The following is a 1117500-nucleotide window of genomic DNA, read 5'->3' as shown; positions in this document are numbered from 1 at the left end:
TAGAAAGGGAGGAAAATAAGGAAGGAGGGAGGGAGAGCGGGGGAAGAAGGGAGAGAGGAAAGGAGGAGGGGGAAATAAGGAAGGAGTGAGGAAGGAAAGGAGGGAATGAAATAAGGAAGGAAGGAGGAAGGGAAAGAGCGAAGAGATAGGAAGGGTGGAAAGAATGAGGGAGTGAAAGAAGGGAGGAAGGAAAGAAGGGGGAAAATAAGGAAGCAGGAAGGGAAGGGGGATGGAAGGAATAGGAATTCTGTAAAAAGGAGGAGGGGAGGGAGGGAAGAGATAGGGAGGAGGCAAATAAAGAAGGAGGGAGGGAGGAAAGGAGGGAAATAAGGATGGAGGGAGGAGTGCAAGGAGGGAAGAGATAGGAAGGAAGGAAAGGAGGGAGGGAAAGAAGGAAGAAGTGAGGAAGGAAAGAAGGAGGGAAATAAAGGGAAATAAAGAAGAAGGGAGAAGATAGAAAGGGAGGAAAATAAGGAAGGAGGGAGGGAGAGCGGGGGAAGAAGGGAGAGAGGAAAGGAGGAGGGGGAAATAAGGAAGGAGGGAGGGAGGAAAGGAGGGAATGAAATAAGGAAGGAAGGAGGAAGGGAAAGAGGGAAGAGATAGGAAGGGTGGAAAGAAGGAGGGAGGGAAAGAAGGAAGGAGGAAGGGGAGGGAGGGAGGAGATAGGAATGGTGGTAAGAAAGGGAGGGAAAGAAGGAACGGAGGAGAAGAAAGGTGAGAGAGAAGGAGGGAAGGAAGGAAGGAATGGAAGGAATGGAAGAAGCGAAGAAGGAAAGAAAAAAGGGAGGGAGGGAAAGCAAAAAACCAGCCAGGAACCCACCTCACCCCACCACACCACACCCAGGGATAAATCGTAGGGACCCCAAATCCGGGGCTACGCCCTCCCCCCTCAACCACCCCCCTCCCCTCCAGCCCCTTTTACAAATCGACGGAGTCGGAAGAGACCCTGGAGGTCATCTAGTCCAAATCCGTCCGCCCCCCTCCCCTCCACCAAGCGGGACCTTCAATTTGGGGCGGCGAAGGAGAAAAGAAGACCCTTTGCCAATTTCGGAGACGTTTCCGGAATCCAGAAGAAGAAGAGCTGGAAGGGACCCGGTGGAGTTATCTTTCTAGTCCAACCCGCTCCGCGCGCCAAGCGAGCGGAGTCTCTTCTCGGTGGGGAGTAGGGTTCTAGCCACCTCCCCCTTTTCTGTCCGCCCCCCTCCCGAGAGTCTCGACCGGACGGACACCAACCTGAGGCGCAGAAAAATCAGCGAGCGTCTCTTCTCTCTTTCTGTTTCAGCTGCGCGGAAATTCCTGGGGGGGGGGCAGTTGGGGGGGCGATGCGCGGAGGTGGGGGCGGAGTCACCTCCAATTGGCTGCACCCAGCATCCTAGCCCCCTCCCTTTCCCCCGATCCGCCCGATTGACAGAATCGGAAGAGGCCCGGCAGGTCATCTAGTCCAGCCTACCTCTACCTGGGCTCGAACTCCCAAACCTCCCCATCGCGAGGGGGAAGAGCACTCCCTGTAGGCCAGACAGCGGGGCTGGGTCTTCCTCGCCGCTCCCCTCCCCGCTCGCCCACCGACCCAAATTTGCCCGGTCGCCTAATCTTCCAAATAACCTGGCCTGGCAATCCGGATTATTAATTGGGGGGGGGGGGGTTGGACTAGATACAGCTCATCTATCTGGAACCCATACCACATCCCGGACATCAACACCCTTGAAAACGTCCAAAGATATTTCACCAGAAGAACCCTTCACTCCTCCACTCGAAACAGAATATCCTACGAAAATAGACCTGGGTCTAGAAAGCTTAGAACTACGGCGCCTAAAACACGATTTAAGTATTGTCCACAAGATCATATGCTGCAACGTCCTACCGGTCAATGACTACTTCAGCTTCAATCGCAACAGCACAGGAGCACGCAACAGATTCAAACTTAATACCAACCGCACCAAACTTGACTGTAAAAAATATGACTTTAACAATCGAGTTGTCCAAGCGTGGAACTCATTACCGGAAACAATAGTGTCAACCCCTAACCCCCAACATTTCTCCCTTAGACTATCCACGATTGACCTCTCCAAGTTCCTAAGAGGCCATTAAGGGGCGTACATAAGTGCACCAGTGTGCCTTTCGTCCCCTGTCCAATTGTCTTTCCTTTATCTCATATATCATATACTGTATATTTTCATCTTTCATATATCTTCTCCTCTATTTTTACATTTATCTTTATATATATTACTTCATGTCTATTCTCTTCCTATGTATTTGTGTATTGGATGAATGAATGAATGAATGAATGAATGAATGAATAAATAAATAAATAAATAAATAAATAAATAAATAATGACCTCTAAGGCCCCTTCCAAAACTCTTTCGGCGTGCATATTCCGCCGGGATCCTTTTGCACCAGCCTAGTCCCCCCTCCCCCGAAAAGCCAGAAGAAGGGAAGAATAAAAGAGTTTGAAAGGGATCTTCGAGGTCATCTAGGCTTACCCACCCCCCACCCCCCCACCCCCCGAGCTCATCCGGAGCAGGAAGGAATTGAGAGCAGACTAGCGTGGGAAGGGGTCCTCGCAGAGCGTCAAGTCCGACCCCCTGCTCGAACAGGACACCCCGATAGAATCAAAATGAGGAGGGACCTCAGAGGTCATCTAGTCCAGAGGTCCCCAACCGCCGGTCCGCGGACCGGGACCGGGCCGTTGGGGTTTTCCAGCCGGTCCGCGGCGTCGGAGACCCAAAGCCCATGTGGAGGAAGACGGAGCCAAGCGGGGCCACCCGGAGACCTTTTCCCGTCTTCTTCTCCTCGCTCGCTCCCCTCATAGCCAGCAGCCCCGCTCGCGGGGGGATGCCCGTTCGTAGCTACCAGCCCGCCAAGCGTCGAGGGGGCTTCCGAGGCTGAAGGGAAGAGCCGGAATGCCCTTCCCGGGTTTAGATTGCTTGCTGTTGGGGAAAACGGAGGAGGCGGCGGCGGCGCGCGATCGCCTACTTTCTGGAGCGAGGAGAAAAGAACCGCCGCCTCCTCCGTTTTCCCCAACAGCAAGCAATCTAAACCCGGGAAGGGCATTCCGGCTCTTCCCTTCAGCCTCGGAAGCCCCCTCGACGCTGGAGGGATGGTTATGAGGGGAGCGAGCGAGGAGAAGAAGACGTCCCACTCATCGCTCCTGAGGGAACGGGCGAGGGCGTCGGAGACCCAAAGCCCATCCTGCGTGGAGGAAGACGGAGCCAAGCGGGGCCACCCGGAGACCTTTTCCCGTCTTCTTCTCCTCGCTCGCTCCCCTCATAGCCAGCAGCCCCGCTCGCGGGGGGATGCCCGTTCGTAGCTACCAGCCCGCCAAGCGTCGAGGGGGCTTCCGAGGCTGAAGGGAAGAGCCGGAATGCCCTTCCCGGGTTTAGATTGCTTGCTGTTGGGGAAAACGGAGGAGGCGGCGGCGGCGGTGGGGCGCGATCGCCTACTTTCTGGAGCGAGGAGAAAAGAACCGCCGCCTCCTCCGTTTTCCCCAACAGCAAGCAATCTAAACCCGGGAAGGGCATTCCGGCTCTTCCCTTCAGCCTCGGAAGCCCCCTCGATGCTTGGCGGGCTGGTAGCTACGAACGGGCATCCCCCCGCGAGCGGGGCTGCTGGCTGTGAGGGGAGCGAGCGAGGAGAAGAAGACGGGAAAAGGTCTCCGGGTGGCCCCGCTTGGCTCCGTCTCCCTCCACACAGGATGGGCTTTGGGTCTCCGACGCCCTCGCCCGTTCCCTCAGGAGCGATGAGTGGGACGTCTTCTTCTCCTCGCTCGCTCCCCTCATAACCATCCCTCCAGCGTCGAGGGGGCTTCTGAGGCTGAAGGGAAGCGCCGGAATGCCCTTCCCGCGTTTAGATTGCTTGCCGTTGGGGAAAACGGAGGAGGCGGCGGCGGTGGGGCGCGATCGCCAAGTTTCTGGAGCAGATAGGCTTTGAGTTTTTGGCTGGGGGGGGAGAAGTAGGACCTTCCTAAGTTCCCCCCCCAGTCAAAATCACAAAGCCAGGCAGCCCCCAGCCGCCAAAGGAGCCTCCTCATTCTCCCTGCCCTGTGGAGAAGTGTGGAGGGCTGCGTCACTAAGCTCCACCCCTCCATAACCCCACCCCCATATGACCAAAGCCCCCCCCACCGGGCCGTAGAAAAACTCGTCTAACTTAAAGCCGGTCCCTGGTGCTAAAAAGGTTGGGGACCTCTGATCTAGTCCAACCCCGTGCTCCAGCATGAGACTCTTACAGAATCACAGAAGGGACAACAGTGGGAAATTGTGCCTAGGCTCTTTAAGGGCTGCCTAAATTCCTTGTCTCCTTCTCCCGCTCCCCTCCCTCTCTCTGCTTCCCCCTCCCTGGGACTTAGGCCTCCCTCTCTCGGCCTCCCCCTCTCCCTCCCCTCCCCTCGGGACAGCGAAAACCACTCTCTTTCTAGACCCCGAAAGCGAAAGTGCTCGCTTGCAGAAGCGCTGCCGGGAAATCACTTGATTGAAGATAAACGTCCAGGCGGGTCAATGGAAGGGTCGAGAAGGGGAGGGGCGGCTCCGTCTGTTTTCTCCCCATATCTTTTCTAAGCAGGCGGGCCTCTCTCTCACCCCCCCCCCCGCACAAAAGCCCCCCCCCCCTTCCCTTCGCAACTCCAGTTTTTGGCTCCCTCCACCCAGCAGGAAGAGGGGAAACGCTAAAGGGGGCCAAAAGCCCACCTGGTTGGTTAGTAACGGGGCCCACCTCCCTCCTTTCCCCCCCATCCTGAAAGACGGACTCGGTTGAGAACAGCGGCGGCTGGATTGGAAGGGAGCTTGGTGGAGTCTTCCGGAACCCACCAATGGGGTGGAGTGGGGGCCAAAGCCCCCTGCAGCCCCCCCCCTCCGAAGAGACAGTTTATTTATTTATTATTAGAGTTGAAAGGGACTTTGGAGCTCATCAAGTCCAATAGAGCTGGAGAAGAGGAGAAGGAAGAGACCCCAGCCCCTCCCACCAACAGCATAGAATCCCACGGGTGGAAGGGACCTCCGAAGTCTTCTAGTCCAGTGTTTTTCAACCAGTGTGCAGTGGCACACTAGTGTGCCGTGAGACATGGTCAGGTGCCGCGAAGAAGGAAGCTCAGGTTTCGGTCTCCCAACTTTTTGCTGAGAGAGAGAAAGTAAGCAAGACAGAGAGAAAGAGAGAGAGAGAGAAAGCAAGAGAGAGAAAAGAGAGAAAGAGAAAGAAAGAGTGAGAGAGAAAGAAAGCAAGAGAGAGAGAAAGAGAGAGAAAGAAAGAAAGAGAGAAAGAAAGAAAGAGAGAGAAAGAGAGAAAAGGAGAGGAAGGGAGAGAGAGAGAGAGAAATTAGCAAAAAGGGGAGGAAAAAAAGAGAAATGAGAAAATGATTGAGACAGATAATGAGAGGAAAGAGAGAGAAACAAAAGAGAGAGAGAAGTGACTCTTGATTTAAGCAAATGATAAAAAGCACCCAAAGAATAAGAGAAAAAATCCCCAGCCCTCCCCTGTTTTTGGAAATTGTTCAAGAGTGTGTATACACACACAAGGGTGGGGAGGAGACAGATGAAAAAAGAGAGGAGAGTGTCTTAGGGTGTCATTTTGTGTCATTTTGGTTGGTGGTGTGCCCCAGGATTTTGTAAATGTAAAAAATGTGCCACGGCTCAAAAAAGGTTGAAAATCACTGTTCTAGTCCATCCCCCTACATACAATACACATTTCCCCTCTACACATTATATGCCTTATATATTATTTCCCTTTATCCCTATAATTTCTCTGACTGCCTGTTATAGCCAATTAATCAATTAAAAAAGGGAACATTCTCAGACAGGAAAGCCCCTTTAAAGAAAAAGAAAGGAAAGAAAGAAGAAGAAAAAGAAGAAAAAAGAAAAAGAGGAGAGAAGAAAGAAAAGAAAGAAAAAAGGAAGAAAAAAGCAAAGGAAGAAAAAATAGAAAGAAGAAGAAATAAGAGAAAAGATGAGTAAGAAGAAAAAGAAGAAAAATAAAAAGAAAAGAAAGAAGAACAAAAAAGAAGAAAAGAAAAGAAAAGAGAAGAGAAAAAAGACAAAAAGAAAAAAGGAAGATGGAAGAAAAAATTAAAGGGAAAAGAAAAGGAAGAAGAAGAAAAAGAGAAAAAAGAAGGAAGAAGAAAAGAAAAAAGAAGAGAAAAAAAGAAAAAGAAAGAAAGAAGAATGATTAAAATGATTAAAGCGTTTAGAAACATAGAAACATGGAAGAGTGATGGCAGAAAAAAGACCTCATGGTCCATCTAGTCTGCCCTTATACTATACATTTGTATTATATTATTGTATTATATTGTGTTTTATCTTAGGATGGATATATGTTTATCCTTGGCATGTTTAAAATCAGTTACTGTGGATTTACCAACCACGTCTGCTGGAAGTTTGTTCCAAGCATCTACTACTCTTTCAGTAAAATAATATTTTCTCATGTTGCTTCTGATCTTTCCCCCAACTAACCTCAGATTGTGTCCCCTTGTTCTTGTATTCACTATTAAAAATACTTCCCTGCTGAGCCTTATTTAACCCTTTAATATATTTAAATGTTTCAATCATGTCCCCTCTTTTCCTTCTGTCCTCCAGAGTCCAGACTATACAGATTGAGTCCATTAAGTCTTTCCTGATATGTTTTATGCTTAAGACCTTCCACTATTTTTGTAGCCCATCTTTGGACCTGTTCAATTTTGTCAATATCTTTTTGTAGGTGAGGTCTCCAGAACGGAACACAGTATTCCAAATGTGGTCTCCCCAGCACTCTATACAGCAGGATCACAATCTCCCTCTTCCTGCTTGTTATACCCCTAGCTATGCAGCCAAGCATTCTACTTGCTTTTCCTACCACCTGACTGCACTGTTCACCCATTTTGAGACTGTCAGAAATCACTACCCCTAAATCCTTCTCTTCTGAAGTTTTTGCTAGCAAAGAACTGCCAACACAATACTCAGATTGAGGATTCCTTTTCACCAAGTGCATTATTTTACATTTGGAAACATTAAACTGCAGTTTCCATTGCTTTGACCATTTATCTAGTAAAGCTAAATCATTTGCCATATTACAGACGCCTCCAGGAATATCAACTCTATTGCACACTTTAGAGTCATCAGCAAATAAGCAAACCTTCCCTACCAAACCTTCCTCTATATAACTCACAAACATATTTTAAAAAATAGGACCCAGAACAGACCCTTGTGGCACACCACTTGTAACCAGTTTCTACTCCGAATACTCGCCATTAACAACAACTCTCTGATGTCTATGCTTCAGTCAGCTGCAAATCCACTGAACTATCTAGGGATTAAGTCCAATCTTCACTAACTTATCTATCAGCTCTTTAAGTGGAACCGTATCAAAGGCTTTGCTGAAGTCCAGATAGGCAATATCCACGGCACCACCTTGATCCAACACCTTTGTGACATAGTCAAAGAAATCAATGAGATTGGTCTGACATGATTTGCCTTCAGTTAAAGTCATGCTGGTTTGGGTCCAATAAGTTATTGTTTTTTAGGTGCTGATTTATCCTCTTTTTGAGTATAACTGATGTCAAGCTAACTGTAGTTACCAGCTTCTTCTCTAATGCCCTTCTTGTTGATAGACTAGTGGCCATTCTCCAAACATCAGGAACTTCACCTGTTAAAAGGGATTGGTTAAACAAATCTGTCAGAGGCGGCAGCAATCACAGACCCATTGCCTTATTTATCTTTAATTGTTCAAGTTCTTCTAAGACATCGGCCTCTAAGATCACTGGAGCTGAATCCCTACAGCTGAAAGCAATGCTATATCCATCCATAGTATTATATTGTAAGGTGTCTTTTGAGAAAACTGAACAGAAGTAGTTATTGAAATGGTCAGCGACCTCTTATTCACATCAGTGTATGTATTGTCCCCAGTACTAAGCTTTGTGATGCTGCAGTATTTCTTCTTCCTATCACTAATATATCTGAAGAAGGTTTTATCCCCCTTCTTTACAGATTTGGCAATTACTTCCATTTTTAAGGCTTTAGCAGCATATATTATCGGTTTCGCCTCCTTTTGTCTCATTTTGCCCAGTTTTTGGGTAAAAACATACTATTTAATTATTTCCTAGTTTAAAAGTAATGAAGGATACTACTAAGGTACTAGAGAAGGAAGGATAATAAAAAAACTATTAAGTATTCAATAAATAGTGCATAAACTTACTACCCTCACTCTGTCCATCGTCCCCCCCCCGGACAGCAGCCCATTACTGTAAACCGTGTACCTTACCATAAACACTATGCAAATATTTTAATATTGCAAACTTGCAGTATTATGAGTGATACTGATATATAACACTTTTAATTAAGTGGGTATATTGAATAAAAATAATGTTGAGTTTCAAGTAACACTGATTTTGTTGTAGTCTTGAGTGACATCTATGAAAAAATTCAGGTATTTATTTATTTATTCAATTTTGATGCTGCCCTTCTCCTTAGACTCAGGGCGGCTTACAGCAAGTTAGCAATAGCACTTTTTAACAGAGCCAGCATATTGCCCCCACAATCTGGTATGAAAATGTGCCACTTAGACACTATATTTTGCCACCCACACTGAAAAAAATTAGAGGGAACATTGCTGTATAAATGATACTAGTTAGAGAGAAACATTAGGACAGGGGATGGAAGGCACACTGGTGCACTTATGCACACCCCTTACTGACCTCTTAGGAATTGGGAGAGGTCGACAGTGGATAGTCTAAGGGTAAAGTTTTGGGGGTTAGGTGATGATACTACAGAGTCAGTAGTGAGTTCCATGCATCAACTACTCGGTTACTAAAGTTGTATTTCCTGCATTGGAGTTTGGAGGGGTTCACTTTGAGTTTGTATCTTTTCTGCGCTCGTATATTGTTGTGGTTGAAGCTTAAGTAGTCATCGACAAGAAAAATGTTGTAGCAGATGATTTTATGGGCTGTGTACAGCCTTTGTGTTGCTGTCTTGTTTTAAGATCCTTAGTTGGGAGTGGGGGTAGGTTTTTTCCTGCTACTCCATGGATCTGAGGAGTCATCTGGCCAAACAAAAATGCTGTATCTGTCATAAAGGGGAGAGCTACTAAAATATTTTGAGCATGTCAATTGTCCCACCAGAGGCAAGAATACTTTAGACCCCCCCCCCCCCCACACATACTGCTACACAACATTAAAATATGCTTATCAATCTGTGGGCCACTCTGATCACTGCATGATTCATCTACAAACAAAGATTGGAAGCAGCAAAACCAAAAATTAAAACAGGGAGGAGTTGCACCAAAGAGGCAAAGTTAAAGCTACCGGTTTGCTTTGACCCCCATGGACTGGAATATTTTTTGCAGATACCTCTGTGGACCTGAACCGTTGAAGTTTGTGACATTAATCTTTGGACCATTTCAGGAATTTGGACCACCTCTGCTCCAGCTAAGAACGTAGCAAAACACACAAGTTTGTTTGAACTTATTTTTAATCAACAACCGACTACTAGCAACTATCATAGTGGAGGTCGGTAACACACACACACACAAAAACCTCAAATCAGTCCTTTTTTTGCAAAAGCCCAATTGTTAATTAGTCGTCATTAACAGTTGGCATAAATTCAGAATAAAAATTGGAAGCGACCTTCTTCTTCCTCTTTACCCCCCTCCCCCACCCAGCAGCAAGAGTTCAAAAGCTCAAGGGGGAGAAAAGCCCACCTGGTTAGTTAGTAACCAACCATAACAGAAAGTAGGAAGAAGAAAGTAGAAAGAAAAAAGAAAGAAAGAAAGAAAGAAAGAAAGGAGAGGATAAGAGAAGAAGAAAAGAAAGAAAACGAAAAAGAAAAGAGGAAGGAAGGAAAAGATAATAGAGAAGAAAGAAGACAGAAGGAAGGAAGGAAGAAGAAAGAAAATAGATTAAAGAGATAAGAGAAGAAGAAAAGAGAGAAAAAGGGGAAAAAAGAAAAAGGAAAAAAAGAAAGAAGAAAGAAAGTAGAAAAAGAAAAGAAAAAAGAAAGAGAAAGAGAAAAGAAGAGAAGAAAAAAAAAGAAGACGAAAGAAAAGAAAGAAAGTCCTAAATCAGAGAAGAGCAATTAAGTCTTGCATAGCTCATAACATTTGGCAAAATGCCCAGAAGTTGTCCTCAATAAACAAACCGAAACAGATAAGCAGAGACAGGCACAAACATGAATTTTCAACCTTGTTTCCTGCAGCCTTTCAGCTGCCTTTACTGTCCTTACCTAGACTAGCAGGGTGGCCAATTAACCCCAAGCCTTACTCCCAAGGAGACCTCCTCTCAAGTAAACCATTCCTGTCCCTTGACAACTCTGTGTCCTCGTGCTTTAAGTCAGAAGCAGTGGTGTATTCTGCTTTGCGCTACTATCAGTGTGCTTTCCGTGGAGATCCGCGACCCTGGCGCGCACACGTTGGAGCGAGATTCGCTCATTACGCATGCACAGAAAGTCAAATATTGTGCGAGGATGCGCACAAGCATGAGGTTTTTCCAATGTTTGCCTTCCTTTGAAAAAATCGCCAAAATCTCACACTTACGCGCATCCTCGCACAGGATTCAGCTTCCTTCAGCTGATGGCGGGCAGGCGGGCGGGTGCCTCAAAGTGAGATTTGCTTCCTACACACATGAAGGAGGATCCGCCCACCCCTGCCATTTTTAAACTCGAATTTCAAATTCGAATTCAAAAGCGAGTCGCTTCCTTTTTCAAATTCAAATTTCAGCGCTGCTGTCACTTTGGGCACTAAGTGAATGGTTGTAACTCGAGTGCTACCTGCCTTTCCCTCTTCTGCTCTACCTTTGGAGCGCACTGTGGCACCCGTCTCTCATTTCAGCTTGAACCTCTGAGTAAAACTCCGTCGAGAAAGGCCTAGTGTCCTACAACATCAAGGGAATGACCAGTGGGGCAAAGCCGGAACTGAAAACCCCATGGTCAAATTACCAAATCTTAACGGTTCCTTCTTTCTATTTGCCTCCACACACTGATCAAATTCCAATGAGATGTTTCGATCAGCGAGTCACTTCCGTTTTCCCAACCGGAGTTCCTCGAAGCCTTTCTTGGAGATCCCAAAACACCCCCCCTGCCTCCCCTTTCCTCCCGATTTCACAGCATCTGGTACTGAATGGTTAGCTTGTCGGCTAACTCTCTGACTCCCACACTGCAAAACAACACACACACACACAACTTTTGGATAAGCAAGGGGATTTATTGGGTACATTAAAAAAGGCAAGCAGATGGCTTTGCGGAAAATAGGGGGTGACGTTTAGGAAAATATGAATTTACCCCAGGAAAACAGGAAGGGATGGATGGATGGATGGATCTATCTATCTATCCATCCCACCCAACTCCCAAAGGACTCTGGGTGGCTTCCAACAAATAAAAACAATTTCTAAAACGAGATAAAACATTCATCAGTAAAACACCATTAAAGCATGTATACTCTCCGTCACTCATCATTCTCGGCCCCATGTCTCAATCATCAGAGGCCCCAGGCCTGCTGGAACAGCTAGATTTTACAGCTTTGCAGAAGGCTGGTGAGGGGGGGAGGATATGAATCTCTGGAAGCAATTGGTTCTATAGAGCCGGAGCAACCACAGAGAGGGCCCTTCCCCGGGAGCCCTCCAGCTGACATTGTTTGGCTTGCGGGATGTAGAGAAGAGCGACTCTCTGTGTTCTTATTGGTCGCTGGGAGGTATGCAGCAGGAGGCGGTCCCAAAAACAGTCTGATGCTGAGCCATATAGGCCTTTATAGCTGATAACCAACACCTTGAATTGCGTTCGGAGACCGATATGGGGGTTATTGAGGCTCGCAGCTGGCAACTGACTGCGGGTTACTCACAAATCCAATTGAGAGAAAAAAACTCGGACAAGAAACTTGAAAACAACTTTTTCTCTTTGGTGAGACAACCCAGATTAAATCCAGGATGACCCTTTTATTGAAAGCAAACAAAGAAAGGCAGGCTTGGGTCAATTACACCAATTCAATCTCATAACGTATTAAGCGTACAAAATCTAACCAATAAAAACCACACAACTTGCGCTACATTTCAAAGTGCTGATTCAAGAGAAAAAGAAAGCAAGAGCGAGTGAAGGGCCCCATCAGCCCACCTCATGATATATAACGTTGCACTTTTCTTAGGCTAGCAGCAAAGAAGGCAAGATAAGAGTGCTGGGAAGGAGAATGTTGCTAGAGAAACTGGGTCATCACACGTGTCATGCTCAAGGTCTATGCTTTTCGCACGCACATTCCAAGACACTAGTTCCCGCGTTCCCACAGACCGATCACTAAGCAGTGAAGCTCGTGGAGCATCGGGGTTATACGAGTGTATCTTGGTGCTCCCACGACAGCTCCCGTGGCTGCATTTTGCACCAGTTGAAGACCCTGATGCAGGCTTCCCAAGCAAGGGACATGGGTCCTGGATGGTAGAGGCTGTGGGAGTCGGTTGATATTGGGGATGGGAAGGGAGGAAGAAAGGAAGGAAGATGGAAAAGAAGGAGGACATACAGCAAACCTGGTTCTTCGGAGGTGAGCAGAAAAGACAACAAAAGTAGAATTGCAAACTGGGCTCCTTGGCCATTTGTCAAGCAGAATTTGGGGTTGAGGTAGCATAGCCTAAAGCAAAGGACACAACCACGAAAGATTTTGCTTTTGTTTAAAGGTCTCCTTGTCCTCCCTCATCATCTCTTCTGTGTAGCAAGGGGCATCTCTGTTCTCCTGCACCAGCTGATCGATCATAGTCATCAGCTTTTCCATCTGAGCTTGTCGTTCTTCTCCTTTGGCCTTGTTGTTGAAAGCCAGGTAGCGGCCTCCACACAGCTTCACCTGATCCTTAAGCGCGATGTTTCCCTCGCAGATGAATTCCTCCAGTGACTTCCCATCCAGGTCATCTTTGCGGGTGAACAAGAGGATCATGTATTTCCTGGCCTTCAGGCTGAAGATCTCCTTGATCAGCTGAGCCACGTCTTCCTCCTCCTTGGTGAAACGGCCCGGACGAATCACCTGCAGAATGACGTGGGGGCCCGGGGAGCAAAACTTCACACACTTGCTCACTTCGGCTGACGTTTCATGGTTGGCACGCCCCGTGTCAAGGAATCCAGGTGTGTCGACGACCACCACCTTCCTGCCCTGCAGCCTGGTCTCTTCCTTTTGGCAACATATGGTGACGGAACCAAAAGCCATCTTGGATTCAAAGACCGGGCTTCCCAGGATAGTGTTTGCTGTTGCGCTTTTCCCATTGCCAGTTTTGCCCACCAGGACGATCCTCCGTTCAGGCCCTTAGTTCCAATGGTCGGGGGAGGGGGAGAGGAGAGAAGAAAGGGGACCGGTCAACAACGTTGTGGGAGATGCCCGGTGGAGACATCAAACAAGTCATTGGTCATGAATCTCTGCGGGGCCCGCAAGAGGTCGAAATTCGGCCTTTCTTATCTCCCACTCATTTCCCTTAACCGTTAGTAGGTGAGATTCTCATAGGGAGTTTAAACAGGCCCTAAATCCTGATACTTATTTAAACTGCCTGAATCTCCTGATTTTCCTGAAGTTTGACATCTCTCTCCCTCTCCCTTTCCCTCTTTCTCCCATCCCTCATTTATCATAACTTATCATCTACCTACATACCCTTCTAACTACCTACTTACCTACCTACCTACCAACCTATCTATCTATCCATCTATCTATTCTATCCTATCTGTCTGTCTATTTATCTATCCATCCATCCTTATCTATCCCTCCATCGTATCTATCTATCTATCTATCCATCCATCCATCCATCCATCTATCTGAACGACTGAACACACATGTGATCTAAATTCGGCCCACCCCGAATGCCTTTCTTATCTCCCGCTCATCTCCCTTAACCATTAGTAGGTCAGATTCTTGTAGGGAACTTAAACTTGCCCTAAATCTTGAAACTCATTTGAACTGCCTGAATCTCCTGATTTTTCCTCGAGTTTGATATCTCTCTCGCTCTCAGCCTCTCTTAGTTGGAAAGGAAGATGAGGAGTGTGAAAGTGTGGCAGTGGGGAGTGGGGGAGAGATAGCCGTGGGTGCTCTCCCTAACAGGTACAGGTATGACGGTCTTGGTATATTCGGGTTTCTTCCCATGTAGGATTTGGACATTTCTGGCGATGTTTCGACGAGGTCCCACTCATCATCTTCAGGCTGGTGTTTCTGTCCTTGTTCTAGGGCAAACAGGTGTTCACCCTAGAACAAGGACAAAAACACCAGCCTGAAGATGATGAGTGGGACCTCGTCGAAACGTCGTCAGAAATTTCCAAATCCTGCACGGGAAGAAACCTGAATATACCAAAACCGTCATATATATGTGTGTGTGTGTGTGTGTTTTCGTAGATTTAGGTTTCTTCCCGTGTAGGATTTGGAAATTTCTGGCGACGTTTCGACGAGGTCCCACTCGTCATCTTCAGGCTGGTGTATAGATCTTCTATCTCCTCCCTTCTCTTTCTCTATCTATCTATCATCTATCTATCTATCTATTTATCTATCTATCTATCTTTACTATCAATATCTATCTACCATCAATATCTATCTATCATCTATCCATCATCTACCTACCTACCTATCTATCATATCGATATCTACTATCCATATCTATTTACTATCAATATCTATCTATCATCTACCTACCTACCTACCTACTTACCTATCTATCCTATCAATATCTACTATCAATATCTATCATCTATCTATCATCTATCTATCATCTATCCATCTATCCATCTATCTATCTACCTACAGTATCTATCATATCTACGGTATACTTAACAACAGAAAAATGTACTCTCCCATCTGGGGAAAACCCAGAGCTTCACTTAAGAATGAGAAAAATCATAAAATGGAGCCGAAGTCTCTGAAATGTTTCACTTAACGATAGAAACATCAGAGTCTCCATACCGGTTGTAAAGTCGAATCCCCTGGTTTTTACCAGCACTTAACAAGCATAAGGTCCTCCTAGCCTGTTCCCCCCACCCAGGACCACAGCTCTTACCAACTCCCCCCTCCCTACCCAAACCAATTTACCTTGGATATTTTCAGACATTTCCGGAGAAATTGCACAGCGCAAATCTAGACGTTTCTGTGTGAAAAGAAAAAGAAATCAGTCAGGAAGTCCCCCCACCCTCACAACCCCCCAGAGAACACCCGGGAAAATCCAAGGGAGGAAAGAAAGAAAATTAGTGGACCAGAGGAATGCTGTCAATGTGGTTTACTTGGAAATTCCCTAAGGCATTTGACAAAATAGAGCATCAGTTATGGTCCACTTTGTTAAATGGCTCACAGAATATCCAAGCCAACCACACAACCTACTACTAAAGAAAGTAGGAAAAAAATGTGGGATGGACAGCAAATAAAGCCAGATGGATTCAAAACCAGCCGACCAACCGCACTCAATGAGAGAAAGAAGGGAGGAAGGGGGAAATAAGAAAGGAGAAAGGGAGGGGACAGAGAGGATAGGAATGGAGGAAAGAAAGAGAGGAAAATAAGGAATGAGGGAGGAAGGGAGGGAAGGGATAAGGAGGGAGGAATATAAGGAAAAGGGGAGGGAAGAAAGAAGGAGGGAAATAAGGAAGGATGGTGGAGGGGGAGGGAACAGATAGGAAGGGAGGAAAGAAGGGGGGAAAATAAGGAAGGAGGGAGAAAAATAAGGAAGGAGGGAGGGAGGAAGGAAAGAAAGAGGGAAATAAACAAGGAAGGAGGAAGGAAAGAAGGGGGAAATAAGGGAGGCAGAGAGGGGACTGAGGACATAGGAATGGAAGAAAGGGAGAAAAATAAGGAGGGAAGAAGGGAAAGAGGGAAGAGATAGTAAAGAAGGAAAGGAGGAGGGAGGGAAAGAAGGAAGGAGGAAGAGAGGGGAGGAAGGGAAGAGATAGGAAGTTAGAAAAGGAGGAGGGAGGGAAAGAAGGAAGGAGGGAAAATAAAAAAGGTGGGGGGGGAGGGAGAAGATAAGAAGGGAGGAAACAAAGGGAGGAAACAAAGGAAGGAGGGAGGAAGGGAAGAAATAGAAAGGGAGGGAAGAAGAAGGGAGGGAAAGAAGGGAGGAGGGGAGGAAGAGAGGAGATAGGAAGAGAGGAAAGAAGGAGGGAATGAAATAAGGAAGGAGGGAGGGGGAGGGAGGAGATAGTAAAGGAGGAAGGGAGGAGAAAGAGAGGATGGGAAGGGGAGGGTATAGGGAGAAAAGAAGAAGGGAGGAAGAGAGGAAAGGAGGGAAAGAAGGAAGGAAGGAGGGGATAGAAGGAGGAGATAGAAATTGTGGTAAGAAAGGGAGGGAAAATAAGGAAGGAAGGAAGGAGGGAGGGAAGGAGAGGGAGAGGGAGGAAGAAATGGGTGGAAGGAAGGAAGGAAGGAAGGAAGGAAGGACAACAAATATAGAATTGCCGAGTGGGCTCCTTGCCATTCAAGAAGCAGAAGCGCAGAATTCGGGGTGGGGGTGCCAATTGTCCCCCCACCCCACCCAGGGAAGAATCGGAGGGACCGATTCTTCCCTGGGGCACGTTCTCCCCCCTCAACCAGCTCCCTCCCTCTCCGCTCCAACCCGTTTTACAAATCGACGGAGTCGTAAGGGATGCGCTGGGGTCATCTAGTCCAGTTCCCCAGCCCCGAGAGCCAACCGAGCGGAGCCTCTTCTCGTGGGGGGGGGCTTCCAGCCGCCTTTCCCACCTTTTCGCCCTCCTCTCCCGAGAGTCTCGACCGGACGGACACCAACCTGAGCCGTCGAAAGTCCGGGAGAGTTGCTTCTCTCTTTCTGTCTCCGCTGGGCGGAAATTCCTCTTGGGGGGGGGAGTTGGGGGGGCTCTGCCCAGAGGCGGGGGCGGAGTCACTTCCGATTGGCTGCGTCCAGCATTCCATCACCATTCCTCGATCCGCCCGATTGACAGAAGGGGACCCGGGCAGGTCATGTAGTCCAGCCTGCCTCTATCTGGGCTCGAACTCCCAAACCTCCCCATCGCGAAGGGGAAGAGCTCCCCCTATAGGCCCGACAGCGGCTGGCTCTTTCTCGCCCCCTTCCCTTCCTCTCCGCGCTCGCCCACCTGCCCAAATTGGCCCCGTCTCCTTTATCTTCCAAATAACCCACGCAAACCTGGCTTATTATTAATCGGGGGGTCGGACTAGATGACCAGTTTCCCTCGTCCGATTCTTTTTTTGGCGTGCCTATTCCCTCGGGATCCTTCTTGGGGGGGGGGGGGCTTGGGCACCATCCTCATCGCCCCGTAGCCCGAAAAGCCAGAAGCGAAGGATAAAAGAGTTTGAAAGGGATCTTCGAGGTCATCTAGGTTGACACCCCCCCACCCCACCCCATACAATCAATCCTGGAAGGAATTGAGAATAAAATAGAGTTGGGAGGCAGGACGTTGCAGCATATGAACTTGTGGGCAATACTTAGATCTTGTTTAAGGCGTCTTAGTTCTAAACTTTCTAGGCCCAGGATTGAAAGTCAAGTCTCATAGGGTATTCTGTTTCGAGTGGAGGAGTGAAGGGCTCTTCTGGTGAAGTATCTTTGGACATTTTCAAGGGTGTTAATGTCTGAGATGCGATATGGGTTCCAAACAGATGAGCTGTATTGGAGGATGGGTCTGGCAAAAGTTTTGTAAACTCTGGTAAGTAGTGTGAGATTGCCAGAGCAGAAACTACGAAGGATTAGGTTTACAACTCTTGAAGCCTTCTTGGCTATATTGTTGCAGTGAGCTTTGGCACTTAAATCTTTTGTTATTAGTATACCAAGGTCTTTAGCCGAGTGGGGATTATTGTGAGTTAATTATATTAATCCGGCCCTCTAAAACCATCCCAATTTCTCATGCGGCCCCATGGCAAAATTAATTGCCCACCCCCTGTATTGAATGATGTGACTATTTTTCGTATGTGTTTGTTTTTTGTTTCCAAAAATTCAATTAAAAAAAATAAATATATTTTTTAAGTCAGCCTCTTTTTCTCCCACCCAAGCCCCCAGCCTCGGCTTCTCTGACTGCACCCCCCCCCCCGAAAAGACGGGACCCCCTTCTCCCAAGCCCCACGCGGAGTGGGGGAAGGTCAAATCCCTTTCTGGGCGGTGGGGGGCGGGAGAAGGAGGAGGGGAAAATGAAAACGAAAGTTTCGGTGCTGGGCGCTTTGCTTGGAAATCACGTGGTTGGAGAAAAGTCACTCTCTCGCGCGCGTGCACACACACACATCAGAAACAGACAAACACAGGAAAAACACGGGGGAGGGAGGTGCCCCCCCAACCAACTCACAGGATGCGATCGAGGCGTTGACCCGCAAAATACAGAATAACAGAGTCGGAAAGGAAATTGAGGGGGCGGGGGAGGTTGGCGGTCACCCACACCCTTACAGAATCACCGAACAATGCAGTTCAAAGGGACCTCGGAGGTCATCTAGTCTGACTCCCCTGCTCGAGCAGGAGACCCTTACAGAAGGACAGAATAATAGAATTGAAAGGGACCTTCGAGGTCATCTAGCTGAGCCCTCCACATCATCAGTGCTGGAAGGAACTGAGAATAGAATATTGGATGGGGCTTCAGAGGTCATCCAGTCCGACTCCCCTGCTCAAGCAGGAGACCCTTACAGAAGGACAGAATAATAGAGTTGAAAGGGACCTTCGAGGTCATTTAGGCTGACCCGCCCCCCTATATCATCAGTGCTGGAAGGAATTTAAAATAAAATAGAGTTGGGAGAGACCTCGGAGGTCATCTAGTTTGACCCCCTGCTCGAGCAGGAGACCCTTACGGAATGATAGAGTTGGAAGGGATCTTCAAGGTCATCTAGGCTGACATCCCTCCCCCCCCCCATATCATCAGTGCTAGAAGGAATTTAGAATGAGTCGGAGGTCCCGCCCCTTGCTGGAGCTTGAGACCCTTACAAAATCACAGTTAGAACGGGCTGGCCCCCCATATCATCAATGCTGGAAGGAACTGAGAATACAATATTGGATGGGACCTCGGAGGACATCTAGTTTGACCCCCTGCTTCAGCAGGAAAGCCTTACAGGACAGAATAATAGAGGAAAGGGACCTTCGAGGTTATCTTGTCCGATTCCCCGCTGGAACAGGAGACTTAACTCCCTAACCAGACCCGGTCAACGCCCTGTCGGCCTCCTCTCCTCTTTTCCCTTCCCCAGCCAAACAAGACGAACACCCCCACCCACCCCAGCCTCCGACCGGGAGAAGGAGGGGCGAGCAGTGCAGGGTGGGTGTTTCCGTCGGGACTTATCAGCCGACGCAGCTCGGAAGCAGCGGGCTAGCCTCTGTGCGGCCACCACCACCCCCGCTCTCCCCCGGTGGACGGAGCCCCGATCTCGACCCCTTCCCACTTTTCTCCCCCTCCCCCGCCCACCATCCCGGCTTGGGTTTCTTTCCCCTTTCCAAGCGCGGAGGCAGCTTCGCGGGACAGCAAAACTTTCTCCGACTTTCGCTTTCACCGTCGAGGCGACACGCCACCCGCGCTAAACTCCCCACGGAGCAAAGAGAGCTCAGGTAGGACGGGTAGGGGGGGGCTCAGCTGGCCTGGGGAGGGGAGATAGGGGGGAGGGGGATGCTTCGTTCTCTCTCTTGGGGTCTTCAGGGACTTCCTCCCCGGGGTCTTCAGGGACTTTGACACACACACACACTTGGGTCTTCAGGGATTTCCCCACACACACACACACTGGGATCGTTAGGGACTTCTGCCCCCCCTTTGGGGTCTTCAGACACTCACCCACCCACCCGCTGTTGACTCACCAACCATCCCAATATTGCAGAAAATCTAATCTAATCTAATGTAACCCTGCGACTCCCCTTCCTTACAGAGATCGGGCCCTCCAAGGAAGAGAAGAGAAGAGAAGAGAAGAGAAGAGAAGAGAAGAGAATAAGGAAAGGAAAGGAAGAGAAGGGAAAGGAAGAGAAGAGAAGAGGGAAAAGAAAAAGGAAATAAGGAAAGGAAAGGAAAAGAGGGGAGGAAAGGGGTAGAGAAGGGAGGAAGAGTAGAGAAGAAAGGAGAGAGAAGGGAAGGGAAAAGGAAGGGAGAAAGAGAAGAGAAAAGGAAGGAGGGAAGAAGGAAAAAGCAAGGGAAGGAGCTAGAGAAGGGAAAAGAAAGGGAAGGAAGGAGAAAAGAGAAAAAAAGAGAGAAGAAAACGAAGGAAGGACCGAGGAAGGAGGTACAGAAGAGGGGGAAGAAGGAAGGAAGGAATGGCTTACCAGTCTTGTCAGGTAAGTATTGGAGGGGGAAGAATGGGGTGGGGTCTACCCCACCCAGCCAGTCTCTCTCCCTCTTTTCCGATCCCTTTCTCTCCCTTTCTTTCTTTCCTCCTTTCCTTCCCTCCTTTCTTGCCACCCACCCTCCCTCTCTCCTTCCTTCTTCCTTTCATTTGCTCTTCTTTTTTGCTCCCCTTTCTTCCTTCCCTCCCTGTCTTATTTCTCTCTTTTCCCTCCCTCCTTTACCCTTCTTTCCTTTTTCCCTCCCTCCTTTTTCTCCCTCCCTCCCTTTCCCTCCTTTCTCCCAATTTCCTTTCCTTCCTCTCTATTTTTCTTCCTTTTCTCCCTTTCTCCTTCCTTCATTCTTTCTTCCCTCCCACCCTCCTCCTTTCTTATTTCCCTCTTTTTCTTTCCTCCCTACTTTTCCTGTACCTCCTTCCCCTTTTCCTCCCTCTGTCCTTTCCTCCTCCCCCTCTCTTTCTTCCTCCCTCCCTTTCCTTCTTTTCTTTCCTCCCCCATCCTTTCCTTCCCTTTCTCCTCTTCCTTCCCTCCTTCCTTTCCTTCTCTCCTGTCTTCCTTCCTTCCCTCCCTCCCTTTCTCATTTCCCTCTTTTTCCTCTCTCCATCCCTTTGTCCTTCCTCTTTTCTCTTCCTCAAGTCCATTTCTTTCCTCCTCTCTTTTTTCTCCCTCCCTTTCCTTCCTTCCTCCCAATTTCCTTTCCTCCTTCTTCCTTCTCACCTTTCCTCCCTCCTTTCCTTCCTTTTCTCCCTTTTTCCTTCCCCCTTTCCTTCTCCCCTTCCTTATTTTCCTTTTTCCTGTCTTCCCCTCCCCTTTTGCTTCCTCCCTCCTTTACCCCTCCCCCTCCTTTCCTTCCTTCCTTCCTCCTTTTCTCCCTATTCCCCTCCTTCTTTTTCTTCCTCCCTCCCTTTCCCTCCTTTTCTTCCCTCTTCCTTTCCTCCTTCCTTTCCTCTCTCCCTCCTTTCCTTCCCTCCTTCCTTCTTTTCCCCATCCCTCCCTCTCCTCATTCCTGGTCTATCCTTTTCCCAGCTATTCTTTGGGCTCCAATTCCCCTTTTTCCCAAGAACGCTTTGCCCCCCCCCTTACCCTCCCCTGCCTTCATTCCCTCCTTCCCTCCTTCTCAAACCTTCTCTGCTGTTGGGGTAGTGGTGGATAAAATCTGATTGGAGTGCTTCCTAATTCCCATGTTTTCCCCAATCTTTTCAGGCCACTGTGGATCGGAGAGGCTTCGGAGGTAAGAAACACGCTGTGTCGCAATCCCACCAAAAGGGACCGTGTTTCCCCCCCCTCACACGTATTACCATGGCAGCATTCCCCAGGGAGGAGGGGTCTCCAGGGTCCCGGTCTGTCTGCCTGCATCTAGCCATCCATCCGTCTGTCTATCTCTATCATCTCTCGAACTATCCATCTCCCTTTCTCTGTCTCTCTCTTGTCAACTGTTGAATCCATGAACTGAAATTTTTTTCTGGCAATGTTAACTACACTCTGGCCTAATGCTGTCTCCTGGTCTTCCAAATTCCCAGAGGACAACTTTGGCTCATCCCTCCCTCCTTCCCTCCCTCCCTCGCCCATCTATCATTGTTCGTGAATTCAACAGTTGATGAGATAGATGGATCTGCTCAACTGGGGAGTTTGGAAGACCAGGAGACAGCGTTAGGTCAGAGTGTAGTTAATATTGCCATTGTTCGTGAATTCAACAGTTGAGCAGATCCATCTATCTCATCAACTGTTGAATTCACGAACAATGGCAATATTAACTACACTCTGACCTAACGCTGTCTCCTGGTCTTCCAAACTCCCCAAAGGACGATGCCCTGAACTCTGGCTCATCCTAGTTGGAAAGTCCAGAGGTGGGAAGATATCACTCTCTTATTTTGTAAAGGGTCTCTGTAATAACTCTCAGACTCAGTTGAAACAGTTATCTACTTAACAGTCTCCTGCTAGAGTGGGGCGTTGAACTGGATGACCTCCAAGGTCCCTTCCAACTCTGTGATTCTATAAAGGTCTCCTGCTTGAGTAGGAGTTGGACTGGATGACCTCCAATCCATCCATCCATCTTTATCAGATCTCTCTCTCTCTCTCCCTCCTTCCCTCTCTCTCTCTCTCTCTCATCAACTGTTGAATTCATGAATTGAATTCTATTCCGGCAATGTTACCTACACTGTAGCCTAATGCTGTCTTCCAATCCATCCATCTCTATCATTTCTCTCTCTCACGCCACCCCTCTCTCTCATATCAACAGTTGAATTCATGAACTGAATTCTATTCCGGCAATGTTGCCTACACTCTGGCCTAACGCTCTCTCCCAGTCCATCCATCTCTACCATCCATCTCTACCCTCCCTCCCTCTTTCTCTCTCTCTTTCTTTCTCTTCCCCTCTTTCTCTCCCACCCCTCTCTCTCATTAACTGCTGAATTCATGAACTGAATTCTATTCTGGCAATGTTAACTACACTCTGGCCTAATGCTGTCTCCCAGTCCATGCATCTCTATCATATCTATCTCTCTCTCTCTCTCTCTCTCTCTCTCTCTCATCAACCATTGAATTCATGAACTGAATTCTATTCCGGTAATGTTAACTACACTCTGCCCTAACACTGTCTCCTGGTGTTCCCAACTCCAAGAAGATGTACTTCGGATCATCCTGGTCGGAAAATCTGGCGGCGGGAAGAGCGCCACGGGCAACACCATCCTCGGCCGGAAGGAGTTTAAGTCCATCGTGTCAGCAAAGCCCACCACCTTAAGGTGCCAAATGGGACAAGGAACGTGGCAGAGCAGGACGACTTATGTGGTCGACACGCCGGCCCTGTTTGACTCCGACGATTCTAGCGAGAGCGTGCGACGGGAGATCATGGCTTGCATTGACCTCTCCCATCCTGGCCCCCATGCCCTGATCTTGGTCACCCAGGTGGGACGCTTCACTGCTGAAGATGCTGATGCCGCGAAGTACGTCCAGGATATCTTTGGGGCCGAATCCGTCAGGCACACCATTGTCCTGTTCACCTGCAAGGAAGATCTGGGAAGGACCCCTCTGCAGGAGTATGTCCGCCACTCTGACAACAAGAACCTGAGGGAGGTGATCCTTCAGTGCAGGAATCGCGTCTGTGGGTTCAACAACAAGGCATCGGGAGCCGAGCGGGAGAACCAGATCTCGGAGCTGATGGGAATGGTGAAAACCGTTTGCGAGAATGGCAACATCCACTACACCAACCAGCTCTATTCGGAGACCAACCTGACAGACAGCATTGTCAAACATTTCCTGGAAAAGAACCGAAAAGCCCGAAAAATGGCCGAGAGTGCTTTGGGATGGAAAGGGAAAGCTTTAATTGCTGCACTCATCATTGCCTGTTTCATAACCCTCATCTATTGTGTAGTCGAACTGTCTTAAGTCTTCCTTCGTTCGATGTCTTTGGGACCGATGGGAAGAGAGGATGGTCTGTTCATAGAAGATCCCAGGACTCCAAACATTGATCCCTTGGGAGCAGTTCTGGTTTTCCGCAGACCATCTGCATCATCGCAGATAGAGCTTTGCTTCTTTGCCTGGACTGGTATGCTGCGGACCTCTGCTGGTCTGCAGCCCTGGGGGGGAGGGGTTGGGGGCTCCTGATGTAAATGACCAGGTTCAGCCTGAGGGAGGGGTCCAGACTCTCTTGAGTCCCATTCTGCTGACAAGAGATCTGTCTGTCCAACTTCGAATTCCGCTGACTTTCCTCTCCCACAAATTTCACGCTGATTGTTAGTTGACCAGATTCTTGTGTATTCACCGAAAGAATAAATCATACACGCTGATTGCTAGTTGACCAGATTCTTGTGTATTCACCGAAAGAATAAATCATACACGCTATTAACTTCCCCTATGGTCTCGATCCTTTCTGCCGCGCCATAACTTAACATGGGATCTCAATCCTCTGCCCCATGTAGTGACTTAAAATACGATCTTGATCCTTTGAGCCATGCCATAACTTAACATATATGGCCTCAATCCTTTGTGACATACCATAATTTAACACGTGGTCTCAATCCATTGCGACACACCGTAACTTAGCATACAGTCTTGATCCTTTGCGACACACTGTGACTTTGCGACATGTTGTAATTTAACATGTTGTCTTGATCCCTTGCTCCACGCCGTAACTTATCATATGGTCTTGAGTCTTTGCGACATGCCGTAACTGCGGCATGCCGTAACACATGGTCTTGATCCCTTGTGACATGCCATAACTTCACATATAGTCTCGATCCTTTGCGACACACTGTAACTTCACATGGTCTCAATCCTTTGTGACGCCGCAATTTAACACATGGTCTCGATCCCTTGTGACATGCCGTAACTTAATATACTGTCTCGATCCTTTGTGACATCCCTTAAGGTAACCTAGGATCTTGATCCTCTGCACCTGAGGTATACACTTGTTTGGAAGACTAATGTACAACTGAAACAAGAGGTTTTTCTCCTGGGAGTAAGTGGACAGACAACAAAAACGTTGTGTGTTGCCTTAACTGAGGGGTAGAGTCCAGCTCACACGAAGCTTTAGTACCACTTAATGAGGTGGTGTTAAGATGATTGAAACCAGCGGTGTCAAAAACTCAATTTCATTGAGGGCCGTATGAGGACTGTATTTGACCTCTGGGTGGCCAGGCCAGCAGGTTGTCATGCGTGTCGGGGACCCCAATGTGGTGATCCCAGCACTCTGCCAGCCAATACGGGCTCCTGAGCTCCCTCTGGCTATCATGGCCTTCCACAGCCCTCTGCCAGAAAAATGGACCCAGGGCACTTTGCGTGAGCTCCGTTTTTTGGCTACCACAGCCTCCCGCTACCTTCTGCCAATGAAAATGGAACTTGGGAGAGCCGCGAGAAGTTCATGCGAGCTCCATTGTTCGGCCGCACTAGTCTCCTGCAGCCCTCCGCTGACGAAAATAGGACTCATGTGGGCTGCAGGCAAGTTCCTTTGGGCTCTGTTTTTGGCTGCAACGCTCTCACAAAGTCCTCGGCTGACGAAAATGGATAAAATAAAATAGATATAAAATAAAATTAAAAAAATAAAATAAATATAATATAGAATTAAAAAAATAAAATAAATAGACTAAAATAAAAATAATGAAGGAAAATAAATATAAAATAAAATAAAAATAATAAAATAAAATAAATATAAAATAAAATAAAAATAATGAAATAAATTAAATAAAATTAAAATAATAAAATAAAATAAAATAAATAGACTAAAATAAAATAAAAATAATAAATAAAATAAATATAAAATAAAATAAATAGACTAAAATAAAAATAATGAAGTAAAATAAATATTAAATAAAATAAAAATAATAAAATAAAATAAAATCAAGAAAATTAAAATAATAAAATAAAATAAATATAAAATTAAATTAAAATAATGAAATAAATAAAATAAAATAAAATTAAAATAATAAAATAAAATAAAATAAATAGAATAAAAAAATAATAATAAATAAAATAAATATAAAATAAAATAAATAGAATAAAATAAAATAAATAAAAATAAATTAAGATAAAAATAAAAAATAAAATAAATAAAATTAAATTAAAATTTACAAATAAAATAAAATAAAAATAATAAAATAAAATAAATAAAATTAAATTAAAATTAAAAAATAAGATAAAATTGTAAACTGTAAAGAAGGGGGATAAAACCTTCTTCAGATATATTAGTGATAGGAAGAAGTAAAACTGCAGCATCACGAAGCTTAGTACCGGCAATAATAAATACATTGATGGGAATAAGGAGGTCACTGAATATTTCAATAGCTACTTCTGTTCAGTTCTCTCAAAAGACACCTTACACAATAATACTATAGATGGATATAGCATTGGTTCCAGCTGTACGGATTCAGCTCCAGTGATCTTAGAAGCCGATGTCTTAGAAGAACTTGAATGATTAAAGATAAATAAGGCAATGGGTCCAGATGGCATCTACACCAGAGTTCTTAAAGCACTCAGATTTGTCATTGCAACCCCCCTGACTGATTTGTTTAACCAATCACTGTTAACAGGAGATGTTTCTGAGGTTTAGAGAATGGCCAGTGTTGTGCCTATCCACACGAAGGGCAGTAGAGAAGAAGCTGATAACTACAGGCCAGTTAGCTTGACATCAGTTGTAGTTAAAATGATGGAGACTCTACTCAAAAAGAGGATAAATCAGGACCTAAAAAACAATAACTTATTGGACCCAAATCAGCATGGCTTTACTGAAGGCAAATCATGTCAGACTAATCTCATTGATTTCTTTGACTATGTCACAAAGGTGTTGGATGAAGGTGGTGCCGTGGATATTGCCTATCTGGACTTCAGCAAAGCCTTTGATACGGTTCCACATAAAGAGCTGATAGATAAATTAGTGAAGATTGGACTTAATCCCTGGATAGACATCAGAGAGTTATTGTTAACGGCGAGTATTCTGAGCAGTGTTCCCTCTAATTTTTTTGGGGGGTGGGCGGAAAAGTATAGTGTCTGAGCGGCAGTCCCTTTGGGACTGGGCGGCACAGAAATAATAGATAGATAGATAGATAGATAGATAGATAGATAGATAGATAGATAGATAGATAGACAGACAGACAGACAGACAGACAGACAGACAGACAGACAGACAGACAGACAGACAGACAGACAGACAGACAAACAAATAAAAAACCCACCCTGTTTTGCCTCAGAGAATTTCAAAATAAAATACTGTACTGTGTGTCTATAACAGTGAGCTCATAATAGGGAAACTCTATCAATATCAAAATGCCACTTAAATAGTTGAGCTAGTTTCAAACTAGATTTTGATTTTCTTTCTCTCTTCCTTACTCCCATTCTTTTTCTTTCTCTTTTCCTTCCTCTCTTTTTTCTATCTGTTTCTCTCTCTTCCCCTCTCTCTCCTTCCCTCTCGGCTTCTGGGCAGGTTTGGAAAACTCTGAGTTGATGATGATTTTTAAGTGAGCGATTGCTCACTGCTCAGCTTAGAGGGAACTATGATTCTGAGTAGAGACAGGTTACAAGCTGAGTGCCACAAGGGTCTATTCTGGGTCCTATTCTTTTTAATATGTTTGTGAGTGACATAGGGGAAGGGTTGGTAGGGAAGGTTTGCCTATTTGCCGATGACTCTAAAGTGTGCAATAGGGTTGATATTCCTGGAGAGGTCTGTAATATGGTAAATGATTTAGCTTTACTAGATAAATGGTCAAAGCAATGAATTGGAAACTGCAGTTTAATGTTTCCAAATGTAAAATAATGCACTTGGGGAAAAGGAATCCTCAATCTGAGTATTGTATTGGCAGTTCTGTGTTAGCAAAAACTTCAGAAGAGAAGGATTTAGGGGTAGTGATTTCTGACAGTCTCAAAATGGGTGAGCAGTGTGGTCAGGGGGTAGGAAAAGCAAGTAGGATGCTTGGCTGCATAGCTAGAGGTATAACAAGCAAGAAGAGGGAGTTTGTGATCCTGCTATATAGAGCACTGGTGAGACCACATTTGGAATACTGTGTTCAGTTCTGGAGACCTCACCTACAAAAAGATATTGACAAAATTGAACGGATCCAAAGACAGGCTACAAAAATGGTGGAAGGTCTTAAGCATAAAATGTATCAGGAAAGACTTAATGAACTCAATCTGTATAGTCTGGAGGACAGAAGGAAAATGGGGGACATGATTGAAATATTTAAATATGTTAAAGGGTTAAATAAGGTTCAGGAGGGAAGTGTTTTTAATAGGAAAGTGAGCACAAGAACAAGGGGACACAATCTGAAGTTAGTTGGAGGAAAAGATCAAAAGCAACATGAGAAAATATTATTTTACTGAAAGAGTAGTAGATCCTTGGAACAAAGTTCCAGCAGACGTGGTTGGTAAATCCACAGTAACTGAATTTAAACATGCCTGGGATAAACATATATCCATTCTAAGATAAAATACAGGAAATAGTATAAGGGCAGACTAGATGGACCATGAGGTCTTTTTCTGCCGTCAGTCTTCTATGTTTCTATGTTTCGATAATAAAATAAAAAATAATAATAAAATAAAAATAATAAAATAAAATAAATTAAAAAATAAAATAAAATAAAAATAATGAAATAAAAAATAAATATAAAATAGAATAAATATAAAATAAAACAAAAATAATAAAATAAAAATAATGAATTAAATTAAATTAAATTATAAAAAAAGGAAATAAAATAAAATTAAATAAATATAAAATAAAATAAAAATAATAAATTAAATTATAAAATAAAATAAAAATAAAAATAAGGACATAAAATAAAAAAATAAAAAAAATAAAAATAACAATAAATAACATAAATAGAATAAAATAATAAAGCAAAGTTTCCCCGCCTACACACACACCCATCCCATTCCCCCCTCCTCTGCCCCATTCGAAAAAATTCCACTCCGGACGCAGGAAAAAAATCCTCCGAGAGGTATAACAACGACGTCGTTTAACGGGGCTGGAGGGGGGTCGCTTGAAACCGCCTCGTTGGGGGCGAGGGAGGGGGGGAAAGGGGAGGGGCGCTTTCCGACGAGAGACGGTAAAAAACAAGCGAAGGCTGGGCTGGCTTTTCGCTTTCACTTTCGCGGAGAATTTTTCCACGAGTGCGAAAGCATTTTCTTAATGTTCGGGGTCTTTTCCAGGACGCGGAAGCCCCAGGGCAGGTAAGGGGAGGGGGGAGGCTGGGTTATTTGGGGAGGGGGAGGACAGGGGGATCTCCGACGCCTGGAGGAGGGGGTCCTCTTCGCCCTTCGCTCCCCCCCCCCTCCTTCTTCTACGCACGCAGGCTCCTTTCTCTTCCTTTCTCCCCCCTCCCTTTGCCGTGGGGGGGGACGTCCCGTTTGGAGGGGAGACTGCCTGGCTGGCATTCTCACAACGCCCCCCCAAGATTCCCCTTTGGCTCCTGGCCCTCCCCCTCCCCATTTCTTTATAGGGAGCGGGGTCGTTTGCCTGGGACATTCTTCCGTGCGTGGTTAGATCCCGCTGGTCCTCGACTTACGACCGCGACCGCTCAACCTGGGGAAAACAATTCTCTTGCTTCGTTGGGTGGGCCGTCGTTAAGCGAATCGCCTCCCGCGATCCGGCGCTGGTTAGAAGCCTTCTCCTTCTCTGCACCTTGTTGGAGATCGACCGCCGAAGCGTTGGCGTTGCAATCCTAAACTCGAGGAGTGGCGGAATATATTGAGATATAAATTTAACTGGATTTGATTTAATTTAATTTAACTTAATAATTTAATAATAATTGATTAGATTTGTATGCCGCCCCCCTCTCCGAGGACTTAATTAAACTTAACCTCAACTGCTTTTAAAGAAAACGTATTGCAGATGGCACACGCCACTAGAAAGAATTGCTGAAACGTTTAAGGACAAGAGTAGGAAATGTTGGAAATGTCAAGAGATAACCAGGATCGTTTTACCCTATGTGGCGGTCGTGTGCAGAAGCAAAAAATAAAAATTGGGGGCTAAAATTCAGAGGTGGATTGGGGGGGGAAATGGCGAAACAAAAATTAATCTTGAACCCTTGCCAGATAATTTAAGGGAACAAGATTCCCACCTAATAGTACATATTATGCTGTAGTGTAAGCAACCCCAAGTTCTAAGAGAGGGGTAGCATATAAATCCAAATAACAACAACAGCAATTATTATTATTATTATTATTATTATTATTATAACAATACAACACAGCAAAGAGATCACTGCTGGATTTTGTATTTCATCATCAGTCGGCCGCTTACCAAGCATCATCATCATCATCATTATTATTATTATTATCATTATTATTATAACAATACAACACAGCAAACAAGATCACTATGCTGAATTTTGTATTTCATAATCAGTCGGCCACTTCCTCTGCATTATTATTATTATTATTATTATTATTTATTGTTATTATTATTTATTACTTATTATTTCTTGCTGCTGTCGTTGTTGTTGTTATTATTATTATTATTATAACAATACAACACAGCAAACAAGATCACTGCTGGATAATAATAACAACAACAATCATCGTCATCATGATAATATTTATTTATTTATTGCATTTATATGCCGCTCCTCTCTGAGGACCATGGAATGATGATGATGATTCTGATGATGATAAATTCTTGCTGCTGTCATCATCATTATTATTATTATTATTATTATTATTATTATTATCATCATCATCATCATCATCATTATTATTATAACAATAGAACACAGCAAACAAGATCACCATGCTGAATTTCGTATTTTATAATCAGTCGGCCGCTTCCCATGCATTATTATTATTATTATTATTAATAATAATAATAATTTATTACTTATTATTTCTTGCTGCTGTCATTGTTGTTGTTATTATTGTTGTTGTTATTATTATTGTTGTTATTATTGTTGTTGTTATTATTATTATTATTATTATAACAATACAATGTTATTATTGTTGTTGTTATTATTATTATTATAACAATACAACAATACAATATTATTTCTTGCTGCTGTCATTGTTGTTATTATTATTATTATTATTATTATTATAACAATACAACACAGCAAACAAGATCACTGCTGGATAATAATAACAACAATAATAATAATGATCATCATGATAATATTTATTTATTTATTAGATTTATATGCCGCTCCTCTCTGAGGACCATGAAATGATGATGATGATGATGATGATGATGATGATGATGATGATGATAAATTCTTGCTGCTGTCATTATTATTATTATTATTATTATTATTATTACTGTGTTGTATTGTTGATGCTGATGATAATAATAATAATAATAATAATAATAATAATAATAATAATAATAATAATGATGGCAGCAAGAATCACCTTCACACAGAAGTGGAAAAAGAATCTAAGATTCCGTCAGAAGTGGGTGTTCTCAAAAAAAATTGGGTTTGTGCTGAGATGAGTAGAATGACAATGAGACTTAAGGACATACAGGACTCTGAGTATTACAAGGTCGGGATGAAGTGTTACAAAGGGATAGAAAGTGACTTGAGTTAGAGTCGGGATTCAGATAAAAATAGCAAGAAAAAGAAGAGAAAAAATATATATTAACCCGAATGACAAAATTAGAATGGTAAGGTTTTTAATTTTTAATTTTAATGTGGCATATACTTTAATATATCAAAATAAAGAATAATAATAACAAAAAAATGGGTTTAAGATAATTGAAAAATGGGGAAAATGATGAGGGTATAGATTAAAAATATAACAATTGATCATCTGGGTTTTTTTTCGTTTTAGTTGAGGCTGATTTCCCCGTCAAATTTGCTTTCAAAAAAAAGGGGGAGGAATAGCACAACCCCGGCCACATCGTGGCAGTCGTAAGTGTGATGAAAAGATCAGAGGTCACTTTGAACAGTTGCCGAGGACGGTCCATCTCTACCAGTGTTCCCTCTAATTTTTTTTTGGGGGGGGGGCGGAAAAGTATAGTGTCTGAGCGGCAGTCCCTTCAGGACTGGGCGGCACAGAAATAATAAATAAATAAACAAACAAACAAATAAATAAATAAATAAAAAGCCCACCCTGTTTTGCCTCAGAGAATTTCAAAATAAAATACTGTACTGTGTGTCTATAACAGTGAGCTCATAATAGGGCAACTCTATCAATATCAAAATGCCACTTAAATAGTTGAGCTAGTTTCAAACTAGATTTTGATTTTCTTTCTCTCTTCCTTACTCCCATTCTTTTTCTTTTTCTTTTCTTTCCTCTCTTTTTTCTATCTGTTTCTCTCTCTTCCTCTCTTCCTCTCTCTCGCCTTCCCTCTCACTCTTTCCCTCTCGGCTTCTGGGCAGGTTTGGAAAACTCTGAGTTGATGATGATTTTTAAGTGAACGATTGCTCACTGCTCAGCTTAGAGGGAACTATGAACAATTCGTTTCAAAAACCCTGGCGGAAAAATGGTGGTCAAATTGGTGGGGGCACTCACGTAACATCCATCTCGCTTCACGACGGGAACGACAGTGATTGGAAGTCGAAAGGGGAAGCCCGGTTTGCTGAACGAGATCTCGAGTCGTGCGACTCATGTCAGTTGCTTCACCAGCGTCTTCCGGAACGACGGAAATTTGGGGCTCTGTTGCAGTCGTAAACCGAAGACTAGCTGTAATTTTTTTTTTTTCGTCTGCAGGGGCCAAGGTTTGCAAAGAGTCATCTGTGAAAGCCAGGAAATGACATCTCTGCAGTGTCGGGAAAACATGGAGGTAGGTCGTTATTTGGAAGCAAATTGATCCAGTCCATCAATTGTCGTTTCCAGTGTGGATCCTTTATCCGACGCTGAATTCTTGACCCAACATTCCACTTTGCTTGACTTCACAACTACGGTGGCGCCTCAAATTTCCGCAGTGAAACGGATTGACTGATAGAAACATAGAAACATAGAAGTCTGACGGCAGAAAAAGACCTCATGGTCCATCTAGTCTGCCCTTATACTATTTCCTGTATTTTATCTTAGGGTGGATCTATGTTTATCCCAGGCATGTTTAAATCCAGTTACTGTGGATTTATCTACCATGTCTGCTGGAAGTTTGTTCCAAGGATCTACTACTCTTTCAGTAAAATAATATTTTCTCATGTTGCTTTTGATCTTTCCCCCAACTAACTTCAGATTGTGCCCCCTTGTTCTTGTGTTCACTTTCCTATTAAAAACACTTCCCTCCTGAACCTTATTTAACCCTTTGACATATTTAAATGTTTCAATCGTGTCCCCCCTTTTCCTTCTGTCCTCCAGACTATACAGATTGAGTTCATGAAGTCTTTCCTGATATGTTTTATGCTTAAGACCTTCCACCATTCTTGTAGCCCATCTTTGGACCCCTTCAATTTTGTCAATATCTTTTTGTAGGTGAGGTCTCCAGAACTGAACACAGTATTCCAAATGTGGTCTCACCAGCGCTCTATATAGCGGGATCATAATCTCCCTCTTCCTGCTTGTTATACCTCTGGCTATGCAGCCAAGCATCCTACTTGCTTTCCCTACCGCATGACTGCACTGTTCACCCATTTTGAGACTGTGAGAAATGACTACCCCTAAATCCTTCTCTTCTGAAGTTTTTGCTAACACAGAACGGGGAGACCTCGACTTATGAGGGAGTCCTCGGTTTAATGAGCACCTCATGTCCATGTCTTCCTGCCAGGCAAGACAGTCATTAAGCAAGTTTGGCCTCATGTTGCCAACCCTCCCCCGTCTCGCCCCGTTAAGTGAATCTGGCTACCTCAGAGACGGTCGCAAAAGGGGGAAATCCCGGGATCCAAGAGCACCGGTCCCGTTGTAAAAGTGAGTCGGTTGCCAAGCATCCAAATCATGGGACTGTCAAACTCCCGGCATCGTGGGACATACCTGAATTTTCCTCCGTTAAACGGAGAATGGGCATTGCCTACCATGCAACGCATCGGCCTATGGGCCGTGAGTTTGAAAGCTCTGGTTGAACTTCTGCTTAATTGTCATTCCAGTCACTAAATGAACCACTGTGAGTCAAGGATTAAGTATAGTGCTTGACCTACGATTCTCTAAACCTGCCAGATGTTTCTTTGTTTCCAACTTCTTGGACATTTATTTGTTTCTAACCTCCCGGATATTTCTTTGTTTCTAACCGAGTCTTTTGTTGCAGAACATTGTGGAAGCCCTGAAAAGGAGTGGAGTCGGTAAGTTGGAATTTACTCTGGGTCTTGCGGAGAGGGGAACCCTTTACAGCTGCTTTGCTCTTTGTGTGCCGTGAGGTTAAAACAACACAAGACTGATGAAATTAATTTTACCCAGGGGACTGGACGTCAACCCCAAATTTCAGTCGTTAAGCAAGACAGCTGCTCTGCGAATTGTGCCCAATTTTCCCTTTGTCAGTTGGGGGACTGTTGACCCAATCAAGATTGTGAAGGTACACACACACAGAGAGAGAAAGAGATAGTCCTTGACTTTCAACGGTTCATTTCGTGACCGTTTAAAGCTCGGAAAACAGTGACTTAGGATCACTTTTCACACTTACGACTGTCGCCGCCTCCCTGTGGCCACCGGAACAACCTTCGCATGTTTGACAGATGGTTCACATTTATTTGTAAATACAAACCAGTTTGGTCACATGACCACAGGGATACCGAAATGGTCGGTAACGTGCCAAAGAGTTCCAAGTCAATTTATTTTTTTAAAGTGCCGTTGTAACTTTGGTTGCTGCACAAATGGTTGCAAGTCGAGGACTACCTGCATTTCCAACTGCAATCATTATGGGGTGGTGGACTCTACCTTTTAACGGGCCTTGGCCATTTTGTGTCTTCACAGAGGAACTCCGACTGATCCTCGTCGGAAAATCTGGCAGTGGGAAGAGCGCGACAGGCAACAACATTCTCGACCAGAGAGAGTTTGAGTCCGTCGTATCGGCGACGGCCACAACCCTGAGGTGCAAAAAGGGACAGGGAAACTGGCAGGGCATGCCGATCTGCGTAGTTGATACGCCAGCCATGTTCGACTCCGAAAACTATGACGAGATTGTGTGGCGCAGCGTCATGGATTCCATCAAATTCTCCCAGCCTGGCCCACATGTTCTCATTCTGGTAACCCAGACAGGACGCTTCACAGCCGAAGACATGACCGCTGCAAAATGCGTGTCGGATATCTTCGGGCCTGAGTCCGCCTGGCGCACAATCGTCCTCTTCACCTGCGTGGAAGATTTGGGCGGGGGCACTCTGCGGGAGTACGTCCGAAAGTCCGACAACAAGAACCTGCAGGAGTTGATCCGACAGTGTGGGAATCGCTTCTGCGGGTTTAACAACAAGGCGAATGGAGCCGAGCGGGATAACCAGATCGCGGAGCTGATGGATATGGTGCAGAGAATCGTTTTGGAGAACGGTGGGAGACACTACCACAACGAGCTGTACTTGAAGCCCAATTTACATGAGGAAGACGTCAAGGAATTCCTCGAAAGGAACAAAATGATGCGAAAAAAATCGGAAGGGAGTTGGCTGCGTAATCGCTATTGCATCGCCGGTCTCGTTGCGGGTGGTCTGTTTATCATTGTTCTCGTGATATATTTCTCTTAAGGTTTTCTCCTCCTTTTTGAAATGTCAGATTGTCAGACACGCAATAAAGAAGGTCTATTCAAAACTTGTGCTTTTGTGGTTTTGTACAGCACCAAACCCCCCTGGGAAGTGGGGTCAGCACAAGTGAAGAAAGTTACATTGTGTGTATGTGGGATCTAGGTAATGGGTCTTCGGGACCTAGGTAATGAGTCTTTGGGATCTAGGTGTTCTGCCTGACCGGCCTCAGGCGATAATTAACGGTCCAGGAAAGAAGGTCAGACACACACGTGCATTGCTTAGCAGCAAACTTGTATTAAGCAGAAAAGAAAAAGTCTAAAGAAAACTGGTCAACAGCATATGGTCATCATAGCCTGCCCCTCCACCCAAAACAGTAATAATAATAATAACAGTTAGCTCATAATAGGGCAACTCTATCAGTATCAAAATGCCACTTAAATAGTTGAGCTAGTTTCAAACTAGATTTTGATTTTCTTTCTCTCTTCCTTACTCCCATTCTTTTTCTTTCTCTTTTCCTTCCTCTCTTTTTTCTATCTGTTTCTCTCTCTTCCTCTCTCTCTCCTTCCCTCTCACTCTTTCCCTCTCGGCTTCTGGGCAGGTTTGGAAAACTCTGAGTTGATGATGATTTTTAAGTGAGCGATTGCTCACTGCTCAGCTTAGAGGGAACTATGCCCCCTATCATTCCTAATACTCCCAAAGTGTAGGATCCCAAGAATTGAGGGGCTGCATAAAAAGGGGGGTGGCATGGGGGTGAAGATTCAGAGGAGTCTGCCTCGTGGGCAGTGAGGAGGGGGTGGCCTTTCTTTATCCTCCCCCCTCCAATCCCTCCCTTTTTCTTCTGACGGGAGCTCTTGGCAACCTCCCTGGCACGGCAGCCTCTCCTTTGGCTGTTTTGCTTTTTACACAGAAATCCCGCGTCGTCACCATTATTACAGTTCGAGGTGAAAATTCAGCCAGCTACAAAGTTCATGAAAAAGCAAACAAATACAAAAGTCACGTAGCATAAATGTTCCAAGAGTTCTCTGAATTCTCAAGGCATGAGAGCAGCAGCTTGTCCCAGAGTTTTCAACTCCCACAACGCTGAGTTGAAATCCAAGAGCAGAAGCTTCAAAGCAGGAACAACGACGTCACACAAACCACCCAGATAAACAGCCACAGTTTGCCTTGGCCCCTGTTCCCTTTTTATGCCTTTAGCCCTCATTAAGGGAACCACACCCAGCCCAGGTGCTCCTATCATGACTTATCATACTTCTTAAAGCGATCCCTTCTTTGTAAGGCTCTTCGGTTGTGTAAATCAATATATTGCTCTGCAGACGAACTGAGCAAGGACAAACTGTCCGAAGGACTGCTGGCCAAATCCCCTGGGCTGTCTGCTGAATCTTCCTGGCTCTCTGCCACATCTTCCTGGCTGTCTGCTACATCTTCCTGGCTGTCAGCCAGGCTTTCACAGTCACTTTGTGCCACGTCTCCCCCATCTGTGGGAGCAACGGCTGGCCCAGGCCCAAACACAACACTAGGTAACGAATCTTTAGAAAGAGATGGCACATAAACCCCATTAATAAATAAAATAGGTTGGGGACCATCAGTATACAACACGGTACGATAAAAAATCGGGTTGCACGACGGATTGGGATGGATCATAACAGGTTTTTTTACCTTTGCGGTGCCGTATCTGGCTTACAGGCTGCTATTTTGACAGCTCCGGACAGCCTACAAGTAATATTCCATTTACAGTCACTCATTTAGCAACTATTCGCAGTCAGTGACGGCATTGCAAAAGTGACTTACGACCGGCTTTTCCTACACTTAACGAACCCCCAGTCTCACACGATTCAAAATTCAGGCAATAGGAAATCGAGGTTCATTTAATGACCATTTTTCCATCTTACCAACTGCGGGTTGTTTCCTCCTAAAACTTGTCAGAAATATAGCGATAAATTACAGCCCACGTTGACTATAATAAATCATTTCTGGAGATCGATGGATTGAAGAAATAATCTGCTTTTAAACAAGGTTTCTTTTTATTACAAAAGTAAAAAAATAAAGAATGCCTTAGGAGGCATATAAAATGCGTCTTACATCATGGCAGCTAACAAAGGATATAACAATACAATATGGAGAATCTGGAGGGGATGGATGTGATTAGATTAGATTAGATTAGATTAGATTAGATTTATTGGATTTATATGCCGCCCCTCTCCGCAAACTCGGGGCGGCTCACAACAATAATAAAAAACAGTACATAATAACAAATCCAATGCCCACCAATCTAATTACAATTTAAAATTAATAAATTCATAAAAACAGTCCCAATAAATATAAAAAACAGGCACACAGTCAATCAGTCAAATGGCAAAAACAACATGGGCAATGGGGAGATGTTTCAGTTCCCCCATGCCTGACGGCAGAGGTGGGTCTTAAGGAGTTTACGAAAGGCAGGGAGTGTGGGGGCAATCCTAATCTCAGGGGGGAGCTGGTTCCAGAGGGTCGGGGCTCCCACAGAGAAGGCTCTTCCCCTGGGTCCCGCCAGATGGCATTGTTTAGTCGGTGGGACCCGAAGAAGGCCGACTGTGGGACCTAACCGGATGATGTGGCAGGATTTTACATCATAATAGGAGGAGCTAATAAAAGACACACACTGTTAACTATTTAATTACTGAATAACTCTGAATGTCTCTGGGGCTGTCAATACTCAGCGTGACAAAACTATCCTAGCAGTGGGAAATTTTTAGCTCCTTCATGGTTGCAAAACAAAGCAGTTGCAAAACGAGTTAAACTGCGATGAGGATTACCAAAGAGCCCGACCTTCCTGGTGTTAAGTGTGACCTTTGTGTGAGAAAGTTTTAAGTTGAAATTCTTTGGGGGGGAGGGGGGACAGAGGAGGGGGGGGCTGAAGAGCAGAGAAAATGGTCCGGTGGAGAAACTGGTGGGAGAGGGAGGATGGCGCAAACAGACCCTTCTTCTGCCTGTCAAACAAAGATTGGCAAACTGGGATTAACTCCCCCCCCCCAACCATTGGCCAGGGGGAAACTTTTCAATAACTAGGTGATTGCAGGGAAGCGTGGAGCCCTCCATCTCGCCCCCTCTCCTGTCCCCCACTTTCGCTTTCCATTGCAGATTTCACCTGGAGGGCAGGATGGAGGGGCAAGGGAGGAGATTCAGAGAAGGAGGGTGGGGAGGGGGAGGGAAGGGGGGCCCAAGAGACAGACTGGGGAGAGACCTAATTATTTCTTTCCTTCTTTCCTTCTTTCCTTCTTTCCTTCTTTCCTTCTTTCCTTCTTTCCTTCTTTCCTTCTTTCCTTCTTTCCTTCTTTCCTTCTTTCCTTCTTTCCTTCTTTCCTTCTTTCCTTCTTTCCTTCTTTCCTTCTTTCCTTCTTTCCTTCTTTCCTTCTTTCCTTCTTTCCTTCTTTCCTTCTTTCCTTTCTTCTTTTCTTTTTCTGCCTTCTTTCCTTTCTCCTCCCTCCTCTTTCTTTTCCCTTTTTCCTTCCCCCTTTATTTTCCTTTTTCTTTCATTTGTCTTCTTTCCTTCCTTCCAACCATTTTCTTTCTTTCTTTTCCTTCATTTGTCCCTCCCTCCCTCATTTCTTTGTCTCTCTCTCTCTTTTTCTCTCTCTTTCCTTCTTTCTTTTTCCTTCCTTTCCACTCTCTCCCTTCTTCCTTCACCTTTCTTTTTTCTCCTTCCTTTTTCTTCCTTTTCTTTTTTCTTTCTTTTTTACTTTTTCTTTCTTCTCTCTCCCTTTTTATTTTTCTCTTCTTTCTTTCCTTTCTACCATCTGATCATGTCCCAATGCCATGACAGTCCTGCCACTGGTCACTTTTGACTGTTCAAGACCTTTGAGCTGGTTTCATGGACATATTGGTGCCCTCGGCTTTGCGACGATGTGCAATCGTACGTGAACACCTGCGTGCGTTGCTGCCAGTCTGCCACTGGAGCTCCACAGGTTTGCTGCAACCTTTTCCGACACCCGAGAGGCCCTGGGGGGCTGTTTCTATGGACTTTGTGACCCATCTGCCCCTGTCCACAGGGTTCACCACGGTGATGGTTGTGGTGGACATGTTGACAAAAATGGTGCACTTCATCTGCTGCCAATGAGTGCCCATGGTTCACGTCACCGCCCAGCTGTTTATTCATGGCCTTCCGGACGGGGTATTGTTGGACAGGGGGACCCAGTTCATGGCACGGTCTTGGAAGGAACTCATGTCGACTTTGAAGGTGCAGATCTGCCTGGCATCCATGCATCACCCTCAGAACGATGGTGGTGTTGAGAAGGTCATCAGCCTTCTTGAGCAGTATCTGCGGTGCTTCGTGTCTGACCGGCAGTCTGAGTGGTCGTGGTACCTCCCAATGGCTGAGTTCGTTTTCAACAACTAACAGCACACATTGACTCAGACCACCCCCTTTCATGCCAACTACGGATACCACCCCCGTTTTTTTCTGCTGACACTCCTGGATTCCCCAGTCCCAAACGTGGAGGAGTTCCTGTCCGGAATGACAGGTGGGTTTTGAGGAGCTTACAAAAGGCAAGGAGGGTGGGGGCAACTCTGATATCCAGGGGGAGTTGGTTCCAGAGGGTCAGGGCCGCCACAGAGAAGGCTCTTCCCCTGGGTCCCGCCAGATGACATTGTTTAGTCAACGGGACCCGGAGAAGGCCAACTCTGTGGGACCTAACTGGTTGCTGGGATTCGTGCGGCAGAAGGCGGTCCCGGAGCTACATTGTGGTGGAGAAGAGTCCAAGTTGCTCGGGTCTGGCAAGGTTGCTGGAGGGCAGCGTCTTTTGGGGCCTCCCTGAGTGTCTATGTTGCACAAAGCCACCATTGTGGAAAGAACAGCTTGGGACAGCCCACACACTCCCCCACTGAGATGTCCAGCTGACCATCCCCAGAGAGGAAACCCCAACAGCCTCATGTGGGCTCACTTATAATAATAATAATAATAATATTTTTTTTTTAGATTTGTATGCCGCCCCTCTCCGAGGATACGGAGTGGCTCACAACAGCAAAAGCAATACAATAAAATACAAATCCAATGATAAGTCTCAAAATGGGTGAACAGTGCAGTCAGGCAGTAGGGAAAGCAAGTAGGATGCTTGGCTGCATAGCTAGAGGTATAACAAGCAGGAAGAGAGAGATTATGATCCCGCTATATAGAGCGCTGGTGAGACCACATTTGGAATACTGTGTTCAGTTCTGGAGACCTCACCTACAAAAAGATATTGACAAAATTGAACGGGTCCAAAGACGGGCTACAAGAATGGTGGAAGGTCTTAAGCATAAAACGTATCAGGAAAGACTTAATGAACTCAATCTGTATAGTCTGGAGGACAGAAGGAAAAGGGGGGACATGATCGAAACATTTAAATATATTAAAGGGTTAAATAAGGTCCAGGAGGGAAGTGTTTTTAATAGGAAAGTGAACACAAGAACAAGGGGACACAATCTGAAGTTAGTTGGGGGAAAGATCAAAAGCAACATGAGAAAATATTATTTTACTGAAAGAGTAGTAGATCCTTGGAACAAACTTCCAGCAGACGTCGTAGATAAATCCACAGTAACTGAATTTAAACATGACTAGGATAAACATATATCCATCCTAAGATAAAATACAGAAATAGTATAAGGGCAGACTAGATGGACCATGAGGTCTTTTTCTGCCGTCAGACTTCTATGTTTCTATGTTTCTAAGAAACTAAATCAAAACCCATAATTACTAAATACATAATAACTAGGTCAGCACAATCACACCATTCAAAAATGCTTGAATCAGAAGGTAGGGAGGAGGGAGTTAATCCCCCCATGCTTGGCGACATAAATGGGTCCTAAGCATCTTGCGGAAGGCAAGGAGGGTGGGGGCAATTCAGATCTCTGGGGGGAATTGATTCTCTACCACAGAGAAGGCTCTTCCCCTAGGTCCTGCCAGACAACATTGTTTAGTCGACATTGTTTAGTCGGGACTCGGAGAAGGCCAACTCTGTGGGACCTAATCGGCCGCTGGGATTCCCCCTTCTCCCACTTGTTAGAGAGACAAGGGGGAGAAGGGGGAGTAGAAAGAATTAGGAAGAAGTCATGTGGGGGGGTGGAAGACATCAGGACAGGGGGGTTATTTTGCCTGTCTTTAGGACGAGGATTCTTTGAAGGCTGCTCTGGAGTCTCTTCCAAATTTGTGTGTGGAACTCAGAACTCAATATATGACTTTAACAATCGAGTTGTCGAAGCGTGGAACTCATTACCGGACTCAATAGTGTCAACTCCCAACCCCCAACACGTCTCCCTTAGACTCTCCACGATTGACCTTATCGTCCCCTGTCCAATTGTCTTTCCTTATAGAAACATAGAAACATAGAAGTCTGACGGCAGAAAAAGACCTCATGGTCCATCTAGTCTGCCCTTATACTATTTTCTGTATTTTATCTTAGGATGGATATATGTTTATCCCAGGCATGTTTAAATTCAGTTACTGTGGATTTATCTACCACATCTGCTGGAAGTTTGTTCCAAGGATCTACTACTCTTTCAGTAAAATAATATTTTCTCATGTTGCTTTTGATCTTTCCCCCAACTAACTTCAGATTGTGTTCCCTTGTTCTTGTGTTCACTTTCCTATTAAAAACACTTCCCTCCTGGACCTTATTTAACCCTTTAACATATTTAAATGTTTCGATCATGTCCCCCCTTTTCCTTCTGTCCTCCAGACTATACAGATTGAGTTCATTAAGTCTTTCCTGATACGTTTTATGCTTAAGACCTTCCACCATTCTTGTAGCCCGTCTTTGGACCCGTTCAATTTTGTCAATATCTTTTTGTAGGTGAGGTCTCCAGAACTGAACACAGTATTCCAGTATATTATCTCATATGTCATATATATTCTCTCCTTATCTACCTATCTACCTACCTATCTATCTATCTATCTATCTATTACAGTATATATATATATATAATATATATTCTCTCCTTATCTCTTATATCATATATATTCTCTCCCTCCCATCCACTTCTCTTCTTTTTACTTTCTATCATCATATATATTACTTAATGTCTATTCTCTTCCATATGTATTATATTGGACAAAGAATAAATAAATAAAATAAATTAATTAATTAATTTACTCCATCCTTGAATCAGCCAGTGGGGAAGCCGAAAGTTCAAGGCTCCTTCCACAGGTTTACCAGGAATGGAGATGACCTTACCAAAATGTGTGTGGAGGGGTCATTGCAGACCACTCCCTGTTCAAGGAGGAGCTGAGAGGCTAAGGAGTGGGTAGCAGGGGGGGCTGGAGGAAGACAATCTGGGGTGACCCTTTAGAACAGTCTGGAGGTGCAGAAGGAGCAGCCCCAGAGGAGAGGGTCCCTTCGAGCATGAAGCCAGATATGGGGAGTTGCCAGCCATTGTGGACATCAACCCCCCTATCAGTGTTCCCTCTAATTTTTTGGGGGGGTGGGCGGAAAAGTATAGTGTCTGAGCGGCAGTCCCTTTGGGACTGGGCGGCACAGAAATAATAAATAAATAAATAAATAAACAAACAAACAAACAAACAAACAAACAAATAAATAAAAAACCCACCCTGTTTTGCCTCAGAGAATTTCAAAATAAAATACTGTACTGTGTGTCTATAACAGTGAGCTCATAATAGGGCAACTCTATCAATATCAAAATGCCACTTAAATAGTTGAGCTAGTTTCAAACTAGATTTTGATTTTCTTTCTCTCTTCCTTACTCCCATTCTTTTTCTTTCTCTTTTCCTTCCTCTCTTTTTTCTATCTGTTTCTCTCTCTTCCTCTCTCTCTCCTTCCCTCTCACTCTTTCCCTCTCGGCTTCTGGGCAGGTTTGGAAAACTCTGAGTTGATGATGATTTTTAAGTGAGTGATTGCTCACTGCTCAGCTTAGAAGGAACTATGCCCCCTATCATTCCTAATACTCCCAAAGTGTAGGATCCCAAGAATTGAGGGGCTGCATAAAAAGGGGGGTGGCATGGGGGTGAAGATTCAGAGGAGTCTGCCTCGTGGGCAGTGAGGAGGGGGTGGCCTTTCTTTATCCCCCCTCCAATCCCTCCCTTTTTCTTCTGACGGGAGCTCTTGGCAACCTCCCTGGCACGGCAGCCTCTCCTTTGGCTGTTTTGCTTTTTACACAGAAATCCCGCGTCGTCGTCATCATTATTATTATTACTGTTTTGGGTGGAGGGACAGGCTATGATGACCATATGCTGTTGACCAGTCCCCTTTGGGTGGCAGGGCCTAAACAGAGGCTCCTCCTGGTGGGCAAATGCAGAAGTGGGAAAAGTGCAACAGGAAACACAATCCCGGGAAGGGAAGTCTTTAAATTTGGGATCTCACGGAAGTCAATAACAGAAACATGCAACAAGGAGGAGGCGCTTATGAAGGGCAGGAAGGTTGTGGTTATTGATACGCCTGGCTTTTCCAATCCATATCGTCCAGACAAGGATATTGCTGCAGAAGTGAGCAAGGGTGGGAAGCTTTGCTCCCTGGGTCTCCACGTCATTCTGCACGTGATGGGTCATTTTCATTTCTTCTGGGAAAAGAGGGTCATGGCTCAGAGAATCAAAGAGGTTTGGGACCTGAAAGCCAAAGATTACCCAATCCTCTTGGTTACCCACAAACATAACATGGGAGGTAAATCTCTAGAAAATCCGAATTTTCAAAATATGGTAAAGGTGGTACAAATGGCTCAAACAGGAAAAAAATACATTAAAAAACCTAATGGAAAAGTAAAATTAGACACTTCTTCCTTTCTTACCCAAACATAAGAGATCATCCAAGGGCATGGGGTGAGGGATCATCAATATGCCGATGATACCCAGCTATACACCTCCACCCCATGTCCAGTCAATGAAGCAGTGGAAGTGATGTGCCGGTGCTTGGAGGCTGTTGGGGTCTGGATGGGTGTCAACAAACTCAAACTCAACCCAGATAAGACCTATAAAGCCCTTCATGGCATTGGACCAGAATATCTCCGGGACAGCCTTCGGTCGCACGAATCCCAGTGACCAGTTAGATCCCACAGAGTTGGGCTTCTCCGGGTTCATTCGACAAAACAATGTCATCTGGCGGGACCCAGGGGAAGAGACTTCTCTGTGGCAGCCCCGACCCTCTGGAATCAACTCCCTCTGGAGATTAGGATTGCCTCCCAAGGACAATTCCATCTGTCCGTCCATCACCCTGAGGGGGGAATCATTGACCCCCTCAGAGAGGGTCCGCAACTTGGGTGTCCTCCTCGATCCACAGCTGACATTAGAGCACCATCTTTCGGCTGTGGCGAGGGGGGCGTTTGCCCAGGTTCGCCTGGTGCACCAGTTGCGGCCCTATCTGGACTGGGAGTCACTGCTCACAGTCACTCATGCCCTCATCACCTCGAGGTTCGACTACTGTAACGCTCTCTACATGGGGCTACCTTTGAAGAGTGTTCAGAAACTCCAGACCATGCAGAATGCAGCTGCGAGAGCAATCATGGGCTTCCCCAGATATGCCCATGTCACACCAATACTCCACAGTCTGCATTGGTTGCCGATCAGTTTCCGGTCACAATTCAAAGTGTTGGTTATGACCTATAAAGCCCTTCATGGCACCGGACCAGAATATCTGCGAGACCACCTTCTGCCGCACAAATCCTAGCGGCCGGTTAGGTCCCACAGAGTGGGTCTTCTCCATGTTCCGTCAACTAAACAATGCTGGCTGGCGGGACCCAGGGGAAGAGCCTTCTCTGTGGTGGCCCCAACCCTCTGGAACCAGCTCCCCCCAGAGATTAGGATTGCCCCCACCCTTCTTGCCTTTCGTAAATTCCTTAAAACCCACCTCTGCCGTCAGGCATGGGGGAACTGAGATATCTCCCCTTGCCTATGTAGTTTTATGTATGGTATGTTGTATGTATGATTTTTAAATAATGGGGTTTTTAGACTTTTAATGTTAGATTTATTATTATAGACTTTTAATATTAGATTTGCCATTGTATATTGTTTTATCACTGTTGTGAGCCGCCCCAAGTCTGCAGAGAGGGGCGGCATACAAATCTAATTAATAATAATGTTAATAATAATAATAATAATAATAATAATAATAATAATAATGAAAACATAGTGTATAAAATCATGCATGGAATAGAAAAGGTGGATAGAGAAACATTCTTTTCTCTATCACACAATACTAGGACAAGGGGGCACTCCCTAAAGCTCATAGGTAAGGACAAAATCAAGGGAAATATTTCTTCACCAAGAGGGTCGTTGCTTTATGGAATTCACTTCCAGAAGAGATCGTGACAGCTGTCAGCCTTGATAGCTTCAAGGCAGGATTAGACAGATTCATGGATGCCAAGTGCATCGGTGGTTATTGAAACGGATGTCCATGTGCCACCTCTATGTTGGTTGAGGCAAGCAGGATTCCCCTGAGTACCATTTGTTGGGGGTCAGGGGAAAGGGAGGGTTTTGGCTTCTCTTTCTGCTCAAGATCCCCAAGTACAATTGGTGGGCCAGTGTGTGTGTCAACCTTTGCTATGCTGCTTCGTTCTTTTGCTTGGTTGTCATAGAAACATAGAAACATAGAAGACTGACGGCAGAAAAAGACCTCATGGTCCATCTAGTCTGCCCTTATACTATTTCCTGTATTTTATCTTAGGATGGACCTATGTTTATCCCAGGCATGTTTAAATTCAGTTACTGTGGATTTACCAACCACATCTGCTGGAAGTTTGTTCCAAGGATCTACTACTCTTTCAGTGAAATAATATTTTCTCACGTTGCTTTTGATCTTTCCCCCAACTAACTTCAGATTGTGTCCCCTTGTTCTTGTGTTCACTTTCCTATTAAAAACACTTCCCTCCTGGACCTTATTTAACCCTTTCACATATTTAAATGTCTCGATCATGTCCCCCCTTTTCCTTCTGTCCTCCAGACTATACAGATTGAGTTCATTAAGTCTTTCCTGATACGTTTTATGCTTAAGACCTTCCACCATTCTTGTAGCCCGTCTTTGGACCCGTTCAATTTTGTCAATATCTTTTTGTAGGTGAGGTCTCCAGAACTGAACACAGTATTCCAGTATATTATCTCATATGTCATATATATTCTCTCCTTATCTACCTATCTACCTACCTATCTATCTATCTATCTATCTATTACAGTATATATATATATATAATATATATTCTCTCCTTATCTCTTATATCATATATATTCTCTCCCTCCCATCCACTTCTCTTCTTTTTACTTTCTATCATCATATATATTACTTAATGTCTATTCTCTTCCATATGTATTATATTGGACAAAGAATAAATAAATAAAATAAATTAATTAATTAATTTACTCCATCCTTGAATCAGCCAGTGGGGAAGCCGAAAGTTCAAGGCTCCTTCCACAGGTTTACCAGGAATGGAGATGACCTTACCAAAATGTGTGTGGAGGGGTCATTGCAGACCACTCCCTGTTCAAGGAGGAGCTGAGAGGCTAAGGAGTGGGTAGCAGGGGGGGCTGGAGGAAGACAATCTGGGGTGACCCTTTAGAACAGTCTGGAGGTGCAGAAGGAGCAGCCCCAGAGGAGAGGGTCCCTTCGAGCATGAAGCCAGATATGGGGAGTTGCCAGCCATTGTGGACATCAACCCCCCTATCAGTGTTCCCTCTAATTTTTTGGGGGGGTGGGCGGAAAAGTATAGTGTCTGAGCGGCAGTCCCTTTGGGACTGGGCGGCACAGAAATAATAAATAAATAAATAAATAAACAAACAAACAAACAAACAAACAAACAAATAAATAAAAAACCCACCCTGTTTTGCCTCAGAGAATTTCAAAATAAAATACTGTACTGTGTGTCTATAACAGTGAGCTCATAATAGGGCAACTCTATCAATATCAAAATGCCACTTAAATAGTTGAGCTAGTTTCAAACTAGATTTTGATTTTCTTTCTCTCTTCCTTACTCCCATTCTTTTTCTTTCTCTTTTCCTTCCTCTCTTTTTTCTATCTGTTTCTCTCTCTTCCTCTCTCTCTCCTTCCCTCTCACTCTTTCCCTCTCGGCTTCTGGGCAGGTTTGGAAAACTCTGAGTTGATGATGATTTTTAAGTGAGTGATTGCTCACTGCTCAGCTTAGAAGGAACTATGCCCCCTATCATTCCTAATACTCCCAAAGTGTAGGATCCCAAGAATTGAGGGGCTGCATAAAAAGGGGGGTGGCATGGGGGTGAAGATTCAGAGGAGTCTGCCTCGTGGGCAGTGAGGAGGGGGTGGCCTTTCTTTATCCCCCCTCCAATCCCTCCCTTTTTCTTCTGACGGGAGCTCTTGGCAACCTCCCTGGCACGGCAGCCTCTCCTTTGGCTGTTTTGCTTTTTACACAGAAATCCCGCGTCGTCGTCATCATTATTATTATTACTGTTTTGGGTGGAGGGACAGGCTATGATGACCATATGCTGTTGACCAGTCCCCTTTGGGTGGCAGGGCCTAAACAGAGGCTCCTCCTGGTGGGCAAATGCAGAAGTGGGAAAAGTGCAACAGGAAACACAATCCCGGGAAGGGAAGTCTTTAAATTTGGGATCTCACGGAAGTCAATAACAGAAACATGCAACAAGGAGGAGGCGCTTATGAAGGGCAGGAAGGTTGTGGTTATTGATACGCCTGGCTTTTCCAATCCATATCGTCCAGACAAGGATATTGCTGCAGAAGTGAGCAAGGGTGGGAAGCTTTGCTCCCTGGGTCTCCACGTCATTCTGCACGTGATGGGTCATTTTCATTTCTTCTGGGAAAAGAGGGTCATGGCTCAGAGAATCAAAGAGGTTTGGGACCTGAAAGCCAAAGATTACCCAATCCTCTTGGTTACCCACAAACATAACATGGGAGGTAAATCTCTAGAAAATCCGAATTTTCAAAATATGGTAAAGGTGGTACAAATGGCTCAAACAGGAAAAAAATACATTAAAAAACCTAATGGAAAAGTAAAATTAGACACTTCTTCCTTTCTTACCCAAACATAAGAGATCATCCAAGGGCATGGGGTGAGGGATCATCAATATGCCGATGATACCCAGCTATACACCTCCACCCCATGTCCAGTCAATGAAGCAGTGGAAGTGATGTGCCGGTGCTTGGAGGCTGTTGGGGTCTGGATGGGTGTCAACAAACTCAAACTCAACCCAGATAAGACCTATAAAGCCCTTCATGGCATTGGACCAGAATATCTCCGGGACAGCCTTCGGTCGCACGAATCCCAGTGACCAGTTAGATCCCACAGAGTTGGGCTTCTCCGGGTTCATTCGACAAAACAATGTCATCTGGCGGGACCCAGGGGAAGAGACTTCTCTGTGGCAGCCCCGACCCTCTGGAATCAACTCCCTCTGGAGATTAGGATTGCCTCCCAAGGACAATTCCATCTGTCCGTCCATCACCCTGAGGGGGGAATCATTGACCCCCTCAGAGAGGGTCCGCAACTTGGGTGTCCTCCTCGATCCACAGCTGACATTAGAGCACCATCTTTCGGCTGTGGCGAGGGGGGCGTTTGCCCAGGTTCGCCTGGTGCACCAGTTGCGGCCCTATCTGGACTGGGAGTCACTGCTCACAGTCACTCATGCCCTCATCACCTCGAGGTTCGACTACTGTAACGCTCTCTACATGGGGCTACCTTTGAAGAGTGTTCAGAAACTCCAGACCATGCAGAATGCAGCTGCGAGAGCAATCATGGGCTTCCCCAGATATGCCCATGTCACACCAATACTCCACAGTCTGCATTGGTTGCCGATCAGTTTCCGGTCACAATTCAAAGTGTTGGTTATGACCTATAAAGCCCTTCATGGCACCGGACCAGAATATCTGCGAGACCACCTTCTGCCGCACAAATCCTAGCGGCCGGTTAGGTCCCACAGAGTGGGTCTTCTCCATGTTCCGTCAACTAAACAATGCTGGCTGGCGGGACCCAGGGGAAGAGCCTTCTCTGTGGTGGCCCCAACCCTCTGGAACCAGCTCCCCCCAGAGATTAGGATTGCCCCCACCCTTCTTGCCTTTCGTAAATTCCTTAAAACCCACCTCTGCCGTCAGGCATGGGGGAACTGAGATATCTCCCCTTGCCTATGTAGTTTTATGTATGGTATGTTGTATGTATGATTTTTAAATAATGGGGTTTTTAGACTTTTAATGTTAGATTTATTATTATAGACTTTTAATATTAGATTTGCCATTGTATATTGTTTTATCACTGTTGTGAGCCGCCCCAAGTCTGCAGAGAGGGGCGGCATACAAATCTAATTAATAATAATGTTAATAATAATAATAATAATAATAATAATAATAATAATAATGAAAACATAGTGTATAAAATCATGCATGGAATAGAAAAGGTGGATAGAGAAACATTCTTTTCTCTATCACACAATACTAGGACAAGGGGGCACTCCCTAAAGCTCATAGGTAAGGACAAAATCAAGGGAAATATTTCTTCACCAAGAGGGTCGTTGCTTTATGGAATTCACTTCCAGAAGAGATCGTGACAGCTGTCAGCCTTGATAGCTTCAAGGCAGGATTAGACAGATTCATGGATGCCAAGTGCATCGGTGGTTATTGAAACGGATGTCCATGTGCCACCTCTATGTTGGTTGAGGCAAGCAGGATTCCCCTGAGTACCATTTGTTGGGGGTCAGGGGAAAGGGAGGGTTTTGGCTTCTCTTTCTGCTCAAGATCCCCAAGTACAATTGGTGGGCCAGTGTGTGTGTCAACCTTTGCTATGCTGCTTCGTTCTTTTGCTTGGTTGTCATAGAAACATAGAAACATAGAAGACTGACGGCAGAAAAAGACCTCATGGTCCATCTAGTCTGCCCTTATACTATTTCCTGTATTTTATCTTAGGATGGACCTATGTTTATCCCAGGCATGTTTAAATTCAGTTACTGTGGATTTACCAACCACATCTGCTGGAAGTTTGTTCCAAGGATCTACTACTCTTTCAGTGAAATAATATTTTCTCACGTTGCTTTTGATCTTTCCCCCAACTAACTTCAGATTGTGTCCCCTTGTTCTTGTGTTCACTTTCCTATTAAAAACACTTCCCTCCTGGACCTTATTTAACCCTTTCACATATTTAAATGTCTCGATCATGTCCCCCCTTTTCCTTCTGTCCTCCAGACTATACAGATTGAGTTCATTAAGTCTTTCCTGATACGTTTTATGCTTAAGACCTTCCACCATTCTTGTAGCCCGTCTTTGGACCCGTTCAATTTTGTCAATATATTTTTGTAGGTGAGGTCTCCAGAACTGAACACAGTACTCCAAATGTGGTCTCACCAGCGCTCTATATAAGGGGATCACAATCTCCCTCTTCCTGCTTGTTATACCTCTAGCTATGCAGCCAAGCATCCTACTTGCTTTTCCTACCAGACCTATTTTCCCTCAGACTTTGCTTTTCTTTCGATGCTTCAAGTTCTGATTTTGATAAATTCACTTTTGAACCTTTATAAAAGGACTCTGAGTTTCATTTGTCTGAATTCTGACTGGCAGCTTGACAGTGTGACACAGAATGCTGGACTCGATGGACTTTGGCCTGACTCACCATGGGTCGTCGTATGTTCCTATGTTCTTATAGAAACACTGCACCATAAATCGATGGAACATAAAACCCCTAAAAAGGAACTCGTACCTTCCTCAGAAATACCTAAAATGAATACAAATATAGTATACAGAACTAAAGAAAATAAATACACAATTCCACACCCTAGGCATAAATACCTAACAGGTCGCTCGATAGTGATAGTCAACAATATGGTTGACAAGTTATGTCTTTGCTATTGAAACTGAACGTTTTATATGCTCTACAATCCAGATGATAGCATTTGAAAAGGAGGCAGCATAGGATGAATGATATATACCATAATAAATTGGATAAATAATTAGAAAAATTTGATTAATTTGACTAAGAATTTGGCATTTGATATTGTATTGTATTATATTTTAATTTGAGGTATGTAAATTGGAATCTCTGTAACGTGTGAAAAACAATAAAAAATTTATACCCCCCCCCCAAATTAGATAGTAACATAATCACATCAAATATGTTTGAAATTTTTAACAAAATTGCTTTTAAAGCTGTACTTCTAACATCTTTAAATGAATTAATACATTAGGACCAAAATGGATTTCTTCCACATCGTCAATTTAAAAACAATTTAAGAACAACATTAATATATTGGAATATTATGAAGAACATCCAGACAAGCAAATGGCATTAGTTTTCCTTGGTGCATAAAAAAAGCATTTGACAATGTTAATTGGAAATTCATGAAATTAAAATTGGAAAAGATGCAATTCGACTCTAAATTCACGACATTAATAAATTCTATTTATTCGAATCAAACAGCCAAAATTATAATCAATGGGGAACAGATAAATTTAAAATTCAAAGAGGGATAAGACAAGGATGCCCACTATCTCCCCTTCTGTTCATATTGACATTAGAAACTCTATTGATTAAAATAAGAGAAGACAGGGAAATAAAGGGATTAAAAATAAGAAAGGAACAGTACAAGATATAAGCCTTTGCAGATGAAGTAGTGTTTATAACAGAAGATTCATTAGAAACCATCTCAAAATTAATCAAATTGGTGGAAGAATTCGGAAAAGTAGCAGGATTAAAAATAAATAAGAGTAAAATCCACATTATAACAAAAAAGGTAAAATACTTAGGGATATGGATTACAGCAAAATGTACAATATTAAAAGATGACAATTCTACCAAATTATTGTCCCAAATTAAAAAAGAATTAGAAATGTGGAAGAATTTACAATTATCTTTATTAGGTAGAATTGCTTCAATAAAAATAAATACAGTGGTACCTCGAGATACGAGTTTAATTCGTTCCGGACCTGGGCTCTTAAGTCGAGCAGCTCTTATCTCGAACGACTTTTCCCCATAGGAATTAATGTAAATAATTTTAATTGGTTCCAGCCCTCAAAAAACTCACAAAGTTAGTCTAAATTATGCAGAAAGACATGTTTTTAATGAAGAAATGTACATGTACATATAAATGAATAATGAAGTTTCTTTCACTTAACTTGTAAACTTTCTTAAACTTTTAAATTTACATATGTTCAACTTCTCTGCCACCCAATCCTGTAGGACAGAGGTCCCCAACCCTTTTTGCACCAGGGACCGGCTTTAAGCGATCAAGAGAGGAATGGGTGAATGAATGGACGGAGGGTGGGAAGGAAGGAAGGAAAGAGGGAAGGGACAGGAACAGAGGAAGGAAGCAAGGAAACTTATGAAAGGGGAGAGTAAGAGAGGAATGAGTGAAGGGAGGGAGGGAGGGAAGAAGGTGGGAAGGAGAAAGAAAAGAAGAAATAGAGGAAGGGAAGGTGAAAGAGAGAAAAAAAGAGCAAGAAAGAAAGAAAGAAAGAAAGAAAGGGGGAAGGGACAGGAACAGAGGAAGGAAGCAAGGAAACTTATGAAAGGGGAGAGTAAGAGAGGAATGAGTGAAGGGAGGGAGGGAGGGAAGAAGGTGGGAAGGAGAAAGAAAAGAAGAAATAGAGGAAGGGAAGGTAAAAGAGAGAAAGAAAAAGAGCAAGAAAGAAAGAAAGAAAGAAAGGGGGAAGGGACAGGAACAGAGGAAGGAAGCAAGGAAACTTATGAAAGGTGAGAGTAAGAGAGGAATGAGTGAAGGGAGGGAGGGAGGGAAGAAGGTGGGAAGGAGAAAGAAAAGAAGAAATAGAGGAAGGGAAGGTAAAAGAGAGAAAGAAAAAGAGCAAGAAAGAAAGAAAGGCAACTTCAAAGAAAGGCTCACTGAGCATCTCTCACTCTCTCTCTCTTTCTATCCCTCTCTTTCTCTCTCTCCCCCCTCTCTCTTTCTCTTTCTCTCCCCCTCCTGGACTCCCGGATCGCTTGCTTCTCCGGCCAGCAAGCCGGCTGCCCGGAAAAGCATCGCGCCTTTTCAATGCCCTTCCCTGTGCTTCGGAAGCCGCCGAACGCCGTCAGAGGGGCGCGTCAGCGGCTTCCGAAGCACAGGGAAGGGCTTAAGCCGCCGCCTTTTCCCTTCCCCGTGGGAGCAAACATGCTTTGCACCTTCCTAACTCCCTCCCCCCCAGCCAAACCCCCAAAGCATGTTTGCTGCCACACGATTTAGCCAGGACAGGAGCGAAGTAACGTGGAGGATTGGGGAGCTGAAACCGGGCGGTTTCAGCTTTCCAATCCTTCACGTTACTTCGCTGCTAACTCCTGAGGCGCGGAAGTTCGCCTTTGGCGTTTGGCTTCAGAAGCGGCGCGGCTGTTTTAAAAGGACGCTGCCGGCCTGGGGGGCTTTCCAGAACCCCCCCAACCCCCAACCCGGGTTCGGTGGGGGGCTAGGAACCCCCCCAGCCCGGCAGCGTCCTTTTAAAACAGCCGCGCCGCTTCCGAGCTAACTCCTGAGGCGCGGAAGTTCGCCTTTGGCGTTTGACTTCAGAAGCGGCGCGGCTGTTTTAAAAGGACGCTGCCGGCCTGGGGGGCTTTCCAGAATCCCCCCCAACCCCCAACCCGGGTTCGGTGGGGGGCTAGGAACCCCCCCAGCCCGGCAGCGTCCTTTTAAAACAGCCGCGCCGCTTCCGAGCTAACTCCTGAGGCGCGGAAGTTCGCCTTTGGCGTTTGGCTTCAGAAGCGGCACGGCTGTTTTAAAAGGACGCTGCCGGCCTGGGGGGCTTTCCAGAACCCCCCCCAACCCCCAACCCGCGTTTGGTGGGGGGCTAGGAAGCCCCCCAGCCCGGCAGCGTCCTTTTAAAAGGTCACTGCCGGGCTGGGGGGCTTCCTATCTCCCTGCTAGCCCACTCGGAATGTGAAATTCAAAACAGCGTTCGGATCCCCTCACCCCCAGCAGAAGCCAAGGCCCAGAGTGGGGCGGCAGGGGAGGCGACCGCCTCTCCACTGACCAAGTGCCGGGATACGAGCCGAGAAGAGCCGGGCTGGCTTTCCTTCCTTTCCGCGCTGATGCAGAGGCACTCGAACAAAGCGTCACACCCCCCTGACGCTTTTGGCGGCAAAAGAGCCCAGCGTCGCTTCGGAAGCCGCCGAAAGCGTCAGAGAGGCGCGACGCTTTGTTCGAGTGGCTCTGCATCAGCGCGGGAAGGAAGGAAAGTAAGCCAGTCCGGCTCTTCTCGGCTCGTATCGCGGATTTGAGCTTGGGAGACGAACAAAAATGTCTCTCCCCTCCCAGCTCTTATCTCGAGTAGCTCGTAAATAGAGCAGCTCGTATGTCGGGGTTCCACTGTATATATTGGTGTTAAGGACCAAATTATTGTCACCACACCATGAAAGGAGCCGGTCCAGCTCATCTCCATAGGCAGGCTCATTCCTCCCCCTGCCCTTGAGAGAAGTCCCACCACTCTTGTATCATAAGAAAATTTAGGAATAGTGTTACTAGCGTGAGTTGGAATGCAGTCATTCACACAAGGCTTATAGAGCAGACCTGGGCAAGGGGTAGCCCGCGGGCTGCATCCGGCCCACCCACTATCTGTGACCGGTCCGCGGAGATCGGGGTCCTCTCCAGTGCGAGGATGAAAGAGCTCACTGCGTCTGCCAGGACACCTCCGGTTCCTACTTTCTTGATGAATAACGAGGAAAGCAGGAACCAGAGGAGTTCTGGCAGATGCGGTGAGCTCTTTCATCCTCACAATGGAGCAGACCTCGACCGCCTTCCAAAAACGGCCGAGCACAGAAACCACGCAAACACTCCAGTGCAGTGACTGTGGTGCACCATGTTGCCATAAAGCAAACAATTAGGGGTCTGTAGAGTGGGTCTGGGTGTTTAGGCCAGGCCAGGGTATGGGTCTTTACAGTATTGGGTAGTGTTGTGTTTGGGCCTGGGCCAGCCATTGCCCCCACAGATGGGGGAGACGCAGCACAGTGACTGTGAAAGCCTGGCTGACAGCCAGGAAGATGTAGCAGACAGTCAGGAAGATGTGGCAGAGAGCCAGGAGGATTCAGCAGACAGCTCAGGGGAGGTGGCTGGCAGTTCTTCGGACAGTTTATCCTCTCTCAGTTCGTCTGCAGGGCAATACATTAATTTACGCAACCGAAGGGCCTTGCAAAGAAGGGATCGCTTTAAGAAGTATGATAAGGCATGATAGGCGCACCTGGGCTGGGTGTGGTTCCCTTAATGAGGGCTAACGGCATAAAAAGGGAACGGGGCCAAGGCAAACTGTGGCTGTTTATCTGGGTGGTTTGTGTGGCGTCGTTGTTCCTGCTTTGAAGTTTCTGCTCTTGGATTTAAACTCAGCGTTGTGGGAGTTGAAAACTCTGGGACAAGCTGCTGCTTTTGTGCCATGAGAATTCAGAGACCTTTTGGAACATTTATGCTACGTGACTTTTGTATTTGTTTGCTTTTTCGTGAACTTTGTAGCTGGCTGAATTTTCAACTCAACCTGTGTTTTACTCCTGAAAGTAAGGACCGTTTTCTTTAGACTTTTTGTTTTCTGCTTAATACAAGTTTGCTGACTAACTATGCACGTGTGTGTCTGACTTTCTTTCCTGGACCGTTAATCATTGCTTGAGGCCGGTCAGACAGAACAGGTAGAACTGATTTAATTATATTAGTCCGGACCTCTAAAAGCATCCCAATTTCTCATGCGGTCCCATGGCAAAATTAATTGCCCACCCGTTATAGGAGTAAAGGACTCAACACTCAATCCTCTGCTGTACCATGTTATGAATAAGGCCTGAAGAGATATGATCAACTAATCTGACCATCTGAGAACGGCCAGACAGGAAATCCCTTATCCAAAAGGAGATAGAATAATGGCTCCACACTCCCTTGCCCAGATCTCCATCTCTAGGGGAAGCAGCTTCTCCAGCATCTCGCCTTTGATGCTCCTTTCTGGCACCAGCCACTGATCACACACTCAGTGCAGGTGGTTTCAAAGCTATGGAGTGGGAAATAGCAGCAATAGCAACGGCCATTCTGCCAAGATTAAGATGTCCTTTTCATCTAAAGGTCTTTCCGCATTCCATTCATTTATATAGTCGCTCCCCTGTGTGTATGCTTTGATGACTATTGTTCTGTCCAGCCCGATCAATTACCAGAAATCAAGACCCAATTAGATTTGGATTCAAAAGAAAGCATAAACCAAGTCTCTTCATCAAGTGAAATGCTATAATACAGAGATGAGTGCAACAAAATGTGAAGCTGGCAGCATTCAAGCTGATGTCAGCACAGTTCGGGATGCCAGCCAAATATATACAGTAGTACCTCTAGATACGAGTTTAATTCGTTCCAGAACGGAGCTTGTATGTCGATCAACTTGTATCTGGAACAAATGGCTTTAGACCTTGTTTTTCCCTGTGGAGATAACCAGAAGCAAGGATTCTTGCGCCACCTAGTGGAAGCTCAGCTCGTATCCCGAATTTGAGCTCAGGTCTGGAACAGAAATTTCGCTCCCGTCGTGGCTCGTAACTTGAAATACTCGCATGTGGAGCAGCTCGTATCTAGAGGTACTACTGTAGTCATAAAACCTCAGTCTTGATATCTTGCTTCACTTAATTACTCACTCAGTTCAGCTACAGTCAAAAGCAGGATTTCAAAATCCAGGAGACTATGAGAGCTCTCAGCTCCATGTTTGGAACGTTGTTTTGCTGCACCCTCTTTTCCCATCAGCCTTTATTAAATACTACTAGGGAGTGGCCAAATGTCCTATAGAGATATTCACTTCCAAGACCTTATTCTATAGATATATTCATGTCTGGATGTAGATATATTCACGTCTTCTGAGAAGGGCAGCATACAAATGTAATAAATATTAACAATAACAACAACAACAATAATAATATTAATAATAATAAAATTAATAATAATAACATTAATAATAATATAATAACCCCTTGACCCTTGCATCTAACAGGGGTTCCTAATCCCAAACATCCCCATCGTCCTCTGATTCAGACACTACCATAGCTGGGGGTTTTCCAGACTCTGATGTTCTCCAAGTTCCAACTCCTCTTCACTCGCATTTGCAGACTCTGTTGGCAAGAACACTGGTCTAGGATGCTCAGACAGACCCGGCTCGTCCTCCTCAAAATCCGTGACCAGCTCAGCCGGACGTGGACCACTCAGAACAACTGTTAAGATGTCCTTTCCAGGTAAAGGTCTTTTCACATTTGAGGCATTTATATGGTGTCGCCCATGTGAATCCTTTGGTGGCAAATAAGAAAAGCATTGGTAATGAAACTCTGTCCACATTCCATGCATTTATGTGATCTCTCCCCAGTGTGGATTCTTCTGTGATCATTAAGATGTCCCTTCCGGGTAAAGGTCTTTCCACACTCTGTGCATTTATGTGGTCTCTCCCCAGTGTGGATCCATTGATGATCATTGAGACGTTCCCTCCGGGTAAAGGTCTTTCCACACTCCATGCATTTATGTGGTCTCTCCCCAGTGTGGATCCATTGGTGAGCATTAAGACGTCCCTTTTGGGTAAAGGTTTTTCCACACTCTGTGCATTTATATGGTCTCTCCCCAGTGTGGATCCATTTGTGATCATTAAGCTGTCCCTTCCGGTTAAAGGTCTTTCCACACTCCGTGCATTTATGGGGTCTCTCCCCAGTGTGTATCCATTGATGATCCTTAAGATGGCCCTTCCGGGTAAAGCTTTTCCCACATTCCATGCATTTATATGGACTCTCTCCAGTGTGGATCCTTCTATGATCATTAAGACTTCGATTTTCAGTAAAGGTCTTTCCACATTTCAAGCATTCATATGGTTTCTCTCCAGTGTGTATCCTTTCATGATGATTAAGGTGTACCTTTCGTGTAAAGGCCGTTCCACATACCATGCATTTATATGGTCTCTCTCCAGTGTGTATCATTTTGTGATCTTTAAGATTTCCTTTCCTTGTAAAAGTCCTTCCACATTTCATGCATTTATATGGTCTCTCCCCTGTGTGGATGTTGCTATGAGATTTAAGATGCCCCTTCGTGGTAAAGCCTTTTCCACACTCCATGCATTGATATGGTCTCTCCCCAGTGTGGATCCTTTTGTGATGATTAAGATTTGCTTTCCGGGCAAAGGTCTTTCCACATTTTAGGCATTTATGCGATCTCTCTCCATTCTGGCTCTTTTGGTGGAGAATATGTTTACTCTTGCTAATTAATCGCTTTCCCCTCTCCATGCAGAGTTTCATCTCTCTGCTCCGTCTGGAATCCCTCCCAGATTTTACAAAGGTGTGTGGTTTGCTTTTGCTGTATATTTCTTTTAGTAAAGGAAGCGAGAAAGAATGATTGACATATTGTTCATACATTTTCCCTTCAGTCTGATTAATGCCACATTCTTGTAAATCAAATTGATTTTTTTCTTTCCACCCATATTTTTCCTTTTTCTTTCCTTCCAGATCTTGCTGGGACAGGACGATAGGGGTTCCAACAGGAACAGAAGTGGATGATTTATCCCTTCCATTCTCTGAGTGGTTTCTCTCTCGTCTTCCTGTGTCCTCTTTAGGGCCAAATATCACATCTTCAACTTCACGCCTCTCTGTCTTTAATCTTGCTTGCTTGCTATTCTCATTTTCCAACCCATCATCTCCTTGGAAAAGAAAAGAAATATTTCTGTTACAATTAGAAAAGTGAACATCCTTCCCCTTAAAAATCATGTGTTCTAAGTTTGGTATCTATGTGTCCAGCTAGGATGTGAAGGCTGCAAATTGTTATCTAGGACATTCTGATGGTACCCAAATAATTTTTGGCCAAGAAATATATTAAGGATTTGGTGCTGATTGGTCAATCTGTTCAGCCACTGCCATGAATATCTAGGGCATTTCCAGAGTCTACAGTGAATATAATAATAATACAGTAATAATAATAATAATAATAATAATAATAATAATAATAATAATAATTTATTAGACTTGTATGCCACCCCTCTCCAAGGACTCGGAGCGGCTCACAACAATAAAACATCATATACAAATCCAATGTTAAAACAGTCTTTTAGAAACCCCTATTAAAAAGAGTCATACAGCCCAAACACACCATCCATAAAATCAAAGGCAGCTAAAGATATATCAATTTCTCCATGCATGGCGACATAGATGAGTTTTCAAAAGTTTGCGAAAGGCAAGGAGGGTGGGGGCTCTCCTAATCTCCGGGGGGAGCTGATTCCAGAGGGCCGGGGTCGCCACAGAGAAGGCTCTTCCCCTGGCATTCTTTCGTTGACGGGACCCGGAGAAGGCCAACTCTGTGGGACCTAATCGGTCGCTGGGAATATATAAGGCTTTGAGGAAGGATGATCACCTTAAGCATCTGAGAATAAATAGCTAGCCATCCTCCACTGAAGGAAAACTCCCCCAATGAATGGAAGCCAGAGGAAAGCTTGGCCTTACCCAGAAGAGCCATAGTCTTCAAAATCTCCTGCGTGACTTCTGTGCACAAGTTCTTCTGACCAGAATCTAGCAGCTCCCACTCCTCCAGCGTGAAGTCCACAGTCACCTCCTCAAATGGACCTGATCCCTGATGGAGAAAGGAAATGTTAGTTGGCAGACATTGGAAGGAAAGACTTGGACGTTTTCTTTCTTTTCACACAAACTGCAAACAGATGTTCAAAAGGAATTAAACGGACATTTCCTTGGTGAAAACAGATTTATGTCTGCATGTCCATGTCATCTTTGGGGCTGGGAAGATGTAGCTTCACAAATCATGACTTAGGTGCATCCAGGCTGTAGGATGGCAACACAACCAACATTGCAGAGCTTCTCAGTGGGTCAGAATAACGCAGCAAGGAGGTTTCAGGGAGCAGTCCCCTAGGCTAGCAAACTCCTAAGCAATGTTCCCTCTAATTTTTTTTGGGTGTCGGCGGAAAAGTATAGTGTCTGAGCGGCAGTCCCTTTGGGACTGGGCGGCATAGAAGTATGAATGAATGAATGAATGAATGAATGAATGAATGAATGAATGAATGAATGAATGAATAAATAAATAAATAAATAAATAAGAAAAAAAATCTCTTTTTTTTATTAAAAGAAATTAATAATAAAACAAAACCAAAATCTATTATTACTATCATCTCCTCTGTTTCCATCCCTGTCTCCTCCCCCCTTGTATGTGTGTGTGTGTGTGTGTGTGTGAACTCTTGAACCATTTCCAATAACAGGTGAGCTATTGGAAATGGTTCAAAAGTTCACACACACACACACACACAAGGCTGGGGTTTTTTTTCTCTGTTATTATTTGGGTGCTTTTTACCATATGCTTTAAATCAAGAGTCATTTCTCTCTCTTTCTCTCTCCCCTTCTTGCTCTCTCTCTCTTTTTCTCACTTTCTCTCTCCCTCTCTTTCTCTCTCTCTCTCTCTTGCTTTCTCTCTCTTTCTCTCGTTTTCTTTCTTTCTCTCTCTCTATTGCTTTCTTTCTCTCTCACTCTTTCTATTTCTCTTGCTTTCTTTCTCTTCTCTCTCTTGCTAACTCTCTCTCCCTCCTTTCTCTCTCTCTCTCTTTCTCACTTACTTTCTCTCTCCCCCCCTCTCTCTCTGTCAGCAAGGGGGCTGCGAGAGCGCTTTCTCCGAGTGCTTCGGGAACGCCTGCCCTGCCTCTACTGCAGCCCCCTTTCTGAAAGTCCGGGATGAAAGTGCTCCCAGCGAGGGGGCAGCGAGAGGGGCGGGGTGGGCATTCCTGAAGCGCACGGAGAAAACCCTCTCACAGCCCCTTCGTTGGGAGCACTTTTGCCGAGCCAGCCCCATCGCAGCTGCCCCTCTGTTCCAGCCCCGCCCTCCCAAAGAGTGGGGCTGCCATGTCCTGGCCAATTGCAACCCTCTTGCCAGGAGCGCGGATGAGGACGAGAAGAAGCTGCAGCGACCACCGAGGGAGAAGTCTCGCCCAAGGCAGGAGGCGGCGGAGGAGGAGAGGGGGCGGATCGGGCGGGTGGGGGGCAGGGCCGAGAGGCCAGGAGCGCGAGGGGGCCGGAGGCACCATGGAGAGGCAGGGGCGGCCGCGGTTCCCTTCTACTGCCAGCGCCTCCCCGCCCGCCCCGCCCCTCCGTGGGCTGGCAGGGGGTTGGAGAGTGCGCGCCCGAGGAAAAGGGTGCGCGGGGGGGGGTATTTTGGAACGTGCGCACGTGCAGCTTATGGAGAACGCTGCTCCTACGTAAACATGACACATCCACTACAAATTTTTCCTATCTAGCTTCAGAACATTGGCAATGAGCCTAGAAATCCCAAGTCGCATAGCTACAGTCTTATTCTTGCAGTTATTTAACAATCACTTATTGTTTAAATTCTTAGGGCTTCATTTCTAACTAGTTTTCAGCACTCTTCTGAAAAATATGAAGGATTAAACTTTTTCCATCAAACTAATTTTCTAATAAATTTCTAATTTTCAAATTGTCTAATATAACAAAGCCTACAAATTTTCTCTTTTTTGCAACTCAAGAACAATCTTGAATGCTGAGCATAATTTAGCAGGATATTCAAGGTTGACTCAGCCTTCCATCCTTCCGAGGTGGGTAAAACAAGGACCCGGATTGTGGGGGCAATAGGCTGGCTCTGTTAAAAAGTGCTATTGCTAACATGTTGTAAACCGCCCTGAGTCTAAGGAGAAGGGTGGCATAAAAATTGAATAAATAAATAAATAAATAAATAAATATTTTGGGGGGGGGCATTGAGTTCAAATGGTCAGAGATTGTGCATTTGATGATAAAATCAGATCATGAACAGATGGAGTTTGTACTCCACTGCTCTCAGAAAAAACCTGCACTTACCTGGCAAGGAGGCCCCGGTTGGATTCTCCTGAAGCGCAGCTCCTGGGAAGGGCTAGATGGATCTCCTCTTTCCTGCGGCTCTGCAGAGATCTCCCTCATGAATGACTCCTGCACCTGACAGAATAGTCTGGTTTATGATCCACTCTCACAGAACCAGAACCAGATTAGATTATCTGCCTTAGTTTATGCTTCTGTACCTGTATTTTCCCCAACCCAAGTCAAAGTAATAGAACTTGGGATTAGGCTCTCTGTGTGGGTGCTATTTCTGGGCAAACTGTGGTCATTTTAGATGGATATTGGACTTACGGAGCCCTTTTGCAATAACTAAAAGAGCTGCTATGAAAATCACAAGTATTCCGTAAGGAAGAACTGCTCAGGGAGACATGACTCTTTTATTAACATTAGAAAACAATATTCTGTGAAATGAGTGAGGGAAAAAAAAGAACCTACATTCTACAGTGTAACATTTTATATAAATAAAGTTGGGTTGAGCTTGAGCCTGTTATTGCCCATCCAGACCCTAAAAGCCTCCAGAAACCGGCACATCACTTCCATTGCTTCACTGAGGGGACACAGGGTTGAAATGTACAGCTGAGTATTATCAGCATACTGTTGGTAACTCACCCCATGCCCTCCGATAATCTCACCCAATAATAATTTAATAATTTAATGATTTAATAGTTTAATAATTTAATAGTTTAATAATTTAAATATCATCAGCTGAGCTGGAAAACGTGCTCCAATTAATTCCTGCACCCGAGGAAAGAAAAAGAGATGTTGGAGAAGAAACTGTGACCACTTCCCTCAAATTCAAGACCCTCTTAAATCCCTCAGTAGTTTGGGTGGTAGAAATAGGGTTGAATTCTTTTACAATTATCTCCAGAAATAAAAAATATTTCAAGAAACAAAAATATTCAAAGAAGAAATTAGTTTTCCAAATACTGGCAGTCAGGAGGCTAATTCTGTTGATTGGCAACTGAAAGAGGTTCTGCTGTTTGATTCTGACCGGCTCAAGATTGACAGCCTTCAATTTGCCCTTGTTATTAGCAGTTCACTGCAGACCCCGATCAATCCCCGGTTCTCCCCTCCCCACCCCGAGCTCACCTGCCTCTCCTGCGGCTCTTCCCTCTGGGCTCGGCTGAGCAGGAAGCCTTCGGCCAGGGCCACCGCCTGGGAACAGCTCTCGGCTCCGCACTCCCTCACCCAGCCCGCCATCTCCGGGGGCAGCAGGGCCAGCAGCTGCTCCAGCACCACCCGGTCCAGCATCTCCCCTTTGCTGCTCCTCTCCGGCCGCAGCCACTGACGGCACAGCCGGTGCAGGCGGCTGCAAAGCTCCCGGGGCCCCTCGGCCTCCTGGTGGCAGCCATCGAGACCGCGGAAGCGCCGCCGGTGGATCTCGGGGCTTAACAAAGTGTCCTCCATCCCCGGAGACCCCGGTGCCTCAACGGCTTCCCTGTTCGAGGGGGGTGCGAAACAAGCCCAAGGGGGTGAGAGATGGCCCAGACAGTCACTTCGCCCCGACTTCCTGTCTCCAGGAGGAGAGACGGAGCTGCTCGACAGCTTCAGGCATTCTGCACAATTACAAACCGCTCCGCCACAATTTCCCTCCAACTCCTGGCTTGGAAGATTCTGACCGACGAGTGCTCCTTCCTATAGGGAGAGAACGGAACAGGCGCCCCTCCTTTCCTCTCGCTGGCCATAGAGTTTTTTTACTGGGAAATCCCCGCCCCCTCATTCTTTTCCGCTCCGGGAGTACCGACAACTGTCTTATGCGCATGCTCCTTCCCTGCCCAACGGCTTTTCCTGGCTGCTCAGACTCAAGGGCTGCCCTAGCCTTTTCATGCGGGGGCGAGAGGAATTGTGATGGGTAGGGAGGGTTGGTGTTTCCTTCGGCACCTGAGATTTCTCTTTCTCTGGGCAAGAATGCGGGCGCCTTCCTGCGGCAAATGGAAGTAGTTTTGGGGCGGAGAGAGACTTGATGGAAGGGATTGGAAATTTCAAAAGTGGCAAGTGGAGTCAGGACAGACATCCCCCCAAGTCAATCTATCCGTTTATTATTATTTATTATTCATCTTCTTTTATTGAAACACCACCACCACCCTAATAATTCCTTGAAGGGTGAATGGAACTAATAGTGTGTTGACTGGCCCGATGCTCTTCCTGGCACCAATGCGGAGTTTTGTTCAACAGATGTATTATTACTCCTCCATTCACAACCGTACGCAACCAGATTTGCAATCCTAAATTTAGAAAGCTCAGAACTAGGTGGGCTTAAACACGACCTAAGCATCGGCCATAAAATCGTCTGCCACAATGTCCTTCCCGTGAACTACTTCAGCTTCAACCACAACAACACACGAGCACACAGCAAAATTAAAGTAAACCGCTCTGAACTCGAGTGTAGGAAATACGACTTTAGTAACCCAGTTGTTGCATGGAACTCATTATCTGACTGTGTAGTTTCATCACCTAACCCCCAAAATTTTACCCTTAGACTATCCACTCTTGACCTCTCCTGAGTGTCCCAGGTCACGTCCTCTGTCATGATAACACCCAGAAACGTGAAACTGACCACCTACTCCATTCGTTCTCCATTGATTACCAAGGTCTGGATGTCTGATCTATTCCTACTACTGTATAGTCCACTATAAGCTTCTTTGGAATGGATCGTCCCAATAGAATTAAAGTATCCAAATTTAATACAATCTGAGAATACAATAAAATACAAAGAACTATTAAATAAACAATTAAATTTATGATCTAAGGAAGAATTAGAAGAAAAAGGTAAACTATTGGACTGGCAGACGTATTTTCAAATACAAGATAATTTCAAAATGCCCTTCAAAAAGGGCAAGGTTTTCAAATGGGAATGATCGGCCTGGATAACATACTCATGGAAAAGGTGGAAAAATTAATTGGCAAAACTTATAAATTTTAAATTAGATACGAAACAGAGGATGAGATAGTGAAAGACAATATGATCAGCTGGGGGAAAATTTTTGGATATCCCATAGAATTAAACAAATGGGAAAGACTATGGTCATACAACTGGCAAATTACACGATCCAATGCATTCAAGGAAAACCAGTGCAAGATGTTTTTATCACTGGCATTTATCACCAGAAAGAATGTAAAAAATATTCCCAAACGCATCCCCTTGGTCAATGATGGCGAACCTATGGCATGCCTGCCAGATTGCATGTGGAGCCAGACCTGATGACACGCAGGGATTGCTCTATGTCAGTTCCAGCATTCCAGCTGATTTTCACTCTTCTTTTCAGCCTTTTTCGCGCTCTTCAGGCTTCAGGAAAGCTTTATGACTTTAATAAGTTTTACTATATTGTCAGTGAGCATGAATAGTCTGAAGAATATCAGCTAATATGGTAATCTCGGAAATTTCTTAAATCCACAGAGAGGTGGAAGATGAACATAGCTTTGAATTTAATGAATTACAGACAGGAAATGGAAGTATTTTTCTCAAGAATAAAGTTTAAGTTTATTGGATTTATATACCGTCACTCTCTAAGGACTCGGGATGGCTTACAATATATAAAAAAGGCAACATACGGGGGTGGACAAAATAATGGAAACACCTTGCAGCTCTTCCGTGGAATCCAGATTTGTGAAGCTCCCTTCGAACAGTTTTGTTTTTAGTATTAATATTGTCTTCTTTTATTATTGTATTTTATTGTGTTTTATATTATTGTAAGCCGCCCTGAATCCTATGGGATTGGGCGGCATGGAAGTCAAATACAGGGGGTGGACAGAAAAATGGAAACACCTTGCAGCTCTTCCGTGGAACCCAGATTTGTGACGCTCCCTTCGAACAGTTTTTGTGGGAAATGGGTTCTGTACCTGTCTATTGAGCTCTGCAATGATTTTAGGAGCTGTGGTGTTGCGATCCACTCTAACAATTCGCTTTAGAGTCCGACAGTCTTGCTCAGACAACTTCGACTTTTGACCAGACCTGTGCTTGGCTGAGGACGTTTTCCCTTCTCTTTCAAAGGCAGTCATTACTTTTGAGACATTACCTCTTGAAACGCCAAACATTTGGGCACTTTCTGTTACACTAGCGCCTGCCAGTCGAGCACCAACAATTTGGCCTCTTTGAAAGTCTGAGAGGTCTGCCATTTTTAGAAGGTTATAACCAATTTCCTTAAATTTCTGTTTAAAAAAAAAAGGTAGTTTAAAAAAATATATCAAATAATAGAATTTAAAACTAAAAACAAAAAAAGCATTAAAATATGTCACGTTTTGATTGATTTGAACGTTTTCAAACATTATAATGCCAAAAAGTGTTTCCATTTTTTGTCCACTCCCTGTACATCAAAATCCAAATAATTAAAATTAAAAGTTACATCTAAAAACTAAAGAACCAAATGAAATACATACATACCCATTCAGTCAACAAACCCACTATACATTCATGGGCCACAGGGGAAGAGTCTAATGACTGGAACCTTGACGGCATGTGAGTCTTTAGACTCTTACGAAAGGCGAGGAGGGTGGGGGAATTAGCTCCTGGAGGAGCTAATTCCAGAGGGCCCCACAGAGAAGGCTCTTCCCCGGGTCCCGCCAAGTGACATTGTCAAGTTGATGTGACCTGTAGAATGCCGACTCTAAGGGACCTAACCGGTCACTGGGATTCATGCGGCAGGAGGCAATCCCACTTAATCTGGTCCCATGCCATGTAGGGCTTTATAGGCAATAACCAGCACTTTGAATTGAATCCGGAAACCAGTGGGCAGCCAGTGTAGACAGCAGAGTGTTGGAGAGATGTGAACATGTCTGGGTAGCCCCATGACTGCTCCCGCAACTGCATTCTGCACAATTTGTAGTTTCCGAACACGTGTCAAAGGTAGCCCCATGTAGAGAGCATTGCAGTAGTCAAACCTCAAGGTGATGATGAGTGACTGTGAGTAGAGACTCCCTATCCAATGGCTGTAACCAATGTTACTTTTAAGGTTCGCAGCTGCACGGCCAAATACTATCACCCCCGCACACCCCTTTCAAGGGCCATGCAAGGAGCCAGGCATTGGAGTTGGGGAGCAACAAAAGTGTGGAGACCAGCGCTGCGCCCTCCCAGACCCTCTGGCCCCGTCGCATCCCTGGCTTCTCGCCGCTGCCGCCCGCCCAATCCGCCCCTCTCCGGCTTTCTCCTCCTCTGCCTCCCGCCTTGGGGCGCAGCTCCTCCCGCAGTGGTGGCTGTAGCAGCAGCGGCGAGCACTCGGAGAAAACCTCACAACGGAGGCCGGCGAAGGTCCTTTGGAATGTCGGGCACGTGTCTACGCGTGCTCACCATCCCCCTGCCAGCCTGCCTGGAACATTCAAAATAAGAAAAACCTTCGCCAACCTCCAGAGAAGAAACGAAGAGAGAACCAGAGAGAGAGAGCAACAGACAGAGCGAGATAGAAAAAGAGAGAGATAGCAAGAGAGAACAAGAGAGAGAAAGCAAGCAAGAGAAAGAGTGAGAAAGAAAGCAAGAGAAAGAAAATGAGAGAAAGAGAGAGAGCAAGAGAAAGAAAACAAGAGAGAACAAGAGAAACAGAGCGAGATAGAAAGGGAGAGAGAAAGTGAGGAAAAGAGAAAGGGAGAGAGAGAAAGAGAGATAGCAAGAGAGAGAACAAGAAAGAGAGAGAGAACAAGAAAGAAAGACAGAAAGAAAACGAGAGAGTGAGAGAAAGAAAGAAAACAAGAGAGAGAACAAGAGAAAGAGCAACAGAGCGATAGAGAGAGGGAGAAAGGGAGAAAAAGAGAGAGCAAGAGGGGAGAGAGAGAGAGAGAAGAGAGAAAGAAAGAAAGAGCAAGAAAGAAAGAGAAGAGAGGAAGAAAGAAAGAGAGAGGAAGAAACAAAGAGAGGAGATAGGAAGGAAGCAAGAGAGAGAAAGAAAGAAAGAGAGAGAGAGAGAGAGGAGTGGAAGAAAAAGAGAAAATGATAGAAAAAAGGGGAGAAAAAAGAGAAATGAGAAAATGAGTGAGGCAGAGAATGACAGGAAAGAGAGAGAAACAGAGAGAGAAGTGACTTGATTTAAAGCATATGGTAAAAAGCAGCAAATAATAACAGAGAGAAAAAAACCCAGCCCTCACCTGTTTTGGGAAATTGTTCAAGAGTTCACACACACACACACACACGGGGGGAGGAAGAAGGAGAAGTCTGAAACAAATGAGACAGAATAGGGGGAGAGACAAGAGAGAGACCCAGAAATGAGAACAGTAGTAGAAATTTGAGGAGGGATGATTATTAAATATGGATTGACTATGGAATATTGGTACAAGATATATTTAGGTATTGTTTAATATTAGGATGTATTAATTTAAATAATTGGATTAGAATTTTAGAACTATATAGAATTACATAGGTAAAATTTAATGGAAGATACATAGAAACATAGAAGACTGACGGCAGAAAAAGACCTCATGGTCCATCTAGTCTGCCTTATACTATTTCCTGTATTTTATCTTAGGATGGATATATGTTTATCCCAGGCATGTTTAAATTCTGTTACTGTGGATTTACTAACCACGTCTGCTGGAAGTTTGTTCCAAGGATCTACTACTTTTAGTAAAATAATATTTTCTCAGGTTGCCTTTGATCTTTCCCCCAACTAACTTCAGATTGTGTCCCCTTGTTCTTGTGTTCACTTTCCTATTAAAAACACTTCCCTCCTGAACCTTATTTAACCCTTTAACATATTTAAATGTTTCAATCATTCCCCCCCCCCTTTTCCTTCTGTCCTCCAGACTATACAGATTGAGTTCATTAAGTCTTTCCTGATACGTTTTATACTTAAGACGTTCCACCATTCTTGTAGCCCGTCTTTGGACCTGTTCAATTTTGTCAATATCTTTTTGTAGGTGAGGTCTCCAGAACTGAACACAGTATTCCAAATGTGGTCTCACCAGCGCTCTATATAAGGGGATCACAATCTCCCTCTTCCTGCTTGTTATACCTCTAGCTATGCAGCCAAGCATCCTACTTGCTTTTCCTACCGCCCGACCACACTGCTCACCCATTTTGAGACTGTCAGAAATCACTACCCCTAAATCCTTCTCTTCTGGAGTTTTTGCTAACACAGAACTGCCAATGCAATACTCAGATTAAGGATTCCTTTTCCCCAAGTGCATTATTTTACATTTGGAAACATTAAACTGCAGTTTCCATTGCTTTGACCATTTATCCAGTAAAGCTAAATCATTTACCATATTACAGACCCCTCCAGGAATATCAACCCTATTGCACACTTTAGAGTCATCGGCAAATAGGCAAACCTTCCCTACCAAACCTTCCCCTATGTCACTCACAAACATATTAAAAAGAATAGGACCCAGAACAGACCCTTGTGGCACACCGCTTGTAACCTGTCTCTGCTCAGAATACTCGCCATTAACAATAACTCTCTGATGTCTACGCTTCAGCCAGCTTGAAATCCACTGAACTATCCAGAGATTAAGTCCAATCTTCACTAATTTATCTATCAGCTCTTTATGTGGAACTGTATCAAAGGCTTTGCTGAAGTCCAGATAGGCAATATCCACGGCACCACCTTGATCCAACACCTTTGTGACATAGTCAAAGAAATCAATGAGATTAGTCTGACATGATTTGCCTTCAGTAAAGCCATGCTGATTTGGGTCCAATAAGTTATTGTTTTTTAGGTGCTGATATGATAAATAAGGGGTTTATGATATGTACTGTATGATTTTATAAGTTTCCATTATAAATTTAAAATATACTTGGAAATGTAGAAGATTGATGAAAGTTAATAATAGTAAATGCTAAGTGCCTGAAAATTAATTGAGCTTGGAAATATTGAATGAAATTATAGAAAAGTATAATTTACGGAAATATATTAATTGATGCATTGGTGTTGAGATAGATTTTCATAGTATTACTAGATTACTATAATACTATGATAAATATTTAATAAATGAAGATTTTAAAGCATTTGTTAATAGTTGTGTTTTTGGTTTTGCTGGTTGTTTTAGTTTTAATAGTAATAGATTTTGGTTTTGTTTTATTATTAATTTCTTTTTCTAAAAAAAAGGGAATGTATGCATCTATGTATATATGTATGTATGTATGTATGTATGTATTTATTTATAACTTCTATGCCACCCAGTCTGAAGGGACTGCCGCTCAGACACTATACTTTTCCGCCCACACCAAAAAAAAATTAGAGGGAACATTGGCTGCAACTGGTGCACCAGGCGAACCTGGGCAAATGCCCCCCTCGCCACAGCCAACATATGATGTTCCAAAATCAGCTGGGGGTGGAGGAGGACACCCAAGTTGTGGATAGTCACCTCCAAGACCTTCTTCTATAGATATATTCATGTCTGGATTTTAATCTCCTGACCCTTGCATCTGACAGGGGTTCCTAATCCCAAACTTCCCCATCATCCTCTGACTCAGACACTAGCACAGCTGGGGTTCTACAGACTCTGATGTTCCCCAGGTTCCAACTTCCCTTCACTTGCACTCGCAGACTCTGCTGGCAAGAACACTGGTCTAGGATACCCAGACAGACCCGGCTCGACCTCCTCAAAATCCGTGACCAGCTGAGCCGGACATGGATCACTCACAACAACTGTTAAGATGTCCAGGTACAGGTCTTTTCACATTTGAGGCATTTATATGGTGTCGCCTGTGTGAATCCTTTGGTGGCAAATAAGGAAAGCATTGGTAATGAAACTGTCCACATTCCATGTGTTGTGGTTAGCTCTGGCCCAACTCCTGCCCCAAGGAATGTGGAGGAAACATCAGCATGTCCCAGGCCTATTTTGCTGCTGACAGAGTCTACAGAGAGAGGCGGCATACAAATCTAATAATAATAATAATAATAATAATAATAATAACAACAACAACAATAATAATAATATATCCTCTGAAGAAGGAAGTGTCGGTGAGATGGTAGAGGGGGGCTTGGCAGACAGCCCAGGAAGAAGTCAATCTTCATTATCTTCACTTGATTCAGAAGAGGAAATAATGATAGACATGCGTAGAGTAGAGCTATGTATAAGAGAGAACAATTTAAGAAGTATTACCATGATTTGCTGTTTCAGAATTGTGCTCAGGACTTTGTTTGGATTCCCGGACTTTGGAATATAAATCATTGTGAGTATTTATCATGTCTGAAAGACAGTAGCTGTGTCAAAATTCACAGTTACTGGTTTATTGCTTGGATTTATTGCTGGACTTCGTTCTCTGACTGTATTTCAAGTGTGCCTTGTTTGTACAAGGTATCCCTTTGAAGTTTAAAAGGGAGTTTTGCTTCTCTTTTCTTTGGATAAAGAACATTTAATTGCATTCTCTCGTGTGTGTGTGTGTAGGTGTGTGTCTGCTTGGCTAAATTTCCCTGTAACTGAAGGCATGTGGCATACACCGGCTGAACATTTATGTGATCTCTCCCCAGTGTGGATCTTTCTGTGAAAATTAAGATGTCCCTTCCGGGTAAATGTCTTTCCACACTCCATGCATTTATGTGGTCTCTCCCCAGTGTGGATCCATTGATGTTCTTTAAGACGTTCCTTCCGGTTAAAGGTCTTTCCACACTCTGTGCATTTATATGGTCTCTCCCCAGTGTGGATCCATTTGTGATCATTAAGCTGTCCCTTCCGGTTAAAGGTCTTTCCACACTCCGTGCATTTATGGGGTCTCTCCCCAGTGTGTGTCCATTGATGATCCTTAAGATGTCCCTTCCGGGTAAAGCTTTTCCCACATTCCATGCATTTATATGGACTCTCTCCAGTGTGGATCCTTCTATGATCATTAAGACTTCGATTTTCAGTAAAGGTCTTTCCACATTGCAAGCATTCATATGGTTTCTCTCCAGTGTGTATCCTTTCATGATGATTAAGATCTACCTTTCGTGTAAAGGCCGTTCCACATACCATGCATTTATATGGTCTCTCTCCAGTGTGTATCCTTTGGTGATCTTTAAGATTTCCTTTCCTTGTAAAAGTCCTTCCACATTTCATGCATTTATATGGTCTCTCCCCTGTGTGGATGTTGCTATGAGATTTAAGATTCCCCTTCTGTGTAAAGCTTTTTCCACACTCCATGCATTGATATGGTCTCTCCCCAGTGTGGATCCTTTTGTGATGATTAAGATTTGCTTTCCAGGCAAAGATCTTTCCACATTTTAGGCATTTATGCGATCTCTCCCCAGTGTGGCTCTTTTGGTGGAGAATAAGTTTACTCTTGCTAATGAATCTCTTTCCCCTCTCCATGCAGAGTTTCATCTCTCTGCTCTGTCTGGAATCCCTCTCAGATTTTATAAAGGTGTGTGGTTTGCTTTTGCTGTATATTTCTTTTAGTAAAGGAAGCGAGAAAGAATGATTGACATATTTTTCATACATTTTCCCTTCAGTCTGATTAATGCCACATTCTTGTAAATCAAATTGATTTTTTTCTTTCGACCCATATTTTTCCTTTTTCTTTCCTTCCAGATCTTGCTGGGACAGGACGATAGGGGTTCCAACAGGAACAGAAGTGGATGATTTATCCCCTCCATTCTCTGAGTGGTTTCTCTCTCGTCTTCCTGTGTCCTCTTTAGGGCCAAATATCACATCTTCAACTTCACGCCTCTCTGTCTTTAATCTTGCTTGCTTGCTATTCTCATTTTCCAACCCATCATCTCCTTGGAAAAGAAAAGAAATATTTCTGTTACAATTAGAAAAGTGAACATCCTTCCCCTTAAAAATCATGTGTTTTAGGTTTGGTATCACCTAAGTGTCCAGCTAGGATGTGAAGGCTGCAAATTGTTATCTAGGACATTCTGATGGTACCCAAAGAATTTTTGGCCAAGAAATATATTAAGGATTTGGTGCTGATTGCTCATTCTGTTCAGCCACTGCCATGAATATCTAGGGCATTTCCAGAGTGTACAGGGAATATATAAGGCTTTGAGGAGGAATGATCACCTAAAGCATCTGTGCATAAATAGCTAGCCATCCTCCACTGAAAGAGAACTCCCCCAATGAACGGAAGCCAGAGGAAAGCTTGGCCTTACCCAGAAGAGCCATAGTCTTCAAAACTTCCCACGTGACTTCTGTGCACAAGTTCTTCTGACCAGAATCTAGCAGCTCCCACTCCTCCAGCGTGAAGTCCACAGTCACCTCCTCAAATGGACCTGATCCCTGATGGAGAAAGGAAATGTTAGTTGGCAGACATTGGAAGGAAAGACTTGGACGTTTCCTTTCTTACCACACAAACTGCGAGCAGATGTTCAAAAGGAATTAAACGGACATTTCCTTGGTGAAAACAGATTTATGTCTGCATGTCCATGTCATGGGGCTGGGAAGCCGTAGCTCCACAAATCATGACTTAGGTGCATCCAGGCTGTAGGATGGCAACACAACCAACATTGCAGAGCTTCTCAGTGGATCAGAATAGCTCAGCAAGGTGGTTTCAGGGAGCAGTCCCTTAGGCTAGCTAACTCCTAAGTAAACATGACACATCCACTACAAATTTTTCCTATCTAGCTTCAAAACATTGGCAATGAGCCTAGAAATCCCAAGTCGCTTAGCTAACAGTCTTATTCTTGCAGTTATTTAACAATCATCTAGGGTCCTATCTTCATGGGATTCACCCTTAATCTCATTTTTTACTCATTGTTTAAATACTTAGGGCTTCATATCTAACTAGTTTTCAGCACTTCTGAAAAATATGAAGTATTAAACTTTTTCCATCAAACTAATTTTCTAATAAATTTCTAATTTTCAAATTGTCTAATATAACGAAGTCTACAAATTTTCTCTTTTTTGCAAGTCAAGTACAATCTTGAATGCTGAGCGTAATTTAGCGGGATATTCGGGGGGGGGGGCACTGAGTTCAAATGGTCAGAGATTGTGCATTTGATGATAAAATCAGATCATGAACGGATGGAGTTTGTACTGCACTGCTCTCAGAAAAATCCTGCACTTACCTGGCAAGGAGGCCCCAGTTGGATTCTCCTGAAGCGCAGCTCCTGGGAAGGGCTGGATGGATCTCCTCTTTCCTGCAGCTCTGCGGAGACCTTCCCCATAAACGGCTCCTGCACCTGACGGAAGAGTCTGGTTTATGATCCAATCTCACAGAACCAGAACCAGATTAGTTTGCCTGCCTTACTTTTTGCCTCTGTACCTCTATTTCCTCAACCCAAGTCAAAGTAAGAGAACTTGGGATTGCGCTCTCTATGTGGCTTCTATTTCTGGGCAAACTGTGGTCATTATAGATGGATATTGGACTTACAGAGCCCTGTTGTAATAACTAAAGGAGCTGCTATGAAAATCATAAATATTCCGTAAGGAAGAACTGCTCAGGGAGACATGACTCTTTCATTAACATTAGAAAACAATATTCTGTGAAATGAGTGAGAAAAAAAAAGAACCTGCATTCTACAGTGTAACATTTTAGAGAAATAAAGTGGGGTTGAGCTTGAGCCTGTTATCGCCCATCCAGACCCTAAAAGCCTCCAGAAACCGGCACATCACTTCCATTGCTTCACTGAGGGGACACAGGGCTGAAATGTACAGCTGAGTATTATCAGGATACTGTTAGTGACTCACCCCATGCCCTCCGATAATCTCACCCAATAATAATGTAATCATTCAATAATATAATTTAATATTTTAATAATTTAATACTAAAATTTAATAATTTAATACTTTAATTGTGCCCTCCATAATCTCACCCAATAATAATTTAATAACTTAATAATGTAATGAGATAATGATTTAATAATTTAATAGTTTAATAATTTAAATATCATCAGCTGAACTGGAAAAAATGCTCCAATTAATTCCTGCACCCGAGGAAAGAAAAATTCAAGACCCTCTTATATCCCTCAGGAGTTTGGGTGGTAGAAATAGGGTTGAATATAAAAAATATTTAAAGAAACAAAAAGATTCAAAGAAGAAATTAGTTCTCCAAATACTGTACTGGCAGTCAGGAGGCTAATTCTGTTGATTGGCAACTGAAAGAAGATCTGCAGTTTGATCCTGACCGGCTCAAGATCGACAGCCTTCAATCTCTCCTTGCTATTAGCGGTTCACTGCAGATCCCGAGCGACCCCCGGTTCTCCCCTCCCCACCCCGAGCTCACCTGCCCCTCCTGCGCCTCTTCCCTCTGGGCTCGGCTGAGCAAGAAGCCTTCGGCCAGGGCCACCGCCTGGGAACAGCTCTCGGCTCCGCACTCCCTCACCCAGCCCGCCATCTCCGGGGGCAGCAGGGCCAGCAGCTGCTCCAGCACCACCCGGTCCAGCATCTCCCCTTTGCTGCTCCTCTCCGGCCGCAGCCACTGACGGCACAGCCGGTGCAGGCGGCTGCAAAGCTCCCGGGGCCCCTCGGCCTCCTGGCGGCAGCCATCGAGACCGCGGAAGCGCCGCCGGTGAATCTCCGGGATAAACAAAGCGCCCTCCATCCCTGGAGACCCCGGAGCCTGGGCGGCTTTCCTGCTGGGGGGGGGGGGGGCGAATCAAGTCCAAGGGGGTCAGAGATGGCCCAGACAGCCACTCCGACCCGACTGCCCCGGTTTCCAGGAAGAGAGAAACGGGGCTCCTCGTCTGCTTCAGACGTTCTGCGCAGCTGCAAACCGCTCCGCCTCCAACACCTGTCTTGGAGAGTCCGGAAAAACGAGTGCTCCTTCCTAGAGGGAGAGAACGGAACAGTCGCCCCTCCTTTCCTCCCGCTGACCATAGAGTTTTCTACTGGGAAAAACCCGCCCCCTCATTCTTTCCCGCTCCGGGAGTACCGACAACTGCCTTATGCGCATGCTCCTTCCCTGCCCAATGACTGCCGGGCTGCTCAGACTCAAGGGATGCTCTAGCCTTTTCATGGGGGGGCGGGGGGCAGAGAAATTGTGATGATGGGTAGGGAGTTTTGGTGTTTCCTTCGGCACCTGGGATTTCTCTTGCTCTGGGCAAGAATACGGGTGCCTTCCAGGGGCAAATGGAAGAGGTTTTAAGGCAGGGAGAGACTTGATGGAGGGGACTGGAAATGACAAAAGTGGGAAGTGGAGTCATAGGACAGACGTCCCTCAATTCAATGTATCCGTTTCTTACTTATTCACCTTCTTTTAACGACCCCCACGCCATAATTCCTTGAAGGGTGAATGGAGCTAATAGTTTGTTTACTGGCCCGATGCTCTTCCTGGCACCAATATGGAGTTTTGTTCAGCAGATGCATTATTACTCCTCCACTCACAACACTATACCGTACGCAACTAGATTTGCAATCCTAAATTTAGAAAGCTTAGAACTAGGTGGGCTTAAACACGACCTAAGCATCGTCCATAAAATCATCTGCCACAATGTCCTTTCTGTCAACTACTTCAGCTTCAACCACAACAACACACAAGCACACAACAAACTTAAAGTAAACCGCTTTGAACTTGATTGCAGGAAATACGACTATAGTAACCCAGTTGTTGATGCATGGAACTAATTACCTGACTCTAGTATGATCACCTAAACCCCAAAAATTTACCCTTAAGACCAGGGGTCCCCAAACTTTTTACACAGGGGGCCAGTTCACTGTCCCTCAGACTGTTGGAGGGCCAGACTATGAAAAAAACTATGAACAAATCCCTATGCAACTGCACACACCTTAAAGTAAAAAACAAAATGGGAGCGTACTATTTAGAGGGGGGGAAGAAATCTGATATTCATATATGTTTATGTTTTGTTTTTAATTTTCTTTTGTTAACATCTGATTGGCCAAGGTTTTCTTGGTTTATAGAAAAATGTATAAAGAAAGAAGGAAGCACTTTGGCATAATGGTTAATAAGTTAGAAATATAATTGGTGTTGCACTTTTTGAAGGAACATTAAGGAGGGAATTTAATTAAAAGAAAAGTATGTACCTGGATGACAACATTAGAAAAAAAACCTTTTGCAACTTTTTGGATGATTGATATTAGTTACTAACAAAATACCACATTTTATTCATGGAAAATTAGATGGTACACTGTATTGTTTGAATGCATGTTGAGAGAAAAATGTAAAAAAATTTACCCCCCCCCCCAAAACAAGTCCTTTTTTCCTCCGTCCCTCCATTCATTTCATTCCTCCTTCCTTCCTTGTTCCCTCCATTTCTTCTTCCTTCCTTCCTTCCTTACTTTTGCTCTTGCTTTCTTTCTCTTTCTCTCTTGCTCTCTCTTTCTCCCTCTTGCTATCTCTCTCCCTCCCTTTCTCTCTCTCACTCACTTTCTCCCACTCACCCGCGGGCCGCATATGGCCCACGGGCCATAGTTTGGGGACCACTGCTTAAGACTATCCACTCTTGACCTCTCCCGATTCTTAAGAGGTCAGTTAGGGACATGCATAAGTGCACTACTGTGCCTTCCATCCCCTGTCCTAATATCATGTATATAAACAATGTTATATCTTTGTATACCACCAAAATCTACTTGATAAAACAATAAAATAAATAAAAATAAAATATTATTGTGTCCAGAGAAAGATCTGCCTCTACCTAGGATTGAACTCAGTCTCCTGATTGTGAGGCGAGAGCTCCTCCTCTAGGGCCCCCTACTAAGGGAGTAAAAAGTCTTCTGGATTCTTCAGGCCAATTTGGGGGTCTCTATGTTGGTGGGTTGCCACTTCTCTATAGGGGTATCTCCTTTAGTGTTGTGAGCAGCCCTAAGTCCTCAGGGATTGGGCGCCACAAAAGTTAAACAGACAAACAAACAAGTGTGTTAAGTCTGTGATTTTTGTTTTTAATTCATCTCTATAAGACTTAGAATAGCAGTTCCCAACCTTTGTAACTTGGTGTGTGTCCGTGCACTGAGATCCACTAATGGAAAGAGAGAAGCTTTTGGAAGTCTTAGACCCCTTCAGGGTTTTCCGCACTGAAAGTTTGCAAAGGGACAGAAAGCCTGAAGCTGTGCAAGATGCTACACTGAAGCAATTTTGGCCATTTGCAAAAGTTCCGGGTACGGAGAAGAGAAGCCTTTGGGTGGGCAGTCTCTCATCTGCCACAATGCAACTGGCAAACACTACACAGGTGAAGTAAGTTAAGATGCTCTCTCTGGTGCAGCAGTAAAAGGTCACCAACAGTTTTTCATTGAGCTGTTGTTTCCTGAGAAGGTCAAGTATTATAATCTCTACTGGACCTTTGACCAGTGCTGCAATGTGAGTGTCCCAGGTCAAGTCCTTTTTCATGATAACACCCAGAAACGTGAAACTGACCACCTACTCCATTCGTTCTCCATTGATTACCAAGGTCTGGATATCTGATCTATTCCTTCTATAGTCCACTATAGGCTTCTTTGGAATGGATCTTCCCAATGGAATTAAAGTATCATCCAAATTTAATACTATCTGAGAATACAATAAAATACAAAGAACTCTTAAACAAACAATTAAATTTATCATCTAAGGAAGAATTAGAAGAAAAAGGTTAACTATTTGACAGGCAGACGTATTTTCAGATACAAGATACTTTTCAAAATGCCCTTCAATAAGGGCCAGATTTTCAAATAGGAAGGAGCGGCCTGAATAAGATACTCATGGAAAAGGAAGAAAAATTAATTGGCAAAACTTATAAATTTTTAATTAGATACAAAACACAGGAGAAGATTGTGAAAGACAATATAATCAGCTATGGGGAAAATTTTGGATATCCCATAGAATTAAACAAATGAGAAAGACTAAAGTCATACAACTGGCAAATTACACGATCCAATGCATTCAAGAAAAACCAGTGCAAGATGTTTTATCGCTGGCATTTATCAACAAAAAGAATGTAAAAAATATTCCCGAACGCATCCCCTTGGTCACCGATGACGAACTTATGACATGCATGCCACAGATTGCATGTGGAGCCATACCTGATGACATGCAGGGATTGCTCTATGACAGTTCCAGCGTGCCAGCTGATTTTCGCTCTTCTTTTCAGCCATTTTTGCTCTCCTCAGGCTTCAGGAAAGCTTTAAGACTTCAATAGGTTTTGCTACACAGTGGTACCTTGTCATAGGAATCCTCATCATACGAAATTTTTGAGATACGAACCCGAGGTTCGGATTTTTTTGCCTCTTCTTACAAACTGTTTTCGCCTTATGAACCCACCGCTGCCGCTGGGATGCCCGGCCTCCGGACTTCCGTTGTAAGCAAAGCGCCCGTTTTTGCGATCCTGGGATTCCCCTGAGGCTCCCCTCCATGGGAAACACCACCTCCCAACTTTTTGTGATGCTGTAGGGAAATCTCAGGAGGGGAATCCCAGGATCGAAAAAACGGGCACTTTGCTGGCATCGGAAGTCCGGAGGTGGGGTTTCCCAGCGAGGGAAGCCTCAGCGAAATCGCACCATCGCAAAAACAGGGAAGTCCTCGAGGAGAAAGGTGTGGGGAAAATAAGCAGAGTGGGGGGAAAAAAACAGGAGGGAAAAATTCATGGAACTCAAGAGAGAAGAAAGGTGTAGAGGAAATGAGCAGTGGGGTGGGCTAAAACGGGAGGGAAAGGCTCATAGAACTCAAGAGAGGAGAAAGGTGTGGGGGAAATGAGCAGAGTGAGTGGGACAAAAACGGGGTGGGATAGGAAGCTTTTGGGGGAGCGAGTTTGGAGGCAATTTGGGGAGGCATATGGAGCATTTGGAGGGGGGATTTTGGGGGCAATTTGGAGCGATGTAGGAAGCTTTTGGTGTAGCGATTTTGGAGATGATTTGGGGCGGTGTAGAAAGCTTTTGCAGGGATGATTTTGGGAGCCATTTTTAGACGTGTAGGAAGCCTTTGTGGGAGCAATTTTGGAGGCAATTTGGGGTGGTATAGGGAGCATCTGGAGGGGTGATTTATGAGCAATTTGAATTGGTGTATGTTGTGGTTCCGTCTGAGGCCCCTCCGGGAACGGCTGATCTTCTGTCGGTTTCCAGCTCAGAGGGAGAGGCTGAGGAACAGGAGGTGCAGACAGACGAGGAGGAGGAATCCCAGGCTGAAGAAGAGGGAGGACAGCCAGAGTCCCACCAGGGGGAGCTCTCCCCAGCAAGCAGCCTGGATTCCTTAGAGGAAAATGCACAAGCCATAATTGATCTGCGACAAAGAAGAGCTACTCAGAGACGGAATCAATTGGCTAAGTACTTTCAGCATTAAAGTGGCAACAGCTGGGTTTGGGTGTGGTGCTCTTGGGAAAGGCTAAAAGGCAGACCCACCCTTCCTGGCTTGTGGAGTTTTATCTTTGAGAGTCTTGGGACCTGGCTGTGAACTTTGGCGTCTTGGAATCCTGGTTTGTGCCTTTGACTATTGAAACCTTGGGGGGGGGGGGGGGGGTGCCAGCAAGAAGCTTGCTGTATTGTCTGGATATCAGGACCCTGCTGTAAAGTATTATAGCCTGTCTGTTGGGAAGAACAGGTTTTCCTCTGTGCTTATTTTTTCCAGCTATAAAATACTTTTGGCTTTTACCAGAGTGTCTGGCTGTTTTTTCCAGTTGGTGTTGAGGTCTGGGGGAACCCAGACAGAACAGTGTAGGAAGCTTTTGGGGGAGTGATTTTGGAGATGATTTGGGGGCAGTTTAGGAAGCTTTTGGGGGAGTGATTTTGGAGATGATTTGGGGGCAGTTTAGGAAGCTTTTGTGGGAGTGATTTTGGAAGCAATTTGGGGTGGCATAGGGAGCATCTGGAAGGGTGATTTTGGGAGCAATTTGGAACATTATAGGAAGCTTTTGTGGGAGCAATTTTGGAGATGATTTGGGGCAGTGTAGGAAGCTTTTGTGGGAGTGATTTTGGAGGTGATTTGGGGTGGCATAGGAAGCATCTGGAGGGGTGATTTTGGGAGCAATTTGGAGTGGTGTAAGAAGCTTTTGGGGAAGCAATTTTGGAGGTTATTTGGGGATGTGTAGGAAGCTTTTGGGGGAGCGATTTTGGATTGCAATTTGGGGGCGGTTTAGGAAGATTTTTGAGGAGTGATTTTGGGAGCAATTTGGAGCGGTGTAGAAAGCTTTTGGAGGGGTGATTTTAGCAGCGAGATGGGGCACAGGAAGCGGTAGGTTAGGGTGCATTTTGGCAGCGGGATAGAGTGACTGCAGGGAGCAGAGGAAGTGGAGGGCTAGAGGGGAACGTGGCAGGGAAATGGGTCAGCTCCGGCGTTCCCAGCCTCCGGGCTGCAGGTGCAAGCAAAAGGAGGTGGGGAATCCCGGCGGGGGCACTAAGCAAAAGGGAAATCCCAGCAGTAGCAGTCACAAAGCAAAGGAATCCCTGCGGCAGTAAGAGAGCGCACGCACAGTAAAAGAGCCCATGCACCTGGGCTCAGATTCGTAAGACGGAAAGGGTTTTTAAGTCGAGGCAAAGAAATTTTAAACCCTGGGTTCGTATCTCGAAAAGTTCGTAAGATGAGGTATCATTGTATTGTTATAAATGCTCAGTCATGATATCTTTGCTTCACTTACTCATTCAGTCCAGCTACAGTCATAGAAACATAGAAGCCTGACAGAAGAAAAAGGCCGCATGGTCCATCTAATCTGCCCTTATACTATTTCCTGTATTTTATCACAGGATGGATAGTCAAAAACCAAGATTTCAAAATCCAGGGGATTGGGAAAGATTCTCAGCTCCATGTTCGGAATGTTCTTTTTTCCCCACCCCTTTTTCCCATCAGCCCTTCTTAAATACTGCTATGGAGTGGCCTATCTATACAGATAGTCACCTCCAAGACCTTCTTCTATAGATAATTTTAACCTCCTGACCTTTGCATCTAATAGGGGTTCCTAATCCCAAACATCCCCATCGTCCTCTGATTCAGACACTACCATAGCTGGGGGTTCTACAGATTTTGATGGTCCTCCAGGTTCCAACTCCCCTTCACTCGCACTTGCAGATTCTGTTGGCAAGAACACTGGTGTAGGATACCCAGACAGACCCGGCTCGTCCTCTGCAAAATCCATGACGAGCTGAACCGGACGTGGACCACTCACAACTGTTAAGATGTCCTTTCCAGGTAAAGGTCTTTTCACATTTGAGGCATTTATATGGTGTCGTCCGCGTGAATCCTTTGGTGGCAAGTAAGAAAAGCATTGGTAATGAAACTCTGTCCACATTGAATGCATTTATGTGGTCTCTCCCTAGTGTGGATCCTTCTGTGAAAATTAAGATGTCCCTTCTGGGTAAAAGTCTTTCCACACTCTGTGCATTTATGTGGTCTCTCCCCAGTATGGATCAATTGATGATCATTAAGACGTTGCTTCCGGGTAAAGGTCTTTCCACACTCCATGCATTTATGTGGTCTCTCCCCAGTGTGGATCCATTGATGTTCTTTAAGACGTTCCTTCCGGGTAAAAGTCTTTCCACACTCGGTGCATTTATATGGTCTCTCCCCAGTGTGGATCTTTTGATGATCATTAAGCTGTCCCATCTCGGTAAAGGTCTTTCCACACTCTGTGCATTTATGTGGTCTCTCCCCAGTGTGGGTCCATTGATGATCATTAAGATGTGCCTTCCGGGTAAAGGTCTTACCACACTCCGTGCATTTATATGGTCTCTCCCCAGTGTGGATCTGTTGATGAACTTTAAGCTGTCCCTTCCGGGTAAAAGTCTTTCCACACTCTGTGCATTTATGTGGTCTCTCCCCAGTGTGAATCATTTGATGATCCTTAAGATGTGCCTTCTGGGTAAAGCTTTTTCCACATTCCATGCATTTATATGGACTACCTCCAGTGTGGATCCTTTTATGATCATTAAGACTTCGGTTTTCAGTAAAGGTCTTTCCACATTTCTCTCCAGTATGTATCTTTTCATGACGATTAAGATGTACCTTTCGTTTAAAGGTTTTTCCACATACCATGCATTTATATGGTCTCTCTCCAGTGTGTATCATTTTGTGATCAGTAAGATTTCCTTTCCTTCTAAAGCTCTTTCCACATTTCATGCATTTATATGGTCTCTCCCCTGTGTGAATTTTGTTATGAGATTTAAGATGCCCCTTCTGTGTAAAGCTTTTTCCACACTCCATGCATTTATGTGGTCTCTCTCCAGTGTGGATCCTTTTGTGATGGTTAAGACTTTCTTTCCGACGAAAGATCTTTCCACATTTTAGGCATTTATGAGATCTCTGCCCATTCTGGCTCTTTCGGTGGAGAATAAGTTTACTCTTGCTAATTAATCTCTTTCCCCTCTTCATGCAGAGTTTCATCTCTCTGCTCTGTCTGGAATCCCTCTTAGATCTTACAAAGGTGTGTGGTTTGCTTTTGCTGTATATTTCTTTTAGTAAAGGAAGCGAGAAAGAATGATTGACATATTTTTCATACATTTTCCCTTCAGTCTGATTAATGCCACATTCTTGTAAATCAATTTGATTTTTTTCTTTCCACCCATATTTTTCTTTTTTCTTTCCTTCCAGATCCTGCTGGGACAGGACGATAGGGGTTCCAACAGGAACAGAAGTGGGTGATTTATCCCCTCCATTCTCTGAGTGGTTTCTCTCTTGTCTCCCTGTGTCCTCTTTAGGGCCAAATATCACATCTTCAACTTCACGCCCCTCTGTCTTTAATCTTGCTTGCTTGATATTCTCATTTTCCAACCCATCATCTCCTTGGAAAAGAAAAGAAATATTTCTGTTACAATTAGAATAGTGAACATCCTTCTCCTTAAAAATCATGTGTTCTAAGTTTGGTATCACCTAAGTGTCCAGCTAGGATGTGAAGGCTGCAAATTGTTATCTAGGACATTCTGATGGTACCCAAAGAATTTTTGGCCAAGAAATATATTAAGGATTTGGTGCTGATTGCTCATTCTGTTCAGCCACTGCCATGAATATCTAGGGCATTTCCAGAGTGTACAGGGAATATATAAGGCTTTGGGGAGGAATGATCACCTAAAGCATCTGTGCATAAATAGCTAGCCATCCTCCACTGAAAGAGAACTCCCCCAATGAACGGAAGCTAGAGGAAAGCTTGGCCTTACCCAGAAGAGCCATATTCTTCGGAATTTCCCACGTGACGTCTGTGCACAAGTTCTTCTGACCAGAATCTTTCAGCTCCCACTCCTCCAGAGTGAAGTCCACAGTCACTTCCTCAAATGGACCTGATCCCTGATAGAGAAAGAAAATGTTACTTGGCAGACATTGGAAGGAAAGACTTGGACGTTTTCTTTCTTACTGCACAAACTGCGAACAGATGTTCAAAAGGAATTAAAAGGACATTTCCTTGGTGGAAACAGATTTATGTCTGCATCTCCATGTCATCTTTGGGGCTGGGAAGCCGTAGCTCCACAAATCATGACTTAGGTGCATCCAGGCTATAGGATGCCAACACAACCAACATTGCAGAGCTTCTCAGTGGGTCAGAAAAACAAAGCAAGGTGGTTTCAGGGAGCAGTCCCCTAGGCTAGCAAACTCCTAATGACACATCCACTCCAAATTTTTCCTACCTAGCTTCAAAACATTGGCAATGAGCCTAGAAATCCCAAGTCGCCTAGCTAACAGTCTTATTCTTGCAGTTATGTAACAATCATTTAGGGTCCTATCTTCATGGGATTCACCCTTAATCTCATTTTTTACCCATTGTTTAAATACTTAGGGCTTCATTTCTAACTAGTTTTCAGCACTTCTGAAAAATATGAAGTATTAAACTTTTTCCATAAAACAAATTTTCTAATAAAGTTCTAACTTTCAAATTGTCTAATATAATGAAGCCTACCAATTTTCTCTTTTTTGCAACTCAAGAACAATCTTGAATGCTGAGCGTAATTTAGCAGGATATTCTGGGGGGGGGGGGGGGGCACTGAGTTCAAATGGTCAGAGATTGTGCATTTGATGATAAAATCAGATCATGAACGGATGGAGTTTGTACTCCACTGCTCTCAGAAGAAACCTGCACTTACCTGGCAAGGAGGCCCCGGTTGGATTCTCCTGAAGCGCAGCTCCTGGGAAGGGCTGGATGGATCTCCTCTTTCCTGCAGCTCTGCGGAGACCTTCCCCATAAACGGCTCCTGCACCTGACAGAAGAGTCTGGTTTATGAACCAATCTCAGAGAACCAGAACCAGATTAGTTTGCCTGCCTTACTTTTTGCCTCTGTACCTCTATTATCCCAACCCAAGTCAAAGTAAGAGAACTTGGGATTGCGCTCTCTATGTGGTTTCTATTTCTGGGCAAACTGTGGTCATTTTAGATGGATATTGGACTTACGGAGCCCTTTTGCAATAACTAAAGAAGCTGCTATGAAAATCACAAGTACAGTGATCCCCCGGGTATTGCGATCCCGATCATTGCAAACGGGCTGAATCGCGATTTTTCAACCCGGAAGTAGCAACACCATCTGCGCATGCGCGCCCCTTTTTTTTATGGCCACGCATGCGTAGATGGCGCCGGGCAGATCAGCTGCTTGGCGGCTTCCCTGGGTCTTCCCCCTCTTGCTGGCGGGAGGGCGAGAAGCCCCCCCCAGCACCCGCCCTTCGCCCGCCCTTCGCCCGCCCTTCGCCCGGCCACCGGCCGTTCGCTCGCTGCTCGCCCGGCCACCTGGGTTCGGGGGGGTGCTGGCAAGCCCCCCATGCCGGCGGCCACGTTTCAAAACAGCCGCGCGGCTTCCCAGCTGAGTCCTGAAGCGAACTTCCGCGTTTGGCTTCGGGACTAAGTTGGGAAGCCGCACGGCTGTTTTAAAACGTCGCCGCCGGCATGGGGGGCTTCCTAGCAGCCCCCCAAACCCGGGTTGGGGGTTCGGGGGGGTGCTGGCAAGCCCCCCAGGCCGGCGTCGACCTTTTAACACAGCCGCGCGGCTTCCCAACTGAGTCCCGAAGCCAAACGCGGAAGTTCGCTTCAGGACTCAGCTGGGAAGCCGCGCGGCTGTTTTAAAACGTCGCCGCCGGCATGGGGGGCTTGCCAGCACCCCCCGGACCCCCAACCCGGGTTTGGGGGGCTGCTAGGAAGCCCCCCATGCCGGCGGCGACGTTTTAAAACAGCCGCGCGGCTTCCCAGCTGAGTCCTGAAGCGAATTGGCTTCAGGACTCAGCTGGGAAGCGGCGCGAGCGAGCGGCGCGAGCGAGCGGCACGAGCGAACGGCTTGTCCGCCGCCTGCCTGCCCGCCCGCCGCTCGCCCTTCGCCCGCCCACGCCGTTCGCTCGCTCCGCTTCCCAGCTGAGTCCTGAAGCGAATTGGCTTCAGGACTCAGCTGGGAAGCGGCGCGAGCGAGCGGCACGAGCGAACGGCTTGTCCGCCGCCTGCCTGCCCGCGCGCCCGCCGCTCGCCCGCCCTTCGCCCGCCCACGCCGTTCGCTCGCGCCGCTTCCCAGCTGAGTCCTGAAGCCAATTCGCTTCAGGACTCAGCTGGGAAGCGGCGCGAGCGAACGGCGTGGGCGGGCGAAGGGCGGGCGAGCAGCAGTGAGGAGTCTGCGTGGGCGGCGGGGAAACCCCAATCTTCGGCTCCTCGCTGCTGCTGCGGAAGTAAAAACACCATCTGCGCATGCGCAGATGGTGTTTTTACTTGCGCAGCGCTACTTCGTGAAAAACCGATCATTGCGAGGGGTCCTGGAACGGAACCCTCGCAATGATCGGGGGATCACTGTACTCCGTAAGGAAGAACTGTTCAGGGAGACATGACTCTTTCATTAACATTAGAAAACAATACTGTATTCTGTGAAATGAGTGAGAGAGAAAAAAGAACCTGCATTCTACAGTGTAACATTTTAGAGAAATAAAGTGGGGTTGAGCTTGAGCCTGTTAGTGCCCATCCAGACCCTAAAAGCCTCCAGAAACCGGCACATCACTTCCACTGCTTCACTGAGGGGACACATGATTGAAATGTACAGCTGAGTATTATCAGGATACTGTTGGTGACTCACCCCATGCCCTCTGAAAATCTCACCCAATAATAATTTAATAATATAATTTGATAATTTAATACTTTAATAATTTAAAATTTCAATAGTTTCATAATTTAAATATCATCAGCTGATGCTCCAATTAATTCCTGCACCCGAGGAAAGAAAAAGAGATGTTGGAGAAGAAATTGTGACCACTTCCTCAAATTCAAGACCCTCCTATATCCCTCAGGAGTTTGGGTGGTAGAAATAGGGTTGGATTCTTTTACAATTATCTCCAGAAATAAAAAATATTTCAAGAAACAAAAAGATTCAAAGAAGAAATTAGATCTCCAAATATTGGCAGTTAGGAGGCTAATTCTGTCGATTGGCAACTGAAAGAAGATCTCCAGTTTGATCCTGACCGGCTCAAGATCCACAGCCTTCAATCTCTCCTTGCTATTAGCAGTTCACTGCAGACCCCGAGCGACCCCCGTTCTCCCCTCCCCACCCCGAACTCACCTGCCCCTCCTGCGGCTCTTCCCTCTGGGCTCGTCTGAGCAGGAAGCCTTCGGCCAGGGCCACCGCCTGGGAACAGCTCTCGGCTCCGCACTCCCTCACCCAGCCCGCCATCTCCGGGGGCAGCAGGGCCAGCAGCTGCTCCAGCACCACCCGGTCCAGCATCTCCCCTTTGCTGCTCCTCTCCGGCCGCAGCCACTGACGGCACAGCCGGTGCAGGCGGCTGCAAAGCTCCCGGGGCTCCTCGGCCTCCTGGCGGCAGCCATCCAGACCGCGGAAGCGCCGCCGGTGGATCTCTGGGCTGAGGGAGTCCTCGGGGAGGCTTTTCAGGCTGTTTTCCCCCCCGGAGTCCCATCCGTTCTCCATCGGATTTACTGCTCGAGGATAAACAAAACAAGGCTATCTATGACAATTGGAGTTGCCCCCACACAGACAGACACACCCGCCGCCCACCACTTCCACTAATTTCCCGGTTTCCAGGAGGTGAAGAAACGGGGGCTCGTTTAAATCGAGGCTTCGGTGCCTGAGGAGACCAACCGCCAATCGTTCCTCTCACAATTTCCTGCCCATTGCAAACAATAGATACGGCCTTCCTAGAGCGGACCTTTCATTCCCGGACAGCCGCCAGTTCAGCGCGTCTGCTCTTGGAGTGGTGGAGGACTGTCGCGCGAAAGCGAAAACTGCCTGTAAAGGGAGCCCGATGCTCTCGGCGTCGCCCCTCTAAATCAAACGCTAGGTCCTGTTCCTTTAAGAGGGACTCGGGGAGACTGTTTGAAAAATAGGGACGGTGTCCGGCTGCTGAGGATGAGGGCTAAGTATCAGAAGGCGCCTGACAGGCACCGTTTGCAATCTGCTCACGGGAAGAGCAACTGCAAATCGTTCCGCCACGATTTGTCTCCAACAGCTCCCTTGGAGAGTCTCGATCAACGAGTGCTCCTTCCTAGAGCGCCAGAACGCTACAGGCGCCCCTCCTTTCCTCTCGATGGCTAGAGAGTTTTTCTCTGGGAAGCACACACCTACACACACCGCTTTATTCTCCGTTCGGCGAGTACCGACTACGGTCTTCTACGGCAGTGTTTCCCAACCTTGGCCACTTGAAGATATTTGGACTTCAACTCCCAGAATTCCCCAGCCAACGAACGCTGGCTGGGGAATTATAGGAGTTGAAGTCCAGATATCTTCAACTGGCCAAGGTTGGGAAACACTGCAGATGGCTATAAAGTTTCGGGGGGAGGGGGGAGCTTGGCAGCGATAGCGACTGCAGAAACACCAGCATTGAATCTCTCGGCTGAGGTCACCCTCCATACCTGGAGATCTCTAGGCCTCCATTGGGTTTCTTGCTTGAGGATGGCCAAAAGAAGCCAAAGGCAATCTGAGGTGTTTCCCTGCTCCTCCATACCCCCCCCCCCCCGTTTCACATTTGGAGGTGCAGAGACATGGCCGTCAGCTTCCTTGAACTTTCTGCACCTGGGGAAAAGCAGCAGCAGTTTTTTCCCAATTTCCTGTATGCTCATGGGCTCACATGTCTCATCCAGATAAGATGCGTGCTTCCTAGAAGGACCTTGCTTTTTCCACCAATTGTATCTTACAGTTGAGAAGCCATGATAATAGTTTTTTTCCCTGACTGGTGAACACTCACACAACCATAAAATACTCAACCTAGAACTCTTCTCATATGGTGAATGGAAATGAATCATTGGACATGGATTAGAGTAGGGGTCCTCCTGAACCTATGGGCTGAAGTCTACTACCAGGCAGTTCCCTGTTGGCCAGCAGACTGAGTGGCTGGTCAGTGCAGGCATTCACATGCTTGCACCTCTTTCTACTGGCACTAGTGTTTCCATGAGTGTGGAGTGCTGGGTCACTGTGCCTTGGGGTACTGGGGATCCAGCATGTGTTGCCCAGGTGCTACCAACACCATGAGTATCATTCAGGCACTAATGTCCCTACAAGTGTGTGGGCGCCAGGCTTGTTTGCTCTCGCGTGCTTGTTTTTGCACACGCATGTCTATATAACAACTGTCCCTCTCACCGTCCGGGCTGCCAACCCAGAAAATTTGGGCAAGTCTACATTAGAGAACAAACGAAAGTACAGTGATCCCTCAAGTTTCACGATCTCGATCTTCGCGAAACGCTATATCGCGATTTTTTAAAAAAAATTAATTTTAAAAAAAACCACTTCCGCGTTTGGCTTCGGGACTCAGCTCGGAAGCGGCGCAGCTGTTTTAAAAGGTCGCAGCCGGCCTAGGGGGCTTCCCAGCACCCCCCCGAACCCCCAACCCGGGTTTGGGGGGGTGCTGGGAAGCCCCCCAGGCCGGCTGCGACCTTTTAAAACAGCCGCGCCGCTTCCCAGCTGAGTCCTGAAGCCAAACGCGGAACTTCGCCTTTGGCGTTTGGGTTCAGGACTCAGCTCGGAAGCGGCGCGGCTGTTTTAAAAGGTCGCAGCCGGCCTGGGGGGCTTCCCAGCACCCCCCCGAACCCCCAACCTGGGTCTTCCTGGCCGCCCACGCAAAGGAGAAACCCCGGCTCCTCGCTGATGCCCGCCGCTCGCCCGCCCGCCAGCAAGAGGGGGAAGACCCAGGGAAGGTTCCTTCGGCCGCCCAGCAGCTGATCTGCTCGGTAGCGCAGCAGCAGCGAGGAGCCGAATCGGGGTTTCCCCTTTGCGTGGGCGGCGGGGAACACAAACTCCACCATCTACGCATGCGCAACAGGTAGAGTGCTGTACTGCAGGCCACTGAAGCTGACTTGTAGATCTGAAGGTCAGCGGTTCAAATCTCATCACCGGCTCAAGGTTGACTCAGCCTTCCATCCTTCCGAGGTGGGTAAAATGAGGACCCGGATTGTGGGGGCAATAGCCTAGCTCTGTTAAAAAAGTGCTATTGCTAACATGTTGTAAGCCGCCCTGAGTCTAAGGAGAAGGGCGGCATAAAAATTGAATAAATAAATAAATAAATAAATAGAAAAAAGGGCGCGCATGCGCAGATGGTGTTTTTACTTCCGCAACCCTACATCGCGAAAAATCGATTATCGCGAGGGGTCTTGGAACGGAACCCTCGCGATAATAGAGGGATCACTGTATACCATATCACGAAGAGAAGAATTGTAATGGAAATGGGCTGGTCGCATAGCAAGAAGAACCGATGGCAGGTGGACCAAGGCAGCTATAGAATGGATCCCACTTGATAAAAAGCATCCATGAAAGAGATCTAAAACAAGGTGGAGTGATGGTATCAGCAAGTATTGTGGGGCCCAATTCGCAAAAAAAGGCTCAGGATAATATTGAAGATGTTGGGCTTTGTTGGGTATTCTGGTTAATATTAATATTACTAGTATTAGCAGAGTTTAGCTGGCTTAAGTTGCAGCGGATTCAGCATGGCAAGAAATCAATTGTATGGCTTAGAATCCCATTTGTTGGTAATGATCACTCCTTCATAAAGATGAAATAAACTAATATTTACTTACAATCCTCCTGATTCGTGCATTTACATAATGCAGGCATATATGGTTATATTTCAGTATATATCAATAATTTCTGGATGCTTCCATGTGTGAGGATGTCTTCGGATTGATCTCACACATGTCCTCTGCCGAGGACAACGGAGCACACGGGGGAGAGAGAAGGTGGTGGAAGAAGGCTCAGCAGGGCCAAAAAGAGGATCAGGAGGAGCATCTACTCTGCAGAAGTTTATATAGTCTGCAGAGTACCTGCCCCTTTTGGTGACACGCTAGTCAGTTAATTGCGACCTGACCATAGAGGTATGTTTACAAGACAGTGCAAGCATGTAGTAGAGTGGTTAAACCCAACAGAAGGCACCTTCATCTTGCAGTGGATAGACAATGGCTAAAAAGATGACGCCGAGGGCAAATAAACCAAAACATGTACAGGAAGCTTGCGTAGCTATAGAAATGATTTCATTCAGAAAAGGGGCATCCCTTCCCCTGCCTCAGAAATAACAAAATCTTGTAAATAATAAAGTGAAGAATTGAAACAATAAATAACTGAGCATGTCAGAAAAATTGCATGTACACACAGAATAAAGTTGCTGGCACTGAAGCGTCTTCCAGAAAAAGTGTGAGCATTAAAAGATATCAGTACTCATTAAAATTATGGATGAGCTAATTTATAAAGGTGAATTATACCAACTATAACATAAATTATTTAAAATTAAGATTTTCTATTAAGATGATAAAATCACAATACACTAAAAATGTAAGATCATAAATACATATACGATACGATATGGATCACTGCATAAAATATAGCAAGATATTAGTAAGAATAAGACAGTGAAGAGTCAAGGATATCTCTCTTGTTTTTAACTGGTCGTATGTTTTTCTTTTTTCCGTTTCTTTTTTTCCTTTTGAAATGTCTAGATTCCTTAGACTGTCTACAGCTGACCTCTCCTCTTTTCTAAGAGGTCTGTAAGGGTGGCGACGCCCAGTGGAGCGCCGTTTTTGCAATTTTTTTTCCCTTGCACGCATTAATCCATTTTACATTGTTTCCTATGGGAAACATTGTTTCGTCTTACGAACTTTTCGCCTTACGAACTTCCTCCTGGAACCAATTAAGTTCGTAAGACGAGGTATCACCATATTCTAATAATTCTTAGGGATCCCATTTCTGTTTCCCCATCATTTTTTCCTTCTCTAGTTTTAAAATTCTAGTTTCTTTGGGTGGAACTGGCTCCTTTCAATTTACAAAATACCATGATTTTACACAAGGTATTTCACTGCTTGTCTTTTGCCTATATATTTTTCTAGTTTCCCTATCCAATATCTATTTGATTCTCCCAACTGATTCCAACGATAATCAGGTGGGCTTATTACATATTGAGGCCATTTCTTCTAGCACAAAGTTTTTTTCTAGTGTCTAAGTTGCTAAATTTTCATCATCCCATTGACTTAGTAATTGTCCTAAAAGACTATTGGAAGGGATTTGTAACTCCCTATTTGTTAGTTTTATAGTTACTTTCTTCTCTTTTCATTTACAACAAAACCAACTACAACAATTGCCCATCCCCTTAAGAGTTTTCCTGACTATGGTTTCCTGAGTTATCAATTTTACAACCACTCGCGATCCACGACACAAGACTGCTTCCCCTCAGCCTGGCCTTCCTCCTCTCAAAGGTAAGGAACCACAAAATTTCAGGTCCGTGCTCGCTCTGGACTCACTAGTGTTCCTGGAACAGAGTCCAATACACACACACTGCCATTATTGATCAACCTCCCATAATTGCTCTTCTGATTACCCAGGTAAAATTGTATGTTCCCTCCTTTGGGGCAAAAGTATTCTTACTTGGGCCAGTGCACTGGATTACCTGGTTGGGCTGCCTTACTTGTTGATTCTTTCCCCTGATATTGTAGACCAGAGTTGTCAATTTAGTTTCGGTTCGGAGCACGTAAATGGGAGTTTAGCCTCAGATTACTCTAGGGCAGTGCTGTAAAGCCTGGACGGCTTTCCTGCTCGGGGGGTGGGGGCGAATCAACTCCAAGGGAGTCCGAAGGGGCCCAGACAGCCACTCCGTCCCGACTGCCCCGGTTTCCAGTAAGGGAGAAACGGGGCTCCTCGTCTTCTTCAGACCTTCTGCACAGCTGCAAACCGCTCCGCCTCCAACACCTGTCTTGGAGAGTCTGGACAAACGAGTGCTCCTTCCTAGAGGAACAGAACACAACAGGCGCCCCTCCTTTCCTCCCGCTGGCCATAGAGTTTTTACTGGGAAAAACCCGCCCCCTCATTCTTTCCCGCTCCGGGAGTACCGACAACTGTATTATGCGCATGCTCCTTCCCTGCCCAATGACTTTGTCGGGCTGCTCAGACTCAAGTGATGCTCTAGCCTTTTCAGGGGGGGGGGCAGAGAAATTGTGATGGGTAGGAAGGGTTGGTGTTTCCTTTGGCACCTATGATTTCTCTTGCTCTGGGCAAGAATACGGGTGCCTTCCAGGGGCAAATGGAAGAAGTTTTAGGGCAGGGAGAGACTTGATGGAGGGGATTGGAAATGACAAAAGTGGCAAGTGGAGTCATAGGACAGACGTCCCTCAAATCAATGTATCCGTTTATTACTTATTCATCTTCTTTTAACGACCGCCTCCCCCATAATTCCTTGAAGGGTGAATGGAGCTAATAGTTTGTTTACTGGCCCGATGCTCTTCCTGGCACCAATATGGAGTTTTGTTCAGCAGATACATTATTACTCCTCAACTCACAACACTATACCGTACGCAACTAGATTTGCAATCCTAAATTTAGAAAGCTTAGAACTAGGTGGGCTTAAACACGACCTAAGCACAGGCCATAAAATCATCTGCCACAATGTCCTTTCTGTCAACTACTTCAGCTTCAACCACAACAACACACAAGTACACAACAAACTTAAAGTAAACCGCTTTGAACTCGACTGCAGGAAATACAACTTTAGTAACCCAGTTGTTGATGCATGGAACTCATTACCTGACTCTAGTTTCACCTCCTAACCCCCAAAAATTTACCCTTAAGACTATCCACTCTTGACCTCTCCCGATTCTTAAGAGGTCAGTTAGGGACATGCATAAGTGCACTACTGTGCCTTCCATCCCTTGTCCTAATATCATGTATATAAACAATGTTATATCTTTGTGTACCACTGAAATCTACTTGACAAAACAATATAATAAATAAAAATAAAATATTATTGTGTCCAGAGAAAGATCTGCCTCTACCTAGGATTGAACTCAGTCTCCTGATTGTGAGGCGAGAGCTCCTTCTCTAGGCCCCCTACTAAGTAAGGGAGTAAAAAGTCTTCTGGATATTTCAGGCCAATTTGGGGGCCTCTATGTTGGTGGGTTGCCACTTCTCTATGGCGGTATCTCCTTTAGTGTTGTGAGCAGCCCTAAGTCCTCAGGGATTGGGCGCCACAAAAGTTAAACAAACAAACAAACAAACAAGTGTGTTGAGTCTGTCATTTTTGTTCCTAATTCATCTCTATAAGACTTAGAATAGCAGTTCCCAAACTTTGTAACTTGGTGTGTGTCCGTGCACTGAGATCCACTAATGGAAAGAGAGAAGCTTTTGGAAGTCTTAGAACCCTTCAGGGTTTTCCGCACTGAAAGTTTTGCAAAGGGACAGAAGGCCTGAAGCTGTGCAAGATGCCACACTGAAGCAATTTTGTCCATTTGCAAAAGTTCCGGGTATGGAAAAGCCTTTGGGTGGGCAGTCTCTCATCTGCCACAATGCAACTGGCAAACACTACACAGGTGAAGTGAGTTAAGATGCTCTCTCTGGTGCAGCAGTAAAAGGTCACCAACAGTTTTTCATTGAGCTCTTGTTTCCTGAGAAGTCTCTGCTGGCCCTTTGACCAGTGCTGCAATGTTAGTGTCCCAGGTCAGGTCCTTTTTCATGATAACACCCAGAAATGTGAAACTGACCACCTACTCCATTCGTTCTCCAGTGATTACCAAGGTCTGGATATCTGATCTATTCCTTCTATAGTCCACTACAGGCTTCTTTGGAATGGATCTTCCCAATAGAATTAAAGTATCATCCAAATGTAATACAATCTGAGAATACAATACAGTGGTACCTCATCTTACGAACGCCTCTTCTAACATACTTTTCGAGATACGAACCCAGTGTTTAAGATTTTTTTGCCTCTTCTTCCGAACTATTTTCACCTTAGGAACCCAAGCCGCTGCTGCTGGGATGAAGGGGTTTCTTTTTTTCCCTTTTTTGAAGAAAGAAGAGGGAGGGGCGGCTTGGAGGGGGAAATAGTTTGCATCTGAAAAAGTAGAACAGCGTGCTTGCACAGGCGCTGAAAGGGTGTCTTTTGAAGAAAGAAAAGGGAAGGGCGGCTTGGAGGGGGAAAGAGTTTGCATTTTAAAAAGTAGGAGAACAGCATGCTTGCACAGGCACTGAAAGGGTGTCTTTTGAAGAAAGAAAAGGGAGGCGCCTTTCTTCCTTCCCACTCACCCTTTAGCCTAGCCTTGCTTCTTCCACCTGCCCCCTTTAGCTGCTCCTCCCTGCCCTCTGTTCGCCTCCCTTCTAAAGTTTGGGATTTTCCTGAAGGATTTGCACACATTATTTGCTTTTACATTGATTCCTATGGGAAACATTGTTTCATCTTAAGAAATTTTCACCTTACGAACCTCCTCCTGGAACCAATTAAGTTCGTAAGACGAGGTATCACTGTACACAGAACTATTAAACGAACAATTACATTTATGATCTAAGGAAGAATTAGAAGAAAAAGGTATACTATTGGACCGGCAGACGTATTTTCAGGTACAAGATACTTTTCAAAATGCCCTTCAATAAGGGCCAGATTTTCAAATAGGAAGGAGCGGCCTGAATAAGATACTCATGGAAAAGGAAGAAAAATTAATTGGCAAAACTTATACATTTTTAATTAGATACAAAACACAGGAGGAGATTGTGAAAGACAATATGATCAGCTATGGGGAAATTTTTGGATATCCCATAGAATTAGTCAAATGGGAAAGACTGTGGTCATACAACTGGAAAATTACACGATCCAATGCATTCAAGGAAAACCAGTGCAAGATGTTTTATCACTGGCATTTATCAACAAAAAGAATGTAAAAAATATTCCCGAACGCATCCCCTTGGTCAGTGATGACGAACTTATGACACGCATGCCACAGATTGCATGTGGAGCCATACCTGATGACACGCAGGGATTGCTCTATGACAGTTCCAGGGTGCCAGCTGATTTTCGCTCTTCTTTTCAGCCATTTTCGCTCTCTTCAGGCTTCAGGAAAGCTTTAAGACTTTAATAAGTTTTGCTACACAGTGGTACCTTGTCATACAAATCCTCATCATACGAACTTTTTGAGATACAAACCCAGAGTTCGGATTTTTTCTGCTTCTTCTTACAAACTTTTTTCGCCTTATGAACCCACTGCTGCCGCTGGGATGCCCCGCCTCCGGACTTTCGTTGTAAGCAAAGCACCCGTTTTTGCGATCCTGGAATTCCCGAGGCTCCCCTCCATGGGAAACACCACCTCTGGACTTACGCGTTTTTGCGATGCTGGAGGGGAATCTCAGAAGGGGAATCCCAGGATCGCAAAAATGGGCGCTTTGCTGGTATTGGAAGTCCGGAGGTGGGGTTTCCCAGCGAGGGAAGCCTCAGCGAAATCGCACCATCGCAAAAACATGGAAGTCCTTGAAACCCCACCTCCGGACTTCTGTGTTTTTGCGATGGTGCAATTTCGCTGAGGCTTCCCTCGCTGGGAAACCCCACCTCCAGACTTCCGTTGCCAGCGGAGTGCCCATTTTTGCGATCCTAGGATTCCCCTCCTGGGATTTCCCTATGGAGTGGAGCCTCAGAGCACCCGCTGCTGGGATGCCCTGAAGCGCTGGAATTTTCCTGGGAATTCACATCTCCAAACTTCCCTTGCCAGCCAAAGCACCCCATTCTTGCATTGCTGGGATTTTCCTGAGGCTCCTCTTTCTGGGATTCTCTTCATTTTTGCCAGCACTGATTTCAATTCCAGTGACAAACTCACCCCTTCCAAACTGCATGGGGAAAAGGAGCTGAATGGGGTGGACAAAAACAGGAGGAAAAGACTCAAGGAACTCAAGAGAGGAGAAAGGTGTAGAGGAAATGAGCAGAGTGGGGTGGGCAAAAACGAGAGGGAAAAACTCATGGAGCTCAAGAGAGGAGAAAGATGTGGGGGAAATGAGCAGAGTAGGGGGGACAAAAACGGGAGGAAAAGACTCATGGAACTCAAGAGAGGAGAAAGGTGTAGAGGAAATGAGCAGAGTGGGGGGACAAAAACGGGAGGGAAAAACTCATGGAACTCAAGACAGGAGAAAGGTATAGAGGAAATGAGCAGAGTTGGGGGGACAAAAACGGGAGGAAAAGACTCATGGAGCTCAAGAGAGGAGAAAGGTGAGGGGGAAATGAGCAGAGTAGGGGGGACAAAAACGGGAGGAAAAGACATGGAACTCAAGAGAGGAGAAAGGTGGGGGGGAAATGAGCAGAGTAGGGGGGACAAAAACGGGAGGAAAAGACTCATGGAACTCAAGAGAGGAGAAAGGTGTAGAGGAAATGAGCCGAGTGGGGGGGACAAAAATGGGAGGAAAAGACTCATGGAGCTCAAGAGAGGAGAAAGGTGTAGAGGAAATGAGCCGAGTGGGGGGGACAAAAACGGGAGGAAAAGACTCATGGAACTCAAGAGAGGAGAAAGGTGTAGAGGAAATGAGCCGAGTGGGGGGGACAAAAACGGGAGGAAAAGACTCATGGAGCTCAAGAGAGGAGAAAGGTGTAGAGGAAATGAGCCGAGTGGGGGGGACAAAAACGGGAGGAAAAGACTCATGGAACTCAAGAGAGGAGAAAGGTGTAGAGGAAATGAGCCGAGTGGGGGGGACAAAAACGGGAGGAAAAGACTCATGGAACTCAAGAGAGGAGAAAGGTGTAGAGGAAATGAGCAGAGTGGGGGGGACAAAAACGGGAGGGAAAAACTCATGGAACTCAAGACAGGAGAAAGGTATAGAGGAAATGAGCAGAGTTGGGGGGACAAAAACGGGAGGAAAAGACTCATGGAGCTCAAGAGAGGAGAAAGGTGTGGGGGAAATGAGCAGAGTAGGGGGGACAAAAACGGGAGGAAAAGACATGGAACTCAAGAGAGGAGAAAGGTGGGGGGGAAATGAGCAGAGTAGGGGGGACAAAAACGGGAGGAAAAGACTCATGGAACTCAAGAGAGGAGAAAGGTGTAGAGGAAATGAGCCGAGTGGGGGGGACAAAAACGGGAGGAAAAGACTCATGGAGCTCAAGAGAGGAGAAAGGTGTAGAGGAAATGAGCCGAGTGGGGGGGACAAAAACGGGAGGAAAAGACTCATGGAACTCAAGAGAGGAGAAAGGTGTAGAGGAAATGAGCCGAGTGGGTGGGACAAAAACAGGAGGGAAAAACTCATGGAACTCAAGAGAGGAGAAAGGTGTAGAGGAAATGAGCAGAGTTGGGGGACAAAAACGGGGTGGCATAGGAAGCTTTTGGGGGAGCAATTTTGGAGGCAATTTGGGGTTGGCCTATGGAGCATCTGGAGGGGTGATTTTGGGAGCAATTTGGAGCGGTGTAGGAAGCTTTTGGGGGAGTGATTTTGAAGGTGATTTGGGGTGGCATAGGGAGCATCTGGAGGGGTGATTTTGGGAGCAATTTGGAGGGGTGTAGGAAGCTTTTGGGGGAGCGATTTTGGAGACAATTTGGGGTGGCATAGGGAGCATCTGGAGAGGTGATTTTGGGAGCAATTTGGAGCATTGTGGGAAGCTTTTGTGGGAGCAATTTTGGAGGCAATTTGGGGTGGTATAGGGAGCATCTGGAGGGGTGATTTTAGGAGCAATTTGGAATGGTGTAGGAAGCTTTTCGGGGAGCAATTTTGGTGGTGATTTGGGGGCAGTTTAGGAAGTTTTTGGAGGGGTGATTTTGGGAACAATTTGTAGCGGTGTAGGAAGCTTTTGGAGGGATGATTTTGGAGGCGATTTTGAGCGGTTTAGGAAGCTTTTGGAGGGGTGATTTTACTGTGAGATGGGGCAAAGGAAGCGGTAGGCTATAGAGGATTTTGGTACAGGGATGGGCTGACTGCAGGGAGAAGAGGAAGTGGAGGGCTAGAGGGGAATGTGGCAGGGAAAGGGGGCTGCTCTGGCATTCCCAGCCTCAGGACTGCAGATGGAAGCAAAAGGAGGTGGAGAATCCCGGCGGGGGCAGCAAGCAAATGGGAAATCCCGGCAGTAGCAGTCACAAGGCAGGGGAATTCCTGCGGCAGTAAGAGAGCACACACGCAGAAAGAGTGTCCATGTACCCGGGCTCAGGTTCGTAAGACGGAAAGGGTTTTTAAGACGACGCAAAGGAATTTTAAACCCTGGGTTCGTATATCGAAAACTTCGTATGACGAGTAGTTCGTAAGACGAGGTATCACCGTATAGTCATAAATCCTCAGTCATGATATCTTTGCTTCACTTAATGACTCATTCAGTCAAGCTACAGTCATAGAAATATAGAAGACTGACAGCAGAAAAAGGCCGCATGGTCCATCTAATCTGCCCTTATACTATCTCCTGTATTTTATCACAGGATGGATAGTCAAAAACCAAGATTTCAAAATCCAGGGGATTGGGAAAGGCTCTCAGATCCATGTTTGGAATGTTGTTTTTTCCGCACCCCTTTTTCCCATCAGCCCTTCTTAAATTCTGCTAGGGAGTGGCCAAATGTCCTATACAGATAGTCACCTCCAAGACCTTCTTCTATAGATAATTTTAACCTCCTGACCCTTGCATTTAACAGGGGTTCCTAATACCAAACATCCCCATCATCCTCTGACTCAGACACTACCATAGCTGGGGATTCTACAGACTTTGATGGTTTCACATTTGAGGCATTTATATGGTGTCGCCCGTGTGAATCCTTTGATGGCAAATAAGAAAAGCATTGGTAATGAAACTCTGTCCACATTCCATGCATTTATGTGGTCTCTCCCTAGTGTGGGTCCATTGATGAGCATTAAGATATCCCTTCCGGGTAAAGGTCTTACCACACTCCGTGCATTTATATGGTCTCTCTCCAGTGTGGTTCCGTTGATGAACTTTAAGCTGTCCTATCTGGATAAAGGTCTTTCCACACTCCGTGCATTTATATGGTCTCTCCCCAGTGTGGGTCCATTGATGATCATTAAAATGTCCCTTCCGGGTAAAGGTCTTTCCACACTCTGTACATTTATATGGTTTCTCTCCAGTGTGTATCTTTTCATGACAATTAAGATGTACCTTTCGTTTAAAGGTTTTTCCACATACCATGCATTTATATGGTCTCTCTCCAGTGTGTATCATTTTGTGATCATTAAGATTTCCTTTCCTTCTAAAGCTCTTTCCACATTTCATGCATTTATATGGTCTCTCCCCTGTGTGGATTTTGTTATGAGATTTAAGATTCCCCTTCTGTGTAAAGCTTTTTCCACACTCCATGCATTTATATGGTCTCTCCCCAGTGTGGATCCTTTTGTGACGATTAAGATTTTCTTTCCCAGCAAAGATCTTTCCACATTTTAGGCATTTATGTGATCTCTCCCCATTGTGGCCCTTTTGGTGGAGAATAAGTTTACTCTTGCTAATTAATCGCTTTCCCCTCTCCATGCAGAGTTTCATCTCTCTGCTCTGTCTGGAATCCCTCTTAGATCTTACAAAGGTGTGTGGTTTGCTTTTGCTGTATATTTCTTTTAGTAAAGGAAGCGAGAAAGAATGATTGACATATTTTTCATACATTTTCCCTTCAGTCTGATTAATGCCACATTCTTGTAAATCAAATTGATTTTTTTCTTTCCACCCATATTTTTCTTTTTTCTTTCCTTCCAGATCTTGCTGGGACAGGACGATAGGGGTTCCAACAGGAACAGAAGTGGATGATTTATCCCCTCCATTCTCTGAGTGGTTTCTCTCTCGTCTTCCTGTGTCCTCTTTAGGGCCAAATATCACATCTTCAACTTCACGCCTCTCTGTCTTTAATCTTGCTTGCTTGATATTCTCATTTTCCAACCCATCATCTCCTTGGAAAAGAAAAGAAATATTTCTGTTACAATTAGAAAAGTGAACATCCTTCCCCTTAAAAATCATGTGTTCTAGGTTTGGTATCACCTACGTGTCCAGCTAGGATGTGAAGGCTGCAAATTGTTATCTAGGACATTCTGATGGTACCCAAATAATTTTTGGCCAAGAAACATATTAAGGATTTGGTGCTGATTTTATTTATTTATTTATTTATTTATTATTTGGATTTGTATGCCGCCCCTCTCCGAAAACTCGAGGCGGCTCATTCTGATCAGCCACTGCCATTGCTCATTCTGTTCAGCCACTGCCATGAATATCTAGGGCATTCCCAGAGTGTACAGGGAATATATAAGGCTTTGAGGAGGAATGATCACCTAAAGCATCTGTGCATAAATAGCTAGCCATCCTCCACTGAAAGAGAACTCCCCCAATGAGTGGAAGCCAGAGGAAAGCTTGGCCTTACCCAGAAGAGCCATATTCTTCAAAACCTCCCACGTGACGTCTGTGCACAAGTTCTTCTGACCAGAATCTAGCAGCTCCCACTCCTCCAGCGTGAAGTCCACAGTCACCTCCTCAAATGGACCTGATCTCTGATAGAGAAAGAAAATGTTACTTGGCAGACATTTATTTATTTATTTATTTATTTTTATTTATTGTTAGAGTTGGAAGGGACCATGCAGGTCATCAAGTCCAACCCCCTGCCTAAGCAGGAACCCTATAGCATCCTAGCCAAATGGCAGTCCAATTTACTCTTAAAAATGTCCAGAGTATTGGAGTTCACAACGTCCGCTGGTAGGTTGTTCCACTGGTTGATCGTTCTGACCATCAGAAAGTTCTTCCTTATTTCCAGGTTGAATCTCTCCTTGGTCAGCTTCCAGCCGTTGTTCCTCGTCCAGCCCTCCGGTGCCCTGGAGAATAAAGTGATCCCCCCCTCTCTGTGGCAACCCCTCGTATACCTGTAAACTGCTATCATGTCCGCTCTGGCCCAACTTTTCTCTAGGCTATCCATGCCCAGTTCCCGCAGTCTCTCTTCGTAAGTCTTGGTTTCTAGACCCCTGATCATTTTGGTTGCTCTTTTCTGCACCTTCTCCAGAGTTTCAATGTCTTTTTTGAAGTGTGGTGACCAGAACTGAACACAGTACTCCAGGCGCGGTCTGACCAGGGCGTAGTAGAGTGGTATTAAGACTTCCCTGGTCTTGGAGTGTATTCCCCTGGCAGGAAAGACTTGGACATTTTCTTTCTTACCACACAAACTGGGAACAGATGTTCAAAAGGAATTAAATGGACATTTCCTTGGTGAAAACAGATTTATGTCTGCATGTCCATGTCATCTTTGGGGCTGGGAAGCCGTAGCTCCACAAATCATGACTTAGGTGCATCCAGGCTGTAGGATGGCAACACAACCAACATTGCAGAGCTTCTCAGTGGATCAGAATAGCTCAGCAAGGTGGTTTCAGGGAGCAGTCCCCTAGGCTAGCAAACTCCTAATGACACATCCACTCCAAATTTTTCCTACCTAGCTTCAAAACATTGGCAATGAGCCTAGAAATCCCAAGTCGCCTAGCTAACAGTCTTATTCTTGTAGTTATGTAACAATCACTTAGGGTCCTATCTTCATGGGATTCACCCTTAATCTCATTTTTTACCCTTACTCTTATTGTTTAAATTCTTAGGGCTTCATTTCTAACTAGGTTTCAGCACTCTTCTGAAAAATATGAAGTATTAAACTTTTTCCATCAAACAAATTTTCTAATAAATTTCTAACTTTCAAATTGTCTAATATAACGAAGCCTACCAATTTTCTCTTTTTTAAAACTCAATAACCATCTTGAATGCTGAGCGTAATTTAGCAGGATATTCTCGGGGGGGGGCACTGAGTTCAAATGGTCAGAGATTGTGCATTTGATGATAAAATCAGATCATGAACGGATGGAGTTTGTACTGCACTGCTCTCAGAAGAAACCTGCACTTACCTGGCAAGGAGGCCCCAGTTGGATTCTCCTGAAGCGCAGCTCCTGGGAAGGGCTGGATGGATCTCCTCTTTCCTGCAGCTCTGCGGAGACCTTCCCCATAAATGGCTCCTGCACCTGACAGAAATCTGGTTTATGATCCAATCTCACAGAACCAGAACCAGATTAGTTTGCCTGCCTTACTTTTTGCCTCTGTACCTCTATTATCCCAACCCAAGTCAAAGTAAGAGAACTTGGGATTGCGCTCTATATGTGGCTTCTATTTCTGGGCAAACTGTGGTCATTTTAGATGGATATTGGACTTACGGAGCCCTGTTGCAATAACTAAAAGAGCTGCTATGAAAATCACAAGTACTCCGTAAGGAAGAACTGTTCAGGGAGACATGACACTTTCATTAACATTAGAAAACAATATTATGTGATATGAGTGAGGAAAAGAAAGAACCTACATTCTACAGTGTAACATTTTAGAGAAATAAAGTGGGGTTGAGCTTGAGCCTGTTATTGCCCATCCAGACCCTAAAAGCCTCCAGAAACCGGCTCATCACTTCCACTGCTTCACTGAGGGGACACATGGTTGAAATGTACAGCTGAGTATTATCAGGATACTGTTGGTGACTCACCCCATGCCCTCTGATAATCTCACCCAATAATAATTTAATAATATAATTTGATAATTTAATACTTTAATAATTTAAAATTTCAATAGTTTAACAATTTAAATATCATCAGTTCATGCTCCAATTAATTCCTGCACCCGAGGAAAGAAAAAGAGATGTTGGAGAAGAAATTGTGACCACTTCCCTCAAATTCAAGACCCTCTTATATCCCTCAGGAGTTTGGGTGGTAGAAATAGGGTTGAATTCTCTTACGATTATCTCCAGAAATAAAAAATATTTAAAGAAACAAAAAGATTCAAAGAAGAAATTAGCTCTGCAAATATTGGCAGTTAGGAGGCTAATTCTGTTGATTGGCAATTGAAAGAAGATCTCCCGTTTGATCCTGACCGGCTCAAGATCGACAGCCTTCAATCTCTCCTTCCTATTAGCAGTTCACTGCAGACCCCGAGCGATCCTCGGTTCTCCCCTCCCCACCCCGAACTCACCTGCCCCTCCTGCGGCTCTTCCCTCTGGGCTCGGCTGAGCAGGAAGCCTTCGGCCAGGGCCACCGCCTGGGAACAGCTCTCGGCTCCGCACTCCCTCGCCCAGCCCGCCATCTCCGGGGGCAGCAGGGCCAGCAGCTGCTCCAGCACCACCCGGTCCAGCATCTCCCCTTTGCTGCTCCTCTCCGGCCGCAGCCACTGACGGCACAGCCGGTGCAGGCGGCTGCAAAGCTCCCGGGGCCCCTCGGCCTCCTGGCGGCAGCCTTCGAGACCACGGAAGCGCCGCCGGTGGATCTCCGGGCTGAGGGAGTCCTCGGGGAGGCTTTTCAGGCTGTTTTCCCCCCCGGAGTCCCATCCGTTCTCCATCGGATTTACTGCTCGAGGATAAACAAAACAAGGCTATGACAATTGGAGTTGCCCCAACACAGACAGACACACCCGCCGCCCACCACTTCCACTAATTTCCCGGTTTCCAGGAGGTGAAGAAACGGGGGCTCGTTTAAATCGAGGCTTCGGTGCCTGAGGAGACCAACCGCCAATCGTTCCTCTCACAATTTCCTGCCCAGTGCAAACAATAGATACTGCCTTCCTAGAGCGGGCCTTTCATTCCCGGACAGCCGCCAGTTCAGCGCTTCTGCCCTTCGAGTGGTGGAGTGGAGGACTGTCGCGCAAAAGCGAAAGCGAAAACTGCATGTAAAGGGAGCCCGATGCTCTCGGCGTCGCCCCTCTAAATCAAACGCTAGGTCCTGTTCCTTTAAGAGGGACTCGGGGAGACTGTTGCAAAAATAGGGACGGTGTCCGGCTGCTGAGAATGAGGGCTAAGTATCAGAAGGCGCCTGACAGGCACCGTTTCCAATCTGCTCACGGGAAGAGCAACTGCAAATCGTTCCGCCACGATTTGTCTCCAACAGCTCCCTTGGAGAGTCTCGATCAACGAGTGCTCCTTCCTAGAGCGGCAGAACGCTACAGGCGCCCCTCCTTTCCTCTCGATGGCTAGAGAGTTTTTCTCTGGGAAGCACACACCTACACACACCGCTTTATTCTCCGCTCGGCGAGTACCGACTACGGTCTTCTACGCCAGTGTCCTTGAATGCATTGGATCGTGTAATTTTCCAGTTGTATGACCACAGTCTTTCCCATTTGACTAATTCTATGGGATATCCAAAAATTTCCCCATAGCTGATCATATTGTCTTTCACAATCTCCTCCTGTGTTTTGTATCTAATTAAAAATGTATAACTTTTGCCAATTAATTTTTCTTCCTTTTCCATGAGTATCTTATTCAGGCCGCTCCTTCCTATTTGAAAATCTGGCCCTTATTGAAGGGCATTTTGAAAAGTATCTTGTACCTGAAAATACGTCTGCCGGTCCAATAGTATACCTTTTTCTTCTAATTCTTCCTTAGATCATAAATGTAATTGTTCGTTTAATAGTTCTGTGTACAGTGGTACCTCATGATACGAACTTAATTGGTTCCAGGAGGATTAATGCGTGCAAGGGGAAAAAAATTGCAAAAACGGCGCTCCACTGGGCGTCGCCACCCTTACAGACCTCTTAGAAAAGAGGAGAGGTCAGCTGTAGACAGTCTAAGGAATCTAGACATTTCAAAAGGAAAAAAAGAAACGGAAAAAAGAAAAACATACGACCAGTTAAAAACAAGAGAGATATCCTTGTCTCTTCACTGTCTTATTCTTACTAATATCTTGCTATATTTTATGCAGTGATCCATATCGTATCGTATATGTATTTATGATCTTACATTTTTGGTGTACAGTATTGTGATTTTATCATCTTAATAGAAAATCTTAATTTTAAATAATTTATGTTATTGTTGGTATAGTTCACCTTTATAAATTAGCTCATCCATAATTTTAATGAGTACTGATATCTTTTAATGCTCACACTTTTTCTGGAAGACGCTTCAGTGCCAGCAACTTTATTCTGTGTGTACATGCAATTTTTCTGACATGCTCAGTTATTTATTGTTTCAATTCTTCACTTTATTATTTACAAGATTTTGTTATTTCTGAGGCAGGGGAAGGGATGCCCCTTTTCTGAATGAAATCATTTCTATAGCTACGCAAGCTTCCTGTACGTTTTGGTTTCTTTGCCCTCGGCGTCATCTTTTTAGCCATTTTCTATCCACTGCAAGATGAAGGTGTCTTCTGTTGGGTTTAACCACTCTACTACATGCTTGCACTGTCTTGTAAACATACCTCTATGGTCAGGTCGCAATTAACTAACTAGCGTGTCACCTTTTGATGACCAAAAGGGGCAGGTACTCTGCAGACTATATAAACTTCTGCAGAGTAGATGCTCCTCCTGATCCTCTTTTTGGCCCTGCTGAGCCTTCTTCCACCTCCTTCTCTCTCCCCCGTGTGCTCCATTGTCCTCGGCAGAGGACATGTGTGAGATCAATCCGAAGACATCCTCACACATGGAAGCATCCAGAAGTTATTGATGTATACTGAAATATAACCATATATGCCTGCATTATGTAAATGCACGAATCAGGAGGATTGTAAGTAAATATTAGTTTATTTCATCTTTATGAAGGAGTGATCATTACCAACAAATGGGATTCTAAGCCATACAATTGATTTCTTGCCATGCTGAATCCGCTGCAACTTAAGCCAGCTAAACTCTGCTAATACTAGTAATATTAATATTAACCAGAATACCCAACAAAGCCCAACATCTTCAATATTATCCTGAGCCTTCTTTTGCGAATTGGGCCCCACAATACTTGCTGATACCATCACTCCACCTTGTTTTAGATCTCTTTCATGGGTGCTTTTTATCAAGTGGGATCCATTCTATAGCTGCCTTGGTCCACCTGCCATCGGTTCTTCTTGCTATGCGACCAGCCCATTTCCATTACAATTCTTCTCTTCGTGATATGGTATACTTTGTTCTCTAATGTAGACTTGCCCAAATTTTCTGGGTTGGCAGCCCGGACGGTGAGAGGGACAGTTGTCATATAGACATGCGTGTGCAAAAACAAGCACGCGAGAGCAAACAAGCCTGGCGTCCACACACTTGTAGGGACATTAGTGCCTGAATGATACTCATGGTGTTGGTAGCACCTGGGCAACACATGCTGGATCCCCAGTACCCCAAGGCACGGTGACCCAGCACTCCACACTCATGGAAACACTAGTGCCAGTAGAAAGAGGTGCAAGCATGTGAATGCCTGCACTGACCAGCCACTCAGTCTGCTGGCCAACAGGGAACTGCCTGGTAGTAGACTTCAGCCCATAGGTTCAGGAGGACCCCTACTCTAATCCATGTCCAATGATTCATTTCCATTCACCATATGAGAAGAGTTCTAGGTTGAGTATTTTATGGTTGTGTGAGTGTTCGCCAGTCAGGGAAAAAAACTATTATCATGGCTTCTCAACTGTAAGATACAATTGGTGGAAAAAGCAAGGTCCTTCTAGGAAGCACGCATCTTATCGTTTGAAGCCGATGAGACATGTGAGCCCATGAGCATCCAGGAAATTGGAAAAAAATTGCTGTTGTAGGTGTAGAGGAAATGAGCAGAGTTGGGGGGACAAAAACGGGAGGAAAACACTCATGGAGCTCAAGAGAGGAGAAAGGTGTGGGGGAAATGAGCAGAGTAGGGGGGACAAAAACGGGAGGAAAAGACTCATGGAACTCAAGAGAGGAGAAAGGTGTAGAGGAAATGAGCCGAGTGGGAGGGACAAAAACGGGAGGAAAAGACTCATGGAGCTCAAGAGAGGAGAAAGGTGTAGAGGAAATGAGCCGAGTGGGGGGGACAAAAACGGGAGGAAAAGACTCATGGAACTCAAGAGAGGAGAAAGGTGTAGAGGAAATGAGCAGAGTGGGGGGACAAAAACGGGAGGAAAAGACTCATGGAACTCAAGAGAGGAGAAAGGTGTAGAGGAAATGAGCCGAGTGGGGGGGACAAAAACGGGAGGGAAAAACTCATGGAACTCAAGAGAGGAGAAAGGTGTAGAGGAAATGAGCAGAGTGCGGTGGGCAAAAACGAGAGGGAAAAACTCATGGAGCTCAAGAGAGGAGAAAGATGTGGGGGAAATGAGCAGAGTTGGGGGGACAAAAACGGGAGGAAAAGACTCATGGAGCTCAAGAGAGGAGAAAGGTGTAGAGGAAATGAGCAGCGTGGGGGGACAAAAACGGGAGGGAAAAACTCATGGAACTCAAGAGAGGAGAAAGGTGTAGGGGAAATGAGCAGAGTTGGGGGGACAAAAACGGGAAGAAAAGACTCATGGAACTCAAGAGAGGAGAAAGGTGTAGAGGAAATGAGCCGAGTGGGGGGGACAAAAACGGGAGGAAAAGACTCATGGAACTCAAGAGAGGAGAAAGGTGTAGAGGAAATGAGCAGAGTGCGGTGGGCAAAAACGGGAGGGAAAAACTCATGGAGCTCAAGAGAGGAGAAAGATGTGGGGGAAATGAGCAGAGTTGGGGGGACAAAAACGGGAGGAAAAGACTCATGGAGCTCAAGAGAGGAGAAAGGTGTAGAGGAAATGAGCAGCGTGGGGGGACAAAAACGGGAGGGAAAAACTCATGGAACTCAAGAGAGGAGAAAGGTGTAGGGGAAATGAGCAGAGTTGGGGGGACAAAAACGGGAGGAAAAGACTCATGGAGCTCAAGAGAGGAGAAAGATGTGGGGGAAATGAGCAGAGTTGGGGGGACAAAAACGGGAGGAAAAGACTCATGGAGCTCAAGAGAGGAGAAAGGTGTGGGGGAAATGAGCAGAGTAGGGGGGACAAAAACGGGAGGAAAAGACTCATGGAACTCAAGAGAGGAGAAAGGTGTGGGGGAAATGAGCAGAGTGGGGGGACAAAAACGGGAGGAAAAGACTCATGGAACTCAAGAGAGGAGAAAGGTGTAGGGGAAATGAGCAGAGTGGGGGGACAAAAACGGGAGGAAAAGACTCATGGAACTCAAGAGAGGAGAAAGGTGTGGGGGAAATGAGCAGAGTAGGGGGGACAAAAACGGGAGGAAAAGACTCATGGAACTCAAGAGAGGAGAAAGGTGTAGAGCAGGGGTCCCCAAACTTTTTACACAGGGGGCCAGCTTACTGTCCCTCAGACTGTTGGAGGGCCGGACTATAAAAAAACCCCTATGAACAAATCCCTATGCACACTGCACATATCTTATTTAAAGTAAAAAACAAAATGGGAACAAAAACAATATTTAAAATAAGAAGTAATTAAGTAATAAAGTAATTTATACATTTTTATTAACAAGTAAATTTAAACTTAAATCAAGAAACTCCCTCCATTTCTCCTTCCTTCCTTCCTTCCTCTCTACTTCTCTCTTCCCTCTCTTTTCTTCCTTCTCTCTCGTTTCATTTTCCTCTCCCTCGTTTTCTCATTTTTCTCTTTCTCTTTTTCTCTCTCTCACTCTTTCCATCTATCCCCCTTTCTGTCTTCCTCTCTATCTCTCCCTCTTTCTCTCTCTGTCCCTCTCTCTTTCTCTCTCTCTTCTCTTTCTCTGTCTCTTTCACTCACTCTTTCTCTCTCCCTCTTTGTATCTCTCCCTCTTCCGCCCTCTTTCTCTTGCTTTCTTTCTCATTCTATTTCTATCTCTCCCTCTCTCCCTCCCTCCCTCTCCCTCTTTCTTTCTCTCTCCCTCTATTTCTCTCTCCCTCTTTCTCTCTCCCTCTCTATCTCTCCCTCTTTCTTTCTCACTATATTTCTATCCTTTCTCTCTCCCTCTCTATCTCTCCCTCTTTCTCTCTCTCTCTTGCTTTCTCTTTCTCATACACCACGCTGGCAACAGAGAGAGAAAGAGAGAGCGGAGGGCAGCTTGCCAGTCCACGGCCCCCTGAATGAGCAGTTCTGCATGGCCCCAGCACTGGACTTCGCCGTTGCCTCCGCCCCCGTCCGGCTCTCCAGCTAACCCCCTGAATTCACCCGAACGGAGGCGGCGGCGGTTTCAAAGGACCAACATACGGTCCTTCATGGTGCTGCGTTGCTAAAGCCTCCAAACTCCGCTGCTGTCCTTGGGCATTGTTACTTCTAAGCTGCGCTGAGAGAGAGAGAGAGAGAGAGAGCGGAGAGTACCGGACTTCACCGTCACCTCCGCCCCCGCCCGGCTCTCTAGCTAAGAGGCAGCAATCACGTCCACCCCTTCACCCTCCACGGTGCCCAGCGCCCAGCCCCACACCGCCTCCGCCTCCGGGTAGCGCGCCCGAGCTCTTCCTGCAGGAACGGGTGGTGGGGTGGAAGTGGTTGGACTTATCTACACGCGCGCCTGCTGATTGGGAAGAGGGGGAAAAAAATCTGCGCCTCCAAAGAGGGGAGGGGGGAAGAAAGAAAAAAAGAGTTCCAACTTGGCGGAAGGCGGAGGGGAGAACCGAGCATGCTGCAGCAAGTTTGCTTGGCTTTCTGGGGCTTTTTTTTCTCCCTTTCCACCACCCCTGTCTGAATGTCGTTTGCCGCTTAGGAGTGACCCTCTCTCGGGCTTGTTGTGGATGTGGCGTGGATGAGGGGGAAAGCCCGACTGCCCTGAAAAGCACATTTGGAGTCTCTGCGGAGAGCCAAAATCCCAACGAAGCTTCTTTTTTCTTCAGTCGTCGGTAAGGAGGCGAAGAAGAGGTTGAATTGGTTTTGCTAATTCGTGCTTACGGCTTTCCCCCTCATCCGCGCCGCATCCACAAGCCCGAGAGAGGGTCACTCCTAAGCGGCAAACGACATTCAGACAGGGGTGGTGAAAGGGGAGGAAAAAAAAAAGCCCCAGAAAGCCAAGCAAACTTGCTGCAGCACGCTCGGTTCTCCCCTCCGCCTTCCGCCAAGTTGGAACTCTTTTTTTCTTGCTTCCCCCTCTCCCCTCTTTGGAGGCGCAGAGTTTTTTCCCTCTCTTCCCAATCAGCAGGCACGCGTGTAGATAAGTCCAACCACTTCCACCCCACCACCCGTTCCTGCAGGAAGAGCTCGGGCGCGCTACCCAGAGGAGGAGGTGGCAGTGGCCTGGGGCCAGGCGCTGGGCGCCATGGAAGGCAAAGGGGTGGACTCTTTGCTGGAGAGCCGGACGGGGGCAGAGGCGACGGCGAAGTCCGGTGCTGGGGCCATGCGGGGCCGCTCATCCAGGGGGCCGTGGACCGGCAAGCCGCCCTCCACGCTCTCTCTCTCAGCGCAGCTGAGGTAACAGTTCCCGGGGACAACAGCGGAGCTCGGAGGCTGCAGCAACGCAGCCCCGCCGAGAAGGACCAGGTCCCTTGAAACCGCCGCTGCCTCCATTCGGGCAAATTCAGGAGGGTTCCTGAATCTCCCGTCCATTCACCGTGGAGGATGAGGTGAGGAGGAGACAGTGCAGAGGCAAGGGGCGGGGACGAAAACGGGCCTGCAAGGGGCCAATTGCATGCCCGCTTTCCTCCCCACCCCTTGCCTCTGCACCGTCTCCTCCTCACCTCATCCTCCGCGGCGAATGGACGGGAGATTCGAGAGCTTATTATATCTATCGATAAAATCTCGTGTGCTCCCTGCGAGCCGGATAAATCGCCTCAGCGGGCCGCATCCGGCCCGCGGGCCGTAGTTTGGGGACCGCTGGTGTAGAGGAAATGAGCAGAGTGGGGGGACAAAAACGGGAGGGAAAAACTCATGGAACTCAAGAGAGGAGAAAGGTGTACAGGAAATGAGCAGAGTTGGGGGGACAAAAATGGAAGGAAAAGACTCATGGAGCTCAAGAGAGGAGAAAGGTGTGGGGGAAATGAGCAGAGTAGGGGGGACAAAAACGGGAGGAAAAGACTCATGGAACTCAAGAGAGGAGAAAGGTGTAGAGGAAATGAGCAGAGTGGGGGGACAAAAACGGGAGGAAAAGACTCATGGAACTCAAGAGAGGAGAAAGGTGTAGAGGAAATGAGCCGAGTGGGGGGGACAAAAACGGGAGGGAAAAACTCATGGAACTCAAGAGAGGAGAAAGGTGTAGAGGAAATGAGCAGAGTGGGGGGACAAAAATGGGGTGGCATAGGAAGCTTTTGGGGGAGCAATTTTGGAGGCAATTTGGGGTTGGCCTATGGAGCATCTGGAGGGGTGATTTTGGGAGCAATTTGGAGCGGGGTAGGAAGCTTTTGGGGGAGTGATTTTGAAGGTGATTTGGGGTGGCATAGGGAGCATCTGGAGGGGTGATTTTGGGAGCAATTTGGAGGGGTGTAGGAAGCTTTTGGGGGAGCGATTTTGGAGACACTTTGGGGTGGCATAGGGAGCATCTGGAGAGGTGATTTTGGGAGCAATTTGGAGCATTGTGGGAAGCTTTTGTGGGAGCAATTTTGGAGGCAATTTGGGGTGGTATAGGGAGCATCTGGAGGGGTGATTTTAGGAGCAATTTGGAATGGTGTAGGAAGCTTTTCGGGGAGCAATTTTGGTGGTGATTTGGGGGCAGTTTAGGAAGTTTTTGGAGGGGTGATTTTGGGAACAATTTGTAGCGGTGTAGGAAGCTTTTGGAGGGATGATTTTGGAGGCGATTTTGAGCGGTTTAGGAAGCTTTTGGAGGGGTGATTTTACTGTGAGATGGGGCAAAGGAAGCGGTAGGCTATAGAGGATTTTGGTACAGGGATGGGCTGACTGCAGGGAGAAGAGGAAGTGGAGGGCTAGAGGGGAATGTGGCAGGGAAAGGGGGCTGCTCTGGCATTCCCAGCCTCGGGACTGCAGATGGAAGCAAAAGGAGGTGGAGAATCCTGGCGGGGGCAGCAAGCAAATGGGAAATCCGGGCAGTAGCAGTCACAAGGCAGGGGAATCCCTGCGGCAGTGAGAGAGCACACACGCAGAAAGAGTGTCCATGTACCCGGGCTCAGGTTCGTAAGACGGAAAGGGTTTTTAAGACGACGCAAAGGAATTTTAAACCCTGGGTTCGTATATTGAAAAGTTCGTATGACGAGTAGTTCGTAAGACGAGGTATCACTGTATAGTCATAAATCCTCAGTCATGATATCTTTGCTTCACTTAATTACTCATTCAGTCAAGCTACAGTCATAGAAATATAGAAGACTGACAGCAGAAAAAGGCCGCATGGTCCATCTAATCTGCCCTTATACTATTTCCTGTATTTTATCACAGGATGGATAGTCAAAAACCAAGATTTCAAAATCCAGGGGATTGGGAAAGGCTCTCAGATCCATGTTTGGAATGTTGTTTTTTCCGCACCCCTTTTTCCCATCAGCCCTTCTTAAATTCTGCTAGGGAGTGGCCAAATGTCCTATACAGATAGTCAACTCCAAACCTTCTTCTATAGATAATTTTAACCTCCTGACCCTTGCATTTAACAGGGGTTCCTAATACCAAACATCCCCATCATCCTCTGACTCAGACACTACCATAGCTGGGGATTCTACAGACTTTGATGGTTTCACATTTGAGGCATTTATATGGTGTCGCCCGTGTGAATCCTTTGATGGCAAATAAGAAAAGCATTGGTAATGAAACTCTGTCCACATTCCATGCATTTATGTGGTCTCTCCCTAGTGTGGGTCCATTGATGAGCATTAAGATATCCCTTCCGGGTAAAGGTCTTACCACACTCCGTGCATTTATATGGTCTCTCTCCAGTGTGGTTCCGTTGATGAACTTTAAGCTGTCCTATCTGGATAAAGGTCTTTCCACACTCCGTGCATTTATATGGTCTCTCCCCAGTGTGGGTCCATTGATGATCATTAAAATGTCCCTTCCGGGTAAAGGTCTTTCCACACTCTGTACATTTATATGGTTTCTCTCCAGTGTGTATCTTTTCATGACAATTAAGATGTACCTTTCGTTTAAAGGTTTTTCCACATACCATGCATTTATATGGTCTCTCTCCAGTGTGTATCATTTTGTGATCATTAAGATTTCCTTTCCTTCTAAAGCTCTTTCCACATTTCATGCATTTATATGGTCTCTCCCCTGTGTGGATTTTGTTATGAGATTTAAGATTCCCCTTCTGTGTAAAGCTTTTTCCACACTCCATGCATTTATGTGGTCTCTCCCCAGTGTGGATCCTTTTGTGACGATTAAGATTTTCTTTCCCAGCAAAGATCTTTCCACAGTTTAGGCATTTATGTGATCTCTCCCCATTGTGGCCCTTTTGGTGGAGAATAAGTTTACTCTTGCTAATTAATCGCTTTCCCCTCTCCATGCAGAGTTTCCTCTCTCTGCTCTGTCTAGAATCCCTCTCAGATCTTACAAAGGTGTGTGGTTTGCTTTTGCTGTATATTTCTTTTAGTAAAGGAAGCGAGAAAGAATGATTGACATAGTTTTCATACATTTTCCCTTCAGTCTGATTAATGCCACATTCTTGTAAATCAAATTGATTTTTTTCTTTCCACCCATATTTTTCTTTTTTCTTTCCTTCCAGATCTTGCTGGGACAGGACGATAGGGGTTCCAACAGGAACAGAAGTGGGTGATTTATCCCCTCCATTCTCTGAGTGGTTTCTCTCTCGTCTCCCTGTGTCCTCTTTAGGGCCAAATATCACATCTTCAACTTCACGCCTCTCTGTCTTTAATCTTGCTTGCTTGATATTCTCATTTTCCAACCCATCATCTCCTTGGAAAAGAAAAGAAATATTTCTGTTACAATTAGAAAAGTGAACATCCTTCCCCTTAAAAATCATGTGTTCTAGGTTTGGTATCACCTACGTGTCCAGCTAGGATGTGAAGGCTGCAAATTGTTATCTAGGACATTCTGATGGTACCCAAATAATTTTTGGCCAAGAAACATATTAAGGATTTGGTGCTGATTTTATTTATTTATTTATTTATTTATTATTTGGATTTGTATGCCGCCCCTCTCCGAAAACTCGGGGCGGCTCATTCTGATCAGCCACTGCCATTGCTCATTCTGATCAGCCACTGCCATGAATATCTAGGGCATTCCCAGAGTGTACAGGGAATATATAAGGCTTTGAGGAGGAATGATCACCTAAAGCATCTGTGCATAAATAGCTAGCCATCCTCCACTGAAAGAGAACTCCCCCAATGAGTGGAAGCCAGAGGAAAGCTTGGCCTTACCCAGAAGAGCCATATTCTTCAAAACCTCCCACGTGACATCTGCGCACAAGTTCTTCTGACCAGAATCTAGCAGCTCCCACTCCTCCAGCGTGAAGTCCACAGTCACCTCCTCAAATGGACCTGATCTCTGATAGAGAAAGAAAATGTTACTTGGCAGACATTTATTTATTTATTTATTTATTTTTATTGTTAGAGTTGGAAGGGACCATGCAGGTCATCAAGTCCAACCCCCTGCCTAAGCAGGAACCCTATAGCATCCTAGCCAAATGGCAGTCCAATTTACTCTTAAAAATGTCCAGAGTATTGGAGTTCACAACGTCCGCTGGTAGGTTGTTCCACTGGTTGATCGTTCTGACCATCAGGAAGTTCTTCCTTATTTCCAGGTTGAATCTCTCCTTGGTCAGCTTCCAGCCGTTGTTCCTCGTCCAGCCCTCCGGTGCCCTGGAGAATAAAGTGATCCCCCCCTCTCTGTGGCAACCCCTCGTATACCTGTAGACTGCTATCATGTCCGCTCTGGCCCAACTTTTCTCTAGGCTATCCATGCCCAGTTCCCGCAGTCTCTCTTCGTAAGTCTTGGTTTCTAGACCCCTGATCGTTTTGGTTGCTCTTTTCTGCACCTTCTCCAGAGTTTCAATGTCTTTTTTGAAGTGTGGTGACCAGAACTGAACACAGTACTCCAGGCGCGGTCTGACCAGGGCGTAGTAGAGTAGTATTAAGACTTCCCTGGTCTTGGAGTGTATTCCCCTGGCAGGAAAGACTTGGACATTTTCTTTCTTACCACACAAACTGGGAACAGATGTTCAAAAGGAATTAAATGGACATTTCCTTGGTGAAAACAGATTTATGTCTGCATGTCCATGTCATCTTTGGGGCTGGGAAGCCGTAGCTCCACAAATCATGACTTAGATGCATCCAGGCTGTAGGATGGCAACACAACCAACATTGCAGAGCTTCTCAGTGGATCAGAATAGCTCAGCAAGGTGGTTTCAGGGAGCACTCCCCTAGGCTAGCAAACTCCTAATGACACATCCACTCCAAATTTTTCCTACCTAGCTTCAAAACATTGGCAATGAGCCTAGAAATCCCAAGTCGCCTAGCTAACAGTCTTATTCTTGCAGTTATGTAACAATCACTTAGGGTCCTATCTTCATGGGATTCACCCTTAATCTCATTTTTTACCCTTACTCTTATTGTTTAAATTCTTAGGGCTTCATTTCTAACTAGGTTTCAGCACTCTTCTGAAAAATATGAAGTATTAAACTTTTTCCATCAAACAAATTTTCTAATAAATTTCTAACTTTCAAATTGTCTAATATAACGAAGCCTACCAATTTTCTCTTTTTTAAAACTCAATAACCATCTTGAATGCTGAGCGTAATTTAGCAGGATATTCTCGGGGGGGGGGGGGGCACTGAGTTCAAATGGTCAGAGATTGTGCATTTGATGATAAAATCAGATCATGAACAGATGGAGTTTGTACTGCACTGCTCTCAGAAGAAACCTGCACTTACCTGGCAAGGAGGCCCCAGTTGGATTCTCCTGAAGCGCAGCTCCTGGGAAGGGCTGGATGGATCTCCTCTTTCCTGGAGCTCTGCGGAGACCTTCCCCATAAACGGCTCCTGCACCTGACAGAAGTCTGGTTTATGATCCAATCTCACAGAACCAGAACCAGATTAGTTTGCCTGCCTTACTTTTTGCCTCTGTACCTCTATTTCCTCAACCCAAGTCAAAGTAAGAGAACTTGGGATTGCGCTCTATATGTGGCTTCTATTTCTGGGCAAACTGTGGTCATTTTAGATGGATATTGGACTTACTGAGCCCTGTTGCAATAACTAAAAGAGCTGCTATAAAAATCACAAGTACTCCGTAAGGAAGAACTGTTCAGGGAGACATGACACTTTCATTAACATTAGAAAACAATATTATGTGATATGAGTGAGGAAAAGAAAGAACCTACATTCTACAGTGTAACATTTTAGAGAAATAAAGTGGGGTTGAGCTTGAGCCTGTTATTGCCCATCCAGACCCTAAAAGCCTCCAGAAACCGGCACATCACTTCCACTGCTTCACTGAGGGGACACATGGTTGAAATGTACAGCTGAGTATTATCAGGATACTGTTGGTGACTCACCCCATGCCCTCTGATAATCTCACCCAATAATAATTTAATAATATAATTTGATAATTTAATACTTTAATAATTTAAAATTTCAATAGTTTAATAATTTAAATATCATCAGTTCATGCTCCAATTAATTCCTGCACCCGAGGAAAGAAAAAGAGATGTTGGAGAAGAAATTGTGACCACTTCCCTCAAATTCAAGACCCTCTTATATCCCTCAGGAGTTTGGGTGGTAGAAATAGGGTTGAATTCTCTTACGATTATCTCCAGAAATAAAAAATATTTAAAGAAACAAAAAGATTCAAAGAAGAAATTAGCTCTGCAAATATTGGCAGTTAGGAGGCTAATTCTGTTGATTGGCAATTGAAAGAAGATCTCCCGTTTCATCCTGACCGGCTCAAGATCGACAGCCTTCAATCTCTCCTTCCTATTAGCAGTTCACTGCAGACCCCGAGCGATCCTCGGTTCTCCCCTCCCCACCCCGAACTCACCTGCCCCTCCTGCGGCTCTTCCCTCTGGGCTCGGCTGAGCAGGAAGCCTTCGGCCAGGGCCACCGCCTGGGAACAGCTCTCGGCTCCGCACTCCCTCACCCAGCCCGCCATCTCCGGGGGCAGCAGGGCCAGCAGCTGCTCCAGCACCACCCGGTCCAGCATCTCCCCTTTGCTGCTCCTCTCCGGCCGCAGCCACTGACGGCACAGCCGGTGCAGGCGGCTGCAAAGCTCCCGGGGCCCCTCGGCCTCCTGGCGGCAGCCTTCGAGACCACGGAAGCGCCGCCGGTGGATCTCCGGGCTGAGGGAGTCCTCGGGGAGGCTTTTCAGGCTGTTTTCCCCCCCGGAGTCCCATCCGTTCTCCATCGGATTTACTGCTCGAGGATAAACAAAACAAGGCTATCTATGACAATTGGAGTTGCCCCCACACAGACAGACACACCCGCCGCCCACCACTTCCACTAATTTCCCGGTTTCCAGGAGGTGAAGAAACGGGGGCTCGTTTAAATCGAGGCTTCGGTGCCTGAGGAGACCGCCAATCGTTCCTCTCACAATTTCCTGCCCAGTGCAAACAATAGATACTGCCTTCCTAGAGCGGGCCTTTCATTCCCGGACAGCCGCCAGTTCAGCGCTTCTGCCCTTCGAGTGGTGGAGTGGAGGACTGTCGCGCAAAAGCGAAAGCGAAAACTGCAGGTAAAGGGAGCCCGATGCTCTCGGCGTCGCCCCTCTAAATCAAACGCTAGGTCCTGTTCCTTTAAGAGGGACTCGGGGAGACTGTTGCAAAAATAGGGACGGTGTCCGGCTGCTGAGAATGAGGGCTAAGTATCAGAAGGCGCCTGACAGGCACCGTTTCCAATCTGCTCACGGGAAGAGCAACTGCAAATCGTTCCGCCACGATTTGTCTCCAACAGCTCCCTTGGAGAGTCTCGATCAACGAGTGCTCCTTCCTAGAGCGGCAGAACGCTACAGGCGCCCCTCCTTTCCTCTCGATGGCTAGAGAGTTTTTCTCTGGGAAGCACACATCTACACACACCGCTTTATTCTCCGCTCGGCGAGTACCGACTACGGTCTTCTACGCCAGTGTTTCCCAACCTTGGCCACTTGAAGATACAGTATTTGGACTTCAACTCCCAGAATTCCCCAGCCAACGAACGCTGGCTGGGGAATTATAGGAGTTGAAGTCCAGATATCTTCAAGTGGCCAAGGTTGGGAAACACTGCAGATGGCTATAAAGTTTCGGGGGGGGGGGCAGAGGGGGGGGGGAGCTTGGCAGCGATAGCGACTGCAGAAACACCAGCATTGAATCTCTCGGCTGAGGTCACCCTCCATACCTGGAGATCTCTAGGCCTCCATTGGGTTTCTTGCTTGAGGATGGCCAAAAGAAGCCAAAGGCAATCTGACGTGTTTCCCTGCTTCTCCATACCCCCCCCCCCCCCGTTTCACATTTGGAGGTGCAGAGACATGGCCGTCAGCTTCCTTGAACTTTCTGCACCTGGGGAAAAGCAGCAGCAGTTTTTTCCCAATTTCCTGTATGCTCATGGGCTCACATGTCTCATCGAGATAAGATGCGTGCTTCCTAGAAGGACCTTGCTTTTTCCACCAATTGTATCTTACAGTTGAGAAGCCATGATAATAGTTTTTCCCCCTGACTGGTGAACACTCACACAACCATAAAATACTCAACCTAGAACTCTTCTCATATGGTGAATGGAAATGAATCATTGGACATGGATTAGAGTAGGGGTCCTCCTGAACCTATGGGCTGAAGTCTACTACCAGGCAGTTCCCTGTTGGCCAGCAGACTGAGTGGCTGGTCAGTGCAGGCATTCACATGCTTGCACCTCTTTCTACTGGCACTAGTGTTTCCATGAGTGTGGAGTGCTGGGTCACTGTGCCTTGGGGTACTGGGGATCCAGCATGTGTTGCCCAGGTGCTACCAACACCATGAGTATCATTCAGGCACTAATGTCCCTACAAGTGTGTGGGTGCCAGGCTTGTTTGCTCTTGTGTGCTTGTTTTCGCACACGCATGTGTACATGACAACTGTCCCTCTCACCGTCAAGGCTGCCAACCCAGAACATTTGGGCAAGTCTACATTAGAGAACAAAGTATACCATATCACGAAGAGAAGAATTGTAATGGAAATGGGCTGGTCGCATAGCAAGAAGAACCGATGGCAGGTGGACCAAGGCAGCTATAGAATGGATCCCACTTGATAAAAAGCACCCATGAAAGAGATCTAAAACAAGGTGGAGTGATGGTATCAGCAAGTATTGTGGGGCCCAATTCGCAAAAGAAGGCTCAGGATAATATTGAAGATGTTGGGCTTTGTTGGGTATTCTGGTTAATATTAATATTACTAGTATTAGCAGAGTTTAGCTGGCTTAAGTTGCAGCGGATTCAGCATGGCAAGAAATCAATTGTATGGCTTAGAATCCCATTTGTTGGTAATGAATGATCACTCCATAAAGATGAAATAAACTAATCTTTACTTATAATTCTGTTGATTCATGCATTTACGTAATGCAGGCATATATGCTTATATTTCAGTATATATCAATAACTTCTGGATGCTTCCATGTGTGAGGATGTCTTCGGATTGATCTCACACATGTGTCCTCAGCCGAGGACAATGGAGCACACGGGGGAGAGAGAAGGAGGTGGAAGAAGGCTCAGCAGGGCCAAAAAGAGGATCAGAAGGGGAGGAGCATCTACTCTGCAGAAGTTTATATAGTCTGCAGAGTACCTGCCCCTTTTGGTCATCAAAAGGTGACACGCTAGTCAGTTAATTGCGACCTGACCATAGAGGTATGTTTACAAGACTGTGCAAGCATGTAGTAGAGTGGTTAAACCCAACAGAAGACACCTTCATCTTGCAGTGGATAGACAATGGCTAAAAAGATGACGCCGAGGGCAAATAAACCAAAACATGTACAGGAAGCTTGCGTAGCTATAGAAATGATTTCATTCAGAAAAGGGGCATCCCTTCCTCTGCCTCAGAAATAACAAAATCTTGTAAATAATAAAGTGAAGAATTGAAACAATAAATAACTGAGCATGTCAGAAAAAATGCATGTACAGACAGAATAAAGTAGCTGGCATTGAAGCTTCTTCCAGAAAAAGTGTGAACATTAAAAGATATCAGTACTCATTAAAATTATGGATGAGCTAATTTATAAAGGTGAACTATACCAAGTACAGTGGTACCTCAAGATACGAACCTAATTGGTTCCAGGGGGGAGGTTCGTAAGACAAAAGGTTTGTAAGACGAAAGGTTCGTAAGATGAAACATTGTTTCCCATAGGAAACAATGTAAAGTGAATTAATCCGTGCAACAACAAAAAAAACCCGCAAAAAACTGCTGCCGCCCGGCTGTCACCTTTTAAAACAGCCGGGGGGGCTTCCTAGCAGCCTCCCGAAACCGGAAGATTGGCAAAATTTCGGGGTTCGGGAGGCTACTGGGAAGCCTCGCAGCCCGGCTGTCACCTTTTAAAACAGCCGGAGCGACCGAGCGGAGCGATCTTCTGCCGGCCATGGGCGAATGGCGGGGAAGCCGGCGGCTGTAGCAGCTGGTGCAAGAGGCTTCCCCGCCCTTCACCCATGGCCGGCAGAAGATCGCTCTTGCCTGGCTCCCTGCCCCTCAAGATCGCTCTTGCCCGGCTCCCCGCCCTTCTTCTGCTGGCCACGGGCAAAGGGCGGGGAAGCCGGGCAAGAGCGATTTTCTGCCGGCCATGGGCGAAGGGCGGGGAAGCCTCTTGCACCAGCTGCTACAGCCACCGGCTTCCCCACCCTTCGCCCATGGCCGGCAGAAGATTGCTCCGCTCGGTCGGCGGCTCCATGTGGGCTCCGTTCCCCCACTTACCAGCCCAGTAGGCAGCTGGCCGGCGGTCTCTGTCGCGGAGCCCAGCCATGTGGGCTCCGCTCTCCTCCCCGCCGGGTCTCCGTTGCGGAGCCCAGCCACATGGGCTCCGTTCCATCCCCCACCGGCCCAGCAGGCCGGCGGTCCCTGTCATGGAGCACAGCCATGTGGGCTCCGCTCTGTTCACTGCCGGCCCCGTGGGCTCTGTTACATCTTCCGCTGCCAGCCAGGCCATGCTGGCGGCAGCGCAACAAAGAGAGGCATTCGCCTTCCTCCCGCCCACTGCCGACTGACCGTGGGCTCCTTTCCGAGCTCGGAGAGCTTCCTGGCTTTCGTTCTTGTTGCATTCGCGAGCTTTCATGCCCAGGAAGCTCTCCGACAGGCGCTTAGCTCCTCCCATCCATCCAGAAGCCGAAAGTTCTGCCCTTTGTTCACCAGCCTCCACGTTTTTCTTTTGGCTTCGGGCAGGACAGGAGGGGCTAAGCAGCCGGAGATGTTGCCAGCCCAGCAACTTTTTACATTGATTCCTCCGGCCACTTAGCTCCTCCCATCCATCCAGAAGCCCTTTGTTCACCAGCCTCCACGTTTTTCTTTTGGCTTCGGGCTGGACAGGAGAAGCTAAGCAGCTGGAGACGTTGCCAGCCCAGAAGCAGGAGGCGCAGGATCGGGCCGGCGGCAGGTGCAGGGCGAGGCAGAAGGTCTGCATCCTGGGTGGGCGGATGGGCGGCGGGCGAGGAGGCGAGGCCGAGCGGGCCCGACTCAGGCTCTGGCTAGACCTCCAGCGAGGCCGGGGTGTGCAGCGGCTGGCCGCGGCGGCGATGGTGCGTCCGACTCGGGGCTGGCGGCACCCGATGCAGCGGGGAACATCAGCGCGGGAGGCAGGAGAGGACCTGCCTCTACCTAGGATTGAACTCAGTCTCCTGATTGTGAGGCGAGAGCTCCTTCTCTAGGGCCCCCTATTAAGTAAGGGAGTAAAAAGTCTTCTGGATACTCCAGGCCAATTTGGGGGCCTCTCTGTTGGTGGGTTGCCACTTCTCTATGGGGGTATCTCCTTTAGTGTTGGGAGCCGCCCTAAGTCCTCAGGGATTGGGTGCCACATAAGTTAAACAGACAAACAACATTGTGTTGAGTCTGTCATTTTTGTTTCTAATTCATCTCTATAAGACTTAGAATAGCAGTTCCCAACCTTTGTAACTTGGTGTATGTCTGTGCACTGAGATCCACTAATTTATTTATTTATTTATTTATTACTTAGATTTGTATGCCGCCCCTCTCTGAAGACTCGGGGCGGCTCACAACATGTAAAAACAAATCATAAGCAATCAGACAAATTTAAAATATTTAAATATTTAAAAACCCCATGTGCTAACAGATACACACACAGACATACCATGCATAAATTAAACGTGCCCAGGGGGAGATGTTCAGTTCCCCCATGCCTGACGGCAAAGGTGGGTTTTAAGGAGTTTACGGAAGGCAGGAAGAGTAGGGGCAGTTCTAATCTCCTGGGGGAGTTGGTTCCAGAGGGCCGGTGCCGCCACAGAGAAGGCTGTTCCCCTGGGGCCCGCCAACCGACATTGTTTAGTTGACGGGACCCGGAGAAGGCCCACTCTGTGGGACCTAATCGGTCGCTGGGATTCGTGCGGCAGGAGGCGGTCTCGGAGATATTCTGGTCCGATGGAAAGAGAGAAGCTTTTGGAAGTTTTCCGCACTGAAAGTTTTGCAAAGGGACAGAAGGCCTGAAGCTGTGCAAGATGCTACACTGAAGCAATTTTGTCCATTTGCAAAAGTTCCGGGTATGGAGAAGAGAAGCCTTTGGGTGGGCAGTCTCTCATCTGCCACAATGCAACTGGCAAGTGAGTTAAGATGCTCTCTCTGGTGCAGCAGTAAAAGGTCACCAACAGTTTTTCATTGAGCTGTTGTTTCCTGAGAAGGCTCTGCTGGCCCTTTGACCAGTGCTGCAATGTGAGTGTCCCAGGTCAGGTCCTTTTTCATAACACCCAGAAACATGAAACTGACCACCTATTCCATTCGTTCTCCATTGATTACCAAGGTCTGGATATCTGATCTATTCCTTCTATAGTCCACTATAGGCTTCTTTGGAATGGATCTTCCCAATAGAATTAAAGTATCATCCAAATTTAATACAATCTAAGAATACAATAAAATACACAGAACTATTAAACAAACAATTAAATTTATGATCAAAGGAAGAATTAGAAGAAAAAGGTTAACTATTTGACAGGCAGACGTATTTTCAGATACAAGATACATTTCAAAATGCCCTTCAATAAGGGCCAGATTTTCAAATAGGAAGGAGCGGCCTGAATAAGATACTCATGAAAAAGAAAGAAAAATTAATTGGCAAAACTTATAAATTTTTAATTAGATATAAAACACAGGAGGAGATAATATAATCAGCTATGGGGAAAATTTTGGATATCCCACAGAATTAAACAAATGAGAAAGACTAAAGTCATACAACTGGCAAATTACACGATCCACTGCATTCAAGGAAAACCAGTGCAAGATGTTTTATCACTGGCATTTATCACCAAAAAGAATGTAAAAAATATTCCCGAATGCATCCTCTTGGTCAGCGATGACGAACTTATGACACGCATGCCAGATTGCATGTGGAGCCATACCTGATGACATGCAGGGATTGCTCTATGACAGTTCCAGGGTGCCAGCTGATTTTTGCTCTTCTTTTCAGCCATTTTTGCTCTCCTCAGGCTTCAGTAAAGCTTTAAGACTTTAATAAGTTTTGCTACACAGTGGTACCTTGTCATACGAATCCTCATCATACGAACTTTTTGAGATACGAACCTGAGGTTCGGATTTTTTTTGCCTCTTCTTACAAACGTTTTTCACCTTATAAATCCACCGCTGCCGCTGGGATGCCCCGCCTCCGGACTTCCGTTGCAAGCAAAGCGCCCATTTTTGCGATCCTGGGATTCCCCTGAGACTCCCCTCCAAGGGAAACCCCACCTCCTGACTTTTTGCGATGCTGTAGGGAAATCTGAGAAGGGGAATCCCAGGATCGCAAAAATGGGTTTCCCAGCGAGGGAAGCCTCAGCAACATTGCACCATAGCAAAAACACGGAAGTCCTCGAAACCCCACCTCCGGACTTCCGTGTTTTTGCGAAGGTGGGATTTTCCTATGGAGGAAATGAGCAGAGAGGGGTGGGCAAAAACGGGAGGAAAAGACTCATGGAGCTCAAAAGAGGAGAAAGGTGTAGAGGAAATGAGCAGAGTGGGGGGGACAAAAACGGGAGGAAAAGACTCATGGAGCTCAAGAGAGGAGAAAGGTGTGGGGGAAATGAGCAGAGTGGGGTGGGCTAAAACGGGAAAGGCTCATGGAGCTCAAAAGAGGAGAAAGGTGTAGAGGAAATGAGCAGAGTGGGGGGGACAAAAATGGGAGGGAAAGATGGAGCTCAAGAGAGGAGAAAGGTGTAGAGGAAATGAGCAGAGAGGGGTGGGCAAAAACGAGAGGGAAAGACTCATGGAGCTCAAGAGAGGAGAAAGGTATAGAGGAAATGAGCAGAGAGGGGTGGGCAAAAACGAGAGGGAAAGACTCATGGAGCTCAAGAGAGGAGAAAGGTGTAGAGGAAATGAGCAGAGTGGGGTGGGTAAAAACAGGAGGGAAAGAATCATGGAGCTCAAGAGATGAGAAAGATGTGGGGGAAATGAGCAGAGTGGGGTGGGCAAAAACAGGAGGGAAAGAATCATGGAGCTCAAGAGATGAGAAAGATGTGGGGCAAATGAGCAGAGTGAGGGGGACAAAAACGGGGTTGCATAGGAAGCTTTTGGGGGAGCATTTTGGAGGCAATTTGGGGTGGCATATGGAGCATCTGGAGGGGTGATTTTGGGGGCAATTTGGAGCGATGTAGGAAGCTTTTGGTGGAGTGATTTTGGAGGTGATTTGGAGCAGTGTAGAAAGCTTTTAGAGGGGTGATTTTGGGAGCAACTTGAAGGGGTGTAGGAAGCTTTTGGGGGAGCGATTTTGGAGGTGATTTGGGGTGGTGTAGGAAGCTTTTGGGGGAGCGATTTTGGAGGCAGTTTGGGGGCAGTTTAGAAAGCTTTTGGAGGAGTGATTTTGGGAGCAATTTGGAGCATTGTAGGAAGCTTTTGGGGGAGTGATTTTGGAGGCAATTTGGGGTGGCATAGGGAGCATCTAGAGGGGTGATTTTGGGAGCAATCTGGAGTGGTGTAAGAAGCTTTTGGGGGAGCGATTTTGGAGGTGATTTGGGGCAGTGTGGAAAGCTTTTGCAGGGGTGATTTGAGGAGCAATTTGGAGGGGTGTAGGAAGCTTTTGGGGGAGCCCCTTTTGGAAGCAATTTGGGGCAGTTTAGGAAGCTTTTGGAGGAGTGATTTTGGGAGCAATTTGGAGCAGTGTAGGAAGTTTTTGGAGGGGTGATTTTGGGAGCAATTTAGAGTGGTGTAGGACGCTTTTGGGGGAGCAATTTTGGAGGTGATTTGGGGCAGTTTAGGAAGCTTTTGGTGGAGTAATTTTGGGAGCAATTTGGAGCGGTGTAGGAAGCTTTTAGAGGGGTGATTTTGGGAGCAACTTGAAGGGGTGTAGGAAGCTTTTGGGGGAGTGATTTTGGAGGTGATTTGGGGTGGTGTAGGAAGCTTTTGGGGGAGCGATTTTGGAGGCAGTTTGGGGGCAGTTTAGAAAGCTTTTGGAGGAGTGATTTTGGGAGCAATTTGGAGCATTGTAGGAAGCTTTTGGGGGAGTGATTTTGGAGGCAATTTGGGGTGGCATAGGGAGCATCTAGAGGGGTGATTTTGGGAGCAATCTGGAGTGGTGTAAGAAGCTTTTGGGGGAGCAATTTTGGAGGTGATTTGCGGGCAGTGTAGAAAGCTTTTGCAGGGGTGATTTTGGGAGCAATTTGGAGAGGTGTAGGAAGCTTTTGGGGGAGCCCCTTTTGGAGGCAATTTGGGGCAGTTTAGGAAGCTTTTGGAGGAGTGATTTTGGGAGCAATTTGGAGCAGTGTAGGAAGTTTTTGGAGGGGTGATTTTGGGAGCAATTTAGAGTGGTGTAGGACACTTTTGGGGGAGCAATTTTGGAGGTGATTTGGGGCAGTTTAGGAAGCTTTTGGAGGAGTAATTTTGGGAGCAATTTGGAGCGGTGTAGGAAGCTTTTGGAGGGGTGATTTTAGCAACCAGATTGGGCAAAGGAAGCGGTAGGTTAGGGTGGATTTTGGCAGCAGGATGGGGTGACTGCGGAAGGCTAGAGGGGAAAGTGGCAGGGAAATAGGGTAGCTCCGGCGTTCCCAGCCTCGGGACTGCAGGTGCAAGCAAAAGGAGGTGGGGAATCCCAGCGGGGGCAGCAAGCAAATGGGAAATCCCAGCGGTAGCAGTCACAAGGCAGGGGAATCCCTGCGGCAGTAAGAGAGCGCACATGCAGTAAAAGAGCCCACGCACCTGGGCTCAGGTTCGTAAGACGGAAAGGATTTTTAAGACAAGGCAAAGAAATTTTAAACCCTGGGTTCGTATCTCGAAAAGTTCATATGACGAGGAGTTCGTAAGATGAGGTATCATTGTATTGTTATAAATGCTCAGTCATGATATCTTTGCTTCACTTGCTCATTCAGTTCAGCTACAGTCATAGAAATATAGAAGACTGACAGCAGAAAAAGGCTGCATGATCCATCTAATCTACCCTGATACTATTTCCTGTATTTTATCATAGGATGGATAGTTAAAAACCAAGATTTCAAAATCCAGGGGATTGGGAAAGGCTCTCAGCTCCATGTTCAGAATGTTGTTTTTTCCACACCCCTTTTTCCCATCAGCCCTTCTTAAATACTGCTAGGGAGTGGCCAAATGTCCTATACAGATAGTCACCTCCAAGACCTTCTTCTATAGATAATTTTAACCTCCTGACCCCTTGCATCTAATAGGGGTTCCTAATCCGAAACATCCCCACCGTCCTCTGATTCAGACACTACCATAGCTGGGGGTTCTACAGATTTTGATGGTCCTCCAGGTTCCAACTCCCCTTCACTCGCACTTGCAGACTCTGTTGGCAAGAACACTGGTGTAGGATACCCAGACAGACCCGGCTCGTCCTCCTCAAAATCCATGACCAGCTGAACCGGACGTGGACCACTCACAACAACTGTTAAGATGTCCTTTCCAGGTAAAGGTCTTTTCACATTTGAGGCATTTATATCGTGTCGCCCGCGTGAATCCTTTGGGGGCAAGTAAGAAAAGCATTGGTAATGAAACTCTGTCCACATTCCATGCATTTATGTGATCTCTCCCCAGTGTGGATCCTTCTGTGAAAATTAAGATGTCCCTTCTGGGTAAAGGTCTTTCCACACTCTGTGCATTTATTTGGTGTCTCCCCAGTGTGGATCAATTGATGATCATTAAGACGTTCTTTCCGGGTAAAGGTTTTTCCACACTCCAAGCATTTATGTGGTCTCTCCCCAGTGTGGATCCATTGATGATCATTAAGACGTTCCTTCCGGGTAAAGGTCTTTTCACACTCCGTACATTTATATGGTCTCTCCCCAGTGTGGATCCATTGATGATAATTAAGACGTCCCTTCTGGGTAAATGTCTTTCCACACTCCGTGCATTTATATGGTCTCTCCCCAGTGTGGATCCTTTGATGATCATTAAGCTGTCCCATCTGGGTAAAGGTCTTTCCACACTCCGTGCATTTATGTGGTCTCTCCCCAGTGTGGGTCCATTGATGATCATTAAGATGTCCCTTCCGGGTAAAGGTCTTACCACACTCCGTGCATTTATATGGTCTCTCCCCAGTGTGGATCCGTTGATGAACTTTAAGCTGTCCCTTCCGGGTAAAAGTCTTTCCACACTCCGTGCATTTATATGGTCTCTCCCCAGTGTGGATCCTTTGATGAACATTAAGATGCCCCTTCTGGGTAAAGGTCTTTCCACACTTTGTGCATTTATACAGTTTCTCCCCAGTGTGGATCCATTGATGATCATTAAGCTGTCCCTTCTGGGTAAAGCTTTTTCCACATTCCATGCATTTATATGGACTATCTCCAGTGTGGATCCTTTTATGATCATTAAGACTTCGGTTTTCAGTAAAGGTCTTTCCACATATGAAGCATTTATATGGTTTCTCTCCAGTATGTATCTTTTCATGACGATGAAGATGTAGCTTTCGTTTAAAGGTTTTTCCACATACCATGCATTTATATGGTCTCTCTCCAGTGTGTATCATTTTGTGATCATTAAGATTTCCTTTCCTTTTAAAGCTCTTTCCACATTTCATGCATTTATATGGTCTCTCCCCTGTGTGGATTTTGTTATGAAATTTAAGATTCCCCTTGTGTGTAAAGCTTTTTCCACACTCCATGCATTTATGTGGTCTCTCTCCAGTGTGGATCCTTTTGTGATGGTTAAGATTTTCTTTCCGACGAAAGATCTTTCCACATTTTAGGCATTTATGTGATCTCTGCCCATTGTGGCTCTTTTGGTGGAAAATAAGTTTACTCTTGCTAATTAATCGCTTTCCCCTCTCCATGCAAAGTTTCATCTCTCTGCTCTGTCTGGAATCCCTCTCAGATCTTACAAAAGTATGTGGTTTGCTTTTGCTGTATATTTCTTTTAGTAAAGGAAGCGAGAAAGAATAATTGACATATTTTTCATACATTTTCCCTTCGGTCTGATTAATGCCACATTCTTGTAAATCAAATTGATTTTTTTCTTTCCACCCATATTTTTCTTTTTTCTTTCCTTCCAGATCTTGCTGGGACAGGACGATAGGGGTTCCAACAGGAACAGAAGTGGGTGATTTATCCCCTCCATTCTCTGAGTGGTTTATCTCTGGTCTCCCTGTGTCCTCTTTAGGGCCAAATATCACATCTTCAACTTCACGCCTCTCTGTCTTTAATCTTGCTTGCTTGCTATTCTCATTTTCCAACCCATCATCTCCTTGGAAAAGAAAAGAAATATTTCTGTTACAATTAGAAAAGTGAACATCCCCCCCCCTTAAAAATCATGTGTTCTAGGTTTGGTATCACCTATGTGTCCAGCTAGGATGTGAAGGCTGAAAATTGTTATCTAGGACATTCTGATGGTACCCAAATAATTTTTGGCCAAGAAATATATTAAGGATTTGGTGCTGATTGCTCATTCTGTTCAGCCACTGCCATGAATATCTAGGGCATTTCCAGAGTGTACAGGGAATATATAAGGCTTTGAGGAGGAATGATCACCTAAAGCATCTGAGCATAAATAGCTAGCCATCCTCCACTGAAAGAGAACTCCCCCAATGAATGGAAGCCAGAGGAAAACTTGGCCTTACCCAGAAGAGCCATAATCTTCAAAAATTCCCATGTGACGTCTGTGCACAAGTTCTTCTGACCAGAATCTAGCAGCTCCCACTCCTCCAGCGTGAAGTCCACAGTCACCTCCTCAAATGGACCTGATCTCTGATAGAGAAAGAAAATGTTACTTAACAGACATTGGAAGGAAAGACTTGGACGTTTTCTTTCTTTTCACACAAACTGCGAACAGATGTTCAAAAGGAATTAAATGGACATTTCCTTGGTGAAAACAGATTTATGTCTGCATGTCCATGTCATCTTTGGGGCTGGGAAGCCGTAGCTCCACAAATCATGACTTAGGTGCATCCAGGATGTAGGATGGCAACACAACCAACATTGCAGAGCTTCTCAGTGGGTCAGAATAACTCAGCAAGGAGGTTTCAGGGAGCAGTCCCCTAGGCTAGCAAACTCCTAAGTAAACATGAAACACCCATCAGAAATTTTTCCTAGTTAGCTTTAGAACGTTGGCAATGAGCCTAAAAATCCCAAGTCGCTTAGCTAACAGTCTTATTCTTGCAGTTATTTAACAATCACATAGGGTTCTATTTTCATGGGATTCACCCTTAATGTTGTTTTTTACTCTTACTCTTATTGTTTAAATTCTTAGGGCTTCATTTCTAACTAGTTTTCAGCACTCTTCCAAAAAATATGAAGTATTCAACTTTTTCCATGAAACAAATTTTCTAATAATTTCTAGTTTTCAAATTGTCTAATATAACAAAGCCTGCCAATTTTCTCTTTTTTGCAACTCAAGAATAATCTTGAATGCTGAGCGTAATTTAGCAGGACATTCTGGGGGGAGGCAGTGGGTTTAAATGGTCAGAGATTGTGCATTTGATGATAAAATCAGATCATGAACGGATGGAGTTTGTACTCCACTGCTCTCAGAAGAAACCTGCACTTACCTGGCAAGGAGGCCCCAGTTGGATTCTCCTGAAGCGCAGCTCCTGGGAAGGGCTGGATGGATCTCCTCTTTCCTGGAGCTTTGCGGAGATCTTCCCCATGAACTGCTCCTGTATTTGACAGAAGATTCTGGTTTATGATCCAATCTCAGAGAACCAGAACCAGATTAGTATGCTTGACTTACCTTTTGCCTCTGTACCTGTATTTTCCCAACCCAAGTCAAAGTAAGAGAACTTGAGATTCTGCCTTCTATGTGGCTTCTATTTCTGGGCAAAAGGTGGTCATTTCAGATAGGCATAGGACTTAAGGAGCCCTGTTGCCTTAACTAACGGAGATGCTATGAAAATCACAAGTATTCAGTAAGGAAAAACTGTTCAGGGAGACACTACTACTTCATTCACTTTAGAAAACAATATTCTGTGAAATGAGTGAGAAACTGACTACAATGTAACATTTTAGGTAATAAAGTCACAAATATAAGAGTGATTGAGAATTAATAATTTCAATATCATCAACTGAACTGGAAAAAGGGCCCCAATTAATTCCTGTACCTGAGGAAAGAAAAAGTGACCTTGGAGAAGAAATTGTAACCACTTCCTCAAATCTAAGACCCTTTTATATCCTTCAGGAGTGTGGGTAGTGGAAATAGAATTAAATTCTCTTTTCTCTCAGAATTATATCCAGGAGGAAACAATGAAGTCTCCATACTGACAGTCAGGAGGCTAATTTTGTTGACTGCAGAGTGCAAGTAGTTCTGAAGTTTGATCCTGACCGACCTAGATAACAAGATCGACAGCCTTCAATCTCTCCTTGCTATTAGCAGTTCACTGCAGACCCCGAGCGACCCCCGGTTCTCCCCTCCCCACCCCGAGCTCACCTGCCCCTCCTGCGGCTCTTCCCTCTGGGCTCGGCTGAGCAGGAAGCCTTCGGCCAGGGCCACCGCCTGGGAACAGCTCTCGGCTCCGCACTCCCTCACCCAGCCCGCCATCTCCGGGGGCAGCAGGGCCAGCAGCTGCTCCAGCACCACCCGGTCCAGCATCTCCCCTTTGCTGCTCCTCTCCGGCCGCAGCCACTGACGGCACAGTCGGTGCAGGCGGCTGCAAAGCTCCCGGGGCCCCTCGGCCTCCTGGCGGCAGCCATCCAGACCGCGGAAGCGCCGCCGGTGGATCTCTGGGCTGAGGGAGTCCTCGGAGAGGCTTTTCAGACTGTTTCCCCCCCCGGAGTCCCATCCGTTCCCCTCACGAAGAGCGACTAGGAATCCGGCTGCTTCCGTTCCCGGAGACTTCTGGGTCTCCATCGGACTTACTGCTCGAAGATAAACAAAACAAGGCTTTGACAAGTGGAGTTGCCACAACACAGACACACACACCCGCCGCCCACCACTTCCACTAATTTCCCAGTTTCCAGGAGGTGAAGAAACGGGGGCTTGTTTAAATCGAGGCTTCGGTGCCTGAGGAGACCAACCGCCAATCGTTCGCGTCACAATTTCCTGCCCATTGCAAACTATAGATACGGGCTTCCTAGAGCGGACCTTTCATTCCCGGACAGCAGCCAGTTCAGCGCTTCTGCTCTTCGAGTGGTGGAGTGGAGGACTGTCGCGCAAAAGCGAAAACTGCCTGTAAAGTGAGCCCGATGCTCTCGGCGTCGCCCCTCTAAATCAAACGCTAGGTCCTGTTCCTTGAAGAGGGACTCGGGGAGACTGTTGGAAAAATAGGGACGGTGTCCGGCTGCTGAGGATGAGGGCTAAGTATCAGAAGGCGCCTGACAGTCACCGTTTCCAATCTGCTCACGGGAAGAGCAACTGCAAATCGTTCCGCCACGATTTGCCTCCAACAGCTCCCTTGGAGAGTCTCGATCAACGAGTACTCCTTCCTAGAGGGGTAGAACGCTACAGGCGTCCCTCCTTTCCTCTCGATGGCTAGAGAGTTTTTCCCTGGGAAGCACACAAACACATGCACCGCTTTATTCTCCGCTCGGCGAGTACCGACGACGGTCTTCTACGCCATTGTTTCCCAACCTTGGCCACTTGAAGATATTTGGACGAATGCTGGCTGGGAAATTCTGGGAGTTGAAGTCCAGATATCTTCAAGTGGCCAAGGTTGGGAAACACTGTTCTACGCATCCTCTTTCCCTGCCCAGTGACTGGAAGGCTGCTCAGACTCAGGGCCGGGCTAGCCTTGTGATGTGGGGGCGGGGGGCAGGGGCGAGAGAAGGTGTGATGGGTAGAGAGGGTTGATATTTGCTTCTGAGCACCTGGGATTTCTCTTGCTCTGTGCCTCAATCTTCTTGGAAATGCAGAAGCGTTCCTGGGACAGGTGGAGGAGGGGAGAGACTAGATGGAGGGTGCTGGAAATGACAAAAATTTCAAAAGAAGTCTTAAGACAGACGTCTCCTCAAGTCAATGTATGCAGTTGTGAAATAATCTTTTAACCATTCTATAATCCCTTGAGGGGGGGGAGTGTGGCAACGGAATGTAGCTAGTAGAAGCTTGCCGCACTCCACCCAGGCAGGGAGTGGTGACTTGGACAGGATACTATTAAAAAATGATGAAAAACTAATTGGTAAAATATATAAATTCTTGATTCGTTATGAAACAGAAGGGGAAATCGTAAAAGAAAGTATGATAAGCTGGGGAATGAATTTTGGCTACACAATTGAACTAGAAAAATGGGAAAAGTTATGGACTAATAATTGGCCAATGACAAAATCGACTGCATTCAAGGAAAACCAATTAAAAATGTTTTACTGGTGGCACCTACCATCGGAAAGACTTTCAAAAATGTTCCCAAAAACCTCCCCATTATGCTGGAAGTGCAAAAAAGAAAGAAGCATGTTCTATCATCAATGGTGGAATAAAATAACAGACTGGTTAAAAGACATAATAAAAGAAGAATTTGAAAAAATTCCAGAGTTGTATTTATTGGGTATTTTTAATTTAAAAAATGGAAAAAGAGATAAGATACTTAGTTATACACATACAGTATTAACAGCTGCCAGGATCGCATATGCCCAACAATGGAAAATGGATAAAACACCGGAAGAGAATATAGTAATTAAAAAAATATTGCACTGTGCGGAGATGGACAGGTTATCCAAAAAATTAGAGGGAAAGGAAGATTCAGAGTATTATAAAATATGGGCAAAATTTTATGACTGGCTAAAGGAAAGAACAGCAAAGAAATAAATAAAAATTCAAGCAAAGCAATGCATCAAATTAAAGAATTAAAGAATTAATACTATGTGCAAGAAGTAAAATTCTCTGATCCAACATTTTTTTTAAAAAGTGGGGAAATTTTTGTTTCCCAAATGTTGTATATGTATGTGCATGTTTTTGTGTATGTCTTTTTTTTTGTTATACAGTCAAACCTCGTCTTACGAACCTAATTGGTTCCAGGGGGAGGTTCGTAAGACGAAAGGTTCGTAAGACGAAACATTGTTTCCCATAGGAAACAATGTAAAGTCAATTAATCCGTGCAACCAAAAAAAAAACCCGAAAAAAACCCGCTGCCGCCCGGCTGTCACCTTGTTTTAAAAGGTGACAGCCGGGCGGCGGGGCTTCCCAGCCCCCCCCCAACCCCGAACTTTTGCTGAACTTCCGGGTTCGGGGTTGGGGGGGTGCTGGGAAGCCGCGCGGCTGTTTTAAAAGGTCACAGCCGGGCTGGGGGGCTTCCCAGCACCTCCCGAACCCGGAAGTTCGGCAAAAGTTCGGGGTTCGGGGGGGTGCTGGGAAGCCTCCCAGCGTGGCTGTGACCTTTTAAAACAGCCGCGCGGCTTCCCAGCTGTCTCTGAACGCCGAACGCGGAAGTTCGGCTTTGGCGTTCGGCTTTGGGAGACAGCTGGGAAGCCACGCAGCTGTTTTAAAAGGTCAGAGCCGCGCTGGGGGGCTTCCCACCACCACCCCGAACCCCGAATTTTTGCCGAACTTCCGGGTTCGGGGGGGGGTGGGAAGCCCCCCAGCGCGGCTGTGACCTTTTAAAACAGCCGTGCGGCTTCCCAGCTGTCTCCCGAAGCCGAACGCCAAATCCGAACTTCCGCGTTCGGCGTTCGGAGACAGCTGGGAAGCCGTGCGGCTGTTTTAAAAGGTCACAGCCGGGCTGGGGGGCTTCCCAGCAACCTCCCGAACCGAACCCGGGGTTCAGAAAAATTTTGTCTCTTCTTACGAACTTTTTTCGAGTTACAAACCGGCGTTCAGGAGGCTGCTGGGAAGCCCCGCCGCCCGGCTGTCACCTTTTAAAACAGCCGCGCGGCTTCCCAGCTGTCTCCGAACGCCGGTTCGTAACTCGAAAAAAGTTCGTAAGAAGAGGCAAAATTTTTCTGAACCCCGGGTTCGTATCACGAGTTGTTCGTAAGACGAGGGGTTCGTATCTTGAGGTACCACTGTATTTGAAATTTTTTTTTTTTTTTAAAGAGTTTTCCTGACTATGGTTTCCTGAGTTATCAATTTTACAACCACTCAAGATCCACAACACAAGACCGCTTCCCCTCAGCCTGGCCTTCCCCCTCTCAAAGGTAAGGAACCACAAAATTTCAGGTCCGTGCTCGCTCTGGACTCACTAGTGTTCCTGGAACAGAGTCCAATACACACACACTGCCATTATTGATCAACCTCCCATAATCGCTCTCCTGATTACCCAGGTAAAATTGTATGTTCCCTCCTTTGGGGCAAAAGTATTCTTACTTGGACCAGTGCACTGGATTACCTGGTTGGGTTGCCTTAATTGTTGATTCTTTCCCTTGATATTGTAGACCAGAATTGTCAATTTAGTTTCGGTTTGGAGCCTGTAAATGGGAGTTTAGCCTCAGATTACTCTAGGGCAGTGCTGGTGAACATTTTTGGATTCATGTGCTAAAAGAGAGTACAGGGGGGTTGCGTGCATTTGTGCCCAAACCCATAATTCTATATGCCCCACCGCATGCATGTGTGATATTTTAATATTTTATTTTTTATTTTTATTTTCTTTATAATATTACACACTGTGTTTTTTAATTCATTTTCATATCTTTGTTTTACCATTGTTGTGCAAACACAATTCCAGCGGCTGTTAACATGTGTAAAATTAAATATGTCTTATATTCCCTTTGAAATACCCAACAAAATATTTCTGGTTTTAAATCCATATCTGGCTTTGCCATTGGTTCCAACCATGGCACCACTAACTTTTCAATAGCTACTTGGACAGACCTAGCATGTTTTTCGATGCAACTTTCCCCCCACTAAAAGAAGGTGGAAATGTTGGTGCATCTTATATACCAAATACAGCCATTACAAGCATCTGCGTTCTCTTTGCCGACGATGTAAAACTTTTCAACACCACCGATAACACAGAAAGACCTTGATTTTGTGTCTGAATGGTCAAACATCTGGCAACTCCAAATCTCAATCAATAAAATGCTGTCCTACACTCACATTGGCAAAAAGAATCAGAACACCAAATACAAGCTGAACAAACAAACTTTAATGACAACCTTCACTCCATAAAAGACCTTGCAATACTCATATCAAATGAGTAAGTGCCAAAGCCCACTGCAACAACATCCCCCAAAAGGCTTCAAGAGTTGTTAACCTAATCCTACATAGCTTCTGCTCTGGTAATCTCACACTGCTAACCAGAGCATACAAAACTTTCGCCAGACCAATCCTTGAATACAGCTCATCTGTCTGAAATGCGGTGCGGATTCCAGACATAAATACTCTAGAAAATGTCCAGAGATACTTTACTAGAAGAGCCCTCCACTCCTCTACTTGCAACAGAATATCCTACGCAACTAGACTTACAATCCTAGGTTTAGAAAACTTAGAACTACACCACCTTAAACACGACCTAAGCATAATCCATAAAATCATCTGCTTCCTGTCAATGACTACATCAGCTGCAACTACAACAACACACAAGCTCACAACAGATACAAACTTATATAAACCGCTCTAAACTTCACTGCAGGAAATATGACTTTAGTAACCGAGTAGTTGATGCATGGAACTCATAAGCTGACTCTGTAGTATCATCACCTAAACCACAAAACGTTACCCCCAAACTATCCACTGTTGACCTCTACAGATTCCTAAGAGGTCAATAAGGGATGTGCATAAATGCCTCTGTACCCTGCACTAATGTTTCTCTCTTACTAGTATCATGTATATAAATACTGGAGGTATACTATCTTTGTATACCTCCAATAAGTAACTGACAAAACAAACAAACAAAAATAATTATCTCCAGGAGGAAACAAGCATTTCAAGAAAAAACTATTCAGAGAAAAAGTTATGTTTTCCAAATACTGATGACTGCCGACTGCCAGCAGTTCTGCAGTTTGATCCTGACAGGTTCAAGATTGACAGCCTTCAATCTGCCATTGCTATTAGCAGTTCATCGCAGACACGGAAATATTCTCCACTCGCCATCCTGAGTTCCATGGATGACTCTGGCTCCTTCTTCACCTGCTGCCCCTTTCGCTACTCTTCTCTCTGGGCTTGGCTTACTCTTTGCTTTTTCAGGAAATGTGTTAATTGGAACCGGTGCCTATCAGGTGCCTTCTGATGCTCAGCAACAGGACACCGTCCCTATTTTCGCAACCGTCTCCCCGAGTTCCCTGCAAGGTACAGGGCCTAGGGAAGTGCAAACATTTGATTTAGAGGGGCAACGCCCACAGCATCAGGCTCCTTTACATGCAGCTTCCGCTTTCGCTTTCAAGCGACAGGTCCGCACTCCACCACTCGAACAGCAGTAGCGCTGAACTGGCGGCTGTCCAGGAATGAAAGGTCCGCTCTAGGAAGCCCGTGTCTATCGTTTGCACTGGACGGGAAATTGTGACAGGAACGTTTGGCAGTTGGTCTCCTCAGGCGCCGAAGCCCCGATTACTACGAGCCCCCGTTTCTCCACCTCCTGGAAACCGGGAAATTAGTGGAAGTGGTGGGCGGCGGGCGTGTGTGTCTGTGTGGGGGGCAACTCCAATTGTCATAGCCTTGTTTTGTCTATCCTCGAGCAGAAATCCCGATGGAGACCCAGAGGTCTCCGGGTAGCAAAGCAGCAGGGTTCCTAGTCGCTCTTCATGAGGGGAACGGATGGGACTCCGGAGAAAAAAGCCTCCTGAAAAGCCTCTCCGAGGACTCCCTCAGCCCGGAGATCCACCGGCGGCGCTTCCGAGATCTCGAAGGCTGCCGCCAGGAGGCCAAGGGGCCCCGGGACCTTTGCAGCCGCCTGCACCGGCTGTGCCGTCAGTGGCTGCGGCCGGAGAGGAGCAGCAAAGGGGAGATGCTGGACCGGGTGGTGCTGGAGCAGCTGCTGGCCCTGCTGCCCCCGGAGATGGCGGGCTGGGTGAGGGAGTGCGGAGCCGAGAACTGTTCCCAGGCGGTGGCCCTGGCCGAAGGCTTCCTGCTGAGCCGAGCCCAGAGGGAAGAGCCGGGAGAAGGGCAGCAGGTGAGGAAGGGGGGCGTTGTCTCATTCCGGGATCTCAAGAGGGGGACGGGAGAATCAGGAATCATTTAATGTTTGCAATGAACTGCTAATAGCAATGGTAGATTGAAGGCTGTAAAGGTGATCAGACTGCAGAACTTGCAGTCGGCAGTCAAGGGAATTAGCCTCCTGACCGCTAGTATTTGGAGAACAGATTTCTTCTCTGGATCTTTTTATTTCTTGAAATGCTTGTTTCCTCCTGGAAATAATTCTGAGAGAAAAGAGAATTCAACCCTGTTTCCAACACCCGCACTCCTGAGGGATATAATGGGGTCTTGGATTTGAGGAAGTGGTCACAATTTCTTCAACATCTCTTCCCTTGGGTGCAGGAATTAATTGGGGCACTTTTTCCAGTTCATCTGATGACATTTGAATTATTAATTCTCAACTACTCTTATATTTCTGACTTTTTTAACTAAAATGTTAGGTTGTAACATGTAAAGTTTCCCCCCCCCCAGTCAGTTCACAGAATATTGTTTTCTAAAGTTAATGAAACAGTAGTGTCCAGTGAAGGGCTACTAAAATTTTTACTATCACACTCTGGGCGTGGATTATGCAGGATGCCCTGCATTTTCTTTCAACATCTTTCAGTGAAAATTGGGTGCTTTGGGGTAGACCTTCATTTTTGCTACTCCACTGCACCCCCCCCCCCCCGGGCAGTTGTCTCTGAACAGTTCCTCTTTACTAGAGTAGTTGTGATTTTCACAGCAGTTTTGTTAGTTATTGTAAGAGGGCTTCTTAAGTCCAATATCTATGTAAAATGACCAGCATTTGTCCAGAAATAGCAGCCCCATGGAGAGCAAAGTGACCAAGTTCTCAGATTACTCTAGGGCAGTGCAGGAACAGGGCCGCCGATAGGGCGGTACTACTGGGAGTGGTGTCACGGGCCCGGCCAAATTGAACAATGAGGGGGGCCCGGTTTTGCCCGCCGGCCCCCTGGCGCCTACAGTAATTTGTGCCCAGTGAGCAGCTCCTCGCACATGCGCAGTACCGGCCCTCTCTTGCCGGCCGCCTGCCTCACCAACAAAAAAGGCGGGCCCTCTGGCCCTCGCGAGGCAGGACTCGAAGCCCCGACGGAGCCCTTGGCAGCGCGGTCCTCCAGTCCCAGAATAAAGTGTGCAGCGAAGGTAGGAGCCCCTTCGGGGTGGCGGTTGCGCTTGTGTTAGTTGCGCTTGTGTTAAATTTTGTTTCTTTCCTAAGCAGCCTTCTGTGTAAAAAAATCCATTTGGGAACGAGTCGTTCCCAAATGGATTTTTTTACACAGAAGGCTGCTTAGGAAAGAAACAAAATTTAACACAAGCGCAAGTTGTAGGCTTCGCACGCGTGCGCCAGCGTCCCCCAAAATGCCCCCCTGCGCACCCTTTTCCAAGGGCGCGCACGAAGCCGCGGCCGCCCCCGCCCCCCCGCTCTTCTAGCCCCCTCGCGCCCCCCTGGCTACTCGCTGCTGCCCTCGCCCGCCCGCCCGCTCCGCCTCTCTTTCTTCTCTGCAGGCATTCTCACAGCAGGGGCCGGCGAAGGCGATTTTCAATGTCGGGCGTGCGGGCTGACGCGCGCTCTCTCCATCTCCCTGCCAGCCTGCCCGGGCCCCCGAACATTCAAAGTAAGAGCGAAGGTTTTTCTTACTTTGAATTTTCCGGGTTGGGCTGGCAGCAGGGGGATGGGGAGAGCGAGCGTCAGCCCGCGCGCCCGACATTGAAAATTACTTTCGCCAGCCTCCGGAGAACGAGAGAGTGAGAGTGACGACAGAACAAGATAGAGAGAAAGTGAGAGAGAGAGAGAGAGAAATAGGGGGAGAGAAAGAGATAGCAAGAGAAAGAGAGAGAAAGAGTGTGAGAGAGAAAGCAAGAGAGAGAGAGAAAGAAAACAAGAGAGGGAAAGTGAGAAAAAGAGAGAGAGAGAAACAGGGGGAGAGATAGAGAAAGAGAAAGAAAGAAAAGAGAGAGATGAGAGGAAGGAAGAGTGAGAGGGAGGAAGAAAGCAAGATAGAGAAAGAGAGAGAGAAAGAAAGAAAGTAAGAGATGAGAGAGGAAGGAAGAGAGAGAGAGAGGAAGAAAGCAAGAGAGAGAGAGAGAGAGAAAGAAAGAAAGAAAGAAAGAGAGAGATGAGAGAGGAAGGAAGAGAGTGAGAGAGAGGAAGAAAGCAAGAGAGAGAAAGAAAGAGAAAGAGAGAGAGAGAGGGGAAGAAAGCAAGATAAAGAGAGAGAGATTGAAAGAGGGAGAGAGAAATGAGAGGGGAAGGAAGAGAGTGAGAGAAAGAGAAAGAAAGAAAGAGAGAGAAAGAGAAAGAAAGAGATGAGAGAGGAAGGAAGAGAGTGAAAGAGAGGAAGAAAGAGAGAGAGAACAGTGGAAGGAAGAGAGAGAGAAATGATAGAAAAAAGGGGAGAAAAAAAGAGAAATGAGAAAATGATTGAGGCAGAGAATGACAGAAAAGAGAGAGAAACAGAGAGAGAAGTGATTCTTGATTTAAAGCATATGGTAAAAGCACTTAAATAATAACAGAGAAAAAAACCCAGCCCTCACCTGTTTTTATTAATAGTTTTGCTGGTTGTTTTAGTTTTAATAGTAATGGATTTTGGTTTTTTTAAATTATTATTGACAAAATTGAACGGGTCCAAAGACACTTAGGCTATATGGGCCCCCAAAATTCCTGATGGTGGCCCTGTGCAGGAAAGCCTGGACGGCTTTCCTGCTCGAGGGGGGGGGGATGAATCAAGTCCAAGGGAGTCCGAAGGGCCCCGGTTTCCAGTAAGGGAGAAATGGGGCTCCTCGTCTTCTTCAGACCTTGCGCAGCTGCAAACCGCTCCGCCTCCAACACCTGTCTTGGAGAGTCCGGACAAACGAGTGCTCCTTCCTAGAGGAACAGAACACAACAGGCGCTCCTCCTTTCCTCCCTTTGACCCGCTCCCTCATTCTTTCCCGCTCCGGGAGTACCGACAACTGTATTATGCGCATGCTCCTTCCCTGCCCAATGACTTTGCCGAGCTGCTCAAGGGATGCTCTAGCCTTTTCATGGGGGGGAGGGGGAATAGGGGGAAGAGAAATTGTGATGGGTAGGAAGGGTTGGTGTTTCCCTCGGCACCTATGATTTATCTTCCTCTGGGCAAGAATACGGGTGCCTTCCAGGGGCAAATGGAAGAAGTTTTAGGGCAGGGAGAGACTTGATGGAGGGGATTGGAAATGACAAAATTGGGAAGTGGAGTCATAGGACAGACGTCCCTCAAGTCAATATATCCGTTTATTACTTATTCATCTTCTTTTAACGACACCCCCCCCCCCCCCCATAATTCCTTGAAGGGTGAATGGAGCTAATAGTTTGTTTACTGGCCCGATGCTCTTCCTGGCACCAATATGGAGTTTTGTTCAGCAGATGCATTATTACTCCTTCACTCACACTATACCCTACGCAACTAGATTTGCAATCCTAAATTTAGAAAGCTTAAAACTAGGTAGGTTTAAACACGACCTAAGCATAGGCCATAAAATCATCTGCCACAATGTCCTTCCTGTCAACTACTTCAGCTTCAACCACAACTACACACAAGCACACAACAAACTTAAAGTAAACCGCTTTGAACTCGACTGCAGGAAATACAACTTTAGTAAACCAGTTGTTGATGCATGGAACTCATAACTTGACTCTAGTTTCATCACCTAACACCCAAAATTTTACCCTTAAGACTATCCACCCTTGACCTTTCCCGATTCTTAAGAGGTCAGTTCGGGACGTGCATAAGTGCACTATTGTGCCTTCCATCCCTTGTCCTAATGTTTCTATTTTAGTATCATGTATATAAACCATGTTATTGTCACGCTGTGAATTGACAGCCTCCAAAGACATTGAGAAACATCCAGTAGTTAGATAGTTAACTCTGTTTCGTTGTCTTCTTGAGGATGCAAACTTGGACTTTTCATACTAGGGCGAAGCAGTAAGTGATCGTGGAGGCGAATTTATGTCCCAAGAGTTCCAAGGATGGATGGCCAGGAATGGAATCCGCCAGCAGACCTCAGCACCCGCAACGCCGGCCCACAATGGGATTTGCGAACGCCGTAACGGGATCTTGCAGACGATGTTTCGTTGTCTTCTTGAGGATGCAAACTTGGACTTTTCATACTGGGGCGAAGCAGTAAGGTATGCTAATTACATTGTTAACAGAACATGGAGTAACGTCATACAAGACACTCCTTATTACTTGCTTCATGCCAAGAAGCCTGATGTTCAAAACATCTACAGTTTTGGTTGTTATGCCACTGTTAACATTCCACTTGAACAAAGAAGGAAAGGAGGTCCTGTGTCAGAAAGAATGAGATTCATCGGCTTTGACGAGGTCTCCAAATACCACAAATTTGCTGACTCTCACCACAGAGTCTATATTTCTAATTCAGCCAAATTTGAGGAAGACACAAATTGGTCCAGTATACATAGTAATGATACCTCAGTTTATTTTCCTAAGGAAGGTGTGGCGATACCTGATGCCCAGGGAGCTGTGCCAGATATTCTGAATGTTCCAGATGATGGACAGCCTTCGACAGTCGCAGAGGAAACCCCTGGCGATGAACTTGAAGGCGGAGATGATGATGAGGGATGGACCGAGGTTCCCAGACGTTCAAAGAGGACCACAAAAGGAACTCCTCCAAAGAGATTTGCATAGCAAGTATCTGAATCTCCTTTTCCTTTCATGTGTAATAATCTTACACTTCCACCTGATCATTTTCATCAGATCAAACTTTTACCTGAATCTGAACAAGAAAAATGGTATGAGGCTATGGAACGCGAACTGGACTGCTTAAAGAAGCTTAAGGTGTTCCAACAGGTGGAGCCTCCTGACAAGAAGAAAGTCATTGGCACGCGCTGGGTGTATAAAGTCAAACAAAAACCTAATGAAGGAAAGCTGTATAAAGCTAGACTTGTAGCTCAAGGATTCTCTCAGGTTTATCCGTATGACTACACTGACACGTATTCACCCACAGTCAAGAATGAGAGTGTCAAGATTGCCCTAATCACTGCTTCTGCTTTGGGCTTAGAGGTTTTTCAATTTGATGTAGAGACTGCCTATCTGAACGCTGATCTGAATGAAGAGATCTACGTCAAGGGTGCTCCCGGATTCCAGGACCGAGAAGGTGAAGTCTGGTCTCTGAGCAAGTCTTTATACGGCCTCAAACAGAGTGCCCTCATGTGGTACAAGTTATTATCCCAAAAGCTAAATTCAATGGGCTTTGTTGAGTCCGTTCCTGATGAAAGCGTGTTCACAAAAGGGCAAGGTAAGACTTATGAAATTGTTCTTGTTTATGTTGATGATATTGTTTACATAGGTCCAAATGAAAGCACAAGTAAAACTTTTGCTAAGGGTCTTGAGAAACATTTCACCTTAAAAAGCCTAGGGCATATTAATGATTATCTAGGTGTTCAGTTTGAGAAAACTGAGAAGGGGTTCTCCCTTTCACAAGAAAGTAAGGTTGACCAGCTTTTGCAGAATTGTAGGATGTCTGATGCGAAAACTTGTCGTTCTCCGATGCAGACTGACTTTTACAGGTTAACCCGAGAAGAGTATCTTGATTTTGACAACAAAACACTGTACCGGTCAGTGATTGGATCGCTATTGTACATCAGCAGTTGGACAAGACCTGACATTTCGCTGAGTGTGAATCTACTGTCCAGATACGTTGGCAATGCAACCACGTTCCACTGGTCTTGCATAAAGAGACTGTTGAGATACATGAAGCTTACTAAGGACAAGAAGTTGTTCCTTGAGCCAACACATGTTGAGTACCCTGAAGTGATTTGTTATGCAGATGCTGACTGGGCAAGTGACACAGAAACACGTAAAAGTACTTCTGGTTATATACTGTTTTTAAATGGTTGTCCTTTCTTTTGGAAAGTTAGGCAGCAGAAGTTTGTTTCTTGCTCTTCAACTGAGTCTGAATATGCATGTGTTTCTGATTGTCTAAATGAGTTAACTTCTCTTTTTAATCTCATTGATAGCATTTGGGCAACTCCAAAGAAACCAATTGTTATTATGGAGGATAACGTTTCAGTCACATATATTGCTGAAGCTGAATTTGTTGGAGCTTGTTCACGGCACATTCACATCCGGTATCAAAATACCAGAGAGAAGGTGAAAGAAGGTTTCGTAAAACTTCAGTATGTACCTACTACTGAGCAGATCACTGACTTGCTGAATAAGCCGTTGCCAGCTGATCAACATGAATACCTCACCAACAAAATGTGCCTTAAGTGAACTGATACCTTGATGTCTTGATGTCCCTTATGTCTCTGATGACTGACAAAGAAGGGGTGTCACGCTGTGAATTGACAGCCTCCAAAGACATTGAGAAACATCCAGTAGTTAGATAGTTAACTCTGTTTATTAATGTAGCTCCTCCTTTGTGATGTAACCTGTTTGCTCACATCCTCCTCCTTGGAGGAAGAAGACGGTCTCTAGTTTTAGAGAATCTCCATTACGCTTCATCTTCATTAACCATGTAGATGTGCCATTTTATGTCTCTTCAGACAATCTTTATTTTTTCTACTTTTTTAATAAAAGTTATTGTTCATTCGAACATGCTCTGCCTGTAATTTAATAACCATCACCTCCGGAAGGTCCTGGCTCAGTCCCAGCGGGCTGAGCACCTTGCTAAGGTCACGGTCCTTCTAATTCCAACAGTTATATCTTTGTGTACCACCAAAATCTACTTGACAAAACAATAAAATAAATTTAAAAAAAATATTATTGTGTCCAGAGAAAGATCTGCCTCTACCTAGGATTGAACTCAGTCTCCTGATTGTGAGGCGAGAGCTCCTCCTCTAGGGCCCCCTACTAAGTAAGGGAGTAAAAAGTCTTCTGGATTCTTCAGGCCAATTTGGGGGCCTCTCTGTTGGTGGGTTGCCACTTCTCTATAGGGGTATCTCCTTTAGTGTTGTGAGCCGCCCTAACTCCTCAGGGATTGGGTGCCACATAAGTTAAACAGACAAACAAACAAACAAACAACAGTGTGTTGAGTCTGTCATTTTTGTTTTTAATTCATCTCTATAAGACTTAGAATAGCAGTTCCCAACCTTTGTAACTTGGTGTGTGTCCGTGCACTGAGATCCACTAATCGAAAGAGAGAAGCTTTTGGAAGTCTCAGTAGCCTTCAGGGTTCTCCGCACTGAAAGTTTTGCAAAGGGACAGAAAGCCTGAAGCTGTGCAGAGTCAAATTTTGTGCAAAGCAATTTTGTCCATTTGCAAAAGTTCCGGGTATGGAGAAGAGAAGCCTTTGGGTGGGCAGTCTCTCATCTGCCACAATGCAACTGGCAAACACTACACAGGTGAAGTAAGTTAAGATGCTCTCTCTGGTGCAGCAGTAAAAGGTCACCAACAGTTTTTCATTGAGCTGTTGTTTCCTGAGAAGGCTCAAGTATTATAATCTCTGCTGGCCCTTTGACCAGTGCTGCAATGTGAGTGTCCCAGGTCAAGTCCTTTTTCATGATAACACCCAGAAACGTGAAACTGACCACCTACTCCATTTGTTCTCCATTGATTACCAAGGTCTGGATATCTGATCTATTCCTTCTATAGTCCACTATAGGCTTCTTTGGAATGGATCTTCCCAATGGAATTAAAGTATCATCCAAATTTAATACAATCTAAGAATACAATAAAATACACAGAACTATTAAACAAACAATTAAATTTATCATCTAAGGAAGAATTAGAAGAAAAAGGTTAACTATTTGACCGGCAGACGTATTTTCAGATACAAGATACATTTAAAAATGCCCTTCAAAAAGGGCCAGATTTTCAAATGGGAAGGAGCGGCCTGAATAAGATACTCATGGAAGAGGAAGAAAAATTAATTGGCAAAACTTATAAATTTTTAATTAGATACAAAACACAGGAGGAGATTGTGAAAGACAATATGATCAGCTATGGGGAAATTTTTGGATATCCCATAGAATTAGTCAAATGGGAAAGACCGTGGTCATACGACTGGAAAATTACACGATCCAATGCATTCAAGGAAAACCAGTGCAAGATGTTTTATCGCTGGCATTTATCACCAAAAAGAATGTAAAAAATATTCCCGAACGCATCCCCTTGGTCAGCGATGACGAACTTATGACACGCATGCCACAGATTGCATGTGGAGCCATACCTGATGACACACAGGGATTGTTCTATGTCAGTTCCAGTGTGCCAGCTGATTTTCGCTCTTCTTTTCAGCCATTTTTGCTCTCCTCAGGATTCAGGAAAGCTTTAAGACTTTAATAAGTTTTGCTATAAAGTGGTACCTTGTCATAGGAATCCACATCATACGAACTTTTTGAGATACGAACCTGAGGATCGAAAAAACGGGCGCTTTGCCGGCATCGGAAGTCCGGAGGTGGGGTTTCCCAGCGAGGGAAGCCTCAGCGACATCGCACCATCGCAAAAACACGAAAGTCCTCGAAACCCCACCTCCGGACTTCCGTTGCCAGCGGAGCGCCCATTTTTGCGATCCTGGGATTCCCCTCCTGGGATTTCCCTATGGAGTGGAGCCTCAGTGCACCCGCTGCTGGGATGCCCCGAAGTGCTGGAATTTCCCTGGGAATCCACACCTCCGAACTTACCTTGCCAGCCAAAGCGCCCCGTTCTTGCATTGCTGGGATTTCCCTGAGGCTCCTTTCTCGGATTCTCTTCATTTTTGCCAGCACTGATTTGAATTCCAGTGACAAACTCACCCCTTCCAAACTGCATGGGGAAAAGGAGCTGAATGGGGTGGACAAAAACAGGAGGAAAAGACTCATGGAACTCAAGACTGGAGAAAGGTGTAGAGGAAATGAACAGAGTGGGGGGGACAAAAACGGGAGGGGAAAACTCAAGGAACTCAAGAGAGGAGAAAGGTGTAGAGGAAATGAGCAGAGCGGGGGGGACAAAAACTGGAGGGGAAAACTCAAGGAACTCAAGAGAAAGAAGTAGAGGAAATGAGCAGAGTGAATGAGACAAAAATGGGAGGGGAAAACTCAAGGAACTCAAGAGAAGAGAACGAAGTAGAGGAAATGAGCAGAGTGGGGGGGACAAAAACGGGAGGAGAAAACTCAAGGAACTCAAGAGAAGAGAAAGAAGTAGAGGAAATGAGCAGAGTGGGGGGAATAAAAAGGGGGGGAACTCAAGGTACTCAAGAGAAAAGAAAGAAGTAGAGGAAATGAACAGAGTGGGGGATAAAAACGGGAGGGGAAAACTCAAGGAACTCAAGAGAGGAGAAAGGTGTAGAGGAAATGAGCAAACTGGGGGGACAAAAACGGGAGGGAAAGACTCATGGAGCTGAAGAGAGGAGAAAGGTGTAGAGGAAATGAGCAGAGTGGGAGATACAAAAACGGGAGGGGAAAACTCAAGGAACTCAAGAGAAGAGAAAGATGTGGAGGAAATGTGCAGAGTGGGGGGGATAAAAACGGGAGGGGAAAACTCAAGGAACTCATGAGAGGAGAAAGGTGTAGAGGAAATGAGCAAACGGGGGGACAAAAACGGGAGGGAAAGACTCATGGAGCTCAAGAGAGGAGAAAGGTGTAGAGGAAATGAGCAGAGTGGGGGGGGACAAAAACGGGAAGGAAAGACTGATTGAGCTCAAGAGAGGAGAAAGGTGTAGAGGAAATGAGCAGAGTGGGGGGGACAAAAACGGGAGGGGAAAACTCAAGGAACTCAAGAGAGGAGAAAGGTGTAGAGGAAATGAGCAAACTGGGGGGACAAAAACGGGACGGAAAGACTCATGGAACTCAAAACTGGAGAAAGGTGTAGACGAAATGAACAGAGTGGGGGGACAAAAACGGGAGGGGAAAAACTCAAGGAACTCAAGAGAAAGAAGTAGAGGAAATGAGCAGAGTGGGGGAGACAAAAATGGTGTAGAGGAAATGAGCAGAGTGGAGGGGACAAAAACGGGAGGGGAAAACTCAAGGAACTCAAGAGAGGAGAAAGGTGTAGAGGAAATGAGCAAACTGGGGGGACAAAAACTGGAGGGAAAGACTCATGGAACTCAAAACTGGAGAAAGGTGTAGAGGAAATGAACAGAGTGGGGGGGACAAACACGGGAGGGGAAAACTCAAGGAACTCAAGAGAAAGAAGTAGAGGAAATGAGCAGAGTGGGGGAGACAAAAATGGGAGGGGAAAACTCAAGGAACTCAAGAGAGGAGAAAGATGTAGAGGAAATGAGCAAACTGGGGGGACAAAAACGGGAGGGAAAGACTCATGGAACTCAAAACTGGAGAAAGGTGTAGAGGAAATGAGCAGAGTGGGGGGGACAAAAACGGGAGGGAAAGACTCATGGAGCTCAAGAGAGGAGAAAGGTGTAGAGGAAATGAGCAAACCGGGGGACAAAAACGAGAGGGAAAGACTCATGGAGCTCAAGAGAGGAGAAAGGTGTAGAGGAAATGAGCAGAGTGTGGGGGGGACAAAAACGGGAGGGAAAGATTCATTGAGCTCAAGAGAGGAGAAAGGTGTAGACGAAATGAGCAGAGTGGGGGAGACAAAAATGGGAGGGGAAAACTCAAGGAACTCAAGAGAAGAGAAAGAAGTAGAGGAAATGATTGAGTGGGGGGGATAAAAAAGGGAGGGGGAAACTCAAGGAACTCAAGAGAGCAGAAAGGTGTAGAGGAAATGAGCAGAGTGGGGGGACAAAAACGGGAGGGGAAAACTCAAGGAACTCAAGAGAAGAGAAAGATGTAGAGGAAATGAGCAGAGTGGGGGGGACAAAAACGGGAGGGGAAAACTGAAGGAACTCAAGAGAGGAGAAAGGTGTAGAGGAAATGAGCAAACTGGGGGGACGAAAACGGGAGGGAAAGACTCATGGAACTCAAAACTGGAGAAAGGTGTAGAGGAAATGAACAGAGTGGGGGGGACAAAAACAGGAGGGGAAAACTCAAGGAACTCAAGAGAAAGAAGTAGAGGAAATGAGCAGAGTGGGGGAGACAAAAATGGGAGGGGAAAACTCAAGGAACTCAAGAGAGGAGAAAGGTGTAGAAGAAATGAGCAAACTGGGGGGACAAAAACGGGAGGGAAAGACTCATGGAACTCAAAACTGGAGAAAGGTGTAGAGGAAATGAACAGAGTGGGGGGGACAAAAACGGGAGGGGAAAACTCAAGGAACTCAAGAGAAAGAAGTAGAGGAAATCAGCAGAGTGGGGGAGACAAAAATGGGAGGGGAAAACTCAAGGAACTCAAGAGAAGAGAAAGATGTAGAGGAAATGAGCAGAGTGGGGGGACAAAAACGGGAGGGGGAAACTCAAGGAACTCAAGAGAAGAGAAAGATGTAGAGGAAATGAGCAGAGTGGGGGGAGAAAAACGGGAGGGGAAAACTCAATGAACTCAAGAGAAGAGAAAGTAGAGGAAATGAGCAGAGTGGGGGGGATAAAAAGGGGAGGGGGAAACTCAAGGAACTCAAGAGAGCAGAAAGGTGTAGAGGAAATGAGCAGAGTGGGGGGGACAAAAACGGGGGGGAACTCAAGGTACTCAAGAGAAAAGAAAGAAGTAGAGGAAATGAGCAGAGTGGGGGGATAAAAACGGGAGGGGAAAACTCAAGGAACTCAAGAGAGGAGAAAGGTGTAGAGGAAATGAGCAGAGTGGGGGGGACAAAAACGGGAGGGAAAGACTCATGGAGCTCAAGAGAGGAGAAAGGTGTAGAGGAAATGAGCAGAGTGGGGGGGACAAAAACGGGGGGGAACTCAAGGTACTCAAGAGAAGAGAAAGAAGCAGAGGAAATGAGCAGAGTGGGGGGATAAAAACGGGAGGGGAAAACTCAAGGAACTCAAGCGAGGAGAAAGGTGTAGAGGAAATGAGCAGAGTGGGGGAGACAAAAACGGGAGGGGAAAACTCAAGGAACTCAAGAGAAGAGAAAGATGTGGAGGAAATGAGCAGAGTGGGGGGGATAAAAACGGGAGGGGAAAACTCAAGGAACTCAAGAGAGGAGAAAGGTGTAGAGGAAATGAGCAAACGGGGGGACAAAAACGGGAGGGAAAGACCCATGGAGCTCAAGAGAGGAGAAAGGTGTAGAGGAAATGAGCAGAGTGCGGGGGGGGACAAAAACGGGAGGGAAAGACTCATTGAGCTCAAGAGAGGAGAACGGTGTAGAGGAAATGAGCAGAGTGGGGGGACAAAAACGGGAGGGAAAGACTCATGGAACTCAAAACTGGAGAAAGGTGTAGACGAAATGAACAGAGTGGGGGGGACAAAAACGGGAGGGGAAAACTCGAGGAACTCAAGAGAAAGAAGTAGAGGAAATGAGCAGAGTGGGGGAGACAAAAATGGGAGGGGAAAACTCAAGGAACTCAAGAGAAGAGAAAGATGTAGAGGAAATGAGCAGAGTGGGGGGACAAAAACGGGAGGGGAAAACTCAAGGAACTCAAGAGAAGAGAAAGATGTAGAGGAAATGAGCAGAGTGGGGGGAGAAAAACGGGAGGGGAAAACTCAATGAACTCAAGAGAAGAGAAAGAAGTAGAGGAAATGAGCAGACTGGGGGGGATAAAAAGGGGAGGGGGAAACTCAAGGAACTCAAGAGAGCAGAAAGGTGTAGAGGAAATGAGCAGAGTGGGGGGGACAAAAACGGGGGGGACTCAAGGTACTCAAGAGAAAAGAAAGAAGTAGAGGAAATGAGCAGAGTGGGGGGATAAAAACGGGAGGGGAAAACTCAAGGAACTCAAGAGAGGAGAAAGGTGTAGAGGAAATGAGCAGAGTGGGGGGGACAAAAACGGGAGGGAAAGGCTCATGGAGCTCAAGAGAGGAGAAAGGTGTAGAGGAAATGAACAGAGTGGGGGAAACAAAAACGGGAGGGAAAAACTCAAGGAACTCAAGAGAAGAGAAAGAAGTAGAGGAAATGAGCAGAGTGGGGGAGACAAAAACGGGAGGGGAAAACTCAAGGAACTCAAGAGAAGAGAAAGATGTGGAGGAAATGAGCAGAGTGGGGGGGATAAAAACGGGAGGGGAAAACTCAAGGAACTCAAGAGAGGAGAAAGGTGTAGAGGAAATGAGCAAACGGGGGGACAAAAACGGGAGGGAAAGACTCATGGAGCTCAAGAGAGGAGAAAGGTGTAGACGAAATGAGCAGAGTGGGGGGACAAAAACGGGAGGGAAAGACTCATGGAACTCAAAACTGGAGAAAGGTGTAGACGAAATGAACAGAGTGGGGGGGACAAAAACGGGAGGGGAAAACTCAAGGAACTCAAGAGAAAGAAGTAGAGGAAATGAGCAGAGTGGGGGAGACAAAAATGGGAGGGGAAAACTCAAGGAACTCAAGAGAAGAGAAAGATGTAGAGGAAATGAGCAGAGTGGGGGGACAAAAACGGGAGGGGAAAACTCAAGGAACTCAAGAGAAGAGAAAGATGTAGAGGAAATGAGCAGAGTGGGGGGAGAAAAACGGGAGGGGAAAACTCAATGAACTCAAGAGAAGAAAAAGAAGTAGAGGAAATGAGCAGAGTGGGGGGGATAAAAAGGGGAGGGGGAAACTCAAGGAACTCAAGAGAGCACAAAGGTGTAGAGGAAATGAGCAGAGTGGGGGGGACAAAAACGGGGGGGACTCAAGGTACTCAAGAGAAAAGAAAGAAGTAGAGGAAATGCGCAGAGTGGGGGGGACAAAAACGGGAGGGAAAGACTCATGGAGCTCAAGAGAGGAGAAAGGTGTAGAGGAAATGAACAGAGTGGGGGAAACAAAAACGGGAGGGGAAAACTCAAGGAACTCAAGAGAAGAGAAAGAAGTAGAGGAAATGAGCAGAGTGGGGGAGACAAAAACGGGATGGGAAAACTCAAGGAACTCAAGAGAAGAGAAAGATGTGGAGGAAATGAGCAGAGTGGGGGGGATAAAAACGGGAGGGGAAAACTCAAGGAACTCAAGAGAGGAGAAAGGTGTAGAGGAAATGATCAAACGGGGGGACAAAAACGGGAGGGAAAGACTCTTGGAGCTCAAGAGAGGAGAAAGGTGTAGAGGAAATGAGCAGAGTGCGTGGGGGACAAAAACGGGAGGGAAAGACTCATTGAGCTCAAGAGAGGAGGTGTAGAGGAAATGAGCAGAGTGGGGGGACAAAAACGGGAGGGAAAGACTCATGGAACTCAAAACTGGAGAAAGGTGTAGACGAAATGAACAGAGTGGGGGGGACAAAAACGGGAGGGGAAAACTCAAGGAACTCAAGAGAAAGAAGTAGAGGAAATGGGCAGAGTGGGGGAGACAAAAATGGGAGGGGAAAACTCAATGAACTCAAGAGAAGAGAAAGAAGTAGAGGAAATGAGCAGAGTGGGGGGGATAAAAAGGGGAGGGGGAAACTCAAGGAACTCAAGAGAGCAGAAAGGTGTAGAGGAAATGAGCAGAGTGGGGGGGACAAAAACGGGGGGGGAACTCAAGGTACTCAAGAGAAAAGAAAGAAGTAGAGGAAATGAGCAGAGTGGGGGGATAAAAAAGGGAGGGGAAAACTCAAGGAACTCAAGAGAGGAGAAAGGTGTAGAGGAAATGAGCAAACTGGGGGGACAAAAACGGGAGGGAAAGACTCATGGAGCTCAAGAGAGGAGAAAGGTGTAGAGGAAATGAGCAAACTGGGGGGACAAAAACGGGACGGAAAGACTCATGGAACTCAAAACTGGAGAAAGACGGGAGATGTAGAGGAAATGAGCAAACAGGGGGACAAAAACAGGAGGGAAAGACTCATTGAGCTCAAGAGAGGAGAAAGGTGTAGAGGAAATGAGCAGAGTGGGGGGGACAAAAACGGGAGGGGAAAACTCAAGGAACTCAAGAGAGCAGAAAGGTGTAGAGGAAATGAGCAGAGTGGGGGGGACAAAAACGGGAGGGAAAAACTCAAGGAACTCAAGAGAAGAGAAAGAAGTAGAGGAAATGAGCAGAGTGGGGGAGACAAAAACGGGAGGGGAAAACTCAAGGAACTCAAGAGAAGAGAAAGATGTGGAGGAAATGAGCAGAGTGGGGGGGATAAAAACGGGAGGGGAAAACTCAAGGAACTCAAGAGAGGAGAAAGGTGTAGAGGAAATGAGCAAACGGGGGGACAAAAACGGGAGGGAAAGACTCATGGAGCTCAAGAGAGGAGAAAGGTGTAGACGAAATGAGCAGAGTGGGGGGACAAAAACGGGAGGGAAAGACTCATGGATCTCAAAACTGGAGAAAGATGTAGACGAAATGAACAGAGTGGGGGGGACAAAAACGGGAGGGGAAAACTCAAGGAACTCAAGAGAAAGAAGTAGAGGAAATGAGCAGAGTGGGGGAGACAAAAATGGGAGGGGAAAACTCAAGGAACTCAAGAGAAGAGAAAGATGTAGAGGAAATGAGCAGAGTGGGGGGAGAAAAACGGGAGGGGAAAACTCAAGGAACTCAAGAGAAGAGAAAGATGTAGAGGAAATGAGCAGAGTGAGGGGAGAAAAACGGGAGGGGAAAACTCAATGAACTCAAGAGAAGAGAAAGTAGAGGAAATGAGCAGAGTGGGGGGGATAAAAAGGGGAGGGGGAAACTCAAGGAACTCAAGAGAGCAGAAAGGTGTAGAGGAAATGAGCAGAGTGGGGGGGACAAAAACGGGGGGGAACTCAAGGTACTCAAGAGAAAAGAAAGAAGTAGAGGAAATGAGCAGAGTGGGGGGATAAAAACGGGAGGGGAAAACTCAAGGAACTCAAGAGAGGAGAAAGGTGTAGAGGAAATGAGCAGAGTGGGGGGGACAAAAACGGGAGGGAAAGACTCATGGAGCTCAAGAGAGGAGAAAGGTGTAGAGGAAATGAGCAGAGTGGGGGGGACAAAAACGGGGGGGAACTCAAGGTACTCAAGAGAAGAGAAAGAAGCAGAGGAAATGAGCAGAGTGGGGGGATAAAAACGGGAGGGGAAAACTCAAGGAACTCAAGCGAGGAGAAAGGTGTAGAGGAAATGAGCAGAGTGGGGGAGACAAAAACGGGAGGGGAAAACTCAAGGAACTCAAGAGAAGAGAAAGATGTGGAGGAAATGAGCAGAGTGGGGGGGATAAAAACGGGAGGGGAAAACTCAAGGAACTCAAGAGAGGAGAAAGGTGTAGAGGAAATGAGCAAACGGGGGGACAAAAACGGGAGGGAAAGACCCATGGAGCTCAAGAGAGGAGAAAGGTGTAGAGGAAATGAGCAGAGTGCGGGGGGGACAAAAACGGGAGGGAAAGACTCATTGAGCTCAAGAGAGGAGAACGGTGTAGAGGAAATGAGCAGAGTGGGGGGACAAAAACGGGAGGGAAAGACTCATGGAACTCAAAACTGGAGAAAGGTGTAGACGAAATGAACAGAGTGGGGGGGACAAAAACGGGAGGGGAAAACTCGAGGAACTCAAGAGAAAGAAGTAGAGGAAATGAGCAGAGTGGGGGAGACAAAAATGGGAGGGGAAAACTCAAGGAACTCAAGAGAAGAGAAAGATGTAGAGGAAATGAGCAGAGTGGGGGGACAAAAACGGGAGGGGAAAACTCAAGGAACTCAAGAGAAGAGAAAGATGTAGAGGAAATGAGCAGAGTGGGGGGAGAAAAACGGGAGGGGAAAACTCAATGAACTCAAGAGAAGAGAAAGAAGTAGAGGAAATGAGCAGACTGGGGGGGATAAAAAGGGGAGGGGGAAACTCAAGGAACTCAAGAGAGCAGAAAGGTGTAGAGGAAATGAGCAGAGTGGGGGGGACAAAAACGGGGGGGACTCAAGGTACTCAAGAGAAAAGAAAGAAGTAGAGGAAATGAGCAGAGTGGGGGGATAAAAACGGGAGGGGAAAACTCAAGGAACTCAAGAGAGGAGAAAGGTGTAGAGGAAATGAGCAGAGTGGGGGGGACAAAAACGGGAGGGAAAGGCTCATGGAGCTCAAGAGAGGAGAAAGGTGTAGAGGAAATGAACAGAGTGGGGGAAACAAAAACGGGAGGGAAAAACTCAAGGAACTCAAGAGAAGAGAAAGAAGTAGAGGAAATGAGCAGAGTGGGGGAGACAAAAACGGGAGGGGAAAACTCAAGGAACTCAAGAGAAGAGAAAGATGTGGAGGAAATGAGCAGAGTGGGGGGGATAAAAACGGGAGGGGAAAACTCAAGGAACTCAAGAGAGGAGAAAGGTGTAGAGGAAATGAGCAAACGGGGGGACAAAAACGGGAGGGAAAGACTCATGGAGCTCAAGAGAGGAGAAAGGTGTAGACGAAATGAGCAGAGTGGGGGGACAAAAACGGGAGGGAAAGACTCATGGAACTCAAAACTGGAGAAAGGTGTAGACGAAATGAACAGAGTGGGGGGGACAAAAACGGGAGGGGAAAACTCAAGGAACTCAAGAGAAAGAAGTAGAGGAAATGAGCAGAGTGGGGGAGACAAAAATGGGAGGGGAAAACTCAAGGAACTCAAGAGAAGAGAAAGATGTAGAGGAAATGAGCAGAGTGGGGGGACAAAAACGGGAGGGGAAAACTCAAGGAACTCAAGAGAAGAGAAAGATGTAGAGGAAATGAGCAGAGTGGGGGGAGAAAAACGGGAGGGGAAAACTCAATGAACTCAAGAGAAGAAAAAGAAGTAGAGGAAATGAGCAGAGTGGGGGGGATAAAAAGGGGAGGGGGAAACTCAAGGAACTCAAGAGAGCAGAAAGGTGTAGAGGAAATGAGCAGAGTGGGGGGGACAAAAACGGGGGGGACTCAAGGTACTCAAGAGAAAAGAAAGAAGTAGAGGAAATGCGCAGAGTGGGGGGGACAAAAACGGGAGGGAAAGACTCATGGAGCTCAAGAGAGGAGAAAGGTGTAGAGGAAATGAACAGAGTGGGGGAAACAAAAACGGGAGGGGAAAACTCAAGGAACTCAAGAGAAGAGAAAGAAGTAGAGGAAATGAGCAGAGTGGGGGAGACAAAAACGGGATGGGAAAACTCAAGGAACTCAAGAGAAGAGAAAGATGTGGAGGAAATGAGCAGAGTGGGGGGGATAAAAACGGGAGGGGAAAACTCAAGGAACTCAAGAGAGGAGAAAGGTGTAGAGGAAATGATCAAACGGGGGGACAAAAACGGGAGGGAAAGACTCTTGGAGCTCAAGAGAGGAGAAAGGTGTAGAGGAAATGAGCAGAGTGCGTGGGGGACAAAAACGGGAGGGAAAGACTCATTGAGCTCAAGAGAGGAGGTGTAGAGGAAATGAGCAGAGTGGGGGGACAAAAACGGGAGGGAAAGACTCATGGAACTCAAAACTGGAGAAAGGTGTAGACGAAATGAACAGAGTGGGGGGGACAAAAACGGGAGGGGAAAACTCAAGGAACTCAAGAGAAAGAAGTAGAGGAAATGGGCAGAGTGGGGGAGACAAAAATGGGAGGGGAAAACTCAATGAACTCAAGAGAAGAGAAAGAAGTAGAGGAAATGAGCAGAGTGGGGGGGATAAAAAGGGGAGGGGGAAACTCAAGGAACTCAAGAGAGCAGAAAGGTGTAGAGGAAATGAGCAGAGTGGGGGGGACAAAAACGGGGGGGGAACTCAAGGTACTCAAGAGAAAAGAAAGAAGTAGAGGAAATGAGCAGAGTGGGGGGATAAAAAAGGGAGGGGAAAACTCAAGGAACTCAAGAGAGGAGAAAGGTGTAGAGGAAATGAGCAAACTGGGGGGACAAAAACGGGAGGGAAAGACTCATGGAGCTCAAGAGAGGAGAAAGGTGTAGAGGAAATGAGCAAACTGGGGGGACAAAAACGGGACGGAAAGACTCATGGAACTCAAAACTGGAGAAAGACGGGAGATGTAGAGGAAATGAGCAAACGGGGGGACAAAAACAGGAGGGAAAGACTCATTGAGCTCAAGAGAGGAGAAAGGTGTAGAGGAAATGAGCAGAGTGGGGGGGACAAAAACGGGAGGGGAAAACTCAAGGAACTCAAGAGAGCAGAAAGGTGTAGAGGAAATGAGCAGAGTGGGGGGGACAAAAACGGGAGGGAAAAACTCAAGGAACTCAAGAGAAGAGAAAGAAGTAGAGGAAATGAGCAGAGTGGGGGAGACAAAAACGGGAGGGGAAAACTCAAGGAACTCAAGAGAAGAGAAAGATGTGGAGGAAATGAGCAGAGTGGGGGGGATAAAAACGGGAGGGGAAAACTCAAGGAACTCAAGAGAGGAGAAAGGTGTAGAGGAAATGAGCAAACGGGGGGACAAAAACGGGAGGGAAAGACTCATGGAGCTCAAGAGAGGAGACAGGTGTAGACGAAATGAGCAGAGTGGGGGGACAAAAACGGGAGGGAAAGACTCATGGAACTCAAAACTGGAGAAAGATGTAGACGAAATGAACAGAGTGGGGGGGACAAAAACGGGAGGGGAAAACTCAAGGAACTCAAGAGAAAGAAGTAGAGGAAATGAGCAGAGTGGGGGAGACAAAAATGGGAGGGGAAAACTCAAGGAACTCAAGAGAAGAGAAAGATGTAGAGGAAATGAGCAGAGTGGGGGGAGAAAAACGGGAGGGGAAAACTCAAGGAACTCAAGAGAAGAGAAAGATGTAGAGGAAATGAGCAGAGTGGGGGGAGAAAAACGGGAGGGAAAAACTCAATGAACTCAAGAGAAGAAAAAGAAGTAGAGGAAATGAGCAGAGGGGGGGGATAAAAAGGGGAGGGGGAAACTCAAGGAACTCAAGAGAGCAGAAAGGTGTAGAGGAAATGAGCAGAGTGGGGGGGACAAAAACGGGGGGGACTCAAGGTACTCAAGAGAAAAGAAAGAAGTAGAGGAAATGCGCAGAGTGGGGGGATAAAAACGGGAGGGGAAAACTCAAGGAACTCAAGAGAGCAGAAAGGTGTAGAGGAAATGAACAGAGTGGGGGTGACAAAAACGGGAGGGAAAGACTCATGGAGCTCAAGAGAGGAGAAAGGTGTAGAGGAAATGAACAGAGTGGGGGAAACAAAAACGGGAGGGGAAAACTGAAGGAACTCAAGAGAAGAGAAAGAAGTAGAGGAAATGAGCAGAGTGGGGGAGACAAAAACGGGAGGGGAAAACTCAAGGAACTCAAGAGAAGAGAAAGATGTGGAGGAAATGAGCAGAGTGGGGGGGATAAAAACGGGAGGGGAAAACTCAAGGAACTCAAGAGAGGAGAAAGGTGTAGAGGAAATGAGCAAACGGGGGGACAAAAACGGGAGGGAAAGACTCTTGGAGCTCAAGAGAGGAGAAACGTGTAGAGGAAATGAGCAGAGTGCGTGGGGGACAAAAACGGGAGGGAAAGACTCATTGAGCTCAAGAGAGGAGAAAGGTGTAGAGGAAATGAGCAGAGTGGGGGGACAAAAACGGGAGGGAAAGACTCATGGAACTCAAAACTGGAGAAAGGTGTAGACGAAATGAACAGAGTGGGGGGGACAAAAACGGGAGGGGAAAACTCAAGGAACTCAAGAGAAAGAAGTAGAGGAAATGAGCAGAGTGGGGGAGACAAAAATGGGAGGGGAAAACTCAATGAACTCAAGAGAAGAGAAAGAACTAGAGGAAATGAGCAGAGTGGGGGGGGATAAAAAGGGGAGGGGGAAACTCAAGGAACTCAAGAGAGCAGAAAGGTGTAGAGGAAATGAGCAGAGTGGGGGGGGACAAAAATGGGGGGGGAACTCAAGGTACTCAAGAGAAAAGAAAGAAGTAGAGGAAATGAGCAGAGTGGGGGGATAAAAACGGGAGGGGAAAACTCAAGGAACTCAAGAGAGGAGAAAGGTGTAGAGGAAATGAGCAAACTGGGGGGACAAAAACGGGAGGGAAAGACTCATGGAGCTCAAAACTGGAGAAAGACGGGAGATGTAGAGGAAATGAGCAAACGGGGGGACAAAAACGGGAGGGAAAGACTCATTGAGCTCAAGAGAGGAGAAAGGTGTAGAGGAAATGAGCAGAGTGGGGGGGACAAAAACGGGAGGGGACTCAAGATACTCAAGAGAAAAGAAAGAAGTAGAGGAAATGAGCAGAGTGGGGGGATAAAAACGGGAGGGGAAAACCCAAGGAACTCAAGAGAGGAGAAAGGTGTAGAGGAAATGAGCAGAGTGGGGGGGACAAAAACGTGAGGGAAAGGCTCATGGAGCTCAAGAGAGGAGAAAGGTGTAGAGGAAATGAACAGAGTGGGGGGAACAAAAACGGGAGGGGAAAACTCAAGGAACTCAAGAGAAGAGAAAGAAGTAGAGGAAATGAGCAGAGTGGGGGAGACAAAAACAGGAGGGGAAAACTCAAGGAACTCAAGAGAAGAGAAAGATGTGGAGGAAATGAGCAGAGTGGGGGGGATAAAAACGGGAGGGGAAAACTCAAGGAACTCAAGAGAGGAGAAAGATGTAGAGGAAATGAGCAAACGGGGGGACAAAAACGGGAGGGAAAGACTCATGGAGCTCAAGAGAGGAGAAAGGTGTAGACGAAATGAGCAGAGTGGGGGGACAAAAACGGGAGGGAAAGACTCATGGAACTCAAAACTGGAGAAAGGTGTAGACGAAATGAACAGAGTGGGGGGGACAAAAACGGGAGGGGAAAACTCAAGGAACTCAAGAGAAAGAAGTAGAGGAAATGAGCAGAGTGGGGGAGACAAAAATGGGAGGGGAAAACTCAAGGAACTCAAGAGAAGAGAAAGATGTAGAGGAAATGAGCAGAGTGGGGGGACAAAAACGGGAGGGGAAAACTCAAGAAACTCAAGAGAAGAGAAAGATGTAGAGGAAATGAGCAGAGTGGGGGGAGAAAAACGGGAGGGGAAAACTCAATGAACTCAAGAGAAGAGAAAGAAGTAGAGGAAATGAGCAGAGTGGGGGGGATAAAAAGGGGAGGGGGAAACTCAAGGAACTCAAGAGAGCAGAAAGGTGTAGAGGAAATGAGCAGAGTGGGGGGGACAAAAACGGGGGGGGACTCAAGGTACTCAAGAGAAAAGAAAGAAGTAGAGGAAATGAGCAGAGTGGGGGGAGAAAAACGGGAGGGGAAAACTCAATGAACTCAAGAGAAGAGAAAGAAGTAGAGGAAATGAGCAGAGTGGGGGGGACAAAAAAGGGGGGGGGACTCAAGGTACTCAAGAGAAAAGAAAGAATTAGAGGAAATGAGCAGAGTGGGGGGATAAAAACGGGAGGGGAAAACTCAAGGAACTCAAGAGAGGAGAAAGGTGTAGAGGAAATGAGCAGAGTGGGGGGGACAAAAACGGGAGGGAAAAACTCAAGGAACTCAAGAGAAGAGAAAGAAGTAGAGGAAATGAGCAGAGTGGGGGAGACAAAAACGGGAGGGGAAAACTCAAGGAACTCAAGAGAAGAGAAAGATGTGGAGGAAATGAGCAGAGTGGGGGGGATAAAAACGGGAGGGGAAAACTCAAGGAACTCAAGAGAGGAGAAAGGTGTAGAGGAAATGAGCAAACGGGGGGACAAAAACGGGAGGGAAAGACTCATGGAGCTCAAGAGAGGAGACAGGTGTAGACGAAATGAGCAGAGTGGGGGGACAAAAACGGGAGGGAAAGACTCATGGAACTCAAAACTGGAGAAAGATGTAGACGAAATGAACAGAGTGGGGGGGACAAAAACGGGAGGGGAAAACTCAAGGAACTCAAGAGAAAGAAGTAGAGGAAATGAGCAGAGTGGGGGAGACAAAAATGGGAGGGGAAAACTCAAGGAACTCAAGAGAAGAGAAAGATGTAGAGGAAATGAGCAGAGTGGGGGGAGAAAAACGGGAGGGGAAAACTCAAGGAACTCAAGAGAAGAGAAAGATGTAGAGGAAATGAGCAGAGTGGGGGGAGAAAAACGGGAGGGAAAAACTCAATGAACTCAAGAGAAGAAAAAGAAGTAGAGGAAATGAGCAGAGGGGGGGGATAAAAAGGGGAGGGGGAAACTCAAGGAACTCAAGAGAGCAGAAAGGTGTAGAGGAAATGAGCAGAGTGGGGGGGACAAAAACGGGGGGGACTCAAGGTACTCAAGAGAAAAGAAAGAAGTAGAGGAAATGCGCAGAGTGGGGGGATAAAAACGGGAGGGGAAAACTCAAGGAACTCAAGAGAGCAGAAAGGTGTAGAGGAAATGAACAGAGTGGGGGTGACAAAAACGGGAGGGAAAGACTCATGGAGCTCAAGAGAGGAGAAAGGTGTAGAGGAAATGAACAGAGTGGGGGAAACAAAAACGGGAGGGGAAAACTGAAGGAACTCAAGAGAAGAGAAAGAAGTAGAGGAAATGAGCAGAGTGGGGGAGACAAAAACGGGAGGGGAAAACTCAAGGAACTCAAGAGAAGAGAAAGATGTGGAGGAAATGAGCAGAGTGGGGGGGATAAAAACGGGAGGGGAAAACTCAAGGAACTCAAGAGAGGAGAAAGGTGTAGAGGAAATGAGCAAACGGGGGGACAAAAACGGGAGGGAAAGACTCTTGGAGCTCAAGAGAGGAGAAACGTGTAGAGGAAATGAGCAGAGTGCGTGGGGGACAAAAACGGGAGGGAAAGACTCATTGAGCTCAAGAGAGGAGAAAGGTGTAGAGGAAATGAGCAGAGTGGGGGGACAAAAACGGGAGGGAAAGACTCATGGAACTCAAAACTGGAGAAAGGTGTAGACGAAATGAACAGAGTGGGGGGGACAAAAACGGGAGGGGAAAACTCAAGGAACTCAAGAGAAAGAAGTAGAGGAAATGAGCAGAGTGGGGGAGACAAAAATGGGAGGGGAAAACTCAATGAACTCAAGAGAAGAGAAAGAACTAGAGGAAATGAGCAGAGTGGGGGGGGATAAAAAGGGGAGGGGGAAACTCAAGGAACTCAAGAGAGCAGAAAGGTGTAGAGGAAATGAGCAGAGTGGGGGGGGACAAAAATGGGGGGGGGAACTCAAGGTACTCAAGAGAAAAGAAAGAAGTAGAGGAAATGAGCAGAGTGGGGGGATAAAAACGGGAGGGGAAAACTCAAGGAACTCAAGAGAGGAGAAAGGTGTAGAGGAAATGAGCAAACTGGGGGGACAAAAACGGGAGGGAAAGACTCATGGAGCTCAAAACTGGAGAAAGACGGGAGATGTAGAGGAAATGAGCAAACGGGGGGACAAAAACGGGAGGGAAAGACTCATTGAGCTCAAGAGAGGAGAAAGGTGTAGAGGAAATGAGCAGAGTGGGGGGGACAAAAACGGGAGGGGACTCAAGATACTCAAGAGAAAAGAAAGAAGTAGAGGAAATGAGCAGAGTGGGGGGATAAAAACGGGAGGGGAAAACCCAAGGAACTCAAGAGAGGAGAAAGGTGTAGAGGAAATGAGCAGAGTGGGGGGGACAAAAACGTGAGGGAAAGGCTCATGGAGCTCAAGAGAGGAGAAAGGTGTAGAGGAAATGAACAGAGTGGGGGGAACAAAAACGGGAGGGGAAAACTCAAGGAACTCAAGAGAAGAGAAAGAAGTAGAGGAAATGAGCAGAGTGGGGGAGACAAAAACAGGAGGGGAAAACTCAAGGAACTCAAGAGAAGAGAAAGATGTGGAGGAAATGAGCAGAGTGGGGGGGATAAAAACGGGAGGGGAAAACTCAAGGAACTCAAGAGAGGAGAAAGATGTAGAGGAAATGAGCAAACGGGGGGACAAAAACGGGAGGGAAAGACTCAAGGAACTCAAGAGAGGAGAAAGATGTAGAGGAAATGAGCAGAGTGGGGGGACAAAAACGGGAGGGAAAGACTCATGGAACTCAAAACTGGAGAAAGGTGTAGACGAAATGAACAGAGTGGGGGGGACAAAAACGGGAGGGGAAAACTCAAGGAACTCAAGAGAAAGAAGTAGAGGAAATGAGCAGAGTGGGGGAGACAAAAATGGGAGGGGAAAACTCAAGGAACTCAAGAGAAGAGAAAGATGTAGAGGAAATGAGCAGAGTGGGGGGACAAAAACGGGAGGGGAAAACTCAAGAAACTCAAGAGAAGAGAAAGATGTAGAGGAAATGAGCAGAGTGGGGGGAGAAAAACGGGAGGGGAAAACTCAATGAACTCAAGAGAAGAGAAAGAAGTAGAGGAAATGAGCAGAGTGGGGGGGATAAAAAGGGGAGGGGGAAACTCAAGGAACTCAAGAGAGCAGAAAGGTGTAGAGGAAATGAGCAGAGTGGGGGGGACAAAAACGGGGGGGGACTCAAGGTACTCAAGAGAAAAGAAAGAAGTAGAGGAAATGAGCAGAGTGGGGGGAGAAAAACGGGAGGGGAAAACTCAATGAACTCAAGAGAAGAGAAAGAAGTAGAGGAAATGAGCAGAGTGGGGGGGACAAAAAAGGGGGGGGGACTCAAGGTACTCAAGAGAAAAGAAAGAAGTAGAGGAAATGAGCAGAGTGGGGGGATAAAAACGGGAGGGGAAAACTCAAGGAACTCAAGAGAGGAGAAAGGTGTAGAGGAAATGAGCAGAGTGGGGGGGACAAAAACGGGAGGGAAAGACTCTTGGAGCTCAAGAGAGGAGAAAGGTGTAGAGGAAATGAACAGAGTGGGGGGAACAAAAACGGGAGGGGAAAACTCAAGGAACTCAAGAGAAGAGAAAGAAGTAGAGGAAATGAGCAGAGTGGGGGAGACAAAAACGGGAGGGGAAAACTCAAGGAACTCAAGAGAAGAGAAAGAAGTAGAGGAAATGAGCAGAGTGGGGGAGACAAAAACGGGAGGGGAAAACTCAAGGAACTCAAGAGAAGAGAAAGATGTGGAGGAAATGAGCAGAGTGGGGGGGATAAAAACGGGAGGGGAAAACTCAAGGAACTCAAGAGAGGAGAAAGGTGTAGAGGAAATGAGCAAACGGGGGGACAAAAACGGGAGGGAAAGACTCATGGAGCTCAAGAGAGGAGAAAGGTGTAGACGAAATGAGCAGAGTGGGGGGACAAAAACGGGAGGGAAAGACTCATGGAACTCAAAACTGGAGAAAGATGTAGACGAAATGAACAGAGTGGGGGGGACAAAAACGGGAGGGGAAAACTCAAGGAACTCAAGAGAAAGAAGTAGAGGAAATGAGCAGAGTGGGGGAGACAAAAATGGGAGGGGAAAACTCAAGGAACTCAAGAGAAGAGAAAGATGTAGAGGAAATGAGCAGAGTGGGGGGAGAAAAACGGGAGGGGAAAACTCAAGGAACTCAAGAGAAGAGAAAGATGTAGAGGAAATGAGCAGAGTGGGGGGAGAAAAACGGGAGGGAAAAACTCAATGAACTCAAGAGAAGAAAAAGAAGTAGAGGAAATGAGCAGAGGGGGGGGATAAAAAGGGGAGGGGGAAACTCAAGGAACTCAAGAGAGCAGAAAGGTGTAGAGGAAATGAGCAGAGTGGGGGGGACAAAAACGGGGGGGACTCAAGGTACTCAAGAGAAAAGAAAGAAGTAGAGGAAATGCGCAGAGTGGGGGGATAAAAACGGGAGGGGAAAACTCAAGGAACTCAAGAGAGCAGAAAGGTGTAGAGGAAATGAACAGAGTGGGGGTGACAAAAACGGGAGGGAAAGACTCATGGAGCTCAAGAGAGGAGAAAGGTGTAGAGGAAATGAACAGAGTGGGGGAAACAAAAACGGGAGGGGAAAACTGAAGGAACTCAAGAGAAGAGAAAGAAGTAGAGGAAATGAGCAGAGTGGGGGAGACAAAAACGGGAGGGGAAAACTCAAGGAACTCAAGAGAAGAGAAAGATGTGGAGGAAATGAGCAGAGTGGGGGGGATAAAAACGGGAGGGGAAAACTCAAGGAACTCAAGAGAGGAGAAAGGTGTAGAGGAAATGAGCAAACGGGGGGACAAAAACGGGAGGGAAAGACTCTTGGAGCTCAAGAGAGGAGAAACGTGTAGAGGAAATGAGCAGAGTGCGTGGGGGACAAAAACGGGAGGGAAAGACTCATTGAGCTCAAGAGAGGAGAAAGGTGTAGAGGAAATGAGCAGAGTGGGGGGACAAAAACGGGAGGGAAAGACTCATGGAACTCAAAACTGGAGAAAGGTGTAGACGAAATGAACAGAGTGGGGGGGACAAAAACGGGAGGGGAAAACTCAAGGAACTCAAGAGAAAGAAGTAGAGGAAATGAGCAGAGTGGGGGAGACAAAAATGGGAGGGGAAAACTCAATGAACTCAAGAGAAGAGAAAGAACTAGAGGAAATGAGCAGAGTGGGGGGGGATAAAAAGGGGAGGGGGAAACTCAAGGAACTCAAGAGAGCAGAAAGGTGTAGAGGAAATGAGCAGAGTGGGGGGGGACAAAAATGGGGGGGGAACTCAAGGTACTCAAGAGAAAAGAAAGAAGTAGAGGAAATGAGCAGAGTGGGGGGATAAAAACGGGAGGGGAAAACTCAAGGAACTCAAGAGAGGAGAAAGGTGTAGAGGAAATGAGCAAACTGGGGGGACAAAAACGGGAGGGAAAGACTCATGGAGCTCAAAACTGGAGAAAGACGGGAGATGTAGAGGAAATGAGCAAACGGGGGGACAAAAACGGGAGGGAAAGACTCATTGAGCTCAAGAGAGGAGAAAGGTGTAGAGGAAATGAGCAGAGTGGGGGGGACAAAAACGGGAGGGGACTCAAGATACTCAAGAGAAAAGAAAGAAGTAGAGGAAATGAGCAGAGTGGGGGGATAAAAACGGGAGGGGAAAACCCAAGGAACTCAAGAGAGGAGAAAGGTGTAGAGGAAATGAGCAGAGTGGGGGGGACAAAAACGTGAGGGAAAGGCTCATGGAGCTCAAGAGAGGAGAAAGGTGTAGAGGAAATGAACAGAGTGGGGGGAACAAAAACGGGAGGGGAAAACTCAAGGAACTCAAGAGAAGAGAAAGAAGTAGAGGAAATGAGCAGAGTGGGGGAGACAAAAACAGGAGGGGAAAACTCAAGGAACTCAAGAGAAGAGAAAGATGTGGAGGAAATGAGCAGAGTGGGGGGGATAAAAACGGGAGGGGAAAACTCAAGGAACTCAAGAGAGGAGAAAGATGTAGAGGAAATGAGCAAACGGGGGGACAAAAACGGGAGGGAAAGACTCATGGAGCTCAAGAGAGGAGAAAGGTGTAGACGAAATGAGCAGAGTGGGGGGACAAAAACGGGAGGGAAAGACTCATGGAACTCAAAACTGGAGAAAGGTGTAGACGAAATGAACAGAGTGGGGGGGACAAAAACGGGAGGGGAAAACTCAAGGAACTCAAGAGAAAGAAGTAGAGGAAATGAGCAGAGTGGGGGAGACAAAAATGGGAGGGGAAAACTCAAGGAACTCAAGAGAAGAGAAAGATGTAGAGGAAATGAGCAGAGTGGGGGGACAAAAACGGGAGGGGAAAACTCAAGAAACTCAAGAGAAGAGAAAGATGTAGAGGAAATGAGCAGAGTGGGGGGAGAAAAACGGGAGGGGAAAACTCAATGAACTCAAGAGAAGAGAAAGAAGTAGAGGAAATGAGCAGAGTGGGGGGGATAAAAAGGGGAGGGGGAAACTCAAGGAACTCAAGAGAGCAGAAAGGTGTAGAGGAAATGAGCAGAGTGGGGGGGACAAAAACGGGGGGGGACTCAAGGTACTCAAGAGAAAAGAAAGAAGTAGAGGAAATGAGCAGAGTGGGGGGAGAAAAACGGGAGGGGAAAACTCAATGAACTCAAGAGAAGAGAAAGAAGTAGAGGAAATGAGCAGAGTGGGGGGGACAAAAAAGGGAGGGGACTCAAGGTACTCAAGAGAAAAGAAAGAAGTAGAGGAAATGAGCAGAGTGGGGGGATAAAAACGGGAGGGGAAAACTCAAGGAACTCAAGAGAGGAGAAAGGTGTAGAGGAAATGAGCAGAGTGGGGGGGACAAAAACGGGAGGGAAAGACTCTTGGAGCTCAAGAGAGGAGAAAGGTGTAGAGGAAATGAACAGAGTGGGGGGAACAAAAACGGGAGGGGAAAACTCAAGGAACTCAAGAGAAGAGAAAGAAGTAGAGGAAATGAGCAGAGTGGGGGAGACAAAAACGGGAGGGGAAAACTCAAGGAACTCAAGAGAAGAGAAAGATGTGGAGGAAATGAGCAGAGTGGGGGGGATAAAAACGGGAGGGGAAAACTCAAGGAACTCAAGAGAGGAGAAAGGTGTAGAGGAAATGAGCAAACGGGGGGACAAAAACGGGAGGGAAAGACTCATGGAGCTCAAGAGAGGAGAAAGGTGTAGAGGAAATGTGCAGAGTGGGGGGACAAAAACGGGAGGGGAAAACTCAAGGAACTCAAGAGAAAGAAGTAGAGGAAATGAGCAGAGTGGGGGAGACAAAAATGGGAGGGGAAAACTCAAGGAACTCAAGAGAAGAGAAAGATGTAGAGGAAATGAGCAGAGTGGGGGGAGAAAAACGGGAGGGGAAAACTCAATGAACTCAAGAGAAGAGAAAGAAGTAGAGGAAATGAGCAGAGTGGGGGGGATAAAAAGGGGAGGGGGAAACTCAAGGAACTCAAGAGAGCAGAAAGGTGTAGAGGAAATGAGCAGAGTGGGGGGGACAAAAACGGGACGGAAAGACTCATGGAACTCAAAACTGGAGAAAGGTGTAGAGGAAATGAACAGAGTGGGGGGGACAAAAACGGGAGGGGAAAACTCAAGGAACTCAAGAGAAGAGAAAGATGTAGAGGAAATGAGCAGAGTGGGGGGACAAAAACGGGAGGGGAAAACTGAAGGAACTCAAGAGAAGAGAAAGATGTAGAGGAAATGAGCAGAGTGGAGGGGACAAAAACGGGAGGGGAAAACTCAAGGAACTCAAGAGAAAGAAGTAGAGGAAATGAGCAGAGTGGGGGAGACAAAAATGGGAGGGGAAAACTCAAGGAACTCAAGAGAAGAGAAAGATGTAGAGGAAATGAGCAGAGTGGGGGGACAAAAACGGGAGGGAAAGACTCATGGAGCTCAAGAGAGGAGAAAGGTGTAGAGGAAATGAGCAGAGTGCGGGGAGGACAAAAACGGGAGGGAAAGACTCATTGAGCTCAAGAGAGGAGAAAGGTGTAGAGGAAATGAGCAGAGTGGGGGGGACAAAAACGGGAGGGGAAAACTCAAGGAACTCAAGAGATGAGAAAGGTGTAGAGGAAATGAGCAAACTGGGGGGACAAAAACGGGAGGGAAAGACTCATGGAACTCAAAACTGGAGAAAGGTGTAGAGGAAATGAACAGAGTGGGGGGGACAAAAACGGGAGGGAAAGACTCATTGAGCTCAAGAGAGGAGAAAGGTGTAGAGGAAATGAGCAGAGTGGGGGGGATAAAAACAGGAAGGGAAAACTCAAGGAAATCAAGAGAAGAGAAAGATGTAGAGGAAAAGAGCAGAGGGGGGGGGATAAAAACGAGAGGGGGAACCTCAAGGAACTCAAGAGAAGAGAAAGGTGTAGAGGAAATGAGCAAACTGGGGGGACAAAAATGGGAGGGAAAGACTCATGGAGCTCAAGAGAGGGGAAAGGTGTAGAGGAAATGAGCAGAGTGGGGGGGACAAAAATGGGAGGGAAAGACTCATTGAGCTTAAGAGAGGAGAAAGGTGTAGAGGAAATGAGCAGAGTGGGGAGGATAAAAACGGGAGGGGAAAACTCAAGGAACTCAAGAGAGGAGAAAGGTGTAGAGGAAATGAGCAGAGTGGGGGGGACAAAAATGGGAGGGAAAGATTCATTGAGCTTAAGAGAGGAGAAAGGTGTAGAGGAAATGAGCAGAGTGGGGAGGATAAAAACGGGAGGGGAAAACTCAAGGAACTCAAGAGAGGAGAAAGGTGTAGACGAAATGAGCAAACTGGGGGGACAAAAACGGGAGGGAAAGACTCATTGAGCTCAAGAGAGGAGAAAGGTGTAGAGGAAATGAGCAGAGTGGGGTGGACAAAATCAGGAGAGAAAGACTCATTGAGCTCAAGAGAGGAGAAAGGTGTAGAGGAAATGAGCAGAGTGGGGGGATAAAAACGGGAGGAGAAAACTCAAGGAACTCAAGAGAGGAGAAAGGTGTAGAGGAAATGAGCAGAGTGGGGGGGACAAAAACGGGAGGGAAAGACTCATGGAGCTCAAGAGAGGAGAAAGGTGTAGAGGAAATGAGCAGAGTGGGGGGGACAAAAACGGGAGGGAAAAGTCAAGGAACTCAAGAGAAGAGAAAGAAGTAGAGGAAATGAGCAGAGTGGGGGAGACAAAAATGGGAGGGGAAAACTCAAGGAACTCAAGAGAAGAGAAAGATGTAGAGGAAATGAGCAGAGTGGGGGGAGAAAAACGGGAGGGGAAAACTCAATGAACTCAAGAGAAGAGAAAGAAGTAGAGGAAATGAGCAGAGTGGGGGGGATAAAAAGGGGAGGGGGAAACTCAAGGAACTCAAGAGAGCAGAAAGGTGTAGAGGAAATGAGCAGAGTGGGGGGGACAAAAACGGGACGGAAAGACTCATGGAACTCAAAACTGGAGAAAGGTGTAGAGGAAATGAACAGAGTGGGGGGGACAAAAACGGGAGGGGAAAACTCAAGGAACTCAAGAGAAGAGAAAGATGTAGAGGAAATGAGCAGAGTGGGGGGACAAAAACGGGAGGGGAAAACTGAAGGAACTCAAGAGAAGAGAAAGATGTAGAGGAAATGAGCAGAGTGGAGGGGACAAAAACGGGAGGGGAAAACTCAAGGAACTCAAGAGAAAGAAGTAGAGGAAATGAGCAGAGTGGGGGAGACAAAAATGGGAGGGGAAAACTCAAGGAACTCAAGAGAAGAGAAAGATGTAGAGGAAATGAGCAGAGTGGGGGGACAAAAACGGGAGGGAAAGACTCATGGAGCTCAAGAGAGGAGAAAGGTGTAGAGGAAATGAGCAGAGTGCGGGGAGGACAAAAACGGGAGGGAAAGACTCATTGAGCTCAAGAGAGGAGAAAGGTGTAGAGGAAATGAGCAGAGTGGGGGGGACAAAAACGGGAGGGGAAAACTCAAGGAACTCAAGAGATGAGAAAGGTGTAGAGGAAATGAGCAAACTGGGGGGACAAAAACGGGAGGGAAAGACTCATGGAACTCAAAACTGGAGAAAGGTGTAGAGGAAATGAACAGAGTGGGGGGGACAAAAACGGGAGGGAAAGACTCATTGAGCTCAAGAGAGGAGAAAGGTGTAGAGGAAATGAGCAGAGTGGGGGGGATAAAAACAGGAAGGGAAAACTCAAGGAAATCAAGAGAAGAGAAAGATGTAGAGGAAAAGAGCAGAGGGGGGGGATAAAAACGAGAGGGGGAACCTCAAGGAACTCAAGAGAAGAGAAAGGTGTAGAGGAAATGAGCAAACTGGGGGGACAAAAATGGGAGGGAAAGACTCATGGAGCTCAAGAGAGGGGAAAGGTGTAGAGGAAATGAGCAGAGTGGGGGGGACAAAAATGGGAGGGAAAGACTCATTGAGCTTAAGAGAGGAGAAAGGTGTAGAGGAAATGAGCAGAGTGGGGAGGATAAAAACGGGAGGGGAAAACTCAAGGAACTCAAGAGAGGAGAAAGGTGTAGAGGAAATGAGCAGAGTGGGGGGGACAAAAATGGGAGGGAAAGATTCATTGAGCTTAAGAGAGGAGAAAGGTGTAGAGGAAATGAGCAGAGTGGGGAGGATAAAAACGGGAGGGGAAAACTCAAGGAACTCAAGAGAGGAGAAAGGTGTAGACGAAATGAGCAAACTGGGGGGACAAAAACGGGAGGGAAAGACTCATTGAGCTCAAGAGAGGAGAAAGGTGTAGAGGAAATGAGCAGAGTGGGGTGGACAAAATCAGGAGAGAAAGACTCATTGAGCTCAAGAGAGGAGAAAGGTGTAGAGGAAATGAGCAGAGTGGGGGGATAAAAACGGGAGGAGAAAACTCAAGGAACTCAAGAGAGGAGAAAGGTGTAGAGGAAATGAGCAGAGTGGGGGGGACAAAAACGGGAGGGAAAGACTCATGGAGCTCAAGAGAGGAGAAAGGTGTAGAGGAAATGAGCAGAGTGGGGGGGACAAAAACGGGAGGGAAAAGTCAAGGAACTCAAGAGAAGAGAAAGAAGTAGAGGAAATGAGCAAAGTGGGGGAGACAAAAACGGGAGGGGGAAATTCAAGAGAAGAGAAAGATGTAGAGGAAATGAGCAGAGTGGGGGGGAGAAAAACGGGAAGGGAAAACTCAAGGAACTCAAGAGAAGAGAAAGATGTAGAGGAAATGAGCAGAGTGGGGGGGAGAAAAACGGGAGGGGAAAACTCAAGGAACTCAAGATAAGAGAAAGATGTAGAGGAAATGAGCAGAGTGGGGGGGACAAAAACGGGAGGGAAAGACTCATGGAGCTCAAGAGAGGAGAAAGGTGTAGAGGAAATGAGCAGAGTGGGGGGACAAAAACGGGAGGGAAAACTCAAGGAACTCAAGAGAAGAGAAAGAAGTAGAGGAAATGAGCAGAGTGGGGGAGACAAAAACGGGAGGGCGAAATTCAAGTGAAGAGAAAGATGTAGAGGAAATGAGCAGAGTGGGGGGGAGAAAAACGGGAAAGGAAAACTCAAGGAACTCAAGAGAAGAGAAAGATGTAGAGGAAATGAGCAGAGTGGGGGGGAAAAAACGGGAGGGGAAAACTCAAGGAACTCAAGATAAGAGAAAGATGTAGAGGAAATGAGCAGAGTCGAGGGGACAAAAACGGGAGGGGAAAACTCAATGAACTCAAGAGAAGAGAAAGAAGTAGAGGAAATGAGCAGAGTGGGGGGGATAAAAAGGGGAGGGGAAAACTCAAGGAACTCAAGAGAAGAGAAAGATGTAGAGGAAATGAGCAAACTGGGGGAACAAAAACGGGAGGGAAAGACTCATGGAGCTCAAGAGAGGAGAAAGGTGTAGAGGAAATGAGCAGAGTGGGTGGGACAAAAATGGGAGGGAAAGACTGATTGAGCTCAAGAGAGGAGAAAGGTGTAGAGGAAATGAGCAGAGTGGGGGGGACAAAAACGGGAGGGGAAAACTCAAGGAACTCAAGAGAAGATAAAGATGTAGAGGAAATGAGCAGAGTGGGGGGGGACAAAAACGGGAGGGGAAAACTCAAGGAACTCAAGAGAAAAGAAAGAAGTAGAGGAAATGAGCAGAGTGGGGGGATAAAAACGGGAGGAGAAAACTGAAGGAACTCAAGAGAGGAGAAAGGTGTAGAGGAATGAGCAAACTGGGGGCCAAAAACGGGAGGGAAAGACTCATGGAGCTCAAGAGAGGAGAAAGGTGTGGGGGAAATAAGCAGAGTGGGGTGGGCTAAAACAGGAGGGAAAGGCTCATGGAGCTCAATAGAGGAGAAAAGTGTGGGGGAAATGAGCAGAGTGGGGTTGGCAAAAACGAGAGAGAAAGGCTCATGGAACTCAAGAGAGGAGAAAGGTGTGGAGGAAATGAGCCGAGTGAGGGGGACAAAAACGGGGTGGCATAGAAAGCTTTTGGGAGCGATATTAGAGGCAATTTGGGGTGGCATATGGAGCATCTGGAGGGGTAATTTTGGGGGCAATTTGCACAATGTAGGAAGTTTTTGGTGGAGCGATTTTGGAGGTGATTTGGGGCAGTGTAGAAAGCTTTTGCAGGGGTGATTTTGGAAGCAATTTGGAGGGGTGTAGGAACCTTTTGGTGGAGCGATTTTGGAGGTGATTTGGGGCGGTGTAGAAAGCTTTTGCAGGGGTGATTTTAGGAGCGATTTGGAGGCGTGTAGGAAGCTTTTGCGGGAGCAATTTCGGAGACAATTTGGGGTGGCATAGGGAGCATCTGAAGGGGTAATTTTGGAAGCAATTTGGAGTAGTGTAGGAAACTTTTGGGGGAGCAAGTTTGGAGGTGATTTGGGGCAGTTTAGGAAGCTTTTGGAGGAGTGATTTTGGGAGCAATTTGGAGCGGTGTAGAAAGCTTTTGGAGGGGTGATTTTAGCAGCGAGATTGGGCAAAGGAAGCGGTAGGTTAGGGTGGATTTTGGCAGCGGGATGGGGTGACTGCAGGGATCAGAGGAAGTGGCAGGGAAATGGGGCAGCTCCAGCGTTCCCAGCCTCGGGACTGCAGGTGCAAGCAAAAGGAGGTGGTGAATCCCGGCGGGGGCAGCAAGCAAATGGGAAATCCCAGCAGTAGCAGTCACAAGGCAGGGGAATCCCTGCGACTGTAAGAGAGCGCACACACAGTAAAAGAGCCCACGCACCTGGGCTCAGGTTCGTAAGACGGAAAGGGTTTTTAAGACAAGGCAAAGAAATTTTAAACCCTGGGTTCGTATCTCAAAAAGTTCGTATGACGAGGCGTTCGTAAGACGAGGTATCATTGTATAGTTATAAATGCTCAGTCATGATATCTTTGCTTCACTTACTCATTCAGTTCAGCTACAGTCATAGAAACATAGAAGACTGACAGCAGAAAAAGGCCGCACAATCCATCTAATGTGCCCTGATAATATTTCCTGTATTTTATCATAGGATGGATAGTTAAAAACCAAGATTTCAAAATCCAGGGGATTGGGAAAGACTCTCAGCTCCATGTTCGGAATGTTGCTTTTTCCACACCCCTTTTTCCCATCAGCCCTTCTTAAATACTGCTAGGGAGTGGCCAAATGTCCTATACAGATAGTCACCTCCAAGACCTTCTATACATAATTTTAACCTCCTGACCCTTGTATCTAATAGGGGTTCCCAATCCGAAACCTCCCCATCGTCCTCTGATTCAGACACTACCATAGCTGGGAGTTCTACAGACTTTGATGGTCCTCCAGGTTCCAACTCCCCTTCACTCGCACTTGCAGACTCTGTTATCAAGAACACTGGTCTAGGATACCCAGACAGACCCGGCTCGTCCTCCTCAAAATCCATGACCAGATGAACTGGACGTGGACCACTCACAACAACTGTTAAGATGTCCTTTCCAGGTAAAGGTCTTTTCACATTTGAGGCATTTATATGCTGTCGCCCATGTGAATCCTTTGGTGGCAAGTAAGAAAAGCATTGGTAATGAAACTCTGTCCACATTCCATGCATTTATGTGATCTCTCCCCAGTGTGGATACTTCTGTGAAAATTAAGATGTCCCTTCCGGGTAAAGGTTCTTCCACACTCCAAGCATTTATGTGGTCTCTCCCCAGTGTGGATCCATTGATGATAATTAAGACGTTCCTTCCGGGTAAAGGTCTTACCACACTCCGGGCATTTATATGGTCTCTCCCCAGTGTGGATCCTTTGATGATCATTAAAATGTCCCTTCTGGGTAAATGTCTTTCCACACTCTGTACATTTATATGGTTTCTCTCCAGTGTGTATCTTTTCATGACAATTAAGATGTACCTTTTGTTTAAAGGTTTTTCCACATACCATGCATTTATATGGTCTCTCTCCAGTGTGTATCATTTTGTGATCATTAAGATTTCCTTTCCTTTTAAAGCTCTTTCCACATTTCATGCATTTATATGGTCTCTCCCCTGTGTGGATTTTGTTATGAGATTTAAGATTCCCCTTCTGTGCAAAGCTTTTTCCACACTCCATGCATTTATGTGGTCTCTCCCCAGTGTGGATCCTTTTGTGATGGTTAAGATTTTCTTTCCGGGCAAAAATCTTTCCACATTTTAGGCATTTATGTGATCTCTCCCCATTGTGGCTCTTTTTGTGGAGAATAAGTTTACTCTTGCTAATTAATCGCTTTCCCCTCTCCATGCACAGTTTCATCTCTCTGCTCTGTCTGGAATCCCTCTCAGATCTTACAAAGGTGTGTGGTTTGCTTTTGCTGTATATTTCTTTTAGTAAAGGAAGTGAGAAAGAATGATTGACATAGTTTTCATACATTTTCCCTTCAGTCTGATTAATGCCACATTCTTGTAAATCAAATTGATTTTTTTCTTTCCACCCATATTTTTCTTTTTTCTTTCCTTCCAGATCTTGCTGGGACAGGACGATAGGGGTTCCAACAGGAACAGAAGTGGATGATTTATCCCCTCCATTCTCTGAGTGGTTTATCTCTGGTCTCCCTGTGTCCTCTTTAGGGCCAAATATCACATCTTCAACTTCACGCCCCTCTGTCTTTAATCTTGCTTGCTTGCTATTCTCATTTTCCAACCCATCATCTCCTCGGAAAAGAAAAGAAATATTTCCGTTACAATTAGAAAAGTGAACATCCTTCCCCTTAAAAATCATGTGTTCTAGGTTTGGTATCACCTACGTGTCCAGCTAGGATGTGAAGGCTGCAAATTGTTATCTAGAACATTCTGATGGTACCCAAAGAATTTTTGGCCAAGAAACATATTAAGGATTTGGTGCTGATTGCTCATTCTGTTCAGCCACTGCCATGAATATCTAGGGCATTTCCAGAGTGTACAGGGAATATATAAGGCTTTGAGGAGGAATGATCACCTAAAGCATCTGTGCATAAATAGCTAGCCATCCTCCACTGAAAGAGAACTCCCCCAATGAGTGGAAGCCAGAGGAAAGCTTGGCCTTACCCAGAAGAGCCATATTCTTCAAAACCTCCCACGTGACATCTGCGCACAAGTTCTTCTGACCAGAATCTAGCAGCTCCCACTCCTCCAGCGTGAAGTCCACAGTCACCTCCTCAAATGGACCTGATCTCTGATAGAGAAAGAAAATGTTACTTGGCAGACATTTATTTATTTATTTATTTTTATTTATTGTTAGAGTTGGAAGGGACCATGCAGGTCATCAAGTCCAACCCCCTGCCTAAGCAGGAACCCTATAGCATCCTAGCCAAATGGCAGTCCAATTTACTCTTAAAAATGTCCAGAGTATTGGAGTTCACAACGTCCGCTGGTAGGTTGTTCCACTGGTTGATCGTTCTGACCATCAGGAAGTTCTTCCTTATTTCCAGGTTGAATCTCTCCTTGGTCAGCTTCCAGCCGTTGTTCCTCGTCCAGCCCTCTGGTGCCCTAGAGAATAAAGTGATCCCCCCCCTCTCTGTGGCAACCCTTCGTATACCTGTAGACTGCTATCATGTCCGCTCTGGCCCAACTTTTCTCTAGGCTATCCATGCCCAGTTCCCGCAGTCTCTCTTCGTAAGTCTTGGTTTCTAGACCCCTGATCATTTTGGTTGCTCTTTTCTGCACCTTCTCCAGAGTTTCAATGTCTTTTTTGAAGTGTGGTGACCAGAACTGAACACAGTACTCCAGGCACGGTCTGACCAGGGCGTAGTAGAGTGGTATTAAGACTTCCCTGGTCTTGGAGTGTATTCCCCTGGCAGGAAAGACTTGGACATTTTCTTTCTTACCACACAAACTGGGAACAGATGTTCAAAAGGAATTAAATGGACATTTCCTTGGTGAAAACAGATTTATGTCTGCATGTCCATGTCATCTTTGGGGCTGGGAAGCCGTAGCTCCACAAATCATGACTTAGATGCATCCAGGCTGTAGGATGGCAACACAACCAACATTGCAGAGCTTCTCAGTGGATCAGAATAGCTCAGCAAGGTGGTTTCAGGGAGCAGTCCCCTAGGCTAACATCCACTCCAAATTTTTCCTACCTAGCTTCAAAACATTGGCAATGAGCCTAGAAATCCCAAGTCGCCTAGCTAACAGTCTTATTCTTGCAGTTATGTAACAATCACTTAGGGTCCTATCTTCATGGGATTCACCCTTAATCTCATTTTTTACCCTTACTCTTATTGTTTAAATTCTTAGGGCTTCATTTCTAACTAGGTTTCAGCACTCTTCTGAAAAATATGAAGTATTAAACTTTTTCCATCAAACAAATTTTCTAATAAATTTCTAACTTTCAAATTGTCTAATATAACGAAGCCTACCAATTTTCTCTTTTTTAAAACTCAATAACCATCTTGAATGCTGAGCGTAATTTAGCAGGATATTCTCGGGGGGGGGGCACTGAGTTCAAATGGTCAGAGATTGTGCATTTGATGATAAAATCAGATCATGAACGGATGGAGTTTGTACTGCACTGCTCTCAGAAGAAACCTGCACTTACCTGGCAAGGAGGCCCCAGTTGGATTCTCCTGAAGCGCAGCTCCTGGGAAGGGCTGGATGGATCTCCTCTTTCCTGGAGCTCTGCGGAGACCTTCCCCATAAACAGCTCCTGCACCTGACAGAAGTCTGGTTTATGATCCAATCACAAAGAACCAGAACCAGATTAGTTTGCCTGCCTTACTTTTTGCCTCTGTACCTCTATTATCCCAACCCAAGTCAAAGTAAGAGAACTTGGGATTGCGCTCTATATGTGGCTTCTATTTCTGGGCAAACTGTGGTCATTTTAGATGGATATTGGACTTACGGAGCCCTAAAAGAGCTGCTATGAAAATCACAAGTACTCCGTAAGGAAGAACTGTTCAGGGGGACATGACACTTTCATTAACATTAGAAAACAATATTATGTGATATGAGTGAGGAAAAGAAAGAACCTACATTCTACAGTGTAACATTTTAGAGAAATAAAGTGGGGTTGAGCTTGAGCCTGTTATTGCCCATCCAGACCCTAAAAGCCTCCAGAAACCGGCACATCACTTCCACTGCTTCACTGAGGGGACACATGGTTGAAATGTACAGCTGAGTATTATCAGGATACTGTTGGTGACTCACCCCATGCCCTCTGATAATCTCACCCAATAATAATTTAATAATATAATTTGATAATTTAATACTTTAATAATTTAAAATTTCAATAGTTTAATAATTTAAATATCATCAGTTCGTGCTCCAATTAATTCCTGCACCCGAGGAAAGAAAAAGAGATGTTGGAGAAGAAATTGTGACCACTTCCCTCAAATTCAAGACCCTCTTATATCCCTCAGGAGTTTGGGTGGTAGAAATAGGGTTGAATTCTCTTACGATTATCTCCAGAAATAAAAAATATTTAAAGAAACAAAAAGATTCAAAGAAGAAATTAGCTCTGCAAATATTGGCAGTTAGGAGGCTAATTCTGTTGATTGGCAATTGAAAGAAGATCTCCCGTTTGATCCTGACCGGCTCAAGATCGACAGCCTTCAATCTCTCCTTCCTATTAGCAGTTCACTGCAGACCCCGAGCGATCCTCGGTTCTCCCCTCCCCACCCCGAACTCACCTGCCCCTCCTGCGGCTCTTCCCTCTGGGCTCGGCTGAGCAGGAAGCCTTCGGCCAGGGCCACCGCCTGGGAACAGCTCTCGGCTCCGCACTCCCTCACCCAGCCCGCCATCTCCGGGGGCAGCAGGGCCAGCAGCTGCTCCAGCACCACCCGGTCCAGCATCTCCCCTTTGCTGCTCCTCTCCGGCCGCAGCCACTGACGGCACAGCCGGTGCAGGCGGCTGCAAAGCTCCCGGGGCCCCTCGGCCTCCTGGCGGCAGCCTTCGAGACCACGGAAGCGCCGCCGGTGGATCTCCGGGCTGAGGGAGTCCTCGGGGAGGCTTTTCAGGCTGTTTTCCCCCCCGGAGTCCCATCCGTTCTCCATCGGATTTACTGCTCGAGGATAAACAAAACAAGGCTATGACAATTGGAGGTTGCCCCCACACAGACAGACACACCCGCCGCCCACCACTTCCACTAATTTCCCGGTTTCCAGGAGGTGAAGAAACGGGGGCTCGTTTAAATCGAGGCTTCGGTGCCTGAGGAGACCAACCGCCAATCGTTCCTCTCACAATTTCCTGCCCAGTGCAAACAATAGATACTGCCTTCCTAGAGCGGGCCTTTCATTGCCGGACAGCCGCCAGTTCAGCGCTTCTGCCCTTCGAGTGGTGGAGTGGAGGACTGTCGCGCAAAAGCGAAAGCGAAAACTGCATGTAAAGGGAGCCCGATGCTCTCGGCGTCGCCCCTCTAAATCAAACGCTAGGTCCTGTTCCTTTAAGAGGGACTCGGGGAGACTGTTGCAAAAATAGGGACGGTGTCCGGCTGCTGAGAATGAGGGCTAAGTATCAGAAGGCGCCTGACAGGCACCGTTTCCAATCTGCTCACGGGAAGAGCAACTGCAAATCGTTCCGCCACGATTTGTCTCCAACAGCTCCCTTGGAGAGTCTCGATCAACGAGTGCTCCTTCCTAGAGCGGCAGAACGCTACAGGCGCCCCTCCTTTCCTCTCGATGGCTAGAGAGTTTTTCTCTGGGAAGCATACACCTACACACACCGCTTTATTCTCCGCTCGGCGAGTACCGACTACGGTCTTCTACGCCAATGTTTCCCAACCTTGGCCACTTGAAGATATTTGGACTTCAACTCCCAGAATTCCCCAGCCAACGAACGCTGGCTGGGGAATTATAGGAGTTGAAGTCCAGATATCTTCAAGTGGCCAAGGTTGGGAAACACTGCAGATGGCTATAAAGTTTCGGGGGGGGGGCGAGGGGGGGGCTTGGCAGCGATAGCGACTGCAGAAACACCAGCATTGAATCTCTCGGCTGAGGTCACCCTCCATACCTGGAGATCTCTAGGCCTCCATTGGGTTTCTTCCTTGAGGATGGCCAAAAGAAGCCAAAGGCAATCTGACGTGTTTCCCTGCTTCTCCATACCACCCCCCCCCTGCTGCACCTGGGGAAAAGCAGCAGCAGTTTTTTCCCAATTTCCTGTATGTTCATGGGCTCACATGTCTCATCGAGATAAGATGCGTGCTTCCTAGAAGGACCTTGCTTTTTCCACCAATTGTATCTTACAGTTGAGAAGCCATGATAATAGTTTTTTTCCCTGACTGGTGAACACTCACACAACCATAAAATACTCAACCTAGAACTCTTCTCATATGGTGAATGGAAATGAATCATTGGACATGGATTAGAGTAGGGGTCCTCCTGAACCTATGGGCTGAAGTCTACTACCAGGCAGTTCCCTGTTGACCAGCAGACTGAGTGGCTGGTCAGTGCAGGCATTCACATGCTTGTACCTCTTTCTACTGGCACTAGTGTTTCCATGAGTGTGGAGTGCTGGGTCACTGTGCCTTGGGGTACTGGGGATCCAGCATGTGTTGCCCAGGTGCTACCAACACCATGAGTATCATTCAGGCACTAATGTCCCTACAAGTGTGTGGGCGCCAGGCTTGTTTGCTCTTGTGTGCTTGTTTTCGCACACGCATGTGTACATGACAACTGTCCCTCTCACCGTCCAGGCTGCCAACCCAGAACATTTGGGCAAGTCTACATTAGAGAACAAAGTACCTGTATACCATATCACGAAGAGAAGAATTGTAATGGAAATGGGCTGGTCGCATAGCAAGAAGAACCGATGGCAGGTGGACCAAGGCAGCTATAGAATGGATCCCACTTGATAAAAAGCACCCATGAAAGAGATCTAAAACAAGGTGGAGTGATGGTATCAGCAAGTATTGTGGGGCCCAATTCGCAAAAGAAGGCTCAGGATAATATTGAAGATGTTGGGCTTTGTTGGGTATTCTGGTTAATATTAATATTACTAGTATTAGCAGAGTTTAGCTGGCTTAAGTTGCAGCGGATTCAGTATGGCAAGAAATCAATTGTATGGCTTAGAATCCCATTTGTTGGTAATGATTACTCCTTCATAAAGATGAAATAAACTAATATTTACTTACAATCCTCCTGATTCGTGCATTTACATAATGCAGGCATATATGGTTATATTTCAGTATATATCAATAACTTCTGGATGCTTCCATGCGTGAGGATGTCTTCGGATTGATCTCACACATGTCCTCTGCCGAGGACAATGGAGCACACGGGGGAGAGAGAAGGAGGTGGAAGAAGGCTCAACAGGGCCAAAAAGAGGATCAGAAGGGGAGGAGCATCTACTCTGCAGAAGTTTATATAGTCTGCAGAGTACCTGCCCCTTTTGGTCATCAAAAGGTGACACGCTAGTCAGTTAATTGCGACCTGACCATAGAGGTATGTTTACAAGACAGTGCAAGCATGTAGTAGAGTGGTTAAACCCAACAGAAGACACCTTCATCTTGCAGTGGATAGACAATGGCTAAAAAGATGACGCCGAGGGCAAAGAAACCAAACCATGTACAGGAAGCTTGCGTAGCTATAGAAATGATTTCATTCAGAAAAGGGGCATCCCTTCCCCTGCCTCAGAAATAACTAAATCTTGAAAATAATAAAGTGAAGAATTGAAACAATAAATAACTGAGCATGTCAGAAAAATTGCATGTACACACAGAATAAAGTTGCTGGCATTGAAGCTTCTTCCAGAAAAAGTGTGAGCATTAAAAGATATCAGTACTCATTAAAATTATGGATGAGCTAATTTATAAAGGTGAACTATACCAACAATAACATAAATCATTTAAAATTAAGATTTTCTATTAAGATGATAAAATCACAATATACCAAAAAATGTAAGATCATAAATACATATACGATACGATATGGATCACTGCATAAAATATAGCAAGATATTAGTAAGAATAAGACAGTGAAGAGACAAGGATAACTCTCTTGTTTTTAACTGGTCGTTTGTTTTTCTTTTTTCCGTTTCTTTTTTTCCTTTTGAAATGTCTAGATTCCTTAGACTGTCTACAGCTGACCTCTCCTCTTTTCTAAGAGGTCTGTAAGGGTGGCGACGCCCAGTGGAGCGCCGTTTTTGCAATTTTTTTCCCCTTCCACGCATTAATCCATTTTACATTGTTTCCTATGGGAAACATTGTTTCGTCTTACGAACTTTTCGCCTTACGAACCTCCTGGAACCAATTAAGTTCGTAAGACGAGGTATCACCATATTCTAATAATTCTAAGGGATCCCATTTCTGTTTCCCCATCGTTTTTTCCTTCTCTAGTTTTAAAATTCTAGTTTCTTTGGGTGGAACTGGCTCCTTTCAATTTACAAAATACCATGATTTTACACAAGGTATTTCACTGCTTGTCTTTTGCCTATGTATTTTTCTAGTTTCCCTATCCAATATCTATTTGATTCTCCCAACTGATTCCAACGATAATCAGGTGGGCTTTCTACATATTGAGGCCATTTCTTCTAGCACAAAGTTTTTTTCTAGAGTCCAAGTTGCTAAATTTTCATCATCCCATTGACTTAGTAATTGTCCTAAAAGACTATTGGAAGGGATTTGTACCTCCCTATTTGTTAGTTTTATAGTTACTTTCTTCTCTTTTCATTTACAACAAAACCAACTACAACAATTGCCCATCCCCTTAAGAGTTTTCCTGACTATGGTTTCCTGAGTTATCAATTTTACAACCACTCGAGATCCACGACACAAGACTGCTTCCCCTCAGCCTGGCCTTCCCCCTCTCAAAGGTAAGGAACCACAAAATTTCAGGTCCGTGCTCGCTCTGGACTCACTAGTGTTCCTGGAACAGAGTCCAATACACACACACTGGCATTATTGATCAACCTCCCATAATCGCTCTTCTGATTACCCAGGTAAAATTGTATGTTCCCTCCTTTGGGGCAAAAGTATTCTTACTTGGGCCAGTGCACTGGATTACCTGGTTGGGCTGCCTTAGTTGTTGATTCTTTCCCCTGATATTGTAGACCAGAGTTGTCAATTTAGTTTCGGTTCAGAGCACGTAAATGGGAGTTTAGCCTCAGATTACTCTAGGGCAGTGCTGTAAAGCCTGGACGGCTTTCCTGCTCGGGGGGTGGGGGCGAATCAACTCCAAGGGAGTCCGAAGGGGCCCAGACAGCCACTCCGTCCCGACTGCCCCGGTTTCCAGTAAGGGAGAAACGGGGCTCCTCGTCTTCTTCAGACCTTCTGCACAGCTGCAAACCGCTCCGCCTTCAACACCTGTCTTGGAGAGTCTGGACAAACGAGTGCTCCTTCCTAGAGGAACAGAACACAACAGGCGCCCCTCCTTTCCTCCCGCTGGCCATAGAGTTTTTACTGGGAAAAACCCGCCCCCTCATTCTTTCCCGCTCCGGGAGTACCGACAACTGTATTATGCGCATGCTCCTTCCCTGCCCAATGACTTTGTCGGGCTGCTCAGACTCAAGTGATGCTCTAGCCTTTTCAGGGGGGGGGCCAGAGAAATTGTGATGGGTAGGAAGGGTTGGTGTTTCCTTCGGCACCTATGATTTCTCTTGCTCTGGGCAAGAATACGGGTGCCTTCCAGGGGCAAATGGAAGAAGTTTTAGGGCAGGGAGAGACTTGATGGAGGGGATTGGAAATGACAAAAGTGGCAAGTGGAGTCATAGGACAGGCGTCCCTCAAATCAATGTATCCGTTTATTACTTATTCATCTTCTTTTAACGACCGCCTCCCCCATAATTCCTTGAAGGGTGAATGGAGCTAATAGTTTGTTTACTGGCCCGATGCTCTTCCTGGCACCAATATGGAGTTTTGTTCAGCAGATACATTATTACTCCTCAACTCACAACACTATACCGTACGCAACTAGATTTGCAATCCTAAATTTAGAAAGCTTAGAACTAGGTGGGCTTAAACACGACCTAAGCACAGGCCATAAAATCATCTGCCACAATGTCCTTTCTGTCAACTACTTCAGCTTCAACCACAACAACACACAAGTACACAACAAACTTAAAGTAAACCGCTTTGAACTCGACTGCAGGAAATACGACTTTAGTAACCCAGTTGTTGATGCATGGAACTCATTACCTGACTCTAGTTTCACCTCCTAACCCCCAAAAATTTACCCTTAAGACTATCCACTCTTGACCTCTCCCGATTCTTAAGAGGTCAGTTAGGGACATGCATAAGTGCACTACTGTGCCTTCCATCCCTTGTCCTAATATCATGTATATAAACAATGTTATATCTTTGTGTACCACCGAAATCTACTTGACAAAACAGTATAATAAATAAAAATAAAATATTATTGTGTCCAGAGAAAGATCTGCCTCTACCTAGGATTGAACTCAGTCTCCTTATTGTGAGGCGAGAGCTCCTTCTCTAGGGCCCCCTACTAAGTAAGGGAGTAAAAAGTCTTCTGGATATTCCAGGCCAATTTGGGGGCCTCTCTGTTGGTGGGTTGCCACTTCTCTATGGGGGTATCTCCTTTAGTGTTGTGAGCCGCCCTTAGTCCTCAGGGATTGGGCGCCACATAAGTTAAACAGACAAACAACCAACCAACAGTGTGCTGAGTCTGTCATTTTTGTTCCTAATTCATCTCTATAAGACTTAGAATAGCAGTTCCCAAACTTTGTAACTTGGTGTGTGTCCGTGCACTGAGATCCACTAATGGAAAGAGAGAAGCTTTTGGAAGTCTTAGAACCCTTCAGGGTTTTCCGCACTGAAAGTTTTGCAAAGGGACAGAAGGCCTGAAGCAATTTTGTCCATTTGCAAAAGTTCCGGGTATGGAAAAGCCTTTGGGTGGGCAGTCTCTCATCTGCCACAATGCAACTGGCAAACACTACACAGGTGAAGTGAGTTAAGATGCTCTCTCTGGTGCAGCAGTAAAAGGTCACCAACAGTTTTTCATTGAGCTGTTGTTTCCTGAGAAGTCTCTGCTGGCCCTTTGACCAGTGCTGCAATGTGAGTGTCCCAGGTCAGGTCCTTTTTCATGATAACACCCAGAAATGTGAAACTGACCACCTACTCCATTCGTTCTCCAGTGATTACCAAGGTCTGGATATCTGATCTATTCCTTCTATAGTCCACTACAGGCTTCTTTGGAATGGATCTTCCCAATAGAATTAAAGTATCATCCAAATGTAATACAATCTGAGAATACAATACATTGATACCTCATCTTACGAACGCCTCTTCTAACATACTTTTCGAGATACGAACCCAGTGTTTAAGATTTTTTTGCCTCTTCTTCCGAACTATTTTCACCTTAGGAACCCAAGCCGCTGCTGCTGGGATGAAGGGGTTTCTTTTTTTCCCTTTTTTGAAGAAAGAAAAGGGAGGGGCGGCTTGGAGGGGGAAATAGTTTGCATCTGAAAAAGTAGAACAGTGTGCTTGCACAGGCGCTGAAAGGGTGTCTTTTGAAGAAAGAAAAGGGAAGGGTGGCTTGGAGGGGGAAAGAGTTTGCATTTTAAAAAGTAGGAGAATAGCATGCTTGCACAGGCACTGAAAGGGTGTCTTTTGAAGAAAGAAAAGGGAAGGGCGGCTTGGAGGGGGAAAGAGTTTGCATTTTAAAAAGTAGGAGAACAGCATGCTTGCACAGGCACTGAAAGGGTGTCTTTTGAAGAAAGAAAAGGGAGGCGCCTTTCTTCCTTCCCACTCACCCTTTAGCCTAGCCTTGCTTCTTCCACCTGCCCCCTTTAGCTGCTCCTCCCTGCCCTCTATTCGCCTCCCTTCTAAAGTTTGGGATTTTCCTGAAGGATTTGCACACATTATTTGCTTTTACATTGATTCCTATGGGAAACATTGTTTCGTCTTAAGAAATTTTCACCTTACGAACCTCCTCCTGGAACCAATTAAGTTCGTATCATGAGGTACCACTGTACACAGAACTATTAAACAAACAATTACATTTATGATCTAAGGAAGAATTAGAAGAAAAAGGTATACTATTGGACCGGCAGACGTATTTTCAGGTACAAGATACTTTTCAAAATGCCCTTCAATAAGGGCCAGATTTTCAAATAGGAAGGAGCGGCCTGAATAAGATACTCATGGAAAAGGAAGAAAAATTAATTGGCAAAACTTATACATTTTTAATTAGATACAAAACACAGGAGGAGATTGTGAAAGACAATATGATCAGCTATGGGGAAATTTTTGGATAGCCCATAGAATTAGTCAAATGGGAAAGACTGTGGTCAAACAACTGGAAAATTACACGATCCAATGCATTCAAGGAAAACCAGTGCAAGATGTTTTATCACTGGCATTTATCAACAAAAAGAATGTAAAAAATATTCCCGAACGCATCCCCTTGGTCAGTGATGACAAACTTATGACACGCATGCCACAGATTGCATGTGGAGCCATACCTGATGACACGCAGGGATTGCTCTATGACAGTTCCAGGGTGCCAGCTGATTTTCGCTCTTCTTTTCAGCCATTTTCGCTCTCTTCAGGCTTCAGGAAAGCTTTAAGACTTTAATAAGTTTTGCTACACAGTGGTACCTTGTCATACGAATCCTCATCATACGAACTTTTTGAGATACAAACCCAGGGTTCGGATTTTTTCTGCCTCTTCTTACAAACTTTTTTCACCTTATGAACCCACTGCTGCCCCTGGGATGCCCCGCCTCCGGACTTTCGTTGTAAGCAAAGCACCCGTTTTTGCGATCCTGGGATTCCCGAGGCTCCCCTCCATGGGAAACACCACCTCCGGACTTACGCGTTTTTGCGATGCTGGAGGGGAATCTCAGAAGGGGAATCCCAGGATCGCAAAAACGGGCGCTTTGCTGGTATTGGAAGTCCGGAGGTGGGGTTTCCAAGCGAGGGAAGCCTCAGCGAAATCGCACCATCGCAAAAACATGGAAGTCCTTGAAACCCCACCTCCGGACTTCTGTGTTTTTGCGATGGTGCAATTTCGCTGAGGCTTCCCTCGCTGGGAAACCCCACCTCCAGACTTCCGTTGCCAGCGGAGTGCCCATTTTTGCGATCCTAGGATTCCCCTCCTGGGATTTCCCTATGGAGTGGAGCCTCAGAGCACCCGCTGCTGGGATGCCCTGAAGCGCTGGAATTTTCCTGGGAATTCACATCTCCAAACTTCCCTTGCCAGCCAAAGCACCCCATTCTTGCATTGCTGGGATTTTCCTGAGGCTCCTCTTTCTGGGATTCTCTTCATTTTTGCCAGCACTAATTTCAATTCCAGTGACAAACTCACCCCTTCCAAACTGCATGGGGAAAAGGAGCTGAATGGGGTGGACAAAAACAGGAGGAAAAGACTCAAGGAACTCAAGAGAGGAGAAAGGTGTAGAGGAAATGAGCAGAGTGGGGTGGGCAAAAACGAGAGGGAAAAACTCATGGAGCTCAAGAGAGGAGAATGGTGTGGGGGAAATGAGCAGAGTAGGGGGGACAAAAACGGGAGGAAAAGACTCATGGAACTCAAGAGAGGAGAAAGGTGTGGGGGAAATGAGCAGAGTAGGGGGGACAAAAACGGGAGGAAAAGACTCATGGAACTCAAGAGAGGAGAAAGGTGTGGGGGAAATGAGCAGAGTAGGGGGGACAAAAACGGGAGGAAAAGACTCATGGAGCTCAAGAGAGGAGAAAGGTGTGGGGGAAATGAGCAGAGTAGGGGGGACAAAAACGAGAGGAAAAGAATCATGGAACTCAAGAGAGGAGAAAGGTGTAGAGGAAATGGGCAGAGTGGGGGGACAAAAACGGGAGGAAAATACTCATGGAACTCAAGAGAGGAGAAAGGTGTAGAGGAAATGAGCAGAGTGGGGGGGACAAAAACGGGAGGGGAAAACTCAAGGAACTCAAGAGAAGATAAAGATGTAGAGGAAATGAGCAGAGTGGGGGGGGACAAAAACGGGAGGGGAAAACTCAAGGAACTCAAGAGAAAAGAAAGAAGTAGAGGAAATGAGCAGAGTGGGGGGATAAAAACGGGAGGAGAAAACTGAAGGAACTCAAGAGAGGAGAAAGGTGTAGAGGAATGAGCAAACTGGGGGCCAAAAACGGGAGGGAAAGACTCATGGAGCTCAAGAGAGGAGAAAGGTGTGGGGGAAATAAGCAGAGTGGGGTGGGCTAAAACAGGAGGGAAAGGCTCATGGAGCTCAATAGAGGAGAAAAGTGTGGGGGAAATGAGCAGAGTGGGGTTGGCAAAAACGAGAGAGAAAGGCTCATGGAACTCAAGAGAGGAGAAAGGTGTGGAGGAAATGAGCCGAGTGAGGGGGACAAAAACGGGGTGGCATAGAAAGCTTTTGGGAGCGATATTAGAGGCAATTTGGGGTGGCATATGGAGCATCTGGAGGGGTAATTTTGGGGGCAATTTGCACAATGTAGGAAGTTTTTGGTGGAGCGATTTTGGAGGTGATTTGGGGCAGTGTAGAAAGCTTTTGCAGGGGTGATTTTGGAAGCAATTTGGAGGGGTGTAGGAACCTTTTGGTGGAGCGATTTTGGAGGTGATTTGGGGCGGTGTAGAAAGCTTTTGCAGGGGTGATTTTAGGAGCGATTTGGAGGCGTGTAGGAAGCTTTTGCGGGAGCAATTTCGGAGACAATTTGGGGTGGCATAGGGAGCATCTGAAGGGGTAATTTTGGAAGCAATTTGGAGTAGTGTAGGAAACTTTTGGGGGAGCAAGTTTGGAGGTGATTTGGGGCAGTTTAGGAAGCTTTTGGAGGAGTGATTTTGGGAGCAATTTGGAGCGGTGTAGAAAGCTTTTGGAGGGGTGATTTTAGCAGCGAGATTGGGCAAAGGAAGCGGTAGGTTAGGGTGGATTTTGGCAGCGGGATGGGGTGACTGCAGGGATCAGAGGAAGTGGCAGGGAAATGGGGCAGCTCCAGCGTTCCCAGCCTCGGGACTGCAGGTGCAAGCAAAAGGAGGTGGTGAATCCCGGCGGGGGCAGCAAGCAAATGGGAAATCCCAGCAGTAGCAGTCACAAGGCAGGGGAATCCCTGCGACTGTAAGAGAGCGCACACACAGTAAAAGAGCCCACGCACCTGGGCTCAGGTTCGTAAGACGGAAAGGGTTTTTAAGACAAGGCAAAGAAATTTTAAACCCTGGGTTCGTATCTCAAAAAGTTCGTATGACGAGGCGTTCGTAAGACGAGGTATCATTGTATAGTTATAAATGCTCAGTCATGATATCTTTGCTTCACTTACTCATTCAGTTCAGCTACAGTCATAGAAACATAGAAGACTGACAGCAGAAAAAGGCCGCACAATCCATCTAATGTGCCCTGATAATATTTCCTGTATTTTATCATAGGATGGATAGTTAAAAACCAAGATTTCAAAATCCAGGGGATTGGGAAAGACTCTCAGCTCCATGTTCGGAATGTTGCTTTTTCCACACCCCTTTTTCCCATCAGCCCTTCTTAAATACTGCTAGGGAGTGGCCAAATGTCCTATACAGATAGTCACCTCCAAGACCTTCTATACATAATTTTAACCTCCTGACCCTTGTATCTAATAGGGGTTCCCAATCCGAAACCTCCCCATCGTCCTCTGATTCAGACACTACCATAGCTGGGAGTTCTACAGACTTTGATGGTCCTCCAGGTTCCAACTCCCCTTCACTCGCACTTGCAGACTCTGTTATCAAGAACACTGGTCTAGGATACCCAGACAGACCCGGCTCGTCCTCCTCAAAATCCATGACCAGATGAACTGGACGTGGACCACTCACAACAACTGTTAAGATGTCCTTTCCAGGTAAAGGTCTTTTCACATTTGAGGCATTTATATGCTGTCGCCCATGTGAATCCTTTGGTGGCAAGTAAGAAAAGCATTGGTAATGAAACTCTGTCCACATTCCATGCATTTATGTGATCTCTCCCCAGTGTGGATACTTCTGTGAAAATTAAGATGTCCCTTCCGGGTAAAGGTTCTTCCACACTCCAAGCATTTATGTGGTCTCTCCCCAGTGTGGATCCATTGATGATAATTAAGACGTTCCTTCCGGGTAAAGGTCTTACCACACTCCGGGCATTTATATGGTCTCTCCCCAGTGTGGATCCTTTGATGATCATTAAAATGTCCCTTCTGGGTAAATGTCTTTCCACACTCTGTACATTTATATGGTTTCTCTCCAGTGTGTATCTTTTCATGACAATTAAGATGTACCTTTTGTTTAAAGGTTTTTCCACATACCATGCATTTATATGGTCTCTCTCCAGTGTGTATCATTTTGTGATCATTAAGATTTCCTTTCCTTTTAAAGCTCTTTCCACATTTCATGCATTTATATGGTCTCTCCCCTGTGTGGATTTTGTTATGAGATTTAAGATTCCCCTTCTGTGCAAAGCTTTTTCCACACTCCATGCATTTATGTGGTCTCTCCCCAGTGTGGATCCTTTTGTGATGGTTAAGATTTTCTTTCCGGGCAAAAATCTTTCCACATTTTAGGCATTTATGTGATCTCTCCCCATTGTGGCTCTTTTTGTGGAGAATAAGTTTACTCTTGCTAATTAATCGCTTTCCCCTCTCCATGCACAGTTTCATCTCTCTGCTCTGTCTGGAATCCCTCTCAGATCTTACAAAGGTGTGTGGTTTGCTTTTGCTGTATATTTCTTTTAGTAAAGGAAGTGAGAAAGAATGATTGACATAGTTTTCATACATTTTCCCTTCAGTCTGATTAATGCCACATTCTTGTAAATCAAATTGATTTTTTTCTTTCCACCCATATTTTTCTTTTTTCTTTCCTTCCAGATCTTGCTGGGACAGGACGATAGGGGTTCCAACAGGAACAGAAGTGGATGATTTATCCCCTCCATTCTCTGAGTGGTTTATCTCTGGTCTCCCTGTGTCCTCTTTAGGGCCAAATATCACATCTTCAACTTCACGCCCCTCTGTCTTTAATCTTGCTTGCTTGCTATTCTCATTTTCCAACCCATCATCTCCTCGGAAAAGAAAAGAAATATTTCCGTTACAATTAGAAAAGTGAACATCCTTCCCCTTAAAAATCATGTGTTCTAGGTTTGGTATCACCTACGTGTCCAGCTAGGATGTGAAGGCTGCAAATTGTTATCTAGAACATTCTGATGGTACCCAAAGAATTTTTGGCCAAGAAACATATTAAGGATTTGGTGCTGATTGCTCATTCTGTTCAGCCACTGCCATGAATATCTAGGGCATTTCCAGAGTGTACAGGGAATATATAAGGCTTTGAGGAGGAATGATCACCTAAAGCATCTGTGCATAAATAGCTAGCCATCCTCCACTGAAAGAGAACTCCCCCAATGAGTGGAAGCCAGAGGAAAGCTTGGCCTTACCCAGAAGAGCCATATTCTTCAAAACCTCCCACGTGACATCTGCGCACAAGTTCTTCTGACCAGAATCTAGCAGCTCCCACTCCTCCAGCGTGAAGTCCACAGTCACCTCCTCAAATGGACCTGATCTCTGATAGAGAAAGAAAATGTTACTTGGCAGACATTTATTTATTTATTTATTTTTATTTATTGTTAGAGTTGGAAGGGACCATGCAGGTCATCAAGTCCAACCCCCTGCCTAAGCAGGAACCCTATAGCATCCTAGCCAAATGGCAGTCCAATTTACTCTTAAAAATGTCCAGAGTATTGGAGTTCACAACGTCCGCTGGTAGGTTGTTCCACTGGTTGATCGTTCTGACCATCAGGAAGTTCTTCCTTATTTCCAGGTTGAATCTCTCCTTGGTCAGCTTCCAGCCGTTGTTCCTCGTCCAGCCCTCTGGTGCCCTAGAGAATAAAGTGATCCCCCCCCTCTCTGTGGCAACCCTTCGTATACCTGTAGACTGCTATCATGTCCGCTCTGGCCCAACTTTTCTCTAGGCTATCCATGCCCAGTTCCCGCAGTCTCTCTTCGTAAGTCTTGGTTTCTAGACCCCTGATCATTTTGGTTGCTCTTTTCTGCACCTTCTCCAGAGTTTCAATGTCTTTTTTGAAGTGTGGTGACCAGAACTGAACACAGTACTCCAGGCACGGTCTGACCAGGGCGTAGTAGAGTGGTATTAAGACTTCCCTGGTCTTGGAGTGTATTCCCCTGGCAGGAAAGACTTGGACATTTTCTTTCTTACCACACAAACTGGGAACAGATGTTCAAAAGGAATTAAATGGACATTTCCTTGGTGAAAACAGATTTATGTCTGCATGTCCATGTCATCTTTGGGGCTGGGAAGCCGTAGCTCCACAAATCATGACTTAGATGCATCCAGGCTGTAGGATGGCAACACAACCAACATTGCAGAGCTTCTCAGTGGATCAGAATAGCTCAGCAAGGTGGTTTCAGGGAGCAGTCCCCTAGGCTAACATCCACTCCAAATTTTTCCTACCTAGCTTCAAAACATTGGCAATGAGCCTAGAAATCCCAAGTCGCCTAGCTAACAGTCTTATTCTTGCAGTTATGTAACAATCACTTAGGGTCCTATCTTCATGGGATTCACCCTTAATCTCATTTTTTACCCTTACTCTTATTGTTTAAATTCTTAGGGCTTCATTTCTAACTAGGTTTCAGCACTCTTCTGAAAAATATGAAGTATTAAACTTTTTCCATCAAACAAATTTTCTAATAAATTTCTAACTTTCAAATTGTCTAATATAACGAAGCCTACCAATTTTCTCTTTTTTAAAACTCAATAACCATCTTGAATGCTGAGCGTAATTTAGCAGGATATTCTCGGGGGGGGGGCACTGAGTTCAAATGGTCAGAGATTGTGCATTTGATGATAAAATCAGATCATGAACGGATGGAGTTTGTACTGCACTGCTCTCAGAAGAAACCTGCACTTACCTGGCAAGGAGGCCCCAGTTGGATTCTCCTGAAGCGCAGCTCCTGGGAAGGGCTGGATGGATCTCCTCTTTCCTGGAGCTCTGCGGAGACCTTCCCCATAAACAGCTCCTGCACCTGACAGAAGTCTGGTTTATGATCCAATCACAAAGAACCAGAACCAGATTAGTTTGCCTGCCTTACTTTTTGCCTCTGTACCTCTATTATCCCAACCCAAGTCAAAGTAAGAGAACTTGGGATTGCGCTCTATATGTGGCTTCTATTTCTGGGCAAACTGTGGTCATTTTAGATGGATATTGGACTTACGGAGCCCTAAAAGAGCTGCTATGAAAATCACAAGTACTCCGTAAGGAAGAACTGTTCAGGGGGACATGACACTTTCATTAACATTAGAAAACAATATTATGTGATATGAGTGAGGAAAAGAAAGAACCTACATTCTACAGTGTAACATTTTAGAGAAATAAAGTGGGGTTGAGCTTGAGCCTGTTATTGCCCATCCAGACCCTAAAAGCCTCCAGAAACCGGCACATCACTTCCACTGCTTCACTGAGGGGACACATGGTTGAAATGTACAGCTGAGTATTATCAGGATACTGTTGGTGACTCACCCCATGCCCTCTGATAATCTCACCCAATAATAATTTAATAATATAATTTGATAATTTAATACTTTAATAATTTAAAATTTCAATAGTTTAATAATTTAAATATCATCAGTTCGTGCTCCAATTAATTCCTGCACCCGAGGAAAGAAAAAGAGATGTTGGAGAAGAAATTGTGACCACTTCCCTCAAATTCAAGACCCTCTTATATCCCTCAGGAGTTTGGGTGGTAGAAATAGGGTTGAATTCTCTTACGATTATCTCCAGAAATAAAAAATATTTAAAGAAACAAAAAGATTCAAAGAAGAAATTAGCTCTGCAAATATTGGCAGTTAGGAGGCTAATTCTGTTGATTGGCAATTGAAAGAAGATCTCCCGTTTGATCCTGACCGGCTCAAGATCGACAGCCTTCAATCTCTCCTTCCTATTAGCAGTTCACTGCAGACCCCGAGCGATCCTCGGTTCTCCCCTCCCCACCCCGAACTCACCTGCCCCTCCTGCGGCTCTTCCCTCTGGGCTCGGCTGAGCAGGAAGCCTTCGGCCAGGGCCACCGCCTGGGAACAGCTCTCGGCTCCGCACTCCCTCACCCAGCCCGCCATCTCCGGGGGCAGCAGGGCCAGCAGCTGCTCCAGCACCACCCGGTCCAGCATCTCCCCTTTGCTGCTCCTCTCCGGCCGCAGCCACTGACGGCACAGCCGGTGCAGGCGGCTGCAAAGCTCCCGGGGCCCCTCGGCCTCCTGGCGGCAGCCTTCGAGACCACGGAAGCGCCGCCGGTGGATCTCCGGGCTGAGGGAGTCCTCGGGGAGGCTTTTCAGGCTGTTTTCCCCCCCGGAGTCCCATCCGTTCTCCATCGGATTTACTGCTCGAGGATAAACAAAACAAGGCTATGACAATTGGAGGTTGCCCCCACACAGACAGACACACCCGCCGCCCACCACTTCCACTAATTTCCCGGTTTCCAGGAGGTGAAGAAACGGGGGCTCGTTTAAATCGAGGCTTCGGTGCCTGAGGAGACCAACCGCCAATCGTTCCTCTCACAATTTCCTGCCCAGTGCAAACAATAGATACTGCCTTCCTAGAGCGGGCCTTTCATTGCCGGACAGCCGCCAGTTCAGCGCTTCTGCCCTTCGAGTGGTGGAGTGGAGGACTGTCGCGCAAAAGCGAAAGCGAAAACTGCATGTAAAGGGAGCCCGATGCTCTCGGCGTCGCCCCTCTAAATCAAACGCTAGGTCCTGTTCCTTTAAGAGGGACTCGGGGAGACTGTTGCAAAAATAGGGACGGTGTCCGGCTGCTGAGAATGAGGGCTAAGTATCAGAAGGCGCCTGACAGGCACCGTTTCCAATCTGCTCACGGGAAGAGCAACTGCAAATCGTTCCGCCACGATTTGTCTCCAACAGCTCCCTTGGAGAGTCTCGATCAACGAGTGCTCCTTCCTAGAGCGGCAGAACGCTACAGGCGCCCCTCCTTTCCTCTCGATGGCTAGAGAGTTTTTCTCTGGGAAGCATACACCTACACACACCGCTTTATTCTCCGCTCGGCGAGTACCGACTACGGTCTTCTACGCCAGTGTTTCCCAACCTTGGCCACTTGAAGATATTTGGACTTCAACTCCCAGAATTCCCCAGCCAACGAACGCTGGCTGGGGAATTATAGGAGTTGAAGTCCAGATATCTTCAAGTGGCCAAGGTTGGGAAACACTGCAGATGGCTATAAAGTTTCGGGGGGGGGGCGAGGGGGGGGCTTGGCAGCGATAGCGACTGCAGAAACACCAGCATTGAATCTCTCGGCTGAGGTCACCCTCCATACCTGGAGATCTCTAGGCCTCCATTGGGTTTCTTCCTTGAGGATGGCCAAAAGAAGCCAAAGGCAATCTGACGTGTTTCCCTGCTTCTCCATACCACCCCCCCCCTGCTGCACCTGGGGAAAAGCAGCAGCAGTTTTTTCCCAATTTCCTGTATGTTCATGGGCTCACATGTCTCATCGAGATAAGATGCGTGCTTCCTAGAAGGACCTTGCTTTTTCCACCAATTGTATCTTACAGTTGAGAAGCCATGATAATAGTTTTTTTCCCTGACTGGTGAACACTCACACAACCATAAAATACTCAACCTAGAACTCTTCTCATATGGTGAATGGAAATGAATCATTGGACATGGATTAGAGTAGGGGTCCTCCTGAACCTATGGGCTGAAGTCTACTACCAGGCAGTTCCCTGTTGACCAGCAGACTGAGTGGCTGGTCAGTGCAGGCATTCACATGCTTGTACCTCTTTCTACTGGCACTAGTGTTTCCATGAGTGTGGAGTGCTGGGTCACTGTGCCTTGGGGTACTGGGGATCCAGCATGTGTTGCCCAGGTGCTACCAACACCATGAGTATCATTCAGGCACTAATGTCCCTACAAGTGTGTGGGCGCCAGGCTTGTTTGCTCTTGTGTGCTTGTTTTCGCACACGCATGTGTACATGACAACTGTCCCTCTCACCGTCCAGGCTGCCAACCCAGAACATTTGGGCAAGTCTACATTAGAGAACAAAGTACCTGTATACCATATCACGAAGAGAAGAATTGTAATGGAAATGGGCTGGTCGCATAGCAAGAAGAACCGATGGCAGGTGGACCAAGGCAGCTATAGAATGGATCCCACTTGATAAAAAGCACCCATGAAAGAGATCTAAAACAAGGTGGAGTGATGGTATCAGCAAGTATTGTGGGGCCCAATTCGCAAAAGAAGGCTCAGGATAATATTGAAGATGTTGGGCTTTGTTGGGTATTCTGGTTAATATTAATATTACTAGTATTAGCAGAGTTTAGCTGGCTTAAGTTGCAGCGGATTCAGTATGGCAAGAAATCAATTGTATGGCTTAGAATCCCATTTGTTGGTAATGATTACTCCTTCATAAAGATGAAATAAACTAATATTTACTTACAATCCTCCTGATTCGTGCATTTACATAATGCAGGCATATATGGTTATATTTCAGTATATATCAATAACTTCTGGATGCTTCCATGCGTGAGGATGTCTTCGGATTGATCTCACACATGTCCTCTGCCGAGGACAATGGAGCACACGGGGGAGAGAGAAGGAGGTGGAAGAAGGCTCAACAGGGCCAAAAAGAGGATCAGAAGGGGAGGAGCATCTACTCTGCAGAAGTTTATATAGTCTGCAGAGTACCTGCCCCTTTTGGTCATCAAAAGGTGACACGCTAGTCAGTTAATTGCGACCTGACCATAGAGGTATGTTTACAAGACAGTGCAAGCATGTAGTAGAGTGGTTAAACCCAACAGAAGACACCTTCATCTTGCAGTGGATAGACAATGGCTAAAAAGATGACGCCGAGGGCAAAGAAACCAAACCATGTACAGGAAGCTTGCGTAGCTATAGAAATGATTTCATTCAGAAAAGGGGCATCCCTTCCCCTGCCTCAGAAATAACTAAATCTTGAAAATAATAAAGTGAAGAATTGAAACAATAAATAACTGAGCATGTCAGAAAAATTGCATGTACACACAGAATAAAGTTGCTGGCATTGAAGCTTCTTCCAGAAAAAGTGTGAGCATTAAAAGATATCAGTACTCATTAAAATTATGGATGAGCTAATTTATAAAGGTGAACTATACCAACAATAACATAAATCATTTAAAATTAAGATTTTCTATTAAGATGATAAAATCACAATATACCAAAAAATGTAAGATCATAAATACATATACGATACGATATGGATCACTGCATAAAATATAGCAAGATATTAGTAAGAATAAGACAGTGAAGAGACAAGGATAACTCTCTTGTTTTTAACTGGTCGTTTGTTTTTCTTTTTTCCGTTTCTTTTTTTCCTTTTGAAATGTCTAGATTCCTTAGACTGTCTACAGCTGACCTCTCCTCTTTTCTAAGAGGTCTGTAAGGGTGGCGACGCCCAGTGGAGCGCCGTTTTTGCAATTTTTTTCCCCTTCCACGCATTAATCCATTTTACATTGTTTCCTATGGGAAACATTGTTTCGTCTTACGAACTTTTCGCCTTACGAACCTCCTGGAACCAATTAAGTTCGTAAGACGAGGTATCACCATATTCTAATAATTCTAAGGGATCCCATTTCTGTTTCCCCATCGTTTTTTCCTTCTCTAGTTTTAAAATTCTAGTTTCTTTGGGTGGAACTGGCTCCTTTCAATTTACAAAATACCATGATTTTACACAAGGTATTTCACTGCTTGTCTTTTGCCTATGTATTTTTCTAGTTTCCCTATCCAATATCTATTTGATTCTCCCAACTGATTCCAACGATAATCAGGTGGGCTTTCTACATATTGAGGCCATTTCTTCTAGCACAAAGTTTTTTTCTAGAGTCCAAGTTGCTAAATTTTCATCATCCCATTGACTTAGTAATTGTCCTAAAAGACTATTGGAAGGGATTTGTACCTCCCTATTTGTTAGTTTTATAGTTACTTTCTTCTCTTTTCATTTACAACAAAACCAACTACAACAATTGCCCATCCCCTTAAGAGTTTTCCTGACTATGGTTTCCTGAGTTATCAATTTTACAACCACTCGAGATCCACGACACAAGACTGCTTCCCCTCAGCCTGGCCTTCCCCCTCTCAAAGGTAAGGAACCACAAAATTTCAGGTCCGTGCTCGCTCTGGACTCACTAGTGTTCCTGGAACAGAGTCCAATACACACACACTGGCATTATTGATCAACCTCCCATAATCGCTCTTCTGATTACCCAGGTAAAATTGTATGTTCCCTCCTTTGGGGCAAAAGTATTCTTACTTGGGCCAGTGCACTGGATTACCTGGTTGGGCTGCCTTAGTTGTTGATTCTTTCCCCTGATATTGTAGACCAGAGTTGTCAATTTAGTTTCGGTTCAGAGCACGTAAATGGGAGTTTAGCCTCAGATTACTCTAGGGCAGTGCTGTAAAGCCTGGACGGCTTTCCTGCTCGGGGGGTGGGGGCGAATCAACTCCAAGGGAGTCCGAAGGGGCCCAGACAGCCACTCCGTCCCGACTGCCCCGGTTTCCAGTAAGGGAGAAACGGGGCTCCTCGTCTTCTTCAGACCTTCTGCACAGCTGCAAACCGCTCCGCCTTCAACACCTGTCTTGGAGAGTCTGGACAAACGAGTGCTCCTTCCTAGAGGAACAGAACACAACAGGCGCCCCTCCTTTCCTCCCGCTGGCCATAGAGTTTTTACTGGGAAAAACCCGCCCCCTCATTCTTTCCCGCTCCGGGAGTACCGACAACTGTATTATGCGCATGCTCCTTCCCTGCCCAATGACTTTGTCGGGCTGCTCAGACTCAAGTGATGCTCTAGCCTTTTCAGGGGGGGGGCCAGAGAAATTGTGATGGGTAGGAAGGGTTGGTGTTTCCTTCGGCACCTATGATTTCTCTTGCTCTGGGCAAGAATACGGGTGCCTTCCAGGGGCAAATGGAAGAAGTTTTAGGGCAGGGAGAGACTTGATGGAGGGGATTGGAAATGACAAAAGTGGCAAGTGGAGTCATAGGACAGGCGTCCCTCAAATCAATGTATCCGTTTATTACTTATTCATCTTCTTTTAACGACCGCCTCCCCCATAATTCCTTGAAGGGTGAATGGAGCTAATAGTTTGTTTACTGGCCCGATGCTCTTCCTGGCACCAATATGGAGTTTTGTTCAGCAGATACATTATTACTCCTCAACTCACAACACTATACCGTACGCAACTAGATTTGCAATCCTAAATTTAGAAAGCTTAGAACTAGGTGGGCTTAAACACGACCTAAGCACAGGCCATAAAATCATCTGCCACAATGTCCTTTCTGTCAACTACTTCAGCTTCAACCACAACAACACACAAGTACACAACAAACTTAAAGTAAACCGCTTTGAACTCGACTGCAGGAAATACGACTTTAGTAACCCAGTTGTTGATGCATGGAACTCATTACCTGACTCTAGTTTCACCTCCTAACCCCCAAAAATTTACCCTTAAGACTATCCACTCTTGACCTCTCCCGATTCTTAAGAGGTCAGTTAGGGACATGCATAAGTGCACTACTGTGCCTTCCATCCCTTGTCCTAATATCATGTATATAAACAATGTTATATCTTTGTGTACCACCGAAATCTACTTGACAAAACAGTATAATAAATAAAAATAAAATATTATTGTGTCCAGAGAAAGATCTGCCTCTACCTAGGATTGAACTCAGTCTCCTTATTGTGAGGCGAGAGCTCCTTCTCTAGGGCCCCCTACTAAGTAAGGGAGTAAAAAGTCTTCTGGATATTCCAGGCCAATTTGGGGGCCTCTCTGTTGGTGGGTTGCCACTTCTCTATGGGGGTATCTCCTTTAGTGTTGTGAGCCGCCCTTAGTCCTCAGGGATTGGGCGCCACATAAGTTAAACAGACAAACAACCAACCAACAGTGTGCTGAGTCTGTCATTTTTGTTCCTAATTCATCTCTATAAGACTTAGAATAGCAGTTCCCAAACTTTGTAACTTGGTGTGTGTCCGTGCACTGAGATCCACTAATGGAAAGAGAGAAGCTTTTGGAAGTCTTAGAACCCTTCAGGGTTTTCCGCACTGAAAGTTTTGCAAAGGGACAGAAGGCCTGAAGCAATTTTGTCCATTTGCAAAAGTTCCGGGTATGGAAAAGCCTTTGGGTGGGCAGTCTCTCATCTGCCACAATGCAACTGGCAAACACTACACAGGTGAAGTGAGTTAAGATGCTCTCTCTGGTGCAGCAGTAAAAGGTCACCAACAGTTTTTCATTGAGCTGTTGTTTCCTGAGAAGTCTCTGCTGGCCCTTTGACCAGTGCTGCAATGTGAGTGTCCCAGGTCAGGTCCTTTTTCATGATAACACCCAGAAATGTGAAACTGACCACCTACTCCATTCGTTCTCCAGTGATTACCAAGGTCTGGATATCTGATCTATTCCTTCTATAGTCCACTACAGGCTTCTTTGGAATGGATCTTCCCAATAGAATTAAAGTATCATCCAAATGTAATACAATCTGAGAATACAATACATTGATACCTCATCTTACGAACGCCTCTTCTAACATACTTTTCGAGATACGAACCCAGTGTTTAAGATTTTTTTGCCTCTTCTTCCGAACTATTTTCACCTTAGGAACCCAAGCCGCTGCTGCTGGGATGAAGGGGTTTCTTTTTTTCCCTTTTTTGAAGAAAGAAAAGGGAGGGGCGGCTTGGAGGGGGAAATAGTTTGCATCTGAAAAAGTAGAACAGTGTGCTTGCACAGGCGCTGAAAGGGTGTCTTTTGAAGAAAGAAAAGGGAAGGGTGGCTTGGAGGGGGAAAGAGTTTGCATTTTAAAAAGTAGGAGAATAGCATGCTTGCACAGGCACTGAAAGGGTGTCTTTTGAAGAAAGAAAAGGGAAGGGCGGCTTGGAGGGGGAAAGAGTTTGCATTTTAAAAAGTAGGAGAACAGCATGCTTGCACAGGCACTGAAAGGGTGTCTTTTGAAGAAAGAAAAGGGAGGCGCCTTTCTTCCTTCCCACTCACCCTTTAGCCTAGCCTTGCTTCTTCCACCTGCCCCCTTTAGCTGCTCCTCCCTGCCCTCTATTCGCCTCCCTTCTAAAGTTTGGGATTTTCCTGAAGGATTTGCACACATTATTTGCTTTTACATTGATTCCTATGGGAAACATTGTTTCGTCTTAAGAAATTTTCACCTTACGAACCTCCTCCTGGAACCAATTAAGTTCGTATCATGAGGTACCACTGTACACAGAACTATTAAACAAACAATTACATTTATGATCTAAGGAAGAATTAGAAGAAAAAGGTATACTATTGGACCGGCAGACGTATTTTCAGGTACAAGATACTTTTCAAAATGCCCTTCAATAAGGGCCAGATTTTCAAATAGGAAGGAGCGGCCTGAATAAGATACTCATGGAAAAGGAAGAAAAATTAATTGGCAAAACTTATACATTTTTAATTAGATACAAAACACAGGAGGAGATTGTGAAAGACAATATGATCAGCTATGGGGAAATTTTTGGATAGCCCATAGAATTAGTCAAATGGGAAAGACTGTGGTCAAACAACTGGAAAATTACACGATCCAATGCATTCAAGGAAAACCAGTGCAAGATGTTTTATCACTGGCATTTATCAACAAAAAGAATGTAAAAAATATTCCCGAACGCATCCCCTTGGTCAGTGATGACAAACTTATGACACGCATGCCACAGATTGCATGTGGAGCCATACCTGATGACACGCAGGGATTGCTCTATGACAGTTCCAGGGTGCCAGCTGATTTTCGCTCTTCTTTTCAGCCATTTTCGCTCTCTTCAGGCTTCAGGAAAGCTTTAAGACTTTAATAAGTTTTGCTACACAGTGGTACCTTGTCATACGAATCCTCATCATACGAACTTTTTGAGATACAAACCCAGGGTTCGGATTTTTTCTGCCTCTTCTTACAAACTTTTTTCACCTTATGAACCCACTGCTGCCCCTGGGATGCCCCGCCTCCGGACTTTCGTTGTAAGCAAAGCACCCGTTTTTGCGATCCTGGGATTCCCGAGGCTCCCCTCCATGGGAAACACCACCTCCGGACTTACGCGTTTTTGCGATGCTGGAGGGGAATCTCAGAAGGGGAATCCCAGGATCGCAAAAACGGGCGCTTTGCTGGTATTGGAAGTCCGGAGGTGGGGTTTCCAAGCGAGGGAAGCCTCAGCGAAATCGCACCATCGCAAAAACATGGAAGTCCTTGAAACCCCACCTCCGGACTTCTGTGTTTTTGCGATGGTGCAATTTCGCTGAGGCTTCCCTCGCTGGGAAACCCCACCTCCAGACTTCCGTTGCCAGCGGAGTGCCCATTTTTGCGATCCTAGGATTCCCCTCCTGGGATTTCCCTATGGAGTGGAGCCTCAGAGCACCCGCTGCTGGGATGCCCTGAAGCGCTGGAATTTTCCTGGGAATTCACATCTCCAAACTTCCCTTGCCAGCCAAAGCACCCCATTCTTGCATTGCTGGGATTTTCCTGAGGCTCCTCTTTCTGGGATTCTCTTCATTTTTGCCAGCACTAATTTCAATTCCAGTGACAAACTCACCCCTTCCAAACTGCATGGGGAAAAGGAGCTGAATGGGGTGGACAAAAACAGGAGGAAAAGACTCAAGGAACTCAAGAGAGGAGAAAGGTGTAGAGGAAATGAGCAGAGTGGGGTGGGCAAAAACGAGAGGGAAAAACTCATGGAGCTCAAGAGAGGAGAATGGTGTGGGGGAAATGAGCAGAGTAGGGGGGACAAAAACGGGAGGAAAAGACTCATGGAACTCAAGAGAGGAGAAAGGTGTGGGGGAAATGAGCAGAGTAGGGGGGACAAAAACGGGAGGAAAAGACTCATGGAACTCAAGAGAGGAGAAAGGTGTGGGGGAAATGAGCAGAGTAGGGGGGACAAAAACGGGAGGAAAAGACTCATGGAGCTCAAGAGAGGAGAAAGGTGTGGGGGAAATGAGCAGAGTAGGGGGGACAAAAACGAGAGGAAAAGAATCATGGAACTCAAGAGAGGAGAAAGGTGTAGAGGAAATGGGCAGAGTGGGGGGACAAAAACGGGAGGAAAATACTCATGGAACTCAAGAGAGGAGAAAGGTGTAGAGGAAATGAGCAGAGTGGGGGGACAAAAACGGGAGGAAAAGACTCATGGAACTCAAGAGAGGAGAAAGGTGTAGAGGAAATGAGCAGAGTGGGGGGACAAAAACAGGAGGAAAATACTCATGAAACTCAAGAGAGGAGAAAGGTGTAGAGGAAATGAGCAGAGTTGGGGGGACAAAAACGGGAGGAAAAGACTCATGGAGCTCAAGAGAGGAGAAAGGTGTGGGGGAAATGAGCAGAGTTGGGGGGACAAAAACGGGAGGAAAAGACTCATAGAACTCAAAAGAGGAGAAAGGTGTAGAGGAAATGAGCAGAGTGGGGGGACAAAAACGGGAGGAAAAGACTCATGGAACTCAAGAGAGGAGAAAGGTGTAGAGGAAATGAGCAGAGTGGGGGGACAAAAACAGGAGGAAAATACTCATGGAACTCAAGAGAGGAGAAAGGTGTAGAGGAAATGAGCAGAGTGGGGGGACAAAAACGGGAGGGAAAAACTCATGGAACTCAAGAGAGGAGAAAGGTGTAGAGGAAATGAGCAGAGTTGGGGGGACAAAAACGGGAGGAAAAGACTCATGGAGCTCAAGAGAGGAGAAAGGTGTGGGGGAAATGAGCAGAGTGGGGGGGACAAAAACGGGAGGAAAAGACTCATGGAGCTCAAGAGAGGAGAAAGGTGTGGGGGAAATGAGCAGAGTAGGGGGGACAAAAACGGGAGGAAAAGACTCATGGAACTCAAGAGAGGAGAAATGTGTAGAGGAAATGAGCAGAGTGGGGGGACAAAAACGGGAGGAAAAGACTCATGGAGCTCAAGAGAGGAGAAAGGTGTAGAGGAAATGAGCAGAGTAGGGGGGACAAAAACGGGAGGAAAAGACTCATGGAACTCAAGAGAGGAGAAAGGTGTAGAGGAAATGAGCAGAGTGGGGGGACAAAAACGGGGTGGCATAGGAAGCTTTTGGGGGAGCAATTTTGGAGGCAATTTGGGGTTGGCCTATGGAGCATCTGGAGGGGTGACTTTGGGAGCAATTTGGAGCGGTGTAGGAAGCTTTTGGGGGAGTGATTTTGAAGGTGATTTGGGGTGGCATAGGGAGCATCTGGAGGGGTGATTTTGGGAGCAATTTGGAGGGGTGTAGGAAGCTTTTGGGGGAGCGATTTTGGAGACGATTTGGGGTGGCATAGGGAGCATCTGGAGGGGTGATTTTGGGAGCAATTTGGAGGGGTGTAGGAAGCTTTTGGGGGAGCGATTTTGGAGACGATTTGGGGTGGCATAGGGAGCATCTGGAGAGGTGATTTTGGGAGCAATTTGGAGCATTGTGAGAAGCTTTTGTGGGAGCAATTTTGGAGGCAATTTGGGGTGGTATAGGGAGCATCTGGAGGGGTGATTTTAGGAGCAATTTGGAATGGTGTAGGAAGCTTTTCGGGGAGCAATTTTGGTGGTGATTTGGGGGCAGTTCAGAAAGTTTTTGGAGGGGTGATTTTGGGAACAATTTGTAGCGGTGTAGGAACCTTTTGGAGGGATGATTTTGGAGGTGATTTTGAGCGGTTTAGGAAGCTTTTGGAGGGGTGATTTTACTGTGAGATGGGGCAAAGGAAGCGGTAGGCTATAGAGGATTTTGGTAGAGGGATGGGCTGACTGCAGGGAGAAGAGGAAGTGGAGGGCTAGAGGGGAATGTGGCAGGGAAAGGGGGCTGCTCTGGCATTCCCAGCCTCGGGACTGCAGATGGAAGCAAAAGGAGGTGGAGAATCCCGGCGGGGGCAGCAAGCAAATGGGAAATCCCGGCAGTAGCAGTCACAAGGCAGGGGAATCCCTGCGGCAGTAAGAGAGCACACACGCAGAAAGAGTGTCCATGTACCCGGGCTCAGGTTCGTAAGACGGAAAGGGTTTTTAAGACGACGCAAAGGAATTTTATACCCTGGGTTCGTATATCGAAAAGTTCGTATGACGAGTAGTTCGTAAGACGAGGCATCACTGTATAGTCATAAATCCTCAGTCATGATATCTTTGCTTCACTTAATTACTCATTCAGTCAAGCTACAGTCATAGAAATATAGAAGACTGACAGCAGAAAAAGGCCGCATGGTCCATCTAATCTGCCCTTATACTATTTCCTGTATTTTATCACAGGATGGATAGTCAAAAACCAAGATTTCAAAATCCAGGGGATTGGAAAAGGCTCTCAGATCCATGTTCGGAATGTTGTTTTTTCCGCACCCCTTTTTCCCATCAGCCATTCTTAAATTCTGCTAGGGAGTGGCCAAATGTCCTATACAGATAGTCACCTCCAAGACCTTCTTCTATAGATAATTTTAACCTCCTGACCCTTGCATTTAACAGGGGTTCCTAATACCAAACATCCCCATCATCCTCTGACTCAGACACTACCATAGCTGGGGATTCTACAGACTGTGATGGTTTCACATTTGAGGCATTTATATGGTGTCGCCCGTGTGAATCCTTTGATGGCAAATAAGAAAAGCATTGGTAATGAAACTCTGTCCACATTCCATGCATTTATGTGGTCTCTCCCTAGTGTGGGTCCATTGATGAGCATTAAGATATCCCTTCCGGGTAAAGGTCTTACCACACTCCGTGCATTTATATGGTCTCTCTCCAGTGTGGTTCCGTTGATGAACTTTAAGCTGTCCTATCTGGATAAAGGTCTTTCCACACTCCGTGCATTTATATGGTCTCTCCCCAGTGTGGGTCCATTGATGATCATTAAAATGTCCCTTCTGGGTAAAGGTCTTTCCACACTCTGTACATTTATATGGTTTCTCTCCAGTGTGTATCTTTTCATGACAATTAAGATGTACCTTTCGTTTAAAGGTTTTTCCACATACCATGCATTTATATGGTCTCTCTCCAGTGTGTATCATTTTGTGATCATTAAGATTATCTTTCCTTCTAAAGCTCTTTCCACATTTCATGCATTTATATGGTCTCTCCCCTGTGTGGATTTTGTTATGAGATTTAAGATTCCCCTTCTGTGTAAAGCTTTTTCCACACTCCATGCATTTATGTGGTCTCTCCCCAGTGAGGATCCTTTTGTGACGATTAAGATTTTCTTTCCCAGCAAAGATCTTTCCACATTTTAGGCATTTATGTGATCTCTCCCCATTGTGGCCCTTTTGGTGGAGAATAAGTTTACTCTTGCTAATTAATCGCTTTCCCCTCTTCATGCAGAGTTTCCTCTCTCTGCTCTGTCTAGAATCCCTCTCAGATCTTACAAAGGTGTGTGGTTTGCTTTTGCTGTATATTTCTTTTAGTAAAGGAAGCGAGAAAGAATGATTGACATAATTTTCATACATTTTCCCTTCAGTCTGATTAATGCCACATTCTTGTAAATCAAATTGATTTTTTTCTTTCCACCCATATTTTTCTTTTTTCTTTGCTTCCAGATCTTGCTGGGAAAGGACGATAGGGGTTCCAACAGGAACAGAAGTGGGTGATTTATCCCCTCCATTCTCTGAGTGGTTTCTCTCTTGTCTCCCTGTGTCCTCTTTAGGGCCAAATATCACATCTTCAACTTCACGCCTCTCTGTCTTTAATCTTGCTTGCTTGATATTCTCATTTTCCAACCCATCATCTCCTTGGAAAAGAAAAGAAATATTTCTGTTACAATTAGAAAAGTGAACATCCTTCCCCTTAAAAATCATGTGTTCTAGGTTTGGTATCACCTACGTGTCCAGCTAGGATGTGAAGGCTGCAAATTGTTATCTAGGACATTCTGATGGTACCCAAATAATTTTTGGCCAAGAAACATATTAAGGATTTGGTGCTGATTTTATTTATTTATTTATTTATTTATTTATTTATTTATTTATTATTTGGATTTGTATGCCGCCCCTCTCCGAAAACTCGAGGCGGCTCATTCTGATCAGCCACTGCCATTGCTCATTCTGATCAGCCACTGCCATGAATATCTAGGGCATTTCCAGAGTGTACAGGGAATATATAAGGCTTTGAGGAGGAATGATCACCTAAAGCATCTGTGCATAAATAGCTAGCCATCCTCCACTGAAAGAGAACTCCCCCAATGAGTGGAAGCCAGAGGAAAGCTTGGCCTTACCCAGAAGAGCCATATTCTTCAAAACCTCCCACGTGACATCTGCGCACAAGTTCTTCTGACCAGAATCTAGCAGCTCCCACTCCTCCAGCGTGAAGTCCACAGTCACCTCCTCAAATGGACCTGATCTCTGATATAGAAAGAAAATGTTACTTGGCAGACATTTATTTATTTATTTATTTATTTTTATTGTTAGAGTTGGAAGGGACCATGCAGGTCATCAAGTCCAACCCCCTGCCTAAGCAGGAACCCTATAGCATCCTAGCCAAATGGCAGTCCAATTTACTCTTAAAAATGTCCAGAGTATTGGAGTTCACAACGTCCGCTGGTAGGTTGTTCCACTGGTTGATCGTTCTGACCATCAGGAAGTTCTTCCTTATTTCCAGGTTGAATCTCTCCTTGGTCAGCTTCCAGCCGTTGTTCCTCGTCCAGCCTCCGGTGCCCTGGAGAATAAAGTGATCCCCCCCTCTCTGTGGCAACCCCTCGTATACCTGTAGACTGCTATCATGTCCGCTCTGGCCCAACTTTTCTCTAGGCTATCCATGCCCAGTTCCCGCAGTCTCTCTTCGTAAGTCTTGGTTTCTAGACCCCTGATCATTTTGGTTGCTCTTTTCTGCACCTTCTCCAGAGTTTCAATGTCTTTTTTGAAGTGTGGTGACCAGAACTGAACACAGTACTCCAGGCGCGGTCTGACCAGGGCGTAGTAGAGTGGTATTAAGACTTCCCTGGTCTTGGAGTGTATTCCCCTGGCAGGAAAGACTTGGACATTTTCTTTCTTACCACACAAACTGGGAACAGATGTTCAAAAGGAATTAAATGGACATTTCCTTGGTGAAAACAGATTTATGTCTGCATGTCCATGTCATCTTTGGGGCTGGGAAGCCGTAGCTCCACAAATCATGACTTAGGTGCATCCAGGCTGTAGGATGGCAACACAACCAACATTGCAGAGCTTCTCAGTGGATCAGAATAGCTCAGCAAGGTGGTTTCAGGGAGCAGTCCCCTAGGCTAGCAAACTCCTAATGACACATCCACTCCAAATTTTTCCTACCTAGCTTCAAAACATTGGCAATGAGCCTAGAAATCCCAAGTCGCCTAGCTAACAGTCTTATTCTTGCAGTTATGTAACAATCACTTAGGGTCCTATCTTCATGGGATTCACCCTTAATCTCATTTTTTACCCTTACTCTTATTGTTTAAATTCTTAGGGCTTCATTTCTAACTAGGTTTCAGCACTCTTCTGAAAAATATGAAGTATTAAACTTTTTCCATCAAACAAATTTTCTAATAAATTTCTAACTTTCAAATTGTTTAATATAACGAAGCCTACCAATTTTCTCTTTTTTAAAACTCAATAACCATCTTGAATGCTGAGCGTAATTTAGCAGGATATTCTCGGGGGGGGGGCACTGAGTTCAAATGGTCAGAGATTGTGCATTTGATGATAAAATCAGATCATGAACGGATGGAGTTTGTACTGCACTGCTCTCAGAAGAAACCTGCACTTACCTGGCAAGGAGGCCCCAGTTGGATTCTCCTGAAGCGCAGCTCCTGGGAAGGGCTGGATGGATCTCCTCTTTCCTGCAGCTCTGCGGAGACCTTCCCCATAAACGGCTCCTGCACCTGACAGAAGTCTGGTTTATGATCCAATCTCACAGAACCAGAACCAGATTAGTTTGCCTGCCTTACTTTTTGCCTCTGTACCTCTATTATCCCAACCCAAGTCAAAGTAAGAGAACTTGGGATTGCGCTCTATATGTGGCTTCTATTTCTGGGCAAACTGTGGTCATTTTAGATGGATATTGGACTTATGGAGCCCTGTTGCAATAACTAAAAGAGCTGCTATGAAAATCACAAGTACTCCGTAAGGAAGAACTGTTCAGGGAGACATGACACTTTCATTAACATTAGAAAACAATATTATGTGATATGAGTGAGGAAAAGAAAGAACCTACATTCTACAGTGTAACATTTTAGAGAAATAAAGTGGGGTTGAGCTTGAGCCTGTTATTGCCCATCCAGACCCTAAAAGCCTCCAGAAACCGGCACATCACTTCCACTGCTTCACTGAGGGGACACATGGTTGAAATATACAGCTGAGTATTATCAGGATACTGTTGGTGACTCACCCCATGCCCTCTGATAATCTCACCCAATAATAATTTAATAATATAATTTGATAATTTAATACTTTAATAATTTAAAATTTCAATAGTTTAATAATTTAAATATCATCAGTTCATGCTCCAATTAATTCCTGCACCCGAGGAAAGAAAAAGAGATGTTGGAGAAGAAATTGTGACCACTTCCCTCAAATTCAAGACCCTCTTATATCCCTCAGGAGTTTGGGTGGTAGAAATAGGGTTGAATTCTCTTACGATTATCTCCAGAAATAAAAAATATTTAAAGAAACAAAAAGATTCAAAGAAGAAATTAGCTCTGCAAATATTGGCAGTTAGGAGGCTAATTCTGTTGATTGGCAATTGAAAGAAGATCTCCCGTTTGATCCTGACCGGCTCAAGATCGACAGCCTTCAATCTCTCCTTCCTATTAGCAGTTCACTGCAGACCCCGAGCGATCCTCGGTTCTCCCCTCCCCACCCCGAACTCACCTGCCCCTCCTGCGGCTCTTCCCTCTGGGCTCGGCTGAGCAGGAAGCCTTCGGCCAGGGCCACCGCCTGGGAACAGCTCTCGGCTCCGCACTCCCTCACCCAGCCCGCCATCTCCGGGGGCAGCAGGGCCAGCAGCTGCTCCAGCACCACCCGGTCCAGCATCTCCCCTTTGCTGCTCCTCTCCGGCCGCAGCCACTGACGGCACAGCCGGTGCAGGCGGCTGCAAAGCTCCCGGGGCCCCTCGGCCTCCTGGCGGCAGCCTTCGAGACCACGGAAGCGCCGCCGGTGGATCTCCGGGCTGAGGGAGTCCTCGGGGAGGCTTTTCAGGCTGTTTCCCCCCCCGGAGTCCCATCCGTTCTCCATCGGATTTACTGCTCGAGGATAAACAAAACAAGGCTATGACAATTGGAGTTGCCCCCACACAGACAGACACACCCGCCGCCCACCACTTCCACTAATTTCCCGGTTTCCAGGAGGTGAAGAAACGGGGGCTCGTTTAAATCGAGGCTTCGGTGCCTGAGGAGACCAACCGCCAATCGTTCCTCTCACAATTTCCTGCCCAGTGCAAACAATAGATACTGCCTTCCTAGAGCGGGCCTTTCATTCCCGGACAGCCGCCAGTTCAGCGCTTCTGCCCTTCGAGTGGTGGAGTGGAGGACTGTCGCGCAAAAGCGAAAGCGAAAACTGCCTGTAAAGGGAGCCCGATGCTCTCGGCGTCGCCCCTCTAAATCAAACGCTAGGTCCTGTTCCTTTAAGAGGGACTCGGGGAGACTGTTGCAAAAATAGGGACGGTGTCCGGCTGCTGAGAATGAGGGCTAAGTATCAGAAGGCGCCTGACAGGCACCGTTTCCAATCTGCTCACAGGAAGAGCAACTGCAAATCGTTCCGCCACGATTTGTCTCCAACAGCTCCCTTGGAGAATCTCGATCAACGAGTGCTCCTTCCTAGAGCGGCAGAACGCTACAGGCGCCCCTCCTTTCCTCTCGATGGCTAGAGAGTTTTTCTCTGGGAAGCATACACCTACACACACCGCTTTATTCTCCGCTCGGCGAGTACCGACTACGGTCTTCTACGCCAGTGTTTCCCAACCTTGGCCACTTGAAGATATTTGGACTTCAACTCCCAGAATTCCCCAGCCAACGAACGCTGGCTGGGGAATTATAGGAGTTGAAGTCCAGATATCTTCAAGTGGCCAAGGTTGGGAAACACTGCAGATGGCTATAAAGTTTCGGGGGGGGGGGGGGCGAGGGGGGGGGCTTGGCAGCGATAGCGACTGCAGAAACACCAGCATTGAATCTCTCGGCTGAGGTCACCCTCCATACCTGGAGATCTCTAGGCCTCCATTGGGTTTCTTGCTTGAGGATGGCCAAAAGAAGCCAAAGGCAATCTGACGTGTTTCCCTGCTTCTCCATACCCCCCCCCCCCCCCGTTTCACATTTGGAGGTGCAGAGACATGGCCGTCAGCTTCCTTGAACTTTCTGCACCTGGGGAAAAGCAGCAGCAGTTTTTTCCCAATTTCCTGTATGCTCATGGGCTCACATGTCTCATCGAGATAAGATGCGTGCTTCCTAGAAGGACCTTGCTTTTTCCACCAATTGTATCTTACAGTTGAGAAGCCATGATAATAGTTTTTCCCCCTGACTGGTGAACACTCACACAACCATAAAATACTCAACCTAGAACTCTTCTCATATGGTGAATGGAAATGAATCATTGGACATGGATTAGAGTAGGGGTCCTCCTGAACCTATGGGCTGAAGTCTACTACCAGGCAGTTCCCTGTTGGCCAGCAGACTGAGTGGCTGGTCAGTGCAGGCATTCACATGCTTGCACCTCTTTCTACTGGCACTAGTGTTTCCATGAGTGTGGAGTGCTGGGTCACTGTGCCTTGGGGTACTGGGGATCCAGCATGTGTTGCCCAGGTGCTACCAACACCATGAGTATCATTCAGGCACTAATGTCCCTACAAGTGTGTGGGTGCCAGGCTTGTTTGCTCTTGTGTGCTTGTTTTCGCACACGCATGTGTACATGACAACTGTCCCTCTCACCGTCAAGGCTGCCAACCCAGAACATTTGGGCAAGTCTACATTAGAGAACAAAGTATACCATATCACGAAGAGAAGAATTGTAATGGAAATGGGCTGGTCGCATAGCAAGAAGAACCGATGGCAGGTGGACCAAGGCAGCTATAGAATGGATCCCACTTGATAAAAAGCACCCATGAAAGAGATCTAAAACAAGGTGGAGTGATGGTATCAGCAAGTATTGTGGGGCCCAATTCGCAAAAGAAGGCTCAGGATAATATTGAAGATGTTGGGCTTTGTTGGGTATTCTGGTTAATATTAATATTACTAGTATTAGCAGAGTTTAGCTGGCTTAAGTTGCAGCGGATTCAGCATGGCAAGAAATCAATTGTATGGCTTAGAATCCCATTTGTTGGTAATGAATGATCACTCCATAAAGATGAAATAAACTAATCTTTACTTATAATTCTGTTGATTCATGCATTTACGTAATGCAGGCATATATGCTTATATTTCAGTATATATCAATAACTTCTGGATGCTTCCATGTGTGAGGATGTCTTCGGATTGATCTCACACATGTGTCCTCAGCCGAGGACAATGGAGCACACGGGGGAGAGAGAAGGAGGTGGAAGAAGGCTCAGCAGGGCCAAAAAGAGGATCAGAAGGGGAGGAGCATCTACTCTGCAGAAGTTTATATAGTCTGCAGAGTACCTGCCCCTTTTGGTCATCAAAAGGTGACACGCTAGTCAGTTAATTGCGACCTGACCATAGAGGTATGTTTACAAGACTGTGCAAGCATGTAGTAGAGTGGTTAAACCCAACAGAAGACACCTTCATCTTGCAGTGGATAGACAATGGCTAAAAAGATGACGCCGAGGGCAAATAAACCAAAACATGTACAGGAAGCTTGCGTAGCTATAGAAATGATTTCATTCAGAAAAGGGGCATCCCTTCCTCTGCCTCAGAAATAACAAAATCTTGTAAATAATAAAGTGAAGAATTGAAACAATAAATAACTGAGCATGTCAGAAAAAATGCATGTACAGACAGAATAAAGTAGCTGGCATTGAAGCTTCTTCCAGAAAAAGTGTGAACATTAAAAGATATCAGTACTCATTAAAATTATGGATGAGCTAATTTATAAAGGTGAACTATACCAAGTACAGTGGTACCTCAAGATACGAACCTAATTGGTTCCAGGGGGGAGGTTCGTAAGACAAAAGGTTTGTAAGACGAAAGGTTCGTAAGATGAAACATTGTTTCCCATAGGAAACAATGTAAAGTGAATTAATCCGTGCAACAACAAAAAAAACCCGCAAAAAACTGCTGCCGCCCGGCTGTCACCTTTTAAAACAGCCGGGGGGGCTTCCTAGCAGCCTCCCGAAACCGGAAGATTGGCAAAATTTCGGGGTTCGGGAGGCTACTGGGAAGCCTCGCAGCCCGGCTGTCACCTTTTAAAACAGCCGGAGCGACCGAGCGGAGCGATCTTCTGCCGGCCATGGGCGAATGGCGGGGAAGCCGGCGGCTGTAGCAGCTGGTGCAAGAGGCTTCCCCGCCCTTCACCCATGGCCGGCAGAAGATCGCTCTTGCCTGGCTCCCTGCCCCTCAAGATCGCTCTTGCCCGGCTCCCCGCCCTTCTTCTGCTGGCCACGGGCAAAGGGCGGGGAAGCCGGGCAAGAGCGATTTTCTGCCGGCCATGGGCGAAGGGCGGGGAAGCCTCTTGCACCAGCTGCTACAGCCACCGGCTTCCCCACCCTTCGCCCATGGCCGGCAGAAGATTGCTCCGCTCGGTCGGCGGCTCCATGTGGGCTCCGTTCCCCCACTTACCAGCCCAGTAGGCAGCTGGCCGGCGGTCTCTGTCGCGGAGCCCAGCCATGTGGGCTCCGCTCTCCTCCCCGCCGGGTCTCCGTTGCGGAGCCCAGCCACATGGGCTCCGTTCCATCCCCCACCGGCCCAGCAGGCCGGCCGGTGGTCCCTGTCATGGAGCACAGCCATGTGGGCTCCGCTCTGTTCACTGCCGGCCCCGTGGGCTCTGTTACATCTTCCGCTGCCAGCCAGGCCATGCTGGCGGCAGCGCAACAAAGAGAGGCATTCGCCTTCCTCCCGCCCACTGCCGACTGACCGTGGGCTCCTTTCCGAGCTCGGAGAGCTTCCTGGCTTTCTTTCTTGTTGCATTCGCGAGCTTTCATGCCCAGGAAGCTCTCCGACAGGCGCTTAGCTCCTCCCATCCATCCAGAAGCCGAAAGTTCTGTCCTTTGTTCACCAGCCTCCATGTTTTTCTTTTGGCTTCGGGCAGGACAGGAGGGGCTAAGCAGCCGGAGATGTTGCCAGCCCAGCAACTTTTTACATTGATTCCTCCGGCCGCTTAGCTCCTCCCATCCATCCAGAAGCCCTTTGTTCACCAGCCTCCACGTTTTTCTTTTGGCTTCGGGCTGGACAGGAGAAGCTAAGCAGCTGGAGACGTTGCCAGCCCAGAAGCAGGAGGCGCAGGATCGGGCCGGCGGCAGGTGCAGGGCGAGGCAGAAGGTCTGCATCCTGGGTGGGCGGACGGGCGGCGGGCGAGGAGGCGAGGCCGAGCGGGCCCGGCTCAGGCTCTGGCTAGACCTCCAGCGAGGCCGGGGTGTGCAGCGGCTGGCCGCGGCGGCGATGGTGCGTCCGACTCGGGGCTGGCGGCACCCGATGCAGCGGGGAACATCAGCGCGGGAGGCAGGAGAGGACCTGCCTCTACCTAAGATTGAACTTAGTCTCCTGATTGTGAGGCGAGAGCTCCTTCTCTAGGGCCCCCTATTAAGTAAGGGAGTAAAAAGTCTTCTGGATACTCCAGGCCAATTTGGGGGCCTCTCTGTTGGTGGGTTGCCACTTCTCTATGGGGGTATCTCCTTTAGTGTTGGGAGCCGCCCTAAGTCCTCAGGGATTGGGTACCACATAAGTTAAACAGACAAACAACAGTGTGTTGAGTCTGTCATTTTTGTTTCTAATTCATCTCTATAAGACTTAGAATAGCAGTTCCCAACCTTTGTAACTTGGTGTATGTCTGTGCACTGAGATCCACTAATTTATTTATTTATTTATTTATTACTTAGATTTGTATGCCGCCCCTCTCCGAAGACTCGGGGCGGCTCACAACATGTAAAAACAAATCATAAGCAATCAGACAAATTTAAAATATTTAAATATTTAAAAACCCCATGTGCTAACAGATACACACACAGACATACCATGCATAAATTAAACGTGCCCAGGGGGAGATGTTCAGTTCCCCCATGCCTGACGGCAAAGGTGGGTTTTAAGGAGTTTACGGAAGGCAGGAAGAGTAGGGGCAGTTCTAATCTCCGGGGGGAGTTGGTTCCAGAGGGCCGGTGCCGCCACAGAGAAGGCTCTTCCCCTGGGGCCCGCCAACCGACATTGTTTAGTTGACGGGACCCGGAGAAGGCCCACTCTGTGGGACCTAATCGGTCGCTGGGATTCGTGCGGCAGGAGGCGGTCTCGGAGATATTCTGGTCCAATGGAAAGAGAGAAGCTTTTGGAAGTTTTCCGCACTGAAAGTTTTGCAAAGGGACAGAAGGCCTGAAGCTGTGCAAGATGCTACACTGAAGCAATTTTGTCCATTTGCAAAAGTTCCGGGTATGGAGAAGAGAAGCCTTTGGGTGGGCAGTCTCTCATCTGCCACAATGCAACTGGCAAGTGAGTTAAGATGCTCTCTCTGGTGCAGCAGTAAAAGGTCACCAACAGTTTTTCATTGAGCTGTTGTTTCCTGAGAAGGCTCTGCTGGCCCTTTGACCAGTGCTGCAATGTGAGTGTCCCAGGTCAGGTCCTTTTTCATAACACCCAGAAACGTGAAACTGACCACCTACTCCATTCGTTCTCCATTGATTACCAAGGTCTGGATATCTGATCTATTCCTTCTATAGTCCACTATAGGCTTCTTTGGAATGGATCTTCCCAATAGAATTAAAGTATCATCCAAATTTAATACAATCTAAGAATACAATAAAATACACAGAACTATTAAACAAACAATTAAATTTATGATCAAAGGAAGAATTAGAAGAAAAAGGTTAACTATTTGACAGGCAGACGTATTTTCAGATACAAGATACATTTCAAAATGCCCTTCAATAAGGGCCAGATTTTCAAATAGGAAGGAGCGGCCTGAATAAGATACTCATGAAAAAGAAAGAAAAATTAATTGGCAAAACTTATAAATTTTTAATTAGATACAAAACACAGGAGGAGATAAAATAATCAGCTATGGGGAAAATTTTGGATATCCCATAGAATTAAACAAATGAGAAAGACTAAAGTCATACAACTGGCAAATTACACGATCCACTGCATTCAAGGAAAACCAGTGCAAGATGTTTTATCACTGGCATTTATCACCAAAAAGAATGTAAAAAATATTCCCGAATGCATCCTCTTGGTCAGCGATGACAAACTTATGACACGCATGCCAGATTGCATGTGGAGCCATACCTGATGACATGCAGGGATTGCTCTATGACAGTTCCAGCATGCCAGCTGATTTTTGCTCTTCTTTTCAGCCATTTTTGCTCTCCTCAGGCTTCAGTAAAGCTTTAAGACTTTAATAAGTTTTGCTATACAGTGGTACCTTGTCATACGAATCCTCATCATACGAACTTTTTGAGATACGAACCTGAGGTTCGGATTTTTTTTGCCTCTTCTTACAAACGTTTTTCACCTTATAAACCCACCGCTGCCGCTGGGATGCCCCGCCTCCGGACTTCCGTTGCAAGCAAAGCGCCCATTTTTGCGATCCTGGGATTTCCCTGAGGCTCCCCTCCAAGGGAAACCCCACCTCCTGACTTTTTGCGATGCTGTAGGGAAATCTGAGAAGGGGAATCCCAGGATCGCAAAAATGGGTTTCCCAGCGAGGGAAGCCTCAGCAACATTGCACCATAGCAAAAACACGGAAGTCCTCGAAACCCCACCTCCGGACTTCCGTGTTTTTGCGAAGGTGGGATTTTCCTATGGAGGAAATGAGCAGAGAGGGGTGGGCAAAAACGGGAGGAAAAGACTCATGGAGCTCAAAAGAGGAGAAAGGTGTAGAGGAAATGAGCAGAGTGGGGGGGACAAAAACGGGAGGAAAAGACTCATGGAGCTCAAGAGAGGAGAAAGGTGTGGGGGAAATGAGCAGAGTGGGGTGGGCTAAAACGGGAAAGGCTCATGGAGCTCAAAAGAGGAGAAAGGTGTAGAGGAAATGAGCAGAGTGGGGGGGACAAAAACGGGAGGAAAAGACTCATGGAGCTCAAGAGAGGAGAAAGGTGTGGGGGAAATGAGCAGAGTGGGGTGGGCTAAAACGGGAGGGAAAGACTCATGGAGCTCAACAGAGGAGAAAGGTGTAGAGGAAATGAGCAGAGTGGGGGGGACAAAAACGGGAGGAAAAGACTCATGGAGCTCAAGAGAGGAGAAAGGTGTGGGGGAAATGAGCAGAGTGGGGTGGGCTAAAACGGGAGGGAAAGGCTCATGGAGCTCAAAAGAGGAGAAAGGTGTAGAGGAAATGAGCAGAGTGGGGGGGACAAAAACGGGAGGAAAAGACTCATGGAGCTCAAGAGAGGAGAAAGGTGTGGGGGAAATGAGCAGAGTGGGGTGGGCTAAAACGGGAGGGAAAGGCTCATGGAGCTCAACAGAGGAGAAAGGTGTAGAGGAAATGAGCAGAGTGGGGGGGACAAAAATGGGAGGGAAAGATGGAGCTCAAGAGAGGAGAAAGGTATAGAGGAAATGAGCAGAGAGGGGTGGGCAAAAACGAGAGGGAAAGACTCATGGAGCTCAAGAGAGGAGAAAGGTGTAGAGGAAATGAGCAGAGTGGGGTGGGTAAAAACAGGAGGGAAAGAATCATGGAGCTCAAGAGATGAGAAAGATGTGGGGGAAATGAGCAGAGTGGGGTGGGCAAAAACAGGAGGGAAAGAATCATGGAGCTCAAGAGATGAGAAAGATGTGGGGCAAATGAGCAGAGTGAGGGGGACAAAAACGGGGTTGCATAGAAAGCTTTTGGGGAAGCATTTTATAGGCAATTTGGGGTGGCATATGGAGCATCTGGAGGGGTGATTTTGGGGGCAATTTGGAGCGATGTAGGAAGCTTTTGGTGGAGTGATTTTGGAGGTGATTTGGAGCAGTGTAGAAAGCTTTTAGAGGGGTGATTTTGGGAGCAACTTGAAGGGGTGTAGGAAGCTTTTGGGGGAGCGATTTTGGAGGTGATTTGGGGTGGTGTAGGAAGCTTTTGGGAGAGCGATTTTGGAGGCAGTTTGGGGGCAGTTTAGAAAGCTTTTGGAGGAGTGATTTTGGGAGCAATTTGGAGCATTGTAGGAAGCTTTTGGGGGAGTGATTTTGGAGGCAATTTGGGGTGGCATAGGGAGCATCTAGAGGGGTGATTTTGGGAGCAATCTGGAGTGGTGTAAGAAGCTTTTGGGGGAGCGATTTTGGAGGTGATTTGGGGCAGTGTGGAAAGCTTTTGCAGGGGTGATTTGAGGAGCAATTTGGAGGGATGTAGGAAGCTTTTGGGGGAGCCCCTTTTGGAGGCAATTTGGGGCAGTTTAGGAAGCTTTTGGAGGAGTGATTTTGGGAGCAATTTGGAGCAGTGTAGGAAGTTTGTGGAAGGGTGATTTTGGGAGCAATTTAGAGTGGTGTAGGACGCTTTTGGGGGAGCAATTTTGGAGGTGATTTGGGGCAGTTTAGGAAGCTTTTGGAGGAGTAATTTTGGGAGCAATTTGGAGTGGTGTAGGAAGCTTTTGGAGGGGTGATTTTAGCAACGAGATTGGGCAAAGGAAGCGGTAGGTTAGGGTGGATTTTGGCAGCAGGATGGGGTGACTGCGGAAGGCTAGAGGGGAAAGTGGCAGGGAAATAGGGTAGCTCCGGCGTTCCCAGCCTCGGGACTGCAGGTGCAAGCAAAAGGAGGTGGGGAATCCCAGCGGGGGCAGCAAGCAAATGGGAAATCCCAGCGGTAGCAGTCACAAGGCAGGGGAATCCCTGCGGCAGTAAGAGAGCGCACATGCAGTAAAAGAGCCCACGCACCTGGGCTCAGGTTCGTAAGACGGAAAGGATTTTTAAGACAAGGCAAAGAAATTTTAAACCCTGGGTTCGTATCTCGAAAAGTTCATATGACGAGGAGTTCGTAAGATGAGGTATCATTGTATCGTTATAAATGCTCAGTCATGATATCTTTGCTTCACTTGCTCATTCAGTTCAGCTACAGTCATAGAAATATAGAAGACTGACAGCAGAAAAAGGCTGCATGATCCATCTAATCTACCCTGATACTATTTCCTGTATTTTATCATAGGATGGATAGTTAAAAACCAAGATTTCAAAATCCAGGGGATTGGGAAAGGCTCTCAGCTCCATGTTCAGAATGTTGTTTTTTCCACACCCCTTTTTCCCATCAGCCCTTCTTAAATACTGCTAGGGAGTGGCCAAATGTCCTATACAGATAGTCACCTCCAAGACCTTCTTCTATAGATAATTTTAACCTCCTGACCCTTGCATCTAATAGGGGTTCCTAATCCGAAACATCCCCATCGTCCTCTGATTCAGACACTACCATAGCTGGGGGTTCTACAGATTTTGATGGTCCTCCAGGTTCCAACTCCCCTTCACTCGCACTTGCAGACTCTGTTGGCAAGAACACTGGTGTAGGATATCAAGACAGACCCGGCTCGTCCTCCTCAAAATCCATGACCAGCTGAACCGGACGTGGACCACTCACAACAACTGTTAAGATGTCCTTTCCAGGTAAAGGTCTTTTCACATTTGAGGCATTTATATCGTGTCGCCCGCGTGAATCCTTTGGTGGCAAGTAAGAAAAGCATTGGTAATGAAACTCTGTCCACATTCCATGCATTTATGTGATCTCTCCCCAGTGTGGATCCTTCTGTGAAAATTAAGATGTCCCTTCTGGGTAAAGGTCTTTCCACACTCTGTGCATTTATTTGGTGTCTCCCCAGTGTGGATCAATTGATGATCATTAAGACGTTCTTTCCGGGTAAAGGTTTTTCCACACTCCAAGCATTTATGTGGTCTCTCCCCAGTGTGGATCCATTGATGATCATTAAGACGTTCCTTCCGGGTAAAGGTCTTTTCACATTCCGTACATTTATATGGTCTCTCCCCAGTGTGGATCCATTGATGATAATTAAGACGTCCCTTCTGGGTAAATGTCTTTCCACACTCCGTGCATTTATATGGTCTCTCCCCAGTGTGGATCCTTTGATGATCATTAAGCTGTCCCATCTGGGTAAAGGTCTTTCCACACTCCGTGCATTTATGTGGTCTCTCCCCAGTGTGGGTCCATTGATGATCATTAAGATGTCCCTTCCGGGTAAAGGTCTTACCACACTCCGTGCATTTATATGGTCTCTCCCCAGTGTGGATCCGTTGATGAACTTTAAGCTGTCCCTTCCGGGTAAAAGTCTTTCCACACTCCGTGCATTTAGATGGTCTCTCCCCAGTGTGGATCCTTTGATGAACATTAAGATGCCCCTTCTGGGTAAAGGTCTTTCCACACTTTGTGCATTTATACAGTTTCTCCCCAGTGTGGATCCATTGATGATCATTAAGCTGTCCCTTCTGGGTAAAGCTTTTTCCACATTCCATGCATTTATATGGACTATCTCCAGTGTGGATCCTTTTATGATCATTAAGACTTCGGTTTTCAGTAAAGGTCTTTCCACATATGAAGCATTTATATGGTTTCTCTCCAGTATGTATCTTTTCATGACGATGAAGATGTAGCTTTCGTTTAAAGGTTTTTCCACATACCATGCATTTATATGGTCTCTCTCCAGTGTGTATCATTTTGTGATCATTAAGATTTCCTTTCCTTTTAAAGCTCTTTCCACATTTCATGCATTTATATGGTCTCTCCCCTGTGTGGATTTTGTTATGAGATTTAAGATTCCCCTTGTGTGTAAAGCTTTTTCCACACTCCATGCATTTATGTGGTTTCTCTCCAGTGTGGATCCTTTTGTGATGGTTAAGATTTTCTTTCCGACGAAAGATCTTTCCACATTTTAGGCATTTATGTGATCTCTGCCCATTGTGGCTCTTTTGGTGGAAAATAAGTTTACTCTTGCTAATTAATCGCTTTCCCCTCTCCATGCAGAGTTTCATCTCTCTGCTCTGTCTGGAATCCCTCTCAGATCTTACAAAAGTATGTGGTTTGCTTTTGCTGTATATTTCTTTTAGTAAAGGAAGCGAGAAAGAATAATTGACATATTTTTCATACATTTTCCCTTCGGTCTGATTAATGCCACATTCTTGTAAATCAAATTGATTTTTTTCTTTCCACCCATATTTTTCTTTTTTCTTTCCTTCCAGATCTTGCTGGGACAGGACGATAGGGGTTCCAACAGGAACAGAAGTGGATGATTTATCCCCTCCATTCTCTGAGTGGTTTATCTCTGGTCTCCCTGTGTCCTCTTTAGGGCCAAATATCACATCTTCAACTTCACGCCTCTCTGTCTTTAATCTTGCTTGCTTGCTATTCTCATTTTCCAACCCATCATCTCCTTGGAAAAGAAAGAAATATTTCTGTTACAATTAGAAAAGTGAACATCCCCTCCCTTAAAAATCATGTGTTCTAGGTTTGGTATCACCTATGTGTCCAGCTAGGATGTGAAGGCTGAAAATTGTTATCTAGGACATTCTGATGGTACCCAAATAATTTTTGGCCAAGAAATATATTAAGGATTTGGTGCTGATTGCTCATTCTGTTCAGCCACTGCCATGAATATCTAGGGCATTTCCAGAGTGTACAGGGAATATATAAGGCTTTGAGGAGGAATGATCACCTAAAGCATCTGTGCATAAATAGCTAGCCATCCTCCACTGAAAGAGAACTCCCCCAATGAATGGAAGCCAGAGGAAAACTTGGCCTTACCCAGAAGAGCCATAATCTTCAAAATTTCCCATGTGACGTCTGTGCACAAGTTCTTCTGACCAGAATCTAGCAGCTCCCACTCCTCCAGCGTGAAGTCCACAGTCACCTCCTCAAATGGACCTGATCTCTGATAGAGAAAGAAAATGTTACTTAACAGACATTGGAAGGAAAGACTTGGACGTTTTCTTTCTTTTCACACAAACTGCGAACAGATGTTCAAAAGGAATTAAATGGACATTTCCTTGGTGAAAACAGATTTATGTCTGCATGTCCATGTCATCTTTGGGGCTGGGAAGCCGTAGCTCCACAAATCATGACTTAGGTGCATCCAGGATGTAGGATGGCAACACAACCAACATTGCAGAGCTTCTCAGTGGGTCAGAATAACTCAGCAAGGAGGTTTCAGGGAGCAGTCCTCTAGGCTAGCAAACTCCTAAGTAAACATGAAACATCCATCAGAAATTTTTCCTAGTTAGCTTTAGAACGTTGGCAATGAGCCTAAAAATCCCAAGTCGCTTAGCTAACAGTCTTATTCTTGCAGTTATTTAACAATCACATAGGGTTCTATTTTCATGGGATTCACCCTTAATGTTGTTTTTTACTCTTACTCTTATTGTTTAAATTCTTAGGGCTTCATTTCTAACTAGTTTTCAGCACTCTTCCAAAAAATATGAAGTATTCAACTTTTTCCATGAAACAAATTTTCTAATAATTTCTAGTTTTCAAATTGTCTAATATAACAAAGCCTACCAATTTTCTCTTTTTTGCAACTCAAGAATAATCTTGAATGCTGAGCGTAATTTAGCAGGACATTCTGGGGGGAGGCAGTGGGTTTAAATGGTCAGAGATTGTGCATTTGATGATAAAATCAGATCATGAACGGATGGAGTTTGTACTCCACTGCTCTCAGAAGAAGCCTGCACTTACCTGGCAAGGAGGCCCCAGTTGGATTCTCCTGAAGCGCAGCTCCTGGGAAGGGCTGGATGGATCTCCTCTTTCCTGGAGCTCTGCGGAGATCTTCCCCATGAACTGCTCCTGTATTTGACAGAAGAGTCTGGTTTATGATCCAATATCAGAGAACCAGAACCAGATTAGTATGCTTGACTTACCTTTTGCCTCTGTACCTGTATTTTCCCAACCCAAGTCAAAGTAAGAGAACTTGAGATTCTGCCTTCTATGTGGCTTCTATTTCTGGGCAAAAGGTGGTCATTTCAGATAGGCATAGGACTTAAGGAGCCCCGTTGCCTTAACTAACGGAGATGCTATGAAAATCACAAGTATTCAGTAAGGAAAAACTGTTCAGGGAGACACTACTACTTCATTCACTTTAGAAAACAATATTCTGTGAAATGAGTGAGAAACTGACTACAATGTAACATTTTAGGTAATAAAGTCACAAATATAAGAGTGATTGAGAATTAATAATTTCAATATCATCAACTGAACTGGAAAAAGGGCCCCAATTAATTCCTGTACCTGAGGAAAGAAAAAGTGACCTTGGAGAAGAAATTGTGACCACTTCCTCAAATCTAAGACCCTTTTATATCCTTCAGGAGTGTGGGTAGTGGAAATAGAATTAAATTCTCTTTTCTCTCAGAATTATATCCAGGAGGAAACAAGCATTTCAAAAAACAATAAGATTTAAAGAAGAAATTAAGTCTCCATACTGACAGTCAGGAGGCTAATTTTGTTGACTGCAGAGTCCAAGTAGTTCTGAAGTTTGATCCTGACCGACCTAGATAACAAGATCGACAGCCTTCAATCTCTCCTTGCTATTAGCAGTTCACTGCAGACCCCGAGCGACCCCCGGTTCTCCCCACCCCGAGCTCACCTACCCCTGCTGCGGCTCTTCCCTCTGGGCTCGGCTGAGCAGGAAGCCTTCGGCCAGGGCCACCGCCTGGGAACAGCTCTCGGCTCCGCACTCCCTCACCCAGCCCGCCATCTCCGGGGGCAGCAGGGCCAGCAGCTGCTCCAGCACCACCCGGTCCAGCATCTCCCCTTTGCTGCTCCTCTCCGGCCGCAGCCACTGACGGCACAGTCGGTGCAGGCGGCTGCAAAGCTCCCGGGGCCCCTCGGCCTCCTGGCGGCAGCCATCCAGACCGCGGAAGCGCCGCCGGTGGATCTCTGGGCTGAGGGAGTCCTCGGAGAGGCTTTTCAGACTGTTTCCCCCCCCGGAGTCCCATCCGTTCCCCTCACGAAGAGCGACTAGGAATCCGGCTGCTTCCGTTCCCGGAGACTTCTGGGTCTCCATCGGACTTACTGCTCGAAGATAAACAAAACAAGGCTTTGACAAGTGGAGTTGCCACCACACAGACACACACACCCGCCGCCCACCACTTTCACTAATTTCCCAGTTTCCAGGAGGTGAAGAAACGGGGGCTTGTTTAAATCGAGGCTTCGGTGCCTGAGGAGACCAACCGCCAATCGTTCGCGTCACAATTTCCTGCCCAGTGCAAACTATAGATACGGGCTTCCTAGAGCGGACCTTTCATTCCCGGACAGCAGCCAGTTCAGCGCTTCTGCTCTTCGAGTGGTGGAGTGGAGGACTGTCGCGCAAAAGCGAAAATTGCCTGTAAAGGGAGCCCGATGCTCTCGGCGTCGCCCCTCTAAATCAAACGCTAGGTCCTGTTCCTTGAAGAGGGACTCGGGGAGACTGTTGGAAAAATAGGGACGGTGTCCGGCTGCTGAGGATGAGGGCTAAGTATCAGAAGGCGCCTGACAGTCACCGTTTCCAATCTGCTCACGGGAAGAGCAACTGCAAATCGTTCCGCCACGATTTGCCTCCAACAGCTCCCTTGGAAAGTCTCGATCAACGAGTACTCCTTCCTAGAGGGGCAGAACGCTACAGGCGTCCCTCCTTTCCTCTCGATGGCTAGAGAGTTTTTCTCTGGGAAGCACACAAACACATACACCGCTTTATTCTCCGCTCGGCGAGTACCGACGACGGTCTTCTACGCCATTGTTTCCCAACCTTGGCCACTTGAAGATATTTGGACGAATGCTGGCTGGGGAATTCTGGGAGTTGAAGTCCAGATACCTTCAAGTGGCCAAGGTTGGGAAATACTGTTCTACGCATCCTCTTTCCCTGCCCAGTGACTGGAAGGCTGCTCAGACTCAGGGCCGGGCTAGCCTTGTGATGTGGGGGCGGGGGGCAGGGGCGAGAGAAGGTGTGATGGGTAGAGAGGGTTGATATTTGCTTCTGAGCACCTGGGATTTCTCTTGCTCTGTGCCTCAATCTTCTTGGAAATGCAGAAGCGTTCCTGGGACAGATGGAGGAGGGGAGAGACTAGATGGAGGGTGCTGGAAATGACAAAAATTTCAAAAGAAGTCTTAAGACAGACGTCTCCTCAAGTCAATGTATGCAGTTGTGAAATAATCTTTTAACCATTCTATAATCCCTTGAGGGGGGGGAGTGTGGCAACGGAATGTAGCTAGTAGAAGCTTGCCACACTCCACCCAGGCAGGGAGTGGTGACTTGGACAGGATACTATTAAAAAATGATGAAAAACTAATTGGTAAAATATATAAATTCTTGATTCGTTATGAAACAGAAGTGGAAATCGTAAAAGAAAGTATGATAAGCTGGGGAATGAATTTTGGCTACACAATTGAACTAGAAAAATGGGAAAAGTTATGGACTAATAATTGGCCAATGACAAAATCGACTGCATTCAAGGAAAACCAATTAAAAATGTTTTACTGGTGGCACCTACCATCGGAAAGACTTTCAAAAATGTTCCCAAAAACCTCCCCATTATGCTGGAAGTGCAAAAAAGAAAGAAGCATGTTCTATCATCAATGGTGGAATAAAATAACAGACTGGTTAAAAGACATAATAAAAGAAGAATTTGAAAAAATTCCAGAGTTGTATTTATTGGGTATTTTTAATTTAAAAAATGGAAAAAGAGATAAGATACTTAGTTATACACATACAGTATTAACAGCTGCCAGGATCGCATATGCCCAACAATGGAAAATGGATAAAACACCGGAAGAGAATATAGTAATTAAAAAAATATTGCACTGTGCGGAGATGGACAGGTTATCCAAAAAATTAGAGGGAAAGGAAGATTCAGAGTATTATAAAATATGGGCAAAATTTTATGACTGGCTAAAGGAAAGAACAGCAAAGAAATAAATAAAAATTCAAGCAAAGCAATGCATCAAATTAAAGAATTAAAGAATTAATACTATGTGCAAGAAGTAAAATTCTCTGATCCAACATTTTTTTAAAAAAGTGGGGAAATTTTTGTTTCCCAAATGTTGTATATGTATGTGCATGTTTTTGTGTATGTCTTTTTTTTTGTTATACAGTCAAACCTCGTCTTACGAACCTAATTGGTTCCAGGGGGAGGTTCGTAAGACGAAAGGTTCGTAAGACGAAACATTGTTTCCCATAGGAAACAATGTAAAGTCAATTAATCCGTGCAACCAAAAAAAAAACCCGAAAAAAACCCGCTGCCGCCCGGCTGTCACCTTGTTTTAAAAGGTGACAGCTGGGCGGCGGGGCTTCCCAGCACCCCCCCCCCAACCCCGAACTTTTGCCGAACTTCCGGATTCGGGGTTAGGGGGGTGCTGGGAAGCCGCGCGGCTGTTTTAAAAGGTCACAGCCGGGCTGGGGGCCTTCCCAGCACCCCCCGAACCCGGAAGTTCGGCAAAAGTTCGGGGTTCGATGGGGTGCTGGGAAGCCCCCCAGCGTGGCTGTGACCTTTTAAAACAGCCGCGCGGCTTCCCAGCTGTCTCCGAACGCCGAACACGGAAGTTCGGCTTTGGCGTTCGGCTTCGGGAGACAGCTGGGAAGCCACGCAGCTGTTTTAAAAGGTCACAGCCGCGCTGGGGGGCTTCCCACCACCACCCCGAACCTCGAACTTTTGCCGAACTTCCGGGTTCGGGGTTCGGGGGGGTGGGAAGCCCCCCAGCGCGGCTGTGACCTTTTAAAACAGCTGCGTGGCTTCCCAGCTGTCTCCTGAAGCCGAACGCCAAAGCCGAACTTCCGCGTTCGGTGTTCGGAGACAGCTGGGAAACCGCGCGGCTGTTTTAAAAGGTCACAGCCGGGCTGGGGGGCTTCCCAGCAACCTCCCGAACCAAACCCGGGGTTCAGAAAAATTTTGTCTCTTCTTACGAACTTTTTTCGAGTTACAAACCGGTGTTCAGGAGGCTGCTGGGAAGCCCCGCCGCCCGGCTGTCACCTTTTAAAACAGCCGCGCGGCTTCCCAGCTGTCTCCGAACGCCGGTTCGTAACTCGAAAAAAGTTCGTAAGAAGAGGCAAAATTTTTCTGAACCCCGGGTTCGTATCACGAGTTGTTCGTAAGACGAGGGGTTCGTATCTTGAGGTACCACTGTATTTGAAATTTTTTATATTTTTTTTAAAAAAGAGTTTTCCTGACTATGGTTTCCTGAGTTATCAATTTTACAACCACTCAAGATCCACAACACAAGACCGCTTCCCCTCAGCCTGGCCTTCCCCCTCTCAAAGGTAAGGAACCACAAAATTTCAGGTCCGTGCTCGCTCTGGACTCACTAGTGTTCCTGGAACAGAGTCCAATACGCACACACTGCCATTATTGATCAACCTCCCATAATCGCTCTCCTGATTACCCAGGTAAAATTGTATGTTCCCTCCTTTGGGGCAAAAGTATTCTTACTTGGACCAGTGCACTGGATTACCTGGTTGGGTTGCCTTAATTGTTGATTCTTTCCCTTGATATTGTAGACCAGAATTGTCAATTTAGTTTCGGTTTGGAGCCTGTAAATGGGAGTTTAGCCTCAGATTACTCTAGGGCAGTGCTGGTGAACATTTTTGGATTCATGTGCTAAAAGAGAGTACAGGGGGGTTGCGTGCATTTGTGCCCAAACCCATAATTCTATATGCCCCACCCCATGCATGTGTGATATTTTAATATTTTATTTTTTATTTTTATTTTCTTTATAATATTACACACTGTGTTTTTTTATTCATTTTCATATCTTTGTTTTACCATTGTTGTGCAAACACAATTCCAGGGGCTGTTAACATGTGTAAAATTAAATATGTCTTACATTCCCTTTGAAATACCCAACAAAATATTTCTGGTTTTAAATCCATATCTGGCTTTGCCATTGGTTCCAACCATGGCACCACTAACTTTTCAATAGCTACTTGGACAGACCTAGCATGTTTTTCGATGCAACTTTCCCCCCACTAAAAGAAGGTGGAAATGTTGGTGCATCTTATATACCAAATACAGCCATTACAAACATCTGCGTTCTCTTTGCCGATGATGTAAAACTTTTCAACACCACCGATAACACAGAAAGACCTTGATTTTGTGTCTGAATGGTCAAACATCTGGCAACTCCAAATCTCAATCAATAAAATGCTGTCCTACACTCACATTGGCAAAAAGAATCAGAACACCAAATACAAGCTGAACAAACAAACTTTAATGACAACCTTCACTCCATAAAAGACCTTGCAATACTCATATCAAATGAGTAAGTGCCAAAGCCCACTGCAACAACATCCCCCAAAAGGCTTCAAGAGTTGTTAACCTAATCCTACATAGCTTCTGCTCTGGTAATCTCACACTGCTAACCAGAGCATACAAAACTTTCGCCAGACCAATCCTTGAATACAGCTCATCTGTCTGAAATGCGGTGCGGATTCCAGACATAAATACTCTAGAAAATGTCCAGAGATACTTTACTAGAAGAGCCCTCCACTCCTCTACTTGCAACAGAATATCCTACGCAACTAGACTTACAATCCTAGGTTTAGAAAACTTAGAACTACACCACCTTAAACACGACCTAAGCATAATCCATAAAATCATCTGCTTCCTGTCAATGACTACATCAGCTGCAACTACAACAATACACAAGCTCACAACAGATACAAACTTATATAAACCGCTCTAAACTTCACTGCAGGAAATATGACTTTAGTAACCGAGTAGTTGATGCATGGAACTCATAAGCTGACTCTGTAGTATCATCACCTAAACCACAAAACGTTACCCCCAAACTATCCACTGTTGACCTCTACAGATTCCTAAGAGGTCAATAAGTGATGTGCATAAATGCCTCTGTACCCTGCACTAATGTTTCTCTCTTACTAGTATCATGTATATAAATACTGGAGGTATACTATCTTTGTATACCTCCAATAAGTAACTGACAAAACAAACAAACAAAAATAATTATCTCCAGGAGGAAACAAGCATTTCAAGAAAAAACTATTCAAAGAAAAAGTTATGTTTTCCAAATACTGATGACTGCCGACTGCCAGCAGTTCTGCAGTTTGATCCTGACAGGTTCAAGATTGACAGCCTTCAATCTGCCATTGCTATTAGCAGTTCATCGCAGACACGGAAATATTCTCCACTCGCCATCCTGAGTTCCATGGATGACTCTGGCTCCTTCTTCACCTGCTGCCCCTTTCGCTACTCTTCTCTCTGGGCTTGGCTTACTCTTTGCTTTTTCAGGAAATGTGTTAATTGGAACCGGTGCCTATCAGGTGCCTTCTGATGCTCAGCAACAGGACACCGTCCCTATTTTCGCAACCGTCTCCCCGAGTTCCCTGCAAGGTACAGGGCCTAGGGAAGTGCAAACATTTGATTTAGAGGGGCGACGCCCACAGCATCAGGCTCCTTTACATGCAGCTTCCGCTTTCGCTTTCAAGCGACAGGTCCGCACTCCACCACTCGAACAGCAGTAGCGCTGAACTGGCGGCTGTCCAGGAATGAAAGGTCCGCTCTAGGAAGCCCGTATCTATCGTTTGCACTGGACGGGAAATTGTGACAGGAACGTTTGGCAGTTGCTCTCCTCAGGCGCCGAAGCCCCGATTACAACGAGCCCCCGTTTCTCCACCTCCTGGAAACCGGGAAATTAGTGGAAGTGGTGAGCGGCGGGCGTGTGTGTCTGTGTGTGGGGTAACTCCAATTGTCATAGCCTTGTTTTGTCTATCCTCGAGCAGAAAACCCGATGGAGTCCCAGAGGTCTCCGGGTAGCAAAGCAGCAGGGTTCCTAGTCGCTCTTCATGAGGGGAACGGATGGGACTCCGGAGAAAAAAGCCGCCTGAAAAGCCTCTCCGAGGACTCCCTCAGCCCGGAGATCCACCGGCGGCACTTCCGGGATCTCGAAGGCTGCCGCCAGGAGGCCGAAGGGCCCCGGGAGCTTTGCAGCCGCCTGCACCGGCTGTGCCGTCAGTGGCTGCGGCCGGAGAGGAGCAGCAAAGGGGAGATGCTGGACCGGGTGGTGCTGGAGCAGCTGCTGGCCCTGCTGCCCCCGGAGATGGCGGGCTGGGTGAGGGAGTGCGGAGCCGATAACTGTTCCCAGGCGGTGGCCCTGGCCGAAGGCTTCCTGCTCAGGCGAGCCCAGAGGGAAGAGCCGGGAGAAGGGCAGCAGGTGAGGAAGGGGGGCGTTGTCTCATTCCGGGATCTCAAGAGGGGGACGGGAGAATCAGGAATCATTTAATGTTTGCAATGAACTGCTAATAGCAATGGTAGATTGAAGGCTGTAAAGGATCAGACTGCAGAACTTGCAGTCGGCAGTCAAGGAAATTAGCCTCCTGACCGCCAGTATTTGGAGAACAGATTTCTTCTCTGGATCTTTTTATTTCTTGAAATGCTTGTTTCCTCCTGGAAATAATTCTGAGAGAAAAGAGAATTCAACCCTGTTTCCAACACCGGCACTCCTGAGGGATATAATGGGGTCTTGGATTTGAGGAAGTGGTCACAATTTCTTCAACATCTCTTCCCTTGGGTGCAGGAATTAATTGGGGTACTTTTTCCAGTTCATCTGATGACATTCGAATTATTAATTCTCAACTACTCTTATATTTCTGACTTTTTAAACTAAAATGTTAGGTTGTAACATGTAAAGTTTCCCCCCCAGTCAGTTCACAGAATATTGTTTTCTAAAGTTAATGAAACAGTAGTGTCCAGTGAAGGGCTACTAAAATTTTTACTATCACACTCTGGGCGTGGATTATGCAGGATGCCCTGCATTTTCTTTCAACATCTTTCAGTGAAAATTGGGTGCTTTGGGGTAGAGCTTCATTTTTGCTACTCCACTGCACCCCCCCCCCCCCCGGGCAGTCGTCTCTGAACAGTTCTTCTTTACTAGAGTAGTTGTGATTTTCACAGCAGTTTTGTTAGTTATTGTAAGAGGGCTTCTTAAGTCCAATATCTATGTAAAATGACCAGCATTTGTCCAGAAATATTAGCCCCATGGAGAGCAAAGTGACCAAGTTCTCAGATTACTCTAGGGCAGTGCAGGAACAGGGCCGCCGATAGGGCGGTACTACTGGGAGTGGTGTCACGGGCCCGGCCAAATTGAACAATGAGGGGGGCCCGGTTTTGCCCGCCGGCCCCCTGGTGCCTACAGTAATTTGTGCCCAGTGAGCAGCTCCTCGCACATGCGCAATACCGGCCCTCTCTTGCCGCCCGCCTGCCTCACCAACAAAAAAGGCAGGCCCTCTGGCCCTCGCGAGGCAGGACTCGAAGCCCCGACGGAGCCCTTGGCAGCGCGGTCCTCCAGTCCTAGAATAAAGTGTGCAGCGAAGGTAGGAGCCCCTTCGGGGTGGCGGTTGCGCTTGTGTTAGTTGCGCTTGTGTTAAATTTTGTTTCTTTCCTAAGCAGCCTTCTGTGTAAAAAAATCCATTTGGGAACGAGTCGTTCCCAAATGGATTTTTTTACACAGAAGGCTGCTTAGGAAAGAAACAAAATTTAACACAAGCGCAAGTTGTAGGCTTCGCACGCGTGCGCCAGCGTCCCCCAAAATGCCCCCTGCGCACCCTTTTCCAAGGGCGCGCACGAAGCCGCGGCCGCCCCCGCCCCTCCGCTCCTCTAGCCCCCTCGTGCCCCCCTGGCTACTCGCTGCTGCTCTCGCCCGCCCGCCCGCTCCGCCTCTCTTCTCTGCAGGCATTCTCACAGCGGGGGCCGCCGGCCGGCGAAGGCGATTTTCAATGTCGGGCGTGCGGGCTGACGCGCGCTCTCTCCATCTCCCTGCCAGCCTGCCCGGGGCCCCGAACATTCAAAGTAAGAGCGAAGGTTTTTCTTACTTTGAATTTTCCAGGTTGGGCTGGCAGCAGGGGGATGGGGAGAGCAAGCGTCAGCCCGCGCGCCCAACATTGAAAATTACTTTCGCCAGCCTCCGGAGAACGAGAGAGTGAGAGTGACGACAGAACAAGATAGAGAGAAAGTGAGTGAGAGAGAGAGAGAAATAGGGGGAGAGAAAGAGATAGCAAGAGAAAGAGAAAGAGTGTGAGAGAGAAAGCAAGAGAGAGAGAGAGAGAAAACAAGAGAGGGAAAGTGAGAAAAAGAGAGAGAGAAACAGGGGGAGAGATAGAGAAAGAGAGAGAAAGAAAAGAGAGAGAGATGAGAGGAAGGAAGAGTGAGAGGGAGGAAGAAAGCAAGATAAAGAGAGAGAGAAAGAAAGTAAGAGATGAGAGAGGAAGGAAGAGAGAGAGAGAGGAAGAAAGCAAGATAGAGAGAGAGAGAGAGAAAGAGAGAGATGAGAGAGGAAGGAAGAGAGTGAGAGAGAGGAAGAAAGCAAGATAGAGAAAGAAAGAGAAAGAAAGAGAGAGAGGGGAAGAAAGCAAGATAGAGAAAGAGAGAGATTGAAAGAGGGAGAGAGAAATGAGAGGGGAAGGAAGAGAGTGAGAGAAAGAGAAAGAAAGAAAGAGAGAGAAAGAGAAAGAAAGAGATGAGAGAGGAAGGAAGAGAGTGAAAGAGAGGAAGAAAGAGAGAGAGAACAGTGGAAGGAAGAGAGAGTGAAATGATAGAAAAAAGGGGAGAAAAAAAGAGAAATGAGAAAATGATTGAGGCAGAGAATGAAAGAAAAGAGAGAGAAACAGAGAGAGAAGTGATTCTTGATTTAAAGCATATGGTAAAAGCACTTAAATAATAACAGAGAAAAAAACCCAGCCCTCACCTGTTTTTATTAATAGTTTTGCTGGTTGTTTTAGTTTTAATAGTAATGGATTTTGGTTTTTTTTAATTATTATTGACAAAATTGAACGGGTCCAAAGACGGGCTACAAGAATGGTGGAAGGTCTTAAGCATAAAACGTATCAGGAAAGACTTAATGAACTCAATCTGTATAGTCTGGAGGACGGAAGGAAAAGGGGGGACATGATCGAAACATTTAAATATGTTAAAGGGTTAAATAAGGTCCAGGAGAGAAGTGTTTTTAATAGGAAAGTGAACACAAGGACAAGGGGACACAATCTGAAGTTAGTTGGGGGAAAGATCAAAAGCAACCTGAGAAAACATTATTTCACTGAAAGAGTAGTAGATGCTTGGAACAAACTTCCAGCAGACGTGGTTGGTAAATCCACAGGAACTGAATTTAAACATGCCTGGGATAAACATATATCCATTGTAAGATAAAATACAGGAAATAGTATAAGGGCAGACTAGATGGACCAGGAGGTCTTTTTCTGCCATCGGGTCCAAAGACACTTAGGCTGTATGGGGCCCCAAAATTCCTGATGGTGGCCCTGTGCAGGAAAGCCTGGATGGCTTTCCTGCTCGGGGGGGGGGGGGAATGAATCAAGTCCAAGGGAGTCCGAAGGGGCCCAGACAGCCACTCCGTCCAGACTGCCCCGGTTTCCAGTAAGGGAGAAATGGGGCTCCTCGTCTTCTTCAGACCTTGCGCAGCTGCAAACTGCTCCGCCTCCAATACCTGTCTTGGAGAGTCCAGACAAACGAGTGCTCCTTCCTAGAGGAACAGAACACAACAGGCGCTCCTCCTTTCCTCCCTTTGACCCGCTCCCTCATTTTTTCCTGCTCCGGGAGTACAGACAACTGTATTATGCGCATGCTCCTTCCCTGCCCAATGACTTTGCAGAGCTGCTCAAGGAAAGCTCTAGCCTTTTCATGGGGGGGAGGGGGAATGGGGGGGAAGAGAAATTGTGATGGGTAGGAAGGGTTGGTGTTTCCCTCGGCACCTATGATTTATCTTCCTCTGGGCAAGAATACGGGTGCCTTCCAGGGGCAAATGGAAGAAGTTTTAGGGCAGGGAGAGACTTGATGGAGGGGATTGGAAATGACAAAATTGGGAAGTGGAGTCATAGGACAGACGTCCCTCAAGTCAATATATCCGTTTATTACTTATTCATCTTCTTTTAACGACACCACCCCCCCATAATTCCTTGAAGGGTGAATGGAGCTAATAGTTTGTTTACTGGCCCGATGCTCTTCCTGGCACCAATATGGAGTTTTGTTCAGCAGATGCATTATTACTCCTTCACTCACACTATACCCTACACAACTAGATTTGCAATCCTAAATTTAGAAAGCTTAAAACTAGGTAGGTTTAAACACGACCTAAGCATAGGCCATAAAACCATCTGCCATAATGTCCTTCCTGTCAACTACTTCAGCTTCAACCACAACTACACACAAGCACACAACAAACTTAAAGTAAACCGCTTTGAACTCGACTGCAGGAAATACAACTTTAGTAAACCAGTTGTTGATGCATGGAACTCATAACCTGACTCTAGTTTCATCACCTAACACCCAAATTTTACCCTTAAGACTATCCACCCTTGACCTTTCCCGATTCTTAAGAGGTCAGTTCGGGACATGCATAAGTGCACTATTGTGCCTTCCATCCCTTGTCCTAATGTTTCTATTTTAGTATCATGTATATAAACCATGTTATTGTCACGCTGTGAATTGACAGCCTCCAAAGACATTGAGAAACATCCAGTAGTTAGATAGTTAACTCTGTTTATTAATGTAGCTCCTCCTTTGTGATATAACCTGTTTGCTCACATCCTCCTCCTTGGAGGAAGAAGACGGTCTCTAGTTTTAGAGAATCTCCATTACGCTTCATTTTCATTAACCATGTAGATGTGCCATTTTATGTCTCTTCAGACAATCTTTATTTTTTCTAGTTTTTTAATAAAAGTTATTGTTCATTCGAACATGCTCTGTCTGTAATTTAATAACCATCACCTCCGGAAGGTCCTGGCTCAGTCCCAGCGGGCTGAGCACCTTGCTAAGGTCACGGTCCTTCTAATTCCAACATGGTAAGCAGATGGACGGTTATTATTAAAGAAACAGACGCTGCTTACATTCCGTAAGCTCACTAGCTGTCCTCCAGATGCCAGCCAAGAAGAAGAGAAATCCTCTCACGCAATCCTATATCGATTCCCTCTCAAGCCAGCAGCTTGCTGAACTTAAAGAGACTATCCGTGCTACGGATAATAAAAGGAAAACGATCATGTCTTTGCAACCTGAGACGGAACCCTCTGAGGCTGACGACAATCACCAAACCGTAAGTCACTCTTATCTAATTGACCCGGTTGGGATTCGGGAGGAAGAAAGTAGATCTGCCCAAGGGTGCCCCTCAGGCAGTATTTCAAATCAGCCTAGTGACGAAGAAGCAGAGGACGAAACGTTAACTCTTTTTCCATCTCAAGAATTTCAATCATCAGCTTTGCCTGTAAAGGCGTCAGCCAAAACAAAGCATCTCGATGATTTGATTTCTCTCATTTCTGCTAGAATAAAGGGGACACCCCTGAATTTGGAGAAAATTGAGGGAATCATTGAAAAACATGAGAGAGAAATCCATCAGTTAGAGTCTTTCTGTCTTCACTTTGATAATTTACCTACTATGAAAAATAATGCGCAGAGAGAAATTTACTTCAGTTACTTAGAAAAAGCTAATGAAGCAAGAACTGAATTAAGATCTTTGAAGAAACTCCAACTTAAATTAATTACAGAAAAGATGGAGTCTGTGTCCTTGGAAGAAGCCACGTATGCCCAGTCTCAGAAAGCAGATAGTGTAGGAATGTACTCCTCCTATCCAGCCGAAGATACACATGCGCAAAAAGGACACGCTTCGGCGATCACTCACTTCTCCCCTACCATCTTATCTAACATAGAGGCCCTTCAGGAGGGAGAAGGGAGGGCAAGCTTGCCCACAGAAAAAAAAATGGAACATTTGCCTTTTGCAGTTAGAAGCCGCGGGGGGGCAAATTCCCCCACTGCAGCAACTTACGCAGCAGCGGCCACTAGTGGATGGAATGCCCGAAAGGCACAAACTATTCCTGAAGCCAATGTGTATGATGTGAAGCCTAATGTATCTAGAGCTTTTCTCGCCGCACAGATGCAAAGGGACCCGATTCCTCAAATTCCCGGCACTTCTGTTTCACCACAGAGGCCACCAGTCCTTACTCCACAGATGCCAACGCAGCTTCCCCAGATGGCTCAGCCACCAGGTTTGCCAGCAGGGGTTGGGGCCCAACTCCAGCCACTGCAAGCAGTTCAGATGACTGCATCTACAAGGCAAACCATTACATCTTCTGCATTGAAAGGTGAGTTCGTGCTGTTGCCAAATGGACACAACTACAGGAAGTGACTTCACAGGATTAATTTGCACCTACTGGCTCACGACATAGATGGGATTGCTCACAATCCCCCAGTAAGGCGCTGGACTGAAGAAGAAAGAGAAGCTGACATAAAAGCCAAGCTACTCATTCTTATGAGCATAGACTCACAATTGTCAATGAGGTACACTCATGACATCACTTCTGCTGAGATATTAGAGTCACTAGACGGCATGTTTAGGCCAGTATCAGATGAAGGCAACTACATCCTGATATCCAAGTTTACAAACACTAAACTTCCAACTGGGGGTGAACTTGCTCCACACTTATCTAAGATGCTAACCATGCACAGAGATTTAGAGGAAAGAGGATATCGCTATGACAATAACCAAGTCAATGCGGCTATCATAACTTCCCTTGGTCCTGAATGGAAGGAAGTCATTTACAAGTTCAGTATACTCCCATTGGCTCAAAAGACCACTCAGAGACTCCGTAACATGCTAACTGAAGAAGCAGAATTGCTGCACACTGGCCTCAGACCTATGTCAGCAGCATTCAAACCTAACTTGGCAAAGAGCGGTCAACAGAAAACTAGTACTCCAAAGTACCCACGCCAGAAGCAACCTAAGAAGGATGACACTCACAAGTCAGCTGATTTGCAAAGTGTCCACTCTGGCACACATGACCCTCCACCTTATCCAACTCAACCAAAGGGCGCACAGAAGAAAGGATCCCGAGGAAAGAGTTCTGGAGCTGCAAAGTCAACTCCCAAAGACTCCAAAGATGAGAAACCTACTTATGTCAGCATCATCTTCCTCAGCACTGTGCCTGAGAAGAGTCCACTCTACGACATACGTGAGTTATGGACCCTAGACAGCGGAGCAGCGGTGCAAATCACGTACCGGAAGGAATCCTTCACTGAGCTACACCAGACAGATGTCAAGGAATTGATTGGATTTGGGGATCTACACTCCAAGGTGGAAGGAAAAGGAAAAGTCTACGTCAAAGAACTGGACTCCCTTATCTCAAATGTTTTCTACGTTCCAACTGCCAAGAACAACATTCTTAGTGAATATTGCCTGAGAGAAGAATTAAAAGTTGTAATAAACTTTGAACTCACAGACACTAACATCATCAAGGATGGCAAACTTCTTGCTACTGCCATTCCCATTAAAGGTGTTTTTTATATAAAACCTAAACCTACAATGAAAGGTGATGTAAGTATAAGCGTTCCAATGGGCGAAAGCACAGGTCCAGAGAGAAAACCTGGTGCAACTTCTAGTTCAAAGGCTTCTAAAGCCAATGAAATCCCTGAGGTTCCTAATACTGTTACAAATGTTAAACATATATTAACAAACAAATCTTTTCATTCCAGGTGTGTTCACAGATGGCATCGTCGCTTGGGGATTGCTTCTTACCCCGTCTTAGCAAAGATGTCTGAATATGTTGATGGTTTCAAAATTGATGGGACTTGCCAAGTTTACTTAGATTGCAAAATTTGTAACACAGCCAAGTCCAAAAATTCACCCATACCTAAGGTTGCTGTCCGATTGTGTTCACGCATTTTTGAATTGGTCCACACCGACGTTGTCGGTCCATTTCGGCCTACTGTTGGTAAACGTATTTCTTAACTGTAGTTGACAGTTACTCACGATTTGGCTATGTTTTTCTTTTAAAACAAAAATCAGAGGTGTTTGAGGTCTTTAAAGACTTTGCTGCAGAGATACTCACCCAACACGATGTCTGGATCAAGCGAATTCAAAGTGATCGTGGAGGCGAATTTATGTCCCAAGTGTTCCAAGGATGGATGGCCAGGAATGGAATCCGCCAGCAGACCTCAGCACCCGCGACGCCGGCCCACAATGGGATTTGCGAACGCCGTAACGGGATCTTGCAGACGATGTTTCGTTGTCTTCTTGAGGATGCAAACTTGGGACTTTTCATACTGGGGCGAAGCAGTAAGGTATGCTAATTACATTGTTAACAGAACATGGAGTAGCGTCATACAAGACACTCCTTATTACTTGCTTCATGCCAAGAAGCCTGATGTTCAAAACATCTACATTTTTGGTTGTTATGCCACTGTTAACATTCCACTTGAACAAAGAAGGAAAGGAGGTCCTGTGTCAGAAAGAATGAGATTCATCGGCTTTGATGAGGTCTCCAAATACCACAAATTTGCTGACTCTCACCACAGAGTCTATATTTCTAATTCAGCCAAATTTGAGGAAGACACAAATTGGTCCAGTATACATAGTAATGATACCTCAGTTTATTTTCCTAAGGAAGGTGTGGCGATACCTGATGCCCAGGGAGCTGTGCCAGATATTCCGAATGTTCCAGATGATGGACAGCCTTCGACAGTCGCAGAGGAAACCCCTGGCGATGAACTTGAAGGCGGAGATGATGATGAGGGATGGACCGAGGTTCCCAGACGTTCAAAGAGGACCACAAAAGGAACTCCTCCAAAGAGATTTGCACAGCAAGTATCTGAATCTCCTTTTCCTTTCATGTGTAATAATCTTACACTTCCACCTGATCATTTTCATCAGATCAAACTTTTACCTGAATCTGAACAAGAAAAATGGTATGAGGCTATGGAACGCGAACTGGACTGCTTAAAGAAGCTTAAGGTGTTCCAACAGGTGGCGCCTCCTGACAAGAAGAAAGTCATTGGCACGCGCTGGGTGTATAAAGTCAAACAAAAACCTAATGAAGGAAAGCTGTATAAAGCTAGACTTGTAGCTCAAGGATTCTCTCAGGTTTATCCGTATGACTACACTGACACGTATTCACCCACAGTCAAGAATGAGAGTGTCAAGATTGCCCTAATCACTGCTTCTGCTTTGGGCTTAGAGGTTTTTCAATTTGATGTAGAGACTGCCTATCTGAATGCTGATCTGAATGAAGAGATCTACGTCAAGGGTGCTCCCGGATTCCAGGACCGAGAAGGTGAAGTCTGGTCTCTGAGCAAGTCTTTATACGGCCTCAAACAGAGTGCCCTCATGTGGTACAAGTTATTATCCCAAAAGCTAAATTCAATGGGTTTTGTTGAGTCCGTTCCTGATGAATGCGTGTTCACAAAAGGGCAAGATAAGACTTATGAAATTGTTCTTGTTTATGTTGATGATATTGTTTACATAGGTCCAAATGAAAGCACGAGTAAAACTTTTGCTAAGGGTCTTGAGAAACATTTCACCTTAAAAAGCCTAGGGCATATTAATGATTATCTAGGTGTTCAGTTTGAGAAAACTGAGAAGGGGTTCTCCCTTTCACAAGAAAGTAAGGTTGACCAGCTTTTGCAGAATTGTAGGATGTCTGATGCGAAAACTTGTCGTTCTCCGATGCAGACTGACTTTTACAGGTTAACCCGAGAAGAGTATCCTGATTTTGACAACAAAACACTGTACCGGTCAGTGATTGGATCGCTATTGTACATCAGCAGTTGGACAAGACCTGACATTTCGCTGAGTGTGAATCTACTGTCCAGATATGTTGGTAACGCAACCACATTTCACTGGTCTTGCATAAAGAAGCTGTTGAAATACATGAAGCTCACAAAGGGCAAGAAGCTGTACCTCAAGCCGAATCATGTTGAGTACCCTGAAGTGATTTGTTATGCAGATGCTGACTGGGCAAGTGACACAGAAACACGTAAAAGTACTTCTGGTTATATACTGTTTTTAAATGGTTGTCCTTTCTTTTGGAAAGTTAGGCAGCAGAAGTTTGTTTCTTGCTCTTCAACTGAGTCTGAATATGCATGTGTTTCTGATTGTCTAAATGAGTTAACTTCTCTTTTTAATTTCATTGATAGCATTTGGGCAACTCCAAAGAAACCAATTGTTATTATGGAGGATAACGTTTCAGTCACATATATTGCTGAAGCTGAATTTGTTGGAGCTCGTTCACGGCACATTCACATCCGGTATCAAAATACCAGAGAGAAGGTGAAAGAAGGTTTCGTAAAACTTCAGTATGTACCTACTACTGAGCAGATCGCTGACTTGCTGAATAAGCCGTTGCCAGCTGATCAACATGAATACCTCACCAACAAAATGTGCCTTAAGTGAACTGATACCTTGATGTCTTGATGTCCCTTATGTCTCTAATGACTGACAAAGGGGTGTCACGCTGTGAATTGACAGCCTCCAAAGACATTGAGAAACATCCAGTAGTTAGATAGTTAACTCTGTTTATTAATGTAGCTCCTCCTTTGTGATGTAACCTGTTTGCTCACATCCTCCTCCTTGGAGGAAGAAGACGGTCTCTAGTTTTAGAGAATCTCCATTACGCTTCATCTTCATTAACCATGTAGATGTGCCATTTTATGTCTCTTCAGACAATCTTTATTTTTTTCTACTTTTTAAATAAAAGTTATTCTTCATTCGAACATGCTCTGTCTGTAATTTAATAACCATCACCTCCGGAAGGTCCTGGCTCAGTCCCAGCGGGCTGAGCACCTTGCTAAGGTCACGGTCCTTCTAATTCCAACAGTTATATCTTTGTGTACCACCAAAATCTACTTGACAAAACAATAAAATAAATTTAAAAAAAATATTATTGTGTCCAGAGAAAGATCTGCCTCTACCTAGGATTGAACTCAGTCTCCTGATTGTGAGGCGAGAGCTCCTCCTCTAGGGCCCCCTACTAAGTAAGGGAGTAAAAAGTCTTCTGGATTCTTCAGGCCAATTTGGGGGCCTCTCTGTTGGTGGGTTGCCACTTCTCTATAGGGGTATCTCCTTTAGTGTTGTGAGCCGCCCTAACTCCTCAGGGATTGGGTGCCACATAAGTTAAACAGACAAACAAACAAACAACAGTGTGTTGAGTCTGTCATTTTTGTTTTTAATTCATCTCTATAAGACTTAGAATAGCAGTTCCCAACCTTTGTAACTTGGTGTGTGTCCGGGCACTGAGATCCACTAATCGAAAGAGAGAAGCTTTTGGAAGTCTCAATAGCCTTCAGGGTTCTCCGCACTGAAAGTTTTGCAAAGGGACAGAAAGCCTGAAGCTGTGCAGAGTCAAATTTTGTGCAAAGCAATTTTGTCCATTTGCAAAAGTTCCGGGTATGGAGAAGAGAAGCCTTTGGGTGGGCAGTCTCTCATCTGCCACAATGCAACTGGCAAACACTACACAGGTGAAGTAAGTTAAGATGCTCTCTCTGGTGCAGCAGTAAAAGGTCACCAACAGTTTTTCATTGAGCTGTTGTTTCCTGAGAAGGCTCAAGTATTATAATCTCTGCTGGCCCTTTGACCAGTGCTGCAATGTGAGTGTCCCAGGTCAAGTCCTTTTTCATGATAACACCCAGAAACGTGAAACTGACCACCTACTCCATTTGTTCTCCATTGATTACCAAGATCTGGATATCTGATCTATTCCTTCTATAGTCCACTATAGGCTTCTTTGGAATGGATCTTCCCAATAGAATTAAAGTATCATCCAAATTTAATACAATCTAAGAATACAATAAAATACACAGAACTATTAAACAAACAATTAAATTTATCATCTAAGGAAGAATTAGAAGAAAAAGGTTAACTATTTGACCGGCAGACGTATTTTCAGATACAAGATACATTTCAAAATGCCCTTCAAAAAGGGCCAGATTTTCAAATGGGAAGGAGCGGCCTGAATAAGATACTCATGGAAAAGGAAGTAAATTAATTGGCAAAACTTATAAATTTTTAATTAGATACAAAACACAGGAGGAGATTGTGAAAGACAATATGATCAGCTATGGGGAAATTTTTGGATATCCTATAGAATTTGTCAAATGGGAAAGACCGTGGTCATACGACTGGAAAATTACACGATCCAATGCATTCAAGGAAAACCAGTGCAAGATGTTTTATCGCTGGCATTTATCACCAAAAAGAATGTAAAAAATATTCCCGAACGCATCCCCTTGGTCAGAGATTGCATGTGGAGCCATACCTGATGACACACAGGGATTGTTCTATGTCAGTTCCAGCGTGCCAGCTGATTTTCGCTCTTCTTTTCAGCCATTTTTGCTCTCCTCAGGATTCAGGAAAGCTTTAAGACTTTAATAAGTTTTGCTATAAAGTGGTACCTTGTCATAGGAATCCTCATCATACGAACTTTTTGAGATACGAACCTGAGGTTCGGATTTTTTCCCCCTCTTTTCAAACTTTTTTCGCCTTATGAACCCGCCGCTGGCGCTGGGATGCCCCGCCTCCGGACTTCCATTGCAAGCAAAGTGTCCGTTTTTGCGATCCTGGGATTCCCCTGAGGCTCCCCTCCAAGGGAAACCCCACCTCCCGACTTTTTGCGATGCTGTAGGGAAATCTCAGGAGGGGAATCCCAGGATCGAAAAAACGGGCGCTTTGCCGGCATCGGAAGTCCGGAGGTGGGGTTTCCCAGCAAGGGAAGCCTCAGCGACATCGCACCATCGCAAAACCACGAAAGTCCTCGAAACCCCACCTCCGGACTTCCGTTGCCAGCGGAGCGCCCATTTTTTCGATCCTGGGATTCCCCTCCTGGGATTTCCCTATGGAGTGGAGCCTCAGTGCACCCGCTGCTGGGATGCCCCGAAGTGCTGGAATTTCCCTGGGAATCCACACCTCTGAACTTACCTTGCCAGCCAAAGCGCCCCGTTCTTGCATTGCTGGGATTTCCCTGAGGCTCCTTTCTCGGATTCTCTTCATTTTTGCCAGCACTGATTTGAATTCCAGTGACAAACTCCCCCCTTCCAAACTGCATGGGGAAAATGAGCAGAATGGGGTGGACAAAAACAGGAGGAAAAGACTCATGGAACTCAAGACTGGAGAAAGGTGTAGAGGAAATGAACAGAGTGGGGGGGACAAAAACGGGAGGGGAAAACTCAAGGAACTCAAGAGAAGAGAAAGATGTAGAGGAAATGAGCAGAGTGGGGGGGACAAAAACGGGAGGGGAAAACTCAAGGAACTCAAGAGAGGAGAAAGGTGTAGAGGAAATGAGCAGAGTGGGGGGGGGCAAAAACTAGAGGGGAAAACTCAAGGAACTCAAGAGAAAGAAGTAGAGGAAATGAGCAGAGTGGGTGAGACAAAAATGGGAGGGGGAAACTCAAGGAACTCAAGAGAAGAGAAAGATGTAGAGGAAATGAGCAGAGTGGGGGGGACAAAAACGGGAGGGGAAAACTCAAGGAACTCAAGAGAAAGAAGTAGAGGAAATGAGCAGAGTGGGGGGGACAAAAACGGGAGGGGAAAACTCAAGGAACTCAAGAGAAGAGAAAGAAGTAGAGGAAATGAGCAGAGTGGGGGGAATAAAAACGGGGGGGGGACTCAAGGTACTCAAGAGAAAAGGAAGAAGTAGAGGAAATGAGCAGAGTGGGAGATAAAAACGGGAGGGGAAAACTCAAGGAACTCAAGAGAGGAGAAAGGTGTAGAGGAAATGAGCAAACTGGGGGGACAAAAACGGGAGGGAAAGACTCATGGAGCTCAAGAGAGGAGAAAGGTGTAGAGGAAATGAACAGAGTGGGGGGGACAAAAACGGGAGGGGAAAACTCAAGGAACTCAAGAGAAAGAAGTAGAGGAAATGAGCAGAGTGGGGGAGACAAAAATGGGAGGGGAAAACTCAAGGAACTCAAGAGAGGAGAAAGGTGTAGAGGAAATGAGCAAACTGGGGGGACAAAAACGGGAGGGAAAGACTCATGGAACTCAAAACTGGAGAAAGGTGTAGAGGAAATGAGCAGAGTGGGGGGGACAAAAACGGGAGGGGAAAACTCAAGGAACTCAAGAGAAAGAAGTAGAGGAAATGAGCAGAGTGGGGAGGATAAAAACGGGAGGGGAAAACTCAAGGAACTCAAGAGAAGAGAAAGATGTAGAGGAAATGAGCAGAGTGGGGGGACAAAAACGGGAGGGGAAAACTGAAGGAACTCAAGAGAAAGAAGTAGAGGAAATGAGCAGAGTGGGGGAGACAAAAATGGGAGGGGAAAACTCAAGGAACTCAAGAGAAGAGAAAGATGTAGAGGAAATGAGCAGAGTGGGGGGACAAAAACGGGAGGGGAAAACTCAAGGAACTCAAGAGAAGAGAAAGATGTAGAGGAAATGAGCAGAGTGGGGGGAGAAAAACGGGAGGGGAAAACTCAAGGAACTCAAGAGAAGAGAAAGATGTAGAGGAAATGAGCTGAGTGGAGGGGACAAAAACGGGAGGGGAAAACTCAAGGAACTCAAGAGAGCAGAAAGGTGTAGAGGAAATGAGCAGAGTGGGGGGGACAAAAACGGGGGGGGGGACTCAAGGTACTCAAGAGAAAAGAAAGAAGTAGAGGAAATGAGCAGAGTGGGGGGATAAAAACGGGAGGGGAAAACCCAAGGAACTCAAGAGAGGAGAAAGGTGTAGAGGAAATGAGCAAACTGGGGGGACAAAAACGGGAGGGAAAGACTCATGGAGCTCAAGAGAGGAGAAAGGTGTAGAGGAAATGAGCAGAGTGGGGGGAACAAAAACGGGAGGGGAAAACTCAAGGAACTCAAGAGAAGAGAAAGAAGTAGAGGAAATGAGCAGAGTGGGGGAGACAAAAACGGGAGGGGAAAACTCAAGGAACTCAAGAGAAGAGAAAGATGTGGAGGAAATGAGCAGAGTGGGGGGGATAAAAACGGGAGGGGAAAACTCAAGGAACTCAAGAGAGGAGAAAGGTGTAGAGGAAATGAGCAAACGGGGGGACAAAAACGGGAGGGAAAGACTCATGGAGCTCAAGAGAGTAGAAAGGTGTAGAGGAAATGAGCAGAGTGGGGGGATAAAAACGGGAGGAGAAAACTCAAGGAACTCAAAAGAGGAGAAAGGTGTAGAGGAAATAAGCAGAGTGGGGGGGACAAAAACGGGAGGGAAAGACTCATGGAGCTCAAGAGAGGAGAAAGGTGTAGAGGAGATGAGCAGAGTGGGGGGGACAAAAACGGGAGGGAAAACCCATGGAACTCAAGAGAGGAGAAAGGTGTAGAGGAAATGAGCAAACTGGGGGGACAAAAACGGGAGGGAAAGACTCATGGAGCTCAAGAGAGGAGAAAGGTGTAGAGGAAATGAGCAAACTGGGGGGACAAAAACGGGAGGGAAAGACTCATGGAACTCAAGAGAAAGAAGTAGAGGAAATGAGCAGAGTGGGGGAGACAAAAATGGGAGGGGAAAACTGAAGGAACTCAAGAGAAGAGAAAGATGTAGAGGAAATGAGCAGAGTGGAGGGGACAAAAACAGGAGGGGAAAACTCAATGAACTCAAGACAGGAGAAAGATGTAGAGGAAATGAGCAAACGGGGGGACAAAAACGGGAGGGAAAGACTCATGGAGCTCAAGAGAGGAGAAAGGTGTAGAGGAGATGAGCAGAGTGGGGGGGACAAAAACGGGAGGGAAAGACTCATTGAGCTCAAGAGAGGAGAAAGGTGTAGAGGAAATGAGCAGAGTGGGGGGGACAAAAACGGGAGGGGAAAACTCAAGGAACTCAAGAGAGGAGAAAGGTGTAGAGGAAATGAGCGAACTGGGGGGACAAAAACGGGAGGGAAAGACTCATGGAACTCAAAACTGGAGAAAGGTGTAGAGGAAATGAACAGAGTGGGGGGGACAAAAACGGGAGGGGAAAACTCAAGGAACTCAAGAGAAGAGAAAGAAGTAGAGGAAATGAGCAGAGTGGGTGGAATAAAAACGGGGGGGGGGACTCAAAATACTCAAGAGAAAAGAAAGAAGTAGAGGAAATGAGCAGAGTGGGTGGAATAAAAACGGGGGGGGGACTCAAAATACTCAAGAGAAAAGAAAGAAGTAGAGGAAATGAGCAGAGTGGGGGATAAAAACGGGAGGGGAAAACTCAAGGAACTCAAGAGAGGAGAAAGGTGTAGAGGAAATGAGCAAACTGGGGGGACAAAAACGGGACGGAAAGACTCATGGAACTAAAAACTGGAGAAAGGTGTAGAGGAAATGAACAGAGTGGGGGGGACAAAAACGGGAGGGGAAAACTCAAGGAACTCAAGAGAAGAGAAAGATGTAGAGGAAATGAGCAGAGTGGGGGGACAAAAACGGGAGGGGAAAACTGAAGGAACTCAAGAGAAGAGAAAGATGTAGAGGAAATGAGCAGAGTGGAGGGGACAAAAACGGGAGGGGAAAACTCAATGAACTCGAGAGGAGGAAAATGTAGAGGAAATGAGCAAACGGGGGGACAAAAACGGGAGGGAAAGACTCATGGAGCTCAAGAGAGGAGAAAGGTGTAGAGGAAATGAGCAGAGGGGGGGGGACAAAAACGGGAGGGAAAGACTCATTGAGCTCAAGAGAGAAAGGTGTAGAGGAAATGAGCAGAGTGGGGGGACAAAAACGGGAGGGGAAAACTCAAGGAACTCAAAACTGGAGAAAGGTGTAGAGGAAATGAACAGATGGGGGGGGACAAAAACGGGAGGGGAAAACTCAAGGAACTCAAGAGAAAGAAGTAGAGGAAATGAGCAGAGTGGGGAAGACAAAAATGGGAGGGGAAAACTCAAGGAACTCAAGAGAAGAGAAAGATGTAGAGGAAATGAGCAGATTGGGGGGACAAAAACGGGAGGGGAAAACTCAACGAACTCAAGAGAATAGAAAGATGTAGAGGAAATGAGCAGAGTGGGGGGAGAAAAACGGGAGGGGAAAACTCAATGAACTCAAGAGAAGAGAAAGAAGTAGAGGAAATGAGCAGAGTGGGGGGGATAAAAAGGGGAGGAGGAAACTCAAGGAACTCAAGAGAGCAGAAAGGTGTAGAGGAAATGAGCAGAGTGGGGGGGACAAAAACGGGGGGGAACTCAAGGTACTCAAGAGGAAAGAAAGAAGTAGAGGAAATGAGCAGAGTGGGGGGATAAAAACGGTAGGGGAAAACTCAAGGAACTCAAGAGAGGAGAAAGGTGTAGAGGAAATGAGCAAACTGGGGGGACAAAAACGGGAGGGAAAGACTCATGGAGCTCAAGAGAGGAGAAAGGTGTAGAGGAAATGAGCAGAGTGGGGGGAACAAAAACGGGAGGGGAAAACTCAAGGAACTCAAGAGAAGAGAAAGAAGTAGAGGAAATGAGCAGCGTGGGGGAGACAAAAACAGGAGGGGAAAACTCAAGGAACTCAGGAGAAAGGTGTAGAGGAAATGAGCAAACGGGGGGACAAAAACGGGAGGGAAAGATTCGTGGAGCTCAAGAGAGGAGAAAGGTGTAGAGGAAATGAGCAGAGTGGGGGGACAAAAACGGGAGGGAAAGACTCATGGAACTCAAAACTGGAGAAAGGTGTAGAGGAAATGAACAGAGTGGGGGGGACAAAAACGGGAGGGGAAAACTGAAGGAACTCAAGAGAAAGAAGTAGAGGAAATGAGCAGAGTGGGGGAGACAAAAATGGGAGGGGAAAACTCAAGGAACTCAAGAGAAGAGAAAGATGTAGAGGAAATGAGCAGAGTGGGGGGACAAAAACGGGAGGGGAAAACTCAAGGAACTCAAGAGAAGAGAAAGATGTAGAGGAAATGAGCAGAGTGGGGGGAGAAAAACGGGAGGGGAAAACTCAATGAACTCAAGAGAAGAGAAAGAAGTAGAGGAAATGAGCAGAGTGGGGGGATAAAAAGGGGAGGGGGAAACTCAAGGAACTCAAGAGAGCAGAAAGGTGTAGAGAAAATGAGCAGAGTGGGGGGGACAAAAACGGTGGGGGAACTCAAGGTACTCAAGAGAAAAGAAAGAAGTAGAGGAAATGAGCAGAGTGGGGGGATAAAAACGGGAGGGGAAAACTCAAGGAACTCAAGAGAGGAGAAAGGTGTAGAGGAAATGAGCAAACTGGGGGGACAAAAACGGGAGGGAAAGACTCATGGAGCTCTAGAGAGGAGAAAGGTGTAGAGGAAATGAGCAGAGTGGGGGGAACAAAAACGGGAGGGAAAGATTCATGGAGCTCAAGAGAGGAGAAAGGTGTAGAGGAAATGAGCAGAGTGCGGGGGGGACAAAAACGGAAGGGAAAGACTCATTGAGCTCAAGAGAGGAGAAAGGTGTAGAGGAAATGAGCAAACGGGGGACAAAAACGGGAGGGAAAGATTCATGGAGCTCAAGAGAGGAGAAAGGTGTAGAGGAAATGAGCAGAGTGCGAGGGGGACAAAAACGGAAGGGAAAGACTCATTGAGCTCAAGAGAGGAGAAAGGTGTAGAGGATATGAGCAGAGTGGGGGGACAAAAACGGGAGGGAAAGACTCATGGAACTCAAAACTGGAGAAAGGTGTAGAGGAAATGAACAGAGTGGGGGGGACAAAAACGGGAGGGGAAAACTCAAGCAACTCAAGAGAAAGAAGTAGAGGAAATGAGCAGAGTGGGGGAGACAAAAATGGGAGGGGAAAACTCAAGGAACTCAAGAGAAGAGAAAGATGTAGAGGAAATGAGCAGAGTGGGGGGGAGAAAAATGGGAGGGGAAAACTCGAACTCAAGAGAAGAGAAAGGTGTAGAGGAATGAGCAAACTGGGGGACAAAAACGGGAGGGAAAGACTCATGGAGCTCAAGAGAGGAGAAAGGTGTGGGGGAAATAAGCAGAGTGGGATGGGCTAAAACAGGAGGGAAAGGCTCATGGAGCTCAATAGAGGAGAAAAGTGTGGGGGAAATGAGCAGAGTGGGGTGGGCAAAAACAGGAGGGAAAGGCTCATGGAACTCAAGAGAGGAGAAAGGTGTGGAGGAAATGAGCAGAGTGGGGTTGGCAAAAACGAGAGAGAAAGGCTCATGGAACTCAAGAGAGGAGAAAGGTGTGGAGGAAATGAGCCGAGTGAGGGGGACAAAAACGGGGTGGCATAGAAAGCTTTTGGGAGCGATATTAGAGGCAATTTGGGGTGGCATATGGAGCATCTGGAGGGGTAATTTTGGGGGCAATTTGCACAATGTAGGAAGTTTTTGGTGGAGCGATTTTGGAGGTGATTTGGGGCAGTGTAGAAAGCTTTTTCAGGGGTGATTTTGGAAGCAATTTGGAGGGGTGTAGGAACCTTTTGGTGGAGCGATTTTGGAGGTGATTTGGGGCGGTGTAGAAAGCTTTTGCAGGGGTGATTTTAGGAGCGATTTGGAGGCGTGTAGGAAGCTTTTGCGGGAGCAATTTTGGAGACAATTTGGGGTGGCATAGGGAGCATCTGAAGGGGTAATTTTGGAAGCAATTTGGAGTAGTGTAGGAAACTTTTGGGGGAGCAAGTTTGGAGGTGATTTGGGGCAGTTTAGGAAGCTTTTGGAGGAGTGATTTTGGGAGCAATTTGGAGCGGTGTAGAAATCTTTTGGAGGGGTGATTTTAGCAGCAAGATTGGGCAAAGGAAGCGGTAGGTTAGGGTGGATTTTGGCAGCGGGATGGGGTGACTGCAGGGATCAGAGGAAGTGGCAGGGAACTGGGGCAGCTCCGGCGTTCCCAGCCTCGGGACTGCAGGTGCAAGCAAAAGGAGGTGGTGAATCCCGGCGGGGGCAGCAAGCAAATGGGAAATCCCAGCAGTAGCAGTCACAAGGCAGGGGAATCCCTGCGGCAGTAAGAGAGCGCACACACAGTAAAAGAGCCCACGCACCTGGGCTCAGGTTCGTAAGACGGAAAGGGTTTTTAAGACAAGGCAAAGAAATTTTAAACCCTGGGTTCGTATCTCGAAAAGTTCGTATGACGAGGCTTTCGTAAGATGAGGTATCATTGTATAGTTATAAATGCTCAGTCATGATATCTTTGCTTCACTTACTCATTCAGTTCAGCTACAGTCATAGAAACATAGAAGACTGACAGCAGAAAAAGGCCGCACAATCCATCTAACCTGCCCTGATACTATTTCCTGTATTTTATCATAGGATGGATAGTTAAAAACCAAGATTTCAAAATCCAGGGGATTGGGAAAGACTCTCAGCTCCATGTTTGGAATGTTGTTTTTTCCACATCCCTTTTTCCCATCAGCCCTTCTTAAATACTGCTAGGGAGTGGCCAAATGTCCTATACAGATAGTCACCTGATCCAAAACATCCCCATCATCCTCTGATTCAGACACTACCATAGCTGGGAGTTCTACAGACTTTGATGGTCCTCCAGGTTCCAACTCCCCTTCACTCGCACTTGCAGACTCTGTTATCAAGAACACTGGTCTAGGATACCCAGACAGACCCTGCTCGTCCTCCTCAAAATCCATGACCAGATGAACTGGACGTGGACCACTCACAACAACTGTTAAGATGTCCTTTCCAGGTAAAGGTCTTTTCACATTTGAGGCATTTATATGCTGTCGCCCATGTGAATCCTTTGGTGGCAAGTAAGAAAATCATTGGTAATGAAACTCTGTCCACATTCCATGCATTTATGTGATCTCTCCCCAGTGTGGATACTTCTGTGAAAATTAAGATGTCCCTTCCGGGTAAAGGTTCTTCCACACTCCAAGCATTTATGTGGTCTCTCCCCAGTGTGGATCCATTGATGTTCATTAAGACGTTCCTTCCGGGTAAAGGTCTTTTCACACTCCGTACATTTATATGGTCTCTCCCCAGTGTGGATCCATTGATGATAATTAAGACGTTCCTTCCGGGTAAAGGTCTTACCACACTCCGTGCATTTATATGGTCTCTCCCCAGTGTGGATCCTTTGATGATCATTAAGATGTCCCTTCTGGGTAAATGTCTTTCCACACTCCGTGCATTTATATGGTCTCTCCCCAGTGTGGATCCATTGATGATCATTAAGACGTTCCTTCCGGGTAAAGGTCTTACCACACTCCGTGCATTTATATGGTCTCTCCCCAGTGTGGATCCTTTGATGATCATTAAGATGTCCCTTCTGGGTAAAGGACGTTCCACACTCCGTGCATTTATATCGTTTCTCCCCAGTGTGGATCCATTGATGATCATTAAGACTTCGGTTTTCAGTAAAGGTCTTTCCACATATGAAGCATTTATATGGTTTCTCTCCAGTGTGTATATTTTCATGACGATTAAGATGTACCTTTCGTTTAAAGGTTTTTCCACACACCATGCATTTATATGGTCTCTCTCCAGTGTGTATCATTTTGTGATCATTAAGATTTCCTTTCCTTTTAAAGCTCTTTCCACATTTCATGCATTTATATGGTCTCTCCCCTGTGTGGATCCTTTTATGATCATTAAGATTTTCTTTCCCAGCAAAGATCTTTCCACATTTCAGGCATTTATATGGTCTCTCCCCTGTGTGGATTTTGTTATGAGATTTAAGATTCCCCTTGTGTGTAAAGCTTTTTCCACACTCCATGCATTTATGTGGTCTCTCTCCAGTGTGGATCCTTTTGTGATGGTTAAGATTTTCTTTCCGACGAAAGATCTTTCCACATTTTAGGCATTTATGTGATCTCTGCCCATTGTGGCTCTTTTGGTGGAAAATAAGTTTACTCTTGCTAATTAATCGCTTTCCCCTCTCCATGCAAAGTTTCATCTCTCTGCTCTGTCTGGAATCCCTCTCAGATCTTACAAAAGTATGTGGTTTGCTTTTGCTGTATATTTCTTTTAGAAAAGGAAGCGAGAAAGAATGATTGACATATTTTTCATACATTTTCCCTTCAGTCTGATTAATGCCACATTCTTGTAAATCAAATTGATTTTTTTCTTTCCACCCATATTTTTCTTTTTTCTTTCCTTCCAGATCCTGCTGGGAAAGGACGATAGGGGTTCCAACAGGAACAGAAGTGGGTGATTTATCCCCTCCATTCTCTGAGTGGTTTCTCTCTTGTCTCCCTGTGTCCTCTTTAGGGCCAAATATCACATCTTCAACTTCACGCCTCTCTGTCTTTAATCTTGCTTGCTTGATATTCTCATTTTCCAACCCATCATCTCCTTGGAAAAGAAAAGAAATATTTCTGTTACAATTAGAATAGTGAACATCCTTCTCCTTCAAAATCATGTATTCTAGGTTTGGTATCACCTACGTGTCCAGCTAGGATGTGAAGGCTGCAAATTGTTATCTAGGACATTCTGATGGTACCCAAATAATTTTTGGCCAAGAAACATATTAAGGATTTGGTGCTGATTGCTCATTCTGTTCAGCCACTGCCATGAATATCTAGGGCATTCCCAGAGTGTACAGGGAATATATAAGGCTTTGAGGAGGAATGATCACCTAAAGCATCTGTGCATAAATAGCTAGCCATCCTCCACTGAAAGAGAACTCCCCCAATGAGTGGAAGCCAGAGGAAAGCTTGGCCTTACCCAGAAGAGCCATAGTCTTCAAAACCTCCGACGTGACGTCTGTGCACAAGTTCTTCTGACCAGAATCTAGAAGCTCCCACTCCTCCAGCGTGAAGTCCACAGTCACCTCCTCAAATGGACCTGATCTCTGATAGAGAAAGAAAATGTTACTTGTCAGACATTTATTTATTTATTTTTATTTATTGTTAGAGTTGGAAGGGACTATGCAGGTCATCAAGTCCAACCCCCTGCCTAAGCAGGAACCCTATAGCATCCTAGCCAAATGGCAGTACAATTTCCTCTTAAAAATGTCCAGAATATTGGAGTTCACAACGTCCGCTGGTAGGTTGTTCCACTGATTGATCGTTCTGACCGTCAGGAAGTTCTTCCTTATTTCCAGGTTGAAGCTCTCCTTGGTCAGCTTCCAGCCGTTGTTCCTCGTCTGGCCCTCCGGTGCCCTGAAGAATAAAGTGATCCCCTCCTCTCTGTGGCAACCCCTCGTATACCTGTAGACTGCTATCATGTCCGCTCTGGCCCTCCTTTTCTCTAGGCTATCCATGCCCAGTTCCCGCAGTCTCTCTTCGTAAGTCTTGGTTTCTAGACCCCTGATCGTTTTGGTTGCTCTTTTCTGCACCTTCTCCAGAGTTTCAATGTCTTTTTTGAAGTGTGGTGACCAGAACTGAACACAGTACTCCAGATGTGGTCTGACCAGGGCATAGTAGAGTGGTATTAAGACTTCCCTGGTCTTGGAGTGTATTCCCCTGGCAGGAAAGACTTGGACATTTTCTTTCTTACCACACTAACTGCGAACAGATGTTCAATAGAAATTAAACGGACATTTCCTTGGTGAAAACAGATTTATGTCTGCATGTCCATGTCATTTTTGGGGCTGGGAAGCCGTAGCTCCACAAATCATGACTTAGGTGATCCAGGCTGTAGGATGGCAACACAACCAACATTGCAGAGCTTCTCAGTGGGTCAGAATAACTCAGCAAGGTGGTTTCAGGGAGCAGTCCCCTAGGCTAGCAAACTCCTAAGTAAACATGAAACATCCATCAGAAATTTTTCCTAGTTAGCTTTAGAACGTTGGCAATGAGCCTAAAATCTCAAGTCGCTTAGCTAACAGTCTTATTCTTGCAGTTATTTAACAATGACTTAGGGTTCTATCTTCATGGGATTCACCCTTAATCACATTTTTACTCTTACTCTTATTGTTTAAATTCTTAGGGCTTCATTTCTAACTAGTTTTCAGCACTCTTCTGAAAAATATCAAGTATTAAACTTTTTCCATCAAACAAATTTTCTAATAAATTTCTAATTTTCCAATTGTCTAATATAACAAAGCCTACAAATTTTCTCTTTTTTGCAACTCATGAATAATCTTGAATGCTGAGCGTAATTTAGCAGGACATTCAGGGGGTGGGGGGAGGCAGTGGGTTTAAATGGTCAGAGATTGTGCATTTGATGATAAAATCAGATCATGAACGGATGGAGTTTGTACTCCACTGCTCTCAGAAGAAACCTGCACTTACCTGGCAAGGAGGCCCCAGTTGGATTCTCCTGAAGCGCAGCTCCTGGGAAGGGCTAGATGGATCTCCTCTTTCCTGGAGCTCTGCGGAGATCTTCCCCATGAACTGCTCCTGTATTTGACAGAAGATTCTGGTTTATGATCCACTCTCACAGAACCAGAACCAGATTAGTATGCTTGACTTACCTTTTGTCTCTGTACCTGTATTTTCCCAATCCAGGTCAAAGTAAGAGAACTTGAGATTCTGCCTTCTATGTGGTTTCTATTTCTGGGCAAAGTGTGGTCATTTCAGATAGGCATTGGACTTAAGGAGCCCTGTTGCCTTAACTAATGGAGATGCTATGAAAATCACAAGTATTCCATAAGGAAAAACTGTTCAGGGAGACACTACTGCTTCATTCACTTTAGAAAACAATATTCGGTGAAATGAGTGAGAAACTGGCTACAATGTGTGGGTAGTGGAAATAGAATTAAATTCTCTTTTCTCTCAGAATTATATCCAGGAGGAAACAAGCATTTCAAAAAACAATAAGATTTAAAGAAGAAATTAAGTCTCCATACTGACAGTCAGGAAGCTAATTTTGTTGACTGCAGAGTGCAAGTAGTTCTGCAGTTTGATCCTGACCGACCTAGATAACAAGATCGACAGCCTTCAATCTCTCCTTGCTATTAGCAGTTCACTGCAGACCCCGAGCGACCCCCGGTTTTCCCCTCCCCACCCCGAGCTCACCTGCCCCTCCTGCGGCTCTTCCCTCTGGGCTCGGCTGAGCAGGAAGCCTTCGGCCAGGGCCACCGCCTGGGAACAGCTCTCGGCTCTGCACTCCCTCACCCAGCCCGCCATCTCCGGGGGCAGCAGGGCCAGCAGCTGCTCCAGCACCACCCGGTCCAGCATCTCCCCTTTGCTGCTCCTCTCCGGCCGCAGCCACTGACGGCACAGCCGGTGAAGGCGGCTGCAAAGCTCCCGGGGTCCCTCGGCCTCCTGGCGGCAGCCATCCAGACCGCGGAAGCGCCGCCGGTGGATCTCTGGGCTGAGGGAGTCCTCGGGGATGCTTTTCCCCCCGGAGTCCCATCCGTTCCCCTCACAAAGAGCGACTAGGAATCCGACTGCTTCCGTTCCCGGAGACTTCTGGGTCTCCATCGGATTTACTGCTCGAGGATAAAGAAAACAAGGCTATGACAATTGGAGTTGCCCCCACACAGACAGACACACCCGCCGTCCACCAGTTCCACTAATTTCCCAGTTTCCAGAAGGTGAAGAAACGGGGACTCGTTTAAATCGAGGCTTCGGTGCCTGAGGAGACCAACCGCCAATCGTTCGCGTCACAGTTTCCTGCCCAGTGCAAACGATAGATACGGGCTTCCTAGAGCGGACCTTTCATTCCCGGACAGCCCCCAGTTCAGCCTTTCTGTTCTTCGAGTGGACTGTCGCGCGAAAGCGAAAGCGAAAACTGCATGTAAAGGGAGCCCGATACTCTCGGCGTCGCCCCTCTAAATCAAACGCTAGGTCCTGTTCCTTGAAGAGGGACTCGGGGAGACTGTTGGAAAAATAGGGACGGTGTCCGGCTGCTGAGGATGAGGGCTAAATATCAGAAGGGGCCTGACAGGCAACGTTTCCAATCTGCTCACGGGAAGAGCAACTGTAAATCGTTCCGACCCGATTTGTCTCCAACAGCTCCCTTGGAGAGTCTCGATCAAGGAGTGCTTCTTCCTAGAGGGGCAGAACGCTACAGGCGCCCTTCCTTTCCTCTCGATGGCTAGAGAGTTGTTCCCTCGGAAGCACACAAACACACACACACCGCTTTATTCTCCGCTCGGCGAGTACCGACGACGGTCTTCTACGCCAGTGTTTCCCAACCTTGGCCACTTGAAGATATTTGGACGAATGCTGGCTGGGGAATTCTGGGAGTTGAAGTCCAGATATCTTCAAGTGGCCAAGGTTGGGAAACACTGTTCTACGCATCCTCCTTCCCTACCCAGTGACTGGAAGGCTGCTCAGACTCAGGGCCGGGCTAGCCTTTTGATGTGGGGGCGGGGGGCAGATGGAGGAGGGGAGAGACTAGATGGAGGGCAGTGTTCTCTCTAAAAAATTTTTGGGGTGGGCGGAAAAGTATAGTGTCTGAGCGGCAGTCCATTCGGGACTGGGCGACAAAGAAATAATAATAAAATTTCCCTCTCGGCTTCTGGGCAGGTTTGGAAAACTCTGAGTTGATGATGATTTTTAAGTGAGCGATTGCTCACCTGCTCAGCTTAGAGGGAACTATGATGGAGGGTGCTGGAAATGACAAAAATTTCAAAAGAAGTCTTAAGACAGACATCTCCTCAAGTCAATGTATGCAGTTATGAAATCATCTTTTAACCATTCTATAATCCCTTGGGGGGGGGGTGGAGTGTGGCAACGGAATGTAGCTAGTAGAAGGTTGCCACACTCCACCCAGGAAGGGAGGGGTGACTTGGACAGGATACTATTAAAAATTATGAAAAACTTATTGGTAAAATATATAAATTCTTGATTCATTATGAAACAGAAGTGGAAATCGTAAAAGAAAGTATGATAAGCTGGGGAATGAATTTTGGCTACACAATTGAACTAGAAAAATGGGAAAAATTATGGACTAATAATTGGCAGATGACAAAATCGACTGCATTCAAGGAAAACCAATTAAAAATGTTTTACTGGTGGCACCTACCACGGGAAAGACTTTCAAAAATGTTCCCAAAAACCTCCCCATTATGCTGGAAGTGCAAAAAAGAAAGAGGCACGTTCTATCATCAATGGTGGACATGTGTACAAGCAAAAAATTTCTGGAATAAAATAACAGATTGGTTAAAAGACATAATAAAAGAAGAAATTGAAAAAATACCAGAGTTGTATTTATTGGGTATTTTTAATTTAAAAAATGGAAAAAGAGGTAAGATACTTAGTTATACACATATTAACAGCTGCCAGGATCGCATATGCCCAACAATGGAAAATGGATAAAACACCGGAAGAGAATATAGTAATTAAAAAAATATTGGACTGCGGAGATGGACAGGTCATCCAAAAAATTAGAAGGAAAGGAAGATTCAGAATATTATAAAATATGGGCAAAATTTTATGACTGGTTAAAGGAAAGAACAGCAAAGAAATAAATAAAAATTCAAGCAAAGCAACGCGTCAAATTAAAGAATTAATACTGTGTGTACAAAGTAAAATTCTCTGATCCAACATTTTTTTTAAAAAGTGGGGAAATTTTTGTTTCCCAAATGTATGTGTATGTGTATGTTTTTGTGTAGGTCTTTTTTTTTGGTTATATTTGAAAAAAAAAAACAAATAAAAAAAAAGAGTTTTCCTGACTATGGTTTCCTGAGTTATCAATTTTACAACCACTCGAGATCCACGACACAAGACCGCTTCCCCTCAGCCTGGCCTTCCCCTTCTCAAAGGTAAGGAACCACAAAATTTCAGGTCCGTGCTCGCTCTGGACTCACTAGTGTTCCTGGAACAGAGTCCAATACACACACACTGCCATTATTGATCAACCTCCCATAATCGCTCTCCTGATTACCCAGGTAAAATTGTATGTTCCCTCCTTTGGGGCAAAAGTATTCTTACTTGGACCAGTGCACTGGATTACCTGGTTGGGCTGCCTTAGTTGTTCATTCTTTCCCTTGATATTGTAGACCAGAATTGTCAATTTAGTTTCGGTTTGGAGCCCGTAAATCGGAGTTTAGCCTCAGATTACTCTTGGGCAGTGCTGGTGAACATTTTTGGATTCCTGTGCTAAAAGAGAGTGCAGGGTGGTTGCGTGCATTTGTGCCCAAACCCATAATTCTATATGCCCCACCGCATTAATGTGTGATATTTTAATATTTTATTTTCTATTTTTCTTTTCTTTATAATATTACACACTGTAATGTTTTTTTATTCATTTTCATATCTTTGTTTTACCATTGTTGTGCAAACACAATTCCAGCGGCTGTTAACATGTGTAAAATTAAATATGTCTTGTATTCCCTTTGAAATACCCAACAAAATATTTCTGGTTTTAAATCCATATCTGGCTTTGCCATTGGTTCCAACCATGACACCACTAACTTTTCAATAGCTACTTGGACAGACCTAGCATGTTTTTCGATGCAACTTTCCCCCCACTAAAAGAAGGTGGAAATGTTGGTGCATCTTATATACCAAATACAGCCATTACAAGCATCTGCGTTCTCTTTGCCGATGATGTAAAACTTTTCAACACCACCGATAACACAGAAAGACCTTGATTTTGTGTCTGAATGGTCAAACATCTGGCAACTCCAAATCTCAATCAAAAAAATGCTGTCCTACACTCACATTGGCAAAAAGAATCGGAACACCAAATACAAGCTGAACAAACAAGACTTTAATGACAACCTTCACTCCATAAAAGACCTTGCAATACTCATAAAAGAGAGAAGTGACTCTTGATTTAAAGTATATGGTAAAAGCACTTAAATAATAACAGGAAAAAAAACCAGCCTTCACCTGTTTTTATTAATAGTTTTGCTGGTTGTTTTAGTTTTAATAGTAATGGATTTTGGATTTTTTAAATTATTAATTTCTTTTAATAAAAAAGAAGGGTTTCTTTCTTTCTCTCTCTCTCTCTCTCTCTCTCTCTCTCTTTCTTTGCCGCCCGGTCATGTGGCATGGAGAATAAATAGATGCCATCTGCTCTGTGGCAGCCCTTTAAGGATTGGGAAACTACTATTATATTCCCCCTCAGTTTTCTATTTGTTGAGCTAAACATACTCGTTCTCTTAGCCCTTGTTCATAGGATTTAGCCTCTAGGCCAGGGGTGTCAAACTCAATTTCATTGAGGGCCACATCAGGGCTGTGTTTGACCTCAGAGGGCCGGGGGAGGGCTTGCCCAGGGTGTGTGGCCATGGTGGGCATGGCACGGGATTTGGGGGGCAGTAGTTTTAAAATGGCGGGGGGGGGGGCAGACACTTAGGCTGTATGGGGCCCCAAAATTCCTGATGGCAGCCCTGATCATGTATATAAACACTGTTATATCTTTGTATACCTCCAATAAGTAACTGACAAAACAAACAAACAAAAATAATTATCTCCAGGAGGAAACAAGCATTTCAAGAAAGAAAACTATTCAAAGAAAAAGTTATGTTTTCCAAATACTGCTGACTGCCGACTGCCAGCAGTTCTGCAGTTTGATCCTGACAGATTCAAGATTGACAGCCATTGCTATTAGCAGTTCATCCCAGACACGGAAGTATTCTCCACTCGCCATCCTGAGTTCCATGGATGACACATCGGGCTCCTTCTTTACCTTCTGCCCCTTTGGCGACTCTTCTCTCTGGGCTTGGCTTACTCTTTGCTTTTTCAGGAAATGGGAACCAGTGCCTATCAGGTGCCTTCTGATGCTCAGCAACAGGACACCGTCCCTATTTTCGCAACCGTCTCCCCGAGTTCCACAGGGCCTAGGGAAGTGCAAACATTTGATTTAGAGGGGCGACGCCCACAGCATCAGGCTCCTTTACATGCAGCTTCCGCTTTCGCTTTCAAGCGACAGGTCCGCACTCCACCACTCGAACAGCAGTAGCGCTGAACTGGCGGCTGTCCAGGAATGAAAGGTCCGCTCTAGGAAGCCCGTATCTATCGTTTGCACTGGACGGGAAATTGTGACAGGAACGTTTGGCAGTTGGTCTCCTCAGGCGCCGAAGCCCCGATTACAACGAGCCCCCGTTTCTCCACCTCCTGGAAACCGGGAAATTAGTGGAAGTGGTGGGCGGCGGGTGTGTGTGTCTGTGTGGGGGGCAACTCCAATTGTCATAGCCTTGTTTTGTCTATCCTCGAGCACAAAACCCGATGGAGACCCAGAGGTCTCCGGGTAGCAAAGCAGCAGGATTGCTAGTCGCTCTTCATGAGGCGAACGGATGCGACTCCGGAGAAAAAAGCCGCCTGAAAAGCCTCCTGAAAAGCTTCCCCGAGGACTCCCTCAGCCCGGAGATCCACCGGCGGCGCTTCCGGGATCTCGAAGGCTGCCGCCAGGAGGCCGAGGGGCCCCGGGAGCTTTGCAGCCGCCTGCACCGGCTGTGCCGTCAGTGGCTGCGGCCGGAGAGGAGCAGCAAAGGGGAGATGCTGGACCGGGTGGTGCTGGAGCAGCTGCTGCCTCTGCTGCCCCCGGAGATGGCGAGCTGGGTGAGGGAGTGCGGAGCCGAGAGCTGTTCCCAGGCGGTGGCCGAAGGCTTCCTGCTCAGCCGAGCCCAGAGGGAAGAGCCGGGAGAAGGGCAGCAGGTGAGGAAGGGGGGCGTTGTCTCATTCCGGGATCTCAAGAGGGGGACGGGAGAATCAGGAATCTTTTAATGTTTGCAATGAACTGCTAATAGCAATGGCAGATTGAAGGCTGTAAACTAGAATCAAACTGCAGAACTTGCAGTCGGCAGTAAAGGGAATTAGCCTCCTGACCTCCAGTATTTGGAGAACGAATTTCTTCTCTGGATCTTTTTATTTCTTGAAATGCTTCTTTCCTCCTGGAAATAATTCTGTTAGAAAAGAGAATTCAACCCTGTTTCCACCATTCACACTCTTGAGGGATATAAAGGGGATCTTGGATTTGAGGAAGTGGTCACAATTTCTTCAACATCTCTCCCCTTGGGTGCAGGAATTAATTGGGGCACTTTTTCCAGTTCATCTGATCACTTTCAAATTATTAATTCTCAACCACTCTTATATTTCTGACTTTTTAAACTAAAATGTTAGGTTGTAACAAGTAAAGTTTCCCCCCCTAGTCAGTTCACAGAATATTGTTTTCTAAAGTTAATGAAACAGTAGTGTCCAGTGAAGGGCTACTAAAAATTTTACTATCACACTCTGGGCGTGGATTATGCAGGATGCCCAGCATTTTCTTTCAACATCTTTCAGTGCAAATTGGGTGCTTTGGGGTAGAACTTCATTTTTGCTACCCCACTGCATCCCCCCCCCCCCTGGGCAGTTGTCTCTGAACAGTTCTTCTTTACTAGAGTAGTTGTGATTTTCACAGCAGTTTTGTTACTTGTTGTAACAGGGCTTCTTAAGTCCAATATCTATGTAAAATGACCAGCATTTGTCCAGAAATAGCAGCCCCATGGAGAGCAAAGTGACCAAGTTCTCTTACTTTGACTTGGGTTGGGATACTACAAGTACAGAGGCAAAATGTAAGGCAAGCAAACTAATATCTGGTTCTGGTTCTCTGAAAGTGGATCATAAACCAGACTTCTCTATCAAGTGCAGGAGCTGTTTATGGGGGAGATCTCTACAGAGCTCCACGAAAGAGAAAATCCATCCAGCCCGTCTCAGGAGCTGCTTTGTAGTAGGATTGAACTGGAGTCTCCCTGCCAGGTAAGTGCTGGTTTCTTTGAGAACAATGGAACACAAACTCCATCTGTTCGTGAGCTGGTTTATCTTCAAGTGCTGAATCTCTGACCATTTGAACTTGGTGTCCCCCCGCCCCCTCAGAATGTCCTGCTAAATTACGCTCAGCATTCAAGATTGTTCTTGAGTTGCAAACAAAAGAAAATTTGTAGACTTCATTGTATTAGACCATTTGAAAACTAGAAATTATTAGAAAATTTGTTTGATAGAGTTTAATACTTCATATTTTGGGGCAGAGTGCTGAAAACTAGTTAGAAATGAATTCCAATAATTTAAACAATAGGAATAAGATTAAAAACTGCATGAATCCCATGAAGATACAATCCTAAGTGAATGTTAAATAGTTGCAACAGTAAGACTGTTAGCTACGTGACTTGGGATTTCTAGGCTCATTGCCAACATTTTAAAATAGGCTAAGAAAGATTTGTACTGCATGTGTCATGTTTACTTAGGAGTTTGCTAGCCTACGAGATTCTGCTCCTGAAACCTTGCTGAGTTTATTCTAGTCAAGTGGAAATGTTGCCTGTGTTGCCATTCAACTGCCTGGATGCATCTAAGCCCCAAAGATGACATGGAGATGGAGACATAAATCTGTTTAATTCCTATGTGAATATCTGTTCCCATTTTGCATGTTAAGAAAGAAAATGTCCACGTTTTTCCTAGTAATGTCTGCCAAGGAACATTTTCTTTCTCTATTAGGGATCTGGTCCATTTGAGGAGGTGACTGTGGATTTCACGCTGGATGAGTGGAAGCTGCTAGATTCTGGTCAGAAGACCTTGTGCAGAGAAGTCACGTGGGAAATTCTGAAGAACATGGCTCTTCTAGGTAAGGCCAAGCTTTCCTCTGGCTTCCATTCATTGGGGGAGTTCTTTTTCAGTGGAGGATGGCTAGCTATTTATACCCAGATGCTTAAGGTGATTATCCTTCCTTAAGGCCTTGTAAGAAATACTCACTATAGACTTTGAAAATGTCCTAGATATTCATGGCAGGAGTTGAACAGATTGACCAAACAACACCAAAGCTTTAACATATTCCTTGGCCGAAAAATTATTTCGGTACCATCAGAATGTCCTAAATAATTGTTAATTAATAATTGTGTTCTAGGTTTGGTACCAGCTATTTGTCCAGCTCGGATGTGAAGGCTGCAAATTTTGAAGGAGGGAGATGTTCACCATTCTAATTGTAACAGAAATATTTCTTTTCTTTTTCCAAGGAGATGATGGTTTGGAAAATGTGTATAGAAAGCAAGCAAGATTAAAGATAGAGAAATGTGAAATTGAGGAAGTGACATTAAGCCCTGAGGAGAACACAAGAAGACAAGAGAGAAACCACTCAAAGAATGGAGGGGAGAAATCATCTACTTCTATTCCTGTTGGAATCCCTAGTTTCCTGTTCCGGCAAGATCTAGAAGGAAAGAAAAAGGAAAGATATGGGTGGAAAGAGATAAATCAATTTGATTTTCAAGAATGTGGCATAAACCAGACTGAAGGGACAATGAATGAAAAATATGTCAGTCATTCTTTCTCTCTTTCTTTACTAAAGAAACTATTCAGCAAAAGGAAATCATACAGCTTTGTAAAATCTGGGAGGGATTCCAGACGGAGCAGAGAGATGAAACTCTGCATGGAGAGGGGAAAGAGATTCATTAGCAAGAGTAAACATATACTTCACCAAAGGAGCCGCACTGGGGAGAGATCACATAAATGCCTCAAATGTGGAAAGACCTTTGCCCGGAAAGGAAATCTTAATCACCAAAGGATCCACACTGGGGAGAGACCACATAAATGCATAGAGTGTGGAAAAAGCTTTACACAAAAGTGGCATCTTAAATCTCATTACAACATCCACACAGGGGAGAGGCCATATAAGTGTATAGAATGTGGAAAGACCTTTACCCGGAAAGAACATCTTAATCGTCACGAAAGGATACACACAGGGGAGCGACCATATAAATGCATGGAATGCGGAAAGACCTTTACACGAAAAGGACATCTTAATCATCATGAAAGAATACACATAAGGGAGCGGCCATATAAATGAATGGAATGCCGAAAGACCTGTAGATGAAAAGGACATCTTAATCTTCATGAAAGCCTATCCACTGGCGGAAAAGCATATAAATGCAAGCAGTGTGGAAAGACCTTTACTCAAAAATAAAAACCTAATTGTCATGAAAAAGAACACACTGGCGAGCCATTGGGTTCTGCTAGTTTTTTCATGGCAGGAAGCTTATTAATTCATGGAATCTGAAAATATACTTTGATTGTGTTGGAATCTTATTGGAGTCCGCGGAGAGGGGCGGCATACAAATCTAAATAATAAATAAATAAATAAAATATTTACCTTCTATGTAGCTAAACAGGAGAAAAAGAAGAAGCAGTGAAATTTGAAAATTGCTGATAGTGGAGCAGGGACCTTTATTTTTCATGGAATGAAGCCTTTTTTCTTGAGAAAAGTGCTTCCATTTCCTGTCTGAGATAATTCATTAAATTCAAACCTATGTTCATCTCCCACCTCTCTGAGCATTTAAGAAAATTCCGAGATTAAGGGAGTGGCTAGAATTCTTTCTCTACCCACTCTTTTCTCTAGTGTATAAATTTGAGGCCCTTTTGTCATTTCAGCTGATATTTGTCAAAGTATCCATGCTCATTTACAATACAGCAAACCTTATTAAAGTCTTATATGGCTCTGTCATACCAAAGGGGACTCCTTTGAGTCCATTGGATTGCAAAGTGATCAAACCGGTGAGTCCTAGAGATCAACCCTGACTGCTTTTTAGAAGGCCAGATCCTGAAGATGGAACTCAAATACTTTGGCCGCCTAATGAGAAGGAAGCACTCCACCGGAGAAAAGCCTAATGCTGGGAAAGATTGAGGGTAACAGAAGAATGGGCTGACAGAGAATGAAAGTTGATGGAGTCACTGAAGCAGTAATGTGAGCTTAAATGGACTCCAGAGGATGATAGAGGAAAGGAAGGCCTGCAGGAGCATTGTCCATGGGGTCGCGATATGACTTTGCAACTTAAAACATCAAAAGTTGTCCCTCTCAACAACAGAATTGGATAAAATAATTCTAAGAACAGAAGAAAAAATGATTAGAAAAATATACCCTTGTTAGAAGGTCTAGATAATATAATAAATCTTCAACAAACTTTAAACAGAGTTAATGTACCAATGAAGGTTAGTCAATGAATCAGACTTGGTACAAAATAGAACAATATTATATACAGATAGGCAAATAAACAATAATAGTTACACAGTCCAATATCATACACATATAATCCTAATAATGGTTTAGAAACCAGGTTATCGCACACAGCAAAATGTACACATAGCAAATATAAATCTCTAGTATAAATTCCCCCAAGAGGACCATCCTTGGCTCCCTCTTATAGCCAACCAGCACATGTCTCTTAAAGGTGCAGTCTTAACATTGTTAACTTACGTATTGCAACATCCAACACACAGTATTTACATACAGTATACTAACAATCTCCCCCTTGGGTTTCGTCAATACAGTTCAATTTATCTCCTCATATTGTATCTCTCACAACAACCATTACCTATTAGAACAGGCATTATGGGAAGAACAGGTTAAAGCAGGGGTCTCAAACTCAATTTACCCAGGGGCTGCTGGAGGTAGAGGCTGGGTGAGGCTGGGCCGCATCAGGTTTTCCACAAGAAAAGCTCTTACAAAAACATTCCAATGTTATCAAATGTCTTTATTTTTTCGTCTTATTTTGTGTTAAAAAATAATACATAAGAAAAATTCATAAGAAAAAAAATCAATCCGTAATAAATAAAATGAAAATGATAATAATAATACAGCATATATAGAAGACTGAAGAAACCACATATAGCTGCTGACTAGAGAAATTTTATTATTATTCAGATTCTGTAATAATGTCTGTATTAACAGTTCTTTATTTAACGGACATAGATTGCAAGCTGGGCAGTGTTGGTGATGTCTGTGGTCTCATCAAGAGCAACTGAGGATACACTGAAACATTTTGCTTTCTCACACAGTTGATCATAAATGTCACTTGACAGGTCAGAAATGCGCTCTTGCTATGGTGTTGGCAGAAAGGCTGATGTTGCTAAACTGACCTTTCTTTTCTGGACAGACAATACTTGCAGCCTGTAATATGCACTTTTTTACAAATTCGCCTTTGAATTGCTTTCCTGCTTTAGCAATCATCTCACTAACCACATAGCTAGCTTCGACTGCTGCATCATTCTCTTTGGTTGCTTTCTTAAAGAAATCTTGTTGCCTCAGTAGATATGTTTTAAGATTAGCAACCCAGTTTGCTCTCTTATCTCCCTGGCATTTTGCATACTCCTCAGCATGTCTAGTTGTGTAATGATGTTTCAAATTGTATTCTTTGTGCACCGCAACTTTCTCTGTGCAAATAAGACACGTCGGGATGCCCCTGTGCTCAATAAAGAAATATTGCACTTCCCACTTTTCCTGAAATTGTCTGTGCTCATCACCAACCTTTCTCTTCACTGCAGGCTTTGAAAAAGACATGTTTGGGGCTGTGTAATATATAATTCCACTTGGTGTCACTGTTTCAGTGTTTAGCAGCTAAACTTTAGCCGATGTGTCTTTTCTGCTTTTTTTCCGGTCCTGCTGAGTAGCAATTTCCACCTCCACTTCTGAGCCCGGGGTAATGACACAAGTTCGCAATATGCCCAGCGTATGTCCCACCTCTGAGAGCAATATACCCCACATGATTGGTAGGTTCATGAAAAGTGCCATTCATATCAAACTTGGGCCACACTAACATTAAACTTTGATATTGAGATGGGGGCCGCAAAATTGTCCCGAGGGCCGCAGTTGGCCTGCGGGCCATGGGTTTGAGACCCCTGAGTTAAAAAGACTGATAAAATGGTGTAGAGATTTTGGATTTTATATTAACTTGGACAATTGGTACGATTTGTGGCACAGGAATCAAAAGTGAACACTGGCCATTTCATATAAAGAAAATCTCTACGAGATGTTCTATAGGTGGTATGTCCCCCAAGCAAGGCGGGCCAGAATGAATCAGAATATATCAGGAACAGACTCTTGGGACATATCATATGTAGCGGGAATGCCACAAAGCAAGTGATTACTGGGGGGAAATAAGACAATTGAAGAAATTTTAGAGATGAAAATTAATTTGAAATCCAAGTTATTCCTGCTAGGAATAACCATTGACAAATATGACAAAAATAAGGCAGAAGCAGCCATTTTGATCTGTGGCACATGGTCATCCAAGAATAAACTCGCATCCCACACAGTGTCACTGGTGAGATTCAAACAGCTTATATTTATTCACTGTTATGCTAAGCAATAACGAGTTTCACCATACCCTGTTCTCCTAATAAAGCATTCAGATCTATGCATGGGGTCCGTTTTATTAGAGGATTGTGGATGCTGTCAAAGTCCCTAGTGAAGACAATGTCCTCAAAAAGGGGCTAAGTGCAACCCAGCCATGTGGGGTCACTCACGAACGCGAATCCTAGAAAGAAAAACTGGACACATTCTCTCTCTGGGTGAAGTGACATGGTGTAGAGCCATGTACCCCTTTTTATTTGGGAACATAAGGAAATGGGGGATAATTACATATACATGTCAAATGATACATCCAATAACATAAGTTTAAACATATCTTTTGAGTTCTTCCTTTTCCCATAGATATCAAGAAACAATTTCCTAGAAAACTCTTCCCAAGAGCAGACGTTCCTCACACCTAATTTCTCTGAAGTCTTCTGCCTTATCTCACTAATCTTCCTTAATCACCCTGTCCTCCTGTTGTATGCTTCAGGCAATGTAACCCCCCCCCTTTGATCCTATAACGTCCTGTCCAGAGTGGTGAAAACTTTGTTTATTGTGAGATGTTTATTTGAACCCTTTTGTTTCCCTGTTGTAATTGCCAGGAATGCAGATTAGGCAGGTTAGTGCCCTTCCTGTCCTGGGTTATAGAATTAGGGTAAGCAGAGTATTTTTATGCTAGAGGTCCAGATTTATAAATCCTATTCTAACATTTATGCTATACTGCAACAGAGGATTTGAGGCTTTAGTTGCCTGTCTAAGCTGCAGACAGACTAATGTGCAGTGGGACAGAACTGACTGTTTTTCTTCTTTACAATCAGTGAGAAAGGTCATCTATGGAACATAGACAGGAATGTGGAAATGACTTTGGCAGATGGGGAAGAGTCACAGACTGGACAACCACCATTTAAAAGATATCCCCAGAAAGTGAGAGTAGGGCACTGGAAAAATGGCGGAAAAAGCTCCCCCTGTGGTATTGTTTTATGTGTGAAGGAAAATGTGGTAGCCTTCATATTTGGAGGAGGCTGAGGAGTGGCTCTTTCAGTCAGTCATCTTCTGCTTGAATATTCACAATTCACTATTGAGAATTGGTTTTAAACAAATAAGCCAGCAAGCGTGGAAAACTCTTAAAAACTCCCTTCATGGCATCGGACCAGAATATCTCCGGGACCGTCTTCTGCCGCACGAATCCCAGCGACCAGTTAGGTCCCACAGAGTTGGCCTTCTCCGGGTCCCGTCGACTAAACAATGCCGTTTGGCAGGGCCCAGGGGAAGAGCCTTCTCTGTGGCGGCCCCCACCCTCTGGAACCAGCTCCCCCCTCAGATTAGAACTGCCCCCACACTCCTTGCCTTTCGTAAGCTTAAAACCCACCTCTGTCATCAGGCATGGCGGAACTGAGATATTCCCTTCCCCTAGGCTTATAAAATTTATGCCTGGTATGTCTGTATGTATGATTGGTTCTTTAAATTGGGGTTTTTAAAATTACTTTTAATATTAGATTTGTTTATATTGTCTTTTTACTGTTGTTAGCCGCCCCAAGTGTGCGGAGAAAGGCAGCATACAAATCTAATAAATAAAATGAATAAAAGGGGGCATTTGCACAGGTTCACCTGGTACACTAGTTGCGGCTCTATTTGGACAGGGAGTCTCTTCTCACTCACGCCCTCATCACCTTCAGGTTTGACTACTGCAATGCTCTCTACATGGGACTTCCTGTAAAGAATGTTTGGAGAGTGCAGTTAGTGCAAAATGCAGCCATGTGAGCCGTTATGGGCCTTCCAAGGTATATCCATATTTCACCATCAGTCAGCGAGCTGCATTGGCTACCGATCGGTCTCCAAACGCAAATTAAAGTGTTTGTTGTGACCTATAAAGCCCTACATGGCTTAGGATCAGATTACCTACGAGACCTCTGACTGTGGGCCAGTCAGAGCCCACAGAATCGGCCTTCTCCAGGTCCCGTCAGCTAAGCAATTTATTTATTTATTTATTATTTAGATTTGTATGCCGCCTCTCTCCGCAGACTCGGGGCGGCATACAAATGCCATCTGACGGGGCCTAGGGGAAGAGCCTTCTCTGTGGCAGCTCCAACCTTTTGGAATCAACTCCCTCCAGAGATTCGGATCGCTCATACCCTCCCAGCCTTATGCAAGGTTTTACAAACTCACCTTTGCCAGCAGGTCTGGGGCCATTGAGTGCCGGCATCCTGCTCCACCCGATGTCATGTGCATATGATTGTGATGGGATGAATGTGGGTAACTTTTTAAAAAATTGACCTTGGGTTTTAGATTAGTTTTTATGTTTTGAGTTTCTCGTGTGCTGTATTTTGTATTTATTCTTATTTTGTAAGCCACCCATAGTCTACGGAGGAGGGTGGCCTAGAAATCCAAATAAATAAATAAATAGATAAATAAGAGGGAGCCAATGGAGTTCCTGTTTGGGGGGAATTTTCTGATAGTTACTGTATGTCTAGAGCTGTGTGTGGATGTTAACTGGTTTGTATTTGATATTGGGATTGTATTTGTGATTAGAAGTGTAAAAAGATTATTCTACTCTACATCTGTATATAATATACATACATACATACATACATAAATACATACATATATACATATATGTTTTTGTAGATTTTCACGGGTACAGGTATGATGGTCTTGGTATATTCGGGTATCTTCCCATGTAGGATTTGGACATTTCTGGCGACATTTCGACGAGGTCCCACTCGTCATCTTCAGGCTGGTGTTTCTGTCCTAGTTCTAGGATGAACACAGCGAGACCTGAGCTGCCTTCGTTCTATAAATACTGGTGGCTGGGTGTGGTTTGATGGCTCAGCAATTGCCTGCTGTGTAGAAACTTCCTGGTGAGTCAGTGGGGTAACAATTGGGGTCGTTGATGTAGCTGAGGTATGCTGATTAGTTAATGGTTGTAGATTAGGCGTGATATCCTGAGTAGTTGGAGCTTGCAGGCTACTTGATTGTTTTGCAATGTGTGTTCTGAGTCTGGTTTCAGTTTCTATGGCTGGGATACGTTTGAGGGATAAGGGAGAGGCGAGGTGGTACAGTGATTAGAGTGCAGTACTGCAGGATACCTCAACTCACAGCTAGCTGCAGTTCGGCAGTTCAAATCCCACCAGCTCAAGGTTGACTCAGCCTTCCATCCTGAGGTAGGTAAAATGAGGACCTAGATTGTTAGGGACAATATGCTGACACTGTAAACCATTTATAGAAGGCTGTAAAAGCACTATGAAATGGTACATTCCAGTGATGGCAAAACTATGGCACATGTGAGACAGGTGGCACGCGGAGCCCTATCTGCCAGCATGCGAGCTGTTGCCCTAGCTCAGCCCAAGCGTACGAGTCTTCGGAGAGAGGCGGCACACAAATCTAATTAATAATAATAATAATTATTATTATTATTATAATAATTATTATTATTATGTGTACACTGGCCAGCTGATTTTTTGCTTGCCTGGAGTCTCTGAGAGGGCATTTTCAGCTTCAGGGGGCCTCCAAGAGGCGGGAGAGGGTATTTTCGCCTTCCCCAGGCTCCAGGGAAGCCTCTGGAGCCTGGGGAGGGAAAAAAATAACCCCACTAGAAGTTGGGAAATGGGCCATTTCACGCTTCCAGGGGACTGGGGGAGGCCATTTTCGCCCTCCCCAGGCATTGAATTATGGATGTGTGCACTCACGCATGCATGATAGCGCACAGACACACACTTTTGGCACCTGGGGGGAAAAAGGCTCGCCATCACTGGCATATACCATATTTTTCGCAGTATAAGTCCCACCAGAGTATAAGACGCGCCTTAATTTTGGGGGAGGAAAATGGGGGAAGTACCTACTAGGTATTCACCTGGCTGGTGTCCTGTTCAGCTTGAGCACATTATTTTATCCTCTGCTTAGGGCTAAAAAAACCTTTTTCAAAGGAGTAAAAACAAGCTTGCAAAGATTTAGGGCTGGGGGAAAAAAAACTTCTTTGGAGGGAGTAGGAAGCAGGGAAGATTGTTAGCACCTAGTTAGGGCTGGGGGGGGGAGTTTTGAAAAATTTACATTCAGAGTATAAGATGCACCCAGATTTTCAGCCTCTTTTAGGGAAGGAAAAGGTGCATTTTATAATCTGAAAAATACGATAAGCCTAAGTGCTATTGGATGGTCCCAGTTCTTCCTCCTCCTCCTCCTCTAAACTGGGTTCCAATGGGGCCATGACATTCTCCCTTACTTTTTATTAGATTTGTATGCTGCCCCTCTCCGAAGACTCGGGGCGGCTCACAGCATAGCAATAATACAATACATTACAAATCTAATAATAAAAAATTAAATCCATTTAAAAAGACATTAGTAACATAATAAAACCCCTAACTATGCAGTCACACACATCCAACCTAATCTATCATGCAGTAAAGCCAAAAATATAATAAAAAGGGGAAAAGATGGTAATTATCCCCACGCCTGGTGACAAAAGTGGGTCTTCAGCATTTTACGGAAGGCGAGGAGGGTGGGGGCTATTTGAATCTCCGGAGGGAATTGATTCCAGAGGGCCAGGGTCACCACAGAGAAGGCTCTTCCCCTGGGTCCCGCCAGCTGACATTGTTTGGTCGACAGGACCCAGAGAAGGCCAACTCTGTGGGACCTAATCGGCCACTGGGATTTGTGCGGCAGGAGGCGGTCTTGTATTATTCCTTATGTAGGTCAAAGGCTATATGGTTGGGCATGCCCAGGTATGACCAAAGCCACACATGGGTGCTTAGTTCATAATATGCTGTTAGGCTAGCAAGAACATTGCTCAGGCTTTGCAATTCAGGGAGGCCTGGAAAGTTCAGGGAACGTTCATGTTCTCATGATGGCGTGTATGAGATCATCAAAGGAAACGGATGTGCTGACTGGTACATAGAAACATAGAAGACTGACGGCAGAAAAAGACCTCATGGTCCATCTAGTCTGCCCTTATACTATTTCCTGTATTTTATCTTACAATGGATATATGTTTATCCCAGGCATGTTTAAATTCAGTTACTGTGGATTTACCAACCACGTCAGCTGGAAGTTTGTTCCAAGGATCTACTACTCTTTCAGTAAAATAATATTTTCTCATGTTGCCTTTGATCTTTCCCCCAACTAACTTCAGATTGTGTCCCCTTGTTCTTGTGTTCACTTTCCTATTAAAAACACTTCCCTCCTGAACCTTATTTAACCCTTTAACATATTTAAATGTTTCGATCATGTCCCCCCTTTTCCTTCTGTCCTCCAGACTATACAGATTGAGTTCATTAAGTCTTTCCTGATACGTTTTATGCTTAAGACCTTCCACCATTCTTGTAGCCCGTCTTTGGACCCGTTCAATTTTGTCAATATCTTTTTGTAGGTGAGGTCTCCAGAACTGAACACAGTATTCCAAATGTGGTCTCACCAGCGCTCTATATAAGGGGATCACAATATCCCTCTTCCTGCTTGTTATACCTCTAGCTATGCAGCCAAGCATCCTACTTGCTTGGCTGCATAGCTAAAACATTCCTTTGCCTAGCTTTGCTTTCTAAAGGCTTTCCTGTAACCTCCCTAAGATTCTATCATTATACCTGCAGCGTTATCTATGATATATTGGCATGTTTATGAATTAGAGCATCATGTAAAACTGCACATGCGTATTAGCTGAATTAGGTCATAGAGAATAGTGGATTATAAAAATAGTGCTGCGTGAAATAAAGTTGGCAATAAAGTTTGACTTTTTTTCACTTCCGCAATGATCTTTGTCTATCTTTGAATCCTCTGCAACCCCTCTTCATACTTTCATGACGATCAAGATGTCCTTTCCGGGTAAAACTCCTTCCACACTCCAGGCATTGATATGGTCTCTCCCCTGTGTGGGTCTTTTGGTGGCGATTCAATTTACCCTTGGTCATTAATCTCATTCCACATTCCATGCATTCAAATGGTTTCTCTCCTGTGTGGGTCCTCTGGTGAAGAGTAAGGGCACTTTGGATTAAAAAGCTCTTTCCACACTCTGGGCATTTGTGTGGTTTCTCCCCTACGTGACTCTTTTGGTGGCGTCTGAAGCTACTTTTGATACCAAATCTCTTTCCACATTCCTTGCACTTATACGGTTTCTCACCAGTGTGGCTCCTGTCGTGGAGATCAAGCTGGTCTTTCCGGATGAAGGTCTTTCCACATTTGAAGCATTCGTGCAATTTCTCTCCTGTGTGGGTCTTGAGATGGAGATTGAAATGTCCACTTTGGGTAAAGGACTTTCCACAATACTGACATTTATGTGATGTCTCCTCGGTGTGGGTCTTTTGGTGATTATTAAGATCACTTTTACTGCTAAAATTCTTTCCGCTATGCTTGCCAGGTTCTCTCTTTCTTCTCAAACTGGAATCTCTCCCAGATTTTACGGAACAATGTAATTTCCTATAGAGTTTTTTGGGTGAGGTAGGAGCGAAGGAGTCTATGGTATCTTTAGCCGTGCAGTTTTTCTTTAATCTGCTTCCTGCCAGATTTATGTAATTCAAATTCACATTTTCTTTTTTTCTGCATTTTCCTTTTCTCCTTTTTTCCTGATCTTGCTGGGACAGGGAGCCACGGATAACAACAGGAAGAGGAGTGGAGGACTTCTCTCCTCCTTTCCCATTCACAGACACATCAGCTGTTTGGGGGGGGGGAAGAAAATTAACCTTATGATTAGAATTTAGGAAGGTAAAATGCTCTACCCTCCACATCGGCAAAAAGAATCCCTTTTTAAAAAATATATATAATTTTTATTGATTTTTTAGTAATTTTACAAAAAGCAAAAAATATAAAACATAAAAGTGTGCCATCACCAAACAAGAAAATAAAAATTCCCTTCACCAGGGAAGATTCAATTCTATATCCTTCATTTACTTCATCTCTGGGTTACATCATTCTTTATAAAGTGATTGAATTTTATTTCTTACATTTGCATCGCTTGCTGATATTCGGCAAAAAGAATCCTAACCTCATATATAAATTGAATAAACAAATTCTCACAGCCAACCCACACTCAGTAAAAGACCTTGGAATACTAATATCAAATGACCTAAGTGCTAAAGCCCACTGCAACAATATCGCCAAAAAGGCTTCTTGAGTTGTTAACCTGATCCTACGTAGCTTCTGCTCCAGCAATCTCACACTACTCACAAGAGCCTACAAAACTTTTGCCAAACCCATCCTAGAATACAGCTCATCTGTCTGGAACCCATACCACTTCTCGGACATCAACACCTTTGAAAACGTCCAAAGATACTTCACCAGAAGAGCCCTTCACTCCTCCACTCGAAACCAGAATACCATATGAAAATAGACTAACAATCCTGGGTCTAGAAAGCTTAGAACTACGACGCCTAAAACACGATCGAAGTATTGCCCACAAGATCATATGCTGCAACGTCCTACCTGTCAATGACTACTTCAGCTTCAACCGCAACAACACAAGAGCATGCAACAGATTCAAACTTAATATTAACCGCTACAAACTTGACTGTAAAAAATATGACTTTAACAATTGAGTTGTCGAAGCGTGGAACTCTTTACCAGACTCAATAGTGTCAACCCCTAACCCCCAACATTTCTCCCTTAGACTCTCCACGATTGACCTCTCCAGGTTCCTAAGAGGTCAGTAAGGGGCATGCATAAATGCACTAGTGTGCCTTTCGTCCCCTGTCCAATTGTCTTTCCTTTATCTCATATATCATATACAGTGTTCCCTCGATTTCCGCGGGGGATGCGTTCCGAGACCGCCCGTGAAAGTCGAATTTCCGCGAAGTATAGATGCGGAAGTAAATACACTATTTTTGGCTATGGACAGTATCACAAGTCTTCCCTTAACACTTTAAACCCCTAAATTGCGATTTCCCATTCCCTTAGCAACCATTTAGATTATTACTCACCATGTTTATTTATTAAAGTTTATTAAAAAAATATTTATTAAAGGTGGATGAATGTTTGCCGATGACATATGACGTCATCGGGCAGGAAAAACTATGGTATAGGGGAAAAACCCGCGAAGTATTTTTTAATTAATATTTTTGAAAAACCGTGGTATAGACTTTTTGCGAAGTTCAAACCCGTGAAAATCGAGGGAACACTGTATATTTTCTTCCTTTCATATATCTTCTCCTCTATTTTATATTTTTCTTTATATATATTACTACATGTCTATTCTCTTCTATATGTATTATGTATTGGACAAAATAAACAAATAATAAAAAATAAATGAAAGAGAGGTGTCTCCCCCTTCAAAAACATGACAAATTTGTGTTGCAGGTTTGGTACAATCCACTTGTCTAGCCAGGATATATCTGCAAATTCCTATCTGGGAGACTGACGGATTCAAGGAGTTTTTCAGCCAAAAAGCAAAATAAGGCTTTGGGGTTAATTAATCAATCTGCTCAGAGAGTTCCGTGCAGCATCTAAGACAGTGATGGCAAACCTATGTCACATGTGCCACAGGTGGCATGCAGAGCCATATTGGAAGGTACACAAGGTGTTGCCTTATATCAGCTCTAGTGCACATGCATTGGGGAAGGCGGATTCACTCTCCAGAGGCTTCAGAGAAGCTTCCTGTAGCCTCCAGAGTGCCAAAAAACCAGCACAACGAGCTAGTGTGTGCACACACACCCTTTTGGCACACAAAGAAAAAAAGGTTCACCACCACTGATCTAGGACATTTCCCAAATCTATGGTGAATATTTCTGCCATGGCCTTGTAGAAAGATGAACAGCCTGGCCTTACCCAGAGCAGCCAAATTCCTAGAGAATTCCTGCATGACTTCCCAGCACAAGGCCTTCTGGTCAAAATCTAGCAGTTTCCACTCCTCCTTTGTGAAACCCACAGTCACCTCTTCAAAGGCATCAGAACTCTAGAAAGAGGAGAAAAGGTGTTTTTTAGCAGACAATCCCAGGAAACAATTGAAAGTTTTCTCTCTTTATTATTATTATTATTATGTCAGTACAACACAGCAAACGAGATCACTATGCTGGATTTCGTATTTCATCAACAGTCGGGCGCTTCCCAAGCACCTAGGACTGCGTGATGTAGTGGCGAATTATGTTTGCCGATCCCAGTAAAACGGCTTTTTGCAATTGACAGATGGAGATTTTGTCTATTCCAATGATTTTCAAATGTCCGCTGAGGTCCTTTGGTACTGCGCCCAGCGTGCCAAGGACCACTGGGACCACTTTCACTGGCTTATGCCAGAGTCGTTGCAGCTCGATTTTTAGATCTTCGTATTTCACTAATTTCTCTAGCTGCTTCTCCTCAATTCTGCTGTCTCCTGGGATTGCGATGTTGATTATTATTATTATTATTATTATTATTATTATTATTATTATTAATTAGATTTGTATGCCGCCCCTCTCCGTAGACTCGGGCCAGCTCACAACAGTGATAAAAACAATACATGGTAACAAATCTAATAATTTAAATCTAAAATAACAGTTTTAAATTACAAAGTCTAAAAAAAGAAAATAAAAACCCCAATAGATAAAATACATACACACAGTCATAACGTGCACAAAATTACATAGGCAAGGGGGGGATGTCTCAATTCCCCCATGCCTGATGACAAAGGTGGGTTTTAAGGAGTTTACGAAAGGCAAGGAGGGTAGGGGCAATCCTAATCTCTGGGGGGAGCTGGTTCCAGAGGGTCAGAGCCATCACAGAGAAGGCTCTTCCTCTGGGTCCCGCCAGACGACATTGTTTAGTTGACGGGACCCGGAGAAGACCAACTCTGTGGGACCTTACCGGCCGCTGGGATTCGTGTGGCAGAAGGCGGTCTCGCAGATATCCTTGTCCGGTGCCATGTGTAGCTAAGAAGACATGAATCTGTCTGGAAAAACAGATATCCTTTTGGTCCATTTCAAATGTCTGTTTTCTGTTGTGTTCAGGAAGAGTGTTGGTTATGACTTATAAAGCCCTTCATGGCACCGGACCAGAATACCTTTGGGACCGCCTTCTGCCGCACGAATCCCAGTGACCAATTAGGTCCCACAGAGTTGGCCTTCTCCGGGTCCCGTCGACAAAACAATGCCGTTTGGCAGGACCCAGGAAAAGAGCCTTTTCTGTAGTGGCCCCGACCCTCTGGAATCAACTCCCCCCGGAGATCAGGACCACCCCCATCCTCCTTGCCTTTCGCAAACTCCTGAAAACCCACCTTTGTTGCCAGCATGGGGAAAATTGATTCCCCTTGGCTGCTCCGTTTTATGTATGGTTTGTTTGGGTTGTATGATTGTTTTCAATTAAGGTTTTTAAAACTGTTTTTTCTTTTAACATTGGATTTGTATATTGTATTACTGTTGTGAGCCGCTCTCAGTCCTCGGAGAGGGGCAGCATACAAATTTAATAAATAATAATAATAATAATAATAATAATAATAATAATAATAATTATTATTATTATTATTATAAAATACAGTAAACGAGATCACTCTGCTGGATTTCGTATTTAACCAAGCACCTAGGACTATGTGATGTAGCGGCAAATTATGTTTGCCGATCCCAGTAAAGCAGGTTTTTGCAATTGACAGATGGAGATTCTTTGGCACTGCGCCCAACGTGCCAAGTACTACTGGGACCACTTTCACTGGCTTATGCCAGTTGTTGTTGTTGTTGTTGTTGTTGTTGTTGTTGTTGTTGTTGTTGTTATTATTATTATTATTATTATGCCTGAATCAGTCTGAACTGGGCGAATACCAGCCCTTAAAAATACTCAGCATTTGGTTTTAAAAGCAGCTCATGAATGGATGGAGCTAAAACTGCTCTCAGAAGAAACCTGCACTAACCTGGCAAAGTGGCCCAAATTGGATCCTCCTGAAAAACCGGTCCTGAATAGAGCTGGATCCATCACCTCTGCCCCGGAGCTCAGCCAAAATCTCCTCTGTGAATGGCTCCTGCAACTGAAGAACAGCCTGGTTTATGATCCACTTTCAGAGCATGGCATCAATGTTAGTTCACATTCCTTACCTTTTTCTTCCCTACCCCAATTCAGAGATAATTCAGGGACTCTGCTCTATATAGGACTCATATTTCTGAGTAAGTGATGAAAAGAGGGGAGTTATAACAGCAAGTTGTGTTTTTATGTATATAAAATGTAAAGGCTTATTAATTTGTTTCTTTTACTATTGAGAACTGAAGATTTTAAAAATTAATAAAGTTTTGTATATACAAATATGTAGCCATTGTATGAATTTTCCTTTTGAGACTCATTAAAAGTGAACTTTGTAACCAAAAGCAGAAAAGTAAATAGTTAAACATTGTAGAAACTCAAGCCGTTCGCTCGCGCTCGCTCGCGCCGCTTCCCAGCTGAGTCCTGAAGCGAATTCGCTTCAGGACTCAGCTGGGAAGGGGCGAGAATGAACGGCGTGGGCGGGCGAAGGGCGGGGTGGGCGCGCGGGCAGGCAGGCGGCGGACAAGCCGTTCGCTCGCGCGCGCTCGCACCACTTCCCAGCTGAGTCCTGAAGCGAATTCGCTTCAGGACTCAGATGGGAAGCGGCGAGAATGAACGGCGTGGGCGGGCGAAGGGCGGGCGGGCGGCGGACAAGCCGCTCGCTCGCACCGCTCGCTCGCGCCGCTTCCCAGCTGAGTCCTGAAGCCAATTCGCTTCAGGACTCAGCTGGGAAGCGGCAAGAATGAACGGCGTGGGGGGGCGAAGGGCGGGCGGGCGGCAGCGAGGAGTTTGCGTGGGCGGTGGGGAAACTCCTCGCTGATGCCCGCCGCTCGCCCTCCCGCCAGCAAGAGGGGGAAGACCTAGGGAAGCCGCCCAGCAGCTGATCTGCCCGGCGCCATCTACACATGCGTGCCCATAGAAAAAAAGGGCGCGCATGCGCAGATGGTGTTTTTACTTCCGGGTTGCAAAATCGCCATATAGCCATTTCGCAATGATCGGGGTCGCAATACCCGGGGGATCACTGTACACTAAAAAAGATACCAGAAATAGATTAAGGGACCGCCTTCTGCCGCACGAATCCCAGCGGCCAGTTAGGTCCCACAGAGTGGGTCTTCTCTGGGTCCCGTCAACTAAACAATGCCGTTTGGCGGGACCCAGGGAAAGAGCCTTCTCTGTGGTGGCCCCGGCCCTCTGGAACCAACTCCCCCCAGAGATTAGAATTGCCCCCACCCTCCTTGCCTTTCGTAAGCTACTTAAAACCCACCTCTGCCGCCAGGCATGGGGGAATTAAGACTTCTTCTCCCCCTAGGCCGTTACAACTGTATGCATGGTATGTTTGTATGTATGTTTGGTTTTATATATTAAGGGGTTTTAATTTGCTTTTAGTATTGGATTTATTGTATATTGTTCATGGTTGTTGTTAGCCGCCCCGAGTTTTCGGAGAGGGGCGGCATATAAATCCAATAAACTTGAAACTTGAAACATTAAACTACCATTGTTTGTGTTTCATCTTAAGAGACAGGAAACCTGTACATAGCTTTTAGATAGGGATAGGGGATAAGGGAAAAGGCACCTCTCGGGAAATGAATTTAGTCTGTCACCCAGTCAGATTAGCAGGCGTACCTGGGAGGGGTCTAAGTTAGGCTATAACTAACCTGCATTTTGTTTCTGCAAGTGTGCACCCCCAGGGCGATACCACGTTTTGCAAATCGCTTGGGACTATAGAGAGATTACTGTGCCCAAATAAGCCCTCTTTCCTTTCTACAAAGCCTTCTTTGTCTGATTATTTCTTTTTGGGAATTCCAGCGCACACTATTGTGGTATCACAAGGCTTTTTAAATGCGGCTCTGTACCAGAGACAATTCACATAACCCAGATGCTTCCCTTATGTAGCTTTAGATAACAACAGATCACAACAAACCCTGATTATTCTGAGGCATGTGGATAACACCAGGAAGGATATAGAGGTGTTAAAGAAAGAGAAAGGTTTGAAGAGAAGCATTTGCCTCAAGAAAAAAAAATAGTTCTTCAAATATGAGGAATTCCAGAAAAACCGCTGAGTTATATTTTTAATCTCTTTGATTTCTTGCAGATGTGGCTAAATCCCTGATTTCCCAATTTGTGGAGCATTTGCCTCCAGAAGAAATTAGTTCTCGAAAAGTGAGGAATCCCTGAAAACGCTGCACAGACATATTCTTAATATCTTCAACTCCTTGGAGACATGAGTGGATGAAGGATCTTTGGTGCTCTCTGAGCTTACTTGTTTTAGAAGACTGATGGCAGAAAAAGACCTCATGGTCCATCTAGTCTGTTTTATCTTACAATGGATATATGTTTATCCCAGGCATGTTTAAATTCAGTTACTGTGGATTTACCAACCACGTCTGCTGGAAGTTTGTTCCAAGGATCTACTACTCTTTCAGTAAAATAATATTTTCTCATGTTGCCTTTGATCATTCCCCCAACTAACTTCAGATTGTGTCCCCTTGTTCTTGTGTTCACTTTCCTATTAAAAACACTTCCCTCCTGAACCTTATTTAACCCTTTCACATATTTAAATGTCTCGATCATGTCCCCCCTTTTCCTTCTGTCCTCCAGACCAGCGTTTCCCAACCGGTGTGCCGTGGCACACCGGTGTGCCGCGAGACATGGCCAGGTGTGCCGCCAAGCTCCGGCTGGGCGGGGCGCTGCCGGTACTTCCGTCCCGGGGCTCCCGCTCGCAGCTGTCCCCCGGCTCCTGCTCGATGCCGCGGTTTTCGGCGCTCTCCTGCTGGGCTCCAAAGAAGGAAGGCGGGAAAAAGGCCTTCCTTCTTTGGAGCCCAGCAGGAGAGCGCCGAAAACCGCGGCATCGAGCAGGAGCCGGTTGACAGCTGCGAGCGGGAGCCCCGGGACGGAAGTACCGGCAGCGCCCCGCCCAGCTGGAGCTTCTCTGTCATCCACGGCAAGTGTCCTTTGTGGCCCCGCGGGAGGGCACTGGCGTTGGGAGCGGGGGGGGGGGGCGGCCGCAGCAGCCGCAGGCAGTCGCGAGAAGATGTTGGCGGCGAGAGGGAGCTCTCTCTCTCTCTCTCAGCTGACTGCAAGCGGGAGCCCTGACGGTGGCGGTTGAACGTGCTGCTGGCGCTGCGGGCCTGGCATATACGGTGTCCAGCAGCACGTCCAGCTGCCGCCGTCAGGGCTCCCGCTTGCAGTCAGCTGAGAGAGAGAGAGAAAGAAAGAGAGACATAGCAAGAGAGGCAGAGAAAGAGAGACAGAGCAAGAAAGAGAAAGAGAGATAGAGAAAGAGAGAGAGAAAGAGAGACATAGCAAGAGAAAAAGAGAGAGAGAGAAAGAAAGAGAGACATAGCAAGAGAAAAAGAGAGACTTAGCAAGAGAGGCAGAGAGAGAGAGAAAGAGAAAGAAAGAGAGACATAGCAAGAGAGACAGAGAGAGAGAAAGAGAGAGAAAGAAAGAGAGATAGCAAGAGAGGCAAAGAGAAAGAAAGAGACATATAGCAAGACAGTGAAAGAGAGAGAGAGAGCAAGAGAGAGAGAGAAAAGCAAGAAAGAGATAGCAAGAGAGACAGAGAGAGAGCAAGGGAGAGAGAAAGACATAGAGGAAGGGAAGGAGGGAGAGAGAAAGAGAGAGAAAAAGAGAGGAAGAAAGAAAGGAATGGAGAGAGAGAAGGGAAGGAAGGAAAAGAGAGAAAGAGGGAGAAATAGAGCGAAAGGGAGGAAGAGAGAGGATTTTTTTGTCCAAACTTTTCTTTAGCCCGCCCCCCCGCCCCGCCCCCCTTCAGTGTTCCCCAGGATTTTGAAAATATGAATAATGTGCCGCGGCTCAAAAAAGGTTGGGAAACACTGCTCCAGACTATACAGATTGAGTTCATGAAGTCTTTCCTGATACGTTTTATGCTTAAGACTTTCCACCATTCTTGTAGCCCGTCTTTGGACCCGTTCAATTTTGTCAATATCTTTTTGTAGGTGAGGTCTCCAGAACTGAACACAGTATTCCAAATGTGGTCTCACCAGCGCTCTATATAAGGGGATCACAATCTCCCTCTTCCTGCTTGTTATACCTCTAGCTATGCAGCCAAGCATCCTACTTGCTTTTCCTACCGCCCGACCACACTGCTCACCCATTTCCTGCATATGTTTCATTACCCAAACTAAGTAACATAATCAGTGCTGGCAAGGAGTGAACTTAGAACTTACAATAACTTTATAGCCACTTTGAATGTATACCAATTGGCATACATTAAAATGAAATTTCACTGCATACAGCTCTCAGAGGGTCTCCACCTCTAATATACACTACATAAATATGATTAAATAAGTACAAAATTATCATGAATCCACATATATTATATGACACCGGAGAAACAACACAGTCTAGTTTGGATGTGTTTATGTACATGGCGAGAGAAACAAATCTTGCGAGTTTACCAGACAGATGGCATACGGAACAAAGCTATTATAGAATCAGGTAGTTCCGCTAGAAATACTTTGAAACCTCCTCCCAAAGGGGAGCCACAGAAACAGACTGTAAGGGTGTGTGTGTGGGTCCCTAACAATGTGTTTTGTAGGTGAGGTCTCCAGAACTGAACACTATTCCAAATGTGGTCTCACCAGCGCTCTATACAGCAGGATCACAATCTCCCTCTTCCTGCTTGTTATACCTCTAGCTATGCAGCCAAGCATTCTACTTGCTTTCCTTATCGCTTGACTGTTCACCCATTTTGAGACTGTCAGAAATCACTACCCCTAAATCCTTCTCTTCTGAAGTTTTTACTAACACAGAACTGCCAATACAATACTCAGATTGAGGATTCCTTTTGCCCAAGTGCATTATTTTACATTTGGAAACATTAAATCAAAATCTGCACCTCGTGTCTGTTGTGTATACTCCCGTTCAGCCTGCAGATTTTTCAGATTCTGAAGTGGAAAGCGATTATGAATTGATAGAAGGGCCTGATTTACAGACAGAAAGGGAGGAGGCAGGTGACATGCAGATGCATTCAGGTGAGTTAACCCTTACTTCAGACACTTGCAAAGGAGAACAAATGTTAGGGGAAAAATATTGGAAGGGGAAGAACTAGTTAATTAATTTCCTCATGTCTGGTTGTGAGCAGAAGAGAAAGCTGAGTCGTCAATCTTGCCGTTTCAAAATGGGGGCTTCTCTAACCAACTCTGAGCTAAGCTATACATTTGTGTGAATTTATTGCCTGCTTTTATGACTCTGGATTAACACTGGTAAGCCCATAAATTTTAGAATGACTTGTGGAATGTTTTTATATGACTTTCAAGTTACTTTACTTTAATGCTAAAACTAGAGATGAGAAAAGAAGGCGCTGCATGCAAAGATGATTGAGGGGAAGAAGAGGAAAGAGAATAAAGTTGTTGTTGTGTTTTACAAATATATGCATTTGGCAATCTTTTATTTCAACTACTAGTTGCCTTAGCCTGAAACCAGAACAGTGTCTTGTGTCCTTTATTGGCTTTGGCACCAGGTTCAGACCTGACTTGGGGACAACTGTCAGAGGCGCCCAGGACAGCCCCCGTCCCCATGTCATCCCCAAGCTACACACATTCTCCTTTATTGGTACATGGATGAAACATAGAAACATAGAATATTGACGGCAGAAAAAGACCTCATGGTCCATCTAGTCTGCCATTATACTATTTCCTGTATTTTATCTTACAATGGATAAATGTTTATCCCAGGCATATTTAAATTCAGTTACCAACCACGGCTGCTGGAAGTTTGTACTACTCTTTCAGTGAAATAATATTTCCTCACGTTGCTTTTGATCTTTCCCCCAACTAACTTCAGATTGTGTCCCCTTGTTCTTGTGTTCACTTTCCTATTAAAAACACTTCCCTCCTGAACCTTATTTAACCCTTTAACATATTTAAATGTTTCGATCATGTCCCCCCTTTTCCTTCTGTCCTCCAAATCTTTGATTCTCCCCTCCATCCTCAGCTCCCAGGATGAGACCGCTTCCTCACCTGCCCCTTTCCAAACTCTTGCCTCTGGGCTCGGCTGAGCAGAAAGCCTTTGGCCAGGGCCACCAGGAAAAAAAAAGAGATGTTGGAGCAGAAATTGTGACCACTTCCTCAAATGAAAGACCCTATTATATCCCTCAGGAGTTTGGGTGGTGGAAATAGGGTTGAATTCTCTTCTCTCTCAGAATTATCTCCAGGTAGAAACAAGCATTTCAAAAAAGATCCAGAGAAGAAATTCGTTCTCCAAATACTGCCAGTCAGGAGACTAATTCTGTTGATTGGCAACTGAAAGAAGTTCTGCTGTTTGATCCTGACCGGCTCAAGATTGACAGCCTTCAATTTGCCCTTGCTATTAGCAGTTCACTGCAGACCCCGAGCGACCCCCGGTTCTCTCCTCCCCACCCCGAGCTCACCTGCCCCTCCTGCGGCTCTTCCCTCTGGGCTCGGCTGAGCAGGAAGCCTTCGGCCAGGGCCACCGCCTGGGAACAGCTCTCGGCTCCGCACTCCCTCACCCAGCTCGCCATCTCCGGGGGCAGCAGGGGCAGCAGCTGCTCCAGCACTACCCGGTCCAGCATCTCCCCTTTGCTGCTCCTCTCCGGCCGCAGCCACTGACGGCACAGTCGGTGCAGGCGGCTGCAAAGCTCCCGGGGCCCCTCGGCCTCCTGACGGCAGCGATCGTGGCGAGGGCGGCGGATCTCCGGGCTGAATGAAGCGCCTTCCATCCCTGGCGATCTGTCACCGCGTCTCCTGCCCCAAGGCAATCCCTAAGGGGCTCCCAGCAGTTACACCGCGTCCCTTCCTTCGCTTTCCCAGTGGGGAGAAACGGGCATCGCTGCTTCGGGGCTTCTGCGCCTGCGCCGAGGAAGAGAAACTGCAAATCGTTTCCGCCCCAATTAACCTTCGGGCTCCTGGCTCTGCGTGCTATAATAATGAATGAATCCGAACTATAGACACGCGCCGTCGTGTAGAGTGGCCCTGGTAGCCCAGAGAACGGAAGTGGAACATCCTCTTCCGGCCTTCCGGGAGGGTCTGTGCCGCTGTTCTTCTTCCCAGAGTTGGGGGGGGGGGGGGAGAACAAGGACGGTGGGGGGGGGGGGGGTGGCGCTTCGCCGAAAGGTCCCCGGCGGAAATGGAAGCTACTAATAAGATGAAGATGGCAGGATGTTAAGCATTTAGGCGCTGCGCTCCAAAACAGGAACTTTTAAGAGCCAGCAAGCACGCAACTAACGTGATGAATTACAGCTCGGATGATCTAGCCACTGCTGGCTAGATGGCGCTCTATGATTAGGCAATAAGCACGCCTGGATAGTCGCAAAGACAGCCGCAAACGCCAGTAGCTGAACTGAATGGAATTGAGACCATAGAGTCGTGGACGGCTAGAGAGAATATGGAAATGCGAAGGCTCGTAAACCTCGTCTTCCGGCTTCCTAATGGAGGATTGCAGCGGCAGTTGTAGTTTTTCTTGGATCAAAGCGACAGCTGGAAGGTGAGTGAAGGGCAGGTCAGAGGAGAGGCCGGGAGCAAGTCGGGCTGTTCGGTTTGCTCCACGTTGTAGTAGCAGATAAGCAACTATGCTGAAATATGTCGCCTCCTGCATATACCCCCCCCCCACAACACTCCTCCAGCCCACTTATATTCCGCCAGAGCTGCAGGTTTTAAGTTGCCTGCAATCTTCTGTCAATGGGGAGATTTCAACTATACCGTCACTTTGGGGTTGATTCCGTGTGTTTTTTATGAGCGTGTTGTTTTGCTTGCAAGAGAGGAGGTTCATAGGCAGCACCGGTGCTTTAAATCTTGCAGAGGCTTAACCTTTTCAGAATCAGCATAGACCTGGAAGCAGGGGGGGGGGGCAACACAGTGGGGTAGCAAAAATGAAGCACCACCCCAGAGCACCCAATTTGCACTGAAAGATGTTGAAAGAAAATGCAGGGCATCTTGCATAAGCTACGCCCACAGTGTGGTAGTAAAAATTTTGGTAGCCCTTCACTGCCTGGAAGGGACCTTGGAGGTCTTCTAGTTCAGCCCCCTTCTCAAGCAGGAGATGCTGTATCATTTCAAGCAAGCGACTGTCCACTCTCTTCTTTAAAACCGCCAGTTGTTCCACTGGTTAATTATTAATAATAATAATAATAATAATAATAATAATAATAATAATATTAGATTTGTATGCCACCCCTCTCCAAGGACTTGGAGCTGCTCACAACAGTAATACAATATATCCTTATTGTTAGGCAGTTCTCCTTAATTGTAAGTTGTTTCTCTCATTGATTAGTTCCCATCCCTTGTTTCATGTCCTGCCCTCTACTGCTTTGGAAAATAAGTTGCCGCCCTCATCTTTGTGGCAGTCTCTCAAATAATATACCATCGTATCATTTTCTCTAGACTACCCAAGGCCAAATCCTCCAACTGTTTTTCATTTATTTTAACCTCCAAGTCTTTAATCATCTTAATTGCTCTTTGCACTCCCCCCCCTCAAAGTCTCAACATCTTTTATGTAATGGGATGATCAAAACTGGATACAATATTCCAGGTGTAGTCTTACCAAGGCTTTATAAATTGGTACTACCACTGCATGTGATTTTGATTCTGTGTCTGTTTATACAACCAATGATTTTATTAGCTTTTTTGACAGCTGTTGCACACTGCTAATTTAAAGTTCAAGTGATTTTCAACTAAGACTCCAAGGTCCCTCTCACAGTTACTGTTTGGAGTCAGGTTTCTCCTAATCTGTATTTGTACCTTTGTTTTTTTTCCTGCCCAGATGTAAAACTTAGCTGTTGTTTTCATTAAATTTTATTTTGTTGTATAGGGCCCATTGTTCAAGTCTGTCAAAAGCTTTTTGGATTCTGAGCTTGTCTTATGGGGTGTTGGCTGTTCCTGCCAGTTTAGTGTCATCTGCAAATTTGATGAGTTCTCCTTCTATTCCTTCATCTAAGTCATTTGTGAAAATATTGAAGAGTAGTGGGCTTAAGACAGAACCTTGTCGTACCCCACTGCTTATTTTCCTCCATATGGATTTACCATTAAGGATTACTCCTTGAGTACGGTTTGTCAGCCAGTTACAAATTCATCTGGTGGTGATGCTGTCTACTCTGCGTTTTTCTAGTTTAGCAACAAATAGTGTGTGGTCTACTTAGTTGCTGGTCTATTAATTTAGTCACCTTATCAAACAATGAAATAAGATTGGTTTGACATGATCTGTTTTTAACAAACATGTGCAGGCTATTAGTTATAACTGTGTTTGTTTGTACATGTTAACAAAAGTGTTTTTTGAGTATCTTTCCAGTTATTGGTGTTAGACTGATTGGGCTGTTGTTTCCTGGGTCCGTTTTTCCCCCTTTTTTGAAGATGGGAACCACATCAGCTCCTTTCCAATCCTCTGGTAGTTCCTCAGTGCTCCCAAGATTTTTTTAAAGATATAACAATGGTTTTGAGATAACATCTGCCAACTTTTCAGAGCTCTAGGACGTAATCCATCAGGTCCCTGGTGATTTATATTCATCAATGTCAGACAGGGGTTCTCTTACCATTTTCTTACTTAAATTTTAATTTGTAACCTGTCTTTGACTAGAGTAAAATGAAACTATTGCCCAACCTACCAAAAATATAACATTTTTTGTAGGTTGGGCAATACTGTAGTTTCATTTTGTATGAAGACTAATGAAAAGAATGTTGCTATGCTTTATCTCTACTGCTTGTTATTTCCTTGCTGTCTTCATTCTTTAGTGAATTGATGGGTTTTTTTTTATATATATACATATATATGTGTGTGTGTGTGTGTTTTCGTAGATTTTCACAGGTACAGGTATGACGGTCTTGGTATATTCAGGTTTCTTCCCGTGTAGGATTTTGAAATTTCTGGCGATGTTTCGACGAGCTCTCACTCGTCATCTTCAGGCTGGTGTTTCTGTCCTTGTTCTAAGTTCGCCTTAGAACAAGGACAGAAACACCAGCCTGAAGATGACGAGTGAGACCTCGTTGAAATGTCGCCAGAAATTTCAAAATCTTACACGGGAAGAAACCCGAATATACCAAGACCGTCATATATATATACAGTGATCCCCCGCTCGTTGCGAGGGTTCCGTTCCAGGACCCCCCGCAACGAGCGGGTTTTTGCGAAGTAGCGCTGCAGAAGTAAAAACACCATCTGCGCATGTGCAGATGGTGTTTTTAACTTCCGCAGCGCTAGCGAGGAGCCGAAGATTGGGGGCGGCGCGGCTGTTTTAAAACGTCGCCGCCGACATGGGGGGCTCGCTAGCACCCCCCCGAACCCCCAACCCAGGTTTGGGGGGGTGCTAGCGAGCCCCCCATGTCGGCGGGGACGTTTTAAAACACCCGCGCGGCTTTCCAATGAGTCCCGAAGACAAACGCGGAAGTTTGACGTTTGTCTTCGGGACTCATTGGAAAGCTCCGATCGTTTTAAAACAGTTGCGCCGTTCTCCGCTGACTCCTAAAGCGGGGAAGTTCGCCAGGAGTCAGCGGAGAACGGCGCAACTGTTTTAAAACGATCGGAGCTTTCCAATGAGTCCTGAAGACAAACGTCAAACTTCCGCGTTTGTCTTCGGGACTCATTGGAAAGCCGCGCGGGTGTTTTAAAACGTCCCCGCCGACATGGGGGGCTCGCTAGCACCCCCCCAAACCCGGGTTGGGTTGGGGGTGCGAAATGACTTGGAGGAATGTGAAGCTGAAACCGGCCGATTTGGACTTCCCATTCCTCCAAGTCACTTCGCTGCTCGTGTCCTGGCTAAACCGGGCAGCAGGAGACAGGCTTTGAGTTTTGGCTGCGGGGCGAGGGAGTTAGGAAAGTCCTACTTCTCCCCCCGCAGCCAAAAACTCAAAGCCGGTTTCAGCTTCACATTCCTCCAAGTCATTTCGCCGCTCGTGTCCTGGCTAAACCGGGCAGCAGGAGACAGGCGGTGGGCTGGGAGCCGCAGGCGAAAGGAGCTCGGCATTGTTCTCCGGACCCCGCCCGCAGCCTGGAGAGGGAAAGGGCCGCCGCGGGGCTGAGCGGGCGGGGTCTGGAGAACAATGCCTGGCGCCGCGCTCCGATGCCCGAGCTCCTTTCACCTGCGGCTCCCAGCCCACCGCCTCGCTGGTTGGCTTCTCCTCCTGCTCAGCCTCGCCTCGGCCCTTGTGCGCGGCTTGTCCCGACAGCCCCCCACCCCAGCACTTTGAATCCAGCAGCTTCTGCTGGATACGGGCGGTGGGTGGGACGAGCGGCGCGGAAGCCAGGGGCTGTGGCAGCTCGCCCCCCCCCATCGCCCGTATCCAGCAGAAGCGGCGGGATTCAAAGTGCTGGGGTGGGGGGTGTCCCGACAGCCCCCCACCCCAGCACTTTGAATCCAGCAGCTTCTGCTGGATACGGGCGGTGGGTGGGACGAGCGGCGTGGAAGCCAGGGGCTGTGGCAGCTCGCCCCGCCCATCGCCCGTATCCAGCAGAAGCGGCGGGATTCAAAGGGATTCAAGGCTAACTTCTGCGCTTGGCTTGAGGACTCAGCTGGGAAGTGGCACGGATGTTTTAAAAGGTCTCCGCCGGCATGGGGGGCTTCCTACCACCCCCCCGAACCCCCAACCCGGGTTTGGGGGGGTGCTAAGAAGCCCCCCATGCCAGCGGAGACCTTTTAAAACACCCGTGCCGCTTCCCAACTGAGTCCCGAAGCCAAACGAACCCGGGTGGCCGGGCGAGCAGCGAGCAAATGGCGGGTGGCCGGGCGAAGGGCGGGCGAACGGAGGGCGAGTGGGTGCTGGAGGGGGGCTTCTCGCCCTCCCGCCAGCAAGAGGGGAAAGACCCAGGGAAGCCGCCCAGCAGCTGATCTGCCCGGCGGGGAACACCATCTACGCATGTGTGGCCATAGGAAAAAAGGGCGCACATGCGCAGATGGTGTTTTTACTTCTGGGTTGAAAAATCGCGATGTAGCCCTTTCGCAATGGTCGGGGACGCAATAACCGGCGGATCACTGTATACATATACATATATATGTCACATGTTTTTTTGCTGAATTTGAAAATTAAGGGAGACTAGGATAGATCTATTTCGGCCTTATTTTGGCCTCATCAGCTAGCCATACCCACTGAGACTTGAACCTGCAACCTTTGCCTTGTAAAGCAGAGAATTATCCTCTAGGCTACAGTATCCAATCCCTTCAGCTCTGCACCAGGGAAGGGTTCATATTTTTGTGTCGAATCACCCTGGTGTATTGAAGGAACATCACAGCTCCTTATTTGCCTCTCGGCCCAACCCAGGGACATTTCCAAGGCAGTTAATTTTATTGATAGCCGACATTTCTATCTGTATGTGTCACATGTTTTTTTGCTGAATTTGAAAATTAAGGGAGACTAGGATAGATCTATTTCGGCCTTATTTTGGCCTCATCAGCTAGCCATACCCACATATATATATGGCAAAAAATTATTGTCTTTAACTTTTGCTGCAAGTCTTTGTTCATTCTTCACGTTTGCTTTCTTTAATTCATCTTTGCAGATTTGGTTCATCTGCTGATGTTCTGCCTTAGTTATGTGTCACGCTTTCCATTTATTGTACTTATCCTTTTTGTTTTTCAGATTATCAGAGAAATATTTATGGTTCTGGTTCCTTCTTAGATTTCTTGGGGTATTGTTTTTTTTAGTGGTGTTGAGTTGGACTGGTCTGATATTTTCCAGTGTTTCCCTTTTTTCTCAAGTTGTTTTTCCCTTCAGGATTTTTAGCCATCAAATTTTGCTTAGGGTCTCTCTGTGTTTCTTTAAATCAGCCCTTCTAAAGTTTAAGGCAAAGGTTGGATTATATTCTGTTGCTTGTGTTTGCATTCAATTGAATTCCAGTATGACATGGTCACTTTCTCCCAAGGTTCCTGCAACTTCAACACCTTCTATCAATGTCACTTTTCTTTCCTTTTATATTGTCCCATATGGATTCTAAGTGGTTTTCATCCTTGGTTTTGTGTATAATCTCATACCAGCAAGTAACACTAATAGCAACTAAATGTGCTGTCCCCTCAAAATAATGCAACCCACAGCCATTAATATATAAACCACTGGCAACAAAGAGAGTACATCCCTAAATGATAATTTATTTATTAGATTTGTATGCCGCCCCTTTCCGTAGACTCAGGGCGGCTCACAACATAATAAAATAATTCATAACAAATCTAATAATTTACAATTTTAAATTTAAAGTAGTTAAGAATGTTGAAATGGGGCCCAACATGTCAGTATTTTGTGTGGCCACCATTATTTTCCACCACTGCCTTAACCCTCTTGGGCAAAATGTTCACCAGAGCTTCACAGGTTGCCCCTGGAGGTTTCTTCCTCTCCTCCATGACAATATAATGGAACTTGTGGATGCTCGAGACCTTGCGCACCTCCACCTTCTGTTTCAGGATACCCCACAGATGCTCAATAGGATTTAGGTCTGGAGACAATTTTGGCCAGTCTAGGAGGACTGAAGTGCTGCATCTCTATTGCTGCGAGAAAGCCAGGCTTTCAATGCCTACAGCTACAGGTAGAAAGATGGGGGCGTCTTGGGAGTGAAGTCCCTCTTCTGCTCCCATGAAAATCATCCCCTACCCCACCCCCTCCGGTTAAGCCCATAAGGTGATTGGGTTTATTTTAAAGTTTCAAGTGAAATTGAGGATCCCCGCTGCCTGGAACTGCCCAAAAATACAACGCATGGAGACAGAAAACCTCTGAAGGGTGGGGGCCAGTGGGTGGCTGGGACTACATTCGGTGTATAAGACACACCCATATTTTCACCCTCTTTGGAGGGGGGGGATGCATCTTATACTCCAGAAAATACAGTAAGTCCCTATCTTATTCTTGGGGGAAACACAGTATTTCTAGGTATCTACATGATTATAAAAATACGGTAATAAGTGCTGACAATCTGTAAGTTTCCTGAGTTAACAACAGTACATCTTTTGTATACAGTGATACCTCGATTTTCGCGGGGGTTGCATTCCCAGATTGCCCGCGAAAGTCGAATTTCCGCGAAGTAGAGATGTGAAAGTAAAAACACCATTTTTGGCTATGGACAGCCAAAAACTACCCCCTTTTCCAAGGCCACGCAAGGAGCTGGGCTTGAAGTTGGGGGCGGGGAGCAACGAAAGTGCGGAGGCCGGCAAAGATTGTTTTGAATGTCAGCCGCCCCCGCGCCTCTGGCCCCCTCGCTGCTACCCCCCGCCCACCCGATCCGCCCCTCTCACCGGCTTTCTTGGGGCACGGGTCCTCCTGCAGCAGCGCTGGCGGCTACGGCTTCTCGTCCTCCTCATTCAGCCGCTAGCTGCTCTGAGCGCTTTGAGAATGCCCACCCTGCCCCTCTTGCAGTCCCTTAGCTGAGAGCTCTTTCGTCCCAGCTTTCAGTGAGGGGGCTGCAGGAGAGGCGGGGCAGGCGTTCTCACAGAGAGAGCAACAGACAGAGCAAGATAGAAAGGAGAGAGGGATAGGGAGAAAGAGAGAGGGAGAGAGCAAAGGGGGGGAGAGTGGAAGGTAGAGAGAGAGAGAGAAATGATAGAAAAAAGGGGAGAAAAAAGAGAAAAGAGAAAATGATTGAAGCAGAGAATGACAGGAAAGAGAGAAAGAGAGAGAAGTGATTCTTGGTGATGACGTATGGCGTCATCGGGTGGGAAAAACCGTAGTATAGAAAAAAAACCGTGGAGTATTTTTTAATTAATATTTTTTGAAAAACCGTGGTATAGCTGTTTTGCGAAGTTTGAACCCGCGAAAATCGAGGGATTACTGTATTTACAATGGGTCAATTTTGGTTGCTCAGCCAAAAGTCATGAGTTTTGTAAGTCATTTTTCTCCAAATGTCCAAGAACCTCAACACCTAGCATGTCTTTGTTGACTTGGGTGATGACCAACTTTGGATGGTCAATGAAATGTTGTAAGTCAAGGACTACATTTATTACCCAAGAATCTGCTACTAGGATCAAAGAGCTACCAAAATGTCTAGATTCTAAGAATCTGAAACGGTTCTTGGATGTTCTGTTTTTCTGGGTTTTTTCCTTTTTTTAAATTATTACTATTATTATTATTATATTGATGGTCTTTGAAGGCAAACTGCCCTCCCCCAGTGGGCCGACCTCTAGGGAGGCACAGAATGCCATGATTGCCACATCAAAATGAAGCAACAGAGAGAATTTTCTCAATGAGACGACCTCGATTGAATCAAGATCTCTCCTTTTATTGTATTTTACTTTTCCTGACATGTGGTACAGAATAACCAATCCGCGAACGCCAGATACATTAAGCCATCCTCCAACTACCATTCACTCATGCGCTGTATAAGGCAACCTCCTCGTGACTTCCCTATAGATAATTAACAGAAGCTCCATTCTTTGCCTTTTCCTGGATTGTGTGTTTACTGGTGATTAGCAAAGGAATAAGAGTAAGGCATATATTTCCTTATATGGAAGTTAGCTGTAGGTTTTCTTCATGTTGTATATCAAGTTAATTATTTTCCACGTGGTCATGGATTCTGCAGCTTGCTTACTCAGCCTGAACTTTGCTTCCTTTCAATAGAGAAAGAATAAGGTTTATACAGCACCCATTAGGCTAAAACATCACCCTTCAGCAATATTCCATTCCAATGTTCAGTGCCTAAAAACCTATGATTACAACATTTGACTGTAATAAAAGTCTATTTAACAGAATTTCATGATTGTGTGAAGAATCCATAGAGTAAGAATTAATTTTGTATTTCTAATTAAAATTAGAAAATATCTTTATGGGACTGTCTCCTGCCACATACTTCCCAAAGACCTACTAGATCAGTGTTTCCCAACCTTGGCAACTTGAAGATATTTGGACTTCAACTCCCAGAATTGTGTATGCTTTTTTTCTTGTTTTCACACCTTGTAACCACATTATAAAGAGTAATTAACGTATCACTTTTATGTGAATCTTACAGGCAAAGAGAAAGCCAAAAAGAGCCTTCTGGACAGCCGAGAATAAGAAGCAGCTTTATAAAGGAAAGAGAATCCGGTACATCTGGTAAACAACGTCTTTTCTCCAGATAACCAAAAACCAATTTTGTTTCCCCAACTAGAAAAAGACAAGAGGAAAAAAAATAGGAGAAGTGTTTTGAGCTGATAAACAAGCATTGTATGTGGAACTCAAGGAAACATTATGTAAAAAATTACAGGTGGAACATTTCCCAATTCAGAAAAAGAGGAAATATCTAGAAGTCTGTGGGGAGAAAGCGCTCATTCCTGACAATGTGAGGAAACAAACAGCTTGAATCATCCAAGAAGAGATCACAAATATTTCTAACCTCTTCAAGAATCTAAGTCTATCAATGATGGAAGAACTCCACAACTATGCATATTGTGGGGAAAGCACAGATTGTAAATCAGAGCTGATTATGCATCAGAGAATCCATACTGACGAAAAATCATATAAATGCCTCGAATGTGGCAATGTCTTTCGCTACCCTTCCCAACTTACTGAGCATAAAAGAACCCATACTGGAGAAAAGCCCTACCAGTGCCCACAGTGTGCCAAAACGTTTAGTAAGTATGGTAACCTGGTGATACACCAGAGGACTCACACAGGAGAGAAACCATACGAGTGCTCAGATTGTGGGAAAATTTTCAGTAGGAATTTCAGTCTAGTAATACACCAGAGGAGTCATACAGGAGATAAACCCTATGAGTGTCTATATTGTGCAAAAAGTTTCACTCAGAATTCTGACCTGGTAAAACACCAGAGGACTCACACAGGAGAAAAACCGTATCAGTGTCCAGATTGTGGAAAGGCATTCGGTTGGAATTCTGACCTGGTGAAACACCAGAGGACTCACACAGGAGAGAAACCATACGAATGTCCAGATTGTGGGAAAGCTTTCAGTTGGAATTATTACCTGGCGACACACCAGAGGACTCACACAGGAGAGAAACCATATGAATGTCTATACTGTGGGAAAAGTTTCAGTCAGAACTCTAACCTGGTGATTCATCAGAGGACCCACATGGGAGAGAAACCATATGTGTGTCCAGAGTGTGGGAAAAGTTTCAGTAAGAATTTCAACCTTGTAATACACCAGAGGATTCATACAGGCAATAAACCCTATGAGTGTCTGTATTGTGGGAAAAGTTTCACTCACAGTTCTGACCTTGTGAAACACCAGAGGACTCACACAGGAGAGAAACCATATGAATGTCCAGTTTGTGGGAAAAGCTTCAGTGGGAATTCTGACCTGGTGAGACACCAGAGAACTCACACAGGAGAGAAACCATATGAGTGTTTGTATTGTGGGAAAGGTTTCACTCAGAATTCTGACCTGGTGAAACACCAAAGGACTCACACAGGAGAGAAACCATATGACTGTCTGTATTGTGGGAAAAGTTTTAGTGGGATTTCTGACCTGGTGAAACACAAGAGGACTCACACAGGAGAGAAACCCTATGAGTGTCCAGATTGCGGAAAACATTTTATTCAGAATTCTGACCTGGTGAAACATCAGAGGACTCACACAGGGGAGAAACCATATGAATGTCTACACTGTGGGAAAAGTTTCAGTCAAAGCTCTAACCTGGTAATACACCAGAGGACTCACACAGGAGAGAAACTCTATGAATGTCCAGATGGTGGGAAAAGTTTAATTAATAATTCTAACCTCCTGAAAAACCAGACGACTCATACAGGCAAGAAACCATATGAGTGTCTGGATTGTGGGAAAGGTTTCCAGCAGAATTCTAATCTGGTCATACACTAGGGGACTTTCTCAAGACATTAACTGTATGAGTGTCCAACTGTATGGGGAATTTTTAGTCGAGTTCACAGGGTTATACATTGTTTATTTTCAGCTTGCTGAATTATTTTCAGCCAAAGAGCCAAGTTTATTTAGACATGAGAGATTCAATCAAAAGAAATGACACAAGAAACTTGTTTGCAAAGAATCAATGAATCAGTAAATGAGAATTAGGATTTCTGAAAGCATAGTAAGTAACTAAATATAACTACAGTGATACCTCGTCTTACGAATCCCTCGTCATACGAACTTTTTGAGATACGAACCTGGGGTTTAAGATTTTTTTCCCTCTTCTTCCAAACTATTTTCACTTGCTGCTGGGATGCCCCACCTCGGACTTCTGTTGTAAGGCAAAGGCTCCCCTTGTTGGGAAACCCCACCTCCAGACTTCCGTTGGCAGCGAAGCGCCCGTTTTTGCGATGCTGGGATTCCCCTGCAGCATCGCAAAAACGTGGAAGTCTGGAGGTGGGCTTTCCCATGAAGGGGAGCCTCAGGGGAATCATAGCAGCACCAAAACGGGCGCTTCAGCTGGCAAAAGGGGTGAATTTTGGGCTTGTACGCATTAATCGAGTCTTCCCGAGTCTTCGGAGAGGGGCGGCATACAAATCTAATAAATAATAATAATAATAATAATAACTTTTCCATTGATTCCTATGGGAAACATTGTTTTGTCTTACAAACCTTTCACCTTACGAACCTCGTTCTGGAACCAATTAAGTTCGTAAGACAAGGTATCACTGTAGAATTAGAATGTTCCTAAGGCATCAAACCATTCTTATTGTATCCAATTTGATATGTCACAGAAAGAGAGGAATCTTGAAGGCACAGTGGTCAGAATGTAGTGTTGCAAAGGCAGTAATCATTCCATGATAATGGTAGTCCTTGACTTATGAGCTTCCTTGCCTCTACAAATGGAGATACATGCGTATGTGCATGCTTGTCTACCACTTGTGTAGTTTGATGGTTCGGGACCCTTGTTCTAGGATTAAAATTTTGTCCCCCATTGTGGTAGTAAGTTGAATAATACCTGCATTATATACACCAATGATTCAATGATCACTGGAATGAAGGAATGGTTGGTGAAGATGATGTAATTGATTACCTCAATCATAGAAAAGATATTCTCTACATTCATTACTAATTGGAAGTTTGTTAGAGATTTGCGTGAGGGAAAAAAAACATATCTTCAGTTTTGATTATAGAAAAAACAAGCTAGGAATTAGAAAAGAGTGTTTTTGTATCTATAAAGAAGTAATTTTGTATTTCTAATTAAATTAATTAATTAATTATTGGACTGTCTCCTGCCACATACTTCCCAGAGACCTACTAGATCAGTGTTTCCCAACCTTGGCAACTTGAAGATATCTGGACTTCAACTCCCAGAATTCCCCAGTCAGCACTAGACTAGAGCAGTGTTTCCCAACCTTGGCAACTTGAAGATATTTGGACTTCAACTCCCAGAATTCCCCAGCCAGAGAATGCTGGCTGGGGAATTCTGGGAGTTGAAGTCCAAATATCTTCAAGTTGCCAAGGTTGGGAAACACTGTACTAGATTACAAGTGTTGGCCTCCTCTGGGTCCCATCGGCTAACCAATGCAGGTTGGCAGGCCCAAGGGGGGAGGGACTTCTCTGTGGCTGCCCCGACCCTATAGAATCAACTACTCCCCCCTCCCCCGATGTCCATACTGCTTCCACACTTGGCCTTCCAAAAGGCTGTGAAAACCTGACTTTGCTGTCAGGCCTCGGGGCCGTGAGGGATACATCTTGTCACGGCCGAACTGAGGGATTGATATGTATGTGTGTCTAATTGGATTGTTTGTTAGGGTTTATTAATTGTTTAACTGTTAGTATAATGGTTTTTTTTATTATTTTTGTTATTTATATTTGACTTTTCATATTGTATTCGATTGTTGTGGTTGTAGTAAGCCGCCTTGAGTCCCAATGGGATTGGGCGGCATAGAAGTCTAAATAAATAAATAAATATAGTTACTGTAAAGGAGATTGGAAATAACTTCTCTCTATGTCTATCTTTTTGTTTTTACAGTTTTAATTTTTCTTCTGTTTTGTTTGTGTTTTTAACCTGTTTAAAATTATTGACATACATTATATTTAAGCCGCCCTGAGTCCTTCAGGATTGGATGGCATAGAAGTCGAATAAATAAATAAATACTTCACCTACAAAAAGATATTAACAAAATTGAACGGGTCCAAAGACGGGCTACAAAAATGGTGGAAGATCTGAAGCATAAAATCTATCAGGAAAGACTTAATGAACTCAATCTGTATCGTCTGGAGCAGGGGTCTCCAACCGCCGGTCCGCGGACCGGGACCGGGCCGTTGGAGGTTTTCAGCCGGTCCGCGGCGCCAGGGCCCCCTCGGCCTTTCCGCGCTGCCCACCGCCCGCCCGATTTGCCCCCTCTGCTCCTCTGCCACCTCCTGCCTTTCACCGCAGCTCCTCCCGCACCCGGAACGCACGCCCTGCCCGCCTCACATTTGCCGAGAGGACTTTCGCCCCGGGCTCTCAGCAAGGGGGCTGCATGAGAGGCGGGGCCGGCGGAAGGTGATATTCAATGTCGGGGGCGCATGGGCGGTTTTGCGCGCGCTCCCTGTCTCCCTGCTAGCCCACTCGGAATACTGTATTCAAAATAAGAAAAGCCTTCGCCGGCAAAGGCTTTTCTTATTTTGAATACGTATTCCGAGTGGGCTAGCAGGGAGATAGGGAGCGCGTGCAAAACCGCCCGTGCGCCCCCGACATTGAATATCACCTTCCGCCGGCCCCGCCTCTCATGCAAACCCCCTTGCTGAGAGCCCGGGGCGAAAATCCTCTCGGCAAATGTGAGGCAGGCAGGGCGTGCGCGCGTCACCGCTGAGAAGAACGGAGAGAGAACGAGAGTGAGTGAAAGCAACAGACAGCAAGATAGAGAGAAAGTGAGAAAGAGAGAGTGAGAGAAAGGGGGGGAGAGAAAGAGATAGCAAGAGAGAGAGAACAAGAGAGAGAAAGAGCGTGAGAAACAAAACAAGAGAGAAAGTGAGAGAGAGAGAAAGCAAAAGAGACAGAAAGAAAACAAGAGAGAGAAAGTGAGAAGAAGAGAGAGAAAGAGGGGGAGAGAGAGAGAAAGAGAGAGGGGGGAGAGAGAGAAAGAGAGGGAGAAAGAGAGGGAAAGGGGGGAGAGATAGCAAGAGAGGGAGAGAGAAAGAGAGAGGGAAAGGGGGAGAGAGGGGGGAGAGAAAGAGGAGATAAAGGAAGAGGAGAGAGAGAAAGGAAGAGAAAGAAAGAAAGAGGGATAGAAAGAGAGAGAGAGTGAGAGATGCTCAGTGAGCCTTTCTTTGAAGTTGCCTTTCTTTCTTTCTTTCTTTCTTTCTTTCTCTTTCTTTCTTTCTTTCTTGCTCTTTTTCTTTCTCTCTTTTACCTTTCCTTCCTCTATTTCTTTTCTTTCTCCTTCCTACCTTCTTCCCTCCCTCCCTCCAGTCCTTCCTCTCTTACTCTCCCCTTTCATAAGTTTCCTTGCTTCCTTCCTCTGTTCCTGTCCCTTCCCTCTTTCCTTCTTTCTTCCTTCCTTCCTTCCTTTCCTCCCTTCCTTTCCTCCCTCCATTTCTTGCTTTCCTTTTCCTTCCTCCCTTCTTTCCTCCCTCATTCCCTTCTTTCACTCCTTCCTCTCTTACTCTCCCCTTTCACACCTTTCTTTGCTTCTTTGCACCCTTCTTCTGTTCCTGTACCTTCCCTCTTTCCTTCCTTCCTTCCCACCCTCCGTCCATTCATTCACCCATTCCTCTCTTGATCGCCCCTTTTACGGCGCCGCTGACAGCTAGCTTCCCCCCCCCCCCACCGGGCCATGGAAAACTGGTCTAGCTGAAAGCCGGTCCCTGGTGCAAAAAAGGTTGGGGACCTCTGGTCTGGAGGACAGAAGGAAAAGGGGGGACATGATCGAAACATTTAAATATGTTAAAGGGTTAAATAAGGTTCAGGAGGGAAGTGTTTTTAATAGGAAAGTGAACACAAGAACAAGAGGGCACAATCTGAGGTTAGTTGTGGGAAAGATTAGAAACCACGTGAGAAAATATTATTTTGCTGAAAGAATAGCAGATGCTTGGAACGATCTTCCAGCAGACATAATTATGAAATAACTATGAGGAGAGGGGCAGCATACAAATCTAATAAATAATAATAAAATAATAATAGTTGGTAAATCCACAGTAACTGAATTTAAACATGCTTGCGATAAACATACATACATCCTAAGATAAAATACAGGAAATAGTATAAGGGCAAACTAGATGGACCATGAGGTCTTTTTCTTCTGTCAATCTTCTATATTTATATGTTTCTATGATTTCCTTTTTATTGGAGAGCTCCAAGGAAAAATGGTCCTGGCCAAAATGCCAAGAACCAAGAACAAAAGATTAAGAAAGCTTTATATATTTTCACTAAAGCAGAAAGCAGGATAATAGGAAATATAATCTAATAAACATTTTAGTAATGATCTGACAATTGGTTCTATTTGTCTTTAGCAGGCCCAAACTTCCAGCAGATGTGGTTGGTAAATCCACAGTAACTGAATTTAAACATGCCTGTGATAAACATACATACATCCTAAAATAAAATACAGGAAATAATATAAAGGCAGACTAGATGAACCATGAGGTCTTTTTCTGCTGCCAATCTTCTATGTTTCTATAAAAGTCCAGTATAAGAATCAAAGATACTGAATGGAAACCACGAGTTCCAGTGTTAGGGTAAGTAGGAAGGTGGCTGCCAAGTTCAATGAAATCCCAATTTAAGATGTTGAGTGAGTGGCCAAAAATATCTCCGCGCATATCGATTGGCTGGCAGGAGGAGTTTAAAACAAGGAGAGCCTCTTTGTGGCTCAGGATGCAAACCAGGAACTGCTTTGCATGCAGTCTGAATAAAAAGGGAATCAATAAAATTTATTCATTTTAATTTATTAAATGTATATGCCTGTTCTCCGATTATTACAATGTCATAAATAGCAGTATAAAACTATAAGGTTAAAAACATCAAAACATTGGGCACATATGTTGGGGTTGTTTTATTCCAGATTCCTCCATCCAACAGAGTCAGACCCCATCACTGAAATGGCCACTATCACCGCCAATATCTGATTAGATCTGCATTGAAAATGGCAGTTTAGGGTGTCCCTCTAAAAGGGTCAGCTTGGTGATTACAATATTTTTGTAGTATAAAACACACCTTAGTTTTGGGGGAGGAAAACAAGGAAAAAAACAAATCTGCCTCTGCCTCCCAGCAATTTGCTTCCCAGGGACCAGCAAACAGTACAGATGATACACACTGTTTGCTGATTATTTCTGTGCAAGTGTGCCTGACCCAAAGAATTTGAGAAATGTACATTATGGCAGTATATTAATGAAAGAAAATAAGTTTCCTTAAATGTAGTCACACTAACTCCTCCCAATTATTTAAATAGATCTACTCCAAACATGACTAAGTCAGGGTTTAACTCAGCTGCCTTTTCTTAATATTAAACAGGACACCGCTACATTTCATTACAGATCCTGTTAAAATTGATGCTCTCTACAACGGGCTACCCTTAAAGAACATTCAGAGACTTCAATTAGTCCAGAATGCAGCTACATGAGCTGTTACGGATGTACCCAGATAAACCCATATAACTCCATCACTCCATGATCTGCACTGGCTTCTGATCAGTCTGTGAACACAATTTAAGATGTTGGTTATCACCTATAAACCCCCTACATGGCTTAGGACCTGATTATTTACGGGACTGTCTTCTGTTTCCACGTCCTAGCGACCGATCTCACAGAGTTGGCCTTCTCCAGGTCCCATCAGCCAAGCAATGCCGCTGGCGAGACTGCGGTGAAGGGCCTACTCTGTGGTTGCTCCAGTCCTCTGGAACCAACTCTCAGGAGGTACAGAAGGCCCTGGTTGTTCTTCAATCTCTGACCCCCTGTCCTCTTCTCTGTCAGTCTTGGGTGCCAAGAACACCCAGGATGCCTGTACCGTACCTCCACCCTCTTTGTGTCTTCTGGGTCCATGACTAATTGCACGGGATGCGAGCGGGTCACAATACATACATGCACATACATAACGTAGCATAACATAACACAACATAATATAATATAATATGCCAGGAAGGGCTTTCAAAAGCAAAACCAGCAGCTTGAACTGGACCCACAATGAAACTGGCAACCAAGCCATCTGACGGAGCAGAGGGGTGACATGGGTTGCTTCAGAAACACATGTAGCTTCTCCAGCCATTACTTTGGACCAGAGTACCTCTGGAACCGCCTGCTACCGCACGAATCCCAGTGACCGATAAGGTCCCACAGAGTTGGCCTTCTCCGGGTCCCGTCGACCAAACAATGTCATTTGGCGGGCCCCAGGGGAAGAGCCTTCTCTGTGGCAGCCCCAGCCCTCTGGAATCAACTCCCCCCAGAGATTAGAACTGCCCCCACACTCGTATTTCGTAAATTACTCAAGACCCATCTATACCGCCAGGCATGAGACACCTTTCCCCCAGGCTTTTTTTTTTATATCTATGTTTGGGTATGTATATGTTGTTTGCTTTTTTAAATATGATAGGGTTTTATGTGCTTTTTAATATTAGATTTGTTTTCGCTGGAATATTGTTTTTATTATGGTTGTGAGCCGCCCCGAGTCTTCGGAGAGGGGCGGCATACAAATCTAATAAAACAAAAATAAAACATAAAACAAACATTCTCTATCAGCTAAAACTTTTAGATGCTCTTCAAGGGCAGCTAATGCAGAATTTCTCCAATACAGATAGTCCTTGATTTACAACAGTTGATTGAGTGACCATTCAAAGTTACAACAGCAATGAAAAAGCGACTTATGACCATTTTTTACACTTCTTCCAGCATCCTGATTGTCTGTGGATTTACATCCTGATGCTTGACCACTGGTTTGTATTTATGATGGTTGCAGTGTCCCAGGGTCATGCGATCATCATTTGTGACCTGACAAGCAAGGCCAATGAAGAAGCCAGATTCACTTAAAGCAATCGTGTTACTAACTTATCAACTGCAGTCATTGCAGCATGGTAGAAAACTCACTTAAAAATTTCTCACTTAGCAACATAAAGTTTGGGCTCAGTCATGGTCATAAGTCAAGGACTACCTGTATGCAGGTAAGGAGGGCTTAATTGTATGCAGGTACCTGTATGCAGGTAGCTAGGGCATAATTGACACTATTCAGGGCCTGCAGATCCAGGGACAGCCACAACTGGCTCTCAAGTGAATCGTAATAAAAATGTTAGGATGTAGATAGTTTTTGATCTCCAGTGGATGCAGGAATCTATAGATCAGCTTCAAGCCTGTAAACTAGTGACCTCCAAGTGTTTGCCCAAACAGCTTGGGAATTCTCAAAGCTGTACTCTGGAAATTGGGAAGGCTGCTCTAGAACAGTGTTTCCCAACCTTGGCAACTTGGAGATATCTGGACTTCAACTCCCAGAATTCCCCAGCCAGCATTCGCTGGCTGGGGAATTCTGGGAGTTGAAGTCCAAATATCTTCAAGTTGCCAAGGTTGGGAAACACTGCTCTAGTCTAGAGAGCAGAGAGCATAAGAGTAATACAGAGTATCTCCTTTTTAAATGTCATTGGATACAGCGTGGGTGTCACTACCAATTTTCTCCCGTATTATTCTATTAATGTTGAAGATGGCAGGATGTTAATCATTTAACATGCGCCCCAAAAGAAGAGCTTCACGAATATTTAAGAGCCAGCAAGCCCCTAGCTAATCTGATGAATCTAGAACTCCGACGATCTATTGCTGGTTAGATGGCGCTCTATGGTTAGGCAACTGAAAGGAATTGAGGCCATAGAGTTGTAGATTGCTAGACAGAATATGGATATGCGAGACGCAGAGAAACCTCGTCTTCCGGGTTCCTAATGGGAGCTGTGGCTGTTGCACTTTTTCTTGGATCAAAGCGGCAGCTGGAAGGTGAGTGGAGGGCAGTTCGGAGGAGAGGCCGGGAGCAAGTCGGGCTGTTCTGTTTGCTCCACATTGTAGTAGCAGATAAGCAACTATGCTGAAATATGTCGCCTCCTGCATACTCCCCCCCCCTCCTCCAGCCGAATTTTATTCCGCCAGAGCTGCAGGTTTTAAGTTGCCTGCAATCTTCTGTTGATTGGCAGATTTCAACATTACCGTCACTTTAGGATTGATTCCGTGTGTTTTTTATAAGCGTGTTGTTTTGTTTGCAAGGGAGGAGATTCACACCGGTGCTTTAAATCTTGCAGAGGCTTTACATTTCAGAATCAGAATAGGCCTGGAAGGGACCTTTGGGGTCTTCTAGTCCAGTGTTCCCCAACCTTGGCAACTTGAAGATATTTGGACTTCAACTCCCAGAATGCCCCAGCCAGCGAATTCTGGGAATTGAAGTCCAAATATCTTCAAGTTGCCAAGGTTGGGAAACAGTGTTCTAGTCCACCCCCTTCTCAAGCAGGAGATCCTGCACCATTTCAGGCAAGTGTCTGTCTTGTCTCTTCTTAAAAACCTCCACTGTGGTTTTAATGCCCAAGTTGTTCCACTGGTTAATTGTCCCCACTGTTAGGCAGTTCTCCTTAGTTGTAAGATATATCTTTTTGATTAGTTTCCATCCGTTGTTTCTTATCCTGTCCTCTAGTCCAGTGTTTCCCAACCTGGGCAAATTGAAGATATTTGGACTTCAACTCCCAGAATTCCCCAGCCAGCATTAGACTAGAGCAGTGTTTCCCAACCTCGGCAACTTGAAAATATCTGGACTTCAACTCCCAGAATTCCCCAGCAAATGCTGGCTGGAGAATTCTGGGAGTTGAAGTCCACAAGTCTGAAACTTGGCAAGTTTGAAGATCTCTGCTGTAGACTAACCATACTCAAATTCTCCAACCATTTTTCATTTGTTTTAACCTCCAATCATCTTAATTACTCTTTGAACTTTCCCCCTCCCAAAGTCTCAACATTTTTATGTAATGTGATGATAAAAAATGGATTCAGTATTATAAATTGGTACTACGTAATACTTAATGTGATTTTGATTCTATGTCTCTGTTTGTAGAGCCAAGGATTTTGTATTAGCTTTTTTTTGGCGGCGGCTGCACACACTGCTGATTCAAGTTTAAATAATTTCCATTAAAACTACAAGGTCCCTTTCACAGTTACTGTTTTGGAGCCAGGTTTCACCCAATCTGTACTTATAACTTTGGTTTTTTTCTGCCCAGATGTAAAACCTTGCAGTTCTCTTCATTAAATTTCATTTTCTTGGACAAGACTAATTATTCAAGTCTGTCAAAATCATTTTAGATCCTGAGCTTGTCTTTTGGGGTATTGGCTGTTTTCTGCCAGTTTGTCATCTTCGAATTTGATGAGTTCTCCTTCTATTCCCTCATCTAAATTATTTGTGAAAATATTGAAGAATATTGGGCCTAAGACAAAACCTTGTCATGCCCCACTGTTTACTTCCCTCCATGTGAATGTACCATTACGTTCCAGCATCTTCAACTCCTTCTATCACTTCTTCTCTATTAATAAGAATTAGGTTCAGAATAGTTTTTCCTCTAGTTCCCTCTACTACCTTTTGGATGACAAAGTTGTCAGCTAATTGGTTAGGAATTTGTTTGATTTCCCACTTGGTGCTGAGTTTATCTCCCAATTGATATCAAGGTAGTTCAAGTCTCCCATTGCTACTGTGGTATGTTTCTTATATACATACTCTTTGGTTAGCAAAGAGTCCATCTATTTTTTCTGCTTGGTTGGGTGTCCTGTAGCAGTGTTTCCCAACCTTGGCAACTTGAAGATATTTGGACTTCAACTCCCAGAATTCCCCAGCCAGCGAATGCTGGCTGGGGAATTCTGGGAGTTGAAGTCCAAATATCTTCAAGTTGCCAAGGTTGGGAAACACTGTCCTGTAGTATATTCCTATGGCAATGTCATTTTTCTTCACCTTCTTCTGCGATCTGGATCGAGATTCATTCCCTGTGATCGGTTCGCTTTTGTCTTCTTTTACCGTAGCCACCTCCGCTGAGGTTATCTGGGGCTGGCGGTGGCAGCTTTGAGGAGTAATCCCAAATCCAGGAGCTCCCCGCAGATTTCAGATACTTACACTTTTGTCCGGCTCGATCTGGACAAAAGCTCGATCTGAGTCAGAACCCTCCCCGCCTCACCCTCCCGCCCACCGCCCGCTTGAAGCTGCCGGCCGGGATCCTGAATAGCCGGACGGCAGAAACTGCCTCCCGAACCCTCTTGCCCGGCGGGAGGTGAAGCGTGGGGGGAAAGTGTCAGCCTCCATCAAGCGGGCGATAGCTGGGAGCCTCCGAAATGAGAGAGAACTAGGCGCAGGGATTTTCGGCGGCTCCTGGCCATTGCCCGCTTCATTGAGCCTGACACCTCCCCTCCTCCCACCTCCCAACCGGCCGACAGTTCCCCAGCGTTCGCCTTCCTCCACCGCCACCGGCGCCCGGCTCCTTCTCCTCCTCAGAAGATGACAGTCGGGCAGTGGCACTGAGGCTAGGGGAGTGGGGGGGGGAGTCCCTCTGCCTGCCGCTGCCCCCGAAAACCTGCAAGGAGGGTGGAGGCCCCAGCTCCCAGCCATCACCCGTTTGATGGAGCCTAACACCTCCCCCCCAGCCTCCGCGCCGCCGCCCGGCTGTCATCTTCTGAGAAGAGGAGGAGAAGGAGCCTTAACTTCCTTATTTATTTAGTCCAACGGCAACTTTTAAGACTTGTGGACTTCAACTCCCAGAATTCCTCACCCAGCTTGGCTGAGTCAGAGCCAACGCTACTGACAATCTGTAATTTGCATAAGTCAACAATGATTCCATGAAGATTTTAACTTAGTCTTTTACATTTCATAATGAATGGCAGTGGTTAAGTGAGAAGTCTGGCATGTTTGCTTTTTCATTTTATGTATGTTTTTTGCTTTTTTTCACATTTTGCAACTATATTATGAAGAGTAATTAACGTATCGCTTTTATGTGAATCTTATAGGCAAAGGGAATCCCAAAAAGAGCCCTCTGGATGGCAGAGAATCAGAAGCAGTTTTAAAAAGGAAAGAAAATCTGGTTTATCTGGTAAACAACGTCTTTTCTTCAGATAACCACAATACTCTTCTCTTTCCCCAGCCAAAAGAGACAAGAGAAAAAAATAGGAAAAGAAGGAACTTTGAAAATATAAACAAGGTTTGTATGTGGAACTCAAAGAAACGTTATATAAAAAAATTAAAGTGGAATATTTCCAGTTTCAGAAAAAAGAGGAAATAACTAGAAGTCTATGGGAGGAAGCATTCATTCCAGTCAATAATGCTGTGAGGAAACAAACAATTTGAACCATCCAAGAAAAGGTCACAACTACTTTTACCCTCCTCAAGTATCTAAGACTATCATTAGCGGAAAACCATCACAGATATGCATAATGTGGAAAAAGCACAGATTGCAAATCAGAGCTGATTATGCATCAAAGGATCCACACTGGTGAAAAACCATACAAATGTCCTGAATGTGGCAAAGTCTTTCGCTATACTTCCCAACTTATTGAGCATAAAAGAACCCATACTGGAGAAAAGCCCTACCAGTGCCCACAGTGTGCCAAAAAGTTTAGTAAGCATGGCAACATGGTGATACACCAGAGGACTCACACCGGAGAGAAACCATATCAGTGTTTGCATTGTGGGAAATGTTTCAGTAAGAATTCCAACCTGGTGATACACCATAGGACTCACACAGGAGAGAAGCCGTATGAGTGTCCAGATTGTGGGAAATGTTTCAAAAATGATTCTAACCTTGTGAAACACCAGCAAAGTCACACAGGAGAGAAACCATATGAGTGTTCGGTTTGTGAAAAAAGTTTCAGTAATAAGTCTAAACTTTTGATACACCAGAGGAGTCACACAGGAGAAAAGCCATATGACTGTCTATACTGTGGAAAACAGTTCAGTCAGAACTCTTATCTGGTGATACACCAAAGGACTCATATGAGTGAGAATCCATATGAGTGTATGGATGGTGGGAAAAGTTTCAGTGAGAACTCTTACCTGGTGATACAAGAGAGGACACAAACAGGAGAGAAACCATACAAGTGTCTGGATTGTGGGAAATGTTTCACTAAAAATTCCAGCCTGGTGATACACTGGAGAACGCACACAGGAGAGAAACCATATGAGTGTCCAGATTGTGGGAAAAGTTTCAGTAAGAATTCCAGCCTGGTGATACACCAGAGGATTCACCTGGGCGAGAAACCATATGAATGTCAGGATTGTGGGAAATGTTTCAGAAATAATTCTAACCTTTTGCAACACCGAAGTACTCACACAGGAGAGAAACCACATGAGTGTTCAGATTGTGGGAAAAGTTTCAAAACTAATTCTAAACTTGTGATACACCAGAGGAGTCACACAGGAGAAAAACCATATGAATGTCCAGTGTGTGGGAAAAGTTTTACTCAAAATGTTAACCTTGTGCAACACCAAAGTACTCACACAGGAGAGAAACCATATGAATGTCCATATTGTGGGAAAGCTTTCAGTTGGAATTCTGACCTGGTGAAACACCAGAGGATTCACACAGGAGAGAAACCATATGAGTGTCTGTACTGTGGGAAAAGTTTCAGTCTTAATTCCTACTTGGTTATACACCAAAGAACACACACTGGGGAGAAACCGTATGAGTGTCCAGATTGTGGGAAAAGTTTCAGTAATAAATCTAACTTTCTGAAACACCAGAGGACTCACACAGGAGAGAAACTATATGAGTGTCCAGATTGTGGGAAAAGTTTCAGTCATAATTCCTATTTAGTTATACACCAGAGAACTCACACTGGGGAGAAACCATATGAGTGTCCGGATTGTGGGAAAAGTTTCAGTCAGACCTCTAACCTGGTGATACACCAGAGAACTCATACAGGCGAGAAACCATATGAGTGTCCAGATTGTGGGAAAGCTTTCAGTTGCAATTTTTATCTGGTGAGACACCAGAGAACTCACACAGGAGAGAAACCCTATGAGTGTCCAAATTGTGGGAAAAGTTTAAGCCTTGATTCTGCCCTAGTGATGCACAATAGGACACACACAGGAGAGAAAGCCTACGAGTGTCCAAATTGTGGGAAATCATTCAGATGTAATTCCATCCTGGTGAGCCGCAAGAGGATGTACACAGGAGAGAAACCATATGAGTGTCCAGATTGTGGGAAACGCTTTAGTCATAATTCCCACTTGGTTATACACCAGAGAACTCACACTGGGGAGAAACCGTATGAGTGTCTGGATTGTGGGAAATGTTTCAGTCAGAAGTCTAGCCTGATGACACACCATAGGACTCACACGGGCAAGAAACCATATGAGTGTCCAGATTGTGGGAAAAGTTTCAATAATTATTCTAATCTTCTGAAACACAAGAGGATTCACACAGGGGAGAAACCATATGAGTGTCTGGTTTGTGGGAAACGTTTCAGTCAGAAGTCTAGCCTGGTGACACACCGTAGAACTCAACACCGGCAAGAAACCATTTGAGTGTCCTGATTATGGGAAAAGTTTCTAGCAGAATTCTGATCTTGTGATACACTAGAGCAGTGTTTTTCAACCAGTGTGCCGCGAAGCTCAGAGAGAAAGAAAGCAAGAGAGAGAGAAAGAAAGAGAGAAAGAAAGCAAGAGAGAGAGGAAGAGAACGAGAGAGGGAAAGGAAGCAAGAGAGAGAGAAAGAGAACAAGAGAAAGAAAGAGCAAGAGAGAAAGAAAGCAAGAGAGAGAGAAAAAGGGAGGGAAGGAGAGAGAAAAAGACATAGAGGGAGGTAGGGAGGGAGAGAAAGAGCAAAAAAGAGAGGAAGGAAGAGAAAGAAAGGGATGGAGAGAGAGAGAAAGGAAGGAAGGGAGAGAAAGAGGGAGAAATAGAGCGAAGGGGAGGAAGAGAGAGAGAATTCTTTTGTCCAAACTTTTTTTAGCCGCCCCCCCACCCCGCTCAATGTGCCCCAAGCTTTCATAAATGTAAAAAATGTGCCACGGCTCAAAAAAGGTTGAAAATCACTGCACTAGAGGACTCTCATGGGACAGTATGAGTGTCCAGACTGTGAGAACATTTTTTAGTTGAAATTCCAACCTACTGATACACCAGAGGACTCACCCTGGATGTGTCTCTGGATTGTAGGAAAAGTTTCAGTTAGAATTCCCATCTGGTGGAATAATGGGGAACTGGCACAGAAGAGAAGCCCTTTGAATGTCCCAATTGTGGGAAAGCTCTCACAAGTAGGTCTAATCTAATAAATTATGTCAGTTTACACACAGATCAGGAGCCATTCAGATGCCCAAACTGGTCAGTATTTTGGTCACAACTCTCCTACTGTATTATTAAAGACAAGAGGACTCGTAGAGGAGGAAAACCATCAGCTTTCTTATTGGAAGGAAAGCTTGATGGAACTTAGAAAACTTTCAAGTGTTCACAGGGATATACAGTGTTCCCTTGATTTCCGCGGGGGATGTGTTCCGAGACCCACAAAAGTCGAATTTCCGCGAAGTAGAGAGGCGGAAGTAAATACATTATTTTTGGCTATGAACAGTATCACAAGCCATCCCTTAACACTTTAAACCCCTAAATTGCAATTTCGCATTCCCTTAGCAACCATTTAGATTATTACTCACCAGGGTTATTTATTAAAGTTTATTAAAAAATATATTTATTAAAGGCAGACAAATGTTTGGCGATGACATATGATGTCATCGGGCGGGAAAAACCGTGGTATGGGGAAAAAACATTAAGTATTTTTTAATTAATATTTTTGAAAAACCGTGGTATAGACTTTTCGCGAAGTTTGAACCCGCGAAAATCGAGGGAACACTGTACATTGTTTGTTTTCAGCTTGCTGGATTATTTTCAACCAAAGTGCCAAGTTTATTTAGACATGAGAGATTCAATGAAAAGAAATGCTCAGACACCAGAGCATTTGCTTGCAAAAGTGAATGAATCAGGATTTCAACAAGCGTTTTCTGAAAGCATAGTAAGAAATTAAATATAACTATGTATAATTACAATATTCCTAAGGCATCAGACTATTCTCATTGTATCCAAGAGGGGAGTCCTGGAGGCAAATTGGTTAGAATGTAGGCAATGACCATTCCATGATACTGGTAGTCCTTGACTTACAACCAGTGTTCCCTCTAATTTTTTGGGGGGGTGGGCAGAAAAGTATAGTGTCTGAGCGGCAGTCCCTTTGGGACTGGGCGGCACAGAAATAATAAATAAATAAATAAACAAACAAATTAAAAACCCACCCTGTTTTGCCTCAGAGAATTTCAAAATAAAATACTGTACTGTGTGTCTATAACAGTGAGCTCATAATAGGGCAACTCATCAATATCAAAATGCCACTTAAATAGTTGAGCTAGTTTCAAACTAGATTTTGATTTTCTTTCTCTCTTCCTTACTCCCATTCTTTTTCTTTCTCTTTTCCTTCCTCTCTTTTTTCTATTTGTTTCTCTCTCTTCCTCTCTTCCTCTCTCTCTCCTTCCCTCTTACTCTTTCCCTCTATGCTTCTGGGCAGGTTTGGAAAACTCTGAGTTGATGATGAATGAGTGGTTGTAAGCTTAGAGGGAACTATGCTTACAACCATTCATTTGGTGACCATTCAAAGTTACAACATCACTGAAAAAAGTGGCTCGTGACCCTTTTTCATACTTAGGGCCATTGCAGCATCAACATTCAGATGCTTGGCAACTAGTAGTTGCAATGTCTGGGTCACGGGATCCTGTGTGTTACGAATTTAATAACTGCAGTGATTCACTTAACAAATGTGGCAGGAAAGGATGTAAAATGGGGCGAAACTCACTTAACAACTGTCTCGCTTAGCAACAGAAATTTTGGGCTCAATTGTGGTTGTAAATTGAGGACTACTTGTAATAATAGATACCTTGCCCCCACTTGGATATTAATATTCTGCAGTAATGTGTTTAAAGATACAATATTTCATGAGAGCCATTTTTTCATAATAGGCTTTAATTGCCTCTCATCCTGGACTATTTGCTGTAATTAATTCTTTTTTTAAATTGATTTTAAAATATAGAATATAAAACACACACAACATATAAGTGCTCAGTGATTGGGGCTGTAATTAATTCTTGAACCTTAGTTACTTGGGACAGTGAGACGGGTGGCATACAAATTTAATAATACATGTGAATATACTTAGGATGCAGACATTATGTATTATTTTGTGGTTCTTTGAAAATATGTAATAGGTTTAAATACCTTCATTTCATGTAAAATATAAATAATATACAGAAATGGGTGCTTTTTAATGACTGTGTTTTAAATATTTCTAGAAAAGTCTTCAAAGAAAAGTCTAAATAATGCTGTTATTGTCTAAGTAATACTAAATTATGGCTGTTTCACTACAGTATAATTCTTGTTCCCCAGGGGTTTCTCACCTGCAGGTCAAATATTTCAATTGATTTATTTTGCATTTGCTCATCTTCCAGATTACTTAAACTTTGCATATCTTATTTTCTGGAACAATTTGAGACATACATCATATTTCTTTTCTTTTCTTTTTTCATTCCCTGCTAATACTTTTGTCAAAAAAGAGAGAAAGGTACATCGTACTTGCTCATTACAGATCCACAGTTTGGAATTAAATCTTCTTAGTTTAAGTCAAATAGTGTGCTTTTCAAATCACACCATCCTGGGTTTCACACAGTAGCCCACACTCTTCAACCAATCGATGACCACTGATTTCTGGTCCACTATATGTTCTGGTTTCTGGTAGAAATTTAGCAATTACAAATAACTCTTATTAAATGCATCATTTCATGAATAAAGAAACTCCATTTATTTCTCTGCTCTTCTGTAATTTAAACACATTCCATACAGCACTCGGTCCGTTATCTCTCTCTTAGCTGCATTTCTCACATTCCTCCTTCTGCTTCACTTAAACAAGATTTATTTTCCTAACAGCATAACTTTGAAAAACAGTAGCACTGACTGATAACAATACAAAATACTTTGGCTTACTTTAGCGTGGCAAAAACACATCCATTTTTCCTTTTGGCAATGTTGAAACTCTACCCTTCTTCTCCACTGACCCCCTGACATGCCAAATACATCACTACAATATTTAACCCATTCCTCTCCTTCATATCTTCTTCCAGACCTCTGCTCTCTACGTTTTTGGGCCCTTCTGAATTTAGAGTTAACCCAGCGAGCGTCTGATTCTCCCTCACTAGATCCTGAACTCATAGCCCCATCCTGTGGCTGGCCTCCCACCTGTTCTACTACCTGTAACCCCCCCCCCCTAATTCATAAACACTATCTGAATCCGAGTCCTCAATATCTTCATCATCCTCCAACTGATCAGGAGTATGTACAACACTATATACTTTATTGTTACAGTTTTTAAATGAAATACCCAAACAGGATTGAACTGTTGCCATTTATTATTTATTTATTTATTTATTTATTTATTATTTAGATTTGTATGCCGCCCCTCTCCGCAGACTCGGGGCGGCTCACAGCAAGATACAGCAATCATGACAAATCCAAATAAATTTAAAAGATTTAAAAAGATTTAAAAAGAACCCCATTTATTAACAAACACACACACAAACATACCATGCATAAATTGTACATGCCCGGGGGAGGTGTTTCAGTTCCCCCATGCCTGACGGCAAAGGTGGGTTTTAAGGAGTTTACGGAAGGGAGGGAGAGTAGGGGCAGTTCTAATCTCTGGGGGGAGTTGGTTCCAGAGAGTCGGGGCCGCCACAGAGAAGGCTCTTCCCCTGGGGCCCGCCAACCGACATTGTTTAGTTGACGGGACCCGGAGAAGGCCCACTCTGTGGGACCTAATCAGTCGCTGGGATTCGTGCAGCAGAAGGCAGTCTCGGAGATATTCTGGTCCAGTGCCATGAAGGGCTTTAAAGGTCATAACCAACACTTTGAATTGTGACCGGAAATTGATCGGCAGCCAATGCAGACTGCGGAGTGATGGCGAAACATGGGCATACCTAGGCATGAAATGTCACATAGTGTTTCTGCTTAGAAATTATCCAATCACATTTCTGATTATTCCATTTCAACATCTTACCCTCAGGACTCTGCTATAGGGCATTGAATGGCAAAACAAACTAGACACAAGGATAGTTTCTTCCCCCAAGCCATCACCCTGGTAAACAGCCAACCCCTGCACCACTGTCTCCTGCCCAAAGATATTTACCCATGTGGTCAGCTGTATTGCTATCATCCTCATCGTTTTGTCCTTCTCATCTTCCTTACTAGCTTCCCCTATCAGTATGTCATGTGTTCAATTATTGTATCTTATGATTTATGACACTCACTTTGTATGTGCACTGAAGTGTACTTACCGTAGACCATTTCTTTGTGTGTCTAAAGCACATGTGGGCAAAGAATTGTATTTTATTCTTTCCATTATTTTTTTTCAAATTCCATGTTTGACTCCAAGCACTGAATTGCTGAGTCTCTCCGCCTTCATTTTTACACCTTTCATTTTCCATAAATATTTGTCCAATGGTTTGCTGAAATCTAAGTATACTATCTGCACAGCATTTTGCTGATCTGATAATTCAATTGCTTAAATTTTAAAAAGGTAATAAGGTTTGTTTGGCACAATCTGTTTCTAACAAAATCCATGCTGGCTTCTTTCTAGTAATCACCTTGCTAGTTTATAGGTGCTCACAAATTCTCTCCTTGATTATATATTTTCTAGCATTTTACCAGGTATTGATGTCAAGCTGATTGGCCTCTATTTTTCTGGATCATGCCCCCCGGCCCCCACTTTTTTTTGGGAATCACATCAGTTCTTTTCCAGTACTCTGGTGTTTCTCCTGTGTTACATAAACTTTCAAAGACTATATTCCATGGTTCCAAAATTATATCATCGGTTCTAGGCAATGCAATACTACAGGTTTCGACAATGCAATACAACACAAATAATATACATAGAAACATAGAAGACTGACGGCAGAAAAAGACCTCATGGTCCATCTAGTCTGCCCTTAAACTATTTCCTGTATTTTATCTTACAACGGACATATGTTTATCCCAGGCATGTTTAAATTCAGTTACTGTGGATTTACCAACCACGTCTGCTGGAAGTTTGTTACAAGGATCTACTACTCTTTCAGTGAAATAATATTTTCTCATGTTGCTTTTGATCTTTCCCCCAGCTAACTTCAGATTGTGTCGCCTTGTTCTTGTGTTCACTTTCCTATTAAAAACACTTCCCTCCTGAACCTTATTTAACCCTTTGACATATTTAAATGTTTCAATCATGTCCCCCCTTTTCCTTCTGTCCCCCAGACTATACAGATTGAGTTCATTAAGTCTTTCCTGGTACGTTTTATGCTTAAGACCTTCCACCGTTCTTGCAGCCCGTCTTTGGACCCGTTCAATTTTGTCAATATCTTTTTGTAGGTGAGGTCTCCAGAACTGAACACAGTATTCCAAATGTGGTCTCACCAGCGCTCTATATAAGGGGATCACAATCTCCCTCTTCCTGCTTGTTATACCTCTGGCTATGCAGCCAAGCATAGTATCTTCTACCTAGATCTTGTTTAGAAGAAATGTTGGTGGACACTTCAAGGTTTTGTCTCATATTTCAACATTCTATTAATAGGATGAAGATGAAAATGATTTAGGGCTGAGCATATGCCCAAGAAAAAACTGGCTGAAACAGTCTGTACTGGCCCCAAATGAGGTGCACTTTCTCACTGCCTGCCTGTATGTCTTTCCCCATAAGGGCCCTTTCCTTTGGTTTAGTAGCTGCTTATTGCAAAGAAAGCTTTGGACTTGGCTCCAGGAGGGATGAGTGCACTCTTGGGGCACCTAAAAGAAAGGTTCGGGATATATAGCCATGGACAAAAGCTATTTACATGCTCTATGGGAGTCGAATATGACTTAATGGCACCGAAGTAAGTGCAGAATCAATGAAAAAATCTTGCAAACGTTTTAGAGTGAAAATGGAAAGAGCATGTTGTTCAGACTTATGTCACTAGATGGTGCTCTACAGAGAAGCAGTGATGTTCATCCATCGTGTTCAAAGAGGACCTTGACATCTATGGGTTGTGAGCTGTATGTGATGTGCCCGCAGGTGGTTGGTAAGGCCTATACAGGCACCATTGTCGCAGAATTTGCAGCTCTGCCTTTGCAGAATGCTCGCTTCTCTTCTGCTATGAATGTTCTTCTGGCTTCAGATGTCTGGAAGCCTTGGTGCATCAGCATGCGCCTTGTTGATCGATGTTGTGCCAGGGTTTCCCAGGAGGTGGTGTTGATATCAGGGGACATGAAGGAGGCTTTCAACATGTCTTTGTATCACTTCTTTGTCCCACATGTGATCGCTTTCCTATAGACAGCTCACCATAGAGGAGCTGTTTAGAGATGCGGTAGTCTGGCATCCTAGCAACATGGCCTGTCCAGCGTATCTTATTTTTTAAATTTTTATTTATTTATTTTGTCCAATACACAATAATACACAATGAACGTTATAGAGGATATAGTAGAGAAGTTATATGAGATATAGGAGAGACTATAGGACAGGGGATGGAAGGCACTCTAGCGCGCTTGTGTACGCACCTTACTGACCTCTTAGGAATCTGGAGAGGTCAACAGTGGATAGTCTAAGGGTAAAATGTTGGGGGTTAGGGGATGATACTACAGAGTCCGGTAATGAGTTCCACGCTTCGACAACCCGATTACTAAAGTTGTATTTTTTACAGTCAAGTTTGAAGCATTTAATATTAAGCTTTAATCTGTTGTGTGCTCTTGTGTTGTTGTGGTTGAAGCTGAAGTAGTCTTTGACAGGCAGGACATTGCAGCATATGATCTTGTGGGCAATAATTAGATCATGTTTAAGGTGTCATAGTTATAAGTTTTCAAGACCCAGGATTGTAAGTCCAGTTTCATAGGGTATTCTGTTTCTGGTAGAGGAGTGAAGATCTCTTCACGTGAACTATCTTTGGACAGTATCTGGACTTTCATTAGCAAGGTGGGAATTGGTGCCAGGCACCTTATCCTGCCACCAGATCCTCAGAATTCTACGGAGGCAGGTCATGTGGAAGTGGTTCAATTGCCTAGCACCTATATACAGTCTAAGTCTCACTGACATACAACAGACTAGTTAGCACTACTGCTTGGTAGACTTTGTAGCTTTGTAGCAAGGCTTATTCCACAGAGAAGCAGTACTTGTGCCTAGAAAGCAGTGAATAGAATACAATAGCAGCATTGCCAGTCCACTGGGGAGATGGGGGTGGGTAGAGGCTTGAGCTGGGAGGAATTGAAACAATAGAGTAGTGGATTGCTAGAAAGGATGTAGAGGAGAGGAGGAGAAGGACAGAGGAACTTCCTCTTTCCGCTAATCCATGGGATGATGATAGAGTTGGCCACTCTGCTTGAAGGGTGGAAGTTGCTCCTGGGAGGTGTATGGAGGGCAAGTTGAAGCTGTTGCTTTCCTCCACAGCCTGGAAGCAGAGGAAGCAACAAGGGTGAAACATGACTTCTGCTGCTGCTGCTGCAAATTCTATCTCTCTCCAAATGTTTTTATCCTTTTGCTATTTCTGTTGTTAAATCAGTTCAATTCGAAATATACTCTGGATTCTATGTCCCAAAGGTGCTTTTTCAGGAGGTAACTGGACTTCCTTATTTTTTGAAGATGCTTCGCTTCTCATTCAGAAAGATTCTTCAGCTCTGACAGGTTAGTGGGGAATGGCAGGATTTATCTTCCTCCAAAACAGTCGTTTGCATCATTTTATATACCTATATAATATATCTATGTCTGTCTGTCTGTCTGTCTGTCTGTCTACCTATTGCCAGAGAAATTTAAGAAAGAAGAAATTTGTCTGATTGTACATGTAGTGACAGCCGCCCAGATAGCATATGAGTCTCCAGAGAGGGGTGGCATACAAGTCCAATAAATAAATAAATAAATATGCTCAAATATGGGAAGGAAGGAGAAGGTTTTGAATAAAATATTAAACTGTGCAGAAATGAATAGATTGACAATGAAAATTTAGGACAAAGAAGATTCTGAATAGTGTAAAATATGGGTGAAATTTTATGATTGTTTAGATTAAAAAATTACTTAGAAAAGGGAATGAGTAAGGATTAAAGGAAAAAAGAGGGGTATTAGAAACAACACTGAAAACCCAGATGACGAAAATATGCTAGGAGGTAGCATTAGATAGAGGATATGTATCCCTAAGATAAATTTAAATGCAAGATTGAAAAATAATCATAATAATAGGTCCCGCCAAATTAGAAGAATATAGAAAGAAACTGCCATTCTGTCTTAACAAATGGCTATTAGAATACAGATACTTCACTCAGGAAAGGGTGTGGAAGTAGGAAGAGGAGGAGATAGATGGTGGAGAGGGGAGAGAAGGAAGGGGGAGAGAAAATGAAAAAGTAGATGGGAGAGAAGTGAGTGAAAAGACAGGGAAAGTTCAGACTGGCAGATACTTAATGTAACAGTATAGAACTGAAGCCAAAGCAATGTATTTGTGGAGATATTTTATTATGTTTTGTCTATGATGATGTAAATACAGTATTTGATGTGTGGAGGGGAAAAAACTTTTTTTTAAAAAGATGACAGGCTGTTAATCATTTGGGGGTTGCGCCTCAAAACAAAACCTTCAGGAACTTTTAGGAGTCTGCAAGTAACCAGCGAATCTGGTTAAAGTTCGGACGATCTAGCTATTGCTGGTTAGATGGCGCTCTATGGTTAGGCAATAAGCTCGACTGGATAGCCTCAAAGACAGCAGCAAGCACCTGTGAACTGAAAGGAATGGAGACCATAGAGTCGTGGATTACTAGAGAGAATATGGAAATGCGAAGCCCCGTAAACCTCGTCTTCCGGCTTCCTAATGGAGGATTGCAGCGGCAGTTGTAGTTTTTCTTGGATCAAAGCGACAGCTGGAAGGTGAGTGGAGGGCAGGTCGGAAGAGAGGCCGGGAGCAAGTCGGGCTGTTCGGTTTGCTCCACGTTGTAGTAGCAGATAAGCAACTATGCTGAAATATGTCGCCTCCTGCATATCCCCCCCCACAACACTCCTCCAGCCCACTTTTATTCCGCCAGAGCTGCAGGTTTTAAGTTGCCTGCAATCTTCTGTTGATTGGGAGATTTCAACTATACGGTCACTTTAGGGTTGAGTCCGTGTGTGTTTTTTTTAAACGTCTTGTTTTATTTTCAAGGGAGGAGGTTCACACCGGTGCTTTAAATCTTGCAGAGGCTTTACCTTTTCAGAATCAGAGTAGACCTGGAAGATACCTTGGAGTTCTTCCAGTCGATCCCTGCTCAAGCAAGAGATCCTGTACCGTTTCAGCCAAGTGACTGTCCAGTCTCTTCTTAAAAACCTCCAGTGAGGTTCCTATGGCAAAGCTGTTCCACTGGTTAATTATCCTCATTGTTAGGAAGATTCTCCATAGTTGTAAGGTGTTTCTCTCCTTGATTAGTTTCCATCCCTTGTTTCTTGTCCTGCCCTCTAGTACTTGGAAAATAACTTGACCCCATCTTCTGTATAGCAGTCCCTCAAATACTGGCATACTGCTGTCATGTTACTCCTAGTCCTTTTTTCCTGTAGACTAGCCATACCTAAATCCTCCAACCATTTCTCATTTGTTTTAGCCTCCAAGCCTTTAATCACCTTAATTGCTCTTTGCGCTACCCCCCTCCCCCGAGTCTCAACATATTTTATGTAATGTGTTGATCAAAACTATACTGTATTCCAGGTGGGGTCTTACCAAGGCTTTATAAATTGGTATTAATACTTCATGTGATACTGACTGTTGACTGCTAACTGAATTTCAAGTGATTGTCCACTAAGATTCTAAGGTTCCTCTCACAGTTACTGTTTTAGAGCCAGGTTTCTCCTAATGTGTACTTGTATCTTTGGGTTTTTTCTGCCCGGATGTAAAACTTTGCTGTTCTCTTCATTAAATTTCATTTTGTTGCTTAGGGCCCATTGTCTGTCAAAAGCTTTTTGGATCTTAAGCTTGTCTTCTGGGGTGTTGGCTGTCCCTGCCAGTTTAGTGCCACCTGCAAATTTAATAAGTTCTCCTATTCCCTCAGCAAAGTCACTTGTGAAGTTATTGAATAGCACTGGGCCTAAGGCAGAACCTTGTCGTACCCCACTGCTTATTTCCCTCCATGTGGATGTACCAATAAGGACTACTCCTTGAGTACCCTTTATCATCCAATTACAAATTCATCTGGTGGTGATGCTGCCTTCCCTACATTTTTCTAGCTTATCAAGAAATAGAGTGTAGTCTAATTAGTTGCTGGTCTACTAATTTGGTCACTTTATCAAAAAATCAAATAAGATTGGTTTGGCATGATCTGTTTTTAACAAACCTGTGCAGGCTACTAGTTATAACTGTATTTGTTTCTAGATGTTCACAATAGTGTTTTTGAGTATCTTTCCAGGTTTTGATGTTAGACTGATTGGTCTATTGTTTCCTGGGTCTGTTTTATCTCCTTTTTTGAAGATGGGAAGCACATCAGCTCCTTTCCAATCCTCTGGTAGTTCCCCAGTGCTCTCAAGATTTTTTAAAGATATGATAACAATGGTTTTGAGATAACATCTGCCAGAGCTCTGGGACGTAATCCATCAGGTCCCTGGTGATTTATATTCATCAATGTCAGACAGGGGTTCTCTTACCATTTTCTTACTTAAATTTTAATTTGTAATCTGTCTTTGACAGATAACTGTAAGTTATATTTTGGTAGGTTGGGCAATAGTTTCATTTTGTAGGAAGACTGATGCAAAGAATGCTGCTATGCTTTATCTCTATTACCTGTTATTTCCTTGCTGTCTTCATTCTTTAGTGAACCTATGGTTTCCTTGACGAGATATATATATATCAAAAGAAAAAAATTACTGTCTTTAACTTTTGCTGCAAGTCTTTATCTCTAATGCCTGTTATTTCCTTACTGTCTTCATTCTTTAGTGAACTGATGGTTTTCATGTGTGTGTGTGTGTGTGTGTGTCTAAAGAAAAAAAAATTGTCTTTAACTTTTGCTGCAAGTCTTTGTTCATTCTTCGTGTTTGCTTTCCTTAATTCATCTTTGCAGATTTGGTTTATCTGCTGATATTTGACCATAGTTATGTGTCCCGCTTTCCATTTATTGTACTTATCCTTTTTATCTTTCAGATTATCAGATAAATCTTTATGCAATCATGCTGGTTCCTCCTTGGATTTCTTGTTTTTCTTTTTTAGTGGTATTGTGTTGGACTGGGTTGAGTATATTTTCCAGTATTTCCCTTTTTCCTTGTTTTTCCCTTCAGCTTCATTAAAATCAGCTCCTCTAAAGTTTAAGACACAGGTTGGATTATATTCTGTTGTTTGTGTTTGCATTCAACTGAATTGCAGTATGACATGGTCACTTTCACCCAAAGTTCCAGCAATTTCAGCGCCTTCTATCACTTATTCTCTATTAATAAAAATCCATGTCATTAGTCTGTTGTCTGCAGCAAACCATTTCCGAGTTTTCTTGTGCATCATCTTTAGAAGAGGCTTCCTTCTGGGACAATAGACCGCATACCAACTTTCATGTAATGAACCCCTTATGTCTTTAAGTGAGGATCCCTGTTGCCTGGAACCACCCGAAAATGCGACACACGGAGGTGGAAAACCTCCGAAGGCTGAGGGCCAATAGGTGGTGGGGGCTATATTCAATGTATAAGATGGACCCAAATTTTCACCTTCTTTTGGGGGGGTAAAAATATGCAACTTATACTCCGAAAAATATGGTAAACCCCTGTCCTATTCTCGGCGAAAACACGGTATTTCCAGATATCTACATGATTATAACAATTTGCAATGCTGACAATCTATGAGTTGCATAAGTCAACAATAGAATTTCATGATTGTGTGAAGATTTGAACTTAGTCTTTTATGTGTCATTATGAATGGCAGTGGTTAATCGAGAAGTTTGGCATGTTTGCTTTTTCATTGTTATGTATGCTTGTTTTCTTGTTTTCACATCTTGCAACCATATTATAAAGAGTAATTAACGTATCACTTTTATGTGAATCTTATAGGCAAAAGAAAAGCCAAAAAGAGCCTTCTGGACAGCCGAGAATCAGAAGCGGCTTTGTAAAGGAAAGAGAATCCGGTACATCTGGTAAACAACATCTTTTCTCCAGATAACTACAAAACACTTCTCTTTCGCCAGCCAGAAGAAGCCAAAGGGAAAAAAATAGAAGAAGAGTTTTGAGTTCATAAACAAGCATTGTATGTGGAACTCAAGGAAACATTATGTAAAAAAATAAAGGTGGAGCATTTCCCGATTCAGAAAAAGAGGAAATACAGTGTTCCCTCGATTTCCGTGGGGGATGCATTCCGAGACCACCCACGAAAGTCGAATTTCTGCGAAGTAGAGATGCGGAAGTAAACACACCATTTTTGGCTATGGACAGTATCACAAGCCTTCCCTTAAGACTTTAAACCCCTAAATTACCATTTCCCATTCCCTTAACAACCATTTACTCACCATTATTACTGGTACTCACCATTGAATAAGACACTTAGTGATCCTGATATTTACAAACATAATTATTTATTAACAATAGTTATTATTTTTTGTTATTTATTTGCAAAAATTATTAGTTTGGCGATGACATATGATGTCATTGGGTGGGAAAAACCGTGGTATAGGGAAAAAACTGCAAAGTATTTTTTAATTAATATTTTTTGAAAAACCGTGGTATAGGCTATTCGCGAAGTTCGAAACCCACGAAAATCGAGGGAACACTGTATCTAGCTGTCTATGGGGAGGAAGTGCTCATTCCAGAAGACACACAAATATTTTTAACCTCCTCAAGAATCTAAGTCTTTCAATGATGGAAGAACGCCAGAACTATGCATATTGTGGGAAAAGCACAGATTGCAAATCAGAGCTGATTATGCATCAGAGAATCGACACTGGTGAAAAACCATACAAATGCCCTGAATGTGGCAAAGTCTTTCGCTACTCTTCTCAACTTATTGAGCATAAAAGAACCCATACTGGAGAAAAGCCCTACCAGTGCCCACAATGTGCCAAAACATTTAGTAAGTATGGCAACCTGGTGATACACCAGAGGATTCACACAGGAGAGAAACCGTATGAATGTCTATACTGTGGGAAATGTTTCAGTCAGAACTATAAGCTGGTGATTCACCAGAGGACTCACATGGGAGAGAAACCTTATGTGTGTCCAGAGTGTGGGAAAAGTTTCAGTACAAATTTCAGTCTGATAATACACCAGAGGATTCATACAGGAGATAAACCATATGAGTGTCTGTATTGTGGAAAAAGTTTCACTCACAATTCTGACCTGGTGAAACACCAGAGGACTCACACAGGAGAGAAACCATATGAATGCCCAGATTGTGGGAAAAGTTTCAGTAGGAATTCTAACCTAGTGAGACACCAGAGAACTCACACAGGAGAGAAACCATATGAGTGTCTGTATTGCGATAAAAGTTTCTCTCAAAATTCTGACCTGGTGAAACATCAGAGGAGTCACACAGGAGAGAAACCATATAAATGTCCAGATTGTGGGAAACGTTTCTATGGGAATTCTGACCTGGTGAAACACAAGAAGACTCACGCAAGAGAGAAACCATATGAGTGTCTGTATTGTGAAAAAAGTTTCACTCAGAAATCTGACCTGGCGAAACACCAGAGGACTCACACAGGAGAGAAACCATATGAGTGTCCAGATTGTGGAAAACATTTCACTCAGAATTTTGACCTGGTGAAACACCAGAGGACTCACACAGGAGAGAAACCATATGAATGTCTATACTGTGAGAAAAGTTTCAGTCAGAGCTCTAACCTGGTAATACACCAGAGGACTCACACAGGAGAGAAACCCTATGAGTGTCCAGATTGTGGGAAACATTTCACTCAGAATTCTGACCTGGTGAAACACCAGAGGACTCACACAGGAGAGAAACCATATGAATGTCTATACTGTGGTAAAAGTTTCAGTCAGAGCTCCAACCTGGTAATACACCAGAGGACTCACACAGGAGAGAAAACCTAGAGTGTCCAGATTGTGGGAAAAAGTTTCATTAATAATTCTAACCTTCTGAAAAACCAAAAGACTCATACGGATAAGAATCCATATGAGTGTCCGGATTGTAGGAAAAGTTTCCATAATTCTAATCTGGTCATACACCTGAGGACTCACTCAGGACAGTAGCTTTATGAGTGTCCAGACTGTGGGAAAAGTTTGAGTCGAGTTCACAGGGATATACATTTGTTTTCAGCTTGCTGGATTATTTTCAACTGAAGAGCCAAGTTTATTTAGACATGAGAGATTCAATCAAAAGAAATGCTGAATCACAAGAGGACTTGCTTGCAAAAAAAAATCAATGAATCAGCAAATGGGATTTCAACAAGTGTTTTCTGAAAGCATAGCAAAAAACTAAATATAACTGTACTTAGAATATTCCTAAGGCTTCAAACCATTCTTATTGTATCCAATTTGATATATTACAGAAAGAGAGGTGTCCTGAAGGCACAGTAGTATTTCAAAGGCAGTAACCATTACATGATACTGGTAGTCCTTGACTTACAACCATTCAAAGTTACAACATCACTGACTTATGACCTTTTTTCCTATTTGGGACCACTGCAGCCATTAGCTCCCAGTCAAAAAGGCTGCAAATTAAGTTCTGGCAAGGCAGTCTTTGTTGCATGAAACACAATGAACACAATGTGTTGAAATACGAACTGCTGCCTCCTACGATCACCACTCCCTTTTCCTTCTATTTTTTTTAAAGGTTTCTTTAGTTTTTCAAATGCAATAAAAAAGAAAGAAATCTCATTATGTACATGCAGATCATTACCCGTTTCTATTTCAGTATACAAATGTTGTATTTCTAACTGATTACATTCGTCATTAAAAAGATGAATAGGAAAATAAATAAATAATGTCTTATTAAACGTGAGTATAAATTTGTTGTTATCTAAATTTGTATAGAAACATAGAAACATAGATAAGTCTTTTATAAGTCTTTTAACATTTCTTTAGGTTATTCTATTCTGCATCCAGTCGTACCATTTATCCCATGGTTTGTATGTTTCATCAACCTTCGTGCCCTTAATGTCTCTTGTCATTTTGTCCATCTCCACATACCTGTAAATTTCTATAATTTGCCTTTCTGGCGGAGTATCTTGATTTTTCCAATTTGGAGCATACGTTATTCTCATTGCAGTGATTATATGGGTCATCAGATGGAGTGTTGGTTTAGGATATTTTTTGTCCCATATTCCTAATAGAAAAGCTTTCGGGGAGAATTCAATTTCTGTTTGTGTAATTTCTAACAACCATTTGTATATTATTTTGCTGAAAGAGTAGTAGATCCTTGGAACAAACTTCCAGCCGACTTGGTAGATAAATCCACAGTAACTGAATTTAAACCTGCCTGGGATAAACATATATCCATCCTAAGATAAAATACAGAAAATAGTATAAGGGCAGACTAGATGGACCATGAGGTCTTTTTCTGCTGTCAGACTTCTATGTTTCTATGTATATTGTTTTCCATAAAGTTTTTACTTTGGGGCAGGACAACGACATATGATAAAATGTACCTACTTCTTTTTTACATTTCCAGCAAATTGCATTAGCTTTTGGGTGAATTTTAGCAATTCTGGAAAGGGAGAGATACCATCTGTAAAATAGTTTGTAAAAATTTTCTTTGTAAGCTACGGATGGTGTGATTTTACTAATTGTTGTCCAGGTTTTCTCCCATTCAGCAAGATGTATATTCTGTCCTATATTTTTTGCCCTTGACACAATCTGAAGTTAGTTGGGGGAAAGATCAAAGGCAACATGAGAAAATATTATTTTATTGAAAGAGTAGTAGATCCTTGGAACAAACTTCCAGCAGATGTGGTTGGTAAATACACAGTAACTGAATTTAAACATGCCTGGGATAAACATATATCCATCGTGTTTTGGGTATATGTCCACCAACCCATTTTAAAGTTTGGAAAATTTAGTAATTCTCTTGGTTTTAGACGGCCATCTGGAAATAATATATCCTTGTAGCTTGTCGCACGAAACACAATGAGCACAATGTCTAGAAATACGAACTGTTGTCTCCTACAATCATCACTCCCTTTTCCTTCTGTTCATTCCCCAGCCAGAGAGGGGCCATTCAGTGTCCACATTTGATTTGCTTCCCACGTTGACTCCTTGTCCTACCTTGTTTACCTCTCTTATCTGCTTTGCATCTGGAAGAGGCCCCAGCTTTTCTTCCTCCTTACTCAGCTTTGACTTAAAAAGCAGCTTCTTCTCTGGCTGGGATTTGCCAGACAGCCCTGGATTTATTTCTGTGTCTGACACTGAACATCCATCAGAGCCTTCCCCAGGCTCCAGAACTGGCAGAAGTTAATCCCCAATCTCCTCATTGGCCAAATGTGCCACCAGCTATGTTTGCTGCTGGTGGGTTATAACAAACCTTTGTGAGCTTTGTGGTTCGGGACCCCTGTCCTACAAGGTAAGACGATATATGACGAGCAGAATCCGAGACCAAGCTACAAGAAATAAACTAGAATCACTCTATAATATGTAGACAGATATATTGCTCTTGGGTTAAGTGGATTATAAAAGAAATACCCCCAATTTGGTGGTGGTGAATGTGTGTATGTCGGGGTGGTGGGCACAATTCACATTTCACTACGCACTGTTTTATGTTGTGTGATTTTAAATTGTTAAAAATCAATAAATAAAATTTATTTTAAAAAAAGAAAAAAAAAGGGACCCCTGTCCTAGGGTTAAAAGTTTGCCCCCCAGTATGATAGTAAGTTGAATACTACCAGTATTATATACACCAAAGATTCAACTGTAACTGCAATGGAGGAATGGTTGGTGAAGATGATGAAATTGATTTCCTCAATCAGAGAAAACACATTCTCTACATTCATTACTAATTGGATGTTTGTTAGAGATTTGTGTGAAACAAAAAGAAAAGAACATATCATCTACAGTTGTTGTAATACAAAAATCAAACCAGGGAATAGAAATGAGAGTTTTTGTATCCATAGAGTAAGAATGGTGGAAGGTCTTAAGCATAAAACGTATCAGGAAAGACTTAATGAACTCAATCTGTATAGTCTGGAGGACAGAAGGAAAAGGGGGGACATGATCGAAACATTTAAATATGTTAAAGGGTTAAATAAGGTCCAGGAGGGAAGTGTTTTTAATAGGAAAGTGAACACAAGAACAAGGGGACACAATCTGAAGTTAGTTGGGGGAAAGATCAGAAGCAACATGAGAAAATATTATTTCACTGAAAGAGTAGTAGATCCTTGGAACAAACTTCCAGCAGACGTGGTAGATAAATCCACAGTAACTGAATTTAAACATGCCTGGGATAAACATCCATCCATCCTAAGATAAAATACAGAAAATAGTATAAGGGCAGACTAGATGGACCATGAGGTCTTTTTCTGCCGTCAGTCTTCTATGTCTCTATGAGGTAGGGCAATGACTTGCGTGCTAGCAGATATGGCTCTGCATGCCACCATTGGTTCGCCATCATTGCCCTATAAAATCCCCCAGGACCATGAGCCTGGGGAACTCCACAACCAGCTCGGTGACCACCTCAAGTAGCATAGGTAGGGCTGTTGCAAAGCAACTGGGAGGCAAGTATGCAGTAATGGGCTGCCAAAAATTTTACTGCCACACTGTGGGTGTGGCTTATTTTGTGGGTGTGTCTTAATGGTCACATGATTTGGTGGGAGTGGCTTGGTGGCCATGTGACCAGGTGAGAGTGGCTTCAACAATCATCATCATTCAAGTGATCTGTTAAGTCCTCGACTTACAACCTCACCAGTGTTCCTCGCTGGGGTGACAATTTGCTTCCCGTTTCCCCTGTTCTCCTTCCTGGGTTGCCCCCTCACCTCAGGCTGGATAGCTAGGTGAACGGTTGCCGATCAGCTGTTGAGAAAAGAGGGGGGAGGAAATGGCCCCCCTGCAACTCCTGCCCGTGCTGGTCTCCCTGCCGCTTTCCGAGGAGGAGGATGGGGTGGGATTCAAAAAATATTGGAAAGCTGAGGGAGACTTACATGGTTATTATTGCTGCACAAAGCCTTTTCATCTCAGCTGCGAGCAGAGTGAGGACTTTGCAAGGGGAAAAAGGTCACAGCTGAGACCACTTTGGCGTTGCGCGGCTCAGCTCTCCTTTTTTCCCCTGCTGCTGCTGCTGCGCGCTCTTCGCTTTTTTCCTCTTTCCTCCTTCCTGATCTCGGGAGGTGGCTGCGTGAGGCTGGAGGGGAGCCAGGCAGAAGAGAGGGTAGCTTGTCCAAGGCCAGGAAGGAGGAAAGAGGGAAAAAACGAGGAGTGCAGATGCAGCAGCAGCAGGGGGGAAAAGGAGAGCCCAGCTGAATCCGGTAATCCTGGAAGTGACTGCTGCCGGTCAGCTGGAGCTGGGCACACATCTTCATTTCCGCTGGTGGAACTGCGTTCCACCCCGTCCTGCCTGCTGCCTGCAAGTACGTTAACAATAAGCCCACCTGAACCCCTAGGTCCCATCATAAAAGGGGTGACTCACACCCAATGAATAAGGATTAAAGGAAAAAAGGGGCCATTAGAAACAACACTGACAACCCAAATGACAAAAATAGTCTAGGAGGTAGCATTAAATAAAACATATACACCTAAGATAAATTTAAATACAAGACTGAATAATAATAATAATAATAATAATAATAATAATAATAATAATAATAATAATAATGGATCCGGCCAAATTAGAACATAGAAAGAAACTGCCAGTCTGTCTTAACAAATAGCTATTAGAACAGATACTTCACTCAGGGAAGAGTGAGGAAGTAGGAAGAGAAGGAGTAGGTAGATGGTGGAGAGGGGAGAGAAGGAAGGGGGAGAGAAAATAAAAGAAGGTAGATGGGAGAGGAGAAGTGAGTGAAAAGACAGTGAAAGTTCAGACTAACAAATACTGATAGTAATAGTATAGATTGAAGTCAAAGTAATTTTATTTATTTATTTTATTTATTTATTTTGTCCAATACACAATAAGGGTTTTAGTGGGTATATATCTATATACACATAGTAAAATACATGATGAAGGTTATAGAGGAGATACTCATAGTAAAATATATCTAAGAAAGAATAGAAAAGAAGATATAATAATAGAAGATATCAATGAAAGAATAGAAGAAGAGATATAGGAATAGAAGAAAGGTATAGGACAGTGATTTTCAACCTTTTTTGAGCCGCGGCACATTTTTTACATTTACAAAATCCTGGGGCACACAGCCAACCAAAATGACACAAATCAAATAAATAAATAAATAAATACATAAATACATACATACATACATACATACATACATACATACATACATACATACATACATACATAAATAACCCCCTCATATATACAATCCCATGTTACATCCCCTTATAAATACAGTCAATCATCAATCATCCCTCCTCAAATTTATATCTCATTTCTGGGTACTTCTCCTGTCTTTCCCCCTTTTCTCTCTCATGTTTGTCATTTCTCTCTCTTCCTCCCTTTTTCCCTCATTCCTTTTCCCTCTCACTTCTCCTCTTTTTCCATCCCTGTCTCTCTCCCCCCCTTATGTGTGTGTGTTTATACACACTGGAACCATTTCCAAAACCAGTTGAGGGCTGGGGTTTTTTTCTCTTTTATTCTTTTCAAAAACAAGTGTGGGCTGAGGCACTGTGGCGAGGCAGGGGCGGCCGCGGCTTCCTTCCCTTCTACTGCCGGCGCCTCCCCGCCCCCGCCCCCCCGCGGGCTGGCAGGGGGATGAGGAACGTGCGGCCGTGAAAAAGGGTGCGCACGGGGGTATTTTGGGGTGCCGCCTTGCGGCACACCTGGCCATGTCTCGCAGCACACTAGTGTGCCGCGGCACACCGGTTGAAAAACAGTGGTATAGGAGATATAGGAGAGCAATAGGACAGGGGACAGAAGGCACTCTAGTGCACTTGTACTCGCCCCTTACTGACCTCTTAGGAATCTGGATAGGTCAACTGTAGATAATTTAAGGGTAAAGTGTTGGGGGTTTGGGGATGACACTATGGAGTCCAGTAATGAGTTCCACGCTTCGACAACTCGGTTACTGAAGTCATATTTTTTACAGTCAAGTTTGGAGCGGTTAATATTAAGTTTAAATCTGTTGTGTGCTCTTGTGTTGTTGTGGTTGAAGCTGAAGTAGTCGCCGACAGGCAGGACGTTGCAGCATATGATCTTGTGGGCAATACAGTGATCCCCCGCTCGTTGCGAGGGTTCCGTTCCAGGACCCCCCGCAACGAGCGGGTTTTCGCGAAGTAGCGCTGCGGAAGTAAAAACACCATCTACGCATGTGCAGATGGTGTTTTTACTCCCACAGCGCTAGCGAGGAACCGAAGATTGGGGGCGGCGCGGCTGTTTGCCGCCGGCATGGGGGGCTTCCTAGCAGCCCCCCAAACCCGGGTTGGGGGTCCGGGGGGTGCTGGCAAGCCCCCCATGCCGGCGGCGACATTTTAAAATAGCCGCGCCGCCCCCAATCTTCGGCTCCTCCGCGCTGGCTCTCGGCGCTTTCGAGCTGAGTCCGGGAGCGAATTCTCTTCCGGACTCAGCTCAAAAGCGCCGATAGCCAGCGCTAGCGAACGGCTCCTCCGCGCTGGCTATCGGCGCTTTCGAGCTGAGTTCGGGAGCGAATTCTCTTCCGGACTCAGCTCAAAAGCGCCGATAGCCAGCGCTAGCGAACGGCTCCTCCGCGCTGGCTCTCGGCGCTTTCGAGCTGAGTCCGGGAGCGAATTCTCTTCCGGACTCAGCTCAAAAGCGCCGATAGCCAGCGCTAGCGAACGGCTCCTCCGCGCTGGCTATCGGCGCTTTCGAGCTGAGTCCGGGAGCGAATTCTCTTCCGGACTCAGCTCAAAAGCGCCGATAGCCAGCGCTAGCGAACGGCTCCTCCGCGCTGGCTATCGGCGCTTTCGAGCTGAGTCCGGGAGCGAATTCTCTTCCAGACTCAGCTCAAAAGCGCCGATAGCCAGCGCTAGCGAACGGCTTGTCCACGCTGGCTCTCCGCGCTTTCGAGCTGAGTCCTGGAGCGAATTCGCTTCAGGACTCAGCTCGAAAGCGGCGAGAATGAACCGCGTGGGCGGGTGAAGGGCGGGCGGCAGCGAGGAGTTTGCGTGGGCGGTGGGGAAACTCCTCGCTGACGCCAGCAAGAGGGGGAAGACCCAGGGAAGCCGGTTGCCATCTACGCATGCGTGCCCATAGAAAAAATGGGCACGCATGCGTAGATGGTATTTTGACTTCCGGGTTGAAAAATAGCGAAGTACCCTGTTCGCAATGGTTGGGGACGCAATAAACGGGGGATCACTGTACTTAGATCTTGTTTAAGGCATCTTAGTTCTAAATTTTCTAGACCCAGGATTGAAAGTCTAGTCTCGTGGGGTATTCTATTTCGAATGGAGGAGTGAAGGAATAGTATAGATTGAAGTCAAAGTAATGCATTTGTGGAGATATTTTATTATGTTGGTCTATCGTGATGTAAATATTTGATGTGTAGAGGAAATTTTTTTAAAAAACTTTGAAGAAAAAAAGATGGCAGGCTGCTAATAATAATAATAACAATAACAACAACAACAACAATAATGATAAAAATAATAATAATAATAATAATTATTTATTGGATTTGTATGCCGCCCCTCTCCGCAGACTCGGGGCGGCTAACAACGATAAAAACAGCATGTGACAATCCAATAATAAAACAGCTAAAAACCCTTATTTATAAAAACCAAACATATACACAAACATACCATGCATAACTTGTAATGGCCTAGGGGGAAGGAATATCTCAACTCCCCCATGCCTGGCAGTATAAATGAGTCTTGAGTAGTTTACGAAAGACAGGGAGGGTGGGGGCAATTCTAATCTCCGGGGGGGAGTTGGTTCCAGAGGGCCGGGGCCGCCACAGAGAAGGCTCTTCCCCTGGGGCCCGCCAAACGACATTGTTTACTAATCATTTAGAGGCTGCGCCCCAAAACAAGAACTCCACTAACTTTTAGGAGCCTGCAAGTATCCAGCTAATCTGATGAAACTAAAGCTCGGACGATTTAGCTATTGCTGGCTAGATGGCGCTATATGGTTACGCTCGCCTGGATCGCCCCAAAGACAGCAGCTAGAGCCAATAGCGGAACTGAAAGGATTAGAGATCATAGAGTCACTGATTGCTAGAGAGAATATGGAAAATGCGAAGCTCCCGTAAACCTCGCCTTCCGGCTTCCTAATGGAGGATTGCGGTGGCTGTTGTACTTGGGTCAAAGCGGCAGCTGGAAGGTGAGTGGAGGGCAGGTCGGAGGAGAGGCCGGGAGCAAGTCGGGCTATTCTGTTTGCTGCACATTGTAGTAGCAGATAAGCAACTATGCTGAAATATGTCGCCTCCTGCATATCCCCCCATAACACTCCTCCAGCCCATTTTTATTCCGCCAGAGCTGCAGATTTTAAGTTGCCTGCAACCTTCTGTTGACTGGGAGATTTCAGCTATACCTTCACTTTGGGGTTGATTCCGTGTGGGGTTTTTTTTAACGTGTTGTTTTGTTTGCAAGGGAGGAGGTTCACACCGGTGCTTTAAAATAGTTTATTGAATTTCAAATATTAAAAAGGAAGAGGGAAGGAAAGGGTCCATGGGGTCAAAGGGATATAAAAACATAAACGTATGATTACATGTTGGTGGAACAAGTCTTAAACTATACAAAAAGTTGTCTGTATCGTTAAATACTGTAATTATCTTGTAATCAGGGTTACATTTCATAACAAAAAAATATAAAGTGTATATACATAGTAGGTAATAGTAGATAAATGAAATGCCTTTATAGGGAACAAGGGAAAGGGGGAAGAATTAAAGGATAGAGAAAGAGGTAGAGAGGAGATATAAACAGAGGGAGGTTGGGGAAATAGGGAGAGGGGTAGGGGGAATCTGCAAAATCGCAGACGTTTTCAGGATATGCGACAGGGTAATATAATACAGTAGTAGGTGTATATGATAGGGGAATATAGAAATTAAATATAGAAATCTTTAAAATCTTGCAGAGGCTTTGACATTTCAGAATCACAATAGACCCGGAAGGGACCTTGGAGGTCTTCTAGTCCACCCCTTTTCTCAACCAGGGGATCCTGTACCATTTCAGGCAAGTGACTGTCCAATGTCTTCTTTAAAACTTCCAGTGGGGTTCTAATGCCAAAGTTATTCCACCAGTTAATTGTCCTCATTGTTAGGAAGGTTCTCCTTAGTTGTCAATTGTTTCTCTCCTTGATTAGTTTCCATCCCTTGTTTCTTGTCCTGCCCTCTAGGGCTTTGGAGAATATGTTGCTGCTCTCTTCTTTGTGGCAGTCTGTCAAATACTACAGCAGTGTTTCCCAACCTTGGCAACTTGAAGATATTTGGACTTCAACTCCCAGAATTCTGGCTGGGGACTTCTGGGACTTGAAGTCCAGCTATCTTCAAGTTGCCAAGGTTGGGAAACACTGTACTACAGTACTATCATGTCATCCATATTCCTTCTTTTCTCTAGACTACCCAAGGCCAAATCCTCCAACCATTTTTCATTTGTTTTAGCCTTCAAGTCTTTAATCCTCTTAATTGCTCTTTGCACTTCCCCCCAAGCCTCAACATCTTTTATGTAATGGGATGTCAAAATTGAATACAGTATTCCAGGTGTGGTCTTACCAAGGCTTTATAAATTGGTACTAATACTTCACGTGATTTTGATTCTGTGTCTCTGTTTATACAACCAAGGATTTTATTAGCTTTCTTGATTGCTGCTGACTCAAGTTCAAGTGATTGTCCACTAAGACTCCAAGGTCCATCTCACATTTACTGTTTAGGTGCCAGGTTTCACCTAATGTATACTTTTACCTTTGCTTTTTTTCCTGCCTAGGTGTAAAACTTGCTGTTCTCTTCATTACATTTCATTTTCTTGCACAGGGCCCATTGTTCAAGTTTGTCAAGATCTTTTTGGATCTAGAACTTTTCTTCTGTCATGTTGGCTGTTCGTGCCAGTTTAGTGTCATCTGCAAATTTGATAAGTTCCCCTATTCCCTCAGCTAAGTCACTTGTGAAGTTATTGAAGAGCACAGGGCCTAAGACAGAACCTTGCCGTACCCCACTGCTTATTCCCCTCCATGTGGATGTACCATTAAGGACTACTCCTTGAGTATGATTTGTCAGCCAGTTACAAATTTATCTGGTGGTGATGCTGTCTACTCTGCATTTTTCTAGCCTACAAAGATATAGAGTGTGGTCTTCTTAGTTGCTGGTCTACTAATTTGGTCACTTTATCAAAGAATGAAATGAGATTGGTTTGGCATGATCTGTTTTTAACAAGCATGTGCTTACTACTAGTTATAACTTTATTTGTTTCTAGATGTTCACAAATTTGTTTTTTGATTATTTCCCCCCAGTATTTTTCTAGGTGTTGATGTTAGACTGATTGTTTTGTTGTTTCCTGGGTCTGTTTTCCCCCCTCACAAGGTCTGCGTCACGGCTGATTGGATCTCTTCTATGGATGAACAATGGGTTCCTTTCAGGGCTGGGAACAAAAAGAAGTCTCCTGGGGCAATGTCAGGACTATAGGGGTAACATTGGCACCTGGTGTTTGGCCAGGAACTCACGGACTCATAGCGCATTGTGCCAAGGCACATTTTTCGTCCATAGAAGAGATCCAATCAGCCGTGACAAAGACTTTGCGAGAGGTCCCCGAAGATGCATTCCAGGGCATGTACCGGTCACGGCAGAGTCACTGGAAAAAATGTGTAGAGGCCCAAGGACAGTACTTTGAAGTATTTTAAGTGTTTGTGCAAATCTGTTCAATAAATGTGTTGTTTGGTTTTTTAAATAATGATAGGGTTTTATATGTTTTTTAATATTAGATTTGTTCTACTATAATATTGTTTTTATTATTGTTGTGAGCTGCCCCGAGTCTTCGGAGAGGGGGAGCATACAAATCTAATAAATTATTATTATTATTATTATTATTATTATTATTATTATTATTAAAATAATAATAATTGCATTACTTTTGGAACGCACCCTGTATGACCATATTATAGAGAGTAACTAAAGTATCTCTTTTATGTGAATCTTACAGGCAAAGGAAAAGCCAAAAGAGCCTTCTGGGCAGCCGAGAATCAGAAGCAGCTTCATAAAGGAAAGAGAATCCAGTACATCTGGTAAACAACGTCTTTTCTCCAGATAACCACAAAACACTTTTCTTTCCCCAACCAGAAAAAGACAAGAAAAAAAAATAGGAGAAGAGTTTTGAGCTGATACACAAGCATTGTATGTGGAACTCAAGGAAACATTAAGTAAAAAAAAATAAAGGTGGAACATTGCCCGATTCAGAAAAAGTGGAAAGTCTGTGGGGAGGAAGCACTCATTCCAGACAACGTGAGGAAACAAACAGCTTGAATCATCCAAGACGAGATTACAAATATTTTTAACCTCCTCAAGAATCTAAGTCTATCAATGATGGAAGAACTCCACAACTATGCATATTGTGGGGAAAGCACTGATTGCACATCAGAGCTGATTATACATCAGAGAATCGACACTGGTGAAAAACCATACAAATGCCCTGAATGTAGCAAAGTCTTTCGCTACCCTTCCCAACTTCTTGAGCATAAAAGAACCCATACTGGAGAAAAACCCTACCAGTGCCCACTGTGTGCCAAAACGTTTAGTAAGTATGGGAACCTGGTGATACATCAGAGGACCCACACAGGAGAGAAACCATATGAATGTCTATACTGTGGGAAAAGTTTCAGTAGGAATTTCAGTCTAGTAATACACCAGAGGATTCATACAGGAGATAAACCCTATGAGTGTCTCTATTGTGAGAAAACCTTCACTCAGAATTCTGATCTGGTAAAACACCAGAGGACTCACACAGGAGAAAAACCATATGAGTGTCCAGAATGTGGGAAAGCTTTCATTTGGAATTCTGATCTGGTGAAACACCGGAGGACTCACACAGGAGAGAAACCATATGAGTGTCCAGATTGTGGGAAAGCCTTCAGTTGCCATCATTATCTGGTAACACACCAGAGAATTCACACAGGAGAGAAACCATTTGAATGTCTATACTGTGGGAAAAGTTTCAGTCAGAACTCTAACCTGGTGATGCACCAGAGGACCCACATGGGAGAGAAACCCTATGTGTGTTCACAGTGTGGAAAAAGTTTCAGTAAGAATTTCAATTTGGTAACACACCAGAGGATTCATACAGGAGACAAACCCTATGAGTGTCTGTATTGTGGGAAAAGTTTCACTCACAATTCTCACCTGGTGAAACACCAGAGGACTCACACAGGAGAGAAACCATATGAATGTCCAGTTTGTGGGAAAAGTTTCAGTGGGAATTCTGACCTGGTGAAACACCAGAGAACCCACACAGGAGAAAAACCATATAAGTGTTTGTATTGTGGGAAAAGTTTCATTCAGAATTCTGACCTGGTGAAACACCAGAGGACTCACACAGGAGAGAAACCATATGACTGTCTGGATTGTGGAAAACATTTCACTCAGAATTCTGACTTGGTGAAACACAAGAGGACTCACACAGGAGAAAAACCATATGAATGTCTGGATTGTGGAAAAAGTTTCCAGCAGAATTCCAATTTGGTCATACACCAGAGGACTCACACAGGAGAGAAACCATATGAATGTCCAGTTTGTGGGAAAAGTTTCAGTGCGAATTCTGACCTAGTCAGACACCAGAGGATCCATACAGGAGAGAAACCATATGAGTGTCCAGATTGTGGGAAAGGCTTCACTCAGAATTCTGACCTGATGAAACACCAGAGGACCCACACAAGAGAGAAACCATATGAATGTCTGGATGGTGGGTTAACGGAGAGGGACGGCATACAAATCTAATAAATAAGTAAGTAAGTTAGTTTGCAGCAGAATTCCAATCTGGTCATTCATCAGTGGACTCACTCAGGACAGTAACTGTATGAGTGCCCCAACTTTGGGAAAAGTTTTATTTGAGTTCACAGGGATATACAGTAGTACCTCATCTTATGAACGCCTCTTCTAATGAACTTTTCTAGATACGAACCCGGTGTTTAAGATTTTTTTGCCTCTTCTTCCGAACTATTTTCACCTTACGAACCCAAGCAGCTGCTGCTGGGATGAAGGGGTTTCTTTTCCCCCCCTTTTTTGAAGAAAGAAAAGGGAGGGGCTGGTTGGAGTAGGAAATTTTTGCCGAGAACAAGGTGCTTGCAAAGGACTTGAAAGGGTGTCTTTTTAAGAAAGAAAAGGGAGCAGGGAGGGGCTGCTTGGAGTAGGAAAATTTTGCCGAGAACAAGGTGCTTGCAAAGGAATTGAAAGGGTGTCTTTTTAAGAAAGAAAAGGGAGGAGGGAGGGGCTGCTTGGAGTAGGAAAATTTTGCCGAGAATAAGGTGCTTGCAAAGGAACTGAAAGGGTGTCTTTTTAAGAAAGAAAAGAAAGGGGCGCCCCCCCCTTGCCTTTCTTCCTTCCCACTCACCCTTTAGCCTAGCCTTGCTTCTTTCACCCGCCCCCTTTAGCTGCTCGTCCCTGCCCTCTGTTCGCCTCCCTTCTAAAGTTTGGGATTTTCCTGAAGGATTTGCACGCATTATTTGCTTTTACATTGATTCCTATGGGAAACATGGTTTCATCTTACGAACTTTTCACCTTACGAACCTCCTCCTGGAACCAATTAAGTTCGTATGATGAGGTACCACTGTACATTGTTTGTTTTCAGCTTGCTGAATTGTTTTCAGCCGAAGAGCCAGGTTTATTTAGACATGAGAGATTCAACCAAAAGAAATGACACAAGAAGACTTGCTTCCAAAAGATCAATGAGTCAGTAAATGATTTCAACAAGAGATTTCTGAAAGCATGCTAAGAAACTAAACATAACTATGTATAATTAGAATATTCCTAAGGCATCAAACCATTCTTATTGTATCCAATTTGATATATTACGGAAAGAGAGGAGTCCTGAAGGCACATGGTTAGAATATAGTATTGCAAAGGTAGTAACAATTCCATGATGATGGTAGTCCTTGACTTACAACCATTCAAAGTTACAACATCATTGACTTATGACCCTTTTTCATTTTGCAGCCATGAGCTCCCAGTCAAAAAGGCTGCAATTAAGTTCTGGCAAGGGAGTCTTCATCCCCAAAACATAGTGAGCATGATGTTTAGAAATATGAACTGTTGCCTCCTACAATCACCACTACCTTTTCCTTCTGTTTATTCCCCAGCCAGAGAGGGGCCATTCAATGTCCACATTTGATTTGCTTCCCACGTTGACTCCTTGTCCTACGTTGTTCACCTCTCTTATCTGCTGTGCATCTGGAACAGGCCCCGGCTTTTCTTCCTCCTTACTCAGCTCTGACTTAAAAGGCAGCTGCCTCTCTGGCTGGGATTTGCTGGACGACCCTAGCTCTATCTCTGTGTCTGACGCTGAGCATCCATCAGCCTTCTCCAGGCTCCAGAACTGGCTCAAGTTCTTCCCCAATCTCATTGGCCAAATGTGCCACCATCTCTGCTGGCTGCTGGTGGTTTACAACAACTCTTTTTGAGCTTCCTAGCAAATGGAGATACATGCATATGTGCATGCTTGCCTACCACTTGTGTAGTTTGGTGGTTCGGGACCCCTGTCCCAGGATCAAAATTTAGATAGAGCCAGGGTGGCGCGGCAGGTAGAGTGCTGTACTGCAGACCACTGAAGCTGACTGCAGATCTGGAGGTCAGCGGTTCAAATCTCATCACTGGCTCAAGGTTGACTCAGCCTTCCATCCTTCCGAGGTGGGTAAAATGAGGACCCAAATTGTGGGGGCAATATGCTGGCTCTGTTAAAAAGTGCTATTGCTAACATGTTGTAAGCCGCCCTGAGTCTAAGGAGAAGGGCGGCATAAAAATTGAATAAATAAATAAATAAATTTTCCCCCCCCCCAATATAGTAGTACGTTGAATGTTACCTGTATTATATACCCCAAAGATTCAACTGTAACTGCAATGGGGTAATTGTTGGTGAAGATGATGTAATTGATTTCCTGAATCCGAGAAAAGACATTCTTTACATTCATTACTAATTGGAAGTTTATTAGAGATTTTGTGTGAAATTTAAAAGAAAAGTCCATACAATCTACAGTTGTGATTATACAAAAAACAAACCAACTAATATAAAAGAGTGCTTTTGTATCCATCGAGTAAGAAGTAATTTTGTATTTCTAATTATAATGACTGTAAAGGAGATTGGAAATAACTTCCTCTCTATTTCTGTCTTTTTCTTTTTAAACTTCTAATTTCATTTTTCTTCTGTTTGGTGTATTCATTCGTATTTTTAACCTTCTGTTTAAAATTATTGACATAAATTATATTTAAAAATCCAGTATAAGAGTCAAAGACACTGAATGGAAACCATGAGTTCCAATGTTAGGTTAAGCAGGAAGGTGGCTGCCTGGTGCTATGAAATCCCAATTTAAGATGCCTACTGAGAGATCGAAAATATGCCCGTGCAGATCGGTTGGCTGGCAGGCAGGGATAGTTTAAAACAAGAAAAGAGCCTCTTTCTTGGCTCAGGGTGCAAACTTGGAACTGCTTTGTATGCCGTCTGAATAAAAACGGAATCAATAAAATAATCTGTATTTGTACCTTTGTTTTTGTTTTTCGGCCCAGATGTAAAACTTTGCTGTTCTCTTCATTATATTTCATTTTGTTGGATAGGGCCCATTGTTGTCAATATCTTTTTGGATCCTGAGCTTGTCTTTTGGGGTGTTGGGTCTTTTCTGTCAGTTTGTCATCTGCAAATTTGATGAGTTCTCCTTTTATTCCCTCATCTGTCATTTGTGAAAATATTACCTCCGGAACCGCCTGCTACCGCACGAATCCCAGCGACCGATAAGCAGTGTTCCCTCTAATTTTTTTTTGGGGTGGGCGGAAAAGTATAGTGTCTGAGCGGCAGTCCCTTCGGGACTGGGCGGCACAGAAATAATAAATAAATAAATAAACAACAAACAAACAAACAAATAAAAAACCCACCCTGTTTTGCCTCAGAGAATTTCAAAATAAAATACTGTACTGTGTGTCTATACCAGTGAGCTCATAATAGGGCAACTCTATCAATATCAAAATGCCACTTAAATAGTTGAGCTAGTTTCAAACTAGATTTTGATTTTCTTTCTCTCTTCCTTACTCCCATTCTTTTTCTTTCTCTTTTCCTTCCTCTCTTTTTTCTATCTGTTTCTCTCTCTTCCTCTCTTCCTCTCTCTCTCCTTCCCTCTCACTCTTTCCCTCTCGGCTTCTGGGCAGGTTTGGAAAACTCTGAGTTGATGATGATTTTTAAGTGAGCGATTGCTCACTGCTCAGCTTAGAGGGAACTATGCCGATAAGGTCCCACAGAGTTGGCCTTCTCCAGGTCCCGTCGACTACTAAACAATGTCGTTTAGCGGGCCCCAGGGGAAGAGCCTTCTCTGTGGCGGCCCCGGCCTTCTGGAACCAACTCCTCCCAGAGATTAGAATTGCCCCCACCCTCCCTGTCTTTCGTAAACTACTTAAGACTCATTTATACTGCCAGGCATGGGGGAGTTGAGATATTCCTTCCCCCTAGGCCATTACAAGTTATGCATGGTATGTTTGTGTGTATGTTTGGTTTTATAATAAGGGTTTTTAGTTGTTTTATTAATTGGATTGTCACATGCTGTTTTTATCATTTTTGTTAGCCGCCCCGAGTCTACGGAGAGGGGCGGCATACAAATCCAACAAATAAATAAATAAATAAATAAATAAATAAAAATAAATAAATAAATAAATAAAATAAATAAAATAAATAAAATAAATAAAATAAATAAAATAAAATAAAATAAAGAGTAGTGGGCCTAAGGCAGTGTTATGGTTTCTGGTAGAACTTTAGCTATTAAAAATAACTCTTACTAAATGCAGTATTTCATAAAGAAAGAAACTCCATCTTTATTCTCTTCACTTCCGTATTCAAAATGCAGTTCATACTAGCACATTCCTTTTCTCCCGTTATATCTCTTAATTACGTTCCACATGCATTCCTCCCAGCCTTCTCCGTCTACCAAGATTTATGTACTCTCAGTATGATTCAAAAACAGCAGAAATGACTGTAAAATAACACAGAATGAACTTGCTCACTCAGGGAGCTGAACGAAAACACCTTTCATTTTAGCACTACAATATTGAAACTCCACTCTTCTTCCCCACTGCCCCCCTGACGTACCAAATACATCACTCCAGTATTTAATCCATTCCTCCCCTTAATATCTTCTTCCAAACACCCGTTCCTTATGTTTTTGGACCCTTCTGAATTTAGGATTCACCCAGCGAACGTCTGTTTCTTCCTCACTAGATTCTGGACTCAGCAACATCCTGTAGCTGGCCTCCCACCTGTTCTACTACCTGTAACCCAGGGCCTACCACTAATTCATAAACACTATCTGTATCAGAGTCCTCAAGTTCTTCATCATCCTCCAACTGACCAGGAGTATGTACAACAGGCAGAACCTTGTGGTACCTCACTGCTTCCTTCCTTCCAGGTGGATGTACAATTAAGTTCCAGCAACTTCGACTCCTTCTATTGCTTCTTTTCTATTAATAAGAATTAGGTTCAGAATAGTTTTTCCTCTAGTTCCCACTTCTACCTTTTGGATGACAATGTTATCAGATAATTGGTTAGGAATTTGTTTGATCTCCTACTTGCTGCTGGGTTTATCTCCCAGTTGATATCAGGGTATTTGCTATTTCTGTTGTTAAAATAAATCAGTTCGATTCGGAATATACTCTGCATTCTATGCCCCAAAGGTGCTTTTTCAGGAGGCAACTGGACTTCCTTGTTTTTTCTTTCAAAGATGCTTTGCTTCTCATGCAGAAAGATTCTTCAGCTCTGAAAGGTTAGTGTTCTCTCTGGGTCACTCCAGAAGCCAAGACCAACCCAAAAAGAGAAGCCAGACACACTGGTAAAAGGCAAAGGCAGTTTTATAAAATCCAAGAAAAACACAGGTAACAGAAAATGTCCTTACAAACAGGAAAATGCTGTATCTTCAGATATATTCACGAAGGCCAAAAGTCCATGCAGCAATACCGAACCCTTGCTGCCAAGCCAAAGCTGTAGATAGCAGACCTACACCTCCCACGGATCTTCCAAAACTGCTGGGCCACAAGCCAGGAACAGAGACGCCGAGAAACAAGACAGGATAACGCGACGCCAAGCTGATAACACTCCACATGGCTTAAAGGGCTTGCTTGCCTTTTAAACCCTGCTGATGAGTACCACACCCAAACCCATCTGTCTCTACTTCAATGGTGAAAATATCTCTTTAACTGCTCCTTTCGTTGCTCTGAACGTCGCTGTCTCATGTCAATGACAGCTTGTGCGTCATCACCTAATGACTCCAAGCTACTGGCTGGGGAGAGCCCCCCCCCCCAGGGGTTCTCATGCTGTTCTCCTTCATCCCATTCCTGATTTTCCTCTCCCCGTCTGACTGTTCAGCCCCCTCCTCTGCGCTGTCATCCTCCTCCGGGCATGGAGCCAGCAGAGACACAGCTAGTCCCTGAGCAGCCTCAGGCTGAATCACAACAGGTTAGTGGGAATGGCAGGATTTATCTTTCTTGCAAACAGTCATTTGCAATGCACACACACACATATCAAATATTGCCAGAGAAATTTAAGAACGAAGAAATTTACTTGATTGTATATGTGGTGACAGCTGCCCTGATAGTATATGCTCAAAGAGGGAAGAGAAGGTTTTGAAGAAAATATTAGACTGTGCAGAAATGAATAGATTGACAATGAAAATTTTGGACAAAGAAGAGTGAATACTGTAAAATATAGCTGAAATTGTATGATTAATTAGATAAAAAATTTACTTAGAAAAGTGAATTAGTAAGGATTAAAGAAAAAAAGGGGGGAGGTATTAGAAACAACACTGACAACCCAGATGATGAAAATAGGCAGCACACCTAAGATAAATTTAAATACAAGATTGAAAAATGATAATAGGTCCAGCAAAATTAGAAGAATATAGAAAGAAACTGCCAGTCTGTCTTAACAAATAGCTATTAGAACAGATACTTCACTCAGGGAAGTGAGGAAGTAGGAAGAGAGGACAGAAGGAAAAGGGGGGACATGATCGAAACATTTAAATATGTTAAAGGGTTAAATAAGGTTCAGGAGGGAAGTGTTTTTAATAGGAAAGTGAACACAAGAACAAGGGGACACAATCTGAAGTTAGTTGGGGGAAAGATCAAAAGCAACGTGAGAAAATATTTCACTGAAAGAGTAGTAGATCCTTGGAACAAACTTCCAGCAGACGTGGTTGGTAAATCCACAGTAACTGAATTTAAACATGCCTGGGATAAACATATATCCATTGTAAGATAAAATACAGGAAATAGTATAAGGGCAAACTAGATGGGCCATGAGGTCTTTTTCTGCCGTCAGTCTTCTATGTTTCTATGAGAAGGAGGAGATAGATGGTGGAGAGGGGAGAGAAGGAAGGGAGAGAAAATGAAGGAAAGTAGAGGGGAGTGGAGAAGTGTGTGAAAAGACAGTGAAAGTTCAGACTGGCAGATATTGATAGTAATGGTATATATTGAAGCCAAAGAAATGTATTTGTGGAGATATTTTATTATGTTTTGCCTATAGCGTTGTAAATATTTGTTGTGTGGAGGGGGGAAAACACCTTTTTTAAAAAGGGGGCAGGCTACTAATCATTTAGGGACTGCGCCCTAAAATAAGAACTTCACGAATGCTTAGGGGCCTGCAAGTATCCAGTTAATCCGATGAAGCTAGAGCTCGGGCGATCTAGCTATTGCTGATTAGATGCCGCTCTATGGTAAGGCAATAAACGCGCCTGGATAGCCCCAAAGACAGCAGCAAGCTCTAGTACCTGAACTGAGAGGAATTGAGACCATAGAGTCGTGGATTGCTAGAGAGAATATGGAAATGCGAAGCACGGTATACCTCGTCTTCCGGCTTCCTAACGGAGGATTGCGGTGGCTGTTGTACTTGGGTCAAAGCGGCAGCTGGAAGGTGAGTGGAGGGCAGGTCGGAGCAGAGGCCGGGAGCAAGTCGGGATGTTCAGGTTTGCTTCACATTATAGTAGCAGAGGATCAACTATGCTGAAATATGTCGCCTCCTGCATATCGCCCCCCCCCCGCCTCCTCCAGCCCAATTTTATTTCGCCAGAGCTGCACGTTGTGCAGTTTTGTTTGCAAGGGAAGGAGGTTCATAGGCAACACCGGTGCTTTAAATCTTGCAGAGGCTTTACCTTTTAAGAATCAGAATTGACCTGGAAGGGATCTTAGAGGTCTTCTAGTCCAGCCCCCTTCTCAAGCAGGGGATCCTGTACCATTTCAGGCAAGCGACTGTCCAGTCTCAAAAACCTCCAGTGAGATTCTGATGGCAAAGCTGTTCCACTGGTTAATTATCCTCATTTTTTAGGAATGTTCTCCTTAGTTGTAGGTTGTTTCTCTCCTTTTTTTTTTTTTTTTGGAAAAAAATAGTTTATTAAATTTCACATTTAAAAAAGGACACAAAAGGGGTGGAATATGGGTCCAAAGAGATAATTACATCATTGTGCAGATGGTTCTGTACAGTAGTTTAGAAAAAATTGTGAGTGATTGTCCGTTGTTTCTTGTCCTCCTGCTATGGAGAATAAGTTGACTCCCCCTTCTTTGTGGTAGTCTCTCAAATACTGGAACACAGTGTTCCCTCGATTTTCGCAGGGGATGCGTTCCAAGACCGCCCGCAAAAGTCGAATTTCCGCAAAATAGAGATGCGGAAGTAAATACACTATTTTTGGCTATGAACAGTATCACAAGCCTTCCCTTAACACTTTAAACCCCTAAACTGCAATTTCTCATTCCCTTACCAACCATTTATATTATTACTCACCATGTTTTTTTATTAAAGTTTATTAAAAAAATATTTATTAAAGGTGGACGAAAGTTTGGCGATGACGTATGATGTCATCGGGCAGGAAAAACTGTGGTATAGGGGGGGAAAACGACAAAGTATTTTTAATTAATATTTTTGAAAAATCGTGGTACTGTATACCCGTTTTGCGAAGTTCGAACCCGCAAAAATCGAGGGACCACTGTACTACTATCATGTCATCCATAATTCTTCTTTTCTCTAGACCAGTGTTTCCCAACCTTGGCAACTTGAAGAAATTTGGACTTCAACTCCCAGAATTCAGCTGGGGAATTCTTGGAGTTGGTCCAAATATCTTCAAGTTGCCAAGGTTGGGAAACACTGCTCTAGACTATCCATATCCAAATCCTCCAAACCCTTTTCATATGTTTTAGCCTCCAGGCCTTTAATCATCATAGTTGCTCTTCTTTGCACTCCCCTCCCCCAGATCTTTTATTCAGTATTCTTGGATGCAGTATTCCAGGTATGGTTTGACCAAGACATTATAAAATGGTACTAATACTTCATGTGATTTTGATGGTATTTATTTTATGTATTTATTTATTTATTTATTTAGATTTGTATGCCGCCCCTCTCCGCAGACTCGGGGCGGCTCACAACAAAGTGAAAAACAATTTATAACAAATCTAAATTTCTACTAAAAACATTTTAAAAACCCCATTTTCTAAACACACATACATATACACATACCATTCATAAATTGTATATGCCCGGGGGAGATGTCTCAGTTCCCCCATGCCTGACGGCACAGGTGGGTCTTAAGGAGCTTACGAAAGGCAAGGAGAGTAGGGGCAGTATGTCTCTTTTTTTATACAACCAAAGATTTTATTAGCTATTTTGATTGATGCCACACACTGCGGACTCATGTTCGAAACATTTAAATATGTTAAATGGTTAAATAAGGTTCAGGAGGGAAGTGTTTTTAATAGGAAAGTGAACATAAGAACAAGGGGCACAATCTGAAGTTAGTTGGGGGAAAGATCAAAAGCAACATAAGAAAATATGATTTTACTGAAAGAGTAGTAGATCCTTGGAACAAACTTCCAGCAGACGTGGTTGGTAAATCCACAGTAACTGAATTTAAACATGCCTGGGATAAACATATATCCATTGTAAGATAAAATACAGGAAATAGTATAAGGGCAGACTAGATGGACCATGAGGTCTTTTTCTGCCGTCAGTCTTCTATGTTTCTATGTTTAAGTGATTGTCCATTAATAGACTAGAATGGAATTCTTTATTGGCAAAGTGTGATTAGACGTATGCTCTCAGTGTACATAAAAGAAAAGATACATTTGTCAAGAATCATGAGGTACAACACTTAATGATTGTCATAGGGTACAAATAAGCAATCAGGAAACAATATTAATATAAATCATATGGATACAGGCAACAGTTAGTCATACAGTCATAAGTGGGAAGAGATGGGTGACAGGAATAATGAGAAGACTAATAGTAATAGTAATGCAACCTTCATGAATAGTTTGACAGTGGTGAGAGAATTATTTGCTTTTAGCAGAGTGATCTCAATTGGGAAACAACTGTTTTTATGTCTACTTGTCTTAGAGTGCACTACTCTATAGCAGAGGTCTCCAACCTTGGCAACTTTAAACCTGGTGGACTTCAACTCCCAGAATTCTCCAGACAGTTATGCTGGCTGGAGAATTCTGGGAGTTGAAGTCCACCAGGCTTAAAGTTGCCAAGGTTGGAGACCCCTGCTCTATAGCATTGTTTTGTGGGTAGGAGTTGAAACAATTTCATGTCCAGGATGTGAGGAGTCAGTAAACATTTTCACAGCCCTCTTTTTGACTGGTGCAGTACACAGGTCCTCAATGGAAGGCAGGTTTATTATTATTTATTATTTATTCGATTTTTATGCCGCCCTTCTCCTTAGACTCAGGGCGGCTTACAACATGCTAGCAATTGCACTTTTTAACAGAGCCGGCATATTGCCCCCACAATCCGGGTCCTCATTTTACCCACCTTGGAAGGATGGAAGGCTGAGTCAACCTTGAGCCGGTGATGAGATTTGAACCGCTGACCTACAGATCTACAGTCAGCTTCAGTGGCCTGCAGTATAGCACTCTACCTACTGCGTCACCCCAGTTGGCAGTAATTGCTTTTTCTGTAGCTCTAATTATCCTCTGAAGTCTGTGTGTCTCTCTTGTTGGGTTCCAGAACCAAACCGGACAGCTATAGAGGTTCATATGACAAAAGTCAGTAATTCCTCTGTAAAATTGTATCAGCAGCTCCTTAGGCAGTTTGATCCTCCTGAGTTGGCATAGAAAGAACATTCTTTGTTGTGCTTTTTTGATGAAGTTATTGATGTTAGGTACCATTTTAGGTCTTGGAATATGATAGAACATAGAAATGTGAAGGACTCTACTGTTGATACTCTCTTGTCTAATATTGTAAGAGGTGGTAGAATGGGAGGGTTTTTCCTAAAGTCTACCACCATTTCTACAGTTCTGGGTGTGTTCACTTCCAGAGTGTTCCGATTGCACCACAAGGCTAGTTGTTCAACCTCCCATCTGTATGCGGTTTCATCATTGTCTCGAATGAGATCAATCACTCTGTCACATCTGCAAACTTCAGTAGTTTAACAGATGGATCGTTTGAGATGCAGTCATTAGTACCGTATTTTTCAGAGTATAAGACGCACCTTCCCCCCCAAAAAGAAGATGGAAATGTTGGTGAGTCTTATACACCAAATATAGCCATTTTTTGTTTTCCAAAAGCCACCCACGCACCCCACTTTTGGGAACAATGGGCCTGTTTTTGGAAAAATGTGGACAGAGTGTCTGGGAAGCTGCAGAGAGCTCCTGGGTGCTGGGGAATGACAAAAATGCCCCTGTTTTTCTGTTAAGATGCACATCTTGTGACCCTAACCCTAATGCCGCCCTTCTCCTTAGACTCAGGGCAGCTGACAATATGTTAGCAGTAGCACTTCTTAACAGAGCCAGCATATTGCCCCCACAATCCAGGTCCTCATTTTACCCACCTCGGAGGGATGGAAAGCTGAGTCAACCTTGAGCCGGTGATGAGATTTGAACCGCTGACCTACAGATCTACAGTCGCCTTCAGTGGCCTGCAGTACAGCACTCTACCGGCTGTGCTACCCTGGTTCTAATATAAACTGACCTTTTCCAATCCTGTGGCCCCTGTTGAATTTTCCAAATTTGCTGGCAAATTGAGTGTAGTACTTTTACTGCTCTAGCGTCTTTTAAGACGTTGAATAGCTCAGCTGGAATACTGTCATTGTGGAACTTTGTTGTTGTTCAGACTTCCTAAGGCCCATTCTAAGACAGTGATGGCAAACCTATCGCACAAGTGCCACAGGTGGCACTCGGAGCCATACCTGCCGGCACGCAAGCTGTTGCCCTAGGTCAGCTCCAGTTGATTTTCAGCTCGCCTGGAAGCTCTGGGGGTGCATTTTCAGCTTCTGGAGGGGCACTGGTGGTGGGAAAGGGCATTTCTGCCCTCCCCAGGCTCCAAGGAAGCCTCTGGAACCTAGGCAGGGTGTAAAACAATCCTACTGGGCCCACCAGAAGTTGGGAAATGGGCTGTTTCTGGCCTCCAGAGGGCCGTCAGGGGGCAGGGGAGGCAGTTTTCACCTAACGCAGGCATTAAATTATGGGTGTGGGCACTTGCACGGGGGCAATAGTGAGTATGAACACGTTTTTGGTACCAGGGGGAGAAAAGGTTTGCCATCACTGTTACATAGAAACATAGAAGACTGGCGGCAGAAAAAGACCTCCTGGTCCATCTAGTCTGCCCTTATATACTATTTTTTATCTTAGGATGGATATATGTTTATCCCAGGCATGTTTAAATTCAGTTACTGTGGATTTACCAACCACGTCTGCTGGAAGTTTGTTCCAAGGATCTACTACTCTTTCAGTAAAATAATATTTTCTCATGTTGCTTTTGATCTTTCCCCCAACTAACTTCAGATTGTGTCCTCTTGTTCTTGTGTTCACTTTCCTATTAAAAACACTTCCCTCCTGAACCTTATTTAACCCTTTAACATATTTAAATCTTTCAATCATGTCCCCCCTTTTCCTTCTGTCCTCCAGTTCTAGGATGTCTGGCTCAAGGTCAATGACCATCCTATTGTGGATATCAGAGATGTTAAGCTTATTGCTGTATAGTTCTGTGTAATTTTACCAGCTCTTCTTAATCTCTTTTACCCCTGTTAGATCCCTGCCATTTTGGTCCTGTATCATGCCCATCTTTGCATGAAACATTCCCTTTATATCTCCAATTTTCTGGAAGAGTTGTTTTCTGCTCATTTAAAAGGCATTCTTATGTCTTCTAGCACGAATCCCAGCGACCAATTAGGTCCCACAGAGTTGGCCTTCTCTGGGTCCCGTTGACTAAACAATGTCGTTTGGCGGGACCCAGGGGAAGTGCCTTCTCTGTGGCGGCCCCGACCCTCTGGAACCAACTCCCCCCAGATATCAGAGTTGCCCCCACCCTCCTTGCCTTTCGTAAGCTCCTTAAAACCCACCTCTGTCGTCAGGCATGGGGGAATTGAGATATTCCCTTCCCCCTAGGCTTATAAAATTTATGCATGGTATGTCTGTATGTATGATTGGTTTCTTAAATTGGGGTTTTTTACATTACTTTTAATATTAGATTTGTTCATATTGTCTTTTTACTGTTGTTAGCCACCCCGAGTCTACGGAGAGGGGCGGCATACAAATCTAATAGATAGATAGATGGATGGATGATAGATAGATAGATAGATAGATAGATAGATAGATAGATAGATAGATAGATAGATAGATAGATAGATAGATATTCTCTGGAATTCTGCATTCAATTTGGTGTATTTTCTCTTTCTCCCTTGCCTTTTGCTTCCAAACTACCCGTAGCTATTTACAAAGCTTCTTCAGGCAGCCATTTTGTTTCTTGCTTCTTTTCATTGTTATGTATGCTTTTTTTTTTCTTGTTTTCACATTTGCAAACATGTTATACATAGTAATTAAAGTATCTCTTTTATATGAATCTTATAGGCAAAGGGAATGCCAAGAAGACCCTTCTGGACAGCAGAGAATCTGGAACAGCTTTAAAAAGGAAAGAGAATCTGGTTCGTCTGATAAACAACGTCTTTCCTTCAGATAATCACAAAACTCTTCTCTTTCCCCAGCCAGAAAGAGATGAGAGGGGGGGGGGGGGGGTAGGAAAAGAGCTTTCAACTGATAAACAAGCCTTGTATGTGGAATTCAAGGTAACATTAAAGAAATAAACGTGAAACATTTCCAGATTTAGAAAAAGAGAGGAAACATTTAGAAGTCTTTGGGGAAGAAGCTCTCATTCTAGAAAATAATGTAGGCCTTACCCTGTGAGAAACAAATAACTTATTTATTTATTATTAGATTTGTATGCCGCCCCTCTCCGTAGACTCGGGGCGACTTGAACCATCCAAGAAGATATCACAAATATTTATAATCTTGTCAAGAATCTAAGACTATCCCTAATGGAAAAGCTCCACAACTATTCATATTATGGGAAAAGCACAGATTGCAAATCGGAGCTGATTATGCATCAGGGAATCCACACTGGTGAAAAACCATACAAATGCCCCGAATGTGGCAAAGTCTTTCGCTACGCTTCCCAACTTATTGCTCATAAAAGAAACCATACTGGAGAAAAGCCCTACCAGTGCCCACAATGTGTCAAAAAGTTTAGTAAGCATGCCAACATGGTGATACACCAGAGGACTCACACTGGAGAGAAACCATATCAGTGTTCAGATTGTGAAAAATGTTTCAGTCAGCATTCCAACCTGGTGATACACCAGAGGAGTCACACTGGGGAGAAACCCTATGTGTGTCAGGTTTGTGGGAAATGTTTCAGTAAGAATTCCAACATGGTGATGCACCAGAGGACTCACACAGGAGAGAAACCATACGAGTGTTCGGATTGTGGGAAAAGCTTCAAAAATAATTCTAACCTTGTGAAACACCAAAGAACTCACACAGGAGAGAAACGACATGAGTGCTCAGATTGTGGGAAAAGATTTACTCATAATTCCTACTTGGTTATACACCATAGAACTCACACTGTGGAGAAATCCTGTGAGTGTCCAGATTGTGGGAAAAGTTTCAAAAATAATGCTAACCTTGTGATACACCAGAGGAGTCACACAGGAGAAAAACCATATGAGTGTCTATATTGTGGGAAAAGTTTCAGTCAGAGCTCTTACCTGGTGATACACCAAAGGACTCACACGGGTGACAAACCCTATGAGTGTCCAGATTGTGGGAAAAGTTTTAGTCAGAACTCTTACCTGGTGATACACCAGAGGACTCACACTGGGGAGAAACCATATGAGTGTTTAGATTGTGGGAAAAGTTTCAATAATAATTCTAACCTCCTGAAACACCAGAGGACTCACACAGGAGAGAAACCATATGAATGTCAATACTGTGGGAAACGTTTCACTCAGAACTCTAGCCTGGTTGTACACCAGAGGACTCACACAGGAGAGAAACCATATGAGTGTCCGGATTGTGGGAAATGTTTCCAGCAGAATTCTAATCTGGTCGTACATCAGAGGACTCACACAGGAGAGAAACCATATGAGTGTCTGGTTTGTGGGAAAAGTTTCAATCAAAATTGTAACCTTGTGCAACACCAAAGTACCCACATGATCAAGAAACCCTATGAGTGTCCATATTGTGGGGAAAGTTTTAGTCATAATTGTTACTTGATTATACACCAGAGAACTCACACTGGGGAGAAACCGTATGAGTGTCCATATTGTAGGAAAAGTTTCAGTTGGAATTCTGAACTGGTGAAACACCTGAGGACTCACACAGGAGAGAAACCATATGAATGTCCAGATTGTGGGAAGAGCTTTAGTCATAATTCCTACTTGGTTATACACCAGAGAACTCACACTGGGGAGAAACCGTATGAGTGTCCAGATTGTGGGAAAAGTTTCAGTAATAATTCTAATCTTTTGAAACACCAAAGGACTCATACAGGAGAGAAACCATATGACTGTCTATACTGTGGGAAGCGTTTCAGTCAGAACTCTAGCTTGGTGATACACCAGAGGACTCACACGGGAGAGAAACCATATGAATGTCCGGATTGTGGGGAAAGTTTCCATCAGAATTCTAATCTGGTCATACACCAGAGGACTCACACAGGAGAGAATCCATATGAGTGTCCAGACTGTGGGAAAAAATTTAGTCGAAATTCCAACCTGGTCATACACCAGAGGACTCACACAGGAGAGAAACCATACGAGTGTCCAGATTGTCGGAAAAGTTTCACTCGTAATTCTACTCTAATGGTGCACATGAGGAGTCATGCAGAACAGGAACCCCATGAGTGTCCAAATGGTGGGAAAGCTTTCAGTTCGAATTCTGACCTGGTGAGACACCAGAGGATTCACACAGAATGAGTTCCTGGATTGTGGGAAACGTTACTTTTGGAATTTCCACCTGGTGGAATAATAGGGAAGTGGCATAGAAGAGGAGTCCTTTGAATACAAATCCAATAAATAAATAAAATAAATAAATAAATTTTCCATTGTGGGATCAGAAGCCATCAATATTTTGGTCATAACTCTCCTATTGGTAAAGACAAGAGGACTTATACAGGAGGAAAACCATCTGCTTTCTGATTGGAAGGAAAGCTTGATGAATCTTAGAAAACTTTCAAGAGTTCACAGGGATATACATTGTTTGTTTTCAGCTTGCTGGATTATTTTAAGACAAGTTTATTTAGACATGAAAGATTCAACCAAAAGAAATGCTCAGACACCAGGAGGATTCGCTTGCAAAAGTCAATAAAGCATTAAATGAGAATTAGGATTTAACTAGAGTTTTCTGAAAGCATAGTAAGAAATGAGATATAACTACTGTATTTTTCAAAGATGCACTTTTTTCCTGCCTAAAAGGGAATGGAAATGTTGGTGTGTCTTATAGATCGAATACAACCATTTTTTATCTCCCGAAACCCCATCCCCGCATCCCATTTTTCTGAAATATTGAAGTTCTTGGAAGCCTGCAGCGAGCTCCTAGGTACTGGAGGAAGGCAAAAATGCCCACCTTTTAAGGAAAAAGCAAGCAAAAAATGGTCCATTTTTGCCATCCCCCTGCACCCTGCAGGCTATCCAGACCCTTTGCCCACCCCATTTTTGTGGGAAAAATTGGTAAAAAATGACACATTTTTAGCAAAAAGTGTGAGGTTTTTGCCTTCTAATTACCCCATCTAGCATGACTGGAGGAGGAATTCTGGGAGTTGAAGTCCATTAGTCTTAAAGCTGTCAAGTTTGAAACCTCGGGGTTAGGGGTTTGGGGTGCAAGGGTCTTCAAACCTGGCAAGTTTAAGACTTGTGGGCTTCAACTCCCATTCCTGAGTTAGCATGAATTACAGGAGTTGAAGTCCACAAGTCTTAAAGCTGTCACGTTTGAAGTTTGTAAAAGGTATGCATGGTTGTAAAAAGTATAAAATGATTAGAAAAAGTATTCTGCTACACTGGTATTTTATTAAATAATATATTACTACACCATATGGTTCAGAATACTTTTCTCCTTGTTTTCCTCCTAAAATCTAGGTGCGTCTTGTACTCCGAAAAATATGGTATGTATCATTGGAATATTCCTAAGACAACAAACCATTCTTATTGTACCCAATTCGATATATTACAGGAAAAGAGAGGTCCTGGAGGCACAGTGGTTAGAAGAATGTAGTACTGTATTACAAAGGCAGTAACCATTCCAAGATACTGGTAGTCCTTGACTTACAACCATTCAAAGTTATAACATCATTTCAGAGAGGGGCGGCATATAAATCCAATAAAACTTGAAACTTGACTTATGACCCTTTTTCATACTTAGGGTCACTGCAGCATCAGATGCTTGGCAACTGATAGTTGCAATGTCTTGGAGTTGGAGGATCCCCTTTCGGGACCTGCTGACAAGCCAAATCAATGGGGAAGTCAGATTTACTGAACAACTGTGTTACGAATTTAACAACTGCAGTGATTCGCTTACCAAAGTGGCAAGAAAGGTTGTAAAAGGAGGCAAAACTCACTTAAAAACTGTCTCACTTAGCAACAGAAATTTGGGGGGGGGGGTTGTAGACGATCCTTGAATTTTATTTCTTATCTCTCAATAGCAAGCTCTTGTGAGAAATTTTAACTATTTTTAATGTCTTTCCTGATTCTTTTGATTACACATGTCTTCATGTTGAACATGAGGAAGAGGGAGATTGTGATCCCCTTATATAGAGCGCTGGTGAGACCACATTTGGAATACTGTGTTCAGTTCTGGAGACCTCACCTACAAAAAGATATTGACAAAATTGAACGGGTCCAAAGACGGGCTACAAGAATGGTGGAAGGTCTTAAGCATAAAACGTATCAGGAAAGACTTAATGAACTCAATCTGTATAGTCTGGAGGACAGAAGGAAAAGGGGGGACATGATCGGAACATTTAAATATGTTAAAGGGTTAAATAAGGTCCAGGAGGGAAGTGTTTTTAATAGGAAAGTGAACACAAGAACAAGGGGGCACAATCTGAAGTTAGTTGGGGGAAAGATCAAAGGCAACATGAGAAAATATTATTTTACTGAAAGAGTAGTAGATCCTTGGAACAAACTTCCAGCAGATGTGGTTGGTAAATCCACAGTAACTGAATTTAAACATGCCTGGGATAAACATATATCCATTGTAAGATAAAATACAGGAAATAGTATAAGGGCAGACTAGATGGACCATGAGGTCTTTTTCTGTCATCAGTCTTCTATGTTTCTATGTTTCTATGATCTCAGTTGGGAGATCCAAACTCTTGCTCTGACCCAGCCTTCAACAGTGGCAAGAAACAGACCCCTCTTTATTTATCTCTTGTGTATTTATTGCATTCACTTACTGAAAATCCAGGCAAGAGAACTGCAAACTGCAGCAATAGACCTTATCAGTTCATTACGATAAGTACAAGGTGAGCTCCCAGCCGATAGGCTGCGAAGGATGTTCTGGCAAGGCAGTCTTCATTGCACGAAACACAACGAGCAAAATCTCTAGAAATACGAACTGTTGTCTTCTACGATCACCACTCTCCTATTTATTCCCCAGCCAGGGAGGGGCCATTCAGTGTCCACATTTGATTTGCTTCCTACATTGACTCTTTTTCATAGAAACATAGAAGACTGACGGCAGAAAAAGACCTCATGGTCCATCTACTGAAAAAGAGGATAAATCAGCACCTAAAAAACAATAACTTATTGGACCCAAATCAGCATGGCTTTACTGAAGGCAAATCATGTCAGACTAATCTCATTGATTTCTTTGACTATGTCACAAAGGTGTTGGATGAAGGTGGTGCCGTGGATATTGCCTACCTGGACTTCAGCAAAGCCTTTGATACGGTTCCACATAAAGAGCTGATAGATAAATTAGTGAAGATTGGACTTAATCCCTGGATAGTTCAATGGATTTGCAGCTGGCTGAAGCATAGACACCAGAGGGTTGTTGTGAATGGCGAGTATTCTGAGCGGAGTCAGGTTACAAGCGGTGTGCCACAAGGGTCTGTTCTGGGTCCTATTCTTTTTAATATGTTTGTGAGTGACATAGGGGAAGGTCTGGTAGGGAAGGTTTGCCTATTTGCCGATGACTCTAAAGTGTGCAATAGGGTTAATATTACTGGAGGCGTCGGCAATATGGTAAATGATTTAGCTTTACTAGATAAATGGTCAAAGCAATGGAAACTGCAGTTTAATGTTTCCAAATGTAAAATAATGCACTTGGGGAAAAGGAATCCTCAATCTGACTTGTATTGGCAGTTCTGTGTTAGCAAATACTTCAAAAGAAAAGGATTTAGGCGTAGTGATTTCTGACAGTCTCAAAATGGGTGAACAGTGCAGTCAGGCAGTAGGGAAAGCAAGTAGGATGCTTGGCTGCATAGCTAGAGGTATAACAAGCAGGAAGAGGGAGATCATGATCCCGCTATATAGAATGCTGGTGAGACCACATTTGGAATACTGTGTCCTACTAGGCAAACACAAGAACAAGGGGACACAATCTGAGGTTAGTTGGGGGAAAGATCAAAAGCAACATGAGAAAATATTATTTTACTGAAAGAGTAGTAGATCCTTGGAACAAACTTCCAGCAGACGTGGTAGATAAATCCACAGTAACTGAATTTAAACATGCCTGGGATAAACATATATCCATCCTAAGATAAAATACAGAAAATAGTATAAGGGCAGACTAGATGGACCATGGGGTCTTTTTCTGCCGTCAGACTTCTATGTTTCTATGTTTCTATCTAGTCTGCCCTTATACTATTTCATGTATTTTATCTTACAATGGATATATGTTTATCCCAGGCATGTTTAAATTCAGTTACTGTGGATTTACCAACCACGTCTGCTGGAAGTTTGTTCCAAGGATCTACTACTCTTTCAGTGAAATAATATTTTCTCACGTTGCTTTTGATCTTTCCCCCAACTAACTTCAGACTGTGTCCCCTTGTCGTTGTGTTCACTTTCCTATTAAAAACACTTCCCTCCTGGACCTTATTTAACCCTTTAATATATTTAAATGTTCCGATCATGTCCCCCCTTTTCCTTCTGTCCTCCAGACTATACAGATTGAGTTCATTAAGTCTTTCCTGATACGTTTTATGCTTAAGACCTTCTACCATTCTTGTAGCCCATCTTTGGACCCGTTCAATTTTGTCAATATCTTTTTGTAGGTGAGGTCTCCAGAACTGAACACAGTATTCCAAATGTGGTCTCACCAGCGCTCTATATAAGGGGATCACAATCTCCCTCTTCCTGCTTGTTATACCTCTAGCTATGCAGCCAAGCATCCTACTTGCTTTTCCTACTGCCCGACCACACTGCTCACCCATTTTGAGACTCTCAGAAATCACTACCCCTAAATCCTTTTCTTTTGAAGTACAGTATTTGCTAACACAGAACTGCCAATGCAATACTCAGATTGAGGATTCCTTTTCCCCAAGTGCATTATTTTACATTTGGAAACATTAAACTGCAGTTTCCATTGCTTTGACCATTTATCTAGTAAAGCTAAATCATTTATCATATTACAGACCCCTCCAGGAATATCAACCCTATTGCACACTTTAGAGTCATCGGCAAATAGGCAAACCTTCCCTACCAAACCTTCCCCTATGTCACTCACAAACATATTAAAAAGAATAGGACCCAGAACAGAGCCTTGTGACCCTTTCCTCTGTTGTTCACCTCTCCTAACTGCTGTGCACATATCTGCAGCTGGAACAGGCCTCGTACTTCCTCCTCACTCATCTCTGACTTAAAAGGTAGCTACCCCTCTGTCTGGGATTTGCCGGATGGCCCTGGCTCTATCTCTGTGTCTGATGCTGAGCAACAATCCGAGCTTTCCCCAGGCTCCAGAACTGGCCCAAATTCTTCCCCAACCTCCTCATCGTCCAAGTCCACCTGTAGCTCCGCTGGCAGGCCAAAACAGCTCTTTTTGAGCTCCCTTGCCTCTGCAAATGGAGATGCATGCATATCTAAGATTTTAAGATTTATTAGATTTGTATGCCGTCCCTCTCCAAAGACTCGGGGCGGCTCACAACAACAACAATCCAAGGGCATGGGGTGAGGTATCATCAGTACGCTGATGATACCCAGCTTTACATCTCCACCCCATGTCCAGTCAACGAAGCAGTGGAAGTGATGTGCCGGTGTCTGGAGGCTGTTGGGGCCTGGATGGGTGCCAACAGACTCAAACTCAACCCGGATAAGACGGAGTGGCTGTGGGTTTTGCCTCCCAAGGACAATTCCATCTGTCCTTCCATTACCCTGGGGGGGGGGAATTATTGACCCCCTCGGAGAGGGTCCGCAACTTGGGCGTCCTCCTCAATCCACAGCTCACATTAGAGAACCATCTTTCAGCTGTGGCGAGGGGGGCGTTTGCCCAGGTTCGCCTGGTGCACCAGTTGCGACCCTATCTGGACCGGGACTCACTGCTCACAGCCACTCATGCCCTCATCACCTCGAGGTTCGACTACTGTAATGCTCTCTACATGGGGCTACCTTTGAAAAGTGTTCGGAAACTTCAGATCGTGCAGAATGCAGCTGCGAGAGCAGTCATGGGCCTACCTAGGTATGCCCATGTTTCACCAACACTCCGCAGTCTGCATTGGTTGCCGATCAACTTCCGGTCACAATTCAAAGTGTTGGTTATGACCTTTAAAGCCCTTCATGGCACTGGACCAGAATATCTCCGAGACCGCCTGCTGCCGCACGAATCCCAGCGACCAATTAGGTCCCACAGAGTGGGCCTTCTCCGGGTCCCGTCAACTAAACAATGTCGGTTGGCGGGCCCCAGGGGAAGAGCCTTCTCTGTGGCGGCCCCGACCCTCTGGAACCAACTCCCCCCAGAGATTAGAACTGCCCCTACTCTCCTTGCCTTTCGTAAGCTCCTTAAGACCCACCTGTGTCGTCAGGCATGGGGGAACTGAGACATCTCCCCCGGGCATATACAATTTATGAATGGTATGTGTGTATGTATGTGTGTTTAGAAAATGGGGTTTTTAAAATGTTTTTAGTAGAAATTTAGATTTGTTATAAATTGTTTTTCACTTTGTTGTGAGCCGCCACGAGTCTGCGGAGAGGGGCGGCATACAAATCTAAATAAATAAATAAATAAACAAACAATACAATGCATAGAATACAAATCCAATAGAGTTTAAAAAAACGAGATTTAAAACCCATAGGTATTAAAAGCAATAATTACTGCACAATCACACCATTCTCATATATTACAGTCAGGAAAAAAGGTGGGGAGGGGAGATATAGTTATTCCCCCCATGCCTGGCGACATAGATAGGTCTTGCAACATTTTGCGGAAGGCGAGAAGGGTAGGGGCAATTTGAATCTGAGTTGATTCCAGAGGGCCGGGGCCGCCACAGAGAAGGCTCTTCTCCTGGGTCCGGCCAAACGGCATTGTTTAGTCGATGGGACCCGGAGAAGGCCAACTCTGTGGGACCGATTGGCCGCTGGGATTCGTGCGGCAGAAGGCAGTCCCGGAGGTATTCTGGTCCGATGCCATGTAGGGCTTTATAGGTCATTACTTGTGGGGTTCAATGGCCCAGTACACCTGTCCTAGGATTAAAATTTTGACTCCCGCTGTGGTAGTAAGTCAAACATTACCTATATTATATACACCAAAGATTCAATTGTAACTGCAATGGAAGAATGGTTGGTGAAGATGATGGAATTGATTTCTTCAATCTGAGAAAAGACATTCTCAACATTCTTTGCTACTTGGAAGTTTAATGTTAGCGATTTGCATGAAACAAAAAAAATGAAGTTATCATTTTAAAGTGTGATTATAAAAAGAGAAACCAGGTAATAGAGAGTTTTTGTATTCATTGAGAAGTAATTTTGTATTATAATTACTGTAAAGGAGATTGGAAGTAACTTCTCTCCATTTGTATCTTTTTCTTTTTGTACTTTCAATTTCATTTTTCTTCTATTTGGTGTATTTCTTTTTAACCTGTTTAAAATTATTAATATAATTTAATAATTTAAAAATCCAGTGTAAGAGTAAAAGACACTGAATGGAAACCACGAGTTCCAATGTTAGGTTAAGCAGGAAGGTGGCTGCCAGGTGCTATGAAATTCCAATTTAAGAGACAGATTGAGAGGCCGAAAATATGCCCGTGCAGATGGGTTGGCTGGCGGAGGGAGTTTCAAATGAGAAAATAGCTTCTTTCTTGGCTCAGTATGCCAACCAAGAACTGCTTTGTATGTCGTCTTGAGTTCCTAAATAAAAAGGGAATCAATAAAATTTATTTTAATTTATTAAATGTATATGCCTGCTCTCTGATTATATTACAATGTCATAAATAGCAATGTAAAACTATAAGGTTAAAAAGATTATGATCCCACTATATTATTAACCTTATAGTTTTAGCAGTGTAAAACTATAGGGTTAATAAGATTATGATCCCGCTATATAGAGTGCTGGTGAGACCACATTTGGAATACTGTGTTCAGTTCTGGAGACCTCACCTACAAAAAGATATTGACAAAATTGGACGGGTCCAAAGACGGGCTACAAGAATGATGGAAGATCTTAAGCATAAAACTTATCAGGAAAGACTTCATGAACTCAATCTGTATAGTCTGGAGGACAGAAGGAAAAGGGGGGACATGATCGAAACATTTAAATATGTTAAAGGGTTAAATAAGGTCCAGGAGGGAAGTGTATTTAATAGGAAAATGAACACAAGAACAAGGGGACACAATCTGAAGTTAGTTGGGGGAAAGATCAAAAGCAACATGAGAAAATATTATTTTACTGAAAGAGAAGTAGATCCTTGGAACAAACTTCCAGCAGATGTGGTTGGTAAATCTACAGTAACTGAATTTAAACATGCCTGGGATAAACATATATCCATCCTAAGATAAAATACAGAAAATAGTATAAGGGCAGACTAGATGGACCATGAGGTCTTTTTCTGCTGTCAGTCTTCTATGTTTCTATGTAAAAACATCAAAACATTGGGTGTATATGTTGTGATTGTTTTATTCCAGATTTCTCCATACAACAGAGTCAGACCCCATTACTGAAATGGCCACTATTACTGCCAATACCTGATTAGATCTGCATTGAAAATGGCACGTTAGGATTTCCCTCTAAAAGGGCCAGCTTGGTGATTACCATATTTTTGTAGTATAAGACGTGTTTTCCTCTCCCAAAACCTTAGTTTTGGGAGAGGAAAACAGGGAAAAAACAAATCTGCCTCTGTCTCCCAGCAACCAGCAAACAGTACAGATGATACACACCAGATTCACTTAGCAACCGGATTATTAGCTTATCAACTGCAGTCATTTCCTTAAGCAACATGGCAAGAAAAATCATAAAATGGGGGAATAGGCACTTAACAAATTTCTCACTTAGCAACATAAATTTTGGGCTCGTTCATGGTTATAAGTCAAGGACTACCAGTATGCAGGTAACTTAAAGCACCTGTGTGAACTTCCTCCCTTGCAAACAAAACAACATGCTCATAAAAAACGCTAAAGTGAAATCTGTCAATCAATTATTATTATTATTATTATTATTATTATTATTATTATTATTATTATTATTATTATTATTATAAACTAGGGCATAAATAACCATAATCAGGGCCTGCAGATCCAGGAACAGCGACAACAGCCACCTCTCAAGTGAATTAGTAATAAAATTGTAAATCAGTAATAAAAATGTAAAGAGTGACTGCCAAATCCTGCTAAAATGCAGGAATCTTTAGATCAGCTTCCAGCCTGCAAACTAGTGACCTCCAAGTGTTTTGCCCAAGCAGCCTAGGAATTGTCAAGGCTGAAATCTTCCTACTCTGGAAATTGGGAAGTCTGCTCTAGTGAGCAGAGAGCATAATAGTAATAGAGAGGATGGTAGAATGTCTTATCTAAATGTCATTAGAAACAGCGTGGGAAACACTTCCAAGTTTTGTCCCGTATTATTCTATTAATAAGATGAAGGTGGCAGCCTGTTAACCATTTAGGCGCTGCGCCCCAAAACAAGAACTCCATGAATTTTAAGGAGCGAGCAAGTACCCAGCTAATCTGATGAAAGTAGAGCTCGGACGATCTAGCTATAGCTGGCTAGATGGCGCTCTAGGCAATAAGAACGCTTGGAGAGCAGCAACCGCCTGTAGCTGAACTGAAAGGAATTGAGACCATAGAGTCGTGGATTGCTAGACAGAATATGGAAATGCGAGGCACAGAGAAACCCCGTCTTCCTGCTTCCTAATGGAGGATTGGGGTGGTGGTTGTATTTTTTCTTGCGTCAAAGCGGCAGCTGGAAGGTGAGTGGAGGGCAGGTCGGAGGCCTGTTATGTTTGCTCCACATTGCAGTAGCAGATAAACAACTATGCTGAAATATGTCGCCTCCCGCATATCCCCCCCCCCACTCGTCCAGCCCATTTTCATTCCACCAGAGCTGCAGGTTTTAAGTTGCCTGCAATCTTCTGTTGATTGGCAGATTTCAACGATACCGTCACTTTAGCGTTTTTTATGAGCATGTTGTTTTGTTTGCAAGGGAGGAGGTTCACACCGGTGCTTTAAATCTTGCAGAGGCTTTAACATTTCAGAATCAGAAATGACCTGGAAGGGACCTTGGAGGTCTTCTAGTCCAGCCCCCTTCCTGAACCATTTCAGGCAAGTGACTGTCCAGTCTCTTCTTAAAAACCACCAGTGAGGTTCTGATGGCAAAGTTATTCCACCAGTTAAGTGTGTTCATTGTTAGGCAGGTTCTCCTTAGTTGTCAATTGTTTCTCTCCTTGATTAGTTTCCATCCCTTGTTTCTTGTCCTGCCCTCTAGTGTTTTGGAAAATAAGTTGGAACTCTCCCCCCCCCCCCCTTTTGGGGCAGTCCCTCAAATACTGCCATGTTATTCCTAGTCCTTTTTTGCTCTAGATTACACGTACCCAAATCCTCCAACCGTTTTTCATATGTTTTTGCCTCCAAGCCTTTAATCAACTTAGTTGCTCTTTTGTGCACTTCCCCCCCCCCAAAGTCTGAACATCTTTTATGTAATGGGATGATCAAAACACTATACACTATTCCAGGTGTGGTCTTACCAAGGCTTTATGAATTGGTACTAATACTTCATGCGATTTTGAGTCTATGTCTATTCTATTTTGATTGTATTAGCTTTTCTGGTTGCTGCTGCATACACTGCTGACTCATATTTAAGTGATTGTCCACTCAGAGTCCAAGGTCCCTCTCACAGTTATTTTGGATCCAGGTTTCACCTAATCTGTACTTGTATCTTTGTTTTTTTCTGCCCAGATGTAAAACTTTGCTGTTCTCTTCATTAAATTTCATTTTGTTGGATAGGGCCCATTGTTCAAGTCTGTCAAGATCTTTTTGGATCCTGAGCTTGTCTTCTGGGACGTTGGCTGTCGCTGCCAGTTTATCATCTGCAAATTTGATGAGTTTTTCTATTCCCTCATTTATCTCATTTGTGAAGGTATTGAAGAGTACTTGGTCTAAGGCAAATGCTTACTTCCCTCCATGTGGATGTACAATTAAGTTCCAGCAACTTCAATGCCTTCTGTCACTTCTCTATTAATAAAAATTAAGTTCAGTGTAATTTTTCCTCTACTTCCCTCCTCTATTTTTGGGATAGCTTGATTAGGATTCTGTTCAATCTCCCACTTGCTGCTGAGTTTCTCTCCCAGTTGATATCAGTTTAGTTAAAGTCTCCCATTACTACTGTGGTATGTTTCCTACATACAATTGTTAATTGGTAGCAAAGGGTTCATCTATTTCTTCTACTTCTTTGGGTGGCCTGTAGTATATTCATATAGCAATGTCATATTTCTTACCTTTTATATTGGCCCGTATGGATTCTTGGAGGTTTTCATTCTTGGGTTTGTGTATTTCTGTAGAGACGTAGTAATATTTTATATATATATACTCCACTTCCTCTTTTTTTAGATCTGTTTCTATTGAATGGTTTATATCCCTCCACAAAGACATTCCATACATGAGTTTCATATCACCAAGTTTCAGTAATGGCAGCTGTATCATATCTGCCTATACAGGATGTACTAATATTCACTGTTTGTTCCCTAAGTTTTCAACATTAGTGTATGGACATTCCCCCCGTTAATGCTCACATACTGTAACTATTTCATTTTCTAGACAGAAAATACACATGGACTTTCTATATTCATGTGGTACATACAGATAGACGGGTGTGTTTCTGTATTCTTTTGTGATACAGAATCTATATGATTATAACAATTTGCAGTGCTGACAATCTCTGATTTGCATAAGTCATCAATAGAATTTCATGATTGTGTGAAGATTTGAACTTAATTTTTAATGTATCATAATGAATGGCATTGGTTAATCTAGCAGTTTTAATCTGGCATGTTTGCTTTTTCATTGTTATGTATGTTTTTTTTCCTGTTTACACATCTTGCAACCATATCATAAAGAGTGATTAAAGTGTCTCTTTTATGTGAATTTTATAGGTGAAGGGAGTGCCAAAAAGAGGCTTCTAGACAGCAAAGAATCAGAATCAGGTTTAAAAAAGGAAAGAGAATCCGGTACATCTGGTAAAGAATGTTTTTTCTCCAGATAGCCACAAAACTCTTCTCTTTCCTCAGCCAGAAAGAGACAACAGAAAAAAATATGAAAGGGATTTGAACTTATGAACAAGCATTGTATGTGGAATTAAAAGAAATATTATATACCAAAAAAAGGTGGAACCATCTGCTAGAACCATCCAAGAAGAGAGCACAAATATTTTTGACCTCCTGAAGAATCTAAGACAATCAATGATGGAAAAGCTCCACAACTATGCAAATTGTGGGGAAAGCACAGATTTCAAATCAGAGCTGATTATGCATCAGAAAATCCAGACTGCTGACAAACCATACAAATGCTCCAAATGTGGCAAAGTCTTTCAGCACACTTCCCAACTTATTGAGCATAAAAGAACCCATACTGGAGAAAAGCTCTACCAGTGCCCACAATGTGCCAAAACGTTTAGTAAGCATGGAAACCTGAAGATACACCAGAAAACTCACACAGGAGAGAAACACATGAAAATACACGAGTGTTCGGATTGTGGGAAAAGTTTCAAAAATATTTCTAACCTTGCGATTCACCGGAGGAGTCACACAGGAGAGAAACCATATGAGTGTCTATACTGTGAAAAAAGTTTCAGCCAGAACTGTGACCTGGTGATACACCAAAGGACTCACACAGGCGAGAAACCATATGAGTGTCCAGATTGTGGGAAATGTTTCTACAAGAATTCCAATCTGGTCATACACCAGAGGACTCACACAGGAGAGAAACCATATGAGTGTCCAGATTGTGGGAAAGCTTTCAGTTGGAATTCTGGCCTGGTGAGACACCAGAGAACTCACACAGGAGAGAAACCGTATGAATGTCCAGTTTGTGGGAAAAGTTTCACTCAAAATGTTAACCTTGTGCAACATCAAAGCACTCACACAGGTGAGAAACCATATGAGTGTCCAGATTGTGGGAAAACCTTTAGTCATAATTCGTACATAGTTATACACCAGAGAACTCACACAGGCGACAAACCATATAAGTGTCCAGATTGTGGGAAAGCTTTCAGTAGGATTTCTGGCCTGGTGAGACACCAGAGAACTCCACACATGACAGAAACTATGAGTGTCCAGACTACGGGAAAAGTTTAAGTCACAATTCTGCCCAAGAAAGATTCAACCTAGAAGTAAGGAAGAACTTCCTGACGGTCAGAGCGATCAACCATTGGAACAACCCGCCTGCAGAGTTTGTGAACTCCCCAACTCTGGACACTTTCAAGAGGAGATTGGACTGCCACTTGGCTGGGGTGCTTTAGGATTCCTGCTCAGGCAGGGGGTTGGACTTGATGACCTGCATGGTCCCTTTCAACTCTAACAATAAATAAATAAAATAAATAAATAAAAGAGGACACACACAGGAATGCTTGATGTAAGAAGGAAATCCTACATACCACTATTTTAGGCTATTTTGATGCTGTGTTTTTATTATGCTATGTATGTTTTTTTGTATGTTGGACAAAAATAAAAAAAAATTATCCCTCCTCCCCCCAAAAATACTTTCCCAGCATTAGGCTCTTGTTTGCCCCAATGACCTACAAAAAGAAGATATACCCATTATTATAAATAAAACAATAAAGGAGATACACAATATAAAATTAATAAGAGTGTTATTTGTCTTCAAGGTCACTTCTTTGCACCAATGCTAATGACCTACAAAAGGTGATACAGTAATCCCTCATTACTTTGTGGTTCGTCTTTGGCGGATTCACTACTTCACGTGCTTTCAAAGGGGGCTTAAATCCATTAAATCCATTGAAAATTTTAAATCCATTAAAAATTCTTCTACAGTACTACTGCATTAAAGAAACTGGTAGGATATCCCATGTAGTTCCAGCTGAGAAACATTATAGAATGACTGTTTAAAGCAAAGGGTGGGTTTTGAAAGTTCAAATACTCGTTAAATACATTAAAAACTCTTTTCTCTACTTCACGAAAATTCGATTTTCACGGGTGGTCTTGGAACGCATCCCCCGCGAAAAATGAGGGATTACTGTATTCCAAGATATACCAATTTAAGCATCTGAAACTTAAATAAGAATAAAAGATGTAGAGAAAACACATAAAGGAGGTGCAGAAGTGCTTGCAGAAAAGTGCTACAGGTCTTTAATTTTAAGATGTTTCCACACCCTTTTCATACTGGCACTCTCACTTCCATTTTTCTTGATCTTGACTCTCCGATCATCAGCTTTGTGATGACTTGCTCTTAACCCCCTGTTCATTACATGAATAGGGTCCCATTTTGGAAGAGGTCGACCATCAACACTGATAGTCATGAGGTTGGTTAAATTAGAAATGGTTAGTTCAACTTCTGCTCTCTAAACCAGTGTTTTTCAACCAGTGTGCCGCGGCACACTAGTGTGCCGCGAGACATGGTCAGGTGTGCCGCGAAACTCAGCTTCCGAGATCGGAAGCTGAGCTTCATTCTTCCTGCCTCCTTTTTCGCACCTTTGGGGCCCAGTGGGAGAGCGCTGGCAGCAGCGGCATCGGACAGTAGCCGGGGCAGCGGCTGCGAGTGGGAGCTCCAGGTCAGAGGCACCGGCAGTGCCCCGCCCAGCTGGAGATTCCCTAGCGGCAAAAGGTAATAGCCGGCAATGTAGCACCCTTTTCCAGGGCCGCGCAAGGAGCCGGGCATTGGAGTTTGGGGTGGAGAGCAATGAAAGTGTGGAGGCCAGCGCCGCGGCCGCCCCCACCCCCCAGTGCCTCCGGCCCACTTGCGCCCCTGGCTTCTCGTCACGCACGCACGCGCGCTCTGCCCTTTCTCCAGCTCCTGCAGCGGTGGCTGCAACGGCGGTGAGCACTCGGAGAAACCCCTCACAGCGGAGGTCGGTGAAGGTTCTTTGGAATGTCGGGGGCGTGTGCGTGTGCGTTCCCCATCCCCCTGCCAGCCCACCTGGACAATTTAAAATAAGAAAAAGCTTTGCCGGCCTCCGCAGAGAAGAAAGATAGAAAGAGAACAAGAGAGAGAAAGAAGGAAGAGAGAGAAAGAGAGAGAAAGAAAGAAAGAGACAGCAAGAGGGGGGGAAGGAGGGAGAGAGAAAGAGCAAAAGAGAGGAAGGAAGAGAGAAAGAAAGATAGCAAGAGAGACAGAATGAGAGAGAAAGAGAGAGAGAGACAGCAAGAGGGGGGAAGGAGGGAGAGAGAAAGAGAGCAAAAGAGAGGAAGGAAGGGAGAAAGAGGGATGGAGAGAGAGAGAGAGGAAGAGGAAGGGAGAGAAATAGGGAGGGAGAGAGAAATAGAGCGAAAGGGAGGAAGAGAGATTTTTTTGTCCAAACTCCCCCCCTTCCCCGCTCAATGTTCCCCAGGATTTTGAAAATGCGAATAATGTGCCGCGGCTCAAAAAAGGTTGGGGAAACACTGCTCTAAACATATGAGGTTCATTTTTGATGAGCCCCTTTCCTCTTCTGCAGAACTTACGGCAATTGTTCTAACAGTACATTTTCTACAAAGTCTCTATAATCGTTGGTGTTAATGTTGTATTAGGTGTGGCTTTGGACTTCCAGACTTGGAAATCTACCATCAGTCTGCAACACTACTATGGATACAAGAGTAGATAACCTTGAAAAAATGGAAGATTATTAACATTAGAGGGCCATAATTTACAAGAAGGCTGGCATGCCCACATTGGGGGGGGGGGGGGGATACCTCCATTCACATTTTCAAAGTCACTCAATAAGAGCTGTATTACCACAAATTTGGAGGGAAACTAGGGCTAAATATTATATAAAGATACCAAAGATACCGAGTCTACGGAGAGGGGCGGCATACAAATCTAATAAATAAATAAATTAAATAAATAAATAAATAAAATGGTTATCCACTATGGAGGCCATGATTTATCCAAATGTACAAGAAAAGATTGAAAAGAGAACTTATGAAGAATTATTGAATAAACCTAAAGACCATGCAAGAATTAGGCAAGGAGGGAATCAGTATTGATTGGTGGCTGTACCTAAAGATTCAAAATAGATTTTAAAAAGACATGGAACAATTCGGCATAGACAAAGAACAGAAAATAATAGGTAGAACCTTACTAGGAACCAATAATAAATTTACTGTACAGTGATCCCTCGAGTTTCGCGATCTCGATCTTTGAGAAACGCTATATCGTGATTTTTCCACCCGATGACGTCACTCCCTTCCTTTCTCATCTTTCTTTCTCTCTCTCTTTATCTTGCTTCTTCCTCTCTCACACTCTCTTCCTCCCTCTCTCATCTCTTTCTTTCCTTCTCTCTCTTTCTCTATCTCTCCCCCTCTTGCTCTCGAGCAGCGGGCGGCACCCAGGGAAGGTTCCTTCGGCCGCCCAGCAGCTGATCTGCTCGGCAGCGCAGTAGCAGCGAGGAGCCGAAGATGGGGTTTCCCCTTTGCGTGGGCAACGGGGAAACCCCATCTTCGGCTCCTTGCTGCTACTGCGCTGCCGAGCAGATCAGCTGCGGCGGGCGGACAAGCGGCGGGCGGACAAGCGGCGGGCGGAAAAGCGGCGGGCGGAAAAGCAGTGGAAAAGCGGCGGCCGGAAAAGCGGAAAAGCGGCGGAAAAGCGGCGGCCGGACAAGCGGAAAAGCGGCGGAAAAGCGGACAAGCGGCGGACAAGCGGGCAGGCAGGCGGCTCCTCAGCTGCTGGGTCTTCCCAGGTGCGGAAGTAAAAACACCATCTGCGCATGCGCGGCCATGGAAAAAGGGGCGCGCATGCGCAGATGGTGTTTTTACTTCCGCACCACTACATCCCAAAAAATCGATTATCGCGAGGGGTCTTGGAACGGAACCCTCGCGATAATAGAGGGATCACTGTATATCCAAAATGTAGAATTACTTACAAGCTGATAGGGAGGAGGAGATTGTGAAGAATAATATGATAACATGGGCCCAGAATTTTGGATATACTATTCAATTAAATGATTTGGAAAAACTTTGGATAAAAAATTATCAATTGACCATGATAGCATCTTATAAGGAGGACCTATATAAAATATTTTACTGCTGGCACTTAGCCCCAGCTAGGTTAGCTAAAATATAAACCAATCTTAATCCAAGATCCTGGAAATCTAAATATGAAAATGGTACATACTACCATATGTGATGGTCATGCCCAGAGGCAACAAGATATTGGAATAAGATATGCTTATAGATTCAAGAAATCACAAACACACTACTTGAATTTAAACCTGAGATATTTATTAGGGTTCATTAAAGGACAGGGAACAAAAGATAATATTTAATACATATCTTGATGGAAATTGGAGAGAAAATATGATTATAAAACATAAAGGAATACGCAGAAATGTCAAAACTAAAACAATGGAATTACAAGATTATGAAGAAAAATAATATTACACAGTATGGGATAAATTATACACCTGGTTAGAAATGAGAAAATATAATTAAAAGTTTATATAAATGTAAATGTAATTATCTTTTATAATGTAAAGTAGTTGGAGTATTACAGGTGAAATAAAAAATTAGAATATCGTGCAAATGTTCATTGATTTCAGTAATGTAACTTAAAAGTGAAACTTAATACAGTGTTCCCTCAATTTTCGTGGGGGATGCGTTCTGAGACCGCCCGCGAAAGTCGAATTTCCGCAAAGTAGAGGTGAAAGTAAATACACTATTTTTGGCTATGAACAGTATCACAAGCCTTCCCTTAACACTTTAAACCCCTAAATTACAATTTCCCATTCCCTTAGCAACCATTTAGATTATTACTGTTCTGCCAGCGTGTCTCAACCACCCGTAATTATAGGGTAATTAGTCCAGGAAGACACACACCACACGATAAAAGGAAAACTCAAAAGTTTTTATAAACAGAAAAACAGAAACAACTCCCTTTTTAAATGTCAAAGGGATTTTCTGGTACACACAAGGCACAGGTTAAATGCAGTCCCATTGCTCACCCAATAACTGGGAAATTGAGTGCAATTCTAAAATCCAGAGAGTCCACACACACAATCCTAAACAGCAAAAACCATGATCTTGACAAAACAATGAATCAAATAAACTGCCATGAGGCTAAAACACCAGGCTGCACTTTTATCTGTAGCACTAATTACAGTAGCCCCACCCAACCACAGGTGGCCTCATTTTCTCTTGTAATAATCCTTCAGTTGTTGTCTCCTATGCATCACTCTATGCATGCGTGGATGTGTCATTAATTCTTGTTCAGAATCCAGGGATGATACAGATGACTGATCTCCTCCTGGGCTGTCTGCCAAACTCCCCTCTTCCCTGTCACTCATGCTTCCTTGGTCAGAGGAGACTTCGTCGGCAGATTCTACTGGGAGCAAAACAGGCCTGTGGCATGTGGATTTATCCCCCACATCCACCTCCACATTCCTTGGGGCAGGAGCTGGGCCAGAGCTAACCACAACAATTACCATGTTTATTTATTAAAGTTTATTTTAAATATATATATATATTAAAGGCGGACAAAAGTTTGGTGATGACATATGATGTCATTGGGCGGGAAAAACCGTGGTATAGGGGGGAAAACACAAAGTATTTTTTAATTAATATTTTGGAAAAACTGGTATAGACGTTTCACGAAGTTTGAACCTGCGAAAATCAAGGGTATATGAGAGATATTCATAACATACAAGGCAAGATAGTTCAAGCTGTGATTTGTCATAATTGTGATGATTATGGGGTACAGTTCATGAAACCCCAAATCCCCCATCTCAGAAAATTAGAATATTACATGTGATCAATAGAAAATGTGCAATTATTGCACATAGAACAATATCGGACTTCTAACACATATAAGCATGCATATGTACTCAATACTTTGTTTGGGCTCCTTTTGCAGCAATTACTTCCTCAATGCGGTGTGGCATGGACGCTATCAGCCTGTGGCACTGCTGGGGTGTTATGGAAGACCAGGATGCTTCAATAGCGGCCTTCAGCTCTTCTGAATTGTTCCATGTCATGTCTCTCATCTTTCTTTTGGCAATACCCCATAGATTCTCTATGGGTTTCATGTCAGGCGAGTTTGCTGGTCAATCAAGGACAGGTAGTACTTGATTTACAAGTTCGTTTAGTGACCATTCAAAGTTACAACAGCAATGAAAAATGTGACTTATGACCATTTTCACACTTATGACCATATCAGAATCCTCATGGCAATTCAGATACTTGACTTGTATTTATGACGGTTGCAATGTCCCAGGGTCACGCGATCATCTTTTGTGACCTTCTGACCGGCACTGTCAGTGGGGAAGGCAAGTTCCCTTAGGAACCGTGTTACTGCAGTCATTCGCTTTACAAATATGGCAAGTAAAGTCATAAAATGGTGGAATAGGGACTTAACAAATCTCTCACTAAGTAACATAAATTTTGGACTCGGGGTCGTAAGTCAAAGACTACCTGTATGCAGACAAGTAGGGCATGATTGACCATGGCCAGGGCCTGCTGATCCAAGAACAGCCACAACTAGCTCTCAAGTGAATCAGTAATAAAAATGTTAGGATGTAGAGAGTTTTTGATCTCCGTGACAGCCAAATCTTGCTAAAATGCAGGAATCTTTAGATCAGCTTCCACCCTGCAACCTAGTGACCCCCAAGTGTTTTACCCAGACAGCCTGGGAATTGTCAAGGCTGAAATCTTACTTAGTTGAATTCTTGGTTTACACAACTTACAACTCCATCGCCTCCGTTCCGACTTAATTATAGTTCATAAAATCATATACCAAAATGTCCTAACTGTTAAGGACTACTTCACCTTCAACTGCAACAACACATGAGCACGAAATCAATTTAAACTAAATGTCAACCACTCCAAACTTGACTTCAGTAACAGAGTAATCAAAGCCTGGAATGCACTACCTGATTCTGTAGTTTCTACTCCTAAGCCCAAAACCTTTAACCTTAGACTATCTACAATTGACCTCTCCCCCTTTCTAAGAGGTCTGTAAGGGGCGTGCATAAGCGCACCACAGTGCCTACCGTCCCTGTCCTATTGTCTTATTTTGTTACTTTTTATCATTACTTATCTAATGTTTTATTTGTACAAATTATCACCCTATAATTATTTCACTAAATAAATAAAATAATAATAAAATAAAATAAAATAAAATAAAATAAAATAAAATAAAATAAAATAAATACTCTTGGAAATTGGGAAGGCTGCTGTAAGCTGAAGGATCCTGATGAAAATCGAATTGCCCAGTGGGTGGGTGTGCCTACTTCCCTCCATGTAGAGATAATACCATTAAGGATGACTCATTGAGTACAGTTAAAAATTCATCTGATAGTGATACTACCAATCCCTCATTTTTCTAGTTTACCAAGAAGAAGGTTGTGATCTTCTTTGTCGATTGTCTTCCTGAAGTGGTATGTCCACAGCATTTCATTGGTCTAATAATTAAGTCACTTTGTGAAAGAATGAAATAAGATTGGTTTGGCATGATCTGTTTTAACAAACCCATGCGAGCTTTGAGTTATAACTTTATTTGTTTGTAGATGTTCACATATTTGTTTGATTATTATTATATCAGTGTCAACACCCTTGAAAATGTCCAAAGATACTTCACCAGAAGAGCCCTTCACTCCTCCACTTGAAATAGAATACCCTATGAGACCATAGTTCCCTCTAAGCTAAGCAGTGAGCAATCGCTCACTTAAAAATCATCATCAACTCAGAGTTTTTCAAACCTGCCCAGAAGCCGAGAGGGAAAAAGTGAGAGGGAAAGAGTGCCGCCCAGTCCCGAAGGGACTGCCGCTCAGACACTATACTTTTCCGCCCACCCCCAAAAAAATTAGAGGGAACACTGTATGAGACTAGACTTTCAATCCTGGGCCTAGAAAGTTTAGAACTAAGACGCCTTAAACAAGATCTAAGTGTTGCCCACAAGATCATATGCTGCAATGTCCTGCCTATCGGCGACTACTTCGGCTTCAACCACAACAACACAAGAGCACACAACAAATTTAAACTTAATATTAACTGCTCCAAACTTGACTGTAAAAAATATGACTTCAGTAACCAAGTTGTCGAAGCGTGGAACTCATTACCGGGCTCCATAGTGTCATCCCCAAACCCCCAGCACTTTACCCTTAGATTATCTACGGTTGACCTATCCAGATTCCTAAGAGGTCAGTAGAGTGCCTTCCGTCCCCTGTCCTATTGCTCTCCTATATCTCCTGTACCTTTCTTCTATTCCTATATCTCTTCTTCTATTCTTTCATTGATATGTTCTATTACTATACCTTCTTTTCTATTATTTCTTAGATATATTTTACTATGAGTATCTCCTCTTTAACCTTCATCATGTATTTTACTATGTGTATATAGATATATACCCAATAAAACCCTCATTGTATATTGGACAAAATAAATAAACAAACAAACAAACAAACAATAAAATAAAATAAAATAAAATAAAATAAAATAAAATAAAATAAAAAAATATATAAAAAAAATAAAAAATAAATAAATAAAATAAAATAAAATAAAATAAAATAATAGTAATAGAGTGGGTGATAGTGTATCTCCTATCTAAATGTCCTTAGAAACAAGGTAAGAGACACTTCCAAGTTTTGTCCCGTATTATTCTATTAATAAGATGAAGATGGCATTTAGGGGCCGTGCCTGACAAAAAGAACTTCATGAACTTTTAGAAGCCAGCAAGCACCCAGATAATCAGAGGAAGCTATTGCTGGCTAGATGGCGCTCTATGGTTTGGCAATAAGGTCGCCTGAAACAGTAGCAAACGCCTGTCGCTGAACTGAAAGGAATTGAGACCATAGAGTCGTGGATTGCTAGACAGAATATGGAAATGCGAAGAACAGAGGAACCTCGTCTTCCGGCTTCCTAATGGAGGATTGGGGTGGCTGTTGTAATTTTTCATGGGTCAAAGCGGCAGCTGGAAGGTGAGTGGAGGGCAGGTCGGAGTTGTTCAGTTTGCTCCACATTGTACTAGTAGATAAAAAAACTATGCTGAAATATGTCGCCTCCTGCATATCCCCCCCCACTCCTCCAGCCCACTTTTATTCCGCCAGAGCTGCAGGTTTTAAGTTGCCTGCGATCTCCTGTCGATTGGGATATTTCAACTATACCGTCACTTTAGGGTTGAGTCCGTGTGTGTTTTTATCAGCGTGTTGTTTAGCTTGCAAGGGAGGAGGTTCATAGGCAACACTGGTGCTTTAAATCTTGCAGAGGCTTTGACATTTCAGAATCAGAATAGACCTGGAAGGGACCTTGGAGTTCTTCTAGTCGAGCCCCCTGCATTATTTGACGCCCTTTTCTTTGTGGCAGTCTCTGGAATATCATATCGCTCTTAATTCTTATTTTCTCTAGAGCAGTGTTTCCCAACCTTGGCAACTTGAAGATATCTGGACTTCAACTCCCAGAATTCCTGAATTAGCATGACAGGCTCAGGAATTCTGGGAGTTGAAGTCCACAAGTCATAGAAGAGCCAACTTCGCCTAACCCTGGTCTAGACTATCTATACCCAAATCCTCCAGCAGTTTTTCATACGTTGTAGCCTCCAGACCTTGAATTATCTCAGCTGCTCTTTGCAGTTTTTTTCAAAGCGTCAACATTTTTTATGCAATAAGATGACCAAAACTGGATGCAGTATTACAGGTGTGGTCTTACCACGGCATTATAAATTTGTACTAATACTTCACTTGATTTTGACTCTGTACTTCTGTTTATATAGCCAGGGATTGTATTAGCTTTTTTGGCTGCTGCAGCACACTGCTAAATCATGTTTAAGCGATTGTCCACTAAAAGTCCAAGGTCCATCTCACAGTTACTGTTTTGGAGCCCCGTTTCACCTAATCTGTACTTGTATCCTTGGGGTGTTTTTGGCCAGATGTAAAACTTTCCTGTTCTTTTCATTACATTTCATTTTGTTGGAATTGAACCCATTGTTCAACTCTGTCAAAATCTTTTTGGATCCTGAGCTTGTCTTCTGGAGTGTTGTCTGTTCCTGCCAGTTTGTCATCTGCAAATTTGATAAGTTCTCCATCTATTCCCTCATCTAAGCAATTTGTAAGCTGTTGAAGAGTAGTGGGCCTAAGACAGAACCTTATCTTACCCCACAGCTTATTTCTCTCCATGTGGGTGTACCATTAAGGACTACTTCTTGAGTATGGTTTGTCAAAAATTGATGTGGTGGGGATGCTGTCTACCCTAGATTTTTCTAGCTTGAAAAAGAAGAATGAAATAAGATTGGTTTGGCATGATCTATTTTTAACAAACCTGAGCTAGCTACTAGTAATAACTTTATTTATTTCTAGATATTCACAGATTTGTTTTTTGATTATTATTTCCCCGCTATCATTCCAGATATTGATGTTAGACTGATTGGTCTGTGGTTTCCTGGGTCTTTTTTCCCTCCTTTTTTTGAAGATGGGAACCACATCAGCTCCTTTCCAATCCTTTAGTAGATCCTCTGTGCTCCAATATTTTTTTAAGATACACTACAGTGGATCTGAGATAACATTTAAATATGTTAAAGGGTTAAATAGGGTTCAGGAGGGAAGTGTTTTTAATAGGAAAGTGAACACAAGAACAAGGGGACACAATCTGAAGTTAGTTGGGGGAAAGATCAAAGGCAACATGAGAAAATATTATTTTACTGAAAGAGTAGTAGATCCTTGGAACAAACTTCCAGCAGACGTGGTTGGTAAATCCACAGTAACTGAATTTAAACATGCCTGGGATAAACATATATCCATCCTAAGATAAAATACAGAAAATAGTATAAGGGCAGACTAGATGGACCATGAGGTCTTTTTCTGCCGTCAGTCTTCTATGTTTCTATGTTTCTAATATCTTCCAGGTTTTTCAGAGCTCTTGGATGTAATCCATCAGGTTCCGGTGGTTTATATTCATCAATGTCAGATTAGTATAAAGGGGTTCTCTTAGCATTTTCTTGCTTATTTTAATTTGTATTTCGAGTCTGTCTTTTACAGTTATATTTTTGGTTGATTGCGCAATAGTTTCATTTTAATTAACTGACTGCTTCCTTGACTTTTTTTTGTTTGTTTATATGTTGAAAGAACCAAATTTTTATTGGCTGTGATTATTGTTGCAAGTCTTTGCTCATTCTGAGCCTTTCTTTCCTAAGTTCATCTTTACAGATACAGGCTATCTGCTGATATTCTGTCTTAGTTATGTATCCCAATTTCCATTTCTTGTACTTATGCTTCTTGCCTTTGTTTATCAGAGAGATCTTTATGCAATACAGTGATCCCTCGATTATCGCGGGGGTTACGTTCCAAGACCTCCCGCGATAATCGATTTTCCGCGATATAGCGGCGCAGAAGTAAAAACACCATCTGCGCATGCGCGCCCTTTTTCCATGGCCGCGCAAGAGCTTGCAGGTGGAGGCGGGGAGCAACGAAAGTGCGGAAGCCGACAAAGATTGCTTTGAATGTCGGCTGCCCCCGCCCCCCCAGCACCCGCCCGCCCGGCCGCTCGCTCGTCGCTCGCCCGTTCACCCACCCACCTGCTTGCCCGGCCGCTCGCTCGCTCACCGCTCGAGAGCAAGAGGGGGAGAGATAGAGAAAGAGAGAGAAGGAAAGAAAGAGATGAGAGAGGGAGGAAGAGAGTGTGAGAGAGGAAGAAGCAAGATAGAGAAAGAGAGAGAGAAAGAAAGATGAGAAAGGAAGGAAGAGAGTGAGAGAGAGGAAGAAAGAGAGAGAAAGAAATGATAGAAAAAAGGGGAGAAAAAAAGAGAAATGAGAAAATGATTGAAGCAGAGAATGACAGGAAAGAAAGAGAAAGAGACAGAGAAGTGACTCTTGGTGATGACGTATGACGTCATCGGGTGGGAAAAACCGTGGTATAGCAAAAAAACTGTGGAGTATTTTTTAATTAATATTTTTTGAAAAACCGTGGTATAGCGTTTCGCGAAGTTTGAAGCCGCGAAAATCGAGGGATCACTGTATGCTGCTTTGTCTCCCAGTTGATATCAGGGTAGTTAAAGTCTCCCATTACTACTATGGTTTATTTCCTACACACAATTGTTGTTTAGTAAAGAGTCCATCTATTCTGCTTGGCTTGGTGGTCTGTAGTACATTCTACATGTAGTATATTCCTATAACAATGTCATTTTCCCTTCCTTTTATATTGGCCGATATGGATTCTTGTAGGTTTTCATCCTTGGATTTGCATATTTCTGTAGAGCTGTATTAATCTTTTATATATAATGCAACTCCATCTCCTCTTTTGTTAGATCTGTTTCTCTTGAAAATTTTATATCCCTCTGTAAAGACATTCCAGTCATGAGTTTCATATCACCAAGTTTCAGTAATGGCATTGGCAACTATCCTGTATATCTGCCTATACAGGATGTACTAATACTTCAAGTTCACCCTGTTGGTTTCCTAAACTTTCAGTGTTAGTGTATGGCATTTCTTTTGTTAATGCGCACATACTGTACATATTACATTTTGTAGACAGAAAATACGCATGGATTTTCTACATACATATTTATTTATTTTATTTATTTATTAGATTTGCATGCCGCCCCTCTCCGTAGACTCGGGGCGGCTAACAACAATAATAAGACAATATAAACAAATTTAATATTTAAGCTTAAGTTTAAGTTAAATTAAGAAACCCTAATTTGATAAACCAATCATACATACAGACATACCAAGCATAAATTTTATAAGCCTATGGGGAAGGGATTATCTCAATTCCCCCATGCCTGACGACAGAGGTGGGTTTTAAGGAGCTTACGAAAGGCAAGGAGGGTGGGGGCAACTCTGATCTCTGGGGGGAGTTGGTTCCAGAGGGTCGGGGCCGCCACAGAGAAGGCTCTTCCCCTGGGTCCCACCAGATGGCATTGTTTAGTTGACGGGACCCGGAGAAGGCCAACTCTGTGGGACCTAACTGGTCGCTGGGATTCGTGCGGCAGAAGGCGGTCCCGGAGATATTCTGGTCCGATGCCATGAAGGGCTTTATACGTCATAAGCAACACTTTGAATTGTGATCGGAAACCGATCGGAAACCAGTGCAGACTGCGGAGTGTTGGTGTGACATGGGCATATTTAGGAAAGCCCATAATAGCTCTCGCAGCTGCATTCTGCACGATCTGAAGTTTCCAAACACTTTTCAAAGGTAGCCCTATGTAGAGAGCGTTACAGTAGTCGAGCCTCGAGGTGATGAGGGCATGAGTGACTGTGAGCAGTGACTCCCGGTCCAAGTAGGGCCGCAACTGCTGCACCAGGTGAACCTGGACAAACGCCCCCCTCGCCACAGCTGAAAGATGGTTCTCTAATGTGAGCTGTGGATCGAGGAAGACGCCCAAGTTGCGGACCCTCTCTGAGGGGGTCAATAATTCCCCCCCCAGGGTAATGGACGGACAGATGGGATTGTCCTTGGGAGGCAAAACCCGCAGCCACTCCGTCTTATCAGGGTTGAGTTTGAGTCTGTTGACACCCATCCAGACCCCAACAGCCTCCAGGCACCGGCACATCACTTCTTCACTGACTGGTCAAGGGGTGGAGATGTAAAGCTAGGTATCATCTGCATACTAATGATACCTCACCCCATGCCCTTGGATGATCTCACCCAGCGGTTTCATTTAGATATTAAATAGTAGAGGGGAGAGGACCGACCCCTGAGGTACTCCACAAGGAAGCAACCTAGAGGTCGACCTCTGACCCCCACTAACACCGACTGTGACCGACCGGAGAGGTAGGAGGAGAACCACTGAAGAACAGTGCTTCCCACTCCCAACCCCTCCAGCCGGCGCAGAAGGATACCATGGTTGATGGTATCGAAAGCCACTGAGAGGTCAAGAAGCACCAGGACAGAGCCCACCCGAGTTTATCCATCAGCGCGACCAAAGCAGTTTCTGTGCTGTAGCTGGGCCTGAATCCTGACTGTTGAGGACCTAGATAATTGGCTTCTTCCAAGGACCGCTGGAGCTGGAGCGCCACCACCTTCTCAACAATCTTCACCATAAAGAGAAGGTTGGAGACTGGGCGATAGTTGTTGAGAATGGCTGGGTCCAGGGAAGGCTTCTTGAGGAGGGGGTGCACATGTGCCTCCTTGTAGAGATCTGGGAAGGACCTCCTCCCCAGAGAAGTGTTGACAATCTCCTGGACCCAGCTCCGTTTCACCTCCCTGCTGGCTGAGACCAACCAGGAGGGACACGGATCCAGCAAACAGGTGGTGGAACTCACAGCTCCAATGGCCTTGTCCACTTCATCAGGTGTCACCAGATCAAACTGTTCCCAGACAGATGGACAAGTACGTGCCCCAGTCACCTTGACTGACTCGTTATCAGTCGACTCTGTTTTTCAATTGGAGTCGAGGTCCACTCGGATCCAAGCGATTTTGTCAGCGAAAAATGTGTTAAAATCCTCGGCACTACCCTGCAGGAGCTCCCCAACTCCCCACTGGTTAAGAAGGGAGCTGGTCACTCTAAACAGGGCGGCCGGGCGGGATTCCGCTGATGCAATCAAGGCAGCATGATACGCGCATCTTGCCGCCTTGAGCGCCACTTTGTAAGTCTTAATATGAGCTCTTACAAGTGTTTGATCGGATTCAGACTTACTCTTCCTCCATCGCTTCTCAAGACGTCTCTTCTGCCGTTTCAACTCCCGGAGCTCCTCGTTGAACCATGGCGCTCTACGGGGTCTAGTGCCGTGGAGAGGTCGCAACGGCGCAATTCGGTCAAAAGCCTCTGCTGCAGCCTTGTTCCAGGCCTCAGCCAGAGACTCTGCCGAACTGTGGACGAGTGTACCTGGAATAACCCCAAGCGCCTTCTGAAAACTCTCTGGATCCATCAGGCGTCTGGGGCGGAACAACCTAATAGGTTCTGCCTCCCTGCAGGGAAGGATTGGAGCCAGGAAGTCAAGCTGCAGCAGAAAATGGTCCGAGCATGACAAAGGCAACACTTCTAAGCCCCTTAGTCTCAGACCATTACACAATTGCTCAGAGAGGAATACCGTGTCGGGTGCGTGCCCCCCCTCGTGAGTCGGACCCTGTACTACTTGGGTCAGGTCCATGGCTGTCATGGTGGCCATGAATTCCTGTGCCAGTCCAGAGGTTTCGCCGAGTGACAGCAGGTTAAAGTCCCCCAAGACAATAAGTCTGGGGAACCCCACCGCCAACCCGGCTACCTCCTCGAGTAGCACAGGCAGGGCTTGTGACACGCAGCTGGGAGGCAGGTACGTGAGAAACAAGCCCACCTGAACCCCTAAGTCCAACTTCACCAGGAGGGACTCGCAACCCACAATCTCTGGAGCAACGAGTCTATGCAGGCAAAGGCTCTCCCTGGCTATAATAGCCACTCCTCCCCCCCTTCCCTGGGGTCGAGGCTGATGCCATACCTGAAACCCAGCTGGGCAAATTTCAGAGGGAGGAACTCCTCCCTCCGGGCCCAGCCAGGTTTCAGTTACACATGCCAGGTTGGCCTCCTCATCCAGGATCAGATCCCGGATGAGGAGAGCTTTATTTACCACCGACCTGGCATTGAGTAGCAGCAGCTTGAGCCCAGGGCCAGAATTACACTCATCACCAGTGCCCAGGGTTGGGCTCACAAGGGATCGTTATTAAGCAGCAATCCCTTGTTCCCCTGGAACGGCTAGCTCTGTGGCCCCCGCCATAACTGCCTCTCCCCAGCAAGACTGGGATATTCCGACCCTCCGCCACCCCAGACATCAGTGCCCCCTCCCCTCCTGCTTCTCCGGTGTCAGGTAGGCTAATTAACTCATTCATACCATTTTCATTTGTTTCATCCATACCAAAATCCCACCCAGCCCACCCATAACAATCACTCATTTCATACATGTTATCACAATCACCCCAATAATCCATCAAATTTAAATCCCCCCTCCAATAAATTAGCTAAAATGTTAATAACTAAAAACTCCATATAAAATCCTATTAGTAATTGATATAAACATCAATTACTCTAATATTAAAATACCAAATTACACTAAGTTGCTCTTAAGATCTTAATAGAATAACATATTATTAAAAATTGATAAAATTATAAAGTGCTAAAAAAATTTATAAAGTGCTAAAAATATAGGAAGTAATTAAAATCAATTGTCCATTAAGTCAGCAATACAGCACCAGTTCTAAAAGGTGAGTTATGGGGAAAAGGTTCAATGTTCAGGGAGAAGTCCTACCATATTGTTCTGGCTGGCACTCTCAGGTCTTTCTCTGGGTCTACAATCACTTTTGCTCCTCTGCTCTTACAGTATTTCCAAGTCTCCAGTCTCTCTGCAGTCTTATATGATTTTGGTACAAACTCCATGTGGTCTCAGTAGGGCGATCTCCAATCTCCGTCTTGGTCTCCTCTTTCCTCTTTCTTCTCCTTCCCCTCATCAGTTTATTCTTCTACAGGCCTTCTGGCGCCGGGTGCTCCCACCATACAGCTCCACGGCGTCTCGGGTCCATGTAGTGGGGTCAAGGCAATCTCGGGCGTTGTTCTTCTCTTGCCCTTCTCCTTCCGGTATACACTCTCTCCTCCCGTCATCCGTCCTTCGATCGCACGCTCGAGACTTCTCCAGGGGACCCTCAATTCCAGGAGACCTCCTCCGAAAACCTCCCCTGAAATCTAGGTCATCCAAGCCGGGTGTCTTTTGGCTGGCTCGGTTGCTCCCTCTCCTCGGCTGTCACGGTCTTCTGTCCTTCAGTTCTCCGACTCACCCCCGGCAGCGTAACTCAGTTGTAAATGGCAGCCGCCATTTTACCGCAGATAGAAGGGTGTGTATCTGTATTTTTTGTGAATATATATGTATCCGTGTTCCTATCCTCAGTATTTCCATGTTTCTATACGATTACAGTATAACAATTTGCAGTGCTGACAGTCTATGACCAACAATAGAATTTCATGATTGCATGAAGATTTGAACTTATGCATGGTATGTTTGTGTGTATGTTTGGTTTTATAATAGGGGTTTTTAGTTGTTTTTTATTATTGGATTGTACATGTTGTGTTTATTATTGTTGTTAGCCGCCCCGAGTCTATGGAGAGGGGCGGCATACAAATCCAATAAATTATTATTATTATTATTATTATTATTATTATTATTATTATTATTATTATTATTTTTTATGTGTCATAATAGAAACATAGAAACATAGAAGACTGACGGCAGAAAAAGACCTCATGGTCCATCTAGTCTGCCCTTATACTATTTTCTGTATTTTATTTTAGGATGGATATATGTTTATCCCAGGCATGTTTAAATTCAGTTACTGTGGATTTACCAACATAATGAATGCCAGTGGTTAATCTAGGAGTTTGGCATGTTTGCTTTTTCATTGTTATGTATGCTTTTTTTCTTGTTTTCACATCTTGCAACAATATTATAAAGAATAACTAAAGCATCTCTTTTATGTGAATCTTATAGGCAACGGGAATGCCAAAAAGAGCCTTCTAGACAGCAGAGAATCGGAAGCAGCTTTAAAAATGACAGCAAATCCAGTACATGTAATAACCAAAAAACATTTCTCTTTCCCCAGCCAGAAAGAGACAAGAGAGAAAACACGAAAAGAGCTTTGAACTGATGAACAAGCCTTGCATGTGAAACTCAAGGAAACATTATATAAAAAAAGAACGGTGGAACATTTCCAAATTTTGAAAAAGAGGAAATATCTACAAGTCTGTGGGGAGGAAGCACTCAGTCCAGGCAATAATGCAGGCCCCACCATGTGAGGAAACAACTGCTTGTACCATGCAAGAACAGAGCACAAATGTTTTTGACCTCCTCAAGAATCTAAGACTGTCAATGATGGAAAAGCTCCACAACGATGCATATTGTGGGGAAAGCACAGATTTCAAATCAGAGCTGATTATGCATCAGAGAATCGACACTGGTGAAAAACCATACAAATGCCCCGAATGTGGCAAAGTCTTTCACTACAGTTCCCAACTTATTGAGCATAAAAGAACCCATACTGGAGAAAAACCCTACCAGTGCCAACACTGTGCCAAAAGGTTTAGTAAGCATGGCAACCTGGTGATACACCAGAGGATTCACACAGGAGAGAAACCATTTGAGTGTTCATATTGTGGCGAACGATTTCGTCTTAATTCCAAATTAGTTGTACACCAGAGAAGTCACACGGGTGAGAGACCATATGAATGTCCAGTGTGTGGGAAAAGTTTCACTCAGAATAATAACCTTGTGAAACATCAAAATACTCACACAGGAGAGAAACCATATGAGTGTTTAGATTGTGGGAAAGCTTTCAGTTGGAATTTTGACCTTATGAAACACCAGAGGACTCATACAGGAGAAAAACCATATAAGTGTCCAGATTGTGGGAAAAGTTTCAGTGATAATTCTAACCTTCTGAAACACCAGAGGACTCACACAGGAGAGAAACCATATGAGTGTTCAGATTGTGGGAAATGTTTCAATAAGAATTCCAACCTGGTGATACACCAGAGGACTCACACAGGAGAGAAACCATATGAGTGCTCAGTTTGTGGGAAATGTTTCAGTCAGAACTCGAATATGATGATACACGAGAGAACTCACGCGCGTGAGAAACCATTTGAGTCTCCAGTTTGTGCGGAAAGTTTCAAGCATAATTGCAGTCTTTTGCAACACCAAAGTACTCACACAGGAGAGAAATCATATGAGTGGCCAGATTGTGGGGAAAACTTTAATCTTAATTCCAATTTAGTTATACACCAGAGAACTCATACTGAGAAGAAACCACATGAATGTCCAGTTTGTGGGAAAGCTTTTGGTTGGAATTCTGACCTGGTGAAACACCAGAGAACTCACACTGGGGAGAAACCATATGAGTGTCGAGATTGTTGGAAAAGTTTCAGTGATAATTCTAACCTTCTCAAACACCAGAGGACTCACATGGGAGAGAAACCATATGAGTGTCGAGATTGTGGGAAAAGTTTCAATCAGAAGTGTAGTCTGGTGGTACACCAGAAGTCTCACACAGGAGAGAAACCATATGAATGTCCAGTTTGTGGGAAAGCTTTTGGTTGGAATTTTGACCTGGTGAAACACCAGAGAACTCACACTGGGGAGAAACCATATGAGTGTCGAGATTGTTGGAAAAGTTTCAGTGATAATTCTAACCTTCTGAAACACCAGAGGACTCACACAGGAGAGAAACCATACGAGTGTCGAGATTGTGGGAAAAGTTTCAGTCAGAAGTGTAGCCTGGTGGTACACCAGAAGACTCACACGGGCGAGAAACCATATGAGTGTTCATATTGTGGGAAATGTTTCAGTCAGAACTCAAATATGATGACACATCAGAGAACTCACACGTGTGAAAAACCATTTGAATATCCAGGGGAGAAACAATATGAGTGTCCGGATTGTGAGAAAAGTTTCCAGAAGAAGTGTAGCCTGGTGGTACATCAGAAGACTCACATGGATGAAAAACCATATGCGTGTCCACATTGTTTGAAAACTTTCAGTTCTAATGTTTACCTGGTGACACACCTTAGAACTCACATGGTTGAGAAACCATATGTGTGTCCAGACTGTGGGAAAATTTTAAATCTTAATTCTGCCTTAGTGACGCACAAGACAACACACACAGGAGAAAAATCCTATGAGTGTCCAGATTGTGGGAAAGCTCTCAAATGTAATTCTGACCTAGAGAGACGCAAGAGGATTCACACAGGAGAGAAACGATATGAATGTCTAGATTGTGGGAAAAGCTTTCGTCATAGTTCTCAGTTGGTTATACACTGGAGAACTCACACAGGGGAGAAACCATATGATTGTCTGGATTGTGGGAAAGGTTTCAATCAGAAGTCTAGCCTGGTGATTCACCAGAGAACTCACACAGGGGAGAAACCATATGAATGTCCTGATTGTGGGAAAAGTTTCAGTAATCATTCTAACCTCCTGCAACACCAGAGGATTCACACAGGAGAGAAACCATATGAGTGTCTGGATTGTGGGAAAAGTTTCAGTAATTATTCTAACCTTCTGCAACACCAGAGGACTCACACAGGAGAGAAACCATATGAGTGTCTGGATTGTGGGAAAAGTTTCAGTCAGAACGGTAACCTGGTGATACACCAGAGGACTCACAAGGGGCAGTAATTGTATGAGTGTCCAGAATGCAGGGGAAAAAATTTAGGCAAAATTCCAACCTGCTGATACATCAGAGGAGTCACACTAGATGTGTTCCTGTATTGTGGGGAAAGTTTCATTTGGAATTCCCACCTGGTGGAAGAAAGGGGAACTGAAGAGGAGCCCTTTGAACGTCCCAATCCTGGGAAAGATCTCACAAGTACCTTATTTTTGGGAGTACACAGCACACCTTTTTACCCTCCAAAGCAGGGTGAAAATTTGGGAGTGTCTTATATACTGAATGTAGCCCCACCCAGCCACCCCCCACCCTTTGGCTTCTGCCTTCCAGCAATTTAACTCCTTGCAGCAAACAGTGCAGAACCCAATTAGCATCAGCAATTGAGCATCAGCCTACTGACAAACAGCTGATTCAGCACAGGCAAGCATGCTAGAAATGAAAGTGAAAGTGTAATTAGTTGGGGGAAAGATCAAAAGAAAATATTATTTTACTGAAAGAGTAGTAGGTAGATGCTTGGAACAAACTTCCAGCAGACGTGATTGGTAAATCCACAGTAACTGAACTTAAGCATGCCTGGGATAAACATTCAGTGATACCTTGTCTTTGGTTCTCGTCCCGGAACCAAACTTAATTGGTTCCGGGACGAGGTTCTTAAGGTATAAAGTTTGTAAGACGAAACAATGTTTTCCATAGGAATCAATGGAAAAGCGATTAATGTGTGCAAGCCCAAAATTCACCCCTTTTGCCAGCAGAAGCGCCCGTTTTTGCGCTGCTGGGATTCCCCTCAGGCTCCCTTCCATGGGAAACCCCACCTCCGGACTTCCGTTGCCAGGGAAGCGCCTGTTTTTGCGCTGCTGGGATTCCCCTGCAGCATCACAAAAACACGGAAGTCCGGAGGTGGGGTTTCCCATAGAGGGGAGCCTCAGGGGAATCCCAGCAGTGCACAAACGGGCGCTTCGCTGGCAACAGAAGTCCGGAGGTGGGGCATCCCTGCCGCGGTGGTGGGTTTGTAAGGTGAAAATAGTTTGTAAGAAGAAGCAAAAAAATCTTAAACCCCGGGTTTGTATCTTGAAAAGTTTGTATGACGAGGCGTTTGTAAGACGAGGTATCACTGTATATCCATCCTAAGATAAAATACAGGAAATAGTATAAGGGCAGACTAGATGGATCATGAGGTCTTTTTCTGCCGTCAGTCTTCTATGTTTCTATGTTTCTAACTAGCTGCAAGGAGTCAAATTGCTTTGAGGTAGACTGCTAGCAATGTTGGACTGCTGAAACTACAGGGAGGTAAGTCAGTAACTACCGGTAAATGTCTATAGAATGTTCAAAAAAGCCTGCTATCTTATTGTTCTAGAGAACTTAACAAATGAAGAAGCTTTTTAAAATAAATGCTTGATCTGAAGAGGCCAATTGCTATTATATCTTCTCTTCAATAGCAGAGAATAATTATGTTTCCAGAAAGCCACATCAAATTTAAAGATCTGTAAAAGTATAATCTGAAAATATAACAGTGTCCTGTTTAGTAATGGGATAAGGCAGCTGAGTTAAACCCCGAGTTAGTCATGTTTGGAGTTGATCTATTTAAATACTTTGGAGGAATTAGTGTGAGTACATTTAAGAAACCTTTCTGGCATTAATATACAGTGATACCTCATCTTACAAACGCCTCATCATACAAACTTCGAGATGCAAACCCAGGGTTTAAGATTTTTTTGCCTCTTCTTACAAACTATTTTCACCTTACAAACCCACCACCGCCGCTGGGATGCCCCGCCTCCAGACTCCCGTTGCCAACGAAGCACCCGTTTTTGCGCTGTTGGGATTCCATTGAGGCTCCCCTCCATGGGAAACCCCATCTCCGGACTTCCGTTGCCAGCGAAGCACTTGTTTTTGCGATGCTGGGATTCCCCTGCTGGGATTCCCCTGCAGCATCGCAAAAACACAGATGTCCGGAGGTGGGGTTTCCTATGGAGGGGAACCTCAGGGGAATCCCAGCAGCGCAAAAATGGGCGCTTCGGCTGGCAAAAGGGGTGAATTTTGGGCTTGCATGCATTAATTGCTTTTCCATTGATTCCTATGGGAAACATTGTTTCGTCTTACAAACTTTTCACCTTAAGAACCTCGTCCCAGAACCAATTAAGTTTGTAAGACAAGGTATCACTGTATTGCCATAATGTACATTTCCCCAATTCTTTGCTTTTTCTATGGGTCAGACACACATGCACATAAATACACAGCAAACAGTGTACATCATCTATGCTGTTTGACAAATTGCTGAGAGGCAGAGGCCTTTTCCCCCTTGCTTTCCTCTCCCAAAACTACGGTACGTCTTATACTCCAGTGCGTTTAATACTCCAAAAAATATGGTAGGTCTAATCTAATAAACCATCTTAGTTTACATACAGATCGGAAACCATTCAGACGCCCAAACTGTGGTCAATATTTTGGTCACACCTCTCCTATTATTAAAGACGACGACTCAGAGAAAGAAAACCAGCACCTTTCTGATTGGAAGGAAAGTTTGGTGGGATTTTAGAAAACTTTCAAGAGTTGGATGTACAGTGATACCTCCTCTTACGAACCCCTCATCATACGAACTTTTCGAACCCAGGGTTTAAGGTTTTTTTGCCTCTTCTTCCAAATTATTTTCACCTTACGAACCCGCCGCCACTGCTGGGACGCCCCGCCTCCGGACTTCTATTGCCAGGCAAAGGCTCCCCTTGTTGGGAAACCCCAACTCCGGACCTGAAGCGCTGGGATGCAGCATCCAAAAACACGGAAGTCCAGAGATGGGGTTTCCCATGGAAGGGAGCCTCGGGGCAATCCCAGCAGCACAAAACCGGGTGCTTCGGCGGGCAAAAGGGGTGAATTTTAGAGTTGCACGCATTAATCGCTTTTCCATTGATTCCTATGGGAAACATTGTTTCGTCTTACGAACTTTTCACCTTATGAACCTCATCCTGGAACCAATTAAGTTCGTAAGACAAGGTATCACTGTACATTGTTTGCAGGTTGCTGGATTATTTTCAGCCAAAGAGCCATGCTCAACACGAGGATTTGCTTGCAAGAATCCATGAATTAGGATTTCAACAAGAGTTGTTCTGAAAGCATAGTAAGAAACCTTAGTATACCTATGTATAATTAGAATATTCATAAGGCATCAAACCATTCTTATTGTATCCAATTTGATATATTACAGAAAGAGAGGAGTCCTGGAGACTCAGTGGTTAAAAGGTACTATTGCAGAGACAGTAACCATTCCATGATACTGATAGTCCTTGACTTACAACCATTGATTTAGTGACCAAAGTTACCATGCCACTGAAAAAAGTGACTTATGGCCCTTTTTCATAATTAGGACCATTGCAGCATCAACATTCAGATGCTTGGCAATTGATGGTGCAATGTCCTGGGGTCATAGGATCCCCTTTTGGGACCTTCTGAGAAACAAATCAATGGGGAAGACAAATTCACTTAACAATTGTGGCAAGAAAAGTTGTTAAACGAGGCAAAACTCACTTAACAACTGTTTAGCTTAGCAACAGAAATTTTGGGCTCCTTTGTGGTTGTAAGTTGAGGGCCATCTGTAAAAGGAATAGTCACCTCGCTTCTGCCTGGATATTAATATTTTGTAGTAATGTGTATAAAGATACATTATTTCATGAGAGCCATTAATTTTGTCATGATAGGCTCTAATTGCCCCTCAGCCTAAACTATTTGCTGTAGTTAATTCATGAACCTTAGTTACTTGGGATAGTGAGACGGGTGGCATACAAATACAATAAGTAAATAAACGTGAATATATTTATGATGCAGTCAGACTAAGTATTATTTTGTGGTTCGTTGAAAATATAGGTTTTAATGCCTTAATTTAATGTAAAATATAAATAATATACAGAAATGGATGTTTTTTAATGACCTTGTTTTAAATATTTTTAGAAATGTCTTCCTCAAATAAAAGTATAAATAATGTTGCTTGTCTGTTCCACTACAGTATAATTCTTGTTCTCTAGGGTTTTGTCACCTGCAGGTCAAAGATATCAATTGATTCTTTTGTATTTGCTCGTCTTCCAGATTCCTTGAACTTTGCATATCTTATTTTCTGGAACAATTCGAGTCATACATCGTACTTCTTTTTTTTTCATTCCCTTTTGTCAAAAAAGAGAGAAAGGTAAATCCTACTTGCTCATTACGGATCTGCAGTTTGGAATTAAATCTCCCTAGTTTAAATCTAATAGTGTGCTCCTGAAATCACACCATCCTGGTTCTTGGTTTTCTATGACGTACCTCCTTCAAGTCGTGGAAATAAAAGATCTCTATCGGGCTTTCTGAAGTGAGAATGGGTTTTCCTAATGAAAAAAGATAAAAGAAGCTCTCACCTCAAAATGAGTTCAATCCTATCTATAGGCATATACAGTGTTCCCTCGATTTCCACGGGTTCGAACTTTGCGAAAAGTCTATACTACTGGTTTTCAAAAATATTAATTAAAAAAATACTTCATGGTTTTTTCCCCTATACCACGGTTTTTCCTGCCTGATGACGTCATATGTCATCGCCAAACTTTTGTCCGCCTTTAATAAATATTTTTTAAAATAAACTTTAATAAATAACCCTGGTGAGTAATAATCTAAATGGTTGCTAAGAGGATGGGAAATTGCAATTTAGGGGTTTAAAATGTTAAGGGATGGCTTGTGATACTGTTCATAGCCAAAAATAGTATACAGTAAGACCTCACCTATCGCTGGTGTTACGTTCCAGATCCGGCCGCGATAGGTGAAATCCGCGATGGGGAATTTATCGACTGATAGTACTTATTTAAGTATTTATATTGTAATTGTTTGGTAAGTTTTCATTGTTTTAAGTGTTTATAAACCCTTCCCACACAGTATTTATTTTAGATACAGTATTTAAATACAGCATTTACAATTTTAGATATATATTTTTTGAAAAACCTGCCGATCGAGTTCAGCGGGCTGTTTAAATCTGCCGATCGACTTCTTCAGAAACCCGCGAACCAGCGAATATCCGCGAATGATTTTTCTCATTAATATTTCTTGAAAACCCGCGATGAAGTGAAGCCGCAGTAGGCGAAGCGCGGTACAGCGAGGGACTACTGTATTTACTTCTGCATCTCTACTTCGCGGAAATTCGACTTTCACGGGTCTCGGAACGCATCCCCCGCAAAAATTGAGGGAACACTGCACTTGTCTCTCTTGGCACAATGATAATATATCTGTTGCAAACTCCACATTTGTGACAGGAAGGGCATTTGCTCAGTAAATGCTCAGGTCCATTTGGTTGTTCCGATTCTACCTTGGTAAGGCCACATATGGAATACTGCATTCAGCTTTGGTCGCCACGATGCAAAAAAGATATTGAGACCTAAGAAAAAGTGCAGAGAAGAGCAACAAAGATGATTAGGGGACTGGAGGCTAAAACATGAAGAATGGTTGCAGGAATTGAGTATGTCTAGTTTAATGAAAAGAAGGACCAGGGGAGACATGATAGCAGTGTTCCAATACCTCAGGGGTTGCCACAAAGAAGAGGGAGTCAACCTATTCTCCAAAGCACCTGTGGGTAGAACAAGAAGCAGTGGGTGGAAACTAAGCAAAGAGAGAAGTCACTTAGAACTAAGGAGAAATTTCCTGACAGTTACAACAATTAATCAGTGGAACAGCTTGCCTCCAGAAGTTGTGAATGCCCCAACACTGGAAGTTTTTAAGCAATTGTTGGATAACCATCTGTCTGAAGTAGTTTAGGGTTTCTTGCCTAAACAGGGTTGGATTCCAAGGTCCCTTCCAACTTCTTCTTGTTGTTTTATTTATTTATTTATTATTTTTTATTTATTAAATTTGTATGCCGCCCCTCTCCGTAGACTCGGGGCGGCTCACAACAATAATAGAAAAAAAACAATGTACAATACAAATCTAATAATTAAAACTAAAAACCTATAATTTAAAAAATATGCACACAACATACCATACATAAACAATATAGGCCTGGGGAAGTTATCTCTGTTCCCCATGCCTGATGGCAGAGGTGGGTTTTAAGGAGTTTACGAAAGGCAAGGAGGGTGGGGGCAGTTCTAATCTCAGGGGGGAGCTGGTTCCAGAGGGTCGGGGCCGCCACAGAGAAGGCTCTTCCCTTGGGACCCACCAAACAACATTGTTTAGTCGACGGGACCCAGAGAAGGCCAACTCTGTGGGACCTAATCGGTCGCTGGGATTCGTGCGGCAGAAGGCAGTCCCGGAGATATTCTGGTCTGATGCCATGAAGGGCTTTATAGGTCATAACCAATACTTTGAATTGTGACCGGAAATTGATCGGCAACCAATGCAGACTGTTGGTGTAACATGGGCATACCTTGGGAAGCCCATGATTGCTCTCGCAGCTGCATTCTGCACAATCTGAAGTTTCCGAATGCTTTTCAAAGGTAGCCCCATGTAGAGAGCATTACAGTAGTTGAATAATATTATTATTATTATTATTATTATTATTATTATTATTATTATTATTATCCCACCAGGGATACATTACAGGGTCTTAAACAGCAAAGAAGAAGATAAAAGAATTCTGGATCAATCGATAGATTTGGGAGCTGTAATAACTGCAAGACATTCATTTTGGGGAACAGAGACTGGAGTCTGCTGAATAGCCGGGTTGGTTGGTGTCAGGGAATTATGAAACTGGTGTCCAAATCAAGACAGAGACACTGACAGTAATTTTATATAAATATCGTAACTATATTTAGAGCAAATAAGGTAGGCACATCACTACATCCTGAGGTAAATTGTCAGGTAAATCTCAGAATAGCATACAGGGCCCACAGAGGAAAAATGGAAACGCCCCCTTTATACCCAACAACCAATCATAATACAGGTTGCCTCATGCCTCCCACACACTCTTCAACCAATCAATGACCACTGTGCTCTGGGAACTATGCACTTTTCCAGTTTTTTAATGAAATACCTGAACAGCTGGGCTCCAAACAGGATTGAACTATTTCCATGAAATTTCGCACAGAGTGTTTCTGCTCAGTAATCTAGCCAATCTCACCTGGTTATTCCATTTCAACATCTTCCCCTCAGGATTCTGCTATAGGGCATTGAATGCCAAAACAAATAGACACAAATATAGTTTCTTCCCCCAAGTCATCACCCTGGTAAACAGCCAACCCCTGCACCAATGTCTCCTGCCCAAAAATATTTACCCATGTCGTCAGCTGTATTGCTATCATCCCCATCATTTTGTCCTTCTCATCCTTCCTACTACCTTCTATCATTACATTATGTGAGCAATTATTTTATCTTATGATTTATGACACTCACTTTGTATGTACACTGAAGTTTATGCATCACAGACCATTTCTTTGTGTGTTCAAAGCACACTTGAATTCAAAGAATTGTATTTCATTCTTTCCAATTTTTGATATTTTTCTTTCAAATTCCACCTCTGTCTACAAGCACCGAATCTCTCCTCTCCACCTCCATTTTACACCTTTCATTTTCCCATAAAGATTTGTCCACTTGCTTGCTGAAATCCAAGTATACTATCTGCACAGTATTTTGCATAATTGCTTATATTTTTAATTGTTTAATTTTTTTTTAAGGCAATAATATTTGTTTGGCACAATCTTTTTCTAACAAACCCATGCTGGCTTCCTTCTAGTAATCACCTTGCTGGTTTATAGGTGCTGACAAATTCTCTCCTTGATTATATATTTTCCAGGGTTTTACCAGGGATTCATGTCAAGCTGATTGGCCTATATTTTCCGGGATCACGTCCCCATGTTTTTTTTATTTGGAATCCCATCAGTTCTTTTCCAGTACTCTTGTGTTTCTCCTGTGTTACATAAACTTTCAAAGATTGCATTCCATGGTTCCAAAATTATATATAGAATACTAGGCAATGCAATAATACAGGTATTTATAATATAATACATTTCAGGGGAAAAGATATTTCATAACTGTTCTGTCAGGCTCTCTGGTAGACTCCTCCCGAAAATTCACAGGTACAAATTTCAGACACACACGTTTGAAAATTCAAAACAATGTTCTTTATAATGAAAATTCAGTTAAACTAAGCCCTCTTTTGGTATAGCAAAGAGCACTCATCTCCAAAGAAACTGGTAATTGGTACAAGTCCCTTATCAGTTCTGTGATACTTAGCTTGCAGCTGTGAGGCAATTCACAGTCCTTCTTCTTTCACAAAGTGAAACACACTTTGCTCTGGTTTAGTTTCAAAGCGGGGAAAAATCAGCACACAAAAGGTCAAACACAGCAAAGCAGGCACGAAACACAAGGATCAGATAATCCTCAATGGCCAAACCCACAGGCTGCTATTTATAGCAGCCTCACTAATTACCACAGCCCCACCCAACCACAGGTGGCCTCATTTTCTTTGATAATAATCTCTCAGTTGTTGTTGCCTATGCATCGCTCTCCGCATATGTGGCTGTATCATTAACTCTTGTTCTGAATCCAAGGAGGAGCTAGATAATTGCTCTCCTTCTGAGCTGTCTGCCACACTCTCCTCCTCCCTGTCACTCATGTCTTCTTGGTCAGAGGAGCCTTCATCAGCAGATTCCACCGGGGCAAAACAGGCCTGCAGCATGTGGATGTCTCCCCCACATCCACAGTCCTTGGGGCAGGAGCTGGGCCAGAGCTAACCAAAACAATAACGTAGGGGCCACAGCAGAGAAATCAGTTTTTCAGATTTACCAAATTCAGATTCCCAGCTGAAGATTCTCAGCCTCATGTCTTCTTTGATAGTGTCATCGGGCAGGCTGAAATAAGCAGGGAAAGGTGGTACTTCAGATCAGTCTCATGCCAGGAAGGGCTTTCAAAGGCAAAATCAGCATCCTGAACTGGACCCACAAGGAAGCTGGCAACCAAGGCACCTGACGGAGCAGAGGTATGACGTGCTGCTTCAGAAACACACATAGCTTATCCAGCCATTGCATTCTCTACCACAGACCTGGGCAAAGGGCGGCCCACAGGCCGGATGCGGCCCGTGGAGGTTGGAAGGAAGGGAGGAAGGAGAAATAGAGGGAGGAAGGAAGGAAGGAGGAAGGAAGGAAGGAAGGAAGAAGGGGTGGGCAATTAATTTATAATTATATAATATAATATATAATTATGTATATATAATATATATAATTATAATTTATAATTATAATTAACTCAGTTCTACCCAATAATATACAGAACTCCCCCCAAAGATTAGAATTGCCCCGCCCTCCTTGCCTTTCGTAAGCTGCTTAAAACCCACCTCTGCCGTCAGGCATGGGGGAATTGAGACCCTCTTCCCCCTAGGCCTTTACAATTCTATGCATGGTATGTATGTATGTATGTTTGGTTTTTTATATTAATGGGTTTTTAATTGTTTCTAACATCAGACTACTATTGTACACTGCTTTATTGTTGCTGTTAGCCGCCCCGAGTCTCCGGAGAGGGGCGGCATACAAATCCAATAAATAAATAAATAAATACATAATTATATTAATCTGGCCCTCTAAAACCATCCCAATTTCTCATGCGGCCCCATGGCAAAATTAATTGCCCATCCCTGCTCTATCAGCTAAAACTTTTGGATGCTCTTCAAGGGCAGCTCATGCAGAATTCATCCAATATAGGTCATTACAGTTCGTTAACCATTCCAAGTTATAACAGCAATGAAAAAAGTGATTTATGACCATTTTTCACACTTGTGGCTATATCAGCACTCTCGTGGTCATTGGATTTACATTTGGGTGCTTGACCACTGGTTTGTATTTATGATGGTTATTATTATTATTATTATTATTATTAATAATAATAATAATAATATTTGTATGCCGCCCCTCTCTGTTGCGGTGTCCCAAGGTCATGCGATCATCTTTTGTGATCTGCTAACAAGCAAAGTCAGTGGAGAAGCCAGATTCACTTAGCAACTAGATTCAGTTAGTAGTAGTAGTAGTAGTAGTAGTAGTAGTAGTAATAATAATAATAATAATAAATTAGATATGTATGCCGCCCCTCTCCAAAGACTCGTAACTTATCAACTGCAGTCATTTCCTTAACAAATATGGCAAGAAAACTAGTAAAATGGTGGAATACTCACAACTAATTTCTCACTTAACAACATAAATTTTGGGCTCAGTAAATGAAGGACTACCTGTATGCAGGTAAGGAGGGCATAATTGACCATAGCCAGGGCCTGCAGATCCAGAAACAGTCACAACTGGCTCTCAAGTGAATCATAATAAAAATGTTAGGATGTAAATAGTTTCTGATCTTCAGTGACAGCCAAACTCTGTTAAAATGCAAGAATCTCTAGATCAGCTTCAAGCCTGCAAACTAGTGATCTCCAAGTGTTTTTCCCAAACAGCCTGGGAATTGTCAAGACTGAAATCTTCCTACTCTGGAAATTGGGAATGCTGCTTTAGTGAGCAGAGAGCATAATAGTAATAGAGAGGATGACAGTATGTATGTCCTATCTAAATGTCATAGGAAACAGCGTTTTGTCCCGTTTTATTCTACTAATAAAATGAAGATAGGCGCTGCACCCCAAAACAAGAACTCCACAAACTTTTAGGAGCCAGCAAGCACGCAACTAATCTGATTAGAAACCAGAGCTTGGACGATATAGCTATTGCTGGCTGGCTGGCGCTCTATGGTGAGGCAATAAGCGCGCCTTGATAGTCGCCAAGGCAGCAGCAAGCACCTGTAGCTGAACTAAGAATTGAGACCATAGAGTTGTGGATTGCTAGAGTGAATATGGAAATGCAAAGCACAGAGCAACGTCGTCCTTCCGGCTTCCTAATGGAGGATTGGGGTGGCTGTTGTACTTTTTCTTGCGTCAAAGCGGCAGCTGGAAGGTGAGTGGAGGGCAGGTCGGAGGAGAGACCAGGAGCAAGTCGGGCTGTTCGGTTTGCTCCACGTTGTAGTAGCAGATAAGCAACTATGCTGAAATATGTCGCTTCCTGCATATCCCCTCCCCCACTCCTCCAGCCCATTTTTATTTCGCCAGAGCTGCAGGTTTTATGTTGCCTGCAACCTTCTGTTGATTGGGAGATTTGAACTACTGTATACTGTCATTTTAGGGTCGATTCCTTGTGTTATTTATGAGCGTGTTGTTTTGTTTGCAAGGGAGGAGGTTCACACCGGTGCTTTAAATCTTGCAGAGGCTTTACCTTTTCAGAATCAGAATAGACCTGGAAGGGACCTTGGAGGTCTACCAGTCGAGCCCCCTTCTCAAGCAGGAGATCCTGTACCATTTCAGGCAAGCGACTGTCCAGTGGCTTCTTGAAAACTTCCAGTGAGGTTCTAATGCCAAAGTTGTTCCACTAGTTAATTGTCATTGTTAGGAAGTTCTTCTTAGTTGTAAGTTGTTTGATCAGTTTCCATCCCTTGTTTCTTGTCCTGCCCTCTAGTGCTTTGGAAAATAAGTTGACCCCCCCCTTCTTTGTGGCAGTCCCTCAAATACTGGAATACTGCTGTAATGTTACCCCTAGTCCTTTTTTCTTCTAGACTAGCCATACCCAAATCCTCCAGTATTTTTCATATGTTATAGCCTCCAAGCCTTTAATCATTTTAATTGCTCTTCTGTGCACTCAACATCTTTTATGTAATGGGATGACCAATACTGGATGCAGTATTCCAGGTGTGGTCTTACCAAGGCATTATAAAGTGGTACTAATACTTCACTTGATTTTGATACTATACTGTACTTCTGTTTATATAGCCAAGGATTGTATAAGCTTTTTTGGCTGCTGCAGGACACTGCTAACTCATGTTTAAGTGATTGTCCACTAAAAGTCCAAGGTCCTTCTCACAGTTATGGTTTTGGAGCCAAGTTTCACCTAATGTGTACTTGTACCTTTGTTTTTTTTCTGACCAGATGTAAAACTTTGCTGTTCTCTTCATTAAATTCATTGTTCAAATCTGTTAAAAGCTTTTTGGATCCTGAGCTTGTCTTCTGGGGTGTTGGCTGTTCCTGCCAGTTTAGTGTCTCCTGCAAATAGAAATTCCTTCTATTCCCTCATCTAAGTCATTTGTGAAGATATTGAAGAGTACTGGAACTAAGACAGAACATTGTCATACCCCACTGTTTATTTCCCTCCATGTGGAAGTACCATTAAGGACTACTCCTTGAGTAGCCTTTGTCAGCCAGTTACAAATTCATCTGGTGATGATGCTGTCTACCCTGCAATTTTCTAGCTTAGCAAGAAATAGATTGTGCTCTACTTTGGGCTGGTGTACTAATTTAGTCACTTTATCAAAGAATGAAATAATATTGGTTTAGCATCATCTGTTTTTAACAAACCTGTGCTGGCTACTAGTTATAACATTATTTGTTTCTATTTTTTTAAAAATGTTTTTATTAAATATATACATTAAAAACGGTACAGAAAGGCAAAGGGAATATATATAATGTACATTCTAATATTTATAATTTTCTTATATAGTATAAGTAGATGGGGAAGGAGAAAAAAGAAAAGGGAGGGGGTTGGGGAAGAAGGGAAAGAGATGTAAAGGGAAGGGGGATAGGAAATTGGAACAGAAGAGGAGTAGTAAGAAGAGTGTATAGGGCCAGCGTTAGAGCTGGGGCTTTCATGCTTTGCGGCCTTTGTTTTAAGCACATAGGTGGTGTAGATTTCCCTAAAGTTTTTATCTATATGTTTTTGATGTAATTGTTAGTGCCAACACGTATCAGTAGTTTAAGGGTTTGTTCATTCAGTCACTTTGTAATTTAAAGTTCGTGTCAATCAGTGTTTACAATTTGTCGTTTCAGTTTGATATTATGATTTGTGACGTAGATTGCTAGTTTTACAAGTTGTTTTTGTTGGATATTTTTCTTGATGAAGAATTTTTAAGTAATTTCTTTTTTTTTAACCAATGGTACCATTTGTCCCATGCTTTATAGAAATCTGTCTCATCCTTGTTTTGCAATTCCATTGCTAATTTGGACATTTCTGCACATTCCATTATTTTAATCAAAAGGGATAACAGTTGGGTTTTTTTCCTGCTTCCAGAATTGTGCATATAGAATCCTTGCGGCTGTAATAATGTGAATTATAATATATCTGTTTTCTTTACTAAAGTTTTGTTTACAGATTTGTTTTTTGATTATTTGATTATTTTTCCCCAGTATCATCCCAGGTATTAATATTAGACTGATTGGGCTGTTGTTTCCCGGGTCTGTTTTTTTGCACTTTTTTGAAGATGGGAACCATATCATCTCCTTTCCAATTTTCTGGTAGTTCCCCAGTGCTTCAGGATTTTTTAAAAGATATATAATGGTTCCAGCTTTTCAGAGCTCTGGGATGTAATCCATCAGGTCCCAGTGATTTATATTCATCAATGTTAGACAGGGTTTTTTTGCTTATTTTAATTTATATTTCTCATCTGTCTTTTACAGTTATATTTTTGGTAGGTTGGGCAATTGTTTTATTTTGTGTGAAGACTGGTGCAAAGAATGCTGTTCTGCTTTCTCTCTACTGCCTATTACTACCTTGCTGTCTTCATTGTAAGAAAAAGCCCAGGAGACTAGGAACAACAAAGGTAAAAACTTTATTTCAAATAAAGTTAAAATAAAATCTAATATGCATATTGAGAGCAGAGAAACCAAAGAAAAAGTCCATGTGTTTTTAAGGTAACTAATCTGTACAGAATATAGCATTTTTATACATTTTTCACTCCCGTATGTTCCCATTATCCACACCCCTAATTTACTCCCATATTGCGGTGGTTCCTTAATAATTCAGCACTTCCACTGTCCATTGTTCACTGTCTCCTTTTTTGTGTATCTCTCCCTCAACTACTTTGAACTTTCCAGAGTTTATTCATCATTGATATTCATATCTTTATTGATCCTATGGTTATTACATAATCCCCACATCTCCTGTTCATTCTTTCTAAAAGTCATTTCCACATGATACATTTCCATATTTGTAGAGGAACAGATCTTCTCCTTTTATAGAGAGAGGGCTTTTGTTTTTTCCAGAAACAAGGTTGTTTGAGACAATTAAGACACTGGTCCTTATGATTTTTCTTCTATTCATTCTTTTGTAAACTGACTGTTTCGTTGACTTTTTTTGCTATATATGTGTGGAAAGAAACAAATTTTTATTGTCTGTGATTATTGTTGCAAGTCCTTGTTTTTTCTCAGCCTTTCTTTCTTGAGTTCATATTTGCAGATTTGAGCTATCTGCTGATATATGTCCTGCTTTCTATTTCTTATACTCATAGAAACATAGAAGACTGACGGCAGAAAAAGGCCTAATGGTCCATCTAGTCTGCCCTTATACTATTTCCTGTGTTTTATCTTAGGATGGATCTATGTTTATCCCAGGCATGTTTAAATTCAGTTACTGTGGATTTACCAACCACGTCTGCTGGAAGTTTGTTCCAAGGATCTACTACCCTTTCAGTGAAATAATATTTTCTCACGTTGCTTTTGATCTTTCCCCCAACTAACTTCAGATTGTGTCCCCTTGTTCTTGTGTTCACTTTCCTATTAAAAACACTTCCCTCCTGAACCTTATTTAACCCTTTAACATATTTAAATGTTTCGATCATGTCCCCCCTTTTCCTTCTGTCCTCCAGACTATACAGACTGAGTTCATTAAGTCTTTCCTGATACGTTTTATGCTTAAGACCTTCCACCATTCTTGTAGCCCGTCTTTGGACCCGTTCAATTTTGTCAATATCTTTTTGTAGGTGAGGTCTCCAGAACTGAACACAGTACTCCAAATGTGGTCTCACCAGCGCTCTATATAAGGGGATCACAATCTCCCTCTTCCTGCTTGTTATACCTCTAGCTGTGCAGCCAAGCATCCTACTTGCTTTTCCTACTGCCCGACCACACTGCTCACCCCATTTTGAGGCTGTCAGAAATCACTACCCCTAAATCCTTCTCTTCTGAAGTTTTTGCTAAAAAACTTCCTTTTTGTCTTTCAGTTTATCAGTTTATGCAAACAAACAGCAAAAGCAGCTTTCAGTGTTTGCTTTTTCATTGTGATGTATGATTTTTTTTAATCTTGTTTTCACATCTTCTAACCATATCATAAAGAGTAACTAAAGTACCTCTTTTATGTAAATCTTACAGGCAAAGGGAATGTCAAAAAGAGCCTTCTGGACAGCAGAGAATCAGAGGCAGCTTTATAAAGGAAAGAGAATCTGGTACATCTGGTAAACAACGTCTTTTCTCCAGATGACCACAAAGCTCTTCACTTTCCTCAGCCAGAAGGAGACAAGAGAGAAAAATAGGAAAAGAGCTTTGAACTGATAAACAAGCATTGTATGTGAAACTCAAAGAAACATTAAGTACATTTGTATATTCAGAAAAAGAGAAAATATCTAGATGTCTGTGGGGAGGAAGCGCTAATTCCAGACAATAAGGGAGGCCTCACTCTGTGAGGAAACAAACTGCTTGAATCATCCAAGAAGAGAACGCAAATATTTTTGACCTCCTCAAGAATCTAAGACAAGATGGAGAAGCTCAACAATGATGCATATTGTGGAAAACCACAAATTTCAAATCAGAGCTGATTATGCATCAGAGGATACACACTGGTGAAAAACCATACAAATACCCCAAATATAGCAAAATCTTTTGCTATACTGTCCAACATATCGAACATAAAAGAACCCATACTGGAGAAAAGCTCTACCAGTACCCAGAGTGTGTCAAAATGTTTAGTAAGTATGGGAGCCTGGTAATATACCAGAGGACTCATACAGGAGAGAAACCATATGTGTGTTCGAATTGTGGGGAAAGCTTTAGCCTAAATTCCAAACTAGTTATACATCAAAGAACTCACATGGGCAAGAAACCATATGAATGTCCAGTGTGTGGGAAAAGTTTCACTCACAATTGTAGCCTTGTTCAACACCAAAGGACTCACACAGGAGAGAAACCATATGAATGTGTACATTGTGGGAAAGCCTTCGGTTGGAAATCTGACCTGGTGAAACACCAGAGGATTCACACAGGAGAGAAACCATATGAGTGTCCGGATTGTGGGAAAAGCTTTAGTCTTAATTCCAAATTAGTTATACACCAGAGAACTCACACTGGGGAGAAACCATATGAGTGTCCGGATTGTGGGAAAAGTTTCAGTGATAATTCTAACCTTCTGCATCACCAGAGGACACACACAGGAGAGAAACCACATGAGTGTCTATACTGTGGGAAAAGTTTCAGTCATAATTCCAAATTACTTATACACCAGAGAACTCACACTGGGGAGAAACCATATGAGTGTCCAGATTGTGGGAAAGGTTTCTGTGATAATTCTAACCTTCTGGTCCACATGAGGAATCACACAGGAGAGAAACCATATGAGTGTCCAGATTGTGGGAAAAGTTTCAGTCAGAAGGGTAGATTGGCGATACACCAGAGGACTCACACAGGGGAGAAACCATATGAGTGTCCAGATTGTGGGAAAAGTTTTAGTCAGAAGGGTAGATTGGCGATACACCAGAGGACTCACACAGGGGAGAAACCATATGAGTGTCCAGATTGTGGGAAATGTTTCAGTGATAATTCTAACCTTCTGATCCACACGAGGATTCACACAAGAGAGAAACCATATAAGTGTCCAAATTGTGAGAAAAGTTTTAGTCAGAAGTATAGTCTGGTGATACACCAGAGAAGTCACACAGGAGAAAAACCACATAAGTGTCTATACTGTGGGAAAAGTTTCAGTCTTAATTCCTACTTAGTTATACACCAGAGAACTCACACTGGGGAGAAACCATTTGAGTGTTCGGATTGTGGGAAAAGTTTCAGTCAGAAGCGTAGCCTGGTGATACACCAGAGGACTCACACGGGCAAGAAACCCTATGAATGTCCAGATTGCGGGAAAGGTTTCAGTGATAATTCTAACCTTGTGATCCACATGAGGACTCATACAGGAGAGAAACCATATGGGTGTCCGGACTGTGGGAAGAGTTTTAGTCAGAAGAGTAGCCTGGTGATACACCAGAGGACTCATGGGACAGTAACTGTATGAGTGTCCAGATAGTGAAAAGAGTTTTAGTCAAAATTTAAACCTGCTGATACACCAGAGGACTCACACTGGGTGTGTTCCTGGATTGTAGGAAAAGTTTCAGTTGGAATTCCTACTTAAACAAATAATAGGGAACTGATACATAGAAGCCCTTTGAATATCCCAATTGTAGGAAAGCTCTCACAAGTATGTCTAATCTAATAAATCGTGTCAGTTTACACTCAGATCAGAAGCCATTCAGATGCCCAAGCTGGTCAGTATTTTGCTCACAACTCTCCTATTATTAAGGACAAATTCTAAATTTATCTCTTTGCCAAAATTTTTGCACCAACTGATCATGTTGTCTTTCAATATCCAACCTATCATTCTATGATTTATTAAATATTTGTATACATTTCCAATTAACTTGATTTTGGAGTAACAATTTACTTAATACATTATTTTCTTTTCTAAAAATGTAAGTTTTTACATCCGTTTGATATCTAAAACTAATCTGTGTATATAACCACCAATCTAAGTCAATACCTAATTCTGGGTTTATTGGGATAACTTGGAAGAGGAATAAAATTTTGGAGGGAATATTCATTTTAATTGTAGAAATTCTTCCTACCAATGATAATTGCAAATTGCTCTAAATCTTTTTTAATCTGACTTAATAATTTTAAATAATTATCATTTTTTAAAGATATGGCTTTGGAAGTCATCCATATCTCTAAGTATTTTACCTTTTTGTAAGTTTCATGTTTGATAAATCTCCTAAATATTTTCTTTGTGTCTCTGTCATGTTTTTTGTTAATATCTGTGTCTTTTCTTTATTTATTTTCAATCCTGCGACGTTCCCATATTCTTCAATTAAATTTATTAGCTTTAAAATAGATTCTGTTGGGTCATCTAAAATAAATACCACATCATCAGCAAATGCTTGTGTTTTATAAATTTCTTTTTTAATCTTCAGTCCTTTTATTTCCTTATCTGCTCTTATTTTTATCAGCAATGCTTCCAGTGTTAGAATGAATAATAATGGTGATATTGGACAACCTTTTCTTACTCCTCGTTGTATTGCTACTTTTTCAGTCTGTTCACTGTTTATTATAATTTTGGCTGATTGTTCAGAATATATAGCATCTATTATTTTAAAAAACTTTGTTCCTACCTCCATCTTGTTTAGTTGTATTTTCATAAAATTCCAATCTACATTATCAAATGCTTTTTTCGCATCTAGGAATATGAGTGACATTTGCTTTTCTGGGTGCTGTTCATAATATTCTAATGTATTTACTACAGTATTCTTAAATTGTTTTTAAAAAACCAGCAGCTTTCTGAGTGGAAGAATAGCTTGATGGGATCTTAGAAAACATTTAAGAGTTGGATATACATTGTTTTAATCTTGCTGGATTTTTTTCAACCAAAGAGCCAATTTTATTTAGACATGAGAGACTTAACTAGAAGAAATGCTCAGACACAAGAGGATTTTAAAAAGAGTTTTTTGAAAGCAGAGTAAGAAACTAAATATAACTATGTATATATAGAATATTCCTAAGACATTACATTATTATTGCATCCAAGTTGATATATTACAGAAAGAGAGGATTCCTGGAGGCACAGTGGTTAGAATGTACAATTGCAGAGACAGCAATCATTCTATGATCTATGGTAGTCCTTGACTTGCAACCCATTCATTTAGTGACCATTTAAAGTTACATCATCACTGAAAAAGTGACATGACCCTTTTTCATACTTACGATCATTGCAGCATCAACATTCAGATGCTTGGCAACTGGTAGTTGCAATGTCATGGGATCCGATTTTGGGATTTTCTGACAAGCCAAATCAATGTGAAAGCCAGATTCACTTAAGTGTGTTACAAATTTAATAACTGCAGTCATTCACTTAACAAATATGGCAGGAAAGGCTGTAAAATGGGGCAAAACTCACTTAACAGCTCTCTCACTTAGCAATAGAATTTTTGGGCTCAATTGTGGTTGTAAATTGAGGACTATCTTTAATAGGAATATTTACCTCGCTCCTGCTTGGATATTAATACTGTATTCTGTAGTAATATGTTTAAAGCTACATTATTTAATGAGAGACATTAATTTTGTTATGATAGGCTCTAATTGCCCCTCAGCCTCAACTTTGCTGTAGTTTATTCACGAATGTTAGTTACTTAGGACAGTTAAACATCTGGCATACAAACTCAATAAGTAAATAAATGTGACTATATTTAGGATGCAGTCAGACGATATATATATATTTGGAGTCAGGAACCAAGATTAAAAATTAGTGGTGGTCTTAGATTTTAAAGTTGAATGTACAACATCAGTCTACTAAAGTATATGTTTATTATTTAAATTTTTCAGGTTGGAAGACACTCTAGGAAATGTATTAGGTGGAAGAGGAAGTAGAAAGGGAAGACGAGAAGGAGAATAAGGCTGAGGAATGAAGAAGTAAGGGAGAAAGAGTCAAGGAGGATTGAAGGGAAAGCAGATAGAAGGAAAGTTAGGAAGGGGAGTTCAAGAAAGAATAGCTAAAGGGGCAGACTGGTGTTGGTCAAAGAGGGAGTGTTAATCAATTAAATAATATATTGGTTTATGAAACAATGAGTAGAAATTTGGAACTCTGTAATATTGAAAGGTATATACATGTTACATTTGTTAAATTTGTATGTAAAGGTGGAGAAAAATAAAAATCTCTTTGAAAAAGAAGATAGTCCAAGGTTAAAGTTTTTGGGGTTTGGGGAAGAAACCACAGTCAGGCAATGCATTCCATGCATTGATCACTGTTGCTACAGTCGAATTTCAAGCGGTGTACATTGCCTTTGAATCTATGTTGTGCACGTGGGATTAGTCTAGCAAATGTTTTGTATGCTCTGGTTAGCCGTTTAATATTGCCAGAGAAGAAGCGACGAAAGATTAGATTAAGGTTTGTCCCATATTATTCTATTAATAAGATGAAGAGGGTAGGCTGTTAATCATTTAACATGCGCCCCAAAAAAGAACTTCATGAATTTATAGGAGCCAGCAAGGACCCAGCTAATCAGATGAAACTAAAGCTCGGACGATCTAGCTACTGATGACTAGATGGCGCTGTATGGTTAGGCAATAAGGGCGCCTGAACAGTCGCAAAGACAACAAGCGGCAAGCGCCAGTAGCTGAACTGAAAGGAAGTGAGACCATAGAGTCGTGGATTGCTAGAGAGAATATGGAAATGCGAAGCACAGAGAAACTTCGTCTTTCCGGCTTCCTAACGGAGGATTGGGGTGGCTGTTGTACTTTTTCTTGGGTCAAAGAGGCAGCTGGAAGGTGAGTGGAGGGCAGGTCAGAGGAGAGGCCGGGAGCAAGTCGGGCTGTTCTGTTTCCTCCACATTGTAGTAGCAGATAAGCAACTATGCTGAAAGTACGTCGCCTCCTGCATAACCCCTCCCACCCCTCCAGCCCACTTTTATTCCGCCAGAGCTGCACGTTTTAACTTGCCTGCAGCCTTCTGTTGATTGGGAGATTTCAACTATACCTTCACTTAAGGGTTAATTCCGTGTGATTTTTATGAGCGAGTTGTTTTGATTGCAAGGGAGGAGGTTCACACCGGTGCTTTAAATCTTGCAGAGGCTTTACTATTTCAGAATCAGAATTGCAATCCTCTGCTATTGATTGATCGATTGATTGATTGATTGCCTGATTGATTTTGTCCAATACACAATGAGGGTTTTAGTGGGTATACACACACGGTAGTAAAATACACAATGAAGGTTATAGAGGATATACTCATAATAAAATATATCTAAGAATAGAAGAGATGATATAGGAATAGAACATATCAATGAAAGAATAGAAGAAGAGATATAGGAATAGAAGAAAAGTATAGGAGATATAAGAGAGCAATAGGACAGGGGATGGAAGGCACTCTAGTGCAGTGTTTTCCAACCTTGGCAACTTGAAGATATTGGGACTTCAACTCCCATTCGCTGGCTGGGGAATTCTGGCAGTTGAAGTCCAAATATCTTCAAGTTGCCAAGGTTGGGAAACACTGCTCCAGTGCACTTGTACTCACCCCTTTCCCAGTGCTCCCAAGATTTTTAAAGATATGCTACAATGGTTCTGAGATAATATCTGCCAGCTTTTACAGTTATATTTTGGGTAGCTTGGGCAATAGTTTCATTTTAATGAACTGACTACTTCCTTGACAATTTTGTTTGTTATTTATATGTGGAAAGAAACAAAATTTTATTGTCTGTGATTATTGTTGCAAGTCTTTGTTCATTCTCAGCCTTTCTTTCTTGAGTTCATATTTGCAGATTCAGGATATCTGCTGATATTCTGTCTTAATTATGTGTCCCTCTTTCCATTTATTTATTTATCATTTATTTATTTATCAGATTTGTATGCCGCCCCTCTCCGCAGACTCGGGGCGGCTCACAGCAATAATGATACAATAATTTCTTGTACTTATACTTATCTTAGTTATATGTCCCACTTTCTATTTCTTATACTTATCCTTTTTGTCTTTGAGTTTATCAGCAAGCTCTTTATGCAATATGCTGCTTGGTCTCCCAGTTGATATCAGGGTAAAGTCTCCCATTGCTACTGTGATATATTTCCTACATACAATTGTTAATTGATTAGCAAAGAGTCCATCTATTTCTTCTGTTTGGTTGGGTGGTCTGTAATATATTCTTATAGCAATTTCATTTATCTTTCTTTTTATATTGGCCCATAGGGATTCTGGGAGGTTTTCATCCATGGTTTTGCATATTTTTGTATAGATGTAGTGATCTTGTATATATAATGCAACTCCCCCTCTTCTTTTGTTACCTCTGTTCCCTTGAATAGTTTATATCTCACTATCAAGACATTCCATGTCTTGTTTAATACCGCTGAATTTCAGTAATGGCAACTATATAAAACATTCACCCTGTTTCCCCCCTGAATTTTCAACGTTAGTCTATGGGTGTTTCTTCTGTTAATATACTGTATCTATTTAATTTTGTAGACAGAAAATACACATGGATTTTCAACATACATACATACGTATGGTACACATATATAGAGGGGTGTGTTTCTGTATTTTTTGTGAATATATGTTCCTATCCTCAGTATTTCCAGGTATCTATATGACTATAACAATTTGCAGTGCTAACAATCTGTGATTTGCACAAGTCAACAATAGAATTTCATGATTGTGTGGAAATCTGAACTTAGTCTTTTATGTTTCATAATGAATTGGCAGTGGTTAGTCTAGCAGTTTGTCATGTTTGATTTTTCATTGTTATGTATGGGGTTTTTTTTGTTTTCATATCTTGCAAGAGTAACTAAATGAAAGGGGGGCGTTTGCCCAGGTTCGCCTGGTGCACCAGTTGCGGCCCTATCTGGACTGGGACTCATTGCTCACAGTCACTCATGCCCTCATCACCTCGAGGTTCGACTACTGTAATGCTCTCTACATGGGGCTACCTTTGAAAAGTGTTCGGAAACTTCAGATCGTGCAGAATGCAGCTGCGAGAGCAGTCATGGGCTTACCTAGGTATGCCCATGTTTCACCATCACTCCGCAGTCTGCATTGGCTGCCGATCAATTTCCAGTCACAATTCAAAGTGTTGGTTATGACCTTTAAAGCCCTTCATGGCACTGGACCAGAATATCTCCGAGACCGCCTCCTGCCGCATGAATCCCAGCGACCGATTAGGTCCCACAGAGTGGGCCTTCTCCGGGTCCCGTCAACTAAACAATGTCGGTTGGCGGGCCCCAGGGGAAGAGCCTTCTCTGTGGCGGCACCGGCTCTCTGGAACCAACTCCCCCAAGAGATTAGAACTGCCCCTACTCTTCCTGCCTTCCGTAAACTCCTTAAAACCCACCTTTGCTGTCAGGCATGGGGGAATTGAAACACCTCCCCCGGGCATGTTCAACTTATACATGGTATGCTTGTGTGTGTGTCTGTTAGTATATGGGGTTCTTTTAAATCTTTAAATCTTTTAAAGTTATTTGGATTATTTATGATTTGTTCTATCTTGTTGTGAGCCGCCCCGAGTCTTCGGAGAGGGGCGGCATACAAATCTAAATAATAAAATAAATAAATAAATAAATAAACTGTTTTATGTGAATTTTATAGGCAAAGGAAATGTCAAAAAGAAGCCTTCTGGACAGCAGAAAATCAGAAGCATCTGGTAAACAACGTATTTTTGCCAGATAACCACAAAACTCTTCTCTTTTCGCATCCAGAAAGAGATGAGAGAAAATAATAGGAAAAAAGCTTTCAACTGATAAACAAGCATTGTATGTGGAACTCAAATATTTTAAAAAAGAAAAGTGGAACATCTGCAGATTCAGGAAAAGAGGAAATATCTAGAAGTCTGTTGGGAGGAAGCGCTCATTCCAGACAATAATGTAGGCTTCACCTTGTGAGGTAACAAACTGTTTGAATCATCCAAGAAGAGAACGCAAATATTTTTGACTTCCTCAAGAATCTAAGTCTATCAATGATGGAAGAACTCCACGACGATGCATATTGTGGGAAAAGCACAGAGTGCCAATCAGAGCTGATTATGCATCAGAGAATCCAGACTGGTGAAAAACAATACAAATGCTCCGAATGTGGCAACATCTTTCGCTACGCTTCCCATTTTCTTGAGCATAAAAGAACCCATACTGGAGAAAAGCCCTACCAGTGCCCACAGTGTGCCAAAAGGTTTAGTAAGTATGGAAACCTGATGATACACCAGAGGACTCACACAGGAGAGAAACCATATGAGTGTCCAGATTGTGGGAAGCGTTTCCAGAGGAATTCCAATCTGGTCATACACCAGAGGACTCACACAGGAGAGAAACCATATAATTGTCTAGATTGTGGGAAAAGTTTCAGTGATAATTCCAACCTTCTGAAACACCAGAGGACTCACACAGGCGAGAAACCACACGAGTGTCTATACTGTGGGAAAACTTTCAGTCATAATTCCTATTTAGTTATACACCAGAGGACTCACACAGGTGAGAAACCATATGAATGTCCGGATTGTGGGAAAAGCTACAGTCAGAAATCTTGCCTGGTGATACACCAGAGGACTCACACGGGTGAGAAACCATATAAGTGTTCGGATTGTGGGAAAAGTTTCAATAATAATTCTAACCTTCTGAACCACCAGAGGATTCACACAGGAGGGAAACCACATGAGTGTCTATACTGTGGGAAAAGTTTCAGTCTTAATTCCAATTTACTTATACACCAGAGAACTCACACTGGGGAGAAACCATATGAATGTTCGGATTGTGGAAAAAGTTTCAGTCAGAAGGGTAGATTGGTGATACACCAGAGGACTCATACAGGCAAGAAACCGTATGAGTGTCCAGATTGTGGGAAAGGTTTCAGTGATAATTCTAACCTTGTGATCCACATGAGGACTCACACAGGAGAGAAACCATTTGAGTGTCCAGATTGTGGGAAGAGTTTCAGTCAGAAGTGTATGCTGGTGATACACCAGAGGACTCACACAGGAGAGAAACCATATGAGTGTCTGGATTGTGGGAAAAGTTTCAGTCAGAAGTGTAGTCTGGTGATACACCAGAGGACTCACACAGGAGAGAAACCATATCAGTGTCCAGACTGTGGGAAAAGTTTCAGTCAGAACTCTAGTCTGATCATACACCAGAAGACACACATGGGCAAGGAACCGTATGAGTGTCCAGATTGAGGGAGGAGTTTCCAGCAGAATTCCTATCTGGTTATACACCAGAGGACTTACATGGGACAGTATCTGTATTTCCACCTGATTGAATAATGGAGAACTGACACATAGGAGCCCTTTGAATGTCCCAATTGTGAGAAAGCTCTCACAAGTAGGTCTAAACCAGTAGTGGGCGTCCAAAATTTTTACTACGACACTGTGTCGTGGCTATTTTGTGGGTGTGGCTTGATGGTCATGTGACTGGGTAGGAGTGATTTGGTGGTCATGTGACCAGGTGGGAGTGGCTTGCTGACCTTGTGACTGGGGGTGGTTTAAAGGTCAATATTATTAAATTCAGCAGCCGCATGAAAGAAGAATTGTACCATTGTGCCTACCATCCCTGTCCTTCTGTCCATATTTACCTATACTGACTTGCTTTTGTTTATGTTTGTACCGTATCTATTATCTTATACACGTTTTGACAAATAAATAAATAAAATATATTCTAAGACATTCTGAGTCAGCCTTGGGATTTAGCATATTGCAATGGTAAAAAAGCAGTGTGAATTGAGACTGCAACTATGTTTCACACCTCAGTAATATAAGGCACAATTAAGCCAAGCGGCCGATATGTTTGTACTGTAAAAGCAACCCATCAGTACACTATATAACATAGTAGAAGCTAATGGTTTTAAAAGATTATGAGGTAACACATTGAAAATTTCTTGGGAATAGAAAAGTTCCTCAAATGAAATGCTTCTTGGGATTGATATAACAAAAGGAAATAAAGGATAGATCACTTACATTCTGTAGGCAAGATAAACAAATAAATTTCACGAGTGAACTCTGCCAAAGAACTCTGCAATGGTCACTATTTTATTTTATTTATTTATTTGTTTGTTTTATTTATTGGATTTGTATGCCGCCCCTCTCCGCACACTCGGGGCAGCTAACAACAGCAACAAAATAGTATAATCCAATACTAAAAACAGTTAAAACCCATTATATAAAAACCAATCATACATACAGACAAACCATGCATAAAATTGTAAAGGCCTAGGGGGACAGAGTATCTCAGTTCCCCCATGCCTGGCGGCAGAGGTGGGTTTTAAGCAGCTTACGAAAGGCAAGGAGGGTGGGGGCAATTCTAATCTCTCGGGGGAGTTGGTTCTAGAAGGACGGGGCCGCCACAGAGAAGGCTCTTCCCCTGGGTCCCGCCAATCGACATTGTTTGGTTGACGGGATCTGGAGAAGACCCACTCTGTGGGACCTAACTGGTCGCTGGGATTCGTGCAGCAGAAGGCGGTCCCGGAGGTAATCTGGTCTGGTGCCATGAAGGGCTTTATTTTGCTCCCCACGTTCCTCTAATGCAGAACAGTCCAAATTTGTTAGTTGTAAGACTTGTGGACTTCAACTTCCCAAATTCCCCAGCTAGCCACCTGGGAGAATTCTATGAGTTGAAGTCCACAAGTCTTACATTGCCAAGGTTGGCGACAGAGGGAAGTGTTTTTAATAGGAAAGTGAACACAACAACAAGGGGACGCAATCTGAAGTTAGTTGGGGGAAAGATCAAAAGCAACATGAGAAAATATTATTTTACTGAAAGAGTAGTAGATCCTTGGAACAAACTTTCAGCAGACGTTGTTGGTAAATCCACAGTAACTGAATTTAAACATGCCTGGGATAAACATAGATCCATCCTAAGATAAAAATACAGGAAATAGTATAAAGGCAGACTAGATGGATCATGAGGTCTTTTTCTGCCATCAGTCTCCTATGTTCCTATGTTTCAGATGCTTTAAAGACTTTTTTTTTAAAAGTAGTGAAAATTAGCATACTCCAAAAGTACTTTATTCATGGCCTTTAAAAATATCTACACATGGGGAAAGGCAAGGAACGGTTTCACCAGGTGGTTTGATTTCAGACCACTTTTTGTAAGTGTTCTGTCGGGCTCTCTGGTAGACTCCTCCCAAAAATTCACAGGTACAAATTTCAGACACAAACACGTTTGAAAATTCAAAACAATGTTCCTTATAAGGAAAATTCACTTAAACTAAGCCCTCTTTTGGTATAGCAAAGAGCACTCGTCTCCAAACAAACTGGTAATTGGTACAAGTCCCTTATCAGTCCTGTCATACTTAGCTTGCAGTGTGAGGTAATTCACAGTCCTTCTTCTTTCACAAAGTGAAACACACTTTGCTCTGGTTTAGTTTCAAAGCGGGGGAAAATCAGCACACAAAAAGTCAAAGTCAGTAAAGCAGTCACGAAACACAAGGATCAGATAATCCTCCACAATGGCCAAACCCACAGGCTGCTATTTATAGCAGCCTCACTAATTACCACAGCCCCACCCAACCACAGGTGGCCTCATTTTCTTTGATAATAATCTCTTAGTTGTTGTTGCCTATGCATCGCTCTCCGCATGCGTGGCTGTATCATTAACTCTTGTTCTGAATCCAAGGAGGAGCTAGATAATTGATCTCCTTCTGAGCTGTCTGCCCCACTCTCCTCCTCCCTGTCACTCATGTCTTCTTGGTCAGAGGAGCCTTCATCAGCAGATTCCACCGGGGGCAAAACAGGCCTGCAGCATGTGGATGTCTCCCCCACATCCACAGTCCTTGGGGCAGGAGCTGGGCCAGAGCTAACCACAACAGTAAGGCATATCCTTCTGGATATTAGCAGTGTGGGGGTTTCGGCGCCACAAATGAATATATATTTTTTTAAAATCTCCAGTCGGCCAAACTATATGGCAGGTGTTTACTGAAGATTCTCAGTCATCCAACTGCCAAGGCTGTCTGTTTAACATGAACTCAAGCTCTCTTCTTCCACTGCCCAGAGAACGGGCCAGAGCGAGTAAAGCCTCCCTTTCTCCCAGCACAGGGATGGGGTGGGGAAGGGCTTTACTTGCTCCGGGATGCCCAGAGGAAGTAAAGCACTATTTTTTTCTCCCAGTGGTGGGACAAGTCTCCATTCCTGTGAAAGATTTGCTCACGTAGGACCTCCTCTATTGCAGCAGGCATATTTTTTAAAGTGGTAGTGCTGCCAATCTGCTGGAGCTGTGTGCACAGCCCCATTTCTGCTACGGGAATGGGGTTCGGGCCAGTTCCAGCTGCTGCCCATCCCTGGTCTAATCTAAGAATTTGTTTGATGGAATCACATCAGCTCTGTTAGCGCTATTCTTAAGAGTTACACGGGGTGCACATAGGAAAAATGTGGAGGTAGCAGATATCCAGCTAATATTCCAGAAATATGTTGTTTGGCGGGACCCGGGGGAAGAGCCTTCTCTGTGGCGGCCCCGGTCCTCTGGAACCAACTCCCCCCAGAGATTAGAATAGCCCCCACCCTTCTTGCCTTTCGTAAGCTCCTTAAAACCCACCTCTGTCGTCCGGCATGGGGGAACGGAGATATTCTTTCCCCCTAGGCTTCTACAGTTTATGTATGGTATGTTTGTATGTATGATTGGTTTTAAAATAAGGGTTTTTAGCTGTTTTAGTATTGGATTGTCACATGTTGTTTTTACCACTGTTGTTAGCCGCCCCGAGTCTACGGAGAGGGGCGGCATACAAATCAAATCAAATCAAATCAAATCAAATCAAATCAAATCAAATAAATAAATAAATAAATAAATAAATAAATAAATAAATAAATAAATAAATAAATAAATAAATGCAGTTTTTTTTCAGGAAGATTCATTCATTCATTCTGTTGTGATTCAGCCTGAGGTTGCTCAGGGACCGGCTGCGTCTCTGCTGGATCCAGGCCCGGAGGAGGAGGAGAGTGAACAGGAGGGGGAGGACCAGGCAGACGGGGGAGAGGAAAGTCAGGAAGAGGATGAGGGGGAGCAGCCTGAGAGCCCCGGGGGTGGGGTCTCTCCCCAGCCAGTAGCCTGGCCTCATTGGATGAGAAAGCACAGGCTATAATTGACATGAGACAGCGACGTGCAGCTCAGAGACGGGACCAATTAGAAAGGTATTGGCATCACTGAATTGGCAACAGCTGGGTTTGGGTGTAGTTCTCCTCAGCAGGGTTTAAAAGGTAGGCAAGCCTTTTCAACCATGTGGAGCGTTATCAACTGGAAGTTCAGTGACCCTGCTTTGCTTCTCGGCGTCTCTGATCTTGGCTTGTGGCCTAGAAGACTGGAAGACTTGGGGGAGGCGTATGTTTGTTATCTCTAGCGTTGTTTTTGACAGCAAGAATCCTGTTTTACTTCATGGCCTTCATGAAACATCTTTGAAGTTTCAGCGTGTTCCTGTTTGTAAGGACATTTTCTGTTACCTGTGTTTGCTTTGAATTCTATAAACTGCCTTTGATATTTACCAGTGTGTCTGGCTTCTCTTTTTGGGTTGGTGTTTGCCTCTGGAGGGACCCAGACAGAACACATTCATTTGACTTTTTTATGCTGCCCTTCTACTTAGGCTCAGGGCAGCTTACAACATGTTAGCAATAGCACTTTTTAACAGAGCCAGCATATTGCCCCCACAATCTGGGTCCTTATTTTACCCACCTCGGAAGGACAGAAGGCTGAGTCAACCTTGCGCTGGTGATGAGATTTGAACCGCTGACCTTCAGATCTACAGTCAGCTTCAGTGGCCTGCAGTAATGCACTCTACCTGCTGTGCCACCTCGGCTCTTTATGACGATTTTTCACACTTGTTTTTTTTATAGAATTTTTAAATTGATTTTTATAGTAATAACAGAACATTCACGCAACAAGTAACAACGTGCTCAGTGCTTAGAGTGCCCACCATCAAACATCATTCATATCCCTCTGTTCTGCCGGGCTTCTCGGCACGAGCCCTCAATTAAGTTGAAAGGTAGGAATTCAGACACACACAGTTGTAAAAGTCAACAACACTGTTTTAATCGAAAGTAAAATAGGAGCAAAACACACTTTTAGTCAAAATGCTCACCTTCAAAGCAACAGCCTTGAATGCTGTGAAGAACAATAAACAAACACAAAGCAGATAACAAGCAGCTGTGAAGACGTCACAGCCACTCTCCTTCAAGAGGTCTCAAGTCACAAACCTGACTATGATTTAGTTCAAAAGTTCTGGAAACAGTTCAAAGAGAGTCCTGGTAGAATCCTGATACAAAAATACACGTCTCTTCCTCACTGAATGGATAAATGTCCACACCCAGAGGCCAGAACGCTAACAATTTAACAGCAGCCCCCTTGGGTAAAGTTCTAATATTCATAAAGTTCTTAAGACCCATCTCTGCCATCAGGCATGGGGGAACTAAGACATCTCCCCCGGGCCTATACAGTTTATACATGGTATGTTTGTGTGTATGTTTGCTTTCAATAATGGGGTTTTTAGTGTTTTTTAAATTATTAGATTTTGTTCTTACATTGTCTTTGTTATTGTTGTGAGCCGCCCCGAATCTACGGAGAGGGGCGGCATACAAATCTATTTAATAATAATAATAATAATAATAATAATTATTATTATTATTATTATTATTATTACACCCAGCCACAGGTGCTCTCCCTTATTTCCTGTAGTATTTACGCAGTTGCTCTTTCCTAGACATTGCTCTGCGTCTGCGCGCATCAATGAATGTCTCTCCCTCCAAATCCAGTGATGATAACGATGATGAATCACTCGGCGCGACTATCTAATGGGCTGTCTGCCATTACTCCCTCGGAGGATCCCATTTCGCTTTCACTATCAGCTACCCACGCTTCGCTGTCAGAAGCAGTCGGCAGTAAAACTGGCCTCTGACACTGGGAGGATTCACCCACATTCACCCCCACATTCTTTGGGGCAGGAGTTGGCCCAGAGCCAACCACAACACCCCTCCACCAAGATGAGGGCATATTTTCTATGTAACATTTTAACTTATTTATTTATATATTAAAAAGTAATTCTACTTTATTCTTTGTACCTTGGTCTCAAATTCTACTAACCACATATCCTCTTGTCTCATCGTCCCATCAGTTCCTTCAGACTAGTTTCATAGGCCGAATTCATCCTCTTGTCCATAATTTCAAATTTAATTTAATTTAATTTAATTTAATTTAATTTAATTTAATTTAATTTAATTCAATTCAATTCAATTCAATTCTATTCTATTCTATTCTATTCTATTCTATTCTATTTTATTGATTGGATTTATATGCCGCCCCTCTCCGAAAACTCGGGGCGGCTAACAGCAATCATAAACAGTATGCAATAATAATCCAATACTAAAAGCGAATTAAAAACCCCTTAATATAAAAAACCAAACATACATACAAACATACCATGCATACAATTGTAAAGGCCTAGGGGGAGAAGGAATCTTAATTCCCCCATGCCTGGCGGCAGAGGTGGGTTTTAAGTAGCTTACAAAAGGCAAGGAGGGTGGAGGCAATTCTAATCTCTGGGGGGAGTTGGTTCCAGAGGGCCGGGGCCGCCACAGAGAAGGCTCTTCCCCTGGGTCCCGCCAAACGGCATTGTTTAGTTGACGGGACCCGGAGAAGACCCACTCTGTGGGACCTAACTGGTCGCTGGGATTCGTGTAGAAGAAGGCGGTCCCTGAGATAATCTGGTCCAATGCCATGAAGGGCTTTATAGGTCATAACCAACACTTTGAATTGTGACCGGAAACTGATCGGCAACCAATGCAGACTGCGGAGTGTTGGTGTAACATGGGCATATTTGGGGAAGCCCATGATTGCTCATATGATCCACCATGTTCTGATACCAGTTTTGTATTGTCCATTTTGTCTCATCCTTCCAACCTAGAACTATTAGCGCCTGAAATTTTTCATACTTGGCCATATCAGCACCCTCACGACGGTTCCAGTGTCCCAAGCTCGTGCAATCATCTTTTGTGACCTTCTGGCAAGTAAGTTCAATGGAGAAGTCAGATTCACTCAGCCACCATGTTGCTAACTTATCAACTGCAGTCATTTCCTTAAATATGGAAAGAAAAGTCATAAAATACTTAACAAATTTCTCAAAACATAAATTTTGGGTTCAGTCATGGTCATAAGTCAAGGACTACCTGTATGCAGGTAAATAGGGAGTAATTGACCGTAATCAGGACCTGCAGATCCAGGAACAACCAGAACTGCCTCTCAAGTGAATCAGTAAAAAAAATGTTAGGATGCAGAGAAAGTTTCTCATCTCCAGTGACAGCCAAACTAAAATGCAGGAATCTTTAGATCAGCTTCCAGCCTGCGAACTAGTGACCTCCAAGTGTTTTGCCTTAGCAGTCTGGAAATTGTCAAGGCTGAACTCTTCCTACTCTGGAAATTGGGAAGGCTGCTCTAGTGAGCAGAGAGCATAATAGTAATACAGGGAGGATGACAGTATGTCCTATCTAAATTTCATTGGAAACGTAGCGGAAGACACTTCCAAGTTTTGTCCCGTATTATTCTACTAATAATATGAAGATGGCAGGAAGATAATCATTTAGGCACTGCACCCCAAAACAAGAACTTCACCAAGGGGCCTTCAGAAGTGCCCCAGAGTGCCTTCCCTCCCCTGTCCTAATGTTTCTCTTTTATTAGTATCATGTATATAAATAGTATATTTATTTATTGCATTTATATGCCGCTCACTCCAAACAGACTCTGAACGGTTAACAACAGGTATTCATTTTAATAATTTATTTATTTATTTGTTTATTTATTTATTTTTATTTATTTATTTATTTATTTTGTCTATATACACATAGTAAAATACATGATGAAGGTTACAGAGGAGATATAGTAAAATATATCTAAGAAAGAATAGAAGAGAAGATATAGAAATAGAACATATCAATGAAAGAATAGAAGAAGAGATATAGGAATAGAAGAAAGGTATAGGAGATATAGGAGAGCAATAGGACAGGGGACGGAAGGCACTCTAGTGCACTTGTGCTCACCCCTTACTGACCTCTTAGGAATCTGGATAGGTCAACCGTAGATAATCTAAGGGTAAAGTGTTGGGGGTTTGGGGATGATCTTTGTATACCACCAATACCTACGTGCAGTGAAGGTCTACTAAAATTATTACTACCACACTGTGGGCGTGGCTTATGCATTTTCTTTCAACATCTTTCTGTGCAAATTGGGTGCTCTGGGGTGGAGCTCCATTTTTGCTACCCCACTGTGTTCCCCTCTGCCCCCCACGCCCAGCCCTGCCTACGTGACAAACAAGTAAAAAAACAAATAATAAATTTTGGAGCCAGCAAGCACGGTGCTAACGTGATGGAACTAGAGCTCGGACGATTCAGCTGTTGCTGGCTAGATGGCGCTCTATGATTAGGCAATAAGCGCACCTGGATAGTCGCAAAGACTATCAGACAGTAGCTGAATTAAAAGGAATTGAGACCATAGAGGCGTGAATTGCTAGACGGAATATGGAAATAAGAGGCACAGATAAGCCAAATCTTACGGCTTCCTAATGGAGGATTGAGGTGGCTGTTGTATTTTCTCCTGGGTCAAAGCGGCAGCTGGAAGGTGAGTGGAGGGCAGGTCGGAGGAGAGGCCGGGAGCAAGTCGGGCTGTTCGGTGTGCTCCACGTTGTAGTAGCAGAGGAGCAACTATGCTGAAATCTGTCGCCTCCTGCATATCCCCCCCCTCCTCCAGCCCACTTTTATTCGCCAGAGCTGCAGGTTTTAAGTTGTCCGCAATCTTCTGTTGATTGGGAGATTTCAACTGTACCGTCACTTTGGGGTTGAGTCCGTGTGTTTTTTTATGAGCGGGTTGTTTTGTTTGCAAGGGAGGAGGTTCACACCGGTGCTTTAAATCTTGCAGAGGCTTTACCATTTCAGAATCAGAATAGACCTGGAAGGGACCTTGGAGGTCTACCAGCCGAGCTCCCTTCTCAAGCAGGAGATCCTGCACCGTTTCAGGAAAGCGAATGTCCAATGTCTTCTTGAAAACGTCCAGTGAGGTTCTGATGGCAAAGTTATTCCACCAGTTAATTGTCCTTATTGTTAGGCATTTTTCCTTAGTTATAAATTATTTCTCTCTTAACGTCGCTACAGAGCACTGCACACCAAGACAACTAGACACAGGAACAGTTTTTTCCCTGAACACCATCACTCTGCTAAACAAATAATTCCCTCAACACTGACAGACTTTTTACTAAATCTGCACTTCTATTTCTACTAGTTTTTCTCATCATTACTGTACTATCATCCTTTTCCTCCCATTTAGAACTGTATGATTGTAACTTGTTGCTTGTCTCCTAAGATTTTTATTAATATTGATTGTTTCTTCGTTGCTTATTTGACCCCTATGACAATCGTTAAGTGTTGTACCACATGATTCTTGACAAATGTATCTTTTTCTTTTATGTACACTGAGAGTATATGCACCAAGGCAAATTCCTTGTGTGTCCAAATTACACTTGGCCAATAAAATTCTATTCTATTCTAGATTAGTTTCCATCCATTTTTTTCTTGTCCTGCCCTCTAGTGCTTTGGAGAATAATTTGACGCCCTCTTCTTTGTGGCAGCCTCTGAAATACTGCTATAATCTATAGATTAATCCACAGTAACTGAATTTAAACATTCCTGGGATAAACATATATCCATCCTAAGATAAAATACAGAAAATAGTATAAGGGCAGACTAGATGGACCATGAGGTCTTTTTCTGCCGTCAGACTTCTATGTTTCTATGTTTCTATTATCCATACCCAAATCCTCCAACCGTTTTTCATGTTTTAGACTCCAAGCCTTTAATCGTTTTAATTGCTCTTCTGGCCACTTTTTCCCAAAGTCTCAATATCTTTTATGTAATGTGATGACCAAAACTGGATACAGAATTCCAGGTCTGGTCTTACCAAGACTTTATAAATTGGTACTAATATTTCACATGATTTTGATTCTGCGTCTCTGTTTATGCAGCCAAGGATTGTACAGTGATACCTCTACTTAAAAACTTTTCTAGATAAGAATCAGGTGTTCACGATTTTTTTGCCTCTTTTTAAGAACCATTTTCTACTTAAGATCCCAATCCCGGAAAAATTGCCCAGGAAATTTGAGAGCGACATGAAGGCCCGGCCAGTTTCCTGCCATTCCCCCTGGGTTTCTCTCTCTGGCACAGTGTATGGGAGGCAGCCTCGTGCCGGGTGTATGGGTGTATGGGTGGCGCGTGCTCCTCCTCGCCGTCTCAGAGTTCCTCTATTTTTTTTTGAGCCTTAAAAGTTTTGGAATTTTTTAATTCTCCTCCCCTCCCCTTCTTCCTTCGGCAGCGACTCTCCTCCTCTTCTTCCTCCTCCTCCTCCCACCCAAATTCCGAGCTTTTATTTCTTTCCTAATGGGTTTGCATGCATTATTTGCTTTTACATTGATTCCTATAGGAAAAATTTCTTCTACTTACAAACTTTTCTACTTAAGAACCTGGCAACGGAACGAATTAAGTTCTTGAGTAGAGGTACCACTGTATTAGCTTTTTTGGGCTGCCGCTGCACACACTGCTTATTCATGTGTAAGCGATTGTCCACTAAGTGTCCAAAGTCCTTCTCACAGATTGTTTTGGAGCCAGGTTTCACCTAATCTGTACTTGTACCTTTGGTTTTTTCCAACCTAGATGTAAAACTTTGCTGTTCTCTGCATTAAATTTCATTTTGCTATAAAGGGCCAATTGTTCAAATCTGTTAAGATCTTTTGGGGACCTGAGCTTGTCTTCTGGGGTGTTGGCTGTTCCTGCTAATTTAGTGTCATCTGCAAATTTTACCAGTTTTCCTTCTATTCTCTCATCTAAGTAATTGAAGATATTGTGAAGATATTGAAAAGTATTGGACATAAGACATAACCTTGTCCTACCCCACTGCTTATTTCCCTCCATGTGAATGTACCCTTAATGTACCCTATACTCTGAAAAATATGGTATTTCTTCTGTTTATTGTAGTTGGGTGGTCTGTAGTATATTCCTATAGCAATGTCATTTTTCTTTCCTTTTATATTTGCCCATATGGATTCTAGGAGGATTTCATCCTTGGTTCTGCATTTCTCCAGGTCTTTTATATACACTGCTCAAAAAAAATAAAGGGAACACTTAAACAACACAATATAACTCCAAGTAAATCAAACTTATATGAAATCAAAATGTCCACTTAGGAATCAACTCTGATTGACAATCAATTTCATATGCTGTTGTGCACATTCAACTTTGTACAGAACAAATTATTCAGTGAGAATATTTCATTCATTCAGATCTAGGATATGATATTTGAGTGTTCCTTTTATTTTTTGAGCAGTATACAGTATAATGCAACTCCATCTCCTCTTTTATTAGATCTGTTACTCTTGAATAGTTTATATCTCACTATCAAGACATTCCAGTTTCATATCACTAAATTTCAGTAATGGCAACTATATCATATCTGCCTATGCAGTATGTACTAATACTTCAAGTTCACCCTGTTTGTTCCCTAAACTTTCAACGTTACTATATGGACGTTTCTCCCATTAATGGTCACATACTGTACCTATTTCATTTTGTAGACAGAAAATACACATGAATTTTCTATATAAATACATACGGTACACACAGATAGAGGGGTGTGTTTCTGTATTTTTTGTGAATATATGCGTATCCGTGTTCCTATCTTCAGTATTTCCATATATCTATATGAGTATAATAATTTGGAGTGCTGACGAGGAAAAATCAACAATAGAATTTCATGGTTGTGCAAAGATTTTAACTTACTCTTTTATATTTCATAATGAGTGGCAGTGGTTAATCTAACAGTTTGGCATGTTTGCTACTTTGTTATGTATGCTTTTTTTTCTTCTTTTCAAATCTTGCAAGAGTAACCAAAGTATCTCTTTTATGTGAATCTTACAGGCAAAGGGAATGCCAAAAAGAGCCTTCTTGACAGCAGAGAATCAGAAGCACCTTTAAAAAGGAAAGAGAATCCCGTACGTCTGGTAAACGTCTTTTCTCCAGATGACCACAAACTCTTTACTTTCGTCAGCCAGAAAGAGATAAGAGAAAAAAATAGAAAATGAGCTTTGAACTGATAAACAAGCATTGTATGTGGAACTCAAAGAAACATTATTAAAAAAAAAGAAAGGTGGAACATTTGCAGATTCAGAAAAAGAGGAAATCTTTTTGTGGGGAGTCTGTCGGGAGGAAGCATTCGTTCCAGACAATAATACAGGCCTCACCCTGTGAGGAAACAAACTGCTTGAACCAGCCAAGAACAGAGCACAAATATCTTTGACCTACTCAAGAATCTAAGACTATCAAAGATGCACAAGCTCCACAACGATGCATGTTGTGGAAAAACCACAGATTTCAAATCAGAGCTGATTATGCATCAGAGGATCCAGACTGGTGAAAAACAATACAAATGCCCCGAAAGTGGCAAAGTTTTTCGCTATACTTCCCAACTTATTGAGCATAAAAGAACCCACATTGCGGAAAAGCTCTACCAGTACCCACAATGTGCCAAAATGTTTAGTACGTTTGGCAACATGGTGATACACCAGAAGACTCACACAGAAGAGAAACCATATGACTGTCTGGATAGTGGGAAAAGTTTCAATCAGAACACTAGCCTTGTGAAACACCAGAGGACTCACTCAGGAAAGAAACCATATGAGTGTTCAGATTGTGGCAAACAATTTTGTCTTAATTCCAAATTAGTTATACACCAGAGAACTCACACGGGCGAGAAACCATATGAATGTCCAGTGTGTGGGAAAAGTTTCACTCAGAATTATAGCCTTGTGAAACACCAAAATACTCACACAGGAGAGAAACCATATGAGTGTTTAGATTGTGGGAAAGCTTTTAGTTGGAATTCTGACCTGGTGAAACACCAGAGGACTCACACAGGGGAGAAACCATATAAGTGTCCAGATTGTGGGAAAAGTTTCAGTGATAATTCTAACTTTCTGAAACACCAAAAGACTCACACAGGAGAGAAACCACATGAATGTCTATACTGTGGGAAAAGTTTCAGTCATAATTCCTACTTAGTTATACACCAGAGAACTCACACTGGGGAGAAACCATATGAGTGTCCGGATTGTGAGAAAGGTTTCAGTCAGAAATGTAAACTGGTGATACACCAGAGGACTCACACAGGCAAGAAACCGTATGAGTGTCCAGATTGTGGGAAGAGTTTCAGTGATAATTCTAACCTTCTGATTCATATGAGGACTCACACAGGAGAGAAACCATATGCATGTCCAAATTGTGGGAAATGTTTTAGTCAGAAATGTAGTCTGGTGATACACCAGAAGACTCACACAGGAGAGAAACCATATGAGTGTCCAGATTGTGGGAAAAGTTTCAGTCAGAAGGATAGATTGGTGATACACCAGAGGACTCACACAGGAGAGAAACCACATAAGTGTCTATACTGTGGGAAAGGTTTCAGTCATAATTCTAACCTTCTAATCCACATGAGGACTCACACAAGAGAGAAACCATATGAGTGTCCAGATTGTGGGAAAAGCTTTAGTCAGAAGTGTAGCCTGGTGATACACCAGAGGAGTCACACAGGAGAGAAACCATATAAGTGTCTATATTGTGGGAAATGTTTCAGTCATAATTTCTACATAGTTATACACCAGAGAACTCACACTGGGGAGAAACCATATGAGTGTCCGGATTGTGGGAAAAGTTTCAGTCAGAAGAGTAGCCTGGTAATACACCAGAGGACTCACACTGGCAAGAAACCATATCAGTGTCCAGATTGCTGGAAAAGTTTCAGTGATAACTCTAACCTTGTGATCCACATGAGGACTCACACAGGAGAGAAACCATATCAGTGTCCAGATTGTGGGAAAAGTTTCAGTCAGAAGGGTAGATTGGTGATACACCAGAGGACTCACACGGGCAAGAAACCGTATGAGTGTCCAGATTGCGGGAAAAGTTTCAGTGATAATTCTAATCTTGTGATCCACATGAGAACTCACACAGGAGAGAAACCATATGACTGTCCGGATTGTGTGAAAAGTTTTAGTCAGAAGTGTAGCCTGGTGATACACCAGAGGACTCACACAGGAGAGAAACCATATGAATGTCTGGATTGTGGGAAAAGTTTCAATCAGAAGCGAAGCCTGGACATACACCAGAGAACTCACATGGGCAAGAAACCTTATGAGTGTCCAGATTGTGGGGGAAATTTCCAGAATAATTCCAATCTGGTCATACACCAGAGGACTCACATGGGACAGTATCTATATGAGTGTCCAGATGGTGAAAAGTTCTTTAGTCAAAAATTTAGTCAAGTTGGAATTCCCACCTGATCAAATAATAGGTGTTGTGATTCAGCCTGAGGCTCTTCAGGGACCGGCTGCGTCTCTGCTGGATCCAGGCCCCGAGGAGGAGGACAGTGAACAGGAGGGGGAGGACCAGGCAGACGGGGGAGAGGAAAGTCAGGAAGAGGATGGGGGGGAGCAGCCTAAGAGCCCCAGGGGGGGCCCTCTCCCCAGCCAGTAGCCTGGCCTCATTGGATGAGGAAGCACAGCTATAATTGACATGAGACAGCGACATGCAGCTCAGAGACGGGACCAATTAGAAAGGTATTGGCATCACTGAATTGGCAACAGCTGGGTTTGGGTGTGGTTCTCCTCAGCAGGGATTAAAAGGCAGGCAAGCCTTTAAGCCATGTGGAGCGTTATCAACTGGAAGTTCTGTGACCCTGCTTTGCTTCTCGGCGTCTCTGATCTTGGCTTGTGGCCTAGAAGACTGGCTTGGGGGAGGCGTATGTTTGTTATCTCCAGCGTTGTTTTTGACAGCAAGAATCCTGTTTTACTTCATGGCCTTCGTGAAACATCTTTGAAGTTTCAGCGTGTTCCTGTTTGTAAGGACCTTTTGTGTTACCTGTGTTTGCTTTGAATTCTATAAACTGCCTTTGATTTTTACCAGTGTGTCTGGATTCTCTTTTTGGGTTGGTGTTGGCTCCTGGAGTGACCCAGACAGAACAAATAGGGAGCTGACATATAGGAACCCTTTGAATGTCCCAATTGCGGGAAAGCTCTGACAAATAGGTGTAGTTAATTAATTATGTCAGTTTACACACAGATCAGAAGCCATTCAGATGCCCAAACTGTTTTCAGTATTTTGGTCAGAGTCTCCTATTATTAAAGAGGACTCATACAGGAGGAAAACCAGCAGCTTTCAGATTGGAAGGAAATCTTGATGGGATCTTAGAAAACTTTCAAGAGTTCACATGGATATACATTGTTTTCAGTTTGCTGGTTTATTTTCCGCCAAAGAACCAAGTTTATTTAGACACGAGAGACTGAACCAGAAGAAAAGCTCGGACACAAAAGGATTTGCTTTCAAAAATCCATGAATTAGGATTTGAACAAGAGTTTTCTGAAAGCGAGAAACTAAGTATAACTATGTATAAATAGAATATTCCTAAGGCATTACATTCTTTCAGTTTATCAGAGATCTTTTTAAAAATATATATATTTATTAAGTTTTTCCTTTAAAAAAAAAATTAATGTTTACAAATGTAAAATAATGCACTTGGGGAAAAGGAATCCTCAATCTGAGTATTGTATTGGCAGTTCTGTGTTAGCAAAAACTTCAGAAGAGAAAGATTTAGGGGTAGTTATTTCTGACAGTCTCAAAATGGGTGAACAGTGCAGTCAGGTGGTATGGAAAGCAAGTAGGATGCTTGGCTGCATAGCTAGAGGTATAACAAGCAGGAAGAGGGAGATTATGTTCCCGCTATATAGAATGCTGATGAGACCACATTTGGAATACTGTGTTCAGTTCTGGAGACCTCACCTACAAAAAGATATTGACAAAATTGAACGGGTCCAAAGACGGGCTACAAGAATGGTGGAAGGTCTCAAGCATAAAACGTATCAGGAAAGACTTAATGAACTCAATCTGTATAGTCTGGAGGACAGAAGGAAAAGGGGGGACATGATCGAAACATTTAAATATATTAAAGGGTTAAATAAGGTCCAGGAGGGAAGTGTTTTTAATAGGAAAGTGAACACAAGAATAAGGGGACACAATCTGAAGTTAGTTGGGGGAAAGATCAAAAGCAATGTTGTGTTTGTTTTAAAATATTCGCAGAAAATCTGCGATTGGTTAAGACGCGGCTATTCAGAAAATAGCCGCGAAAGTTAAATGTGTGTCAGTTGGTAAAAGCCCGCGTTAAAAAGAGTATAAAAGGGCAACGGGTTAGCCGTTGCCCTCATTCCGGCAATTCTACCGTTCCAGTGTTTGTATTCTCTCTTGCCATGAATAAACAAGTTTGATTTAAGACTACCGGAGTCCAGACTTTTCAGTGGCGACGAAGAGGTCGAACTCCCGCTAACGCAGCCATGAACTCGGCCATGGCTCCACCGCCGCCCGTATTCAACTCCGAGACGGAAGCTTGGACCTCGTATATGTCCAAATTTACATTTTTCTTGAAAGCGAGCAATCTACATGACGCCGATGACGAGAGGAAGAAAGCTATATTCCTCGCTTATTGCGGCACAGAAGTCTACAGCCTAGCCTCTACACTCGTTGACCCAGACACCCTGGAAACCGTCGCATGGTCAACTCTACAAGCAAAACTTGCCGCCCATTATCAGCCGACGACTCCTGTCCGCGTATACCGCCATCAATTCGCTCAGATGAGGCAAGCGGACGGAGAATCCACCAACGATTTTATAACTCGCCTACGCGCACTCCTCCCGAAGTGCAAATACAAGGATCCAGAGGAACAGCTCATGGACCGCCTTATTTTCGGTCTAACCAATATCACGCTCCAGAAGAAATACTTAGTTGATGAGGATGCCTCTCTCCAAGACATTCTTAAGGCAGCAAAAGCCTCCGAGGTATCTGAAACATCTGTTGCCGAAATTAAACGCGCAACCTCAACCGTTCATCACATTCCTGATGAATCACCTTGGCACGCCTGCCCTTCTGATGAAAAACACTCAGAATCCGCTACTCCAGACGACACCTGTCTCCAAATCCGAAGAGCCTCCGACCACGACGCCAAAGAAGCCTCCCGTGCAGACAGATGTGCCGGCTGCAACGGAAACCACCCTCGTTTTCGCTGCCATTTCAAGGACGCCTACTGCCGCCGTTGCCAGCGCCGCGGCCACATCGCCGAAGTCTGCCGCGCCGCCAACCCAACTCCAGCAACTCAACAAAACCAACGACCCTATTTTTCACCGAGGAATCGACGACCACCGTTTTCGCGCAACGTTTCCCGCCCGGCTGACAACTCGCCCTCTTCTAACCAACGAGGTAACTCCCCTTCTTCCGTAAACTGCAATTCTCCCGCTGCGGAAAACAAGCTATTTGTTTCCCTTTTCCTCAACGGCCACCCCTGCCAAATGGAATTAGACACCGGGTCCAGACATTCCATAATGCCTTGGGAAAAACTTAAACTATATTTACCTCGTGTAAAACAAACTGACTTGCAACCGTGGGAACCGGGTTTGAGTGATTTTCAGGGCCATTCAATTCCAGTGTTAGGATGCTTAAATGTTCCTATTGCGTTTAAAAAATTTCAAGGGTTTTTACCTCTATTAGTGGTTGACGGTCCTAAACACTCATTACTGGGACTTCGATGGTTACAACCTTTAGGTATTGAAATTTCAGGGGTTAACAATGTATGTGACTCTTTTGACCCAAATGATTTATTGAAAGAATTTCCCGAAGTTTTCTCTAGCGCTCTGGGTAAATATACAGGCAGCCCCATTTCGTTTAATTTGGACCCAAATATTTCGCCCATCCGATTAAAGCCCCGCAGAATCCCCATTCCACTTTTGCCTAAAGTGGATGAACAATTGGACAAATTAATAGCTCAGGGCATTTTAGTTCCCACTGACCACGCTAAATGGGAAACTCCTATTGTAACGCCCGTTAAACCGGATGGCTCTATTAGAATTTGCGCTGATTATAAAGCCACGATTAATAAAGCACTACAGCATAATGCCTATCCAATCCCAGTAGTGCAACAACTCTTGCACACCTTAGGAAATGGGTCCATCTTCGCGAAGTTGGACCTGGCACAGGCATATCAACAGCTCACCGTAGATCAAGACACCTCTGAAGCCCAGACAATCGTAACTCATAGAGGTGCCTTTAAATGCACCCGGCTCCAGTTTGGAGTCTCTACCGCCCCAGGTATCTTTCAGGGTTTGATGGAACGCATTTTAAATAATATTCCTGGGGTCGTTCCATATTTCGACGACGTATTAATATCTGCCACATCCAAATCTGAGTTATGGGACAGAATCAGACGCGTTTTAACCAAATTTAAAGAAACAGGACTCCATTTGAAAGCAGACAAATGTTCTTGGGCTGTGCCCAAAGTTGAATTCTTGGGGTTTACAATAGATCGTTTTGGGATTCACCCTACAAATGACAAAGTTGATGCCATAAGAAATGCCCCCACCCCTTCAGATAAGACAGACTTACAAGCGTTCCTAGGACTCCTTAACTTTTATTCCGTCTTTCTTAAACAGAAAGCGACGGTGGCAGAACCACTTCATAACCTCCTAAAGAAAGACTCTGCCTGGACGTGGGGACCAAAAGAACAAGCCGCTTTCCAAGCAGTAAAAAATTTACTTTCCTCCAATAGTGTCCTAGTGCAATATAATGTAGCTATGCCCTTATCCCTAACCTGCGACGCTTCACCGTTCGGCATAGGAGCCGTCCTCAGCCATAACTTTCCGGACGGCACAGAAGCCCCAATAGCCTATTATTCTAAAACTCTTTCGGCAGCTGAAAGGAATTACTCCCAGCTCGACAAGGAGGCGTTAGCCCTTGTCGCTGGAGTTAAACGTTTTCATTATTACCTTTGTGGTCGGCCCTTTACGTTAATCACCGACCATAAACCGCTTTTAGGCATTTTGGCGGGAAACAAACAAACTCCCGCCTTTCTTTCTCCTCGCATGACTCGCTGGACTATTTTTCTAGCCGCTTACAATTATACATTAATCCACAGGGGGGGGAAAGACATAGGAAATGCTGATGCATTAAGCAGGTGCCCCCAAACAGAATTAGTCAATGATCCAGCCCCTGCCTCAAGCGTTTTATTAATTGAATCTAGTAAACAAACGTTATTAACAGCAACAGAAATAGCCAATCAGACACAAGCAGACCCAATTTTGAAATATATTAAACAATGGATACTAAAGGGATGGCCAATTGAACAACAACCGAACCAATTTCAACCTTTTAAGAATAGACAGTTTGAATTAAATGTGTTAAAAGATTGTATATTGTGGGGAGACAGGGTTGTTATTCCAAAAGCCTTACAGAAGCAAGCATTGCAGTTATTGCATATAGGTCACCCAGGAATAGTCAAAATGAAAACTATTGCCAGAAGTCATTTATGGTGGCCAGGGTTGGATAAGGACATAGAGTCATGGGTGGGTGGTTGTATACCCTGCCAGAGAACAAGACCCAACCCACCAAAAGTTACACCATCAGAGTGGCCAACACCAAGAGGGCCCTGGTCTAGAATACATATTGACTTTGCAGGACCAATCAGGGGCCAATCCTTTTTACTGGTTGTGGATGCATACTCCAAGTGGCTGGAAATTGAACTCATGGCATCCACAACTACTAGTGCAACTATAAAGGCATTAAGGAAAATGTTTGCCACACATGGTATTCCAGACATTTTGGTATCTGACAACGGGCCTCAGTTAACAGCCCGTCAAATGGAACTATTTCTTGCAGACCAGGGCATAAAACATGTGCTCACTCCACCTCATTTTGCCCAAGCTAATGGGCAAGCAGAACGAATGGTTAGAACCACAAAGGAAGCATTAAACAAAGCACCACTAGGAGATTGGCAACAACAAATTGATGAATTTTTAACCATTCAGCATATTACGCCGTCAGCGTCAACAAACAAAAGCCCGGCAGAACTTTTAATGGGCAGAAACCTTCGTTCTAAATTAGACAGAATTCACCCACATTACCAGAATGACCAAAAAGAAATAAAAATGCAAAGTGAAAGACAGTTTAACATCGGGGATTTAATTTATGCCAAAGACTATGATTCAAACGATAAATGGAAAGATGGCACAGTATTGGATAAAACAGGTTTAAAAACATACGTTGTAATATTAACAGATGGGCGCAGTTGGCATCGGCATGTCGACCAACTACGCAAAAGAATGAAGACTAACCCAGACATTTTACCTACTGTAGACAAACCAATAGAGGACTTACCAGAACCACCTCGAGACTCCAGCGATGGCTGCTTGTTGCCCCTGGCGGCCGGCGAAGATCAAAATGCATCATCGCAACCAGGCCCGTCAGAGACTAGCCTTAGCGGAGCAACGGAGCCAGCCGTCCAGGCAAGCAGCTCCCAGCAAAATGAACTGCGCAGGTCCCAGAGATCTGTGAAACCACCAATCCGCTTGCAGGACTATGTGACGTGGATTAACACGTAATCATGGTCTCAGCCGAAGAGGGAGGGGTGTTGTGTTTGTTTTAAAATATTCGCAGAAAATCTGCGATTGGTTAAGACGCGGCTATTCAGAAAATAGCCGCGAAAGTTAAATGTGTGTCAGTTGGTAAAAGCCCGCGTTAAAAAGAGTATAAAAGGGCAACGGGTTAGCCGTTGCCCTCATTCCGGCAATTCTACCGTTCCAGTGTTTGTATTCTCTCTTGCCATGAATAAACAAGTTTGATTTAAGACTACCGGAGTCCAGACTTTTCAAGCAACATGAGAAAATATTATTTTACTGAAAGAGTAGTAGATCCTTGGAACAAACTTCGAGTAGACGTGGTAGATAAATCCACAGTAACTGAATTTAAACATGCCTGGGATAAACATATCCATCCTAAGATAAAATACAGGAAATTGTATAAGGGCAGACTAGATGGACCATGAGGTCTTTTTCTGCCGTCAGACTTCTATGTTTCTATGTTTCTATCTTCGCTGACCCCAAAGGAGTTGCACTTTTTCGCTGCATGTTTGCACGATGTTCCCCACAAGGGCACGATCCTTTCCTTTAGTTAGCTGCTTATTGCAAATGAAGCTTCAGGCTCATCTCCAGGGAGGATGAGTGCACTCTTAGGGGACCTGAACGGATAGGTGGTGTTCTGTCGGGCTCTCTGGTAGACTCCTCCCAAAAATTCACAGGTACAAATTTCAGACACACACATGTTTGAAAATTCAAAACAATGTTCCTTATAAGGAAAATTCACTTAAACCAAGCCCTCTTTTGGTATAGCAAAGAACACTGGTCTCCAAACAAACTGGTAATTTGTACAAGTCCCTTATCAGTTCTGTGATACTTAAGCTTGCAGCTGTCAGGCAATTCACAATCCTTCTTTCACAAAGTGAAACACACTTTGCTCTGGTTTAGTTTCAAAGTGGGGAAAAATCAGCACACAAAAGGTGAAAGTCAGTAAAGCAGTCAGGAAACACAAGGATCAGATAATCCTCCACAATGGCCAAACTCACAGGCTGCTGTTTATAGCAGCCTCACTAATTACCACAGCCCCACCCAACCACAGGTGGCCTCATTTTCTTTGATAATAATCTCTCAGTTGTTGTTGCCTATGCATCGCTCTCCGCATGCGTGGCTGTATCATTAACTCTTGTTCTGAATCCAAGGAGGAGCTAGATAATTGATCTCCTGAGCTGTCTACCACACTCTCCTCCTCCCTGTCACTCATGTCTTCTTGGTCAGAGGAGCCTTCATCAGCAGATTCCACCGGGGGCAAAACAGGCCTGCAGCATGTGGATGTCTCCCCCACATCCACAGTCCTTGGGGCAGGAGCTGGACCAGAGCTAACCACAACAGGTGGTCATGGACAAAAGCTATTGGCATGCTACCTGAGAGTCAAATATGACCATGGCATGGAATCTTAGTTCTAAGTTACTTCTCTCCTTGTTTATTTTCCACCCATTGCTTCTTGTTCTACCCTCAGGTGCTTTGGAGAATAGGTTGACTCCTTCTTTGTGGCAACCCCTGAGATATTGGAACACTGCTATCATGTCTCCCCTGGTCCTTCTTTTCATTAAACTAGCCCAGTTCCTGCAACTGTTCTCCATATGTTTTAGCCTCCAGTCCCCTAATAATCTTTGTTGCTCTTCTCTGCACTTTTTCTAGAGTCTCAACATCCTTTTTGCATCGTGGTGACCAAAACTGAATGCAGTATTCCAAGTGTAGCCATTATAAAATGGTATTAACACTCCACGTGATCTTGATTCTATCCCTTTGTTAATGCAGCCTAGAACGGTGTTGGCTTTTTTTTTTTGGCAGCTGCTGCACACTTCTGGCTCATATTTAAATGGTTGTCCACTAGGACTGCAAGATCCCTCTCACAGTTACTACTCTTGAACAATGTACCACATATGCTGTATCTGTGCATTTTGTTTCTCTTGCCTAAATGTAGAACCTTACTTTTTTCACCATTGAATTTCATTTTGTTAGATAGTGCCCGGTGTTCAGGTTTGTCAAGATCCTTCTGTATTTTGCATCAATCTTCTGGAGTGTTGGCTATTCCTGCCAGTTTGGTGTCATCTGCAAATTTGATAAGTTCCCCATCTATCCTCTTGTCCAAGTCATTGATGAAGATGTTGAAGAATACTGGCCTAAAACAGCTTTGGGGTACTCCACTGCATACATCCTTCCATGTAGATGTAATTCCATTGAGTGTGGTTAGTTAGCCAGTTTTGAATCCATTTGGAAGTGTTCCTGTCCATCCCACTTTTTGCTACTTTATTTAGTAGTAGGTTATGGTCTACTTTGTCAAAAGCCTTACTGAAGTCCAAGTAAACCACATCGACAGCATTCCCCTTGTCCACTAATTAGAAACATAGAAGATTGATGGCAGAAAAACACCTCACGGTCCATCTAGTCTGCCCTTATACTATAATCTGTTCTGGGTCCTATTCTTTTTAATATGTTTGTGAGTGACATAGGGGAAGGTTTGGTAGGGAAGGTTTGCCTATTTGCCGATGACTCTAAAGTGTGCAATAGGGTTGATATTCCTGGAGGGGTCTGCAATATGGTAAATGATTTAGCTTTACTAGATAAATGGTCAAAGCAATGGAAACTGCAGTTTAATGTTTCCAAATGTAAAATAATGCACTTGGGGAAAAGGAATCCTCAGTCTGAGTATTGTATTGGCAGTTCTGTGTTAGCACAAACTTCAGAAGAAAAGGATTTAGGGGTAGTGATTTCTGACAGTCTCAAAATGGGTAAACAGTGCAGTCAGGCAGTAGGGAAAGCAAATAGGATGCTTGGCTGCATAGCTAGAGGTATAACAAGCAGAAAGAGGGAGATTATGATCCCGCTATATAGAGTGCTGGTGAGACCACATTTGGAATACTGTGTTCAGTTCTGGAGACCTCACCTACAAAAAGATATTGACAAAATTGAACGGGTCCAAAGACGGGCTACAAGAATGGTGGAAGGCCTTAAGCATAAAACGTATCAGGAAAGACTTAATGAACTCAATCTGTATAGTCTGGAGGACAGAAGGAAAAGGGGGGACATGATCGAAACATTTAAATATGTTAAAGGATTAAATAAGGTCCAGGAGGGAAGTGTTTTTAATAGGAAAGTGAACACAAGAACAAGGGGACACAATCTGAAGTTAGTTGGGGGAAAGATCAAAAGCAACATGAGAAAATGTTATTTTACTGAAAGAGTAGTAGATCCTTGGAACAAACTTCCAGCAGACGTGGTTGGTAAATCCACAGTAACTGAATTTAAACATGCCTGGGATAAAAATAGATCCATCCTAAGATAAAATACAAAAAATAGTATAAGGGCAGACTAGATGGATCATGAGGTCTTTTTCTGCGGTCAGTCTTCTATGTTTCTATGTTGGGCTCACTCATGGTCACAAGTCAAGGACTACCTGTATGCAGGTAACTAGGGCACAATTGACCATAATCAGGGTCTGCTGATCCAGGAACAGCCACAACTGGCTCTCAAGTGAATTTTTAAAAAATGTTACGCTTTCTGATCTTCAGTGACAGCCAAAACCTTCTAAAATGCAGGAACCTTTAAATCAGATTCCAGCCTGCAAACTAGTAATACAGAGAGATGACAGTATGTCCTATCTAAATGTCATTGGAAACAGCGTGGGAGGCACTTCCAAGTTTTGTCCCGTATTATTCTACTAATAAGATAGGCAGGATGTTAATCATTTAGGCGCTGCGACCCAAAACAAGAACACCACGGACTTTTAGATGAAATTAGAGCTGTTGCTGGCTAGATGGCGCTCTATGGTTACGCAATAGAGTCGTGGATTGCTAGAGGGAACATGAAAATGCGAGGCGCAGGGAAACCTCGTCTTACGGCTGCCTAATGGAGGATAGCGGGGGCTGTTGTGCTTTTCCTGGGTTTAAGCGGCAGCTGGAAGGTGAGTGGAGGGCAGGTCGGAGGAGAGGCCGGGAGCAAGTCGAGCTGTTCAGGTTTGCTCCATGTTGTAGTAGCAGATAAGCAACTATGCTGAAATATGTCAACCCCTGCATATCCCTCCCCCCTCCCCAATTCCTGCAGCCCACTTTTATTTCGCCAGAGCTGCACGTTTTAAGTTGCCTGCAATCTTCTATTGATGGGGAGATTTCAACTACAATATACCGTCATTTTAGGGTTGATTCCGTGTGTTTTTTTTATGAGCGGGTTGTTTTGTTCGAAAGAGAGGAGATTCACACCGGTGCTTTAAATCTTGCAGAGGCTTTACCATTTCAGAATCAGAATACTGTACAGTAGACCCAAAAGGGACCTGTGAGGTCTTCCAGTCGAGCCCCCTTCTCAAGCAGGACATCCTGTATCATTTCAGGAAAGCGACTGTCCAGTCTCTTCTTTAAAACTTCCAGTGAGGTTCTGATGGCAAAGTTATTCCACTAATTAATTGTCCTTATTGTTAGGCATTTTTCCTTAACTATAAGTTTGTTTATTTATTTATTTATTTAGTTAGTTAGTTAGTTAGTTAGTTAGTTAGTTAGTTAGTTAGTTAGTTAGTTAGTTTAACAATTATAGGGTGATAATTTGTACAAATAAAACATTAAATAAGTAATGATAAAAAGTAACAAAAGAAGACAATAGGACAGGGACGGTAGGCACAGTGGTGCGCTTATGCACGCCCCTTACAGACCTCTTAGAAAGGGGGAGAGGTCAATTGTAGATAGTCTAAGGTTAAAGGTTTTGGGGTTAGGAGTAGAAACCACAGAATCAGGTAGTGCATTCCAGGCGTTGATTACTCTGTTGCTGAAGTCGTATATTTTGCAGTCAAGTTTGGAGCAGTTAACATTTAGTTTAAATCGATTTCGTGCTCGTGTGTTGTTGCGGTTGAAGGTGAAGTAGTCGTTAACAGGTAGAACATTTTGGTATATGATTTTATGAACTATAATTAAGTCGGAATGGAGACGACAAAGTTGTAAGTTGTCTAAACCAAGAATTTCAAGTCTGGCGGAGTAAAGTATTTTGTTGTGAGAAGAGGAATGAAGCACTCTTCTTGTGAAATATTTCTGGACTCTCTCAATTGTGTTGATGTCAGATATGCAATGTGGGTTCCATACAGGCGAGCTGTATTCTAGGATTGGTCTGACAAATGTTTTGTAAGATCTTGTGGGCAGTTCAAAATTACCAGAGAAGAAGCTGCGAAGGATTAGGTTAACAACTCTTAAAGCCTTTTTGGCAATGGTGTTGCAGTGGGCTCTAGGACTTAGGTCATTGGATATGAGTACTCCAAGGTCTTTGACAGATTGAGAGTTATCAATAAGTTCAATTCCTCCAAATTTATATTTAATATTCTGATTCTTTTTACCAATGTGTAAGACAAAGTTGTTTCTCTCTTAGATTAATTTCCATCCATTTTTTCTTGTCCTGCCTTCTAGTGCTTTGGGGAATAATTTGATGCCTCTGGAATACTGCTATTATCATGTTTTAGACTCTGAGCCTTTAATCATTTCAATTGCCCTTCTGGCCACTTTTTCCAAAGTCTCAATATCTTTTATGTAATGTGATGACCAAAACTGGATACAGAATTCCAGGTCTGTTCTTCCAAGACTTTATAAATTGGTACTAATACTTCACACGATTTTGATTCTGTGCCTCTGTTTATACAGCCAAGGATTGTATTAGCCTTTTTGGCTGCTGCGACACACACTGCTGCTGCTGCGACACACACTGCTGACTCATGTTTAAGTGATTGTCCACTAAGAGTCCTGATTAGTTATAGTTATAGTTAAAATGGTGGAGAATCTACTCAAAAAGAGGATAAATCAGCACCTAAAAAAGAATAACTTATTGGACCCAAATCAATATGGCTTTACTGAAGGCAAATCATGTCAGACTAATCTCATTGATTTCTTTGACTATGTCACAAAGGTGTTGGATGAAGGTGGTGCCGTGGATATTGCCTATCTGGACTTCAGCAAAGCCTTTGATACAGTCGTTCAGCTGCACTGTTCAATGACACCTCATTGACTCACTTTCGCAACATTTTGAAAAGCAGGCAAAAGCAGATGTCATTGGATAAATTTCTTATGAAAAGAGCTGCTCCAAGTGAAAGTGCAGCCAAAAAGGCAAAAACAGATGATTAGGCTACTGTGTACATATGTAAATTTAAAAGTTTAAGAAAGTTTACAAGTTAAGTGAAAGAAACTTCATTATTCATTTATATGTACATGTACATTTCTTCATTAAAAACATGTCTTTTTTCATAATTTAGACTAACTTTGTGAGTTTTTTGAGGGCTGGAACCAATTAAAATTATTTACATTAATTCCTATGGGGAAAAGTCGTTCGAGATAAGAGTTGTTCGACTTAAGAGCCCAGGTCCAGAACGAATTAAACTCGTATGTCGAGGTACTACTGTATTGTATTGGCAGTTCTGTGTTAGCAAAAACTTCAGAAGAGAAGGATTTAGGGGTAGTCATTTCTGACAGTCTCAAAATGGGTGAACAGTGCAGTCAGGTGGTAGGGAAAGCAAGTAGGATGCTTGGCTGCATAGCTAGAGGTATAACAAGCAGAAAGAGGGAGATTATGATCCCGCTATATAGAGTGCTGGTGAGACCGCATTTGGAATACTGTGTTCAGTTCTGGAGACCTCACTTACAAAAAGATATTGACAAAATTGAAAGGGGCCAAAGACGGGCTACAAGAATGGTGGAAGGTCTTAAGCATAAAACGTATCAGGAAAGACTTAATGAACTCAATCTGTATAGTCTGGAGGACAGAAGGAAAAGGGGGGACATGATCGAAACATTTAAATATGTTAAAGGGTTAAATAAGGTACAGGAGGGAAGTGTTTTTAATAGGAAAGTGAACACAAGAACAAGGGGACACAATCTGAAGTTAGTTGGGGAAAGATCAAAAGCAATGTGAGAAAATATTATTTCACTGAAAGAGTAGTAGATCCTTGGAACAAACTTCCAGCAGACGTGGTTGGTAAATCCACAGTAACTGAATTTAAACATGCCTGGGATAAACATGTATCCATCCTAAGATAAAATACAGAAAATAGTATAAGGGCAGACTAGATGGACCATGAGGTCTTTTTTCTGCCATCAGTCTTCTATGTTTATATATTTCTACAACCAGGAAGTAAAGCTGGATGGTACAGTAGACTCTGCAGTGCAAGAAGGACTGGCTAAGTTGAGAATGAGCCTTGCCAGTTAGGTTTTCACTTCTCCTGTTTTTAAGTCCCCAGAACTGGTTGACTGCATTCTCAGATAGGCTCCTTCTAGGCTGCGGACATGCTCTCCTTTTCCCCAGCCATTATGACTGCATGGCAGTATGTTGTTGCGGCCGTGCAGCCACACAGCTTAGAGGGAACAGTGTGGTACACACAGAGTCTTTCTGTATTTTTTGTGAATATATGTGTATCCATGTTCCTATGCTCAGTATTTCCATGTGTCTATATGATTATAACAATTTGCAGTTCTGACAATCCGTGATTTGCACAAGTCAACAATAGAATTTCATGATAGTACGAAGATTTTAACTTAATCTTTTCTGTTTCATAATGAATGGCAGTGGTTAATCTAGCAGTTGGGTATGTTTGCTATTTCATTGTTATGTATGATGTTTTTCTTGTTTTCAAATCTTGCAAGAGTAACTAAAGTATCTCTTTTATATGAATCTTACAGGCAAAGGGAATGCCAAAAAGAGAGTTCTGGACATCGGAGAATCAGAAGCAGCTTTAAAAAGGAAAGAGAATGTGATACATCTGGTAATACGTCTTTTCTCCAGACAACCACAAAACTCTTCTCTTACCCCAGCCAGAAAGAGACAAGAGAAAAAAACAGGAAAAGAGCTTTGAACTGATAAACAAGCCTTGTATGTGAAACTCAAAGAAACATTATGTAAAAAAAGAAAGGTGGAACATTTGCAGAGGAAATATCTAGAAGTCTTTGGGGAGGAATCACTCATTCCAGACAATAATGCAGCCCCCCCTCTATGAGGAAACAAAGTGCTTGAATCATCCAAGAAGAGATCGCAAATATTTTTGACCTCCTCAAGAATCTTAAAATATCAACGATGGAAACGCTCCACAATGATGCATATTGTGGGAAAAGCACAGATTTCAAATCAGAGCTGATTATGCATCAGAAATTCCAGACTGGTGAAGAACCATACAAATGTCCTGAATGTGGCAAGGTCTTTTGCTACACTTCCCAACTCATTGAGCATAAAAGAACCCATACTGGAGAAAAGCCCTATCAATGCACACAGTGTGCCAAAACGTTTAGTAAACGTGGCAATCTGGTGATACACCAAAGGACTCACACAGGAGAAAAACCATATCAGTGTTCAGATTGTGGAAAAAGTTTCAGTATCAATTCTAACCTTCTGAAACATCAAAAGAGTCACACAGGAGAAAAAACATATGAGTGTTCGGATTGTAGGAAAAGTTTCAGTAATAAGTCCAACCTTTTGAAACACCAGAGGAGTCACACAGGAGAGAAACCGTACAAATGTCCAGATTGTGCAAAAAGTTTCAGTAATTATTCTAACTTCCTGAAACACAAGAGGACTCACACAGGAGAGAAACCGTATGAGTGTCCGGATTGTGGGAAAACTTTCAGTGATAATTCTAACCTTCTAAAACACCAGAGGACTCACACAGGAGAGAAGCCTCGTGAGTGTCTATACTGTGGGGAAAGTTTCAGTCATCATTCCGACTTAGTTATACACCAGAGGATTCACACAGGAGATAAACCGTATGAGTGTCCAGATTGTGGGAAAAGTTTCTGTGATAATTCTAACCTTCTGATCCATATGAGGACTCACACAGGAGAGAAGCCATATGAGTGTCCAAATTGTGGGAAATGTTTCAGTCAGAAGGATAGCCTGGTTATACACAAGAGGAATCACACAGGAGAGAAACCATATGAGTGTCCAGATTGTGGGAAAGGTTTTAGTCATAATTGCAACTTAGTTGCACACCAAAGAACTCACACTGGGGAGAAACCATATGAGTGCCAAGATTGTGGGAAACATTTTAGTCAAAATTTCAACTTAGTTATACATCAAAGAACTCACACTGGGGAGAAACCGTATGAGTGTCCAGATTGTGGAAAATGTTTCAGTGATAATTCTAACCTTGTGATCCACATGAGGACTCACACAGGCGACAAACCATATGAGTGTTTGGACTGTGGGAAAAGTTTCAATAATAATTCTAACCTCCTGAAACACCACAGGACTCACACAGGCAAGAAACCATATGAGTGTTTGGATTGTGGGAAAAGTTTCAATAATAATTCTAACCTTCTGAAACACCAGAGGATTCACACGGGCGAGAAACCATATGTGTGTCTATACTGTGAGAAAGGTTTCAGTCTTAATTCCTATTTAGTTATACACCAGAGGACTCACACAGGAGAGAAACCATATAAGTGTCAAGATTGTGGGAAAAGTTTCAATAATTATTCTAACCTTCTGAAACACAAGAGGACTCACACAGGAGAGAAACCATATGAGTGTTTGGATTGTGGGAAAAGTTTCAGTGATAATTCTAACCTCCTGAAACACCAGAGGACTCACACAGGAGAGAAACCACATGAGTGTCTATACTGTGGGAAAAGTTTCAGTCATCATTCCGACTTGGTTATACACCAGAGGACTCACACAGGAGAGAAACCATATGAGTGTCCGGATTGTGGGAAAAGTTTCAGTCAGAAGTGTAAATTGGTGATACATCAGAGGATTCACACAGGCAAGAAACCATATGTGTGTCCAGATTGTGGAAATAGTTTCAGTGATAATTCTAACTTTCTGATCCACATGAGGACTCACACAGGAGAGAAACCATATGAGTGTCCGGATTGTGGGAAAAGTTTCAGTCAGAAGGGTAGCCTGGTTATACACCAGAGGACTCACACAGGAGAGAAACCATATGAGTGTCCGGATTGTGGAAAAAGTTTCAGTCAGAAGGGTAGACTTGTGATACATCAGAGGTCACACACAGGCAAGAAACTGTATGAGTGTCCAAATTGGGGGGAAAGTTGCAGTGATAATTCTAACCTTTTGAACCACATGAGTACTCACACAGGAGAGAAACCATATGAGTGTCCAGAGTGTGGGAAAAGTTTTAGTCATAATTGCAACTTAGTTACACACCAAAGAACTCACACTGGGGAGAAACCGTACGAGTGCCCAGATTGTGGGAAACATTTTAGTCATAATTTCAATTTAGTTATACATCAAAGAACTCACACTGGGGAAAAACCGTATGAGTGTCCAGATTGTGGAAAAAGTTTCAGTGATAATTCTAACCTTGTGATCCACATGAGGACTCACACAGGAGAGAAACCATATGAGTGTCTGGATTGTGGGAAAAGTTTTAGTCAGAAGTGTAGCCTGGTGATACACCACAGGACTCACACAGGAGAGAAACCGTATGAGTGTTTGGATTGTGGGAAAAGTTTCAATAATAATTCTAACCTTCTGAAACACCAGAGGACTCACACAGGAGAGAAGCCACATGTGTGTCTATACTGTGGGAAAAGTTTCAGTCTTAATTCCAACTTACTTGTACACCAGAGGATTCACACGGGCGAGAAACCATATGAGTGTCCAGATTGTGGGAAAAGTTTCAATAATAATTCTAACCTCCTGAAACACCAGAGGACTCACGCAGGAGAGAAACCATATGAGTGTCTGGATTTTGGAAATAGTTTCCAGCAGAATTCCAATCTGGTCATACACCAGATAAGTCAGTAACTGTATGAGTGCCAAGAAAACATTTTTAGTCGAAATTCCCAACTGATGATATACCAGAAGACACACACTGGTTCTGTTCCTGGATTGTAGGAAAAGTTTCCGTTTAATGGAAGTTATACTAAATGGAATGGAACTTCAATGGAATTAAAAGTTTAATGGAATAATAGGGAATTGACATAGAAGAGGAGCCTTTTGAATGTCCCAATTGTGAGAAAGTTCTCACAAGTAGGTCTAATCTAAGAAATCATGTCAGTTTACACACAGATCAGAAGCCAATCAGATGCCAAAACTGTGGTCATTATTTTGGTCAGAAACGTTCAGCTTTTTGATTGGAAAGAAAGCTTGATGGGATCTTATAAATTTTTCAAATGTTCACAGGGATACACATTGTTTGTGTTCATCTTGCTGGATTATTTTCAGCTAAAGAGCCAAGTTTATTCAGATATCAGAGACTGAACCAGAAGAAAAACTCAGACACAAGGGGATTTGCTTGCAAAAATCAATGAATCAGTAAATGAGAATAAAACTTTGGCATCAAACCATTCTTATTGCATCCAAATTGATACATTATAGAAAGAAGAGAATCCTGAAGGCACAGTGGTTAGAATGAACTATTGCAGAGACAGTAACCATTCCATGATACTTGTAGGTCTTGACTTAAAGCCATTCATTTAGTGACCGTTCAAAGTTACAACATCACTTTAAAAAGTGACTTATGACCCTTTTTCATACTTAGAACCATTGAAACATCAACATTCAGATGATGGCAATTGATGGTGCAATGTCCTCAGGCCATGGGATCCGATTTTGGGACTTTCTGACAAGCCAAATCAATGGGGAAGCCAAATTCACTTAACAACTGTTGCGAGAAATGTTATAAAATGAGGCAAAAATCATTTAAAAACTGTGTCGCTTAGCTACATAAATTTTGGGCTCAATTGTGTTTGTAAGTTGAGGACTACCTGTAATAGGAATTGTTGCCTCGCTGCTGCTAATATTCTGCAGTAATGTTTTTAAACATTAGGTCCCACAGAGTTGGCCTTCTCCAGATCCCGTCACCTAAACAATGCCGTTTGGCAGGACCCAGGGGAAGAGCCTTCTCTGTGGCAGCCCTGACCCTCTGGAACCAGCTCCCCCCAGAGATTAGAACTGCCCCCACCCTCCTCGCCTTTCGTAAACTCCTTAAAACCCACCTTTGCCGTCAGGCATAGGGCAATTGAAACATTTTCCCCGGGCCTATACAGCTTATGTATGGAATGCTTGTGTGTATGTTTGCTTTTAATAATGGGGCTTTTAGTGTTTCTTTTAAATTATTAGATTTGTTATATATTGTTTATTATTGTTGTGAGCCGCCCCGAGTCTACGGAGAGGGGCGGCATACAAATCTAATAAATAAATAAATAATAAATAAATAAATAAATAAATACACATTATTTCATGAGAATCATTAATTTTGTTGTGATAGGCTCTAATTGTCTCTCATCCTGGACTATTTGCTGTAGTTAATTCATGAACCTTACATACTTACAGTGAAATGGGTGACATACATATTTAATAAATAAATGTAAATATATTTAGGATGCAGACAGACAGATGCACATTAAATATTATTTTGTGGTTGGCGTGAAATGTTGCATAGAGTGTTTCTGCTCAGAAATCTATCTAGCCAGTCTCGCTTCTGGTTATTCCATTTCAACATTTTCCCATCAGGACTCTGCTGTAGGGCATTGGATGCCAAAACAACTAGACGCAAAGATTGTTTCTACCTCTGAGCCATCAGCCGGTTAAACAACCAACCCCTGCACCACTGTCTCCTGCCCAAAGATATTTATCCATGTGGTCAGCTGTATTGCTATCATCCTCGTCATTTTATGCTACTCATCTTTCTTACTACCTTCTATCAATATACAGTGATACCTTGTCTTACAAACTTAATTTGTTCCAGGACAAGGTTCTTAAGGTGAAAAGTTTGTAAGACAAAACAATGTTTCTCATAGGAATCAATGGAAAAGCGATTAATGCATGCAAGCCCAAAATTCACCCCTTTTGCCAGCCGAAGTGCCCGTTTTTGCGCTGCTGGGATTCCCCTGAGGCTCCCCTCCATGGGAAACCCCACCTCTGGACTTCTGTGTTTTTGCTATGCTGCGATTTCACTGAGGCTCCCCTCCATGGGAAACCCACCTCCGGACTTCCATTGCCAGTGAAGCGCCCATTTTTGCACTGCTGGGATTCCACTCCTGGGATTCCCCTGCAGCATCACAAAAACACAGAAGTCCAGAGGTGGGGTTTCCCATGGAGGGGAGCCTAAGGGGAATCCCAGCAGTGCAAAAACGGGTGCTTCGCTGGCAACAGAAGTGCAGAGGCATGGCATCCCAGCCATGGTGGTGGGTTTGTAAGGTGAAAATGGTTTGTAAGAAGAGGCAAAAAAATCTTAAATCCCGGGTTTGTATCTCGAAAAGTTTGTATGATGAGGCATTTGTAAGATGAGGTATCACTGTATTATGTGAGCAATTATTTTATTTTATGATTTATGACACTCACTTTGTATGTACAGTGTTCCCTCGATTTTCGCGGGTTCGAACTTCGCGAAAAGTCTATACCACGGTTTTTCAAAAATATTAATTAAAAAATATTTCGCGCGTTTTTCCCCTATATTACGGTTTTTCCCACCCAATGACGTCATATGTCATCGCCAAACTTTCGTCTGCCTTTAATAAACTTTAATAAATAAACATGGTGAGTAATAATCTAAATGGTTGCTAAGGGAATGGAAAATTGCAGTTTGGCGGTTTAAAGTGTTAAGGGAAGGCTCGCGATACTGTTCCTAGCCAAAAATAGTGTATTTACTTCTGCATCTCTACTTGGCAGAAATTCGACTTTCGCGGGCGGTCTCGGAACACATCCCCCGCGAAAAGCGAGGGAACATTGTACACTGAAGTGTATGCATCAGAGACCATTTCTTTGGCCAAAGAATTGTATTTTATTCTTTCCAAGTTTTTTGATATTTTTTTTCAAATTACACCTCTGTCTACAAGCACTGAATTGCTCTGAGTCTCTCTGCCTTCATTTTTCCACCTATAATAGAATAGAATAGAATTCTTTATTGGCCAAGTGTGATTGGACACACAAGGAATTTGTCTTGGTGCAGATGCTCTCAGTGTACATAAAAGAAAAGATACATTTGTCAAGAATCATTTGGTCCAACACTTAATGATTGTCATAGGGGTCAAATAAGCAATGAAGAAACAATCAATATTAATTAAAATCTTAAGGTAGAAACAACAAGTTACAATCATACAGTCCTAAGTGGGAGGAAATGGGTGATAGGAATGATGAGAAAAAAACTAGTAGTAATAGTGCAGACTTAGTAAAAAGTTTGACAGTGTTGAGGGAATTATTTCTTTAGTAGAGTGGTGGCGTTCACAGAAAAAACTTCTTGTGTCTAGTTGTCTTAGTGTGCAGTGTAATAGGGGGTGGGTTTGTCGCTCCTGGTGTTTTCTGTCGGAAATGTTTCCTTTCCTTCCTTCCTTCCTTCCTTCCCTCCCTCCCTGCCTCCTTTCTTCCTTCCCCTTTCCCTCCCTTTCTCTTTCCATTTTCTTTCTCTCCACTTCTCTCTCTCTCTTCCCTCTCTCTCCCCCTTTTTGCTCTTATTTCTCTCACTTTCATTTCTGTTTTTCTCTTTCCTCTCCCTTTTTCTTTCTCTCCCCTTCTCTGTCTCGTTTGTTTCCCTCTTCCCCCTATCTCTCCATCTTGCCCTCATTTCTCTCTCACTCTCTCCCTTTTATTTCTGTTTTTCTCTTCCCTCTCCCTCTCTTTTTCCTTCTCATCTCTTCTCTCTCATTTGTACGTTTTTCCTCTCCCCGTTCTTTCCCTCCGTCAGTTTCTTACTTTTCTCTTTCTCCTTTTCTCTCACATTCCTTCCACATCTCACTTCCCTCCCCCTCTGTCTCTCCGGGGACGAGACAGCAGCTTAACCCACTTCTTAGCTTGTCCTCTGGGGATGAGTGGGGTGCGAGGCATCCAGCCAGTGGAGGAGCTTCATCATGCAAACGGGGCTCGGCTCCATCAGCCACCCACCTCCTCTGCTACAAGCATCTCCACAGACAGTTGCGCCCTCCCAAAGGCGGGAAATTAGGGTGGATACGTTGAGGAGACACCCTCCCGCTTCTTGGAAGCTGCTGCTGCGCGCCCCGTCTCAACTGCCTGATGGTGGGGATTCCATGCGTTCCTCCCAGGGTCCCTGCTGGCACTGCCCCAGCAGTGGTGGCGACTGTCCCCAAAGCCGCCCGGCAGTCATCGTCTGGAGGCCGGCAGCTCGACCCTGGGGATGAGTGGGGCATGTGGGCATTCAGCCAGCAGAGGAGCACGCGGGGCAGAGGATGGGGCTCGGCTCCATCAGCCCCCACCCCACTGGGGCACCTTTGGGAGGGCGCAGCGGTCGGAGAAGGCGATTGTTCGGAGATTGGGGGCTTACAAAGCGAAGCTGCCGCCACTGGGATGCCCCGCCTCCAGACTTCTGTTGCCAGCGAAGCGCCCATTTTTGCACTGCTGGGATTCCCCTCCATGAGAAACACCACCTCCGGACTTCCGTGTTTTTGCAATGCTGCACCGGAATCCCAGCAGGGGAATCCCAGCAGCGCAAAAACGGGCGCTTCGCTTGCAATGGAAGTCCAGAGGTGGGGTTTCCCAGCGAGGGGAGCCTCAGCGAAATCGCAGCATCACAAAAACACGGAAGTCCAGAGGTGGGGTTTCCCATGGAGGGGAGCCTCAGGGGAATCCCAGCAGTGCAAACACGGGCTTCGTCTGGCAAAAGGGGTGAGTTTTGGGCTTGCACGCATTTCAATTGATTCGCTTTTCCATTGATTCCTATGGGAAAAATTATTTTGTCTTACAAACTTTTCACCTTACAAACCTCGTCTCGGAACCAATTAAGTTCGTAAGATGAGGTATCACTGTACAGGAATCTTTAGATCAGCTTCCAGCCTGCAAACTAGTGACCTCCAAGTGTTTTGCCAAAGCAGAACTGGAAATTGTCAAGGCTGAAATCTTAGTACTGTACTCTTGGAAATTGGGAAAGGCTGCTCTAGTGAGCAGAGAGCATTATACAGAGAGGATGACAGTACAGTGATACCTCTACTTTAAGAATACCTCTACTTAAGAATTTTTCTAGATGAGAACTGGGTGTTCAAGATTTTTTTGCCTCTTCTTAAAAACCATTTTCTACTTAAGAACCTGAGCCCGAAAAAATTTCCCAGGAAATTTGAATGGCATGAAGGCCTGGCCAGTTTCCTGCCATTCCCCCTTTAATCCCAGCCATCTCGGGCTTTTCTGGGCTGCTAGAGGAGCCTTTCGGTGGTGCTTAAGGAGGCTTTGGGAGTCCAGAGGGAACAGAGCGTTTTCCTTTCTCTGGGCACTTGGAGAGGGAATAAACCACTGCGCTGTGGTGACTCCCTCACGCTGGCTCCCATACACTCAATACGAGGTTGCCTCCCGCAGCATCTGGGTGAAGAAAGGCAAAAGGGGGTGTTTCGCCCCGGCTGGATCAACTCAGCTTCAGGCAAACCAAGGAGTCACCACAGTGAAGGAAAGGCGCCAGCTACAAGAGAGAGGGGTGCCCTTCAGCATGGGAAGAAAGAGGAAGCAAGTAGCAGCAGCAGCAGCATCTGCCTTTCGGTCGGAAGGTTCCCCCCTCTTCCCGCCTGTGTTTCTCTGTCTGGCACAGTGTATGGGAGGCAGCCTGGTGCTGGGTGTGCCGCCTCAGAGTCCCTCTTTATTTTTAAGCCTTAAAAGTTTTGGATTTTTTTGATTCCCCTCACCTCACCTTCTTCGGCAGTGACTGTCCTCCTCCTCGTCCTCCCACCCAAATTCTGAGCTTTTATTTCTTTCCTAATGGGTTTGCATGCATTATTTGCTTTTATTGATTCCTATGGGAAAAATTGCTTCTATTTACAAACTTTTCTACTTAAGAACCTGGTCACGGAAGGAATTAAGTTCTTAAGTAAAGGTACCACTGTATGTCCTATCTAAAATGTCATTGGAAACAGTGTGGGAGACACTTCCAAGCTTTGTCCTGTATTATTCTACAAATAAGATGAAGATGGCAGGATGTTATTAATTAATTAATTAATTAATTAATTAATTAATTTATTTATGTATTTATTTATGTATTTATTTATGTATTTATTTATTTATTTATTTATTTATTTATTTATTTATTTATTTATTTATTTATTTATTTATTTATTTATTTATTTATTTATTAGATTTGTATGCCGCCCCTCTCCGTAGACTCGGGGCGGCATACAAATTAATAATTTAGGCGCTGCGACCCAAAACAAAAACTTCACCAACTTTTAGGAGCCAGCAAGCACACAGCTAACGTGAGGAAAATACAGCTGGGACGATCTAGCTATTGCTGGCTAGATGGCGCTCTGTGGTTTGGCAATAAGCTCGCCTGGATAGTCATTGCTACCATAGAGTCGTGGATTGCTAGAGAGAATATGGAAATGCGAAGCACAGAGAAGCCTCGTCTTACGGCTTCCTAATGGAGGATTGGGGAGGCTGTTGTACTTTCTCCTGGGTCAAAGCGGCATTTGGAAGGTGAGTGGAGGGCAGGTCTGAGGAGAGGCCGGGAGCAAGTCGGGCTGTTCTGCTTGCTCCACATTGTACTAGTAGATAAAAAAAACTATGCTGAAATATGTCGCCTCCTGCATATACCCCCCCCCCCCCCAAATTCCTCTAGCCCAGTGTTTCCCAACCTTGGCCACTTGAAGATACCTGGACTTCAACTCCCAGAATTCTGGGAGTTGAAGTCTAAATATCTTCAAGTGGCCAAGGTTGGGAAACACTGCTCTAGCCCACTTTTATTCCGCCAGAGCTGCACGTTTTAAATTGCCTGCAATCTTCTGTTGATTGTCACTTTAGGGTTGATTCCGTGTGTTTTTTATGAGCGTGTTGTTTTCTTTGCAAGGGAGGAGGTTCACACCGGTGCTTTAAATGAGGCTTTACAATTTCAGAATCAGAATAGACCTGGGAGGGACCTTGGAGGTCTTCCAGTCGAGCCCCCTTCTCGAGCAGGAGATCCTGTACCATTTCAGGAAAGCGACTGTCCACTCCCTTCTTAAAAACTTCCAGTGTGGTTCTGATGGCAAAGTTATTCCACTAATTAATTGTCCTTATTGTTAGGCATTTTTCTTAACTATAAGTTGTTTCTCTCTTAGATTAATTTCCATCCATTTTTTCTTGTCCTGCCTTCTAGTGCTTTGGAGAATAATTTGACGCCCTCTTCTTTGTGGCAGCCTCTGGAATATTGCTATTGTGTCACCACTAATTCTTCTTTTCTATAGATTATCCATACTCAAATCCTCCAACTGTTTTTCATGTTTTAGACTCCGAGCCTTTAATAATTTTAATTGCTATTCTGGCCACTTTTTTTCCAAAGTCTCAATATCTGTAATGTAATGGGATGACCAAAACTGGATACAGAATTCCAGGTCTTGTCTTACCAAGCCTTTATAAATTGGTACTAATACTTCACGTGATTTTGATTCTGTGCCTCTGTTTATACAGCTAAGGATTGTATTAGCCTTTTTGGCTGCTGCAGCACAAATTGCTGACTCATGTTTAAGGGATTGTCCACAAAGAGTCCTAGGTTCTTCTCTCAGTTACTATTTTGGAGCCAGGGTTTACCTAATCTTTACTTGTACCTTTGTTTTTTTCTGCCCAGATGTAAACTTAGCTGTTCTCTGCATTTTGTTCGATAGGGCCCATTGTTCAAATCTGTCAAGATCTTTTGAGGTCCTTAGCTTGTCTTCTGGGGTGTTGGCTGTTTCTGCCAATTTAGTGTCATCCGCAAATTCGATGAGTTCTCCTTCTATTCACTCATCTAATTAATTTATGAAGATATTGAAAAGTATGGGAACTAAGACAGAACCTTGTCATACCCCACTATTTATTTCCCTCCGTGTGGATGTACCATTAAGGACTATTTGAGTATGGTTTGTCAGTCAGTTACAAATTCATTTTGTGGTATGTTGTCTACCCTGCATTTTTCTAGCTTAGCAAGAAATAGGTTATGATCTAATATCTCAGTGGTTGCCACAATGCACCTGAGGGTAGAACAAGAAGCAATGAAAATTTCCGGTCACAATTCAAAGTGTTGGTTATGACCTATAAAGCTCTTCATGGCATTGGACCAGAATATCTCCGGGACCGCCTTCTGCCGCACAAATCCCAGCGACTGATTAGGTCCCACAGAGTTGGCCTTCTCCGGGTCCCGTCGACTAAATAATGTTGTTTGGCGGGGCCCAGGGGAAGAGCCATCTCTGTGGTGGCCTCGACCCTCTGGAACCAGCTCCCCCCTGAGATTAGAACTGCCCCCACCCTCCTTGCCTTTTGTAAGCTCCTTAAAACCCACCTCTGCCGTCAGGCATGGGAGAACTGAGATAACTTCCCCAGGCCTATACTGTTTATGTATGGTATGTTGTGTGTATGTTTTCTTAAATTATGGGTTTTTAGTTTTAATTATTAGATCTGTATTGTATATTGTTTTTTTCTATTACTGTTGTGAGCCACCCCGAGTCTACGGAGAGGGGCGGCATACAAATTAAATAAATAAATAAATGGGTGGAAACTAAACTAGGAGAGAAGTAACTTAGAACTACGGCGAGGAGGGTGGGGGAAGTACGGATCTCTGGCGGGAGCTGATTCCAGAGGGACGGAGCCACCACCGAGAAGGCTCTTACCATAGGCCCTGCCAAACGACATTGTCTAGTTGACGGGATCTGGAGAAGGCCGACTCTGTGGGACCTTACCGGTCGCTGGGATTCATGCGACAGTAGGCAGTCTCGCAAGTAATCTGGCCCGATGGTTGGGTGGCTGGCCTGTAGTATATTCCTATAGCAATGTCATTTTTCTTTCCTTTTATATTGGCCAATATGGATTCTTGGAGGTTTTCATGCTTTCTGTAGAGATGTAATAATGTTTTATATATAATGCAACTCCACCTCCTCTTTTCTTAGGTCTGTTTCTCTTGAATAGTTTATATCCCTCCATATAGACATTTCAGTCATGAGTTTCATATCACCCAGTTTCAGTAATGGCAACTATGTCATACCTGCCTATACAGGATGTACTCAGACTTCTGGTTCATCCTGTTTGTTCCCTAAACTTTCAGCATTAGTGTATGGGCGTTTCTTCCCTTAATGCCCACATACTGTACCTATTTCATTTTGTAGACAGAAAATACACATGGATTTTCTACATACTTACATATGATACACCAATGCTCCCTCTAATTATTTTTTGGTGTGTGCAGAAAAGTATAGTGTTTGAGCAGCACATTTTCATATTTGAGCACCTTAATTTTTGGGATGTGCATCTCACAGGCTCGCCATTGGCTTGGCGCTTCCTGACACAAAAATTTCCACTGATGGTTATAGGGTACAAGTAAGCAACCACGAAACAAGGGGTAAGGTTTGTTTGCTCCATATGTTACTGTATTTATAATTTAAAAAGGTGAAATAAAATGATTGCAAAATGTAATACAGTGTTCCCTCGACTTTCGAGGGTCCGAACTTTGCGAATAGCCTATGCCACAGTTTTTTAAAAAAATATTAATTAAAAAATACTTTGCAATACTTTGTACAAATTTCAGACACACACACGTTTGAAAATTCAAAACAATGTTCTTTATAATGAAAATTCACTTAAACTAAGCCCTCTTTTTGTATAGCAAAGAGCACTGGTCTCCAAACAAACTGGTAATTGGTACAAGTCCCTTATCAGTTCTGTGATACTTAGCTTGCAGCTGTGAGGCAATTCACAGTCCTTTTTTTTTTCACAAAGTGACACACACTTTGCTCTGGTTTAGTTTCAAAGCGGGGGAAAATCAGCACACAAAAGGTCAAACGCAGCAAAGCAGGCACGAAACACAAGGATCAGATAATCCTCCTCAATGGCCAAACCCACAGGCTGCTATTTATAGCAGCCTCACTAATTACCACAGCCCCACCCAACCACAGGTGGCCTCATTTTCTTTGATAATAATCTCTCAGTTGTTGTTGCCTATGCATCGCTCTCCGCATGTGTGGCTGTAACTCTTGTTCTGAATCCAAGGAGGAGCTAGATAATTGATCTCCCTCTGAGCTGTCTGCCACACTCTCCTCCTCCCTGTCACTCCTGTCTTCTTGGTCAGAGGAGCCTTCATCAGCAGATTCGACCGGGGGCAAAACAGGCCTGCAGCATGTGGATGTCTCCCCCACATCCACAGTCCTTGGGGCAGGAGCTGGGCCAGAGCTAACCACAACATTTCTATACCATGTTTTTCCCCACCTGATGACGTCATACGTCATCGCCAAACTAATAATTTTTGCAAATAAATAACAGAAAAAATAATTATTGTTCATAAATAATTATGTTTATAAATATCCGGATCACTAAGTGTCTTATTCAATGGTGAGTACCAATAATAATCGTGAGTAAATGGTTGTTAAGGGAATGGGAAATGGTAATTTAGGTGTTTAAAGTGTTACGGGGTGGCTTGTTCATAGCCAAAAATGGTGTATTTACATCCATATCTCTACGCGGAAATTTGACTTTCGCGGGAGGTTTCAGAACGCATCCCCCGCGAAAATCGAGGGAACCCTGTTCTATCAAATAAAGCCCCTTAAGCAAGAGATCTTTCTGTACTTTTTTGGTCTTCATACCAGAATCTAATGGCATTTGTCTTCCTTGTAAGACTAACTTTAGGTTTCCCCCTTTAAAAGGTAATTGGTGAGAAGACACAGCAGTACATAAAGGGGGGGAAAAAACATTTCCCCCACCTGCAGATCTGATTGAACAACTCCCATGTTCCTTTGCTGGCATCCCCCCCTATGAGTAACCTCACTGACCTCAACACTGTCCTCAATTTCCCCCCAGCAGATATACTTGAACTCTTCAAATTCCTATTTTACATAGTTCACATCATATGGACACTCTAGGATGATTTGAGAGGAACGAGTTGGTGGTGGTGGATTCTGGAGGCAAATCGGAATAAAAGGGTGGAGGAAAGCTGACGGGGCAATAGAAACATAGAAACCTAGAAGATTGACGGCAGAAAAAGACCTCATGGTCCATCTAGTCTGCCCTTATACTATTTCCTGTATTTTATCTTAGGATGGATATATGTTTATCCCAGGCATGTTTAAATTCAGTTCCTGTGGATTTACTAACCACGTCTGCTGGAAGTTTGTTCCAAGCATCTACTACTCTTTCAGTAAAAATAATATTTTCTCATGTTGCTTTTGATCTTTCCCCCAACTAACTTCAGATTGTGTCCCCTTGTTCTGGTGTTCACTTTCCTATTAAAAACACTTCCCTCCTGAACCTTATTTAACCCTTTAACGTATTTAAATGTTTCGATCATGTCCCCCTCTTTTCCTTCTGTCCTCCGGCCAAATCCATTTGGCTTTGACTCACCAAGAGCTCACTGCAGTTTCTGCTCCTTCCGTTCCCTCTTTCCTTCTCTTTTTACGCAGGGCAATCTCTACTCCTCCTGCGCACCCTTTCCAGAAAAACTACAGGAAGTAAAGCTGGATGTTACCATAGATTCTGCAGTGCAAGAAGGACCGGCTAAGGTGAGAATGAGCCTCGCCAGTTAGGTTTTCACTTTCCCTGTTTTTCAAGTCCCCAAAACTGATTGACTGCGTACTCAGATAGGCTCCTTCTGGGCTGCAGACACACTCTCCTTTTCCCCAGCCATTATGACTGCACGACAGTTTTTGGTTGCGTGTGCGGCTACGCGGCCATGAAGCTTAGAGGGAACAGTGTTGTACACACATATAGAGGGGAATCTTTTTCTAATTTTTGTGAATATACAGTGGTACCTCTACTTAAGAACATTTCTAGATCTTGAACCGGGTGTTCAAGATTTTTTTGCCTCTTCTCAAGAACCATTTTCTACTTAAGAACCCGAGCCCGGAAAAATTTCCCAAGAAATTTGAGAGCGGCACAAGGGCTCGGCCACTTTCCTGCCATTCCTGTTTTAATCCCAGCCATCTCGGGCTTTTCTGGGCTGCCAGAGGAGCCTTTCAGTGGCGTTTAAGAAGGCTTTGGCAGTCCAGAGCGAACGAAGCATTTTCCTTTCTCTGGGCGCTTGGAGAGGGAATAAACCTCTGCCAGTGGCCAGAGAAAAGAAATGCTCCTTTCGCTCTGGGCAGCGACTGTCCTCCTCCTCTTCTTCCTCCTCCTCCCACCCAAATTTCGAGCTTTCATTTCTTTCCTAATGGGTTTGCACGCATTATTCACTTTTACATTGATTCCTATGGGAAAAATTCCTTCTACTTATAAACTTTTCTACTTAAGAACCTGGTCACGGAACGAATTAAGTTCTTAAGTAGAGGTACCACTGTGTGTGTATCCGTGTTCCTATCCTCAATAGCTATATGGTTATAACAATATGGCAGTGCTGACAATTGAAAGCATGCAGCCCTCCCCTGGTGGGTCGCCCACTAGGGAGGCACAGCATGCCATGATTGCCACATCAGAATGAAGTGACAGAGAGAGTTTTCTCGATGAGGCGACCTCGAATGACAAGATCTCTCCTTTTTATTGTATTTTACTCTTCTGACATGTGGTGCAGAATAACCAATTCACGAACGCCACATACATTAAGCCATCCTCCAACTACTATTCACTCTTGCACCATATAAGGCAAGCTTCTCCTGACTTCCCTATAGATAATTAACGGAAGCTACATTCTTTGCCTTTTTCCTGGATTGTATGTTTACTGGTGATTAGCAAAGGAATGTGAGAGAGGCATATATTTCCTTATATGGAAGTTAGCTATAGGTTTTGTTCATATTGCATACCAAGTTAAATTGCTTTTCCCCGTGGTCATAGATTCTGCAGGATGCTTACTCAGCCTGGACTTTGCTGCCTTTCCATAGAGGAAGAATTAAGGTTTTATACAGCACACAATTGGGCCTAAAACATCACCCTCCAGTAATATTTTATTCCCAAATTTCAGTGCCCGTAAACCTATGGTTACAATAGACAATCTGTGATTTGCACAAGTCAACAATAGAATTTCATGATTGTGTGAAGATTTTAACTTAGTCTTTTATGTTTCATAATGAATGGCAGTGGTTAATCTAGCAGTTTGCCAATGTTTGCTTTTTCATTGTTTTGCATGCTTTTTTGTCGTTTGCACAACTTGCAACTATATTATAGAGAGTAACTAAAGTATCCTTTTTATGTGAATCTTACAGGCAAGGGGAATGTCAAAAAGAGCCTTCTGCACAGCAAAGAATCGGAAGCAGCTTTAAAAGGGAAAGAGAATATGATACATCTGGTAGTGGAACATTTGCAGATTCAGAAAAAGAGGAAATATCTAGAAGTCTTTGGGGAGGAATCACTCATTCCAGACAATAATACAGACCCCCCCCTCTGTGAGGAAACAAACTGCTTGAATCATCCAAGAAGAGATCACAAATATTTTTGACCTCCTCAAGAATCTAAGACTATCAATGATGGAAACGCTCCACAATGATGCATATTGTGGGAAAAGCACAGATTTCAAATCAGAGCTGATTATGCATCAGAAAATCCAGACTGGTGAAAAACAATACAAATGCTCCGAATGTGGCAAGGTCTTTCGCTACACTTCCCAACTCATTGAGCATAAAAGAACCCATAATAGAGAAAAGCCCTACCAGTGCCCACAGTGTGCCAAAAAGTTTAGTAAGCATAGAAACCTGATGATACACCAGAGGACTCACACAGGAGAGAAAGCATATGAGTGTCCGGATAGTGAGAAAGGTTTCAGTAAGAAGGGTAGACTCGTGATACACCAGAGGACTCACCCAAGCAAGAAACTATATGAGTGTCCAAATTGTGGGAAAAGTTTCAATAATAATTCTAACCTTCTGAAACACCAGAGGACTCACACAGGAGAGAAACCATATAAGTGTCCGGAGTGTGGGAAACGTTTCAGTCTTAATTCAAACTTACTTGTACACCAGAGGATTCACACGGGTGAGAAACCATATGAGTGTCCAGATTGTGGGAAAAGTTTCAATAATTATTCTAACCTTCTGAAGCACCAGAGGACTCACACAGGAGAGAAACCATATGAGTGTCCGGATTGTGGGAAAACTTTCAGTGATAATTCTAACCTTCTGAAACACCAAAAGACTCACACAGGTGAGAAACCACATGAGTGCCTATACTGTGGGAAAAGTTTCAGTCATCATTCCAGCTTTGTTATACACCAGATGATTCACACAGGAGAGAAACCATATGAGTGTCCAGATTGTGGGAAAAGTTTCAGTCAGAAGTGTAAACTGGTGATACACCAGAGGATTCACACAGGCAAGAAACCATATGTGTGTCCAGATTGTGGGAAAAGTTTCAGTGATCATTCTAACCTTCAGAACCACATGAGGACTCACACAGGAGAGAAACCATATGAGTGTCTGGATTGTGGGAAAAGTTTCAGTCGGAAGAGTAGCTTGGTTACACACCAGAGGACTCACACAGGAGAGAAACCACATGTGTGTCTATACTGTGGGAAAACTTTCAGTCTTAATTCCAACTTACTTATACACCAGAGAACTCACACGGGTGAGAAACCATATGAGTGTCCAGATTGTGGGAAAAGTTTTAGTGATAATTCTAACCTCCTGAAACACAAAAGGACTCACACAGGAGAGAAACCATATGAGTGTCCGGATTGTGGAAAAAGTTTTGGTCAGAAGGGTAGACTTGTGATACACCAGAGGTCTCACACAAGCAAGAAACTGTATGAGTGTCCAAATTGGGGGGAAAGTTCCAGTGATAATTCTAACCTTCTGAACCACATGACAACTCACACAAGAGAGAAACCATATGAATGTCCGGATTGTGGGAAAAGTTTTAGTCATAATTGCAACTTAGTTACACACCAAAGAACTCACACTGGGGAGAAACCTTATGAGTGCCCAGATTGTGGGAAAAGTTTCAGTGATAATTCTAACCTTGTGATCCACATGAGGACTCACACGGGAGAGAAACCATACAAGTGTCCAGATTGTGGGAAATGTTTTAGTCAGAAGGGTAGCCTGGTGATACACCAAGCAATTCACATGGGCCAGTAACCATGAGTGTCCAGATTATGGGGAAAGTTTCAATAATTACTCTAACCTTCTGAAACACCAGAGGACTCACACAGGAAAGAAACCATATGAGTGTCTGGATTTTGGAAATAGTTTCAAGCAGAATTCCAATCTGGTCATACACCAGATAAGTCAGTAACTATGAGTGCCCAGACATTTTATTCGAAATTCCCACCTGCTGATATACCAGAAGGCTCAAGCTTGGTCTGTTCCTGGATTGTAGGAAAAGTTTCAGTTTAATGGAAGTTATAGTAAATGGAATGGAACTTCAATGGAATTAAAAGTTTAATGGAATAATAGAGAATTGACATTGAAGAGGAACCCTTTAATTGTCCCAATTGTGGGATAACTCTCACAAGTAGATCTAATCTAAGAAATCACACACAGATCAGAAGCCAATCAGATGCCAAAACTGGTTAGTATTTTGGTCAGAATTCTACTTTTATTAAAGGCTAGAGGACTCATACAGGAGGAAAACCATCTGCTTTCTGATTGGAAGGAAAGCTTGATCGGATCTTAGAGAACGTTGAAATGTTCACAAGGATATACATTGCTTGTTTTCAGCTTGTTGGATTATTTTCAGCCAAAGAGCCAAGTTTATTTAGGTATCAGAGATTGAACCAGAAGAAAAGCTCAGACACAAGGGGATTTGCTTGCAAAAATCAATAAATGAAAATAAAAATTTAGCATCAAAGCATTCTTATTGCATCCAATGTGATATATTACAGAAAGAAGAGAATCCTGGAGGCACAGTGGTTAGCTTGTACTATTGCAGAGACAGTAACCATTCCATGATACTAGTAGGTCTTGACTTACAACCTTTCATTTAGTGACCATTCAAAGTGACAACATCACTAAAAAAAGTGACTTATGATCCCCTTTCATACTTAGGACCATTGCAGCATTAACATTGAATTGCATGCATGGCAATGGGTGCAGTGTCTTGGAGACATGGGATCCCCTTTTGGGACCTTCTGACAAGCCAAATCAATGGGGAAGCCAGATTAATTTAACAACGCTGGCAAGAAATGTTATAAAATGAGGCAAAAATCACTTAACAACTGTCTCGCTTAGCAACATAAATTTTGGTCTCAATTGTGGTTGTAAGTTGAGGACTACTGTAATTGGAATTGCCCCTGCCTGTATACTAATATTTTATTTATTTATTATTTATTTATTTATTTATTAGATTTGTATGCCGCCCCTCTCCGTAGACTCGGGGCGGCTAACAACAGTAAAAACAATATAAACAAATCTAATATTAAAAGTAGTTTAAAAACCCCAATTTAAGAAACCAATCATACATTCAAACATACCATGCATAAATTTTGTAAGCCTAGGGGGAAGGGAATATCTCAATTCCCCAATGCCTGATGACAGAGATGGGTTTTAAGGAGCTTACGAAAGGCAAGAAGGGTGGGGGAAACTCTGATATCTGGGGGGAGTTGGTTCCAGAGGGTCGGGGCCGCCACAGAGAAGGCTCTTCCCCTGGGTCCCGCCAAATAACATTGTTTAGTCGACGGGACCTGGAGAAGGCCAACTCTGTGGGACCTAACTGGTCACTGGGATTCATGCGGCAGAAGACGGTCCTGGAGATATTCTGGCCCGATGCCATGGAGGGCTTTATAGGTCATAACCAACACTTTGAATTGTGACCGGAAACTGATCGGCAACCAATGCAGACTGCAGAGTGTTGGTGTAACATGAGCATATTTAGGAAAGCCCATGATAGCTCTCGCAGCTGCATTCTGCACGATCTGAAGTTTCCGAACACTTTTCAAATGTAGCCCCATGTAGAGAGCGTTACAGTTGTCGAGGTTCGAGGTGATGAGGGCATGAATGACTGTGAGCAGTGAGTCCTGGTCCAAATAGGGCCATAACTGATGTACCAGGCGGACCTGGGCAAACGCCGCCCTCGCCACAGCTGAAAGGTGTTTCTGTAATGTGAGCTGTTCTGCAGTAATTTATTTAAAGATGTTTTTAAAGATACATTATTTCATGAGAGCCATTAATTTTGTCGTGATAATTGCCTCTCAGCCTAGACTATTTGCTGTAATTAATTCATGAACTTTAATTACTTGGGTCAGTGAGATGGATGGCATACAAATTTAATAAATAAATGTAAATATATTTAGGATGCAGGCAGACAAATACACATTAAATATTATTTTGTGGTTGGCATGAAATGTTGCATGCTCAGAAATCTATCTAGCCAATCTCACTTCTAGTTATTCCATTTCAACATGTTCCCTTCAGGACTCTGCTATAGGGCATTGAATGCCAAAACAACTAGACACAAAGATTGTTTCTTCCTCTGTGCCATCAGCCGGGTAAACCACAAACCCCTGCACCATTGCCCAAAGATATTTACCCATGCCGCCAGCTATATTGCTATCATCCTCGTCATTTTATGCTACTCATCTTTCTTACTACCTTCTCCTATCAGTATATTATGTGAGCAATTATTGTATCTTATGATTTATAACACTACTTTGGATGTACACTGAAGTGTATGCACCAGAGACCATTTCTTTGTCCAAAGCACACTTGGCCAAAGAATTGTATTTTATTCTTTCCATTTTTTGATACACAGTAATCCCTCGCTACTTCGTGTTTCATCTTTCACGGATTCACTACACTGGTTTTCAAAAGGGGCTTAAATCCATTAAAAAATTTAAGTCCATTAAAAATTCATAAAATTCTTCTACACTACTACTATACTCTATTAAAGAAACTAGTAGGATATCACATGTAGTTCCATCTGAGAAACATTATAGAATGACTGTTTAATGCAAAGGGTGGGTTTTAAAAGTCCAAATACTCGTTAAATACATTAAAAAATATATTTCATGGAAATTCATTTTTCATGGGTGGTCTTGGAACACATCCCCTGAGAAAAACAAGGGATCACTGTATATTTTTTCAAATTCCACTTCATGGTCTCTCTAATCTGCCCTTATACTATTTCCTGTATTTTATTTTAGGACTACAAACTCATTTTTCCACCATTCATTTTCCATAAAGATCTATCTATCTATCTATCTATCTATCTATCTATCTATCTATCTATCTATCTATCTATCTATCTATCTATCTATCTATCTGAATTGATAAGGGTGGAGTGACCATTCACCATTAGAACAGCACGGAGAAAAGTGACATGATCATTTTGCACACTTCTGAGCATATCAGCATCCTCATGATCATGTGATTTATATTCGGATACTTGACCACTGGTTGTATTTATGACGGTTCCAGTGTCCCAGGGTCATTCGATCATCTTTTGTGACCTGACAAGCAAAGTCAATGGAGAAGCCAGATTCAGTTAGCAACTAAGTGTTACTAAGTTATCAACTGCAGTCATTTCCTTAACAAATATAGAAAGAAAAGTCATAAAATGGTGGAATACTCATTTAACTAATTTCTCACTTAGCAACATAAATTTTGGGCTCAGCCATGGTTGTAAGTGAAGGACTACCTGTATACAGGCAAGGAGGGCATAATTGGATGAAAGCAGGGTGTGCAGATCTGGGAACACCCACAACTGGCTATCAAGTGAATCAGTAAAAAAAAAAAGGGATGTAGAAGCCAAATCCTGCTAAAATGCCGGGATCTTTAGATCAGCTTCAAGCCTGCAAACTAGTGACCTCCAAACGTTTTACCCGAATGGACTCCATAGTGTCATCCCCAAACCCCCAACACTTTACCCTTAGATTATTTTACTATGAGTGTCTCCTCTATAACCTTCACCATGTATTTTACTATGTGTATATTGATATATACTCACTAAAACCCTCATTGTGTATTGGACAAAATAAATAAATAAATAAACAAATAAACAAATAAACAAACAAACAAATAAATAAATAAATAAATAAAATTATCTATGGTTGACCTATCCAGATTCCTAAGAGGTCAGTAAGGGGCGAGTACAAGTGCACTACAGTGCCTTCCATCCCCTGACCTATTGCTCTCCTATATCTCCTATACCTTTCTTCTATTCCTATATCTCTTCTTCTATTCTTTCATTGATATGTTCTATTACTATATCTTCTTTTCTATTATTTCTTAGATATATTTTACTATGGGTATCTCCTCTATAACCTTCATCATGTATTTTACTATGTGTATATAGATATATACCCACTAAAACTCTCATTGTGTATTGGACAAAATAAATAAATAAAAATAAATAAATACTTGGGAAATTGGGAAGGCTGCTTTAGTGAGCAGAGAACATAATAGTAATAGAGAATGACAGTATGTATGTCCTATCTAAATGTCATTGGAAACAGCGTGGGAGGCACTTCCAAGTTTTGTCCCGTATTATTCTACTAATAAGATGAAGGTGGCAGGATGTTAAGCATTTAGGCACTGCGCCCCAAAACAAGAACTTCGTGAACTTTTAGGAGCCAGCAAGCACCCAGCTAACGTGATGAAACTAGAGCTCGGACGATCTAGCTATTGCTGACTAGATAGCGCTCTATGGTTAGGTAACAATTGCGCCTGGATAGTCGCCAAGGTATTAACCCAGAACTAGAGACTGAGAACTGATATGACGTTGCTGCTAACCAAATTCCTATATTCCTATATTCTCTACATATACACTCTATATATTACTGAGTAGATTGGACTCATTTTAATTAACTAAATTATTACACCATTATTCATATTTTTATATATTTTTATATCTATTATTTTTACTAGTATTCTAATTTTAGTATTTTTAACTATAAATTGCTCTATATTTTAACTAAATTTTTTTGGGGGGTTAATGATGGACAATTGGGGAGGGTGTGGTATGTATGGAGTGAATGATGGGGATGGATGGGATGGATGGGGTTATAATATGGGTGAAATGAATGGGAAGGATGCAAGTAACATAGTTGGCCCACCTGGCGCTGGAGAGGCAGGAGGGGGGGAGGCACCTATCTTTGGGGGGACAGAGGGTCAGAACATCCCGGTGTTGCTGGGGAGAGGCAGATATGGCGGGGGCCACAGAGTTAGCCGTTCCAGGGGAACGAGGGATCGTTGCGTAATAACGATCCCTTGTTCTGGCTCTGTGAGCACAACCTTGGGTGCTGGTGATGAGTGTAATTCTGGCCCTGGGCTCAGGTTGCTGCTGCTTAATGCCAGGTTGGTGGTAAATAAAGCTCTCCTCATCCGGGATCTAATCCTGGATGAGGAGGCCGACCTGGCATGCATTACTGAAACCTGGCTGGGCCCAGAGGGAGGAGTTCCTCTCTCTGAAATTTGCCCAGCTGGGTTTCAGATATGGCATCAACCTCGACCCCAGGGAAGGGGGGGGGGAGTGGCTATTGTAGCCAGGGAGAGCCTTTGCCTGCGTGGACTCATTGCTCCAGAGATTGCGGGTTGCGAATCTCTCTTGATGAAGTTGGACCTAGGGGTTCAGGTGGGCTTGTTTCTTACATACCTGCCTCCCAGCTGCGTGTCAAAAGCCCTGCCTGTGCTGCTCGAGGAGGTGGCCGGGTTGGTGGTGGAGTTCCCCAGACTTATTGTCTTGGGGGACTTCAATCTACCGTCACTCGGCGAAGCCTCTGGATTGGCACAGGAGTTCATGGCCACCATAACAGCCATGGACCTGACCCAAGTAGTACAGGGTACGACTCACGAGGGAGGGCACGCACCCGACATGGTATTCCTCTCTGAGCAATTGAGTAATGGTCTGAGACTAAGGGGCTTAGAAATACTGCCTTTGTCATGGTCAGACCATTTCCTACTACGGCCTGACTTCCTGGCTCCTATCCTTCCCCGCAGGGAGACGGAACCTATTAAGATGTTCCGCCCCAGACGCCTGATGGACCCAGAGGGCTTTCAGACGGCGCTTGGGGTTATTCCAGATGCACTCGTCCACAGTTCGGCGGAGTCTCTTGCGGAAGCCTGGAACAAGGCTGCAGCGGAGGCTCTTGATCGGATTGCGCCTTTGCGACCTCTCCGTGGCGCTAGACCCCATAGAGCCCCATGGTTCAACGAGGAGCTCCGGGAGTTGAAACCTCAAAAGAGACATCTAGAGAAGCGATGGAGGAAGAGTAAGTCTGAATCCGATTGAACACTTGTAAGAGCTTTTATTAAGACTTACAAAGTGGCGCTCAAGGCGGCAAGATGCGCGTATCATGCTGCCTTGATTGCATCAGCGGAATCCCGCCCGGCCGCTCTGTTTAGGGTGACCCGCTCCCTTCTTAATCAGAGGGGAGTTGGGGAGCCCTTACAGAGTAGTGCCGAGGATTTTAACTCGTTTTTCGCTGATAAAATCGCTCAGATCCGGGCGGACCTCGACTCCAATTGGAAAACAGAGTCAGCTGACGACGAGTCAGTTGAGGTGACTGGGGCACGTACTTGTCCACCTGTCTGGGAAGAGTTGGATCTGGTGACACCTGATGAAGTGGACAAGGCCATTGGAGCTGTGAGTTCCGCCACCTGTTTACTGGATCCGTGTCCCTCCTGGCTGGTTTCGGCCAGCAGGGAGGTGACACGGAGCTGGGTCCAGGAGATTATCAACGCTTCCTTGGGGAGGGGATCCTTTCCATCATCCTATAAAGAGGCGCTCGTGCGCCCCCTCCTCAAGCCTTCCCTGGACCCAGACGTTCTTAATAACTACCGTCCAGTCTCCAACCTTCCCTTTATGGGGAAGGTTGTCGAGAAGGTGGTGGCACTCCAGCTCCAACGATCCTTGGAAGAAGCCAATTATCTAGGTCCCCAGCAGTCGGGTTTCAGACCCGGTTACAGCACGGAAACTGCTTTGGTCGCGTTGATGGATGATCTCTGGCGGGCCCGGGACAGGGGTTTATCCTCTGTCCTGGTGCTTCTTGACCTCTCAGCGGCTTTCGATACCATCGACCATGGTATCCTTCTGCACCGGCTGGAGGGGTTGGGAGTGGAAGGCACTGTTCTCCAGTGGTTCTCCTCCTACCTCTCCGGTCGGTCGCAGTCGGTGTTAGTGGGGGGTCAGAGGTCGACTCCGAGATCTCTCCCTTGTGGGGTGCCTCAGGGGTCGGTCCTCTCCCCCCTGCTATTTAATATCTACATGAAACCGCTGGGTGAGATCATCCAAGGGCATGGGGTGAGGTATCATCAGTACGCTGATGATACCCAGCTTTACATCTCCACCCCATGTCCAGTCAACGAAGCAGTGGAAGTGATGTGCCGGTGTCTGGAGGCTGTTGGGGCCTGGATGGGTGTCAACAGACTGGGTGTCAACAGTGGCTGTGGGTTTTGCCTCCCAAGGACAATTCCATCCGTCCTTCCATTACCCTGGGGGGGGGAACTTTTGACCCCCTCAGAGAGGGTCCGCAACTTGGGCGTCCTCCTCGATCCACAGCTCACATTAGAGAAACATCTTTCAGCTGTGGCGAGGGGGGTGTTTGCCCAGGTTCGCCTGGTGCACCAGTTGCGGCCCTATTTGGACCGGGACTCACTGCTCACAGTCACTCATGCCCTCATCACCTCGAGGTTCGACTACTGTAATGCTCTCTACATGGGGCTACCTTTGAAAAATGTTCGGAAACTTCAGATCGTGCAGAATGCAGCTGCGAGAGCAGCCATGGGCCTACCTAGGTATGCCCATGTTTCACCAACACTCCGCAGTCTGCATTGGTTGCCGATCAATTTCCGGTCACAATTCAAAGTGTTGGTTATGACCTTTAAAGCCCTTCATGGCACTGGACCAGAATATCTCCGAGACCGCCTGCTGCCGCACAAATCCCAGCGACCGATTAGGTCCCACAGAGTGGGCCTTCTCCAGGTCCCGTCAACTAAACAATGTCGGTTGGCGGGCCCCAGGGGAAGAGCCTTCTCTATGGTGGCCCCGACCCTCTGGAACCAACTCCCCCCGGAGATTAGAGCTGCCCCTACTCTCCTTGCCTTTCGTAAACTCCTTAAGACCCACCTCTGTCGTCAGGCATGGGGGAACTGAGACATCTCCCCCGGGCATATACAATTTATGAATGGTATGTGTGTATGTATGTGTGCTTAGAAAATGGGGTTTTTAAAATGTTTTTAGTAGAAATTTAGATTTGCTGAAATTGTTTTCTGTTATTCTGTTGTGAGCCGCCCCGAGTCTGCGGAGAGGGGCGGCATACAAATCTAAATAAACATAAAACATAAACATAAACAAACATAAACAGCAACAAGCCCCTATTGCTGAACTGAAAGGAATTGACACCATAGAGTCCTGGATTGCTAGAGAGAATATGGAAATGCCGGCTTCCTAATGGAGGATTGAGGTGGCTGTTGTATTTTCTCCTAGGTCAAAGCGGCAGCTGGAAGGTGAGCGGAGGGCAGGTCGGAGGAGAGGCCGGGAGCAAGTCGGGCTGTTCGGTTTGCTCCAAGTTGTAATAGCAGATAAGCAACTATGCTGAAATCTGTTGCCTCCTGCAAATCCCCCCCACAACACTCCTCCAGCCCACTTTTATTCCACCAGAGCTGCAGCTTTTAAGTTGCCTGGAATCTTCTGTCGATGGGGAGATTTCAACTATACCGTCACTTTAGGGTTGATTCCATGTGTTTTTATGAGGGTGTTGTTTTGTTTTCAAGGGAGGAAGTTCACACCGGTGCTTTAAATCTTGCAGAGGCTTTACCATTTCAGAATCCTGGGCCTAGAAAGTTTAGAACTAAGACGCCTTAAACAAGATCTAAGTATTGCCCACAAGATCATATGCTGCAACGTCCTGCCTGTCGGCAACTACTTCAGCTTCAACCACAACAACACAAGAGCACACAACAGATTTAAACTTAATATTAACCGCTCCAAACTTGACTGTAAAAAATATGACTTCAGTAACCGAGTTGTCGAAGTGTGGAACTCATTACCGGACTCCATAGTGTCATCCCCAAACCCCCAACACTTTACCCTTAGATTATCTACGGTTGACCTAACCAGATTCCTAAGAGGTCAGTAAGGGGCGAGTACAAGTGCACTAGAGTGCCTTCCATCTCCTGTCCTATTGCTCTTCTATATCTCTTATACCTTTCTTCTATTCCAATATCTCTTCTTCTATTCTTTCATTGATATGTTCTATTACTATACCTTCTTTTCTATTATTTCTTAGATATATTTTACTATGAGTATCTCCTCTATAACCTTCATCATGTATTTTACTATATATACCCACTAAAGCCCTCATTGTGTATTGGACAATATAAATAAATAAAAAATAAATAAATTTGCAGAAGTTTTCACGGGTTAGCCTACATTTTTACACAACAAATGCAAAGGAGGTGCACTTTCTCGCTGCCCACAAGGGCACGTTCCTTTGGTTTGGTAGCTGCTTATTGCAAACGAAGCTTCGGGGCTTTTCTCCAGGGGGGACGAGTGCACTCTTGGGGGACCTGAAAGGATAGGTGGTCAAGGACAAAAGCTATCGGCGTGCTCGGTGGGAATCGAGTACGACTTCACGGCACGGAACCGACGTCTTTGCAAACGCCTTAACAGTACAAACAGAGTGAGCGTGCCTTACGCCGCTAGATGGCGCTCTATAAAAAAGCACCACAAACACTCGCGCCTAGAAAGCAGTGAATACAGTATCGTAGTGGCATTGCTATACAGTATCTACGAGTGCGAGCGGCTTGAGCTGGAAGGAGCCGAAAGGATAAAGTAGCGGGTTGCTAGAGAGTATGCGGAGGAGAGGAGGCGAAGGACAGAGGAACTTCCTCTTCCGGCTCACCCACGGGTGGAGGATGGTGTCGGCGGAGCGTCTGGTGTCGCTTGAAGGGTGGAAGCGGCTCCTGGGAGGTGAGTGGAGGGCAGGACAGAGGAGAAGCCGGGCCCTTTGCTTTCCTCCATGGCGTGGAAGCAGAGCAAGGAACACGAACACTGAAACATGGCTGCTGCTGTTGGATGGTCTTCCTCTCCCCCAAATGTTTTTATCCTTTTGCTGCATGATTTAGAATGGGTGGCTGTGATTTTACCAATGGAGGATTTGATCAATTGAAAGAAATATTTATATACTGCCCCAAAAAATAAGGAGGACACTCAGAGAACACATCCTAGATCTCAATGAATGAAATACATGTATTCCCATTGAATACTTTGTTCTATACAAAGTTAAATGTGCACATCATAACGGGCGTGCATAGGTGCACTAGAGTGCCTTCCAACCCCTGTCCTATTGTCTCTCCTATATCCCATATATCTTCTATCCCTATATCTTTCTTCTATTCTCTCATTAATTATTTTATCCTATACTCTCTCTTCTATTCTTTATCTAATTTTATTTCCTCGAAGGTGTCCTCTATTACCTTCATTGTGTATTATTGTGTATTGGACAAAATAAATAAATAATAAACAAAAAAAAAAGTGAAATGGATTGTCAATCAGTGTTGCTTCCTAAGTGGACAGTTTGATTTCACAGGTTTGATTTACTTGGAGTTATATTGTGTTGTTTAAGTGTTCCCTTTATTTTTTTGAGCAATGTATATTCTTCATATTTTAAACCACTCATCTCTCTTACCCTTCACGTAACCCTTGATTCCTTTTTATGACATGTTGATTCATTTTATGGACATGTCATTTTCCCGGCAAGTGAGGTGTTTAAAAAGCAAAATGGGTATTTTAAATTTGCAGAGGTTTTGAGCACCATTTCGTATGTTAATGACCCCACCTTTTTAAAATAAGATTAAAAAATCTGAGCGAATCCATTTGTGGGACTTATTACACAGGGAAACACATAATTTTTTTCCTTCATACATAAAATGCATAGATGTGTAAATTTATGTGTTCATATACATGCATGCTATAATCTTCAGTATTTTCAGGTAAATTTTATAAAATCAATTTGCTATGTAATAATTTTATGATTTTCCTAAATCAAAAAGAGAATGTCATGATTGGATATATGATTGGATATTTGATCTTGGATCTTGCTGGTTCTCTATATGCCAAATGGATTGCAATTAATAAGGATTAAACTAGCTTTTTGATATGTTTGTTTTTTCATGATAATATATGCAAGGTGTTTTTTTTGCTGTTTTCACAGGTTCCGCAGCCATTTATAAACCACAATTAAATTAATCAGCTAATATCAATCTTATAGACAGAGGATACCAAGAAGAGCACCTACGATTCAAGAGAGTTTAAATCCAAGCACCACCAGTTAGAGATTAGAAATATTTTTGACCCCCTGAAGAATCCAAAATTATCAGTCTGTCTATTGTGGGGGAAAATACAGATTGCTGATCGCAGCTGATTATGCATGAGGGGATCCATACCACAAAAAATACGTAAAAATGCTTGGAATGTGGCAAACACTTTACTCAGAAGAACTTCCTCACAGAAGCACCCACACTGGAGAAAACTTCTACCAGTGCTCCCAATGTAGCAAAAGGTTTAGCACACATACCAATCTGGTGAGACATAAGATAACTCACACTGGGGAGAAACCCTTTCAATGTCCTCATTGTGGGAAAAGTTTCACTCAGAATTCTGACCTGGTGATACATCAGAGGACTCACACAGGAGAGAAACCATATGGCTGTCCAGAATGTGGGAAACGTTTCAGTAAGAACTTTAATCTGGCGATACACCAGAGAATTCATACAGGAGATAAGCCATATGAGTGCCTGTACTGTGGGAAAAAGTTCAGTCAGAATGCCAATCTGGTAATACACCAGAGGACTCACACAGGAGAGAAACCATATGCATGTCTGTATTGTGGGAAAAGTTTCAGTCAGAATGCCAACCTTGTGATGCACCAAAGGACTCACACAGGAGAGAAACCATTTGAGTGTCCGGATTGTGGGAAAAGTTTCCAGCAGAATTCCAAGCTGGTGATACACCAAAGGACTCACACAGGTGAGAAACCATATGAATGTTTGGATTGTGGGAAAGGTTTCAAGGAAAATTCTACACTATTGTTACACCAGAGGACTCACACAGGAGTAAAACCATATAAGTGTCCAGATTGTGGGAAAGCTTTTAGTAGGAATTCCAACCTGCTGATCCATCAGAAGGCTCATACTGGAGATAAATCATATGAGTGTCCAGATTGCGGGAAAGGTTTCAATTGGAATTCAGATCTGGTGATACATCAGAGGATTCACACAGGAGAAAAACCTTATCAGTGCCTGGATTGTGGGAAAAGGTTCAGTCGGAATTCTCATCTGGTAGAACACCAGAGAACTCACACAGGAGAAAAACCATATGCGTGTCCTGATTGCGGGAAAGGTTTCTATCGTAATTCTAACCTGGTTGTACACCAGAGAACACACACCGGGGACAAACCTTATCAGTGTCTAGAGTGCGGTAAGCGTTTCCATTGGAATTCTGCCCTCGTGATACACCAGAGAACACACACAGGAGAAAAACCGTATGGGTGTCTGGAGTGCGGGAAAAGTTTTATTCGGAATTCTGACTTGGTGATACACTGGAGGACACACACTGGAGAGAAACCGTATGAGTGTCCGGATTGTGGGAAAGATTTCAGCACACAGTCTAGCCTCATAAATCATGTAAGGTTACACACAGGGGAGAAACCATTCAAATGCCCAGATTGCGGGCAGTGTTTCACGCAAAATTCGTCCTTTATCACACATAAGAGATTCCACATGAGACAAAATTTGACGTGTGTAGAGGATTCTTGAAGTTCATTTTTCATCTGTCGTTGCAAGCTCAGCTGAGGAATTAAGTAATGTCTTGCCTTCTTTTTAATCAAACATTATTTTAATCAAACGCTATTGAACAAGATGATTTGAGCTCTTTCATAGAAACATAGAAGTCTGACGGCAGAAAAAGACCTCATGGTCCATCTAGTCTGCCCTTATACTATTTCCTGTATTTTATCTTAGGATGGATATATGTTTATCCCAGGCATGTTTAAATTCAGTTACTGTGGATTTATCTACCACGTCTGCTGGAAGTTTGTTCCAAGGATCTACTACTCTCAGTAAAATAATATTTTCTCATGTTGCTTTTGATCTTTCCCCCAACTAACTTCAGATTGTGTCCCCTTGTTCTTGTGTTTACTTTCCTATTAAAAACACTTCCCTCCTGGACCTTATTTAACCCTTTAACATATTTAAATCTTTCGATCATGTCCCCCCTTTTCCTTCTGTCCTCCAGACTATACAGATTGAGTTCATCAAGTCTTTCCTGATACGTTTTATGCTTAAGACCTTCCACCATTCTTGTAGCCCGTCTTTGGACCCGTTCAATTTTGTCAATATCTTTTTGAGCTTCCTTGCCTCTCATGTAAGTGGAGATACACGCATATTGCCTGCCACTTGTGCAGCTCGGGGAACCCCTGTTCTAGGATCAAAATTCTGATCCCCATTGTCCCCTTTGTTGTTATGTATCCCGAAGGTTCAACTTAAACTGAAGTGGAGGAATGGTTGGTGGAGATGCTGGTATTTTCAGAGACCACGATACTGATTTCGTAAGTCAGAGAAAAGACATTCTCTATATTTATTACTGATTGGAAGTTCGTTAGAGATTTGCGTGAAACAAAAAAAATGAAGTTATCATTTCATAGTTGTGATTGTAAAAAAAATCCAGACCAGGTAATAGAAAAGAAAGTCGTTGTATCCCTAGAGTAAGAAATAATTTTGTTTTTCTAATTATAATTACTGTAAAGAAAGTTATTTCTTTAAAAGTAGTATAATTACTACTTTTAGTAATAACCTCTCTCTTATTTTTGTTTTTCTTTTTACCCTTTTAATTTCTTTTTTCTTCTCTGGTGTATTTGTTGTTAGTTTTTTTTTAATAATTTCAAATTATTAATATAAATTATATTTAAAAATCCAGTGTAAGAGTCAGACACTGAATGGAAACCATGATTTCCAGTGTTAGATTAAGCAGGAAGGTGGCTGCCAGGTGCTATGAAATCCCAATTTAAGGAGCCGATTAAAGGGTCGAAAATAAGCCTGGGCAGATGGATGGCAAAATGAGAAAATAGCCTCTTTTTTGACTCAGGATGCCAACCAGGAACTGCTTTGTATGTCGCCTTTAGTTTCTGAACAAAAAGGGAATCAATAAACTACATTTTTAATTTATTAAATGTATATGCTTGTTATCTGATTATTACAATGTCATAAATAAAGCTATAAGGTTAAAAAGATCAAAGCATTGGGCGTATATGTTGGGTTATTTTATTCCAGATTCCTCCATGCAACAGAGCTGAAAGCCAATAGCTGAAATGGGAACTATCACCACCCATACCTTATTAGATCTGCAATGAAAATGGCAGTTTAGGGTGCCCCTCTAAAATGGTCAGCAGGCCATGTGATTTGTTGGGATATTCTACTTTTGCCTTTTGATTTCACTTGATATACATTTCCACTTCACATTCGTTCCTGGACATACTAAACTGCCACGCAAAATTTCTTCCTTCCTTCCTGCCTTCCTTCCTGCCTGCCTGCCCGCCCCCTCCCTCCCTCCCTTTCTCTCTTTCCTGCCATTCTCTGCCTCAATCATTTTCTCATTTCTCTTTTTTCTCACCCCTTTTTTCTGTCATTTCTCTCTCTCTTCCTTCCACTCTTCTCTCTTTTGCTTTCTCTCTCTGTCTCACACACACACTCTCTTGCTTTCTTCTCTCTCTCACGCTCTCTCTCTTTCTTCCTTCCTCTCCTCTTTCTTGCTCTCTCACTCTCTCGCTTCCTTCCTCTCTCTTCTTTCTCTCTCTCTTGCTTTCTCTCTTGCTTTCTCTCTCTCTTTCTCACTTTCTATCTCGCTATATCTGTTGCTCTCTCTCTCTTGTTCTCTCTTTCTCTCTCTTCCTTTCTTCTCTGCGGAGGCCGGCGAAGGTTTTTCTTATTTTGAATGGCAGGGGGACGGGGAGCCTGCACGCATGCGCACTCAACATTCCAAATCACCTTCGCCTGCCTCCGCTGTGAGAAGAACGTCCGCCCCGCCTCTCCTGTAGCCCCGTCACCGACAGCCGGGATGAAAGCGCTCTTGGCGAAGGGACTGTGAGAGGAGTGGGGTGGACGTTCCCAAAGCGCTCGAAGCGGCTAGCGGCCGGATCAGGAGGACGAGAAGCCGCAGCCACCAGCACCGCTGCAGCCACCGCGCCCCAAGGCGGGAAGCGGAGGAGGAAAAGGGCGGATCGGGCGGGCAGGGGAGAGCAGTGAGAAGCCAGGGGCACGAGGGGGCTGGAGGGGTGGGGGCGGCTGCGGCTCCTTGCGCAGCCTTGGAAAAGGGTGTGTGTGGGTGTGTTTTTGGTTGCAAGCACAGAGTTAATATCATTTCTTGCTTATAGTTTTTAAGGCTGGCAGTCTGTTTCACTCTGCATTGGACCCTGCATGAGTAAGTATTTGGTCCTTCAGTTCTTGCTGCCTTTGAGTCATAGTGCCAGGTGTTTCATGCGTATCTTCTTGCTGTCTCTCCAAATTTTCATCAGGTTCCAGTTGTGCATTGACTCCAAATCTTATTGGGGCTTCTACTGGTGCAGATCACACTTTGGGGTTTCTATTTTGCAAGGGTTTTTTTAAGAGCAACAACAACAATAATAATAATAATAGTCACTTGGCGGTATCTAGAGGAAGGGCCTTCTCTGTGGGGCTCCGGCCCTCTGGAATCAGCTCCCGCCCCCGAGATACAGATTGCCCCCACCCTCCTCGCCTTTTGAAAGAGTACAGTCACCTATGCCGCCAAGCATTGAGTAATTAGACGCTGCCCCCTGGCCAATGAATGTATAATGGGTTTATTTGAATGGATGTGTGTATTTTAATAGGTTTTTAGGTTTTAAATGAAACTTCTTTAATGTAATTTTAATTTAAATTAAATGTATCTTAAAGTATACAAATAAATTTAAGGGAAAATATCCCCCCCTTTGTTTGTATGTTGGTCTTGTAGATATGTATGTTTTGTATTTTGTACATTGTTTTTTTTTTAATTCAATAAAAATCATTTGAAATAAAATAAAATAAATTTAGGGCTCAGCACGAATCTACTCTTGGTGGTCCAGTAGCATCACATTTCACTATTTCACTTGGCTCACTTGCAAAGGTGAGTTGCTAGAAGTGAAAAACGATTGGATAGCATTTATTCAATGAAAACATCTTGCAAACGCCTTAGGTAGAGACGGGACAAAAGAGTTTTACGCCGCTATCAGGAGATGGCAGTCAGATACGAACATCTGTTCCTGAAAAGTAACTAATAGATCAGTTAAAACCATCGAGTGCCCTATTCCTAGAAGAGATCGGAAGAGAGAAGAAACACAGAAACTTCCTCTTCCGGAAGAAATGGGAGGAAGGTGGGGTGCAGAGCGGCTTTTGTGCTCTTTCGAGGACCGAAGCAGCAGCTGGAAGGTGAGTTGGAGGCAGGTGGGGGGAGAGTCCGGGAGCAAGTCGGGCTGTTTGGTTTCCTCCACGGCCTGGAAGCAGAGAAGCAAGTGGGCTGAAGCGTGTCAGCTGCTGCTGCTGCGGATTCCCCGCCTACCCAAATTTAAGCCCACTGGTGCTGCACGCTGTGAAACTGGTGGCTGCAATTTTCCGCTGGTGGGAAGATTGAAAAAGTCTCAAGTTAAGGTTGATTCTTTGGGAATGGCTTCCCTGCAGAGGTTGTGGGTTGCTCCATCACTGGGGGTTGTGAGAGAGTTGGAAGGGACCTTGCAGGTCAAGACTCAATACCATTTCAGGCAATTGGTTAATTGTTCTCAGTGTCAGGAAAATTCTCCTTAGTTGTGGGCTGGTTCTCTCCTGGGTTAGTTTCCACCCACTGATTCTTGTCTTGCCTTGTAGTGCCTTGCAAAATAAGTTGACTCCCTTCTTCTTGACCCTCAAGTGTTGGAAGGTGGCTATCATGTCATACCTACTCCTTCCTTTATAACTTTTAGCCTCCAGTCCCCTAGTCATCCCTACTTCTCTTCTCTGCTCTCTTTATAGACACTCTACTATCCTTTATGTATACAGTATATATATTGTGACAATCAAAACTAGTTGCAGTAATCCTAAGTGTGATCGTACTAATGCATTATACATTTTTTAGAATATTTTAAATTGATTATTTATGTTAACTGGATTTAGATGTGTTTTATATACTGTGTTTTTTACTCAAATGTTGTGAGTTTTTCTTAGCTAAGTGTACACCCTACTTAAACACCGGGTTCGTATCACGAAAGGTTCGTATGAAGAGGGGTTTGTAAGACAAGGTATCACTGCATTTGAATGTTTTGAATGTACAAAAAGTTTCGATCAAAGTTCCCAGCTTGTGATACACCAGAGGACTCACATATTAGAGAAAGACTTTGAATGTCCTGATTGTTGGATGTTTCAGTTGGAATTCTAGCCTTGTGATACATCAAAGGACTCACACAGAATAACAGAGTCGGAAGTGACCTTGGAGGTCTTCTAGTCCAACCCCCTTCCTGGGCAGGAAACCCTAACACCACTTCCGAAAAATGGTTATCCAACATCCTCCTAAAAACCTCCAATGTTTTTCTTGTGGCGCATCTACAACTCCTGAAAGTAAGCTGTTCCACGGGTTATGTGTTCTCACTGTTAGGAAGTTTCTCCTGACATAGAAACATAGAAGTCTAACGGCAGAAAAAGACCTCATGGTCCCTTATACTATTTTCTGTATTTTATCTTAGGATGGATATATGTTTATCCCAGGCATGTTTAAATTCAGTTACTGTGGATTTATCTACCACGTCTGCTGGAAGCTTGTTCCAAGGCTCTACTACTCTTTCTGTAAAATAATATTGTGTTGTCTTTTACAATATACTATATACATGCAGTTACATGCAGTTGTAAGTTGCTTCTCTCCTTCGTTAGATTCATCTATGGTTTCTTGTCTTGCTCACTGTTTCTTTGGAAACTAAGCTGACACCCTCTTCTTCCTAAAACTCCTCCAGTATTGGAACATTGTTTAACCGTTCAAGTTTGTTTTTTATTTCCATGTCTTGCCAATAAGTATGGTATTTCTTATCGTATCCATGTATTAAAAAGGTTCAATTGTGCTTCGTCTGACACTTTCTAAGAAATAGTTACTGAACAACTTTTGGCATCTTTGGCTGCACAGGTAGTCCTTACTTAATACTCCTTCCTTGAGCCTTCAAAGTTACTATGGCAGAGTAGAAGCAGATGGGCATCTGATCCACCAAATTTGTGGTAATCCTAGTAGTTGTTCAGTGACCGCACTTCAGCAGTGGCTATTTGGCAATAGTTGCTTATTTATGATGAACAAAAGTGGTTCTTCAAAGCTTGCTAAGGCTTTTCATCAGTTAAAGCCCCCAGATCTCTAAATTTAGCTCAGAAGGTTTCATATTAACCATTTTCTTACATTTTATTAGGGTTGGAAGTCATAGATTTTATTCACATATATGTGTGTGTGTGTGTGTGTGTGTGCGTGTTTGTGTGTTTCTCTAAATGCATTGTTGTTGTTGTTGTTGTTGTTGTTGTTGTTATTATTATTATTATTATTATTATTATTTAGATTTGTATGCAGCCCCTCTCCGTAAACTTGGGGCGGTTCACAGCAATAATAAAACAATGTACAATAACAAATCATTGTTATGTATATATATATATGTATATATTCTTTTTTCACATCATCTCTAATTATTTTATAAACATTAAATTTCTATTTCTCTTTGAATCTTACAGACAAAGAGGATGGCAATAAGACCACTCGGGACATTTGAAATAAAAAGAAACCTTGAAAAGGGAAGAAAATCCATCGAAAAATAAAAATATTTTCCATTTCTTTTAGAAAACCATACGATTCTCCTCCTCTTCCAGCAGCTGTTAGACAAGAAAGAGAAAATCAAGAAAGATTTCAAGGTCGAATAAGCAAATTATACAGAACTCAGGAATAGGTGACATGAAAAGTCAAAGGAGATTATTTTTCAATCAGCAAAAAAGGGAGATATCTGAAAGTGATTTGAGATGAAAAGGTCAGTACTAAAGCCGTGTAGAGCAGAGAGGAATGCAGGCGTCTCCCTGTGAAGAAGAAAACGGCTTGAACGAAAGCACCACTAAACAAGGCATTGTCCATATTTTTGATGAACTCAGCTGTGGAAAAGCATCATAGCTTTGCCTATTGTGGAAAACGAAGAGATTGCAAATCACAGCTGTTTATGCAATGATCAACTAGACAGGAGAAAAGCCATGCACACTATCTCAATGTAGCAAAAACTGGTCACAACAGCTCCCTTGTTACTCATGGAAGCAGAAACACAACAGGGAAACCACAAAAGAACTCCCAATGTGCTAAGTGCTTTAGTGAGCATGGCAACATGGTGGTATACCAGAACACACACATGAGGGAAAAAAACATATGACTCTGCAGATTGTGTGAACATTTCATTAGAAATTCCCAGGATGTGAGAATTTAAGTGATGCCCCCACAGGAATACCACCAGTTGAACATCATTTTTGTGAGAGAATTCCAGTCTGGCAAAGTACCCAAGACTCACAAAGAAGACAAAACATTTGAATGTGCTGACTGTGTAAAAAAAATTCAGTCACAATTTCAGTCATGAAACACCAGAGGACTCACACGGGAGAGAAACCTTTCGAATGTCCTGAGTGTGGGAAAAGTTTTAGTCGCAATTCCAATCTAGTGCAACACCAGAGGATTCACACAGGAGAGAAACCCTTTGAATGTCCTGACTGTGGGGAAAGTTTTAATCAAAATTCCAGTCTTGTGAAACACCAGAGGACTCACACAGGAGAGAAACCCTTTGAATGTCCTGACTGTGGAAAAAGGTTTAGTTGCAGTTCCAGCCTGTTGCTACACCAGAGGACTCACACAGGAGAGAAACCTTTTGAATGTCTTGACTGTGGGAAAAGTTTTAGTCGCTTTTCCACCTTGGTGCAACACCAGAAGACTCATACAGGAGACAAACCCTTTGAATGTCCTGTCTGTGGGAGAAGTTTTAGTCGCTTTTCCACCTTGGTGCTACACCAGAGGACTCACACAGGAGACAAACCCTTTGAATGTTCCGACTGTGGGAAAAGATTTAGTCACGATTCCAGCCTCGTGAGACACCAGAGGATTCACACAGGAGAGAAACCTTTTGAATGTCTTGACTGTGGGAAAAGTTTTTGTCAAAGTTCCAGTCTTGTGAAACACCAGAGGACTCACACAGGAGAGAAACCTTTTGAATGTCTTGACTGTGGGAAACGTTTTTGTCAAAATTCCAACCTGGTGCAACACCAGAGAACCCACACAGGAGAGAAACCCTTTGAATGTCCTGACTGTGAGAAAGGTTTTATATAGAGTTCCTACCTGGTGACACACCAGAGAACTCCTATAGGAAGGAGAGCGAGGTAGGAGGGAACAAGGTAAGGGGGAGGGAACAAGAAAAGGTGGATGGAAGAGAAGGAGATAGAGGGAGGCTAGTAACATGAAATATAGAAGGAAAACAGATGGGAGATAAAAGTAACAGTGCAAATTTAGGATATTTGTTTGTGATATATTGGAAAAATGTGCATGTTTGTAACATGGTGATATGGTATATGAATAAATGTAAAGTTTGTAAAATAAAAATAAAAAAATATGAAAAATAATGTCCTTTCTGTGGGAAAGGTTTCAGTCAGAATTGCAACCTCGTGGTGCACCGGAGGATTCACACAGGTAAGAAACCATTTGAATGTCCTTTTTGTGGGAAAGGTTTTAGTTATAATTCCAGCCTGGTGAGACACCAGAGGAGTCACACCATTGAGAAATCTTTGAAATGTCCAATCTGTGGATATTACTTCAAGCATAAATCATCCCTTATTGCACACAAGGAAATTTACATGAGAGAACATTTCAAGACTTTAGAGAAGTCTTGAATTGGCAGGTAATATATCTTGTAAGAATTTATAAACCTCTACTGGTAATCTATCTAATCCTGGGGTCCTACTATTATTATTTTCCTTTTTATCACCTCTGTCAAATCCATCATTGTTATTATTTCATTTAACCTATTTTTAATATTCTCAGGCACTTTTGTCAATTTAGCTCTTTCCAAATTATCTTTACTCTGAATGTTTTTCTTTATCATATAATTTTTCATTAAGTTCTTCAATTATTTTTATTTAATCTCATTTCAAAATTGCATACATCCGTTCTCATCTAATTACCAATTTTTTGTTTTTCAATTTATATGCTAACCATCTTCCTGTTTTTTTTGTAATTTTCTAAAAAGTTAAACTTTTTAACTGCATCTACATGGAGGGATATATGTATTCGAGTACTCAAGGCTCTCTTTTAGGCCCAGTACTCTTCACTACCTTCATCAATGACTTGGACGAGGGGATAGATGGGGAACGCAATAAATTTGCAGATGACACCAAACTGGCAGGAATTGCCAAATCTCCAGAAGATAGGTTCAAATACAGAAGGATCTTGACAAATTTGAATATTGGGCTCTATCAAATCAAATGAAATTCAATGGTGAAAAAGGTAAGGTTCTACATTTAGGCAAGTAAAACAAAATGCACAGGTACAGTATATGTTGTATATTGCTCAACAGTAGGAGATGTGTGAGGGCTCTTGGTGTCCTAGTGGACAAACATTTAAATATGAGCCAGCAGTGTGCAGCAGCTGCAAAAAAAGCCAACATGGTTTTAAGCTACATTAACAGAGGGATAGAATCGAGATTACATGAAGTGTTAATACCAGTTTATAATGCCTTGGTAAGTCCACACTTAGAATACTGCATTTAGTTTGGGTCACCACGATGCAAAAAGGATGTTGAAACTCTAGAAAAAGTACAAAAAAGAGCAACAAAAGTGATTGGGACTAGAGGCTAAAACATATGAAGAATGGTTGCAGGAACTAGGTATGTCTAGTTTAATGAAAAGAAGGACCAGGGGTGACATGATAGCAGTGTTCCAATATCTCAGGGGTTGCCACAAAGAAGAGGGAGTCAATCTATTCTCCAAAGAACCTAAGTGTAGAACAAGAAGAAATGGGTAGAAACTAAAAAAGGAGAGAAGGAGAAATTTCCTGACAGAACAATAAAGTTGTGAATGTTCCAACACTGGAGGTTTTTAAGAAGATATTGGATAATCATTTGCCTGAAGTAGTGTAGGGTGTCCTGCCTAAGTAGGTAGTTGGACTAGAAAACCCCCAAGGTCCCTTCCAATTATGTGGTTGTAATGTTGTTGTTGTTCTTAGCCTGGTTGTCAGTTAGCCATATAGTTTAATGGGCTATTCTCTTTTTCTTGTTTACAAAGAAACATTTCTTCTACCATATATAAGCCATCACTCCCTCTTTCCTAGACCCCACTTTCTAAACCCTGCTGCATACTGTTCCCCTCTCTGGAGACTTCCTTGCAGATCAATTTACAAAGGAACATGACATTTAGCAGATCTAAAATTTCTTCTTTCAGGTATCTTATTTGCTCTTGGATGCAGCCCACAGGGGTGAAGTTGGTTCCTTTAGAGTGTTTGGCCTAATGGTGCTACAATGGAATAAATCCTTTGGAGCTTTGGGAAAACAGTTTTGAAGTTTTGGGATATAGAGAGTTTTGATTTCCACTGAGAGTCGCCCTTAAAAAAGATGATTGTGTCATTCTTTAAACTTTCATGAACCATTTATGATTGAGAGTCCAGAAATATTTAAGAGTCCTCCATTCCTCTGCTCACAACAGAATACCTTATTTCACCAGAGTTGAAATTTTGGGCTTAGAATGTATGTCGCCTTCGATCTGATCTAAATGTAGTTCATAAAATCATCTGCCATTTTTACCTGTCAATGAATAGCTCAGCTTTAGCTGCAACCACACACAGGCACACAATAGATTGAAACTCAATGTAATGCCTCAAAACAGGACTGCAGAAAATACGACTTCAGCAACAGTGATCAATGCCTGGAATGCACTACCTGAATGGTTTCTCCCCCAAACTCCAAAAACTTTAAATTTGGAGTAAAGTCGAACTCAACCCTTTCCTAAGAGGTCTGTAAGGGGTGTGAATAAGTGCATCACTGTGCCAACTGGCCCTGTCCCATTGTCCAAATTTACCTATACCTATTTTGCTTTTGTTTATACCTATTATGTACACATTTTGACAAATAAATAAAATAAAATAAAAATATGTCCTTTAAAAAATAAGTTTAGGAGAAAATTTCCCCTCCCCTTTTTGTGTAGGCTGGTCTCTTAGATATGTATGTTTTGTATACTGTATTGGGTTGTTTTAAATTAATTTAAAATATTTAAAATAAAATCAATTTATGGCTCAGCACATCTCTAATTTTGGTAAGCCAAGTAGCATCATATTTCACTATTTCACTTGGTTCACTTGGAAAAGTCAGTTGCTAGAAGTGAAAAACGATTTGATAGCATTTATATAGTGAACAAGAGTGTTTTTATGCCGCTATCAGGAGATGGCAGTCAGATAAATAACACCCGTGCCTGAAACCTGAATAATAGCTGAGTGTAAACCATCGAGTACCGAATTGCTAGAAAAGATCAGAGGAGAGAAGAAACACAGAACTTCCTCTTCCGGAAGACTCGTGGGAGGAAGGTGGGGTGCAGAGCGGCTTTTGTGCTCTTCCGAGGATCGAAGCAGCAGCTGGAAGGTGAGTTGGAGGCAGGTGTGGGGAGAGTCCGGGAGCAAGTCGGTTTGTTTGTTTTTCCTCCACGGCCTGGAAGCAGAGAAGCAACGGGGCTGAAGCGTGTCAGCTGCTGGTGCTGCAGGTTCCCCTCCTGCCCAAATTTAAGGCCAATGGTGCTGCACGCTACGAAACTAAAACCTTCTATTTTCCGCTGGTGGGAAGATTGGAAAACTCTCAAGTTAAGGTTGATTCTTTGGGAATGGCTTCCCTGCAGTGGTTGTGGGTTGCTCCATCACTGGGGGTTGTGAGAGAGTTGGAAGGGACCTTGCGGGTCTTCTATTCCGACGCCCTGCGGAAGCAGGAGACTCAATACCATTTCAGGCAGTTGGTTAATTGTTCTCGATGTGAGGAAATTCTCCTTAGTTGTAGGCTGGTTCTCTCCTGGGTTAGTTTCCATTCATTGCTTCTTGTCTTGCCTTCGGGTGAATTGCAAAATAAATTGACCCCTTTCTTCTTGACCCTCAAGTGTTGGAAGGTGGCTACCATGTCATACCTATTCCTTCCTTTTACTGGACTAGACATACCAAAGGGAACAGAAGGAGATAGAAGGAGGGGGATGTTCTGATTTCAGGCCGATTCATATAATACGTGGAATAAAGGAATTCTCAATGCATCTCAATGTAAAACATATACTCGTTATTTTCTCCTCTACATTTCAACACTGCACTCAAGTGGGGGGAAACGATGTCTATCGCCTGCAGCCTTCCTTCCCTGCGTGGTCTCTCTTCCACGCACCACACACCTACACACAAACACACATGCACCCTCTCTCACAACTTTCTCTCTCTCACACACACACACACACACACACATATTTACACAATCCTCTCTCACACACACACACTCTCTCTCTCACCCCCCTCTTTGAAAGCCACCAGCTGGAAAAAACCCCATCTTTTGGAAATCCACACCTCCCCTCCTTCTTTGTGCTCCAATGGTCTGGATTTCCTCTGCCATTTGAAAGCCCTCCTCTTCCTCCCGTCTTCCACCTTCCTCCCAGCCTCCCGACCGGCCGACAGCTCCCCGGCGTTCGCCTTCTTCCGCTACCACCAGCACCCATCTCCTCCTCCTCTTCTCAGAAGATGACAGCCGGGCAGCGGCGTGGAGGCTGGGAGAGTGGCGGGGATTCCCCTCTGCCTGCCGTCCCCCCACTCCCCTTTCCAAAGAGCCCGGGAGTGAGCTAAGGCTGCCCTGGGCAATGAACGCAACAGGGAGGGAAAGCCGCGCCGCCTCCGAGCCCAAAGTTTCCCCACCTCGGGAATGGTGCTGCAAGCAAAAGGAGGCGGGGAATCCCATTTGCCACCCAAGCTGGGATTCTGGGGGCGGAGCTTTGATATCACGGAGACACCTTCATGACCTGTGGCTTTATTTCCTCAACTCCCCTGTTTCGGGCCCCGGCCAGGAAGGAGTCCCTGTGATGTCAAAGCCCCGCCCCCTGAATCCCACTATGGGCGGCAAGCAAATGGGATTCCCCACCTCCTTTTGCTTGTAGCGCCTTTCCGAGGCGTGGAAATTTGGGGCTTGGAGATGACGCGGCTCTCCCCCCCTGTTTCGCCCATTGCTCAGGGCAGCCTGTGGCCGTGTGTCTCCTTTTATTTACTCTGGAAAAGGGGCGGCTGCGGCGTCCAAGCCTTTTCCGTAAGAAATAAAAGGAGACAGGCGGCTACAGGCTACTTTGGCGGAAGACGGGAGGGCAGGGCCAGAAGAGTTGGGGTTTGCGTTCGGCGAAATTACCCGAACTCCGCCACCAAGTTTGGCCGAACCCACTGAACCCAAATTTCGTCGGGTTAGCCCAACACTAGCAATAACCAATTTCCTTAAATTTCTGTAAAAAAAAAAAGGTAGTTGAAGAAAACATAACAAATAACAGAATTTGAAAAAATCATTAAAATATGTCAAGTTTTGATTGATTTGAACATGTTCAAACGTTATGATGACCAAAAGTCAGGTGTTTCCTTTTTTTTGTCCAACCCCTCTGTGTGTGTGTGTTTGTGTGTAGGTGGGTGTATCTGTGTTTCTCTCAATGCATATACAGTTTCCCCCCGAAAATAAGGAAGTTTATTTATTTATTTATTATTTAGATTTGTATGCCGCCCCTCTCCGCAGACTCGTCGGCTTCTGCCACTGAGCTCTGCTGGATGTTTGGCTGTAAGGCAGCCCTCAAGAGTTTCTTTCCCTTCCGCCCGACAGGGGTCAGTGGATACAACATCAGGAATGTGACAGAACTCCACATCCCATGTAGGACGTGTGGCCTGCCCCACCCTGCTCCGCTCTGCCCTGCCCAACCTGCTACCCCCAAACTGTGTCCCACCACGAAATGGGCATCTTACAGGTGGTCGGGCAGTAGGAAAAGCAAGTAGGATGCTTGGCTGCATAGCTAGAGGTATAACAAGCAGGAAGAGGGAGATTGTGATCCCCTTATATAGAGCGCTGGTGAGACCACATTTGGAATACTGTGTTCAGTTCTGGAGACCTCACCTACAAAAAGATATTGACAAAATTGAACGGGTCCAAAGACGGGCTACAAAAATGGTGGAAGGTCTCAAGCATAAAACGTATCAGGAAAGACTTAATGAACTCAATCTGTATAGTCTGGAGGACAGAAAGAAAAGGGGGGACATGATCGAAACATTTAAATATGGGAAAGGGTTAAATAAGGTCCAGGAGGGAAGTGTTTTTAATAGGAAAGTGAACACAAGAACAAGGGGACACAATCTGAAGTTAGTTGGGGGAAAGATCAAAAGCAACGTGAGAAAATATTATTTCACTGAAAGAGTAGTAGATCCTTGGAACAAACTTCCAGCAGACGTGGTTGGTAAATCCACAGTAACTGAATTTAAACATGCCTGGGATAAACATATCCATCCTAAGATAAAATACAGAAAATAGTATAAGGGCAGACTAGATGGACCATGAAGTCTTTTTCTGCCGTCAGTCTTCTATGTTTCTACGTTTCTTTTGGAGTTTAGCAGCTCTATGTGTCTGTCGGTTGGTCTGTTTAGGGGAAAAAAGCTTCAAAATACAGAAACTCTGGTCGCGAGGGCAAGTTATTAACAACTTCTCACATTGAGAAGAGTCTTTGTACGGTACAAGTTTTTTTTATGTAAAGAGACCAACTGAGAGACACACAGAGCTGCTAAACTCCAGTACAGGCAAGACGCCCCTCTCATGTTCAACCCCACCCTTCCCCCTCTGCTCCACCCCAACTGCCCTGCCACCCCCAAATAGCGTCCCACCATGAGACAGGCCGCTGTCTTATCTTCGGGGAAGCACGATATCTACAATTATATAATCTACCCCCAGCAGTGGAAGATAAATTTGATGATAGTCCTTTGCATTGCTAAGAATGCTTGATTGACCTAATTAAACAACTGAATTTGAATGGATAATTTAAGTGCTTAGTATTGGGGCATGTTTGATTTTTCATTGTTATATATATACAGTGTTCCCTCGATTTTCGCGGGTTCGAACTTCGCGAAAAGTCTATACCACGGTTTTTCAAAAATATTAATTAAAAAATACTTTGCGTTTTTCCCCCTAAACCACGGTTTTTCCTGCCTGATGACGTCATATATCATCACCAAACTTTCGTCCACCTTTAATAAACTTTAATGGTGAGTAATAATCTAAATGATTGCTAAGGGAATGGGAAATTGCAATTTAAAGGTTTAAAGTGTTAAGGGATGGCTTGTGATACTGTTCATAGACAAAAATAATTTACTTCCGCATCTCTACTTCGCGGAAATTCAACTTTCACGCGCGGTCTCGGAACGCATCCCCCGCGAAAATCGAGGGAACACTGTATATATATTATATGTCATATGTTTTTTTGCTGAATTTGAAAATTAAGGGAGACTAGGATAGATCTATTTTGGTCTTATTTTGGCCTCATCAGCTAGCCATACCCTCACTGGGACTTGAACCTGCAACCTTTGCCTTGTAAGGCAGACAATTAACCTATAGGATACAGTATCCAATCCCTTCAGCTCTGCACCAGGGAAGGGTTACATATTTTTGTGTGGAATCAACCTGGTGTATTGATATATATATTATTGACCCTCTCCGAGGGGGGTCTATATATTGACCCCCCTCGGAGAGGGTCCGCAACTTGGGCGTCCTCCTCGATCCACAGCTCACATTAGAGAACCACCTTTCAGCTGTGGCGAGGGGGGCGTTTGCCCAGGTTCGCCTGGTGCACCAGTTGCGGCCCTGTCTGGACCGGGACTCACTGCTCACAGTCACTCATGCCCTCATCACCTCGAGGTTCGACTACTGTAATGCTCTCTACATGGGGCTACCTTTGAAAAGTGTTTGGAAACTCCAGATCATGGAGAATGCAGCTGCGAGAGCAGTCATGGGCTTACCTAGGTATGCCCATGTTTCACCAACACTCCGCAATCTACATTGGTTGCCGATCAATTTCCGGTCACAATTCAAAGTGTTGGTTATGACCTTTAAAGCCCTTCATGGCATTGGACCAGAATATCTCCGAGACCGCCTTCTGCCGCACGAATTCCAGCGACCGATTAGGTCCCACAGAGTGGGCCTTCTCCGGGTCCCGCCAACTAAACAATGTCGGTTGGCGGGCCCCAGGGGAAGAGCCTTCTTTGTGGCGGCCCCGGCGCTCTGGAACCAACTCCCCCGGGAGATTAGAACTGCCCCTACTCTCCTTGCCTTTCGTAAGCTCCTTAAAACCCACCTTTGTCGTCAGGCATGGGGGAACTGAAACATCTCCCCCGGGCATATACAATTTATGAATGGTATGTTTGTTTGTATGTTTGTTTAGTAAATGGGGTTTTTAAATATTTTAAACTATAATTTAGATTTGTTATGAACTGTTTTATTTTGTTGTGAGCCGCACCGAGTCTGCGGAGAGGGGCGGCATACAAATCTAAATAATAAATAATAAATAAATAAATATATGTATCTATATATTCTTTTTTTCATTTCAAACACATATATTCTTTTTTCATTTTCATTGATATATATATATCACATGATTCTTGACAAATGTATATTTTATTTTATGTACGTTGAGAGCATATGCACCAAGACAAATTCCTTGTGTGTCCAATCACACTTGGCCAATAAAAATTATATTCTATTCTATTCTATATATATATATATATATATATGTAGATTGTTCTGAGTTCGGGTTTTGCCCTGTGTAATATTTTGCATGTCTATGCGACGTTTCGGTGAAATCACATTCACCATCATCAGGCTGAAGTTCCAAGCTTCGTGTTGTTGTAAAATGGAATGTTTGCAACTGTCATTTCTTCCTAGTATATAGTGTGGGGGTGGAGATTTGGTTTGAATGTAGCAAATAGATTGGGTGATTATGTTTTAGTGATCTGATTGGTTGGTGTAATCATAATTATTAGAAGGATTGACATGGTGATTTTTATGAAGTGTTTTTTTTGTTTAAGGCTGGTTTCCAAATCTCTGGTAGGCGGGACGTGTCATCTCTTTTATTTATGCAAAGGGGGCTCCTCTCAATTTCTATGGCTTCCATTTCTATGGCTTCCATATATATATATATACAGTATATATATTCTTTTTTTCACATCATGTCTAATTAGTTTATAAACATTAAATTTCTATTTCTCTTTGAATCTTACAGACGATGGCAATAAGACCACTCGGGACAATTGAAATAAAAAGCAACATTAAAAAGGGGAGAAAATGAAAGGAAAATAAAAATATTTTCCATTTCTTTTAGAAAAACAATACAATTCTCCTCCTCTTCCAGCAGCTGTTACACAAGAGAGAGAAAATCAAGAAAGATTTCAAGCTTGAATAAGCAAATTATACAGAACTCAAAAATACGTTACATGAAAAGTCAAAGGAGATTATTTTTCATTGGAAATTCTCAGGACGTGAGAATCTAAGGGAGGCCTTCACAGGAATACCACCAGTTGAACATAATTTCTGTGAGAGAATTCCAGTCCGGCAAAGTACCCAAGACTCACAAAGAAGACAAAAACATTTGAAAGCGCTGACTGTGTAAAAAAAATTCAGTCACAATTTTAGTCATGAAGCACCAGAGGACTCACACAGGAGAGAAACCCTTTGAATGTCCTGACTGTGGAAAAAGATTTAGTTGCAGTTCCAGCCTGGTGCTACACTACAGGACTCACACAGGAGAGAAACCTTTTGAATGTCTTTACTGTGGGAAAAGTTTTAGTCAGAATTCCAGCCGTCTGAAACACCAGAGGACTCACACAGGAGAGAAACCTTTCGAATGTCCTGAGTGTGGGAAAAGTTTTAGTCGCAATTCCAACCTGGTGCAACACCAGAGGACTCACACAGGAGAGAAACCATTTGAATGTCCTGACTGTGGGGAAAGTTTTAATCAAAATTCCAGTCTTGTGAAACACCAGAGGACTCACACCGGAGAGAAACCCTTTGAATGTCCTGACTGTGGAAAAAGATTTAGTTGCAGTTCCAGCCTTGTGCAACACCAGAGGTTTCATACAGGAGAGAAACCCTATGAATGTCCTCACTGTGGAAAAAGATTTAGTTGCAGTTCCCACTTGGTGCAACACCAGAGGACTCACACGGGAGAGAAACCCTTTGAATGTCTTGACTGTGGAAAAAGATTTAGTCAGAAGCCCCACTTGGTGAAACACCAGAGGACTCACACAGGAGATAAACCCTTTGAATGTCCTGTCTGTGGGAAAAGTTTTGGTTGCATTTCCAGCTTGGTGCAACACCAGAGGACTCACACAGGAGAGAAACCCTTTGAATGTCCTGAGTGTGGAAAAAGATTTAATCGCAATTCCAACCTGGTGCAACACCAGAGGACTCACACAGGAGAGAAAACCTTTGAATGTCCTGACTGTGGAAAAAGATTTAGTCGCAATTCCAGCCTGGTGCAACACCAGAGGACTCACACAGGAGAGAAACCATTTGAATGTCCTCACTGTGGAAAAAGATTTAGTTGCAGTTCTCACTTGGTGAAACACCAGAGGACTCACACAGGAGAGAAACCCTTTGAATGTCCTGACTGTGGGAAAAGTTTTGATTGCATTTCCACCTTGGTGCAACACCAGAGGACTCACACAGGAGAGAAACCCTTTGAATGTCCTGACTGTGGGAAAAGATTTAGTTGCAGTTCGAACTTGATGAAGCACCAGAGGACTCACAGGAGAGAAACCTTTTGAATGTCCTGACTGTGGGAAAGATCTTAGTAATAATTCCAACCTGGTGCAAAACCAGGACTCCTATAGGAAGGCGAGCGAGGTAGGAGGGAAGAAGGTAAGGGGGAGAGAGCGAGAAAAAGTGGATGGAAGGGAAGGAGATAGAGGGAGGCTAGTAACTCTGGACACCTTCAAGAGGAGATTGGACTTCCATTTGGCTGGGGTGCTGTAGGGTTTCCTGCTCAGGCAGGGGGTTGGACTCGATGACCTAACAGTCCCTTTCAACTCTATTAATTTTTTAAAAAATGAAATATAGAAGGAAAGCAGATGGGAGATAAAAGTAACAGTGCAAATTTAGAATATTTGTTTATGATATATTGGGGAAATGTGCAAATTTCTAACATGGTGATGTGGTATATGTATAAATGTAAGGTTAGTGAAAAAAATAAAAAAAATATGAAAAATAATGAATGTCCTGTCTGGGAAATGTTTTAGTCAGAATTGCAACCTCGTGGTGCACCAGAGGATTCACACAGGTAAGAAACCATTTGAGTGTCCTTTTTGTGGGAAAGGTTTTAGTTATAATTCTAGCCTGGTGAGACACCAGAGGAGTCACACCATTGAGAAATCTTTGAAATGTCCAATCTGTGGATATAAATCATAAAGCATAAATCATCCCTTATTGCACACAAGGAAATTCACATGAGAGAACATTTCAAGACTTTAGAGGTTTAATATATCTTGTAAGAATTATAAACCTCTACTGGTAATCTATCTAATCCTGGGGTCCTATTATTATTATTTTCATTTTTATAACCACCATCAACTCCATCATTGTTATTATTTCATTTAACCTATGTTTAATATTCTCAGGCACTTTTGTTAATTTAGCTCTTTCCAAATTATCTTTTACTCTGAATTTTTTTCTTTATCATATAATTTTTCATTAAGTTCTTCAATTATTATTACTTAATCTCATTTCAAAAATGTATACATTATTTTTTATTATTTATTAGATTTGTATGCCACCCCTCTCCAAAGACTCCTTACATCCGTTCTCATCTCCTAATTACCAATTTCTTGTTTTTCAATTTATATGCTAACCATCTTCCTGTTTTTTTTTAATTTTCAAAAAAGTTAAACTTTTTAACTGCATCTAAATGGAGGGATATATGTATTGAATGACCCAAGGCTCTCTTTTAGGCCCAGTACTCTTCACTATCTTCATCAATGACTTGGACGAGGGGATAGATGGGGAACGCATTAAATTTGAGGATGACACCAAACTGGCAGGAATAGCCAAATCTCCAGAAGATAGGTTCAAACACAGAAGGATCTTGACAAATTTGAATATTGGGCTCTATCAAATAAAATGAAATTCAATGGTGAAAAATGTAAGGTTCTACATTTAGGCAAGAAAAACAAAATGCACAGGTACACTATATGTGGTATATTGTTCAAGAGTAGTAACTGTGCGAGGGATCTTGGTGTCCACCGAGTGGACAGCCATTTAAATATGAGCCAGCAGTGTGCGGCAGTTGCAAAAAAAAGCCAACACGGTTTTAGGCTACATTAAAAGAGGGATAGAATCAAGACCACATGAAGTGTTAGTAACCACTTTATAATGCCTTGGTAAATCCCCTCTTGGAATACTGCATTTAGTTTGGGTCACCACGAAGCAAAAAGGATGTTGAAACTCTTAGAAAAAGTACAGAGAAGAGCAACAAAAATGATTGGGACTGGAAGCTAAAACATATGAAGAACAGTTGCAGGAACTAGGTATGTCTAGTTTAATGAAAAGAAGGACTAGGGGTGACGTAATAGCAGTGTTCCAATATCTCAGGGGTTGCCACAAAGAAGAGGGAGTCAATCTACAGTATTCTCCAAAGCACCTGAGGGTAGGACAAAAATCAATGGGTAGAAACTAAACAAGGAGAGAAGCAACTTAGAATTAAGGAGAAATTTCCTGACAATTAGAACAATAACCAGTGGAAGGGATTGTCTCCAGAAGTTGTGAATGCTCCAACACTGGAAGTTTTTAAGAAGATATTGGATAATCATTTGTCTGAAGTAGTGTAGGGTGTCCTGCCTAAGTAGTTAGTTGGACTAGAAAACCCCCAAGGTCCCTTCCAATTCTGTTGTTTTAATGTTGTTGATGTTGTTAGCCTGATTGTCAGCCATATAGTTTAATGGGCTATTCTCTTTTGCTTGTTGTTTTTTACAAATCCTTTTAGAAACATTTCTTCTACCATATATAGGCTATCACTCCCTCTTTCCTAGACCCCATTTTCTAAACCCTGCTGCATACTGTTCCTCTCTCTGGAGACTTCCTTGCCGATCAATTTACAAAGGAACATGGCATTTAGCAGATCTAAAATTTCTTCCTTCAGGTATGCTGGTTGCTCTTGGATGCAGCCCACAGGGGTGAAGTTGGCTCCCTTAGAGCAGGGGTCTCCAACCTTAGCCACTTTAAGACTCGTTGACTTCAACTCCCAGAATTCCTCAGCCAGCTTTGCTGCCTGAGGAACTCTGGGAGATGAAGTCCACAAGTCTTAAAGTAGCCAAGGTTGGAGACCCCTGCCTTAGAGTATCTGGCCTAATGGTGCTACCATGGAATAAATCCTTTAGAGCTTTGGGAAAACAGTTTTGAAGTTTTAGGATATAGAGAGTTTTGATTTCCACTGAGAGTCGGCCTTAAAAGAGATGACTCTGTCATTCTGTAAACCTTCATGAACATTTACGATTGAGAGAGTCCAGAAATATTTAAGAGTCCTCCATTCCTCTGCTCACAACAGAATACCTTCTTATTCCACCAAACTTGGGCTTAAAATGTATGTCACCTTCGATCTGATCTAAATGTAGTTCATAAAGTCATCTGCCATTTTTACCTGTCAATGAATAGCTCAGCTTCAACTGCAGCAACACACAGGCACACAATAGATTGAAACTCAATGTAAATGCCTCGAAACAGGACTGCAGAAAATACGACTTCAGCAACAGAGTGATCAATGCCTGGAATGCACTACCTGAATGGTTTCTTCCCCAAACTCCAAAAACTTTAACCTTGGACTAAACTTGACCTCACCCCTTTCCTAAGAGATCTGTAAGGGGTGTGCATAAGTGCACCACCATGCCAACCGTCCCTGTCCTATTGTCCAAATTTACCTATACCTATTTTGCTTTGGCTTTTGTTTACACCTGTTATCATGTACACGTTTTGACAAATAAAATTAAAATATGTCCTTTAAAAAATAAGTTTAGGAGAAAATTCCCCCTCCCCTTTTTCTATATGCTGGTCTCTTAGATACGTATGTTTTGTATACAGTATTGGGTTGCTTAAAATTAATTAAAAATATTTAAAATAAAATAAATGTAGGGCTCAGTACATATCTAATTTTGGTAAGCCAAATAGCATCATATTTCACTGTTTCACTTGGTTCACTTGGAAAGGTCAGTTGCTAGAAGTGAAAAACGATTTGATAGCATTTATATAGTGAACAAGAGTGTTTTTATGCCGCTATCAGGAGATGGCAGTCAGATAAATAACATCCGTGCCTGAAACCTGAATAATAGCTGAGTGTAAACCATCGAGTACCGAATTGCTACAAAAGATCAGAGGAGAGAAGAAACACAGAACTTCCTCTTCCGGAAGACTCATGGGAGGGAGGTAGCGTGCAGAGCGTCTTTTGTGCTCTTCCGAGGATCGAAGCGGCAGCTGGAACGTGAGTTGGAGGCAGGTGTGGGGAAAGTCCGGGAACAAATCGGGCTGTTTGTTTTTCCTCCACGGCCTGGAAGCAGAGAAGCAACGGGGCTGAAGCGTGTCAGCTGCTGGTGCTGCAGGTTCCTCCCCTGCCCAAATTTAAGCCCACTGGTGCTGCACGCTACGAAACTAGTGCCTGCTATTTTCTGTTGGTGGGAAGATTGGAAAGCTCTCAAGTTAAGGTTGATTCTTTGGGAATGGCTTCCCTGCAGAGGTTGTGGGTTGCTCCATTACTGGGGGTTGTGAGAGAGTTGGAAGGGACCTTGCGGGTCTTCTATTCCGACGCCCTGCGGAACCAGGAGACTCAATACCATTTCAGGCAATTGGTTAATTGTTCTCAGTGTCAGGGAAATTCTCCTTAGTTGTAGGCTGGTTCTCTCCTGGGTTAGTTTCCATTCATTGCTTCTTGTCTTGCCTTCGGGTGAATTGCAAAATAAATTGACCACTTTCTTCTTGACCCGCAAGTGTTGGAAGATGGCTACCATGTCACACCTATTCCTTCCTTTTACTGGACTAGACATACCCAATTTCTGCAACCCTTCTTATATATTTTAGCCTCCAGCACCCTAATCATCCCTACTTCTCCCCTCCCGGTCCTCGGTGAGGGGCGGCATACAATTCTAATAAATTGAATTGAATTCTCTGCTCTGCTCTCTTTATAGAGTCTCTACTAACCTTTTAAAATATATATATTGTGGCAATCAAAACTAGTTGCAGTAATCCTAGGTGTGATCATACTAAAGCATTATACATTTTTTAGAATATTTTAAATTGATTATGTTAACTGGATTTAGATGTGCTTTATATACTGGATTTTTAAATCAAATGTTGTGAGTTTTTCTTGGCTAAGTGTACACCCTACTTTTTTTCTCTGATTAATTTCATTTTGTTGGAAAAGACCCAGTGTTCAAATCTATAGATAGTGAAGTCCAAAGCCCACAAGGAAAGTCTGAGGTTCACAGTCCAAAAACCCAATCCACAGTTCAAAATATAGGATTCAGCAAAGATTGATTGATTGATTGATTGATTGATTGATTTGAAAGGGACCATGCAGGTCATCAAGTCCAGCCCCCTGCCTGAGCAGGAATCCTAAAGCACCCCAGCCAAGTGGCAGTCCAATCTCCTCTTGAAAGTGTCCAGAGTTGGGGAGTTCACAACCTCTGCAGGCAGGTTGTTCCAATGGTTGATCGCTCTGACCGTCAGGAAGTTCTTCCTTACTTCTAGGTTGAACTTTTCCTTGGTCAGCTTCCAGCCATTATTCCTCGTTCGGCCCTCTTGTGCTCCGGAGAATAGAGTGGCCCCCTCCTCTCTGTGGCAACCCCTCACATACCTGTATACAGCTATCATGTCCCCTCTGCCCCTCCTTTTCTCAAGGCTATCCATGCCCAGTTCCCGCAGTCTCTCTTTGTAAGTCTTGGTTTCAAGTCCCCTAATCATTTTGGTTGCTCTTTTCTGCACCTTCTCCAGAGTTTCAATGTCTCTTTTGAAGTGTGGTGACCAGAACTGGATGCAGTACTCCAGATGTCTGACCGGGGCATAGTAGAGTGGTATTAATACTTCCCTGGTCTTGGAGTGTATCCCTCTGTTGATGCAGCTTAGGATGGTGTTGGCTTTTTTGGCTGCTGCTGCACATTGCTGGCTCATGTTTAGTTGATTATCCACCAAGACTCCAAGATCTCTTTCATAGTTACTGCTGCTAAGTGGGGTTTCTCTGAGGCTGTATGTGTGTCTAGGTTTTTTTTTAATCAAGGTGAAGGACCTAGCTCTTGTCGACGTTGAACATCATGTTGCTAGTGTGGGCCCATAGTGTTAATCTGTCTAGATCTTTATGTATTTTGAGCCTGTCCTCTAGGGTGTTGGCTACCCCTGCCAGCTTGGTGTCATCTGCGAATTTGATTAGTTCCCCTTCTACTCCCACGTCCAGGTCGTTAATGAAAATATTGAAGAGTACAGGGCCCAGGACGGAATCCTGTGGTATCCCACTGCCTACCTTCTTCCATGTGGATTTGGATTTTCAAGATGGGAAGATGCACACCAAAACAAGGAGGTGTTCCCGAGAAACACACTTTTACCCAGCATCTGGTTAAATCAGTCTTCCACAGCTGTTCCTTGTGTGGAGAAGTGGAGCTGCTTCCTCTCAAGCAGCCTTGCTGACCTCTGTGCCTCCCTCCAGTCTGCTTTCTTCTCTAAAGAGGCTTTATGGATTTGTGATTCAATTAAAAACATTGTGAACTTTGGAAGACTACAAAGATGAAAAGAACTGAAGGGAAAAAACAGATTAACAAATACACAGAGATTTACAGTAAAGAAAAATGAAAAGGAACTTGAAAATAAAAGACAGATTGATGATTATATTGTGATTTATAATAATTACACTGGGATTGCCAGTGACAAGAAAAAAACCAAGAGGGGAATATTACTATCAGAAGATGCGGTTTTAAAATGAGGGGGTAATAGGGAGGAGGGGTAGTAAGAAGAGATTAAGAGAGATTGAGAATATACATACAGAAATAATATATTCAAAAGGAAGAAAAGGAGTTGGGGAAGTTATTGGTACAAAAATAAAAGAAAAAGATAAGGTTAAAAGAGTGGTATTGGAAGGGAAATATTTATAATGATGGAATATTTAAGAGATTAAAAGAGAATGGATGATTGATGGTGGAATGTGATATAATTTTTTTACAGTTATAATACCTAATTGTGTTAACAATATTAGTTGTTTATAAGTTTATATAATGTATAATTATTTTAGTTAAAAGGTTTTTTGAAAGGCCGTGAAGACCTGGCTTTGCCGGCAGTCCTGGGCGTCATGAATACTACCATCTTTCACAGCAAAATTGTATTGATTTGATAAGTGTGTGTGTTAGATCGATTGGATTGAGAATACATTTTTATTATGGGATTTTATGGTTTATAATTTTAGTGTGTTTAATTTTAATGCTGACTTCTTTCAATACAATATTGTATTGTTTTATATTATTGTAAGCTGCCCTGAATTCTACGGGATTGGGGAGCATAGAAGTCAAATACATATATACAGACACACATAAAAAAATTCAATTAATTTAATTAAAAAGTGATGCTAACAAGGAATAAAAAAGAAATAAGAAAAGGGAAATAAATTAGATTATAGTAGGTCATTTGTTGGAAGGATATATAATTTGGACAATTACTAGTCTTTTTTATAAGATTTGTTTTCTATAAAATTTGTCTAATCTAGAAACCTGATTTAATATTGAAAGGATTCACATGATGATTGATATTTTTGGTATGATATCAGATCTGTATAATCAATATTATTTTTTCTTTTTTAATTTTTTTAAAGCTTTTATTGAAAATTCATAAAAACAAACAATGATACATAGAAAAAATAGAGAGATATTTTAGTTTCTCTTTCCTTGCTTATTTTACTTTATATACAATTTTACATCAATATTCTTAAAGGTGTTTATATAAGTTTATATAATTTATAAGTTGGATTTTTTGTTTTCAGGAATTTAAAATGTTAATAGCTAAGGGATGGAATAGTAATGACCTGAATTGTATTTGTTTACATATAGAGAATGAGTTAAAACAAAAATTTAGAATGTTAGAATGTTGGAAGGGAGATATGAAACGGGAGAAGAAATTAAAAATTTAGAGCATCTAGAACAAAAAAAAAAGTGACGAGTAAAGATACCAATTGAGGGGAGGAAGAAATATGGCCTAAAATCAGAGGCATAAGTGATAATGACTATTTTTGGAAGTTAAGTCATAGCGATTACCGTAGTTAGGAAAAATTATTTTTTGTAACGTATTTCAAGGTCGATGGTCTGTTATTTTGCATATGTGATTGGAGTGAAAAAATAAGGTTTTTTTATGTAGAGACAAGCCGAGAGACACACAGAGCTGCTAAATTCCAGTACAGGCAAGACACCCCTCTCATGTTCAACCCCACCCTTCCCCCTCTCCACCCCAACTGCCCTGCCACCCCCAAATTGCATCCCACCATGAGACAGGTCCCTGTCTTATCTTTTATTTATTTGTGGTTAGAGTTGAAAGGGACCATGAAGGCCATCGAGTTCAACCCCCTGCCCAAGAAGGAACCCTATAGTACACCAGTCAAGTGGCAGTTTAATCTTCTCTTAAAAATGTCCAGAGTGTTGGAGTTCACAATGTCCGCTGGTAGGTTGTTCCATTGATTGATCGCTCTGACCGTCAGGAAGTTCCTCCTTATCTCCATGTTGAATCTCTCCTTGGTCAGCTTCCAGTCATTGTTCCTGGTCCGGCACTCTGGTGCCCTGAAGAATAAAGTGATCCCCTCCTCTCTGGGACATCCCCTCATATACTTGTAGACTGCTATCATGTCTGCTCTGGCCCTCCTTTTCTCTAGGCTATCCATGCCCAGTTCCCGCAGTCTCTCTTCGTAAGTCTTGGTTTCCAATCCCTTAATCATTTTGGTTGCTCTTTTTTGCACCTTCTCCAGAGTTTCAATGTCTCTTTTGAAGTGTGGTGATTAGAACTGAATACAGTACTCCAGGTGTGGTCGAACCAGGGCGTAGTAGAGTGGTATTAAGACTTCCCTGGTCTTGGAGTGTATTCCCCTGTTGATGCACCTTAGGATTGTGTTGGCTTTTTTAGCTGCTGCTGCACATTTTTGGCTCATGTTTAGTCGATTGTCCACCAAGACTCCGAGGTCTCTTCCGAGGTTTCTTCGGGGAAGCACAATATCTACAATTATATAATCTACCCCCAGCAGTGCAAGATAAATTTGATGATAGTCCTTTGCATTGCTAAGAATGCTTGATTGACCTAATTAAACAACTGAATTTGAATGGATATTTGAACATGGATCTCGATAGTTTTCTATGAATCATAAATAACATAAGTGATTAGTATTGGAGCATGTTTGATTTTTCATTGCTTTATATATATATATATGTATGTATGTATGTATCACATGTTTTTGCTGAATTTTTAAAATTAAGGGAGACTAGGATAGCACTATTTCGGCCTTGTTCTGGCTTCATCAGCCAGCCATACCCATATATATGTTTTCGTAGATTTTCACGGGTACGGGTAGTATGATGGTCTTGGTATATTTGGGTTTCTTCCTGTGTAGGATTTAGAAATTTCTGGCGACGTTTCGACGAGGTCCCACTCATCATCTTCAGGCTGGTGCTTCTGTCCATGTTCTAGTGTTCGCCTTAGAACAAGGACAGAAGCACCAGCCTGAAGATGACGAGTGAGACCTCGTCGAAACGTCGCCAGAAATTTCTAAATCCTACACGGGAAGAAACCCGAATATACCAAGACCATCATATACCAAGAGCTCGGGTTATGCCCCGTGTAATATTTTGAGTGTCTACATCACATAAATATATATTCTTTATAAACATCATCTCTAATTATTTTATAAACATTAAATTTCTATTTCTCTTTGAATCTTACAGACAAAGAGGATGGCAATAAGACCACTCGGGACAATTGAAATAAAAGACAACCTTGAAATGGGAAGAAAATAAAGCGAAAAATTAAAATATTTTCCATTTCTTTTAGAAAACCATACGATTCTCCTCCTCCTCCAACAGCTGTTACACAACAGAGAGAAAATCAAGAAAGATTTCAAGCTCGAATAAGCAAATTATACCGAACTCAAGGATAGGTGACATGAAAAGTCAAAGGAGATTATTTTTCATTCAGCAAACAAGGGAGATATCTGAAAGTCATTTGAGATGAAAAGGTCAGTACTAAAGCCCTGTAGAGCTGAGAAGAATGCAGGCGTCTCCCTGTGAAGAAGAAAACGGCTTGAACGAAAGCACCACTAAACAAGGCATTGTCCATATTTTTGATGAACTCAGCTGTGGAAAAGCAACATAACTTTGCCTATTGTGGAAAATGAAGATATTGCAAATCACAGCTGTTTATGCAATGAGCGGATAGACAGGAGAAAAGCCGTACACATGAAGGGAAAAACATATGACTGTGCAGATTGTGTGAACATTTCATTGGAAATTCTCAAGACGTGAGAATCTAAGGGATGTCCTCCAGTTGAGCATCATTTTTGTGAGGAAAGCTTCAAATTGAGAATTCCAGTCTGGCAAAGTACCCAAAACTCACAAAGAAGATGAAACATTTGAATGCTCTGATTGTGTAAAAAACATTCAGTCACAATTTCAGTCATGAAACAGCAGAGGACTCACACAAGAGAGAAATCCTTTGAATGTCCTCACTGTGGAAAAAGATTTAGTTGCAGTTCTCACTTGGTGAAACACCAGAGGACTCACACAGGAGAGAAACCCTTTGAATGTCCTCAATGTGGAAAAAGATTTAGTCAGAGGTCCCACATGGTGAAACACCAGAGGACTCACACAGGAGAGAAACCCTTTGAATGTGCTTGCTGTGGGAAAAAATTTAGTTGTGTTTCCAACTTGGTGCAACACCAGAGGACTCATACAGGAGAGAAACCCTTTGAATGTTCTGACTGTGGAAAAAGATTTAGTCATAATTCCAGCGTTCTGAAACATCAGAGGACTCACACAGCAGAGAAACCCTTTGAATGTCCTGACTGTGGAAAAAGATTTAGTTGCAGTTACCGCCTGGTGCAACACCAGAGGACTCACACAGGAGAGAAACCTTTTCAATGTCTTGACTGTGGGAAAAGTTTTCGTCAAAGTTCCAACCTGGTGCAACACCAGAGGACTCACACAGGAGAGAAACCCTTTGAATGTGCTGACTGTGGGAAATGTTTTAGTAATAGTTCCAGCCACCTGAACCACAAGAGTACTCACACAGGAGAAAAACCCTTTGAATGTTCTGAGTGCGGGGAAAAATTTAATTTCACTTCCAGCCTGGTGAGACACCAGAGGACTCACACAGGAGAGAAACCTTTTCAATGTCTTGACTGTGGGAAAAGTTTTCGTCAAAGTTCCAACCTGGTGCAACACCAGAGGACTCACACAGGAGAGAAACCCTTTGAATGTGCTGACTGTGGGAAATGTTTTAGTAATAGTTCCAGCCACCTGAACCACAAGAGTACTCACACAGGAGAAAAACCCTTTGAATGTCCTGAGTGCGGGAAAAAATTTAATTTCACTTCCAGCCTGGTGAGACACCAGAGGACTCACACAGGAGAGAAACCTTTTGAATGTCCCGACTGTGGGAAACGTTTTATTTGTAATTCCAACCTGGTGCAACACCAGAGGATTCACACAGGAGAGAAACCCTTTGAATGTCCTGACTGTGGGAAATGTTTTAGTTGTAATTCCAACCTTGTGCAACACCAGAGGATTCACACAGGAGAGAAACCTTTTGAATGTCCTGACTGTGGGAAACGTTTTAGTTGTAATTCCAACCTTGTGCAACACCAGAGGATTCACACAGGAGAGAAACCATTTGAATGTCCTGACTGTGGGGAAAGTTTTAATCAAAGTTCCATCCTTGTGAAACACCAGAGGACTCACACAGGCAAGAAACCCTTTGAATGTCCTGACTGTGGGAAAAGTTTTAGTCATAGTTCTCACCTGGTGACACACCAGAGAACTCACACAGGAGAGGAAACCCTTTGACTGTTCTGACTGGAAAAAGATTTAGTTGCAGTTCCAGCCTGATGGTATACCAGAGGACTCACATAGGACAGAAACTGTTTGAATGTCCTGACTGTGGGAAACATTTTAGTCGTAATTCCAGCCTGGTGCAACATCAGAGGACTCACACAGGAGAGAAACCTTTTGAATGTCCTGACTGTGGGAAAGATTTTAGAAACATAGAAGACTGACGGCAGAAAAAGACCTCATGGTCCTTATACTATTTCCTCTATTTTATCTTAGGATGGATATATGTTTATCCCAGGCAGGTTTAAATTCAGTTACTATGGATTCACCAACCACGTCTGTTTTATTCATAATTCCAACCTGGTGCTACACCAGAGGACTCATACAGGAAGGAGAGCAGAGTAGGAAGGAAGAAGGTAAGGGGGAGGGAACAAGAAAAGGTGGATGGAAGGGAAGGAGATAGAGGGAGGCTAGTAACATGAAATATAGAATGAAACGGATGGGAGATAAAAGTAACAGTGCAAATTTAGGATATTTGTTTATGATATATTGGAAAAAAATGTGCATGTTTGTAACATGGTGATGTGGTATAGATATAAATGTAAAGTTTGTGGAAAAAATAAATAATAGGAAAAATAATGAATGTCCTATCTGTGGGGAAGGTTTCAGTCAGAATTGCAACCTCGTGGTACACCAGAGGATTCACACAGGAAAGAAACCATTTGAGTGTCCTTTTTGTGGGAAAGGTTTTAGTTGTAATTCTAGCGAAAATGTTTCAGAATTTGTCGACAAACTGTTGGAAATGCAGCGATTTACCTGGCTCATTCTATCACATGTGGCGGCCTCTCCGGAAGCACGTAAATTTTGGACACAAATTCAACACTGGATTCAGAAGATTTTAAGAAAGACTATTGATCTTAGACCCGAGATATACCTTCTGGGTATACTGCCAGATAATTTTGATAAAGAAGAGATGTATTTAATTATACATATAATTACAGCAGCTAGGATTGTATATGCACAATGCTGGAAATTGAATAGGATACCAACGGAAAGGGAAGTTTTGAGAAAAATTATGGATTGTGCAGAGATGAGTAGATTGACTTTGAAACTTAAATATAAACAAGACTCGGATTATTATAAAATTTGGGGGAAGTTCTATGATTGGATAGAAAATTAAGAGACACATTATGTATATATTAGTAATTGGTTAGTTTTGGAAAAATTGAAACAAGAGAATTTGATTTATGCTTTGCAAGCCAGATGGCAAAGAATTGCTAATAATGTATAAAATTAACAGAAAATTTTACATAAGACCCTACATTGAGTGAGTAATGAGAAAAGAAAAGTTTGTATACAATTGATTCTAAGCATTATTCTTGTGTTTATAACTATATATCGTTTTATTTTATGGTTGAGAAAAATAAAAATGTTATACTGAAAAAAGAAGAAATCTTTGAAATGTCCAATCTGTGGACATTACTTCAAGCATAAATCATCCCTTATTGCACACAAGGAAATTCACACGAGGCAACATTCCAGGACTTTAGAGAAGTCTTGAATTGACAAGTTTAATATGTCTTGTAAGAATTTATAAACCTCTGCTGGTAATCTATCTCAGTGTTTTTCAACCAGTGTGCCGTGGGACATGGTCACGTGTGCCGCGAGCCTGGCCCAGTTGGAGCTTCCCTGGCGGTGATGGCAAGTGAGCTTTGGGGCCCGGTGGGAGGGCACCGGCCACTGTTACCGCTAAGCTGTGTGGGCGTGTGCCCGCACAGCCATTAGGGGCCCTTCCCCCGCAGAAACTTTTGAAGTGGCGCAAAGCCATGCAGTCCCAAATTGCTCCCTTCTCCGGCCAGCAAAGTCGGCTGCCCAGGAAAGCGCCACGTTTGAAAAGTGCGCGTTTAAAACACGCGCTGCTTTCCCGGGCAGCCGGCTTGCTGGCCGGAGAAGCGAGCAATCCGGCACTGCATGGCTTTGCGCTGTGATGACAATAACGTTGCCGTGGCGGCTTTCAAGAGCCGCCCTTCGTCGCGCCCCACCACCCATTCCTGCAGGTTGAAGTCGGGTGTGCTACTGGGTGGCGGAGGCGGCACGTGGCCGGGTGCTGGGCGCCGTGGACGCCTGGGAGGGCGAAGGGGTGGATGTGGCTGCTGCCTCTTAGCTGCAGAGCCAGACGGGGGCGGAGGCAATGGCGGAGTCCACGCTGGGGCCATGCGGGGCCGCTCATCCAGGGGGCCACGGACCAGCAAGCTGCTCTCCACTCTCTCTCTGCTCTCTCGCTCTCTCCGCTCTCTCTCTCTCTTTCTCTCTCTGTTGCCGGTGTGGTGTCTGAGAGAGAAAGAGAGAGAGAGAAAAAGGAGGGTAGAGAGAAAGAGAGAGAGAAAGCAAGCAAGAGAGAGAGAAAGCAAGCAAGAGAGAGAGACAGAAAGAAAGCAAGAGAGAAAGAGACTGGACATGGGTTGGTGGAGTTGAGGTGATAAAAAGGCAAAAAATAATAAGACCGCAGTATTAGATAAAATAGGCTATCACTCCCTGTTTCCTAGGCCCCATTTTCTAGATTTCCTTGCAGGTCAATTCACAAAGGAATATGGCATTTAGCAGATATAAAATTTCTTCTTTCAGGTATGCTGGTTGCTCTTGGATGCAGCCCACAGGGATGAAGTTGGCTCCCTTAGAGTGTCTGGCCTAATGGTGCTACCATGGAATAAATCCTTTGGAGCTTTGGGAAATCAGTTTTGAAGTTTTGATTTTCACTGAGAGTTGCCCTTAATAAAGATGATTGTGTCATTCTCCATGATAGTTGGAGTCAGCCTTCAGATAGGGTTTTCCTCATCCAATCACATTGGGGACTGAGCCTGTCAATCAAAATAGCATAATATACATATCTGGCCATCATGTAATATCTCCAGTTTGAAACTCAGTCCTCCATGAGGAAGGACGTGGAATTCCTATCTGACTGCTGATTAATAGGTAGCAACAAGAAAAGAAATTTTAACACTACAAGAGTTTCTTCTGCTGTTATCTCATCACAATTGACTGTATGCAATGGGAGAATATTTAGATAATGAATTAAAGGGGAGGGATAAAATGGCAGGAGCGAGCATCCAGTGGACTGTATTAAAAAAGGCCATCTTAAAAGCCACTGGACTGTATGTAAGACAAATAACTAAAGGTAAAAGGAAGAAGAAACCGCTATGGTTTAGCAATGATGTAAGGGCTATAGTCAATGAAAAAAAGGCTGCCTATAGGAGGTATAAAGAGTCTGGAAGTATAGCTGATAGGGAGGTATATAAAATGAGACAGAAGGAGGCGAAACAGATAATATATGCTGCTAAAGCCTCAAAAGAGGAAGAAATTGCCAAATCTGTAAAGAAGGGGGATAAAACCTTCTTCAGATATATTAATGATAAGAAGAAGAAAAACTGCGGCATCACGAAGCTTAGTACTGGGAATAATACATGCATTAATGGGAATAAGGAGATCGCTGACCATTTCAATAGCTACTTCTGTTCAGTTTTCTCAAAAGACACCTTACAAAATAATACTATAGAGGGATATAGCATTGCTTCCAGCTGTACGGATTCAGCTCCAGTGATCTTAGAAGCCGATGTCTTAGAAGAACTTGAACGATTAAAGATAAATAAGGCAATGGGTCCAGATGGCATCCACCCCAGAGTTCTTAAAGAACTCAGATCTGTCATTGCTACCCCCCTGACTGATTTGTTTAACCAATCCTTGTTAACAGGAGAAGTTCCTGAGGATTGGAGAATGGCCAGTGTTGTGCCTATTCACAAGAAGGGCAGTAGAGAAGAAGCTGGTAACTACAGGCCAGTTAGCTTGACATCAGTTGTAGTTAAAATGATGGAGACTCTACTCAAAAAGAGGATAAATCAGCACCTAAAAAACAATAACTTATTAGACCCAAATCAGCATGGCTTTACTGAAGGCAAATCATGTCAAACTAATCTCATTGATTTCTTTGACTATGTCACAAAGGTGTTGGATGAAGGTGGTGCCGTGGATATTGCCTACCTGGACTTCAGCAAAGCCTTTGATACGGTTCCACATAAAGAGCTGATAGATAAATTAGTGAAGATTGGACTTAATCCCTGGATAGTTCAATGGATTTGCAGCTGGCTGAAGCGTAGACATCAGAGAGTTATTGTTAATGGCGAGTATTCCGAGCAGAGTCAGGTTACAAGCGGTGTGCCATAAGGATCTGTTCTGGGTCCTATTCTTTTTAATATATTTGTGAGTGACATAGGGGAAGGTTTGCCTATTTGCCGATGACTCTAAAGTGTGCAATAGGGTTGATATTCCTGGAGGCGTCTGTAATATGGTAAATGATTTAGCTTTACTAGATAAATGGTCTAAGCAATGGAAACTGCAGTTTAATGTTTCCAAATGTAAAATAATGCACTTGGGGAAAAGGAATCCTCAATCTGAGTATTGTATTGGCAGTTCAGTGTTGGCAAATACTTCAAAAGAAAAGGATTTAGGGGTAGTGATTTCTGACAGTCTCAAAATGGGTGAACAGTGCAGTCAGGCGGTAGGGAAAGCAAGTAGGATGCTTGGCTGCATAGCTAGAGGTATAACAAGCAGGAAGAGGGAGATTATGATCCCGCTATATAGAGTGCTGGTGAGACCACATTTGGAATACTGTATTCAGTTCTGGAGACCTCACCTACAAAAAGATATTGACAAAATTGAACGGGTCCAAAGACGGGCTACAAGAATGGTGGAAGGTCTTAAGTATAAAACGTATCAGGAAAGACTTAATGAACTCAATCTGTATAGTCTGGAGGACAGAAGGAAAAGGGGGGACATGATCGAAACATTTAAATATATTAAAGGGTTAAATAAGGTCCAGGAGGGAAGTGTTTTTAATAGGAAAGTGAACACAAGAACAAGGGGACACAATCTGAAGTTAGTTGGGGGAAAGATCAAAAGCAACATGAGAAAATATTATTTTACTGAAAGAGTAGTAGATCCTTGGAACAAACTTCTAGCAGATGTGGTAGATACTGTAAATCCACAGTAACTGAATTTAAACATGCCTGGGATAAACATATATCCATCCTAAGATAAAATACAGAAAATAGTATAAGGGCAGACTAGATGGACCATGAGGTCTTTTTCTGCCGTCAGACTTCTATGTTTCTATGTTTCTATTTTAACTTGGCTGCAATATTTTACCTCAGTAACCGGACCGCTTGTCACAGGCTGTACTTCTCAAAGTCAGCTCAGGACAGTAATCCAGCCATACTGATCACAAAGGGCTTGCCCGATCATTTTATACTATCTCCTGGCTGGTATTTGTTTTTCCGCTCTACAAGGTGATTACCGGAGCTTGCTCCAGTCACCAGATTTTAAATCTCCCGCTCATGTCCACCATCTTACAGGCACTGGGGGCTTGCTGCCGCACCCCCCCCCAAAAAAAACAACAAAAAACCCCCCAATAGCTTCAGGCTGTGTTATCCAGTCTGTCAGCAGATTCCCTCACTTACTGGGCTGAGGAGAATCTCTATGGAGGATTTACATCAGATTTCCCAGCAGCCGATGCCATGCAAGGAGAACAAAACAAAACAACAACAAAAGCAAAGGCATCACATTCTGAGCGGAAGGCTTCTTTACCTGTTGAAATGCCTCAGTCATCCAGAGCAGGAAAGCCAAGTGACAAAAATCATGAGCGAACGCACAAACCTGACAATAAAGTGGAAAAGTGGTCATCTTTACCACCTCACTTTTCCTCAACTTCAACAGGCAAGGCCAGTCAGCTTTGGATTATGAGAGGGTGTCTCTAATTAACACAAATGTGCGGGGGGAGGCAGGTTTTAAAGCCCCAGCTCAGCAAGTGGGGCCCCCCTCAGGTGGCTTCACCCTTTGGATCCAATAACCCACCCATGGCAACTGCTTCACAGTTACAACTGCTGGTTAGTAATATAACAGCCTTGCCTACTACACCTGGCATTCAGGTAGGGCAACAACCAGGGGCTGTCCAAACAGCCCAGCCACCAATATTGGATCCTAACAACATTCAAAATATTATTGCCAATATTATACAACAGTGTATGGCTGTTTTTCCACTCTACATGGTGATTACCGGAGCTTGCTCCAGTCACCCACAAAACCAGGCCCAACCTCTGCTGAACCCGCCTCCTTTGCAACACAAATCCTTTGGAGACTTAGAGTCAGTGTTCCCTCTAATTTTTTTGGGGGGTGGGCGGAAAAGTATAGTGTCTGAGCGGCAGTCCCTTCGGGACTGGGCGGCACAGAAATAATAAATAAACAAACAAACAAAAAACCCACCCTGTTTTGCCTCAGAGAATTTCAAAATAAAATACTGTACTGTGTGTCTATAACAGTGAGCTCATAATATATTGGGCAACTCTATCAATATCAAAATGCCACTTAAATAGTTGAACTAGTTTCAAACTAGATTTTGATTTTCTTTCTTCCTTACTCCCATTCCTTTTCTTTCTCTTTTCCTTCCTCTCTTTTTTCTATCTGTTTCTCTCTCTCTCCTTCCCTCTCACTCTTTCCCTCTCGGCTTCTGGGCAGGTTTGGAAAACTCTTGAGTTGATGATGATTTTTAAGTGAGCGATTGCTCACTGCTCAGCTTAGAGGGAACTATGTAGAGGATCATAATTATTCAGATACCTCAAATAATGAGAGCCAAGCCTCAGCACTGGAGGAGGCAGAGTGCCAGGATGAGGCCCTCTCTGCTGATGAGGCTTTACTAATAGAGCAGCCTACTCCTGCAGGCCTTTTTCCACCAGCCTTATTTAAATCACTTCTCCAGAAGGCTAGCAATGCTTTTGGCCTGGCCACGCCTCCTATCACAGGAACTGGAAACAAAGCTTCTACTTCCCATTCCATATATTGCTGAACAAGTCCAGGCAGTGGCCCTTATTCCAGCTCTTCAGCTGCTCATGGATAACATTCAGAAGCAGTTCGCTGCTCCTGTGGCAGGCTCAATGCCTTCAACTTTTGACAAGAAGCATTTCAATGTCGCTCCCGCAACTTGCTCAAGCCCCTAACTGTAGATCCTCCTGTGGCTGCACCCCATTCCCAAAATTACATACTGGGGAAGTGGAGGAGTTGCTGAAGCTGGAGGATAGACGTTTAGAACAACTATTGCTTAAGACACACCATAGTTCAGCTTGGGAGGTGTGAGTATCTTCCTCTGCTTTTTTCTTTGCCAGAGTATCATTAATTTGGCTTCGCCAACTTCAGGAACAAATACCTACCTCAGAAGTTCACCAGGGCCTGAAGAAGGTGAGTGTGGCTTCACAGTTTTCAGCCTATTGTTTGGAGGTATTTTGGAGACCAAAGGAGATCATGCCTTCCTTCACCAAAAAAAAAAAAAAAAAGTGAATTCCCAGTTTACTCTTTATAATAAACGGCCCTTTTGCCAGGCTGATCAGGGGTCTAATTTTCCCCAGTCCTCTGGTCAGTATACCTCCAGAACTTTCTTTAATGACAGATCTACCAGGGGCAAAACCAAATAGACGCCCAACAAAAGGAAGTAATTCAAATTCCAAATTTACCAGAAGATACAAGTAATTATTTCGGGGATATTCCAATTGGGGGGCATTTATAGAAACATAGAAGACTGACGGCAGAAAAAGACCGCATGATCCATCTAGTCTGCCCTTATACTATTTTCTGCATTTTATCTTTTCTCCTTTTTCTCCCACATTTGGGATTCAACCACTCAAGATTTGTGAGCAGGGTTGACTGTAAAGCTTGGAATTATGTTGGAATTTATATCTATTCCCCCTCCTTGCTACCTGCAAGGTTCAGTATCCAACGATCCAATTAAAAGAAAGTCCATGGAAGATGCAATATAACACCTTCTTGATATTCAAGCTATTGAACCTGTTCCTAATGAACAGAGAGGTTCCAGTTTTTACTCTATTATTCCTTGTTCCCAAAACATCAAGGGATTGGCACCCCATTCTTGATTTGAAGCGGCTGAATTACTTTATTAAATATGAACAGTTCAAAATGTACTCCCTGAGATCTATTTTAGCCAATATTCACAAGGGTGATTTTTTAGCTTCCTTGGATTTGTCAGAAGCATACTTTCATAATTCTATTTTCCTTCCCACAGACAATATCTCCGGTTTTGTTTTGTAGGCTACCATTTCCAGCATAAGGCGCTACCATTTGGGTTGTCATCAGCCCCTAGAACATTTACCAAGTGTTGTGGTTCAGCCTGAGGCTGCTCAGGGACCAGCTGTGTCTCTGCTGGCTCCATGTCCGGAGGAGGATGACAGCGAAGAGGAGGGGGCTGAGCAGTCGGACGGGGGAGGGGAAAGTCAGGAATGGGATGAAGGAGAACAGCATGAGAGCCCTGGGGGGGGGGGCTCTCCCCAGCCAGTAGCTTGGAGTCATTAGGGGATGAAGCACAAGCCGTCATTGACATGCGACAGAGACGGTCAGATCAAAGAAAGGAGCAATTAAAGAAGTATTATCATCACTGAATTAGGAACAGCTGGGCTTGGGTGTGGTCCTCCTTAGCAGGGTTTAAAAGGCAGGCAAGCCCTTGAAGCCATGTGGAGTGTTATCAGTTGGAGTTATGGTGACCTGCTTTGTTCTCGGCGTCTCTGTTCCTGGCTTGTGGCCCAGCAGTTTGGAAGACCTGTGGGAGGTGTAGGTCTGCTATCTACAGCCTCGTCTTGGCAGCAAGAATCCTGTATTGCTGCATGGATATATTTGAAGATACAGCGTTTTCCTGTTTGTAAGGACATTTTCTGTTACCTGTGTTTTTCTTGAATTTTATAAACTGCCTTTGCCTTTTACCGGTGTGTCTGGCTTCTCTTTTTGGGTTGGTCTTGGCTTCCGGAGTGACCCAGACAGAACACCAAGGTCCTAGCCGCACATCTTAGGTCTAAGGCTATATGCCTCCAGTGCTATTTAGACATTTTGGTACAGAATTCATCTTATACGTCAGCCCTTCATCATCTACAGTTGGTAGCATTTACTTTCCAATAGCACGGTTTTATGGAAAAGAGATGTTTGGTTCCATCTCAATCCATTCAACATTTAGATACAGTCATTGATTCCAAGATAGTGTACCATGTCCCTTTCCCAAGAGAGACAGTCCAGTATTAGAGAGTTAGTTTCATGGATTCTCCATAATTCTTCAGTTTCCCTGGACATTCTTTCATCTCTCTTGAGTAAAATGATATCTTGCTTAGATATTGTTCCATGGACGCGGTTACACTCGAGGGAACTACAGTGGTTCTTACTCCCACATCAAAAAGCTGGGCAAGGATCTTCCAAGCTAAAGGTGTCACTTCCATCACAGGTAAAGCATTCGTTACACTGGTGAGGTTCTCCATTTTGGTTGGTTCCATCTTCCTGCCTCCAAATAGAGTTATAGTTACTACAAACACTAGACTGCCTGGATTGGGAGCCCACATAGAAGGGAATATTGCCCAGGATCGCTGGGGTCCTGAAGTTAACAACTGCCTCATCAACCTCTTGGAACCAGGAGCTATTTTCCTTTTAATATGTATATATTAATTTTTTCCTTTTTTAAAAAAGTACAGTCATATTTACAGATGAATCTACATCGCATATACATTCCTATCGACATTGTCTTCTAATTACTTTTAGATTTCTTGATGTTTTATTTCAGTGCTTCTTTTAAGTTTCTTTTTTTTTGTCCATTGGTACCATTTTGTCCAGGTTTCATAATAGTCCGATTCTTTTTTATTATTAAGCTCCATTGTCAATCTGTCCGTCTCTGCACAGTCGTATATTTTCTTGATGATCTCATTGTCTTCAGGTATTTGCGGATTTTTCCAGTTCTGTGCAAATACAATCCTTGCAGCTGTTGTAATATGCAAGCTTAAATATTTTACATTTTTAGAATAGTTACCTCTCATAATACCCAATAGAAAAAACTCTGGCGTATATTCTATTTTTGTATTTGTTATTTGACACAACCAATTATTTATTTTTTTCCAGTATTTTCTTGTCTCTGGACATAACCACCATAGCTGAAAGAAGGTGCCTTGAGTGTTTTTACATTTCCAACACGTTGGGCTGTAAATTTTGTGCATTTTAGCTAGTCTTTGGGGTGGAAGATGCCAACGGTATAGCATTTTATATTGGTTTTCTTTATATATTGTGGATTTTGTTAATTTAATATTTCTCTTCCAAATCTGTTCCCATTCCTCTATATATATATTGTGGCCAATGTTTTTCACCCAGGCAATCATTGTACTATGGAGCTATTTTCCTTGCCCTCGAATATTTTGCCAGTCAGTTGAGAGGACAACATGTTCTTGTACTCACTGATAACACAGTGGCTAAGGCGCACGTTAACAAGCAGGGAGGAACGTGATTGAAAGCCTTGAGACATGAGGCACTTCAGCTAGGTTTCGGGCAGAAAAATACCTTCTATCTATTGAGGCTGACCACATTTCAGGGGAAGATACCACTAAGGCAGACTGGTTAAGCCACCAAGAGGTAGACCAAACGGAATGGCGTTTACATCCAGAGGTCTTCAGGTAGGTAGCACGTAGAATGGAGCAACCACTAATCAACTTGTTTGCCACCCCACAGAACAACCAGCTGCCGCGTTTCTATTCTCGCTTTCCTTCAAGGTGAGCAGAAGTGACCAACGCCCTTCGGACATCATGGCTGCCAGTACTTCTCTACCCTTCCCTCCTTTTCCTTTGCAATCTAGAGGTCTGAAGGATTCAGCTTCTAACATTAGCAGATGGATAACAGCTACCATAAATCATGCATTCACCTTAAAGGGCAGCTGTTAAATCACTGCACTGGAGACTGCTTCAGTATTAACAAGTTTATTCCAGAAGACATAACGTAGAACGTAGCAACCAACTCCTAACAACTCCCAACTCCTAACAACTCCTAACGTAGAACGTAGCAACCAACTCCTAACAATGGCAACGGCTAATCCGTTGCCCTATTTATACCTTCTCTTAACGCGGGAACTTTTTCTGACAACCGTTTATTTTTGGCGGCAATCTAAACCCAGCCGTGTCTAAACCCAGCCATGTCTTAACCAATCAGTGATTTTTTCCCTTTATTTCTTTTAAATGAACATAACAGGAGCTCTCTCCCTTTCAACCTCACGGCTCATTCCACTCGTAGCACTTTCACTTCAGCAGCTTGGTCCACTCAGGCCTCCCTAGAGGAGATCTGCAGCTCCCTGGGCCTCCCCAACTCAATTTATTTTATTTATTTATTATTTATTTATTATTTGGATTTGTATGCCACCCCTCTCCGAAGACTCAAGGCGGCTCACAACAAGTGAAACAAATCATAATAATCCAATTAATTAAAATATTTAAAGATTTAAAAAACCCCATATACTAACAGACACACACACAAGCATACCATGTATAAATTAAACGTGCCCAGGGGGAGATGTTTAATTTCCCCATGCCTGACGGCAAAGGTGGGTCTTAAGGAGTTTACGGAAGGCAGGAAGAGTAGGGGCAGTTCTAATCTCCGGGGGGAGTTGGTTCCAGAGAGCCGGTGCCGCCAATTCTGTCATTACAGAATTGGCACCTTTACTTCAGCAGATTTGGCATTTTGTCGCCAGGTTCTGCAACAGGTGGAACAATCACATACCTCCTAGAGGTCCAGCGGGATACACATTCCTCCCCCCCCCCCGGTACTTTATACTAGCTTTGGTATGTCCCCTATCTGAAGGCTGACTCCAACTATCACAGAGAAAGGGCGTTGACTTACCTGAACGCCCCTTCTCGTAAGTTGGAGTCAGCCTTCAGTCCCACCCTTCGTTATTATGAGGAGTTGTGTTACTCTTACCGTTCCATGCTCATTTTAGTTCTGCATTTTTATTCAATGAAACACCAGGGTTTTTTTGCTCGCTGTTCAGCAGTCACTGTATCATTTATCATATCCTTGGTGTGAGTTCTTTCAGTAACTTTTTTCCCAGGAATCTTCCACGTCGAGTCTGTCGTTCCGTCTTCGTCTCAAACTGGAGATATTACATGGTGGCCGAATATGTATATTATGCTATTTTGATTGACAGACTCAGTCCTCAATGTGATTGGATGAGGAAAACCCTATCTCAAGGCTGACTCCAACTTACTAGATGGGGCGCTCAGGTAAGTCAACGCACTTTCTTTAAACCTTCACGAGTCTTCAGAGAGGGGCGGCATACAAATCTAATATATTATTATTATTATTATTATTATTATTATTATTATTATTATTATTATTATTATTATTATTATTTACAATTGAGAGAGTCCAGAAATATTTCACAAGAAAAGTCCACCACTCCTCTGCTCACAACAGAATACCTTATTCCACCAGACTTGAAATTTCGGGCTTAGAAAATTTAGAGCTACATTTTGTCCAATACACAATACATAGTGAAGACAATAGACATGAAGTATTGTATATAAAGAAAAGGATAGAAGAAAAGATATTAAAATTGAGAAGATATATGAAACAAAGAAAATATATATGATATATAAGGAGAGACAATTGGACAGGGGACGAAAGGCACACTAGTGTACTTATGTACGCCCCTACATTGCCTTTGATCTCATCTATATTTAGTTCATAAAATCATCTGCCATAATGTTTTACCTGTCAATGAATATCCCAGCTTCAAGTGCAACAACACACAAGCACAGAATAGTTTTACCTCTCAATGAATATCTCAGGTTCAAGCACCACACACAAGCACATTATGGAATCAAAATGTAAATGTCTTGAAACTCTTAACTGCAGAAAATAGGACTTCAGAAAAGAGTGATCAATGCCTGGAATGCACTTTAGGGGAAAATACCCCCCCCCCTTTTTTGTATGTTGGTCTTGTAGATATGTATGTTTTGTATTTTGTACATTGGGGTTTTTTAAATTCAATAATAATCTTAAAAAAAAAAAATTTAGGGTTCAGCACGAATCTAATCTTGATAAGCCCAGTATTATCACATTTCACTATTTCACTAGGCTCACTTGCAAAAGTCAGTTGCTAGAAGTGAAAAACGATTTGATAGCATTTATACAGTGAAAACATTTCTTGCAAACACCTTAGATAGAGACGGGACAAGAGTGTTTTACCGCCGCTATCAGGAGATGACAGTCAGATAGGAACATCTGTGCCTGAAACGTAACTAATAGAGGAGTTAAAACCATCGAGTCCGGAATTGCTAGAAAAGATCAGAGGAGAGAAGAAACACGAACTTCCTCTTCCGGAAGACCCATGGGAGGAAGGTGGGGTGCAGAGCGGCTTTTGGGCTCTTCCGAGGATCGAAGCAGCAGCTGGAAGGTGAGTTGGAGGCAGGTGGGAGGAGAGTCCGGGAGCAAGTCAGGCTGTTTGGTTTCCTCCTCGGCCTGGAAGCAGAGAAGCAAGTGGGCTGAAGCATGTCAGCTGCTGGTGCTGCAGGTTCCTCCCCTGCCCAAATTTAAGCCCACTGGTGCTGCACGCTGTGAAATTGGTGGCTGTCCCACCATGAGACAGGCCCCTGTCTTATCTTCCGGGAAGCACAATATCTACAATTATGTAATCTACCCCCAGCAGTGCAAGATAAATTTGATGATAGTCCTTTGCATTGCTAAGAATGCTTGATTGACCTAATTAAAAAACAGAATTTGAATGGATATTTGAACCTGGATCTCGATAGTTTTCTATGAATCATAAATAATTTAAGTGATTAGTATTGGGGCATGTTTGATTTTTCATTGTTGTTTTCATTGTTTTTTTCATAGATTTTCATGGGTACAGGTCTGAAAGTCTTGGAATATTCAGGTTTCTTCCTGTGTAGGTTTCAGAGATTCCTGGCGACATTTCGACGAGGTCCCACTCATCATCTTCAGGCTGGTGCTTTTGGCCTTGTGCTCCCAAGCACAAAGCCAAAAGCACCAGCCTGAAAGTGACAAGTGAGACCTCGTTGAAATGTCGCCAGGAATCACTGAAACATACACCAGGAAGAAACCTGAATATGCCAAGACCTTCAGACCTGTACCCATGAAAATCTACGAAAACATATATATACAATGAAAAATCAAACATGCCCCAATACTAAACACTTAAATTATTTATGACCTTCATATATACATATCATCTCTAATTATTTTCTGAACATTAAATTTCTATTTTTCTTTGAACCTTACAGACAAAGAGGATGGCAATAAGACCACTCGACACAATTGAAATAAAAAGCAACCTTGAAAAGGGAAGAAAATAAAACGAAAAATCAAAATATTTTCCATTTCTTTTAGAAAACCATACGATTCTCCTCCTCCTCCAGCAGCTGTTAAACAAGAGAGAGAAAATCAGGAAAGATTTCAAGCTCGAATAATTATACAGAACTCAAGGATGGGTTACATGAAAAGTAAAGGAGATTATTTTTCAATCAGCAAAAAAGGGAGATATCTGAAAGTCAATTGAGATGAAAAGGTCAGTACTAAAGTCGTGTAGAGCAGAGAGGAATGCAGGCGTCTCCCTGTGAAGAAGAAAACGGCTTGAATGAAAGCACCACTAAACAAGGCATTGTCCATATTTTTGATGTACTCAGCTGTGGAAAAGCATCATAGCTTTGCCTATTGTGGAAAACGAAGAGATTGCAAATCACAGCTGTTTATGCAATGAGCGGCTAGACAGGAGAAAAGCCATGTACTCTATCTCAATGTAGCAAAAACTGGTCAGAACGGCTGCCTTGTTATTCATGGAAGCAGAAACACAACAGGGAAGCCAGAAAAGAACTCCCAATGTGCTAAGTGCTTTAGTGAGCATGGCAACATGGTGGTATACCAGAAGACACACATGAGGGGAAAAAACATATGACTGTGCAGATTGTGTGAACATTTCATTAGAAATTCATTAGAATCTAAGGGATGCCCTCACAGGAATACCACCAGTTGAGCATCATTTCTGTGAGGAAAGCTTCAAAGAGAGAATTCCAGTCTGATAAAGTACCCACACAAAAGGCAAAACGTTTGAATGCGCTGACTGTGTGAATAGAATTCAGTCACAATTTCAGTCATGAAACACCAGAGGACTCACAGAGGAGGGAAACACTTTGAATGTCCTGACTGTAGAAAAAGATTCGGTTGCAGTTCCAAATTGGTGAAACACCAGAGGACTCACACAGGAGAGAAACCTTATGCATGTCGTGACTGTGGGAAAAGTTTTTGTCGTAGTTCCAACTTTGTGCAACACCAGAGGACTCACACAGGAGAGAAACCCTTTGAATGTCCTGTCTGTGGGAAAAGTTTTAGTTGCATTTCCACCTTGGTGCAACACCAGAGGACTCATACAGGAGAGAAACCCTTTGAATGTTCAGACTGTGGAAAAAGATTTAGTCATAATTCCAGCCTGGTGAGACACCAGAGGACTCACACAGGAGAGAAACCTTTTGAATGTCTTGACTGTGGGAAAAGTTTTTGTCAAAGTTCCAACTTGGTGCAACACCAGAGGACTCACACAGGAGAGAAACTCTTTGAATGTCCTGACTCTGGAAAAAGTTTTAGTGAGAATTTCTCCCTGGTGAAACACCAGAGGACTCACAGAGGAGAGAAACTTTTCGAATGTCCTGAGTGTGGGGAAAATTTTAATTTCAGTTCCAGCCTGGTGAGACACCAGAGGACTCACACAGGAGAGAAACCTTTTGAATGTCCTGACTGTGGGAAAAGTTTCAGTCGCAATTCCAATCTGGTGCAACACCAGAGGACTCACACAGGAGAGAAACCCTTTGAATGTCCTGACTGTGGGGAAAGTTTTAATCAAAATTCCAGTCTTGTGAAACACCAGAGGACTCACACAGGAGAGAAACCCTTTGAATGTCCTGACTGTGGAAAAAGATTTAGTTGCAGTTCCAGCCTGGTGCTACACCACAGGACTCACACAGGAGAGAAACCTTTTGAATGTCTTGACTGTGGGAAAAGTTTTTGTCGTAGTTCCAACTTGGTGCAACACCAGAGGACTCACACAGGAGAGAAACCCTTTGAATGTCCTGTCTGTGGGAAAAGTTTTAGTTGCATTTCCACCTTGGTACAACACCAGAGGACTCATACGGGAGAAAAACCCTTTGAATGTTCTCACTGTGGAAAAAGATTTAGTCATGACTCCAGCCTGGTGAGACACCAGAGGACTCACACAGGAGAGAAACCTTTTGAATGTCTTGACTGTGGGAAAAGTTTTTGTCAAAGTTCCAGTCTTGTGAAACACCAGAGGACTCACACAGGAGAAAAACCTTTTGAATGTCTTGACTGTGGGAAAGGTTTTCGTCAAAGTTCCAACCTGGTGCAACACCAGAGGACTCACACAGGAGAGAAACCCTTTGAATGTCATGACTGTGGGAAAAGTTTTAATCAAAATTCCAGTCTTATGAAACACCAGAGGACTCACATAGGAGAGAAAGCCTTTTAATGTCCTCACTGTGGAAAAAGGTTTAGTTTCAGTTCCCACCTGGTGCAACACCAGAGGACTCACACAGGAGAGAAACCCTTTGAATGTCCTGACTGTGGGAAAGATCTTAGTAATAATTCCAACCTGGTGTAAAACCAAGACTCACACAGGAAGGACAGCGTGGTAGGAGGGAAGAAGGTAAGGGGGAGAGAACAAGAAAAGTTGGATGGAAGGGAAGGAGATAGATGGAGGCTAGTAACATGAAATATAGAAGGAAAACAGATGGGAGATAAAACTAAGTGCAAATTTAAGATATTTATGATATATTGGAAAAATGTGCATGTTTGTAACATGGTGATGTGGTATATGTATAAATGTAAAGTTTTTAAAATAAAAGTAAAAAAATATGAAAAATAATGAATGTACTGTCTGTAGGAAACGTTTCAGTCAGAATTGCAACCTCGTGGTACAACAGCGGATTCACACAGAAAGAAACCATTTGAATGTCCTTTTTGTGGGAAAGATTTTAGTTATAATTCCAGCCTGGTGAGACACCAGAGGAGTCACACCATTGAGAAATCTTTGAACTGTCCAATCTGTGTATATTACTTCAAGCATAAATCATCCCTTATTGCAGTGTTTTTCAACCAGTGTGCCGCGGCACATGGTCAGGTGTGCCGCGAGCCTGGCCCGGCTGGAGCTTCCCTGGCGGTGATGACAAGTGAGCTTTTGGAGCCCAGTGGGAGGGCGCCGGCCACTGTTGCCTCTAAGCTGCATGGGCATGCGCCCGTACAGCCATTAGGTACCCCTCTCCCTGCAGAAACATTCGAAGTGGTGCAAAGCCACGCAGTCCCGAATCGCTCCCTTCTCCAGCCAGCAAAGCCGGCTGCCCAGGAAAGTGTGCCTTTAAAAAGTGCGCCGCTTTCCTAGGCAGCCGGCTTGCTGGCCGGAGAAGCAAGCAATCCAGGACGGTGTGGCTTTGCGCTGTGACGACAACGGCGCTATGGTGACGCCTTCAAAGGCCACCCTTCGTGGCGCCCCACCACCCGTTCCTGCAGGGAGAAGTCGGGCGTGCTACCGTGGATGCCTGGGAGGGCGAAGGGGTGGATGTGGCTGCTGCCTCTTAGCTGCAGAGCTGGACAGGGGTGGAAGCGAAGGTGACCGCAGAGTCCGCGCCGGGGCCATGCAAGGCCGCTGATCCAGGGGGCCGCGGACCGGCAAGCCGAACTCCACACTCTCTATTCTCTTTCTCTCTCTGTTGCCGGCATGGTGTACGAGAGAGAAAGGAGAAGAGAGAGAAAGCAAGAGAGAAAGAGAAAGAAAGCAAGAGAGAGAGAGAAAGAAAGAAAGAGAAAGAGAGAAGGAAAGCATGAGAGAGAAAGAGAGAGAGAAAGCAAGGGAGAGAGAAAGAGAAAGTGTGTGAGAGAGAAAGAAAGAGAGAAAGAGGGGGGGATGATACCCAGTTGTACATCTCCACCCCTTGTCCAGTCAACAAAGTAGTGGAAGTGATGTGCCGGTGCCTGGAGGCTGTTGGGGTCTGGATGGGTGTCAACAGACTCAAACTCAACCCTGATAAGACGGAATGGCTGTGGGTTTTGCCTCCCAAGGACAATTCCATCTGTCCGTCCATTACCCTGGGGGGGAATAATTGACCCCCTCAAGAGGGTCCGCAACTTGGGCGTCCTCCTCGATCCACAGCTCACATTAGAGAAACATCTTTCAGCTGTAGCGAGGGGGGCGTTTGCCCAGGTTCACCTGGTGCACCAGTTGCAGCCCTACTTGGACCGGGAGACACTGCTCACAATCACTCATGCCCTCATCACCTCGAGATTCGACTACTGTAACGCTCTCTACATGGGGCTACCTTTGAAAAATGTTCGGAAACTTCAGATCGTGCAGAATGCAGTTGCGAGAGCAATCATGGGCTTCCCTAGGTATGCCCATGTTACACCAACAATCCGCAGTCTGCATTGGTTGCCGATCAGTTTCCGGTCACAATTCAAAGTGTTGGTTATGACCTATAAAGCCCTTCATGGCATCAGACCAGAATATCTCCGGGACCGCCTTCTGCCACACGAATCCCAGCGACCAGTTATGTCCCACTGAATTGGCCTTCTCCGGCTCGCGTCGACTAAACAATGTTGTCTGGTGGGACCCAGGGGAAGAGCCTTCTCTGTGGCGGCTCTGACCCTCTGCAACCAACTCCCCCTGGAGATTAGGATTGCCCCCACCCTCCTTGCCTTTTGCAAACTCCTCAAAACCCACCTCTGCCATCAAGCATGGGGGAATTGAGACATCTCCCCCAGGCCTATATAGTTTATGCATGGTATGTTTGGGTGTATGTCTTGCTTTTTAAATAAGTTTTTTTTTAGATATTTTAAATATTAGATTTGTTATACATTGTTTTTATTATTGCTGTAAGCCGCCCCGAGTCTATGGAGAGGGGCAGCATACAAGTCTAATAAATAAGTAAGTAAGTAAGTAAGTAAGTAAGTACGTACATACATACATACATACATACATACATACATACATACATACATACAGTAGTCCCTCACCTATCGCTGGTGTTACGTTCCAGACCTGGCCGCGATAGGTGAAATCCGCGATGGGGAATTTATCGACTGATAGTACTTATTTAAGTATTTATATTGTAATTGTTTGGTAAGTTTTCATTGTTTTAAGTGTTTATAAACCCTTCCCACACAGTATTTATTTTAGATACAGTATTTAAATACAGTATTTACAATTTTAGATATATATTTTTTTAAAAAACCTGCCGATCGAGTTCGGCGGGCTGTTTAAATCTGCCGATCAACTTCCTCAGAAACCCGCGATGAAGTGAAGCCGCAGTAGGTGAAGCGCGGTATAGCGAGGGACTACTGTACATACATACATACCTGACTGGTTTCTTCCCCAAACTTCAAAAACTTAAACCTTGGAGTAAAGTCGAACTCACCCCTTTCCTAAGAGGTCTGTAAGGGGCGTGCATAAGTGCCCCACCTTGCCAACCGTCCCTGTCCTATTGTCCAAATTTACCTATAGCTGTTTTGCTTTTGTTTCTGTTTATACCTGTTATGTACATGTTTTGAAAAATAAATAAAATAAAAATATGTCCTTTAAAAAATAAATTTAGAGGAAAAATTCCCCTCCCCATTTTGTGTATGCTGGTCTCTTAGATATGTATGTTTTGTATTTTGTACATTGAGTTGTTTTAAATCAATTAAAAATATTTAAAATAAAATAAATTTAAGGCTCAGCACATTTCTAATCTTGGTAAGCCGAATAGCATCATATTTAAACTTGGTTCACTTGCAAAGGTCAGTTGCTAGAAGTGAGAAACGATTTGATAGCATTTATACAGTGAAAACATCTTGCAAACACCTTAGATAGAGACGGGACAAGAGTGTTTTACCGCCGCTATCAGGAGATGACAGTCAGATAGGAACATCTGTGCCTGAAGCGTAACTAATAGAGGAGTTAAAACCACCGAGTACGGAATTGCTAGAAAAGATCAGAGGAGAGAAGAAACAGGAACTTCCTCTTCCGGAAGACCTATGTGAGGAAGGTGTGGTGCAGAGCGGCTTTTGTGCTTTCCCGAGGATCGAAGCAGCAGCTGGAAGGTGAGTTGGAGGCAGGTGGGAGGAGAGTCCAGGAGCAAGTCGGTCTCTTTGGTTTCCTCCACGGCCTGGAAGCGGAGAAGCAAGTGGGCTGAAGCGTGTCAGCTGCTGGTGCTGTAGGTTCCTCCCCTGCCCAAATTTAAGCCCACTGGTGCTGCACGCTACGAAACTAGTGCCTGCAATTTTCCGCTGGTGGGAAGATTGGAAAACTCTCAGGTTAAGGTTGATTCTTTGGGAATGGCTTCCCTGCAGAGGTTGTGGGTTGCTCCATCACTGGGGGTTGTGAGAGAGGTGGAAGGGACCTTGCGGGTCTTCTATTCCGACGCCCTGCGGAAGCAGGAGACTCAATCCCATTTCAGGCAATTGGTTAATTGTTCTCAGTGTCAGGGAAATTCTCCTTAGTTGTAGGCTTCTTTTCTCCTGGATTGGTTTCCATTCATTGCTTCTTGTCTTGCCTTCGGGTGAATTGCAAAATAAGTTGACTCCCTTCTTCTTGACCCTCAAGTGTTGGAAGGTCGCTACCATGTCATACCTATTCCTTCCTTTTACTGGACTAGACATAAAAATATAGACTGCAACCCTTCTTATATCTTTTAGCCTCCAGCCCCCTAATCATCCCTATTTCTCTGCCCAGGGTCCTTGGAGAGGAGTGGCATACAAGTCTAATGAATTGAATTGAATTCTCTTCTCCGCTCTCTTTATAGAGTCTCTACTAACCTTTTATATATATAAAATTTTATATATATCAATGACATATTTTTTGCTGAAAATTTAAAATTAAGGGAGACTAGGATGGCACCATTTCGACCTTGTTCCGGCCTCATCAGCTAGCCACATCCTTACTTAGATTATATACAGTAGTCCCTCGCTATACCGTGCTTCACCTACTGCGGCTTCACTTCATCGCGGGTTTCTGAGTAAGTCGATTGGCAGATTTAAACAGCCCGCCGAACTCTATTGGCAGGTTTTTTTAAATCTAAAATTGTAAATACTGTATTTAAATACTGTATATAAAATAAATACTGTGTGGGCAGGGTTTATAAACACTTAAAACAATGAAAACTTACCAAACAATTACAATATAAATACTTAAATAAGTACGTACTATCAGTCGATAAATTCCCCATCGCGGATTTCACCTATCGCGGCCAGGTCTGGAACGTAACACCAGCGATAGGTGAGGGACTACTGTATATACATATGTTGTTCTGAGTTCGGGTTTTGCCCCGTGTAATATTTTGAGTGTCTATGCGACGTTTCGGTGAAATCACATTCACCATCATCAGGCTGAAGTTGTAAGCTTCGTGCTGCTGTAGATATAGTATCCCTCTAATATATATAGTGGCAATCAAAACTAGTTACAGTAATCCGAAATGTGATTTTACTAAAGCATTATAATTTTTTTAGAATATTTTAAATTGATTATTTATGTTAACTGGATTTAGATGTGTTTTATATACTGCGTTTTTTAATCAAATGTGAGTTTTTCTTGCATCAGTGTACGGCCTACTTTTTTTCTTTGATTAATTTCATTTTGTTGGAAAGGGCCCAGTTTTCAAATCTATAGATAGTGAAGTCCAAAGTCCACAAGGAAAGTCTGAGGTTCACAGTCCAAAAACCCAATCCACAGTTCAAAATATAGGATGCAGCAAAGATGGGTAGATGCACATCAAAAGAAGGAGGTGTTCCCAAGAAACACACTTTTTACCCAGTATCTGGTTAAATCACTCTTCCACAGCTGTTCCTTGTGTGGAGAAGTGGAGCTGCTTCCTCTCAAGCAGCCTTGCTGACCTCTTTGCCTCCCTCCAGTCTGCTTTCTTCTCTAAAGAGGCTTTATGGATTTGTGATTCAATTAAAAACATTGTAAACTTAGGGAATTGTGAATTTGACAAAATGGAAGCCTGTCTTTATGAAGAAGTCGCTGGGATGTTACCGTATATACTCAACTATAAGTCGCTCCGATTATAAACACCTACTTTTTCCACAAAAACTGGGAAAATTTATTGACTTCAGTATAAGTCGAGTGTGGAAATTGCAGCGGCTACTGGTAATTTATAAAAATGGAAACCAATAAAATTACATCAATTGAGGCATCATTAGATTAAATGTTTTAAAATATTTATTTCAAAGAAAACCAGTAAACTAGCTCTGTAAGTTTAAAAGAGGGTAAACAGGTATATGTCCCCCCAAGGCAGGTATAGGCAAAAAAAATGCAAGTACTGTACTTACCAATGTTCCCTCTAATTTTTTTAGTGTGGGCAGAAAAGTATAGTGTCTGAGCGGTATAGAAAATAAATAAATAAATAAATAAATAAATAAAAAATAGGGAGAAAATTCTGGATACCTCTCCTATTTCCTTTTCTCTCTCATTTCTTTCTCATTTATCCCTCTTCCTCCCTTTTTCTCTCATTCCTTCCCTCGCTCACTTCTCTCTTTTTCCATCCCTGTCTCCTCCTCCCTTGTGTGTGTGTGTGTGTGTGTGTGGGTGCGTGTGCAAACTCTTGAATCATTTCCAAAAACAGGTGAGGGCTGGGGTTTTTTTCCTCTGTTATTATTTGGGTGCTTTTCATCATATGCTTTAAATCAAGATAATTTCTCTCTCTCTTTTGTTTCTCTCTCCTCTAGTTCTCTGCCTCAATCATTTTCTCATTTCTCTTTTTTTCTTCCCTTTTTGCACTCCCCTTTTGCACTCTCTCTCTCTCTTCCTTCCTCTCTTCTCTCTTTCTCCCACTCTTTCTCCCCTCTCTTGCCACCTCTTTCTCTCTCCCCCCTCTTTCTCCCTTTCTCTCTCTCCCCCCTTTCTCTCTTCCCCCTCTTCCTACCTGTTTAACGGTGGCCGGTTCCATCTTGAGGAGGGCTGCCGCCGTACTGTACCGGGATTTGGTGGTGGAGGGGACTTGGCGGGGGCAGACAGCCCCCAGCGCAGCGGCGGGAGAGGAAGCGAAGCTCGTGCTTCGGCCACACCGGGGCTGAGTGGGTTGAGGCTGGGCCCGTCGTCCCTGGCTCCAGGAGGCAGCCCCAGCGCAGCAGCAGGGGAGGAGGAGGGGAAGCCAGCTGCCTGGGGAAGTGGCACGTTTGAAAAGCATGCCAAGGTAAGCTGCCGCCGTCTTGTACTGGGATTGGGTGGCGGAGGGGACTCGGCAGCGGCGGGCAGCCCCCAGCACAACGGCAGGAGAGGAGGCGAAGGAATGCTTGATTGACCTAATTAAACAACTGAATTTGAATGGATATTTGAACATGGATCTCGATAGTCTTATATGAATCATAAATAATTTAAGTGCTTAGTATTGGGGCATGTTTGAGTTTTCATTGTTATGTATGTATGTATGTATGTATGTATGTATGTATGTATGTATGTATGTAGATTGTTCTGAGTTCAGGTTTTGCCCTGTGTAATATTTTGAGTGTCTATGCGACGTTTCGGCGAAATCACATTCACCATCATCAGGCTGAAGTTTCAAGCTTCGTGCTGTTGTAAAATGGAATGTTTGCAACTGCCACTTCTTCCTTATATATAGTGTTAGGGGTGGAGATTTGGTTTGAATGTAGCAAATAGATTAGGTGACTATGTTTTAGTGATCTGATTGGTTGGTGGAATCATAATTACTTGAAGGATTGACATGGTGATTATTATGAAGTGTTTTTTTGTTTAAGGCTGGTTTCCAAATCTCTGGTAGGCGGGATGTATTATCCCTTTTATTCATGCAGAGGGGGTGTTTCTCAATCTCTATAGCTTCTAAAGTAATTCTTCTATATAAATTTTCTGTTTTGGAAAGTAATTTAGTTTTTTCAAAGTCAATTTCGTGCCCTGTTTTTTTAATGTGCTGGACAAGGGAGGAAGTCTTTTCTTCTTTTTTAACTGCATTCTTATGTTCTGCAATGCGTGCACTTACTCTTCGATTGGTTTGTCCAATGTATGTGGCTGCACATGTTTGGCAAGGGATTTCATAGATTCCTTGGTGTTCTAATTGGATTTTATCTTTTGGGTTCCTTAGGATATTTGATATTTTTTGGTTAGTGAAAAATGAAGTTTTGATGTTATGTTTGTGCAGAATTTTACTAATTTTGTCTGTGGTGCCCTTGATGTAAGGGAGGAGGGTGGTACCATTGTCCTGTTCTTGATCTTGATTTTTGGGGGGTGTCTCTTTTTTTATTAGGTTTGTGATTGTTTTCCTTTCGAATCCATTAGAAATTAATACATCTTTGAGTTTGTTCAATTCAGTTTTTAAGTGTTCATGGTCAGCTAGGCATTTGGTTCTGGTGATGAGAGTTTTGGCCACTGAGGTGATCTGTGCGGGGTGGTGGTGGGAGTGTGCATTTAAATAACGGTTGGTATGGGTTTTCTTTTGGTAGATAGTGTGTCCTAGGCTGCCATTGGGTTTTTTATAGACCAGTACATCTAGAAAGGGAAGTTGATCATTGATTTCTGTTTCCATAGTAAATTGTATTTTGGGGTGTAGGTTATTGAGATGTGTGAGGAAATTGTCTAGTTTTTCCCTTCCATGTGGCCAAATTACAAAAGTATCATCAACATATCTCAGCCAAAGTTTAGGTTTGTGTTTGGATTGCTCTAATGCATTATTTTCAAAATATTCCATATAGAGGTTGGCGATGACAGGTGAGAGGGGTGATCCCATGGGGGCTCCCTCTATCTGTTTATATCTTTGTTCGTTATAGATGAAGTATGTATTAGTCAGGCAGTGGTTGGTTAGATCTAGGATATATTTGGGGGGCTTGTGTTTGTCCTGGATAGCTGTTAAGGCTTCTTTAATAGGTATTTGTGAGAAAAGGGATACGACTTCCCAGCACCCCAAACCCGGGTTCGGGGGGGTGCTGGGAAGCCCCCCAGGCTGGCTGCGACCTTTTAAAACAGCCGCGCCGCTTCCCAGCTGTCTCCTGAAGCCAAACGCGGAAGTTCGGCTTTGGCGTTTGGCTTCAGGAGACAGCTGGGAAGCGGCGCGGCTGTTTTAAAAGGTCTCAGCCGGCCTGGGGGGCTTCCCAGCACCCCCCCGAACCCCAAACCCGGGTTCGTGGGGTGCTGGGAAGCCCCCCAGGCCGGCTGTCACCTTTTAAAACAGCCGCGCGGCTTCCCAGCAGTCGCCGAAAGCCGTTTTTTTGCTGGGGTTTTTTTGGTTGCACGGATTAATTGACTTTACATTGTTTTCTATGGGAAACAATGTTTCGTCTTACGAACCTTTCGTCATACGAACCTCCTCCTTGCACCAATTAAGTTCGTATCATGAGGTATTACTGTATATGTATATATGTATATATGTATATGTGTGTATATATATACAGTATATATATTGTTGTGGTTCAGCCTGAGGCTGCTCAGGGACCCGCTGTGTCTCTACTGGCTCCATGCCCAGAGGAGGATGACAGCGAAGAGGAGGGGGCTGAACAGTCAGACGGGGGAGAGGAAAATCAGGAATGGGACGAAGGAGAACAGCATGAGAGCCCCGGGGGGGGCTCTCCCCAGCCAGTAGCTTGGAGTCATTAGGGGATGAAGCACAAGCCGTCATTGACTTGCGACAGAGACGTTCAGATCAAAGAAAGGAGCAATTAAAGAAGTATTATCAGCACTGAATTAGGAACAGCTGGGTTTGGGTGTGGTCCTCCTTAGCAGAGTTTAAAAGGCAGGCAAGCCCTTGAAGCCATGTGGAGTGTTATCAGTTTGGAGTTGCGTTATCCTGTCTTGTTTCTCCGGGTCTCTGTTCCTGGCTTTTGGCCCAGCAGCTTTGGAAGACCCGTGGGAGGTGTAGGTCTGCTATCTACAGCCTCGGCTTGGCAGCAAGAATTCTGTATTGCTGCATGGACTTTTGCCTTCGTGGATATATCTGAAGATACAGCATTTTCCTGTTTGTAAGGACATTTTCTGTTACCTAATATTTTGAGTGTCTGTGCGACGTTTATATATGTTTTTGTAGATTTACATGGGTACAGGTCTGAAGGTCTTGGCATATTCGGGTTTCTTCCTGTGTAAGTTTCAGAGATTCCTGGTGACGTTTCGATGAGGTCCCACTCATCATCTTCAGGCTGGTGCTTTTGTACTTGTGCTCCCTAGCACAAAGCCAAAAACACCAGCCTGAAAGTGACAAGTGGGACCTCGTTGAAATGTCACCAGGAATCTCTGAAACAAGACCTTCATATATATATATATATATATATATATATATATATATATATATGTTAAATGTTTATACATCATCTCTAATTATTTTATAAACATTAAATTTCTATTTCTCTTTGAATCTTACAGACAAAAAGGATGGCAATAAGACCACTTGGGACAATTGAAATAGAAAACAACCTTGAAATGGGAAGAAAACTAAGCAAAAATCAAAATATTTTCCATTTCTTTTAGAAAACCATACGATTCTCCTCCTCCTCCAACAGCTATTAAGACAAGAGAGAGAAAATCAAGAAAGGTTTCAAGATCGAATGAGCAAATTATACTGAACTCAAGGATAGGTGACATGAAAAGTCGAAGGAGATTATTTTTTATTCAGCAAAAAAGGGAGATGTCTGAAAGTCAGTTGAGATGAAAAGGTCAGTAGTATAGCCGTGTAGAACAGATGGGAATGCAGGCGTCTCCCTGTGAAGAAGAAAACGGCTTGAATGAAAGCAGATATATCCACGAATGCAAAACAAGGCATTGTCCATATTTTTGATGAACTCAGCTGTGGAAAAGCATCATAGCTTTGCCTATTGTGGAAAACGAAGAGATTGCAAATCACAGCTGTTTATGCAATGAGCGGCTAGACAGGAGAAAAGCCATGCACACTATCTCAATGTAGCAAAAACCGGTCTGAACAGTGAAGGGAGGCCCTCACAGGATTACCAGCAGTTGAACATCATTTCTTTGAGGAAAGCCTCGAAGAGAGAATTCCAGTCTGGCAAAGTACCAAAGACTCACAATGAAGGCAAAACGTTTGAATGCGCTGACTGTAAAAAAAAATTCAGTCACAATTTCAGTCATGAGACACCAGAGGACTCACACAGGAGAGAAACCCTTTGAATGTCCTGAATGTGGGAAAAAATTTAGTTGCACTTCCAAACTGGTGGAACACCAGAGGACTCACACAGGAGAGAAACCCTTTGAATGTCCTGTCTGTGGGAAAAATTTTAGTCGTATTTCCAACTTGGTGCAACACCAGACGACTCACACAGGAGAGAAACCCTTCGAATGTTCTGACTGTGGGAAAAGTTTTAGTCATAGTTCTCACCTGGTGACACACCAGAGAACTCACACAGGAGAGAAACCCTTTGAATGTCTTGACTGTGGGAAAAGTTTTAATCAAAATTCCAACCTTATGAAACACCAGAGGACTCACACAGGAGAGAAACCCTTTGAATGTCCTGACTGTGGAAAAAGGTTTAGTCGTAATTCCAACCTGGTGAGACATTGGAGGTCTCACACAGGAGAGAAACACTTTGAATGTCCTGAATGTGGGAAACGTTTTAGTGAGAATTTCTCCCTGGTGAAACACCAGAGGACTCACATAGATGAAAAACGTTTTGAATGTCCTGAGTGTGGGGAAAATTTTAATTTCAGTTCCAGCCTGGTTAGACACCAGAGGACTCACACAGGAGAGAAACCTTTTGAATGTCCTCACTGTGGGAAAAGTTTTAGTCGTAACTCCAACCTGGTGCAACATCAGAGGACTCACACGGGAGAGAAACCCTTTGAGTGTCCTGACTGTGGAAAAAGATTTAGTTGCAGTTCCAGCCTGGTGCAACATCAGAGGACTCACACAGGAGAGAAACCCTTTGAATGTCCTCACTGTGGAAAAAGATTTAGTTGCAGTTCCAGCCTGAGGCTACACCAGAGGACTCACACAGGAGAGAAACCCTTTGACTGTTCTGAATGTGGAAAAAGATTTAGTTGCAGTTCCCACCTCGTGATACACCAGAGGACTCACACAGGAGAGAAACCCTTTGAATGTCCTGACTGTGGGAAAAGTTTTAATCAAAATTCCAGCCTTGTGATACACCAGAGGATTCACACAGGAGAGAAACCCTTTGAATGTCCTCACTGTGGAAAAAGATTTAGTTGCAGTTCCAGCCTGGTGCAACATCAGAGGTTTCATACAGGAGAGAAACCCTTTGAATGTCCTCACTGTGGAAAAAGATTTAGTTGCAGTTCCCACCTGGTGCAACACCAGAGGACTCACACAGGAGAGAAACCTTTTGAATGTCCTGACTGTGGGAAAAGTTTTAGTCACAAGTCCCACCTGGTGCAACACCAGAGGACTCACACAGGAGAGAAACCTTTTGAATGTCCTGACTGTGGGAAAAGTTTTAGGGATTATTCCCACCTGGTGAAGCACCAGAGGACTCACAGGGGAAAAACTTTTTGAATGTCCTCACTGTGGGAAAGATCTTAGTAATAATTCCAACCTGGTGCAAAACCAGGACTCACACAGGAAGGAGAACAAAGTAGGAAGGAAGAAGGTAAGGGAGGCTAGTAACATGAAATATAGAAGGAAAACTGATGGGAGATAAAAATAACAGTGCAAATTTAGTATATTTCTTTTTGATACAGTAATACAAACTTAATTGGTTCCCGGAGGAGGTTCGTATGGCGAAAAGTTCGTAAGACGAAACAATGTTTCCCGTAGGAAACAATGTAAAATCAATTAACAAAAAAACCCCGCGAAAACGGCGCTCCGCTGGGCACCGTCGCCCAGCTGTCACCTTTTGAAACAGCCGGGCGCTTCTCAGCATTCCCCGAATGCCGAACCCGGAAGTTCGGCAAAGGTTCAGGTTCGGGAGGCCGCCGAGAAGCCCCGCCGCCCGGCTGTCGCCTTTTAAAACAGACGGGGGGCTGAAGTTCAGCAAAAGTTCGGGTTCAGCGTTCGGGTTCGGGAGGACGCTGAGAATTTTCGCCGCCCGGCTGTCAGCTTTGCAAAAGAGCCGTGGAGCTGTTTGCCGGTCGGGAGGCTCAAACGGAGGTGGGGAATCCCAATAAGGGATTCCATGGGCGGAGCTTTGACATCACGAAGACATCCTTCCTGGAATCCACGTTTCGGCCGGCCAGGAAGGACGTCTTCGTGGCATCAAAGCTGTTTGTGCCTTTATTCCTTACTTTATGATCTATGAGAGTAGAGTACTATTCGAGCTACCACTTTCCGAACCTAAGTCTACGGATTTGCAAGTTCTGGGGAAGGGGCGAATCCAGCAGTCTTTTTAAAGACAGGCTCAGTCCTATGCGGATTGGACAGCGAGCAACCCACGTGACTGCTGTACCCGCTCAGCATACGAGAAGAGGCGTTCAGGTAAGCAATCAACGCCTAATCTCCAGGAGATAGGTTCAAATACACAAAGATCTTGACAAATTTGAATATTGGGCTCTATCAAATAAAGTGAAATTTAATGGTTAAAAAAGTAAGGTTCTACATTTAGGCAAAAACCCCCAAAATGAACAGGTACAGTATATGTGGTATATTGTTCAACAATAGTAACTGTGTGAGGGATCTTGGTGTCCTAGTGGACAACTATTTAAATATGAGCCAGCACTGTGCAGCAGCTGCAAAAAAAGTCAACATGGTTTTAAGTTACATTAACAGAGGGATAGAATCAAGATTATATGAAGTGTTAATACCACTTTATAATGCCTTGGTAAGCCCACACTTGGAATACTGCATTTAGTTTGGGCCACCATAATGCAAAAAGGATGTTGAAACTCTAGAAAAAGTACAGAGGAGAGCAACAAAAATGATTGGGACTGGAGGCTAAAATATATGAAGAACAGTTGCAGGAACTAGGTATGTATAGTTTAATGAAAAGAAGGACCAAGGGTGACATGAAAGCAGTGTTCCAATATCTCAGGGGTTGCCACAAAGAAGAGGGAGTCAATCTATTCTCCAAAGCACCTGAGTGTAGAACAAAAAGCAATGGGTAGAAACTAAACAAGGAGAGAAGTAATTTATAACTAAGGAGAAATTTCCTGACAGAACTATAAACCAGTGGAAGAGATTGTCTCCAGAAGTTTTGAATGCTCCAACACTGGAAGTTTGTAACAAGATATTGGATAATCATTTGTCTGAAATAGTGTAGGGTGTCCTGCCTAAGTAGGTACCGTGTTTCCACGAAAATAAGACGGACCCTGAAAGTAAGGCAAGTCAGAGGTTTTGCAGAATTTTTTAATATAAGGCACCCCCTGAAAATAAGGCGTAGTGGTGGAAAAACATACGGTACCGTAATATGCTTCCTTTCTTCCTCCCCCCTCCCTCCCCCATGCCTGGTTTTACTTAACCCCAAAACTGAGCTGCTTCATGGCTCACAGGACCTCTGCCGCCGCACATCTTACCACTGTGTCTTCTGTTGGCCGCCGCGGTGGCAGAAGGTGCAATCTGGGCAGCAGCGGCCAAGGCTCAGCCCCCTCGCCGGACCCGTCTTTTTTCAGCACCAGCGTCACTTGGGGAGGAGCCCTCGGTGGCCCTGGCCGTGCCTCCAGATCCGGAGGCAGAAGACTGCCCGATGGATGGGCGGCTACCCACCTGCAGCAGCAAAGTGGGCTGACAGTTTGGGCTAGTCAGCATCGGGAGCTGTTCCTCCGATGCCAACGCCGATTATGCTGCTGCAGATTTCGCTACCGCCGGGCCTCTCAGCTGTCTGGCGGCCCATGTGTCTTCTGTCGGTCATGGCGCCGCCCCCCAAAAAAGATGGGGCTGACGAGGGAGCTGAGCCTTGGTCGTCGCTGCCCAGATTGCAACTCCTGCCCCCGCGGCGGCCAACAGAAGACACGTGGGCCACCAAACAGCTGAGGGGCCCGGTGGCGAAATCGGAGGCAGCAATATTGGTGGCAGCGGGGCAGTAAGGCTCTTCAAGTGGAGTGTACCAATGCTCCAAGAATTAAGGGGGAAGGATCGGAATATAAGGCACCCCGCGAAAATAAGACGTAGCACAACTTTTGGAGCAAAAATTAGTATAAGACAGTCTCTTATTTTCGGGGAAACACGGTATTTGGACTAATAAAAACCCAAGGACCCTTCCAATTCTGTTGTTCTAATGTTGTTGTTATTGTTGTTATTATTATTATTATCCTGGTTGTCAGTTAGCCATATAGTTTGATGGGCTATGCTTTTTTGCTTTTTGTTTTTGACACATCCTTTTGGAAACCTTTCTTGTACCATATCGGCCATCACTCCCTCTTTCCTAGACCCCATTTTCTAAACCCTGCTGCATACTGTTCCTCTCTCTGGAGACTTCCTTGCAGGTCAATTAACAGAGGAACATGGCATTTAGCAGATCTAAAATTTCTTCCTTCAGGTATGCTGGTTGCTCTTGGATGCGGCCCACAGCAGTTAAGTTACCTCCGTTAGAGTGTCTAGCCTAGTGGTGGTACCATGTAATAAATCCTTTAGAGCTTTGGGAAATCAGTTTTCAAGTTTTGGGATATAGAGAGTTTTGATTTCCATTGAGAGTCGCCCTTTACAAATATGATTGTGTCATTCTGTAAACCAGAGTTTCCCAACCGGTGTGCCGCGGCACACTAGTGTGCCGCGAGATACCGTCAGGTGTGCTGCGGCAAGAGGCGGCGGAGGAGAGTGGGCGGATCGGGCGGGCAATGGGGCAGGGCGGAGAAGCCAGGGGCGCGTTTGGCCGGAGGCACCTACTGCCGCACCTCCCTGCCCCTGCCTCCCCACGGTGCCTCTGACCAAACGCGCCTCTGGCTTCTCCGCCCTGCCCCATTGCCCGCCCGATCCGCCCACTCTCCTCCGCCGCCGCCTCCTGCCTTGGGGCGAGCAATCCGGGAGTCCGGGACTATGTGGCTTTGCGCCATGAAGAGAAAACGGCCGACTTTTCCCTGCTGCCGTTTTCTCTTCATGGCCCAAAGCCACACAGTCCCGGACTCCCGGATCGCTCGCTTCTCCGGTCAGCAAAGCCATCTTCCCAGGAAAGCGCCGCGCTGGCCGGAGAAGCGAGCGATCCGGGAGTCCGGGACTGTGTGGCTTTCGGCCGGGCTAACGAGAGGCGGCGCGAGGCCAGGCGCTGGGGACGTCTGGGAGGGCGAGGAGGCTGATGGCTGCTGCGCACTCCACTCTCTCTCCAGCTCTCTCTCGTTCTTTCTTTTTCTCTCTGTTGCTGGCGTGGTGAATGAGAGAGAAAGAGAGAGAGAGAAAAAGGAGGGGAGAGAGAATGAGAGAAAGAAAGAAAGAGAAAGAGAGGGAAAGAAAGCAAGAGAGAGAGAGAAAGAAAGGGGGGAAGGAGGGAGAGGGAAAGACATAGAGGGAGGGAAGGAGGGAGAGAGAAAGAGAGCAAAAAAGAAAGGAAGAAGGAAAGAGGGATGGAGGGAAAGAAGGGAAGGAAGGAAGAGAGAGAAAGAGGGAGGGAGAAATAGAGTGAAATGGAGGAAGAGATATTTTTTTTGTCCAAACTTTTCTTTAGCCCCCCCGCCCCCCCCCCTTCAGTGTTCCCCAGAATTTTGAAAACATGAATAATGTGCCGCGGCTCAAAAAAGGTTGGGAAACACTGCTGTAAACCTTCATGAACATTTACAATTGAGAGAGTCCAGAAATATTTCACAAAAGTCCACCACTCCTCTGCTCACAACAGAATACCTTATTCCACCAGAGTTGAAATTTTGGGCTTAGGAAATTTAGAGGTATGTCGCCTTCGATCTGATCTAAATGTAGTTCATCAAATCACCTGCCATAATGTTTTACCTGTCAATGAATACCTCAGCTTCAATTGCAACAACACACAAGCACACAATAGACTGAAACGCAATGTAAACGCCTCGAAACACCGCTGCAGAAAATACAACTTCAGCAACAGAGTGATCAATGAAGTACTTGAGTCTAGTTTCTTCCCCAAACCCCAAAAACTTTAACCTAAAGTCGACCTCACCCCTTTCCTAAGAGGTCCCTGTCCTATTGTCCAAATTTACCTATATCTATTTTGCTTTTAGGTTTATACCTGTTATGTTTTGACTAATAAATAAAATTAAAAGATGTCCTTAAACAAATCAATATAGGGGAAAAATTCCCCTCCCCATTTTGTGTATGCAGGTCTCTTAGATATGTATGTTTTGTACTTTGTACATTGGGTTGTTTTAAATCAATTAAAAATATAAATTTAGGACTTATTTACATACATACATACATACATACATACATACATACATACATACATACATACATACATACATTCTATACCGCCCAGTCCCAAAGGGACTGCCGCTCAGACACTATACTTTTCCGCCCACACGGAAAAAAAATTGAGAGGGAACGTTGGTGGGGGCAGTCCTAATATCTGGAGGGAGTTGATATTCCTGTTATCATATAAACGTTATCATATAAACATATAAAATAAAAATATGTCCTTAAACAAATTAATATAGGGGGAAAATTCCCCTCCCCATTTTGTGTATGCTGGTCTCTTAGATATGTATGTTTGGTATTTTGTACATTGGGTTGTTTTAAATCAATTAAAAATATATTTTTAAAAAAATAAAATAAATATAGAGCTCAGCACATATCTAATCTTGGTAAGCCAAATAGCATCATATTTAACTTGGTTCACTTTCAAAGGTCAGTTGCTAGAAGTGAAAAACGATTTGACAGCATTTATACAGTGAAAACATCTTGCAAACACCTTAGATAGCAACGGGACGAGTGTTTTTCTGCCGCTATCAGGAGATGGCAGTCAGATAAATAACATCTGTGCCTGAAACGTGGATAATAGAAGAGTTTTAAACCATCGAGTACCGAATTGCTAGAAAAGATCAGAGGAGAGAAGAAACAGGAACTTCCTCTACCGGAAGACCCATGGGAGGAAGGAGGGGTGCAGAGCGGCTTTTGTGCTCTTCCGAGGACAGAAGCAGCAGCTGGAAGGTGAGTTGGAGGCAGGTGGGGGGAGAGTCCGGGAGCAAGTCGGGCTGTTTGGTTTCCTCCACGGCCTGGAAGCAGAGAAGCAAGGGGGCTGAAGCGTGTCAGGTGCTGGTGCTGCAGGTTCCTCCCCTGCCCAAATTTAAGCCCCCTGTTGCTGTACGCTGTGAAACTGGTGGCTGCAATTTTCTGCTGGTGGGAAGATTGGAAAAGTCTCAAGTTAAGGTTGATTCTTTGGGAATGGCTTCCCTGCAGTTGTGGGTGCTCCATCACTGGGGGTTGTGAGAGAGGTGGAAGGGACCTTGCGGGTCTTCTCTTCCGACGCCCTGCGGAAGCAGGAGACTCAATCCCATTTCAGGCAATTGGTTCATTTTTCTCAGTGTCAGGAAGAATCTCCTTAGTTGTAGGCTTCTTTTCTCCTGGATTGGTTTCCATTCATTGCTTCTTGTCTTGCCTTCGGGTGAATTGCAAAATAAGTTGACCCCCTTCTTCTTGACCCCACAAGTGTTGAAAGATGACTCTCATTTCATACCCAGTCCTTCCTTTCACTGGACTAGACATACCCAATTTCTGCAACCCTTCTTATATCTTTTAGCCTCCAGCCCCCTAATCATCCCTATTTCTCCGCTCAGTGTCCTTGGAGAGGAGTGGCATACAAGTCTAATGAATTGAATTGAATTCCCTTCTCCGCTCTCTTTATAGAGTCTCTACTAACCTTTTATATATATAAAATTTTATATATATCAATGACATATTTTTTGCTGAAAATTTAAAATTAAGGGAGACTAGGATGGCACCATTTCAGCCTTGTTCCGGCCTCATCAGCTAGCCACACCCTTACTTGGATTATATATATACATATATATATATATATATATATATATGTAGATTGTTCTGAGTTCGGGTTTTGCCCCATGTAATATTTTGAGTGTCTATGCGACGTTTCGGTGAAATCACATTCTCCATCATCAGGCTGAAGTTGTAAGCTTCGTGCTGCTGTAGATATAGTATCCCTCTAATATATATAGTGGCAATCAAAACTAGTTACAGTAATCCTAAATGTGATTTTACTAAAGCATTATAATTTTTTTAGAATATTTTAAATTGATTATGTTACCTGGATTTAGATGTGTTTTATACACTGTGTTTTTTACTCAAATGTTGTGAGTTTTTGTTGGCTAAGTGTACAGCCTACTTTTTTTCTCTGATTAATTTCATTTTGTTGGAAAGGGCCCAGTTTTCAAATCTATAGATAGTGAAGTCCAAAGTCCACAAGGAAAGTCTGAGGTTCACAGTCCAAAAACCCAATCCACAGTTCAAAATATAGGATGCAGCAAAGCTGGGAAGATGCACACCAAAAGAAGGAGGTGTTCCCAAGAAACACACTTTTTCCCCAGCATCTGGTTAAATCAGTCTTCCACAGCTGTTCCTTGTGTGGAAAAGTGGAGCTGCTTCCTCTCAAGCAGCCTTGCTGACCTCTTTGCCTCCCTCCAGTCTGCTTTCTTCTCTAAAGAGGCTTTATGGATTTGTGATTCAATTAAAAACATTGTGAACTTAGGGAATTGTGAATTTGACAAAATGGAAGCCTGTCTTTATGAAGAAGTCGCTGGGATGTTACCGTATATACTCAACTATAAGTCGCTCCAATTATAAACACCTACTTTTTCCACAAAAACTGGGAAAATTTATTGACTTCAGTATAAGTCGAGTGTGGAAATTGCAGCGACTACTGGCAATTTATAAAAATGGAAACCAATAAAATTACATCAATTGAGGCATCATTAGATTAAATGTTTTAGAATATTTATTTCAAAGAAAACCAGTAAACTAGCTCTGTAAGTTTAAAAGAGGGTAAACAGGTATATGTCCCCCCAAGGCAGGTATAGGCAAAAAAAAAATGCAAGTAATTACCAATGTTCCCTCTAATTTTTTTTCCGGGGTGGGCGGAAAAGTATATTGTCTGAGCAGCATAGAAAAATAAATTAAATAAATAAATAAACAAAGGGGAAAAATTCTGGGTACCTCTCCTATTTCTCCCCCTTTTCTCTCGCATTTCTTTCTCATTTATCCCTCTTCCTTTTTCTCTCATTCCTTCCCTCTCTCACTTCTCTCTTTTTCCATCCCTGTCTCTTCCTCCCTTTTGTGTGTGTGTGTGTGTGTGTGTGTGTGTGCAAACTCTTGAACCATTTCCAAAAACAGGTGAGGCCTGGGGGGTTTTGTCCTCTGTTATTACTTGGGTGCTTTTTATCATATGCTTTAAATCAAGAATCATTTCTCTATCTCTTTTGTTTCTCTCTCTTTCCTCTAATTCTCTGCCTCAATAATTTTCTCATTTCTCTTTTTTTCTTCCCTTTTTGCACTAATTTCTCTCTCTTTCTCCCACTCTTCCTCCCCTCTCTTGCCCCCTCTTTCTCTCCCCCCCCTCTTGCTCCCTTTCTCTCTCTCCCCCCTTTCTCTCTTCCCCCTCTTCCTACCTGTTTAACAGTGGCCAGCTCCATCTTGAGGAGGGCTGCCGCCATCTTGTACCGGGATTGGGTGGTGGAGGGGACTTGGCCGGGTACAAGTCTGAAGGTCTTGACATATTCGGGTTTCTTCCTGTGTAAGTTTCAGAGATTCCTGGTGACGTTTTGACGAGGTCCCACTCATCATCTTCAGGCTGGTGCTTTTGGCCTTGTTCACCCTAGCACAAAGCCAAAAGCACCAGCCTGAAAGTGATGAGTGGGACCTCGTTGAAATGTCGCCAGGAATCTCTGAAACATACACCGGGAAGAAACCTGAATATGCCGAGACCTTCATATATATATATATATATATTCTTTTTTCACATTATCTGTAATTATTTTATAAACATTAAATTTCTATTTTTCTTCGAATTTTATAGACAAAGAGCATGGCAATAAGACCACTCGGGACAATTGAAATAAAAACCAAACTTGAAAAGGGAAGAAAATGAAGCGAAAATCAAAATATTTTCCATTTCTTTTAGAAAACCATACGATTCTCCTCCTCCTCCAGCAGCTGTTAAGACAAGAGAGAGAAAATCAAGAAACATTTCAAGCTCGAATAAGCAAATTATACACAACTCAAGGATAGGTGACATGAAAAGTCAAAGGAGATTATTTTTCATGCAGCAAACAAGGGAGATATCTGAAAGTCAGTTGAGATGAAAAGGTCAGTAGTATAGCCGTGTAGAGCAGAGAGGAATGCAGGCGTCTCCCTGTGAGGAAGAAAACGGCGTGAATTAAAGCCCCACTAAACAAGGCATTGTCCATATTTTTGATGAACTCAGCTGTGGAAAAGCATCATAGCTTTGCCTATTGTGGAAAACGAAGAGATTACAAATCACAGCTATTTATGCAATGAGCGGCTAGACAGGAGAAAAGCCATGCACACTATCTCAATGTAGCAAAAACCGGTCTGAACAGTGAAGGGAGGCCCTCACAGGAATTCCAGCAGTTGAACATCATTTCTGTGAGGAAAGCCTCGAAGAGAGAATTCCAGTCTGGCAAAGTACCGAAGACTCACAATGAAGGCAAAACGTTTGAATGCGCTGACTGTGTAAAAAAAATTCAGTCACAATTTCAGTCATGAGACACCAGAGGACTCACACAGGAGAGAAACCCTTTAAATGTCCTGAATGTGGGAAAAAATTTAGTTGCACTTCCAAACTGGTGCAACACCAGAGGACTCACACAGGAGAAAAACCATTTGAATGTCCTGACTGTGGGAAAAATTTTAGTTGTATTTCCAACTTGGTGCAACACCAGAGGACTCATACGGGAGAGAAACCCTTTGAATGTTCTGACTGTGGAAAAAGATTTAGTCATAATTCCACCCTTTTGAAACATCGGAGGACTCACACAGGAGAGAAACCCTTTGAATGTCCTGACTGTGAAAAAAGGTTTAGTTGCAGTTCCAGCCTGGTGCTACACCAGAGGACTCACACAGGAGAGAAACCTTTTGAATGTCTTGACTGTGGGAAAAGTTTTCATCAAAGTTCCAACCTGGTGCAACACCAGAGGTCTCACACAGGAGAGAAACCCTTTGAATGTCCTGAATGTGGGAAACGTTTTAGTGAGAATTTCTCCCTGGTGAAACACCAGAGGACTCACACAGATGACAAAAGTTTTGAATGTCCTGAGTGTGGGAAAAAATTTAATTTCAGTTCCAGCCTGGTGAGACACCAGAGGACTCACACAGGAGAGAAACCTTTTGAATGTCCTGACTGTGGGAAAAGTTTTAGTCGTAATTCCAACCTGGTGCAACACCAGAGGACTCACACGGGAGAGAAACCCTTTGAGTGTCCTGACTGTGGGAAAAGTTTTAGTCATAGTTCTCACCTGGTGACACACCAGAGAACTCACACAGGAGAGAAACCCTTTGACTGTTCTGACTGTGGAAAAAGATTTAGTTGCAGTTCCAGCCTGATGCTACACCAGAGGACTCACACAGGAGAGAAACCCTTTGACTGTTCTGAATGTGGAAAAAGATTTAGTTGCAGTTCCCACCTCGTGATACACCAAAGGACTCACACAGGAGAGAAACCCTTTGAATGTCCTGACTGTGGGAAAAGTTTTAATCAAAATTCCAGCCTTGTGAAACACCAGAGGACTCACACAGGAGAAAAACCCTTTGAATGTCCTCACTGTGGAAAAAGATTTAGTTGCAGTTCCAGCCTGGTGCAACATCAGAGGTTTCATACAGGAGAGAAACCCTTTGAATGTCCTCACTGTGGAAAAAGATTTAGTTGCAGTTCCCACCTGGTGCAACACCAGAGGACTCACACAGGAGAGAAACCCTTTGAATGTCCTGACTGTGGGAAAAGTTTTAGTCAGAAGTCCCACCTGGTGCAACACCAGAGGACTCACACAGGAGAGAAACCTTTTGAATGTCCTGACTGTGGGACAAGTTTTAGGGATTATTCCAACCTGGTGAAGCACCAGAGGACTCACAGGGGAAAAACTTTTTGAATGTCCTCACTGTGGGAAAGATCTTAGTAATAATTCCAACCTGGTGCAAAACCAGGACTCACACAGGAAGGAGAGCGAGAAACGGTGGAGGGAAGGGAAGGAGACAGAGGGAGGCTAGTAACATGAAATATAGAAGGAAAACTGATGGGAGACAAAAATAACAGTCGGGAGCTGTTCCTCTGATGCCAAGGCCGATTTCGCTGCTTGCAGATTTCGCTACCACCAGGCCTCTCAGCTGTCTGGCGGCCCATGTGTCTTCTGTCAGTCATGGCACCGCCCCCCAAAAAGATGGGTCCGGCGAGGGGGCTGCCCAGATTGCACCTCCTGCCCCCGCGGCGGCCAACAGAAGAAACGTGGGCAGCCAAACAGCTGAGGGGTCCGGTGGCGAAATCGGCGGCCTCAATATTCGCGGCAGCGGGGCAGTAAGGCTCTTCAATTGGAGTGTACCAACGCTCCAAGAATTAAGGGGGAAGGATCGGAATAAAAGGCAGCCCGCGAAAATAAGACGTAGCACAACTTTTGGAGCAAAAATTAGTATAAGACAGTCTCTTATTTTCGGGGAAACACGGCAGTTGGACTAATAAAAATCCAAGGACCCTTCCAATTCTGTTGTTCTAATGTTGTTATTGTTATTATTATTATTATCCTGTTTGTCAGTTAGCCATATAGTTTAATGGGCTATGCTTTTTGCTTTTTCTTTTTGACACATCCTTTTGGAAACCTTTCTTGTACCATATAAGCCATCACTCCCTCTTTCCTAGACCCCATTTTCTAAACCCTGCTGCATACTGTTCCTCTCTCTGGAGACTTCCTTGCAGGTCAATTAACAGAGGAACATGGCATTTAGCAGATCTAAAATTTCTTCCTTCAGGTATGCTGGTTGCTCTTGGATGCGGCCCACAGCAGTTAAGTTACCTCCGTTAGAGTGTCTAGCCTAGTGGTGGTACCATGTAATAAATCCTTTAGAGCTTTGGGAAATCAGTTTTGAAGTTTTGGGATATAGAGAGTTTTGATTTCCATTGAGAGTCGCCCTTTACAAATATGATTGTGTCATTCTGTAAACCTTCATGAACATTTACAATTGAGAGAGTCCAGAAATATTTCACAAAAGTCCACCACTCCTCTGCTCACAACAGAATTGAAATTTTGGGCTTAGGAAATTTAGAGGTATGTCGCCTTCGATCTGATCTAAATGTAGTTCATAAAATCACCTGCCATAATGTTTTACCTGTCAATGAATACATCAGCTTCAACTGCAACAACACACAAGCACACAATAGACTGAAATTGAAGGTAAACGCCTCGAAACACTGCTGCAGAAAATACGACTTCAGCAACAAAGTGGTCAATGAACTACCTGAGTCTGGTTTCTTCCCCAAACCCCCAAAAATTTAACCTAAAGTCGACCTCACCCCTTTTCTAAGAGGCCCCTGTCCTATTGTCCAAATTTACCTATATCTATTTTGCTTTTAGGTTTATACCTGTTATCATGTATACGTTTTGACTAATAAATAAAATAAAGTCTACGGAGAGGGGCGGCATACAAATCTAAATAATAAATAAATAAATAAAAATATGTCCATAAAAAATTAATATAGGGGAAAAATTCCCCTCCCCATTTTGTGTATGTTGGTCTCTTAGATATGTATGTTTGGTATTTTGTACATTGGGTTGTTTTAAATCAATTAAAAATATATTTTTAGAAAAATAAAATAAATATAGAGCTCAGCACATATCTAATCTTGGTAAGCCAAATAGCATCATATTTCACTTGGTTCACATTCAAAGGTCAGTTGCTAGAAGTGAAAAACGACTTGACAGCATTTATACAGTGAAAACATCTTGCAAACACCTTAGGTAGAGACGGGACAAGAGTGCTTTTCTGCCGCTATCAGGAGATAGCAGTCAGATTAGTAACATCTGTGCCTGAAACGTGCATAATAGAAGAGTTTTAAACCATCGAGTACCGATTTGCTAGAAAAGATCAGAGGCGAGAAGAAACAGGAACTTCCTCTACCGGAAGACCCATTGGAGGAAGGAGGGGTGCAGAGCGGCTTTTGTGCTCTTCCGAGGACAGAAGCAGCAGCTGGAAGGTGAGTTGGAGGCAGGTGGGGGGAGAGTCCGGGAGCAAGTCAGGCTGTTTGGTTTCCTCCACGGCCTGGAAGCAGAGAAGCAAGGGGGCTGAAGCGTCTCAGGTGCTGTTGCTGCAGCTTCCTCCCCTGCCAAAATTTAAGCCCCCTGTTGCTGTACGCTGTGAAACTGGTGGCTGCAATTTTCCGCTGGTGGGAAGATTGAAAAAGTCTCAAGTTAAGGTTGATTCTTTAGGAATGGCTTCCCTGCAGTGGTTGTGGGTTGCTCCATCACTGGGGGTTGTGAGAGAGTTGGAAGGGACCTTGCGGGTCTTCTCATCCGACGCCCTGCGGAAGCAGGAGACTCAATCCCATTTCAGGCAATTGGTTAATTTTTCTCAGTGTCAGGAAGATTCTCCTTCGTTGTAGGCTTCTTTTCGCCTGGTTGAAGTCCAAAGTCCACAAGGAAACTCTTGAGGTTCCTCTCATGCAGCCTTGCTGACCTCTGTGCCTCCCTCCAGTCTGCTTTCTTCTCTAAAGAGGCTTTCTGGATTTGTGATTCAATTAAAAACATTGTGAACTTTAGGAATTGTGAATTTGACAAAACGGAAGCGTGTGTTTATGAAGAACTCGCTGGGATGTTAAAACACATTCATGAAGAGTTTAAAAATTGTCTTTTGGACTTTAGAGGTGGAAAGAAAACAGAAAAGAAGCTGGAATATAAGGAACACTTAGAATTAACAATGGTGGGAAATGAAGATGAAGAAAAAGAAAACTACAAAGATGAAAAGAACTGAAGGGGAAAAACAGATTGATAAATACACTGAGATTTACAGTGAAGAAAAATGAAAAGGAACTTGAAAATAAAAGATAGTTTGATGATTATATTGCGATTTATGATAATTACACTGGGATTGCCAGTGACAAGGAAAACAAAACAAGAGGGGAATATTACTATCAGAAGATGTGGTTTTAAAATAAGGGGGTAATAGGGAGGAGGGGTAGTGGGAAGAGATTAAGAGGGATTGAGAATATACATACAGAAATAATATATTCAAAAGGGAGAAAAGGAGTTGGGGAAGTTATTGGTACAAAAATAAAAGAAAAAGAAAAGGTTAAAAGAGTGGTATTGGAAGGGAAATATTTATAATAATGGAATATTTGAGAGATTAAAAGAGAATGGATGATTGATGGTGGAATGTGATATAATTTTTTTACAATTATTATACCTAATTGTGTTAACAATATTAGCTATTCATAAAGGTTTTTTGAAAGTCCGTGAAGACCTGGCTTTGCCATCAGTCCTGGGCGCCGTGAATATTACCATCTTTCACAGCAAAATTGTATTGATTTGATAAGTGTGTGTGTTAGATCGACTGGATTGAGCATAAATGTGTATTATGGGATTTTATGGTTTATAATTTTAGTGTGTTTCATTTTAATACTGACTTCTTTCAATACAATATTGTATTGTTTTATATTATTGTAAGCCGCCCTGAGTTCTACGGGATTGGGCAGCATAGAAGTCAAATACATATATACAGACACATTAAAAAATTTAACTAATTGAATTAAAAATTGATGCTAACAAGGAAGAAAGAAGAAAGAAGAAAAGGGAAATAAATTGGACTATAGTAGGTCAATTTTTGGAAGGATATATAATTTGGACAATTACTAGCCTTTTTTATAAGATTTGTTTTCTATAAGATTTTTCTTACCTAAAAACCAGATTTAATATTTAAAGGATTCACATGATTACTGATATTTTTAGTATGATATCAGATCTGTATAATCAATCTTTTTTTTAAGCTTTTATTGAAAAGTTATACAAACAATGATACATACAGAAAATAGAGAGATATTTTAGTTTCTCTTTCCTTGCTTATTTTACTTTATATACATTTTTACATCAATATTTTTAAAGGTTTTTATATAAGTTTATATAACTTATAAGTTGGATTTTTTGTTTTCTGGAATTTAAAATGTTAACAGCTAAGGGATGGAATAGTAATGAGCAGAATTGTATTTGTTTACATATAGAGAATGAGTTAAAACAAAATTTTTAAAAGTTAGAATGTTGGAAGGGAGATATGAAACGGGAGAAGAAATTAAAAATGTAGATCACCTAGAAATGATCGAACTAAAAAAAAAGTGACGATCAAAGATACCAATTGAGGAGAGGGAGAAATATGGCCTAAAATAAGAGGCATAAGAGATCATGACTATTTTTGGAAGTTAAGTCATAGCGATTACCGTAATTAGGAAAAAATATTTTTGTAACGTATTTCAATGTCCATGTTCTGTTATTTTGCATATGTAATTGGAGTGAAAAAATAAAAAATCTTTGCCTAAAAAAAATAAAATTAGAGGTGGTAGATCCAGGTGACAAAAATAGGAAGAAGGAGGCAGCATTAGAGCAATAGTAGACATACCTGGAAGAATAAATTTAAAATATAAATAGAGATAAAGGGAAAGATATAAGTTTAAGAAATAGTTTTGTTGCTATATTGTTAGTCTGTTAACCACAAAATGGATTGTGATTAGATATACTGAGGGAAGGATAAGAGGGAGAATGAAGAAGTAGAAAGGGAGAGAGAGAGGAGGAAAGTAGGAGAGAGGGATAAGGAAGGTAGTGAGGGAAGAGAAGGAGATAGAAGGAGGGGCATAGAACAAAATATTACTGGTATTGGAGTTTGGCAGCTCTGTGTGACGTCAGCTGGTCTCTTTAGGGGGAAAAACTTGAAAATACAGAAACTCTGGTTGCAGTGCAAGCAATTAATAACTTCTCACATTCGGAAGAGTTTCTGTACCATACAAGGTTTTTTTATGTAGAGACCAGCGGAGAGACACACAGAGCTGCTAAACTCCAGTACAGGCAAGACACCCCTCTCATGTTCAACCCCGTCCTTCCCCCTCTCCTCCACCCCAACTGCCCTGCCCCCCCCCAAATTGCGACCCACCATGAGACAGGACCCTTTCTTATCTTTGGGGAAGCACAATATCTATAATTATGTAATTTACCCCCAGCAGTGCAAGATATATTTGATGATAGTCCTTTGTATTGCTAAGAATGCTTGATTGACCTAATTAAACAACTGAATTTGAATTGATATTTGAAAAAGAAAAAGTTACGGTTCAAATGGATATTTGAACATGGATCTCGATAGTTTGCTATGAATCATAAATAATTTAAGTGATTAGTATTGGGGCAAGTTTGATTTTTCATTGTTTATTTATGTATATATATGTATGTATGTATGTATGTATGTATGTATATGTCAAATGTTTTTTTAGCTGGAATTACAGAATATAGTTGTCGGCTATAAATAAATTAATTGCCTTGAAATGGTGCTGGGTTGGACCTAGAGTCAAAAAGGAGCTGTGACGTTCCTTCAATATACCAGGGTGATCCGACATAAAAAAACAAACAAACATATATGTGTGTGTGTGTGTGTATATATATATATATATATGTTTTTTCTTATGTCGGATGTATATATATATATATATATATACATACACACACAATGTTCCCTCGATTTTCGCAGGTTTCAAAGTTCGCGAAAAGTCTATACCCTGATTTTTTTTAAATTTCAATTTAAAAGTACTTTGCGGGTTTTTTCCCTATACCATGGTTTTTCCCGCCCGATGACATCATATGTTCGCCTTAGAACAAGGACAGAAACACCAGCCTGAAGATGACGAGTGAGACCTCGTCGAAACGTCGCCAGAAATTTCCAAATCCTACACGGGAAGAAACCCGAATATACCAAGACCGTCATATATATATATATATATATATATATATATATATACACACATACATATACATACATATATATATATATATAAGCAATCTACATGCATATACCCGTGAAAATCTACGAAAACAAATATATATATATATATATGTCACATGTTTTTTTGCTGAATTTGAATATTAAGGGAGATTAGGATAGATCTATTTGGGCCTTATTTTGGCCTCATCAGCTAGCCATACCCACTGGGACTTGAACCTGCAACCTTTGCCTTGTAAGGAAGAGAATTATCCTCTTGCAGCTCCAACTACTCAGTATATCACCCCTAATCCACAATCATTAACTAATCAGCATACCTCAGTTAAATCAACGACCCCAGGTGTTACCCCACTGACTCACCAGGAAGTTTCTACACAGCAGGCAATTGCTGAGCAATGAAACCACACACAGGCACCAGTATTTATAGAAGGAAGGCAGCTCAGATCTCGCTGTGTTTGCCCTAGAACAAGGACAGAAGCACCAGCCTGAAGATGATGAGTGGGACCTCGTCGAAATGTTTTCGTAGATTTTCACAGATATATGTATGTAGAGTGTTCTGAGTTCGGGTTTTGCCCCGTGTAATATTTTGAGTGTCTATGTGACGTTTCGGTGAAATCACATTCACCATCATCAGGCTGAAGTTGTAAGCTTTGTGCTGCTGTAAATATAGTTTCTTTGCAACTGCCATTTGTTCCTTATAAATAGTGGTGGGGGTGGAGATTTGGTTTGAATGTAGCAAATAGATTGGGTGGCTATGTTTTAATGATTTGATTGGTTGGTGAAATCACATTTAATTGAAGGATTGACATGGTGATGTTTTTTTGTTTAGGGCTGGTTTCCAAATTTCTGGTAGGTGGGACGTGTCATCTCGTTTGTTGCTGTTGTTGTTGTTGTTGTTGTTATTATTATTATTATTATTATTATTATTTAGATTTGTATGCCGCCCCTCTCCGCAGACTCGGGGCGGCTCACAGCAATAATAATACAATGTAAACAAATCTAAATTTAAAATATTTAAAAAAGAACCCCGTTGTACTAACAAACACACACACAAACATACCATGCATAAATTGTACATGCCCGGGGGAGGTGTTTCAGTTCCCCCATGCCTGACGACAAAGGTGGGTTTTAAGGAGTTTACGGAAGGCAGGGAGAGTAGGGGCAGTTCTAATCTCCGGGGGGAGTTTGTTCCAGAGAGTCGGGGCCGCCACAGAGAAGGCTCTTCCCCTGGGGCCCACCAACCGACATTGTTTAGTTGACGGGACCCGGAGAAGGCCCACTCTGTGGGACCTAATCGGTCGCTGGGATTCGTGCGGCAGAAGGCGGTCTCGGAGATATTCTGGTCCAGTGCCATGAAGGGCTTTAAAGGTCATAACCAACACTTTGAATTGTGACCGGAAATTGATTGGCAGCCAATGCAGACTGCGGAGTGATGGTGAAACATGGGCATACCTAGGTAAGCCCATGACCGCTCTCGCAGCTGCATTCTGCACGATCTGAAGTTTCTGAACACTTTTCAAAGGTAGCCCCATGTAGAGAGCATTACAGTAGTTTGTTCATGCTGAGCGGGTGTTTTTCTATCTCTATGGCTTCCATGATTATTCTTTTATATACAGAACACGTATATATGTATATATATTGGTAGATTTTCACAGGTACTGGTATAAAGGTCTTGGTATATTTGGGTTTCAACCCGTGTAAGTTTCAGAGATTCCTGGTGTTGTTTCTACGCGGTCCCACTCATCATCTTTAGACTGGTGCTTTTGGCCTTGTGCACCTCGTTGAAATGTCGCCAGGAATCTCTGAAACTTACACAGGAAGAAACCTGAATATGCCAAGACTTTCATATATATATTCTTTTTTCATATCATCTCTAATTATTTTATAAACATTAAATTTCTATTTCTCTTTGAATCTTACAGACAAAGAGGATGGCAATAAGACCACTTGAGACAATTGAAATAAAAAGCAACCTTGAAAAGGGGAGAAAATGAAGCGAAAATCAAAATATTTTTCATTTCTTTTAGAAAACCATACGATTCTCCTCCTCATCCAGCAGCTGTTAGACAAGAGAGAGAAAATCAAGAAAGATTTCAAGATCGAATGAACAAATTATACAGAACTCAAGGATAAGTGACATGAAAACTAAAGGAGATTATTTTTCATTCAGCAAAAAAGGGAGATATCTGAAAGTCAGTTGAGATGAAAAGGTCAGTACTAAAGCCGTGTAGAGCAGAGAGGAATGCAGGCATCTCCCTGTGAAGAAGAAAACAGTTTGAATGAAAGCACCACTAAACAAGGCATTGTCCATATTTTTGAAGAACTCAGCTGTGGAAAAGCATCATAGCTTTGCCTATTGTGGAAAACGAAGAGATTGCAAATCACAGTTAGCTCCTGTTAGCTCCTTTGTTACTCATGGAAGCAGAAACACAACAGGGAAGCCACAAAAGAACTCCCAATGTGCTAAGTGCTTTAGTGAGCATGGCAACATGGTGGTATACCAGAAGACACTCATGAGGGAAGAAAACATATGACTGTGCAGATTGTGTGAACATTTCATTAGAAATTCTCAGGACATGAGAATCTAAGGGATGCCCTCACAGGAATACCACCAGTTGAGCATCATTTCTGTGAGGAAAGCTTCAAAGAGAGAATTCCAGTCTCATAAAGTACCCACCCAAAAGGCAAAACATTTGAATGCGCTGACTGTGTAAAAAAAATTCAGTCAGAATTTCAGTCATGAAACACCAGAGGACTCATACGGGAGAGAAACCCTTTGAATGTCCTGAATGTGGGAAACGTTTTAGTGAGAATTTCTCCCTGGTGAAACACCAGAGGACTCACACAGATGACAAACGTTTTGAATGTGCTGAGTGTGGGAAAAAATTTAATTTCAGTTCCAGCCTGGTGAGACACCAGAGGACTCACACAGGAGAGAAACCTTTTGAATGTCCTGACTGTGGGAAAAGTTTTAGTGATAATTCCAACCTGGTGCAACACCAGACGATTCACACAGGAGAGAAACCCTTTGAGTGTCCTGACTGTGGGAAAAGTTTTAGTCATAGTTCTTCCCTGGTGCAACACCAGAGAACTCACACAGGAGAGAAACCTTTTGAATGTCCTGACTGTGGAAAAAGATTTAATCAGACGTCCCACCTGGTGCAACACCAGAGGACTCACACAGGAGAGAAATCTTTTGAATGTCTTGACTGTGGGAAAAAATTTAGTTGCATTTCCAACTTGATGAAACACCAGAGGACTCATACGGGAGAGAAACCCTTTGAATGTTGTGACTGTGGAAAAAGATTTAGTTGCAGTTCCCACCTCGTGATACACCAGAGGACTCACACAAGAGAGAAACCCTTTGAATGTCCTGACTGTGGGAAAAGTTTTAATAAAAATTCCAGCCTTGTGAAACACCAGACGACTCACACAGGAGAGAAGCCCTTTGAATGTTCTGACTGTGGAAAAAGATTTAATCATAATTCCAGCCTTCTGAAACATCGGAGGACTCACACAGGAGAGAAGCCCTTTGAATGTCCTGACTGTGGAAAAAGATTTAGTCAGAATTCCAGCCTGGTGAGACACCAGAGGACTCACACAGGAGAGAAATCTTTTGAATGTCTTGACTGTGGGAAAAAATTTAGTTGCATTTCCAACTTGATGAAACACCACAGGACTCATATGGGAGAGAAACCCTTTGAATGTTCTGACTGTGGAAAAAGATTTAGTGAGAATTTCTCCCTGGTGAAACACCAGAGGACTCACACAGGTGACAAACGTTTTGAATGTCCTGAGTGTGGGAAGAATTTTAATTTCAGTTCCAGGCTGGTGCTACACCAGAGGACTCACACAGGAGAGAAACCTTTTGAATGTCCTGAGTGTGGGAAAAAATTTAATTTGAGTTACAACCTTGTGAGACACCAGAGGACTCACACAGGAGAGAAACCTTTTGAATGTCCTGACTGTGGGAAAAGTTTTAGTCGTAATTCCAACCTGATGCAACACCAGAGGACTCACACAGGAGAGAAACCATTTGAGTGTCCTGACTGTGGGAAAAGTTTTAGTCATAGTTCTCAGCTGGTGACACACCAGAGAACTCACACAGGAGAGAAACCCTTTGACTGTACTGACTGTGGAAAAATATTTAGTTGCAGTTCCAGCCTGATGCTACACCAGAGGACTCACACAGGAGAGAAACCCTTTGAATGTTCTGACTGTGGAAAAAGATTTAGTTGCAGTTCCTACCTCGTGATACACCAGAGGACTCACACAGGAGAGAAACCATTTGAATGTCCTGACTGTGGGAAAAGTTTTAATGAAAATTCCAGCCTTGTGAAACACCAGAGGACTCACACAGGAGAGAAACCCTTTGAATGTCCTCACTGTGGAAAAAGATTTAGTTCCAGTTCCTACCTCGTGATACACCAGAGGTTTCATACAGGAGAGAAACCCTTTGAATGTCCTCACTGTGGAAAAAGATTTAGTCAGAGGTCCCACCTTGTGCAACACCAGAGGACTCACACAGGAGAGAAACCCTTTGAATGTCCTGACTGTGGGAAATGTTTTAGTCATAGTTCTCACCTGGTGACACACCAGAGAACTCACACAGGAGAGAAACCCTTTGAATGTCTTGACTGTGGGAAAAGTTTTAATCAAAATTCCAGCCTTGTGAAACACCAGAGGACTCACACAGGAGAGAAACCCTTTGAATGTCCTGACTGTGGGAAAAGTTTTAATGAAAATTCCAGCCTTGTGAAACACCAGAAGACTCACACAGGAGAGAAACCTTTTGAATGTCCTCACTGTGGAAAAAGATTTAGTCAGAGGTCCCACCTGGTGCAACACCAGAGGATTCACACAGGAGAGAAACCCTATGAATGTCTTGACTGTGGGAAAAGTTTTAGTCAGAGGTCCCACCTGGTGCAACACAAGAGGACTCACATAGGAGAGAAACCCTTTTAATGTCCTGACTGTGGGAAAGGTTTTAGGGATAATTCCAACCTGGTGAAGCATCAGAGGACTCACAGGGGAGAAACCTTTTGAAGGTCCTCACTGTGGGAAAGATCTTAGTAATAATTCCAACCTGGTGCAATACCAGGACTCATTGCGACATACAAATCCAATAAATGAATGAATGAATGAATGAATGAAGGAAGGAAGGAAGGAAGGAAGGAGAGCAAAGTAGGAAGGAAGAAGGTAAGGGGGAGAGAGCAAGAAAAGGTGGATGGAAGGGAAGGAGATAGAGGGAAATATAGAAGGAAAACAGATGGGAGATAAAAGTAACAGTGCAAATTTAGAATATTTGTTTATGATATATTGGGAAAATGTGCACATTTATAACATGGTGATGTGGTATATGTATAAATGTAAAGTTTGTGAAGAAAAAAAAAATGAAATATAATGAATGTCCTGTCTGGGAAATGTTTTAGTCAGAATTGCAACCTCGTGGTGCACCGGAGGATTCACACAGGTAAGAAACCATTTGAGTGTCCTTTTTGTGGGAAAGGTTTTAGTTATAATTCCAGCCTGGTGAGACACCAGAGGAGTCACACCATTGAGAAATCTTTGAAATGTCCAATCTGTGGATATTACTTCAAGCATAAATCATCCCTTATTGCACACAAGGAAATTCACATGAGAGAACATTTCAAGACTTTAGAGAAGTCTTGAATTGGCAAGTAATATATCTTGTAAGAATTTATAAACCTCTACTGGTAATCTATCTAATCCTGGGGTCCTATTATTATTTTCCTTTTTATCACCTCCATCAACTCCATCATTGTTATTATTTCATTTAACCTATTTTTAATATTCTCAGGCACTTTTGTCAATTTAGTTCTTTCCAAATTAACTTTTACTCTGAATTTTTTTCTTTATAATATAATTTTTCATTAAATTCTTCAATTATTATTATTTAATCTCATTTCAAAATTGCATACATCCATTCTCATCTCCTACTTACCAATTTGCACACAAGGAAATTCTATCTAACCCTGGGGTCCTATTATTATAAACCTCTACCGGTAATCTATCTAATCCTGGGGTCCTATTATTATTTGCCTTTTTATCACCTCCGTCAATTCCATCATTGTTATTTTTTCATTTAATCTATTTTTAATATTCTCAGGCACTTGGTAATTTAACTCTTGCCAAATTATCTTTTACTCTGAATTTTTTTCTTTATCCTATTTTTTCATTAAATTCTTCAATTATTATTATTTAATCTCATTTCAAAATTGCATACATCTGTTCTCATCTCCTAATTATCAATTTCTTGTTTTTCAATTTATACGCTAACCATCTTCCTAGTTTTTGTTATTTTTAAAAAAGTTAAACTCTAACTGCATCTACATGGAGGGATATATGTATTGGAGTACCCAAGGCTCTCGTTTAGGCCCTGTACTCTTCACTATCTTCATCAATGACTTGGACGAGGGGATAGATGGGGAACGCATTAAATTTGCAGATGACACCAAACTGGCAGGAATAGCCATTTCTCTGTACTGGAGGAGTGGGTCCAGCAGTTATGTGGGTTGCTCGCTGTCCAATCCGCATAGGATGGAATCTGTCTTTAAAAAGGTGGTTGGATCCGCCCCTTCCCCAGAATTTGCTCAGTCCTCCGGCTGGCAGGACACATGGTGGCTCAACTCCTCTCTAAACAAACACCTTCCCGTCTTTTTCTACCTGAAATCCACAGCAAAAAGATAAGTAATTAGTCCTTTCTATCAGCGAATGAAGCAATTTGGCTTCCAGCCAGCCCTCCTGCGCTCGGCAGCTCCAAGCGGAGAAGCGGTGATAAGGCTTCCAGTTAATTGCATAATTGCCTTCCCTCATCGTTTTCAGTTGGACATATTTCTTCTGCTAAATCTGTCCGGCTGGGAGGTTTTTTATTACTATTGGCTGTTTTTACTTTTGCACCTCCTGCAGAGTGGGACGTTTTACAAGGGGGCTTGTTCTGTCCCCTGGACTTAGTCTAACTCCTTATTGAGTTTTCTTGACGCGAAAGCCCTTAGAGTCTAGTAATACCGGCACCAACGGCCCACCCATGCACAGGCCGTCTGGCGCCATAAAGTCCACCGCGTGGCCCAGAGTAGGCTGTAAGAGTATTCAGGTTTTTACTCACGTGCTAGGCCTCTCAACTAGTGTGCCCTGGTTTCTTAATCATTGAGGCCTAGCCCTTCTGGTCTCACTGGCACGAAGTCTGGATTGATCCAGGCTTGTCTTTGAGTGGCAGACGCTCCTGGGCCTCAAAAAGGTCCAGATGGTAATAACAACTCTATCCCCATTGGGGACGCCTGGCCTGGTTCACTTCCAGTTGGCGCCGCACCTGTAAGGACCCCTGAGTTGTCTTCACAATTGCACAGGGATTTCAATTGGAGTTTATCTCCTTTCCCTCCAAACATTTCATTTCATGCCCTTCACCTAGATCCCCTTCCTCCCGTCTCCGCATGGAGAAAGCGATCCAACATCTCCTTACCATTAGGGCTATTCAGCCAGCTCCCTCCTCGCAAAGAGGACTTGGCTTCTACTCCATCCTCTTCATGGTCCTTAAGACCTCCGGAGGATGGAGAGCCATTTTGGATCTTAAAATATCAAACCAGTACATTAAATACAGAAAGTTGAAGATGCATTCCTTGTCTTCTATCGTGGCATCCATTTACCCGGGGGACTTCATGTCTTCCTTAGATCTTACGGAGACCTATCTCCACATTCCCATTTTAAAAGGCCACAAACAATTTCTCCGCTTTGCCTTCAGGGCAAACACTATCAGTACAGGGCCATGCCTTTCAGCCTGTCGTCGGCCCCTCGAGTCTTTACCAAGTTCCTGGGCGCCTTGGCGGCTCATATCCAGGCTTCCCACATTCATATTTTGTGTTGTTTGGATGACATTTTAGTTCATGGTCCCTCCAAAGAGGGCGCCTGTACAGATCTTCAGTTATCCCTGACTCTCCTACAAGAGCATGGTTTCTCCATTAATATTTTAAAAAATGTCAGCTTCATCCTTCCACTTCCCTTCAGCACTTGGGAGCAGTCATAGATTCCAACTTATCTCAGACTTTCCTTTCTCCTGAAAGGAAGATTAGTATCAAAGAGCTTATCGTTCAAGTCAGATCCCAAAGAAAGGTCTCCATTTCCACGCTGTCTTCCCTACTGGGAAAGATGGTGTCCTACATTGGTATCATTCCCTGGGCACACCTCCATGCCAGGGAAATCCAATGGCTTTTATTGCCATTCCAGAGATCAGGAACCAGCAACTCAGCACGCTCCATTCTGATCTCCCTCCAGACCTATTCCAGCAGATCTACCTCAGATTTGGTCACCCGTCGCTAGACCTGTTCGCAACTGCGACCAACGCTCAGCTCCCTCGGTTCTATTTCAGATTCCCATCCCTGGGAGCAGAAGCAACCAACACACTCAGAACTCTTGGCCTCCAGGTCTCCTACACACCTTCCCACCAATTCCAATCCTGCCAGACTTGATGCACCAGATCCTCCTCAGGCAGGCCCAGATGATACCTGGTTCGCAGACCTCCAGCGGCTATCCATCCAGGCCTCCTGGTGATTCCCCGCTTTGGAGGGTATGTTGCAGCAGGGGGTCTCTCACCATCCAGACCTGGAGTGGTTCCACCTCACCGCTTGGCTGTTATCCGGCGGGACCTAGACCTTCGAGGTTATGACCCAGACACCGTGGAAGTGATCCTAAAGTCTAGAAGAATATCTACCAATAGGATCTACGTACCAATGCTCCAGGAATTAAGGGGGAAGGATCGGAATATAAGGCACCCCGCGAAAATAAGACGTAGCACAACTTTTGGAGCAAAAATTAGTATAAGACATTGTATTATATTTGGGGAAACACGGTAGTTGGACTAATAAAAACCCAAGGTCCCTTCCAATTCTGTTGTTCTAATGTTCTTGTTATTGTTATTATTATTCTGGTTGTCAGTTAGCCATATAGTTTGATGGGCTATGCTTTTTGTTTTTGACACATCCTTTTGGAAACCTTTCTTGTACCATATAGGCCATCACTCCCCCTTTCCTAGACCCCATTTTCTAAACCCTGCTGCATACTGTTCCTCTCTCTGGAGACTTCCTTGCAGGTCAATTTACAAAGGAACATGGCATTTAGCAGATCTAAAATTTCTTCCTTCAGGTATGCTGGTTGCTCTTGGATGCGGCCCTCAGGGGTGAAGTTGGCTCCCTTAGAGCAGTGATTTTCAACCTTTTTTGAGCCGCGGCACATTTTTTACATTTACAAAATCCTGGGGCACACTACCAACCAAAATGACACAAAATAACACCCTAAGACACTCTCCTCTCTTTTTCCATCCCTGTCTCCTCCCCACCCTTGTGTGTATGTGTGTGTGTATAAAAACAGGTGAGGGCTGGGTTTTTCTCTCTCTTATTCTCTGGGTGCTTTTTATCATATGCTTTAAATCAAGAGTCACTTCTCTCTCTCTCTCTTTTGTTTCTCTCTCTTTCCTCTCATTCTCTGTCTCAATCATTTTCTCATTTCTCTTTTTTCCTCCCCTTTTTGCTCATTTCTCTCTCTCTCTCCCTTCCTCTCCTTTTCTCTCTCTCTCTTGCTTTCTTTCTTTCTCTCTCTCTCTTGCTTTCTTTCTCTCTCTCACTCTCTTTCTTTCTCTCTTTCTCACTCTCACTCTCTCAGCAAAAAGTTGCGAGACCGGAACCTGAGCTTCCTTCTTCGCGGCACACCTGACCATGTCTCGCCGCACACTAGTGTGCCATGGCACACTGGTTGAAAAACACTGCCTTAGAGTATCTGGCCTAATGGTTCTACCATGGAATAAATCCTTTTGAGCTTTGGGAAATCAGTTTTGGGATATAGAGAGTTTTGATTTCCATTGAGAGTCGCCCTTAAAAAAGATGATTGTGTCATTCTGTAAACCTTCATGAACATTTACAATTGAGAGAGTCCAGAAATATTTCACAAAAGTCCACCACTCCTCTGCTCACAACAGAATACCTAATTCCACCAGAGTTGAAATTTTGGGCTTAGTAAATTTAGAGGTATGTCGCCTTCGATCTGATCTAAATGTAGTTCATAAAATCACCTGCCATAATGTTTTACTTGTCAATGAATACCTCAGCTTCAACTGCAACAACACACAAGCACACAATAGACTGAAATTCAAGGTAAACACTGCTGTAGAAAATACGACTTCAGCAACAAAGTGATCAATGAACTACCTGAGTCTGGTTTCTTCCCCAAACCCAAAAAATTTAACCTAAAGTCGACCTCACCCCTTTCCTAAGAGATCCCTGTCCTATTGTCCAAATTTACCTATATATATTTTGCTTTTAGGTTTATACCTGTTATCATGTACACATTTTGACTAATAAATAAAATAAAAATATGTCCTTAAAAAAATAATATAGGAGAAAAATTCCCCTCCCCATTTTGTGTATGCTGGTCTCTTAGATATGTATGTTTTGTATTTTGTACATTGGGTTGTTTTAAATCAATTAAAAATATTTTTTTTAAAAAATAAAATAAATATAGGGCTCACCACATTTCTAATCTTGGTAAGCCAAATAGCATCATATTTCACTTGATTCACTTTCAAAGGTCAGTTGCTAGAAGTGAAAAACGATTTGACAGCATTTATACAGTGAAAACATCTTGCAAACACCTTAGGTAGAGACGGGACAAGAGTGTTTTTCTGCCGCTATCAGGAGATGGCAGTCAGATAAATAACATCTGTGCCTGAAACGTGCATAATAGAAGAGTTTAAACCATCGAGTACCGAATTGCTAGAAAAGATCAGAGGAGAGAAGAAACAGGAACTTCCTTTTCCGGAAGACTCATGGGAGGAAGGTCCATTGCAGAGCGGCTTTTGTGCTCTTCCGAGGACAGAAGCAGCAGCTGGAAGGTGAGTTGGAGGCAGGTGGGAGGAGAGTCCGGGAGCAAGTCGGGCTGTTTGGTTTCCTCCACGGCCTGGAAGGCTGAGAAGCAAGGGGGCTGAAGCGTGTCAGCTGCTGTTGCTGCAGGTTTCTCCCCTGCCCAAATTTAAGCCCCCTGTTGCTGTACGCTGTGAAACTGGTGGCTGCAATTTTCCGCTGGTGGGAAGATTGAAAAAGTCTCAAGTTAAGGTTGATTCTTTGGGAATGGCTTCCCTGCAGAGGTTGTGGGTTGCTCCATTACTGGGGGTTGTGAGAGAGTTGGAAGGGACCTTGCGGGTCTTCTCTTCCGACGCCCTGCGGAAGCAGGAGACTCAATCCCATTTCAGGCAATTGGTTAATTTTTCTCAGTGTCAGGAAGAATCTCCTTCGTTGTAGGCTTCTTTTCGCCTGGTTGAAGTCCAAAGTCCACAAGGAAACTCTTGAGGTTCCTCTCATGCAGCCTTGCTGACCTCTGTGCCTCCCTCCAGTCTGCTTTCTTCTCTAAAGAGGCTTTCTGGATTTGTGATTCAATTAAAAACATTGTGAACTTTAGGAATTGTGAATTTGACAAAATGGAAGCGTGTGTTTATGAAGAACTCGCTGGGATGTTAAAACACATTCATGAAGAGTTTAAAAATTGTCTTTTGGACTTTAGAGGTGGAAAGAAAACAGAAAAGAAGCTGGAATAAAAGGAAAACTTAGAATTAACAATGGTGGGAAATGAAGATGAAGAAAAGGAAGACTACAAAGATGAAAAGAACTGAAGAGAAAAAACAGATTGATAAATACACTGAGATTTACAGTGAAGAAAAATGAAAAGGAACTTGAAAATAAAAGATAGTTTGATGATTATATTGCGATTTATAATAATTACACTGGGATTGCTAGTGACAAGGAAAACAAAACAAGAGGCGAATATTACTATCAGAAGATGCGGTTTTAAAATGAGGGGGTAATAGGGAGGAGGGGTAGTAAGAAGAGATTAAGAGAGATTGAGAATATACGTACAGAAATAATATATTCAAAAGGGAGAAAAGGAGTTGGGGAAGTTATTGGTACAAAAATAAAATAAAAGGTTAAAAGAGTAGTATTGGAAGGGAAATATTTATAATAATGGAATATTTGAGAGATTAAAAGAGAATGGATGATTGATGGTGGAATGTGATATAATTTTTTTACAATTATTATACCTAATTGTGTTAACGATATTAGCTGTTTATAAGTTTATATAATCAGTATAATTGTTTTAGTTAAAAGGTTTTTTGAAAGGCCGTGAAGACCTGGCTTTGCCGGCAGTCCGGGCTGCCGTGAATACTACCATCTTTCACAGCAAAATTGTATTGATTTGATAAGTGTGTGTGTTAGATCGATTGGATTGAGCATAAATGTGTATTATGGGATTTTATGGTTTATAAATTTAGTGTGTTTCATTTTAATACTGACTTCTTTCAATACAATATTGTATTGTTTTATATTATTGTAAGCCGCCCTGAGTTCTACGGGATTGGGCAGCATAGAAGTCAAATACATATATACAGACACATTAAAAAAATTGAACTAATTGAATTAAAAATTGATGCTAACAAGGAATAAAGAAGAAAGAAGAAAAGGGAAATAAATTGGACTATAGTAGGTCAATTGTTGGAAGGATATATAATTTGGACAATTACTAGCCTTTTTTATAAGATTTTTTTCCTATAAGATTTGTCTAACCTAGAAACCTGATTTAATATTGAAAGGATTCGCATGATTATTGATATTTTTGGTATGATATCAGATCTGTATAATGAATATTCTTTTTTTTTTAATTCACAATTTCAGTCATGAAACACCAGAGGACTCATACGGGAGAGAAACCCTTTGAATGTTCTGACTGTGGAAAAAGATTTAATCATAATTCCAGCCTTCTGAAACATCGGAGGACTCACACAGGAGAGAAACCCTTTGAATGTCCTGACTGTGGAAAAAGATTTAGTTACAGTTCCAGCCTGGTGCTACACCAGAGGACTCACACAGGAGAGAAACCTTTTGAATGTCTTGACTGTGGAAAAAGATTTAGTCAGAATTCCATCCTGGTGAGACACCAGAGGACTCACACAGGAGAGAAACCTTTTGAATGTCTTGACTGTGGGAAAGGTTTTCGTCAAAATTCCAACCTGATGCAACACCAGGGAACTCACAGAGGAGAGAAACCCTTTGAATGTCCTGACTGTGGGAAAGGTTTTAGTCAGAGTTCCTACCTGGTGACACACCAGAGAACTCACACAGGAGAGAAACCCGTTGAATGTCCTGAATGTGGGAAAAATTTTAGTGAGAATTTGTTCCTTGTGACACACCAGAGGACTCACACAGGGGACAAACCTTTTGAATGTCCTGAGTGTGGGAAAAAATTTTATTTCAGTTCCAGCCTTGTGAGACACCAGAGGACTCACACAGGAGAGAAACCTTTTGAATGTCCTGACTGTGGGAAAAGTTTTAGTCGTAATTCCAACCTGGTGCAACACCAGACGACTCACACAGGAGAGAAACCCTTTGAGTGTCCTGACTGTGGGAAAAGTTTTAGTCATAGTTCTTCCCTGGTGACACACCAGAGAACTCACACAGGAGAGAAACCTTTTGAATGTCCTGACTGTGGAAAAAGATTTAATCAGAATTCCAGCCTGGTGAGACACCAGAGGACTCATACAGGAGAAAAATCTTTTGAATGTCTTGACTGTGGGAAAAATTTTAGATGCATTTCCAACTTGGTGAAACACCAGAAGACTCATACGGGAGAGAAACCCTTTGAATGTTCTGACTGTGGAAAAAGATTTAGTCAAAGTTCCAACCTGGTGCAACACCAGACGACTCATACAGGAGAGAAACCCTTTGAATGTCCTGAATGTGGGAAAAGTTTTAGTCGTAATTTCTCCCTGGTGAAACACCAGAGGACTCACACAGGTGACAAACGTTTTGAATGTCCTGAGTGTGGGAAGAATTTTAATTTCAGTTCCAGCCTTGTGAGACACCAGAGGACTCACACAGGAGAGAAACCTTTTGAGTGTCCTGACTGTGGGAAATGTTTTAGTCATAGTTCTCACCTGGTGACACACCAGAGAACTCACACAGGAGAGAAACAGTTTGAATGTTCTGACTGTGGAAAAAGATTTAGTTGCAGTTCCCACCTTGTGAAACACCAGAGGACTCACACAGGAGAGAAACCCTTTGAATGTCCTGACTGTGGGAAAAGATTTAGTTCCAGTTCCCACCTTGTGATACACCAGAGGACTCACACAGGAGAGAAACCCTTTGAATGTCCTGACTGTGGGAAAAGATTTAGTTCCAGTTCCAGCCTGGTGCAACATCAGAGGTTTCATACAGGAGAGAAACCCTTTGAATGTCCTCACTGTGGAAAAAGATTTAGTCAGAGGTCCCACCTGGTGCAACACCAGAGGACTCACACAGGAGAGAAACCCTTTGAATGTCCTGACTGTGGGAAAAGTTTTAATCAAAATTCCAGCCTTGTGAAACACCAGAGGACTCACACAGGAGAAAAACCTTTTGAATGTCCTGACTGTGGGAAAAGTTTTAGGGATAATTCCAACCTGGTGAAGCACCAGAGGACTCACAGGGGAGAAACTTTTTGAATGTCCTCACTGTGGGAAAGATCTTAGTAATAATTCCAACCTGGTGCAAAACCAGGACTCATACAGGAAGGAGAGCAAAGTAGGAAGGAAGACGGTAAGGGGGAGAGAGCGAGAAAAGGTGGATGGAAGGGAAGGAGATAGAGGGAGGCTAGTAACATGAAATATAGAAGGAAAACAGATGGGAGATAAAAGTAACTGTGCAAATTTAGAATTTTTGTTTATGATATACAGTGATCCCTCGATTTTCGCGATCTCGATCTTCGCGAAACGCTATATCGCGATTTTTCCCACCCGATGACGTCACTCTCTTCCTTCCTTTCTCATCTTTCTTTCTCTCTCTCTTTCTCTATCTTGCTTCTTCCTCTCTTACACTCTCTTCCTCCCTCTCTCATCTCTTTCTTCTCTCTCTTTCTCTATCTCTCCCCCTCTTGCTGGCGGGCGGCGGGCGGGCGGGTGGGCGGGGGCATCAGCGAGGAGCCGGGGTTTCCCCTTTGCGTGGGCGGCGGGGAAACCCCGATCTTCGTCTGCTTGCTGCTGCTGCAGCAGCAGCGAGCAGACGAAGATCGGGGTTTCCCCGCCGCCCACGCAAAGGGGAAAGCCCGATTCGGCTCCTCGCTGCTGCTGCGGCCGCCCAGCAATTGATCTGCTCGGTGGCAGCAGCGAGGAGCCAAATCGGGGTTTCCCCGCCGCCCACGCAAAGGGGAAAGACCGATTCAGCTCCTCGCTGCCGCCGCCGAGCAGATCAGCTGCTGGGCGGCTGCAGCAGCAGCGAGCAGACAAAACCCAGGTTTCCCCGCCGCCCACGCAAACTCCACCATCTGCGCATGCGCGGCCATGGAAAAAGGGCGCACATGCGCAGATGGTGTTTTTACTTCCGCAACCCTACATCGCGAAAAATCGATTATCGCGAGGGGTCTTGGAACGAAACCCTCGCGATAATGGAGGGATCACTGTATTGGGAAAATGTGCACAATTATAACATGGTGATGTAGTATATGTATAAATGTAAAGTTTGTGAAAAAAATAAAAAAAATATGAAAAATAATGAATGTCCTGTGTGGGAAATGTTTTAGTCAGAATTGCAACCTCGTGGTGCACCGGAGGATTCACACAGGTAAGAAACCATTTGAGTGTCCTTTTTGTGGGAAAGGTTTTAGTTATAATTCCAGCCTGGTGAGACAGCAGAGGAGTCACACCATTGAGAAATCTTTGAAATGTCCAATCTGTGGATATCACTTCAAGCATAAATCATCCCTTATTGCACACAAGGAAATTCACATGAGAGAACATTTCAAGACTTTAGAGAAGTCTTGAATTGGCAGGTAATATATCTTGTAAGAATTTATAAACCTCTACTGGAAATCTATTTAATCCTGGGGTCCTACTATTATTATTTTTCTTTTTATCACCTCCATCAACTCCATTGTTATTTTTTCATTTAATCTATTTTTAATATTCTCAGGCACTTTTGGTAATTTAGCTCTTGCCAAATTATCTTTTACTCTGAATTTTTTTCTTTATCCTATTTTTTCATTAAATTCTTCAATTATTATTATTTAATCTCATTTCGAAATTGCATACATCTGTTCTCATCTCCTAATTATCAATTTCTTGTTTTTCATTTTATATGCTAACCATCTTTCTAGTTTTTTGTTATTTTTAAAGAAGTTAAACTCTAACTGCATCTACATGGAGGGATATATGTATTGAATGACCCAAGGCTCTCTTTTAGGCCCAGTACTCTTCACTATCTTCATCAATGACTTGGACGAGGGGATAGATGGGGAACGCTTTGGGAAATCAGTTTTGAAGTTTTGGGATATAGTTTTGATTTCCGCTGATTGTGTCATTCTTTAAACCTTCATGAACATTTACAATTGAGAGAGTCTAGAAATATTTTACAAAAGTCCACCACTCCTCTGCTCACAATAGAATACCTTATTCCACCACACTTGAAATTTTGGGCTCAGAAAATTTAGAGGTATGTCGCCTTCGATCTGATCTAAATGTAGTTCATAAAATCACCTGCTATAATGTTTTCCCTGCCAATGAATACCTCAGCTTCAACTGCAACAACACACAAGCACACAATAGACTGAAACTCAATGTAAACGCCTCGAAACACGGCTGCAGAAAATACAACTTCAGCAACAGAGTGATCAATTCACTACCTGAGTCTGGTTTCTTCCCCAAACCCCAAAAACTTTAACCTAAAGTCGACCTCACCCCTTTCCTAAGAGGTCCCTGTCCTATTGTCCAAATTTACCTATATTTATTTTGCTTTTATGTGGTTAATTAATTAATTAATTAAATTTGTATGCCGCCTCTCTTCGTAGACTCGTGGCGGATCACAACAGTGATAAAAACAATACATGGTAACAAATCTAATAATTTAAAATCTAAAATAACAGTTTTTGCATTAAAAAGTCTAAAAAGAAAAACCCCAATATATAAAATACACACAGTCATATCATGCAAAAAACTACATAGGCAGGGGGAGATGTCTCAGTTCCCCCAAACCTGACGACAGAGGTGGGTTTTAAGAAATTTACGAAAGGCAAGTAGGGTGGGGGCAGTCCTAATCTCTGGGGTAGTTAATATGCCTGTTATCATGTACATGTTTTGACTAATAAATAAAATATGTCCTTAAAAAAATTAATATAAGGGAAAAATTCCCCTCCCCTTTTGGTGTATGATGGTCTCTTAGATAAGTATGTTTTGTATTTTGTACATTGGGTTGTTTTAAATCAATTAAAAATATTTTTTTTAAAAAAATAAAATAAATTTAGGGCTCAGTACCTATCTAATCTTGGTAACCCAAATAGCATCATATTTCACTTGGTTCACTTTCAAAGGTCAGTTGCTAGAAGGGAAAAACGATTTGACAGCATTTATACAGTGAAAACATCTTGCAAACACCGTAGATAGAGACCGGACAAGTGTGTTTTTCTGCCGCTATCAGGAGACGGCAGTCGGATAGATTACATCTGTGCCTTAAACGTGCATAATAGAGGAGTTTAAACCATCGAGTACCGAATTGCTAGAAAAGATAAGAGGAGGGAAGAAACAGGAACTTCCACTTCCGGAAGACTCATGGGAAGAAGGTGGGGTGCAGAGCGGCTTTTGGGCTCTTCCGAGGACAGAAGCAGACATGGAAGGTGAGTTGGAGGCAGGTGGGGGGAGAGTCCGGGAGCAAGTCTGGCTGCTTGGTTTCCTGCACGGCCTGGAAGCAGAGAAGCAAGTGGGCTGAAGCGTGTCAGCTGCTGTTGCTGCAGTTTCCTCCCGTGCCCAAATTTAAGCCCCCTGTTGCTGTACGCTGTGAAACTGGTTGCTGCAATTTTCCGCTGGTGGGAAGATTGGAAAAATCTCAAGTTAAGGTTGATTCTTTGGGAATGGCTTCCCTGCAGAGGTTGTGGGTTGCTCCATCACTGGGGGTTGTGAGAGAGTTGGAAGGGACCTTGCGGGACTTCTGTTTGATGATTGTGTTGCGATTTATAATAATTACACTGGGATTGCCAGTGACAAGGAAAACAAAACAAGAAGGGAATATTAGTATCAGAAGATGCGGTTTTAAAATGAGGGGGTAATAGGGAGGAAGGGTAATGAGAAGAGATTAAGAGGGATTGAGAATATATGTACAGAAATAATATATTCAAAAGGGAGAAAAGGAGTGGGGGAAGTTATTGGTACAAAAATAAAAGAAAAAGAAAAGGTTAAAAGAGTGGTTTTGGAAGGGAAATATTTATAATAATGGAATATTTGAGAGATTAAAAGAGAATGGATGATTGATGGTGGAATGTGATATAATTTTTTTACAATTATTATACCTTATTGTATACCTGTTTATAAAGGTTTTTCGAAAGGCCGTGAAGACCTGGCTTTGCCAGCAGTCCTGGGCACCATGAATACTACCATCTTTCACAGCAAAATTGTATACAATACAATTTTACATCAATATTCTTAAAGGTTTTTATATAAGTTTATATAATTTATAAGTTGGATTTTTTGTTTTCGGGAATTTAAAATGTTAATAGCTAAGGGATGGAATAGTAATGAGCAGAATTGTATTTGTTTACATATATAGAATGATTTAAAAGAAAAATTTAGAATGTTAGAATGTTGGAAGGGAGATTTGAAAGGGGAGAAGAAATTAAAAATGTAGATCATCTAGAAATGATAGAACTATAAAAAAAAGTGACGAGCAAAGATACCAATTGATGGGAGGGAGAAATATGGCCTAAAATCAGACGCATGAGAGATAATGACTATTTTTGGAAGTTAAGTCATAGTGATTACCGTAATTAGGAAAAATAATTTTTTGTAATGTATTTCAATGTCAGTGTTCTGTTATTTTGCATATGTGATTGGAGTGAAAAAATAAAAAAATCTTTGCTAAAGAAAATAAAATCAGAAGTGGTAGATCCAGGTGACAAAAATAGGAGGAAGGAGGCAGCATTAGAGCAATAGTAGACCTACCTGGAAGAATAAATTTAAAATATAGATATAGATAAAGAAAAAGATATAAGTTTAAGAAATAGTTCTGACGCTGGATTGCTAGTCTGTTAACCACAAAATGGATTTTGATTAGATATACTCAGGGAAGGATAAGAGGGAGAATGAAGAAGTAGAAAGGGAGAGAGAGAGGAGGAAAGTAGGAGAGAGGGATAAGGAAGGTAGCGAGGGAAGAGAAGGAGATAGAGGAGAGGGGTGTTATAAAATATTACTGGTTTTGGAGTTTGGCAGCTCTGTGTGTCTGTCGGCTGGTCTCTTTAGGGGGGAAAAGCTTGAAAGTACAGAAACTCTGGTCACAGGGCAAGCAATTAATAACTTCTCACATTCGGAAGAATTTCTGTACCATACAATGTCTTTTTATGTAGAGACCAGCCGAGAGACACACAGAGCTGCTAAACTCCAGTACAGGCAAGATGTCCCTCTCATGTTCAGCCCCGCCCTTCCCCCTCTCCTGCACCCCAGCTGCCCTGGCCCCCCCAAATTGCGACCCATCATGAGACAGGCCCGTCTTATCTTTGGGGAAGCACAATATCTACAATTATGTAATTTACCCCCAGCAGTGCAAGATATATTTGATGATAGTTCTTTGCATTGCTAAGAATGCTTGATTGACCTAATTATAAAACAGAATTTGAATGGATATTTGAAAAAGAAAAGGTTATGGTTTAAATGGATATTTGAACCTGGATCTCGATAGTTTTCTATGAATCATAAATAATTTAAGTGATTAGTATTGGGGCATATTTGATTTTTCATTGTTTTTATATATATATATATATATATATATATATATATATGTTTTCGTAGATTTTCATGGGTATATGTATGTAGATTGTTCTTTTGCCCCGTGTAATGTTTTGAGTGTCTATGCGACATTTCGGTGAAATCACATTCACCATCATCAGGCTGAAGTTTTGAGCTTCGTGCTGTTGTAAATATGGAATGTTCCATATTTACAACAGCACAAAGCTCAAAACTTCAGCCTGATGATGGTGAATGTGATTTCACCGAAATGTCGCATAGACACTCAAAACATTACACGGGGCAAAACCCGAACTCAGAACAATCTACATACATACATACATACATACATACATACATACATACATATATACACAGTGTTCCCTCGATTTTCGCAGGTTCAAACTTAGCGAAAAGTCTATACCACGATTTTTCAAAAATATTAATTAAAAAATACTTTGCGGGGTTTTTCCCTATACCATGGTTTTTTCCACCCGATGACGTCATATGTCATCGCCAAACTTTCATGTTGAATTTTTAAAATTAAGACTAGGCTAGGGAGCACAAAGCCAAAAGCACCAGCCTGCAGGCGATGAGTGAGACCTCATTGAAACATCACCAGTAATCTCTGAAACTTAAACGGGAAGAAACCCGAATATGCCAAGACCTTTATACCTGTACCCGTGAAAACCTATGAACACACACACACACACATATATATGTGTGTCTGTGTGTCTGTGTGTGTGTATCTGCCTTATTCTGGCCTCATCAGCTAGCCATACCCTTACTGGGATTTGATCCTGGGGCCTCTGCCTTGTAAAGCAGAGAATTAGCACTATCCTAGTCTCCCTTAATTTTAAAAATTCAGACAAAACATGTGATATATATAAAACATAGTTTGTTGGCTATGAATAAATTAACTGCCTTGAAATGGCCCTGGGTTGGGCCTAGAGGCAAAAAGGAGCTGTGACATTCCTTCAATATACCAGGGTGATCCAACAGAAAAAACATATAGCTCCTCCCTGGTACAAAGCTGAAGGGATCAGATCTGGTGGCCTAGAGGTTAATTCTCTGCCTTACAGGACAGAGGCCCCAGGATCAAATCCCAGTAAGGGTATGGCTAGCTGATGAGGCCAGAATAAGGCCGAAATAGTGCTATCCTAGTCTCCCTTAATTTTAAAAATTCAGCAAAAACATGTGATACATACAAAACATAGTTTGTTGGCTATGAATAAATTAACTGCCTTGAAATGGTCCTGGGTTGGGCCTAGAGGCAAAAAGGAGCTGTGACGTTCCTTCAATATACCAGGGTGATCCAACAGAAAAAACATATATGTGTGTGTGTGTTTTTTATATTGGATCACCCTGGTATATTGAAGGAACGTCACAAGGCCGAAATGGTGCCATCCTAGTCTCCCTTAATTTTAAAATTTCAGCAAAAAATATGTGATACATACATATATATTCAGTGGTACCCCGTCTTACGAACTTAATTTGTTCCATGACCAGGTTCGTAAGTAGAAAAGTTTGTAAGAAAAAGCAATTTTCCCCATAGGAATCAATGTAGAAGCAAATAATGCGTGCAACCCCATCCCAAAAGTCACCCCTTCTGCCTTGCACCACTGGGAATCCCCATCTCCGAACTTCCATTGCCAGCGGAAGTGCCTGTTCTTGCATTGCTGGGATTTCCCTGAGCCTCCCCTTGCTGGGATTCCAAGCAGTGCTGGCGAAAATGAAGGGAATCCCATCGAGGGGAGCCTCAGGGGAATCCCAGCCATGCAAGAATGGGCGCTTTGGCTGGCAACGGAAGTCCGGAGGCGGGAATTCCCAGCAAGGGGAGGCTCAGGGGAATCCTAGCACTTTGGCTGGCAATGGAAGTCCAGAGGCAGGGCATCCCAGTGGCAGTGGCTCGGGTTCGTAAGGTGAAAATAGTTAGAAAGAAGAGGCAAAAAAATCTTAAACACCGGGTTCGTATCTCGAAAAGTTCGTTAGTAGAGATATTTGTAAGACGAGGTACCACTGTATATATATATATATATATGACGGTCTTGGTATATTCGGGTTTCTTCCCATGTGGGATTCAGAAATTTCTGGCGATGTTTCGACGAGGTCCCACTCATCATCTTCAGGCTGGTGCTTCTGTCCTTGTTCTAGGGCGAACACACAGAACAAGGACAGAAGTATCAGCCTGAAGATGATGAGTGGGACCTCGTCAAAACGTCGCCAGAAATTTCTGAATCCCACATGGGAAGAAACCCGAATATACCAAGACCGTCATACCTGTACCCGTGAAAATCTACAAAAACATATAGATAGATAGATAGATAGATAGATAGATAGATAGATAGATAGATAGATAGATAGATACATACGTGAGTGTGTGTGTATGTGTGTGTGTGTGTATGGGTATGGCTAGCTGATGAGGCCAGAACAAGGCCGAAATCGCACTATCCTAGTTCTTTTTTCACATCATCTCTTATTTTATAAACATTAAATTTCTATTTTTCTTTGAATCTTACAGACAAAGAGTATGGCAATAAAACCTCTCAAGACAATTGAAATAAAAAGCAACCTTGAAAAGGGAAGAAAATCGAGCGAAAAATAAAAACATTTTCCATTTCTTTTAGAAAACCATACGATTCTCCTCCTCCTCCAGCAGCTGTTAAGACAAGAGAGAGAAAATCAAGAAAGGTTTCAAGATCGAATGAGCAAATTATACAGAACTCAGGAATAGGTGACATGAAAAGTCAAAGGAGATTATTTTTCAATCAGCAAAAAAGGGAGATATCTGAAAGTCAGTTGAGATGAAAAGGTCAGTACTAAAGCCGTGTAGAGCAGAGAGGAATGCAGGCGTCTCCCTGCGAAGAAGAAAACGGCTTGAATGAAAGGACCACTAAACAAGGCATTGTCCATATTTTTGATGAACTCAGCTGTGGAAAAGCATCATAGCTTTGCCTATTGTGGAAAACGAAGAGATTACAAATCACAGCTGTTTATGCAATGAGCGGCTAGACAGGAGAAAAGCCATGCACTCTATCTCAATGTAGCAAAAACTGGTCAGAACAGGGAAGCCACAAAAGAACTCCCAATGTGCTAAGTGCTTTAGTGAGCATGGCAACATGGTGGTATACCAGAAGACACACATGAGGGAGAAAACATATGACTGTGCAGATTGTGTGAACATTTCATTAGAAATTCTCAGGGTGTGAGAATCTAAGGGATGCCCTTACAGGAATACCACCAGTTGAACATCATTTCTGTGAGGAAAGCCTCAAAGAGAGAATTCCAGTCTGGCAAAGTACCCACACAAAAGGCAAAACGTTTGAATGCGCTGACTGTGTAAAAAAAATTCAGTCAGAATTTCAGTCATGAAACACCAGAGGACTCACACAGGAGAGAAACCCTTTGAATGTCCTTACTGTGGGAAAAAATTTAGTTGCCATTCTAAACTGGTGCAACACCAGAGGATTCACACAGGAGAGAAACCTTTTGAATGTCCTGAGTGTGGGAAAAGTTTTAGTCGCAATTCCAATCTGGTGCAACACCAGAGGATTCACACAGGAGAGAAACCCTTTGAATGTCCTGACTGTGGGGAAAGTTTTAATCAAAATTCCAGTCTTGTGAAACACCAGAGGACTCACACAGGAGAGAAACCCTTTGAATGTCCTGACTGTGGAAAAAGATTTCGTTGCAGTTCCAGCCTGGTGCTACACCACTGGACTCACACAGGAGAGAAACCTTTTGAATGTCTTGACTGTGGGAAAAGTTTTTGTCGTAGTTACAACTTGGTGCAACACCAAAGGACTCACACAGGAGAGAAACCCTTTGAATGTCCTGTCTGTGGGAAAAGTTTTAGTTGCATTTCCACCATGGTGCAACACCAGAGGATTCACACAAAACCTTTTGAATGTCCTGAGTGTGGGAAAAGTTTTAGTCGCAATTCCATTCTGCAGCAACACCAGAGGACTCACACAGGAGAGAAACCCTTTGAATGTTCTGACTGTGGAAAAAGATTTAGTCATGATTCCAGCCTGGTGAGACACCAGAGGACCCACACAGGAGAGAAACCTTTTGAATGTTTTGATTGTGGGAAAAGTTTTTGTCAAAGTTCCAGTCTTGTGAAACATCAGAGGACTCACCGGAGAGAAACCCTTTGAATGTCCTCACTGTGGAAAAATATTTAGTTGCAATTCCAGCCAATGTTGTCTGCAAGCCGCACGGCCGCACAGCCGCACACACAAAAACAACCCCCCACGCAGCTTTTTTCAAGACCGCGTACAATGGAGCCGGGCGTTGGAGTTGGGGGTGGAGGCCAGCGAAGTTTTTCCTTGTGTTGAAGGAAATCCCTAGAAAAGTCCCTATCCCCATCCCCCTTCCAGTCCGCTGGCACGATGATCGTCTGGGGCGGAGCACGGATCCGCGCCCCGCGCACTCCCCATCCCCGTGCCAGCCTGCCAGCACGATGATCATCAGGGGGGTGAGAGAAAGAAATGGGGAGAGATAGAGAGAGTGCAAGAAAGAGAGGGGGAGAAAGAGAGAGAGAAAGTAAGAGACAGCAACAGAGAGAGAGGGAGAGAGAGAGAGAAAGAAAAAAGAGTAAGAGGGGGGACAGAGAAAGAGAGAGAAAGAAAGCAAGAGAGAGAGAAAGAGAAATGGAGAGGAAAGGGAGGGAAGGAAGGAAGGAGAAATTATGGGAAAAGAAGGAAGGAAGGAAAAATAAATGAAGGACTTCTCCCCCCCTCTAAATACAGCTGTATATTTACCTAATCCAATATTTAAAAATTATTTTAGCCCATCTAACATTTAGCCAATTAATACTTATCTACATTTCTTACTTAATTATTAATCTTAAATTTCAATTTGAGGAAAGAAAAAAAAGGAAAAAATTCTAAATATTGTCTATTTTCAATCAGGTAAAAATCATTAATATCATTAATCTCTGCAACAATTCCAGATTCAATTCCATTTATGCATTAATCCAAATCACTATCACCTACTACATATCTTATTATAATCAATGCTTCTGAATTTATTAAAACAGATCAGCAATTCCTAAATTCATATATCTAAATAGATTTTTAAAAATTTAAAAAGAGCAAAGAAAACAATACTCCAAGCTTAATCAACTCTTCTCAAAGTCCAATTTCTTTAATCTGAGCAGAAATTTGAACGGAACCCTTTTCTTTTTTCTTTTTTTGTATCCCCTTTTAATCCCCTTTTCCATTTTATTCTTTCTATTCTTCCTTCTAGGAAGGAAGTACTTTGTTAGAAAAATAAAGGGGTTATTGGATCAAACTTTGGACACTTGACAACGTAGTTATGATGGTGGCAATGTTCAAGGGTTATGTGAACATCTTTTGGGATCTTCTGACAAGCAGCTGCAGGGATTCACTTAACGACTGTGGCAAGAAAGGTGATAAAGTGAGGCAGAACTCACTTAATAACCATCTTACTCAGGAGATAGAAACGTTGGCCTCCATTGGGGTCAGAACAGAAGTCGAGGATTATCTGTCTGACCAGTGCACTTTTTTAGAGAGCAGATCAGGAGTCCATTTTGAAGCTCCACAGAAAACATCTAGGGGAGAAGGCAGGTTGTCCTCGACTTACAATGGTTCATTTACTGACCGTTCAAAGACGCAACGGCTCTGAAAAAAGTGACTTATGCACACTTTTCACACTTAGGATCTTTGCAGCAGCCTGATGATCGCAGGATCAAAACGTTACTGCCGTTTCATATTTATGACCGTTGCTGTGTGTCCTGAGGAAAAGTGACCCCCCTTTTGTTTCTAACCGATTCACGCCCAGGCCTGAAAATGTGCCACTCAGACATTATACTTTTCCGCCCACAACGGAAAAAAATTAGAGGGAACATTGATTCCAGCCTTGTGCAACACCAGAGGTACCATACAGGAGAGAAACCCTTTGGATGTCCTTACTGTGGAAAAAGATTTAGTTAGAGGTCCCACCTGGTGAAACTCCAGAGGATTCACACAGGAGAGAAACCCTTTGAATGTCCTGACTATAGGAAACGTTTTTAGGGATAATTCCAACCAGGTGAAGCACCAGAGGACTCACAGGAGAGAAACCCTTTGAATGTCCTGACTGTGGGAAAGGTTTTAGTCAGAGTTCCCACCTGGTGCAACACCAGAGGACTCATACAGGAAAGAGAGCGAGGTAGGAGAGAAGAAGGTTAAGGGGGAGGGAGAAAGAAAAGGTGGATGGAAGAGAAGGAGATAGAGGGAGGCTAGTAAAATGAAATATAGAAGGAAAACAAATGGGAGATAATACTAAGTGCAAATTTAGGATATTTGTTTATGATATATTGGAAAAATGTGCATGTTTGTAACATGGTGATGTGGTATATGTATAAATGTAAAGTTTGTAAAATAAAAATAGAAAAATATGAAAAATAATGAATGTCCTATCTGTGGGAAAGGTTTCAGTCAGAACTGCCACCTCGTGGTACACCAGCGGATTCACACAGAAACCATTTGAATGTCCTTTTTGTGGGAAAGGTTTTAGTTATAATTCCAGCCTGGTGAGACACTAGAGGAGTCACACCATTAAGAAATATTTGAAATGTCCAATCTGTGGATATTACTTCAAGCATAAATCATCCCTTATTGCACACAAGGAAATTCACATGAGAGAACATTTCAAGACTTTAGAGAAGTCTTGAATTGACAGGTTTAATATATCTTGTAAGAATTTATAAACCTCTACTGCTAATCTATATAATCCTGGGGTCCTATTATTATTTTTCTTTTTATCACCTTTGTCAAATCCATCGTTATTTTTTCATTTAACCTATTTTTAATACTCTCTGGCACTTTTGTCAATTTAGCTCTTTCCAAATTATCTTTTACTCTGAATGTTTTTCTTTATCATAATTTTTCATTAAATTCTTCAATTATTATTATTTAATTTCATTTTGAAACTGCATACATCTGTTCTCATCTCCTAATTACCAATTTCTTGTTTTTCAATTTAAATGCTAACCATCTTCCTGTTTTTTTGTAATTTTCAAAAAAGTTAAACTTTTTAACTGCATCTACATGGAGGGATATATGTATTGGGGTACCCAAGGCTCTCTTTTAGGCCCAGTACTCTTCACTATCTTCATCAATGACTTGGACGAAGGGATAGATGGGGAACACAATAAATTTGCAGACGACACCAAACTGGCAGGAATAGCCAAATCTCCAGAAGATAGGTTCAAATACAGAAGGATCTTGACAAATTTTAATATTGGGCTCTATCAAGTTTTCAAGTTTCAAGTTTTATTGGATTTATATGCCACCCCTCTCCGAAAACTCGGAAATGAAATTCAATCGTGAAAAAGGTAAGGTTCTATATTTAGACAAGGAAAACAAAATGCACAGGTACAGTTTATGTGATATATTGCTGAATAGTAGGAACTGTGTGAGGGATATTGGTGTCCTAGTGGACAATCATTTAAATATGAGCCAGCAGTGTGCAGCAGCTGCAAAAAAAAAAGCCAACATGGTTTTAAGCCACATTAACAGAGGGATAGAATCGAGATTACATGAAGTGTTAATGCCTTGGTAAGTCCACACTTGGAATACTGCATTTAGTTTGATCACCACTATGCAAAAAGGATGTTGAAACTCTAGAAAAAGTACAGAGAAGAGCAACAAAAACGATTAGGGGACTGGAGGCTAAAACATATGAAGAACGGTTGCAGGAACTGGGTATGTCTAGTTTAATGAAAAGAAATACCAGGGGTGACATGATAGCAGTGTTCCAGAAGAGCAAGTGAAAGGATCGATGATTGCATGGACACAAAACTTTGGATACACAATAAGACTTATATATACAGATGGCACCTTCCACCAGCTAGGCTTTCTAAAAGGTACCCAAACGTATCTTCTCTATGCTGGAAATGTAAAAAAAACAGGGAACGTACTATCATATGTGGTGGACTTGTACATATGCCCAAAAATTTTGGACACAAATTAAAAGAATAATGGACCAAGTTATATTGACAAAGATCATAACTAAACCAGAGCTATTCCTTCTGGGCATTTTTAGACAGAAACTAAGTAAAGAAGACAGATACCTTATTATCCAAATACTAACGGCCGCCAGATTAACATACACACAGCATTGGTGGAAAAAAGACATTCCAGCAGTATTCCAATATCTCAGGGGTTGTCACAAAGAAGAGGGAGTCAATCTATTCTCCAAAGGACCTGAGTGTAGAACAAAAAGCAATGGGTAGAAACTAAACAAGAAGTAACTTAGAACTAAGGAGAAATTTCCTGACAGAACTATAAACCAGTGGAAGAAATTGTCTCCAGAAGTTGTGAATGCTCCAACACTGGAAGTTTTTAAGAAGATATTGGATAATCATTTGTCTGAAATAGTGTAGGGTGTCCTGCCTAAGTAGGTAGTTGGACTAGAAAACCCCCAAGGTCCCTTCCTATTGTTCTAATGTTGTTGTTGCTAGCCTGGTTGTCAGTTATAGTTCTCTTTTGCTTGTTTTTTACAAATCCTTTTAGAAACATTTCTTCTACCATATATAGGCTATCGCTCCCTCTTTCCTAGACCCCATTTTCTAAACCCTGCTGCAAACTGCTCCTCTCTCTGGAGACTTCCTTGCAGATCAATTTACAAAGGAACATGACATTTAGCATTTACCAGATCTAAAATTTCTTCCTTCAGGTATGCTGGTTGCTCTTGGATGCAGCCCACAGGGGTGAAATTGGCTCCCTTAGAGTGTCTGGCCTAATGGTGCTACCATGGAATAAATCCCTAGGAGCTTTGGGAAATTAGTTTTGAAGTTTTAGGATATAGAGAGTTTTGATTTCCACTGAGAGTCGCCCTTAAAAAAGATGATTGTGTCATTGTTTAAACCTTCATGAACATTTATGATTGAGAGTGTCCAGAAATATTTAAAAGAGTCCTCCATTCCTCTGCTCACAACAGAATACCTTATTCCACCAGAGTTGAAATTTTGGGCTGAGAAAATTTAGAGGTATGTCGCCTTCGATCTGATCAAAATGTTGTTCATAAAATCATCTGCCATAATATTTTAGCTGTCAATGAATAGCTCAGCTTCAACTGCAACAACATACAGGCACACAATAGATTGAAACTCAATGTAAATGCCTCGAAACAGGACTGCAGAAAATACGACTTCAGCAACAGAGTGATCAATGCCTGGAATGCACTACCTGAATGGTTTCTTCCCCAAACCCCAAAAACTTTAACCTTGGACTAAAGTCGAACTCACCCCTTTCCTAAGAGATCTGTAAGGGGCGTGCATAAGTGCACCACCATGCCAACCGTCCCTGTCCTATTGTCCAAATTTACCTATACCTATTTTGCTTTGGTTTATGTTTACACCTGTTATGTACACATTTTGAAAAATAAATAAAATAAAAATATGTCCTTTAAAAAATAAATTTAGAGGAAAAATTCCCCTCCCCTTTTTGTGCATGCTGGCCTCTTAGATGTGTATGTTTTGTATTTTGTACATTGGATTGTTTTAAATCAATTAAAAATAATTTTATAAAATAAAATAAAATAAATTTAGGGCTCAGCACATATCTAATCTTGGTAAGCCTAGTAGCATCACATTTCACTATTTCACTTGGCTCACTTGCAAAGGTCAGTTGCTAGAAGTGAAAAACGATTTGACAGCATTTACACAGGGAAAACATCTTGCAAACACCTTAGGTGGAGACGGGACAAGAGTGCTTTTCTGCCGCAATCTGGAGTTGGCAGTCAACTATAACATCTGTGCCTGAAACATGCATAATAGAGGAGTTTAAACCATCGAGTACCGAATTGCTAGAAAGAATCACAGAAGAACTTCCTCTCCCGGAAGACCCATGGGAGGAAGGTGGGGTGCAGAGCGGCTTTTGTGCTCTTCCGAGGATCGAAGCAGCAGCTGAAGGTGACTTGGAGGCAGGTCGGGGGAGAGTCGGGGAGCAAGTCGGGCTGTTTGGTTTCCTCCACGGCCTGGAAGCAGAGAAGCAAGGGGGCTGAAGCGTGTTAGCTGCTGGTGCTGCAGGTTCCTCCCCTGCCCAATTTTAAGCCCACTGGTGGTGCACGCTGTGAAACTGGTGGCTGCAATTTTCCGCTGGTGGGAAGATTGGAAAAGTCTCAAGTTAAGGTTGCAGAGGTTGTGGGTACTCCATCACTGGGGGTTGTGAGAGAGCTTCCGAAGATACATCTGTCTGCATACTTTCATTTGAAGGCTGTTCTGCCATCTCCTCCTCCTCACCAAAATTCTCTTCATCTCTTAAATCGGGTAAATTGACAGTTTCCATTTCATCCCTATCCTCTGAGTCCGAACATTCCAAAGACTGACAGGGAACACACGCAACACACACCAAAACAAGGAGGTGCTCCCAAGAAACAGACTTTTACCCAGCATCTGTTCCTTGTGTGGAGAAGTGGAGCTGCTCCTCTCAAGCAGTCTTGCTGACCTCTGTGCCTCCCTCTTTCCCTGGGCCTGCCTCCCTCCACTTTATAGTGTTTTACAGTCTTTGCTGAGCGGTTTACAGAGTCAGCATATTGCCCCAATTATTTGGGTCTCCATTTTACTGACCTCGGAAGGATGGAAGGTTGAGCCAGTCAGAAAGAATTCCCGCCACGGAGCAGTGATAGCTTTTAATTCTTCATTCTAACCACTGCTCCTTCATGGGCTAAAACCAATGTTTTAAATCTTGCAGAGGTCTTGGGTACCATTTCCTCTTTAATGCCCACATATTCTTTGTACCTATTTCTGAGACTTTAAAAAAAAAAAAAATACCCACGGATTTTCAATATTTATTTATTTGTTTTTAATTTGGTTTGGTTTGGTTTGATTTGATTTGATTTGATTTGATTTGAATGCCGCCCCTCTCCGTAGACATACATACATATACATACAGGAGAGTGTTTCTGTATTTCCTCGTGGACATATGTTATCTGTTTAATCATTCTCAGTACTTCCCAGATTCATTCATTCATTCATTCATTCATTCATTCATTCATTTACTGAAAGGGTAGTAGATCCTTGGAACAAACTTCCAGCAGACGTGGTTGGTAAATCCACAGTAACTGAATTTAAACATGCCTGGGATAAACATATATCCATTGTAAGATAAAATACAGGAAATAGTATAAGGGCAGACTAGATGGACCATGAGGTCTTTTTCTGCCGTCAGTCTTCTATGTTTCTATGTTTCATTCATTCATTTATTTAATTGGATTTCTATGCTGCTCCTCTCTGAGGACTCAGGGCGGCTCACAACATGTACAAAAAACAAGAATCAATAATAGCAATCCAATTAATACATTAAAAAACAGTCAACAATTTCAAGAGAATTTTGCGATTGTGGGGATATTTGAACTTGGATCGTGCTATGTCTCATAATGAATGTTAGCAGTTAAGGTGCTAATCTAATTTTGGCATGTTTGTTCTTTCATTGTTTGTGCAACCATTTTATAAATACTAATTAAAACAACCCTTCTATTTTAATCCTCTAGACAAAGAGAATGCGAAAGAAGAGCCTTCTGGTCAGCTGAGAATCAGAAGTGGCACTAAAAAGGAAAGCAAACTCTTTCTTCCAGAAAAACACAAAGCTTTTCTCCTATCCTGGCAAGTGAGAAACAAGCGATAGGACATAAGATTTGAGCTGGAAATATTGTATGTGGAACTCACAGAAACATTGCATGGAAAGGTAAAGGAGGAACATTTTCAAATCCACAAAAAAAAAAGGAAAATAGAAGTCTGTGGGGAGAAATCAGTCATTGGAGACAGTAATGCAGGCCTCACCCCGTGAGGAAAGAAACAGCTTGAATCAAAGTACCATCCAAGATGGGATCACAAATATTTTTAACCTCCTTAAAAACCCAGGCATAGTGGATGAAAACCTCCACAGACGTGCGCATTGTGGGAAAAGCGCAGATTTCAAATCAAAGCTGATTATACATCGGAGAATCCACACTGGTGAAAACCCATACAAATGCTCTGAATGTAGCAAAGCCTTTCCCTATAGGTCCCAACTTCTTGAGCATAAAAGAACCCATACTGGAGAAAAGCCCTACCAGTGTCCAGAGTGTGACAAAAGGTTTAGTAAGCATGCCACCCTGGCGATGCACAAGAGGGCTCACACTGGAGAGAAACCATTTGAGTGTCCAGAGTGTGGGAAAAGTTTCAGTCAGAATTCCAACTTGGTGATACACCAGAGGACTCACACTGGGGAGAAACCATATGTGTGTCAGGATTGTGGGAAAAGTTTCCATCAAAACTCCAACCTGGTGATACACCAGAGGATTCATATGGGAGAGAAACCATTTGTGTGTCAAGATTGTGGGAAAAGTTTCATTCGAGCTTCTGACCTGGTGATACACCAGAAGACTCACACAGGAGAGAAATTGTATGTGTGTTCTCATTGTGGGGAAAAATTCATTCGGAATTCTGACCTAGTAATACACCAGAGGATTCATTCGGGAGACAAACCATATAAGTGTAGAGATTGTGGGAAAAGCTTTAGTCAGCACTCCCACCTAATGGTCCATGAGTGGACTCACACAGGGCAGAAACCATGTGAGTGTCTGGATTGTGGGAAAAGTTTCAATTGGAATTCTGACCTGGTGATACACCAAAGGATTCATACTGGGGAGAAACCGTATGAGTGTCCAGATTGCGGGAAAATTTTCACTAGAAATTCTGACTTGGTGATACACCGGAGAACCCACACAGGAGAGAAACCGTATGAGTGTCTCTATTGTCAGAAAAGTTTCAGTCAGAACTCTTACCTGGTGATACACCAGAGGATTCACACAGGAGAGAAACCCTTTGAATGTCCAGTTTGTGACAAAAGTTTTAGTCGGATTTCCAACCTGACGAGACACCAGAGGGCTCACATAGGAGGCATTCTGTATCAATGTCCCGATTGTGGGAAATGTTTGAGTCGGAATTCCAATCTGATGATACATCGGAGGACTCACACAGGAGAGAAGCCATATGATTGCCCAGAGTGTGGAAAAAGTTTCAATACTAGATCGAATCTGAACAGCCACATGAAGTTGCACACAGGAGAAAAACCTTATGAGTGTCCGGACTGTGGGAAAAATTTTAGTTGGAAATCTGACTTGTTGATACATCAGAGGATTCACACAGGGGAGAAACCGTATGAGTGTCCGGATTGCGGGAAAGGTTTCAGTACTCGGTCTGGCCTCATAAATCATGTAGGTTTACATATAGGGGAGAAACCATTCAAATGTCCAGAGTGTGGACAATGCTTCTCACAAAATTCTTCCCTTGCTGCACATAAGAAAATCCATTTGGTGCCGAAAGTGATGGGTGTAGAGAAGAGTTGAATTTCAAGTCTGACGTCCATTTTGAAAGGCATCTGAGAAATTAGTTAATTTCCTAACATGCTTTTCAATCAGACATGTATTAGATATGACAGGAGAAGAAAATTGGCAAATATTAGTTTGATAAAAGTTAATGCATTTACAGTGCTACCTCTACTTAAGAATTTAATTCGTTCCGTGACCAGTTTGTAAGTAGAAGCAATTTTTCCCTTAGGAATCAATGTAAAAGCAAATAATGTGTGCAAACCCATTAGGAAAGAAATAAAAGCTCGGAATTTGGGTGGGAGGAAGAGGATGAAGAAGAAGAGGACAGCAGTCGCTGCCAAAGGAAGGTGAGGGAATAAAAAAATCCAAAACTTTAGGATAGAATAGAATAGAATAGAATTTTTATTGGCCAAGTGTGATTGGACACACAAGGAATTTGTCTTGGTGCATATGCTCTCAGCATACATAAAATAAAATATACATTTGTCAAAAATCATGTGGTACAACACTTAATGATTGTCATAGGGGTCAAATAAGCAATGAAGAAGCAATATTAATAAAAATCTTAGGATATAAGCAAGAAGTTACAGTCATACAGTCAACATGGGAGGAAATGGGTGAAAGGAATGATGAGAAAAACTAGTAGAATAGAAGTGCAGATTTAGTAGAAAGTCTGATAGTGTTGAGGGAATTATTTGTTTAGTAGAGTGATAGCGTTCGGAAAAAACCTGTTCTTGTGTCTAGTTGTCTTGGTGTGCAGTGCTCTGTAGAGACGTTTTGAGGGTAGGAGTTGAAACAATTTGTGTCCAGGATGTGAGGGGATTAAGGTTTAAGTTTAAGTTTTAAAAGGAAAAAAAGAGGGACTCTGAGGTGGCAAGGAGGAGCACACGCCTCCCTGTGTTCGCTCTGGGCCGTCAAAACCTCCTTAAGCACCACCGAAAGGCTCCTCTGGCAGCCCAGAAAAGCCCGAGATGGCCGGGATTAAAGGGAATTGCAGAAAATTGGCCGGGCCTTTGTACTGCTCTCAAATTTCCTGGGAAATTTTTCCGGGCATGGGTTCTTTCTTAAGGAGAAAATGGTTCTTGAGAAGAGGCAAAAAAATCTTGAACACCCGGATTTTATCTAGAAAAGTTCTTAAGTAGAGGCGTTCTTAGGTAGAGGTACCACTGTATGGGAATGGGAGGATTTATAGATATGTTAGGGAACCACGCAGCCAATGTCCAAATGAAGTCATAGATGCTTACACAATCTTGTAAATTTATGTAAATAAATATATATGATATGTTTTTTCTGTCGAATCACCCTGGTATATTGAAGGAGCATCACAGCTTCCTTTCTGCTCTCGGCCCAACCCAGGTCCATTTCCAAGGCAGTTAATTTATGCATAGCTGACAAACTATATTCTGTATGTGTGACATGTTTTGCTGAATTATTTTTTTAAATTAAGGGAGAGTGTTCTGTCTGGGTCCCTCCGGAAGCCAACACCAACCAAAAAGAGAATCCAGACACACTGGTAAAAAGCAAAGGCAGTTTATATAATTCAAAGCAAACACAGGTAACAGAAACTGTTCTTACAAACAGGAACACTCTGGAACTTCACAGAGGTTTCACGAAGGCCATGAAGTAAAACAGGATTCTTGCTGTCAAAAACAACGCTGGAGATAACAAACCTACGCCTCCCCCAAGTCTTCCAGACTTCTAGGCCACAAGCCGAGATCAGAGACGCCGAGAAGCGAAGCAGGGTCACAGAACTTCCAGTTGATAACGCTCCACATGGCTTCAAGGGCTGGCCTGCCTTTTAAACCCTGCTGAGCAGAACCACACCCAAACCCAGCTGTTGCCAATTCAGTGGTGCAAATACCTTTCTAATTGGTCCCGTCTCTGAGCTGCACGTCGCTGTCTCATGTCAATTATAGCCTGTGCTTCCCCATCCAATGAGTCCAGGCTACTGGCTGGGGAGAGGCCCCCCCGGGGCTCTCAGGCTGCTCTCCCTCATCCTCTTCCTGACTTTCCTCTCCCCCGTCTGCCAGTTCCTCCCCCTCCTGTTCACTGTCCTCCTCCTCCGGGCATGGATCCAGCAGAAACGCAGCCGGTCCCTGAGGAGCCTCAGACGGAATCACAACAGAGAGTAGGATAGATCTATTTTGGCCTTGTTCTGGCCTCATCAGCTAGCCATACCCTCTCACTAATTCTCTGCCTTACAAGGCAAATGCTGCAAGTTCAAATCCCAGTGAGAGGGTATGGCTAGCTGATGAGGCCAGAACAAGGGCGAAATAGATCTATCCTAGTCTCCCTTAATTTGTTAAAAAATTCAGCAAATCATGACACAAATATATATTACGGTAATCTATATTTACAACAAAAAAGATAGTCGGGCGAAAAGGAACACCATGAGTTTAATCACAGAGCGCAGAGAAAATAGGGGGGAGGGAAGGGAAACTCCTTCATACCCACAGCAACCAATCACAGCACAGATTGCTTCAAACAGGAGCCAGCACTCTTACCAATCAATTATAATTGTGTATTCTGGCTCATTATACAACCCCACTGTTCCAGGTATTAAATTTAAACATCTTAACAAGATATTTAGCAGAAATTGTGCAATTGCTGCAAAAATTGCTTTAGGGTGGGCGTGGGGGTTGCTTTTTGATCAGTTTGCAAAGTTTCAGTTGTCTTCAACCTGGGCGGTCACAAAATTTCAAGCTTTAATAAATCCCAAGCTAGCAAGAAATAACTTGGAATCATAGGAGGTAGACAGAGGAGATACCTTTGCTGCCTTGAGTTATTCCTACAGACGATGAAGGCAGAATAAAAATATGCATGTATCTATCTTTATTTAATCAGAAAATATACTTGTTGGCCCAACCTAATGCAGAATATATTGCAAATGGCAAAAATGCAGAGCAATCTACCAGACCCTGGTATGTACTGGTAATCCTCAATTTACAACAATTCATCAAGTCACAACAGCACTGAAAAGTTTCAAAATGGGTGAGCAGTGGGGTCGGGCGGTAGGAAAAGCAAGTAGAATGCTTGGCTGCATAGCTAGAGGTATAACAAGTAGGAAGAGGGAGATTGTGATCCCCTTATATAGAGCGCTGGTGAGACCACATTTGGAATACTGTGTTCAGTTCTGGAGACCTCACCTACAAAAAGATATAGACAAAATTGAACGGGTCCAAAGACGGGCTACAAGAATGGTGGAAGGTCTTAAGCGTAAAACGTATCAGGAAAGACTTGATGAACTCAATCTGTATAGTCTGGAGGACAGAAGGAAAAGGGGGGGACATGATTGAAACATTTAAATATGTTAAAGTGAATACAAGAACAAGGGGACACAATCTGAAGTTAGTTGGGGGAAAGATCAAAAGCAACATGAGAAAATATTATTTTACTGAAAGAGTAGTAGATCCTTGGAACAAACTTCCAGCAGAGGTGGTTGGTAAATCCACAGTAACTGAATTTAAACATGCCTGGGATAAACATATATCCATCCTAAGATAAAAATACAGGAAATAGTATAAGGGCAGACTAGATGGATCATGAGGTCTTTTTCTGCCGTCAGTCTTCTATGTTTCTATGTAAATAAATTGACTTATGACCATTTTTCGCACTTACAACCACTGCAGCCTCCTGATTGTGAGGCAAGAGCTCCACTCTTTGAAAAGATGCAAATGTTAGTATATTAATAGGTACCACTTTGGTGGAATAGTAACAGCTTTCTGCGCATCTAGGTCTAGCATGGGTGGGTTCTAATTTTCTTCCAGTTTGCTTCCTGCCGTGCTGTGTGGCCACGCCTCAGCAAAGTGCACAAGCTCATGCACAGTGCCAAAAATTCTTTAAAAAAAAACAAAAAAAAAACCAGAAACCAAGATGGCAGTGCATGCACAGAGCAAGAAACTCGGCTTGTGTGCATGCACAGAAGAAAAAAGTTCAGAAAAAAATTCCAATATATGTATATATATATATATTTAAAATCCCCAAAAACGATAGTGGCATCCACAGACTGGCAGCTACAGAACTGGTTCTGTGATGTCATCGTGACATCACCAGCACTTTGCTCCCGGTTCTATAGAACAAGTGCAAACCCGGAGTAACCCACCTCTGGTTTAGAGCTACACAGACTGGCTCTCTCAGCTAAGAAACAGGTGAGCACTGCGTTCTAGAATTGACCCGAGAGAAAAAACCTTAAGGAGGAGAAAGGCCTGCCAAATTTTATGAGAAATAGCTCCCATTAAAAGGTCTATGGGAAATATTTTTATTTTTATTTCATTTATTGGATTTGTATGCCGCCCCTCTCCACAGACTCGGGGCGGCTAACAACAGTGGTAAAACAACATGAACAATCCAATTAATAAAAACAACTAAAAAACCCTTATTATAAAAAAACCAAACATACACACAAACATACCATGCATAACTTGTAATAGCCTAGGGGGAAAGGATAACTTAACTCCCCCATGCCTGGCGACAAAGGTGGGTCTTATGTAATTTGTGAAAGACAAGGAGGGTGGGGGCCGTTCTAATCTCTGGGGGGAGTTGGTTCCAGAGGGCCGGGGCCACCACAGAGAAGGCTCTTCCCCTGGGGCCCGCCAAACGACATTGGTCGACAGGACCCGGAGAAGGCCAACTCCGTGGGACCTTATCGACCGCTGGGATTCATGCGGTAGAAGGCGGTTCCAGATGTATTCTGGCCCAATGCCATGTAGGGCTTTAAAGGTCATTACCAACACTTTGAATTGTGACCGGAAACCGATTGGCAGCCAGTGCAGGCCACAGAGTTTTGCAGAAACGTGGGCGAATCTAGGAAGCCCCACGATGGCTCTTGCGGCCGCATTCTGCATGATCTGAAGTTTCCGAACACTTTTCAAAGGTAGCCCCATGTAGAGAGTGTTGCAGTAGTCGAACCTCGAGGTGATGAGGGCATGAGTGACTGTGAGCAGTGACTCCCTGTCCAAATAGGGCCGCAATTGGTGCACCAGGCGAACCTGGGCAAACGCCCCCCTCGCCACAGCCGAAAGATGATGTTCCAATGTCAGCTGGAGCTGCAGTAGAAAAGGTTGATATCCAAGCTCCTATCATCAAAATTTAAAGGAATGGACAAGGATCATCCACCCAGCATCTCAACCAGTAGAACAAGTATATATATTAAAAGAATATAAAAGTAGGAGAATAATGACAGGTGCCTGGTGGTGCAGTGCTTAGGATGCAGGATTGCCAGCTGACTCCATCCACAGCCTACAATTGGATCCTGATGGGGCTTGAGGTTGACAGCTTTCTGCCCTTGTGAGATCCGTAAAATGAGGACCCAGATTATTGTGGGATAGGTAAACGAAGACTGCTATAAAAGCATTCTGTGGTGGTATGTGTCTCAATGCTATTGCTATAATAGCTTTAAAGGGGATGACCAATAACTTGAATTGTACCTGTAAAAAGACCTATCCAGTGCAGCTCATATCACAAACGTTCCACAGTTAATCTAGGGCAGTGATGACACACCTATGGCACGAGTGTTTGCACTCTCCAAAGATTTTCACCAAGCTGCCTAGGTATATAATGGTGGAATCTTAACTGGTCTGGACACTGGGAAGGCTGCTCAGGAATTCTGCCTTCTAATGAGATTTAGGCCCTGCTAGAATGAAGATGGAAAATAATACATCCTGGGTAGATGTGTTTGGAAGCAACATGTGTGGGAACTTCAAAGTTTTGTCCCATATTTCACTGTTTTGTTAATGGGATGAAGCTGGCAATCGTTTAGGCCAGTCTCTCATTTCCTATTTGCGCATCATCCTAGGCTTAGAAAGCTTAGAACCAAGTCACCTTAAACATGACCAAAGCATAGCCCACAAAATCATCTGCTACAATGTCCTTCCTGTCAATGACTACGTTAGCTTCAACCACAACAATACATGAGCACACAACAGATACAAACTCAGTCAACAGTTCCAACTAGACTGTAGAAAATACGACTTCAGCAACCGAGTTTTTAATTTAGTTGTCTGTCTGTTTATTTTGTCCAATACACAATAATACACAATGAAGGTAATAGGGAATACCTTCAAGTAAAATATATTAGAGAAAGAAAAGAGGAGATAGTATAGGAATAAAATATGTCAATGAGAAAATTAGAAGAAAAGATATAGGTATAGAAGAGAAGATATAGGAGATATAGGAGAGACAATAGGACAGGGGTCGGAAGGCACTGTTGTTTCATCCCCAACCGCCCAAAACTTTACCCTTAGACTATCCACTGTGGACCGTACGTGATTCCTAAAGAGGTCAGCAAGGGGCATGCATAAGTGCACCAGCGTGCCTACAGTCCCTGTCCTAATGTTTCTCTTTTATTAAAACCAATATCATGTATATAAACAGTGCTATTTTTTTGCATACTACCAATACGTACTTGACAAATGAAATAAAATAAATAAAATAAAAATAAAATTCTCAAGGCTGAAATCTTAACACTCTGGAAATTGGGAACGGCTGCTCTAGTGCAGTGTTTCCCAACCTTGGCAACTTGAAAATATCTGGACTTCAACTCCCAGAATTCCCCAGCCAGCATTCGCTGGCTGTGGAATTCTGATAGTTGAAGTCCAAATATCTTCAAGTTGCCAAGGTTGGGAAACACTGCTCTAGTGAACAGATAGCATAATAGTAATACAGAGAGGGTGACAGTATTTATTTATTTATATTTATTTATTTATTTATTTTGTCCAATACACAATGAGGGTTTTAGTGGGTATATATCTATATACACATAGTAAAATACATGATTAAGGTTATAGAGGAGATACTCATAGTAAAATATATCTAAGAAATAATAGAAAAGAAGGTATAGTAATACAACATATCAATGAAAGAATAGAAGAAGAGATATAGGAATAGAAGAAAGGTATAGGAGATATAGGAGAGCAATAGGACAGGGGACGTATGTCCTATCCAAATGTCATTCTGTATGTCCTATCCAAATGTCATTGGAAACAACGTGGGAGACACTTCCAAGTTTTGTCCCGTATTATTCTATTAATAGGTTGAAGATGGCACGCTGTTAATCCTTTACGGGCTGCGCCACAAAACAAAAACTTCAGGAACTTTTCGGAGCCAGCAAGCACCCATCTATTCTGATGAAGCTATTGCTGGCTAGATGGCGCTCTAAGATTAGGCATTAAGGGCGCCTGGATAGCCGCAAGCCTCTGTAGCTGAACTGCAAGGAATCAGGATCACCGAGTCGTGGATTGCTAGAGGGAATTTGTAAATGAGATGCACGGGGAAACTTCCTCTTCCGGCTTCCTGATGAGAAAATAGCCGGGGTTGTCCTATTCCCCCTCCCCCCAGTCAAAGCGGCAGCTAGAAGGTGAGTTGGGAGCAGGTGGGAGGAGAAGCCGGGAGCACGTTTTTTTTGTTTGCTCCACGTTTTATCCAGCAGTAGGGAAACTGATTGCAATACATTTTGGCGGGAGAAATGTGTGGCAAGAGTTGGTAGATTCCAACGACTCTGCCTAACTCCCTCGGCAAGATGGCGGCCCCTTCCGCCCAGGAACCGATGCTGAGGCAGCTTCCTCGGGAGTCGGGCGAAAACGGCTGCGGAAACAGCGGCCCCGAGGACCCCGTGGAAGAAACAGCTGACTCGCCTTACCTGCGTGCCCGCCGTAAGCTAGAGAACCTTCTGAACAAGAGCCTGCGGATTCGTATGACGGATGGACGGGCCCTGGTGGGCTGTTTCTTGTGCACTGACCGGGACTGCAACGTCATCCTGGGTTCTGCCCAAGAATACTTGAAGCCCACTGACTCCTTCTCGGCAGGGGAGCCCCGAGTCCTGGGCCTAGCCATGGTTCCCGGCCATCACATCATCTCCATCGAAGTCGAGCTAGAAAGCCTGAATTCCTTGCAGTACGTTTGAAGTGACCGTCCCTCTCTGGAAAGCAGCCGTGTCTTCAAGAGTGTTTTACAAATGCAAGAAGGAGACAGAGAAGATTAAAAAGAAAAAGAGAGAGTGGTGTGTGTGTGTGAGAGAGAGAGAATTATTTCTTCCATAGACTTGCTCTCACTTCGCCTTGGAAGAGTGAAAACTGCCCTCAAAAGCTGGTCCCCTCCCGGTGCCTTACAACTTGAAGGATTCCCTACCGTCCAGCTCCTGAGAAACATTGAACCTGAAGGACCTTTCCATTTGCCTCTTGTCATTGGTTAAATCTCGAACTCTGCACCCATGCTGTGTTTTGGTGTGTGTTTAGCGGTCCTGGTTGTGTGTGTGTGTGTGGGGACTCTCCTGGTTTTTCCAGGGTGGCACAGTGGTTAGAGTGCATTACTGCAGGCTCAATTCAGCTAACTGCTAAGTTGTAGCTCAGTAGTTCATATCGCACCATCGGCTCAGCATTGACTCATCCTTTCATTCCTTCCAAGGTGGGTAAAATGAGGACCCAAATTGTTGGGGCAATAGGCTGATTCTGTAAACTGCTTAGAGAAGGCTGTAAAAGACTTATCTCCGAGACCACCTTCTGCCGCATGAATCCCAGCGACTGGTGAGGTCCCACAGAGTTGGTCTCCTTAGGGTCCCATTGAACAAACAATGTCAGCTGGCGGGACTTAGGGGAAGAGCCTTCTCTGTGGGGCCCCCAGCCCTCTGAAATCAGCTCCCCCCAGAGATTCACACTGATAAAATACAAAAAATAGTATAAGGGCAGACTGGATGGATCATGAGGTCTTTTTCTGCCGTCAGTCTTCTATGTTTCTAAGGTTTAAAGAATGACACAATCATATTTTTTAAGGGCGGCTCTCAGTGGAAATCAAAACTCTCTATATCCCAAAACTTCAAAAACTGATTTCCCAAAGCTCCAAAGGATTTATTCCATGGTAGCACCACTAAGCCAGACACTCTAAAGGAGCCAACTGCATCCAAGAACAACCAGCATACCCGAAGGAAGAAATTTTAGATCTGCTAAATGCCATGTTCCTTTGTAAATTGATCTGCAAGGAAGTCTCCAGGGAGGGGAACAGTATGCAGCAGGGTTTAGAAAATGGGGTCTAGGAAAGAGGGAGTGATAGCCTATATATGGTAGAAGAAATGTTTCTAAAAGGATTTGTAAAAAACAACAACCAAAAGAGAATAGCCCATTAAACTTTATGGCTAACTGACAACCAGGCTAACAACATCCCAGCAACCGATTAGGTCCCACAGAGTTGGTCTTCTCCGGGTCCCGTCGACCAAACAATGTCGTTTGGCGGGTCCCAGGGGAAGAGCCTTCTCTGTGGCGGCCCCGACCCTCTGGAATCGGCTCCCCCCAGGGTTCCAAGTAGTTTACAGAGTCAGCATATTCAATAGTGAGTTCTTTCTGGTATGGCTAATCGCGGGAACGCATGTGCATGTGTGTTTTGGTGAGGTTTTTTGTGCGAAAAGAAAAAAATACTGAAACAGATGCGCATGTGCGTTCTCATGCACCAGAGCTGCAAAGATATGTGCAATTAGCCGTATTGGCAGGAACCCTTTACTTCGCATATTGCCCCCAACAGTCTGAGTCTTCGTTTTACTGACCTTGGAAACATGGAAAGCTGAGTCAACCTTGAACCGGTCAGCATCAAACTCCTGGCTGTGGGCAGTGAGTTAGCCTGCAATACTGCTCTTTAAGCACTTGCCACCACATATTAAGTATTTATTAGATTTGTATGCCGCCCCTCTCCGAAGACTCGGGGCGGCTCACAACAATACAATATATAGAGTACAAATCCAATATAAATTAAAAAACGAAATTTAAAAGCCATAGATATTAAAAACAATCATTACTGCATAGTCACACCATTCTCATGGATTACAGTCAGGGAAAAAAGGTGGTGGTGGGAGGAAGAGATAGTTATTCCCCCCATGACTGGCGATATAAATAAGTCTTCAACATCTTGTGGAAGGCAGGAAGAGTAGGGCCAATTCAAATCTCCGGGGGGAGTTGGTTCCAGAGGGCCGGTGCCGCCACAGAGAAGGCTCTGCCCCTGGGTCCCGCCAGACGGCATTGTTTAGTCGACGGGACCCGGAGAAGGCCAACTCTGGGACCTGATTGGCCGCTGGGCTTCGTGCGGCAGAAAGTGGTCCCGGAGGTATTTTGGTCCGATGCCATATGCTGAAATATGCAGTCTGCCACATATTCCTCCCACCCGCCCAACCAAATTTTATTGCACTGGTGCTGCATGCTTTAAGCGGCTTCAATTTTCTGCGGAGGGTGGAGATTTAAAAAGGGGTTGGCTCCTTGTGGTGTTTTATCAGCATGTAGTTTTCTTGGCAAGTGAGGAATTTCATGGGCAAAATAGCAATATCACTTAGACCAGTATTTAAACAAACCTTTTTTCTTCAGGGGAACCCATTGGTGTCATCAGATTTCTGGCGGAACCCTGGTTGAAAAACACTGCATTAAGCTGTACATCCTGAAGCTGAAATAGAATTCTATTATTGGCCAAGTGTGATTGCACACACAAGGAAATTGTCTTTGGTGCATATGCTCTCAGTGTACATAAAAAAAGATACATTTATCAAGAATCATGAGGTACAACACTTAATGATTATCATAGGGTACAAATAAGCAATCAAGAAAAAAATCAATGTAAATCATAAGGATACAAGCAACAACTTACAGTCATAAGTGGGAGGTCGGTGATAGGAATGATGAGAAGACTAATAATAATAGTAATGCAGCCTTAGAGGATGGAGGCAGAATCAATAAGTGCTGCTACCGTGTGGGGGTCCGTGGCTGCGGAGTAGCAGAGAGAGGGAGAGAGAGAGAGAGGATGCACTGCTTAACCTCGCCAGGAGTACCGGGCTGGAGCAGGGCAATAAGCGGAGGCCGTTCACTCCATTCCATCCGCTTTCCCTCCCTATTTTGGGCGGCTGGGAGGGCCGGTGGGAGAGTCAGAGTGAAGGCAAAGCGGGAGCGGACACCTTCCACTCCGCCTTCCGCTCCTCCTGCCCTCTCAGACCTCGAGCATGAGGGGAGTAGTAGGGTGAGCTCTCTTAGAGTGCCCTGTACAGGGAAAAAGGAGAAAATGAGTTGGCCAAGCACGGCGGCATGTACGTAGGCGCAGGAAGGAGGCATGAGGAGGAGTGGGAGAGAACCTTGAGCCGCCTGGTGTGCCTCCGCCCTGGACTGGGAAGCTGCGCGTCGGAGGTGCTGGAAAGGCAACTGCTCCCGCTGCCTCCTCTTCCTCCTCCTGCCGCTGCAGCCCGCACTTTGGCCCCGCTGCCTTCTTATTAAGTTCCACATCTTAATAAGAAGGCAAGGCAGGTGCCCACCTCATTCCTGCCCGCTTCTGCAGCGGGGAAGCCTCTTCTTCCGTCTCATGTCCAGCAGATCAATCATGCTCGGCAGCTGCCAAGCAGGAGGAGGAGTGGCGGCGGCAGCAGCGTTGGCACTGACAGCAGCAGCAGCGCCCCTAGCGGCTAGAGGGGTTCTGCTGCTGCTGTTGGCGCTAACGCCGCTGCCACTCCTCTTCCTGAGTGGTGATTGCTGCTGCTGAGCATAATTGATCTGCCGGACATAAGACAGAGGAAGAGGCTGCCCCGCTGCAGAAGCAGGCGGGATTGAAAGGTGGACCTGCTTTTGCCTTTCCTGATTGAAAAACACTGACTTAGACTTATATTCCGCTTCGTAGTGTTGAAGCTGAGCGGTTTACAGAGTCAGCATATTGCCCCAATTATTTGGATCCTCATTTTACTGATCTCGGAAGGATGGAAGGCTGAGCCTGCCACTAAGCAATGATAGCGTTTAATACTTCGTTCTAACCACTGCTCCTTCATGGGCTAAAACCAATGCTTTAAATCTTGCAGAGGTCTTGGGTACCATTTCCTCTGTTAATGGCCACATATTCTTTGTTCCTATTTCTGAGACTTTTTTTCAAACAAAAAATACACACGGATTTTCAACACACACATTAACTGAATTTAAACATGCCTGGGATAAACAGAGATCCATCCTAAGATAAAATACAGAAAATAGTATAAGGGCAGACTAGATGGACCATGAGGTCTTTTTCTGCCGTCAGTCTTCTATGTTTCTATGTACAAACATACATACAGTGGTATCTCTACTTAAGAACGCCTGTACTTAAGAACTTTTCTAGATAAGAACTGGGTGTTCAAGATTTTTTTTGCCTCTTCTTAAGAACCATTTTCTACTTAAGAACCCAAGCCTGGAAAAATTTCCCAGAAAATTTGAGTGGCACGAAGGCCCAGCCAGTTTCCTGCCATTCCCCCTTTAATCCTGGCCATCTCGGGCTTTTCTGGGCTGCCAGAGGAGCCTTTCCATGGTGCTTAAGGAGGCTCTGGCAGTCCAGAGTGAACAAAGCATTTTCCTTTCTCTGGGTGCTTGGAGAGGGAATAAACCACTTTGCTGTGGTGACTCCCTCACGTTGCCTGCCGTACACCTGGCGTGAGCTTGCCTCCTGGAGTGTGGGAGCACGGAAAGGCAAAAGAGTGTGCTTCACCCCAGCCGGATCAACTCAACTTCAGCCAAACCAAGGAGTCATCACAGTGAAGGAAAGGCGCTGGCTACAAGAGGAGAAGGGAGCCCTTCAGCATGGGAAGGAAGAGGAAGCAGGTAGCAGCAGCAGCAGCCGCCTTTTGGTCAAAGGAGTGGGAGGTTCCCCCCTCTCGTCCGCCTAGGTTTCTTTCTCTGGCGCAGTGTATAGGAGGCAGCCTCGCGCCAAGTGTATGGGAGGTGCGTGCTCCTCGCTGCCACAGAGTCCTCCCCTTTTTTTTGAAGTCTTAAAGTTTTGGATTTTTTTTTTAATTCCCCTCACCTTCCTTCGGCAGCAATTGTCCTCTTATTCTCCCTCCTCCTCCCACCCAAATTCTGAGCGTTTATTTCTTTCCTAATGGGTTTGCACGCATTATTTGCTTTTACCTTGATTCCTATGGGGAAAATTGCTTCTACTTACAAACTTTTCTATTTAAGAACCTGGTCGTGGAACGAATTAAGTTCTTTAGAAGAGGTACCACTGTGCATATATATACATACAGGGTGTTTCTATATTTCCTTGTGGATATAGGTTATCTGTTTAATCCATTCTCAGTACTTCCCAGTATATATAATAACAATTTGCCTGAGTCAGCAAGAGAATTTCACGATTGTGGGGATATTTGCCCAGGTTCGCCTGGTGCACCAGTTGCGGCCCTATTTGGACAGGGAGTCATTGCTCACAGTTACTCATGCCCTTATCACCTCGAGGTTCGATTACTGCAATGCTCTCTACATGGGGCTACCTTTGAAAAGTGTTCGGAAACTCCAGATTGTGCAGAACGCGGCCGCGAGAGCCATCGTGGGGCTTCCAAGATTCGCCCACGTATCTACAACACTCCGTGGCCTGCATTGGCTGCCGATGAGTTTCCGGTCACAATTCAAAGTGTTGGTCATGACCTTTAAAGCCCTACATGGCATTGGACCAGAGTACCTCCGGAACCGCCTGCTACCGCACGAATCCCAGCGGCCGATAAGGTCCCACAGAGTTGTCCTTCTCCGGGTCCCGTCGACTAAACAATGTCGTCTGGCGGGCCCCAGGGGAAGAGCCTTCTCTGGCGGCCCCGGCCCTCTGGAATCAACTCCTCCGTAGATTAGAACTGCTCCCACGCTCCTTGTCTTCCGTAAACTACTTAAGACCCACCTATACCGCTAGGCATGGGGGATTTGAGACACCTTTCCCCCAGGCTTATTATAATTTATGTTTGGTATGTATGTGCTGTTTGGTTTTTAATTATGATAGGGTTTTTAGTTTTTTGTAATATTAGATTTGTGCCAGTATAATATTGTTTTTATCGTTGTTTTGAGCCGCCCCAAGTCTTCGGAGAGGGGCGGCATACAAATCTAATAAATTATTATTATTATTATTATTAATTATTAATTATTAATTATTGAACTTGGATCTTGTTAATCTAATTTTGGCATGCTTGTTCTTTCATTGTTTGTCATGTTTTCATATCTTGTGCAACCATTTTATCAATAGTAATTAAAACAACCCTTTTATGTTAATCCTCTAGACAAAGCGAATGCGAAAGAAGAGCCTTCTGGGGAGCTGAGAATCAGAAGTGGCACTAAGAAGGAAAGCAAACCCTTTCTTCCAGAAAAACACAAAGCTTTTCTCCTATCCCGGCAAGTGAGAAACAAGCGATAGGACAAAAGGTTTGAGCTGGAAACATTGTATGTGGAACTCACAGAAACATTACATGAAAAGGTAAAGGAGGAACATTTTCAAATCCACACAAAAAAAGTAAAATATCTAGAAGACTGTGGGGAGAAATGAGTCATTGGAGACAGTAATGCAGGCCTCACCCAGTGAGGAAAGAAACAGCTTGAATCAAAGTACCATCCAAGATGGGATCACAAATGTTTTTAACCTCCTTAAAAACCCAGGTATAGTGGAGGAAAACCTCCACAGAATCAGCGCAGATTGCAAATCAGAACTGATTGTACATCAGAGAATCCACACTGGTGAAAACCCATACAAATGCTCTGAATGTAGCAAAGCCTTTCCCTATAGGTCCCAACTTCTTGAGCATAAAAGAACCCATACTGAAAAAAAGCCCTACCAGTGTCCAGAGTGTGACAAAAGGTTTAGTAAGCAATCCGCCCTGGTGATACACAAGAGGGCTCACACTGGAGAGAAACCATTTGAGTGTCCAGAGTGTGGGAAAAGTTTCAGTCAGAATTCCAACTTGGTGATACACCAGAGGATTCACACTGGAGAGAAACCATTTGTGTGTCAGGATTGTGGGGAATGTTTCCGTCAAAACTCCAACCTTGTGATACACCAGAGGATTCATACAGAAGAGAAACCAATTGCGTGTCAAGATTGTGGGAAAAGTTTCATTCGAGCTTCTGGCCTGGCGATACACCAGAAGACTCACACGGGAGAGAGATTGTATGTGTGTTCTCATTGTGGGAAAAAGTTCATTCAGAATTCTGACCTAGTAATACATCAGAGGACTCACACTGGAGAGAAACCATATAAGTGTCCAGATTGTGGGAAAGGTTTCTCTTGGAATTCTAACCTGCTGGCACACCAGAGAATTCATACAGGTAACAAACCATATCAATGTCTGGAGTGCGGCAAATGTTTCATTCAAAATTCTGATTTGGTTATGCACCAGAAGACTCACTCAGGAGAGAAACCATATGAATGTCCTGATTGTGGGAAATGTTTTTGTTGGAATTCTTACCGGGAGATACACCAGAGAACTCACACAAGCAACAAACCATATCAGTGTCTGGATTGTGGTAAAAGTTTCCGTCGGAATTCCGCCCTTGTGAAACACCAGAGAACTCACACAGTAGAAAAACCATATGAGTGTCTGGAGTGTGGGAAAAGTTTCACTCGGAATACCAAATTGGTGATTCACCAGAGGATTCACACAGGAGAGAAACCCTACGAATGTCCAAATTGTGGCAAAAGTTTCAGTAGAAATTTCAATCTAGTGGCCCATCAGAGAACTCATACAGGAGAGAAACCATATAAGTGTCCTGATTGTGGGAAAGGTTTTTGTCGGAATTCTTACCTGGTGGTACACCAGAGAACTCACACAGGCAACAAACCACATGAGTGTCTGGATTGTGGGAAAAGTTTCTGTCAGAATTCCGCTCTTGTGAGACACCAGAGAACTCACACAGGAGAGAAACCATATAAGTGTCCTGATTGTGGGAAAGGCTTTTGTCGGAATTCTTACCTGGTGGTACACCAAAGAACTCATACAGGCAACAAACCACATGAGTGTCCGGACTGTGGGAAACATTTCCGTCAGAATTCCGCCCTTGTGATACACCAGAGAACTCACACAGGAGAAAAACCATATGAGTGTCTGGAGTGTGGTAAAAAATTTGTTCAGAATTCCCATTTGGTGGTACACCAGAGGACTCACACAGGAGAGAGACCGTATGAATGTCCTGATTGTGGGAAAGATTTCAGTGTCAGATCTTGCCTTATAAATCATGTAAGATTACACATAGGGGAGAAACCATTTTAATGGCTAGACTGTTGATGTCACACACAAAATCCCTCCCTTATCGTACAGAAGATATTCCATGAACTTTAATTTGATGTACATAGAGGAATCCTGAATGTCATATCTGATCTCTCATTATAAGCTCAGCTGAGCAGTTAACTAGTTTAATTTTTCATCTGATTCTTTTTAATCAAACACGTCTTATTATTGAACATGAAGGAGGAGATATGTGTTGGGAGCAGTGTTCCCTCTAATTTTTTTTTGGGGGGGGCGGAAAAATATAGTGTCTGAGAGGCAGTCCCTTCGGGACTGGGCGGCACAGAAATAATAAATAAACAAACAAACAAATAAAAAACCCACCCTGTTTTGCCTCAGAGAATTTCAAAATAAAATACTGTACTGTGTGTTTATAACAGTGAGCTCATAATAGGGCAACTCTATCAATATCAAAATGCCACTTAAATAGTTGAGCTAGTTTCAAACTAGATTTTGATTTTCTTTCTCTCTTCCTTACTCCCATTCTTTTTCTTTCTCTTTTCCTTCCTCTCTTTTTTCTCTCTGTTTCTCTCTCTTCCTCTCTCTCTCCTTCCCTCTCACTCTTTCCCTCTCGGCTTCTGGGCAGGTTTGGAAAACTCTGAGTTGATGATGATTTTTAAGTGAGCGATTGCTCACTGCTCAGCTTAGAGGGAACTATGGTTGTGAGGTCCAAGCCCTTTCCAAGATTCCTTTCTCTGACCCAGTGCAGTTGTTCCCTTCCACACAGGGAAGACAGGTGAAATCCTATGTTTGGCTAGCGAAAGAAACCTGCCCAGCAACAAATTTTCCTTTTGGATAGAAGCGAACTGCCTGCTATCTGCTGGCAGGCAGTTGTTTCACTCTGTTTGCTTAATGATGTACGGGCTCTGTTAGTGATCGTGACTTGGAGGGGGCAGGATTCCGGTTCTTGACAGAGGCAATCATATGAGTATCTTGCTTTATGACCACAATGATTTAGGACCAACATTTCTGCCCTTATTGTTGTCATGCTGACAATCCCCTGTACTCTATGCACTAAAGTGGAAAGTCTCAACTTTGACCTCTATGGAGAAATGGTTGTTGAAGGTGATGGGATTTGTTGAGATTAATAATGGACTTTTCTCCATCCGAAAAATACATTTTCTACATTCCTTGCTGATTAGATTAGATTAGATTAGATTTATTGGATTTATATGCCGCCCCTCTCCGAAAACTCGGGGCGGCTAACAACAATCATGAACAATATACAATAAAATCCAATACTAAAAGCAAATTAAAGCCCCTTAATATATAAAAATCAAACATACATACAAACATACCATGTATACAGTTGTAACGGCCTAGGGGGAGAAAAAAGTCTTAATTCCCCCATGCCTGGCGGCAGAGGTGGGTTTTAAGTAGCTTACGAAAGGCAAGGAGGGTGGGGGCAATTCTAATCTCTGGGGGGAGTTGGTTCCAGAGGGCCGGGGCCACCACAGAGAAGGCTCTTCTGGGTCACAACAATGGCAAAAACAGTACATAGTGACAAATCTAATATTTACCAATCTAATTACAGTTTTAGGTTAAAAAATTCATAAAAGCAACCCCAATATATATAAAAAACAATCACACAATCCATCAAACACCAAAACAACATGGGCAGGGGGAGATGTTTCAATTCCCCCATGCCTGACGGCAGAGGTGGGTTTTAAGGAGTTTACGAAAGGCAAGGAGGATGGGGGCAATCCTAATCTCAGGGGGGAGCTGGTTCCAGAGGGTCGGAGCCACCACAGAGAAGGCTCTTCCCCTGGGTCCCACCAGATGACATTGTTTAGTCGACGGGACCCGGAGAAGGCCAACTCTGTGGGACCTAACCGGTCGCTGGGATTCATGCGACAGAAGGCGGTCCCGAAGCCCTTTACAGGGTTGTGTGAAGTAGAGAAAAGATGAAGTTAGGACTTATAGTTTTGATTATTAAAAATCAGGTAATCATTAAAAAGTAGCTATTTTTATAACCATAGAGTAGGTATTTCTAATTATATTCCCTGTAAAAGAAATTGGAAGTAGCTTTACTTTATAAGTTCTTGTTAAAACATTATCTTCTGTTTAAAATATTAATTAAGGCAAAGGTTGTTTCTAACTCTAGGGAGGGGTGTTCATCTGTTGTTTCTTTCCTGAGAGAGTTAGTGCTGTCTGAAGACACTTTGTGGTCATATTTGTTACTAATAAAAATAATGTTTCTTATATTAAACATATAATGTTACTACTATTATATCAAAAACAAGCTACTGGATGCTAATTTAAAATGCCAACTGAGAGGCAGGAAGAATTTCTGTGCAGGTAGGTTGGCTATTTGGGTGGATTGAAAATGAGAAAAGATCCTTTTTCTTAATCCAAGATATTACCTGTTCTGCCGGCGTGTCTCAACCGCCCGTAATTACAGGGTAATTAGTCCAGGAAGACACACACCACACGATAAAAGGAAAACCCAAAAGTTTTTAGAAAAACAGAAACAGCTCCCTTTTTAAATTTCAAAGGGATTTTCTGGTACACACAAGGCACAGGTTAAATGCAGTCAACGATTGCCAGCTTCATTCCATTAAAAGAATGAAACATGGGTTAAAACTTTGAAGTTCCCACACACACTGCGTCCAAACACATCAACCCAGGATGTATTATTTTCCCATCTTCATTCTTGCAGGGCCTCAATCTCACTAGAAGGCAAAATTCCTGAGCAGCCTTCCCAGTTTCCAGATCAGTTAGGATTCCACCATAATGTACCCAGGCAGCTTGGTCAAAATCTTTGGAGAGTGCAAGCTGTTCTAAAGATTCCTGTGTTTTAGCCCTTGGCTCTCAATTCCTCCAGCAGGACAAGAAAGGGGCAGGCCTGGAGACCACCCACTTATGATTATATAATGTTCTTAGCTGCTGACCTGCTTCGCTGGGACTCCTACCTCTTCCTACATCAGTTACATGGGGCTCACTTAACGACCCACATGGTCCTGGAGTTGTAACAAGTGGAAATGCGCTCATTAAATAATGTGGTCATGTGATGTCACTTTTTATAAACCCATTAAAGGTTATGGTGGATCTTCAGCCTTCCTGGCTGGGTGGGAGAGGAGCAGCTGAGTCCCAGGCCACTCCAACATAGGGTGGCCTGAGACCAAAGCTTTTTGCTCCTCCTTTTTAACATCTATGTGAAAAGGCCCGATGAGTGAAGGCAAACTGCCCTCCCCCAGTGGGTCGACCTCTAGGGAGGCACAGAATGCCATGATTGCCACATCAAAATGAAGCAACGGAGAGAATTTTCTCAATGAGACGACCTCGGTTGAATCAAGATCGCTCCCTTTATTGTATTTCACTTTTCCTGACATGTGGTACAGAATAACCAATCCGCGAACGCCACATACATTAAGCCATCCTCCAACTCCCGTTCACTCATGCACTGTATAAGGCAACCTCCTCGTGACTTCCCTATAGATAATTAACGGAAGCTCCATTCTTTGCCTTTTCCTGGATTGTGTGTTTACTGGTGATTAGCAAAGGAATGAGAGTAAGGCATATATTTCCTTATGTGGAAGTTAGCTATACGTTTTCTTCATGCTGTATATCAATCATGTTAATTATTTTCCACGTGGTCATGGATTCTGCAACTTGCTTACTCAGCCTGGACTTTGCTGCTTTTCAATAGAGGAAGAAATAAGGTTTATACAGCACCCATTAGGCTAAAACATCACTCTTCAGCAATATTCCATTCCAATGTTCAGTGCCTAAAAAACTATGATTACAACAGATGAGGCCATCCTTTATGACACCCCATTAAATATTTGCACCCAGACAAAGATGATGCTCTGGCAGTACTGCCCAAGCGCCTGGAGGCTTCTAGCTTTGATTCAACCCTGGCAAGATGTGTTTTTGATACTTCATAGAAACATAGAAACATAGAAGACTGACGGCAGAAAAAGACCTCATGGTCCATCTAGTCTGCCCTTATACTATTTCCTGTATTTTATCTTACAATGGATATATGTTTATCCCAGGCATGTTTAAATTCAGTTACTGTGGATTTACCAACCACGTCTGCTGGAAGTTTGTTCCAAGGATCTACTACTCTTTCAGTGAAATAATATTTTCTCACGTTGCTTTTGATCTTTCCCCCAACTAACTTCAGATTGTGTCCCCTTGTTCTTTGTTCACTTTCCTATTAAAAACACTTCCCTCCTGAACCCTATTTAACCCTTTAACATATTTAAATGTTTCGATCATGTCCCCCCTTTTCCTTCTGTCCTCCAGACTATACAGATTGAGTTCATTAAGTCTTTCCTGATACGTTTTATGCTTAAGACCTTCCACCATTCTTGTAGCCCGTCTTTGGACCCGTTCAATTTTGTCAATATCTTTTTGTAGGTGAGGTCTTCATCTTTTGACTCTGGACAGAATGGTACTTCCCTGGACTGGGTGTACAAATTGGAGATATTCTTGGACTCACGGCTCCTGCTTGAGGAAGAGAGCTTGGGGGGAGGGGCTGTGCAGATTTATCTAGGGCAGGGCTAGGCAAAGTTGGCTCTTCTATGACAGGTGGACCTCAACTCCCAGAATTCCTGAGCTAGCATGATTGCCTCAGGAATTCTGGGAGTTGAAGTCCACATGTCATAGAAGAGCCGTCTTTGCCTACCCCTGATCTAGGGTATCAATTGTGCCCTTTTCTGGACCAGGAGGCCTTGCACATGGGTCACCTGTTTTTATCACTATACTGGACTACCCAGAAAATTCAAATAGTCCAGAACGCAGCAGCCTACACAGTAACGAGAGGCCCTAGATAAACTGGAACATTTGTGATACAAGCTGTACTGGATTGTTTTTACAGGTACAATTCAAGTTATTGGTCATCCCATTTAAAGCTATTTCTTCATTATAGCAATAGCATTGAGACAAATACACCACCACAGAATGCTTTTATAGCAATCTTAGTTTACCTAGGCCAGTGTTTTTCAACCAGTGTGCCGCGGCACACTAGTGTGCCGCGAGACATGGTCAGGTGTGCCGCGAAGCTCAGAGAGAGAAAGAAAGCAAGAGAGAAAGCAAGAGAGAAAGAAAGCAAGAGAGAATGAGAACAAGAAAAAGAAAGAAAGAGAGAAAGAAAGAGAGAGCAAGAGAGAGAGAGAAAGCAAGGGAGAGAGAGAAAGAGGGAGGGAAGGAGAGAGAGAGAAAGACATAGAGGGAGGTATGGAGGGAGAAAGAGAGCAAAAAAGAGAGGAAAGAAGGAAAAGAAAGAGGGATGGATAGAGAGAGAAAGAGAGATGAAGGGAGAGAAAGAGGGAGGGAGAGAGAAATAGAGTGAAAGGGAGGAAGAGAGAGAGAGAGAATTTTTTTGTCCAAACTTTTTTTAGCCCCCCCGCCCCCCGCTCAATGTGCCCCAGGGTTTCGTAAATGTAAAAAATGTGCCACGGCTCAAGAAAGGTTGAAAATCACTGACCTAGGCCACAACAATCTGGGTCCTCGTTTTATGGATCTCATAAAATGGAAAGCTGTCAACCTCAAACCCATCAGGATCCAATTGTAAGCTGTAGGTGGAGTCAACTGGCAATCCTACATTCTAAGCACTGCACCAACAGTCACCTGTCATTATTCTCCTACTTTTATATTCTTGCATCTACTTGTTCTACTGGTTGAGATGATGGGGGGAGGATGCTCTTTCTCCATTCCTTTAAATTTTGATGTAGGAGCTTGGATATGAACCTTTTCTACTGCAGCTCCAGCTCTATGTGAACTATTTCCCATAAACTATTTTATGGGAGCTATTTCCCATAAAACTTGGCTGGCCTTTTTCCTCCTAAAAGTTTCCTCTCTCTGGTCAGTTCTAGAAGGCAGTGCTCATGTGTTTCTTAACTGAGAGAGCCAGTCTATGTAGCTCTAAACCAGAGGTGGGTTACTACTGGTTTCCATTGATTCTATAGAACCGGTAGCAAACTGCTGGTGATGTCATGATGATGTCACAGAACCGGTTCTGTAGGTGCCAGTCCATGGACACCACTATCGTTTTTCCCCCTGATCTTTTTTCTTCTGTGCATGTACAGAAACTGAGTTTCTGGCTCTGTGCAGCCTTAGAGGATGGAGGGAGAATCAGCAAGTGCTGCTCCTTTCTGATCCTGGTGGAGGAATTGAGAGCCAAGAGCTAATGCCCAGGAGTCTTTAGAACAACTTCCTATAAACTAGCATTGTCCAATGATTTTGACCGAGTTGCCTGGGTATATTTAATGGTGGAATCTTAACTCCTCTGAAAACTGGAAAAGCTGCTCAGGAATTCTGCCTTCTAGTGAGATTTAAGCCCTGCAAGAATGAGGATGGAAAAAATTGACGGCACTTAACGGAATCAATGAGAACATTTTCAATCGCCTTAGGGCAGAAGTGGCATGTTCTTCCGCTTCCGGTCGCTAGATGGCGATTTACAGAGAAGTAATATTCGTGCCTAAGAATGCAGGTAATGTACAACTGCAGCATAGCTATTCAAGGGTAGAGCTCGAAACGCTGAGCTTTAACGAGCCGAAACGATAGAGTATTGGTTTCCTAGACAGCGCAGCAACGTGCAAAGACCGATCTGGCACAAGAAGAAGAGAGGATGGGGACGAGAGAAGGCAAAGGGCGGAGGAATTTCCTCTTCCGGGTCACCATGGCGGGGGAAACCGTCGCGCGTTGCCTCTTGTGCTGTTTCGAGAATCGATGCGGCTCCTGGGAGGTGAGCGGAGGGAAGGTCGAAGGAGTAGCTTCTACTTGTGGTTTTACGAATGGGAGATTTGTGGAAATGTAAAAAGTCCTTATATCGGTTTTCAATGATAATAATGATTTACAGGATACAAAATAAATATTAAGTGGAGATTTGAATTTAGATGTTTTTATGTGGCAAGTCAACCGTAATTATTAAAAGTTAAAGTACCAATTTGATATTTTCCATGAAAATATATGTGGGGCTTTTTGGGGCGGGGATGTTTTGTAATGTTTCTGCAGCCATTTTTAAAATCAATAATGACACTAACTCATTAATATGGACCTTGCAGACAAAGAAAATGCTAAGAAGATGCTGTGGATAACAGAGAATGAGAAGCAGCATTAAAACAAAAAATGAATCAAAATCTTTTCAACTTCCTCCAGAAAATATAAAAACTCTTCTCTTTCTTCAGAAGAAGTGAGTCAAGGGAAAGAATAACTGAGCTGGAAACAATAGAGTCTGTGTAACTCAAGGAAAGATTACGTGAAAAGTCAAAGGGGATAATTTCCAAATTCATAAAAAGTGGAAATAGCTGGAAGTCAGTGGGAAAGAAATGTTCCCTTGAATAGCCAAAATGGGACGCCATTAATGAAAGCCTTTGAAGAAGGAAAGAATGGGTTAAATCAAAGAACCTGCAGGTAAAAGATCAGACATATTTTTGGTCTCAAGTATGCCAGAGTATCAGTGTTGGATATCACACAGATATGGGGGGGGAAACAGATTGCAGATGACAGCTATTTATGGAAGAGAGGGTCCACACCAATGAAAAACCACACGAATGCTTGTAGTGCAGCAAAAGTTTTACCCAGAACAGCTCCCTCATGGAAACACTCACACCAGAGAGAAGATTTTCCAGTGCTTCCAATGTGGCAGAAGCTTTAGCACACCATTCCAATCTGGTGAGTCACAAGAGGACTCACACTGAGGAGAAACCATTTGAATGTCCTGATTGTGGAAAAAGTTTCACTCAGAATTCCCCCCTGGTGATATACCAGACGATTCACACTGGAGAGATACCGTATGAGTGTCCTGATTGTGGGAAAACCTATATTGAGAAGTCTGATCTGATGAAAGATCAGATGACTAACATGGGAGAGAGATTGTATGAATATCCACATTGTGCAAAAGGATTTAGTCAGACTTCTAAAGTGTTGGTACACCAGAGAACTCATACAGGAGAGAAACCATATGAGTGTGTGTATTGTGGGAAAAATTTCACTCAAAATTCCAAGTTGTTGAGACACCAGAGGATTCACACAGGAGAGAAACCGTATGAGTGCCTGTATTGTGGGAAAAGTTTCAGTCGAAATTCCCACATGTTGAAACACCAGAGAACTCACACAGGAGAAAAACCATATGAGTGTTTGGAGTGTGGGAAAGGTTTCACTCAGAAATACATCTTGGTTATGCACCAGAGGACTCACTCGGGAGAGAAACCATATGAGTGTCCGCATTGTGGGAAAAGTTTCAGTAAGAATTTCAATCTGGTGGTACACCAGAGCACGCACACAGGAGATAAACCATATGAGTGTCCGGACTGTGGGAAACATTTTAGTCAGAATTCTAACCTGGTGATACACCAGAAAACTCACACAGAAGAGAAACAATATAAGTGTCCGGATTGTGGGAAGAGTTTCCAGCAGAATTCCAACCTTCTTGCACACCAGAAAACTCATACAGGAGAGAAACCATATAAGTGTCCTGATTGCGGGAAAGGTTTCTTTTGGAATTCTAAGCTGGTAATACACCAGAGAACTCACACAGGTAACAAACCATATGAGTGTCTGGATTGTGGTATAAGTTTCAATTGGAATTCGGCACTGGTGAAACACCAGAGGACTCACACTGGAGAAAAGCCATATGAGTGCCTGGACTGTGGAAAAAGTTTCAGTCAGAATTACAACTTGGTTATACACCAGAGAAGTCACTCGGGAGAGAAACCATATGAGTGTCTGGATTGTGGGAAAAGTTTCAGTCAGAATTATTACCTGGTTATACACAAGAGGACTCACACAGGAGAGAGGCCACATAAGTGTTCAGATTGTGGGAAATGTTTCACACGGAATGCTGACCTAGTGATACACCAGAGGATTCACACAGGAGAAAAACCATTTAAGTGTCCTGATTGCGGGAAAGGTTTCAGTCAAAATTCTAACCTGGTGGTACATCAGAGAATTCACAAAGGGGACAAACAGTATCAGTGCTCAGATTGTTGTAAAAGTTTCACTCATAATTCTTACTTGGTGAAACACCAGAGAATTCACACAGGAGAAAAACGATATGAGTGTGTATTTTGTGGGAAAGGCTTTATTCAAAATTCCGACTTAGAGATACATCAGAGAACTCACACCGGAGAAAAAATACATCAGTGTCCGTTTTGCTGGAAAAGTTTCCTTCGTAAGTCTGGGTTGGTGATACACCAGAGGACTCACACAGGAGTGAGGCCGTATGAGTGTCCAGTTTGTGGGAAAGATTTTGGGACTAAGTCTAGCCTTATAAATCATGTAAGGATACACACAGGGGAGAAACCATTCAAGTGTCCAGATTGCGGAAAGTGTTTCACACAGAATTCAAATTTTGTCTCGCACAAAAAATCACACATGAGCCAAAATTTGATGCAATAATTTCTTGCTTGATTCTTTTTAGTCAAATGTGTCATAGAGTTACACATACTATGAGGGAGGAGATGTCAGCTTCCTTTCTCTGGCCCAGTGCTATAGTTTCTTTTCACAGAGTCGAGGGGAACTGCTGTGCTGAGCCAGAGAAAGCAAACTAAGATCTGTATTGGGTATATTTGCCACCTTGAAGTCTTTGTATCATAAAAGGAGATATAAATATATATATGTTTGGTAGGGAAGGTTTGCCTATTTGCCGATGACTTTAAAGTGTGCAATAGGGTTGATATTCCTGGAGGCGACTGTAATATGGTAAATGATTTATCATTACTAGATAAATGGTCAAAGCAACGGAAACTGCAGTTTAATGTTTCCAAATGTAAAATAATGCACTTGGGGAAAAGGAATTCTCAATCTGAGTATTGTATTGGCAGTTCTGTGTTAGCAAAAACTTCAGAAGAGAAGGATTATGGGGTAGTGATTACTGTGTTCAGTTCTGGAGTCCTCACCTACAAAAAGATATTGACAAAATTGAACGGGTCCAAAGAGGGGCTACAAGAATAGTGGAAGGTCTTAAGCATAAAACGTATCAGGAAAGACTTAATGAACTCAATCTGTATAGTCTGGAGGACAGAAGGAAAAGGGGGGACATGATCGAAACATTTAAATATGTTAAAGGGTTAAATAAGGTCCAGGAGGGAAGTATTTTTAATAGGAAAGTGAACACAAGAACAAGGGGACACAATCTGAGGTTAGTTGGGGGAAAGATCAAAAGCAACGTGAGAAAATATTATTTTACTGAAAGAGTAGTAGATCCTTGGAACAAACTTCCAGCAGACGTGGTTGGTAAATCCACAGTAACTGAATTTAAGCATGCCTTAGGATATATCCATCCTAAGATAAAATACAGAAAATAGTATAAGGGCAGACTAGATGGATCATGAGGTCTTTTTCTGCCGTCAGTCTTCTATGTTTCTATATGTATGTATTTATTTTTAAAATGTATATCGCAGCCCGAATCCTGACTTTGGGCAGCTTGCAGCAATAAAACCCTAATACAGAAATCAATAAACGGTACCTATTGCAAATAGCAAAATGAAAATCCTCTACATTTAACATGTACTTGCTCTGCAAGTACAGGTAATGCATGAGTTACAAATGGAATGGAGCCTGCCCTTTCCATTTGTAAGTCGATTCGTAGGAGTGTGTCGTACCTTGAACATGATCACTCCCTTTCGCCTATGCATTCACAAATTGAATGTGTGGTTCATTAAGTGATATGAGTCATCTCAGGATGGAGGTGAAAGGAGGGGGGGGGGCTAGTGATGGAACATGTCCCTGAAGCTTTCCCCAACTCACTAAGATACCTCATGCTCCCCCCTCCCTGCCATGCCTGACTTAGCTTGCAAAGCTCTGTCTCTTCTCTGCCTTAGTCTCTTTGCGCTTGAGGGAGAGGAGAGTCGATGGTAGTTACTGAGCGCAAAAAGTGTTTGTGGTGCCTATCTCTTGACAGAAGAAAAAAATGAGTAAAGATATAAATTGAGGTAAGGGAGGACTATGGTCTAAAGTTTAAGTTTAATCAGATTTGTATGCCGCCCCTCTCCGCAGACTCGGGGCGGCTCACAGCAATAGCAATACAATGTAAGACAAATCCAATATTTAAATTAATTTTAAAAACACCACAAGTTAAAACCAATTATACACACTAGCGTACCATGCATAAATTTTATAAGCCTAGGGGGAAGGAACATGTCAATTCCCCCATGCCTGACGACAGAGGTGGGTTTTAAGGAGCCTACGAAAGGCTAGGAGGGTGGGGGCAACTGATATCTGGGGGGAGTTGGTTCCAAAGGGTCGGGGCCGCCACAGAGAAGGCTCTTCCCCTGGGTCCCGCCAAACGACATTGTTTAGTTGACGGGACCCGGAGAAGAAAAATTAAGAGGTATGAGAGATAATATGTCTGGAAGATAACTTATAGCGAAACCCGAATCAGAACAATCTACATATATATATATATGGATAAGGGAAATATATACGTTTAAGAGTAGCACTGATGTTGGCATGAAGTTAGGATTTTGAATTGCTCAATTGTTAACTATAAAATGGATTAGAGATACTCAGAGAAGGATAAGAGGGAGGAAGAGGAAGTAACAGAAGGGGAGGGAGGCAGGGAGGAAAGAGGGAGAGGGAGAAAGAAGGTAGAGGGAAGAGAGGAGTTAGAGGGAGAAGTAATATGAAATATAGAAAGAAAATGAGATAAAAGTAAAATGCAAATTTAGGATATTTGTTTATGGCATTTTGGACAGAAATGTATAATTATGTATATATTGATATTATGGTATAGATACTGATGTTTATGTAAAGATGGCAAAAAAAATTAAAATGTTTTTTTAAAAAAAAAACCCAAAATTTTGTTGCAATTGCTACACCAGATGATTTTGCAAAGCCTCTGCCCCGGTCACAATCTCAAGCAGGAACCGTGAGTCCAAGAGGACCCCAAGGTTGTGAACCAGATCAGTCCCAAAAGATGATCCCATGACCCCAGGACGCTGAATCTGTCCCACCCAAATATGAATCAATTGTCAAGCGTCGCAGTTTTGATCACATGACCATGGGGATGTTACAGGGGTTCCAAGTGTGAAATATGTTCATAAGTCACTTTTTTCAGTGCTGTTGTAACAACAAATGGTTCCTGAAAGAAATGTTATAAGTCCAGGACTATATTTATTTATTGGATTTGTATGTATATACACTGCTCAAAACCCTCCCAAAAAACTAAGGGAACACTTAACACAATATAACTCCAAGTAAATCAAACTGATGTGAAATCAAAATGTCCACTTAGGAAGCAAAACTGATTGACAATCAATTTCACATGCTGTTGTGCAAATGGAATAGACAACAGATGGAAATGATTGGCAATTATCAAGACACAATAAAGGAATGTGTCAGTACATTCAACTTTGTATAGAACAAAGTATTCAATGAGAATATTTCATTCATTCAGATCTAGAATGTGTTATTTGAGTGTTCCCTTTATTTTTTTGAGCAGTATAATTGGATATGTTAAAAAACAATACCAACAGGCTGTAGCTTGAAGGCATCCCAAATTTCAGGGCCAAGACTTGGCCTCTTCTACCCACACTCGGACCAGTCATGGAGGCAGAAGTAGAACCAGCGTAATACTGCCCCCATTTCCTGTCTCCAAAGCCTGTCCAGAAGAATATTGTCATTGTTATTGAAACCTGAAGGCAAATCATGTCAGACTAATCTCATTGATTTCTTTGACTATGTCACAAAGGTGTTGGATGAAGGTGGTGCCGTGGATATTGCCTACCTGGACTTCAGCAAAGCCTTTGATACGGTTCCACATAAAGAGCTGATAGATAAATTAGTGAAGATTGGACTTAATCCCTGGATAGTTCAATGGATTTGCAGCTGGCTGAAGCGTAGACATCAGAGAGTTATTGTTAATGGCGAGTATTCTGAGCAGAGTCAGGTTACAAGCGGTGTGCCACAAGGATCTGTTCTGGGTCCTATTCTTTTTAATATATTTGTGAGTGACATAGGGGAAGGTTTGGTAGGGAAGGTTTGCCTATTTGCCGATGACTCTAAAGTGTGCAATAGGGTTGATATTCCTGGAGGCGTCTGTAATATGGTAAATGATTTAGCTTTACTAGATAAATGGTCTAAGCAATGGAAACTGCAGTTTAATGTTTCCAAATGTAAAATAATGCACTTGGGGAAAAGGAATCATCAATCTGAGTATTGTATTGGCAGTTCAGTGTTGGCAAATACTTCAAAAGAAAAGGATTTAGGGGTAGTGATTTCTGACAGTCTCAAAATGGGTGAACAGTGCAGTCAGGCGGTAGGGAAAGCAAGTAGGATGCTTGGCTGCATAGCTAGAGGTATAACAAGCAGGAAGAGGGAGATTATGATCCCACTATATAGAATGCTGGTGAGACCACATTTGGAATACTGTGTTCAGTTCTGGAGACCTCACCTACAAAAAGATATTGACAAAATTGAACGGGTCCAAAGACGGGCTACAAGAATGGTGGAAGGTCTTAAGCATAAAACGTATCAGGAAAGACTTAATGAACTCAATCTGTATAGTCTGGAGGACAGAAGGAAAAGGGGGGACATGATCGAAACATTTAAATATATTAAAGGGTTAAATAAGGTCCAGGAGGGAAGTGTTTTTAATAGGAAAGTGAACACAAGAACAAGGGGACACAATCTGAAGTTAGTTGGGGGAAAGATCAAAAGCAACATGAGAAAATATTATTTTACTGAAAGAGTAGTAGATCCTTGGAACAAACTTCCAGCAGATGTGGTAGATAAATCCACAGTAACTGAATTTAAACATGCCTGGGATAAACATATATCCATCCTAAGATAAAATACAGAAAATAGTATAAGGGCAGACTAGATGGACCATGAGGTCTTTTTCTGCCGTCAGACTTCTATGTTTCTATGTTTCTGATGAGAGGTCTAGGAGGGATATAATGACTCATTGTGTATTATTGTGTATTGGACTAAATAAATAAAATAGATACTTAATGGATTTGTATCCTGCCCCGAGTACTGGGAGAGGGGTGGAATAAAAATCCAATAAATAAATATCCCTTCTATCTCAAACCGTCCAAAGCTCCATGAGAAATTGCAATCAATATCGTTTGGGGTTTGTGCATTGAACACCTCTGCCAGGTAAATATTGCTCTCTCGCAAAGCTATCCCTAAGACTTGATGGCATATTAGGAAACATCTTGTAAACCCCTTATGGTTGAAGTAGTAGAACGAGCGCGTTCTTCACCCTAGTGGCGCTAGATGGCGCTCTACAAAGAGGCAACAGTCGTGCTTTTAGGAAGCAGGTACTTGTACAGTGGCGGCAAAGCGGGAGAGGCTGGGCTGGAATGAGATGAAACGATAGTGTTAGTCCTCCGAAAGGATTCATAATGACCTGGCAGTCTACAAGGAGTATACATCCTTTTATTCCCCATTATCCAGTCAGAACTGAAGAAGCTTCCCGGGTGAGAAGCGAAACGTCTTTAAGGAAAAACAAGAAGGTCTAGTTGCCTCCTGAAAAAAAACACTTAGCACAACCAATGATCTGGATGACTGAGAATCTCCATAGATATTCGATTGCTAGAGAGGACATGGACGGGAGGAGGCGATGGACAGGAACTTCCTCTTCCGGCTCAACTACGGCAGGAGGATGGTGTCGGAGGACTCTCTTGTGCTGTTTCAAGAGTCGAAGCGGCTCTTGGGAGGTGAGTGGAGGGAAGGTCGGAGAAGCCGGGAGCAAGTCGGGCACTTTGGGTTCCTCCACGGTCTGTGAAGCAGACGAAGCAACGAGGCTGAACCGTGTTGACTGCTACATATTCTTTCCCTTCCCAAATGTTCTTCCTCTGGGGCTGCACGATTTAAAAATGCTGCCTGTGATTTTCTGCTGAGAGATTTAAAATTATAATTAAATAACAAATAATAAGCAAAAGCAAATAAAGTAATAATTTTTAAAAATAAATTAAAATTATTTTAAAATAATATTTATTTCTTAAAGCCCATCTCCCTCACCCTTCACGTAACATTTGATTCCTTGTGTTTTTTATTGACAAGTTTCAAGGGCGAAACGGATGCTTTAAATCTTGCATAGGATTTGATCCCCATTTCATCAAAGCTGAAATATGTCAGCTGCTGCTGCTGCCTATTTAACAGGCTAATAAGAGTTGGTAGGGACCTTATAGCACTGGCGGGTTGCTGCTGGTTCAGATCAGTTCGCCCATCCCGGTTGTGGAAATTTGAACCTTCTTGCCAAATCGGTAGTGATGGCCTGCTGTCCACGCTCCTGAACCGGTTCTCTGGTTGCCACGGCTGGCAAAGGAGCCTCTGCACATGCAAAACATGCTCTTCCGTTGCAATGTGAACCAGTAGGGAAGGTGAGTGGAACCCACCCCTGCCTCATAGGTTATCTAGTTCAACACCCCCGCTCAAGCAGGAGACCCTATACCATTTCTGAGAAATGGCAATCCAATCTCTTCTTGAAAGTCTCAAGTTATGAAGGTCCCAAAGCTTCCAAAGGCAACTTCTGTTCCATTGGTTGATTGTTCCCCGCTGTCGAAAACTTCCTCCTTATTTCTAAGTTGAATCTCTCCTTGATCCATCCATTATTCCTTGTGTGGCCTTCAGGTGCTTTGGAAATTAGATTTATGACAAATTATGCCAAAAAATACAGACCGCCAAGAGAGGTCCATATTAAATTTACTTTAAAAAAACAATAAGAGATGAGATCTATAGAAACACCAGGACAGAACAAATAATCTTCAGAGGGAAAGCCATTATACAGTGATCCCCCGCTCGTTGCGAGGGTTCCGTTCCAGGACCCCCCGCAACGAGCGGGTTTTCGCGAAGTAGCGCTGCGGAAGTAAAAACACCATCTGCGCATGTGCAGATGGTGTTTTTAACTTCCGCAGCGCTAGCGAGGAGCCGAAGATTGGGGGCGGCGCGGCTGTTTTAAAACGTCGCCGCCGGCATGGGGGGCTTCCTAGCAGCCCCCCAAACCCGGGTTGGGGGTCCGGGGGGTGCTGGCAAGCCCCCCATGCCGGCGGCGACGTTTTAAAACAGCCGCGCCGCCCCCAATCTTCGGCTCCTCGCTAGCGGGCTTTCGAGATGAGTCCTGAAGCGAATTCGCTTCAGGACTCAGCTCGAAAGCGGCAAGAGCTAGCGCCCAGCCCCGTGACATTCGCTTTCCTGCCGCCAGCAGCCGAGTGATCCTGGGCTCCTTCGCAACCTCGGAGAGCTTCCTGGGCATGAAAGCTCACGAAAACCAGGAAGCTCTCTGAGGTTGCGAAGGAGCCCACGATGACTCGGCTGCAGGCGGGAGGAAGGCGAATCCCACGGGGCTGGGCTCGGTTATCCCCTCGGCTCCCCTCCTACCAGCCCCGCCGCGGAAGGCTCCATTCTGTTCCCTGAATGAAGACCGCCGGCCGCTCAATCGGGCCGGCAGGGAACAGAATGGAGCGTTCCGCGGCGGGGCTGCTAAGGGGGGGGAGACGAGCCCAGCCCCGTGACATTCGTTTTCCTGCCGCCGGCAGCCGAGTGATCCTGAGCTCCTTCGCAACCTCGGAGAGCTTCCTGGGCATGAAAGCTCACGAAAACCAGGAAGCTCTCTGAGGTTGCGAAGGAGCCCACGATCACTCGGCTGCAAGCGGGAGGAAGGCGAATCCCACGGGGCTGGGCTCGGTTATCCCCTCGGCTCCCCTCCTACCAGCCCCGCCGCGGAAGGCTCCATTCTGTTCCCTGAATGGAGACCGCCGGCCGCTCAATCGGGCCGGCAGGGAACAGAATGGAGCGTTCCGCCCCGTGACATTCGTTTTCCTGCCGCCGGCAGCCGAGTGATCCTGGGCTCCTTCGCAACCTCGGAGAGCTTCCTGGGCATGAAAGCTCACGAAAACCAGGAAGCTCTCTGAGGTTGCGAAGGAGCCCACGATCACTCGGCTGCAAGCGGGAGGAAGGCGAATCCCACGGGGCTGGGCGCGGTTATCCCCTCGGCTCCCCTCCTACCAGCCCCGCCGCGGAAGGCTCCATTCTGTTCCCTGAATCACTTTGAATCCAGCAGCTTCTGCTGGATACGGGCGGTGGATGGGACGAGCGGTGAGGAAGCCAGGGGCTGTGGCAGCTCGCCCCCCCATCGCCCGTATCCAACAGAAGCGGCGGGATTCAAAGTGCTGGGGTGGGGGGGGTGTCCTGACAGCCCCCCACCCCAGCACTTTGAATCCAGCAGCTTCTGCTGGATACGGGCGGTGGGTGGGACGAGCGGTGCGGAAGCCAGGGGTGTGGCAGCTCGCCCCCCCATCGCCCGTATCCAGCAGAAGCGGCGGGATTCAAAGGGATTCAAGGCTAACTTCTGCGCTTGGCTTGAGGACTCAGCTGGGAAGCGGCACGGGTGTTTTAAAAGGTCTCCGCCGGCATGGGGGGCTTCCTACCCCCCCGAACCCCCAACCCGGGTTTGGGGGGGTGCTAAGAAGCCCCCCATGCCGGCGGAGACCTTTTAAAACACCCGTGCCGCTTCCCAACTGAGTCCCGAAGCCAAACGAACCCAGGTGGCCGGGCGAGCAGCGAGCAAATGGCGGGTGGCCGGTGCTGGGGGGGCTTCTCGCCCTCCCGCCAGCAAGAGGGGAAAGACCCAGGGAAGCCGCCCAGCAGCTGATCTGCCCGGCGGGGAACACCATCTACGCATGTGTGGCCATAGGAAAAAAGGGCGCACATGCGCAGATGGTGTTTTTACTTCCGGGTTGAAAAATCGCGATGTAGCCCATTCGCAATGGTCGGGGACGCAATAACCGGGGGATCACTGTAATACTAAAATAAATACCCAGGCAGATTAGAGAGAAAAGAAGAGAATTTCAGAATCTTACTGTAAAATTAATAAGGAAAGAAATTCCTTTTAGATGGCTGATCCACAGAACAGAATTTCCGCGAAGTAGAGATGCGGAAGTAAATACACCATTTTTGGCTATGGACAGTATCACAAGCCATCCCTTAACACTTTAAACCCTTAAATTACCATTTCCCATTCCCTTAACAACCATTTACTCACCATTATTACTGTTACTCACCATTGAATAAGACACTTAGTGATCCTGATATTTATAAACATAATTATTTATTAACAATAATATTTTTTTTTTGTTATTTATTTGCAAAAATTATTAGTTTGGTGATGACATATGACGTCATCGGGTGGGAAAAACCGTGGTATAGGGAAAAAAACGCGAAGTATTTTTTAATTAATATTTTTTGAAAAACTGTGGTATAGGCTATTCGCGAAGTTCGAACCCGCGAAATTCGAGGGAACACTGTAGACACAAAAGGTAAAGAGGATCAGTTTTTAGAACAATACTTGGAAGATGGGGAAAGCAGTACAGAAATTAGAAACACAAAGCCAGGAAGAACAACACTCAGAAGAAGGAGAAAGGAAAGAGAGAAAGAAAGAAACAAAACCAAAAGTCAGATAGAAACAAGAAGTACAAGGGCAGAAAAATCAACCTAATATTCAGTCAGTCAACAAAAAATGGAATCAACTAACCCATCAAACAAAGACAAATATTGACAAAATTAGAAAAGAAAAAATTTAGACATAATATGTTTGCAGGAAGTACACATAAAAAAATGAAGATATTAAATTCTTAGAGGCACCCAAATTAGGCGATCTGTATGTAACTCTGGTTGATTCATAACAAGAAAGGAATAGCAGTGTATGTGGAGAAGTGGTTAAATCCAAAACAAATATATAAAGTCCCAGAAGGTAGAGTAATTACAATTGAGATTTCAGTAAATCAGACAAAAATAGTATTTGTAGTTATTTATGCCTCTAACAATAGATAAAATGAATTCTATAAAAAGTTATATAAACAAATTACTAAATTTGAAAAAGAAAATATACTCATGATTTTAATGGGGTGGCAAACCCAAAATTAGATTATTTATTTATTTATTATTTATTATTTAGATTTGTATGCCTCCCCTCTCCGCAGACTTATAAATCAGGAAACTAAAAGCAACACAAAAGGAAAACACTACCTAAAATCTTCTTTGAAATGGCCAGAGAATACAATTTAAAAGATATTTGGATGGAAAGAAATCCAAATAAAAAATAATTCACATACAGTGGTACCTCTACTTAAGAACTTAATTCGTTCCGTGACTAGGTTTTTAAGTAGAAAAGTTTGTAAGTAGAAGCAATTTTCCCCATAGGAATCAATGTAAAAGCAAATAATGTGTGCAAACTCATTAGGAAAGAAATAAAAGCTCAGAATTTGGGTGGGAGGAGGAGAAGGAAGAAGAGGAGGGTGACAGTCGCTACTGAAGGAAGAAGGTGAGGTAAGGGGAATCAAAAAAATCCAAAACTTTAAGGCTTAAAAAAAAAAGAGGGACTCTGAGGCGGCGAGGAGGAGCACGCACCTCCCATACACCTGGCACGAGGCTGCCTCCCACACACTGCGCTAGAGCGAGAAACCCAGGGGGAATGGCAGAAAACTAGCTGGGCCTTCGTGCTGCTCTTAAATTTCCAGGGAAATTTTTCCGGGCTCGGGTTGAATCTCTCCTTGATCAGTTTCCACTGATTATTCCTTGTCTGGCCTTCAGATGCTTTGGAAAATAGATTTATACCAAATTATGCCAAAAAACACAGACCGCCAAGAGAGGTCCATATTAAATTTACTAAAAAACAACAAGGGAGGAGATTTATAGCAGTGTTTCCCAACCTTGGCAACTTGAATATATTTCAACTAAAGTCTTCAAGTTGCCAAGGTTGGGAAACACTGATCTATAGAAACACCAGGACAGAACAGATAACCTTTAGAGGGAAAGACATGATATTAAAACAAATACCAGGGTGGATTAGAGAAAAAAGAAGAGAATTTCAGTATCTTACTGTAAAATTAATAAGGAAAGAAATTCCTTTTAGATTGCTTCTTAACAGGACAATAAACCAGTGGAACAGCTTGCCAGCAGAAGTTGCTTCATCACTGGAGGGTAAAATGAATGATTTAAATCTTGCATAGGATTTGGGAACCATTTCATCTGTTAGTGTCCCCATATTTCCCAATTTAGATCAAAACATTTGAATGCACTTCTAGTTCATTTTGCATACTGAAATGCAGATTTTGTACCTAAATGCATTAGTTTTATTTAGACATGCATACATGTGTGATTTACCAATACAAAATATAGAATTTTGTGATTGAATTGAATGAATCATAATTAATGTTAGAACTGAAACTAAAACTTTTTTTTTCATTCGTGGTAATATATGATGGTTGGTTTTTTTTGCTGCTTTCACATTTCCTACAGCAAAGTTTTAAATAATAATGAAACTAATCCATTAATTTGAATCTTACAGATAAGGAAGATGCCAAGAAGAACAGAGAATGAGAAGCAACATTAAAATGCAAAATAAGCCATGAATCCACATTTTTCCAAATTTCTCCAGAAAGTGTAAAAGCTCTTCTCCTTCCTCAGCAGATGAGAGACAAAGGAGAGAATAACAAAAACACTGTGTTCCACCTTGGAAGTTTCACGCTGGAAAAAATAGAGTGTGTGGAACTGAAGCAAATATTACCTAAGAACTCAAGGGGGATAATATCGAAATTTTTTAAAAAGTGCAAATATCTGGAAACAGTGAAGTCAAAGAACCTCCAAGGACTCATACAGGAGAGAAACCATATGAGTTTCTAGATTGTGAAAAGTTTCAGTCAGAAATGCTACCTGGTTGCACCTCAGAGGATTCACACAGGAGAAAAATCGAAAGAATGTCCAGTTTTGAGAAAAGTTTCTCTCAGAATTCCCCTCATCAGAGAACTCACCAACATCAGAGAACTCATAACCAAATAAGTGTCCAGATTGTGGTAAAGGTTTCACTTAGAATTCTGACCTGCTAAAACACCAGAGGACTCACACAGGAGAAAAATTATATAACTATATAATTGTCAGAATAGTGGAAGACATTTTAATCAGAATTTCAAGCTAATGATACACCAGAGGACTCACACAGGAGAGCAACCATATCAGTGTCCGGACTGTGGGAAAAGTTTCAGTCGGAATTCCAATCTGGTGAGACATCGGAGGACTCACACAGTAGAAAAACCATATGAGTGTTTGGATTGTGGGAAATGTTTCAGTCAAAAATCCCACCTGGTGAAACACCAAACGACTCACACAGGAGAGAAACCATATGAGTGTCCAGTTTGTGGGAAAAGTTTCTGTCAGAATTCCACCCTGGTGGAACATCAGAAGACTCACACAGGGGAGCAACCATATGAGTGTCCAGATTGTGGGAAACATTTCAGTCAGAATTCTAATCTGGTGAGACATCGGAGGACTCACACAGTAGAAAAACCATATGAGTGTTTGGATTGTGGGAAAAGTTTCAGTCAGAAAACCCACCTAGTGAAACATCAAAGGACTCACACAGGAGAGAAGCCCTATGCGTGTCTATATTGTGAGAAAAGTTTCACTCAGAATTCTGACCTGGTAAAACACCAGAGGACTCACACAGGAGAAAAACCATATGAGTGTCCAGATTGTGGGAAACATTTCAGTCAGAATTCTAATCTGGTGAAACATCGGAGGATTCACTCAGGAGAAAAACCATATGAGTGTTTGAATTGTGGGAAAAGTTACCAAAATAATTCCAACCTGGTGAAACATCAGAGAATTCACAGAGGAGAAAAGCCTTATGACTGTCTATATTGTGGAAAATATTCCTGTCAAAATTCCCACCTGGGGGAACATCAGGCAACTCACACAGGAGAAAAACCGTATGAGTGCCTGGATTGTGGGAAAAGTTTCAAATGGAATTCCCACCTGATGGAACACAAGAGGACTCACACGGGAGAGAAACCATATAAATGTGTAGATTGTGGGAAATGTTTTAGTCAGAATTCCAATCTGGTGAGACATCAGAGAATTCACATAGGAGAAAAACCATATGAATGTTCAGATTGTGGCAAACGTTTCCTGGATAATTCCAACCTGGTGACACATCAGAGGACTCATACAGGAGAAAAATTATATGAGTGTCTGTTTTGTGGAGAAAGTTTCATTCGAAATTCTGACTTAGTGGTACATCACAGGACACACACAGGAGAAAAACCGTATCAGTGTCTCAAATGTGGGAAAAGTTTCAGTCGGAATTCCACTTTGCTGATACACTGGAGGACTCACACAGGAGAGAAACTGTATCAGTGCTCAGATTGTGGGAAAAGTTTCGCTCGGAATTCCAACCTGGTGATGCACCAGAAAACTCACACAGGAGAAAAGCCATTTCAATGTTCTGATTGTGGGAAAAGTTTCAGTCAGAATTACTATCTGATGAAACACAAGAGGACACACACAGGAGAAAAACCATATGAGTGTCCTGAATGTGGGAAACATTTCAGTTGGAATTCCAATTTGCTGGTCCACTGGAGGACTCACACAGGAGAGAAGCCTTATGAATGTCCGGATTGTGGGAAAGATTTTAGTACTAGATCTATCCTTATAAATCATGTAAAGTTACATATACTCAAGTAATTATTCAAATACCCAGATTGCAGACTTTGTTTCGCCCTCCCTTATCACACATAGAAAATCCTGCCTGATGCAAAATTTAATGTGTGTCAAGGAATCTTCAATTTTGTTTCTTTTCTCTCATTGGAAGCCCAGCTGAACAATTAACTAATTTCTTGCATGATTCCTTTTAATTCCCGCCTGGTGGAACATCAGGCAACATGTCTTAGTATCGAACATGAGAGTGGAATAGGATAGAATAACATACGTAGTTAGAAGGGATCAGTTAGCATGTCATCTAGTCAAGTACAGTGATACCTTGTCTTACAAACTTAATTGGTTCTGGGATGAGGTTCTTAAAGTGAAACGTTTGTAAGACGAAACAATGTTTCCCATAGGAATCAATGGAAAAGCGATTAATGTGTGCAAGCCCAAAACTCACCCCTTTTGCCAGCAGAAGCACCCATTTTTGTGCTGCTGGGATTCTCCTGAGGCTCCCCTCCATGAGAAACCCCACCTCCGGACTTCTGTGTTTTTGTGATGCTGCAGGGGAATCCCAGCATCGCAAAAATGAGCACTTCGCTGGCAACAGAAGTCCGGAGGTGGGGTTTCCCAGTGAAGGGAGCATCAGTGAAATCGCAGCATCTCAAAAACACCGAAGTCTTCAAAACCCCACCTCCGGACCTCTGTGTTTTTGCAATGCTGCGATTTCACTGAGGCTCCCCTCGCTGGGAAACCCCACCTCCGGACTTCTGTTGCCAGTGAAGCGCCAGTTTTTGCGCTGCTGGGATTCCCCTGCTGGGATTTCCCCTGCAGCATCACAAAAACACAGAATTCTGGAGGTGGGGTTTCCCATGGAGGCGAGCCTAAGGGGAATGCCAGCAGCGCAAAAATGGGTACTTCGCTGGCAATGGAAGTCCAGAGGTGGGGCATCCAAGCAGCGGCGGTGGGTTTGTAAGGTGAAAATAGTTTGTAAGAAGAGGCAAAAAAATCTTAAACCCCAGGTTTGTATCTCAAAAAGTTTGTATGACGAGGCGTTTGTAAGACGAGGTATCACTGTATGTTATACCCATGACGGTGAACTTATGGCATGTTTTCCAGAGGTGGCATGCAGAGCCTTCTCTGTGGGCATGTATGCCATTGTCACCATACATGCCCATTTTGATTTCTCCTGCGTGCATGTGTGCCAGCCAGTTGGTTGCCGGAGTGCCAGAAACTTGAAGACCAACTGCCTGGTGCACATGCGTGTTCCATCCAGCTGGTTTTCAGCTTTCCGGCACTCAGGTGCATATGAAGACCAGCTGGCACCCATTCCAGTTTGAGCACTGTTCTGCCGGCGTGTTTCAACTGCTCGTAATTACAGGGTAATTAGTCCAGGAAGACACACACCACACAATAAAAAGTAAACTCAAAAGTTTTTATAAACAGAAAAACAGAAACAGCTCCCTTTTTAAATGTCAAAGGGATTTTCTGGTACACACAAGGCACAGGTTAAATGCAATCAAATTGCTCACCCAATAACTGGGAAATTGAGTCCAATTCTAAAGTCCAGAGAGTCCACACACAATCTTGAACAGCACAAAAACCACGATCTTGATGAAACAATGAATCAGATAAACTGCCATGAGGCTAAAACACCAGGCTGCACTTTTATCTGTAGCACTAATTACAGCAGCCCCACCCAAAAACAGGTGGCCTCATTTTCTCTTGTAATAATCCTTCAGTTGTTGTCTCCTATGCATCACTCTACGCATGAGTGGATGTGTCATTAATTCTTGTTCAGAATCCAGGGATGATACAGATGATTGATCTCCTCCTGGGCTGTCTGCCAAACTCCCCTCTTCCCTGTCACTCACGCTTCCTTGGTCAGAGGAGGCTTCGTCGGCAGATTCCACCGGGAGCAAAACAGGCCTGCGGCATGTGGATGTTTCCCCCACATCCACCTGCACATTCCTTGGGGCAGGAGCTGGGCCAGAGCTAACCACAACAGGCACAATGCTGAAAAAGTTCACCACTGTCCTATACTATTTCTGACAAGTAGCAGTTACATCTCTTGAAACCTGCAGTGATAAACCACTCACAACTTGTAAAGGCAAGGTGTTCCATTGGTTGATGGTTATCACTGTCTGAAAATGTCTCCTTATTTCTAGGTTGAATCTCCCCTTGATCAATTTCCATTCAATGTTCCTTGTCCAGCCTGGAAAATAGTTTGCGTCCCTCTCTCTGTGACAGTCCCTCAAATATTACAAGATTTATTGTGTCTTCTTTAGACTGGCCATGCCCAATTCTTCTAAAAATTCCTCACGTTTTAGCCTGCAAGCCTCTAATCTGATTTGAGTTTCCTCTTTCTTTTTCTCTTCTTTCCTTTCCTTTCTCTAACCTTATCTGATCTTCCTTTCTGTGGCCCATTTCGGTCATTCCTTATCACGGAATCAAGGGGAACTCCTATGCTGTGCCAGAATAAAGGAGCTTGCAATTCTGTTATGTAAATTTGCCACCTGGAGTTATTTCTACAAATAATAAAGAGGAATATAAACATTCGTATGTATGGGGTTTTTTATTTATTTATTTATTTTATTTATTTATTGCATTTGTATGCCGCCCCTCTCCGTAGACTTGGGGCGGCTAACAACAGTAATAAAAAACATCATGCAAATCCAATACTAAAAACAACTAAAATACCCTTATTATAAAACTAAACATCCATACAACAAACATACAATGCATAAATTATAAAGGCTTAGGGGGAAAGAATGTCTCAATTCCCCCATGCCTGACGACAGAGGTGGGTTTTAAGGAGCTTACGAAAGGCAAGGAGGGTGGGGGCAATTCTAATCTCTGGGGGGAGTTGATTCCAGAGGGTCGGGGTCGCCACAGAGAAGGCTTTTCCCCTGGGCCCCGCCAAGCGACATTGTTTTGTTGATGGGACCCAGAGAAGACCCACTCTGTGGGACCTAACCGGTCGCTGGGATTCGTGCGGCAGAAGGCGGTCTTGTAGATACCCTGGTCCGGTGCCCTGAAGGGCTTTATAGGTAATGACCAACACTTTGAATTGTGACCGGAAACTGATTGGCAACCAATGCAGACTGCGGAGTGTTGGTGTTACATGGGCATTTTTGGGAAAGCCCATGATAGCTCTTGCAGCTGTATTCTGCACGATCTGAAGTTTCCGAACACTTTTCAAAGGTAGCCCCATGTAGAGAGCATTACAGTAGTCGAGCCTCGAGGTGATGAGGGCATAAGTGACTGAGTAGTGACTCCCGGTCCAAATAGGGCCGCCACTGGTGCACCAGGCGAACCTGGGCAAATGTCCCCATCGCCACAGCTGAAAGATGTTTCTCTAATGTGAGCTGTGGATCGAGGAGGACGCCCAAGTTGCGGACCCTCTCAGGGGGTCAATATTTCCCCCCCCCAGGGTGATGGACGGACAGATGGAATTCTCTTTGGGAGGCAAAACCCACAGCCACTCCGTCTTATCAGGGTTGAGTTTGTGTCTGTTTTGTTTTGAGTCTGTTTTTGTTTTGTTTATTTTTTAATTATAAACAAAACGACATATAGATATACAAAATGAATTTGCTTAATACTTTATTATTAAAGTATGCATGTATGTATGTATTTTTACTTAGCATGAAAATGTGTATGGCAGCCCCACTGATAATGATTCCTAATTGGTTTATAGCAATTGAACCTTAATACAGAAACCAATAATCTCCATATATTTCAAAGGACAGAATACAAAGCCTATGTATTTAATGTTTACTTGCCCTGCAAATACGGGCAATTTTAGCAAGGTTGATAGCATTTGAATTCCAAAAATGTGATACTTGCTTTTCTTCAATTTATAAGTTAAGCAGACCTCCTGGCCTTACTAACTGTGTTTATGTCAGGTGCCATTCTTGCTCAAAATATTTGGGTATCACAATGGATGGCCTCCCCTAGTGGTTTCATGTAGGTGTTGAAAAGGAACAGTGAAAGGCTTGAGCCCTGGGGCACCTCACTTTCGGAGGGTAAGAATCGGTCCCTCTTCTACGCACATCGACTGAAAGTGGAAACAGAACCAACATAATAAATTGCCTCCCATTTCCTGTACCCAAAGCCGGTCCAGAAGGTTAGTATGGTCAATGGTGTTGAAATCTGTTGAGAGATCTAGGAAAAACATAATGGTTGCATCCTGTCTATCTCAAACCCTCCAAACCTCCATGAGAATTGCAACCAGTGCTATTTTCATGATGTGCCCAAGCCTGAACCCAAACTAAGAAAGCTGCAGATAAACGAAACTCCAGGCTGCCATCCTTTTAATGCCCTCTTCAGACGCATTTACGCATTGAACACCTCTGCCAGGTAAATTTATCATGATATGACTTGCTCGCAAAGCTACCCCTATGACTTGATGGCATATCAGGAAGCAGGGAAACAGTGAAAATATCTTATAAACTTCTTAGGGTTGAATTAGTAGATCGATCATGTTCTTCAGCCTAATGGCGCTAGATGGCGCTCTACAAATAAGCAACAGTCGCGCTTAGGAAGCAGGTACTGTACAGTGGCGGCAGACCTGCTCTAGCAAAGCGAGAGAGGCTGAGCTGGAATGAGCTGAAACGATAGAGTGCTAGAGTGCTGTCTACAAGGAGTATATCGTGTTAGTCCTCCGAAAGGATTCATAATGACCTGGCAGTCTACAATGAGTATAACATCCTTTCATTCCTCACTCTTCAGTTACAGCTGAAGAAGCTTCCGGGTGAGAAGCGAAACGTCTTTAAAGAAAAACAAGAAGGTCTAGTTGCCTCCTGAAAAAAACACTTTGGGACAAGCAATGTTCTGTATCAGAGGTAGGCAAAATTGGCTGTTCTGTGACATGTAGACTTCAACTCCCAGAATTCCTGAGCTAGCATGATTGGCTCAGGAATTCTGGGAGTTGAAGTCCACCAGTCACAGAAGAGCCAACTTTGCCTACCCCTGATCTGGATGGCTGAGAATTTCCATAGAGACTTAATAGATTGCTAGAGATGATGTAAAAGGGAGGAGATGATGGACAGAGGAACTTCCTCTTCCGGCTCAACTACGGGAGGACGATGGCATCGACGGACCCTTTTGTGCCGTTTCAGGAATCAGAGCGGTTCCTGGAAGGTGAGTGGGGGGCAAGTTGGAGGAGAAACCGGGAGCAAGTCGGGCCCTTTGGGTTCCTCCGCCAATTTTCCTTCCTCTGGGGCTGCACGATTTAAAACTGCTGCCTGTGATTTTCTGCTGGGAGATTTAAAAGTAATGTTTATTTCTTATTTCTTAAACGCCCATCTCCCTCACCATTTACTTTATTCCTTAAATCTTGCCTAGGATTTGATCCCCATTTCATCTGTTAATGGCCCCTCCTGTCTAAACTATTTTTTTTTTTTAAATGGGAGCGAATGCAATTTATTTATTTATTAGATTTGTATGCCGCCCCTCTTCGTAGACTCTGGGCGGCTCACAGCAATAATAAGAACAATATACGATAACAAATCTAATAATTAAAAAACTAAAAAAAAACTTATTTAAAATAAAACATACACTCAAAAATACCATGCATAAAATATATAAAGGCCGGGAGAGATGTCTCAATTCCCCCATGCCTGACGGCAGAGGTGGGTCTTAAGAAAGGCAAGGAGGGTGGGTGCAATCCTAATCTCCGGGGGGAGCTAGTTCCAAAGGGTCAGGGCCACCACAGAGAAGGCTCTTCCCCTGGGTCCCACCAGCCGACATTGTTTAGTCGATGGGACCCGGAGAAGGCCAACTCTGTGGGACCTAACTGGTCGCTGGGATTCGTGCGGCAGAAGGCGGTCCCGGAGATATTCTGGTCCGATGCCATGAAGGAACATTTTGCACACTGAAGCACACATAAGTGATCTACATATATAAAATTAATGGGTGTGTATTTACATGTGCCTGTGTTTTGAATAACAAGAGCGGAGTTGAAAAGGCCTTTGGAGGTCTTCTGGTTCAATCCTCTGTGTAGGCAGGAAACTTTTATTTTATTTTATTTCTACATAAATGAATTATTTTTATTCAGGCATGCATATATGTGTGATTTACTAAAACAAAATATAGAATTTTGTGATTGAGTTGAATGAATCATCTTTTTCTTTTATGTACACTGAGAGCATATGCACCGAGACAAATTCCTTGTGTTTCAAATCACACTTGGCCAATAAAGAATTCTAGTCTAGTCTATTCTATTCTAATGTTACAGCTAAAACTAAAACTTTGGTTTTTCTTTTCTTTTTATTTATGGTAATATATGACGGCTGTGGGGGTTTTTTCCTGCTTTCACGTCCTACAACAAAATTATAATTTTATAAATTATAAAAATGATAAAAATTATTATTTGTAAATAAAAATGAAACTAATCCATTAATCCATTAATCTTAGAGACAAGGAGGATGCCAAGAAGAACACTCTGGACAACAGAGAATGAGAAGCAGCATTAAAGTGAAAAAGAAGCCATCAATTTTTCCAACTTTCTCCAGAAAGTGTAAAAACTGTTCTCCTTCCTCAGCAGATGACAGATGATGGAGATAATAACAAAAACAAAGTTTAAAGCTGGAAAAAATGTGTGTGTGTAGCCACCTTGAGTCCCTTTGGAAGTGGGCAGCATAGAAGTTGAATTAATAAATAAATAAATAATATATAAACTGAAGCAAACATTACCTAAGAAATCAAGGGGGATAATAACGAAATAAAGAAAAAGTGCAAATAACGAATTCAGTGAAGTCAAAGAATCTCCAAGTAATACAGGAGAAATATGTTTGGCCACCTCAAGAGTCCAAAAATATCAGTGTGGGAAAAACACAAATTGCATATCACAGCTGATTATGGACGAGAAAATCTACCCAGTGAAAACACAAACAAATATTTAGAGTGCGGCAAAAGCTTTACTCAAGAAATCTTCTTCATGATTCATGGAAAGACCCATACTGGAGACAAGTACTCCCAATGTGACAAAAGATTTAGCATGCAGACCAATTTGATGAAAGACAAGAAAATTTATACAAGGAAGAAACTTTTTAAACGTCCAGATTGTGGGGAAAGCTTCATCCGGAATTCTGACCTGGTAACACACCAGGGGACTCACATAGGAGAAAAACCATATGAGTGTCTACATTGTGGGAAAAGTTTCAGTCATAAATCCCACCTAGTGGCACATCAGAGGATTCACAGAGGAGAAAAGCGGTATGAATGTCCAGTTTGTGGGAAAAGTTTCTGTCAGAATTCCCCCCTGGTGCAACATCAAAGGACTCACACAGGAGAGAAACCATATGAGTGTCCGGATTGTGGGAAACATTTCAGTCAGAATTCCAATCTGGTGAAACATCGGAGGATTCACACAGGAGAAAAACCGTATGAGTGTTCAGATTGTGGGAAATGTTTCCAGGATAATTCCAACCTGGTGAAACATCAGAGGATTCACACAGGAGAAAAGCCATATGAGTGTCTATATTGTGGAAAATGTTTCTATCAGAATTCCCATCTGGTGGAACACCAGAAAACACACACAGGAGAAAAACCATATGAATGTCCAGTTTGTGGTAAAAGATTCTGTCAGATTTCCCCTCTGGTGAAACATCAGAGGATTCACACAGGAGAGAAACCATATAAGTGTCCAGATTGTGGAAAAGATTTCACTCACAATTCTAGCCTGGTGATACACCAGAGGACTCACACAGGAGAGCAACCGTACAAATGTGCTGATTGTGAGAAAAGTTTCACTGGCAATGCCAACCTGGTGATTCACCAGAGGATTCATACAGGAGAGAAACCATTTGAGTGTTTGGATTGTGGGAAACATTTCAGTCGGAATTACAACCTGGTGGAACATCAGAGGACTCACACAGGAGAGAAACCATATGAGTGTCCAGATTGTGGGAAACGTTTCAGTCAGAATTCCAATCTGGTGAGACATCGGAGGACTCACACAGTAGAAAGGCCATACGAGTGTTTGGATTGTGGGAAATGTTTCCAGGATAATTCCAACCTGGTGAAACATCACAGGACTCACACAGGAGAGAAACCACATGAGTGTCTTGAATGTGGGAAAAGTTTTAGTCAGAAATCCCATTTGGTGATACACTGAAGGACACACACAGGAGAGAAACCATATGAATGCCCGGATTGTGGGAAAGATTTCAGTACTAGGTCTAGTCTTATAAATCATGTAAGGTTACACATAGGGGAATAACCATTGAACAACCCAGATTGCAGACAACCATTGTTTTCAACAAAATTCCTCCCTTTTAACACATAAGAGATTGCATTTTAGGCAAAACTTGATGTGGTCCAAAGACGGGCTGCAAGAATGGTGGAAGGTCTTAAGCATAAAACGTATCAGGAAAGACTTAATGAACTCAATCTGTAGAGTCTGGAGGACAGAAGGAAAAGGGGGGACATGATCGAAACATTTAAATATATTAAAGGGTTAAATAAGGTCCAGGAGGGAAGTGTTTTTAATAGGAAACTGAACACAAGAACAAGGGGACACAATCTGAAGTTAGTTGGGGGAAAGATCAAAAGCAAGGAAGTGAACACCCACCCACCCGCCTGAGGAATGAAATATTTCGGGGATATTATAAGATAAAATATAATCTCCAAGGAGACATTATTATTATTATTATTATTATTTAGATTTAGATTTAGATTTGTATGCTGCCCCTCTCTGCAGACTCGGGGCGGCTCACAGCAACAATAAAACAATGTACAACAAATCTAATAATTTAAAAACACTAAAAAACCCTTATTAAAAACAAACATACATACAAACATACCATGCATAAACTGTATAGGCCCAGGGGGAAATGTCTCAGTTCCCCCATGCCTGACGGCAGAGGTGGGTTTTAAGGAGTTTACGAAAGGCAAGTAGGGTGGGGGCAGTTCTAATCTCTGGGGGCAGCTGGTTCCAGAGGGTCGGGGCCGCCACAGAGTAGGCTCTTCCCCTGGGTTCCGCCAAACTACATTGTTTAGTCGACGGGACCCGGAGAAGGCCAACTCTGTGGGACCTAACCAGCTGCTGGGATTTCTGCGGCACATGATAGCAGTGTTCCAATATCTCAGGGGCTGAGACAAAGCAGAGGAAGTCAACCTATTCTCCAAAGGAGCTGAGGTTAGTACAAGGAGCCGTGGATGGAAACTAAATAAGGGGAGAAGCAACCTAGAAATAAAGATAAATTTCCTGACAGAACAATTAATCAGTGGAACAGTTTGCCTCTAGAAGTTGTGAATGTTCCAACACTGGACATTTTAAAGATGTTGGATAACCATTTGTCTGAAGTGGTGCAGGGTTTCCTGCCTAAGCAGGAATCTGGATTAGAAGACTTCCAAGGTCCCATCCAAATTTGTTATTATTATTGTGAAATGGGGAAAAATATTTTATAGATACATTTAAAAAATATAAATATAAAATTCCATATCTCTCTGAATAGCATGTTGTCTGGGCATAGTCAGTTTTAAGTAGAAGTACAATAATTATCATAATAATTATTGATTTGATTTGATTTGATTTGATTTGATTTGTATGCCGCCCCTCTCCGTAGACTCGGGGCGGCTAACAACAATAAGAAGAAACAGCATAAAACAAATCTAATATTTAAATTACTAAAAGCCCTTATTAAAAACCAACCATACACACAAAAATACCATGCATGAATTGTATAGGCCTAGGGGGAAGGTATATCTCAATTCCCCCATGCCTGACAACAGAGGTCTACGGAGAGGGGCGGCATACAAATCTAATAAATAATAATAATAATAATAATAATAATAATAATAAAGAGGTGGGTTTTAAGGAACTTACGAAAGGCGAGGAGGGTGGGGGCAATTCTGATCTCGGAATTGGTTCCAGAGGGCCGGGGCCGCCACAGAGAAGGCTCTTCCCCTGGGCCCCGCCAAACTACATTGTTTAGTTGACGGGACCCAGAGAAGGCCCACTCTGTGGGACCTAACTGGTCGCTGGGATTCGCGCAGCAGAAGGCGGTCCCGGAGATATAATAGTAATTATAATAAACGTATAGGTTAGTAAAATGAGGATCCAGATGGTTGGGGACAATATGCTGATCTCTCTTTAAACTGAGAGTGGTATGAAAGTGCTGTGCGGTGCTATACAGTTTTAAATGCTATTGCTCTAATAAAGAAATAACTTCAAATGTGATAACAAGCAACTTCAATTGAACCTTAAATAAACAAATACGATGCAGCTGGCACTACAAAGATGTTACATGGGCAATTTAGAAACTCTCCTTGTGTGCTGTGTGGGCTTCTACCCACACTTGAACTGGCCATGGAGGCAAAAATAGAACCATTAGTAATAAAGAGCCTCCCATTTCCAGGCCCCAAAGCCCGTCCAGAAGGGTATGTTGGTCAATGATGCTGATATCTGATCAGAGGTCTACACTTTGATTTCACTCCATCTATCTGAAGCTCTGCAGAAGTCAGAATTGCAACCAATGTTGTCTGGGCACAATCATTTTTAAGTAGAGATGCAACAATTATCATAATATTAATTATAATAAGCATTGGTATTAATTAAAAATAGTTATACAATTAGGAAAAAACGTTATCTTTTTGGACTTTCTAGGTTCTAACATCTGTTGTGTTCTTTTGGTTAACCATTGGTAAAACAAATCCCACGTTAAAAAGTATTCTGTTTCTTTTTGTTTTATTCTAATGGTTAATTTATACATCTCAGCACATTCTAGTTTTTAAAATAACACTTTCATCTGTGGAATCTTTTCGTTTTCTATTGCTGTGCAAACATAGTTATTTCTGCTGTTAATACATTTAAAATTAAACCCTTTATTATACTGTTCTGCTAGTATATCCATCAAAACTATTTCTGGTTTCAAATCCATATGTTGCTTTATTGTTTTTTTCTAACCAAGTACAGTACGTTTGTCTTTTAGACCAATACTTTTTTGCATTTGAGCATGTTCACCACATATGAAAACCTCTGCCGCCAGGCATGGGGGAACTGAGATATTGTTTCCCCCTAGGCCTTTACAATTTTATGCATGGTAGGTTTGAATGAATGTTTGGTTTTATAATAAGGGTTTTTTAGTTTTAGTATTGGATTGTTACATGCTGTTTTTATTACTATTGTTAGCCGCCCGGAGTCTGCGGAGAGGGGCGGCATACAAATCCAATAAATAAACAAATAAATAAAATAAATGAACCTCGTACCTGATTACATTTCCAACATTTAGCTCATAGGTTTTCATGTTGTTAGCTGCGAAGTTTATTTATTTATTTCATTTATTAATCAGATTTCTATATCGCCCTTCTCCTGGGACTCAGGGCAGCTCACAATTAGTAATGGGCCCCACCGGGAACGAATGGGATCGGCTATCCGGTAGGACTTTTTAGTGCACTTCGGTTGCCGGTGCAGGCAGAGATGCACGCGACACATGTGCAAACGCCCCTGGGCAATCTTTTGTTTCTGTGCATGCGTCCGAAGCAAAATCACATACAAAGTTGTGCGCGCGGGCCTGATTTCGGCAATTTTTGCCCCTTTTTTTTTCCTTCTGCGCATGCAAAAAATAGCTGAAATCTTACCCGTGCAAGCATCCTTGTGCAAATTTTCACTTTGGGCACATGCACAGTAGTGAAGTCTTGTGCAGGGACACACACACAAATGCATGCCAACATTGGGATCCCGGTACCAGTAGGAAAACGTATGTGGAGCCCTTCACTGTTCACAATAAACAAATACTGTAGTAACATGAACTTTCCTCCAGGCCAGGGGTCCTCAAACTTTTTAAACAGGGGGCCAATTCACAGTCTCTCAGACAATTGGGGGACTGGACCGGCTGGGTGGGTGTGGGTAAGTGATCATGTGACTGGGTAGGTGTGGTGATCACGTGACTGGGTGGACATGGCCAATTTAGCAGTCCATTAAACAATGTACACAAATTAAACTTTCACTACACATAATAAAACCGGGGCTGTTTTATTTGGTTTCTTTGCATGTTGCTCTTTTGATTGGCTTTTCTTTTTACTAGATCATTTTTAAAGTTGTTTAGATCAGTGTTTTCCAACCTTGGCAACTTGAAGATATTTGGACTTCAACTCCCAGAATTCCCCTGCCAGCAAATGCTGGCTGGGGAATTCTGGGAGTTAAAGTCCATGTATCTTCAAGTTGCCAAGGTTTGGAAACACTGGTCTAGATGACCCACTTCAGGATACTCAGTTTTGCGGGTGGTATATAAATCCAATAAATCAATCCATCAATTCTTCTCAGCCCCAAGGAGCTTACAATCAAGAAGTTTCCCTCCCTCCCTTCCCCCTCTCTCTATCTCTGTGTGTCTCTTTCTTTTCTATATCTCTTTCTACCTCTCTCTTCTGGGGCATCTTCTGCAGGATCCCCTTCAATCCTGGCATTGCCCGGGATACCTCACTGAATTCCATCCCATTCTCTCATATATCCATTCCATTTCTATGTTTATGTGAGCATGGGAAAGGTGATTTCATGAGGGAACAGATACAGCCACAAAGCATTCTTTCCAGAAGTTCAAGGCCATCATATGTCCACCACCTGGGCGGAAGCAGAAGGAGGATTTATTTATTTAATTATTTATTTATTTTATTGATTTATTTATTTATCGATCTATCGATCTATCTCTGGATAGATCGATCGATCGATTGGTTGATTGATGGATTGATTGATTGGATTTATATGCCACACTGGCACAACCTGAGTGGGTAACATGACAGGTTTGTGAATTTTCAACTGGATGGGAAGCTCAGATTCAGGTTCCCCAGTGTAGCTACCAGGATGGTTCCGGAATTAAATTAGAATTTTGGGGAATAATTTAACTTGGAGCTGTAACACAAGAGCAGCGCCTGGAATAACGTGGCTCAGTTGCGACATCTAGCGGTAGAGGGAGTGCAGCTGTGCCGAAATGAGTTAAAACCAGCGAGTGTTGCTAGAAAGGATGTCGAGGAGAAGGGCAGCTTACTTCCGGCTCACCCATGGAAGGGCGGAGGCGTGGCAAACTGCGGTCGTGCTCCTCTCAGGGCGGAAGCAGCAGCTGGAAGGTGGGCAGCTTGGAGGAGAAGCCGGCAGCCAGTAGGGCTCGTTGGGGTCCTCCGAGAGGTAAAAGCAGAGAAGAAACATGTAAGCGGCTGCTGGATGTTCTTTCTCTCCCCAAACGTTATTACACTTATGCTGCATGAGTTAAATGTGCTGCCTGTAAATTTTCTGCTGGGAAATGGGAGAGACTGAAATCGAAATGCCTGGAGACTTAAACGTTGTGAAGAATGGCTGCAATATTTTGGGTGTGGCTTAGTCTAGAGCAGGAATAGGCAAAGTTGTCTCTTCAATGACATGTGGACTTCAAAGCCCAGAATTCCTGAGCTTCCATGATTGGTTCAGGGATTCTGGGAGTTGAAGTCCACATGACATAGAAGAGGCAACTTTGCCTACCCCTGGTCTAGAGAAAAGAAGGACCTAACAGCAGCATTCCAGTATTTGAGAGATTGCCACAAAAAGAAGGGTGTAGGCAGTTTATTTTCAATGCACCAGAAAGCAAGACAAGAAGCAATGGATAGAAACCAACCAATATTCCAGTATTTGAGGGCCTGCCACAAAGGATAGAGGGTAAACTTATTTTCCAAGCCATTAGACCAGGGGTCTCCAACCATGACAACTTTAAGCCTGGAGGACTTAGACTCCTAGAATTCCCCAGCCCCCAAGCCTGGATGATTTCAACTCACAGAATTGCCCAACCAGCAACGCTTTAACTTTAAGCTTGGAGGACTTCAACTCCCATAATTCCCCAGCCAGCAAAGCTGGCTGGGGAATTCTGGGAGTTGAAGTCCTCCAGGCTTAAAGTTGTCACGGTTGGAGACCCATGCACTAGATGGCAGGGCAAGAAACAATGGTTGGAAACTAATCAAAGAGGGAAGCAACCTGGAATTGAGAAGCTTCCTAAAAGTGAGGACAATTAACCAGGGAACAGCTTGTCTTCAGATCTTGTGGGTGCTTCATCACTGGAGGTTTTTAAGAAGAGACTGGACAGCCAGCTGTTAGAAAAGTTATAGGGTTTCTTAGCCTGAAATGGGAGTTGAGCTAGAAAATCCACAAGGACCCTTCCCGCTCTATTCTGAATATGAAACAATTTTTAAAATCTTTATTTTTTAAAATATTTCATGTCTACCATCACCCTCAGTCTCTTCACATATTATTATGTTGTTTTCCTGGCAAGTGAGGAGTCTCATAGGTAAAATGGGGGATTTAAATCTTGCATAGGATTTGGGCACTATTTCATCTGTTAGCATCCCCACATTTCTAAAATTAGATCAAAACATTTGAATGTACAGTACTTCTGGGATGTTTTGCATACTGAAAGGCAGATAGATTATCTACATAAGCGAATTCTTTTAATTTAGGCATGGATTTGTGTTTCAAAAAAAGAATGTTAATTTGTGATTAATGTGATATTTGAACTTGGACCTAGTAGTCTTATACATGCCAAATGAATCATAATTAATGTTAGACTTGAACCTAGAACTTTGGTGTTTCTTCTTTAGAAACATAGAAGACTGACGGCAGAAAAAGACCTCATGGTCCATCTAGTCTGCCCTTATACTATTTCCTGTATTTTATCTTAGGATGGATATATGTTTATCCCAGACATATTTAAATTCAGTTACTGTGGATTTACCAACCACGTCTACTGGAAGTTTGTTCCAAGGATCTACTACTCTTTCAGTGAAATAATATTTCCTCACGTTGCTTTTGATCTTTCCCCCAACTAACTTCAGATTGTGTGCCCTTGTTCTTGTGTTCACTTTCTTATTAAAAACACTTCCCTCCTGAACCTTATTTAACCCTTTAAGATATTTAAATGTTTCGATCATGTCCCCCCTTTTCCTTCTCTCCTCCAGACTATACAGATTGAGTTCATTAAGTCTTTCCTGATACGTTTTATGCTTAAGACCTTATACCATTCTTGTAGCCCGTCTTTGGACCCGTTCAATTTTGTCAATATCTTTTTGTAGGTGAGGTCTCCAAAACTGAAGACAGTATTCCAAATGTGGTCTCACCAGCGCTCTATATAAGGGGATCACAATCTCCCTCTTCCTGCTTGTTATACCTCTAGCTATGCAGCCAAGCATTCTACTTGCTTTTCCTACTGCCCGACCATACTGCTCACCCATTTTGAGACTGTCAGAAATCACTATCCCTAAATCCTTCTCTTCTGAAGTTTTTGCTAACACAGAACTGCCAATGCAATACTCAGATTGAGGATTCCTATTCCCGAAGTGCATTATTTTACATTTGGAAACATTACGAGTCTTTGGAGAGGGGCGGCATACAAATCTAAGTAATAAATAAATAAATAAAATAAATAAACTGCAGTTTCCTTTGCTTTGACCATTTATCTAGTAAAGCTAAATCATTTACCATATTACAGACCCCTCCAGGAATATCAACCCTATTGCACACTTTAGAGTCATCGGCAAATAGGCAAACCTTCCCTACCAAACCTTCCCCTATGTCACTCACAAACATATTAAAAAGAATAGGACCCAGAACAGACCCTTGTGGAACACCGCTTGTAACCTGTCTCTTTCATGGTGGTTGGGGTTATTGGCTGCATTCACATGTTCTACGGCAAAATTTTAAACAACAATGAAACTAATCCATTAATATGTATCTTACAGACAAGGAGGATGACAAGAGGAAGACTCTGGACAACAGAAAATAAGAAGCAGCCTTAAAATGCAAGAGGAGCCATCAATCAACACTTTTTCCATTTCCTCCAGAAAGTGTAAATTCTTCTCTGTCCTCAGCAGATAAGAGACAAGGGAGAAAATAACAAAAAACAAACGTTTTGAGCTGAAAATAATTGAGTGTGTGGAAGGTCAAGGGGGATGATATGGAAATAAAGAAAAAGTGCAAATAACCAGAAGTCAGTGAAGTCAAAGAGCCTCCAAGTAATAGAGGATAAATATTTTCAGCGTATTCAAGAGTCCAAGGATATCAGTGTAGGAAAAACACAAATGGCAGATCACAGCTGATTATGGATGAGAGGGTCCACCCAGTGAAAACCCAAACAAATATTTGGAGTGCGGCAAAAACTTCATTTGTGAAATCTTCCTCATGATTCATGGAAGGACCCATACTGGAGACAAGTACTCCCAATCTGATGAATGACAAGAAAACTTACACAACGAAGAAACTTTTCGAATGTCCAGATTGTGGGAGATATTTCACCCGGAATTCTGACCTGGTGATACACCAGAGGATTCACACAGGAGAGAAACCATATGAGTGTCCAGATTGTGGGAAAAGTTTCAGTCGGTATTACAACCTGGTGGGACACCAGAGGACTCACACAGGGGAGAGACCGTATGAATGTCCGGATTGTGGGAAAACCTTCAGTCACAATTCCAATCTGGTGAGACATCGGAAGACTCACACCGTAGAAAAACCATATGAGTGTTTGGATTGTGGGAAATGTTTCCAGGATAATTCCAACCTGGTGAAACATCAAAGGACTCACACAGGAGAGAAACCATATGAGTGTCCGGTTTGTGGGAAGCGTTTCAGTCAGAATCCCAACCTGGTGATTCACCAGAGGACTCATACAGGAGAGAAACCATATGAGTGTTTGGATTGTGGGAAAAGTTTCAGTCGGAATTACAACCTAGTGGAACATCAAAGGACTCACACTGGAGAGAAACCATATGATTGTCTTGAATGTGGGAAAAGTTTTAGTCAGAAATCTCATTTGGTGATACACTGGAGGTCTCACACAGGAGAAAAACCACATGAATGTCCGGATTGTGGAAAAGATTTCAGTACTAGGTCTAGCCTTATAAATCATGTAAGGTTACACATAGGGGAGTAACAATGTCGCTTGGCGGGACCCAGAGGAAGAGCCTTCTCTGTGGCGGCCCCAACCCTCTGGAACCAACTCCCCCCAGAGATTAGAATTGCCCCCACCCTCCTTGCCTTTCGTAAGCTGCTTAAAACCCACCTCTGCCGCCAGGCATGGGGGAACTAAGATACACTTTCCCCCTAGGCCTTCACAATTTTATGAATGGTATGTTTGTATGTATGATTGGTTTTTATATAATGGGTTTTTAACTGGGTTTTTTTTAGTATTGGATTCTGTTGTACTGTTTTACTGCTGTTGTTAGCCGCCCCGAGTCTGCGGAGAGGGGCGGCATACAAATCCAATAAATAATAATAATAATAATAATAATAATAATAATAATAATAATAATAACAACCATTCAACAACCCAAATTGCAGACAAACATTGTTTTGCACAAAATTCCTCCCTTATAATACGCAAGAAATTGCACTTGAAGAAAAACTTGAGGTGTGTAGAGGAATTTTGTTACTTGTCTCGTTTGCAACCCGGATTAACAATTACCATTTAATTTCTTGCAAGATTCCTTTTTAGTGAAAGTCTGCCTTGTAGCACTTTATGGCACTGAATTCTGAGCAGTAACAAAAGGGAATGAAAGCTATCTATATGCCATGGAAATGCAAACACTCTGTTGGATATTGGGCTTCTCCCTTTTTGATTACATCACAAGTGACACTATCCAACATCATTTTGGTGTGGCACCAATTATAAAGAAGATGAGAAAAGGCCGACTCCACTGGTATGGAGATGTCCAGAAAACAACACCTTTTACTGACCAAGACTGCTTACCAATTAGAAATCAATAGCCGCCGACCTTGCGGGCATCCAAAATAAAGATGGCAAGAGACCATCAACTAAGATATGCAAGCCTTGGGCCTGTGCCGTGGAGACGCAGCTGACCGTGCAAAATGGCATACAGTGATGCCAAAAGTAAATCCTGCCCTTGTGGGTAAATAATAGAAAGAAGATTCTTTTTTAGCGAAACATATCTTATTATCAAAGAACAGAATAGAACAAAACAGAATTGACAGGACAGGGGAATAATCTGTATTATATCTGCCACCTTGAGTTATTTCTACATATCAGTGTTTCCCAACCTTGGCAACTTGAAGATAGTTGGACTTCAATTCCTAGAATTCCCCAGCCAGCATTTGCTGGCTGGGGAATTCTAGGAGTTGAAGTCCAAGTATCTTCAAGCTGCCAAGGTTGGGAAACACTGCTACATATAATAAAGAGGGATATAAATATGTATATATGTATTTTTGTTCGGTTGGCCGCTCAATTCATAAGATTCCACATGTTTAACAGCAACAAAATCTTGTTACAGAATGCAATAAATCCCATATGTAGCATGTGGCAAAACGGAAGGCCTCTGTATTTAAAATATACTTGCACTTCTAGTAAAGGTGATGGCATTTTGATGATCTGGGAATCCCAAAAATGTGATTCTTGCTTTTGTTTAATTTAAAAGTTAACCAGTTAACTATGTTTATGTCAGGTGCCATTCTTGCTCAAAATTGGTTATTTTCGTTCTTGCAAGGAGTCAATATACTGTATACTGTTCTGCTAGTATATCCAATTAAAATATTTCTGGATTCGAATCCATATGTTGCTTTATCATTTGTTTCTAACCAAGTATGTATTTTCGACCCAATATTTTTTTGCTTTTGAGCATGTCCATCACATATGATAAAATGAACCTTGTATCTGATTACATTTCCAACATTTAGCTCATAGGTTTTCTGGTTGTTGTTATTTGTGAAGTCGTGTCTGACCCCTCACAATCCCATGGACAATGTTCCTCCAGGCCAGGGGTCCTCAATCTTTTAAAATGGGGGGGGGGCAGTTCACAGTCCCTCAAACTGTTGAGGGGCTGGACCGGCTGGGTGGGTATGGGTAAATGGTCATGTGACTGGGTGGGCATGGGTAGGGGATCATGTGATCGGATGGGCATGGCCAATTTAGAAGTCCATTTTGCAAAGTTCGCAGCCATTAAACAATACGCACACATTAAACTTTCACTACAAACAATAAAATGGGGTGGGTTGTACAGTAGTCCCTCACCTATCGCTGGTGTTACGTTCCAGACCTGGCTGCGATAGGTGAAATCCGCGATGGGGAATTTATCGACTGATAGTACTTATTTAAGTATTTATATTGTAATTGTTTGGTAAGTTTTCATTGTTTTAAGTGTTTATAAACCCTTCCCACACAGTATTTATTTTAGATACAGTATTTAAATACAGTATTTACAATTTTAGATTTTTTTTTTTTTTTGAAAAACCTGCCGATCGAGTTTGGCGGGCTGTTTAAATCTGCCGATCGACTTCCTCAGAAACCCGCGATGAAGTGAAACCGCAGTAGGTGAAGCGCGTTATAGCGAGGGACTACTGTATTCATTTTTGTTTGTATGTTGCTCTTTTGGTTGGCTTTTCTTTTTACTAAATTGTTTTTTAATTTTTTTAGTGGTCCGCTTTGGGATACTCAGTTTTGCAGCAATTCTTCTCAGCCCCAAGGAGCTTACAATCTTTCCACCTCTTTCTTCTGGGGCATCTTCTGCAGGATCTCCTTCAATCCTGGCTGTGCCCTGGGATACCGCACTGTGTCAGAAAAATCTCAAAAGCTAAAAAGCACACTCAGAGCTCTGGTCAAAATGTAAAAAATTATTTAAAAGAAAGAAACAAACCACAACACATAAAGATTATGTCTGGCAACCATATATGGGATCGCAAAGTAAGATTTGCGATACCCTAGCAGTGAATACAATGATATATTTATAGTATTGAATATAACATTGACCGCCCTTTTCCTACCATCTATATATGGGCATATTATCCAAGGCCAGCTTCCTATTTCTTAATACTTCCTAGGAATCATAGATCATTCCTATTTTGTTGACCCTCTGATGGTTTTCTGGCCCACAACCCACACCGTCAGCATTCTAAGTCTTAGTAAACATGTTTTTCTCTATCTTGTGCAATTTCCGAACCGGCTATGAGTGCCAAGGTTTAAAAGTTCACTTTTCCTTCTAAAACAGATCTATAACATAAGAGTTTCAGGCCCTATCTCCTATAGGTATTTCTAACACACTGAATTCCATTTGATTCCATCCTATTCCCATTCCCATTCCATCCTATTTCTATTGTTACTCCATTCCATCCTATTCCTTACCGTTCCATTATCTCTTATTTCCATTCCATCCTATTGCTACCGCTATTCCATCCCATCACATTCACATCCCTGCCGCCTTCTCCCTGCTCTTCCCCCCACCGCTTGGATTGCCTTCCAGCTTCCGTCGCCAGGGGTAGAGACAACTGTCCTCCAGGGGCACGCAGCCTCACCGGGCCATCGCTGGGACTGTATTTATGTGTGGTTGCTAAATTCCACAAAGGAAATACAGTGGGTTTAAGCGGTCAAAAAACAACCCACCTGCAGAAGGAGCCGCCATGGGCAGTGGGATTGGGCTCACCTCTGGACTCCCAGTGCAAGTAATGCCCCTTCACTGACACTTCGTGGTGGCACCTTTTTGCTCAAACGAGGGGAGGAGGTTCAGCTGTCACAAACGTTTTCCTGATTTTTTCTTCACGAATGAAGAGGGGATCTTTGCTTGCTCAGAGGATCAATCACGAATCCCAGCGACCGGTTAGGTCCCACAGAGTTGGCCTTCTCCGGGTCCCGTCGACTAAACAATGTCATTTGGCGGGACCCAGGAGAAGAGCCTTCTCTGTGGCGGCCCCAACCCTCTGGAACCAGCTCCCCCCAGATATCATATCAGAGTTGCCCCCACCCTCCTTGCCTTTCGCAAGCTCCTTAAAACCCACCTCTGTCGTCAGGCATGGGGGAATTGAAATTTTTTCCCTTCCCCCTAGGCTTATAGAATTTATACATGGTATGCTTGTTTGTATGATTGGTCTCTTAAATTGGGGTTTTTTAGATTATTTTTTAATATTAGATTTGTTACATTGTCTTTTTTACTGTTGTTAGCCGCCCCGAGTCTTCGGAGAGGGGCGGCATTCAAATCAAATAAATAAGTAAGTAAATAAATAAATAAATAAATACATTTTCTCTAGCAATGGTAAAGGCAATCTGAGTTTGGGAGAGATTTCGGGCTTCTCATTCCAAGCCCCGAAATCAAACTCAAAGCCTTGGTGGTGCAGTGGTTAGAGTGCAGCACTGCAAGCTACTTCTGCTGATCGCCGGCTGCTCAAGGTTGACTCAGCCTTCCATCCTTCCAGGGTTGGTAAAATGAGGACCCAGATTGATGGGGGGCAATATGTTTACTCTCTGTAAACTGCTGAGAGGGCTGTAAAACACTGTGAAATGGTATATAAATATAAATGCTACCGCTATAAATTACCGTTACCAGAGAAAATTGACTTTCCAAGCAAGCAAAGATTTCCCCCTGGATCCATGAACAAAGAGGCAGGAGATGTTTGTGTCAACTGATCACACACACCCTCCAGTTTGAGCAAAGCTGCTTCCATGAAGTATTGTGCAGTGTAATTAGGCAGCAAGCACAGCCTCTTATGATGGGACCCTTTGGTGCCCCTCCCCCACAGTGGAGCAACAATGGACTGAAATCCATGGTAAATCTTTTTAAGTTCTTTCAGCTGGCAAAAAGTGTGGCCCAGTTCCCCCCCCCTTCCGCACCACCAGAAACACTCTGAAGGCCCAAAACAGGATGCGTAGACACTTTCGGGGCCTACGCCCGTCCATTTTTGGCCTCCCCTGCCTCCCCTCAAGGAAAGACTGCTAGCCCTCATAATCTTAAGTCCTTCACTTGGCCAAAGGGTGGGAGCTGGGGGTGGGGTGATGATGTGGGTGAGGAAGCCTCATGTTCCTGTGCAGGCCAAATTAATGGATTTAGTGGGCCAAATTTGTCCCATGGGCTGTAGTTTCAGGATAACTGCTCCACGCCTTCCTGTCTGTACCATCCTCTAGAATCCATTTAAGCCCAGGACTGTTGTGGTTAGCTCTGGCCCAGCTCCTGCCCTAAGGACTGTGGATGTGGGGGGAGACATCCACATGCTGCAGGCCTGTTTTGCCCCCGGTGGAATCTGCTGATGAAGGCTCCTCTGACATGAGACATGAGTGACAGGGAGGAGGAGAGTGTGGCAGACAGCTCAGAAGGAGATCAATTATCTAGCTCCTCCTTGGATTCAGAACAAGAGTTAATGATACAGCCACGCATGCGGAGAGCGATGCATAGGCAACAACAACTGAGAGATTATTATCAAAGAAAATGAGGCCACCTGTGGTTGGGTGGGGCTGTGGTAATTAGTGAGGCTGCTATAAAGAGCAGCCTGTGGGTTTGGCCATTGTGGAGGATTATCTGATCCTTGTGTTTCGTGCCTGCCTTGCTGACTTTGACTTTTTGTGTGCTGATTTTCCCCCGCTTTGAAACTAACCCAGAGCAAAGTGTGTTTCACTTTGTGAAAGAAGAAGGACTGTGAATTGCCTCACAGCTGCAAGCTAAGTATCACAGAACTCATAAGGGACTTGTACGAATTACCAATTTGTTTGGAGACAAGTGCTCTTTGCTATACAAAAAGAGTGCTCTGTTTATTTGCATTTTCGGTATAAAGAACATTGTTTTGAATTTTCAAACGTGTGTGTGTCTGATATTGTATCTGTGCATTTTTGGGAGGATTCTACCAGAGAGCCCGACAGAACAAGGACAAATGCTTCAGTGACTCCATTCAGCCACCATTTTCTTTCGTCCTCTTTTTCTTTAGCCCTCAGTTGTTTCCAGCATTAGGTTCTTCTCCAGTGAGTCTTTTGTTCTCATTTGATGGCCATTTGAGTTTCATCTTCAGGATGTAAAGAGCAGTCAGGGTTGATCTCCACTAGGACTGATCCATTTGATCACCTTTCAATCCAAGGGATTTGCAGGAATCTTCTACAGCACCATAGTTCAAAGGCCTCAATTCTTTGGTGCTTAGCCGTTCTTATGGTCCAACTTTGACAGCCATACAAAGCCTTGACTATATGCACTTTTGGTGACAGGATAAGTGTCAGTGTTCCAAATAGCACCTGAGGAATAAATCAAGTCCCAGTCCAATTCTCTCAATCAGAGCTCAACTTATTATAGATATAGGTAGAGAAATTGATATAGAGACATGGGAAAATGTCTGGATTTCAAACTGGAAAATGAGTCGGTTTCATTAAAAGAAAATCAAATTAAGATGTTTTATAGGTGGCATCTCCCACCAAGTAGAATTGCAAAAATGTTCCCAAATATATCCCCATTATGTTGGAAATGTAAGAAAGAAATAGGTTCATATTAACATCAATGGTGGACTTGTAGCAAAGTTAAGATATATTGGAAAATGATAGAAAGAATAATAAAAGTAATAATAAAAGTAATGCAAGAGATAGAAAACCCCCCGGAATTTTATTTACTGGGCATAACTAAACAGAAATACAAGAAAGATATTTTTCATTTAGTTATTCATATTTTGACAGTGGCCAGGATAGTATACACGCAAAATTGGAAAGGGGAAAATATTCCCAAAAAGGAAGAGGTAATTAAGAAAATATTAGATTGCGCTGAAATGGATATGATGACAAGACAGTTAAATAACCAAGAGGAATCAGAATTTTATGTGATTTGCAATAAAGTATATATATGAATAAAGAAGAAGAATTAAAAGTAAAATTTATGTGAGAACTGTAGAAGTATTGTTACGATTTAAATTTTTTGTTTTGTGTTTATATATGAATGTTTTTTATATATAAGGTTGAACAAAATTTCTTCTTTTCTTTCAAATTAATATATTGATTTAAGGTATTAATATTGTATTCTTTCTTCTGCAAGGAAATTTGACTTCTATGACAAGAGGGGGAATTGCAACCCCAATTTTATGTTAAATGTGTGTTTGTATGTATGTCAATTTTTATGAAAAATTAATAAAGTTTACTATAAACAAAATCCACAAATGTCTCAAATCTTTGGTGCGCAGCCATTCTTATGGTCCAACCTTTACAGCCATACATTACAACTGGGAAAACCAGCCTTAACTATAATCACTTTGTTGACAGAGTGAGTTTTCATACATCTTGCTAAACTAGCAGGTGGTAAATGCCACCTATAAAACGTTTTATATATATTTTCCTTATATGCTGTTGACATTGTTAGTGTAGAAATTGAGGAGGCCAAATTGAGATTTGGTAATCCGTTCAGAAAGACTGGGTCAGACAGGAAAGTCTAAATAAGCAGTTAGGGAAACCAAAAGGTTTAAGAGGATTACCTCAGACAGGCACCTAGGATTTACATTTCCCCTTTTGCCTATATAGCCAGCCATAATCCCATAGGAATCCGATGACAGCCATTACAATAGTAAAGGACATGTTCTTGCGCAGGAACAGGAAGCTCAAATACAAAACCCAAAGAAGGTGTAAAGCCCATCCACTCTCAACTCCATTTTGCAATCAACATCAAACGTCCTTTCCAATCACCCTCCATTTTTATTCCCAGCTTGCATGTGAACAACATGGATTTTCTTCCAACAGCTGATGTGCCCCAGACAGACAACAGTTCAGGTGTCTTTCCTCCTGGCTGCATAGCCCTTTCTATGGGTAGCAAAGTCAGGCTGCAAGCAGAGGGAGAGTTGTAGTGTCAAGCTGGCAACCTTTCATTCCTTTCTTCCGTTGGCAAACTGCACTTCGTTTAGGGGGTGGGAGGGGAATTTTGTCTCCAGAGACAACAGAATGAGCGTATGTTCAGGCTCGCGTCACTAGGTGGAGCTGTAACACAACAGCAGCCTCTGGCACGCGATGGATGAGTTGCGACATCCAACGGTGGGAATGCAGATGAGGTGAAAGAAGTTAAAACCAGCGAGTGTTGCTAGAAAGGATGTCGAGGAGAGGAGAAGAGGAGCTACCTCTTCCGGCTCCCCCATGGAAGGATGGAGGTGTGGCAAACATCCTGCTCTAGAAGCCGGCAGCCAGTAGGGCTCGTTGGGATCCTGCGAGGGGTAAAAGCCGGGAAGAAACGATAACATGTAAGTTGCTGCTGGACGTTCTTTCTCCCCCCAAACGTTATTACACTTATGCTGCATGATTTAAATGTGCTGCCTATTATTTTCTGCTGGGAAATAGGAGAGACTGAAATTGAAACGCCTGGAGACTAAAACATGTGAAAACACGGTTGCAATATTTTGGGTGTGGCTTAGTCAAGAGTAGGGATAGGCAAAATTGGCTCTTAAGAACATAAAAAAGTACCTTTGGGACAACCATGACTTGGAGGACTGAGAATCTCCATAACATGGATTGATTGATTGATTGATATTTTTCAACTACAGGTAGATCTCACTTAGCAACCTCTTAATTTAGGTAACATTGTTACAACAGTGACAAAAGAAAATACTCCTGCCATCAATTCTCACGTTTATAGCCTATGCAGGTCTGTAAAGCCAAGAAAAGATTAAGTCACTTGTGGTGTCACTTAGCAACCACTTCACAATGACTGAATTGCAGGTCTTAATTTTAGTCATCAAATGAGGACTGAACATAAGAAGAACCATGCTGAATCAGGCCAAAGCCCATTGAGTCCAGCATTCTGTGTCACACAGTGGCCCACCAATTGTACATTCCCTTGACCCCCAACAAGTGATACTCAAGGGAATCCTGTCTGCCTCAACCAACATAGAGGCAGCTCTTGAACATCTGTTTCAATAACCATCTATATGCTTAGCATCCATGAATCTGTCTAATCCTGCCTTGAAGCTATCAAGACTGACAGCTGTCACGACCTCTTCTGGAAGTGAGTTGCACAAACCAACGACCCTCTGGGTGAAGAAATATTTCCCTTAATTTGTCCTCACTTTCTTACCTATGAGCTTCAGGGAGTGCCCCCTTGTCCTAGTATTGTGTGATAGAGAAAATAATTTTTTCTCTATCCACCTTTTCTATCCAATGCATGATTTTATAGACTTCTCTCAAATACTCTTCAATGACATGTGGACTTCAACACCCAGAGTTCCTGAGCTTCCATAATTGGTTCAGGGATTCTGGGAGTTGAAGTCCAAAAGTCATAGAAGAGGCAACTTTGCCTACCCCTGGTCTAGAGAAAAGAAGGACTAAGGGAGACCTGACAGCAGTATTCCAGTATTTGAGAGATTGCCACGAATAAAAGGGGCCCCGGTGTATTTTCAAAGCACCAGAAGGAAAGACAAAAAGCAATGGATAGGAACTAATCAGTATTCCAGTATTTGAGGGGCTGCCACAGTAAACTTATTTTCCAAAGCATTAGATGGCAGGGCAAGAAACAGTGGTTGGAAATTAAATCAAGGAGGGAAGCAACCTGGGCCTGAATCTTAACAGCGAGGACACTTTTATTTATTTATTTTAAGGAGTTTGCGAAAGGCAAGGAGGGCGGGGGCAATCCTAATCTCTGGGGGGAGCTGGTTCCAGAGGGTCGGAGCCACCACAGAGAAGGCTCTTCCTCTGGGTCCCGCCAGATGACATTGTTTAGTCGATGGAACCCGGACAAGGCCAACTCTTTGGGACCTAACCGGTCGCTGGGATTCGTGCAGCAGAAGGCGGGAAGCAACCTGGACCTGAGAAGAAACTTCTTAAAAGTGAGGACAATTTTATTTATTTATTTATTTATTAGATTTGTATGCCGCCCCTCTTCATAGACTTGGGGTGGCTCACAAAAATAATAAAACAATATACAGAGAACAACTCTAATATTTAAAATCTAAAAACCCATTATTTAAAGAACATACAACACAACCATACCATACATAAAACTATATAGGCCTGGGGGAAAATTTCTCAATTCCCCATGCCTGACACAGAGGTGGGTTTTTAAGAGTTTGCAAAAGGCAAGGAGGGTGGGGGCAATCCTAATCTCCAGGGGGACCTGGTTCCAGAGGGTCGGGGCCGCCACAGAGAAGGCTCTTCCCCTGGGTCCTGCCAGACGACATTGTTTAGTCGATGGAACCCGGACAAGGCCAACTCTGTGGGACCTAACCGGTCGCTGGGATTCGTGTGGCAGAAGGTGGTCTCGGAGATATTATCCAGTGGAACAGCTTGCCTTCAGATCTTCTGGGTGCTTCATCACTAGAGGTTTTTAAGAGGAGACTGGACAGCCAGTTGTTTGAAAAGATCTCTTAACCTGAATTGGGAGTTGGACTAGAAAACCCACAAGGACCCATCCCGTTCTATTCTGAATATGAGATTTTATATCTGCCATCTCCCTCAGTCTCTTCACATATTATTATTTATTATTTATTTATTGGATTTGTATGCCGCCCTTGTCCATGGACTTGGGGCAGCTAACAACATGTCAATAAAACAATATATAAATTACAATCGGATCCAATTAATATAGATAATTAACTAAAACATTATAAAAATTAAATAATGTATCACATTCAACATTCAGTGGCCAGAGGCTGGGATCTAATGCCCCCAAGCCTGGCAGCATAAATAGGTTTTCAAGTACAGTACTTTGGAAAGGCGAGGAGGGTAGGGCAGTGTGAATCTCTGGGGGGAGCTGATTCCAGAGATTATTATGTTGTTTTCCTGGCAAGTGAGGAGACTCATAGGTATAATGGGTGATTTAAATCTTGCATAGAATTTGGGCACCAATTCATCTCTTAGCATCCTCACATTTCTAAGTTTAGATCAAAACATTTGAATTCACTTCTAGGACATTTTGCATACTGAAAAGCAGACAGGTTTTCTACATAAATGAATTATTTTTATTTAGGCATGCATTTGTGTGTGATTCACCCCAGACAAAAAATAATGTTGTGATTGATGTGATATTTGAACCTGGATCTAGTAGTCTTATACATGCCAAATGAATCATAATTAATGTTAGAGCTGAACCTACAACTTTGGTGTTTCTTCTTTCATGGTAATATATGGTGGTTGGGATTTTTTGGCTGTGTTTCCATGTCCTACACCAAAATTTTAAATAAAAATGAAACTAATCCCTTAACATGTATTTTACAGACAAGGAGGATGACAAGAGGAACACTCTGGACAACAGAGAATGAGAAGCAGTCTTAAAATGCAAGAGAAGCCATCAATCAACATTTTTTCCATTTCCTCCAGAAAGTGTAAACTCTTCTCTGTCCTCAGCAGATGGGAGACAAGGGAGAGAATTAAAAAAAACAAAGTTTTGAGCTGGGGAAAAAAGAGTATGTGGAACTGAAGCAAATATTATCTAAGCAGCCAAGGGGGATGATATCAAAATAAAGAAAAAATACAGTGGTACCTCTACTTAAGAACGCCTCTACTTAGCAAAACAGGCCTGTGACATTTGGATGTTTACCCCACCTCCACCTCCACAGTCCTTGGGACAGGAGCTGGGCCAGAGCTAAGCACAGCACTTTTCTAGACAAGAACCGGGTGTTCAAGATTTTTTTTGCCTCTCCTTAAGAACCACTTTGTACTTAAGAACCTGAGCCCAGAAAAATTTCCCAGGAAATTTGAGACTGGCACGAAGACCCGGCCAGTTTCCTGCCATTCCCCCTTTAATCCCGGCCATCTGGGCTGCCAGAGGAGCCTTTTGGTGGCGCTTAAGGAGGCTTTGGCAGTCCAGAGTGAACGGAGCATTTTCCTTTCTCTGGGAATAAACCTCTACCAGCGCCCAGATCAAAGAAATGTTCCCTTCGCTCTGGGCAGCCGAGGAATCACCATAGCGAAGGAAAGGGGCCAGCTACAAAGTGAGCGAGCGAGAGGAGAGGGGAGCCCTTCAGCATGGGAAGGAAGAGGCAGCAGATAGGAGCAGCAGCAGCCAGTGTATGGGAGGCAGCCTCGCACCAGGTATATGGGAGGCACCTGCTCCTCGCCGCCTCAGAGTCCCTCTTTATTTTTTAAGCCTTAAAGTTTTGGATTTGTTTGATTCCCCTCACTTCTTTCCTTCGACAGCAACTGTCCTCCTCCTCTTCTTCCTCCTCCTCCCACCCAAATTCCGAGCTTTTATTTCTTTCCTAATGGGTTTGCACACATTATTTGATTTTACATTGATTCCTATGGGAAAAATCACTTCTACTTAAGAACGTCTCTACTTAAGAACCTGGTCACGAAATGAATTAAGTAGAGGTACCACTGTAACTGGAACTCAAAGAAGTCAAAGAACCTCCACGTAATAGAGGATAAATATTTTTGGCCTACTCAAGACTCCAGGAATATCAGTGTGGGAAAAACACAAATTGCAGATCACAGCTGATTATGGACTCCCAATCTGACAAAAGATTTAACATGCAGACCAATTTGATGAAAGACAAGAAAACTCATACAATGAAGAAACTTTTTGAATGTCCTGATTGTGGGAAAGGTTTCACCCGGAATTCTGACCTGGTGATACACCAGAGAACTCACACGGGAGAAAAACCATATGAGTGTCCATATTGTGGAAAAAGTTTCAGTCAGAAATCCCACCTGGTGGCACATAGGAGGATTCACACAGGAGAAAAACCATATGAGTGTCCAGTTTGTGGGAAAAGTTTCTGTCAGAATTCCTCCCTGGTGGAACATCAGAGGACTCACACAGGAGAGAAACCATATAAGTGTCCGGATTGTGGGAAAGGTTTCACTCGCAATTCTAGCCTGGTGGTACACAAGAGGATTCACACAGGAGAGAAACTATATAAGTGTCCGGATTGTGGGAAATGTTTTAATCAGAATTCCAAGCTAATGATACACCAGAGGACTCACACAGCGGAACAACCATACAAATGTGCTGATTGTGAGAAAAGTTTCACTGGCAATGCCAACCTGGTGATTCACCAGAGGATTCATACGGGAGAGAAACCATTTGTGTGTTTGGATTGTGGGAAAAGTTTCAGTCGCAATTACAACCTGGTGGAACATCAGAGGACTCACACAGGAGAAAAACCATATGAGTGTCCAGATTGTGGAAAAGGCTTTAGTCAGAATTCCAACCTGGCGAGACATCGGAGGACTCACACAGTAGAAAAACCATATGAATGTTTTGATTGTGGGAAATGTTTCCACGATAATTCCAACCTGGTGAAACATCAAAGGATTCACACAGGAGAGAAACCATATGAGTGTCCGGTTTGTGGGAAAAGTTTCAGTCAGAATCCCAACCTGGTGGTTCACCAGAGGACTCACACAGGAGAGAAACCATATGAGTGTTTGGATTGTGGGAAAAGTTTCAGTCGGAATTACAACCTAGTGGAACATCAAAGGACTCACACAGGAGATAAACCATATGATTGTCTTGAATGTGGGAAAAACTTTAGTCAGAAATCCCATTTGGTGATACACTGGAGGTCTCACACAGGAGAAAAACTACATGAATGTCCGGATTGTGGGAAAGATTTCAGTACTAGATCTAGCCTTGTAAATCATGTAAAGTTACACATAGGGGAGTAACCATTCAACAACCCAGATTGCAGACAAACATTGTTTTACACAAAATCCCTCCCTTATAATATGCAAGAGATTGGACTTGAAGAAAAACCTGATGTGTGTAGAGGAAGTTTGTTATTTGTCTCATTTGTAACCCAGATGAACAATTACCATTTAATTTCTTGCATGATTCTTTTTAGTGAAAATGTGCCCTGCAGCACTTTATGGCACTGAATTCTGAGTAGCAACAACAGGGACTGAAAGCTATCTCCATGCTATGGAAATGCAAAAACTCTGTTGGATATTGGGCTTCTCCCTTCCTGATCACAATAGCCAATATTGTGATAGTCAGTAGCCGCCGACCTTGCGGGCATCCAAAATAGAGATGGCAACTGCAACCGACCAGAGAGGTAGGAGAAGAACCATTGAAGAATAGTGCCTCCCACTCCCAACCCCTCCAGCCGGCGCAGAAGAATACCATGGTTGATGGTATCGAAAGCTGCTGAGAGGTCGAGAAACACCAGGACAGAGAATAAACGTACGTCTTTTATTGAGAGGTAGAAATGCTGCTTTCCATTCTAGTGATGCGCTACAGCAGTGTTTTTCAACCAGTGTGCCGTGGCACACCAGTGTGCCATGAGACATGGTCAGGTGTGCCGCGAAGAAGGAAGCTCAGGTTCCAACTTTTTGCAGAGAGAGTGTGTGTGTGAGAGAGAGAGAGAGAGAGAGAGAAAGAAAAAGAAAGAAAGAAAGAAAGAGAGAGATAGAGAGAGAGAAAGCAAGAGAAAGAAAAGAGAGAAAGCAAGTGTTAGAGAGAAAGAAAGCAAGAGAGAGAGAGAAAGAAAGCAAGAGAGAAAGAAAACGAGAGAGAGAGAGACAAGGAGAGGAATGGAGAGAGAGAGAAAGAAAGCAAGAGAGAGAGAAAAGGAGAGGAATGGAGAGAGAGAGAGAAATGAGCAAAAAGGGGAGGAAAAAAAGAGAAATGAGAAAATGATTGAGACAGAGAATGAGAGGAAAAAGAGAGAAACAAAAGAAAGAGAGAAGTGACTCTTGATTTAAAGCATATGATAAAAAGCACCCAAAGAATAAGAGAGAAAACCCCCCCAGCCCTCACCTGTTTTTGGAAATGGTTCAAAAGTGTGTATAAAAATACACACACAAGGGTGGGGAGGAGACAGGGATGGAAAAAGAGAGGAGAGTGTGCCCCAGGATTTTAAAATGTAAAAAATGTGCCGCGGCTCAAAAAAGGTTGAAAATCACTGCGCTACAGTATAGCGAGGCAAGAGCTAAATTGAAAAAGGGTATCGGGGATGCTAAAGCCACATACAGACAGAGGATTGAACATCTTTTTGAAAATTCAGACCCTTGTCGGGTACGGCAAGGCCTGCGTCAAATTACAGGGCAGAGAAATAAAAATAGTCTGTCTAGCAGTAGTGATTCTTTGGCTGAGCAGCTAAATCAATTCTTCAGTCGTTTTGAGGTGGAAACAGGAACGACCATCACTCCAACATCCACCACTGATAGTACGTTGCTGACACCTACTATTGACAGACAACCACTTCTACTGCAGATATCCGATGGGAGACACGCTTTCCAGAATGTTAATATCCAGAAGGCAGCCGGTCCTGATGGAATTACGGGACAAGTTGTTAGAGACTGTGCTGCAGAGCTAGCTGGAGTGTTCCCGGATATTTTCAATCTATCCCTGTTGCAGTGCTCTACCCCTACCTGTTTGAAGACATCTATTATAGTACCAGTCCCCAAGCAGACGGTGGTGGTGTCCCTTAATGATTACAGACCAATAGCTCTGACATCTGTTATCATGAAATGTTTTGAGTAAATAAGTACGTACATACATACATACATACATACATACATACATACATACATACAATCAGTATTCCAGTATTTGAGGGGCTGCCACAGTAAACTTATTTTCCAAAGCATTAGATGGCAGGGCAAGAAACAGTGGTTGGAAACTAAATCAAGGAGGGAAGCAACGTGGACCTGAGAAGAAACTTCTTAACAGCGAGGACAATTTTATTTATTTATTTATTTATAAGATTTGTATGCCGCCCCTCTCTGTAGACTCAGGGTGGCTCACAAAAATAATAAAACAATATACAGAGAACAAATCTAATATTTAAAATCTAAAAACCCATTATTTAAAGAACATACAACACAAGCATACCATACATAAAACTATATAGGCCTGGGGGGAAATTTCTCAATTCCCCCATGCCTGACGCAGAGGTGGGTTTTAAGGAGTTTGCGAAAGGCGAGGGGGGGGGCAATCCTAATCTCCGGGGGGGGGCCAGCTGGTTCCAGAGGGTTGGGGCCACCACAGAGAAGGCTCTTCCCTTGGGTCCTGCCAGACGACATTGTTTAGTCGACGGGACCCGGACAAGGCCAACTCTGTGTGACGTAACCGGTCACTGGGATTCGTGCGGCAGAAGGCGGTCTCGGAGATATTATCCAGTGGAACAGCTTGCCTTCAGATCTTATTGTGATTCAGTCTGAGGCTCCTCAGGGAACGGCTGGAACTCTACCGGCTCCATGCTCAGAGGGGGAGGACGAGGAACAGGAGGAGGAGGAGGAGGACTAGGCAGATGGGGAAGAGGAATGTCAGGACGAGGAGGAGGGAGAACAGCCTGAGACCCCCAGGGGGAGCTCTCCCCAGCGAGTAGCCTGGAGTCATTAGATGAGAACGCACAAGCCATCATAGATATGAGGCAGAGAAGGGCAGCACAAAGAAGGGGACAATTAGCCAGGTATTTCCATCCCTAATAGGCAACAGCTGGGTTTGGGTGTGGTTCTCAGAAAGGTTGAAAAGGCAGGCCCGCCCTTCCTGTATTGTGGAGAGTTATCTTTTGGGAGTCCTGTGACCTTGCTTCGATCCTTGATGTCTCTGATTCTGGCTTGTGGCCTTGAAGGCTGAAAATTTGTGGGAGGCGTGGGTTTTATTATCTACAGTGGTGTGTGTGCCAGCAAGAAGCCTGTTGTATTGTCTGGCCGTCGTGACTCTTCTGTGAAGCTTCATAGCATTCCAGTTTGTAAGAACAGTTTTTGTTATCTGTGTTTGTTTTCAAAGATATAAAATGACTTTGCTTTTTACCAGCGTGTCTGGCTACTCTTTTTAGTTGGTGTTGACGTCTGGGGGAACCCAGACAGAACAGATCTTGTGGGTGCTTCATCACTAGAGGTTTTTAAGAAGAGACTGGTGTCCCTTAATGATTATAGACCAATAGCTCTGACATCTGTTATCATGAAATGTTTTGAGAGACTGGTGTTGAACTCTATTAAGGCTAGTCTTCCACCTACTTTGGACCCATACCAATTTGCATATAGGAGTAATAGATCAACTGATGATGCTGTGTCTATTGTGGTCCATACTGTACTGAACCATTTGGAACAACAGGGAACTTATGTAAGGCTGTTATTTGTGGATTATAGCTCTGCTTTTAACACTATTCTACCCAACAGGATGTTTTTTAAAATGTCTAATTTGGGTATAAACCAGAGGATTTGTTTGTGGGTAAAGGATTTTTTGACAGATAGGCCACAGTCAGTAAGGATGGGATCTCATTATTCTTCTATTCAGATACTGTGCACAGGAGCCCCCCAGGGTTGTGTGCTAAGCCCTTTATTCTTTGTACACACATGATTGCATCCCACTGTATAACACCAATGCAATTATTAAATTTGCAGATGATACGACAGTGGTGGGGCTCATTAATAAGAACAATGAGTCTGCTTATAGAAATGAAGTACCAGGGCTTATATTATGGTGTAAAGAAAGCAATCTTACACTTAACACCAAAAAACCCAAAGAACTGATAATTTACTTTAGGAGGAAGAAAGATGTATATTCACCATTGAACATAAATGGCGAGGAGGTGGAGAGGGTTGGTAGTTTCAAATTTATGGGCACTTATATCGCAGAAGACCTCTCATGGACTATGAATGTCAATATGCTTGTGAAGAAGGCACAAAAGAGGCTGTACTTCCTGAGAATGATCAGGAAGATAAATTTATCTCGGCATCTACTGTTGTCCTACTATCGCAGCACCATTGAGAGTGTCTTGACATATGGCATTCTAGCTTGGTATGGGAGCAGCTCTGTAGCGAACAAAAAAGCTCTACAGAGAATTATTAAAACTGCCCTGAACATCATTGGGCACCAGCTACCCGCCCTGGATGACATCTTCACATCTCGCTGTTCTAGGAAGGTGCATACTATTCTCAAAGACTCTTCTCATCCTGCTTACAATCTCTTTGAATTGTTGCCTTCTGGCAGAAGATATAGAACAACTAGAACTCGGACCACACATTTCCTGAATAGTTTTTATCCCAGAGCTATACTCACACTTAACAACGAACTAAAGGGTCACCATCAGTGGACTGTTGGACAATATTATTCGGTTTGTCATGTAGATGGTTGAGTGGTTCAGGGTGGGGAATTTGTAGTGGGTGGAACATCTATTCTACTTTTTTATTGTATTTTTTATTCTATTTTTAAATTAACCTATTCCGATTTTATGTATGGTGGGATTGGTCTCTGGGTGTCACACAACTTTCGTTGCCAATGACAATTCGTTGTTTTTGACAATGACAATGACAATAAATTTTTTATTATTATTATCATCATCATCATCATCATCATCATTAAACCCCTGTCCCGGGCCCACCAGAGATCATTAGCTCAGACAAGCACCTAGGACAGTTATGGCTAACCTATGGCACAGGTGCCACAGGTGACACGCAGAGCCATATATGCTGGCATGTGAGCCATTGACCTAGCTCACCTCCAGCACACCTGTGAGCACTGGCTAGCTGATTTTTGGCTCGCATTGAGGATCTGGGAGGCCATTTTTAGCATCTGGAGTGCCTCCGGGGAGATGGGGGAGGGCGTTTTTGCCCTCTCCAGGCTCCAAAGAAGCCTCCAGAGCCTGGGGGAGATGAAACATGGGCCTACCAGGCCCACCAGAAGTTGGGAAACCGGCTGTTTCTAGCCTCCAGAGGGCCTCTGGGGTGGGAGGCTGGGGAGGCATTGAATTATGGGTGCGATAATGCGCACCCGCCCGCTTTTTGAACCCGAGGGGAAAAGGTTCACCATCACTGACACAACAGCACGTGAACTCCATTTTTCCTTTTGCCTATACAGTATATCCAGCCATGACCCCATACAAATCTGATCACAGCCATTATAACATTAAAGGACATGTTCTTGCAGAGGAACAGGAAGCTCAAATACAAAACCCAAAGATGTAAAACCCCATCCACTCTCAACCCTATTTTGCCAGCTGTCCCAGAACTCATTGGTTATGTTCATCATCAAATGTCCTTTCCAATCAGACTCCATTTTATTTATTTGTTTGTCAATTATAGGATGGTAATTTGTACCATTTTATTTTTATTCCCGGCTTGTATGTGAACTATATGGACTTTTCTTTCAACAGGTGATGTGCCCCAGATAGTCCTTTCACTAGGTGGCAAAGTCAGGCTACAAGCCGAGGTTGAGTTGTAGTCTCACACTGGCAACGTTTCATTCCTCTCTTCTGTTGGAAAACGGCAGTTCGTTAAGGGGGCGGGAGGGGAATCCTGTCTCCAGAGCGGTGGTTCTCAACCTTGGGGTCGGGACCCCTTTGGGGGTTGAATGACCATTTCATGGGGGTTGCCTGAGACCCTGGGAAAAGACAAATTTACCCTGGTATTAGGAACTAAAGCTTCTATTCTGGCATCTAGGAACATATTTTTACGACAGATCAGGCGTTCCTTCCTGTCAATCAGCTCAAAGCTCTGTTGGGAGAATTGGCGCTAGATTTATGGTTGGGGGTCACCACAACACGAGGATCTGTATTAAGGGGTCATGGCCTTAGAAAGGTTGAGAACCACTGCTCCAGAGAAAGAATGAGCGTATTTTCAGGCTCGCGGCTCTAAGTGGAGCTATAACACAACAGCAGTCCCTGGAACGCTATAATAGCTGAGGTGCGACATCCAACGGTTGGCAATGCAGCTGAGGCGAAAGGAGTTAAAACCAGCGAGTTTAAACCAGACGGGATGTCAAGGAGAGGAGAAGAGCAAAGGAACTACCTCTTCCGGCTCATTAATGGAAGGATGGAGGCGTGGCAAAGTGCGGTCGTGCTCCTCCTAGGGCGGAAGCAGCAGCTGGAAGGTGGGCAGCTTGGAGGAGAAGCCGGCAGTCAGTAAGGCTCGTTGGGGTCCTCCGAGGGGCAAAAGCAGAGAAGAAACGAAGTTGAAGCATGTAAGCTGCTGCTGGATGTTCTTTCTCTCCCCAAGCGTTATTACACTTATGCTGGATGATTTAAATGTGCTGCCTGTAAATTTTCTGCTGGGAAATGGGAGGGACTGAAATTGAAATGCCTGGAGAGTAAAATGTTGTGCAATATTTTTTTTTAAATAAACTTTATTAAATTAAATGTTGTTGTTACTGCTGCATGATTTAAATATGCTGCCTATTATTTTCTGCTGGGAAATAGGAGAGACTGAAATTGAAACGCCTGGAGAGTAAAACACGTGAAGACACGGTTGCAATATTTTGGGTGTGGCTTGGTCTAGAGCAGGGATAGGCAAAGTTGGCTCTTCAAGGACATGTGGACTTCAACACCCAGAATTCCTGAGCGCCCATAATTGATTCAGGGATTCTGGGAGTTGAAGTCCAAAAGTCATAGAGAAGAGGCAAATTTGCCTACCCCTGGTCTAGAGAAAAGAAGGACTAAGAGAGACCTGACAGCAGTATTCCAGGATTTGAGAGATTGCCACAAATAGAAGGGGGCCCGATGTATTTTCAAAGCACCAGAAGGCAAGAGAAGAAGAAATGGATAGGAACCACTCAGTATTCCAGTATTTGAGGGGCTGCCACAGTAAACTTATTTTCCAAAGCATTAGATGGCAGGGCAAGAAACAGTGGTTGGAAATTAAATCAAGGAGGGAAGCAACCTGGGCCTGAATCTTAACAGCGAGGACACTTTTATTTATTTATTTTAAGGAGTTTGCGAAAGGCAAGGAGGGTGGGGGCAATCCTAATCTCTGGGGGGAGCTGGTTCCAGAGGGTCGGAGCCACCACAGAGAAGGCTCTTCCTCTGGGTCCCGCCAGATGACATTGTTTAGTCGACGGGACCCGGATAAGGCTAACTCTGTGGGACCTAACCGGTCGCTAGGATTCGTGCGGCAGAAGGCGGTCTCGGAGATATTTTCCACTGCAACAGCTTGCCTTCAGATCTTGTGGGTGCTTCATCACTAGAGGTTTTTAAGAGGAGACTGGACAGCCAGCTGTTTGAAAAGATCTCTTAACCTGAATTGGGAGTTGGACTAGAAAACCCACAAGGACCCATCCCGCTCTATTCTGAATATGAGATTTTATATCTGCCATCTCCCTCATTCTCTTCAGATATTATTATTTATTATTTATTTATTGGATTTGTATGCCGCCCTTGTCCATGGACTCGGGGCAGCTAACAACATGTCAATAAAACAATATATAAATTACAATCGGATCCAATTAATATAGATAATTAAGTAAAAACATTATAAAAATTAAATATCACATTCAACATTCAGTGGCCAGAGGCTGGGATCTAATGCCTCCAAGCCTGGCAGCATAAATAGGTTTTCAAGTACAGTACTTTCGAAAGGCGAGGAGGGTAGGGCAGTGTGAATCTCTGGGGGGAGCTGATTCCAGAGATTATTATGTTGATTTCCTGGCAAGTGAGGAGCCTCATAGGTATACAGTAATGGGTGATTTAAATCTTGCATAGAATTTGGGCACCATTTCATCTCTTAGCATCTTCACATGTCTAAATTTAGATCAAAACATTTGAATACACTTCTAGGACATTTTGCATACTGAAAAGCAGATAGGTTTTATACATAAATTAATTATTTTTATTTAGGCATGCATTTGTGTGTGATTTACTCCAGACAAAAAATAATGTTGTGATTGATGTGATATTTGAACCTGGATCTAGTAGTCTTATACATGCCAAATGAATCATAATTAATGTTAGAGCTGAACCTAGAACTTTGGTGTTTCTTCTTTCATGGTAATATATGGTGGTTGGGATTTTTTGGCTGCGTTTCCATGTCCTACACCAAAATTTTAAATAACAATGAAACTAATCCCTTAATATGTATTTTACAGACAAGGAGCATGACAAGAGGAACACTCTGGACAACAGAGAATGAGAAGCAGTCTTAAAATGCAAGAGAAGCCATCAATCAACATTTTTTCCATTTCTTCCAGAAAGTGTAAACTCTTCTCTGTCCTCAGCAGATGGGAGACAAGGGAGAGAATTTAAAAAACCAAGTTTTGAGCTGGAAAGAAAATATTTGGAATGTGGCAAAAGCTTTACTCAAGAAATCTTTCTCATTATTCATGGAAGGACCCATACTGGAGACAAGAACTCCCACTGACAAAAGATTTAGCATGCAGAACAATTTGATGAAAGACAAGAAAACTCATACAGTGAAGAAACTTTTTGAATGTCCGGATTGTGAGAAAAGTTTCACCCGGAATTCTGATCTGGTGAGACATCGGAGGACTCACACGGGAGAAAAACCATATGAGTGTCTATATTGTGGAAAAAGTTACAGTCAGAAACCCCACCTGATGGCACATAGGATGATTCACACAGGAGAAAAACGATATGAATGTTTTGATTGTGGGAAATGTTTCCAGGATAATTCCAAGCTGGTGACTCACCGGAGGACTCATACAGGAGAGAAACCATATGAGTGTCCAGATTGTGGGAAAAGATTCAGTCAGAAACCCCACCTGGCGGCACATAGGATGATTCACACAGGAGAAAAACCATATGAATGTTTCGATTGTGGGAAATGTTTCCAGGATAATTCCAAGCTGGTGATTCACCAGAGGACTCATACAGGAGAGAAGCCATATGAGTGTCCGGTTTGTGGGAAAAGTTTCAGTCAGAATCCCAACCTGGTGGAACATCAGAGGATTCACACAGGAGAAAAACCATATGAGTGTCCAGATTGTGGAAAAGGCTTCAGTAAGAATTCCAATCTGGTGAAACATCAGAGGACTCACACAGTAGAAAAACCATATAAATGTTTTGATTGTGGGAAATGTTTCCAGGATAATTCCAACCTGGTGAAACACCAGAGGACTCACACAGGAAAGAAACGATATGAGTGTCCGGTTTGTGGGAAAAGTTTCAGTAAGAATCCCAACCTGGTGGAACATCAGAGGACTCACACAGGAGAAAAACCATATGAGTGTCCAGATTGTGGAAAACGCTTCAGTCACAATTCCAATCTGGTGAGACATCGGAGGAGTCATACAGGAGAGAAACCATATGAGTGTTTGTATTGTGGGAAAAGTTTCAGTCGGAATTACAACCTAGTGGAACATCAAAGGACTCACACAGGAGATAAACCATATGATTGTCTTGAATGTGGGAAATAGTCAGAAATCCCATTTGGTGATACACTGGAGGTCTCACACAGGAGAAAAACCACATGAATGTCCGGATTGTGGGAAAGATTTCAGTACTAGATCTAGCCCTATAAATCATGTAAAGTTACACATAGGGGAGTAACCATTCAACAACCCAGATTGCAGACAAACAGTGTTTTACACAAAATCCCTCCCTTATAATATGCAAGAAATTGGACTTGAAGAAAAACTTAATGTGTGTAGAGGAATTTTGTTATTTGTCTCGTTTGTAACCCAGATGAACATTTGCCATTTAATTTCTTGCATGATTCTTTTTAGTGAAAATGTGCCCTGCAGCTCTTTATGGCACTGAATTCTGGGTAACAACAGCAGGGACTAAAAGCTATCTCCATGCCATGGAAATGCAAACACTCTGTTGGATATTGGGCTTCTCGCTTCCTGATCACAATAGCCAATATTGTGATAGTCAGTAGCCACCGACCTTGCAGGCATCCAAAATAGAGATGGCAAGACACCATCAACTAAGATATGCAAGCCTTGGGCCTGTGCTATGGAGATGCAGTTGACCGGGCAAACTGATGTACAGTGATTCGAAAAGCAAATCATGCACTTGTGGGAATACACGAGAACAGACCTGGGCAAAGTGTGGCCTGAGGGCCGGATGCGGCCTGCCTGCTGTCTGTGACCCGCTCATGGAGGTTGGAAGGGAAGGGAAGGGAAGGGAAGGGAAGGAAGGAAGGAAGGAAGGAAGGAAGGAAGGAAGGAAGGAAGGAAGGAAGGAAGGAAGGAAGGAAGGAAGGAAGGAGAAATGGAGGGAGGAAAGAAGGAGAAATTCTCTTTCCGTGCCCTTTTGTTCATTGGTTTCATTTTCCTTTCCAAGAAATTTAAAGCAAACCCTCCACCCCATCTCTCAGGGGGGGAAAGTGAAGGAGGAGGAAGAAAAGGAATCCAAAGCTAATTTCAGGCAAAGCCTCCACTATGTTTTCTCAGCTGACAATATAGGTCAGTTGAAGAGAGGCACCTGAAAGGAATATTTTGAAAGAGAAGTAAAGAACTGCCCCAAAGCAGAAATAAAAGGCATAGAAAACCAGGCATCTGGAGAAGGAAGGAATGGGAAATGGAGGGAACAAGGAAGGAAGGAAGGGGTGGGCAAATAATTTATAATTATAATATAATTATAATATATAATAATTTATAATTATAATATAATTAACTCAGTTCTACCCAATAGTATACAATATTGGGTAGAACTGAGTTAATTATATTAATCTGGCCCTCTAAAACCATCCCAATTTCTCATGTGGCCCCATGGCAGAATTAATTGCCCAGCCCTGCACTAGAAAGAAGATTATTTTTAGTGGAACATGTCTTATCATCAAAGAACACAATAGAAGAGAATAGAAGGACAGGACAGGATAGGAGAACAATCTGTATTATATCTGCCACCTTAAGTTATTTCTACATACAATAAAGGGGGATAGAAATATGTATACGGTATATGTATTTTTATTCAGTAACGAAATGTACGGTATATGGCAGCTCAATTCATAAGACTCCACATGGTTTACAGCAACAAAACCTTATTATAGAAAGCAATAAATCGCATATGTTGCAGGTGGCAAAATGGAAAGCCTCTGCATTTAAAATATACTTGCCCTGTAAACACAGGGTACTTCTACTAAGGTTGATGGCATTTTCATGATCTGGGAATCCCCAAAAGGTGATTCTTGCTTTTGTTCCATTTAAAAGTTAACTACACCACCTGGCTTTACTAAGTATTTATTTTAATTTATTTTATTAATTTTGTCCAACAAGTATAGGATTGTAGTTTGTATAAGCATAACATACAGTAAGTAGAAAGTAATGATAAAAGAAGAAAATAGGACAGTAGGACAGGGATAGAAACATAGAAACATCGAAGACTGACGGCAGAAAAAGACCTCATGGTCCATCTAGTCTGCCCTTATACTATTTTCTGTATTTTATCTTAGGATGGATATATGTTTATCCCAGGCATGTTTAAATTCAGTTATTGTGGATTTACCAACCACATCTGCTGGAAGTTTGTTCCAAGGATCTACTACTCTTTCAGTGAAATATTTCCTCACGTTGCTTTTGATCTTTCCCCCAACTAACTTCAGATTGTGTCCCCTTGTTCTTCTGTTCACTTTCCTATTAAAAACACTTCCCTCCTGGACCTTATTTAACCCTTTAACATATTTAAATGTTTCCATCATGTCCCCCCTTTTCCTTCTGTCTTCCAGACTATACAGATTGAGTTCATTAAGTCTTTCCTGATACGTTTTATGCTTAAGACCTTCCACCATTCTTGTAGCCTGTCTTTGGACCCGTTCAATTTTGTCAATATCTTTTTGTAGGTGAGGTCTCCAGAACTGAACACAGTACTGTATTCCAAATGTGGTCTCACCAGCGCTCTATATAAGGGGATCACAATCTCCCTCTTCCTGCTTGTTATACCTCTAGCTATGCAGCCAAGCATCCTACTTGCTTTTCCTACTGCCTGACCACACTGCTCATCCATTTTGAGACTGTCAGAAATCACTACCCCTAAATCCTTCTCTTCTGAAGTTTTTGCTAACACAGAACTGCCAATGCAATACTCAGATTGAGGATTCCTTTTCCCCAAGTGCATTATTTTACATTTGGAAACATTAAAGTGCAGTTTCCATTGCTTTGACCATTTATCTAGTAAAGCTAAATCATTTACCATATTACAGACGCCTCCAGGAATATCAACCCTATTGCACACTTTAGAGTCATCGGCAAATAGGCAAACCTTCCCTACCAAACCTTCCCCTATGGATGGTAGGCACTATGGTGCGCTTATGTATGCCCCTTACTATATTCATGTCAGGTGCCACTCTGCTCAAAATTGGTTATCTATCTTCTTGCAAGGAGTCAATTTGGAGACGTTATCCACAGAATTAGCAACATATATGTTGAATAAATATAAACAAAAGGTGGGATAATAATGACAGCTGTCTTGATAGTCTAGTCCAGTGTTTCCCAGCCTTGGCAACTTGAAGATAGCTGGTCTTCAACTCCCAGAATTCCCCAGCCAGCAAATGCTGGCTGGGGAATTCTGGGAGTTGAAGTCCAAATATGTTCAAGTTGCCAAGGTTGGGAAACACTGGTCTAGTCGTTAAAGTGCAGTGATGCTGGCTGACTCTCCCACAGCCTGGAATTCCATCCTAATGGTGCTCAAGGTTGAATCAGCCTTCTATCCTTCTGAGGTTAGTAAAATGAGGACCTAGATGGTTGGGGATAATATGCTGATACTGTAAACAGAGAGGGGTATAAAAGTACCGTGGGGTGGTATATAGGTTTAAATGCAATTGTTCTAATAAAGAAATAGCTTTAAATGGGATCACCAGTGACTTCAATTAAAGGAAGAAATCCGCTGCAGCTCGCACTACAAAGATGCTACATGGGCAATCTAGGGATTTTCATTGTGTGCTATGTGTGCTTCTACCCACAGTTAAATCGGCCATGGAGGCAGAAATAGAAGCACAGTAATAAAGAGCCTCCCATTTCCAGGCCCCAAAAGCCAAGCCAGAAGGGTATGTTGGTCGATGATACTGAAACACGATGAGAGGTCTATGAGATACACAATGATTTCCCCCCATCTATTTGAAACCCTCCAGAAGTCTGAGAATTGCAGCCAATGTTGTCTGGGTACAATCATTTTTCAGTACAGAAACAAAAATTATCATGATCGAAACATTTAAATATGTCAAAGGGTTAAATAAAGTTCAGGAGGGAAGTGTTTTTAATAGGAAAGTGAACACAAGAACAAGGGGACACAATCTGAAGTTAGTTGGGGGAAAGATCAAAAGCAACGTGAGGAAATATTATTTCACTGAAAGAGTAGTAGATCCTTGGAACAAACTTCCAGCAGACGTGGTTGGTAAATCCACAGTAACTGAATTTAAACATGCCTGGGATAAACATATATCCATTGTAAGATAAAACACAGGAAATAGTATAAGGGCAGACTAGATGGACCATGAGGTCTTTTTCTGCCGTCAGACTTCTATGTTTCTATGTTTCTATAATAGTAATTTTAATAATCATATTGGTATTATGGAGAGGGGCGGCATACAAATCTAATAAATAAATAAATAAAAAATAGTAATACAATTAGGGGAAAATCTTTTATCAGTTTGGTCTTTTTTTAGGTTCTAACCTCTGTTCTGTTCTTTTGGTTAACATTGGTAAAACAAACCCCATGTTAAAAAGTACAGTATTCTGTTTCTTTTATTTTTAACTGTTAATTTATCCATCTCAGCACATTCTAGTTTTTTTTTAAATAACACTTTCATGTTGGAATCTCTTCATTTTTCCATTGTTGTTCAAACACAATTCTTGCTGCCATTAATACATTTAAAATTAAGTAATTTTTCCCTATATTATACTGTTCTGCTAGTATACCCAACAAAAATATTTCTGGTTTCAAATCCATATGATGCTTTATCATTTTTTTTAACCAAGTAAAAAAAAATTCTTTTTATTATTAAAGGAGTAAGTCTGCGGAGAGGGGTGGCATACAAATCTAATAAATTATAATACTAAAAAATTATTATTATTAATTTTTCTTCAAATTGTGATTTATATTGAAGGACAAAATCTTTCAAAATAAGACTAACTTCTGTGGCTGAAATATGTTCACCTTCAATATTTGAATTGTTTTGTGGAAAATAGATGTCTGATTATGTGAAAAATACATTAATTTTTCCAATAATTCATAGTTGAAAAAAAGATTCCAGAATTTTGGGACATTTGTCTAAACTTAAAAAATATGAACAGACAGGCTCAAATAATTGTAAAACACACTCTTAACTTTTGAATATCCTAAAAAAAATTGTATTCAACATTTGTGTCCTCACAAAATTGTTTTAAAGTAGCCACACAAACAGTAAAACTACTAAAATAAAAATAAATTGTCATTGTTAGTATTATCAATTGGCATGGCACATGATGCTGTGTTGATTGCATTTGACAAAATATGTGCATTACAACCTACTAGTATTTTCTTTTGGAGTAAATCTTGTAGATCCACCAAAATTTGTGTTTGTATTATCAGCCGTTAGTGCAACAGCTTTAGATTTCAAATTGTTTTCATTTATTAATCTATAGGTGGTTTTGACAAAATTTCAGCAATTTCACCCTCAATGGATTCTAAATTTAAAAATTTTATTTGATTGCCCTTGATAACATAATACCTTGCTACTACAGTGGTACCTCTACTTAAGAACGCCTCTACTTAAGAACTTTTCTAGATAAGAACAGAGTGTTCAAGATTTTTTGCCTCTTCTTAAGAACCCTTTTCTACTTAAGAACTTGAGCCCAGAAAAATTTCCCAGGAAATTTGAGAGTGGCACGAAGGCCCGGCCAGTTTCCTGCCATTCCCCCTTTAATCCTGGCCATCTCGAGGTTTTCTGGGCTGCCAGAGGAGCCTTTCGGTGGCACTTAAGGAGGGTTTGGCAGTCCAGAGCGAACAAAGCATTTTCCATTCTCTGGGCACTTGGAGAGGGAATAAACCTCTGCCAGTGCCCAGAGAAAAGAAACACTCCCTTTACTCTGGGCAGCTCAGAGCGAACGGAACCGTTTCCTTTCTCTGGGCGCTTGGAGAGGGAATAAACCACTTCACTGTGGTGACTCCTTCGCGCTGCCTCCCATACACCCAGCGTGCGGTTGCCTCCTGGAGCACCCGGGCGCGGAAAGGGAAAAGAGGGTGCTTCGCCCAGGCTGGATCAATTCGGCTTCAGCCAAACTGAGGAGTCACCATAATGAAGGAAAGGTGCTGGCTACAAAGCGAGTGAGCAAGAGGAGGGGGGAGCCCTTCAGTATGGAGAGGAAGAGGTAGCAGCAGCAGCAGCAGCAGCCATCTTTCGGTCAAAAGAGCGGGCGGTCCCTCCCTCACCAGCCTGGGTTTGTCACTCTGGCACAGTGTATGCGAGGCAGCCTTGTGCCGGGTGTATGGGAGGCGCGTGCTCCTCCTCGCCGCCTCAGAGTCCCTCTTAAAAAAAAAAAAAAAAAAGGCTTAAACTTTTGGATTTTTTTGATTCACCTCACCTCACCTTCCTTCGGCAGCAACTGTTCTTCCTCCTTATCCTACCCAAATTCCGAGCTTTTATTTATTTCCTAATGGGTTTGCATGCATTATTTGCTTTTACATTGATTCCTATGGGAAAAATTGCTTCTACTTACAAACTTCTACGTAAGAACATGGTCAGGGAACGAATTAAGTTCTTAAGCAGAGGTACCACTGTATTGGATACAATTTGGTTTCATTCTGATTTGATGCATCAGATAAAATTGTTACAAATGCTGCATTTTTTAAGTCTTCTGCAAGTATTTTATCACAGTAATTTTAAAATACTGATTTAATAATAGCCTCACATTTTATCCTGGCACATGATAATTCAGCATTGTAAAACTTTTTCAAGAATTTAGTTGTACAATCCATACTACGAAAACTTTGATTAGTATTTGTAGTATTTTGTAGTAACTATGAATTATGGCATGAAATGCAAATGTTCCCTCCATTACAGCTGTTTTTCATCTTCAGAATAATTAGAAGTTTTTTTAAAAAATTGTTACTTTACTATTGCTGGAAGCTAATGCATCTAATGATTTCTTATGTTTGTTGGCGTTCAAGTGTTTCATTATAGCTGCTCTGCCTCCAACTGCAATACAAAATTCTCTGCAAATATTGCAGAAAACAATGGTGTCTCTCATTGATATGAGGAATGCAAATTCTTTTTTCAATTGATCATTGAAACGTCATTTCCTCTTTTTTGATTTTTCCAATCCTTAAATGAAACTAAAAATAAAAAATAAAATATAGAGCACACGAACGATGCAAGCACTTTATGAATAAATGAAATTAATTAATTAATTAATAACAAAAGCAATAAAACTTTTCTAAATCTATATTTAAATTATTTTACACTTTTGTAGAAAACAGGGTTGTATAAAATTGAATTAATTAATTAATAAAACATGAATTTTATTTACTTGAGTATAACATTCACTGAGAATGAAATAATTTCGTATTTCCATTAGAAGTAAACACGAAGCATAATATAGAGGCAATGGTGGGAGACTAGTGCGAGACACGTGAAGTTCTCTTGGGCCCTGCACACGCATTTCATAATCGTGTCTTTCCGAACTGTACCATCACATGACGTGTAACAGTTCGGCGCGGCATCTTGGAATACAGAGATTAACAGATTTGTTTTAAAATATCAAAAAGGAGGATGGATTGGAGGACACTTACAAAAGAAGGACTGTCCTCCCTAAAGTCTGCGGAGAGGGGTGGCATACAAATCAAATAAATTATTATTATTATTATTATTATTATTATTATTATTAATTAGTATTAGAATTAATGGATTTGGTGGGCTGGATCTGTCCTGTAGGCCAACGTTTCAGGTTAACTGCTCTAGACCTTTCTGTCCTCTATCATCCTCTGGAGTCCATTTAAACCCATGCCGAATGCTTGGGTGGCTCCATCCAGCCACCTCATTCTCTTTCGTCCCCTTTTCCTTTTGCCCTCAGTCATTTACAGCAGTGTTTCCCAACCTTTTTTGAGCCGCGGCACATTATTCATATTTTCAAAATCCTGGGGAACATTGAAAGGGGGGCGGGCGGGGGGGGCGGGCTAAATAAAAGTTTGGACAAAAAAAACCCTCTCTCTTCCTCCCTTTCGCTCTATTTCTCCCTCTTTCTCTCTTTTCCTTCCTTCCCTTCTTTCTCTCTCTCCATCCCTCTTTCTTTCTTTCTCTCTTTTTTGCTCTCTTTCTCTCTCCCTCCTTCCCTTCCTCTCTGTCTTTCTCTCTCCCTTGCTCTCTCTCTCTGTGTCTCTCTTGCTATCTCTTTCTTGCTTTTTTCTCTCTCTTGCTCTCTCTCTCTCTTTCACTGTCTTGCTATATGTCTCTTTCTTTCTCTTTGCCTCTCTTGCTATCTCTCTTCCTTTCTCTTTCTCTCTCTCTCTGCCTCTCTTGCTAAGTCTCTTTTTCTCTTGCTGTCTGTCTTTCTTTTTCTCTCTCTCTGCCTCTCTTGCTATGTCTCTCTTTCTCTCTCTCTTTCTCTATCTCTCTTTCTCTGTATCTCTTGCTGTCTCTCTTTCTTGCTCTGTCTCTCTTTCTCTGCCTCTCTTGCTATGTCTCTCTTTCTCTCTCTCTCTGCCTCTCTTATATGTCTCTCTTTCTTTCTCTCTCTCTCTCAGCTGACTGCAAGCGGGAGCCCTGAGGGTGGCAGCTGGGCGTGCTGCTGGACACCGTATATGCCAGGCCCGCAGCGCCAGCATGTACGACGTCCAGCAGCACGTCCAACCGCCACCGTCAGGGCTCCCGCTTGCAGTCAGCTGAGAGAGAGAGAGAGAGAGCTCCCTCTCGCCGCCGCCTGGAGCTCCCTCTCGCCGCCGCCATCTCCCCGCGACTGCCTGCAGCCGCTGCAGCCGCCCCCCCTCCTACCGCCAGTGCCCTCCCGCCGGGCCACACAGGACACTTGCCGCCGACGCCAGGGAAGCTCCAGCTGGGCGGGGCGCTGCCGGTACTTCCGTCCTGGGCTCCCGCTCGCAGCTGTCCCCCGGCTCCTGCTCGATGCCGCGGTTTTCGGCGCTCTCCTGCTGGGCCCCAAATAAGGAAGGCGGGAAAAAGGCGCGAAGAATGGAGCTCTCCTTCTTCCTGCCTTCCTTCTTTGGGGCCCAGCAGGAGAGCGCCGAAAACCGCGGCATCGAGCAGGAGCCGGGGGACAGCTGCGAGCCGGAGCTCCAGGTCGGCACCGGCAGCGCCCGCCCAGCTGGAGCTTCGCGGCACACCTAGCCGTGTCTGTGCCGCGGCACACCAGTTGGGAAATGCTGATTTACAGCATTAGGCTTTTCTCCGGTGAATCCTTCCTTCCAGTTTGGCAGCCAAAGTATTTAATTTCCTCCTGAGGATGTAAAGGGCAGTCAGGGTTGATCTCCATTAGGACTGATTGCTTTGATCACCTTGCAATCCAAGGGATTTGCAGGAATCTTCTACAGCACCATAGTTCAAAGGCCTCAATTCTTTGGTGCTTAGCCGTTCTTATGGTCCAACTTTGACAGCCATACAAAGCCTTGACTATATGCACTTTTGTTGACAGGGTAAGTGTCAGCGTTCCAAATAGCACCTGAGGAATAAATCAAGTCCCAGTCCAATTCTGTCAATCAGAGCTCGATTTATTAACAGAACCATGTTGGCTATGCCATGGTCATTCTGATTCTGAATAGTTCCCAGAATCCCACCTGGATTAAGGTTCATCTTACATCCCCCACACCCACAAGTTCATCATGAGAGCCAGTCCGTGTGCAATGGCTTATCAACTTCCTCTTCTCTTCAGTTGAGGCAGAACAAATGGTGACCTTGGCTTGGAGAAAGGAATCTTTGGTTCTGTCTAGTAACTTTCCCCTTAGACTACTCACTACCCCTCCCATCCCCCCCTTGTGTTGTGTCAGGCCGAACTCTCTAACTCCACATGAAGGCTTCGGCCTGACAGTAGGCTTTAATACATCTTTGCTAAACTCACTGGTGGTAAATGCCACCTATAAAACATTTTGTATACATTTTCCTAATATGCCGTTGACATTGCTAGTGTAGAAATTGAGGCGGCCAGCTTTTAGAAATGCAGATTTGGTAATCCATTCAGAAAGACTGGGTCAGACAGGAAACTCTAAATAAGCAGTTAGGGAAACCAAAAGGGTAGAGAGGATTAGCTCAGACAAGCACCCAGGACAATGATGGCGAACCTATGGCAAAGGTGACACGCATAGCCATATCTACTGGCATGTGAGCCATTGACCTAGCTCAGCTCCAGCATACCTGTGAGCACTGGCTAGCTAATTTTTGGCTCGCATTGAGGATCTGGGAGGGCATTTTTAGCTTCTGGAGTGCCTCCAGGGAGATGGGTGAGGGCGTTTTTGCTCTCCCCAGGCTCCAAAGAAGCCTCCGGAACCTGGGAAAGGTGAAAAATGGGCGTACCAGGCCCATCTAAAGTTGGGAAATAGGCTGTTTCTAGCCTCCAGAGGGCCTCCGGGGTGGGAGGCAGGGGAGGCATTGAATTGTGGGTGTCATAATGTGTGTGCACCTGCTTTTGGAACCCAAGGGAAAAAAGGTTCGCCATCACTGACACGTGACACTGACACAACGGCATGTGAACTGCATTTCTGCTTTTGCCTATATATCGAGCCATGACCCAATACGAATCTGATGACAGCCATTAGAATATTAAAGGACATGTTCTTGTGCAGGAACAGGAAGCTTAAATACAAAACCCCATCCACTCTCAACTCTATTTTGCCAGCTGTCTCAGAACTCGTTGGTTATGTTCATCATCAAACGTCCATTCCAATCAGACTCCATTTTCTTTGTTTGTTTGTCAATTATAGGATGGTAATTTGTACCATTTTATTTTATACTTCACCAGAAGAGCCCTTCACTCCTCCACTCGAAACAGAATACCCTACAACAGTGATTTTCAACCTTTTTTGAGCCGCGGCACATTTTTTACATTTTAAAATCCTGGAGCACACTCTCCTCTCTTTTTCCATCCCTGTCTCCTCCCCACCCTTGTGTGTGTATTTTTATACACACTTTTGAACCGTTTCCAAAAACAGGTGAGGGCTGGGGGGGGTGTTTCTCTCTTATTCTTTGGGTGCTTTTTATCATATGCTTTAAATCAAGAGTCACTTCTCTCTCTCTTTTGTTTCTCTCTTTTTCCTCTCATTCTCTGTCTCAATCATTTTCTCATTTCTCTTTTTTTCCTCCCCTTTTTGCTCATTTCTCTCTCTCTCTCCATTCCTCTCCTTTTCTCTCTCTCTCTCTTGCTTTCTTTCTCTCTCTCTCTTGCTTTCTTTCTCTCTGACACTTTCTTTCTCTTTCCTTTCTTTCTCTTGCTTTCTCTCTCTCTCCTCTATCTTTCTCTTTCTTTCTTTCTTTTTCTTTCTCTCTCTCTCTCACACACACACTCTCTCTGCAAAAAGTTGCAAGACCGGAACCTGAGCTTCCTTCTTCGTGGCACACCTGACCATGTCTCACGGCACACTAGTGTGCCACGGCACACTGGTTGAAAAACACTGCCCTACAAGACTAGACTTTCAATCCTGGGCCTAGAAAGCTTAGAACTAAGACGCCTTAAACATGATCTAAGTATTGCCCACAAGATCATATGCTGCAACGTCCTGCCTGTCAGCAACTACTTCAGCGTCAACCACAACAACACAACAGATTTAAACTTAATATGAACCGCTCCAAACTTGACTGTAAAAAATATGACTTCAGTAACCGAGTTGTCGAAGCGTGGAACTCATTACCGGACTCCATAGTGTCACCCCCAAACCCCCAACACTTTACCCTTAGACTATCCACGGTTGACCTCTCCAGATTCATAAGAGGTCAGTAAGGGGCGAGTACAAGTGCACTAGAGTGCCTTCCGTCCCATCCTATTGCTCTCCTATATCTCCTATACCTTTCTTCTATTCCTATATCTCTTCTTCTATTCTTTCATTGATATGTTTTATTCCTATATCTTCTCTTCTGTTCTTTCTTAGATATATTTTACTATTTTTTTATTTATTTTGTCAATACACAATGAGACTTTTAGTGGGTATATATATATATATACACATAGTAAAATACAGTAATACCTCATGATACGAACTTAATTGGTGCAAGGAGGAGGTTCGTAAGACGAAAGGTTCGTAAGACGAAACATTGTTTTCCATAGGAAACAATGTAAAGTCAATTAATCCGTGCAACCAAAAAACCCCCCGCAAAAAAAAACGCTTTCGATGACTGCTGGGAAGCCGCGCGGCTGTTTTAAAAGGTGACAGCCGGCCTGGGGGGCTTCCCAGCACCCCCCAAACCCGGATTCGGGGTTCGGGGGGTGCTGGGAAGCCCCCCAGGCCGGCTGCGACCTTTTAAAACACCCGCGCCGCTTCCCAGCTGTCTCCCGAAGCCGAACGCGGAAGTTCGGCTTTAGCGTTCGGCTTCAGGAGACAGATGGGAAGCGGCGCGGCTCTTTTAAAAGGTCGCAGCTGGCCTGGGGGCTTCCCAGCACCCCCCGAACCCCGAACCCCGAAGTTCGGCAAAAGTTTGGGGTTCGGGGGGGTGCTGGCAAGCCCCCCAGCCCGGCTGCGACCTTTTAAAACACCTGCGCCGCTTCGCAGCTGTCTCCTGAAGCCGAACGCTAAAGCCGAACTTCCGTGTTCGGCTTCGGGAGACAGCTGCGAAGCGGCGCGGGTGTTTAAAAGGTCGCAGCCGGCCTGGGGGGCTTCCCAGCAACCTCCCGAACCGAACCCGGGGTTCAGCAAAATTTTGCCTCTTCTTACGAACTTTGTTCGAGTTACGAACCGGCGTTCGGGAGGCTTCTGGGAAGCCCCGCCGCCCGGCTGTTACCTTTTAAAACAGCCGCGCGGCTTCCCAGCAGTCTCCGAACGCCGGTTCGTAACTCGGAAAAAGTTCGTAAGAAGAGGCAAAATTTTTCTGAACCCCGGGTTCATATCACGAGTTGTTCGTAAGACGAGGGGTTCGTATCTTGAGGTACCACTGTACATGATGAAGGTTATAGAGAAGATACTCATAGTAAAATATACTGTATCTATGAAAGAATAGAAAAGAAGATATAGTAATAGAACATATCAATGAAAGAATAGAAGAAGAGATATAGGAAAAGAAGAAAGGTATAGGAGATATAGGAGAGCAATAGGACAGGGGATGGAAGGTGCTCTAGTGCACTTGTACTCGCCCCTTACTGACCTCTTAGGAATCTGGAGAGGTCAACTGTGGATAATCTAAGATATAATCTATAACCTTCGTTATGTATTTTACTATGTATATACCCACTAAAATCCTCATTGTGTATTACTGTATTGGACAAAATCAATAAATAAAAAATAAATAAAAAATTTATTCCCGGCTTGTATGTGAACTCTATGGATTTTTCTTTCAACAGGTGATGTGCCCCAGACAGTCCTTTCTCTGGGTGGCAAAGTCAGGCTGCAAGCTGTGGTTGAGTTGTAGTCTCGCAGTGGCAACGTTTCATTCCTCTCTTCCGTTGGAAAACGGCAGTTCGTTAAGGGGGCGGGAGGAGAATCCAGAGAAAGAATGAGCGTATCTTCAGGCTCGCGGCGCTAGGTGGAGCTGTAATACAACAGCAGCCCCTGGAACACCATAACAGCTGAGTTGCGACATCCAACGGTTGGCAATGCAGCTGAGGCGAAAGCAGTTAAAACCAGCGAGTTTAATCCAAACGGGATGTCAAGGAGAGGAGAAGGGCAAAGGAACTACCTCTTCCGGCTCATTAATGGAAGGATGAAGGCGTGGCAAAGTGCGGTCGTGCTCCTCCTAGGGCGGAAGCAGCAGCTGGAAGGTGGGCAGCTTGGAGGGGCAGCTTGGAGAAGAAGCCGGCAGTCTGTAAGGCTCGTTGGGGTCCTCCGAGGGGCAAAAGCACAGAAGAAACGAAGCTGAAGCATGTAAGTTGCTGCTGGATGTTCTTTCTCTCCTCAACCATTATTACACTTATGCTGCATGATTTAAATGTGCTGCCTGTAAATTTTCTGCTGGGAAATGGGAGGGACTGAAATGGAAATGCCTGGAAACTAAAATGTTGTGAAGAACGGATGCAATATTTTGGGTGTGGCTTGTTCTAGAGCAGGGATAGGCAAAGTTGTCTCTTCAATGACGTGTGGACTTCAACGCCCAGAATTCCTGAGCTTCCATGATTGGTTCAGGAATTCTGGGAGTTGAAGTCCACAAGTCATAGAAGAGGCAACTTTGCCTACCCCTGTCTGGACTAAGGGAGACCTGTCAGCAGTACAGTATTCCGGTATTTGCGAGATTGCCACAAAAAGAAAAGGCCAATTTATTTTCAAAGCAGCAGAAGGCAATACAAGAAGAAATTGATAGAAGCCAATCAGTATTCCAGTATTAGAGGGGCTGCCACAGTACATTTATTTTCCAAAATTACATGGCAGGTCAAGAAACAATGGTTTGAAACTAATCAAGGTGGAAAGCAACCTGGAATTGAGAAACTTCCTAAAAGTGAGGACAATTAACCAGGGAACAGCTGGCCTTCACATCTTATGGGTGCTTCATCACTGGAGATTTTTAAGAAGAGACTGGATAGCTAGCTGTTTGAAAAGATATAGGGTCTCTTAACCTGAATTGGGAGTTGGGCTAGAAAAACCCACGAGGACCCATCCAGCTCTTGTTTGTAGTGTAAAATGTAGGAGATTTTAAAACTCTTTATTTTTTTTAATACTTCATGTCTGCCATCTCCCTTGGTCACTTCACATATGATTATCATGTTGTTTTCCTGGCAAGTTAAGAGCCCCATAGGTAAAATGGGTGATTTAAACCTTGTATAGGATTTGGGCACCATTTTATCTGTTAGCATCTCCACATTTCTAAATTCAGATCAAAACATTTGAATGCACTTCTAGAACATTTTGCATCCTGAAAAAACAGATAGATATATTCTATATAAATGAATTCTTCACAGCTCACATTAGAGAAACATCTTTCAGCTGTGGTGAGGGGGGCATTTGCCCAGGTTTACCTGGTGCACTAGTGGCGGCCCTATCTGGACCGGGACTCACTGCTCACAGTCACTCATGCCCTCATCACCTCGAGGCTCGACTACTGTAATGCTCTCTACATGGGGCTACCTTTGAAAAGTGTTTGGAAACTTCAGGTCGTGAAGAATGCGGCTGCGAGAGCAATCATGGGCTTCCCTAGGTATGCCCATGTTACACCAACACTCCGCAGTCTGCATTGGTTGCCGATCAGAATTCAAAGTGTTGGATATGACCTATAAAGCATGGCATCGGACCAGAATATCTCAGAGACCGCCTTCTGCCGCACAAATCCCAGCAACCGGTTAGGTCCCACAGAGTTGGCCTTCTCCGGGTCCCATCGACTAAACAATGTCGTTTGACGGGACCCAGAAGAGCCTTCTCTGTGGCGGCCCCGACCCTCTGGAACCAGCTCCCCCCAGAGATCAGAACTTCCCCCACCCTCCTTGCCTTTCGTAAAGTTCTTAAGACCCATCTCTGCCGTCAGGCATGGGGGAACTGACACATTTCCCCCGGGCCTATACAGTTTATACATGGTATGTTTGTGTGTTTGTTTGCTTTTAATAATGGGGTTTTTAGTGTTTTTAAATTATTAGATTTGTTCTTACACTGTTCTTGTTATTGTTGTGAGCCGCCCCGAGTCTACGGAGAGGGGCGGCATACAAATCTAATTAATAATAATAATAATAATAATAATAATAATAATAATAATTTAGACATGCATTTGTGTGTGATTTACACAAGTCAATAAAAGAATATTGTGATTGATGTGATATTTGAACTTGGATCTGATAATTTTGTTCATGCCAAATGAATCACAATTAATGTTAGAGCTGAACCTAAAACTCTGATGGTTCTTCTTTCGTGATAATATATGATGGTTGGGGTTTTTTGGCTGTGTTGACATGTCCTACAGCAAATTTTTAAATAATAATGAAACTAATCTATTAATATCTATGTTACAGACAAGGAGGATGGCAAGAACACTCTGGACAGTAGAGAATGAGAAAGAGTCTTAAAATGCAACATCAATCAACATGTTTTCCATTTTCTCCAGAAAGTGTAAACTCTTCTCCTACCTCAGCAGATGAGAGACAAGGGAGAAAATAACTAAAACAAAGTTTTGAGCTGGAAAAAATAAAGTATGTCGAACTGAAGGAAATATTACATAAGAGGTCAAGGGGGATAATATTGAAATAAAGAAAAAGTGTAAATAACTGGATGCCGGTGGAAAGGAAAGAATAAGGGACATTTAAGGATGAAAGTCTTTGACGAAAGAAATAGTGGCTTGAATCAAAGAATATCCAAGTAATAGATCAGAAATATTTTTGGCCTCCTTAAAAATCCAAGAATTTCCTTGTGGAAAATCCCCACAGACTGTCTATTGTGGGATAAACACAGATTGCAGGTCACAGCTGATATGAAAACCCATACAAATAGTTGGAGTGCGGAAAAAAGTGTAACCAAAAAATCTTTGTGATTTATGGCAAGAATCATACAAGCCCTACTACCAGTACTCCCAATGTAGCAAGATATTTAGCATGCAGACCAATCTGGTGAAACCCAAGAAAACTCATACTAGGGGAAAACTCTTTGAATGTCCGGATTGTGGGAAAAAATTCACACAGAATTCTGACCTGGTGATACACCAGAGGACTCACACAGGAGACAAACCATATGAGTGTCCAAACTGTGGGAAAAGTTTCAGTCAGAATTCCCACCTGGTGGCACATCAAAGGATTCACACAGGAGAAAAACCATATGAATGTCCAGTTTGTGGGAAAGGTTTCTGTCAGAATTCAGCCCTGGTGGGACATCAGAGGACTCACACAGGAGCGAAACCATATGAGTGTCCAGACTGTGGGAAACGTTTCAGTCAGAATTCCAATCTGGTGAGACATCAGAGGACTCACACAGGAGAAAAACCATATGAGTGTTCGGATTGTGGGAAAAGTTTCCAGTATAAATTCAACCTGGTGAGACATGAAAGAACTCACACAGGAGAGAAACCATATGAGTGTCTTGAATGTGGGAAAAGTTTCAGCCTGAATTCTTATTTGGTGATACACTTGAGGACTCACACAGGAGAGAAACCGTATGAATGTCCGGATTGTGGGAAAGATTTCACTACTAGGTATAGCCTTATAAATCATGTAAGGTTACACATAGGGGAGTAACCATGCAACAACCTAGGTTGCAGAGAAACATTGTTTTGCGCAAAATCCCTGCCTTATAACACACAAGAAATTGCACTTGAGGCAAAACTTGATGTGTGGGGAGGAATCTTGAACTTTGTTTCTTGTCTCATTTGTAACCCAGATAAGCATTTACCATTTAATTTTTGCAAGATTCTTTTTTTAGGGAAAATCTACCCTATAGCACTTTATGGTGCTGAATTCTGGGCAATAACAAAAGAGACTGAAAGCTATCTCCATGGCGTGGAAATGCAAACACTCTGTTGGATATCGGGCATCTCCCTTTTCGATTACATCACAAATGACACTATTCAACAGCACTTTGATGTGGCACCAATTATAAAGAAGATGAGAAAAGGTCGACTCCACAGGTGAGATGTCCAGAGAATGACACCTGTTACTGACCAAGACTGCCTATCAATTAAAAGCCAATAGCCGCCGACCTTGCAGAGTTGACAAGACACCATCAACTAAGATATGCAAGCCTTAGGCCTGTGGCCTGGAGACTCAGCTGACCGTGCAAAATGGTGATCACTGATGCAAAAAGTGAACCCTGCATCTGACGGAATACGATAGAAAGAAGATTCTTTTTTACTGAAGCATGTCCTAGTATCAAACATAGAATAAAATAGACCAGAACAGGACAAATCAGAACAGAATAGAATACAATGACAGGACAGCAGAACAATTTGTATTATATCTGCCACCCTGAGTTATTTCTACATATAATAAAGGGTGATATAAACATGTAAATGTATATTTTTATTCAGTAGCAAAATATATATGGCAGCTCAACTCATAAGACTCCACATGGTTTACAGCAATAAAATCTTATTACAGAAAGCAATAAATCCCATATGTTGCAAGTGGCAAAATGGAAAACGTCTGCTTTTAAAATATACTTGCCCTGCAAACACAGGGCACTTCTAGTACAGTTGATAAACATTTTGATAATCTCTGAATTCCCAAAAGGTGATTCTTGCTTTTGTTCAATTTAAAAGTTAAGCAAACCACCTAGTTTTAATAACTACGTTCATGTCAGGTGCCATTCTGGCTCAAAATTGCTTTCTCCTTGCAAGGAGTCAAATTGGAGAAGTTATCCACAGGATTAGCAACATATACATCGAATAATTATAAACAAAAGCCTGGTTCCAAATCAAGCAACTCTTCTTATCCCAGTCTTTAGGATAACAGCTTGAACCTCTTTGCTTTATGGAAGACCAGGAGGATAAAGGCTTACCAAACTTCATGGGGAAGAGTGTTTCATAGGTCAGGGTTTGCAATGGAAAAGGCACACTTCCTAGCTCTTATCAGATGGCAATATTTAAGGCAAGGATCTAGCAGTGCGTGCACCCTATCTGACCTGGTGGAACAGATGGATGCAAAAATAATAAAGGTGGGATAATAATGACAGCTGTCTTGGTAGTCTAGTGAGTAAAGTGCAGTGATGCTGGCTGACTCTCCCACAACCTGGAATTCCATCCTGACGGTACTCGAGATTGAGTCAGCCTTCCATCTTTTTGAGGTTAGTAAAATGAGGATCCAGATGCTTGGGGACAATATGCTGATACTGTAAACCGAGAGAGGTATAAAAGTATGTGGGGTGATATATTGGTTTAAATTTTATGGCTATAATGAAGAAATAGCTTTAAATGGGATCAACAACTTCAATTGAACCTTAAAGAAACAAATCCAGTGCATCTCGCTCATAATAATAATGTCCTGCCAGAAGCATATTGATTGATTGATTGCCCTTCTCCTTGTGGACTCAGGGTGACTTACAACAGTAAAAACATTTGGTTCCAAGCTTCTGTTACTTCTCCGTCGTGGGAAGCGGGGGCGTACATAAGCGCACTAGAGTGCCTTCCGTCCTCTGTCCTATAGTCTCTCCTATATCTCATATTTCTTCTCTACTATATCCTCTATAACCTTCATTGTGTATTATTGTGTATTGGACAAAATAAATGAATAAAAATAAATAAATGATAATAATATATTAAAGAACATGTTTTTGCATAGGAACAGGAAGCTCAAATACAAAACCCAGAGAAACTAAAACCCCATCCACTCTCAACTCCATTTTGCCAGCTGTCCCAGAATTCCTGTTGGTTATGTTCATCATCAAATTTCCTTTCCAATCACCCTCCATTTTATTTTATTCCCGGCCTCCACTGAACCACATGGAAATTTCTTCCAACAGGCGATGTGCCCCAGACTGAGAACGGTTCAGGTGTCTTTCCTGCTGCAGAGCCCTTTCTCTGGGTGGCAAAGTGAGGCTGCAAGCAAAGGATGAGTTGTAGTCTCACGCTGGCAATCTTTTATTCCTCTCTTCCGTTGGAAAACGGCACTTCATTTAGGGGGTGCGAGGGGAATTCTGTCTCCAGAGACAGTCAGAATGAGCGTGTGTTCAGGTTCGCGTCACTAGGTGGAGCTGTGTAACACAACAGCAGCCCTTGGAACACCGTGGCTCAGTTGCAATATCCAACGGTCGGCGGTGCAGCTGAGACGAAAGGAGTTAAAACCAGCGAGTGTTACTAGAAAGGATGTCGAAGAGAGGAGAAGGGCAGAGGAACTACCTCTTCCGGCTCCCCCACGGAAGGATGGAGGCGTGGCAAACTGCGGTCGTGCTCTTCCCAGGGCGGAAGCAGCTGCTGGAAGGTGGGTAGCTTGGAGTAGAAGCCGGCAGCAAATGGGGCTTGTTGGGGGTCCTCCGAGGGGCAAAAGCAGAGAAGAAACGCAGCTGAAGCATGTAAGCTGCTGCTTGAATGTTCTTTCTCTCCCCAAACGTTATTACACTTATCCTGCATGATTTAAATACGCTGCCTGTAATTTTCTGCTGGGAAATGGGGGAGACTGAAATGGAAATGCCTGGAGACTAAAATGTTGTGAAGAACGGATGCAATATTTTGGGTGTGGCTTAGTCTAGAACGGGGATAGGCAAAGTTGGCTCTTCAATGACATGTGGACTTCAACGCCCAGAATTCCTGAGCTTCCATGATTGGTTCAGGAATTCTGGGAGTTGAAGTCCACCAGGCAACTTCGCCTAGCCCTGTCAGGGACTAAGGGAGACCTGTCAGCAGTATTCCAGTATTTGCGAGATTGCCACAAAAAAGAAAAGGCCAATTTATTTTCAAACACCAGAAGGCAAGATAAGAAGCAGTGGATAGAAATCAATCAGTATTCTAGTACAGTGTTCCGGGGTTCGAACTTTGCAAAAAGTCTATACAGTACCACGGTTTTTCAAAAATATTAATTAAAAAATACTTCACGTTTTTTCCCCCTATACCACGGTTTTTCCTGTCCGATGACATCATATATCATCGCCAAACTTTTGTCCGCCTTTAATAAAAAAGATTAAAATAAACTTTAATAAATAAACATAGTGAGTAATAATCTAAATGGTTGCTAAGGGAATGGGAAATTGAAATTTAGGGGTTTAAAGTGTTAAGTGAAGACTTGTGATACTGTTCATAGCCAAAAATAGGGTATTTATTTCCGCATCTCTACTTCGCGGAAATGCGACTTTCGCGGGCAGTCTCGGAACGTATCCCCCACGAAAGTTGAGGGAACACTGTATTTGAGGGGCTGCCACAATAAACTTATTTTCCAAAGCATTATATACAGGGCAAGAAACAATGGTTGGAAGCTAATCAGGGACGGAAGCAAACTAGAACTGAGAAGAAACATCTTTTTTTAGAAAAAAGTTTTTATTGAAATATATATTTTAAAAAGACATTAGAGTAAGAAAGAAAAAAAGACATAAACATAACATACAAACAAACATTGATACAAATACAAATCATAGTATTTCCAAATGGGTTAACATCCATATTTTAACATTTCTGTCAATTCTGCCGCACGAATCCCAGTGTCCGGTCAGGTCCCACAGAGTTGGCCTTCTCAGGGTCCCATCAACCAGACGAGACCTAGTGGAAGAGTCTTCTCTGTTGAGACCCTGGCCTTCTGGAATCAGCTCCCCCTGGAGATTCACACTTCTCCCACCCTCCTTGTCTTCCGAAAAAGCTTAAAGACTTATCTATGTTGCCAGGCCTGGGGTCATTAGATCTTCTCCCTGACCAATGAGTGTTGAAGTGTGTTCTATGCAGTGAATGGTAATGAATGTTTTTAATTATATTGGAACTTTTAGGGTTATTAAATTATATTAATTGGATTTAGATGTACTGCTATGTTTTCTGTGATATGTTGTTAGCCACCCAGAGTCCCCGAAGAGGGGCGGCATACAAATCCAATCAATCAATCAATCAATCCATCTGTCTGGGTTGAGTTTGACTTGGGTTGAGTTTGACCTGATGAAGTGGACAAGGCCATTGGAGCTGTGAGTTCCGCCACCTGCTTACTGGATTCATGTTGCTCTTGGTTAGTTTTGGCCAGCTGAGAGGTGACACGGAGCTGGGTCCAGGAGATTGTCAACGCTTCTTTGGGGAGGGGGTCCTTTCCGGCTCCTTATAAGGAGGCAGGCGTGGACCCAGCCGTGCTTAATAACTATCGTCCAGTCTCCAACCTCCCCTTTATGGGGAAGGTTGTTGAGAAGGCACACCAGCTCCAGTGATCCTTGGAAGAAGCCGATTATCTAGGCCCTTAACAGTCAGTGTTCAGGCCCAGCTACAGCATGGAAACTGCTTTGGTCGCGCTGATGGTTGATCTGTGGCGGGCCTGGGACAGGAGCTTATCCTCTGTCCTGGTGCTTCTTGACCTCTCAGCGCCTTTTGATACCATCGACCATGGTATCCTTCTGCGCCGGCTGGAGGGGTTGGGAGTGGGAGGCACTGTCCTTCAGTGGCTCTCCACCTACCTCTCCGGTCGTCGCAATCGGTGTTAGTGGGGGGTCAGAGGTCGACTTCTAGGTCTCTCCCTTGTGGGGTGCCTCAGGGGTCAGTTCTCTCCCCCAACTATTTAATATTTACATGAAACCGCTGGGTGAGATCATCCAGGGGCATGGGGTGAGGTATCATCAGTACGCTGATGATACTCAGCTGTACATCTCCACCCCATGTCCAGTCAGTGAAGCAGTGGAAGTGATGTGCCGGTGCCTGGAGGCTGTTGGGGTCTAGATGGGTGTCAACAGGCTCAAACTCAACCCTGACAAGATGGAGTGGCTGTGGGTTTTGCCTCCCAAGGACAATTCCATCTGTCTGTCCATCACCCTGGGGGGGGGAATTATTGACCCCCTCAGAGAGGGTCCGCAACTTGGGCGTCCTCCTCGATCCACAGCTCACATTAGAGAAACATCTTTCAGCTGTGGCGAGGAGGGCGTTTGCCCCAGTTCGCCTGGTGCACCAGTTGCGGCCCTATTTGGACTGGGAGTCACTGCTCACAGTCGCTCATGCCCTCATCACCTCGAGGTTCGACTACTGCAACGCTCTCTACATGGGGCTACCTCTGAAAAATGTTCGGAAACTTCAGATCGTGCAGAATGCGGCTGCGAGAGCTATCATGGGCATTCCCAGATATGCCCATGTTTCATCATCACTCCGCAGCCTGCACTGGCTGCCAATCAGTTTCCAGTCATAATTCAAAGTGTTGGTTATGACCTATAAAGCTCTACAGGGCATTAGACCAGAATATCTCCGGGACCGCCTTCTGCCGCACGAATCCCAGTGACCGATTAGGTCCCACAGAGTTGGTCTTCTCCGGGTCCTGTCGATGAAACAATGCCGTCTGGCGGGACCCAGGGGAAGAGCCTTCTCTGTGGCGGCCCCAGCCCTCTAGAATCAGCTCCCCCCAGAGATTAGGACTGCCCCCAGCCTCCTTGCCTCTCGCAAACTTTTAAAAACTCATCTATGTCACCAGGCATGGAGGAACTGATATACAGTAGTCCCTCACCTATCGCTGGTGTTACGTTCCAGACCTGGCCGTGATAGGTGAAATCCGCGATGGGGAATTTATTGACTGATAGTACTTATTTAAGTATTTATATTGTAATTGTTTGGTAAGTTTTCATTGTTTTAAGTGTTTATAAACCCTTCCCACACAGTATTTATTTTAGATACAGTATTTAAATACAGTATTTACAATTTTAGATATTTTTTTTTTTAAAAAACCTGCCGATCGAGTTCGGCGGGCTGTTTAAATCTGCCGATCAACTTCCTCAGAAACCCGCGATGAAGTGAAGCCGCAGTAGGTGAAGCGCAGTATAGCGAGGGACTACTGTATCCTTAGCTGCCTTTGACTTGGATGGTGTGTTTGGGTTGTATGACTGTTTTTAATAGGGTTTTTTAAAAAGACTGTTTTAACATTGGATTTGTATATGTTTTATTTGTTGTGAGCTGCTCCGAGTCCGGGCAGCATACAAATCTAATAAATTATTATTATTATTATTATTATTATTATTATTATTATTATTATATGATATTTGAACTTGGGTCTAGTAGTCTTATACATGCCAAATGAATCATATTTAATGTTAGCGGTGAACTTAGAACATTGATCTTTCTTCTTTCATGTCCTACAGCAAAATTTTAAATAACAATGAAACTAATCCATTAATATGTATCTTACAGAAACAGAGTACACCAAGAAGAACATTCTGGACAACAGAATGAGAAGCAGCCTTAAAATGCAAAAGAAGCAATCAATCAACATTTTTTCCGTTTCCTCCAGAAAGTGTAAAAATTCTTCTCCTTCCTCAGCAGATAAGAGACAAGGGAGAGAATAACAAAAACAAAGTTGGAGCTGGAAAAAATTGAGTATGTGGAACTGAAGCAAATGTTACCTAAGAAATCAATGTGGATGATATTGAAATAAAGGAAAAGTGCAAATATATGGAAGTTGATGGAAAGTGAAAGGAAAATGGACATTTATGAATGAATGCCTTGACGAAAAAAATAATGTCTTGAATCAAAGAATCCCCAAGTAAGAAATCAGAAATATTTTTGGCCTCTTCAAAAGTCCAAGAATATTTATGTAGAAAATCCCCACGGACTGCCTGTTGTGGGAAGGACACAGATTGCAGATGACAGCTGATATGAAGATCTATACAAATAGTTGTAATGCAGAAAAAGGTGTAACCAAAAAATCTTCCTCATGATTTATGGAAAGATCCATACAAGCCCCACGAGTACTCCCAATGTGGCAAAAGATTTAGCATGCAAACCAATCTGGTGAAACACAAGAAAACTCATTCTAGAGAGAAAATCTTTGAATGTCCGGATTGCGGGAAAAATTTCACACGGAATTCTGACCTGGTGATACACCAGAGGACTCACACAGGAGACAAACCATATGAGTGTCAAAAATGTGGCAAAAATTTCATTCAAAATTCCCACCTGGTGGAACATCAGAGGATTCACACAGGAGAAAAACCATACGAGTGTCCAGATTGTGGGAAAAGTTTCTGTCAGAATTCCCACCTGGTAGACCATCAGAGGATTCACACAGGAGAGAAACCGTATGAGTGTCCAGACTGTGGGAAAAGTTTCAGTCAGAATTCCAATCTGGTGAGACATCGGAGGACTCACACAGGAGAGAAACCATATGAGTGTTTGGATTGTGGGAAATGTTTCCAGGATAAATCCTACCTGGTGAAACATCAAAGGATTCACACAGGAGAAAAACCATATGAGTGTTTCGATTGTAGGCAAAGTTTCACTCACAGTTCCCACCTAATGGAACATCAGAGGACTCACACAGGAGAGAAACCATATGAGTGTCTTGAATGTGGGAAAAGTTTCAGTCGAAATTCCCATTTGGTGAGACACTTGAGAACTCATACAGGAGAGAAACCATATGAATGTCCGGATTGCGGGAAAGATTTCAGTACTAGGTATAGCCTTATAAATCATGTAGGGTTACACATAGGGGAATAACCATTCAACAACCCAGATTGCAGAAAAACATCGTTTAACATAAAATGTCTCCCTTACAACACAGAAGAAATTGCATTTGAGGCAAAACTTGATGTGTGTAGAGGAATCTTGAATTTTGAGACATTGGAGGACTCACGCTGTAGGATAAGAGTGTTTGGATTGTGAGAAATGTTTCCAGAATAATTCCAACATCAAAGGACTCACACAGGAATGTAACCATATAAGTGTCTGGTTTGTGGGAAAAGTTTCCGTTGGCATTCCGATTTGTGATATACTTGAGGACTCACATAAAAGTGAAACCACACAAAGGTCCAGATTGTGGGACAGATTTCCGTTATATATAAAGCCTTATAAATCATGTAATGTTATACATAGGGGAGTAACCATTCAAATCTGCAGATAGAAAAGAAAGGTTGTTTAGCAGTTTGCACAAAATTTCTTGTCAGAGGCAAGAAATTGCACTGGAGGCAAAATTTGATGTCTGCAGAAGAATTTTGAATTTTGTTTCTTGTCTCTTGTTTGTAGCCCAGATGAGCAATTTACCATTTAATTTCGTGCATGATTCCGTTTAATCTTTTTAGTGAATTCCATCTTGTAGCACTGTTATCACACCGAATGCTGTGGAGCAGCAACAGGGACCGAAAGCTATCTCCTTGCCATGGGAATGCAAGCACTGTTAGATATCGGGCAGCTCCCTCCTTGACCACATCACAAATCACACTATTTGACAGCATTTTGATAGGGCAGCCATTATAAAGAGAAGCCCGAATCCACTGATATGGACATGTCCAGAGAGCAACACCTTCCACTGTGACCAAGATTGCCTGCCAATTAGAAGTAAATGGCTGCCGACCTCGTGGGCATCCAAAAAAGAGATATGGCAAGACACCATCAACTAAGATTATTATTATTATTATTATTATTATTATTATTATTATTATTATTATTATTTATTAGATTTGTACGCTGCCCCTTTCCGTAGACTCGGGGCGGCTCACAACACAATAAAAACAGTTTATAACAAATCTAATAATTTACAATTTAAAATATTTTTAAAACCCATTATTAAACAGACAAACACGCAAGCATACCATACATAAATTGTATAGGCCCGGGGGAGATATCTCAGTTCCCCCATGCCTGACGACATAGGTGGGTTTTAAGGAGTTTGCGAAAGGCGAGGAGGGTAGGGGCAGTTGTAATCTCTAATCGCTGGTTCCAGAGAGTCGGGGCCGCCACAGAGAAGGCTCTTCCCCTGGGGCCCGCCAACCGACATTGTTTAGTTGACGGGACCCGGAGAAGGCCCACTCTGTGGGACCTAATCGGTCGCTGGGATTCGTGCGGCAGAAGGTGGTCTCGGAGATATTCTGGTCCGATGCCATGAAGGGCTTTAAAGGTCATAACCAACACTTTGAATTGTGACCGGAAATTGATCGGCAACCAATGCAGACTGCGGAGTGTTGGAGTAACATGGGCATACCTAGGGAAGCCCATAACTGCTCTCGCAGCTGCATTCTGCACGATCTGAAGTTTCCGAACACCCCATGAAGAGAGCATTACAGTAGTCGAACCTCGAGGTGATGAGGGCATGAGCGACTGTGAGCAATGACTCCTGGTCCAAATAGGGCCGCAACTGGTGCACCAGGCGAACCTGGGCAAACGCCCCCCTCGCCACAGCTGAAAGATGGTTCTCTAATGTGAGCTGTGGATCGAGGAGGACGCCCAAGTTGCAGACCCTCTCCGAGGGGGTCAATAATTCCCCCCCCCAAGGTGATGGACGGACAGGTGGGATATGCAAGCCTTGGGCCTGTGGCGTGGAGACACAGCTCACCATGCAAAATGGTGTTCAGTGATGTAAAAAGCAAACCCTGCACTTGCGAGAATACGCTAGAAAGAAGATTCTTTTTAGTGAAATATCTTATTATATGAGGAACAGAATAATATAGCGTAGTATAGCATAGCTTCCGGGTCCACCGTCTGCCGCATGAATCCCAGCATCTGGTTAGGTCCCACAGAGTCAGCCTTCTCCAAGTCCCGTCAACTAGACAATGTCACTTAGCAGGGCCTATGGGAAGAGCCTTCTCTGTGGGGGCCCCGGCCCTCTGGAATCAGCTCCACCCCAGAGATTCGTACTGCCCCCATCCTCGCCTTTCACAAGAATCTGAAAACCTATTTATGTTGCCAGGCATGGAGTCACCTCTGCCCAATGAGTGTGTGGTATGTTTGTGGTTTGAATCTGAATGAATGATTTTTTAATGCTTTAGCCTTTTTAGAATAGTTTTAGATTAGTTATTTATATTAATTGGATTTTAGATGTCTTATTGTATATTGTTTTTTTTTAATATGTTGTGAGACACCTGGAGTCCACGGAGAGGGGCAGCATACAAGTCCAATCAATCAATCAATCAATCAAATGAATGATCTGTATTAGTTATATTTGCCACCTTGAATTATTTCTACATATAATAAAGGGGATATAAATATATATGTATTGACGTATTTTTATTCAGTAAGAAACAGAAACATAGAAGACTGACAGCAGAAAAAGACCTCATGGTCCATCTAGTCTGCCCTTATACTATTTCCTGTATTTTATCTTACAATGGATATATGTTTATCCCAGGCATGTTTAAATTCAGTTACTGTGGATTTACCAACCACGTCTGCTGGAAGTTTGTTCCAAGGATCTACTACTCTTTCAGTAAAATAATATTTTCTCATGTTGCTTTTGATCTTTCCCCAACTAACTTCAGGTTGTGTCCCCTTGTTCTTGTGTTCATTTTCCTATTAAAAACACTTCCCTCCTGGACCTTATTTAACCCTTTAACATATTTAAATGTTTCGATCATGTCCCCCCTTTTCCTTCTGTCCTCCAGACTATACAGATTGAGTTCATTAAGTCTTTCCTGATACGTTTTATGCTTAAGACCTTCCACCATTCTTGTAGCCCGTCTTTGGACCCGTTCAATAACAAAATGTATATAGCGACTCAACTCCATTCAGCATTACTGGCTAACATTGCCCAAAGCCTGGAATTCAATCCTGATGGCGCTCGGGATTTTCAGCCTTCCATCCTTCTGAGATTGATAAAATGAGGATCCAGATTGTTGGGGAAAATATGCTGACACTGTAAACCGAGAGTGGTATAAAGGAGTAGGGGGTGGTATATAATTCTAAGTGCCATTCAGGCGAGGGCTGCCGCTGCTTCCAGTCTGCTGAAAGTGCAGCTCCACGTCTCCAGTGTGCACGCATGTGTGTCCAAGCAAGAGTTTACTTCTGCGCTTGCACAGGAAGCAAAATCTTGGGATGTGTGCATGTGTCAGATTTTGGTGATTTTTTTACTTCTGCGCATGCATAGAACAAGTCTTGCTTGAATGCACATGCACACATCTCAATTTTCACTACTGGTGCGATAGCATCAACCGTACCGGTCAGAACCCACTATCCCCTGTCCTAATGTTTCTTACTAGAATCATGTACAGTGATCCCCCGATCGTTGCGAGGGTTCCGTTCCAGGACCCCCCGCAACGAGTGGGTTTTCGCGAAGTAGCGCTGCGGAAGTAAAAACACCATCTGCGCATGCACAGATGGTGTTTTTACTTCCGCAGCGCTAGCGAGGAGCCGAAGATTGGGGGCGGCGCGGCTGTTTTAAAACGTCGCCGCCGGCATGGGGGGCTTGCCAGCACCCCCCGGACCCCCAACCCGGGTTTGGGGGGCTGCTAGGAAGCCCCCCATGCCGGCGGCGACATTTTAAAACAGCCTCGCCGCCCCCAATCTTCGACTCCTCGCTAGCGGGCAGGCAGGCGGCGGACAAGCCGTTCGCTGGAGCTCGCTCTCGCCGCTTTCCAGCTGAGTCCTGAAGCGAATTCGCTTCAGGACTCAGCTGGGAAGCGGCGAGAATGAACGGCGTGGGCGGGCGAAGGGCGGGCGGCAGCGAGGAGTTTGCGTGGGCGGTGGGGAAACTCCTTGCTGATGCCCGCCGCTCGCCCTCCCGCCAGCAAGAGGGGGAAGACCCAGGGAAGCCGCCCAGCAGCTGATCTGCCGGGCGCCATCTACGCATGCGTGCCCATAGAAAAAAAGGGCACACATGCGCAGATGGTGTTTTGACTTCCGGGTTGAAAAATCGCAAATTAGCCTGTTCGCAATGGTCGGGGATGCAATAACCGGGGGATCACTGTATATAACAATTGTTATATCTTTGTAAATACCAATACAGTGGTACCTCTACTTAAGAACTTAATTCGTTCCGTGACCAGGTTCTTAAGTAGAAATGTTCTTAAGTAGAAGCAATTTTTCCCATAGGAATCAATGTAAAAGCAAATAATGCATGCAAACCCATTAGGAAAGAAATAAAAGCTCAGAATTTGGGTGGGAGGAGTACAGTCGCTGCCAAAGGAAGAAGGTGAGGTGAGGGGAATAAAAAAAAAATCCAAAACTTTAAGGCTTTAAAAAAAAAAGGGACTCTGAGGCGACGAGGAGCAAACGCTTCCCATACACCCGGTGCGAGGCTGCCTCCCATACACTGCGCCAGAGAAAGAAACCCAGGTGGGCGAGGGGGTTACGCCACCAAAAGGCTCCTCTGGCAGCCCAGAAAAGCCCAAGATGGCCGGGATTAAAAGAAAGGGCAGGAAACTGACCGGGCCTTTGTGCCACTCTCAAATTTCCTGGGAAATTTTTCCGGGCTCGGATTCTTAAGTAGCAAATGGTTCTTAAGTAGAGGCCAAAAAATCTTGAACACCCAGTTCTTATCTAGAAAAGTTCTTAAGTAGAGGCGTTCTTAGAGGTACCACTGTACATACTTGACAAAACAAATAAAAATTAAATAATAATAATAATAATAATAATAATAATAATAATAATAATAATAATTTATTAGATTTGTATGCCGCCCCTCTCCAAAGACTCCGGGCGGCTCACAACAATAATAAAACAATATTACAATGAAACAAATCTAATATTAAAAACATGTAAAACCCCACCATTTAAAACCATGCAGCAAACACATACCAAACATAAAATATAAAAGCCTGGGGGAGGTGTTTCAGTTCCCCCATGCCTGGCGATACAGGTGGGTCTGTATAAATTTTATTTCTTTATTTTTATTTTATTTATTTGTTTTGTCAAACATGTATAAGATAATAGATATACAGTAATATGAATACACGAAATGGATACGAATAAATGGGGTTGTTAGGACAGGGACGTTAAGCAGGTTGGTGCGCTTATGCATAAGTCCAAGAATGGGGTGAGGTCAAAAGTAGATAGTCTAAGGTTAAAGTTTTGGGGATTTGGGGAAGAAACCATTGAGTCAGGTAAAACATTCCAGGCATTGACCACGCTGTTGCTGAAGTTTTTAACAGGAAAGTGAACACAAGAACAAGGGGACACAATCTGAAGTTAGTTGGGGGAAAGATCAAAGGCAACATGAGAAAGTATTATTTTACTGAAAGAGTAGTAGATCCTTGGAACAAACTTCCAGCAGACGTGGTTGGTAAATCCACAGTAACTGAATTTAAACATGCCTGGGATAAACATATATCCATTGTAAGATAAAATACAGGAAATAGTAAAAGGGCAGACTAGATGGACCATGGGGTCTTTTTCTGCCGTCAGTCTTCTATGTTTCTATGTTTCTATGAAGTTGTATTTTCTTGCAAATGAAGCTCTGGGCTCAATTGCAGTGGTGATGCAGTGATGGTGAACCTATGGCATGCGTTCCACAGATGGCGCACGGAGCCGTATCTGAGGGCACGTGAGGCGTTGCCTTTTGTCAGCAGCATTGTGTGCACTGGCTAGCTGATTTTTGACCTTCTTTTCATCCATTTTTGCTCTCCCCGGGTCAAAAATGGCCAAACCAGAAGTTCACTTTTGTGCTCAACCTCAGCCTCATTTTCTCTGTCAGAGGTTTTGAGGAACCTCTTCGGCTTTGGACAGTTGCAGCAAGATCAGTCCGTAGCTCTTTTATTGGCTACACGGGCCTTCAGGAAAGCCTCTCCAGCTGCAGAAGAAATGGGCCGCAGTGTGTGAGGCCTGGTTGCAACTATCTCAAGGTAAATAGGGCAGATAGAAACATAGAAGACTGACGGCAGAAAAAGACCTCATGGTCCATCTAGTCTGCCCTTATACTATTTTCTGTATTTTATCTTAGGATGGATATCTGTTTATCCCAGGCATGTTTAAATTCAGTTACTGTGGATTTACCAACCACGTCTGCTGGAAGTTTGTTCCAAGGATCTACTACTCTTTCAGTAAAATAATATTTTCTCATGTTGCTTTTGATCTTTCCCCCAACTAACTTCAGATTGTGTCCCCTTGTTCTTGTGTTCACCTTCCTATTAAAAACACTTCCCTCCTGGACCTTATTTAACCCTTTAACATATTTAAATGTTTCGATCATGTCCCCCATTTTCCTTCTGTCCTCCAGACTATACAGATTGAGTTCATGAAGTCTTTCCTGATACGTTTTATGCCTAAGGCCTTCCACCATTCTTGTAGCCCGTCTTTGGACCCGTTCAATTTTGTCAATATCTTTTTGTAGGTGAGGTCTCCAGAACTGAACACTTCCTTTTGTTTCTGAACTTCGAACTTCCATTTTTCACCATCCCCAATGGGCCTACTGGAAATCCAGAGGCTTCAGTGAGATCTGTGCGCATGTGTGTGTTTTGGGGGGGACAATGCAGGTGTATTTGTGCATGCTCAGGGCATTGCATCATGGACATGGGCGGTCCCTGGCTCTCTGGGACCAACTCCCCCCAGAGATTAGGACTGCCCCCACCCTCCTCGCTTTTCGTAAGTTATTAAAAACTCATCTTTGCTGCCAGGCATGGAGAAATTAATGCACACCCCAGTTGTCAAGGTTGGAGTATGGTTTGGTTGGATTGGATTGTGTTATTATTTTATTATAAGGGTTTTAAATTGTATTTTTTTAACAATTGGATTTGTACACTGTTTATGTTGTTGTGAGCCGCCCCGAGTCTTCGGAGAGGGGTGGCATACAAATCTAATAAATAAATGAATAAATGAATGAATACATACATACATACATACATACATACCCGCCATCACTGTTGCCAAGGTTGGTGTATGCTTTGGTTTGATTGGATTGTGTGATTATTTTATTATAAGGGTTTTAAATTGTATTTTTTAACAATTGGATTTGTACAATGTTTATGTTGTTGTGAGCCGCCCCGAGTCTTCGGAGAGGGGTGGCATACAAATCTAATAAATGAATGAATGAATACATACATACATATATACATACATACCTGCCATCACTGTTGCCAAGGTTGGAGTATGGTTTGGTTTGATTGGATTGTGTGATTATTTTATTATAAGGGTTTTAAATTGTATTTTTTTAACAATTGGATTTGTACACTGTTTATGTTGTTGTGAGCCGCCCCGAGTCTTCGGAGAGGGGTGGCATACAAATCTAATAAATGAATGAATGAATACATACATATATACATACATACCTGCCATCACTGTTGCCAAGGTTGGTGTATGCTTTGGTTTGATTGGATTGTGTGATTATTTTATTATAAGGGTTTTAAATTGTATTTTTTTAACAATTGGATTTGTACACTGTTTATGTTGTTGTGAGCCGCCCCGAGTCTTCGGAGAGGGGTGGCATACAAATCTAATAAATGAATGAATGAATACATACATATATACATACATACCTGCCATCACTGTTGCCAAGGTTGGTGTATGCTTTGGTTTGATTGGATTGTGTGATTATTTTATTATAAGGGTTTTAAATTGTATTTTTTTAACAATTGGATTTGTACACTGTTTATGTTGTTGTGAGCCGCCCCGAGTCTTTGGAGAGGGGCGGCAATCAAATCAAATCAAATCAAATCAATACCCGCGCAAGCTATCATGCGAGCACACCCTTTTGGCACCCGAGCTGAAAAAGGGTTGCCATCACTGAGCTAGGGCTAGATCATCCTGGAAAATACCAACAAGAACAACAACAGAGTTGGAAGGGACCTTGGAGGTCTTCTAGTCCAACCCCCTGATCAGGCAGGAAACCCCACACCATATCAGACAGATGGTTATCCAACATCTTCTTAAAAACTTCCAGTGTTGAAGCATTCACAGCTTCTGGAGACAATCCCTTCCACTGATTAATTGTTCTAACAGTGATGAAATTTCTCCTTAGTTCTAAGTTCCTTCTCTCCTTGTTTAGTTTCCACACATTGCTTCTTGTTCTACCCTCAGGTGCCCTTAGGTTGACTCCCTCTTCTTTGTGACAATCTCTGAGATATTGGAGCACTGCTATCATGTCTCCTCTGGTCTTCTTTTCATTAAACTAGCCATGCCCAGTTCCTGCAACCGTTCTTCATAGGTTTTAGCCTCCAGTCCTCTAATCCAGTGTTTCCCAACCTTGGCAACTTGAAGATATTTGGACTTCAACTCCCAGCTGGCTGGGGAATTCTGGGAGTTGAAGTCCAAATATCTTCAAGTTGCCAAGGTTGGGAAACACTGCTCTAATCATCTTTGTTGCTCTCTGCATTTTTTCTAGAATCTCAACACCCTTTTTTGCATCGAAAAGTTATAGATGTCACTTAGTACTTAGTGGAAAAGTACTTAGCACTTAGTGGAAAATGGCAATTCATTAAAAAAAATCTTAAAAGCATTAGATAGGGACCGAATGAGCGCATTGTCACTAGACAATAACACCACACCAGGCTGAGAAACCTCCACTCTAATAGCGGCATTGGTGGTGGCTGAGATTCGACACCTAACGGGAGTGATAGAGTTAAAACCACTGAATATTGCTAGAAAGGATTTAGCAGGGTAAACAGGAGATGGGGAGAGGAGCTTCCTCTTTCGGCTCACCGGTAGGCGATGGTCCAAGCAGCAGCTGGAAGGTGAGTCGTGGTCAGGTCGGAAAAGAAGCCGGGAGCAAGTTAGGGCCGCCCGCTTTCCTCCGTTGTGTAAAAGCAGAGTAACATCTTCCATCTCACCCCGTACTTTATTCCACCTGTGCTGCAGTCATTAAAACTGATGCCCACAATTTTCTGGTGGTTAGATTTAAAAAGGTCGTCTTCAAATTAAAATGAATTCCTTCATTTGACTATTTTATCTCTCTCTCTCTCTCTCTTTCTCTCTCTCTCTCTCTCTGTGTGTGTGTGTGTGTGTGTGTGTATATATACAGTATAATCTATCAATTTATTATCTCTATATTATTTATTATTTATCTGTCTATTTGCCTCTTATCTATCTATCTATCATTTTTCTATCTTTATCTTTTTATCTCTTTATCTATCTTATCTATTTATCTATAAATTTATCTCTCTCTCTCTACCTCATCTATCTATTTATCTATCAATTTGTTATCTCTCTATATCTATTATTTATTTATCTATTTACCTATCTTATCTATCTATCATTTTTCTATCTCTTTATCTCTTTATCTATCTATCTATCTTATCTATTTATCAATTTATCTCTCTCTATCATCTATCTATCATTTTTGTATCTATCTTTTTATCTCTATCTATCTTATCTATTTATCTATCAATTTATCTCTCTCTCTCTACCTCATCTATCTATTTATCAATTTGTTATCTCTCTCTATATATCTATTTATTATTTATTTATCTATCTATTTACCTATCTTATCTATCTATCATTTTTCTATCTCTTTATCTCTTTATCTCTCTATCTTATCTATTTATCAATTTATCTCTCTCTATCATCTATCTATCTATCTATCATTTTTGTATCTATCTTTTTATCTCTTCATCTATCTATCTCTTATCTATTTATCTATCAATTTATATATCTCTCTCTCTACCTCATCTATCTATTTATCAATTTGTTATCTCTCTATATATATCTATTATTTATTTATCTATCTATTTACCTATCTTATCTATCTATCATTTTTCTATCTCTTTATCTTTTTATCTCTTTATCTATCTACCCACCTACCTATCTATCTGATTTATAAGCTATTAGATTTATAAGTCTAATAGATTTATTAGATTTTTATGGATCTGTTGTTTTCTTGCCAACATTATGGGACTGAACTACCACTGGTCTCTTTTAGGATTTTACTTTTTTTTACTTCCATGAATAAAATAGGAATAGAATTAGGAACAGAACAGAACTACCCTGGAGGTCTTCTAGTCCAGCCTCCTGCTCAAGCAGGATAACCTATACCAGTGATGGCGAACCTTTTTTGGTTCATATACCAAAACGTTGTGTGTTTGTGTTGCACGCACACATGTGCCCACACCCATTCTCTCCCCCTCACATGCATGTGCACCACCAACCCCACACTGCCCTGGCCTTGTGCACAGGCCTCACTGAAGCCTGGGATGGTAAAAAAAACAAGCAAACCGGAAGTTCAGAAAAATGGACTTCTGGTTTGCCCATTGTGCTGTTTTTTATAATCCGGAGGCTTCCGGAAAGCTTCCTGAAGCCTTGGAATGCGAAAAACAACACAATGGGCAAATCGGAAGTCTATTTTTCTGAACTTCCGTTTTGCCCGTTGGGTGGTTTTTTGCACTCAGGGGCTTCAGGGAAGTTTCCCTGAAGCCTCCAGTGTACGAAACGGCCTTCCCCAAGGCTGAAAATCAGCTGACTAGCGCATACATGTGCGCTGCAGTTGACATTGTCTTTGCATGCCCTTCAATATGGCTCTACGTGCCATCATGGACCTATTTATTTATTGGATTTGTATGCCACCCCTCTCCGTAGACTCGGGGCTGCTAACAACAATGATAAAAAACAGCACGTAACAATCCAATTAATAAAACAACTAAAAACCCTTACTATAAAACCAAACATACACACAAACATACCATGCATAACTTGTAATGGCCTAGGGGGAAGGAATATCTTAACTCCCCCATGCCTGGCGGCATAAGTGAGTCTTGAGTAGTTTACGAAAGACAGGGAGGGTGGGGGCAGTGATGGCAAACCTTTTTTTCCTCGGGTGCCAAAAGAGGGTGCATGTACACTATCACACATGCGTGAGTGCCAACACCCATAATTCAATGCCTGGGGAGGGCGAAAACAGCTTCTCCCGCCCCCCAGAGGCCCTCTGGAGGCTGGAAATGGCCTGTTTCTCAACTTCTGGTGGGCCCAATAGGCTTGTGTTTTGCCCTCCCTCAGCTCCAAAGGCTTCCCTGGAGCCAGGGGAAGGTAAAAACGCCCTCCCCCATCCCTCTGGAGGCTCTCTGGAAGTCACAAACGCCCTCCCAGAGCTTCTGTGTGAGGCCAAAATCAGCTGGCCGGCACACACATGCATGTTGCAGCTGAGCTAGGGCAACAGCTCGCGTGCCAGCAGATATGGTCTGCATGCTACCTGTGGCACCCGTGCCATAGGTTCGCCATCACTGACCTATACCATTTCAGACAAGTGATTGTCCAATCTCTTTTTAAAAAACTCCAGGGATGGAGCACCCATAATTTCTGAAAGCAAACTGTTCCACTGGTTAATTGCAGTGTTCCCTCTAATTTTTTTGGGGGGGCGGGGCGGAAAAGTATAGTGTCTGAGCGGCAATCCCTTCGGGACTGGGCGGCACAGAAATAATAAATAAATAAATAAATAAATAAATAAATAAATAAATAAGCAAGCAAGCAAACAAACAAACAAACAAACAAACAAACAAACAAACAAACAAAAAACCCACCCTGTTTTGCCTCAGAGAATTTCAAAATAAAATACTGTACTGTGTGTCTATAACAGTGAGCTCATAATAGGGCAACTCTATCAATATCAAAATGCCACTTAAATAGTTGAGCTAGTTTCAAACTAGATTTTGATTTTCCTTCTCTCTTCCTTACTCCCATTCTTTTTCTTTCTCTTTTCCTTCCTCTCTTTTTTCTATCTGTTTCTCTCTCTTCCTCTCTTCCTCTCTCTCTCCTTCCCTCTCACTCTTTCCCTCTCGGCTTCTGGGCAGGTTTGGAAAACTCTGAGTTGATGATGATTTTTAAGTGAGCGATTGCTCACTGCTCAGCTTAGAGGGAACTATGGTTAATTGTCCTTATTGTTAGGAAGTTTCTCTTTAATTCCTGGTTGCTCCTCTCTTTGATTAGTTTCCAACCATTATTTCTTGACCTACCTTTTGGTGCTTTGGAAAATAATTTGACCCCCCTCTTCTTTGTGGCAGGCAGCCTGTCAAATACTGGAATACTGGTATCATATCTCCACTACCTCTTCTTTTCTTTAAACTAGCCAGGCCCAAACACCTGTAGCTGTTCTTCGTGTGGTTTTGTATCCAGCCTCGTAATCCTCTTAGCTGGTCTTCTCTGAACTTTTTCCAAAGTCTCAACATCTTTTAAGTAGTATGGTGACCAAAATTGCTTGTAGTGTTTCAGGTGTGGTCCTGCTAGGGTTTTTCAAAACAGCAGTAATACTTCACGTGATCTTGATTCTATGCCTCTGCTTATATCACTCAGAATTGTACTAGCTTTTTTTGCTGCTGCTACTGCCCATTGCTGGCTTATATTCAAATGACCATCCACTAGGACTCCAAGGTCCCTGTTACAGCTACTGTTTTTGAGCCAGGCCTCACCTAATCTGTACTTATAACTTTGATTTTTTCCCTGCCTGAATGTAAAGTTTTGCTTTTCTCCACATTAAAATTTATTTTGTTGGATAGGGCCCTTTGTTCAAGTTTATTAAGATCTTTTTTGGATCCCAAGTTTGTCTTCTGTGCTGTTGTCTATTTATCTATTCCTGTCAGTTTAGTATCATCTGCAAAATTGATGAGTTCCCCTTCTATTTATAAAGATATTGAAGAGTACTGGGCCTAAGACTGAGACTTGTGGTAACACACAGCTAAACATATTTTTCAGACTATAAGCCGCCCCAGTGTATAAGACCCACCAAGATTTCAAAGAGGTAAGTAAGAAAAAAAAAGTTTTCTCACTGCTGTTAAGAACTTCCAACAGACACTAAAAGAACGGTTGGTAATGGCCTTTAAAGCCCTACATGGCATTGGACCAGTATACCTCCGGAATCGCCTTCTACCGCACGAATCCCAGCGGCCGATAAGGTCCCACAGAGTTGGCCTTCTCCAGATCCCGTCGACCAAACAATGTCGTTTGGCGGGCCCCAGGGGAAGAGCCTTCTCTGTGGCAGCCCCAGCCCTCTGGAATCAACTCCCCCAGAGATTAGAACAGGCCCCACCCTCCTTGTCTTTCGCACGTTACTCAAGACCCACCTATATCGCCAGTCATGGGGGAACTAAGGCTTTTTTATATTTCATGTTTGGTATGTATGTTCTGTATGGGTTTTTTTTAATTGTTGGGGGTTTTGTACAATTTTTATTATTAGATTTGTCCCATTGTTATACTGTTTTTTATTACTGTTGTGAGCCGCCCCGAGTCTTCGGAGAGGGGCGGCATACAAATCTAATAAATTATTATTATTATTATTATTATTATTATTATTATTAATTGAAGGACAGGTGGTGCCCAGATTACAAACCTTCCCTTAGTGAATGTTGAAAGTTATGCAATAAGGGCCCCTAGTGTTTATGAACAAGTTCCAAAAGTATGAATCTTGCAGCACAACGGCAGTTGCTTGCCCTTATGAACAAACACAGAGGCTCTGCAACATTCGTCTTGCACACAGCCGGCCAAAATGGAGGTTTGGAGGGGGGAATCCAATGCTCTGTTCGGGCTTTCACAGGCTTTTGCTGGCACCTTAAAGCCAGAATTGGAGCTATTGAGGGGCGGACAGTGTTCCCTGTAAGCTGCGCGTGTGCGCATGCGCGCGGCCCAAAATACCCCCCCGCGCACCCTTTTTCACGGGTGCGCGCTTCCCATCCCCCTGCCAGCCCGCGGGAGGGGGGCGGGGAGGCGCCAGCAGTAGAAGGGAAGGGAGCCGCGGCTGCCCCTGCCTCCCCACGGTGCCTCCGGCCCCCTCGGCCTTTCGGCGCTGCCCCCTGCCTGCCTGATCCGCCTTCTCTGCTCCTCCGCCTCCTGCCTTGGGGCGCAGCTCCTCCCGCACCAGGAACGCATGCCCTGCCCGTCTCACAGTCCCTTTGCCAAGATCACTTTCGTCCCGGGTTCTCAGCAAGGGGGTTGCAGGAGAGGCGGGCCAGACGTTCTCACAGCGGAAGCCGCTGAAGGTGATATTCAATGTCGGGGGTGCGCGGGCGGTTGGGCGCGCTCCCCATCCCCCTGCCAGCCCGCTCGGAACATTCAAAATAAGAAAAACCTTCGCCGGCAGAGAGAGAGAGAAAGAGAGAGAGAGAAAGAAAGAAAGAAAGAGAGAGAGAGATGAGAGAGGAAGGAAGAGAGTGAGGGAGAGGAAGAAAGCAAGAGAGAGAGAGACAGAGAAAGCAAGAGAGAGAGAGAAGAGTGGAAGGAAGAGATAGAGAAATGATAGAAAAAAGGGGAGAAAAAAAGAAATGAGAAAATGATTGAGGCAGAGAATGACAGGAAAGAGAGAGAAACAGAGAGAGAAGTGACTCTTGATTTAAAGCATATGGTAAAAGCACTTAAATAGTAACAGAGAAAAAAACCCCCAGCCCTCACCTGTTTTTATGAATAGTTATGTTTTTGGTTTTGCTGGTTGATTTAGTTTTAATAGTAATGGATTTTGGTTTTTTTTAATTATTAATTTCTTTTAATAAAAAAGAAGGGATTTTTTTTCTTGTTTGTTTGTTTGTTTGTTTATATTTATTTATTTATTTACTTATTTACTTACTTATTTATTTATTTATCTATTTATTTATCTATTTATTTATCTATTTATTTATCTATTTATTTATTTATCTACAGTATTTATTTATTTACTTACTTACTTACTTACTTACTTACTTACTTATATGCCACCCAGTCCCAAGGGGACTGCCGCTCAGACACTATACTTTTCTGCTCACACTGAAAAAAAATTAGAAGGAACATTGGGGGCGGATACTCCAGAAAGTGTAAAAACTCTTCTCCTTCCTCAGCAGATGAGAGACAAGGGAGAGAATAACAAGAAAAAAAGTTTTGAATTGGAAAAAATAGAGTATGTGGAACTGAACCAAACATTACGTAAGAAGTCAAAGGAGATAATATTGGAGTAAAGAAAAAGTGGAAATAACTGGAAGAGTTGGAAGAAAAAGGTTCCTTGGATAGCCAAAATAGTGAGACACAATCTGGTGAGACACAAGAGGACTCCCAGTAGGGAGAAACTCTTTGAATGTCCAGATTGTGGAGAAAGTTCCAAACCCGGTGTTCCACAAAATGACTGACATGGAAGAGAAACCATATGAATGTCCGGATTGTGAGAAAAGTTTCAGTTTCAATTCCAAACTGGTGATACACCAGAGGATTCACACGGGAGAGAAACCATATGAGTGTTTGGATTGTGGGAAAAGTTTCAGTCAGAATTCCAACCTGGTGAAACACCAGAGGACTCACACTGGAGAAAAACCATATGAGTGTCCAGATTGTGGGAAAGATTTCCGGGATAATTACAAACTGCTGAAACATCAGAGAATTCACACAGGTGAAAAACTATATGAATGTCCAGATTGTGGGAAAAGTTTCCAGCAGAATTGCCACCTGGTGGATCATCAGAGAACTCACACAGGAGAAAAACCATATAAGTGTTTGAATTGTGGGAAAGGTTTCAGTCAGAATTCCAACCTGGTGAAACATCAGAAGACTCACACTGGAGAAAAACCATATGAATGTCCAGATTGTGGAAAAAGTTTCCAGCAGAATTCCAACCTGGTGGCTCATCAAAGAACTCACACAGGAGAGAAACCATATGAGTGTTATGATTGTGATAAAAGTTTCAGTCTGTATTCCAACCTGGTGAGACATCGGAGGACACACACAGTAGAAAAACCATATGAGTGTTTGGATTGTGGGAAAAGTTACAGTCGGAATTCCTGCCTGGTGAAACATCAGAGTATTCACACAGGCGAGAAACCATATAAGTGTTTAGATTGCAGGAAATGTTTCGATCATAATTCCCATCTGGTGAGACATCGGAGGACTCACACAGGAGAGAAACCATATGTGTGTCTTGAATGTGGGAAACGTTTCAGTCGGAATTTCAGTTTGGTGATACATTACAGGACTCACACAGGAGAGAAACCATTTGAGTGTCCGGATTGTGGGAAAGATTTCAATGTTAGGTCTAGACTTATAAATCATGTAAGGTTACACATAGGGGAGTAACCATTGAAATACCAAGATTGTAGACCACCGATCCTCAAACTATGGCCCACCGGCCGGTTATGGTCCACCAATGCAAAGTTACCTGGCCTGCTGAGTCTCCCCCCTCAGTCACACCCTTTGCCCCGCTCCTTGCTGCCTGCCTTATCTTGCAGTGAGCGTCCACTCCAGCCACACTTCTGTTCAGTTCTGGAGACCTTTAAAAAAAAAAAAAATATTTTAATTAAATTTTTTTTACAACAAACAAACAAACAAAAAAAATCTTTAAGAAAAAGTGCTCATCACCAATAAACCCCACTACCATTTAGGGGGTTAAATGATTTACAATAAATTTCAATTTCTTCCTTGGCTCCAGTTTACATTTCTTTATATACAAAAAGTGATTGGAATTTATTTTTCACATTGTCGTCATAAATTCTACTTAAGATATAATTTTTCACCTTATTCCATCGTGCCATCAGCTTCTTCAATTTATTTTCATCAAAGTTATTTAATCTTATTTCCATAATTTCGAAGTGGATGTGGTTCACCATATACCAGTACCAATTCTGGATTGTCCATTTATTACTACCCTTCCACCCTAGTACCACTACTGCTTGAGCGCCAGTTCTGGAGACCTCACCTACAAAAAGATATTGACAAAATTGAACGGGTCCAAAGACGGGCTACAAGAATGGTGGAAGGTCTTCAGCATAAAACGTATCAGGAAAGACTTCATGAACTCAATCTGTATAGTCTGGAGCAGTGATTTTCAACCTTTTTTGCGCCGCGGCACATTTTTTACATTTACGAAACCCTGGGGAACATTGAGCGGGGTGGGGGGTGGGGACTAAAAAAAGTTTGGACAAAAAAAATCTGTCTCTTCCTCCCTTTTGCTCTATTTCTCTCTCCCTCTTTCTCTTCCTTCCTTCCTCTTTCTCTCTCTCCATCCCTCTTTCTTTCTCTCCCTTTTCTTTTTTGCTCTCTTTCTCTCTCCCTCCCTCCCTCCCTCTATGTCTTTTTCTCTCTCTCCTTCCCTCCCTCTCTTTCTCTCTCTCTCTTGCTTTCTTTCTTTCTCTTGTTCTCTTTCTCTCTTTCTTTCTCTCCCTCTTGTTCTCTTTCTCTCTCGCTCGCTTTCTCTCTCTTGCTTTCTTTCTCTCTCTCTCTTGCTTTCTTTCTCTTTCTTTCTCTCTCTCTCTGAGCTTCGCGGCACACCTGACCATGTCTCACGGCACACTGGTTGAAAAACACTGGTCTGGAGGACGGAAGGAAAAGGGGGGACATGATCGAAACATTTAAATATGTCAAAGGGTTAAATAAGGTCCAGGAGGGAAGTGTTTTTAATAGGAAAGTGAACACAAGAACAAGGGGACACAATCTGAAGTTAGTTGGGGGAAAGATCAAAAGCAACATGAGAAAATATTATTTCACTGAAAGAGTAGTAGATCCTTGGAACAAACTTCCAGCAGACGTGGTTGGTAAATCCACAGTAACTGAATTTAAACATGCCTGGGATAAACATATATCCATCCTAAGATAACATACAGGAAATAGTATAAGGGCAGACTAGATTAGTGATTTTCAACCTTTTTTGAGCTGCGGCACATTTTTTACATATACAAAATCATGGGGCACATTGAGTGGGGGAGGGAGTGGGGGGGGGCTAAAAAAAATCTGGACAAAAAAATTCTCTCTTCCTCCCTTTCGCTCTATTTCTCTCCTTCTTTCTCTCTCTTCCTTTCTCCATCCCTTTCTCTCTTCCTTCCTCTCTTTTTTGCTCTCTTTCTCTCTCCCTCCTTCCCTCCCTCTCTCTCTCTTGCTTTCTTTCTCTCTCTCTTGCTTTCTATCTCTCTTTCTCTCTTGCTTTCTTTCTCTCTCTCTTTTGCTTTCTTTCTCTCTCTCTCTTGGTTTCTTTCGCTCTCGCTCTTTCTCTTGCTGAGCTTTGCGGCACACCTGACCATGTCTCGCGGCACACTGGTTGAAAAATACTGGACTAGATGGACCATGAGGTCTTTTTCTGCCGTCAGTCTTCTATGTTTCTATGTTTGGTTGTTTCACTGGTTGAGTTGCACTTCTGATCACGCTGCTGCCGCCAAAGATAAGGCTGAAGGCCGAAGGGTGCAGGGGAGGTCCAGCTGACTGAAGGGTGATGAAGCAGGTACAGCCACGTGATCCAGGGCTGATGGTTGAGTAGCGGAGGGGCTGCTCCTGCCTTGAAATGCAGGTCCATTGCCAGCTTGTAAAGTAGCACTTTAAAAGTGGGTGGGTGGTGTTGTGAGTGCTCCTTGTCCACCTCAGGTCATGTCAGTAAGCAACTCACCTTTACCGGCAGGCTTGGGGCTGTTGAGTGTTACATCTAACGCCTCCCGATGATCAGAATGTGTTTGGGATGAATGCGGACGGTTGTTTTTAATGAATTGGGGTTTTAGATCATTAAAACAGTTTCTAAGTGGCTTGGATCATAAATCGGCTGAGCTGAGCTGTCTGACATTTTTTTTTTTACATTTTGAAAAAAAATTATTGGTTTAAAATACATATATACACATTTACAAAAATATAAGAAAAGTGGATAAAAGATAAACAAACCATAAAACAAAACAAGACTAAACAAACACATACAGACAAAAATAATAGTAATAATATAATTAATTACTTATTTAAGTACAATAAACTTAATAACTATAACAATAAACAAATAGTATAATATATATTATTTAAATTTAAATTCTCTTAGGAGGAGGAAAGTCATAAGTCATCTTCTAATTTCAAATTATCTTCTGGTGAAGTATACAATCGGTATCCACTGTTTTTTTCCTTTTGGTTATTCATAGGCGCCTTCATGCATTCTTATTTAGTTAGTTTAATTTCATACAAATTTTTTCCCTAAAAATTACTGTATATAAATCATTTGTAATTTGTTATATCAAAAAAGGGAAAAAAGGTATTGCTATTGTTGTATTTTAATTTGAGTTTTCATTTCTTCTCTTAAACCAATCATAAAAGTACTTCCAAGTTTTATAATAGTCGGAGTCTTCCTTGTTTTTTAATTTAAGAGTTAATGCATCCGATTCGGCACAATCTAATATTTTTTTTAGTATCAATGCATCGTCAGGAGGTTTTGGTTGTTTCCAATATTGGGCTATTGCCATTCTAGTTGCAGTCAATATATGTATTAATAAGTAATATTTATTTTTATCTATTTTTTGGTCTGACATTTTTAGACTGTGCACCATCAATCAGTTGTTGAATTTCAACATTTAAAAGAGTATTGGAACTTTTACTCACGATTTGAGCAGATGTTTCTTCTGTAAGAAGTAAATCTGTTTCTTTTGGAATTTCTGTTTGATCAGAAGGTCGTGTCTGCATTCTTGCAGCACATTTTTCTTTGGTGTGATTTATCATAGAGAGAAGGTCATTTATCTGGCTGTCAGACATTCCGGAAAAGAAAGACTCTGTGAATAATTGTCTTCTCCTCTTAGCAGGCATTACAAATTAAAGTTTTGCAGGCTTAGATAAGAAAACCAAACTCCTGCTACCATGTCACGGTTTCAATGATTAATGTCCGTTTAAACACTAACCTACCGCGGAGGTGATGGACTGAGAGCCCAATCATTTGTCTTCAAAACAAGATTTCTTTTTATTATAAAAGTACAAAACAAATATGTCGCGAGGGACAAAGTAATAAAACATGGCTTCACATTGTAGAGGTATGTAGAGAGAGAACAAAGAGGATGAAGAAAGAGGATGTGATGTTAGAAAAGGCAGGATGTTACATCATAATAGGAGGATCTTAATAAAGCACACACAGTTAAGTATTTAATTACTGAATGTCTCTGGGGCTGTCAATATTCAGCGTGACAATTTTTAAGTTTAGATTTCTTATATACAGTGTTCCCACGATTTTCGCGGGTCCAAACTTTGCGAACTTTGCCCATACCACGGTTTTGTTAAAAAATATTAATTAAAAAATACTTCGTGGGTTTTTTTTCTATACCATGTTTTTTCCCGCCCGATGACATCATACGTCTTCACCCAACTTTAAGGCCTCCCTTGACAACATCGTTGCACCGTACAGAGCCATGTTAGCCCAGAAAAAGAAACTGCGCCAACAACTACGATGAAAACCAAGAGGTCTGTCACGCCATCGCCTTCAGCGTCCATTGCAGAAGTGCCCGATGAAATGGTGATTGGATAAGATCCTTAGTTATGTTAATAGTTTTTGCAAATAAATAACAAAAAAAAAATTATTGTTAATAAGTAATTATGTTTATAAATATCAGGATCACCAAGTGTCTTATTCCAGTGTTTCCCAATCTTGGCAACTTGAAGACATTTGGACTTCAATTCCCAGAATTCCCCAGCCAGCATCTGCTGGCTGGGGAATTCTGGGAGTTGAAGTCCAAATATCTTCAAGTTGCCAAGGTTGGGAAACACTGTCTTATTCAATGGTGAGTACCAGTGAGTAAATGGTTGTTAAGGGAATGGGAAATGATAATTTAGGGGTTTAACCCTGGTACCCTCCTCGCATTTACTATACACTTGGTTCTAGCTACTGGAATGGTTTTTTTGAATACATTTTTCACTAGTATACTAATTTGAACATTTCTGAACACAATGAAATGAAAATTGAAGTGAAAAAAATAATGCTTATTTGTTTATTTTGCTCATCAAACCCCACCCCCTGTTTTTGTGAAATTTTGTTCATTTTCATCTAGATTAGGCTGCAAAATCTGACTTTTTTTGACCGTCTTTGATATTGGGAAACTAATTTGAACATTTCTGAACATAATGAAATGAAAATTGAAATGAAAAAATTGATGCTTATTTGTTTATTTTGCTCAGAAAAGGGCCTACCCCCCCACGGCTGTGTGCACTTTTTTCAATTTATAGATAGAATAGCCTGCCAAATCAGACTTTTTTTGACCATCTTTGGCATTGGCATACTAATTTGAACATTTCTGAACATAATGAAATGAAAAAAAATGATGTTTTGAACACTTGGAGTCCTCCGGATCATATGTGACCCGGAGTAAAAAAGGTTGGTTCTGGCTACTGGAATGTTTTTTTTGAATACTTTTTTCACTAGTATGCTAATTTGAACATTTCTGAACACAATGAAATGAAAATTGAAGTGAAAAAATTAATGCTTATTTGTTCAAGCCATTCAAAAAATGTGTGTGTGAGAGAGATCCCTAAACCCCTCACCTCTCCCAAGGCAGCCACATCCTTCCACTAACCTGCTTTTATGCTCTATTCTCCACTGCCACGTACAGGGCAAGAAAAGTAGCCTTTGGGACTACCTCCAACTTTTTGACATACTTTTTTGTGGGTGTGAGAAGTTGGAAGGTCTGAATTTCTGGTATTTATTTTTTTACCATAGTTACACAGACTACCTCTGCTGTCCTATACATGCAGCAGAGAATGGAGCTGGGAAGCGGGTTGGTGAAGGGATGTGTCTGCCTTGGACATGTGTGTGTGTGTGTGTGTGTGTGTGTGTGTGTGTGTGTGTGAATGAGCGAGAGAAAGAGATCCAATAGATCCAAACTCAGTTATTGTATACTAGGACTGGTGTTAGTGTGTTCACTCTGTCTCACACATGCAAACACACACATGGAGGTTTGCAGGAACTCTTCACCCTCCTGGCAAGGCTGCTAAGATCAAATGCTGCAACGTTCTACTTGTCAATGACTACTTCAGCTTCAATCGCAACAACACAAGAGCACGCAACAGATTCAAACTTAATATTAACCGCTCCAAACTTGACTGTAAAAAATATGACTTCAGCAACCGAGTTGTCGAAGCGTGGAACTCATTACCTGACTCAGTAGTGTCAACCCATAACCCCCAACATTTTCCCCTTAGACTATCCACGATTGACCTCTCCAGGTTCCTTAGAGGTCAGTAAGGGGTGTGCATAAGTGCACCATCTACTGGAAGAAGAGGAGCACTCAGCATGAGTACTTTTAGCAAAAGTGAGGTCCATTACACAAAGTCTAATACAGGGGTCCCCAACCTTGGGCACTTTGAGACTTGTGGACTTCAACTCCCAGAATTCCTCAGCCAGCAAAGGAATTTCTGGGAGTTGAAGTCCACAAGTCTTTAAGTGGTCAAGGTTGGAGACCCCTGGTCTAATACATAGAATAGACAACAGAACAGTGATAGCGAATCTATGGCATGGGTGCCAATAGTGGGCTCTTGGAGGGTTTTTTTTGCTTGCAGAGAGCCTCTGGGGGGATGGAGGGAGGGCGTTTTTACCCTCCCCCAGCTCCAAGGAAGCTTTTGGAGCCTGGGGAGGGCAAAATACAAACCTAGTGGGCCCACCAGAAGTTAGAAAACTGGCCATTTCTGGCCTCCAGAGGGTCTCCAAGGAGCTGTTTTTGCCCTCCCCAGGCATTGAATTATGAGTGTGGGCACTCGCATATGCACGATAGAGCAGGTAAATGCTTTTTCGGCACCTGAGGGGAAAAAGATTTGCCATCTCTGCAATAGAGTCTATTATAATTAAAAGTAAGATAAGGTTAGTAGGTGGAAATTTAGGATTAGGTAATCTAATTGTAATTAATATTAGCAGTGTGTTGAAATACATTGCGAACTTATTAAAGATTGAAAAGTATGAGGATTTTGAGATATATTCCCAGGAATGATGAAATTTTGTTAATATTTAGCCTTACTAGTAAGCCTAGATATTTGGGATATTGGGTAGAATAATGGGTAATTGTTAAAGTACTAAATACGTACAGTTGTGAAAAGAAAACTAAATAAAACATGATTTTAAAAAAACAATAAAACCTTATTACAAAAACTATTAAATCCCTTATGTAGCAGGTAGCACAATGCAAAACCTCTGCATTTAAAACTTATTTACCCTGGAAATGCAGAGCACTTCTAGTAAAGTTGATGACATTTGCACGTCATTTCTAGCCCCCCCCCTCCCAAATGGAGGTTTCCTTTGGTTTAGTCGCCGCTTGTGGTAAAAGAAGTTTCGGGCACAGCTCCAGGGACAAGGAGCGCCCTCTTGGGGCACCTGAAAGGAAAGGCTTGGGATGCAGCCTCGGGGAGAAAAGCTATGGATGAGCCCAATGGGAGTCGAATAGGACTTGATGGCACTAAAGGAAGCACGGAACCAATGAGGACCACTAGATGGCACTACAGAAAAGCAACAGCGGCTGAGCTATTCTAGGCAAGGGGGAGAGGCGGAGATTGAACGGGTTGAAACAATAGAGTAGTAAATCGTTACAGCGGTTGTGGAGACGATGCGAAGGACAGAATTAATTCCTTTTCCGGGTCACCCTCGGGAGGAGGATGTCGTCGGCGGATCCCTTTGTGCTGTTTTAAGGGTCGGAGCGGCTCCTAGGAGGCGAGTGGAGGGAAGGTCGGAGGAGAAGCCGGGAGCAAGTCGGGGCCTTTGTCTCCCTCCACGGTGTATGAAGCAGAGGAAGCAGCGCGGGTGAACTGTGTTGGCTACTGGTAAATATTCTTTCTCTCCCCAAATGTTTTGTTATTCTTATGCTCCGTGATTTAAAGCAGCTGCCTGTGATTTTTCTGGAGGTCTTGGGAGATTATTTTTTTTTAAAAAACTCATTTTTAACCACTTATTTCCCTCGCCCTTCAGGTAACACTTCATTCCTTGTGATGTTATTGACATTTGGTATTGACCAAATAGATGCAGCTGCTTTTGGAGCTCCCTTTTTCTAGACCTTACTGTCTCGTTCACTTTGAACCTAATGGAGATTTCTGTGTTAACAAAAGACAGAAACAGATGCCATTTAACAGACTTAAAACCAGTCCTGACCAGAAGATCTCTTGGAGCCACTGGTGTACTGGTGCTTCCATATCCCAAATCCTTGTGAGCCAAAGGAAATCAGTCATATAATTTGAGTTAATGCATTTCTGCCTTTTAGAGAGTTTTGGGGGCGATTGAGAGCCAATTACTAAGGCACAGGGCACTTAAGATCAGTTTTCTACCAATTACCGCCTTCCAAATGTTATTCGGAAGCTGCCTGGGAATATTTAATGCTGGAACTCCTTTGGAAATTGGGAAGGCTTCTCAGAGGAATTCTGCCTTCTAGTGAGATTTAAACCCTGCAAAAATGCAGCTGGAAAAATAATATCTCCCATTTACTGTGTTTCCTGGAAAATAAGACCGAGTCTTTATTAATTTCTGCTACAATAGATGATGATGATGATGATTATTATTATTATTATTATTATTATTATTTATTAGACTTGTATGCATTAGGGCTTTTCCCCCCACACACAAGGAGCTGCGTAGTGCATCCGGAGGACTGGTGCCACCACCTCGATTGGAAGCAGTATGGCAGGGTTGTCACCATTAAAAATTAAAAACATTACATGAAGCCCAAACACTAGCTGTTTTCTGTGTTGGCCATGCCCACACCCACCTTCAGGGCTGGAGATCTTACCTGTGGCTTATTTATGAGATAAGACATATTAGGCACAAACTATGGCTTATTTTCTGGTTGGGTCTTGTTTTCTGGGAACTATAGTAGATGTCCTGCATGTAACATTTATCCTGCAGGTATGCAGTCAAAATGGAGGCTTGGAGGGGGGAATCCAATGCTCTGGTGCTCCGCAGGTCTCGCCCTGCAAGTTGCAAGCTGAATTGGAGCTCCTGAGGGGCAGATACCACAGATAATGTAAAAATTCTTCTTCCTTCCTCAGCAGATAAGAGACATGAGAGAGAATAACAAGAACAAAGTTTTGAGCTGGAAAAAAATATATGTGGAAGTGAAGCAACATTAACTAAGAAATCAAGGAAGATAATATCCGAATAAAGAAAAAGTGGAAATAACTGGAAGTCAGTCGAAAGGAAAAGTCTCTTGGGCAACCAAAATGATGACACACAATCTGCTGAGACACACAGGAGAGAAACCATATGAGTGTCCGGTTTGTGGGAAAAGTTTCAGTACCAATGCCAACCTGGTGCCACACCAGAGGACTCACACAGGAGAGAAACCATATAAGTGTTGTGATTGTGGGAAATGTTTCTCTCGGAATTCTAACCTGGTGATACACAAGAGAACTCACACAGGAGAGAAACCATATGAGTGTCCAGTTTGTGGGAAATGTTTCAGTGACAATGCCAACTTGTTAGTACACCAGAGGACTCACACAGGAGAGAAACCATATAAGTGTTGTGATTGTGGAAAATGTTTCTCTTCGCATTCTTACCTGGTGATACACAAAAGAACTCACACAGGAGAGAAACCATATGAGTGTTGGATTTGTGGGAAAAGTTTCAGTAATAACGACAACCTGGTGAAACATCAGAGGACTCACACAGGAGAGAAACCATATAAGTGTTATGATTGTGGGAAATTTTTCTCTCGGAATTCTAGCCTGGTGATACATCAGAAGACTCACACGGGAGAGAAACCTTATGAATGTCCAGATTGTGGCAAAGGTTTCAGTCAAAATCACATCCTGGAGCAACATCAGAGGACTCACACGGGAGAGAAACCATATAAGTGTTGTGATTGTGGGAAAGGTTTCTCTGCTAATTCTAACCTACTGACACACCAGAGGACTCACACAGGAGAGAAACCATATAGGTGTTGTGATTGTGGGAAATGTTTCTCTCGGAATTCTAGCCTGGTGATACATCAGAGGACTCACACAGGAGAGAAACCATATGAATGTCCAGATTGTGGGGAAAGTTTCATTCGCTACTCTTACCTGGTGATACACCATAGGACTCACACAGGAGATAACCCATTTGAGTGTCTAGATTGTGGGAAACAATTCACAGATAATTCCAACCTAGTGGTACATCAGAGGACACACACAGGAGAGAAACCATACAAGTGTCCCGATTGTGACAAATGTTTCAGTCTGAATTCTCACCTGGTGATACATCACCGGACTCACACAGGCGAGAAACCATATGAGTGTCTAGATTGTGGGAAACGTTTCAGTCAGAATTCCCACCTGGTGAGACATTATAGGACTCACACAGGAGAGAAACCATATGGGTGTCCGGATTGTGGGAAAGATTTCAGTAGTAAGTTTAGACTTATAAACCATGTAAGGATTTATCATGTAAAACAGAATATCTCCTGAAAATAAGGTCAAGGCTAATTTTTGGAGTGGGTGAAAATATATGTTCACCCACCCTCAAAAATAAGCCCTATGAAGAGGTGGGCGTCCCCTTTAACATCTTTTCACCCTTAATTATCACGAGTAAGTGTTATAAAGTAGTTAGATACAGACTGATGCTACCGCTGCTTCTCTTTTGCTTCCCTGTTGTCAGCTCAGTGTGCCAAGCCTTTGGGCCGGAGCGAATTTTCCCCCCGCCCAAACACAGGGTTTCGCCACCTGCAGTGGGGGGGTTGCACCCCACTCGCTGTCCGATACTTCCCCTTACTCAAATTCCTCTCACCGGGAAGAATTTTCCCCACTAAAGTGGTTTTAAGGCAAAAAATCTCGAGTGTAAGCAAGGAGCTGCTAACTGACACGTCGCTTCAGCTTGGCCCCACCCCCGGAAGTCCCAGGCCAATTCAAGGCTTCTTGGTCCCTTTATTGGATCAGTTGAGTCGCTTCATCTGCCATTAACAAAACAGCCGATTTGCGGTGCTGCTCATTTGTGGTGCCTGCACATCCACCAATTATGCCTGCAAAAGAAGCCGGAGCCCATGCAATGCACCCCGCAAGACGCCCCCCTTAACTAACAGTGATAGTCGCAGCAGCAAATTCCGTCAATGGAACAGTAAGCAAAGGCATGGAAGTTCATACCCCTGGGACATTGAGGAGACGCCATTGCTGATGTGCAATCAAATCTCCTCCCTCCACCTGCAGATCGCTCTTTCAAACAGGAGTTTCACCAGGAAACCCTTGTTTGTGTCCAGTTGGGCTTGAACGGCTCAAAAATGGGGGATTTTCCTGCCTCTCGCCCTCTTCTGAAGCTCAGCATAGACTGAGAACAGGGTGAGAGGCAGAAAAACCTCACCTCCCCATTTTCAAACCATTCGCAAAAACGTGTGTGTGAGAGAGAGATCCCTAACCCCTCCTAAGGCAGCCACACCCTTCCGCTAACCTGCTTTCCTGCTCCACTCTCCACTGCCACCTGCAGGGCAAGAAAAGTATGTCTGGACTACATCCAGCTTAGCTTTTTCATGTGTGTAAGAGTACTGTAGTTGGAAGGTCTGAATTTCTGGTTTGTTTGTTTTTTTGCCATAGTAAAAAAAATTTTTTTACCATGGTAATGTAGAATTTGTATTATTGGTGTTATCTTTGTTTAGACATTTCCTAGACATTTGGGATATTGAAATTATGGTGGAATAATGGGTAATTCCAAACATATTAAATGTTAGTAATTTAGTACGGAGTCTATGGAGAGGGGCGGCATACGAATCCAATAAATTATTATTATTAGTAGTAGTAGTAGTAGTAGGGGATAACAAATACATGGTGCAAATAACAAATACATGTTATTTATGTTTTAATGAATTAATGGAAAGAATTATAAAGAAAGAATGGTGCTGTTGAAATTGGAAGTTCAAGGTTATGTATACTTATTTGTATTATTGTTGTTACCTTTGTTTAAATAAGATATGAAACGGGCAATACACTGTCCACAAAATATGTATGGTAGAGAAAAGAAAACTGTAAATAAAACATTAATTAAAAAAAACAACGAAACCTTATTACAAAAACCAATAAATCCCATGCAGGTGGCAAAATGCGAAACCTCTGCATTTAAAACGTATTTGTCCTGGAAATACAGAACACTTCTAGTAAAGTTGATGGCATTTTGATGATCTGGGAATCCCAAAAACGTGATTCTTGCTTTTGTTCAATTTTGAACTTAACCAGGCCCACTGGTCTTATCTGATTATGTTCATGTCAGGTGCTCTTACTAATTATGTTCATGTCTTGCTCAAAACTGGTTATGTTTCTCCTTGCAAGGAATCAAGTTGGAGAAATTAACCACAGGATTAGCGGCATATAAATGTAATAAATATAAACAAAAATCTGGTTACAAATCATGTTGCTTGTATGGAGGCAACTCTTCTTATCCCAATGCTTAGGGACGGCTAGAACTTTCTTACTTTACAGATGACAGGAGGATAAAGGCCAGTGGTGGGATTCAACCAGTGTTACAACCAGTTCGCCGATCACATGCTGAGCCCCAGATCACAATTAAGACTCAATTGCCACGTTTCTGAATTTGAATCATGTGACAGTGGGGATGCTGCAGTGGTTATGATACAAATGAACACAAGTCAGTTTTTTCAGTGCTGTTGTAACCTCACATAATCACTAAAATGTTGACTTTTTCTTTTATGTACGCTGAGAGCATACGAACCAAGACAAATCCCTTGTGTGTCCAATCACACTTGGCCAATAAATTTCTATTCTATTCTAAATGAAAAGCTATAAATCCCAGACTACCTCTACATAATTTGGTATCATAGACTGAATGGCCACCCCAGCCATTCCATGTAGATGTGAAAAGCAACAGGAACAGGCTTAAGCCAAATTTCAGGAGCAAGAACTGGCCTCTTGTACCCGTAGAACCACAACCAGTGATGGGCTCCTACGGGAAAGGTCAGGTATGCAGTACCGGTAGAAAAAGTTGGGTCAGGTATGCAGAACCAGAAGAAAATTTTTGATTTTTTTGTTCTTTTTTTCCCTTCTGTGCTCTGGGTATGTTTTTCCTATCACAGTAAATGAGATTGAATGTGTATAAATTTAGAAGAGCTCTCTCTCTGTGTGTGTAGATACACATACAGTTTATATAATAGATTCGCCCAGAGTCTACGGAGAGGGGCGGCATACAAATTTTAATAAATAAATGTATATTTTGGTGTGCTTGTGTGTAATATGTATGTTCACATATGGCATATATACGTAGAATTAAATAGTATATTTTGGATGTTCCGTAATAGTAAATAGATAGGGAAACTATTTCTTTGAGGCAAGGAGAACCTTAATCCTAATCCAACCCTTGACATGAGTGATGTCAAGATGGCCACCTTTAAGCCAGTCACATGACCTTTAAGCCGCCACCACCACCACCCCGGACGCATGATCATCAAGCCACTCCACCTGGTCACATGGCCTGCAAGCCACACCCACAAAATAAGCCACACCCACAGTGCGGTAGTAAAACAAATTGTAGCCCTTCACTGACAACGAGTCTACGGAGACGGGCGGCATACAAATCAAACCAAACAAACAAACAAATAAATAAATAAATTGCCTTCCATTTCCAGTCCTGAAAAGCTGGTCCAGAAGAATATCCCGGTCCATGGTATTGAAACCTGATGAGGGATCTAACAAGGACACCATGGTTTGTTTGTCTGTCTGTCTGTCTGTCTGTCTGTCTGTCTGTCTGTCTGTCTGTCTGTCTGTCTGTCTGTCTGTCTGTCTTATCTATCTATCTTATCTATCTTATCTATCTATCTATCCTATCTATCTATCTATCTATCTATCTATCTATCTATCTATCTATCTATCTATCTATCTATCTATCTATCTATTTAGATTTATATGCCGCCCCTCTCCGGAGACTCAGGGCAGCTCACAACACAAAACATGGTACAAATTTAATGATAAAAACAGTTTAAAACCCTTAATATAAAAAACACTTATACATCTCAGACAAACCTTGCGTAAAACGGAAACGGCCCGGGGGAATCAATTTCCCCATACCTGACAGCAGAGTTGGGTTTTAAGGAGTTTGCGAAAGGCAAGGAGGGTGGGGGCAGTCCTAATCTCTGGGGGGAGTTGATTCCAGAGGGTCGGGGCCACCACAGAGAAGGCTCTTCCCCTGGGTCCCGCCAGACGACATTGTTTCGTCGACGGGACCCGGAGAAGGCCAACTCTGTGGGACCTAACCGGTCGCTGGGATGGGTTGTATCCCGTTTATCTCGAACCCTCCATGAGAATTGCAACCAGTGCTGTTTTGGTGATGTGCCCAAGCTTGAACCCGGACTGAGAAGGGCCCAGTTGCCTTTCTCCTTCACAGCCCTTTCTCTGGGTAGCAAAGTCAGAAGTGCAAGAAGAGGTTGAGTTGAAGTCCCAGGCTGCCTCTTTAGCTGAACTTGAAAGAGATCTTAATCTGCAGCAATGCCTTGAACTGCTCAGCCAGAAAAACCTCTCATGATTTTATTATGCATTACAAATTGCTGTTGAAGGGATCAAGCCTGCCAGGATGCCAATTGTCCAGAAGGGATGGTAATTACTCTTCCGGCTCTCTCCTGAGCTTGGAAAGGAAATATAGGAATTTCTAAGTTTGTGACAGCGATTGGTGCCAGAATTTAAGGGTAGAGATTTAGGGGTAGTGATTTCTGACAGTCTCAAAGTGGGTGAGCAGTGTGGTTGGGTGGTAGGAAAAGCAAGTAGGATGCTTGGCTGCATAGCTAGAGGTATAACAAGCAGGAAGAGGGAGATTGTGATCCTCTTATATAGAGCACTGGTGAGACCACATTTGGAGTACTGTGTTCAGTTCTGGAGACCTCACCTACAAAAAGAAATTGACAAAATTGAATGGGTCCAAAGACAGGCCACAAGAATGGTGGAAGGTCTTAAGCATAAAACGTATCAGGAAAGACTTAATGAACTCAATCTGTATAGTCTGGAGGCAGAAGGAAAAGGGGGGACATGATTGAAACATTTAAATATGTTAAAGGGTCCAGGAGGGAAGTGTTTTTAATAGGAAAGTGAACACAAGAACAAGGGGACACAATCTGAAGTTAGTTGGGGGAAAGATCAAAAGCAACATGAGAAAATATTATTTTACTGAAAGAGTAGTAGATCCTTGGAAAAAACTTCCAGCAGACGTGGTTGGTAAATCCACAGTAACTGAATTTAAACATGCCTGGGATAAACATATATCCATCCTAAGATAAAATACAGGAAATAGTATAAGAGCAGACTAGATGGACCATGAGGTCTTTTTCTGCCGTCAGTCTTCTATGTTTCTATGTTTCTATTACCGCTGTCGTGCCAACTCCCTTCGCCTGGGTATATCTGGTGGAGCATTTGGTGTATAAGATACATCCAGTTTTTGACCCTCTTTTTGGGAGTAAAAAGGTACAAAAAATATGTTAAGTTTATCTTGGTCTCAGGATATGGTTCCAGAATTCCATGTCCTTGGTCTGATTGTCTACACCAAACCATTTGCTGGCTTCTTTGTGCATTGTCATTAGAAGATGTTCCCTTCTGGGATGACAGCCCTGTAGACCAATTTGATGTAGCATGTGGTTTATGATCTGAGTATTGACAGGCTGACGCCCTACCCCTTCAATCTCTGCAGCAATTCTGGCGGCACTCCCAGGAGTGCCCTCTTGGGGCACCTGGAAAAACAAGTTTTACTAATAACTAAAGACTTAAGTGCCAAAGCCCATTGCAACAACATCGCCAAGAAGGCTTTAAGAGTTGTCAATCTAATTCTACATAGCTTCTGCTCTGGCAATCTCACACTACTTACCAGAGCTTATAAAACTTTCGCCAGACCCATCCTAGAATACAGTTCATCTGTTTGGAACCCATATTGCATCTCGGACATTAACACCCTCGAAAATGTCCAGATACTTCACCAGAAGAGCTCTTCACTCCTCTACCCGTAACAGAACACCCTACTAGACTTACAATCCTGGATCTAGAAAGCTTAGAACTAAGATGCCTCAAACATGATCTAAGTATTGCCTACAAGATCATATGCTGCAACATCCTGCCTGTCAAAGACTACTTCAGCTTCAACCACAACAACACAAGAGCCCACAACAGATACAAGCTTAATATTAACCGCGCCAAACTTGACTGTAAAAAATACGACTTTAGTAATCAAGTTATCGAAGTGTGGAGTTCACTACCGGACTCTGTAATATCATCCCCTAACCCCCAACACTTTACCCCTAGACTATCCACGGTTGACCTCACCAAGTTCCTAAGAGGTCAATAAGGGGCGTACATAAGTGCACCAGAGCGCCTACCGTCCCCTGTCCTATAGTCTCTCCTATATCTCCTATATCTTCTCTTCTATACCTATACTTTTTCCTGATATTCTCTCATATTTATATTTTACTCCTTTATTTTCTCCTCTATTCCCCCTTTAATACATTCTACCTGATTATATCCGCTATAACCCTCATTGTGTATTGTTGTGTATTGGCCAAAACAGATAAATGAATAAAAATAAATGGAGCCTCGGGGAGAAAAGCTATCGACGAGCTCGTTGGGAGTTGAATAGGATTTAATGGCACTTAAGGAAGCACGGAACCAATGAGAACCGCTTCATGTTCTTCCGCCTTACTTGGCTAGATGGCGCTACAGAGAAACAGCACTTGATATAGCGGCAGCTGAGCTGTTCTAGACCAGGGGAAGAGGCGGAGATTGAAAAGGTTGAAACAACAGAGTAGCAAATTGCTAGAGCGGGTGTGCAGACGATGCGAAGGACAGAGTGACTTCCTTTTCCGAGTCACTGTCGGGAGGACGTTTGCGTGAACGGAGCTCTTTATGGCGTTTCAAGTGTTGAAGCGGCTCCCGGGAGGTGAGTGGAGGGAAGGTCTGAGGAGAACCCTGGAGCAAGTCGGGGCCTTTGTCTCCCTCCACGGTGTATGAAGCAGAGGAAACAGCGAGGCTGAACCGTGTTGGCTCCTGCTACATATTCTTTCTCTCCCCAAATGTTTTGTAATTCTTATGCTCAGTGATTTAAAACAGCTGTTTGTGATTTTCTGGGAGTTTGGGGTGATTTTTTAAAAAAAATCTCCTTTTTAACAGCTCATTTGCCTCGCCCTTCACCTAACACTTCATTCCTTGTAATGTTATTGACATGTCGTTTTCCTGGCGAGCAAGGAATTTCGTGAGCGGATGCTTTCAATGTTGCATAGGATTTGGCCACCATTTCTTCTATTAATGTCACTACTTCTCCAAAACCGGATCAAAAAAAAATTGAGTGAATGTACTCTGTGGCATTTTGAACATTGAAATACACATAACTGTTTACCAGAACAAATTCTTACTTGTGTATTTCTATGTTAATAGACATGCATATGTGTGTCATTTACTACCATTCTTTTTACAAGGCTCTCAAACATTTCTTTGAAAAGTTTAAATTTAATTAAAAAATTAAAGTTTTAGTTTAATTTACCAAATAGAGGCAGCTTCTTTTCGAGCTCCCTTTTCCTAGATCTTGCTGTCTCACTCACTTTAATGGAGATTTCTGTGCTATACAGAAGCAGATGGTATTTAATAGACTTACAAACCAGTCTAGGCTAGGCTTGGAGCCACTGGTGTACTGGTGCTTCCATGTCCCAAATCCTTGTGAGCCAAGGGAAATAAAATTTGAGTGAATGCATTTTTGCATTTTGGAGAGATTTTGAGGGTGATTGAGAGCGAACTACTAAGGCACAGGGCACTTTAGATCAGTTTTCTACCAATTACTGCCCTCCAAATGTTTTTTTGGAAGCTACCTGGGAATATTTAATGCTGGAACTCCTTTGGAAATTGCAAAGGCTTCTCAGAGGAATTCTGCCTTCTAGTGAGATTTAGGCCCTGCAAAAATGCAGCTGGAAAAATAATATCTTCTATCTACTGTGCTTCCTGGAAAATAAGACTGGGTCTGGAAGGTTTGGTAGGGAAGGTTTGCCTATTTGCCGATGACTCTAAAGTGTGCAATAGGGTTGATATTCCTGGAGGCGTCTGTAATATGGTAAATGATTTAGCTTTACTAGATAAATGGTCAAAGCAATGGAAACTGCAGTTTAATGTTTCCAAATGTAAAATAATGCACTTGGGGAAAAGGAATCCTCAATCTGAGTATTGTATTGGCAGTTCTGTGTTAGCAAATACTTCAGAAGAGAAGGATTTAGGGGTAGTGATTTCTGACAGTCTCAAAATGGGTGAGCAGTGCAGTCAGGCGGTAGGGAAAGCAAGTTGGATGCTTGGCTGCATAGCTAGAGGTATAACAAGCAGGGAGAGGGAGATTGTGATCCCGCTGTATAGAGCGCTGGTGAGACCCCATTTGGAATACTGTGTTCAGTTCTGGAGACCTCACCTACAAAAAGATATTGACAAAATTGAACGGGTCCAAAGACGGGCTACAAGAATGGTGGAAGGTCTTAAGCATAAAACTTATCAGGAAAGACTTAATGAACTCAATCTGTATAGTCTGGAGGACAGAAGGAAAAGGGGGGACATGATCGAAACATTTAAATATATTAAAGGGTTAAATAAGGTCCAGGAGGGAAGTGTTTTTAATAGGAAAGTGAACACAAGAACAAGGGGACACAATCTGAAGTTAGTTGGGGGAAAGATCAAAAGCAACATGAGAAAAATATTATTTTACTGAAAGAGTAGTAGATCCTTGGAACAAACTTCCAGCAGACGTGGTAGATAAATCCACAGTAACTGAATTTAAACATGCCTGGGATAATCCATCCTAAGATAAAATGCAGAAAATAGTATAAAGGCAGACTAGATGGACCATGAGGTCTTTTTCTGCCGTCAGACTTCTATGTTTCTATATCTTTATTAATTTTTGTTACAATAAATGCATTAGGGCTTCCCCCCCCCCCCCCGCCCCCCCACAAAAGGAGCTGTGTAGTGCATCCAGAGGACTGGTGCCACCACCATGATGGTGGCAGGGTTGTCACCATTAAAAATTAAAAACATTACATGAAGCCCACACACTACTAGCCCCTTTCTGTGTTGGCCATGCCCACACCCACTTTCAGGACTGAAGATCTTACCTGTGGCTTATTTATGGGATAAGACTTATATTAGGCACAAACTAGGGCTTATTTTTCTGGTTGGGTCTCGCTGTCTGGGAAACATAGTAGATGTCCTGCATGTAATATTTATTCTGCACACATTCAGCTGAAATGGAGGTTCGGAGGTGGGGATCCAATGCACTGATCTTCTGCAGGCCTTGCTCTGCAAGTTGCAGGCCGAATTGGAGCTCTTGAGGGGCAGGTACCCCTTAAAATGTAAAAATTCTTCTTCATTTCTCAGCAGATAAGTGACAAAGGAGAGAATAACGAGAACAAAGTTTCGAGCTGGAAAATATATCTGGAGCGGAAGCAAACATTACTGAAGAAGTCAAGGAGGATAACATCAGAATAAAGAGAAAAAGTGCAAATAGCTGGAAGTTAGTTGAAAGGAAAAGTTCCTTGGACAACCAAAATGGTGAGACACAATCTAGTGATACACAAGATAACTCACACAGGAGAAAAACCTTATGAGTGTCCAGTTTGTGGGAAAAGTTTCAGTACCGATGCCAACCTCAAAATATTCAGTCAATCTCAAAATGGGTGAACAGCGCGGTCAGGTAGTAGGGAAAGCAAGTAGAATGTTTGGCTGAGATATAGCAAGTAGGAAGAGGGAGATTGTGAACCCGCTTTACAGAGCGCTGGTGTGACCACATTTGGAATACTCTGTTCAGTTCAGGAGACCTCACCTACAAAAAGATGTGGATAAAATTGAACAGGTCCAAAGATGGGCTACAAGAATGGTGGAAGGTCTTAAGTATAAAACGTATCAGGAAAGACTTAAGGAACTCAATCTGTATAGTTTGGAGGACAGAAGGGAAAGGGGGGTATGATCAAAACATTTAATATGTTAAATAAGGTTCAGAAGGGAAGTGTTTTTAATAGGAAGTGAACTCAAGAACAAGGGGGGACAATCTGAGGTTAGTGGGTGAAATATCAGAAGAAATGTGAGAAAATATTATTTTACTGAAAGAGTAGTTGATGCTTGGAACAAACTTCCAGCAGACATTGGTATATCCACATTAACTGAATTTAAACATGCCTGGGATAAACATATATCCATCCTAAGATAAAATACAGAAAAGGGTATAAGGGCAGACTAGATGGACTATAAGGTCTTTTTTAACCTGGTGCCACACTAGGGGACTCACACAGGAGAGAAACCATATAAGTGTTATGATTGTGAGAAATGTTTCTCTTCAAATTCTTAGCTGGAGCCAGAGAACTCACACAGGAGAGAAATCATGAGTGTCGGGTTTGTGGGGAAAAATTCAGTAATAATGACAACCTGGTGAAAAATCAGAGGACTTACACAAGAGAGAAACCATATAAGTGTTGTGATTGTGGGAAATTTTTCTCTCAGAATTCTAGCCTGGTGATACATCAGAAGACTCACACGGGAGAGAAACCATATGAATGTCCAGATTGTGGCAAAACTTTCAGTAAAAATCACATCCTGGAGCAGCACCAGAGGACTCACACGGGAGAGAAACCATATGAGTGTTGTGATTGTGGGAAATGTTTCTCTCAGAAGTCTAACCTAGTGACACACCAGAGGACTCACACGGGAGAGAAACCATATAAGTGTTATGATTGTGGGAAATGTTTCTCTGTGAATGCTAGCCTGGTGATACATCAGAGGACTCACACAGGAGAGAAACCATACGTATGTCCAGATTGTGGGGAATGTTTCATTCGCTACACTTACCTGATGACACACCAGAGAATTCATACAGGATATAACCCATTTGAGTGTTATGATTGTGGGAAAAATTTCACAGATAATTCCAACCTAGTGATACATCAGAGGACACACACAGGAGAGAAACCATACAAGTGTCCCGATTGTGACAAATGTTTCAGTCTGAATTCCCACCTGGTGATACATCACAGGACTCACACAGGCGAGAAACCATATGAGTGTCTAGATTGTGGGAAACGTTTCAGTCAGAATTCACACCTGGTGAGTCACCAGAGGACTCACACAGGAGAGAGACCATATGAGTGTCCAGATTGTGGGAGACGTTTCAGTCATAATTCCCACCTGGTGAGACATTATAGGACTCACACAGGAGAGAAACCCTATGAGTGTTTTTATTGTGGGAAATGTTTCAAGGATAATTCCAACCTGGTGAATCACCAGAGGACTCATACAGGAGAGAAACCATATGAGTGTCCAGATTGTGGGAAAGATTTCAGTACTAAGTTTGGACTTATAAATCATGTAGGGATTTATCATGTAAAACAGAACATGTCCTGAAAATAAGGCCAAGGCTAATTTTTGGAATGCATATAAATATATATACACCCACTCATGAAAATAAGCACTACAAAGGGGTGGGTGTGGTCAGCATAGGAGGTAGCCCTTCCCTTCCCAGGTCAACTCAGGGCTTCTTGTCCCCTAAATTGGATCAGCTGAGTCGCTCCGTCTGCCATTCACAAAACAGTTGATTTGCAGGTGCCACTCAGGCCTCCGCATCCAGCAAGTGTCGCCGCTTTTGCAGCCAATTGTGCCTGCAAACGAAGCCGGAGGCCAAACAACGCACTCCACAAGATGCCCCCCTTAACTAACAGTGAGTCACAGCAGGCAATTCCGTCAATGGAACAGTAAATGAAGGCATGGAAGTTCATACACCTGGGATATTGGAAGAAGCCCCATGAGGAGATGCCATTGCTGGTGTGCAGGAAATCTCCCCCAACCTGCAAATCGCCCTTTCAAAGAGGAGTTTCACCAGGACAAAGAGGTGGCTAGAAGCAGTGTTTGTGTTGGGTTGGGCTTGAAGGGCTTGAAAACGTTGAGGGTTTTTTTTTCCTGCCTCTCATCCTGTTTTGAAGCTCAACACAGACTGAGAACAGGGTTGGAGGCAGAAAAACCCCTCCGCATTTTGAAACCATTTGCAAAAATATTTGTGTGTGAGAGAGAGATCACTAACCCCCTCACTCCTCCCAAGACAGCTACATCCTTCCACTAATCTTTTCTCCTCCGTTCTCCACTGCCAACTTCTGGGCACGAAAAGTAGATCAAAAAGTTCAATCCATTTGTAAAATTCTTTCCATATTTTATAATATTTTGAACCTTCTTGGTCTTTAAGCTCCATTGTCATCTTATCTGCTTATGCACAATCAAGAATCTTTTTAATCAAGCTTCTTTGGGATGGTGTTGTTTCCTGTTTCAAATATTGTGTAATATTTATCCTTATTGTTGTTGTTATATGTTGAATTAAATAGTAATGTTCTTTCTTCATTGGTTATTCCAAAATGCCAAGTAAAAATATTTCCGTTTCAATTCCAGCTTTTGCTGTATCATTTCTTCTATTCAAATTTTTAAATTTGGGGACAAGTCCACCACATGTGGAAATAAGTTCCAGTTTTATAAGGTCCAGGAGGGAAGTGTTTTTAATAGGAAAGTGAACACAAGAACAAGGGGACACAATCTGAAGTTAGTTGGGGGAAAGATCAAAAGCAACATGAGAAAATATTATTTTACTGAAAGAGTAGTAGATCCTTGGAACAAACTTCCAGCAGACGTGGTAGATAAATCCACAGTAACTGAATTTAAACATGCCTGGGATAAACATATATCCATCCTAAGATAAAATACAGAAAATAGTATAAGGGCAGACTAGATGGACCATGAGGTCTTTTTCTGCCGTCAGACTTCTATGTTTCTATGACAACATCTCCAACAATTTGGAGATGGCCTCTTGTAGCCACACTGGAATCGACCATGGAGGCAGAAGTAGAACCACAGTAATCAAGTGCCTTCCATTTCCAGTCCTGAAAAGTTGGTCCATCCGCTTGATGGTATTAAAACCTGATGAGGGATCTAACAAGGACACCATGGTTGTATCCCGTTTATCTTGAACCCTCCATGAGAATTGCAACCAGTGCTGTTTTGGTGATGTGCCCAAGCTTGAGCCCAGACTGAGAAGCACCCAGTTGCCTTTCTCCTTCACAGCCCTTTCTCTGGGTGGCAAAGTCAGAGGTTGAGTTGATGTTCCAGGCTGAATCTTCACCTGCAGCAATGCCTTGAACTGCTCAGCCATGAAAACCTCTCATGATTTTATTATGCATTACAAACTGCTGTGGAAGGGAGCAAGCCTGCCAGGATGCCAATTGTCCAGAAGGGGGGTAATTACTCTTCCAACTCACTCCTGAGCTTGGAAAGAAATGTGAGTATTTCTTGGTTTGTGACAGCGATTGGTGCCAGAATTTCCATTGCTATACAATGAGGTTATAAAAAGTGACCTCAGGTGACCACATTGCTTGGTGAGGGAAATCCTGGCAGTTCCAGTGGCCATGGGTATTCCAACACCCCATGGGTAATTAAGTGAAAACTTCTACCTTGTTTCAGGATGCCCCACATATGGGCACATATTATCTTTACCCTCAGCTTCTTTAACCAGACAGTGGTTGTTTTGGAGGTGTGTTTATTTTATTTATTTATTTATTGGATTTGTATGCCGCCCCTCTCCATGGATTCGGGGCGGCTCACAACAAACATAGAATACATAATAAAACAATTTTTTTAAATAAGAAATTTATTTTTAACAAATATACAATGAATACATAAGAAACAGATAATTACAATTGACAATTAAAACATGGCAAATTACATAAGCAATAATCGTGTGCTTTGACAATAAGCCAAGATATAAAGACAAAACAATGAACATACAAACCTACAAAGGAAAGAAAGAAAAAAAGGGAAGAAGAAGAAAAAAGACAATTTGATCCAATTAATTATAGTTAAAACACTTTTTAAAAGATCCTAAGAACTTAAAAACATTCAATTTATCATTCACTCAATAGGTCACTCTAAACACATTCGTTGGTCGGAGAGGGGAGATCTAATGGCCCCAGGCTTGGCTGCAAAGATGAGTTTTCAAACTTTTTCAGAAAGCAAGGAGGGTGGGGCAGTGCAAATCTCTGGGGGGAGCTGGTTCCAAGGGCCGGGCCCCCCACAGAGAAGGTTCTTCCCCTAGGCCCCGCCAACCGGCATTGTCTAGCTGACGGGACCCTAAGACGACTCTGTGGGACCTCACCACACGCTGGGATTTGTGTGGCAGAAGGCGGTCTTGGAGATAATCTGGTCCTTGAAGTTATGTTGGAATACTGCCCTGTAGCCCAGTCTCTGAAGGTATCATGCTGTGCTTCAGTATGTCAGTACATGTTGGCATTCATGGTTCCCTCAATGAACTGTAGCTATGACATTGCCACCACCATGCTTGACTGTAAGCAATAACAAGTCTTTTTACTCCTCACCTGATTGTGGCTACACATGCTTGACACCCTCTAAACCAAATACTGTACTTTTTGGAGTATAAAACACTCTTGAATATAACACCCACCTTAATTTGGGGGCAGGAAAACAAGAAAAAAAGAATTCTGCCTCTGTCTACCAGCATCAGGATTAATGGGGTCCTCATTTCCACTTAGATTTTGATAAGGAGCAGCACAGATTTTTTTTAAATGAATTTTGCTTTCTAAGATTACAGAAATGTGAAATGAATAAGAAATTACAAGTAGTCATACATGGTTGCATAACCTTCTGTGTTTTCGTATTATTAATAAAATATAAGCTAAATCTCAGGTTCCTGCGATGGAAGTGGTCAGTTTACTTGTATAAGGTGACTAACTAAATTTCCCAAGAAAAGCCTCCTCAGGAAATACTAGGAAAACATAGAAGAATATTGAGATTTCTTTAAAGCACATCCGCTTCAAATCTTTAATCAGTCTTTCGGTTTTATTCATCTATTGATATTTGGTTTCTGCAGAAATTGGGATGGAATTTAACTGGAGTGGGTGAGGTGGGGTATGATTTTCATGGGGGCAGAAGACAGACTTGGCTCCATTCCCAAAACGCCCTGATCTTCTTACCTATAGCCTTAGGCATTGAAAGCCAGCCTTTCTCACAGCAAGGCCCGTTAGAGAGCCAGCACATCAGTCCTGGACCTGCTATTTTGTACACATGCTATCCGGCTTTCCGGCAAGCCCCTGTGCCTTTGCTGCCTCCTACCCCCATCTTCCTGGAGGCTCTTTGGAAGCCAAAAACACCCTCAAGAGCCTCTGTGTGAGACAAAAGTCAGGTAATAATAATAATAATAATAATAATAATAATAATAATAATAATAATAATAATAATATATTAGATTTGTATGCCGCCCCTCTCCGAAGACTCGGGGCGGCACACAACAATGATTAAAAACAATATTATAGTGGCACAAATCTAATATTAAAAGAAATAACTAAAACCCTATCATATTAAAACCAGACAACACATACATACCAAACATAAATTATAAGGAGCCTGGGGGAAAGATGTCTCAAATCCCCCATGCCTGGCGGTATAGGTGGGTCTTGAGTAGTTTACGAAAGACAAGGAGGGTGGGAGCAGTTCTAATCTCCGGGGGGAGTTGATTCCAGAGGGCCGGGGCCGCCACAGAGAAGGCTCTTCCCCTGGGGCCCGCCAGACAACATTGTTTAGTCGACGGGACCCGGAGAAGGTCAACTCTGTGGGACCTTGTTGGTCGCTGGGATTCGTGCGGCAGCAGGCGGGCAATGGCTCGCATGCCAGCAGATATGGCGTGCCACCTGTGGCACCTGTGCCATAGGTTCGCCATCACTGGTCTACAGCAAACCATTTTCTGGCTTTCTTGTGCATCATCTTTAGAAGAAGCTTCCTATGACCTGACAGGCTGACCCCCTACCCCTTCAATGTCTGCAGCAATTCTGGCAGCACTCCCAGGAGTGCCCTCTGTCTTGGGGCACCTGGAAAAAAAAGTTTGGAATGGAGCTTCCGGCGATGCGGAAGCTATCGATGAGCTCGATGGGAGTTGAATAGGACTTGATGGCACTTAATAAGAAAACACGGAACCAATGAGAAACTCTTCAATCGCTTTAAGATAGAACGAGCATGCTCTTCCGCCATACATCGCTAGATGGCGTGCTTACAGAGAAACAACACTCGGTACAGCGGCGGCTGAACTATTCTAGCTAAGGGAAGCTGAGGCGGAGATTGAAAGGGTTGAAAGAACAGAGTAGTAAATTGCTAGAGCGAATGTGGAGATGAGACAAAGGGCAGAGTGACTTCCTTTTCCGGGTCATCATCGGGAGGAGAATGGCGTCGACGGAGCTCCGTATAGCGTTTCAAGGGTCGGAGCGGCTCCTGGGAGGTGAGTGGAGGGAAGGGCGGAGGAGAAGCCGGGAGCAAATCGGCCCTTTGGTTTCCTCCGTCGTGTATGAAGCAGAAGAAGCAGTGAGGCTGAACCGTGTGGGCTCCTGCTACATATTATTTCTATTCCCGAATGTTTTATTATCCTTATGCCCCGTGATTTAAAACAGCTGCCTGTGATTTTCTGGGAGTTTTGGGAGATTTTTAAAAAATCATATTTTTTAACCGTCCATCTCGCTCGCCCTTCACGTAACACTTCATTCCTTGTGATGTTACCGACATGTTGTTTTCTTGACAAGCAAGGAGTTTCATGAGCGGATGCTTTCAATGTTACATAGAATTTGGGTACCGTTTCATCTATTAATGTCACCACCTCTCTAAAACCGGATCAATTTTTTTTTTGAGTGAATGCACTGTGGTATTTTGAATATTGAAGTATGCATGATTGTTTACCTGAACAAATTCTTAGTTGTGTATTTCTATGCCAATAGACATTTATTATTTATTTATTGCCGCCCCTCTCCGTAGACTCGGGGGGGGGGCTAACAACAGTAGTAAACAGCATATAACAAATCTAATGTTTAAAATAATTAAAAACCCTTATTTAAAACCAAACATACACACACACAAACATACCATACATGAATTGTATAGGCCCGAGGGAGATGTCTCAATTCCCCCATGCCTGACAGCAGAGGTGGGTTTTAAGGAGTTTACGAAAGGCAAGGAGGGTGGGGGCAGTTCTAATCTCAGGGGGGAGCTGGTTCCAGAGGGTCGGGGCTGCCACAGAGAAGGCTCTTCCCCTGGGACCCGCCAGATGACATTGTTTAGTTGACAGGACCCGGAGAAGGCCGACTCTGTGGGACCTAACTGGTCGCTGGGATTTGTGCAGCAGAAGGCGGACCTGGACATGCATATACTGTATGTGTGGTTTACCATCATTCTTTTTACAAGGCTCTCAAACATTTCTTTGAAAAGTTTTATAAATTTTAGTTTAATTTACCAAATATAGGCAGCTGCTTTTTGAGCTCCCTTTTTCTAGACCTTGCTGTCTTACTCACTTTGAATTAGTGAAGATTTCTGTGCTTAACAAAATACAGAAGCAGATGGTATTTAATAGACTTAAAATCAGTCCTGGCCAGAAGAAGTGAGGCTAGATCTATTGGAGCCGCTAGCCTGCTGGTGCTTCTGTGTCCTAACTCCTTGGAGCCAAAGGAAATCAGTCCCCCTCAGGCCCCATAAGGCCACTCATCTCTCCACAGGTCCTGTCTGTATGAGTGACCAAGCACACTGTTGGGGCACTGGGACTTGCAGAGTCCTGATGCTGGTGGCCGTGGTGGCCAGAGAAGCCTCTTTCCTGTTTCACCTGGAACAGCAACTAGCAAGTCTCCTGCTGCTGCTGCTCCTGTTCCACTGCTGGTTGCCGCCACTGCTACCTTACCTCACTGGCAGCCATGGGGGTGGGCAGCACAGGAAGTGGCCGGCATGGGGTCTTAAAGCTTTTAATTTACAAATAAAAAAACCTGGTCACTGACGTGAGTGCTCCTTCTCCACATAAGGTCATATCAGATTCTAAAGAGGATGAGCCAGGCCCTCTGGATACCCTGGGCCGTGCGTGTGTGCACGCCAGATGAAGCAGAGAGTGAGAGTAAGGCAGAAAGTTACTTGAGTGTGCCTGGGGAATCACTAGAGGGGGCTGATGTGACAATGGGGAAGTGGTCCCAGTCAGAGAGTGAGGAAGACATGAGAATGGAAAGTCATTGGATTGACCCTCGATATAGAAGGCGAGAGGAGTTATAGAGCAAAAGGTATTGGCTTAGCCTCTTTGAGGTCTGATGTCACTTCCAGGCAGTATAAAGGAAAGGATTGTGGGAAAAGAGGCATGGAGAATCAGCGTTGTTCAATGGAAGAGACGTGAAATGGGGTGTGCTTGAACGAAGCTTTAAAACCATGATTTCTCCTTCAAAAAGGATATTCTTTGTTGGATGTTATGCTATGGAAAGCTTTCGGTGAGCAAAAGCATATGTTTAAATAAATTAATGGACTTTATCTAAGGAATGCAGATAAGACCAAGTTTCTGGTGCTCTTCCCGGACATAGATTACAGCTAGCTCCAAAGAGAAAAATAACTTCTGTGCTGTTTTAAAATCCTGTGTTTTATTATGTATGCTTCAGTTTGAATAAAGAGTGGGATTTTATCATAAAATAAGTGATCTGAGTTGGGGTTTGATCCCAGGCCCGTGCACAGAACAGTTACTAATACCACTTCTCCTTCTCTTCTTTCTTGGCCTCGCATTTTTCCTTCTCCTTTTCCGTGTCATCTTTCCTGTACAGTGTTCCCTCGATTTTCGCGGGGGATGCTTTCTGAGACCGCCCGCGAAAGTTGAATTTCTGCGAAGTAGAGATGCGGAAGTAAATACACTATTTTTGGCTGTGAACAGTATCACAAGCCTTCCCTTAACACTTTAAGCCCCTAAATTGCAATTTCCCATTCCCTTAGCAACCATTTAGTTTATTACTCACCATGTTTCTTTATTAAAGTTTATTAAAAAAAATATTAAAGGTGGACGAAAGTTTGGTGATGACATATGACGTCATCGGGCAGGAAAAAACCGTAGTATAGGGGGGGGAAAGCGCAAAGTATTTTTTAATTAATATTTCTGAAAAACCGTGGTATAGATTTCGAGAAGTTCGAACCCGCAAAAATCGAGGGAACACTGTATTTACATTCCTTCTTTTCCTTCCCCTCTTTCTTCTTGGTGTCTCTTCTGGCAACAGATCAGGCGAGGCTGGAAACAGGGTGGGTTGGGCGACACACCATAGCCCTTATGCCCTCCGCTCCTGCCATCCGACATTGTCCTCCAGCGCTTCTCTAGCTTTTTGCCTATCCAGGTGTGTTCACTTTACTCCTGCAGTGGAGAAAAAGCAGGAAAACCGATGGACAACAGTCTGCCCATTGCTGTGCCCAAAGGCCAGCTCAATGAGAGTCATTGATTTTTCTGCAGACGGTTTCAGGAGGGTGCACTGAATTATTATTATTATTATTATTTATTAGATTTGTATGCCGCCCCTCTCCGTAGACTCGGGGCAGCTTACAGCAATGATAAAAACAATATATAATGACAAATCTAATAGTTAGAATCTAAAATAACAATAACACATTAAAAAAGTCTAAAAAACAAGAAACCCCAATATATATATATAAAAAAACCATACATACAGTCATATCATACACAAAGAACTACATAGGCAGGGGGAAATGTTTCAGTTCCCCCACGCCTGATGACAGAGGTGGGTTTTAAGCAGTTTACGAAAGGCAAGGAGGGTGGGGGCAGTTCTAATCTCTGGAGGGAGCTGATTCCAGAGGGTCGGAGCTTCCACAGAGGAGGCTCTTCCTCTGAGTCCCGCCAATCCACTCAGGGCGGCAAATTGCTGCAGCGGTACCACCGAAAGGATTAGGTGAGGGATGGGATGGGGTGGGGTGGCATCGTGCCATAGCCCCTGCCGTCCAACATCGTCCTCCAGCTGTGCCACAAATTTAGGATGAGCAGCATTGAAGGATGATGTTGGACAGCAGGGTGGAGCACGCAGGGGCTGTTGTGTAGCAGCACCACCACCACTACTCTGCCCCTTGCTTCACCTGATCTGTTTGATGGTAGCGCTGCAGCAGTTCGCCGTCCTGTGTGGATTCAGCACACCCAACTGAAGCTGCACAGAAATCAAGCAACGGAGAGAAACTAATCAAGTTGAAGAGCACCATTTCATCTCTTAATGTCCCTACCTTCCCCCCTTATACAGAGCGCTGGTGAGACCTCATTTGGAGTACTGTGTTCAGTTCTGGAGACCTCACCTACAAAAAGATATTGACAAAATTGAACGGGTCCAAAGACGGGCTACAAGAATGGTGGAAGGTCTTAAGCATAAAACGTATCAGGAAAGACTTCATGAACTCAATCTGTATAGTCTGGAGGACAGAAGGAAAAGGGGGGACATGATCGGAACATTTCAATATGTTAAAGGGTTAAATAGGGTTCAGGAGGGAAGTGTTTTTAATAGGAAGGTGAACACAAGAACAAGGGGACACAATCTGAGGTTAGTTGGGGGAAAGATCAAGGGCAACATGAGAAAATATTATTTTACTGAAAGAGTAGTAGATCCTTGGAACAAACTTCCAGCAGACGTGGTCGGTAAATCCACAGTAACCGAATTTAAACATGCCTGGGATAAACATATATCCATTGTAAGATAAAATACAGGAAATAGTATAAGGGCAGACTAGATGGACCAGGAGGTCTTTTTCTGCCATCGGTCTTCTATGTTTCTATGTTTCTACCTTTCTAAAATTAGATAATGCATTTCTGGGATACTTTACACACTGAAACACTCATAGATTTTCTATATACATAAATACATGGCTTTATATTTCTGTGAGCATAGGTGTCCATATATGTGTGATATATATCTAAGCCAAAGAGAGAAAATTATAATTAAGTCAATATTTGAATTACAATCCTGTTTGTCTTCTTTCTGCCAAATTTTAGAGGTTAAACTACATAGAAACATAGAAGACTGATGGCAGAAAAAGACCTCATGGTCCATCTAGTCTGCCCTTATACTATTTCCTGTATTTTATCTTACAATGGATATATGTTTATCCCAGGCATGTTTAAATTCAGTTACTGTGGATTTACCAACCACGTCTGCTGGAAGTTTGTTCCAAGGATCTACTACTCTTTCAGTAAAATAATATTTTCTCATGTTGCCTTTGATCTTTCCCCCAACTAACTTCAGATTGTGTCCCCTTGTTCTTGTGTTCACTTTCCTATTAAAACTACAATTTTGATATTTTTGTAATCATATATTTGGACGGGGTTTTGCTGTTTTCACATGTCGTACATCCATTTTTTTAAAATAACAATGAAACTAACCCATTAATATGAATCTTACAGACAAAGAGGATGGCAAGAAGAGCACACGGAACAAGAATGAGAAGCGTCATTAAAATGCAAAACAAGCCATCGATCAACATTTTCATCCATTTTCTCCAGAAAGTTTAAAAACTCTTCTCCTTCCTCAGCAGACGAACAACAAGGGAGAGAGAATAAAAAGAATAAAGTTTTGAACTGGAAAAAATAGAGTATGCAGAACTCAAAGAAACATTGCATGACAAGCCAAGAAGGATAATTTCTAAATAAAGAATACAATAGTCCCTCGCTATACCGCGCTTCACCTACTGTGGCTTCACTTCATTGTGGGTTTCTGAGGAAGCCGATCGGCAGATTTAAACAGCCCGCCGAACTCGATCGGCAGGTTTTTTTAAAAATAATAATAATCTAAAATTGTAAATACTGTATTTAAATACTGTATCTAAAATAAATACTGTGTGGGAAGGGTTTATAAACACTTAAAACAATGAAAACTTACCAAACAATTACAATATAAATACTTAAATAAGTACTATCAGTCGATAAATTCCCCATCGCGGATTTCACCTATCGCGGCCAGGTCTGGAACGTAACACCAGCGATAGGTGAGGGACTACTGTACCTGGAAGTGAGTGGGAAGAAATTTTGGATAGCCAAAACTGGTAGGCCTTTGGGGAAGGAAAGAGTGACGGGAACCAAACAACCATCAGGTAGGAGATCAGAAATATTTGGGCCTCTTTAAGAATCCAAGAATATCAATGTTGGGAAAACCCCACAGACTGCCTATTTTGAGAAAAACACAGATTATAGATCACAACTGATTATGCATGTGAGGATTCTGCCAGGCAAAGGCTATACAAATGTTTGGAGTGTGGCAAAAGCTTTACCCAGAACAGCTCCCTCGTGATTTATAGAAGGACCCATACCAGAGAGAAGCTCTTTCCTTCCTTTGTGACAAAAGATTTAGCATGCAAATCAATTCGGTGAGACAGGACAGGACTCACACTAGGGAAGAACTGTTTGAATGTCCTGATTGTGGGAAAAGTTTCGCTCAGAATTCTGACCTGGTTATACACCAGAGGAGTCACATGATAGAGAAACCATATGAATGTCCAGATGGTGGGAAAAGTTTCCTGCAGAATTCCCACCTTGCGGGAAATCAGAGGACTCACACAGGAAAGAAAGCATATCAATGTCCAGATTGTGGGAAAAGTTTCCAGCAGACTTCCAAGCTGATGATACACCGGAGGATTCACACAGGAGAGAAACCGTACAAGTGTCTAGGTTGTGGGAAAGGTTTCAGTTGCAATTCTGACCTGGTGAAACATCAGAGGACTCACACAGGAGAGAAACCGTATGAGTGTCTGTATTGTGGGAAAAGTTTCAGTCAGAAATCCAACCTGGTGATACATCAGAAAAACCACACAGGAGAGAAACCATATGAATGTCCAGATTGTGGGAAATGTTTCTCACATAATTCCAAGCTGGTGATACACCAGAGAACTCACACGGGAGAGAAACCATTTCATTGTCTGGATTGTGACAAAAGTTTCAAGCTGAATTCCAAGCTGGTGGTACACCAGAGGATTCACACAGAAGGAAAACCTTATGAGTGTCTGGATTGTGGAAAAAGTTTCAGTCAGACTTCCAACCTGGTGGTACATCAGATGACTCATACAGGAGAGAAACCGTATGTGTGTCAATATTGTGGGAAAAGTTTCAGTTGGAAATCTAATCTGGTCATACACCACAAAAACCACACAGGAGAGAAACCATATGAATGCCCAGATTGTGGGAAACGTTTCCAGCATAATTCCAGGCTGATAGTACACCAGAGAACTCACACAGGAGAAAAACCTTATCAATGTCCGGATTGTGAGAAATGTTTCCATGAGAACTCCAAGCTGATGGTGCACCAGAGGACTCACACAGGAGAGAAACCGTATGAGTGTCCGGATTGTGGGAGAGATTTTAGTACTAGGTCTAGCCTTATAAATCATGTTAGGATACACATAGGGGAGTAACCATTCCATTTCCCAGATTGCAGAAGATTGTTTCCACAAAATTGCTCCTTTATCACACACAAAATATTCTTGCACTTGAGGCAAAGTTTGATGTGTGTAGAGGAATCTTGAACTTGGTTTCTTGTCTCTTGTTGGAAACATAGCTGAGCAATTTACCATTTAATTTCTTGGAAGATTCTTTTTAGGGAAACATCTTATTATAGTAGTGTTGTGATTCAGCCTGAGGCTGCTCAGGGACCAGCTGTGTCTCTGCTGGCTCCATGCCTGGAGGAGGATGACAGCGCAGAGGAGGGGGCTGAACAGTCGGACGGGGGAGAGGAGAGTCAGGAATGAGATGAAGGAGAACAGCATGAGAGCCCCGGGGGGGGGGGGGGGCTCTCCCCAGCCAGTAGCTTGGAGTCATTAGGTGATGACGCACAAGCTGTCATTGGCATGAGACAGAGATGTTCAGAGCAACGAAAGGAGCAGTTAAAGAAATATTTTCACCATTGAATTAGAAACAGCTGAGTTTGGGTGTGGTCCTCATCAGCAGGGTTTAAAAGGCAGGCAAGGCCTTGAAGCCATGTGGAGTGTTATCAATTGGAGTTGCGGTGACCTGTTTTGATTCTCAGCGTCTCTGATCTTGGCTTGTGGCCTCGCAGTCTGGAAGACTCGTGGGAGGCGTCTGTTTGCTATCTACAGCTTCGTCTTGGCAGCAAGAATCTGATATTGCTTCATGGACTATTCCCTTCGTGTATATATTTGAAGTTCCAGCGTTTTTCCTGTTTGTAAGGACATTTTCTGTTCCCTGTGTTTTCCTTGAATTATATAAACTGTCTTTGCCTTTTACCAGTGTGTCTGGCTTCTCTTTTTGGGTTGGTATTGGCTTCTGGAGTGACCCAGACAGAACAAGTAGTAGCGTGGAGTAGAATGTAGAGTAGAATCGACGTGGATCTATATTAGGTATGTTTGTTGCCTTGACTTTTTTCTACATATAATAAAGGGGGATATAAAAATGTATGTTTGGATTTTTATTCAGTAACAAAATGTATATAGCAGCCTAATATGGTTTATAGCAATTAAACTTTAATACAGAAACTAATCAACTCCATATATATTGCAAATGACCAAATGCAAAGTCTCCATGTTTAAAATGAACTGCAACGGTTGATGGCATTTTTATGGCCTGGGAATCCCCAAAAGTGATTCTTGGTTTTGTTTATTTATATTCATACCTGGGGCCATTCTTTCGCAAAAGTGGTTATCTGTCACCTTGCAAGGAGTTAAATTGGATAAATTCACCACAGGATTAGTGGCATATAAATTCAATTAATATAAACAAATACACCTGGTTCCAAATCAAGCTTTTGATATGCAGTCCTTTCTTCTTATCCCAGTGCTTAGGTAGAAAGGTAGTTCTTCTTTACTTTACAGAAGGCAAGGAAGATAAAAGCCTGCCAAACTGACAGTCTCAAAATGGGTGAGCAGTGTGGTCGGGTGGTAGGAAAAGCAAGTAGGATGCTTGGCTGCATAGCTAGAGGTATAACAAGCAGGAAGAGGGAGATTGTGATCCCGCTATATAGAGCGCTGGTGAGACCACATTTGGAATTACTGTGCTCAGTTCTGGAGACCTCACCTACAAAAAGATATTGACAAAATTGAACGGGTCCAAAGACGGGCTACAAGAATGGTGGAAGGTCTTAAGCATAAAACGTATCAGGAAAGACTTCATGAACTCAATCTGTATAGTCTGGAGGACAGAAGGAAAAGGGGGGACATGATCGAAACATTTAAATATGTCAAAGGGTTAAATAAGGTTCAGGAGGGAAGTGTTTTTAATAGGAAAGTGAACACAAGAACAAGGGGACACAATCTGAAGTTAGTTGGGGGAAAGATCAAAAGCAACATGAGAAAATATTATTTTACTGAAAGAGTAGTAGATCCTTGGAACAAACTTCCAGCAGACGTGGTTGGTAAATCCACAGTAACTGAATTTAAACATGCCTGGGATAAACATAGATCCATCCTAAGATAAAATACAAAAAATAGTATTAGAAACATAGAAGTCTGACGGCAGAAAAAGACCTCATGGTCCATCTAGTCTGCCCTTATACTATTTTCTGTATTTTATCTTAGGATGGATCTATGTTTATCCCAGGGAAGTTTAAATTCAGTTACTGTGGATTTATCTACTACGTCTGCTGGAAGTTTGTTCCAAGGATCTACTACTCTTTCAGTAAAATAATATTTTCTCATGTTGCTTTTGATCTTTCCCCCAACTAACTTTAGATTGTGTCCCCTTGTTCTTGTGTTCACTTTCCTATTAAAAACACTTCCCTTAGTTCTTCAGGGCAGACTAGATGGATCATGAGGTCTTTTTCTGCCGTCAGTCTTCTATGTTTCTAACTTCATGGGGAAAAGTGTTTCATAGGGCAGGATGTGTAATGGAAAAGGCACATTTCCTAGCTCCTATCAGATAGCAATATTTAAGGCAAGGGACTAGTGAGTCTGTATTAGGACTGTTTACCACCTTGAGTTATTTCTACATATAATAAACATGGGATATAAACATATTTATGTATGTACGTGTTTTTATTAAGAAAATGTGTATGGCAGCCCATCTCAAGGTAATTCCAGAGGATTTACAGCAATAAAAATATCAGTTATAACATTTAGACTTATACACTGATTCACAGTGCTGTACAGCCCTCTCTGAGCTGTTTCATAAAGTCTTAATGCCGACTAATCAACTCCATATATTGCAAATGGCAAAATGCAAAACATCCACATTTAACATGTTACTTGCCCTATACAGGGCACATCTGGCAAGGTTTATGGGATTTTGTTGGTCAGGAGTTCCAAAAAGGTGATTCCAGCTTTAAATTAATTTAAATTAGTCGTACATATAGTTTAATGACTCTTTGCATTTTAAGCAAAAAGATATTGTAGTAGTCTTAGTGTTCTGTCGGGCTCTCTGGTAGACTCCTCCCAAAAATTCACAGGTACAAATTTCAGACACACACATGTTTGAAAATTCAAAACAATGTTCTTTATAATGAAAATTCACTTAAATCAAGCCCTCTTTTGGTATAGCAAAGAGCACTCGTCTCCAAACAAACTGGTAATTTATACAAGTCCCTTATCAGTTCTGTGATACTTAGCTTGCAGCTGTGAGGCAATTCACAGTCCTTCTTTCACAAAGTGAAACACACTTTGCTCTGGTTTAGTTTCAAAGCAGGGAAAAATCAGCACACAAAAAGTCAAAGTCAGTAAAGCAGTCACGAAACACAAGGATCAGATAATCCTCCACAATGGCCAAACCCACAGGCTGCTCTTTATAGCAGCCTCACTAATTACTACAGCCCCACCCAACCACAGGTGGCCTCATTTTCTTTGATAATAATCTCTCAGTTGTTGTTGCCTATGCACCGCTCTCCGCATGCGTGGCTGTATCATTAACTCTTGTTCTGAATCCAAGGAGGAGAGAGATAATTGATCTCCTTCTGAGCTGTCTGCCACACTCTCCTCCCTGTCACTCATGTCTTCTTGGTCAGAGGAGCCTTCATCAGCAGATTCCACCATGGGCAAAACAGGCTGCAACATGTGGATGTCTCCCCCACATCCACAGTCCTTGGGGCAGGAGCTGGGCCAGAGCTAACCACAACACTTAGTAACAGCATTACAACCAGAGAGATGAGGTTGCCCCGAGTCTTTGGAGAAGGGCAGCATACAACTCTAATAATTAATAATAATGTGATATCATAGTTGGCTTTTTTAAAATTGTAGTTGGTTGTCCTATTATTATGGTGGTTTTTGTTAGGAGGTATATTGAGACAAAAGTCAATCATACTGTGGAAATTGTTGGAAAAGGGCTCTTGTATTTGTAATCCATAAAATGAGTGTGAACTGTTGCAGATGAGATCAAATGGTCTCATGGTGGCAAAAAATGAGATGTTGTTTTTCTGGCAAGTTCCATGAGGGGCGGGGGGGGGGGAATCTCAGCAGAGACGGGGTGAAAATTCATTCTTCAAGTTGCAGAGGGAGGTTTCCAGGAGTGATCCGGTACCCGCTCCTACCCCACCCCACCCTGATGAAAAAGTGCAAAAGTAAGGGGCATACATAAGTGCCCCAGAGGACCTTCCATCCTGTCCTAATGTTTCTCTTTTACTAGTATGTATATATTATTATATTTATTTTATTTTATTTTATTCTTTGTCCAATATACAATACATATGGAAGAGAATAGACATTAAGTAATATACATAAAGATAGAAAGTAAAAAATAAGAGAAGTAGATGGGAGGGAGAGAATATATATGATATAAGAGATAAGGAGAGAATATATATGATATAGATAGACAGACAGATAGATAGATAAGGAGAGAATATGTATGATATATAAGATAAGGGAAGACAATTGGACAGGGGACACATCTCTTCTTCTGTTCTTTCATTGATATGTTCTATTACTATATCTTCTATTCTTTCATTGATATATTTTACTATGAGTATCTCCTCTATAACCTTCATTATGTATTTTACTCTGTGTGTGTGTGTGTGTGTGTGTCTATATATACCATATATATATATATATATATATATATATATATATATATATATATATATATATATATATGTCACATGTTTAAGCTGAATTTGAAAATTAAGGGAGACTAGGATAGATCTATTTCGGCCTTATTTTGGCCTCATCAGCTAGCCATACCCACTGGGACTTGAACCTGCAACCTTTGCCTTGTAAGGCAGAGAATTATCCTCTAGGCTACAGTATCCAATCCCTTCAGCTCTGTACCAGGGAAGGGTTACATTTTGTGTCGAATCACCCTGGTATATTGAAGGAACATCACAGCTCCTTTTTTGCCTCTCGGCCCAACCCAGGGCCATTTCCAAGGCAGTTAATTTTATTGATAGCCGACAATTCTATCTGTATGTGTCACATGTTTAAGCTGAATTTGAAAATTAAGGGAGACTAGGATAGATCTATTTCGGCCTTATTTTGGCCTCATCAGCTAGCCATACCCACTGGGACTTGAACCTGCAACCTTTGCCTTGTAAGGCAGAGAATTATCCCCTAGGCTACAGTATCCAATCCCTTCAGCTCTGTACCAGGGAAGGGTTACATTTTGTGTCGAATCACCCTGGTATATTGAAGAAACATCACAGCTCCTTTTTTGCCTCTCGGCCCAACCCAGGGCCATTTCCAAGGCAGTTAATTTTATTAATAGCCGACAATTCTATCTGTATGTGTCATATGTTTAAGCTGAATTTGAAAATTAAGGGAGACTAGGATAGATCTATTTCGGCCTTATTTTGGCCTCATCAGCTAGCCATACCCACTGGGACTTGAACCTGCAACCTTTGCCTTGTAAGGCAGAGAATTATCCCCTAGGCTACAGTATTCAATCCCTTCAGCTCTGTACCAGGGAAGGGTTACATTTTGTGTCGAATCACCCTGGGTATATTGAAGGAACATCACAGTTCCTTTTTTGCCTCTCGGCCCAACCCAGGGCCATTTCCAAGGCAGTTAATTTTATTAATAGCCGACAATTCTATCTGTATGTGTCATATGTTTAAGCTGAATTTGAAAATTAAGGGAGACTAGGATAGATCTATTTCGGCCTTATTTTGGCCTCATCAGCTACCCATACCCATATATTTGTTTTCGTAGATTTTCACGGGTATATGTATGTAGATTGTTCTGAGTTCGGGTTTTGCCCCGTGTAATATTTTGCATGTCTATGCGACGTTTCGGTGAAATCACATTCACCATCATCAGGCTGAAGTTTTAAGTTTCGTGTTGCTGTAAATATTTACAGCAACACGAAACTTAAAACTTCAGCCTGATGATGGTGAATGTGATTTCACCGAAACGTCGCATAGACATGCAAAATATTACACAGGGCAAACCCGAACTCAGAACAATCTACATATATATACACACCCACTAAAATCCTCATTGTGTATTGGACAAAATAAATAAATAAATAAATAAAGTAGAACGAGTGCGTTCTTCCGCCTTATATCGCTAGATGGCGGTCTAGAGTGAGGCGACACTCCCGTCTAACAAAGCAAGTACCATACAATGGTGGCAGGGCTATTCTAGGCAACGGGGAGAGGCTGTGCCGGAGTGGATTGAAACGATAGAAAATTGTATAGCCAGAAAGGATGTGGAGGAGACAAGATGAAGGACAGAGGAAGTTCCTCTTCCGGCTCACCCAGGGGAGTATTTTGGTGTCGGCGGAGTTTTTTGCGCCGTTTAAAGGGTGGAAGCAGGAGGAGAGTGGAGAGCAGGTTAGAGGAGAAGCCGGGAGCAAGTCGGGCCTTTTGGGTTCCTCCACGGGGCAGATGCAGAGGAAGCAACGAGGGTGAAACGTGTTAGCTGCTGCTGCATATTCTTTCCCTTCCCAAATTTTATTCCTCTGGGGCTGCACCGTTTAAAGCTGCTGCCTATGATTTTCTGCTGGGAGATTTCGTTCATTTAAAAGGTCTTTATTTTACATATTTCTAAGCAGCCCAGTTCCCTCATCCTTCATGCAACACTTGATTCCTTGTGACATTATTGACATGTTGTTTTGATGGAAAGTGAGTAGTAGATTCATGGGTAAAACAGATGTTTTAAATCTGAAGTTTTAAGCTTTGTGTTGCTGTAAATATGAAATGTTTGTAACTGCCATTTCTTCATATTTACAGCAACACGAAGCTTAAAACTTCTGCCTGATGATGGTGAATGTGATTTCACCGAAACGTCGCATAGACACTCAAAATATCGTGCTGTTGTAAAATGGAATGTTTGCAACTGTCATTTCTTCCTACTGTATAGTATGGGGGTGGAGATTTGGTTTGAATGTAGCAAATAGATTGGGTGATTATGTTTCAGTGATCTGATTGGTTGGTGTAATCATAATTATTAGAAGGATTGACATGGTGATTTTTATGAAGTGTTTTTTGTTTAAGGCTGGTTTCCAAATTTCAAAATTCCAAATTCATAATTATTAGAAGGATTGATATATATATATGTTTTCGTATATTTTCACGGGTCTATGTATGTAGATTGTTCTGAGTTCGGGTTTTGCCCGATTTTTTTATTTTTTAATTTTTTTAATTAATTAATTTATTCATTTGTCCAATACACAAATACATAGGAATAAAAATAGACATGTAGTAATATATATAAGGGTAAAAGTGAACTTAGAGGAGAGGATATATGAAAGAAAGAAAATATATACGATAAGTGAGAGAAAGGAAAGACAATTGGACAGGGGACGAAAGGCACACCAGTGCACTTATGTACGCCCCTTACTGGCCTCTTAGGAACCTGGAGAGGTCAATCGTGGGGAGTCTAAGGGAGAAATGTTGGGGGTTAGGGGTTGACACAATTGAGTCTGGTAATAAGTTCCACGCTTCGATAACTTGATTGTTGAAATCATATTTTTTACAGTCAAGTTTGGAGCGGTTCGTATTAAGTTTGAATCTGTTGCGTGCTCTTGTGTTGGAGGAGAAGTTGGAGAAGGTTGGAGGAGAAGCCTGGAGATTTCAATAGGTCCATTTGGTTTCCTCCACTGAGTAGAAGCAGTGAAGAATCAAGGCTGAAATATCGAGGCTGCTGCTGCATATTTCTTATCTTCCCAAATGCTATTATGCTGATGTTGCATAATTTTAAACTTCTACCTATAATTCTCTGCTGGGAGACAATATTTAAAGGTTACAAGACAAAAAACATGAAGAAAGGTTGCTGAATTTGTGTATGGCTAATCTAGAGAAAAGAAGACAAGGGGGGAGGACATGAAAGCAGTATTTGAGGGGCTTGCCATAAAGAGGAGGGGGTCGGTTTATTTCCTAAAGCACCAGAAAGTGAGAAAGAAGCAATGAGTGGGAAACAAATCAAGAACAAAAGGAATATGCAATTAAGGAGAAACTTCCTAACAGAGAGAACAATTAACCAGCGGAACAGCTTGCCTACAGAAGTTGTGGGTACTTCATCACTGGTTCCTTTCTGTTAGATCATTTAGCTTTTTAACCCATTAGCAGAGTTCAAATGAAGGTCATCTAGTACAACCCCCTGCCCAAGCAAGAGACTCTCCAACATCTGCCTCTACCTAAGAGCAAACTCACGAACGTCCTGTTTGTGAGGCAAGAGCTCCACCTCTCGGCTACAGCAGCTGCATTTACTGGTTTTAAAGAAAAGACAGGACAGCCACTTGTTTAAATTGGGTAGAGGGTCTCTTTCTTTGAGCAGGAGGTTGAGTTAGAAGACTTATATAAAGATCCTTCCAGCTCTATTTCAAATTTCAGATTTGGAAGATTTAAAAGAAAAAACACCTTTATTTTTCATACTGCCTAACCACCCATCTGCATTGTCTGCAGATTGCATTGGTTGCCGATCAGTTTCCGGTCACAATTCAAAGTGTTGGTTATGACCTATAAAGTCCTTCATGGCATCGGGCCAGAATATCTCCGGGACCGTCTTCTGCTGCCTGAATCCCAGCGACCGTTAGGTCCCACAGACTTGGCCTTCTCTGGGTCCCGTCGACTAAACAATGTCATCTGGCGAGACCCAGGGGAAGAGCCTTCTCTGTGGCGGCCCCGACCCTCTGGAACCAGCTCCCCCCGGAGATTAGAATTGCCCCCACCCTACTTGTCTTTTGCAAACTCCTTAAAACCCACCTCTGCCGTCAGGCATGGGGGAATTGAGACATCTCCCCGGGGCCTATATAGTTTTATGTATGGTATGCTTGTGTTGTATGTTCTTTTAAATACAGTAATGGGGTTTTAGATTTTTAAATATTAGATTTGTTTTCTGTACATTGTTTTACTATTGTTGTGAGCTGCCCCGAGTCTGCGGAGAGGGGTAGCATACAAATCTAATTAATAATAATAATAATAATAATAATAATAATAATAATAATAATAATAATAATAATAGCAATAATAATTAATAATAATAATAATAATCTCCATTCAGTCTTCATGATTCCTTGTGACTTTATTGACATGTTTTCATGGGAAGTGAGGAATTTTATGAGCAAAAAAACCAACAACAATCCAGTAGAGACAAGGGGTGAAGCTTCATTCTTACAGCTTCGTTAAGTTTCAGAAATTATCAAATTATTAACTGCAGAAATTATTTAGAAGTTAAGTTTCAAGCCGTTATCCTAGCCCGGAAACAGGGGAGGTGCACGTTCTCCTTTGCAATTTATACATAATCCATCCCTCGTCTCCAATTACCCATACACAAAGGAAACGTTCCTTTGGTTAAGTTGCCTCTTTCGGGCAAACGAAGTTTAGGGTTATTCTAGGGAGCAGAGAGAGAGGTTGGGATGGAACGGGTTCAAACGATGGAGGATTGAATTGCTAGAGAGGATGTGAAGGAGAGGAGGCGAAGGACAGAGGAACTTCCTGTTCCGGCTCATCCATGGGAGGTGGATGACGTCGGCGGAGCCCCTTGTACTGTTTCAAGGGTCGGAGCGGCTCCTGGGAGGTGAGTGGAGGGCAGGTCGGATGAGAAGCCAGGAGCAAGTACCGTTTGCTTTCCTCCACGGTGTATGAAGCAGAGCAAGCAATGAGACTGAAACGTGGGCGGCGGCTGCTGCATATTCTTGCTCTTCGCAAAATGTTATTATTCTTATGCCGCACGACTTTAAACTCCTGCCTTTGATTTTCTGCTGGGAAATTTAGTGCACCTTATTTAATTTTCATATTCCATTAATAATAATAATAATAATAAAAATAATAATAATAATAATAATAATTTTTCTTCATCATACATCAAATAATTACATCCATATAAACCAAATATAACAATAGAAAATAAAACACTAAATGTATCTTGCTTTGACTTCAGTCTGAACTATCAAAATCTGCCAGTTTGAACTTCCGTTTTCTATTTACTATTCCTTTTCCCTTCTCTTCCTCCTCCTCCCTCTACCTTCTTTAACTTTCTTTCCCCCTTCCTTCTCCAACCTCTCCACCTTCTGTCTCCTCCTATCTTTCGACTTGCTCTCCTTTCTTTACCATTCCTTGTGAACTGTTTGTGATTCTATAAATCATTTATTATACTGGCAGTTTCTTTCTATTGTGTTGTTGTCTTACCAAAGCTTTTATTATTATTTCATAATTTTTAATCTAAGCTGAGATTTTCCCTATTCTTGTCTCCTGGGTTACAAATAGTACTTCTAACCCCCCTTTTTTATTAACATTTACTCGATTTTTTTCATTGCTAAATTTCTTATCAAACCATAAATAAAATTTCATCCATATTCTATAATATTTGGAATCTTCTTTGTCGTTTAATTCATTGTCAATCTGTTCATTTCTGTGCAGAAATTTAAGAACGATAAGAAATTTTCATGTTTCTTAATTGCCCAGTTCCCTCATCCTTCAGGTAACACTTGATTACTTTTATTTGTATTGATATTTTGTGTTGATGGAAAATTTATTTATTTATTTATTTTGTCCAATACACAATGAGAGTTTTAGTGGGTATATATATATATATACACACACACACATCGTAAAATACATGATGAAAGGTATAGAGGAGATACTCATAGTAAAATATATCTATTAAAGAATAGAAAAGAAGATATAGTAATAGAACATATCAATGAAAGAATAGAAGAAGAGATATAGGATTAGAAGAAAAGTATAGGAGATATAGGAGAGCAATAGGACAGGGGACGGAAGGCACTCTAGTGCACTTGTACTCGCCCCTTACTGACCTCTTAGGAATTTGGATAGGTCAACCGTGGATAATCTAAGGGTAAAGTGTTGGGGGTTTGGGGATGAGACTATGGAGTCCGGTAATGAGTTCCACGCTTCGACAACTCGGTTACTGAAGTCATATTTTTTACAGTCAATGAGGAGTTTAGGGGCAAACGAGATGTTTTACATCTTGCATAGGTTTTGGGCACCATGTCATTTGAGCGAATGCACTTTAGGAATCTTTTGTCTACAAATATAAATTCAAAGGTCTTTGTTTCTGCACAAAGATGTGTGGGCATATTTGTGTGATCTATCCATGCCAAAAAGAGAATTTTATGAGATTGTACTACAATTTTGGTGTTTGTTTTTTTATATGAATGTAGGACATGGTTGGGTTTTGGGGTTTTTTGTTTTTTGCTGTTTTCGCATGCACTGCACTAGCGTTTAAACAATAATGAAACTTAATTCATTACAGATAAAGAGGATGTCTAGAAGAGCACTTTGGACAACAGAGAAGGAGAAGCAGCATTAAAGTGTAAAACAAGAAATCAGTGGAAATATTTTTCACTTCCTCTGCAAATTGTAAAAACTCTCCAGTGTTGCCAATAAGACAAAAAATTAAGCATGAATACCAATGTGGTGAAACACAACAAGACTCAATCTGGGGAGACAAACTTTGAATGTTCTGATTGTGGGAAAAGATTCACACAGAATTCTGATCTGGTGATACACCAGAGGACTCACACACAAGAGAAACCATATCAGTGTCCTGAATGTGGAAAACGTTTCATTTGGATTTGTCACCTGAAGATACACCAGATGACTCACAAAGGAGAAAATCTATATAAGTTTCAAGATTGTGGGGAAGGTTTTAATTGGAATCCTCTCCTAGTAGAACACCAGAGGACTCACACAAGAGAGAGACCATATGAGTGTCCTGATTGTGGGAAAGATTTCACTCGGAAATTTAACTTGGTGAAGCATCAGAGGACACATACAGGAGAGAGACCATATGAATGTCCTGATTGCGGAAAAGGTTTTTCTCAGAAATTTAACCTGGTGAAACATCAGAGGACTCACACAGGAGAGAGACCGTATGAGTGTCCTGATTGTGGAAAAGGTTTCTCTCAGAAATTTAGCCTGGTGAATCATCAGAGGACACACAGAGAAGAGAAACCATATCACTGTTCTGATTGTGGGAAAAGTTTCAGTCACAATTCTTATCTTGTGAAACACCAAATGACTCATACAGGAGAGAAACCCTATAAATGCCATGATTGTGGCAAAAGTTTCAGTCGGAATCCCTACCTAGTGAAACATATGAAAACCCACACAGCAGAGAAACAGTATGAGCATCCAGAGTGTGGGAAAACTTTCAATCAGAATTCCTACCTGGTGAAACACTTGAGGACTCAAAGAGGAGAGAGACTGTTTGAGTGTCCTGAATGTGGGAAATGCTTTCCTCGGAAGGCCAAGCTGTTGAGACACCAGAGGACTCACACAGGAGAGAAACCATATGAGTGTCTGTATTGTGGGAAGACTTTCAGTCAGAATTGCAATCGGGTTATACACCAGAAAACTCACATAGGAGAAAAACCATACGAGTGTCCAGATTGTGGGAAACGTTTCAATCAGAATTCCTATTTGGTGAAACACCAGAGGATTCACACAGGAGAAAAACCATACAAGTGTCTTGAGTGTGGGAAAAGTTTCAGACGGAATTCCCATTTGGTAATTCACTGGCGGAGTCACACAGGGGAGAAACCGCATGAATGTCCAGATTGTGGGAAAGATTTCTGTTATATGTCTACCCTTATAAATCATGTAAGATTACACATAGGGGAGTAACCGTTCAAATGCCCAGATTGTGGACAGTGTTGCTCCCACACAAAGCTCCTCCCTTATCACACAAAAAATTCCATGTGAGGCAAAATCTGATGTGAGTAGAGCAGTGTTTTTCAGCAAGAGAGAGAAAGAAAGCAAGAGAGAGAGAGAAAGAAAGCAAGAGAGAGAGAAAGAAAGCGAGAGAGAGAAAGAAAGAAAGCGAGAGAGAGAGAGAGAAAGCAAGAGAGAGAAAGAAAGCAAGAGAGAGAAAGAAAGCGAGAGAGAGAAAGAAAGCAAGAGAGAGAAAGAAAGAGAGAGAGAGAAAGAGAGAGAGAGAAAGCAAGCAAGAGAGAGAGAGAAAGAAAGCAAGAGAGAAAGCAAGAGAGAGAGAAAGAAAGCGAGAGAGAAAGAAAGCGAGAGAGAAAGAGAAAAAGAAAGAAAGAGAGAGAGAAAGAGGCAGGGAAGGAGGGAGAGATAGAAAGAGCAAAAAAGAGGAAGGAAGGAAGAGAGAAAGAAAGAGGGATGGAGATTGAGAGGAAAGAAGGAAGAGAAAGAGGAAGAGAGATAGAGCGAAAGGGAGGAAGAGAGATAATTTTTTTGTTCAAACCTTTTTAGCCCCCCCCCTCCCCCTCTCCCCTTCCCCCCCGCTCAATGTGCCCCATGATTTTGTATATGTAAACAATGTGCCACAGCTCAAAAAAGGTTGAAAATCACTGGAGTAGAGGAATGTTGAATTTCATTTCTTGTCTCTCATTGGAAGCTCCATTGAACAATATTTTATTTTTTTATTTTTTTATTTTTTTATTGTTAGAGTTGAAAGGGACCATGCAGGTCATCAAGTCCAACCCCCTGCCTGAGCAGGAATCCTAAAGCACCCCAGCCAAGTGGCAGTCCAATCTCCTCTTGAAAATATCCAGAGTTGGGGAGTTCACAACCTCCGCAGGCAGGTTGTTCCAATGGTTGATCGCTCTGACTATCAGGAAGTTCTTCCTTACTTCTAGGTTGAATCTCTCCTTGGTCAGCTTCCAGCCGTTGATCCTTGTTCGGCCCTCTGGTGCTCTGGAGAATAGAGTGACCCCCTCCTCTCTGTGGCAACCCCACATATACCTGTATGTAGCTATCATGTCCCCTCTGGCCCTCCTTTTCTCAAGGCTATCCATGCCCAGTTCCCGCAATCTCTCTTCGTAAGTCTTGGTTTCAAGTCCCCTAATCATTTTGGTTGCTCTTTTCTGCACCTTCTCCAGAGTTTCAGTGTCTCTTTTGAAGTGTGACCAGAACTGGATGCAGTACTCCAGATGTGGTCTCACCAATTACTTGTGTGTTTCTTTTTAGTGAAATTTGTCTTAGTATCAAAAATGGATGAGTAACAGAATGGAATGGAAGAGAATAATGGAATAGAATTAGAATTAGAAGAATTAGAACAGAATGGAATAATTGGGAGTGTGTTTTATGTCATCTAGTCCAACCCATTGCTCAAGGACGAGACCCTGTACCGTTTTTTATATGTGTTGAGTCTCTTCTTGAAAGCATCCAGTGATGTGGCAACCACAACCTACTGAAGGCAAGCTGTTCCACTGGAAAACAGCTTATAGCCTGGCTTTGACAGCCCCTGACATATTGCAAGACTGCTATCATTTCACCGCTGGTCCGTTTCTTTACTAGACTGGCCATGCCCAGTTCTTGTAACTGTTCGTCATATGTTTTAGCCTGCAGGTCTCTCACCTGATCTGAGGTTCCTTTCTATGGTCCAGTGTGGTTATTCCCTTTCACCACGTTGAGGGGAATTCCTTTGCTGGACAAGAGAAAGCAATCCTGGCTCTCTAGAAATTATGTTTGCTGCCTTGAGTTATTTCCAGATACAGAGATCCCTCGATTTTCGCGGGTTCAAACTTCGCGAAACAGCTATACATACCACGGTTTTTCAAAAAATATTAATTAAAAAATACTCTGCGGTTTTTTTCTATACCATGGTTTTTCCCACCCGATGATGTCATACGTCATACCAAGAGTCACTTCTCTCTCTCTTTCTCTCTCTTTCCTGTCATTCTCTGCTTCAATCATTTCTCATTTCTCTTTTTTTCTCCCCTTTTTTCTATCCTTTCTCTCTCTACCTTCCACTCCCCCCCCTCTTGCTCTCTCTCTTTCTCCCTCTCTCTCTCCCTCTCTCCTTTCTATCTTGCTCTGTCTGTTGCTCTCTCTGTGAGAATGCCTGCCCTGCCTCTCCTGCAGCCCCCTCGCTGACAGCTGGGACGAAAGCGCTCTCAGCTAAGGGACTGCGAGAGGGGCGGTGCGGGCATTCTCAAAGCGCTCAGAGCGGCTAGCGGCCGAATGAGGAGGACGAGAACCCGTAGCTGCCAGCGCTGCTGCAGGAGGACCTGTGCCCCAAGAAAGCCGGTGAGAAGAGCGGATTGGGTGGGCGGGGGGTAGCGGCAAGGGGGTCGGGGGCGGGGGGGCCGACATTCAAAACAATCTTTGCCGGCCTCCGCACGTTCGTCGCTCCCCGCCCCCAACTTCAAGCCCGGCTCCTTGCGCGGCCTTGGAAAAGGATGCGCGTGGATAGTTTTTGGCTGTCCATAGCCCAAAATGGTGTTTTTACTTCCGCATCTCTACTTCGCGGAAATTCAACTTTCGCGGGCAGTCTGGGAACGCAACCCCCGTGAAAATCGAGGGATCACTATATAATAAAGGGGCATATAAACTATGTATGTATCTATTTTTACTTAGTAAGAAAACGTATATAACAGCCCAATTCCTATGACTTTACAACAATAAAACCTTAATAGAGAAACCAGTAGATCCCATTTATTTATTTTATATATTTTTTATTTTATTTTATTTTATTTTATTTATGATTTGTATGCCGCCCCTCTCCCTAGCCTCGGGCCGGCTCAAAAACATACAATAGAACAATTCACAACAAATCTAATAAATTTAAAAAACATTTTAAAAACTCCATTATTAAACCAGACATACACACAGACATACCATACATTAATTGTATCAGCCCGGGGGAGGGGAATGCCTCAATTCCCCCATGTCTGATGGCAGAGGTGAGTTTTAAGGAGTTTATGGAAGGCAAGGAGGGTGGGGGCAGTTCTAATCTCCGGGGAGAGCTGGTTCCAGAGAGTTGGGGCCGCCACAGAGAAGGCTCTTCCCCTGGGTCCCGCCAGCCGACATTGTTTAGTCGACGATACCTGGAGCCATTATAGCAACCTCCACATTTTAAATGTACTTGCACTAGAAATACAGCACAGGGTACTTCTAGCAAGTGATGGCAATTTGATGATCAGAATCCCCAAAAGATTATTCTTGCTTTTGTTCAATTTACAAGTTTATTTGCTAATTACAAGGATCGCCCAAAAAGTAATGCACGACATTTTTTTTCTCAGCCTACAGTAATGGTACAACTGCAAAACTTTAAATATACATTATTTGAATTGTAGGGAGACCATATGTAAATTTTGTGTTTCTTCAGACAGCGTAGCTGCAGTAGTGTTTTGAAATGGTGTCTGTAAGTGATGTATGTTACAAGCAGCGTGTCATTGAATTTCTTACTGTGGAGAAAGAAACTGTTGAGAACATTCACAAACGTTTGTGTACAGTTTATGGAGAATCTGCAGTCGACAGAAGTACAGTTAGTCGCTGGGCACAGAGGGTGAGGCCATTAGAGGTGATTTGCACAGGGCAGAAATGGCTTTGTGACCAGAACAAGGAGTGGTACCGACAGGGCATACACGTCCTTGTGTCTCACTGGAGGAAGGTCATATAACGGGACGGAGATTGTGTGGAAAAATAGAGTGTAGAAGAAACATCACTTTTTCTTGTATGTCTCATCGTTGAAGAAAAAAATGTGCATTACTTTCTGGGCGAGTCTATTTTACACAAATGGTATTATACACCAGTACAATTAGCACGCTTTCAAACGATGATAAAAGGAAACTGTTGGCATGGATGTAAGGAAAAAGGAGTATTTATGCGTATGTTTTGGGAATGCAGCAAAGTCCAAAAATTTTGGAAGCAAATACAAGTGGAAGTGAATGAAATTACGGGAAGTAACTGGGAAATAACTAAGGAAGCAGCATTATTAATAAAAAATAGTGAGGTAAAAGAATACGAAGAAATTAAAACTGCAGCAACAGAAAGCACCCAAGCAACTATAGTGCTTGAGTGGAAAGATGCTAACAAATGGACGACGAAAAATTGGTGTAAGTACATGGTGGACCACATTCACTATGAAGTTATGGAAATTAGATTACACAACTACAATGAAGAGAAATTAGCAGAAACAATGAGGCGGTGGGAAAAGGTTAAAAATTATATATTAACAATATCAGTAAGCGATGCAAACGTTAAAAATAAAATTAAATCACTTTATAAAGAATGAACAATGTAACCCAGAAAAGAAGTAAATGAAGGATATAGTATTGAATCTTCCTTGGTGAAGGGTTTTTTTGACTTTCTGTTTGGGGATGGTATTCACTTCTATGTTTTCTGTTTTTTTTGTAAAAAAAATTTAAAAATCAATAAAAATTATATATATATATAAAAAAATACTTTCTGGGCGAGTCTCGTATGTTCGTGCCTGGTGCCATTCTTGCTCAGAACTGGTTATTTTTTCACCTCTCGTGTTAAGTTGGAGAAGTTAGTGGCATATAAATTTAATAAGTAAAAGCACCTAGTTCCAAATCAAACTTCTGATGCAGGGTCTACAATTGAAAAGACATACTATCCAGTAGGAATATTTAAAGGAAGGGGCTAGGAGCGTGCCCACTATATCTGACCTGGTAGAACAGATAAATGCAAAAATAGTAAATGTGGAAAATAATGACGGGTGCCCTGGTGACTGTGGTTACAATGCAGTATTGCCAGCTGACTCTGTCCACAGCCTGGAATTTCACCCTGACGGGGCTCGAGATTTATTCAGCCTTCATAGAAACATAGAAGACTGACGGCAGAAAAAGACCACATGGTCCATCTAGTCTGCCCTTATACTATTTCCTGTATTTTATCTTACAATGGATATATGTTTATCCCAGGCATGTTTAAATTCAGTTACTGTGGATTTACCAACCACGTCTGCTGGAAGTTTGTTCCAAGGATCTACTACTCTTTCAGTAAAATAATATTTTCTCACGTTGCTTCTGATCTTTCCCCCAACTAACCTCGGATTGTGTCCCCTTGTTCTTGTGTTCACTTTCCTATTAAAAACACTTCCCTCCTGGACCTTATTTAACCCTTTAACATATTTAAATGTTTCGATCATGTCCCCCCTTTTCCTTCTGTCCTCCAGACTATACAGATTGAATTCATTAAGTCTTTCCTGATATGTTTTATGCTTAAGACCTTCCACCATTCTTGTAGCCCGTCTTTGGCCTTTTCAATTTTGTCAATATCTTTTTGTAGGTGAGGTCTCCAGAACTGAACACAGTATTCCAAATGTGGTCTCACCAGCGCTCTATATAGCGGGATCATAATCTCCCTCTTCCTGCTTGTTATACCTCTAGCTATGCAGCCAAGCAGCCTACTTGCTTTCCCTACCGCAGTCATACAGATTGGCAGCAGAGGAACTATTATGAGGTTCAGGCAGTCTTCATTTTTTGTTCCCCGAGCCTTCAAAGTCACCACGGCAGTATAAAACCATACCTATACCCGGTCCATAGATTTGGGGCCATTGTGGTATTTCTTCAGTTATCGCATTGCAGCACTTCTTGTAGTTCTGTAGTTCTGAAGGTGCAGGAGAATGAGTTGCACCAACTCTGGTGCAATCGGTACACATTTATGATACTATTTGTGACCATCCCAGCTAGCTTCTGAGAAGGGGATGCTGGCAAGAATTTGTCAGTCATGATCAAATTGTCTTTAACAACCCACAGTGATTTGTTTAATTCAATTCAATTCAATTCATTAGATTTGTATGCCGCCCCTCTCCGAAGACTCGGGGCAGCTCACAACAATAATAAAAACAATATTCCAGCGAAAAACAAATCTAATATTAAAAAGCACATAAAACCCTATCATATTTAAAAAAGCAAACAACATATACATACCCAAACATAAATATAAAAAAGCCTGGGGGAAAGGTGTCTCAACTCCCCCATGCCTGGCGGTATAGATGGGTCTTGAGTAATTTACGAAAGACAAGGAGTGTGAGGGCAGTTCTAATCTTCGGGGGGAGTTGATTCCAGAGGGCCGGGGCTGCCACAGAGAAGGCTCTTCCCCTGGGGCCTGCCAAATGACATTGGTCGACGGGACCCGGAGAAGGCCAACTCTGTGGGACCTTATCGGTCACTGGGATTTGTGCGGTAGCAGGCGGTTCCGGAGGTACTCTGGTCCAATGCCATGCAGGGCTTTATAGGTCATAACTAACACTTTGAATTGTGACCAGAAACTGATCGGCAGCCAATGCAGGCCACGGGGTGTTGCAGAAAGGTGGCCGAATCTAGGAAGCCCCATGATGGCTCTTGCGGCCGCGTTCTGCACGATCTGAAGTTTCCGAACACTTTTCAGAGGTAGCCCCATGTAGAGAGCGTTGCAGTAATCGAATCTCGAGGTGATGAGGGCATGAGTGACTGTGAGCAGTGACTCCCTGTCCAAATAGGGCCGCAATTGGTGCACCATGCGAACCTGGGCAAACGCCTTTAAGATCTGTAGAGGAGCAGATTGGAACTGTCACGTGACATCACCCTTAATGATCAGGCTTAGTGTCAGATTCCAGTCCCAAATGGAGTCACTAAGAGAGGACTAATTGGGATGTCCCCACAGGAGTTGTGGACAGTATTTTCTGCCTTTATTTGCAGCTGTCCATGGGCAAAACTGTTCGTTCAAATCTTGCTGAGGTTTTAGATATCATTTAATCAGTTAAAGTCTGCACATCTCAAAAAGTAATGCAGAAGGTTGGACAGTAACAATCCTGGGATATTTTTTAGGCTAAAAATACAAATGGATTTCTACATATATAGATTTGTAGGTGTGTGCATTTCTGTTTCTTTAGATGCATATATCTGCACTTGTAGAATCTTCTCCCCAACATTGCCAGACATACATTGGAATATAGAACATGTATGTATGTATGTATGTATGTATGTATGTATGTATGTATGTATGGATGGATGGATGGATGTATTGATTGGTTGATTGGATTTGTATGCTGTCCCTCCAAGGATTCGGGGCGGCTCACAACATAATAAAAAACAATATACAATATAAAAATCTAAAATCCAATTGATAAAATTAACTGCTCTAAAAATCCTGGAACATTAAAAATCATTCAATCACATTCAACAAGCATACGTTGCACTCGTAAACCACCAGGTTTTTAGATGTAAAACTATAAATCACCCAAGAAAAAAATCCCGCTTTCATATAATGTATGAGCTGTACAATTCATTTGAAATTAAAACTGAAATCTTTCCTGGGGAAGAAATGACCAAAAAAAGAAAGAACACCCCAACCTTACAACAACATTGTTTTATAAAGATGTGAACCTTTAAAAACTACTTTCTAGAAGCACTTTTTCATTGCAGGGCGGGAATTTTTAGACCAGCTTTCTACAAACTGGTTTCATCCAAGTGCTTTTTGTTCAAGGCGCTTGGGAATAAATAACTATGACAATCATTAAGTATTGTACCTCATGATTCTTGACAGATGTACTTTTTCTTTTATGCACACTGAGAGCAGCTGCACTAAAGATAAATTCCGTGTGTGTCCAATCACACTTGGTCAATAAAGAATTCTATTCTATTCTATAGCTGGCAATTGCGAAGGCTGCTCTGAGCAATTCTGCCTTCTAGCAGGATTTAGACTCCCCGATAATACAGACATGAAGATCACATCTACTTCCTTATCTAGACGGGGTTCCGAGGCAATGCCAGTGGATTCTTCCCGGTTCACGGTTGACAACCATTTAGAGCCACCCAGAAACAAGAACTTCATGAACTTTTAGGTCTCAGCACTTGGATAAACTTGTGAACCTAAAGCAGTGAATACAGTACAGTACCGGCATCGCTAGTCTAGTGGGAGTCTTGTACAGGCGGAGATTGAAAGGGTGAAAACGATAGAGGTTTAGATTGCTAGAGGGGATAAGGAGTGTAACTTCCTCTTCCGCTGATAGAGGATTATGGCGTCGGCGGAGTCTCTTGTGCCATTTAAAGGGTCTAAGTGGCTCCTGGGAGGTGAGTGGGGGGCAGGTCGGAGGAGAAACCGGGAGCAAGTCGGGCACTTTGGGTTCCTGCACGGTGTGTGAAGCAGAGGAAGCAACGAGGCTGAAACATGAGGTCTGCTGCTGCTGCATATTCTTTCTCTTCCCAAATGTTGTTATCCTTTTGCTGCATGTTTTAAAACAGATGCCTGTGATTTTCTATTGAGGGATTTGGGACATTTAAAGGAGTCTTCCATATAATTTTCATATTTCTTAACCACCCACCTCCCTCACCTTCACCTAACACGTCATTCCTTGTGATTTTATTGAGATGTTGCTTTCCTGGCAAGCGAGGAATTTCACGGCCAAAACGGATGCTTTAAATTTAGCATTATGATTTGGACGCCATTTCATCTATTAATGTCCCCATCTTTTTAAAATTAGATCAAACAAACTCAGTGAATGCACTTTGAAATGTTTTGAAGATTCAAATACACACAATTTTCTACATATATAATTTTTAGATATACAGTATATATAGGTGTGCATGTATAAACCTGCATTTTCAGATAATTTTAAGAACAGCTTTTGATTTATCCAAACCAATGAGAATTTCATGATTTGAAATATGAATGAGTATTTGAACTTTGATTTTGCTGTTCTATGTGCGTAATGAATCATAATGAGGTTAAACTAGCATTTTGATATTTCTGCTTTTTTAGAATAGAAATGGAATAGAATAGAATTTTATTGGCCAAGTGTTATTGGACATACAAGGAATTTGTCTTGGTGCAGATGCTCTCGGCGTACATAAAAGAAAAAGATACATTTGTCAAGAATCATGTGGTACAACACTTAATGATTGTCATAGGGGTCAAATAAGCAACGAAGAAACAATCAATATTAATAAAAATCTTAGGATACAAGCAACAAGTTACAGTCATAAGACTCCTAAGTGGTGGGGGGAAAGGATAGGAATGATGAGAAAAACTAGTAGAATAGAAGTGCAGATTTAGTAAAAAGTCTGACAATGTTGAGGGAATTATTTGTTTAGTAGAGTGATGGCGTTCGGGAAAAAACTGTTCTTGTGTTTAGTTGTCTTGGTGTGCAGTGCTCTGTAGCGACCTTGCGAGGGGTCACTAAATATTTTCCCCGCCCTCTTTTTGACTCGTGCAGTATAGAATAGAATAGAATAGAATTTTATTGGCCAAGTGTGATTGGACACACAAGGAATTTGTCTTGGTGCATATGCTCTCAGCGTACATAAAATAAAATATACATTTGTCAAGAATCATGTGGTACAACACTTAATGATTGTCATAGGGATCAAATAAGCAATGAAGAAGCAATATTAATAAAAATCTTAGAATATAAGCAACAAGTTACAGTCATTCAGTCAACATGGGAGGAAATGGGTGATAGGAATTATGAGAAAAACTAGTAGAATAGAAGTGCAGATTTAGTAGAAAGTCTGACAGTGTTGAGGGAATTATTTGTTTAGTAGAGTGATGGCGTTCGGGAAAAAACTGTTCTTGTGTCTAGTTGTCTTGGTGTGAAGTGCTCTGTAGCGACGTTGCGAGGGGTCAGTAAATATTTTCCCCGCCCTCTTTTTGACTCGTGCAGTATACAGGTACTCAATGGAAGGCAGGTTGGCAGCAATTGTTTTTTCTGCAGTTCTGATTATCATCTGAAGTCTGTGTCGGTCCTGTTGGGTTGCAGCACCAAACCAGACAGTTATAGAGGTGCAGATGACAGACTCAATGATTCCTCTGTAGAACTGTATCAGCAGCTCCTTGGGCAGTTTGAGCTTCCTGAGCTGGCGCAGAAAGAACATTCTTTGTTGTGCTTTTTTGATGATGTTTTTGATGTTAGGTGACCATTTTAGGTCTTGAGATATGATAGAACCTAGGAATTTGAAGGTCTCTACTGTTGATACTGTGTTGTCTAGTATTGTGAGAAGTGGAAGGGTGGAAGGGTTTCTCCTAAAGTCTACCACCGTTTCTACGGTTTTGAGTGTGTTCAGTTCTAGATTGTTCTGGTCTAGTTTTCCAGTTTTGTAGTAATATGTGGATTTTTTTCCCTGTCCTCCCAGGTTCCGCAGCTATTTTATAAACCAATCAATTAATAGGAATCTTACAAAGAAAGTGGATGTCAAGAATAGCTCTCTGGACAATCGGGAATGAGAAACAGCATTAAAATGCAAAACAAACCATCAATCAAAAGTTTCTCCTCTTCTTCCGGAAAATGTTAAAACTTCTCTTTCTTCAGCCAATGGAGGGAGTCAAGGGAGAGAATAACAGAAACAGGGTTTTCAAGTGGAAGAAATAGATTAGGTGGAAGAGGAGAAAATATTCCATTAAAAGATAAAAAAGTTTTAAATACCAAATTCAGAAAACGTGGGAAATAGAAAAGATCCCTTGGATAGCCAAAGGCATTAATGAAAGACATTGATGAAGGAAAGAGTATCTTGAGTCAAAGTACTACCAGATAAGAGATCAGAATTTTTTTTGCCTTTATGAATCCAAGAATATTTGCAAAAAACCCCCCACAGACTGCCTATTGCAGGACAAATACAGATTGCAGATTGAAGGCAAGCAGCCCTCCCCCAGTGGGTCGACCTCTAGGGAGGCACAGGATGCCATGATTGCCGCATCAAAATGAAGCAACGAAGAGAATTTTCTCAATGAGACGACCTCGGTTGAATCAAGATCGCTCCTTTTATTGTATTTTACTTTTCCTGACATGTGGTACAGAATAACCAATTCGCGAACGCCACATACATTAAGCCATCCTCCAACTACCATTCACTCATGCACTGTATAAGGCAACCTCCTCGTGACTTCCCTATAGATAATTAACAGAAGCTCCATTCTTTGCCTTTTCCTGGATTGTGTGTTTACTGATGATTAGCAAAGGAATGAGAGTAAGGCATATATTTCCTTATATGGAAGTTAGCTATACGTTTTCTTCATGCTGTATATCAAGTTAATTATTTTCCATGTGGTCATGGATTCTGCAGGTTGCTTACTCAGCCTGGACTTTGCTGCCTTTCAATAGAGGAAGAATAAGGTTTTATTCAGCACCCAATTAGGCCAAAACATCACTCTCCAGTAATATTCCATTCCAATGTTCAGTGCCTATGAACCTATGATTACAACAGCAGATCACAGTTAATTTATCCACAGAAGGATCTATTCCATTTACTTTACTCAGAACAGGACTCTTGTGACTCATGGAACAGGCGATGCAGGAGGAGCAGTTCTACCAGTGCTCCCAATGTGGCAAAAAAGTGAGCATGCACACCAATCTGATGAGACATAAGAAGACTCATAATGGGGAGAAAATCTTTGAATGTCCTGATTGTGTGAAAGGTTTCACTTGGAATTCTGATCAGAGAGAGAAACTGTATGAGTGTCTGGATAGGGGGGAAATGTTTAGTCAGGATTCCACCCTGCTGATAAACAATTGGCCTCACACAGGACAGAAACCATATAAATGCCAAGATTGTGGAAAAAGTTTCAATTGGAATTCTCTCCTAGTAGAACATCACAGAATTCACACAGGAGAGAAACCATATGAGTGTCCTGATTGTGGGAAAGATTTCTCTCAGAAATCTGGCCTGGTGAAACACCAAAGGATTCACACTGGCGAGAAACCATATGAGTGTTCAGATTGTGGAAAAGGTTTCAAGGGGAATTCTGACCTGGCGATACACCAAAGAATCCACACAGGTGAAAAACCATATGAGTGTCTACAGTGTGGGAAAAGATTCATTCAAAATTTCCACCTTGTGCGACATCACAGGATTCACACAGGAGAGAAACCATATAGGTGTCCAAATTGTGCAAAAAGTTTCAGTCAGAATTCTGACCTGGTGATACACCAGAGGACTCACACGCAAGAGAAACCATATCAGTGCTCAGATTGTGGGAAAAGATTCAGTTGTAATTCTGATGTGCTGAAACATCAGAGAACTCACACAGCAGAGAAACCATATAAATGTCATTGTGGGAAAAGTTTCAGTCAGAATTCCTACCTGATGAAACACCAGAAGACTCACACAGGAGAGAAGCCATATAAATGTCATTGTGGAAAAAGTTTCAGTCAGAATTCCTGTCTGGTGAAACACCAGAGGATTCACAAAGAAAAGAAAACTTATGAGTGTCCAAAATGTGGGGAGCATTTCAGTTGCAAGTCTCAACTAGTGAAGCATCGGAAGTCTCACAGAGAAGAGAGACTGTACGAGTGTCCAGATTGTGAGAAAAGTTTCACTCAAAATTCCAAGCTGGTGAGACACCAGAGAACTCACACAGGAGAGAAACCATATGAATGTCCTGATTGTGGGAAAAGTTTCAGTCAGAATTCCAACCTGTTGTTACACCAGAAAACTCACACAGGAGAAAGACCGTATCAGTGTCCAGATTGTGAGAAAAGTTTTAGTCAGAATTCCTACCTGGCGATACACCAGAAAACTCATACTGGAGAAAAACCATATCAATGTCCTGATTGTGGGAAAAAATTCTGTCATAATTTCTACTTGGTGAAACACCAGAGAACTCACACAAGAGAGAAACCATATGAGTGCCTTGAATGTGGGAAAAGTTTTACTTGGAATTCCCATTTGGTGATACACCAGAGGACCCACACAGGAGAGAAACCATATGAATGTCCAGATTGTGGGAAAAATTTCAGTAGTAAGGCTAACCTTATAAAACATGTAAGGTTACACATAGGGGAGTAACCATTCAAATAGCTGGATCGCAAACAGTGTTTCACACGAAGTTCCTTATCACACAAGAAATTCCATAAGAGGCAACATTTGATATAGAGGAATCTTGGATTTTTTATTTTTATTTTTTTCATTGGAAACCCATCTGAATAATTATATAATTACAGTGTTCCCTCGATTTTCGCGGGTTCGAACTTCGCGAAAAGTCTATACCACGGTTTTTCAAAAAATATTAATTAAAAAATACTTTGCGGGTTTTTTCCCTATACCACGGTTTTTCCCACCCGATGACGTCATATGTCATCGCCAAACTTTTGTCTGCTTTTAATAAATATTTTTTAAAATAAACTTTAATAAATAAACATGGTGAGTAACAATCTAAATGGTTGCTAAAGGAATGGGAAATTGCAATTTAGGGTTTTAAAGTGTTAAAGGAAGGTTTGTGATACTGTTCATAGCCAAAAATAGTGTATTTACTTCCGCATCTCTACTTCGTGGAAATTCGATGTTCGCGGGCGGTGTCGGAACGCATCCCCCGCGAAAAGTGAGGGAACACTGTACTTGCATGATTCCCTTTAGTAAACGTCTTGGTATCAAACATAAGGGAGGAATAGAATGGAAAAACAGAGTTGGAAGAGAATTTGTATTTCATCCAATCCAACCCCCTTGCTCAAAATCACTACAGGATTAGCGGCATATAAAGTTAATAAATATAAGCAAACATCTGTTTCCAAATCATGTTTCTGAGGAGGAGGTATGTCCTCTTATTCTAGTACTTAGGGAAATAGCTAGATCTTCTTTACTTTGTAGAAGACTTGGAGAAGAAAGGCCTCCAAACATCAGGGGAAAAGTTTTTCATAGGGCAGGACCTTCAACAGAAAAGACTCACTTCCTATCTCTAATCGGATGGTGTGGGGCAGGGGTCAGCAACCTTAAACACTAAGAGTACCTTTTGAACTCATTTCCCACATAAAAGAAAACACCAGGAGCCACAAAACTCTTCCCATGCCTATTTCCTGAGCGGCCACACAACTAGCATATATAGTTGAATGAAACATGTTTTCTTCTGAAACTTTTCTTGGATTTATCCATGGTTAGCCTACTGGAGGGGGGAGTTGAAAAGCTTGATAAATTGTGCATCAATGGGTGTCGCACATTGGCAGTGGTGATGCATATTTTGAGCGACGGAGCCACAGCAGAAGGATGAAAGAGCCACATGGGATTCCAGAGCTGCAGGTTGCTGACCCTCTGTTGTGAGAGATGGCCGTTGTGGTCTTCCAGGGCCAAAGCAGCAGCTAGAACAGTGATTTTCAACCTTTTTTGAGCCATGGCACATTTTTTACATTTACAAAACCCTGGGGCACATTGAGTGGGGCGGGGGTGGTGGTAAAAAAAGTTTGGACAAAAAAATTCTCTCTCTTCCTCCCATTCGCTCTATTTCTCTCTCCCTCTTTCTCTCCCTTCCTTCCTCTTTCTTTCGCTCTCTCTCCATCCCTCTTTCTTTCTCTTCCTTCCTCTCTTTTTTGCTCTCTTTCTCTCTCCCTCCCTACCTCCCTCTATGTCTTTCTCTCTCTCTCCTTCCCTCCCTCTCTTTCTCTCTCTCTCTTGCTTTCTTTCTCTTGTTCTCTTTCTCTCTCTCTTGTTCTCTTTTTCTCTCTCTCTCTTTCTTTCTCTTTCTTTTTCTCTCTCTTGCTTTCTTTCTCTCTCTGAGCTTCACGGCACACCTGACCATGTCCAACGGTACACTAGTGTGCCGCGGCACACTGGTTGAAAAACACTGAGCTAGAAGGTGCATTGAGGTCAGATCAGGAGCAAGTAGAGTTGCCTGGTTTTCTCCATGGTGTAAAAGCAGAGAGGGAACTAGGCTGCTATATTTTCCTTCCCACCCCAGAATTCCACATGTGCTGGCTTTAAAACCGATACCCACAATTTTCCACTGGTTGTAAAAAGTCTCCTTCAACTTAAGATTGATTCCTTTGGATTTTATGGACATCATGTTTTCTTAGCAACAATATGGGATGGATCTGCCACTGGTTTCTTTTGGGATTTTATTTTTATTCCCATGTTTACCTAATAAGCATAGTATTATTTCTACTTGTAATAAAGGCAGGATGTAAATATATATGCATATATGTATTTTTATCTATTAAGAAAATATATATGGCAGCCCAACTCAAGGTGGCTCCAGGCAGTTACAGCAGTAAAACCCTAATACAGAACATGCAAATGACAAAATGCAGAGCCATATAGAGAAACCAATATATCGATTGCATTGCATCTGTGCCGCCTCGCTTCCTGGGCAGAAGCAATTAAGAGTGACGGGGAACCCTTTGGCCAGGGGTCCCCAAACTTTTTACACAGGGGGCCAGTTCACTGTCCCCCGGACTGTTGGAGGGCCAGACTATAAAAAAATACTATGAACAAATCCCTATGCACACTGCACATACCTTGTTTTAAAGTGAAAAACAAAATGGGAACGTACTATTTAGAGGGGGGAGAAGATCTGAAATTCATATATGTTTATGTTTTGTTTTTAATTTTCTTTTGTTAACATCTGATTGGCTATACAAGGTTTTCTTGGCTTATGAAAAATGTATAAAGAAATAAGGAAGCACTTTGACATAATGGTTAATAAGTTAGAAATATAATTGGTGTTGCACTTTTTGAAGGAACATTAAGAAGGGAATTTAATTAAAAGAAAATGAATGTAACTGGATGACAAAATTAGAAAAAAAAACCCTTTTGCAACTTTTTTGATTATTGATGTTAGTTACTAACAAAATACCACATTTTATTCATGGAAAATTAGATGGTACACTGTGTTGTTTGAATGTATGTTGAGAAAAAAATTAAAAAAAAAATACCCCCCAAAAAACAGTCCTTCCTTCCTCTGTCCCTCCATTTCATTCTTCCTTCCTTCCTTCCTTGTTCCCTCCATTTCTCCTTCTTTCCTTCCTTCCTTCATTCCTCTCCACTTCTCCTTCCTTCCCTCTCTTTCCCTTTTCTTTCTTTCTCTCATTTCCCTGTGCTCTTGTCACTCACTGGCGGGCCGGATAAATGGCCTCAGTGGGCCGCATGTGGCCCGCGGGCCATAGTTTGGGGACCACTGCCTTTGGCCTTGGTGTCGAACAGCTACGTGAGCTTGGGTGGACTGTCCCTTTACCCCTCTGTGGTGTGCCTTCCCATGGCCACGTGTTGAGCGGGGTTCCCAAAACCAGAAATATGGTCGCTTCTCAGCAGTCAAAAAGTCTTCCAGGGGGGGAGGTGGAGGGAATAGGGCTTTACCTTATTCCATAAGATCACGTTGCATATTCTTTCTCTTTCCATTTGCTGACTAAGCAAAAGCAAAAATAAATAAATAAATAAATTCAAGGAAATCCTACAAATGCAGACTTTACTATCTTCTTAGTACTTAGGTACTAAGCCCCTCAGTTTACTCAATTAAACATTTTTATACTGGTCCCATTTTGGGGGCCAGAGGTGCTCAAGTGTAGTGGTTCATATTGTGCAATGTAACAGAAGTAAAAACTTGTCAAAACATTGTCTAAGAAAATACACTTGATTAGAGGCCTTGTAGCGGTTGTAGCACTAATATCTATCTATGAAGACTGAGAGTTTAGGATTTTGCTCTCTGTAGTATAGGAAAAGAAAGACAAGTCTGTGTATTTGTAATTAGAGTATTTGTAAAAGATATCGTTGAATTTCTGATGATATTTTGTCATCTTGTTAAAATGTTAGAATGAAATAAATCAGATTACTGTTTGGTCAGTAATTCTAAAATTATTTTACCAGTTAACCTGCAATCTCTACACTCTTCAGTTTGATTTTATCCAGAAAAAAAATCACATCCTTTTAGTCTCTACTATAGGAAACAGCTTAATTTTCACAAGGAGAAATAGTACTAAAGAAATGTATGTGTATATGAATTTATTGAAAAAAGAAAATTGAAAAAAGAAAAAAGAAAATCATATGCCTTAACAAAGATTCTTATTTTGCAATGATATTAAATGTAGGTAGAAGTTGTACCCAAGTGAACCTGAAATGTTTAAGTTGTTTGCAATTGAAAAATATTGTTGGAAAAAAAGTGGGGATCATTAGTATAATTTCATATTCCTTAATATTCAGAGAAGTTTAGAGCAGTAGAACATTACTTTGTAATGTAGGCAAGAATTTGATTTCTTATGCTAAAATTTAAAAGAGTGAAAATTAATAAGAATAACAAAGTGAACATTTTCTTTATTGATATGTGGCCAACATTAAAATCTGTATCCATGGTAATAAATTCCATTGGGAAGTACTGTTAGATTTGTGGATAAAGCTGAATTTGGCCCTCAAGATAAATAATAGGTTTTTAAATCAGTTATTTATCAGTTTTTGTTTTGATCATACAATGAAAAATACTGATGAAGTTATATACCATTATTTTGAGTTAGTTCTACATATACTGAGAAGTTGCTTGTTTTTTCAAAACCACTCTTTAGAATCACTTTCTCCTTAGTAGATACAATCTATATTATCTAAATCAAGATAAATTATAAAGTTTAAAATAGTCTATTTCTGAGAAATTTCTGCTGGTGAAATACAAATTAAAAATGAGTACCAGCCTTTAAAAATTGGACGAAAGAGTGTAATGTGTACACATTGCACTCTCTAGCATAGTGGCATGGTGTAAAATAGCAAATGTCAGAACTTCTGTCTGGGTGGTGGAATATGATCACTGTATTTGTAACTATATTGCATAATTTAATCTCTACATGGCGACATACTGTAATTAGTGCACCTAATACTTAAGTTCACTAAACAGAAAACCAGTCACATGACATCTGATCACATGGCCTGCAAGCCACTCACCCAGTCACATGGTAGGCAAGGCACTCCCACCCAGTCACATGACCTTTAAGCCAGTCCCAAGTCACATGATCAACAAACCACTCCCACCTGGTCACATGGCCGACAAGCCACTCCTACTAGTCACATGACCATCAATATGGCAGTAAAAATTTTGGCTGCTTTATACTGTATACAAAGATATAACAATGTTTATATACTGTACATGATACTAGTAAGAGACAACCATTAAGACAGGGGATGGAAGGCACATTGGTGCACTTATGCATGCTCTTTACTGACCTCTTAGGAATTAGGAGAGGTCTCTTTTTAGTGGACCAACTGTTTCCTTGATTTTTTTTCTTGTTTATGTGTTGAAAGAAACTTTTTAAAAATTATAGTTGACTTTTGTTGCAAGTCTTTGTATATTCTGGGCTTTTGCCAGGAATGGGCTGCTGCCCGGGTGGGAGGGAACGCAGTGGGGTAGGAAAAATAGAACTCCACCCCAGAGTACCCAATTTGCACTGAAAGATGTTGAAACGAAATGCATAATTGAGATATTCCTTTCCCCCAAGGCCTATACAATTTATGCATGGTATGTTTGTGTGTATGTTTGGTTTTTAATAAGGGTTTTTAAATTATTTTAAATATTAGATTTGTCATATGCTGTTTTATTATTGTTGTTAGCCGCCCCGAGTCTACGGAGAGGGGCAGCATACAAATCTAATAAATAATAATAATAATAATAATAATAATAATAATAATAATAAGCCACGCCCACAGTGTGATAGTAAAAATTTTGGTAGCCCTTCAGTGGCTTTTGCTGTCCTGGTTTTTCCTTTGCAGGTTCTGGCTATCTGTTGGTACTCTGCCTTAGTTATGTGTTCCTCTTTCCATTTTTTGTATTTGTCTGAAGCAGACAAATGGTTTGGTTGTTTTCCCTTTACTTCCCCACTTTCCTTTGGTTTACTTTCAGCAACAATGAGTTCACTCTTGGGAGCCATGAAATAAAATGTTTACGATAAATTGTCATGGACGAAACCTATTCCTGTACTCGGTGGGAGTCGAATCAATTAAAACCTTTAGAGTAGAAATAGAACGAGGGTGTTTTCCAGCTCTACGTCACTAGATGGCGCTCAAGAAAGAAGAAACACTCGAGACTAGAAAGCGGCGAATTCACCACAGAAGTGGCTTTGCTAATCTACTGGGGAGTCCGAGGCGGAGATGGAACGAGTTAAAACGATAGAGGACTGGGTTGCTAGAGAGGATTTTTGAGAGGAGCTTCCTCTTCCGGCTCACCGACATGATGATGGCGTCGGGGAAGCCTTTTGTACCGTTTCAAGGGTGGAACCGGCTCCTGGGAGGTGAGTGGAAGGCAGGTCAGAGGAGAAGCTGGGAGCAAGTCAGGCCCTTTCGGCCCTCCACAGCCTTTGGGCCCTCCACAGCCTGGAAGCAGAGGAAACAACGAGGCCAAAAGATGTTGGCTGCTGCTGTATGTTGTTGTTATTATTAATTATAATTATTATTTATTAGATTTGTATGTTGCCCCTCTCCGTAGACTCTTTCTCTCCCCGAATGTTTTATCATTTTGCTGCATGATTTAAAATTGCTGCCCATGATTTTACCAATGGGAGATTTGGGAAATTTAAAAAGTCTTTTTTCCCCTTCATATCTCTATCTCCCTCAATCTTCGCATAACACTTTATTTCCTTGTGAATGTTATTGACATGCTGCTTTCCTATCAAGCGAGGACTTTCATGGGCAAAACAGATGTTTTAAATCTTGCCTGGGATTCGGGCACCATCTCCTCTATTTGTGTCTTTCTGAAATTAGATCAAACAAATGAAGTGAATCCACTTCTGAAACATTTTGCGGATGGAAATACACATAGTTTTTGTACATAGATAAATTTATGGGTGCATATTTATGTACACATATATGTGTATCTGTATAAACCTCAATATTTTCAGGTACTTTTTATAACATTTTGCAGTGATAATAATTTGAGATCTACCAAAGCAAACTAGAGAATTTCATGATTTGAAACATGAGTGGATAGTTGAGGTTTGATTTAGCTACATGTCTATGTGCCTCATAAATCACAATGAAAGTTAGAGGTTAAACAAGATTTTTGATAGTTTTGCCTTTTCATAGTAATATATGCATTTTTTTTGCTTTTTCCCAGGTTCTTCAACCATTTAATAAACAATAATGAAACTAATCCATTAATCTTATAAACGAAGTGGATGTCAAGAGGAGCAGTCTGGACAACAGAGAATGAGAAGCAGCATTGGAATGCAGAACAAACCATAGATCAAAATCTTTCCCACTTTTTCAGAAAATGCTAAAACTCTTCTCGTTCCTCAGCAGATGAAGGAGAAACAAAGGAGAGAATAACAGGAACAGAATTTTCAGGTGGAAAAAAATAGATGATATGGAACTGAAGAAAATATTGCATGAAAAGGTAAAAAGCTATAATTACTGAATTAAGAAAATGTTGGAAATAGAAAAGATCCCTTGGACAGCCAAAGGCATTAATGAATGCCATTGAGGAAGGAAAGAGTGTCTTGAATCAAAACACCACCAGATAAAGGATTGGAAGTATTTTTCACCCCCTCGTGAATCCAAGAATATCAGTGTTGGAAAACCCCCACAGACTGCCTATTTTGGAAAAACCACAGATTGCAGATCATAGTTAATTTATGCACAGGAGGAGCGTGTGAAAACCCTAACAAATGCTTAGATACCAAAAATTTACTTTACTCAGAATAGGAGTTTCATGACTCATGGAACATCCGATGCAGGAGGAGCAGTTCTACCAGTGCTCCCAATGTGGCAAAAAATTTAGCATGCAAACCAGTTTGGCAAGACACAAGAGGAGTCACACTGGGGAGAACCTTTTTGAATATCCTGATTGTGTGAAAAGTTTCACTTTGAATTCTGACCTGGTGATGCAAGGGAAACCGTATCAGTGTCTATTTTGTGGGAAGGGTTTCAGCTGGAATTCTCTCCTGGTGGAACATCAGAGGACTCACACAGGAGAGAAACCACATGAGTGTCCTGATTGTGGGAAAGATTTCTCTTGGAAATCTGACCTGGTGTTACACCAGAGGACTCACACGGGAGAGAAACCGTATGAGTGTTCTGATTGTGGAAAAGGTTTCAAGTCTAATTCTCATCTGGTAGTGCACCAAAGAATTCACACAGGTGAAAAACCATATGAGTGTCTACAGTGTGGAAAACGTTTCACTCAAAATTCCCTCCTTTTGCGACATCATAGAACTCATACTGGAGAGAAACCATATAAGTGTCCAGACTGTGGGAAAAGTTTCAGCCAGAGTTTTGACATGTTGTTGCACCAGAGGACTCACATGCAAAAGAAACCGTATGAGTGTTCAACTTGTGGGAAAGGTTTCAGTTGCAATTCTGAGCTGGTGAAACATCAGATAAGTCATACAGGACAGAAACCATATAAATGTCATTGTGGGAAAGGTTTCAGTCAGAATTCCTATCTCGTAAAACACCAGAGGACACACACCGAGGAGAAACCATATAAATGTTGTGATTGTAGTAAAAGTTTCAGTCAGAATTCCTATCTGGTGAAACATCGGAGGACTCACACGGGTGAGAAACTGTATAAGTGTCCACAATGTGGGAAAGATTTCTCTTGGAAATGTGACCTGGTGAAACACCGGAGGATTCACACAGGAGAGAAACCATATGAGTGTTCAGATTGTGGAAAAAGTTTCAGTTGCAATTCTGACCTGGTGAAACACCAGAGGACTCACACTGGAGAGAAACCATATGAGTGTCCAGAATGTGGGAAAGATTTCTCTTGGAAATCTGACCTGGTGAAACACCAGAGGATTCACACAGGAGAGAAAGCATATGAGTGTTCAGATTGTGGAAAAAGTTTCAACTCTAATTCTCATCTGATGATACACCAGAGGATTCACACAGGTGAAAAACTCTATGAGTGTCTTCAGTGTGGGAAAGGCTTTGTTCAAAATGCCTTCCTTTTGCGACATTACAGGATTCATACGGGAGAGAAACCATATAAGTGTCCAGATTGTGGGAAAAGTTTTAGTCAGAATTTTAACATGGTGTTACACCAGAGGACTCACACGGGAGAGAAACCGTATGAGTGTTCTGATTGTGGGAAAAGTTTTAGTAAGAGTTCCTACCTGGTAGAACACCAGAGGACTCACACTGGAAATAAAATGTTTGAGTGTCCTGATTGTGGGAAAAGTTTCACTTGGAGTTCCAAGCTGTTGAGACACCAGAGGACTCACACAGGAGAGAAACCATACGAATGTCTGTATTGTGGGAAACGTTTCAATCAGAACTCCCACTTGGTGATTCACCAGAGGACTCACACAGGAGAAAAACCATATCAGTGTCCAGATTGTGGGAAAAGTTTCAGTCACAATTTCTATTTGGTGATACACCAGAAAACTCACACAGGAGACAAACCATATCAGTGTTCAGATTGTGGGAAGAGTTTCTGTAACAATTCCTACTTGGTGAAACACCAGAGGACTCACACAGGAGAGAAACCGTATGAATGTCCTGAATGTGGGAAAAGCTTTAGTTGGAATTCCAGTTTGGTAATACACTGGAGGACTCACACAGGAGAGAAACCGTATGAATGTCCGGATTGTGGGAAAGATTTCCGCTATAGGGCTGGCCTTATAAATCATGTAAGGTTACACATAGGAGAATAACCATTCAAATAGCCAGATAGCAGTATTTCCCACAAAATTCTTCTCTTATCACACACAAGACATTTCACATGGCAAAATTTGATGTGTATAGAGGAATCTTGATTTTTGTTGGTTGCATTTCATTGGAAACCCAGCTGAGCAATTAAACATTTAATTACTTGCATGATTCTCTTTAATGAAATTTGTCTTAGTATCAAACATGAGGGATATAAGAGATAAGATGGAAGGGACTTTTTACGTCATCTAGTCCAACCCCCTATTCAAGCAGCAGATCCTATACTAGGGATATCAAACTGGATTTCTTTAAGGGCTGGATCAGCAATGTTATCTGGGGAGTGGGAGCAAGACAGGGTGGACTCATGCAGCAGACTCTATATCATTTCTGACAAGTGGCAATCGACACTACTTGAAAGCCTCCAATGATGAAGCAACCACAAATATGGAAGGCAAGCTGTTCCATTGGTTGATTTTTCTCACTGTAGGAAATTTCTACTTCGAATCTTTCCCTGGTCAGTTTTCTTCCATTGTTCCTTGTCTGGCCTTTGGATGCTTTGGAAAACAGGTTACTCCCATCTTCTCTGTCTCTCAAATATTGGAAGATTGCTATCATGTCACCACTAGTCCTGTTCATTAGATTAGCCATTATTATTATTATTATTATTATTATTATTATTTATTAGATTTGTATGCCGCCCCTCTCCGTAGACTCGGGGCGGCTTACAGCAATGATAACAATATATAATGACAAATCTAATAGTTAGAATCTAAAATAACAATAATACATTTAAAAAGTCTAAAAAACAAGAAACCCCAATATATATAAAAACAAAACAACGGGTCCAAAGACGGGCTACAAGAATGGTGGAAGGTCTTAAGCATAAAACGTATCAGGAAAGACTTAATGAACTCAATCTGTATAGTCTGGAGGACAGAAGGAAAAGGGGGGACATGATCGAAACATTTAAATATGTTAAAGGGCTAAATAAGGTCCAGAAGGGAATTGTTTTTAATAGGAAAGTGAACACAAGGACAAGGGGACACAATCTGAAGTTAGTTGGGGGAAAGATCAAAAGCAACATGAGAAAATATTATTTTACTGAAAGAGTAGTAGATCCTTGGAACAAACTTCCAGCAGACGTAGATAAATCCACAGTAACTGAATTTAAACCTGCCTGGGATAAACATATATCCATCCTAAGATAAAACACAGGGAATAGTATAAGGGCAGACTAGATGGACCATGAGGTCTTTTTCTGCCGTCAGACTTCTATGTTTCTTTTTTTTTTTTTCAATTTTTTTTTATTATTTTTCATAAAACAGACATACAGACGTACAAACATTAAACATAAAATGGGGATGTATTTCCCCGCTTCTTTTGAAAGTATACATTCAAATAGAAAAAAGAATACATAATCAAACATTTGTTAAATGTTAAAAAGTCTAGTAAAAAATTTTCAAATCTTAAATGCAATATTAGTACGGTATAAGTAAAAATGCTTAATATGTTATTTATGTGTAATATATTCATCTAATCAAACATTCAAACAAATCTCAATTGCTAAGCATACATAAAACCAAATTTTTAATATATCGCTTATGAGTAAACTACTATATCAAAATCATCAACAAATACATCTAATATTGTTATTACCTAAATAAAAACAGATCTATCTCTTATTTTTTCTTATCTAACCATTTATATATGTTGTTCCATGTTTCATAAAATTTTGTATCTTCTTGATCGTTTAATCGTCTTGTCATCATATCCATTTCGGCGCAATCTAATATTTTAGCTATAACTTCTTCTTTCTTGGGGATTTCCTCCCCCTTCCAGTTTTGCGCATATATTATTCTAGCCGCAGTTAATATGTGTATGATTAAGTAAAGAGTTTCCTTCTTATAAGTCTGATTAGTAATTCCTAATAAGTAAAATTCCGGGGTGTTATCTATGTCATATTTTAATATTTCTTTTAATATCTTCTCAATCATCTTCCAATAAGTTTTAGCTTTGCTACATGTCCACCATTGATGGTAATAAGTTCCTATATCTTTCTTGCATTTCCAACACAGTGGGGATGTTTTAGGAAACATTTTAGCTATCCTGTTTGGTGGAAGGTGCCATCTATAAAACATTTTAATTTGGTTTTCTTTTAATGAAACTGACTTGGTCATTTTCCAATTATTAATCCAGACTTTTTCCCAAGTATCTATATCAATTTCCTTACCTATATTTCTGCACCATCTTATCATGGTATCTTTTAGAGTCAACTCTATATTTTTGTGAGCGATAAGAAATTTATATATTTTCCCTATCATTTTTTCTGAATTATTAATAATTAAATGACTTAGCAAATTCTTACTTTTATTAAAAGTGTAAAGAGTTATATCCTTCTGGTATCTGGATCGAATCTGGGCATAATGCCACCAATCTATTATTATCCCTTCTTCTTGTAATTTATTCCTAGGCTTTAGCTTCATCTGATCATTTAATAATTCTTTATATCTATAAAATATTTTCGTGTCTTTTATAGATTTTGGGTGTGTTATTGCTTCTAAGGGGGCTATCCATTCTGGAACATTTAAGAAGTGATTTTTCTTTATGTCCTTCCAAACCTCTAGTAAATACTTCCTTAATGTGTGTCTTTTAAAATATGAGTGATTTTTTTCCTTGTCATACCATATAAATGCATGCCAACCCAGCATAAGATCATGTCCTTCTAAATTTAATATTCTTTTATTCTCTAAGGTTATCCAATCTTTAATCCATGTTAAGGCGGCGGCCTGATAATATAATTTCCAGTTTGGAAGACCGAATCCTCCTCTTTCTTTAATGTCTTCCAAACAGTTTATTTTTATCCTTGCTTTTTTCCCTTGCCATATAAATTTTTTAACTAAGTTTGTCAAAGTTTTAAAGAAAGTTCCCCCTGGGTTTATTGGAATTACCTGAAAGAGAAATAAAACCTTAGGCAGAATATTCATCTTGATTGTGGCAATTCTTCCTAAAAATGATAGTTTCAGGTTATTCCATGTTTCTAAATCTTTTTTAATTTCTGATAATAATTTTATGTAATTATCATTTTTTAAAGTTATTGTTTTCGCTGTTAAATTTATTCCTAAATATTTTACTTTCTTTACGGTTTTTATTCCAGAAATGTTTTCTAATTTAGTTTCTTGTATTTTATTCATATTTTTGGTTAAGAAAGAAGTTTTGCTTTTATTTATCTTTAAACCTGCTACCTTTCCGTATTGTTCAATAGTTTGCAATAAGGAAGGAACAGTTGTTATTGGTTCTTCAATTATAAACGTTAAGTCATCTGCAAAAGCTTGGAGTTTGTAAGTTTCGTCTCCTATAGTTAGACCTTTTATTTCGGAATCCGCTCTTATTTTAATTAATAAAGTTTCAAGTGTCATAATAAATAACAATGGTGATATAGGACATCCTTGACGAACTCCCTTGTTTATGTCAAGTGCTTGTAATTGGTTATTATTTAATATTATTTTAGTCGTTTGTTTTGAGTCTATAGTATCTATTAAATTAACAAATTTTGAGCCAAATCTCATTTTATTTAATTGCATTTTCATAAATGTCCAGTTAACGTTGTCAAAGGCCTTTTGAGCATCTAAGAACATTAAGGATGCTGTCTTATCTGGGTGTTGTTCATAGTATTCTAATGTGTTTATTACTGTTCTAAGGTTATTTTTAATTTGTCGCCCTGGTAGAAATCCATTTTGGTCTTGATGTATTATTCCATTTATAATTCTTTTAAGTCTATCTGCATAAATGGCAATAAATATTTTATAATCTACATTTAATAAAGATATGGGTCTATAATTTTTGATTTTTAGTGGGTCAGTGCCGGATTTATGTATTAAAGTTGTCAGCGATTCTGACCAAGATTTCGGAATTTTACCCTCAAGTCTACATAAATTAAAAATTTCTAGCATATAGTTTCTTATTATTTCATTGTCTATCTTATACCATTCTGCCGGTATAGCATCCGGACCAGTGGCCTTATTGTTTTTCTGTTTTTTAATTATAGTTAGGAGTTCTTCCATTGTTATTGGACCATCCAACATAGTCTGTTGATCTTCTGTTATTTGTGGTAATTTTGAGGCCTGTAAGTAATTAAAAACCTCATCTTCACTAACATTGTCTTTGGCATAAAGATCTTTATAAAAATTATAAACAATGTCCGCCTTTCCTTCTGTATCATATTTTATTGTACCATCTTTGTCTTCTAATTTTTTTATCAATTTGGATTGACTCTGCTTTCTAAGTTTATATGCTAACCATCTGCCTGGTTTATTTGCATGTTCAAAATAATGTTGTTTTGCTCTTTTAATTTTTTCCGTTATTTGATTTTGTTCTATAATTCTAATTTTGTGTTTAATTACATTTATTTCTGTTTTAAAGTCTCTGTTCTTGGTGTGTTGCTGCGATGCAAATTCCAATTGTTTTAATTCATTTATTAGTTGTACGTACTTTAATTTATTTTCCTTATTGTATTTTGCTGTATAAGATATTGTTAACCCTCTTATATAAGCTTTGAGTGTATCCCATATATTCTGTGGAGTGGTGTCTGGGGTTTTATTAATTTCAAGAAATATTTTTAATTCCTTTTCGATCCAATCTTTATATTTCTTATCATTTAGTATATTTCTATTCATCCGCCAAATATTCTGTTTGTTGTTCCTTCTTATATAAACCACTATTGGGTTGTGGTCAGCCCATGTGTTAACATCTATCTCTACTTCCCTTATTTCTTCTGCGACCATTTTTGATGTCCATACCATGTCTATTCTTGTCCAGATTTTGTGGGGATTAGAATAAAACGTAAATTGTCTTTTATGGGGGTGTCTTTCCCTCCATATATCATTTAGCAATAATTCTGTTTTCATTTTTTGGAAAGTACTAGGTAGTAAATTTCTTTTTGTTTTTTTCCTTTTATTATGGCTCCCTCCCCCTGAATGGTCTAATTGCCTATTCACAATAGCATTAAAATCACCTATTATTAATGCATTCTCAATAGCTAAATCTATTATTATTTGATGTAAATTTTTATAAAATGTCATTTGGTCTTCATTGGGAGCATAAATAGAAACAACCACTATAGGTCTAGGTTCAATATCAACTTGTACAATCAATATTCTACCATCATTATCCTTATATATCTGTTTGGAATTTATAGAATTCTCTACATACATCACCACACCTCTTTTTTTTTGATCTGCTAATGCAGCATACATTTTTCCAATTTTGGGATTCAACAATAATTTTTGGTTATCTTTTTTAATATGTACTTCTTGTAATATTGCAATTTGAGCATTTTGATTTCTGATTTTAGAGAAGATTTGTTTCCTTTTCCTTGGTTCATTAAGTCCGTTAACGTTTACCGAAAAGATCTTTAGATCTTTAGTTGTTGTCATTTAGTGGGTTTTTTGGTTTCTCGCTGAGGCTGAACTCTTCTTATAGCACCTTGGTCCTGCTCTATTACTTGAGCTGAGGCCCCCAATAGTTCCTCTTGTTGGATTGCTAGTATCTCCCCTGGTTGCTGTTGTGCTGGTTGTTGTTGAGCCTCTTGTTGTTTATCTGAAAAGTCCATGTGGCTGATGCCACTATTTTCAAAGAAATACCTAGCTTGTTCTACATTTTCCAGCTTGTATCTTGTAGAACGCCATGTCAGAGAGAGACCTTGTGGGATTAACCAACGATAGGTTATATTTTCTTTGATCAAAATTCTGGTAAGAAACTGGTAATCTCTTCTGCTCTCTCTGACACTTCTTGGAACTTGTTTTAATATTTTTATTTCCACTCCTTGATGTTGAAGTTTGGAGTTTCTTGCCCAATGGAGTATGTCATCTCGCAAAGTTTTCCTGGTGAATTTGATATGAATCTCTCTTGGAAGATTGTGGCGACGGATGTAGCTATTCGAAGTCCTGTAAACTTCATCGATTTCTTTCACTAGCGCAGCAGGATCCTCCTGGAGTATTCCTCCAATCGTTTCCGCCATAGTCATTTTTAAATCTTCATCTTTTTCCTCTTTCATGTTCTGAAATCGTAGTCCATACGAAGCACGTTGCATCTCCAGCTGGATAATTGATTCATCATGTCTTCTGTGTCTTGCATCGGCTCTCCCTTCGAGATAATCAATTCTTTTTGCGTTTTTGTCAGATTTCTCTTCAACCTTTTTCACTCGATCATCACTTTCTTGTAGTGCTTGTTGGATCACCTTTATCTGGTCTTTCACCTCGCCCATATCAGCTTTCAGTTGGGCCATCTCCTTTTTAAATTCTGCCAAGTCTGCTTTTATAGCTTCCCTTTGTTGTGTTGCATCCTCTTTTATAGCCTCTCTTTGTTGGGTGGCATTCTCTAGAGATTTAAAGATAGAGTCCTGCATATTGTTTAAAGTTTCTTGTAATGTTGCAAAGTTGGGCTGCGTTGTTTTGTCTTTTTCTTTATCCTTGGAAGACATAGCTGAGGCCTGGTGCGTCGGGGAAGGACGTGGGGACACTTGTGGAGAAGAGATTGTTGCAGTAGGTTGTTTTTTGACTGTTTTAACAACGGTTGAAGAAGTTGACATTATCAATTTTGGATCCGCTGTTTAGAATTTGAATCAATTTAAATCAATCTAAATTTATATATAGTGAAAAGGAGAAAATTTCTATAAATTCCAAATCTATTCAATCTGTTTTATTAGCAGTTACGCTTAAATTATAACTATTCGATTATCAAGAAAATTCAAAATTCAAAATCCAATATATATTGTTATTAATTATTTTAAAAATTTAAAAATTTAAAGATATAATAACTCAGGAAACAAATATAAAACTTTTAGGAATAGAAAACCAATAAAAGTTAAAAATAAATGGTCTAATAAAAAGACAAAATAAATGACAGCAAAGAGAGAGTAATAACTATTTTAAAAAGGGAGACTTTGAAAAAGTACAGAGAAGAGAAAGGAAGAGAAAAAAGACTTAGTAAGGCAGCAAGAAGAGGGAGAAAAAAGGAGAGAGAAAAAAGAAATGGGGAGTATTTCAATTCAAATAATTAGAATAGAGCAGGAAACCAAGGTTTGCTAACAATGCATAGTCTTCAATTCAAACTTCTTTTAAAAATAGGAATAAAAAGAAGGAAAATCAGAAGGAGAACAAAAAAAGAGTTAATTAATCAATTAATTAATCAAAAAGAAAACACAATATGTATAGTTATGTTCTTCTTATAAATCAGGAAATTATATTAGATGAATAAAGAGTGTGAATCCCAATGTCAGAAAATACAATTGTACTTAATCCCAATTGCAGGTCTCACGAAAAGAAAAAAAAGTCAAATTAATAATTTTCTTGTAGTTAAAATGGAGTCTATGTTCTTTTTCAAATTCTAGACAAAGGCAAAAAAAAATAGATCCCAAGATGGAGTCAGGTTAGAAGTCAGAAGTTCATATGATCAGGCAGATGTAAAAAGGTTCTCAGAAGAAAAAATAATCCCAAGGAAAAAAAGCAATCAGCAAGTAATCCAAAGTAGTTCAAAGGCAATCAGCAAGTAATCCAAGTAGGTTAATCCAAAGGTAAATATTCCAAAGGAAAGGTATCAGTTCCTTCTATTTCCCATTTATTTTCAAGTTGTTATATAATGTTATTATGTTGCAAAGACAACAGGATGAGAAAAAATAAGGCAACAAAGTAATATTCCTCCGCTGTTAAGATGTCAGCCCGGAACACAATGTTTTGACAGACTATAAAAAAGAAATTTTAGTCATCTTTACTAATTTCTTTTAATCATTAATCATTGAAATCTTCTAAATAGTCATTTCCAGTTCAAGATCTTTTATTAAAGCATAGGGTAAAAAAATGTTTTATAGATTCCAAAATTCAAATACAAAATGGAAACAATGAAAATGAGAGAATTTAGTCTCGGCTGTTATTTGCGGATGAGACTCAGGAAAAAAAAAACTTTCACTTTCGCCTCGTTAAAGAAAACTTTCCCTTGAGGCTTGCGAACGATCAAATCTTCAGATTTTGGTCTTGAAACAAAGAGGAAATTTTTTACCTTGAGTCCTTTATCGGATGTATTCTTTTTCAGTTAGTTAAATGTAGAACTTTCAATTTAGAGCTTTTTCTCAGCTTCCCGCTGGGTGAGGGGAGAAAGCGCTGGCCGGTCCTCTCAGGCGAAGAGGATCGGTTCTCCCGTCTTCGAAGCTGCGGGGCGAACCGCTGCCTCTGGAGTCTCAGCGATGGCTCCTCGGGCAGAGGGGAGCCCCCTGTTCTGGGATCGGGCCATCCGAGCCCGATCCGATCGCAAATGCGACCTTCGAAGGGGGTAGAAGGGATCGCTTGGCAGAGCCCTGCCAAGGATGTCCCGCCGCGATCACCGCCAAACCGGAAGCCCCCGGGCCAGACTTCTATGTTTCTATGTTTCTAAAACATACATACAGTCATATCATACACAAAGAACTACATAGGCAGGGGGAGATGTTTCAGTTCCCCCACGCCTGACGACAGAGGTGGGTGAAGTTTCTGGTTCGTCCAGTGCGATAATCCAAACAGGAAGTGACCATGGCATGAGTGACCAATGTGCAAGGCCTCCCTGGTCCAGAAAAGGATACAATTGGTGCAGTAGATGAATCTGGGCAAAGCCACTACCCCAGCCACGATCTTCTCAAGCATGTGCCAGACTGAGAACAGCCCAAGGGGCCTTTCCCCTGCACAATCCTTTCTCTGGGTGGCAAAGTCAGAGCTGCAAAGTTGGAGGGTGAGTTGAAGTCTCAGGCTGCCAACCTTTCATAGCCCTCTTCAGCTGCACTTATAAAAGGCCTTAGTCTGCAGCCATGCCTTGAACTCCTCTACCAAGAAAACCTCTCATAATTTTCTTATGCATTACAAAAACTGCAGTTCAAGGTATCAAGCCGGTCAGGATGCCAACTGTCCAGAAGGGGGTGAATGACTCTTCCTGTGCTTGTGGTGGTGGGGTGGAATGGTATTTCTTGGGTTGTGACAGGAATTGGCTCCAGAAATTCCATTGGACCAGAATATCTCCAGGATCGCCTTCTGCTGCACGAATCCCAGTGACTAGTTAGGTCCCACAGAGTTGGCCTTCTCTGGGTCCCGTCGACTAAATAATGTCGTTTGGCGGGACCCAGGGGAAGAGCCTTCTCTGTGGTGGCCCCGACCCTATGGAACCAACTCCCCCCAGATATTAGAGTTGCCCCCACCCTCCTTGCCTTTCGTAAGCTCTTAAAAACCCACCTCTGTCGTCAGGCATGGGGGAATTGAAATATTCCCTTCCCCTAGGCTTATAAAATTTATGTATGGTATGACTGTATGTATGACTGATCTCTTTAATTGGGGTTTTTAGTTTTTTAATATTAGATTTGTTTACGTTGTCTTTTTATTGTTGTTAGTCTGCGGAGAGGGGCGGCATACAAATCTAATAAATAAATAAATAAAATTGCTTTGCAATGAGGTTATAAAACACACAGTTACTGAGGTCAATCCTGACAAGTTCCAGTAGCAGTTGCAACTGAGGTTTGAGATGTACACTGGTATATGTGGAAACTGACTCTAAGACAGAAGCAGTAAGTAAGTTGTGACATGCGTGCAGAAAAGTATAAAAAGAATGTCTTGGGATGAGTTCAGGGCCTCTGGCCCTAGCTAATCCTTGCTGGATTTAGTTATGACAGTGGACCTCATTGCATTGAGTTGTTATTATACGTTGTTCCTTTAATGATGGCTTTTTCCCATGTTCTCAACTGCTCATAGAATAAACCTCTGAATCTCAAAATAAGATCTATTGCTTGTGGTCTGTCTGCATTTCCTTTTTTTGCTGGGAAATATGTTTTTCACAAGTGGAAATTAAAAAAAACCATGTTTTTCAGGCTTATTTTATTTATTTATTATTAGAGTTGAAAGGGACCTTACAGGTCATCAAGTCCAACCCCCTGCTTGAGCAGGAAATCCTACTGTTAAGTCTGTATATAACCAATGTAAAATCTGTAAAAGAAAATGCCTTGTAAATACTGTTTAAACTATGAATAAACCTTGGCCGCGTCTGATTGGCTAAGACGCACGGCCGTTTCTTTTAGGCGCGAGCCTTAAAGGTATAAAAAGGGCTGTTCTGACACTGACAGCTCAGATGCGTTCCTTGCTGAAGTCACTTTCGAGAGAGCTGAATAAACGGAACCATCTTGTACTCCTGTCTGAGTCTCATTCATTTCACTGGCGACGAGAGAACGAAGAATCCACGAGTCAAGCATGAATCACCTCCAGATCGGCCGGGCTCCCGACTACTTCGACCCCGAGAAGTCGTCTTGGGACGCCTACATGTCGAAATTCGAAATCTTCCTGGAAGCGGCAGGAATGGGAGAAGCTGAAGACGACAGGAAGCGGGCGATCTTCTTGAACTATTGCGGGACTGAGATTTTTGACCTCGTCCAAACGCTTACCGACCCGCTTCCAGCTAAATCCGTTCCGTGGGACGACCTCCAAGCAAGACTGGCAAACCACTTCAAGCCAACGAAGCCTGCCGTAGTCTACAGACATCAATTTTCCAGGATGACCCAGCGTGAGTCTGAGACAATCAATCAATTCGCCACGAGACTTCGCACGGTGCTGTCAAAGTGCAAATTTGACAGCCCAGAAGCTCGCCTCACAGACGCTCTGATCTTTGGGATGAAGAATGCGACCGTCCGGAACAAAATCCTAACAGAGGACGACCCAACGCTTCAGTCAGTCATCAAGCTGGCTCAAACAGCCGAAGTAGCTGACGCGGCCGCCAAAGAACTCAAGGAACACGAAAAGAAAGACACCGTCTCCAAAATCTCCGTTGCTGTTTCCCGCGCCGAAACCACAGATGACCTCAGCCCAGCTGCCACGGACGACGACACCTGTCTCCTGCTGCCTTCCGAGCAAGCCAGACAACCCAGATACCAACGCCCCTCCAACCCATGCCCCGGTTGCCGAGGAAATCACCCACGACAGCGTTGCCCCTTCAGAGACGCCGTTTGCCGCCGCTGCAATCGACGCGGGCACATCGCCGAGGCTTGCAGAGCGCCCCTTCCAGAGGAGTCCTTCTCTACACCCCGCCAACAACGTTTCAACAACCAGGCACAACAACCGCGAGACAACAAATTTTCCAGAGGCTTCAATCGCAGAAACGACTCTACCGCTAACCGTGACTACGCACGAGGTAAAGCACAAACTTACGTAAATTGCGCAACTGCTAAAGGAGGGAACAAGATTATCATCTCACTACTTTTAAATAACAAGCCTTGTAACCTAGAATTAGATACAGGCTCTAAGCATTCTATTATGCCTTGGGACAAATTCAAAATGTATATGCCAAATTTTCTTAAAACTGATTTTGTTAACTCAACTTTAATAATAAGGGATTTTCAAGGTAATGTCATACCTGTTTTGGGGAAAGTAGATGTGCCTGTGAAATTTAAAAATTGTGAATATTTTCTTCCTCTGATTGTGGTTGAGGGAGCCAAACACTCCCTCCTGGGGTTAACATGGATGTCTCCTTTGGGAATTGAAATACTGGGTCTTTGTCATGTAAATGCTGAACCTGATATTCCTAACTTTATCCAAGAATTTCCTGAGGTTTTCAGCCCTACTTTGGGCACCTATAATGGGGCCCCTATCTCCTTCTCTCTAGATCCCAAGGTACCCCCAGTCAGACTTAAGCCTCGCAGGGTGCCCCTACCACTATTGCCTAAACTAGATATCCAATTGGACAAATTGATTGCCCAGGGCATCTTAGTCCCTGTAGAACAAGCGCCATGGGAAACCCCCATTGTCACTCCAGTTAAACCTGATGGCTCCTTAAGGGTCTGTGCAGACTACAAAGCCACTATCAACAAGGCCCTTCAACACCATCCATACCCGATCCCAGTGGTCCAACAATTGCTTCATTCTTTGGGGGAAGGGAGAGTATTTTCGAAAATCGACCTGGCACAGGCATACCAACAGCTTCCGGTCGATGAGGCCACATCCCTGGCCCAGACCATAGTGACCCATAGGGGTGCTTTTAGGTGCACCCGCCTGCAATTTGGGGTCAGTACCGCCCCAGGTATTTTCCAAAGTTTCATGGAACGATTATTGGCAGGTATAAAAGGAACCTCCCCATATTTTGACGATATATTTATATCAGGAAAAAACCAAGCAGAATTAAACATGCGCATCAGAGAAGTATTGGCTAGACTGCAAGCTAAGGGGTTAAAAGTAAAACCAGACAAGTGTGTGTGGGGAGCAAGTAGCATAGAATTTCTGGGCTATAGAATAGACAGTGAGGGAATACACCCCACAGCAGACAAACTAGAGGCCATAACCAAAGCACCCGAGCCAAATAATAAGACAGAACTCCAAGCATTTCTGGGCCTCCTTAATTTTTATTCTGTCTTCCTTAAACAGAAGGCAACGGCAGCAGAACCACTACACCGACTGCTGCAGAAGGGAGTTCCCTGGACCTGGGGCACAATGGAGCGCGAAGCTTTTCATAAAATAAAACAGTTATTGACCTCTAAAAGCGTAGTGGTTCAATATAGCTCAACTTTGCCAATAAGGCTCACGTGCGATGCTTCGGCGTATGGGGTTGGTGGGGTATTAGCTCACATAATGCCAAACAATACAGAGGCCCCCATCGCCTTCTTTTCTAAAACATTGTCCATGGCAGAGAGAAACTACAGCCAATTAGACAAAGAGGCATTGGCCCTAGTCTCTAGCGTTAAGAAATTCCATTATTATCTCTGTGGGAGGAGTTTTGAACTAATAACAGATCACAAACCCCTGCTTGGTCTTCTAGCTGCCAATAAACCAACTCCTCCCTTCATGTCCCCCAGATTAATAAGATGGGCCCTTTTCCTGTCAGGATACCAATACCATCTAACACATAAGGGGGGAAAATCAATAAATCATGCTGACGGGTTAAGTAGATGCCCCATGCCCGAGTTAGTCTCAGATCCAACCCCCACAGAGGATGTCTTACTAATTGACCTTGAGGAAAACTGCCTGACCACTGCCAAAGAGGTGGCTGAGCACACCAAGAAGGATTTACTATTGTTAAAAGTAATCAATTGTATTCTAAAAGGATGGTTGGGAGACTCTGAGGAAACTGGGCTGTCAGAATTCAAATCTAAAAGGTTGGAATTATCCTACTTGAAGGGATGCGTGTTATGGGGTGACAGGGTGGTCATTCCCAATACCTTAAAACAGAAGGTACTAAGTATGTTGCATGCAGGCCACCCAGGCATTGTCAGAATGAAAGGGTTGGCCAGGGGCTATTTGTGGTGGCCAGGTTTAGATAGGGACATTGAGCAATGGGTAGCAAACTGTGACCCTTGCCAGGAGTCACGGCCCAATCCCCCGAAAACAACACCTCTGGAATGGGAAAGACCCACTGGGCCATGGTCCCGCATTCATATTGACTTCGCAGGGCCTATTGGAACCCAAAACTTTCTAATTGTGGTAGACGCGTTCTCCAGATGGGTGGAGATCATTGCTATGCAAAACATTACTACTTGTGCCACCATCAAGGCACTATACCATTTGTTTGCCACACATGGGTGCCCAGACATCCTAGTTTCAGATAACGGGCCACAATTGACTGCCAGACAATTTGAGTGTTTTTTGAGCAACTTGGGGGTCAGACACGCACTCACATCCCCTTACTCGCCATGGGTTAATGGCCTTGCAGAACGTTATGTACGTGTGGCCAAAGAAGCCTTGCGCAGGGCAGGCCCAGGGGAAATACAACACAAATTAGATCAGTTTTTATTAATGCAGCACATCACCCCAAATTCTATCACAAATAAAAGCCCAGCAGAGATTTTAATGGGTCGAAAAATAAGGTCCCCCCTGGACAGGTTGCACCCTCGATATTGTACTCAAAATGTAAATAATGAAACATGTATAACACCTGAAAGAAATATGTACTTAGGGCAACTTGTTTTTGCTAGAAATTTTGATGGGGGGTTGAGTTGGCTGAAAGGAAAAATATTGCAACAAACAGCCCCAAAGTCTTATGTGGTACAACTGGAAGATGGCCGCACATGGAGGCGGCACATCGATCATTTAAGGGGGCGCATAACATCAAATGAAGTGCCGGCCGCTAACGGAAATTCTTCCCCCCAAGCAGACATTAATTCGCAACTCGAACTTTTGGAATTACAAAAGGACTTACCACGGCCAGATGCCTCCTCATGCGATGCCGAGCCTTCCTCCTCTTCTGGGCACGGTGCACCATCAGCATACTTATCTCCGCAGGCCAGAGCCCCAACTTGGGCCCAGCCGCGGACAGGAGACAACGACGAGCCAACCTCCACCATAGACATACCAGCCGGTAATGATCTGCGCAGGTCTGAGCGCACGTCACGCCGGCCCAATCGATTGGAGGACTACGTCACTTGGCTCACTGAGTGACAGTTGTCTCAACTAATGAGGGAGGGGTGTTAAGTCTGTATATAACCAATGTAAAATCTGTAAAAGAAAATGCCTTGTAAATACTGTTTAAACTATGAATAAACCTTGGCCGCGTCTGATTGGCTAAGACGCACGGCCGTTTCTTTTAGGCGCGAGCCTTAAAGGTATAAAAAGGGCTGTTCTGACACTGACAGCTCAGATGCGTTCCTTGCTGAAGTCACTTTCGAGAGAGCTGAATAAACGGAACCATCTTGTACTCCTGTCTGAGTCTCATTCATTTCACCTACAGCGCCCCAGCCAAATGGCAGTCCAATCTCCTCTTGAAAATGTCCAAAGTTGGGGAGTCCACAACCTCTGCTGGCAGGCCGTTCCACTGGTTGATCGCTCTCACCATCAGGAAATTCTTCCTAATCTCCAGGTTGAATCTTTCCTTAGTCAGCTTCCAACCATTGTTCCTCGTCCCGCCCTCTGGTGCCCTGGAAAATAGTGTGTCCCCCTCCTCTCCGTGGCAACCCCTTAAGTACCTGTATACAGCTATCATGTCCCCCCTAGCACTTCTTTTTACTAGACTATCCATGCCCACTTCCAGTAACCTTTCCTCGTTTATGTCACCAGATGGTAGTCAAGTATAAAAATCCCTCACTCTCAAACCATGTGGTCCTGCTTTATAGAATTCTTTTTATTGGCCAGGTGTGAATATTAGTCAGAATTTTAACATGGTGTTACACCAGAGGACTCGCACAAGAGAGAAACCATATAAGTGTCCTGAATGTGGAAAAAGGTTCAGTCGGAATTTCAGCTTGGTGATACACTGGAGGACTCACGCAGGGGAGAAACCATATGAGTGTCCAGATTGTGGGAAAGATTTCAGTATCAGATCTAAATCGTGGATCGTGCAGAATGCAGCTGCGACAGCAATCATGGGCTTCCCTAGGTATGCCCATGTTACACACCAACACTCCGCAGTCTGCATTGGTTGCCGATCAATTTCCAGTCACAATTCAAAGTGTTGGTTATGACCTAAAAATCCCTTCATGGCATCGAACCAGAATATCTCCGGAACCGCCTTCTGCCGCACGAATCCCAGCGACCAGTTAGGTCCCACAGAGTTGGCCTTCTCCGGGTCCCATTGACTAAACCAGTGTTTTTCAACCAGTGTGCCGCGAGACATGGTCAGGTGTGCCGCGAAGCTCAGAGAGAAAGAAAGCAAGAGAGAGAGAAAGCAAGAGAGAGAAAGAAAGCAAGAGAGAGAAAGAGCAAGAGAGAGAGAAAGAGAACAAGAGAAAGAAAGCAAGAGAGAGAGAGAGAGGGAGGGAAGGAGAGAGAGAGAAAGACATAGAGGTACGTAGGGAGGGAGGGAGAAAGAGCAAAAAAGAGAGGAAGGAAGGAAGAGAAAAAAAGAAGGATGGAGAGAGAGAAAGAAAGGAAGGAAGGAAGAGAAAGAGGGAGGGAGAAAGAAATAGAGCGAAGGGGAGGAAGAAAGAGAGAATTTTTTTCTTCAAACTTTTTTTAGCGCCCCCCCCTGCTCCATGTACCCCAGGGTTTCGTAAATGAAAAAAATGTGCCGCGGCTCAAAAAAGGTTGAAAATCACTGGACTAAACTGTCGTCTGGCGGGTCCCAGGGGAAGAGCCTTCTCTGTGGCGGCCCCGACTCTCTAGAACCAGCTCCCCCCAGAGATTAGAACTGCCCCCACCCTCCTTGCCTTCCGTAAACTCCTTAAAACTCACCTCTGCCATCAGGCATGGGGAATTGAGGCATTCCCCCCCTCCCCCGGGCCTATACAATTTATGTATGGTATGTCTGGTTTAATAATGGGGTTTTAAAATTTTTTTTAAATTTATTAGATTTGTTGTGAATTGTTTTATTATATGTTGTGAGCCGCCCCAAATTTACGGAGAGGGGCGGCATACAAATCTAATAATTAATTAATTAATTAATAATATAAGGTTACACACAGGAGAGAAACCATTCAAAAACCCAGATTGTAGGAAGTGTTTCACACAAAATTCCTCTTTCACTGCACACAAGAAATTCCATATGAGGCAAACTTTGATGTGTGTAGAGGAATATTGAATTTTATTTTTCTTCTCCCTTTGGAAGCCCAGTTGAAAAATTAACCATTTAATTTCTTGCCTTAGTTGTTTATGTGAAACAGGTCTTAGTATCATACAAGAGGGGGCAGATCTGAGCGTCCTTTCTCTGGAATTGTGTGGTTGATTCCTTTCACAGTGTCGAGGGGAATTGCCATTCTGGGCCAGAGAAAAGGCGCTTAGATCTCTCTATTAGGTATGTTTGCCACCTTGAGTTATTTCTACATATAATAAACGTGGAATATAGATATGTATGTATGTTTATTTATTAAGAAATTGTGCATGGAAATCCAATGCAATGTGACTCTAGATGGCTTACAGTAATAAACCACATATAGCAAAATACAAAGCCTCCACATTTGGCATACTCCCACACCATTGCATTCCCTGCAAAAGAAGTTCCTGGCTAAGTTACAGTGATGATGTGGGAGCAGGATGCTGTAACAAAAGGAATCAGTAGGGTATCTGAAAACTATTTAGTTACCACCTGTAGAACGTTGAAAACCAAAAATTGTTTTACAGCCTGGCAAAAAGATGCAAACCATTTTCAGACATAGAAGAGTCGATAAAATTGCTAATTGAAAATGGAGTAGATTTGGGAATAGGATTGCATTCATGGTCAACTGCAGTGGAAATAGTTGATTTCCTTGGAAAAGAAATTAAAAGAGAAATGTTTACTAGCATTATTGAACATAATCTGAAAATATGTTTGATTATTGACAAAGCCTCAATGCTATCATGCAAACCAGTTGTGATAGATTTAATAAAAGTTGAAAATTCAGATCAGTGGTGAGGTCTAAAAATTTCCCCTACCAGTTGTGTGGGCATGGCTTCATGGTCATGTGACTGGGTAGGTATGGCTTGGTAATTATGTGGCAGGTGAGCTCAAAAACCAACTTTCACACATTGCACACAACACAAAGGCTACAAAACTGACTCACACACAATGCAGAAGCATCTGGACTTAACACAATGCCCCCTAAAACAAGCAGGAACGTTACAGAGCCACAAAGAGCTCCAAAATCAATTTTCACACTTCGCACACAAACACCACAAAAGCTACACAACTAATTCCTACACAACTGACTGACATACAATATTCAAAAGCAGTTGGACTTCACATAAACTAGCTCCTACAACAAGCAAGGACTCTCACAGAGTCTCAGTTGGGGGTAATAGGTAGTAAAAATGCTTTAAAGGTGTAAAAAAAAAGGTTTATTTGTGCTCTGTGGTAGTCGAATATGACTGAATATGGCACAGAAGAAACCAGAATCAATGAAAAAACAATGTAAATGCTTTAGGGCAGTGTTTCCCAACCTTGGCCACTTGAAGATATCTGGACTTCAACTCCCAGAATTCCCCAGCCAGCATTCGCTGGCTGGGGAATTCTGGGAGTTGAAGTCCAAATATCTTCAAGTGGCCAAGGTTGGGAAACACCGCTTTAGAGTACAAATAGAAGAAGGGTGTTTTTCAGCCTTATGTCACTAGACCAAAGCTTAAAGGTATAAAAAACCCTCATTCAACTCTGCTTTATCATTAAACCATCTTTCCAATTAGTGAGGAGGTGGAATATGACTGGATGGTATAGAGGAAACTACAGAATTAATGAACAAAAAATAGCAAATGCTTTGCAGCAGGGGTTTTCAACCTTTGTCACTGTAAGATTTGTGGACTTCAACTCCCAGAGTTCTGGAAGTCCACAAGTCTTAAAATGGCCAAGGTTGGAGACCCTTGCTTTAGAGTAGAAATAGAATGAGAGTGTTTTTCAGCCCTAGGCCACTAGATGGCGCTGTACAAATGAGCGACACTTGTGTCTAGAAAGCAGTGAATACAGTTACTGCAGGCTGGCATGGAACAGGTTGAAACGATAGAGTAGTGGATTGCTAGATCGGATGTGGAGGTGAGGAGGCGAAGGGCAGAGGAACTTCCACTTCCGGCTGAGCTACGGGCGGAGGATATCGTCGGCAGAGCCTCTTGTTGCGTTTTGAGGGTGAAGGCGGCAGTTTCAAGGTGAGTGGAGGGCAGGTCGAAGGAGAAACCGGGGCAAGTCGGGCCGTTTGGGTTCCTCCAACGGCCTAAAAGCAGAAGAAGCAACGAGGCTGGAACATGGCGGCGCCTGCTTCACATTCTTTCCCTCCCGAAATTGTATTCCTCTGGGGCTGCACGATTTAAAACTGCTGTAGCAAAACTGATAAGAGGTCTGAGTACTTTGAATTCTTTCTGAATTCACTCTATGTGTGATTTACTGATGCCGATAAGGAGAATTTTATGATTTGAGTTGATATTTGGAACTGTTAACCTTCTCAGTTTTTATTTTATTTAGTTAGTTTGTCTAACATCTACGAGGTAACAGATATAAATCTAAACATGAATACGAATACAGCAAATACGAATAAATGGGGACAGTAGACACACACTTGGGTTTAAGCATGCCCTTTATGAATATGCAAATATTCATGATTCAAACACGAATCATAATTAATGTTAGAGCTCAAACTAGAATATTGATGTTTGTTTTTTCATGATAACATATGAGATTTTTTTTCCTTTCGCGTGTCCAGAAGGCATTTTTAAAATAATAATGAAACTAACTCATTAATCTGAATCTTACAGACAAAAAGAAACCAAGAAGAATACTTTGGACAACCAACAACGATTAAAATGCATTAAAATCTAAAATAAATAAGTCAAAATTTTCCAATTCCTCCAAAAATATTTATCCTTCCTCAACTGTTGAGAGACAAAGGAGAAAATGATAAAACCCAAAGCTTTAAGCTACACCATCCCATGAAAAGCCATACAGATGTTTGGATTGCAGCAGAAGCTTTACTCTGAACAGATCTCTCGTGATTAGTGGAAGGACCCATACCGAAGGGAAGCACTACCAGTGCTCCCATTGTGATGAATGTTTTAACATGCACACCAATCTGGGTATGCACAAGAAGACTCACACAGGAGATAAATCATATGAGTGTCCAGATTGTGGGAAAAGTTTCAGTCAGAATTCTCACCTGGTGGAACATCAGATGACTCACACAGGAGAAAAACCATATGAGTGCCTGCATTGTGGGAAAAGTTTCAGTCGGAATTCCTTCCTTGTGGAACACCAAAGAACTCACACAGGAGAGAAACCATATGAGTGTACAGATTGTGGGAAAAGGTTCAGTCAGAATTCCCACCTAGTAAGACACCGCAGGACTCACACAGGAGAAAAACCATATGAATGTCCTGAATGTGGAAAAAGGTTCAGTCGGAATTTCAGCTTTGTGATACATTGGAGGACTCACACAGGGGAGAAACCATATGAGTGTCCAGATTGTGGGAAAGATTTCAGTATCAGGTCAAACCTTCTAAATCATGTAAGGTTACACACAGGAGAGAAACCATTCAAATGTCCTGATTGTAGGAAGTGTTTCACACAAAATTCCTCTCTCACGGCGCACAAGAAATTCCACATGAAGCAAAATTTGATGTGTGTAGAGGAATCTTGAATTTTGTTTTTCTTCTCTCTTTGGAAGCCCAGTTGAAGAATTAACCATTTAATTTCTTGCTTTAATTGTTTTAGTCAAATATGTCTTAGTATCAAACATGAGGGAGGAGATCTCAGTGTCCTTTCATTTTGCTATTGTTTCCTTTCACATTGTCGAGGGGAGTTGCCATTCTGGGCCAGAGCAAAAGTACTTAGATCTTTACAGGCATGTTTGCCACCTTGAGTTATTTCTACATATAATAAAGATGGGATATAGATATGTATGTATGTGCTTTTATTTTTTAAGAAAATCTCTCTGTTCCCCTCCTCTAGTTAGCTATTTCCATCCATTATTTGTGTCTTTCCTCACTATCTGCTCTAGCAATAGCATTTAGACTTGTATACTGCTTCATATTGTTTATAGCCCTAAGTCTTTTACAGAGTAAGAATATTGCCCCCAACGATTTGGGTCCTCATTTTAGTGACCTCAAAAGGATGGAAGGCTTAGTCAACCTTGAGCTTGGTGAGATTCGATATGTCAAACTGCTGGCAGCTGGTGATCAGCAGAAGTAGCCTGCAGTACTGTAACCAGTGTGCCACCGCAGCTCTTCAATGCTGTAATGTTAACTCCTCTGGAAATTAGGAAGGCTTCTCAAAGGAATTCTGTCTTTTAGTGAAATTTAGTCCCTGCAAAAATGATAGATCCCATCTAAATGTGTTTGGAAGCATTGTGGGTGGGCTTTTCAAGGTTTTTTTTTCCATATTTCATTCTATTAATGGGATTAAGCAGGCAGTCGTTTAAGGCTGGCTAATCTTGTGAAGATAAGTAGGGTCAGGCTTCCGTCTTCTAGCTTCTCTCATTTGCAAAGATAGTTTGGAAGCATTGTGGGTGTAGCTAGAGGTATAACAAGCAGGAAGAGGGAGATTGTGATCCCCTTCTATAGAGCGCTGGTGAGACCACATTTGGAATACTGTGTTCAGTTCTGGAGACCTCACCTACAAAAAGATATTGACAAAATTGAACGGGTCCAAAGACGGGCTACAAGAATGGTGGAAAGTCTTAAGTATAAAACGTATCAGGAAAGACTTAATGAACTCAATCTGTATAGTCTGGAGGACAGAAGGAAAAGGGGGGACATGATCAAAACATTTAAATATGTTAAAGGGTTAAATAAGGTTCAGGACGGAAGTGTTTTTAATAGGAAAGTGAACACAAGAACAAGGGGACACAATCTGAAGTTAGTTGGGGGAAAGATCAAAGGCAACATGAGAAAATATTATTTTACTGAAAGAGTAGTAGATCCTTGGAACAAACTTCCAGGAGATGTGGTGGGTAAATCCACAGTAACTGAATTTAAACATGCCTGGGATAAACATATATCCATTGTAAGATAAAATACAGGAAATAGTATTAGGGCAGACTAGATGGACCATGAGGTCTTTTTCTGCCGTCAGACTTCTATGTTTCTATAGTTTTTGGGGGGGGGGGGTTATCCTGCATCCCCAAGACAAAGAACTGGCTGGAATAATCTTCAGTGATCCACAAAGGAGGTGTGCTTTCTTGTTGCTTGACGGCACATTTTGTTCCCCCCATGGATTCTTTCCCTTGGTTTAGTTCCTGCAAAAGAAGTCCCTGCCTCCATTGCAGTGATGATGTGGATGTCCCTACCAGACCCCAAAGGACAGACTAGGGGTAGGTTGTCCTGGGGAAAAGTTATGGATGTAGTGGCTAAGAGTGGAAAATGGCACTTCATTAAAAACAAATCTTAAAAGCATCAGGTAGAGAGACTGAGCCTTTTTTGAGCCTTATGTCACTAGGTAGAGCTTTATAATAACATGCGTGCCTAGAAAATTGCCAATTTAATAGCAGCACCAGTGGTGACTGAAATCCGACATCCAACTGGAAGGAGAGCAGCTGAGGATAAAAGAGAAAAAATAGAATATTGCTAGAATGGATGTTATTATTATTATTTATTAGATTTGTATGCCGCCCCTCTCCGCAGACTCGGGGCGGCTCACAACAATAATACGAACAATATATCACAAATCTAATATTAAAAAGTCTCTAAAACCCCTTATTTAAAAAACACACAAACATACCATGCATAAATTATATAGGCCTGGGGGAGATGTCTCAATTCTGGATGTTGAAGAGAAGAGCAGAGGAACTTCCTCTTTCAGTTTACCCACAGGATGATGGAGGGGTGAAGGGTGTCAGTTGTGCTCCTCCCAGAGCCAAAGCAGCTGCTGGAAGGTGAGTGGGGGCAGATCAGAGGAGAATCCGGGAGCAAGTAGGGCTGTTTAGTTTGCTCCATGATGTAAAAGCAGAGAAGCAAATAGGCTGAATGTTGTCGACTGCCAGTGTATTATTATTATTATTATTTATTATTATTTATTAGATTTGTATGCCGCCCCTCTCCGTAGACTTCGGGCAGTTTACAGCAATGATAAAAACAATGTATAACAAATGTAATATTTAAAAACTCTAAAAAAACCCTTATTTAAAAAGCAAAACATACGCACAAATATACCATGCATAAACTATATAGGCCTGAGGGAGATGTCTCAATTCCCCCAGGCCTGACGGCAGAGGTGGGTTTTGAGGAGTTTGCGAAAGGCAAGGAGGGTGGGGGCAATTCTAATCTCCGGGGGGAGTTGGCTCCAGAGGGTCGGGGCCGCCACAGAGAAGGCTCTTCCCCTGGGTCCCGCCAGACGACATTGTTTAGTCGACGGGACCCGGAGAAGGCCAACTCTGTGGGACCTAACTGGTCGCTGGGATTCGTGCGGCAGAAGGTGGTCCCAGAGATATTCTGGTCCGATGCCATGAAGGGCTTTATAGGTCATAACCAACACTTTGAATTGTGACCAGAAACTGATCGGCAACCAATGCAGACTGCGGAAGGCCGCACTGAGCAATTCTGCTTTTCAGCAGGAGTTAGATTCCACAATAAAACAGACAGGAAGATTAGATCTACCTCCTATCTAGATGGGGTTCACAGATAATGCCAGTGGGCCCGTCCCAATTGCTCCCGTCCCATTTTCCAGTTAATCGGATGTAGCCAACAACCATTTAGGGTCACACAGAAAGAACAACTTCATGCACTTGGCTAAATCTACGAACCCACATAGGGTCAACGTAAGGCCAACTCTGTGGGACCTAACTGGTCGCTGGGATTCGTGCGGCAGAAGGCGGTCCCAGGGATATTCTGGTCCGATATTCTCTCTGTTGCCAAATGTTTTTAAAATTATGCTGCATGATTTTAAAATAATGCCTGTAAATTTCTGCTGGGAAATCTGCTGCAAGAGTAAAATTTAAAGGCCTTGACAATAAAACATAAAGAATGGTTGGTGAACGTAGGTATGATCAGTCTAGAGAAAAGAAGGTCTAGGGATGACATGACAGCAGAATTCCAGTATGTGAGGGGCTGCCTCAAACTTGATTTCCAAAACACTAAACAAAAGACGAGAAACAATGGATAGAAACTAATGAAGCTGAGAACCTAGAAACAAGAAGAAACCGTTACTTTTTACCTATTTTACTTTTATTTTTTACTTTTACTTATGCTTATACAAAGTACTATCCTATACCTGTTTGACAAACAAACAAACAAATACATAAATAAATAAATAAATAAATAGCTAGCTAGCCTCCACAATGGGCAGACCAGGTGAGGAAAACTTTCAGAAACTTCACTTCCAAACTTGACTGCAGAAAATATGACTTCAGCAGCAGAGTGATCATTGCCTGGAACTCACTACCTGGCTGTGTTGTTCTCCTAACCCCAAAATATTCAATCTTAAATTATCTACTGTTGACCTCTCCCCTTTTCTAAGAGGTCTGTAAGGGGCATGCATAAGTGCACTACAGCAGTGTTTCCCAACCTTGGCAAATTGAAGATATTTGGACTTCAACTCCCAGAATTCCCCAGCCAGCAAATGCTGGCTGGGGAATTCTGGGAGTTGAAGTCCAAATATCTTCAATTTACCAAGGTTGGGAAACACTGCACTACAGTATTGTGCCTACCCTCCCTGTCCTTCTGTCCTATTATCCTTTCTAATTACAGTACTTCTTTATATGTTAATACAAACTATAATTCTATACTCTACTTGTTTGACAAATATAATAAATAAAATAAAAATAGAAAGTGGTCTGCGAGCGGGGTGGGGGTGAGATGGGGAAGGGATTTTTCTGCCGGTCCTCCTTTCTTTGGGGATGAGCTATGCGAGAAGAAAGCAAATGCATTGGTCTCGCTGCAGATCTATCTACACACCGGCGTAAAGCCAATTGGTGAGCTACTGCTTCGGCAGGCAGCAGCTCCGTGGCAGCCCGGCACATCCCTGCGGACGTCCCTGCCGCGGGACAGACAAATGGGAGGGAGATCGCCCCCTTCTTCCTTTGCGCTCCAAAAATTGACCCACACCATGGGTAGGCAAAGCTGGCTCTACTATGACATAGGGACTTCAACTCCCAGAATTCCTGAGCTACCATGATAGGCTCAGGAATTCTGGGAATTGAAGTCCACAAGGAGCAGTTCGATGGAGGAAGAGGAAGTAGTGGCATTGCTAGTCTACTTGGGGGGGGGGGGGGAGTAGAGGCGGAGATGGAACGAGTTGAAACGATAGAGGATTGGATTGCTAGAGAGGATTTTTGAGAAGGGCGAGGAACTTCCTCTTCCGGCTTGCCCACGGGAGGAGGAAGGTGTTGGCGGAGGTTCTTGTGCCGTTTGAAGGGTCGAAGCGGCTCCCGGGAGGTGAGTGGAGGGAAGGTCGGGGGGAGAAGCCCGGAGCAAGTCGGGCCCTTTGGGATTCCTCCACGGGGTAGATGCAGGGGAAGCAACGAGGATGAATCGTGGTGGCTGCTGCAGCATATACAGTACATGTACTTTCTCTTCCCAAATTTTATGCCGCATGATTTAAAAATCTGTGATTTTCTGCTGGGGGATTCGGGACATTTTAAAAGTCTCCACCCCCCTTCATATTTCTATCTCTATTGGTCTTCGCGTAACACTTCATTCCTTGTGATGTTATTGACAAGCTGCTTTCCTGGCAAGCGAGGACTTTCATGGGCAAAACAGATTATTTAAACCAGTGTTTCCCAACCTTGGCAACTTGAAGATATCTGGACTTCAACTCCCAGAATTCCCCAGCCAGCGTTCGCTGGCTGGGGAATTCTGGGAGTTGAAGTCCAAATATCTTCAGGTTGCCAAGGTTGGGAATCACTGATTTAAATCTTGCCTAGGATTCGGGCACCTTCTCGTCTATTTGTGTCCCCCACCTTTCTAAAATTAGATCAAACAAATTGAGTGGATCCACTTCTGAAGCATTTTGAAGACTGAACTACAAATAGTTTTTGTGCATAGATAAACCTATAGGTGTGAACTTACGTATGCATATACCTACCGTGTTTCCCCGATAGTAAGGCAGTGTCTTACTTTTTTTTAACCCCCAAAAGCCCCCCTATGTCTTACTATGGGGGTATGTCTTACATTGAAAAAAAAATTGAAAGGGTCCTTTTAGCGGCGCAGCAGCGAGGAGGCGAAGATTGGGGTTTCCCCTTTGCGTGGGCGGCGGGGAAGACCCAGGGAAGGGATAGCGGCGGTGGTTTGGATTAAGCGATCGTAATTCCCCAAAAGGATGAACTCCAGCATCGGAAGGCCGATGAACCGATGGCTACGAAATTAAGGCTTTTCTTTGAGAGAGAGAGAGAGAGTGGGGGATAGTCGTCGTCGGAGCGCTAAAGACCAGGGCAGAGAAAGCGCGAGCTGCATGCGGGAGAAGCGGAGGAGGAATCAGGCTAGCCGAATGGGAATCCCTCCCCTGCCCTCCCTCGCTCCATTCCCCGCCAGCAATTCCTCCGCAAACCCACCTCTACATCCTCGCTCTGCAAGTGCCGAGACAGGCGGACCACATTGCAAAGGGCTGCCTCTCCTGCCGCCGCTGCTATTGCTAATGCCCGGGGCTGTAAGCAAAACCCGGAATGGACTCACACAGAACAGGCTCCCATTCGGCTTGCCTGATTCCTCCTCCGCTTCTCCCGCATGCAGCTCGCGCTTTCTCTGCCCTGGTCTTTAGCGCTCCGACGACGACTATCCCCCACTCTCTCTCTCTCTCTCAAAGAAAAGCCTTAATTTCATAGCCATCGGTTCATTGGCCTTCCGAGGCTGGAGTTCGTCCTTTTGGGGGATTACGATCGCTTAATCCAAACCACCGCCGCTATCCCCCCCTCGCGCGATTCCTTGCACCTTCTTCCCAATGTTATATCTGCGGTTCAGCCTCCTTCCCCGTCGAGAAAGCGTGTGCAGCGGGGAAGACCCAGGGCTCCCCCCCCCCCCGCAATACCCCCGTGTTTCCCCGAAAGTAAGGCATATGTCTTACTTTCGGGGTATGGCTTATATTAGCCAACCCCCCTGAAACCCCCCATATGTCTTACAATCGGGGGGGTCTTACTATCGGGGAAACACGGTATATCTGCATAAATCTCAGTATTATCAGGTACAGTGGCACCACTACTTAAGAATGCCTCTACTTAAGAACTTTTCCAGATAAGAAACCTGGTGTTCAAGATTTGTTTGCCTCTTCTCAAGAACCATTTTCTATTTAAGAACCCGAGCCCCATATATATTTGTTTGTTTTCGTAGATTTCCACGGGTACAGGTATGACGGTCTTGGCATATTCGGATTTCTTCCCGTGTAGGATTTGGAAATTTCTGGCGACGTTTCGATGAGGTCCCACTCGTCATCTTCAGGCTGGTGCTTCTGTCCTTGTTCTAGGGCGAACACAGCGAGACCTAAGCTGCCTTCCCTCTATAAATACTGGTGGCTGGGTGTGGTTTGATGGTTCAGCAATTGCCTGCTGTGTAGAAACTTCCTGGTGAGTCAGTGGGGTAACACCTGGGGTCGTTGATGTAACTGAGGTATGCTGATTAGTTAATCATTGTGGATTAGGGGTGATATCCTGTGTAGTTGGAGCTTGCAGGCTACTTAGTTGTTTTGCAATGTGTGTTCTGAGTCTGGTTTCAGTTTGTATGGCTGGGATACGTTTGTAAATGAGGGCTGGTTTCCAGATGTCTGGTAGGCGGGAGGTATCATCACGCTTGTTCATATTTTGGGAAAAATAGAAAAACATCCCCAAAATATGAACAAGCATGATATCACCCCTAATCAACAATCATTAACTAATCAGCATACCTCAGTTAAATCAACGACCCCAGGTGTTACCCCACTGACTCACCAGGAAGTTTCTACACAGCAGGCAATTGCTGAGCCATCAAACCACACCCAGCCACCAGTATTTAATACAGGGAAGGCAGCTCAGGTCTTGCTGTGTTTGCCCTAGAACAAGGACAGAAGCACCAGCCTGAAGATGACGAGTGGAACCTTGTTGAAATGTCGCCAGAAATTTCCAAATTCTACACGGGAAGAAACCTGAATATGCCAAGACTGTCATATAATGATATAATCATTATATACTCATATAATCATACAACCCTTAATTTTCAAATTCAGCAAAAAAAAATGTGATATATATATATATACACACTATTATAAATAATAGTGTATAATAATAATAATTATGTGTATAATAATAGTGTATAATAATAACTATGTATACTTACAAATCAAGAATTTACTAATTGCATAAATGTGCTTAGCAACAGTTTGCTTAAATGCGTGAATCAATTGAAATACTTGACCAATAGCATTCTTTTATTTTTCTTCCCCCTTTCTCTCCCCCCCCCTCTTTTCCCTTTTCTTTTATCTTTTTTTCCCTCTTTTTCCTTTTTACTGTGTATAAATTTAGTCCAGGCTTATGTGATAAGACAACTATGTAACTAAATAAAAACAAGCCATTTTAAATATACTTAATTGATGTAAAATATATAAGGAAGCGAGAATGGTAAACTATTGAAAGATAAGCCTAAAAATCTCAACCAATGTCAAACATGTTTGTTAATTTTGTTTATTAAATAAGTTTATTTTAAATTTTTTTAAAAAAATAGAAAACAAAATGCGAAGAAGCATTAAAAAGCAAACAAACAAACCATCAATCAGAATCTTTTCCACTTCTTCAGAAAGTGCTAAAACTCTTCTCTTTCCTCAGCAGATGAAGGGAGACAAAGAGAATAACAGAAACAGGATTTTCAAGTGGAAAAAATAGTTCTTCAGGAACTGAAGAAAATATTGCAAGAAAAGGTAAAAAGATATAATTACGAAATTCAGAAAAAGTGAGACATAGAAAAGATCCCTTGTACAACCAAAGGCATTAATGAAAGCTGTTGTGGAAGAGTGTCTTGAATCAAAGCACCACCAGATAAAGGATCAGAAGTATCCCCCAGTCCCCTGAATCCAAGAATATGTGTTGGAAAAACCCCAAAGACTGCCTATTTTGGGGGGAAACACAGAGAGCAGATCTCAGTTAATTTATGCACAGAAGCCTCCATCCCATGAAAACCCTAACAAACGCTTAGATACCGAAAAGTTTTACTCAGAATAGGACTCCAATGACACATGGAAAAGCCGATGCAGGAGGATCAGTTCTACCAGTGCTCCCAATGTGGCAAAAGATTTAGCAAGCAAACAAATCTGGTAAGACACAAGAGGAGTCACACAGGTGAAAAACCGTATGAGTGTCTGCAGTGTGGAAAAAGTTTCATTCAAAATTCCCTCCTTTTGCGACATCACAGGACTCATACAGGAGAGAAACCATATAAGTGCCCGGATTGTGGGAAAAGTTTCACCCAGAGTTTTGACATGGTGTTGCACCAGAGGATTCACATGCCAGAGAAACCGTATGAGTGTTCAGATTGCGGGAAAAGGTTCAATTGCAATTCTGACCTGGTGAAACATCAAATGACTCACACAGGAGAGAAACCATATAAATGCCATTGTGGGAAAAGTTTCAGTCAGAATTCCTACCTGGTAAATCACCAGAGGACCCACACAGGGGAGAAACCATATAAATGTCATGATTGTGGAAGAACTTTCACTTGGAATTCCTACCTCGTAAAACACCAGAAGACTCACACGGGAGAGAAACCATATAAATGTCACTGTGGGAAAAGTTTCAGTCAGAATACCTACCTGGTGAAACACCAGTGGACTCACATGGGAGAGAAACCGTATAAATGTCATGATTGTGGGAGAAGTTTCACTTGGAATTCCTACCTGGTAAAACACCAGAAGACTCACACAGGAGAGAAACCATATATATGTCATTGTGGGAAAAGTTTCACTCAGAATTCTTACCTGGTGAAACACCAGCGGACCCACACAGGGGAGAAACCATATAAATGTCATGTTTGTGGGAAGCATTTCACTTCGAATTTCAACCTGTTGACCCACCAGAGAATTCACACAGGAGAGAAACCATATATATGTTATTGTGGGAAAAGTTTCAATCAGAATGTCTACCTGGTGAAACACCAGTGGACTCACACGGGAGAGAAACCGTATGAGTGTTCAAATTGTGGCAAAGGTTTCTGTTGCAATTCTGACCTGGTGATGCACCAAAGGATTCACACGGGTGAAAAACCATATAAGTGTCATTGTGGGAAAGGTTTCATTTGCAATTCTGACCTGGTGAAACACCAGAGGACTCACACGGGAGAGAAACCGTATGAGTGTCCAGAGTGTGGGAAAGATTTCTCTTGGAAATCTGACCTGGTGAAACACCAGAGGATTCACACAGGGGAGAAACCATATGAGTGTTCAGACTGTGGGAAAGGTTTCAAGACTAATTCTGATCTGGTGATACACCAAAGGGTTCACACAGGTGAAAAACCATATCAATGTCCAGATTGTGGCAAAGGTTTCAGTTGTAATTCTGACCTGGTGAAACACCAGAGGACTCACACAGGAGAGAAGCCGTATGCTTGTTCAGAGTATGGGAAAGGTTTCTCTTGGAAATCTGATCTGGGGAAACACCAGAGGACTCACACGGGAGAGAAACCGTATGTGTGTCTTGAATGTGGGAAAAGTTTTAGTTTGAATTCCAGTTTGGTGATACACCGGAGGACTCACACAGGAGAGAAACCATTTGAATGTCCGGATTGTGGGAAAGATTTCCGTTATAGGGCTAGCCTTATAAATCATGTAAGGCTACACATAGGGGAGTAACCATTCAAATAGCTAGATTGCAGACAGTGTTTCACACAAAATTCTTCCCTTTTCGCACAGAAGACATTTCACATGAGGCAACATTTGATGTGTGTAGAGGAATGTTGAATTTCATTTGTTGTTTCTCACGGAAAACCCAGCTGAACAATTAAATATTTAATTGCTTGCATGATTCTCTTTAGTGAAACTTGTCTTAATATCAAACATGAAGGAGATGAGATGATGAGATGAGATGAATGGGACTTTAGCAGCAGACACTATACCAAGGATGTCAAACTTACCGTATTTTTCGGAATATAAGATGCACCTTAGTTTTTTGGGAGGAAAACAGGGAAAAGAATCTGCTTACTAGGTATTCATCTGGCTAACGTCCTTAGTCTGGTCAGCTTCAGCACATTATTTTATCCCCTGATTAAGGGCTTAAATTTTTTTTATTCGGAGAGAGTAACAAGCGACAAGCTTTCAAGCCAGTAAGGACTGAGAACATCATTAGCACCTGGAAAGAAACAGTCTGAGCAGGTAGAGCAATGGAAAAAACCCTGCAAAGACTTAGGGCTTAGAAAACATTCTTCTTTGCAGACAGTAACAGTGAAAGAGCTTGCAAGCCGGTAAGAGCTGGGAACATTAATAACATCTGGTTAGGACTGGAAAGAAACATCTGGAGCAAGGAAAGCAATGAAGAAAACCCTACAAAGGCAGGGTTTGGAAAACATTCTTGTTTGCAGAGAGTAACAATGAAAGAGCTTGCAAGCTGGTAAGAGCTGGGAACATCTTTAGCACCTGGTTAGGGCTGGAAAGAAACTTACTCAGAGCACGTTAGAGCAATGAAAACCCCTGCAAAGACTTAGGGCTTGGAGAACATTCTTCGCAGATCGTTAGCAGCTAGTTAGGGCAGAAGGGGGAAAAAAGCTACATTTCAGAGTACAGTGATACCTCGTCTTACAAATCCCTCGTCATACAAACTTTTCTAGATACAAATCCGGGATTTAAGATTTTTTCGCCTCTTCTTACAAACTATTTTCACCATACAAATCCACCGCCACCACTTGGATGCTCCACCTCCGGACTTCCGTTGCCAGCGAAGTGCCCGTTTTTGTGCTGCTGGGATTCCCCTGAGGCTCCCCTCCATGGGAAACCCCACCTCCGGACTTCCGTGTTTTTGTGATGCTGCAGGGGAATCCCAGCAGCGCAAAAACAGGCGCTTCGCTGGCAATGAAAGTCCAGGGGTGGGGTTTCCCAGAGAGGGGAGCCTCAGTGAAATCGCAGCATCGCAAAAACACAAGAGGTCCGGAGGTGGGGTTTCAGTGTTTTGGCGATGCTGCAATTTCACTGATGCTCCCTTCGCTGGGAAACTCCACCTCCGGACTTCCGTTGCCAGCGAAGCGCTCGTTTTTGCGATGCTGGGATTCCTCTGCAGCATCGCAAAAACACAGAAGTCCGGAGGTGGGGTTTCCCATGGAGGGGAGCCTCAGGGAATCCCAGCAGCGCAAAAATGGGCGCTTTGGCTGGCAAAAGTGGTGAATTTGGGGCTTGCACGCATTAATCGCTTTTCCATTGATTCCTATGGGAGACATTGTTTCGTCTTACAAACTTTTCACCTTAAGAACCTCGTCCCGGAACCAATTAAGTTTGTAAGACAAGGTATCACTGTATAAGAAATACCCAAATTATCAGCTTTTTTTAGGGAGGAAAAAGGTGCATCTTATACACCGAAAAATATGGTAGATTTCTTCAACAGATTAGCATTGTAGTTCTCCGAGGGGCAGGGAGCAGGGGGGATATGGGGCGGACTGATGCAGAAGACCCTATATCATTTCTGACAAGTGGCAATCAAGTCTTTTCCTGAAAGCCTCCAGTGTTGTATACTTAGCTAGAGCTTCCATTCAGAAGAGACTGGGGATAAAAGCCTGCAAATACACAGGGAAGTAGGTTTCATACAGAAGGTCTGCAACAAAAAATACTGACTTCCTAGCTCCTATCCAATAGCAATGTTTAAGGGAGGAGGCTAGGAGCGTGCCAGTCCTAGCTGACTTTTAGAATAGATGCAAAAATAATAAAGGTGGGGTAATCATGTCGGGTACCATGTTGGCTCTGGTTAGAATGCGGTATTGCCAGCTGACTCTGCCCACAGCCTGGAATTCGATCGTGATGCGGCTCGAGATTGACTCAGGTTTTCATCTTTCTGAGATTAGAAAATGAGGACCCAGATTACTGGGGACAATGTGCTGGCACCAAGCTGAGAATTGTGTAAAACACATGGGCTGGTATGACATCAAATTGCACTAGTAAAGGAATGAATCCAGTGCAGCTCGCACCACAAAGATGGGCTAATTAAGGGCCTCTATTATTGTGTGCGCTGCTAAGGGGTGAAAATCAGCAGGCTTGGACAGGTTCTATAAAACCACCCCATTCTCTGATCCTTGGGTTCATACACACACAGCAAGCATGAGAAGGAGGTGAGAAAAAGCCAGGTTGAACGCTAGAAGACTTGGCCAAACTTTTCTGTCAGTTCTGTGGGTGTGGCTTGACGGGTGTGTTCCCACCAAGCGACACACAACGGGGAAAAAATTGACTGTCACCCCTAGCACTGCTGTGTTCTGCACCTGTTATGAAGTTTCTCGGCAGTCCAGTGCAGTGACCTAAACAAGTGGTGACCAAGTGATGAGTGACCCATGTGCAAGGCCTCCCTGGTCCAGGAAAGGGCACCAGATTTATCTGTTTGGGGGGGCCTCTAGCTAAGATATTGTGCAATTCATAAAAACCCCAAATCCCACTCCCAGATGGCCCCATCCAGTAATGGGCAGCCAAATTTTTCACTGCCACACTGTGGGTGTGGCTTAAGGGTCATGTGACTGGAGAGAAGTGGCTTGGCCATGTGATCAGGTGGGAGTGGCTTGAACGATCACCATCGTTCAAGTGAACTGTTTGGTCCTCGACTTACAATCTTACCAGTGTCGTTCGCTGGGGTGACAATTTGCTTCATGTTACCCGTGCTCTCTTTCTTGGGTCAACCCCCCACCTCAGGTTGGGTAGCTAGGCGAACAGGTGCTGTCAGAAGCATAAATGCTGCCAGCGCCGGTTCCACCCACACCTTCTGCTTGCACCTCAGGCTGGAGTTGGCCATGTGAGGCTGGAGGGGAGCCAGGCAGGAGAGAGGGAAGCTCATCCGAGGCCAGAAAGGAGGAAAGAAGAAAAAAGCAAGGAGCGCAGACACAGCAGCAGCAGGGGGGGGGGGAAAGGAGAGCCAAACCGAGACCAGTAATCTAGGAAGTGACGGCCGCCGATCAGCTGGAGCTGCACATGCATCTTGATTTCCACCGGTGGAACTGTGTTCCACCCCATCCTGCCTGCTGCCCACCCTGGCCCCGTCCTGCCCACCCCAGGAGTCCCCACGCAAACCATTTTGGATGCAGGTAAATGCAGGGCATACACAGAGGCTCGAAGAAGGCAATAAACGGGCCTACAGGACATTTGGGAAGGCTAGAAGGGGTCTGCTACTTGGGGAGGAGGTTTTTGCCCTTCCAGAGGCTCAAGGAAAGTCTCCAGAGCCTAGAGAGGGCAAAAACGCCCCCTACCCATGGTGCAAGAGGCCGAATAGGCCATGCCCAACACGGCCACGGCCAACCAGCAACTGGGCAGAGAATCCCTTGCTAAAATGTTTGAAGCCACTTCTGAGTCTGAACATTTTGTGCTTAATTCCCATTCCTGCTTCGTGATGGATTTTTTGTATGCCTCTAGTTGAGGTGATTGCCCTGAGTTTTGCCTTCTGATGCCTTGAGGTATCGAAAGCCGCCATCCATTTCAGGACCTTTTGTCTTTCTTATCCTGTGGGTTATTTTATTTATTTATTTATTTATTTATGTATGTATGTATGTATGTATGTATTTATTTATTTATTTATTTATTTATGTATTTATTTACTTACTTACTTACTTACTTACTTACTTACTTACTTACTTACTTACTTACTTACTTACTTACTTACTTACTTACTTACTTACTTATTTATTAGATTTGTATGCCGCCCCTCTCCAAAGACCCAGAGTGGCTCATAACAACAAAACACAGTACAAATCCAATGATTAAAAACAATTTAAAACCCTTAATATAAAAACAGTCATACATCCCAGACAAACCATACATAAAATGGAAACGGCCCGGGGGAATCAATTTCCCCATGCCTGATGGCAGAGATGGGTTTTAAGGAGTTTGCGAAAGGCAAGGAGGGTGGGTGCAGTCCTAATCTCCGGGGGGGGGGGGAGATGATTCCAGAGGGTCGGGGCCGCCACAGAGAAGGCTCTTCCCCTCTGTCCCGCCAGACGACATTGTTTCGTTGACGGGACCCGGAGAAGGCCGACTCTGTGGGACTTAATCGGTCGCTGGGATTCGTGCGGCAGAAGGCGGTCCCGGAGATATTCTGGTCCGATGCCATGAAGGGCTTTATAGGTCATAACCAACACTTTGAATTGTGACCAGAAACTGATTGGCAACCAATGCAGACTGCGGAAGGCCGCACTGAGCAATTCCGCTTTTCATCAGGAGTTAGATTCCACAATAAAACAGACAGGAAGATTACATCTACCTCCTATCTAGATGGGGTTCACAGATAATGCCAGTGGGCCCGTCCCAATTGCTCCCGTTCCATTTTCTGGTTATTCAGATGTAGCCGACAGCCATTTAGGGTCACACAGAAAGAACAACTTCATGCACTTGGCTAAACCTACGAACCCACATAGGGTCAACCCCAGGGGTGGGCTGCTACCTGGGGCGGGACACAGTTGGGTAGCAAAAATGGAGCTCCACCCAATTTACACTGAAAGATGTTGAAATAAAATGCAGGGCGTCCTGTATAAGCCACGCCCACAGTGTGGTGGTAAAAAATTTGGTGGCCCTTCACTGGTCAACCTATACACTATTGGCAGAAGCAGACTTTGAGTTATTATTTTGCAAACCCACTCACCCCCACCAGACAAAAACATGGCTGGAGCAAAAGTGAGGTGCACTTTCTCGTTGGCTGTTTGCATCTCATTTTGCCACTACTTTTGTTTGTTTGTTTGTTTGTTTGTTTATTTGATTAGATTAGATTAGATTAGATTAGATTTATTGGATTTATATGCCGCCCCCCTCCGTAGACTCGGGGCGACTCACAACAATGGTAAAAAACAATACATAGTAACAAATCTAATATTTAGCAATCTAAATTACAGTTTTAGGTTAAAAAATCCAAAAGAAACCCCAACATATAAAAAACAAGCACACAGTCGAATCATACACAGAAACTACATGGGCAAGGGGGAGATGTTTCAATTCCCCCATGCCTGACAGCAGAGGTGGGTTTTAAGGAGTTTACGAAAGGCAAGGAGGGTGGGGGCAATCCTAATCTCTGGGGGGAGCTGGTTCCAGAGGGTCGGAGCCACCACAGAGAAGGCTCTTCCCCTGGGTCCCGCCAGACAACATTGTTTAGTCGACGGGACCCGGAGAAGGCCAACTCTGTGGGACCTAACCGGTCGATGGGATTCGTGCGGCAGAAGGCGGTCCCGGAGATATTCTGGCCCGATGCCATGAAGGGCTTTATAAGTCATAACCAACACTTTGAATTTACACATTAGATTTGTATGCCGCCCTGCTCCGTAGACTCGGGGCGGCTAACAATAATAAAACATATAACAAATCTAATATTTAAAATAACTAATTTCTAATTTCCTTTGGTTTTGTTTTATTTATTTTATTGTATTGTATTTGTCAAACAAGTATAGAGTTATAGTTTGTATCAACATAACAAAGTATAAAGAAGTGATAAAAAGGATAATAGGCCAGAAGGACAGGGACGGTAGGGACAATAGTGCACTTATGCAGTTATAGTTATATATAGTTATACGTCTTATAGTTGCAGCAAGAGAGACAGCGGGACCTAAATGAAAAGGTTTAAGATAGATTACCACGGACGGAAGCTATTCGTGTGCTCAGTGGGGCTCGAATAGGACTTGATGGCACAGAAGGAATCGAAAACGTTTTGCAAACACTTTAGAAATAGAACGAGCATGTTTGTCAGCCTTATTTCACTAGATGGCACGCTGTCAACGAGCTGTGTTCGTGCTTAAAACAGCGGTGAATACAATAGAGTAGCAGCATTGCTAGTCTACCGGAGGGGTAGAAGATAGATGGAACATGTTGAAACGATAGAGGATTGGATTGCTAGAGGTGACATGGAGGAAAGGAGGCGAAGGGCAGAGGAACTTCCGGATAACCCACGGGAGGATGCTGACATCGGCGGAGCCTCTTGTGCTGTTTGAAGAAGTCGAAGCGGCTTCTTGGAGGTGAGGTGAGGGCAAGTCGGAGGAGAAGCCGGGAGGAAGTCGAGCCCTTCGGGTTCCTTCATCGCTGGGAAGCAACGAAAGGACAAGCTTGAAACTTGTCCTATAGTCTCTCCTATATCTCGCATTTCTTCTCTACTATATCCTCTATAATCTTCATTGTGTATTATTGTATATTGGACAAAATAAATAAAAATGTTGTCTTTTACTGCGCAAACTTTCTCTTCCCAAACCTTTTTATCCTTTTGCTGCATGATTTTAAATTGCTGCCTGTGATTTTCTGCTGGGAGATTTTAAAACTCTTTATTTCATATATTTTTAAAAAAAAATAATTTAAATTTCTTCCGAGACTTCTGATAAGAGCCAAGTGGCAATAGTTCCTAATCTTTGTTTCATGTATGTTGTTTCTTTTATGTATGATGATGTTTTGTCTTGTCTTGGAAAAAAAAGATAATATTTTTATGTTCGTCACCCTTCATTCTCTGTGAGGTTGTTGATGTTGTTTTCTCAATCCATAAATTTATAGGTGTGTATTCATATGTATGCGTATAAATTTATTTGTTTGTTTGTTTGATTGATTTTTATGCTGCCCTTTTCCTTAGACTCAAGGTGACTTAAACCATGTTAGCAATACATTTTTTAACAGAGCCAGCATATTACCCCCACAATCCGGGTCCTCATTTTACCACCTCGGAATGATGGAAGGCTGAGTCAACCTTGAGCTGGTTATGAGATTTGAACCGCTGACCTACAGATCTACAGTCAGCTTCAGTAGCCTGCAGAATGTAGCAGGTTGACTCTACCTGCTGCGCCACCCCGGCTCTATATTAGGTCCAGGAGGGAAGTGTTTTTAATAGGAAAGTGAACACAAGAACAAGGGGACACAATTTGAAGTTAGTTGGGGGAAAGATCAAAAGCAACATGAGAAAATATTATTTTACTGAAAGAGTAGTAGATACTTGGAACAAACTTCCAGCAGACGTTGTTGATAAATCCACAGTAACTGAATTTGAACATGCCTGGGGTAAACATATATCCATCCTAACATAAAATACAGGAAATAGTATAAGGGCAAACTAGATGGACCATGAGGTCTTTTTCTGCCGTCAGTCTTCTATGTTTCTATGTTTCTATTATGATATCTTTGTATACCACCAATATGTTCTTGACAAAACAAATAAAATAATAAAATAAAAGTATATCTGTAGAAGTCTCAGCATTTCCATTTATGATGATAGTAATTTGTGATCTGCCCAAGCCAACAAGAGAATTCCATGATTTGAAATATGAGTTGATATTTGAACTTGGATTTTGCTACTCTTCTATGTGCCTAATAAGTCATGATGAATATTAAAGATCAAACGAGCATTTTGATATGTTTGCTTTTTCATAGTAATATATGGATGCTTTATTTTTTTCTTTTTCTCCCGGTTCTGCAGCCTATTTTTTAAACAACAATGAAACCAGTCCATTAATAGGAATCAAACAGACAAAGTGGATGCCAACAAGAGCTCTCTGGACAACCGAGAATGAGAAGCATTATTGTTAATGGTGAGTATTCGGAGCAGAGCCTGGTTACAAGCGGTGTGCCACAAGGGTCTGTTCTGGGTTCTATTCTTTTTAATATGTTTGTGAGTGACATAGGGGAAGATTTGGTAGGATTGATATTCCTGGAGGCGTCTGTAATATGACAAACGATTTAGCTTTGCTAGATAAGTGGTCAAAGCAGTGGAAACTGCAGTTTAATGTTTTCAAATGTAAAATAATGCACTTGGGGAAAAGGAATCCTCAATCTGAGTATTGTATTGGCAGTTCTGTGTTAGCAAAAACTTCAGAAGAGAAGGATTTAGGGGTAGTGATAGCTTGAGGTATAACAAGCAGGAAGAGGGAGATTGTGATCCCGCTGTATAGAGCGCTGGTGAGACCACATTTGGAATACAGTGATCCCCCGTTTATTGCGTCCCCAACCATTGCGAACAGGGTACTTCGCTATTTTTCAACCCGGAAGTCAAAAATACCATCTACGCATGCGTGCCGGGCACGCATGCGTAGATGGCAGCGGCTTCCCTGGGTCTTCCCCCTCTTGCTGGCGTCAGCGAGGAGTTTCCCCACCGCCCACGCAAACTCCTCGCTGCCGCCCGCCCTTCGCCCGCCCACGCCGTTCATTCTCGCCGCTTTTGAGCTAAATCCGGGAGCGAATTCGCTTCCGGACTCAGCTCAAAACCGCCGATAGCAAGCGGCAAGGAACGGCTTGTCTCGGCACTTTTGAGCTGTCAGCTCGAAAGCGCCGAGACAAGCCGGTCCTTGCCGCTTGGTATCGCCGGTTTTGAGCTGAGTCCGGAAGCGAATTCGCTTCCGGACTCAGCTCAAAACCGCCGATACCAAGCGGCAAGGAACGGCTTGTCTCGGCGCTTTCGAGCTGACAGCTCGAAAGCACCGAGACAAGCCGTTCCTTGCCGCTTGGTATCGCCGGTTTTGAGCTGAGTCCGGAAGCGAATTCGCTTCCGGACTCAGCTCAAAACCGCCGATACCAAGCGGCAAGGAACGGCTGACAGCTCGAAAGCGCCGAGACAAGCCGTTCCTTGCCGCTTGCTATCGGCGGTTTTGAGCTGAGTCCGGAAGCGAATTCGCTTCCGGACTCAGCTCAAAACCGGCGATACCAAGCGCCCCCCGGACCCCCAACCCGGGTTTGGGGGGCTGCTAGGAAGCCCTCCATGCCGGCGGCAAACAGCCGCCCCGCCCCCAATCTTCGGCTCCTCGCTAGCGCTGTGGGAGTAAAAACACCGTCTGCACATGCGCAGACGGTGTTTTTACTTCCGCATCGCTACTTCGCGAAAACCCGCTCGTTGCGGGGGCTCCTGGAACGGAACCCTCACAACGAGCGGGGGATCACTGTACTGTGTTCAGTTCTGGAGACCTCACCTACAAAAAGATATTGATAAAATTGAACAGGTCCAAAGATGGGCTACAAGAATGGTGGCAAAAATGATAAGCATAAAACTTATCAGGGAAGACTTAATGAACTCAATCTATATAGTCTGGAGGACAGAAGGGAAAGGGGGGACATGATCAAAACATTTAAATGTGTTAAAGGTTTAAATAAGGTTCAGGAGGGAAGTGTTTTTTAATAGGAAAGTGAACACAAGAACAAGGGGTCCCAATCTGAGGTTAGTTGGGGGAAAGATCAGAAGCAACGTGAGAAAATATTATTTTACTGAAAGAGTAGTAGATGCTTGGAACAAACTTCCAGCAGACGTGGTTGGTAAATTCACAGTAACTGAATTTAAACATGCCTGGGATAAACATATATCCATCCTAAGATAAAATACAGGAAATAGTATAAGGGCCATGAGGTCTTTTTCTGCCGCCAATCTTCTATGTTTCTAAGCAGCATTAAAATGCAAAATAAACCACCAGTCAAAATCTTTTCCACTTCCTTCTAAAACTGTTAAAACCATTCTCATTCCTCTGCAGGTGAAGGGAGACAAACAAAGGAGAAAACAACAGAACAGAGTTTTCAGGTGGAAAAAATAGATCATGTGGAACTGAAGAAAATATTGCGCGAAAAAGTGAAAAGAATTACCAAATCCAGAAATATATATATATAGATCTATCCTAGTCTCCCTTAATTTTCAAATTCAGCTTAAACATGTGACATATATACACACACACACACACACACACACACACACACATATGAAAGCCGTTGAGGAAGGAAAGAGTTTCTTGAATCAAAGCGTCCATCACATGAGGGATTAGAAATATTTTTGGCCTCTTCATGAATCCAAGAATATCAGTGTTGGAAAAAGCTCACCAACTGCCTGTTGTAGGTCACAGCTAATTATGCACAAGAGGATCTATCCCTCAAAAACCCTTTTAAATGTTTGGAGTGTGGCAAAAGCTTTACCCAGAATAGGACTCCTGTGATTCATGGAAGGGACAATGCAGGAGGAGCACCCCCACCAGTGTTCCCAATGTGGCAAAATATTTAGCAGGCACACCAGTCTGGTGACACACAGGAGGACTCACACTGCACAAAAACGCTTTGAATGTCTTGATTGTGCGAAAAGCTTCACTCGGAATTCTGACCTGGTGAGACACCAGAGAACTCACACGGGAGAGAAGCCGTATGTGTGTTTATATTGTGGGAAAAGTTTCAGTCAGAATTCCAACCTGGTGATACACCAGAGAACCCACACAGGAGAGAAACCACATCAGTTTCCAGATTGTATAGAAGATTACAATTGTGATCCAGTGACACACGAAAGGATTCACACAGGTGAAAAACAATATGAGTGTCTGCAGTGTGGGAAAAGTTTCATTCAAAATTCCAACCTTGTGCGACATCAGAGGACTCACACAGGAGAGAAACCATTTAAGTGTGAAGATTGTGGGAAAGATTTCAGTTGGAATTCTTTTCTCATTGAACACCAAAAGATTCACACAGGGGAGAAACCATATGAGTGTCCAGTTTGTGGGAAAGCTTTCTCTCGGAAATCTAGCATGATGAAGCACCAGAGATCTCACATGGGAGAGAAACCATATGAGTGTCTGATTTGTAGGAAAGGTTTCAGTTGGAATTCTCTCCTGGTGGAACATCAGAGGACTCACACAGGAGAGAAACCATTTGAATGTCCTGACTGTGGGAAATATTTCTCTCGCAAATCTGAGCTGGTGAGACACCAGAGGACACACCCAGAAGAGGAACCATATGAGTATTAAGATTGTGGAAAAGGTTTCAAGTGTAATTCTGATCTGGTGATACACCAAAAGATTCACACAGGCGAAAAACCATATCCATGTCTGCATGTGGGAAATGTTTCACTCAAAATGCCTTTCTTGTACGACACCAGAGGACTCACAGGTGAGAAGCCAAGTGTCCAGACTGTGGGAAAAGTTTCAGAATTCCGACCTGGTGATACACTAGAGGGGACACACACAAGAGAAACCATATGGGAAAGATTTCAGTTGCAATTCTGATTTGGTGAAACATCAGAGGACTCACACTAGAGAGTGTTCTGTCTGGGTCACTCCGGAAGCTATGACCAACCCAAAAAGATAAGCCAGACACACCGGTTGAATCCAAACACAGTTTTATAGTGGTAAAGAGAAAAGAAGCCAACAGAAAATGTCCTTACAAGTCAGGAAAGCACTGGAACTCCAAATAGATACACGAAGGCAATTGTCCATACATAAACACAGGATCCTCAATGCCAAACGAGGCTGTTGCTAACATATACCAATCTCCCACGGGTCTTCAAGACTGCTGGGCCACAAGCCAGGAACAAAAACGCTGAGAGAAACGGCAGACAACAGCAACTCCACTTTGATAACACTCCACACTGCCGAAAGAGTTTGCCTGCCTTATAAACCCTTCCCAACCCCCTGGTGTTCCTCATTCAACGCTGATAATATTTATTCAGTTGATTCCTCCTTTGATCTATGCGTCTCTGTCACATACTAATGATAGCTTGTGCTTCATCATCCAATGACTCCAGAGAATCCAAGCTACGTGCTTGAGAGAACCCCTCCCCAGGGCTCCCAGGCCTTTCTTCCTCGTCACTTTCCTGACTGTAATCTCCCTTGTCTGACTGCCAAGAACTCTCCTCTTCGCTCTCATCCTCCCCCGGGCATGGAGCCAGCAGAGACGCAGCTGGTCTTTCATCTGACTCAGACTGAACCACAACAGAGAGAAACCATATAAATGCCATTGTGGGAAAATTTTCAGTCAGAATTCCAACCTGGTGATGCACCAGAAAACTCACACAGGAGAAAAACCATATCAGTGCTCAGATTGTGGGAAAAGGTTCAGTCAGAATTCCGATTTGGCGAAACACTGGAGGGCTCTCACAGGAGAAATACCGTATGAATGTCCTAATTGTGGGAGAGATTTCAGTACTAGTTCTAGTCTTAATCATGTAAGGTTACACATAGGGGGAGTAGCCATTCAAATACTTAGATTGCAGGCAATGTTATACCCAATTTTCCTCCCTCATCATGCTCAAGAAATTCCACAAGAAATTTTGATGTGTGTAGAGGAATCTTTAATTTGGTTTCTTGACTTTCATTGATAACCCAACTGAACAATTAAACATTTAATTACTTGTATGGTTTTTTTAAAATGAAATTTGTCTTAGTGTAAAACATGAGGAGAGAGAAGTTATTAATACAAAAAAGAATTATGAGAATAAAACAATAAGAAGAATTGAATAGAATGAATAGGAATATAAAATAGAATAGACTTTGTATGTCATCTAATTCAACTCCTTATTCAGTAGACCTGTACCTGTGATAGTGAACTATGGCATGTGTGCCAAAGATGACACATATAGCCATATCTGATGGCATGTGGGGTATTGCCCTATGCCAGCTCCAGCACGCATGTTCGTGCTGGCCAGCTGATGTTTGACCTTTCACAGGGCAGGGAATGTTAGAGTTATTTTTAATTTGTGTTGGAAACGTGGCGGATATCTGGCACAAGGCAGTTTCTTCAATAAAGACACGACAGAAGTGTCTTCTAGTTCCTTCCTCAAGGCTCTTTTACTTCTTTAGCAGTTTCAAAATGTAACTCTTGCCATTAATTATTATTATTATTATTATTATTATTTTATTTATTGGATTTGTATGCCGCCCCTCTCCGCAGACTCGGGGCTGCTAACAACAGCAGTAAAACAGTACAACAAAATCCAATACTAAAAAACAGTTAAAAACCCATTATATAAAAAACAATCATACATACAAACATACCATACATAAAATTGTGAAGGCCTAGGGGGACAGTGTATCTTAGTTCCCCCATGCCTGGCGGCAGAGGTGGGTTTTAAGAAGCTTACGAAAGGCAAGGAAGGTGGGGGCAATTCTAATCTCTGGGGGGAGTTGGTTCCAGAGGGTCGGGGCCGCCACAGAGAAGGCTCTTCCTCAGGGTCCCGCCAAGCGACATTGTTTGGTTGATGGGACCCGGAGAAGACCCAATATGTGGGACCTAACTGGTCACGGATTCGTGCGGCAGAAGGTGGTCCCTGAGATATTCTGGCCCGGTGCCATGAAGGGCTTTATAGGTCATAATCAACACTTTGAATTGTGACCAGAAACTGATCGGCAACCAATGCAGACTGCGGAGTGTTGGAGTAACATGGGCATATTTGGGAAAGCCCATGATTGCTCTCGCAGCTGCATTCTGCACGATCTGAAGTTTCCGAACACTTTTCAAAGGTAGCCCCATGTAGAGAGCGTTACAGTAGTCGAGCCTCGAAGTGATGAGGGCATGAGTGACTGTGATTAGTGACTCCCGGTCCAAATAGGGTCGCAACTGGTACACCAGGCGAACCTGGGCGAACGCCCCCCTCGCCAGAGCTGAAAGGTGTTTCTCTAATGTGAGCTGTGGATCGAAGAGGACACCCAAGTTGCGAACCCTCTCTGAGGGGTCAATGATTCTCCCCCCAGGGTAATGGACGGATAGATGGAATTGTCCTTGGGAGGCAGGACCCACAGCCACTCCGTCTTGTCTGGGTTGAGTTTGAGTTTGTTGACACCCATCCAGGCCCCAACAGCCTCCAGGCACCGGCAGATCACTTCCACCGCTTCGTTGACTGGACATGGGATGGAGATGTATAACTGGGTATCATCGGCATATTGATGATACCTCACCCCATGCCCTTGGATGATCTCACCCAGCGGTTTCATGTAGATATTAAATAGCAGGGGGGAGAGGACCGACCCCTGAGGTACCCCACAAGGGAGAGACCTAGAGGTCGACCTCTGACCCCCCACTAACACTGACTGCGACCGACCGGAGAGGTAGGAGGAGAACCACTGAAGAACAGTGCCTCCCACTCCCAATCCCCCCAGCTGGCGCAGAAGGATACCATGGTCGATGGTATTGAAAGCCGCTGAGAAGTCAAGCCCCTGTCCCGGGCCCGCCAGAGATCATCCATCAATGCGACCAAAGCAGTTTCTGTGCTGTAACCGGGCCTGAATCCAGACTGTTGAGGACCTAGATAATCGGCTTCTTCCAAGGACCGCTGGAGTTGAAACGCCACCACCTTCTCAACAACCTTCCCCATAAAGGGAAGGTTGGAGACTGGACGGTAGTTATTTAGCACGGCTGGGTCCAGGGAAGGCTTCTTGAGGAGGGGACGCACAAGTACCTCCTTATAAGGAGCCCAAGGAGGCATTGACAATCTCCTGGACCCAGCTCCGTGTCACCTCTCGACTGTCCGAAACCAACCAAGAGGGACACCGATCCAGTAAACAGGTGGCGGAGCTTACAGCTCCAATGGCTTTGTCCACTTCATCAGGTGTCACCAAGTCAAACTCCCCCCAGACAGATGGACAAAGACATTTAGCCACAGTCACCTCAACTGACTCGTTGTCAGTCGACTCTGTTTTACAATTGGAGTTGAGGTCTGCTCGGATCCGAGCGATTTTATCAGCGAAAAACGTGTTAAAGTCCTCGGCACTACTCTGTAAGGGCTCCCCAACTCCCCCCTGGTTAAGAAGGGAGCAGGTCACCCTAAACAGAGCGGCCGGGTGGGATTCCGCTGATGCAATCAAGGCAGCATGATACGCGCATCTTGCAGCCTTGAGCACCACTTTGTAAGTCTTAATATGAGCTCTTACAAGTGTTCGATCGGATTTGGACTTACTCTTCCTCCATCGCTTCTCTAGACGTCTCTTTACACTATATTACAGAACAAATAACTAACCAACTACAGCGTCAATTGCACTTGTAGAGAAACAAATCCAGGGCAGCTTGCCCAACAAAGGTGTTACGTGGGCATTCTATGGATTCCCATAACTACGCAGCTGCATTCTAGACTCATTGAAGTTTCTCAGTGGTCCAATGCAGTGATTCAAACATGAGGTGTCCAAGAAATAGATGAAGATACAACAGATGAATCTATGCAAAGCCCATGCCTCAGCCATGATCTTCTCAAGTACGAGGACCCAAACATTGTGTACCAGGTCAGTCACCAAAAGGGATCATACAACCCCAGAACACTGCAATGTCACAAATATGAGTCAATTGAATTTTGATCATGTGACGATGATGCTGTAATGGTTTGGGGAAAATGGTCAAAAGTCACTTTTTCAATTGTTGTAACTTCAAATGCTTGCTACATTAAATAGTCTATGATTACCGCTACATAATTGGGTATCATAGGATAGATGGCCTCTTTAGTGATTTCATGTTGATATTAAAAGGCAGCAGGGAAAGGCTTGATGTCGCTAGATGGCGCTGTATAAAGAAGCAACACTCGCCCCCAGAAAGCAGTGAATACAGTACAGCAGCGGCATCGTTGCTATTGACATTAATCGGCCGGGAGAGAAGCTGAGCTTGTAACAATAGAAATGATTGAGCCTCAGATTGCTAGAGGGGATAGGAGGCGAGGAAGCAAAGTGCAGAAGAACTTTCTCTTCCGGTTCACCCACCGGAGGTTAATGGCGTCGGCGGAGCCTCTTGTGCTGTTTGAAGGGTGGAAGCGGCTCCTGGGAGGTGAGTGGAAGGCAGGTCGAAGGAGAAGCCGGGAGCAAGTCGGGCCCTTTGGCGTAGAAGCAGCGAAGGGACAAGGCTGAAACATGTCGGCTGCTGCTGCTTCTGCATATCCTTTCTCTCCCCAAATTTTATTCCTCGGGCTGCACGATTTAAAGTTGCTGCCTGTACTGTATAACTTCACCACTGGGAAATTTGGGACATTTATTTCTGAGCCACCCACCTCTCTCACCTTCGGGAGTCACTCCATTCCTTGTGATTTTGTTGACATGTTGCTTCCTGGCAAGCGGGAAGCTTCATGGGCAAAATGGATGCTTTCAAATCTTGGGTGGCGCTAACCCAGTTAAGAGTCGCTGGAATCCGGGGTCTCCTGGCCCTCTTCTTTGGCTGCCAGCCGGGTTCTGGTGATGGGGTGGTGGTCAGCATCATCTCATCTGGCTAGAATCACTGGGCGCCCAGTTGGCTCCCTCATTAGGGCCCTCTGGTTTCTCTGACTGGGAGGAATTCCGTGGTTTCTGAATAATAATAATAATAATAATAATAATAACAACAACAATAATAACAATAATAAACATAAACAATAATAACAGTAACTAACAACAACAACAACAATACAGTTGGAAGAGACCTTGGAGGTCTTCTAGTCCAATCCTCTGCTCAGGGAAAAAACTCTGTACCATTTCAGACAAATGGGTATCCAACATATGTTTAAAAACTTCCAGTGTTGGGGCATTCACAACTCCTGGCGGCAAACTGTTCCACTGATCAACTGTTCTGACTGTCAGGAAATTTCTCCTTAGTTTTAAGTTACTTCTCTCCTTGTTTAGTTTCCACCCATTGCTTCTTGTTCTACCCTCAAGTGCTTTGGAAAATAGGTTGACTCCTGCTTTTTGGCAACCCCTGAGATACTGGCACATTGCTATAATATCTGACTATCCGGAAATTTCTCCTTAGGGGACACAATCTGAAGTTAGTTGGGGGAAAGATCAAAAGCAACATGAGAAAATATTATTTTACTGAAAGAGTAGTAGATCCTTGGAACAAACTTCCAGCAGACGTGGTTGATAAATCCACAGTAACTGAATTTAAACATGCCTGGGATAAACATATATCCATCCTAAGATAAAATACAAAAAATAGTATATATAAGGGCAGACTAGATGGATCATGAGGTCTTTTTCTGCCGTCAGTCTTCTATGTTTCTATGTTTCTATGTTTCTAGTTCTAAATTGTTTCACTCCTTGCTTAGTACAAGTGCGCCTGTAATGCCCTGCAGCCTCACAGTTATAATAGATCAGTTTGCCAGGTTCTCAGCTGAAGCGCCCACTCCCCCATTGACTGGCCCTCCATTCAAGGGCAAATCACCCGTTGCCATCCACGAGGCTATCCCCTTGCTTAAATGGGATATTTGAGCTTGCATACCATTCAGCCAGGCATCATCACCTCCTGTTTTCTCCACTCCTGCGCCTGGGGACAATTTTGGTGGAGAATCAGTTGAGGCCTCTTTGGCTTCCTCCTCTTCTTCTGTTGCCCTAATTCTCCTTATGAGCTCATGATATCCCCCAGGTGTTCCCTTTGGCTCGAGTCTTTATTTGATTCCGTACTATGTCAGAGAATAAAGCACCTTGTGAAAGTTGCTCCATCCAAGCTCGTTCTATTTCAGCTAGGCCCATCCCCTTCCTTTCCAGAATCTGACACAGTAACTTGTTTATTTATTTATTTATTTATTTATTTAATTGGATTTATATGCCGCCCCTCTCCGAGGACTCGGGGCGGCTCACAGCATGTACAGAAAAACAGGAAACAATAATAACAATCCAATTATACCTTAAAAAACAATGAAAATTCTAATTAAAAACTATCAATATCATTTATTCAGCAGTCAAACTAAGCATTCATCAGTCAGGGGGCAAGGTCTAAAGAACCCCAGGCCTGGCGGCAAAGATGACTTTTAAAATTTTTTCGGAAGGCAAGGAGGGTGAATCTCTGGGGGGAGCTGATTCCAGAGGGCCTGGCCCCCCACAGAGAAGGCTCTTCCCCTAGGTCCCGCCAGCCGACATTGTTTGATTGACGGGACCCTAAGGAGACCAACTCTGTGGGACCTCACTGGTCGCTGGGATTCGTGCGGCAGAAGGCGGTCTTGGAGATAATCTGGTCCTATGTCATGTAGGGCTTTATAGGTCATAACCAACACTTGTTCAATCTTCTTCTGTACTCAGCCTTTCACCGCTCTCCTGACTCAAACCAAAACAGCAGGCTAGAAACTGTTTCAGCGAGTCCAAATTCATCATGTAGTAAACAAAGGTAATCATGCATGGTAAATTGCCTTCGGCTGAGTGTTAAACTCCTAATGGTTTCTGCAGTGGGAGTCTTTAGGCTCTCTGTGACCCTCAGTTTCTTTTGAGAATCTGATGCATCCCACTCTCCAACTGCCTATACCGCCTGCTCCATTCAGGTTTCGTATTCTTCCTACACCTCTGTCACTGGTTTTATCCCAGTCAGGGTTTGGATGGAGGTCAGACTCCCTGTGGCCTGGGCAGATCCTGCCTCTGCTGCCCCTATAATGATCAAGGTACGTGTCTCCTTTTGGGCGCCCAATGTCTTTACTGAAGGAATAGCCCATGGAGTCAGGTTTTTTTAGTCAATTGAAGGCTCTCAACTGCAAAGCACTCTGGGACCCATTCTAATAGCACATAAAATTAAGAGGAGTCCTGGTCCACCTTTGTATAGAAACATAGAAACATAGAAGTCTGACGGCAGAAAAAGACCTCATGGTCCATCTAGTCTGCCCTTATACTATTTTCTGTATTTTATCTTAGGATGGATATATGTTTATCCCAGGCATGTTTAAATTCAGTTACTGTGGATTTATCTACCACGTCTGCTGGAAGTTTGTTCCAAGGATCTACTACTCTTTCAGTAAAATAATATTTTCTCATGTTGCTTTTGATCTTTCCCCCAACTAACTTCAGATAGTGTCCCCTTGTTCTTGTGTTCACTTTCCTATTAAAAACACTTCCCTCCTGGACCTTATTTAACCCTTTAACATATTTAAATGTTTCGATCATGTCCCCCCTTTTCCTTCTGTCCTCCAGACTATACAGATTGAGTTCATTAAGTCTTTCCTGATACGTTTTATGCTTAAGACCTTCCACCATTCTTGTAGCCCGTCTTTGGACCCGTTCAATTTTGTCAATATCTTTTTGTAAGTGAGGTCTCCAGCCACATAAACCCTTTGGTCTGGATCAAGGGTCCTCACTGCCTGTAAAATTTGCTCTTCTGGCTGAAAATCCCCAGGGATATCAACTGCTACACTCGTTTTTATCTCACTGTTCTGTTCCTCCCACCACTTAGTGACAGCAATGGAGTCCATTTTGCTTGCTCGACTCAGCTCTGCTTGTGGAGGAAGGCTAGAAGGAAGTCCGAGATGAACCCGCACTTGTAGTGCTAACTCCCGCAAGGGACGCACTGGAGTCCAGTTTCTCCTGGCCCTCTTTCGTATGGCTGCCAGTCCACACTGGTCGCTCTCTGATGCACCTCTACTTGAGGGGGTCACATGATGGTGGTCAGCTTCCTCTCAGCAGGCAGATCATGTTCTGGGGTGATGGCTAGACTTTTCTTCAGCAGGAAGGTCACATGATGGGGTGATATTCTGGTGGCTGGTTGACTTTCCTCTTTCTCTCTCTTCACCCTCTCTTGAACTGCTGATGGACTTTCCTTCCACTGCCTTGGCTTCTTTGTTGATCACTCTGCTTTCCTCCTTTTACTTAATGTTTATGTTTATTAGATTTGTATGCCGCCCCTCTCCGAAGACTCGGGGCGGCTAACAACAATATAAAAAGGCAATGTAAACAAATCTAATATTAAAAATAATCTAAAAACCCCAATTTAAAAAACCACTCATACAAACAAGCATACCATGTATAAATTCTAAAAGCCTAGGGGGAAGGGAAATTTCAATTCCCCCATGCCTGATGACAGAGGTGGGTTTTAAGGAGCTTGCGAAAGGCAAGGAGGGTGGGGGCAACTCTGATATCTGGGGGGAGCTGGTTCCAGAGGGTCGGGGCCGCCACAGAGAAGGCTCTTCTCCTGGGTCCCGTCAAACGACATTGCTTAGTCGACGAGACCCGGAGAAGGCCAACTCTGTGGGACCTAACCGGTCGCTGGGATTCGTGCGGCAGAATGCGGTCCCGGAGATATTCTGGTCCGATGCCATGAAGGGCTTTATAGGTCATAACCAACTCCTCTCCCTCAGGTTTCCCCACCGAAATGTCTTCTATCCTACCCCTTTATTTCCCTCAGGCTGCCTCACAAATACCTCACTTATGCCAATGTGCTATTTCGGGTTTTTTTCCCCTTTTAATACATTTAAAGCCATTTCTAAAATTCTTGTGTTCCTAATATGTTTTTTTGTGTGTGATGCTGCTTTTGATAGGTTGAATTGTTTTTTTTCCCTTTGTGTAAAGACAGATGCAAAAAATGAGTTAAGTAGCTCTGCTTTCTCCTTGTTGCTTGTCACCTTCCTCCCACTTTCTCCCCGCAATGGACCAATTGTTTCCTTGATTTTTTTTTCTTGTTTTTAATATGTTGGAAGAAGCTTTTTTTGTTATTTTTTACTTTTGTCGCAAGCCTTTGTTTATTGTGAGGCTTAGCTTTCTGCACTTCATCTTTATAGGCTCCGGTTATTTGCTGATATTCTGCCTTAATTATTTCCCCTTCTTTTCACTTTTTATACTTGTCCTCTTTGTCTTTCAATTTGAGTTCTTTATGCAGCCATGTTGGTTTCTTTTGTGACCTATTATTTTTCTTATTCATTGGTATTGTGCTAGTCTGGACTCTTATGATCTCACTTTTTTTATAATCTCAAAATTTTCCAAGCTTCTTGAGTTGTTTTCCCCTTTAGGATTCTCATCCATGGAATCTTTCCCAAGTTCTCTCTAAGCTTATTGAAATTAGCTCTCTTAAAGTCCAAGACCACTAGTTTGACTTTGTTCTGCTGCTTGTGTTTGCATAATGTTGAATTCCAATATTGCATTATGTTCTTTTCGGGCTCTCTGGTAGAATCCTCCCAAAAATTCACAGGTACAAATTTCAGACACACACACGTTTGAAAATTCAAAACAATGTTCTTTATAATGAAAATTCACTTAAACCAAGCCCTCTTTGGTATAGCAAAGAGCACTGGTCTCCAAACAAACTGGTAATTTGTACAAGTCCCTTATCAGTTCTGTGATATTTAGCTTGCAGCTGTGAGGCAATTCACAGTCCTTCTTCTTTCACAAAGTGAAACACACTTTGTTCTGGTTTAGTTTCAAAGCGGGGAAAAATCAGCACACAAAAAGTCAAAGTCAGTAAAGCAGTCACGAAACACAACGATCAGATAATCCTCCACAATGGCCAAACCCACAGGCTGCTATTTATAGCAGCCTCACTAATTACCACAGCCCCACCCAACCACAGGTGGCCTTATTTTCTTTGATAATAATCTCTCAGTTGTTGTTGCCTATGCATCGCTCTCCTCATGCGTGGCTGTATCATTAACTCTTGTTCTGAATCCAAGGAGGAGCTAGATAATTGATCTCCTTCTGAGCTGTATGCCACACTCTCCTCCTCCCTGTCACTCATGTCTTCTTGGTCAGAGGAGCATTCATCAGCAGATTCCACCGGGGGGGGCAAAACAGGCCTGCAGCATATGGATGTCTCCCCCACATCCACAGTCCTTGGGGCAGGAGCAGGGCCAGAGCTAACCACAACACATTATCATTTGCCCCTAAGGTACCCGTAGAATGTTGATGTTTGTTTTCTCCTGATAATATATGCGGTATTTCTGCTGCTTTCACATCTCATGCAGTCATTTTTGAACAATAATGAAACTAACTCATTAATATGACTCTTACAGAGAAAGAAAATGCCAGGAAGAGCGCTCTGGACAACAGAAAATGAGAAACAGCCTTAAAACAAACACAATTTGCCACTTCCTCCACAAATCAAATCAATCAAAATCTCCTTCCCCAGCTGATGAGAGACACTTGTGAAAATTATGAGAACAAAGTTTTGGGCTGAAAAAAACCCAGAGTATCTAGAACTGAAAAGAAACATTACAAGAGAAGTTAAGGAGGATAATTTCTAAGTAAAGAACACCTGTAACTCAGTGGGGATAAAAAGGTTTTGTGGATAGCAGAAACACAGGAATCGGTGAAAGCCTTTGTAAAAGGAAAGTGTAGCTTGAATCAAACAAGCAGATTTCTCGTATTTTTTGAAAGGACCTATACCGAAGAGAAACTCTGCCACTGCTACCATTGTGACAAAAGATTTACCATGCACACCAACCTGGTAGTACACACTGGAGACAAACCATATGAGTGTCCCGATTGTGGGAAAAGGTTCAGTCAGAATTCCAACCTAGTGATACACCAGAGGACTCACACAGGAGAAAAACCATATGAATGCCTGGATTGTGGGAAAAGATTCAGTCGGAATTCCAATCTAGTGACACACCAGAGGACTCACACAGGAGAAAAACCGTATGAGTGTCTGTATTGTGGGAAAAGTTTCTGGTGGAATTGCCAGCTGGTGGAACACCAGAGGATTCACACGGGAGAGAAACCGTATGAGTGTCCCGATTGTGGGAAAACTTTCAGTCAGAATTCCAACCTAGTGACACACCAGAGGACTCACACAGGAGAGAAACCATATGAGTGCCAGTATTGTGGGAAAAGTTTCTCTCATAATTCCAAGCTGATGGAGCACCAGAGGACTCACACAGGGGAGAAACCATATGAGTGTCCAGATTGTGGGAAAATGTTCAGTCACAATTCCAACTTAGTGACACACCAGAGGACCCACACAGGAGAAAAACCATATGAGTGTCTGGATTGTGGGAAAAGCTTCTGTCGGAATATACAGCTGGTGGAACACCAGATGACACACACAGGAGAGAAGCCATATAAATGTGCTGATTGCGGGAAAGATTTCTTTAGACATTCTGAGTTGGTGAAACACAAGAGGACTCACACAGGAGAAAAACCATTTGAGTGTCTGCACTGTGGGAAAAGGTTTAGTCGTAGTACCACCCTTGTGGTACACAATAGGATTCACACAGGAGAAAAACCATATGAGTGTCTGGATTGTGGGAAAAGGTTCAGTCACAATTCCAGCCTGATGATACACAAGAGAACTCACACAGGAGAAAAACCGTATGAGTGTCCGGATTGTGGGAAAGATTTCAGTTATAGGTCTAGGCTTATAAACCATGTAAGGTTACACATAGGAGAATAACCATTCCAATGCCCAGATTGTGGATAGCACAAAATTCCCCCTTTATGACAGAAGAAATTCTACATGAGGAAAAAATTGATTTATTTTTGAATCTTGACTTTTGTTTCATCGCTTACTGAAAGCCCAGCTAAGAAATTGATAACTTAATTTATTTTGTGATTCTTCTTAGTCAAGCATTGCTTATTATTAAACACAAGTTGTGTGTGTGGGGGGGGGTGTCTGAGCTTCCTTAGTTTGGCCCAGTGTGATCTTTCATGGAGTCAAGGGGAACTCCCATTGTTGGGCCACAAAAATCGAGTTTGAATCTCTATTAGGTATGTTTCTTGCCGTGAGTTATTTCCACAGATAATACTGGGAAATATAAACTTGTATGCCATTTGGATGGTCCCCAAAACATGATTCTTCCTTTTGTTCAGTTTAGAAGTTAACGAGGTCTTCAGACATTACACTAATTACGTCCATTTCTTCTGCTATTCATTCTCAAAACTTGTTATCTTTCTCCTTGTGAGGAGTTCAATAAAAGGAATTAAATTGCAGAAGTTAATTTCTCCATGATTAGCAGCCTATGAATTTGATAAATAAATGTATAAAAATGGTGAACCTATGGCACATTTTCCACAGGCGGAACGTGGAGCCATAATGGAGGGCACACGAGACATTAAGTTTAAGTTTAATCAGATTTGTATGCCGCCCCTCTCCGCAGACTCGGGGCGGCTCACAGCAACAGCAATACAAGACAAATCCAATATTAAATTAATTTTAAGAACACCACAAGTTAAAAACCAATCATTGCCCTAGGTCAGCATGTGCACGCTGGCCATCTGATTTTTGGCCTTGGGGAACACCGTTTCACCCTCCAAGTGCGAACTGGAAGCTCGGAAAAATTACTAACCGGAAGTTTGGAAAAACGGACTTCAGTTTGCCTGTTGTACTGTTTTTTGCACTCCAGTGGCTTCGGGAAGCTTCCTGAAGCCTCGGAGTTAAAAAAAAATAGAACAACAGGCAAACCAGAAGTCCCTGGTTTGCTCATTGAGCCATTTTTTTTTACCATCCCAGGCTTCAGTGAGGTCTACTTATGATGTCAATCACAGGCCTCTCTCATCTTTTTAAGTGGGAGAACTTGCACAATTGGTGTCTGACTAAATACTCCCCCCCACTCCCCCCACTGTACAAAAGGAATCCCCAATCTGAGTATTGCATTGGCAGTTCTGTGTTAGCAAAAACTTCAGAAGAGAAGGATTTAGGGGTAGTGATTTCTGACAGTCTCGAAATGGGTGAGCAGTGTGGTCGGGCAGTAGGAAAAGCAAGTAGGATGCTTGGCTGCATAGCTAGAGGTATAACAAGCAGGAAGAGGGAGATTGTGATCCCCTTATATAGAGCATTGGTGAGACCACATTTGGAATACTGTGTTCAGTTCTGGAGACCTCACCTACAAAAAGATATTGACAAAATTGAACGGGTCCAAAGACGGGCTACAAGAATGGTGGAAGGTCTTAAGCATAAAACGTATCAGGAAAGACTTAATGAACTCAATCTGTATAGTCTGGAGGACAGAAGGAAAAGGGGGGACATGATCGAAACATTTAAATATGTTAAAGGGTTAAATAAGGTTCAAGAGGGAAGTGTTTTTAATAGGAAAGTGAACACAAGAACAAGGGGACACAATCTGAAGTTAGTTGGGGGAAAGATCAAAAGCAACGTGAGAAAACATTATTTCACTGAAAGAGTAGTAGATCCTTGGAACAAACTTCCAGCAGATGTGGTAGATAAATCCACAATAACTGAATTTAAACATGCCTGGGTTAAACATAGATCCATCCTAAGATAAAATACAGGAAATAGTGGCGGCTTAGTGAAAAAACAAAGAACTCACTGGAATGTTCTCTTCAATTACCCCTCATCCCAGGTCAGAGCCAATAGGAATACACAGATGTGGTCACATGTAAAACTACATTACCCCTAATACAATGTCTTAAAGAAACATGTCTTAATACAACAGAGGTCCTCAAACATGGCCACTTGTGGACTTCAATTCCCAGAATTCTCCAGCCAGAATAGCTGGCTGGAGAATTCTGGGAGTTGAAGTCCACAAGTCTTCAAGCGGCCAAGTTTGGGGACCCCTGTAATACAAGCTAACTATTTCTGTCTGTGATGACAGCACAAGTGGCCTTTAAGAGTGAAAAATAGTCATGTCACTTTTTTCAATGAACTTGTAACTTCAAATGGTCACTAAATGAAGTAAATCCAAGATAACTGTACATAATAGGATATGGCAGGATGCTTGTTGCCGTGAGTTATTTCCACATATAATACTGGGGGATACAAACTTGTATGTGTGTATTTTTACTTAGCATGTATATGGCAGTCAAATGTATGATGAGTCCACATGGTTTATCACAATAAAACCTTAATACAAAAACTAATCAACCCTATATATACAGCAAATGGCAGAATGCAAAACCTCCGCATTTAGCATGTATTTGGCATGCAAACACATAGGAGAGTTTACCATTCAAGTGCCCAGTTTGTGGAAAGTGTTTTGCACAAAATTCCTCCTTCAACACCGAAGAAATTGCACACGAGGAAAATTTTGATCTGTTTAAAGTAATTTTGAATTTCGTTCCTTGTCTCTTAGTGAAAGCCCAGCTGAGAAAGTGATCACTTAATGTCTTGCATGATTCTTTTTAATTAACCATGTCTTATTATTAAACATAAGGGAGGAGATCTGAGCTTTCTTTCTCTGGCCCAGTGCGGTCGTTCCCTTTCACGGAGTCAAGAGGGGCTGCTGTGCTGGGCTAGATAAAGCGAATTTGGATCTGTATTAGGTATATTTGTTACTTTCAGTTATTTCTACGTATAATACAGGAGGACATAAACCTTAAAATATATAAATATAAATATATAACGTAGCTTGAAATGTATATGGCACAATGATTCCACACGCTTTCAGCAATAAAACCTTAATAATGGAAACCAATAAAACCCATATATATAGCAAATGACCAAATGCAAAGCTTCCATATTTAACATGTACTTGCCCTTCAAATATAAGGCACTTCTAGCAAGGTTGATGGCATTTGGATGTTCTGGGAATCCCCAAATGATGACACTTGCTTTTGTTCAATTTAGAAGTTAACTGGGCCTCCTGGCCTTATTAATTATGTTTATGTATTTTGCTATATTTGCTGAAAAGTGATAATCTTTCTCCTTTTCAAAGAGTTAATTTGGAGACGTTAACCTTATCAATAAACTTGATAATAAACTATCAATAAACATAGACGTTCAAAGTCTCAAGATGGGCAGCATCAGTGGGGCCATTTTTCGGATTTATCTGTTTTCCCCCTGATTTATTTAAAATACAGTGATACCTCGTCTTACAAACGCCTCATCATGCAAACTGTTCGAGATACAAACCCGGGGTTTAAGATTTTTTTGCCTCTTCTTACAAACTATTTTCACCTTACAAACCCACCACCGCCGCTGGGATGCCCCGCCTCTGGACTCCCGTTGCCAGCGAGGCATCCATTTTTGCACTGCTGGGATTTCCCTGAGGCTCCCCTCCATGGGAAACCCCACCTCTGGACTTCTGTTGCCAGCGAAGCGCTTGTTTTTGCGATGCTGGGATTTTGCAGCATTGCAAAAGCACACAAGTCCGGAAGTGGGGTTTCCTATGGAGGGGAACCTCAGGGGAATCCCATCAGCGCAAAAATGTGCGCTTCGGCTGGCAAAAAGGGGTGAATTTTGGGCTTGCACGCATTAATCGCTTTTCCATTGATTCCTATGGGAAACATTGTTTTGTGTTACAAACTTTTCACCTTAAGAACCTCGTCCCGGAACCAATTAAGTTTGTAAGACAAGGTATCACTGTACTTTGCTAGCCATCCATTTTATAACAAACTGACCGACACCCAATCAATAATTAACTTAAAAACCATATTAAACCAAATGCATAAAAACTAGCCTGGAATTCAATCCTGAAAGGCCTCAGGGTTGACTCAGTCTTCCATCCTTTTGAGATTGGAAAAATGGCTCAAATTGTTTTGGACAATAAACCGAAAGTGCTATAATTGTGCCATAGATACCCCTGTAGTATATAATTCGAAGTGCTATAATAAATAACTTTATGCTTGATGACCAGCATCTTCAGTTGCACTTGCAGAGAAACTAATTTTATTATTTATTTATTAAATAATAAAATTAGTTTCTCTGCAAGTGCAACTGAAGATGCTGGTCATCAAGTATAAAGTTAATTAAATAATAAAATTAGTTTCTCTCCATGTGCAACTGAAGATGCTGGTCATCAAGTATAAAGTTATTTATTATAGCACACAGTGCAACTCGCACAACCAAGGTGTTAAGTGGCAAATCTAGGGACTCCTGTTTGTTTGTTTGTTTGTTTGTTTGTTTGTTTGTTTAATTAATTAATTTGTATGCCCCCCCTCTCCGCAGACTCGGGGCGGCTCAGAACAATAATAAAACAATGTACAGAGAACAAATCTAATATTTAAACATCTAAAAACCCATTATTTAAAAGAACATACAACACAAGCATACCATACATAAAACTATATAGGCCTGGGGGAAATGTCTCAATTTCCCCATGTCTGACGGCAGAGGTGGGTTTTAAGAAGTTTGCAAAAGACGAGGGTGGGGGCAATCCTAATCTCCAACGGGAGCTGGTTCCAGAGGGTCGGGGCCGCCACAGAGAAGGCTCTTCCCCTGGGTCCTGACAAAAGATGTTGTTTAGACAGTGGGACCTGGAGAAGGCCAACTCTGTGGGACCTAACCGGCCGTGGGATTCGTGAGGCAGAAGGCGGTCCCGCAGATATTCTGGTCCGATGCCACGAAGGGCTTTATATTCACCATTACTGTGTGTGCTGCTTTGTTCTGGACCAGTAAAGGTTTCTGGGTGATCCTGTGCAGTGATCCAAATAGGATGCGACAAAGGCATGAGTGACCCATGTACGAGGCCTCCCACTTGCCAAGCATCTCCAATTTGAACATAGGACCATGGGCATGCTGCTGTGGTCCAACTGTGGAAAAAGGTCATGCCCCTTTTTTCAATGATGATGTAACTTCAAATGGTCACTAAGTGAAGTAAATCGAACACTACCTGTACCTAATTGCATATCACAGGATGGATCATAGCCCCTCCTAGACAAAATGCATATGACAAAATTCAAAGCCTCCATATTTAACATGTACTTGCCCTTCAAATATAGAGCACATCTAGCAAGGTTGATATTTCATGTGGATGTTCAACCAGCTTGCTTAAGTGAGGGCAACCCTGGCAGTTCCAGGGAATCAATGAAAACACCTTGCAAGCGCTTGAGGACGAAAACAGAAGGAGCGTGTTTTTCAGACTTATGGCACTAGACACTCGTGGCCTAAAAAGCAGTGAATATAGTACAATAACTCAGTGTTTCCCAACCTTGACAACTTGAAGATATCTGGACTTCAACTCCCAGAATTCCCCAGGAATTCTGGGAGTTGAAGTCCAAATTTCTTTCTTTCTTTCTTTCTTTCTTTATTCCAATACACAATGAGGGTTTTAGTGGGTATATATCTATATAAAAATAGTAAAATACATGATGAAGGTTATAGAGGAGATGCTCATAGTAAAATATATCTAAGAAATAATAGAAAAGAAGGTACAGTAATAGAACATATCAGTGAAAGAATAGAAGAAGAGATATAGGAATAGAAGAAAGATATAGGAGAGCAATAGGATAGGGGACGGAAGGCACTCTAGTGCACTTGTACTGTTCAAGTTGCCAAGGTTGGGAAACACTGCAATAACTACATTGCGTGTATACTGGAGGGGAAAGGCAGAGAGGGCACAAGTGGAAACGATAGAGGTTTGGACTTGCTAGAGAGGATGTAGAGGAGACGAGGAGAGGGACAGAGGAACTTCCTGTTCCGGCTTATCCACGGAAGGATGACAGTGTCGGCGGAGCTTCTTGTGCTGTCTTGAAGGGTCGGAGCGGCTCCTGGGAGGTGAGTGGAAGGAGGAGGGAGAAGAGGAGAAGCCAGGAGAGAGTCGGGCCCTTTAGGTTCCTCCATGGGGTAGAAACAGCGAAGGGACAAGGCTGAAACCTGTGGGCTGCAGCTGTATATTATTTCGTTCCCCAAATTTTATCCCCCAGGCTGCACCATTTAAAATTGCTGCCTATGATTTTTACCACTGGGAGATTTGGGACATTTAAAAAGTATTCCTGCCCCCATCATTTCTTATCCCCCTCGGGCTTCGCGTGACACTTTATGCCTTGTGATGTTATTGACCTGTCGCTTTCCTGGCAAGCGAGGAGTTTCATGGGCAAAACGGATGCTTTCAAACTTGCATAGAACTTGGGCGCATTTCCTCTGTTACTTTATTAATTAATTAATTAATTAATTAATTAATTAATTAATTAATTATACACAATGAGGGTTTTAGTGGGTATATATCTATATACACATAGTAAAATACATGATGAAGGTTATAGAGGAGATACTCATAGTAAAATATATCTAAGAAATAATAGAAAAGAAGATATAGTAATAGAACAGATCAATGAAAGAATAGAAGAAGAGATATAGGAATAGAAGAAAGGAATAGGAGATATAGGAGAGCAATAGGACAGGGGACGGAAGGCACTCTAGTGCACTTGTACTCGCCCCTCGTCTGTTACTGTCCACACCTTTCCAAAATTGGATTAAATCGATCGAGTAAATCCACTTCTGAAATTTTTTTAAGAGGGAAATTTTTAAAAATTCTAAATTTTAGATGTGTACATATACTTGTATCTGTATAAAACTCGGTATTTCCAAGTATGTTTTATAACACTAGTTGGTTGGCAATTATAATAATTTCTGATTAACCCAAGACAAGAGACTTTCCTGATTTGAAATATGAGTGGATTTTTCAACTTGGATTTTTATATTCTTCTATGTGCCTAATGAATCATAATGAAAGTTATGGGTTAATATATATAGGTTTTGATGCCTTTCATTTTCCATAGTAATATGTGGATATTGTTTTTGCTGTTTTTCCAGGAACTGCAGCCATTTTTTAACCAATGGTGAAACTAATCAATTAATAGGAATGTTACAGACAAAGTAGATGTCAAGAAAAGCTCTCTGCACAACCCAGAATAAGAAGCAGCATTACAATCATCAACCAAAATCATCCACTTCCTCTACAAGGTGTAAAAACTTTTCTCGTTATTCTCTTTCCTGTGGCAAAAGCATTAATCAGAACAGGATTCCTGTGATTTATGGAACAGCCAATGCAGGAGGAACAGCTCTACCAGTACCACCAATGTGACAAAAGATTTTGCGTGTAAACAGATTTGGTGACGCACAAGGAGACTGACAGTGGAGAAAACCTCTTTGGTAATAGAGCTTTAAAATGTAAAATAAGCCATCAATCAAAATCTTCCACTTCCTCCAAAAATTAAATGAATCAAAATCATCTCCTTCCTCAGCTGATGAGACACCATGGAGAGATTTATGAGTACAAAGCTTTCAACTGAAAACAACAACAACAGAGTATCTGGAACTCAAAGAAACATTATAAGAAAAGTCAAGGAGGATAATTTCTAAGTAAAGAACACCTGGAAGTCAATGGGAATAAAAAGGTTTTGGGGATAGCAAAAATGCAGGAATTAATGAAAGCCTTTGTGGGAGGAAAGAGTAAATGGAATCAAAGAACCACCAGGTAAGAAATCAGAAATAGTGCTGACCTCCTCAAGAATTCAAGAATCAGTGTTGCAAAATCCCCGCAGACTGCCTATTGTGGGAAAAACACAGATTGTAGATCACATCTGATTGATGCCTCAGCCAAACTACTCTGTGAAAAGCCATACAGATATTTGTAGTGCATCAGAAACTTGACTCAGGACACGTGTTTTGTAAAAGGACTCATACCAAAGAGAAACTCCACCAGTTGCTAGCATTGTCACAAAAGATTTACCATGGACACCAATCTGGTAATACACACTGAGGACAAACCATATGAGTGTCCGGATTGTGGGAAAAGGTTCGGTCAGAATTCCAACCTAGTGAGACACCAGAGGACTCACACAGGAGAAAAACCGTATGAGTGTCCGGATTGTGGCAAACGGTTCAGTCACAGTTCCACCCTGGTGAAACACAATAGGACTCACACAGGAGAGAAACCATATGAATGTCTCTACTGTGGGAAAAGTTTCAGTCAGAATTGCCACCTGTTAGTACACCAGAGGATTCACACAGGAGAAAAACCGTATCAGTGTCTGGATTGTGGGAAAAGTTTCAATCACAAATCCCACCTGGTGAAACACCAGACAACGCACACTGGAGAGAAACACTATTGTTCAGATTGTGGGAAAGGTTTTAGTTGTAATTCTGACCTGGTGGTACACCAGAGGACTCACACAGGAGAAAAACCGTATGAGTGCCCGGAATGTGGGAAAAGTTTCAGTCGGAATTCCAGCCTTGTGGAACATCAGAGGACTCACACAGGAGAGAAACCATATCAGTGTCCGGATTGTGGCAAAAGTTTCAAGCGTAATTACAAGCTGGTGATACACCAGAGGACTCACACAGGAGAGAAACCATATAAGTGTCCGGATTGTGGGAAAAGTTTCAAGGGAAATTCCAAGTTGGTAAAACACAAGAAGACTCACACAGGAGAAAAACCATATGAGTGTCTGGATTGTGGGAAAAGTTTCAAGGTAAATTCCCAGCTGGTAAAACACAAGAAGACTCACACTGGAGAAAAACCATATGAGTGTCTGGATTGTGGGAAAAGCTTCAGTGACAGTTACTATCTGGTGATTCACCAGAGGATTCACACAGGCGAGAAACCATATAAGTGTCCTGATTGCGGGAAAGATTTCCATCGTAATCTCAACTTGGTGAAACACAAGAGGACACACACAGGAGAAAAACCATATGAGTGTCCAGATTGTGGGAAAGATTTCAAATGTAGGTCTACCCTTATAAATCATGTAAGGGTGCACATAGGGGAGTAACCAGTGTCCAGTTTTGTACAAAATTCCTTTCTTATGACAGAAATAATTCTATATGAGGAAAAAATTGATCTGTTTAGCAGAATCTTGAATTTTGTTTCTTGTCTCTTTTCTTGTCCATCTGAGGAATTGATAATTTAATTTCTTGTATGATTCTTTTTAGAGAAGCATGTCTTATTATTAAATCTGAGCGAGATCTGAGCTTCCTTAGTTTGGCCCAGTGCTGTCATTCCCTTTCACCAAGCCAAAGAGAACTGACATTGCTGGGCCAGAGAAAGTGAGTTTGTTTCTCTATTAGATATGTTTGTTGGCTTGAGTAATTTCTACATATAATACAAGGGGATGTAAACATATATGTATTTTTACATAGCATCTTTTTTACCTATATGTGTTTATTCTATAGTATATAAAAATTCCAACTTGATCACTCATTTTCTGTTTTGTTTTTCGTTCCCCCTTTTTATTTAAAATACCTTTATATCTAGTAACACTCTCATGTCTATAGCATTTGGATAAATCAATACAGTATCTCCATTGTTGAAAGCGAGATCAGTATTTTCAAATAGTGTTGTTCTTAATTTCTCCCAAACTAATGATAGTCTTTGGAAATAGCTATGTATTTTTTTTCCTGTACCATAAAAAGACATGCCAACCTGTTTCAAAATCATGTCCCTCCAATTTCAGTAGTCTTATTCCTCAATCCTATCCATTCTTTTACCCAAGTCAATCTGGTAGACCAAAATCAGCCCTACTTTGAGAATCTTGCAACATTTTCACACTTATCCTTGATTTTTTCCCTTGCCAGATATATTAGAAACATAGAAGACTGACGGCAGAAAAAGACCTCATGGTCCATCTAGTCTGCCCTTATACTATTTCCTGTATTTTATTTTACAATGGATATATGTTTATCCCAGGCATGTTTAAATTCAGTTACTGTGGATTTACCAACCACATCTGCTGGAAGTTTGTTCCAAGGATCTACTACTCTTTCAGTAAAATAATATTTTCTCATGTTGCCTTTCATCATTCCCCCAACTAACTTCAGATTCTGTCCCTTTGTTCTGGTGTTCACTTTCCTATTAAAAACACTTCCCTCCTGAACCTTATTTAACCCTTTAACATATTTCCTTCTGTCCTCCAGACTATACAGATTGAGTTCATTAAGTCGTTCCTGATACGTTTTATGCTTAAGACCTTCCACCATTCTTGTAGCCCATCTTTGGACCCATTCAATTTTGTCAATATCTTTTTGTAGGTGAGGTCTCCAGAACTGAACACAGTATTCGAAATGTGGTCTCACCAGCGCTCTATATAAGGGGATCACAATCTCCCTCTTCCTGCTTGTTATACCTCTAGCTATGCAGCCAAGCGTCCTACTTGCTTTTCCTACTGCCCGACCACACTGCTCACCCATTTTGAGACTGTCAGAAATCACTACCCCTAAATCCTTCTCTTCTGAAGTTTTTGCTAACACAGAACTGCCAATGCAATACTCAGATTGAGGATTCCTTTTCCCCAAGTGCATTATTTTACATTTGGAAACATTAAACTGCAGTTTCCATTGCTTTGACCATTTATCTAGTAAAGCTAAATCATTTACCATATTACAGACCCCTCCAGGAATATCAACCCTGTTGCACACTTTAGAGTCATCGGCAAATAGGCAAACCTTCCCTACCAAACCTTCCCAACAATACTTTAATATTGCTCTATTTAATTCTTTAAAATATTTTTCCAGCTTAATTAGTATTGCTTGAAATAAATATAATTATATTGGCAAAATTCATTTTTATAGTGGCTATTCTTTGCATCAATGATAATTGTAAATTTTTCCACTTCTCTAAATCCATTTTAATTTGTTGCACCAGTTTATAATAGTTAGCTTCTTTGTTATACATCTTGCCATTTATTGAATTCCTAAGTATTTAATTCCCTTGACTATCTCTGTATCTATTTGGCTCATTGGTTCTTTTTTCTAAGTATCTGTGATATTTTAAACAATTGCCGGTATTTTAGTTTATCTTAATTTCAGTCCTGCTACTTCACCATATTCTTCTATTTTCCTAATTATGATAGTTTAAGTCATTTTCTTGTGGATCTTCCAGCATAAAAACCAAATGCCTGTAATTTATATTGTTCCTTTTCCCCCCATACCTTTAATTTCTTTATCTCACATAGTATTTCTAGTTAACACTTCCACTGTCAAAATAAATAGTAAAGGAGCTAATGTCTTGTGCCGTTTTTTAATATTAAAATTCTCTGTTGTATCTCCATTTACCATCACCTTTGCCATTTGTTTATGCTAATAAATATCTCACCAGAATCCATATAGTTTAGTTGTAACCACAAAAATTGCCAATTCACATTATCAAATGCTTTCTGATCAACGCCCATTGTTTTCCAGGATGTGCTTCATAGTATTCCAATCATTCTCATATTGTTGTTAAACTTTCTTAGTTTAAAAGAAGTCATTTTGATCTAAATTTATAAATTCATTTAGAAATAATTTTAGTCTTTTGTCATTATTGAAGTGTATATTTTATAATCAGCATTCAGTAAAGATACTGGCCTGTAGTTTTTTATCTGTATTGAATCTGAGTCTTCTTTTGGAATCGAAGTAATATTTGCTGCCATCCACAAAATTGGTACTTTTGCATCAATCAATACTTCTTTATAGACTTCCAACATTGATGGGTCGAGTATCTTGTAAATGTTTGTAAAATTCTGCTGGCAGTCCATCTGACCCTATCATTTCGTATTCAAGCTCACCTACGATATTACCGTGTTTCCCCGATAGTAAGGCAGTGTCTTACTTTCTTTTTACCCCCAAAAGCCCCCCTATGTCTTAATTAGTTCCATGACCAGGTTCTTAAGTAGAAAAGTTTGTAAGTAGAAGCAATTTTTCCCATAGGAATCAATGTAAAAGCAAATACTGCGTGCAAACCCGTTAGGAAAGAAAGAAAAGCTCGGAATTTGGGTGGGAGGAGGAGGAGGAGGAAGAAGAGGAGGACAGTCGCTGCCGAAGGAAGAAAGTGAGGGAAGGCGAATCAAAAAAATCCAAAACTTTAAGGCTTAAAAAAAAAAGAGGGACTCTGAGGCGGCAATGAGGAGCACGCGCCTCCGTGTAGAGTTGCCCAGACCGAAGGGAGCGTTTCTTTTCTCTGGGCACTGGCAGAGGTTTATTCCTTCTCCAAGCGCCCAGAGAAAGGAAAATGCTTTGTTCGCTCTGGACTGCAAAAGCCTCCTTAAGCGCCACCGAAAGGCTCCTCTGGCAGCCCAGAAAAGCCTGAGATGGCTGGGATTAAAGGGGGAATGACAGGAAACTGGCTGGGCCTTCGTGTCGCTCTCAAATTTCCTGGGAAATTTTTCTGGGCTCGGGTTCTTAAGTAGAAAATGGTTCTTAAGAAGAGGCAAACAAATCTTGGAACACCCGGTTCTTATCTAGAAAAGTTCTTAAGTACAGGCGTTCTTAAGTAGAGTAGGTACCACTATAATGGTACTGAGTTTACCCATAAGAGATTGTAGATTGCTAAAGAGAGCTGGTTTTGAATATAAGTGTTCTGCTCCTTATAGACCACCACATAATGCGTATATTGAACTGTTGTGGTTAGCTCTGGCCCAGCTCCTGCCCCAAGGAATATGCAGGTGGATGTGGGGGAAACATCCACATGCCGCAGGCCTGGTTTGCTCCCGATGGAATCTGCCAACGAAGCCTCCTCTGACCAAGGAAGCGTGAGTGATAGCGAAGAGGGGAGTTTGGCAGACAGCCTAGGACATCAATCATCTGTATCATCCCTGGATTCTGAACAAGAATAATGACACATCCACGCATGCGTAGAGTGATACATAGGAGACAACAACTGAAGGATTATTACAAGAGAAAATGAGGCCCCCTGTGGTTGGGTGGGGCTGCTGTAATTAGTGCTACAGATAAAAGTGCAGCCTGATGTTTTAGCCTCATGGCAGTTTATCTAATTCATTGTTTCATCGTGGTTTTTGTGCTGTTCAAGATTGTGTGTGGACTCTCTGGACTTTAGAATTGGACTCAATTTCCCAGTTATTGGGTGAGCAATTGGACTGCATTTAACCTGTGCCTTGTTTACCAGAAAATCCCTTTGACATTTAAAAAGGGAGCTGTTTCTGTTTTTCTATTTATAAAAACTTTTGGGTTTTCCTTTTATCGTGTGGTGTATGTCTTCCTGGACTAATTACCCTGTAATTACGGGCGGTTGAAACCCTCCGGCAGAACACTTACCTTCATAAAATTAGTTAGGTGCTGCATCATAAAAGTTGATAAAGGTCTTATTTGTATGTGCAGCCTTAAGCGATTGCCAGATTTATTCCATTAGAAGAATAAAATGTGGGACAAAATCTTTCCTTCTGGTCTTTGGAAAGCAAGTTTGAGGCAGCCCTTCAAATACTGGAATTTTGCTATCGTGCCATCCCTATTCCGTCTTTTCTCTATATTGGTCATACCTACGTTCTTTACCGTTCTTTATATGTTTTAGTGTCAAGGCCTTTAAATTTTACTCTTGCCCGTTTTCCAGCAATATTCAAAAGGCATAAAAACAATAGAAAGGAGAAACTGGGTAAAACAACTGATAATTATGCCTTCCCTCTGTTCTGTCGGGTCACTCCAGAAGCCAATACCAACCCAAAAAGAGAAGCCAGACACACTGGTAAAAGGCAAAGGCAGTTTATATAATTCAAGGAAAACACAGGGAACAGAAAATGTCCTTACAAACAGGAAAAACGCTGGAACTTCAAATATATACACGAAGGCAATAGTCCATGAAGTAATACCAGATTCTTGCTGCCAAGACGAAGCTGTAGATAGCAAATATACGCCTCCCACGAGTCTTCCAGACTGCTAGGCCACAAGCCAAGATCAGAGACGCTGAGAATCGAAACAGGTCACCGCAACTCCAATTGATAACACTCCACATGGCTTCAAGGCCTTGCCTGCCTTTTAAACCCTGCTGATGAGGACCACACCCAAACCCAGCTGTTTCTAATTCAATGGTGATAATATTTCTTTAACTGCTCCTTTCGTTGCTCTGAACGTCTCTGTCTCATGTCAATGACAGCTTGTGCATCATCACCTAATGACTCCAAGCTACTGGCTGGGGAGAGCCCCCCCCCCAGGGCTCTCATGCTGTTCTCCTTCATCCCATTCCTGACTCTCCTCGCCCCCTTCCGACTGTTCAGCCCCCTCCTCTGCACTGTCATCCTCCTCCGGGCATGGAGCCAGCAGAGACGCAGCCGGTCCCTGAGCAGCCTCAGGCTGAACCACAACACCCTCCTTTTTTTCTACCAAGTAATTCTTTTTAAAAATATTTTTTATTAAATTTATATACATTTAGAAGATCATACAAATACAAGAAACGAAAATCATAAGCAAGATAACATATACAACATACCAAACAAAAAAATAAAAATAAAATTTATTTATTTATTCTATTTCTATGCCGCCCTTCTCGAAACGACTCAGCCAAATGATAAATATAGACAATACAGAAAAAAAATGTGCTGTCTATACTGACAGTTCAACCTTTCCTTCTTGGTTAATCTTACAGAGCTAGAGATCAAAGGTCTATACAGTTTTCCCTCGATTTTCGCAGGGGATGCGTTCTGAGACCACCCGCGAAAGTTGAATTTCCGCGAAGTAGGGATGCGGAAGTAAATACACTATTTTTGGCTATGGACAGTATCACAAGCCTTCCCTTAACACTGTAAACCCCTAAATTACCATTTCCCATTCCCTTAGCAACCGTTTAGATTATTACTCACCATGTTTATTAAAGTTTATTAAAAACAATGTTATTTAAAGGCAGACGAAAGTTTGGCAATGACATATGATGTCATCGGGCAAGAAAAAACGTGGTATAGGGGGGGAAATCGCGAATTATTTTTTAATTAATATTTTTGAAAAACCGTGGTATAGACATTTCGCGAAGTTCGAACCCACAAAAATCGAGGGAACACTGTATTCAGTTTTTACATAAAACTTGTCTTGTAGATAGTGCTCCCATTATCCCTTTGCTCTACTTCATTTATATAATCTTATAATTATTATCCTCAATCTAATGTCAAATATTTATTTACTTTCTTAACAGTACAATCTTTTATCTATTCCTTTATCTATTAGATAGGATTTAAAATGTTTGCATTCCCTATAAACAGCTTCCTATTATTTCCTCTTTGCTAACCATTCATAAAATACATTCCACACCTGATATAATCTTAAGTCCTCTTTCTCATTCAATTCCATGAGCTCTGCACATTCAAACAAATTTTATTACAATACTGTCAACTGTTGTCTTTTCCTGCTTCCAGTGTTGTGCGAGACAGATTCTTACTGCAGTTAAAATATGCTGAACAAAGTAATACTGTAGTGTTCTTTTCCCATTCTTTGTTCAATAATTCCTAGTAAGAAAATTTCAGGGTTCATGTCAAATTTTTGTTTTATAATTTCATTTAATCAGGTCCGAATTTTATACCAAAATTTATTTATACAGGGACAAGTCCACACATATGAAAGTATGTTTCAGTATTATAGCCACATTTCTAACAGTTTAGGGGTAAATTTGGATACATTTTTGCCAGTCTCATTGGGACCAAATGCCACCTATAAATACCTTATACTGTATATGTTTTCCTTATAAATAGTTGATTTCATCAATTTATAATTTTCCCCTCATATTTTATCCCAATGTTCCAAATTAATATGTCCAATGTTCCTAGCCCAACTAATCAAGTTCCCTTTTATTATTTCACCTTCCATTTTATAATTTAATAAGAATGTATATATTTTAGTAATATATAAATTGTCCCAATGATTGTGTCTAATACTGAATTTTGTCTTTGCATTCCATACTGTTTCTTATCATTATCTAATATTGACTTAATTTGGAAATATGGCCACCAATCTATTTTAATTCCCCATTGCTGTAATTGTTGGATTGATTTTAAATTTCTTCCCTCACCCAAAATCTCTGAATATTTAACCGTTTTTAAATCTGTGGTGTTGGGGTGTGTTATGGCTTCCATCCCGGAGAACCAATTTGGTAGTTTACTATAGTGTTGTTTTTTAATTTTTTTCCAAGTAGTGGATCACTTTTCGTGTGTCTCCTGAAACATGAATGTTTTGTGCCAAGTAATTCTTTTTTTTTTATTTTTTATTTTAAATTTATCATACAATTAAAAACGTGACATACACACAATACAATGCAATACATACCAAGTAATTCTTATACACATTCCTGTTTCGGAATTGTGTCCCCTCAGCTAACCAGAAGAAAACCACCTTAAAAATGGATCCTGGCCTAAAGTCCATTCCTCAGAGAAATCCAGGCCAACATTTCCCTTCTACATTTCTCACATCTGTGCAGAAGAACAGGGAAATTCTATGGTACTTCACCAGGCTCAAGACTGATTCAGCCTTCCATGGTTTTGAGGTTGGTAAAATGAGGACCCAGATTGTTGGGAGCAGTGTGCCGACTCTGCAAAGTGCTTAGTGTTATGTTTGTACTTTTAAATAAAGGCGAACGCTGATTGGCTTAGATGCAGCCAAGGGAAACCTTGGCGCGAAAGTTAACAAAAGGTGGACACACCATTTTTCCCGCACTAAGCAAAGGTATATAAGGCGCGGCTTTAGCCGTTAGCCGGCAGTCACTTCCTACCTGCGAGCTGGTCACTTCAACTGTTCCTGTTGCCTAATAAAGAGCTGTTAACCTTCCTTGGCCTCCAGCTGAGGACTGTAAAAGCACTGTGAAGCAATATATAAGTCTAATTGCTATTGCTATCTGTTGGAGCAGATAGAAAGATAAAACACACCGAACATTATAGGAAATGGATGGAGATGGCTACTAAGTAGAGGATGGGAGAGAGAGAAAGAGGGTGAGACTGTAGACTAAATACAAATGGAAATTAGGATTAGAGAAATGTAGAGATTCGGAATATAGAAATATGGAAAAATAGTTTAAAGCAGTGATGGCAAACCTTTTTTTCCTTGGGTGCCAAAAAAGCATATACCCGTTGTTGTGGTTAGCTCTGGCCCAGCTCCTGCCCCAAGGACTGTGGATGTGGGGGAGACATCCACATGCTGAAGGCCTGTTTTGCCCCTGGTGGAATCTGATGATGAAGGCTCCTCTGACCAAGAAGACATGAGTGACAGGGAGGAGGAGTGTGGCAGACAGCTCAGAAGGAGATCAATTATCTAGCTCCTCCTTGGATTCAGAACAAGAGTTAATGATACAGCCACGCATGCGGAGAGCGATGCATAGGCAACAACAACTGAGAGATTATCAAAGAAAATGAGGCCACCTGTGGTTGGGTGGGGCTGTGGTAATTAGTGAGGCTGCTATAAATAGCAGCCTGTGGGTTTGGCCATTGTGGAGCATTATCTGATCTTTGTGTTTCATAACTGCTTTACTGACTTTGACCTTTTGTGTGCTGATTTTTCCCTGCTTTGAAACTAAACCAGAGCAAAGTGTGTTTCACTTGGTGAAAGAAGGATTGTGAATTGCCTCACAGCTCCAAGCTAAGTATCACAGAACTGATAAAGGGATTTGTACAAATTACCAGTTTGTTTGGAGACAAGTGCTCTTTGCTATACCAAAAGAGGGCTTAGTTTAAGTGAATTTTCATTATAAAGAACATTGTTTTGAATTTTCAAACGTGTGTGTGTCTGAAATTTGTACCTGTGGATTTTTGGGAGAAGTCTACCAGAGAGCCCGACAGAACACCCGTGCTATTGCAAATATGCGAGTGCTCATACCCATAATTCAATGCCTGGGGAGGGCCAAAACAACTTATCTCATCCCCCGGAGGCTGGAAAAGGCCTGTTTCCCAGCTTCTGGTGGGCCCTGTAGGCTCACGTTTTGCCCTCCCTAGGTTCCAAAGGCTTCCCTGGAGCCCGGGGAGGGTAAAAACACTCTCCCCCATTTCCCCCGGAAGGCTCTCTGGAAGCCAAAAATGCCCTCCCAGAGCCTCTGTGCGAGCCAAAAACCAGCTGGCTGGCACACACGTGCATGTTGGAGCTGAGCTAGGGCAACGGCTCGTGTGCCATCAGATATGGCTCCATGTTCCACTTGTGGCAACCGTGCCATAGGTTCGCCATCACTGGTTTAAAGTCTATGGAAATTCTCAGGCATGCAGGTCATGGTTGACCCAAAAGTGCTTTTTCAAAAGGCAACTTGACTTTGTTTTCTCTTTGGAGACATTTTGCTTCTCATTGAAGAAGCTTCTCCAATCCTGACTAGATGATGGGGAATTTATTTATTTATTGGATTTGTATGCCGCCCCTCTCCGCAGACTCGGGGCGGCTAATAACAGTAATAAAAACAGCATGTAAATCCAATACTAAAACAACTAAAAACCCTTATTGTAAAACCAAACATCCATATACACAAACATACCATGCATGAATTGTAAAGGCCTAGGGGGAAAGAATATCTCAGTTCCCCCATGCCTGACGGCAGAGGTGGGTTTTAAAGAGCTTACGAAAGGCGAGGAGGGTGGGGGCAATTCTAATCTCTGGGAGGAATGCAATGGTGTGGAGGCTTTGCATTTTGCTATTTGCCATATACGTGGTTTATTGGTTTCTGTTTATTGGTTTTATTGCTGTGATCCATCTGGAGTCAAATTGGGTTGGGTTGCCATACACAATTTCTTAATAAATACAAATACATATATATACATGCATGCATAAATATCTATATCCTGCCTTCATCAAATGTAGAAATAACTCAAGGTGGAAAACATACCTAATAAGAGGTAACTGGCCCAGAATAGCAATTCCCCTCAATGCTGTGAAAGGGAATGAGAAACATGATTTATTCTTGTGATAAGTGAGCAGGAGCGCAGCCATGTTGTATGACATATTACATTGTATAATCAATAAGAAATCTGTACGTCAGTTATGTACCAAATATAAAGGAAGTAACAATGCACTTAACATTGCTTCTAGGCCAGGCTGATATTGGAAAGGATGTTCCAGATAGGACAGGCTAAAATTGGAAAGTGCAATTGTTATGAGAAAATTATCAGGGGATTTTCATGTCGGGAAACCACTTGTTAGGATGCCAAAATGTTACATTACTTGGACTGACAATTGAGTAGGAGCGATGAGAACGTTGTTTGTCTGCAATGCAAGAAATGTATTAAAACTCTGTATCCAGATGTATACTTTGTTTATCTTGGGTCTTCTGGGCCCAAGCTAAGTCCTTTTGAAAAGATTTTACCTTCATTAAATGCTTGGTGTATTTTTCAGTGGTCTCCTGCTGTTTTCTTTGAAACATAGAAACATAGAAGACTGGCGGCAGAAAAAGACCTCATGGTCCATCTAGTCTGCCCTTATACTATTTCCTGTATTTTATCTTACAATGGATGTATGTTTATCCCAGACATGTTTAAATTCAGTTACTGTGGATTTACCAACCACGTCTGCTGGAAGTTTGTTCCAAGGATCTACTACTATTTCAGTAAAATATTTTCTCACGTTGCTTTTGATCTTTCCCCCAACTAACTTCAGATTGTGTCCCTTTGTTCTTGTGTTCACTTTCCTATTAAATTTGAGTACGTTTCTCTCACACAACTCCAGAGAAAAGAAGCTCAGATCTCCTCCCTCATGTTTGATACCAAGACATGTTTGACTAAAAAGAATAAGGCAAGAAATTTAATGGTAAATTTCTTAAGTCGACTTCCAAAGGGAGAAGGGAAAAGAAATTCAAGATTCCTCTATTCCCATCAAATTTTGCTTCATATGGAATTTCTTGTGTGTGATAAGAGAGGAATTTTGTGTGAAACACTTCCCACAATCTGGACACTTGAATGGTTTCTCCCCTGTGTGTAGCCTTACATGATTTAAAAGACTAGACCTGATACTGAAAGCTTTCCCACAATCTGGACACTCATAGGGTTTCTCCCCTGTGTGAGTCCTCCAGTGTATAACCAAATCGGAATTCCGACTGAACCTTTTCCCACATTCAGGACACTCATATGGTTTTTCTCCTGTGTGAATTCTCTGGTGATTAACTAGATAGGAACTCTGACTGAAACCTTTCCCGCAAAACAGACACTCATATGGTTTCTCTCCCGAGTGAGACCTCTGGTGTACCACCACATGGGAATTCCGATAAAAACCTTTCCCACAAATTGGACACTTATATGGTTTCTCTCCTGTGTGAATCTTGCAGTGTTCCACAAGATGGGAATTTTGAATGAAACTTTTCCCACACTCTACACACTCGTACGGTTTTTCTCCTGTGTGAATCCTCTGGTGTACCACCAGCTCAGAATTGCAATTGAAACCTTTCCCACAATCAGGGCATTCCAATGGTTTCACTCCCGTGTGAGTCCTTTGGTGCATGAGCAGTTTAGAATTCCTACTAAAAACTTTCCCACAATCCAGACACTCGTAGGGTATCTCTCCTGTATGAATCCTCTGGTGTATCACCAGGTAAGAATTCTGACTGAAACATTTCCCACAATCTGGACACTCAAATGGTTTCTCTCCTGTGTGACTCCTCTGGTGTATCACAAGCTTGGAATTCTCCTTGAACCTTTTCCCACAGTCTGGACACTCATATGGTTTCTCTCCCGTGTGAGTCCTCTGGTGTACCACCAGCTTGGAATTCTGCTGGAAACGTTTCCCACAATCCGGACACTCATATGGTTTCTCTCCTGTGTGAGTCATTTGGTGCTCCACCAGGTGGGAATTCCGACTGAAACTTTTCCCACAATCCGGACATTCATATGGTTTTTCTCCTGTGTGAGTCCTCCGGTGTCTCCCCAGGTAGGAATTCTGACTGAACATTTTCCCACAATCTGGACACTCATATGGTTTCTCTCCTGTGTGAGTCCTCTGGTGTATCACCAGTTTGGAATTATGCAGAAAAACCTTCCCACAATCCAGACACTCATATGGTTTCTCCCCGTTGTGAGTCCTCTTGTGTATCTCCAAATTGGTGTGCATGTTCAATCTTTCTTCACAATGGTTTCTTTTCGGTATGGGTCCTTCCATGACTCATGAGAGACATGTAAAGCTTCTGATACACTCCAAATATTTGAATGGCTTTTCACATGATGGATCAACTTATGCATCAATCAGATGTGCTCTGCAATCTCGTTTTTCCCCAACTAAGCAGTCTGCAGGATTTTCCAACACTGATATAATTGGATTCTTGAGAAGTTCAACAATATTTCTGATCTCTTACCTGGTGGTTCTTTGATGCAAGCTACTCTTACCTTCCACAAAGGCTTTGATTAATGCCTGCCAGTTTTGCCTATCCACAAAATCTTTTTCTTCCTACTGACTTCCAGGTATTATTTATTTAGAAATTATCCTCCTTGACTTCTCATGTAATATTTCCTTGGGTTCCAGATACTCTTTTTTTCCAGCTGAAAGCTTTGTTCTTATAATTCTCTCCATTGTCTCTCATAAATTGAAGGAGAAATGTTTTTACTGGTATAAGTGGAGGATTTTGATTGATGGCTTCTTTTCCATTTTAAGGCTGCTTCTCATTGTGTGTTGTCCAGAGTGCTCTTCTTTGTATCCTCTTCATCTATAAGGTTCATAAGAATATGTTAGTTTTATTATTATTTTTTAAATGGCTGCATAACATGTGAAAGCAACAGAAATACTCCATCTATTACCATGAGAAAACAAACACCAAAATTCTAGTTTAATTTCTACCATTAATTACGATTCACTTGGCATGTAATAAGCTAGCTTATCCAAATATCAACTGAATCACAAAATTATCCTTTTGGCTTGAATAATTTACGCATAGACTGCACTCAGAAAGTATTCAAAGTATTCTGATACTGTTCACTTCTATCAGTTTTGCTATGCTGTTGCCATATTTTACAATTGTTAAATTTCATTTTTGTCATAAATCTTCACTAATAGTGAGATTATAAAAGCCCAATACTAATGAAGAAGAAAATTAGAAACCAAAGATGGCTGCATAAAGAAATCTATGACAAATTGAAAGACAAAAAGAACAAGTAGAAAAAGTGGAAAGAAGGGGAAAGACTCTCCGAATCTTCGGAGAGGGGCGGCATACACATCTAATAAATTATTAAATAATAATAATAATAATAATAATAATAATTATTATTATTATTATTATTATTATTATTATTATTATTATTAAAGCAGAATATCAGCAAACAGCCCGAGCCTACAAAAATGAAATGAGGAAAACTAAGGCTCACAATGAACAAAGATTTGCAACAAAAAGTAAAAAATAACAACAAAAAAACGCCTCTCCCAACATGGCAGAAACAAGAAATAAGTCAAGGAAACAATTGGTTCATTGGTGGGAGAAAGTGGCAAGAAGGTGACAAGCAAAAGGGAGAAAGCAGAATTTCTTAACCCTTCCAATTCTAATAATAAATCTAAATTAAAAACTGAATGGAGCAAAGTATAGGGATATCTTCAATGGACAACTTTGTGAATGTCCTAGAGTGGCCCAGCTAAAGTCCTGACTTGAATCCTATTGAACGTTTCTAGAATGATCTGAAAATTGCTTCCCACCAATGGTCGCCAACCAAGGTGACTGAGCTTGAGAGGACGTGCAAGGAAGAATGGCAGAAAATCCCCCAATTCAGGTGCTCAAAGCTTATCACCTGATCCATCTGTAATCGCTGCCAAAGGTGTTTCAACAAATTACTGAGTGAAGGGCCTAAACACTAGCTAAATTTATACTTCGCTTTTTTATTTTTTAAATTTATTTACAGACATTTCTAAAATTGTTTCCACTTTGTAGTAGTAGTAATAATAATAATAATAATAATAATAATAATATAATAATAATAATAATAATAATTTATTTATTACTTACTTAGATTTGTATGCCGCCCCTCTCCGAAGACTTTAAATAATAGTTCCACATAAAGAGCTGATAGATAAATTAGTGAAGATTGGACTTAATCCCTGGATAGTTCAGTGGATTTCAAGCTGGCTGAAGCATAGACATCAGAGAGTTATTGTTAATGGCGAGTATTCTGAGCAGAGACAGGTTACAAGCGGTGTGCCACAAGGGTCTGTTCTGGGTCCTATTCTTTTTAATATGTTTGTGAGTGACATAGGGGAAGGTTTGGTAGGGAAGGTTTGCCTATTTGCCGATGACTCTAAAGTGTGCAATAGGGTTGATATTCCTGGAGGGGTCTGTAATATGGTAAATGATTTAGCGTTACTAGATAAATGGTCAAAGCAATGGAAATTGCAGTTTAATGTTTCCAAATGTAAAATAATGCACTTGGGGAAAAGGAATCCTAAATCTGAGTATTGCATTGGCAGTTCTGTGTTAGCAAAAACTTCAGAAGAGAAGGATTTAGGGGTAGTGATTTCTGACAGTCTCAAAATGGGTGAGCAGTGTGGTCGGGCAGTAGGAAAGGCAAGTAGGATGCTTGGCTGCATAGCTAGAGGTATAACAAGCAGGAAGAGGGAGATTGTGATCCCCTTATATAGAGCGCTGGTGAGACCACATTTGGAGTACTGTGTTCAGTTCTGGAGACCTCACCTACAAAAAGATATTGACAAAATTGAACGGGTCCAAAGACGGGCTACAAGAATGGTGGAAGGTCTGAAGTATAAAACGTATCAGGAAAGACTTAATGAACTCAATCTGTATAGTCTGGAAGACAGAAGGAAAAGGGGGGACATGATCGAAACATTTAAATATGTTAAAGGGTTAAATAGGGTTCAGGAGGGAAGTGTTTTTAACAGGAAAGTGAACACAAGAACAAGGGGACACAATCTGAAGTTAGTTGGGGGAAAGATCAAAGGCAACATGAGAAAGTATTATTTTACTGAAAGAGTAGTAGATCCTTGGAACAAACTTCCAGCAGACGTGGTTGGTAAATCCACAGTAACCGAATTTAAACATGCCTGGGATAAACATATATCCATTGTAAGATAAAATACAGGAAATAGTAAAAGGGCAGACTAGATGGACCATGGGGTCTTTTTCTGCCGTCAGTCTTCTATGTTTCTATGTTTCTATATTAGATTTGTATGCCGCCCCTCTCCAAGGACTCAGAGCAGCTTACAAGTAATTATTCATCTACATTATTGATGTAGATGAATGAAATGAATTTCATCAAGTATGGAATTGGTCAATAGCCTAACAAAACTGACAGAGCAGGGTCTAAATACTTTCAAAATGCGCCAAATGTGTTCTATTCACATAGAAATAAAGTGATATATAACTGTAATTATGAATGATGATATCTATATGTTTGTATAAGTTGTGTTCTGTTTTTGTTTTATATTTGTTTTTTTCTTAATGTAAATAATTAATAGATTATTTTTTAAAAAAAAGAAAGAAAAAGAAATACTCCTAAGAATTTCTTTATGCAAACAATTATGTGTCCCAGAAGTGCACTGACTCAATTATTTTGATCTGATTTTAGAAAAGGGGAGCTGGGGAGACACTATAGTCCTATAGTCTCTCCTATATCTCGTATTTCTTCTCTACTATATCCTCTATAACCTTCATTGTGTATTATTGTGTATTGGACAAAAATAAAAAAATAAAAAATGGTGTCCAAATCCTATGCAAGATTTAAAGCATCCGTTCTGCCCTTGAAACTCTTCGCTTGTCGGGACAGCAACAATAAAAATGACAAGGAATGAAGTGATTCGTGAAGCTGAGGGAGCTGGGTGGTTAAGAAATGTGAAAAATATCTAACGATTCCTTTAAATCTCCCAGGAGAAAATCACTTAAATCATGCATAATAACATTTGGGGAGAGAAATAATATGCAGAAGCAGCCGACATGTTTCAGCCTTGCCCCTTCGCTGCTTCTATGCCATGGAGGAAAGCAAAGAGCCCGATTTGCTCCCGGCTTCTCCTCCCACCTGCCCTCCACTCACCTCCCAGGAGCCGCTTCCACCGGCAAGAGGCTTCGCCAACACCATTAACCTCCCGTGGGTGAACCCGAAGAGACGTTCCTCTGATCGCCCTTCCTCCACGTCCCCTCTAGCAATCTAAAGCTCTATCGTTTCAATTGGTTCAACCTCGGCTTCTCTCCCCCCGGGACAATGTCACTAGTAGCTATGCCGCTACTGTACTGTATTTATTGCTTTTGAGGGCGAGTGTTGCTTCTTTGTACAGCGCCATCTAGTGACATAAGGTTGAAAACTACCCTCGTTTCCCCTCCTAAACGAAAGCGTTTGCGAGGTTTTCGTGCATTCCGTCCTTCCTTTGGTGGTGCCATCAAGTCGTATTCGACTCCCACCTAGTACAGGAATAACCTTCTTCCATGACAATCTATCCTATACCTTTTCTTTCAGGTCTCCCAAGAGCTCACTCGCTGTCCCGCTTTCTCCAACTTTATTTTTTATTTATTTATTCATTCATTTGTCCAATACACAAATACTGTACATAGGAAGAAAAATAGACATGTGATAATATAAAAGAGGGTGAAAGTGAACTTAGAGGAGAGGATATATGAAAGGAAGAGAATATATAAGATAGGTGAAAGAAAGGAAAGGCAATTGGACAGGGGACGAAAGGCACTCCAGTGCACTTATGTACGTCCCTTACTGGCCTCTTAGGAACCAAAGGGGTGTGCATAAGTGCACCAGAGTGCTTTCCGTCCCTATCCTAACGTTTCTCTTTTACTAGTATCATGTATCTAAATATTGTTATATCTTTGTATGCCACCAATACCTACTTGACTAACTAACTCAGTGTTTCCCAACCTTGGCAACTTGAAGGTATCTGGACTTCAACTCCCAGAATTCCCCAGCCAGCAAATGCTGGCTGGGGAATTCTGGGAGTTGAAGTCCAAATAGCTTCAAGTTGCCAAGGTTGGGAAACACTGAACTAACTAAATAAATAAAACAAAGGAAAGCATCGAGGGTTGGGTTACAATGACCTATAACAGCAAACCTGAAAGTGCATCCCCCATGGGGGCTGATGAAGATTGTTCCGCCCAGTTTTTAGTCTAGGGCAGGGATAGGCAAAGTCGGCTCTTCTATGACTTGTGGACTTCAACTCCCAGAATTCCTGAGCCTGTCATGCTAGCTCAGGAATTCTGGGAGTTGAAGTCCACATGTCATAGAAGAGCCAACTTTGCTTACCCCTGGTCTAGGGTGATAGAGGGGCAGGAAAACCCCTAGAAACCTGTTTGGCAAATCGTTGAAGAAAATCACGGGCAACTGTTTTAAATCATGCAGCAAAAGGATAACAACATTTGGGGAGAGGAAGAATATGCAGCAGTATCAGCCGACATGCTTCAGCCTTGACCCTTCGCTGCTTCCAGGAAGTGGAAGGGCACGACTTGCTCTCGGCTTCTCTTCTGACCTGCCCTCCACTCACCTCCCAGGATTCGCTTACACCCTTCAAACAGCACAATATGCTCCGTCGATACCATTAGCCTCCGTAGGTTGACCGGAAGAGAAAGTATCTCTGTCCTCCTTTCCTCCACGTCTCCTCTAGCAATCTAATGCTCTATCGTTTCAATTCGTTCTAGATCGGCCTCTCTCCCTCTGCATCCCTATACAGTACAGTATTGTCAATACAGTACTAGGGATGCAGCTGTTGTACTCTATTCTCTGCTTTCCGGGGGATTCTTTGTACAGTGCCACCTAGCGACATAAGGTTAAAAATCACCCTTGGCCTACCTCTATTCCAGTGCTTCTCAATTATTCTCTGTTACAGGCCTCCCCCCCCCCCAAGAAATAAACATTTTGCGACCGGTCGACTTCACAATGGAATTTTAGTGTTAATATTTAAAACACGCTCCTTCTATTTTCACCCTCAAGCTCTTGCAAGATGTTTTCATTGATTCCCTGGAACTGCCAGGGTTGCCCTCACAAAGCAAGATGGTTGAATATTATTATTATTATTATTATTATTATTATTATTATTATTATTATTATTATTATTATTTTTGTATGCCACCCTTCTCCGAAGACTCCACATAGAACATTGTGGAATAGGGTGACTGGAAGAGGCAGACAGAATTGATTTCAAAACAACAGCTCTTTATTCGGCAACTATTTACAATCCAGCAAAGACTGTCTGACAGATAGCCTTTTTACAGGGAGTTGCCAGACAGTCTAGCCCAGGGGTCAGCAAACTTAAATGGTCAAAGAGCCACTTGGGTCAGTTTCCCAGAGAAAGCAAAACACCCGGAACGACAAAACCTGGGTAGGCGTGACCAATTCGATGTCACTCATTTCCACCCAGTCACATGACCTCCCTAGCCACACCTACCAAAGTTTTGTGGCTCCGTGTTTTCTATGGGAAATAGGCAACAGCGCAACCTGTGGTGGAGGCTTCCATCCCCCTCTCCTGAATGTAGGGGCTGGGAGGGTGCGCACGAGAGGAGGAGGTGGTGGTGGTGGTTGCACTCATTGCTATGTCAGCCTGGCTTTCCAAAAGGAAGAAAAAAAAACCCCACTAGCTGGTGAAAAGCCCGAAAGAGAGCAGGCAGGGCTTTCCGAGAGTGAGCAGAGGCTGGGAGCATTTTCGAGGCATAATGGGTCTTGAACATTGTCTGTCTAGGTGACTGTCCCGATTGGCATTGGTTTGGTGAATGCCTGGGCCATGTTGAACACATCTGTGCTGCAGTAGCTCGGGAAGAACGCTCAATTGCACTTGTCCAATAGCCCAAGGAGGTTGTTTGCCTCCATGAAGCATTTGCAGCGAGTCATGTAGGTGTCCCACTGCTCGGGTGCTGGGTTGAAGTGACTTAGAAACATAGAAGACTGACAGCAGAAAAAGACCTCATGGTCCATCTAGTCTGCCCTTATACTATTTTTTGTATTTTATCTTAGGATGGATCTATGTTTATCCCAGGCATGTTTAAATTCAGTTACTGTGGATTTACCAAGCACGTCTGCTGGAAGTTTGTTCCAGGGATCTACTACTCTTTCAGTGAAATAATATTTTCTCACGTTGCTTTTGATCTTTCCCCCAACTAACTTCAGACTGTGTCCCCTTGTTCTTGTGTTCACTTACCTATTAAAAACACTTCCCTCCTGGACCTTATTTAACCCTTTAACATATTTAAATGTTTCGATCATGTCCCCCCTTTTCCTTCTGTCCTCCAGACTATACAGATTGAGTTCATTAAGTCTTTCCTGATAACGTTTTATGCTTAAGACCTTCCACCATTCTCGTAGCCCATCTTTGGACCCGTTCAATTTTGTCAATATCTCTTTGTAGGTGAGGTCTCCAGAACTGAGCACAGTACTCCAAATGAGGTCTCACCAGCGCTTTATATAAGGGGATCACAATCTCCCTCTGGGCGGAACATGTGTCTTCATGTCGGCTGAGCTGGTGCTTTAGAAACGCCAAAACCTACTGCCCCAGGCTGAATTGCAAGGTTGTCAGCTGTTTTCTGGCCTATCTGCCTTCCAATCCCCACCTTCATTGCCAATCAAGTCTAGCCAACCAGCAGTCAGTATATTCCCCCCAGAATGGAGGACCTGACTGAAGCCTATGTGCTTCAGTCTGAGAATGTAACAGAAATAACCATTTTGCACACTAAAAGACCACCGCAGCATGCACATTGTCCTATGTTCAAAATGGAGATGCTTGGCAAGTGGGAGGCCTTGTATATAGGTTACTCAAGCCTTCATCATTTGGTTCATTTTACCAATCTCAGAAGGACGAAAAACTGAGTCAACCTTGAGCCCTGTCAGGATCGAATTCCAGGCTGTAGGCAGAGATAGCTGGCAATCATATTCTAACGACTGAGCCACCAAGGCACATGTCACTCCCCCCCATCTTTATTCGTTTTGCATCCATATTTTTAAAATATTTTTTATTAAATAATTTCAACATTAAAAAACAAAACACCATTTTTCAGTCATTACAATATATCCATATCGGTATCAATATCTCCTCCCTCATGTTTAATAATAAGACATGGCTGACTAAAAAGAATCATGCAAGAAATTAAGTCATCACTTTCTCAGCTGGGTTTCACTAAGAGACAAAAAACGAAATTCAGAATTACTCTAAACAGATCAAATTTTTCCTCATGTGGAATTTATTCCATTTATTAAGGGAGGAATTTTGTGCAAAACACTTTCCACAATCTGGGCACTTGAATGGTTACTCCCCTATATGATTTCAGGCCTAATACTTGTTAAATGTGGAGCCTTTGCATTTTGCCATTTGCTATATATATGGGGTTGATTAGTTTCTGTATTAAGGTTTTATGGTTATAAACCATGTGGAATCATCATACATCCGGCTGCCTTATACATACCAACTGAAAACAGATACAGTGGTACATCTACCTAAGAACTCCTCTACTTAAGAACTTTTCTAGATAAGAACTGGGTGTTCAATATTTTTTTTGCCTCTTCTTAAGAACTATTTTCTACTTAAGAACCCGAGCCCGGAAAAATTTCCCAGGAAATTTGAGAGCGGCACGAAGGCCCGGCCAGTTTCCTGCCATTCCCTCTGGGTTTCTCTCTCTGGCGCAGTATATAAAAGGCAACCTCGTGCTGGGTGTATGGGAGTCGCATGCTCTTCCTCGCCGTCTCAGAGTCCCTCTTTTTTTTTTAAGCCTTAAAGTTTTAGATTTTTTTGATTCCCCTCACCTCACCTTCCTTTGGCAGCGACTGTCCCCCTCCTCTTCTTCCTCCTCCTCCTCCCACCCAAATTCCGAGCTTTTATTTCTTTCCTAATGGGTTTGCAAGCATTATTTGCTTTTACATTGATTCCTATGGGAAAAATTGCTTCTACTTACTGTTCTGTCGGGCTCTCTGGTAGAATCCTTCCAAAAATTCACAAGTACAAATTTCAGACACATACACGTTTGAAAATTCAAAACAATGTTCTTTATAATGAAAATTCACTTAAACTAAGCCCTCTTTTGGTGTAGCAAAGAGCACTCATCTCCAAACAAACTGGTAATTTGTACAAGTCCCTTATCAATTCTGTGATACTTAGCTTGCAGCTGTGAGGCAATTCACAGTCTTTCTTCTTTCACCAAGTGAAACACACTTTGCTCTGGTTTGGTTTCAAAGCGGGGGGAAATTAGCACACAAAAGGTCAAAGTCAGTAAAGCAGTCACGAAACACAACTATCAGATAATCCTCCACAATGGCCAAACCCACAGGCTGCTATTTATAGCAGCCTCACTAATTACCACAGCCCCACCCAACCACAGGTGGCCTCATTTTCTTTGATAATAATCTCTCAGTTGTTGCTGCCTATGCATCGCTGCATCATTAACTCTTGTTCCGAATCCAAGGAGGAGCTAGATAATTGATCTCCTTCTGAGCTGTCTGCCACACTCTCCTCCTCCCTGTCACTCATGTCTTCTTGGTCAGAGGAGCCTTCATCATCAGATTCCACCGGGGGCAAAACAGGCCTGCAGCATGTGGATGTCTCCCCCACATCCACAGTCCTTGGGACAGGAGCAGGGCCAGAGCTAACCACAACACCTACAAACTTTTCTACTTAAGAACCTAGTCACGGAATGAATTAAGTTCTTAAGTAGAGGTACCACTGTACATACAAGCTTATATCCCCCCGTATTATATGTGGAAACACGGAAACAAACATACCTAATAGAGATTCAAACTCGCTTTTTGTGGTTCAGCAATGGCACTTCCTCTTGACTCTGTGATCGCACTGCTCAAACTAAGGAAGCCCAGACCTCCTCCCTCATTTTAATAATAAGATATGCTTGACAAAGAAGAATCACGTAAGAAATTAAGCTATCAATCTCTTAGCTGGGCTTTCGGTAAGAGACAACAAACAAAATTCAAGATTCCTCTGAACAAATGATTTCCCCCCCTCCTGTAGAATTTCTTATGTCATAAGGGAGAAATTTTGTGTGAAACACTTTGCACAATCTGGGCATTTGAATGATTACTCTCCTATGTGTAATCTTGCATGATTTATAAGGTTAGACCTAATACTGAAATCTTTCCCACAATCTGGACACTCATACGGTTTTTCTCCCGTGTGAGTCCTCTTGTGTATTACTAGGTTGGAATTCTGACTGAACCTTTTCCCACAATCCAGACACTCATACGGTTTCTCTCCTGTGTGAGACCTCTTGTGTATCACCAGGATGGAACTGCAACTGAACCTTTTCCCACAATCCAGACACCCAAATGGTTTTTCTCCTGTGTGAGTCCTCTTGTGTATCGCCAGGGAGGAACTGTGACTGAATCTTTTCCCGCAATCCGGACACTCAAATGGTTTTCCTTCTGTGTGAGTCCTCTTGTGTTTCATCAAGTCAGAATGTCTATGGAAATCTTTCCCGCAATCAGAACATTTAAATGGTTTTTCTCCTGTGTGAGTCCTTTGGTGTTCCACCAGGTATAAATTCCGACAGAAACTTTTCCCACAATCTGAACACTCATAGGGTTTTTCTCCAGTGTGAGTCCTCTGGTGTGTCACTAAGTGCGAATTCTGACCAAATGTTTTCCCACAATCAGAACACTCATAGGGTTTTTCTCCTGTGTGAGTCCTCTGGTGGGTCACCAGGGTCGAATTATTACTGAAACTTTTTCCACAGTACAGACACTCGTATGGTTTTTCTCCAGTGTGAGTCCTCTGGTGTATCACCAGCTTGGAATTCCGATGGAAACTTTTCCCGCAATCCGGACACTCATATGGTTTGTCTCCTGTGTGAGTCCTCTCATGTATAACCAGGTCGGAATTCCGACAGAAACTTTTCCCACAATATGGACACTCATATGGTTTGTCTCCTGTGTGAGTCCTCTTCTGTATTGCCAGACTGGTGTGCATGCTAATTTTTTTGTCACAATGGGAGCACTGGTAGGGTTTCTCTTCAATATCCCACTGACTTCCAGATATTATTTATTTAGAAATTATCCTCCTTGACTTCTCATGTAATGTTCCCTTGAATTCCTGATACTCTTTTTCCCAAGCTAAAAGTTTTGCTCTTATAATTCTCTCCATTGTATCTCATCAGCTGACGAAGGAGAAAAGTTTTTAGTCTTTCTAGAGGAATTGGAAGATTTTGATTGATGGCTTCTTTTGAATTTAAAGCTGCTTCTCATCGTCTGTTGCCCAGAGTGCTCTTCTTTGTATCCTCTTTGTCTATAAGATTCATAAGAATGGGCTAGATTCATTATTGTTTAAAAATGGCTACATGGTATGTGAAAGCAGCAGAAATACCCCATATATTACCATGGGAAAACAAACACCAATATTCTAGTTTGATCTCTAACATTAATTATTTATTTTATTTTATTTTATTTATTTATTTATTAGATTTGTATGCCGCCCCTCTCCGAAGACTCGGGGCGGCTAACAACAATATAAAAAGACAATGTAAACAAATCTAATATTAAAAACAATCTAAAAAACCCCAATTTAAACAACCACTCATACATACAAGCATACCATGTATAAATTCTATAAGCCTAGGGGGAAGGGAAATTTCAATTCCCCCATGCCGGATGACAGAGGTGGGTTTTAAGGAGCTTGCGAAAGGCAAGGAGGGTGGGGGCAACTCTGATATCTGGGGGGAGCTGGTTCCAGAGGGTCGGGGCCGCCACAGAGAAGGCTCTTCTCCTGGGTCCCGCCAAACGACATTGCTTAGTCGAATTATGATTCATTGGGCATATTGAAGGCTAGCATATACCAATATCAACTCAATCACAAAATTCTCTGTTTGACTTGAGTAAAGCATACACAGTGCATTCATAAAATATTCGAAGAATTCTGATCTCCTTCACTTCTACCAGTTTTCTTGTGCTGTAGGTGGAGAACCAGTTTCAGGTGCCTCCAATAGGGTTCAAATCAGGGCTGTTGCTAGACTACTGTAGGACATTCAGATTTTCCCTTAAGCCATTCACATGTTGTCTTGGCAGTGGCTGAAACCTAGAGATGCTCTGTGGAGATAGGATAAAGTACCAGACGGACAATCATCACTGCATCCTTCCACCGATCTCACCTTTATGGCACAGTAGTGCAAAACACATGAAAACCCACTGGGAGTTGCACCGGAAGGACTCTCAAACTGTGAGGAACAAGATTCTCTGGTCTAATGAAACCGAGATTGAACTGTTTGGCCTCAATTCTGTGGTAAATGATACATCTGGGGTAAACCAGGAATTTCTCATCATCTGCCCAATGTCATCCCAGCAGTGAAACGTGGTGGTGGCAGCATCATGCTGTGGGGTGTTTTTCCCCAGCAGGGATAAGGAGACTGGTCAGGGTTGAGGGAAAACTGAATTGCAGCATTGCAAAAACACAGAGGTCCGGAGGTGGGGTTTCCTATGGAGGGGAGCCTCAGGGGAATCCCAGCAGTGCAAAAACGGGCGCTTCGGCTGGCAAAAGGGGTGAATTTTGGGCTTGCATGCATTAATCGCTTTTCCATTGATTCCTATGGGAAACATTGTTTCGTCTTACAAACATTTCACCTTAAGAACCTCGTCCCGGAATCAATTAAGTTTGTAAGACAAGGTAGCACTGTACAGAGATATCTTCAATGAAAACCTGTTCTGCAGTGCTCAGGACCTCAGAGTGGGCCAAAGATTCACTTTTGAAGATGACAACAATCCTAAGCACACAGCCAAGACAACAGAGGAATGGCTTAGGAACAATTCTGTGAATGTCCTACAGTGGCCTAGACCGAGGCCTCACTTGAAACCTATTCAATGTCTCTGAAGGGACCTGCCTGCCAATGGTCGCCATCCAACCTGATTTGAGCTTGAAAATGCTTACAAGGAAGAATGGCAGAAAATTCTCCAATCCAGCTGCACAAGGCTTATAGCCTCATAGCCAAAAAGACCTGAGGTGTAATCACTGCCAAAGGTACTTCAACAAAGTACAGTAGTGAGTGAAGATCTGAATACTTACGGCAATGTGATACTTCAGTTTTTTAAAATTTTAATACATTTACAGACATTTCTAAAATTCTTTTTCAACTTTGTCATTGTAGATGAATGAGAAAAAATTAATTTCAATAACTGTAGAATTGGTCAACAGCGTAACAACATGGATAGAAGTGAAGGGGATCTGAATACTTTTTGAATGCAATGAATATTGTTCCTACATGCAGAGATATAGACTCCTAAGCATTTATGTATGTAAACTATTATGTATATTTCAATTTGCAAAATGTCTCAGAAGTGTATTGCCTCAATTTTTTAATTTTATTTTTAAAAGATTGATAAAATACGGTCACCAACTACTGGTGGTCCATGGACCACTGGTGGTTCGCAAGAAAATTCTGGTAATTTGTAGTGCATCCAGGTGGAGGAGCTGATCCAGGATGACTAATGGTCCGGTCCTGTGACAGGAGCTCTGGAATATTGGCCTGCCATTTGGCTAGGATGCTATAGGGTTCCTGCTTAGGCAAGGGTTGGACTTGATGACCCGCATGGTCCCTTCCAACTCTAACAATAAATAAATAAAATAAATAAATAATAAAAAATGGGACCAACCAGGCAGCTCATGGTGGGGCTGGGAATCTCTGCTGTAGATAAAGGTGCAACTTTGCAAGTGGTACAACATGCAAGGAGTAGCGCAGCCCTTGCCGGCCAGAATGAGGTAATGTTGCTGTTGCGGCAAGGGAGGCGGTGACGCAGGAGGGCTAAAGCAATGTGTGTCAGCAAACTGCAGGTCTTTCATCCCTGTAATGGCTCTCTTCAGCTGAACCCATCAGTGGCTGACCCGGCCCCTTGCCCTCCCTTTCCAGTCACTCCTTGCCTGGCTTAAGAAAATAAGAGCAGGATTTGGAATCCTGCTACATATCCCAGAGTGGGAGCAAAGGGCTCCTATAATTGTTTCATCTCTTGCTGGGTCTTGCGGGCGCTTCTTCCAGCCCTTTTTGATGCTCTTTGCACCTCAATCATTCAGAGAAATGTGTGACTTCCTCTCCACCCTGAGACACTGGCCTGGCCATTTCTCTCTACTGCTGCTGTTGGCACCTCCATGGCCTGCCCGCTGCTCTCGCAGCACCTTGCACAGCACATTTAAATTCAGCATGCTTCACAATGGGGGAGACAGCACCCCCTCCTCCTCCTATAGCCCATTACAATGCAAATCATTGGCCGAAGCTGGGTCAGTCAAATGTCTTGGGGTGGAGAGCACGTCATGTGTCCCCCTGAGTGACTGAGGTGCGTCCAGCACCAACAAAGGCAGAAGAAGCACACAAAAGACTCAAGAGAGCACAAGAGAATCAGAACAAGAGAGATTACAGAAGATGAGAGGCAGAGACACATGAGATAGAAAGGGAGAGAGATGAGAGAGAAAAAGTTTAGGGAGAGGGGGAGATGAGAAAGAGAGGGACAGATAGAGATGAGAAAGAGTGAGGGGGGAACAGACAGAGAGATGAGACAGAGTGATGAGAGAGAGATAAAGGGACAGAGAGATGAGACAGAATGATATATATATACACACACACAGGGAGGGGAAGATGCTGAGAGAAAAAGTCAGGGAGGGAGGGGGGGAGAAGAAAGAATGTGTTGGTTTAAAATTATGAATTTAGTGGTCCCTGAGGTCCAAAGTTTGGCGACCCCTGAACATATGATTAGTATATGAAACTCCTAGTTTGCCAGGAAAGCAACGTGTCAATAAAAATGACAAGGAATGAAGCGTCCTGTGAAGGGTGAGGGAGGAGGGTGGTTAAGAAATAGGAAAAACATATGAAGATTTCTTTAAATCTCCCACCAGAAAAATCAGTTAAATCATGCAGTAAATGGATAACAACATTAGGGGATAGAAAGAATATGCAAGAGCAGCAGCCGACATATTTCAGCCTTGACCCTTCGCTGCTTCCAGGCCGTGGAGGAACCCAAAGGGCCCGACTTGCTCCCGGCTTCTCCTCCGACCTTCCCTCCACTCACCTCCCAGGAGCTGTTTCGACCCTTCAAGCTGCACAAGAGGCTTCCCCGATACCATTAACCTCTCGTGGTGAGCCGGAAGAGGAAGTTCCTCTGACAGCCATTCCTCCACATTCTCTCCAGCAGTCTAATACTCTATCGTTTCAAATGGTTCGCTCCGCCTCTTTCCCTCCGGTATGTCAATAGTAATGATGCCGCTGCTGTACTCTATTCACTGTTTTCTGAGGGCGAGTGTTGCTTCTTTGTACAGCGCCATCTAGCGACGTTAGTTGAAAACTACTTTCTATTTTTATTTATTTATTTATTTATTTGTTTATTTTGTCCAATACACAATGAGGGTTTTAGTGGGTATACAGTACAGTATATCTACTGTATATACACATAGTAAAATACATGAAGAAGGTTATAGAGGAGATACTCATAGTGAAATATATCTAAGAAAGAATAGAAAAGAAGATATAGTAATAGAACATATCAATGAAAGAATAGAAGAAGAGATATAGGAATAGAAGAAAGGTATAGGAGATATAGGAGAGCAATAGGACAGGGGACGGAAGGCACTCTAGTGCACTTGTACTCGCCCCTTACTGACCTCTTAGGAATCTGGATAGGTCAACCGTGGATAACAAACGCTTTCCCTTAAAGCGTTTGCAAGAGGTTTTCATAGACTCAGTATTTCCTTCGGTGTCAACAAGTCGTATTCGATTCCCACCGAGTACAGGAATAATTTTCTTCCATGACAATACATTGGCCCAACCAAATCTGCATGTACCAGTTCTAGAGTTCTTGTTGTCTGCCTTGTGTTACTTTTGCTTACTGGGAATGCCTTGGACTTTGATAATTTGCATACTGCACAATCAGTGGCGGCCTACCATTCCTGGCCCTACCAAAATGGGACGGGAGCGTTGCGCATGCCCTGCTGTAAGGCGAATCTCCCACAAAAACAAAAGACCCAGAAAATGGATAGAAGAGCTGCCGGTCGCTCTGATGTGACCAGCAAAGCAAGGTAAGGACTGCTCGTGGCGGTGCCAGGGGGCGGCGGAGGCTCGTGGCGCAGTGGAGGGGCGACCCGATGGATCTGTCACTTGCAATAGAGCTGAGAGGCCGCTAGTGGCAGTGGTGGGGCTCACGAGCGGCTGCCCTGTCAGCACGCCCCTCCACCGCACCGCGAGCCCCCGCCGCTACCACTAGGGGCCTGTCAGCTGTGTTGCGAGCGAGCGGCAGATCCATCGGTTCACCCCTCCAACAAGCTGCAAGTCCCCGCCGTGCTGCCCCTGCCATGCTGCCCCCATTGTGCCGCCCAGAATCATGCTGGTTGCGCGTGCATGGACCGTGCATACCCGGCAACGATGGAACAAGCCTGCGCGCTCCATTTCCACCAACGGAACGGCCTTTCTGCCATTCCGGATAGTAGTCCATCTCTGTAGAAACATAGAAACATAGAAGACTGACGGCAGAAAAAGACCTCATGATCCATCTAGTCTGCCCTTATACTATTTTCTGTATTTTATCTTAGGATGGATATATGTTTATCCCAGGCATGTTTAAATTCAGTTATTGTGGATTTACCAACCACGTCTGCTGGAAGTTTGTTCCAAGGATCTACTACTCTTTCAATAAAATAATATTTTCTCATGTTGCTTTTGATCTTTCCCCCAACTAACTTCAGATTGTGTCCCCTTGTTCTTGTGTTCACTTTCCTATTAAAAACACTTCCCTCCTGGACCTTATTTAACAATCCAAATATGCCTTACATCCCTTTAAATTCAAAACTGTTCCATCGTTTGTAAAACTCTGAAGCTGGCAAGGCCAAGCCCTCTATGCAAGAGATGAACACATGAATTGTGCTGTGCAACATTTCCAAATGCCTGGGCACATCGAAACTTTTGTTCCTGCAACACATAAAGATTATCCTGCTTTATGCCCTGTGAACATACATTCCCATTTCTCTTTATGAGACACTTCCCATTTACAAATGTGGTCTCAAATCTTTGCTTGTCTAAAATAAGAGACACTCAGCAAATAATGCTCCATTTCAGATACACATAATGCATCATTAAACCTCATTTCCAAATATGGAATTTGCACACTGCCTCTTCCAATGACTTTAGCCATCTGACTATTTGCCAAGGCTACTGCATCTCGAGCAGCTGGATCTATTCTGAAAAACAATTTAGAACATTAACAATTGTTTGACTTGTCCTACTGTCTATTAACCATTTGTCTCTGCTATTGTAATAGCTAACTTTTGCAACATAAGCCTGCTCATCAGTAAATTAGATTAGATTAGATTAGATTTATTGGATTTATGTGCCGCCCCTCTCCGCAGACTCAGGGCGGCTCACAACAATGGCGAAAACAGTACATAGTAACAAATCTAATATTTAGCAATCTAAATTACAGTTTTAGGTTAAAAAGTTCATAAAAGCAACCCCAATATATATAAAAAACAAGCACACAATCAATCATACACCAAAACAACATGGGCAAGGGGGAGATGTTTCAATTCCCCCATGCCTGACGGCAGAGGTGGGTTTTAAGGAGTTTACGAAAGGCAAGGAGGGTGGGGGCAATCCTAATCTCTGGGGGGAGCTGGTTCACCCTTGCAAATAATTTATTCTTTACAAACAGCTTTTTCTTTGCAAACAGTCCTTTAAATGTTGTTGCTGTTCTTGCTGTTTAGAAAGACCTTAATGGGCTGATCCCTTCTGTTTCTTTTTTCGTTGCAGACACCTGGTTTGTTGCTACGTTATCTACAGATAGACAGTCTGTGAATTTTTCTGCTGTTCTTTCTCTGCTTCTTATCCCCAACTCCACCCCCAGCAATTCCTCCTCATGATTTCTCCTCTTTTCTATAATAGTGTTTGTTCTGCTCTGCAATCAAACATACCTTTAATGCCTCCCAACGTAATCCTGCTCTGATTTGCATTCAAACACTGCAAAAACAATGCCCCAAGTTTCATCAAGGCTGTTTAACACTAATAACATCTTTTGGGATTCAGGAATGTTTATTCTACACTGTTCCAATTCCACAAAATTTCCATTTGCAACAAATGTTTTTCCACAGATTCACCTGGTTGTAAATAGGGTCTGTGTAATTTTCTTGATAATTGCACAATATTGCATTCAGACACACTCATATGCACAGCCCATTAATTTCAGCCACACTTCATTTGCAGTCTTTAAATCAACTGCATTGGCAAACTGTTCATCTTCTAAGCTTAAGAGGATATAAGCCATTACTTTATCATGTTTCCTCTGTTCTTCACCTACAAAAGGTCCCTGTGGTTGATTAATAACTATATCCCACAGCTCCTTAGCCTTCAGAAAACATTCCATCTTTGCAGCCCATATTATATAGTTCTTCTGTCCCAAACGAGGTACAGAGCTTTCCTTAAATTCAACAGTAGCCATTCTTGCAAACTTTCTCTGTCTTGTTTCTCTTGTAAACACAGGCATCATCTCTTCATCTTGCATTTCAATGGAGTCTTCTATGTGCTCTGGGCCCATAACCTCTCAGAGTTTGTTGCACAAAAATCAATTTCCAGGAGCACACACAGATAATTGATTCAGTTGGATTCATTAATTTCTTTATAAACATAATAGATATACACAATACCATAAGTAGAGTTCTTCTTCAACATTGTAGCAGTTATAAGTTGGAGAGTTAGTTTCATTTCAGCAAAGCAGACAGGCATAGAGTGGACAGAGTAGTCTGAGCCATGCCCAGCCTTAAGCTTAAGTTTCAATTTCAATTCTTTGCACAGACTCATAAGTGTTTAGCTCTCATTGGCTGACTTTGTTGCTATGCCTATTCATTGGCTGACCTTACATGGCACTCCCAGTTCATTAATATCTTAACAATTTAAATGGTTATTCTCCTATATGTAACTTTACATGATTCATAAGATTAGACCTACGACTGAAATCTTTCCCACAATCCGGACACTCATGCAGTTTTTCTCCTGTGTGAGTCCTCTTGTGTATCACCAGGTGGGTACTCTGACTGAATGTTTTCTCACAATCCGGACACTCATATGGTTTCTCTCCTGTGTGAGTCCTCTTGTGTATCACCAGGATGGAACTGTGACTGAACTTTTTCCCACAATCCGGACACACAAATGGTTTTTCTCCTGTGTGAGTCCTCTTGTGTTTCACCAACTCAGAATGTCTATAGAAATCTTTCTCACAATCAGGACATTTATATGGTCTCTCTCCTGTGTGAGTCCTCTGGTGTTCCAACAGGTGGATATTTTGACAGAAACATTTCCCACAATACAGACACTCATATGGTTTTTCTCCTGTGTGAGTCCTTTGGTGTTTCACTAAACTAGATTTCTCATTGAATCTTTTCCCACAATCCGGACATTCATGTGGTTTCTCTCCTGTGTGAGTCCTCTGGTGTGTCACCAGGGTTGATTTATTACTGAATTTTTTACTACAATACAGACATTCATATGGTTTCTCTCCACTGTGAGTCCTTTGGTGTATCACCAGGTCATAATTCCGACTGAAACATTTCCCACAATCCAGACACACTTTTTTTTTTCCTCCCATGAGTGTCTTTTTGTGTATCACCACATTGGTTTGCATGATGAATCTTTTATCACAATGGGAGTACTGGTAGAGTCTCTCTTTGGTATGGGTCCTTCCACAAATTATGAGACCTTTCTGAGTAAAGCATCTGTCACAACCCAAACATTTATATGGCTTTTCACAGACTGGTTCTTTAATAGGAAAGTGAACACAAGAACAAGGGGACACAATCTGAAGTTAGTTGGGGGAAAGATCAAAGGCAACGTGAGAAAATATTATTTCACTGAAAGAGTAGTAGATCCTTGGAACAAACTTCCAGCAGACGTGGTTGGTAAATCCATAGTAACTGAATTTAAAGATGCCTGGGATAAACATATGTCCATTGTAAGATAAAATACAAAAAATAGTATAAGGGCAGACTAGATGGACCATGAGGTCTTTTTCTGCCGTCAGTCTTCTATGTTTCTGGTTCGACTTATGTATCAATCAGATGTGATCTGCAACCTGTGTTTTTCCAAATACAGGCAGTCTGTGGGGATTTTGCAACACTGATATTCTTGGATTCTTGAGATCAACAATATTTCTGATCTCATACCTGGTGGTTCTTTGATTCAAACTACCCTTTCCTTCCACAAAGGCTTTCATTCATACCTGCCAGTCCTGGCTATCCACGGAATATTTTTCTTCCCACTGACTTCCAGGTATTTTTTTATTTAGAAATTATCCACTTTGACTTCTCATGTAATATTTCCTTGAGCTCCAGATACTTTTCTTTTATAGCTGAAAGCTTTGCTGTGATAATTGTCTCTCATCAGCTGATGAAGGAAAAAAGTTTTTAGTCTTTCTAGAAGTGAAATATTTTGATTGATGACTTCTTTTGCATTTTAAGGCTGCTTCTCATCGCTGTTGTCCAGATTACTCTTCTGGGTGTCCTCTTTGTCTGTAAAATTCATATGAATGAGTTAGTTTCATTATTGTTCAAAGATGACTGCATGTTATGTGAAAGCAGCAAAAATACCCTACTTCTTATCATGAGAAAACAAACATCAACAGTCTAGTTTGATCTCTAACATTAATTCATTTAGCATATCCAAATATCAACTAAATCACAAAATTCTATGTTTAACTTGAGTAAATCATACACAATGTAATATGGTAAATGATTTAGCTTTACTAGATAAATGGTCAAAGCAATGGAAACTGCAGTTCAATGTTTCCAAATGTAAAATAATGCACTTGGGGAAAAGGAATCCTCAATCTGAGTATTGCATTGGCAGTTCTGTGTTAGCAAAAACTTCAGAAGAGAAGGATTTAGGGGTAGTGATTTCTGACAGTCTCAAAATGGGTGAGCAGTGTGGTCGGGCAGTAGGAAAAGCAAGTAGGATGCTGGGCTGCATAGCTAGAGGTATAACAAGCAGGAAGAGGGAGGTTGTGATGCCCTTATATAGAGCGCTGGTGAGACCACATTTGGAATACTGTGTTCAGTTCTGGAGACCTCACCTACAAAAAGATATTGACAAAATTGAACGGGTCCAAAGACGGGCTACAAGAATGGTGGAAGGTCTTAAGCATAAAACGTATCAGGAAAGACTTCATGAACTCAATCTGTATAGTCTGGAGGACAGAAGGAAAAGGGGGGACAGGATCGAAACATTTAAATATGTTAAAGGGTTATATAAGATTCAGGAGGGAAGTGTTTTTAATAGGAAAGTGAACACAAGAACAAGGGGACACAATCTGAAGTTAGTTGGGGGAAAGATCAAAAGCAACGTGAGGAAATATTATTTCACTGAAAAATTAGTAGATCCTTGGAACAAACTTCCAGCAGACATGGTTGGTAAATCCACAGTAACTGAATTTAAACATGCCTGGGATAAACATATATCCATTGTAAGATAAAATACAGGAAATAGTATAAGGGCAGACTAGATGGACCATGAGGTCTTTTTCTGCCGTCAGTCTTCTATGTTTCTATGTATTCATAAAATATTCAAAGAATTCTGATCCCTTTCAGTTCTATCAGTTTTGTTACGCTGTAAGTGGAGACCATTTTCAGGTCCCTCAAGAAATATTCAATAGGTTTCAAATCAGGGCTCTTATATAACAAAATCATTTCAAATACAAAAAGGAGTCAGGCAGAAGTGGCCTTTATCTCCTTTATTTTTTATATTAACATTGGAAATATTGTTGAATAAAATTAGACAGAATCCCCAAATCAAAGGAATAACAGTCAAAAAAGAGACCTATAAATTACAAGCTTTCGCAGATGACTTGGCCTTCTATTTAGAAGATCCCACATGAGTCAGGCCCAATAAGAGAATTAGAAAAATATGGTTTAATAGCCGGACTTAAAATAAATAGGCAAACCCACCCACCCTCCAAGTACAGTGGAACCCCGACATAAGAGCTGCTCGACTTAAGAGCTACTCGAGATAAGAGCTGGGAGAGGAGAGACTTTTTTTTTTTATTTTATTTATTACTTGGATTTGTATGCCGCCCCTCTCAGCGATACGAGCCGAGAAGTGCCGGGCTGGCTTACTTTCCTTCCTTCCCGCGCTGATGCAGAGCCACTCGAACAAAGCGTCGCGCCCCTCTGATGCTTTCGGTGGCTTCCGAAGCGACGCTGGGCTCTTTTGCCGCCAAAAGCGTCAGGGGGGCGTGACGCTTTGTTCGAGTGGCTCTGCATCAGCGCGGGAAGGAAGGAAAGTAAGCCAGCCCGGCTCTTCTCGGCTCGTATCCCGGCACTTGGTGAGTGGAGAGGCGGTCGCCTCCCCTGCCGCCCCACTCTGGGGGTCCTTGGCTTCTGCTGGGGGTGGGGGGATCCGAACGCTGTTTTGAATTTCACATTCCGAGTGGCCCAAACGCCAAAGGCGAACTTCCGCACCTCAGGAGTTAGCTCGCAAACGGCGCGGCTGTTTTAAAACATCGCTGCCGGCCTGGGGGGGGAGAGGGAAAGGGGGGAGAGGGGGGAGAGAAAGAGAGAGGGAGAGAGAGAAAGAGAGAGGGAAAGGGGGGAGAGGGGGGAGAGAAAGAGAGAGGGATAGAAAGAGAGAGTGAGAGATGCTCAGTGAGCCTTTCTTTGAAGTTGCCTTTCTTTCTTTCTTTCTCTCTCTTTCTTTTTCTCTCTTGCTCTCTTACTCTTTCATTCTTTTTTCTCTTTCTTTCTTTCTCTTTCTTTCTTTCTTTCTCTTGCTTTCTTTCTTTCTCTTGCTTTCTCTCCTTCCTTCCCTCCTTCCATTTCTTTCATTCTCCCTCCCTATTTTTATTTCTCTTTCATTTTCTTTCTTTCTCTCTTGCTTTCTTTCTTTCTTGCTCTTTTTCTTTCTCTCTTTTACCTTCCCTTCCTCTATTTCTTGCTTTCCTTTTCCTTCCTCCCTTCTTTCCTCCCTCTACAGGATTGGGTGGCAGTGAAGTTACTCTCCCGTTTCATAAGTTTCCTTGCTTCCTTCCTCTGTTCCTGTCCCTTCACCCTTTCTTTCTTTCTTTCTTTCTTCCTTTCTTTCTTCCTTTCTTTCTTTCTTTCCTTCCTTCCTTTCCTCCCTCCATTTCTTGCTTTCCTTTTCCTTCCTCCCTTCTTTCCTCCCTCTACAGGATTGGGTGGCAGTGAAGTTGAATAAATAACTACAGTTTAATGAATAAAAATAAAAGTTTGCCATGTTGATTGTTTTGGGTAAAAAGAGGAAGGGAAGGAAAGCTCTCAGCTTATCATCTTATTAATAAGTAAAGTTACATTTATTCTTGCAATGTCTTTTTGCATAATTTAGACTAACTTTGTGAGTTTTTTGAGGGCTGGAACCAATTAAAATTATTTACATTAATTCCTATGGGGAAAAGTCGTTCGAGATAAGAGCTGCTCGACTTAAGAGCGCAGGTCCGGAACGAATTAAACTCGTATCTCGAGGTACCACTGTATTAACAAAAAATATGATAGCCCAACAAGGAAGAAAGCTGGAAGGAGACTTGAACCTACAAACAATAAATAAAATTAAATTCTTGGGGATCTACCTAACTGTTGTGGTTGGCTCTGGCCCAGCTCCTGCCCCAAGGACTGTGGATATGGGGGAGACATCCACATGCTGCAGGCCTGTTTTGCCCCCCCCCCCCGGTGGAATCTGATGATGAAGGGTCCTCTGACCAAGAAGACATGAGTGACAGGGAGGAGGAGAGTGTGGCAGACAGCTCAGAAGGAGATCAATTATCTAGCTCCTCCTTGGATTCAAAACAAGAGTTAATGATACAGCCATGCATGCGGAGAGCGATGCATAGGCAACAACAACTGAGAGATTATTATCAAAGAAAATGAGGCCACCTGTGGATGGGTGGGGCTGTGGTAATTAGTGAGGCTGCTATAAATAGCAGCCTGTGGGTTTGGCCATTGTGGAGGATTATCTGATCTTTGTGTTTCATGACTGCTTTACTGACTTTGGCTTTTTGTGTGCTGATTTTTCCCTGCTTTGAAGCTAAACCAGAGCAAAGTGTGTTTCACTTTGTGAAAGAAGGACTTTGAATTGCCTCACAGCTGCAAGCTAAGTATCACAGAACTTATAAGGGACTTCTATAAATTACCAGTTTGTTTGGAGACGAGTGCTCTTTGCTATAATAAAAGAGGGCTTGGTTTAAGTGAATTTTCATTATAAAGAACATTGTTTTGAATTTTCAAACGTGTGTGTCTGAAATTTGTACCTGTGCATTTTTGGGAGGATTCTACCAGAGAGCCCGACAGAACACTATCTATTTAATCTATCTATCTATCTATCTATCTATCTATCTATCTATCTATCTATCTATCTATCTATCTATCTATCTATCTATCTATCTATCTAGACTTCTATGCCGCCCAGTCCCAAAGGACTCACCTGATGTGCCGCTCAGACACTATACTTTTCCGCCCACACTGGAAAAAAATTAGAGGGAACATTGGCGGCAACTACTGAGGCGGCTCCACACCCCAGGCCGAATCGCGAGGCTGAGGAGGTCGGCAAACAGGCCCTGAAGGGGCAGACTAAACCAGAGCAAAGTGTGTTTCACTTTGTGAAAGAAGAAGGACTGTGAATGGCCTCACAGCTGCAAGCTAAGTATCACAGAACTGATAAGGGACTTGTACAAATTACCAGTTTGTTTGGAGACGAGTGCTCTTTGCTATACAAAAAGAGGGCTTAGGTTAAGTGAATTTTCATTATAAAGAACATTGTTTTGAATTTTCAAACGTTTGTGTGTCTGAAATTTGTACCTGTGAATTTTCGGGAGAAGTCTACCAGAGAGCCCAACAGAACAGTCTAAGTGCTGCATTTATTTATTGCTTCTCTTCTAAGCTTGTGGTGTTAACTGTGCCCAATCATTCCTCTGCTAGGTTCACATAGAGATACTGTGAGAGTTTTATGACAGAGAAGCAATGCTAGTCTAAGTGCTGCGTTTATTTCTTACTTCTGTTTTCTGAGAAAAAACAGCCCAGTTGGGGTGGGGAATGAAGTGGATGCTCTATTGGCCTTTAGTTGGTTTTCCTTGCCAGATAAGAAAGCCAAAAAATCGGCAGGGAAGAAGAAGAAGAAAAAAACCTAGCGGCAATCTAAGAATTTTATTATTTTCCAAGCTGACCCCTGAGTTAGGGATGCACGGGTCTTCAAACCTGGCAAGCTTAAGGCTTGTGGACTCCCATTTCTGAACTAGCATGACTGATGGAGGAATTCTGGGAGTTGAAGTCCACTAGTCTTTAAGCTGTCAAGTTTGAAGACCCCTGAGTTAGGGGTTAGGAGTGCAAGGGTCTTTAAACCTGGCAAATTTGAGACTTTTGGACTTCAATTTCCATTTCTGAGCTAGCATGACTGGAGGAGGAATTCTGGGAGTTGAAGTACACAAGTCTTGAAGATGTCACGTTTGAAAAGTATACATGGTTTTAAAAAGTATACATGGTTGTAAAAAATATTCTGCTACATTGGTATTTTATTAAAAAATATAATACTACTCCATTTTTTCTTTGTTTTCCTCCTCTAAAATCTAGGCACGTCTTGTACACCGAAAATAATAATAATAATAATAATAATAATAATAATAATAATAATAATAATTTATTGGATTTGTATGCCGCCCCTCTCCGTAGACTCGGGGCGGCTAACAACAATGATAAAAACAGCATGTGACAATCCAATAATAAAACAACTAAAAACCCTTATTATAAAACCAAACATACACACAGATATACCATGCATAACTTGTAATGGCCTAGGGGGAAGGAATATCTCAACTCCCCCATGCCTGGCGGTATAAATGAGTCTTGAGCAGTTTACGAAAGACAGGGAGGGTGGGGGCAATTCTAATCTCCGGGGGGAGTTGGTTCCAGAGGGCCGGGGCCGCCACAGAGAAGGCTCTTCCCCTGGGGCCCGCCAAACAACATTGTTTAGTCGACAGGACCCAGAGAAGGCCAACTCGGTGGGACCTTATCGGTCGCTGGGATTCGTGCAGTAGCAGGCGGTTCCAGAGGTAGTCTGGTCCAAAGCCATGTAGGGCTTTAAAGGTCATGACCAACACTTAAGTGCTCCACAATAAAAGAGAGCAATCATAAAAAATTGATAGAACAAATAGATTCAGATTTTAAAAAGCGGGAAAGTTTACAATTATCTTTACTGGGATGGATAGCTATAGTTAAAATGAGCATTCTTCCCAAAATATTATATTTATTTCAAGTGGTCCCACTTGATTTTTTTTTGTAAACTTAGATAAAATGACAAAAAAATATTTGATAAAATAAAAAACTGTGAATAAAAAAGACTGACCTACAAAATGACAAAACTAGAGGAGGTTTTGGCCTTACAGATTGGAAGCTATATCAGATAGCAGCAACCTTCGTTTAGGCTAGAGATTGGTTTAACCTAAACAATAATAGAATACAGTAGTCCCTCACCTATCGCTGGTGTTACGTTCCAGACCTGGCCGCGATAGGTGAAATCCGCGATGGGGAATTTATTGACTGATAGTACTTATTTAAGTGTTTATATTGTAATTGTTTGGTAAGTTTTCATTGTTTTAAGTGTTTATAAACCCTTCCCACACAGTATTTATTTTAGATACAGTATTTAAATACAGTATTTACAATTTTAGATTTTTTTATTTATTTTTTTAAAAACCTGCCGATCGAGTTTGGCGGGCTGTTTAAATCTGCCGATCGACTTCTTCAGAAACCCGCGATGAAGTGAAGCCGCAGTAGGTGAAGCGCGGTATAGCGAGGGACTACTGTATTAGCATTAGAAGACCATGATCTAGAAACAGGTTGGTATTCCTTCCTATGTAACAAGGGGAAAATTCCAGGATATTTTTGAAAACATTTAATCAGAGGCAATATCAGTATCTTAACAGTATCAACAGTAGAGACCTTCAAAATTCTAGGTTCTATCATATCTCAAGACCTAAAATGGTCACCTAACATCAAAAACATCATCAAAAACGCACAACAAAGAATGTTCTTTCTGCGCCAGCTCAGGAAGCTCAAACTGCCCAAGGAGCTGCTGATACAGTTCTACAGAGGAATCACTGAGTCCAACATCTGCACCTCTATAACTGTCTGGTTTGGTGCTGCAACCCAACAGGACCGACACAGACTTCAGAGGATAATCAGAACTGCAGAAAAAACAATTGCTGCCAACCTGCCTTCCATTGAGGACCTGTATACTGCACGAGTCAAAAAGAGGGCGTGAAAATATTTACTGACTCCTCGCATCTTGGACATAAACTGTTTTAACTCCTACCCTCAAAACGTCGCTACAGAGCTCTGCACACCAAGACAACTAGACACAAGAACAGTTTTTCCCCGAACGCCATCACTCTACTAAATAAATAATTCCCTTAACAGTGTCAGACTTTTTACTAAATCTGCACTTCTATTCTATTTTTCTCATCATTCCTATCATCCTTTTCCTCCCACTTAGGACTGTATGACTGTAACTTTTTGCTTGTATCTTAAGATTTTTTATTAATATTGATTGTTTCTTCATTGCTTATTTGACCCCTATGACAGTCATTAAGTGTTGTACCACATAATTCTTCACAAATGTATCTTTTTCTTTCATGTACACTGAGAGCATATGCACCAAGACAAATTCCTTGTGTCCAATCACACTTGGCCAATAAAATTCTATTCTATTCTATTCTAATAACAATATGGACAGAGATAAAAAGGAAATTAATAAAATACCAAATTGGCTTTCAGTGATGGAAGCAATGATATATCCAAACATACTTGATAAAAATAAAATAAGGAATTATAAAGATATACTAGATGGAACTGGAAAACTGAAAAGTAGGGAAAAACTATGCATTCAAATTATAATTATAGATTGGTGGCCATACGCACAAATCCAGATACAAAATGGACATAAAAGAATATGGAATAAGTATGACACCAAGCACTTTAGACAAGATTTTGACTGGCTCTGAAAATAAAATAATCTCTAGACTTTATAGTTACTTATTACAATATGATGGAATGAATACATAATCAAAGCACTTATGGTAACATGGGCACAAAATATTGGGCATAACATTGATTTAGCAGATTGGGAACAGGTATGGAGATGTGTTATAAATGGTACTTGGCTCTGACCCAATTGGCGAAAATATATCCTAAATTTAATCCAAATTGTTGGCAATGTAAAAAAACTAATGGCACCTTCTTTCACATTGTTCCAAGACAAAACATTTTTTGAATATAATTCCCAAATGGTTACAGGAGATAACGCAAATAACAATAGAATTTACTCTGGAGTTGTTCTTAAGAGGAATCTTTATTTTTTTATTTTTAAAGTTTTTGATTTAAAACAAAACACATAAAAACAAACAAACATAGCAGAAAACCATATGCATCAGGGAATCTTTAAAAAAAGAATATAGTAAAGGCAAACATTTTTTTAATATCGCATATTGCAACTACAGCTAGGATTGCTTTTGCCCAATTTTGGAAAAATGCAGAGAATCCCGCTATATAGAGCGCTGGTGAGACCACATTTGGAATACTGTGTTCAGTTCTGGAGACCTCACCTACAAAAAGATATTGACAAAATTGAAAAGGCCAAAGACGGGCTACAAGAATGGTGGAAGGTCTTAAGCATAAAACATATCAGGAAAGACTTAATGAATTCAATCTGTATAGTCTGGAGGACAGAAGGAAAAGGGGGGACATGATCGAAACATTTAAATATGTCAAAGGGTTAAATAAGGTTCAGGAGGGAAGTGTTTTTAATAGGAAAGTGAACACAAGAACAAGGGGACACAATTTGAAGTTAGTTGGGGGAAAGATCAAAAGCAACACGAGAAAATATTATTTTACTGAAAGAGTAGTAGATCCTTGGAACAAACTTCCAGCAGACGTGGTTGGTAAATCCACAGTAACTGAATTTAAACATGCCTGGGATAAACATAGATCCATCCTAAGATAAAATACAAAAAATAGTATAAGGGCAGACTACATGAACCATGAGGTATTTTTTCCCCGTCAGCCTTCTATGTTTCTATGATATCCTCAATGAAAATCATGGTGGCTTAGGATCAATTTTTTGAATGTTCTAGTGGCCTAGACCGAGCCCTGACGTGAACCCTATTCAATGTCCCTGAAGGGACCTGAAAATAGCAGCCTACCGATGATTGCCATCCAACCTTACTGATCTTGAGAGGACGTATATTGTTTTTCTCCAGTATGAGTCCTTCTGTGTTTTAACAGGTTAGAACTCTCTCTGAAACTTTTCCCACAATCTGGACACTCATAAGGTTTCTCTCCTGTGTGAATCCTATTGTGTGTCACCAGGGAAGAACTCTGACTGAAGCTTTTCCCACAATCTGGACACTCATAAGGTTTCTCTCCTGTGTGAGTCCTCCTGTGTTTCACCAGGATGGAACTGCAACTGAACTTTTTCCCACAATCCGGACACACAAACGGTTTTTCTCCTGTGTGAGTCCTCTTGTGTATCGCCAAGGTGGAACTGTGACTGAACCTGTTCCCACAATCTGGACAAACAAATGGTTTTTCTCCTGTGTGAATCCTCTTGTGTTTCGCCAACTCAGAATGTCTATGGAAATCTTTCTCACAATCAGGACATTTATATGGTTTCTCTCCTGTGTGAGTCCTCTGGTGTTCCACCAGCTGTAAACTCCGACAAAAACCTTTCCCACAATCCGAACATTCATATGGTTTTTTTCCATTGTGAGTCCTCTGGTGCATCACCAGGTGCGAATTCTGACTGAAACTTTTCCCACAATCCGAACACTTATATGGTTTTTCTCCTGTGTGAGTCCTCTGGTGTTCCAACAGGTGGATATTTTGACAGAAACATTTCCCACAATACAGACACTCATATGGTTTTTCTCCTGTGTGAGTCCTTTGGTGTTTCACTAAATTAGATTTCTCGTTGAATCTTTTCCCACAATCCGGACATTCATGTGGTTTCTCTCCTGTGTGAGTCCTCTGGTGTGTCACCACGGTTGATTTATTACTGAATCTTTTCGTACAATACAGACATTCATATGGTTTCTCTCCACTGTGAGTCCTCTGGTGTATCACCAGGTCAGAATTCCGACTGAAACAATTCCCACAATCCAGACACACACATTTTTTTTCTCCCATGAGTGTCTTTTTGTGTATTGCCACATTGGTTTGCATGATGAATCTTTTATCACAATGGGAGTACTGGTAGAGTCTCTCTTTGGTATGGGTCCTTCCACAAATTATGAGACCTTTCTGAGTAAAGCATCTGTCACAACCACACCCCAAACATTTATATAGCTTTTCACAGACTGGTTCTTTAATAGGAAACTGAACACAAGAACAAGGGGACACAATCTGAAGTTAGTTGGGGGAAAGATCAAAAGCAACGTGAGAAAATATTATTTCACTGAAAGAGTAGTAGATCCTTGGAACAAACTTCCAGCAGACGTGGTTGGTAAATCCACAGTAACTGCATTTAAACATGCCTGGGATAAACATATATCCATCCTAAGATAAAATACAGGAAATAGTATAAGGGCAGACTAGATGGACCATGAGGTCTTTTTCTGCCGTCAGTCTTCTATGTTTCTATGTTTCTGGTTCGACTTATGTATCAATCAGATGTGATCTGCAACCTGTGTTTTTCCAAATACAGAGTCTGTGGGGATTTTGCAACACTGATATTCTTGGATATTTGAGGTCAACAATATTTCTGATCTCATACCTGGTGGTTCTTTGATTCAAACTACCCTTTCCTTCCACAAAGGCTTTCATTAATACCTGCCAGTTTTGGCTATCCACCAAATCTTTTTCTTCCCACTGACTTACATGTGCTCTTTACTGAGAAATTATCTTCCTTTATTTCTCATATAACGTTTCCTTGAATTCCAGGCACTCTCATTTTTTTCAAGCTGAATGTTTTGTTCTTGTAATTCTCTCCATTGTCTCTCATCAGCTGAAGAAGGAGAAAAGGTTTTACAATTTGCGGTGGAAGTAGAAGGTTTTGATTGATGGTTTATTTTAAATTTTAAAGCTGTTTCTCGTTCTCTATTGTCCACAGTGCTCTTCCTGGCGTTCTCTTTGTCTGTAAGATTCATATTAATGAGTTAGTTTCATTATTGTTTAAAAAAAAAGACTGCATGATGTTTGAAAGCAGCAGAAATATCCCATGTGTTATCAGGAGAAAATAAACATCAAAATTCTAATTTGATTTCTAACATTATGAATCAGTTGGCATGTAGCAGGTAGCATATCCAAATATCACCTCCTTTTGGTTTGAATAAATAACATATACAGTGTTCCCTCGATTTTCGCGGGTTCGAACTTCGCGAATAGCCTATACCATGGTTTTTCAAAAAATATTAATTAAAAAATACTTCACGGGTTTTTTTCTATACCACGGTTTTTCCCGCCCGATGACGTCATACGTCATCGCCAAACTAAATTTTTTTGCAAATAAACAAAAAATAATAATTTGTTAATAAATAATTATGTTTATAAATATCAGGATCACTAAGTGTCTTATTCAATGGTGAGTACCAGTAATAATGGTGGGTAAATGGTTGTTAAGGGAATGGGAAATGGTAATTTAGGGGTTTAAAGTGTTAAGGGAAGGCTTGTGATACTGTCCATAGCCAAAAATGGTGAATTTACTTCCGCATCTCTACTTCGTGTAAATTCAACTTTCGCGGGTGGTCTCGGAACGCATCCCCCGCGAAAATCGAGGGAACACTGTATAGTGAATTCAAAAAGTATTCAGATCCCCTTTACTTCTATCAGTTTTGTCACGCTGTTGACCTATTCCACAATTGTTAAAATTCATTTTTATCATAAATCTCTACTTAAAGTGAAAACAGAATTTTAGAAATGTCCGTCAATTTATTGAAAAGAAAAAAAACTGAAATATCGTGTTGACCTAATTATTCAGATGCTTCACTCAGTACTTTGTTGAAGTACAGTGTTCCCTCGATTTTCGCGGGGGATGCATTCCGAGACCGCCCGCGAAAGTCGAATTTCCGGGAAGTAGAGATACGGAAGTAAATATACTATTTTTGGCTATGAACAGTATCACAAGCCTTCCCTTAACACTTTAAACCCCTAAACTGCAATTTCTCATTCCCTTAGCAACCATTTAGATTATTACTCACCATGTTTATTTATTAAAGTTTATTTTTAAAAAAAATTATTAAAGGCGGACGAAAGTTTGGCGATGACGTATGACGTCATCGGGCAGGAAAAACTGTGGTATAGGGGGGGGGAAAGCAAAGTATTTTTTAATTAATATTTTTGAAAAACCGTGGTATAGACCTTTCGCGAAGTTCGAACCCGCGAAAATCGAGGGACCACTGTACTTTTGGCAGCAATTATGGCCTAAAGTTTATTTGGGTATGACATAAGAAGCTTTGCACAACTGGATTAGGGGATTTTCTGCCATTCCTCAAATTCAGTCAGGTTGGATGTCAGGTGTAGGTGGACAGCCATTTTCAGGTCACCCCAATACGGTTCACGTCAGGGCTTTTGCTAGGCCACTGCAGAATATTCATAGATTTGTCCCTAAGCTACTCATGTGTTGTCATGGCTCTTGCTAAAACCCAAAGATCATTTGTGGAGATAGGACAGAGTTCCAGAAGGACAAAAATCACCTCAGCCCTCCACCCATATTATTGCAGAGTAGCTAGGCAGAAGCTTCTCCTCAGTGGAAAACACATAAAATAATAATAATAATAATAATAATAATAATAATAATAATAAATAATTAATAATAATTAATAATAAATAATAATAAATAATAATAAATAATAATAATAATTAATAATAATAAATAATAATAATAATTAATAATAATAATAATAATTTATTAGATTTGTATGCCGCCCCTCTCCGAGAACTCGGAGCAGCTCACAACAATACAACATGTACAAATCCAATGTTAAAAAAACAATTTAAAACCCTTATTATAAAAAAAGAAAACAATCACACAACCTAACAGACCATACATAAAGCCACAATAGCTAGGGGTATATTAATTTCCCCATGGCTGGCGACAGGAGCTTTCAAAATACTTCAGAAGAAAAGGATTTAGGGGTAGTGATTTCTGACAGTCTCAAAATGGGTGAGCAGTGCAGTCAGGCGGTAGGGAAAGCAAGTAGGATGCTTGGCTGCATAGCTAGAGGTATAACAAGCAGGAAGAGGGAGATTGTGATCCCGCTATATAGAGTGCTGGTGAGACCACATTTGGAATACTGTGTTCAGTTCTGGAGACCTCACCTACAAAAAGATATTGACAAAATTGAACGGGTCCAAAGACGGGCTACAAGAATGGTGGAAGGTCTTAAGCATAAAACGTATCAGGAAAGACTTAATGAACTCAATCTGTATAGTCTGGAGGACAGAAGGAAAAGGGGGGACATGATCGAAACATTTAAATATGTTAAAGGGTTAAATAAGGTCCAGGAGGGAAGTGTTTTTAATAGGAAAGTGAACACAAGAACAAGGGGACACAATCTGAAGTTAGTTGGGGGAAAGATCAAAAGCAACATGAGAAAATATTATTTTACTGAAAGAGTAGTAGATCCTTGGAACAAACTTCCAGCAGACGTGGTAGATAAATCCACAGTAACTGAATTTAAACATGCCTGGGATAAACAAATATCCATCCTAAGATAAAATACAGAAAATAGTATAAGGGCAGACTAGATGGACCATGAGGTCTTTTTCTGCCGTCAGATTTCTATGTTTCTATGTTTCTAAAAGGCAAGGAAGGTGGGGGCAGTCCTAATCTCTGGGGGGAGTTGATTCCAGAGGGCCGGAGCGGCCACAGAGAAGGCTCTTCCCCTGGGTGCCGACAGATGACATTGTTTAGTCGACGGGCCCTGGAGAAGGCCAACTCTGTGGGACCTAATCGGTCGCTAGGATTCATGCGGCAGAAGGCGGTCCCAAAGGTATTCTGGTCTGATACCATGTAGGGATTTATAGGTCATAACCAATACTTTGAATTGTGACCGGAAACTGATCGGCAGCCAGTGCAAGCCGCAGAGTATTGATGAGACATGGGCATATCTGGGAAAGCCCATGATTGCTCTCGCATTCTGGACAATCTGAAGTTTCCGAACACTTTTCAAAGGTAGCCCCATGTAGAGAGCGTTGCAGTAATCGAACCTCGAGGTGATGAGGGCATGAGTGACTGTGAGCAGTGACTCCCTGTCCAAGTAGGGCCGCAACTGGTGCACCAGGCAAAATTGGGCAAACGCCCCCCTCGCCATAGCTGAAAACCCACTTGGAATTGGACCTGAAGGAACTCTGAGGAACAAGATTTTTTAGTCTGATGAAACCAAGATTGAACTCTTTTCTATGGTAAATGCTACATTTGGAGAAACCCAGGCACTTCTCATCACCTGCCCAATGTCATCCCAACAGTGAAGCAGAATGGGCCGAAGATTCACTTTCCAAGATGACAACAAGTTCACGGAGAGGAGCGGCATACAAATCTAAATAATAAATAAATAAATAATAATAAACAATCTGAAGTACACAGCCAAGACAACACAGGAGTGGCTTAGGGACAACTCTGGGAATTTAGAGTGGACTAGACCAAGCCCTGACTTGAACACTATTGAACGTCTTTGAAGGGATCTGAATATACAGTACTTTATTAATTTTTCCATAAAAAGACATACAAACTCACATAGAAACATAGAAGACTGACGGCAGAAAAAGCCCTCATGGTCCATCTAGTCTGCCCTTATACTATTTCCTGTATTTTATCTTAGGATGAATATATGTTTATCCCAGGCATGTTTAAATTCAGTTACTGTGGATTTACCAACCACGTCTGCTGGAAGTTTGTTCCAAGGATCTACTACTCTTTCAGTAAAATAATATTTCCTCACGTTGCTTTTGATCTTTCCCCCAACTAACTTCAGATTGTTTTCCCCTTGTTCTTGTGTTCACTTTCCTGTTAAAAACACTTCCCTCCTGGACCTTATTTAACCCTTTGACATATTTATATGTTTCGATCATGTCCCCCCTTTTCCTTCTGTCCTCCAGACTATACAGATTGAGTTCATTAATTCTTTCCTGATACGTTTTATGCTTAAGACCTTCCACCATTCTTGTAGCCCGTCTTTGGACCCGTTCAATTTTCTCAATATTTTTTTGTAGGTGAGGTCTCCAGAACTGAACACAAACATACAAACTCACAAACATTTAAAACACATAGTAGGGGTTACAATTACCCCTCTTTTCTTGAAGTCAATTGTTAATACAGAAAAAAGGATATACGTATTCTTAAGTCTTTAAATCAACATAATATTTTAAGTGAAAAGAAGAATTTTGTCTACATATTCTAATAAACAGATGGTTGAATTAATGAAAAAAAGAAAAACCAACAGCAACAACAACAACAAAGGATATCAATAACATTTGGATATATTCATGCAATTTTTGTAACCTTAATTTTATTTTTATCTATCCGTGTATAAACTTTATTCCAAATAACGACTGACCACCAATGGTCGCCATCCAACCTGACTGAGGTTGAGAGAACTTTATTTATTTATTTTTATTTATTTATTGGATTTGTATGCCGCCCCTCTCCGTAGACTCGGGGCGGCTAACACCAGTAACAAAAAAACCCAGCATGCAAATCCAATACTAAAACAGTTAAAAAACCCTTATTTGTAAAACCAAACACATACAAACGAACATACCATGCATAAATTGTAAAGGCCTAGGGGAAAAGAATATCTCAGTTCCCCCATGCCTGACGGCAGAGGTCGGTTTTAAGGAGCTTACGAAAGGCAAGGAGGGTGGGGGCAATTCTAATCTCCGGGGGGATTAAAAAAACATAAAAAGAACATTTTGTGAAAGGAAAGGCAGATCCCGGTTATTGGATATGAGGAATTCCATATGCTGTCTAGAAGAATATTATAACAAAACTCTGGAAATATTTGTCTGTATGTCTTCACAATTGCTGATCTTGAAATTAGCTTACGAAAGGCAAGGAGAATGGGGGCAATTCTAATCTCCGGGGGGAGTTGGTTCCAGAGGGCTGGGGCCGCCACAGAGAAGGCTTTTCCTCCGGGCCCCGCCAAACGACATTGTTTTGTTGACGGGACCTGGAGGAGACCCACTCTGTGGGACCTAAACGGTCACTGGGATTCGTGCGGCAGAAGGCGGTCTCGTAGATACTTGCCAAGGAAGAATGGCAGAAAATTCCCCAATCCAGGTGCACAAAGCTTATCGTCTCATAGCCAAAAAGTTTTGAGGGTGTAATCACCGCCAAAAGTACTTCCACAAAGTACTGAGTGAAGGATCTGAATACTTATGACAATGTGATACTTCAAGTTTTGTTATTTTTAATACATTTACAGACATTTCTAAAATTCTTTTTGAATTTTGTCATTATTGATGTAGACGAATGAGACAAAATGACTTTCAACAACCGTGGAATTGGTCAACAGCGTAACAAAAGTGATAGAAGTGAAGGGGGTCTGAGTACTTTCTGAATGCACTGAATATGTGTTCCTATTCGCTGAGAAATATATTCCCAAGAATCTACCTATGTAAACAATTATGTATATTTCAATCTGCAAAATGCCTCAGAGGTGTATTGATGCAAATTGTTTCATCTGATTTAAAAAAAAAGGGGGGGGACATTAACAGGTGAATTATGGTCAATAACTGGTGATCCGCAAGAAAATTCTGGTGGTCCGCAATGTACCCAGGGGGATGAGCTGGTCCAGGATGACCAGTGGGTCAGTCCTGTGACTAGAGTTGTATAATATGGGACTGGCCAGGCAGCTCATGGTGGGGCTGGAAATCTCTGCAGAGGGTGGTAAATGTGCAACTTTGCAGGTGGTGCAACATACAAGGGGTAGCACAGCTCTTATTTATTTTTATTTATTTATTTATTTTGTCCAATACACAATGAGAGTTTTAGTGGGTATATAGTGGGTATGGCTAGCTGATGAGGCCAAAATAAGGCCGAAATAAATCTATCCCTTAATTTTCAAATTCAGCAAAAAAACATGTGACACATACAGATAGAATTGTCAGCTATCAATAAAATTAACTGCCTTGGAAATGGCCCCTGGGCTGGGCCAAGAGGCAAATAAGGAGCTGTGATGTTCCTTCAATATACACCAGGGTGATTCGACATAAAAATATGTAACCCTTTCCTGGTGCAGAGCTGAAGGGATTGGATACTGTGGCCTAGAGGATAATTCTCTGCCTTACAAGGCAAAGGTTGCAGGTTCAAGTCCCAGTGAGGGTATGGCTAGCTGATGAGGCCAAAATAAGGCCGAAATAGATCTATCCTAGTCTTCCTTAATTTTCAAATTCAGCAAAAAAACATGTGACATATATATATATATACACATAGTAAAATACATGATGAAGGTTATAGAGGAGATACTCATAGTAAAATATATCTAAGAAAGAATAGAAAAGAAGATATAGTAATAGAACGTATCAATGAAAGAACAGAAGATAGGAGATAGGTTCCATCCTTCCGAGGTGGGTAAAATGAGGACCTGGATTGTGGGGGCAATATGCTATTGCTAACATGTTGTAAGCCACCCTGACTTTTAGGAGAAGGGTGGCATAAAAATCGAATAAATAAATAAAAATAGGAGAGCAATAGGACAGGGGACGGAAGGCAATCTAGTGCACTTGTACTCGCCCCTTACTGACCTCTTAGGAATCTGGATAGGTCAACCGTGGATAATCCAAGGGTAAAGTGTTGGTGGTTTGGGGATGACACTATGGAGTCCAGTAATGAGTTCCACGCTTCAACAAGCTCTGGTTGGCCAGAACAAGGTAATGTTGGCGCAGTGATATAGGTGTGCCAAAGAAATGTGTGGCAGCAAAGTGCAGGTCTTTTATCCCGCTGTTATGGCTCCCTTTGACCGAACCTATTAGTGGCTGACCCGGCCCTCCCTTTCCAGTCACTCCTCACCTGGCAGGAAATAGACTCTTGCTACATATTCCAGAGTGGGAGCAAAGGGATCCTATACTTGTTTCATCTCTTACTGGGTCTTGTGGGCACTTCTTCCAGCCCCCTTTGGTGCTCTGCGTACCCCAGTTGTTCAGGGAGACACGTGACTTCCTCTGCACCCTGAGACACTGGCCCGGCTGTGAGAGAGAGGGAGAGGACACAAAAATGAGAGAGACCTGGAAGGAGGAATGAAAGAGAAGGAAAAGAGAAAGAAAGAAGTGGAGAGAAAGAAAGAAAAGAGAAAGAGAGGGAGGGAAAGAGAGAAGTGGAGAGGAAGGAAGGAAGGAAAGGAAGGAAAGGAAGGAAGGAAGGAAGGAAGGAGGAAGAATGAAGGGAAGGAGGAAGGAAGGACTTTTGTGGGGGGGGGATTTTTTTTTCTTTCAACATACATTCAAACAATACAGTGTGCCATCTAATTTTCCATGAATAAAATGTGGTATTTTGTTAGTAACTAATATCAATCATCAAAAAAGTTGCAAATTTTTAAAAAAACTTTTGTCATCCAGTTACATATACAGTATTTTATTTTAATTAAATTCCCTCCTTAAAGTTCCTTCAAAAAGTACACCAATTATATTTCTAACTTATTAACCATTATGCCAAAGTGCTTCCTTCCTTTCTTTATACATTTTTCTATAAACCAAGAAAACCTTGTATAGCCAATCAGATGTTAACAAAAGTAAATTAAAAACAAAACATAAACATATATGAATTACAAACTTCTTCCCCCCTCTAAATCGTATATTTACCTAGTCCCAAATTTAAAAATTATTTCAGCCCATCTAACATTTAGGCAATTAATACTTATCTACATTTCTTACTTAATTATTAATCTTAAATTTCAGCCAATTTGAAAAAAGAAAAAAGGGGGGTTTCTAAATATTCTCTATTTTCAATCAATCAAAAATCATTAACATTATTACTCTCCCCAATAATTCTAAACTCAATTCTAAATTCAATTCCATTAATGCAGTAATCCAAATCAGTATCACCTACTACATATCTTATTATAATCAATACTTCTTTTTAAATGTTTTTTTATTGTTTTCAAATTAAAAGACAAAACATTTCAAACAAACATAAAAAGACCAAACAATACACATAACATAAAAAGGAGCTACAGTCGCTCCGCTCAAAATAGAAGTCTTCTTGATTCAAAAAAGGAAAAAAACTTATAGTTTAGAACAATTCAGAGAAATATACACATCTGTATATTCTAACTTTATTAAAACAGATCAGTAATTCCTAAATTCATATATCTAAATAGAAATAATAATTAAAGTAAAAAATATAGCAAACAAAACAATACTCCAAGCTTAATCAACCATTCTCAAACTCCAATTTCTTTAATCTGAGCAGAACATTGAACCAAACCCTTTTTTTTAAAATCCCCTTTTAATCCCCTTTTCCATTTTATTCTTTCTATTCTTCCTTCTAGGAAGGAAGGACTTTGTTGGAAAAATTAAGGGCTTATTGGATCAAACTTTGGACACTTGACAACTGGTCCGTAGTTATGATGGTGGCCATATCCCAGGGTTATGTGAACATCTTTTGGGATCTTCTGACAAGCAACTGCAGGGATTCACTTAACGACTGTTACAAGAAAGGTAGTAAAGTGAGGCAGAACTCACTTAATAACTGTCTTACTCAGGAGATAGAAACATTGGCCTCCATTGGGGTCAGAACAGAAGTCGAGGATTATCTGTCTGACCAGTGCACTCGGGGCGGCTCACAACAATAAAAAAACAATATTATAGCGAAACAAATCTAATATTAAAAGAAGCATATAAAACCCTATCATATTAAAAAGCAAACAGCACATACATACCAAACATAAATATAAAAAATATAACAAAGCCTGGGGGAAAAGGTGTCTCAACTCCCCCATGCCTGGCGGTATAGATGGGTTTTGAGTAATTTACAGAAGACAAGAAGGGTGGGGGCAGTTCTAATCTCTGGGGGGAGTTGATTCCAGAGGGCCGGGGCCGCCACAGAGAAGGCTCTTCCCCTGGGGCCCGCGAAACGACATTCTTTAGTCGACGGGACCCGGAGAAGGCCAACTCTGTGGGACCTTATTGGTTGCTGGGATTCGTGCGGTAGCAGGCAGTTCCGAAATCTCTTGGGATGGAGAGCAGATCATGCTTCTCCCCGAGGGATCGAGGTGCGTCCAGCACCAACAGAAGCCGAAGAAGCAGACACAAGACTCAGAGAGCACCAGAGAATCAGAATGGGCGAGACAGGGAAAGAGAGAAAAAGATTATGGAGAAGGAGAGATGAGAGAGAGAGACTGGGACAGACAAAGAGAGATGAGAAAGAGAGGGGGGGGAGACAGAGAGAGGGACAGACAGATGAGACAGAGATAAAGGGACAAAGAAAAAGAAAGAGACGAGAGCCAGGGAGATAAAGGGACAGAGAAAGAGTTGAGAGAAATAGATTAGTCAGAAAGAGGCACACAAACAGAGGGAAGGTAAACTACTGAGACAGAGAAGAGGGCAGAAAGTGAGAAAGAAACTGTGTGTGTGTGTGTGTGAGAGAGAGTGTGTATGTTGGATTCATATTAGTGGTCCAGGGGATTAAAAATTATGAATTTAGTGGTCCCTGGGGTCGAAAAGGCTGGTGACCCCTGATTGAAAGCATCTGTTTAGCCCAGGGGTAGACAAAGTTGGCTTTCTATGATTTGTGGACTTCAACTCCCAGAATTCTTAAGCCAATCTTGCTAGCTCAGGAATTCTGGGAGTTGAAGTCCACAAGTCATAGAAGAGCCAACTTTGCCTCCCTCTGGTTTAGCCTATGAAACTCCTGGCTTGCCAGGAAATGTCAAAGAATGAAGCGTCCCGTGAAGGGTGAGGGAGGTGGGTGGTTAAGAAATAGAAAAAGAAATATGAAGGTTTCTTTTTTAAAAATCCCAAATCTCCCAGCAGAAAAATCACTTAAATTAAACCATGCAGTAAAAGGATAGCAACATTTGGGGAAAGTATATGCAGCAGCAGCCGAAAGTATATGCAGCAACAGCCGACATGTTTCAGCCTTGTCCCTTCGCTGCTTCGAGGCCACGGACGAACCCAAAAAGCCCGACTTGCTCCCGGCTTCTCCTCCCACCTGCCCTCCACTCACCTCCCGGGAGCCGCTTCCACCCTTCAAGCAGCACAAAAGGCTCCGCCGACACCATTAACTTCTCGTGGGTGAGCCGGAAGAGGAAGTCCCTCTGATCTCCTTTCCTCCACATCCTCTCTAGCAAGCTAATACTCTATCATTTCAATTCGTTCTAACGCTTCCTCTCTCCTCCGGTATGTCAGGAGTAGCGATTCTGCTGCTTTATTCTATTCATTGCTTTCTGAGAGCGAGTGTTGCTTCTTTCTACAGCGCCATCTAGCGATATAAGGTTGAAAACCACCTCTTATCCTAAAGCGTTTGCGAGAGCTTTTCATTAATTCCGTCCTTCCTTCTGTACCACCAAGTCGTATTCGACTCCCAGACTACAGGAATAACTTTCTTCCATGACAATCTACCTATACGTGCACATGCGTGCCTCCAGTCCCCGTCCTTACTATTTCTTTATTTTTACTTGTTGCATATATGATGAGCCGAGGTGGTGCAGAAGAGAAGGATTTAGGGGTAGTGATTTCTCAAAATGGGTGAACAGTGCAGTCAGGCGGTAGGGAAAGCAAGTAGGATGCTTGGCTGCATAGCTAAAGGTATAACAAGCAGGAAAAGGGAGATTATGATCCCGCTATATAGAGTGCTGGTGAGACCACATTTGGAATACTGTGTTCAGTTCTGGAGACCTCTCCTACAAAAAGATATTGACAAAATTGAACGGGTCCAAAGACGGGCTACAAAAATGGTGGAAGGTCTTAAGCATAAAACGTATCAGGAAAGACTTAATGAACTCAATCTGTATAGTCTGGAGGACAGAAGGAAAGGGGGGGGACATGATCGAAACATTTAAATATGTTAAAGGGTTAAATAAGGTCCAGGAGGGAAGTGTTTTTAATAGGAAAGTGAACACAAGAACAAGGGGACACAATCTGAAGTTAGTTGGGGGAATATCAAAAGCTACATGAGAAAATATTATTTCACTGAAAGAGTAGTAGATCCTTGGAACAAACTTCCAGCAGACGTGGTTGATAAATCCACAGTAACTGAATTTAAACATGCCTGGGATAAACATATATCCATCCTAAGATAAAATACAAAAATAGTATAAGGGCAGACTAGATGGATCATGAGGTCTTTTTCTGCCGTCAGTCTTCTATGTTTCTATGGGTAGAGTGCAGTACTGCAGGCCATTAAAGCTGACTGTTAGATTTGCAGGTCAGAAGTTCAAATCTCATAACCCCTTCAGAGGTGGGTAAAATGAGAACCCGAATTGTGTGGGGGCAATATACTGGCTCTGTTAAAAAGTGCTATAGCTAACAAGAGGGGTGTCGCAGCAGATAGAGTGCAGTACTGCAGACCACTGAAGCTGACTGTAGATCTATAGGTCAGCGGTTCAAATCTCATCACGGAGATTTGAACCATCTCATCCATCCTTCCAAGGTGGGTAAAATGAGGACCCGGATTGTGGGGGCAATATGCCGGCTCTGTTAAAAAGTGCAATTGCTAACATGTTGTAAGCCGCCCTGAGTCTAAGGAGAAGGGCAGCGTAAAAATTGAATAAATAAATAAATAAATAAATATGAATATTATTACTTCTAATGCTGTTCTTTTTTCTTTCAAGTTTTAGACTTTCACCAGTATCATGTATTTAAATATTATTGACAAAATAAATAAAATATACTTTTTTTTCAGGTCTCCCAAGAGTTCACACGCTGTCCCTCTTTCTCTAACTAGACTATCCACTGTTGACCTCACCCGATTCCTAAGGGGTCAATAATGGTAGTGCACAGGGGTGGGCAGCAGGCACGACGGGGTAGAACACAGTTCCACCAGTGGAAATGAAGCTGTGTGCCCAGCTGAAGCTGATTATCCCCACTCCCAACCTCCTCCTCCTCCTCGGAAAGCGGCAGGGAGACCAGCACCGGCAGGAGTTGCAGGGGTCCCATTTCCTCCCCCCTCTTTTCTCAACAGCTGATCGGCACCCATTCGCCTAGCTACCCAGCCTAAGGCAGGGGGCAACCCAGGAAGGAGAGCGCAGGAAACGCAAAGCAAATTGTCACTCCAGAGAGCAACACCGGTGAGGTTGTAAGTCAAGGACTTAACAGTTCACATGAGTGATGATGATCGTTCGAGCCACTCCCACCTGGTCACATAGCCGGCAAGCCACTCCTACCCAGTCACATGACCATCAAGCCACACCCACAAAATAAGCCACACCCAGTGTGGCAGTAAAATTTTTGGCTGCCCATTATTTATTTATTTTATTTATTTATTTATTGTTAGAGTTGAAATGGACCATGCAGGTCATCAAGTCCAACCCCCCTGCCTGAGCAGGCATCTTAAAGCACCCCAGCCAAATGGCAGTCCAATCTCCTCTTGAAAGTGTCCAGAGTTGGGGAGTTGTTATTATGTATTGTTTTTATCTTGTTGTGAGCCGCCCCGAGTTTTCGGAGAGGGGCGGCATATAAATCCAATAAATCTAATCTAAATCTCCGCAGGCAGGTTGTTCCACTGGTTGATCGCTCTGACTGTCAGGAAGTTCTTCCTTACTTCTAGGTTGAATCTCTCCTTGGTCAGCTTCCAGCCATTTTTCCTCGTCCGGCCCTCTGGTGCTCTGGAGAATAGAGTGGCCCCCTCCTCTCTGTGGCAACCCCTCATATACCTGTTGTTCTGCCGGGCTCTATGGTATGAGTCTCCCAAAAATTCAAGGGTAAAAATTTCAGGCACACACACACCTGAAAGTTCAAAAACAATGTTCTTTATCACAAAATTTTAAAAAAAACCAAAGCACCCTTTTTGTATTGCAAAGAACACTCGTCCCAAAACAACCTTGTAGGATGTACAATCCCCTTAATCAGTCCTTAAGTACTTAGCTAGCAGCTGTGAAGAAACGTCACAGCCCTCTTTCTTCCACGAAGTGAGACACACACACTTTGCTCTGCTTTGGTTTCAAAGTCATCAAAAATCAACAATCAAAGTCCGGGAACAACAAGGCAGGGTCCTGAAGAAACAACGATCAGATAATCTTCCACAACGGCCAAGCCAGCACGCTGCTATTTATATCAGCAGCTCTAATTACTGGAGCCCCACCCAAACACAGGTGGCCTCTCTTATCTCCTGTAATATTTCTTCAAATGGTCTCTTTGATGCATAATTCTGCGCATGCGTGGGTCTAACACTTCCTCATCCGAATCGACCGAAGATAATGGAGATTGGCTTCCTGGGCTGTGTGCCAAGCCCCCCTCTTCCAAGTCACCTCCACCTTCTTCTTCGTCCGAGGAAACTGCACTACCTGACTCTGTCGGCAATAAAACAGGTCTATGACATGTTGATGTTTCCCCTGCATCCACCTCCACATTCCTTGGGACAGGAGCTGGGCCAGAGCCAACCACAACACCTGTATACAGCATGTCCCCTCTGGCCCTCCTTTTCTCTAGGGCTATCCATGCCCAGTTCCGGCAATGTCTCTTCGTAAGTTTTGGTTTCAAGTCCCCTAATCATTTTGGTAGCTCTTTTCTGCACCTTCTCCAATGCACCGCATGCCTACCCTCCCTGTTCTAATGTTTCTCTATTATTAGTACCAATATCATGTATATAAACATTGTTATATCGTTGTATACTACCAATACGTAGTTGACAAAATATATTTTTTTTAAAGGAAAACGTTTGGGGAGGGGGGGTTTTCAATGACCGATAATAGCCAACCTGAAAGTGCTCCTCCTTTGGGGGCTGATGAAGATTGTTCATAGAAACATAGAAGACTGACGGCAGAAAAAGACCTCATGGTCCATCTAGTCTGCCCTTATACTATTTCCTGTATTTTATCTTAGGATGGATATATGTTTATCCCAGGCATTTTTAAACTCAGCTACTGTGGATTTACCAACCATGTCTGCTGGGAGTTTGTTCCAAGGATCTACTACTCTTTCAGTGAAATAATATTTTCTCACGTTGCTTTTGATCTTTCCCCCAACTAACTTCAGATTGTGTCCCCTTGTTCTTGTGTTCACTTTCCTATTAAAAACACTTCCATCCTGAACCTTATTTAACCCTTTGACATATTTAAATGTTTCGATCATGTCCCCCCCTTTTCCTTCTGTCCTCCAGACTATACAGATTGAGTTCATGAAGTCTTTCCTGATACGTTTTATGCTTAAGGCCTTCCACCATTCTTGTAGCCCGTCTTTGGACCCGTTCAATTTTGTCAATATCTTTTTGTAGGTGAGGTCTCCAGAACTGAACACAGTATTCCAAATGTGGTTCCACCCAGTTTTTAGTTTGGGGTGGGGCAGGGGCAGGAGAACCCCTTTAAACCTGCCTTAGCAAATGGCTGAAGCTGTGATAGTTCAGCTGTTGAATGGAAGGCGCTAGCGCTAGTCTGTCCTTTGGGGTCACTGTCCCTGCAACTGAGCCAGGGGTTTATTTTACATGAAATAAACCAAGGAAAACCATCCCTGGTAAGAATACAATACACCATCAGGCAGGGTCAAAAGCACCTCCCTTGTGGATCAATGAAGACTATTCTATCCAGTTCTTTATCTTGGGGGCGCAGGATAAATCCACAAAACTATCTTTGCAACAGGAGGGGGACGCAGTGGGGTAGGGAAAATGGAGCTCCACCCCAGAACACCCAATTTGCACTGAAAGATGTTGAAAGAAAATGCATAAGCCACGCCCACAGCGTGGTAGTAAACATTTTGGTAGCCCTTCACTAAGTCTAACCCTACTTAGCTTCACAAGATTATCCAGGGGCTGCATCATAAAAGCTGATTAGATTTAGATTAGATTAGATTTATTGGATTTATATGCCGCCCCTCTCCACAAACTCGGGGCGGCTCACAACAATAATTAAAAAAAACCAGTACATAATAACAAATTCAATGCCCAATAAAGGTCTTCTTGAGACTTCCTGCCGTGACCTGGTGCTGTAATGGCTGGAACCACTACAGCTGATTTCTTTATATATAGGACTATGTCTTAACATAAATTTGTGTATTAACATTAGGATTAGTAATAGTGACCTGACTAGAAGCCAGAATAGAGGTAGAAATAAGAATTAGGGGGCATATTAGTAGTTATAATTTTTATATAAATTTATACAAATTGACTATAAGTAATATAGTTATGCCCATGTTACACCAACACTCCGCAGTCTGCATTGGTTGCCGATCAGTTTCCGGTCACAATTCAAAGTGTTGGTTATGACCTATAAAGCCCTTCATGTCACCGGACCAGATTATCTCAGGGACCGCCTTCTGCTGCACGAATCCCAGCAACCAGATAGGTCCCACAGAGTGGATCTTCTCCGGGTCCCGTCAACTAAACAATGTCGCTTGGCAGGACCCAGGGGAAGAGCCTTCTCTGTGGTGGCCCCGGCCCTCTGGAACCAACTCCCCCCAGAGATTAGAATTGCCCCCATTCTCCTTGCCTTTCGTAAGCTAATTTCAAGATCAGCAATTGTGAAGACATACAGACAAATGTTTCCAGAGTTTTGTTATAATATTCTTCTAGACAGCATATGGAATTCCTCATATCCAATAACCGGGATCTGCCTTTCCTTTCACAAAATGTTCTTTTTATGTTTTTTTAAATCCTTAGCCTTTATAAAGTATTCTCTTCAAATTTTCTTTTCCCAGTCACTTATATAGCCACCAAATATGTTATAACAAAGATCTTAAAATTAATAACGAGTTGGAAGGGACCTTGGAGGTCTTCTAGTCTAACCCCCTGATTGGACAGGAGACCCTACACTACTTCAGACAAATGGTTATCCAACATCTTCTTAAAAACTTCCAGTGTTGGAGCATTCACAACTCAACACTAGAAGTTTTCAAGAAGATGTTAGTTCCTCAGGACAGGGATAAGAAGACAGGGCTGCTGTACATCAGGTGAATTGAAACCAGGTTTTTGCTTTTATGCATTTGGTTTTAATACATACTTAAAGTTAATTATTGACCAATTATAAAACCAATCAAAAATTCTCAATATAAATTTAAATTAAGATATACACAATAGAAATTCTGACCAAAATCAATACAATCTCTGTCTGAGTTCAATTCACTCGAAAACTACTAACCACTTACTAATATCATAACTCACAAATATCTCTTACTCATAAAACTAACAAATATAACCAAACTAAGTCGTCACAATACATGTTCTTGCTAGTCTGCAGGTATTACCCTCCCTCCTTTTTTCTTCTTTTTTTTCTTTTTCTCTTTCTTCTCTTTCCTATCTCACTTCTAAACTACCTTTCTTTTCTACGTTACTTCTAAACTACTAAATTCTATAGATATAAGACTATCTAAATACGAATATTGAATACAAAATAATTATCTATAGACAAATGTTTGAAATGAATATACAACAATATATATAAGCTACTGTATAAAAATATTGTTTACCTCATCCCCCTCCTATTTCTCTTTTTGTACTCCCATCCCCCCTTCCCATTTTTAATAAATTAATAAAGTATATATTTTTAAAAAAGTTGATTATTGATTGGGAGCCAGACATAGATTGTTATAACATGGGTGGTTATTTCAATGTTTTAAATAAATCAGAGAAGAAGAAATGAATGAATGAATGAATGAATGAAACAGAGGCTACCCATGCTACCCATCTGCAATATGTTTGATGCAAATGAAGGTCTATATATTTGTTTATCAAATTTATAGGCTGCTAATCATGAGGAGGTTGATTTATACAATTTAACTCCTTTTATACAATTTTACTCCTCACAAGAAGAAAGATTACAAGTTTTGAGAAAGAATAACACTAGAAATGAACACAATTAGTAATGTTTGGAGGCCTCGTTAACTTATATGTAGAAATAACTAAAGGCAACAAACATACCTAATAGAGAAACAAGCTCATATTCTCTTCCCATCAACGGCAGTTCTCCTGGGCTCAGTGAAAGGGAATGACCGCACTGGGCCAGAGAAAGGAAACTCAGATCTCTCTCATGTTTAATAATAAAACATGCTTCACTAAAAAGAATCACACAAGAAACTAAATTATCAATTTCTCAGCTGGACTTTAAGGAAGAGTAATTCAAGAGTAAAGTAATTCAAAATTACTCTAAACAGATCAATTTTTTCCTCATTTTCTTCTGACATTAAGGAGGAATTTTGGGCAAAACATTGTCCACAGTCTGGGCATTTGAATGGTTACTCTCCTATGTGTAACCTTACATGATTTATAAGCTTATACTTATAACTGAAATCTTTCCCACAATCTGGGCACTCATACGGTTTTTCTCCTGTGTGAATCCTCTTGTGTGTCACCAGGCTGGAACTGTGACTGAATCTTTTCCCACAATCCAAACATTCATATGGTTTTTCTCCTGTGTGAATCCTCTTGTGTATCACCAGGCTAGAATTCTGACTGAACCTTTTCCCACAATCCAGACACTCATATGGTTTTTCCCCTGTGTGAGTCTTCTTGTGTTTTACCAACTTGGAATTTTCCTTGAAACTTTTCCCACAATCCAGACACACATATGGTTTCTCACCCGTGTGAGTCCTCTGGTGTATCACCAGCTTGGAATTTCGCTTGAAACTTTTCCCACAATCTGGACACTGATATGGTTTTTCTCCTGTGTGAGTCCTCTGGTGCTCCACAAGGCTGGAATATCGACTGAAACTTTTCCCACATTCAGGGCACTCATACGGTTTTTCTCCTGTGTGAATCCTCAGGTGTACCACCAGGTCAGAATTGCAAGTAAAACCTTTCCCACAGTCTGAACAATAGTGTTTCTCTCCTGTGTGCATCGTCTGGTGTTTCACCAGGTGGGATTTGTGATTGAAACTTTTCCCACAATCCAGACACTCATATGGTTTTTCTCCTGTGTGAATCCTCTGGTGTACCAACAGGTTATAATTCTGACTGAAACTTTTCCCACAATACAGACATTCAAATGGTTTCTCTCCTGTGTGAGTCCTATGATGTTTCACCAGTTCTGAATTTTGACTAAACCTTTTCCCACAATCCAGACACTCATAATGTTTCTCTCCTGTGGGAGTTCGCTTGTGTATTGTCACTGGAGACACCTGACTAAACATTTTGTGATAATATCATCTCATATGATTTATCTCTCTGGAGTGTAACCTGCTCAGAATTCCAAGTAAAATGTTTCACACAATCCAGACTTTCAAAGAGGTTTTTTCCACTGTCAGTTTCTTTGTGCCTCACCAAATTCGTTTACATGCTAAATCTTTTGTCACATTGGGAGCCCTGGTAGAGCTGTTCCACCTGAATTGTCTGTTCCATGAATCATTGGAATCTTGTTCTGAGTATTGCTTTTGCCACAGAAAAGAGAAGAAGGGGAAATGTTTTCACACTTTATAGAGGAAGTGGAAGATTTTGATTGATGGTTTGTTTTGCATTTTGACAATGCTTCTCATTCTCTGGTTGTCCAGAGAGCTCCTCTTGGCATCCACTTTGTCTGTAAGATTCCTATTAATTGATTAGTTTCATAATTGTTCAAAAAATGGGTGCAGATCCTGGGAAAACAGCAAAAAAATTCCACATATTACTATGAAAAAGGAAAGATATCAAAATGCTAGTTTAACCCATAAATTTTATCATGATTCATTAGGAACATAGCTGACTAGAAAACCCCAAGTTGAAAAATCCACTCATATTTCACATCATAAACCTCTCTTGTTGGCTTGGGTTAATCAGAAATTATTATAATTGCCAACTGTTGTTATAAAACAATACCTGAAAATACCAAATTTTATATAGATACACGCATATGTACAGATACAAACCTATAAATATATGAATATGTTTTTTTTAATCGTTCTTTAAAAAAGTTTCAGAAGTGGATTTACTTAATTTGTTTAATCCAATTTTGGAAAGGTGGGGACAGTAACAGGCGAAATGCGCCCAAGTTCTATGCAAGTTTGAAAGCATCCGTTTTGCCCATGAAACTCCTCGCTTGCCAGGAAAGCAATAGGTCAATAACATCACAAGGCATAAAGTGTCACGCGAAGCCCGAGGGGGATAAGACATGATGGGGGCAGGAATACTTTTTAAATGTCCCAAATCTCCCAGTGGTAAAAATCATAGGCAGCAATTTTAAATGGTGCAGCCCGAGGTATAAAATTGAGGGAGCGAAATAAGATGCAGCAGGAACGCGTATGTTTCATTCTTTTCCTTTCGCTGCTTCCCCGCCGCGGAGGAAGCCAAAGGGCCCGACTTGCTCCCGGTTTCTCCTCCGACCTGCCTTCCACTCACCTCCCTGGCGCCGCTCCGACCCTTCAGACAGCACAAGGGGCTCCTCCGACATCTTTATCTTTCCGCCGGAAGTTCCTCTGTCCCTCACCTCGATTCCTCCATAGCCTTCTAGCAAGTTTCTCTATCGTTTCAACTTGTGTCATCTCCGCCTCTACCCCTCCAGTATTCGAGCAATGCCGCTATTCGCTGCTTTTTAGGCCGCGAGTGTAACTCATTCCTACACCGCCATCTAGCGGCATAAGGCTGAAAAACATTCTCCTATTTTCACCCTCAAGCGCTTACAAGGTGTTTTCATTGATTCCCTGGAACTGCCAGGGTTGCCCTCACTAAACACGGTGGTTGAACAGCCACACGAAACATCAACCCTAAACCATGTGCCCGAAACCTGAAGGGCAAGTACATGTTAAATATGGAGGCTTTGCATTTTGTCATATGCATTTTGTCTAGGAGAGGCTATGATCCATCCTGTGATATGCAATTAGGTACAGGTAGTGCTTGATTTACTTCACTTAGTGACCATTTGAAATTAAAACAGCATTGAGAAAGGGGCATATCCTTTTTCCACAGTTAGGCCACATGCCCCTGGTCCTATGTTCAAAATGGTGCTGCTTGGCAAGTGGGAGGCCTCATACATGGGTCACTCATGCCCAGTGATGGGCTACAAGCCGGAATGCTAAATTGCGCTCACCGCCGTGGCTCTCAAGTTTTTGCGGGACAAGCGCTATTTTGCTGCTGCGCCGGTGGAGGTAGCAAAATTGCACCCATGTTTTAGCGAGGTTTTAGCTGCGGCTGCAGCAGCAAAATCTCATGTACACCCATTTCCATTTTTCTAACAGATTGCCGATCCCACCTGTACTGGGTGCAGCCCAGCACTGGGTTTATTGGTTTCCGTATTAAGGTTTTATTGCCAATACAGTGTAGAGTCACCACGAGTCGGGCTGTCCAGCTAATTTTAAAAAGACATAGATGCGTGTTTATATCCCCCATATAATATGTAGAAATGACGCAAGGCAGCAGACATACCTAATCCATCTGCAAATTTGCTTTCTCTGGCCCAGCATGGCACTTCCTCTTGACTCTGGGTAAGGGAATGACCGCACTGGGCGAGAGAAATGGTGCTCAGACCTCCTCCCTCATTTTTAATAATAAGACATGGTTGACAAAAAAGAATTCTCAGCTGGGCTTTAGCTGAGAGACAAGGAATGAAATTTAAAATTCCTCTGAACAAATCAACTTTTTACTCATGTGGAATTTCTTCTGCGAAAAGGGAGGAATTTTGTGCAACACCCTGTGTACAATCTGGGGGTTTGAATGGTTACTCTCCTATGTGTAACCTTACATGATTTATAAGCTTGTACTTATAACTGAAATCTTTCCCACAATATGGACACTCATACGGTTTATCCCCAGTGTAAGTCCTCTTGTGTATTGCCAGACTGGTGTGTATGCGAAATCATTTTTCACAATGGGAGTACTGGCAGAGTTTCTCTTTGGTATGGGTCATTCTACGAATCACAAGACCAGTTCTGAGTAAAGCATCTGCCACAGCCTCACCAAAAATGTTTGTATGGCTTTTCACAGGGTGGTTTAACTTAGGCATCTCAATCAGATGTGATCTGCAATCTCTATTATTCCCCATAATAGGGCGTCTGCAGGGATTTTTCAACTCTGATATTCTTGGCTTTTTTCAGGAGGCCAACAACGTTTCTGATCTCTGATCTAGTGGTTCTTTGATTCAAGCTACTTTTTCCTTTCACAAAGGCTTTTGGGTTTCCACGGAACCTTTTTCATTCCACTGACTTCCAGGGGAGTAGACATTTTAATGAAAATTATCACTGCTTTTGATCAGTGATGACATCAAAGTGAACAAACTCAGGTGACGATTAAGTCACAGGTCATGACCTTAAGCATAAGTGATGTGCCCAGCCTCCACCCTCCGGATATGATATATATATTAATTAGATTTCTATGCCATCCTTCTTGACCGACTCAGGGCGGCGTACAACATAACTAATACAATATAGTGTGTTGTGGTTAGCTCTGGCCCAGCTCCTGCCTCAAGGACTGTGGATGTGGGGGAGACATCCACATGCTGCAGGCCTGTCTTGCCCCCGGTGGAATCTGCTGATGAAGGCTCCTCTGACCAAGAAGACATGAGTGACAGGGAGGAGGAGAGTGTGGCAGACAGCTCAGAAGGAGATCAATTATCTAGCTCCTCTTTGGATTCAGAACAAGACTTAATGATACAGCCACGCATGCGGAGAGCGATGCATAGGCAACAACAACTGAGAGATTATTATCAAAGAAAATGAGGCCACCTGTGGTTGGGTGGGGCTGTAGTAATTAGTGAGGCTGCTATAAAGAGCAGCCTGTGGGTTTGGCCATTGTGGAGCATTATCTGATCGTTGTGTTTCGTGACTTTCGTAAGCTCCTTAAAACCCACCTCTGTCGTCAGGCATGGGGGAATTGACATGTTCCTTCCCCCTAGGCTTATAAAATTTGTGTATGGTATGCTAGTGTGTATGATTGGTTTTTAACTTGTGGTGTTCTTAAAATTAATTTAATATTGGATTTGTCTTGTATTGCTGTTGCTGTGAGCCGCCCCGAGTCTGCGGAGAGGGGCGGCATACAAATCTGATTAAACTAAACTAAACTAAACTAGATGGACCATGAGGTCTTTTTCTGCCGTCAGACTTCTATGTTTCTCTAAAAGCAGCCCCATGTAGAGAGCATTGCAGTAGTCGAGCCTCGAGGTGATAAGGGCATGAGTGACTGTGAGAAGTGACTCCTTGTCCAAATAGGGCCGTAATAGGTGCATCAGGTTATGCGCTAAATGTGGAGCATTGCCTTTTGTCATTTTATACATACATATACATTCATACATACATACATATATAATGTGTGTGTGCGTGTAGTGGTTTGTTTGTTTGTTTACTTACTTACTTATTTATTTAGATTCTAGGCCACCCTTCTCCGGAGACTCAGGGAGAGTAATTTATATACAGTATTAAGACTTTATTTCTATAGAACACCTGGAGTCATCATAAGTTTGGCTGCCATATACATGCTAAATAAAAATACATACATACAAGTTTATATTCCCCAGTATTATACGTGGAAATAACTCAAAGCAACAAACGTACCTAATAGAAATTTAAATTCGCTTTTTGTGGCCCAGCAATGGCACTTCCCTTTGACTCTGTGAAAGACCACCACTGGGCCATTCTAAGGAAACTGAAATCTCCTACCTCGTGTTTAATAATAAGACAGCCTTGACAAAGAAGAATCACGTAAGAAATTAAGCTACCAATTTCTTAGCTAGACTTTCAGTAAGAGACAAGAAACAAAATTCAAGATAACTCTAAACAAATCAATTTTTTCCTCATATGGAATTTATTCTGTCATAAGAGAGGAATTTTGTGTGAAAGTTTACAATCCGGGCATTTGAATGGTTACTCTCCTATGTGTAACTTTAAATGATTTATAAGCATAGACCCACAACTGAAATGTTTCCCACAATCCAGACACTCATATGGTTTTCTCCTGTGTGAGTTCTCTTGTGTACCACCAAGCTGGAACTCTGACTGAACCTTTGCCCACAATTCGTACACTCATGTTTTTTCTCCAATGTGAATCTTCTTGTGTTTTACTAGCTTGGAATTTTCCTTGAAACTTTCCCCACAATCTGGGCACTCATATGGTTTCTCTCCCATGTGAGTCGTCCGGTGTATCACCAGATTGGAATTACGTTTGAAACTTTCCCCACAATCTGGACACTGATATGGTTTCTCTCCTGTGTGAGTCCTCTGATGTTCCACAAGGCTGAAATTCCGACTGAAACTTTTCCCACAATCTGGACACTGATATGGTTTTTCTCCTGTGTGAATTCTCTGATGTTCCACAAGGCTGAAATTCCGACTGAAACTTTTCCCACAATCTGGACACTGATATGGTTTCTCTCCTGTGTGAGTTCTCTGATGTTCCACAAGGCTGAAATTCCGATTGAAACTTTTCCCACAATCTGGACACTGATATGGTTTCTCTCCTGTGTGAGTTCTCTTGTGTATCACCAGGCTGGAATTCTGACAGAATCTTTTCCCACAATCAGGACACTTATATGGTTTTTCCCCCATGTGAGTCTTCTTGTGTTTTCCCAGGGTAGAATTTTCTTTGAAACTTTTTCCACAATCCGGACATTTATATGGTTTCTCTCCCGTGTGAGTCCTCTGGTGTATCACCAACTCGGAATGTCTGTAGAAATCTTTCCCGCAATCAGGACATTCATGTGGTTTCTCTCCTGTGTGAGTCCTCTGGTGTTCCACCAGCTGGGAATTCCGACAGAAACTTTTCCTACAATACAGACACTCATATGGTTTTTCTCCAGTGTGAGTCCTCTGGTGTATCACCAGACTTGAATTCTGACTGAACCTTTTCCCACAATCCTGACACTCATATGGTTTCTCTCCTGTGTGAGTCCTCTGGTGTTTCACCAGCTCGGAATTCCGAGAGAAACTTTTCCCACAATAGAGACACTCATATGGTTTTTCTCCAGTGTGAGTCCTCTGGTGCATCACCAGATTTGAATTCTGACTGAACTTTTTCCCACAATCTTGACACTCATATGGTTTTTCTCCTGTGTGAGTCCTCTGGTGTTCCATCAGCTTGAAATTCCGACAGAAACCTTTCCCACATTCTGGGCACTCATACGGTTTTTCTCCAGTGTGAGTCCTCTGGTGTATCACCAGATATGAATTCTGACTGAACCTTTTCCCACAATCCTGACACTCATATGGTATTTCTCCTGTGTGAATCCTCTGGTGTACCAACAGGTTATAATTCTGACTGAACCTTTTCCCACAATACAGACATTTAAATGGTTTCTCTCCTGTGTGAGTTCTATGATGTTTCACCAGCTCTGAATTCTGACTAAACTTTTTCCCACAATCTACACACTCATAGCGTTTCTCTCCTGTGGGAGTTCGCTTGTGTATTGTCACTGGAGACACCTGACTGAACATTTTGTCATAATATCATCTCATATTGTTTATCTCTCTGGAGTGTAACCTGATCAGAATTCCAAGTAAAACGTTTCACACAATCCAGACTTTCAAAGAGGTTTTCTCCACTGTCAATTTCTTTGTACCTCACCAAATTCGTTTACCTGCAAAATATTTTGCCATATTGGGAGCCCTGGTAGAGCTGTTCCACCTGCATTGTCTGTTCCATGAATCATTGGAATCTTGTTCTGAGTATTGCTTTTGCCACGGAAAAGAGAAGAAGGGGAAATGTTTTCACACTTTATAGAGGAAGTGGAAGATTTTGATTGATGGTTTGTTTTGCATTTTGACACTGCTTCTCATTCTCTGGTTGTCCCGAGAGCTCTTCTTGGCATCCAAACACAGGTGCAGATCCTGGAAAAACAAAAACAAAAATTCCACATATTACTATGAAAAAGGAAAGATATCAAAATGCTAGTTTAACCCATAAATTTTATCATGATTCATTAGGAACATAGGTGACTAGAAAACCCCAAGTTGAAAAATCCACTCATATTTCACATCATAAACCTCTCTTGTTGGCTTGGATTAATCAGAAATTATTATAATTGCCAACTGTTGTTATAAAACAATACCTGAAAATACCAAATTTTATATAGATACGTGCATATGTACAGATACAAACCTATAAATATATGAATATAGTATTTTTTAAAATCGCTCTTAAAATAAGTTTTAGAAGTGGATTTACTCAATTTGTTTAATCCAATTTTGGAAAAAGTGGGGACAGTAACAGACGAAATGCGCCCAAGTTCTATGCAAGTTTGAAAGCATCCGTTTTGCCCATGAAACTCCTCGCTTGCCAGGAAAGCAACAGGTCAATAACATCACAAGGCATAAAGTGTCACGGGAAGCCCGAGGGGGATAAGAAATGATGGGGGCAGGAATACTTTTTAAATGTCCCAAATCTCCCAGTGGTAAAAATCATAGGCAGCAATTTTAAATGGTGGAGCCCGAGAAATAAAATTTAGGGAGCGAAATAATATAGAGCTGCAGCCCACAGGCTTCAGCCTTGTCCCTTCGCTGTTTCTACCCCGTGGAGGAACCCAAAGGGCCCGACTCTCTCCCGGCTTCTCCTCTTCTCCCTCCTCCTTCCACTCACTTCCCATGTGCCGCTCCGACCCTTCAAGACAGCACAAGAGGCTCCTCCGACGCCTTCATCCTTCCGTGGATGAGCCGGAAGAGGAAGTTCCTCTGTCCCTCACCTCCTCTCCTCCACATCCTCTCTAGCAAGTCCAATCCTCTATCGTTTCCACTTGTGTCATCTCCCCCTCTACCCTTCCAGTACACGAGTAATGCCCCTATTGTACTGCTTTTTAGGCGACGAAATGTCGCTCATTTCTATACCGCCATCTAGCGACGTAAGGCTGAAAAACACGCTTCTTCTATTTTCACCCTAAAGCGGTGAAGCCCGACCCTACTTAACTTCACAAGATTAGCCAGGTGCTGCGTTGTAAAAGTTAATAAAGGTCCTGTTTGTATGTGCAGCCTTAAACGATTAACAGATTCATATCCCTTTAATAGAAGAATGAAATACGGGATGAAACCTTGAAGTGCCTAAGAGCATTGATTCCAAACCCATCTAGAGAGATTATTTTTCCCTCTGCATTCTTGCAATTGGAGCTGCCAGCTTTACCCTCAGAAAGCAACGTGATTTAACACCTACAAACCATGGAACTGCTAGGGGAGGCCATCCCTCCTGTGATATCCAATTATTTATTTATTTATTTATTATTTATTTATTTATTACTTAGATTTGTATGCCGCCCCTCTCCGAAGACTCGGGGCGGCTCACAACATGTAGTAACAAATCATAAGTGCAGGTAGTCCTAGATTTACTTCATTTGGTGATCTTTTAAACTTACAAAGTCACTGAAAAAAGCGACAATTTTTCACACTTAAAATGCCACTGTAGCATTGTCACATGATCAAAATTAAGACTCTGGGCCATTTACACTGTTCCCTTGACTTTCGCTGGTCCGACATTCGTGAAAGGTCTATACCATGGTTTTTCAAAAAAATATTAATTAAAAAGCACTTTGTGGGTTTTTTTCTACACCAGTTTTTCCTGCCTGTGAGGTCATATGTCATCACCAATAATTATGTTAACAAATATCAGGATCATTAAGTATCTTCTTCAATGGTGAGTACCAGTAATAATGGTGAGTAATAATCTAAGGGTTGTTAAGGGAATGGGAAATTGTAATTTAGGGGTTTAAAGTGTTAGGGGATGTCCTGCGATACTGTTCATAGGGAAAAATAGTGTAATTACTTCCGCATCTCTACTTTGCGGAAATTTGACTTTTGTGGGCGGTCTTGGAACGCATCCCCTGCAAAAGTCAAGGGAACACTGTACTTAACTTTGTGACAGTTGCAGAAAATCAAATTAAGATGTTTTATAGGTGGCATCTTCCACCAAGTAGAATTGCAAAAATGTTCCCTAATATGTCCCCATTGTGCTGGAAGTGTAAAAAAGAAATAGGTTCATATTATCCAAGGTTCGACAAACCCAGGCGCCTGGTCGCCAGTGGCGCCTAGAAAATGTTGTCTGGCGCCTCAGCGTTTCCCAACCGGTGTTCCGCGGCGGTGTTCTTCAGCTGGGCGGGGCGCTGCCGGTACTCCCGCTCGCAGCTGTCTCCTGCTTGATGCCGCGCTCCTGCTGAGCCCCAAAGAAAGAAGGCAGGAAGAAGGAGAGCTCCATTCTTCGCACCTTTTTCCCGCCTTCTTTCTTTGGGGCCCAGCAGGCCAGCGCCGAAAACCGCGGCATCGAGCAGGAGGCGGGGGACAGCTGCGAGCGGAAGCCCCAGGACGGAAGTACCGGCAGCGCCCCGCCCAGCTGGAGCTCCTCTTTCGTCGACGGCAAGTGTCCGATGGGAGCGGGGGGGGGGGGGCGTCGGGGGAGATGGCGGCGGCGAGAGGGATCGCTCGCTCGCTCTCTCTCAGCTGACTGCAAGTGGGAGCCCTGACGGTGGCGGTTGGACGTTCTGCTGGACGTCGTACATGCTGGCGCTGCGTGCCTGGCATATACGGTGTCCAGCACCACGTCCAGCTGCCGCCGTCAGGGCTCCCGCTTGCAGTCAGCTGAGAGAGAAAGAGAGACATATAAGAGGCAGAGAAAGAGAGAAAGAGAGACATAGCAAGAGAGGCAGAGAAAGAGACAGAGCAAGAAAGAGAGACAGCAAGAGAGGCAGAGAAAGAGAGATAGAGAAAGAAATAGAAAGAGAGACATAGCAAGAGAGGCAGAGAGAGAAAAAGAAAGAGAGACATAGCAAGAGAAAAAGAGAGACTTAGCAAGAGAGGCACAGAGAGAGAGAGAAAGAGAAAGAAAGAGAGACATAGCAAGAGAGACAGAGAGAGAAAGAGAGATAGCAAGAGAGGCAAAGAGAAAGAAAGAGACATAGCAAGACAGTGAAAGAGAGAGAGAGAGCAAGAGAAAGAGAAAAAAGCAAGAAAGAGATAGCAAGAGAGACAGAGAGAGAGCAAGGGAGAGAGAAAGACATAGAGGAAGGGAAGGAGGGAGAGAGAAAGAGAGCAAAAAAGAGAGGAAGAAAGAAAGAGGGATGGAGAGAGAGAATGAAGGGAAGGAAGGAAAAGAGAGAAAGAGGGAGAAATAGAGCGAAAGGGAGAAAGAGAGAGGGTTTTTTTGTCCAAACTTTTCTTTAGCCCCCCCCCCCCCCCTTTCAGTGTTCCCCAGGATTTTGAAAATACGAATAATGTGCCGCGGCTCAAAAAAGGTTGGGAAACACTGGTTTATAACGTTTGTAATGTTTTTTTTGTTAAATTAAAAACCAAGTTTGCTTAAAAAAAATTCTGGCTCCTAAATTTTTTGGCTGGCTCCTAGATTCTGAACAACTTTGTCGACCCCTGATATTATCATCAATGGTGGAGCTGTAGCGAAGTTAAGACATATTGGAAAATGATAGAAAGAATAATAAAAGAAATAATAAAGCAAGAGATAGAAAAAACTCCGGAATTTTACTTACTAGGTATAAACAAACAGAAATATAAGAAAGACATTTTACATTTAGTTATTAATATAACGATAGCGGCCAGGATAGTATATGTGCAAAATTGGAAAGGGGAAGATATTCCCAAAGAGGAGGAGGTTATTAAGAAAATATTAGGCTGCGCTGAAATGGATATGATGACAAGACGGTTAAATAACCAAGAAGAATCTGAATTTTATGTGATTTGGAATAAAGTGTATACATGGATAGACAAAAAGAATTAAAAATGCATATTAGTAGTATGGTTAGGATTTAATTTTTGTGTTTGTACTTTGCTTAGATATGAAGTTTATGTTATGTTTTGTTGTTCATAATAAGGTAATATAAAATTTCTTCTTTTCACTTAAAGTAATAGGTTGACTTAACATATTAGAAACATAGAAGACTGACGGCAGAAAAAGACCTCATGGTCCATCTAGTCTGCCCTTATACTATTTCCTGTATTTTATCTTACAATGGATATGTTTATCCCAGGCATGTTTAAATTCGGTTACTGTGGATTTACCAACCACGTCTGCTGGAAGTTTGTTCCAAGGATCTACTACTCTTTCAGTAAAATAATATTTTCTCATGTTGCCTTTGATAATTCCCCCAACTAACTTCAGATTGTGTCCCTTTGTTCTTGTGTTCACTTTCCTATTAAAAACACTTCCCCCCTGGACCTTATTTAACCCTTTAACATTTAAAGGTTTCAATCATGTCCCCCCTTTTCCTTCTGTCCTCCAGACTATACAGATTGAGTTCATTAAGTCTTTCCTGATACGTTTTATGCTTAAGACCTTCCACCATTCTTGTAGCCCGTCTTTGGACCCGTTCAATTTTGTCAATATCTTTTTGTAGGTGAGGTCTCCAGAACTGAACACAGTACTCCAAATGTGGTCTCACCAGTGCTCTATATAAGGGGATCACAATCTCCCTCTTCCTGCTTGTTATACCTCTAGCTATGCAGCCAAGCATCCTACTTGCTTTTCCTACCTAATAATGTATTCTTTTTTCTGTAATGCAATTTGACTTCTTGAACAAGCGGGGTATCTGCAACCCCAATTTTATGTTAAATGTGTGTTTGTATGTTTGTCAATTTTAAGAAAATCAATAAAGTAAAAAAACCAAAAAACTTTGTGACAGTTGCGACTGAGTAGGTGCAGAACTTGGGGATTGGGTCCTGAGATTAGTAAGGCAAACAGGGAGGAAGAGGAAGTACAAAGATGAAGGGAGACGAGAAAGAGTCATAAATCTTGAACTCACATTTCCTACTTGAGGCAGCCATGGCTGTAAGGGGGTTTGCAGATTAATCTCACGTGCCAGCTGTGCTCTTTTCTGGACCAGGGTGAAACTCTTGCCTTGGTCACCTCCTGTTTGAATCTCTACACTGGACCACTAGAAGACTTCAACTGGCCCAGAATGTTGAAGCACAGAGTCATGGAAGCCCCTAAGTTGCCTGTGTAACATCTTTTCTCCCATTTTTTTATTTTTTCTCTACGATTCCATTCATATAATACACATAGCTTAAAGCAGTGATTTTCAACCTTTTTTGAGCCGCGGCACATTTTTTACATTTACGAAACCCTGGGGCACATTGAGCCGGGGGGGGGGGGCACTAAAAAAGTTTGGACAAAAAAATTCTCTCTCTCTCTTCCTCCCCTGCACTTTATTTCTTTCTCCCTCCCTCTTTCTCTCCCTTCCTCCCTCTTTCTCTCTCTCTCTCTCCATCCCTTTCTTTCTCTTCCTTCCTTCCTCTCTTTTTTGCTCTCTTTCTCTCTCTCTCCCTATCTCCCACTATGTCTTTCTCTCTCTCTCCTTCCCTCCCTTTCTTTCTCTCTCTCTCTTGCTTTCTTTCTCTCTCTTGCTCTCTCTTGCTTTCTCTCTTGCTTTCTCTTGTTTTCTCTCTCTCTTGCTTTCTTTCTCTCTCTCTCTTGCTTTCTCTCTTTCTTTCTCTCTCTCTTGCTTTCTTTCTCTCTGAGCTTCGTGGCACACCTGACCATGTCTCGCGGCACACTAGTGTGCCACGGCACACTGGTTGAAAAACACTGGCTTAAAGTATATCAATAACATACATTTGAATTGGTTTGAATGATTAGTATGTATGCCATTAAATTATCTTAGTTTTAATGGTGATTTTAGAAATTAGGTTTTTTCCTTGGCTTCTTTTTATTATTGTTGTTAATTGCAATTTTATACTGCTGTAAGCCGCCGTGAGTCCTTCAGGATAGGGTGGCATAGAAGTCAAATTAAATATACATATTTATACATTTTAATTCAATCAGTCAAAAGTCAGTACGCATCTTATTTTGCACCTATTTTCAACTCCTATTCATCAGTCTGTTTCTCTTCTTTCTGTTACACTCCCCTCCATCTTCTTCTATCTTCTTACTCCTTCTTTCCCCCTTCTACTTCTTTCCACCCCTTCCCGTCTTCCTTCATCTTTCTACTTCCTCTTCCTCCCTCTTTGCCTTACTAATCTAATGCTGCTTCTTAACCTAGTTTTGTCTCCTGGGCCTACCACCAATTAATTCAATTTTTATTCCAAATTAATTGCTATGGCTTGACTTTAAAAGATAGCTACCGTATTATCACTCATGCCTCTTAATTTTGAGCCATATTGCTTCTTCTTCCTTAATATCTTAACTAATCATTTTTTTCCTTATTTCTATCATTTCTAAATGCCCAATAAAAAGTTGACATAATTGCCAGTTTAAGATTTTATAGTCATATTAATCATTCATTTTAACATCTTATATTGCTCCAATAACATCAATAATCATCAAAATTCTTTCAGTATTACACCTGGTTTTTGGATTATGCAAATCCTATATCAAACATCTTATATAGAAAAATAATAATTTATACATTCTTCCAACAGTTGTACTAAAATTTAATTTAATACAGCCAATCTTGTATCAATCTAATATAAAATTGTAACCTTATAGAAAAGATCTTTTAGTTATATTGATTGTATGATCAAAGCTTATATACCATTAATATTATCAAGATTAAATATAATATAGTAAATCTAAGATAAAAAGATTCTATGATTTTCCACTATAAATTGTCCATTTTCTTTTATTTTTCCACTCTTTCATTTTTATAAATTTCTCCCTTCCACCTCCATTTTCTTAACTTCTTTTTCTTTCTTTTACTTTTGTATTCCAATAGAGTCATCAATCTCTCCTTCATTTTCAATGTCCTTATCCTTTTTGTCTTCAAAGATCCCAATATTTTCATCAATCTTCTTTTCTTCTTCTAATTTCTTCTCTTCTTTTGTGATCTGCTTGTTCTTCATTTTTCCATTTTCATTTCCTACCATCCTAACCTCAAGGTGTTTATTGTTATCGGGCTCTTTTCTCATTTCTTTTCCAACTCTAAGTCACAAAATGTATCTTTTTAAGTCTTCACCCAATTCCTTCAAAAGCCCAACAAATTCTTCCTAATCACTTGCCTCCATATAATCAAAATCACAGTTCACAAATCTGAAAAGCTTGAGATCAATCTCCAGCTGTCAGTATAAACCAACTTCCACAGCCTTTTATAATATTTTCTTTTAGGTGAAGTTTATTCCAATCTGAGCAAGTCCAGGATGTGCTTTTTAACATAATAACTAATTGTCCAAACTCTGAGATAATTTCAAGATCAGCAATTGTCAGATATACAGACAAATGTTTCCAGAGTTTTGTTATAATATTCTTCTAGCTAGCATATGTCATTCCTCATATCCAATAACCGGGATCTGCCTTTTCTTTCACAAAATGTTCTTTTTATGTTTTTTAAATCCTTAGCCTTTATAAAGTATTCTCTTCAAATTTTCTTTTCCCAGTCACTTATATAGCCATCAAATATGTTATAACAAAGATCTTAAAATTAATAACGAGTTGGAAGGGGCCTTGGAGGTCTTCTAGTCTAACCCCCTGCTTGGACAGGACACCCTACACTACTTCAGACAAATGGTTATCCAACATCTTCTTAAAAACTTCCAGTGTTGGAGCATTGACAATTCAACACTAGAAGTTTTCAAGAAGATGTTAGTTCCTCAGGACAGGGATAAGAAGACAGGGCTGCTGTACATCAGGTGAATTGAAACCAGGTTTTTGCTTTTATGCCTTTGGTTTTAATAGATACTTAAAGTTAATTATTGATTGGGAGCCAGACATAGATTGTTATAACATGGGTGGTTATTTCAATGTTTTAAATAAATCAAAGAAGAAGAAATGAATGAATGAATGAATGAAACAGAGGCTACCCATGCTACCCATCTGCAATATGTTTGATGCGAATGAAGGTCTATATATTTGTTTGTCAAATGTATAGGCTGCTAATCATGAGGAGGTTGATTTATACAATTTAACTCCTTTTATACAATTTTGCTCCTCACAAGAAGAAAGATTACAAGTTTTGAGAAAGAATAACACTAGAAATGAACACAATTAGTAATGTTTGGAGGCCTCGTTAACTTATATGTAGAAATAACTAAAGGCAACAAACATACCTAATAGAGAAACAAGCTCATATTCTCTTCCCATCAACGGCAGTTCTCCTGGGCTCAGTGAAAGGGAATGACCGCACTGGGCCAGAGAAAGGAAACTCAGATCTCTCTCATGTTTAATAATAAAACATGCTTCACTAAAAAGAATCACACAAGAAACTAAATCATCAATTTCTCACCTGGGCTCTAAGGAAGTGACAAGAAACAAAATTCAAAATTACTCTAAACAGATCAATTTTTTCCTCATTTTCTTCTGACATTAGGGAGGAATTTTGGGCAAAACATTATCCACAATCTGGGCATTTGAATGGTTACTCTCCTATGTGTAACCTTACATGATTTATAAGCTTATACTTATAACTGAAATCTTTCCCACAATCTGGACACTCATACGGTTTTTCTCCTGTGTGAGTCCTCTTGTGTGTCATCAGGCTGGAACTGTGACCGAATCTTTTCCCACAATCCAGACACTCATATGGTTTTTCTCCTGTGTGAGTCCTCTTGTGTATCACCAGGCAAGAATTCTGACTGAACCTTTTCCCACAATCCAGACACTCATATGGTTTTTCCCCTGTGTGAGTCTTCTTGTGTTTTACCAACTTGGAATTTTCTGTGAAACTTTTCCCACAATCCAGACACACATATGGTTTCTCTCCCGTGTGAGTCCTCTGGTGTATGACCAGATTTGAATTCTGACTGAACCTTTTCCCACAATCCTGACACTCATATGGTTTCTCACCCGTGTGAGTCCTCTGGTGTATGACCAGATTTGAATTCTGATTGAACCTTTTCCCACAATCCTGACACTCATATGGTTTCTCACCCGTGTGAGTCCTCTGGTGTATCACCAGATTTGAATTCTGATTGAACCTTTTCCCACAATCCAGACACTCATATGGTTTCTTACCCGTGTGCGTCCTCTGGTGTATCACCAGATTTGAATTCTGACTGAACATTTTCCCACAATCCTGACACTCATATGGTTTCTCTCCTGTGTGAGTCCTCTGATGTATCACCAACTCGGAATGTCTGTAGAAATCTTTCCCGCAATAAGGACATTCATGAGGTTTCTCTCCTGTGTGAATCCTCTGGTGTTCCACCAGATGGGAATACTGACAGAAACCTTTCGTACAATACAGACACTCATATGGTTTTTCTCTTGTGTGAGTTCTCTGGTGTTCCATCAGATGGAAATTCCGATAGAAACCTTTCCCACATTCCGGGCACTCATACGGTTTCTCTCCAGTGTGAGTCCTCTGGTGCATCACCAGGTTCGAATTCTGTCTGAACCTTTTCCCACAATCCTGACACTCATATGGTTTCTCTCCTGTGTGAGTCCTCTGGTGTTCCACCAGGTTGTAATTCCGACTGAAAGTTTTCCCACAATCTAGACTCTCATATGTTTTGCCTTCTGGGTGAGTCCTCTTCTGTATCACCAGACTGGTAAGCATGCTAAATCTTTTGTCACAATGGGAGCAGTAGTAAAGTTTCACTTGAGTATGTCCTTCCAAGAATCACATGAGACCTATTCCAAGTAAAGCTTCTGATGCAACACAAGTATCTGTATGGCTTTTCACAGACTGGTTCGACTTGTGTATCAATCAAATGTGATCTGCAACGTGTGTTTTTCCAATATAGGCAATTGGTGGAGATTTAGCCACCCCGAGTCTTTTGGGATTGGGGTGGCATAGAAGTCAGATAAAATGAAATAAATATATAAATAAATTTTCCAACACTGATATCCTTGTGTTCTTGAGGAGGCCAATAATATTTCTGATCTCTTAGTTGTTGATTTTTTGATTCCAGCTACTCTTACCTTCCGCCAAGGTTTTTGTTAATGCCTGCCAGTTTTGGCTATTCACGGAATCTTTTTCTTCCCACTGACTTCCAGGTATTATTCATTTAGAAATTATCCTCCTTGACTTCTCATGTAATGTTTCCTTGAGTTCCTGATACTCTTTCTTTTCCAGCTGAAACCTTTGTTCTTATAATTCTTTCTATTGTCTTTCATCAGCTGACGAAGCAGAAGAGTTTTTAGACTTTCTGGAGGAAGCGGAAGATTTTGATTGGTGGCTTCTTTGCATTTTAAGTCTGCTTCTCATTGTCTTTTGTCTAGAGCGCTCTTCTCTTCCCCTTTGTCTGTAAAATTCATATGAATGAGTTAGTTTCATTATTGTTAAAAACAATTGCATGATATGTGAAAGCAAATGAAAAGGAAATAGGAGAGGAAGAATAGACTGATTATTATTATTATTATTATTATTATTATTATTATTATTATTATTTTTATTATTAGATTCGTATGCTGCCCCTCTCCGTAGACTCGGGGCGGCTCACAACACAATAAAACAGTTCATGAGAAATCTAATAATTTACAATTTAAAATATTTAAAAAACCCCATTATTAAGCAGACATACATACAAACATACCATACATAAATTGTATAGGCCTGGGGGAGATATCTCAGTTCCCCCATGCCTGACGACAAAGGTGGGTTTTGAGGAGTTTACGAAAGGCAAGGAGGGTATGGGCAGTTCTAATATCTGGGGGGAGCTGGTTCCAGAGAGTCGGGGCCGCCACAGAGAAGGCTCTTCCCCTGGGGCCCGCCAACCGACATTGTTTAGTTGACGGGACCCGGAGAAGGCCCACTCTGTGGGACCTAATCGGTCGCTGGGATTCGTGCAGCAGAAGGCGGTCTCGTAGATATTCTGGTCTGATAACAAGGTTGGCAGAAAAAGCAAAAGAGAATTGAAAATGTTGGACAAACTGATGATTATACTGGGATTTACAGTGACAAGAAGAATGAAAAGAGAATTGAAAATAATAAACAGACTGATGATAATACTGTATTGGGATTTACAGGGACATGAAAAGAGCAAGAGGGGAGAACTGGTACCACAGGAAGCAACTTAAAAATAAGAGAGGTAATAGGGAGAACAGTTTAGGATGAATTAAGAGCAGATGTATGCAAACAATTTATATAAAAGGAAAGAAAGGAATCTGTAAGAAAAGGAATTATTGTTATAGCAATAATAGAAAGAAAGTGTAAAAAGAAGAGTTGGGAAAGAGAAAATTTATAAGAAATGGAATTTGTGGGAGATCAAAGAAAATGGATAATTGATGGGTGATAAAAAATTATTTTCCCTCCTAGAATTGGAATAATTGTGCAATAGAAATATCATGAAAAAACAAACATCAAAATTGTAGTTTAATCTCTAACATTAATTATGATTAATTTGGCATGTAGAAAACTAGCATATCCAAATATCAACTCAATAACAAAATTCTCCTTTTGGCTTGAGTAAATCACACACACCGTACATTCATAAAATATTCAGTTTTCTGATCCCCATTACTTCTATCAGTGTTGTTACATTATTCGACAGTTGTTAAAATTCATTTTTTTCTCATAAATCTCCACTTATAATGACAAACTGAAAACAGAATTTTAGAAATGTCTGTAAATTAATTAAAATGAAAAAAACATAAAATACCACATTGGCCTAATTATTCAAATGCTTTTGTTGAAGCACTTTTGGCAGCAATCGCAACCTCATGTGTTAGCAGCTTTCTGGACCAGGATGCCTTGCCCAGGGGTGGGGTGGGGGTCATTCTTGCCTTGGTCACCAGCTCCTGTTGAATCTCACACAGAAGACACTGGACCACTAGAAGACTTCAACTGCTCCAGAACATTGCAGCACCCACAGTAATGGAGGCTCCTAGGTTGCCCAGGTAACATTTTTGTGGCGCGAACCTCATTGGATTCAGTTCAAGGTGCAATTCAAGGTAATCACCTTTTAACAGTATTGATTACAATAATAGCAATCAGAAATATATACCACCCCACTCTGTTTTGTACCATCTCAGTTTACTTGGATTTTATGGAAAATCTAAGTGGATTTTCAGTTTACAGTGTCAGCACTTCTCATCACCTATCCAATGTCATCCCTACAGTGAAGCATGGTGATGGCAGCATCATGCTTTGGAGAATTTTTCAATAACAGGGATGGGGAGACTGATCAGGGTTGAGGAAAAGCTGAATGGAGCAAAGTACAGGGATATCCTCAATGAAAACCTGTTCCACAGCATTCAAGACCTCAGATTGGGACAAAGATTCACTTTGTAAGGCACACAGCCAAGACAACACAGGAGTGGCTTAGGGGCTATTCTGTGAATGTCCTAGAGTGGCCCTGATAGCACCCTAATTTGAACCCTATTGAACGTTTCTAGAAGGACCTGAAAATGGCTACCCACTGATGATCACCATCTAACCCGACTGAGCTTGACAGGACTTCCAAGGAAGAATGGCAGAAAATTCCCCATTATTGATGTATACTGCTCAAAAAAAAAAAAGGGAACACTTAAACAACACAATATAACTCCAAGTAAATCAATTATCTCTGGGACCGCCTTCTGCCGCACGAATCCCAGCGACCGATTAGGTCCCACAGAGTGGGCCTTCTCCGGGTCTCGTCAACTAAACAATTTCGTTTGGCGGGACCCAGGGGAAGAGCCTTCTCTGTGGCGGCCCTGGCCCTCTGGAACCAACTCCCTCCAGAGATCAGAACTGCCCCCACCCTCCTCGCCTTTCGTAAGCTCCTTAAAACCCACCTCCGCCGTCAGGCATGGGGGAACTGAGATATTCTTTCCCCCTAGGCCTTTACAATTTATGCATGGTATGTCAGTATGTATGTCTGGTTTTTATAATAAGGGTTTTTAGTTGCTTTATTATTGGATTGCTACATATTGTTTTTATCACTGTTGTTAGCCGCCTCGAGTCCACGGAGAGGGGCGGCATACAAATGCAATAAATAAAAACTTCTGAGAAATGAAACTGTCCACTTAGGAAGCAACACTGACTGACAGTCAATTTCACATGCTGTTGTGCGCATTCAACTTTGTACAGAACAAAAAATTCAATGAGAATATTTCATTCATTCAGATCTGGGATGCGTTATTTGCGTGTTCCCTTTATTTTTTTGAGCAGTATAGACGAATGAGAAAAAATGAATTTCAGCAAGTGTAAAATCAGGCTGTAGCTTAACACAACTGACAGAAGTAAAAGGGGTCTGAATACTTTCTGAATGCACTTAACATGGGTTCCTATTCACACAGAAATGCACACCTAGGTGTTTACTGAATACTTATGCCAACGTGATTCTTCAGTTTTTTACATTTTTAATACATTTACAGACATTTCTAAACTTCTTTTTCAACTTTGTCATTCTTGTAGATCAGTGAGAAAAAATGAATTTCAACAATTGTAGAATTGATCAACAGCGTGACAAAATTGACAGAAGTAGTCTGAATGTTTTGAGTGAACTGAATGTCTGTTCCTATTCACACAGAAATATACTCCTAATAATTTATTCATGTAAACTATTATATTATATTCCTGTCTGCAAAAATGCCCCAGAAGGGGAATCATTTAATTATTTTTATCCAGGTTTAGAGACCTCTGGACACGAACAGCTGAAATGGTGTCCAAATCCTATGCAAGATTTAAAGCATCCGTTTTGCCCATGAAACTCCTCGCTTGCCAGGAAAACAAGTCAATAAAAATGACAAGGAATGAAATGTTACGGGAAGGGTGAGGAAGGTAGGCGGTTAAGAAATATGCATAATATATGAAGAATTTTTTTTTTAAATGACCAAATCTCCCAGCAGAAAAACCACAGGGAGCTGTTTTAAATCATGCCGCGAAACAATAAGAACACACGGGGAGGGAAAGAATATGCAGCATCAGCCGCCATGGTTCATTTTTCTCCCTTCGCTGCTTCTCTCTGCAACATGGAGGAAAACAAAAGAGCCCAGCTTGCTCTTCCGACCTGCCCTCCACTCACCCAGCAGGAGCCGCTTCCACCCTTCAAACGCCACAAGTCGACACCACCATCCTCCAATGGGTGAGCAGGAAGAGGACGTTGTTCTCAATTCACTTCCTCCGCGTCCACTCTAGAAATTTAATACTCTATCGTTTCAGTTGGTTCAAAGTCGGCCTCTTCCCCTCCGGTATACAGTACTGTAATGTCAATACTGTACTGTAGTAGCGATGCCGCTGCTGTACTCTGAGGGCGACTGTTGCTTCTTTGTAACAGCGCCATCTAGCGACACATATCGTTTGCAAGAGGTTTTCATATACTGTACAGTGATCCTCGATTTTCTGGGGTTGAAACTTCGCGAAACGGCTGTACCATGGTTTTAAAAAAAATATTAATTAAATACTCCGCGGGTTTTTTTCTATACCACAGTTTTTCCCGCCCGAGGACATCATACGTCATCACCAAACTTTAGTCTGCCTTTGCTGATTGGCCGAAATCTCGGCCAATCAGCTTTGTCATTGCAAAAATTTTGCCCGACAACGCTGATGGGCCGAAATCTCGGTCAATCAGCGTTGTCATGGCAAAAAATTCGCCTGTCATTGCTGATGCACCGAAATCTCAGCCAATCAGCGTTGCCATCGCAAAAATTTTGCCCGACAATGCTGATGGACAGAAATCTCGGCCAATCAGTGGTGTTATCCCAGCATGCATTGGTATAGTACTTTTTACAACTTATTAAAACTTATTGGAAGATGGCTCCTAAACGTTGCAGGCGGAGCAGAGGCAGCGACACTAAAAAGAGCAGGAAGATGCTGACATTCACAGCAAGTAAAGGATGGTTTGATAAATTTCAACAGCACTATGGCCTGAGGAGTGTGTCATTGCATGGAGAAGCTGCCTCAGCGGATACAGGTGCAGCCGAGAAGTACGTCCATGGCACGTTTAAAGACATAATTGAAGAAGGGGCCTACCTGCCAGAACAGGTGTTCAACATGGACGAAACAGGCCTGTTCTGGAAGAGGATGCCTTCAAGGACTTTCTTAATGCAAGATGAAGCCAAAGCCCCTGGTTTTAAGGCCCAGAAAGATCGGGTAACTTTGATCATGTGTGGAAATGCAGCAGGCTTCATGATGAAGCCAGGGCTCATTTATAAGTCCCGAAATCCAAGAGCCCTAAAGAACAGAAATAAGAATGCATTGCCAGTGTACTGGATGCATAATCCTAAAGCATGGATTACAAAAGCCCTCACGCAGGACTGGTTTCATCAGTGCTTCATCCCACAGGTGCAGGATTATTTGGCTGGCAAAGGACTCAATTTCAAAGTGCTTCTTGTAATGGACAATGCTGGAGGCCGTGAAGACCTGGTACAAGAACATGATGGGGTAGAAGTCGAATTCTTGCCACCAAACACCACATCACTTATCCAGCCGATGGATCAAGGTGTTATCCGCACATTTAAGGCACTGTACACGCGCAATTCCCTTGGAAGCCTCGTGGAAGCAATGGACGCTGATGAAAACTTCACATTGAAGGGCTACTGGCATCAGTACACGATCACATCGTGTCTGAAGAACATTCAGAATGCCTTAATGGATATGAAGTCACAGACAATGAATGCCTGCTGGAAGAAATTGTGGCCAGAAGTGGTGCATGATTACAAGGGATTTGCTCCCGAAGAAATTCAACATGCTGCAGTCCAGAAATCTGTGAAGCTGGCACAGGCACTGGGTGGAGAAGGCTTCATTGACATGACACCAGATGAAGTCAATGGTTTGCTTGATGAGCATGGCCTACCGCTGACAGACAAAGATCTGGAGGAGCTGACCAGGGCAGCGAGTGAAGAAGAGGAGGAGGAAGTGGAAGCTGAAGAAGCTAAGGAAGAAGAAGATGTTGGCCTAACGCTTGAGCGGCTTGCAGAAATGAACAGAACTGCTGCACAACTGCAACGCATGGCGGAACTTTGGGATCCCAACATGACTCGCTCTATACAATTTAAGGCCTCCCTTGACAACACCATTGCACCATACAGAGCCATGTTAGCCCACAAAAAGAAACTGTGCCAATAACTACCCATAACTATGATCGTCACGAAAACCAAGAGGTCTGTCACACCATCACCTTCAGTGTCCATTGTAGAAGTGCCCAATGAAATGGTGATAGAAGAAGATCCCTAGTTATGCTAATAATTTTTGCAAATAAAAAACCAAAAAAAATTGTTAATAAATAATTATACTTTATAACTATCAGGATGACTAAGTGTCTTATTCAATGGTGAGTACAGGTACAGGGAGAGGTACAGTAATGGGAAGGGGAAATGGTAATTTATGGGTTGAAAGTGTTGGGACTGAGTGACATAGAAGAATGAATGAATGAATATTGTACCTGTATGTAAATCTAAACCCCCCCCCCGCCTGTGTGTGTGTGTGTGTGTGTGTGAACTCTTGAACCATTTCAAAACACAGGTTAGGGCTGGGTTGTTTATTTTTGTCATTATTTAAGTGCTTTTACCATACTGTATGCTTTCAATCAAGAGTCACTTCTCTCTCTCTTTCTCTCTTTCCTGTCATTCTCTGCTTCAATCATTTTCTCATTTCTCTTTTTTCCTCCCCTTTTTTCTATCATTTCTCTGTCTCTCTCTACCTTCCACTCTCCCCCCTCTTGCTCTCTCTCTCTCTTTCTCCCTCTCTCTCCCTCTCTCCTTTCCATCTCGCTCTGTCTGTTGCTCTCTGTGAGAACGCCTGTCCCGCCTCTCCTGCAGCCCCCTCGCTGACAGCTGGGACGAAAGCACTCTCAGCCAAGGGACTACGAGAGGGGTGGGGCGGCTAGCAGCCAAATGAGGAGGCCGAGAAGCCGTGGCCGCCAGCGCTGCTGCAGGAGGACTCGTGCCCCATGAAAGCCGGTGAGAGGGGCGAATCGGGCGGGCGGGGGGTAGCGGCGAGGAGGCGCTGGGTGAGCGGTCGACATTAAAAACAATCTTTGCTGGCCTCTGAACTTTCGTCGCTCCCCGCCTCCAACTTCAAGCCCTTGCGCAGCCTTGGAAAAGGGTGTGCGGGGGTAGTTTTGGCTGTCCATAGCCAAAAATGGTGTATTTACTTCTGAACCGCTACTTCGTGGAAATTCGACTTTCGCCGGCGGTCTTGGAACGCAACTCCCGCGAAAATCGAGGGAACACTGTATTCCATGTTTCTTATCGGTGCCATCAAGTCATATTCGACTCCCACCGAGTACAGTACATCATCATCATCATCATCATCATAATAATAATAATTTATTAAATTGTATGCCGCCCCTCTCCAAAGACTCGGGGCGGCTCACAACATAAATCTTCAAATTAATGTAAAAAGTTACTAGTTTAACAATGCTTTTAAAATATCCTATTTGTAAGTCCAATGACATTATTACTACAGTAATGCTGACTTGTTATTAGGAACTGGCTTGAGTCATACTCTGCTTTCTAAACAATTTCCAATATTTTACAATCATTTGCTCAGTAATTCACATCCATATTTTATTACAGCACAAAACCATTTAAGCATTTCCACTACTTCCACATTCAAATATTTGGTCTGGATTATCTTCATATTTTGTATTTATTTTTAAGTAATGTATAATCATAAACAGATCCATCTACACATTTATTACAAATCACATAAGTCATCATTTGTTCAGTAGGGAAGGTTTGCCTATTTGCCGATGACTCTAAAGTATGCAATAGGGTTGATATTCCTGGAGGGGTCTGTAATATGGTAAATGATTTAGCTTTACTAGATAAATGGTCAAAGCAATGGAAACTGCAGTTTAATGTTTCCAAATGTAAAATAATGCACTTGGGGAAAAGGAATCCTCAATCTGAGTATTGCATTGGCAGTTCTGTGTTAGCAAAAAATTCAGAAGAGAAGGATTTAGGGGTAGTGATTTCTGACAGTCTCAAAACGGGTGAGCAGTGTGGTCGGGCGGTAGGAAAAGCAAGTAGGATGCTTGGCTGCATAGCTAGAGGTATAACAAGCAGGAAGAGGGAGATTATGATCCCCTTATATAGAGTGCTGGTGAGACCACATTTGGAATACTGTGTTCAGTTCTGGAGACCTCACCTACAAAAAGATATTGACAAAATTGAACGGGTCCAAAGACGGGCTACAAGAATGGTGGAAGGTCTTAAGCATAAAACGTATCAGGAAAGACTTCATGAACTCAATCTGTATAGTCTGGAGGACAGAAGGAAAGGGGGGGACATGATCGAAACATTTAAATATGTTAAACGGTTAAATAAGGTCCAGGAGGGAAATGTTTTTAATAGGAAAGTGATCACAAGAACAAGGGGACACAATCTGAAGTTAGTTGGGGGAAAGATCAAAAGCAACGTGAGGAAATATTATTTTACTGAAAGAGTAGTAGATCCTTGGAACAAACTTCCAGCAGATGTGGTTGATAAATCCACAGTAACTGAATTTAAACATGCCTGGGATAAACATATATCCATTGTAAGATAAAATACAGGAAATAGTATAAGGGCAGACTAGATGGACCATGAGGTCTTTTCTATGTTTCTATGTTTCATCTGGAGTTGTATTCTGCACCCAACCAGGAAGGCTCCCCTTGCAATGACAGTAACAGTGCAATCATAATTTTCACAGTGCTTACATTTTATTTTGCTTGTATGTGTAGTGATATTTTGGGGGAGCTGATGTGCAAGAACAGATGACTCTATAAATGAAGTCCTGAGCTCTTTCAGTTCATCACTTGCCATTTCCATCACAGACGTGTCAGCAAATGTTTGGGATTAAGTGGCCCTGAAAGCAAGTTAGTCTTTAAATGAAAATTTTTAGGGTTTTTCAAGTTTAAAACTTTGCTCCTGATACAATTTTTGTATTTTTTATTATTTTTTACATACATTGCAAAAATGTGTTCAATTTCTTCTGCTATTTTGTGATGCTTTTCATTTTGTTCATTGCTTGTTGAAGAGTCATGCAAAGCCCTGTTAAGAAGTTCTACACTTAACCTTCGTCCATGACAATCTATCCTATACATAGAAACATAGAAACATAGAAGACTGACGGCAGAAAAAGACCTCATGGTCCATCTAGTCTGCCCTTATACTATTTCCTGTATTTTATCTTACAATGGATATATGTTTATCCCAGGCAGGTTTAAATTCAGTTACTGTGGATTTACCAACCACGTCTGCTGGAAGTTTGTTCCAAGGATCTACTACTCTTTCAGTAAAATAATATTTTCTCATGTTGCCTTTCATCATTCCCCCAACTAACTTCAGATTGTGCCCCCTTGTTCTTGTGTTCACTTTCCTATTAAAAACACTTCCCTCCTGAACCTTATTTAACCCTTCAACATATTTAAATGTTTCGATCATGTCCCCCCTTTTCCTTCTGTCCTCCAGACTATACAGATTGAGTTCATTAAGTCTTTCCTGATACGTTTTATGCTTAAGACCTTCCACCATTCTTGTAGCCCGTCTTTGGACCCGTTCAATTTTGCCAATATCTTTTTGTAGATGAGTAGGTGAGGTCTGCTTGTTGAAGAGTCATGCAAAGCCCTGTTAAGAAGTTCTACACTTAACTTTCGTCCATGACAATCTATCGTATACCTTTTCCTCCAGGTTTCCCGAGAGTTCAATAACAGCCAACCTGAAAATACACCTCCCTTGGTGGCTGATGAAGATTGTTCCACCCAGTTTTTAGTCTGGGGTGGTGGAAGAGCAGGATCCCCTTTGGTGACTGAGCTGGTGCACAACCTCTTGGACTCACAACTCCTGCTTCAGGAGCCCACGGCTGGGAGAGAGGTTTTCAACAGATTCATCTTGGGTACGAATTGTGCCCCTTTCTGCACCGGGATGTCTTGCACAGGGGGTCACTGTTGCCTTGGTGACCTCGTGTATGAATCTCTGCACTGGACACCTAGAAACTTCAACTGGTCCCAAACAACAGCATGCAAAGTAATGGAGGCCCCTAGGCTGCCCATTTATTTATTTGTTTATTTATTGGATTTGTATGCCGCCCCTCTCCGTAGACTCGGGGCGGCTTTGTGCAACATCTTTGTGGTGCGAGCTACACAGGATTTGTTTAAGGTGCAATTCAAGCTCTTCATGTTTAAAGCTATTTATTATAGTAATAGCAATCAGACATATATACCACTTATATACAACTACACTGTGCTCTGAACACTATTTACAGTGTCAACATATTGTCCCCAACAATCTGGGTCCACATTTTACCAATCTCTGAATAACAGAAGGCTGAGTCAACCTCGAGGCATATCAGGATCAGATTCCAGGCTGTGGCCAGTCAGCCAGCAATAATAATAATAATAATAATAATAATAATAATAATAATAATAACAACAACAACAACAGCAACAACAACAGCAACAATAATAACATTAATAACAACAACAATAATTTATTAGATTTGTATGCCGCCCCTCTCCGAGGACTCAGAGCGGCTCACGAGAAATAATACATGAGATACAAATCCAATATTAAAAACAATTTAAAAACCCTTATAAAAAACAATCATACAGTTCAGACAAACCATACATGAAATGGAACAGCTAGAGGTATGTCAGTTTCCCAAGCCTGGTGACAAAGGTGGGTTTTCAGAAGTTTGCGAAAGGCAAGGAGGGTGGGGGCAGTCCTGATTTCCGGGAGGAGCTGATTCCAGAGGGCTGGGGCTGCCACAGAGAAGGCTCTTCCTCTGGGTCCCACCAGACGACATTGTTTCGTCAACGGAACCCGGAGAAGGCCAACTCTGTGGGACCTAATCGGTTGCTGGGATTTGTGCAGAAGGCGGTCCCGAAGGTATTCTGGCCCGATGCCATGTAGGGCTTTATAGGTCATAACCAACACTTTAAATTGTGACCGGAAACTGATCGGCAGCCAGTGCTGGCCACGGAGTATTGATGAGACATGGGCATATCTAGGAAAGCCCATAATTGTTCTCGTGGCCGCATTCTGCACGATCTGAAGTTTCCAAACACTTTTCAAAGGTAGCCCCTTGTAGAGAGCGTTGCAGTAGTCGAACCTCGAGGTGATGAGGGCATGAGTGACTGTGAGAAGAGACTCCCTGTCCAAATAGGGCCACAACTGTTGCACCAGGCGAACCTGGGCAAACGCCCTCCTCGCCACAGCTGAAAGATGCTGCTCTAATGGATTCCCAAGTTCCAACCACAGGGTATCTGTCATTATCGCCCCCCACCTCTTTTTGCATCTATCTGTTCTTTCACATCAGATAAGATGGGCACACTCCTGGCCTCTTGCTTTGAATGATGCCATCTGATAGGAGCTAGGAAGTGAGCCTTGTCTTTTGCAACCCCTGCCCTATGACATACTGTCTACCCTGAAGTTTGGCAAGTCTTTATCCCTCTGGTCCTACATCAAGCAAATAAATAGCTTTTCCCCTTAGCACTGAGATAAGAAGAGAGGACTGCAAATCAGGTAGTGAACTGAAAGATGGTTTTAGTTTGTATGCATTTGGTTTTAATAGAGTTTTAAAGTTAATTATTGATTGGGAGCCAGCTAGAGTTTGTTATAACATGGGTAGCTACATAATTATGTTAAACAAATCAAAAGATTATTATTATTATTATTATTATTATTATTATTATTATTATTATTATTATTATTATTATTATTTTGTTATAATATGGGTAGCTACATAATTATGTAAAACAAATGAGAAGATTATTATTATTATTATTATTATTATTATTATTATTATTATTATTATTAATTAGATTTGTATGCCGCCCTTCTCCGAAGACTCGGGGCGGCTCACAAGCTACAATATGAACAATGCAACAAATCTAATTAATAAAAAAATTACAAACTAAAATCACAATATATTAAAATCAGTCAGCCATTAAAATGAATGAACCCGCTGAGGCTATCCATCTGCAAGTTGCTTGAAGAAAATGAAGGTCAATACATTTATTTATCAAATTTATAAGCTGCAAATCCTGAAGAGATTAACTTCCCCAATTTTACTTCTTGCAAGGGGAAAGATTACCAGTTTTGAGGAAGAATAGCACAAGAAATAAAATTTGTAAGGGGCCTGGAGTTCTCATTAAATTCTAAATTGAACAAAAACAATAATCTGTTCTTCGGATTCCTCGACCATCAGAATGGCATCAATTTTGCTACAAAGGCCCTGCAAATACATCTTAAATGTGACGACTTTACATTTTGCCATTTCAAATATATATGCGGAAGATTAGTTCCTGTATTAAGGTTTTATAGTAGAATCACAATGAGTTCAGCTGCCATAAGATGCTAACTAAAAATACATACCGTATTTTTCGCTCCATAAGACGCAGTTTTTTCCCTCCCAAAGTAGGATGAAAAATCAGCCACGTCTTATGGAGCGAAGATGCAGGCAGTGGGGGGGGGGAGGCGCTGGAGCAGAGGGGGGGGGCGGCGATATACTCATCTGGAGACCGCCACCTCTGTCGCCGCCTCTCCTCTTCCCAACCCCGAAGAGAGCCGCGCTTTTCAGCCTCCGGAAGTGCTGGGCTGGGGGACGCCTCCACCCCGCAGGTTTAGGAGGCGGAGCGGCACCGGAGGAGCGTTGGCGGTTCCGAGCCTTTGGGAAGGCTATGGGAATCGCTTCAGGAGGCGTGGAGGTCTCAGCCAGTCGCTCGCAGCCGGCCGCCGCCTGTGCGATTCCCGAGCCTTTGGGAAGGCTATGGGAATCGCTTCAGGAGGCGGGGAGGTCTCAGCCAGTCGCTCGCAGCCGGCCGCCGCCTGTGCAAAGTTTGGCTGCGAACTCGGCTGGCTAGCTGCTGCCTGGCCCCCTCCCTCCCCGAGGAGGGTCTCCCTTCGCACCACCAGCGGCGCTTCCCCCGCTAGCCAGCCAAGCCCCGCGCCCGCCGGAGCCGGCTCTTCGCTCTCCCCCCGCCGCCCGCCGCGTTTTCAGGAGGTGGGGAGGCTCGGGCGGCCGGCCAAGGCCAGGAGGGACGCCGCTGCCCCCCTTCCCTCTCTCCGCCCGCCGCTGCGCCTCCTGCTGAGCCCCCTCGGCCCCGTGCGGCGCCTGTCAGAGGCAGCTGCCCTGTCCCGGCCAGGATCCGGGGGCGAGGTCGTCGGGGTTTGAGGGGCCCTAAACCGCCCACAGCAGAAAAACAGAAAAAATAAGGGAGAAAGAAAGAGAGAGAAAGGAAGAGGAGAGATAGAAAGGGGGAGAGAGAAAGAGGGAGAGATAGAGGAGAGAGAGAAAGAGAGAGATACAAAGAGAGTGAGTGAGAGAAGGAGAGATAAGAGAGAGAAAGAAAGAGGGACAGAGAGAAAGAAAGAGAGGGACAGAGAGAAAGAAAGAGGGACAGAGAGAAAGAAAGAGAGGGACAGAGAGAAAGAAAGAGAGGGACAGAGAGAAAGAAAGAGGGACAGAGAGAAAGAAAGAGAGGGACAGAGAAAGGGAGAGAGAGAAAGAGAAAGAAAGGTAGAGAGAAAGAGGGAGAGATAGAAAGAAAGAGAGAGGGGGGCTTGTTTGTATATTTTCCCAATTCCCCTAGGGCAGTGTTATTGTAATTAATATTTTAGCCTACTTTTTGGCTCAAAATATTTTTTTCTTCTATTTTCCTCCTCTAAAAACTAGGTGCGTCTTATCAGCAGGTGCGTCTTATAGAGCGAAAAATATGGTATATACATGTTCATATCCCCTATAATATATTATATGCAGAAATTACTCAAGGTGACAAACATACTTAATAGAGATCCAAACCTGCTTCCTGTGGCCCAGCAATGGCCCTTCCCCTTCAGTCTATGAAAAGAACTATGGCATTGGCCCAAATTAAGGAAGCTCAGATCTCTTCAAATTTTCTTTTCTCAGTCACTTATATAGCCACCAAATATGTTATAACAAAGATTTTACAATTAATAATGAGTTGGAAGGGACCTTGGAGGTCTTCTAGTCTAGCCAGACATAGATTGTTATAACATGGGTGGTTATTTCAATGTTTTAAATAAATCAGAGAGGAAGAAATGAATGAATGAATGAATGAATGAATGAATGAATGAATGAATGAATGAAACAGAGGCTACCCATGCTACCCATCTGCAATATGCTTGATGCGAATGAAGGTCTATACATTTGTTTATCAAATTTATAGGCTGCTAATCATGAGCAGGTTGATTTATACAATTTAACTCTAAACTCTAAATTACTCTAAACAGATCCATTTTCTCCTCATTTTCTTCTGACATTAGGGAGGAATTTTGTGCAAAACATTGTCCACAATCTGGGCATTTGAATGGTTACTCTCCTATATGTAACCTTACATGATTTATAAGCTTATACTTATAACTGAAATCTTTCCCACAATCTGGACATTCATACGGTTTTTCTCCTGTGTGAGTCCTCTTGTGTGTCATCAGGCTGGAACTGTGACTGAAACTTTTCCCACAATCCAGACACTCATATGGTTTTTCTCCTGTGTGAATCCTCTTGTGTATCACCAGGCTAGAATTCTGACTGAACCTTTTCCCACAATCCAGACACTCATATGGTTTTTCCCCTGTGTGAGTCTTCTTGTGTTTTACCAACTTGGAATTTTCCGTGAAACTTTTCCCACAATCCAGACACACATATGGTTTCTCACCCGTGTGCGTCCTCTGGTGTATGACCAGATTTGAATTCTGACTGAACCTTTTCCCACAATCCAGACACACATATGGTTTCTCTCCTGTGTGAGTCCTCTGGTGTATCACCAACTTGGAATGCCTGTAGAAATCTTTCCCGCAATAAGGACATTCATGAGGTTTCTCTCCTGTGTGAATCCTCTGGTGTTCCACCAGATGGGAATACTGACAGAAACCTTTCGTACAATACAGACACTCATATGGTTTTTCTTTTGTGTGAGTTCTCTGGTGTTCCATCAGATGGAAATTCCGATAGAAACCTTTCCCACATTCCGGGCACTCATACGGTTTCTCTCCTGTATGAGTCCTCTGGTGTATCATTAGCTGGATTTTCTGACAGAAACTTTTTCCACATTCCGGGCACTCATATGGTTTTTCTCCAGTGTGAGTCCTCTGGTGCATCACCAGGTTCGAATTCTGTCTGAACCTTTTCCCACAATCCTGACACTCATATGGTTTCTCTCCTGTGTGAGTCCTATGGTGTTCCACCAGGTTGTAATTCCGACTGAAAGTTTTCCCACAATCTAGACTCTCATATGTTTTGCCTTCTGGGTGAGTCCTCTTCTGTATCACCAGACTGGTATGCATGCTAAATCTTTTGTCACAATGGCAGCAGTAGTAAAGTTTCACTTCAGTATGTCCTTCCAAGAATCACATGAGACCTATTCCAAGTAAAGCTTCTGATGCAACACAAGTATCTGTATGGCTTTTCACAGACTGGTTCGACTTGTGTATCAATCAAATGTGATCTGCAACCTGTGTTTTTCCAATATAGGCAATTGGTGGGGATTTAGCCACCCTGAGTCCTTTGGGATTGGGGTGGCATAGAAGTCGGATAAAATAAATAAAATAAATAAATTTTCCAACACTGATATCCTTGTGTTCTTGAGGAGGCCAATAATATTTCTGATCTCCTAGTTGTTGATTTTGTGATTCCAGCTACTCTTCCGCCAAGGTTTTTGTTAATGCCTGCCAGTTTTGGCTATTCACGGAATCTTTTTCTTCCCACTGACTTCCAGGTATTATTCATTTAGAAATTATCCTCCTTGACTTCTCATGTAATGTTTCCTTGAGTTCCTGATACTCTTACTTTTCCAGCTGAAACCTTTGTTCTTATAATTCTTTCTATTGTCTTTCGTCAGCTGACGAAGAAGAAAAGTTTTTAGACTTTCTGGAGGAAGCGGAAGATTTTGATTGGTGGCTTCTTTGCATTTTAAGTCTGCTTCTCATTGTCTTTTCTCGAGAGCGCTCATCTGGGCTTCCACTTTGTCTGTAAAATTCATATGAATGAGTTAGTTTCATTATTGTTAAAAATGATTGCATGGTATGTGAAAGCAAATGAAAATGAAATAAAAGAGGAAGAATAGACTGATTATTATTATTATTATTATTATTATTATTATTATTATTATTATTACATAGAAACATAGAAGACTGATGGCAGAAAAAGACCTCATGGTCCATCTATTCTGCCCTTATACTATTTTCTGTATTTTATCTTAGGATGGATATATGTTTATCCCAGGCATGTTTAAATTCAGTTACTGTGGATTTATCTACCACGTCTGCTGGAAGTTTGTTCCAAGGATCTACTACTCTTTCAGTAAAATAATATTTTCTCATGTTGCTTTTGATCTTACCCCCAACTAACTTCAGATTGTGTCCCCTTGTTCTTGTGTTCACTTTCCTATTAAAAACACTTCCCTTCTGGACCTTATTTAACCCTTTAATATATTTAAATGTTTCGATCATGTCCCCCCTTTTCCTTCTGTCCTCCAGACTATACAGATTGAGTTCATTAAGTCTTCCCTGATACGTTTTATGCTTAAGACCTTCCACCATTCTTGTAGCCCGTCTTTGGACCCGTTCAATTTTGTCAATATCTTTTTGTAGGTGAGGTCTCCAGAACTGAACACAGTATTCCAAATGTGGTCTCACCAGCATTCTATATAGCGGGATCATAATCTCCCTCTTCCTGCTTGTTATACCTCTAGCTATGCAGCCAAGCATCCTACTTGCTTTCCCTACCGCCTGACTTCACTCATTTTGAGACTGTCAGAAATCACTACCCCAAGGAAGAATGGCAGAAAATCCCCCATGATTGATGTATACTGCTCAAAAAATAAAGGGAACACTTAAAGAACACAATATAACTTCAAGTAAATCAATTATCTCCGGGACCGCCTTCTGCCGCACGAATCCCAGCGACCGATTAGGTCCCACAGAGTGGGCCTTCTCCGGGTCCCATCAACTAAACAATGCCGTTTGGCGGGACCCAGGGGAAGAGCCTTCTCTGTGGCGGCGCCGGCCCTCTGTAACCAACTCCCTCCAGAGATCAGAACTGTCCCCACCCTCCTCGCCTTTCGTAAGCTCCTTAAAACCCACCTCTGCTTGTCAGGCATGGGGGAACTGAGATGTTCTTTCCCCCTGGGCCTCTACAGTTTATGCATGGTATGTCAGTATGTATGTCTGGTTTTTATAATAAGGGTTTTTAGTTGCTTTATTATTGGATTGCTACATATTGTTTTTATCACTGTTGTTAGCCGCCCCGAGTCCACGGAGAGGGGCGGCATACAAATCCAATAAATAAATAAATAAAAACTTCTGTGAAATGAAACTGTCCACTTAGGAAGCAACACTGACTGACAAATCAATTTCACATGCTGTTGTGCGCATTCAACTTTGTACAGAACAAAGTATTCAATGAGAATATTTCATTCATTCAGATCTGGGATGCGTTATTTGCGTGTTCCCTTTATTTTTTTGAGCAGTATAGGCGAATGAGAAAAAATGAATTTCAGCAAGTGTAAAATCAGGCTGTAGCTTAACAAAACTGACAGAAGTAAAAGGGGTCTGAATTCTTTCTGAATGCACTTAACATGGGTTCCTATTCACACAGAAATGCACACCTAGGTGTTTACTGAATACTTATGCCAACGTGATTCTTCAGTTTTTTACATTTTTAATACATTTACAGACATTTCTAAACTTCTTTTTCAACTTTGTCATTTTTGTAGATCAGTGAGAAAAAATGAATTTCAACAATTGTAGAATTGATCAACAGCGTGACAAAATTGACAGAAGCAGTCTGAATATTTTGAGTGAACTGAATGTCTGTTCCTATTCACACAGAAATATACTCCTAATAATTTATTCATGTAAACTATTATATTATATTCCTGTCTGCAAAAATGCCCCAGAAGGGGAATCATTTAATTATTTTTATCCAGGTTTAGAGACCTCTGGACACGAACAGCTGAAATGGTGTCCAAATCCTATGTAAGATTTAAAGCATTCGTTTTGCCCATGAAACTCCTCGCTTGCCAGGAAAACAAGTCAATAAAAATGACAAGGAATGAAATGTTACGGGAAGGGTGAGGAAGGTAGGCGGTTAAGAAATATGCATAATGTATGAAGATTTTTTTTTTTAAATGACCCAAATCTACCAGCACAAAAACCACAGGGAGCTGTTTTAAATCATGCCCCGAAACAATAAGAACACACGGGGAGGGAAAGAATATGCAGCATCAGCCGCCATGTTTCATTTTTCTCCCTTCGCTGCTTCTCTCTACAACATGGAGGAAAACAAGAGAGCCCGGCTTGCTCCTCCGACCTGCCCTCCACTCACCCAGAAGAAACCGCTTCCACCCTTCAAACGCCACAAGTCGACACCACCATCCTCCAATGGGTGAGCAGGAAGAGGACGTTGCTCTCAATTCACTTACTCCGCGTCCACTCTAGAAATTTAGTACTCTATCGTTTCAGTTGGTTCAAAGTCGGCCTCTTCCCCTCCGGTATACTGTACTGTAATGTCAATACTGTAGTAGCGATGCCGCTGCTGTACTCTGAGGGCGAGTGTTGCTTCTTTGTAACAGCGCCATCTAGCGACATATATCGTTTGCAAGAGGTTTTCATATACAGTGATCCCTCGATTTTCGTGGGTTCAAACAGTTTTTCGAAAAATATTATTTAAAAAATACTCCAGCAGTTTTTTTTCTATACCACGGTTTTTCCCGCCTGATGAGGTTATACATCATCGCCAAACTTTCGTCTGCCATTGCTGATTGGCCGAAATCTCGGCCAATCAGCTTTGTCATCGCAAAAAGTTTGCCCGACAATGCTGATGGGCCGAAATCTCGGCCAATCAGCGTTGTCATTGCAAAAATTCGCCTGTCATTGCTGATGCACCGAAATCTCAGCCAATCAGCGTTGTCATGGCAAAAATTTTGCCCAACAATGCTGATGGACAGAAATCTCGGCCAATCAGTGGTGTTATCCCAGCGTGCATTGGTATAGTACTTTTACAACTTATTAAAACTTATTGGAAGATGGCTCCTAAACGTTGCAGGCGGAGCGGAGGCAGCGACACTAAAAAGAGCAGGAAGATGCTGACATTCACAGCAAGTAAAGGATGGTTTGATAAATTTCAACAGCGCTATGGCCTGAGGAGTGTGTCATTGCATGGAGAAGCTGCCTTAGTGGATACAGGTGCAGCCGAGCAGTACGTCCATGGCACGTTTAAAGACATAATTGAAGAAGGGGCCTACCTGCCAGAACAGGTGTTCAACATGGACGAAACAGGCCTGTTCTGGAAGAGGATGCCTTCACGGACTTTCTTAATGCAAGATGAAGCCAAAGCCCCTGGTTTTAAGGCCCAGAAAGATCGGGTAACTTTGATCATGTGTGGAAATGCAGCAGGCTTCATGATGAAGCCAGGGCTCATTTATAAGTCCCGAAATCCAAGAGCCCTAAAGAACAGAAATAAGTATGCATTGCCAGTGTACTGGATGCATAATCCTAAAGCATGGATTACAAAAGCCCTCAGGTGTGACTGGTTTCATCGGTGCTTCATCCCACAGGTGCAGGTTTATTTGGCTGGAAAAGGACTCAATTTCAAAGTGCTTCTCCTAATGGACAATGCTGGAGGCCGTGATGACCTGGAACATGAACATGTTGGGGTAGAAGTCGAATTCTTGCCACCAATCACCACATTGCTTATCCAGCCGATGAATCAAGGTGTTATCCGCACATTTAAGGCACTGTACACGCGCAATTTCCTTGGAAGCCTCGTGGAAGCAATGGACGCTGATGAAAACTTCACATTGAAGGGCTACTGGCATCAGTACACGATCGCATCGTGTCTGAAGAACATTCAGAATGCCTTAATGGATATGAAGTCACAGACAATGAATGCCTGCTGGAAGAAATTGTGGCCAGAAGTGGTGCATGATTACAAGGGATTTGCTCCCGAAGAAATTCAACATGCTGCAGTCCAGAAATCTGTGAAGCTGGCACAGGCACTGGGTGGAAAAGGCTTCATTGACATGACACCAGATGAAGTCAATGGTTTGCTTGATGAGCATGGCCTACCGCTGACAGACAAAGATCTGGAGGAGCTGACCAGGTCAGCGAGTGAAGAAGAGGAGGAAGAGGAAGCTGAACAAGCTGAGGAAGAAGAAGATGTTGGCCTAACGCTTGAGCGGCTTGCAGAAATGCACAGAACTGCTGCACATCTCCAACGCATGGTGGAACTTTGGGATCCCAACATGACTCGCTCTATACAATTTAAGGCCTCCCTTGACAACACCATTGCACCATACAGAGCCATGTTAGCCCACAAAAAGAAACTGCGCTAACAACTACCCATAACTATGATCGTCACGAAAACCAAGAGGTCTGTCACACCATCACCTTCAGTGTCCATTGTAGAAGTGCCCGATGAAATGGTGATAGAAGAAGATCCCTAGTTATGCTAATAATTTTTGCAAATAAAAAACCAAAAAAATTGTTAATAAATAATTATACTTTATAACTATCAGGATGATTAAGTGTCTTATTCAATGGTGAGTACAGGTACAGGTAGAGGTACAGTAATGGGAAGGGGAAATGGTAATTTATGGGTTAAAAGTGTTGGGACTCAGTGACATAGAAGAATGAATGAATGAGTGAACGAATGAATATTGTACCTGTATGTAAATCTACCCACCCACCCCCGCGCCTGTGTATGTGTGTGTTTGTGTGTGAACTCTTGAACCATTTCAAAACACAGGTGAGGGCTGGGGGGTTTTTTTCCTGTCATTATTTAAGTGCTTTTACCATACTGTATGCTTTCAATCAAGAGTCACTTCTCTCTCTCTTTCTCTCTTTCCTGTCATTCTCTGCTTCAATCATTTTCTCATTTCTCTTTTTTCCTCCCCTTTTTTCTATCATTTCTCTGTCTCTCTACCTTCCACTCTCCCCCCTCTTGCTCTCTCTCTCTCTCTTTTTCTCACTCTCTCTCTCCCTCTCTCCTTTCCATCTCGCTCTGTCTGTTGCTCTCTGTGAGAACGCCTGTCCCGCCTCTCCTGCAGCCCCCTCGCTGACAGCTGGGACGAAAGTGCTCTCAGCCAAGGGACTACGAGAGGGGTGGGGCGGGCATTCTCAAAGCACTCAGAGCGGCTAGCGGCCAAATGAGGAGGCCGAGAAGCCGTGGCCGTCAGCGCTGCTGCAGGAGGACTCGTGCTCCAAGAAAGTCGGTGAGAGGGGCGAACCGGGCGGGGGGGGTAGCGGCGAGGAGGCCGGAGGCGCTGGGTGGGCGGCCAACATTAAAAACAATCTTTGCTGGCCTCTGCACTTTCGTCGCTCCCCGCCTCCAACTTCAAGCCCTTGCGCAGCCTTGGAAAAGGGTGTGCGGGGGTAGTTTTGGCTGTCCATAGCCAAAAATGGTGTATTTACTTCTGAACCGCTACTTCGTGGAAATTCGACTTTCGCCGGCGGTCTTGGAACGCAACCCCCGCGAAAATCAAGGGAACACTGTATTCCATGTTTCTTATCGGTGCCATCAAGTCTTATTCGACTCCCACCGAGTACAGTACATAAAAATAATAATAATAATAATAATAATTATTATTATTATTATTATTTATTAAATTGTATGCCGCCCGTCTCCAAAGACTTGGGGCGGCTCACAACATAAATCTTCAAATTAATGTAAAAAGTTACTAGTTTAACAATGCTTTTAAAATATCCTATTTGTAAGTCCGATGACATTATTTCTACAGTAATGCTGACTTGTTATTAGGAACTGGCTTGAGTCATACTCTGCTTTCTAAACAATTTCCAATATTTTACAATCATTTGCTCAGTAATTCACATCCATATTTTATTACAGAACAAAACCATTTAAGCATTTCCACTAATTCCACATTCAAATATTTGGTCTGGATTATCTTCATATTTTGTATTTATTTTTAAGTAATGTACAATCATAAACAGATCCATCTGCACATTTATTACAAATCACATAAGTCATCATTTCTTCAGTAGGGAAGGTTTGCCTATTTGCCGATGACTCTAAAGTATGCAATAGGGTTGATATTCCTGGAGGGGTCTGTAATATGGTAAATGATTTAGCTTTACTAGATAAATGGTCAAAGCAATGGAAACTGCAGTTTAATGTTTCCAAATGTAAAATAATGCACTTGGGGAAAAGGAATCCTCAATCTGAGTATTGCATTGGCAGTTATGTGTTAGCAAAAGCTTCAGAAGAGAAGGATTTAGGGGTAGTGATTTCTGACAGTCTCAAAATGGGTGAGCAGTGTGGTCGGGCAGTAGGAAAAGCAAGTAGGATGCTTGGCTGCATAGCTAGAGGTATAACAAGCAGGAAGAGGGAGATTGTGATCCCCTTATATAGAGCACTGGTGACACCACATTTGGAATACTGTGTTCAGTTCTGGAGACCTCACCTACAAAAAGATATTGACAAAATTGAACGGGTCCAAAGACGGGCTACAAGAATGGTGGAAGGTCTTAAGCATAAAACGTATCAGGAAAGACTTCATGAACTCAATCTGTATAGTCTGGAGGACAGAAAGAAAAGGGGGGACATGATCGAAACATTTAAATATATTAAAGGGTTAAATAAGGTCCAGGAGGGAAGTGTTTTTAATAGGAAAGTGAACACAAGAACAAGGGGACACAATCTGAAGTTAGTTGGGGGAAAGATCAAAAGCAACGTGAGGAAATATTATTTCACTGAAAGAGTGGTAGATCCTTGGAACAAACTTCCAGCAGACGTGGTTGGTTAATCCACAGTAACTGAATTTAAACATGCCTGGGATAAACATATATCCATCCTAAGATAAAACACAGGAAACAGTATAAGGGCAGACTAGATGGACCATGAGGTCTTTTTCTGCCGTCAGACGTTTATGTTTCTATGTTTCTATAATTTTCAGAGTGCTTACATTTTATTTTGCTTGTATGTGTACTGATATTTTGGGGGAGCTGATGTGCAAGAACAGATGACTATAAATGAAGTCCTGAGCTCTTTCAGTTCATCACGTGCCATTTCCATCACAGACGTGTCAGCAAATGTTTGGGATTAAGTGGCCCTGAAAGCAAGTTAGTCTTTAAATGAAACTTTTTAGGGTTTTTCAAGTTTAAAACTTTGCTCCTGATACAATTTTTTGTATTTTCTATTATTTTTTACATACATTACAAAAAATGTGTTAAATTTCTTCTGCTATTTTGTGATGCTTTTCATTTTGTTCATTGCTTAGAAACATAGAAACATAGAAGACTGACGGCAGAAAAAGACCTCAGGTCCATCTAGTCTGCCCTTATACTATTTCCTGTATTTTATCTTACAATGGATATATGTTTATCCCAGGAATGTTTAAATTCAGTTACTGTGGATTTACCAACCACGTCTGCTGGAAGTTTGTTCCAAGCATCTACTACTCTTTCAGTAAAATAATATTTTCTCACGTTGCTTTTGAACCTTTCCCCCAACTAACTTCAGATTGTGTCCCCTTGTTCTTGTGTTCATTTTCCTATTAAAAACACTTCCCTCCTGAACCTTATTTAACCCTTTCACATATTTAAATGTTTCGATCATGTCCCCCCTTTTCCTTCTGTCCTCCAGACTATACAGATTGAGTTCATTAAGTCTTTCCTGATACGTTTTATGCTTAAGACCTTCCACCATTGTTGTAGCCCGTCTTTGGACCTGTTCAATTTTGTCAATATCTTTTTGTAGGTGAGTAGGTGAGGTCTGCTTGTTGAAGAGTCATGCAAAGCCCTGTTAAGTTTGTTTGTTTGTTTGTTTATTTAGATTTGTATGCCGCCCCTCTCCGCAGACTCGGGGCGGCTCACAACAAAGTGCAAAAGACAATTTACAACAAATCTAAATTTCTACTAAAAACATTTAAAAAATCCCATTTCTAAACAGACATACATACATACATACATACCATTCATAAATTGTATATGCCCGGGAGAGATGTCTCAGTTCCCCCTTGCCTGACGACACAGATGGGTCTTAAGGAGCTTACGAAAGGCAAGGAGAGTAGGGGCAGTTCTAATCTCCAAGGGGAGTTGGTTCCAGAGGGTCGGGGCCGCCACAGAGAAGGCTCTTCCCCTGGGGCCCGCCAACCGACATTGTTTAGTTGACGGGACCCGGAGAAGGCCCACTCTGTGGGACCTACACTTAACTTTCATCCATGACAATCTATCCTATACCTTTTCTTTCAGGTCTCCCAAGAGTTCAATAACAGCCAACCTGAAAATACACCTCCCTTGGTGGCTGATGAAGATTGTTCCACCCAGTTTTTAGTCTGGGGTGGTGGAGGAGCAGGGTCCCCTTTGGTGACTGAGCTGGTGCACAACCTCTTGGACTCACAACTCCTGCTTCAGGAGCCCACGGCTGGGAGAGGTTTTCAACAGATTCATCTTGGGTACCAATTGTGCCCCTTTCTGCACCGGGATGTCTTGCACAGGGGGTCACTGTTGCCTTGGTGACCTTGTGTATGAATCTCTGCACTGGACACCTAGAAACTTCAACTGGTCCCAAACAACAGCATGCAAAGTAATGGAGGCCCCTAGGCTGCCCATTTATTTATTTGTTTATTTATTGGATTTGTATACCGCCCCTCTCCGTAGACTCGGGGCGGCTTTGTGCAACATCTTTGTGGTGCGAGCTACACAGGATTTGTTTAAGGTGCAATTCAAGCTCTTCATGTTTAAAGCTATTTATTATAGTTAATAGCAATCAGACATATATACCACTTATATACAACTACACTGTGCTCTGAACACTATTTACAGTGTCAACATATTGTCCCCAACAATCTGGGTCCACATTTTACCAATCTCTGAATAACAGAAGGCTGAGTCAACCATGAGGCATATCAGGATCAGATTCCAGGTTGTGGCCAGTCAGCTAGCAATAATTATAATAATAATAATAATAACAACAACAACAACAACAACAATAATTTATTAGATTTGTATGCCACCCCTCTCCGAGGACTCAGAGCGGCTCACAACAAATAATACATGAGATACAAATACAATATTAAAAACAATTTTAAAACCCTTATAAAAAACAATCATACAGTTCAGACAAACCATACATGAAATGGAACAGCTAGGGGTATGTCAGTTTCCCAAGCCTGGTGACAAAGGTGGGTTTTCAGAAGTTTGCGAAAGGCAAGGAGGGTGGGGGCAGTCCTGATTTCTGGGGGGAGTTGATTCCAGAGGACCGGGGCCGCCACAGAGAAGGCTCTTCTGGGTCCTGCCAGACGACATTGTTTTGTTAACGGGACCTGGAGAAGGCCAACTCTGATTGATTGGGAGCCAGCTAGAGTTTGTTATAACATGGGTAGCTACATAATTATGTTAAACAAATCAGAAGATGTTGATGATGATGATGATGATGATTATTATTATTAATTAGATTTGTATGCCGCCCTTCTCCGAAGACTCGGGGCGGCTCACAAGATACAATATGAACCATGCAACAACAAATCTAATTAATAAAAAATTACAAACTAAAATCCCAATATATTAAAATCAGTCAGCCATTAAAATGAATGAACCTGCTGATGTTATCCATCTGCAAGTTGCTTGAAGCAAATGAAGGTCAATACATTTATTTATCAAATTTATAAGCTGCAAATCCTGAAGAGATTAACTTCCCCAATTTTACTTTTTGCAAGGGGAAAGATTACCATTTTTGAGGAAGAATAGCACAAGAAATAAAATTTGTAAGGGGCCTGGAGTTCTCATTTAATTCTAAATTGAACAAAAGCAATAATCTGTTCTTCGGATTCCTCGACCATCAGAATGGCATCAATTTTGCTACAAAGGCCCTGCAAATACATCTTAAATGTGACGACTTTACATTTTGCCATTTCAAATATATATGCGGAAGATTAGTTCCTGTATTAAGGTTTTATTGTAGAATCACAATGAATTCAGCTGCCATAAGATGCTAACTAAAAATACATATATACATGTTCATATCCCCTATAATATATGCAGAAATTACTCAAGGTGACAAACACTTAATAGAGATCCAAACCTTTCCTCTAGCCCAGCAATGGCCCTTCCCCTTCAGTCTATGAAAAGAACTATGGCAATGGCCCAAATTAAGGAAGCTCAAATCTCTTCCCTGGTGTTTATAATAATAAGACATGCTTGACAAAAGAAACATTGCGCAAGAAATGAAATTATTAATTTTTTAGCTGGGCTTTTCAGTAAAGGTCGAGAAATGAAATTCAATATTCAAATTCAAGATTTCCAGATGAAATTTTTCCTCCTATGGAATTCCTTCTATGATATGGGAGGAATTTTGTGTAAAGCTTTCCACAATCTGGCCATTTGAATTGTTACTCTGCTATGTGTAATCTTACATGATTTATAAGGTTAGATCTACTACTGAAATCTTTCCCACAATCAGGACACTCATATGGTTTCTCTCCCGTGTGAGTTCTCCTGTGTCTCCCCAGATGGAAATTACGCTTGAAACTTTTCCCACAATCCACACATTCATATGGTTTATCACCCGTGTGAGTTCTCTTGTGTCTCCCCAGATGGGAATTACGATTGAAACGTTTCCCACAATCTGGGCACTCATATGGTTTTTCTCCTGTGTGAGTCCTCTGATGGTCCATAAGGGAGGAATTCCGACTAAAACCTTTCCCACAATCTGGGCACTCATACGGTTTTTCTCCTGTGTGAGTCCTCTGATGCACCACCAGGTCAGAACTGCAACTAAAACCATTCCCACAATCTAAACAATACAGCTTCTCGCCTGTGTGTGTGGTCCGGTGTTTCACCAGGTGGGATTTGTGATTGAAACTTTTCCCACAATCTGGGCACTCATATGGTTTTTCTCCTGTGTGAATCCTCTCGTGGACTAACAAGTTACAATTCTTACTGAAACTTTTTCCACAGTATAGACATTCATATGGTTTCTTTCCTGTGTGAGTCCTCTGATGTTTCGTCAGCTCTGAATTATGACTGAACCTTTTCCCACAATCTAGACACGCGTATGGTTTCTGTCTTGTGTGACTTCTCTGGTGTAGCATCAACTTGGAATTATTAAGAAAACTTTTCTGACAATCCAAACACTCATATGCTTTTTCCACAGTGTGAGTCATCTTGTGTATCGTCAAATTGGTGTGCATGCTCATTTTTTTGTCACAATGGGAGCACTGATAAGAGTTTCTCTTTGATATAGGTCCTTCCACGAATCATGAAAGATCTGTTCTGTAAAGCTTCTGATGCAACTCAAACATTTTACACTTTCTGGAGGAAGTGGAAGATTTTGATTGATGGTTTTACATTTTACATTTTAATGCTGTTTCTCTTTCTCTGTTTCCATAGTGCTCTCCTTGGCATGCTTCTCTCTATAAGGTTAACATAAAAGGATTAGTTTAATTATTGTTTTAAAAATGGCTGCAGGACATAATGAAAATAGCAAAAAAACACACCATATATTAGCATGAATAAACAATTATCAAAATTCTATTTTAATCTCTAATATTACTTATGACTGATTTGGCCTATAGAAAACTAACAAGATTCAAGTTCAAATATCAATTCTATCACAAACCTCTGTTTTTGCCCATGAAACTCATGTCAATAACAGAAAACATGACATGACATGAAGGCTGAAGGACATGAGTGGTTATGAAATATGAAAATGTAACAATTTCTTTAAATTTCCAAATCTGCCAGTAGAAAATTACAGGCAGCAGTTTTAAATCGTGCATTTATCTTAATGGGTTAGTTTTATTGCGGTTTAAAAATTGGCTACAGAAAATGTGAAAGCAGTTAAAAAAACAAACAAACAAACATCAATGAGTGTTTTAATGAAAAAAGAAACACCAAGTTTATGGTTTCACCTCTAAAATTAATTATGATTCATTTGGAAAATAGATAATTAGCAAGATCCAAGCTCAAATATAAACTCAAATCATAATATTCTCTTTTCGGATTGCGTAAATCACTCCTACATGCACGCATATGAGGACATAAATATAAACCTGGTAATTTATGTAAGTAGATAATACATATGTGTATTTCAGTATGCAAAATGTTCCAGAATTGCATTTGCTCAATTTTTTAAATCTAATTTTAGAAATGTGGGGACACTAACAGATGAAATGGTGCCCAGATCCTATGCAAGATTTAAAGCATCCGTTTTGCCCATCCTCGCTTGCCAGGAAAGCAACGTCAATAAAATCACAAGGAATGGAGCCTTACGTGAAGGGTGAGGGAGGCGGGTAGTTTAAAAATATGAAAAATATATCTTTAAATCTCTCAAAACTTCCAGCAGAAAATCCCAGCCAGCAACTTTAAATCATGTAGCAAAAGGATAAAAACATTTGGGGAGAACATTTGGGAAAGAATATGCTGCAGCAGCCGACATGTTTCAGCCTCATTGCTTGCTCTGCTTCATATACCGTGGAGTAACTTAAAGGGCCCGACTTGCTCCCGGCTTCTCCTCCGACCTACCCTCCACTCACCTCCCAGGACGCCGCCTCGACCCTTCAAGCAGCACAAGAGGCTCCGACAACGCCATCCCCCACCCATAGGTGAGCAGGAAGAGGAAGTTCCTCGGAGATTTCCAAAATCCTCTCTAGAAATCCAATACTCTATCATTTTAACTCAATTCCCGCCTCTATCCGTCTAGATTAGTGGTTATTATTCTAATGCCGGGACCCCTCAATACAGTTAGTTAGTTAGTTATTAGATTTGTATGCTGCCCCTCTCCATAGACTCGGGCGGCTCCTCATGTTCCTCCTGTTGTGGTGACCCCCAACCATAAAATTATTTTCGTTGCTACTTCATAACTGTAATTTTGCTACTCTTGAATTGTAATGTAAATATCTAATATGCAGGATATACTGTATTTTCATTGTTACAAATTGAACATAATGAAAGCATAGTGATTAATCACAAAAACAATGTGTAATTATATATTGAAAAATATTTATTTCTAATTACAAAGAAATGACATTTTGTCTTGAAGCTTGGGGTAGCATGGCTAACAATCTTAATATAACAATAGTAAACTACATTGTTACACTTTCACCCCGAGTCTTCAGAGAAGGGCGGCATACAAATTTTAATAATAATAATAATAATAATAATAATAATAATAATAATAATAATAATAATAGCGTTAAAAGCCAATGTCAGTACAAAAATTGTGATCGCTTCAATATAACAAATGCAAGTCAAATTAAAAATATGAAGTGTTACATTATAAAAGAGGAGTAATTTCCTATGTAGAAGAGAAACTGAGAAAGAATCTTCCTAGAAAAAGTTTAAAGCTCTTTGTTTCAGTATTATATCACAGTGGTGATTCAGTTTCATCTGGGAAGCCTGCAAGCAATTCATGAAGGTGATGAATATCTTCTGTGGCTGTCTTTTGCAATTTTATTCAGCATAATGTGCTGAATCTGCAGGACCTACCTGGCCGCTGGGATACATGATTGCATTGATTGCTGGTTGTATTAAGGTTTTATTCCTATAATCCATGTGGAGTTATCATACGTTTGGCTGCCATATACACGCTAAGTAAAAATACACACATGCAAGTGTTCTTGCATAGCCCACAATAATCAGACGCACACCAATTGTATAACTAATAAAAGGATTTAATATTTACAATCTTGGTCCTTTAAGTCTTTTAAAAGTCTTTTCAAAAGGAGAATCAAATTCAGCAAAGTGTTATCAGCTGCCCAGAATCCCAGAGAGAAGATAACACAGTAAAAATTACCAGGCAAAGGAAGATTTCAAAGGCATAGATATCAGAAGTGAAAGGCCAAAGCTCATTAGCAAAGCCAAGAATGTGCTCTTTTAAAACACAAGCCAAATTCAATAGACGATACGAGATGTTTCCGAAATGAACTGCATTGTTCTCTGCAAAGAGATGTGGCGTATCTCAGTTAAATAGTGTGAGGGCATGACCCAATATTCAGTAGTTCTACTCATGTGTAAATCTCTTCCTAGCAACCCACTCATGTCTCCTAGATGCCCTGTGCACTCTAGAATCCAGAAGAGGCTCCTCCTCTTCTCCTGAGTCATTCATCTCACGAAGTGCAGAGGCCCTGGTTGTTGTTCTGCCTCTAACACCATGTCCTCTTCACTGTCAGACTCAGGTGCGAAGAACACAGGATATCTATACCTCGTCTCGCCTCTCTCAGTGTCCTCTGAGTACATATCTCATCTCACTAAACGTGAGTGAACCACAACAAGTTTATATCCCATAGTATTATATGTGAAAATAATTCACGGCAACAAACATACTTAATAGAGATGCAAACACCCTTTTTGTGGCCCAACAATGGCAATTCCCCTTAGAAACATAGAAGACTGATGGCAGAAAAAGACCTCATGGTCCATCCAGTCTGCCCTTTATACTATTTCCTGTGTTTTATCTTACAATGGATATGTTTATCCCAGGCATGTTTAAATTCGGTTACTGTGGATTTACCAACCACGTCTGCTGGAAGTTTGTTCCAAGGATCTACTACTCTTTCAGTGAAATAATATTTTCTCACGTTGCTTTTGATCTTTCCCCCAACTAACTTCAGATTGTGTCCCCTTGTTCTTGTGTTCACTTTCCTATTAAAAACACTTCCCTCCTGAACCTTATTTAACCCTTTAACATATTTAAATGTTTCGATCATGTACCCCCTTTTCCTTCTGTCCTCCAGTCTATACAAATTGAGTTCATTGACTCCATAAAAGACCGCACTGGGCCAAACTAAGGAAACTCAGATCTCCTCCCACGTGTTTAATAATAAGACATGCTTGACTAACAAGAATCACAAAATAAATCAAGTTATCAATTCCTTAACTGGGCTTTCAGTAAGAGACAAGAAACAAAATTCAATATTCCTCTAAAAAAATATTTTTTCCCTCATGTGGAATTTCTTCTGTCATAAGGGAGGAATTTGGTGTGTGAAACACCGTCCACAATCTGGGCATTGGAACGGTTACTCTGCTATATGTAACCTTACATGATTTAAAAGGTTAGACCTACTACTGAAATCTTTCCCACAAACTGGACACTCATACGGCTTTTCTCCTGTGTGAGTTCTTTTGTGTATCACCAAGTGGGAATTCTGACTAAAGGTTTTCCCACAATCTGGACACTCATATGGTTTCTCTCCAGTGTGAGACCTCTTGTGTATCACCAGGATAGAACTGCAACTGAACCTTTTCCCACAATCCAGACATTCAAATGGTTTTTCTCCCGTGTGAGTCCTCTTGTGTATTGCCAGGGTAGAACTGTGACTGAACCTTTTCCCACAATCCGGACACTCAAATGGTTTTTCTCCTGTGTGAGTCCTCTGGTGTTTCACCCACTCGGAATGTCTATAAAAATCTTTTTCGCAATCAGAACATTTATATGGTTTCTCTCCTGTATGAGTCCTCTGGTGTTCCACCAGCTGTATATTCCGACAGAAACTTTTCCCACAATCCGAACACTCATATGGTTTTTCTCCAGTGTGAGTCCTCCGGTGTGTCACTAGGTTGGAATTCTGACAGAAACTTTTCCCACAATCTGAACACTCGTATGGTTTTTCTCCTGTGTGAGTCCTCTGGTGTGTCACCAGGGTTGAATTATTACTGAAACTTTTCCCACAATACAGACACTCATATGGTTTTTCTCCAGTGTGAGTCCTCTGGTGTTTCACCAGGTCAGAATTCCGATGGAAACTTTTCCCACATTCCGGACACTCATATGGTTTGCCTCCTATGTGAGTCCTCTTCTGTATCACCAGGTTGGTTTGCATGCTAAATCTTTTGTCACAATGCGAGAACTCCGGTATGGGTCCTTCCACGAATCACAAAAGACTTGTTATGAGTAAAGCTTCTGACACAACCCAAACATCTGTATGGCTTTTCACTGACTGGTTTGATCATCAATCACATCTGATCTGCAACCTGTGTATTTCCCAATACAGGCAGTCGGTGGGGATGTTCCAACACTGATATTCTTGGATTCTTGAAGAGGCCAACAATGTTTCTGATCTCTTACCTGGTGGATCTTTGATGCAAGCTGTCCTTTCTTTCCACAAAGACTTACATTAATGCCTGCCAGTTTTACCTATCCACAGAATCATTTTCGTTCCACTGACTTCCAGATATTATTTATTTAGAAATTATCCTTCTTGACTTCTCATGTAACATTTTCTTGAGATCCAGATACTCTTTTCTTCCAGCTGAAACCTTTGTTCTTATAATTCTTTCCATTGTCTCTCACCATCTGACGAAGAAGAAAAGTTTTTAGACTTTCTGGAGGAAGTGGAAGATTCTGATGGATGGATTCTTTTGCATTTTAAGGCTGCTTCTTATTGTTGTTCACAGTAGTCTTCTTGGTATTCTCTTTGCCTGTAATATTCATATTAATAAGTTAATTTCATTATTGTTCGAAAATGACTACATTTGTGAAAGCAACAGAAATATCTATATGTGGTGATGAAAATACAAACATCAAAATTCATCCCAAAGATGAATCTGTAGGTCAGCGGTTTAAATCTTATCACCAGCTCAAGGTTGACTCAGCCTTCCATCCTTCCAAGGTGGGTAATTACAAAAGAAATAGCGATATTAATTAAACAAAGAGAACTAAGAGATTTTAAAGAAATAAAAACTGCAGCATGGGAAAGCGTAGTGGTATTGGGTTGGAAAGAGCCTATAAAATGGACATTACAGAACTGGTACTGGTACATGGTGGATCACATTCATTTTGAAATCATGGAAATAAGATTAAACAACTTTGATGAAAATAAATTGGAGAAGCTGATGGCACGATGGAATAAGGTGAAAGGTTATATGCCGAGTAGAATCTGTGACGAAAATGTGAAAAATAAACTCCAATCACTCTTTTAATAATAACAAATGCAAAGTAGAGCTAAGGAAATAAAAAAAATATAAACTAGTAAATATTTGAACCCCCCGCAATTGGTGGTGGTGGTGGTGGGATAGTCAGTCGAGTGATGGGCACATGCACTGTCACTGTTTTATGTTTGTTTATGTAACTTTATGTGCAAAACCAATAAAAATATATTTAAAAAAAAATAAAAATAAAATATAGCCTTCCATCCTTCCAAGGTGAGTAAAATGAGGACCCGGATTGTGGGGGCAATATGCTGGCTCTGTTAAAAAGTGCTATTGCTAACATGTCGTAAGCCGCCCTGAGTCTAAGGAGAAGGGCGGCATAAACATTGAATAAATAAAATAAAATAAAATTTAAAAAATGTAAAAAAATAAAATAAAAAATAAAATAAATAAAAGTGAAACATGCTGTGGTGTATTTTTCAGCACCAGGGATAGGAAGACTTGTGAGGGTTGAGGGAAAGCTGAATGGAGCAAAGTACAGGGATATCTTCAATGCAAACCTGTTCCACAGTGTCTAGAACAGTGATGGCACACACAGGTGGCATGCGGAGCCATATCTGCTGGCACGCAAGCCATTGCCGCAACTCAGTTCTAATGTGCACGTGTGTGCCAGCCAGCTGATTTTTGGGTTGCACAGAGGCTCTGAGAGGACATTTTTGGCTTCCAGAGAGCCTCCAGAGGGATGGGGGAGGGCATTTTTACTTTCTCCCAGCTCCAGGGAAGCCTTTGAAGCCTGGGGAGTGGGAAATACGAGCCTACTGGACCCACCAGAAGTTGGGAAACAGGCCGTTTCCGGTCTCCAGAGGGCCTCCAGGGGGGGAAAGTGTTTTCGCCCTCCCCAGGCATTGAATTATGAATGTGAGCACTCGCACATACGCGATAGCGAGCGTGCATGCTCTTTCGGCACCCGAGGAAAAAAAGGTTCGCCATCACTGGCCTACGACAACACACAAGTGGCATAGGAACAATTATTAGGATCTCAGAGGGGGCCAAAGACTCACTTTCCAAGATGACGACAATCCTAAGCACACAGCTAAGAAAATATAGGAGTAGCTTAGGGACAACTCTGTGAATGTCCTAAAGTGGCCTAGACCGGGCCCTGACTTGAACCCTATTCAACGTCTCTGAAGGGACCTGGAAATGACTGCCTGATGATCGCCATCCAACCTGACTTAGCTAGAGAGGCCTTGCAAGGAGGAATGGCAGAAAATTCCCCAATCTAGGTGCACAAAGCTTATTGCCTCACAGCCAAAAAGACTTGAGGCTTCAATCAGTCAAAGGTGCTTCAACAAAGTACTGAATGTGATACTTCAGGTTTCTTTTAAAAAATAATAATAATGCATTTTTAATATATTTACAGATATTTCTAAAATTCTTTTTCAGCTTTGCATTATTGATGTAGATGAATGAGGAAAAATGAATTTTAACAACTGGTCAACAGCATTACGGAGAAAATGATAAAAAAGAAGGGGATCTGAATCCTTTCTGAATTTACCGAATATGTGTTCCTATTCGCAGAGAAAGACACCCCTAAGAATTTACTTATGTAAACAATTATGAATCAGAAGGGCATTGACTCAAAAAATTTTGATGTCTTTTTAGGAGTGGGGTGGTGGTGGCGCATACTAACAGAAAAAACGCTGTCACCACACTGGTGGTCCACAAGAAGTGGTGCAATGTGCAAAGAGTAGCGCACTACGGCCAGAACGAGCTAATTTTGTTGTTGCGGAATAGAGGGGAGGAGGGGCAATGGTGCAGAGTTGCCAAAGCAATGTGTGTCAGCAAACCGCAACACAGTTAAATTTTGCGTGCTTCACAATGGGGGAGACAGCATCCCCTCCTCCTCCTGGAGCCCATTACAAAGCAGTTCATTGGCCGCAGGATCATTTGGGGAGAGAAAGAACATGCAGCAACAGCAGCAGCCAACATGTTTCAGCCTTGTTCCTTCGCTACTTCTACGCCACGGAGGAACCCAAAGGGCCCGACTAGCTCCCGCCTTCTCCTCCCACCTGCCCTCCACTCACCTCCCGGAAGCCGCTTCCATTTTTCAAGCAGCTCAAGTCGATGTCAACATCCTCCAGTGGGTGAGCCGGAAGAGGAGGTTCCTTTCTTCCATGTCCACTCTAGCAAACTAAAGTTCTATCATTTCAATTCGTTCTAACACGGCCTCTCTCCCTCCGGTGTGTCAATAGTAGCGATGCGGATGCTGTACTCTATTCACTGCTTCCTAGCGGCGAGTGTTGCTTCTTTGTACAGCGCCATCTAGCGACCTAAGGTTGAAAACCACCATCATTTCCCCTAAATCCTTTGGGAGAGGTTTTCATGGATTCCGTCTTTCAGTGCCATCAAGTTTTATCCGACTCCTACCGAATACAGGAATAGCTTTCTTCCATGACAATCTACTTCTGCAAGTCTCCCAAGAGTTCACTCATTGTCTCTTTTGCTCCAGCTAAATCAAAGTAACAGTCAACCTGAAAGTGCTCCTTCCTTGGGGGCTGATGAAAATTGTTCTGGGGTGAAGGGGCAGGAGAACCCCTCGAAACCTGCCTTGGCAAATGGTTGAAGCTGTGATAGTTAAGCTGTTGAATGGAAGGCTCTAGCCCTAGTCTGTCCTTTGGGATCTGAGCCAGGGGCTTATTTTACAGAAACATAAACTAAGGGAAAACATCCGGGGGTGGGGGGTGGGCAATGTACTATCAACCAGGGAGAAAAACACCTCCGGGTACTGCATCATAAAAGTTGATAAAGATCTTGTTTGCATGTGCAGCCTGTTTATATACACTGCTCAAAAAAATAAAGGGAACAGAAGTAAATCAAATTTCTGTGAAATCAAATTGTCCACTTAGGAAGCAACACTGATTGACAATCAATTTCACATGCAAATAGAATAGTTGTGCAAATGAAATATTCAATGAGAATATTTCATTCATTCAGATTTGGGATGTACTATTTGACTGTTCCCTTTCATTTTTTGAGATATATTTATACATATACTGTATATACATATAAAGAGGCAACAGCCATCACGATCTCTGGAACATTTAAAATTTATATAAAACTACTAAAATTACTTAGCTTTCATTAGTCCTCTACTAACTTCCTCAGAGTATTAAAAATTGAAGACATAGTTGATCTTATATAATGCTCAATGTACTCATTGCCTGCATCTGGGAAAGAGAAAGAAGCAACCGTAATTCTACCTGTTACCATGACTAAGTTAGAAACAACAAGATTATCCAGATTATCTCAGGGACCGCCTTCTGCTGCATGAATCCATCGACCAGTTAGGTCCCACAGAGTGGGTCTTCTCCGGGTCCCGTCAACTAAACAATGCCGCTTGGCAGGACCCAGGGGAAGAGCCTTCTCTGTGGTGGCCCCGGCCCCCTGGAACCAACTCCCCCCAGAGATTAGAATTGCCCCCACCCTCCTTGCCTTTCGTAAGCTCCTTAAAACCCACCTCTGCCGCCAGGCATGGGGGAATTGAGATACTCTTTCCCCCTAGGCCTTTACAATTTTTTGCATGGTATGTCTGTATGTATGTATGTTTTTTTATAATAATGGGTTTTTAATTGTTTTTAGTATTGGATTATTATTATATGCTGTTTTATTATTGCTGGTAGCTGCCCTGAGTCTTCGGAGAGGGGCGGCATACAAATCCAATAAATAAATAAATGAATGAATGAATTACAAGAGGTGTAGGCCTATGACGTGGGCAATGAGCAAATTCAGCAGCATTATACAACATCAACTATGTCTTCAACCGGGATTTTAATACTCTGACAAAGTTAGTAGAGGACTGCCACCTCCAAATGACGCCCCACTGAGATGTGTGTCCTAACTGGGACTTGTAGCTCCGTCGCACTCCTCAGCTTTCTGTTCAGGGAAGACAGTCCATTGTACTGGCAAAATTACTTTTTGCGAGTTCAATCAAATTTCTCAAAGTCCCAGGTAGGACATGCGTCTCGCAGACCTCCCCACGACAAGACGCCAGTTGCGGCAATGGAGAGAATCGGGACACAAAGAAGCCATCGGATAAAAAGCACTCGTCCAGAGGGGCGGCAGCCCTGGCTGGATTTGGAAGCCGAAGAGCTGGAGTTTGGGACTTTCCTTCCTTGCAGCCAAAAGCAGAAGCAGCACAACCCAAAAAACTTCAACTGTTTTGCAGGAGAGGATTCCTTCAATTCTGATGGCTCCTTACCTGCTGACTTCTTTGTGTCACAGTTCTCCCCCTTGCCCCACATGTGCACAAGGGAGCCCTCTGGAATCAGCTCCCTCCAGAGTTTAGAACTGCCCCCACCCTCCTTGCCTTTCGTAAACTCCTCAAAACCCACCTCTGCCGTCAAGCGTGGGGGAACTGAAACATCCCCCCCTGCCTATGTAGTTTTTTGTGTATGTTTTATACATTTATTAAGAGTTTTTCCACACAATAAAAACAGAATAAAAAGAAATAAAGAAAAGCAAAAAGTTCAATAAATAAAAACAGAAAAGAATTAAAGCTAAGAAATGTAATGACTTCTGAATTTCTTTGAAAACGTAGTTACAATGTTATAATCACTCCTCTCTTAGATATAATACAATCATCAGCCCATCAATTAATCAAGTTATCTTAGTCTTCTGAATGAAGTTTTTTGGTAGTTTTTTGTGTATGATGACTGTACACAAGTCTGGAGGACAAGGAAAAGGGGGGACATGATCGAAACATTTAAATATGTTAAAGGGTTAAATAAGGTCCAGGAGGGAAGTGTTTTTAATAGGAAAGTGAACACAAGAACAAGGGGACAGAATCTGAAGTTAGTTGGGGGAAAGATCAAAGGCAACATGAGAAAATATTATTTTACTGAGAGTAGTAGATCCTTGGAACAAACTTCCAGCAGACGTGGTTGGTAAATCCACAGTAACTGAATTTAAACATGCCTGGGATAAACATATATCCATTGTAAGATAAAATACAGGAAATAGTATAAGGGCAGACTAGATGGACCATGAGGTCTTTTTCTGCCGTCAGTCTTCTATGTTTCTATATATTGGGGTTTCTTGTTTTTTAGACTTTTTAAATGTATTATTGTTATTTTAGATTCCAACTATTAGATTTATTATATATTGTTTTTAGCATTGCTGTAAGCCGCCCCGAGTCTACGGAGAGGGGCGGCATACAAATCTAATAAATAATAATAATAATAATAATAATAATAATAATAATAATCAAGAGGAGGCTATACAGGATTGGCTCAGCTGCTCTGGGCTGCCTGTGGTAGCATTTTACAACATACTCCTGTCTGTGTAGAGGCAAGAGGCAAGGATCGATGCTTGCCTCCTCTTCCTCACAGGAAGAAGCATATTTGAAATTGCCGTAGGCAGTGTTCCCTCTAATTTTTTGGAGGGGGTGGGCGGAAAAGTAGAGTGTCTGAGCGGCAGTCCCTTTGGGACTGGGTAGCACAGAAATATTAATAAATAAACAAACAAACAAACAAATAAAAACCCCACCGTTTTGCCTAAGAGAATTTCAAAATAAAATACTGTACTGTGTGTCTATAACAGTGAGCTCATAATAGGGCAACTCTATCAATATCAAAATGCCACTTAAATAGTTGAGCTAGTTTCAAACTAGATTTTGATTTTCTTTCTCTCTTCCTTACTCCCATTCTTTTTCTTTCTCTTATCCTTCCTCTTTTTTCTATCTGTTTCTCTTCCTCTCTTCCTCTCTCTCCCCTTCCCTCTCACTCTTTCCCTCTCGGCTTCTGGGCAGGTTTGGAAAACTCTGAGTTGATGATGATTTTTAAGTGAGCGATTGCTCACTGCTCAGCTTAGAGGGAACTATGGCCGTAGGCAGAGCCCAGAGGAGCTGAGCTAGTCCTACGGGATATGGGCGCACCTACCTCTTGCTTGCTCCCCCAGCCAAGAGTGCCCGCCAGAGAAAGAGAGGCTCCTGGCATACATACAGGTTTATATTCCCCAGTATCATATGTGGAAATATCTCACGGCAACAAACATACCGAACAGAGATTCAAACTCGCTTTTTGTGGCCCAGCAATGGCAGTTCCCCTTGACTCCATAAAAGACCGCACTGGGCCAAACTAAGGAAGTTCAGATCTCCTCCCTCGTGTTTAATAAGAAGACATGCTTGATTAAGAAGAATCATGTAAGAAATCAAGTCATCAATTTCTTTTTTATTATTATTATTACATTTTATTTACATAAATAAGTGCACAATAACAATACAAAAAACAATATCAATACAATACAAATACGTAAAATTAAAAACATGGTGGGAAGCGGGCGAATGAGCAACAAATCTGTATAGTAATATGAAACTATATATATTCTCTATAGCCAATTATAAATGACTTAACAGTCTAAATTACTCATTATTAAAGATAGTTAAATTAACCAAGAATAGAAAAATAAGAACGTTAATAAAAACGTTATAATATTCTTAATCATTATATATAACTTTATCTCCTTTATACAATAGACTTTTACACTAGGTAAGTTTCTTTTACACAGTTAAGAATTTAAGGTTCAGATGGTTATCTAACTCTAAAGACAATAAAGCAAAAAATAATTAAAATCTCTTAATATGAATCAAAATAGAGATATGCACAATAGAAATTCAGACCAAAATCAATACAATCCCTGTCTGAGTTCAATCCACTTGATAACTACTAATAACTTACTAATATCACAACCTACAATTACTTCTCACTAACAAAAATAACAAACATAACCAAACTAAGCCGTCACAATCCAAATGCCTGCTAGTTTGCAGGTACTCCTCCTCCTCTCTTTTTCTCTCTCTTCTCTCTTTCTTCTTCTTTTCTTTCTTCCCTCTTTCCTTTTCTATCCCACCTCCAATCACCTTCCCTTTCCACGTTATTCTTGGACTATTAAATATTACAGCTATAAGATTATCCAAATAAGAATATTGAATACAAAATATTTACATATAGACAAATACTCGGAATGTGTATGCAATAATATATATAAGCCGTTGTATAAAAATACTGTTTACCCCCTCCCCCTCCCCCTTCTCTTTTTTGTATTCCCATCCCCACCCCCCTTTTCTGTTTTCCTGGAGGAGGCTGATTCTGTAAATAGTCAGGCCCTAAGCCATGTAGGGCTTTATAGGTAATAACCAACACCTTGAATTGTGACCGGAGACTTAATCGGTAGCCAATGCAGCATGCGGAGTGTTGGTGTTATACAGCTGCATTCTGCACTATCTGCAGTCTCCAAACATTCTTCAAAGGTAGCCCCATGTAGAGTGCACTGCAATAATCAAGACAGGAGGTGATGAGGGCCTGAGTGACTATGCGCAAGGCCTCTTAATCCAAATATGGTCATAACTGGTACACCGGGCAAACCTGGGCAAAGGTCCCCCTGGCCACAGCTGAAAGATGGCGTTCAAGATTTAACTGTGCATTCTGGAGGACACCCAAGTTACGAACCCTATCTGAGGGGGTCAGAACTCCCCCCTCCCAAGAGCAATGGACGGAAAGGTAGAACCAGTTCTTTGGAGGGAATGCCCAGAGCCACTCGGTCTTGTCTGGGTTGAGCTTGAGCCTGTTGGCTCCCATCCAGAACCTAAGAGCTTCCAGGCACCGGCACATCACGTCATCTGGTTCACTGAATTGGCATGGGGTGGAGATGTATAACTGGGTATCTGGGAGTCAGGACCCAAAGGGGTCCTGACCCCCAGATTGAGAACCACTGTTCTGAACAATTTTTTTTTCTGATATAGATTTTCTTCTGTCATAAGGGAGATATTTTGTGTGAAACTCTGTCCACAATCTGGCTATTCGAATGGCTACTCAGCTATGTGTAATCTTACATGATTTATAAGGCCAGACCTACTACTGAAATCTTTCCCACAATCCGGACACTCATATGGTTTTTCTCCTGTGTGAGTCCTCTTGTGTATCAACAGGCTAAAACTATGACTGAACTTTTTCCCACAATCCGGACACTCATATGGTTTTTCTCCTGTGTGAGTCCTCTTGTGTATCACCAGGCTGAAACTATGACTGAACCTTTTCCCACAATCCAGACACTCATATGGTTTTTCTCCTGTGTGATTCCTCTGGTGTGTCATTAGTTTGGCATTCTCACTGAACTTTTTCCCACAATCTAGACATTCATATGGTTTTTCTCCCGTGTGAGTCCTCTGGTGTGTCACCAGGGTGTAATTACGACTGAATTTTTTCCGACAATGTAGACACTCATATGGTTTTTCTCCTGCGTGATTCTTCTGGTGTTCCACCAGAGTGGAATTACGACTGAACCTTTTCCCACAATCAAGACACTCATATGGTTTCTCTCCTGTGTGAGTCTTCTGGTGTCTCACCAGTTGGAAATTCCGACAGAAACATTTCCCACAATCCGGACACTCGTATGGTTTTTCTCCTGTGTGATTTCTCTGGTGTGTCACCAGGGTGGAATTACTACTGAAAGTTTTCCCACAATACAGACACTCATAGGGTTTTTCTCCAGTATGAGTCCTCTGGTGTTTCACAAAATTAGAATTCCAACGGAAAGTTTTCCCACAATCCAGACACTCATATGGTTTCTCTCCTGTGTGAGTCCTTTTGTGTATCTCCAGGCTTAAACTTTGACTGAACCTTTTCCCACAATCCAGACACTCATATGGTATTTCTCCTGTGTGACTTTTCTTGTGTATCACCAGGCTTAAACTTTGACTGAACTTTTTCCCACAATCCAGACACTCATATGGTTTTTCTCCTGTGTGATTCCTTTGGTGTGTCACTAGGTTGCCATTCTGACTGAACCTTTTCCCACAATCTAGACATTCATATGGTTTCTCTCCTGTGTGAGTCCGCTGGTGTGTCACCAGGATTGAATTACGACTGAATTTTTTCCCACAATCTGGACACTCATATGGTTTTTCTCCTGTGTGAGTCCTCTGGTGTTCCACCAGGGTGGAATTACGACTGAACCGTTTCCCACAATCCAGACACCCATATGGTTTCTCTCCTGTGTGAGTCCTATGGTGTTCCACCAGCTGGAAATTCTGACAGAAACATTTCCCACAATCCGGACACACATATGGTTTTTTTCCTGTGTGATTCCTCTGGTGTATCATTAGGCTGGAATTCTGACTGAACTTTTTCCCACAATCTAGACACTCATATGGTTTCTCCCCTGTGTGAGTCCTCTGGTGTTCCACCAGGTTGGAATTCTTAGAGAAACCTTTCCCACAATCTGGACACTCATATGGTTTTTCTCCTGTGTGAGTCCTCTGGTGTGTCACCAGGGTCGAATTATTACTGAAACCTTTCCCACAATACAGACACTCATATGGTTTCTCTCCTGTGTGAGTCCTTTGGTGTTCTACCAGGTGTGAATTCTGACATAAACTTTCCTGACAATCCAGATACTCATAAGGTTTGTCCCCTGTGCGAGTCCTTTTCTGTATCGCCAGATTGGTGTGCATGCTAAATCTTTTGTCACAATTGGCGCATTGATAGTGCTTCTCTTCACTATGGGTCCTTCCAAGAATCACGAGACAGGTTCTGAGAAAGGTTTCTGATGCAATCCAAACATCTGTATGGGTTTCACATGGTAGTACACCTTATGAATCAATCACATGTGATCTGCAACCTTTGTATTTCCCAATTTAGGCAATCGGTGGGGATTTTACAACCCTGATGTTCTTGGATTCTTGAGGAGGTCAGCACTATTTCTGATCTATTACCTGGTGGTTCTTTGATTCAAACTACCCTTTCCTTCCACAAAGGTTTTCATTAATACCTGCCAGTTTTGGCTCTCCACGGAATCTTTTTCTTCCCACTGACTTACATGTGTTCTTTACTGAGAAATTATCTTCCTTGACATCTCATGTAATATTTCCTTGACTTCCTGACACTCTCATTTTCCCCCCAGCTGAAAGCTTTGTTCTTGTAATTCTCTCCATTGTCTCTCATCATCTGAAGAAGGAGAAAAATTTTTACACTTTTCGGCGGAAGTAGAAGATTTTGATTGATGGTTTGGTTTAAATTTTAAAGCTGTTTCTCATTTTCTGTTGTCCACTGTGCTCTCCCTTGCATTCTCTTTGTCTGTAAGATTCATATTAATGAGTTAGTTTCATTATTGTTCAAAAATGACTGCACAATATCTGAAAGCAGAAAATCCCATGTTATCAGAAGAAAACAAACATCAAAATTCTAATTTGATCTCTAACATTATGAATAATTTGGCATGTAGAAGGTGGCATATCCAAATAGCAACTCAATCAGAAAATTCTCCTTTTGGCTTGAGTAAATAACATATATGAATGAATTCAGAAAGTATTCAGATCCCCTTTACTTCTATCAGTTTTGTTACTCTGTTGACCTATTCCACAATTGTTAAAATTCATTTTTCTCATAAATCTCTACTCAAAATCATAAAGTGAAAACAGAATTTTAGAACTGTCTGTAAATTTATTAAAAAGAAAAAAACTGAAATATCATGTTGGCCTAATCGTTAAAACACTTCACTCAGTAATTTGTTAAAGCACCTTTGGCATCAATTAGCCTCAAGTTTGTTTGGGTATGACATAAGAAGCTTTGATTGGGAAATTTTCTGCCATTCTTCCTTGCAAAAGGACAGTCATTTTCAGATCACTCCAGAAATGTTCAATACGGTTCACGTCAGGGCTCTTGCTTAGGGCATTATAGAATATTCATAAATTTGTCCCTAAGCCACTAATGTATTGTTGTGGCTCTGGCTGAAACCCAAAAATCATCTGTGTAGACAGGACAAAGTTTCAGAAGGTCATTAACCACTGCAGCCATCAATCAATATTTTTGCTTAGCTAGGCAGAAGCCTCTCTCAGTGGAAAATACATAAATACCCACTTGGAATTGTACCTAAAGGACTCTCGGACTTTGAGAACAAATTTTCTAGTCCGATTTATTTACTTGCGTACTTACTTATTTATTTCATTGTATTTGTTTGTCATCCACTCCCAAAGGACTCCAGGCGGCTGAATGAAACCAAGTTTGAACTCTTGTGCCTCAATTAATAATAATAATAATAATAATAATAATAATAATAATAATAATAATAATTTATTAGATTTGTATGCCGCCCCTCTCCGAAGATTCTATGGTAAATTCTACATTTGGAGGAAACCAGGCACTTCTCATCACCTGCCCAATGTCATCCCAACAGTGAAGATGACAACAATCCAAAGTACACAGCCAAGACATCACCAGAGTGGCTTAGGGACAACTCTGAATGCCTTAGAGTGGCCTAGACCAAGCCCTGACTTTAACACTATAGAACGTCTCTGAAGAGATCCGAAAATGGCTGCCCGATTATGACCATCCAACCTGACTGAGCTAGAGAGGACTTGCAAGGAAGAAGTGCAGAGAATTCACCAATCCAGATGCACAAAGCTTATCACCTCATAGCCAAATAGACTTGAGGCTGTAATCACAGCCAAAGTCCTGAGTGAAGCATCTGAATACTTATGCCAATGTGATACTCCAGGGTTTTTTAAATACTTTTGCAGACATTTTTATATTCTTTTTCAACTTTGCATTATTGATGTAGATGTCAAACTATTTACTAAGTCTGCACTACTGTTACTACTAATTTTTTTGTCATCATTCCTATCACCAAATCTCCTCCCCCTTATGACTGTAATTTGTTGCTTGTATCAAGATTTTTATTAATATTGTTTCCTGACTGCTTATTTGACCTTTATGAAAATCATTAGCGTTGTACCTCATGATTCTTGACAAATGTATATTTTCTTTTATGTACACAGAGAGCATATGAACCAAAGACAAATTCCTTGTGTGTCCAATCACACTTGGCAAATAAAGAATTATATTTTATCTATTGTATGGATGAGGAAAAATTAATTTCCTCCTCTCCTGGAGCCCATTACAATGCAGATCATTGGCCGCAGCATCATTTGGCGAGAGAAAGAATATGACGCAGCAGCAGCCGACATATTTCAGCCTTGTTATTTCGCTGCTTCTACGCCATGGAGATACCCAAAGGGCCCGGCTTGCTCCCGGCTTTTCTTCCCACCTGCCCTCCACTCACCTCCCAGGAGTCGCTTCCACTTTTAAAGCGGCACAAGCGGATCCGCCGACGCCATCCTCCTCCCATGGGTGAGGAGGAAGAGGAAGTTCCTCTGACAGCCATTCCTCCACATCCTTTCTAGCAATCTAATACTCTATCGTTTCAACTGGTTTCGCTCGGCCACTTTCCCTCCGGTATGTCAATAGGAGCGATGCTGCTGCTGTACTCTATTCACTGCTTTCTGAGGACGAGTGTTGCTTCTTTGTACAGCGACATCTAGCGACGTTAGTTGAAAACTACTCTCTTTCTACCTTTCCCCTAAAGCGTTTGCAAGAGGTTTTCATAGACTCCTTGGGTTCTTCGGTGTCATCAAGTCGTATTCGATTCCCACCGAGTACGGGAATAACTGTTTTATGACAATGTATCCATGCTTTCACTATTCATGCAGCCCCAGGGGCCCTCTGACGTCATCATCCTCCCGTGGATGAGCCGGAAGTTCCTGATATCCTTTCCTCCTTGTCCTCTCTAGCAATCTAAAATTCGTTGTAACTCGGTCTCTTTCCCGCCGGTGTGTCAATAGTAACGATGTCGCTGCTGTACTGTACTCCATTCCAGTGTTTCCCAACCTTGGCAACTTGAAGATATCTGGACTTGAAGTCCAAATATCTTCAAGTTGCCAAGGTTGGGAAACACTGCTCTATTCATTGCTTTCTGAGGACGAGTGTTGCTTCTTTGTACAGCGCCATCTAGCGACATAAGGTTGAACACTACCCTGGTTCCCCCTAAAGTAACGTTTGCTAGACTAGAGCAGTGTTTCCCAACCTTCAAGTTGAAGTCCAGATATCTTCAAGATATCTTCAAGTGGCCAAGGTTGGGAAACACTGTGCTAGAGGTTTTCACTGACGCCGTATTTCTTTCCGTGCCATCAAGTCCTATTCGACTCCCACCGAGTACAGGAATAACTTATGTCCATGACAATCCATCCTATACCTTTTCTTTCAGGTCTCTGAAGAGTTCACTCATTGTCCCTCTTTCATCAACTAAACCAAAGGAAAGCGGTGGTGAGGGGGTGGAATGACCTATAACAGCCAACCTAAAGTGCTTCTCCCTTGAGGACTGATGCAGATTGTTCCACCCAGTTTTTAGTCTAGGGTGGTGGAGCCTCAGAAGAACCCCTTGAAATCTACCTTGGCCAATGGTTGATGCTGTGATAGTTAAGTTTTTGGAAGGCCTAGCCCTAGTCTGTCCTTTGGGGTCTGGTAGGGACACCCTCATCCTCCCTCCATCTGAGCCTTATTTTGAATAAACTTAAACCAAGGGAAACCATCCGAGGGGGGGTGACAATGTACCATCAGGCAGGGAGAAAAACACCTTCAGGTGCTGCATCATAAAAGTTGATAAAGATGTTCTTTGTATGTGCAGCCTTAAACAATTGTGAGCTTTATATCCCTTTAATAGAAGAATGAAATACGTGATGAAACTTCGAAGTGCTCACCCACATTGTTTCCAAACCCATCTAGATAGGAGATATTATTCTCCCAACTGCATTCTTACAGTTGAAAATGCCACAATTATCCTCAGTAAGCAACATGGTTCAACATGTACAATCATCAAAATGCTAGAGGAGGCCATCCATCCTGTGATGTCCCCTTACTTGTGTACAGGTAGTACGTAACTTATTTCATTTAGTGATCTTTTAAAGTTATAGTATGTTAGTACTATGTACAAGTCAGTTGGGCTGGCAATATATAAACCAGCTAACAATGAATGTTTATATGTATTGAAGTACTGTAGCTTTAAGAGGTAGTGTTACAATTTGCCATAAGAGGGAGCCAGAAGCATGATTCTCTCTCTCTCTCTGCTCTTTTTGCTGATTCACTGTGACTGATATAGTAAGCTTTGTGTTTGATGTATTTCTAAGCTGTTATGCATGTCTGATATGTAAGACAAAGTAAGGCTTGTAATATTATATTGTATTGAGAGATATTGACTGATTTTGAATGTGCTGGACTGGACTGTTTGACTACTACCGGTATATTTTCTAAAGTAAACACTATTTTATACACTTCAATGGATCTGGTTTGTATGACCGAATCATTACTCATATGTACTCAGTATCTGCTGGAATTCCATATTTTCTTTCTGCATGTGCATCTTTGATAACTCAGGGATAGCTCTGCACACTGCTTAACACTAATTGAAAAAAGGGACTTGCCCATTTTTCACAATTAAAAGGCCACTGCAGCATTGCCATATGATCAGTACATGATTAGTAGTGTGTGAGTCTCAAAATGGGTAGGCAGTGTGGTTGGGTAGTAGGAAAAACAAGTAAGATGCTTGGCTGCATAGCTAGAGGTATAACAAGCAAGGAAGAGGGAGATTGTGATCCCGCTATATAGAGCGCTGGTGAGACCACATTTGGAATACTGTGTTCAGTTCTGGGGACCTCACCTACAAAAAGATATTGACAAAATTGAACGGGTCCAAGAATTAAGCATAAAACATATCAGGAAATACTTAGCGAACTCAATCTGTATAGTCTTGAGAAAATATTATTTTACTGAAAGAGTAGTAGATGCTTGGAACAAACGTCCAGTAGGCGTGGTTGGTAAATCTGAATTTAAACATGCCTGGGATAAACATATATCCATCCTAAGATAAAATACAGGAAATAGTATAAGGGCAGACTAGATGGACCATGAGGTCTTTTTCTGCCATCAGTCTTCTATGTTTCTATCAAAATTCAGACTCTGGGCAATTTACTTAACTTTATGACAGTTGCAGTGTGCTGAGGTTCATGTGATCCCCTTTAGTGACCGAGCAGGTACACAACTTGAGGATCTTCTTGAACACACATTTCCTGCTTGAGGACGCCATGGCTGGGGAAGGAAGTTGCAGATTCACTTCATGCATCAATTGTGCCCTTTTATGGACTGGAATAAATTACACAGTGGGTCACTCTTGCCTTGGTTACATCCTGCTTGAATCTTTGCACTGGACCACTGACTAGAAAATCTGGCGCACTGGCCAGCTAATTTTTGGCCTTTTTTTTGGCTGTTTTCGTTCTCCCCAGGCTTTAGGAATCCATTGTGAGGCCTGTGCAGAGACACGTGGGGCAGCAGGGGAGTGTGCGCACGTATGCACATATGCACAAGTGTCCTAGCATGCACACACAGGTTTTTCACATATGAACCAAAAAAGGTTTGCCATAACTGATCTATACATTTCTTTATCAAAATTATAGCCTACTAATCCTGAGGTTAACTTTTGCAATTTTATTTAACTTCTGACAATAAGAAAGATTAAAATTTTTGAGGGAGAATAACATAAGACATTAACATAATTAGTATTTAGTAATCTCTGGGGGTCTCGTTAATTTCTAAATTGATTGCGAAAGCAATCATGGGCTTCCCTAAGTATGCCCATGTTACACCAACACTCCGCAGTCTGCATTGGTTGCCGATCAGTTTCCGGTCACAATTCAAAGCGTTGGTTATGACCTATGAAGCCCTTCATGGCATCGGACCAGAATATCTCCAAGACTGCCTTCTGCCGCATGAATCCCAGCGACCGGTCAGGTCCCACAGAGTTGGCCTTCTTTGGGTCCCGTCGACAAAACAATGCCGTCTGGTGGGACCCAGGGGAAGAGCCTTCTCTGTGGTGGCCCCGACCCTCTGGAATCCACTCCCTCCGGAGATTAGGATTACCCCCACCCTCCTTAAAACTCCTTAAACCCCACCTCTGTCATCAGGCATGGGGAAATTGATTCCCCTGGACCGTTTCTGCTTTATGTATGATTTATATGAGATGTATGATTTCTTTTTATATTAAGGGTCTTAAATTGTTTTAATTATTGGATTTGTACTGTTTTGCTGTTGTGAGCCACTCCAAGTCTCCGGAGAGGGGCAGCATACAAATCTAATTAATTAATTAAATGAACGAACAAACAAACAAACAAACAAACAAACTGAACAAAAGCATTCGCTGGCTGGGGAATTCCGGGAATTGAAGTCCAAATATATTCAAGTTGCCAAGATTGGGAAACACTGGCCTAGACCATCCGAATGGCATCAAACTTCCTAGACGTGCCCTGTATTTGCAGGCCAAATACATGTTAAATGTGGACCCTTGCATTTTGCCATTTGAGATTTTATCTCCCTCCCTCCCTCCCTCTCTATGTGTATACACAACACTCACACACATATTGTGTTTTCCCAAAAATAAAACAGGGGCTTATATTTTGACACACACCCACACCCAAAATGCCCCTGGCCTTATTATCAGGGACGACTTATTTTGGGTGGGTGGGTGCAGGATGGGCATCTCACCTGTCACTTCCGAATTGCACCCCACCGAGACATGTATCCCAACTGGGACTTGTAGCTCTGTTGTGTTCCTCAGCATTGTGTCTAGGAAAGACAGCCCATTGTTCTGGTAAAAGAACTTCTAGCGACTTCAATCAAACTTTTTGAACTCACAAGTTTTCTTTTACTGGTACAATGGGCTTTCTTCCCTGGACACAACACTGAGGAATGTGATGAAGCTACAAGTCCAGTTAGGACAAGCGCCTCGCGGGCCTCCCCACCGCGAGACACCAGTCATGGCAAAGGAGAGAATGGGGATAGGCAGAAGCCACTGGATAGAGTACTCACCCAGAGCGGCCGCTGCCCTGGCTGGATTTGGAAGCCGAAAAGCTGGAGTTTGGGGCAAAGAAAGACTTCCGCTGCTTTCTTTCCTTGTAGCCCAAAGCAGAAGCAGCAGAACTCTTTCTTTATTTCCGCCAAACTTCAGCTGTTGCAGGAGAGGATTCCCTCGATTATAGTCTCGCTTTACCTGGCAGCTTCTGTCTGTCTTGATTCTCCCCCTTGCCCTGCACATGCACAAGAGAGCAATCGAGAGGCGGCTATACGCGCACACACAGGACTAGCTTGGCTGCTCTAGGCTGCCTGTGGCAGCATTTGAAGACATGCTCCTGCCTGCGCAGATGCAGGGTTCGATGTTCGCCTCCTCTTTCTCGCAGGCAGAAGTGCATTTTAAATTGCCGAAGGCAGAGGGCAGAGGCCAGAGGAACTGGGCTAGTCCCACGCGGCGAGTGCACACCGCTTCTCGTTTGCCATTGCTTTCGCAGCTATGCGATGCTCTTTCTGCATTGGTTATGACCTATAAAGCCCTTCATGGCACCGGACCAGATTATCTCAGGGACCGCCTTCTGCTGCACGAATCCCAGCGACCAGTTAGGTCCCACAGAGTGGGTCTTCTCTGGGTCACGTCAACTGAACAATGTCGCTTGGTGGGACCCAGGGGAAGAGCCTTCTCTGTGGCGGCCCCGGCCCTCTGGAACCAACTCCCCCCCAGAGATTAGAATTGCCCCCACCCTCCTTGCCTTTCGTAAGCTGCTTAAAACCCACCTCTGCCGCCAGGCATGGGGAATTGAGATACTCTTTCCCCTAGGCCTTTACAATTTTATGCATGGTATGTCTGTATGTATGTTTGGTTTTTATAATAATGGGTTTTTTAACTGTTTTTAGTGTTGGATTATTATTATATGCTGTTTTATTATTGATGTTAGCTGCCCCGAATCTCCGGTGAGGGGCGGCATACAAATCCAATAAATGAATGAATGAATGAATGAATGAATGAATGAATGAATAAATACATACATATATAAATACATACATACATACATAAATACATACATACATACATACATAAATAAATAAATTGGGCGAGGGAGGGAGGCAGTGGAGGCAACAGGCACAGCCAAAGGGGCAGCCGCAAAGGTGAAGGGGCAGTGGAAGGCGAGTGAAGGAGGCGGCAGCAGACGCAAACGGGTGGTGGGTGGCAAGGAGGCAGAGCTTAAGAGACTTCCAGTCACTCTCCTGGCCGGGAGCAGGTCTTCCTGCAGGAGGCGCTCTTTTGTCCAGAAGCAAAAGAGAGAGACAGAGAGAGAGAGAGGTGGATATGAGCACCCTCCATTAGACTGGCTCTGCAGGGCTGGGCTGCCTTTGGCAACATTTTCAAAACTGCTCCTGCCAGCGATGAAGCGATCGATGCTCGCCTCTATTCTTAACCGGCAGAAGCATGTTTCAAAGTGATGTAGGCAGAGCCCACATAAGGCGAGCTAGTCCCACGGGATGTACGCACACCTACCTCTTGTTTGCTTTGGCTCTCCTAGCTAAAAGAGTGCCTGCCATAGAAAGAGAGGCTCCTGGCATGTCCCCCACTTTCTCAGAAGGTTTTGAGAAAGCATAACACAAAAATTGAACATAATTAGTCATCTCTGTAGGCCCTTTTAACGTCTAAAATGAACAAAAGCAAGAATCGTGTTTTGGGGATTCCTAGACCATAGGAATGGCATCAACCTTCCTAGACGTGCCCTGTACTGTATTTGCAGGCCAAGTACATACTGTGTTTCCCCGAAAATAAGACAGCATCTTATATTTATTTATTAATCAGATTTGTATGCCGCCCCTCTCCGTAGATGTGCTATGTCTTATTTTCAGGGGATGTCTTATTTTTTTCAATGAATTGTATCCTGAATCCTGCTGCAGAAAAAACCCATCCAAGCTGCATGTTGGATGTGTATTGGATATGTGTTAAATCTGATTGATGCAGTGTTTTGGGATGCAATTTATTAATTTATTAAAATCTGTGAAGTAGGGAATCTGCAAAACATGAACCGCGAAGTAGCAAGGGATTACTGTATATGAAAAAGACAATGGAAAAAGAAGAAAAATTATTTCCAAAAATATAATATACTGTATATAATATCATATATAGTATACAGCATACAGTGGAACCCCGACATAAGAGCTGCTCTACTTAAGAGCAACTCGAGATAAGAGCTGGGAGGGGAGAGATATTTTTGTTCTACTTACAAGCCCAAATTCGAGATACAAGCGCCAAGGAGCTGTCTCCTGAAGCCAAACGCTAACTTCCGCGTTCGGCTTCAGGAGACAGCTGCGAAGCGGCGCGCGTGTTTTAAAAGGTTGCAGCCGGCCTGGGTGCTCGGGGGGGTGCTTGCAGCTTTCTTTCTTGCTCTTTTTCTTTCTCTCTTTTACCTTCCCTTCTATTTCTTTTTTTCTTTCTCCTTCCCACCTTCTTCCCTCCCTCCTTCCCTTCACTCATTCATCTCTTACTCTCCCCTTTCATAAGTTTCCTTGCTTCCTTCCTCTGTTCCTGTCCCTTCCCCCTTTCTTTCTTTCTTGCTTGCTTTCTTTCTTGCTCTTTTTCTTTCTCTCTTTTACCTTCCCTTCCTCTATTTCTTCTTTTCTTTCTCCTTCCCACCTTCTTCCCTCCCTCCCTCCCTTCACTCATTCCTCTCTTACTCTCCCCTTTCATAAGTTTCCTTGCTTCCTTCCTCTGTTCCTGTCCCTTCCCCCTTTCTTTCTTTCTTTCTTTCTTGCTTGCTTGCTCTTTTACTTTCTCTTTTACCTTCCCTTCCTCTATTTCTTTTCTTTCTCCTTCCCACCTTCTTCCCTCCCTCCCTCCCTCCCTTCACTCATTCCTCTTACTCTCCCCTTTCATAAGTTTCCTTGCTTCCTTCCTCTGTTCCTGTCCCTTCCCTCTTTCCTTCCTTCCTTCCCACCCTCCGTCCATTCATTCACCCATTCCTCTCTTGATCGCTTAAAGCCGGTCCCTGGTGCAAAAAGGGTTGGGGACCTCTGTCCTACAGGATTGGGTGGCAGAGAAGTTGAACATATGTAAATTTAAAAGTTTAAGAAAGTTTACAAGTTAAGTGAAAGAAACTTCATTATTCATTTATATGTACATGTACATTTCTTCATTAAAAACATGTCTTTCTGCATAATTTAGACTAACTTTGTGAGTTTTTTGAGGGCTGGAACCAATTAAAATTATTTACATTAATTCCTATGGGGAAAAGTCGTTCGAGATAAGAGCTGCTCGACTTAAGAGCCCAGGTCCGGAACGAATTAAACTCGTATCTCGAGGTACCACTGTATTCCAAAAATATAAGTAAAATCCTCAGCCAGTGTATTCAGCAACCAAACCTTTATTTATTTATTTGTTTGTTTGATTGATTGATTTTTTTGCTGCCCTTCTCCTTAGACTCAGGGCGGCTTACAACATGCTAGCGATAGCACTTTTTAACTGAGCCAGCCTCTTGCCCCCACAATCCGGGTCCTCATTTTACCCACCTCGGAAGGATGGAAGGCTGAGTCAACCTTGAGCCGGTGATGAAATTTGAACTGCTGACCTACAGATCTAAAGTTAGCTTCAGTGGCCTGCAGTACAACACTCTACCTGCTGCACCACCCCAGCTCTATGGACAGCAGTGTTATATATGTTCTCTTCGGGAATGCTGATAAACGAAACGTCTCCTACGTCTTACTTTCAGGGGTGACTTATTTTCGGGGAAAACAGGGTATTGAATGTGGAGCCTTTGCATTTTGCCATTTACTATATATATGGGGTGGATTAGTTTCTGTATTAAGGTTTTATTGCTATAAACCAGCGGTCCCCAAACTACGGCCCGGGGGCCGGATGCGGCCCGCTGAGGCAATTTATCCGGCCCGCGGCAGCCCACGAAATTTTATCAATAGATATTATAAGCTCCCGAATCTCCTGTCCACTCACCGCGGTCTGCTGCTGAGCGAGGAGGCGGTACAGAGGCAAGGGGCAGGGAGGATAGGAGCAAGATAGAGAGAGAGGGAGAGAGAGAAAGAGAATGAGTGAGAGAAAGAAAGAAAGAGAGAAAAAGAGAGAGGGACAGAGAAAGAAAGAGAGAGAGAAAGAGGGAGAAATAGAGAGGAAGAGAGAAAGGGGGATAGATGGAAAGAGTGAGAGAGAGAAAAGAGAAAAATGAGAAAAGGATGGAGAGAAAACGAGGGAGAGGAAAATGAAACAAATGAGAGAGAAGGAAGAAAAGAGAGAAGGAAGAGAGAAATGGAGAGGAAGGAGGGAAGGAAGGAAGGAGAAATGGAGGGAGTTTGTTGATTTAAGTTTAAATTTACTTGTTAATAAAGAAGTATAAATTACTTTATTACTTAATTATTTAATTACTTCTTTATTTTAAATATTGTATTTCTTCCCATTTTGTTTTTTACTTTAAATAAGATTTGTGCAGTGTGCATAGGGATTTGTTCATAGGTTTTTTTAATAGTCCGGCCCTCCAACAGTCTGAGGGACAGTGAACTGGCCTCTTGTGTAAAAAGTTTGGGGACCCCTGCTATAAACCATGTGCAGTCATCATACTTTCGGCTGCCATATACATGCTAAATAAAAATAAACACATACAAGTTTATATTCTCCAGTATTATATATAGAAATAATTGACGGCCACAAACATACCTAATAGAGACTGAAACTTGCTTTTTCTGGCCCAGCAATGGCAGTTCCCCTTGACTCTGTGAAAGACCACACAGGACCAAACTGAGGAAACTCAGATCTCCTCCCTCGTGGTTAATAAAAAGACATGCTTGACTAAGAAGAATCATGTAAGAAATCAGGTTTCTCAGCTGGGCTTTCCGTAAGAGACAAGAAACAAATTCAACATTCCTCTTTAAAAAAAATAAATTTTTTTTCCTCATGGAATTTCTTCTATCATAAGGGAGGAATTTGGTGCGAAACACTGTCTACAATCAGGGCATTTGGATAATAATAATATATTATAATTAATTAATGATTAATTAATATTAATGATTAATAATATAATTAATGATTAATTAATAATTTATTTATTAATATTCTGACTAATATTTATTTATTTATTTATTACATTTGTATGCCACCCCTCTCCGAAGACTCGGAGCGGCCAGAATGGTTACTCTGCTATGTGTAACCTTACATGAGTTATGAGGTTAGACCTACTATTGAAATCTTTCCCACAATCTGGACACTCGTATGGTTTTTCTCCAGTGTGACATCTCTTGTGTATCACCAGGGTGGAACTGCAACTGAACCTTTTCCCGCAATCCAGACATCCAAATGGTTTTTCTCCGGTGTGAGTCCGCTTGTGTATCGCCAGGGTAGAACTGTGACTGAAAGTTTTCCCACAATTCAGACATTCAAATGGTTTTTCCCCTGTGTGAACCCTCTTGTGTTTCACCAACTCGGAATGTCTATGGAAATCTTTTTCGCAATGAAGACATTTATATGGTTTCTCTCCTGTGTGGGTCCGCTGGTGTTCCACCAGCTGTATATTCCGACAGAAACTTTTCCCACAATCCGAACACTCATATGGTTTCTCTCCAGTATGAGTCCTCCGGTGCGTAATTAGGTTGGAATTCTGACAGAAACTTTTCCCACAATCTGAACACTCATATGGTTTCTCTCCTGTGTGAGTCCTCTGGTGTGTCACCAGGGCAGAATTCTGACTGAAACTTTTCCCACAATACAAACACTCAAATGGTTTTTCTCCTGTGTGAGTCCTCTGGTGTTTCACCAGGTCGGAATTCCTACAGAAACTTTTCCCACAATCCAGACACTCATATGGTTTCTCTCCTGTGTGAGTCCTCTGGTGTTCCACCAGCTGTACATTCCGACAAAAACTTTTCCCACAATCCAAACACTGATATGGTTTTTCTCCAGTGTGAGTCCTCTGGTGCGTAATTAGGTTGGAATTCTGATAGAAACATTTCCCACAATCTGAACACTCATATGGTTTCTCTCCTGTGTGAATCCTCTGGTGTGTCACCAAGGTCCAATTATTACTGAAACTTTTCCCACAATACAGACACTCATATGGTTTTTCCCCAGTGTGAGTCCTCTGGTGTTTCACCAGATCGGAATTCCGACGGAAACCTTTCCCGCAATCCGGACATTCATATGGTTTCTCTCCTGTGTGAGTCCTCTGGTGTGTCACAAGAGTTGAATTATTACTGAAACTGTTCCCACAATCCGGACACTCAAATGGTTTTTCTCCAGTGTGAGTCCTCTGGTGTGCCACCAGGTGGGAATTGCGACAGAAACGTTTCCCACAATCCATACACTCATACGGTTTGTCTCCTGTGTAAGTGCCCTTCTGTATCACCAGACTGGTGTGCATGCTAATTTTTTTGTCAAAATGGGTGTACTGGTAAAATTTCTCTTTGGTATGGGTCCTTCCAAGAATCATAAGACTTCTTCTAAGTAAAGCTTCTTATGCAACACAAACATCTGTATGGGCTTTTACAGGATGGTATAGAGCGCTGGTGAGACCACATTTGGAATACTGTGTTCAGTTCTGGAGACCTCACCTACAAAAAGATATTGATAAAATTGAACGGGTCCAAAGAGGGGCTACAAAAATGGTGGAAGGTCTTAAGCATACAACTTATCAGGAAAGACTTAATGAACTCAATCTGTATAGTCTGGAGGATGGAAGGGAAAGGGGGGACATGATCAAAACATTTAAATATCTTAAAGGGTTAAATAAGGTTCAGGAGGGAAGTGTTTTTAATAGGAAAGTGAACACAGGAACAAGGGGACACAATCTGAAGTTAGTTGGGGGAAAGATCAGAAGCAACGTGAGAAAATATTATTTTACTGAAAGAGTAGAAGATCCTTAGAACAAACCTCCCGCAGACGTGGTTGGTAAATCCACAGTAACGGAATTTAAACATGCCTGGGATAAACAGATTTTGGCTGTCCACGTAATCTTTTTCTTGCCACTCTCTTAGATGTGTTCTTTACTGAGAAATTATCTTCCTTGACTTCTCATGTATTGTTTCCTTGACTTCCAGGCACTCTCATTTTTTTCAGCTGAAAGCTTTGTTGTTGTAATTCTCTCCATTATCTCTCATCAGATGAAGAAGGAGAAAAGTGTTTACAATTTGCAGTGGAAGTGGAAGATTTTAATTGATGGTTTGTTTTAAATTTTAAAGCTGTTTCTCATTTTCTGTTGTCCACTGTTTTCTTCCTGGCATTCTCTTTGTCTGTAAGGTACATATTAATGAGTTAGTTTCATTAGTTAGTTACTCTAAAAGCAGCAGAAATATCCTATATATTATCAGGATAAAACAAATATCAAAATTCTAATTTGATCTCTAACATTATGATTCATTTGGCATGTAGAAAGTAGCACATCCTAGTATCAACTCAATCTGAAAATTCTCCTTTTGGCTTGAGTAAATAACATTTACAGTGAATTCAAAAAGTATACAAAATATTCCGATCCCCTTTACTTCTATCAGTTTTGTTACGCTGTTGAACTATTCCACAATTGTTAAAATTCATTTTTCTCATAAATCTCTACTCATAATGATAAAGTGAAAACAGAAATGTATGAAAATTTATTAAAATGAAAAAAAAACCCTCCTGAAATACCACATTGGCCTAATTATTCAGATGATTTACTCAGTACTCTCAGTACTTTGTTAAAGCACTTTTGGCAGCAATTAGCTTCAAGTTTCTTTGCCCCTTTTCCTTATTCTAGGACTTTTATTTCCTTCAATCCAAAAATTTAATTTGCTATCCCATTCCCTCAATTTTGCCCTGGCAAGACCTGAAATAAGTACATCATTTTGGAATAATCATCATTTTAAGAGCTCTAATCTTTGCCATTCTTCTCAACCTTTTTTTCTTCCAGTTTTTTATCTGCTTTTGAATTCTCTTCCATATTGACTTATAATTAACCATCGCAATTTTATTAGGATTTTTAAATAACCAAACTCCTAAATATTTCATTTTTTTACATCCTAATTTCAATCCTGAAACTTTTCGTATCTCAATTTGCTCTTTAGGATCTGTATTTAAACAAATTATCTCTGATTTCTCTATATTAACTCAAAGACCCAATTGATCTTTAAATTCCTGAAGTAAAACCATTATTCTTTTCATCATTTCAATTGGGGTTTCAGTCAATACTATAGCATCATCTGCAAAAAGATTTAATTTTAATTCAAGTTTTCCTATTTGGTAACCTCTCCACTCCTTTATCGTTTCTAATTTTATTTGCTAAGACCTCAATTGCCAATGCAAATAGCATTGGGGATAGTGGACAGCCCTGCTTAGTTCCATTTTGAATTTTAACCTTCTCTGTTCTGTTTCCGTTTACCTTTATATAAGCCGTATTATCCTTATAAATTGCTCTTATAATTTGACAAAAATTATCTCCCATATTTAAATCCTAACACAACTGAAACAAATAATCATGGTTAACTTTATCAAAAGCTTGCAAGTCCTCTCACAAACTCAGTCAGGTTGGAGGGCAACCATAGGTGGCAATTCATTTTCAGGTCCCTCCAGAAATGTTCAATACTATTCATGTCAGGGCTCTTGCTAGGCCACTGTAGGACATTCATAAATTTGTCCCCAAGCGACTCATGTGTTGTCACAGCTCTGGCTGAAACCCAAAAATCATCTATAGGGATAGGACAACAATCACTGCAGCCCTCAACCAATATTATTGCAGATTAGCTAGGCATAAGGCTCACCTCGGTGGAAAACACATAAAACCCCACTTAGAATTGAACCTGAAGGACTCTCGGACATTGTGGAACAAGAATTTCTAGTCTGATGAAACCAAGATTGAAACCTTTGGCCCCAATTCTATGGTAAATTCTACATTTGGAGGAAACTAGGCACTTCTCATCACCTGCCCAATGTCATCCCAACAGTGAAGCACACTGGGTGGAAGATTCCCTTTCCAAAATGACAACAATCCAAAGCACACAGCCAAGACATCACAAGAGTGGCTTAGGGACAACTTTGAATGTCTTAGAGTGGCCTAGACCAAGCCCTGACTTGAACACTATTGAACATCTCTGAAGAGACCTGAAAATGGCTGCCCGATTAACGTGACTTAGCTAGAGAGGACTTTCAAGGAAGAATGGCAGAAAATTCCCCAATCCAGATGCACAAAGCTTAATCCTCATAGCCAAAAAGACTTGAGGTGTAATCACTTCCAAATATACTTCAACAAAGTAATGAGTGAAGGATCTGAATACTTATGCCAATGTGATACTTCAGGGTCCCCCCCCCCCAGTTTTTGATACATTTACAGACATTTCTAAAATTCTTTTTCAACTTTGCATTATTAATGTAGATGAATGAGGAAAAATGAATTTCAACAACTGTAGAATTGGTCAACAGTGTAACAAAAATGATAAAACAGAAGGAAGTCGGAATACTTTCTGATTGCACTGAATTTCTGTTCCTATTTTCAGAGAAAGATACCCCTAAGAATTAACTTATGTAAACAATTATGAATCACAAGTGCACTGACTCAAATTTTTTGATCTAATTTTAGAAATTGTGGGTGTTATACTAACAGACAAAATGCTATCACCACACTGGTAGGGCACAAGAGGTTTTGGTGGTCCACAGTGCACCCAGGTGGAGGGGCTGGCCTGGGATGACCAATGGGCCAGTCCTGTGACTGGAGCTCTGGGATATGGGACCGGCCAGGCAGTTTACGCCAGGGCTGGAAATCTCCACCGTAGGGGTAGGTACATGCAATGTGCAACTTTGCAGGTGGTGCAATGAGTAGTGCAGCCCTGCGGTAATGTTGCTGTTGAAGAATAGAAGGGGCAGTGGCGCAAGTGGGCCAAAGCAATTTGTGTCAGCAAATCACAGGTCTTTCGTCCTCCTGTTATGGCTCCCTTGGCTGAAGCCATCAGTGGCTGACCCAGCCCCTTGCCCTCCCATCCCAGTCACTCCACGCCTGGCTTCAGAAAGTAAGAGCAAGAGATGGAGTCCTACTCCATATTTCAAAGTGGGAGCTTTGTTTCATCTCTTGCTGGGTCTTGCGAGCGTTTCTTCCAGCCCTTGTTGGTGCTTTGTGCACTTCGGTCGTTCAGGCAGACGTGCGACTTCCTCTCCGCCCTGAGACACTAGCCCGGCCGTTTTTCTCCGATGCTGCTGCTGCTGCCGTTGGCACCTCCATGGCCTGCTCACTCCTCTCGCAGCACTTTCCGCAACAAACTTAAATTTAGCGTGCTTCACAATGGGGTAGACGGCATCCCCGCAGATAATTGGCCGCAGCATCATTTGGGGAAAGAATATGCAGCAGCAGCAGCCGACATGTTTCAGCCCTGTTCCTTCGCTGCTTCTACGCCATGGAGGAACCCAAAGGGCCCGACTAGCTCCCGGCTTCTCCTTCCACCTGCCCTCCACTCACCTCCCAGGAGTCGCTTCCACTTTTCAAGCGCCACAAGCAGATCCGCCAACGCCATCATCCTCCCAAGAGTGAGCCGGAAGCGGATGTTCCTCTGATCTTTCCTCCACGACTTCTCTAGTAATCTGAAGCTCTATCATTTCAATTCGTTCTAACGCGGCCTCTCCCTCCGGTATGTAGCGATTTCGCTGCTTGTACTCTATTCGCTGCTTTCTGAGGGCGAGTGTTGCTTCTTTCTACAGCGCCATCTAGTGACATACAATTGAAAATCACCCCCCTCGTCCTACCTCTATGTTTGTATTTGCGAGAGGTTTTCATAGACTCTGTGTTTCCTTCCGTGCCATCAAATCGTATTCGACTCCCACCGAGTACAGGAATAACTTTCGTCCCTGACAATCTATCCTAGACTTTTTCTTTCAGGTCTCCCAAGAGTTCACTCACTATCCCTCTTTCTCCAACTAAACCAAAGGAAATAATGGGGGGGGCGGGGGGGGGGAATAGAGAAAAAGGTAGGGAGATAGAGAGAAAGAGAGGAAAGAGAGGAAGGGAGAGAGAAAGAGAAATAGAAAGGGAGGGAGGAAGAGAGAGAGAGGTGGGAAGGGAGGAAGAAAGAAAAAGAGAGGAAGTAAGAGAGAAAGAAAGAGGGATGGAGAGAGAAAGAGAGGAAGGAAGAGAGGGAAAGAAAGAGGGAGAGAGAAAGGGAGGGAGAAAGAGAGAGAAAAAGAAAGGTTTATTTTTTTGCTCCATATAGACCAAATGTTTAATCACGGAAAAACACCCCCCACCCATCCCCAGTCAATGATGTCTCTCTTTACCAATGTTAAAATCTGGTCACTTTACATTTGCCTGCCCACATTTATAATGCAATATCCTCCCCATACAGATACATGGCCAACCCCCCTCCCCCAACATGTATCACGCACCCAGTGAAGGGCTCCCAAAATTTTTACTACCACACTGTGGGCATCGCTTATGCATTTTCTTTCGACTTTCAGTGCAAATTGGGTGCTCTAGGGTGGAACTCCATTTTTGCTACCCCACTGTGTTCCCTCCTGTCCGGGCAGCAGCCCAACCCCTGAACGTATCCCTCATTGAAGCCTCTGAAGGCCATGGTGGCAAAAAAAAATCTCGCGGGCATCAGCACATTTTAAATTGCCATAGGCAAAGCCCACAGGAGCCGAGCTAGTCCCGCACAAAGTGTGCACACAGGCCTCTTGCTTGCTATTGTTTTTGCGGCTAGAAGCCGCTCTTTCTGCATTGGGTGAGGGACGGAGGGAGGTGAGTGCCCATCAGAGAAAGAGAGGCTCCTGGCATGTCCCCCACTTTTCCAGAAGGTTGTGAGAAAGAATAACACAAGAAATGAACATAATTAGTAATCTCTGGAGGCCCTTTTAACTTCTAAATTGAACAAACGAAAGAATCCTGTTTTGAGGATTCCTAGACCATCCAAATAGCATCAACCTTCCTAGACATGCCCTGTATTTGCAGGGCAAGTACATGTTAAATATGGAGCCTTGCCATTTTCTATATATAGAAACATAGAAACATAGAAGACTGACGGCAGAAAAAGACCTCATGGTCCATCTAGTCTGCCCTTATACTATTTCCTGTGTTTTATCTTAGGATGGATATATTTTAATCCCAGGCATGTTTACATTCAGTTACTGTGGATTTACCAACCATGTCTGCTGGAAGTTTGTTCCAAGGATCTACTACTCTTTCAGTGAAATAATATTTTCTCACGTTGCTTTTGAACTTTCCCCCAACTAACTTCAGATTGTGTCCCCTTGTTCTTGTGTTCATTTTCCTATTAAAAACACTTCCCTCCTGAACCTTATTTAACCCTTTAACATATGTAAATGTTTCGATCATGTCCCCCCTTTTCCTTCTGTCCTCCAGACTATACAGATTGAGTTCATTAAGTCTTTCCTGATATGTTTTATGCTTAAGACCTTCCACCATTCTTGTAGCCCGTCTTTGGACCCGTTCAATTTTGTCAATATCTTTTTGTAGGTGAGGTCTCCAGAACTGAACACAGTACTCCAAATGTGGTCTCACCAGCGCTCTATATAAGGGGATCACAATCTCCTTCTTCCTGCTTGTTATACCTCTAGCTATACAGCCAAGCATCCTACTTGCTTTTCCTACTGCCCGACCACACTGCTCACCCATTTTAAGGCTGTCAGAAATCACTATATGGGGTGGATTAGTTTCTGTGTTAAGGTTTTATTGCTATAAACCATGTGCAGTCATCAAACTTCTGGCTTCCATATACAAGCTAAATAAAAATAAACACATACAAGTTTATATTTCCCAGTATTATATGTGGAAACAACTAACAGCAACAAACATACCTAATAGATTCAAACTCACTTTTTGTAGCCCAGCAATGGCAGTTCCCCTTGACTCCATGAAAGACCACACTGGGCCAAACTAAGGAAGCTCACATCTCCCACCTCATGTTTAATAATAAGACATGCTTGACTAAGAAGAATCATAGAAGAAATCAAGTTATCAAATTTCTTAGCTGGGCTTTCAGTAAGGGAGAAGAAATGGAATTCCAGATTCCTCTAAAAAAATCATTTTTTTTCCTCGTGTAGATTTTCTTCTGTCACTAGGGAGGAATTGTGTGTGAAACTCTGTCTACAATCTGGGTATTTGAATGGTTACTCGCCTATGTGTAATCTTACATGATTTATAAGGTTAGATCTACTGCTGAAATCTTTCCCACAATCTGGACACTCGTACGGTTTTTCCCCTGTGTGAGTCCTTTTGTGTATCACCAGGCTGGAACTGTGACTGAACCTTTTCCCACAATCTGGACACTCATATGGTTTTTCTCCTGTGTGAATCCTATTGTGGATCACAAGGGTGGTACTGCGATTGAATCTTTTCCCACAATCCGGACACTCATATGGTTTTTCCCCTATGTGAATCCTTTTGTGTTTTACCAACTCAGAATGTCTATGGAAATCTTTCCCACAATCAGGACATTTATATGGTTTCTCTGCTGTGTGTGTCATCTGGTGTTCCACCAGCTGGAAATTCCGACAGAAACTTTCCCCACAATCCAGACACTCATATGGTTTTTCTCCTGTGTGAGTCCTATTGTGTATCAGCAGGGTGGAACTGTGGCTGAACTTTTTCCCACAATCCAGACACTCAAATGGTTTTTCTCCTGTGTGAGTTCTTTTGTGTCTCACCAAGTCAGAATTTCGATGGAAATCTTTTCCACAATCAGGACATTTATATGGTTTTTCTTCTGTGTGAGTCCTCTGGTGTTCCATAAGGGAGGAATTCCGATTGAACCTTTTCCCACAATCGGGACATTCATACGGTTTTTCTCCTGTGTGAGTCCTCTGATGTTCCACCAGCTGGAAATTCCACAAGAAACTTTTCCCACAATACAGACACTCATATGGTTTTTCTCCTGTGTGATTCTTCTGGTGTGTAACTAGGTTGGCATTCTGACTGAACCTTTTCCCACAATCCAGACACTCATATGGTTTCTCTCCTGTGTGAGTCCTCTGGTGTTCCACAAGCTGGAAATTCCGACAGAAACTTTTCCCACAATCCGGACACTCATATGGTTTTTCTCCTGTGTGATTCCTCTGATGTGTCACTAGGTTGGAATTCTGACTGAACCTTTTCCCACAATCTGGACACTCATATGGTTTCTCCCCTGTGTGAGTCCTCTGGTGTTCCACCAGCTGGGAATTCCGACAGAAACTTTTTCCACAATCCGGACACTCATATGGTTTTTCTCCTGTGTGAGTCCTATTGTGTATCACCAGGGTGGAACTGTGGCTGAACCTTTTCCCACAATCTGGACACTCATATGGTTTTTCTCCTGTGTGAGTCCTATTGTGTATCACCAGGGTGGAACTGTGGCTGAACCTTTTCCCACAATCCGGACACTCATATGGTTTTTCTCCTGTGTGAGTCCTCTGGTGTTTCAATAGGTAAGATTTATTAATGTAACTTTTCTGACAATATAGACATTCATATGGTTTCTTCCCAATGTGAGTCTTCTTCTGTATCACCAGATTGGCGTGCATGCTAAATCTTTTGTCACAGTAGGAGCCCTGATACTGTTAATTTTCGGTATGGGTCCTTCCATGAATCACGAGACCTGTTGTGAGTAAAGCTTCTGATGTGTAGAAACATCTGTATGGGTTTTCACTGGGTGGTTCGACTTATGCATCAATCACATGTAATCTGCAACCTGTGTGTTTCCCAATTTAGGCAATCGGTGGGGATTTTCCAACACTGATATTCTGGTATTCTTGAGGAGGTCAGCACAATTTCTGATCTCTTATTTGGTGGTTCTTTGATTCAAGCTACCGTTCCTTCCACAAAGGCTTACATTAATTCCTGCCAGTTTTGGCTATCCATGGAATCTTTTTCTTCCCACTGACTTACATGTGTTCTTTACTGAGAAATTATCTACCTTGATTTCTCAGGTAGTGTTTCCTTGAGTTCCAGGCATTCTCATTTTTCTCCAGCTGAAAGCTTTGTTCTTGTAATTCTCTCCGTTGTCTCTCATCAGCTGAAGAAGGAGAAAGTTTTTTACACTTTTCGTGAAAGTGGAATATTTTGATTGATGCTTTCTTTTAAATTTTAAAGCTGTTTTTCATTCTCTGTTGTCCACTGTGCTCTTCCTGGCAATCTCTTTGTCTGTAAGATTCATATTAATGAGTTAGTTTCATTATTATTCATAAAGGACTGCTTGATGCCTGAAAGCAGCAGAAACATCCCATATGCTATCCGGATAAAACAAACATCAACATTCCAATTTGATCTCTAACACTATGATTCATTTTGCATGTGGAAAGTAGCATATCCAAATATCAACTCAATCTGAAAATTCTCCTTCTGGTTTGAGTAAATAACACACACAGTGAATTCAGAAAGTATTCATTCTGATCCCCTTCACTTCTATCAGTTTTGTTACGCTGTTGACCTATTCCACAATTGTTAAAATTCATTTTTTGCATAAATCTTTACTCATAATGATGAAGTGAAAACAAAATTTTAGAAATGTCTGTAAATTTATTAAAAAGAAAAAAACCTGAAATCCCACGTTGGCCTAATTATTAAGATGCTTCAATTAATACTCTCAGTACTTTGTTAAAGCACCTTTGGCAGCAATTAGTCTCAAGAAACATTTAAATATATTAAAGGGTTAAATAAGGTTCAGGAGGGAAGTGTTTTTAATAGGAAAGTGAACACAAGAACAAGGGGACACAATCTGAAGTTAGTTGGGGGAAAGATCAAAAGCAACATGAGAAAATATTATTTTACTGAAAGAGTAGTAGATCCTTGGAACAAACTTCCAGCAGACGTGGTAGATAAATCCACAGTAACTGAATTTAAACATGCCTGGGATAAACATATATCCATCCTAAGATAAAATACAGAAAATAGTATAAGGGCAGACTAGATGGACCATGAGGTCTTTTTCTGCCGTCAGACTTCTATGTTTCTAAGTTTGTTTGGGTATGACATAAGAAGCTTTGCACATCTGGATTGGGGAATTTTCTGCCATTCTTCCTTGAGAGTCCTCTCAAACTCAGCCAGGTTGGATGGCAACCGAAAGGTGGACAGCCTTTTTAAGTTCACTCCATAAATGTTCAATAGGGTTCAAGTCAGAGCTCTTGCTAGGCCACTGTAGGACATTCATAGATTTATCCCTAAGCTACTCATGTGTTGTCGTGACTCTGGCTGAAACCCAAAGGTCATCTGTGGAGATAGGGCAAAGTTGCAGAAGGACAACAATCACTGCTGCCATCAACCAATATTATTGCAGAGTAGCTAGGCAGAAGCCTCTCCTCAGTGGAAAACACATAAACATCCACTTGGAATTGTACCTGAAGGACTCTCGGACTCTGAGGTACAAGATTTTCTAGTTTGATCAAACCAAGATTGAACTCTTTGGCCTCAATTCTATGGTAAATGCTACATTTGGAGGAAACCAGGCACTTACTTACTTACTTATTAGATTTGTATGCCACCCCTCTCCACAGACTTGGGGCGGCTCACAACAATAACAATGTATCACAAATCTAATATTAAAAAGTCTCTAAAACCCCCTTATTTTAAAAAAATAAGACACACAAAAACATACCATTCATAAATTATATAGGCTGGGGGAGATGTCTCAGTTCCCCCATGCCTGATGGCATCACTTGCCCAATGTTCTCATCATCTGTCCAATTTTCTCTCAACAGTGAAGCAGACTGGGCCGAAGATTCACTTTTCAAGATGACAACAATCCGAAGCACACAGCCAAGACAATGTTCTAGAGCAGTGTTTCCCAACCGTGGCAACTTGAAGATATCTGGACTTCAACTCCCAGAATTCCCCAGCCAGCATTTGCTGGCTGGGGAATTCTGGAAGTTGAAGTCCAAATACCTTCAAGTTGCCAAGGTTGGGAAGCACTGTTCTAGAGTGACCTAGACCAAGCCCTGACTTGAACACTATTGAACGTCTTTGAAGGGAAAATGACTGACCACCGATGGTCGCCGTCAGGTTGGATGACGACCATCGGTGGTCAGTCGTGAAAATGCCAATGAAGAATGGCAGAAAATTCCCCTATCCTGGTGCACAAAGCTTATAACCTCATAGCCAAAAAGACTTGAGGTTGTAATGACTGCCAAAGTACTGAGTGAAGGATCTAAATACTTATGCCGATGTAATACTTCAGGCTTTTAAATTTTTAATACATTTAAAGACATTTCCAAAATTCTGTTTCCACTTTGTCATTATTGTTGAAGAACAGTGTGAAAAAAGGAATTTCAACAATTGTAGAATTGGTCAACAGTGAAAGGAGTCGGAATACTTTTTGAATGCACTGAATGTCTGTTCCTATTCACACAGAAATACACACCTAGGTGTTTACTTATGGAAACAATTGGTATGTGTATTTCAGTCTGCAAAATGTCCCAGAAGTGGATTCATATAATTATTTTTATCCAGTTTTAGAGACTTGTAGACACTATCCGTTTTGCCCATGCTTGCCAGGAAAACAAGATGCCAATAAAACCACAAGGAATGAAGTAATTCGTGAAGAGTGAGGGAGGTGGGTGGTTAAGAAATAGGAAAAATATATAGAATAGAATAGAATAGAATAGAATAGAATTTTTATTGGCCAAGTGTGATTGGACACACAAGGAATTTGTCTTGGTGCATATGCTCTCAACGTACATAAAATAAAATATACATTTGTCAAGAATCATGTGATACAACACTTAATGAATATGAAGATTTCTTTAAATCTCCCAAATTTCCCAGCAGAAAAATCACTTAAATCATGCAGTAAAAGGATAACATTTGGGGAGAGAAGGAATATGCAATATTAGCCGACATGCTTTTGCCTTGCACCTTTGCATTTTTCAGGCCGTGGAAGAACCCAAAGAGCCCGACTTGCTCCCGGCATCTCCTCCCACCTGCCCTCCACTCACCTCCCGGGAGCCGCTTCCACCCTTCAAACAGCACAAGAGGCTCCATCGACGCAATTAACCTCCCGTGGGTGAGCCGGAAGAGAAAGTTCCTCTGATCTCCTTTCCTCCATGTCCTCTCTAGCAATCTAAAGTCCTATCATTTCAATTCGTTCTAGCTCTGCCTCCCACCCGCCGCTATAATGTCAATAGTAGCGATGTCCCTGCTGTACTCTATTCACTGCTTTCTGGGGGCGAGTGTTGCTTCCTTATACAGCGCCATCTAGCGACATAAGGTTGAAAATCACCCTCCTGTTTTCTACCGTTTGCAAGATGTTTTAATGGATTCCGTGGTTTCCTCTGTGCCATCAAGTTGTATTCGACTCCCACCTAACACAGGAATAGTTTTTGTCCCTGACAAGTTATCCTATACCCTTTCTTTCAGGTCTCCCAAGAGTTCACGCACTGTCCCTCTTTCTCCAAGCAAACCAAAGAAAGTATATTGCACCTCCTTTGTTGGCTGGTGAAGATTGTTTTAGTCTGAATAGATGGGTGCAGGGTAACTCTGGAATCCTGCCTTGGCAAATGATTCAAGCTGTAATAGTTAAACTATTGAATGGGAAGCTCTAGTCTGCCCTTTGTCACTGCAACTGGGCCAAGAGCTTCTTTTTTAGGAACTAAACCAAAGGAGCAATACAAGCACGCTAGAATGCCTTCCGTCCCCTGTCCTATTGCTCTCCTATATCTATACCTTTCTTCTATTCCTATATCTCTTCTTATATTCTTTCATTATGTTTTATTCCTATATCTTCTCTTCTATTCTTTCTTAGATATATTTTACTATGAGTATATCCTCCATAACCTTCATTATGTATTTTACTATGTGTATACCCACTAAAACCCTTATTGTGTATTGCAGTGTTTCCCAACCTTTTTTGAGCCGCCGCACATTATTCACATTTACAAAATCCTGGGGAACGTTGAGCGGGGGATGGGGGGCAGGGGACTAAAAAAGTTTGGACAAAAAAACCCTCTCTTCCTCCCTTTCGCCCTATTTCTCTCTCCCTCCCTCTTTCTTTCCCTCTCTCTCTCCATCCCTCTTTCTATCTTCCTTCCTTCCTCTCTTTTTTGCTCTTTCTCTCTCTCTCCCTCCTTCCCTCCCTCTTTTTCTCTTTCTTGCTTTCTCTCTCTCTTGCATTCTTTCTCTCTCTCTTTCTCCTTTGCTTTCTCTCTCTCTCTTTCTCTTTCTTTCTCTCTTTCTTTCTCTCTGTCTTCCTCTCTCTTTCTCTATTTCTAGCTTTCTTTCTCTCTCTTTCTCTCTCCCTTGCTTTCTCTCTCTCTCTTGCTTTCTCTCTCTCTCTCTTGCTTTCTCTCTCTCTCTTTCTCTCTTGCTTTCCTTCTCTCTTTCTCTTTCTCTCTTGCTTTCTTTTTCTCTCTCTCTCTTGCTTTCTTTCTCTTTCTTTCTCTATCTCTTCCTCTCTCTTTTTCTCTCTCTTGCTTTCTCTCACACACACACTCTTTCTCTCTCTCTCCCTTGCTTTCTCTCTCTCTCTTGATTTCTCTCTTGCTTTCCTTCTCTCTCTTTCTCTCTTGCTTTCTCTCTCTCCTCCTTTTTCTCTCTCTCTTTCACCACGCCGGCAACAGAGAGAGAAAGAGAAAGAAAGAGCGGAGAGAGAGTGGAGGGCGGCTTGCCGATTCGCTGCCCCCTGGATCAGCAGCCCCACATGGCCCCAGCGCGGACTCCGCCGTCGTCTTTGCCTCTGCCTAAGAGGCAGCAGCCACATTTACCCCTTCGCCCTCCCAGGTGTCCATGGCGCTCAGCGCCCGGCCATGCGCCTCCCCCGCCTCCCAGTACCCCGCCCGACTTCTACTTACAGGAATGGATGGTGGGGCGCCATGAAGGGCGGCGCTTGAAGGACACCACGGCGCCGTAATTGTCATCACGGCGCAAAGCCACGCAGTCCCGGATCGCTCGCTTCTCCAGCCAGCAAGCCGACTGCCTGGGAAAGCGGCACACTTTTTAAACACGCGCTTTTCAAAAGCAGCGCTTTCCTGGGCAGACGACTTTGCTGACCGGAGAGAGGAGCGATTCAGGATTGCGTGGCTTTGCGCCACTTCAAAAATTTCTGCGGGGGGGTGGTTTCCTAAAGGCTGTGCGGGCGCACGCCCACACAGCTTAGAAGCAACGGTGGCCGGCGCCCTCCCACCGGGCCCCAAAAGCTCACTTGCCATCACCGCCAGGGAAGCTCCAGCCAAGCTGGGCTCGCGGCACACCTGACTAGGTCCCGCGGCACATTAGTGTGCCGTGGCACACTGGTTGGGAAACACTGGCTGTATTGGACAAAATCAATCAATCAATCAATCCAACATGGATGGAGGCAGAGACTCACATTGTGCCATCAAAGACCTTGCTTGTGGATCAGTAAAGACAATTCCATGCAGTTCTTCATTTTTGGGGTGCAGGATAACTCAACAACACTATGTTTGCGACTGAGGGAAGCTTGAAGAGTGAAGCCTGACCCTACTTGCCTTCACAAGATTAGTCAGGTGCTGCATTATAAAATAATAATAATAATAATAATAATAATAATAATAATAATAATTTATTGGATATGTATGCTGCCCCTCTCCGTAGACTCGGGGCGGCTAACAACAATGATAAAAACAGCATGTGACAATCCAATAATAAAACAACTAAAAACCCTTATTATAAAACCAAACATACACACAGACATACCATGCATAACTTGTAATGGCCTAGGGGGAAGGAATATCTCAACTCCCCCATGCCTGGTGGTATAAATGAGTCTTGAGTAGTTTACGAAAGACAGGGAGGGTGGGGGCAATTCTAATCTCCGGGGGGGAGTTGCTTCCAGAGGGCCGGGGCTGCCACAGAGAAGGCTCTTCCCCTGGGGCCCGCCAAACGACATTGTTTAGTCGACGGGACCCGGAGAAGGCCAACTCTGTGGGACCTTATCGGTCGCTGGGATTCGTGTGGTAGCAGGCGGTTCCGGAGGTAGTCTGGTCCAAAGCCATGTAGGGCTTTAAAGGTCATGACCAACACTTTGAATTGTGACCGGAAACTGATCGGCAGCCAATGCAAGCCACGGAGTGTTGAGGAAACATGGGCGAATCTTGGAAGCCCCACGATGGCTCTCGCGACTGTATTCTGCACGATCTGAAGTTTCCGAACACTTTTCAAAGGTAGCCCCATGTAGAGAGCATTACAGTAGTCGAACCTCGAGGTGATGAGGGCATGAGTGACTGTGAGCAGTGACTCCCTGTCCAAATAGGGCCACAACTGGTGCACCAGGCGAACCTGGGCAAACGCCCTCCTCACCACAGCCGAAAGATGATGTTCCAATGTCAGCTGTGGGTCAAGGAGGACGCCCAAGTTGCGAACCCTCTCTGAGGGGGTCAGTAGTTCCCCCCCCCAGGGTAATGGACGGACAGATGGAATTGTCCTTGGGAGGCAAGACCTACAGCCACTCCGTCTTGTCTGGGTTGAGTTTGAGTTTGTTGACACCCATCCAGGCCCCAACAGCCTCCATGCACCGGCACATCACTTCCACTGCTTTGTTGACTGTTGATAAAGGTCTTGTTTGTTTGTATTTGCAGCTTCATAGCCATTTAATAAAAGGATGAAATATGGGATGAAAACCTGGAAGTGCTCACCCACATTGCTTCCAGACTCATCTAGATAGGAGATATTATTTTCCCAACTGCATTCTTACAGTTGAAAATGCCAGGATTACTCTCTGGTGAGTAGCGTGAGATTGCCAGAGCAGAAGCTGCGTAGGATCAGGTCTAGAAGCCTTTTTGGCGGTATTGTTGCAGTGGGCTTTGGCACTTAGATCATTTGATATTAGTATTCCAAGGTCATAAAACATAAAGCAAAGAAGGAGCTTTTCCGCTTGGCACTGGGATAAGAAGGAGGACTGCACATCAGGTGGTGAATTGAAACCTGGTTTTAGTTTGTATGCACTTGGTTTTAATGGTTTTAAAGATAATTGTTGATTGGGAGCAGGGCAGAGTTTGTTATAACACGGGTGGCTACATAAATATGTTAAACAAATCAGAGGAAGAGAAAATGAATGAATGAATCCGCTGAGGCTAAACACCTGCAAGTTGGGTAGCCTTGATTTATTTATCAAATGCACAGGCAGTTAAACCTGAGGTGGTTTACTTCTCCAATTCAACTCATTGCAAGGAGAAAGATTACCAATTTTGAGGAAGAATAGCACACAAAATGAATGCAATTACAGTGATCCCCCGATTATCGCGAGGGTTCCGTTCCAAGACCCCTCGCGATAATCATAAACTTGCGATGTAGCGGCACGGAAGTAAAAACACAATCTGCGCATGCGCGTCCTGTTTTCCATGGCCGCACATGCGCAGATGGTGGAGTTTGCGTGTGGGCGGCAGGGAAGACCCCTTCAGCCGCCCAACAGCTGATCTGCTCCGCAGCGCGGCAGCAGCGAGGAGCCGAAGATGGGGTTTCCCCGTTGCCCAGGCAACGGGGAAACCCCAAGATCGCTTGCCGCTTGCCCGTTCGCCCGCCCGCCCGGCTCCTCGCTTGCAGCAGCTGAGTCCTGAAGCCAGACGGCAAAGGCGAACTTCCGCGTTTGGCTTCGGGACTCAGCTGGGAAGCGGCGCTGGGGTTTCCCCACCGCCCACGCAAACTCCTTGCTGCTGCCGCTCGCCCGCCCTTCGCCCACCCACGCCGTTCGCTCGCGCCGCTTCCCAGCTGAGTCCTGAAGCCAGACGGCAAAGGCGAACTTCCACGTTTGGCTTCGGGACTCAGCTGGCCGCCCACGCAAAGGGGAAACCCCGGCTCCTCGCTGATGCCCGCCGCTCGCCCTCCCGCCAGCAAGAGGGGGAAGACCCAGGGAAGCCGCCCAGCAGCTGATCTGCCCGGGGAACGCAAACTCCACCATCTACGCATGCGTGGCCATAGAAAAAAGGGGCGCGCATGCGCAGATGGTGTTTTTACTTCCGGGTGGAAAAATCGCGATATAGCGATTAGCAATGATCGAGAGCGCGAAACTCGGGGGATTACTGTAATAAGGCCTGCAGTTCTGAGGTTTGTAAGATTACCTATCTTCTTTATTCATTTTCAAACGATTTGTGGAGTACTTGATCAAGGGTATCGTCTTTTGTTTATTTCTAATTTGTTTTACAGTTTTATCATATTTATTTATGTTATTTATTCTATTTGACCAGGTATACCGCCTGTCCCAGGTTCTGTAATATTCTGTTTCTTCTTTGTCTTGTAATTCTAGGGTCATTTTTGTTATTCTGCACATCTTTCACCCAAACCCACACCCCGAGGAAATAGTGGTTGGAACCACGTGAACAGCACTTTCTCTTTTCCTATTTGCACCTCGTATCTACCCCTGCCTCCCCGAAAAGGGCACTTTCCTTCGGTTTTGTGGCCGTTTGTGGCAGACACAGATGCGGGCTCAGCTGCAGGGACCATGGATGCTTTCTTGGGAGACCTGAAAGAAAAGGTTTGGGATGGAGCCTCAGGGAGAAAAGCTACCGATGGGAGTTGAATAGGACTTGGTGGCACTTAAGGAAGCACGGAATCAATGAGAACGCCTTAGGACAGATCGAGCCTGTTCCTCCGCTTTATGCCACTAGATGGCGGGCTACAGAAAAGCAACCCTCGCGCGTAAAAAGCAGGTACCGAGCAACGGCGACAGAGCTAGTCTAAGAACTGCTGCAACGAGTGAAAACGATGGATCATTCTATTCCTAGAGGGGATAGGGAAGAGAGGAGGAGAAGAATAAAGGAACTTCCACTTCCGGCTTAGCCTCTGGAAGAGGATGGCGTGGACGGAGCCTTTTGTGCTGTTTAAAGTGTCGGAGCGGCTCCTGGGAGGTGAGTGGAGGGAAAGTCGGAGGAGAAGCCCGGAGTAAGTCGGGCCTTTTGGGTTCCTCCAGAGCGTAGATGCGGAGGATGCAACGAGGGTGAAAGTGGAAACGTTGCAAAGGAGCTGCTGCATGTTCTTTTCCTTCGCAAATATTCTTCCTCTGGGGCTACACGATTTAAAACTGCTGCCTGGAATGTTCTGCTGGGAGATTTTTAAAAAAATCATGTTTCTTAAATACCCATCTTAAACACCAGCTTTCGTGTACCTGTTGATTTCTTATGATTTTATTGACATGTTGTTTTACTGGGAAGGGAGGAGCTTCGTGGCTGGAGAATTCTGGGAGTTGAAGTCCACAAGTCTTCAAGTTGCCAAGTTTGAAGACCTCTGCTTTATAACTTGAATAGGATTTGGGCACCATTTCATAAATTACCCCCCACCTTCTAAACTTGGATCAAACAATTTGACCGAATGCACTTTGGGACATTTTGCACACCGAGATACACATAGATTGTCTACATACATCTATACATGTTCATTTCTGTGCTCATATGCATGCATACATGAGTGTATTTACCCAAGCCAAAAAGTTAAGTTGTAATATCCTACCATTTAATTTAATTTAATTTAATTTATTAGATTTGTATCCCGCCCCTCTCTGGAGACTCGGAGACTCGTATGCCGCCCTTCTCCGGAGACTACCATACATCTGCTTTAGGAGGGAGCAGGACTAGAAGACTTCCAAGGTCTCTCTCAATGCTACTCTGATTGATTGATTGATTGATTGATTGATTGATTGATTGAAAAAGAGAATTTTATGATGGCATCAATATTTGAATTTGTATCTTGTTAAGCTTCTCTATGTCAAATCAATCATAATTAATATCAGGTTAAAATAGAATTTTAGTGTTTGTTTTTTCATGCTAATATATGGGATGAGTTGTTGTTGTTTTTTGTTGCTTCCACATGTCCTTCAGCCATTTTTTAAACACTACTGAAACTAACTTCTTTATATTAATCTTACAGAGAAAGAGGATGCCAAGAAGAGCACTCTGGACGACAGAGAATGAAAAGGAGCATTAAAGTGCAAAATAAGCCATCATTCAAAATATTTTCTAATTCCTCTGAAAAGTTTAAAAACTCTTCTTTCTCAGCAGATGAAGATGAGGGAAAGAGTAACAAGAACAAAGTTTTGAACTGGAAAAAATAGAGCACACAGAACTAAAAACTAAATCAAAGAGGATAATATTTAAATAAAGAAAAAGTGAGGCACAACTTGAGGTCAGTAGGGAAAAAAAGGTTCCATGTATAGCCAAAATTAGCAAGCATTAATGAAACCCTTTGAGGAAGAAAATAATGGCTTGAAATAAACAACCACCAGGCAGCAGGAGATCAGTAATATATTTCACTTCTGCAAAAATCCAAAATTCTCAGTGTTGGAAAAACCGCAGAGACTGCTTACTTTAGAAAAAACAAAGTTTGCAGATCATGTCTGATTGATGCATAAGCTGCACCACCCTGTGAAAAGCCATATAAATGTTTGGAATGCCATGGAAACTTTACTCAGAATAGTTTCATGATTTGTGGAAGGACCCATTCTGAAGAGAAGCACTACCATTCCTCCCATTGTGACAAAAGATTTAACATGCACACCAATATTCTGATACACAAAAAAACTCACATTAGGGAGAAACCATATGAGTGTCTGTATTGTGGGAAACGTTTTCTGCATAATTCCAAGCTGGCGATACACCAGAGAACTCACACAGGAGAGAAACCATATGAGTGTCCAGATTGTGGGAAAAGGTTCAGTCAAAATTCGAACCTGATGATACACCAGAGGACTCATACCGGAGAAAAACCATACGAGTGTCAGGATTGTGGGAAAACTTTCCAGCAGAATTCTAAGCTAGTGATACACCAGAGGACTCACACAGGAGAGAAACCATATAAGTGTCCAGATTGTGGGAAAGGTTTCAATTGGAATTCTGAGTTGGAAGTACACCGGAGGACTCACACTGGAGAAAAACCATATGAGTGTCCGGATTGTGGGAAAGGTTTCAGTCGGAATTCCCACCTTGTGGAACACCGGAGGACTCACACCGGAGAGAGACCGTATGAGTGTCCAGATTGTGGGAAAAGTTTCAGTCAGAATTCTAAGTTGATGATACACCAGAGGATTCACACGGGAGAGAAACCATATGAGTGTCCCAATTGTGGGAAGAGTTTTAAGCAGAATTCCAAGCTGGTGATTCACCAGAGGAGTCACACAGGTGAGAAACCATATGAGTGTCCCGATTGTGGGAAAAGTTTCAGTCAGAATGCCAACTTGGTAATACACCAGAGGACTCACACTGGAGAGATACCATATGAGTGTCTTGATTGTGGGAAACTTTTTAGTAGGAATTCCAAACTGCTCATGCACCAGAGGATTCACACAGGAGATAAACCATTTGAATGCCCTGATTGTGGAAAAGGTTTCAATTGGAGTTCTGAACTTGTGATACATCAGAGAATTCACACTGGAGAAAAACCGTTTGAGTGTCTGGAGTGTGGGAAAACTTTCATTCGAAATTCTCACCTTGTTCAACACCGCAGGACTCACACAGGAGAGAAAACATTTAAGTGTCCAGATTGTGGGAAAGGTTTCTATCGGAATTCTCACCTGGTAGTACACCAGAGATCTCACACAGGGGACAAACCGTATCAGTGTCTGGATTGTGGTAAAAGTTTCAATTGGAATTCTACCCTAGTGATGCACCAGAGGACCCACACAGGAGAAAAACCATATGAATGTCTCGATTGTGGGAAAAGTTTTATTCGAAATTCTGATTTGGTGATACATCAGAGGTATCACACAGGAGAGAAACTGTATGAGTGTCCAGATTGTGGAAAAAGTTTCAGTCAGAATTCTCATCTGATATTACACCAGAAGTCTCACACAGGAGAGAAACCATATGAGTGTCTGTTTTGTGGGAAAGGTTTCAGTCAGAATTCCTACCTTGTTAAACACCAGAGAATACACACAGGTGAAAAACCATATGAGTGTCCTGAATGTGGAAAAAGTTTCATTCGGAATTCTGGCTTGGTGATACACTCGAGGACTCACACAGGGGAGAAACCCTATGAGTGTCCAGATTGTGGGAAAGATTTCAGTATCAGGTCTAGCCTTATAAATCATGTAAGGTTACACACAGGGGAGAAACCATTCAAGTGTCCACATTGTCAGAAGTGTTTCACACAAAATTCATCTCTTACCGCACACAAGAAATTCCATATTAAGCAAAAATTGATGTGTGTAGAGGAATCTTGAATTTCATTTCTCTCTTTGGAAGCCCAGCCTTACTCTTTTTAGTTAAATATGTTGGAATCAAACATGAGGGAGGAAATCTGAGCTTCCTTCCTCTGGAGTTATGTGGTTGTTCCTTTTCACAGTTTTGAGAGGAAATGCCATGCTAGGCAAGAGAATAGGCTCTTAGATCTCTGTTAGGTCTATTTGCCTCCTTGAGTTATTAATTAGGTGGGATAAAATTATGTACATGTATGTATTTTTATTAAGATAATGTGTATGGTAGACAAATGTGACTCCAGAGGGCTTACAACAATAAAATACATAAACCAATCAATTTAATTTAATTTAATAAAGCACATATACAGTGATCTCTCATTGTTTGCGGGGGATGCGTTCCAAGACCACCTGTAAAAAATGAATTTCCATGAAGTAGAGGAAAGATATTTTTATGTATTTAGAAACATAGAAACATAGAAGACTGACGGCAGAAAAAGACCTTATGATCCATCTAGTCTGCCCTTATACTATTTTCTGTATTTTATCTTAGGATGGATCTATGTTTATCCCAAGCATGTTTAAATTCAGTTCCTGTGGATTTACCAACCACGTCTGCTGGAAGTTTGTTCCAAGGATCTACTACTCTTTCAGTAAAATAATATTTTCTCATGTTGCTTTTGATCTTTCCCCCAACTAACTTCAGATTGTGTCCCCTTGTTCTTGTGTTCACTTTCCTATTAAAAACACTTCCCTCCTGGACCTTATTTAACCCTTTAACATATTTAAATGTTTCGATCATGTCCCCCCTTTTCCTTCTGTCCTCCAGACTATACAGATTGAGTTCATTAAGTCTTTCCTGATACGTTTTATGCTTAAGACATTCCACCATTCTTGTAGCCCATCTTTGGACCCGTTCAATTTTGTCAATATCTTTTTGTAGGTGAGGTCTCCAGAACTGAACACAGTATTCCAAATGTGGTCTCACCAGCACTCTATATAGCGGGATCATAATCTCCCTCTTCCTGCTTGTTATACCTCTAGCTATGCAGCCAAGCATCCTACTTGCTTTCCCTACCGCCTGACTGCACTGTTCACCCATTTTGAGACTGTCAGAAATCACTACCCCTAAATCCTTCTCTTCTGAAGTTTTTGCTAAAAGTATTTAGACTTTTAAAACCCACCTTTGCATTAAACAGTTATTCTATAATGTTTTTCAGCTGGAACTACATATGATATCCTACCAGTTTCTTTAATAGAGTACAGTAGTACTGTAGAAGAATTTTAAGAATTTTTAATGGATTTAAAATTTTCAATGGATTTAAGCCCTCTTTGAAAACCCGTGAAATAGCGAATCCACCAAAGATGAACCACGAAGTAGCAAGGGATTACTGTATAGCATATATAATAAACCCATATATATCAAATAGCAAAATACAAGACCTTGACATTTGACAAGCTCCCACACCATGGCATTCCACACTATCATTCCCTACCAGACTGAAAAGGGCCCAGGTTGTCTTCCTCCTCCATAGCTCTTTCTCTGAGTGGCAAAGTCAGAGCTGCAATCGGTGGGTGAGTTTAAGTTCTAGGCTGCCAAACTTTCATTGTCTTCTTCAGCTGCAATTAGAAAAGATTTGAATCTGCAGCAATGCCTTGAACTCCTTTGCTAGGGAAATCTCTCGCGATTTTATGGTCAATAGAAAACTGCTGTTGGAGGAATAAAACTGTCCAGACTGCCAACTGTCCAGAAAGGCAATTACTTTTCCAGCCCTCTCCTGACATGGAAAAGAAATATGGGTGGTTCTTGGACTGCAACAGTTTCCCAAGGTATGCCCATGTTACACCAACACTCTGCAGTCTGCATCGGTTGCCGATCAATTTCTGGTCACAATTCAAACTGTTGGTTATGACCTATAAAGCCCTTCATGGCATTGGACCAGAATATCTCCGGGACCGCCTTCTGCCACATGAATCCCAGCGACGGGTTAGGTCCCACAGAGTTGGCCTTCTCCAGGTCCCATCGACTAAACCAGTGTTTTTCAACCAGTGTGCCGCGGCACACTAGTGTGCCGTGAGACATGGTCAGGTGTGCCGCGAAGCTCAGAGAGAGAAAGAAAACGAGAGAAAGAAAGAGAGAGAGAAAGAAAGAAAGAGAGAGAGAGAAAGAAAGAGAGAGAGAGAAAGAAAGCAAGGGAGAGAGCAAGAGAGAGAAAGAAAGAAAGAGAGAGAGAGAAAGAGCGGGAGGGAAGGTGGGAGAGAGAAAGACATAGAGGGAGGGAGGGAGGGAGAAAGAGAGCAAAAAAGAGAGGAAGGAAGGAAGAGAGAAAGAAAGAGGGATGGAGAGAGAGAGAAAAAAAGAAGGGAGAGAAAGAAGGAGGGAGAGAGAAATAGAGCGAAAGGGAGGAAGAGAGAAAAAAAATTTGTCCAAACTTTTTTTAGCCGCCCCGCCCCCCTCAATGTGCCCCAGGGTTTTGTAAATGTAAAAAATGTGCCGTGGCTCAAAAAAGGTTGAAAATCACTGGACTAAACCATGTCGTTTGGCGGGACCCAGGAGAAGAGCCTTCTCTGTGGTGGCCCTGAACCCCTGGAACCAGCTCCCCCCAGAGATCAGAACTGCCCCCACCCTCCTTGCCTTTCGTAAAGTTCTTAAGACCCATCTCTGCCGTCAGGCATGGGGGAACTGAGACATCTTCCCCGGGCCTATACAGTTTATGCATGGTATGCTTGTGTGTATGCTTGCTTTTAATAATGGTGTTTTTAGTGTTTTTTAAAAGTATTAGATTTGTTCTGACATTGTCATTGTTATTGTTGTGAGCCACCCCGAGTCTACAGACAGGAGCGGCATACAAATCTAATAAATAATAATTAATGCTAGTGCTATCAACCTTGAAGCCATTTTGGAAAGCCTTCAAGGCCGCTTCAGCAAGGCTGGTTGGGGCTGTGGGAACGGGAGGGGGGAATAGGGATAGCTGGGGATATGTAGCCAAAATAAAATTCATTCTCCTGGGAACCAAGGATATTCTGACTAGGTGCTGTGGAGGCATGGACTGAAACCAGCTGGAGTTGGGACCATGTGATGAAACTGGACTGAGGGGAAGAATTTTGATTTTTAATTTGGGTGGGAAAATCCTTCAGGGTCGGGTTTTCACCAGATGTACCAATAGGACATGCCTAATAAATCTGGATTTTGAGGAGCAGCTTGGTCTTGGAGTTTTGATTGCATTTGGTTTGTTACTTGGAACCTTGATGAGCTGCTTTATCTTTTAACTTTTACTTTGCGATAACTTAGCTGGAAATACAATGATATATTTATAGTATTGAATATAACATCGACCGCCCTCTTCCCACTATCTATATATGGGCATATTATCCAAAGCCAACTTCCTATTTCTCAATGCTTCCCCAGAATCATAAATTATACTTGTTTTGTTGACTCTCTGATGGTTTTCTGGCCCATAACAGCCATCGTCAGCATACTGTTTCTCAATAAACATGTTTTTCTCTGTCTTGTGCAACTTCCTAACTGGCTATGAGTGCCAAGGTTTAAAAGTTCACTTTTCCTTCTAGAATATATCTATAACATACAATTTTCAGGCCATATCTCTCTCTATATTTCTCACATCATCCAAGAAGCTTCTTCAGATGAGACTGGATGGTGGAGGATGGAAGGTTTCCTAATCCTGGCAGACAGCTGGTCATTTGCATTCCTTCCAGAGAGTCATTGAGGCCACTTGGAGATTTATCTGTGTCCTCAGTGTCACTTGAGTAGTGCAAATGGGTATGGAGCCATCATGAGTGCAGGATGTTTTCTTTTCCTGTGTCCCTTCACTGCTCAAGACAGGTACAGAATGTGAGAGGCAAGTCTGTGTTGTCCACACCTTGAACCAAAATGCTTCCTTTAATTTTTCTGGAAATCCATTGATGTTATGACCTGGGGGACTGAGAATCCCCGTAGACAATTGGCGCCAGGCTATAAATTGCTAAGAAGGGATGGAGCGCTAATAGGATATACCAGGTAGGCAAAGTTGGTTCTTCTATGACATGTGGACTTCAACTCCCAGAATTCCTGAGCTAGCATGATTAGCTCAGGAATTCTGGGAGTTGAAGTCCACAAGTCATAGAAGAGCCAATTTTGCCTACCCTTGGGATATACCATGCCGCAAGGGACATCTCCCTCTTTTCCTATTTGTATGTCATTTCTCTCCCCCCCCCAACCTCCAAAAATGGAGTTTTCCTTTTGTTTAGTTGCTGCTTCTGGCAAACTCAGCTGCACGGACAAGGAATGCCCTCCTGGGGGACCTGAAAGAAAGGGTTTGGTAATAGAGCCTCAGGGTGAAAAGCCATGTATGAGCCCTATTGGAGTTGAATAAGACTTGATGGCACTTACTTACTTACTTATTTATTTTTATTGATTTTGTCCAATACACAATGAGGGTTTTAGTGGGTATACACATAGTAAAATACATAATGAAGGTTATAGAGGATATACTCATAGTAAAATATATCTAAGAAAGAATAGAGAAGATATAGGAATAAAACTTAAGGAAGCTCGGAACCAATGAGAAAATCTAGACGGCGTAATACTCGGTACAGCAGCAGCTGAGCTATTCTAGGAAAGGGGTGGGAGAAGAGACTTATGGTGAACCAGTTGAAACAATAGAGTAGTGGACTGCTAGAGTGTATGTAGAGAGACGATGAGGCGAATGACACTTAAAGTTCCTCTTCCGGGTTAACCCACGGGAGGAGGATGGCGGCGGCGGAACTTCTTGGGCAGTTTCAAGAGTCGAAGCGGTTCCTGGGAGGTGAGTGGAGGGAAGGTCGGAGGGGAAGCCGGGAACAAGTCGGTCCCTTTGGGTTCCTCCATGGCGGGGAAGCAGCAAAAGGAAAAAAACGAAACACGTGGGTTCCTGCTGCATCTTATTTCGCTCCCCAAATTTTATTCCTCTACACGATTTAAAACTTCTGCCTGTGATTTTCTCCCCGGAGATGACAGATTTGGGAGATTTTTTATTGAATAGAAAACATTAAAAAAATATTTTAAACATTAAAATACAAACTTTAAACAAAACCATACAGACTAAGACAGGAACACAAAAGTAGGAAAAACAAACAAACCATCAAAAACAAGCCGCCCCGAGTCTTTGGAGAGGGATGGCATACAAGTCTACTAAATTATTATTATTAATTATTATTATTAATACATTAAACCTTTGTAATCCTTTCTACAGTAAATTGTGTTGAAGTCATATTTCTATTAATATATTTGTAAGTTAAACTATCCCTCTACAATTTTCAATTCTTGAGATTTTATTGATATGTTGCTTTGATGATAAGTGAGGAGCTGCATAGGCAAAAGGAGTACTTTAAATCTTGCATCATTTCATCTGTTAGTGTCCCCACCTTTCTAAAATTAGATTTAAAAAATTTGAGCAAATGCACTTCTGGAACATTTTGCACACTGAAAAACACATATATTGTCTACACACATAAATTGATGGTTTCTATTTATGTGCTCATGCATGCATGTAGAAGGGACTTACCCAAGCCAAAAAGAGAATCTTATGATTGAGTTAACATTTGAGCTTGATCTTGCTAACCTATTTCCCAAATGAATCCTAATTAATTTTAGAGGTACAACCAGAATTTCGGTGATTCTTTTTTCGTGAATACATGCAGTGGTTTTTTTTTGCTCCTTACACATTTTCTGCAACCCTTTTTAAAATAATAATAAAACCAACCCATTAAGATGAATGGACAATATAAAAATGCTGCCTGTAATTTCCTGCTGGCAAGAAATCTGTTTTTCATAATAGTTAACCACCCATCCCCTTCAGCCTTCACACAACACTGGGTTTCTATTGTTGACATGTATTTTTTCCTGGCAAGTGAGGAGTTTCATGGGCAGAGGATATGCTCATGATTGAGTTGATATTTCAACTTGGATCTTGTTAAGTTTTTTATATTCCAAATCAATCATAAGTAATTGTTGTGATTCAGCCTGAGGCTCCTCACGGACCGGCTGGATCTCTGCCGGATCCATGCCCAGAGGAGGAGGACAGTGAACAGGAGGGGGAGGACCAGGCAGACAGGGGAGAGGAACCTCAGGAAGAGGAGGTGGGAGAGCAGCCTGAGACCCCCGGGGGGGGGCCTCTCCCCAGCTAGTAGCCTGGAGTCATTGGATGAAGACGCACAGGCTATAATAGACATGAGGCAGCGACGTGCAGCTCAAAGACGGGGCCAATTAGAAAGGTATTTCCATCCCTGAATTGGCAACAGCTGGGTTTGGGTGTTGTTCTCCTCAGCAGGGTTGAAAAGGCAGGCCCGCCCTTACAGTCTTGTGGAGAGTTATCAACTAGGAGTCCTGTGACCTTGCTTCGATTCTCGGCGTCTCTGATCTTGGCTTGTGGCCTAGAAGTCTGGAAGACTTGGGGGAGGCGTGGGTTTTATTATCTCCAGCGTTGTTTTTGCCAGCAAGAATCCTGTTTTATTGCCTGGCCTTCGTGAAACCTATGTGAAGCTTCATAGTGTTCCTGTCTGTAAGAACAGTTTTTGTTACCTGTGTTTGCTTTGAATTATATAAACTGCCTTTGCTTTTTACCAGTGTGTCTGGCTACTCTTTTTGGTTGGTGTTGGCGTCTGGGGGGACCCAGACAGAACAAGTAATATTAGAGATTAAAATAGAATTTTGGTGTTTGTTTTTCCCCCATACTAATACATGGGGTGTTTTTTTGCTGTTTTCACATGTCCTTCAACCATTTTTAAACAATAATTGAACTAATGCATTTATATTAATATTACAGAGAGAGAGAGGATACCAAGAAGAGCACTCTGCACAACAGAGAATGAAAAGCAGCATTAAACGCAAAATAAGCCATCAATCAAAATATTTTTCCAATTCCTCTGTAAAGTGTAAAAACTGTTATTCTGCAACAGATGAGAGACAGGGAAAAGAATAACAAGAACAAAGTTCTGATCTGGAAAAAATTGAGTATATGGAATTGAAGAATACAAGACATGAACTGTCAAGGAAGATAATTTCTAAATAAAGAGAAAATGGAGAACACTTGGAAGTGAGTTTGGAGAGCCAAAACAGGTAGGCCTTTGATGAAAGAAAGAGTGGCTTGTATCAAACAACCATCTGGTAAAAAAAAATAGAAATATTTTTCGCCTCAAAAATCCAAGAATATCAATGTTAGAAAAATCCCACGGACTGCCTAATGTGGTACAAACCCAGAATGCAGATCACAGCTGATTCTGCCCAGCTGGATCCATCCCGCGAAAAACCATACAAATGTTTGGACTGTGGCAAAAGCTTTACTCGTAAAAGCTTCCTTGTGGTTCATGGAAGGACTCATACTGGAGAGAAGCTCTATCAGTGCTCCCAATGTGGCAAAAGATTTAGCATGCATTGCAATCTGGTGAGACACAAGAGGACTCACACTGGGGAGAAACCCTTTGAATGTCCCGATTGTGGGAAAAGCTTCAGTCAGAATTGCAATCTGGAAATACACCAGAGGACTCACACAGGAGAGAAACCATATGAATGTGCAGAGTGTGGGAAGTGTTTCAGACAGAATTCCAATCTGGTGAGACATCGGAGAACTCACACAGGAGAAAAACCATATGAATGTTCAGATTGTGGGAAATGTTTCCAAGATAATTCCAACCTGGTGAATCATCAGAGGATTCACACAGGAGAAAAGCCCTATGAGTGTCTTTATTGTGGGAAAAGTTTCAGGCAGAATTCTCATCTGGTGGAACATCACAGTATTCACTCAAGAGAAAAAACACATGAATGCCTAGATTGTGGGAAAAGATTTAGATGGAATTCCCACCTGGTGATGCACCAAAGAACTCACACAGGGAACAAACTGTATCAGTGTCTGCATTGTGGGAAACATTTCAAGCAGAATTCCAGTTTGGTGATTCACCAGAGGACTCATACAGGAGACAAACCCTATGAGTGTCTGGAATGTGGAAAAAGTTTCAAGCAGAATTCCAACTTGGTGATTCACCAGAGGACTCACACAGGAGTAAAACCATATGAGTGTTCAGAATGTGGGAAAGGTTTCAGTTGTAAGTCTGAACTGGTGAAGCACCAGAAGACGCACACTGGAGAGAAACCATACGAGTGTCTGTATTGTGGGAAAAACTTCAGTCAGAATTCCAATTTGGTGATACACCAGAGAACACACACAGGAGAAAAACCATATCAATGTCTGCATTGTGGGAAAGATTTCAGTCAGAACTCCCACCTGGTTATACACCAGAGGATTCATACAGGAGAAAAACCTTATGAGTGTTCAAAATGTGAGAAAGGTTTCATTTGCAAGTCTGACCTGGGGAAGCACTGGAAGACTCACACAGGAGAGAAACCATATGAGTGTCTTGAATGTGGGAAAAGTTTTAGCATGCATTCCAACCTGGTGAAGCACAAGAGTACTCACACAGGGGAGAAACTCTTTGAATGTCCTGTTTGTGGGAAAAGTTTCAGTCAGAATTCCCACCTGGTAGAACACCAGACAACACATACCGGAGAGAAACCGTATAAATGTCATGATTGTGGGAAAAGTTTCAGTCTGAATTCCTACCTGGTTAGACACAAGAGGACTCACACTGGAGATAAACCATATCAGTGTTGGGATTGTGGGAAAGGTTTCACTCAGAATTCCTACTTGGCGAGACACCGGAAAACTCACACAGAAGAAAAACCATATGAGTGTCTTAATGTGGGAAAAGTTTTAATTGGAATTCCCATTTGATGAGACAGTGGAGGGCTCATACAGGAAAGAAACCTTATGAATGTCCCCCGATTGTGGAAAAGATTTCAGTTATAGATCTAACCTCATAAAGCATGTAAAGTTACAGATAGGGGAGTAATCATTCAAACACCCAGATTGCAGACACTATTCATACAGAGTTCAGACTACTTTTTAAATTGATTGATTGTTCTGTCTTAAAATTATCCTTATTTCTAATTTGAATCTCTCCTTGATCAATGTCCACCCATAATTTCTTCTTTGGTTTCTGGTGCTTTGAAAAATAGTTTCTCTCCCTGCCTCCCCACTTTATAACAGCCTCTCAAAGATTGGAAAACTGCCATCATGTCACACTTGATTCTTGTCTTCCCTAGTCTAGCCATGCTGAATTTGTCTAAATGTTCTTGGTATGTTTTAGCCTACAAGCCATTGATCAGTTTCCTTTCTTCTTCCTCATTGAAACTTGGATGGTGAAAAAACAGCCAAACAGGCAAACAGAACTTCGAAAAAACAGCTTTCCAGTTTGCCCATTGTGCTGTTTTTTGCAGTCCAGCACGTTCAGGGAAGCTGCCCTGAAGCGCTCAAAGGGCGAAACAGCCCTTCCCAGGGCCAAAAACCACTGGGAGAGGCTGAGATTCATTGGGTTAAAATGATAGAGGGGATTGCTAGAGCGGCTATAGAGAGATGAGGCGAAGGGCAGAGGAAGTTCGTCTTCTGGCTCAGCCGCTGGAGGATTATGGCGTCTGTGGAGCATCTTATGCAGTTTCAAGGGTTGGAGCAGCTCCTGGGATGTGAGTGGAGGGAAGGTCGGAGGAGAAGCCGGGAGCAAGTCAGGCCCTTTGAGTTCCTCCATGACGGAGATGCAGAAGAAATAACGAGGGTGAATTTTGTTCGCTGCTGCAGCATATTTTTTCCCTTCAGGAGGGAGCTGGGCTAGAAAATCTCCAGGGTCCCTTTCAACTCTACTCTGATTTAGTGGTTGAAAAAGGGATTTTTTAAATTTTTTGTCATTTTTAACAATATATATACATATTGATACGTGAATTATGTAATACCTGAGTATCATACATTTCAATAAAGATAGACATATTATTACTCACAATTATTGCATTTCATTTTCATTGTTTCATATGATTTGCACCTATCCTTTGCTGCCAGTCATACAGTCAAGATGGGAGGAAATGGGTGATAGGAATGATGAGAAAAACTAGTAGAAGTGCAGATTGAGTAGAAAGTCTGGGAGTGTTGAGGGAATTATTTGTTTAGTAGAGTGATGGCGTTCGGAAAAAAACTGTTCTTGTGTCTAGTTGTCTTGGTGTGCAGTGCTCTGTAGTGACGTTTTGAGGGTAGGAGTTGAAACAATTTGTGTCCAGGATGTGAGGGGTCAGGATGGGGATAACAGTTCTCTAGTAGAAACAGGGTGGCTACCAGTAGCCTGGTTGGCTCAGACTTGTGAATTTTATTATGCTTTAAATCAAGGATGAAGAGGGCACCATTTACACAGATTCAAAATATGCATTTGGAGTACTGCAAATATTTGGGAAAATTTGGGCTGAAAGGAGACTCATCGGACAAAAGGGAAAGATTTAGGGCATAGTGAACTCATTGTAGAAACTCTGACAGCTTGTTATTACCAGAAGCAGTAGCAGTAGCCTTTATAAAACAGGGGTCTTGTAAAATGGGACCAATTCAAAGCCCCTCAGACTGTTGGGAGGCCAGACCAGCTGGGTGGATGTTCCCAAGTCATGTGATTAGGTGGAGGTGGCCAATTTAACAATCCATTAGACCAGTGATTTTCAACCTTTTTTGAGCCGCGGCACATTTTTTACATTTACAAAACCATGGGGCACATTGAGTGGGGGGGCAGCTAAAAAAAGATTGGACAAAAAAATTATCTTCCTCCCTTTCGCTCTATTTCTCTCTCTCTCCCTCTTTTTTCTCTCTCTCCATCCCTCTTTCTCTCTTCCTTCTTTCCTCTTTTTTGCTCTCTTTCTCTCACCCTCCCTCCCTCTATGTCTTTCTCTCTCCCACCTTCCCTCCCTCTCTTTCTCTCTCTCCCTCTTGCTTTCTTTCTCTCTCTTGCCCTCTCTCTTGCTTTCTCGTTCTCTTTCTCTCTCTCTTGCTTTCTTTTGCTTGCTTTCTTGTTTTCCTTCTCTCTTGCTTGCTTTCTCTTTCTTTCTCTCTCTCTTGTTTTCTTTCTCTGAGCTTCGCGGCACACCTGACCATGTCTCGCGGCACACTGGTTGAAAAACACTGCATTAGACAATACACAAAAATTAAACTAATTTGTTTTGCTCCTCCGGGTGTTTTATTTGCTTTTGTTTGCACATAGCTCTTTCGGTTGACATCTTTTTACTAGATCTTTTTTTCAGTTGTTTAGGAGTCTAGCGGTCCACTTCAGAAAACTCAGTTTTACAGCAAATATTCTTAGCTCCAAGCTGGGGTGGACTGCAGTGGGGTAGCGAAAATGGAGCTCCACCCCAGAGCACCCAATTTGTGCTCAAAGATGTTGAAAGAAAATGCAGAGCATCTTGCATAATCCACACCCACAGTGTGGTAGTAAAAATTTTGGTAGCCCTTCACAGGTTCCAAGGATCTTTAGAAAAATATATATATTTTTTTCTCAAGATCCTTGGAGCCAGTGAAGGGCTGCCAAAATTTATATATATAAATGTATATATATCCCACTCTCTCTCATGCAAGATCTCCCTCCCTCTGTCTCTCTCTCCCCCTCTCTTTATTTCTATTTCTCTCATACATGCTCTCTCTCCCTCTGTCTCATTCTTTCTCCCTCTCTCTGTCTATATCTGTCCATTCTGGAGTTGGCGGAAATGGAAAACACAATGTTCACCCATTGTTTGGCCTTTGAGGCATTTGTGTATGCTGTTTTTCACCTCCCCCACCCCCAGAAGCATTTTGCAGGCCAAAACCAGGAAAAACTGGCCCTGTTTAGGGATCTCTACGGAGAGGGGCGGCATACAAATCTAATAAATAAATAAAATAAATAAATAGTACAGCAAATATGTGAAAGATGTTTAATTTGCAGAAAAACTAGTAAGCAGCCAAAAACGGGGGGGGGGCGGGCAAGAACGCCTCTCAGACAGCTTCAAAACATTCAAGTAAATTACAGGACAGTATGTACAGTATATTGAAGTGCCACCTATAGGCCAATTAAAATATATTTTCGTTTTAGTGGATCATCTATTCTAACAGGATGGATAGAAGCATCCCCTACTAGTCCCAAGGCTACTGCATCAGCTGTATCAAATAGGAGATTGTAATATGATAAAGACTTGGAGGAAGGAAAAGCTCCAGCTGAATTGGGATGGACCATTCCAGGTCCATTGCTGACAATGGAGGCTGCAGTACAAATGAGAAAGAATAGAATAGAATAGAATAGATTTTTTTATTTTATTGGCCAAGTGTGATTGGACGCACAAGGAATTTGTCTTGGTGCATATGCTCTCAACGTACATAAAAGAAAAAGATACATTTGTCAAGAATCATGTGATACAACACTTAATGATTGTCATAGGGGTCAAATAAGCAATGAAGAAGCAATATTAATAAAAATCTTAGGATATACGCAACAAGTTACTGTCATACTGTCAACATGGGAGGAAATGGGTGATAGGAATGATGAGAAAAACTAGTAGAATAGAAGTGCAGATTTAGTAGAAAGTCTGACAGTTTTGAGGGAATTATTTGTTTAGTAGAGTGATGGCGTTCGGGAAAAAACTGTTCTTGTGTCTAGTTGTCTTGGTGTGCAGTACTCTGTAGCGACGTTTTGAGGGTAGGAGTTGAAACAATTTGTGTCCAGGATGCGAGGGGTCAGTAAATATTTTCCCCGCCCTCTTTTTGACTCGTGCAGTATACAGGTCCTCAATGGAAGGCAGATTGGCAGCAATTGTTTTTTCTGCAATTCTGATTATCCTCTGAAGTCTGTGTCGGTCCTGTTGGGTTGCAGCACCAAACCAGACAGTTATAGAGGTGCAGATGACAGACTCAATGATTCCTCTGTAGAACTGAATCAGCAGCTCCTTGGGCAGTTTGAGCTTCCTGAGCTGGCGCAGAAAGAACTGGACGTATTACACTCCTGGTTCCAAACACCCCACAGAGGGGCAATTTGATTTTCAATGGGGGCAATTGGAGCCTTGTTGAAACCAAGTTAATTGCCTTTTATGCTTTCTCTGCATGTGTAGAGTTCACTTTTTGAATAGTAAGAATGATATGTCATGAGGCTGGGCTATCAGGGTTTTAGAGATGCTTGGGTGGGGCATGGCCAAAAAAAGGTTGGGAATCACTGTATTATACCAAACTCAAAGGACTAGTGAGTGCACCAGACTCCCAGTGGACATTAGTGGACATTTCTACCCAACCACCCCCATTCCCAAAAGGGCACATTCCTTTCGTTTATTCGCCTCTTCTGGCAAACGAAGCTTGAGGCTCAGCTCCAAGGACAATGGATGCCCTCTTGGACACCTGAAAGAAAAGGCTTGAGATGGAACCTTAGAGAGAAAAGCTATCCATGAGCTCCATGGGAGTCAAATGGGACTTGATGGCACTTAAGAAAGCACAGAATCAATTTTCAAATGCTTTATGGCAGGACGAGCATATAAGTCTCGCCTTATGGCACTAGATGGCGCGCTACAACACTCGGTACAGCGGCGACTGAGCTATTCTAGGGAAGTGGGAGAAGCTGAATTGATCCGGTTGAAACGACAGAGTAGTGGATTGCTAGAAAGGATGTATAGAAACGAGGATGGGAAGTGCAGAGAAACTTCCTCTTCCGGCTAACCGACGGGAGGAAGATGGCGTCGGCGGAACCTCTTGTGCAGTTTCAAGAGTCGAAGCGGCTGCCGGGAGGTGAGTGGAGGGCAGGTCGGAGGAGAAGCCGGGAGCAAGTCGGGCCCTTTGGGTTCCTCCATGGCGTAGATGCAGAGGAAACAACGAGGCTGAGCCCGGTTGGCTCCCTTCCCAAATTTTATTCCTTTGGGATTGCACGATTTAAAACTGCTGCCTGTGATTTTCTGCTGGGAGATTTAAAAATAATATTTATTTAAGGTTTCTTAAATACCCATTTTAAACAGCAGCTTTCACGTGTTGATTTCTTGTGATTTTGTTTACCTGTTGTTTTTCTGGGAACGGAGGATCTTCATTGGCAAAACTGATGCTTTATATCTTGAATAAGAGTTGAGCAACATTTAATCTATTAGTGTCCACCCCCCCCCCCCTTTCTAAACATATATCAAAATTTGAGCACATGCTCTTTGGGGTCTTTTGCACACCCATATATGCATACATTGTCTTCATACATCTATGGGTGTTCATTTCTGTGTTCATATGCCTGTATATATGAGTGTATTTAACCAAGCCAAAAAGTTAAGTTGTAATATTCTACCATACATCTGCTTGAGGAGGGAGCTGGACCAGAAGACCTCCAAGGTCCCTTTCAACTCTACCCTGACTGATTTATGATGGCATTGATGTTTGAACTTGCATCTGTTAGGCTTCTGTATGCCAAATCTCTCATAATTAACATTAGAAGTTAAAATGGAATTTTATTGTTTGTTTTTTCATGCTAATATATGGGATGTTTTTTTTTTTGCTGCCTTCACATGTGCTGCATCCATTTTTAAACATAAATTAAACTAACCCATTTATATTAATCTTACAGAGAGAGAGGATGCCTAGAAAAGCACTCTGGATAACAGAGAATGAGAAACAGCATTAAAGTGCAAAATAAACCATAATTCAAAAATTTTTCCAATTCCTCTGGAAATTGAGGAATTTCCATTGAGGAAGGAAGGAATGACTTGAACAAAACCCATAGGACAGAAGTCAACAACATTTTTTACCTACTGAAGTATCCAAGCATATCAGTGTTGGAAAACCCCCACCGACTGCCTAATGTGGGGAAAAAATAGATTGCAGATCACAGCTAATTCTGCCCAACAGGATCCATCCAGTGAAAAACCATACAAATGTTTGGAGTGCGGCAAAAGCTTTCTCAGAAAATCTTCCTCATGATTCATGGAAGAACCCATACTGGAGAGAAGGCCTACCAGTGCTCCCAATGTGAAAAAAGATTTAGTATTTATTCCAGTCTGGTGAGACACAAGAGGACTCACACTGGGAAGAAGCCCTTTGAATGTCCTATTTGTGGAAAAAGTTTCAATCTGAATTCCAACTTGGTGGTACACCAGAAGACTCACACAGGAGAAAAACCATATGAGTGCCTGGATTGTGGGAAAAGTTTCCATTGGAATTCCAACTTGGTGGTACACCAGAGAACACACACAGGAGAGAAACCATATAAATGTCCTATTTGTGGAAAAAAATTCATTCGGAATTCACGTCTGGCTATACACCAGAGAACTCATACAGGTGAAAAACCATATAGGTGCCTTGATTGTGGGAAACATTTCAGCCAGAGTTCCTACCTAGTGAAACACAAGAGGACTCATACTGGGGAGAAGCTCTTTAAATGTCCTATTTGTAGGAAAAGTTTCGATCAGAATTCCCGCCTGGTAGAACACCAGATGACACACACAGGAGAAAAACCAATTCAGTGCCTGGATTATGGGAAATGTTTCTATGGAAATTCCCACCTGGTGGAACACCAGGCAACACATACTGGAGAAACACCATATAAATGTCCCGTTTGTGGGAAGAGTTTTATTCAGAATTCCTTTTTGTTAAAACACCAGAGAACACACTCAGGAGAAAAACCATATCAGTGCCTGGATTGTGGAAAACATTTCATTCAGCGTTCCGACCTAGTGAAACACCAGAGGACTCACACAGGAGAAAAACCGTATAAGTGCTTGGATTGTGGGAAAAGTTTCCGTTGGAATTCCAGCCTGATGGTGCATCATAGGACACACACAGGGGAGAACCCTTATAAATGTAGTGATTGTGGAAAAGGTTTCAAGCAGAGTTCTGTGCTGGTGATACACCAGAGAATTCACACAGGAGTAAAACCATTTAAATGTTTGGATTGTAGGAAATGTTTCAGTCAGAATTCCCACCTTTTGGCACACCAGAGAACTCACACTGGAGAGAAACCATATCAGTGTCTGGATTGTGGGAAAAGGTTCAGTCAGAGTTCCTATGTACTGAAACACCAGAGGACTCACACAGGAGAAAAAACGTATCAGTGTCTGGATTGTGGGAAAAGCTTCCGTTGGAAATCCCAGCTGGTGAAACACAAGAGGACTCACATGGAACAGAAACCACATGACTGTCCAGATTGTGGGGAAAGTTTCCAGCAGAATTCTAAGCTTGTGAGGCACCAGAGGACTCACACGGGAGAGAAACCATATGAGTGTCCAGATTGTGGGAAAAGGTTCAGTCAAAATTCAAACCTTGTGATACACAGGAGGACTCACACAGGAGAGAAATCACATGAGTGCCCAGATTTTGAGGAAAATTTAAAACAGAGTTCTGAGCTTTTGGTGCACAAGAGGATTCACACAGCACATGAGTGTCCTGAATGTGGGAAAAGATTTAGACAGAATTCCGACTTGATGATACACCAGAGAACTCACACAGGGGAGAAACCCTATGAGTGTCCAGATTGTGGGAAAGATTTTAGTATGAGATCTATCCTTCTAAATCATGTAAGGTTACACACAGGAGAGAAACCATATGAGTGTCCAGATTGTGGGAAAGATTTCAGTAGTAGGTCCAGCCTTGTAAACCATGTAAGGTTACACACAGGGGAGAAACCATTCAAGTGCCCAGATTGTGGGAAAGATTTCAGTAGTAGGTCCAGCCTTGTAAATCATATAAGGTTACACACAGGGGAGAAACCATTCAAGTGTCCAGATTGTGGGAAGTCTTTCACACAAAGTTCCTCTCTTATCGCACACAAGAAATTCCATATGAAGCAAAATGTGATGTGTATAGAGGAATCCGAGTCTATGTAGAGGGGCGGCATACAAATCTAATAAATAAATAAATAAATCTTGAATTTCATTTCTGTCTTTGAAAGACCAGTTGAAAATTAACCATTTTATTTCTTGCTTTATTCTTTTTAGTCAAACATGTCTTACCTTTCCCCCCAGAAAATAAGACAGGGCCTTATATTTTTTTGAATCCCATAATATGACCTTGGTCCTATTATTGGGAGAGTTGTTATTAATTTGGGAGTGCAGTAGGCAGCGAGAGAGGGGCTGGATGTCCCATCCCCCTCCACCTCCCCTTGTTCTTGGCACTGGCTGAGCAGCTAGCCTGCCACCACTGCCTTGTGAACCAGCACTCTGCAAGGTGTGTTCTGCTGTTCTATGCAGGAACTGCAGGATTGTCGTGAGCTTCATCATACAGCGCTTCTGGGGTTCTGCTGCCCGTTGTGCATTCAATGACACAAACCTTGCAGAGTCCTGCTCTACAAGGCAGTGGCGGTGAGGTGACGAGTCTCACAGAGACTCATTTCTGGCAGGTGGGATGTGTTGTGCTGTGGGTCGCACATCCTACCTGACATTTGTAGCTCCATCACATTGGATTGCAACTGCAATTTGTGCTAGGGCTTCAATCCTGAAGCTGTTTGGAAAATCTTCAAGGATGCTTCAAGGAGTCTAAGGAGAGGGGCGGCATACTAATCTAATAAATAAATAAATTTATTTATTTTTATTTATTAGATTTGTATGCCGCCCCTCTCCGAAGACTTGGGGCGGCTCACAACAGTAATAAAAACAATATAGTAGTGGAACAAATCTAATATTAAAAAAACATATATATCCCTATCATTATTTAAAAAAACAAACAGTATATTCATATCAAACATAAAACAAAGTAAAGGCTGGAGGAAAGGTGTCTCAACTCCCCCATGCCTGGCGGTATAAGTGAGTCTTGAGTAGTTTACGGAAGACAGGGAGGGTGGGGGCAGTTCTAATCTCCGGGGAGAGTTGGTTCCAGAGGGCCGGGGCCGCCACAGAGAAGGCTCTTCCCCTGGGGCCCACCAAACGACATTGTTTAGTCGACAGGGCCCGGAGAAGGCCAACTCTATGAGACCTTATCGGTCGCTGGGATTTGGGCGGTAGCAGGCGGTTCCGGACGTACTCTGGTCCAATGCCATTATAAATAAATGTTATAACAAGGTTGGTTGGAGATGTGGGAACAGGAGGAGGGAATAGGGATAGTTGGGGATCTGTAGCCAAAAATAAATTTCATTCTCCTGGCAACCAAGGATGTTCTCACCAGCTGCTGGGGAGGCCTGGACTGAAACCAGCTGGACTTGGGACTGTGACCTGGTTGGGCCCTGTGATGGACATGTGGAGGGGTGGTGATGGAAGAATTTTGATTTTTAATTTGGGTGGGGAAAATCTCGGGATCTTCAGAGTCAGATTTTCACTAGATGTGCCAATATGAAATGCTAATAAATCTGGATTTTGAGGAGCAGCTTGGCCTCAGAGTTTTGATTGTGTTTGGTCTGTTACTTGGATCCCTGGCGAGCTACTTTTATGGAGTTTCTAGTTTTTCTTTTAAAATGTTTTGCTTCTCATCCAAGAAACTTCTTTCGCTCTGACTGGATGGATTGTTATTCTTGCAGGCAGCTGGTCATTTGCATTCTTTCAGAAAGTCTTTGAGACCATCCAGAGGTGGGTTTCTCCCAGTTCAGACTGGTTTGCCCAAACCAGTAGTGGCCTGCTGATGATGTCAGGATGAGGTCACCAATCTGGATCAGTTGGTGCCAGTCCATGGCTGCTGCCATATTTTTTAAAAAAACATTTTTTTTCCTTCTGATCATGCGCAGAAGCCAAGTTCTGGCACTGTCCATGCAGTTGCCATCGGTTTTTTGCCATGCGGCATGGGAGGAAGTGAATCGGTAGCGAGGTATGTTAGAACCCACCCCTGCTTCCGGGTCCCCCCTGCTCCTCCTTTGGCTCCCATGGGGCTGTGGGAAGGTTTGCTAGGCCCAAAAGTGATTGGGGGTGGCCTTCCAGGGAGAAAGAAAGAAACTCTCACTGGGGATCCCCACATGTATGGAGTTTGAGTTGAGAGTTTATTGCAAGTGGCTGCTAAGCTCTCCTTGCTCATATTAAGCAAATCAACAATGGAGCTCTAAGAATGCTAGATCAGTGTTTTTCAACCAGTGTGCCGTGGCACACTAGTGTGCCGCGAAACATGGTCAGGTGTGCCGTGAAGAAGGAAGCTCAGGTTCCGGTCTTGCAACTTTTTGCTGAGAAAGAGAGAGTGAGAGAGAGAAAGAGAGAAAGAAAGAAAGCAAGAGAGAAAGAGAAAGCAAGAGAGAGAGAGAAAGAAATAGAGAAAAGGAGAGGAAGAGAGAGAAATGAGCAAAATGGGGAGGAAAAAATAAATGAGAAAATGATTGAGACAGAGAATGAGAGAAAGAGAGAGAGAAGTGACTCTTGATTTAAAGCATATGATAAAAAGCACCCAAAGAATAAGAGAGAAACCCCCCTCCCCAGCCCTCACCTGTTTTTGGAAATGGTTCAACAGTGTGTATATACACATACAGGGGTGGGGAGGAGACGGATGGAAAAAGAGAGGAGAGTGTCTTAGGGTGTCATTTTGTGTCATTTTGATTGGTGGTGTGCCCCAGGATTTTAAAATGTAAAAATGTGCCGTGGCTCAAAAAAGCTTGAAAATCACTGTGCTAGATGATCAATGGGCATGTTCTCAGTTTGAAAATGTCTCTCTCCCACCCCACTCCAGTTACTAAAGATCTGGGATTTTCACAGGAAGGCAGAAAGGGAAGGAGGGCGAAAGAGAAGAAAGAAAGAAAGAAAATAAGAGGAAGGAAGAGAGAGAGAAAGGAAGAAGGGGAAGGAAGCACCACAAACCCTGCCCTTGACGTGGCTTCAGAAGACACTTTGAAACAGCACAGCAATTTAGGGCTGAAATATCTCAGAGTTCATCTAGTCCAACCCCGTTTTGCAGCAGGAAATCTTAACATTATCTGGATTATTTTGGTGCCTCTAACAGGAACATTTCCAGAAAGGAGAATGGGTTTAAGGCTTTGATGTGGAGGAAGGCAGAATTAGTCCTTAACTTATGACCACAATTGAGCCCAAAATTTTGGTTGCTAAGCAAGATGTTGTTAAGTGAGTTTCATCACATTTTACTCAATCCATGACATTTTCTGGCTCTAACAATGATCTGCAAACAAAGGAAGAATATCTGAAGGCACGTGTAATGTTCTAATGTACAAAAATTATGTCTAAATGTGTGGCAGAAAATGGACTCTGGATGTTTTTCCAAGCACAATGAGTGAGGTTGAATGTGTAGGGTTTTGTGTAGTTTTAGAAGAAGTGTGTGTGTGTACACGGACATACAGTATAGATAGTAGATAATGTGTCTTTTTGTGTGCCTATGTACAATCGGTACGGAAAGTATTCAGACCCCTTAAAATTTTTCACTCTTGCATTGCAGCCATTTGGTAAAAGCAAAAAAGTTCATTTTATTTCTCATTAATATACACTCAGCACCCCCATCTTGACAGGAAACACCCCCCCCCGAAATGTAGATTGATTTTTTTTTGCAAACTTAAGAAAAAAGAAAAAAAATTGTTCCAGGATCTGAGATCTGCCGGGTATTATTACAGTACTTTGCTCATGTATTGGTCAGCAAGCGTAGACCTTTATAAACAGCGCATAGAAAGCAAGCGTGTGGCATAAAGCAGTGTTTCCCAACCTTGGCAACTTGAAGAAATTTGGACTTCAACTCCCAGAATTCCCCAGCCAGCAAATGCTGGCTTGGGAATTTTGGGAGTTGAAGTCCAAATTTCTTCAAGTTGCCAAGGTTGGGAAACACTGGCATAAAGGACGTCTGCTGCTCTTCCGACAATGGCCATCCCTCACATGGAGCCTTGCCGCTCACCCAGCATCACCACTCCCCCTGGCCGTGAGCGGAGAGTATGATTCTGCGGCTGCAGTTTGATGCCCGCTGGTCGCCTATCCTCCATGCACACTTTTCCTCACTGCCTCCATGACTGCTGGCACACTCGCCATCACTGCTCAGCAGGTAGGACTCGAGCATGCCTCCTAGGCTCTGAAAATTCAATGCAATTTATTAGATTTGTATGCCGCCCCTCTCCGTAGACTCAGAGCAGCTCACAACGGTAATAACACAGTATACAGTGTTCCCTCGATTTTCGGGGGGGGGGGATGCGTTCCGAGACCGCCCATGAAAGTCGAATTTCCGCGAAGTAGAGATGCGGAAGTAAATACACTATTTTTGGCTATGAACAGTATCCCAAGCCTTCCCTTAACACTTTATACCCCTAAATTACAATTTTCCATTCCCCTAGCAACCATTTAGATTATTACTCACCATGTTTATTAAAGTTTATTTTAAAAAATTTCATTAAAGACAGATGAAAGTTTGGTGATGACGTAGGACGTCATCGGGTGGGAAAAACCGTGGTATAGGGGGGGGAAACGCGAAGTATTTTTTAATTAATATTTTTGAAAAACTGGTATAGACTTTTCACGAAGTTCGAACCCGTGTAAATCGAGGGAACACTGTATAACGAATCTAATAATTAAAAGTCACTAAAAACCCCTTATTAAAAGAAAACATACACACAACATACCATGAATAAACTGTATAGGCCTGGGGGAGATGTCTCAGTTCCCCCATGCTCGGCGGCAGAGGTGGATTTTAAGAAGTTTGTTTGTTTGTTTGTTTGTTTGTTTGTTTGTGTATGTATGTATGTATTTATTTATTTATTTATTTATTTATTTATTTATTTATTTATTTATTGGATTTGTATGCCGACCCTCTCCGTAGACTCGAGGCGGCTAACAACAGTTTAAAAAGCAGCATATAACAATCCAGTATTAAAATAGTTAAAAACCCTTATTATAAAACCAAACATGCATACAGACATACCATGCATAAAATTGTAAAGGCCTAGGGGGAAAGAGTATCAGTTCCCCCATGCCTGGCGGCAGAAGTGGGTTTATGACAGACAAGTAGGGTGGGGGCAATTCTAATATCCGGGGGGAGCTGGTTCTAGAGGGTCAGGGCCACCACAGAGAAGGCTTTTCCCCTGGGTCCCGCCAGATGACATTGTTTAGTCGACGGGACCCGGAGAAGGCCAACTCTGTGGGACCTAACCGGTAGCTGGGATTCGTGCGGCAGAAGGGAGAGGCAAGAACCCCTGTAGTTTCCAGGCTCCTCTGGTCCTTGCAGTTGAGCTGGGGTAGTGTCTGTCTGGCCGGCTGTGGAACTAGCAAGGGAAGGTGGTTGGCCTCTCATGATGTTCAAACTGCTTTTAAACATTATTTTCAAACTGCATTACAAACTACTGTTATAGGCACAAAGACAATCACGAATCTCAGCGACCAGTGAGGTCCCACAGAGTTGGTCTCCTTAGGGGCCCATCGACCAAACAATGTCAGCTGGCGGGACCTAGGGGAAGAGCCTTCTCTGTGGCGGCCCCAGCCCTCTGGAATCAACTCCCTACGGAGATTCGTACTGTCCCCCACCCTCCTCGCCTCATCTATGCCACCAGGCCTGGGGTTCCTTAGATCTTCCCCCTGACCAATGAATGCTTTAGTTTGATTGTTGAATGAATGATATTGATGTTTTTTTAAATTAGAATTTTAGAAACATAGAAGACTGACGGCAGAAAAAGACCTCATGGTCCATCTAGTCTGCCCTTATACTAATTTTAAAGATTGTGGTTTTTTTAATGTATTAATTGGATTGTTATTGTTGTTTCTTGTTTTTCTGTACATGCTGTGAGCCGCCGCGAGTCGTTGGAGAGGGGCAGCATACAAATCCAATTAAATCTAAATCTAAACCAGGATGCTAAATGTCCAGAAGGGAGTGGAATTATTCTTCCAGCCCTCTCTTGAGTTTGGAAAAGAAATAAGGATGGTTCTCAGGTTATGACAATAATTGGCCCGGAACATCCATTGCTAAGCAAGGTCAGTAAGGGGCGTACATAAGCGCACTAGAGTACCTTCGGTCCCCTGTCCTATAGTCTCTCCTAAATCTCGTATTCTCTACTGCGGTGTTTCCCAACCTTGGCAACTTGAAGATATCTGGACTTCAACTCCCAGAATTCCCCAGCCAGGAATTCTGGGAGTTGAAGTCCAGATATCTTCAAGTTGCCAAGTTTGGGAAACACTGCTCTACTGTATCCTCTATAACCTTCATTGTGTATTATTGTGTATTGGACAAAATAAATAAATAAAATAAATAAATAAAAGCAAGGATGGGTCAGTGGCACCAATAATAAATACTGGGCTTGATAACTGAATTGGGAAGCAAAAGAGAAAATAAAATCCCAGAAGAGACAAGCTGCAGTCCTAACAGGTTTGCTACTTTGCAGAGGCACGTTTTCAGGAATTATCCTGCACACTCCCCCCACCCCACCCCCAAGAGAAAAATGTGGCTGGAAGCAAAGGAGGCACTGTCTCTTTTCCTATTTGCATCTCATTTCTAGCCCACTGCCTCCCCCAAAGGGTCTCATTCCTTCGTTTTGTGGCCGTTTCTGGTAAACGAAGCTGCGGGCTCAGTTCCAGGGACAATGGATGCCTTCTTGGGAGACTTGAAAGAGGCGGTTTGGGATGGAGCCTCAGGTAAAAAAAGCTACCGATGAGCTCGATGGGAGTCGAATAGGACCTAATGTCACACAAACCCGGAAATAGTGTAAACATCTTCAACGCCTTGCATGGATAGGCAGTTGGCTCTTCTATGACTTGTGGACTTCAACTCCCAGAATACCTGAGCCGATCGTGCTACTTCAGGAATTCTGGGAGGTGAAGTCCACAGGTCATAGAAGAGCCAACTCAGCCTACCCCTCCTTTAGGGTAGAACGAGTACGTTATTCCGCCTTGTGTCTCTAGATGGCGCGCTACAGACATACAACACTCGGTAGAGCGGCGACTAGGGAAGGGGGAGAGGCTGAGATTGATCGGGTTGAAATGATAGAGCGGATTGCTAGAGCGGATGTGGAGAGACGAGGAGGTGAAGGGCAGAGGAACGTCATCTTCCGTCTCAGTCACTGGAGGATGATGGCGTCTGTAGAGGCTCTTGTGCAGTTTCAAGGGTGGAAGCAGCTCCACGGAGGTGAGTGGAGGGAAAGGCGGAGGAGAAGCTGGGAACAAGCCAGGCCCTTTGGGTTCCTCCACGGGGCAGATGCAGAAGAAGCAACGAGGGTCAATCGTGTTGGCTGCTGCCACGTATTCTTTCCCTTCCCAAATTTTATTCCTCTGGGGCTGCACGATTTAAAACTGCTGCCTGTGATTTTCTGCTGGGAGATTTAAAAATAATATTTATTTCACGTTTCTTAAACACCCGCCTTAAACAGCAGCTTTGACGTACACTCAATATTACACGGGGCAAAACCCGAACTCAGAACAATCTACATACATATACCCGTGAAAATCTATGAAAACAAATATGTATATATACTGTATATACACATAGTAAAATACATGATGAAGGTTATACAGGAGATACTCATAGTAAAATATATCTATGAAAGAATAGAAAAGAAGATATAGGAATAGAACATATCAATGAAAGAATAGAAGAAGAGATATAGGAATAGAAGACAGGAATAGGAGATATAGGAGAGCAATAGGACGGGACGGAAGGCACTCTAGTGCACTTGTACTCGCCCCTTACTGACCTCTTAGGAATCTGGATAGGTCAACCATAGATAATCTAAGGGTAAAGTGTTGGGGGTTTGGGGATGACACTATGGAGTGACCACTATAGGAATTGACCACTATTTCATCTATTACTGCCCCCTCCCCCCCTTTCTAAACTTAGATCAAATAATTTGAGCGAATTAATTTTTGGAACATTTTGCATACCGAGAGACGCATAAATTGTCTACATACACCCATAGGTGTGTATTTTTGTGCTCATGTGTGGATACATGAGCCTATTTACCAAATTTATTTTATTTTTTAAAATGTCTTTATTAACTTTTACAGAGAACAAAAAATAGAAAAGATAACTTGTAATATGTCAACAGTAATATGGTTATAGATCAGTACTTTTATTATCTATACCATAGAAATCACATAATATTAGATATATTGAGGAGTTAAGAAGAAGAAATAGAGAAAGGAAAGAGTTGGAGAAGGGGGGGGGAGAAATAAAAAAGAAAAGAAATATTGTTGAGAAAGAAAATGGAATAAAGAGGGAGAAAGTATAGGTAGGAAATAGAAAGGAACCAGCAATATGGCTGGTGTATCATATCAATACGACATAAATTTCGAAGGTGTCACTGATATATTTTTCCCCTTCTTATTGCTTTAAGGTTTTCTACTAAGTTTGTTTGGGAGTAAATGTATAAGATCTTCCAATGTTACATATAGGATACATCCGTTATAGTATGATAAATATGATATAATTTTAAATTTTATCGTTCATTAATAAGTTACTTTGTTGGATTATCTTCCTTTTGAATTATTTGCAAGAAAATTTTTTTTTAGCCAATTATACCACTTGTCCCAGACTTGGTAGAAAACTGTATCTTCTCGATTTTGTAATTCCATGGTCAGTTTGGACATTTCTGGTTTATCTTCAGATCGTATAAATCTTTCGCCTTTTATTTACCAAATTTAAATGTACCGGTAATATTATAATACCATACATGTGCTTCAGGAGGGAACTCCGGTAGAAGACCTCCAGGGTCCCTTTCAACTCTACTCTGATTGACTGGTTGAAAAAGAGAATTTATTTTCTTTTTGTCCTTTTTAAAAATTTATATTATTGATACATATCGATGCAGGAATGTTGTAATACATTTCAATTAAAATAGACATATTATTACTCACAATTATTGCATTTAATTTTCAGTGTTTCATATTATTTGCACCTATTCTTTGTTGCCACCCTCCAGTTCTAAATCTTCTTACTCTTTCATATATTTTAATATATTGGTACGAGGCCGAAATAGTGCTATCCTAGTCTCCCTTAATTTTAAAAATTCAGCAAAAACATGTGATACACACACACACACACACACACATATATATGTGTCACCTGTTTTTGTTTTTTTGGGGTGGTTTTTTTTGCTGAATTTGAAAATTAAGGAAGACTAGGATAGATCTATTTCGGCCTTATTTTGGCCTCGTCATATCACATTTTTTGCTGAAGTTTTAAAAATATATATGAAGGTCTGGGAATATTCGCTTCTTTTAAGTCTTTTTATTTCATCTTTGTTTAAGTCTATATTTTCACTATGCATTCTACCTTTTCCTCCCATCTGTACCCATTGCCTAGTTTTAAATCTATCTTTTCTAGCTCCTATCTCTCTTCCTCAGCTATCTTTCTGTTTCTCCCATTCCCATTTTAAATCTCTTATTTTCCTTGTGTTTTAATTCCTTAATCCTTATTGATTTTAATATATTTATATTTATTTATATTTATTTATTTTGTCCAGTACACAATAATATACAATGATGCTTATAGAGATATAGTAGAGAAGATATAGGAGATATAGGAGAGACAATTGGACAGGGGACGAAAGGCAGGCTAGTGCACTTATGTACGCCCCTTATTGACCTCTTAGGAACCTGGAGAGGTCAATCGTGGATAGTCTAAGGGAGAAATGTTGGGGGTTAGGGGTTGACACTACTGAGTCCGGTAATGAGTTCCATGCTTCAACAACTCGATTACTAAAGTTGTATTTTTTACAGTCAAGTTTAATAATGTCTCCTCATAGTTATAATAATAATAATAGTAATAATAATAATAATAATAATAATAATTTAGATTTGTATGCCGCCCCTCTCCGAGGACTCAGAGTGGCTCACAACAAAATACAATGTCACAAATCCAATATATTAAAAGCACATTAAAAACCCATTATTAAAACCATACAACAAACCATACACAATTCTACCATAGCCTTAGCATAGCCTAGGGGCAACTCAGTTACCCCACGCCTGGCGACATAGGTGGGTTTTGAGTAGCTTACGAAAGGCAAGGAGGGTGGGGGCGGTTCTAATCTCTGGGGGGAGTTGATTCCAGAGGGCCGGGGCCACCACAGAGAAGGCTCTTCCCCTTGGTCCCGCCAGACGACATTGTTTAGTCGACGAGACCCGGAGAAGGCCCACTCTGTGGGACCTTATCGGTCGCTGGGATTCGTGCGGTAGCAGACGGACCCGAAGGTATTCTTGTCTTCTTCTTGTCGGCTTCTCAGTTCTGCTGTCTTCTCCATTTCTTCTGGTAGCTCCATTGTTTCTTCATTGTCCTGGTCTTTGCTCATTGTTTCCTGCATTTCCAATTTTTGGTCTATGTGGTCAAATATTTCCATCATCTCCTTATGTTGTTCCTTATAAAATTCTTAATTTATTTATTTATTTATTTTATTTTATTTATTATTTAGATTTGTATGCCGCCCCTCTCCGCAGACTTGGGGCGGCTCACAGCAAGATACACTTCATGACAAATCCAAATAAATTTAAAAAATTTAAAAGAACCCCATTTTACTAACAAACACACACACACACAAACATACCATGCATAAATTGTACATGCCCGGGGGAGGTGTTTCAATTCCCCCATGCCTGACGGCAAAGGTGGGTTTTAAGGAGTTTACGGAAGGCAGGGAGAGTAGGGGCAGTTCTAATCTCTGGGGGGAGTTGGTTCCAGAGAGTCGGGGCCGCCACAGAGAAGGCTCTTCCCCTGGGGCCCGCCAACCGACATTGTTTAGTTGACGGGACCCAGAGAAGGCCCACTCTGTGGGACCTGATCGGTCGCTGGGATTCGTGCGGCAGAAGGCGGTCTCGGAGATATTCTGGTCCAATGCCATGAAGGGCTTTAAAGGTCATAACCAACACTTTGAATTGTGACCGGAAATTGATCGGCACCCAATGCAGACTGCGGAGTGATGGCGAAACATGGGCATACCTGGGAAAGCCCATGACTGCTTAATGTTCTGATACTTCTGATACTCCATTCCATTCTGTTATCATCACTTACTTCCATCTTGTGTTCCATCTTTGCTTAATAAGTCTCCTTTTAGGCCAATTGTCCAGATACTGTTGATTCAGAACAGAGCTTCCAAATCACAATTTTGAATGTTTCATCAACAAGTAATCCAATTGAAATGAACCAGGGAGTTATCCATACATCTTCTAGTCACTTTTATATATTCAGCAAATGCTCAGCGGTTTCTTGGCTAATGTTCTTGTTTAATGTATAAATCTCCAATGGTTTTAAAATAAATACTTACAATGGTTATTCCCAACTTTGCACAGTTCACCTTTTAGCTCTGGCTTCAACTTGCTGCAGCCTCTCTGCGTTGTTGACAAATCCGATTTTAATTATTTTAATTTATAAATCTAATAAAGGGGCAATTTTAATTTAAAAAAAAGCTTAAGATCTAATTCCAGCATTTTGAAATGCCACATCTTTTTACTTTGAGAGTTCAATTTTCTTTATTATTTATTTTTTTAAAAATATTTTTCCTTCTTAAATTCTCTGGTACTTTTTCCAAGTGTAAGGTGTAACAAATTATGCTTTCCACTTAGATTTCTTGAAGTCAAGTTTCAAAGAAAAGCATTTTCTCATCCAGTTCACACATCATTCACTTTCTCCACTCCAGCCCTGTCTTAGTTGTTCAGATTGTCCCCACTTTAATGGCAGCCATGTTTGCTGCCTTTTGGGCAGGGGTGGGCAATTAATTTTGCCATGGGGCTGCATGATAAATTGGGATGGTTTTAGAGGGCTGGATTAATATAATTAACTCAGTTCTACCCAATACTGTATATTATTGGGTAGAACTGAGTTAATTATATTATAATTATAAATTATAATTATAGATTATATTATATTTATTATATTATATTTATTATATTTATTATATTATTATTATATTATAATTATAATTATAAATTAATTGCCCACCCCTTCCTTCCTTCCTTCCTTGTTCCCTCCATTTCTCCTTCCTTCCTTCCTTCTCCAGATGAAGAGAAGCTTCTGTCTCTCTGACTTTCTCTGCTTTTTATTTCTGCTTTTGGGCAGTTCTTTACTTCTCTTTCAAAATATTCCTTTCAGTTGCCTGTCTTCAACTGACCTACATTGTAAGTTGAGAAAACATAGTGGACGCTTTGCCTGAAAGTAGCTTTGGATTCCTCTTCTTCCTCCTCCTCCCTTTTTTCCCCCTGAGAGGTGGGATGGGGGATTTGCTTTAAATTTATTGAAAAGGCCAATGAAACCAATGAACAATTTAAAAATGAGCATTTATTGGACTTCTGCAAAAGGGAATGGAAAGAGAATTTCTCCTTCCTTCCTCCCTCCATTTCCCCTTCTTTCCTTCTTTCCTTCTTTCCTCCCTCCATTTCTCCTTCCTTCCTTCCTTCCTTCCTTCCTTCCTTCCTTCCTTCTTTCCTCCCTTGATTTCTCCTTCCTCCCTCCCTCCCTCCCTCCCTCCCGGCTTCCTACCTTCCTACCTCCACGGGCCGGTCACAAGTCTGCTCTTGGGGGTGGTTTCTAATTTTTTTTACTACTGGTTCTGTTGGTGCGACTTATTTTGTGGGTGTGGCTTGGTCATGTGACTGGGCAGACATGTCTTCATGGTCATGTCACTGGCTGGGCGTGGTCAACTCAATGTCACTCACATCAAGGGATGCATCACCTGGCCCTTCCCCTCTCAGCCATTCCTTGCCACACCCAGTTTCAATGTATGTATAGTTCTGTAAAAATGTTAATTTACTGAATATTAAATATTATTTTACCGAAAGAGTAGTAGATGCTTGGAACAAACTTCCAGCAGACGTGGTTGGTAAATCCACAGAAACTGAATTTAAACATGCCTGGGATAAACATATATCCATCCTAACATAAAATACAGGAAATAATATAAGGGCAGATTAGATGGACCATGAGGTCTTTTTCTGCCGTCAGTCTTCTATGTTTTTATGTTCACCTTTCTTTCAACTTTATTATCTACATACTATAGATCAGTGTTTTTCAACCAGTGTGCCACGGCACACTAGTGTGCCATGAGACATGGTCAGGTGTGCCGCGAAGCTCAGAGAGAGAAAGAAAGAGAGAAAGAAAGAAAGAGAGAGAGAGAAAGAGCGAGCGAGCAAGAGAAAGAGAACAAGAGAGAGAGAAAAAGAACAAGAAAAAGAAAGAAAGAGAGAAAGAAAGAGATAGAACAAGAGAGAGAAAGAAAGCAAGAGAGAGAGAGAAAGAGAGGGGGAAGGAGAGAGAGAAAGACATAGAGGGAGGTAGGGAGGGAGAAAGAGCAAAAAAGAGAGGAAGGAAGGAAGAGAAAGAAAGAGGAATGGAGAGAAAGAAAGATGAAGGGAGAGAAAGAGGGAGGGAGAGAGAAATAGAGCGAAAGGGAGGAAGAAAGAGAAAGATAATTTTTTTGTCCAAACTTTTTTTAGGGCCCCCCCCCCCCCCGCTCAATGTACCCCAGGGTTTCGTAAATGTAAAAAATGTGCCGCGGCTCAAGAAAGGTTGAAAATCACTGCTATAGATAAATTTTCATGGGCCACTGAAAGGAGAAAATGGCTCACATGCTTTGCCAAGAGTGTGATAGGCAACAGGCTTTTAAGGGACTGCCACAAAGAAGGGGGGGATGTATACTGCTCAAAAAAATTAAAGGGAACACTCAAATAACACATTTGAAGCGTCCCTCCCCTCCCTCAGCTCACCCGTCTGTTTAAAAAGTGTCTGTGCCACCATATGTGCTCCCCCTCCCATGAAATGAGCCCATCCTTGGTAGAAAGTGAGAATGGCAAGCTCCTCTCAAAGGCCAGAGCATGACAAACCAATTGGGAAAGGATGGCGGGGGGGTGGAATAAGGTAAGGTGTCACGCGAACCAAGACCCAGCATCTGAGAAAATAAATGAACTTCCACGTCTCTGTGGGACCTAATCGGTCGCTGGGATTCGTGTGGCAGAAGACGGTCCCGGAGATATTCTGGTCCGATGCCATGAAGGGCTTTATAGGTCATAACCAACACTTTGAATTGTGACCGGAAACTGATCGGCAACCAATGCAGACAGCGGAGTGTTGGTGTAACATGGGCATACCTGGGGAAGCCCATGACTGCTCTCGCAGCTGCATTCTGCACGATATGAATTTTCCGAACACTCTTCAAAGGTAGCCCCATGTAGAGAGCATTACAGTAGCCGAGCCTCGAGGTGATGAGGGCATGAGTGACTGTGAGCAGTGACTCCCGGTCCAAGTAGGGCCGCAACTGGTGCACTAGGCGAACCTGGGCAAACGCCTCCCTCGCTACAGCTGAAAGATGTTTCTCTAATGTGAGCTGTGGATCGAGGAGGACGCCCAAGTTGCGGACCCTCTCTGAGGGGGTTAGTGATTTCCCCCACCCCCCGGGTAATGGATGGACAGAGGGAATTGTCCCTGGGAGGCAAAACCCAGAGCCACTCCGTCTTATCAGGGTTGAGTTTGAGTCTGTTGACACCCATCCAGGCCCCAACAGCCTCCAGGCACCGGCACATCACTTCCACTGCTTCACTGACTGGACAAGGGGTGGAGATGTAAAGATAGCTCCACGTAGAGTGGATGCGCTGGCCAGTGGGGAGGTTGATTAGGCTAGCATGAATGCTCACCTCTGGATAGCAAGAGGCAGTTGGATGCGCATGGCGAAGGCGAGGCAGGGCAAGTGTCTTGAGCGGGGACCGATTCGGGGCCATCCCCAGCCAGCGGTCGCTATCAGTTCTGCGACTCTGACCAAATTTCCCCTACAAAATATCCACACAAACCATTGTGAACTGGTAGCAATCCATTACTGCTGCTGCTGCTCCTTGTTTTCAGATGAGGGGCCTTTCTGCAGCTCTCCTCAACCTGCAATGCCGTCCCCCTTCACTTCACCACCTCTGTCTCAGTTAGAGCCCTCCGACGAGGAGAGGTCAATGCGGGGAAGTGGAGTCTATACTTCTGAAAGCACTGGAAGTACAACCGGAAGTCGTCTTCGTCCCTCCCCAAAAAAGAGAGAGAATTTTATGATGGTGTCAATATTTCAACTTGGATATTTATTTTATTTTATTTTATTTTATTTTATTTTATTTTATTTTATTTTATTTTATTTTATTTTATTTTATTTTATTTTATTTTATTTTATTTTATTTTATTTTATTTTATTTTATTTTTGTTAGAGTTGAAAGGGACCATGAAGGCCATCGAGTTCAACCCCCTGCCCAAGCAGGAACCCTATACATATTTTATTGTTTTTCACATCTTACAGAGATTCCAATTTACATACCTCAAAATTAAAATATAATGCAATACAATATCAAATGCCAAATTCTTAGTCAAATTAATCAATTTTTTCTAATTACCGGTATTTATCCAATTATTTCTGGTATATATCATTCATTCACTCCTTTCCAAGTGCTATCATCTGGATTTTAGATAATGTTCTTCGCTTTCATTTATATTTAAAGTGCTATAGCTATCTATCTATCTATCTATCTATCTATCTATCTATCTATCTATCTATCTATCTATCTAATCTAATCTATCATCTATCTATCTAATCTAATCTATCTATCTATCTATCTATCTATCTAATCTATCTATCTATCTATCATCTATCTGTCTATCTAATCTATCTATCATCTATCTAATCTATCTATCTATCTAATCTAATCTACCTACCTACCTACCTATCTATCTATCATCTATCTATCTATCTAATCTATCTATCATCTATCTATCTATCTAATCTAATCTATCATCTATCAATCTAATCTATCTATCTATCTATCAACTATCTATCTATCTAATCTATCTATCATCTATCTATCTAATCTATCTATCTATCTATCTATCTATCTAATCTATCTATCATCTATCTATCTAATCTATCAATCTAATCTACCTACCTACCTACCTATCTACCTATCTATCTATCTATCATCTATCTAATCTATCTATCATCTATCTATCTATCTATCTATCTATCTAATCTAATCTATCATCTATCTATCTAATCTAATCTATCTAATCTATCTATCTATCTATCTATCTATCAACTATCTATCTATCTATCTATCATCTGTCTGTCTATCTAATCTATCTATCATCTATCTAATCTATCTATCTAATCTAATCTACCTACCTACCTATCTAATCTACCTACCTACCTACCTACCTACCTATCTATTTATCTATCTATCTATTGTTAGAATTGAAAGGGACCATGAAGGCCATCGAGTTCAACCCCCTGCCCAAGCAGGAACCCTATAGCACACCTGTCAAGTGGCAGTTCAATCTTCTCTTAAAAATGTCCAGAGTGTTGGAGTTCACATCCGCTGGTAGGTTGTTCCATTGGCTGATCGCTCTGACCGTCAGGAAGTTCCTCCTTATCTCCATGTTGAATCTCTCCTTGGTCAGGTTTGTTACGCTTCTATATGCCAAATGAATTATAATTAGCATAAGAGGTTAAAATAGATTTTTTAGTTTTCGTTTTTGTATGCTAATTTTTGTTTTGTTTTTCTCTCTTCTTCTTTTTCTGCCGCTTTTACATGTTCTGCAGCCATTTTTAAACAATGATGAACCTAACCCATTTATATTAATCTTACAGAGAAAGAGGTTGCCAAGAAGAGCACTCTGGACAACAGAGAATGAGAAGCAAAATAAACCATCATTCAAAATATTTTCCAATTCCTCTGGAAAGTTTAAAAACTCGTCTTCCTCAGCAGATGAGAGATAAGGGAAAGAATAAGAAGAACAAAGTTTTGAGCGGGAATAAGTAGAGCACGCAGAACTTGGGGAAAAAAATTAAATAAGAAATCAAGGATAATAACATTTAAATAAAGAAAAAGTAAGGAACAACTTGAAGTTAATGGGAAGAAAAAGGGTTCATGTATAGCCAAAATTGGCAGGCCTTAATGAAAAGCCTTTGAGGAAAGAAATAACTGTTGAACCAAACAACCACCAGGCAAAAGATCAGAAATATTTGTCTCTGCCTAAAGAATCCAAGCTTATCAGTGTTGAAAAGACCCCAGATACTGCCTAAGGTAGGGTGGGGGGAAACCAATTGCACAGTATCCATGCAATCAAAAGCTATACAAATGTTTGGAGTGCAATCATGAATCCTCATGATTGCTGGAAGAATCCATAGAGAAGCTCTATAAGTGCTCCCAATGTAGCAAAAGATTTAGCATTCATTTCAATCTGGTGAAACACAAGGGAACTCTTTGAATGTCCTGTTCAGTCAAAATCCCCTCCTAGTAGAACACCAGAGTACACATACAGGAGAGAAACTGTATAAATTAGGGGTTGCAGAAAAGCGTTCAAAAAGAGTTCTAAACTTGTGGGACACCAGAGAACTCACACAGGAATAAAATCATTTCAATATCCAGATTGTGGGAAAAGTTTCAGTGAAAGTTCCACCAGGTGAAACACACAGGAGAGAAACCATATAAATGTCCTGTCTGTTGGAAGAGTTTCATTCGGAATTCCCTCCTGATGATACACCAGAGACGTCGCACAGCAAAAAGACTTACCAGTGCCTGGATTGTGGGAAATGTTTCCGTTGGAATTCCAACCTGGTGGAACACCACAGGATACACACAGGAGAGAAACCATATAAATGTAGTGATTGTGGAAAAGGGTTCAAACAGCGTTCTAAGCTTGTGATACACCAGAGAACGCACACAGGAGCAAAACCATTTCAATGTCCGGATTGTGGGAAAAATTTCAGTCAGAATTCCAACCTAATGATACACCAGAGAATTCACACTGGAGAAAAACCGTATCAGTGCCTGGATTGTGGGAAAGGTTTCCAGCAGAGTTCTAAGCTTTTGATACACCAGAGGACACACACAGGCGAGAAACCATTTGAGTGTCCAGATTGTGGGAAAGGTTTTAATTGGATTTCTGAGTTGGAAGTACACCGGAGGACTCACACTGGAGAAAAACCATATGAGTGTTTGGATTGTGGGAAAAGTTTCAAGCAGAACTCTAAGCTTGTGAGGCACCAAAGGACTCACACGGGAGAGAAACCATATGAGTGTCCAGATTGTGGGAAAAGGTTCAGTCATAATTCAACCCTGGTGATACACCAAAGGACTCACACTGGAGAAAAACCATATGAATGCCCAGATTGTGGGAAAGGTTTCCAGCAGACCTCTAAGCTTCTGATACACCAGAGGACCCACACAGAAGAGAAACCTTATAAGTGTCCAGATTGTGGGAAAGGTTTCAATTGGAATTCTGAGTTGGAAGTTCACCGGAGGACTCACACCGGAGAAAAACCATATGAGTGTCCAGATTGTGGGAAAGATTTCAGTATCAGGGCTAGCCTTATAAATCATGTAAGGTTACACACAGGGGAGAAACCATATGAATGTCCAGATTGTGGGAATAGATTCACTCATAATTCGAACCTGGTGATACACCGTAGGATTCACACTGGAGAAAAACCATACAAGTGCCCAGATTGTGGGAAAGGTTTCCAGCAGAATTCTAAGCTTGTGATACACCAGAGGACTCACACAGGAGAGAAACCATACGAGTGTCCAGATTGTGGGAAAGATTTCAGTATCAGGTCTAGCCTTATAAATCATGTAAGGTTACACACAGGGGAGAAACCATTCAAGTGCCCAGATTGTGGGAAGTCTTTCACACAAAATTCCTCTCTTGTCTCACACAAGAAATTCCATATGAAGCAAAATTTGATGTGTGTAGAGGAATCTTGAATTTCATTTGTCTCATTGGAAGCCCAGCTAAGCAATTAATCATTTCATTTCTTTCCTTATTCTTTTTAGTCACACATGTCTTGGTGTCAAACATGAGGGAAGTGATCTGAGCTTCCTTTCTCTGGAGTTGTGTAGTTTTCACAGCACTGAGGGGAATTGCCATGCTATCCCAGAGAAAAGGCTTTTAGATCTCTGCGAGGTATATAGCTGCTTTGTGTTATTTCTACATCTAATTAAGGTGCGATATACATATGTATTTATTTATGCATTTTTATTGAGAAATTATGTATGGCAGTCCATAAAGTACAGAAAACAATCAACCCCATATATATTAAAAAGAGGTGGAGAGGCATGGCCAAGCATCACGGCCCCATGGGTGTTTCCCTGCTCTGAGGGAAACTCCAAAACCTCCAGCCTTTGGGGGAGAGTCAATAACCGGTGACCCCTGGTTGTGGTGGTGAGACAGAACATCCGCCCAGGGAACGAACAGCTTCCTGACCTTTAACTGAGGAAAGGCGACTCGGTCACCATTAGCCAGGACGGCCATCGCTTGAAAGAAATGAAGTCACCTGGGTGAGATGATTTTTAAAGTGATTGTTTTGGAGGTTTACAGAGAGAGGAAATAGCTGGAAATATGTGTCCGTTAAAAAGCTTTTGAAGGCTGGACGTTGAGAGGAGGTAGTGGTGTTTGCTTTTTAAACTGCTCCCTGGCTGGATTTTAGCGGTGGGGGAAACGGAAGAGCGGAGAACGGAGGCGAGAGACGAGCCATAGAGACTTATATTGATATAGATTTGGATTTACAGAATTTAAGTGCCTGTGAAAGTTATAAACTATTGGGTTTATTGGCTAGGTCACAGTGCCACCTAGTGAGCAAAGTGTGTATATAATAGTCTTCAAAATACAGCTGTGGGCTTTTCTTTTCTTTTTTGGCTGATAAAATTATATATAATCAATATTGAGTGACTTCTGTAGGGAAGTGTTGTGTTGATTTGGCACATTTTTTGCTTTGGAACAAACTACTGTTTTTTCCCTTTGATCTAGCTTGTTGAATTAAGGCAATATTTCTTTTCTTTTGCCATTCCTTGAAGGCATTTTATTATTCAGTAAGTTTGTGATTTTTCTTTTTTTTTCCTTTCCCTTACATGGAATTCTGAATACCTTTCTTTTTGGATATAGATGTCATTTAATTTTTTGGATTTGAATTCTGGAAATAATTTTTCTTTGGATTTTTTTTGGGGGGGGGAAACATTGTTATGGAGGCTGTTGTTTTTTCACGATTGGATCACTAAAAGTTTGGATTATTTTTATCTGTTTTGTCTTGTTTCAAGAGGTTTATTTTATTTTTTGATTCTGCTTATTTTTTGTTTTTTCCCCTTTTTCTCAGTTTTTTCCCCTCATCAAAACATATTGGAATTTATTTTAGTATTTTTAGCTCCTCTTTTTCTTTTTGCTCCTTTTATAGGTTTTACTTTTTGCATTTTTATTGGATTACAAGTACTTTGAATATTAGAATTGATTAAGATCGATTCTAATGTTCACCACAATTGTCAGCAGCAACTACATCAACAACACAACGTTCAGCATAGAAAGCAACAAATATTTCAGCACAAGTAGACAAGTCTAATACTAAGGAATTGAAGATCACTAAGATTAGAGATTTTTTTAAAAAAAATGATACTGAAGTTTGTTTGGTAAGGAAAAAAGGATGCAAGACTAAAAAGGGGATTTGGAAATTGGGAGTTATATCATGATGCTGCAGCATTGACATGGATGCGAGAAGGGATTTTGTTAAGAAACAAAAGACTTTTGGTTTGGAAGGACATGATTTGCAGATAGAATGGCATGCATTCTTATGGTATGGAAGAAGTAAAATACATAATCATTTCCAGAGATATTGTATAAGGAACTCTTTCTATAGAGTGTGGGAAAAGATAAAGGAAAAACATTATTTGAGAATACCACATTGGTTATCAATAATAGAAGCACCACTTTACCTGAATAGATTTAATTGGAGAAATATTGCACTAAAGATATTTTAACAGATAAGAGGGAATTGAATTCTACTCAACCATTGGAGAAACAAGGAATAATGATGGACTGGTATATGAGAATGCAATTGAAGTCAGGATATGATAAAGATATTAAAATGGAGGGTATCGATTTAGAAATGACAATTAGATGGAATACTCACAGGAACAGATGAATAATTAAAAATTGTATAATTACCTATTATATACTGATTTAAAACAGGAGCAAGTGAACGAAACGATTAAATGGGCAGGGAATTTTGGTCATACTCTAGAACTGGATAAATGGCAACAGCCTCGGGAAACAAATTATAAAATGTCTATGGTGACAGCATACAAAGAAAATGTGTATAAAATGTTTTATAGATGACACATGTAACCGGAAAGCATAGCAAAAATATTTAAAGATATATCTATGAAATGTTTGGAAATGTCAGCAAATACCAGGTTCTTTTTATCATATGTGGTGGACATGCTGAAGCCAAAATGTATTTACTCAATTCAATTTTGGATAGAAAAAATATTGAAACATATACAATTGGAATCAGAACTCTTCGTGTTGGGTATATTACCAGAGAAATTTAATAAAGAAGATACATATTTAATTATTCATATAATTACAGCAGCTAGAATTGCATTTGTGACTTAGGTGACAAAAGTAGATAGTTAAGGAGGCAGCGTTAAGATAGTAGTATATATACCTAGCAAAATTCAAGATATATGCATAAATATGGATACTGAAAAAAGATAAGTATAAGAGTTGCACCAATAACTAAGTATTTGTATTTGTATTTATTAGATTTGTATGCCGCCCCTCTCTGAAGACTCGGGGCGGCTAACAACGATAAAAAAGACAATGTGAACAAATCTAATATTAAAAATAATCTTAAAAACCCCAATTTAAAGAACCAATCATACATACAAGCATACAATGTATGAATTCTATAAGGTGGGTTTTAAGGAGCTTGCGAAAGGCAAGGAGGGTGGGGGCAACTCTGATATCTGGGGGGAGCTGGTTCCAGAGGGTCGGGGCCGCCACAGAGAAGGCTCTTCTCCTGGGTCCCGCCAAACGACATTGTGTAGATTGAGATATCTCTGTTAAATATAAGATGAATTATGATTAGATTGACTCAAAGGAGGGACAAGAGGGAGGAAGATGAAGTAGAGGAGGAAGAGAATAAGTGGGAGTAGGAAAGTGGGAGAGAAGGAGAAAGAAGATAGAGGGAGGGGAGTGATAACATAAGACGGGAAAACGTGTGATAAAAGTATAAAAGGTGCAAATTAGGATATTGGTTTAAGGTTTATTGAATACAAATGTAGAACTATATTTTGTTATGAATTACATATGTGTGGATGTATATGTGGAGAGAAAAATTAAAAACACTATAAAAAATATAGCAAATGGCGAAATACAAGACCTTGGCATTTGGCATACTCCCGCACCATTGCGTTCCCTACCAGACTGAAAAGGGCCCAGGTGTCATCCACCTGCAAAGCCCTTTCTCCAGATGGCAAAGTCAGAGCTGCAAGTAGAGGGAGAGTTGATGTTCCAGACTTCCAACCTTTCATTGCCCTCTTCAGCTGCAAGCAGAGAAGATCTGAAGCTGCAGCAATGCCTTGAACTCCTCTGCTAGAGAAATTTTGCATGATTTTATTATCCATGAAAAAACTGCCGCTGAAGGTATAAAGCAGGGGTCCCCAAACGTTTTACACAGGGGGACATTTCACTGTCCCTCGGACTGTTGGAGGGCCGGACTATTAAAAAAAACTATGAACAAATTCCTATGCACACTGCACATACCTTGTTTTAAAGTAAAAAACAAAATGGGAACGTACTATTTAGAGGGGGGAAGAAGTCTGAAATTCATATATGTTTATGTTTTGTTTTTAATTTTCTTTTGTTAACATCTGGTTGGCTATACAAGGTTTTCTTGGCTTATAAAAAATGTATAAAGAAAGAAGGAAGCACTTTGGCATAATGGTTAATAAGTTAGAAATATAATTGGTGTTGCACTTTTTGAAGGAACACTAAGGAGGAAATTTAATTAAAAGAAAATGAATGTAACTGGATGACAAAATTAGGAAAAAAAACTTTTGCAACTTTTTTGATGATTGATATTAGTTACCAACAAAATACTGCATTTTATTCATGGAAAATTATATGGTACACTGTGTTGTTTGAATGTATGTTGAGAGAAAAATTTAAAAAAATTATGCCCCCCCAAAACAGTCCTTCCTTGCCCTGTCCCTCCATTCATTTCATTCTTCCTTCCTTCCTTTCTTCCTTGTTCCCTCCATTTCTCCTTCCTTCCCTCCTTCATTCCTCTCCTCCTTCCCTCCCTCTCTTTCCCTTTTCTTTCTTTCTCTCTCTCTTTTCCCTGTGCTCTTGTCACTCAATGGCAGGCCGCATGTGGCCCGCGGGCCGTAGTTTGGGGGCCGCTGGTATAAAGCCTACCAGGATGCCAACTGTCCAGAAGTGGTGGAATTACTCTTCCAGACCTCTCCTGACATGGAAAAGGATATGAGTGGTGCTTGGGTTGCCACATCTATTAGTGCTAGTGTTGTCAATCCGGAAGCCATTTTGGAAAGTCTTCAGGGCTGCCGTAGCAAGGCTGATTGGGGCTGTGGGAATGGGAGCGGGGAATAGGGATAGACTAGAATATCCTCTCAACCAACAATTTATTCATTGATGGGTCACCCAGGGTGACCGAAGGAAAAAGGCGTAATGGATATGCTCTTGTAGATGGGGATAACAGTTCTTGTGCAGTGTTTCCCAACCTTGGCAACTTGAAGATATTTGGACTTCAACTCCCAGAATTCCCCAGCCAGCATTTGCTGGCTGGGGAATTCTGGGAGTTCAAGTCCAAATATCTTCAAGTTGCCAAGGTTGGGAAACACTGCCCTAGTGGAAACAGGGTGGCTAACAGTAGACTTGTGAATTTTATTATGCTTTAAATCAAGCTTTAAAGCTCTTTGAGGATGAAGAGGGCACCATTTACACAGATTCAAAATATGCATTCGGAGTACTGCAAATATTTGGGAAAATTTGGGCTGAAAGGAGACTCAGCGGTACAAAAGGGAAAGATTTAGGGCATAGTGAACCCATTGTAGAAACCCTTGAAAGCTAAAACAGCGGTCTTCAAACTTTTAAAACAGGCCTAGTTTAAAGTCCCTAAGACTGTTGGAGGGAGGTCAGACCAGCTGGGTGGGTGTGGCCAAGTCATGTGACTAGGAGGGTGTGGCCAATTTAACAGTCCATTAAACCAGTGATTTTCAACCTTTTTTGAGCCGTGGCACATTTTTTACATTTAAAAAATCCTGGGGCACACCACCAACCAAAATGACACAAAATGACACTCTAACACAGTACATCAGGATAGACATAACCGGCTGAGGCTTCATCTAGTGGTGGCAACATTTACCCCCAGTCCTGACCAGGATTAGAAATTGGGACCATGGGGAGGAGTAGCAGCGTCAACTACTCACCGCGGCCACACAATGACAAGTTTGCGGCAGCCCGAGCGGGGACCTTCCTGGGTGTGGATGAGAGGCGTCCTGCTATTGGTTCATCGCTAGTGGTCGGGATGCAACCTAGAAGGTGATTGGTCAGTGAGCATTCCTTGTGCCTCCACTCTTCCTGTCGCTGATAGCTGAAGGGATTTTGAGGGGAATGTTTATGTTCAGATGGAGACAGCTGGCGGCTCGCCGGAAAAATGGCCTCCGCGGGCTGTATCTGGCACGCAGGCTGTAGTTTGGGGACCCATGTTTAATTTCCCCACGGCACACCTGAGCATGTCTCGCGGCACACCAGTGTGCCGCGGCACACTGGTTGAAAAACACTGCATTAAACAATGCACAAAAATGAAACTGATTTATTTTGCTCCTGGGGGTGTTTTATTTGCTTTTATTTGCATGTAGCTTCTTTGGTTGAGTTTTCTTTCTTTTTTCAGTTGTTTAGAAGTCTAATGGTCCTCTTCAGAAAACTCAGTTTTGCAGCAAATAGTCTCAGCCCCAAGGAGATTGAGAAATCTCTCTATTTTTATTTACGCTCTCTCCCTCTGTCTCTCTCTGTCTATCTGTTCTGGAGGTGGGGAAGTGAAAAACAGGCCATTTTCATCCATTTTTGGCCTCCTGGGGCATCTGTGTATGCTGTTTTTCACCTCCCTTGCCCCCATAAGTATTCTGCAGGCCTAAACCAGGAAAAATGGCCCATTTTTTTGGCCTCCTGGGGTGTCTGTGCCCTTTTTTTCACCTCTCCCGCCTCCAAGAGCATTCAGCTGGTCAAAAATGGTGCATTTTGGGGGCAGAAATGGCCCATTTTGCCTTTTTTTGGCCTCCTGGGGTGGCTGTGCACCCCTTTTCCACACACACATACACACACACCTCCAGAACATCTCTACAGGGCAAAATTGTTGGCCTTACCTTTTAGTTCCAGCCACAGGGCTCACAAAGGTAAGTCTTGCACTCAGCTAAAAGGTGGGTGGCCGATGAAGGCAGGGCAACCTTGTGGTCCTGCATAGGCCAGATTAATGGCTTCAGCAGGCTTTAGTCTATGCAGTCCATGGGCCCTAGTTTGAGGACCCTTAATGTACAAGGACATCGAAAACTGACTTCTTATGAAGGAAGAGGTAATTCTCTAGCTGACTCAGAAGCCAAAACAGCCACACTACACAATGAGGAACCAACTCAAATGTTGCCTTTGATACCTCAATTGGAAGAACCAAAAAAAGTTCCAGTACTTAACAAGAACAGTTGGAGCAAAAAGAGTTAAGCAAACTGAGAAAGGTAAATGGATGCTACCTGGTGGCAGGCAGATGTTAAACAAACAGATCGCTAGAGAATTACTTGCATCTCTGCACCAAGGGCGCCACTGGGGAAGACAATCACTATGTAACACCATTTTGCAAAAAATATAGATGTACTGTATAGGGATCTATACAGTAGCGCAGCAAATATGGGAAAGATGTTTAATTTTCAGAAAAACTAATAAGCAACATCGCAGACAAAAAAGGGGGAGAGACCGCCTCTCTCAGAAAGTTTCAAAACTTTTAAGTAAATTACTGTATATTGAAGTGCCACCTATAGGCCAATTAAAATATATTTTAGTTTTAGTGGATCATCCAACAGGATAGATAGAAGCATTCCCTACTAGTCCCAAGGCTACTGCATCAGCTGTATCAAAAGTAATATTAGAGCAAATTATTCCTAGATATGGGATGATTACTATAATAGATAGTGATCGAGGCAGGGAGTAATGGAAGGGGTGGGGATAAAATGTGAAAGTCACATTCCTTGGAATCCTCCCAGTTCTGGAAAAGTGGAACCCAAGAACCAAGTCCTAAAAACGACCTTAACTAAAGTAATGTTGGAAACTCAGTTGCCATGGACCAAATGTTTGCCCTTTTAAGAATAAGAACTCAACTGAGAAAAGATTTGGGTGTTTCCCCTTATGAAATGTTTAGAGCCCACCTTTGGAAAACCAGAAAGGAGTTCCAAGCTTTGAGACTAAAGATAAATTTCTGAAGAACTATATTCTGGGGTTGTCTTCTGTTCTTTCTACCCTCAGGATTGTTAGCACAAATGCCACCATTGGAGTTTGCAGTTCACAGCTATACAATAGTAGATTGTGTCCTGAGTTGGAGACTTGGAGGAACGAAAAGCTCCAACTGAATTGGGATGGACCATTGCAGGTGTTGCTGACAAGGGAGGCTGCGGTAGGAATGGTTGAGAAGGGCTGGACATATTAGTGTGCCTACCATCCCCTGTCCAATTGCCTCTCCTATATCTCATATATCTTTTCTTCCATTCATATATCTTTTCCTCTATTCTTCATTGACATATTTTATTCTTATATCTTTTCTCCTATCCTTTCTTTGATATATATTACTACATGTTTAGTCTCTTTAACCTTCATTGTGTATTGGACAAAATAAATAATATATATATTACAGCAAAGTCAAAGGACTAGTGAATGCACCAGACTCCCAGTGGACATTAGAGACAATTTCTAGCCCACCCACCCCAAAAAGAGCGCGTTCCTTTCGTTGAATCGTCGCTTCTGGCAAATGAAGCTTGGGGTTCAGCTCCAAGGACAATGGAGCACCTGAAAGAAAAGGTTTGGGATGGAGCCTCAGGGAGAATAGCTACCAATGAGCCCGATGGGAGTCAAATGGGATTTGATGGCACTTCAGGAAGCACGGAATCAATCTTCAAATGCCTTACAAGCATATAGTCCCGCCTTGTGTCACTAGGTGGCGTGCTACAACACTCGGTAGAGCGGCGACTGAGCTGTTCTAGGGGAAGTAGGAGAGGCTGAATTACTGTAATCCAGTGGTCCCCAACGTTTTTTCCACCAGGGACCAGTTTCAGCAAGACAATTTTTCTATGGCCCAGTGGGGGCGGAAAGGGGCGTGGTTGGGGGCGGGATTAAGCATGGGGGTGCTGGTCCTTCCTGCCCCTCTTTCCCGCCATCGTCCTGTGGCCGGCAGAACCTGCCTCCCAAGCCCTCTTGCCCAGCGGGAGCTAAGCGCTGGAGACAGGGGGTCAGGTTGGCCCTCCTGCCTCCCCCCAGCCAAAAACGCAAAAGCGCCCCGCGGCAGAAGCCAAAAGAGGCTTGAGCCTCTCGGTCCTTCCCGCCCCTCTGTCCCATCCATCGTCCTGTGGCCGGCAGAACCTGCTTCCCGAGGCCTCTTGCCCGGCGGGAGGCGAAGCGCTGGAGGGAGGGGGTGGCGGCATGAGGGCCGGCAGCTGCTGACTCCACGGACCGGTGCAACATGCCCCGTGGCCCGGTACTGGTCCGCGGCCCGGTGGTTGGGGACCCCTGCTGTAATCCGATTGAAACGATAGAGTAGTGGATTGCTAGAACGGATATAAAGAGATGAGAAGGCGAAGGTGAGAGGAACTTCCTCTTCCGGCTAAACTACGGGATGAGGACGGCGTGGGCGGAACCTCTTGTGCAGTTTCAAGAGTCGAAGCGGCTGCCAGGAGGTGTGGGCAGGTCGGAGGAGAAGCCGAGAGCAAGTCGGGCCGTATACGGGGCAGATGCAGAGGAAGCAACGAGGGTGAAACATGGTGGCTGCTGCAGCAGATTTTTTGCCTTCCCAAATTGTATTCCTCCGGGGCTGCACGCTTTAAAACTGTTGCCTGTGATTTTCTGCTGGGAGATTTTTTTAAAAAATTGTTTTTCATGTTTCCTAAACATCAATTTTAAACAGCAGCTTTCACTTGTAGTTGTTCATTTCTTGTGATTTTATTGACCTGTTTTTCTGGGAACGGAGGAGCTTCATGGGCAAAACCGATGCCTTATATCTTGAATAGGAGGTGAGCAACATTTCATCTGTTAGTGTCCCCTCCCCCCTTCTTTCAAAACTTATATCAAAATTTGAGCAAATGCACATTGGGGCCTTTTGCACACCAAGATACGCATAAGTTCTCTACAAACCTCCATAAGTGTGCATGTGTGGAATGGAATGTCCGTACTTCTGGACTCATGCATGACTGTATTAGTGTATTTACCAATGCCAAAATTTCAAGTGATTATTCTACCATACACCTGCTTGACTGAGAGTAGACCAGAAGACCTCCAAGATCCCTTTCAACTCTACTGTGTTTGACTGATTGATTGAAAAAAAATTTTTTTATGATGGCATTGATATTTGAACTTGTATTAGGCTTCTTTAGAATAGAATAGAATAGAATAGAATAGAATAGAATTTTATTGGCCAAGTGTGATTGGACACACAAGGAATTTGTCTTGGTGCATATGTTCTCAGCGTACATAAAATAAAATATACATTTGTCAAGAATCATGTGGTACGACACTTAATGATTATCATAGGAGTCAAATAAGCAATGAAGAAGCAATATTAATAAAAATCTTAGGATATAAGCAACAAGTTACAGTCATACAGTCAACATGGGAGGAAATGGGTGATAGGAATGATGAGAAAAACTAGTACAATAGAAGTGCAGATTTAGTAGAAAGTCTGACAGTGTTGAGGGAATTATTTGTTTAGTAGAGTGATGGCATTTGGAAAAAAACTGTTCTTGTGTCTAGTTGTCTTGGTGTGCAGTGCTCTTTAGAGACGTTTTGAGGGTAGGAGTTGAAACAGTTAGTATGCCAATCACTCATAATTAACATTAAAAGTTAAAATGGAATTTTAGTGTTTGTCTTTTCATGGTAATATATGGGATGCGGATTTTTTTCTTTCTTTCACGTGTTGCAGCCATTTTTATACAATAATGAAATTAACCCATTTATATTAATCTTACAGAGAGATAGGATGCCTAGAAGAGCACTGGATAACAGAGAATGAGAAGCCCCATTAAGGTGCAAAATAAGCCATCATTCAAAATATTTTCCAATTCCTCTGGAAAGTTTGAAAACTCTTCTTCCTCAGCAGATGAAAGATGAGGGAAAGAATAACAGGAACAAGCTGGGAAAAACAGTGCACATAGAACGGGGAAAAAATCCCCATTACATCACAAATCAAAGAGGATATACAGTGTTGGGAAAACCCTGCAGAGTGCCTAATGTGGGGGGAATTGCAAATCGCAGCTGATTCTGCCCAACAGGATACATCCAGCGAAAAACCATACAAATGTTTGGAGTGTGGCAAAACCTTTTCTCAGAAAAGATTTCTCATGATTCATGGAAGAACCCATACTGGAGAGAAACTCTACCAGTGCTCCCGATGTGAAAAAAGATTTAGCATTCATTCCAATCTGGTGAAACACAAGAGGACTCACACAGGAGAGAAACCCTTTGAATGTCCTGTTTGTGGGGAAAGTTTCAGTCTGAATTTCAACCTGGTGGTACACCAGAGGACTCACACAGGAGAAAAACCATATAAATGTCCCGTTTGTGGGAAGAGTTTTATTCAGAATGGCCCCTTGGTTATACACCAGAGAACACATTCGGGAGAAAAACCATATCAGTGCCTAGATTGTGGGAAACATTTCATTCAGCGTTCCGACCTAGTTAAACACCAGAGGACTCACACAGGAGAAAAACCGTATGAGTGCTTGGATTGTGGGAAACGTTTCCGTTGGAATTTCAGCCTGAGGGTACATCACAGGACACACACAGGAGAGAACCCATATAAATGTAGTAATTGTGGGAAAGGATTCAAGAAGAGTTCTGCACTTGTGATACACCAGAGAACTCACACAGGAGTAAAACCATTTCAATGTCCGGATTGTGGGAAAAGTTTCAGTGAGAATTCCAATCTGTTGGAACACCAAAAAACTCACACTGGAGAGAAACCATATCAGTGTCTGGATTGTGGGAAAAGTTTCAGTCAGAGTTCCTATGTAGTAAAACACCAGAGGACTCGCACAGGAGAAAAACCATATGAATGTCTGGATTGTGGGAAAAGATTCCGTTGGAAATCCCAGCTGGTAGGACCCAAGAGGACTCACACCGGAGAGAAACCATATGACTGTCCAGATTGTGGGAAAAGGTTCCGTTATAATTCGAGCCTCGTAATACACCGGAGGACTCACACAGGAGAAAAACCGTATGAGTGTCTGGATTGTGGGAAAAGTTTCTGTTCGAAATCCCAGCTGGAAAGACACAAGAGGACTCACACAGGAGAGAAACCATATGTGTGTCCTGAATGCGGGAAAAGGTTCAGTCAGAATTCTGACTTGATGATACACCAGAGAACTCACTCAGGGGAGAAACCGTATGAGTGTCCAGATTGTGGGAAAGATTTCAGTATGAGGTCTAGCCTTATAAATCATGTAATGTTACACACAGGTGAGAAACCATATGAATGTCCAGATTGTGGGAAATGTTGCAGACAGAATGCCAACCTGGTGAATCATCAGAGGATTCACACAGGACAAAAGCCTTATGAGTGTCTGTATTGTGGGAAAGTTTTCAGGCAGAATTCCCATTTGGTGGAACATCAGAGTATTCACTCAAGAGAAAAACCATGTGAGTGTCCAGATTGTGGAAAGTCTTTCACACAAAGTTCCTCTCTTATCGCCCACAAGAAATTCCATACGAAGCAAAATGTGACGTGTATAGAGGAATCTACGGAGAGGGGCGGCATACAAATCTAACAAATAAAATCTTAAATTTCATTTCTATCTTTGAAAGCCCACTTGAAAATTAACCATTTTATTTCTTGCCTTATTCTTTTTAGTCGAACATGTCTTACCTTTTGCCCCTGAAAATGAGACAGGGCCTTATATTTTTTGTACCCCAAAATATGACCTTGGCCCTATTATCGGGGAAGTTGTTATTAATTTGGGAGTGCAGTAGGTAGCGAGTGTGAGGCTGGATGTCTCCCGCCGCTGCCTCCCCTCCTTGTTCTTGGCACTGGCTGAGCTGCTGGCCTGCCACCGCTGCCTTGTGGGCCAGCACTCTGCAAGGCTTGTTCTGCTGTTCCATGTAGGAACTGCAGGATTGTCGCCAGCTTCATCATACAGAGCAGCTGAGGTTCTGCTGCCGTTTCTGCTCTACAAGGCAGCGGTGGTGACCTGACGAGTCTCAGAGACTCATTTCTGGCAGGTGGGATGTGTTGTGCCATGAGACGCACAACCTACCTGTCATTTGTAGCTCCATCACGTACCTAAGTGTTGTGTCCAGAGAAACATAGAAACATAGAAGACTGATGGCAGAAAAAGACCTCATGATCCATCTAGTCTGCCCTTATACTATTTTCTGTATTTTATCTTACAATGAATATGTTTATCCCAGGCATGTTTAAATTCAGTTACTGTGGCTTTATCAACCACGTCTGCTGGAAGTTTGTTCCAAGGATCTACTAATCTTGCAGTAAAATAATATTTTCTCATGTTGCTTTTGATCTTTCCCCCAACTAACTTCAGATTGTGTCCCCTTGTTCTTGTGTTCACTTTCCTATTAAAAACACTTCCCTCTTGGACCTTATTTAACCCTTTAACATATTTAAATGTTTTGATCATGTCCCCCCTTTTCCTTCTGTCCTCCAGACTATACAGATTGAGTTCATTAAGTCTTTCCTGATACGTTTTATGCTTAAGACCTTCCACCATTCTTGTAGCCCGTCTTTGGACCCATTCAATTTTGTCAATATCTTTTTGTAGGTGAGGTCTCCAGAACTGAACACAGTATTCCAAATGTGGTCTCACCAGCACTCTATATAAGGGGATCACAATCTCCCTCTTCCTGCTTGTTATACCTCTAGCTATGCAGTCAAGCATCCTACTTGCTTTCCCTACCGCCCGACCACATTGTTCACCCATTTTGAGACTGTCAGAAATCACTACCCCTAAATCCTTCTCTTCTGAGGTTTTTGCTAACACAGAACTGCCAATACAATACAGTGGTACCTCGAGATACGAGTTTAATTCGTTCCGGACCTGTGCTCTTAAGTCGAACAGCTCTTATCTCGAACGACTTTTCCCCATAGGAATTAATGTAAATCATTTTAATTGGTTCCAGCCCTCAAAAAAATCACAAAGTTAGTCTAAATTATGCAAAAATACATGTTTTTAATGAAAAAATGTACATGTACATATAAATGAATAAACTGAACTTGTAAACTTTCTTAAACTTTTAAATTTACATATGTACACAGTAGCTAGCCTAATCATGTTTTTGCCTTTTTGGCTGCACTTTCTGCACTTTCACTTGGAGCAGCTCTTTTTGTAAAAAATGTGTCAAATGACATCTGCTTTTGCCTGCTTTTCAAAATGTTCCGAAAGTGACTCAATGAGGTGTCATTGAAAAGTGCTGCTGAACGACTCGTGGCTACTTTCTCTGGGTGATGTTTTTCCACAAAACTGACAACATTCTCCCATTGCGCTAGCATTGCTTTTATCTCACTGGTTCCTGCATCTCTTCCTCACTGCTGCTCATCTCTTGGGTCAGATCCATCTGTTGCATCTCATGGAGCGCCTTCAGGTCCTCTGTAGAGAGCGGTTCTTCATGCTCTTCGACAAGCTCATTGATGTCACCCTCGTCTACCTCCAGACCCATACACTTACCGAGTGACACAATCTCCTCCAATGGGGTGTCAGTCTCGGTGATGTCCTCGGTCTCACCCTCGGGCTCAGCAGAGTCCCTTGGTGCAACAGCAGCAGGCCACAACTTCTTCCACGCCGAGTTCAAGTTTCGCCTTGACACTTCTTGCCAGGCAAGGTCAATGATGTTAAGGCAAGAAACGATGTTGAAATGATCCTTCCAAAACTCACGCAGTGTCAAGTTGGTGTTCTCTGTTACATCGAAACATCGGCGGAACAGATGCTTCGTGTACAGCTTCTTGAAGTTGGCTATGACCTGCTGATCCATTGGTTGCAGGATTGAAGTCGTGTTGGGTGGGAGAAAGACAACCTTCACAAATTGAAATTCTTCAAGGATGTCGTCTTGAAGAGCAGGTGGGTGGCCTGGAGCATTGTCGAGCAGCAGTAAGGCTTGTAGGGGGAGTTCATTAGCCAAAAGATATTCCTTCACCGTAGGACCAAAAGCAAGATTTACCCAGTCCACAAAGAACTGCCTCGTTACCCATGCCCTTGCATTGGAGCGCCACAGGACATGGAGTCTTTCCTTCAGGATTTTGTGCGTCTTGAACGCGCGAGGATTCTCCGAATGGTACACGAATGGTTGAGAGACATAGCCTTCTTGTTCAACCAGGCTAGCAAAATGCACAACAAACTCCTCCGCTGCCTTGATGTCTGCACTCGCTGCCTCCCCATGCCGAACCACTGAGTGAATGCCACTTCTTTTTCTGAACCTGTCAAACCACCCATGGCTTGCCTTGAACTCATCTGGATCTCCCGACGAGGATGGTTCATTGCTCTTCAGATCGGCGAATATCGCACGAGCCTTCTCGCTGATGACCGCCTCTGTTATTGTATCTCCGGCCAGCTCCTTTTCTTTTATCCAAATTAGCAATAACCTCTCCATCTCTTCATGAACAGACGTCCTGAGTTGGGAAATTATTGTCGCTCCTCTTGCTGGTTTAACACCTTTAAGGATGTCCTTCTGCTTCAGGATTGTACAGATGGTGGATGTGCTGCGTTGGAACTTCCTCGCAAGGTCAACAACACGAGTCCCTTTTTCGTGCAAATTGATTATCTCCTGCTTCGCTTCTATGGGTATCATCACCTTCTTCTTCTCAGCGGCCTTTTTTGGAGCCATGCTCGCTCTAAACACCGACACCACCGAGACCTCTTTTTTACCACCGAGAAAACCGGAAGCCAACTTGCCTGCAAGCAGAAAACTTAAAATCAGCCAAGTAAGAAAGTTTAGAGGAAGGGAAGGTAAAGAGAGAAAGAAAAAGAGCAAGAAAGAAAGCAAGAAAGAGAAAGAAAGAAAGAAAGAAAGAAAGAAAGAAAGAAAGAAAGGAAGGAAGGCTCAATGGACATCCCTCACTCTCTTTCTTTCTTTCTCTTCCTTTAAAGAAAGAAAGAAAGAAAGAAAGAAAGAAAGAAAGAAAGAAAGAAAGAAAGGCTCAATGGACATCCCTCACTCTCTTTCTTTCTTTCTCTTCCTTTAAAGAAAGAAAGAAAGAAAGAAAGAAAGAAAGAAAGAAAGAAAGAAAGGCTCAATGGACATCCCTCACTCTCTTTCTTTCTCTTCCTTTAAAGAAAGAAAGAAAGAAATGCTCAATGGACATCTCTCTCTCTCTCTCTCTCTCTCTCTCTCTTTCTTTCTCTTCCTTTAAAGAAAGAAAGAAAGAAAGAAAGAAAGAAAGGCTCAATGGACATCCCTCACTCTCTTTCTTTCTCTTCCTTTAAAGAAAGAAAGAAAGAAATGCTCAATGGACATCTCTCTCTCTCTCTCTTTCTTTCTCTTCCTTTAAAGAAAGAAAGAAAGAAAGAGAGAGAGAAAGAAAGAAAGAAAGAAAGAAAGAAAGAAAGAAAGGGGGAAGGGACAGGAACAGAGGAAGGAAGCAAGGAAACTTATGAAAGGGGAGAGTAAGAGAGGAAGGGAGGGAGGGAAGAAGGTAGGAAGGAGAAAGAAAAGAAGAAATAGAGGAAGGGAAGGTAAAAGAGAGAAAGAAAAAGAGAAAGAAAGAAAGAGAAAGAAAAAAGAATGAAAGAGCAAGAGAGCAAAAGAAAGAAAGAGAGAAAGAAAGAAAGAAAGGGGGAAGGGACAGGAACAGAGGAAGGAAGCAAGGAAACTTATGAAAGGGGAGAGTAAGAGAGGAAGGGAGGGAGGGAAGAAGGTAGGAAGGAGAAAGAAAAGAAGAAATAGAGGAAGGGAAGGAAAAAGAGAGAAAGAAAAAGAGAAAGAAAGAAAAAGAGAAAGAAAGAAAGAGAAAGAAAAAAGAATGAAAGAGCAAGAGAGCAAAAGAAAGAAAGAGAGAAAGAAAGAAAGAAAGAAAGAAAGAAAGAAAGAAAGAAAGAAAGGGAAGGGACAGGAACAGAGGAAGGAAGCAAGGAAACTTATGAAAGGGGAGAGTAAGAGAGGAAGGGAGGGAGGGAAGAAGGTAGGAAGGAGAAAGAAAAGAAGAAATAGAGGAAGGGAAGGTAAAAGAGAGAAAGAAAAAGAGAAAGAAAGAAAGTGAAAGAAAAAAGAATGAAAGAGCAAGAGAGCAAAAGAAAGAAAGAGAGAAAGAAAGAAAGAAAGAAAGAAAGGGGGAAGGGACAGGAACAGAGGAAGGAAGCAAGGAAACTTATGAAAGGGGAGAGTAAGAGAGGAAGGGAGGGAGGGAAGAAGGTAGGAAGGAGAAAGAAAAGAAGAAATAGAGGAAGGGAAGGTAAAAGAGAGAAAGAAAAAGAGAAAGAAAGAAACAGAAAGAAAAAAGAATGAAAGAGCAAGAGAGCAAAAGAAAGAAAGAGAGAAAGAAAGAAAGAAAGAAAGGGGGAAGGGACAGGAACAGAGGAAGGAAGCAAGGAAACTTATGAAAGGGGAGAGTAAGAGAGGAAGGGAGGGAGGGAAGAAGGTAGGAAGGAGAAAGAAAAGAAGAAATAGAGGAAGGGAAGGTAAAAGAGAGAAAGAAAAAGAGAAAGAAAGAGAAAGAGAAAGAAAAAAGAATGAAAGAGCAAGAGAGCAAAAGAAAGAGAGAAAGAAAGAAAGGCAACTCCCACTCTCTTTCTATCCCTCTTTCTTTCTCCCTCTTCCTTTCTATCTATCCTCTTCCTTTATCTCCTCTTTCCATCTCTCCCTCTCTTGCTATCTCTCCCCCCTCTCCCTCTCTCTCCCCCCTCTCTCCCTCTCTCTTTCTCTCTCTCTCTCTTGCTATCTCTTTCTCTCCCTCTCACACGGTAGCGACAGCGGAAGGGCGGCGTTGGGCGATGCAGCCGCGGGCAACTCACTCCCTCTCTTGCTATCTCTTTCCCTCACACACGGTAGGCGGCGCGCAGCGGGAGGGTGATGGCGGCGGCAGCGACAGCCGCAGCGAGTGATAGGCACTCCCCGAACCCCCAACCCGGCCGCCCCTAAGCCCCCGCAAAGGAAAGCAAAGCAAAGCAAGCCGAGCGGAGAAAAAAATCGGGCAAAATTCCGACCGCATGGTCGATTGCGAACTTCTGCGCTTGGCTTCAGGGCTCAGCTGGGAAGCGGCACGGGTGGTTTAAAAGGTCTCCGCCGGCACGGGGGCTTCCTAGCCCCCCCCGAACCCCCAACCCAGGTTTGGGGGGTGCTAGGAAGCCCCCCATGCCGGCGGAGACCTTTTAAACCACCCGTGCCGCTCCCCAGCTGAGCCCTGAAGCCAAGCGCCCCCCCCCCCAACCCCCAACCCGGCTGCCCCTAAGCCCCCGCAAAGCAAAGCAAAGCAAGCCAAGCGGTCGGGAAAAATTCCGACCGCATGGCCGATTGCACAACCTCCCGACCTCGCTTTCCCGACGCCGTTCGTCCCCCCACCCACCCCCAAGCAGAAGCCAAGGACCCCCACCCCCAAACAGAAGCCAAGCGAATGCTTACCAAGTTGGAGTACTGTACTGTACTTCGAGCAGAGACGAGCCGGGCGCTTCCTTGCCTTCCTTCCTTCACTGAAAGAGTCAGGGAGGCGTTGCTCGTATCCCGGATATGAGCTCGTGAGGCGAACGGAAATGACGCTCCCTCCCAAGCTCGTATCTCGAGTAGCTCGTAAGTAGAGCTGCTCGTAAGTCGGGGTTCCACTGTACAGTGATCCCTCTATTATCGCGAGGGTTCCGTTCCAAGACCCCTCGCGATAATCGATTTTTCGCGATGTAGGGTTGCGGAAGTAAAAACACCATCTGCGCATGCGCACCCTTTTTTTCTATGGCCGCACATGCGTAGATGGTGGAGTTCGCGTTCCCCGCCGCCCACGCAAAGGGGAAACCCGATTCGGCTCCTCGCTGCTGCTGCGCTACCGAGCAGATCAGCTGCTGGGCGGCCGAAGGAACCTTCCCTGGGTCTTCCCCCTCTTGCTGGCGGGCGGGCGAGCGGTGGGCATCAGCGAGAAGCCGGGGTTTCCCCTTTGCGTGGGCAGCCGGGAAGACCCAGGGAAGGTTTCTTCGGCCGCCCAGCAGCTGATCTGCTCGGTAGCGCAGCAGCAGTGAGGAGCCGAATCGGGGTTTCCCCTTTGCTGATGCCCCCGCTCGCCCGCCCGCCGCCTGCCGCCCGCCAGCAAGAGGGGGAGAGATAGAGAAAGAGAGAGAAGGAAAGAAAGAGATGAGAGAGGGAGGAAGAGAGTGTGAGAGAGGAAGAAGCAAGATAGAGAAAGAGAGAGAGAAAGAAAGATGAGAAAGGAAGGAAGAGAGTGACGTCATCGATGAAAAAATCGCGATATAGCGTTTCGCGAAGATCGAGATCGCGAAACTCGAGGGATCACTGTACTCAGATTGAGGATTCCTTTTCCCCAAGTGCAGAGAAGCCCATTGTAAAAGAAAACTCACGAGTTTAATCAAACTTCTTGAACTCCCAAGAAGTTTTCTTTTACAATGGGCTTCTCTGGACACAACACCGAGGAACACAACAGAGCTACAAGTGTCAGATAGGGCAAACGCCTCGCAGTGGGGCGCAATTTGGGGATGGCAAGTTGGGTGGGGTGGGGTGAGCCCCCGTGACTTCCCCCCCCCGCTTAATTCAAGAAGCAGAGGCTGGAGAGAGAGGACACAACTCCAAGAGACAGGTGGCTATTCCTGCAGGGGAGTTGCACACACTGTCCCCGCTTGAAGCACATGGGGAGGGCAACTGGGGGATGAGTCCCTGAGCTGGTGAGCAAGCGAGGGAGGCATGTGTGGGAGGCAGAGCCGAAGGGACGGTGAGGCCAATCTGCAGCCCAGGGCTCTCTAGCTCATTGTTTCCCAACCTTGGGTACTTGAACATATTTGGACTTCAACTCCCAGAATTCCCCAGCCAGCAAATGCTGGCTAGGGAATTCTGGGAGTTGAAGTCCACATATCTTCAAGTGGCCAAGGTTGGGAAACACTGCTCTAGCTGACTGTAGAGTCCCACATTTTGAAATGTTTCATGTTTCCAAAAAAATTTCAATGTTGACTTCAGTGAAGTGTTTTGTTTTTTTTGAACTTTATTAATTTTCTTAAAATTCACACACAGACTTACAAACATTTAACACATAATAGGGGTTAAATTTACCCCTCTCATCTTTGAAGATTCATTTTTGATACAGAAAACGAATATATTCATAATTCATCAAATCAACATAGTAATCTAAATGAAAAGAAGAATATTGTTCAAACATTCCAATAATATAAAAGTCGAGGTAATAAAAAACAGAAAATATAAAATCATTTTAGTATATTCACACATTTCTCATATTGTATAATTTTTGTTTTTCTTTTTATCAATCAACTTATAAACTTTATTCCAAATAGTATAAAATTCAGATTCTTCTTGGTCCTTCAATCTTTGTGTCATCATATCCATCTCTGCACAGACTAAAATTTTCTTTATTACATCTTTTTGGGGGATATTTTCCCCCTTCCAATTTTGTGCATAAGCTATCCTAGCCGCTGTTAAAATATGAACTATTAAATACAAAATACAGTGGTACCTCGGTACTCGAACGCTTTGGTTCTCGTACATTTCGGATAACGAACAAAATTTTCGGCAAAAATTTGCTTCGGTATCTGAACAAAAATTCAGATACCGAACAGCCCCAGAAAATTTTGTTCATTATCCGAAATGTTACTGCCAGGGGCTGCTGCAATCCCAGCAGCTTTAGGGAGCTGAGGAGCTCTATAAGTGCTCCAAGCTGCAGGAAGGGTGGGAGCGGCTGCAATCCCGGCAGCTTCAGGGGGCTCCTTTCCTCATTGCTTCTTATTATTACCTGTAAGCAGCTGCAAAAATTTTCTCCTTCCTGGCGGCGGCTTCCCTTCGTGTAGCAACAGCGCCGGGAACATCACGTGATGAAGGGAAGCCACCGGAGCCATCTCAGCAGTTGCCGCCGCTCCAGCAGGAGAAAATTTTTGCAGCTGCTTACAGGTAATAATACGAAGCATTGAGGAAAGGAGCCCCCTGAAGCTGCCGGGATTGCAGCCGCCCCCACCCTTCCTGCAGCTTGGAGTACTGAATTTATTTATCCCATAGGAAATAAAGAAAATAGATTTAATTGGTTCCCAGCGAGTTAACAGGGACTGGGAACCAATTAAATCCATTTCCATTATTTCCTATGGGATAAATAAATTTGGTACTCGACCAAATTGGTTCTCGACCACACTTCTGGAACGAATTGTGGTCGAGAACCAAGGCACCACTGTATCTTTTTTATAATTCCGCTTGGTTATGCCTAACAAATAAAATTCTGGGTCTTTTTTCTATTTCTTGTAGTACAATCTCTTTTAACATTTTTTCTATCATTTTCCAATATATCTTAACTTTATAACAGGTCCACCATTGATGATAGTAAGAGCCTATTTCCTTTTTACATTTCCAGCATTTTGGGGATATATTTGGAAACATTTTGGCAATTCTATTTGGTGGAAAGTGTTTTCAGTGAAGTGTTTTTTGTTGGAGTAACGTTTATCCTAAGATTTTTATTAATATTGATTGTTTCTTCATTGCTTATTTGACTCCTGTGACAGTCATTAAGTGTTGTACCTCATGATTCTTGACAAATGTGTATATTTTCTTTTATGTACACTGAGAACATATGCACCAAAGACAAATTCCTTATGTGTCCAATCACACTTGGCCAATAAAAAATTCTATTCTCTATCTACTATTCTCAGTTACAATATTCAGCAACAAGTCTTCAGCCACCACAAGGCACACTAATTCACAAGCCACTATAAACCATACTAAGCCATGTCACAAGCTACACCTATGCAAAGGTGCATTACTTTTGTCAGCCAATCGGATTACATTACAGTCTGTATATTCACCATGACTAAGCAGTTTTACATTGTTAAAAGTTGCTACAATTCTTCTCTCTGCAATTTGGAATATTGCATCAGATAGGCCGTGACTCTGACATATCCGTGTTAAATCATTGTGATTACAGTGGTACCTCATCTTACGAACGCCTCTTCTAATGAACTTTTCGAGATAAGAACCCGGTGTTTAAGATTTTTTTGCCTCTTCTTCCGAACTATTTTCACCTTACGAACCCAAGTCGCTGCTGCTGGGATGAAGGGGTTTCTTTTTTTCCCCTTTTTTGAAGAAAGAAAAGGGAGGGGCGGCTTGGAGGGGGAAAGAGTTTGCATTTTAAAAAGTAGGAGAACAGCGTGCTTGCACAGGCACTGAAAGGGTATCTTTTGAAGAAAGAAAAGGGAGGGGCGGCTTGGAGGAGGAAAGATTTTGCAGAGAACAACGTGCTTGCAAAGGCACTGAAAGGGTGTCTTTTGAAGAAAGAAAAGAGAGGGGCGGCCCCCTTGCCTTTCTTCCTTCCCACTCACCCTTTAGCCTAGCCTTGCTTCTTCCACCCGCCCCCTTTAGCTGCTGCTCCCTGCCCTCTGTTCGCCTCCCTTCTAAAGTTTGGGATTTTCCTGAAGGATTTGCACGCATTATTTGCTTTTACATTGATTCCTATGGGAAACATTGTTTCGTCTTACGAACTTTTCACCTTATGAACCTCCTCCTGGAACCAATTAAGTTCGTATCATGAGGTACCACTGTATTTGTGTTACGACTAGGGAATTTGGGGTATGAGCTGTTGCTGTTTACAAAGACTGAGGGGGGGGGAAGTGTTGAATAGGTTAGCTTGACTGTTTTGTAGCATTTTTTGTTGATGGGTCCTTTTAATGGTGGGAGGGTTCTCGAGTCCTTTAGTTTGTTACTTACAAAGTTGTAGAAGGAGCAGTTGGGTTTTGTGGGCAGAAGGTTTTCCTCTTGTACGCTGTAATAGTTGAAGCATTTTGTCTTTATTTGGTGGCATATATTTTTGTAGCAGTTTTTGAAGTTAGCTACATAGCCTGCTTTGGTTTTTTTCACGAGAGGGGTGGATTTTTTTGGACATTACCATCCTTTGGGTTTCTACAGCCTCTGGATATTTCTCAGGTTCCAGCTCTCCCTTGCCCTCACTCTCTGATTTCAGCTGGCAAGAACACTGTCCTAGGGCAGTTGTTCCCAACCTTAGCAACTTGAAGATATCTGGACTTCAACTCCCAGAATTCCCCAGCCAGCATTTTCTTGCTGGGGAATTCTGGGAGTTGAAGTCCAGATATCTTAAAGTTGCCAAGGTTGGGAAACACTGTCCTAGGGTACCAAGATGGGCCTGGTTCATCCTCCTCAGAATCTGTCACAACAGCCCTGGTCGTGGACCACTCACAACAGGTGGAATAGCTTTCTTTATTGGCCAAGCGTGATTGGACACACAAGGAATTTGTCTTTGGTGCATGAGCTTTCAGTCTACGTACAGAAAACAAAGTGAAATATTGTATAGTCAAATATCATAAATCATAAAATGCAATCATCAATCATAAGATACAAACAAGTGATCAGAACAAATGACAGACTCAATACAGTAATTCCTCTGTACGACTGTAAGCAGCTCAAACATACGACCCAAACTTTCCAAGGAGATGGAAGGCCATTGTTCACATAAGTGTTTGCCAGTCATTGTTATGATTTAGTTTTATGGATATTGTAAGATAAATTGTAAGGAATTTAATTTTATCAATAAATAATAGCATTATTAAGTATTATATCAAGTTTTCTTCAACTTACCTATAGTTTACCTAAGAATTAAAACTTTAACACAGAGATACAGAGAGAGTGGGAGATATAGAGATGGAGAGAGAGACACAGAAACAAAGGAGGAAGAGAGAGATACCTAGACAGTGGGGAGAGAGAAGGTTTTTGTGGTTTCCAGTTCTCTGTCCTAATGACTGGCTGGGTAGGCTTTCTGGCTCCTGGTGGGTTTTTTTCTGTGTGAGACAGATCCAAATGGTTCTTTGAGTGTTTAAGTTTACCGACCCCTGCTATGGAGGATATACCATACTGGTTAGCAGCGTTAGCTGAACATGGAAGTAAAAGAAACTAAAATCAGAGAAGAGAAAACGGGTCAAGCTTCAATCTTACAGCTTCTCTAAGTTGCAGAGGCAAATTTTGAGGAGTTACCATGGATACATGCACAGTCCAAGGAGAAAAACTATCAGAAACCATGGGACATATACTTTCTCGTTTCCTATCTGGATGTCATTTCTAGCGCCCCACCCCCTTGAAAATGGCGCTTTCCTTTTTTTTAATTTCCCGTTTCTGGCAAACGAGGCTTCGGGCTCAGGTCTAGGGACAATGAGAGACCTGGATGAAAAGGACTGGAAATAGAGCCTCAGGGAGAAAAGCCATCGGTGGGAATCGAATAGGACTGGATGGCGTGGAATCAGTGGAAACATCTTGAAACGCCTTACGGTAAAGCGAGCATGTACCTCCACCACACATCGCTAGATGGCGCGCTACAAAGAAACAACACTCGGTAAAGATGCAGCTGAGCTCTTCTAGGGAAGGGAGAGAGATATTGAACGGGTTGAAACGATAGATTAGTGGATTGCTAGAGCGAATGGACAGCGAGAGAGAGAGAGAAGGCGAAGGGCAGAGTAACTTCCTTTTTCTGCTTACCCACTGGAGGAACATGGCGGCGGCGGCGGAACTTTGTGTGCCTTTTGAAGAGTAGAAGCGGCTCCTGGGAGGTGAGTGGAGGAAAAGTCGGAAGGGAAGCTGGGAGCAAGTCGGGCCCTTTGGGTTCCTCCATGGCGGGGAAGCATCGAAAGGAAAAGAATGAAACACGTGGGTTCCTGCTGCATCTTATTTCGCTCCCCAAATTTTATTCCTCTGCACGATTTAAAACTTCTGCCTGTGATTTTCTCCCCGGAAATGACAGATTTGGGAGATTTAAAGAATTTTTTTTCATCTTTCTTAACCGCCCATCTCCCTCACACTTCAGGAAACACTGGATTCCTTGAGACTTTATCGATATGTTGCTTTGATGGCAAGCGAGGAGCTTCGTGGGCAAAAGGGATGCTTTAAATCAGGGGTCCCCAAACTTTTTACACAGGGGGCCAGTTCACTGTCCCTCAAACTGTTGGAGGGCCAGACTATAAAAAAAAACCTGCGGTTTTCTTAATGCCGCCACCTTGAGGGAGGAGGAGGAGGAGGTGAAGTGGAGCAAGTCACCAACTCCTTGCCGAGTTTTCTCTTTCTTTCTCTCTCTCTTCCTTCCTCTCCTTTCTCTCTCTCTCTCTCTCACTTTCTTTCTCTCTCTCACTCACTTTCTTTGTATCTCTCCCTCTTCCTCTCACTCTCTATTCCTTTCTTTCTCTCTCTTTCTCTCTGTCCCTCTTTCTCTTGCTTTCTCTCTCTCTCACTCTTTCTCTTGTTTTCTTTCTCTCTCTTTCCCTCACTATTTCTTTCTCTTTCTTTCTCTGTCCCTCTCACTTGATTTTTTCTCTCTCACTCACTATCTCTCCCTCTCTATCTCTCCCTTTCTTTCTCTCTCTCTCTGTCCCTCTGTCTCTTTCTCTCTCTCTCTTTTTCTTTCTCTCTGTCCCTCTCACTTGATTTTTTTCTCTCTCACTCTTTCTCTTTTGCTTTCCTTCTCTCTCTTGTTCTCTTGCTATCTCTATTTCTCTCCCCCCCCTCTTGCTCTTTCTTTTTCTCACTTTCTCTCTCCTTTCTTTCTATCTCGCTCTCTGTCTGTTGATCACTCTCTCTCACACTCTCTTTCTCTCTCTCTCTTGTTCTCTCTTTCTCTCTTCCTTACCTCTCTGCGGAGGTTGGGGGCGGGGAGGCATGGTACCGGCACATCCGCAACGGGCAGGGGCGGGGGCAGCCACGTCTCCCTTCTCCCACTGCCTATGTCTACCGCCGGCGCCTCCCGCCAAGTCGGCGGCCGGCGCTGCAGGTTTCTCGGGCGGGAGCTGCCACTTCCCTCCGGGCAGCCCATCCAGGCGGCCGTAGAAAGTGCAATAATCTCTGCACTTTCTATGGCTGCCTGGCTGGGCTGCCCAGAGGGAAGTGGCAGCTCCCATCCGAGGAACCTGCAGTGACAGCCACTGGTGGTAGATATAGGTGGGAGAAGGAAAGGGAGCCACGGCCGCAGCCGCTCCCCCTCCACCGCGGATGGGCGGGTGCTGAGCATCTCTATTGTGGCCTCTCCGCCCCCATTCTCCTGCCAGCCCGCCTGGCATGGAGCGGGGAATCTCGGCACCAGCATTTGCGGCCGGCGGGCGCAGCCGCAGCTCTGTCTTTCACCCACCGCCGTCGCCTCCAGCCAAGCTGGCAGCAGTCGCTGTGAGTTCCTCGGGCGGGATCTGCCACTTCTCTCCGGGCAGCCCAGCCAGGCAGCTGTAGAAAGTGCTATAATCTCTGCACTTTCTACGGTTGCCTGGCTGGGCTGCCTAGACTACAGGGAGTGGCAGCTCCTGCCCGAGGAACCTGCAGTGACGGCCACCGGCGATAGATATAGGTGGGAGAAGGAAAGGGCGCCACGGCCGTAGCCGCTCCTCCCCGCCACAGATGGGCATGTGCCAAGCATCTCGGTTGTGGCCTCCCTGCCCCCATCCACCAGCCAGCCCGCCTGGCATGGGGCAGGGAATCTCGGCACCAGCATTTGTGGTGGGCGGGTGCGGCTCTTTCTTTCACCCACCGCCGTCAACTCCAGCCAAGCCGGCAGCAGTCGCCACAAGTTCCTCGGATGGGTTCTGCCACTTTCTAATAATTTCTGCACTTTCTACGGCCGCCTGGCTGGGCTGCCCAGAGGGAGTGGCAGCTCCCACCCAAGGAACCTGCAGCGATGGCTGCTGGCGGGAGAAGGAAAGGGAGCCGCAGCTGCCCTCGCCTGCTGTGGATGGGCGGGTGCCGAGCCTCTCGGTTGTGGCCTCTCCGCCCCCATCCCCCTGCCAGCCCACAAGGGGATGGGGAGTCCGCGCGCACGTGCAACATTCAGAATAAGAAACCTTCGCCATTCAAAAAAAGAAAAACTTTAGCCGGCCTCACACTTTCGTCACTCCCCGCCCCCAAGTCCAACGCCCGGCTCCATGTAAAATCTCGTGTGCTGCCACAGGCCGGATAAATTGCCTCAGCGGGCCGCATCCGGCCCCCGGCCTGTAATTTGGGGACCGCTGCTTTAAATCTTGCATCGTTTCATCTGTTACTGTCCCCACCTTTCTAAAATTAGATATAAAAAATTAGAGCAAATGCACTTCTGGAACATTTTGCACACTGAAATAGACATATATTGTCTACACTCTACATACATAAATTGATGAGTTTCTAATTATGTGCTCATAATCTACCTGCACGTAGAAGTGACTTACCCAAGCCAAAAAGAGAGTCTTGAGTCGATATTTGAGCTTGATGTTGCTAGTCTATTTCCCAAATGAATCATCATTAATTTTAGAGGTAAAAACAGAATGTTAATGTTTCTTTTTTTTTCATAAATGCATGCAGTGGGGTGTTTTTTTTTTGTTTTTTTTTGCTGCTTTCACATGTTCTGTAACCGTTTTTTAAACAATAATAAAACTAACCCATTAAGATGAATGCACAATTTAATTTCATATATTTTAGATAGTAATTTTCTACTGGCAGGTTTGGGACATTTAAAGAAATCTTAATATATGTTTCATAATTGATAATCGCTCATCTCCTTCCGCCTTCATGTAACATTTGGTTTCTGTTATTGACCTGTTTTTTTCCTGGCAAGTAAGGAGTTTCATGGGCAAAAGAGATGCTTATGACTGAGTCGATATTTGAACTTGGATATTGTTAGTTTTCTATATGCCAAATCAATCATAAATAATATTAGAGATTAAAATAGAGTTTTGATGTTTGTTTTTTCGTTCTAATATATAGTGTGTTTGATTTTTTTTGCTGCTTTCACATGCCCTGCAGCCATTTTTAAACAATAATTAAACTAACCTATTTATATTAATCTTACAGAGAGAGAAAAGATACAGAGAAGAGCACTCTGGACAACAGAGAAAAGCAGCATTAAAGTGCAAAATAAGCCATCAATCAAAATCTTTTTCAAAACCTCTAGAAAGTGAAAAAACTCTTCTTCCTCAGCAGATGAGAGACAAGGGAAAGAATAACGAGAACAAGTTCTGATCTGGAAAAAATAGAGTATATGGAACTGAAGAAATGAGTATATGAACAGTCAAAGAAGATAATTTCTAAATAAAGAGAAAACGGAGAACACCTGGAAGTGACTGGGAAGAAATATATTCCACGGATAGCCAAAAGCGGCAGCCTTTGATGAAGGAAATAGTGGCTCAAATCAAACAACCACCAGGTAAAAATCAGAAAGAATAACGAGAACAAATTCTGATCTGGAAAAAATAAAGTATATGGAACTGAAGAAACGAGTATATGAACAGACAAAGAAGATAATTTCTAAATAAAGAGAAAATGGAGAACATCTGGAAGTGACTGGGAAGAAATATATTCCACAGATAGCCAAAAGTGGCAGGCCTTTGATGAAGGAAATAGTGGCTCAAATCAAACAACCACCAGGTAAAAAAATCAGAAATATTTTTCGCTTCAAGAATCCAAGACTAGTAGTGTTAGAAAAATCCCACTGACTGCCTAATGTGAGACAAACACAGAATGGAGATCACAGCTGATTGTGCAGGAGAGGATATACCCAATGAAAAGCCATACAAATGTTTGGAGTGTGGCAATAGCTTTACTCAGAAAAGCTCCCTTGTGATTCATGGAAGGACCCATACCGGAGAGAAGCTCTATCAGTGCTCCCAATGTGACAAAAGATTTAGCTTGCATTGGAATCTAGTGACCCACCAGAGGACTCACACAGGAGAGAAACCATATGAGTGTGCGGAATGTGGGAAAAGTTTCACTCAAAGTTGCCACCTGGTGAAACACCAGAGGATTCACACAGGAGAAAAGCCTTATGAGTGTCTGCATTGTGGGAAAAGTTTCAGGCAAGGTGCCCATCTGTTGGAACATCAGAGTATTCACTCAAGAGAACCATATGAGTGTCCAGATTGTGGGAAAGATTTCAGTAGTAAGCCTAACCTTATAAATCATGTAAGGTTACACACAGGGGAGAAACCATTCAAGTGTCCAGATTGTGGGAAAGATTTCAGTAGTAAGTCTAGCCTTACAAATCATGTAAGGTTACACACAGAGGAGAGGCCATTCAAGTGTCCAGATTGTGGGAAAGATTTCAGTAGTTACTCTAGCCTTACAAATCATGTAAGGTTACACACAGGGGAGAGGCCATTCAAGTGTCCAGATTGTGGGAAAGATTTCACTAGTAAGTCTAGTCTTACAAATCATGTAAGGTTACACACGAGGGAGAAACCATTCAAGTGTTCAGATTGTGAGAAGTGTTTCGCACAAAGTTCCTCTCTTATTAATCACAAGAAATTCCATATGAAGCAGAATTTGAAATGAGTAGAGGAATCTTGAATTTCATTTCTCTTCTTTCTTTGGATGTCCAGTGTCAGCTCAGGTGAGCCTGCTGGGCCGGTGCTGTCATTTTCAATGGGGGGAGAAAGCAAGGCTGTAACCTAATACAGTGGTACCTCATCTTACGAAGGCCTCTTCTAACGAACCTTTCAAGATACGAACCCGGTGTTTAAGATTTTTTTGCCTCTTCTTCCGAACTATTTCCACCTTACGAACCCAAGCCGCTGCTGCTGGAATGAAGGGGTTTCTTTTTTTCCCCTTTTTTGAAGAAAGAAAAGGGAGGGGCGGCTTGGAGGGGGGGGAACTGCATTTTAAAAACTAGGAGAACAGCGTGCTTGCAGGCACTGAAAAGAGTGTCTTTTGAAGAAAGAAAAGGGAGGGGTGGCTTGGAGACGAAAGAGTTTGCATTAACAAAGCTAGGAGAACTGGAGTGCTTGCAGAGGCACTGAAAGGGTGTCTTTTGAAGAAAGAAAAGGGAGGGGTGGCTTGGAGACGAAAGAGTTTGCATTAACAAAGCTAGGAGAACTGGAGTGCTTGCAGAGGCACTGAAAGGGTGTCTTTTGAAGAAAGAAAAGGGAGGTGCCTTTCTTCCTTCCCACTCACCCTTTAGCCTAGCCTTGCTTCTTCCACCCGCCCCCTTTAGCTGCTCCTCCCTGCCCTCTGTTCGCCTCCCTTCTAAAGTTTGGGATTTTCCTGAAGGATTTGCACGCATTATTTGCTTTTACATTGATTCCTATGGGAAACATTGTTTCATCTTACGAACTTTTCACCTTAGGAACCTCCTCCTGGAACCAATTGAGTTTGTATCATGAAGTACCACTGTACCTAGGTTTTGAGGACTTGTGACTGTGATCGGCTGTCAACGTGGGCGCATACCAATGACGTCAGACAGCTCTGCATCTTCCTGGAGCTGCTGAGAAACAGCTATTCACAAGCCTCTTATTGATTACCAGCCCAACAAAGAGATTGGATAGCAATTAATCACTGGGTGTGGTGCGGATAATATAATGTGATGGGGAGCACAAGGTAAGCAGCTCTGACAAAACTTACACGTTGCAATTCATTGTGTTTGTCAGTTCGTGCCAGAGGAGGAGTAAATGAACTTGTTACAAGCCAGGATTGTCTATGGACTCTTTATTTCTCTACCTGACACCCAGTTGAAAATTAACCATTTATTTGCTTATTTGATCCCTATGACAATCATTAAGTGTTGTACCACATGATTCTTGACAAATGTATATTTTATTTTATGTACGCTGAGAGCATATGCACCAAGACAAATTCCTTGTGTGTCCAATCACACTTGGCCAATAAAAATTCTATTCTATTTAATTTCTTGCCTTATGCCCTATGATTCTCTGTATTGTGGGAAAAGTTTCAAGCAGAATTCCAACTTGGTGATTCACCAGAGGATTCACACAGGAGTAAACATAGAAGACTTACGGCAGAAAAAGACCTCATGGTCCATCTAGTCTGCCCTTATACTATTTCCTGTATTTCACCTTACAATGGATATATGTTTATCCCAAGCATGTTTAAATTCAGTTACTGTGGATTTACCAACCACGTCTGCTGGAAGTTTGTTCCAAGGATCTACTACTCTTTCAGTGAAATAATATTTTCTCATGTTGCTTTTGATCTTTCCCCCAACTAACTTCAGATTGTGTCCCCTTGTTCTTGTGTTCACTTTCCTATTAAAAACACTCAAGTGTTCAGAATGTGGGAAAGGTTTCAGTTGTAAGTCTGAACTGGTGAAGGTGCAGAAGACTCATACTGGAGAGAATTCATACGAGTATATGTGTTGTGGGAAAATTTTCAGTCAGAATTCCAATTAGGTGATACACCACAGAACACGCACAGGTGAAAAACCATATCGGGGTCTAGATTGTCTGGGAAAAGTTTCAGTCAGAATTCCCAGCTGGTTATGCACCAGAGGGCTCACGCAGGAGAAAAACCATCTTGAGTGTTCAAAATGGGGGAAAATTTTCAATTGCAAGTCTGACCTGGAAAAACACTAGAAGACTCACACGGGAGAGAAAACATATGTTTGCATTATGGAAAAAGATTTAGCATGCATTCAAATCTGGTGAAACCCAAGGGTACTTACACAGGGGAGAAACTCATTGAATGTCCTGTTTGTCGGAAAAGTTTCAATCAGAATTCCTACTTGTGAGGCACCGGAAAACTCACACAGAAGAAAAACCATATGATTGTCTTATGCCTGAAGATGTCCTTCCTGGCCAGCCGAAACGTGGACTCCAGGAAGGACGTCTCCGTGATGTCAAAGCTCCGCCCATGGAATTCCCTATTGGGATTCCCCACCTCCGTTTGAGTCTCCTGACCGGCCAACAACTCCACGGCTCTTCTGGCAAGGTGACAGCCGGGCGGCGGGGCTTCTCGGCGGCCACCCGAACGCCGAACCCGAACTTTTGCCGAACTTCCAGGTTCGGCGTTCAGGGGAACGCCGAGAAGCCCCCTGGCTGTTTCAAAAGGCGACAGCCGGGCAGCGGGGCTTCTCGGTGGCCTACCGAACCCGAACTTTTGCAGAACCTCTGGGTTCAGCGTTTGGGAGAACGCTGAGAAATGGCCGGCTGTTTCAAAAGGTGACAGCCGGGCGGCGGCGCCCATTGGAACATTATTTTTGCAATTATTATTTTTTTGCTTGCACGCATTAATTTAGTTTACATTGTTTCCTATGGGAAACATTGTTTCATCTTACGAACTTTTCGCCTTATGAACCTCCTCCCGGAACCAATTAAGTTCGTGAGACGAGGTATTACTGTAACTGTAAATGTGATGACAAGCTTGTCACTTGTTACTCTCAGAATAAAAAAAAATTAAGCCCTTAATCAGGGGATAAAATAATGTGCTGAAGCTGACCAGACTGAGGACATTAGCCAGATGAATACCTAGTAAGCAGATTCTTTTCCCTGTTTTCCTCCCCAAAAACTAAGGTGCATCTTATATTCCGGTGCTACAAGAATGGTGGAAGGTCTTAAAAATAAAACGTATCAGGAAAGACTTAATGAACTCAATCTGTATAGTCTGGAGGACAGAAGGAAAAGGGGGGACATGATCGAAACATTTAAATATGTTAAAGGGTTAAATAAGGTTCAGGAGGGAAGTGTTTTTAATAGGAAAGTGAACACAAGAACAAGGGGACACAATCTGAAGTTAGTTGAGGGAAAGATCAAAAGCAACGTGAGAAAATATTATTTCACTAAAAGTAGTAGATCCTTGGAACAAACTTCCAGCAGACGTGGTTGGTAAATCCACAGTAACTGAATTTAAACATGCCTGGGATAAACATATATCCATTGTAAGATAAAATACAGGAAATAGTATAAGGGCAGACTAGATGGACCATGAGGTCTTTTTCTGCCGTCAGTCTTCTATGTTTCTATGTGATTGCATGGCCCCAGGACACTACAACTGTCTCAAATGTGAGTCAATTGTCAATCATCTTTATTGTAATCACATGACCACGGGGATACTGCAATGGTGGTAAATGTGGAAAATGGTCATAAGTCACCTTTCCAGTCCTATCCTAAAACTTCAAATGGTCACTAAATGAAATGTTATGTCCAAGACTTCTGTAAGAAGTGGGCACCCACTCCTCTCCTAGAAAAATGAAATATTCTAAGAAATATTAAAAAGGCAGAATATTATGCTTCCCTGGATGTGAAAAAGAGAAACAGGCTCCTGGAAAATAGCCCCCATCCTTGTTAATGGCCCAGGAAGACAAAAGACTACAACACAAAAGAACATAGAAACATAGAAGACTGACGGCAGAAAAAGACCTCATGGTCCATCTAGTCTGCCCTTACACTAAACTTCAGGTCCAGAGTGATGGATTAAGACAGGACATCATAGAAACATAGAAGACTGACGGCAGAAAAAGACCTCATGGTCCATCTAGTCTGCCCTTATGCTATTTTCTGTAATTATCTTAGGATGGATATATGTTTATCCCAGGCATGATTAACCCTCTGCCCATATCATCACATGGCACTTGGGAAGATTACATCACCAAGCAAGTCTCAACCAATTTTGGGACACAGACAGCCTACTAAATTAGTTAAGACTCCCGCCTCCTGAGAGTCTGACAGCCAATGGGATACATTTCTTGTACAGGAACAGGAAACTCTTTTAAGGCAGGGACAAAGGGAGTGTATAAATCTATCTCTCCATTCCATATGCCTTTTTGTGCATTACCTCAACCCATGTGATCCTGTTCCTTAATAAATCTTTCCAGGCCACTTCCATAAACCCAGTGTCTTTTCCCCTACTTGGAACGAACCCGGAAGGATATTCCTTCCAATACTACCTGTACATAATTGAGTGTCATAGTATGGCTTCTCCTAGCAGTTTCATGCAGACATTAACAAGGAGCAGTGAAGTCATTGAGCTCTGAGGCACCCAAAATTGCAGGCGTCAGGATTTGGCCCTTTTTCTGCCCATACAGACTGGAACCAGGCGAAGAGGTCGAAGTAGAACAAGTGTAATAAAGTTTATTTATTTATTAGATTTGTATGCCGCCCCTCTCCATAGACTTGGGGAGGCTAACAACAATAATGAAACAACATGTAACAAATCTAATATTTAAACTAATTAAAAGACCGTTATTTAAAAACCGAACATACACACAAACATACCATGCATAAATTGTATAAGCCTAGGGGGAAGGGAATATCTCAATTCCCCCATGCCTGACGACAGGTGGGTTTTAAGGAGTTTACGAAAGGAGAGGAGGGTGGGGGCAGTTCTGATCTCTGGGGGGAGTTGGTTCCAGAGGGCCGGGGCCGCCACAGAGAAGGCTCTTCCACTGGCTCCCACCAAACAACATTGTTTTAGTCGACGGGACCCGGAGAAGGCCAACTCTGTGGGACCTAACCGGTCACTGGGATTCGTGCGGCAGAAGGCGGTCCCGGAGATAGTCTGGTCCGATGCCATGAAGGGCTTTATAGGTCATAACCAGCACTTTGAATTGTGACCGGACATTGATCGGCAAAGTTCCTCCCATTTCCTGTCTCCAAAGCCTGTCTAGAAGGATAGGGTCATTGTTATTGAAACCTGATGAAAGGTCTAGGAGGGAAATAATGACTGTATCCCTTCTATCTCAAATCCTCCAAAAGCTCATGAGAATTGCAATTTGCAACCAATGCCGTTTTGGTGATCTGTCCTGGCCTGAAACCAGACTAAGTTACTTTCCTCCTGCCCTGCTCTTTCTCCGGGTGAATTGAAGTCACAGGCTGCCAACCTTTCATTGCCCTCTTCAGATGCAAATAGAAAAGAGCTTCAGCTGCAGCAATGCCTTGAACTGCTCTACCAGGAAAACCTCTCATGGTTTTCTTATGCATTACAAACTGCTGCTGAAGGCATAAAACCTGCCAGGATGCCAACTGTTCAGATGGGAGAGCTTGGAAAAGAAATAAGGGTGGTTCTCAGGTTGCAACAAGACCAATTGGCCCCTGAATACCCATTGCTAAGCAAGGATGGGGCACCAATAAGAAAGTACCAGTCTTTATAGCTAAACTGGGCAATAAGAGAAAATAAAATCTCAAAAGAGACAAGCAACAGTCTTAACAGCTTTGCTACTTTGCAGAGGCAAGTTTTCAGGAGTTTTTCCCCTCAGGAAAATTGGCGGGAACCAAGTGAGCTGCACTTTCTCTTTTCCTATATGCACGTCATTTCTAGCCCCGTCTCCCCGAAAAGGGCGCTTTAGTTGCTGTTTCTAGCAAGCGAAGCTTCGGATTCAGCTGCAAGGACAATTTTGAAAGAAAGAGTTTGGGATGGAGCCTCAGAGAGAAAAGCTATCGATGAGTTCGGTGGGACTTGATAGCAACTTAAAGAAGCAGGGAATCAATGAGAATGTGTTCAAACGCCTTAGGGTAGAACGAACATGCCCTTCCGCCATTACATCACTAGATGGCGGGCTACAGAGAAACAACACTCGGTACAGCGGCAGCTGAGGTATCCTAGGGAAGGGGCTGAAATGATAGAGTAGTCGATTGCCAGACCGGAGGTCACGGGAGGAACAACTACCACTTCCGGCTCAGGAGGATGGCGTCAGTGGAGCGTCTTGTACTGTTTGAAGGGTCGGATCCTGGGAGGTGAGTGGAGGGAAGGTCGGAGGAGAATCCGGGAGCAAGTCGGGTCCTTCGGGTTCCTCCACGGGGCAGATGCGGGGGAAGCAACGAGGGAGAAACGTGTTGTCTGCTGCTACATATTCTTTCCCTTCCCAAATTTTATTCCTCTGGGGCTGCATCATTTATAACTGCTGCCTGTGATTTTTTGCTTTTGCACACCGGGAGACGCATAGATCGTCTACATACATTCATAGGTGTGCATTCCTGTGCTCAAATGCCTGCGTACACGAACATATTTACCCAAGCGAAAAATTTAAGTGTAATATTCTACCATATACCTGCTTGAGAAGGGAGCTCGACTAGAAGACCTCCAAGGTCAACTCTATTCCGATTGAAAAAGAGAATATTATGATGGTGTTAGTATTTGAATTCTGAGGCTGCACTATTTAAAACTGCTGCCTGTACTGGCTTCTGTATGCCAAATCAATCATAATTAATATCAGAGGTTAAAATAGAATTTTAATATTTGCTTTTTTATGCTAATACTGTATATGGGGTGGAGATTTTTGTTTTTTTGCTGCTTTCATGTGTCCTGTGACCATTTTTGATGCAACTAACACATTTATATTAAACTTACAGAGGGAACGCCAAGAGGAGCACTCTGGACAACATAAATGAGCGGCGGCATTAAAATAGAAAATAAAGCATCAATCAAAATCTTTTTCAGTTTCTCTGTAGAGTGTCAAAACTCTTCTTCCTCAGCAGATGAGAGGAAAGTGAAAGAGTAATAATAATAAGTTTTGAGCTGGAAAAAATAGAGCAAAGAACTGAAAAAATACATTAAGTAAGAAATCAAGGAGGATAATATTTAAATAAAGAATTAGTGAGAAACAACTTGAAGTCAGTAGGAAGAAAAGGTTCCATGTATAGCCAAGATTGGCAGACATTAATTAAAACCTTTGTGGAAGGAAAGAATGGCTTTAACCAAACAACCACTAAGCAAGAGACCAGAAATATTTTTCTCCTCCTCAAAAATCCAAAAATATCAGCATTGGGAAAACCCCTCAGACTGCCTAATGTGGGAAAAACATAGATTGCAGGTCACATCTGATTCTGCACAACAGGATCCATCCAGTGAAAAGCCGTACCAATATTTGGAGACTTGCAAAAGCTTTTATCGGAAAAGCTTCCTCAAGATTCATGGAGGAACCCATCTTGGAGAGAAGCTCTACCAGTGTTCCCAATGTGGCAAAAGATTTAGCATTCATTCCCATCTGGTGAGACACAAGAGGAATCACACAGGAGAAAAAACACATGAGTGCCTGTTTTGTGGGAAATGTTTCCGTTGGAATTCCAACCTGGTGGTACACCACAGGACACACACAGGAGAAAAACCGTATAAATGTAGTGATTGTGGAAAAGGTTTCATGCAGAGTTCTACGCTTGTGATACACCAGAGAACTCACACAGGAGTCAAACCATTTCAGTGTCTGGATTGTGGGAAAACTTTCAGTCAGAATTCCAACCTGGTGACACACCAGAGAATTCACACTGGTGAAAAACCATATCAGTGTCTGCATTGTGGGAAAGGTTTCCAGCAGAATTGTAAGCTTGTGATACACCAGAGGACTCACACGGGAGAGAAACCTTATGAGTGTCCGGATTGTGGGAAAGGTTTCAATTGGAATTCCGAGTTGGAAATACACCGGAGGACTCACACTGGAGAAAAACCATATGAGTGTCCTGATTGTGGGAAAACTTTTCAGCAGAATTCAAAACTTGTGAGGCACCAGAAAAGTCACACGGGAGAGAAACCATATGAGTGTCCAGATTGTGGGAAACTCTTTAGTTATAATTCGAGCCTGGTGATACACCGGAAGACTCACACTGGAGAAAAACCATATGAGTGTCAGGATTGTGGAAAAAGTTTCCAGCAGATTTCTAAGCTTGTGATACACCAGAGGACTCACACAGGAGAGAAACCATACAAGTGTCCCGATTGTGGGAAAGGTTTCAATTGGAATTCCGAGTTGGAAGTACACCAAAGGACTCACACAGGGGAGAAGCCATATGAGTGTCCTGTTTGTGGGAAAGATTTTAGTAGTAGGTCTAGCCTTACAAATCATGTAAGGTTACACACAGGGGAGAAACCTTTCAAGTGTTCTGATTGTGGGAGGTGTTTCACACAAAATTCCTCTCTTGTCGCACATAAGAAATTCCATATGAGGCAAAATCTGATGCGTGCAGAGGAATCTTGAATTTAATTTCTCTTTGGAAGCCTAGTTGAGAAATTAACCATTTAATTTATTGCCTTATTCTTTTTAGTCAAACATGTCTTAGACCAGTGTTTCCCAACCTTGGCAACTTGGAGATATTTGGACTTCAACTCCCAGAATTCCCCAGCCAGCAAATGCTGCCTGGGGAATTCTGGGAGTTGAAGTCCAAATATCTCCAAATTGCCAAGGTTGGGAAACACTGTCTTAGACTAATACGTGAGTGAGGAGATCTGAGTGTAAGGACTTGCTTCTCCTTTCCCAAGAACATATAGACTCTTGAAATGTATTATTTCCAAAGGAACCTTTTATTAAGAAGTAATAGTAGGACAGGCAAAGCAGACTCTAAATTTTCTCCCTAACTAAACCATTAGAAATAGGGCTCTAAATCTTTCCAGAATGTGGATTCAACTAATGTGCAGGTGTGAAGATGTTTATTGTAGCGGCTCTCCTGAGAAACAGATAAGGATCCGTTCCCATGGTTGTCTTCCTCTTTCAACAAACTGATACAATCCACATGGCCCTTCTTCCTTATTTCATTCCCCAAAGGATGAAAATACTCCAGGGCACTTAGGTGCCAGGACAAAGGTTATAAAATACAGTTTGTCCCCATGATCCCCTCTCCTTCCATTTGAATGGCAGTACAGTGATACCTTGTCTTACAAACTTAATTGGTTCCAGGACAAGGTTCTTAAGGTGAAAAGTTTGTAAGACGAAACAATGTTTCCCATAGGAATCAATGGAAAAGCGATTAATGCGTGCAAGCCCAAAATTCACCCCTTTTGCCAGCCAAAGCACCCATTTTTGCACTGCTGGGAGTCCCCTGAGGCTCCCCTCCATGGGAAACCCCACCTCCGGACTTCTGTGTTTTTGCGATGCTGCAGGGAAATCCCAGCAGGGGAATCCCAGCATTGCAAAAACGAGTGCTTAGCTTGCAACGGAAGTCTGGAGGTGGGGTTTCCCAGCGAAGGGAGCATCAGTGAAATTGCAGCAGCGCAAAAACCCGGAAGTCCGGAGGTGGGGTTTCCCATGGAGGGGGCCCTCGAATCCCAGCAGCGCAAAAACGGGTGCTTCGCTGACAACGGAAGTCCAGAGGCGGGGCATCCCGACGGCGGTGGTGGGTTTGTAAGGTGAAAATAGTTTGTAAGAAGAGGCAAAAAATTCTTAAACCCCGGGTTTGTATCTCGAAAAGTTTGTATGATGAGGCGTTTGTAAGACGAGGTATCACTGTATCATGTTAAGGATCTGACATATCACTCTTCTTAGAAAAGAGATAGATCCACCTGGAAGAGATTTTTAAAAATCATAGAATTTTAGCAACGTTTTTGAGTGTATTCGGTGTGGAATTTCTTTAAGAGTTTTGGAGTGCTGTTATGTCTTTTGTCCACCCACTCATTTTGGGAAGAGGGTAGGTGTTTCCACGCTGTAGGTATTGGGCTTTCCCCTGATGGACTGTAGAATTGAGGATGTCTTTTATTTCAAAATGCTTTTCACCCTCAACCATTATAGGTGTATGTGGTGCATGGATTTGAGGTCTAAGTGAGGATGTAACTTCTCTTTTGACAGGCTAATGTGAAAGACTGGGTGTACTTGTCTGAATGTTTTGATGACTGCTAATACTACTGTCACTGGGTTGATGATCCTATTGATTGGAAATGGTCCTGTGAATTTTGGCCTTAATTTCTTTGAGCATTGTAGTGTTCGCAAGAATTTTGTGATAAATATACCCTATCACCTATTTTTTAAATACTTCTCTAGCATCATTTAGGGCTAATCTGATTACAGGCCAAGTGTTTTGTAAGGTTTCCATCCATTGTTTCAGGCAAAGGATGGTATGTGTTTCTGTTGCTAATTAATAATAATAATAATAATAATAATAATTTATTAGATTTGTATGCCACCCCTCTCCGAAGACTCGGAGCGGCCCACAACAGTGATAAACAATGTGACGAATCCAATATTTAAAAACATCTAAAATACATATCATTAAAACCATACAACTCAATCATAGCATACATAAACTATATTAGCCTGGGGATACCTCAATTTATTTATTTATTAGATTTGTATGCCGCCCCTCTCCGTAGACTCAGGGCGGCTCACAACAACAATAAAGCAATATACAACAAATCTAACAATTTAAAAGTCACTAAAAAAACCCTTATTAAAAAGCAAAAACATACACACAAACATAACCATGCATAAACTGTATAGGCCCGGGGGAGGTGTCTCAATTCTGCCATGCCTGATGACAGAGGTGGGTTTTAAGGAGTTTACGAAAGGCAGGGAGGGTGGGGCTAATTCTAATCTCCGGGGGGAGCTGGTTCCAGAGGGTCGGGGCCGCCACAGAGAAGGCTCTTTCCCTTGGTCCCGCCAGACGACATTGTTTAATCGACAGGACCTGGAGAAGGCCAACTCTGTGGGACCTAACTGGTCGCTGGGATTCGTGCGGCAGAAGGCGGTCCTGGAGATATTCTGGTCCAATGCCATGAAGGGCTTTATAGGTCATAACCAACACTTTGAATTGTGACCGGAAACTGATCGACAATCAATGCAGACTGTGGAGTGTTGGTGTAACGTGGGCATACTTAGGGAAGCCCATGATTGCTCTCACAGCTGCATTTTGCACGATCTGAAGTTTCCGAACACTCTTCAGAGGTAGCCCCATGTAGAGAGTGTTGCAGTAGTCGAACTTCGAGGTGATGAGGGCATGAATGACTGTGAGTAATGACTCCCTGTCCAAATAGGGTCACAATTGGTGCACCAGGTGGACCTGGGCAAACACCCTCCTCGCCACAGCCGAAAGATGGTGCTCTAATGTGAGCTGGGGATCGAGGAGGATGCCCAAGTTGCAAATCCTCTCTGAAGGGGTCAATAATTCCCCCCCACCCCCAGGGTTATGGACGGACAGATGGAATTGTCCTTGGGAGGAAGAACCCACAGCCACTCCGTCTTATCCGGGTTGAGTTTGAGTCTGTTGACACCCATCCAGACCCCAACAGTCTCCAGGCACTGGCACATCACCTCCACTGCTTCGTTGACTGGACATGGGGTGGAGATATACAGCTGGGTATCATCTGCGCACTGATGATATCTCACCCCATGCCTCTGGATGATCTCACCCAACATTTTCATGTAGATACTAAATAGCACGGGGGAGAGGACCAACCCCTGAGGCACCTCACAAGGGAGAGACCTAGAAGTTGACCTCTGACCCCCCCACTAACACCGTGACCGACCGGAGAGGTAGGATGAGAACCACTGTAGAACAGTGCCTCCACTCCCAACCCCTCCAGCCGGCGCAGAAGGATACCATGGTTGATGGTATTGAAAGCCGCTGAGAGGTCAAGAAGCACCAGGACAGAGGATAAACCCTTGTCCCGGGCCCGCCAGAGATCATCCATAATTCGTTCCGTGACGAGGTTCTTAAGTAGAAACGTTTGTAAGTAGAAGCAATTTTTCCCATAGGAATCAATGTAAAACCAAATAATGCATGCAAACCCATTAGGAAAGAAATAAAAGCTCGGAATTTGGGTGGGAGGAGGAGGAGGAGGAAGAGGAGGAGGACAGTCGCTGCCAAAGGAAGAAGGTGAGATGAGGGGAATCAAAAAAATCTGAAACTTTAAGGCTTAAAAAAATAAATAAAGAGGCGGCAAGGAGGAGTAAGCGCCTCTCATACACCCAGTACGAGGCTACCTCCCATGCACTGTGACAGAGAGAAACCCAGGCGGGTGAGAGGGGGAGCACCACCGAAAGGCTCCTTTGGCAGCCCGGAAAAGCCCGAGATGGCCAGGATTAAACGGGGAATGGCAGGAAACTGGCCGGGCCTTTGTGTCGCTCTCACATTTCCTGGGATTTTTTTCCGGGCTTGGGTTCTTAAGTAGATTATGGTTCTTGAGAAGAGGCAAAAAAAATCTTGAACACCCGGTTCTTATCTAGAAAAGTTCTTAAATAGAGGCGTTCTTAAGTAGAGGTACCACTGTACATTGCTAAGCAAGGATGGTGCACCAATAGGAAATACCGGGCTTCAAACTAAATTGGGAAGAGAAAACAAAACCCCAGAAGAGACAAACTACAGCCTTAAAACAGATTTGCTACTTTGCAGAGGCAAGTTTTCAGGAGTTATTTATTTATTTAACTTATTAATTAGGTTTGTATGCCGCCCCTCTCCGCAGACTCGGGGCAGCTAACAACAACAATAAAACAACATGAAACAAATCTAATGAATGAATTTAAACCTGCCTGGGATAAACATAGATCCATCCTAAGATAAAATACAGAAAATAGTATAAGGGCAGACTAGATGGACCAGGAGGTCTTTCTGCCGTCAGACTTCTATGTTTCTATGTTCTATGTTTCTAATATTAAAAATGACTAAAAACCATTATTATTATTATTATTATTATTATTATTATTATTATTATTATTATTATTTATTGGATTTGTATGCCGCCCCTCTCCGCAGACTTGGAGCGGCTAACAACAATGATAAAAAACATGTAACAATCCAATTTAATAAAACTAAAAACCCTTATTATAAAAACCAAACATACACACAAACATACCATACATAACTTGTAATGGCCTAGGGGAAGGAATAACCTAACTCCCCCATGCCTGGCGACAAAGGTGGGTCTTGAGTAATTTGCGAAAGACAAGGAGGGTGGGGGCCGTTCTAATCTCTGGGGGGGGTTGATTCCAGAGGGCCGGGGCCGCCACAGAGAAGGCTCTTCCCCTGGGGCCCGCCAAACAACATTGTTTGGTTGACGGGACCCGGAGAAGGCCAACTCTGTGGGACCTTATCGGCCGCTGGGATTTGTGGGGTAGAAGGCGGTTCCGGATATATTCTGGCCCAATGCCATGTAGGGCTTTAAAGGTCATTACCAACACTTTGAATTGTGACCGGAAACCGATCGGCAGCCAGTGCAGGCCGCGGAGTGTTGCAGAAACGTGGGCGAATCTAGGAAGCCCGATGGCTCTTGCGGCCAAATTCTGCACGAAACCAAACATACATACAAACAAACATACCATGCATAAATTGTATAGGCCTAAGAGGGGGAAGGAATATCTCAGTTCCCCCATGCCTGATGACAAAGGTGGGTTTTAAGGAGTTTACAAAAGGCAAGGAGGGTGGGGGCAATTCTAATCTCTGGGGGGAGATGGTTCCAGAGGGTCAGGGCCGCCACAGAGAAGGCTCTTCCCTGGGTCCCGGCAACCGACATTGTTTGGTCGACGGGACCCGGAGAAGGCCAACTCTGTGGGACCTAATGGGTCACTGGGATTCGTGCGGCAGAAGGCGGTCCCGGAGATATTCTGGTCTGATGCCATGAAGGGTTTTATAGGTCATAACCAACACTTTGAATTGTGACCGGAAACTGATCGGCAACCAATGCAGATTGTGGAGTGTTGGTGTAACATGGGCATACCTAGTGAAGCCCATGATTGCTCTTGCAGCTGCATTCTGCACGATCTGAAGTTATCCTGCACACTCCCCACCCCCATCCAATTGCCTTGCTTCCAGCCACTTTTCCCCAAGAGGGAAAAGTGGCTAAAACCAAGGCAAATGGAAAAAAATATCTTTTTCCCATTTTCACGAAATTTCTAGCCCTCTGCCTCCTAGAAAATGGTGCTTTCCTTTGATTTAGTTGCAGCTTCTGGCAAACGAAACTTCGCGGTCAGCTGCACGGACAAGGAGTGCCCTCTTGGGAGATCTGAAAGATTCGGGAATCGTTGGCGTGGAACCACGGAATCAATGAGAACATCTTCAAACGCCTTCTGGTAGAACGAGCATTTCTTCCGCCTGATGGCGCTAGATGGCGCGCTATACTCAGTACACCGGCGACTGAGCTAAGGGGCAGAGGCTGAGATTGAAGTGATTGAAACATTAGAGTAGTAGATTGCTAGAGCGGATGTAGAGCGAGAGAAAGAGAGGAGGATGCCAAGGGCAGAGGACTTCCTCTTCCGGCTCAGCCACTGGAGGATGATGGTGTCGGCGGAGCCTCTTGTGTTATTTGAAGGATGGAAGCGGCTCTCGGGAGGTGAGTGGAGGGAAAGTCGGAGGAGAAGCTGGTAGCAAGTCGGGCCTTTTGGGTTCCTCCACGGGGCAGATCCAGAGGAAGCAACGAGGACGAATCGTGTTGGCTACTGCTGCTACATATTCTTTCCCTTCCCAAATTTTATTCCTCTGGGGCTGCACCATTTGAAAGTGCTGCCTGTGATTTTCTGCTGGGAGATTTAAAAATATATTTATTTCATGTTTCTTAAACAGCAGCTTTCATGTACCTGTAATTTTCTGGTGATTTTATTAATAGGTGGTTTTCCTGGGAAGCAAGAAGTTTCATGAGCAAAACGAATGTTTTATACACTGCTCAAAAAAATAAATGGAACGTTTAAACAACACAATATAACTGCAAGTAAATCAAACTTCTATGAAATCAAAATGTCCACTTAGGAAGCAACACTGATTAACAAGCAGTTTCACATGCTTTTGTGCATATTCAACTTTGTACAGAACAAAGTATTCAATGAGAATATTTCATTCATTCAGATCTAGGATGTGTTATTTGAGTGTTCCCTTTATTTTTTTTGAGCAGTATATATTGAATAGCAGTTGGCCACCATTTCATCTATTTAGCATCCCCTTCTAAACTTAGATCAAACTATTTGAGCAAATTAACTTTGGGACATTTTGCATACTGAGATACACAGATATTGTCCACATAAATTTATAGGTATGCAGCCAAACATTTAAGTGTAATATTCCAACATACACTTGCTTGAGGAGGGAGATGGACTAGAAGACCTCCAAGGTCCCTTTCAACTCTACTCGCATAGTTCCCTCTAAGCTGAGCAGTGAGCAATCGCTCACTTAAAAATCATCATCAACTCAGAGTTTTCCAAACCTGCCCAGAAGCCGAGAGGGAAAGAGTGAGAGGGAAGGAGAGAGAGAGGAAGAGAGGAAGAGAGAGAAACAGATAGAAAAAAGAGAGGAAGGAAAAGAGAGAAAAATAATGGGATTAAGGAAGAGAGAAAGAAAATCAAAATCTAGTTTGAAACTAGCTCAACTATTTAAGTGGCATTTTGATATTGATAGAGTTGCCCTATTATGAGCTCACTGTTATAGACACACAGTACAGTGTTTTATTTTGAAATTCTCTGAGGCAAAACAGGGTGGGTTTTTTTTTGTTTTTGTTTGTTTGTTTACTTACTTACGTACGTACTTACTTACTTACTTACTTACTTACTTACTTACTTCCGTTCAGACACTATACTCCCCCCCCCCAAAAAAAAAATTAGAGGGAACACTGTCTACTCTGATTGATTGACTGATTGATTGAAATTTTTTTTTACGTGGCATTGATATTTGAACTCTGATCTTGTTAGGCTTCCATATGCGAAATCAATCATAAATAACATTAGAGGTTAAAACAGAAATTTTGTTTTTTCATGCTAACGTATGGGATGGGATTTTTTAAACAACAATGAAACTAATGCAGATTAAAAATTTTATTTCATATTAATGAATTATTGGGTTTTATAGGCTGCCCAACTCTTTACCGACTCTCCTTACGGATTTTTATTTATTAGATTTGTATTTGTATTTCTTAAACATCCATGTCCACCAGCTTTCACATACCTTTTTGTTCCTTGATTTTCCGTGATTTTATTGACATGTTGTTTTCCTAGAAAGTGAAGAATTTCAATGGCAAATGCATGCTTTAAATCCTGAGTAGGAATTGGGCACCATTATTGATAGGTAGTATTTCTGGGAAGAGAGGAGCTCCTTCAATAGGAGTTGGGCATCATTTCATCAATTAGGGTTCCCCCACCCCCCTTTCTAAACTTAGATCAAACAATTTGAATCAATGCACTTGAAACGTTTTGCACACCGAGATAAGCATAGATTGTCAATATACAGTGTTCCCTCGATTTTCGCGGGGGATGCGTTCCGAGACCGCCCACGAAAGTCGAATTTCCGCGAAGTAGAGGTGCGGAAGTAAATATACTATTTTTGGCTATGAACAGTATCACAAGCCATCCCTTAACACTTTAAACCCCTAAATTGCAATTTCCCATCCCCTTAGCAACCATTTAGATTATTATTCACCAGGGTTATTTATTAAAGTTTATTTAAAAAAATATTTATTAAAGGCGGACAAAAGTTTGGCGATGACATATGATGTCATCGGGCAGGAAAAACTGTGGTGTAGGGAAAAAAACCACGAAATATTTTTTAATTAATATTTTTGAAAAACTGTGGTATAGACTTTTTGCAAAGTTCGGACCCACGAAAATCGAGGGAACACTGTACATTCATAGGTGTGCATTTCTATGCTCATTTAAGTGTAATATTCTACCGCACATCTGCTTGAGGAGGGAGCAGGACTACAGGACCTCAAAGATCCCTTTCAATTCTATTCTGATTGCCTGATTGTAAAACATAATTTTAGAGTTTGGTTTTCAGGCTAATATATGGGATGGGGTGGTTTTTTTTCTTGCTTTCATATTTCCTACAGCCATTTTTAATCAATAATGAAACTAACCCCTTTTTATTAATATTACAGAGAGAGAGGATGCCAAGAAGCGCACTCTGGACAACAGAGAATGAGAAGCAACATTAACGTGCCAAATCATTCAAAATTATTCTCCAATCCGTCTAGAAAGTTTAAAAACTCTTCTTTAGCAGATGAGACATGAGGAAAAGAATAACAGGAACAACCTTCGAGCTGGAATAAATAGAGCACACAGAACTGGGGGAAAAACTATTAAATGAGAAATTAAGGAGGATAATATTTAAATAAAAGCGAGGAACAAATTTAAGTCAGTAGGAAGAAAAAGGTTACGTGTATAGCCAAAATTGGCAGGCATTAATTAAAGCCTTTGAGGAAGGAAAGGATGGCTTGAACCTAACAACCATCACACAAGAGATCAGAAATATTTTTCTACGCTCAAGAATCCAAGCCTATCAATGTTGGAAAAATCCCACAGACTGCCTAATGTGGGAAAATCACGGTTTGGAGATGACATCTGATTCAGCACAACAGGATCTGTCCAGTGAAATGCCATACAAATGTTTGGAGTGTGGGAAAAGCTTCACTCGGAAAAGCTTTCTCATGATTCATGAAAGAACCCATACTGGAGAGAAGCCCTACCAGTGCTCCTTATGTGACAAAAGATTTAGTATTCATTCCAATCTTGTGAGACACCAGAGGACTCACACAGGAGAAAAACCGTATAAGTGCCTGGATTGTGGGAAAAGCTTCCGTTGGAATTCTAACCTGGTGGTACACCACAGGACACATACAGGAGAGAAACCATATAAATGTCTTGTCTGTGGGAAAAGTTTCTTTCGGAATTCCCACCTGGTGATGCACCAAAGAACTCACACAGGGGAAAAACCATTTCAGTGTCCAGATTGTGGGAAGAATTTCCGTGAAAATTACCATTTGGTGGAACACCAGAGAATACACACGGGAGAGAGACCACATAAATGTCCTGTTTGTGAGAAAAGCTTCACTCGAACGTCTGACCTAGTGATACACAAGAGAACTCACACAGGAGAAAAACCATATCAGTGCCCAGATTGTGGGAAACGTTTTAGTCGGAGTTCCTATCTAGGGAAACACAAGAGGACTCACACTGGGGAGAAACTCTTTGAATGTCCTGTTTGTGGGAAAAGTTTCAGTCAAAACTCCAGCCTAGTCGAACATCAGACTGCACACACAGGAGAAAAACCACACAAATGTCCTGTTTGTGGGAAAAGTTTCAGTTTAAATTCCAGTCTGCTGATACACCAGAAAATTCACACAGGAGAAAAACCATACGAGTGCCTGGATTGTGGAAAATGTTTCATTCAGAGTTCCTGCCTAGTGAAACACCAGAGGACTCACACAGGAGAAAAACCATATGAATGTCCTGTTTGTGGAAAAAGTTTCAGTCTGAATTCCCGTCTGGTGATACACCAGAGAACTCACACAGGAGAAAAACCTTTTCAGTGTCCGGATTGTGGGAAAGGTTTTCATGAAAATTCCAACCTGGTGGAACACCAAATGACACACACAGGGAAGAAACCATACAAATGCCTTGTTTGCGGGAAAAGTTTCATTCGGAATTCCCACCTGGTGATACACCAGAGAACTCACACAGGAGAAAAACCATATCAGTGCCTGAATTGTGGGAAAAGTTTCCGTTGGCATTCCAACCTGGTGGAACACCAAAGGACACACACAGGAGAGAAACCATATAAATGTAGTGATTGTGGACAAGGTTTCAATCAGAGTTCTAAGCTTGTGAGACATCAGAGGACTCACACAGGAGTAAAACCATTTCAATGTCCGGATTGTGGGAAACATTTCAGTCAGAATTCCAACCTGGTGATACACCAGAGAACTCACACTAGAGGAAAACTGTATCAGTGTCTAGATTGTGGGAAAAGTTTCCAGCAAAATTCTAAGCTTGTGATGCACCAGCGAACGCATAAGGGAGAGAAACCATATCAGTGTCTTGATTGTGGGAAAAGTTTCCAGCAGAATTGTAAGCTTGTGATACACCAGAGGACTCACACGGGAGTTAAACCATATGAGTGTCGAGACTGTGGGAAAGGTTTCAATTGGAATTCTGAGTTGGAAGTACACCGGAGGAGTCACACTGGAGAAAAACCATATGAATGTCCAGATTGTGGGAAAGATTTTAGTATCATGTCTAGCCTTATAAATCATGTAAGGTTACACACAGGAGAGAAACCATATGAGTGTCTAGATTGTGGGAAAAGGTTTAGTCATAATTCGAACCTGGTGATGCACCGGAAGATTCACACTGGAGAAAAACCTCATGAGTGCCCAGATTGTGGGAAAGGTTTCCAGCATAATTCTAAGCTTTTGACACACCAGAGGATTCATACAGGAGAGAAACCATACGAGTGTCCAGATTGTGGAAAAGGTTTCAATCGGAATTCCCAGTTGGAAATACACCAAAGGACTCACACAGGGGAAAAACCATTCAAGTGTCCAGATTGCGGGAAAGATTTCACTAGTAGGTCTAGCCTTAGAAATCATGTAAGGTTACACACAGGGGAGAAACCATTCAAGTGTCCAGATTGTGGGAAGTGTTTCGCACAAAATTCCTCTCTTATTTATCACAAGAAATTCCATATGAAGCAAAATTTGAAGGGAGTAGAGGAATCTTGAATTTCATTTCTCTTCTTTCTTTGGATGTCCAGTGTCAGCTCAGGTGAGCCTGCTGGGCTGGTACTGTCATTTTCACTGGGGGGGGGGGGGGGGGGGGGGGGAGCAAGGCTGTAACCTAATACAGTGATACCTTGTCTTACAAACTTAATTGGTTCCGGGACGAGGTTCTTAAGCTGAAAAGTTTGTAAGACAAAACAATGTGATGTGAGCCGCCCCGAGTCTCCGGAGAGGGGTGGCATACAAATCTAAATAATAATAATGTTTTCCATAGGAATCAATGGAAAAGCGATTAATGCGTGCAAGCCCAAAATTCAACCCTTTTGCCAGCCGAAGCGCCCGTTTTTGCGCTGCTGGGATTCCCCTGAGGCTCCCCTCCATGGGAAAACCCCACCTCTGGACTTCTGAGTTTTGCGATGCTGCAGAGGAATCCCAGCAGGGGAATCCCAGCATCGCAAAAACGAGTGCTTCGCTGGCAACGGAAGTCCAAAGGTGGGGTTTCCCATGGAGGGGAGCCTCAGGGGAATCCCAGCAGCGCAAAAACGGGTGCTTCGCTGGCAACGGAAGTCCGGAAGTGCGGCATCCCAGCGGCGGCGGTGGGTTTGTAAGGTGAAAATAGTTTGTAAGAAGAGGCAAAAAAATCTTAAACCCCAGGTTTGTATCTCGAAAAGTTTGTATGATGAGGCGTTTGTAAGACGAGGTATCACTGTACCTAGGTTTTGAGGACTTGTGACTGTGATCAGCTGTCAACGTGGGTGCATACCAATGACGTCAGACAGCCCTGCATCTTCCTGGAGCTGCTGAGAAACAGCTATTCCCAAGCCTCTTATTGATTACAAGCCCAATGAAGGGATTGGATAGCAATTAATCACTGGGTGTGGTGCGGATAATATAACGTTGCAATTCATTGTGTTTGTCAGGCTGGTTTGGGCTGGGGGAACAGGCGGGTGGGGGGAATAGGGATAGCTGGGGATCTGTAGCCAAAATAAATGTCATTCTCCTGGAAACCAATGACGTTCTCACCAGGTGCTGGGGATGCCTGCACTAAAACCAGCTAGATTTGGGACTGTGACCTGGTTGGACTATGTGATTGACAAGCAGTGTTCCCTCTAATTTTTTTGGGGGGGTGGACGGAAAAGTATAGTGTCTGAGCGGCAGTCCCTTTGGGACTGGGCGGCACAGAAATAATAAATAAATAAATAAACAAACAAACAAATAAAAAACCCACCCTGTTTTGCCTCAGAGAATTTCAAAATTAAAAAACTGTACTGTGTGTCTATAACAGTGAGCTCATAATAGGGCAACTCTATCAATATCAAAATGCCACTTAAATAGTTGAGCTAGTTTCAAACTAGATTTTGATTTTCTTTCTCTCTTCCTTACTCCCATTCTTTTTCTTTCTCTTTTCCTTCCTCTCTTTTTTCTATCTGTTTCTCTCTCTTCCTCTCTTCCTCTCTCTCTCCTTCCCTCTCACTCTTTCCCTCTCGGCTTCTGGGCAGGTTTGGAAAACTGAGTTGATGATGATTTTTAAGTGAGCGATTGCTCACTGCTCAGCTTAGAGGGAACTATGTTGACAAGTAGACTGAGGGGAAGAATTTTCATTTTTCATTTGGGTGGGGAAAACCTCGGGACTTTTAGAGTCGGGTTTTCTCCAGATGTGTCATAAACAAGCCACTGAAGATGGTAATAAGTTCTATTTTTTTTCTTGCACTTTCAGCATATTGGTGATGAGTTTGCAAACTGAAGGGAACTTTGCAATACTTACCGGTTGGCAGATGCCCCCTGTAGAACATCTTGTACTGGTTTTCCTTGTACACCACCGACATTGTTAGTTTCCAATTAATTGTCCAAATCTTTACCATTTCTCCAAATTAATAGTGTGACCAAAGTTTTTCACTCATATAATCATTGTGTCCTTAACCACCTCCTCTTCCATTTTGTATCTTATTAGAAACTTATAGATTTTACCAATTAGTTTTTTGTTAGTACTGAATAATATCAAGGTTGTTATATTTTTTTCTGGAATTCATAAATTTTAATGTCTCTATGATACTTGGCTTGGATTTATGTGTAAATCCACCAATCTATGTTAATCCCTTGTTCAGTCAAATCTTTAGTCGTCGAATTTCCTTGTTCTTCTAGTATGTCTATGTATCTTATAATTTTATCAAATGTATTAGAACTTGAATGTTTTATGGCTTTAATTATAGAAATCCAATTTGGAATCTTTGTATAGTGTTTTTTAATGGTCAGCCAAATTTGCAATAATGCGTTCCTACGTGGATGTCTTTTAAAATTATGAGATTTATATTTCTCATTCCATATGAATGTATGCCATCCTAATTGAAAATCATGTCCCTCTATGGTCAATATTCTCTTATTTAGCTCCATCCATTACTTGATCCATACTAACACTACTGCTTGATAATATAATTGCCAATTTGGAAGTCCAAATCCACTTCTTCTATGACATGCCTAATAAGTCTGGATTTTGAGGAGCAGGTTGGCTTCAGAGTTTTAGATTGCATTGGGTCTGTTATGTCCGAGTTGCATTCAAAAGCTACCGGCTAGGCATAGAAATGTATGACCCAGGAACTGAAGCTGATGAAGAATGAAGACAATTCTCCTATTCTTCTATTTACAGAAAGTACTTTACTACAAGTATAAACCATGATACAGTAAACCAATCCACCCAGAAGACTAGCCACACATCAGAACTAGCCAAACAACCACAACCAACCACAACCACTGCAAGGGTGCATTGCTTCTTATACTGTTCTAGCCCAAGGGTAGGCAAAGTTGCCTCGTCTATGACTTGTGGACTTCAACTCCCAGAATTCCTGAGCCAATCATGCTAGCACAGGAATTCTGGGAGTTGAAGTCCACATGTCATAGAAGAGACAGCTTTGCCTACCTCTGTTCTAGCCCAATCAGGCTGCAGCTTAGTCACTATGACTACTTTGCATACTCACAACTATGACTACTTTGCATACTCACAACCTTCTTACCTTAAATGGTTTTGACTGGGCTAGTGGTTTCAGGTAAATGTATAAACAGGTGGGTTCCTACCGAAATGGTCCATTGGGTGTGTACCGTTAGTGGCTTGTTGGTAACATTACTGGCCTGGTGCAGCCTCTTGGCTGCCGCCATCTTTTAATTTTATTTACAAATTTCTCCTGTGCATGTCCAGAAGCCAAGTTTAACATATTTCCCTGCCACCATTCCCAGGCTTGGCTACACTGAGAATCTGCAGGCTGCTTGTTTCCCACATGCAAAAGCCATGCAGAAAAACAAAATGGAGTTGGGGAGCCTTGGATCACGATATGTTTCCCTGCATGGGTTTGGACTGTGTGTTTGTGTATGTGTGTGTGTGTGAGAGAGAGAGAGAGAGGAGGGGAAAGAGAAAGGGGAGAGGGAGGGAAACAGAAATGATCTTGTCAGATTATAGGAGATAAATTAAGCCTGTGTGAGCTGCAATAAATCAAATCCGGAGGCGACGGATAAAGTTACAGAAATGGCTTCAAAACGAAGTTACTTTTATTAATTAAAAACAATAAATCAGCTTTGCCTGGTCCCAGGCTTTTGCTATACGTCTATATTGCTAGAGAGTTAGAGAAAAGATGGAGATTCTTCTTCTTCTTCACCTAGAAGAGAAGAAGTGATGCTGCCTATCTAGACAGGATTTACATCATAATGGGTGGAGCTAAATTAACATACACAGTTAACTATTTAATTACTGAATGTCTCTGGGGCTGGCAATACACAGCGTGACAGATATTACACATGTTTTTCTTTGTTATTAGAAGCTCTGTAACAGAAGACTTCAAATTTGGTATCTTTAAGGCTTGTGGACTTCAACTCCAGAATTCTCCAGCCAGCATTGCTGGGAATTGAATTCTGGGAGTTGAAGTCCACAAGTCTTAAACTTACCAAGTTTGGGGACCCTATAACAAGGATGAGCTGATTATTCATTCCAAGTCATCTGTGACTGGAAGAGGGATGATAACATCTCTTTGTGTATTCAGAATTTGAAGATAGACATGTAATTGACATAATTATAATAAATTATGTTTTTAGCATTCCTACAAATCTTCATAACAAGGAACTAATCTCAAGAATTTTCCTTCGAACTACCAGATGTTTTTCTAGAAAACCAATTTCAACTAATCAAATTATTGTTTAAAATATACTAGTAATTATTTCCAATGATGGGACTAATAAAACCTCTGACTTCGCATTAGTGCTTTAAAGAGACTAGCACAAAATATTTCATTTTTAGTTGCGCTGGCAATATAACAAGACATCCTTATTTATTAAAATAATGTATATTTCACTTTCCCACAATCAGAAGAATGACTTGCAATAAAATATAAAACATCCACTTAGAAAAGGGTAGAATATAGAAGTTCAATTTGGCAGTTCAAATTTCACCATCTTCACGGTTGATATAGCCTTCCATCCTTCCGAGGTGGGTGAAATGAGCACCCAAATTGTTGGAGGCAATATGATTATTCTGTTAGAGAGGGCTGTAAAGCACTGTAAAATGGTATAAGTCTAAGTGTTATTGCTATGCAATATCTTCTGCTGAGCCATTGGGTTACCTTCCATAAAACTAAATGAGAAAAAGGGTGTCCCTTTCAATAAATGTCAGTGAAATTTATATAGGAATATATAGCACCATACTTTGTCAAGTCTATCCATTATTACAATTTAAATTTGACAATGTTTTTGCAGAAATTTTTTCTATCAGTGTTATCACTTCATCTCCTATTTTAAAAAAAACAGGATTAACTTGAAGCTCATACATGCTTAAATTTTACCGGTAAGGATAAATTTGTCAAAATGAAGATACTGACCAGGTTATTGTATTTTTTTTAAAAAGTGTTTTAAAATCTGAAGCCATGCATTTGTGGTGAGTGGAGTCTAGGGCTCATACAGGGCATTAAGAAAGAGAAAGAGAGACAAGGAGAAAAGAAAGAAAAAAAGAAGGAAGGAAGGAAAGGAGAGAGAGAGAGAAGAAAAAGAAAAAAGTAAGAGAGAGACAAGAAAGAAAGAAAAAGAAAGGAAAGAAGGGAGAAAGAGAAGAAAAAACATAAGATTAAATAGTATATTTTGTATATTCAGTAGTAGAAAATAAATAGACAGGGAAATTGTATCTCGTTGACGCCTTTGAGGTGAGGAGAGCCCAGGCACCTTAACCCTAACCCATGATGTGAGTGATGCCAAGTTAGCCCCGCCCACCCAATCACATGACCACCCAGTCACATGATCACCAAGCCACTCCCCTCACCCATTCACATGTCTGCCAAATCACTCTCACCCAGTCACATGACCGTCAAGTCACTCCCACCATCACATGACAGTCAAACCACTCCCACAAAATTAAGTCACACTCACAACATGGTAGTAAAAATATACCCGTATGTTTATATTTTTTCTGTAATTTTATACATGCTTGCCAAATATATAAATAAAATAAGAAGCAAAAGGCTTGAGCCCAGAGGTACTCCAAATTGCAGGGGTCAAGATTTGGCCCCACTTCTTCCCACAGTGGATTAGAACCAGGCATAGTGAAAGAAGAGCCCTTCACTCCTCCACTCGAAACAGAATACCTTACAAGACTAGACTTTCAATCCTGGGCCTAGAAATCTTAGAACTAAGACGCCTTAAACAAGATCTAAGTATTGCCCACAAGATCATATGCTGCAACGTCCTGCCTGTCGGCGACTACTTCAGCTTCAACCACAACAACACAAGAGCACACAACAGATTTAAACTTAATATTAACCGCTCCAAACTTGACTGTAAAAAATATGACTTCAGTAACCGAGTTGTCAAAGCGTGGAACTCATTACTGGACTCCATGGTGTCATCCCCAAACCCCCAACACTTTACCCTTAGATTATCCACGGTTGACCTATCCAGATTCCTAAGAGGTCATTAAGGGGCGAGTACAAGTGCACTAGAGTGCCTTCCGTCCCCTGTCCTATTGCTCTCCTATATCTCCTATACCTTTCTTCTATTCCTATATCTCTTCTTCTATTCTTTCATTGATATGTTTTATTCCTATATCTTCTCTTCTATTCTTTCTTAGATATATTTTACTATGAGTATCTCCTCTATAACCTTCATCATGTATTTTACTATGTGTATACCCACTAAAACCCTCATTGTGTATTGGACAAAATAAATCAATCAATAAATAAAAAGTAGAACCACAGTAATAAAGCTGCAAGTCTATGGAGAGGGGCAGCATACAAGTCTAATAAATAATAATAATAATAAAAAGCTCCTCCCATTTCCTCTCTCCAAAGCCTGTCCAGGAGGATATTATAGTCATTGTTATTGAAACCTGTTGAGAGGTCTAGGAGGGACATAATTACTAGAGTGCCTTCCGTCCCCTGTCCTATTGCTCTCCTAATTCTCCTATACCTTTCTTCTATTCCTATATCTCTTCTTCTATTCTTTCATTGATATGTTCTATTACTATATCTTCTTTTCTAGTCTTTCATAGATATATTTTACTATGAGTATTTCCTCTATAACCTTCATCATTTATTTTATTATGTGTATATACACAAAAATATGTAACCCTTCCCTGGTGCAGAGCTGAAGGGATTGGAACTGTAGCCTAGAGCAGTGTTTCCCAACCTTGGCAACTTGAAGATATTTGGACTTCAACTCCCAGAATTCCCCAGCCAGTGAATGCTGGCTGGGGAATTCTGGGAGTTGAAGTCCAGATATCTTCAAGTTGCCAAGGTTGGGAAACACTGGCCTAGAGGATAATTCTCTGCCTTACAAGGCAAAGGTTGCAGGTTCAAGTCCCAGTGGGTATGGCTAGCTGATGAGGCCAAAATAAGGCCGAAATAGATCTATCCTAGTCTCCCTTAATTTTCAAATTCAGCAAAAAAAACATGTGACATTTATATATACACCCACTAAAACCCTCATTGTGTATTGGACAGAATAAATAAATAAATAAATAAAATAAAATAAAACTCCATCAGCATTGCAACCAATGCTGTTTTGGTGATGTGGTCAGGCCTGAAGCCAAACTGAGAAGGGCCCAGTGTCTTTCCTCCTGCACAGCCCTTTCTCTGGGTGGCAAAGTTGGAGTTGCAAGCAGAGGATAAGTTGAGGTCTCAGGCTGCCAACCTTTTATTGCCCTCTTCAGCTGAATTTATAAGTGATCTTCTGCAGAAATGCCTTGAACTGCTCTGCCATTATTTTCTTATGCATTACAAGCTGCAAGCCAAGTAGCTAACTATTCAGAAGGGAGTGGAATTACTCTTCCGGCCTTTTCTTGAGGTTGGAAAAGAAATGGGGGCAGTTCTCAGGTTGCAACATCAATTGGCCCCTGAATACCCATTGCTAAGCAAGGATGGGGCACCAATGAGAAATAGCTAAATTGGGAAATAAGAGAAAATAAAATCCCAGAAGGGACAAAGTAAAGTCTTAACAGGTTTGCTGCTTTCCAAGTAAGTTTTCAGGAGTTATCCTGCACATACATCCCAAGAAGAAAAGCTATCGGAAATCAAGGGAGCTGCACTTTCTCTTTGCCTATTTGCACATCATTTCTAGCCCCCCAATCACCCCGAAAATGGCACTTTCCTTTGGTTTAGTTGCCGCTTCTTTTATTTATTTATTTATTTATTTAGTTAGTTAGTTAGTTGGTTGGTTAGTTAGTTAGTTAGTTAGCTAGTTAGTCCAATACACAACGAGGGTTTTAGTGGGTTTTTATCTATATACACATAGTAAAATACATGATGAAGGTTATAGAGGAGATACTCATAGTAAAATATATCTAAGAAATAATAGAAAAGAAGGTATAGTAATAGAACATATCAATGAAAGAATAGACGAAGAGATATAGGAATAGAAGAAAGGTACTGTATAGGAGATATAGGAGAGCAATAGGACAGGCGACGGAAGGCGCTTCTGGCAAACGAAGCTTCGGACTCCGCTCCAGGGACAGTGGATGCCCTCTTGGGTGATCTGAATGAAAAAGTTTTGGCTGGACCCTCAGGAGGAAAAGCCAACGATGAGCTCGATGGGAGACGAATAGGACTTGACCACACTTAAAGAATCAATGAGAACTTCTTCAAACATCTTCGGGTAGAACGAGCATGTTGCTCCGCCTTTCGTCGCTAGATGGCGCGCTAATAGAGAAACAACACTCGGTCCAGCGGCGACTGAGCTATTCTAGGGAACAGGGAGAGGCTGAGATTGAATGGGTTGAAACGATAGATTAGTGGATCGCTAGAGAGAGAGATAAGGCGAAGGAAAGAGGAACTTCCGGCTCAGCCACTGGAGGAGGAGGATGTCGGGCAGAGCCTCTTGTGCTGTTTGAAGGGTGGAAGCGGCACTTGGAAGGTGAGTGGAAGGAAGGTCGGAGGAGAAGCCGGAAGCAAGTGGGTCCCTTTGAGTTCCTCCATGGCGTAGATACAGAAGAAGCAACGGGATTGAATAGTGTTGGCTGCTGCTGCGTATTCTTTCTCTTCCCAAATTTTATTCCTCTGGGGCTGCACCATTTAAAACTGCTGCCTGTGATTTTCTGCTGGGAGATTTCAAACAAATATTTATTTCATGTTTCTTAAACACCCGTCTTAAATAACAGCTTTCACGTACCTGTGGATTTTTTGTGATTTTATTCATAGGTGGTTTTCCTGGGAAGGGAGGAGCTCCTTTAATAGAGGTTGGGCATCATTTCATCAATTAGGCTTCCTTCCCCCCCTTCTTTCTAAACTTAGATCAAACAATTTGGCATTTATATGCCACTCCAAGTCTTCTGATAAATCTAATTAATAGTAGTAGTAGTAGTAGTAGTACTAGTAGTAGTAGTAATAATAATAATAATAATAATAATAATAATAATAATAATAATTTGAGCATGTGCACTTTGGGACATTTTGCACACTGAGATAATAATAATAGTAATTTATTGGATTTTTATGCCGCCCCTCTCCGAAGACTCGGGGCGGCTCACAACAATAATGAAACAATATTACAATGAAACATATCTAATATTAAAAACATATAAACCCCCATCATTTAAAACCATGCAGCATCCACATACCAAACATGAAACATAAAAGCCTGGGGGAGGTGTCTCAGTTCCCCCATGCCTGGCGATACAGGTGGGTCTTAAGTAATTTGCGAAAGACAAGGAGGGTGGGGGCAGTTCTAATCTCTGGGGGGAGTTGATTCCAGAGGGCTGGGGCCACCACAGAGAAGGCTCTTCTGGGGCCCGCCAAACGACACTGTTTAGTCGACAGGACCCAGAGAAGGCCAACTCTGTGGGACCTTATCGGCCGCTGAGATTCGTGCGGTAGAAGGCGGTTCCGGAGGTATTCTGGTCCACTGCCATGTAGGGCTTTAAAGGTCATTACCAACACTTTGAATTGTGACCGGAAGATGCGCACAGATTGTCTATATACAATCATAGGTGTGCATTTCTGTGCTCATATGACTGCATACATGAATGTATTTACTCAAGCCAAAAACTTAAGTGTAATATTCTACCATACATCTGCTTGAGGAGGGAGATGGACTACAGCAGAGGTCCCCAACCTTTTTTGCACCAGGGACCGGCTTTAAGCTAGACCAGTTTTCCATGGCCCGGTGGGGGGGGGGGAGCTAGCTGTCAGCGGCGCCGTAAAAGGGGCGATCAAGAGAGGAATGGGTGAATGAATGGACGGAGGGTAGGAAGGAAGGAAAGAGGGAAGGGACAGGAACAAAAGAAGGGTGCAAAGGAAGCAAGGAAAGGTGTGAAAGGGGGGAGTAAGAGAGGAAGGAGTGAAAGAAGGGAATGAGGGAGGAAAGAAGGGAGGAAGGAAAAGGAAAGCAAGAAATGGAGGGAGGAAAGGAAGGAAAGAAAGAAAGAAAGAAAGGGGGAAGGGACAGGAACAGGAAGGAAGCAAGGAAACTTATGAAAGGGGAGAGTAAGGGAAGAAGGTAGGAAGGAGAAAGAAAAGAAGAAATAGAGGAAGGGAAGGTAAAAGAGAGAAAGAAAAAGAGCAAGAAAGAAAGAAAGAAAGAAAGAAAGGCAACTTCAAAGAAAGGCTCACTGAGCATCTCTCACTCTCTCTCTTTCTATCCTTCTTTCTTTCTCTTCCTTTCTCTCTCTCCTCTTCCTTTATCTCCTCTCTCTCTCCCTCTCTCTTTCTCTCCCCCCTCTCTCCCCCTTTCCCTCTCTCCCTCTCTTGCTATCTCTCTCCCTCTCTCTTTCTCCCTCTCCCTCTCTTTCTCTCTCTCCCCCCTCTCTCTCTCTCTCTCTCTCTCCCTCTTTCTCTCTCTTCTTCTCACTTTCTCTCTTGTTTTCTTTCTGTCTCTTTTGCTTTCTCTCTCTCTCACTCTTTCTTGTTTTCTTTCTCACGCTCTTTCTCTCTCTTGTTCTCTCTCTTGCTATCTCTTTCTCTCCCCCCTTTCTCACTCTCTCTTTCTCACTTTCTCTCTATCTTGCTGTCTGTTGCTCTCACTCACTCTCGTTCTCTCTCCGTTCTTCTCAGCGATGACGCGCGCACGCTCTGCCCGCCTCACCTTTGCGAGAGCACTTTCGCCCCGGGCTCTCAGCAAGGGGGTTTGCAGGACAGGCGGGGCCGGCGAAGGTGATATTGAATGTCGGGGGAGAACGGGCGGTTGCGCGCGCTCCCTATCTCCCTGCTAGCCCACTCGGAATATTCAAAATAAGAAAAGCCTTCGCCGGCAAAGGTTTTTCTTATTTTGAATATTCCGAGTGGGCTAGCAGGGAGATAGGGAGCGCGCGCAACCGCCCGTTCTCCCCCGACATTCAATATCACCTTCGCCGGCCTCCGCTGAGGAAAGCCTTTGCCGGCATTTCCTCTCGACGTCAAGGAGGCGCAGCGGCGGGCGGAGAGAGGGAAGGGGGGGGCAGCGGCGTCCCTCCTGGCCTTGGCGGGCCGCCCAACCCTCCCCACCTCCTGCAAACGCGGCGGGCGGCGGGGGGAGAGCGAGGAGCCGGTTCCGGCGGGCGCGGGGCTTGGCTGGCTGGCGGGGGGAGCGCCGCTGGTGGTGTGGAAAGGCCGAGGGGGCCCTGGCGCCGCGGACCGGCTGAAAAGCCCCAACGGCCCGGTCCCGGTCCGCGGACCGGCGGTTGGGGACCTCTGGACTACAGGACCTCAAAGGTCCCTTCCAATTCTATTCTGATTGTCTGATTGATTGAAAGAAAGAATTTTATATGGCACTGATATTTGAACTCTGATCTTGTTAGGCTTCTGTATGCCAAATCAATCATAAATAATATTAGAGGTTAAAACAGATTTTGGGGTTTCTTTTTTCAGGCTAATAAATGGAATGGGGTGGGATTTTTTCTGCTTTCATACTTCCTGCAGCCATTTTCAAACAAGAATAAAACTAAACTCTTTATATTAATATTACAGAAAGAGAGGATGCCAAGAAGAGCACTCTGGACAACAGAGAATGAGAAGCAACATTAACGTGCCAAATAAACCACCATTCAAAATTATTCTCCAATTCGCCCAGAAAGTTTAAAAACTCCTCTTTAGTAGATGAGAGATGAGGGAAAGAATAACAGGAACAAACTTTTGAGCTGGAATAAATAGAGCACACAGGACTGAAAAAACTATTAAATGAGAAATCAAGGAGGATTATATTTAAATAAAGAAAAAGCGAGGAACAAATATAAATCAGTAGGAAGAGAAAGGTTCTATGCATAGCCAAAATTGGCAGGCATAGGTTAGAGCCTTTGAGGAAGGAAATAATTATTTGAACCCACCATCCACCAGGCAGGAGGTCAGAAATATTTTTCTCCACCTCAAGAATAAAAGCCTATCAGTTTTGAAAAAAACTGCAGACTGCCTAATGTGGGAAAAACACAGATTGCAGATCAAATCTGATTCAGCCCAACAGGATCCGTCCAGTGAAATGCCATACAAATGTTTGGAGTGCGAGAAAAGCTTTACTCGGAAAAGCTTTCTCATGATTCATGGAAGAACCCATACTGGAGAGAAGCCCTACCAGTGCTCCCTATGTGACAGAAGATTTAGCATTCATTCCAATCTGGTGAGACACAAGAGGACTCACACAGGAGAGAAACCGTATAAATGTTCTGTTTGTGGAAAATGTTTCAGCCTGAATACCAACCTGGTGATACACCAGAGGACTCACACAGGAGAAAAACCGTATGAGTGCCTGGATTGTGGGAAACGTTTCATTCAGAATTCCTCTCTAGTGAAACACCAGAGAACTCACACAGGAGAAAAACCGTATCAGTGTCTGGATTGTGGGAAAAGTTTCTCTTTGAAGTCCCAGCTGGTTGAGCACCACCGGATACACACAGGAGAGAAACCATATAATTGTCCTGTTTGTGGAAAACGTTTCATTCGGAATTCCCACCTGGTGATACACCAGAGAACTCACACAGGAGAAAAACCATTTCAATGTCTGGATTGTGAAAAAAAATTCCGGGAAAATTCCCAGCTGGTGGAACACCAGATGACACATACAGGGGAGAAACCATATGAATGTCCTTTTTGTGGGAAAAGTTTCATTCGGAATTCCCACCTGGTGAGACATCAGAGAACTCATACAAGAGAAAAACCATATCAATGCATGGATTGTGGGAAAAGTTTCCGTTGGAATTCCAACTTGGTGGTACACCAGAGAACACATACAGGAGAGAAACCATATAAATGTAGTGATTGTGGACAAGGTTTCAATCAGAGTTCTAAACTTGTGAGACACCAGAGGACTCACACAGGAGTAAAACCATTTCAATGTCCGGATTGTGAGAAAAGCTTCAGTCAGAATTCCAACCTGGTGATACACCAGAGAACTCACACTGGAGAAAAACTGAATCAGTGTCTGGATTGTGAGAAAAATTTCGAGAATTCTAAACTTGTGACGCACCAGAGAACTCACACGGGAGAGAAACCATACCAGTGTCTCGATTGTGGGAAATGTTTCCAGCAGAATTCTAAGCTTCTGATGCACCAGAGGACTCACACAGGAGTAAAACCATATGAGTGTCCAGATTGTGGGAAAGGTTTCAATTGGAATTCTGAGTTGGAAGTACACCAGAGGACTCACACTGGAGAAAAGCCATATGAGTGTCCAGATTGTGGGAAAGATTTCAGTAGTAAGTCTAGCCTCATAAATCATGTAAGGTTACACACAGGGGAGAAACCATATGAGTGTCTAGATTGTGGGAAAAGGTTTATTCATAATTCGAAGCTGCGGGTACACCAGAGGACTCACACAAGAGAAAAACCATATGAATGCCCGGATTGTGGGAAAGGTTTCCAGCAGAATTCTAATCTTGTATTACACCAGAGGACTCACACAGGGGAAAAACCATATGAGTGTCCAGATTGTGGAAAAGATTTCAGTAGTAAATCTAGCCTTATAAACCATGTAAGGTTACACACAGGCGAGAAACCATATGAGTGTTTAGATTGTGGGGAAAGGTTCACTCATAATTCGAGCCTGTTGATACACCGGAGGACTCACACTGGAGAAAAACCACACGTGTGCCCAGATTGTGGGAAAAGTTTCCAGCAGAATTCTAAACTTGTGATACACCAGAGGACCCACACAGGGGAGAAACCATATGAGTGTCTAAATTGTGGGAAATCTTTCAGTGTCAAGTCTAGCCTTGTAAACCACGCAAGGCTACACACCGGGGAGAAACCATTCGAGTGTCCAGATTGTGGGAAGCGTTTCACACAAAATTCCTCTCTTAGCACACACAAGAAATTCCATATGAAGCAAAATTTGATATGCGTAGAGGAGTCTTGAATTTCATTTCTCTCCTTAGAAGACCAGTTGAGAAATTAACCATTTTATTTCTCGCCTTACTCTTTTTAGTCAAACATGTATTCGTGTCAAACATAAGGGAGGGGATCTGAGCTTCCTTTCTCTGACGTTTGGTAGTTCCTTTTCACAGGGGAATTGCCATGATATACGAGAGAAAAGGCTCTTCAATCTCTATTACATATATTTGCTACCTTGAGTTACTTATACATCTAATTAAATATAATTAAGGTGCGATATAGATATGTGTGTATGTTTGTATTTTTATTTTAAAAATTGTGTATGGCAGCCCAACACAATGTGACTCGGGATGGCTGACAGCAATAAAATACAGAAACATAGAAGACTGACGGCAGAAAAAGACCTCATGGTCCATCTAGTCTGCCCTTATACTCTTTCCTGTATTTTATGTTACAATGGATATATGTTCATCCCAGGCATGTTTAAATTCAGTTACTGTGGATTTACCAACCACGTCTGCTGGAAGTTTGTTCCAAGGATCTACTACTCTTTCAGTAAAATAATATTTTCTCATGTTGCTTTTTTTTTTTAATATATATTTTTTAATTTTTTCCTTTTTTTAAAAGTACATAGTCATATTTACAGATGAATCTACATATATATATTCCTTTTGCTTTCCTCCACGGCCTGGAAGCAGCGAAGCAACTGGGCTGAAGCATGTCAATTGCTGCTGCTGCTGCTGCGTATTCTTTCTTTCCCCGAATTTATTATCCTTATGTTGTTTGTTTTAAAACTGCGATTTTCTGCTGGCAAATTTGGGAGATTTAACATTTATTTTTGTGTTAGAAACATAGAAGATTGACGGCAGAAAAAGACCTCATGGTCCATCTACTCTGCCCTTACACTATATCCTGTATTTTATCTTAGGATGGAGATATGTTTATCCCAGGCATGTTTAAATTCAGTTACTGTGGATTTACCAACCACGTCTGCTAGAAGTTTGTTCCAAGGATCTACTACTCTTTCAGTAAAATAATATTTTCTCATGTTGCTTTGGATCTTTCCCCCAACTAACGTCAGATTGTGTCCCCTTCTTCTTGTGTTCACTTTCCTATTAAAAACACTTCCCTCCTGAACCTTATTTAACCCTTTAACATATTTAAATGTTTCGATCATGTTCCCCCTTTTCCTTCTGTCCTCCAGACTATACAGATTGAGTTCATTAAGTCTTTCCTGATACGTTTTATGCTTAAGACCTTCCACCATTCTTGTAGCCCATCTTTGGACCCGTTCAAATCAATCAACCCTATATATAGCAAATAGCAAAATACAAAGCCTTGAGGTTTGACATACTCCCACACCATTGTATTCCCCACCATAATTTCCCACCAGACTGAAAAGACCCCAGGTGTCTTCCTACTGCACAGCCCTTTCTCCAGGTGACAAAGTCAGAGCTGCAAGCAGAGGGTGAGTTGACGTCCCAGACTCCCAACCTTACAAAGCTGTAATTAGACAATATCTAAACCTGCAGCAATACCTTGAACTCCTCTGCCAGGAAGAATCTCTCCTGGTTTTATTATGCATAGAAAGCTGCTGTTGAAAGTGGTGGGCGAATTACTCTTCCAGCTCCTGACATAGAAAACAATATGGGTGTTTCTCAGGTTGCAACAGCAATTAGTAGGGAGGGAAAGGCTAACAAGAACGAAGTTTTGAGCTAGAAAAAATTAGAGCACACGAACCAAAAATAAATAAATGACAAATTAAATGGGGATGTTGTAATAGTGGTAAGTGTTAAAAATGTTCATAAGTCAAATGTTCATTAAATGAAATGTTATGTCCAAGACAACCTGTATATATTGGTATCATAGTATGGATGGCTTCTAGCAGTTTCAGGTAAATATATAAACACACCAACTTGCCTACCGTCCCTGTTCCAATGTTCCCATGTATTCGCAACCATCTCATGTATATACAGTATAACCATGTTTATAGATTTCACGTATTCACAGTCATGTATATTAGAAACAAAAACATAGAAGACTGACGGCAGAAAAAGACCTCATGATCCATCTAGTCTGCCCTTATACTATTTTTTCTATTTTATCTTAGGATGGATATATGTTTATCCCAGGCATGTTTAAATTCAGTTACTGTGGATTTACCAACCACGTCTGCTGGAAGTTTGTTCCAAGGATCTACTACTCTTTCAGTAAAATAATATTTTCTCATGTTGCTTTTGATCTTTTCCCCAACTAACTTCAGATTGTGTCCCCTTGTTCTTGTGTTCATTTTCCTATTAAAAACACTTCCCTCCTGAACCTTATTTAACCCTTTAACATATTTAAATGTTTCGATCATGTCCCCCCTTTCCCTTCTGTCCTCCAGACTATACAGATTGAGTTCATTAAGTCCTTCCTGATATGTTTTATGCTTAAGACCTTCCACCATTCTTGTAGCCCGTCTTTGGACCCATTCAACTTCGTCAATATCTTTTTGTAGGTGAGATCTCCAGAACTGAACACAGTATTCCAAATGTGGTCTCACCAGCGCTCTATATAGCAGGATCACAATCTCCCTCTTGCTGGTTGTTATACCTCTAGCTATGCAGCCAAGAATCCTACTTGCTTTTCCTACCGCCTGACCACACTGCTCATCTATTTTGAGACTGTCGGAAATCACCACCCCTAAATCCTTCTCTTCTGAAGTTTTTGCTAACACAGAACTGCCAATGCAATACTCAGATTGAGGATTCCTTTTCCCCAAGTGCATTATTTTACATTTGGAAACATTAAACTGCAGTTTCTGTAATTTTATATATTCTTGCCAAATAAATACAGTGGCACCTCTACTTACAAACTTAATTCGTTTCGTGACCAGATTCTTAAGTAGAAAGGTTTGTAAGAAGAAGCAATTTTTCCCATAGGAATCAATGTCAAAGCAAATAATGCGTGCGATTGGGGAAACCACGGGGAGGGTGGAGGCCCTGTTTCCTCCCAGGAGATTCCTAGAGAGGCCTCATGGAGGCTTTCCCCTGCCTTTTCCGGGTTTCAGTTTCGGAGACACGGGTGTGTAAGTGGAAAATGGTTCTTGAGAAGAGGCAAAAAAATCTTGAACACTCGGTTCTTATCTAGAAAAGTTTGTAAGTAGAGGTGTTCTTTGGTAGAGGTACCACTGTATATAAAACAAGCAGTGAAAGGCTTGAGCCCAGAGGCACCCAAAGTTCAGCCCCACTTCTTCCCACAACGGATTAGAACCAGGCATAGAGGAAGCAGTAGAACCACCATAATAAAGCTCCTCTCATTTCCTATCTCCAAAGCCGGAGGATGTCATGGTCATTGTTATTGAAACCTGATGAGAAGTCTAGGAGGGACATAATGACAGTATCCCTTCCATCTCAAACCCCCCAAAACTCCATCAAAATTGCAACCAATGCTGTTTTGGTGATGTGGCCCAGCCTGAAGTCAGACTGAAAAGTGCCTTTATTATTATTATTATTATTTTTTATTAGATTTGTATGCCACCCATCTCCGAAGACTTGGGGCGGCTCACAACAGTAATAAAAACAATATAGTAGTGGAACAAATCTAATATTAAAAACATATAAAACCCTATCGTTATTTAAAAAACCAAACAGCACATTCATACCAAACATAAAACAAAGTATAAAAAAGCCTGGGGGAAAGATGTCTCAACTCCCCCATGCCTGGTGGTATAAGTGAGTCTTGAGTAGTTTACAAAAGATGAGGGTGGGGGCAGTTCTAATCTCTAGGGGCAGTTGGTTCCAGAGGGCCGGAGCCACCACAGAGAAAGCTCTTCCCCTGGGGCCCGCCAAACGACATTGTTTAGTCGACGGGACCCGGAGAAGGCCAACTCTGTGGGACCTTATCGGTTGCTGGGATTCGTGCAGTAGCAGGCAGTTCTGGAGGTACAGTGAACCCTCGATCATCGCGAGGGTTCCGTTCCAGGACCCCACGCAATGATCGATTTTTAGCGAAGTAGCGGTGCGGAAGTAAAAACACCATCTGCGCTTGCGCAGATGGTGTTTTTGCTTCTACTGCCGCCCGCCCTTCGCCCGCCCACCCCGTTGCTCGCGCAACGGCTTCCCTGGGTGCCCGCTCGCTTGGGAACATCCCAGCTTCGCTCCCCAGCTGGGGAGCGGATCTAGGGAGTCCCCATCGCGCGCGCGTTGCCGGGGAAAGCGCGCGTGCTTGGGAACATCCCAGCTTCGCTCCCCAGCTGGGGAGCGGATCTAGGGAGTCCCCACCGCGCGCGCGTTGCTGGGGAAAGCGCGCGCGCTTGGGGAGCGAAGCTGGGATGTTCCCAAGCGCGCGCACTTTCCCCAGCAACGCGCGCGCGGTGGGGACTCCCTAGATCCGCTCCCCAGCTGGGGAGCGAAGCTGGGATGTTCCCAAGCGCGCGCGCTTTCCCCAGCAACGCGCGCGCGGTGGGGACTCCCTAGATCCGCTCCCCAGCTGGGGAGCGAAGCTGGGATGTTCCCAAGCGCGCGCGCTTTCCCCAGCAACGCGCGCGCGGTGGGGACTCCCTAGATCCGCTCCCCAGCTGGGAGCGAAGCTGGGATGTTCCCAAGCGCGCGCGCTTTCCCCAGCAACGCGCGCGCGGTGGGGACTCCCTAGATCCGCTTCCCAGCTGGGGAGCGGAGCTAGGCTGCCCCAAGCTCGCGCGCGCCGCCCGCCCGCCCACGCTGTTGCCGGCTCCGCTTCCCAGCTGGGAAGCGGAGCTAGGGTGCCCCAAGCTCTCGCTCCAGCCCACCGCCGCTGGGGTCTTACGGGGCAAGAGGGGGAAGACCCAGGGAAGCCTCTGCCCGGCGGGGAAACTCCACCATCTACGCATGCGTGGAAGGGCACGCATGCGCAGATGGTGGAGTTTACTTCCGGGTTGCAAACTAGCGAAATAGCCCTTTCGCGATCCTTGAGGACGCGAAACTCGAGGGTTCACTGTACTCTGGTCCAATGCCATGTAGGGCTTTAAATGTCATGACCAACACTTTGAATTTTGACCAGAAACCGATCAGCAGCCAATGCAAGCCACAGAGTGTTGAAGAAACGTGGGCGAATCTTGGAAGTCCCACGATGGCTCTCACGGCTGCGTTGTGCACGATCTGAAGTTTCCGAACACTTTTCAAAGGTAGCCCCATGTAGAGAGCCTTGCAGTAATTGAACCTCGAGGTGATGAGGGCATGAGCGACTGTGAGCAATGACTCCCTGTCCAAATAGGGTCACAACTGGTGCACCAGGCGAACCTGGGCAAACGCCCTCCTTGCTACAGCCGAAAGATGATGTTCCAATGTCAGCTGGGGATTGAGGAGGACGCTCAAGTTGCGAACCCTCTCTGAGGGGTCAGTAGTCCCTCCCCCCAGGGTAATGGATGGACAGATTGAATTGTCCTTGGGAGGCAAGACCCACAGCCACTCCGTCTTGTCTGGGTTGAGTTTGAGTTTGTTGACACCCATCCAGGCCCCAACAGCCTCCAAGCCCTTCTGCACAGCCCTTTCTCTGGGTGGCAAAGACAGAGCTGCAAGCAGAGGTTGAGTTGAAGTCCCAGGCTGCCAACCTTTCATTGCCCTCTTCAGCTGAATTTATAAGTGATCTTAAATATGCGTTAAATAGGACCTTGGAATACTAATAACTAAAGATCTAAGTGCCAAAGCCCACTGCAACAACATCGCCAAGAAGGCCTCAAGAATTGTTAATCTAATCCTACGTAGCTTCTGCTCTTGCAATCTCGCAATACTTACCACAGCTTACAAAACTTTCACCAGACCCATCCTCGAATACACCTCATCTGTTTGAAACCCATATCGCATCTCAGACATTAACACCCTTGAAAATGTCCAAAGATACTTCACCAGAAGAGCCCTTCACTCCTCTACCTCCTCTAAACAGAATACCCTACGAAAGTAGACTTACAATCCTGGGTCTTGAACGTTTAGAACTAAGACGCCTTAAACATGATCTAAGTATTGCCCACAAGATCATATGCTGCAATGTCCTGCCTATCAAAGACTACTTCAGCTTCAACCACAACAACACAAGAGCACACAACAGATTCAAGCTTAATATTAACTGCTCCAAACTTCACTGTAAAAAATATGACTTTAGTAATTGACTTGTTGAAGCGTGGAACTCATTACCGGACTCCATAGTATCATCCCCTAACCCCCAACATTTTACCCTTAGACTATCCACGGTTGACCTCTCCAGATTCCTAAGAGGTCAGTAAGGGGCGTACATAAGCACACTAGAGTGCCTTCCGTCCCCTGTCCTATATCTCGTATTTCTTCTCCACTATATCCTCTATAACATTCATTGTGTATTATTGTGTATTGGACAAAATAAAAAAATAAATAAAAAAAAATGCAGCAGTGCCTTGAACTGCTCTGCCAGGAAAACCTCTCATTTTCTTATGCATTACAAACTGTTGTTGAAGGCATAAAGCCAGCCAGGATGCCAACTGTCACAATTCAAAGTGTTGGTCATCACCTATAAAGCCCTTCATGGCACCGGACCAGGGTATCTACGAGACCGCCTTCTGCCGCACGAATCCCAGTGACCGGTTAGGTCCATAGTTCCCTCTAAGCTGAGCAGTGAGCAATCGCTCACTTAAAAATCATCATCAACTCAGAGTTTTCCAAACCTGCCCAGAAGCCGAGAGGGAAAGAGTGAGAGGGAAGGAGAGAGAGAGGAAGAGAGGAAGAGAGAGAAACAGATAGAAAAAAGAGAGGAAGGAAAAGAGAAAGAAAAAGAATGGGAGTAAGGAAGAGAGAAAGAAAATCAAAATCTAGTTTGAAACTAGCTCAACTATTTAAGTGGCATTTTGATATTGATAGAGTTGCCCTATTATGAGCTCACTGTTATAGACACACAGTACAGTATTTTATTTTGAAATTCTCTGAGGCAAAACAGGGTGGGTTTTTTGTTTGTCTGTCCGTCTGTCTGTCTGTCTGTCTGTCTGTCTGTCTCTGTCTGTCTGTCTGTCTGTCTGTCTGTCTGTCTATATCTATCTATCTATCTATCTATCTATCTATCTATCTATCTATCTATCTATCTATCTATCTATCTATCTATTTATTATTTCTGTGCCGCCCAGTCCCGAAGGGACTGCCGCTCAGACACTATACTTTTCCGCCCACCCCCCAAAAAATTAGAGGGAACACTGGTTAGGTCCCACAGAGTTGGTCTCCTCCGGATCCCGTCAACAAAACAATGTCGTTTTGCGGGACCCAGGGGAAGAGCCTTCTCTGTGGCGGCACCAACCCTCTGGAATCAGCTTCCTCCAGAGATTAGAACTGCCCCCACCCTCCTTGCCTTTTGTAAACTCCTTAAAACCCACCTCTGCCATCAAGCGTGCGGGAACTGAAACATCTCCCCCTGCCTATGCAGTTTTTTGTGTATGATATGACTGTATGTATGTTTTTATATATTGGGGTTTCTTGTTTTTTAGACTTTTTAAATGTGTTATTGTTATTTTAGATTCTAACTATTAGATTTGTTATTATATATTGTTTTTATCATTGCTGTAAGCCGCCCCGAGTCTACGGAGAGGGGCGGCATACAAATCTAATTAATAATAATAATAATAATAATAATAATAATAATAATAATAATAATAATATAATTACTCTTCTGGCCCTCTCTTGAGCTTAGAAAAGAAATAGGGGCAGTTCTCAGGTTGCAGTACCAATTGACCCCAGAATATCCATTGCTAAGCAAGGATGGGGCACCAGGTTTGATAACCAGAGGGGGAAGCAAGAGAAAATAATAGCAATTCTAATTGCTATTATACAGAAGCAGGTTTTCAGAAGTTATCCTGCACAATCCCCTGCCCCAGAAGAAACCATGGCTGGAACCAAAGGAGATACATTTTCTCTTTTTCTTAATTGCACGACATTTTCAGTCCCCACATCCTCGAAAACAGAGGATTCCTGTGATTTAATTCCCCCTTCTGGAAAAATAAGCTTCGGTCTCAGCTCCATGAACAATGGATGCCCTCTTGAGGAACCTGAAAGAAAAGGTTTGGGATGGAGCCTCAGGGAGAAAAGTTATCGGTGACCTCGAATAGGACTCGATGGCACGGACTCAATGAGAACATTTTCAAACAACTGAAGGTAGAACGAGCATGTTCCTCCGCCTTTATGTCGCTAGATGGCGCGCTACAGAGAAACAACACTCGGTACAGCGGCGACTGAGCTGTTCTAGGGAAGGCGCAGAGGCAGAGAGCGACGGTTGAAACATTGGATTGCTAGAGCGGATGTAAAGAGATGAGGAGGCGAAGGGCAGTGGAACTTCCTCTTCCGTCTAAGCCATAGGGAGGAGAATGCCATCGGCCGAGCCTCTTGTGCTTTTCCGAGGCGGCTGCTGGGAGGTGAGTGAAGGGCAGGTTTCTATCTCACCGTTATTTTTGACTTCTAATGTTAGCCTGGCCAGTTTTGCGCATGGCAAGATTTTCTTTATTATTTCTTCTCCTGGAAGGTTTTTTCCTCTATTGTTGTTGTTGTTGTTGTTGTTGTTGTTGTTGTTATTATTATTATTATTATTATTATTATTATTATGTCTGGCGGGACCCAGGGGAAGAGCCTTCTCTGTAGCGGCTCCGACCCTCTGGAATCAACTCTCCCCAGAGATTAGGACTGCCCCCACCCTCCTTGCCTTTCCTAAACTCCTTAAAACCCACCTCTGTCGTCAGGCTTGGGGGAACTGAGACATCCCCCCCTTGCCTATGTAATTTTGTGCATGTTATGACTGTGTGTATGTATTTTATCTATTGGGGTTTTCTTTTCTTTTTAGACTTTTTAATGTAAAACTGTAATTTTAGATTTTAATTATTAAATTTGTTACTATGTATTGTTTTTATCGCTGTTGTGAGCCGCCCCGAGTCTACGGAGAGGGGCGGCATACAAATCTAAATAATAATAATAATAATAATAATAATAATAATAATAATAATAATAATAATAATCAAAGTTGGGAGGGATCTTGGAGGTCTTCCAGTCCAACCCCCTGCTTAGGCAGGAAACCGTATGCTATTTCAGACAGATGGTTATCCAACATCAACTTCTGGAGGCAAGCTGTTCCACTGATCAACCGTTCTAACTGTCAGGAAATTCTACGTTGCTTCTCTCCTTTTTTATTTTCCACCCATTGTGCATAAAGCAGTCTTAATATGCAGCATTATGTATATCTGACCTTTTCTTATTTTTCTTTTGTGATTCCTGGTAGAAACAGTTCTGGTTTCATATCTAAGTTTTTATTTAATATCTCTTCCAGCCATGCCTTTACCTGGTGCCAAAATTTCTCTGCTTTTATAACGCCATTTTATTCTTTCTTAATATCCCATTCTTTTCCATCTTTTATATATCGTGATTTAATCTGCAGATATGCCCACTATTCCAGTTCTACCCCTTCTTCTTGCAGCCCCTTTCTGGATTTTAAATCCCCTTCTTCATTTAGAACAGGGGTTCTAAATTCTGCCATGGGGCTGCATGAGAAATTGGGATGGTTTTAGAGGGCCGGATTAATATAATTAACTCAGTTCTACCCAATACTGTATATTATTGGGTAGAACTGAGTTACTTATATTATAATTATAAATTATAATTATACAGGATATTATATTATATTATATTATTATTGTAATTATAAATTAACTGCCCACCCCTTCCTTGTTCCCTCCATTTCTCCTTCCTTCCTTCTTTCCTTCCTTGTTCACCCCATTTCTCTCTCCTTCCTTCCTTCCTTCCTTCCTTCCTTCCTTCCTTCCTTCCCTCCCTCCCTCCCTCCCTCCCTCCCTCCCTCCCTCCCTCCCTCCCTCCCTCAGATGGAGAGAAGCTTCTGTCTCTCTGATTTTCTCTGCTTTTTATTTCTGCTTTTGGGCAGTTCTTTACTTCGCTTTCAAAATATTCCTTTCAGGTGCCTCTCTTCAACTGACCTACATTGTCAGTTGAGAAAACATAGTGGAGGCTTTGCCTGAAAGTAGCTTTGGATTCCTTTTCTTCTTCCTCCTCACTTTCCCCCCTGAGAGGTGGGGTGGGGGTTTGCTTTAAATTTCTTGGAAAGGCCAATGAAACCAATGAACAATTAAAAAATGAGCATTTATTGGACTTTTGCAAAAGGGCATGGAAAGAGAATTTTTCCTTCCTTCCTTCCTCCCTCCATTTCTCCTCTTTTTTTTCTTTTTTAAAAATATTTTTATTAATTTTCATAAAATAGACGAACAGACACACACACATACATTTAACACAAAAGTGGGGTTATATTTCCCCGCTTATCTCAAAAGTATAAATTTGAATACAGAAAAAAGAATACACATTTAAATACAGTTCATTATTGTAAATGTTAAAAAATAATTTGTTAAACTTCTCATTATAATTTTTCATATTTAAACTAATTCTAATATAAATTCAAAATTCATCTCATAATAATTCTTCATATGTAAACTGATTCTAATATATTTCTAAAACAAACATATTCTAACTAATTCTATTATAACACAAATCTTATCTTTGCCAAAACAATTTACTCATTTATTTAATTGTTTTCTTAACCTTCTACTGTTTCTTCTTATTTATCCATATATAAACTTTGTTCCATGTATCATAAAAGTGTAATATTCTACCATACATCTGCTTGAGGAGGGAGATGGACTACAGGACCTCAAAGGTCCCTTCCAATTCTATTCTGATTGTCTGATTGATTGAAAGAAAGAATTTTATATGGCACTGATATTTGAACTCTGATCTTGTTAGGCTTCTGTATGCCAAATCAATCATAAATAATATTAGAGGTTAAAACAGATTTTGGGGTTTCTTTTTTCAGGCTAATAAATGGAATGGGGTGGGATTTTTTCTGCTTTCATACTTCCTGCAGCCATTTTAAAACAAGAATAAAACTAAACTCTTTATATTAATATTACAGAAAGAGAGGATGCCAAGAAGAGCACTCTGGACAACAGAGAATGAGAAGCAACATTAACGTGCCAAATAAACCATCATTCAAAATTATTCTCCAATTCGCCCAGAAAGTTTAAAAACTCCTCTTTAGTAGATGAGAGATGAGGGAAAGAATAACAGGAACAAACTTTTGAGCTGGAATAAATAGAGCACACAGGACTGAAAAAACTATTAAATGAGAAATCAAGGAGGATTATATTTAAATAAAGAAAAAGTGAGGAACAAATATAAATCAGTAGGAAGAGAAAGGTTCTATGCATAGCCAAAATTGGCAGGCATAGGTTAGAGCCTTTGAGGAAGGAAATAATTATTTGAACCCACCATCCACCAGGCAGGAGGTCAGAAATATTTTTCTCCACCTCAAGAATCCAAGCCTATCAGTTTTGAAAAAAACTGCAGACTGCCTAATGTGGGAAAAACACAGATTGCAGATCAAATCTGATTCAGCACAACAGGATCCGTCCAGTGAAATGCCATACAAATGTTTGGAGTGCGAGAAAAGCTTTACTCGGAAAAGTTTTCTCACGGTTCATGGAAGAACCCATACTGGAGAGAAGCCCTACCAGTGCTCCCTATGTGACAAAAGATTTAGCATTCATTCCAATCTGGTGAGACACAAGAGGACTCACACAGGAGAGAAACCGTATAAATGTTCTGTTTGTGGAAAATGTTTCAGCCTGAATACCAACCTGGTGATACACCAGAGGACTCACACAGGAGAAAAACCGTATGAGTGTCTGGATTGTGGAAAATGTTTCACTCAGAGTTCTGACCTAGTGAAACATCAGAGGACTCACAGAGGAGAAAAACCATATGAATGCCTGGATTGTGGGAAATGTTTCATGCTGAGCTCCTACCTAGTGAAACACCAAAGGACTCATACAGGAGAAAAACCGTATGGGTGCCTAGATTGTGGGAAACGATTCAGTCAGAGTTCCGACCTAATAAAACATCAGAGGACTCACACAGGAGAAAAACCGTATGAATGCCTGGATTGTGGGAAAAGTTTCATCCTGAGTTCCTACCTAGTGAAACACCAGAGGACTCACAAAGGAGAAAAATTGTATGAGTGCCTGGATTGTGGGAAAAGCTTCATTCGGAATTCCCACCTTGTGATACACCAGAGGACTCACACAGGAGAAAAACCGTATCAGTGCCTGGATTGTGGGAAAAGTTTCCGTTGGAATTCCAACCTGGTAGAACACCAAAGGATACACACAGGAGAGAAACCGTATAAATGTAGTGATTGTGGAAAAAGTTTCAAGCAGCGTTCTAAGCTTGTGATACACCAGCGAACTCACACAGGAGTAAAACCATTTCAATGTCCGGATTGTGGGAAACATTTCAGTCAGAATTCCAACCTGATGATACACCAGAGATCTCACACGGGAGAAAAACCGTATCAGTGTGTGGATTGTGGGAAATGTTTCCAGCAGAATTCTAAGCTTGTGATACACCAGAGGACCCATACAGGAGAGAAACCATATGAGTGTCCAGATTGTGGAAAGTGCTTCACACAAAATTCGTCTCTTCTCACACACAAGAAATTCCATATGAAGCAAAATTTGATGTGTCTAGACGAATCTTGAATTTCATTTCTCTTTTTGGGAATCCATTTGACAAATTAACCATTTAAATTCCTGCCTTATTCTTTTTAGTCAAACATGTCTTGGTATCAAAGATGAGGGTGCTTCCTTTCTCTGGACTTTTGTGGTTGTTCCTTTTCACAGTGTCAAGGTGAATTGCAATGCTAGGCCAGAGAAAAAACTCTTAGGTCTCTGTGATGTTTATTTGCCACCTTGAGTTACTTCTATGTAGGGATTGTGTAAGCCAAATATTAGCTATGCTTTAGGATATACACAAAGACAGTTATCTGAAAAAGCATGGTGAAGATTTGCCCAGAGACAGTGAGTCATACAATGGCCATGAACTTTTCACACAGTAAGAAAAAACCCTCAACAGCACTCCTGGCACGAGATAAGACACTGGCAGTGTGATTGGCTGGCAACTCAGCTACCGATAGGTGCATAAAGTGAGAATTTAGTAGCCTATCATAAGCTGTAGATGATACCTTTTATAACCAATTAGAAGCTTAATAGAAATAGCCAATGAACAGTTAGGTGCTCAGAAGCCTTATTTTTGCATATAGAAATAGCCTATGATAACTTGTGTATTCAAAAGTTTTATTATTAGCCTATAGATTTGAAAAACCTTATATTTGTAGCCTATAAGAAACGTATATTAGGAGAAATTAGACTTGTATTTAGCCAATAGAAAATTACTAGCTGAAACCCCTTCATTTGCATATTAAGGGTATAAAAAGCACACCTGTAAACAATAAAGCTTTGTCACTTTACCCAGACCATTGACTCCGTGTTTCACTGGTAAGCACTAGTAATGGTTTCAGGATCGGGCCTCGTAAAGTGAACCATCACAGGGTTGTCGAGACCCCCGTCCAGCGGGGATTGCGTCTCGTCAAGTGGTGACCCCAGACGGTGACTGATTGGCCTTAAGGACATCGCTGAGGGGGCAACGCTTGGATCACGCATCTCAGCGCACTCAACCTCCCATCTCTTACCCAAGTGCACAAATACATAAGTATGGGAGTAAGACTGTCTTTGGAAAAGGAACTTCATGTTCGGGAATTAGGACAGATAGTTGAAGCACAACATATATTCCCTTTTTACAGCAGTTTCATAGTGGTAGTATTCTATTATTAACATTTCTCCCCCTCCTAATCTTCAAATATATTTATTCACATTGTCCCATTTTCCCTTATTTCTATATACCGTATTTTTCAGAGTATAAAATGTACCCTTCCCCCCTCAATAGTGGCTGCAAACTTGGATGTGTCTTATACACTGAATGTTGCCCCAGCCACCCACCCTCATTCTTTGGTGTCTGCCTGCCAGCAATTTACCTCCTTGCAGCAAAAAAAGCAAACCCTGCTTAGCACAAGCCACTGATTATCTGCCTCCCGACACTCAGCTGATTGTTTGAAGTTGCCTACATGGCATTGGACCAGATTACCTCCGGAACTGCCTGCTACCGCACAAATCCCAGCAACCGATAAGGTCCCACAGAATTGGCCTTCTCCGGGTCCCGTTGACTAAACAATGTCATTTGGCGGGCCCCAGGGGAAGAGCCTTCTCTGTGGCGGCCCCGGCCCTCTGGAACCAACTCCCCCCGGAGATTAGAACTGCCCCCACCCTCCCTGTTTTTCGTAAATTACTCAAGACTCATTTATACCACCAGGCATGGGGGAGTTGAGATAGCCCTTCCCCCTAGGCCATTACAAGTTATGCATGGTATGTTTGTGTGTATGTTTGGTTTTTTTATTGGTTTTATTATTGTTATTATTGTTTTTATTGGTTTTATTATTGTTTTTTATTATTGGATTGTACATGTTGTTTTTATTATTGTTGTTAGCCGCCCCGAGTCTACGGAGAGGGGCGGCATACAAATCCAATAAATTATTATTATTATTATTATTATTATTATTATTATTAAGCCCATGCGCTAAAATGAAAGTGAAACTAAAGCTGCACGGAGGTCAATTGCTAGACAGATCTGACTGTGCTGAAACTGGCTGTTTGTTTTTTTGCTGCAAGGAGGTAAGTCAATAACTATAAATGCCTATAGAATGTTCAAATCATTACACTTATTTTTTAAAGACTGCTTTATTATTAACTTTAAAAAATGAAACGTTTTAAAATAAATGCTTAATCTGAAGAGGCCCAGTGCTTTTAAATAGATCTATTTAAATAATTGGGAAGAATTAGTGTGATTACATTTAAGAAAACTTTCTGGGATTAACATAGTGCCATAATGTACATTTCTACAATTCCTTGCTATGTCCATGGGTCAGATACACATGCACAGAAATACACAGCAAATAGTGTATATTGTCTGTTTGGCAAATTGCTGAGATGCAGAGGCCTTTTCCCCTTGTTTTCCTCCCCCAAAACTAAGGTGTGTCTTATAGAAACATAGAAGACTGACGGCAGAAAAAGACTTCATGGTCCATCTAGTCTGCCCTTATACTATTTCCTGTATTTTATCTTACAATGGATATATGTTTATCCCAGGCATGTTTAAATTCAGTTACTGTGGATTTACCAACCACGTCTGCTGGAAGCTTGTTCCAAGGATCTACTACTCTTTCAGTGAAATAATATTTTCTCACGTTGCTTTTGATCTTTCCCCCAACTAACTTCAGATTGTGTCCCCTTGTTCTTGTGTTCACTTTCCTATTAAAATCACTTCCCTCCTGAACCTTCATTTTTTGCATCTTATACTCTGAAAACTACGGTATATTTCTTTATGCATATTGGTTATAGCTTTATGTTATTTTACAAACATTATATCCTTTATGTCATTTCCCCATTCATTCTTATTTACTATTTCTAATCTCCAGCTAATTATACATTTATTCCATACTGGATAGAAGGATAGAATAGAGAGAAGGGGAGGTGGAGTAGCCATTTATGTTAAAGAAACTCTAAAAACAACACTAATTCAAAATACATGTCAAGATCTAGAGACCCTCTGGATTTGCATGCAAAATAAAGACGGTTCTGTCATTAGAATTGGGGTGATCTATAGGCCTCCAGGGCAATCTGAGGAATATGACAACAAGATGGTGGATGAAATTACCCAAATGGCAGTAAAGGGAGATATTGTGGTTATGGGTGATTTCAACATGCCTGATGTTGACTGGAATATCCCCAGTGCCCTTACATGCAAAAGTAAGAATATAGTAGAGGCCTTTACAGGAGCAGCTCTGGCACAGCTGGTTAAGACACCAACTAGAGGGGAGAATATTCTAGATTTAGTTTTTACGAATGGGAATTGGGTTTCAGATGTCAAGGTGGGAGAAAATTTAGGTTGCAGTGACCATCTATGTTTGTGGTTTGATGTAAAAACTCATTGTGAGCAATCCTATAATGCAACCAAAGTATTGGATTTCAGAAAAACAAATTTTAATGCAATGGGGGAATATTTAGATAATGAATTAAAGGGGAGGGATAAAATGGCAGGAGCGAGCACCCAGTGGACTGTATTTAAAAAGGCCATCTTAAAAGCCACTGGACTGTATGTAAGACAAATAACTAAAGGTAAAAGGAAGAAGAAACCGCTATGGTTTAGCAATGATGTAAGGACTATAGTCAATGAAAAAAAGGCTGCCTATAGGAGGTATAAAGAGTCTGGAAGTGTAGCTGATAGGGAGGTGTATAAAATGAGACAGAAGGAGGCGAAACAGATAATACAGTGTTCCCTCGATTTTCGCGGGTTCGAACTTCGCGAAAAGTCTATACCACGGTTTTTCAAAAATATTAATTAAAAAAATATTTCGCTGTTTTTCCCCCTGTACCACGGTTTTTCCCGCCCGATGATGTCATATATAATCGCTAAACCTTTGTCCGCCTTTAATAAATATTTTTTTAATAAACTTTAATAAATAAACATGGTGAGTAATAATCTAAATGATTGCTAAGGGAATGGGAAATTGTAATTTAGGGGATTAAAGTGTTAAGGGAAGGCTTGTGATACTGTTCATAGCCAAAAATAGTGTATTTACTTCCGCATCTCTACTTCGCGGAAATTCGACTTTCGCGGGTGGTCTCGGAACGCATCCCCCGCGAAAGTCGAGGGAACACTGTATATGCTGCTAAAGCCTCAAAAGAGGAAGAAATTGCCAAATCTCTAAAGAAGGGGGATAAAACCTTCTTCAGATATATTAGTGATAAGAAGAAGAAAAACTGCGGCATCACGAAGCTTAGTACCGGGAAAAATACATGCATTAATGGGAATAAGGAGATCGCTGACCATTTCAATAGCTACTTCTGTTCAGTTTTCTCAAAAGACACCTTACAAAATAATACTATAGAGGGATATAGCATTGCCTCCAACTGTACGGATTCAGCTCCAGTGATCTTAGAAGCCGATGTCTTAGAAGAACTTGAACGATTAAAGATAAATAAGGCAATGGGTCCAGATGGCATCCACCCCAGAGTTCTTAAAGAACTCAGATCTGTCATTGCTACCCCCCTGACTGATTTGTTTAACCAATCCTTGTTAACAGGAGATGTTCCTGAGGATTGGAGAATGGCCAGTGTTGTGCCTATCCACAAGAAGGGCAGTAGAGAAGAAGCTGGTAACTACAGGCCAGTTAGCTTGACATCAGTTATCGTTAAAATGATGGAGACTCTACTGAAAAAGAGGATAAATCAGCACCTAAAAAACAATAAATTATTGGACCCAAATCAGCATGGCTTTACTGAAGGCAAATCATGTCAGACTAATCTCATTGATTTCTTTGACTATGTCACAAAGGTGTTGGATGAAGGTGGTGCCGTGGATATTGCCTACCTGGACTTCAGCAAAGCCTTTGATACGGTTCCACATAAAGAGCTGATAGATAAATTAGTGAAGATTGGACTTAATCCCTGGATAGTTCAATGGATTTGCAGCTGGCTGAAGCATAGACACCAGAGGGTTGTTGTGAATGGTGAGTATTCTGAGCAGAGTCAGGTTACAAGCGGTGTGCCACAAGGGTCTGTTCTGGGTCCTATTCTTTTTAATATGTTTGTGAGTGACATAGGGGAAGGTCTGGTAGGGAAGGTTTGCCTATTTGCCGATGACTCTAAAGTGTGCAATAGGGTTGATATTCCTGGAGGCGTCGGCAATATGGTAAATGATTTAGCTTTACTAGATAAATGGTCAAAGCAATGGAAACTGCAGTTTAATGTTTCCAAATGTAAAATAATGCACTTGGGGAAAAGGAATCCTCAATCTGACTATTGTATTGGCAGTTCTGTGTTAGCAAATACTTCAAAAGAAAAGGATTTAGGCGTAGTGATTTCTGACAGTCTCAAAATGGGTGAACAGTGCAGTCAGGCAGTAGGGAAAGCAAGTAGGATGCTTGGCTGCATAGCTAGAGGTATAACAAGCAGGAAGAGGGAGATTATGATCCCGCTATATAGAATGCTGGTGAGACCACATTTGGAATACTGTGTTCAGTTCTGGAGACCTCACCTACAAAAAGATATTGACAAAATTGAACGGGTCCAAAGACGGGCTACAAGAATGGTGGAAGGTCTTAAGTATAAAGTGTATCAGGAAAGACTTAATGAACTCAATCTGTATAGTCTGGAGGACAGAAGGAAAAGGGGGGACATGATCGAAACATTTAAATATATTAAAGGGTTAAATAAGGTCCAGGAGGGAAGTGTTTTTAATAGGAAAGTGAACACAAGAACAAGGGGACACAATCTGAGGTTAGTTGGGGGAAAGATCAAAAGCAACATGAGAAAATATTATTTTACTGAAAGAGTAGTAGATCCTTGGAACAAACTTCCAGCAGACGTGGTAGATAAATCCACAGTAACTGAATTTAAACATGCCTGGGATAAACATATATCCATCCTAAGATAAAATACAGAAAATAGTATAAGGGCAGACTAGATGGACCATGGGGTCTTTTTCTGCCGTCAGACTTCTATGTTTCTATGTTTCTATGTTTCTACTGCATAATAATCTGTATCTTCCTTTTCCTTTTTTCTCCTATCTCCTTCGTTTTTTTATCCATCTCTGCACAGTCCAGAATTTTTCTTATCAGTTCATCCTTGTTGTGATTCAGTCTGAGGCTCCTCAGGGAACGGCTGGAACTCTGCCGGCTCCATGCTCAGAGGGGGAGGACGAGGAACAGGAGGAGGAGGAGGACCAGGCAGACGGGGAAGAGGAATGTCAGGACGAGGAGGAGGGGAACAGCCTGAGACCCCCGGGGGGGAGCTCTCCCCAGCGAGTAGCGAGTAGCCTGGAGTCATTGGATGAGAACGCACAAGCCATCATAGATATGAGGCAGAGTAGGGCAGCACAACGAAGGGGACAATTAGCCAGGTATTTCCATCCCTAATAGGCAACAGCTGAGTTTGGGTGTGGTTCTCCTCAGAAAGGTTGAAAAGGCAGGCCCGCCCTTCCTGTATTGTGGAGAGTTATCTTTTGGGAGTCCTGTGACCTTGCTTCGATCCTTGGCGTCTCTGATTCTGGCTTGTGGCCTCGAAGGCTGAAAACTTGGGGGAGGCGTGGGTTTTATTATCTACAGTGGTGTGTGTGCCAGCAAGAAGCCTGCTGTATTGTCTAGCCGTCGTGACTCTTCTGTGAAGCTTCACAGCATTCCAGTTTGTAAGAACAGTTTTTGTTATCTGTGTTTGTTTTCAAAGATATAAAATGACTTTGCTTTTTACCAGCGTGTCTGGCTACTCTTTTTAGTTGGTGTTGGCGTCTGGGGGAACCCAGACAGAACAATCCTTAGTTGGTATGTTAACATTTTTCCAGTTCTGTGCAAATGCTATGCCCAGCAGCCCACTGAAGGTACAAGTCGAACTTCAACATGGAGGGTGCTCCCACACATACAAGGGATATCCGAAACAGCTGCACGTATACTTGAACCACATGGGGGTTAAAGTAGCGCACAAACCTGACCTAACGCTGAGGAGGAGAGTAATGCGCCCAAATGAAACTCTACCAAAGGTGGATTTGTAGTAAAGCTAAGTTATATTGGAAAACCATAGAAAAATTGATGAAAGAAATAACATTGCAAGAGATAGAAAAAAAACCCAGAATTTTATTTATTGTGTATAACAAAGCAGAAATATAAGAAATATATCCTCTATTTAGTTATCCACATTTTGACCGCGGCCAGGATAGTTTATGCGCAAAATTGGAAAGGAGAAAATACTCCCAAAGAAGAAGAGGTAATTAAGAAAATATTGGATTGCGCAGAGATGGATAGGATGACAAGACGGTTAAATAATCAAGAGGAATCAGAATTTTATATTATTTGGAACAAGGTGTATACAAGGATAAATAATAAGAAAAATAAAATGTAAAAGCCATGTGAGAATTATAAATATACTAAAATGATTTCTTTTTTCCTTTTCTTTGTGTGAATTTTATTTTAATTGTAAGGTTTGAGCAAAACTCTTTTCATTCAAATTAGTATGTTGATTTAAGGCATTAACAATGTATTCTTTTTCTGTAAAAAATTTGACTTCTAGGACAAGAGGGGAAATTGCAGCCCCAACTTTATGTTAAATGTTTGTATGTATGTTTGTCAATTTTTATGAAAAATTAATAAAGTTTATTTTTTTAAAAAAGAAAGAAACTCTACCAAAGGAGGAAACTTCCTTGGTAATTTACCATATAAACTAGAAATTGTGCAAGCTACTATGTAGGAGAAACAGCTAAACGATTAAAAAATAAGATGCAGAAGCATAAACTAGCAGTCCGACACCAAGAACTGTGCTCCCAGATCTGGACCATATGGAGTAGCAGGGCCATGAATTTAACTTCCAGGAGACCAAGGTTCTGGCCCATAAGGGAGGCCGTCTCCTAAAAGAAGCCTGGTTTTCAAATAAAAACTCCCTTAATAGACACATTGATATACCATCGGCATATCAGGCGTTAAGATTCAACAGACTCAAACTCAACCCGGATAAGATGGATTGGCTGTGGGTTCTGCTTCCCAAGGACAATTCCATCTGTCCGTCCATAACCCTGGGGGGGGGGATTATTGATCCCCTCAGAGAGGGTCTGCAACTTGGGCGTCCTTGATCCACAGCTCACATTAGAGAAACATCTTTTAGCTGTGGCGAGGGGGGCGTTTGCCCAGGTTCACCTGGTGCACCAGTTGCGGCCCTATCTGGACCGGGACTCACTGCTCACAGTCACTCATACCCTCATCACCTCGAGGTTTGACTACTGTAATGCTCTCTACATGGGGCTACCTTTGAAAAGTGTTCGGAAACTTCAGATCGTGCAGAATGCAGCTGCGAGAGCAATCATGGGCTTCCCAAGGTATGCCCATGTTACACCAACAGTCCGCAGTCTGCATTGGTTGCCGATCAATTTCCAGTCACAATTCAAAGTGTTGGTTATGACCTATAAAGCCCTTCATGGCATTGGACCAGAATATCTCCGGGACCACCTTCTGCCGCACGAATCCCAGCGACCGGTTAGGTCCCACAGAGTTGGCCTTCTCCGGGTCCCGTCGACTAAACAATGTTGTTTGGTGGGACTCAGGAGAAGAGCCTTCTCTGTGGCGGCCCCAACCCTCTGGAACCAGATCCCCCCAGATATCAGAGTTGCCCCCACCCTCCTTGCCTTTCACAAGCTCCTTAAAACCCACCTCTGTCGTCAGGCATGGGGGAATTGAAATTTTCCCTTCTCTCTAGGCTTATAGAATTTATACATGGTATGCTTGTATGTATGATTGGTTCTTTAAATTGGGGTTTTTTAGATTATTTTTAATATTAGATTTGTTCACATTGTCTTTATTATTGTTGTTAGCCGCCCCGAGTCTTCGGAGAGGGGCGGCATACAAATCTAATAAATAAATGAATGAATGAATGAATGAATAAACAAACAAACAAACAAACAAACAAATAAATAAATAAATAAATAAATAAATAAATAAATAAATAAATAAGATACCTGCAAAGGCCAAGGGGGGATGGATCATTAGGGTTAGATGGAGATCTGAAAAAAATCCCCCTCCCATAAGCATAAGGAACAGCTTAATGAAGGTGGGACAAACTCCAATTGCATGCAGGAGAGCACATTGGAAGAGCGCATAGACAAGGGAGGGTGTAGGACAATGCAGACCCAATACAGGATCATGGGCAAAAAAGATGCTAGAAGGGAGGAATAATAAGAAGGGGGAGAAAGTGGTGATTAGCACACCCCAAGTATTGCCTCATAACCCTACTCTACCCTCTGGGGAGAGAAAAAGGCAATATGCAAAAGATGAAGGAACAGCAACTCCACCTGTTTACATGACTAAGCAACAACTACGGAGAAGGGCGGCATACAAATCTAATAAATAATAATACATAATAATAATTACAGGAGGGAAGGAAGGGTGTGGGCCTGTGATGCGGGCAATGAGCGAAGTGAGCAGCATCATATAAAATCAACTGTCTTCAATGGGGATTTTAACACTGATGACGTTAGTAGAGGACTAACAAAAGTTTAGTTAATTTTAGTAGTTTTTAATAAATTTTAAATGTTCTGGAGTTTGCAATGGCTGTGGCGTCTTCATTTATAAATACACCTGGAACTCGCATTTTTAGGTCAATTCTTGATATGTGTGTGCACGTGTATAATTATATACATAATTATATATTTATTTATTTTTATTTATTTATTTATTTTGTCCAATACATAATACACATTGAAGAGAATAGATATGTAATACAGTAATATAAATAAAGAAAAGAATAGAAGAAAAGATATAAAAGTATAGGTGAACATATTTGAAAGGAAGAAAAGATAAATGAGATAAAGAAAGACAATTGGACAGGAGACGGAAGGCACACTGGTGCACTTATGCACGCCCCTTACTGACCTCTAAGGAACCTGGAGAGGTCAATCGTGGATAGTCTAAGGGAAAAATGTTGGGGGTTAGGGGTTGACACTACTGAGTCAGGTAATGAGTTCCACGCTTCGACAACTCGGTTGCTGAAGTCATATTTTTTACAGTCAAGTTTGGAGTGGTTAATATTAAGTTTGAATCTGTTGCGTGCTCTTGTGTTGTTGCGATTGAAGCTGAAGTAGTCATTGACAGGTAGAACGTTGCAGCATATGATCTTGTGGGCAATACTTAGATCGTGTTTTATTTCCTATTAAAAACACTTCCCTCCTGAACCTTATTTAATCCTTTGACATATTTAAATGTTTCGATCATGTCCCCCCTTTTCCTTCTGTCCTCCAGACTATACAGATTGAGTTCATTAAGTCTTTCCTGATACGTTTTATGCTTAAGACCTTCCACCATTCTTGTAGCCCGTCTTTGGACCCGTTCAATTTTGTCAATATCTTTTTGTAGGTGAGGTCTCCAGAACTGAACACAGTATTCCAATTGTGGTCTCACCAGTGCTCTATATAGTGGGATCACAATCTCCCTCTTCCTGCTTGTTATACCTCTAGCTATGCAGCCAAGCATCCTACTTGCTTTTCCTATCGCCCGACCACACTGCTCACCCATTTTGAGACTGTCAGAAATCACTACCCCTAAATCCTTCTCTTCTGAAGTTTTTGCTAACACAGAACTGCCAATACAATACTCAGATTGAGGATTCCTTTTCCCCAAGTGCATTCTTTTACATTTGGAAACATTAAACTGCAGTTTCTGTAATTTTATATACTTTTTCTATATGCTTGCCAAATAAATACAGTGGCACCTCTACTTAGAAACTTAATTCGTTCTGTGACCAGGTTCTTAAGTAGAAAGGTTTGTAAGAAGAAGCAATTTTTCCCATAGGAATCAATGTCAAAGCAAATAATGCGTGCAATTGGGGAAACTACGGGGAGGGTGGAGGCCATAGTTCCCTCTAAGCTGAGCAGTGAGCAATCGCTCACTTAAAAATCATCATCAACTCAGAGTTTTCCAAACCTGCCCAGAAGCCGAGAGGGAAGGAGAGAGAGAGGAAGAGAGAGAAACAGATAGAAAAAAGAGAGGAAGGAAAAGAGAAAGAAAAAGAATGGGAGTAAGGAAGAGAGAAAGAAAGTCAAAATCTAGTTTGAAACTAGCTCAACTATTTAAGTGGCATTTTGATATTGATAGAGTTGCCCTATTATGAGCTCACTGTTATAGACACACAGTACAGTATTTTATTTTGAAATTCTCTGAGGCAAAACAGGGTGGGTTTTTTATTTATTTATTTATTTGTTTGTTTGTTTGTTTGTTTGTTTATTTATTTATTTATTATTTCTGTGCCGCCCAGTCCCAAAGGGACTGCCGCTCAGACACTATACTTTTCCGCCCACCCCTCCAAAAAATTAGAGGGAACACTGGTGGAGGCCCTGTTTCCTCCCAGGAGATTCCTAGAGAGGCCTCACCGAGGCTTTCCCCTGCGTTTTCCGGTTACAGTTTCGGAGACTCGGGTTTGTAAGTGGAAAATGGTTCTTGAGAAGAGGCAAAAAAATCTTGAACACTCGGTTCTTATCTAGAAAAGTTTGTAAGTAGAGGCGTTCTTTGGTAGAGGTACCACTGTATATAAAATAAGCAGTGAAAGGCTTGAGCCCAGAGGCACCCAAAATTCAGCCCCACTTCTTCCCACAACGGATTAGAACCAGGCATAGAGGAAGATTACCTCCGGAACCGCCTGCTACTGCACGAATCCCAGCGACCAATAAGGTCCCACAGAGTTGGCCTTCTCCGAGTCCCGTCGACTAAACAATGTCATTTGGCGGGCCCCAGGGGAAGAGCCTTCTCTGTGGTGGCCCCGGCCCTCTGGAACCAACTCCCCCTGGAGATTAGAACTGCCCCCACCCTCCCTGTCTTTCGTAAACTACTCAAGACTCACTTATGCCGCCAGGCATGGGGGAGTTAAGATATTCCTTCCCCCTAGGCCATTATAAGTTATGCATGGTATGTTTGTGTGTATGTCTGGTTTTATAATAAGGGTTTTTAGTCATTTTATTAATTGGTTTGTTACATGTTGTTTTTTATCATTGTTAGCCGCCCCGAGTCTACGGAGAGGGACGGCATACAAATCCAATAAATAAATTAAATAAATAAATAAATAAATAAATAAATAAATAAATAAATAAATAAATAAATAAGAAGTAGAACCACAGTAATAAAGCTCCTCTCATTTCCTGTCTCCAAAGCCTGTCCAGGAGGATGTCATGGTCATTGTTATTGAAACCTGATGAGAGGTCTAGGATGGACATAATGACAGTAGCCCTTCCATCTCAAACCCCCAAAAATCCAGAATTGCAACCAAAGCTGTTTTGGTGATGTGCCCCAGCCTGAAGCCAGACTGAGAAGGGTCCAGGGCCTTTCCTTCTGCACAGCCCTTTCTCTGGGTGGCAAAGTCAGAGCTGCAAGCAGAGGGTGAGTTGAAGCCCCAGGCTGCCAACCTTTCATTGCCAACTTCAGCTGAATTTATAGGTGATCTTAAATATGCCTTAAATAGGACCTTGGAATACTAATAACTAAAGATCTAAGTGCCAAAGTCCACTGCAACAACATTGCCAAGAAGGCCTCAAGAGTTGTTAATCTAATCCTACGTAGTTTCTGCTCTGGCAATCTCGCACTGCTTACCAGAGCTTACAAAACTTTCACCAGAACCATCCTCGAATACATCTCATCTGTTTGGAACCCATATCACATCTCAGACACTAACACCCTTGAAAATGTCCAAAGATACTTCACCAGAAGAGCCCTTCACTCCTCTACCCGAAACAGAACACCCTACGAAACTAGACTTACAATCCTGGGTCTTGAAAGCTTAGAACTACGACGCCTTAAACATGATCTAAGTATTGCCCACAAGATCATATGCTGCAACGTCCTGCCTATCAAAGATTACTTCAGCTTCAACCACAACAACACAAGAGCACACAACAGATTCAAGCTTAATATTAACTGCTCCAAACTTGACTGTAAAAAATATGACTTCAGTAACCGAGTTGTTGAAGCGTGGAACTTATTACCGGATTCCGTAGTATCATCCCCTAACCCCCAACATTTTACCCTTAGACTATCCACGGTTGACCTCTCCAGATTCCTAAGAGGTCAGTAAGGGGCGTACATAAGCGCACTAGAGTGCCTTCCATCCCCTGTCCTATATCTCGTATCTCTTCTCCACTATATCCTCTATTACATTCATTGTGTATTATTGTGTATTGGACAAAAATAAATAAATAAATATAAATAAAATGCAGCAGTGCCTTGAACTGCTCTGCCAGGAAAACCTCTCATTTTCTTATGCATTACAAACTGTTGTTGAAGGCATAAAGCCAGCCAGGATGCCAACTGTCACAATTCAAAGTGTTGGTCATCACCTATAAAGCCCTTCATGGCACCGGACCAGGATATCTACGAGACCACCTTCTGCCGCACGAATCCCAGTGACCGGTTAGGTCCATAGTTCCCTCTAAGCTGAGCAGTGAGCAATCGCTCACTTAAAAATCATCATCAACTCAGAGTTTTCCAAACCTGCCCAGAAGCCGAGAGGGAAAGAGTGAGAGGGAAGGAGAGAGAGAGGAAGAGAGGAAGAGAGAGAAACAGATAGAAAAAAGAGAGGAAGGAAAAGAGAAAGAAAAAGAATGGGAGTAAGGAAGAGAAAGAAAATCAAAATCTAGTTTGAAACTAGCTCAACTATTTAGGTGGCATTTTGATATTGATAGAGTTGCCCTATTATGAGCTCACTGTTATAGACACACAGTACAGTATTTTATTTTGAAATTCTCTGAGGCAAAACAGGGTGGGTTTTTTGTTTGTCTGTCTGTCTGTCTGTCTGTCTGTCTGTCTGTCTGTCGTCTATCTATCTATCTATCTATCTATCTATCTATCTATCTATCTATCTATCTATCTATTTATTATTTCTGTGCCGCCCAGTCCCGAAGGGACTGCCGCTCAGACACTATACTTTTCCGCCCACCCACCCCCAAAAATTAGAGGGAACACTGGTTAGGTCCCACAGAGTTGGTCTCCTCCGGGTCCCGTCAACAAAACAATGTCGTTTTGCGGGACCCAGGGGAAGAGCCTTCTCTGTGGCGGCTTCGATCCTCTGGAATTAGCTCCCTCCAGAGATTAGAACTGCCCCCACCCTCCTTGCCTTTCATAAACTCCTTAAAACCCACCTCTGCCATCAAGTGTGGGGGAACTGAAACATCTCCCCCTGCCTATGCAGTTTTTTGTGTATGATATGACTGTATGTATGTTTTTATATATTGGGGTTTCTTGTTGTTTAGACTTTTTAAATGTGTTATTGTTATTTTAGATTCTAACTATTAGATTTGTTATTATATGTTATTTGTTATTTGTTTTATCATTGCTGTAAGCCGCCCCGAGTCTACGGAGAGGGGCGGCATACAAATCTAATTAATAATAATAATAATAATAATAATAATAATAATAATAATAATAATAATAATATAATTACTCTTCTGGCCCTCTCTTGAGCTTAGAAAAGAAATAGGGGCAGTTCTCAGGTTGCAGTACCAATTGACCCCAGAATATCCATTGCTAAGCAAGGATGGGGCACCAGGTTTGATAACCAGAGGGGGAAGCAAGAGAAAATAATAGCAATTCTAATTGCTATTATACAGAAGCAGGTTTTCAGAAGTTATCCTGCACAATCCCCTGCCCCAGAAGAAACCATGGCTGAAACCAAAGGAGATACACTTTCTCTTTTTCTTAATTGCACGACATTTTCAGCCCCCACATCCTCGAAAACAGAGGATTCCTGTGATTTAATTCCCCCTTCTGGAAAAATAAGCTTCGGTCTCAGCTCCATGAACAATGGATGCCCTCTTGAGGAACCTGAAAGAAAAGGTTTGGGATGGAGCCTCGGGGAGAAAAGTTATCGGTGATCTCGAATAGGACTCGATGGCACTGAAAGAAGCACGGACTCAATGAGAACATTTTCAAACAGCTGAAGGTAGAACGAGCATGTTCCTCCGCCTTCATGTCGCTAGATGGCGCGCTACAGAGAAACAACACTCGGTACAGCGGCGACTGAGCTGTTCTAGGGAAGGCGCAGAGGCAGAGAGCGACGGTTGAAACATTGGATTGCTAGAGCGGATGTAAAGAGATGAGGAGGCGAAGGGCAGTGGAACTTCCTCTTCCGTTTAAGCCATAAGGAGGAGAATGCCATCGGCCGAGCCTCTTGTGCTTTTCCGAGGCGGCTGCTGGGAGGTGAATGAAGGGCAGGTTTCTGTCTCACCGTTATTTTTGACTTCTAATGTTAGCCTGGCCAGTTTTGCGCATGCCTAGATTTTCTATATATTTATCATTATGTCTGGCGGGACCCAGGGGAAGAGCCTTCTCTGTAGCGGCTCCGACCCTCTGGAATCAACTCTCCCCAGAGATTAGGACTGCCCCCACCCTCCTTGCCTTTCCTAGACTCCTTAAAACCCACCTCTGTCGTCAGGCTTGGGGGAACTGAGACATCCCCCCGTTGCCTATGTAATTTTGTGCATGTTATGACTGTGTGTATGTATTTTATCTATTGGGATTTTCTTTTCTTTTTAGACTGTTTAATGTAAAACTGTAATTTTAGATTTTAATTATTAGATTTGTTACTATGTATTGTTTTTATCGCTGTTGTGAGCAGTCCGAGTCTACGGAGAGGGGCGGCATACAAATCTAAATAATAATAATAATAATAATAATAATAATAATAATAATAATAATAATAATAATCAAAGTTGGGAGGGATCTTGGAGGTCATCCAGTCCAACCCCCTGCTTAGGCAGGAAACCGTATGCTATTTCAGACAGATGGTTATCCAACATCAACTTCTGGAGGCAAGCTGTTCCACTGATCAACCGTTCTAACTGTCAGGAAATTCTAAGTTGCTTCTCTCCTTTTTTATTTTCCACCCATTGTGCATAAAGCAGTCTTAATATGCAGCATTATGTATATCTGACCTTTTCTTATTTTTCTTTTGTGATTCCTGGTAGAAACAGTTCTGGTTTCATATCTAAGTTTTTATTTAATATCTCTTCCAGCCATGCCTTTACCTGGTGCCAAAATTTCTCTGCTTTTATAACACCATTTTATTCTTTCTTAATATCCCATTCTTTTCCATCTTTTATATATCGTGATTTAATCTGCAGATATGCCCACTATTCCAGTTCTACCCCTTCTTCTTGTAGCCCCTTTCTGGATTTTAAATCCCCTTCTTCATTTAGAACAGGGGTGGGCAATTAATTTTGCCATGGGGCTGCATGAGAAATTGGGATGGTTTTAGAGGGGCGGATTAATATAATTAACTCAGTTCTACCCAATACTGTATATTATTGGGTAGAACTGAGTTAATTATATTATAATTATAAATTATAATTATACAGTATATTATATTATATTATAATTATAATTATAAATTAATTGCCCACCCCTTCTTTCCTTCCTTCCTTCCTTCCTTCCTTCCTTCCTTCTTCCCTCCATTTCTCCTTCCTTCCTTCCTTCTCCAGATGGAGAAAAGCTTCTGTCTCTCTGATTTTCTCTGCTTTTTATTTCTGCTTTTGGGCAGTTCTTTACTTCTCTTTCAAAATATTCCTTTCAGGTGCCTCTCTTCAACTGACCTACATTGTCAGTTGAGAAAACATAGTGGAGGCTTTGCCTGAAAGTAGCTTTGGATTCCTTTTCTTCTTCCTCCTCACTTTCCCCCCTGAGAGGTGGGGTGGGGGTTTGCTTTAAATTTCTTGGAAAGGCCAATGAAACCAATGAACAATTAAAAAATGAGCATTTATTGGACTTTTGCAAAAGGGCATGGAAAGAGAATTTTTCCTTCCTTCCTTCCTCCCTCCATTTCTCCTTCCTCCCTCCATTTCTCCTCTTTTTTTTCTTTTTTAAAAATATTTTTATTAATTTTCATAAAATAGACGAACAGACACACACACATACATTTAACACAAAAGTGGGGTTATATTTCCCCGCTTATCTCAAAAGTATAAATTTGAATACAGAAAAAAGAATACACATTTAAATACAGTTCATTATTGTAAATGTTAAAAAATAATTTGTTAAACTTCTCATTATAATTTTTCATATTTAAACTAATTCTAATATAAATTCAAAATTCATCTCATAATAATTCTTCATATGTAAACTGATTCTAATATACTGTATTTCTAAAACAAACATATTCTAACTAATTCTATTATAACACAAATCTTATCTTTGCCAAAACAATTTACTCATTTATTTAATTGTTTTCTTAACCTTCTACTGTTTCTTCTTATTTATCCATATATAAACTTTGTTCCATGTATCATAAAATTCCGTATCTTCTTGATCATTTAAGCGTCTTGTCATCATATCCATTTCAGCGCAATCTAATATTTTTGTAATAACTTCTTCCTCTTTGGGGATATTCTCTCCTTTCCAATTTTGCGCATATATTATCCTAGCCGCAGTTAAAATATGTATAACTAGATATAAAATTTCTTTCTTATAGGTCTGGTTAGTAATTCCTAATAAATAAAATTCCGGGGTTATTTCTATATCTTGCATTACTATTCCTTTTATTATTTTTTCTATCATTTTCCAATAGAGTCTAGCTTTGCTACACGTCCACCATTGATGGTAATAGGACCCTATTTCCTTCTTGCATTTCCAACATAATGGAGAGGTTTTGGGAAACCCTCAATTTCTCCTTTCTTCTTTCCTCCCTCCATTTCTCCTTCTTTCCTTCCTTCCTCCCTCCCTCCATCCATCCATTTCTCCTTCCTTCTTTCCTTCCTTCACCCCAACCTCCACGGGCCAGTCACAGACAGCGGGCGGGCCGCATCCGGCCCCCGGGCCACACTTTGCCCAGGTCTGATTTAGAATGTCCTTATACATAATGACTCTCCCTATGTTCATAAATGATACAAAAATATCATTGATTAAAAGATACCTTCACATAGAATAAAAGATTCTGATTTCAAATCTGTTTTTATTTAATATCTCTTCCAGCCGTGTCTTTATCTGGTGCCAAAATTTCCTTGCTTATCTACATAGTCATCGCATATGATAAAAAGATTCTTTTCCTAGTTTGCATTTCCAATTTTGTGGTGAGAATTCCTTGTCCCTTTTTGATATTCTTGTAGGCGGAATAAGCCACCTGTAGAAGGTTTTATATAAATTTTCTTTATAAGCAGTAGCCAAGGTTAGATTCCTGTTTCTCTCCCCTAGTTCTTGCCAGATCAATATTGTAGTCAAATTTTTGAGCCCAACCTGCCATGGTTTCCTTCACTTGTTCTTCCCCCATTCTGTATTCCAATAAATATTGATAGATTTTCTTTATCACCTTTTCATCCACTCCTAGAAAAATATTGTCTAGCACCATTGATTCTTTCTTAATACTCCATTCTTTTCTATCTTTTATATACTGTATCATGATTTAATCTGAGATATGACCACCATCCCAGTTCTACCCCTTCCTCTTGTAGCCTTTCTGGATTTTAAATCCCCATATTCATTTAGAATGTCCTTTTATGTAACTACTTTCCCCATGTTCATAAAATTTGAATGGACCAAAACCTCTAATGTTGAGAGCCAATAATAATAATAATAATAATAATAATAATAATAATAATAATAATAATAATAATAATAATTATTATTATTATTATTATTATTATTTATTAGATTTGTATGCCGCCCCTCTCTGAGGACTCTACTCCGAGGCCAAGCTGGAATTTCCATGTATATCTGTTTTTGCTTTTTATCCATACTTCAAAAATATCTCATCTATTATGATGCCTTTGGACTGTACTGGTGAGCTTTGTGTCTGCCATCCCACAAAAAGACATGCCATCCTATTTAATAATCTCTTATTTTTAAAATTTGTCCACTCTCTCACACATGTGAATGCAGCAGCTTGATAGTATCTTTCCCAAACCAGAAGGCTGAATCCTCCTCTTTCTTTAGTAATAGTTTAAATTTAATTCTAGGTCTTTTCCCTTGCTAAATAAATTTAGATATCATTATGTTCAAATTTCTGAAATATTCTTCATCCAATTTTATAGGTAAAATAAATAGGAATTTATTTTAATTTATTTATCTAAAATAGGGAAAGGATTTTTGGTAGGATGTTTATTTTTACAGTTGCAATTCTCCCACTAACCCTAAACAAATAATTCCCTCAACACTGTCAGACTTTCTACTAAATCTGCACTTCTATTCTACTAGTTTTTCTCATCATTCCTTTCACCCATTTCCTCCCATGTTGACTCTATGACTGTAACTTGTTGCTTATATCCTAAGATTTTTATTAATATTGAGTCTTCATTGCTTATTTGACCCCTATGACAATCATTAAGTGTTCTACCATATGATTCTTGACAAATGTATATTTTATTTTATGTACGCTGAGAGCATATGCACCAAGACAAATTCCTTGTGTGTCCAATCACACTTGGCCAATAAAAATTCTATTCTATTCTATTCTATAAGGATTAATTGCAACTTTCCCCATTTCTCTAAATCTGCCTTTAGTTGATAGTTTAATTTGCTATTCTTATCTCCTTTGATTATTATACATCTTGCCGTTAATAATATTTCCAAATATTTCACTTTTTTAATTATTTGGAGACTTATTCTCTCCGTCAATTCTTTTTTCTGTATTTTGGACACATTTTGACTATCGTTTTAGTTTTTTCCTTATTTATTCTCAATCCAGCTGCTTCTCTATATTCTCCCAATACTTCCAAAAGGCGCAAGACAGATTGTAGTGGCTCTTCTATTATAAATACGAGATCATCTGCAAAAGCTTGTAAATTTCTTTCTTTATTTCCAGTTCTTTAATTTGTTTATTCTTCTGGATTATTATTGTCAATAGCTCTAGTGTTAATATAAACAATAGCGATGATAATGGGATTTCGTGGGCAAAATGGATGCTTACAATCGAGTCGATATTTGAACTTGGATCTTGTTAGTTTTCTATGTCCCAAATCAATCATAAATAATATTAGAGATTAAAATAGAATTTTGGTGTTTGTATTTTCATGCTAATATATTAGATGGGGATTTATTTGTTTTTTTGCTTCTTTCACATGTCCTGCAGCCATTTTTCAACAATAATTACACTAATCAATTTATATTAACCTTACAGATAAAGAGGATGCCAAGAAGAGCACTCTGGACAACAGAGAATGAGAGACAGCACTAAAATTCAAAATAACCTATCAGTCAAAATCTTTTTCAATTCCACATACCAAACATGAAATATAAAAGCCTGGGGGAGGTGTCTCAGTTCCCCCATGCCTGGCGATACAGGTGGGTCTTAAGTAATTTGCGAAAGACAGGGAGGGTGGGGGCAGTTCTAATCTCTGGGGGGAGTTGATTCCAGAGGGCTGGGGCCACCACAGAGAAGGCTCTTCCCCTGGGGCCCGCCAAACGACACTGTTTAGTCGACAGGACCCAGAGAAGGCCAACTCTGGGACCTTATCGGCCGCTGAGATTCGTGCGGTAGAAGGCGGTTCCGGAGGTATTCTGGTCCACTGCCATGTAGGGCTTTAAAGGTCATTACCAACACTTTGAATTGTGACCGGAAGATGCACACAGATTGTCTATATACAATCATAGGTGTGCATTTCTGTGCTCATATGACTGCATACATGAATGTATTTACCCAAGCCAAAAACTTAAGTGTAATATTCTACCATACATCTGCTTGAGGAGGGAGATGGACTACAGGACCTCAAAGGTCCCTTCCAATTCTATTCTGATTGTCTGATTGATTGAAAGAAAGAATTTTATATGGCACTGATATTTGAACTCTGATCTTGTTAGGCTTCTGTATGCCAAATCAATCATAAATAATATTAGAGGTTAAAACAGATTTTGGGGTTTCTTTTTTCAGGCTAATAAATGGAATGGGGTGGGATTTTTTCTGCTTTCATACTTCCTGCAGCCATTTTCAAACAAGAATAAAACTAAACTCTTTATATTAATATTACAGAAAGAGAGGATGCCAAGAAGAGCACTCTGGACAACAGAGAATGAGAAGCAACATTAACGGGCCAAATAAACCATCATTCAAAATTATTCTCCAATTCGCCCAGAAAGTTTAAAAACTCCTCTTTAGTAGATGAGAGATGAGGGAAAGAATAACAGGAACAAACTTTTGAGCTGGAATAAATAGAGCACACAGGACTGAAAAAACTATTAAATGAGAAATCAAGGAGGATTATATTTAAATAAAGAAAAAGTGAGGAACAAATATAAATCAGTAGGAAGAGAAAGGTTCTATGCATAGCCAAAATTGGCAGGCATAGGTTAGAGCCTTTGAGGAAGGAAATAATTATTTGAACCCACCATCCACCAGGCAGGAGGTCAGAAATATTTTTCTCCACCTCAAGAATCCAAGCCTATCAGTTTTGAAAAAAACTGCAGACTGCCTAATGTGGGAAAAACACAGATTGCAGATCAAATCTGATTCAGCACAACAGGATCCGTCCAGTGAAATGCCATACAAATGTTTGGAGTGCGAGAAAAGCTTTACTCGGAAAAGCTTTCTCACGGTTCATGGAAGAACCCATACTGGAGAGAAGCCCTACCAGTGCTCCCTATGTGACAGAAGATTTAGCATTCATTCCAATCTGGTGAGACACAAGAGGACTCACACAGGAGAGAAACCGTATAAATGTTCTGTTTGTGGAAAATGTTTCAGCCTGAATACCAACCTGGTGATACACCAGAGGACTCACACAGGAGAAAAACCGTATGAGTGTCTGGATTGTGGAAAATGTTTCACTCAGAGTTCTGACCTAGTGAAACATCAGAGGACTCACAGAGGAGAAAAACCATATGAATGCCTGGATTGTGGGAAATGTTTCATGCTGAGCTCCTACCTAGTGAAACACCAAAGGACTCATACAGGAGAAAAACCGTATGGGTGCCTAGATTGTGGGAAACGATTCAGTCAGAATTCCGACCTAATAAAACATCAGAGGACTCACACAGGAGAAAAACTGTATGAATGCCTGGATTGTGGGAAAAGTTTCATCCTGAGTTCCTACCTAGTGAAACACCAGAGGACTCACACAGGAGAAAAATTGTATGAGTGCCTGGATTGTGGGAAAAGCTTCATTCGGAATTCCCACCTTGTGATACACCAGAGGACTCACACAGGAGAAAAACCGTATCAGTGCCTGGATTGTGGGAAAAGTTTCCGTTGGAATTCCAACCTGGTAGAACACCAAAGGATACACACAGGAGAGAAACCGTAGAAATGTAGTGATTGTGGAAAAAGTTTCAAGCAGCGTTCTAAGCTTGTGATACACCAGCGAACTCACACAGGAGTAAAACCATTTCAATGTCCGGATTGTGGGAAACATTTCAGTCAGAATTCCAACCTGATGATACACCAGAGATCTCACACGGGAGAAAAACCGTATCAGTGTGTGGATTGTGGGAAAAGTTTCCAGCAGAATTCTAAGCTTGTGATACACCAGAGGACACACACAGGAGAGAAACCAGATGAGTGTCCAGATTGTGGAAAGTGCTTCACACAAAATTCGTCTCTTCTCACACACAAGAAATTCCATATGAAGCAAAATTTGATGTGTGTAGACGAATCTTGAATTTCATTTCTCTTTTTGGGAATCCATTTGACAAATTAACCATTTAAATTCCTGCCTTATTCTTTTTAGTCAAACATGTCTTGGTATCAAAGATGAGGGTGCTTCCTTTCTCTGGACTTTTGTGGTTGTTCCTTTTCACAGTGTCAAGGTGAATTGCAATGCTAGGCCAGAGAAAAAACTCTTAGGTCTCTGTGATGTTTATTTGCCACCTTGAGTTACTTCTATATCTATTTTTTTTTCTTTAAAAAACACCACCACCAACACACAACATATATTCCCTTTTTACAGCAGTTTCATAGTGGTAGTATTCTATTATTAACATTTCTCCCCCTCCTAATCTTCAAATATATTTATTCACATTGTCCCATTTTCCCTTATTTCTATATACCGTATTTTTCAGAGTATAAAATGTACCCTTCCCCCCTCAATAGTGGCTGCAAACTTGGATGTGTCTTATACACTGAATGCTGCCCCAGCCAGCCACCCTGATTCTTTGGTGTCTGCCTGCCAGCAATTTACCTCCTTGCAGCAAAAAAAACCCCAAACCCTGCTTAGCACAAGCCACTGATTATCTGCCTCCCGACACTCAGCTGATTGTTTGAAGTTGCCTACATGGCATTGGACCAGATTACCTCTGGAACTGCCTGCTACCGCACAAATCCCAGCAACCGATAAGGTCCCACAGAATTGGCCTTCTCCAGGTCCCGTTGACTAAACAATGTCGTTTGGCGGGCCCCAGGGGAAGAGCCTTCTCTGTGGCGGCCCCGGCCCTCTGGAACCAACTCCCCCCGGAGATTAGAACTGCCCCCACCCTCCCTGTTTTTCGTAAATTACTCAAGACTCATTTATACCACCAGGCATGGGGGAGTTGAGATAGCCCTTCCCCCTAGGCCATTACAAGTTATGCATGGTATGTTTGTGTGTATGTTTGGTTTTTTTATTGGTTTTATTATTGTTATTATTGTTTTTATTGGTTTTATTATTGTTTTTTATTATTGGATTGTACATGTTGTTTTTATTATTGTTGTTAGCCGCCCCGAGTCTACGGAGAGGGGCGGCATACAAATCCAATAAATTATTATTGTTATTATTATTATTATTATTATTATTATTATTATTATTATTAAGCCCATGCGCTAAAATGAAAGTGAAACTAAAGCTGCACGGAGGTCAATTGCTAGACAGATCTGACTGTGCTGAAACTGGCTGTTTGTTTTTTTGCTGCAAGGAGGTAAGTCAATAACTATAAATGCCTATAGAATGTTCAAATCATTACACTTATTTTTTAAAGACTGCTTTATTATTAACTTTAAAAAATGAAACGTTTTAAAATAAATGCTTAATCTGAAGAGGCCCAGTGCTTTTAAATAGATCTATTTAAATAATTGGGAAGAATTAGTGTGATTACATTTAAGAAAACTTTCTGGGATTAACATAGTGCCATAATGTACATTTCTACAATTCCTTGCTATGTCCATGGGTCAGATACACATGCACAGAAATACACAGCAAATAGTGTATATTGTCTGTTTGGCAAATTGCTGAGATGCAGAGGCCTTTTCCCCTTGTTTTCCTCCCCCAAAACTAAGGTGTGTCTTATACTCATAGAAACATAGAAGACTGACGGCAGAAAAAGACTTCATGGTCCATCTAGTCTGCCCTTATACTATTTCCTGTATTTTATCTTACAATGGATATATGTTTATCCCAGGCATGTTTAAATTCAGTTACTGTGGATTTACCAACCACGTCTGCTGGAAGTTTGTTCCAAGGATCTACTACTCTTTCAGTGAAATAATATTTTCTCACGTTGCTTTTGATCTTTCCCCCAACTAACTTCAGATTGTGTCCCCTTGTTCTTGTGTTCACTTTCCTATTAAAAACACTTCCCTCCTGAACCTTCATTTTTTGCATCTTATTCTCTGAAAACTACGGTATATTTCTTTATGCATATTGGTTATAGCTTTATGTTATTTTACAAACATTATATCCTTTATGTCATTTCCCCATTCATTCTTATTTACTATTTCTAATCTCCAGCTAATTATACATTTATTCCATACTGCATAATAATCTGTATCTTCCTTTTCCTTTTTTCTCCTATCTCCTTCGTTTTTTTATCCATCTCTGCACAGTCCAGAATTTTTCTTATCAGTTCATCCTTGTTGTGATTCAGTCTGAGGCTCCTCAGGGATCGGCTGGAACTCTGCCGGCTCCATGCTCAGAGGGGGAGGACGAGGAACAGGAGGAGGAGGAGGACCAGGCAGACGGGGAAGAGGAATGTCAGGACGAGGAGGAGGGGGAACAGCCTGAGACCCCCGGGGGGGAGCTCTCCCCAGCTAGTAGCGAGTAGCCTGGAGTCATTGGATGAGAACGCACAAGCCATCATAGATATGAGGCAGAGAAGGGCAGCACAACGAAGGGGACAATTAGCCAGGTATTTCCATCCCTAATAGGCAACAGCTGGGTTTGGGTGTGGTTTTCCTCAGAAAGGTTGAAAAGGCAGGCCCGCCCTTCCTGTATTGTGGAGAGTTATCTTTTGGGAGTCCTGTGACCTGGCTTGTGGCCTCGAAGGCTGAAAACTTGGGGGAGGCGTGGGTTTTATTATCTACAGTGGTGTGCGTGCCAGCAAGAAGCCTGTTGTATTGTCTGGCCGTCGTGACTCTTCTGTGAAGCTTCATAGCATTCCAGTTTGTAAGAACAGTTTTTGTTATCTGTGTTTGTTTTCAAAGATATAAAATGACTTTGCTTTTTACCAGCGTGTCTGCCTACTCTTTTTAGTTGGTGTTGGCGTCTGGGGGAACCCAGACAGAACAATCCTTAGTTGGTATGTTAACATTTTTCCAGTTCTGTGCATATGCTATGCCCAGCAGCCCACTGAAGGTACAAGTCGAACTTCAACATGGAGGGTGCTCCCACACATACAAGGGATATCCGAAACAGCTGCACGTATACTTGAACCACATGGGGGTTAAAGTAGCGCACAAACCTGACCTAACGCTGAGGAGGAGAGTAATGCGGCCAAATGAAACTCTACCAAAGGTGGATTTGTAGTAAAGCTAAGTTATATTGGAAAACCATAGAAAAATTGATGAAAGAAATAACATTGCAAGAGATAGAAAAAAACCTCGGAACTTTATTTATTGTGTATAACAAAGCAGAAATATAAGAAATATATCTTCTATTTAGTTATCCACATTTTGACCGCGGCCAGGATAGTTTATGCGCAAAATTGGAAAGGAGAAAATACTCCCAAAGAAGAAGAGGTAATTAAGAAAATATTGGATTGCGCAGAGATGGATAGGATGACAAGACGGTTAAATAATCAAGAGGAATCAGAATTTTATATTATTTGGAACAAGGTGTATACAAGGATAAATAATAAGAAAAATAAAATGTAAAAGCCATGTGAGAATTATAAATATACTAAAATGATTTCTTTTTTCCTTTTTTTTGTGTGAATTTTATTTTAATTGTAAGGTTTGAGCAAAACTCTTCATTCAAATTAGTATGTTGATTTAAGGCATTAACAATGTATTCTTTTTTCTGTAAAAAAAATTGACTTCTAGGACAAGAGGGGAAATTGCAACCCCGACTTTATGTTAAATGTTTGTATGTATGTTTGTCAATTTTTATGAAAAATTAATAAAGTTTATTTTTTAAAAAAAGAAAGAAACTCTACCAAAGGAGGAAACTTCCTTGGTAATTTACCATATAAACTAGAAATTGTGCAAGCTACTATGTAGGAGAAACAGCTAAACGATTAAAAAATAAGGTGCACACGCATAAACTAGCAGTCCGACACCAAGAAGTGTGCTCCCAGATCTGGACCATATGGAGTAGCAGGGCCATGAATTTAACTTCCAGGAGACCAAGGTTCTGGCCCATAAGGGAGGCCGTCTCCTAAAAGAAGCCTGGTTTTCAAATAAAAACTCCCTTAATAGACACATTGATATACCATCGATATATCGGGCGTTAAGATTCAACAGACTCAAACTCAACCCGGATAAGATGGATTGGCTGTGGGTTCTGCCTCCCAAGGACAATTCCATCTGTCCGTCCATAACCCCGGGGGGGGGAATTATTGACCCCCTCAGAGAGGGTCTGCAACTTGGGCGTCCTCGATCCACAGCTCACATTAGAGAAACATCTTTCAGCTGTGGCGAGGGGGGCGTTTACCCAGGTTCACCTGGTGCACCAGTTGCGGCCCTATCTGGACCGGGACTCACTGCTCACAGTCACTCATGCCCTCATCACCTCGAGGTTTGACTACTGTAATGCTCTCTACATGGGGCTACCTTTGAAAAGTGTTCGGAAACTTCAGATCGTGCAGAATGCAGCTGCGAGAGCAATCGTGGGCTTCCCAAGGTATGCCCATGTTACACCAACAGTCCGCAGTCTGCATTGGTTGCCGATCAATTTCCGGTCACAATTCAAAGTGTTGGTTATGACCTATAAAGCCCTTCATGGCATTGGACGAGAATATCTCCGGGACCACCTTCTGCCGCACGAATCCCAGCGACCAGTTAGGTCCCACAGAGTTGGCCTTCTCCGGGTCCTGTCGACTAAACAATGTTGTTTGGTGGGACTCAGGAGAAGAGCCTTCTCTGTGGCGGCCCCAACCCTCTGGAACCAGATCCCCCCAGATATCAGAGTTGCCCCCACCCTCCTTGCCTTTCACAAGCTCCTTAAAACCCACCTCTGTCGTCAGGCATGGGGGAATTGAAATTTTCCCTTCTCCCTAGGCTTATAGAATTTATACATGGTATGCTTGTATGTATGATTGGTTCTTTAAATTGGTTTTTTTTTAGATTATTTTTAATATTAGATTTGTTCACATTGTCTTTATTATTGTTGTTAGCCGCCCCGAGTCTTCGGAGAGGGGCGGCATACAAATCTAATAAATGAATGAATGAATAAACAAACAAACAAACAAATAAATAAATAAATAAGATACCTGCAAAGGCCAAGGGGGGATGGATCATTAGGGTTAGATGGAGATCTGAAAAAAATCCCCCTCCCATAAGCATAAGGAACAGCTTAATGAAGGTGGGACAAACTCCAATTGCATGCAGGAGAGCACATTGGAAGAGCGCATAGACAAGGGAGGGTGTAGGACAATGCAGACCCAATACAGGATCATGGGCAAAAAAGATGCTAGAAGGGAGGAATAATAAGAAGGGGGAGAAAGTGGTGATTAGCACACCCCAAGTATTGCCTCATAACCCTACTCTACCCTCTGGGGAGAGAAAAAGGCAATATGCAAAAGATGAAGGAACAGCAACTCCACCTGTTTACATGACTAAGCAACAACTACGGAGAAGGGCGGCATACAAATCTAATAAATAATAATACATAATAATAATTACAGGAGGGAAGGAAGGGTGTGGGCCTGTGATGCGGGCAATGAGCGAAGTGAGCAGCATCATATAAAATCAACTGTCTTCAATGGGGATTTTAACACTGATGACGTTAGTAGAGGACTAACAAAAGTTTAGTTAATTTTAGTAGTTTTTAATAAATTTTAAATGTTCTGGAGTTTGCAATGGCTGTGGCGTCTTCATTTATAAATACACCTGGAACTCGCATTTTTAGGTCAATTCTTGATATGTGTGTGCACGTGTATAATTATATACATAATTATATATTTATTTATTTTTATTTATTTATTTATTTTGTCCAATACATAATACACATTGAAGAGAATAGATATGTAATACAGTAATATAAATAAAGAAAAGAATAGAAGAAAAGATATAAAAGTATAGGTGAACATATTTGAAAGGAAGAAAAGATAAATGAGATAAAGAAAGACAATTGGACAGGAGACGGAAGGCACACTGGTGCACTTATGCACGCCCCTTACTGACCTCTAAGGAACCTGGAGAGGTCAATCGTGGATAGTCTAAGGGAAAAATGTTGGGGGTTAGGGGTTGACACTACTGAGTCAGGTAATGAGTTCCACGCTTCGACAACTCGGTTGCTGAAGTCATATTTTTTACAGTCAAGTTTGGAGTGGTTAATATTAAGTTTGAATCTGTTGCGTGCTCTTGTGTTGTTGCGATTGAAGCTGAAGTAGTCATTGACAGGTAGAACGTTGCAGCATATGATCTTGTGGGCAATACTTAGATCGTGTTTTATTTCCTATTAAAAACACTTCCCTCCTGAACCTTATTTAATCCTTTGACATATTTAAATGTTTCGATCATGTCCCCCCTTTTCCTTCTGTCCTCCAAACTATACAGATTGAGTTCATGAAGTCTTTCCTGATACGTTTTATGCTTAAGACCTTCCACCATTCTTGTAGTCCGTCTTTGGACCCGTTCAATTTTGTCAATATCTTTTTGTAGGTGAGGTCTCCAGAACTGAACACAGTATTCCAATTGTGGTCTCACCAGTGCTCTATATAGTGGGATCACAATCTCCCTCTTCCTGCTTGTTATACCTCTAGCTATGCAGCCAAGCATCCTACTTGCTTTTCCTATCGCCCGACCACACTGCTCACCCATTTTGAGACTGTCAGAAATCACTACCCCTAAATCCTTCTCTTCTGAAGTTTTTGCTAACCCAGAACTGCCAATACAATACTCAGATTGAGGATTCCTTTTCCCCAAGTGCATTATTTTACATTTGGAAACAATAAACTGCAGTTTCTGTAATTTTATATACTTTTTCTATATGCTTGCCAAATAAATACAGTGGCACCTCTACTTAGAAACTTAATTCGTTCTGTGACCAGGTTCTTAAGTAGAAAGGTTTGTAAGAAGAAGCAATTTTTCCAATAGGAATCAATGTCAAAGCAAATAATGCGTGCAATTGGGGAAACTACGGGGAGGGTGGAGGCCCTGTTTCCTCCCAGGAGATTCCTAGAGAGGCCTCACGGAGGCTTTCCCCTGCCTTTTCCGGTTACAGTTTCGGAGACTCGGGTTTGTAAGTGGAAAATGGTTCTTGAGAAGAGGCAAAAAAATCTTGAACACTCGGTTCTTATCTAGAAAAGTTTGTAAGTAGAGGCGTTCTTTGGTAGAGGTACCACTGTATATAAAACAAGCAGTGAAAGGCTTGAGCCCAGAGGCACCCAAAATTCAGCCCCACTTCTTCCCACAACGGATTAGAACCAGGCATAGAGGAAGATTACCTCCGGAACCGCCTGCTACCGCACGAATCCCAGCGACCAATAAGGTCCCACAGAGTTGGCCTTCTCCGAGTCCCGTCGACTAAACAATGTCATTTGGCGGGCCCCAGGGGAAGAGCCTTCTCTGTGGTGGCCCCGGCCCTCTGGAACCAACTCCCCCTGGAGATTAGAACTGCCCCCACCCTCCCTGTCTTTCGTAAACTACTCAAGACTCACTTATGCCGCCAGGCATGGGGGAGTTAAGATATTCCTTCCCCCTAGGCCATTATAAGTTATGCATGGTATGTTTGTGTGTATGTCTGGTTTTATAATAAGGGTTTTTAGTCATTTTATTAATTGGTTTGTTACATGTTGTTTTTTATCATTGTTAGCCGCCCCGAGTCTACGGAGAGGGACGGCATACAAATCCAATAAATAAATTAAATAAATAAATAAATAAGAAGTAGAACCACAGTAATAAAGCTCCTCTCATTTCCTGTCTCCAAAGCCTGTCCAGGAGGATGTCATGGTCATTGTTATTGAAACCTGATGAGAGGTCTAGGATGGACATAATGACAGTAGCCCTTCCATCTCAAACCCCCAAAAATCCAGAATTGCAACCAATGCTGTTTTGGTGATGTGCCCCAGCCTGAAGCCAGACTGAGAAGGGTCCAGGGCCTTTCCTTCTGCACAGCCCTTTCTCTAGGTAGCAAAGTCAGAGCTGCAAGCAGAGGGTGAGTTGAAGCCCCAGGCTGCCAACCTTTCATTGCCAACTTCAGCTGAATTTATAAGTGATCTTAAATATGCCTTAAATAGGACCTTGGAATACTAATAACTAAAGATCTAAGTGCCAAAGTCCACTGCAACAACATTGCCAAGAAGGCCTCAAGAGTTGTTAATCTAATCCTACGTAGTTTCTGCTCTGGCAATCTCGCACTACTTACCAGAGCTTACAAAACTTTCACCAGAACCATCCTCGAATACATCTAATCTGTTTGGAAACCATATCGCATCTCAGACATTAACAGCCTTGAAAATGTCCAAAGATACTTCACCAGAAGAGCCCTTCACTCCTCTACCCAAAAGAGAACACCCTACGAAACTAGACTTACAATCCTGGGTCTTGAAAGCTTAGAACTACGACGCCTTAAACATGATCTAAGTATTGCCCACAAGATCATATGCTGCAATGTCCTGCCTATCAAAGACTACTTCAGCTTCAACCACAACAACACAAGAGCACCCAACAGATTCAAGCTTAATATTAACTGCTCCAAACTTCACTGTAAAAAATATGACTTTAGTAATTGACTTGTTGAAGCGTGGAACTCATTACCGGACTCCATAGTATCATCCCCTAACCCCCAACATTTTACCCTTAGACTATCCACGGTTGACCTCTCCAGATTCCTAAGAGGTCAGTAAGAGGCGTACATAAGCACACTAGAGTGCCTTCCGTCCCCTGTCCTATATCTCGTATTTCTTCTCCACTATATCCTCTATAACATTCATTGTGTATTATTGTGTATTGGACAAAATAAATAAATAAATAAATAAAAATAAAATGCAGCAGTGCCTTGAACTGCTCTGCCAGGAAAACCTCTCATTTTCTTATGCATTACAAACTGTTGTTGAAGGCATAAAGCCAGCCAGGATGCCAACTGTCACAATTCAAAGTGTTGGTCATCACCTATAAAGCCCTTCATGGCACCGGACCAGGGTATCTACGAGACCGCCTTCTGCCGCACGAATCCCAGCGACCGGTTAGGTCCCACAGAGTTGGTCTCCTCCGGGTCCCGTCAACTAAACAATGTCATCTGGCGGGACCCAGGGGAAGAGCCTTCTCTGTGGCGGCACCGACCCTCTGGAATC

The 1117500-nt window shown here is 42.8% G+C and overlaps 41 protein-coding genes, 1 long non-coding RNA gene and 11 pseudogenes across 75 annotated transcripts in view; 34 read left to right on the top strand and 19 right to left on the bottom strand.

The window, feature by feature from the left end:
• Positions 1–16872, bottom strand: part of LOC139159287 (GTPase IMAP family member 8-like) — a 23249-nt gene extending 6377 nt beyond the window's left edge. Inside the window, exons 1-4 of the mRNA XM_070736615.1 lie at positions 16613–16872; positions 14978–15032; positions 12564–13218; positions 1234–1273 (exon numbers count right to left, since the gene is read on the bottom strand). Coding sequence (XP_070592716.1) covers positions 1234–1273; positions 12564–13218; positions 14978–15032; positions 16613–16807 — 945 coding nt within the window. The 5' untranslated portion in view covers positions 16808–16872. The remainder of the gene's footprint in view (positions 1–1233; positions 1274–12563; positions 13219–14977; positions 15033–16612) is intronic.
• Positions 16873–19157: 2285 nt separating this feature from the next.
• LOC139159286 (GTPase IMAP family member 8-like) lies at positions 19158–35222 on the top strand. The gene is made up of 8 exons (XM_070736614.1): positions 19158–19418; positions 19730–20129; positions 21339–21366; positions 22756–23516; positions 28537–28787; positions 32259–32331; positions 33739–33772; positions 34401–35222. Exons 2-8 carry the CDS (start codon positions 20109–20111, stop codon positions 35156–35158), a joined length of 1926 nt encoding a protein of 641 aa, XP_070592715.1. The 5' UTR covers positions 19158–19418; positions 19730–20108; the 3' UTR covers positions 35159–35222.
• Positions 35223–55553: 20331 nt separating this feature from the next.
• LOC139159284 (zinc finger protein 585A-like) lies at positions 55554–75423 on the bottom strand. Its single transcript, XM_070736613.1, has 8 exons — positions 74907–75423; positions 73750–73857; positions 72835–72961; positions 71087–72462; positions 62927–63472; positions 61823–61936; positions 59459–59585; positions 55554–58662 (listed from the first exon to the last, which is right to left on the bottom strand). Exons 1-8 carry the CDS (start codon positions 75222–75224, stop codon positions 57251–57253), a joined length of 4128 nt encoding a protein of 1375 aa, XP_070592714.1. The 5' UTR covers positions 75225–75423; the 3' UTR covers positions 55554–57250.
• Positions 75424–78332: 2909 nt separating this feature from the next.
• LOC139159283 (zinc finger protein 585A-like) lies at positions 78333–103557 on the bottom strand (annotated as a pseudogene).
• Positions 103263–104708, bottom strand: LOC139159282 (zinc finger and SCAN domain-containing protein 9-like). The gene is made up of 2 exons (XM_070736612.1): positions 103635–104708; positions 103263–103280 (listed from the first exon to the last, which is right to left on the bottom strand). Exons 1-2 carry the CDS (start codon positions 103995–103997, stop codon positions 103263–103265), a joined length of 381 nt encoding a protein of 126 aa, XP_070592713.1. The 5' UTR covers positions 103998–104708.
• A 7816-nt stretch (positions 104709–112524) lies between these two features.
• On the bottom strand, positions 112525–131772 carry LOC139159281 (zinc finger protein 845-like; annotated as a pseudogene).
• A 39545-nt stretch (positions 131773–171317) lies between these two features.
• Positions 171318–177955, bottom strand: LOC139163035 (zinc finger protein 525-like). Of its 2 annotated transcripts, none has more exons than XM_070743956.1 (4): positions 177394–177955; positions 176304–176417; positions 174812–174938; positions 171318–174436 (listed from the first exon to the last, which is right to left on the bottom strand). In XM_070743956.1, the coding sequence occupies exons 1-4, from the start codon at positions 177754–177756 to the stop codon at positions 173280–173282; spliced, it is 1761 nt and encodes a 586-aa protein (XP_070600057.1). In that variant the 5' UTR covers positions 177757–177955; the 3' UTR covers positions 171318–173279. The 2 variants fall into 2 exon arrangements, with proteins under 2 accessions (XP_070600057.1, XP_070600056.1); XM_070743955.1 differs by having other exon boundaries at positions 171318–174439; positions 177394–177944.
• A 7742-nt stretch (positions 177956–185697) lies between these two features.
• Positions 185698–209154, bottom strand: LOC139159280 (zinc finger protein 420-like). Its single transcript, XM_070736611.1, has 8 exons — positions 208368–209154; positions 207266–207373; positions 205760–205886; positions 204123–205279; positions 192592–192987; positions 191502–191615; positions 190010–190136; positions 185698–189637 (listed from the first exon to the last, which is right to left on the bottom strand). Exons 1-8 carry the CDS (start codon positions 208728–208730, stop codon positions 188478–188480), a joined length of 3552 nt encoding a protein of 1183 aa, XP_070592712.1. The 5' UTR covers positions 208731–209154; the 3' UTR covers positions 185698–188477.
• Positions 209155–214345: 5191 nt separating this feature from the next.
• Positions 214346–252407, bottom strand: LOC139163080 (zinc finger protein 585A-like). The gene is made up of 4 exons (XM_070744021.1): positions 252231–252407; positions 250720–250846; positions 248938–250347; positions 214346–219432 (listed from the first exon to the last, which is right to left on the bottom strand). Exons 1-4 carry the CDS (start codon positions 252327–252329, stop codon positions 218171–218173), a joined length of 2898 nt encoding a protein of 965 aa, XP_070600122.1. The 5' UTR covers positions 252330–252407; the 3' UTR covers positions 214346–218170.
• On the bottom strand, positions 220124–223051 carry LOC139163229 (zinc finger protein 24-like). Its single transcript, XM_070744184.1, has 4 exons — positions 222125–223051; positions 221217–221343; positions 220290–220416; positions 220124–220143 (listed from the first exon to the last, which is right to left on the bottom strand). Exons 1-4 carry the CDS (start codon positions 222538–222540, stop codon positions 220124–220126), a joined length of 690 nt encoding a protein of 229 aa, XP_070600285.1. The 5' UTR covers positions 222541–223051.
• A 471-nt stretch (positions 252408–252878) lies between the features above and the next one.
• On the bottom strand, positions 252879–253625 carry LOC139159279 (zinc finger and SCAN domain-containing protein 9-like). The gene has a single exon (XM_070736610.1). It carries the CDS (start codon positions 253362–253364, stop codon positions 252879–252881), a length of 486 nt encoding a protein of 161 aa, XP_070592711.1. The 5' UTR covers positions 253365–253625.
• A 4229-nt stretch (positions 253626–257854) lies between these two features.
• LOC139163044 (zinc finger protein with KRAB and SCAN domains 1-like) lies at positions 257855–278268 on the top strand. 3 transcript variants are annotated; one of them, XM_070743970.1, is made up of 4 exons: positions 257855–258491; positions 259467–259574; positions 260307–260433; positions 260822–264066. In XM_070743970.1, the coding sequence occupies exons 1-4, from the start codon at positions 258063–258065 to the stop codon at positions 261646–261648; spliced, it is 1491 nt and encodes a 496-aa protein (XP_070600071.1). In that variant the 5' UTR covers positions 257855–258062; the 3' UTR covers positions 261649–264066. The 3 variants fall into 3 exon arrangements, with proteins under 3 accessions (XP_070600071.1, XP_070600073.1, XP_070600072.1); XM_070743972.1 differs by lacking the exon at positions 260822–264066 and adding an exon at positions 277910–278268 and having other exon boundaries at positions 257875–258491; XM_070743971.1 differs by having other exon boundaries at positions 257875–258491; positions 260825–264066.
• LOC139163045 (zinc finger protein with KRAB and SCAN domains 7-like) lies at positions 269131–282743 on the bottom strand. Its single transcript, XM_070743973.1, has 4 exons — positions 282212–282743; positions 275714–275827; positions 273667–273793; positions 269131–271561 (listed from the first exon to the last, which is right to left on the bottom strand). The coding sequence occupies exons 1-4, from the start codon at positions 282518–282520 to the stop codon at positions 270651–270653; spliced, it is 1461 nt and encodes a 486-aa protein (XP_070600074.1). The 5' UTR covers positions 282521–282743; the 3' UTR covers positions 269131–270650.
• A 327-nt stretch (positions 282744–283070) lies between these two features.
• On the top strand, positions 283071–322459 carry LOC139159278 (zinc finger protein 850-like; annotated as a pseudogene).
• On the top strand, positions 301439–337188 carry LOC139163047 (zinc finger protein 271-like). Of its 3 annotated transcripts, XM_070743976.1 has the most exons (4): positions 301439–301503; positions 304528–304610; positions 332649–334442; positions 335651–337188. In XM_070743976.1, exon 3 carries the CDS (start codon positions 333026–333028, stop codon positions 334433–334435), a length of 1410 nt encoding a protein of 469 aa, XP_070600077.1. In that variant the 5' UTR covers positions 301439–301503; positions 304528–304610; positions 332649–333025; the 3' UTR covers positions 334436–334442; positions 335651–337188. The 3 variants fall into 3 exon arrangements, with proteins under 3 accessions (XP_070600077.1, XP_070600076.1, XP_070600078.1); XM_070743975.1 differs by having other exon boundaries at positions 332649–337188; XM_070743977.1 differs by lacking the exons at positions 301439–301503; positions 304528–304610 and adding an exon at positions 329634–329838 and having other exon boundaries at positions 332649–337188.
• Positions 337189–341528: 4340 nt separating this feature from the next.
• Positions 341529–363205, top strand: LOC139163027 (zinc finger protein 268-like). Of its 2 annotated transcripts, none has more exons than XM_070743940.1 (2): positions 341529–341588; positions 347510–351050. In XM_070743940.1, exon 2 carries the CDS (start codon positions 347974–347976, stop codon positions 349909–349911), a length of 1938 nt encoding a protein of 645 aa, XP_070600041.1. In that variant the 5' UTR covers positions 341529–341588; positions 347510–347973; the 3' UTR covers positions 349912–351050. The 2 variants fall into 2 exon arrangements, with proteins under 2 accessions (XP_070600041.1, XP_070600042.1); XM_070743941.1 differs by lacking the exon at positions 341529–341588 and adding an exon at positions 362142–363205 and having other exon boundaries at positions 347667–349806.
• Positions 363206–371384: 8179 nt separating this feature from the next.
• Positions 371385–400747, top strand: LOC139159277 (zinc finger protein 585A pseudogene; annotated as a pseudogene).
• A 14824-nt stretch (positions 400748–415571) lies between these two features.
• Positions 415572–439226, top strand: LOC139163022 (zinc finger protein 268-like). 2 transcript variants are annotated; one of them, XM_070743931.1, is made up of 3 exons: positions 415572–415680; positions 419022–421449; positions 422124–422579. In XM_070743931.1, the coding sequence occupies exon 2, from the start codon at positions 419429–419431 to the stop codon at positions 421436–421438; it is 2010 nt and encodes a 669-aa protein (XP_070600032.1). In that variant the 5' UTR covers positions 415572–415680; positions 419022–419428; the 3' UTR covers positions 421439–421449; positions 422124–422579. The 2 variants fall into 2 exon arrangements, with proteins under 2 accessions (XP_070600032.1, XP_070600033.1); XM_070743932.1 differs by lacking the exon at positions 422124–422579 and adding an exon at positions 435872–439226 and having other exon boundaries at positions 415615–415680; positions 419022–421093.
• Positions 439227–463139: 23913 nt separating this feature from the next.
• On the top strand, positions 463140–473767 carry LOC139163086 (zinc finger protein 850-like). The gene is made up of 4 exons (XM_070744028.1): positions 463140–463207; positions 464451–465989; positions 470554–470558; positions 472887–473767. The coding sequence occupies exons 2-4, from the start codon at positions 464701–464703 to the stop codon at positions 473630–473632; spliced, it is 2040 nt and encodes a 679-aa protein (XP_070600129.1). The 5' UTR covers positions 463140–463207; positions 464451–464700; the 3' UTR covers positions 473633–473767.
• Positions 473768–476852: 3085 nt separating this feature from the next.
• LOC139163062 (zinc finger and SCAN domain-containing protein 2-like) lies at positions 476853–484399 on the top strand. Of its 2 annotated transcripts, none has more exons than XM_070744001.1 (2): positions 476853–476924; positions 482584–484399. In XM_070744001.1, the coding sequence occupies exon 2, from the start codon at positions 482996–482998 to the stop codon at positions 484124–484126; it is 1131 nt and encodes a 376-aa protein (XP_070600102.1). In that variant the 5' UTR covers positions 476853–476924; positions 482584–482995; the 3' UTR covers positions 484127–484399. The 2 variants fall into 2 exon arrangements, with proteins under 2 accessions (XP_070600102.1, XP_070600103.1); XM_070744002.1 differs by having other exon boundaries at positions 476861–476924; positions 482598–484399.
• Positions 484400–487755: 3356 nt separating this feature from the next.
• LOC139163093 (uncharacterized) lies at positions 487756–491701 on the top strand. The gene is made up of 2 exons (XR_011558405.1): positions 487756–487824; positions 489787–491701. It is a non-coding gene; the product is annotated as an uncharacterized lncRNA (long non-coding RNA).
• Positions 491702–493200: 1499 nt separating this feature from the next.
• LOC139163051 (zinc finger protein 135-like) lies at positions 493201–523916 on the top strand. The gene is made up of 2 exons (XM_070743982.1): positions 493201–495863; positions 523856–523916. Exon 1 carries the CDS (start codon positions 494024–494026, stop codon positions 495407–495409), a length of 1386 nt encoding a protein of 461 aa, XP_070600083.1. The 5' UTR covers positions 493201–494023; the 3' UTR covers positions 495410–495863; positions 523856–523916.
• LOC139163052 (zinc finger protein 135 pseudogene) lies at positions 508617–512314 on the top strand (annotated as a pseudogene).
• LOC139163053 (zinc finger protein 135-like) lies at positions 515326–534801 on the top strand. 4 transcript variants are annotated; one of them, XM_070743986.1, is made up of 2 exons: positions 515326–515395; positions 532109–534801. In XM_070743986.1, exon 2 carries the CDS (start codon positions 532815–532817, stop codon positions 534195–534197), a length of 1383 nt encoding a protein of 460 aa, XP_070600087.1. In that variant the 5' UTR covers positions 515326–515395; positions 532109–532814; the 3' UTR covers positions 534198–534801. The 4 variants fall into 4 exon arrangements, with proteins under 4 accessions (XP_070600087.1, XP_070600088.1, XP_070600084.1 ...); XM_070743987.1 differs by lacking the exon at positions 515326–515395 and adding an exon at positions 521674–523718 and having other exon boundaries at positions 533408–534801; XM_070743983.1 differs by lacking the exon at positions 515326–515395 and adding an exon at positions 524409–524670.
• A 1427-nt stretch (positions 534802–536228) lies between these two features.
• On the top strand, positions 536229–554758 carry LOC139163079 (zinc finger protein 850-like; annotated as a pseudogene).
• LOC139163064 (zinc finger protein 180-like) lies at positions 550943–566259 on the top strand. 5 transcript variants are annotated; one of them, XM_070744006.1, is made up of 3 exons: positions 557681–557754; positions 558448–558527; positions 562371–566259. In XM_070744006.1, exon 3 carries the CDS (start codon positions 563218–563220, stop codon positions 564004–564006), a length of 789 nt encoding a protein of 262 aa, XP_070600107.1. In that variant the 5' UTR covers positions 557681–557754; positions 558448–558527; positions 562371–563217; the 3' UTR covers positions 564007–566259. The 5 variants fall into 5 exon arrangements, with proteins under 5 accessions (XP_070600109.1, XP_070600107.1, XP_070600108.1 ...); XM_070744007.1 differs by having other exon boundaries at positions 558448–558562; positions 562477–566259; XM_070744004.1 differs by having other exon boundaries at positions 558448–558562.
• Positions 566260–569738: 3479 nt separating this feature from the next.
• LOC139160091 (zinc finger protein 420-like) lies at positions 569739–589531 on the top strand. 4 transcript variants are annotated; one of them, XM_070737624.1, is made up of 3 exons: positions 571532–572734; positions 572819–573032; positions 587590–589531. In XM_070737624.1, exons 1-3 carry the CDS (start codon positions 571628–571630, stop codon positions 589158–589160), a joined length of 2892 nt encoding a protein of 963 aa, XP_070593725.1. In that variant the 5' UTR covers positions 571532–571627; the 3' UTR covers positions 589161–589531. The 4 variants fall into 4 exon arrangements, with proteins under 4 accessions (XP_070593724.1, XP_070593725.1, XP_070593723.1 ...); XM_070737623.1 differs by lacking the exon at positions 587590–589531 and adding an exon at positions 569739–569771 and having other exon boundaries at positions 571352–574460; XM_070737622.1 differs by lacking the exons at positions 571532–572734; positions 572819–573032 and adding an exon at positions 580446–580526 and having other exon boundaries at positions 587181–589531.
• LOC139160092 (N-alpha-acetyltransferase 38, NatC auxiliary subunit-like) lies at positions 580689–581375 on the top strand. The gene has a single exon (XM_070737625.1). It carries the CDS (start codon positions 580689–580691, stop codon positions 581070–581072), a length of 384 nt encoding a protein of 127 aa, XP_070593726.1. The 3' UTR covers positions 581073–581375.
• Positions 589532–595803: 6272 nt separating the features above from the next.
• On the top strand, positions 595804–599586 carry LOC139158341 (zinc finger protein 624-like). Its single transcript, XM_070735644.1, has 2 exons — positions 595804–595869; positions 596189–599586. Exon 2 carries the CDS (start codon positions 596721–596723, stop codon positions 598521–598523), a length of 1803 nt encoding a protein of 600 aa, XP_070591745.1. The 5' UTR covers positions 595804–595869; positions 596189–596720; the 3' UTR covers positions 598524–599586.
• Positions 599587–603711: 4125 nt separating this feature from the next.
• Positions 603712–612053, top strand: LOC139163042 (zinc finger protein 271-like). The gene is made up of 2 exons (XM_070743969.1): positions 603712–603787; positions 609418–612053. The coding sequence occupies exon 2, from the start codon at positions 610044–610046 to the stop codon at positions 611586–611588; it is 1545 nt and encodes a 514-aa protein (XP_070600070.1). The 5' UTR covers positions 603712–603787; positions 609418–610043; the 3' UTR covers positions 611589–612053.
• Positions 612054–616604: 4551 nt separating this feature from the next.
• LOC139163092 (zinc finger protein 268-like) lies at positions 616605–628783 on the top strand (annotated as a pseudogene).
• On the top strand, positions 624590–653000 carry LOC139163087 (zinc finger protein 850-like; annotated as a pseudogene).
• An 11508-nt stretch (positions 653001–664508) lies between these two features.
• On the top strand, positions 664509–677180 carry LOC139163088 (zinc finger protein 135-like). Its single transcript, XM_070744029.1, has 3 exons — positions 664509–664761; positions 666828–668020; positions 675277–677180. The coding sequence occupies exons 2-3, from the start codon at positions 667404–667406 to the stop codon at positions 675881–675883; spliced, it is 1224 nt and encodes a 407-aa protein (XP_070600130.1). The 5' UTR covers positions 664509–664761; positions 666828–667403; the 3' UTR covers positions 675884–677180.
• Positions 677181–684724: 7544 nt separating this feature from the next.
• LOC139163055 (zinc finger and SCAN domain-containing protein 2-like) lies at positions 684725–703627 on the top strand. 4 transcript variants are annotated; one of them, XM_070743991.1, is made up of 4 exons: positions 684734–684756; positions 688700–688745; positions 690811–692017; positions 700886–703627. In XM_070743991.1, exons 3-4 carry the CDS (start codon positions 691085–691087, stop codon positions 702083–702085), a joined length of 2133 nt encoding a protein of 710 aa, XP_070600092.1. In that variant the 5' UTR covers positions 684734–684756; positions 688700–688745; positions 690811–691084; the 3' UTR covers positions 702086–703627. The 4 variants fall into 4 exon arrangements, 2 of the variants coding, with proteins under 2 accessions (XP_070600092.1, XP_070600091.1); XR_011558402.1 differs by lacking the exons at positions 690811–692017; positions 700886–703627 and adding an exon at positions 696049–696234 and having other exon boundaries at positions 684725–684756; XR_011558403.1 differs by lacking the exons at positions 690811–692017; positions 700886–703627 and adding an exon at positions 695227–695330.
• Positions 703628–709978: 6351 nt separating this feature from the next.
• On the bottom strand, positions 709979–959488 carry LOC139163077 (zinc finger protein 850-like). Of its 2 annotated transcripts, XM_070744020.1 has the most exons (4): positions 959414–959488; positions 955870–956228; positions 954276–955550; positions 939122–941690 (listed from the first exon to the last, which is right to left on the bottom strand). In XM_070744020.1, exons 3-4 carry the CDS (start codon positions 955427–955429, stop codon positions 940124–940126), a joined length of 2721 nt encoding a protein of 906 aa, XP_070600121.1. In that variant the 5' UTR covers positions 955430–955550; positions 955870–956228; positions 959414–959488; the 3' UTR covers positions 939122–940123. The 2 variants fall into 2 exon arrangements, 1 of the variants encoding a protein (XP_070600121.1); XR_011558404.1 differs by lacking the exons at positions 939122–941690; positions 954276–955550 and adding an exon at positions 709979–710027.
• On the top strand, positions 717813–737823 carry LOC139163081 (zinc finger protein 268-like). The gene is made up of 4 exons (XM_070744022.1): positions 717813–717914; positions 722862–724837; positions 729012–729014; positions 736546–737823. The coding sequence occupies exons 2-4, from the start codon at positions 723806–723808 to the stop codon at positions 737404–737406; spliced, it is 1896 nt and encodes a 631-aa protein (XP_070600123.1). The 5' UTR covers positions 717813–717914; positions 722862–723805; the 3' UTR covers positions 737407–737823.
• LOC139163028 (zinc finger protein 850-like) lies at positions 745502–759962 on the top strand. 5 transcript variants are annotated; one of them, XM_070743945.1, is made up of 3 exons: positions 748495–750042; positions 751347–751370; positions 758262–759962. In XM_070743945.1, exons 1-3 carry the CDS (start codon positions 748752–748754, stop codon positions 759797–759799), a joined length of 2853 nt encoding a protein of 950 aa, XP_070600046.1. In that variant the 5' UTR covers positions 748495–748751; the 3' UTR covers positions 759800–759962. The 5 variants fall into 5 exon arrangements, 4 of the variants coding, with proteins under 4 accessions (XP_070600043.1, XP_070600046.1, XP_070600044.1 ...); XR_011558401.1 differs by lacking the exons at positions 748495–750042; positions 751347–751370; positions 758262–759962 and adding exons at positions 745502–745655; positions 747612–748442; XM_070743942.1 differs by lacking the exons at positions 748495–750042; positions 751347–751370 and adding an exon at positions 745502–745655 and having other exon boundaries at positions 757261–759962.
• Positions 778196–790063, top strand: LOC139163041 (zinc finger protein 271-like). 4 transcript variants are annotated; one of them, XM_070743968.1, is made up of 3 exons: positions 778196–778315; positions 778919–779781; positions 788310–790063. In XM_070743968.1, exons 2-3 carry the CDS (start codon positions 779221–779223, stop codon positions 789888–789890), a joined length of 2142 nt encoding a protein of 713 aa, XP_070600069.1. In that variant the 5' UTR covers positions 778196–778315; positions 778919–779220; the 3' UTR covers positions 789891–790063. The 4 variants fall into 4 exon arrangements, with proteins under 4 accessions (XP_070600069.1, XP_070600066.1, XP_070600067.1 ...); XM_070743965.1 differs by lacking the exons at positions 778196–778315; positions 778919–779781 and adding an exon at positions 784367–784525 and having other exon boundaries at positions 787876–790063; XM_070743966.1 differs by lacking the exons at positions 778196–778315; positions 778919–779781 and adding an exon at positions 784421–784525 and having other exon boundaries at positions 787879–790063.
• LOC139163066 (zinc finger protein 180-like) lies at positions 796107–802312 on the top strand. The gene is made up of 3 exons (XM_070744009.1): positions 796107–796207; positions 797644–797755; positions 799679–802312. Exon 3 carries the CDS (start codon positions 800135–800137, stop codon positions 800924–800926), a length of 792 nt encoding a protein of 263 aa, XP_070600110.1. The 5' UTR covers positions 796107–796207; positions 797644–797755; positions 799679–800134; the 3' UTR covers positions 800927–802312.
• LOC139159276 (zinc finger protein 850-like) lies at positions 805454–822399 on the top strand. The gene is made up of 3 exons (XM_070736608.1): positions 805454–805700; positions 811597–812966; positions 820910–822399. The coding sequence occupies exons 2-3, from the start codon at positions 812016–812018 to the stop codon at positions 821969–821971; spliced, it is 2013 nt and encodes a 670-aa protein (XP_070592709.1). The 5' UTR covers positions 805454–805700; positions 811597–812015; the 3' UTR covers positions 821972–822399.
• LOC139163078 (zinc finger protein 850-like) lies at positions 831542–848968 on the bottom strand (annotated as a pseudogene).
• On the bottom strand, positions 851067–874964 carry LOC139163069 (zinc finger protein 774-like). Of its 3 annotated transcripts, XM_070744012.1 has the most exons (3): positions 871747–871918; positions 864618–864873; positions 851067–854261 (listed from the first exon to the last, which is right to left on the bottom strand). In XM_070744012.1, exon 3 carries the CDS (start codon positions 853376–853378, stop codon positions 852659–852661), a length of 720 nt encoding a protein of 239 aa, XP_070600113.1. In that variant the 5' UTR covers positions 853379–854261; positions 864618–864873; positions 871747–871918; the 3' UTR covers positions 851067–852658. The 3 variants fall into 3 exon arrangements, with proteins under 3 accessions (XP_070600113.1, XP_070600114.1, XP_070600115.1); XM_070744013.1 differs by lacking the exons at positions 864618–864873; positions 871747–871918 and adding an exon at positions 874900–874964; XM_070744014.1 differs by lacking the exon at positions 864618–864873.
• On the bottom strand, positions 862161–884222 carry LOC139163083 (zinc finger protein 84-like). The gene is made up of 3 exons (XM_070744025.1): positions 884128–884222; positions 882097–883388; positions 862161–863796 (listed from the first exon to the last, which is right to left on the bottom strand). The coding sequence occupies exons 2-3, from the start codon at positions 882945–882947 to the stop codon at positions 862965–862967; spliced, it is 1683 nt and encodes a 560-aa protein (XP_070600126.1). The 5' UTR covers positions 882948–883388; positions 884128–884222; the 3' UTR covers positions 862161–862964.
• LOC139163048 (zinc finger protein 420-like) lies at positions 887500–903586 on the bottom strand. Of its 2 annotated transcripts, none has more exons than XM_070743979.1 (2): positions 903513–903586; positions 887500–889538 (listed from the first exon to the last, which is right to left on the bottom strand). In XM_070743979.1, the coding sequence occupies exon 2, from the start codon at positions 889143–889145 to the stop codon at positions 887739–887741; it is 1407 nt and encodes a 468-aa protein (XP_070600080.1). In that variant the 5' UTR covers positions 889146–889538; positions 903513–903586; the 3' UTR covers positions 887500–887738. The 2 variants fall into 2 exon arrangements, with proteins under 2 accessions (XP_070600080.1, XP_070600079.1); XM_070743978.1 differs by lacking the exon at positions 903513–903586 and adding an exon at positions 890287–890474.
• LOC139163085 (zinc finger protein 268-like) lies at positions 895879–917836 on the bottom strand. The gene is made up of 3 exons (XM_070744027.1): positions 917759–917836; positions 913821–915400; positions 895879–899076 (listed from the first exon to the last, which is right to left on the bottom strand). The coding sequence occupies exons 2-3, from the start codon at positions 914716–914718 to the stop codon at positions 897980–897982; spliced, it is 1995 nt and encodes a 664-aa protein (XP_070600128.1). The 5' UTR covers positions 914719–915400; positions 917759–917836; the 3' UTR covers positions 895879–897979.
• LOC139163228 (transcription elongation factor A N-terminal and central domain-containing protein-like) lies at positions 907066–908516 on the bottom strand (annotated as a pseudogene).
• Positions 924371–934402, bottom strand: LOC139163084 (zinc finger protein 420-like). Its single transcript, XM_070744026.1, has 3 exons — positions 934344–934402; positions 930412–931809; positions 924371–926622 (listed from the first exon to the last, which is right to left on the bottom strand). The coding sequence occupies exons 2-3, from the start codon at positions 931209–931211 to the stop codon at positions 925782–925784; spliced, it is 1641 nt and encodes a 546-aa protein (XP_070600127.1). The 5' UTR covers positions 931212–931809; positions 934344–934402; the 3' UTR covers positions 924371–925781.
• A 12737-nt stretch (positions 959489–972225) lies between the features above and the next one.
• On the top strand, positions 972226–985865 carry LOC139163040 (zinc finger protein 420-like). 2 transcript variants are annotated; one of them, XM_070743963.1, is made up of 3 exons: positions 972226–972732; positions 973361–973467; positions 973748–976343. In XM_070743963.1, exon 3 carries the CDS (start codon positions 974298–974300, stop codon positions 976032–976034), a length of 1737 nt encoding a protein of 578 aa, XP_070600064.1. In that variant the 5' UTR covers positions 972226–972732; positions 973361–973467; positions 973748–974297; the 3' UTR covers positions 976035–976343. The 2 variants fall into 2 exon arrangements, with proteins under 2 accessions (XP_070600064.1, XP_070600065.1); XM_070743964.1 differs by lacking the exon at positions 973361–973467 and adding an exon at positions 983359–985865 and having other exon boundaries at positions 972587–972732; positions 973748–975907.
• A 3701-nt stretch (positions 985866–989566) lies between these two features.
• LOC139163082 (zinc finger protein 585A-like) lies at positions 989567–1041493 on the top strand. Its single transcript, XM_070744023.1, has 5 exons — positions 989567–989635; positions 990447–991884; positions 1010332–1011363; positions 1022176–1023409; positions 1039515–1041493. Exons 2-5 carry the CDS (start codon positions 990754–990756, stop codon positions 1040144–1040146), a joined length of 4029 nt encoding a protein of 1342 aa, XP_070600124.1. The 5' UTR covers positions 989567–989635; positions 990447–990753; the 3' UTR covers positions 1040147–1041493.
• Positions 1041494–1046208: 4715 nt separating this feature from the next.
• Positions 1046209–1059790, top strand: LOC139163091 (zinc finger protein 208-like). The gene is made up of 3 exons (XM_070744031.1): positions 1046209–1046274; positions 1046890–1048381; positions 1057651–1059790. Exons 2-3 carry the CDS (start codon positions 1047225–1047227, stop codon positions 1059707–1059709), a joined length of 3216 nt encoding a protein of 1071 aa, XP_070600132.1. The 5' UTR covers positions 1046209–1046274; positions 1046890–1047224; the 3' UTR covers positions 1059710–1059790.
• Positions 1059791–1067893: 8103 nt separating this feature from the next.
• Positions 1067894–1073738, top strand: LOC139163030 (zinc finger protein 268-like). Its single transcript, XM_070743946.1, has 2 exons — positions 1067894–1068079; positions 1071106–1073738. Exon 2 carries the CDS (start codon positions 1071548–1071550, stop codon positions 1073480–1073482), a length of 1935 nt encoding a protein of 644 aa, XP_070600047.1. The 5' UTR covers positions 1067894–1068079; positions 1071106–1071547; the 3' UTR covers positions 1073483–1073738.
• Positions 1073739–1081764: 8026 nt separating this feature from the next.
• On the top strand, positions 1081765–1086786 carry LOC139163058 (zinc finger and SCAN domain-containing protein 2-like). Its single transcript, XM_070743993.1, has 2 exons — positions 1081765–1081840; positions 1084390–1086786. Exon 2 carries the CDS (start codon positions 1084832–1084834, stop codon positions 1086011–1086013), a length of 1182 nt encoding a protein of 393 aa, XP_070600094.1. The 5' UTR covers positions 1081765–1081840; positions 1084390–1084831; the 3' UTR covers positions 1086014–1086786.
• Positions 1086787–1101082: 14296 nt separating this feature from the next.
• Positions 1101083–1117500, top strand: part of LOC139159275 (zinc finger protein 721-like) — a 46749-nt pseudogene continuing 30331 nt past the window's right edge.

The sequence above is a fragment of the Erythrolamprus reginae genome, chromosome 2 (genome assembly GCF_031021105.1).
Source record: "Erythrolamprus reginae isolate rEryReg1 chromosome 2, rEryReg1.hap1, whole genome shotgun sequence".
Lineage (NCBI taxonomy): Eukaryota > Metazoa > Chordata > Lepidosauria > Squamata > Dipsadidae > Erythrolamprus > Erythrolamprus reginae.
The sequence above is the reverse complement of the archived record's forward strand: the minus strand, read 5'-3'. Positions and strand labels throughout refer to the sequence as shown.

Excerpts from the sequence above, each read along its gene's own strand:
- LOC139163055 (XM_070743991.1), top strand. The coding sequence starts at position 691,085 with ATGACTGACATGGAAGAGAAACCATATGAATGTCCGGATTGTGAGAAA. Across the intron at positions 692,018-700,885 it reads TAAATCATGTAAGGTTACAC|ACAGGAGAGAAACCATATGA; the intron begins ATAGGGGAGTAA and ends CTGCTGAGACAC.
- LOC139163048 (XM_070743979.1), bottom strand. The coding sequence starts at position 889,145 with ATGTTCAGTCAGGTGTCTCCAGTGACAATACACAAGCGAACTCCCACA.
- LOC139158341 (XM_070735644.1), top strand. The coding sequence starts at position 596,721 with ATGGAAACACTCACACCAGAGAGAAGATTTTCCAGTGCTTCCAATGTG.
- LOC139159279 (XM_070736610.1), bottom strand. The coding sequence starts at position 253,364 with ATGGAGACCCAGAAGTCTCCGGGAACGGAAGCAGTCGGATTCCTAGTC.
- LOC139159276 (XM_070736608.1), top strand. The coding sequence starts at position 812,016 with ATGCACACCAACCTGGTAGTACACACTGGAGACAAACCATATGAGTGT. Across the intron at positions 812,967-820,909 it reads ACCATGTAAGGTTACACATA|CATTGTCACAAAAGATTTAC; the intron begins GGAGAATAACCA and ends ACCAGTTGCTAG.
- LOC139163053 (XM_070743987.1), top strand. The coding sequence starts at position 522,310 with ATGAAGGCAAAACGTTTGAATGCGCTGACTGTAAAAAAAAATTCAGTC. Across the intron at positions 523,719-533,407 it reads GATTATTCCCACCTGGTGAA|ACACCAGAGGACTCACACAG; the intron begins GCACCAGAGGAC and ends CAGCCTGGTGAG.
- LOC139163035 (XM_070743955.1), bottom strand. The coding sequence starts at position 177,756 with ATGGAGAACGGATGGGACTCCGGGGGGGAAAACAGCCTGAAAAGCCTC. Across the intron at positions 174,939-176,303 it reads AACTGGGGCCTCCTTGCCAG|AGATCAGGTCCATTTGAGGA; the intron begins GTAAGTGCAGGT and ends TTTCTCTATCAG. Across the intron at positions 174,440-174,811 it reads GAAGAATATGGCTCTTCTGG|GAGATGATGGGTTGGAAAAT; the intron begins GTAAGGCCAAGC and ends TTCTTTTCCGAG.
- LOC139163028 (XM_070743945.1), top strand. The coding sequence starts at position 748,752 with ATGGAACAGGCGATGCAGGAGGAGCAGTTCTACCAGTGCTCCCAATGT. Across the intron at positions 750,043-751,346 it reads TGATTGTGGGAAAAAATTCT|CCTACTGGAGGGGGGAGTTG; the intron begins GTCATAATTTCT and ends ATCCATGGTTAG. Across the intron at positions 751,371-758,261 it reads CTGGAGGGGGGAGTTGAAAA|TGCACCAAAGAATTCACACA; the intron begins GCTTGATAAATT and ends CTCATCTGGTAG.
- LOC139159286 (XM_070736614.1), top strand. The coding sequence starts at position 20,109 with ATGGCTTACCAGTCTTGTCAG. Across the intron at positions 20,130-21,338 it reads TGGCTTACCAGTCTTGTCAG|GCCACTGTGGATCGGAGAGG; the intron begins GTAAGTATTGGA and ends CAATCTTTTCAG. Across the intron at positions 21,367-22,755 it reads GGATCGGAGAGGCTTCGGAG|AAGATGTACTTCGGATCATC; the intron begins GTAAGAAACACG and ends CCCAACTCCAAG.
- LOC139163077 (XM_070744020.1), bottom strand. The coding sequence starts at position 955,429 with ATGATTCTTGGAAGGACCCATACCAAAGAGAAATTTTACCAGTACACC. Across the intron at positions 941,691-954,275 it reads TGTCTGGATTGCGGGAAAAG|TTTATGTCAGAATTCACACC; the intron begins GTTCAGTTGCAG and ends TTGTCAGGAAAG.
- LOC139163086 (XM_070744028.1), top strand. The coding sequence starts at position 464,701 with ATGCTTGGAATGTGGCAAACACTTTACTCAGAAGAACTTCCTCACAGA.
- LOC139163066 (XM_070744009.1), top strand. The coding sequence starts at position 800,135 with ATGGAAGGGACAATGCAGGAGGAGCACCCCCACCAGTGTTCCCAATGT.
- LOC139159284 (XM_070736613.1), bottom strand. The coding sequence starts at position 75,224 with ATGGAGGGCGCTTTGTTTATCCCGGAGATTCACCGGCGGCGCTTCCGC. Across the intron at positions 61,937-62,926 it reads AAGAGCCGCAGGAGAGGCAG|GTGCAGGAGTCATTCATGAG; the intron begins GTGAGCTCGGGG and ends CTATTCTGTCAG. Across the intron at positions 58,663-59,458 it reads GAAGACTATGGCTCTTCTGG|GAGATGATGGGTTGGAAAAT; the intron begins GTAAGGCCAAGC and ends TTCTTTTCCAAG.
- LOC139163064 (XM_070744008.1), top strand. The coding sequence starts at position 563,218 with ATGAAACACCAGAGGACTCACACAGGAGAGAAACCCTTTGAATGTCCT.
- LOC139163083 (XM_070744025.1), bottom strand. The coding sequence starts at position 882,947 with ATGTTTAGTCAGGTGTCTCCAGTGACAATACACAAGCGAACTCCCACA. Across the intron at positions 863,797-882,096 it reads GGGAAAGATTTCAGTTATAA|TAATAAATCAACCGTGGTGA; the intron begins GTATAAGCTTAT and ends GAAAAGATTCAG.
- LOC139163022 (XM_070743932.1), top strand. The coding sequence starts at position 419,429 with ATGCACAAGCTCCACAACGATGCATGTTGTGGAAAAACCACAGATTTC. Across the intron at positions 421,094-435,871 it reads ATTCTAATCTTGTGATCCAC|CAAAGGACTCACACAGGAGA; the intron begins ATGAGAACTCAC and ends CTGGTGATACAC.
- LOC139159282 (XM_070736612.1), bottom strand. The coding sequence starts at position 103,997 with ATGGAGAACGGATGGGACTCCGGGGGGGAAAACAGCCTGAAAAGCCTC.
- LOC139163058 (XM_070743993.1), top strand. The coding sequence starts at position 1,084,832 with ATGTGGGAAAAACACAGATTGCAGATCAAATCTGATTCAGCACAACAG.
- LOC139163069 (XM_070744013.1), bottom strand. The coding sequence starts at position 853,378 with ATGCAAACCAATGTGGTGATACACAAAAAGACACTCATGGGAGGAAAA.
- LOC139163091 (XM_070744031.1), top strand. The coding sequence starts at position 1,047,225 with ATGGCTTTAACCAAACAACCACTAAGCAAGAGACCAGAAATATTTTTC. Across the intron at positions 1,048,382-1,057,650 it reads AGCCTTACAAATCATGTAAG|AACCCATACTGGAGAGAAGC; the intron begins GTTACACACAGG and ends GATTCATGAAAG.
- LOC139163088 (XM_070744029.1), top strand. The coding sequence starts at position 667,404 with ATGCAGACCAATCTGGTGAAACCCAAGAAAACTCATACTAGGGGAAAA. Across the intron at positions 668,021-675,276 it reads AGCCTTATAAATCATGTAAG|GACTCACACAGGAGACAAAC; the intron begins GTTACACATAGG and ends GATACACCAGAG.
- LOC139163084 (XM_070744026.1), bottom strand. The coding sequence starts at position 931,211 with ATGCAAACCAACCTGGTGATACAGAAGAGGACTCACATAGGAGGCAAA. Across the intron at positions 926,623-930,411 it reads GTAAGGTTACATATAGCAGA|AAACTCTTATCAGTGCTCCC; the intron begins GTAACCGTTCCA and ends TATATCAAAGAG.
- LOC139163045 (XM_070743973.1), bottom strand. The coding sequence starts at position 282,520 with ATGGAAGGCGCTTCATTCAGCCCGGAGATCCGCCGCCCTCGCCACGAT. Across the intron at positions 275,828-282,211 it reads AAGAGCCGCAGGAGGGGCAG|TTGCAGGAGCCATTCACAGA; the intron begins GTGAGCTCGGGG and ends GCTGTTCTTCAG. Across the intron at positions 271,562-273,666 it reads TAGGAATTTGGCTGCTCTGG|CTGATGTGTCTGTGAATGGG; the intron begins GTAAGGCCAGGC and ends CCCCCCAAACAG.
- LOC139163080 (XM_070744021.1), bottom strand. The coding sequence starts at position 252,329 with ATGGGGAAGATCTCCGCAGAGCTCCAGGAAAGAGGAGATCCATCTAGC. Across the intron at positions 250,847-252,230 it reads AACTGGGGCCTCCTTGCCAG|AGATCAGGTCCATTTGAGGA; the intron begins GTAAGTGCAGGT and ends TTTCTCTATCAG. Across the intron at positions 219,433-248,937 it reads CCACACTGGGGAGAGACCAC|ATAAATGCCTAAAATGTGGA; the intron begins ATAAATGCTTGG and ends GGCAGAGATCAC.
- LOC139163042 (XM_070743969.1), top strand. The coding sequence starts at position 610,044 with ATGATACACCAGAGGACTCACACAGGAGAGCAACCATATCAGTGTCCG.
- LOC139159280 (XM_070736611.1), bottom strand. The coding sequence starts at position 208,730 with ATGGAGAACGGATGGGACTCCGGGGGGGGAAACAGCCTGAAAAGCCTC. Across the intron at positions 205,280-205,759 it reads GAAGAATATGGCTCTTCTGG|GAGATGATGGGTTGGAAAAT; the intron begins GTAAGGCCAAGC and ends TTCTTTTCCAAG. Across the intron at positions 190,137-191,501 it reads AACTGGGGCCTCCTTGCCAG|AGATCAGGTCCATTTGAGGA; the intron begins GTAAGTGCAGGT and ends TTTCTCTATCAG.
- LOC139163041 (XM_070743968.1), top strand. The coding sequence starts at position 779,221 with ATGCACACCAATCTGGGTATGCACAAGAAGACTCACACAGGAGATAAA. Across the intron at positions 779,782-788,309 it reads TGAAGCAAAATTTGATGTGT|TTCTACCAGTGCTCCCAATG; the intron begins GTAGAGGAATCT and ends CAGGAGGATCAG.
- LOC139163044 (XM_070743970.1), top strand. The coding sequence starts at position 258,063 with ATGGAGACCCAGAGGTCTCCGGGTAGCAAAGCAGCAGGATTGCTAGTC. Across the intron at positions 259,575-260,306 it reads AACTGGAGTCTCCCTGCCAG|GGATCTGGTCCATTTGAGGA; the intron begins GTAAGTGCTGGT and ends TTTCTCTATTAG. Across the intron at positions 260,434-260,821 it reads GAAGAACATGGCTCTTCTAG|GAGATGATGGTTTGGAAAAT; the intron begins GTAAGGCCAAGC and ends TCTTTTTCCAAG.
- LOC139163085 (XM_070744027.1), bottom strand. The coding sequence starts at position 914,718 with ATGCATACCAGTCTGGTGATACAGAAGAGGACTCACCCAGAAGGCAAA. Across the intron at positions 899,077-913,820 it reads AGGAGAAAAACCGTATGAAT|GCAAAACATATGAGAGTCTA; the intron begins GTCCAGATTGTG and ends CTCACCCAGAAG.
- LOC139163047 (XM_070743976.1), top strand. The coding sequence starts at position 333,026 with ATGATGGAAGAACTCCACAACTATGCATATTGTGGGGAAAGCACTGAT.
- LOC139163027 (XM_070743941.1), top strand. The coding sequence starts at position 347,974 with ATGGAAAAGCTCCACAACTATTCATATTATGGGAAAAGCACAGATTGC. Across the intron at positions 349,807-362,141 it reads ATTCTACTCTAATGGTGCAC|CGGAGGAGTCACACAGGAGA; the intron begins ATGAGGAGTCAT and ends CTTGCGATTCAC.
- LOC139163030 (XM_070743946.1), top strand. The coding sequence starts at position 1,071,548 with ATGTGGGAAAAACACAGATTGCAGATCAAATCTGATTCAGCCCAACAG.
- LOC139163082 (XM_070744023.1), top strand. The coding sequence starts at position 990,754 with ATGTTTGGAGTGCGGCAAAAGCTTTCTCAGAAAATCTTCCTCATGATT. Across the intron at positions 991,885-1,010,331 it reads GGTTCAGTCAGAGTTCCTAT|CTTGTGATACACCAGAGAAC; the intron begins GTACTGAAACAC and ends CAGCGTTCTAAG. Across the intron at positions 1,023,410-1,039,514 it reads GTCTTTCACACAAAGTTCCT|ATCTAGTGACCCACCAGAGG; the intron begins CTCTTATCGCCC and ends GCTTGCATTGGA.
- LOC139163229 (XM_070744184.1), bottom strand. The coding sequence starts at position 222,540 with ATGGAGACCCAGAAGTCTCCGGGAACGGAAGCAGCCGGATTCCTAGTC. Across the intron at positions 221,344-222,124 it reads AGGGAAGAGCCGCAGCAGGG|ACTCTTCTGTCAAATACAGG; the intron begins GTAGGTGAGCTC and ends ATCATAAACCAG. Across the intron at positions 220,144-220,289 it reads GAAGATTATGGCTCTTCTGG|ATATTCATGGCAGTGGCTGA; the intron begins GTAAGGCCAAGT and ends GAAATGCCCTAG.
- LOC139163040 (XM_070743964.1), top strand. The coding sequence starts at position 974,298 with ATGATTTGTGGAAGGACCCATTCTGAAGAGAAGCACTACCATTCCTCC. Across the intron at positions 975,908-983,358 it reads AGCCTTATAAATCATGTAAG|GACTCATACTGGAGAGAAGC; the intron begins GTTACACACAGG and ends GGTTCATGGAAG.
- LOC139163051 (XM_070743982.1), top strand. The coding sequence starts at position 494,024 with ATGAAACAGCAGAGGACTCACACAAGAGAGAAATCCTTTGAATGTCCT.
- LOC139160092 (XM_070737625.1), top strand. The coding sequence starts at position 580,689 with ATGGCGGCCCCTTCCGCCCAGGAACCGATGCTGAGGCAGCTTCCTCGG.
- LOC139163062 (XM_070744001.1), top strand. The coding sequence starts at position 482,996 with ATGAAGCACCAGAGGACTCACACAGGAGAGAAACCCTTTGAATGTCCT.
- LOC139160091 (XM_070737624.1), top strand. The coding sequence starts at position 571,628 with ATGCAGGCCTCACCCCGTGAGGAAAGAAACAGCTTGAATCAAAGTACC. Across the intron at positions 572,735-572,818 it reads CGAGACACCAGAGGGCTCAC|ACAGGAGAGAAGCCATATGA; the intron begins ATAGGAGGCATT and ends CGGAGGACTCAC. Across the intron at positions 573,033-587,589 it reads GGATTGCGGGAAAGGTTTCA|ATTGCAAATCAGAACTGATT; the intron begins GTACTCGGTCTG and ends GAATCAGCGCAG.
- LOC139163081 (XM_070744022.1), top strand. The coding sequence starts at position 723,806 with ATGCAAATCAATTCGGTGAGACAGGACAGGACTCACACTAGGGAAGAA.